Source organism: Delphinapterus leucas, chromosome X (assembly GCF_059928025.1).
Source record: "Delphinapterus leucas isolate spDelLeu-1000000601 "Yukka" chromosome X, BTC_Dleu_Yukka2, whole genome shotgun sequence".
NCBI classification, from domain to species: Eukaryota; Metazoa; Chordata; class Mammalia; order Artiodactyla; family Monodontidae; genus Delphinapterus; species Delphinapterus leucas.
In genome coordinates this window covers 129,460,103-130,613,535 of record NC_143150.1, presented here as the reverse complement: position 1 = coordinate 130,613,535, position 1,153,433 = coordinate 129,460,103, and the positions used below count along the sequence as shown (strand labels likewise).

The 1,153,433-nt window shown below is 43.5% G+C and overlaps 2 protein-coding genes, 2 non-coding genes and 3 pseudogenes across 13 annotated transcripts; 3 read left to right on the top strand and 4 right to left on the bottom strand.

Annotated features, from left to right (window-relative positions):
* Window positions 1-229,622: 229,622 nt before the first annotated feature.
* On the bottom strand, window positions 229,623-229,729 carry LOC115804227 (U6 spliceosomal RNA). The gene has a single exon (XR_004025094.2). It is a non-coding gene; the product is annotated as a U6 spliceosomal RNA (small nuclear RNA).
* A 171,086-nt stretch (window positions 229,730-400,815) lies between these two features.
* On the top strand, window positions 400,816-402,114 carry LOC111167224 (small ribosomal subunit protein eS24 pseudogene; annotated as a pseudogene).
* Window positions 402,115-402,738: 624 nt separating this feature from the next.
* LOC115804223 (U6 spliceosomal RNA) lies at window positions 402,739-402,845 on the bottom strand. Its single transcript, XR_004025091.1, has one exon. It is a non-coding gene; the product is annotated as a U6 spliceosomal RNA (small nuclear RNA).
* Window positions 402,846-438,194: 35,349 nt separating this feature from the next.
* On the bottom strand, window positions 438,195-810,018 carry PUDP (pseudouridine 5'-phosphatase). 2 transcript variants are annotated; one of them, XR_002642759.3, is made up of 7 exons: window positions 809,688-810,018; window positions 776,696-776,914; window positions 758,981-759,210; window positions 685,558-686,758; window positions 539,904-540,010; window positions 454,360-454,501; window positions 438,195-452,358 (listed from the first exon to the last, which is right to left on the bottom strand). XR_002642759.3 is itself a non-coding variant. In XM_022559843.3 (4 exons), exons 1-4 carry the CDS (start codon window positions 809,899-809,901, stop codon window positions 740,452-740,454), a joined length of 840 nt encoding a protein of 279 aa, XP_022415551.2. In that variant the 5' UTR covers window positions 809,902-809,983; the 3' UTR covers window positions 739,235-740,451. The 2 variants fall into 2 exon arrangements, 1 of the variants encoding a protein (XP_022415551.2); XM_022559843.3 differs by lacking the exons at window positions 438,195-452,358; window positions 454,360-454,501; window positions 539,904-540,010; window positions 685,558-686,758 and adding an exon at window positions 739,235-740,628 and having other exon boundaries at window positions 809,688-809,983.
* LOC149744407 (homeobox protein Mohawk pseudogene) lies at window positions 518,424-521,018 on the top strand (annotated as a pseudogene).
* On the top strand, window positions 808,735-1,153,064 carry STS (steroid sulfatase). 9 transcript variants are annotated; one of them, XM_089904840.1, is made up of 12 exons: window positions 808,737-809,293; window positions 863,084-863,211; window positions 903,899-904,039; window positions 907,253-907,374; window positions 907,468-907,590; window positions 909,045-909,468; window positions 923,242-923,378; window positions 954,084-954,221; window positions 956,920-957,051; window positions 967,033-967,192; window positions 975,141-975,262; window positions 1,152,388-1,153,064. In XM_089904840.1, the coding sequence occupies exons 3-12, from the start codon at window positions 903,903-903,905 to the stop codon at window positions 1,152,417-1,152,419; spliced, it is 1,527 nt and encodes a 508-aa protein (XP_089760966.1). In that variant the 5' UTR covers window positions 808,737-809,293; window positions 863,084-863,211; window positions 903,899-903,902; the 3' UTR covers window positions 1,152,420-1,153,064. The 9 variants fall into 9 exon arrangements, with proteins under 9 accessions (XP_089760967.1, XP_089760966.1, XP_089760963.1 ...); XM_089904833.1 differs by lacking the exon at window positions 1,152,388-1,153,064 and adding an exon at window positions 988,667-991,669 and having other exon boundaries at window positions 808,740-809,293; XM_089904834.1 differs by lacking the exon at window positions 1,152,388-1,153,064 and adding an exon at window positions 988,667-991,669 and having other exon boundaries at window positions 808,740-809,718.
* LOC149744406 (high mobility group protein B1 pseudogene) lies at window positions 839,762-841,797 on the bottom strand (annotated as a pseudogene).
* Window positions 1,153,065-1,153,433: the final 369 nt, after the last annotated feature.

The window sequence follows — 1,153,433 nt, the reverse complement described above, 5'->3', positions numbered from 1 at the left end:
GTTCGTGCCCCGGTCCGGGAGGATCCCACATGCCGCGGAGCGGCTGGGCCCGTGAGCCACGGCCGCTGAGCCTGCGCGTCCGGAGCCTGTGCTCCGCAACAGGAGAGGCCACAGCAGTGAAAGGCCCGCGTACCGCAAAAAAAAAAAAAAAAAAAGAAGAATGGATTATACAACATAGGGAATCTAGTCAATATGTTCTAATAATTTAAATGGAAAGTAAACTACTAAAGTATTGAGTCATTAAGTTGTACACCTGGAACTAATGTAATATTGTAACTCAACTCTACGCCAATATAAATAATTAAATAAATACATAAGTAACCGATACGAAAAGAAGAATCCTAGCCTTTCCCCTCCCCTACCTGCCTCGAGTCTGCCCACATCTTGGTTAGGTTTCCTGATCCATCCTTCTGGACGGCTCTCAAAGCATCACCTGTTGCTGGTTCCACCCAGCTCCTGCCTCCCCAGCACCTGAGTAGGAAGGAGGGTGTGGCCGGAGAAAGACCTCATCTCAGGGCACGTTCCAGAGCCTGTCACAGTGCGCTCTATCAACCCATCTCCTAGAGGACTGTTCTACACCCTCTTCGCCAGCTCCTCTACAGCCTCAGTCTCCGCTGAAGCTCTGAGAAAGCAGAAGCAGTCAGAAGAACACTGCTCCAATCTCCTGCCAGCCCAGCCTCCTGCATCTCAGCCAAGCGTCCCCTCCCCTCCCAGGCATGCGCAGAAAGGTCCCTTCTTTCCGAGGGCCCCACTCCGTGGGAGCATGCAACCCATCGAACTCAGTGACGTCACCCTGCAGTGGTCTCTTTCCTCCTGTATCTTAACCTCCTCTCTTGACTCGATCACACAAACGCGCTCTAGCCTCTTCCACCTTTGAAAATCTCCCCTCCTCCAACCCACCTTCCCTACAGCTACTGACGGGCCCATCTCTCTGCTGCCATTTACGGCACAATCGCTTGAACGGGTTGCTTTCAGTTTCTGTTCTCTACTCTTTGCTCACCCCTTCAAAGACACTTTAGCCCTGACAAATCGATGACATAGCTCCTGCCAGGTCACCACGACCTTCAAGCAACAGGCTCAGTGGTCAGTCATTCCTGCCCCTCAAACCATTATACTCAGTAGCAGCATTCAGCACAGTCAATCCTTTTTTTTTTTTTCCTAAAACACCGCAGGCATCGCATCCTCGCATGCCTGCCGGAACCTCATCTGTTGTTCCCCTGTCGATCAACACCCACTGCCAGGCTCCTTGCAGAACCTCCCCAGAGGAGGGGCACGCGGTCTGAGCAACCTGACGTGCGTGGACACGGCACACCCCACACCGAAGCAGAAGCTTGAAGGATGCTTGCACGTTTCCCCTCTGCCACAGGTGCAGTTTCCTGGATTTGGGCGGTTCCCCCAGCTCAGATTCTGGAATGAAGACAAGGTGCAACGGGGGGAGGGCTGACACCAACCCATCGCCGGGGTGGCATCAACAGAAAGGAAATAAACCACCCATACTGCAAATAATTGGGCTGTTGGTTTGGGGTTAGTGCAGTTGGACTCCATGTGTCTCTTTCTCTTTCCCTCTCTCCCCCTTCCTCTTCTTCCTTTCTTCTCTTCCTCTTTCTTTTTCTTTGCCCACACTTGCTTCTCTACACTCATTTCTCTTGAAAATATGATTCGGTCTCGTAACGTTAAATCCCACCTACTTTCTGACGTCTCCTCAATGAGCATCTCCAGCCTATGCCTCTTGCTTCCCGTCCACACTCTTACAGCCAGGTACCAATCAGACACCTCTTGTGGTTGTCCTTAATTTGCACACAGTCAGTCCCCTTATTTCTACACTGCTCCTCCTACAATGTCCCTGCCCTCAGGAAATGCCAACTCCATCCTTTCAGATACTCTGGACAGAGGACCTAGCGTCAGCCTTGTTGTCTCTCATTTCACATCCACCATCAATCTCTTGGTTCTGCCTTGGAAACACTCCCAGAATCCGAACACTTCACCTGGCAGCTCCCTATACCTCCATCATCTCTTGACTGCATTAGGACAAGGTCCACCTAAGTGGTCTCCCTACGTGTGCCCACACCTCCTGAGAGCTCATTTTCCAACCAGAACTCACAGAGCTCCAAGAAAAATGGAAGTCATATAGCTTGTCCCTCCTGTGCTCGGAGATCGGCCGAGGCTTCCCATCTGCATCACTGGAAAACTGAAGCCCGTTCAATGGCTTGCAAGGTCGTGCACGGTCTGACGGCAGGCGTCTGTCTACAGTCATCTCCACTGCCCCACCTTCATCCTGCAGCTCCAGCCACATGGTCCGCGCGATAGTCCTTGAACAACACATCATGGTCTGCACCTCTTCAGGGACTGTGCACATGCTGTTCCCTACTTCCAGAAAGCTCTTCCCTCACTTCCTTCAGACCTCTCGGGGTGGCTTCCACCAACCTCTGCGCTTAAAGCAACAACGCGTCAGCCCATTCGTGTTATGCCGCCTCCTTTAATCTGCATTATTTTCCTCCACAGCATGAATCGCTATTGAAAATACTAGATATTCTCTTCTTTATTCATTTAAATTCCCTAAAGGGGAAAGATACTGTCCACTGTAGTCTAATATTTTACTATCTAGGAAAGTGCCACGCTCATAGTAGGTGCTCAATAAATACTTGGTGAATGATTAACTGAATGTCTATGCTTACGAATAAAGTAGCTCACAGATGGAAGATATAGGAAGATAGGGATCTTAATCATACTCAGTGTCTACTTGGATAATTATATATTTATACACGTTAGGTCTCGATGAAAATATCAACAGAAATGTTGTACTCAGTGAAGCGAGCTGGTGGATATGAAAATTTTTGAGTCAATACTTGGTGTTGAATTACTGATTTTTTTTTTTTTTAGTGCAAAACAGCCATATGAGAAAAACATAAATTCAGAGATATTTTCACAAGAAATACAAGTCAGGTAAGAATTAAGGAGAAAAATATCAGGCAACACACATTCAACCTGAGTGTTGGGAACACATTAGGGAGTGGTGGGGAGTGTGGCTATGTGGCAAAGGGAACGCTGCCTCTGAAGGAAACACTCCCTCCTCATCCCCAGTCAACCACTGGCCCAGAGTTGCCAAACCTTACCTAGTTTCGACACATGTTGTAAATGTGGATTTTTTTTTTTTTGGCCAAAATTTTCAGCATCTACATATGGCCAGAAATTTTAATTCCGTACACTGGTTTTTCAGGGCTTGCAAAGTTATGAAAATGTGGCCTCTGTAAGATACGATCAGGGCACCGTTATAGAGATCTGCCTCAACTTATGATGGGGTTACATCCCAATCAACCCACCGTAGGCTGAAAACGTCAGAAGTCGAAAATGCGTTGAATACACCTAAGCTGCCCGACATCATAGCTTAGACCAGCCTACCTTAAATGCGTCCACAACACTCACATGAGCCTACATTTGGGAAAATCAACCAACACAGAGCCCACTTTACAAGGAAGTGTTCACTATCTCATGTAATTCATGGCATACTGTGCTGAAAGTGGAAAACAGGATGCTTGGATGGGTCTAGAAGGGTTGTCAGTGTATCCCTTGCTTACCCTCGTGACCACATGGCTGACGGCTCACCACCAATGCCCAGCAACACGAGAGAGCACCAGACCGCATAGTGATAGTCTGGGAAAACCCAACATGCAAACCGTGATTTCTACTGAATGCGGATCACTTTCACACTATCAGAAAGTCCAAAATTTTTTTGCAAACTATGGTTTCTACTGAATGAGGATCGCTTTCACACCACCAGAAACTCCAAAATTTTTTTGCATGTTCAACCATTGTCACATCGGGACCGTCTGTATTTATGTTACCGTTGGTAGTGCTGGCACATGTATTACGAGGAGAGCGACACTCCAGAAACAGCCCTAAGTGAAGAGGAGAGCAGTTAATTAATCCCCAGGAAAAAAAAAAATATGCATTGTATCCTGTTACTGATTTGCAAAGTTGCTACCTAAGCTTCACTATACAGAACAGAGGCAGGAATCAACATCTAGAGCACAAACGGGCATCGCTGAGCAGGACAGAGAAAGGCCAGTCCACAAAAAGATGGGCACTTTGAATGCAAACACTGTTTTAGTTGCTGTCACTCACCCAGCCCCCAGCACAACGCCTGGCACTTACTTGGAGCACAAGAAAAAAATCTGCGAGTCAGGTGAGTGAAAGAACAGTGTGGGAGCAGGTGAGTTCCTTAGTGGCGCAGTCAAGTCATCGTTGCTAATAAAATTAGTAACTTCTGGCAGATGCAAACTAGTATATATACGATGGATAAACGACAAGAACCTACTGCATAGCACAGGGAAGTATATGCAATATCCTGTGATAAACCATAATGGACAAGAATATGAAAAAGAATGTATATATAGGCATAACTGAGTCACTTGGCTGTACAGCAAAATTAACACAACACTGGAAATCAACTATATACTTCAATCAAATTTTTAAAAACCTTAGTAACTGCTGGCATTAATTAGAAACCTCCCATGAATCAGGCGCTGTGCTACGAATTTGCACAAATTATCTCAGGAATCCTTACAAAAGCCCTGTGAGGTAGGCACAATTTTTAACTTCCTTCTCCCATCAGATAACTGAGGTTTTCAGAAGGCATCTCACCTGCTGAATGCCGGGCCTCAGGAGAGCAAGGGTCTTCAAAATCGGACTCCCTCACCGCATTTCCCCTGCACATTTTTTGGTTTTTTTGGCTGCATCGGGTCTTAGTTGTGCGGTGCGTGGGCTTCTCTCTAGTTGTGGCGTGCGGGCTCCAGAGTGTGTAGGCTCCGTAGTTTGCGGCACGCGGGCTCTCCAGTTGAGGCGTGCAGGCTCAGTAGTTGCGGCACGCGGGCTTAGTTGCCCCGCGGCATGTGGAATCTTAGTTCCCCTGACCAGGGATCGAACCCACGTCCCCTGCGTTGGAAGGCGGATTCTTTACCACTGGACCACTAGGGAAGTCCCTCTTTATTCTATGTCAAGTGGGGCGCTGGTGAGCTTATTGATCAGATTTGGGGGCACAGATCACGTTGGGAAGGGCGGTGAGCACTTGTATGAAAGCAAAGAAGAAGAAAGAAAACAAGTACAAGGCAGTCATGAGAATGACAAATCCGCAATTGTCTGACGCCATGTAACACACGCCCAAGGAACTTCAGGGAATACAGTTGGTCCTGCAGGCATCACTCACAGTAAATAGTATCTATGATGACAAACCTCAGTCAACAAGACTGGGTCTTCTATCTTCTCACTTCTCGCTAAGGAAGCATGAATGTATCTTTCAATGAATTACAAAAAGCTTCATCCAAAGTCTTTACATTCCAGGGAAAATCCTGTTTAAAGGGCTAAGGCCTCTAAAAACATACCTAATTGAAATAAAAAGCGTATTACCCTAAGGGTTTCAGGTAGGAGAAATCTTACTGTAAAGCACCGCCTGGGTTTCAACGTATAATATTCTAGAATATTCAAAATGCTTTCTGTGGTGACTATCTTAAGACTAAAGCCCACTGCGTTGTTTGTCTCAATTCAGGTCTTTGAGATGGTCATCAGGTCATTAAGTGCAGGATATGCAGACACCAATAGTAGGGCAACGATAAAAACACAACCTGACCTAAGACAGGCACGTCAGGTTCTAATGCAGTGAAAACTGTTGGCAATACAAAAGCCCCAGAATTTTGTAGGTCTGTTGGCCCACAAGTTTTTTTTTTAAGACATCTGGAAACTGCTTCTTTTTATTTACAGAAAGCACAAAACCACTCTTCAAAACCCCTTCAGTCACAGAATTTTCCACTCCATCTTCTGAACAAGCCACCTCAATTCCTTTCTCTGTTTCTGTGACCCAACTCGTTACCTCTTCTGAGATCACTACCAAAATTGAGAAACGCTTGGAGAAATAAATAGCAGTTGCGTTCTGTGGTGAGACGAAGGTGGTGCCTAGGACCTGAGCCGCCCAAGATGGGCATGACGGGCGAGCTTCTGGATGGTGTGTTCATCCTTCCCTCTCGCTGGGTGTAGGGCTCGTGGCTTTTCCTCTCATCAGGACCCTGAATCAGGAAATTCATGGGGAAGACCTGGGAAGACCAAAGGTCCCAAGGTTCCCGGGCACTCGGCAGACATCTGGTTTCCCACTGGAGTTGTAACCGAGCAGGACGCTACAAGGCCTTCCCAGAATAGACCCCTGCCTGTGTCCTTCACCTGCCTTTTGTCTGCAGAAAAACTTTAGTCGAAGAATACATTTAATCCGAGAAGTGAGAAGGTGCAGAAAGACAGGAAAACAGTCAAGGAAGACAAAAGAGTAATACTTGAGCCATTCAGCAAAGTCAAGGACCTTTAGTTCTTCCTCAGGGTTACAGATCATATTCCGAGCCATGTCCTTTGAGCTGTTTTGCATATACTGAAACCTCCGCCGGGCGGGAGAAGTTAACTGCGTGCTGCCCACCAGCACACAGACCCCAGACCAGTTGGAACCAGAAGGTTGATGAGGCTGACTCCCGATGACCTCACCACCAACCAATCAGAAGAGTGTCCACAAGCTGACCACGCCCCGCTCCTTGAAGACTGTAAGACTTCTCAGGACACCCTCCAGGGCGGGACACACAGTCTGGAGGGCGTTAGTCCACTGTGGCCCCCTTTGCCTGGAAAGGCAATAAAACTATGTCTTTGTACTTCACCCAAAGCTCTGTCTCCGAGATGTAATCCGGCCCCGATGGCAATTAAAACAACAGACTAGTGAAACACCGGAGCATTCTCTCCCCACGCCCTCCATGCAGCAGGCTGCATATTTACGACTCAACTTTGTGGGTTTCTCAGAGAAGAACCTGCCTGTAGAGGGGAGAGGGGAGATGGCAGAAAAGGGTACAAAGTCCTTGGTTCAGGAGCCAGAACAAGGATTCCAGAGGCCCTCCTAGGGGGACCCCTCTCCCTTCTCCAATATACCCAGAGGCATTAAATCGAGAGCAGGGCTTTTCAGTAGTCAGTGTATATAAATTACCCACCAAGGTACCTGCTAGCCCCAAGGAAATACATGATAAACTCACAGGAAATACTGTGGAGCCCGTCAGGAGCACAAACATGACAAAGAAATAGAATCATCTATTTATTAGAAAGATGAATGACTGGAATAAATATAAGGCATTCACTAAAAGTATATTAAATACCCCCCAGTGAATGGCAACAGAAACAGGAACAGTTATGAAGGGGGTCAAAAGAGACACCGGGCAAGAAAGGTAATATGGTTGAACTGAAAATTTCAAAGAACTGGCTGAAATGAAAGAATTCAGTGAAATCAGCCAGTGAATACATGTGTGAGCCAAAAGATAAAGTTATTTTCCCAGAAGACATCTGGGATGGAGAAACGGGAAAAAAATCACTTATATGCCAAGATATGGAAGACAAATATACACATCATCTACGAGGACATTCATAAAAAGACAGCAACACAGGGCTTCCCTGGTGGCGCAGTGGTTGAGAGTCCGCCTGCCGATGCAGGGGACACGGGTTCGTGCCCCGGTCCGGGAAGATCCCACATGCCGCAGAGCGGCTGGGCCCGTGAGCCATGGCCGGAGCCTGTGCTCCACAACGGGAGAGGCCACAACAGTGAGAGGCCCGCGTACCGCAAAAAACAAAAAGAAAAGACAGCAACACAGATTAAAAGGCTGAGAGGAATTCTATTAGAAATAATGGCCAACACTCAACTGTACACTTTTTAAATGATTAAAGTGACTCATTTTATGTTTACATGAATTTTACCTCAATAAAGAAAAAGACAAAAACAAAAAACAAAAAAAAAAAAAGAAAAGGAATAAGAGGCTGAGACTTTCCAAGCAGTAAAGAAAAATGTGTAAGGCTTAGGATTGAAAACTCGCAAGTTAAAGACCGAGCTTATTTTTAAAATAAAACCGAAAAATCAACTTCTGGACCAATTACCACGATTTTTAGTAACATTAAGGACACACAAAATATGTTTCAAGCTTCCAGTGAGAAAAACAGCAAATAATGTGCAAATGAAGGGAAATCACAGTAATACGGGCTTTTTCACACCAACGCAGGACAGAAACAGCAGCACAGGATCTAAGTGGAGTATTACTTTCTACAAGTTAAAGGGAGAGGAAGGAAACCTAGGATTTTATATCCAGTGAAAGCATCTTTTAAATGAAAAGGAAAACAAAATTTGCAAAAGTCTTATACAATGTACTGCCTTAAGCCCTCTTGAAAATACTCTTGGAACGATTTATTTCTGCAAAGAGAGACATGGGTCCAGAACAAAGCATTATAATAAAGGTAAACAGAGAGCATTAGTAGCCTCAGAAAACAGTCACTTAGAGCCAAAATTCCCTTAGCATCCAGCATGGTTGGGGGTGCAGGGAGATTGAGGAGAGACATGCAAAGAACATAGTAAGTCTGTATCTTATTCTGGGGAAAATTATGAATGCTGAAATGTTTGATAGGTAATACTAAGAATAGTTATAGGTCTTAGGTTAAAATCTAATTGTACACCACAACTTTCATGTAAGGAGAGGAAAACTTGATGAATCCACCCTCTAAGAAGACAGAGGAAAAAAACAGTATAACAATGAAGTTAGCAATAGAAACTCAGAGTTGTACAATGCAAGTTAGGAAAAGCAAAGAAAATAAATGAAAATCAGGCAAGCGTGGTAAACAGACTATACAAAAAAATGACATGAATTACAAGCTCTAGAAGAACTGTCACTGCAAAAAATATAAGTGGGTTAAGATTACAAGCAGTTTTATCAACCTATTGTTGACAGTAGATATATTTAAAACCGAGGGCCACGTCAACGAGATAGAAGAGACTAAAAAGATAGAGTATAAGATAAATTCATTGAAAAAATATCTGGGATGCAAATTTAATATCAGATAAAACAATCATAAATGTCATGATGGGATGTTAAACACTGGGGAAGGAGCAGATGAGAAAAAAGATATAAATGACATACTTATGTAAGTCCCTCATAATAAAGCCTGAAACTGTATAGAAAAGTAAATAATATATGTTATACATGTATATGAAGTATATTTAAGGTATATTATTAAATAACATATTTATATATTATTTAAATATTATATTTGTAATATTATAATTATACACAATTATATATGTAATCTATAATCTATCTATATAGTATATAATACATAATTTAATTATATATTTATTTATAGATATTACATTTAATATTATATTATTATATATTACATATATTAGTATATATTATCATGTTATTGTATATTAATGTATAATATTATTATATAATACATAACATTTAAGGTAAAAGAAATGTAAGAAAAATAAAATATTACAAGAAATTAAAATAGCACCTTCTTGGAACCGATCAAGTTAGGAGAGAAAACGTTATATCATAGATATACATGGAAATCTACGCCCCTCAAAACACACACGCAGACACGTATTTGTAAATATGCATATGCATGTGTGTAGCACGGTATATGTGAGTATGTGTGTGTGTGGCTTTCAAGCACACACAGAATGTTTACAAAATGTTCCACTCATAAGTCGTACTTTAAAGAAGCAGCATGATACACCAATATATTCTTTGACCATAATTCAATAGAATTAGAAACCAATAGTTTAAAACATCCCATAAAAGTGTTAGGACAGGGCTTCCCTGGTGGCGCAGTGATTAAGAGTCTGCCTGCCGATGCAGGGGACACGGGTTCGTGCCCCGGTCCGGGAAGATCCCACACACCGCAGAGCGGCTGGGCCCGTGAGCCATGGCCGCTGAGCCTGCGCATCCAGAGCCTGTGCTCCGCAACGGGAGAGGCCACAACAGTGAGAGGCCCGCGTACCGCAAAAAAAAAAAAAAAAAAAAAAAAATGTGTTAGGACATTAAATATGTCTGTGTGTACACCTTTAAGGTAAAGTAAAGATACAAAATATTGTCATTCAATGATAATTTAGGCATCAACTATAAACATTTGACAGGTCTAAAGAAATGCTTACAGGGATAATTAAAACTTCAAATACATTTACAAGATAACAAGAAAGATTGGAAATAAATGAGCCATGGAGGCAAATAAAAAACTAGAATGACAGTAAAACAATAAACACCAAGTGAATAACAAAATCATGTCTGACAGAGATGAGTAGGAATCTGTGAAATAGGAAACAAGAAAACAGTTGAGTTAATTATGAAAATGAAACGTAATTTATTGAAAAGCTTCGTAATATAAGTGAACATCTGGTAACACTATTCGAGGAAAATCGAGAAATAATGAAAATAAATGAACGAAGGGGGAAATCAGTGTAAGTAATCCTAAATAAAGTAAAAATACAAACAAAGAAAACTTTAATAATATAAGCAATCCTGCTAGAAAACCTAAATTTAAATAGATGTTTGAGAACATACTAATAAAACTTACACACCAATAGATTTAAATAAACTAGCTAAGGACTATTAATAACATGAAGTAAATAGAAACAATCTCCCACATAAAACTCACCAGCCAAGATAAGTTCAGGCAATTTCTAGTATATGCCTTTCTATTGACATTTTGTTCAGAAAATATAAAATGAAAGGAAGCAGCCAATATTTTCGTAAGATTAGTTTAACTTAGGTATCGAAAGCAAATAAGGACTGTGCGAGATCAGAAAACCAAGTCTAGAAAGCGTGGATGAAAAATGTCGCCTGCCATAGCAGTAAACGCAGGGTACTGTAGTCATCAAGCCCTCAGCCACTACAGCACAGGCCCACTCCCCCCACGCCCCCCCCCCACCCCCAGCCAACCAAGTTGAGCCCTGAGGGGACTCAGGATGGGAAAGAACATGGTGCTCGCCCCAGGTAGCTGAGGTGCAGATCAAAGGAATGCTTTCAATGAGCCCAGACTCTTGCCTCGCCCCATACACAGAAAAGTGCTAAATTCATTAACTTGAGGTGTCTGGTTTTCTTTAATTAACAGTAATCTTTTGATGTTCCAACTACCTGGATTTTGTTGCAAAAACTCCTCTGCATCCAGGCTCCTCCCCTGCCTCTCTGGAGCAGTCCCTCAGAGCTACCTGAGACACTGTCTAAGAGCTTGAAGTCCTCGGAAAGTCCACCGAATAAAACAAAACACAACTCTTAACTTTTAGGTTGGGCATTGTTTTTTCAGTCAACAAGATCAAATCAAATTCAAATAATATTATAAATCAAATTCACTTACGAAGGTACTGATGTAAACACCCTAAGTGAAATATTAACAAACCAAATTTAAGAGAGTACTGGCCATTTTTTGAAAGTTTGCATTATGGGGCTGTTTCCAAAATGCACTAATACAAAATAAATATATTAAATCAGGTGAATAGAAAAAAAAGAAAAGAGAGAAATCTTGTAATCAACTGCAGATATGCCAAGATGTGTTTACAACATTCACTGCCTATTTATACTTTAAAAAAACCTTTCAACTTAGTAGAAAACTGGAAATCAAAGGTAATTTCTTTTATCGGATAACAGCCATTTGTAAAACATCTCTAGCCAAAATCACGTTTATTTATCAAAGAGTGTTAGGCTTATTTGCTATAAAATCATGAACAGGGAGATAAGTTTGCGCTAATGTAGTTCAGTGCAACACTGGGTGTCCACGGTCAATGCAATGACACAAGGAGTAAAGGCAACAAAAGTATAAACATTCAAAAGCAAGGGAGCGAATGGTCGTTATTTGTGGATACTTTGAACACTGTTTTGGAAATCACGCACTTTATAGCTAAGGCACTACAAATAGTAGACAATGCAAAAAGATTGCTCAATATACAACCCACGCACCAAAAGCCAAGACATTCTTTTACACCAGGAGCAGAATATGACATAGAAAATAAGGTAATATTTACCAAGAAAATAAATTGCCTAACATATAATTTTAATAAAGCTAAATTTAGAATTCAATCAGCAGTGAACTATGCCAGTTTATGGACGGGACTACATGAATTTGGAAAGGTATCTGTTCTTCTTAAACTAATCTTTCAATTCAATACAGCTCACAACAAAGACAGCAGGAGTTTGCAGAATTTGACACATTGATTTTCAATTGTATGTGAAAGAATAAACATCTTACAAAGAGGAAAGAGAACATTAAAGAAGAAAAAATAGATTATTCTATTTGATTCACATCTTGCTCTACTGCAGGAACTGACTGATGGATGGGACCAAATACAAAACCCATAGGTTGCCCTATGTATTTTTGGTGGACGTTAGTTTTTATTGGGTTATTTTTGGCAGGCTCTTTTTTTGAAATTTATTCTCTCTCAGCTTCACAGGGAATCTCTTGCCTCTGGCCTCCCCTGGGTTCAGCCAAGGCAGATAACGAGCAAGCAATCTGGAGGGCAGAAGGAGAGAGTACCCTATATATGTAAGACCTCCTGGCAGGTATGCCCAGCACAACCTCAATGGGTATTTGTAACTTCACATAAAGGCTCCCTACTATAGCTAATTCAGGGTTACTGCATGACCCTGTGCTGGTTTCCCTATATCCTGCCCCTAATCTTTTAATATACTCCTTTGCATGTGGGTCATCTTTCCCTATCAGGACCCAGGCTGACATCACAAATCACTGGGAAGGGATACATTGTTTACCTTATATGTTGAAAACATTGGTTCACGATTTGGAGGAAAATAACCCTGGATCCCCACCTCACACCATACATACAAATAAATTCTGTTTAGATTAAAAATGCATGGATCGGGGGGAGGAATTGGGAGATTGGGAATGACACATATACACTATTGATACTATGTATAAAATAGATAACTAATGAGAACGTACTGTATAACACAGGGAACTCTCTACTTAATGCTCTGAGGTGACCTAAATGGGGAGGAAATCCAAAAAAGAGGGGATATATGCATATGTATAGGTGATTCACTTTGCTGTACAGTAGAAACTAACACAACATTGTAAAGCAACTATATACTCCAATAAAAATTAATATAAAAAAAGGCTAGGACAAACCCTAACACTCCTAGAAAATTATGCAGGAAAACAATTTTGTGATCTTTGGGGAGATCAGGATTTCTTCCATACGTCCTGCTTCGAAAAAAGGTAAGGGAGAAAAAAACATGTCAAGGGTTCGTCACTAAATCGAAACTATTCATCTTTGTTTCAACAAAGGGCATCAGAAATAGGGGTCATGATGGGAGGGAACTGGGGGAAGATATTTGTACTGGAGAAAATTATCGACGGCTGACCTTTTAAACCAGGCCATGCTCACCTGTGCGCCTGGCGCCCTGTATGTCTCAGCTGGAGAACCAAGACATGGGTTCATGAAGGCAGCTGTGGCCGGAAGGATACACAGCCGCCTGGCAGGCTCCTCCTATCCCTGGCAGCCTCTCCTGTTTACACCACTGTAAATATTCTCAATACATACTGTGCCACCCTGTCATCGCTTTCTACTCTTGTCATAATAAGAAATAAAACTGAGAAGCCCTGGAGTAGATCATACAGGGGAACTTAAAAAGACTGCAAGTGGAATAGAAAATAATACTATTAAGATGCTTTTACAGAACAATCCACTCTGAATATTACCCCATCACTAAATATTATCCTATAATGCAATTTTAATGGCTTGTATTCCATGCTTATATTGTATCTATAATTACATAACAAATTCTAGACTGGTAAAAACTGTTGCATCCATTTTATTTTTCTTTTTGCTATCCTAAGCGCTTGGCAATGAAAATCCCATATACTGGCGTGTTTCTGCACATGTCCAATGACCTCCTGAGACTAAAATTCCTTGTCGTGCAATGTATTCCTGGCACACATTCCTAGCATTTGCTACCTATTGCCATGCTTTCTCCCAGGAAGATTATGACAATGCGCAAACCCTCCGGCACTGCGTGTGTAGGCACTTCACCCTGTCCGCAGCTCATGGGGTTTTACGGGATGGAAGAGGAAATGATTCTGTGAAGTACAACAGCTGCAGACAAAACTGAAGTCCTCCTTCCAGACACAAAAAGAAAACACGGGTCTGATATTTACGCAGAAATTTATGTCCATTTAACAGATAATTAGCATCAGTTATACTTTGCATGCCTCGGTAATTAGCAACTTCAAAGACTTATAGGGATGAATACAACCCTTGCCTGTTGGTAGAGTACTACTTGTTGATTTAGAAGGGAGGGAAGCAGGTCACCTAATGGAAACAGGAAAGGATGGAGAACAATTCAAAGGGCAGATAACCTCCCACACAGACAGGAGGTAGCTTTGAGGTCAGAGAGGCAGAGAAGGCATTTTGGAAAGAAGCTTAGTTGAATCCATTTATTGACGTGTGATGTTGCCTGTCTACATTTACAAGCTACACAGACAAACAGGCATCCCTAAGTATACTTGTGCCTCCAAAGCATTCCATTCACAGGTAGCAGACTGCTTTTTAGCAAGGTCTTTACCTTGTCCTTATTTTTTGCAACGTTTCTCTCTTTCCATTAAATGATAACAGATGGCAAGTGTAGGAGTTGCATCTCTGTGCCTGAAAGAGAACTCTGCTTGCTTTCTGGGTCTCCATCAAGGGTGGGTGAGAAACCGAAGAAATCTGTCTGTGCGGAGTACTTTGTGGCAAAAATGTACGCTAACATTTCAAGATCCAATGAAAGAGTTCCCTCCCCCCAAAAAAACCCCACAAAGCAAATATAAAACAAAATCATACACAAACACCCAAGACTGACAATTTTTCAATACTAAAATCTTTAAAAAATCCTATTTGGGGAAGGAACCCAAGTGCCCATCAACACTTGAATGGATGAAAAAGATGTGGCCTGTATACAATGGAATATTACTCAGCCATAAAAACCAGTGAAATAATGCCATTTGCAGCAACATAGGTAGACCTAGAGATAGTAAGTCAGACAAAGACAAATATTATATGATATCACTCATGTGAAATCTAAAAACATGATACAAATGAACTTATTTACAAAGCAGAAATATACTCATAGACATAGAAAACAGTACGGAGGTTCCTCAGAAAACTAAAAATAGAATTTATCGTATAATGCAGCAATCCCACTCCTGGGCATATATCCAGACAAAACTCTGCACCCCTAGGTTCACAGCAGCACTATTTACAATGGCCAAGATACAGAGGCAACCTAAATGTCCATCGACAGAGGAATGGATAAAGAAGATGTGGTACATATATACAATGGAATACTACTCAGCCATAAAAAAGAATGAAATCATGCCACTTGCAGCAACATGAATGGACCTAGAGATGATCATACTAAGAGAAGTAAGTCAGACAAAGACAAATATTATATCACTTCTACAAGGAATCAAAAATATAATACAAATGAGTCTATATACAAAACAGACTCACAGACATAGAAAACAACTGTATGGTTATCAAAGGGGGGAGGGATAAATTAGGAGTTTGGGATTAACAGATCACACCACTATATATAAAATAGATAAACAACAAGGACCTACTGTATAGCATGGAGAATTCTACTCAGTATCTTTCAATAGCCTATAATGGAGAAGAATGTGAAAAAAGTATACACACACACACACACACACACACACACACACACACACAGCTTTATATATATATAAAGCTGAATCACTTTGCTGTACACCTGAAACTAACACAATATTGTAAATCAACTATACTTCAATTTAAAAAAATCTATTTGGGGCTTCCCTGGTGGCGCAGTGGTTGGGAGTCCGCCTGCCGATGCGGGGGACATGGGTTCGTGCCCCGGTCCGGGAGGATCCCACGTGCCGCGGAGCGGCTGGGCCCGTGAGCCATGGCCGCTGAGCCTGCGCGTCCGGAGCCTGTGCTCCGCGACGGGAGAGGCCACAACAGTGAGAGGCCCGCGTACCGCAAAAAAAAAACAAAAAAAACAAAAAAAACAACCTATTTGACTATCAAATGTATGGTATTCAATCTCTATACCAATTGTGAAAAAAGCTTCCTAATCTTTACAATATTCCCCATGCCACACTTGTTTCTAGAAGGGTCCATCTTATAACTGGATTTTGCCTCAGTCCCTCATACAACAGTGTCATTATATTTTACCATATTGAAATTCCACAAGAAACCTTCTGAAATGGAGAAAAGTACTCAGTGTGAATTCACTGTTGCTGCTGTTGTTAAAGGCCAGACGCTTACCTAAAGCAGACGTGCTTTTGCAACCAAGCTTTCTTTTCATTTTTCAGATTCTGTGCCTCAGCTTTTTCCCACTAAACTCTGCTGCTGGTGGCATTAATTCTGTTTCACGCACTGCTAATAAATCACTGCGGCTCCACTCTCCTGGCTCTTCTGTAAATCTGGCAACAGTGATGTTAATTGTGCATGAAAAATATATTAAAACGGTAAATCATCGCTATTTTCAAGCAGGATGCGAGTAACAAATCTAAAGTAACAAATCAGTCCCTCTTCCCTTTGTCCGTATTTGGCCAGAGGCCATTATATTAAAAGCACAAAATCACAGGCTGTCTTTCATCAATTAGGCCTTATTGCTCGTTTCTGAATCTAATCAAGAACAATATAAAATGTACCACAAATCCCATGATAATGAGCACTGACTAATTTTGTTAATGCTGGTGGAAGATTCTCTTTGTATGGTGCATTCTTTGGAGTATTCTGATATGGGGACATTTTTGTACCAGTTGTATATAAAAGGGCCAAAGTATTTCTTTTCGATGTTTCCTGCTAGCTATAATCATGGCACAGAGGAAGGAGCTCTTGGGTAATTCTCTATCACTTCCTAATGGCAACAGCTGAATTCTACTTTACGTTCCAGGCAATAGTAAATAGATTATTTTTTCTACCAAGGATGAAAGATTGATCTTTTATTTTTAAATGTACCTATAGGTACACGCCTGCTATAGGTACTCCCTTCGAATCTTGCTACACTGCTCGATACAGACAGCAGCACAAAAAAAAATTTTTATAACCTAACTTGGGAAGCAGAAGCAACCATATATAATATCTACCAATAGACTTTTCTATGCCAAAATTAAAAATAAAAAGTAATTGAGACAACGGTCTCCTATTTTTCTTGTATGCACTCTCTCGTCCTCTAAATGCTCCACGTCTGGATAAAGAAGCTCGGCAAACTAATCAGATAAATTAACCCATCCGTCAACGTGCTGGATGGGTGATCTAAGCCATTCTCACTTCTCTGATGGTCCTTGGAAATGAGGTGCCACAATGGAAACAAGTAAGTCTTTCATGGTCAGAAACTCAGGCATGAAGCCAAGTCAACGATGGGACAGATCACCTCTGCAGAATACATCAAATGACACCATCTAGATGTCAGCTGAGGCCAAGATGAACGAGTGAACAAAGAACAGGCCGTCTGAGTAATTAATCTCCAAATGCAAATCAGAGTTTGTCATCTGACTGCTTAAAAACGTTCCTTCATGGGACTCTGGCTGTCAACAAGCCAATGCCCAAAGAGGACAAAGGAGATCATACGTGAAACACGCCTGCTGTAGTGCCCGGCACTTGTGCACGTGGTCAGGCAACGCTGGGCTCTCTCTCCCCTTTACTGCCCCGCTGGAAATCTACTGCAAGTTGGCTGCAGTCTGCCTCTGCGGGAATTCATCTGACGGATCACACTGTTCTCTGTCTTCAGTGTTTCCCAAGCACTCCAGCAGGTGGGCATCAGGGAGACCCCTGAACGTGCACATTGCACAGGACAGCCGCTCACGACAGAGGATGTCAGTAGTCCTGAGGCTGAGAAGGGCCAATGGCGGGACAAACAGTGGCTGAACGCTGAGATCATAATCACTTTGCCACCACTAACGTTTCAGGAATGTATGCATTTATCCATGAGGAATATGCACTTGCTAAAAATACTAGACCTACGTATATATACTCTGCACACGTAGGTTTCTTTGATGCTGTTGTTCAGTGCTCTGCGACGAAGTTACATGAAGAGTTGTTGCAAAGATGACAAGAATGTGTTCCACCAAGAGCAGAGTGAGGTCTCGCTCCTATATTCCACACTGAGATGGTCTCACCTTACTGATGCGGCCCCCGTGCAGAGGGCTGCGGAAGAAATGGGAGACATATATTTATACAGTCACATCTCCCGTGCACCACACGTTCACCCGGGTACAGAGGATGTAGGGATCTCTAAAATGTGAAAGAACAGCGCCCGCTGAATATCCTCTTATCCTCATAGCAACCCCGTATCCAACACACCAGCCCTGGGTTCACTCCTAAAGCTTGCACGTCAAAGTCTGCCATCTATTATTTAATCATCTAATCATTTAGAACCTAAAGATGATATTACTGACGGAGCCGTGGATTATGCATGTTAGAGGTCATGGGAAAATGACAGAATGGGTCTGTAATCTGTCCATGGTGTGTCTCAGGACATGCAGCTACCCATGCCTGAGGCAGGTTCTGAACACAGACCTCGGCTCCTTGTTCCTTCACGGTCAAGGAGTTCTAAGGAGACCCCTCTGTGTCAACTGTCAGCAGTGGGTGTGTCCCCAGCTACCACCTTCCATCTTCCATAGCTTCCGTCCGTCACCTGCTAAGTTCCGGATTTGCTGGTGCCAGGGCAGGCATGTGCTGGTTAGACTCCCTGGCTGGATGTGCTAGCCACAGAAGGGCCCCGATGGACTCCAAAAAGATCCATGCTATAGAGCCTGGATGCACAAGCTGTGGTCCAAAAGGAAGAAGAATTCAAGGCAGACTGGTTCTGCTCTCTGCCCTCGACTCTGGTTATAGCCAACTTGCTCCCGTACTTTATATATTATTCGTAAGCGTGTACTTACATGCAATAAATGAAAGCAGGCTACAGTACTTCATTCCATGAATATATCATAAGTTACCTCTCACCTGTTTTATTTATCTTTTATTTCCCCTATCACAAATGTAAATTCTTACCCATAAATCTCTAGGCGCATTTAAAAAAATTATTTTGTTAAAATGGATTGCTTGAGGCAGAGCTACTGGTTCAAAAGTTATGGACATTTTTATTCTTTCCACACAACCTGCTATGTTGCTTTTCCAAAAAACATGCTTTTGCAGATACCAACTTAGAAAAATGCCTACCAAGAAAAGTCACGCATACACCATAAAACTCTTAAAAGAGAACACAGGCAAAACATTCTCTGACATAAATCACAGCAATGATTTCTTGTATCAGTCTCCCAAGACAAAAGTAACAAGAGCATAAATGAACAAATGAGACCTAATCAAACTTAAAAGCTTTTGCACAGCAAAGGAAATCATCAACAAAACAAAAAGACAACCTACGGAACGGGAGAAAATATTTGCAAACACTGCAACCAGCAAGGCGTTAATGTCCAAAATATACAAACAGCTCACACAACTCAATATCAAAAAAAAAAAAAAAAAAAAAGGGCAGAAGACCCAAGTAAACATTTTTCCAAAGGAGACATACAGATGGCCAACAGGCACATGAAAAGATGCTCAACGCTGCTAATTATTAGAGAAATGCAAATCAAAACTGCAATGAGGTACTACCTCACGCTGGCCAGAATGGCCAAAAAGTCTACAAATAATAAATGCTGGAGAGGGTGTGGAGAAAAGGGAACCCTCCTACACTGTTGGTGAGAATGTAAATTGGTGCAGCCACTGTGGAAAACTAAAAAACTAAAAATAGAACTACCATATGATCCAGCAATCCCACTCCTGGGCTTATATACAGAAAAGAGGAAAACTCTAGTTCGAAAAGATATATGTACCCCAATGTCCATAGCAGCACTTTTTACAACAGCCAAGACATGGAAACAACCCAAGTGCCCATCAACAGACAATTGGTTTAAGAAGATGTGATATATACACACAAACACTGAAATATTACTCGGGCATCAAGAAGAATGAAATATTACCATTGGCAGCAACATAGATGGACCTAGAAATGATCATACTAAGTGTCGTAAGTCAGACAGAGAAAGACAAATATTATATGACATCAATTATATGTGGAATCTAAAAAAATTGTACAAATGAACTTACAAAACATAAACAGACTCAGACATGGAAAACGAACTTATGGTTACCAAAGGGGAAAGGTGAGAGGGACAAATTTGGAGTTTGGGATTAACAGATACAAACTACTGTACATAAAATAGATAAACAACAAGGACCTACTGTGTAGCACAGGGAAGTATATTCAGCATCTTGTAATAACCTATAATGGGAAAGAATCTGAAATATATAAAACGGAATCACTTTGCTGTATACCTGAAAGTAACACAATATCGTAAATCAACAAAAGAAGTCATGCATACACATTACTTTGGGCATAGAATATTGTTTTATTACATCTTTGCTGATATTATAGGTGAAACTGTGTTTTCTTTTATTAAATCACATTTAATTACTCTTAAGAAAATTACAGAGGCAAGAGTCAGACAGACTTAAAGCCAAATTCTGGTTTTTTCCTTTTACAAACTGGCCAATTTAGATAAAGTATGAACCACCCCCGGCTTCACTTTCCTCATTTGTGACATGGTATTTTGGAGTGCTATTAGGTGTCCTCACTGATAGAGGATGCCCAAGTGTTAATGCAAAGTGTCTGCTATACAAGCTCACTCACTGAATGCCACCTACTATCACCTTCATTACCACCACCACCACCAACACCCTCCTCACCTCTCTCACTGTCATTATCATGTCCATCATCACAGTCGTCATCACCATGACCACCACCACAATTATCAACACAAAAGCATCGTCTTCATTGCCATCACCAACACCACCATCAGTAGCATGAAAATTATGGTCATCACCATCACCACCATCATCACCACCATCATGGGATCACCGTCTCCGTCACCCTCATCTCGTCATCATCACCACCACCATCATCGTTATCATCACCGTCATCTTTTTCATCGCTCTCGTCCTCAGCATCACCACCAGCATCACTACCACCAGAATCATCTATTATTATTACTCCTGCTACGATTATTATCTATATTTATTCATCTGTGGGTTGGTTGTTCACCTTGGTCACTGGGATGTTAGTCTTTTATTTAAACGCATTTGATTTTAAAGATCTACCCAAATCAACCCTTGTTGCATGTCCGTTAATTAAACTGCCTACAGATACAGTTTACAACTAGATCCCCTAGGAGGTCACTTCAAAAAGTTACCCTAGGGTAGGCTATTTGCACCATGGTTTCTTTAATTATTTCATCGTTTTTTCCTAATGGCAGAAAGGAGTATTTGTTTACACTTGGTTTAGAAATGTGTCAGGTCGAATTTTCTCAGGTCCTTTCTGTGCCTACTATTCATACAATTTCACATATCACGAAACATATGATATTCAAGTAGTGATATAACAGGACTATTATTATTATACATAAACACATCTTGTTCATGACTATTATAGAAAAGATCTTTGTCAGCATCACCTTTGGGGTCATTACAATGCATATTCTTGGGGCCCATCTGTCACCATCGTCTTCAGGGTCATTAAAATGCAGATTCCTGGGGCCCACTCCGCCAAGTTAGTGAGCCAGTGGGGGCCTGGATGAAGCCCAGGAATCTGCGTGTGAAAAACTTCCTGCTTAGTTTGGGAACAACTGCTCTGTAGCATGAACCTCTGGACTCTGTCCTGCATGTCTGTGTGTTAACTAGGAGATTCCCAAATGACTTCATGAAGGTATTTCTTTACATCAAAGGTCAGCAAACTTTTTCTATAAAGGACAAGATAATACGGACTTCAGATTTCTAACCTATATGGCCTGCTTTGCAGCTATTCAACCCCGCCACTGTGGTGTGACAGCAGCCACAGAAAATGGGCCAATTATTGGGTGACGTTTTTTGCCAAGAGAGGCAGTAGCAGCCTCTGAGTTAGACTGTCCACTCCTGCTTCACGTTTTCTGCAAGGCAGTGAGGCCCTCTTTTAGCGCAATACTTGTCCTTGCTGGGCTTCTCAATTTTCGTAAGAGCACATCTGTCGATATTCTCGGTAGCCCAGTTGATGACAGAGCACGTTGCCGTGCAATTAACTGATCACAGGAGCTGCACTTCTCGTGCTTGAGCAAAGACTTCCAATTCACTCACTCGGTCTTTTAAACAATGCTCAGTTCAGAGAATCAATATGAACATCAGCCTCTGGGCTGCATCCTTGAACACGTGATTCATGCTCCGCACAGCCATTCGGTCAATCACGTGTCCTTCCAATTCCTCCTTAGCGTATTCTGACCCTGTGAGTCTGGAGCCCGTGTCCCTTTGGATAGTTCCATATCTCCCCAACTTGCTACGTCATAGCGTCGATTATACCTAGTAGTGATTCCAGTTGGTTGTCCATCTTCTCCTGTGTGGTTGCAAGACAAGGGATGGGACCACATTCAGCAAAGTGGCCTGACAATTAGAAGCTGCCCAATAAGTAATTCACTGAACGCATGAATCCAAGGAAACACTGTGTATGTGTTAATGTCAGGGCCCGTAGAGTAGGAAATGTTAACAGACAAAGCCACAGAAAGTCAGTGATGTAAGGTTACTAGTGGTGCCTCCTTGGATTTACAGAGCTGCAGGAGAACAGAAGACCAGGTTTGACCACCATCCTGAGGAGCTGCCCACCTCAAACCCTCACAAGAAAAGCTCAATGGGCAGCAAGCAGCAGCGGGGTATGACCTCCTGTGCTTCTTGCAGAATCCCCTAATAGAGAACGGAGGAAATGAACTAACTTTTCAACCAATTTCCCAACAGCCGCCCACCACCCCCCACTGCAACTTTTCCGTTAAAGGCTTAGGCTGAAATTCGTTCAAATACAATTTCACTTTCCACCAGATCAACTCCCTAAATTGGCTGATCCTTTAGCAAATCCAACCCTTTAGCTAAAATTTTTTTTTTTTTGGCTGCACCAAGCGGCCTGCGGGATCTTAGTCTCCCGACCAAGGACTGAACCCGTGCCCCCACCAGTGAAAGTGCACAGTGCCAACCACTGGACCACGAGGGAAGCCCCTAGCTGGAACTCTTAAAATAAATGGTGGGCAGATCAGGTTCCACCCTGTCCTAACCCGTCTGCCCCATGTCAGGTCAAGTTTTCCATCTGGACTTACAGCGTATGTTATCTCTGATTTTGCCATCAGCGAACACATTCCAGACCCAGAAGTGTCTCTGGAGTGTGATGCCCAATGTGGATCATGTCTCAACTTCCTCCTCGGCTGGATGTTCCTGTCACTTTATATTTATGTCAACAAGAGGTCCAGATGCTTACAAAACAGCAGTAACGCCTCATAAGCGAGGTTTCTCATTTTCAAATCTCTAGGTCCTTCTTTTGGCTGAAAAGAAACCAGCCTAGGGAAGGCTTTGCCACCCATGCTCACTTCCTATTCCATTACGCCATACTACTCTTTCTTGTCTGGTTACTATCCCGAGTATGAGGAATAACAATGAACATCAATGAGTTCTGCTTGCTCAGCATTCGATTTCCCTTTGGAGAACCGTCTTTTCTGAATCTACCCTAAGCTAATTTCCTGCTGGACTCACCCATCCCTCTTCCCCATCCAGAAATGTCTACCTAACCCAGGCCATGCCAATCCAAGGGACTCTTGCCTCTCGATATGGAAATTGGTTCAAAGTTGGCCTGTGACCCAAGGTGGGTCAAAGAAAATCATCCCCAGGCCAATACGCTTCTCTGAGTTCAATGGTGACGTCACAGGGAAATGCCGGTGACCATTTTTTGCCACCAAATGAAGACAGCCCCTCTGAGAAGAAAGTCAACATAGAGAAAGAAAGATGGACCCAACCTTTCCGGTGACTAATGGCAATGATTCAGATCCGAGAGCACCATCTCTGAAGCTACAACCACTGCTAGAACGCTCAGTGCGTAGACCCAACGAATCCCTTTTTCCCCTTAAGTGAACTGAATTTGAATTTACTTCACGTGCCATCTAAACATTTCTAAGTAATAACCAGTTTGATGAGCTCAAAATCCACATCCCTCCAACCAGTGGGACTTGAGTTATAATTCGGCCAAGTTTTGAAATCCATTTATTTTTCCTATCACGTTTGCATCCATTATTGAATGCTTCATATAAAATGAGCACACACCTAAATGGCTTACAGCAATCTATTTTTTTTTTATCACAGTTTCTGTGTATCAGGAGTCCAGGTACAGCTTCACTGGGTTCTCTGTTTGAGCATCTCTCATGAGGCTTCAAACGAAGGTGTTGGCCAGAGCTGGGGTCTCTTCTGAAATCTGAGTGACTGGGCAAGATCAGATTCCAAGCTCATGGTTGGATTCAGTTCTTTGCAGCCTGTTGAACTGCGGGCTTCAGTTCCTTGCTGGCTGTCGAGCAGACGCAGCCTTCCGTTTCCTTCCGTGGGGATCTTTCCGACATGGCAGTTTATTCCAACAAAGCATGAAAACCAAAAAGGCAGCAGAAGTGATCTGCTAGTAAGACATAAATTCCAAGCCAGTGCAATGTAATCACGGCAGTGACATCCTATCCCCTCCATCATGTCCCATTGGTTACAGGGAAGTCCTATGTCCTGCCCACCCTCAAGCAGAGGGAACTCCACAAGGGCATGACTACCAGGACACCGGGGTAACGCGAGGCCTTGCTGAGTCAGTCCACCACACACGTCTACACCAAGTGGTGGTGATGCCTGGAACTTTCCAGGGAAAGATGACAACACTTAGGGCCTGACAGATATGGACTGAGATGCCTCAGAGGGAACAGCTGGGCCTGCTGATGGCCTGAAGTTGATTCTCAAAGAAGAGAAGGAAGTATAGGATGCAGTAGTAGGATGAGTCTTTCCTCAGGAACGAGAGCTCAGTAGAAGGACGTCAAATTCATTTTCTGGATCATTAATGCATAGAATCTTCCATGTGGAAAACCACTGCCTTGGGGGATGGGAAGCCAAGATGTTCTTCCCTGGTGAGGAGAGGGGGAGAAGACATCCAGGAGACCAGAGGGTGTCAGAAGAGCTTCCCAAAGACAGAGACGGTTTTAGGAACCGTGAACGTGGACGACAGCTGTTCTAGCTTCTTCTGGCCAAGGCAGGAGGTAAGGACAGAAAACAAGAAGTCCACGTTGTATTAAGATTGCTAGCACTATTGGGACAAATGACTGCCAACTGGGTGGCTTAAATCAACAGAAATTTAAAGGTCACACTGTACTGCAGGACAGACATCCAATATTAAGGAGTCAACAGGGTTGGTTCCCTCTGTAGGCTCTCGGGGAGACTCTGTTCCTTGCCTGTGTCTCAGCTCTGAGTTTCTGGTGTTTTTCATCAATCCTTGGTGGGTTTGGGCTTGGAGGTGCATCTCTCCAATCTCTGCGTCTCTGCCTCCATCTTCCCGTGGTCTCCTCCCTGGGAATCTCTGCTGTCTTCATTCTGTTCTCCTCTTCCCCCCTCTACTCCCTCTTCCTTCTCCTCCTCCTTTTTCTCCTCCTTCTTCCAATTTAAGCGCTCAATACCTATTTATTAAATTCACCATTTGGTCACAGTGCAGCTGTGAGAGACAAGAAGGGCAAAGTGTTCTTAGTGATGTGTTTGACTATCTTTCCTAGGAAGGAAAGATTTAGTTTCTTTCTGACACGCTGAGGAAAACTCCACTTGGATTCCACGGGCGAAGCTTCACAGAGAAGGTATGGCTTCCTGGAAGTTTGTTTTTTCTTTTTATGGAGTCCTAGACATGAAAGAAGTGAGACTTACAGGGCTCTTTTTCTTCTTCTCCCACTCCCAACACCCACCTCTGGTAACCATCAATCTGTTCTCAGTAACTATGAGCTTGGCTTTTTTGGTTTTTGTGGGTTTTCTTTGGGGGGGGGTTTAGATTTCACATATAAGTGAAAAATACAGTATTTGTCTTTGTCTGACTTACTTCACTTAGCATAATGCCATTGAGATCTGTCCACATTGTTGCAAATGGCAGGATTTCCTTCTTTTAATGGCTAAATAATATTCCACTGTATATATATCACATCTTCTTTATCCACTCATCCATCAATGCGAACACTAGACTGCTTCCATATCTTGGCTATTGTAAATGGTGCTGCAGTGAACATGGGAGTGCAGATATCTTTCCAAGTTAGTATTTTTGCTTTCTTTGGATAAATACCCAGAAGTGGGTTTGCTGGATCATATGGTAGTTCTATTTTAGTTTTTTGAGGAGCCTCCATACTGTTCTCCATAGCGGCTGCACCAATTTACATTCCCACCAACAGTGCAGGAGGGCTCCCTTGTCTCCACACCCTCGCCAACACTTTGTCTTTTCAATAGTAGCCATTCTAACAGGTGTGAAGTGATATCTCGTAGTTCTGATTTGCATTTCCTTGATAAGAAATGATGTTGAGCATCTTTTCAAGTACCTGTTGGTCATCTGTATGTCTTCTTCAGAAAAGGTCTATTCAGATCTTCTGCCCATTTTTAAATTGAACTTTTTTTTTTTTTTTAACAAATATGGTGTCTTAAAAGGACACCAGTCATAAGGACACCAGTCTTAATAAGGACACCAGTCATAATAGATTTAGGGTCCTGGTTAATACAGTATGACCTCATCTTACCTTGATTACATTTACAAAAGCCCTATTTTCAAATAAGGTGACATTCGTAAGTACTGGGGGGGGGGTTAGAACTTCAACATATCTTTTGGCGGGGGACACAATTCTACCCATAACTCAGGTCAAGTCAGAACCTGTGACAAGAGAAAAGTCTGAAGACTACATACCCGTGGCATGGCCTGTAAAAGTCTTCAAAAGGTTCCAACTGATATTCTGCAGTCTTAGAATAACCATTTCATATCTCACAAACCCCCAAACTCCTCACAGCACCTTCTCATAGCTTATCTAATTTAAATCATGAGCACAGTAATAATAAAAACAACTACACAATCTTCATTTGAAGAAAATGCTAGCGGAAGTTCATTTTCCCCTAAGTCTAGAGAAAGGCATATGAGATGCTGAACTCTTTTCCAACCTGTGAACTTTAATTCATTGGAAATGATTCTACCTCCATTAAATCAAATTATAGATGATTGCGTTTTTTCTTAATTTCTTAATTTATTTATTTTTGGCTACGTTGGGTCTTTGTTGCTGCACGTGGGCTTTCTCTAGTTGCGGCGAGTGGGGGCTACTCTTCATTGTGGTGCACGGGCTTCTCATTGTGGTGACTTCTCTTGTTGCAGAGCATGGGCTCTAGGCACACGGGCTTCAGCAGTTGTGGCACGCAGGCTCTAGAGTACAGGCTCAGTAGTTGTGGTGCCCAGGCTTAGCTGCTCTGCAGCATGTGGGATCTTCCCGGACCAGGACTCGAACCCATGTCTCCTGCATTGGCAGGCAGACTCCTAACCACTGCACCATCTGGGAAGCCCAAGACGACTGCATTTAAAATCAGGCAACCTATGGCTTTCCCCAAACTAGGAACCCATTACTGTGTTGGCCCTTCCGTCACAATTTTCCACCTCCTTCCTTTGTAACACCTCCGGGACTTTGTATTTCAGGGAAACATGCAGTAAAGAGATTTTGGCTGGGCTGCAGCTGGTAATTCTTGTGCAGGCGACGTCCTGTGAGAAAATCCAAGCCTCAGCTGAAAATTTCTTCACCCTGGTGCATGCGATCCGTTTGCTGTAGGAAGCAGAGGGATCGTATTTTCTTTCATGTTCTAACTCGTACTGTAAAATATATTATTTTCTAAAAAAAATTATGAAAACATGCAGTTTCAGGTTCAATATACATGAGCCAAGAGCTGAAGGCATTTGCCGAAGAAAAAAACTAACATGAACTTCAGGTATATACAACACATATCATGATTTGAGAGCAAATGCATGCCTATGGGTTGACATCGGCAATAACTCTTGGTACCAAGACATCCACCTAAGAGTAAGACACTCAATTGATAGGCTCTCCACAGTTGGCTAGGGAGGAGGATGAGAGGGTCCTAAAGGCATCTGCAGGAGGAAATGAAGCCTGCTCAGGATGCTTGCAAGGGACAAGGTGGAACACAGTATCTTGTCTTCAATGATTTCCAAAGCAAGAGGCTGGGAGAGGAAGGAATCCAGTTGGCTTTGCTTTAGCTCTGTTGGTAGAGATGGCACATGGACAGATCACCAGCCCTTTCCAATGGTGAAAGGAACTCCCTTACAAACCTGCAAACGTCTTCATCGGCCACCTCCAAAAAGGGCTGCATGTCCAGGAATTGTCCGTCGTCCATTTGATCCATACGTTTAAGTAGATGGTTCATTAAGTTCACAAATGCTTTCAAAGGTTTACAGTCTCCTGGGGGTGTAGCCTTGTAAAATGATTGGAGTGAAGCTCTAGGAATACGGAGAAGGATGTTTCACCTCTGCTTACGGCTTCAGGGGGTTAATGACCAGAGGAATACTGCATTGAGAAAGTCTGGGTGAAATGGGTCCCACAGCTCCTCCTATGTGGAAGATTTCACAATTCTGTGATTTATGTGCTAGTTGATACCATCACTCACTCCCAGGTAATATGATGATTGGGTAGTAGGATATTCAATGTACCACAATCCCTTTCTCTGAAAAAAATGCATGGGATGCAAACATCCTTGTACAATGTGCTACAGTGGAATCTGATCTCATTATCTGATTTAAACTCAGAAGGAAATATCTAACCTAAGCTAATATGTTTTTACCAGTGTAATTTTCTTAGGGAAGGTACAGTTTTCTAAGGTTTAATACTCTATTTTTAAATCTAAACTACTTTTTTAAAACACACAAAATATTATAGCAATATCACATTAGTTATCCGGAGGTACACATTATAAAATATAGAGTTATGAAAGTATTTCACTTAGGTAAAAATTTGGGGGGAGCAGTAAAGCTTTTAATGATTTTAAAAAAAAATTCCAGGCGATAAGTACATCTGAATTTGGTAAGAAAGGAACCTCGTCTTCTTTGATTTAACTTTATTGCACAGTCTGTTGCGAAGAAAAATATTCATTAGCATTCCTTTGGATGGAATTCCATTTATGAATCCTCCAATGTTGAAAATATAACAATGCAAAAAACACCCAAGTGAGTACTCTGCATGTTAAACTATATCATCAAAGCACCTTCCTGTAGTTCTGTCATGATTTTATCCCTCCCTCTTTCCCCATTTTATTCTGTTTATGTCTTGGTCTGTCTAGAGAAGCAACAAATAAGAAGCTTCATTTTGGGGGATTCAGAAAGCCCTTCTTCATTCCACAACACAGGAGTATATGCCTTGGATATTCATCTCAAGATTGGTGGAAACCTTTCCATCATGGTTCCTCAATGGAAAACATAACTTTCAAACTCTTGTTTCTTTTTTTTTTTTTCGTGGAAACTTAAAGCATTCCCTGCTTGAATTCACTGCGCCAACTGATCCGTTTCTGAAACGTTAGTTTTTGTTCGGACTCATTTACCTTCCCATCAAAGGGCTTACATTTCTTTACATCACCTCTTGGACTTACCCAAAGCCCTGCATATGTTAAATGCAAATAGTGATTTATCAATATTTTTCAATGAATCACCTAAAAAAGGTTGTAAAGAGAATAAGGAATGGAGGAGAGAAGAAAACACACAAAGAATCAGAGTTGGGACCTGGAGATCCATAGACTATCTTGCTGGGGTTAGAACTACAGTGAACACATGGGATGTGTAGATAGGGTAGATGGGATGTCAGGTGAATACGCTCATTTTTTGATGGAATGATGGATTATGTCATGTCATAAAACAGATAGAACAGAACATAGCTCAAAGCATACATTTTAAAGAAAACTGATAGGAGTGTTTCGGAACATGTAATTTTCAGATTGTGTCAAAACCAACTACGAAAGCTCCTTTGCTTGAGACAAATCAATACTTTCAGTGTTCCTCTCTTTCTGATGGGAACACACACTCTTCCCCAGGGCAAACTTGACTACTGTACACACAGCCACATTCACAACGGACGAGAGAGCATCTTGATTAAGGGAAACTTCAGAGTGCCTGGAATTCAGAAAGGACGGCAGAGTCTCGTCATCTCCATGTGCTTTTTGGCTTTTTCCAGAAAATTGTAACACACTGGATCTTAAAGGAATCACGGATGTTTTTTCCTGTGGGCTTTCTTCCAACATCCTACACACAAACACAGCCACGCAGACACACACACACACACACACACACACACACACACACACACACACACACACCACAAACTATATACCAATGCCAGTCATCACCACTCAAAATAATCAGACATGTGAAATCTAACCAGAAAAATTCTTTTCATTTTTTTTCTCTGTTTCCAATTGTGGAAACTCACTTTGCCAAGCCTAAATAGAATATTCGATTGAATTAATAAGACAGAGACTACCGTGTCTCTTGTCTTCATTTTGTCTTAACAAGTGGTTAGCACATGAATAGATCACTCTTTTTCAGACTCTCTCTCTGCCTCGGTTGCCTGTGAGTTCCTGGATGATTTGTAGGTCTGATTTATTTATGCAGGGCTGAAGACAGCCTGGTTTAGGAAAACCAAAAAACAGACTAGATAGACAGGAACCTACTCCCCATCTGGGCACTCAAGGAACTTCAGTGTTCGAATGACAGATACTGTAATGAGATGAACACTGAATTACCCAAAAATTAAAGTTATAAGAACATACTAATTTTTTTCTATTTTATAATCATTTCTTACACAGTAGCTTACTCCAAAATCACTATAACCCTAATATTCACAGGAAGTACAGTACTGTTATTATTCATAACTGAGGTCACTCAATGTTAAAAAGGTTGAAGGCTTTGCCAAGACAGTAAGCCAAAGAAACAACAGTGTCCAAACCAGCAGTGTCTTTGGCAACAAATGAAGCTATTACATGTCCTGGGGGCGAGACTGCACGAGTAAATAAGGAGATTTCTGGACACCGATACATACTCTAGCAGACTAACTGCACCTCAACTTTCTATCTTGAACAGTTTGTTTGCGATGTTTATAATACGCATGCATAGCAAAGGGGGTTTTTAATACATCCTAAGACATTTGGACTTGTTCTAATTGTGAAAAAAATTATAAATTGCTAATGGAATTGAGTTAAAACTCATGTTTTCGAAAATGACAAGTGTAAGGGGAAATTCTCTTCTTTAGAGAACAGTTTTTCTGAATTACTCTAACAAGTATAAGGCACACTGACCAAATAGCATTATTCATAATATATATAATTTCTAAACCCACCACAGGATTATTTTTCTGTTGGTGAATCTCTTAAGCTGGGAGAGAAACACATGTTGTCAGAAATCTACTCTAATTTAACCGTGTTCACAAAATACTAAATTCTTTTCAATTAATCCTTGTCAGGGAGATACTTATTAAATAATCTTTCCTAATTATCTTCACTTACAAGCCACGTCTACACAGCATCAAAAATCCCCCCTGACAGATGAATATGGGAATCATTTAATGATTTTCACATAGCTGCATGCTGATGTGGATTGGCTAAAACATCTTTCTCACTGTGTTAACTTGGTCAGCTTTTAGGTTTTGCCACTGAAACTAAACTTTGCCACTCTGCCTACAACTGAACTAGACTTTGCCACTCTGCATACAACCGAACTATTTGTGACGTGATGAAAAGAGAAAGGCAATTAATTTTTCCGTTATCCCACAGAAAAAAATAGTGCTATTGTCGTTGGATGTTCTCAGATCCTCTTCCAAGAAATGAATTTTAATGCTTTCTTGATGATTAATTTCTGTACTTCAAACAGGATGCTAAAAAATCCATTTGACAACTCAGGCTAAAAAAGATAAAGCTTAGGAATAAAGCAGAACAAGATAATACTCTGCTCTTTAAAAAAAAATGCCATTCCTGAAATAATGCCATTTGCAGCAACATGGTTGGGGCGAGAGATTATCATACTAAGTGAAGTAAGTCAGACAGAGACAAATATGCTATCACTTATATGTGGAGTCTAAAATACTACACAAATGACCTTATCTACAAAACAGAAACAGACTCACAGACAGAGAGAACAGACTTGTGGTGGCCAAGGGGGAGCGGGATGGAGGAGGGATGGTCTGGGAGTCTGGGATTAGCAGATGGAAGCTATCATATATAGAATGGATAAACAACAAGGTCCTACTTTAGAGCACAGGGAACTATATTCATTACCCTGTGATAAACCAAATGGAAATGAATATGAAAAAGAATATATATGTATAACTGAGTCACTTTGCTGTAATGGCAGAAATTAACACAACATTGTAAATCAACTATACCTTCTATTTTAAAAATGTCACTCCTCAAAATTCCCTTTTGTTAAAGCTATACTGGGAACTGTCAGAAGTGATGGATGCTTGGTCCTGTTTCTTAAGCTGACCCCTCCAATACTATAGTAATTACTTATGTTATAGACAATACACATTTATTATGTACTGGACATTATATTAGACCAATATGCATACGCAAATTAGCTGAAAAGTTCTGGTTCTCTTTTCTACTATTAACTATGCTCCACTAACATCAGATTACAGAGTCATTATAGGTACAAGATACTAGACAAAGCACTTCATATGGATTAATACCTTAAATCTCCCAGCTCATCTTTATTTTACACACAAGGAGACTGAGGCATGTACTAGCCAAGGAACTTGTCCATAATCACTCAACTGGTAAGAGAACAGGCTGCCATTTGCCCCCTGGCAGGCAAGTTCCTGACCAATCCTCCAAGCTGAGCTGAAGGAGTGAACCGAATTGACATTAGAAAGGGTACAGAAAATGTGTCTGCACCCCTCATGTTCATAGGGGTTCATAGGTTGTTTCCAAGCAATGGACACAACCTAAGTGTCCATCTATGCATGGACAGGTAAAGAATTTGTGGTGTAGATACATAATGGAATATCACTGAGCCATAAAAAAAGGAAATTCCTGCTATTTCTGGCAACGTGGATGGACCCTGATGGCATCATGCTAAGTGAAATGAGGAAATGGCAAACACTGTATTCACTTCTATGTGGAAGCTACACAAAAAACACATGATATCACTTATACGTAGAATCTTAAAAATATATTACAAATGAACTTATTTACAAAACAGAAACAGAGTCACAGAGGTAGAAAACAAACTCATGGTTACCAACAAGGGGGAAAGCGGGGGAGGGGTAAATTGGGAGATTGGGATTGACATATACACAACTATATATAAAACAGATAACTAATAAGGACCTGCTGTAGAGCACGGGGAACTCTACTCAATACTCTGTAATGGCCTCTATGGGAAAAGAATCTAAGAAAGAGTGGATCTATGTATATGGATAACTGATTCACTCTGCTGCACACCTGAAACTAACACAACATTGTAAGTCAGCTATACTCCAATAAAAAATTGATTGAAAAAATAAACAAAAAACAAACAAAGCCACCCAACTCGTAGAAAAAGAGATCAGATTTGTTGCAGCCAAAGGTGGGGGTAGAGGAATGGGGGATTGAATGAAGGTGGTCGACAGGTACAGACATCCAGTTCCACGACAAGTAAGTACTAGGGGTATAATGTACAGTGCCGATGACGCTAGCCACCACTGCTGTATGAGACACAGCAAAGCTGCAAAGAAAGTAAATCCTAAGACTTCTCATCATGAGGAAAACAACTTTTCCTTTTTTTTCTTTTTCTCGTACCTGTATGAGAGGATGTATATTAGCTGAAACTACTGTGATCGTTTCACAATATGCGGAAACCATGCCATCATGCTGTCCCCCTTAAACCTGTACAGCAATGGATGTCAACTATATCTCAATTAAACCGGGGGGCGGGTAAGAATTAACTGACATTCTGTCTAATAAATTCATCGATAAATTATTTTTTTAAAGGATAGAGAATCACTTTCCCCATAACAGATCAGATCTTGAGGTCTAGAGGGAAGGAATGGGGAGCCCAAAAGATTTTGCTAACACAGAAGAAGACATTTAGAGGTACAGCTGCCAACGTGAGGGACATTTTGCAGAGACAGATGAGAAAAGATGACCATTTGGATGTTTTGCTCTATGCCATTCACTGACACCTACTCTGGACATCTGTTTTAGATGCCTGGGAAATCTTAAATACTCCTTCATTATGTTCCTGTGTAAAATCAGTGAATCTTTTGAATATGACATTTAGTAAGAGCTGCCATAAATCTGTTCTAAAACGAGGAACCAAAAGTTGGGTGTCTACTTTCTACAGGTTAAACCTCAGATCTGCAAAATATCCACCCACCAACGGGAACCAACTTTGTCTCCTTGATATGTATAAGGGAAAGCAGCACATGTTAACGACCCACTGTTAAAATGAGTGTGTGGGTCGTTTGTTTTTTAACCAGTTATTCTGGAGGTCGAAAGGGTAACAAACAAATTAGCATCTCAGAATGGGGAGCAACTCAGAAAGCTCAGAACAACTCTTCAGTGCTGTGTATGTTGCTTTCAATTAGGGTATTTATATTAAAGGCTGGCAAAACTCTATGAGTTTCCACTGCCACTGTGACAAATTGCCACCAATGTTGCGGCTTCGAGTGGCAGATGTTCAGGATCTTAGAGTTCTGAAGGTCAGAGTTCCACTGGGCTAAAACTCAGGGGTGGGCAGGGCTGTGCTTCTCTCTGAGGCTCAAGGAGAGAACCCATCTCTTGCCTTTTCCAGCTTCGACAGGCTTCAGGGTTCCTCAACTCTTGGTTCCGCCTTGTCCTCAAAGGCAGCAATGACCACTGTGCCTTTTTTCCATTGCTTCCCTCTGGCCCTCATCACCTTTTCTGCTTCCTTATTCACAACAAAGCGTCTTTGTTATTAAATATGGGCCCACCCAGATAAACCAGAATATATTCCCTCCATCTTAAAGTCAATGGATAAGCAAATACCATAACAATAGGGACAGAGTAAAGGGACAAAGTAGGTAATTAAATAGTTAATCCCACTAGGGGATTGTACATAAAGGAAAAAGTATGGGAGACCCTGTAAGTTAATGATCACTCAAGAAAGCAGGCGTGCTGAGCCACAAAGCCAAGCAGCCTTATTAGCAACAAAACCATGCAACAGAAGTACAAGACATGCCCCAAAACAATAAAAAAAAAAATGGTAGCATGAGACCCACATCCTGCCCAGTGAGCTCAGTAAGTTAATGACCCCTAGGACATGCTCTCTGCACACATAAAAAGCAATATTTTATGAAACGGTGACATTTCAAAGTGAAAGACCCTCACTGTACTGAGACCTGAAATAATTCTTCCATGTGCCATGACAGTCCCAGCTTGACCATGTGGGGGACAAGAAAACTCCCCTGCCTGATGTGGTGGACAAGCTAAGGACGGAAGCCTGACGTCTACCCAAGAATGAGGAAGAGGGTGGTCTTCTCCCCTTCCCCACTTTTCCTTTGATTATAAAACTGCAGCCCAGGGATTCCCTGGTGGCGCAGTGGTTGAGAATCCGCCTGCCAATGCAGGGGATACGGGTTCGTGCCCCGATCCAGGAAGATCCCACATACCGTGGAGCAGCTGGGCCCGTAAGCCATGGCCGCTGAACCTGTGCATCCGGAGCCTGTGCTCTGCAACGAGAGAGGCCACAACAGTGAGAGGCCCGCGTACCACCAAAAAAAAACAAACAAAACTGCAGCCCACTAAGTTCTCAGTGGCTCACGGCACCCTCTCGCCTACCTTCTTGTAAGCCTCACAAGTGTCCTATTCTAATAAACCACTTCTTATCTATCACTTTGCCTCTCACTGAATTCCTTTTCTTTCTTTTTAATATTTATTTGGCTGTTCTGGGTCTTAGTTGTAGAATGCAGGATCTAGTTCCCTGACCAGGGATTGAACCTGGGCTCCCTGCATTGGGAGCACGGACTCTTAACCACTAGACCACCAGGGACGTCTCTCACTGAATTCTTTCTACACTGAGACATATAGAACCGGAGCTCCTCAGAGCCCGCCCAAAAATGCCACCTAGCGGTTTCAGTTCCATCAGCAACCTTCATCCCCTTGGCCCTGTAAGGTAACATATTCAAAGGTTCCAGGGATTAGGACGTGCCCTTCTTTGGAGAAGGCATTGTTCTGCCTACAACAAGTCTCTGTGTGTCTCTAGAAATTCAGCATGCTTGTCTCTGTTGCCATGCCAACATGTGAAGCTTGACTAGCACAGGATAGGAACTCAGAACTATCATTGGTAGGGAAGTCAGATGGCCACACCGTTGGATGAATGCATCACGACAAATCTAAAAAAAATAATGGAGTACCAGAGTGGAATATTGAATTCCAAATAGCCAATACGGCTGTGCACACATTTAATGAAATGCACTGTTATGAATTAAGATATGCCCTAAAGCAAGGTCTTTGGAGACATCAGCATGACGCCGTAATTTCCATGTGTTATTGTACAAGTGGGGTTTATTCATTTAGCAATAACCAATAATTAAATATCTGAACCTCCATGTTGATTCACAAATGGATGCAAATCATCTATTTTTAAACCTTCAAAACTCCTGACCCAATAGGCTGTGATTTTCTGTTTCTGCAAACACACGGGCATATAGCTTCCCTCACCAGCAAAATTCCATTATGTATCTATTGTAGGGAGATCAAATTTACCTATTCAGCCCCTATTAGATTTCTGATTCTCCCGCCAAGATGCTATGAGATATCGTGTGCCAGAGTGCTCTAAAAAGCCCAGAGGAATCAACAGGTAGCAGTGCCTTTATTCTTAAATTCAGATTGCTTCTCTATTAGGCAGCTTTTTTCGTGTGTTTCTAGTCCCAAATTCCTGTTCAATCCTGAACCACAAAGAAACGGCCGAATCGTTTATGGGGTCAATCCACACAACTGCACATCTATGGGTCTGTCATCAAGGAAGCTACTGATTTGTCTTCCTGGGCGTTGTAACTGTACCCCGACCTCTCAGAAGCAGGCATTCTATGTGAAGTGTCCTTGTTTGGAAGGTGAACGCTATAAAGTCACCGGTTCAGAGACACCAGCATATCAAATTTATGATGAAAGCAATTTTATTTTATTTTTCTTTTAAAGGTTTTTTGTTTGATGTGGACCATTTTTTAACATCTTTATTGAATTTGTTAAAATATCGCTTCTGTTTTATGTTTGTTCGTGCGGTTTTCTTTTTTGGCCATGAGGCACGTGGGATCATAGCTCCCCGACCAGGGATCAAACCGCACCCCCTGCATTGGAAGGCAAAGTCTTAACCACTGGCCCGCCAGGGAAGTCCCATGAATGCAATTTTAATCCTTTACCCTGTTTTGTTTCCACCACCCTGTCTTTGCTTCTTTTTATTCCTTTCTTTGAATAGTTCATGATAAGAAAGACCATGACCCAGGTGGCTTTGAACTGAGAACTCTAATTGGTTTGGGTGGGGTTATCCATCCTCTTACATATGCACCAAGCAGTTACTGAGCACTACGGCAGCTCAGCACAGGGCATGGAAGTAAGGCGTCCAGTGTCGGTTTAACCCCTTGAACCCTATTCAAGACCTAGACTTTACAAGGTAATTGTGAGATCTGTCACCATCGTGACAATAGCCACATGCCAGACGCTACTAACATAAGGAAGCTCAACCCTTTCACTTTCTCTGGGCATTCCTTGTCATCTCCCTCACAGACTGCCCCCATCCCGGTTTCTCGAGAAAGGTACCCACGCCACCTCTTTGCATCTGCACGGAGAAAGAACGATATGGCAGATGCGATCCGACTTTGGGTATCACTGAATAATGTCATCATTTATGGCAGACTTTCAGCCAAAGCTCACTGACAAACATCTCCCAAGGATTAAAGGTAAAAAAAGGAAAAGAAATGTCTGCATGAAAGTTACCAAGGACAAGGACACACTTCAGTTTCTATAGTAGACAGTGGTGGCTATGATTCCTCTCAATTACTTTTTTTTAAGTTCCAGGAAGATTTCATTCTGTTTTTCCTTCTCTTTGTATAAAAAAGAGCACATGCAAACAAGAAATGAGAAACGGACTTTCATTGTAGACTAACTTGAGTCTGGTTGGTCTTTAGCAAACATTTTAATTTAAGGTCTACTTGAACAAGGAGATATCCAAGTTTTACTAGTATTGGATTAAGTTAATATATGGAACATGATTGTTTTCACAGATTTTCACTGTTGTGTTATCCAAAAGAAAAGGGGCATTTTGTTCAAGCAAGAAAACCATTTTTCTAACGTAGTTCGAATCACCTGACGACACACATTTGCCATTTGATTGCAGTGAATATTGGCAGGAAATAAAGTCCAAATTTATATCAACAACATGGATTCTGAACAATCAAGTCCAATGGTTTTATCAAATATCCCTTGCTTGTGTATTTAAAACAATCAGTGGTTCCCTTTAAGACTCAAAAAGTGCTAACATCTTAAGGCATTAGAGCCAAAGGAACCATTCCTTGTATAATTTCCAGGTGCTCACTTTAGCATGCGAATGTTCTTAATTCTATTAGTTTCTCTAGATCCATTCCTTTACAGATGATTCAGGTATAACATAGAACACTATATGCTCAGACTGGTAATCACCTGCAAATAAAGGCTACAGCAATGCTAAAAAGGCAATATATGGAAAGAATTAAGTCATTAATTATGATACTCTCCATCGATTAGACACTGCGTAAATTCAAGTCGAACAAGTGGTACGTTACTGAGATAACTGAATATGAAAAAAAATGGTTATAGAAAATATCACGCACAGGACATTATACAACCCTCTTGGCAAATCTGAGGCTGAGCGAGCAGGTGTTTTCTGTTTAGAATAAGTACTTACCGTCCTCTGTGGGCACATAGATATTCAAATAAAGGCAGTCTTCATTCTGATCTTGAACGTAGGTCATCAGAGTATCCAGATTGGCAGTAAACCAGATAGGCAGCATGTCATGCAAGAGAGACCGCTCATCCAGGTGCTGGGGGCACACGGCAGCAAACTGAGTGGCGTTCCGAACCCCAGTCCATGAGGAGGGGGGTTCCGGGGGCTGAAACCGCCTTTCCCCAGTAGGAGGCGAGGCATAAGGGACCCCCAAGTATTGCTCCACTGGACCCAAAATCTCATTGGGCAGCGGTGTTCTCAAGCCCCGGATTTTGCCGTAATTGGTGTTGACCACAGGATACTGCGCCTGGCTGTCGATGAGCGTGAACTTGATGGCCAGGGCGGTGATCCACAGCAGGACGTTGGAGTTCACCATGACACAGACCGGGGTGAAGACCAGCGGAAGCCATAACAGTCCCTGGGGTCTCGACATGGTTCACCACCACATCCGCGGGCGTCCGTGCGATGCAACTCCAAGCAAAGCAAGCCGTGAAGGGAGCCTGCAGAGAGAGACGGCTTTCCAGGGACCAAGGCCCTGGAGAGGGGAAGGGCTTGCCAGGAAGCCTCTTCGATGGGTCATAGACAGACCCCAAGGTTAACAACAAACCCGGCGGTTTTCTCGGCAGCCCATTACGGGACAGCAGCCCTCTCTTAATCCTGGTGCCGAATTCCAGCCCGTGCGAGGCTCCAAGGAAGCGGTGACCATCCAACACCTCCCCGGAGCAGCGATCACTTAGGAGACCTCCAAGGCAGAGCGGTCAGCCTAATGGGAGAAAAAAAGCAGACAAGGCTAAGGAAGGCAAGACCACTGCCACCAATGGCGTTTGCTGTGTCTTCCATGCAACCCTCAACATCACACAAGGAAATTCTCATTCACCGATGAATTTGTAGAGCGGCATCTGCGGGCAGTAGAATTTCGCCAATCACTTGTCTTAATTTCTACAGTGAGTCCCATCAGCGAGAACGATGCCAATACTCCGGAAACATTCAAGTCTTTGTTGAATGAACAAACACACTGCCGAAAGTTACACACATTGCACAGATAACTGTACTGATGTCTCCAAATTGCACTGTTATTGATAATATTAGCCCAGCAATGGATAGGCACTCCCAAAACACTGTTTCTCAGATGTTTAAGAAAACTGTCACTTTATATATAAAATAAACAAGGACCTACTGTATAGCACAGGGAACTATACTCGGTATTTTGTAATAACCTATATGGGAAAAGAATGGCTATAGGTATATGTTTAATTGAATCACTGCGCTGTACACCTGAAACTCAACATTGTAAATCAACTATACTCCAATATAAAGTAAATATACTTTCTCCCATTCTGAGGGTTGTCTTTTCGTCTTGTTTATGGTTTCCTTTGCTGTGCAAATCCTTATAAGTTTAATTAGGTCCCATTTGTTTATTTTTGTTTTTATTTTCATTACCCTAGGAGGTGGGTCAAACAAGGTATCACTGTGATTTATGTCAAAGAGTGTTGCAAAGCAGAAACAGAGACACAGATGTAGAGAACAAACAAGCAAACTTCCCCAAGGGGGGAAGGACGGTGGGATGAATTGGGAGATTGGGATTGACATATATACACTACTATGTATAAAATAGCTAACTAATGAGAACTTACTGTATAGCACAGGGAACTCTACTCAATGCTCTGTGGTGACCTACACGGGAAGGAAATCCGAAAAAGAGGGGATATATGGATACGTAGAGCTGATTCACTTTGCTGTACAGTAGAAACTGTAATACAACACTGTGAAGCAACTGTACCCCAATAAAATTTTTAAATAAATTCATACATACATAAATACACTAATAAAGACATAAATAAATGTAAAAAAAAAAAAAACTGTCACTTTTTCCTAAGGTATTATGAGTGCAGCTCTACAAGTTTTCCAAGACGGGTAAAGGGAAGTGTGCATCCAGACCAGACTGGCTTCACGCCAGGTGGATATTTACCAGCGAACATAAAGGGAGCAACATGCAGTGGAAAGAGCATCGACACTGGACACTCATCCTCCTCGGGCTACGCAGGGGCATGTGTCTGTAGGCTCCAGACATCATCGCCCTGAATCTCAGCTTCCTTGTAAGAAATTGAGCAAGATGCTGTATCTCAAGTACATGCCGTAGTGCTTGTCACATCAAGACACCATCCACAATTAAGAGTGTTGATACAGCGATCCCGATTTTCATGTAAAGCACTGCATGCCTTCAAGGGTAAACCCTGCAGCCTATTAAAGAACCTTCTGGTACAACTGAGTCACCTTCCTACTGAGTCTGGGAGGAGTTAACTTTTAAAGAGTGACCTCCATGGGAATTCCCTGGTGGTCCAGTGGTTAGGACTCTGGCACTCTCACTGCCAGGGCCGCGGGTTCAATCCCGGGTCGGGGAACTGAGACCTGCAAGCCACGTGGCGCCACCAAAATAAAATTTAAAAAAAGGACCACCTCAATTTGTCCCTACGGGGATCACATGACGACTCTCCCCAGATAAACCACTGCGCGTAGGACATTCAAGAATGTCGCACGTGAGTACTATAAATGATGCATTAGAGACAGAAAACACTTCATGAGGTGTTGCAAGGACTCTACCTTTTTTTTAATCAACATTTTTTTTACTCAAGTATAGTTGATGTACAACGTTGTGTTAATTTCTGCTGTCCAGCAGAGTGATTCAGTTATACATACACATAGTTTTTTTATATATTCTTTTCCATGATGGTTTATCATAGGATACTGAATATAGCTCTCTGTGATACACAGTAGGACCTTGGTGTTTATCCATCCTATACATAAAAGCTCACATCTGCTAACCCCGAACTCCCCCTCCATCCCTCCCCCAACCCCTCCCCCTTGGCAACCACCAGTCTGTTCACTACAGGACTCTACCTTTAAATATAGCATTCTTCAGCTGAAAACAGACAGATGTGTTTCTAAGGACACAGATTATTCTGGGTTATTCAGAGTCTTTCTGGACTGGAATATAATTATGCATTTCATTTCAGGGAATGGTTGAGTAGAATATGTCAAACAGATAATTTATTTTCTAATGAAACATATCTGAGCCAGACCTATCACGGAGCTAGAATACGTCTGGGGGAAATTTTGTCATCCATGACATCCTGGGCCAAGTTAATCAGAGTTGGATGAAAATGCACTACAATACGGGATGGTAGCATTGAGAGTGAAAATTCGCATCACACCCAATGGCTGATTTATGTGTTTGCTTTTATCTTTGTACTGGAGACAACATTTGGATTTCTGCCACAGCATGATCCAATTGCTGAATAATTAAGAGACAGACAGAAAACGTGAAAGAGGTGCTGACTTGTCTGAAATCTTGTGTTCCTGAAAGCCCTTCTGGTTTAGAATCAGCATCAGTACTTCCTTCTCAAGCCTTCCTCATGGTCATAGGAGATGCCAGTGATTTCTGATTCTGATAGACCTGGGTCCCCAAATGCTACCTCTCTGTGAGCTGGAGAAGTGAGTCAACCTCTCTGAGCTTTAAGTAGATGGCATGTCATGCCTCCTTTGTGGGGCTGGGCTGAGCCACAAGGGAGCAAAGGGGCAGGGCAGAGAAAAGGTCTCCTCAACACCCATGAAATGCTGGGATTTTGAACACAGACCTGCTCAAAACACTCCCGGGTATGGAGACAAAATGCACTGAAGTCAGCCCAGGGTTGGCATGAAGCAGGTATAGAGCGAGTAGTTTAAATTCTTTGAGCCTCTCTTTACTTATGTGTTTCTAACTCTCTGGGAATTAACTGAGCTGGTCCACGCGAGGCATCACATAGTCCCGGGACCACAGAATTCCATAAAGGTAGAATTCAGTTGGCGGATTTGTCCCAGGACTTACAACGTGAATGCCTTGAGGAAGTCTGGTCCACTCCATCATTTCTCCAGCTCCATGTGGAAGACAGCACCTCTATGTCACATATTTGTTAAGACTGAGCAAGTGAGGGCACACGTACACTTCCTGCTTCACCTGTGTGATCAAGCCTACCTCCCCACAAGGTTCTAAGGGCCAGAGAGAGACCATGAACCAGCCGGACCTAAGAGGAGGGGAATGGGGGGGCGGGTATCTGGACACTCATGAAGCCCAGGCTAGGCATTCAAAACAATCATACGTTCCGAGCCATCTTATTTCCCGATGCTCTGGAATTTAGCAGTTTGCACAAATGGAATACCACCAATGCCGAGCACTGTTTCTCAGACTCTGCACTGCTGACATCTGGGACCACACTGCTCTTTGTGGTGAGGGCCATCCTGAGCCCTCTAGGGTGCGTAGTAGCACCGCTGGTCTCTACCCACCTGAGGCTGGTAGCACCCGCCTCTCATTTTTCACAATCAAAAATGTCTCCATTTGTAAATGATTTGTAAATCATCAAATATGGGATCATGGTGGCCACGTAAATGACTAAGCACCTGTGGGTACATTTGAAAATTATCATCAGTGGCACTAGATTTATGTTTGTGTGTGTATATATATGTATGTGTGTGTGTGTGTGTGTGTGTGTGTGTATATGTATGTGTGTGTGTGTGTGTCACATTCAAATATCTGGCAACTGTAAAAGTGTTAGCAATGAAGGTTTAAAAAATAAACCTATTTTAAATATGCATCCTCATTTAAAAATCATTATAAATTTATTTTGGGGAGGACCAAAAAAAGACTTCTCAGGTAAACGTCACACTGAAAATAATTTTACAAGGAGTGAAATGCTGTTATAGCTACACATAATATATGTGTACAGTTAGGATACGTATAATACACATATTTATAAATATTTAAATCTATTTTTATAGTTATCTATTTTCTGTATAATAAGTTATCTATTTTCTCTATAATATGTATTTATATATTTTCAAATTTTTCCAAAATAAAAACAAGATACTACAGGGCTTCCCTGGTGGCACAGTGGTTGACAGTCCGCCTGCTGGTGCAGGGGACGCGGGTTCGTGCCCCGGTCCGGGAAGATCCCACATGCCGCGGAGCGGTTGGTCCCGTGAGCCGTGGCCGCTGAGCCTGTGCTCTGCAACGGGAGAGGCCACAGCAAGTGAGAGGCCCACATGCCACAAAAAAAAACCAAAAAAACAAAAAAAAAACCCAAGATATTACAAAGGAAATTCTTGAAGAAAAAATTTTAATGAAAAAAATGAGAACAAAAACGGTAACTTCACTGCATACATACAACTGGGGAGTTAGGAAGGCATTGATAGCATGTTCTCCCTGCAAAAGTTGCACACAGACTAATTTCTCAGAGTGGCATTTCGACTTGATTTATAACTTGATTAGGTAGTTTAGAATGATCTCTACAGGACAGTCATTCTGTATGAGGCTGTAATTAAGACTTGGCTCCAACTACTCAGGCAAGCTAAACTATAAATGAGTCAAAATAAAAATGGCAATAAATTTCTTTCCAAAGTGCAGATCGCTCAAATTGAGATTGGTTTAGTTTTACAATATATATTTAATTTAGGTGAGCCCTGATCAAATTTATCTTGGTGTTTTGGCCTTCCAAGGAATAAAATCATGTCTCCTGGGTGTTCACGGCCTCACCTTTCTGTGGCTGCGCAATAGATTATAAGACAGAACTCTGTGGATGCATCTTCCAAGGAAAAAAAAAGAAAAGAAAAGAAAAGAAAGGAAAAAAACATGAGAGGATTAATGAGGTGGCACAGCCCTCCCCTGATGTGACTCTCAGCTCCATCGAAGGTCTGGGACGCGCGATCTGCTACCAATAGTCTGCTGACACCAAGAGGCACTTGGAGGATTCACTTTCATCTCACATCCCAAAGCATCAGGAAACCAAGAACCATAGATGCTGGTAAAATTAATGAGCTTGTACAATAATCCTGCCACACTGTTTCCTAGAAAGTCTGCAATAGCCATTCCCCAAACTACAACCTGTAGACCTCCCCGGTTTTATTTTTTCTTTTGTTTTTGGTGAGGACACTAACGTTTCATGGTACCCAAGTGGGGTATGGTTCATCTTTTATCCTACAACACAGATGTCTACCGTGAGGTGGCCCAGGGCACCTGTTATCTACGTGAACAACCTCGACATTCTGCACATGGGCTGACAACACACACGCGTGCACACACACACACACACAATCCCTATTCAAGATTCCTTGATGCTGGCAATCAGCCAGTTATTACATTTTTGTGTATTTTTTAATATGCTGGCTTTGATTTTATCTCCCAGATGGGCACAGTCACAATCTCCTGTGTCTTTTGTCAAATCTAGCTCTCTGCACATCTATCCCTATACTTCCTTTCAGTTCTAAAAACCAGATCCCATCAAAATCCACCCTTTTGAACCAAGAAGTTTAGATGTAAATAATTACAGAGTGAAGATGCCATATGTACTATCTTCAAGGTTGCTGTATGCCCAGTGGGGGCTTCAAAGCATCAACTCCATCACCTCCGTCACCATTTCTGTTCTCACACTGAAGTTTAATGGCTCAGGAAAACAACAGGGCCACAGTCGTAGGAACTGGAGTTTGCAACTAGAGCCAGAACCCAGACTAAACCCAGGAAAAAGAGTTAACGGCTTATATGTGGTCCAGTCAAGACACTGGACAGACTGGGCATATATCTGGACAAAATTATAATTCAAAAAGATAGATGCGCCCCTATGTTCACAGCAGCACTATTCACAATAGCCAAGACATGGAAACAACCTAAATGTCCATCAACAGAGGAATGAATAAAGAAGATGTGGTACATATGTACAATGGAGTATTACTCAGCCATAGAAAAGAACAAAATAACGCCACTTGCAGCAACATGGATGGACAGACTGTCATACTAAGTGAAGTCAGACAGAGAAAGACAAACACCATATGATATCACTTACATGTGGAATTTAAATATGACACAAACGAACTTACTTATGAAACAGAAACAGACTCACAGACATAGAGAACAGACTTGTGGTTGCCAAGGGGGAGGGGTTTGGGAGAGGGATGGATAGAGAATTTGGGGTTAGCAGATGCAAACTATTATATATAGGATGGATAAACAACAAGGGAACTATATTCAATACTCTGTGGTAAACCATAATGGAAAATATAAAAAAGAATGTATACGTATGTATAACTACAGCACTTTGCTGCATAGAAGAAATTAACATTGTAAATCAACTATACTTCAATTAAAAAAGGATTGATTGGATAGAAAGATACACCATGGAGATGTAGGCCAGAGATATGATCAGGAATAAAGCATGGATGTTTTTTCTAGAGCAATGATGTGGACAACAGAATCTACAGTGGTCACCGAAATAAAACACCAACACTTAGTCATAGATCAATAAGTATTTCATAAAGATCACTATTCTAAGGTACTGGGACATAGCGGGAGATGAGACAGAATTCCTGCCCACTTGAAGATTATACTCTCATGCAAGTGTCCCTAAAAGCAGTGCTTTTTTCCTTATTCATTGTGTGTACATCTAAAGCAAGCACAGGGACTGGCATGTATTAAAAGCTCATTAAATGCTTGACTTTCTGTGTCTAATTCAACTGATACCTAACCTGATTTCCAAATCTAAATCAAATGTTCATAGAAGCAATACTACTTACGATAGCCAAGACATGGAAGCAACCTAAATGTCGACAGACAGATGAATGGATAAAGAAGATGTGGTACATATGTATATACCATGGAATACTACTCAGCCATCAAAAAGAATGAAATAATGCCATTTGCAGCAACATGGATGCAACTAGAGGTCATCAAACTAAGTGAAGTCAGTCAGTCAGAGACAAACATCACACAATATCTATCACTTATATGTGGAATCTGAGAAAACATGATACGAATGAATTTATATACAAAACAGAAATAGACCCACAGACAGAAAACAAACTTATGGTTACCAAAGGGGAAGGGAGGGAGGGATAAACTAGGAGTTTGGGATTAACAGATACACACTTCTATATATAAAATAAATAAACAACTAGGTCCTACTGTATAGCACAGGGAACTCTGCTCAATATTTTGTAATAACCTATCAGAGAAAAGAATCTGAAACAGTATATATATATGTATATATATGTGTGTGTGTGTGTATATATATATGTATATATATATAAAACTGACTCACTCTTCTGTACACCTGAAACTAACACAACATTGTAAATCAACTATACTTCAATAAAAAATAAATTTCAAAAAAATCTATTTTGATCACTGTAGCCCTAGGGCAAAGAAAAATGTTCAACACTTAACAGAAAATTTAATAAATACATGTTTAATTTTTAAAAAACTATTTATTACCAAACATGATTCCCAAATCTAAATCAAGTAATTTGCAAACATGTCCAGGGTTTGTGTGGAGCTCTCTCACCAAACTCAAGCCACAGATCATCAAGGTCAAACTGTCATGCCTTCAAGACAGCTGGTCTCTGAAAAATCTCATTTCTGTGCTCCTCTGTCTCCATGCTTTTGTTCCACAGTTCAATAATTAGTACCATCCTTTTTCTAGTTATTTAGGTAAATGCAAAGCCACCTGTGGTGGCTCCCTTTCCAAGATTCCACATACACTAAGTCCTCACATCTGCTGAGGGTCTTAACACAGGACCAGAGACGTGGTTACCGGTAACCTCACTGGTTACTGGTCAAAGAGAGGAGAGATCACAAAGGGTTAGCGAAAGTGCAAAAGCCCAATGGCACCAAGTGTTGAGCCCATCCCACGCCACGCCGGTGACAAGTAGTGTGGCCACGCGGGAAACAAATTTGTGTCACGGAGGAAAGTCGAGCATGCAGAAGACTTTGGTGTAGATAAGCATACACAGACCTATATACAAACTACATAGTTTAAATCGTTTGTATCTGTCCCATAGAGCTTCTTGAATATTCATGTCGGGAGGTAGACATTTCCATTTGCAGCCGTAGTCATAGTAAGAAAAGAACAGGAAGAACCCAGACATTCACTAAGAGGTGAATGGATAAATGCTGGCATATTAAAACAGAATACGACACACAGTGAAACATAAAAAATGGATCTGTAAGTTAAAACGGATAAATCCCCCAAATAAAAAGCAAGTCACAGAAGAATACATATGGTGTGATGTTACTGATATGATATTACATAAAACTAAACAGTACATTACTTAGAGCTGTATTTGTACTGAAATACAAAAAACAGGAAGGACATGATTAAAACCAAATTCTGGGACAGTTAACTCCTATCCAGGGTCACAATTCACGATACAAAGATATTGGTAATGTTCTATTTTCTAGTAGGACTGTACGTGTATTTGTTTAGCTTCATGTGGGTATTTATATATTTCCATGTAGTGCACATTTTATGAGCATGGTTATTTCACAGTGCAAATTTCCATCAAGAGATGCATGTCTATATAGGTTTGCCCTCACTTTATTTTCCCAAGCACTTAATAAAATATCTGAGGGGGCTTCCCTGGTGGCGCAGTGGTTGAGAGTCCGCCTGCCGATGCAGGGGACACGGGTTCGTGCCCCGGTCTGGGAAGATCCCACATGCCGCGGAGCGGCTGGGCCCGTGAGCCATGGCCGCTGAGCCTGCGCGTCCGGAGCCTGTGCTCGGCAACGGGAGAGGCCACAACAGTGAGAGGCCCGTGTACTGCCAAAAAAAAAAAGAAAAAAATCTAAAATTTTAAATGAAAATATCTGAAATTTTAAAAGGGAAGGAAAAAGATCAATGCCAAGGTTACATGCCAAGCCCAAGGCAATGGGCCATCCGCCCACACAATCCATAAAGAGCAGCAGTGGCTGACAGCATCGCTAAAACTAGAGTCAGGTCACCTAAGACGCTACTGCCTAGGTCGCTAACTAGCCAGGCGACCTTTGACCCATCACTCAGCACCCAGAGCTTCAGCTCCCTGGACTGCGCCATGAAGACCTGGAGGACGTGCCCTCTGCTGTGGTCTTCAGCCTGAGGATCCTGGGGAACCACAGACGGCTATCCTCAAAACTGAGTGTACGTGAAATAGGGAAGCGGTGGGAACAGAAAGTTCTCCAATGAGGCAGAAAGCCATAATTCAGGGGAGACCACTGGCACTGAAGAATACGGGAAGATGCGCGGTGTCAGAAGCAGATAAAACAGGCTTACAACCCTATTTCTAAAAAATGTACTCTTCAGGACCACAAAACCTCTATGGGCAGGATAAAAATGTCACTAGATTTACATTCACCTGAATTCTACACCCAGATTCATAATGAATATTAATTCTTGTTTTCCCCGATATCCATGGATTCCTTGTGCTCACTCTCCTATACAAAGAACCCACTGCCACCTTCTCACATCTGACCATATGGGGTTACTTTGCAAGAGTTCGTACTGGAAATTATGCATACGTATATATAACTATATGCATATAGTTTTAAAATATACACATATCTACATCTAAGCTAATAATATAATATGATGCACGTGTGTGTGTGTGCGTGCATGTATGTGTGTGTGTGTGTGTGTGTGTCTCCAAACCAACCCACTGAGGTATTAAGTTCCTTTTGTTCAGGTACTATGGCTTCTCCATTCTTTGTAAATCTCTCCGGCACCTTGTGCAAGGCCCTTCATGTTGTACATGATCAATAAAACATATTATACGTGATGCCGATTACCCATTGCTAGATAGTTCGGTCTAAGTGTGAGCAATCTGAAAAACAGTCTCAAATACTCACCGCTGGGCATTGCAACATCTACTCATCCGGCTGTTAAATATCTGGAAGGAGTACGGGCAAGGGTTAGGGACGTGCCTTCTGGACTTGGGCTGCCTAGAATTCAACGCCGTCAGCAACCACTGAAGGCTGGAAACCATTGATGCCTCCACATTCCTACCTATAAAATGGGCACAGCATAGGATGTAACTTAAGGATATTACTGCACGTAGGTATAGGGGCATATACGTGTGTGTGAATACATACACCACATATGCATATGTATGTGTACGTAAATATATATACATGTGCAACAAGAAGTGTTCTCCAAAGAAACGAGAGCTAATTATAACTACTTCCTGAGGTTTTACTCAATGCTTCCACCGTGACCCACTTTGATCAATATGACGATACATAATCAAACTCCCATCTGAATATAGTCTACATTCCAGATGATGAGGTCAAGGCTGTATTTAAATCACTACAACTAAGCAAATGCGTGCTCCACTTCTTCCCAGCCCCTCCTTCTGTGGGACTGTGGGCTTCTGCAGGTTGGAATTTGGAATGGAGTGTCTAAGAGACGCATTGAAACTTCTAGATACGTAGAGAGAACTGGTCCCAAGGGCTTCTGTCAGATGGTAACAGAGGAGTGAAGGACTGAAACTCAATAATGTGAATACAAGCCTACCAAGATTTACAGACAGTGGGAAAGATGTACCAGGAAGGAACACACATTATTTCAGAGTCAATTCACATTAATTGCTAGACGATGAGCAACTGAAAGGCAAAGACCACAGTTGATTAACCGTTAAACTTGGGAAAGAGAAGGTCCTCAGCAAAGGTTATTCAATCAAAAGGAAGAGACAAGATACTGAAGGAAGCCATAAGAAACCTGGACAAGAAAGGCAGAAAAATGGCAAGTCAGCATCCACGATGCTCTCCTTAGCTGATTTCCTGTGGGTACCATAGTAAACCCCCCACCAGTGACTCCATTCGTACCCCCAACATAAACCTCCTGTGGGCCCCATGCTTTAGCCCCTACGGTTTTTGCCTGTATGAGCTTCATTGTGAAGACAGAGTGTCTTGGGTTTGCCCTTTGACACAAGAATGAAAAGTGTTATTCTGTGGCACTTTACCAATTTCAGTCAATTTTGATGGAACCTAACTTTAAATACTAAGGTACAGATCCATTTCCGAGGATCTATTTGTGAGATCTCTGCAAGTAAAGTAAGGAGTCCCAGATGTTAAGCACTCTATTTTTTTTCTGCTTATTGTATCTCTTTTAGTCATTTTTAAAATTGAAGTATAGCTGATTTACAATGTTGTGTTAATTACTGCTGTATAGCAAAGTGATTCATTTATGCATATATGTCCTTTTTAATATTCTTTTCCATTATGGTTTATCATTTATGGTTTACTGAATATACTTCTCTGTGCTATACAGTAGAACCTTGTTGTTTATCCATCCTATATATAATAGCTTACATCTATCTGCTAACCCCAACTTCCCACTCCATCCCTCCCCCAACCCCTCCCCCTTAGCAACCACCAGTCTGTTCTCTATGTCTGTGATTCTGTTTCTGTTTCATAGATAGGTTCATGTGAAGCACTCTTAATACCATTCACTATAAAAGGCGTTCCCAGAGTTGTATAACAGGGGCTGAAGTGATCTTGATCAACAAAAGGAGGTATTTATGACAAGAAGTTGAGTGAGTTCCCCTGCAAAGAAAAGCTACTAGTGTGAGCAAAAAAGAGGAGTCTATTTATAGACAGCCCAGTTTGACCTGAGGTTAGTACCTTAGATGTGGTGGGACCTCACCCAGTCAGATGGGGGGGCCTGCCGATCGATGGCTGAACACCTGGACACTTTGGGGTTAGTTTGGATGAGAAGAACCAAGTCTTCCCAAAGGAGACAACGATCAAGAACCATTTCAGGTGATCATGATAAGTGTGTGTCTTTGGGTCTTTAACAAGTAGCTTTGAAATGGCTGCTCATAGCCTCTACCGATGAACTGTACAGTGTCCAACAACAGAGAGTGTCTTCAGGATGTTTCCTGAGACACCATCCATGACTCAAGGACTGGCTAAAGCTTATATAGACCCCAGCTGGAGTGTCCCACTTTTCCTCTGAAGCCTGTATCCTATTTGCCTAAAGCATACTTCATCTTATGGGGAAGGCTGTCTCATCGTATGTGGAAGACCCTGCATCTTGGAAATTACTATTTTCAGTGTGATGCTCACTGTGACAGTTGGAATTCTTCTCTCCTGTGTTTCTGATGGTGTAGAGTCACTTCAAGTGATGAAAGCTGATGTGCTAATACACTGTAGGACTCTGGGTGATTAAACAATCCTGTTCCCACACACTGTACTCGCCAAGCACAACTCTATCTAAGCTCCCAGAAGAGGCGGGTTTGTTTTCTGTCTTGACCACCACCATCTCCACCCATTCCCCAGCACGTTTCCTCTGTCTTCCTCAAACAGGAAGATTCATGTGTGAAAGCCAACCCTTTTCCCAGGGATTGAGACACTCCAGAGAGGTTTCCTGTCTTAGCATCAGAAACTACCTGAGTTGAGACCTTTCATCTCTAGGAATTGACTGGGTCATCCAAGATGTGGAATGTAGGCGGGGGCTCTTCTTCCCTGAAAACCTTTGTGTCTCACACTAGTGTAGAGAGGGAGGAGATGAAGGAAGAAAAGAGATGCAAAAGGAAGGAGAGAATTCACAAAGGGAGGAAAGAATAAGAAGTCTGTAGTCAAGAGACAGGTTCAGGGTCAAGGCTCAAAGGCATCTCCTCGTTAATCCCCCAAAGCCTTACAAGCATTATAACAAAAGTACAATTCATGCAAATGAAATGTATTGTGCCAATAAATGCAGTAAATAGCGTTCAACTATCATTGCCCCTGACACCTTTACTTTTTAAATAAAAATGAGGGAAGATTCGAATCCACTAGATTCCTTACTTTATCTTCACATGCAAACACTCTCACACTGTACCCTCTCTATTGGAGCCTAATTACTCTCTCATCCCCAGCCTCTGGCAAAATTCCTACCTACACATGCAGGTTTCAAAAAGAAAAGCTGAATAAAGTAAATTTGTAAATCCTTTCCTCTACGCAGTTCCAAATTCAGAGTTTCTCTACCCAGAGTCCCTGATTCCCATGCCCACCCAGGTGCCCCTGAATAGAACCCAGGGGTTCTATAAACTAGAACAGATGAGAGAGATTACATCTTTGTTTTCAGTAAATGTGAACTGAAATTTAGGCTTTGCTTCTTATGAATGTAGGTGTAACAGACAGACACACACACACACACACACACACTCAGTAACAGGAGAAGTCCCTGTAACTTTCCCCCAACAGAAGTCACATATTTTCTTATCAAATTAATGCTATGGCAGATATCACAAAATGCTGTCTATAGTCACCACTACTTTCCAGTTGTGACAATTATCAGCTTCTTAACTAGATCTGGTTACTTAATACACAAAAGAGAAGCACATAAAATACTATGACACATTTTACAATCCAGCAATCCCACTCCTGGGCATATATCCAGAGAAAACTCTAATTCAAAAAGATACATGCAGGGACTTCCTTGGTGGTCCAGGGGTTAAAACTCCGTGCTCCCAGTGCAGGGGGCCCGGGTTCAATCCCTGGCCAGGGAACTAGATCCCACGTGCTGCAACTAAAACAAGATCCCACCTCAATGAAGATCCCGCATGCAACTAAGACCCAGCAGTCAAATAAATAAATATTAAAAAAAGATACACGCACCCCAATGTTCATAGCAGCTCTATGCACAACAGCCAAGACACGGAAGCAACCTAAGTGTCCACTGACAGATGAATGGATAAAGAAGATGTGGTACATATATACAATGGAATATTACTCAGCCATGAAAAAGAATGAAGTAATGCCATTTGCAGCAACATGGATGGACCTAGAGATGATCATACTAAGTGAAATAAGTCAGACAGAGAAAGACAAATACCATATGATGTCACTTATATGTGGAATCTAAAAAAATGATAAAATGAACTTATTCACAAAACAGAAACAGACTCACAGACAAAGAAAACAAACTTATGGCTGTCAAAGGGGAAAGGGGGGAAAATAAATTAGGAGTTTGGGATTAGCATATACAAACTACTATATATAAAACAGATTAAAAAAGGTCCTACTATAGAACACAGGGAACTATATTCAATATCCTGTAACAGACCATAATGGAAAAGAATATGAAAAATAACGTATATATATATATGTATAACTGAGTCACTTTGCTGTATAGCAGAAATTAATACAAGGCTGCAAATCGGCTATACTTCAATAATAAAATACTATGGCACATTTAAAGAATATCTTGATAACTACATCAATAAAACTGGTTTCCTTTTAACGTTATTTATCTTATGACTTAAAATACTATTTTCAGAAAGGGTGTATATTTTTCCCCAAACTGACAAAGGGATCTCTCTCTCTCTCTCTCTCTCACACACACACACACACACACACACACACACACCCGAGTAGGCATGGTTAAAATCCCTTGACTAATTGCCAAACTACTGATACCGCCTGCATCTCCAGCTACGCTGAACTGGTTATAGAAGGGCTTTCTGCTGGTGGATAAGGTACATGTGGTTGAGTGAATAAAGATCACACACTCAACAATCTTGCAACAAGGCTTTTCTGGCTCTTCTGCCCTCCCTTCGGAAAAAGTGCCCTTAGCATAAGTCCCCTGTGAGAAGGTATGACACCTCCACCTGAAGGTCTTGCTTTGCTGTGGTCACATCTGTCCAGGTCAGGGAAGTCTTCCTGGGCATCCCTCCCCACAGACCTTTGCTGGAACCTGACACCACCTCAGCCTGGCTTCCCTAGTGGTCAAAGCTATGCCCACAACAAGTGACTGATAGGAATACTGGGACCAGGAATTCATCCTTTATCTACACCACTTGTATACGGAAGAGGCAGGGATCAGCTCCAAGGCCAGGGTACATGTGGGAAGATTTCTTTCTTCCCTTCACCTCTGGAATGATTCCAGCAAAGGCAGGGTCCTTCTCTCTTTCTGAACCAAAGCCGCTTAAATTTTAAACCTAAAACTTGAGAATAAAGGAACGTTGAAAACTCACACATCTTTCTAATCCTAGATACATAGAACACGACAGCTAATGTGAGTTTCCATTTGAAATACCACCAGTGGACGGAGGAAGGGAAAGAGTCAGAAGAAGAGAAGTTAATTTGCCACGGGACTCAAACCGGTCAGAGTGGCCATCATCGAAAAGTCTACAAACAACAAATGCTGGAGAGGGTGTGGAGAAAAGGGAACCCTCCTGCACTGTTGGTGGGAATGTAAACTGATACAGCCACTATGGAGAACAGTATGGAGGTTCCTTAAAAAACTAAAAATAGAATTACCATATGATCCAGCAATCCCACTCCTGGGCATATACCCTGAGAAAACCATAATTCAAAAAGATACATGCACCCCAATGTTCACTGCAGTGCTATTTACAATAGCCAAGACATGGAAGCAACCTATGTGTCCACTGACAGATGAATGGATAAAGATGTGGTACATATACACAATGGAATATTACTCAGCCATAAAAAAACAAAATAATGCCATTTGCAGCAACATGGATGGACCTAGAGATGATCATACTAAGTGAAGTCAGTCAGACAGAGAAAGACAAATAACTTATGATATCACTTATATGTGGAATCTAAAAAAAGGGTACAGATGAACTTATCTACAGAACAGAAATAGAGTCACAGATGTAGAAAACAAACTTATGGTTACTGGGGAGAAACGGGGGGAGGAATAAATTGGGAGACTGGGACTGAAATATACACACCACTGTATATAAAATAGATAGTTGATAAGGACCTACTGTAGAGCACAGGGAATTCTACTCAATACTGTGTAATGACCTATATGGGAAAAGGATCTAAAAAAGAGTGGATATATGTATATGCATAACTGGTTCACTTTGCTGTACACCTGAAACTAACAACACTGTAAATCAACTATACTCCCATTAAAAAAAAAATTGCCATCGGATGCTGGGTAACCAGAGTCTGAACTCATTAAAGCCACCGAGAAGAAATCCAGGGATGAACAGCATTGATGGAGGCGTGCATAAACCCACTGCTTCTCTATGTGTCCTACCTGTTCCCTACGGTCCATTTCTAAGACAAGGATGCGGGAAGACTCAATGTTACATAAGCTCCGAAGTGTTTAACAAATGACAAAATCCTGAAACTCTAGAAAGGTAAGTCTATCCCTTCTGACTTACAACCTGTACCACCTCCCTTCTGCATCTGAAAACTCTCTGTTGCTTTTCTTCAGTGTACATGTGGGAAGATTTCTTTCTTCCCTTCACCTCTTTCTGTACAGAGAAGGACATAAAAAGGTTGATTTTTTTCTCCACTACGATAATCAGATACCACAGGTTTTTTTTCTGCGATGAATGCTTTCCTTGGCTATTTTCAGACCTCCTATTAAGAGCTATTCTCTCATGGTGGCCTATTCCTCTTAACCCAATTAAACCCAATTAAATCCTCTGCCTTGATGGTTCTATTTCCCCTACGTTTAATTATGCTTTAACTAGTCTGTTACTGCATGTTCTTTTCCACTGGCCCACCCCTGACAGTGTCACAAAGAGGACGTGATACACACACATATAAAACCTTGATGTTAAACTTTCACGTGGCAAATTCCCCTGAGTGGAAATTTACCAACAGCCAGGGTGCCATTTGAAGACTGAATTCCTCTGCAGTTTCAAATATTGGAGGAGCACAGGCTGATTGCGTCAAAGAGGTTTTAAAACGACCACATGCAAAACAATTGGCCTCTGTTAAAAATGTCCTTTGAGTTAATTAGGTGATTAGGAAAACACTGAATTTATGGCAGCTCAGATAACTGCCTTCAATATGTATAATAAACTTCACGTGTGTACATGTGTATGTGTGTACGTGTGTACGTGTGTGTGTGTGTGTGTGGCTGCTTTCCCCGAGATTTTTACAGACTAGATTAAAATTAGAAGCCTCCTTCTGAGGAGGCCCATTTTGATGCTTAATTTTACTCACAAATTAAGAGCTTTTAAAAATATACTCAAGAACATCAGAAATTCATTAGCTTTAAGGATATTCTAAGAGTAAAGTTAGGAAGCCCGAACTCTTCAAAACAGGTAAAGGAAAATCAGAAGAGGCAGGATGGAGACACAGCCCTGCATCCAAGGAGAACCGGCTCCTGGAAATAGGCTGGTTTTCCAGATCATAGGACGGGACCTCAAGGCAGGAGGGAACACAGATGTCTGTAACCGAAGACCAAGTACATAAGTTCTAGTGACATTCATCACTTAAGAGACTCAAGGATTAGATCATATCACAAAGCCAGCTCTAACTGTCAGCACTGCACGGATTTCGTGAGTGGGCTTCTTCTGGAATAAAAGGGACTTTTCAAAAATAAACACTTCGGGGATTTCCCTGGCGGTCTAGTGGTTAAGAAAGACTGCGCTCCCAATGGAGGGGGCAAGTGTTCGTTAGATCCCTGGTCGGGGAACTAAGATCCCGCATGCCACGTGCTGCAGCCAAAAAATAAAATAAAATAAAAAATAAACACTTTGGTGAGCCCCTGGCTTCTCAGCTAATAATATAGAGACCTACACCCCACCTGATATTTATCGCGTATAAAGTGCATTGAAGAAATGTAGGCTATACTAGCTGCAAAAGATAAAGCATGCTATTCATAATGGCCAGTGCTGACTGGTAGAAAATACTCCTCACTGTAGAAGCTCGGAAAGGCCAGGTTATACTGAAAGGAATTCTGGCTTCCACACAAGCATGCTCGACCACTGAACACATTTCTAGGGCCAGTAATGATGTCCCTCACTCCCGAGTGAAAGGGCCTCATGGAATCAGACCAGCGCAATGCAAGGAGCTCCTCCAAGGAGCCACTTAGGATGACCGACTGCCCGGGAAACACGAACTGAGATAATTGTATTTAATTCAACTTCATGCGCCATTCCAGAAACAGGAAAAAGTGGAACAATTAAATCGCAACGGTGCCATTTGAACCAGCCCAGTGGGCTTCCTGTAGGACAAAGTGCTCCACAACGAGAACATTCTGTGACTTCAGTTAAAAAAAAAAGAAAACCACCAGAGAAATGAAAGGCTTTTTGAGAGAAGCATTAGGTCATTTTTCAGCAATGACTGCCTTTCTATAAAGAACACATCCAATAATAAGGGATAAAAAACAACTGAGTAATGAAGTTTGCTCAGGTTATATCCTCATTTTATCTTTTAAGGGAAAGAGCCTTACCTCTGTGAAGGGAACCGTGGATGTGATTTTTAAAGAGGCAGGAATCTGCGTGACTGTAGGTCCCTGGTTCTCAAAGGTGGCTGTTTACTAGAATCCTCGGGGAGAAGTGAAAAATGCCACCACTCAGGCTGCACTCCAGACCCACTCTGTCAGCATCTCTGGGCTGGGGGCGGGTCGAGGCACAGGTGTTGGCATTTTTCAAATCCTCCAGGTGATTCTAATGGGTCGCCTGATTGGCCAAATGATGCTTTAGAAAAGGGTATCCACCTACACACCCTGGGAAATTTGGGTCTTGTTTTATTTTATTTTTCCTTTAGAAAAATTTCCTTTCAGCAAAGAAAGACTGGTATGCTGTCTTCAAAGCCAAACTATAAGTATTATTTCAGCAGCAACAAAAACATCAAACAGCAAATTCCTCCCCCAAGGTCCACCCCCTCCCCCATCACCGTGGCTACCTCAGGAGGGGAAAGATTTTCAGGTGTCTCAGCTTTACTTCTTAAAATATGCTCCATCCTAGTTCTAAACAGTTTGCTCCTTTTTCTTGACAAGTCTTTTTTAGATACTACCTAGAGATGATCCATCCTATCTGCCTCTAAATTTCCCAGTACAGTTCCAACACTTTTGCTTATCTCATTTTCTAGTACAAATATCATTGTAACCGTGCAATTAATGGTCACTCTTGAACCGAGCTCTGTACTCTGACAGAATCTTCCTTTTTGAATCACCTGTTTTAACTGGAGACAATAACAGCCTCAGTTTCACTTTCATACTTTCTGGGAATCTACTGTCCATTTTTCTAAATGCTCCCACAGAACGCACGCTCATCTCAAGGACTGTCTCCACGGGATCAAATGCTTCATTTCCTTTTTGTTTATCTTTTTTCCTAGATGTCTCTCGGGAGCATCCTTTTGTGTCCCAGTCTCCGCCCGGAATGCACTGGGGACTCAACTCCTCTGACTATTTTCTGTGAAGTCCATTGTTTCTTGGAAACCATTTCCATCCATTATGTATTCTGCTATTTGAAGGAACACGTTATCGCACGGCCTTCTGAGAAAAGAGGCATGAAAAGTCGATCTTTGGAGACCACGCACGAGTTCAAATTCTAGACTCTGACCTCACATGGATAGTTCGGTTCAGAGTGGAGTTCTAGGTGGGAAATCAGTTCTATCTAGGGTTGTGGAAGTTTCTGTCGTTGAATCTTTGGGAAAGACTTTGAAGGGCCTGTGGCATTCTAACTATTGATTATTCGGGTTTTTTTCTCTTTTTCTACTTGCGCTTCCACGGCTCTGAGGATCCCAAGCTCTTAGGATCTTCTCTGTGTAGCTGCTGCTCTGAAATTTCACAGCAATATGCTTCGGGCATGAATTTCATTTCATTCTCACGCTGGGCATCCGATGTGCCATGTAAGTGTGAAAGCTTAGATCGTTCAAGGATGGGGGTAAAATGAAAATTATTTATAAGCCTTTTCTGCCCCTTTTATTCTTTGTCACCCTTTGCTGGAACCACTGTTTGGGTGATGAATTCCTAGATTGAGACTTAATTTTCTTTCTTTCCTTTATTTCCCATCAGGTTTCATCCATAGGAAATACCTTCATATTTACGTCTGGATCCATTTTTTTAAAAATTTGGCTATTATGTTACTTTTTCATAGGATTCCCACTTTTTTAAAGGATTGGTATTTTAGCATATCTCCCACAAGTTATAGATGAGAGGGTTTTTTTTCTTTTTTCACGTTTCTAGTTGCTGCTGTGTATGTTTCCTCCAGATAACATTTTTCCATTTTTTTTAAGACTCCCTTATTGGAAGCGACCCTAAAATATCTAGGACGTAAGGCTATCTTTTCTCATTGACGAGTAAGCTCTGTGTCAGTAGGCTGTGGTCCTCAGCAGGTGGACTTCTATACAGTGAAAAAGCAAGTTACTCAAATGGCTTTCAAATGCTATTTATGGAATTCTTTTCACTGCTCACTCAGTTTCCCCATAAAAAGGTGCCTCCCATACGTGTTTGGACAAGTCTAGTGGCTTTCAACTTGGGAGGGAAGTAGGGTGCAGTAGGATACCACTTGCCACTGGGATGCAGAATGTATGTAATTCCCTAATTGTTCTGTCTGGAGACTGAGTCCTCACTCCACTAATTCTGAAGTCCCTGGGTCCTTCTCTCTTGCATTCAACTCCTCCAAATAAACATCTTCTATGTCCTTGGCAGTAGGGGGAAAAACAGTACTTTGCCACATGGATGGAAACCTCTGGTCTAACAGATCAACTGAGCTTAGAGTTTTAAAAGAGGTTAAAAAATGCTTGTGTTCAATCTAACTTGGATTAAAAAAAATACGTGTGTTCAATCCAAATTCTATACCATCCAAGGAAGTCATTTATTTTTCTTACTCTGAGAAAAATACCACTAGACAAGGACCTGGATTTAATATAAACGGCATATAAATGGCAGGGTGGCATAAAATTAGGTAGTATTAACAAACTAGTGAATTCAACAGAAAGGAAGCAGACTCACAGATATAGAGGATAACCTAGTGGTTCCCAGTGGGGAGAGGGGAGGTGGGAGGGGAGAGATGGGAGGAGGGCGGTAAGAGGAACAAACTCTTAGGTATAAAATAAGCTACAAGGATATATTGCACAACACGTGGAATATACCCAAAGTTTTATAATAACTATAAATGGAGTATAACCTTGAAAATTGTGAATCATTATGTTGTACACCTGTAACTTACATAATATTGTACAGCAACTATACTTCAATAAAAAACAAATTAGGTGGTATTACACCACCTTGAAGTAGGGAGAATGCACTCCATGAAATAGAATTCATTACATTGAATTAAATGCTTTCCAAAGTCATTGAATAAACAGCTTGATGTAATGTTTTTCATGTACATATCAAATCCTAAAGCATTTAATTTCTTTTCTTCATTTTTATCTGGCAAAGATGCCTCCAAGAAAAAAGAAAAAAAAAAAGGGAATTCCCTGGCAGTCCAGTGGTTAAGACTCTGTGCTTTCACTGCAGGGGACGCAGGTTTGATCCCTGGTCTGGGAACTAAGATCCCGCATGCCGCATGGCCAAACAAAATTTTTAAAAAGGATTAAAACTATTTTTAAATAAGTAAGAAATAGAACATCTGCAGAAACATGGATGGACCTAGAGATGGTCATACTGAGTGAAGTAAGTCAGCCAGAGAAAGACAAATAACATATGATATCGCTTATATGTGGAATCTAAAAAAAAAAGGGTACAAATGAATGAACTTATTTACAAAACAGAAATAGAGTCAGAGATGTAGAAAACAAACTTATGGTTACCAAAGGAGGGGGAGGGATAAATCGGGAGATCGAGATGGACATACACACTACTATATATAAAATAGATAACTAATAAGGACCTACTGTAGAGCACAGGGAGCTCTACTCAATACTGTGCAATGGCCTATATGGGAAAATAATTTTAAAAAAATAAAAGAGTGGATATATGTACATATAACTGAACCACTTTGCTGTATACCTGATATTAACCAAACATTGTAAATCAACTATACTCCAATACAAATATGTTTTTTAAATGGGGAAAATAAAACCAACCTCAAAAAAAGTAAGAAATAGGACTAAAAGTAAAAATTTACACAGAAAAATTATCTGGAAGCAGGAATGAGGGTAGGTATATTAGATGCTCATCAAAATACATTTGGCAACATTGAGCTCTGACGTTTCCTCAGTGAATTTCCTCACGTTCCGCCATCTTTGTCATCCAATCAATTCAAGATCACAAGCTGTATCTTCTCCTGTTCATTTTACTTCTAAAGGGTTCATAATGGCCATGAGTGTTTTCACTCAGCCCAGGGGTCTTTAATCAAAAATTGAGTCACCATAAACATAGAGAACAGATTTGTGGTTGCCAAGGGGTGGGGGGAGGGGGAGGGAAGGATTGGGAGTTTGGGGTGAGTAGATGCAAACTAGTATATATAGGATGGATACACAACAAGGTCCTACTGTAGAGCACAGGGAACCATATCTAATCTCCTGGGATAAACCATCATGGAAAATAATATGAAAAAGAATATATATGCGTATAACTGAGTCACTTTGCTGGACAGCAGAGATTGGCCCAATGCTGTAAATCAACTATACTTCCATAAATTTTCTTTTTAAATTGAGTCAGAATCTCATTTATATCTCTAGAAAATACAATATTCAGGGACCTCCCTGGTGGCGCAGTGGTTAAGAATCCGCCTGCCAATGCATGGGACACGGGTTTGAGTCCTGGTCCGGGAAGATCCCACATGCCACGGAGCAACTAAGCCCGTGAACCACAACTACTGAGCCTGTGCTCTAGAGCCCATGCGCCACAACTACTGAGCCCGCGTGCTACAGCTACTGAAGCCTGAAAGTCTAGAGCCCGTGCTCCGCAACAAGAGAAGCCACTGCGACGAGAAGCCCGCGCACCTCAACGCAGGGTAGCCCCCGCTCACTGCAGCTAGAGAAAGGCCGCGCGCAGCAACAAAGACCCAACGCAGCCAAAAATAAATAAATAAATTTATATATTAAAAAAAAAAAAAAGGCACTTGGAATAGGTGCTAGCACAGAGGAAGAGCTATGTAATTGTTAGTCTCTGCTATGACTGATAACCCAAAGAGAGAAGGCTAAATTCAGGAGGCAGAATGCTAGGGTGGCAAAGTCCAAGGGGAAATGATGATATGGGGGCAAACACTTACTTAAATGAATATGATTCATTTAAATAAATACCCTATTTGAAACCATCCTGCACTGCTGGTGGGAATGTAAGTTGGTGTAGCCACTATGGAGAGCAATATGGAGGTTCCTCAGAAAACTAAAAATAGAGCTACCATATGATCCAGCAATCCCACTCCTGGGCATATATCCAAACAAAACTCTAATTCAAAAAGATACAGGCACCCCTATGTTCACAGCAGCACTATTTACAATAGCCAAGACATGAAAGCAACCTAAATGTCCACTGACAGATGAATGGATAAAGAAGATGTGGTACAAATATACACTGGAATATTACTCAGCCACGAAAAGGAATGAAATCATGCCATTTGCAGCAACATGGATGGACCTAGAGATTGTCAGTACTAAGTGAAGCAAGTCAGACATAGAAAAACAAATACCATATGACATTGCTTATACGTGGAATCTAAAATACAACACAAATGAACCTACCTGTGAAACAGAAACAGACTCATGGACATAGAGAACAGACTTGTGGTTGCCAAGGGGGAGGGGCGTGGGAGCAGGATAGACTGGGAGTCTGGGGTTAGCAGACACAAACTGGTATATATAGGAAGGATAGACAACAAGGTCCTACTGTAGAGCACAGGGAGCTACATTCAACACCCTGTGATAAACCATCATGGAAAAGAAAATGAAAAAGAATGTGTGTAAATGTAAAACAGAATCACTTTGCTGTATAGCAGTAGTTAACACAACATTGTAATTCAACTACACTTCAAGAAAAATAAATTAAAAAGATAATACTCTGTTTATCATCATTTTTGATGACACAAGCATAATACCTTGATGTGTGGTCAAGATCTATGAATAATTCTAGTCAATGGTCAAATCACAGCAGACAACGCAGGCAGAATCATGTCCTTTGAACACGAAAACATTGCTGGTTGATGGTAGGAACTCCAGAACTTTGTAGAGAACACCAGGAGGCATCTTTTAAATTTCATACACCCAGCATTTAAAAGGGGGGAAGATGACTGAGGCTGACAGAATTCAGAGGGTTTCATGGAGATAGGTAAGTCTTAGCTGTCTCCCTATGTGTTCTCACATATTACTGCGGATTCTGTGCCCACCTGCAATAAAGCACGGATGCCCATCTTTTGGTCACACAAATGCCAAAAACTTGTGACTCCAAAAATAATGGCTGGGGTACGGATGAGGATACGTTACCAGAATTCCATGTTGTAAAACACCTTAAGAAGGGTAGTTAGCCCATCTTGCTTATGTGACATAACTTAGTGTGGTTAAATGTGATCATGTTTACCGACTGAGTTCTGATACTTGACTAAGTATCACAACATGTTTTACTGTGAATACAGGTGGATTCCTATCTGCATTAATATATTGATTTTGTCACTCTCAACTCCCTGCGGGAAGGCACCATCTCCTAGGATCCTTCTGTACACAATGGAGAAGATAATCACTGGAAATGAGCCCACGGTGACTTTTTTCCAGCAACCATTTCAAGCCCTTACACCTCAGGATGTACTCCTGGAAAATGGACAAGATATGCCATCCTAACCTGTTGCTAGAATCCAATAAAACCATGACTATGAAGGCAAGTTTGAGAACTGTCAAGCAACACATGCATGTAACATTATTCTAGTGGGCACTGACTCATTTATTTGAAAGAAAGTATTGCAGTGTAGTGGTGGCCACCATCAGAACCATGGTGCACATGATTCCACATCATGCTTGGAGTCCAAAAGAGCTTGGGAAGAAAACACTCCTTCAATGACTTTTTCTAAAAAAAGGGTAAAGTATAGAAATGCTAAGCATATATTCATCTTTGTAGGTGTGTGGTGTGGTGTGTGTGTGTGTGTGCGCGCGCGCACACGCACACGTGTGCTAAAATAGTTTACTAACTCAGGTAAAATGGCGGAAACCTAAATTCCACGGGACTCTGGCAAAGACAGAACATCAACTCCATCTTTTGAAGCCCTGAGCTAAGAAAGCTCCCACAGACTAATAACTAAAAGACACCAAACCACTGATTATAGCATGACAAAGGAAAAAGGCAGATTTTGTTCACCAAGGTTACAAAACATTAATAAACTCAAGGGTAATGGATAAGGCTTCAGGTCATGTCGTCTTACCATCAAGGTCATTCCAGACACAGGGGACTGGAGTACCCTAAATGTCAACCATCTCCTTGAGTGTCAAGGGCTCAGAGTAACTCATTTTTTAAAACCATGATAGTAGGCTAAAATTTAGAATGTTGCTACTTGTATAAATTTTGTGGCATTCCAATACGAGGAGAGCAATCTCGTGGTGTGCATGAGGGGGCACCTTGGTCTGATAACTGGATGAGGGTGCTCTGACTGTAATGTCCCAATGCGATCAGTGCTGGGTTCACACCCTATTACATGGCTGTCACTGATGGTAGGTTTATCCATCATGACCACTGGGCACTTGAAGCCCGACCTCTCAGATCCGTCAGCTGGAGGGAGCAACTACGTCTCTCTCAGGACTAAAAAGCAATTGCAAATCACAGAGATGCGAGCAAAGCTCGGGTTCATGTCGTGAGCAGAAAAGAAGCCGGAGAAAGAGGTGGCTTGTTCTTGCCGTACAGGGTTGGGATATGGTCTCCCTTTGATCTTCTCTTCCTTCCCAGAGACATTTCCTTATTACTCCCTGTCATCTAATAGTTATCATGCTGAAGGCAGCTACCTTTTTTTAAAAAAATAAATTTATTTATTTAATTTATTTATTTCTGGCTGCGTTGCGTCTTCGTTGCTGCACGCGGTCTTTCTCTAGTTGCGGCGAGCGGGAGCTACTCTTCATTGCGGTGCACGGGCTTCTCATTGCGGTGGCTTCTCTTGTTGCAGAGCACGGGCTCTAGGCACGCGGGCTTCAGTAGCTGTGGCTCGCGGGCTCTAGAGCGCAGGCTCAGTAGTCGTGGCGCAAGGGCTTAGTTGCTCCGCGGCATGTGGGATCTTCCCGGATCAGGGCTCGAACCCATGTCCCCTGCACTGGCAGGCAGATTCTCAACCACTGTGCCACCAGGGAAGCCCGGCAGCTACCTTTTTAAGAGCACATAGGAAATGACTGATAAGTTAATGTCCAGACACTAAGAGCCCTTCAAGTTTTAAGTAAATTTAGCTCCTTTTGTCTTAGAAAATTAAATGTGTAGCTTTAATTCCAATCCTGGCTCCACCACTGTGTGCTGTGTGCCCTTGGGCAAGTTGATTAACGTCTCTGGGCCTCAACTCCCTTATCTGTAAAATGGGAATAATAATAATAATAATACTTAGCTCAAAAAAAAATGTGTACCTTTAGGAAATAAGTTCAGTTTAGAAATTAAAACAAGAGCCCTTCGAGAGAACAAAAGGACTAATTGAATTTCCACATGGGAGAGGCCTCAACTAAACCTTCCTTTATAAAACTGCACCAGGGACTTCCCTAGTAGCGCAGCGGTTAAAAATCCGCCTGCCAATGCAGGGGACACGGGTTCGAGCCCTGGTCCGGGAAGATCCCACATGCCACGGAGCAACTAAGCCCGTGTGCCGCAACTACTGAGCCTGCACTCTAGAGCCCTCGAGCCACAACTACTGAGCCCGCGAGCCACAACTACTGAAGCCCGCGTGCCTAGAACCCATGCTCCGCAACAAGAGAAGCCACCGCTCACAGCAACTAGAGAAAGCCCGCGTGCAGCAATGAAGACCCAACGCAGTCAAAAATAATAATAATAATAAATAAATAAGTTTATAAACAAACAAACAAAAAACTACACCAGGATACAAATTAAGATGAACGTGTTCCAATGTAATGTGTCCGTTTATTATCATTAACATCGGACATGTCTGTTTACTATTTATAAAAAGAAAGTTAGCAGCAGAACTGGGTTAAGAAAAAAAAACTTCGCCTAGGCCATTCCTCAAAAAAGTTAGTGCTCATAGCTACAATAACTCCAGTTAAGCAATTCTCCACATGACCTTCAGAAGGTCTAAATTGCTGACAGCATTTTTTTTTTTTTAAAGTTCACTTTCATCTCCCGATGGTATTTTGAAAATATTACTCTTTAGTATCTTCCCTGGAGCAGAGTCCTATCCACCAGCACAAGGTTATCCGTTCATTTCCACCACCCTGGCCGACATTTTTCTTTAAGTAAAGTGAAGGCAAAGCATTCTTGGAGGAAAACACTATTGCATTAGGAGACACCAATATTTTGCCTCATTCCCTTGGAGTGACAGCAACAATCATTCTCTGTGCTCAGGACGGAACATAATTCTCACCTCCCTTGGGCATCGATAGTGCTCAGGAATATGAGGACCAACCCTCATATTGGTGCGGAATGTATCAGGTCATTTGGAAAACCTGCCCTCTTTTGACAACTCCGTATAGACTTTTGCTCAATTTTAGCAGGAGGCACAAAGAACTCTCAAGAGGATCGTGACTTCTTCAATAATCTGTTATAATTTACACAGATACACGTACTATGGAAATAATACAAATACATAAAAGTATAAGAGACTGAGGGCAGCGCAGTGAGATTACCTCTAAACACAGTCTTCGTCGCTACTAGTTTATCATGACATTAATTTGATCAATAATTTTTCACTGTGTAGGGGACACTGTGTCAGATGAGGTGAGGGTTACAGCAATATAAAGTATTTCCAATACTTAGATTTTGAGTCTAGGAGAGAAGTGAGACACTAAAGAGGCAGGGGGACCCCATTATCATGGAGATGCTCTCTTCAGTAATGGATTTTAGGGGGGGAGCGAGGCTTCCCTGAGAAGTGATGTCCAGGTGCAAATGGAATCATAAGGTTGAAATGAATTTTTCCAGCTGCAACAACGGTCAGCTGAGGGAGGAAAGGGGGGGGCATCCCTGCAAGAGACATGGCGGTCTGAAATGGAACAGGGCTGGGTCTGGAAGGTTCTGAATGGTATGACATGCCTGGGACAGAGTGTATGTGGAGGGATGTCAGAGATGGGGTAGAGAGGGGAGCCTGAGGTCAAAGGCACCCAAGTCTTTGTTCACACACGTGAGGATCTTGTACACACAGCCTCCATCAAGGGCAGAGGGCGAGATTCCAAAGGGACAGGAGCAAAGAAGAAGGAAGGGAAGAGGATGCTAGCAAGGGGGGAAAACGAGAAAGTGGAGGAGAGGGGACTTCCCCGGCGGTCCAGTGGTTAGGACTCCGAGCTTCCACTGCAGGGGGCGCTGTAGGTTCGATCCCTGCTCAGGGAGTTAAGATCCCGCATGTCGCATGGCACAGTCAAAAAAAAGAAAGAGAGATGGAGGAGAAAGCATGCCAATGAAGGAGACGGATGGTGTAGAGTTCCCTGAAGGTGACAGGTGAGATGTATCTCCTGGCACTCACAGGATCATAGCCTTCTAAGTGTGGTGGGTGGAACAATGCCCTCCGAAGTCATCCGCTTCTGACTTTCCAGAATCCCTGAGAACGTACAACCTTCCCTGGCAGAGAACTTTACATGGGCTGTGCAGATGGGATTAAATTAAGGGTCTTGAGATGGGGAGATGCCCCCGGGTTATCTGGACAAGCCCAGTGGAATTACAAGGTCCTTCAAAGGAGGGGGCAGGGGTCAGAGTCAGAGAAGGAGGTGTGAGAACTGAAGCAGAGAGAGGTGCTGATGGGATGTGGGACCATGAACCAAGGTACGCTAGAAATGAGAGAAGGCAACACAATGGATCCTCCCCTACACCTTCCAGAAGGAACCAACCCTGCTGACACTGGTCTTTGCCCCAGACATCTGACCTCCAAGACTGAATTTGTTCATAATGTGTCCTGTGTGTCAAACCATTAAGTTTGAGATCACCAGTTACAGTGGCAGTAGGAAATTAATAGATTGCAAAAAGAGTGGGAAGTAAGGAAAATGCATTTTGACTTCTTCGTCCTTCAAGAAGACTGGCTGAGAAAAATACAGCAGATGTAGCAGTGAGGCTTCAGGAGGGTGCCTTTCAGATGTGAAAGACTGACACTGCATCTCCCAATAGAGGGGCCCTTAGAAAGAATTTGACCAGAAAGATTCTCAACCAGCAGCTAGTGGAAAACATTTCTGAGAAAGTCTACACCATCAGAGCTTTACAGTGGTCTCCCTAACTCCTGAAACATCACATCATTTTGATGTTTCTTTCCAAAGCAGTTTAGCCATTTCAACATGAAAAAGAATTACTCCAATTTATCCTGAAGATAGAAGATCAATTCATTGATCTTCAGCTGTGCAGAAACAAGATGGCGCCACTGTGGAAAATGACTTGCACTGTTGTCTCTGTACTTTGAAAGGCAATGCAATGAAATGGACTTTATCCTCAAATCAGTTCAATTCTGGTCAGATAGCCTTGGATCCTCACTCATCCTGGGCTACTTTACTCCCTTCAAAAAATTTTTTTAAATGGTTCACGTCACATCATTTCAGAGACGGGTTCAAAGACTTGACCACTGAAATGGTAATGATTTAAAAATACCCGAGAAGATTAAGCTACAGTAAACAACGGTCAATGCTGGGATTGGTTTCAGTAAAATGCTCCAACGACAATCTGACATTTCCAAGCATAAAATAACAAATGACCATGATTCCACGTTCAGCCTCAATTTACCCTCATTCATTACTTTTTGAGCAAGTACTTGGTTTAAATATTTTAAAAATATAACTTACAATATCAAAAGAATTAAATTAGTTGAGATTTTTAATTAACTATGGATTATAAAAGACTCCATGTAAATACCAGCCGCAAAAGAGACCAAAGGACCACCTGTTAGGAAATTTAAACTCCGTAGCTGATGTATTTCCCGTTTTCCCAGTTTACCCTCATGATGAATCTGCAAGTTCGGGAAGGTGAGAAATTAATCAGGACACGTATCCAGGACGCAGAGTGCTCATCGGACACCATTTGCGTATTACCTTGCCAGATTTTGTTAACCTTCTTCCCAGAACAGCATAATTTGAACAAGTCAGTCAATTGCCATTAAAAGGACAAGTGAAAGACTAACCATTCCCCAAGGAAGACTTACGTCTTCTAAGTAATTGAGAAGAAAATATATCAGCTAAAAATCATAGTCTATTTCGAAGACTTAATTACAGATAAGTCAATGCTAAATAATTTATATTCTTCCATGCATATTAACCAGACCAGAACAAATAGCAGGAAAAAAAAAAAATCTCTAGAATCAACACTCCACTGCTTCCAAGTTATCACCCGTAGAAAAATGTCATGAGCCACACGGCATGTATTTTCTTCTCCACCCAGATTCACAAAGTGCAAGGAGTAAAATAATACCGATTCATCCCTGGGTGAAAAGAAGATGTCTGGTTTCCTAAAGCATAACTAACATGGGCTGGAATGACTCTGTTTTCTCCACCTGATATGAAAGGGTCTCAGAAGGATTTTCTGCACGATGGAAAAGAGCCGCATCTACTCAGAGGCTGGACAGCTCTGGACCAACGTGCAGGGAAACGTCTTGCACAGGACAGGACCTTGTGTAGTTGGATAAAGCTGGCATGACGCAGGCTGAGGGCACAGGAGGGGGTAAGAGGACCAGTCCAAGGTCACTTGCCCACTTGCACTCCTCAGCCCGAGCTAGACCTTATGGCTACTGGTTTCCAGGAAGCACCTGTCCCTGTTAAACTACAGCGTGAAGCATGCTGACCTGCATTTATCCAGCATTTACTGAGAACCTTCTACATGCCTTGTGCTGTGACAGGAACAAAGAAGACTGAATTTTCTCTACTTAAATTTCCAATCGCCTGCCAAGAAGGAGCCTGGGAAGGTTCACGTAAGGGAAGGGGACCATGTCTCCAGTCCCATGAGCTAACAGTTCTCACGTAGATTATGTTACATGCTGCCTCACTGAAGTCCTACGTGTTCCATGTTCCCCAATGCCCCACATCATGCTTAAATAAATATGTAGGAACACAAGGGAAAATCTTATTTCAGCAGTCATCGTGGAAAGGGAAAAGAAGTAGGGCACATTAAAGGCGTGTGCTTAGGCAAACGATCCTTAATCATCTACAACAAAAATATACTGCGTTAATATTTACTACAGGCCCACAGCACGCCCAAGTGTGTGACATTCAACTGCCTGCCAGAGAAAGACAAAACAATTCCGTTCCCTCTTGGTATTAATTACCCACTTCAAGGAAGCGTGCCGAGTCAGAATTACCTGGCTTGCAAATGCTCTCACACACACACACAGATGGAATCAGTGAACTCCCTGGTTTTAACGGTATGGAATGTACTTCATTAAAAAGTTGAGCAAGGGACTTCCCTGGTGGCACGGTGGTTAAGAATCAGCCTGCCAGTGCAGGGGACACGGGTTCGAGCCCTCGTCCGGGAAGATCCCACATGCTGCGGAGCATCCAAGCCCGTGTGCCGCAACTACTGAGCCTGTGCTCTAGAGCCCACGCGTCACAACTACTGAGCCCACACGCCACAACTACTGAAGCCTGCGCGCCTAGAGCCCGTGCTCCACGACAAGAGAAGCCACCGCAGTGAGAAGCCCGCGCACCGCAACGAAGAGTAGCCCCCGCTCGCCACAACTAGAGAAAGCCCACGCGCAGCAATGAAGACCAAACACAGCCAAAAATAAATAAATAAAATAAATTTATTTTTAAAAAAAAGTTGAGCGAAGCAAAATTTTAAAAATCACAATAATTGCTTGTGCTTAATCAAGCATTCCCTTCCTCTAGATCATGAAACACATGAACAAAGGCATTGCAAAACCAGTCAAGATGGTTCCCCATGGTCAAGGCGCCTAATTATGAACCTCAGCCTAAAGGATCGGAGAGCCATGCGAAGCTATCACTACAACAGCTAGAGGCGACCCACGCTAATAAGTGTGGCTGCGCCACGTACGCTTTCTTGTGGATGGCCATGGGTTCTCCCCCTGATGCATATACAGTCGGTTCACATGTAAACTTCCAGGGAGCTCCCAGACCCCAGGGACGCATGCATCCCAGATTCCCGATTCCAAACACCTGCTGTATGAGATGGTAGTGGTGCATTCGCAGAACTCCTAATATGAAAACAGGTATCTACAGTATTGATAATTTGTTATATGTTAATATTTGTTAGCAATTTGCGGATCCAAAATAATCACCATGAACTACCCTCCCGACTCCCCAGAGAATCCGATCGTGACCTTGATCACGGATCAGCAAACTCACTGTAAAGGGTCAAAGGACGTAAAGGGTCAAGTAATGGCCAGGCCGTCTCTACTGCAACCATTCAATTCCGGCACTGTCGTATACAAGGCGCTACTCCTAAAAACGGAGTCACCCACAGGCCACAGCTGGCTCACCTTAGCCTAGGTCATGTTCCATGGTCACTTACTCAAGACTGAGTTTATTGATCGCCTCCAAAAGCCAAACAAAATTGGTTTATGCATTAAAAAAAACGTATAGGGACTTCCCCGGCGGTCCAACGGTTAAGGCTCTGCGCTTGCACTGCAGGGGTTGCGGGTTTGATCCCTGGTTGGGCAACTAAGAACCAGCATGCCACATGGCATGACCAAAAAAAAAAAAAAAAAAAAAAAAATTATAAATAGTGTAAGATGATCTCTTTAATGATACATTTGCCCCTTTTTTCCAGTCTAACCTTTTCGGCAGAAAGGAAGCATTAAACTAGGAAAAAAATAGGCAGTGTAGTATTGGTACGAGGTAATATTACGGGTTTGGATAATAGTTAAGAAGAAAAGGATCAAGGAGGCCCCCAAATAATTTCTATTCATATTAGTTTATTGTTATATTTGTAAAATATTTATATTATACATAATTATATATTACCTATATTATTATTATTTTTTTTTTTTTGCGGTACGCGGGCCTCTCACTGTTGTGGCCTCTCCTGTTGCGGAGCACAGGCTCCGGATGCACAGGCTCAGCGGCCATGGCTCACGGGCCCAGCCGCTCCGCGGCATGTGGGATCTTCCCGGACCGGAGCACGAACCCGTGTCCCCTGCATCGGCAGGCGGACTCTCAACCACTGCGCCACCAGGGAAGCCCTATAAGAATGTTTTTATTTAAGCAAATTCATATGGATAGTTTCAATATCAACAGTACAAATAGCTAATCTTGTTATGGAGGATCCAAGTTTAAGCATTCCATTCAAGATAATAAGGAAGACTATATTATTCACGGACACCTTTTTGAACAATAAAATTTGAGCTCATGGGCACAACAAATTCCTTTTGCGATGGCTGAGAAATTAAACATAAAAGTAGTACTATTTTCTTTTTTTTTTTGCGGTACGCGGGCCTCTCACTGTTGTGGCCCCTCCCGTTGTGGAGCACAGGCTCCGGACGCACAGGCTCAGCGTCGGCAGGCAGACTCTCAACCACTGCACCACCAGGGAAGCTCTATACTATTTAACATTATTATTATTACTTTTATCATTGTATTTAAGTCTATAACTCAGTTACTATACCAAATTGATTTACATAACTAATCTGTGTCCCTCGGAATCACAAAATGTTTTAATAAAAGATTCATTTGGACAATGTGTGTCCAGAACTAAGTAGCGTATAAACAAACTACCTCAATGTTCGAGTGTATTAGCCCCTAGCATAACCCTGAATGTCAGGATCTTCAATAGACTAGCAAATTCAGTCCAAACGTAAAATGCCAAACATCCTAATTCTGGTTCATCCCTCGATCCCTTCACTTAGAAATGAAAATCATGGTTCCAGGAGTGCCTTGAAAGGCATTGTTCTTGGTTGTCAGTTTTGAACTGAACTAAGCCATCTTTGGGAAAAAATTAAGGAATGTCTAACATCAGTTCACCAATAGCATCCCCGATGACCACGAAAATCCATTGCAAAGCATTTCCTTTAACAAGGTTACAAAACCAGAAAGGGTTCAGTCAATGGTGTGTGCAAAATTAGATCCAACGGGCATAAGTTGGAACGTTCAAGTATTCAGTAGGCTTAATGAATTCTTTCTGCTTCCTAGACAGATGTTTTTTTCATTTATAACCACAAATTCTTCATAGTGAAAAGGGAATAAATACATACATCTCTATTATTTAAACACGTCAGAAGCCTGAACATCGAAAACATGCTAACGAGCAGCAAACCTGGATAACAACAGAAATGCCCTGATTCACAGGTCTTTGTGTTTCCCCACTGAACCCTGTACCCCTTGTAAACGACAATCAGTCCAGTTAAAGAGTCACAGAGGGCCATAAAAAGAAACGAAATTGAGTTATTTGTAGTGAGGTGGATGGACCTACAGTCTGTCATACAGAGTGAAGGAAGTCAGAAAGAGAAAGACAAATACCGTATGCTAACACATATATATGGAATTTAAGAAAAAAAAATGTCATGAAGAACCTAGGGGTAAGACAGGAATAAAGACACAGACCTACTAGAGAATGGACTTGAGGATATGGGGAGGGGGAAGGGTAAGCTGGGACAAAGTGAGAGAGTGGCATGGACATATATACACTACCAAACGTAAAATAGATAGCTAGTGGGAAGCAGCCGCATGGCACAGGGAGATCAGCTCTGTGCTTTGTGACCACCTAGAGGGGTGGGATAGGGAGGGTGGGAGGGAGGGAGACACAAGAGGGAAGAGATATGGGAACATATGTATATGTATAACTGATTCACTTTGTTATAAAGCAGAAACTAACACATCATTGTAAAGCAATTATACTCCAATACAGATGTAAAAAAAAAAAAGAACCTATGGGTAAGACAGGAATAAAGACACAGACCTACTAGAGGATGGGCCTGAAGATATGGGGAGCGGGAAAAATAAATAAATAAAAATAATAAAGAGTCACAGAGATTTTAGTTGTCACTTGGGGTCTTGAGGTTTCTGGGAAAGGAAAACTCAAAATTTTGTCTTTAGTTTCTCAGCCAAGCCATCCTTGGGAGACAATAAATTTCCAACATAGCATCACCACTCATCAAGCCCACTCCAAAAGTGGCACTCCAAAGGGCTCCCCTTATCAGAGAAGCAGTCAGACTCTAGCACAAACGCACAGATGGATAAACACCCAGTGCTTTCAAATGCAGAGTATGGACACCAAGGGCAGGGAAAGCGGGGAGGGGGGTGGTGGTGGGATGAATTGGGAGGTTGGGATTGACATATATACACTAATATGTATAAAATAGATAACTAATGAGAACCTGCTGTATAAAAAATAAATTAATTTAAAAAAAAAGAAAAACAATAAGGAGTCTTCCCCAGTTCATAAGTTCTCATTTCCTTCCCCCTATGGTGTGCTTTATATCACATTCCCTTCGGGTTTCATAATCCAAGCTGTCATGTTCAGAGCTGTGCTGTCTACAGCTCTGAGTCTGATGCCAGACACATTACTACCACTTCTCCTCAGAACTAGGATGGGCTGGTTACATTAAACTGACTGCTCCTTGCACGGCAGCTCCTGAAATGATTACAATCAAGGCCTCATAGACTTGTTGCTCGAAAGGCTGGTGGTGCGACAAGGAAGACAAATACTTGTGCAACTTCATGCCTTGCTTACATATTAATGCTCCTCCAGATTGAAAAAAGAAAATGACAGTGAAAAAAAAAAAAGGGGGTTTCGAAATTCAGAAGACAAAGGGATTTACATAGTGTGCTCTTATGGACTGTTGAACTGTGTACCCTCATCTTTTTCATCTTCCAAATTTGCACGTTAACCACAAAAAGGGGGAAGTAGTGGTCTTTCTTTATTCATTACAAATTACCTTTGGGGAAAAAAACGTAGCACTTTTTTAATAGCAGGAAATAGGAAAAGGAGTTTGGAAATCTAGTTTCTAGAAATAGGAGTTCAATGAAGGACGTGACCTTGACAATCTTTTAGAATCCAGGAAAGGTGCAGAAGTTTGTTACAGAGTAAAAATAGGGAAACTAGGTGGTTAACTGTAAAGAGATGCTCAAAAGCCACTGGTGGTCTAAATTTCGAAAAATGTTTAGAAGTTATCGCACTCAAAATGGTAAGAAAGTAGGTAAACAGCCAGTATTTAATCCATGTAATCATATAAATGGCCTCAGCAGGGCTTGAATTGACAGCTGAGCCATGAAAAGTCTTAACCATTTACTTGAAATATATTAAAACACATCCTTTTTGAAATTTAAATGGGGGGAAAGGGTCCCAATTTTGACTTGTAAAATATCTTCATTAACGTATGCTCACAAACATAGATCATCAAAGTATTCTACCCATTTCCCCTTCCTTGGGCTGTGCTCTATTTCTGGCTTTCAGAGAAAGAGAAGGATCCCGTGGCCTCAGTGGGCCCACAGCCTGCATTAGAAGCACGTCTGATATTTTGGGTCGCACTCTTCAGGGGCTACACACAAAAATGATAAAATGAAATGCTGAGGCCATTCAAAGGACCCAGTGGCTTGAGATGCTTACTGTAGAAGAAAGTGGGTTTTCAGTGTCCAGTAGGGATGAGGGTGAATTTCAGAAGGAGGGCTGACTTTCTTGTCTCATCAATGAGATATACTCTGCACTGTGGCTATTTGGAGAAACAAATAATTCTTATGAAATCCTAAATTCACAAAGCATGCCAGTATGTATACTCCCAATGAGCTTGAAATCTCTGCTTTGTACTTCGGTGAATTTCAAATAGATTATTTTTAAAAAGAAAACAATTTTTACCACCAAAGTGGTAAATCTGAAAGCACCGCCAGATCTGAATTAACCAGGCTGTAAACGCATCCACAAAATAAGCCAGCGGAGATCAATGATTATGTTTTTCATACTTACCATGACATTGTCTTTCTAAGAAGATACTTTTAAAAATGCCACCATGGAAGTCCACTTGATTTCTTTTCCATCTCAGCACATTTTTCCCTGTAAAAATAAAACAGAGAGAGAGACAGACAGAGACAGAGACAGAGACAGACAGAGAGGCAGAGAGAGAGAGAGAAATACACTTAGTAAAAGAGCTGGTGCCATTGTTTCCAAACCCTTGTCACATTCCTTCTAAGCTTTCTTTTGGGTAATTACAGAAACTAGCTAGTAGTGTCATAAAGTAATTCTTAACTGATTCCCTAATAATTCAAGCAACTAGTCAAGAAAGGGCACCTACACAGTTATGGCAAACTGCAGATTCTATATCCAACCAGTTGAGTCCACAGGCAATTTGAGAATTCAGAATAAAGCGAGACAGCTGGAGGTCACCAATCTACGTCTCACCTGCTTTCACCTGGCCACCATTAAATTTTCATCCAAGATGAATAATTTAGTCCATGTCTATGTTCGACGTCTATGTTCTTATTTAAATTAAGAATTTAAAATCCTTGCACAATTTAATTTGCGAAAGCCACTCTCTGTGTTAGACGTTGTTTGTTTGCAAGAACTGATCCTCAGCCTGCAGAGATTTTTTTTTTTCCCCCTTACAGCAGCGGGTCAGATGGGCAAGATCCACGCTGCCTCGTTCTCTCGGCTCTCATACGACAGAACGAGGCTCTAACTGACCAGTACTCATATTAGTACCAAGCATGTAAAGTCTTTGGGTTTCACAGCTGATGAGTCAGCCCATTATTAAGTTGTAGGAAGGTAGGGTCATAGTCTGATTATGGTTTTGATAGAACATGTAGTTAACTATTTCATAAATACTGTGTTTTTTAAAATTTTTATTGGCGTGTATAGTTGCCTTACAATGTTGCGTTAGTTTCTGCTGTACAGCAAAATGAAACAGTCATACGTACGCCTAAATCCCCTCTTTTTTAGATTTCCTTCCCATTTAGGTCACCACAGAGCACTGAGTTCCCTGAGCTATACAGTAAGTACTGTTGGTTAAAATATATTTGTGGAAATGACTTCATTTGTACCAACAATCTTAATTGCATTCATTATTCCTGACCCTTCTACAGCCGCGCAGGGTACGTAGCATAGCATGTATTTTGCATTTAGGAAAACTGATATTCGGACGTTAGCTCACACAATACGTTGAAGCCATAAGGCAGAGTCAGACCTACGTCTATCCTGCGTTCAAAGACCACACGCTTTTCACAGAATCAAGCCGCCTCCTCGTCCAAATAGAATAGGAATTGTTACAACAAGTAACATGTATATGGTGCGTCAACCTTTAACACACCGTTTTATACATGGACTCTCTACTTATTTATTGATTTATTTGGCTACACACCATGGCTTGCGGGATCATAGTTCCGGGACCAAGGATGGCACCCGGGGTCCCCAGCAATGAAAGTGCTGAGTCCTAACCACTGGACCGCCAGGTAATTCCCATATGGACTCTTTAATCTTCTCAGTGAGCACAAGAGGGAGCGTTATCTCCATTGTTTTAAAAAAGCAAATCCGGGAGGTATTAGCGAACTGGCCAAGACCACAGAGCAGTCACGCGTGGGGTAGGGCTCAAAGCAGGTAGTTCGGCGATCAGCATACATCGTCTCAGGTGGAGCCACTAATATCTTTTCTCTTCCCCATGCTCAGTCCCCAGTCTGTGGGAATCTACACCTGACGCAGTTTTCATCAGGGACAAAAAGGTTATTTGGTATCAGGACCAAAGACAGCCTCACTGCATGTGTGATGCATACAGCAAACACTCACGTAATATTAGCTATTCTAACACTGCATGATTAATATCACAACTTCGAAATTGGCTCTGTTTCTGTTTCACTTCATCAGAGGTCATATCTTGGTTCACACCCACAGGTAATTGTCAAATTCACAGCTGCAAAGTTAACTAGGTGTGTGTCAAGAGAGGTCTACAAAAATTAGCGAGTTATGTCTGGTAGATGACTCTTTTCTGCCTTGGGATAGTGTTGAGAAACATGTATTTGAATTATTATTTTAGGGTGAGTTTTCGTTTGCCTCTTGGCTTGCTGGATTTCATGTATGTGTTTTTGTTTGTTTCTTTCTTTCTTTTTGCGGTACGCGGGCCTCTCACTGCTGTGGCCTCTCCCGTTACGAAGTACAGGCCCCGGACGCGCAGGCCCAGCGGCCATGGCTCACGGGCCCAGCCGCTCCGCGGCATGAGGGATCTTCCCGGACCGGGGCACGAACCCGCGTCCCCTGCATCGGCAGGCGGACTCTCAACCACTGCGCCACCAGGGAAGCCCCATGTATGTGTTTTTTAGGTGCACAAGGGAGAGAGAAACATTCAGTAACTAGTATGTGCGTGAGTTTCCTTTTTTTTTTTTTGGCAAATCTGATACTGACGGAACAAAATATTCACATCCTGTAGGGTTTAGTTCACATGTCAGGAATGATTCCACCCACCCTGCTTGCCTATCTCACCAACTCCACTTCTCTTACTGGGCCCTGGTCACTACCATCAACACAGATTCCGTAACCAAGCAGGACCCTAGGGGCCCTTCCCGGGACAGAGACCCCTCCCCCACATCTGCTGCAGCTCCTCTCTGAAGTGCCTAGTGTATCTCATGCCTATTTCCTGAGTTTTTTCAGATGCTAAAAACCACCACATGGAAGAAATTAACGATCTGACGACCACTAGCACACAGCCCCCAGACCAACCAGTACCCCTGTGACGCTGCCCTGTGACCTCATCATCAACCAATCAGAGAACTGTGCGTGAGCTGAACACACACACCCTAGGATGCCCCTCCCTCGCCGGGCCTTTAAAAATGCGTTGCTAAAAGTTGTGGGTTTTTTGGAGAGAAGCCACCTGGCTTCTTTCATGGCCCTGCAGTAAACCTCTGTCTGCTCCAAACTCCGAAGTTTCGGTTTGTTTGGCCTCACTGTGCACAGAGCAGACGAATCTGTGTTCGGTAACAATTCTACTATTTTTCCTGCTATGCACGGCGAAATACATTCTAATTTTTTTTTATTATTATTATTTCTTCTCAAAGGATAGCCCCACATGTGTGAATTTACAACATAACATTCTCCCAGACGGCTTTTGGTAGTAGAAACCTCCAAACACCAAAGGGTCAGAGAAGGGCAATGACCATTTATTACGCCCGCCTACTACGGCATTTTGCTGCTCATGACTCTGTTATCTAAGCAGAATGCTGATCACTAACACTGACCTATGTTCAAGTAATCACGTGTTCATTTTTCTCATTTGTTTTCTGCTACATGATTCATGGGGCTCCATGAGGTAATAATAAGCTTTGCTTCATGTATCGGAAGCTAAGTTATAAGATAGAGTCGTGTGGCTAATGAGATCTTTCAAAGGTTAAAGGCTCAGTTCTCTAGATTAAAACACTATTGATGTTACCAGTAAATTTGGGCTGGATGACCTATTACAGAAGTCCTGAAGACAGATAAATATGATGACAGGTAGCCGATTATTCGGAAATTAATAAGAAATTACATTTTATGATTTGTCTTCATGTGAAACTACACCCTACCGTATACAGACCATTTGTGAAGACTTATGCTATACTTAGTATGTTATCGACTCATCTATAAAAGCTTCTTGTAAAAACAAATATTGCCTGAGATGACTGATATTAAATACTCAAGGCAAACCAATATTTATGAGTTACCAATATATTAGCCAACATTACCATAAATATCTCATGTCATTTTATTGGAATTTTACCATACAGAGAATACACTAGTCAAAGCATACAGACCTTTGGCGGAATAGCGGACGTAGAAGCTAAGAATGATCTATTCCACGCTATGACAATGTTTCAAAGAAGCCTCTCCATATAAGTTCACCTTTACAACTAAAGACTTGGGGTTTCATAGAGACATTCACAGCCATTCCAATTCGCCCTGGGTAGGAGGTCAAACAGATACCTAGAACATAAGGTGAAAGTGTATAAATATTTTCATAAAGGAGGACGTTGACGGAGTTAGGACTTTTCAATAGGTTACGAATATGATTTTATTCTCTGGTACCTAAATAATGTACAGTAAACTCTGTCTAGAAATCCTAAGATATTTCACTTCGCGAATGTGCGTTGAACGCAGGCTGTGCACAAGGTATGAGGATAGAAAAGAAATTCCAGAGATGAATGTGGCACAGTCCTTGTTCTCAAGGAGCTTGTGGTCTCCTGGGGGAAAACATCATCAAGGAGAGGACTTAGATATAATTGCAGGAGCTCCCGTATCCAGAGATAAAGGAATAGAGAGGGCCATGCTCAGAAGAGGTAGCAGCTCTGGGAAACTCTTAGGATATGGCATGGAAGATGGCTTTGAAGGAGGAGAGAGAGGAGGCCCACGTTTGTCATGGGGAAAGGAGGAGACGGTAGCTACACTAGACTCTCCAGGGTCCTCACGAAGTCTGTGCCAGGATTACACCTCAGGGGTCCCAAGGTTTCGACAGCACTCATGACCAGGGTCTGCATCTAGCCCTGCACACACATACACAAAAACAGGAAAATCTGAACTTCTTTTTAAAACCTAAAGATATTTCAGAGGTATTTTTAACTTAAAAAAAAAATAAAACTACTATCATTCATCATTTATTTAGTCGTCTTTTGAGTCACAATGACCTGCTAAGTTTCTAAAAGAAAAATGGGAGAAATAAGTTTAATTTTGATAGACGTTCATGAGTAGCTAAAAAAATAAAATGCACGCTCAGATGGGAAGAGAACTTATCGGTAGGTTTTTAGCAGGGTTGTCCTGGATATGTCTAGATGTATATATAAATGTTCCAGTTAACATAAATCACTTGAACTTGCACCCAAATTTATCTAACCCAGACTTTATCTTTCTCTCAAACAGAACAATCTTCCAAACCACATTCATTTTTGAAAAGATGCATATTTAATAAAACATCTGTTTTCTGTCTTGGATTTGCTCCCAATTTTATGCAATGCTCAAATTGTTTAATTTTTAGCATTAGGAAAATCCGGGGGGTGGAGAGAAACAGAGAAAAAATTTCCTGAGAATTTAAAGTGAGTAACTGAAAATACAGATAATCAACTTTACACAGTTCTACTCCTCCCGAATCACCCCAGAATTCGGATGAGCTCTCAAGAAATTCATTTCCTGTCCACGTTTCTAATTTTGATGCAAATCTTTACAACAAAATTAAAAAGTACTAATGTCATCATCCAGTGAACCGTGGAAACAAACAACGCCACAGAGTACATTTATTTACAGCTTTCGTGTAAGACTTAAACTAGTCAAGGTCCAAAATCCTTAACATTCCTAAAATGTATGCCTTGAAATTTTCTAGGCATGGACTAGAATGGGAAACTTTTCTATGACACTGTATTTAAAAGAAAACAATACAGAAAAAAAATGTGTACAAATTCTAGGGATGTGAATACTGGCAAAGATTTTAAAAGATAAATAGGCATTTAGAAACAAATAACATAAGTACGTTGAATGACCCATACGTTTCAGTAAATCATGCTAGCCTATAACCAACCTGAACCATCAAGGAAGAGCCCATCTTCCCGTAGATGAAAGACCAAGTCCTCTGACCACAAACTGATTCAATAATCAAAGGTGTTCTCTCAGTCTCTCTGACTTGGCTACATGTCTCAAAAAACTGTGATGCCTCGGGTGCTAACACTTGCTAACACGCAAGATTTGATATTCTCATTCCCTCAATGAATATTTATAGAGTGCCTAACAACTATTCATTTCTTCAACAAATACCCAATGAGTACCCCATCTAGGCTGGACTCATGAAACACACATTTTAAGGAAAAGCCGAAAAACATTTTAACACACACCACGCGTGGTCAAAAAGGAAAAATGCAGTCGAGTGTGGGTGAGCACAGAGAAGGAAGGAAACAGCAGATGAAATATGAAAAGGACAGAGCATGCAGCCCGCTCGGAGTGGGAAGAGGGCAGGGGGAGCGGCACAGGCCGTGTCCTAATTTGCTTCGTGGGAAACCGAAAGACAACTGGTAGACCAGCAGTGCGGTCATCAGAGGACACTGCAGGATGGAGCCTGCAGGTAGGTAGGAAGCTCATTCTGTGCAAAGCCAAACAGGTCACTGAAAGGAATCTGGAGTGAATGCTAAACATAATACGAAGCCATTCTTTGTGAAATATTTTAGGCTGACAAGGAGGAACATGAGGTCAAAGATAAATAATCTGAAAAGCCTGCCTCTAGTGGCTGTGTTCCTCTATTTTAAGGCACATTCGATGCTTCATTAACTTATTTTGCAAACATCTCTAGAGGTAGGTACTCTCGTATAACCCTCTTAACAGAGGAGAAAACAGAAACGTGAAAGTATCAGCTACTGCAATTCACACAGCTAGGAAGTATCAGGTGGTCTGGCTCCTCTGGTGGAAACTGGTGAGTACCAAAGAGGACTGCCAATAATGCACGTCCAAGTGAGTGAGTGGAGGGCTTCCCAGATGGCGCAGTGGTTGAGAGTCCGCCTGCCGATGCGGAGCGGCTGGGCCCGTGAGCCATGGCCGCTGAGCCTGCGCGTCCGGAGCCTGTGCTCCGCAACGGGAGAGGCCACAGCGGTGAGAGGCCCGCGTGCCGCAAAAAAAAAAAAAAAAGTGAGTGAGTGGAACAGAATCGTGGCCCCATGTGATAGACAAAGGGTGGTTATGTGTGAAATAGTGGAAAATATACATACAAGTCCTGCCCCCTGTTCTAGCATGGAGCTCCTAAAACCCTTGTAATTTCCCAAGTGACAAGAATACTAGCAGCATCTTTTGTTCTACTATTTGGTCTTTGCCTCTGGTTCCTGACTCAGAGCTCCTAAGTCCCTTGGAATTTCCTGGGCGACAGGAGTGTGTTTTGTTCTAATGAGATGACTCCTGGTGGGGTCCTGGGTGGCTTCAGGATGGGGGCTGAGCACCACAGAGTCCAAGCCATAGTGAGAAGCCTGGAACTTTCGGCCTCACCGTCCACACTGTGAACAGGGAGATGGGCTGCAGGCTGAGTCCATGATCGGTAAAGCCCACGTGACGAAGCGTCCATGAAAATCCCCAGAGTTCAGGGTGCTTCCTAGTTGGTGAACACATCCCCACGCGGAGAGGCTGGTGCACCCCAACTCCGCGAGGACAGAAGCTCCTGCCGTCAGGCTCCTTCCACAGCTGGCTTTCTGGATCTCTTCATCTGTATCCTGTATCCTAGCCTTTATTATGAAATAACCGGGAAAGCGTTAAGGAAACGTTTCCCTGAGTGCCGTGAACTGTTCCAGCGAACGATGGAATCCAAGGAGGAAGTTATGAGACTCTCCGATGTATAGCCAAGTGAGAGGAAAGTTGTGGGTAAGCTGGGGACCCACTGCCTGCACTTGGCTTCTGAAGTGTGGGTAGCGGGGGGCCATCCTGTGAGTCCTTAATCTGTGGGGTCTGTACGAACTCCATATTAGTGTCAGACTGAATTGAATCACAGGACACCCAGCTGGTGTCACAGAGAATAGCTTGGTGTGCGGGGACCCGTGGGGGAGGGGGGAACACCACACACATCTGTTGTCAGAAGTATTGTTGACTCTATGAGTCAGAGAATCACATGAGAGTTTTTCCCAAGCAGTATGGGAGAGGGGAACGCAAGAGCAGAAAGTAGAGACGTGGCTGTCTCCGGGGTGGAAGGCACTGTTAACCAGGAATAGGTACAAACCTATGCGGGATGGTCTGGAAGCTGGAATTTAAGGAGCAACGTGAACTGAAGAACTCAGAAAAGCTAAGTAAAGGAATGGAGAGGCAGTAGAAGAAAGCCAGAGAGGAGAGTTTTGGAATGCAAGGAAGGATGAAGTCCCTTAGTGGAGGGTCAATGAACACGTCAGAGGCTACAGAGAAACTCCAAGGAGGAAGAGGGCTTTGTTGAGTGGTCAGCCCCTCCAGAGGGCAACTGATGGGGTCCAGGTGTGCTGTCTGAAAAGAAAGCAGAAGGGACGTGAGGGTAAATAAAGAAATGTTTCTTCTTAAGAGTCCCTTCAGGGCATATGTGTCAGGGCACCAACAGGATTTTGGAAAGACGATTAGAGCCGCTGAGAAGGTCTTGATAATGAAAATATCAGACCAGTTTCAAAAGGAAAAGACTATCAAGAGAATAGGTAGGGTTAGGGACTTTCCTGGGGGTCCAGTGGCTGACTCTGCACTTCCACTGCAGGGGGCGTGGGTTCGATCCCCGGTCAGGGAACTAAGAACCCACGTGCCGCAGAGCGTGGCCAAAAAAGAAAAAAAAGAAAAAGAAAAAGAAAAAGAGAGAGGGAGAGAATAGGTAGGATTAAAAAATGATCATCTGGGACTTCCCTGGTGACACAGTGGTTAAGAACCCGCCTGCCAATGCACGGGACACGGGTTCGAGCCCTGGTCCGGGAAGATCCCACACGCCACGGAGCAACTAAGCCCGTGAGCCACAACTACTGAGCCTAGGCTCTAGAGCCTGTAAGCTACAACGACTGAGCCCGCGCACCTAGAGCCCGTGCTCCGCAACAAGAGAAGCCACCGCAATGAGAAGCCCGCGCACCGCAACGAACAGTAGCCCCCGCTCGCTGCAACTAGAGAAAGCCCGCGCGCAGCAACAAAGACCCAACGCAGCCAAAAATAAATAAATAAATTTATTTAAAATAAATAAATAATGATTATCTTTTACAGTCTATCCATTTCATTCTAATCACCAAAAAACAGCACGTTCCCCATCAGTGTCATCGACGTGAGGATGTTGCATCTGACAATGATGAGCGCCCCCTTGGCTTCTGAGCCTTCTCTCTTCCCTTCGTTAAAGTACCTAAAATATCACCCCAACTTCCGACAGTTACTTCCTTGGCTTGTTCTCTGTCCAACAGGAGGCCAGGTCCCATCAATACCATATTCCCAGCGCCTCTGGGAAATGTGAAAGCTTCTCCGTTTCCGCAGTCTCGGCCATCATTCCATCTTAATGTACATTATTAGCCTGATGTCTTCAATGTCTACCTACATTGCTACCTGCCTCAATCATATTCACCAGCACCAAGGTGGTGTTCCATAAATGATTTCACGCTGCTGAAGCCCTGACGGGGCCCTCCACAGCCTACAGAAGAACATCCATTGGCTTAACCATTGGGTTCCACCACCTACAATGCTCTGATTTCAGTTTAATTGTCTGTACCCAATAACAGGCACTTGAAAGCGCACTCAGCCCATCCCTTCACTCGACACTTGCTGCGCCCACATGTTCACCCACTGTCCCCTTTGCCCTTCTGAAAAAATCCTCTCCATCCTCTGGGATGCAGCTCACAAGCTGTCCCCCTTGGAAAAGCTTTGGTGCTAGCCTAGCTCCCAAGGTGTATCAACACCCTCCCGTTGACCCGTTCCCCAACGTACCTGGTCTGGACTGTGTGACCAGCAGCATGCGGCAGAAGTGATAATGTGTCTCCTCCAAGGTCAAGGTATCAAAGACTACGGCGGGTCCTAGGATTCCTCTCAGCCACTCCGTCTTACCCTCCCTTCTCTCACTGCCCAGAAAGCCACGGCCAATGCCGTGTGACCAGCCCTAAGGTGAGGTCCACAGGACAGCTAACTGAAGCCCTCTGCTGATGGTCACACACGTGAGGCTCTCCTATGCCTTCAAAGAACTGCATCCCTGGTCCACAAGTGGACGGCAGCATCCTGAGAGGCCCTGCATCAGAACCACCCAGCTATGAAGCTCTTGAATCCCTGACTTACAGAAAATGTATGAGATAAGAAATACTGGCAGTTTGGGGTCATTCTTTAAGCGGCCATAGGCAAATACGGAACTGTCCTATGTGATACCAGTTTTCTAGTGGAAAATAAGATTCTATACTCCCAAGGTCTGTGTGCTTTCCCTTTTCATGGCACGTAGGATGTGCTTGCCTTGTGGTGTAGGTGTTTTCAAGGATTATTTTGTCTTCTCTACTAAGAATGTGATCTCGCTGGGATCAGGTCAGGGGTTGAATTTTAACAGTGTTTCTATGTTCTCTGGTATCTAGCACAGTGACCTTCTCAAAATAAGATGTGAACACATGGCTATCAAATGAATGAATGGATGGATGAATGAATGATGAGAAATGAATGGTGAGAAACTCTATTCAGTTTCTCACCCTCTGCAGGAGGAATAGCTCCACACAGCCCAGAATGACCAGAACTTTAAGGTAGAAAGTGCTCTCGGATCCCTGAAACGGGAAACAATCACTGTCTTCAAGTTCCTCTACTGTTTTGAATTACGAGCCAAGCATTTGGAGGCCACGGAGGAATAAATAACGTCTAGCCTCTGATGAGGTTTTATGGTGGTTATTATTAATCTTTACACCCCTCACGGTCCATAGCACATGGCAGACGTCCAATAAATATGCACTGGCTTGAATGGTCCGGGGACCTGAGAACATAAAGATAACCTGTAAATCCAGAGCAAGCCTGAATGCCAAAAGCCAACGAGGAGACCCAGGGATTTTAATGCCACCTTCTGAACAGGAAAGACCAACATGGGAGGTGGCCGTCAAAAATCAAACAGGATGTCCGTGGACACGCAACCTGAAAGGACTGGAAGGCAGCGGTCCTCACCGTGTGACCCCTGCAACAGCAGGAGCAAGTTCACGTGGGAACATATTGGGTCCCACCTTTGATCTGGCGACTCGGAAACTCAGATGCGTGGATCGCAGGGGTCTGTGTTCAAAAAGCCCCCCAGGGGCTACTGATGGTGAATTTGGAGAAACCCTGCATTCCGTCATCTGCTCCAAAGGCAATAAAGATTTAAGACTTCTTCCAGGAATAATCTTTCCAACAGTATTATTCTGAAATCAGATTAGAAAATGGATGGGGATTGATCCCCAGGCCACGGACCTAAGGACACAGCAATCAGGCAAAACCAGGAGACCAGAAGCCAACTCTTTCATCCACATCACTTAGGTTTTTTCAGCACCTGCTCTGAACCCTACCCGCTTCTGTCCCTCAAGTCTTCCCCTCTCCCACCATCCCTTCAAGACCCTCCCAATTGGTGCTCTCAGTTCCTTCCGAAGACGTCCCGTGAACCACACCTAAGGCAGCATCCCCTACCAGGAACCTTCCGGTTCTCCTGGCTCTGTACACACTGACTTTGCTACCTTCATTAAAGGAATGATGTCACCTGCACGTATGTCATCACCTGAGAAGTGCCATGCTCCTCCAACAGACCACGTTATCCGTGACGGAGCTGGTGTCTCCCTCTTACCTACCGACCACCACGGAAAGTCCAGAGCCTGCCAGGCATGAGACACTCAATGCCCCAGGTATTAAACATACGATCGTGCTTCTAAAGGTTCTGACATTCATGCCGATTGGGAGATTTTTAAAGCTCCCATTCAGCCACTTTATAAAGGTCAAGAAATACCTCCTCAGGGAGAAGAAAAGAGAAGGCCTGAATAACTGGACAGTATGTCACGTCGTGCACACAAGTAGGGGAAAGACAAAATGCTTGCTCTCTCGCTTAATTGTTTGCAAAGCATAAGCTACAAGCGGAAGATATACTGAGGCAAACGGACGTGGGACCCTATATTTCCTCAGCACCAGACACAGAAGAAAAAGAGGAAAAGACGAAATACGACGAATCGTACGTCCCTCCAGTTTCAATTTTAGTGCCATTTCGATTTTCTAACGTAAGTGCCACCCTATGCTTCACGATCCAGGCTTTGGACAGGTTACGTGTCACTCAGAGGTCCATCCCTCTGAATTCGCTTTATTTTTTTTCCTTTTATTTATTTATTTGCTCTGTATTTTTTAAATTCATACCTGATTTACAATGTGTGTTACTTTCAGGGGTACAGCAAAGTGAATCAGTTATACATAGACACGTGTCTATTCTTTTTCAGATTCTGTTCTCCTGTAGGTCATTACAGAGTATTGAGCAGAGTTCCCTGTGCTACACAGTAGGTCCTTATTAGTATCTATTTTATACGGAGTACTGTGTATACGCCAATACGAATTTGTTTTAAATGACACAATTCTGAGTTGCAAACCCCCTCCCCTCCCAGTTTGCCTCTGACGTTTCACCAGGTCACAAAGAAGTTTACTGAGAAAACTCCCTGAAGCCTGTGGTCTCGCTAATTATGGTGTAAAATGAGCTGTATTCACATCAAGAGTCTTAATTACAATGACCATGGCTCTCGATTCAGGTGGAATTAGAATGGGAAAGGACATGGAGATGGGTCCCACCCACTCACTTTACAGTTGAGGGGCAGGAACTTGTTTCCCTTCCAAGGACTGTGATTAAAAAGGGGGATCCCATGCTGTCCCAGAAGGTGTGATGCTGTGATAGGATGCAGCAGCATCCTTAAAATCTGGATGAAATGGAGGTGATCGTGGGAGACAAGTATCCCCCCGCACCCAACCCCCCGACTGGAGGAATGTATCGGAGAGACAGGACCAGGCTGAAAATAGGCACAAAGCTGGCTGAGGGGTCTGCACTTCACCTCAGCTCTACCCCAATGGGCTGCGGCATTTTGGATAAATCCTATAGAGAGCTTTGCATGCTGGTGTATGAGATTCCTAAGGCTGCTGTAACTAAGGGCCACAGGCTTGATGGTTTAAAACAACAGGAATTTATTCTGGAAGGCAGAAGTCCTAAATCAAGGTGTCCCAGGTCCCCCGCCTTTTTGAAGGCTCCCGGGGAGGGTCCCTCCTGGTCTGTTCTAGATTCAGGTGGCTGCTGGCCATCCTTGGTGTTCCTTGGCATGTAGCTGAGTCCCTCCAATCTCTGCCTCAGCACTCACGTAGCCGTCTTCTCCCCCTGTGACCCTGCCTTCACTCTGGCTCCCACTACGCGTGCCTGTGTCCTCTCGCAGCAGTTTCCCCTCTTAAAAGGACCCCAGTCGTATTGGATCAGAGCCCACTTCGATGACCTCATCTTCGTTACATCTGCAAAGACTCTACTTTCAACCTCACATTCTGAGGTCCTCAGGGTTAGGAATGCATCACATCTCTTGGAGAAACACAGTTCAACCCACCATATTGGGTTTATTTGTAAAATGAGATGGTCGGGCTCATGAATTTTTGGCTTTAGTTTCTAAGTGTTAAACCTGAAAAGAAATTTATGAACACTGCTCTAGTTCTCTCTTTCTCTCTCCTCCTCTCCTTCCCTCCTTCCCTCCCTCCCCCCACCGCACCTCCCACACACATTTGGAATTGTGGAATTGGAACACTCTGACAACTGGCTGGATGTATTTACCTTCAACCAGGTATTTATTGCATTTTTTATACAAAAACCACCTTCTACACATTTGCATGAAGCCAGAATGTGTGCTCTCTGCAGAATTCACATCCACACATGCATCCACGAGAAATGCGAGGATAACTGTCACCAGATTGCACGTGGGAACCATATACGTACAGGCATCAAAAGCTCTTTGCAATAAGTGCATAATAAATTTACTTTTCCTTGTCTCTTTGTACTTTCCTGGAGCCCAGCTTCTTCACCTCTTTCCTTGTGGAGCAGACACTTATTTTAAGTCTGTTCCGTTGATTAATTTAAACATTGTAGCCATGGCATCAACATCTCAACCACATAACCCAGTCTTAGAAATGCAGACAGGGAAAAGTAAAACATCGCTATTTAGGAACTATGAAATGAATACAATGAAATACTATTCATTGCAGCAAACATAAATACTGAAGAAATGTGTAAGGAAGAAAGAACGGCATACATCCCCACAATCTAATTTTACAGAATCAAACTCTTAGTCATTAGTTAGGGCATCTCATCCATTCTTTCAGGAACAATTATGGAGTTGATATCAGCAGTTTAAATGAAGCACGGCATCTGAATAAAAATCGCTGTTTTTGCATAATCCTTTTATCATAAAAAATGTAGACGGTGCTCATTTATTATTGAAATTTAAAACAATAATATAAAGCAACCTATTAGGCAGTCATTTATGACAAATCTTACACTGCCTTCTTTGGGGCGCATGATATTAACTCTGAACCTCTAATGTTAACAATACATTTCTCAAAGACACATTCCTCCATACAAATCCATCCTGTATTCACTAACAGGATATTAACTCTTCTTACGTTGAAGGATCTAATTTTAATCCATCAATGCAACAGTTCAGAAAACATCACACCATTTTCAAGGAGTCTGCAATTCTCTGCACAGAACGTTTCTACCGTTTCCACTGATGTCAGTAACGTCTCAATAACGGACAGCGCTCACCAACTTGTGCTCATCTATAGAACTGCAAATCATATTCTGGGCGTCAAGCGTTCACATACTGTCTCCCCATCTACTGAGCTTTCCAACTGCAATGCAATTTTGCCCAATTTTAGATAAGCCAGCTGCATTTATCTCGGCCCTTTGTTCTGAAAGATACCTATCGAGGATTTTTCTGTTCTTGTTTTCTGTTTTTATTTGCTCGAAAGCTCTCCCTTACATAAATCAATTCCATCTTCCTCTGTGATAAAGTGCACGATAATCACTATCCCCAAATATCACCCTCATTACAACCGACACAATTCACAAAGTCGACTCTGTATGAAAAAAGAGCTTCCAAAATAATACGGTTACTACCTCTCATGGTGAATAGTTTGCCCAAGTGTTCTGATCACACCCAGCACACATATGGGCTAACAGAATCCCAAAGACAATGAAATTCCCTGTGTAAAAACTCATTTCATAACAGAGGTCCTTCACTTTGATGCATTTTTACCCCCAGGGGACGGATGTGTCACTGACACCTCGAGGCTTGAGGGACACGACTAAGCATGTGACAGTGCACAGGCCAGCCACCTACAAAAACGAATTAGCCACCCCAGTATCAAGAGCACCAAGGTGCATACATCTTTCATAAGAAAGGTGTATTCCTGCCATATCTGAGTAAATCAAATCACATTTTAAATATTATACGGCACCTGCTAGATTGCAAAATTCTCTAAAGCATCCTTCTGTAATAGACTCCAGTGATCTTCTACCAACGGTAGTTTAACATCCCTAATCTATGTTATGGGAACTTGGGTTTATGAAGCGTGTGCATGTGTGCACACACACACACACACACACACACACAAACATACAAATATGTGTAGGGCATATCTTGCTGTTTCTTGCAAGACCATTTTTTAGAAAGGTTGATATGTCATTCATTTTATTTTGCTCTATAAGTTAAATATCTAGCAAGTATCATTTTTCTCAAATATGCAGTCTTTTACCGAAAGGGTCTATGCCATTGCGCTAAAGGATGAAATAAACTTAGAAACAAAGAGCACAACGGTAGTTGCCAGGGGCTGGGGGGTACAGCAAGTGGGAAGATGGTGGTCAAAAGATACAAACTTCCAGTTAGAAGATGAATAAGTCCTGGGGTCTAACGTACAGCATGGTGACGCTAGTTAACAATAATGTCTTAGACGTTTGAAAACTGTTGGGAGTAGATCTTCAGTGCTCTCACCACAAAAAAAAGACATGGTAATGATATAGCACGACCGGGGTGTTAGCTAATGCTGGGGCGGTAGTTATTTTACAATATATAAGTGTATCAGACCATCACATGGTACACCTTCCACTTACAACGTTATGTATCAATTATATCTCAATAAAATGGTGGGGGGAATAAGGATGAAACAAACCAAGAGTGATGCGAGACCACCTTGGTCAGACACCTGCGCCTAGACTGTCTTAATCTGGGGCATAACTATGGCAGCATGAGAATGATGGCCAACTATAATCGTGTAGATTAGGTTGCTACTGCTTAGTCTTTATTTTTGTAAATGTGATACGTAGCACGGACTTCAATCAAACTGATATAATTTGGTTAAGTGTGAGTTGGCTAAGGGGAAAAAATTGCAGGTGTGTATGTGTGTGTGTGCGTGTGTGCGCGCGCCTGTGTAATGATGGAACAAAGGTTACCCTCCCCCTCTCTCCATCTTTGCCTGTCCACAGTACTATGGGTACCAGATTAAATGAGGTCCAGTAAGCCCAGAGGGCACCCACACACACCTGGCCATATTTACACAGCCTTCCTTCTGGGGACAGCACAGCCTCAGTTAAGGCAGGCTTCCTCCCTAAGGAGCTGGTAAGCTAAGACCAAGTGTTACGGAAAACACCCAGGTTCTTTTAAAAATAACTTGAGTACTCCATTCTGCTGAATCTATAACCTACTTTCATAGAGAGTAAAAAGAAAGAGCAGTTCCTTCAAGAAGAATCTGCATGAAAATGATGGAGAGGGACACAAGCCCATGAAAAGAAACTCAAAAGATAAACCAACCTACTGCGATGCACAGACCTTGGGTGAGCTAGCAAAGTAGTAAAAAAAAAAAAAAAAAAATCATCTTTGACTTTTATGACTTGATGGTGATACTGCGGAATTGCTGATAATTTTAGGAGTGGTAAAGATACAACGGCTATGTGGGAAAAAATTACTTCTTTTATTTTAAAGCAATATACTGACATATCGTGAGATGAATTACACAGTGCCATAATGAGAATGGGGGAAAAGGATGAGATTAAATAGGAACGCTTAGGTTAGGCATTCATAATTGTTAAGGGTGAGTGATGGTACATGGGATTCATTATTCCATTTCCTTTCCTTTATTTCTTGCAAGTACTTGAAATCTTCAACATTAAAAGATTCCATAAGATTTCAAGCACACACAAAAGTTTTTTCTTAAAAAAAAGACAAAAGAAAAAATGTTTACGAATCAAAACAATATACACGAATCTACAAAACAAAATAAGTAATGCCCCTTTGATGAAGAATGTGGGATTGATATAGATGGCTTTGAAAATAAGTTATAGGTGCAAAACTATATAAACCTGTCAAAAAATAAGGAAACTGCACATAAATCAATGAATTTGGAAAACTCACTCACACCATACACAAAAATAAACTTAAAATGGCTTAAAGACTTAAATTTAAGACATGACACCATAAAACTCCCCCAAAAAAACATAGGTACAACATTCTCTGACATAAACATAAACTGTAGTGACGTTTTCTTTGGTCAGTCTCCAAAAGCAAAATAAATAAAAGCAACAATAAACAAATGGAACCTAATCAAACTTAAAAGCTTTTGCACAGCAAAGGAAACCACAGACAAAATGAAAAGGCAACCTACAGAACTGGAGAAAACATTTGCAAATGATATGACTGACAAGAGCTTATTTTCCAAGATAAACAGCTCATACAACTCAATAACAGAAAAACAAACAACCCAATCAAAAAACAGGCAGAAGATCTAAACAGACTTTTCTCCAGAGAAGACATACAGATGGCCAACAGGCACACGAAAAGATGCTCGACATCGTTAATTATTAAAGAAATGCAAATCAAAACCACAATGAGATACCACCTCACACAGGTCAGGATGGCCATCATCAAAAAGTGTACAAAATGCTGGAGAGGGTGTGGAGAAAAGGGAACCCACCTACACTACTGGTGGGGCTGTAAACTGGTGCAGCCACTATGGAGAACAGTATGGAGGGTCCTTAAAAAACTGAAAATACAGCTACCAAATGATCCTGCAATCTCACTCCCGGGCATATACCCGGAAGTGACATACACCCTCATTCGAAATGATACCTGCACCCCAATGTTCACAGCAGCACTATTTACAATAGCCAAGACATGGAAGCTACCTAAGTGTCCATCAACAGATGAGTGCATAAAGAAGATGTGGTACATGTATACAATGGAATACTACTCAGCCATAAAAAAGAATGAAATCATGCCACTTGCAGCAACACGGACGGACCTAGAGATGATCATACTAAGTGAAGTAAGTCAGACAGAGACACACAAATATTATATGATGTCACTTACACGTGGAATGTAAGAAACTGTACAAATGAATTTACATACAAACCAGAAACAGACTCACAGACATAGAAAACAAACTTAGAGTTACCAACGGGGAAAGTGGGGGGACAGATAAATTAGCAGTATGGGATTAAGCAGATACAAACCACTATACATAAAATAAACAAGGAGCTGCTATAGCACAGGGAACTCTATTCAATATTTGTAATAACCTATAATGGAAAAGAAAATAAATGATTTAAGACATAAACTCCTGAGAGAATTAATCATGAAAAATAATGCTTATGAAGATTTGCACCAATCCTAAAGAGGCTTTTGCTATAATATTTTGGGAAATGTAAAGTTCAGAGTGGCATAGATATATTGGGTTGGCCAAAAAGTTCGTTTGGGTTTTTCCATATCATCTTACGGCCAACCCAACAGATATATAGTATGTACCTAAATAAAGATATGGATAGAGATAGAAATATGGATGTAATTCAGACATAAATACAGGTAGGAACAACATGATATAAGTAACAGTTACAGATATGATATGGTTATGATATAGATTGATATAGATGATACAGATACATAGATACTGATGGAATATGCACGCATATATATACACATATATTTATACACACACACAAAGATGTACATATAGATAGATAACTAAAATATTCAGATAATTAAAATATTAAAATATATGATAAATTCTGAGAGAAATTATACAAGTTGTTTAGTGTTTAACCACTGGTTTATGGAACGAAGATTGATGTTTACATTTTTTTTTCCCAAACCTCTATATTCCTGTAACACTCTTCATCCCTTCTTCATAAAGAAAATCACACTGTCCTTAAAATCTCCTTGAAAAGGCTACAGTGTGCTTTGATGACTTATTCATAAAATGGACCCACAGAATTCAAAAGAGAAGGCTTCTGAAGATACACTTAAGCGATAACCACCTGTGTGCATATTAAAATTTTATATTAAAACCCACACCATAATACTAAGAGGATGAGATCACTTTTTAAAATATCGATCATGGTGAAAAGATGGCCACACGCCTGTGGGCATTTCGGAATCTAACCTCCACGGGGTGCCAGTGGAAATCTGGTCAGGAATATGTTCCCTCAGCTTTATGCCTTTTGATAGAAAAATATTTGGACGAGCTGTGAGAAGGTGTAAACCCCAGGCCACTCTGAAGCTGTGGAAAGGGCGCCTTGCTTGCTGCCCAGGAGGGCTACAGGTTAATGCAATGAGGGACCGTGCAAAACACTGTGGACTCTGCCAGTCCGCTGAGGTTTCCAGATGGAAGGCGGCTGTTCCGTAAGCTGAATACCCCCCAATCCAGCGGGCTGAGCAGAGCTGACCCACACAGGCGAGAGTCTCAAGCAAACAGGAGAGTCACGTTTGCTGCCCCAGACCTTCCACGAACAGAATCCTCCTTCCACGTCCAAACCCTGGACGGGAGTTTGCATCTTGTCCTTCTACAATGGAGCATCATTTAGCAACTATCAAAATGAAAAGACTCTTAGGTGTCCAAGCAATAGCAACAAAGTACAGTAAGTAACAAACAGAGTAACAGCAACACAGTATTGGATTGTAATCCTACAATGTAGTTAGTATCCCAAGTATACAATAAATATCCATGAGTCCCGACAGATATAAAGGAATGAGTCAATGAATCAATAAATGAATGAGGGAGAAGGGACAGATCTCCCTTTCAGAGGAATTCTAAATAATTGACGTCAATACTCCGTCATCCAAGACATGCAGCTGAATCGCCCCACCTCCCCACCTTGAGGCACTTTAAATGACTGGCTTCCAAAGAAGAGACTATGAAAAGGTGAGGGGGGTGGTGTGAGTCCACAGTGGAAAATCCCACTACCTCGGCCAGGGGATCAAGGTCAACATCAACATGTTGATAGGCTGTGCCCTTGACAGGATGAGAAAGGCAACTGACTTTTGCGGGTTCCCTCCTCCAGAAATGTACCCCGGCCTAAAACATCACACAAACTCCAACGGGGAGACTCCCTACATAATATCGCAAAACTATTAAAATCATGGAAAACAAGGTCACAGAACAGAGGAGAGGGAAACATGATGGCTAAATGCACCGTGCTGTGCTGGAGGCGGTTCTACGACAAAAAGGGAGCATTAGGTAAAAACTGGTGAAAATCACATCAAGTCTGGGGCTTACTTAAAAGTATTGTGGCAGCGCTGGTTCCTTAGTTCCAACAGATGTCCCACGGCAAAAGAAGACATTAAGAGGATATGGGGTAAACAGACACTCCCTGTACTTTCTTTACAGGCTGTTTTGTATGTCTAGAACTATTTTTAATTAAGCTTATTTTTAAAAATGAAAACAGGACAGGCATACCTCGGAGATACCGCAGGTTCAGTTCCAGACCATTTGTGTAAAGCAGGTCACACAAATGTTTTGGTTTCCCAGGGCATATAAAAGTGATACTTATACTACACTGTAGTCTGTTGAGTGTGAGACAGCATTATGTCTTTAAAAATAATGTACAGACCTTAATTTTAAAATAACTTACTGCTAAAAGATGCTCTCCATCCTCTGAGCCTTCAGCGAGCCGTAGCAGTAACATCAAAGATCATGGGTCACGGATACCATCACACATACAGTCATAATGACAAAGTCTGGAATACTGTGCGAATTACCAAAGTATGACACAGAGACACAAAGTAAGCAAATGCTGTTGGAAAAATTGTACCAAGAGACTTGCCCGACACAGGGTTGCCACAAACCTTCAATTTGTAAAAAAAAAAAAAAACAAAAACAAAAAAAACACAGTATCTGTGAAGTACAATGAAACCAGGTCTGCCTGTATTGCAAAACTGTCCTAAAGAACATAGGTTTCTAGTTTGTGAAATTCATCAACATGGAAGAATCGGAGTGAGCATTATAATCTCAGTGAGGCTGGGACGCTAACTTCCCACCCTGAAATGTTCTGTCCAATGGAAAAATCAGCTTGTTTCATCCTGCAGAATCAAAACCCCATATAAGCAATAACAACATAGTTAAAATTTTTAAAAAATGCTTCTTACTGAAGTGAGAAAGGATTCATCTCAAGTGTGTTTACTTTAAAGCATCAATGGAAAAACAGCGGGTCTCAGACACAGAGATCTTTACGTAACCCTAGCTCTGTGCTCAGGTTCTTAGGTGGGTAAGAGTAAAAAAGCATAAAAGGGCCATGACAAAGCAGGTGCACAAAGGTGTGACACTAACACTCCAGGCTTCTTGGACGCACATTACAACAAACCGTTATCCAAACATATGGGGGGGGGGTCATGGGGACCTCCGTGGTGGTGCACTGGTTAAGAATCGGTCTTGCAATGCAGGCGACACCGGTTCGATCCCCGGTCAGGGAACTAAGATCCCACATGCCGCGGGGCAACTACTGAACCTCCGCACTGCAACAAATGAGCCTGAGCGCTCTGGAGCCCCAGTGCCACCACTAGAGAGAAGCCCACGCGGTGCAACGAAAAGCCCACGTGCCACAACTAAGACCCAAGGCAGCCAAAAAATAAATAAATAAATATTTAAAGAGAAAAAACAAAAACATGGGGTTCATGAGGGGACCATGTTGATGCATAAGGTAGAATATTATGTTCATGGTAAGTCAGCATCCCCTTATCCTAATGCCTGTTTCCCTTTGGATCAGCCCTCGGATACAGGTGAATCCTCATAAAAATACACATTTTACCGAGTCACCTCCCTACTGGAGAGTCAACAATTGCCCTGGAAACTCCTCAAGATGAAATGACACAGACCAGCCCCTGTGAGTTGACTGACCTTCCTGTTCTGCCTTCTCTCCCTCCATGCAGAGGAAGACCCCTATGTTCACCAGAAAGAGGGGCTCCTGGTGCTTTGTGCCTCTAGGACCCTTTGGCTGTCTTTAAAATTTAGGGGATGGTAGATGTCTCCTTCCTCTTGAGTCTATCTCAACGGACTAGAAAGACATGAACAGAGAAGTAGAATCCACTAGCGTTTGCAGAGATGAAAGATACAAAGTTCTCATCTTGGACAAAACACTATGGGGAGGGACTTCCCTGGTGGCACAGTGGTTAAGAATCCGCCTGCCAATGCAGGAGACATGGGTTCGAGCCCTGGTCCGGGAAGATCCCACATGCCACGGAGCAACTAAGCCCGTCTGCCACAACTACTGAGCCTGCGCTCTAGAGCCCACGAGCCACAACTACTGAGCCCACATGCCACAACTACTGAAGCCCACGTGCCTAGAGCCCACGCACCGCAATGAAGAGCAGCCCCCCACTCGCAGCAACTAGAGAAAGCCCATGCGCAGTAACAAAGACCCAATGCCACCAAAAACAAACCAAAAAACAAACAACAACAAGAAAATCCTATGGGGAGAGAGGAGACAGCATCCCTAAAAAAGTTTCATCCCTTCCTACAAATGTGTGAAACATGGCAAGGTGTAATAAACAAGTGCAATTAACTAACGTTTCAAAAAAACTGGAGAGGCATTGGGTTCTTACAGATAATAATTAAGAATCAAGAGACAAGGAAGATCAGAGGCAGCTAAGCTGCTTTCATAGTAACTCAGAAAAAAAAGAAAAAAAACACCTGCGTTTCAAGTAACAAGTTTTGCTTTCAATTTTGGAGGTTTTTTTTCCTGTGTCCTCCCCTAGTTCTTTGCGTCAGAGATTTCTCTTTTTCAATCGCTGTGGCACAAAATACAGAAAAGTAGGTTTTGAAAATGATTATGTGCTTTGCTTTATTAACATGTTTGATGATGCCTCTGATTTCATATGCTTCTCATAAAACTGGCAAAAATACAGATATCAAATCCTGAACTTTCAGGTATTTAATCTTCATTTCCAGAAGAGTGTTTAAAAGTACTGTCCAGCTGTGTGGTTCGGGGATAAATCACTGGACCTCTGTGTGACTCAGTTTCCTTCTGTGTAAATGAATGAATACAAATGATTATTCAGTTTCTTTCAAATCCTCATAACCTGTGATTCTAAGGTACTTTCTTATTTTATCATAAACAGCCCAACCAACTATACTTTTTATATTTACTATAGGCAAGTCAATCATGGTCTAAGCTCATTTTTATATTCCTGGAATTAAAGGTGGATAAAAAGGCATACTTTCCTAGAATTATTGCATCTTCCATCTCCCCACCCCATAAGTTGTAAGAGCCCCCCAAAAAACGTAGAGTATCTGCTTGAATACTGTTTTTGTTTTGTTTTGTTTTTGCGGTACGCGGGCCTCTCACTGTTGTGGCCTCTCCCGTTGCGGAGCACAGGCTCCGGACATGCAGGCTCAGCGGCCATGGCTCACGTGCCCAGCTGCTCCGCGGCATGTGGGATCTTCCCGGACCGGAGCACAAACCCGTGTCCCCTGCATCGGCAGGCGGACTCTCAACTGCTGCGCCACCAGGGAAGCCCTTGAATACTGTTTTTAATTTGAAGAGAGGATTTGTTTTTCCTGCTGAGTAGGTTTGTAAGGATATCAGACCAGAGGAGGAACAGCAAGGAGGGGAAACAGCTGTGTTTCATCTGACTTGCTCCGGTGAGAATCCCAGCACCACTGAGACCCAGAGGGAGCCACCTGCTCCCCTACCCTGGCCGTGACATCCGCAGCAACATGTGGGTAATTCCCTCTGAAGAAAGGCCACCCTCAAGGGAAACCGGAAGAAGTAAGGACATCGCTTGGGAATAGATTGTTGTTTCAACACCAGTAAATCCGGGGATGCCCACCTAGGTGTGACTAAACTCCCCTGGGCTCAGCTCCACGCTTCAGGGATGCCCTTAGGCCCCATTAGATGCCGTGGGTTTTAAGACTGGGCTGTGCAAGGAACACCAAAGATGACAGTCATCCACCAGAAGCTAGGAAAGACGCATAGAACAGATTCTCCCTCACAGGCTCAGAAGGACCCAACCCTGTGGACACTTTGATCTCAGACTTCTGGCCTCCAAAACCTTAAGACCATAAATTTCTGTTGTCTAAGCTAATCTGTGGTATTTTGTTACAACCATCCTGGCAAATGAATACAAACACTGTGTTCTTTTTTTTTTTTTTTTTTTGCGGTATGTGGGCCTCTCACTGTTGTGGCCTCTCCCATTGCGGAGCACAGGCTCCGGACGCACAGGCTCAACGGCCATGGCTCACGGGCCCAGCCGCTCTGCGGCACGTGGGATCCTCCCGGACCGGGGCACGAACCCGTGTCCCCTGCATCGGCAGGCGGGCTCTCAACCACTGCGCCACCAGGGAAGCCCAAACACTGTGTTCTGTAATTCTTGAACCTGATAAAAATGTTAATCGCATTTGGGGCATTTTCAAAAGGAGGTTTATCTCCAAAGCAATTGCAATACCCTTCTTTCATTTTACCTTCATAAGACCCTATTAAATAAATAGATACTAACATTCCAGTGTTCAAAAAACAAAAAAAAGACTGGGTTGTGATTCCTCTAAATTAATTAACAGCATACAGGGGGTAGGGGAGGGGTGATACAGTTCACAGTGAAATATAATTTTTCAAATTCCTTCCCCTTTCACTTTTCTCTTCCTTCAGTGACATTTAAAGAGAGAAAAGGTAAATACACATCTTGGAATGATTTAGCAATAGAAATGTTAACAGTCAAGTTCTGTCAATACAAATAATGCATTTGGATTTTTCTGCTGATTCTGTTATGGTATTGCACAGTGCAGAGCAACTATTGTCTTTTTATTTAAATCTTCAGGAAGACATGTGCCGCGATAAAAAGTTAGCTATTAATATTTATACATATGTCAATATATATGTATGTGTTTATATAATTTATATGTGTCAATTATATATAGACATACATCTATTGATTTAATCCGGTCACATCTAAATGAACAAGAAATTGGCTGGCTCTACAAATGGCCAACATGTATCCTGCTATTTTATACATATATTCATAGAACTGAGTCATTTCTTATCAATTTGGATGTGATCAGATTAAACACCCCAAAACCTGTGAAATTAAGACACATGCTTACTGATGTTATTTTAATATAATTTTGATAAATTTTAATAGCTGATTCTTGTTATTCATCAAAGGGAGACTTTTCAATCAATATAATCATCACATAAATTCGTGGACATCACTTTATCTGTGAAATTGTTTTAGCAGAATCATCACGAAACACCTCCACTCAAATCCGAAGCGAAGCAATGTGTAAAGTACGCGTTTCTCCCCATAATATGCTGCTGTTTCCATGATTTCCACCATGAACCAAAATTGTCCAAAGACGTGTGCTGAGATGGGATTTTTCCCGGGATAGGCATTAAGGCTCTCCTCCATTGTCGTATTTTTGTAACAGCTTTATTGTGATGCATCTACAACTCACCTACCGATCACCCTTCCACTGAGGCTGGTTGGTCTTATGTTCTTAACACACTCACATTTCTCCCCCATTCTGTGTTGCCATCATAGCTTCTCTGTCTGATAACTTCCTTTGTCTTCTCATTTTAACTACTATTTAACTTTGTGTAACTGTTACTTTTCCCTGACCCTCGTATTCAGGGAGAAGTATTTTCTCCTGCCTGGCCTGCTGGGTGACATCACAGCTGCTAACCCTCAGCTCTGCGCTAAGAGGCAAAGATCAATCCATAAGGAAGGTTTGTGCCTTGTGTTCTGTATTTGGTTTTTGTTTTCAAAATGTCCTCTCCTTTTCCATGGTTCTGATTCTCCAGGAGTACCAGTTCCAAATAATTGTCTGTACTGTGATCTGAACTATTCCAGCGTAAGCTTGGCTCACGGGTAATGATACAAGATGTAAATGCAGACAGACCCAGCCTGCTAGCTAAGGGCTGGGATACAGGTGCCATCCCGGGCATCCACTAGGACATGTAGCCTTCTTTTCCCCAAAGCCCCTGGTTAATCCTCTGATCCTTTATCAAATCATCTCTTTGCTAATTAACCCTAGTAGCCTGTGCTGTTGAAGAAGCTAAAAATTTGAAGGTATGTCATCTCCAGCTGAAAATTATAAAATTCCCTACCTTCTCAATATTTCAGCTATATGGCCCTAATGATCTTGCCTTCAACTACTTAAAAAAGATTTTAATTATTTTCCTTAACACTGGATATAGATCATGAGAAATTCAACACACACAATACAACACACTGACACACAGACACACACACACACCCCCCAGAAGGGAGATTCTGATAGAAAACTTCTTTGTTGTTAACTTTGAGTCTGTTTCCTGTCTTGTCATGCCCACCCATCCCCCTCACACTATTTTTCCTGGGGAGCTTTGTCACATGGATAGTACATGAAAGATAAACAACCTGGTCTTCATCTGCCCCATGTCTCAGCCCTCAATCAATGCTGAATAAGTGAATGAAACAAACAAACAAAAATACCAATAAGTTCATTTTTCCAGATTACCTTGGCAATTTAAACACTTTCAAGTAATCTTAGATCCCCTTACCTCTGTGTCAATAAGATATCATAGAAGCCTGCTATGTGATTCCAGTTAGGTAATTTGGGTAACACTTGTTCCAAAGAATCTCAAATTATGCTATGCCTCCTGAATCCATCAGTGCGAGGCTCTTCAAGTCCTTAATGTGTCTGTTTTCTGTGTAAAAGTCAAGACAGGGGTATGACAGGTATTAGAGAGGCTCCCAATTATTTGATCTGGGAGCCTCTCTAAAAGAGAATCACTTAACGAAGATGTGGTATATATGCATAATGGAATCCTACTCAGCTATAAAAAAGAATCTGCAGCAACATGGATGGACCTAGAGATTATCAAACTAAGTGAAATAAGTCAGAAAGAGAAAGACAAATATATAATATCACTCTGTGGAATCTAAAATAATACAAATGAACTTATTTACAAAACAGAAACAGACTCACAGACATAGAGAACAGACTTGTGGTTGCCAAGGGGGAGGGGGGCTGGGGGAGGGAAAGACTGGGAGTCTGGGATTAACAGAGGCAAACTATTATATATGGGATGGATAAACAACAAGGTCTGGGCTTCCCTGGTGGCACAGTGGTTGAGAGTCCACCTGCCGATGCAGGGGACACAGGTTCGTGCCCCGGTCTGGGAAGATCCCACATGCCACGGAGAGGCTGGGCCCGTGAGCCATGGCCGCTGAGCCTGCGTGTCCGGAGCCCGTGCTCCACAACTGGAGAATGGGAGAGGACGCAACAGTGAGAGGCCCGCATACCGCAAAAAGAAAACAAACAAACAAACAAGAACAAACAAAAAACAACAAGGTCTTACTGTAGAGCACAGGGAACTATACTCAATCTCCTGTGATAAACTGTAATGGAAAAGAATATGAAAAAGATTGAAAATATACGTTTAACTGAATCGCTTTGCTGTACAGCAGAAATTAACACAACATTGTAAATCAACTGTACTTCAGTAAAATAAATTTTAAAAATAGACAATCCCTGATTTGGGAGCTCTTGACAAAGACCTTAACTAGCTGAAAAATAGATTATACGAGGGGTGGTGGAGTTTGAGAACATTATCTGTGATTTTACAATCTTTGAGACTCCAGTACATCAGAATTCATGATATTTTTCATTATCACAAAAAAGCTGAAATGTCTAACTTGCTTATTGATTTTTATAACGACCACAGAATACAGTCATTAATTAATGAGGCTAGATCCACTACCTTATGTTTAAAAAAATAATATTTGATGGGCCCTCAATTCTTTGTTGAATCAAAGTAATCTGTTTAAATATGTATCCGCTCACACAATTTACTTAAAATGAAAATCAATGTTTCACAAATATATGGTTTGACAACTTTTAAAAATATAAGCAGCTAAACAAATAGGGCATGTGAAGAATTCTATTAAGTTGTCCTGGAAAATCTTCTTTGCCATTTCATTTTTCTATTCTTTCCTGACTGATGGAAAGAATTATTCTCTATCTAGTTACCTTCATTGGTCCTTTAATGCTTTAAGGACCTCTGAGTTCTCATCAGTCAGCAAACAGAAGAAAGTGAGGGGGGAGGGGGGAAGGGGGAGGGAGGGAGAGGAAGAGGGAGGGGGAGAAAGGAAGGGGGAGGGGAGAAGGAAGGGGGAGGGGGAGAGACGAAGGGGAAGGGGAGCGAGGGAGGGGGAGGGGGAGAGAGGGAGGGGGAGGGGGAGAGAGGAAGGGGGAGGGGGAGGAGGGGAGAGATTAAAGAAGGAAAAGTCCATAACACGTACCAGAAAACAGGAAGGGGTGATACACACGTGAACTAAATATCTTAACAACTTATTTATGAACATTCACACACAGACAAGGATTTTTGAGTCACCATATGCCTAAATCATCTCAACATTACCAGGGCTAAATTTCCTTCCAGGCTTGCAACTTGGACATGCTCAAGAAAAGTGATGAATGAAAGAAGGAATAGGAGTCAGAAGCTAGTTTCCAGAAAAAGATGCATATACCTCAGTCACCAAATTTCTTTCTTGCCAAGACTAAGGAGCTCCATTCCCGAGCCTATCATATTGATTTCCCATCTTGAGCAAGGCCACACAAGACACCTAGCCCACAGGATCTCGCCCACAGAATCTAGCCCACAGATGCTCAGATGGAGAGCCATGGCAGCCACCACCACCAACCCGTGCCCGTGGTGGGCAGCACTGATTTGCTGTGGCGTCTGTCCTGCTGAGATAGATTCTCGGGTCTTGTGTTCTAGGGGCAGAAGACGCCTATCCATCCAGGCAGAAAAGATACAGGGCTTGACTTGATACGTATGTTTCCACTGACATGAGGGTGCTTACTAATTATGTTTCAGTGAGGGCTCTAATATGCTTGTTACCATAGTAACATTAATAACGCCTCAACTTCACTTGAAGGCGAAGAGGTAGTTTCTGTGGACCATTAAATGTAGATTCTGGGGACCAGCCTGGAAGTGGTCTTACCAGATATGACACAGTTTCTTCTGGAAAATGCACATCAAACTATCTATTCATCCATCTATATATGTAGTCTCTACTTGTATTAATTTTTTACGGTACACAGGCCTCTCACTGTTGTGGCCTCTCCCGTTGCGGAGCACAGGCTCCGGACGCGCAGGCTCAGCGGCCATGGCTCACGGGCCCAGCCGCTCCGCGGCATGTGGGATCTTCCCAGACCGGGGCACGAACCCGAGTCCCCTGCATCGGCAGGCGGACTCTCAACCACTGCGCCACCAGGGAAGCCCTGATTTTATATATATACATTTATTTCTTATATAAGTTAAATATGTATATACATTATGTAATACACAATTATATTTATATAATACATTGCATGGCTAAATGAATTATTTTCATTATCTATATAAAGGCTCTCCAATGAATTTTAAGATAAAGCATGTCTTGGGACTTCCCTGGTGGCACAGTGGTTACGACTAGGCACTCCCAATGCAGGGGGCACGGGTTCCATCCCTGGAACTAGATCCTGCATGCCGCAGCTAAAAAAAAAAAAAAAAAAGAAAGAGATCCCGCATGTGACAACGAAAGATCACGCCGCAACGAAGATCCTGCACATAAGACCCGACCCAGCCAAATAAATAAATAAATAGATAAATATTTTTTATAAAAAATAATAAAGTAAAATAAAGCATGTTTTGATGAGTCTTTGATCAATTATATAAATTGTATGCAAATACAAATATATAAAATGCATAGTGTATACTATATATAGATAACCAACAAGGACCTACTGTATAGCACAGGGAACTCTACTCAATATTTTGTAATAACTTATAAGGGAAAAGAATCTGAAAAAGTGTATATATATATATATGAATCAGTTTGCTGTACACTTGAAACTAACACAACATTGTAAATCAACTAAACTTCAACTTAAAAAATGCATAGTGTGTACACATAATTATATAAATATATTAAATACAACATAGCAGTAATTATATACATACATAGTTAAATGAAATTTAGCTAGTTTAGAGGATGAAGTCTTTCTAGATATGATCTGACAATAAAACGACCCTGTGCAAGAAATAGCTTTGTGATGTTGTGGCTCTAACTGTCCTGAGACCACTTGGGTCTACACGCCAGCCTACTGACATGTCAGGGACCTACGTCTGTTTGCAGTCTACGTGCAATCCTAGTTCCAAAGAACCTGAGCCCATGGGCAAAGTGACAACCCAGGACAGGAAATCCTCTGGCATCAATTCACGGCTGCCATGGCCTTCCTGTGAGCTGGGGTGTGTCCGTGCTTCTCGGTAGGTGCACCGTGGATGAGTGCTGCATGTGAAACTGGGATGCGAAGGGAGTGCGGGAAGGCAGGGACCCCAAACCAAAAACAGACTATTATGAGCTTCTCAACTTTGGGGACTTCCAGCTTCTCGGTGTTCATGGCAAGTGAACTCTGGGTTCGTCTGCTGTGCTGATACGATGCTTCTTCGACTGCGCCAGGAGCTTTCGATGGTGACAGCCTCTCCACAGAGCCCTTACCTACCAAGAGACACCAAGGCTTGCATCTCCTACCAGGCAGATAAAAGGGCTATTTAGTTTCGCCTTTTTAAAAAAGAGTGTCCAGTGTGATCCTTGCAAACATTGTCAGTTTCTCCATCCCAGTATGTAACCTGGAGGAATATGGACGGACATTAAAGGGCAGCATGTTATCACTCCTACCATATGGATTATTTCACCCTGGACCTTACGACGATACCTTGTAAGAAACTCTTACTCACATCAGAAGAGAAAGCGTCAAGGAAAGTTAGAGAAGGCAGGTGCTTGCCCCTCAACATACACTCTCAAATTATTTAGGTCTCAGTATCCTGTCATAAACCATCATGGAAAAGAACATGAAAAAGAATATGCATACATATGTATAACTGAATCATTGTGCTGTACACATGAAACTAACACAACACTGTAAACGAATGTCTTCCCCCTCCAATGAGGAGTCTTTTCAGGTCCGTCTCAGGTAACTTACATCATGAATTTTCTAATATCACTTATGTTTGGTGAATGACGGAGAGAAGAAATGGAAAATGACAAAGGCAAAAAATCCCATTTTTCATTTCGGTACTTTGTTTTTTTGTTTTGATCTAATGTGTTGCCGTGGCTGAGAAAAAACATTTGATGCAAGAAACTGCTCTTGGTTATGTGGGTGCATACAGGCATACCTATGTGTATAAATATACACAGACACACACAGACACACTTCCCTTCTTACCACATGCCTTTAGGCCATGAGGGAGTATGCACCCGAGTGAGAAAAGCAGTTAACAGTGACATACTTTATTTGCTTGAAAAAATGTGTTTCCTCAGACTCAGATACAGAGAGAACAAACGAGTAACCAGTGCAGAAAGAGAAGGGGGAGGGGCAAGATAGGGACAGGGGATTAAGAGGTACAAACTACCCTCCTACACCTTCAGTGGGAATGTAAATTGGTGCAGCCGCTGTGGAGAACAACGTGGAGGCCCCTCAGAAAACCAAAAATAGAGCTACTATGTGAGCCTGCAATCCCACTCCTGGGCATATATCCAGAAAAGACAAAAACTCTAATTCAAAAAGATACATGCACCCCAATGTTCATGGCAGCACTATTTACAATAGCCAAGACATGGAAGCAACCTAAATGTCCATCGACAGAGGAACGGATAAAGAAGATGGGGTACATGTATACAATGGAATATGACTCAGCCATAAAAAGAATGAATTCATGCCATTTGCGGCAACACGGATGGACCTAGAGATGATCATACAAAGTGAAGTAAGTCAGACAGAGAAAGACAGATATCATATGATGTCACTCACATGTGGAATCTAAAAAAAGGATACAAACAAACTTATTTACAAAACGGAAACAGACTCACAGACATAGAATACAAACAGAATACACTTTGCTGTATACCTAAAACTAACACAACATTGTAAATCAACTACCCTTCAATTAAAAAGACGTACAAACTACTACGTATAAGACACATAAGCCACAAGGATACATTGTACAGCACAGGGAACTATAGTCATTATTTCGAAATACCTTTTGATGGAGTATAATCTGTAAAAATATGGAATCACTATGCTGTCCACCTGAAACTAATAGAATTATGTAAATCAACTTAAATTTTTAAAAAATGAGTTCATAGCTGCCCACCACCTGGCCCATTCACAGAGGGTACTCGAGTAGGAAAAAACTGAAAACACTATAGGCACTCCATCTCAGTGGGTTCTGGTCTCCACACACACACCTCCCCAATGCCCCCGCACACCCCCATCCCCATTGGTTGTTTCTGAGACCACGGTTTGACACTGCGGGCTGAGTAGCTAAAGCTGGCGGACCGTCAAGGTCACACAATCCACGTCTCTGCCACGGGTCTAAACCAAACACTGGTGATGTTGATAGATGAAACCCGGAAACTGACACCACGTGCAAATCCCATCACCGCTGTAAGAACACAACCAAAGAGATCTTTTCCATGTCTCGCAAAAATAAACAGCGACTCACGGTTAATACACCTCTCATCACCGCCCATCACAGTTTCTTTCACTTTCTTTTTTTTTTTTAAGGATCCAAAAGCTTAACCAAATTTCTTTTTCATGTAGAAAAATTGGAGGTGATATTCCCCATTTCAAAGAAGTGCACTTGTCAAAATACGACTTCTGCCCCCAACACCGCCCCCCCCCCCCGGAAAAAAGTTCCAACCAGCCAGACAAAAGCAAAAACGGTTACCAAAGGGGAAAGCGGTGGGGGGATAAATTAGGACTTTGGGATTAGATACACACCACTATATATATATATATAAAATAGATAAACAATGAGAACCTCCTGTAGAGCACAGGGAACTACGCTCAATGTTTTGTAATAACCTATACGGGAAGAGAATCTGAAAAAAGAATATACACATATATATGTATAACTGAATCACTTCGCTGTACGCCTGAAACACAACAACTATACTCCAATTTAAAAAAAAAAATGAGAGATGAGTCGGGATGAGGGTGGATGCCTGCAGAAACCTAAGAGAGTCAATTTCACAGAACGAAAGAGTAGAATGGGGGTTGTCAGGGGGAAATGGCGAGTTACGAATCAAAGGTCATAAAGTTTAGATAAAGCAAGATGAGTATCTTCTAGATCTTCTGTACAATATTGGACCTACAGTCCACAGGGCTATACTGTGCACTTAAACACGTGTTTAAGTGCACAGTATAGTGGATTCTCGTGTCACATGTTTTTACCACAAATCAATAAAATTAAAAAACATACCCTTGGGATGATGACTTTGCGATCGAAAGACGACTTCATCATCCAATCGGGGATTAGCCTCTGGAAACCAAAATGATCACCGATATCAACACAGCAAAACAAGAAGGTCCAGTTGCCATCCAAAAAAGAGCGCTCTGTTACCTTGGTAAATCACTATTCATACCACACACATTTTAAATAAAACCACCAAACAAAACTCTGGGTTCTTTCCCTTCATTTAGAGCTGTGAAAGCACGTGCCATTTCATTAATACCATCCTGAAATAAAGATCTGCCTCCAGTGAGGCCCTGTAGGGTTTATTCTTCCTCACTTCTTCCCTAATACGATTACTCTTTTCTCCTCTGGAATCAATTCAGTAAAACCTCACCTTACTATACATTTCACGTTTGTTGGGGTTTGGTTCGTGTTCGGTCAGGCACCCCTTCTGGGAGGTGCAGGGGGGGCGGGGGCTGGTGCAGAGAAGATGCTCATTCTGGAAACTGGCCAATTTCCACAGGCAGGTGGCGCTCGGGGGTTCCACACACACCTGGGGCAGGTGACCTCAACAGTGAATGTCTGAAGTCTGAAATCAGAGCCCTAAGTGGCCTGGCTATTCTCCACTCATGTGCTGATTTTATGAGTCCTTTATTTCCTTTTTGTGTCGTATACCCACTGCAGACATCAATCCTTCTCAGAGGTATTTGTTCAAAGCCTATAAATGGCCAACCTCAAACTTCTAGGCGGTCCCACTGTTTTTTTCTCCCTTATTCATTTGTCCTACTCTGCCCACCCCCAAGAAAAAGGAGGAAGGGTTTCCCATCCCGCCACTCACGGAGCACAGAACAGAAGAGGCTTTGAAAGGCCAAATGTAGGTTGTTTAGAGAAAAATGACAAAACTGGAAAATATTCATGGCGTGAATGGCCCATGAATGGTTTGCAGCCCACAACAGATGACCTAATGGCCTAGAACCACGTGGGCTCAATTTTGAGATTTTTCACTGTCTCCCCTTATCCGGCCCAAAGCGGAATATCTGGTTCGAAACTGGTAGCTGACAAGTTTAAGAAATCAGCTGTCACTACATCCAAGGCCTAGTCTGTCTTCGAATTTTTTAACATAATTAAGCGGAAAATGAAGTGTCTCTTCTGAAAAGATACAGTATCCAGGATATTTTTTTTTTAATTGGGCAACTGACTTAAACTAAAGCCTGAGCGTATTTTTCTTATTTGGGAATAAATGTATACTTTTAAGCATCAAGAGCATTATAGAAAGTATACGGTTGTGGTTGATATATTAAAACTCCGTTCCTTGCCTTTGACTTTCACATACAAAAATCAGCTCTCATCGGGTTTGGAATTTAAGTATATTTTAACCAGAGAAGGCTGTCATCAGGGTGATGGCATTAAAGGACTTTAAATATTTTCATACGGTGGCTTCACTGGAATCACATAAATTCTGTCAACAGGTTGTATTGTTGACAATACCTAGCTGTGCAATAAAGGTTTAGAATCTGGAGTACCAATTAAAACGGAAGAACAGTAAAGCCACGCCAGACTCTGTGCACTTGAATATTTACTTTTGTGAGAACCCTCTCTGGGTTTTTTTGTTGTGGTCCAGGCATCAAAGCACAATATTCTAAAGAGTTCTTAAAGAGATGCTTGCACATTCTGAAAGCAATGTAATGTGTATAGAGAGGAAACACTCTCATCTTTGTACAGAGACCAAGAAGCTTTCCACAAATTACTACAAAGGAAAAAACATGAAAAGGCAAAGTTCAGAAATAAAGAAAAACCCCACATACTTACTGCGGGTCTACATTCCAGGCCCCAAAAAGAGAACTTTTATATTGCCCACGTCTATTCACTCGTAAATTTCAGAGCATGGAAATACCTGCTTTATCTACCTTATGTAGCAAATCATCACTTATCAAGTATCTTATGTCTATTTTTAGATTTGGGTATAAATTAGCTGGGTTTAGGGCCAAATGTACATTCAGCACTCTTTTTATTTAGGGGAAAAAAAAAATACAAAGGAAAGCAACAATTCTTCCACCGAAGAAAAACGTGTCAAAACACCTTGAAAATGGCATCAAAGCACAGCCATTAGTATGAAAATGCAATTATCATTAACTCCCTGCTCGAAATCATTCCGGTTTCCAAAAAATTAAACCTGTCATTTTAATCCAGTAATTTAAAACTGATGAAGTAATTTTCCACTTGCTACTTATTGGCCCTCATGATTTTCTTACATGTCAAGGAAAATATTCTTTAAAATTGCCAAATATATATCTATATATAGAGAGAGATAGATATAGTATAGATATATAGATATATCTCCAAGTACATTTCTTTGGGTAATAGAATATTGAAGTTTTAATCTAGAAAAAAAAAATATTTGCAGAGGCCTCCGTGAGATTCTTATGTTCTTACTTTAGGGAAGCATTTTTAAAATCCACATTTTTAAAATCTGGAATTAAGGGATGAATGCAGCCATGTGCCAAAACACCCACCACCCCCTACACACACACACACACACACACACACACACACACACAAACACACACCTTCTGCTGCATCTACACGAGGAAATCTGCCCTGAGGATTTTCAAGGCTGGCTGTTAACCTCTTTCCAAAGCCCACTAAAGGCAACTAAAGGCATGAAAAATTCCCCAGCCCCTCAATCTGCCCCCAGAAAGATGCAGATTTCTGTGCCACAGGACCCTTTCTCCGGGCTCTCTCATTCTCTAGGAAAAACGCTAAGCATCGCCATTCAAACTACGCCGTTCTCTTAGCAGCTGAGGTTGCTTTGTTCTGATGCAAAGTCAGGTCTTGAAGCCCCGGTTAATTTCTAGCTGAAGTATATACCTACCAACGATGCCTTATGCACGCACTCCTACGTTGCCTGCAGAACCCTACACAAACTGGAAATTCTGCTCCCTCAGGATAACTAAGTCTCCCCAAACTTTCTTTTCTTTTTTCTTCCTTTTTTCCTCTGCGTCCCGTCCCAGTGGTAAAGGCTGACTCCGAAAAGGAGCTAGCTCGTACCACCTCGCATCACAAAATGCGTTAAACGCAGCGCGCTCAGGATGTGGAAGCCGGGTCAGCCAGGGGACCCCTTCAGACAGCCTAGGCTATGAGCACAGAAAGCCGTTTCCCCGCAACTGAACAAGTAGGAAAAAAAAATCAAAGGAAGAATCCACACTACCACCTTGTGGATTCTGCTCGCAAGAACAGTACCTGCTGAGTTCGATACCCGCCACCGGACACACCTCACCCCAAATCTCCCAAGTTGGGTCCACATGACGGAGGGCGAGCCGCGGGCCCGGCTCACGGCAGGCGCGCGCGCGCTCTCGGCTTCACTCCTGACGCGCGCTCCCAGCGCGGGCGCGAGCCGCCTTCCTCGGCCCCCCGACGCGGCCTCCTGCACCCCGCCCCCCTCCCGCCGGCTCGAGAGAGCGGCCTCGTGGCTCCAAAAATAGATGAAAAGAGGCCCACACCTGCTGGTCGGTTCAGAGAAGGGAGTCACACCAGAGGAAAACCCGCAGCCAAAAAAAAAAAAAAAAAAGAAAAAAAAAAGAAAAAACCCACAAAAAAACAAAACAGAAGAGAGGGGCGGGAGGGAGGCAGAAGAGGTCCTCCGGACGCCCCTCGCCCTCCGAGGGGGACTTCCGTTCCCAGGGCGGCCCCGGCCAGGCCCCGAGTGTGCGCGGGGGGACCCCCGGCTCCCGCCCCCGCCGCTTCGGGGAGAAAGGATGCTGTGTCTGGCGGCGGGCAGGCTCCGGAATGGTGGGCCGGGCCCAGGGATGCGCGGGGCCCCGGGCCCGGATCCGGGGGCGCACCGCTCGGGGTGCCGCCCGGGAGGGCCGGGCGGAGAAATCCAACCTACCGGTTCTCGGAGGGACGAAGAAGCCGGGGGAGGGGAGGGGTGCGGTCGGAGACGGGCGGGGAAAGAGGGGGCGTCTGGGAGACTGAAGGGTGCCCGCGCGCCCTGAAGAGGCGGCGGGGTTCCCGGAGAGCCGGAGCGGGAGGGAGGGAACACTCGTGGGCTGGGGTCGGGGTGCAGCCGGGACCTCGGCCTCTCCTCCGGCCGCCGCCGGCCCGCGACCCCCGCACCGTCTGCGGCCGAGCGGTACGCCGGTTCGGCCCTCTGGAACAGGACGGGGGTCAGACCGAGCCGCGCGGGAAAGGGCAGGGGGCGGCGGCGGGGCTCCGGATGAAATCGGCTGGGAAAGCGTGGGAGGCGGGCGGGATCTGAAGCGCGGGACGACTGCGAGCTTTGGGAGACGGCGGGGGGGGGGGGATGGAGCGAGGGAGGGGGGAGGGTTGTCTGTTACGTGGCCCAAGGCTCTGCGGGTGGTCCGCACCTCCGAACCGAGTCCCCGGCCCTCCTCCCCTAGCCTCCGGCGAGAGAACCGGCCCGCCGTGCTTCCCGCGGGCTCTCCTCCCGGATCGAGGGTTCTCCGTGGGCACCGACGGGGGTCCGCATCCCCGGAGACCCCGGCTAGGACGCCCAGCGCCGGTCCCCGCAGCTACCAACTTTTGTGGTCCTCGGGGAGAAGCGGGCAGCTCGGGGACGGCGCTCGGGCGGCAGCTGCGTGCCCCGCGCAGACGTGCAGGCCAGACCCAAAGGCTCCCGAAGCAGCAACGCCACCAACCGCCCTCACTCCTCCTCGCGCCCTCCATCTCCCGCCGCTTGCCTTCCCACAGCCCACACGCACGGGTGAAGGGCGGATGGCAGTGGGAGGGCAGGTGGCCCGCTCCCCAGCTTTGCAGAAACGGCGCTAAGCTATTTCGTCTTCACCCGGGGTCTCCAGCGCGCCCGGGTCGCTCCCCAGCAAAGCCCAACCAGCCCCTAATCAATCACGTGCGTTATTTCGTGCATCACACAAGCCGTCATCTTAACCAAGGCCAGCAGAGGAAGGAGGGGGAAAAAAAAATCGCTTAATGCAAACCCAACCAAGCCTGTTTTCCTTTTTTCTCTCTGGTTAACCCAAAAAAATGCACCCCGGGAGGTGGTAGCTGACAGTTTCCTTAAAGAAGAAGGAGGAGAAAAAAGCCCGTGATGGCTCACAGTTTCCAGAAGTGCTCCTGGCTTCCCCGCCAGTCCTGCTTTGCAGACATCTGGCACTTCGCTCTTTCTCTCCCTGTACTGCAGATGTATTTTTTTCCCTCCTGTGTCCGCCACACTCTTCTGTTTATTTGTATGTAACAGAGCGCTATTTTGTAAACACATCACACACGGCCCCAGAGCCGTTCAGATAGCTGATTGCAGCAAAACGCTTCCAAACCACGGTGGTCCCAATTTTTTTAAGTCATAAGAAAAAATGTACTGTTTCTGTAGAGATGTGCACGAAGCTTGCACAGGACACGCCGTACATATATGTCCACACTCCCACCCACACCTAAGAAACGGAGCGACCGATGGAAGAAAAAGTGCTATGCAAATTTTCAAAATTAAAAAAAAAAAAAATTTTTTTTTAAATGTCGGATGAAGTGGAGCGCAAACGTTAGCAGTCGGACTTATCATCTTTTGCTGGGAAGCACACGAGTCAAAACGTTAAATAGGCTTAAAAAAAAAAACCCCACAGACACATCTTAAAACGGCACCTACCTTAGCCGTGGAAAAGCTGCATCGGCTGTAAGTGTTCTTTTTATGCATCCAGATTTTTCCAGGGACCGAGGCTATGATTCAGGAGGATGTACTAAGTCCAAGCGCCTTGGCTTTCTCGAATCTCAACTGCATTTGCTCCCTCGAAGAAATGCGAGGACCACCGACACTGCCGTTTGCAGGAAATTCGTTGTTTCTATCCTAGTCTGATGGGGAAGAAGAAACAGGAACACAGCCGGAGAAGGAAGGGCAGCGTTACGTCTGAATAAGAGCTCTGTATGTAGAGACAGAGACCCGTCTGCAAGAAAAAGAGAGATTGAAGCGAGAGGTCCTGATGGTTCCCAGCTCCCCCTCTGCTATTGGACCAAACTGAATGAAATTTACAAAGCCAGCAGCCAATAGATCCCCGCGGTCGGCCCCATCGCTACAGAAACCACATCCACGGCTACAAGCGCATGCAAAGAGCAGCTAATCCCAGTGCAAACCAGCTGGAACAGAGAGATTCTGGTGCCGCCGGGGTGGTGGAACAGGTGAGCGCGCGTCTCACTGGGCCACCGTGCCAGAGCGCACGGGAAAGCTTCCTTGCCCTCTCCAGATACCCTTCAGAGCCTCCACACACGGTGCCGTATTTGCAAACACCATTAACCCCTTAAGGCTATGCTATCCAAGGGTGAGTGCCAGCCCTGCAAGCTCTTCCCCGGGGGTCAGGCTGACAACTGTGTTACTGTTTCTGGATGGTATTTGGCTTGTACTGGGAAACAATGATAGATAGATAGATAAATTAGCAAAATTAGAATGAAGACCTGTAAAGGACAGAACCTCTTTTATGCCCAGGTGATGGGTTAGTACCTTTTGGGGTTCTTTTTTTTTGGCTGCGTTGGGGTTTTCATTGCCGTGCGTGGGCTTCTCAATGTGGTGGCTTCTCTTGTTGCCGAGCACAGGCTCTAGGCGCATGGGCTTCAGTAGTTGCGGCTCGTGGGCTCTAGAGCACAGGCTCAGTAGTTGTGGCACACAGGCTTAGTTGCTTTGCAGCATGTGGGATCTTCCCGGACCAGGGCTCAAACCCCTGTCCCCTGAACTGGCAGGCAGATTCTTAACCACTGCACCACCGGGCAAGCCCCTGTTTGTTTCTTATACAGTAGTGGTTTTGATGAATAAAATATTGAAGAAGTTTCTAGCATCTGCGAGTTGTATTGAAATACCCCTCTTCACTTTGGGGATCCAGGATTTCATCTTTTCCAGCCAACTCAGAATTTGGTAATAGGACCTGGTATTTATCACTGGGTTAGAGGTAGCTGGCTCTCAGTTGCGTGATGTCTGAAGCTCCTCTCTGATAAATCAGGGAAGGCTATAGAGTGCTGTGGCAGTCTGAACACAGATTCTCAAACTAGACTGCTTGGGTTCAAGTGGCATATGACCTTCGCTGTGTGTTTAAATACTTCGTCTGGGTTTCCGCCTCTGTAATGTGGAGAAGACAAAAGTAATCACCTTGTGATATCCTTGTGATGTGATATGTGATACAGGACTAGGCATGCAAGAAGCTCCAAATAAATGTCTGCTTTTCTTAACCTTATTTCACAGGCCTAGGGACTTATTTCCTGAAGGAAAAACATAATGTCTTCTATCCATAGGACATCCTCACAATTGCTTCTGCATTTAGGCAGCAAACTCAGGCATCCAACCTGCTGTCATTATTTGGTGTGATGGCACAATTAGGGATTCCTCAGGAGTTTGAAGAGAAGGGCTCTTGGGGAACATAGCCAATAGTGGGGAAGGTGATAAACACTGATTTAGGAGACCTAGTTTCAGACCAAGTGTCTTAACCCTGCTAGCTTTAACCTGTTGGAAAGTCTGTTAGGTTCTGTGAACCTTAGGGAATAGATCCTTTAAACAGTGATTGAAATAGCTCTCTGTGGTTCCTTGGGACAAATAAATGAGATAATAGGCACGAAAACATGCATCACCAAAAAATGTCTATATATATCATACATACAGGTACAGAGAGAATGCTATTTTCATCACTGTTATATATACACAAAATAGATATATAATCTAATAATAGAAGAAACATACATGTTTTATATAAATATATTTTTTTCTTCTATCATAATTATTTAAGATCCAATAACATAATAGTATCGCTAATAAGTATAGTTTTTCCCCCAAATTAGTAACACACATAACTGTAGACACAAAAATATAGATATAGACAGATATATATATATATATATATATATATATGTATAGACATCTATTCTTCCCAAAGTAGGGTTTAGAAGCAGACTTGAGTTAAACACAGTAACTTAGAGCAGGCCAGAAAGTCACTGGCTTTGCCAAGAAAGTGTGAATTCACTGATTTATTTATAAATTTATCAAGTATCTCCTGAGCACAGGCATAATCCTGAGCACTAAGAATGCATTTGTGAGTAACACACATCCACGTATTTTTGAAGCAGCATACAGGGAGCCAACAGTATAAGAAAAAAATCATCACCAGAAGGTGTGAAAATACCTATGATGTATGAATTCATAGGCATCCATGCAGATGGAAATGATGGAGAAAACAGTCTCCAGAGAAAGAGTGCTCTCAGCAGAGAAGGAACCGTAGCAGAGGAGAACAAACCTGACTCCCTGTTCAATCTATTCCATTAGCTCTAACCTTTGTGCTCTGCTGTCTGTGTTTAGTCAGGCTGGCTCTGCACCTTTTGTAGAAGAAAGCTGCCGAGAGCCTGAAATATACATGACAGCACATTCTCAAGGCTCTGCCTCCCAGGCTTGACGATTAAAGGCATAATAAAAAGTTGCAGAACAGAAAAAAACAATTGTGGGTTGTTCCCTGGCGGTCCACTGGTTAGGGCTCAGCGCTTTCACTACCGTGGCCTGGGTTCAATCCCTGGTTATGGAACTGAGATTCCCACAAGCGGTGGCCGTGCACATTAAAAAAAGAAAGAAAGAAAGAAAGAAACAATTGTTGAAGTTTTTTTGGAACATTGTATTGTGACCACAACCTGCCAATACCTTCTCCCGTTTTAGTAAAAAAGAAGGCTGGATTCTATTCTAACTCCGGTCAGATGGTGCTTTGGGACACTTCTCAGTCTCCTGGCTTCCCGAATAAAGTCCTTATTCGTTGCCCCAACACTTCCTTTCTAGATTTATTGGCCTGTCGTGCAGTGAGCAGTGCAAGCTTGGAATGGGTAACAGAATGGTAAATAAACATGCATCAGGTGCAGAAGTTGGGGGGGAAACATGGAAACAGCATGGATAAACTGTATGTGGGGATCTGGAATACACAGGGTTTGGTATGGGCAGGGTAGAGAGTGTGAAAAGAAGAGAGATAAGACGAGAGGGTGGAGAATTCTTCTGAGACCTATTTATGGAGGGTCTTGAATACCATGCTGAATGGCTGGAATTTATCCAGCAGGCAGTGGGGCACCAATAACATATGTTAAGCAGCGGGTAGGAGAGGAATCATTAGATTTATATTTTAGGGCAACTGCTCTGATGGCAATGAGAAGAAGGGGCCACAGGAGCAGAAGACAGAAAGCAAAGGTACACTTTCTGAGGGTGCTGCAAGGACGGATCCTAGAGAAATGAAGTCCTGAGTAAGAGGGAGAGAGATAGACAGATAGAAAGAGAGAGAGGAAGGGAGGGAGGGAGGGAGGGAGGGAAGAAAGAGAAAGAAAGAAGGAGAAAGAAAGAAAAGAAAGGAAGAAAGAAAAAGAAAGAAAGAGGAAGGAAGGAAGGAAGAATGACCCTGTTGAGATTTTTTAAAAGTACTTAAAGAGCCAGAGTATTATTTTAAGAAAAAGTGAACGGATACTTTTATGAGTTTATAATTTCCCCTAATCCCGACTTCCTCACATAACGCCAGGAAAAGCAAGAACCCAACTTAACCACTGGGAGAACAGATTGTACGATAATACTACAACAACAAAGTTATACAGTTTTAAATCCGGGGTTCTTGGAAGAGAGAATTCTTCATGTTTCCATTTGAAATCTAATTATGGAGTATGGCAAGTTGGGGAGACGTGTCATAAAAAGGTATTAAACAATAAGGTCCAGAGAAGGACCCACTGCTATAGGGGCTGGATTTGATTCACAAGAACAGGAAGGAGCCTGAGAAATAATCTATAAAGTACCATAGCTCCCTCTGGTAAGTGCAGCAACCTTGAACGATTCTAACCTACATTCTGATATAACGTTCGTGTTCCCATGGGCCTGACATGTTCAACCCTAAATGCAATACTGCCTAAGCCAGGTAGATGATCAGGCAATATTAACTCATATTGGCTCTATTAGTACAATGGGAAAAATAAAATAGAACTATGATTATGTAGGATAATAATTATTAGTGCAATACTAATATATACTACTTGGTCTTACCACACACTATTGGAGATACAAATATGAATAACCTGTAAGGTGCTTAAGATCTAAGGCAGTGACACATCAGGCTCTTCGATTACTAAAACCCAAGGTAGTATATGGTCTGTGCCATCTTAGAAGCATATGAGAGGCATAGAGGCTTCCTGTAGGGATGATGAGAAAATTCTTCAGAGATAAACAAGGTTTTCATGGGGAACTGGAGAGCAGAAGTGGGGAATCCCTCCAAATGAACCAAGTCTGGAAAAAAAAAAAAAAAAGACATGGAGTAGGTAGGGGCTCTGAAAGTTGAAGGTGCCTAACTGTGAGCCAGGTGGCTTCTTTAGCTAGTCTCATTCCATCTTACTTTATACTCCAAAGTTCCTGAGAAACCTTGTCCTTCCAATGATACAAAGTAGACTTCAGACCAGTTGAACTTGAATTATCATGAATTCCAGGTTAATGTCAATCACTTAAATGAGGTTTTCACATGCTAGTTTACTAGTATGTACCTTTTCATACATGTAAATATCATTATAGAAATTTAGTTAGAAGAGACACAGAGATGGACCCCATTGGTTTTGTGGGTGAAGTGTTTTCTAAGCTTTAAGGAGAGATGTTCAAGTTTACATTTTCCAACAAGAAGGTTGTACATTCCCCTAATTCAATTTTTGCATGTGAGAAATGAAAAAAAGAAATCCTCTTGGGTCGGAGTCTGCTCCCAGGCCCTACCATGCCCTTGTCCTTCTGACTGTTATTTTAAACCCCCCAAAACACCATTAATTATGTAAGACGCATATACTGTGTGGCAATAATGCTCTGACTTTCCATCTGATTTTTAAAAACCCTTTGCTAGTTATTATTTCATCTCTGGACATGATTAGCCGAAATGACTTTTAAATGGCCCTGGTTTTTTAAAAAAGGGTTCAAGCTCCTGAATTTCAGTACACTCATTGAGGCTGAGAAACCCATTAGCTACTGCTTTTGTATGAAAACCAAGGACACTGAATCCCAGTAAGTGGCCCCAAATAGAGTTTGTTTATTTATTTATGGCTGTGTTGGGTCTTCGTTGCTGCATATGGTCTTTCTCTAGTTGTGGCGAGCGGGGGCTACTCTTCCTTGTGGTGCGCAGGCTTCTCATTGTGGTGGCTTCTCTTGTTGCGGAGCACGGGCTCTAGGTGCCTGGGCTTCAGTAGTTGTGGCACGCGGGCTCAGTAGCTGTGGCTTGTGGGCTGTAGAGCACAGGCTCAGTAGTTGTGGCACACGGGCTTAGTTGCTCCACGGCATGTGGGATCTTCCCAGACCAGGGTTCAAACCCATGTCCCCAGCATTGGCAGGCAGATTCTTCACCCCTGCGCCACCAGGGAAGTCCCCTAGAGTTCTTTTCTTCCCCCCCGCGGCCCGGTACGCGGGCCTCTCACTGTTGTGGCCGCTCCCGTTGTGGAGCACAGGCTCCGGACGCGCAGGCTCAGCGGCCACGGCTCAGGGGCCCAGCCGCTCCGCGGCATGTGGGACCTTCCCAGACCAGGGCACGAATCCGTGTCCCCTGCATCGGCAGGCGGACTCTCAACCACTGTGCCACTAGGGAAGCCCCTAGAGTTCATTTTTTAAATGAACTTGCAGCAACTTTACCACTGTTATTGCCTAAGTCTTTATAAACTTCTTATTCCCGGGGTACTTATATATATAAGTATATACACTTATATATATATACACACACACACACACCAATACACACACACACATATATATTCAGGCATACATACATACATATACAGATGTATATATAGAATATATAAAGTATATATAATAGAGAGGGGTTATATATTATATGTAAGGTTATATAATATATATTATAGTTTATAATTTTTAATATATTTATATAATGTAAATGGTTCTATATAACACATATAATATACAGGCACACCTCCGAGATACTGTGGGTTCAGTTCCAGACCACCACAACACAGTGAATTTCTAAATAAAGTCAGCAGGTTGTTTTGGTTTCCCAGTGCATATAAAAGTTACGTTTAGAGTTGACTAGCCTATTAAGTGTGCGATAGCATTATGTCCTAAAAAATGTCCATACGTCAGTTCAAAACTACTTTATTCTAAAACATGGTAACTATCATCTTAGCCTTCAGCGAGTCATAACAGCAACACTAAAGATCACGGGGGTCACAGACACCATAACAAACAAAATCATAATGCAACACAGAGACATGAAGCGAGAAAATACCGTTTGAAAAGTGGCCCCGATAGACATGCCTGAAGCTCGGTTGCCACCAACTTTCAATTTGTAAAAAAACAAAACAAAACAATATCTGTGAGGTACAATAAAGCAAAGTGCAATAAAATGAGGTATGTTTGTATAGCATTATATATGACACATACAGGGTTTTATATATACATATGTTATATATAATCCCTCTCTATAATATGTAAATATATATACATCATATATATATATATATATATATATAAAAAATACATTATAGAGATGTTTATATTCCCAGAATCATTGATTGATTCCTGATTCTGTCCTTGTATGCTTGTTCTGTGTCTACACACAACCTCACTTCCTACTTTATACCTTATACTTCAGGTCACCTATATTTAAAAAGAAAGGAGTTTACTACTGTAGGGACAAAATAAGAACTGGCAAAGATGTGCTTTGTTTATTGATGCAAAGAACCTTCTGTCTTATTAATGACTTGTACCAGCTATACCAGTAGGGAAATAGAACTTCTCTGGTGAACAGAACATGGTTTATAATTTCAGTTTAAATAAGATGAGGTTGACCAAAATATTGTTAGCACCATTACTCTCTTGTATCCTTTCAAACTCAAGGTTTATTTTGGAATATTTTCTTTAAAATCATCATTTCAATTTTTTTTATCCTTCCTTGAGAGAAGAGGGAAAGTATTGCCAAATGTGCTTTGCATGTGACATGTAAACATATGTGGATTGCCATACATGTGGAACTAGAGCAGGAAGAAGATGTATATTAATACGAATGGACTAGTTTTGAATAGAGATCAACTTCTGTTCTAAGGCATTGGTATAAGAGTAATAAGATAATGTTTTCCTGGAATAGTCATGAATGACCCAAATTACACAGAGAACGGTCACACCTGTGTAATATCTTCATATCAAGAAACTGATGTAAAATATGGCACAAAGGAACCCATATACAAAACAGTAACAGACTCACAGACATAGAGAACAGACTTGTGGTTGCCATGGGGGAAGGGGAAGGTGGAGGGATGGATTGGGAGTTTGGGATAAGCAGATGCAAACTAGTGTACAGAGAATGGATAAACAACAAGGTCCTACTGTAGAGCACAGGGAACCATATTCAATATCCTGTGATAAACCATAATGGAAAAGAATACGAAAAAGAATGTATATCTATACATATAACGAGTCACTTTGCTGTACAGCAGAAATTACAACACTGTAAACCAAGTATACTTCAATTTTTTAAAAAAAGGAAAGAAACTGATGGTATCTTTTGGCCAAAACTTGGTGAAGAACTCAAATCCTCAGTCCAGCAGCCTGTGAGAAGCTGAATCCCACCAATCACCATGGGATAGAGGAAATGGATTCTTCCCCACTCGAGTTTTCTGCTGAGACTCCAGCCCCAGCTGACACCTGGATTGCAGCCTATGAACATCTTGTTGCAGAGGACTCAGCCAAGCTACGCTCCAGCTGTAGCCACTGTGTGTCCCAGCCTCTACATCTGATAATTTGTTACGCTGTGACAGATAGCTAATGTTACTTAAACACATAGGTATGCCTGCATGGATGCATGGATGTATATGCATGTGGAGGGCTGTAAACAAGCTGTAGCAATCAGGATCGTAAAAGAATGTTGATCAGGTCGAACGAAGAGGCTAAAGATTTTACAGTTTGCAGATGGTTGGGACAGCTCTTCGAGAGACACCGTAGATGAATGAACCAGAGGAAGAAGTACATCATCTATTCACGACGGCTGACAAAAGGTATCAACTTAGGAAGAGGCGGAACTTGACAACCAAATCTGTACTTCCTGCATCTAGCAAAATAGATTTTCTGTGCTCTGGCTGAGAATTGTTTAACACTCATCAACACCCTTGATGTTTGCACAATTTGTCACATCAGGGAATGATTAGGGAACCCACCCTCTATATGGTCAGCTCTGTGCTAGCCAGGACGTGAGAGTCTTGGAGATACTAAGCAATTCCAAAGGATTTATAATTTCTTGATATAATCACTCATTCCCTCCACATTCTCCTGCAGAAAAATTCATCATTCCACCTCCCCTCATTTCAAAGTATGTTGACCTTCTGACAGCACTTAAACCACCTACTCCCGGTGGCACACAGAGGGTGTGTGTGTGTCTGTGTGTCTGTGTATGTGCATGCATCTTGTCCACTGGACTGTAGGCTGCATTTAGATATCTATCCCTAATGCCTCACTTTAAAAATGTTTGCTATTTTTTCGAGTTACCATATGATCCAGCAATCCCACTCCTGGGCATATATCCAGAAAAGACAAAAACTGTAACTAGAAAAGATACACATACCCAAATGTTCATAGCAGCACTATTTACAATAGCCAAGACATGGAAGCAACCTAAGTGTCCATCAAGAGATGAATGGATAAAGAAGATGTGGTGCATATATACAATGGAATATTACTCAGCCATAAAAAGAATGAAATAATGCCATTTGCAGCAACATGGATGGACCTAGAGATGATCATACTAAGTGAAGTAAGTCAGACAGAGAAAGACAGATATCATATGATATCACTTATCTGTGAAATTTAAAAAATTATACAAACTTATTTATAAAACAGAAATAGAAAACATCACAGACATAGAAAACGAACTTATGGTTACCAAAGGGGAAAGAAGGGGAGGGATGACTTAGGAGTTTGGGATTAGCATATATAAACTACTATACATAAAATAAACAAGGTCCTACTGCATAGCAACAGGGAACTAAATTCAATATCTTATAATAAGCTATAATGGAAAATAATCTGAAAAAATATATATAACTGAATTACTCTGCTGTACATCTGAAACTAACACAACATTGTAAATCAACTATACTTCAGTTAAAGAAAAGGTGTGTTAGTTTTAATATAACAAAATGAAATGTAACAAAAGTTGAATTTTGTTTCCTCTTTTTCAGTTCACTTTCATCACATAAATTGGGCAGATTCATCCAAAAACATCAGTGGAAATTTACTGGGAAGGATAGATGTTACCTTGTCTTCCTACATCTCATTCCTGAGGGTTGAGATTTCCACCTTGGGTAGACCACAATTAAGTCATTTGCCAATGTGATCTAATCCCGTCTTACAGTCACGAGCCTTCTGATATAAAGTCACATGACTTTACTAATAACATGAAAGGGCTGAAGTCCCAGATCCACACAATCCTCTTGCCCACTGCATTGCCATTTTCTAGTCACGCTCGAACATAGCTAGCATGATTAAGGATTATAAACAAGGCCTCTCTGTTAGCAATTGGGGATCAAGAGTCTTTAATGGGGGCACCCAGCACATGGGTTGCAAGACTACAGAGGAGTATATTTATTCCAAGTTGACCAATTTAAATAAAGTAAGAATTACTTATAGATCATATTTTTTGTTATAAATTTATTATTTTTTTTTATTTTACTTTTGGCTCTGTTGGGTCTCCGTTGCTGCACGCAGGCTTTCTCTGGTTGCGGCGAGCGGGGGCTACTCTTGGTTGCGGTGCGCGGGCTTCTCATTGTGGTGGCTTCTCTTCTTGTAGAGCACAGGCTCTAGGCGTGCAGGCTTCAGTAGTTGTGGCGCGTGGGCTCAGTAGTTGTGGCTCGCGGGCTCTAGAGCGCAGGCTCAGTAGTTGTGGCACATGGGCTTAGTTGCTCCACAGCATGTGGGATGTCCCCGGACTAGGGCTCGAACCCCTGTCCCCTGCATTGGCAGGCGGATTCTTAACCACTGGGCCACCAGGGAAGCCCTAGATCATATTTTTTAATTCACATGAAAAGTGTGTTTTATAGTACTAAGGACAAATAATCTTTCCCTCACTCTCTCTCTTGGTCTCTCTTGCTTCTCCTCCTCTTCTCCCCCTCTTCTCTCTCTCTCTCTCTCTCTCTCTCTCTCTCACACACACACACACACACACACACATTTTTTTTAAGACCGGGCAGCAGGACGCAGGGATTAGCTCTTCGAGCAAGTTCTCCTGTTTCTTGCAGGGACCTCACAGGTCCTCCAGGCTTCGGGATGCATCTTGTTTCTCCCTTGAGAAGAATTGGACAGCCTCAGACCTCAGCCTCTCTCAGACCCGTCCATTTGTCCATGGGCACTTGGGGCTGCCCCTTCCAGGACAGCCTTCCCTTGGCCAGTCTCCAGGCCCCTGCAGCCACCCTCCCAAGCCTATAATGGTGGGGGGAGGATGAGACTCAGAGGTTGAGGGGTCCCCAGCCTGAGATGCTTTTGGCCATAAACAATCACTGTGGAACCTCCCTCATGGTGCAGTGGTTAAGAATCCACTTGCCAATGCAGGGGACACGGATTTGAGCCCTGGGGTGGGAAGATCCCACATGCCATGGAGCAACTAAGTCCGTACGCCACAACTACAGAGCCTGCGCTCTAGAGCCCGCAAGCCACAACTACTGAGCCCACGTGCCACAACTACCGAAGCCCGTGCGCCTACAGCCCGCGTTCTGCAACAAGAGAAGCCACTGCAATAAGAAGCCCGCGAACCGCAACGAAGAGTAGCCCCCGCTCGCCGCAACTAGAGAAAGCCTGCACACAGCAACGAAGACCCAATGCAGCCAAAAATAAACAAATAAAAATTAAAAAAATAAAAATAGTAAACATTTAAAGAAAAAGAAATGGGAAATGATAGTGACAAACAGTAATGGAAATTACAAGATTTGCATTCTCAACAGGGGTGATATGTATCACTTTCAAGGGGGTAAAAACTTGTTCTTAAGGGGCAATAAAAATCTTACTCTTTGAATATATATATATATATATGTATATACACTCAGTTATATATATGTATATTTATATAGACACTCAGAATAAGACATATATATATATATATTCCATATATATGGATATATATGGATATATATTCCATAAGCAAATGTAGAGAATATCTGTGATCCATGGTATTAAAATAACATGGGGATGGGAAATTTGGAGAACATGTTCTCCCTAGGAGAACATGTTTACAAATTCTCCCTAGGAGAACATGTTTACAAATTCTCCCTAGGGGTAATGGGTGGATAATTAACAATAGTTTGATAAATACTGCTACAAGGCATCGAATCTATGAGAGAAGGGAAAATTATATATTAGTTTCTTCAAACAGCATCAGTAGTCACTCGCCAAAAGTAAAGGAAGAAGAATTTATTAGTGTGTACAAGCTCCATACACTGCAAAACACTTGAATGAGTTCCAAAAGTGGTATTAAGGCATGGTCCTCAAGAAACGTTAATTTATACACATGGAAAACACACAGGTGAAGCATGACATCACGCTGAAAAATATTTAACCATCGGGTTTCCGGGAAACCTGATATATCGATGATTTCCATGGTGAAATACTTGGATCTTGGCCAGTTTCCTATATGAACATGAAGTCCCAGAGCTTGGAAATTGGAAGATGTTCAGGGGTGTTTAATGATAGAGAATTTCCACCATGAAGCTACAGTAGACTTAATAACCTCAAGAGCATGGAGAAGACCAAAATGCAGTAAAATAATTAGTCACTGATGAGTTTCAGGCATTTATTAGCATTTTAAATAATGTATTTAATTTTAAGATTATATAATTAAGTTTTTAATGGAGGGCTACCTTTATCAACCGCGTTTCAAAATTCCTAAAGAGTGAGCCATTGGTGATCTCAAGCCAGAATGAACTGAGTCAGCCACACCTGCAGAGAATCAGGAGATGGTGTCCTTCATTGTATAGGATGTCCTTCGAGAACTTAAAAAGTAATTAATTGATGCATCAGCTGTTAAAATTAATAGAAGAGTTCCAATTCTATTCCCTTCTGTCCTATCCATAACTACCTTTTTGTGGACTTTAACTCTTCTTTTGCCGCGTTTCTTTGGGTTTTGATGGTTTTTCACAAACTGACCTTGTTCCAGGTAGTTTTATTATTATATTATGTAAAATATTCACATGAACGTGACTGGTCTTGGGTAAATCCTTTTAATCTGATATCTGTGTCCTTTCAGTATGGATCCAGAACTTTTTTTTAAAGCAACCATTCTTTCCAGTAATTGAGTTTTCATATTTAGAAAGACAGTCTCTTTAGCAAGTGGTGCTGGGAAAGTTGGATAGTCACATGTAGATCAATGAAGTTAGAGCACGCCCTCACTCCATACACAGAAATAAACTCAAAATGGCCTAAAGACTTTAACATTAAGACATGACACCATAAAGCTCCTAGAAGAGAGAGAGCATAGGCGAAACATTCTCTGATATAAATCATACCAATGTTTTCTTAGGTCAGTCTTCCAAGACGACAGAAATAAAAACAAAAATAAACAAATGAGGCCTAATCAAACTTACAAACTTTTGCATAGCAAAGGAAAGCAGAGACAAAATGAAAATGCAACCTACAGAATGGGAGAAAATATTTGCAAATGATGCAACCAACAAGGGATTATTTTCCAAAATAAACAGCTCATACAACTCAGCAGCAATAAAACAAACAACCCGATCGAAAAATGGGCAGAAGACCTAAGTAGACATTTCTCCAAAGAAGACATACAGATGGCCAAGAGGCACATGAAAAGATGCTCAACGTTGCTAATTATTGCAGAAATGCAAATCAAAACTACAATGAGGAATCTCCTCACACAAGTCAGAATGGCCATCATCAAAAAGTCTACAAATAACAAACCCTGGAGAGGGTGTGGAGAAAAGGGAGCCCTCCTACACTGTTGGTGGGAATGCATATTGGTGCAGACACTATGGAGAACAGGATGGAGGTTCCTCAAAAAACTAAAAATAGAGGTAACATATGATCAATCTCACTCCTGGGCATATATCCAGACAAAGCTTTAACTCAAATAAATACATTCACCCCTATGTTCATAGCAGCACTACTTACAATAGCTAAGACACAGAAACAACCTAAGTGTCCATCATCGGATGAATGGATAAAGAAGATGTGGTACATATATACAATGGAGTATTACTCAGCCATAAAAAAGAATGAAATAATGCCATTTGCAGCAACATGGATGGACCTAGAGATGATCATACTAACTGAAGTAAGTCAGAAAGAGAAAGACAAACACCATATGATAAAACATATGTGGAATCTAAAATATGACACAAATGAACCTATCTCCGAAGGGGAAATGCACTCACAGACATAGAGAACAGCCATATGATTGCCAAGGGGAGGGGGATGGGGGAGACTGGCGCTAGTACATGTAAGCTATTATATATAGAATTATAGATCTATGGATAAACAACAAGGTCCTACTCTATAGCACAGGGAACCACATTCAATACTCTGTGATATACCATAATGGAAAAGAATATTTTAAAAAGTATGTATATATGTGTATAACCAAATCATTTTGCTGTAGAGCAGTAATTAACACATTGTAAGTCAAGTATACTTCAATTTAAAAAGTTAGTAACTCTGCAAAATGAAACTTCATCAAACCTACCATGTGAACATGCACATTTAGATTTAAATAAAAATGCAGATTTGGTTATAATGTGATTGGTGATTGTTTCTTGTCTTCTCCTGAGACCCCCCAATTCTCTAAAGGAGATGGGGTCAAATTCTTTTGATTTCGAGGATGGGAGTGAGGATGATATGGGTGAGGGAGCAACTAAGGCACGGGATTTTATTAATAGGTTTAAGGAAAAGGTATTATTGGTTGCATTGGTAGTTCAATGCATTCGATAATATCATCCTGTAATTTATAGACTGCACTTCTTCTTTTTAAGGATAATGTCTGAAGATTTTATAAGAGCCTACTTTAGAAGTTTTATATTTCGACCCAATGGACAAAATGCAAGTGATAATTGTTCTAGGCATACGAAAGCTCCCTGCGTATTGAAGATTCCAGAAACAGCTCTGTACTCCAGTGAACAATCCAGAATGAGAACGCTGACCTGCCTCTCTCCAATTGGGGATGAATCAGGCATGGTTACAACAGATATTCGGACTCAGCTGGAGTCATCACAAGAAGATTCTACATCTGTCAGTCTAACTCGAGGGACGTCCCTGGTGGCGCAGTGGTTAAGAACCCGCCTGCCAATGCAGGGGACAGGGGTTTGAGCCCTGGTCCGGGAAGATCCCACATGCCGCGGAGCAACTAAGCCCGTGCACCACAACTACAGAGGCTGCGTGCTGCAACTACTGAAGCCCGTGCACCTAGAGCCCGTGCTCCACAACAAGAGAAGCCACTGCAATAAGAAGCCCGCGCACGGCAAAGAAGAGTAGCTCCCGCTCGCTGCAACTAGAGAAAGCCCTCGCACAGCAATGAAGACCCAACTCAGCCAAAAATAAAAAAAATTAATAAAAACAAAATCTAACTTGAGGGTTGGCAAACTTTTCAGTTTTAATCATAAGCCAACGATATTAAATGATAATTAAAGAACACAAAATTAAAAGCAGTTTTTTTTCCGTGAGACTATGGAGGTTTGTTTTGTTGATGGAGAGGACTTGAAACATGTATCTCACACTTTAAAGGGATTAATAATGACAACACAGAATTTCAGTTGATTTTAGTAAAATCTTTTACACCATTCAGTTCTTACAATATCTCCCTCTTTCTCTTATTGAAGTAGACATTTCAGTAAAAGTAATGTCGTGATTGAATCTGAACATTTGCAATTAATGATTATTTCATTGCATGAGTGGAAAAAAAAAAAAAAGACAGGCAGGAAACAACTGGTGAACTCAACTATAGGAATGTGCTAAATTTGATTTCTTCCATTCAGTGATACGGAGGATAAAATGCAGGAGGCTTTCACCGAGAAGACCAAGACTGTTATGCAGATTGCAATGCTCTACTTCTACGAGGTCATTCATATTTACTTTCATATTTCATAGAGTGTCAGTAGAAATGTTCTGTTGGTCAAGTTTGATGTTTTAAAAACACTTACAGAAAGACACAGATGTAGAGAACAAACATATGGACACCAAGGGGAGAAAGCAGGGGATGGGGGCGTGGGGTGGTGGTGGGATGAATTGGGAGATTGGGATTGACATATATACACCAATATGTATAAAACTGATAACTAATAAGAACTGCTGTATAAAAAAATAAAATAAAATAAAATTCAAAAAAAACACGGAAACGATATTACTTTTTTTTTTTTTTTTTTTTTTGCTGTACGCAGGCCGCTCACTGCCGTGGCCTCTCCCATTGCGGAGCACAGGCTCCGGACGCGCAGGCTCAGCGGCCATGGCTCGCGGGCCCAGCCGCTCCGCGGCACGTGGGATCTTCCCGGACCGGGGCACGAACCCGTGTCCCCTGGATCGGCAGGCGGACTCTCAACCACTGCGTCACCAGGGAAGCCCTACATTTTTTAAAAAGCTGTGCAAAGCCCTTGGTTTTTCAATGGGGGATATTTCTGGGAAGGCAAATAACTGAGATCAAAGATCTTTCTGCTGCTTTTAATGGCAAGCTTATTATTTCTTTAAATGTGTTCTCATTTACCTGTGATTCACGGTGCATGGTTAGCCATCTTACTGGGGATGAACATCAGAGAGCTACAGTTAAGCTACGAATGTGTTTAAAACAAAAAATGTGCTAGAGGCTATTTTGTCTCTATTTCCACAGCAATGTAGAACCGCAGTGAAATATATGTCTGTATGGTGATAAAGTCAATGAGCTTATAGCAGCACTTTGTGTGTGTTAAGAATAGGTAGGTAATGTGCATTGTATGTGTTTAATTTAGGGTGTGGATAACCTTTGTGTAACAGCAATTTTCCACCAGAAGAATCAGTCACGGAATATTTCCACTGCTTCCCAAATGTTTGAGCCCTTAACCATCTTGAAATAATGAGCTTCTTACTGCTGTCAAATTGGTTCCCTCTTGGCAACATTGCATTTGCAGCAGACTTGAAGTTACAGAAGTGCCCTCAAATGCACGTGGGTGAGTTTTAGCTGGGAACCAAAAGATTTTCCCAGTCTGCACTGGTTGTTACCATATGGATGGAGTTGGCTACATATAACCTGGGAACTGGAGCACTACCCGTTTTAAGGATGGACAAATACAAGGACTCGGCATTTAGCTGAGAAAAAGAGTTTTCTGAAACCTACACAGCCACCAGGAACCCAGCTTCATTTTAATGTTTGCAAATCTCACTGGAGGTGGTGGCCACATTGCTCTGTGCATTTTCATGGCACCTCTTCCTATCGAGATAAACAAACATATAACTTATTACAACCATTTGGAAGAGTGTCTTCCCTTGGGATTTGGAAAATAAGGAGGAGAGGACAAATGATCTCTTATAGTCCCATCTCACACTCAAGAGTCTTCTGGCTAAACCATGGGTTGAAAGACTCAAGTGTTTAATCTCCAAACAAATCCATACACACCCCAAAGAAATACTGCCCTGAAAGACAGTATTGGGGATTTATCTTAGAAAAGCTGAAGCCAAAGACAGTCGATTCTGTTTCCGGGTAAGTCAGAGCTTACCCAAAGCTAAAATTAAGGTGTTGTTTTGTTTTGTTTGTTTTTTAAAGAAGTGGACTGGCTGTCCTAATAGGTCTTCAGTGATCTGGATGGAAGATACACTCAAGTTGTTTTGGTAGACCTTGAAATTGAATAACCAGTTTGGTCTGGCCATTAAGTCAGTTTTGATTTGGTCTGGGCATTAAGAAAAGCTTCAACCAATTTGAATGATTTAACAAAAAACAAACAAAATAAACTTTTAAACTCAGTGTTGTGCACCATTTACAAAAAGTTTTGCTTTCAAGACTATAGAAAGAATAATAAACCACATTAAAGCTTTTTCCCCCAGAAACTCAAATATGAAGAACGATGTGAAGAACTCAGTTTAAGAACGTTTTTCTCCACTTTGATGTGATGGGATTTCCCACCCTACATTTATGCTTTTCTTCCTCCCATTTCATTCTTTAAGAAATTTAGAGACGGGCTTCCCTGGTGGCGCAGTGGTTGAGAGTCTGCCTGCCGATGCAGGGGACGTGGGTTCATGCCCCGGTCCGGGAAGATCCCAAATGCCGTGGAGCAGCTGGGCCCGTGAGCCATGGCCGCTGAGCCTGCGCATCTAGAGCCTGTGCTCCGCGACGGGAGAGGCCACAACAGTGAGAGGCCCGCGTACCACAAAAAAAAATAATAATAAATTAAAATAAAATAAAATAAAATAAAAAATTTAGAGACAAAAATAGAAGAAACCTCTACCCATAGTTACACTGGGCCTTAAACACTTAAGTCATTCATTTAAACAAGGATTATCGCTGTTAGGCTAGATAAGACCATTGCATGCATCCCCTGTTCTAAATGCACTACCTGTTCCACTCTGCGGACAAAACATCCAGCATGAGAAATTGACAACCCGATACCTCTTCATTCCCCGTGGGGCACTGCGTTTAACATAATTAACATGCATTTCCCGGAAGGATGGGCTTGCTCTATGCCATAAATTCCAACATAAACCGTCAGGATCACCATAGTTACCTGCAGCAGTAGACTCAGCGATGTGTGTGCCTAAAATATCTAGGAAAGTTGACTGTGGGGTTGGGCAGATTTTTTTTTTCAGCCAAAAGATAAAAGGGTAATGAAAAAAATGTTTAATTAATTAAAAAAATTACAATAATTTAAAACAAAAACATCAAGAGAGACTGGCATCATAAACTTTCAAAGTCATGGATTTATGCTCAAACGACGTGTCTGTTGATCATGAGAAAGAGGGTGCTTGCGATCTGCAGTTGTTTACGAGGCCAAGGATGGGGAAAGCAGAAGTTTCTAGGGCAAATCTGGTTCCTTTAAGCACCCCTTTATCAACTGACTTCAACCTTTGAATTGAAGATTGAGTGCTGACCAGAGCACGGCAGAATGACTTTCACCTTGGGGGCAATCCCGTAGTGGCAACTAAAACTTGCGAATGATACCATATCCATTAATTACTTATAAAAGTCAGAATGAAGGACAGTCAATATAGTCAAACTCCATTTCTCTCTGGGGGTGCTTTTAGCAATGACTGGAAGACATTTCCTCATTCGAGGATCGAAGAATCGTATCCGAGCCACATCCTTTCCGTAGACTCTGCATTTGCAGGAAACAGCACATAGCGCAAAGATGGTCTCTCTTTACGTGCCTTTGGGTTTTCTGCTGAAAAATCCACAGAACTGGGCAAGAGAGGTATTACTATCATCATGTCATTTCACAAAGGAGTTGTTTCTTGAAGGTGCACGATAAACGTGTGTGAATTAGGTCTCAAATCCTGTTTTTCTGATTGTGCCACAGAAATGCTGTTCCTCTTCGGGTTGTAAAATTTTTTTAATGTTATTTTAAAAATCAGCCAGCAGTGATCTTCACATAGCGGGTGTCGAGAATCATAGCAAAGGAGAACCTTATCCTTAAAAACAAGGTTTGGAAAACAATGGTCCCTGGCAAAGTTTAACATCTACCTGTATCTGTATGGCTACAAGCTTGGAAAGGATTGTACGTTTTCGGTGGTGAAGAATAAACATAAGAATCTTTGCTGACCCACGAAAATCATATGAAATTTTAATTCTGGCGTCCACCAATAAAGCTTTATGGGCACACAGCCGTGCCCGCCCATGCTTCTCTGAGCTGCGTGGATGCCTTCATGCTTCATGCTGCCCTGGAAATTGAGAAGTTGCAAGAGACCAGAAAAGTCTAAAAGAGTCACGATTCCTGCCTTCACAATCCAGGTTTAGGGAAATACCTTGAAATAAATACCTCCTCGGGTGTGAAGGGTGGTACCTCTGGGCCTGACCTGGAAAGAGAAAGACACAAGAAAGCAAAAAATCAAGGGTCCTCCATCATTGAAGGATCTGGGGTTTCCAAGGACAGGTCAGAGGGCGAGTGCCGGGAAAACATACGTCAGGGGCGAGAGTCGGGGTGGGGGAGTAGCTTGGGAAGATGCTGGAGCGGAACATCCATCCAAGTAGAAGGAGGCGGACAGTGTAGAAGTTCACGGTCAGCATGAAATTCCCGAGTTGCCAAGGATAACCAAAGATTGTTAAGATCAGAGCTTCCAATATTTATTCCATAGGAATTGGTCCTGATGTCCTCTCTCCTCAATGCCCTACACTTTCCATGGCCTTGGAAGACACCTTCCATTGGAAGGTCTTGTCGACTGGAAAAAAAAATGCACAACCTAAAAGTTGAGAATTAAGTTTTATTTGGCGGACTTCCTGAGGTCTTAAGCCCGAGACACAGCCTCTCAAACAGTTCTGAGGGACTGCCCCTAAGAGGTGAGGGGGAAGCCAGGATATACAGGAGTTTTTGCAACAAAAACCAGGTTGAACATCAAAAGATTACTGTTGATTAAAGAAACCAGGCATCTCGGGGAAACGGATTTAGCATTTTTCTCTGTATGGGAAGATGCAAGAGGTTGGGCTCACTGAAACCAGTCCTCTGATACGCACCTCAGTTATCCTGGGCCGGGAGCCTGCTTTTCTCCATCCCGAGTCCCCTCACGGTGCCCAGTTTGGGGCAGCTACGGTGGTTGATGGCTTGATGGCTGCAACATCCTTTGTTACTGACAGGGCAGGCGCCGGTTTTTGTCCACAGTCTGAAGTTACTGAGGAAGGGGCTGTGCGTGACAAAGAATCCATGGCAAGTGCAGCTCCAGCCCCAAGCACTGACTGCTCCGAGTCTGCAAGGCCCCGCGACCCTATGAGAATGGTGATGGGCCACCAAGGCAGAATATGGGATGAGCTCCCTGATCCCTCAAGAGGTGCCTCAAAAGACAGGAGGATTTAGGGGCAGGCTTGTCAGTGACACCCAGTTACATTCTGCGGTTACAAAGTGGAAAATACTCAGGTACATGGCCTGCATGATGGCAATTATCACCCAATATCCTCCAATTATTAACTTGAATTTGACCTCTTCTCTTAGCTATTAAATGTTCGGAGCACCTACGCCTGAATCACTCTCCAAATATATTTTTGGATACAGAAAGGAGATAGGAAAATAATCATGTTTTCGAAAAATGGATTCTGAAGAAAATCTAATTTCAGAGAAAATAATTAAATGAATGTTTTCTCTTTAATTGCTTCACACTTACAATCAAGGCGTGCTTGGGTTAATACTTTTCGACTTCTAATTGAATTTTCACTGTTCCTTTTTTTGTTTGTTTGTTGTTTTTGCGGTACGCGGGCCTCTCACTCTTGTGGCCTCTCGCGTTGTGGAGCACAGGCTCCGGACGCACAGGCTCAGTGGCCATGGCTCACGGGCCCAGCTGCTCCGCGGCATGTGGGATCTTCCCCAACCGGGGCACGAACCCGTGTCCCCTGCATCGGCAGGCAGACTCTCAACCACTGCGCCACCAGGGAAGCCCACAGTTCCTTTTATTATAAGATGAGGTTATAAGGAAAGGTGCTGACTTTTCAGGTACCATATGGTTTCTCTAGACTATTAGGCAATGTTTGAGGGGCCCAAAAGATGTTTCTAAGACTAATGCTTGTTTTGAAAAGGAAGATTCTACAGGCAAACTTGTGAGAAGCACAGCAATGAAGAGCAAATGCTCCTATCAGAGAAGAAAATGAATCAATAATCCAAGTAGTGACAACTGGGCAGCCCTGTTTCCCTATGATTTCGAAGTCCAGAGCCCAGGGAAACATAACAGGCTGACCATGCTACGCTATACTCAATACAGATAAACATGTTTCAGAAACTATGATCCAACCTGTGGAAAATCAGAATTTATGAGAAAAACTGAATAATTTTAGGTCTGTATGAACAGTAACAGTAGGTAGTCGCTATAATTGCCCTGAGAAATGTGTGAATTTAAGTTTCCAGAAGGCTTGTCCTCAAACCAAGAATTTCAAATCATTCTTCCATGTTTCCTAATAATGACTCTAACATTTTTTTCTCCATTCCATCTTCCATCCAGTGCGCCCTGCATGTTTTCATATGTAGCAGTGGCACTATGATATATTTAGATTCTGTAATATATTTTACACTTTTTTTTTTTTTTTGGCCACATTGCACAGGTTGCAGGATCTTAGTTCCCCGACCAGGGACTGAACCTGGGCCCCTGGAAGTGGAAGCACGGAGTCCTAACCATTGGACCACCAGGGAATTCTCTATTTTATGCTTTCTGATTGTTGATATTTAATATAATTGCACAATGGATAGTAAACGATGTCTTGATGGTTTTGATTCTTTGGATTTTTTTTTTTTTGAGCTGTCTTTTGTAGCACATGATTCAGACCAGCACAGGTTAAATTTTGTAAATGATTCAGATGCCTTGCAAAAATAATACGTAACGTCTTTTTTGGTTATATATATATTTCACTATCTTTGGGGGAATCTATCAATTAGATTAAGCTTCTTAATTACAACCTTCCAGGTTTTATCCTTGCTTTGTTTTTTGTTTCCTTTCGCAATACCTGAGATGCATTTAATTCTCCCACTAAAGATATGTTTTAAAAATACCTTTGGGGGATTCTGTCATTTTAAGCTTTATGTGCGTCAAGACCGTTGTCACCGTTAGAAAGCAAGTTTGAGATTACCATGGTTTTTAGGAGGATGATTTTCAGACTATGTGATATCCCTAAACTCTATTCCCTGCCTTTGGTTTCAAGTCAATGGTATGTCAGTTTCATTTTGGTTATTTTTTTTCCGGGTGTGAGATTTCCATTTCTACCATTTTCAAACTCTTTTTGTCATTTTGTTATAGGTATGTCACCAGTAAATCATTTAGAGATGCGTTATTATTTTATTTAGTTAGTTTTAATCCAAGCAGAGTATGTGTGCCTTTTACTATGTCCAAGGGGTTTAAGCTTTTATATCTATGGTGATGACTGACGTAATTGTACATATTCCTACTATTTCAAATTGTGTTTTCGTGTCTCACCCTGCCCTTTATCTGGCTTTTTTTTTTTTTAATATTTATTGGAGTATAGTTGCTTTACAATGTTGTGCTAGTTTCTACTGTACAGCAAAGTGAATCAGCTATATGTATACATATATCCCCTCTTTTTTGGATTTCCTTCCCATTTAGGTCACCACAGAGCACTGAGAAAGTTCCCTGTGCTATACAGTAGGCTCTCATTAGTTATCTATTTTAGACAAAACTGGGTCACTTGTAGAGACATGGATGGACCTAGAGACTGTCATACAGAGGGAAGTAAGTCAGAAAAAGAAAAACAAATATCATATATTAATGCATATATGTGGAATCTAAAAAAATTCGTACAGATGATCTTATTAACAAACCAGAAATAGAGACACAGACATAGAGAGCAAATGTATGGATACCAAGGGGGAAGGGGGGGGGTGGGATGAACTGGGAGACTGGGATTGACAGATATACACTATTTTTATTTTTATTTTTTGCGGTACGCGGGCCTCTCACTGCTGTGGCCTCTCCCGTTGCGGAGCACAGGCTCCAGGCGCGCAGGCTCAGCGGCCATGGCTCACGGGCCCAGCCGCTCCGCGGCATGTGGGATCTTCCCGGACCGGGGCACAAACCCGCGTCCCCTGCATTGGCAGGCGGACTCTCAACCACCGCGCCACCAGGGAAGCCTAGATATACACTATTGATACTATGTATCTGGCTTCATTTTATCTGTCTTCTTGACGTCTGGTGATTTTCTTCATTGTTGGTTTCCTTACTTTTTCCTACTTGTTTTAAATTTTCAAATTTCCAATCTCTTAATGAACTTCAAAGCTCGTAAGTATGATGATCCTCTTTCTGCAGCAGACAAGGGTGGCAACATACTCCACCTAGTCAAATACCTACCCCGCCCCCATTCCTTATTCATATTATTTGGCATTTCTACTCCAGGTTAGATATTAGTATAAAAAAAATTATTTTTGGCTGCACCATCCAGCATGTAAAATCTCAGCTCCCTGACCAGGGACTGAACATGTACCCCCTACACTGGAAGCATGGAGTCTTAACCACTGGACTGCCAGGGAAGTTCTTTTTTTTACATATATATAAAATTTAAATATTGTATTACAACTGTTTTTGCAAATTAATACATATTTATTTATAGATTTACCACTACAGCTCATAGTGGTCTTTCCTTACCTTTCACCTTGAATCTAGTATTTCCTATCATGTTTATTACTCTGGGCTAAAGTATATCTTTTCATAGTGTCTTTATAAAGGATCTTTGGGTAAAACATTTTTTAGAGTCATTTATGCATGAAGAATATCTCTATTTCTTTTATTCACTGTTGCATTATCGATGGTTGTAATTGGAGTTTTATATTCTCAGGTTTTGTGCGCACACATTTCCAATACACTGGCTATTTCTAAGGTGACCCCAATGATCCCTGCTTCCTGCCGTTCATAACTTAGTGTGATCTCCTTCCATAGAGTGTCGGTGGTCAAGGAGATTTGTTTCTAGACATGGAAAATTTTAAGGGAGATTGCAGACAGTTCCACATCAACTGACTTCGAGTTCATCTACAGGAAGGTTATCATAGGTGGATCTGACTTTATCCCATGGAAGGTTTTAAAGGAGAGAATGGGTCCTCCCTAAGAGAAAGGCTCTCCCCGTGGGTTGGTGAAGTTGAAGACATACTGGAGATGTCTTGGGCTCCACCTGTGCTGGACAGATTGTAAGAAGACCCCCAGTGACCCCCCATCTTCTGGTCTACCTTCTCGTATACGGCCCTGTGCTTGGGCGTGCCCAGGATCTCAGGATGTGACTTCCCTCTTTCCTGATGCTACATTACACTCCATCTTGCTAGCAGACGCTCTTAGAGACATTCTCCTGCTGATGCTGAAGAAGCAGGGGGTCATGATGCTGGGCCCACACGGTGAGCTAACGAGTCTGGCCTCTAGGACATGGGCGTGGCCTCTGCCTGAGAGTCAGAAATGGCCAGAGCGTTCAGTTCTACAGCCACAAGGAAAGTTAACTGGGTCCTTCTCCTCTTGAACCTCCAGATGAGAACACAGCCGGCCAAAGGCTTGATCGCTCCCTTGTGAGACCCTAAACGCCACACTCACCCGAGCTGTGCCCACATTCCTGACCCGTGGAAACTGTGAGATGATGGATGATTTAATTTAATAAATGCTTTAAGCTGCTATGTTTTGGGATGACTGTCACACAATTAGCAATAGTTAAGGAGTCCATGAATGATCCCATTACAACGTCCGTGAACCAGAGAGTGTAAGACCTTGGTTCTGAATCCAAACAGCCTTTGCTTCTCTCTGACTTATTCTGCTCCATCTATCAACTGGGATAAATAACAGCCCCTCCATCCTAGCGTCATTATACAGATAGTGTTGACTTTTAGAGCCCTGCCAGAGGGACCTAGGGTATATATTTAATAAAGCTATCATTATTATTTCATTGTGGTGATTATTATTCCAGGAACTGAACATGCAGAGTGGTTAACGTTGCTCCACTAGTATTTTTTCTACTTCTTAGATCAAACAGGAATCTTACTCAGACAGGAAGGACTTCCCTGAAGAGCCATGCTTTCAGAACATGGGACCCTCTCTGGGTTATGTGATAGGTTTAAGTAGCAGGTCTCTACTCATCCAAGGTCTCTGTAATTACGTGCCTTTTACACTCACCCCCAAACGTCAACAATCTATTGATGTTCGAAGTGAGCACATTGATTTTTTTCTCTCTCTCTTATATTACAATGCCAACGGCTTTTAATAAATGAGCGGTGGCCTTTATGTGAACTAACACAAGTCCCCTTGATGGAGCAGCTATTAAGATAGCAGCCAGACAGATAAGCAGAATCATTGCTAAGGCTCTGGCATTGAAACTCTGGTCATCTAGGCTTGTAAATGCTTTGACCGTGACCCCCGACCAAAATCTAAAATATAATGCTCTCCTCTAATTATGCAACTCTTAACATCATAAATTTTTTAAAATTCTAATTGCTTGTGCAATGACTAGCCTTTGTGTTATGAAAATTTCTTATGTTCCCAAGTTACTTGGTTTTATAAAAGGAAATCTTCAACTTTCCTTATGTAAATTAGTACAGCCACTGTGGCAAACAGTATGGAGGCTTCTCAAAAAACTAAAAATAGGGCTACCGTATGACCCAGCAATTCTATTCCTAGGTATATATCCGAAAAACACAAAAACACTAGTTTTATTTTATTATTATTTTTGGTCACACCACGTGGCTTGTGGGATCTTAGTTCCCCAACCAGAGATTGAGCCCACGCCTTCAGCAGTGAAAGTGCAGTCCTAACCACTGGATTGCCAGCGAATTCCCCTAAAACACTAATTTTAAAAGATACATGCACCCCCGTATTCATAGCAGCATTATTTACAATTGCCAAGACATGGAAGCAACCTAAGTGTCCATCAATAGATGAATGGATAAAGAAGATGTGGTGCATATATACAATGGAATATTACTCAGCCATAAAAAAGAATGAAATAATGCCACTTGCAGCAACACAGATGGACTCGGACGGTATTATGCTAAGTGAAATAAGTCAGACAGAGAAACATAAATACTGTATGATCTCACTTACATGTGGAATCTAAAAAATACAACAAACTAGTGAATGTAACAAAAAAGAAGCAGACTCACAGATACAGAGAACGAAGCAGTGATTACCAGTGGGAAGGGAGAAGGGGGAGGGACAAAATACGGGTGGGGGATTGAAAGGTACAAATTATTAGGTATAAAATAAGCTACAAGGATATATTGTACAACATGGGGAACATAGCCAATATCTTACAATAGCTATAAATGGAGTATAACCTTTAAAAATTGTGAAACAGCATATCATATACATGTACTTATATAATAAGAAGAAAGAAAGAAAAAGAAAGGAAAGAAAGAAAGAGAGAGAAAGGGGAAGGAAGGAAGAAGGAAGGAAGGAAAGAAAAGAAAGATAAGAAAGAAAGGGAGAGAGAGAGAAAAAGGGAAAGGAAGGAAGGAAGAAAGGAAAAAAAATCATGCTATGTTGTGTCTGGGGCTAGGACTTTCTCTTTAGCTCTCAGTCACTGTTTAATTCTAAACATGAGACTATTTTTTTACATTTTGAATTTTTATTTAATTTTAATTTTTATTGGCTGCACCACATGGCTTGTACGATCTTAGTTTCCTGACCAGGGATTGAACCCATGCCCCCTGCAGTGGAAGCGTGGAGCCTTAACCTCTGGACCACCGGGGAAGTCCCTACACCTGAGACTATTTTTAAAAAAATGCTGATATGTATGACCTCTGCCTTACCTTTTTTTTCCTAGACACAGGCCGACTTCTCTTGTGACTGTAAAGATATAATAATTCCTAGGGTGCCTTATGCTTTCACTCAAACTGGATCCTAATCATTTTTGAAACATTCATGGCCCCAGAAAGGAGAAAAAGAGTCATTTGAAAGTTGACGGCTTTTTTTTTCTCTCCCTGAATTGATGGAGCCTTAACTTCTCATTTGATGGAGAACAGCTCCACCTCTGGAAAAACAGACATGCTTTCTTGCATGGAAGTGTTTAAACACAAGGTGCCTGGGTTCTTCTGGGTTCACTGAGAAGGAGATTCCAAGATGCACCCTTGCAGAAGCAGACAAGATGTGACTCAACTGGAAAGGATTGTTTCAGGAGAAAAACCCATGTGAGGGAAGATGGCAGAGGATCTGGGTAAGGCTGGGAGACCCAGCAGAGCTGAACGCAAAGTCTGACTTTTAGCAGAAGAGACAGGAAGGGGGTAGGAAGATTGGGAAAGGCGGTCTGGGGGTCTTGAAGCCAAAGATGATCATCAGAGGAGTCTTTTGTCTCCTCAGAACTGTCCTGCCTGACACACTCAGGCATTAGGGGGCAATTAGTCTGGGGGAAGTATGGCTACCATGCAAACGAGGTGATGGCTTTCGGAGCACAGCAGCTGGAGCCCCTGGCAACCACACTCTCTGCAGTGGAGGACCTGAGAACCACATTTTTATAGCTCTTCAAGGGGCATTTAGTCGCAGAGAGTTTCTCCTGGACCCACAGCACCTGATTCCAGAGCGTGGAATTGCAATGCAGGTGCACCTAGGAAGCTGATTCCTTTCTTCTTTTTTTCTGTATTGTCAGCCTCAACTGCTTTAACATCAAGTTTTGTGTAGTGTCCCAGCTTAAAATTTGCTGAGCTGTGGGAATCTGAGGGTCCAGCATGTGTCCAGGCAGCCCTAAGGATGCCTGGCCTGACAGAGCGGCAGGAGGGGCCCATACAGAAGCTGAAGGCTGACCACTCAGCTGCCCTGCTGGCAGGGGCTGGGGGAGACGGGGCCAGACCTCTGGGGCTGGGTGCCTACTCTTTGCAGATGGCTAGCTTCGGGAGAAATGCAGTACCATGCCGGACTTCCTGCCGGACCCTCACGTGTGAGTCTCCTGGTTATATTTTGTTTTATACTCTCCTTTTTCCCAGTAGGGGAAACTCACATACATCCATTGAAACTGCTTCATTTATTCTCTAAGATTGTGTCTACCAGAAATAATAAAATCTCACTGGGAATGCACATTTAAATTCTTATCTAAAGAGCATGGTTTTCTTCTAGAGACTGCTGCTCTATTTTGTGAACTTCCACACAGCTGGGCGGTGGGGTCCGTGTCAACCTTTCACATTTAGGTTTTGCTCTAATATAATTTCTCCAGGGAGGTCCAGCATCTTTTTCTTGAAATTTCTTGAGCTTAGCCTCATCCGCAATTCAGATGTTCTGCCCATGACCAAGGAAATCGATTTCTCCTTCTTCATTGTCAGCCATAAACGTTCTGGAGTGATATCACAGTCCTGGCTGAAACTTATCCTCTCTCAGTTCTGGAGGCTAAAAGTCTGAGATCTAGGTGTGGGCAGGGTTGGTTCCTTCCAGGGCTGTGCCAGAGAATCTGTTCCATGCCCTTCCCCTAGATTCTGGTGGACTACTGGCAATCTTTGGTGTTCCGTGGCTTGCAGAAGCATCACCCCGATATCTGCCATCAGAGTCACATTGCATTCTTCCTGTGTCTGTGTCCAAATTTGTTCTTTGTATAAGGACAGCAGTCCTATTGGAGTAAGCCCATCCTAATGACTTCATCCAAATTTAAATACACCTTCACTGACCCTATCTCTAAGTAAGGTCACTTTCTGAGGGACCTGGAGTTAGTTAGGTGTTCAAGTATGAGTTTTCAGTGTTAACCCACAACTCCAGTGAATCAGACGTAACTCACCATTTCAGGACCCAACTTCAGCCGTGACTGGGTTGCCCAGGGATGCTCAAAACTTGGCAAAAGAGCGGCTCGATTCCATGACAAAAGTTGGCTCAACTTCTGAAAGAAGCATCCTGCTTCTGCCTTGCCAAGCTGTCAGATTTCCTGAATTACACAGCACAACCTCCGAAATTCACTTGGTATCTAGAAATTATCCCAAGTCTGGCTGATCAAAGAAGCTGTGCTGAATGCCAAAGGTAATGAGTTCAAATTTGCATCATTGTACTATCCACCTTGGGAACTCTTCACTTTTTAACGTAGCATGACTATATAGATGTCAAGTACTTTATTTTCTGCACATTCCTCACGTGTGTTCTTAACAATTACAGCCTGTCTCCTCAGCACCAGCATTGACAATTGTTGGCACTTGAGAATATTTTAAGTTTGTCGTGCTTCCTGGCAGAATTTTTAGAACCTGGATCAAAACCTGCAAGGCTAAGAACTCACGATTTTCCCTTAGTAGTTATTTAACCCAAGTTTTATGGTCCATATTTACTACTAATGATTCCTTGTGTATCTATAAGCATAAAACCCAGGTTTAAAAGTGTGCTCAGTAATTAAGTCAGTAGTTGTATAACCGTGTGTGTGGACGAGGCAAATTTTAACCCAGGCCTCAAAACGTAGGTTCCTTACGTAAAAGGTAGAGGTTAGGATGGGTAATCTTAAGAACTGGATGTTTCCAGGATATTTCACACCTTCAAGGAAAGGGTGAGATTTTCTTTGTGCAGAGATGAACTCATGATTTATCTGTATCATACATGGGCTTGCATGTGAAGCAGCATTTAATTTTAAATGACTACTTCAGCAAGAGGGATGCAAATGAGCAGAATCCACCTACAGAATCTAGTAAGTCTCTTCTGTAGACTGCCATAGAAAGTCCATGGCTATTTTATTAAAATGGAACCCAGTGTGGCATTGTGTTAACTGAAGGAATTCAAGAGTATTTAACTGGCCATTTTAACTGACAGAGCACAAATGGGAAAATTAAAAGTCCAAGAATACACAGTTATATAAGCAAGAATTAAACATTCTTGGAGAGCAGATTCAGTTACTGTCCTCTAGAGGCTGATACAAATTTCTCTTCTAAGCTTCTGGAAATAGTGTAGGTTAGCATACGGTACACACGTGAACGCGCGCACACACACACAGGCAGTCTTTTTCATGGCTGCCTAATATTCCATGTATGAATGACTGTCATTGGACTTCCATCAATGGTCATTTGCGTGTTTTTCTGCACTATTACACAACAGTTCTGTACTGTATGCGGCCTAAAACATAGATCTCTCTGTCACATGGGTGTGTGTATTTCTGAGTGCGTCCCTAGAAGTGGAAGGAGATGCTGACTCACAGGCCATGTGCATTTTTTCTAATTTTATTTTTATTGGGGTATAGTTGTTTTACAAGGTTGTGTTAGTTTCTACTGTACAGTGAAGAGGAGTTCCCTGCGCTATAGAGCAGGTTCTCATTAGTTATCTATTTTATACATATTAGCGTATACATGTCAATCCCAATCTCCGAATTCATCCCAGCACCCCCACCCACCCCCACCTTGCCTCCCTTGGTGTCCATACGTTTGTTCTCTACATCTGTGCCTCTATTTCTGCCTTGCAAACTGGTTCATATGTACCATTTTTCTAGATTCTACATATATGTGTTAATGTACGGTATTTGTTTTCCTCTTTCTGACTCACTTCATTCTCCGCATGACAGTCTCTAGGTCCATCCACGTCTCTACAAATGACCCAGTTTCATTCCTTTCTATGGCTGAGTAATACTACATTATACATATGCACCACATCTTCTTTATCCATTCCTCTGTCGATGGACAATTAGGTTGCTTCCATGTTTGGCTATTGTAAATAGAGCTGCAGTGAACATTGTGGTACATGACTCTTTTTGAATTATGGTTTTCTCAGGGTATCTGCCCAGTAGTGGGATTGCTGGGTCATATGGTAGTTCTATTTTTAGTTTTTTAAGGAACCTCCATACTGTTCTCCATAGTGGCTGTGTCAATTTACATTCCCACCAACACTGCAGGAGGGTTCCCTTTCTCCACACCCTCTCCAGCATTTTAAAAATTTTATTTATTTATTTTTGGCTGCGTTGGGTCTTTGTTGCTGTGAGTGGGCTTTCTCTAGTTGCAGTGAGTCGGGGCTACTCTTTGTGTGGTGCGCGGGCTTCTCATTGCGGTGGCTTCTCTTGTTGGGAGCATGGGCTCTAGGCACGCGGGCTTCAGTAGTTGTGGCACATGGGCTCAGTAGTTGTGGCTCGCGGGCTCTAGAGCACAGGCTGAGGAGTTGTGGCACATGGGCTTAGTTGCTCCACGGCATGTGGGATCTTCCCAGACCAAGGATCGAACCCATGTCCCCTGCATTGGCAGGTGGATTCTTAACCACTGTGCCACCAGGGAAGTCCTGCAGCATTTATTGTTGGTAGATTTTTTGATGATGGCCCTTGTAACCGGTGTGAGGTGCTACCTCACTGTAGTTTTGATTTGCATTTCTCTAATAGTTAGTGATGTTGAGCAGCTTTTCATGTGCGTCTCAGCCATCTGTATGTCCTCTTTGGAGAGATGTCAACTTAGGTCTTCTGTTCATTTTTTGATTGTGCTGTTTGTTTTTTAAGTGTGAATCTTCTTTGCCAAATTTCCCTCTCAAGGGGCTGAATCACACTTTTACACACTTATTATCAAAACATCTCCTAGGTGTTATCAATTTTTTAGTCATCTATTGGAAGGTTAAAAATACGGGTTCCCACCCACGTTTGGATTTGCATTTCTTCCCTTATGAGGGAAAAAGAGAATTTTTTCACTTATTTAAATTTATGTATATTTCTGTTCTTCTCAAACTCGCTGTTCAGGCTTTGTTGTTTGTGGTTAATATTCTGGACATATTTTAAGTATGGTAGCCCACAGTCTGTTATACAGTTTAATGGTTAGTGTTATGTGTTGCATTAGTCTGCTAGGGTTGTCATAACAAAGTACTCCAGACCAGGTGGCTTAAACAACAGACATTTATTTCTCTCCGTCCTGGAGGCTGGAAGTCTGAGATCCAGGTGTGGGCAGGGCTGGTACCTCCTGAAGCCTCTCTCCTGGGCATGTAGATGGCTGTCTTCTCCCTGTGTCCGTCTGTGTCCTAATCTCCTCTTCTTTTAAGGACACCAGTCCTATTGTATCACGATCCACCCCAGTGACCTCATTTACCTTCATCCCCTCTTTAAAGACCCCATCTCCTAATACAGCCACATTCTGAGCTTCTGGGGCTTAGGGCTTCAGCCTGTGAATTTGGCGGGGGTGGGCACAATTCATCACCTCACATGTTAGCTGGGTTAGGCTATAGTTCCCAGTAGTCTAATCAAACACTAGTTTATATGTCGTTGTGAAGGTATTTGATCAATGTGGTTAACATCCAGAATCAGTAGACTTTAAGAAAAGCAGAGTGGCGGGGGGGGGGCGGATAAATTGGGAGATAGGGATTGACACATACACACTACTATATATAAACTAGATCACTAATAAGGACCTACTGTGTAGCACAGGGAACTCTACTCAGTACTCTGTCATGGCCTGTATGGGAAAAGAATCTAAAAAAGAGTGGATATATGTATATGTATAAATGATTCACTTTGCTGTACACCTGAAACTAACACTACGTTGTAAAGCAACTATATGCCAACATAAACCTTTTTAAAAAGATGCAGGAAAAGCAGGTTACCCTTGACAATGGAAGGGGTTCTTTCCTGGTCAGCTGAAAAGCCTTAAAATCAGAAGTGAGATTTCCCACAGAAGAAGATATCCTGTCTCAAGACTAAAACATCAGCTCCTGCCTAACTTTGCAGCCTGCCTTACCGATTTTGAATGTCACAGCACCCGCAAACGTGGGAGCCAATCCCTTGAAATAAATCCTAGGTGTGATCTGTAAAATAAAAAGTGTATATAATGTATAATAGATAATATACTTTTGTGTTTATAATATAAATATACGTGATATGTATATACATCTTTAGATAGATAAATAGAGTTATCTCCTACATATATATAAACCACATATTATATGATATAAGATACGGATCAAGGTGTTTTGGGGGTTGGCTCCTTCTGGGGGCTGGGAAGAAGGACCAGTCCCAGACCTCTGTCGTGGGCTTGTTTTTGGTTTTATTTTCTTAATATATTTATTTATTTACCTATTTATTTATTTTTGGCTGTGTTGGGTCTTCGTCGCTGCGCGGGCTTTCTCTAGTTGCAGCGAGCGAGGGCTACTCTTCGTTGCAGCGCGTGGGCTTCTCATTGCAGTGGCTTCGCTTGTTGCAGAGCACGGGCTCTAGGCGCGCAGGCTTCAGTAGTTGTGGCATGGGGGCTCCGTAGTTGTGGTTCACAGGCTCTAGAGCGCAGGCTCAGTAGTTGTGGCGCACAGGCTTAGTCGCTCCACGGCATGTGGGATCTTCCCGGACCAGGGCTCGAACCCATGTCCCCTGCACTGGCAAGTGGATTCTTAACCCCTGCACCACCAGGGAAGCCCTGTGCATGTTTAATATACAGAACTTAATGACATGTGGAGATGGTGTCTACTCCCATGAAACCATCGCCACAGTCTCTGCCATAAATGCAGCCATCACCTCCAAAAATTTCCTCCCATTCTATTTATTACTACTATTTTTTGTGTGTGATAACATTGAACATAAGATTTATCCTTTCAGTACATTTTTAAGTCTATAATACAGTATTGTTAGCTATAGGCTCTATGCTGTACAGTAGATGTCTAGGACTTAATTTGTCATGTATATGACCAAAACTCGGTATCCTTTGAACCCTCCTGCAGTGTTGGTGGGAATGTAAGTTGGTGCAGCCACTATGGAGAACAGTATGGAGGTTCCTCAGAAGACTAAAAATAGAGCTACCATATGATCCAGCAATCCCAGTCCTGGGCATATATCCAGAAAAGACAAAAAGTCTAATTCAAAAAGATACATGCATCCCAATGTTCATAGCAGCACTATTTACAACAGCCAAGACATGGAAGCAACCCTAGGTGTCCATCAACAGATGAATGGATAAAGAAGATGTGGTGCATATATATAATGGGATATTACTCAGCCACAAAAAGGAATGAAATAATGCCATTTGCAGGGACATGGATGGACCTAGAGATGATCATACTAAGTGAAGTAAGTCAGAAAGAGAAAGACAAACACCATATGATATCACTTATATGTAGAATCTAAAATACAACACAAATGAACTTATCTACAAGAGAGAAACAAACTTACAGACATAGAGCACAGACTTGTGGTTGCCCGGGGGAGAGGCGTGGGGGAGGGAAGGACTGGAAGTCAGCCTCTGGACAGAAGTCTGCCCTCCTCCCTGGGTGCTGACATCGCAAACCGAGCAGACTTCCCTTTCTACCAACGTTGCCTCTTTACTGGCTTTGGAGCAGCGGGCAGCCAGACCCCACTTTCGGTAACAAAGAGAACAGTTTGAAAGCCACTCAGCATTCTCTGAGCCCCTTGGGTGTAGGCAGATGTCTGCAGGTGTGCGGCTTGCTTCCTTCAGGACCTATGAGCACAAAATCTGCATGCCCAGAGAAAGGAGGAACTTTGTCTGGAATTCCCAGCCCTACTGAGTAACAGGGCTTTGGTCTCTGGAATCAGAGCAGTGCAATGCTCACCATGAGAGTCTCCCCATGTCCTGTTCAGCGGTTACCATCTGCCTGTGGCTGTCCCCGCTTGGCATCTCTACCACGAAACTCGCTTCTTCTTGTAACGTGCCCCTCACCATCCCCATCAGTGGAGTTAATGTTTCCGTAATATTAGGAAACATAGAGCTTGGTGGTCACGGTAATGTCTTTTCCTGCAACATCCTAAACGGAACGGTGGCCACGGAACAACTGTGTTGATTAGCTCCTGCCTGCTGGTCTCCAACGCAAGCAGGCATTGGGAGAACAAGAACACCTGGAGGACAAAGGGCAACAGGAAACTGCACTGATATTTACCGATTCTCTACCTTATCTGGAGAAGAGTGAATAAAAGGCAGGTACCGGAACTGCTCAATACAGGGATAGTAGTTGAGCATGGCTGCAAGAAAAGACAGAGGACCCCAAACTGGTGACGAGAAACCCTTCTGTAAACTACTGGCAGCCTGAATCAGCACACCGCTCCCCCTTCTTTCAGCGACTCCCAAGCTCGGAAATAAGAGGTGAAAACGACGTGACTTTTGCTCTGCCTTGTCAGCCATGACATGTTACAGCAAGGCTGACCCTCCGCCAGGCTCCTTTTGTCGATGCAGGGGAAGCAACCCCACTGCTGGGGAAGCTCAGCGGGTTACTAGGAAGCTGGATGCACGTTATTAATTCCTGCCTCAGTTATTTTTCACACCACGGAAATGATTCTAAAAATAACCTGGAGAATTATGTAACTCTCTTTGCCATTATACTCTTGCTTCCCTGATATTTTTTTTTTTTTCTTTTTAAACGAACTTCTAGACGGATCCAGCATGGGCTGCTTTCGCTAGAAGCAATATAAAAGATGTTTATTTCAGTGGACCCTTCTTCTTCATGAAGTTCTAGAGCTGCACTGCTCCTGGGACTTATGACTTAATCTCTGCAGTCTTGGCTGTGCCGATGAAGCAGTGGGTTAAGTTGTAAAATGAGTGTTTTAACATCTAGTGCTCTAACAGTGAGATGTAAATGTTTTCACTGCCTTTCTACAGCCCAGATTCTCCAAGAAAGTAAAACAGGAGAGAGACGGTGAGCTCATCATTTTGAGGATGTGATAGACCAGGCTGGGTTCACAGAAGAGGACAGACTGCAGGGGGAAAGCCCCCGAGCTAATGGCGTTGGAGAATTTTGGAGGGATTGACATCTTCTAAGTCTACCCTTCGATACCCACTGGTATGAAATCCAGACTTCGGGGGCACTGTACAGCTTGGAAGTCAAGATTAACCTTCCCTCACCATGGTTCACCTTGTTTCAAAAGGGTTTTCTTCCATTCCTTTTTAATGAAAGGAAAGTACTCAAAGGCATCTTATTACGACAAGGAAATCTCAAATTGCCATTCAAATATACTCCGAGGTACCTGGTACTGTGGATTTAAGTCATTGATGGAACCAGAATGGGCTGGAAAAACAACTAGAAGCCCCCAGGAGTGCCCTGAGAGCTCCAAACAAGATAATTTACCTTCTTTATTTTTCGGAGATGGAGCACGTTGAATCCATTGTGCATTCCTTTTAAACTCTACGTGAAATGCTCTAGTGAACACAGGATTTTAGTGAGTAGACAGCTGATCTATGATTTCTGTGTTTGCTCAGTTTTACTTATCACTGGAATTAAATCATTCAATGGAATCTATTCAGTTTGGTGAGAATCGAAAACAGGTGGCAGTGAAAACATGTGTCTTGTTTGAAATCTGTTTTTTCTAATGCTTTAGAGCTTCAGGGTCCCTAAATAGATCTTGTCGAGTGCTTTTTTTTTTTTCTTTAATTCCCATCTGTATTTAGTGTTTGTTTTTAAAGTAAATTCACTGAGGGCAGAGCTCTACCTTCTTTCATCCATAAAAAAAATAGATTATTCTCATTCTCCTTCTTGAGTGAACCATGATAGCAATTGAATTAAGTTGACCCAGGTACACATACTTCATCCAAAGTTCAGTTTAAGGGATTAGATGAAAGCGGGTATGTTGTACTTACTAGTAAAATGGGCGAAAAAATCTCTTAGAAGTATCATCTTAAAGAGCATATATTCCAAAGTGATGTGAATGTGAAAAGACACTGAATATCAATGAAAAATTTGGCCACACTGACTCAGAGCAAAAGCTGGGAACGTATGCAAACCATCTGCTTTCAATTCTCCCTCTAAGTTTAGGAAGATAGGGTTTTTGCTACCAAATTCCTATTCATCTCATAACTAGGAATGGTACTTAGATTAATGTAGCATCCTGGCCAACTCTGCTCTGACCTTTACCAGGTGTGCTGCGGAATTCCGTTGCCGATACACAATAAAATCAAAGGGAAATGTTAAGGGTCAGAACAATCGAAACCCTTTGAAAAATTATGGCCAATTTTCTATTTTTTTTTAATCCACAGAGTCTATTACCATGCTTGGCCCAAATGATGTTCTCAATATACAGCTGAACCTTGAACAACATGAGTTTGAACTACGCAAGCCCACTTATACATGGATTTTTTTTTCAACAGTAAATACTACAGTTCTAAGTAATCCGAGGTTGGTTGAATCCCAGGATGCAACCGGGGACACAGGGACCCAACTGTATGTTATAGGTAGACTTTTTACTGTGCAGAGGGTCACTGCCCCTAAGCCCCATGTTGTTCGAGGGTCAACTGTGTCGTTATTGGGTTGATGACTGAATGAATGACTCCAAGTTATACTGCACCTTGCAATTTGCGAGACCACTAGCCACTGAGATAGACATGAAGAGTTCTCTCCCTCTACTGAAAACCCCTCATAGCAGGGAGCTTACCATTTGTTGCCTTTCTGCAGGAGAGTAATAAAAATAATAAGAAAAACAATAGGATGCCTGGAATAGAAGGCCCCAGATTCATCTTGTTTTCCAGAGAACCATAATGGAGGGTTTGCTACAGTTAATTAATACTGCTCCTTAAGAAAAGGGAGCCCTCCTGCACTGTTGGTGGGAATGTAAACTGGTGCAGCCACTATGGAGAACAGTATGGAGGGTCCTTAAAAAACTAAAAATAGAGCTACCATACGACCCAGCAATCCCACTCCTGGGCATATATCCAGAGAAAACCATAATCCAAAAGGATCCATGCACCCCTATGTTCACAGCAGCACTATTCACAACAGCCAAGACATGGAAGCAACCTAAATGTCCACTGACAGAGGAATGGATAAAGAAGGTGTGGTGTATATAGATATGTACAATGGAATATTACTCAGCCATAAAAAAGAATGAAATCATGCCATTTGCAGCAACACGGACGGACCTAGGGATGGTCATACTGAGTGAAGTCAGTCAGACAGAGAAAGACAGATATCATATGATATCACTCATATGTGGAATCTAATTTGAAAAAAAAGATACAGATGAACTTATTTACAGAACAGAAATAGACTTAGAGATACCAAAAACTTAATGTTACCAAAGGGGAAACACTGGGGGGAGGGATAAATCAGGAGCTTGGGATGAACACACACACACACACACACACACACACACACACACACACACACACACACTACTATATATAAGATAGATCACCAACAAGGACCTACTGGACAGCACAGGGACCTCTACTCAATACTCTGTAATAAGCTGTATGTGAAAATAATCTTTAAAAAGTGTTGATATATGTATACATATACCTGACTCACTGTGCTGTACACCTGAAACTAACACAACATTGTCAATCAACTATACTGCAGTAAAAGTAAAATTTAAAAAAAGTCAGAGATCCACCATAGAACACTGTGCCTAGAATTAACAACACCGTGTTGCACATTTAATTTGCTAAGAGAGTAGATCTCATGTTAAGTGTTCTCAGACAATAAATAAAAATACATATATTTTTAAAAATGCTGCTCCTTAATACTTCTGGGAAGAAAGAAAGGGAGTGAAATCACCTTGATCAAGCTCCTAGGATATGGAGAACAACCTCCAGTGCTTTCAGAGGTGCCTGCCCACTGCCTACTCTGGGTAATCGCCTCTCCGTGACGTATGATTAGCTGCACTGTTCAAATAAGGAATTGGAGACTGAAGAAGGTTAACTGTGCTAGTAGTTTCAAGCAGTTGATAAGTGGAAGCACTGGGGTTCTAAGCCTTATCTTCCACGCCCAGGTCCAAAGCTGTTCCCTCTTTACTGATATCTATTGAATGAACATGAATTAGTTCATGCTACACTTGTCTTCACTTTAGAGATTTCTCTGGCGTCAGAAAGCATTTAGAAACAAGACGATGCCCTTTGCAGAATGCAAAGCAATTCGTTTCCAACCCACGACTTCTCCCTTCTTTGCTCCTTGAAGGCATCCTTCCCATTCGAGACATCGTTAGTATACTGTGTTCAGGGTTCACACTGTACTGAGCTGGTGGCAGTAAGCAAAGGGCTCTCCCTTCTCTGAAAGAGATTGTGACTTAGCCCGAACCTAATGTGTATGCCTGATCTCACAGTTTCTGCAGGTCAGGAGTTCAGGCACAGATGAATCCTCTTGGTAGAGGTTGGCGAGGCTTCCGTAGAGGTGCTGGGCTGGGCTGAGCTCTCATGTGGAGGACTGACTGGGGAAGAATCCATTCCCAAGCTCAGACAGGTCACTGTAAGATTCTGTTGCCTAGTGGCTGTTGGTTTGAGAGGCCACCATCTTGCTGGTTATCACCCAGAAGCCACCTGCTTTTCTGGGCCATCCTCAGCTCACATGGCCTCCCAGCATGACCATTGACTTCTTCAGCATCAGCAACAGAGAAAGTCTCTAGAGAGAGTCTGCTAGAAAGATGCAGTTTTATGTTGTATAAACAGAGGAGTGACATCATAAGCCTGGGTGCACTGGCGGATACAAGGATACAAAGGCCGGAAGTCAAGAAGTCAAGGATTATTGGGGTGGTTTCCTTAAAGTCTGTCCAGCATAGGAGGTTGACCAAAAAAGTTATCAGTCTGCTTGTCATTATATACATTTGCCCAAACCCATAGACTGTACAGCACCAAGAGTGAACCCTAATGAAACCTACAGACTCTGGGTGACGACGATACGTCAGGGTAGGTTCATCCATTGTAACAAATGCCCCATCTGCTGGGGGATGTTAATCATTAATCTCCCAAGTCTGACTTGCAATTCTTCCATCATCTGGCCTTGACCTACATTTCCAAGCTCTCAGCGTTGGGTGCAACCCTTCTTTCCTTTCCCACACAAGTCCTGCATCACTTCATGTCTTGCCTTTCCTTCCTTGTTCATGGGGCTGTTCAGTGTCAGGTCAGTGGGCATGGATCCTTGCCCTGTCGCTGTCACTGACTGGTTGTGTCTGGTGGATACCCGTTTTGGTTCCATCTAGTTTATCCCAGTAACTACAGCTGTTTCTCTTTGGGGGACCAATTGTTTTCTGCCCTTCAGCTCAACATTTCTGATAGACTTGAGTCCAACTCATGCTCCACAGTGGAACTTATAACCTAGATTTTAGTCAACCAGGAGGTTATACTTCCTGACCACGGAGATTGCTTCACAGATCATCATGTGACCCACAGTGAAGAAGACTCAATGAGAATTTGATGGGAAATGCTGACATACAGATCCTTAGTCAAGTGTGAAAAGATATAGCCCTTGATGCTACTGGTAACCAGAACATTAACACTTCGCTGTTTAAGAAGAATTTTAAAAATACTATTATTTAAATACCCTAATACGTATGTATCCTGTTTATTTATATATCTATATTTATGCATGCATTGTATAGATATCACATATCTGGATTATTTATACATTTTAAATATGTAAAAACATATTTAGGTACAGGTTTCCCTGTATCATCCGACACTCCAGTACCATGTGTTCCCAAAGAGCAGAGTTCTCAGTCAATGGTTACTTTTTGATAGAGCTGTCATCCATGTACAGTGATGCCGATATGTTTTTTAAATATCTTACTGATTACTGCCCTTATTATTTTGTTTTTAAAAGGGTAGAAAAGGGAGCCATGAAGGTGTTAGTATTATAATATGAAGTACAGGGAAGTTCCTAGTGGTCCAGTGGTTAGGACTCAGCACTTTCATTGCCGTGGCCCAGGTTCAATGCCTGGTTGGGGAATGAAGATCCCGCAAGACACGCAGCAGAGCCAAAAAAAAAAAAAAAAAAAGATGTACATGTTTCAAAAAGTTAATGAGATTGAAGACCAATGTGAACATCATTCAGTGAGATGAAAAAATGGAATCTCCAGCTTTTGGGACTCAGATTTGCCAATGGTGTGTGCCATTCTGACGGAAATGAACACCAAAAAACCAATAAAGTGTGAAATGCTGGTCTACTGTTATTGGTGATTTTGCCTAAAATAAATATTTCAGCGTTCATTTTTTGTTTTATGGACCTACAGTTCTCTTTTCAGCGTGGAGTTTGTTATCTGATTTTCTCACGTTCAAATGCTGTGTGGGACTTCCCTGGTGGTCCAGTGGTTAAGACTCTGTGCTCCCAATGCATGGGGCCGGGGTTCGATCCCTGGTCAGTGGACTAGATCCTGCATGCATGCCGCAACTAAGAGTTCACATGCCGTAATTAAAGATCCCGCATGCAGCAATGAAGATCCCGCATGCTGCAACTAAGACCTGGCACAGCCAAATAAATAAATAAATAGAAAAAAAAACCCCAGAAAAAACGAATGTTGTGTTAATTTTTAGGAACATTTTGTGGAAGAAAGGAAAAGCTGCCTACGTTACTTAAAATCGTACCCACATTATGCATGACACATACTCTACTCGGCTACTAGCACATGCCTGGGATTTTAAGAGAACGCATTTTATGATGTCCATGCCCTACCAAAAAAAATGTCCTGGCAAAGAATGCTACCTAAGTTTTTTCTATGTTGGGGGACTTCCATGTGTTTTTTTAAAACAGTACCATTTTCCTGTTATTTTTCCTTTGTTCCCATTAATTCTTTTCTGCAGGAGGCTGAAGGATCTAAGCTGTCTTTAATTCTTTGTCACAATAATGGTTGCCTCTTTTTACGTTATCAGTGTGAAGTATTACCAAGAAATAAAAAGCTCCTCTTCAGGGCAGACAAAGCAGCAGGGAAGTAGTTTTTGTTTTCTTTCTTTCTAATGTTTGTCACGTTATGAAACCCACTTTGGTTGGATACAGGTCCATCCTGAATTTCCTCCATTTAAAGTAAGTTCAGGGCTTCCCTGGTGGCGCATTGGTTGAGAGTCCGCCTGCCGATGCAGGGGACGCTGGTTCGTGCCCCGGTCCGGGAGGATCCCACGTGCCGCAGAGCGGCTGGGCCCGTGAGCCATGGCCGCTGAGCCTGCGCGTCCGGAGCCTGTGCTCCGCAATGGGAGAGGCCACAACAGTGAGAGGCCCGCATACCGCAAAAAAAAAATAATAATAAATAAATAAAATAAAATAAAATAAAATAAAATAAGTTCAGTCAGACTTGTGGTTGCCAAGGGGGAGGGGGTGGGGGAGGGATGGACTGTAAATTTGGGGTTAGCGGATGCAAAGTATTATAAATAGGATGGATAAACAACAAGGTCCTCCTGCACAGCACAGGGAACTCCATTCAATATCCTCTGATAAATCATAATGGAAAAGAAGATGAAAAAGAATATACGTGCCACATCTTCTTTATCCATTCCTCTTTCAGTGGACACTTACTTAGGTTGCTTCCATGTCCTGGCTATTGTAAATACGGCTGCAATGAACATTGTGGTACATGACTCTTTTTGAATTACGGTTTTCTCTGGGTATATGCCCAGTAGTGGGATTGATGGGTCACATGGCAGCTCTATTTGTAGTTTTTCAGAAACTAACACAGCACTGTGAAACAATTATATTCCAGTAATGATGTATGGGGAGAAAAAGAAAGAAAAAGAATATCTACAACTGAGTCGCTTTACTGTATAGCAGGAATTAACACTGTAAAACAACTATACTTCAATAAATAGATTAAGAAATGAAAGGGAGATTCAATCAACGACATGGCTCAGAAGGCCAGTGCTCTAACAGACTTTTACTCTAAAACAAGAGAAGAGGTGCACAGATGATAGCCAACAAGCCAAATCTAGCCCACTGCTTGTTTTTCATATAGGAGCTCAGCCTACTGAATAAGACAGACACATAAGAGTCGCCATATGACCCAGCGACCCCACTTCTGGGCATATATCTGGACAAAAGTATAATTCAAAGAGATACATGCACCCCAATGTTCATAGCCGCACTATTGACAATAGCCAAGATATGGAAACAACCTAATGTCCGTCGACAGACGAATGGATAAAGAAGATGTGGTATATACACAATGGAATATTACTCAGCCATAAAAGAGAATGAAATAGCCATTTGCAGGGACATGGATGGACCTAGAGGTTATCCTACTAAGTGAAGTAAGTCAGATGGAAAAAGACAAATACCATATGGTATCACTTACATGTGGAATCTAAAATATGACACAAATGAACCTATCTACTAAACAGAAACAGACTCACAGACATAGAGACCAGACTAGTGGTTGCCATGGGGGAGGGGAGTGGGGGAGGAATGGAGTGGGAGTTTGGGGTTAGCAGATGCAAACTAGTATATATAGAATGGATAAACATCAAGGTCCTACTGTAGAGCACAGGGAGCTATATTCAATATCCTGTGATAAACCGTCATGGAAAAGAATATATACATAACTGAGTCACTCTGCTGTACAGCAGAAAGTAATACAACATATTGTAAATCAACTATACTTCAATCAAAAAATAAATTTAAAAATAAAGTTCAATCTACTAACCACCTCCTTATGCATATTCTCGTTAAATTATTTAGCCGTTTGCTTTTTTATAAAAATTCCCTGAAATAAATACCTTGCCCTTTATCAGTATTGCCATCCTCAGACTCCTTAAGTTAAAACAAAAACACAAAAAGTATTCTACTCAGGAGGAAATGGGTCTGCTGTAGTCCTGCACATTTCAATGAAATTTGTCTGTATATTTCAGGATTCGGAAGCCACATTTTACTTTTCAAGGCCAGTAGATTTTCTGCAATGGAGTTCCTGCACCCCCGAAGGTTTTCTCAGAGAGGCAATGGGGTATTTAGATTGGTGCCAAGTGCAATGGCTAGCAAAGGATCCCATATCATATTCTCATCCCACTTGATTTAAGGACAGGCTCCATAACAAGCACATCTAGATGCAGAAGTAGTACACTCCATCCCTCCATCATAGGCTCTGTCATTTCCACGTTCCAATAAGTATATCAAGGAACTCTGAGACATGCAGATGACCAAGAGGCACATGAAAGGATGCTCAACATCCATTAGAGAAATGCAAATCTAAACCACAATGAGGTATCACCTCACACCGGTCTGAATGGCCATCAACAGAAAATCTACAAACAATAAATGCTGGAGAGGGTGGAGAGAAAAGGGAACCCTCTTGCACCATTGGTGGGAATGTAAATTGATACAGCCACTATGGAGAACAGTATGGAGGGACCTTAAAAAACTAAAAATAGAACTACCATACGACCCAGCAATCCCACTACTGGGCATATACCCTGAGTAAACCATAATTCAAAAAGGCACATGCACCCCAATGTTCATTGCAGCCCTATTTACAGTAGCCAGGACGTGGAAGCAAACTAAATGTCCATCAACAGATGAATGGATGAAGAAGGTGTGGTACATATATACAATGGAATATTACTCAGCCATAAAAATAAATGAAATTGGGTCATTTGCAGAGATGCGGATGGACCTAGAGTCTGTCATACAGAGTGAAGTAAGTCAGAAAAACAAATATCGTATATTAATGCATATATGTGGAATCTAGAAAAATGGTACAGATGAACCTATTTGCAGGGCAGGAATAGAAAGGCAGACGTAGAGAACGGACGTGTGGACACAGAGAGGGATGCATTGGGTGATTAGATTTGACATATATACACTACCATGTGTAAAACAGATAGCTAGTGGGCACCTGCTGTATAGCGCAGGGAGCCCAGCTTGGTGTCCTGTGATAGTCTAGCGGGATTGGATGGAGGGGTGGGTGGAGGGAGGTCCAGGAGGGAGGGGATGTGTGTATTCGTGTGGCTGATTCACTTCGCTGTGCAGCAGAAACTAACACAACGTTGTAAAGCACTTACACTCCAATAAAAAATAAAAATTAACAGAAAAGGAACTCTGAGCTCCTGGGTGGTGTCAGCAACTCAGAAAGCCTTCATTCAGCACAAGTGCACGTGTGCGTTCTGCGCATCGCTATACAGAAAGTCCCTTACGTAGGAACCTTCAAGTTGCGAACTTTCAAAGATGCGAATGTGCATCTGGTTCCAGCAAGGAGCCAGAGCCTGTGCCAGCAACGTCAGGAGTGAGTGACATTGCAGCTCGCCCTCCGTCTACTATTGCTGACGATCCTTCAGCTCTGCCATCTCCCACCTCCTCTCGCTCCTCCAGTCAGTAACTCTTCTTGCCTGTTCCCTCGATGCCAGCCCCTGGATGCCAGCTACTGTACTGGGCTACTGGACTTTTCCAGGTACTGTGCTGTAAGATAAATGTTTTCTTTATTGTGTGTGTTTGTTTTTTATGTATTATTTGTATGAAAAGTATTATAAACCTGTTACCGTACAGTACTACATAGCCCATGGTGTTAGCTGGGTACCTAGGCTGACGTTGCTGGACTTACAAACGCTCTCTTGGAACGGAACTCGTTCGTATGTAGAGGACTTACTGTACATCCTCCAAACTCATCATGAGATACAGGCAGCACCTGCTCCCTAGTTTAACATCCCCCCCTCCAAACTCTACTTTGGATTTTCCCACTCAAAATTTTGTGCAAGTGTAACAGTTGTTCCACTGGAGAAGACTGCCTCGTTGTAAAAACCCTTCAACTTTATCCATCTGTTATCATTGCAGGTTTTCTTTAAGGGATCATCAAAAGAGGAAAGTGTCCCAGGGGATAATACTGGCATAAAATAGCAGATAGCCAAGTAGATAAAATTTTAATCAAACCTTTTTGGGCTTAGATGGGAAAATAAAATGTAAATCACTGAAAGGTTAACTTTAAAAAATTTAGATGTAAACCGCTCTCTTCAGAGGCCGTCCATATTTAATTTTTATGTTTTATAAAATAGAACCATGTTTTAATTAGTTGTACAAACACAGGTTAAAACAATCTTCTTGAATAGCCATATTCAAATTCATTGGGCTTGCTGATTCTGCATTTACAGACTTCTAAACCTCTAGTTCTTGGCACAAAGAGGAAGCATGGACTTTTTTTTAGAGGGAATTTTCTGGACATAGCTGAAAACTATGGAACATGTTATGCAGTTTGAGTGAATCTCTACGGGGCAGGCCTTACAATTTTTAAAAAAATATATTATTAATTTTTATTGGCGTATAGTTGCTTTACAATGTTGTGTTAGTTTCTACTGTACAGGTCTTACAATTTTAAGGGTAGCAAGATTTGACTCTCTTTTCCTTAACTTGCGATATGAAAATAGTTTTCACAACTGAGAATGTTCTTTCCAAGCTAAATGCATGCACCTAACATACCGACATTGAAAAAAAGACCCCCAGTAAATATCAACACGTAAGTATCTACGTTGCAGAAGCTGGTTAGGTGCTGAGTGTCGCCATTTGCTTTTCCTGGGAGCACAGCAAGACCATCTGCTAAAGAGACCCGCATTACTTTGCTTGTAACCTTGATGTTCAAAATCTGATCCGTGGGCTGTAACATCAGCACCGTCTGGGAGCTCATTTTAAACAAAGCAGACTCTCAACCTCATCTTACACGTGCTCAGAGTTTTCATCACAACAAAACCCTCCCTGCGATGCGTGTGCACATTATCTTACGAGAAGCCGCATGTAGAGAAAAACGGTAGACGTCTCTGCATCCAAGGGAGAGTCAATGTTGGCAGGGTTGAGTCACTGAGAGACGGAATTCTTTGATACAACAACTACAATTAATCACACTCACCAATACTTGGTGAAAGTCATACTGTCATGTGACTCCTCAATTCTATACCTGTGTTGGGACAAAGAAGCCTCGGCTTTGGGTGCTTCCTTAGTGAAGAATCTAAGCAGAGTCGGGGCTTGGGGTGGTCGGTTAATGACGTTACAAGGTTTGTTTTACAGGCTTCTCAACCAACTTCCCCTGTCTCTGGGGATAAGGGTGTCCTTCTACCTCCAAATGGTGGTGAGGGGGGCACCTTTCACTGGGGAGATGTCTCTCCTGCTTCAGGGACACCGAGAGAAGGGTCAGCGTGTCCCCCTTGTATCGGCCATTTCTTAAGTAACTTTAATTAAAAATAATCAGTATGCCATGGAGGCACATTTTGGGGGTGGCCTGCCCTGGGCTCCAACACCTGTAGTCGTCTTACTGTTTTATGGGTGTGTGCGGAAAAACCCACATTTACCCACACACAAGATCCCGCCCCCTTCCCCTGCCCATCTCAGCTCACCTGGCGCTGTGTCTTGATGCCTATCATCCCCACCTACCTTCTCCGAGAGCACAGAAGAGAAACAGGCAACTCTTCTGCAAGCTCCAGAACATGGCATTTGTGTCTCGCAGATTTAGAAAGGATGGGGCATTCAGAGCTAAGAAGGGAGGCGTCCTTTCTGAAGGTCTTATCAGGGCTCATCCATAGAGTCTCAAAGTCAACACAAATCAGCTTGGTGAGACAGAATTTAACCTTTCCCCAATTTTTATTTTAAGGAGCAGGCAGGAAGCCACCTGCTCTAAGTCAGCAGTCTCCATCACTTTTGACCTAGGGAACCACTTTACCTTCTTAAAAATGATTTAGGACCTCAAACACCACCTTTAATGTCCGTTATATTTATCGATATTTCCCAAAGTAGAAGTGAAAACCTAGACACGTTAAAAAATATTTACTTATTAGTCTATTAACTTTACATATAATATAATGAACCCTCTGTATGCTAACATAAATTACATTTTTCATTAAAAATGACGATATTTTAAGAAATAGTGATTAGGGCCCCACTGCTTTGTGTTTGTGCAAATCTCCCAAGTGAGCTTGGTAAAAGACAGCTGGAGCCTCATATCTGCTTCTGCATTCAATCTGTTATAATATCACATGGCATGCAGCCTCTGGAAAACTTTACTGTCACCTCACGAGGGAATGAGGGGGGAGAAAAGGCAACAGTGTCTGAGAGTTATTACGAAAAGTGTTTTGTCCCAAGGACCCCTTGAAAGGGTCTCGTAGACGCTCAGGGTTTCCTGATCGCGGTATGGAAAACATGTGCTTCAAATGGTTGAATGGTGGCTCTCGCAGAGACCAGGATCAGCTCCATCATTTTCAGGGATCAGGGCAAAATGAAAATGGGGAGCCCGTGGATCAAACATCATCATGCATTTCAAGATGGCGACAGGAGAGCGTGAAACCAAGTGGGGAGCCTTCTAAGAATGGGTCATATGCAAATGAAGCTAGACCACGTAAAGATGGAAGTAAATTGTATTTTGCCCTGTAATGTCGGGGCTGAAGAGAGCTGGGTTTGAGATAACTTCAGGACACCACAAGATTCAAATGCGTCTGGGGGTGAGGGCTCTTATTATGTGCTTAGGCAGGAATCGAGGAGGCTGGATGGCTTTCTCCTGGCTTCTGTTTTGTCTTCAGCTTTCGGCTTCCCTACCCTCCTTCCCCTCATAGAGGGGATATCTCCATGCTCTTCATTTTCTTCCAGTATTCCATCAATGTTGCGTGATAATAGATGCTAAGCTCATGGCAGGGATGGGCAGGGTGAGGGGAAGGTGTAGTGCTCTGTCTTCGTCATCCAGCCTCACGGTTAGGCAGGTCCTATGCTCACAAAGTTTGCACCTGAGACATTCTCAGCATCCCTGGCTTCCTTTCCATGGCAGCCCATGGATGTCTGGGCTTCACCTGGCATTGATGTTTGGTCTTGGGTGGGACAGAGTTGATGCCCTATACCTGAAGGTAGCAGAGCTCTGCTTGTTATCAACACAGGATCCTCAACAGGATGAGAGGGTCTGTCTGCTCTCTTGACCCAGCTAAAAAAGGGTTTTTGCCTGGGCCCTGGGGGTGACAGGTTTTGCTGCACCTTCTATCAGCGGTTTAATATTTTTCTTCCTAGGAGGAGTGCAGGAAGCCTGTGGTGTCCGTGCCTTTCCCCAGGCAGCTGTTGGTCATTTCCTTCAAGCCTGCAGCACTGAGGTGAGCTCTCTCACCTCTCCCACACTGCCTCTAACCTTTCTCATGAGGAAACAACAGGACCAGCTGAGATTCTCTAAGTGCCAATTCCCCTTGTGTTCGGGGTCCAGAGAACACCAGCAAAATTGAAAAGTACATTCATGACTTTCATTAAGATGTAAACTAAGCAAGTACCAAACAGCTTATCCGTGAATGAGGGAATTAGTAAGACACACAGTTGTGTTGTACCTTTGTACATCTACTGTGCGATAAAGAATGCTGCAATGAATTTCCAAATGGATGTCAAATTGACCACCTGTTTGCATTCGTTGGCTGCTGTGTGGCTTAGCCAAGCCGGCACATCGGAAGAAAAAACATCGCACTGGCAAATTCTACACGGTGAGAAGCATTTGCATTCCACTGGACATAATTTACATTGCTTTGGGCAGGAATTATTTGCACTGCTATCAATTTGCTATAATGTAGAGAGTTGTAAATAGCCTGGTCAAAGGCCAACAAAGGAATAAAGGACCAAGATGAATGAGGCAGTTTGGACATTCATGACATTTCAAATGGCTGCACCATTCTGCATTCTCACTACCAGTGAACAAGCATTCCTATTGCTTGACATCCTCACCAACACTTGGTGTTGTCTGTGTTGCAGACTTTGGCCATTCGAATAGGTGTGTAACGGTGTCTTACCCTTGTTTTAATTTCCAATTCTCTGGTGACAGATGATATGGAGCACCTTTTCATTAAATCCCTTGTTTCTTTTATTGCAGGCAGACAGGTTAGCTGGTACCCAAAGCCGTGTTAGTCTTTGGTTACAGTTAGAAATAAAATGGGACTCAGAGGCTTACTTAGCTCTCTCAAGGTTGCAATTTTGTTCGCAACAGACAAGGTGTTAAAACTCAAAATACTTTCTCATCTCTCATCTTTCTGTTCTTTCTGATTGCAGAACCTTGCCCTTCGTATTAAAGAAAACATTTTAAAATGGATCTAAGTCACCTGTAGAAGAAAAGATCATATCCATATGGGTGTTTTATTTCCTTTAATTCAAGATAAAATACGGCAGGGTCAACATACGAAGTTGCTATTTCTGGCAAACTCTTTTGTGTAACGTCTGAGTTATTTGGACAATTATCTCCAATGTTCTATCCTACAGTTTTTATGCACGTAGAGTTTAATCTCCAGTTGTTTGCCTTGTCCTCTGTACCGGGGAAACTCATTCCGTTTAGCTTATTTCCACTAATTGGTTGACTGACATTTTCTTCAAGGGATGACTCAAGCCTGAAGCAGTACTTTGTTGCTGCTTCAGGTTCTTCCTTGGCTTTGCTTTATCATGGCATTGTAGGGCCTGTGTAGTTACAGAGCGAAGTTGTTTACTTTTTTTTTAATTTTTATTTTATTTTTTGGCCGTGCCGGGTGGCATGCGGGATCTCAGCTCCCCGACCAGGGATCGAACCCACGCCCCCTGCATTGGAAGCGTGGAGTCTTAACCACTGGACCGCCAGGGAAGTCTATACGAAGGGAATTTGAAAGAGCAAAGATAAAATGATGGGAGGCCATCCACATGCACTTACCGTACACACTCCCTTTTTACTAAGCACACACGAAGGTGCCCCAGAGACACGGAATATATGCCCATCTTGATATGCCTGGCTAATTACTGCTCTGCCTTTGTCTTGACTCACACGTAGGTGCCATCATCTCTCACTCTGCACTAGGTCCAAGTCATACCAATTTTTCTCTAAGAAAGTGATTAGCAACTTCATTTCCTATAGTCAAGAGTGCACAGAGGATGCTGACGTGGTATGTGTTTGTGACCTGATGGGGAATACATAGAAGGACCACACTTGGCAAGTAAACGAACCCTGAGCTCTAGCCACGCCTTGGCCGTGATCCCAATACTGTTAGCCTCCTGAGATTTATTTTTTAAGTACTTATTCCTTTAATTAATTATTTGTGTCAGGTCTTGGCTGCGGCACGCAGGATCTTCACTGCGGCGCTCAGGCTTCTCTCTAGCTGTGGTGCGCGGGCTCCAGAGCACTTGGGTCCGTAGTTGCAGCACTCAGGCTTAGCTGCCCTGTGGCACGTGGGATCTTAGTTCCCCAGCCAGGGATCGAAGCCGCGTCCCCTGCGCTGGAAGGCGGATTCTTAACCACTGGACCACCAGGGAAGTCCCAGCCTCCTGAGATATTTAGAGTAATTAAATGAGTGACACGCATACAGCGCATTATTCAATAAAGAGTATTAGAGTTATTTTCAGGAATTCATGAATCCAATGGACATATACTTTTCAAAATCACCCAGTGGTTTCAAGGGGAAAAAAAAGATGGGAGAAAAGAACTAGATGTGATTTGAAGCCAGCATTTGTTTTGCTCCCTTGCCGTGCGATGCCTTAAGTGATGACAGGATGATTCATCGTGAGTACTAAATAATAACTAAAGGTCTATTACTAAAATGTCGATGGTTTTATCCATTGATTTTCAATCTCGGTGACTCCCATGCTCACAGCCCTGTCTACAATCCCCTGTTTGAAGGACCTGCTATGAAGAGTTTTGTTTTAATGCCCTGAATACTGTTGATTGGACCAGAGGAGGGAATCTGACCCAAGAGTAAAAGCGAGCTTGGATACCTCAGATGTAGAATGGGGTGCAGGGGCGAGACAGGCGAGGAGTATGCTCCTTTCGGACATCTCAACTAGATAACTCTTTGAAAATGAGATCTGGAAGAATGACAGCTGGGTCTGTAAGAATGCAGAAGGAACATGAGGTCGGAAAGGGATCATGGCATGCAACACAGTGAGGGCGTCCAGGCTTAGGGGTTAGTAGGAGAGGTTAAGAGGTAGACAGTAGGGGCAAGGAGAAGAGGAAAAAAGTAAAGGTGCTGGTAACGAGGGAAGAAAGAGCCAGACACGAGACACAGGCATAGGGGCCGTCAGTGTCAAAAGGAAGAAAGAAGTGGGCAGGTGTGCATGCAGTTAGCCCGGTGACAACCTGACAGCCAGGTCCAATGCCTTTTTTCTTTTTTTTAAATAAAGTTATTTTATTTATTTATTTCTGGCTGCATTGGGTCTTTGTTGCTGCATGCAGGCTTTCTCCAGTTGTGGCGAGCGGGGGCTACTCTTCGTTGCGGTGCGCGGGCTTCTCATTGCGGTGGCTTCTCTGGCTGCGGAGCACGGGCTCCAGGCGCGCGGGCTTCAGTAGTTGTGGCAGGCGGGCTCAGTAGTTGTGGCTCATGGGCTCCAGAGTGCAGGCTCTGTACTTGTGGCACACAGGCTTAGTTGCTCCACGGCATGTGGGATGTTCCTGGACCAGGGCTCTAACCCATGTCCCCTGCATTGGCAGGCAGATTCTTTTTTTTTTTAATTTATTTTAACATCTTTATTGGAGTTTAATTGCTTTACAATGGTGTGTTGCTTTCTGGTGTATAACAAAGTGAATCAGCTATAAATATACATATATCCCCATATCCCCTCCCTCTTGCATCTCCCTCCTACCCTCCCTATCCCACCCCTCTAGGTGGTCACAGAGCACCGAGCTGATCTCCCTGTGCTATGCGGCTGCTTCCCACTAGCTATCTATTTTACATTTGGTAGTGTATATATGTCCATGCCACTCTCTCACTTCGTCCTAGCTTACCCTTCCCCCTCCCTGTGTCCTCAAGTCCATTCTCTAGTAGATCTGTGTCTTTATTCCCATCTCTTGCCCCTAGGTTCTTCAGAACCATTTTTTTGGCTAGATTCCATATATATGTGTTAGCATACAGTATTTGTTTTTCTCTTTCTCACTTACTTTACTCTGTATGACAGACTCTAGGTCCATTCACCTCACTACAAATAACTCAATTTCGTTTCTTTTTATGGCTGAGTAATATTCCAGTGTATATATGTGTCACATCTTCTTTACCCATTCATCTGTTGATGGACATTTAGGTTGCTTCCATGTCCTGGCTATTGTAAATAGAGCTGCAATGAACATTGTGGTACGTGACCCCTTTTGAATTATGGTTTTCTCAGGGTATATGCCCAGTAGTGGGATTGCTGGGCCATATGGGAATTCTATTCTTAGTTTTTTAAGGAACCTCCATACTGTTCTCCATAGTGGCTGTATCAATTTACATTCCTACCAACAGTGCAAGAGGGTTCCCTTTTCTCCACACCCTCTCCAGCATTTATTGTTTATAGATTTTTTATGATGGCCATTCTGACCGGTGTGAGGTGATACCTCATTGTAGTTTTTTTTGTTGTTTTTTTTTTTTTTGCAGTACACGGGCCTCTCACTGTTGTGGCCTCTCCCGTTGTAGAGCACAGGCTGTGGATGCGCAGGCTCAGCAGCCATGGCTCACGGGCCCAGCCGCTCCGCGGCACGTGGGATCTTCCCAGACCGGGGCACGAACCCGTGTCCCCCGCATCGGCAGGTGGACTCTCAACCACTGTGCCACCAGGGAAGCCCTCATTGTAGTTTTGATTTGCATTTGTCTAATGATTAATGATGCTGAGCATCCTTTCATGTGTTTGTTGGCAGTCTGTATATCTTCTTTGGAGAAATGTCTATTTAGGTCTTCTGCCCATTTTTGGATTGGGCTGCTTGTTTTTTTGATATTGAGCTGCATGAGCTGCTTGTAAATTTTGGAGATTAATCCTTTGTCAGTTGCTTCGTTTCCAAATATTTTCTCCCATTCTGAGGGTTGTCTTTTCGCCTTGTTTATGGTTTCCTTTGCTGTGCAAAAGCTTTTAAGTTTCATTAGGTCCCATTTATTTTTGTTTTGATTTCAATTTCTCTAGGAGGTGGGTCATAAAGGATCTTGCTGTCATTTATGTCATAGAGTATTCTGGCAGGCAGATTCTTAACCACTGCGCCACCAGGAAAGTCCCTCCAATTTCCCTTCTAGGCATGAACACCTTGAGAGTAAAATGATCTTTATTTCAACGGCCGTTTGAGTAAATATCTATTAACTGCTGATAAATGAAACATAAATAAGTCAAATATTAAAGTGCGATTTTCCTGTATTAAATTAACGCAGTCTAAATGTGGAAAGCTTTACATTTCAGATAATTAAGAACGGGGGGGAAATCATCATAGTAAGTTCCGTGATATAAAATTACTATTAAGTCATGCCTATTTTTCATCCCACAATTTTTTCAAGCATGTTTTGATATTCTGTCATCTTTATATCAAATTGAATTTATTTAATACTTAATATAGTATATGACATCTTCTAAGCTTGTATATGCCTTTCAGTCTTTATTTTTGATATAACAACCCATTGAGTTGATATGATATGACTTATTTGAACATGTACCAACAGTCGACATTTAAATTATTGACCTTTTTGCACCCTCACTTTGTTTTATTTTCAGAGATGAACTGCAAGTACACATGACACCATACAACCATTTTCCTTAAAGGCTCTGCATTATTTTTAAATAATCTTTTGGTATTTGTTGTGGAAAAACCCTGAGGATAATCTATCTTTTCCTTCCATTTTTTAGGTCACGTATATTTCCTGCTCGAATGCATACAGGTTATTCTTGCCTTTTCCATCAATTCTTGGTGAGCCTTCTTAGTCACCAAACTCAATTATTTTCTCAGCTTAGAAAAATGTCTTCCATGATGTGTTCAATATTTTCCTGTCTTCCATTGGTCTTTATTTTCCTAAGTTCCAACTATATTATTTGGAGTTTAAAGTAAGGTTCTGGAGGACATTTTAGCCTCATGAAATCAAATAAATTCCTCTCATTTCACTAAAAAAAAAAAAATCATCCATTTCCTTTGCATTCATGTACAGTGTGTCAAATTATCTTCCAAAGTACCAAGTTGATCTCTCCAAGTTTCGCTGTTTCTTTTTACCCATTACAAGCGAATCTTCGTCTTGGTAGAGCATTTCTGAATTCCACAAACTCTCTCTCTACATCCGCATGCTATTCATCCATCTCAGCCTATCGCTTCCTTGCCTGTTGCTTTTTTTATTCCTCATAAGCAATCTGATTCTATATTTAGCACCTCAGAGCAGTCATTCTCCAACAATCTCTGTTCTTGTCACTCCAATCCATTCACTAAGAATGCTTCCTTGCATCCTTCTGAGAAGTGCAACCCTTCCTTCACATGCGGAGTTTTGTCCTAATCCCCGTGTAATTCTCCGACCCCAACCGTTGACTCTTTCACCTGTTTATGTCTCCAGGTTCACCTCCTGGGCCCTTTGCCTCTCACTTCACACTTTAGGTATTCTTAACTACTTGAACTTAGAAAGCACACCAGTCATTTACAAGAACATCTTCCTCACAAAGGTGAGGACCTCAAAGACAGCGGCAGGACCTTCCTCACTGGCACATCCTTCATATCCAGCTCTTACTGGTTGCTCAGAAACCTCATTAAATCCATGAATGAATGGACACACGAATGAGAGCAGGAACTCACACTTACACTGTTACCATATACTGGTCAGGATTCTAAGCCCTACAACCAATAAGGAGGGTAATGCAACTGGGACCGCCAATTAGGAAGCGCTGGAGCCAGTGCATAAACTCACGGCGTCTGAGAGGCATTTGCTAAAGGCATCACAATAATATTTCAAGACTCACACAATTATGGATGGAAATAATCTAAGTATTCACTGATGGAGGAATGGGTAAAGAAAATGTAAATACACACACACACACACACACAGGAATATGATTCAGTGTGAGAAACAAGAAATCATTTGTGACAACATGCATGGACTTGGAGGGCATTCCACTAAGTGAAATAAGTCAGAGAAAGACAATTACTGTGTGATCTCTCTTATATATAGAATCTAAACAAAACAAAACAACAAACTCATAGATACAGGGAACAGACTGGTGGTTTCAGGGAGTGGGGAGTGCATGATGGGTGAAGGGGGTCGAAAGGTACAAACTTTCAGTTATAAAATAAACTAGTCCTGCTGGGAGAAAATATTTGCAAACGATGTGATCAACAAGGGCTTAGTTTCCAAAATATACAAACAGCTCCTACAACTTAACAACAAAAAAATGAACAACGCAATCCAAAAATGGACACAAGACCTAAATAGACATCTCTCCAAACAAGACATACAGATGGCCAAGAGGCACATGAAAAGATGCTCAACATTGCTAATTACTAGAGAAATGCAAATCAAAACTACAATGAGGTATCACCTCACACTGGTCAGAATGGCCATCATCAAAATGTCTACAAACAATAAAAACTGGAGAGGGTGTGGAGAAAAGGGAACCCTCCTACTCTGTTGGTGGGAATGTAAATTGGTGCAGACACTATGGAGATTTCTATTTTTAGTTTTTTGGAGGTTCCTCTAAAAACTAAAAATAGAATTACCATATGATCCAGCAGTCCCACTCCTGGGCATACATCCAGAGAAAACCGGTTTGAAAAGATACGTGCCCCTCAATGTTCATTGCAGCACTATTTACAATAGCCAGGACATGGAAATAACCTAAATGTCCGTCGACAGATAAATGGATAAAGAAGATGTGGTACAAATATACGATGGAATATTACTCAGCCATAAAGAAGAATGAAATAATACCATGTGCAGCAACATAGATGGACCCAGAGATGATCATACTAAGTGAAGTAAGTCAGACAGAGAAAGACAAATATCATATGGTATCACTTCTACACGGAATCTAAAATATGACACAAATGAACTTGTGAAAACAGAAACAGGCCATTTTTGATTAATCAAAACATAAACACAAATGAAAACAGAAACAGGCCATTTCCAACCATTATTTTATGATTGATAAAGTGTCACTGATTTCCTTATTCAGTTGTGTTCCAGGAAAAGTAAAAATATATAAGAGAGATTTTGAAGATTCACTCAAGTCCAAGATACCCCTAACCTAATGTATGTCATTAGGTCTTAATTCATCATAGATAAAATATTATATACTGCGGATTTGTAGAAATCTAACCACATCTAAAATATGACACCAATGAACTTATCTATGATACAGAGACAGACTCACAGACATAGAGAACAGACTTGTGGTTGCCAAGGGGGAGAGGGGTGGGGGAGGGGTCGACTGGGAATTTGGGATGAGCAGATGCAAACTAGTATATATAGGATGGATAGACAACAAGGACCTACTGTAGAGCACAGGGAGCTATATCCAATATCCTGTGATAAACCATCATGGAAAAGAATATGAAAAATTATATATATGTATAACCGAGTCACTCTGCTGTACAGCAGAAATTAACACAACACTGTAAATCAACTATACTTCAATAAAATAAATTTTAAAACGTTATAAAAAGGAAAATAAAATAGTCCTGGAGATACAGTGTACAGCATGGTGACTACAGTTATCAAGACTATGATATATTTGAAAGTTGCTAAGATGGTAGACGGTAAAAGTTCTCATCGCAAGAAGAAAAATCTGTAACTGTGTGGTGATGGATGTTAACTAGACTTCTGGGGGTAACGATGTCACAATATATACACATATCAAATTATTATGTTGTACGCCTGAAACGAACATGACGTTATATGTCAATTATACCTCGCTTTGAAACAAAAAGAAAAAGAAGAAACCAAGCCTTTGACATCTTGATCTTGAACTTCTGGCTTCCAGAATTATGAAAAAATGAATATCTATTGGTTAAGCCGAAAAAGAAAAGTACAGCAAGGTCCCTTCCACCCAAAGCTTTGGTCCATACTAGCTGTCTGGGTCACTCTTTCCTCTTCCCTCATCCACCAGGCCCATCCTTATTCTTTCTCTTTACAGATACATCATCCCTCATAAGAAGCCTTTCCTACTGTCCTAGGGGGATGTGCCCTGACACCCTGTTAGGTGTTCCTCAAATGTGTTCTGGGGTACTCTCCATATGAACCAGCAGAATGCCCCCAGTATAGTTTAAGCTCTACAAAGGCAGGAAAAGTATGTCTGGTTCATCAGTCTGTTTACAGGGTCGAGAGCATTATCTCATTGCATCTTAAGCAAGGATGATTCACCACCTCTCTTGCAGCCATTAAATATTTACGAACGTCTCCTTTGAGGGAGGGAAGAGCTTGAGTGAGGTAAAAGCCATAAAAGCCTGATGTCTGCAGAGACTGTATCAGCTCTGAGCCTCGTCATTGGCAGGTTTGCTTTCAAAGTCCAATTAGCATCACGAAAGTACCCGACGCAACTTCTAAGAATAGGTTTGAAACAAATCAGCATTTTTGAACCAAGTTTCAGGATGCTGGGCGAGGAGACACCTCTACTTCCTGAGGCGTTGATGTCTGTCAGAAGCTTCTCAAATACGGTCTATTTAAATCTTCAGAAATAATGTGTAACGGAGATATGCATAGTTCCATTTTGAAAATAACGAAAGCGAACAATGAGAGAGGTCACCCAGCTACTGCTATATCCACCAGGTTTCGACTACCCTTGCTCTGAGTTACTTGGTGCTGTTTTAATTATTTAAGGTTGAAACCCAGATTTTTCACCTCCATGAAAAGCTGGGGCTGCACTTTTTTAGGAGCTTTCCTTGATTTCGACCACTGTGTTTGCCTTACTGTCTCCCCCCTGGGCTCCACATCCTTCCAGGTTGTGACTGGTCTGAGAGCATTTCCCCTCAGAAGAGAGTTGAGATTCACCTCTCCTTGTCTCCATTCATTGTGGAGGAGAACATCCCTTCCAAAGGCTTCTTCTTCTGCATGGAATGGTACCCACCTGGCTTCTAACACCACCCACCCCTCTAAGAATTACCGTGTGCAAACATAGAAGTCTTCAACTCAGCCATGACATTTTTAGTTAAATTTAGTTAAATTCACATGCAGTAAATGATCATCTTTCCAGTCAATGACTATGATGCCATAAAAAAAGTTTTCCCCTTCAGTATTCCCTACATGTTACACTCTAGTCCATCTTTATTATGACTAAATAGAAACATGGAGATCATCTACTGTGAGGTGGAAACTGTTTTCTCCATGAACTTGGTGCTCATAGGGAATTCTAGAAACAAGACTTGCAATGACTCATATATTTGCACTCGTGTGGAGGGGTAATGCAGCAGCCGTAGTCAACTGGAGAGACAACACGGCTGCTCATGTAAAACTAATGTAGTTGTGCAGGTGATTGGCCAGGACTCTCCATCTCTCATGGTAGAAATGCTGTCCACTTCATACCAGCTTTGGGTGGAGCTCTGTGACCTCTGTCTTACTTCCCCTGATTCCTCATCCTTTCTCAGTTAATCTTGATCTTTGGACCAGACCCTCTCACCCCTTACTCTTTCGGAGTTGACTTACTGACTGGCAAAGTCTGGTGATGCTCGAGTCTCAAAAAAAAAAAAAAAAAAATATATATATATCCTTGAAAATTCTTTCCTCAACAGCAGTTCTGTACTTTAAAAATATTTACTAACAATTAGTGCTATTAGTTTTGAATCGATAATCTATAAAAAAAAATGTACTGAGCTAAAGATCTTACCACTTAGTTCTTTCCTGATCTACAGACAAAACTGATCTGCTAGATATGATCCATTTAACATGAGGAAAAGGAAATGTTTCCCAAGAGACACCAAAGGACTTGGAACAAAGAAAGTTAGCACATGAAGTCCATGAATCCTTTCCTTTAGTACAGTACAGCTCCCAGCCTAAGCATTAAGTAAACACAGTCACTGTCATGCTTTACGTGTTTTTCTTTTTAAAATTTACACATTTGACACTGTCTAGATAATGTCGGTTTCCAAAACACATTCATTGGAAGTGGTGTTGGCAAGAAAATAGACAAGGTCATCTGAGTTATCCTTCCTATTACTCTACCCTGAGATTCACTCCAATAAAAAGAGGGTGTAAGCTCCCAGAAACTTGGCTTGTGCCAGGAATCTACACTTCTGATAGCACTATTTTTAATGAGTCCTTGGGTTTATGCAAAATTGACGTGCTTACACATTTTGGTCAACAAGCATTTATTGAACTTTCTGGCCAAAGGTGGTTTAGTAAAGACTCTCCTTCCTTAAAATTTCCATAAAGAAAATAAATAATGAAAACTAGAGGGAAAAAATAACCTTTCTCTCTCCCTCTTTTTTTTATAATAACGTTTCTCTTTATATATGCAAATTTCCACAGACCCCCATCATAATGAGTCATGCCTGCAGACTGAACATGAAACCTGGATTTCCAAAAATTAAAAAAAAAAAAAAGATGGGTCCCTTGTTCTTGGAGAAGGAAACACAGAAAAGCTAAGAAAATTCTCCAGGGTCATACTGCCAGCAAGAGAGTTCATCAGAAAGCCTGATGCTAGCAAGAAGGTGGGGAGACGGGAATAAGGAAATAAACCACCAAAGACATGAAAGCCACCTTAGAAGGAAAAAAGAACAAACAAGGCTTATACAACCAAAACAGCATTAAGATTCTTTCTTGCGCAGAACGACCAACCCTCATTCTTTCATTTATTTCTGCAGCTCCACCAATTTGCCTGTTGTTTCATTTCTACCTTGCCTGACTTGAGCCTTTGAGAGACCACATTTTCTTTATTTGCTTTCGTGGTGACTAAGAATATTAATGCTTGACGTTATTGTAGAATGACTATCGAACACAATACATTGGAGAAAGAAATAAAATATGTACCTATTATAAAAGAGGAGGTGAAGTCATTATTTTTTGATGGGTTAGTTTTATAACAAAAACCTAAGAGAATCAGCCAGAAAATAAAAATGAAGATATTAAGACATTAAAGGAACATGGTTATTTTTGATGTTAACACAGAAATTCAATATTTTCCCCAGATACGAGTAATAATATGTTAGGGAATAAACTGACAGGAAGATAACTCATATTACCAAATAAGCAAAAAAATAAAGTACCTCAAAATTAACTTAACAAGCCACGTACAATATATAGAGAGAAAAATGTTGAAACATTATTGACACATATGAATAAGAATTAAATAAGTAGAAAAACATGTTATTTTTCCTTGACTCAGTATTGTAAAGATGTCAATCTCCTTAAATTAATTTGTAAATTGAAGGTGATCTCAATAGAAATGCCAATAGGATTACTTTGAAACTAGAAAAGCTAATTCTCAGACTAACGAGGAAGGACCAGCCCCTCGAGATATTCAGACGTATTTATAAAGCTACATTTATTAGAGCTACTTGATGTTGGTACAGGAATATATGCAGAGAGCAACAGACAGGACAGAGGCCATAAGTAGACTGACATACGAAGTGGAGTTTAGTATATGTCAAAGAGAACATCCTAAATCGGTGAGGAAGAGAGTACATTTAACAAATAATAGTGGGACAGTGATGTGGCCATCAAGGGAAAATACATATATGTGCATATGTGCATACATATATATGAGTATATATGTTTATTAAACTATATTTGTTACTATATATAGTAACTATATACTATATATACACAGGCTATATACTAAATAGCATCTGTGTGTAGACAGACAGACAGACAGATAGATGATAGATATTTTCATTTCCATTTATTTACCTATGGCTTATTTTATTCCTTATATAAATTTAAATATGAGGGTAGAAATTCTAGAAGGGAACAGGGCTCATTTTACAAGTACAGTGCTGAAGTGGAGACAACTTTCAAAGCAAGACATAAAACTGGGCGCCATACTGAGTTATTGATTTAGCCACTCTAAATGTACAATTTGTGCATTCAAAAATAAGCTATACTGAAATTAAAAGACAGATTTTTAACAAGACATATCTCTTTGCCTATTCATACAGGATGTGAGGACAAAGATGCTTCTCTTTGTTCATTTAGTTATTTAGTATCGTCAAAAGCCCTCAGCACAGCACGCTGAATAAACAGTCACTCTATACACATTTAATCATCAATTCGCCGTGTTGACCAGAACTCCGTACTCTCAAATAGGAAATTTTTCCTCCAAATTCAAGCAGGAAGGAATTGGTTCACTTATCCTAATAAAGTAAAAGAAGCTGAAGTTTCCAGAATTTGTCCTCTGTCTCAGCTTAATATAAGCTGTGGGATACAAGAGGAAAAATAAAACACCGAGAACTGAATCAATTATAAAAAGTGATCCAAGCTACAGAACTCTTTGATTTCCGCAGGTTTTTGCTTTTGGTGGTTTTTTTGGTAACACCTTTACTGAGATATAATTCATGTACCACACAATTCATCCATTTAAAGTACAAATCAACGATCTCTAGTACATCAGAAGAATTGCTCAATCATCACAGTAAATTTTAGAATATTTTCATCATCTGAAAAAGAAAAAAACCTATACACTTTGGCTGCAACTCCTCATCACACCTCTTCCCAACCCTAGGCAACCACTAATACACTTAACATGTCCATCGATTTCCCTATTCTAGACATTTCATATAAACAGAATCCCACCATATGTGGTCTTTTGGGACCAGCTTCTTCATTTAGCATAATGCTTTGAGGAAACATCCAAATGGTAGCATGAGTTAATTCTTCATTTCTTTTATGGCTGAATAATATTCCACTGCACGGAGAGACCACACTTGTTTAACTATTTATCCATTGATGGACATGTGAGTCCTTCAGCTTTGTTCTTCTTTTTGAAGAATGCTTTGTCTATCCTGGTTCCTTACAAGTCCATATGGATTTTAGAATCAACTTTTCCCATTACTGATATGGGCCACTGAGATTCTGATGGGGATTTCAGTGAATCTGCAGATCACTTTGGTGAGTATTGCTTATCTTAACAATATGAAGTCTTCCAAATCATGAACACAGATGTCTTTCCACTTACTGGGGTCTTCCTGACTTTCCTTCAGCAATGTTTTGTAGTTTTCAGAGTGTAAGTTGTACATTTTTCATATAATTTATTCCTAGGCACTTATTTTCAATGCTATCATAAATGGGAATTGTTTTCTTAATTTTGTGTTTCACTGAAAATGTACAGAAATTTGATTGAGTTTTTATGTTGATCTTATATCCACAGAATTTTCTATATACAGGATCATGACATCTTCAAATAAAAATCATCTTACTTCTTCCTTTCCTAGTCTGCATGCCTTTCGTATTATTTTCTCCTTTAACTGCCCTGGCTGTAATGTCCAGCACAACGTTGAACAGAAGTGGCAAAAAAAACCCTGTCATGTTTCCAACCCTCGGGGGAAAGAATCCAGACTTTCACCATTAAGTAAAATGGTAGCTCTTGTTTTTTGGACATGTCCTGCAGAGATTTTTCTATACGTGTAAGAAGAGTGCTCAAATCGAGTTAATGGTCTGTGTTCAAATTCTGACATATATAGAACCACTCATTCTTACAAAATATAGCCACTGTGCTACTGTTTAACAAATGATCTTAAACTTGCATTAATAAACTGAAAATTCCCAAAGAGCATTAGGAGAATTTGGCATTTACCAAAGTTCAGATTCCATTTTAATACTTCCCCCAAACTAAAAAAAATTAAAAAATAACAACAGACATAAGATTGACCCCATGATATTCAAATTCTAATCATGATATAGCAATACTAACAGCATTATTGGTAATCTTAAAAATTACTGAAAATAGGTTAAGAAAAATGTATTTTTAAATTGTACTAAGTGGCTTAATTCACTTATCAGTTTCAGTTGAAAAACAGTAATGCTATCCTACAAACATAAAGCACTTTTTTACAAAGTACTTTATAACCATTATCTCATTTTAACGCTCAGTTTTTTATTGTTTTTGTTTTTGTTTTGTTTTTTGCAGTACGCGGGCCTCTCACTGTTGTGGCCTCTCCTGTTGCGGAGCACAGGCTCTGGACGCACAGGCTCAGCGGCCATGGCTCACGGGCCCAGCCGCTCCGCGGCACGTGGGATCCTCCCGGACCGGGGCACGAACCCGTGCCCCCTGCATCGGCAGGCGGACTCTCAACCACTGCGCCACCAGGGAAGCCCTGAACTCTCAGTTAAAAAAAAATTATTTTACTGAAGTCTAGTTGATTTATAATGTTGTTAATTTCTGCTGCCTGGCAAACTGACTCAGCTATACATATTCATACATTCTTTTTCCTATTCTTTTCCATTATGGTTTATCACAGGATACTGCATATAGTTCTCTGTGCTGTACAGTAGGGTCTTGTTGTTGACCCATTCTAAACATAATAGTTTGCATCTGTGAAGCCCACACCCCCAGTCCATCCCTCCCCGACGCCCCTCCTTGGTAACCACAAGTCTGTTCTCTACGTCTGTGTTAACTCTCAATTTTGAGAGTAGTAAAGCACATACTCATTTGAGGAATGAGGAAGCTGTGTTTCAGAGACATCTATTAGCTAATGGAAAGGACAGTGTTCTAGTGGTGAAGTTTGTCCTAGAAATTAACTTTCCTCATCCCCCTCCCAGAGTTCTCATCTCCACTCAGTGCTCCGGCACTTCACCTGATGTTGGCAGAACTGCTTGTCAACCTTACCACCACCTGTAGTTTTCATCAGAGAGCAAAAAGGGGAAAAGTTGAATCTGTTATAAAAAAAAAAACGAAAAGCTCAGAAATTCAAAAGAGCATTCAACGGAAAATAAAAACTGTATTTAAAAGTATGATTATGGGCTGCTGGCACTAATTAATATTAATTTATTTTTACTATTCAGGTGCTTAGCTGGGGTGAGTTCATTGATGTAGGATGCCAGTTCAAAACTTTTCTAAACACAAATTTTAGGTTAAAAAACGCTCTAGGGCTTCCCTGGTGGCACAGTGGTTGGGAGTCCGCCTGCCAATGCAGGGGACACGGGTTCGTGCCCCGGTCCGGGAAGATCCCACATGCCGTGGAGCGGCTGGGCCCGTGAGCCATGGCCGCTGAGCCTGCGCGTCCGGAGCCTGTGCTCTGCAAAGGGAGAGGCCACAACAGGGAGAGGTCCGCGTACCGCAAAAAAACCAAAACAAAAACGCTCCAATTTCCAGGATGGAAACTATTTTCTCAACAGCTGGAGATCAACTATTTTCTCAACAGTTGGAAATCAACAATTCATAATTAAATCAATTTTAAAATGTTTAAAGAGACAGAAACGAACTCCAGCGAGAATTCAATATATAGTTCTGTCTTTAGTTTCAAGACCTCTAGATCATACTAAATAACTCGAAGATACTAAAAAAAAGAAAGAGTTTTTTTTCCCTGAGAATTTTCCTTGTAAAGAAGGCATTTCATGAGTTACCATGAGCTATAAAGTGAAAATGATCCATTCAGTAATAAAACGGGTTGACAAGATGAACTGTTATTCATCCATGATGGAAGCATTTTCAGATTTAGGGCCAGGAGGCATTTTTGAAAGCGACACTGCTTGTAAACATGAAAGTAAGGACACCTGCTTGTTAACGGAAAGGTAAATGATGACCCTGCAAATTTCCTGACAATCCTTTAAGTCTGATTTGTCCCAAACACTTTTGCTTATGCCTGTGGCATTATAATAGCCGAATGCCTTCCTGCTACCTAGCCAGCCACATGGGGCAAATTCTCCTTTCAGGCACCATGGAAATGGCCAAAGAACTGGTGCAGCGCTTGGGGACCTGGTACTGCAATTATCAGAACCGCCAGTGACAGCCCAAGAGCTACCTGTTTGCACTGAAATCGTACACACATCCTGCAACCTACACAGGCATAATCACGTATTAGCTTGGACTTGCTGACGGCAATACATGGCTTTGTTTGGAAAACATCATCAGAAGAGGGCATGAGTCACATCTGGCTTGTGTTTTGGGTTTCCAGACGGCAATCTGAGCTGGTCTGAGAAATAAATGGGGAAGTTGGCAAACATGCTAGTTCATTATTCTGCAGGTCTTTTCCCGTGGTTTATTCCTTGGCATACCTAAGTCATGCTAGGGTAAGCTTAGGGAAAGATTACAGGATGCTTTGGTCAGGATTCTCCAGAGAAACAGAACCAATTTCACATATATACACATATAATTCTCTGCTATATGTACCCATATATTCAATTAATATACACACTATATTAACATTAAATACTGGTGTCATCCAGGGGAAATAAGCATATCTAAGGGCTTCTGATGGGAGGCAAGTTGTTACAAACTTTCCGGAAGGAAATATACAGCAAAGGCTTTAAGCCAATGAATATCCTTTGACCTAGCAATTCCATTCCAAGAAATACATCTTAAGCAAACAATCGCTGATGTGGGCAAAGATTTAATTGTATGTTCCTTCACGTTCTATTTATTAACAGTGAAGAGATGGTCAGAAGCTGAACGCCCCAAATGAAGAACTGTTAAAAGAAAAATGAGTTGAACTTCAAGGCACCTGTTTAATGAAGGTGTTTCAGGACAGCTAATGACGTAGACCAAAGGTTCAGTATATGAATTAACAAAATAAGTGAAAACTATTGGCTGGATACAAATATAGAGATACAGACACAGATACATTTACCCCTATAGGGGTAACTAAAAAAATATATACCCAACAGGTAACAGTGGCACAATTACAGCTAATATAACTTTCTTCTTTGCATATTCTGTGTGTATCAAATATATTATTAAACAAAAAACAGTAACTTTACGGTGGAGAAACCTAACATACCACCTCAGCCAGGTTACGAAGTTTAACAGCAATTGTGATATCATGTTGATAGACTGTACCCTTCCTAGGATGTGATGAAAACTGTAGCTGCCTTTCTTCCAAACCTTACAACCCTGATTATAACATGAGAAAAATCCCAACAGAGTGACATCCTACAAAATACCTGAGAAGTCCTTCTCCAAACTGTCAAGGTCATCTGAGAAACTGTCACAGACAAGAGGAGCCTAAGGTGACTGAGGACTGAATGGAATGAGGTGTCCCGGACAGGATGCTAGAACAGACAAGGGATGTTTGGTAAAAAAGAAATAGGAATAACGTACGGACTTGAGTTAATGATCACGTATCCACATCAGACCGTAAGTTGTGAGGAATGTACCATAACTTTGCATATGGAGATGAACTTTGTGAAGGAGGGGGACTCCTTCAGAGTCTGTTTTCTAGTGGTAAAGGGTCTTCCGGCTTCAATCTCTTCACCTACATATTCCCACTGCCATGACAGATGGCACAAGGGACGGTACCATTTGAAATGAAGATCCTTCTGGGAATCCAATATAAACATCTTTGATGAGCATCCAGTCTGGAGTGTGCCCAATCCTTGACAAGCCTCCATCCATAAACACAGTTTCTATGAATGTTCTTCCATTTCTGTGCCCCCATGGATGTCTAACACCAGCCATGGGAGGAAAAGAGTGGTTTCTACTTCCTGTATCCTACAATGATCATTTTCTACAACAGGTCCCAGCGCAGGTGAGCTGACACCTGTCCTGAACCTTCCGCTGGGCTGGACAGGACCCAGGCTGAGAGGCCTCTCTCATCTCTCAGTTGGGGCAAGTCCCAGCCCATAGTGATGTCATGGTGCTGTAGCCCTGCCCGTCTGTGATGTCAGCGGTTTCCAGGAGATGGGCCATGATGCTCACAATTAGGAGGACGGCCACCTTGATTCATCTACAGTGTTGACAAGCAACAGTGGTCCAGCTGCTGAAGCACACTGCTGAAAAGCTGTCCTCCTAAACTGATTCCGATCTGTACTCCGATTAGCAACAGCGCTAAGAGCTCTCCTTCTTCCTCTTCTCCTTCCTCTCCTTCTCCTTCCCCTTCCCCTGCCCCCCTCCTTCTTCCCCTTCCCCTTCCCCTTCTTCTTCTTCCTTAAACTGAATTTTTTAAACTGCCTCTTAATATATTTTGATTATTCCTTTCTTGTTTGGATGGTCTGAGAGCTCCATCTTCCTGGAGCAGGTTTTTCTGGTTTACCTAGGAGACTGGGGCTGGGGGTGCAGCCAACATAGCAGGTATGGGCTCCGGGCAGCCCAGGCAGAGGGGTGCAGGAATAGATGAGACAGGGAAGGCTTGGTAGGAAAGGGGAGAGAAGGCAATCAGCTGTTAATGGGCAAAATATCAGAGTATGTTTCAGGGGAACGGACTTCAATCCTTACACCTTAATGATATCTTCAGATCAGCCAATCGTGGAGCTCAACTCTGCCTCCTTACACTGCGGGGACTGAAAAGTCACCTCTGGTTTCGGCTCTACGACCAAGTTCACAAAGATGCCAGGGACTGGTCCTGTCCAAGAGGGAGCTAAACCATTATTAAGTCAAAAAGGCCGTGTAACGGCATTCTCACGGGATTTGGATTATCTGCTCAGTACCTGTACCTTCGGGCATGATTACGTGGGAGATGATGGAGCAGAACCAGGAAGGATATCATGAGACATGGTGGGATGAGCGAATCGTGGCTGGTGTGTTCTTTCAACGAAAAATGGATTCTTAAATCTTCTGTTCAGCCATCCCTCTGTTAGGAGGTGAGGATACATCGAAGGATCAGGAGAGATGGGAGGCAAAAGAAAAGAGGAGAAAGTGAAGCACGGTGTGGAAATGATACAGGGGAAGTAGGAGCAGGGTGGTCGGGTCTGGAAGAAAGCAGAAAGTGCTTAGCTCTGATAGGGAGGGCAGAAGAATTCATACATGACTGAACTATGGGGCTGACTCCTGGTGAATAACATTCTTTCAAGTGCAGAGGTTGGGGAAGAGGTTTTGTGGTCCATCTGAAGAATGAAATTCACCACCCATAAAGCTTGAGAGTAGGATTCACACAGAGGTTGTAGGGCTTGAAGGTCAACCAGTAGGTCAGGTCAGATCAGAAAGGACAGACTATAAGATACTGAAGAATTTAAGTGATGTCTTGCAGGTAATGGAGAATTTAAGTGTATTACCCGTGATGATTGGAATTAAGATTCTGGCAAAAATGTGGAGATTAAGAAGGAGGCGAGACTGGACAGAAGCTGAATATTAAAACTGCATCAGTAGAGGATAAGTCAACAGTGTGAGAACTTTATATTTAACTGATAGCATGCCCGGCAGGTCGGGTTCCCTGAAAATAGCACAGCTTTGAACAGGTTTACAGCCATATCTCAGAGATAGCGTGGGTTCAGTTCTAGAGCACTGCAGTAAAGCAAGTCACACAGATTTTTTGTTTCTCAGTGCATATAAAAGTTACATTTGCACTAGACTGTAGTCTGTTAAGTGTGCTATAGCATTATGCCTAAAAAAAGTATACACTTTAATTTAAAAATGTGTATTTATATATATATATACACATATACAGTAGAATATCACTCAGCCATAGAAAAGAATGAAATAATGCAATTTCCAGCAACACGAATGGACCCAGAGATTATCACACTACATGAAGTCAGGCAGAGAAAGACCAAGACCGTATGATATCACTTATATGTGGAATCTAAAATATGATACAAATGAACTCATTTACAAAACAAAAATAGACTCAGACAGAGAAGACAAACTTATGGTTATCAAAGGGGAAAAGGGGGGAGGGATAATTTAGGAGTTTAGGATTAAAATATACACACTACTATATATAAAATAAACAACAAAAGGACCTTCTGTATAGCACAGGGAACTATATTTAATACCTTGTTATAACCTATAATGGAAAAGAATCTAAAAGAGAATAGATATGTATGAATCTGTATAGCTGAATCACTTTGCTGTACACCTGAAACACAACATTATAAATTAACTATATTTCAATAAAAAAATTTTTTAAATGCTTTATTGCTAAAAAATGCTCACCATCTTCTGAGCCTTCAGCAAGTCATAGTAGTAACATCAAAGCTCACTGATCACAGATACCACAGCAAATGTAGTCATGATGAAAAAGTTTCAAATATTGCTAAAATTACCAAAATGTGACACAGAGGCATGAGCAAATGTTGGAAAAATGGCCCCCATGGACTTGCTCGAGGCAGGGTTGCCACAAACCTGCCATTTGTAAAAAGTGCAGTATCTGTGAAGGACAATAAAATGAGCTCTGCCTGTATTAGCAAAAATAAATGAAGATAGGCAATTCAGCATCCATTTAAGAACGTTAAAGACAGATGAGAACAAATAGAAAGAATTAATATAAATAATAATGTAAGTTAATGAATTAGAGAAGAGGACAATGTATTTTTATAAAATCATGCTATGGGACTTCCCTGGTGGTCCAGTGGTAAAGAATCCACCTTCCAATGCAGGGGATGCAGGTTCTCTCCCTGGTCGGGGAACTAAGATCCCACATGCCACGGGGTGACTAAACCCACGTGCCACAACTACTGAGCTCACACGCCTCAACTAGAGAGAAGTCCGCCTGCCGCAAACTACAGAGCCCACGTGCTCTGGAACCCGCGAGCGACAGCTACAGAGCCCACACACCCTGGAGACTGCATGCCACAACAAGTAAGAGAAAACCCACGTGCCACAACTAGAGAGAAGCCTGTGTGCCGCAATGAAGATCCCACATGCCGCAACAAAGATCCCGTGTGCCGCAACTAAGACCCGATGCCACCAAATAAATAAATAAATATTTTTAAAAATTAAAAAAAATCATGTTAGATATGATTTTTTTGAACATTCAAAAAAAATTTTATTGAAGTAGAGTTGATTTACAATGTTGTGTTACTTTCAGGTATACAGAAAAGTGGTTCAGATATTCTCTTTCAGATTCTTTTCCATTCTAGATTATTACAAGATATTGAATATACTTCCCTGTGCTATACAGTACGTTCCTGTTGTTTATTTTATATATAATGTGTATCTGCTAATTCCAGACTCCTAATTTATCCCTCCCCCGCAGTTTCACCTTTGGTAAACATAGGTTTGTTTTCTATGTGAGTCTATTTCTATTTTATAAATAAGTTCATTTGTATCATTTTTAGATTCCACATAAACGTGATATTATGTGATACTGTCTTTCTCTGGCTGACTTACTTCACTTAGTATGACAATCTCTAGGTCCATCTATGTTGCTGCCAAAGGTCGTATGTGACAAACTCACAGCTAACATCATGCTCAATGGTGAAAAACTGAAAACATTTCCTGTAAGATCGGAACAAGACAAGGATGCCTACTCTTGCCACTTTTCTTCAACATAGTTTTGGAAGTCCTAGTCATAGCAATCAGAGGAGAAAAAGAAATAAAAGGAATCCAAACTGGAATGTAAGAATTAAAACTGTCAGTGTTTGCAGAGGACATGATACTATACACAGAAAATCCTAAAGGCACCACCAGAAAACTACTAGAGCTCATCAAGAAATTTGGTAAAGTTGCAGGATACAAAATTAATGCAGAGAAATCTGCTACGTTTCTATACACTAACAACAAAATATCAGAAAGGGTAATTAAGGAAACAATCCCATTTATCATCACATCAAAAAGAATAAAATACCTAGGAATAAACCTACCTAAGGAGGCAAAAGATCTGTACTTTAAAAACTACAAGACACTGACGTAAGAAATTGAAGATGACACAAAACAGATGCAAAGATATACCATGTTCTTGGATTGGAAGAATCAAGATTGTTAACATGACCAAACTACCCAACGCAATCTACAGATTCAATGTAATCCTTATCAAATCACCAATGGCATTTTTCACAGAACTAGAACAAGTAATTTTACAATTTATATAGAAACACAAAAGACTCCAAATAGCCAAAACAATCTTGAGAAAGAAGAATAGAGCTGGAGGAATCAGGTTCCCTCACTTCAGACTATACTACAAAGCTACAGTCATCAAAACAGTATGGTAGTGGCACAAAAACAGACACATAAGGTACGACTTTCTAGGGAACAAATGACAAAATATAATGTCAGATATATAACTGTAAAATATTTGTTTTTAAACTTAACAGATATCCAAAAAGAGGAAGAAAATTAAATATCAAATAGAGAAATTAAAACACTTACCAAAGATCTTTCACATATTATAGAACATTTGGAAATGAGGATGAATTGGGGTATTATTTTTGCTGAAACATAAATTATCAAAATTGACTCAAGAAGACCCATGATTTAGACCAATGACTCCAAAAGGAACTGAGAAGGCTGTCAGAGAATTATGTCATAATATATAATGAGTTGTTTTAAATTTTGAAGAAGCACAGGGTTCCTATGTGTTTATAAATTTCCAAGAATAGAGAAAGTAATAATACCATTAAAAGAACAATGTCATTACCAAACATGGTTTAATTCAGGACTGCAAGGCAGGTCAATATTCCAAAATCCAAATATATAGCTCAATGTATAAATGGCACATGGCAGAAAGAGTAAGCAGTTTCCTTTACAAATTAGATAACATTAATAAATTTGATAAAATTCAATATCCATACCAATAATTCTTAATAAAATAGCAAGAGAAGGAAACTTCCTAACATGATTTCAAAAAATACTTATTTCAAAAGTGTAGTCATGTTAAAGGTGAAACACCAGACATTTTCCCTTAATGTCAATCAATGATATGACAAGCATTCTCACTCTGCTTCTGTTTACAATTTTTCTTCAGAAAATGATAATGGGACACATCTGACAGGAGAAGCAAAATCACTGATATATGAAGATGGTCTAATACTTAACCAAAAGGCTCAACTTAAAATAGTCAAAATGATATATGTTCATGATGAAGCCCAGTGATAAAAGAGTTCAGTGTTAAAAAAATGTTACTGTTACTATTATAAAACAGAAAATCAATGTTTGCTTATGTTCAACCCCTAATCAGTTAGGAAACATAATGTTAAAATGTTACAATAGCTACAAATAGAGAGAGGAACAAAATTAATAAGTTTCGGGATCTATATGAAGAAAGATGGATTCCTAACTCGGGGGAAGACAAAAAAAAAAAAAAGACCTGATTGAATAAAAATCCCTGACTAGATAGGGAGAGATAGCTCCTGCAGCTCTAGGAAGGTCTTAATATTATAAAGATGAATTCCACTGAAAGCAAATTAATGCAAATTCATTCAAAATATCAAAGTACTAACTTGAAGGAATGTTTTAAAATCCACTTGGATGAATACGTTTTATAGATTATTCAAGAAATTTTTGAAAAATTAAGCAAGGAGACACGTTTAAGACATTAAGATAATTTGTCAAGTTAAAACAATATATAGGGACTTTGCTGGTGGTCCAGTGGGTAAGACTCCACGCTCCCAATGCAGGGGGCCTGGGTCAGGGAACTAGATCCCGCATACACGCTGCAACTAAGAAGCCCGCATGCCGCAACTAAGGAGTCTGCATGCCGCAACTAGGAAGTCCACATGCTGCAGCTAAAAGATCCCTCATGCTGCAACTAAGACCCGGCACAGCCAAAATAAATAAATTAAATAAATTTTAAAAAATATGTAGAAAACTACTTGAGTGTCAAGGAGAGGGGATATTTATTTCCTATATATGCTTGCACAGATATATAACAGAATACTCTGTACTCATCCAATAATGACAGAGCTCTAAACTGACATGGAGGGTCAGAATATATTAAGTGAGGAAAACAGGGAAAGGCACAGTATGTACAGTATGATCCAGTTTTGATTAAAAATACATATACACAAGTAAAGTAAGTCAGAGAAAGATAAATATCATAAGCTATCACTTATATGTGGAATCTAAAATATGACACAAATGAACTTATTTACAATACAGAAACAGACTCATAGACATAGAAAGCAAACTTATGGCTTCCAAAGGGAAAAGGTGGAGGGGAGGGATAAATTAGGAGTTTGGGATTAGCAGATACAAACTACTATGTATAAAATAGTTAAACAACAAGGTCCTACTGTAAAGCACAGGGAAGTATATTCAATATCTTGTAATAACCTAGAATGGAAAAACATCTGGAGAAGAGTATGTGTGTGTGTGTGTGTGTGTGTGTGTGCATGCATATATATATATATATATACGTATATATATATATATATAAAACTGAAACGCTGTGTACATCACATACTAACATGATATTATAAATCAACTGTAGTTATATAAAATTATATGTTAAAAATTATATAAGAATGAAGCAAATTATAGGCAGTCTCTTCTCAACAGCCTCTTTTCTATCCAAAACAGAAGTCAAATGAGGTAAGAAGTGACAGCTAATTCTGCCAACTAGTTCTTTCATGGATCTACAGAACACCATTTATCAGGAGAGAAGCCAGCAAAAATGAATTAATGAGGTAATGTGAAGCAAACAAACCCGCTTGCTCTTTGCCAAAGCCTGCCATATCCTACTAGAATCTGTTGGGAAAGGGATGAGATTAAAGACATGGCCCTATCTCATTCTTTCCTAAGACTGGCTGGTTATGTTTCAGTTTGTGGCAGGCAGGAAACTGGGGACCCCAAAGACACTTGCGCCCTGATCCCTAAAATGTGTGAATATATTACTTTACATGGCAGAAGAGACTTTGCATTTATTTTTGAGACTTTGCAATTTTGATTAAGCTCAGGATCTTGAGTTGGAGAGATTACCTTGGGTTATACTGGTGTCCCCAGCGTGACCACAGGGATCTTATAAAGATAAGAGGGGGGCAAGGGGGTGATTCAGAGTGAGAAGGAATCCAAGTTCTGTTGCTGGTTATGAAAATGAAGCAAGGTCCCCCTGAGCCAAAGAACGGAGGCACCTTTTGGAAACTGGGAAAGACAATGCAGTAAATTCTCCCTTAGAGCCTCTAAAAGGAATAAAATTTTGCCAACGCCTTGATTTTTAGCCTGGCGAGACCCATGTCAGAATCTCGACCTCCAGAAATGTAAGATAATAAAGTTGTGTTGTTTTAAGCCAGTAAATTCATGAACCGTTTCTCTCCACCTATGAGAAAACTCCCCTTTCTGTAAAGGAACGAAACTCTAGAAAGCAGTCCGGATCAGGATGGGCCACTGCCACATATCCAGATATATGGCATCGGGCATGGCCTCATCAATCTTGTTCTGCGGGACCATTTTTTGGATACAACCCCTGCTGTGAATTCCCTGGGGCCAAGAGATGTTAAGAACTGATTGTCCTTCATGGTACCTTGAATCATACCAGATTTCTTCATTGAAAATGGAATATTTTAATACCCAAAGTGGTATGTTAGGAGGGGCAACATCAATTCATTTTAAGATGTAATGAAATCTTAGGCAGCATTTTTTTCTTAAATGGTTACAAATCCTCTGAAGATTTTTCTATGAGCTCTTCCTTCGATAGAAAGCCTCAGCTACCAATTTATGTATTTCTAAAGCAACGGAAGGTTTCTCTTTATACTGAAGCCATTTCTCTTCCTTTTTTTTTTCTTTATTTTCTTCTGCAGCACACATAGGTATGTATTTATAATTTGTATCATACAAGAACAAGAAGAGGAAAATTGAGAACTGCGAATTGGTAATTAATTCCTGCACACACATGCCAACACACAAAAAGGGTAAGAACTTCTAAGTAACCAACTGGAGATGCGATGATATAAAACAGCAGTTCTCACACTGTGGTCTCCACATCAGCGATATGAAAATGGTCCTGGCAACTTGTTATAAAAGCAAATTCTCAGATCCCATCGCAGGCTTACTGAATAGAAGCCACAGAATTAAGATGTAGAAGGAACCTTGGCTGTTATGCAGGATAGCGTGATTCCTTGAAAGATAGGCTCAAACACATCATCCACGGTTTAGGTGGCGTCACGCCATTGAACTGAAAATTAGAACCACGTCTTTGATTTTCAAATCTTACACATACTTGCATCCCCAAAATGGGAACCATACTAGAATCTCATTTCTCTTTACCCTTTAAGAAGAAAAAATACATATTTTAAAAATTTATACCTCACAGGTTATTTGCTCTTTGTGATCCTTTATGAAAACTAAAGGATAATTAATTAATGAATACCATCCTCAATCCAATTACCATTACACAGACTTGAATATTATCACCACTTTTTAAAGAAGTATCACTGTTTTTTCTACCTTGTGTTTACTGCCAACTGCTTGCAAAATACCATAGAAATTATGGGACTCATGGAAGCATTATTACATTCCCAAAGAAAACAAATGAGGAACTTCCATCTTTACAAAGGCATTTTTAGAGTTATCTTTAAATTTAAATCACCAACAGATTATGGAAGCAGCCTGGATTTCATATGTGTTTATTCTTAATCTGTTATCTTGTTTCTAAATATCACTGTGGTTTGTGAATTTGCTTTGTCTTTTATAAAGCAAATTTTTTTCTTCCCCTTTGCTTTTTCTATGGCCAATCTGTTGCTTTTTTCTTAAGCCTTCAGCTGTTAATTTGATTTGTGTCAAAATAACCTTACCTCATAATTCAGGTCTCAACATGGCTTGGGCTCTGAATTAACAGAATAATTGCTAAATTTCCATTTCACTTTGGGGTATTGGAATGTAACTAAAGAGTGTTTGAAAATCAAACATGTTTTGTGACAATTTCTTTTAAACCCTAGTCTTGAAAATTCTGCATGGGGATAGGTAGATAAATTGGCTTCTTAATTGAAGAAAACAGGTACACATTTTACCATGAATTACAAAGAAAGCTTTGCAATGCACATCTAAGTCAGCTGTAGAAGAAGTAAAGAATATCCAAACTATTCGTCACAATCCCAAATCCTTTATTGTGAAGGCACAGAGAAAAAGTTTAAAACATTCATAAAAGCAGTGCCACCCTACACTGGCAAATAAATATGTCTTGAAGATACTACTTATGATATAATTTACTCACCATACCCCTCACTTAAAAAGAAATACATTGGGACTTCCCTGGTGGCAAAGTGGTTAGGACTCTGTACTCCCAATGCAGGGGGCCCAGGTTCGATCCCTGGTCAGGGAACTAGAACCCCATGCATGCCGCAACTGAGAGTTTGCATGCCACAACTAAGGAGCCGGCAAGCTGCAACTGAGAAGCCTGCCAGCCGCAACTAAGACCTGCGCAAACAAATAAATAATAAGATAAATAAAATTTAAAAAGAAAAGAAACAGGGCTTCCCTAATGGCGCAGTGGTTGAGAGTCCGCCTGCCGATGTGGGGGACACGGGTTCGTGCCCCGGTCCGGGGGGATCCCACATGCCGCAGAGCGGCTGGGCCCATGAGCCATGGCCGCTGGGCCTGAGCGTCTGGAGCCTGTGCTCCGCAGCGGAAGAGGCCACGGCAGTGAGAGGCCCGCGTACTGCAAAAAAGAAAACAAAAGAAAAGAAACACATTTAAGGAACTTATGAACCCACGGTCTTTAAGGTTTTGCTATTAAGAAGTATGCCTCCTGGACCAGTAGCATTGTCATTGCCTGGGAGCCTGTAAGAGATGCAGAACCTTAGGATGCCTCTTCCATCTATTATAGAATCTGCATCTGGATAAGTTTCCCAGGTGACTCATGTGCCCATTAAAATTTGAGAAGCACCTCTTTAACGGAAACTATTTTCTGAAACACTGAAGATTTGGGGATTCCACTCTTAAACATCTGACTAGCTATTCTGGTCTTGTAGGAACTGTCGTGCATATTAAAGCATCATCAATCTTTGGTGCTAGGACACATGAGACGTGTGTCAGAGATGAGAGACGAACTCTGGACTTAAAGTTGCCACAACAATAAGAACAAAAAAAAAAGAAAAGAAAGGGATTTGCCTTTCTGAATCACAGCCAAGCGACTCCCCTTTTTGGAAATATGAGGCGCTGGGTTGTCACCTTCTACCTTTGGCTATTTCCTGATCCAAAGACATGGACATCCCTATTTATTTTTTTCCTCTTATTTTTTAAGAAATGCAGAAAGATAAAAATCTTTAAAGACAGCCACTCTCATTATCTAATTTCTGGCTCTTTTAAACAAATCTATAATTCATGATTGCATTCATTTTACCATGTGTTTACTTTTAAAGGAGTAGGAAGAAAATCCTATTCATTGTTGTTTCTTGAAGAATATAAACCAACGAATCTAAAGAATATTATCTAGCGTGAAAAAAATGCATTCTTCAGACACTCAAAAGCGTTTCTCTTTTCATTACTTACTAAACTAAAGCATCCCAGCGCTACCTCCAGTGGCGATCATTTCTCTTTCGAAATCGTGGAAAAATAAACCCACCCCGGTGCGTACTTTCATTTGATGTGTGGGTTTAACAAGAGTCTCAAGATGCACGGCAATGAAAGGAAGGTATTTACTCTCACTGCCGGGGCAGGATGCTTATGTATATGTTGACTGTGACTCCTACTTTTTTTCTATTCCTAAAAATCAATCAGGGTGCTATCACAGAAGCACACCGCATATAGAATGCATGTAACTTTGTTACAGAGCTTTGATATAAGATACACCTATAGATGGTATCAATATCAATAATATATTGATAGATAATATATAATCATATAGGTATAACTATAGATATGTAGATTCATACGCTGATGGATATATATAGGATATAGAAAGATACAGATATTACATATATCCCATATAAATACTGGGTTGGCCAAAAGGTTTGTTCGGGTTTTTCCTTAAGATGTTATGGAAAAACCTGAACCAACTTTCTGGCCAACCTTATATATATAAGGCATATCCATCTCTCTATGTACCACATATATTCTCTATATTTTATGTGTACATCATATATACACACACCACACGCATATATATCTCCCTATCCAATATATCCTATAGATACAGATAAACTGATTCTACATATAAGCTATACTTCTCTCCAACACGTCACAGGCGTTGTAGAGTTACACGCAGTTAGAGGGATTTGTTCCAGAGCTTTGCTGACACCTGCAGGGCTGGGCGAGCTGCTGCCATGAGGCTGTTGTCTCTGCGTCCGATGCTTCCAGCTGGAGCCGGAAGCCCACAGGGCAGCAGTCAGGAAGGGAAGAGGAGCCCCAGGTGGGAGGGATGGGAAGCAGGCTGAGCCCACAAGCACTAGCGGAACCACACAAGGGTGGACCGACGCTGGTCATGATTGCCGCCTCGACCCTGGCGATGAGGGCTTCCTGCAGAACGCGGGGCCCCTCCTCAGGGAGCTGACAGACATCCACGCCTGACCTGCGACTTGGAGAAGCTGCGGGGGGAGCCGGAGAAAGTGGAGGACGTGCAGACCCAGCCGCTGCTTCACACCAACACGGTGAGTCAGTAGATCAGAGACAATGGGGGTGACGCGCAAAATGGCGGCTGCTTCCCTCCCCCCTCCCCCAAGGATGATCTCCTTTGTGGTGATTCATACAGGGAAGGGATTTCTGGGAAATGCCACTGAGCAAAGTCAAGATGACACATTACAAAGGCAAGCCTGCCTTCTCCTATTTCTCTGAGCTCATGTAGCATTCAATAACCAGCACCTTGCCTCTTGAGACTGGAGAATCAGAACTTACATAAACCCAAACTTCCTGCTGCAAGAACACCGGCCTTTCAGAATACAGACAAGAGAAAATGCCCAAGTAAGTGTCCTACTATAGCACCCTGTTTTCCCAACCCATGTGTCCAGTTCTTTCTGATCACCTGAGGTAAGTACCTTGAACTCACGTCTCCTCTAAATCCATAAGTATCCTACATCTGGATGATGTTGTCTTATAACCACTGAATTGGAATTATAAAGACGTTACGGAGATGGCAGGATTAAGCTTTATATGCAAAAGGATTCAAGGCAGAAAGTGACTGGGTAACTGTGGGACAAGAATCTGAACGAATAGATACATGTACATGTATAACTGAATCACTTCGTTGTACGCCTGAAACTAACAGAACATTGTTAATCAACTATACACCAGTATAAAATAGTTAAAAAAAGAAATTAAATAAATAAAAATAAGTTAAAAAAAAAAGTGATTGGGTAATTAAAATGCTACCCCTAGTTCTTCCCACGTTGGGATTATACCATCATGGTTGGGAAACCTCACCATTCTGTCCTGCCCTCCTGGGAAACACATGATATATACTCAGTTTCAATTGCTATACATTCAATTTCAAACAGCAAATCTTAGAAAATGTGCTCTCCTGAATCCACCAAATGTTTGAGTTTCTGGACACTAACCTGATTCTTCCGTCAGATCATTTAACATTTCCCTTTTAAGTACACGTTCATCCTTTTTCCACACAAACACAAAAAAAAACTTTTCTTTTTTTCTTTTGTTAGTGAGTAGCTGGAGGGTTGGTAATTACTCTATGTATTTAGTAGCAAGTATCATTAGAATTCTGAATTAAAAATAAGATTAATGATTTAATTTCAGTCTTGTCAAGATGACTCATTTAAAAAAAATACTGATGTGATATAATGCTATAAAAGATTTAAGCATAATTTATTGATAAAACCATTACAACCGGAATGAGAGAGCTATTTGTCTACATAATGGTTCCTGAAATCACAGACAGTACTTTCCCATTATATCGCTGCAACATTTGTAATTCCTTTTTGGATTTACCTTTTATTTTTGTTTTTTAACAACCATATGTGGTACTTATTAAGTGGCAGCCACTGGCCCAAATGTCTTACAAACAGCGCTCACAATTGCCATACAAGGCAGTTTTACTGTTACCCCTACATTATGCATAAGAAAATGCAGGCGTGGAGAGCTTTGGGAAGTTCCCCAGGGGAACACAGCAGGTGAGTCTGGGAGCCATGATACAAACCCACAGATTCTGGACCCTGACTCTACAGCCTCCTAACCCTTCCTCCACATTCCTTCTCTAAAACCAAGGGAAACTGGGCCTGAAGACAGTAGCAAATACATCTTTGCACCTGGGAAAGTAGCCAGGTGGCAATACTATTGGTGTAAAAAATGCTCTCCAATACAGAAAGTCAATAATCCTCATAGCCAGATCAAATGTTACAGAGATCTTCTCCTAAAGAGGAATTATATTACTTGGGGTGTAGAAAGTTAAGACTTCTACTTCTTGCAGAGTTACTTTCCCAACAGAAACAAAAAGTAAAGCAATGGCTTTCAGGACACTGGATATCAACGAATGGGTAATAGTGATTCCAGAAAGATGGGGAATAAATGAGATAAGTGCTCTGATGGTGAAGCTGCTGCACTGAGAGGGATTCTAGGTCATGGTGCAAGGAGGAGATCCAGGCAGAACCCAGCAGACGCCGTGATTTGAGGTGATGGACCTGAGAGTTTAGAGAGAACAAGGCAACGAGAGTTGCCAGGATAGAGTTTGCAGGAGAAGCGAGAGCCGCACAGAGAACCCCAAAGGATTGCAGGGTCCCCCCGCCGGGTATTTAGCAGATGACTAACGAGCGAACACATATGACTAACACATTGCATGCATATGACCCACGGATGGGGATATGCCCCTCCAAAAGGACTCGGTAGAACACTGCTCAGTGCTCACAAAGGACCACAAATACTGCCTGTCCCCATCAGCTGGAAGGAAAAAAATCCCACAAACCATAAGACATTGCAGAGTGTTGAGGAAGGTGCAGCCTTGGTAAGAAGGAAATCATTCACCGTAGCCTGAGCACTGCTCAGGGTCTGCCTGCCAAACGTGCCAAGCAAGACTTGAAGAGCTCAATCTCCCTCCAAATAGCTTAACTACAGCCCAGAATAAAACCTAACATTTTTATAGGAATAATAATTGCTGAACTCCAAAGTGGTAAAATCTACAATGTTCTATCAATACATTCAAACATTTGAGAATTTGAAGTATAGCAACAGACACTATCCAAAATGAAAAACAGTTGGCCCTTGAACAACCTGAGTTTGAACTGTTTGGGGGCCACTTATAAGTGGATTTTTTTTTTTCAATAAATACTACAGTGCTACATGATGTTTGGTGGATTGAATCAGCAGATGCAGAACAATGGATATGGACAGCCAATTATAAAGTTATAGGGGGTTACCCAGGAGGTAGTGCCCCTAACCCTCAAGTTCTTTAAAGGTCAACTGTACATAGACAGAAACAAAAGCATAAATTAACTGTAGTACAGCATCAAGTATCCTTATATATTGGTGTTTGGAATACACAAAGGAAACAGAAGATGACTGAAAAATAATTTGAATAAATGGCCAGAAATTTTCAAAACTTAAAAAAAGCTAGAAGCCTACATAGATCCAAGAACCTCAACAAACTCTGAGTGCAAGAATCGAGAAAAATGTTACCAAGACACATGATGAACAAATTGCTCAAAACCAGTGACAAAGTCTTCACAAGCACCAGAGGAAAGAAGCATGTTTTGTATAAAGGATAAAGATCAGAATAACTTTAGACTTCTTAACTATGTAACAAACATATCTAAGGTACTAAAAAACCACAACAAAACCAGTCACGTACAGTTCTATACCCAGCAAAAATATCTTTAAGTCAAACAACGGTGGAGAAAAGACATATATATAAATCCAGAAAGAATTCATGACCAGCAGACCAGCACTACAATAAATGTCCAAAGAATTCCTTCAGGCGTAAGAAAAATGATATTAGATGGACACCTGCATTTACATAGAAGAGTGAGGAACACAATAGTAGCTCCTTGATAAACCTATATTTTTTTCTTATTTAAATATCTTAAAAAATAACTGATGGTTTACATAATTCAAAAAGACACATGCGGGCTTCCCTGGTGGCGCAGTGGTTAAGAGTCCGCCTGCCGATGCAGGGGACCCGGGTTCGTGCCCCGGTCCAGGAAGATCCCACATGCCGCGGAGCGGCTGGGCCCGTGAGCCATGGCCGCTGAGCCTGCGTGTCCGGAGCCTGTGCTCCACAACAGTGAGAGGCCCGCGTTACCGCCAAAAAAAAAAAAAAAAAAAAAAAAAGACACATGCCTCTCAACATTCACTGCAGCACCCTTTACAATAGCCAGGTCACGGAAGCAACCTAAGTGTCCACTGACAGACGAATGGATAAAGAACCTATGGTACATATATACAATCGAATATTACTCAGCCATAAAAAGGAATGAAATTGCGTCATTTGTAGAGACGTGGATGGACCTAGAGACTGTCCTACAGAGTGAAGTAAGTCAGAAAGAGGAAAACGAATATCGTATATTAATACATATATGTGGAATCTTGAAAAATGGTACAGATGAACCAGTTTGCAAAGCAGAAATAGAGACACAGATGTAGACAACAAATGTATGGACACCAAGGGGGGAAAGGGGGGGTGTGGGATGAATTGGAAGATTGGGATTGACATATATACACTAATATGTATAAAACAGATAACTAATGAGAACCTGCTGTAGAGCACAGGGAACTCCACTTCGCGGTACAGCAGAAACACAACACAGTAAAACAACTATACCCCAATTTAAAAAAAATGATGGTTTAAACACAAGTGATAGGAATGTACTGTGAAGTTTATAATACATGTAAAACTGAAACCTGACAACAATAGTATATGCTGCCACCTACGACTGGAAAAATGGAAACATACTGTGGTACAAAACTGGACAGAGCGCAGAACAGGAAACGACAGACCAATATTCCTCATAAACACAGAGTCAGAAGCTCTAAATGCATGTTTAGCAAACTGTATTAAAACAGCGTCAAAAGGATAATATATCGTGACCAAGGAGGATCATTTCAAAAATGTGTGTTTTAACATTCAAAATCAATGTCCTATTAACTAGTTAAAAAAGAAAAAAAGATCATCTTAATAGTTTCAAAAAAATTTGCTGAAATTCAAAATGTAGTCCTAATTTTTTAAATTATGCTCAAAAAAAAGAAGGGCGGGCGGGCTTCCCTGGTGGCGCAGTGGTTGAGAGTCCGCCTGCCGATGCAGGGGACACGGGTTCGTGCCCCGGTCCGGGAAGATCCCACATGCCGCGCAGCAGCTGGGCCCGTGAGCCATGGCCGCTGAGCCTGCGTGTCCGGAGCCTGTGCTCTGCAACGGGAGAGGCCACAACAGTGAGAAGCCCGCATACTGCAAAAAAATAAATAAATAAAAGAAGAAGGGCAAGTGCTCCACACAATAAAAGGCATCTACATAAAACATACAACAAATAGCATTCTTAATGGTGGATTCTTCGCCCATAAAATCAGAAACAAGCCAACTATGTTTGCTCTCAGCACTTTTTTTTTTTTTTTGGATTCCCAGTTTTAATTTTTTTAAGATGTTCAGGTCCAGTGAGTAACGTTTCACCAAAAGGAAACAGTCTTTTCTGAGTCTTAACTGACCGAAACAGAAGAAGCACAGGGAAGGGGATCTGTGGGGACAAAATATGCAAGAAGATATGAAAAGGTTCTGTTGCCTGGCTAAGCACTGCACTCATAAGGTACAGGGGAGAACTGATGAGGTCATGGGAGGGAAAAAAATCTTATTAATAATTCCGAAGCTGTCAGCACAGAGACTGTCACTACCATATACAGAGAAAGTATGCAGACATGATATATTAATTTCTGGGTGAATGACCAGACCGCATAGCTCTGGGTATTCTAAAACGTGAAGGCAACTGTTGTCACAGCATTCTTGAAGTGATAACTCATGTGATGTTGCCCTGTTCAGGTGGTGTTAACAGAGGATGAAACAGGAATAACATCTCCAGAAAGTCCCCCATGGTCCGAATGACGGCAGCGCCTGTGAATTTCTCTGGTCTATGGCTCAGCCATGGGGTCGTTGTATTGAACCCTCTGTTTTGAATGCATCCAGCCTTGGATATGAAATGATGGATCTCCTTAGATTTTAAGCCCCTGACACTTTATTCTATTAATAAATATTCATTTTCCTTTTCTCCCTCCAGTAGCATTTTCTCATCAATCCCGGCTGAAGTCACAGCTGTGAAAGCCCTTTATCCGTTACTGTTCATCTCTACATGATTCTGTGCATCGTTACAAAATTATGAAATTATTGAAGACTGAGTCTGAACCTTCTGTTTGGTGTTTTTGTTTTAACATCTTTATTGGAGTATAATTGCTTTACATTGTTGGGTTAGTTGCTACTGTATAACAAAGGGAATCAGCTATACATATACATATATCCCCATATCCCCTCCCTCTTGCATCTCCCCCCAACCCTCCCCATCCCACACCTCTAGATGGTCACAAAGCACCGAGCTGTTGTCCCTGAGACACATCACTTTTCTGTCTGGATGATCTGTCCATTGGTATAAGTGGAGTGATAAAGTCCCCTACTATGACTGTGTTACTATCGATTTCCCCTTTTATGGCTGTTAGCATTTGCCTATGTATTGAGGTGCTCCTACGTTGGGTGCATATATATTTACAACTGTTGTATCTTCTTCTTTGATTGATCCCTTGATCATTATGCAGTGTCCTTTCTTGTCTCTTGTAATAGTCTTTATTTTAAAGTCTATTTTGTCTGATATGAGTATTGCTACTCCAGCTTTGATTTCCATTTGCATGGAATATCCTTTTCCATCCCCTCACTTTCAGTCTGTATGCATCCCTAGGTCTGAAGTGGGTCTCGTGTAGACAGCATATACACGGATTTTGTTTTTCTATCCATTCAGCCAGTCTATGTCTTTTGGTTGGAGCACTTAATCCATCTACATTTAAGGTAATTATCGATATGTATGTTTCTATTACCATTTTCTTAAGTGTTTTGGGTTTGTTATTGTAAGTCTTTTGCTCCTCTTGTGTTTCCTGCCTAGAGAAGTTCCTTTAGCATTTGTTGTAAAGCTGGTTTGGTGGTGCTGAATTCTCTTAGCTTTTGCTTGTCTGTAAAGATTTTAATTTCTCCATCAAATCTGAATGAGATCCTTGCTGGGTAGAGTAATCTTGGTTGTAGGTTTTTCCCTTTCATCACTTTAAATATGTCCAGCCACTCCCTTCTGGCTTGCAGAGTTTCTGCTGAAAGATCAGCTGTTAACCTTATGGGGATTCCCTTGTATGTTATTTGATGCTTTTACCTTGCTGCTTTCAATATTTTTTCTTTGTATTTAATTTTTGATAGTTTGATTAATATGTGTCTTGCCGTGTTTGTCTTTGGATTTATCCTGTATGGGACTCTCTGTGCTTCCTGGACTTGATTATTTCCTTTCCCATGTTAGGGAAGTTTTCAACTATAATCTCTTCAAATATTTTCTCAGTCCCTTTCTTTTTCTCTTCTTCTTCTGGGACCCCTATAATGCGAATGTTGGTACATTTAATGTTGTCCCAGAGGTCTCTGAGACTGTCCTCAATTCTTTTCATTCTTTTTTCTTTATTCTGCTCTGCAGTAGTTATTTCCACTATTTTATCTTCCAGGTCACTTATCCATTCTTCTGCCTCAGTTATTCTGCTATTGATTCCTTCTAGAGAATTTTAAATTTCATTTATTGTGTTGTTCATCATTGTTTGTTTGCTCTTTAGTTCTTCTAGCTCCTTGTTAAATGTTTCTAGCATTTTGTCTATTCTATTTCCAAGATTTTGGATCATCTTTACTATCATTATTCTGAATTCTTTTTCAGGTAGACTGCCTATTTCCTCTTCATTTGTTAGGTCTGGTGGGTTTTTATCTTGCTTCTCCATCTGCTGTGTGTTTCTCTGTCTTCTCATTTTGCTTATCTTACTGTGTTTGGGGTCTCCTTTTCACAGGCTGCAGGTTCGTAGTTCCTATTGTTTTTGGTGTTTGCCCCCAGTGGGTATGGTTGGTTCAGTGGCTTGTGTAGGCTTCCTGGTGCAGGGGACTGGTGCCTGTGTTCTGGTGGGTGGGGCTGAATCTTGTCTTTCTGGTGGGCAGGGCTGCATCAGGTGGTGTGTTTTGGGGTGTCTGTGAACTTAGTATGATTTTAGGCAGCCTCTCTGCTAATGGGTGGGGTCGTGTTGCTGTCTTGCTAGTTGTTTGGCATGGGGCGTCCAGCACTGGAGCTTGCCGGCAGTTGGGTGGAGCTGGGTCTTAGCGTTGAGACGGAGCTCTCTGGGAGAGTTCTCGGTGATTGATATTACGAGGGGCTGGGAGGTCTCTGGTGGTCCAATGTCCCGAACTCGGCCCTCCCACCTCCGAGGCTCAGGCCTGACACCCAGCTGGAGCACCAAAACCCTGTCGGCCACACGGCTGTACAGACTGTCCCATCAAGGTCACCTCAGGATGTGATCCAACTACATATCTGGCCAGCCACTGAAGTATCAAGAAGTCTTCAGGGCCCTTGAAACAACGTGTCCACTGTCCAAGAACAGGACCGGAGGAATTGCACTTGATGCCTGCTCTCCAAGGAGGCCAGTCTTTTCTTTTTCCTTTGTGCTTAGTGTAGCTTCACTTGCTCATAGGGTGCCAAGTGCAGAGGCCTTGCACCTTGCACTCTTCAGACCAGGGTTTCTCGTGTGAAATGGCTGTGTCTCACACTTCGGCTCAGCAGACAGTGTGTGGAAGCACTCTCAGCCCTTCTATTCACCAATGCACTGAAGATTCTACCCAGTAAAACAAGGAAGAAAAGTTTTTAAACCTCCAGATTGGAAAGGAAGAACTAAAACTGCATTTGCAGATGACATGATCATCTGTGTAGAAAATCCAATGGTATATACACAACTACTAGAACTATTATGTGCATTTAGCATGGTTGTAAGATAAAAGATGAATATCTAAATTATATTTCTATATACTAGCAATGAACACTCAAAATGTGAAATGAAAAATACAACCTCAGTTACAACAGCATCAAATGTATGAAATACGTTGGGATAATCTGGACAAAGGTGTGCAAGACCTGTGTACTGAAAACTACAGAAAAATTGCTGAGAGAATTTGAAGAACACCTAAAGAAATGAAAAGGTTACTTTGTTCACGGGTTGGAACATTATGTATTGCCAAGATGTCAGCTCTCCCCAAATCAATCTATAGATTCAACACAATCCTAGTCAAAATCTCAACAGGATATCTTTTTGTCAAAATGGTAAACTTATTCTAAAATTTGTATGTAAATTTAAAGAACCTAGAATAACTAAAAACAAAACAAAAAACCTTGACAAAGAAGAACCAATTTGGAGGCTACCTGGTTTCAAGACTTATTCAAGCTATAAAAATCACGACAGAATAATATTGGCATTAAGACAGAGAAACAAATCAACAGAATAGGTACTTGAGGAATGAACGTACACATATATGGCAAACTTCCCTTCTACACACACACGCACACGCACACACACACACAGAGTCAACATGTGAGGTCATCGGGAGCAGGTGTTTGGGGTGCACACCACTAGATCATCTTTCAGCTCCCATGTAGACTAAATGATCAATACTGTTTCCAGGTAAGCCTTCATTCCTTCTCGGCAAAGAATATGATGAAGCCATTTCTACCTGATGACAAAACCAATCCACTGTCTTGGATGTTGACCAGCCCAGATGTCATTTTACGGGTGAGAAAACAGGGCACTGGTAATTGGGGATCATTAGAGGTTGATTCAGAACAAGAAATCCGTCCCTTAATTCCAGTCCAGTGTCCTGCAGATGACGGGCCAGAGGACAGAATAACTCAAAACCCAGTAGGACAGGTGCAAAATATGGTGCAGATAAATATAAACAGCTAAATTGTCCAAAATTAGCCTGGTACCATAGGACACTTTTATTTGACCTACCTTTAAATTTGCTGGCTTAAGACATTTATGATCTAATAAGCATCTTTAACAAGAATGAAACTAGGAAGGCTAATCATATTTTTCCTGAAAAAAATACCCAATTGAAAATGTACTCTTTCATTTTCTTATTGGTTTATCCTACTATCTAAGCAATTTTCCAATTCTGTAAGTCATAAGTGTAAAAAGATTAGCTTGTTTTTATAAATGTATTTTTCCTTATTGGGTTACATGCCACCAATATGTTCTAAAATGATGTGTCTAGGGACTTCCCTGGTGGTGCAGTGGTTAAGACTCCACGCTTCCACTGCACGTGGTGGGTACGGGTTCAATCCCTAGTTGGGGAAGTAAGATCCCACATGCTGTGCAGCATGACCCCAAATTTTTTTTTAAAAAATGATGTGTCTAGATCAAATACAATTAATATCATTCTATAAAAGAAATTAAGATATATTTATAAAATGAAAATACAGCCATTCTATGGCTTCCCTGGTGGCACAGTGGTTAAGAATCCGGCTGCCCATGCAGGGAACACGGGTTTGAGCCCTGGTCCGGGAAGATCCCACATGTCATGGAGCAACTGAGCCCGTGCACCACAACTACTGAGCCCACATGCTGCAACTACTGAGCCTGTGTGCTGCAACTACTGAAGCCCACTCACCTAGAGCCCATGCTCCACAACAAGTGAAGCCACCGCAATGAGAAGCTCGCACACCGCAATGAAGAGTAGCCCCCACTCGCCGCAACCAGAGAAAGCCTATGTGCAGCAACATAGACCCAACTCGGCCAAAAATAAATAAATTAATTAATTAAATTAATTTTTTTAAAAAAGAAGATATGGTCATTCTATACATTAATGACAATTCATTAATGATATATATCCATTTGTAATATTTTCAGAATAAAATTCAGTCTCAATTTTTTTTATAGTAAAGAAAACTGAAAAGACTAGGAAGTAGTACAAAATAGGCATCCTGGTTTTTTAGGGTCTGATTTTTTTAAACCCTAAAATATTTTCCTGTTCCTTATAAATCTCTTTAAATAAAAAGAAAATATTTTGGGGTTTGATCAGTAGCATTCCATTAGTCAGGATTTTACTGCATTTACGCATTCCTAATCATTGTCAACAGAAAATTTATCAGAAAGCTTTTAATGATCCATTGACTGGGACAATTAAAAATAAGAATTAAAGCATCTTAATTGCAAAGGAATTTTCAAAATTAGTTACTAACAATTCATGATCAATTTTACCTATGGTAATAAACTAATGAGAGCTTTTAAGAGAGTATATTTTACAGCGAAAAACATACTCTAAATCTCTCTTACACATTTAAAAATTCTCGTGAAATATCTGTTCTAGACATATGGGCTACTTGGAGACAGAATGTTTGGCTAAATATGTACTTCTTCTTCATTACAGTTCAGATGAGGTTATTACTTGATATAATACATATAAATTGGCAACAGGGGACTACATGAGACAGCACGTCCCTCCTCCTGAGATTAACTGAACATTAAATTACCTTTTGGTTTGACAGTGGAATAGAATATCAGCAAGCCTTATAATTCTCTATCATGTCTTTGTTTGTTTATAAAAGACAATCCTAAAGCATTTCCACCTAAAGCCCTAATGCTCGTTCTGTTCAATTACAGAGGAGAAAATTTAACAGCCTGTGTCATCAGTAATTAAGAAACCAAGGTACTGCTCTTCCTTTGTACAGTGCAAATATAGAACATAGATGTGTATTCCCGTGGATGTATACAAATGCATTCAGAGGGACGTCAGTGGACTGAAGAGTGCTTGGGTGGGCTGATGCCTCTAAAGTTTTTTTTTTTTTAAGCTTCCAAGTTCAGCAGCAGTTTTGGACCTAAAGGGTCCCACCAATTCTGATTGTTTTCATTAAAAAAGCATGTTTTATCCAATCACCATGGAAAACAATATGGAGGCTCCTCAAAAAATTAAAAATATATCTACTATGTGATCCAGCAATTCCACTACTTGGGAATATACCCAAAGGAAAGGAAAACAGTTATTTCCAAGAGATATATGCACTTCCCTGTTCACTACAGCATGATTCACAATAGCCAAGACACGGGAACAACCCAACTGCCCATCGGCAGATGAATAAATAAAGAAGATCTGGTATATATAAACTGTGGGATGTTATTCAGCCAAGAGAAAAGAAGATATCTTGCCATTTGTGACAACACAGGTGGTCTTTGAGTACATTATGCTAAGTGAGATACGTCAGACAGAGAAAGACAAGTATGGTATGATTAACCTTATACACGGGATCTAAAAATGTCAAACTTGTAAAAATCAGAGAGTACAATGGCAGTTACCGGGGAATGGGGTTGGGGGATAAGATCAATGTTGTTTAAGGTTACGAACGTGCAATGAGCAGTAAATAAGCCACAGAGATTTAATGTTCAGTATAATAAGCATAGACAACAGTACTGTATTATAATTATGTAATGTGATAAATATCACTACAGTGGCAATCATAGCACATTATATAAATGCATCAAAGCAACAAGTTGTACACCTTAAATGTACACAATGTTTTACGTCAAATATATTCAATAAAAAAATGCTGTAAAGAAAAAAGAAAGCACGTTTTTATACTGAAAAGGAAGATCTATGAGGGGGGTGGAGTTACACTGGATATTAGAATATACAAAATCTTTATAATGATGATGATGTTGAAATGGCACAAAAAAACAAAGAATGGAATGGAATGGAGGAGAAAATAAGAGAAATAGACCCAAGGATATACAGAAATCTAGTATCGGATGAAGCCGGATCTCAAATCATTTGGGGAATAATGGATGTTTTAATGAATGGCTATATTGTAGATGTCTGCAGCCATTTGAGAGAAGATAAAAATTAGATTCATTCCTTACACCATACCCAAGAATGAATCCCCGGTGGACCCAAGATCTAAATGTTAAAAAGAAATGAAACCACAAAAGTACTAGAAGAAAAAGTGGGAAAATTCTTTTATGAGCTGGGTGTAGGGAAATGGCTTTCTTAACAATGATGCAAAGCCCAGGTTTAATAAAAGAAGGGATTGATAAATCTGACTACATCAAAAAAAAAACAACCTTCACATGGTATAAAGTTCCATAAATAAAATCAAAAACAAAGATGAATGAGGAGAAAATATTTTCACTATTTATTACAGATAAAGGACTAATACTCCTAATATACTAACATATTGAAGAGCAAAAATAAAACAAACGGGGCAAAATATCACGCTACATAAATCTGGACAGAAGGTATGCTGACTGCAGCATTCTCACAACTTTCAACTAATGTCAAGCTACAAAAAAAGAAGGATTTTTTTTAACAAAAATTATGCTTTCCCTAGGAATAGTTTGTTCTTAGCACACAGTACGCACCCAACAAATGTGTCTTAAATCAGTATTGTAAAATGAATAAAACTTATAGAGTTTAGATTTATATAAAGTTGAATTGGAATGTGCATATCATAAACTGGTCTCCAATAATGATTCCATTTAATTTTTTAAAGCATGTGTTTATAAAGGAATGTCTCTTTGCATATTATCATATGGATGAGAATCAGAGCTAAGAGTCCCTGTAGTCTCAAGTTATCCTTTCAATGTTAGTAACTGTCAGAGTCTCTGATGTTCTGACGAGGGGATGGACCGACGAGGGAATGGACTGAGGTCTGAACTCCCCGTAGGGAGTGAAGACCCAGCCGTGACTGGAGTCCCTTTTACTGCACGTTACTTTCCCAAGTTTCCCATGAGACTTCATATCTAAGGAGCCATCAGGAGTATGTCAGCATCAATTACACACAAAGATGACGGAAGTGCTGTCTCACCAACAACCATCAGCATCGTCGCTGAACGTCCTAGTTTACGGTCTTAATTGGTCATCACCAGAGGCTTTGCCCAACACTGTAGCCACCCTTCAACTGGGTCGGGTCCTCTTTCCCCTTTGCCATCATCACTTTAGTAAAATACGGGTGAATATGATGAAACTTACCCAGGCAGCCAGGAACTTCTCAAGGCTTGGTAGAACTAGAGGTGCTTGGGGAAAGAACTGCAGTGTTTGTGGGTAACACCAAGGCTTTCTAAAGAAAGAGAGAAAGCGAAAGAGAAACAAACGGGAGTTAGAACTATTCATACGGAAGAGGGAGAAAGGACAAAAAGAGAGAGAAACTGGAATTAGTCACATGGAAACATCCTATAATTATCAGTCATGTATCACCCAGAATCCATTCAGAGATGCACAATGAATAAAGTAAGATAACTTCATTGTCTCGCTTCTTAAACTCTCTCTTATCAAATATTACTTTGGAAACACCCAGCATCTCCTTTTCAAGGCTTCTGCAGCTGTGACATTCCTCCTCTGATAAGCATTAGGGGAATGGAGTAAGATTCTTTGTTGCCTAGTTTTATACGTTTTAGCTAAAAACCACAGCAGACAACTTTGAGTTTTACATATTTGGATCTTCTCCTCAAATGCTGGACATGCTTTGTGTTTGGAGAAGCGTCATCTTCCAGAAAAAGAGAGGCTTAAAGGCCAACCAATGGAACCGCCGACACCTGGAATTCTGGCTGCGAGCCAGGGCATGCGGAGGAGTTTGCCAGACCAGGGGGAGCTCAATGACCACATTGGGGTTCTGTAGAAATACTGTTGTCTTGGAATTTCCTGGGATTAGGATGTGCTGGAGAGTTCTGCTACTTTTACTTTTCTACTTGTAGTGAGAATTTTCATCAGCTGGTTCACATCTCCTGTCTTCATTTGACAGCACTGTTGTTTCCTTGGATTTTTCTTCCTGTTCTCGGCATTTTGTGAACACAGCTTCTAGGTCTAGATCACTTTCTACGGTGACTGTTCTAAAATGTGGTCTTTTTAATGGATGACCGTGGTGGGGTGGTAGCATTTGGGATGGGGAATCAATTTTCCCTCCTTGTTCCGTTTTCCCCTAGGTGGCCATGCCTTTAAGGGGACGTTATTTTGATTATCTCCCCAAGGCAATGCTGCTCTGCAGCTGCTACACCTGCACTCCTTTCTCTGAAGCCTGTTCCCTCTCATCACGTTTTGGGAGCCACAAAGACCCATGCTCAGTACTAGGGTGCTTATAATTTTTATAATGTATATAATGTTTATGTAAAACCTTTATTTTATAATTTACATAACATTCATATAAAATGTAAAATCTTTGTTTTGTAATTTATATCATATTCACACAAAATGGAATGGTTATAATTTATGGTTTAATGTTTAGAACTACATTGTGGGTTTTCAATCCATATTACGGACTGAAGAATTTTAATGGGAGTGGAAGTAACACACTCTCAAATTCCAAATTCTTTGACAGAATTGTGAATTTTCTTTTCATTTCAGAGTCAATAAAACCTCTCATCTTATTGAAAACTGAAGCTAGTAGGTTACAGTGCTTGGGAATCAATACAATTCATTTTTGATTCAAAATGGAAAGTGAAAAACAAAAATCAGTGAATTCTGGCATGAGATTATGAGTGTGCAATCGCAGAGCTTATTAGCTAAGAAGAGCAAGAAATTTAATAAATAAAATGAGAATGATTTATTATCACCCATCCTTTGGGAAAAGTGTGGAAGTAAGAAACGTATAAAAAAAATAAGCAAATGTGAAGGGACTTCAAAGAAACAGCAGCCAACTCCACAGCTATGCTACCGTAACAATGTACACAGCATAATACAAGAGACGCAGAATCGGTATTTTTCAAGTGAGACATTCCACTAATATTTGAGTTCCAATATTTTGACAACTGCCAGTGATGGCAGGTGCCTATAAAACTAGAATAAATGTTGTCGTAATACGTTGTTGTAATTTTACATTTATTTTTTCACAAATGGGAACTATGTTTTGGTGTTTTCCGAACAGAAAGACAAATGTTCACCATCCGAAGAACGAAGACACAGCTATGCTACAGAGAGTACTGACCTGGAAGACACGACAGCAACTTCAACCACTGGGGCTCTTTGCCTTAATACCTCTGGCTCGTCCAGTGAACAATAAACAGATCAATGGTCCTGCCTGATCACATCCCCATCATAAACTTCACATGCTGACTCTTCTTGCTCTCACCTACCTTCCCTACTCAAATAGACTCCCGCGTATCTGAATTCTAAAATGCATTCCTAGTTCACGTACCCAGGGCGTTCTATAATAAAATCAATAACCCTCAGACGCACATACATCTATAGTAAGTATCATACCCAGCACAGCCGATCTGTAGCATCCTTGATAAATAACAAGTGCTGGCTTAGTATTCAAGAAAAAAAGCAGGTAAGTTTCTATGACTGCACCTCTTACATTGTAGAGAACTCTTCACCTCTAGAATATGAATTCATGGAAGAATCCCTGACCAATCTCTCAGGTGCTATTTTGTCCCGATGTCTGCGCTGCAGCAGGGGGTGCAAATTTAGAGGCATCCACCCCCGGTTGTAACTGTGAAAGTCACTCTCAGGAGAATATTCAGTTTTCAGGAAAATAAACGGGGAAGATACAGACACCGGAAAAACGAGCAACATTTACTTTAAGCTGCAACTGCTCTTATTCTGCAAGAAGTCATTTACGTGAAAGAGCCCTGTAGCTTTTCCACATTTCCAGGAATTATTCTTCGCTGAGACAACTCCCTCAGAGGCTGGAGAAGTTTGCTTTTATCGCACCTCCCTACATGCATCAGCTCAACAAAATAATTTCTACAGGTCACATGAAGCATGTTCTTAGCCCAAGTGAATGAGAGCTCATTACATTTTAAGATGATTTAAATAATTTGTAAGGCCCCTTGGGTTAAATGGCCATGCCCAGCTATGTTGTAGAATTGGGGGCGAATAAATTATTTGGGGGGAAAATGGAGTTGTCATGGGAACCAATGGCTTGAAATAATATCAGTATGGTCCCGCCTAGCCTGCACATGAAGGTCAAATAGAGATTTAGTTCAGGGATTCTCTGCTCAGAGCAGTAACAGGCGTTGACAGAACCACATGTAAGTGGAAGAACCCAAAATCAGGAGGATAAAGATGTGGTCCTATTCCTACTTCTGTTATTTCTTACAGGACAAAAAAAAAAAATCCCATTTTTCAGATAAGCCAACTCATTTCATAACTCCACACCCTCCCCACTTAATTATTTCTCCTCCAACTTTCCCATCTTCTTCCAGTGCCACTCAAGCCCCTGCCCCATCAATTTCCTCTGGAGCTCAGTTTTTAAATATCACCCCTTCATCCAGACGCTGCTAACCTACTCCAGGGATGTCTAGATGCTCCTTCCTTTTGATCTGTCCTTGTTTTATTGTGTCCACTGCACTGCCTTTTATTATAATTTTACATCTCTGCCATTCTGGGTATGTGTGTGTGTACGAGGAACATTTATTTATGCAGTAAGACGACATACAAAAGAAAACAAGAAAAGGATGAACGCAGGATTGAGGACAGCCGCTTCCCTGGAGAGAGGAAGAGAAGGAGGTGGGGTGGGGAACCAGGTAACAGTATGTAGGCTATTTTTAAGGTTCCGTTTTTGTGCGGTTGCCTCTTTGACGACTATAAACACACAAAGAAATGCATGAGCCATTTCTAGACTAATGATGAGAGGAGGTCGTGAGTCAAGACTCATGTTTCACATATGTTTTTGGAACTGAGGTCCAAAAAAAAGGTGTTACATTCTTTATGTATTTTCTACTTTCCCATTGGGCAAAGCTCTTCAAAGATGTATGACAAAATTCTCAGTTCCTGTGTTAATGTGGGCTAACACTGCATTTCCTCATCTGTCAAATGGGCATAATTACAGCATCTACTTCATAAAGATGTTGTAAGGATTAAATATATTAGTAGAGGAGAAGGTTCTAGAGAAAGACCTGACACACAGTAGACACTGAAGGAAAGTTAGCTCTTGTTCATGGGATTATTAAATGAATTCTGTTTCTGTCGTCATTTAACCCGAATTCTGGAGGGAGACATGCATCTACTTTGGCTCAGGGGTCCTGGAATGTCAAAGTTACATGTGGTGCCATTCTCTTGGTCTCCCTTTCCTTGATGGTCACGACATGTCAGCTGTAGATCCAGCCATGTCTCCATCGCAGGCAGGAAGAAGGGAAAAGGAGAGAATAAAAGGGAGAAGTCAGCTAAATCCAGTTCAGGTCAAGGCACCCTTGTGGAAGCCAAAGCAGTGATACCACCTAGCTTCAAGGGAAGATACACCATGCAGTCCTCTTCTACTGGGAGACATTACCACTCAGAACAAAGCAAGAGGACCACTCAGTTTGAGAGAAAGGACAATGAACGTCGGGCAGGCCACTTTCAAGAGCTCCCCGACTTCCACTCCTATCTCGTTTTATCCTGTCCAGCCCCACTGAAGAGAAGTTATAGACCAACTAAGCTTTGTTCTCTTCACCTGCAATGAAGACCATGTCTTCTACAGCAAGCGCTAGGTTGTGTTATTGGGAGAACTGTAAAATTCTACCAAAATGCTCTGGTAGAACTATAAAATTATGAACACGTTCTGCTGGGCTCAGCATTTACCTAAGTGCCAACTTATTCTGAAACTGAGCCTCCTTGACACCCAACTTACAGTCCACGCCTGTCTGTCGTTTTTCCCGTGAGGGCTTGCCAGAGAATGTGGACATAGTCTGTGAATATGCCAAAGTCAGAAACCTCCGAATCTGCAGCCTCAAGGATTGGGATTTTATGGGCAAAATTTTACTTCCAAGAATATCTATTCTGTCTGAGTAATCTTCTGTGGAGAGTCTCAAGCTACAAAAACATAGTATATCAATTGATCGTTTGCCTAAAATCAAGTGGAAACACTCAAAGTTCCCCCTTGTATGAGCGACTCTGCAAAGTGTCTGAATTGTACCTAATTCCAAAATGTGAACTGTTTTTTCTTTTTTTTCTGGTACGCGGGCCTCTCACTGTTGTGGCCTCTCCTGTTGCTCAACACAGGCTCCGGACGCGCAGGCTCAGCGGCCATGGCTCACGGGCCCAGCCGCTCTGCGGCATGTGGGATCTTCCTGGACCGGGGCACGAACCCGCGTCCCCTGCATCGGCAGGCGGACTCTCAACCACTGTGCCACCAGGAAAGCCCTGTGAACTGTTTTAAATCAATTCTTCCATCGTAGTCAGAATTATGTCTGACTAATGGATTTCCACGAGAATTCTAGGAATTAATAATTTAACCTACGTCTTTTTTTAAAAAATCACTTTTACATGCCACTTTTTAAATTTTAAATTTCACTTAATGTTAAAATGAGTGAGACATCCAGACAATTCAAAACTCATGAATGTTTCTTTTGATATTTCATGCTCATACTTTTGTTTTCTCCAGGTAAGATTTTTATGCACCCATCCAGTGTTTCCTTTATGCAAATAAAAGATGAGTATATAATCCTTTTAACCCCTTTCTAACACAAAAGTTACTTTTCTACATACATTAATTTGCACCGTATTTTTTCACCTAATATATCCTAACGAATTTTTATATACTTAGCAGGATTTTACCTACTAGTTTTCAAACTTTTTAATCTGTCCAGTCCTACTCTGCTAAAAATCATTTACCCTGCACATCAACATCCATGGCTTTACCTCTCCTGGGCATGTACTTTGCATTTCTTTCACCTAAAACAGGTTTCATTACCCTTAAAGACCAACAAAGCTAGGCTATGCATTGCCTCTTACTACCTTCAGAAAGTTTTGCAAGAGATAAACTCCATGAGCACTTAAAAGCCAATCTGAAACATACCTGATAGTAGTCCCAAATCTAAAATGCATTCCAAACAGCAAAAACAGTATGATTTCAAGGCCCTCTGACATTAGAGAATCACAAGCCAAAATTTATGTCTGCAACACTCAAGATACGAAATCAACAATCTGAAGAATATTCAAGGTGCCTTTGCATCAATTTTTCCCTGGGAAAGGTGACAGGGTAACAGAAGATTGATTTTCTTCTAGCAATTCAGTATAAAATTGAAAAAACAAACAAAGGTCATTAGGGAGCTATAGGGTAAGTGTTGATCGTTCTGGAAAGTTTAAGGAAGCAATAAGTCATGACTGACTATTATAAAATCACGGCATTGGAGACACATATTTTCTTGCTCATGTATTCCAGAATTCCAAAACCAGGACACGTTCCTGAAAGCTGGAAGGTGACAGTTTTATGACAAAAGGACTCACTGTTTACACACCAGGCAGGGAGGATGTAGAACTCATTTCTGGAAGGGTCTATAACAGATGGAGAGTAGAAGTAGGCATAGAAGGACCGTGATAAAATCAGAGAGGATGAATCACAAGGAACGTAGAAAAATAGTGATGATCTATATGTCTATCTACAGACACAACATTACGTAGGATGTCTGCTTCATCTAAGCAAGAGTCTTTACACAACTGTCCAAGATGGAGTGCCCGATGTCTCGTGTAGTTGGTCTGAACTAGTACCCTGTGTGCTAGGTTCTCATCCAAGGTGTTCATTTCCCTTCAAAGACTGGAGACCCCTCTGTCCCCATCACTGGACCAGGGCTGTGGCTTTGCCTGGCTTCTTGGCAGTAGGTTGGTAAACAGCTCATCTCAGGACTCAGCCAACCTTGGTAGTCCAAGCAAGTATGGCTGGACCAAGGGAGGCAGCTAATGGACGCAATGAGGCTGTAGGTGAGAACGTGGTTTCAGAAGGTACAGCTGCCCCAGTCATGGAATCATCCCCAGGAGAAAGAGTTTATTGGGGATACGATGATGGAAATTGGTATAAATAGTTTATTGGAGAAAGATAATGGAAGAATTTGATATAGTTTATTGGGGACAGGATGATGGAAGTTGGTACAAAGACTTTATTGGGACTAGTGTGATGGAAGATGGTGTAAATATTTTTTTAGGTACAGGGCAAAGAAAGTTACTATAATTTGTATAAAACAAACATTTTATTGGGAGTAGGATGAAGGAAATTGATATAGTTTACTGGGGACAGGACGATGGGCATGGTGCAAATATTAATTTCTTAGAGATCTCACCTGCTGTTTGCTTCTACAGCTAACTCTTGCTCCTAGTAGCTTGTCCCCTTGTGCGTTTTGTAATTTGGGTTTGTGTACTTATGTTAATGTGTGCTTTATCTGTGAGAAGCCTTCTGCTCAGTTTGAGCATACATCCATCTAAGGAAGAGTCACTATCCAGGTGCCAGGCACCCTGTGTCCTCACACACTAGGGCATTTTAAGGTAATCATGTTATTACTGTCTTGGGTCTTCTTAAATCGTGCAAGAAATGTAAGGTCTAACCTCCCAAACTCTGCAACAACAGTTCTATAGTTACAAAGTCTTGGAGGAAACATTTTTCCAACCTGGATTTCAGATCAGAAGAGTAATTTTCTTCTTTTTTTTTTTTAATATTTATTTATTATTTATTTATTTGGTTGCACCGGGTCTTAGTTGCGGCAGGTGGCCTCCTTTGTTGCGGCTTGAGGGCTCCTTAGTTGCAGCATGAGGGCTCATTAGTTGTGGCATGCAAACTCTTAGTTGCAGCATGCATGTGGGATCTAGTTCCCTGATCAGGGATCGAACCCAGGCCCCCTGCATTGGGAGCACAGAGTCTTAACCACTGCGCCACCAGGGAAGTCCCCTGCGTACATTTTCTTCTTACTTCCTTGTTTTAGCAGGTGGGTTTTTCTTTTCTAGTGCAATGTTTGACTGGCAGAAGAGCCTTCTGAGATCCTGGCTGCAAAAAGGGATCTCAATTTCTACTCCATCCTTGGTATAAGACCAAGGTCTTGTGTACTCCCTTTGTTACAAGTGGAAATGTCTAATCCCCTCAAAGAAGTTTTGAGTCCTCTGAACACTCTTATTCCCTGTCCTGTTACATTTATCCCCCTGGCAATTAATTACTTCCACTTCCTTATAATCTGATGTTTGTTTTTTTTTAACGTCTTTATTGGAGTATAATTGCTTTACAGTGGTGTGTTAGTTTCTGCTTTATAACAAAATGAATCGGCTATAAATCTACATATGTTCCCATATCTCCTCCCTCTTGCGTCTCCCTCCCACCCTCCCTATCCCACCCCTCTAGGTGGTCACAAAGCACCGAGCTGATCTCCCTGTGCTATGTGGCTGCTATGTGTTTTAAAGAACGTTTGCCACGTCTTATCCAGAATTTTTATGTATTCTCCAGTGGGAATGTTGCTTTGGTAGAAACAGTCTGCCATATCGGTAGCAACGAAAATCCTACACTTCTTCCTGTCCATGCATCCTGCCTTTACTTCTCCTCCTCACGTTCTTGAGTGAAGGACGCCAGCGGCCTCCCAATGAACTTCACTGACTACAGACTTTTTCTTATTTCTGTCTACTGGCAATGACCTCTGACCTGAATTTTATTGAAGTTTTATTTACGTGCCAATACCCTGCTCCAAACCTTACTATGCTCTTCCATTGTCCAATTATAGAACCAAATTTTGAGATGTCTAGGTCTATTTCAGTTTTTACGACTCTACTTGGACAAACTCATGTTGACTACGTTCTCCATGACTGGGCTTTTATTTTCATCAGTCTGATTTAAGTGAGGTCTCTCAAAACATTCCCTTCTCGTTCTCAGTGCCGTTGGTCATTTTATCCTTTTCTTCGGTGAAACAACTTCTCTTCTTCTTTATTTTGGAGGTAAATCCAAATCATTCTGCGAGTCCATCCTTGTTTACGAGGCTTTTTACTAATCAAGGTAGCTCTGACCCCAATACTACCCTGAAGCATTTCTTGTAATTGCTCCGAAGGAACAGGTAAATACTGAGACCTGTTCGTTGTTTTATGGGCATTTACCTCATGCTCCCAATTAGTTTTAATTGTAACAAAGATTTTAAACAATGGTCCATTCATCACAAAGTGCCTATCCGAATGTTCATTGTACTTAACAGAAGAGCCACATAAGGCATGCTTTAAGAATGGTCTATGTAAAGTAGTTGTAAACTAATGTTTAATTATCTCTTTTTCTGAGAATGGAGAACACGGCATTTTTTCAGTTAATTAGGATACTGCCTGCTAGGATTGGGCACCATTGAGCTCACAGTAGATCCATCACTCAACATGCAGTATGGTGGGCGGGGGAGGTAAAGCATTCTCCATGCTCCCAGATCTTCAGGTCCATTCTTCTCTCCAAGACCATGAGCTCGTCCAGCAGATGCACCATGTCTCCATGTGCTGTATCCTAAACAGGAGCAGATGACACAGTATCCAAGCTAAACTTCTCTGCCATTTGGTGCCATTCAAGAAAATGTTGTCCAAATAAACGGAGAACAGCAAATCCTTGATGTTTCAGAAATCTAGAAGGTAGGTGGGCTCCTTCTCTTTTAATTAATCCTCATTAAAGTTAATTCTTCAGAATGGGTTTGATGAGAACTTGGGCAGGAGATACTGTGGGATTTTTTTTTTCTCATGAGTAATTAGAGTTCACTCTTCCCTGATACTGAAAGACAGTGGATCTACACACCTCAAGGATCATGAAACAGTATCGACATCCTATATTGCAGCTTATAGATTCTAAAGAAGACTCATTTGGGTTGACGGAGGGCAAAAAGGAATTACTTAAGCTGATGAGAACCAAAGAATAGGAAAAAAAACGTAGGCAATCTATACTCCTTCAGGAAGGTGAATATACATAACTAACAAAATTCCCTGGTTCTATTTCCTAAAACAGAGCCAAGAAAACAATGCATGATTTGAGTTTCATAACAAGAAGTTATTTAATCCATGCCATTTCTCAGAATCTCTTTGGTCTAAAGGTTGCCAACTTTTACCAGCAGAAATCGAAGATCATATTTGCTTCTCATCAAGACAGACTGTGCAACACCGAGATGCTGAAATATCACCATTTTAGTAGGTTGGGTGCATTGGGGACCCTAGGAGAACACAGAGGAAGAAAATGATTGATTTTAACACACTGTTGGTGGGCGAGGTTGCAATCCCAGTGGCACGTGAGGCAAGCAGACATGGTAACCACAGACGTCATGAATAGCCCCGTGCAGGAAAGTGGCATGGCCATTGTTTGCAGGGGACTCCAGGAAGTTTCTTTTGTTGGAGCAAAACTGTTTTTCAATATTGAAGGCAAAAGACATCTCTGGTAACGAAAACCCTTTCAATCAACGCTTAGTAAATGTGAAGGAAATGGACTCACGTACCGAGTCAAAGAAAAGAAGAATGTTCTAGGTTGGAGGAACATTTCAATGATGTCAAGAACAAAACAAATTTCATGAAAGAGGAGTAAAGTATGCCTGTCTTGTTAAAGGTAGGACTTAAAAAAAAATTAAATCTCTCACTACAAGGCAATTTTCCTAAAACCTCTCAACATGGGTCTACCTAAATTTTGAGAAGAGTTGTTCTAAACCTTAAGAGACAAAAATCTCCCATGTATAGACAGTATTTTATATATTGCTTGCATATTGTTACATAAAATATTTGAAATACACCTCTTATTCTCACATTGATATATTAATTCATATTAATAACTAATGATAACGATATTGATGGCTAACTTTATATAGTGTTTACTAGGTGTCAGGCACAAATGTTTTACACACAAAATAGTAACTCACTTAATTCTCAAAAGCTCTAAGAGGTAAGTCGTTTTTTATCATCATTCTATAGATCAGGAAACTGAGGCACAAAGGTAAAGGAACTGCCCAAGACCGCAAAGGTTATAAATGATGACATATGAAACCACCACTCTTACTCATTATGCTATAACTTATTATTTAATAATAACAGTAAATTCCCTATTTACAGTATAAAAAAGACATAAATGGAAAGTAATATGTGATAATATAGCACGTATTTTCACCATATGACATAATGAAGTGGTCCAAAGCTCTGGGGGTTAAACTGCTTGTGTCAGTGACTCAACTACCATGAGCAGTGTTGGAATTCTTCTAAAATTGTTAATGACTCTTGGTAAGTTTCCAAACAAATAAACTACAATTTTCCCTCTAATTACTTGGCAGCTGTGCTCTTGGAAAATTCAGTGCCTATTGTAACTGTGCAAAAAAAAAAAAAAAAAAAAAACCCCTTGAATTTAGATATAAAATGCAGTTAGGTTCTAGGTTCAGATAATTATGGAGAGCTTTTTTATGTAAACAAATACTTAGAGGGATATTTCAAAGTTGTGTGGGAAACGGTACAATTCTTTTTTGCTTTTTTAAAATTACGTTCTGTTTCAATGTTATGGACACTGCAGCACTTTTTATCATTCCTGGCTGCCGCCTGCTAAATGACAGTAGTGACACTAAATAATCATAACAACAGTAGTAACAATAAAATGCCATAACCATCTTTGAAGAGCTACTGTCCTAAGGAATCAATGGATAGAATTCAGGATGGCCTGAACTCTGCAATTCTAGGCAAAACGTTGAGTGTAGGTGCATTCTTCGTGGGGAGCTATCAGTAACTTTCAGCAAATTCTCAAATCATAATTAACATCTATTCCCCCAAAAGTTAAGAACCATTGATCTTGGGTATTCCACGATATTCTACTTTTTCCAATCCCTTTTCCATCTGGTAACCATTCTTTCTGGTTTGCAGAGGACACTCTGCAAGTTAAAAACTTGCATGATTTTGACTGTTGCCTCAGCATCCTTCTCAATTAAGCATCCATCATAGACTTTGTTGTTTTTTTTTTTGGCCGCACCGCGGCATGCGGGATCTTGGGTTTCCTGACCAGGGACTGAACCCACACTCTCTACAGTGGAAGCACGGAGTCTTCACTGCCGGACCACCGCGGAAGTCTCTATTACAGACTTCTCATTTCCAGTAAACGATGCCAAACGCTGCCCACAGCTGCATTAAAATGAGCTAGGACAGGTGGGGTTGAGCACCACCCTGAAGTTCCCAGATTCTGCCGTGATTTTTCTGCTGGTTCTACGTGCAATACAGAGGTGATCTGCAGACTCATCGCTTAAACATAGTTACATTTGAGGGGCAAGCTGCAGAACCTCTTTCCCCAACCCTTTCCAGGTGCAAAGTCATGAGCATCTCCTTTGAAGGGCAGTATGCAGGGTGCTGGCTAATAATGCAAATTGTGCTGGGGCAGAAGCTGGTGCTGTGGACTCTTTCTGGTCTCCGATGATGGTGTCCAGTAGTACTGGTTATTTGGTATACCAGCTGAGCCACGGCTGCTGCCAGGACCCAGACTATACGTGAAGCCATCAGGGCCAGGTTCAGGGTAGCAATAGGACATTATTGCGAATATGGCAAATGTGTGCTGGAGAAAGGCAGGCTCTGTCTTAGTGCATATAAATATTCTGTGAATTCCTGTGATGGTAGTTCCGCCATTAATGCTATAGTATAAATCCACTGTTATTTATTTGTGTTCGGCCATTCTGATAGATACGTACTGTCCATTTCACGGTTAGGGTCTTCAGCTACCTGTCCAGATTTTGTAGCTGCATTCAGTGGGGGTTACTACATACTGTTCCCATGTGTTACAGGCTAAATGAAGTCATTAGGGTGGGCCCTGATCCCACAGGACTGGTGTCCTTATAAGGAGAGGAGATTAGGACACAGATACACAAGGAGGGATGACCATGTGAGGACACAGGGAGGAGACGGCCATCTACACACCAAGGAAAGAGGCCTCAGGAGGGACCAGCCCTGCCCACACCTTGTTCTTAGACATTCAACCTCCAGACCGTGAGAAAATAAATTTCTATTTTATTAAGCCACCCAGTTTGTGGTACTTTATTATGGCAACCCAAGCAGGCTAATCCACCATTTTATTGAGAGCTAAAATGCAAGAAACATATATATGTATATATATATATACACACACATATATATATAATTTTTTTTTCCTTGTGATGAGGACCCTTAGGATTACTCTCTGTTAAATATTTTTAATGATACGTGTGTGAGCAGAAATCCTTTTTAAGAGAATATATAGCTCCATCAATTCAATAAAATTTATTTCGCAGTCAATAATTTTTTAAACAATCATCAAATTAATAAATTTATGCTTTTGTTTTTGTGTCCTCATTTCTCTCAAGAGGCCTAGTGGAATGGTGAAATTATATAGTCACCTTATTCAAATTCCTGTTAACCCAGACACTCCCGAATTCTAATTCCTTTCCTCCTCATTTCTCTCCTTTAAACGGTTAGTCGTTTACAGAGAATATCGAACACCATTCTCTGACAGTCCCCTCGTGTGCGGCCTTCCCATAATGGCATTAACCATCGATTAAAATTTTAAAACGTTACCTTAATGTTTCACAGTATTAACAAAGTCTTTAATCCCTTCTGGAAAGTTAAATCCGTATTTCTTCCTGGTGGACTGTGTGACAGCTATCGAACCAGCTCCCCAGTAGCCAGGCTCCTGGGGTTCCTCCCCGGGCATCCCTGTTGGTCCTGTCAACCCTAATAAATGAATCCTGGCTGAGAGGGATGAGTCATACAACCAACTGGAAAACGGTTTTGTGTGGACGGTGACCTGTTTACACACTGTTCCCTCCCAGGGTCGATGGAGGAAGGTACTCAACACAAAGGAGTGAAATTTCAGAGTTTTGATCCGCAGTAGGATTCTCTGTGTATGGAGACTTTGAAGGAGAGATCACAGTTGCCCTAGAGAGTTTCCCTCGTGCAGTGACCATTCACGTCCACCCTAAAACGTGCTGGGGTGGGAGCCTGAGGAAGGCTGGAGGCCAGGACCTGGGGCAAGGAGACGATCTCCAAACCATCTATGTGACCTTGGGTAATGCCTCGAGCATCAGAGCCTTGGTTTCATTGACTTGTCTGTAAAAAGAATTATAGGCACCCTGCCTATTTCCTAGTGTCAGAATGAAATAAAGACGTAGGCATAAAAGTGTTAAGTCTATTATAGAACATTATACAGTGATAAAGCTGAATGACTCCCTCCTAATAATAATTACTAAGTGGTACCTTTTTGAGAATGGAAGCGGGGCTGTTTTAAATTCTGCCTTGTCCTTGACGTCTGGGATCCAGTATTATTATTGTACATTTTTCATGCATTCTCATGGTGATTGCATTAGTTCTCCTCTGTAACTGTTAATATGCGGGCAGGCTTCCAAACTCCTCCAAATGCATGCGTTTAGGATAACCATAAATCAACAGATTTTTACTGAAATAATGAGTTCTAATTATGAATATGAAATGCATTAAAAGACAAGACATGTCTACCCAGCAGTTGACCAGATTAGTGAAAAAAATAGGACTTTATGGATACTCATTCTCATGATTTATTGCAAGGATCCATAAATCTGTGCTTTAGAAGTTTGAACTATATATTTTGCACTTGATTTATAAAACCTGCTAATAAATCCAGTTCAGCTTCTCATTGAGAAATCATTATTCTAAGCGTCAGCTCCAGCTAAGTATGAGGACTTATAAGCCTGGAAAATACGTGTACAAAAGGAACCCCAGGGTTTGAAACTGGACCAATAAATCTTTAAAAAAAAAAACAACAAAACTTTTTTAAACAAATCCTTACCTTACAGTTGGGATATAAGCGAAAGATTCAGAAATCATGACCTTAAATATATACAACGATGACCAGCATAAGCCATCACCTAATCTGAACTGAACACACGAGAATTTCCGAGTGGTAAGTATTAGGAATCACAGCGTGAGAAGTATTATTTTAAATGAACGTTTAAAGAGATTTCTACTTGCAGGAGTTAGTAGGGGGATCGATGCTGTTTTGACCCCTTGCCCATATCTTTACAGGGCAGATGGAGATCTCTTCCAGCCGTTGGAACTGGGTGCTATTAACAGGTCACAGCTGCTCTCCTCTGTAGAGAACTGCCCTTGGTGGAGAATAAGTTGCCCTGCCTGGAAAGTTGCCCCCTACCTACCCACCCTGAAGACCCCACAGCCAAAGACCTCCTGACGTGGGGGCTACAAATGGTGGTCCTTCTTGCTTCAAAGCCGGATGGTACAATCTGTGCTCCACGGGCCCTGCCACCATGACATCAGACCAAGGCTCTATTTTACCAGGGGCTGGTCCTTTCCCATTTCTCTGCACCTTCCTTGCTGGTTTTTCCCTCAGTGAATCAATGGCACTCAAATTCCTGTCTCAGGTTCTTCTTCGAGGGAACCCAACCAAAGACACCAGCTATTTCCAATGATTCTTTACACGCGTCCTGCCATTCCAGTTCACCTGGATAACCGACGCCCATTTAAGATAAGCGGGATCACCTTTCAAGTTGCAACAAATTCTTTCTTTTCTAGTGAAGCTCCTTGGTCAGAGTCTCAACATCTGAACGTATCAACAGGATCTTCTTGTTTTCCCATTTTGTGATTGCTCATACAAAATTCAGAGGTGACTGTAAGTGCAATTATTATCCTAAAAAGGGATATTGGTGTTTCATTTGGTTTCAGTAAATGAAGCAAAGTCTTGGTCATTTGAGCTTTACGTATCGGTGTCTGTTTTTTTGTTTTTGTTTTTTGTTTTGTTTTGTTTTTGCAGTACGCGGGCCTCTCACTGTTGTGCCCTCTCCCACTGCGGAGCACAGGCTCCGGACACGCAGGCTCAGCGGCCATGGCTCACGGGCCCAGCCGCTCCGCGGCATGTGGGACCCTCCCGGACCGGGGCACGAACCCGTGTCCCCTGCATCGGCAGGCGGACTCTCAACCACTGCGCCACCAGGGAAGCCCTCAGTATCTGTTTTAAGAAGGGTGAAGACGTCTCCACCTGAAGAAGAGGCTGCAACGAGACACGGGCTTTCTGACTGCCAAAGCCCCTGTTCCCCATCACAACTTGGAAGCATCATTAAGAAAATACATTAAGAGCACAAGACGTTCTGAAATGAGCACACAGCACTTTGGTAGCTAGCAAAACATTTCCCATTACTTGGCCAATGATGATGAATGTAGCTATGCATGAGGATGCTAACAATGGGGCTTAAAATATTCAATACATCAACAACGTTCCATACAGGAGCTACTTAAACAGATCCAAGGCTATTGGTGACTCTCTTTGGCGATTAACTTAGAGGCATCTCACGTTTTTCCTTTGCAACATCTGTATCCCTAGCAAGAGAAACAAGATCTACAGAGCATCTTCTGTCATCCTCTTTTGGCTCTGAGGTGCACGTGCAACTATTATACAGAGATTTGCGTCCGTACATATAAGAGCAGGAATGGATGTTGAATTTACAGGGTGAGGATGAATCTTGAATGCTAAGTTCAACATGGCGGATTTCTGTGGATATCTGTATCCTCTTGAGGCGCCATCTCGCTCTTGGGGAGAAGTGGAGACCAGTGGTGACTTCTGACAGCACATGCTGGCTGGGGGAGGATCTCTGGACAACACTGCCTAGAATCAAAACACTGCTTGCACTCAGCACTTCTTACTTGGTACAGATGCCTCTCTGGGCATCGGTGCTCACTGTAAAAACGGGTGTTAAGAGTAGCTTCTGGCTCATGGCTGTTGTAAAGATTAAATTGTGAAGTTAGCAAATGTAGCATACTTAGAAAGCTACGTGATGTGAAACACTCTAAATTCTGTGCAAAAATATTAATCAATATACTAATTATTATATATACATTATTGTGTACTATATTCTATATACATGTATAATCTACATATTATATGTAATTATACCTTATATATTATAATTATAAACATTATATGTAATTATAAATTATATAGTGTTATATATTATACTTATACATTATATGTAACATAATTACAATATAATTATCAATTTATTAATATACAATACAAAATATATATATATTAACATATAATATATGAAATATAAAATAATATAAAGTATATAATAAATGTACGTATATAAAAAGAGGCAAAGAAGAGATATATAGACATATGTGTACCTGTGTGTTGTATGTATATAAACAGTACATGCAGTTAACAAGTCTCTTGCATTCTTCGTTTTCAAACAATAATGACCTGACAAGGGCCTGTATGAGCTGGTACCATTTCTAGGCTCCTTGTCACAGGACATCTGTGTTCTCTTCTCACACATGCTCCCTGAAACATCCAATTTTATACTCCTTTACACTGTATGAACCATTAGATATGTTCATCACTCCAATGTCAAGATTACTCTACTCAGAGAAAGTCCAGACTAGAACATCTCATCATGGGAAAGAAGTGACTTAGTAAGAATAGAAAGATACCATGGACAAGGATGTAGGTTTGTTAAATTCATGGATAATGGATACTTACACTCCTGCAACTGATGCTAGGAATGAAATCAGTGCAACTCAACTGCCACGACTGAATCTCTTTATCTAAGTACATGAGCATATGCCCACGTGTCTGAACATATGTCCAAGATTCCCAGGGGCCTTACTCCTTAAAAAAAAAACTTTACATTTTCAAATGGGAAGATCTCTACTATTTATTGCTTGATAGAGTGTTTGCTGATATATAAAAATGACATTTAAACAGAAAAAACCATGAAATGAATGAAAGAGGAAAATCGGAAATTATTAATTGGATATTTCTCATGGCAGTTGAAACTTAGGAGAAACTATGTCACACGAGGAAAATAATGCATGCAATTTTCCTCCTGTTCTAAAAATATGGTTTTGAAAAGATAACTTGAGCTGTTTGATATTTTTGGAATGTAGCCTTGTATGCGCAGGGAGGGGGTGAAAAGAGTTCTGAAGTGGGTGGAGGAACGAATGGTGTGATCAGTTTTGCCGTAACTCCTTCATGCCTTATTTACTTATTTATTTATTTGGTTGCACCGGGTCTTAGTGACGGCAGCCAGGCTCCTTAGTTGTGGCTCACCAGCTCCTTGGTTGTGGCATGTGGGCTCCTTAGTTGCAGCTGGCGGGCTCCTTAGTTGTGACATGCGAACTCTTAGTTGTGGCATGCATATGGGATCTAGTTCCCTAACCAGGGATCGAACCCAGGCCCCCTGCATTGGGAGCATGGAGTCTTAAACACTGTGCTACCAGGGAAGTCCCTCATGCCTTCTTTATGTGGGTTTTTAAAACATAATAGCACATTAGAGAAGTATTGTATTTTGAAGTCCCCTGTGTACCTGCCCTCAATTTCATTTCCCTTCTTCTCTTCCCAGCAAACTCAATTTGGTTTTCACAGTGTCCTGGATCCCTGAATTGTCTTATCATTCTAATACATATGTGTCTGCCTTTCTATCAATATTTATCTATTCATTTTTGTTTCTTTCTTTCCTTCCATGTATCTATCCACCTACCATCTATCTAATCTATCATCTATTTATAGCTATCTATCCATCCATCCATCTCTCCTTCCTTCCTTCCTTCCTTCCTCCCTTCCATATATCTACCCATCTATCTATCATCTATCTCAATCATCTATCTCATCTATCATCTAGTTCTTTTTTTTTTTTTTTTTTTTTTTGCGGTACATGGGCCTCTCACTGTTGTGGCCTCTCCCATTGCAGAGCACAGGCTCCGGACGCACAGGCTCAGCCGCCATGGCTCACGGGCCCAGCCGCCCCACGGCATGTGGGATCCTCCCAGACCGGGGCACAAACCCACGTCCCCTGCACCGGCAGGCGGACTCTCAACCACTGCGCCACCAGGGAAGCCCCTATCATCTAGTTCTATCTATCTGATCTACCTACCTACATCTATCCATCTATCATGTACATGTCTATCCAACCACCTTCCTTCCTTCCTTCTCTTTTCTTTCTTCCTATTTCTTTCTCTCCTTCCCTGTATCTATCCATCTATCTATCATCTATCATCTATCTCAATCATCTATCTCATCTCTCATCTATTTATATGTCTCTACATACCTACCTACATCTATCCATCATCTATCTATCTACCACCTATCTATTCATTTTTAAAACTTAAGCAAATGGTATCATGCTGAAGGTCACTTCTTTTATTCATCATTCAACTTGAGACTCATTAAACTGATACCTATAACTACAGTTTATTTATTTTACTTATAATTATTCCATCGTGGGTAGTTTCTAATTTTTCATTATTACGAGCAAGTTACTGTGAACATTCTTGTCCATACTCTGTGCACATGGCCTGAGCTTCTGTGGAGTAGACAGCTGGCTGGAGAGCTGAGTGCATCTTCAACTCAACTGATGCTTCGAGAAGTCTTCCCAAAGTGGTTTGGTCAATCCACACGCCCTGTAACAGTATGGAGATCCATTTCTGCTTCACGATTTCCTCGGTGCTTGAGACTATCTGACTTAAATTTTTGCCCAACTTGAGGGAGCCTTATTCATGTTTTAACTTGAGTTTCCCTGTCCATAGTAATGCACATGGAATGTTACTGCCATTCAGGTTTTTGTCTTCTAAATGCTATGCATTTCCTGTTTTCTGTGGAGGTTTTTTCCCTCTTCTTTTTGATCTGTCGTTATCTGTGCGTGCGTGTACTTTTATAAACTCTTACAAACACGTATGTTCATTTACTGTCATTTACCCTTTAGGTATGTGAAGACTGTCGTCAGCATTAGAATGCAAGTTTCAGATTATTATGGATTTTTAGCGGGATGTCTTCAGGATGATGTGATGTCCCTAGCCTCTATTCCCTGCTTTGGTCTTCAAGTCAATTGTGTGTCACAGACATATAATATACGTATATTCTTATATATATGAGCGTATTATAATATATTCTTGAGAGTCATCATAAACATTTGGGGTGAACAGTCTTCACAGATTCTTGGCTTTTCTCTTTGTTGATGGTATATTTTATTTGGAGAACTATGAATCGTCTGCATATTCAAATTAACCAATTAAAATAACTGGTTCTTTTTGTGTCTTAAGTTCAGGAAAGGCTATCGCTTCACGATGCCGCTGAACTCTAGCTGTTTCATATCTTTCCTAAATAGCAGGCTTTTCCTATGACATAAGGACAAAAATGGGACGACTGCTTAAGAAGATGCCGACATTAAGAGGACGTCGTGCTGTTGCTCTAGACTGAGCACATGTGGCTATTGCTGGAAGAAGCTGCTCCGTAAACACCAAGCTCGCCACGATCACATTACACAGATAGATCAGCGGATGTTTCCAAAGTACTTTTAAATCGTTTTTATTTGTTATTACCCTGTGCCCTAGTTTTTTTAATTGGGAAGCATTCCCTCTCAGTACTAAATTCCTAATTAAATCCCCAGAGTACACTGTGAAATCTGTCCCCACCTTTTTTTTTTTTAACAGGAAGTAGACACCAGTTGAAGGAGGAATGCGTGCATCTTAATTATGTTGTTCATCTTTGCACAACTAGGAACCCATCACTGGATTTTAGAAAAATAAATTCTCCCCAATCTTGTTCTAAAGGTTTCTAAATTGGGGTTATTGTATTCTATAATTCTATGCCTTGTGAAACAAGCTTTACAAAACTCCCTTGGCTAACCTTGAGTAATAAGACAGTCACAAAAGGACACAGTGGTATGATTCCATTTATACGAGGTGTCGAAAATAGTCAAAATCATAGAGGCAGAAAGTAGAACGGTGGGTGCCAGGGCCTGGGGGGGAGAATGGGGAGGTAGTGTTTCATGGGGCCAGAGTTTCAGTTGAGTGAGATGAGAGCTCTGGAGATGGATGGTGGGGATGCTTGCACAACAGTGGGAATGTACTTAATGCCACCGAACCGTACACTTCAAAACAGTTACAATGGTTAACTTGTATGTTATGTGTATTTCACCACAATTTGAAATATTTTAACTCCCTTTAAAACGGATCAGTGCACTCTCATTGTACAAAGATAGCACAGGTGAGCAAAAGAAGAAATGATATCGCCTGAAGAAGTGATTTCCATTGGTCATTCCAGCATCCTCATGGTTTATGTTGGTCAAGTTTGTACGGGTCACACACAAAGAAGCAGGCCCTCGCTAAGATATTTTCCATGAGCGTTTTCCTTACTGAAATATATTGCGCTGTAACACTGTGTACACTTAAGGTGTACAACATGTTCTTTTGATATATTTCTGTACTGAATATGGCCGCCAGTGTAACAACAGTTAGCACCTTCATCACATCCCATAATGATCATGTCTTTTCAAGATATTTGCTATGGAATAGTTACAGTGCTGCTATTTCAAGAAGTACAGACCAGGTAATGGGAATCGAGTCATTTGTGTGCTAATTTCTAAAAGCAAGAGTTGGAGAAAAGATAGGCACCATAGCGATGGTTATACCTGGCCAGAATCTTAGAGCTCTTCCGGTCCAATTTCAAACTCCTGGGTGTGGAGTAGAGGGGAAAACAGGTTAACAACCATAGGAAGATCGCTGGTGGGTGAAGAGGCCGGAGATCTGGATCTTCCGACCTTGGGGTTAAAACTTGCTCCACCTTCAACATCCAGAAACCAGTGATGCGTCTTCTGCCATGGCCTTTACTGATCTCCCGTCTCCTGGCACTTTGATGAGATGACACTGGACATCTCGTCCATTATTTTTCTCTATAACATCAATTTTGAGGTTCTGCAGGGCAACTGTTTCCTGACCTACTTTTTCTTTTCTTTGATACACAATACTTAATTTGACGATGTCGACTGTCTCACACATGAGGATGATTTCTGCAAGAAGAGTTTGGGCGTGCTTTGCTTGGGGCTTCCAAAAAAATGCACAGGAGTGTCTGTGATATAAGGTGTACCTGTTCAGCAATCTTTAAAACCCGCTACTCGGTAGAGGATCATCAGTGCAAATCAGGGAAAGTCTAAAGTTCACACTGGAAACCTGGCCACACATCTTTTATCCTTGAAACGCCTTCTGAGGGTTACGTGGTATTGTATATTGCTTGTTGTTTTTCTCTAAATCCTGTCTTGTCGAGGGCAATGTCAAGAAGACAGCGCACAGGGCTGCTTGGCCATCATGCCCGTGCCAGCTGATCCCACAAATCATGTGCCTTTTATGAACACCTCAGACAAAAGATGATTCTGTCCTCATTGAGTTTCATCAGATCAGTTCCCACCCGAAAGCTCCCAATGGAAAAGCACTTAGAATGATAGTTGGGAGGCAGGGAGTCGGCTGAATCACACAAGGTAACGCACGTGAAGTGATTCCATAAGCTTTAACATGTGGCTTTCAGTGACTGTGATTATGGATGCTATTATTACAATGAAAATCACTACTAATGACATATTTTAGACCATTTTTGATACTTTAAAAATAGGTCTTAGCAAACTACAACCGGTGTGCCAAATCTAGCCAGCTGCTTGTATCTGTGTGTTTTAAGGGTTGGTGAGTTAAGAATGGTCTGAACATTTCCAAATGGTTACATTTTTTTTTTTTTTTTTTTGTGGTACGCGGGCCTTTCACTGTCGTGGCCTCTCCCGTTGCGGAGCACAGGCTCCAGACGCGCAGGCTCAGCGGCCATGGCTCACGGGCCCAGCCGCTCCGCGGCATGTGGGATCTTCCCAGACCGGGGCACGAACCCGTGTCCCCTGCATCGGCAGGCGGACTCTCAACTACTGCGCCACCAGGGAAGCCCCAAATGGTTACATTTTAAATGGTTGTATATATGCCTGTGTTAATTTCCTCAACTTTGCAGCTTGGTTCACCAAGTTGAATGTCTAAAATATTTACTTTTAAAATATTTAGGATTTTAAAATACTAAAATGTTTACTTTAAGAAGAAGTTTGCAGAACGCTGCCTTACATTTATACATATTTAATTCAAAATGGGCATCAAAGGATATTCTAAAGAACCTGCAAGGAGCGGGATGAATATTACACCCAGGTCAAATATTATTTTGAGGGCTTCCCTGGTGGCACAGTGGTTGAGAGTCCGCCTGCCGATGCAGGGGACACGGGTTCGTGCCCCGGTCCGGGAAGATCCCACATGCCGCGGAGCAGCTGGGCCCGTGAGCCATGGCCGCTGAGCCTGCGCGTCCGGAGCCTGTGCTCCACAACGGGGGAGGCCACAACAGTGAGAGGCCCGCGTACCGCAAAAAAAAAAAATAAAGTATTATTCTGAGCGTTTGTACAGTAGGGCCCATGTCATGGAAGGATTACAAAAGAAATCCCCAAATACGTGAAGGTGCTTTTTCTCTAGAGTCTATAAAACACATTTTGTAACTTAAAGAGTTTCGCTTTTGTTCTGCTCCAGAGATAATTTCTCAAATAATTACTAGTAAAGTGGTTTAGCTGCAGAGAAGTTAATCTTCTGGAGGAAACCGTTTGTCATTCTCCTAATACTATTTACACAATTCTTATTAACGTATCAGCCTAATAACTTTTTTTTTTTTGCCTCTAAGCATTTATTTTATTTATTTTTTTGCATTCAGAATCTTTATTTAAAAAATATGGAACGCTTCACGAATTTGTGTGTCATCCTTGCGCAGGGGCCATGCTAATCTTCTCTGTATCGTTCCAATTTTAGCGTATGCACTGCCGAAGTGAGCACCTAATAACTTTCTAAACAGGGTGACGGGTAACGGGAGGACGATTTCTAATCACTCAGGAGCCGTTTAAGTCCCCTGTGCGCTTTAAAGCACAGCTACGCATTCCTCAAAGTGCTTGCCGAGAAATTTCCCTCTATTTCGGGGGCTCTGATTTTCAAACATTCACATATGTCTGTTGCTGAAACATCTTCTCTCACCCAACACTTTAACCCCCTGAGAGAGTGTGCGCAGACAATCATGAAAGGGTTTAAGCAAGAAATCAATTCTAGAAAAGACACATATATGTTTGGCTTCTAGGTAACACATGTGGCCAGTTTGAACTGAAATCTGTCTGAACAGAGACCCCATGAAGGTTCATCATCCACAAAATTCTTTACTCATTTGTACAGAACTGCTGTTTTACTGAACGTTAACAGCATTTTGATCTGAACTGATAATTGTTTCTATCGCGGTTGTTTATTCCAGGTATACTATGTCTTAGCACTGTGCTCTACATGCAGACATAACAACAACAACAAAACACACCCACAGAAAACCCAATCAAAACATGGGCAGAAGACCTAAACAGACATTTCTCCAAAGAAGAGATACAGATGGCCAAGAAGCACATGAAAAGACGCTCAACATCGCTAATTATTAGAGAAACGCAAATCAAAACTACAATGAGGTAGCACCTCACGCTGGTCAGAATGGCCATCGTTAAAAAGTCTACAAATAACAAATGCTGGAGAGGGTGTGGAGAAAGGGGAGCCCTCTTGCGCTGTTGGTGGGAATGTAAGTTGGTGCAGCCACTATGGAGAACAGGATGGAGGTTCCTTAAAAAAGTAAAAATAGAGCTACCATATGATCCAGCAATCCCACTCCTGGGCATATATCTGGAGAAAACCATGATTCAGAAAGATCCATGCGCCCCTATATTCATAGCAGCACTATTCACAATAGCCAAAACATGGAAGCAACCTAAATGTCCATCAACAGATGAATGGATATAGAAGATGTGGTACATACATACAATGGAATATTACTCAGCCATAAAAAAATGAAATATTGCCATTTGCAACAACATGGATGGACCTAGAGATGATCAGACTAAGTGAAGCAACTCAGAAAGAGAAAGACAAACACCATAGGGTATCACTTATATGCGGAAGCTAAAATAGGACACAAATGAACATATCTATGAAACAGAAACACAGACATAGAGAACAGACTTCTGGTTGCCAAGGGGGTTGTGGGGTAGGGGAGGGAAGGACGGGGAGTTTGGGGTTAGTAGATGCAAACTATTCCATATACAATGGATAAGCAACAAGGTCCTACTGTAGAGCACAGGGAACTATATTCATTACCCTGTGATAAACCGTAATGGAAAAGAATATGAAAAAGAATATATATGTATATAACTGAGTCACTTTGCTTTACAGCAGTAATTAACACAACACTTTAAATCAACTATACTTCAATGGAAAAAAAAAGAAATGTAAATGCAGACATGTAATTTCAGGGCTCACAGGAACCCCTATGATATAATGAGCGTCATGTAATAGGAAGAGGTCTGCATGAGAAGACCAAATTCTGTTTATCCATTACTATCTGTGTCCCTATATGAGTTTGCTCATCTGTAAAGGAGAAAGTAAGAAAGAGGTGATGGTGGTACTAAAAATACCACGTAGTTTAAAGCCTAGACAAGTGCTGGAGGAATAAAATGCACCGATGTATATAAGAAAGCCTTAAAGCTGGAGTAGAAGAAAGTGAAGGAGGTCTGAAAACCTACACAGAAGGGTGTGTCGGGAAGTGCAGCCCAGCTCAGCTCAGATGACACAGTCCAAACCACCCAGATGGGGACTGCACGCTCAGATGGTGAATCTGATGTGTCAGCTTGACGGGGCCACAGGTGCCCAGACAGCTGGTTAGACATTAACTCTGGGTGTGTCTGTGCGGGTGTTTCTGGAAGAGGTTAGCATGGGAATCAGTGGATGAGGTACAGCAGACGCCCTGACCCTAGTGTGGGTGGGCGTCACCCAGTCCCTGGAGAGTCTGCGTGGAACCAAAGGCAGAGGAAGGCTGACTTTGCTCTCTTCCCGACTGCGTGAGCTGCGACGTCCGTCTTCTCCTGCACTGGGAGTCACAGCATCAATGTTCCTGGTTCTCTGGCCCTGGGGCACACCCATCTCTGGCTTCTGTCTCACCAAGTCACTATCACTTTCCCAAAGACGCCCCGTGCTTCGTCGCCTCCAGCCCCATCACTCCACTTTTCATCCCTGCATCAACTCCCCTATATATTCTGCCTCACCTTATGAAATCTCAAGGCTCTCCCATCCTTCAGAAAACCAGAAGTCCCATCCTGAAATGAAAGCTGTCCCCCTTCAAAGCATAAGAGGTCAGTCACCCATCCAAATCTTCATAAACGCTGTTAAAGTAATGAGCTCAGGGCTTTTGTATGCAACACCCAACACAGGATTTCAACTTTTACCTGCATCGTCCTTGAGCCTTTTAGCGTGTGTTCATCTCATCCTTGTGTGCTCCTTGCAGGTTCCTGCGTGGCAGGGTCCCTGGGTTCTGCTTCCTTGTACACCCCACCCTCTGCAAAGCCTTCCGCAGCTGAAAGGTACACAGTACGTGCCTGTCAACGGACTGATTCCTGTTGTGATGGATAAGACCCACTCCCTGGTAACCATTTAAGGGCGCTGAATCTCTCCTGCTGTTAGCAGCCATTCGATAATAATACCCAATCAGCAGAGATCAGAATCTCACCCCTGGTATAAACATTTCTCTAAACGGCACTGTTTCTAGGTCTGCATGGCAGGCTCCTTAAGACAGGACCACCCAAAACTCAAGGGCACACAACGTGTGCCCTGAGTGTTAATTTTGTTTCACTGCCGTGCTTTTCAGTAAAGCCTGTATTTTCACGTCTTGCTACTGCTGCAGGGTCCGAGAAATACCTCCCTTGGATGGGATGGCGATTTCCATGTTAGGCTGGGGCAACTGAACCGAGGGCAAGGTCACGGCCTGAACGCATTGTCTCATAAGAATTACAGAGTGGCTGTCAGCCTGGGCCTCCCACGTGTGAGAGGTGGTACTGAGCCACGGGGACCCACTTGGAGTTCCACAGACGGGGCATCCCCTCTCTTCCTACTCTGCCTGCGTACCTGCATCTCCATCCGTTGGGAGCATCCCCCATGCACCTGTGCCCTTGTCCACCAGGCGTGGACTCAGATGCACCCGCTCCATGGATTCTGAGACAGGGCTGGGGAATGTCATACAGATTAATATAACAGAAAAGGCTTATATATTGCAGGTTGTCACCCCTCCTGAGGCTTTTTAACGCCACTGGTTCCCCCTCATTCTCTTGTCGCTGTTGCTTTCTTTTCAGTAACATTCACTTTTTGGAAGAGACCCACACACCTCTGTACCGGGTGGTGCACGTGGCAACGTATGTCATCATTTTACTTACACCCACCAGCCCTAATTTCGGGAGCCCCTTAGCAGCCTGCTTCATTCTTAAGCCATATGCGATGTGGCCAACTCTACATTCCCTCTATATTTATCAACCTATTTCACTTTCAACAATTTTAATTTTTAAACATGGCTGATTAACCTTTTAAGATGATGGTGGATGTAATGGTGTGTAACTGAACATAAAGGTTAGAATATTTCCTTTCCAGTCCCCCCCCCACCAGCCCCCAGGCTCATTCTGCATGTATCAGTTATTCGGTAAGATTTCTTTTAGCTTCCAGCTTCCAAAGAAATGCCTATGGAAAGCAGAAATGGTGCCTGAGCAGAAACATCTAAAAATTTATTTTGGCATCTCACTAAATACCTAGAAATTGGGTCTAATCTAAAAATAATTCGGTCATAGTTTTTCTTTCTGTCCTTTTGAGACCCCATCATTCTATAATCTTGAAGCCATGCTCACCAATAACAAAAGGAGTATTCTTTTTGGTGCCATTGTTCGGTCTGCTTAGATCATCCATTTATTCAATCCATGTCTCAGGAATTACGCAGTGGTGGAAAGTAGCTACGATTTGGAGGCATGGTGTCTATTAAAAATTAAGCAAGCGTTCGCCCCTCTTGGTCACCAGTGACCTTTTTGTATCTAATCTTTTTCTCGGCACCTGTTAGCAGAGCAGACTCTCTTCACTTAACTACTCGAGGCTTCCTAGAAAAACCAGCTTGCCATGGCCAACCTTCCATAGAACCCAGGCTGCTAGGGAAGCACAGGGAAATCTGGGCTTCGTGCATTTGGGGCAAAGCTCTTACAGTGCACAGGTGTACACAAAGATGCGCCAGAGGGGGGCTTTCCTGAAGCCTGAAACTAACAACAAGCTCAGGAAAATTAACTGGTCACTTGACATTTAAGCAAAGATCTCGTGCAGACACCGATCTGTCAGCTGGTCTCGTTCAGAAAGTTATTGATCCAGCAGTTGTTTATTGATTTTTACACCACTCCTGCTCTTAAAAAAAAAAAAAAAAAAAAGGAAACAAACCCTGCAACTAACTTACTTTATCTCATACGCGAATAATACAATTGTAAGAAAAAGCAGGATGCTTCCCAGAATTCAAATCCTTCGCATTTGTCTTATCGTTTCTTTGCTTTACAGTTGTGAAGGAAGCCTAGCTTACCTAGGAGAGGGGTCTGCATGTAGGGCTGCAGCCTCCCTCTGCCGTAGGTTTGGGATATGTACCACATGCAACAGACACAGAATTATGAAAACGGAACCCTGGGCTGTCAAACTGCATCACATCCATGGTGCTCTTGTACGTTCCTTACGAGTAATGCCTCTTCTTACCTTTCTCTGCTGCGCACAGAATTCTTATGTGGGATTTCCTACAAATACAAGTCTCGAGGGGCTACAGGAAGCGGCAGTCTTTCCCAGAGGCAATCTGGAGTACTCCAATAGTGGTGCAGTTGCATTGGGTGGAGCTACCAATCTCAAGCCCCTGAACACATCTGCCCCAAGGCCAAGGGCCTCCCGTGGTCCTCTGTCCTCAAAACTGTAGCAGCCCATTGCCCCTGGAAACCCTGTTGGTGTCCAGACTTCACAACGGGGTGGAGCCTACTCTGGGGATCTTCTCCTGTTGGGAGGAGACGAATGGTCTGGTGAGCATGGAAGGTTTCCAACCGTCTCCACCAAGAGGAGCAAACACTGATAGGCACGTGCGCGTGAGAAGGTGTTTACAGAGACCGGCGCGCGCGCGTCCGAAGGGGCCCTCCTAGGCCGCAGAGCAAGATGCCTGATAAGATTTAACACAGTCCAGGAGGAGGCAGGGATGAGGGGGTGCTGGGGAGGGTGGGAGTCCTCCGCCATAATCAGAAATGTGCGAATGACATTTAAGTCCATGAAGGGTCCGGGGATCAAAGGGGTGATAGAAGCAAGGCCTGTGAGCAGGATTTGGGGTGCCAGATGTTTTCATCCAGCTTCAGGGCGGGGAGAAGTGGGGAGGGCACCCAACCCTACAGCCTTTTACATACGCTAACGAACCTCAGTGGCATGGAGGACGAAGGGCTTTGGTAGCATCCCCCATCTTCCTCTTTAAAGGGGAGGACTGAGGACCACACAGTTCATCATCTCTGAAAGAGAAAGGAATTCCACGTTCAAGATGTAAATCAAAACCCCTTTAATCCCATTCATTCGCTCCTCTATGCAGAGGACCCTAGCTTTGGAAGCATTTTCACAGCCACTCCCCCCAAGCCCCCCACCCGGCACCGAGCAGACAGCGCACAATCGTTGCACATCCGATCCCTACTGATGGGGGGGCGTGGTTTACGGAGCACGTGCGTAAATGCGCGAATAGCAGTGCATCTTCCAGGGATGCGCAGACACAGAAGGCCGCTCCAGGGAGCAGAGGCGCCTGGGCTTCAAGGATCACATTTGGCGAAGTGATGTGCTGTGCTGTCCAGCGTTTGAAGGATCCTGAACAGCTTTACTTTCAAGGCAGAGGAGAGCGTGGAGCTTTCCAGGCCTCCCTCCGAGCAGGGGGATCCTCGGGCTTTCAGGTCTCTTGCTCCTTTTCCTGGCCAAGAATGCCCCATGGGATCCTTTGAACGCCCTGCCAGTTGCAAAGTGCCCTCATTTTCATGGATGCCCTTGAATAAGCCCATTCACGGAAGCTTTCCCACAGCCCGGAAAGCCATCTGGGCGCGCCCGCTCGGGTTTCGTGCGTCTTGGTGCCAGAAAGAGAAGAGGCACAGGCCTCTGCTTGGCTCCTGAAAACATTCCTGGGCTGGTGCGTCATGGGTGTGAGAAACCGCCTGAGAGGAACAGAGGGAAAGCTGTCCCCCCAAAACAGTCCCCGAACCCACTCTGAAACGAATCTTCTTGGAAGAACCTTACAGGATGGGGAAAGCAAGTCTTTCAGAGACTTAACACTGTTTATCAAAATGGTGTTTATAAACAAGGGAAATGAACGGCAACTTGTCAAAACCCTATTTCTTCTGCAATTTTACGTCCCAAAATATTGATGGAAGGGGTAGGGCTTTTCTTGCATAAACAAGGCCACCTAGTAGAAAAATGTAACGCCTAGACTTTTCCCGAATTATCTGTGTTTCTAAAGTCATGGGGGACAGACGGGCGGTTGGAGGGAGCCTGGCATTTAAAGCGTATTGTCACCATTAGGAGGAAAAACAGGTTATTCATTCCTTCATTCATACAAATGTAAGGTGTCTGGCTGTGCTTGGCAGCTAAGGGGGAACCCAGCAGTAACTGGGCACCCCTCCCCAGGGGACCTTGACAATGTCTAGAGACAGTTTCCACTGTCTGAACGGGAAGGTTGTCACTGGCTTCTAGGGAGTGGAGGCCAGGGATGCTGCTGAACATCCTACAGTGCCCAGGACAGCCCCCCAGGGCAAGTGGCATCCGACCCGGAAAGTCAGTAGTGCCGAGGTGGAGACACTCTGACGCTGAGTAAGGAGGAAACAGCCATCTCAGTCTTTAGGAGTCACTTTGGCAGGTGTCATCGTGATATCAAAACTCAGTTTTTCCTGTCTGGTGAGAACTGTGTGCACCATGCAAAGGAAGGATTATCTAAATATCCCTCATATTTAGATCAGAGATGCAACAGGTATGTTTCAGTGGCTAAAATGTGGCTAAATATGCAAGGTTAGAGAAACTGCATTTTCTACCTAAATCCTATCTGGATCCCACCCTCTGCCCCCCAGGGCAGAGCCAGTTGGACCAAAACCCAAGCCGCTAAGACTAACGCATGTTTTGTCTTTGTTATTCTGTTTGCTCCATCCGACCAAACTCCCTGTCTTCCGGTCACGTTCCTGTGGTTTGCAGGGTACAAATATCCCCTGCTTGTTCTCTTGGCTGCTTTTGGTGTAATGTCTTTCTGAACCTGTACAGGTTCAGCCGATACACGACACATTAAATATTGTAATTCTACTGGTACCCTCTCCTCTTCCAAAAGTACACCTCTACCTTTTACATCCATTTCTAAATTTCTTGTCTCTGTCTGTATAAGGCATCCCCCCCTCATCCTTTTCCCCATATATTTCTCTCCTAATCAGTGGTAGATAGCGTGTCTCCTTTTAAAGCTCATAGACAATTTGAACATTACATAGGAAATCACATTTCTACATCAGCCTGCTTTCTGAATCCTGCAGGGGTCTGCATCGCTTCCTGCCTATTCCTACATATCAAGGATTAACCCGTTGACATGTCATCTGAGGCCACGTGAGATCTGGAAAACACCCGTGTGTCAGTCTTGACGGCTTTTTACCTCTCGGTGAATGTTCTCTGTTGAACTGAGGCTGTCTGAGGATCTCACACATCAACAGTTCTTCCTTAGCTCTCTGCTCGTATTCTCACCCACAGAATGAGCTCCTCGCTTCCCTCTCTCTACCCAGATGCTACACAGCTTTGAGTTCCAACCCAGGCCATGGCTTCCTTCTAGTTCTAGCACCTGTGTGGCCCCGGATGATCACAGAATTTTAGAGTTGGAAAAGGATCTTGGGTGTGATCTGCTGCTATTCTTTCATTCACTGGGTGAAAGAAAAGGAAGCAAGAGAACGCAAATATCCGGCACTACTACTGGCAGCTTTTGTCCCGAGCTTATTTTTGGCTGCCCTGTTGGAAGGCGGGGACGGTGTCACATCCATCTTCCTCTGAAGCTACATCTCACCGCGCTGAGCACGTGATGGGTGCTCATCACTCAGGCACTGCGTGCTTTCTGTGTATGTGCTTCGTTCTTCTATGCATGCTTCTGCCAGAGGAACTCACCCTACAAACCTCATGCCAGGCAAATGGTTAGAGGGATTTGGAAATAAGCGGTGAATTCAGCCATCAAAAGTCAAATTCAAAGCGGGGATGCAAAAGAATGCTCTTTCAGACTATTGCTTCTTTGTCTTGGTGGGCAGATTCATTTCTCCTGCCGTGGAAACTGCATTCGTTTGCATCAACTCTTAGTTGCTTCCCAGAGGCAAACAGCTGAAGGCCACTGTCACCCTGAGATATACTTGCTTAAAAGTGTGCATCCAGTTTACAACCCCTCCCACATGATTCCCTTTTCCCCAAACCCAGCTACTTGCCATTTTTTTCCATCTTCTGACGCTCATTACTTAATTCTATAAATGTGCTGAGTCATGACTTCTGTTCTATTTCTGGAGAGGCGAGCCTCCCTCTTGCCTAAGAGTTATTCTCTTACGTAACACATGAGTTTTGACTCATTATATGTTTTTCTCAAAGAGAATAGAGAGTTCGTGACTCAGGTGTGGTCATTCTGGTGTAATAAAATCAGTAATTTGTTTTCTAGCTCTTATGTTATTCTGATATTCAGGGCTGCTGCAAGAGCATCTGGGAACTGGTTTTAGGGTATACACGTTATTTCATCCAGAAATTTTAAAATATTCTTTATTAATTCTTTAGGGGCCATGGTCTCAGCTGCCGCTCTGCTCAGTTCAGCGTCCAGCTGCCTTCGATCCCCATCTCACATACTACAGACCTGCTCTTTCTTGAGGAGCCAGAGAAAGGAGGTATGGGAATTTTCTCTTTGCTCTCCTTCTGGATAGCTCAACCATGCTCCTCTGAGAGCCTCAAGACAGAACCGAGCTTTCAACACCCACCCCAATGGAGAACCAGGCGTCCGCTGTGCACATTTGTTATTCTAGAAATCTACCTTGAGGTTATGCAATTTACAATGCTTTTCAGGAGGAGGAAAACCACCCGAAGCATTAACATTTGTAGCCAAACCTCAGCTTGGAAGAAGTGGCCCACAAAGATGCAATCATCCCCAGCAGCTAAGCTTTGCCCTCACCTGTCCTCCAAGCCACTCATATAGTAAGTTAAAATGCATGACTCGTAACCTCCCTGCAAACAGTTCCACCCGGGAGATACACTGCTGCTGCCACTCCCCTTAAGCTGTTAAAAGAAAAGTGCCTAGGTCGGCCATTTATAAAAATACCAACAAATAGAATTAATACAGAATCAGCCAGGAATCTGTGTCCCTCCTGAGCCATACTTCAGGGAAGATATACCTCTCTCCAGTTTTTACCCTTTTGTCTACGCAAACTCAATTCCTCTAACACGTACTCATGAACCATGTCTTATACATGTTTTCTATCCCTTTACTGTGTGTGTGTTTTACACCCAAGAAAATATCATTTAATTTCCAGGTAGAGTATGAGAGAAACTAAAATGATGAAGAGAAAGACCGTGGCATGACTGCAACCAATCCTGCTAACTTAGCCCCCAGTTTAACATAGTACTACTACTGGGCTTCTCTGGTGGCGCAGTGGTTGAGAGTCCGCCTGCCCATGCAGGGGACGCGGGTTCGTGCTCCGGTTCCGGGAAGATCCCACATGCCGCGGAGCGGCTGGGCCCGTGAGCCATGGCCGCTGAGCCTGCGCTCCACAACGGGAGAGGCCACAGCAGTGAGAGGCCCACGTACCGCAAAAAAAAAATAAAAAATAAATAAAAAAAAAAAATAGTGCTACTACTACTACTATTTGAAAATGTACTTTCATAAATAACTAAGCTTTGTCATTACTTGAGCACGGGCTATCTATTTTTCGCAGGGTGAAAGGTCAAGCTTAACTGTCTGTTAGTAGACAGTCTCTTAACTCCTGTTCCATACAGGAAACACTATACCCTGTGTCAGAATTTTCCTTTAACCTATTGCACTTGTGGACCGGACTCAGGAAGCTCAACAACTACTGCAAACCACACAGAAATGCAAGAGCCTGCAATCCCAAAGAATTCCAACCTAAGACATGCAGGGTTTGTTCTGGTCAAGGCAATAGTGAATTAACTGTGGTCTTACCTATTCTTTGCCTGGAAAAGAAGACACTAAACCCAGCTGCAGGAACGACCTACGTCCTTGTTACCATGCAAACCATGGAACTAAAAGGGTTCTGGTGACAGGGCCAGCACATATTATTTCTAGCAAACACACACAACTGGACTCTAAAAAAATGTACATACAACATCATCACTGTGGAATTAGATATGCCTGAACGGGATTTTAAACTGTGATGTAGAACACAGTAAATTCTGAATAAGTACATTCCTACTAAAATATACTTACCCGAAGATGAAAGAAACTAACCCCCATAATTAGTGAACACTATGGTTAGTAAAGTTCCTTTGAAAATATATGGAACACAAGCATTCATAGGGAACAGAAGTGCATAAATAAGTACATGATATTTTATACTGAGAGTAACTGCCTTTCAAAATTTTCTCTGTATTTATTTTACATTGGATCAATTTAAGATGTTTTATGAGAGATTCACTCTATAGAACAGAGAACTATATTCAATATCTTATAATAACCTATATTAGAAAATAATCTTTAAAAATATCAATATATGTATAATTGAATCAGTTTGCTGTAGCCCTGAAGCTAACACAATATTATAAATCTACTACAACTTCAATTTTTTAAAAAGATAATTTATAAGAGGAACATAATAAGAGGTTAATAAATTTGTACTGACTCAAAAATTAATAAACAGATATATTAAAGTTGGTTATTTTGGAAAATATGATCATATATTTTTCTCAAAATTCACAAATTGATCAAATTCCAGTAACGAGATTTACCTACAATTACTACATTTGCTATTATTATTATTTAATATCTAATTAGTGTTAAGAAAAATAACCTAGGAAAGTCATATATGTTCTTTCTAGAAATAAATAATTGCTAAAACAGAGTAAGTTTCCCCAATCTAAATATAAAAGGGGGCAAGTTAAAAGGTTAAAATCCAGTTTTCTACTTCCAACGAAAAGTGAATGGCTCATTCACAAAAAAGAAAACTGCAGGCCAATATCACTGATGAACACAGATGCAAAAATCCTCAACAAAATACTAGCAAACAGAATCCAAAAGCACATTAAAAGGATCATACACCATAATCAAGTGGGGTTTATCCCCAAAATGCAAGGATTCTTCAATATACGCAAAACAACCAATGTGATACACCATATTAACAAATTGAAGGATAAAAGCCATATGATCATCTCAATAGATGCAGAAAAATCTTTCAACAACATTCAACACGAATTTATGACAAAAACCCTCCAGAAAGTAGGCACAGAGGGAACCTACCTCAACATAATAAAGGCCATATATGACAAACCCACAGCCAGCATCGTTCTCAATGGTGAAAAACTGAAACCATTTCCCCTAAGATCAGGAATAAGACAAGGTTGTCCACTCTCAATACTATTATACAACATAGTTTTGGAAGTTTAAACCACAGCAATCAGAGAAGAAAAGGAAATAAAAGGAATCCAAATCGAAAAAGAAGAAGTAAAGCTGTCACTGTTTGCAGATAACATGATACTATATACAGAGAATCCTAAAGATGCTACCAGAAAACTACTAGAGCTAATCAATGAATTTGGTAAAGTAGCAGGATACAAAATTAATGCACAGAAATCTCTTGCATGCCTATACATTAATGATCAAAAATATGAAAGAGAAATTAAGGAAACACTCCCATTTACCACTACAACAAAAAACCTAGGAATAAACCTACCTAAGGAGCCAAAAGACCTGTATGCAGAAAACTATAAGACACTGATGAAAGAAATTAAAGATGATACAAAAAGATGGAGAGATATACCATGTTCTTGGGTTGGAAGAATCAACATTGTGAAAATGACTATACTACCCAAAGCAATTTACAGATTCAATGCAATCCCTATAAAACAACCAGTGACATTTTTCACAGAACCAGAACAAAAAATTTCACAATTTGTATGGAAACACAGAAGACCCTGAATAGCCAAAGCAACCTTGAGAAAGAAAAACGGAGCTGGAGGAATCAGGCTCCCAGACTTCAGACTATACTACAAAGCTACAGTAATCAAGAAACTATGGTACTGGCACAAAAAAAGAAATATACATCAATGGAACAGGATAGAAAGCCCAGAGATAAACCCACGCACACAGGGTCACCTTATCTTTGATAAAGGAGGCAGGAATGTACAGTGGAGAAAGGACAGCCTCTTCAATAAGTGGTGCTGGGAAAACAGGACAGCTACATGTAAAAGAATGAAATTAGAACACTCCCTAACACCATACACAAAAATAAACTCAAAATGGATTAAAGACCTAAATGTAAGGCCAAGCGCTATATAAAACTCTTAGAGGAAAACACACACAGAACACTCTAGGACATAAATCACAGCAAGATCCTTTTTGACCCACCTCCTAGACAAATGGAAATGAAAACAAAAATAAACAAATGAGACCTAATGTAACTTAAAAGTTTTTGCACAGCAAAGGAAACCATAAAAAAGACGAAAAGACAACCCTCAGAATGGGAGAAAATATTTGCAAATGAAGCAACTGACAAAGGATTAATCTCCAAAATTTACAAGCAGCTCATGCAGCTCAATATCAAAAAACCGAACAACCCAATCCAAAAACGGGCAGAAGACCTAAATAGACATTTCTCCAAAGAAGATATACAGATTGCCAGCAAACACATGAAAGAATGCTCAACATCATTAATCATTAGGGAAATGCAAATCAAAACTACAATGAGGTATCACCTCACACCTGTCCGAAGGGCCCTCATCAGAAAGTCTACAAACAATAAATGCTGGAGAGGGTGTGGAGAAAAGGGAACACTCTTGCACTGCTGGTGGGAATGTGAATTGGTACAGCCACTGTGGAGAACAGTATGGAGGTTCCTTAAAAAACTAAAAATAGAACTACCATATGACCCAGCAATCCGGCTACTGGGCATACACCCTGAGAAAACCGTAATTCAAAAGGAGTCATGTACCAAAATGTTCATTGCAGCTCTATTTACAATAGCCCGGAGATGGAAACAACCTAAGTGCTCATCATCGGATGAATGGATAAAGAAGATGTGGCACATATATACAATGGAATAGTACTCAGCCATAAAAAGAAACGAAACTGAGTTTTTTGTAGAGAGGTGGATGGACCTAGAGTCTGTCATAGACAGTGAAGTCAGAAAGAGAAAAATAGATACCATATGGTAACACATATATATGGAATCCAAAAAAAAAAAAATGGTTCTGAAGAACCTAGGGGCAGGGCAGGAATAAAGACACAGACATAGAAAATGGACTTGAGGACATGGGGAGAGGGAAGGGTAAGCTGGGACGAAGTGAGAGAGGCATGGGCATCAATACACTACCCAAATGTAAAATAGATAGCTAGTGGGAAGCAGCTGCATAGCACAGGGAGATCAGCTCGGTGCTTTGTGACCACCTAGAGGGGTGGCATAGGGAGGGTGGGAGGGAGATGCAAGAGGGAGGAGATAGGGGGACATATGTATATGTATAGCTGAATCACTTTGTTATAAAGCAGAAACTAATGCACCATTGTAAAGCAATTATACTCCAATAAAGATGTTAAAAAAAACTGAAGGGCTCAAAATAAAAAAAAGCATGAGGCCTCTTACATAATAGAATATGTGAGTCCTGAAGTTAAAGCAGAAAAACAAAATAAGTGGAAATAATTACGGATTTGGGGCTACATCTCTTTCATATCTTCATTCTCTGAAGAGCAAATGAAATAGGATTATCATTGAATAAATAATATCAGTCAATTAATTAAAGATCCAGAATCCAAATGACAAAAGTTTAGAAAGATGAATACCAGTACTGTCTATTTATAATTACCCTGGAGCATTTTTAAAAAAATTATTTAAAGTAGCTAAGCTCCCTGTAATTCCTGTGGGTAATCTAAGAACAGATTAAATTTTCAATTATAAATATAAACGTCTGTGTCAGGAAAAAAACAACTTTATAGTTTATGTTTTTCTTCTTTATTTAGGGTTGATTATAAGTCTATTTCTTTTTCTTTTATAAATTCATTTATTTTTATTTTTGGCTGCATTGGGTCTTTGCTGCTGCACGCGGGCTTTCTCTGGTTGCGGTGAGCGGGGGTTACTCTTGGTTGCGGTGTGTGGGTTTCTCATTGCAGTGGCTTCTCTTCTTGCGGAGCACAGGCTCTAGGTGCGCGGGCTTCAGTAGTTGTGGCATGTGGTCTCAGTAGTTGTGGCTCGCGAGCTCTAGAGTGCAGGCTCAGTAGTTGGGGCACACGGGCTTAGTTGCTCCGCGGCATGTGGGATCTTCTCAGACCAGGGCTCAAACCCGTGTCCCCCGCACTGGCAGGCGGATTCTTAACCACTGCGCCACGGGGGAAGCCCCTAGAAGTCTATTTCTATCTTGAGAATATTAATGCTTTTATTTTTTAAACATGCCCAACTGAATTAAATCTTACATGTTCTGACATGATGTATCAATGGAAACAAGACATGGTATTTTTGTTTGTTTGTTTTTTGGCTGCACCACATGGCATGTGGGATCTTAGTTCCCCAACCAGGGATCAAACCTGTGCCCCCTGCAGTGTTAGCACAGAGTTCTAACCACTGGACCAGCAGGGAATTCCCATGGTATCTTTAAAGTACAGGTTCCAAAAGCCTCGGCGTTTTGCCAAACTTAGTACCAAAAGGAACATGCTCGAAGCCATTATCAACACTGAGCTAAACGTCAGAGAGGCTGAACATGGTAAGATGGGGATTAATGTGTTTGGTCTAACAAGTAGGTAGCACAGCAAACATCTGTCAACACCAGCACCCATGTAACAAGACTTATTAAGGACAGCAAGGGCTGCATGAGAAGAAAGCAGCATGTGTGCACTACAGGAAGAAAATTTCATGCCCACAGATGCCTCCCTGCTGGACATCACAGAAGGGTGAACACAGGTAAGACACATGCTTCCATAAAGTTGGCTGCTAGTATAAAAGGAAGAAGAAAACAAAACGGGCAACTGCCCAGAGTATATAGGTGATGCCCTTGAATTCTGCTGATTCCAGACGACTGACATGGTTGGGTCCCTCCAACATCAGGAACTAAAAAAGCAACCCTGAGCCATTTCAGATAAGCTACGCTCAGGAGGGCTCTTTATAAAGTTGATTGTTCTGACATCTGTGATTCCTAAGACCCCGGGGACCGGGGTGAATTTAAGCTTGCCACTCCCATGGTCACCTCCATCAGAAAAGCGTATGTTCCAGTCCCCGAGCATTAAAACCGGGCACTAACCTCCTACTTGATGACAACTGCCCTACGTTAGCCCATGACAAAACCATGCCAATGTCATCGACACTCGCTTTCTGCTAAGGCAGGTAAGTGGTCCTCCTTACTGATCCCTTTAGGGAATTTCTGTAGAGTCATTCTCAATGTTTGTGGCAACACACTGGCTGCTGGGACACACTTTTTGTTACTGGGCAGCTTTGAAGAGCCCTCAAGTCTTGGACATCAAGAGAATACCAACAGAACACAGACCAATTTGAGCCTTGATAAACGCCCAGGTGTTCTTAAGTGGCAACGGAGCTTACCCCACACTAACACAGGTCTGGTCTTACACTGAAAGGTAATTTGGACACGACTGGTCAACTGAACACGTGATTCTTATATGAAGCTACCCGCCTGAGATTAGCGATTACAAAGAAACAAAATTACTTCTTGTTAAAAATCCTACAAATCTCCCTATTTGATGTGGGATCACCTAGCACCAGACTCTGTAGGCCATGTGAAAATATAGACCCCGTGTTGCCAGGTCTTCCAATTTTTAAGAGAAACATAAAATCAAATTATAAAATCAAAATTTAACCAACTTAAATGCTAATAAATTACATTTATATACATAGCAGCTGTCATCAGGGAAAAATGGGTGAAGGGTACACAGTATCTCTCTACTTTTTCTTGCAACTGCATGTGAACTTATGATTATTTCAAAAAAAAAGAAGAAAAGCTTACGTTAAGAAAAACAACAAAATACGCCAAGACACATATTAATCAAACTGTCAAAAATTAAATACATAAAACATATTAAAAGCAGCAAGGGAAAAACAACAAATAACACGCAAGGGAATCCCCATAAGGTTAACAGCTTATCTCTCAGCAGAAGCTCTGCAAGCCAGAAGGGAGTGGCAGGACATACTGAAAGTGATGAAGGAGAAAAACCTGCAACCAAGATTACTCTACCCAGCAAGGATCTCATTCACATTTGATGGAGAAATTAAAACCTTCACAGACAAGCAAAAGCTGAGAGAGTTCAACACCACCAAACAAGCTTTACAACAAATGCTAAAGGAACTTCTCTAGGCAAGAAACACAAGAGAAAGAAAAGGCCTACAATAAAGAACCCAAAACAATTTAGAAAACGGGAATAGGAACATACATATCAATAATTACCTTAAATGTAAATGCACTGAATGCTCCCACCAAAAGACACAGATTGGCTGAATGGATACAAAAACAAGACGCATATATATGCTGTCTACAAGAGACCCACTTCAGACCTAGAGACACATACAGACTGAAAGTAAGGGCATGGAAAAAGATATTCCATGCAAATGGAAACCAAAAGAAAGCTGGAGTAGCAATTCTCATATCAGACAAAATAGACTTTAAAATAAAGACTATTAGAAGAGACAAAGAAGGACACTACATAATGATCAAGGGATCGATCCAAGAAGAAAATATATCAATTGTAAATATTTATGCACCCAACATAGGAGCACCTCAATACATAAGGCAAATACTAACAGCCATAAAAGGGGAAATCGACACTAACACAATCATAGTAGGGGAGGTTAACACCCCACTTTCACCAATGGACAGATCATCCAAAATGAAAATAAATACGGAAACACAAGCTTTAAATGACACATTAAACAAGATGGACTTAATTGATATTTATAGAACACTCCATTCAAAAACAACAGAATACTCATTTTTTTCAAGTGCTCATGGAACATTCTCCAGGATAGATCATATCTTGGGTCACAAATCAAGCCTTGGTAAATTTAAGAAAATTGAAATTCTATCAAGTATCTTTTCCGACCGCAACGCCATGAGACCAGATATCAATTACAGGAAAAGATCTGTAAAAATACAAACACATGGAGGCTAAACAATACACTACTTAATAACAAAGTGATCACTGAAGAAATCAAAGAGGAAATAAAAAAATACCTAGAAACAAATGACAATGGAGACACGATGACCCAAAACCTATGGGATGCAGCAAAAGCAGTTCTAACAGGGAAGTTTATAGCAATACAAGTCCACCTTAAGAAACAGGAAACATCTCCAATAAACAACCTAACCTTGCACCTAAAGCAATTAGAGAAAGAAGAACAAAAAAACCCCAAAGTTAGCAGAAGGAAAGAGATCATAAAAATCAGATCAGAAATAAATGAAAAAGAAATGAAGGAAACGATAGCAAAGATCAATAAAACTAAAAGCTGGTTCTTTGAGAAGATAAACAAAATAGATAAACCATTAGCCAGACTCATCTAGAAAGAAAGGGAGAAGACTCAAATCAATAGAATTAGAAATGAAAAAGGAGAAGTAACAAGCGACACTGCAGAAATACAAAAGATCATGAGAGATTACTACAAGCAACTCTATGCCAATAAAATGGACAACCTGGAAGAAATGGACAAATTTTTAGAAATGCACAACCTGCCAAGACTGAATCTGGAAGAAATAGAAAATATGAACAGAACAATCACAAGCACTGAAATTGAAACTGTGATTAAAAATCTTCCAACAGGGGCTTCCCTGGTGGCGCAGTGGTTGAGAGTCCGCCTGCCGATGCAGGGGACACGGGCTCGTGCCCCGGTACGGGAAGATCCCACATGCCGTGGAGCAGCTCGGCCCACAAGCCACGGCCACTGAGCCTGTGCATCTGGAGCCTGTGCTCCGCAACGGGAGAGGCCACAACAGTGAGAGGCCTGCGTATCGCAAAAAAAAAAAAAAAAAAAGAAAAATCTTCCAACAAACAAAAGCCCAGGACCAGATGGCTTCACGGGCGAATTCTATCAAACATTTAGAGAAGAGCTAACATCTATCCTTCTCAAATTCTTCCAAAATATAGCAGAGGGAGGAACACTCCCAAATTCATTCTACAAGGCCACCATCACCTTGATACCAAAACCAGACAAGGATGTCACAAAGAAAGAAAACTACAGGCCAATATCACTGATGAACATAGCTGCAAAAATCCTCAACAAAATACTAGCAAACAGAATCCAACAGCACATTAAAAGGATCATACACCATGATCAAGTGGGGTTTCTTCCAGGAATGCAAGGATTCTTCAATATACGCAAATCAATCAATGTGATAAACCATATTAACAAATTGAAGGAGAAAAGCCATATGATCATCTAAATAGATGCAGAGAAAGCTTTTGACAAAATTCAACACCATTTATGATAAAAACCCTGCAGAAAGTAGGCATAGAGGGAACTTTCCTCAACATGATAAAGGCCATATATGACAAACCCACAGCCAACGTCATCCTCCATGGTGAAAAACTGAAAGCATTTCCACTAAGATCAGGAACAAGACAAGGTTGCCCACTCTCACCACTCTTATTCGATATAGTTTTGGAAGTTTTAGCTACAGCAATCAGAGAAGAAAAGGAAATAAAAGGAATCCAAATCGGAAAAGAAGAAGTAAAGCTGTCACTGTTTGCAGATGACATGATACTATACATACAGAATCCTAAAGATGCTACCAGAAAACTACTACAACTAATCAATGAAGGTGGTAAAGTTGCAGGATACAAAATTAATGCACAGAAATCTCTTGCATTCCAATACACTAATGATGAAAAATCTGAAAGTGAAATCAAGAAAACACTCCCATTTACCACTGCAACAAAAAGAATAAAATATGTAGGAATAAACCTACCTAAGGAGCCAAAAGACCTGTATGCAGAAAACTATAAGACACTGATGAAAGAAATTAAAGATGATACAAATAGATGGAGAGATATACCATGTTCTTGGGTTGGAAGAATCAACATTGTGAAAATGACTCCACTACCCAAAGCAGTCTACAGATTCAATGCAATCCCTATCAAACTACCGCTGGCATTTTTCACAGAACTAGACAAAAAATTTCACAATTTGTATGGAAACACAGAAGACCCTGAATAGCCAAAGCAATCTTGAGAACGAAAAACGGAGCTGGAGGAATCAGGCTCCCTGTCTTCAGGCTATACTACAAAGCTACAGTAATCAAGACAGTATGGTACTGGCACAAAAACAGAAAGATAGATCAATGGAACAGGATAGAAAGCCCAGAGATAAACCCACGCACATATGGTCGCCTTATCTTTGATAAAGGAGGCAGGAATGTACAGTGGAGAAAGGACAGCCTCTTCAATAAGTGGTGCTGGGAAAACTGGACAGGTACATGTAAAAGTATGAGATTAGATCACTTCCTAACACCATATACAATAATAAGCTCAAAATGGATTAAAAACCTAAATGTAAGGCCAGAAACTATCAAACTCTTAGAGGAAAACATAGGCAGGACACTCTAGGACATAAATCACAGCAAGATCCTTTTTGACCCACCTCCTACAGAAATGGAAATAAAAACAAAAATAAACAAATGGGACCTAATGAAACTTCAGAGCTTTTGCAGAGCAAAGGAAACCATAAACAAGACCAAAGGACAACCCTCAGAATGGGAGAAAATATTTGCAAATGTAGCAACTGACAAAGGATTAATCTCCAAAATTTATAAGCAGCTCATGTAGCTCAATAACAAAAAAACAAACAACCTAATCCAAAAATGGGCAGAAGACCTAAAGAGACATTTCTCCAAAGATATACAGACTGCCAACAAACACATGAAAGAATGCTCAACATCATTAATCATTAGGGAAATGCAAATCAAAACTACGATGAGATATCATCTCACACCAGTCATAATGGCCATCATGAAAAAATCTAGAAACAATACATGCTGGAGAGGGTGTGGAGAAAAGGGAACACTCTTGCACTGCTGGTGGGAATGTGAATTGGTACAGCCACTGTGGAGAACAGTATGGAGGTTTCTTAAAAAACTAAAAATAGAACTACCATATGACCCAGCAATCCGGCTACTGGGCATACACCCTGAGAAAACCGTAATTCAAAAGGAGTCATGTACCAAAATGTTCATTGCAGCTCTATTTACAATAGCCCGGAGATGGAAACAACCTAAGTGCTCATCATCGGATGAACGGATAAAGAAGATGTGGCACATATATACAATGGAGTATTACTCAGCCATAAAGAGAAACGAAACTGAGTTTTTTGTAGAGAGGTGGATAGACCTAGAGTCTGTCATACAGAGTGAAGTAAGTCAGAAAGAGAAAGACAAATACCGTATGCTAACACATATATATGAATTTAAGGGGAAAAAATGTCATGAAGAACCTAGGGGTAAGACAGGAATAAAGACACAGACCTACTGGAGAACGGGCTTGAGGATATGGGGAGGGGGAAGGGTGAGCTGTGACAAAGCGAGAGAGAGGCATGGACATATATACACTACCAAACGTAAGGTAGATAGCTAGTGGGAAGCAGCCACATAGCAAGGGATATCAGCTCGGTGCTTTGTGACCACCTGGAGGGGTGGGATGGGGAGGGTGGGAGGGTGGGAGACGCAAGAGGGAAGAGATATGGGAACATGTGTATATGTATAACTGATTCACTTTGTTATAAAGCAGAAACTAACACACCACTGTAAAGCAATTACACCCCAATAAAGATGTTAAAAAAAAAAAAAGAACTGAATCCTACTGAATCTTCAAAATTATATTGAAAAATTCTGCATACACCCAACCTCAGAAGGAAAAACAAATTACAAATTTATTTCTTTGAGAGTCAAGAAAAGTACAATATAAGAATGTTTATTCAACAAGACTTTAGATGAAGCTTTCAAAAGTGAATAAATCCAATAAAAGCTTTTTTTGTTTTGTAAAAAAAAAGAAAGAAAAAAAAGAACAACAACAACAAAATACTGTGAAAAACACCTCAACACATTTAGCTGGGAACTCTGTAATCTCTGATGTATAAAATGATGGCTCTGGCTGAACTGCCATGATATGACTGTTCTCTTTTTTGTGGTTACTGTTGACATACATTTGTTCTGGCAAATAACTGACCTCATGAAAGGTTTTACCTTTAAATTTGGCAAAAAGCATCTTATATTTGTAATGTATACCCATGATTCACCGAATGATAAAGTGTGTGGGTCTTGGAATTCCCTACTGGTTCCCAAGGAGGCATGTCCTTTGACACTCTGTAACAGTGTTTTTTAACAAAAATATGGATTTGAGTACAAAAAATGAACTCAGGCTGTGTAGGTAGAAGCTATAAGGGACTCTTATCCAAGGCTCAAAAATGCTTGTCCAGGGCTTCCCTGGTGGCGCAGTGATGGAGAGTCCACCTGCCGATGCAGGGGACACAGGTTCGTGCCCCGGTCCGGGAAGATCCCACATGCCGTGGAGCGGCTGGGCCCGTGAGCCATGGCCGCTAGGCCTGCGCGTCCGGAGCCTGTGCTCCGCAACGGGAGAGGCCACAACAGTGAGAGGCCCGCGTACCGCAAAAAAAAAAAAAAAGCTTGTCCAAAGCTAACTGTAAAACAAATTAAAATTATATTTGAATTATAGACTTTGTGCATCATAAAGCAGAATTTGGGAATCCACTTTCCCATGCCAATTCTAAACTTTGTTTCCTGCAGTGTTTATGTAATTTTCACATTTAATAAATTTGGCTGGTCTCTCTGAGGAGCTTCTGGCATCGCTATTTTTTGAGATACATTTTTGACTTTCTAAGTTTGCTCGTAACTGTGTGGAGGATTCCAGAGTTCTGCTGATTTGGATCCTGATGGTGTATATACCTTCATTTGTACATGAGAATAGCAGTTTTATCAGTTCACTTAGTTATGATTAAGGTCCGGGTCATCAGTTCCTATTAGCCAAAATCTAAAATGTGATAACACCAGTGAAAATGGCCATCATTAAAACGCTCTACAAATAGCAAATGCTGGTGAGGGTGTGGAGGAAAGGGAACCCTCCTACACTGCTGGTGGGAATGCACGTTGGTATAGCCACTATGGAAAACATACATGTAGGTTCCTCAAAAAACTAAATATAGTTGCCATATGATCCTGTAATCCCACTCCTGGGTATATATCCAGAGAAAACCATAATTCAAAAAGATGCATGTGTTGGTGGGAATGTAAATTGATACAGCCACTGTGGAGAACAGTATGGAGGTTTCTTAAAAAACTAAAAATAGAACTACCATATGACCCAGCAATCCCACTACTGGGCATATACCCTGAGAAAACCATAATTCAAAAAGAGTCATGTACCAAAATGTTCATTGCAGCTCTATTTACAATAGCCAGGACATGGAAGCAACCTAAGTGTCCATCATCGGATGAATGGATAAAGAAGATGTGGCACATATATACAATGGAATATTACTCAGCCATAAAAAGAAATGAAATTGAGATATCTGTAGTGAGGTGGATGGACCTAGAGTCTGTCATACAGAGTGAAGTAAGTCAGAAAGAGAAAAACAAATACCATATGCTAACACATATATATATGGAATCTAAGAAAAAAAAAATAGGTCCTGAAGAACCTAGGTGTAAGATGGGAATAAAGACTCAGACCTACTAGAGAAAGGACTTGAGGATATGGGGAGGGGGAAGGGTAAGCCGTGACAAAGTGAGAGAGTGGTATGGACACATACACACTACCAAACGTAAAATAGCTAGCTAGTGGGAAGCAGCCACATAGCACAGGGAGATCAGCTCGGTGCTTTGTGACCACCTAGAGGGGTGGGATAGGGAGGGTGGGAGGGAGGGAGACGCAAGAGGGAAGAGATATGGGAAGATATGTATATGTATAGCTGATTCACTTTGTTATAAAGCAGAAACTAACACACCATTGTAAAGCAATTATACTCCAATAAAGATGTTTAAAGAAAAAAGATGCATGTACCCCAATGTTCACTGCAGCACTATTTACAAGAGCCAAGACATGGAAGCACCCAAAACATCCATCGATAGATGAATGGATAAAGAAGATGTGGTACATATATACAATGGAATACTACTCAGCCATAAAAAAGAATGAAATAATGCCATTTGCAGGGACATGGACGGACCTAGAGATTATCATCGAGATGATCATACTAAGGGAAGTAAGTCAGAAAGAGAAAGACAAACACCATATGATGTCACTTATATGTGGAAGCTAAAAAAAATGACACAAATGAGCTAATCTACAAAACAGAAACAGACTCACAGACCTAGAGAACAGACTTGTGGTTGCCGGCAGTGGCGTGGTTGGGGAGAGACAGATTGGGAGTTTGGGATTAGCAAATGCAAACTATTACATACAAAATGGACAAAAAACAAGGTCCTACTGTAGAGCACAGGGAACTCTATTCAATATCCTATGATAAACCATAATGGAAAATATGAAAGAATGTGTGTGTGCCTATGTACATATATATACACACACACATTATGTATATATGTATAACTGAATTACTTTGCTATACAGCAGAAACTAACACAGTACTGTAAATCACTACACTTCAATGTTTAATGTGACTATATACAGGAAAAAGCACAAGAGACTATCGGAAGACGTCATTTGGGAACCGGCAGTAACACTGCTTCATGGGTTAAGGTAAACTTGGTGAAGAGAAATAACACCTAATGCTCACTGGGCACGTACTGCACCAGGCTCTCTGTTAATTATTTTTATCGGCTCATCTGATTCTTTCTTCAATCCTGAGAGGGAAAGCTGTGTCCTACATTTTCTCTCAGGGAGAAGATGAAGAAATTGTGATTCAGATGGGTTAACTGGCTTTCCTAGAGAGACTCTTCTGGGTAGCTGGAACTGACTCCAAAGTTATGCTGTCAAATGCTCCAAAAAGCTGCCTAAAAAATTGTTTCAGTTATTTCTTCATCTCCTTCTCTGTTTAAAAAAAAAAAAAAACAAAAAAAAAACCTCCTACCTCCTTTCACAAAGTGTTTGGGATCCAGGAATATTTCAGAAGATATGGTAAACTTCAAATCACGATAACAGTATGAGGCATTACGTGTATTATTTTAAACGTACAGGCAATTTTTTCGTTTATGTTGGAAAATGTGTCTGGTGCAAGAACCAGGACTGGATCTCTTTTCAGAACACTCTTCCTGGTGGATAATTAATAATTCCACCCAGAGGAGTAAAATGGGAGGCTGGGAAAATGTGATATGCACACAGAGGGTATGTGTGGGTAAATGTATTTCTGCTCCTCAGAGCTCCTGGCTGTAGGGCATACAATACTGTGCCGAATGTAACGTGAAAAACACACGTGTTTAAGTGCAGTTTACTCAGTCTTCCCAAACTTTCCTGGCAAAAGGGGGATTATCTTTTTATGGAATATTAATTTGTTAAGGCTGCCATAACACAGGACCACAGACTGGGCGGCTTCGACCACAGACTGGGCGTCTTCAACCACAGACATTTATGTCTCCCAGTCCTGGAGGCAGGAAGTATGAGATCCAGGTGTCAGCAGGGCTGGTTCCTCCCGAGGCCTCTCTCCTGGGCGTGTAGACGGCCGTCTCCTCCCTGTGTCCTCACGTGGTCGTCCCTCTGTGCGTGTCTGTGTCCTGATCTCCTCTTCTTATAAGGACACCAGTCCTATGGGATCAGGACCCACCCTAATGACCTCATTTTACCTTAATGACCTCTTGAAAGACCCTGACTCGAAACACAGTCATATTCTGAGGTCCTGATTAGGACTTCAACATATGCATTTGCAGGGTGGGCACAACGCAGCCCATCCATAGCAAATACCCACTAACACTCTTCAGAACAGTAATCCTGAGAACACACTGGGCATGCAGGTGTTGAAGACAGTCAAGACTTCCTTGAAGTGGCTCTGAAAATGGTCTGCAGGGATCTGCATTAAGCACAGTGTTTGCTCCACCATCCAAAGCAATCAGTTCCTCTTGGACGTAACTGCCAAGAGCATTAATGAGAACACTCAGGGGTTCCCATAGCGTTCCCTTATAGAGTTGGCGTACCTCTTCCTAAAAATTTATTCTCTAACAAACAGACCCTTCAAACAGATCTTCCGTTTCGTGTAAAATAAGAATCTACCATCCAAATATTCACAGCAATGCCGGCACTCTGCCTGTTAACTCAGGATCACAAAACGTCTCCAGCATACTCCTTGGCCCGTTTGGTCAGCCCTTGGGATTATAACTCGAAAGATCGTTAAGTCCCGAGTTCCCTGGGACTATCGGAGGGAGAGAGATGCTTGCAGATGTGCTCTGAATCATGCACCCCTATTAAAGCAATTATTGGATCAACTATAAAGCCAGCTGGATAAACTCGGAAAGGGAAAATCCTCTTAACTTCCCTTCACCTATAACGAGTTCACGTGCCTTCTCTCCTGGAGCTCACATTTACCTGACAGAATCATGTTGAGAGCTGGCCAAGCTTGAAATTACTGAATGGAAACGTCTCATTCTGAAAGTCCACAAGACTGATTCTCCACAAAGCCTTTCTGTGGGAAATAACACGCCGTCATTCAGAAATTATTGGTGACAATAGCTGTCCGTATCACTTCGCCAGGCTACCTACTGGTGGGCTTTTGTGGTGTGTGTGCCAGTGAGTAGCAGATAAGGTGGAGGGAGATTAGAACCCTTTCAGTAAACCATAGGAAGCTCTTGACAAGAAGAACCCTTTTCTATTTGCAAGGGTTATGAAAGCAAGTTAAGGAATGTCAACTTGTCTCTGCATTCGTAAGAGCAAAACAGAAAGTTGAAATTATTCCATGTGGTCCAGCAAGGGATGGAGAAGTGCTTTGCACCTGCTCACCTTGGGCAACCTCCAGCAGGAGACTGTGCAGGATGCCACTTTCAAGTGAGGTCTTTAAAACTGCACGGAACACCTGAATCTCTTGCCTTTTTTTTTTTTTTTAACATCTTTATTGGGGTATAATTGCTTTACAATGGTGTGTTAGTTTCTGTCTTGCCTTCTTAATGGACCTAAGACATTACCCTTCCCAGGAGAACCTGGATTTTCAAACCGTTTTCTCTGTTTCCCAAAGAACAGGCTTACTCTACCACCAGTTAAGTGGAGAATCAAGAGTGCTTTTCTTTTATTTCGTAATGCTTTTTACTGACACACTGATGCAAGAACCTGAACTCCACTATTCAGTCATGCTTTCGCTATAAGTTTAAGCTGGGGGTCCAGCCTCAGAGGCATCCAATATCAGGAAAGCAAACACATTTTAGACAAAATGATCGTGTATCACGGAAAACGCTGGGAATTTAGCATTCCGTTTTCTGGAGAATGTAATTTAGATTGCATTATATTTCTGAAATAGTTTTGGTTTTTTTTTTTTTGCAGTACACGGGCCTCTCACTGCTATGGCCTCTCCTGTTGTGGAGCACAGGCTCCAGATTGCGCAGGCTCAGTGACCATGGCTCACGGGCCCAGCCGCTCCACGCATGTGGGATCCTCCCAGACCGGGGCATGAATCCGTGTCCCCTGCATCAGCAGGGGGACTCCCAACCACTGCGCCACCAGGGAAGCTCTCTGAAATTGTTGAATGTAAAAATTCTCGAATCACTCAATAAGCCTCAACCATTTGTTTGAACCCACTGTATAGGTCTGTCATTTGTTTAGCCTATCTGAATTGATATGTAGGATTTTGTATGTCGGAAAATACAGTTAAGGCAAATAGTTCCTTGTGCATACTTGAAAGACTATTTTCTTGCATGTAAGTGATCTGAAGCAGTGCAGAATATACGAAAACTACAGGCTGCCTTAAGTGTTATAAAACTGGCCACACACCAAATGCATCTGGTATTCACTGAATCAAAGGTACGTTTTATTTATTTGCCTCCAAAGGTAATCAAAGGTACGTTTTATTTATTTATTTTTCTTTTTAATTCATCTGTATTTGTGACAAATTTTAAAGCGGAATGTGACTTGAGCACTACATTTCCATTGATGAAAGTTGCTCTGAGTTAATATAAAACGTACCACCTTGAAAAGTAACACGACGTGTTAGCGATAATATTTACATTGCTCAAATCTGTAACATTGGAAATGTCTTCTCCATCTTTTATTCTACAATCTACTCTTCTTGTTTGTGACATGACATCAAAAGTTAGGAGAATTCGACCTTTTCCTTTTCTTGGCAGGTTTTCTCTTCTTCGAAGCGCGCTCTCTCTCAGATGCATCCTTTGTTATTTTTATTCTCATTCATTCATTTATTCATATATCCATCCAGTTGTCGAGCCATTCATCCATCCATTTATGTAGCATTGAAGCAGTATCTTTGGGATAGGGAATTTTACGTACCGGATAAACCCAATCATTCAAGAACAGTGCTGACGTTTTTTGTTTTTTTTTTTGCGGTACGCGGGACTCTCACTGTTGTGGCCTCTCCCATTGCGGAGCACAGGCTCCGGACGCGCAGGCCCAGCGGCCATGGCTCACGGGCCCAGCTGCTCCGCGGCATGTGGGATCTTCCCGGACCGGGGCATGAACCCACGTCCCCTTCAACGGCAGGCGGACTCTCAACCACTACGCCACCAGGGAAGCCCAGTGCTGACGTTTTGAGCACTGGGAATTAAGTAGTTAAAAGCAAAACAAACTAGAGGACACATCCCAACTGAGCGTATCAATCAAAACCACATGCTGTCCAATACAGGACTGTTATTGCAGGCTCTATGTGGTTGCCTTTAGGCTGTTGTCTTAACGTCATTTGGCTTCAGAGTAAAGATGGCTTTCATGTACCTTTAGAAGGTCAGTGATGCCGGGTGATGGTGAAATGGAGGCAGCCCCTGCACCACAGAGAGACCTTCCCAGAAATCTTCTACAGTCAAAGGGTAAGACAGCATTCCGTGCGTCGAGAGGACCAGATGCTTCTGTGGGTGCTCTGTACTGGGTGAAACACGCACCGGGAAAGTAAGAAAAGCAGGAGCAAATGCAACTCGGCCAGAAGGTGAGAAAGGCCTCTAGTCATTGACTATGTGAGAACCTGCTCAGGCGCGGAGCAGTCGCGTGACCTTGGATAAGCCTTGGATCCTTTCCACTCTCCTCAGTTTTCTCAGCTGTAAGATGAGAACTGGGCTGGGGTGTGGGGTGAGCTGGAATAAGAAAGTACAAAAAGGGCACTGGAAGCTGTGATGATTCTGTACCTCAGTCTCAGCGTGGTTTGAATGAATACCTTGTCAGACATGAGGATCTGCTGGGACAAAGAATGTTGGCCATTCTTCTTCGTTGGCGTGTATGAGAGACAGACTGTGTTTGGTTATCTCAATACCATATATACCACAACGTGCCGTACCGTCACCTTGTTTCAGAATCTCTTGCAGTAACAACGTCTTCCCTGTTTCAGTAACAACACACATTTAAAATTGCTTACCCTTTCCCCAGTTTCTCAAAGTTTGACGTTCAAGTTGGTCACAAAAGCACACAGCGTGGTTTCCATGGAGACTGAAATCCTTCTTTTCTTCCCATGATTCCGTACAATTAACCACAATGCAGGTCAAAGGGCACAGAAAGCGTTATCTGTGGAACACAGCAGGTTTATTTGGGTCTTTCTTACCACAATTCCAAATGCGTCTTTTAGGATCTTCCTGGGAAAGTGGCATGTGTTGGTTATGCAGTGCTATCCAGACGTACCCTCACCTTCGATCTTGCTAGAGGCTGAATAAAATCAATGAAGCACTAGCTGAAATCTGAACTTAGAACACAGCCCATCTAATGACGGCTTCTTATGGTTAAACAATGTAGAGACCTGTTATTGTAAATTCTAGTAATTCTACTTTGAAAAACTGTAATAGTTCTAAATGAAAAGCCACTGAAGATTATTATCAGAGATGAGGGACAGGCTTTTATTTCTGGCAATAAAACTAGACTTGGATTTAGAAGAATGAGGTCCTACCTGTGTCACTGACTATATTTATAACTTCTAGCAGGTCACTTGAAATCTTTCACTTTCACATTTCTCATCTTTAAAATAAGGAAATTGCACTAAACCTCTCTACCAGTTACTCTTAGCCTGAGATTTTTTTAAGCCTATGGTTTGGACACTTATTTGCAAATGAAACTGAAGAGATAAAATTCATGCTAGAAATTGCATTGACTGCACGGTGTTACATTGTTTTTCGATAATTTGCCTTAAAACACCTCTTTATAAGCAGCAGTGATATACTTATGTACGAAAATTAACTTTACTTACCACCTCATGTGGAAAGGTAGCATTTTAAGGCCCATATCAGAAATCTAGAAGTATCCATAAAGGATATATTCCAAATATAATTTTGAAATCTGTAACAGAAGTTCCTTATTTATCATAAAACATATTAGAAATAATTTTTCTCTGGTGATGGATGGAGACAGGGTCTGTGGTTTTACCGTGTGGTAGGCAGAATAATGCCTGGCTCCAAAGATGCTCACATATTAATGCCAGTACCTGTGACAATGTTCCCTCACATGACAAAGGGGAATTTAGGTTACAGATGGAATTAAAACTGCTGATCAGCTGACCTTAAAATAGGGAGATTCTCCTGGATTATCCAAGTGGACTCAAGAGAAGCCTAAAGGTCTTTAAAAGTGGAAGAGGGAACTTCCCTGGTGGTCCAGTGGTTAGGACTCAGCGCTGTCACTGCCAGGGCATGGCTTCAATCCCTGGTCAGGTAGCTAAGGTCCCACCGGCTGTGTGGTGGCCCGGGGTAGCAGGTGGGGTGGGGAGTGGAAGAGGGAAGCAGAAGAGGTCAGAGTGGTGTGGTGTGAGGACTACAACTGTGGTTGCTGGCTTGGAAGATGAAGGACGGGACCACAAGTCAAGGAATGCAGGCAGCCTCTAGGTACTGGAAAGGGCAAAACACACATTCTCCCCTACAGCCTCCGGAAAGAAGGAAGCCTTGCCCACACCTTGCTACGAGCCTACTGAGACCATGCTGGACCTCTAACCTACAGAACAGTGAGATAATGAATTTGTGGCTGTTTTAAGCCATCATGCAACTGTCAAGGTATCTGAGCAGCCATAAAGAACTAATACACCAAGCAAATGTGCATGCTTCTGACAGACTGGCCAGCTCCGAACCCAATTCCTCAGGACAATGTTCTTGGTCTACAATCCTGTTAGTCTCATGCCACGTCCCTCCCCCCAACAGACAGACAGACACACACACACACACACAACTTCAAAGGGAGACTTTTGCCCGCACCAACCTAAATTGTGCCTAATCCTGCCTTCACCAGAATAAGCACAGGGAACTCGACTCAGTACTCTATAATAACCTCCAGGGAATAGAACCTGAAAAAGAATGGATACATGTATATGTATAAGTGATTCACCTTGCTGTACATCTGAAATGAATGCAACACTGTAAATCAACTAGACTCCAATAAAATTAAAAAATATGTATCATTCTTTCTTGATGCATATCTTTTGTGGAAAGGGCTTGTGTCTGAAGACAGAGACTGGAGACTTTCTTGAGTTCCTGAAAATGTGCCTGTTGGGCTATGAATGTGTGTACTGTTGGCAGGGCTGATCTTCGTGGTGACTCAATCACCTGACAGCCAAGGTACTGGGCTGATATTAGGTCCAAGATTCTCCAGAGATGATGTAAAATGGAGAAAATAGATGCTAAATATGGCTCCTGCACTTACCTGAGAGTCGCCAAGCTAAGTTAGCCTAGGTCAGGTGAGAAAAAAAAAAAGAAAGGCTATGGGTTTCACCATAATTAATCTAATACAAAGGAACATGTTCTGTTCACTACCGTCAGCACTGCGGACATATTTCGCAAACACTTAATTCGTAAATGAGCATTCTGGAAATCGACAGTTTTCACTAATTTGGACTGAGCTTCTCCATCACTTAGCCCCAAGTCATTAATATCACATTGTCACTAATTGGCTACAGTAGTAATCAGTGTGAGGTCAATTACACACATAATAGAACTCACATGAACATTCTACTCATCACGGGAATCAAATCCTCATCTTCACTGAATGATAACTAGTGACGACGTGCACACTAATTGGGATATGCAACACTGAGATAAAGGGGGTAGGCAATCCCATCCTTTATTTTTAAAGCAATCTTCTCTTTTACCACCTTCTAGATTTAAACTCAGTGACTGCGGGGGCTATCTTCTGCTTGCCTTGGTGTCTTTCAAAATGCCTACCCAGTGTCTTGGTTAGCCATGCAAATATTTAAATGGAATTAAAAGCACATGTGCTCCTTTCTGAGTAGAAATAGGATAAGAAAACAAATAAAAAATAATGTAGGCAGGTACCTTCTGATGGGAGGGGGCAGAGGCAGAGAGGGGACATTGGGGATATATACTAAAGACTAAGAATGAATAATAAAGATGTATTCTACACCTAATTTGATTCCATTCAGTGTGATGACAAAGGTGTCATTCAGATGTGTTTGTCCAATGGGAAGACTTAGGAAAGAAGCCCTGGTATCCTCAGTGCTCAGGTAAAGAATCCTGCTGCCTCCAAATCTCATTCATATGTAATGTTAGGTCCTCATCTAGATTAGGGTAGCTAAAATTACTAACTTAATTTTAATACAAAGGCAGACCTCGGAGATATTGCAGGTTCGATTCCAGACCACAGGCAATAAAGGAATATTTCAATATAGCAACTCACACAAATGTTTTGGTCTCCCAGGGCATATAAAAGTTATGTTTAAACTAGACTGTAGTCTATTAAATGTGTAATAGTATTATGTCTAAAAAAAAACCAATGCACGTACCTTAATTTAAAAATACTTTACTGCTTGAAAAAATGCCAGAACAATTACAATCGTAAGAGTGAAGATCACTGATCACGTATCACCATAACAAATATACGTGATGAAAAAATTTGAAATATGGCAAGAATTATCAAAATGTGGCACAGAGACGTGAAGTGAGCAAACGGCACCAACAGACTGACTTAGCACAAACCTTCAGTTTGTAAAAAACACAGTATCTGCAAAGCGCGATAAAATGAGGTCTGCCTGTATTCAAAAGTCATGGCTTTGATTCTGAGAACAAATAAGCAATGAAGATTTTTAAGGTAAAGAGTTGAAATCGCAATCATTAGGTTATATTCTATTTAATGAGACTTTTAGATGCAGTGTATTTAATTATGCGAAAATGAACATTGAAAAAAGAAACTTGAAAGGAAATATGCCAAAAAATATTTGGCACTTATTTTAAGAACTTCAGGAGTCATGAGTGATTGTGTTTTCTGCCTTTTATTTTCTTTTCAGCACCCTTCTAAAGTAACGGGTACTGTTTGTCAAAAGAAAGTAATAATTTTAAAAATTTACAAAATGTATTTTAAAATTTTGAGTATGCAATTTAAATAATCCATGTCACTATATGAAGGACTAGTTCAACAATGTTATTTGCTCAGCTTTAACAAATATTCCAAAACTTTCCAGGACACATAAAAAACTTTGATATTGACCCAAATATCCATATTTAATGTGACAGATACACTTTTCCTTCCAAATATCTATGGCTTATAATTTAACCCACTAGTAACTAATTTGGTTTTCTGGAAACTTGTATAGGACTTAATTTATGTTCACAAAAACTGGCCGTAAGAGAAAAAGTGAAATTCAGATAATCATACATATTGAAAACAAACACTTTGTAAGCACTTGGATTAACTGAATTCCACTTGAAAAGAAAATGAGCAGTTTGACTAAAAGCATATAATTGTATGTATTTAAATCATTAGGTACTTATTTGGGCTAAAGGAAGGTCAAATTCAAACAAAAGGTCAAATTCAATATGAATACCAAGAAGCATTATAACAATTGTAACAATTCACCATCTCCAAGTATTTTCTCAGTTCCTTCCCTTCTTTCTCAATGAAAACACTGGCGATGAGCTGAGGAATCTTACATGCATGAGTGTACATCTCACACACACACCACAGGAACTAATGTAAAAGGAAGCAAGAGTTTTCACCTACCACATGTTCTCTTGGAAAGTTTTATCAGATAAATGGATTGAGCAATTTTTCTAATGATAATTATCTTTTTTCAAATATTTACCATCCAGATATGTTGTTTCTTTATAGCATGGCTTGCTCTGAAAGCCATCACTGATAATTCCAAGATTCTCCAGAGATGATGTAAAATGGAGAAAACAGATGCTAAATATGGCTCCTGCACTTACTATGTGATATTTAAGCTTCTCCAGGGCAAGCATCTCTCTGGTTTATTTTCTGCTGTATCCACAGCAACTAGAGCAGAGCTTGGAATATAGTTCAAGAAAAACGTACTGAATGGACAAATAACTGCAGCTATCCAATAATAGTTTCTGCAGTTAGGGAAATGTTCCACATCAGTGCTACCCAAAATGGTAGCCACTACAATTTTCACAGAACTAGAACAAATAATTTTAAAATTTACATGGAAACACAAAAGACCCCAAATAGCCAGCAAAGCAATCTTGAGAAAGAAAAACAGAGCTGGAGGAATCAAGCTCTCTGACCTCAGACTATACTGCAAAGCTACAGTCATCAAAACAGTATGGTACTGGCACAAAAACAGAAACAGATCAATGAACAGCATAGAAAGCCCAGAATAAATCCACACACTTATGGCCAATTAATATATGACAAAGGAGGTAAGACTACCCAATGGAGTAAAGACAGTCTCTTCAATAAGTGGTGCTGGGAAAACTGGACAGCTACATGTAAAGAATGAAATTAGAACATACTCTAGAACGCTATATACAAAAATAAACTCAAAATAGATTTAACTTAAATGTCGACCAGATACTATAAAGCTCCTGGAGGAAAACATAGGCAGAACACACTTTGAAATAAGTCACAGCAATATTTTTTTGGATCCGTCTCCTACAATAATGGAAATAAAAGCAAAAATAAACAAATGGGACCTAATTAAACTTAAAAGTTTTTGCACAGCAAAGGAAACCACTGACAAAATGAAAAGACAACCTACTGAATGGGAGAAAAGATTTGCAAATGATATGACTGATAAGGGGTTAATATCCAACATATATAAACACCTCATACAACTCATCATCAGAAAAATAAATAAATAAATAACCAGATTTTAAAATGGGCAGAAAAACTGAATAGACATTTTTCCAAAGAGGAACTGCAGATGGCCAACAGGCACATGAAAAGATGCTAATCATCAGGGAAGTGCAAATCAAAATTACAATGAGATACCACCTTATACCTGTCAAAATGGCTATGATCAAAAGGAACACAAAATAACAAATGTTGGCGAAGGTGTGGAGAAAAGGGAACCCTCGTACGCTGTAAGTGGGAATGTAAAATGGTGCAGCCACTATGGAAAACAGTATGGCAGTTTCTCAAAAATCTAAAAACAGACATAGCATATGACCCAGCAATTTCACTCCTGGATGTAAATCTGAAAGAAACAAAAACATTTTTTTTTTTTTGCAGTACGCGGGCCTCTCACTGTTGTGGCCTCTCCCGTTGCGGAGTACAGGCTCCAGACGCACAGGCTCAGCGGCCATGGCTCACGGGCCCAGCCGCTCCGCGGCATGTGGGATCTTCCCAGACCGGGGCACGAACCTGTGTCCCCTGCATCAGCAGGCGGACTCTCAACCACCGTGCCACCAGGGAAGCCCCAAAAACACTAATTTGAAAAGATACATGCACCCCAACATTCATAGCAGCATTATTCACAACAGACAAGATATGGAAGCAACTTAAGTGTCCACCAACAAATGAATGTATACATGCCTGCACATACAAACACACACACACACACACACAGTGGAATACTACTCAACCATAAAAAAGAATGAAATATTGCCATTTGCAGCAATACAGATGGACTTGGAGAGCATTATGCTAAGTGAAATAAGTCAGACAGAGAAAGACAAATACTGTATGATATCACTTATATGTGGAATCTAAAAAATAAAAGCAACCAGAGAATATAACAAAAAAGAAGCAGACTCACAGAACAAAATAGTGGTTACCAGTGGAGAGAGGGAATGGGGAGGGGTAATAAAGGGATAAGGAATTAAGAGGTACAAACTATTAGGTATAAAACAAGCTATAAGGATGTGCTGTACACTGCAGGGAATAGAACCAATATTCTACAATAACTATAAATGGAGTATAACCTTTAAAAATTGTTAATCACTATATTGTACAACTGTAACTGTACAACTGTAACTTATATAATCAACTATACTTCAATAAAAAAATAAAAACAAAAAATTCTAATCATAAAAAAGCCAATATGGGGCTTCCCAGGTGGCGCAGTGGTAGAGAGTCCGCCTGCTGATGCAGGGGACACGGGTTCGTGCCCCGGTCCGGGAAGATCCCACATGCCACGGAGCAGCTGGGCCCATGAGCCATGGCCGCTGGGCCTGCGCGTCCGGAGCCTGTGCTCTGCAACGGGAGAGGCCACAACGGTGAGAGGCCCGCGTACCGCAAAAACAAACAAACAAACAAACAAAAAACCAATATGGTAGCCACTAGTCATATGTGGCTATTGAGCCCTTTAAATGCAGCAGATGTAAGTGAGGAACAGTTTTTTAATCAAAGAAAATTTAAATGGCCACATGCAGCTAGTGGTTACCATAATGGCCAGGACATGGCTAGGTGTTTACACTTCGTATTTTTAATACAGGAATGAAATGTTTATTTTCTCTTCCAGTGACTAGTCTACGTGCATTTAATTATCTCATAGGAACACTTACCAGAAAACGCCAGTAAAGGAAAAACCAAATCTTACTTTAATACGATTCATTAATGGTGTCTGTTACCACACAGAAATTTTGATGAATCCATGTTTCTTTGGTGACATATTTATATTGCCATAGTTAGAAAGACCATCTCACTCCAAGATTATAAATTCTCCCATCCTTCCTTCTAGTACACTTTATGGTTTAATTGTTTATATTTAAATCATTGATCTATTTGGAATTTATCCTTGTGTATGCTCTGGGACATAAGATCATTTTTAATTTTCCCATGTGGCTAGCCAAACATCCCAATACATTATTCAAATTTATCTGTTTCCGTTGATTGTGCTAGCTATTGGCGTCCAAAATTCCTAAACGCATTTTGGCTTATATCTGAACTGTCAAATCTGTTCCACTGGTCTGCCTCTGTGTCTTTTTGACAACATCATGTTTTATCATTGAGACTTTATAATATACTACAATACTACTTTAAAGGCTTTTAATCATCCTCACTGTTCCTATTTTTCAAAAGTTTTCTAGTTATTCTTCTTTGTTAGTTTTTCCATATGTTCTCCTAATTGGTTGTTGTTTCTCTATGTGAAAGTCATTTATTTTTATACATTATTTTGTATCCCACACTGAATTGCCAAACAGCAGGCTAGGAAGACAACACTGCCATTCATATCACAAGCAAAGGGCTGAACTTAGTCCCCAACCTAGGAAGTGATAATTACAAGACTGACAACCAGTAGATGGCAAAGGATATGAACTGACAGTTCACAGAAGAAATAAGGGAATAAGGTGGATTTTGAAGAAGAGAAGGGATGCTTGTTAAAATAATAAAATTCTTAAATAAGCAAGTATAAGTACTGTAAGATACTGTTTTCAATCTGTCAGAGGTGGGTGAAGGAAACAAGAGTACATCAAGGGTCCATCAGTTCCTCCAGCAGGATGGCTGTCTTTCTTATTTTACCTGCACCCAACTTCCCAGTGCAACATATGTGATAAACAGCTACACATACATCTCAAGAAGAACATTCTGTGTGCAATTACAAGTGCTTGGAGGCTGGCTTCTCAGCTGTGGACACCTCAGCGCCTTTAGAAGGCAGTTTCTGGGGAAGGAACACCACCTTGAGACCACTTTTGCTGGGACACATCCCATAATCCTATCCCTTGATGCCGTTTCTCTCTCTTTGATGGAGAAAAGAGAACCAAGCCTGCTGTATGTGGAAAATCTGGATGTCTCTTAGCCATTTATCACCTTCAAAGCAACAGCAAATGTTTTCTTGTCTCATTTCTGCCAGTGCATGGAGCTCACAGGAGCGGCTAAGTGTGGCAATAAAGAGGAGACACCAGGCTGGAAGAAAGGAGACCATTTGAAACTGTGTCACCATCAGGTAGAGAAGCTGAGTACTTGGGAGAGAGGGGCGGGATGATTGGCAAAAGAGGACCCTGCTTTTGCCCATCCAGAGTGTAAACAAATAGTCATAACAATAACAACAACAACAATAATAATAAACAGGTAAGATAAACTGGTGGGGGAGCATGATCATGATACCCCCAAGATCTCATGGACGTTGACTGTGGCTTTGATTTGATAGAGAAGCCACATTTAAAATGCAGAGACCCAAGCCAGAGTAACAAGTGCACCAGACCTGCACTCTCCAATATGGCGGCCAGTCATCCCAAGAGGCAATGAAGCACGTGAAATGCGGTGAGTCTGAACTGAGGTGGGTTGTAAGGACCAAATGCGTACTGATTTCAAAGTCTGTGAAATATCTGCTCAATACACTTTTAATACTGATTACCTGTGGGGAGGCGATAATACTTTGGATACACTGGGTTAAGTAAAGCATGCTGTTAAAATCATTGTCACCTATCTTACCTACATTTTTTTAGTATGGCTACTAGAAAATTTAAAATGACACATGTGACTTGTATTACATTTCCACTGGACAGATATCGTATGATATTGCTTATATGCAGAATCAAAAAAAAAAAGGGATACAACTGAACTTATTTACAAAACAGAAACAGACTCACAGACGTAGAGAATGAACTTACAGTTAGCGGGGGGAAGGGTGGGGGGAGGGATAGATTGGGAGTTTGGGATTGACATGTCCACACTCCTATATTTAAAAAGGGTAACCAAGGGCCTACTATACAGCACAGGGAACTCTGTTCCATATTATGTAACAATCTAAATGGGAAAAGAATTTGAAAAAGAATAGATGCTGGCTTCCCTGGTGGCGCAGTGGTTGGGGGTCCGCCTGCCGATGCAGGGCACATGGGTTCGTGCCCCGGTCCGGGAGGATCCCACATGCCACGGAGCGGCTGGGCCCGTGAGCCATGGCCGCTGAGCCTGTGCTTCCGGAACCTGTGCTCCGCAGCGGGAGAGGCCACAGCAGTGAGAGACCCGCATACCGCAAAAAAAAAGAATATATGCGTGTATACATAAAAGTGAGTCACTTTGCTGTACACCTGAAACTAACACAACATTGTTAATCACCTGTAGTCCAATATAAAATAAAAAGTTAAAAAAAATAAAATCAGTGCCATTTTATTTACGTTTTTTTTTTAGTATGGCTACTAGAAAATTTAAGATTACACATATGACTTGCATTACATTTCCATTGGACAGCACCATTCAACGTGACCCACATTGATTAATTCACTTCTCTCTTCAGCTCCGTTACTCCTGGCTTTGCCCCAGCAGGCAACTCTGTGTCTCATTTGGGGCAGGAAGATGGTGTGGGTCCCCTTGGGTGTTCATGGATGCATCCCTAACTGTATCCCCTGAGCACTCCCTCTCCAGTGCGCTTCCTGTGCACCCCATGTCTCTTTAAAGCCCTGACTTTGTTCCCTTCATAACAGAAGTGTTCTCCTGAAGTCATTAGATTTATACCTTTCCTGAATCATGTGCTTTACCCCCTTTCCATATATCTCCCTTCTGCTCCATACTCTGTCTCCAACATGCCTTCACCCATTACAGAACTGTCCCATCTTGGAGTGAGAAAGGAGGTGTTCTAACATCCCTCCTCCCTTTTCTCAGTTCAGAAGACTTGATCTCTCTCAAGACAAACTGATCCCCCCAGAAAAACTTCCTTCTAAAAGCTTTTTCGTGGGAGTGGATGGAACACCTGAAAGATGTTGGGTGCAGGACTGGGATTAAAACCTGGGTTTCTAGAACCTTCTTCTCAAGTCCATTCTACTCCTAATCTATCCCAGGTGTGCGTCTACTTTATAAGAGTGGTGAGGACAGAGCCGTGACCCCTGCTGGGATATCCAGGGCCAAGCTCTGGCAGTCGTCCTGACACTGGCCAACTCTTCAAACAGCTACAAGGCCTTTCCAAATGAGTCGGGGGCACAACTTTGTAAGTAAATTGAATGTTGGTAAGACATCAGAATTCGTAAAATTCCCAGAATATATTTTAAGCATTTCTCAAAAAAAAAACCCCCGTTTTTTCCTGGGAGAGAGAGATTTGGTCACTACTCTGTGGCACGTTGCCAGCTTTATACTTTTATCAATGTTGGCCTCACTCCAACCAGATCTTCTTTCCATAAATAAAATTTTATCTGAGACACAGCAGTTATTGTAACATGTTGGCAGAATTGTCATGGACTATTTTATTTTAAGGAGACTTTAGAATACAATTTTTTACATCTGGTAAACCTACAAATGGTGGGAAATGACAGTTTTTGACATCTCAACGTCTCTATCCACCCATTTGAACCTCTGCTTGGCCAGCCAGACACGACCAACGGGAGTGTTTTAATCTCCTGTTGAAATGTAGATCTTAATTTAAATGTTCCATCCAGAAGGGACCTGTCTGGAGTAGAAAATTATTGTGAGACTTTGGTTTCTAAACGCCCAGCTTTAAAACATAATTAGGGGGCACACATGGCAGAGCTCTGAGAAAGCAGTTACCTGCCAAGGGTATCAGAGCAGACATTCTAAAACTTTGTAAATCACAGTTAAAATCATCAATCACAACACATCTCCTCCTTGTCAGATGTCTTCATCAGCTCAGGCTGTCATAACAAAGTACCACAGACTGCGGGCTTAAACAACAGATATTTGTTTTTCACAGTTCTGGAGACTGGAAGTCCAAGATCATCGTGTGGGCAGGTTTAGTTCCCAGTGAGGCACTCTTCCTGGTTTGTACAGCTGCATTCTTGCTGTGTCCTCACGTAGTAGGGAGAGAAAGCACTCTGGTCTCTTCCTCTTCTTATAAGGACACTAATCCCATCACGGGGACCCCACCCTCATGACTTAAAGCTAATTAAATCCCAAAGGTCGCACCTCCAAATACCGTTTACTGGGGGATTAGGATTTCAACATATGAATCTTGGGGAGGGAGACACAAACTTTCAGTCCATAAAACCAGGAAAAGTGAGTGAAGACAGAGCATGTCTTAGTTTTTTTTTAATTCACTCTTTGGAAGTCTGAATAATGCTCCCCACCCCCGTGACAAATATGTCCATGTCCTTTTCCCCAGAGTCTGAAAATATGTCACCTTACATAGCAAACGGGACTTTGGAGATGGGATTAAGTTAAAAATCTCAGGATAGGGAGATTTTCCTGGAATATGCATGTGGATCTTTATAAAAGGGAGGCACAGGGGTCGGAGAAGATGTCATGGTTGGAATGATTCAGGTCCATGAGCGCAGGAATGTCAGCACATGAAATACACCAATAGTAACAGGTGTATGCGAAATCTTCTAAAGCAAAGGCATCAACTAGGAATGGAGTGCTCGTTATGGATAGATGTGGGAAGAACAGAATATAAAGTAGAATTAAGAAATAAAGGAGAAGCTGGTTTTAGGAAGACTGACAGTCTAGATGGACAGAATGGAAAAAGCAAATAGAAGGAAGGTACTGTTTAAAGAAATTCAGACAGGGGAATTAGTACTTGATGCTAGCAGGTCTTTAAGTGTCAATGATAATCGGTTCTATATCCACTAAATATAAGCATAACACATAGAAACCACATAGTGCAGTATCAGTGTAATTCAAAATAACTGACTGTCCACGCACAGAGAGGCAGCACTGCTTGCGTGAGTGCATGCTGTGAAGTTACAATGTGAACCTCCAGGAAAAGCAGGAGTATTGGAAAAGACCTTAGTGCCAGATCTGCTGAGAGGTACCTTTTTACCACGAGGGCTTCCTTAGGCTGCACCTCCTGAATATCTGTTTCTCTCCTCTGGAGTGATGTGCCCTTTGGGGTAACTCGGGGGAACCTGATCCTTTTACATCTTGGCATTTCATTCATCAGCAGTGAGGTCTTCAGCTGTTTGTGTCTTGGTCAGAATCCCGACCTTCTGTACTCCCATGCAAGCAAGGCTATTTTTGCTTCCGGCCTTATTCTTAATCATTCTTGCTGTGTCAGAGATTTATTTTTTTATTATTTTTTTAATGTTAATGACCATTATTTATTGGGAAGTTGACCTCTGCGGTATTAAATATCTTTTTTTTAAATTGGAGTATAGTTGCTTTACAAGGTTGTGTTTGTTTCAGGTGTACAGCAAAGTGAATCAGATATATATATACACACATATCTTTTGTAGATTCTTTTCCCCTATAGGTTATTACAGAATATTGATTAGAGTTCCCTGTGCTATACAGTAGGTCCTTGTTAGTTATCTGTTTTATATATAGTAGTGTGTATATGTTAATCATACAGAGATTTAAACAGTAGAAGGCTAGCAGTTGTTTAATAAGGACTCTTCAAAGGGGGCAGGGGACAACACTGATTTGCAGTGTTTGCCAGTTTCTGTGATGTCACTACTCCCACTGTGGCTGGTTTCAAGCTGCTACTGCGAATTGGCTGAGCGGGGAGATGGGAAGAGATGGACCCAGTTGTTTCGTGGGGACCACCCATAGTAAAGCAATGCCAGGTATCACTGATTGAAATCAAATCACATAGGACCTCTTAGGAAGGCTACGTCTAAACACATGGAAATCTGAGGAGACTCCATCACCTATAGTATAATGGCAATAAACTTGTAACTGTGAGGTTCTACACTGGGTATCTCAGTATATAGCTTGGACACACACAAAAAATGCAATGCACACAGCAGAGAATCATGCTGCTGGGTTTCAAATCTGGTAGTATACACCCACCAGCACTGATGTGCATGAGATTTACAGCTTTTCTCATGCCAAGAAGTAGCTGGCGCTTGTCATCAGACACGTGAAGAGGAGAGGAATGTGGAAATACTGACAGCCTTATAGCAGTCTACTAAAATTAGAGCCACGCTCCAGGCAAAAGACAGATAATTCATGCATCAGAGTAAATCCGACTCAGGTCTCACTCAACAGATCAGGGCATCCACGAGCAACAAACAGGCTTGAAACACTTAGACCTTTTATCCTTTAGGGAAAAATCTGGCTTCCAGATAAGCATTTATATGTGTTTTGAAAAGGCAGAAGGTCATGCTTCTATTACTTCAAAGGTATTTTCAGGTGACTTTAAAAAACCTCAAGAAAGGTGTCAAGGAGTTGGATTATTCCTTCATTTTGTTGGTTTTAGAGATAGTGGTTATTTGGCTAAATATATTTCTATGTGGGGACATTACACCAAACACACATCAATGACAAAGAGCAGCCTGGCTGAGTTAAGGGCAGGGAAAATGGTGGTTTTACGAAGTTACCACGTGCAGTGGAGACGGTGGATTCTGACGGTTGAGTGCCCCAGCACTTCAATGCAGTACCTAGACATAGGCTTGTTTCTTTGCAACTTTAGAAATGTTTTCTTTCCCTCCCAAGCACACACCATTCTTTGTATTCTGTACTGAAGATCAAGAACTAAACACTTTGCTTTTATGTCCCTCCCACGGCGTACTTTTAAATTAAGTTGGTCTCCGGCTATTCTACGTATCGTAATCCTCTGAGTTTAGTTTTCCCAACCATAAAGCCTACAGCTTACCAACATACTGTCAGATGCTGCCGAATGCTTGGAAGCCAGAGCCATTATCTTACTCGGCATGTGGATCTTCTCCTGCCTAAGATAAGTGATTAGGTCTGTAAGCTTTTATAGCAACTTGTTAGACTTTTCTTAGGAAATCACGGTGAATTTTTTTTTCTTGGTCATTTTCAAATAATATGAAATGATGGGAATTAAAAAGTAGAATTTTAGACCTAGGATGTCTTGAAATTAGGGGGTTTTTTTTGGTTTTTTTTTTTTGCGTTATGCGGGCCTCTCACTGCTGTGGCCTCTCCCGTTGCGGGGCACAGGCTCCGGATGCGCAGGCTCAGCGGCCATGGCTCACGGGCCCAGCCGCTCCGCGGCATGTGGGATCTTCCCGGACCGGGGCACGAACCCGTGTCTCCTGCATCGGCAGGCGGACTCTCTACCACTGCGCCACCAGGGAAGCCCCGAAATGAGGTTTTTAAGACCAAGATACAAATAGGTGTTATGAAGGGTATATAACCAGTGTCTTAAGTCAGGTTTTCTGGAAGAAGGATTCTTGTGCATGTGAATTTTTGAGGGAGAACTCTCAGGATGAGGGCAGGACAGCAGAAGAGGCAGGCGGTGAGGGAAGCCAACGTAGACATGGTCCAATGTGGAAGTGACGGTCCCAGGTGGACATGTACTTCAACCGGACCCCACAGGGAGGTCTGGGGCATGACCTGCATCTCACAGTTAGGACCATGATCTTAGTCTGCTATCACAGAATACCACAGCCATAGCCTGGGGGGCTTATAAGCCAAGATGTTTATTTCTCATAGTTCTGGAGGCTGAAAGTCCAAGATCAAGTCATTGGTAGATTCAGTGTCTGGTGAGAGTTTGCTTCCTGGTTCACAGACAGCGTCTTCTCCCTGTGTCCTCACATGGTGGGAGGGGTGAGGGAGCTCTCTGGGGTCTCATTTATAAAGACACTAATGACATTCATGAAGGACCCACCATCATGACCAAATCGCCTCCCAAAGACTCCACCTCCTAATACCATCCCACTGTCAATTAAGTTTTAGCATATGAATATGGGGGGACACTAGCATTCCGTCTATAGCACCCACCTTGAGGCAAAAGTACAACCTTCTGTTCCCCAGGTTCAACCTGTCATTGGCTGCAGGCTGCAGGTGTTGGTGGGCTGAGCAAAACCTCCACAATGAGATGATGTTCGCGAAGGATTTTAGTAGCGAAGAAAACTGGTTATGATGTATATGAAGGAAGAGTATACAATAGTATACAATCTTACCCAGGCACAAAAATATGGTGAACCCAGAGGAGACAGAAATACACCAAAGTGTTATTAGTGACTGTCTCTGGAAAGCACATGACTGTCATTGTCTGTAATTTTCTGTGTTTCCAATGTTTTCACAGTGGATCTTGTATAGTGAATAAGAACACACACTCAAGACGTGTTCAAAACCTTGCACAACAACACAACTAAGGTCTGACTTACCAACCTTTAGAAAAGGGGTTGGCAAACCATGACCCATGGACCAAATCCTGCCCACTGCCTGCTGTTATAAACAAAGCTTTACTGGGACACAGACATGCCCCTTCATTGGTACCATCCATGGCTGCTTTCATGTGGCTGCAGAGTTGAGCGGTCACAAATGAAGGCCATGAGGCCTCGCCAACTCCTGCTTTACAGCACTATTCCTCATCTGTAAAATGGGGTAACAGTCCTTATCTCACAGAATTCCTGAATGGTTTCAAAGAGAAAATGTAAGTCAAGAGCTAACTCTACAGATGGCCAATAGGCATGTGAAAAGATGCTCAACATCACTAATATTAGAGAAATTCAAATCAAAGCTACAATGAGGTACCACCTCACACCGGTCACAATGGTCATCATCAAAAAGTCTACAAATAACAAATGCTGGAGAGGGTGTGGAGAAAAGGGAACCCTCCTGCACTGTGAGTGGGAATGTAAATTGGTGCAGCCACTATGGAGAACAATATGGAGGTTCCTCAAAAAACTAACAACAGAGCTACTATATGATCTTGCAATCCCACTCCTGGGCATATACCCAGAAAAGATGAAAACTCTAATTTGAAAAGATACACGCATCCCTATGTGCAGAGCAGCACTATTCACAATAGCCAAGGCATGGAAACAACATAAATATCCATCAACAGATGAATGGATACAGAAGATGTGGTACATATATATATATATATTATAATAAATATATACATTTATTTATACACACACGTGCGCACACACACACACAATGGATTACTCAGCCATAAAAAAGAATGGAATATTGCCATCTGCAGCGACACGGAAGGACCTAGAGATGGTTACACTAAGTGAAGCAAGCCAGACAGAGACAAATACCATATGATATCAATTATACGTGGAATCTAAAATATGACACAAATGAACTTATTTACAAAACAGAAATAGATCCAATGACACAGAAACAACCTTATGGTTACCAAAGGGGAAATGGGGTGGGGGGGATAAATTAGGAGTTTGGGTTTAACATATACACACCACCATATATCAAATAAACAACAAGATCTTATAGTATAGCACAGGGAACAATATTCAACATCTTGTAATATCCTATAGTGGAAGAGAATCGGAAAAACGTGTGTGTGTGTGTGTGTGTGTATATATACACACACACACACATACATATATATACACAAATAAATATATACACACACACACATATTTATATATATGTGTGTGTAACTGAATCACTTTGCTGGATATCTGAAACACTGTAAATCAACTATACTTCAATTTAAACCTGCCGCATAAAAAATTTTTTAAATAAATAAATAAAATTCAAAAAAAAACCCAAACTACACTTCAATTTAAAAAAAGAGCTAACTCTACTTTGCCTGTGTGGTGGTCACATCTACCTCTGCCACTATTTTCTAACAGAAGCACAGCTAGTCCTAGTGCCCTCTTATTACAAAGAATAAAATGACACCCAGAGAACAACAGTGAATCACTTACATCCCCGTTCATCTCCAGAGGCTTGTGGAACCAGACACACATCTGACTCTCATACAACACCTTTTCAATCGATTCATGACTCCCATGTACTAAGTGGATTATTTATTTGCATGTGTACCCAAGGCTCCCTCTGGAAACATACAAGGTTGCTTATATAGGTTCATTAAATCTTGATATCATTTTATCTTTCATATAGGACTGATCTGCTCAAGGATTTTTTCATCATTTGTGGACAATGTGGTTTTTAAGGTAAATCCTACCAAGTGATTGTGCTAACAACGTATGAATGTGTTTCTTCTATATATTGTAAACAGATAAAACTTTCTGTGAGCATATTTATGTAGGAATCTTTTGCTAGAAGAAAGAATGTAAAGCACACCAGAATTCACTACTTGCGTTCCTAAAGGGGAGGGGGGAAGGGTGAGCTGTGACAAAGCGAGAGAGAGGCATGGACATATATACACTACCAGACGTAAGGTAGGTAGCTAGTGGGAAGCAGCCGCATAGCACAGGGATATCAGCTCGGTGCTTTGTGACCGCCTGGAGGGATGGGATAGGGAGGGTGGGAGGGAGGAAGATGCAAGAGGGAAGAGATATGGGAACATATGTATATATATAACTGATTCACTTTGTTATACAGCAGAAACTAACACACCATTGTAAAGCAATCATACCCCAATAAAGATGTTAAAAGAAAAAAAAAAAAAAGAAGGTACAGTATCATGCTTGGGGATTCTATTGCATAATGCTGTCCTGGAGAGCAAAGGCCATCTGTAACAGACATTTTATTCAGCTGTTCATACTATAATCATTGGTCCCATACATGTAGGCATGAAAATAAAAAAATCAATGTGGCTGAATGAAGTATATTTCCTATGTCTTTACTTTTCACATAAAAATTTCATCTGGGGAACCTTAAGTATGAAATGCAGGTGGTTCTAAAACTATATGAAAAGGTGCCTCTCAATGTTGTTCCCATTTCTGTTCCTCCAACAAGCTGTTATCTTCTCAAATAACTGAGCATCTCAGGAATGGTAAGTTATAATGGCTTAGGATGTACCAGAAGAAGGGCAGACCAGAGTAATGATGCATTCGGACATGGACGGCAGGTCACATTTGGAAACACGGTGCCCATCTGTAAACCATGACTCCTAGATGCAAGGCACCCCCTAAGAAATCTGTCAGTGAGACAGTCCCTGTATTAAATGAGCATGATATTTTTGTAGAAGATATAAACGTTTTCAGCAAATACCTACAGTACTGGGAATAGGTGATACCTTCAATGAGTTCTATGACCATGACTGGGTATTTCTTAGTTTCCCAGGTCCTTTACTAGACAGAGAAGCAGAAAACCCCATTCACTCTCTTCTGCTTGACATTACAAACTGTCTACATTAAAAGACTTCAAAATGAGAAAAGTAACCAATAAATAATCGAAGAGCTTCTCTCCTTGGTGTAGGGGGAGAGGCTGGGCTTCGCCTCAGCCAACCAGATGTGAGTACCATATTGGACATTGTTTTACCCTCCTGCCCCTGAAGTTAGAGGTGGGGAGAAAACTTAAGACCACAAGCCATACCAGTGAGCTGGGTGAACGGTTTACAGCAGCCTACTGTCCACACACTGAGAATATCTTGGACTCTTCCATGTCTCAGCCATCCACTGGGTGAGTGATGGAACTGCGGTGCCAGGTTAATGGTGAAAGATGGTATGGACCTGCCACAGCACAGGCATCTCAACTGAATTCAACTCAGCAAATAATTATGGCATATCTATTACATGCCAAGCTATGAGTTAGACACTACGGGGTATTCGAAGATGGCCAGACACTGACTATGTCCTTAAGATGCTTATGAGGTTGGTGGGCGGGGGGAGCAGAGAGAACCAGGGTTATAAGGAAACCCAGAAAAAGCTTCCAAATGACTACCCTTAAAGTATGGTGGTGAGTCAATGAGGAACCATCCAGGATGAGTGTGTATCACAGAGGGAATTGAATAGAGGAGATTTGTAACATAGGTGATCTTGAGGGATGGTGAGGAAACTCAGAGACTAGCAATAAGAGAAAGCTGCTACCACCCTGAAGCTGGAGGGTCAAAGGTGAGGAGCGATGCTGGGGATCCCAGTGGAGGCTACAACCATGGAAGGGGCAGGATTTTGAGTCACGGGGGAGATACACCAGGAGAACAGCGAGAAATACACTGGATTCCCCCTTACTCCCATCACCCAACCTCCCGTTGGTGTCATGTTGGAGGAAGCCCGGTGCCATGGATCCTGGGAAACACTGCCTGCAGGGTTCAACCTCCCTATGATGTGCAACAGAGCAGGGAAATGCAGAGGAGGGGAGGCGGGGCAAAGAACTCCGAGGCACACAAAGATGCACAGTGATGGACAAATACAGCACGATGGAAATTCAGTGAGAAGAGCTGGACAAAATGCAAAAAAGGCTTCCAGGATTCTAGACTGTGGAGAGCTTTGTGTCCTTTATGACATCAGTGCAAAAATATTTCATATATTGTAAGGAAATGAGAAGTACCTATAACATTTTTGCAAAGAAGAGATACAGACGGCCAAAAGGCACATGAAAAGAGGCTCAACATCACTCATCATTAGAGAAATGCAAATCAGAACCACAATGAGATATCACCTCACACCTGTCAGAATGGCCATCATCAAAAAGAACACAAATGACAAATGCTGCAGAGGGTGTGGAGAAAAGGGACCCCCCCCAGCCCCCTACACTGTTGGTGGGAATGTAAACTGGTAGAGCCGCTATGGAAAACAGTAAGGAGGTTCCTCAAAAAAACTAAAAACAGAGCTGCCATGTGGCCCAGCAATTCCTCTCCTGGGTACATATCTGGAAACAAATGAAAACACTAGTTAGAAAAGATACATGAACTCCAGTGCTCATTGCAGCACTATTTACAACAGCCAAGACATGGAAACAACCTAAATGTCCATCAACAGATGAATGGATAAAGAAGATGTGATTATATATAAATACATATATACAGTACACACACACACACACACACACACACACATACACACACACATACACAGAATGGATTATTACTCAGCTATTAAAAAGAATGAAACTTTGCCTTTTCCAGCAACATGGATGGACTTGGAGGATATTAGACTAAGTGAAGTAAGTCAGAGAGAGACAGTGTACGATATCACTTATACTTGGAATCTAAAAAATACAACAAACTAGTGAATATAAACGACGAAAACGAAAAGCAGCAGACTCACAGATACAGAGAACAAACTAGTGGTTACCCGTGGGGAGAGGGGAGGGAAGAGGGCGAGATAGGGGAATGGGAATAAAAGGTACAAACTGTTAGGTATAAAATAAGCTACAAGGATATACTGTCCGACACTGGGAATACAGCCAATATTGTGTAATAACTATAAACGGAATATAACCTTTAAAAGTTGTGAATTACTATATTGTACACTTGTAACTTATATATTATTAATACTGTATATCAACTATACTTCAATTAAAAAACCCAAAAACCAAACAAAAACCAAACAAGAAAACAAAAAGTACCTATCAATATATTTTATCTGAATCCAGGACCTAGGAAAACAAACATCCAGCACACGTCTTAAGGACCATCTTTAATCGGAGGTAAGTTTACCATCTAAAATGTTTACCACTTGCTTTCCCTGCTCTTGCCTTTGGCCTCAGGTCACTGTCAAATGTCATTCATCCTGACACAGGAAAAGATATACAAAGTTGAACCGGATAAAGAGTACCCTGGTTGGTTTTATCTGCCATCTGGTCGAGTTACTTAGGTTCTAGGCTGCATCTAGACTGTTGCGTTTAGGTCTCTATAATTTTTCCAGCTGGAGGAGATCTATTTTAAGTAACAATCATAATAATTTAGCTTGGTTTCATGCTGTTTTCCTTATCGGAATGACTCAACATGTTCCACATTATTTCCATCAGCTGAAAAACATCTTGACAAGAAAAACTTGTGTGTATTCTAACTTTCTCTGGAAAGGGCTGGATAGTAAATATTTTTGGCTTTGCAGGACATACAGTCTGTGTTAGAATTACTCAACTGGGCCATTATGGTGTGAAAGCGGCCATAGGTGATATATAAAGAAATGAGCATGGCTGTGTTCCAATAAAACTTTATTTACAAAAACAGGCTGTAGGCTACAGTTTGATGACCACTCATCTAGATGTTATTAATTGCCTATACATATGCAGGTGTATCTGTGTGCAAATATCCATGAGCTAGTCTTACTCTAATAAAAAATAAAAAGGAAAGTAAGGTTGTCCATGTTGACTTTTAATAAAATCACTAGTGTTAAAAGAAGATATTTTCCATGGACTTCCAAGGCTGCCCTTCAAGATTAAAAGTCTAATGGGTCATTCTTTAATTGGTTTTGTTGCTTTATAATGTTGATTCTTTATGTTAAACACATACATTTTACAACGGTATCAGTCAGTCATAACAATGAGTAATGCTATGCTCGTTTTACACACTGGAAACTAAGACTTAAAAAGAGCAACTAGTTTAAAAATCCATTGTTATTAAGGGTGAAAATTCGAATCTGGAATAAGATCCACAGACAAAATGTTTCTGTGCCTACTATAAAAATACTCATAAGGCTAATTAAGCATTTCATGAGAAAAACAATTTAAGATCTCTTCCCTTACTTCATAATATTTAATAATAAAAGAAAAGATGGAAACAGATGTAATTCCACTTACAAGTATCCTTAATATGGACAGTGGGACACCAAATGCCAGGACGGATATGTAGGAAATCCATCACTCATCCGGTTTCCACTTTGGGGAAAATTAAGTAGATACCTGAACTCCGGCAGCACTGATCTGACATCCCATCCACGCCAACTCAATTACCTGGCGTTTCTGTTGGAGAATTATGTGCTCAGGAAAGCTGATACGACGAGCTGTGTTTTACCACTTAGCAAGATCCAACACTCAGTTCGATGAGCTGAAATTAACTGCCTCTCCCCAGCTGGTGAAGAAGCAAGCTTCCCAGACCATTTCTACAATAGTAAAGTGAATTAATTCGTTTCCACACTCGGAGGAATCTGTCTCTCTATCCACCCAGGGCTTCCTTAAACTGCAACTAGATTCTCTCTCCTACCTTGACTAGTTTTTAACTTAAAGAAACAATGTAGCTTGAGGGCAAATGCGGGGGGTGGGGGGTGATTTATCCAAGGAAGAGGTGAAAACCAGCACTGTCTCAGATATCGTCAGAATTACTGAACAATTTGCCATCTGGGTGTGGAAGAAGAGAAAAGATGCATTTCTTGGCTTTCAATGATTTAAGACCTTTTTAAAGGAAGTTGTCAAAAGACATTGTAAATGCTCTAATGTGTTCTACTTTAAGAATCTGGGTCTTGGAATTGATAAAGGAGATGACAGATTGACATTTCATTTTACACAATTTGAAAATTGATGAGGCATAATTTACTGGGTTGATGTTTAATCAATTTGAAAAAATCAATGCATGCAAGAAAACATAATTATCGAGCTCCTTCCCTCATACTGTTGTGCAAAATATAAAGGTAGGTGCTCCTTATTCTTCTAAGGAGGAGGGATGGGAACGATGTTTTGTACACAGTTTTTGTTTTTTTTTAATGTGTATTGTTTCATTTACATCCACAGCAATCTCAGAAGGCTGGTGTCGTGATCCACTTCTTAGAGGTGAGAAACTGGAGAAGAAGCCACATCGCCACACGGTTGAGTTATGATTCAGAATCTGGCTTGCTTGACTCAAGAACCTGTGTGCTCTGCATGATGTCACGTGGCTTCGTGGTGGAGAGGAAAATGCACGTGTGTGCTTGTGGGAATGTATGCGGAAAGTGCACACACAGACACACATTCACACAAATGCATGACCACCAAGCACAAGAGCTGGGCAGCTGCACTGGCTGTGGCAATATTCCTATCTGAGCTGGCTCTCAGAGTGGATGGAGAGGAATCAATACAGAAGCCAGTCACCTAAGTTATGAGAAGCGGAATATTAGTATTTGATGGCACTAACGCACGGGGTCGGGAAACTCAAAGAACATGGAAGCTTTGATCTGACCAGTTTGGCTGGAGCCAAGATCTGTCTTGAGATACAGAGGTTTGAGTCTACAAGGGGACAGGGATTTGAATCTTCAGCGTAAAGGACACTGGGCTTTAGATAAACATAGTATTGGGAGGAATTATCAAACTCACATCCTTGAAAGTCTCCTTAAGATCTCATCAGAGTATATTTCAGCCCACCGAAAATTTTACTTTTGTGCAAAATTATCCCTTCGTGATGGCATTAGCAGAGAAAGATCCATTCTGTAACGGCTAAATTTTAGAACCTACGAAAGAAGAAGTCGTATTTTAGAGAGTGGAGGGGGCTTTGTACTATTTGATGAAAAAGTCTTAGCTAGACCCACATGAAGAAAAATTCCAGTCTAAATATATGGAAACAATTCCAACATGGAAACTGTTGGGAATCACAAGGCTTACAGAAAGTGGGAGAATTGATTCCACGAGCAAAACAATGGGCTTCTGCCTTGGGAAAAGATTCCATCCTGGAAAGGTCATTCCATCCTCCGTCATCAACTTGCTGTAACTGATGTAGGATGAAGACCTACGGCTTAGAGAGCAAAAGCTAATTCCGATCTCGTGACTTGAAAAATAGAGTTCTTCTTGAAAAATATGAAGATGCTGAAGCCTGTCTTGGCTATCTGATTCTCGAGTGAAGGTGACCTTCAATTAGGAATGCAAAACTCCACTGCCCGAGTGCCATCAGAAAATAAAACAATACAGAAGAAAAAGAATCCCGGGCACTACCACCTGAATAACAGATATGACTGAACAAGGGCTGCCGAGCCCACTGTATCCACCCATTCGACATTTTTACCAAGAGGAAATCTTCAACAAAAAGAAGACTTAAAATTATGACATGCTGAAGGCTGTGACACTAGAAATGACCTTTAGAAAGAATGTATTTTCTCTTTCACAATCTCTTTAATAATTCAGCCAATGCTATCTCCAGTCCAGAGGATGTTTTAATGTGTGACTTAAATAAGTGCTCGATAATCTGAGTCAAAACTTGGTTGTGAAAATAAAGGCAGGATGAGAAGTATTTAGGAAGAAGGTAACACAGCACACAAATTTTTATAACTTTAAACTTGTAGGAACTTCTGCACGTTTAGTATGTATTTACAGGCAAGTCTAGACACAACTGGGAAATATTTTCAAGGATGGAAACAGAAAGCTACAGATGTTATACTGGCAATTATCTGAATTTAACCTATGTGCCTCAGTAATAAAGCTACAATATAGATTGTTGGTGAAAAGACTTTAACTGCTTACTACTTTTCTGATGTTGTCTTATTTAAAAATTTATTTTATTGAAGTATAGTTGATTTACAGTGTTGTGTTAGTTTCTGCCATACAGCAAAGGGATGCAGTTATGCATATATATATTCTTTTCCATGATGGTTTATCACAGGATATTGAATATAGCTCCCTGTGCTCTACAGTAGGACCTTGTTGTCTATCCATCCTATATATAGTAGTTTGCATCTGCTAACCCCAAACTCGCAATCCTTCCCTACCCCACTCCCCTCCCCCTTGGCAACCACAAGTCTGTTCTCTGTGTCTGTGAGTCTGTTTCTGTTTTGTAGATAAGTCCATTTGTGTCATACTTTAGATTCCACATACAAGTGGTATCACATGGTATTTGTCTTTCTCTGTCTGACTTGCTGCACTTAGTTTGATCACCTCTAGGTCCATCCATGTTGCTGCAAATGGTATTATTCCATTCTTTTTTACGGCTGAGTAATGTTCCGTACCCATTCCTCTGTCAAAGGGCATTTGGGTTGTTTCCATGTCTTGGCTGTTGTGAACAGTGCTGCTCAGAACGTAGGGGTGCCTGGGTCTTTTTAAATTATATCAATAGTTTTGTCCAGATATATGCCCAGGAGTGGGACTGCTGGATCATGTGGCACTGATGTTGTCTTTCTTTGTTTTGTGAATATTGTGAATGGATCCCCAGATTTTGCTTGCCCGACGTTCAAGGTTTTGACAGCCGTATGGGCACATTATTAAATATATGTATGACTATATCATCATTCACATGAGGATACTAGGGTCTGAACTTAAGTGCTTGATTCTGAAAGCCAAGCATGCTCTTTTCTCTTTCACCACAACTCCTTTCAACATAACATGCATACTCTCTGTGAAAGCTACAGATGCTAAAATGTCCCAGCATAAATGCTTGACCTTGTAAAAAGGGATGAGCATGTACTGAGTCCAAGATTTCATCCACGGAGTGGGCTGGGCATTAGATGGCCATTATTATTAAATCCTTACAGCCACCCTGTAAGGTGAAACAAGTCAGCAACCTTCCAAGAAACTTGTCTGACTTCAGGTTGGTCTATAAGAAAAGTCCCATGTTGCCTCATACTATGTGTTTTGAAAACTTCTGAAAGGTGTGGTCAAGTGCCGTGTAGGTCTTACAGAAAACTGTAGCAATCTGGGGCAAGAGAAGCCACGTGAAGACCTGAGATGTCTAATACTGAGCTACACGTTGAGTTGATCTCCACTCATGGCTGAACTGATGCCCTAAATTTTTTACGTTTCAATGAGAAAATGTTGTCTCTGGTTCCAGAGTCAGTTAGAGGCCAATGTGTGATTCAATTAAAATATCTTGTATGTCTTTCCCTTTCTTTACATTTGTTGAGAAACAGAATGATAGAACAAGTCACTGCATACAAGCCTAACTTCCCAGCATCTCTGTCCCCACTTGAGTGTACACACATCTTCAAAGAGAATCTCGTAGAACAAATGCAGAAACAAACATTATCTGACTCCTGGCATGATTTTCTCAAAATTCCCTATGTAGGACTCTTGCCAAAAAGCTTAACCTGAGTCTAATCATGAGAAGGAAGCAACGAGACAAATCCTGGTTGAGAAGCAGTCTACAGAACAGCCACGAACATGGGACTCTTCAAGCCGGTCAACTTTTTAGAAACACACCAAAAATTGCAGAGGGGCAATCTGGATTTATAGAGGGTAAAAAGACATGACAGCCAAGTGCCAAGCATAATTATTAACTGAAGCTTGGGTTTATATATAAGTATATCCAAGTTATTTATGTGTATGTGCTCTGTATCATATGTATGAGATTTTTCGATAAGTGGAAATTTAAAATTGTAGATATTATTGTATCCATTTTAAATGTCTTGGATGTGATCATGGTATTATGATTACATCGGAGAATGCCTTTGTTCTTAGGAGACGCACACCAAAGTATTTACCAGTAAAATGTCAGTACGTGTAAATGATTCAGAAGGCTCTGAATATACATACACACGTATATATACGTATATAACTCATATATGTGCATTATATATGTATTTTATGTATATTTTATATATAGATATACGTATGAGAGGATGCATAAGCAGAAATAGAAGGGAGAAAGTAAATGTGGGAAAATGGTAAATATTAGTAGCGACTCAAGGAAGTATATGCACGTGTTCATTGTTTTATCACTGCAACTTATCCACAGTTTTGAAGTTTTTCAAAATAAAAATGTGGTGGGGGTAATGAAATGAAGATCTGACACTCACAGAGAAAAGCCTAAGTAAAAGTTAATAAGTGCTTTTCATAGCAGCTGTTCTCTACACTTTGTACTTAGGTTACACCATATGGTCCACATATTTTAATATAACTGCAATTGTTTTCAGAGGTAGCAACACATTACTCTTCTGTCTTCAATGGTGATTTTTTTTTTTTTTTAGCTCTGATGTGGCTTCTGATCTGGGAAACATTTACTCTGAGGCAACGCCTGTGAATATGGCGGGTAATCAAAATGGCAGCAGAACTTGGTAGGGAGAGAAGGGAAAGAGAGTTGGAAAATTAAACGAAGCCTCTGAGTTCTGGTATAATTCAGAGACTCATGGTCATGGGACACTGAACAAGTAATTGGATCCCTGTGCTTCAGTTTCCTTATATGCCTGGTAGTGAGTTGACACAGTGCATGTACAAGTGTGTTACAATGGCTAAGTTCGAGATAAGTAATGGGGCTCCTAAGTGTCATAGAGATGATGGGTAAAACAAACATTAGCAAACTGGGAAATACTGTCTTTGTTAGGGTCTAGACTTTTCTTCCAGTTTTATTGAGATATAATTGACATACGGCACCGTGTAAGTTTCAGGTGTATGGCATAATGGTTTGACTTACACGCATCATGAAATGATTACCATCGTAAGTTTAGTGAACATCCCTCATCGCATATAAATACAAAATTAAAGAAATAGATATTTTTTCCTTGTGATGAAAACTCTTAGGATTTGCTCTCTTCACAACTTTCATATATAACACACAGCAGCATTCATTATATTTACCATACTGTACATTACATCCCTAGTACTTATTTATCTTTTAAGTGGAGGTTTGTACCTCTGAAGCAATTAAACTGATTGTTTTGGGTATGCCATGTGTTGTCTTTTAAAAACAATTTATACCAAAGGAATTTTGAAAATAGTGGGGTAATGACAACACTGACAAATTACACTTGGATTCATGGCTTGGGTCCATTATTTTAAAAGAGTTCCATTAAGTGATGCATCATGCATTTATGTAGAATTACACTTGTATGAACATATGCACTTAGGTTCACAGTGATAAAAGCTTCAAGCATATTTGTGTGGGTTTATCTCTGGGCTTTCTATCCTGTTCCATTGATCTATACTTCTGTTTTAGTGCCAGTGCCATACTGTCTTGATTACTGTAGCTCTGTAGTATAGTCTGATGTCAGGGAGCCTGATTCTTCCAGCTCCATTTTTCGTTCTCAAGATTGCTTTGGCTATTCGGGGTCTTTTGTGTTTCCATACAAACTGTGAAATTTTTTGTTCTAGTTCTGTGAAAAATGCCAGTGGTAGTTTGAAGGGATTGCCTTGAATCTGTAGATTGCTGTGGGTAGTAGAGTCATTTTCACAATGTTGATTCTTCCAATCCAAAAACATGGTATAACTCTCCATCTATTTGTATCATCTTTAATTTCTTTCATCAGTGTCTTATAATTTTCTGCATACAGGTCTTCTGTCTCCTTAGGTAGGTTTGGAACAGGATAGAAAGCCCAGAGATAAACCCACGCACATATGGTCACCTTATCTTTGATAAAGGAGGCAAGAATATACAGTGCAGAAAAGACAGCCTCTTCAATAAGTGGTGCTGGGAAAATTGGACAGGTACATGTAAAAGTATGAAATTAGAACACTCCCTAACACCACACACAAAAATAAACTCAAAATGGATTAAAGACCTAAATGTAAGGCCAGAGGCTATCAAACTCTTAGAGGAAAACACAGGCAGAACACTCTAGGACATAAATCACAGCAAGATCCTTTTTGACCCACCTCCTAGAGAAATGGAAATGAAAACAAAAATAAACAAATGGGACCTAATGAAACTTCAAAGCTTTTGCACAGCAAAGGAAACCATAAACAAGACGAAAAGACAACCCTCAGAATGGGAGAAAGTATTTGCAAATGAAGCAACTGACAAAGGATTAATTTCCAAGATTTACAAGCAGCTCATGGAGCTCAATAACAAAAAAAACAATCCAATCCAAAAATGGGCCTAAATAGACATTTCTCCAAAGAAGATATACAGATTGCCAACAAACACATGAAACAACGCTCAACATCATTAATCATTAGAGAAATGCAACTCAAAACTACAATGAGATATCATCTCACACCGGTAAGAATGGCCATCATCAAAAAATCTAGAAACAATAAATGCTGGAGAGGGTGTGGAGAAAAGGGAACACTCTTGCACTGCTGGTGGGAATGTGAATTGGTTCAGCCACTATGGAGAACAGTATGGAGGTTCCTTAAAAAACTACAAATATAAGTACCATATGACCCAGCGATCCCACTACTGGGCATATACCCTGAGAAAAACAGAATTCAAAGAGAGTCATGTACCAAAATGTTCACTGCAGCTCTATTTACAATAGCCAGGACATGGAAGCAACCTAAGTGTCCATCATTGGATGAATGGATAAAGAAGATGTGGCACATATATACAATGGAATATTACTCAGCCATAAAAAGAAATGAAATTGAGATATCTGTAGTGAGGTGGATGGACCTAGAGTCTGTCATACAGAGTGAAGTAAGTCAGAAAGAGAAAAACAAATACCATATGCTAACACATATGTATGGAATCTAAGAAAAAAAAAAAAGGTCATGAAGAACCTAGGGGTAAGACAGGAATAAAGACACAGACCTACTAGAGAAAGGACTTGAGGATATGGGGAGGGGGAAGGGTAAGCTGTGACAAAGTGAGAGAGTGGCATGGACACATACACACTACCAAACGTAAAATAGATAGCTAGTGGGAAGCAGCCGCACAGCACAGGAAGATCAGCTGGGTGGTTTGTGACCACCTGGAGGGGTGGGACAGGGAGGGTGGGAGGAGGGAGATGCAAGAGATATGGGAACGTGTGTATGTGTATAGCTGATTCACTTTGTTATAGAGCAGAAACTAACACACCATTGTAAAGCAATTATACTCCAATAAAGATGTTAAAATAAATAAATAAATTTAAAAAAAAAGCTTCAAGCAATTTCCTAGAAGTTGTCAAGCAGTGGGATATTCACGAAGTGAAGTGGGGTGAAACTGCATACGAATAAATAGTGATTCACTGCGGGTAGAACAGTGGACACATTTGGGCAGATAATGAGATTTTACAGAGAAAATAAGTATATGGAAACTGTCTGCGGCATCGGCAGGCTATCCAAGTAAGAACTCTGCAGAAAAATCCCCTTCAGGGCGATAATACCATTTCTATAGTCATTAATTAGTTGCTTTTCTAAGGGCAGTTCTTCCATAATCATCAAGAATCCCTCTTGGTTCAAATACCCTCGAACCTTAAGCCTTAGCTTTTGGTTTTTTGAAATCAGATTAGAAGACGGGGTTAGCAGACATAAGCTATTAAACAACAAGGACTTACTGTATAACATACAGAACTATACCCAATATCCTACAATAGACCATAATGGAAAAGAATAGGGAAAAAAATGTGTGTGTGTGCGTGTGTGTATATATACGTATCTATATATATGTGTGTGTGTGTGTGTGTGTGTATGTATCTGAGTCACTTCACTGTACAGCAGAAATTAACACAACATTGTAAATCAACTATACTTCAATTTAAAAAAAAGAACAGAAGTACAAAATATAGCCACACTCTTCCCAATATGTAGTTGACTTTGTTATTTTCAAAATCATCTTTCCACACCCATAAATATCCATGAAGCAGAAACAGTATATTTTATTAACTTCTCCTTCTTCCCTATTTTATTTCACCCAATCTGACTTCTGTATGCAATGCTCTCCAAATTCCATGCTTGGTATCTGATTCTATTTTAACCACCCATGTCCAGAGAACCCCCTTCCCGCCATGGCTGGGATGTTACTTTCCTTGAGTGAGATCACATGGACCCACGTGAAGAACTCATACGTAGGCAGCTGACCTGAACATCTCCAGGGCTTTCAAGTCACCCACCTACTCTGGGTTTTCCTGAGACTGACGGGGGACCACAGCAGGAAAACCAGGCAAAGCAGATTCATGTCAGCAGGGAGAAATTTCTACCAAATCAAGACACTGTCAAAGATGGATGCCCATCAACTGACGAATGGGTGAACAATATGGTGTATCCATGCAACGGAATATTATTTGGCCATAAAAAGCAATGAAGTACTAATACATACTACCACAGGGATGGACTTTGAAAACATTATTCTGAGTGAAAGAAGTCAATCATAAAAGGACAGAATAGTACGATGCCATTTACATGAAATGTCTCGACTGCGCAAATCCGTATAGACACAGAGAGTAGACCAGTAGTTGCCTAGGGCTGAGGTGCATGGGGAAACTAGCACCGGAACTGAAGGAGGCACACTGTCTTCCTGGCAGGTCACGAAAATGTTCTAAAATTGATGGCAATGGCGGTGGCACAACTCTGTACATATTCTAGAAGCCATCAGACTCTATACTTTGAATGGGTGAATTGTATGACTAGTGAATTTTATCTCAATAAAGTTGTTACCATAAAAAATATATTGAAAGCAGCCTTTGAGGCAATGTAAGCAGAACACTGAAAGGAGAAACTGGTGATGTTACTCAGTCTCTGATTTTTTATTTCTGAAGCCAATGACTTGATGTGCTAACACCTGCAAGATACACACCTGCAAGGCTTATAAAAGATGTTTATGGTGAGACATAAGTGTCCACTGCTCTGCGGGGACTCTGGGTCGTCCACGCTCTAACTGCTACCCCAAGCAGAGCTGAACAATCCCGTTTATTGTCTCGGACACCTATACATGAGAAGCAGGGGCACTGCTGCCCCGAGAAAGCTGTCTAACCCGGATGGTGTGCGTCTTCCTTGATTTTTCCCATGCTACAAAATGAATCCATTTCACATGCTGAATACGTAAAACAGGAAATTCAGTTTTTTGCCAATGCATTTATTTTTCAGTCTCAATTTATAACGGTTTGCTTAATAAAATTAGTCAATGAAAAGGGATTTTGGTGGGACAAATGTAGACATTAGCAGATTGAGCAACGGTGACAGGCGCAATCTTACTGCAACATTAGTTTTCACAAATTTGAATTAAATGCTCCCAGGACAGCGGAAATAACCTCCGAAAACAAGAGTCCTTGGGAACAAGTTGGAAGAACGCTGTTCTAATTGACGCATTTGCCATTTACTTTTGAGTACCTCCATTTCGGTTTCCTTTTCTTTAAAATGAGTCTGCTTCTGGTGTGCTGACCTCATTTTTAAACTCCAACACTCTCTCTCTCTCTCTCTGTCTCTCTCTCGCGCTCTCGCGCTCTCTCTCTCTCTCGCGCGCGCTCTCTCTCTCTCTCTCTCTCTATATATATATATAATAGTCAAAGGGTCCATTCCTGAGAGATGAAATAAAAAATATATATACATATGTGCTTATATATTATACATGTGTGTATATATTTTCTTATTTCATCTCTCAGGAGTGGACCATTTGACCATAAAGCATAGAACAGAAAATTTTATAAAACATGATTTTTTGCTATCAGTAACCATACTCTTCATTTTAGCTGTAGAATTTTGTATCGAAAATTGGATTTATTCACACAGAATCAAAATGAACCCATCAATCATGCTTAATTTGACTACCATGAATTATACACCCCCTCTATACACACACACACACACACACACACACACACACGTTCATGTGTAACTTTTTTTATTGGTCAGAATTTTTCAGAATCTCTGAATTTTGCCTTCTCTGTGCACATAACTTGAAGAAAGCATCTCTTGGGTCTCAGTTTTCTTCTCCCTCCTACTGTCACTCCCCTCCCTCTAGCTGTCTCCTTTGTTTTCTAAGGTTATACAGAAGACTCCTAAATGGTCTTGTTTTGGGGACTTCCCTGGCGGTCCAGTGGTTAAGACTCCGCGCTGCCACTGCAGGGGGCCCGGGTTTGATCCCTGGCCGTGGAACTAAGATGCCGCGTTCCATGTGCCACAGCCAAAAAAAAAAAAGAAAGAAAATCAATTGGATTTCTAAATGGTCTCGTTTCCAGTCCTGCCTGATCGAGCCCACCCTACCTTCCAGGGTCAAGCAAAGAAGCTCTTCTGAGACACGCACTTCACCGGGTCACGTATTAGCTGAGACACCTTGCTCACTTTCCCGTTCTTTATGTCCGGGGACCAACACCCACCCCTGCAACTGGCCAGTTCTGCTCCAATTATGTAATCCCAGCCCTCTGAGCACCACTGTCCTGCTCACACTGTTTTCATTTTTCTTGAGCTTTTTCCCCTGCTCCGAGACATTGTCCCTGAGAGTGGTGGGGTTTCCATTCCTGATTGGGAGTAAAAGAAACAAAACAAAACAAACAAAAAAGAACAAATCCCACCTAAATGCAAAGCTTGACTTTCAGCTGTTTCAGGAAGATTTTCCCATCATCCCACTGTCTCCCTCTACAGAAAACTCCATCCTGTATGGCCACCGTGCCCATTAGATATTTGCTACGTGGTGTTTTACAGTTAGTTGTCTTTCCAATTGACCTTTGGAAAGGTGAATTTCCATCCTCTCCTATGTGAAAGACCCACGACCAGTGATGGTTTTCATATACTATTTGCACTCCTTTTATTCATGCACAGAGTATGTGCTGCACCCACACCTGTCAATGTGACGGTGTAAACAGAGCTATCCCAGAGCCGAGTAAGAGGAAACGTTCACGTAACTTTGGCGTCCTTGCAATGAAAGAAGAAAGCACGTTTGGGCACAAGACTAACATCACATTCAGGGAGGCCCAATTCCTCTGCAATTCCTTATGTGACAAAAGGGGGGTCAAGTACCAAAACAGTGGCCTCATATGACATTTTTTTCTCGGTGTTGCACTGATATGTGAAAGTATTTTCATTCAGTGCTGCCAGGGATCTCTGGGAAGGCGAGTATTCCTTTTCTGTGCCTCCGCAGCAAATTTTCTTTTTTGAAAAAATAAATAAATAAATAAATTTATTTATTTGTTTACTTTTGGCTGCGTTGGGTCTTCGTTGCTGCGTGCAGGCTTTCTCTAGTTGCGACGAGTGGGGGCTACTCTTCGTTGTGGTGCGCGGGCTCCTCGTTGCGGTGGCTTCTCTTGCGGAGCATGGGCTCTAGGTGCGTGGGCTTCAGTAGTTGTGGCATGCGGGCTCAGTAGTTGTGGCTCCCGGGCTGTAGAGCGCAGGCTCAGTAATTGTGGCGCACGGGCTTAGCCGCTCTGCGGCATGTGGGATCTTCCCACACCACGGCTCAAACCCATGTCCCCTGCATTGGCAGGCGGATTCTTCACCACTGTGCCACCAGGGAAGTCCCCTCCATAGCAAATTAACACAAACTTAGCACCCTGAAAGGACAGCCATGTATTAGCTTGCGGTGTCTGTGGATGAGATTTCCTGGACTAACGTGGCTCAGCTGGTCCTCTCCTTTGAGTTTCACAAGAATACAAAGTGCAGGCAGGGCTCCATTCTCTGTGGAAGCTCTTGCTGGGGACGCATTTCCAGACTCATTCAGGCGACGGGAGGAACATAGTTGTACGAACGAGGCTGTTTGCCGGCAGGGTTCTTAGCTTCTAGGTGAGCTGAGAACGGACTGCATAATACAAGATATTGTATTTGGAGGTCAGCTGATTAAATCTCAACTCCATCTGCAAGGTCCCTTCTCAGCAGTGTCTAGGTTAGCATTTAAGTGAATCAACAGGAAACATGACTCTTGAACACATGTCTTTTTAAGTTATGCAAAGATGGATATGGCTAAACCATGTCCAGAGACTCAAGAAAGCCAAAATTAAACCATGGATGGCATGCGAACAGAAGCCACAACCAAGATGGGGTACATTGATCAGACGGGTTGGCCACGCGACCTCAGACTGAGAAGAAATGCACATCTAGCTGGAGGGGGAAATGCAGAAAGCAGTATGAGGCAGTGGTTGCACCTGTATCCCCAGATGTTCCGCTCTTCTTGAGGCGTACCAAACTTCAGGCCATGTGGTATGTTCTCTTATCTCCCAGTGTTTTCCTATGCTTCTCTCTCCACCTGGGCGGTTCTTTCTCTTGAGATGTTCGTGGCGATCCCCAACTCACTCTTCCAAACCAAGGTGGTCCTCCCTTTTCCGAGACCCCTTCGCTGGCCTCTCTGGGCAGGGTGTGCCACATCACCTGTAGTGTCACCCCGCCAGGAGACCCCCACTTCTTTCCCGTGTAACACGTGCGCTGGCCCTTTGTGCCTGCCTCTCTCTCCCACGCGACTGTAGCTCCCTTCTCTTTATTTCCATAGAGACTTCCATTGGTTTTTGAGATATGGGAGTCACTAAATCAATATTTGTAGAATGACGTGTTATTATCCACAGTGGTGAAGAGCACATGTAATTGTTATGTTGGACCCTTGGTGGTCTCATGATGAACCGAAAGTTTAACCCATTTCTTTAGGGATAAACGATTTCGTGGGTAACAATAGCAGAAAAACACACAATTTAATTTAAATATTTCTGGTCTATTAACGTGCTAAGTCTAAGTAGGCAGAAGAGGAATGCTGGAGAAAGCCACAAGTTGACTCCAGGGGGAAATAAAAAGCCACTTGTGCTCTGCAGAGTTGCAGCTAATTTGCTGTAACAAATACAATCACTTGGTGACAACTCCAAGAACAAAGGATACTGCCACTGGAGTCTTAGACCTTTAAGAGCTGAGATTACATACACTCGACCACGAAGGCTGTGCGGGGAAATCAGATTTTAGAAACTCTCCCTGTAGTCCACTCAGGTCGTTTTGAATCAGGTCTTTGACACAACGAGTATTTTACCCAGAAGAGGTGCTTACCACTGCACAAAAGCATTTTAAGTACCTTCACATCCGCTTTACATACTGGCCTTTGGTCCCCTTTGTACCTGCTTAAAGTATGAGGAGGAAACATCCACGATTTCAGCACTAGAGCAGTCAAGAGCTTGCCTACTCATTAGTTAGTTTAAGGGCTCCACCAACTGTGGGTACCAGGTACGATTACTGTTGAAGGATAAAGATTACATAGGTGCGTGTTTATTTTCTGCCGATGCTATAAGAAATTACAGCAAACTCAGGAGCTTATAGCAAGCCCCACAGCTTTTTTGAAAATTTATTTTATTGAAGTATAGTTGACTTCCAATGTTGTGTTAGTTACTGCTATACAGCAAAGTGACTCAGTTATACATATATACATTCTTGTTGATCTTCTTTCCCATTACGGTTTATCACAGGACATTGAATATAGTTCCTTGTGCTGTACAGTATGACCTTGTCGTTTATCCATCCTATATATAATAGTTTGCATCTACTAATCCCAAACTCCCAGACCATCCCTCCCCCGCCTCGACAATCACAAGTCTGTTCTCTCTGTGAGTCTGTTTCTGTTTCATAGATATGTTCACTTGTGTCATATTTTTGATTCTACCTGTGATATCATATGGTATTTTTCTTTCTCTGTTTGGCTTACTTGACTTAGTACGATAATCTCTCTGTCCATCCATGTTGCTGCAAATGGCATTATTCTGTTCTTTTTTATGGCTGAGTAGTATTCCAGTGTGTGTGTGTGTGTGTGTGTGTGTGTGTGTGTGTGTTGTGTGTGTGTGATCGCATTTTCTTTATCCAATCATCTGTCAATGGAGACTTAGGTTGTTTCCATGTCTTGTAAGCCCCATTTCTTATCTCACAGTTCTGTAACCACAAAGGACAGCTGGTTCAACTGGGTTCCCTGCTCTGGGATCACTGGAGGCTGAAATCAAGGTGGTAGCCAGATCGGCTTCTTATCTGGAGGTTCTGGGGGAAAATTCGTTTTGAAGCTCAGGCAGGTCGTTGGCTAAATGCATGTCCTTGTGTGGAACTGAGGTCGCCCTTTCCTCACTGGCTGTCAGCCTAGAGTTGTTCTCCAGTTCTGGACGCATCCCACCCACCACCCACCACCATTCCTTGGCTCATAACCCGTGTCCTCCATCTCCAAAGCCAGCCGCTGCTGACCTACCCAGTGTGCTTCATGCTTCAGATCTCCCTGCCTTTTCTTCTTTTCTTCTGCTGCATTTCTCTGAACACAGCCAGGAGTGGTTCTCACTAGACTGAGCTACTCAGACAATCTAGGATAATCAGTCCATCTCAAGGTCCATGGTCTTTCTTTCACCTACAAAGACCTCTTTGCCATAGAATTCATTTGCCAGAGTATGACAAATGGAGTGGCTTAAACAATAGAAATGTGTTGTCTCACAGTCCTAGGGGCTGGAAGTCCAAGTTCAAGGCCTCACTCCTTGGCGTGTAGACGGCCCTCTCCTCCCTGTGTCCTCACACGGTCATCCCTCTGTGTGTGTCTGTGTCCTAATTTCCTCTTGTTATAAGGACATGTGGGACCAGGACCCACCCTAGTGACCTCATTGTACCTTAGTTCCCTCTCTAAAGACCCCATCTCCAAACACAGTCACATTCTGAGGTCCTCGGGGTGAGAATTTCAACCTGTGAATTTGATGGGCTGTGAGGACACAGTTGAGATGACAATAGCCCATGGAACATAACATACCCAGAGGTTCCATGGATTAAGACGGGACACTGGCGGCGGTGGGGTAATATCCAGCCTCCCACAGAGCTGAACTCTTGACAACCAGCAAACAATTAGGTATATAGTGAGAGGTAAAACCTAAGAATTCCTGACATGGTTCTGAAAATAACAGTACAAGTTTTCGCGGACAGCTTCATGATACACAAGACGGCCCTGTGGTTCTAGGCCTCCTAACGGAAGGGCACCCCGACATTTACGTGGGCTAACTTGCCAGTTCGGCACTGGCTCATAATGGAACCAGTCAACTATGACCTTGGATATCTTGATATACATAAAAACCCCTTTGTGTCATTATGTTTAGTTTTAAATAATCTAAGTTTCACGTTATTATTCAGGTTGATACCATCTGGTAAAGAGACCCCTGTGTCCGATACAGCAGCTCTAGCTAGCTGGGACAATTTAAGCTAAAATGGGGATTCGCTACCATTAAAGGCTGAAATTCAGTTCCTCAGAGGTACCCAGCCACCTTTCAAGAGCTCCAGAGCACGTGTGCCCAGTGGCTTTAACCCTGGGCAACAGATACAGAACATTTCCAGCACCACAGTCAGTCCTGTTGGACGGCCCTCGTCTAGACAGTAATATTATGATTTTTTCATGATGTGATTCCCTCAAGGTCATGTAACGTGATTAAGGGTATTACAATCCATATGTTGATGTCTTATTAGGGCAATATTTATGATGACTAATTTACACAAAGGAATAATTATCTACTAAATACAGACTAAAGAGACGAAGGCTGCCATTTATGTTGAGGATGCCAGCCAATAAGGAAAGGTAATTGCCGAAGACAGATGTGTCTGTCTCCTGCATCTGGTTCCACGTTCTGACAGATTTCCAGAAACGTCAAGGCGGGTTTCATCACTGATAATGGATTATGTCATGCAGACTCCCAAGCTCTTGGTTTCCAGGTGACTGCTTTCAGACGTGATCTTCCTTGAAAACAAAGTTCAAGTAAGAGCTGGCAAACTGTGAAAATCACCTCCTGAGGCAGACACAGGCAGGGCTTTCAATAAAGAGAAAAAACTTTCCTTCAGAGCACGTTAGCACAGCCTCGGGCTTTTACTATTTACTCGGTGGCCAAGAGCTGCGAACCACCATGAAAGCCCTTCAATTTCATTTATGTACAGACACCTCTAAATGCTTAAATACATTGTTTGTTTGTTCGTTTATTTGAATTCACATACCCAACAGAGGCTTTAGAACAATTTTTAAAGTTGGACACCTCTTTAAAACAAAGGACGTTTCTGTACAAGTCCTGGTGGTAATGTATGGATTTGCCTTGGATATCCAGAAATTTGAATTACTTGAGTATAAACACAGCAGTGGGGCTCGGAGGAGAGGCTGTTTGTATTGATCTATGCAACAATGTTGGCAGCTTATGGTCTGATAAATATCTGTGTGCCTGGATGTTTGGTGAACTCACTGCTCGTATTTATAAAGTATGGGTGCCGTCCAAACGTACAGGCGTGTACCTAGCTCTCTGGATGCACTCACCCTACATGCACAAACTTGGTGGAGAGGGATCTTCTGCTCCATCTGAATGGGAAGTCCTGGTCCATCGTGATTCTGCCAGCCTCCCTTACTAGACAAATACAGCACTGAAGCATCTTACCAAACTCCAAATTCTCTCAACACCAGGAGATCCTTGACTCTACAAACTCAAGCCCAAGTGAGTTACCCCTCTGTTTCCAGAGGTGTAGAACAAAGCTCCAAAATTAGAACTCCAGGACCTCAGATCCTAACACCACTGTCTCTCTGTTGCGTGGTGTTCAGTAAACCATCTAACTACTCTGAGCATCTGACAAAAACTATAGGTGCAAACACCTATCGTGCAGGGTCCTTGGAAGTACCAGACAATGAGAATAAAGCACCAAGGATGCCTGCTCAGAACACACTATAACCCATGGTAGGGGTCAAAGGACATTCTCTGTCAAACACCAGAAAGTAAATATCTTAGGCTTTGCGGGCCATTCGATTTCTGTTGTTGTGTACTCCACTCTGCTATTGCAGTGTTGATGCAGCTACAGACATCCCGTCCACAAATAGCTACAGCTGTGTTTGTCTTCTGGGGGGTCCAAAGCGAAGTTCTGTGGTGATCATCTGGAATCAAGACTAGAGCTTCCCTGGTGGCGCAGTGGTTGAGAGTCCGCCTGCCGATGCAGGGGATGCGGGTTCGTGCCCCGGTCCGGGAAGATCCCACACGCCGCGGAGGGGCTGGGCCCGTGAGCCATGGCCGCTGGGCCTGCGCGTCCGGAGCCTGTGCTCTGCAACGGGAGAGGCCACAACAGTGAGGGGCCCGCGTACCACAAAAAAAAAAAAAAAAAAAGACTAAATCCTGGAATGTCTTTGGTCCACAGATCATGCGCACTCCTTGTACACACCACACGAAAAGAATCCTTCCAGGATACGTACGATGACGGTGACTTAGTAACATCCTTGACACGATGACAATAATGACCGGGATAATGCTGACGAAGCTCTTGATACTTGCCAGACGTGTAATCTTCCCAACACGATGAAGGAGATTTAAGAGCATCTCCATTTTACAAGTTCACGAAATGAGAGGGGGACAGAGGTGGTCCGTGGACGTGCTGAGTGGTCATGTCAGGAGCCCAAGCGCTGAAGCCCTTGCATGATGCTGCGGGTTAGTCAACCCTGGCTCAGACTACACTGCCCGGTGTGGGGACAAACATCAGGTACATGAGCGTCGTAACCTCTCACCAAACGTACTTCCTGGTCCTTCGCTCACTGCCATGTGATCGTGGACAGGAACTTTACTATCCGGTGTCTCTATTTCTTTACCATAAAAGTGACAATGAAGTAACAGTATGTACCTCGTAGGGCTAGATGTGAACAAGTTGATTTTTTAAACGCTCATAAAAATCACTGCCCGTGGTCGGTGCTTATAAATATTAGCTACTAGAAGGTGGTTGGATGCATGTGTCTGCAGCTTGGTGAGAAGCAAGCACCAGGGATCTAAATTTGGTTGTCAGCCCAGAGAGATGCTACGTAAGGCCATTAGCCTGGGTGATAACTCCTCTGGTAAAGGGGTAAATAGTTTCTCCGTTTGTTAAAAAAAAAAAAGAAAAGAAAAAAATGGAAGAGTGGCTCTATGGGAAAAAGGAGAAACATGAGGCTTAAAACCATAAAGCTGGGGCACAGAGAATCAAGGCTTTTCCAACGGAATGTCTTGTCTGGGAATGGAATGATCTCTCTCCACGGCTACCTCATTTAATGTGTGTGAACCATGGTCCTTCTCCCTAGTGTATGGGTTTCCTAAGGCTTCTGTCACAAATTACCGCAAAATCAAGGTGTGGGCAGGGTTGGTTCCTCCTGGCGGCTCTGAGGGAGAATCTGTACCATGTTTCTCCCCCAGCTTCTGGTGGCTGCTGTCCATCTTTGATGTTCCTTGGCTCGTAGGTGCATCAATCCAACCTCTGTCTCAAGCTCCACGTGGCCTTCTCCTCTCTGTCTCTGTATCCAAATCTCCCTCTAATTTCTCCTATGAAGATACTACTCATTGGACTAAGGACCGACCCTACCCAGTATGATTTCACCTTAATTACATCTGCAAAGACCCTACTTCCCCAAAAGGATATATTTGCAGGTACCAGAGGTTAGGACTTGAACATTTTGGTTGGGGGGCCGGGGTGGGGGGACACAATTCAACCAGTGCACCTGGTAATCACCAGCTGAGATCATGTTTCTAGAAAACACGAACAAATGGTATAAACATGAACCCTAAATCTGTAACATCAAGCCCCACTTTATCACCAAGTGAACATTATCACAGCTGGGACTGGAAGGTCTAGTCCTTGGCAGTTAAGTGAAGAAGACAGGCGAGAGCTAAGATGTGGAGTTAGACCTTCTCATACTGGAGGGCCAGGTAGGTGCAGACCCGGCTGCCTGCCTGGCTGGGAGGAAATGGGAGGTGTGGATAAGAGGATCATTCATCAGTATCACCAAAGAGCACAGGAGGGCAGCCAGTGGACACAGTGCGTGCTGGGCGTTAGCAGGGCCACAGGCAATGGTCCATGTCCAAGACCCAAACGTGGCTGTCATGAGTAAAATGGAAACATCAAGGCAGGACCCCTGTCTTGATGGGTCCAGGGTTCTAAGGAAAGCAGAGAGGGCTCGGGCAAAGGTAGTGGTCGCTGGGCCTGGAGCACAGGTGGGGGACCCTGTCTTGGGCCAAAGGCCAGTTATCAAAGCAGGAACGGTAGTCACCAAGCATGGCAAGACTGAGTTAGAAGGTGAAGTCTTTCAAATCTTTCTACCTAAAGAGGAAGCTAAAGGACAAGGTGATGAGAAGGAGAAGTAACGAACAATGGAATGTGCAAAGTCAAGGGCAGCCACGTGGCAGGGCTAAGTGTTGGAGAGACTGGGGATAAATCTGGCTTTGCAAGTCTTCCTTTTATCACCAAAAGCCCCTGGGAAAGTCTTCTCTGGAGCTTTCCTGACACTCTGAGAAAGAGTCAGAAGACCATGACCCGCCCTTTGTCTTGGGCCCTTGAATATCAATATCCTGGTGTCAACCTGCAAATCAGTGTGGAAAATAAGGGCACAGCATAAATTCTTGAAAGCAACGCTCTAAAAATAAAATGCAATGGAAACTCATGTTTTAAACATGGACGGCTCGGGCACCACGGCAGCCCTTTGATATAGATGCTTTGCTGTAGGCTGAATTAATTAATTAATTTGCATCAGGCCTCCAAACTCAAAGTGCTTCTTTCTAAACTCATATGCATTTCCACAAACAAGTCTGTGAAACAGAAGGCAAAGTAGGACAGCAAGCCCCGCCTTGTTTAGAATCTGCTAGATGGCTTCAGTTCGGCAATCCGTACACCACATCTTTTGACACAGTGGATTTTAATGCTTCATTGAAACATTTATTCGTCACTGGGAGGGATCCAGAATTCAGTACTGAATACCCCTTTAAGATATTTATTTTACGCTGTGGATACACTTGACATATGGTGGTGCAGAAATTTCTTTTCGACTTTGTTGTACGACAAATTTGTGGATGTTCAAGGTCATTGTGATTAGCAAGGTCACTGTGATTAGTTAACACTGATGAGAATGTGGATTTTTATTCAAAGTTTTATTCTTTATACTACGCCAGATGCTCATGGTATGGAGACGAATATTACCGAAACCCTTACCCTCAAGCGGCTTAAAGACACAGATGGGAAACACACTAAGAAATATTTACACAGTATGGTTTAGACCAGGGATCTGCAGGCTGTGGCCTGCAGGCCATATTCAGCCTGCAACCTGTTTTGTATGGCCTGTAAGGTAAGAATTTTTGAAACTAAAACCTGGTTCTTTGAGAAGATAATGTTGATAAACTTTTAGCCAGCCTCATCAAGAAAAAAAGGGAAAGGGCCCAAATCAATAAAATCAGACATGAAAATGGAGAAGTTACAACTGACACCACAGAAATATAAAGGATCATAAGAGACTACTATGAACAACTATATACCAAAAAATGGACAATCTACAAGAAATGGAAAAATTCTTAGAAAGGTACAATCTCCCAAAACTGAACCAGGAAGAATCAGAAAATATGAACAGACCAATTAACAGTAACGAAATTGAATCAATAATTTATTTTTCATTTTTTTAGCAGCACTGCACAGCTTGCAGGATCTTAGTCCCACCAACCAGGGATTGAACCTGTGACCCCTGCAGTGGAAGCACAGAGTCCAAACCACTGGACCGCCGGGAAGTCCCAAGAATCAGTAATTTAAAAACTTGCAAGAAACAAAAGTCCAGGACCAGATGGCTTCACAGATGAATTCTACCAAATATTTAAAGAATTAACACCTATCCATCTCAAACTATTCCAAAAAATTGCACGGCAGGGAACTCTTCTGAACTCATTCTATGAGGCCAGCATCAGCCTGATAGCAAAACCAGACAATGATATCACAAAAAAAGAAAATTACAAGGTAGTATCACTGATAAACATAGATGGAGAAATCCTCAACAAAATATTAGCAAACCAAATCCAACAGTACATTAAAAGAATCATACACCATGATCAAGTGGGATTTATCCCAGGGATGCAAGGATTTTTCTGTATCTCCACACCAATCAATGTGATACACCACATTAATAAATTGAAGAATAACAATATAATCATCTCAATAGATACAGAAAAAGCTTTTGATTAAATTCAGCATCCATTTATGATAAAAACTCTCCTTCTGCAGAGGGAATATAACTCAACATAATAAAGGACATGTATGACAAACCTACAGCCAGCATCATACTCAACGGTGAAAAGCTGGAAGCAATTTCCTGTAAGATGAGGTATACCTCAAGACAAGGATGCCCACTGTTGCCACTATTACTCAACATAGTTTTGGAAGTTCTAGCCATAGTAATCAGAGAAGAAAAAGAAATAAAATTAATCCAAATTGGAAAGGAAGAAGTAAAACTGTCACTCTTTGCAGATGACATGATACTGTACATAGAAAATCCTCAAGATGCTACCAGAAAACTATCAGAACTCATGAATGAACTCAGTAAAGTTGCAGGAGACAAAATTAATGCACAGAAATCTGTTGCATTTCTATAGATTAACAACGAACTATCAGAAAGAGAAACATCACATCAAAAAGAATAACGTACCTAGGAATAAACCTACCTAAGGAGGTAAAAGACTTGTACTTAAAATATTTTTAATAGTTTGAAAAAGACTGAAAGAAAAATAGTTTTGTGACATGTGAAAATTATATGAAACTCTACTCTCATGACACAACGTGCAATCATAATCTGTGGTATTTACTCAAAGGCGTTGAAAACTTAAGTCCACACACACACAAAAACACTGTACATGGATGTTTGTAGCAAATTTATTCATAATTGCCAAAACATGAAAGCAATCCAGATGTCCCCTTCAGTAGATGAATGGATAAATGGAACATCCAGACAATGGAATATTACTCAGCACTAAAAAGAAATGAGCCATCAAGCCATGAAAAGACATGGAGGAATCTAAATGTGTAGTATCAGGAAGTGAAAGAAAAATCTCAAAAGGCTGCACAATGTATATGATTCCAACTCTATGACATTCTGGAAAAGGCAAAACTATGGAGACAGTGAAAGATCAGTGATTGTCAGGGGCTGGGGGGGAGGGATGAACAGGTGGAGCACAGGAGATTTTTAGGGCAGTGAAACTACTCTGCATGATGTTATACGGTTGGATACATGTCATCATACACTTGTCCAAACCCACAGAATAAATGACACCAAGAATGAACCCTAATGTAAACTATGGGCTTTGGGTGATGATGTGTCCGTGAAGGTTCATTAATTCTAACAAATGTACCATCTGATGGGAGATGCTGATAATGGGGGAGGCTGTGCACGTGTGACGGCAGGGGGTGTACAAAAAATCTCTACACCTTCCATTCAATTCTGCTGTGAATCTAAACACTCTCTGAAAAGTGGCTATTAAAAACTGTATGATCGGGGCTTCCCTGGTGGCACGCTGGTTAAGACTCCGCCTGCCAACACAGGGGACATGGGTTCGAGCCCTGGTCTGGGAAGATGCTGCAGAGCAACTAAGCCTGTGAGCCACAACTCCTAAGCCAGTGTGTCGCCACTACTGAGCCTGCACTCTAGAGCCCATGAGCCACAACCAGTGAGCCCACATGCCTCAACTACTGAAGCCTGCACGCCTAGAGCCCGTGCTCTGCAACAAGAGAAGCCACCACAATGAGAAGCCCTCACACCACAATGAAGAGTAGCCCCCGCTCGCCGAAAGCCCACACACAGCAATGAAGACCCAACACAGCCAAAAATAAATAAATAAAATAAACGTATAAAAACAAAACAAAGGGCTTCCCTGTGCGCAGTGGTTGAGAGTCCGCCTGCCGATGCAGGAGACACGGGTTTGTGCCCCGGTCTGGGAAGATCCCACATGCCGCGGAGCAGCTAGGCCCGTGAGCCATGGCCGCTGAGCCTGCGCGTCCAGAGCCTGTGCTCCGCAACGGGAGAGGCCACAACAGTGAGAGGCCCTCATACCGCAAAACAAACAAACAAACAAAACAAAAAAACCCCTGTATGATCCATCCATATCTCTGCAAAAGACCCAATTTCGTTCCTTTTTATAGCCGAGTAATATTCCATTGTACATATGGACCTACAGACTGTCATACAGAGTGAAGTAAGTCAGAAAGAGAAAAACAAATAACATATATTAATGCATATGTGTGGAGTCTAGAAAAATGGTATAGATGATCTTATCTGCAAAGCAGAAATAGAGACACAGACGTAAAGAACAAATGTATGGATACCAAGGAGGAAAGGGGTGGGTGGGATGAATTGGGAGATTAGGACTGACATATATACATGATCGATACTATGTATAAAATAGATAACTAATGAGAACCTACCGTATAGCACAGGGAACTCTACTCAGTGCTCTGTGGTGACCTAAATGGGAAGGAAATCCAAAAAAGAGGGATATACGTGTACGTATAGCTGATTCACTTTGCTGTACAGTAGAAACACAACACTGTAAAGCAACTGTACACCAATAAAAATTAAGAAAAACACTATATGAAACTCAAATATCAGTGCCTGTAAATAAAGTTTAATTGGGATATGATCACAGTGATTCATTTATACATCACCTGTGGCTGCTTTTGAGCTACACTGGCAGAGTCAAGCATCTGACACAGAAACCACATGACCTGCAAAGTTAAAAAACTGTAATAGATGTAGTACACCTGCAGATGTCTCTCTGTCAACTTGCACACCTAAGTACAAGTCACTGTCCAACTGTCTCTAGAATAGATCTGTTAGGAAGGCTCACACCAGAGACTTAAAAAAAATGAGTAAGTTCCTTATGCCAAATGGTAATGAAAATGTGTCAAGGAAGCTGAAAGGCACACCTACGTTCCCCTCTTTGAGGCGTGAGCAGTTAAAAGGCATCCAACCGGATGTCAAGCACTGCAGCTTCTACTTGTCCACAAGGCAGGACCAAGACGTGCAACCCGACTGCAGAGAAACATACTGGGCTTCTCCATGGTCCAACGCAGAAAAAATATATTGAACCACAAATAATGGATGACTAGATTCTCTACGCTGCTCCCAAAGATGACGAATGATGGCTTGATTCCCCAGTGGGAGTTACTTATGGGTGCAAAGCTAATCAGGGCCCCAGGACCAGGGCCTCGCTGCCTGCTCCTTGCTCAGGTGGCCAAATTTCTTTCTAGGTGAGAAATGCATGTGCCAAGAAGCATAAAGCGCACAGGTGTGAAAGGCACCTTGCTACACTGGCTCTCTTGGAGGAAATCCTCGGGGGGCCCAGATCAGTCCTCCACGTGTCCTTCACTTTGCTTACGTGGCTCTGTAGTAAGGGGCTGGCAGGCACCATCAAGGGGGAGGCATTTCCTTCTGGGACTTTGACAAGAACAGGAATGACCTTAATTTGACATTTATAAACCACAGCAACTGGCTGCCAATGGCTTAGTCACGGAAGTCAGCTCGGCAGAGGTCAACTAAATGGACCACACCAAACGGACATGTTTTGGAGACAGAAGGGATGCTCCTTCGCCCAAAATTTGTGTATCCTTACATCCAGGGCGAACGTCTTTCCAAAGCAGAGGCACTTTTTAGAACACAACTTCAGCAGGTAGTTACTGCAATTGGCTGGGAGGGGAAAGCAAGGAATTGGAAGCAAATGCTTTCTACTTAAAAAAAAAAAAAAAAATCCAGCCCCTCCCAAATGCCCTTGTATCATATTGAGACGAGGTGAAATTTATATTTTGATTATGTGAATGCTCCCCAAAATGGGATGCCACTGTTATCCATAAGCTACAAAAGCTCTGTCTTATCTCCCTTACTGAATAGGCAATGCAAAAGTCCAAATGTGATTTTGGTTCATGTATTTTTCTTTAATGACAAAGGCAAAATGGGGGGAAATGTGTGTGGTAATAATGTAGCAGCCTCCTGCGAAGTTTCTGCCACGCGGGTGGCCTGTGGTTAACAGGCGGCCTTCCTCTCTCTCTTTCCCACCAGCAATTCTTCCTGCTATGCTGTCCATCTCCCTGCCCACTCTGTGCTTTTGTCCCTGCTGGGTTCCTGCAGCTCCTCTGCGTACGTACGGTCATTGCTTTATTCAGGAGCCACACAAACGGTATACCCTGCATTAGTGGGTAAAGCAGCTACATTCCTAATCAAATAAAATGAATGAGCTCAGGAAACAGACTAGATAATTTCTTGTTAAGAGCAAGCATCCCTTTGAAAAAGACCATAACATGTCTCCAGTTTTGTGTGCCAAATGGGTCTCTGAGTGAGTCTAACCCATTTAGCTATTTTTCTAAAAGTGACAGGTAATGCTTCTCCAAATAATTCAGTTTATGGGGGTGGGGAAAGAAACTTAAATCATCTGAACAAGTGTATCAAGTATCAAGCATATGCCTTCAGATCTGCTGGACTGCTCACATCCAAAGCATATTCTTGTTTTCTTGGAAGGAGACCTGGAGATTTGTTATTCATTCAGTCAGTTTTAGCATTGTTCACCTGCAAGGTTGAAATCAATTTTTCATCCTTTGTGTAAGTTGTACTAAGTTTCTCCTCCAAATATTTTTCAACAAGCCTTGCACAATGAAATCATAATACCTATAAATCCTCTTCTCTAAGAAGGTACTGGGATTTCACCTGCTCTTCAGTTGAAGATTTGCGGGCCATCTCCATTAGAGATGAGTTACTCTAAATAGGACCCAGGCAGTTAATCCGTTGCCATTAAACAGGAGTCAGCTATATACTGTGCTGGCCTGCAGAAGTGCAGATTTTCATACTGACAACTAAACTCTGCTAAATCTACTCTGTAGATTGTTGATGCCGTATGTGTTCCTCAGTGCACAGAGCCACCTGTAATATTTTCAAGGGTTTCATTAATACCACCTTGGAATATCTGTCTGAATGTCAGAGACAGGAAATCAGAACAGTATGAGAAGACCCATTTCTACAGGCACACGTGGGTAGGAGGTAATACTTCATTCCTACGGCGAACATTCCAATTGCTTTCTCTGGAATTTATGCTTTATTTGCTGGTGAGGAAATTGCCTCTTTAACTATATTTAAATGGAGGTTGCATGAATATTTAAAATGATGGTACCAGCCAAAGGAACATTTTCCTTATGGAATGAGCAACAGAGAATTTCTCCACTCGACTTTCTCGGTAGGGTGTCAAAAGCCGTAAGCCCCTTCTCTTGAAACGCTGGTATTCAACATGCTAGTTGTTAAAATAAATAGATTGGGAATAAATAGCCTAATCCCAGTTTTTTATACTACTGCATTAAAGACACTATTAGATAGACCCACCAAATATGGAAAGCTATCACCTAAACACTGAAACAAATTTAGCAGAATGACCACGATGACGACTAGCCTACTCTTGGAATTTTTATGTGCTGCATCCTCACAACCCCCATGCCAGTGGATTGCGACAATTATCTCTGCTTTGCAAATAAGGAACTGAGCCATAGAGGTGTCAAATAATTGCTTGGAATTCAAACATAAGTAAGGCAAGGAAATGGGTTATGAACCCAGGTGTGCCTAGTGGGCGTGAACTCCTAACCATACCTCAAATTGTAGACCATGACAATATTAGGGATTTTGTAAACATAACTGCGGTAAACACTTAATAAGTACCTGCTGCATACAAAAACACAGGGGAAAAGACTGTGCATCTATGGGCAAGACAGAAACCCTCCCCTTTTTTTTTTTGCTTTTTAATATTTATTTATTTATTTGGTTGTGCTGGGTCTTAGTTGTGGCAGGCGGGCTCCTTAGTTGCAGCACATGGGCTCCTTAGTTGTGGCATGCGAACTCTTAGTTGCAGTATGCATGTGGGATCCAATTCCCCGACCAGGGATCGAACCCGGGCCCCCTGCATTGGGAGCGTGGCGTCTTAACCCCTGCGCCACCAAGGAAGTCCCAAGACAGAACCCCTTTGAAAGCTTATGAGGCATGGGAGAGAGAAATGAAATCAAATACTTGTAGAATATAATTTTGGTCAATAAGAAAAAACATGTAATTTAACTAGGATATACACTCTCTAAGGATTACCGTTAACTATTTTTTGTGTTTGTTTTAAATGAGACTATCATAATCCTGCATCTATAATATCAACGAAATTTTTATACTTCTATTTCACTGTATACAAAGTTATTCCTGCCCTGCCATTAGGTTCATCCGTACTGTTGTTTTAGATTCCATACATGTGCATTAGCATACAGTATCTGTTTTTCTGTTTCTGACTTACTTCACTCTGTATGACAGACTCTAGGTCCATCCACCTCACTACAAATAACTCAATTTCATTCCTTTTTTATGGCTGAGTAATATTCCATTGAATATATGTGCCACATCTTCTTTATCCATTCATCTGTCAATGGACATTTAGGCTGTTTCCACATCCTGGCTATTGTAAATAGTGAACATTGCGGTACACGTATCTTTTTGAATTACGGTTTAAAGACGCAGACGTAGAGAATGGACTGGAGGACCCAGTAGGGGAAGGGTAAGCTGGGACAAAGTGAGAGAGTGGCATGGACATATATACACTACCAAATGTAAAACAGAGAGCTAGTGGGAAGCAACCGCATAGCACAGGGAGATCAGCTCGGTGCTTTGTGACCGCCTAGAGGGGTGGGATAGGGACAGTTGGGAGGGAGATACAAGAGGGAGGGGATATGGGGATAGCTGATTCAGTTTGTTATACAGCAGAAACTAGCACAACATTGTAAAGCAATTATACTCCAATAAAGATATTAAAAAATGAAAATAAAATTTAAAAAATCATGGAAAAAAATATATATATTGTAGTTAGTCATCACTTCACTCCCATTTCTTGCTTGCTTGTCAGTCTCAACTTGTACATCAATTTTACTGACAACGTCTTGCAGACAGAACTTAGAGCCATGGCATTCACATCCAGTAAGGGAACCCAGGGAAAGGCATGGTACCCAGTGAAGGCCGCACCGATGTTGATGCTGACGCTGATGCTGGCACTGATGCCGCTGGTTACGATGAGGTGGATGAGGCTGACCACCACCAGGCAGTCACCCTACATTCAAAACCAAAGCTGATGGGCTTCCATGGCGGCGCAGTGGTTGAGAGTCCGCCTGCCAATGCAGGGGACACGGGTTCGTGCCCCGGTCCGGGAAGATCCCACATGCCGCGGAGCGGCTGGGCCCGTGAGCCATGGCCGCTGATACTGCTCGTCCGGAGCCTGTGCTCCGCAACGGGAGAGGCCACAACAGTGAGAGGCCCGCGTACCGCAGAAAAAAAAAAACCCAAAAAAACCCAAAGCTGAGCTCACCGATTGGCTGACTTCTTTACCAGAGATGGGCTCGCCTATTGAGGTCTGTTTCTAAGCATGGTGGGGGGAAAGTCATCATGACCAATTCCAATTTTCTCAATTTCTGGAACAACAAGAGTTGGACTGTTTGATCACCATCAGATGGTGTCCTGGTTGGAGCTTAAGCATCACATAGAAAAAGCAACCTAAGCATTGCCATACACATCTGGAACTAGTGTATAAAAGGAGATTCAAACACTGTAGTTTTAAAAATGTCATTTATGTTGCTGGCCTCCACACTGTAAAGTATTGATAAGTAGTATTTTTATTAGTCCTGCTCTTTTATCTTTAGTCAGGAACTGAGTTAGGGAGAGTTAGTGGTCCTGCAGTAACTGTGGTAAAATATGGATATTATCATTTAAACTGACTTCTTGCTGCTAATATGTCACTAAATCCTGTAGCTACATATTTAACCATTAATTAGTACACAGAGGTTCAATGATTGCATAATGACAAGCTTCTACCCCCACTGCTCCTGATTTTTTTAAACACAGAATTAAAGGGAGAAATCTTTAGGGTGGATAACCACTGAAGGATGTAATAGTAGGTCAGAAACAGATTAAATGTCATTAGAACCAAATGTTACTAGAGGCAAAATCCTTCACGATGATGGAATAATTTTAGAAAAACAAACCCGGTAGTATGCACTCGTTTGAGATTAAAGGTATGAATGGGTAAGTGTAGGGATTTGTGACCAATATAACCAGCACTATTACAAATTTACAGGAGGTAACAAGTTACTTTCAAAAACTGCAAGGTTGAGTGTGAATCTGGGGAAGAATGTAATTATTAGCTATTCTGCAAAATGTACTATCTCTGCAAATAAAATACAATGTTATTCACGCTCTATTTTTAGTCCTCCATGTCTGCACTTGCTATGGGGTAATGATTACTGAAGGCTGGCTTGATTCATCTTTCACCCCCTCATTTAAGTCTGACCCATCTATTCCTCTTCCTTTACTTTCGTTTCCTGCTTTGTTCCATCTGTAAGGTGGAAGGACCCTTCACACAAGAAAGGCTGCAGCTTCTTTTATACAGAGGGATGCCCCACCTGAGTACCTTAGATTTCTTCAATTGGAAAATAAACCTTTTCTTCTGTTTTCTAAAGTAACTGAGGAGTTTTCCAGAAAACCCCGTGGATAAGGCAATGCCTGAAGGCTTGTGGTGAAAAACTGAAACAGGAAAAAAAGTTTGTTCGCATTTTTCCGTAAGATGTTTCGGAAAAGTCCAAACGAACTTTTTGGCCAACCCAATATATAGGATGTATAAACAACAAGGTCCTACCGTAGAGCACAGGGAACTATATTCAATATCCTGTGATAACCAGCATGGAAAAGAATCACTTTACAGCAGAAATTAAGACAACACTGTAAATCAACTATACTTCACTAAAATAAATTTCAAAAAAAGATCTGTTCCATCATATTTCTCTGTCTCAATCCCCATGCCCCCCTTGCTCTGGTACAATTCTGGGGTTTGTCCTCTAGGACCACGACAGGTGGCTGTACAGATTCATCTTCACCTTGTCTTACCCTGAATCGCTCATTTTCAGCCTTTACGATCAGGCCCAACACAGCCACTCACACCCAGCTTCTTAAGAGCATGCTCTGCTTACAGCCTTAACATCTAGTTTCCCACTTCTGTTAAACCAAAGGAGACCGCCGTTATTTCTTTCCCTACACATGGAGTGCACTCCCATCAGCCCCAGAATCTCTGATAGACTTACTTCTCTGGCATGTAATGTATCACCCTCTGATTCTCTTGTATCTAACAAGTCTTCAACTTCGTAGAAGTCCAGCTCAAGAATTTCACATCAGTGTGGCCAGTTAAGACCCTACTGAACCAACAAGTGTCCAGATAACAAGAATAAATGCCAATGAACTACCTGAAGTTAGACAAGGATAAATATAAGCACGCTGATTCTGGAGAGGAGTTGGCACTTGGAATAAACAAACCCCAAGATGAGATTTCCATTCTTGCAAATTTTAGCCTAAGAGCATGTCACAATGAACACGTCAGCTAAAATTCTAATAGAAAGCCCACCACCTGTTCTGGTCAAAAGAAATAGGAGAATGTTCTAATTTCATTCTTAGAACATTCTCTAACGCCATATACAAGAATAAACTCAAAATGGATTAAAGACCTAAAAGTAAGACCGGATACTATAAAACTCCTAGAGGAGAACATAGGCAGGACACTTTTTGACATAAATTGCAGCAGTGTTTTTTTGGATCCGTCTCCTAAAGTAAAGGAAATAAAAGCAAAAATAAACAAGTGGGACTTAAACTTAAAAGCTTTTGCACAGCAAAGGAAACCATCGATAAAATGAAAAGACAACCTACTCAATGTGAGAAGAAGTTGGGAAATGATATGACTGATAAGTGATTCAACATACATAAACAGCTCACACAACTCAACATCAAAATAACAAACAACCCAATTAAAAAATGGGTGGGGGCTTCCCTGGTGGCACAGTGGTTGGGAGTCCGCCTGCCGATGCAGGGGACGCGGGTTCGTGCCCCGGTCTGGGAGGATCCCACGTGCTGCAGAGCGGCTGGGCCCGTGGGCCATGGCCGCTGAGCCTGCGCGTCTGGAGACTGTGCTCCGCAACGGGAGAGGTCACAGCGGTGAGAGGCCCGCGTACCATAAAAAAAAAAAAAAAAAAAAAAAAAAACAATGGCGGGAAGACCTGAAAAGACGTTTTTTGAAAGAGGACACGCAGATGGCCAACAGGCACATGAAAACATGCACAACATCACTAATGATCAGGAAAATGCAAGTGAAAACCACAATCAGATATCATCTCACACCCGTCAGAACGGCTATCATCAAAAAGAACACAAATAACAAATGTCGGTGAGGGTGTGGAGAAAAGGGACCCTCGTACACGCTTGCCAGGGATGTAAACTGATGCAGCCTCTATGGAGAACAGTGTGGAGGTTTCTCAATAAACTAAAAATGGAACTGCCATACGACCCAGCAATCCCACTACTGGGTATATATATCTGAAAAAAGCAAAAGCACAAATTCTAAAAGATACATGCACCCCAAAGTTCAAAGCAGCACTATTTACAATTTATATATATAACACAGTGGAATATCACTCAGCCATAAAAAGACTGAAAATTTCCACTTGCAGCAACATGGATGGACATGGAAGACATTATGCTAAGTGAAATAAGTCAGACAGAGAAACAAATACTGTATCACTTATATGTGGCATCTAAAAACTGCAACAAACTATTAAATGTAACAGAAAAGAAGCAGACTCACAGATACAGGGAACAAACTAGTGGTTACCAGTGGGGAGCGGGAAGGAGGGAGGGGCAAGATAGGGGGAAGGGAGTAAGAGGTACAAACCATTAGGTATAAAATAAGCTAAAAGGGTATATTGCATTGCACTCAGAACATACCAATATTTTATAATAACTTTAAGTGAAGTAAAAATTTTAAAAACCGTGAATCACTATATTGTACACCAGCAACTTACAGAATATTGTACAACAAGTATACTTCAAAAATATTGTAGGGAAAAACAGAAATAGGAGAATGAAACTTTGAGGCAGTGGAACAAGCTCAAATTCTACATGCTGTTTCAAGCCTTCCTTCAAAATTCTGCTTGCTTCCCTAAAACTCACGCCCCAGGACTGCACTGCTCTTTAGCACACAGCCCTTGCCATTCTGTGGTTATGCAACTTCCTAAGTGTGTCTTCTCCTTTCTCAAAGAGGTTGTGTGTCAACCTAAGGAGGACAAGATAACACCTTGTTTCATTCTTTTTCTACTACATAACATCCTCTATCTGCTGCATTCTCTGTAAGTATGTACTGATACACATCAGAGGCTTTACCCTACCCTGGAACTGGACAATTACTACATCACCAATTCATAATGTAAGTAAAGAATACACAGTTCATTTTTAAAAAAACACCACAACAATGTCTACAAAACTTTCAGGATCAGAGGCAAGTTAAAACATTTGTTAAAACCATAAACGTTTTTTAAAATGGATAATCTGCATATTTGAGACCAAAAGTAAAAATTTCTGGATGGGAAACCATGAAGCCTTGTAAACATAAGTAGAGTCCTTTCCTCTGAAGTCTATGTGGCCCCTGAAACTTTGGGAAAAGTAGAGACAGCACACATGGAAACTTCACCTTTGTGTTACAATTGAATCTAGTCACCTTGTTAAACTTTCCCATAATCTTGGAACCAAGTTGTATTTTTCCATGAACTTATCGTGACTCATGGGGATCAACTGAATGTGCCTGTGTGGTCCATATAAAACCAAACTACCCCTCGGAAAGAGGGGGTCACACGTCTAGTGTTCCAGGCAGAACTAAGAATCACAATTCATAATTTTATCGGCAGACACAAAGGCCAGGTGGATATTTATGAAGGCTAAAACTCCGTAAGGAGCTCTAAGTTTAGTTTCACGCTTTTGATTTATTTTTCCTGTAAAGAGCGCACACTGGTGTGTATTTTGGTATTCATTCACTATAGCCCTGTGCTGGAACATTTTTCCTAAGTCTTTATTTTTTTCTCTCGTTTCTTTCTCAGTGATCTTATACAACCCTCTGCAACACGACTTACGCCTTTGAGTTTATTATTAATAACGCTAAGAGGGTGCTTTGCACCTTCACATGAAGCTGTTTTCCACTGTGGATTGTATTTATAAGCCTTGATCTTGGAAGGTTCTTAAAGACAGGAGACCTTGTTTTGCAATTTTATATTTCAAGATATTTTTACCCCAAGTAGCCTGATCTACTTGAACCATCAACGTATTCATCAACCACAACATTCCTTTCTTTCAAATATCAAATCATTTCCTTTAAACATCATTCATGTTTTTAATGGAGGGCCATTGTTACTGTAGGTCAGATTCTAGGGAAAATTTAGCAAGTCTATAATTTATAAAGGAAGAAAGAAAGAAGAAATCCACTGCTCACAATTGAAAACAACAAAAAAGTGCCTTTCAATAAAAAGCTGGAAGCGTTATGTTCTCCCAACTGCCCTTGCGTCCTTCCATGGCCATCACATTACTGTGATGAGTCTTGGAAATGAGTAACTACCTGTATTATACTATCCTTTTATTTTAGGGATGGACAATATCCTCAAGCTAACTGGTTTTCTTGGACTTTGATTATCTGCCACCATAAGCAAAGAGCTCTGCCTTGCTGAGAGCAAAGGCTCAGCATCAGACCCCCATCTTTGTACAGAAGACCCAGTTCTCCAACATGATTGGCAGCTGTACTCTATTTGGGCATCGAGTCCTGTCTGCTCTCTCTGTACAGTGAAACATGCACCCCTGTCTCCAAATCTGCTGTAGACTGCATGTTTGTGTTTTTCCAAAATTCATGTTGAAATCTACCCCTCAATGAGATGGTATTAGGAGGTGGGGTCTTTGGGAGTGATAAGGTCATGAGGGTGGAGCCCATATGAATGGGATTAGTGTCTTCATAAAAGAAACCCCAGAGAGCTCCCTCACCCCTTCCAGCACATGAGGACACAGTGAGAAGACAGCTGTCTGTGAACCAGGAAAAGGGATCTCACCAGACACTGAACCTGCCTCAGTCTTGACCTTGGATTTCCAACCTCCAGAACTGAGAAAAATACTTGTATGTCTTTTATAACCCACCCAGCCTACGGTATTTTGTTAGAGCAGCTCGAAAGGACTAAGACAGAACCTGATGCCATTTCCACTGCTTATCCATAGATGATTACAACCAGACACCCTGTCCTCCCTGCAAGCACTGAAGGCCCTCCCTCTGTGTGGGCAAGGATGGATTTTTGGAGATCAACACCGGTTGCTCACCTGGGTTCTATATGCTCCCCAATCACTGCAATTTGATCTGACTACAGGAAACTTGCATTGACAATACTGCTTCCTAATCTCTCTTTCTTTCTCTCTCTCTCACACACACACACACACACACACACACACACACACACACACACACACACACAGTCTAGGGGAAACAGCAAGAGTATCCCCTTTTGTTTAATCTCCTGTCTGTCTATAGGCCAGACCTCCCATGAACATTTCCACACAAAGCTCCTCTTGGCTTGCTGGTTCTTCCCCCTGGCAGGAGCAAACTCTTTTAAGCAGCATGTACTTCACAGAACAATGTTGTTCACTGGCCAACTCATGTGGTTAGTCCTTGATGATAACACCTCTCATGAATGAAGACATGCCAGATGCTACACTAAATATTTTACGTGTTTAACCCTATTTGTTCGTAACATCCATATTGTGGGCATTTCTACCTTTTTTTCCCTCTCATTTTACAGTTGAATGCATTGAGTTTTAGAGAGGATAAATGGCTATCTCAAAATGATACAGCTAAAAAATAGAGCTGGTATCTGACATTTGTGTTCTAAATGGTCCTGTATCCTTCTCACCTAGAGAGTCCCTGCGACTTAAACCTGTGATATCCTGATTAACAAGTTAAGCTGTTCACTGACAAGGATATTTTGATTATTTCTGAAAAAAAATACCTTTTATGGGCACAGTCATTGCAGCTTTATGCTACCCAGTGTACATATCTAAATAATTCAGGAAAGATCCCAGGTGAATTGTGAAATTCCCTCCCTTTGTTTTTATTTCAGTCATTCTTTGAGCGTACCACTGCCAAGGCTTTGCATGTACTTCAATGAGATGCTATTGAAGGTTAAGGTTCTCGGCTACAGTTGTCGACATGGTGAGTAGATGAGATGTTCTCACCGAAGTGATTTGACTCCACTTTCTTCACATGATATAGTATCATATGGGTGGCTAAGCCAATGGTGTTGAAAATTTAATTGGTTTCAAATTTTGAGATATTTTACCTGTATCAGCTGCCTGATGGTGCATAAAAACCTACCCCCCCAAATAAGCAACTGAAGCAATAATTTATCTCATAGATTCTGTAGGTCAAAAACCTCGGAGTACCTTAACTGGGTCTTCTGGCTTAGGAATTCCTACATGGCTGCAATTAAATGTCACCTGGGGCTGGGGTCTTATCAAAGACTAGATGGGAAGGATCAACTTCCAAGCTTGCTGACATAGTATCAGCAGGGTTTAGGTCCTCACGGGCTGTGGGACAGACGTGGCATTTCTTCTACATGTGATCTTCTCCACGGGACAGCCCCAAATATTGTAGCTGGCTTCCCTCAGGGCAAGCAAAGCAGACATGATGCCCAAGATGGAATCCTAGTCTCAGAAGTGACTTCCCATTATTTTGCTGTATTCTTTGTATTAGAAGAAGTGACTTGATGCAGCCGAAACTGAAGGTAGGTGACAAGGTGAGGGTAGGAATATTAGGAGGTGGGGATCATCTGGGGCCATCTTGGATGACACCTATCACAACTAATGCACATTTGTAAATACATACATATATATATACACACATACATGTGCACATGTGATTATTTAGGAACAGAAGCAGCCAGCTAAGGTGTGTGTGTGTGATTAATATGCGTTGACAAAATGACTACAGAGGGCAGAGAGGTAGCCTCTGCACATTCACTTAATCCCCTTTCTTAATGCCACCCAAATTTTTATTTCCACATCCATCTCTTATCCACATAGCCCATATACCCCATATACATAGCCCATATACCCCAACAGAGCATAAACCTACTCACACCATGGCTGTGGTGTGCCTCAGCTTGAAGCAATCAGCACATGGAGGGCACATGACCCAAATGGTCCAATCAGAGCTTATCTTGGGACTCTAGCTTCTTAAGCATAGATAGGAGCACTTCCTATCTTCTGTGGACACAGTGGTGTTTGGTGTGATGGCTGGATTGCAAAAGCCATTTGGCACTATAAAACAGAGCAGCCTGAGAATGAAGCCAACCCTCAGAGCAAGACAAAGCCAAAGGGGTCTCAACAAAAATGGAACACAAGCTTCTGGATAAGCCAGCCTTGAAAACTGCACTACAACTGAATTCAAGTTCTACGTAACAATATATCAATACATCAATCTTTTTGAAAGCCGGTTTGAGTAATTTTTCAATATAAATTGAAAATTTTGCCACCCAAAATCATCTAAATAAAGAATAATGTCTACAGGAGCCGTCTGCCACAATTCACACAACTAAAATGCTGGGTGAGCTGAGCCACTGACAAAAAGACGCAAATAGAGAACTCTTCTATTCTACGTTGGGACATCAATTAGCACTAATGTGTACTTATAAAACACTAGTTAAATCACCACCAATTATTTCTTGGGACTCAGCTTCTGTGCCCATCAAGGCTTAGGGGACCTGGGAGGAAACATTCAGGGGGTGTGGGAGTGAATTCGCTACTTCCTGAAGGTCTCAGAAATGCCTAGAAGCAAGAGATAAGGTTATACTGAAACAGGACCACATGAAATCAGAGTGGGGGAAACGCAGCTTTTCTAAGAGACACTTTGATGCCTATGGAATAAGTATTCAATGTGCAAAGGGCAATTCCATTCTCAACGTTATGAGACCAAAAATAGTCATCTTTATCTCCTTTCTCCCTCTCACATTCTTCAGTTAAGGTCAAAACTTATCCGTAAACTGACCACTTCTCACCACCTCTCCATCCCAACCTGGTCCTAGCCTCCATCAAATCTTCCCCAGTTTACTGCGGTCACCTCCCTAACAAGGGTCCCTGCATTGACCTGCCACCTGACAGTCTATTCCCAACTCAGCGGCAGGTTAATTCTTTTAAAATGTAAGTCCATAATGAATCATCAATTTCATTAAATCCCTTGAATGGCCTCCATCTCGCTCAAACTACAAGTTAAATTCCTTACGATGGCGCTGAAAGCCCTACTTGGCGTGGAATCCTGGTACTTTCCAGTCTTGTCTCCACCTGCTGACTTCGCTCCTCCTATTCAGCTGTAATATCCCCCGTGCTGTTTTCTAGACACACTAAGTACACACTCGCTCTCTGCACTTGAGCTTGGGGTCCTTTTACCTGAAATGCCAGCCCCCAGGTATCTGCGTGATTTCCTCACAGGATCCGCGTGATAAACTGTGCCCTCACAGGGTTGTTCATGGGGTTATTCTGGATATATATCACAAGTTTTGTATAATGGCACCTATAAATCTTTATAGTTATAAGTCCATGATATGGCTGTGGAATTATGAAGGCTCCCCTTGATCATGGGACAGATATACTCTATATTATTTTATGGTTTTGAGAAAAAATTTTATATTGAAGTACAGTTGATTTAAAATATGTTAGTTTCAGGTGTACAGCAAAGTGATTTGGTTATACACATATGTGTATATATATGTATATATACGTATATGTATATGTATATATATCTTTCAGATTCTCATCCCTTACAGGTTATTACGAAATATTGAGTATAGTTCCCTGTGCTACACAGCAGGCCCTTGTTCATTATCTATTTTATATATAGTAGTGTGTATAATGTTTACTTGAAATATGAAGAAATATTTCAGACATGCAAAATACACATCAGCTTGTTTTGTATGAAAGATTCACTAACATTGTAAACTGAGCTGGAAAGCTTTTGCCCTTGTTACATTTCTAAAAAATTGATTAAAACTAAGGGTTTGCTGTTTATACATCTTCCGACAAGATTCACCTGTAAAACGGGGCATGGTGCTTTTTAGAAGGGGTAGAGTCTGTTTCTGACTGCTAATTCAACACAATGCTGTTCCTGGTCACCATGACCAAGGTAATCAGGGACTTGTCTCTATTTCTAGAACATCATGGGAAGTAAAAAGAGAAAGAGGCGTGCTACAGCTGGAAGAAGTCATATTCTACAGTTCAGTGAGCAGTATCACATTTGCAGTTCGATAGCGTGCAATATACTGAGTTACCCACGAGACAGGTGGATTGGAGGACCAAAGTTAGCCACAACTGTTTGCCCGTGGGGATGTCTTCTGAATAGTCCCTGTTTGTCCTAAGAGGTCAGTTCTCTAGACCAGAGTTTCCTTGGAGTAAAAATGGGTATTTGGACAAAACTCCACTTCCCACTGATGCCTGTTATCCTAACACAATTCTAAATAGCATCCATTTTCACTCTCAAAATCATCCTCCTTTGTTTGATCAGCTACATATCATACAGGTACCTTAGAACTGGATGACTTCTAGAGTTCTCTTCATATGCAAATATGAGAAATTATCTTTAATATTCCTTCCAACTAACTTCATGTGTGCAGTAAAAAATTTCACATTGTATAAATCATTAATGATTAACAAACACCATTAGTTTCCTCTTCAGGAAGTTTCAGGCAGTGGATTACAAAGTGATTGAAATTTCATGTGTAAAATTTCTTCATTAAGTAGGTTTGAAGTGATTTTATAATTGTATAATTTTAACTTTCTACAAAAATTGTGTTCAGTAAATAGGACACTTATTTATTGCATATCATTTTATAGAAGATGAAAGGTAAAAATATTAAAATGTCTGGCACCAGACAAGAAGACTGATAATCTATTCTTTTTTTCTTTCTTTAGATTTTTTTTGATGTGGACCATTTTTAAAGTCTTTATTGAATTTGTTACAATATTGCTTCTGCTTTATGTTTTGGATTTTTGGCCACACTGCAAGGTGTATGGGATCACAGCTCCCCAACCAGGGATCAAACCCGCACCCACTGCATTGGAAGGCAAAGTCTTAACCACTAGACCTCCAGGGAAGTCCCAAGAGTGATAACCTATTCTTGATTCTAAAAGCACTACATTGCTTCTGAAACCAAAGAGACCATGACAAAAATGACTTCCTTTGTAAAATCATGTTGAATTCCCTGAATAAGACTAACACAGTAGCAAACAAATGATCACTTTTGAATATTTTCCTGAAACATACCAAAAGAAAGTCTCCTTGTCTTCCTAACTTTGAGAGAAATAACCATGCAGCTAAAGGAGGTTCTTCTACCCAAATTTTCTCTTTTCCCTGCATTCTCTTTCACTCCTTGGCCTTCCCTAATGGAACCCATTTAAAATATGCATCTGGGGACTTCCCTGGTGGTCCACTGGTTAAGACTCCATGCTGCCAATGCAGGGGGCCCGGGTTTGAACCCTGGTCAGGGAACCAGGTGCCACATGCCACAACTAAGAGTTCACAGGCCGCAACTAAGGAGCCCGTGTGCCACAACTCAGGAGCCTGCACAACTAAATAAATAAATATTCTAAATAAATAAAATACGCATCTGTTATTTTAAAATATTAGTGTTGTCATTCCTGGGGTCACGAAGTGACAGCTAACAGGAAGACAAAAGATTTGTTTGCGGGGAGCCTGAACCAAGATGGTGGAGCAGAAGGACGTGCTCTCACGCCCTCTTGCGAGAACACCAGAATCACAACCAGCTGCTGGACAGTCATTAACAGGAAGACACTGGAACTCACCAGAAAAGATACCCCACATTCAAAGACAAAGGAGAAGCCACAGTGAGACGGTAGGAGGGGCGCAATCACAGCAAAATCAAATCCTATAACTGCTGGGTGCGTGACTCACAAACTGGAGAACACTTACACCACAGAAGTCCACCCACTGGAGTGAAGGTCCTGAGCCCCACGTCAGGCTTCCCAACCTGGGGGTCCAGCAACGGGAGGAGGAATTCCTAGAGAATCAGACTTTGAACACTAGCGGGATTTGATTGCAGGACTTTGACAGGACTGGGGGAAACAGAGACTCCACTCTTGGAGGGCACACACAAGGTAGTGTGCACATCGGGACCCAGGGGAAGGAGCAGTGATCCCATAGGAGACTGAACCAGACCTACCTGCTAGTGTTGGAGGGTCTCCTGCAGAGGAGGGGGGTGGCTGTGTCTCACCACGGGGACAAGGACACTGGCAGCAGAAGTTCTGGGAAGTACTCCTTGGCGCGAGCCCTCCCAGAGTCTGTCACTAGCCCCACCAAAGAGCCCAGGTGGGCTCCAGTGTTGGGTTGCCTCAGGCCAAACAACCAACAGGGAGGGAACCCAGACCCACCCGTCAACAGTCAAGTGGATTAAAGTTTTACTGAGCTCTGCCCAGCTCTACCCACCACCAGTCCCTCCCATCAAGCCTCTTAGATAGCCTCATCCACAAGAGGGCAGAGAGCAGAAGCAAGAAGAACTACAATCCTGCAGCCTGTGGAACAAAAACCACATTCACAGAAAGATAGACAAGATGAAAAGGCAGAGGGCTATGTACCAGATGAAGGAACAAGATAAAACCCCAGAAAAACAAGTAAATGAAGTGGAGATAGGCAACCTTCCGGAAAAAGAATTCAGAATAATGACAGTGAAAATGATCCAGGACCTCAGAAAAACAATGGAGGCAAACATTGAGAAGATGCAAGAAATGTTTAACAAAGACCTAGAAGAATTAAAGAACAAACAAACAGAGATGAACAATACAATAACTGAAATGAAAACTACACTAGAAGGAATCAATAGCAGAATAACTGAGGCAGAAGAATGGATAAGTGACCTGGAAGACAGAATGGTGGAATTCACTGCTGCAGAACAGAATAAAGAAAAAAGAATGAAAAGAAACGAAGACAGCCTAAGAGACCTCTGGGACAACATTAAACGCAACAACATTCACAATATAGGGGTCCCAGAAGGAGAAGAGAGAGAGAAAGGACCCGAAAAAATATTTGAAGAGATTATAGTCAAAAACTTCCCTAACGTAGGAAAGGAAATAGCCACCCAAGTCCAGGAAGTGCAGCGGGTCCCATACAGGATCAACCCAAGGAGAAACATGCCGAGACACACAGTAATCAAATTGGCAAAAATTAAAGACCAAGAAAAATTACTGAAAGCAGCAAGGGAAAAACAACAAATAACATACAAGGGAACTCCCATAAGGTTAACAGCTGATTTCTCAGCAGAAACTCTACAAGCCAGAAGGGAGCGGCATGATACACTTAAAGTGATGAAAGGGAAGAACCTACAACCAAGATTACTCTACCCAGCAAGGATCTCATTCAGATTCGATGGAGAAATCAAAAGCTTTACACACAAGCAAAAGCTAAGAGAATTCAGCACCACCAACCAGCTCTACAACAAATGTTAAAGGAACTTCTCTAAGTGGTAAACACTAGAGAAGAAAAGGACCTACAAAAACAAACCCAAAACAATTAAGAAAATTGTCATAGGAACATACATATCGATAATTACCTTAAACACGAAAGGATTAAATGCTCCAACCAAAAGACACAGGCTTGCTGAGTGGATACAAAAACAAGACCCATATATATGCTGTCTACAAGAGACCCACTTCAGACCTAGGGACACATACAGATGGAAGGTGAGGAGATGGAAAAAGATATTCCATGCAAATGGAAATCAAAAGAAAGCTGGAGTAGCTATACTCATATCAGATAAAATAGACTTTAAAATAAAGAATGTTACAAGAGACAAGGAAGGACACTACATAATGATCAAGGGATTAATCCAAGAAGAAGATATAACAATTATAAATATATATGCACCCAACATAGGAGCACGTCAATACATAAGGCAACTGCTAACAGCTATAAAAGAGGAAATCGAAAGTAACACAATAGTGGGGGTCTTTAACACCTCACGTACACCAATGCACAGACCATCCAAAATGAAAATAAATAAGGAAACAGAAGCTTTAAATGACACAACAGACCAGATAGATTTAACTGATATTTATAGGACATTCCATCCAAAAACAGCAGATTTCACTTTCGTCTGAAGTGCGCACGGAACATTCTCCAGGACAGATCACATCTTGGGTCACAAATCAAACCTCAGTAAATTTAAGAAAACTGAAATCATATCAAGCATCTTTTCTGAACACAAGGCTGTGAGATTAGAAATGAATTACAGGGGAAAAAACGTAAAACACACAAACACGTGGAGGCTAAACACTACGTTACTAAATAACCAAAAGATCACTGAAGAAATCAAAGAGGAAATCAAAAAATACCTAGAGACAAATGACAATGAAAACACGACGATCCAAAACCTACGGGATGCAGCAAAAGCAGTTCTAAGAGGGAAGTTTATAGCAATACAAGCCTACCTCAAGAAACAAGAAAAATCTCAAATACCTGATCTAACCTTACACCTAAAGGAAATAGAGAAAGAACAAACAAAACTCAAAGTTAGCAGAAGGAAAGAAATCATAAAGATCACAGCAGAAATAAATGAAATAGAAACAAAGAAAACAATAGCAAAGATCAATAAAACTAAAAGCTGGTTCTCTGAGAAGATAAACAAAATTGATAAACCATTAGCCAGACACATCAAGAAAAAGAGGGAAAGGACTCAAATAAATAAAATTAGAAATGAAAAAGGAGAAGTTACAACAGACACCACAGAAATACAAAGCATCCTAAGAGACTACTACAAGCAACCCTATGCCAATAAAGTGGACCACCAGGAAGAAATGGACAAATTCTTAGAACGGTATAACCTTCCAAGACTGAACCAGGAAGAAATAGAAAATATGAACAGACCAATCACAAGTAATGAAACTGAAACTGTGATTAAAAATCTTCCAACAGGGCTTCCCTGGTGGCGCAGTGGTTGGGAGTCCGCCTGCCGATGCAGGGGATGTGGGTTCGTGCCCCAGTCCGGGAGGATCCCACATGCCGTGGAGCAGCTGGGCCCGTGAGCCATGGCCTCTGAGCCTTCGCGTCCGGAGCCTGTGCTCCACAACGGGAGAGGCCACAACAGTGACAGGCCTGCGAACCACCCCCCCCAAAAAAAAAGTCTTCCAGCAAACAAAAGTCCAGGACCAGATGGCTTCACAGGTGAATTCTATCAAACATTTAGAGAAGAGCTAACACCCATCCTTCTCAAACTTCCAAAAAATTGCAGAGGAAGCAACACTCTCAAACTCATTCTATGAGGCCACCATCACCCTGATACCAAAACCAGACAAAGATACTACAAAAAAAGAAAATTACAGACCAGTACCACTGATGAATATAGAGGCACAAATTCTCAACAAAATACTAGCAAACAGAATCCAACAACACATTAAAAGGATCATACACCATGATCAAATTGGATTTATCCCAGGGATGCAAGGATTCTTCAATATACGCAAAACAATGGGATACACCATATTAACAAATTGAAGAATAAAAACCATATGATCATCTCAATAGAGGCAGAAAAAGCTTGTGACAAAACTCAACACCCATTTATGATAAAAACTCTCCAGATAGTGGTCATAGAGGGAACCTACTTCAACATAATAAAGGCCATATACGACAAACTCACAGCAAACATCATTCTCAGTGGTGAAAAACTGAAAGCATTTCCTCTAAGATCAGGAACAAGACAAGGATGTCCACTCTCACCACTGTTATTCAACATAGTTTTGCAAGTCCTAGCTTCAGCAATCAGAGAAGAAAAAGAAATAAAAGGAATACAAATTGGAAAAGAAGAAGTAAAACTGTTACTGTTTGCAGATGACATGATACTTATACGTAGAGAATCCTAAAGATGCCACCAGAAAACTACTAGAGCTAATCAATGAATCTGGTAAAGTTTCAGGATACAAAATTAATGCACAGAAATCTCTTGCATTCCTATACACTAATGATGAAAAATCTGAAAGAGAAATTAAGGAAACACTCCCATTTACCACTGCAACAAAAAGAATAAAATACCTAGAAATAAACTTACCTAGGGAGACAAAAGACATGTATGCAGAAAATTATAAGACAATGATGAAAGAAATTAAAGATGATGCCAACAGATGGAGAGATACACCATGTTCTTGGATTGGAAGAATCAATACTGTGAAAATGACTATACTACCCAAAGCAATCTACAGCTTCAATGCAATCCCTATTAAATTACCAATGGCATTTCTTATGGAACTAGAACAAAACATCTTAAATTTTGTATGGAGACACAAAAGACCCTGAATAGCCAAAGCAGTCTTGAGGGAAAACAAATGGAGCTGGAGGAATCAGACTCCCTGACTTCAGACTATGCTACAAAGCTACAGTAATCAAGACAATATGGTACTGGCACAAAAACAGAAATACAGATCAATGGAACAAGATAGAAAGCCCAGAGATAAACCCACACACCTATGGTCAACTAATCTATGACAAAGGAGGCAAGGATATAAAACGGAGAAAAGACAGTCTCTTCAATAAGTGATTCTGTGAAAACTGGACAGCTGCATGTAAAAGAATGAAATTAGAACACTCCCTAACACCATACACAAAAATAAACTCAAAATGGATTAGAGACCTAAATGTAAGACCAGGCAGTATAAAACTCTTAGAGGAAAACAAAGGAAGAACACTCTTTGACATAAATCACAGCAAGATCTTTTCTGATCCACCTCCTACAATAATGGAAATAAAAACAAACAAATGGGACCTAATGAAACTTCAAAGCTTTTGTACAACAAAGGAAACCATAAACAAGATGGAAAGACAACCCTCAGAATGGGAGAAAATATTTGCTAACGAATCTATGGACAAAGGATTAATCTCCAAAATATATAAACAGCTCATGCAGCTCAATATTAAAGAAACAAACAACCCAACCCAAAATGGGCAAAAGACCTAAACAGACATTTCTCCAAAGAAGACATACAGAAGGCCAAGAAGCACATGAAAAGCTGCTCAACATCACTAATTATTAGAGAAATGCAAATCAAAACTACAGTGAGGTATCACCTCACACCAGTTAGAATGGGCATCATCAGAAAATCTACAAACAACAAATGCTGGAGAGGGTGTGGGGAAAAGGGAACCCTCTTGCACTGTTGGTGGGAATGTAAACTGATACAGCCACTATGGAGAACAGTATGGAGGTTCCTTAAAAAACTAAAAATAGAATTACCATATGATCCAGCAATCCCACTCCTGGGCATATACCCTGAGAAAACCACAATTCAAAAAGACACATGCACCCCAATGTTCACTGCAGCACTATTTACAATAGCCAGGTCGTGGAAGCAACCTAAATGCCCATTGACAGACAAATGGATAAAGAGGATATGGTACATATATACAGTGGAATATTACTCAGCCATAGAGAAGAATGAAATTGGGTCATTTGTTGAGACGTGGATGGATCTAGAGACTGACATACAGACTGAAGTAAGTCAGAAAGAGAAAAACAAATATCATATATTAACGCATATATGTTGAACCTAGAAAAATTGTGCAGATGAACCGGTTTGCAGGGCAGAAATTGAGACACAGATGTAGAGAACAGACTTATGGACACCAAGGGGGAAAAGCTGCGGGGGGGCGGGGGGTGGAATGAACTGGGAGATTGGGACTGACGTGTATACACTGATGTGTATAAAACAGATGACTAATAAGAACCTGCTGTATAAAAAAAAATAGAAAACACCTATTCATTAGGTTTATAGACAAGTGTGCAATTAAAAAAAACACACACACTACTGTTACCCTGAAAAAAAATAAAACAAATATCTGAATCCTGAGAAAAAAAGAACAAAAGATTCATTTGCGGGACTTCCCTGGCAGTCCAGTGTTAAGATTCCATGCTTCCACTGCAGGGTGCATGGGTCTGATCCCTGGTTGGGAAATAAGATCCTGCATGCCATGTGGTGTAGACAAAAAAAGAGAAATAAATAAATAAATTTTTTTTAAAAAAAGCCTTATCTTTAAGAAAAAAGATCTGTCTGCCTTTGAAATTCAGCATGGGCTATCTATCGTTCAGTAAGAGCTACCATCACTGTAATAATATATCCTGTGGGCAATCAACCAGGAGTAGGCTTTCCGTTCTTTAAAACTCCCAGGGGTCCCATCCCAAACGCAACGAGGGACACTCAGGCTACAAAAGAGATAAGGAGAGTCAAAGCTAACTTGTAAAATTTGGTGCTCTGTGAAACTCTGCTCGAGATGCTACTTCTTGCTCTGATGAAAACCTGTATTTTATGAATTGGGTGGATTGTCCTTTGCCTCAAAGGCTATTGGTAAGAAGTCATATTGCTCCACTTAATTCACACTCCTGTGAGACACCCTGGGCTGGATCGTACTGGGTACTGGATATATCAATAGACACGTTCTAGGAGATGCAGACCATGGATGGCTCTGCCCTACTGTGCCCTTCTCTGGATGGTCAGAACAACAGCATCTCATTACATTACCAGCTGTGACTGTAACCTGGTCTCTTTAAATGAGGTCACTTACTCACCGTACTGTAACACGCCATTCAGACGTGCTCAAGCGTCCCATCTCAAAAAAAGTGCCCCTAATGGTCAAAAGCAAAGATGCCTGCTGCTGAGAAAGCATTGCCATGGTTTACAGATCAGGCCATGACTCAATTCTAGTCACCTTGTCTGTGGTCACATCCAGATGAACGAGGCTTGCTTAGCAGTAATACCTGGCTGTCCGCGATCCCAATGGTGTTGTAAACTCTGCCTGCGAAGCGAGTGATCTGAGTTTACATTTGAAAAACTGCATTTTCATCCTAGATTTTACAGGAATAAATGGCAATGTCACCAGCCCCAGATTCTTCCTGGAACCATGATGTTTAGCAGTTTCTTGGTCCCAAAGGCTTATTTCTTACATCACTCAAACTATCGGAGTCCAACTTTGCTGCTAAGATGTAGGTTCTGGGAAGTACATCAAGGATCAGTCAGAGCGCAGTCGCCTGCAACCGCTAAAGGATTTTATTTGAAAGAAAACCTTATAGCTCTGAGAGAGAGTATGAATTCAAACTCAGAGGAGAGACGTCATAAAGAAGAACAACAACCCTCCCAAGGATTGGGCCCAGGGTGTTAAAATTGATGTCACCTGGTCAAAGAGAGGGTGTGGATTTTAAAGCAATTTGTCAATGAGGAAAATTACCTGTCTCTTCTTTTCAGGGTCTGCTTTAGAAACAGCTTCAATGTAGGAATCAAGCCCACTGATTTTGGCTCCCCTGAAAACTCAACTGTTTCTTGTCAGAATGCCCATCATCAAAAAGTCTACAAATAGCAAACGTTAGGGAGGGTATGGAGAAAAGGCAGCCCTCCTACACTGTTGGTAGAAATGTAGATTGGTGCAGCCACTATGGAGAACAGTATGGAGGTTCTTTCAAAAACTAAAAATAGAGCTACCATATGACCCAGTAATCCCACTCCTGGGTATATATCCAGAAAAGACAAAAACTCTAATTAGAAAAGACACATGCACCCCAATGTTCATTGCAGCACTGTTTACAACAGCCAGGACATGGAAGCAACCTAAGTGTCCATCGACAGATGAATGGATAAAGAAGATGTGGCACATATATACAATGGAATATTACTCGGCCATTAAAAAGAATGAAATAATGCCATTTGTGACAACATGGATGGACTTTGAGGGCATTATGCTAAGTGAAACCAGGCAGACAGAGAAAGACAAACACTGTATGATCTCACTTATATGCGGAATCTAAACAAAACAAAACAAAAAAAACAACAAACTAGTCAATATAACAAAAGAGAAGCAGACTCACAAATATAAAGAACTAATGGTGACCAGTGGGGAGAGGGAAGGAGTGAGGGGCAAATTTGGGGTGGGGGAGGAAGAGGTATAAACTACTAGGTATAAAATGAGCTATAAGGATATATTGTACAACATGGGAAGTACAGCCAACATTTTGTAACAACTATAAATGGAGAATAACCTTTCAAAACCGCGCATCGCTATGCTGTACACCTGTGACTTATGTAACAGTACAGCAAGTATACTTCAATTCGAATAAAAATAAAAGAGAAAAACAAACCTCAAATGTTTTTGCACTCAAATAGCCCTATATTTTCCAGGGATCAAGTCCATTGTCACTTCATTCATGAAGATGTTCCCGATTTTCCTATTTCGAAGTCAACTTTTTTCTCTAAAATCCAATATTGTGCTATTCCCCTTAAATTGCATGTTTTATACTCTACCTTGAATTATTATTTATCTGTGGGTTTGTTTTTTAACATTAACTATGCCACCATCCTGTTCCACGTTTTATTCCAAAGCTCTTAGGATAGAGTCCTGCAAGCAATACATGGAAAGACAAATAGCTGTTTGATGAATTAATAATTTGCTTCAAAGAACCTTCAAATATAAATTTGGAGCAACCTGTAATTATCACCAAGTTTCTCATATATTACCAGGCCATATAAATAATTGAAAATGTCTACATCACAAAGAGTTTCTGCTATAGCATCATCCAAGAACTCTACTTCCCTCCAATTATGAAAATGGGTACCTCAGGTCAAACCCTCCCCTGCCCTCACTAGAAAATGCATGTCTTTCGGTTTCTAACCCTGCACATCAATAAGGACTCTGCTTGAAGCAACAGGTGGTCGCATTAATCCATTCACAAGGCTTGCCGCTCTGAAATATTTGCAAAATTACTCGTGAGATGTAGGCTGCTTCCTCGCAGAAGGCATTAATCCAAGCAAAAGTCTTTGTCTAATACAACCAATTATCCTTAAGACTAAAGGATAAGCAAACAGTTCATGAATTTGCTAACTGTTTTTGCATTCTTTGGACCTTTATATGGTCTTTACTTGTTAAACATACTGTAATTAAGGGGAAAAAAAGAACCGCTAACTTCCACTATTTCTTTTACTTTTCTCTGCTTTGTCCTTTTTTCTACAAGTCAACAGAGCATATGAAAAAAAAAAAAAAAACTAGAACATAATTTTGTTCAATGAAAAAAAGGTATTTGTAGTTTTTAAATTGACACACAGTATACGTTCACTTATACATCACGTGGTTACGGAAAAGCAAGCACTAAGGTGATGATGACGACCTGATCGTTGAAGGGGTCTTGAGAGATCTACAGGCCAGGAGGATGCACAGAGAAGTGACGTGGATGCTCTGATAAAATGGGATGGTGGTAGAATGGGGTAAGTGCAGGAAGCTTTCTGTCGATGCACACAAGCATCTCCCACACTAAACACAGGCAAGAAAGGGGCAGCTAAGGCATGACAGCAGGGTGAACGTGGCTTCTAGGAAGGAAGAAGGGGAGCGGGAGAGCTGGTGTTGGCAAACCTCCGTCCAAGAGAAGAGCTCATGTAAAACCTCAGAAGCAGAACAAGATAGCACATTAATAATCACTAATGGGACTTCCCTGGTGGTCCAGTGGTAAAGAATCCGCCTTCCAATGCAGGGGACGTGGGTTTGATCCCTGGTCAGGGAACAAAGATCCCACGTGCTGCGGAGCAACTAAGCCCACGCGCCACAACTACTGAGCTCATACGCCTCAACAAAAGAGCCCGCATGCCGCAAACTATAGAGCCTATGCACTCCGGACCCCACATGCCACAACTACAGAGCCCACGTGCCCTGGAACCCACACGCCACAACTAGAGAGAAGCCTGGGAGCCAAAACGAAGAGCCTGTGATGCAATGAAAGATCTCGCATGCCTCAACGAAGACCCCGCGTGCCACAACTAAGACCCGATGCAGCCAAAATAAATAAACTAATTTTATTTTTATTTTTTGTGGTACGCGGGCCTCTCACCATTGTGGCCTCTCCCGTTGCAGAGCACAGGCTCCGGACGCACAGGCTCAGCCGCTCCACGGCATGTGGGATCCTCCCGGACTGGGGCACGAACCCATGTCCCCTGCATCGGCAGGCGGACTCTCAACCACTGCGCCACCAGGGAAGCCCTAAACTAATATTTTTTAAAATAATAATAATCGTTAATCATGACACCTAGCAGGACCCTGTGGGGTTCCTGGGCACAAAAGGTTTTCTGTGTCCCCCTGTGTCTTGATTACAGGAAATAGGCTTCATTCAGCCCCAATGACCTTCCCTGAGTTCCAAGGAGCAGGTTCAAACAGATGCTAATCAGGGAAGGGAGGGGATGCAGAGACAAGGGAGGAACAGTCAAAAGAAACAATGGTGCAGCCTGGGGGCAGGTCCTGGTTTCACAGAGGGCTGTGAATTTCCCACAACAAGCTGGAAGGGTCCTCCTTAGGATCCATCTCACGTCCAACCCACAACCAGGTGGATGTTTTAGGATCTGCCCTAACACTCTAGCCCAGGTAGCTGCTGCTCATTTCCCTGTGATGCATTCGGTTTTACTTTTGAGCGGCCAATCCAATAAGGCAACAGTTAACAGCTATAGTCAAATACGGCTCCTGAAAGGACATCCCAGGGTCTCCCTGCTGCCCTATATTTGTTTGTTTGTTTTGCGGTACGCGGGCCTCTCACTGTTGTGGCCTCTCCCGTTGCGGAGCACAGGCTCCAGACACACAGGCTCAGCGGCCATGGCTCACGGGCCCAGCCGCTCCGTGGCATGTGGGATCTTCCTGAACCAGGGCACGAACCCGCGTTCCCTGCATGGGCAGGCGGACTCTCAACCACTGCGCCACCAGGGAAGCCCCCCTGCTGCCCTATTAATGGTCCCTTTTCTGTCTGTGTCTTATTCAACCCACCATCATCTTAGCTTGACTTCTTTGGCCTTGCCATCACATTGCATGGTTTTAAATATAGCAGTTCCCCCCAAATATCTTTGAGCATCTCATGTCGGAATAACTGGCCTATCAAAACGAGCGCAGCCCCAACAGAACTCCTGGTTCCCTCCAACACAAACTAGGTATCTTGCCAATCTTTCCTACAGAGTGAATGGCACATCCAACCAGCAAAATAACCCAAAGTCAAGCGCTGTCTCAGCGTCCCTTCCCAAATGTGCTCACGTGCCCGACTGCTACCATTTTTGTCCAAGCTGCCATGATGTCTAAGGGGGTTCCTGGAGGATCACAGCAGGACTATTTGCAAGCAGTTGCAAGAGTGGTCTGTATCAAACGGTTATTGATCCCATGATTAAGAGGGCTTCCCACAGAAGACAAGAGAGCATCCAAGCTCCATACTGGCATCTGGGAGGACTGCATGACCTGCTCCCTTCCTACCTTTCCCATTAGGACTAACCCCCTTCCCCTTGTTTGCTGTGATCCAGCAAACACCCACCTCCTTCTTCTCTTCCCTCAAACAAAGCTCATGCCTCCCTCAGGGCATCTAGTGCTCTGTCTACTGGCTAAAGGTCCAGCTCCCAGTTCCTCGGATGGCTCCTACTTCGAGCTCGGTGTCACGTACAGCCTTCTAAGAGCTCTTGATCTAAAGGACCTCCCTCACCCACCTCATCTTGCCTCACCCAGTTTTATTTTCTTTAACCACACTCAGAATGTCCAAAAGAGCCTGTTCATTGATTTGTTTGCTCCTGTATTGCTAGACCTCCCCTCCCCCACCCACCAGATAAGATCCATGGAAGATAAGATCATTTAAACTATTAGATCCATGGAAGCAGAGACACCTCCCTCTGGTTTGCTCATTGCTGTATCCCATTACCTAGAGTGATGCCTGGACTTAGAAGGCATGAGATGAATATTTGTTGAATTAATTATTTGCTTTGCCAAAAACCGTCTTCAAGTGTCTCGGCACCCATGCATATGCATTATGCATTTATCTCAATAAATATACAGCCCAGGATGATCAGACTGATCCATCAATTGAATGCGGACTGAGACACCACTGAGACGTTAGGGGTGTAGACAAAGTGGTGTTTGATTCTTGGGTATTCTCTTATTAGGTAGCCTCTTGTCTGACCCATCCTCATAGTGAAGCCTAAATCCTACGGGTGCTACCTTTATTGGTAAGTTGTTTAATCTAAGTTGCAATAGTCCCCCCAGATTAAATTGCATTTCAAGATCCTAGAAACAGTGCATAGTGCTTCATTAGAACACAACTTTTTACCCACAGGGTGTTATTTGAACCTGCATCACAGAAATTGGTCCTAGGTGACTCCATAAAACAGAGATCCAATCGTGCAAAGGGGCAAAACTCATAATGATTTTACTTCCTGGGTCTGAAGTTATTGGGGTCTTACATTTACTTAAGCTGTTAGAGCAATTCCTTTGTGGTGGAAATGAACTCACTTGCAATTTTATAAAAATGAACATTTCATTTCATGACATGCTCTCTAATCTCTTTCCAGGACGACCATTCTCCCGACGCTGGAAGCTGAACAGCCCTGGTGTGATAACCTGATTTATGCAGAGCGGTGGGTCCCCCGTCCCATCTTCCACACAACAGAGAACCTCAGCCTGGAGGTGGTTCAATAACTAATTTAACCTCAAACCTAATTCTTTTAATGATGTATCCGTCACAGCCCCTTAAAATGCCCGCGTCAAATGCAAATGCACAGCTTGGGCTTGGATTTAATTAACGTATACAGCCTTCATTTTACCTTAATGAACCACCATGTAAATGGACTGAATACTTATGAATAGACATAAATTTCAGGTCCAATTTTCTCTATCCATGAAAAATAAAGCCCAGTAAATTACAAAGTTATCGACCCACTGAGATATGTGATATTCTCTTCCCATGACGGGGTTGGGTTGGAGAAGGAGGACCTATGTTGGTACTTGGAAAGGTGAGATGATTTCTACAGAGATCTGTTTGGTTTTCAATGCATTCCCCCTTTTGTTCCCCAGTATGCCATGCTGCCGCTTTCCAGAGCTGGTCAACGCCAATGAGTATAGAAAAGAACTGGATGCTCATAGGGTCGGGGAGCAGAAAGATCTGGGTTCTGGACCCAGGTGTGTTCACTGACTGGTTCTGGGTAAGAACCCAAATTTTGAGGACCCAGGGTTTTGCCCTTATTGACGTAGGCCTTTGATCAGGACGGTCTCAGATGTTAAACTTCAATTCCCATGAACCAGAGAGTCTCAAAGCTATTTGCTCTTGATTTCTGGGAGTCAGAACATCATGTTCGGTGTGAAAGGACAACTAAGATGGTCTGCTTTGGCTCTTACTTCATAAAGATGGATACTGTCAGAGTAACAGCAATAATGCCACAGAAAGACAGCTAAGAGTACACAGACCTCATGGTGATGGAGCACATGCTTATTCACTGAAGTAAACATGCCAAAACGTAAGGGTTTGTTTAAAAAAACGGAAGTTTCTCTCTTGGATGAAGATATCATACTTGGAGTTTAGGAACTAGGGGAATATTTATTTATTCATGTAGTTTAATTTATGTCAGTTTAGTTAAGATGAAGAAAAGGGGGAAATGGGGAGGATTTACGTTCATGTCCTGGACTAAATATACAATTTTATGGTCCCTGCTTGTGTGTGAACAGGAAGGGATGAAATACCTCCTCTTCTGTCAAAGTAAAGCAACATGGGGGTCTCAAAAAGTCTGAATGGGGGGCAGGGACGTTGAATAAGTGTGTATTTTAGCCTGAAAATTCTGGTTAATGAGACATTTAGGCAGAGCTAAGCTAAACTCTGAAGCCGTGGATAGATTTTGCTTTCATGAATTTATTACTTTTTTCTTCACCAATGACTCTTTTTTCTTCAATGATCAGAATAGTTTAAATGATAAATTCAGATAATACAGACAAGTATCAAGAAGATTCCAAAAGTCATCTAAAATAAGCATACTCAACATTTAGACAATACCATCTCTACATGCATATACACACCAAACGTAGGTAAGTCGATTAAATGCATAGAATCCATTTTTAAATGAGGTATGTCATATATGCTTACGAGAAAAGATATGACTTTCACAGAAGAACCTAAAGTGGAGTTAAGTTGAAAATACTGATATTCAGAAAGATATTTCTTCTACTGTACAGTCTTCTCATGAAAAAGAAATCTTTAAAAAGGTTGGAGATACTGTTTTTGTTAATGTCATGTTTTAGCTTTATGGGCAACAACTGACCTCCCCCTATGGAAGATGAAGGACTTTCTACAAATACTTTACTGGTATCTTCTCTCTCCTCAGCTTTCCAATTTTGTTAATTTTAGTGTCATTTTGAAAAGGGCAAGTTTTGTAATAATCCAATTCAGTTGGTTTTCAAAATTCTCTCCATAATTTTACCTTGGAACTATATTAGGATGGATTCAGTACATACCAGCACCCCTTTTGATAAAGTCTCAATTTCAGAATTATTTTCCCATCATTTGTTTAAATGGTTTCATTCTTCAGTAGGTTTTTTTTTTTAAGGTATTTTTCTTTGATGTGGTCCATTTTTTAAAATCTTTATTGAATTTGTTACAAGTCTTTATTGAATTTGTTACAATATTGCTTCTGTTTTATGTTTTTTTTTTTGGCCACGAGGCATGTGGGATCTTAGCTCCCTGACCAAGGATCAAACCCGCACCCCCTGGGTTGGAAGGCAAAGTCTTCACCACCGGACCACCAGGAAGTCCCTTCAGTAGAGTTTTTAAAGATGATGTCACGGTTACTGTCAGATGTCCTTTATAGACCAAGGACCATTTTGAAGACCACATTCTTTCAAATGATATCCATTGCTCCATTACACTCTGACATCGAACGTCTCCAGGAAAACATCCAAGGCCAACCTGTTTTTCTCTATGTTACATAGAACTTATTTTTCTCTCCAAATGACTCTATGGTTCTCTCTTCATTTTTCCCATTTGGCAACATCACTAGGCTAGGTTTTGGTGAGAGGTTCAGTGTGTAACAACTGTTCCTAAACTAACTTTTGACGACTAGATTCAAGTGTCCCTTTATTTCAAGAAATTTCTCTTCTATCACATCTTTTTTTTGGACGCCTTTATATTTCATTCTTAAAAAAAAACACACACAAAACTTTATTTTTTACATTTTTTACACAATTTTTAAAGGTTACACTCCTATTACAGTTATTACAAAATATTGGTTGTATTCCCTGTGTTGTACAGTACGTCCTTATAGCCTGTCTTACATCCGACAGCTTGTATCTCCCATTCCCCCACCCCTAAGTTGCCCTCCCCTCCCTCCCCACTGGGAACCACTAGTTTGTTCCCTATATCTGTGAGTCTGCTCTTTTTGTTATATTCACTAGTTTGTTGTATTTTTTAGATTCCACATGTAAGTGGTATCATATGATACTTGTCTTTCTCCATCTGACTTACTTCACTTAGTATGATAATCTCTGGGTCCATCCATGTTGCTGCGAATGACATTATTTCCTTCTTTATTTTATGGCTGAGAAATATTACATTGTGTATATTTATACCACATCTTCTTTATCCATTCATCTGATGATGGACACTTAGGTGGCTTCCATATCTTGGCTCTTGTAAATAATGCTGCTATGAACACTGGGGTACATGCATCTTTTCAAATTACTGTGTTTGGGTTTTCTGGATAAACAGCAAGGCATGGAATTGCTGGGTTATATGGTAGTTCTACTTTTAGTTTTTGGTTTTTGTTTTTTTTTTTGTGGTACGCGGGCCTCTCACTGTTGTGGCTTTTCCCGTTGCGGAGCACAGGCTCCAGACGCGCAGGCTCAGCAGCCATGGCTCACGGGCCCAGCTGCTCCGCGGCATGTGGGATCTTCCCAGACCGGGGCACAAACCCGCGTCCCCTGCATCGGCAGGCGGACTCTCAACCACTGCGCCACCAGGGAAGCCCTACTTTTAGTTTTTGAATGGAATTTTTCTTCTGTTCTCACCTTCAGGAACACCACTTATGTAGACATTATACCCTCTTTGTCTCTCATTGCAAGTGTCCTCCTGATTCTGAACATCTTTATCCTTTTTCATTTTGAGTGACTGAGTCAAACCTATCCTCTGCGCTGCAATATTTTAGTCTTTTTAAGTCTATTTTATGATATTCCAAATGGCTTTTTCAACCTTCATAATTCTTATTTTTCCTTTCATTTCTTTCACTAGCTTTAGCAACTTCATTTACGTACTCCTCTATTGTTTTGTAATTTTTTTGGAGACATTTTCCATCTTTCAATGCATTTTAAAAGAGAAATCATGTATTGAAAATTTGTTGCAGACGATGAAGAAGTAGTTGTCTGAAATCATCATTTCCTTAAGTTTATCCTTCATTTCCTTTTTGGTCATTTATACTGCTTGTCCCCTTGTGTGACCCCATCTCACCTGCTTTCTCTGCAGTTTAGACAATTTTCTGTTGGCTCCCCTTTCATTTGGTCTTACCTTAGAATAGGTAATTAGCAATGCAAAGGGTTTGCCTTGCAGCTTTGGTTCACTTTGTTCCTTTAAACTCCCTCTTTTCTGGGTTCCTGCCCCAGTCCGGGAAGATCCCACATGCCGCGGAGCGGCTAGGCCCATAAGCCATGGCCACTGAGCCTGCGCATCCAGAACCTGTGCTCCGCAATGGGAGAGGCCACAAAAGTGAGAGGCCCGTGTACCGCAAAAACAAAAAACAAACAAAAAAAACTCAAATTAAATGGGCTTCCCTGATGGCGCAGTGGTTGAGAGTCCGCCTGCCGATGCAGGGGACACGGGTTCGTGCCCCAGTCCGGGAAGATCCCACAGGCCGCAGAGCAGCTGGGCCCGTGAGCCACGGCCACTGAGCCTGTGTGTCCGGAGCCTGTGCTCCGCAACGGGAGAGGCCACAACAGTGAGAGGCCCGCGTACCGCAAAAAAAAACCAAAACAAAACTCCCTCTTTCCAAGTCAGTTCTTTGCCGTTGGGAGCAGGTCTCCTTCAAAATTCAAGAGTTCAGGGAGGGCTTCCCTGGTGGCGCAGTGGTTGAGAGTCCGCCTGCCGATGCAGGGGACACGGGTCCGTGCCCCGGTCTGGGAAGATCCCACATGCCGTGGAGCGGCTGGGCCCGTGGGCCATGGCCGCTGGGGCTGCGCGTCCGGAACCTGTGCTCCTCAATGGGAAAGGCCACAGCGGTGGGAGGCCCGCGTACCGCAAAAAAAAAAAAAAAAAAAAAAAAGAGTTCAGGGAGCTGGTACAGATTATAGGGAGACTTTATCCCATAGTCAGTAGATACAGTTGTAAACTTAAAGTTAAGGATGCAATCATCTCAACTTGCTTCACCTCAGGCAGCACCGTAGAGGTAGGAATCTAAGATCTATGGAAACGATGGGAGTGACAGCTTTTTAAAAATGGAAATGCTTTCCTCGTTTTTTATTTCCATCAACATAATTGCATCCTGACCCTGTCCTAAGCATGTCTCTGCTAGGAGGAGGTGGAGGGAAGTTTACAGTCAGGTTTCAGTGTTGAAAATAGGATTTTGCAGCAAGTGACAGACAAGCTTTGTTGAGAGGAAGGATTTACATATGCCCATTTGCATTCCTCTCTAATTCAAGTCTCTGACACTTTTTTTTTTTCTAGGAGCTATTGATTCTGATGGAGGACAGACTGTCAGTATCTCCGTCTCCTTGGCTAGATTGCACACTTAGCCAGGAAGCAGTTTGTCTACTGGCCTGGAGTTCTCATTTCTTTGTTTCTTTGAAGACAAGGTTTTCTTCCATTTACTTTTTGAGAAAGGGATGTAAGTAAAACAAAAAATGCCTTTATCATATTTAACACGAGTAGTGGATTTTTTTATTTAAATGATTCATCTTAGAAGAAAGTCTGTAAACGCTTGACTTTTCACACCTAATGATCATTTTAAAGTGGTTCCTACCTTTCTACCAGAGATATTCACAAGTGCCCACTACACGTCTGTGACTGTCCTGAATGTGTGCCAGTGAATAAAAGAGCATGGTTACTACCTTCTTATACCAGCGTAGTTTGAATTCATCTTCTCCACAACTCCCAAGATCCCTTATTTCTAGCAGAATTAGCTTTGTAAGCCAATTTGCCATTCTGCACACAAAATATCTTTCCTCGTGTGAAACAGAATTGATTCCTCCTTGAAGTTAAATAAGCAAATCTATATTTGAGGAGTGCCAGCTACGTTCAATACCCCTCTCTCTCTTCTTCAATCCAATCCAGATTCATTTCCAAGTTACTGTCCTTTCTCATTTTATATCTGAGATTATATATATACATATAATTTTCAAATCATTTCTTTACATAGTTGATTCTATTGAATGGAGTTCTTCATTTATATTTTTCATGTATATTTAGAATGTATGTTAGCATTAAGCATGCTTGGCATTCAGCACTGAGTTTAAAGTGAATCAGCTAGTCAATAAATATTGATGGACGTTCCATAGTTTTGGGGAAGTCTGGATGTCCAATTTGCAAGAAGGAAAGAGCCACTTTCCAGACACATTATTTTTTCCAATTTAAGGTCTTAACTGACATGATTAGTCTAGAATATAGTAATTAAGATTTGTTTGCTTTAGTTAATAGTCATGAAAGCACCAATGTTTCTGTTAGAAAATTAAGCAATTAAGATGACTATTGCTCATTACGGATGGCAATATAAATGCTTATTTCCAAGGGGGAAGAGTTCTAAATATTTCATCAAAGTGCCTAATCATTTAATTGGGAATCTTGCCTACTGATAAATGACGCTTAAATCATGCAGATATAAACACACTGCATTGTTTGGAAAATTGCATCAATGTTGATTGAATCTGAGCTTTTTTAAAAATTTATTTTATTTATTTTTTAATTTTGGCTGCATTGGGTCTTCGTTCCTGCGTGCAGGCTTTCTCTAGTTGCGGCGAGAGGGGTCTACTCTTCATTGCTGTGTGTGGGATTCTCATTGCGGTGGCTTCTCTTATTGTGGAGAATGGGCTCTAGGCGTGCGGGCTTCAATAGTTGCGTTGCATGGGCTCAGTAGTCATGGCACGAGGGCTCAGTAGTTGTGGGTCACGGGCTCTAGAGCACAGGCTCAGTAGCTGTGGCGCACGGTCTTAGTTGCTCCGCAGCATGTGGGATCGTCCCGTACCAGGGCTCAAACTCATGTCCCTTGCACTGGCAGGCGGATTCTTAACCACTGCGCCACCAGGGAAGCCCTGAATTTCAGCTTTTAAATGGAAAGAAAGTATTCTAACTAAAGAAAATTACTACTCTCTAAATTCCTCAGGCATGTCTAAAAATACCGAGAAAATGAAAGAGCATGTTGTTATTAGGGCTGAGTTAAGTCTGGCACAGACTCAGGAAAAGAAAAGAATACAATTTAAAAACAATCACAACTCCATTATTTGGAATTTATCCTAAAGAAATAATCAGATTTATGAAAATACTTGTATATAAGGATGTTTACTATAATTTTACTGATAGTAGTGAAAATCGGAAACAAGTGCAAATGCTCAACAAAATGAAATTAGCTGAATAAATTCTGTGGTGCTAATCAGCCACTAAGAGTCAGATTAAAATACGTATCACATTGGAAGTTTTTTCAAGTACAGCATTTTATTTTTAAAGCAGGATGCAAAATTATATATACAGTATGATCCTAAATTTGTAAACATTTCCTAAGATGTATATACCACATATCATATTTAAATATACATTATAGGGACTTCGCTGGTGGTCCAGTGGTAAAGAATCTGCCTTGCAACGCAGGGGACGCAGGTTCGATCCCTGGTCAGGGAACTAAGATCCCACATGCCGCGGGTCAACTAAGCCCATGTGCCACAACTAGAGAAGAGAAAATCCGCTGCCACAACTAGAGAGAAACCTGCGCACCACCACAAGTGCCCATGCGCTGCAACGAAAGATCCCACATGCCTCATCAAAGATCCCACGTGCCACAACTAAGACCTGACACTGCCAAAAACATAAAACTAATAAATAAGTAAATAAATCAATAAATATAAGCATTCTTGGCCAGCTCCGGTCTCCTATCTCAGGCTGGCACAGCTGCTTGTGCAAGAGGAAGACACACTAAAAAGAAAACAAGGTGCAATATGGAGTATTCTAGAGTATGTCCGAAAGAGAAAAGTCCTAAGGATAAACAGAAGCAGAGCATGGAAAGTGGGAATGATGTGTTGGACCGTGGAGGGAAAGCCTTGGAAAGTTCCCTGAGAAGGTATGTGTGGAGTAAAGATCCAGAGGGAGGTCGTGAAAGACAGAGAAAAGAGAAACAGCAGAAAAGAGAAACTAGGAGCGGGGAACACACCTAGTGCCCAAGAGAAGTATGGCGCCTGAGAAGGATGAGAAGCCTTCTGCCATTTACAGCAAATGAGTAAAATTATCTGACACACATATTCCTAGGATCACTGACCATACAGTGCTGCCAAGAGAAAGCTCCCACTGCATGTGCCAACCTGCCCCACTGGTCTTTCAGAGCTGCCCGATATTTGGTATATGCGCCAGCATTTTCCAAGTTACTCCCATTTCCCCAAATCCACTTTGTTCTTGACTACACAGTACCTCTGGGCATCCTGGTTCCTCTGGTGCAAAAGTTGTGGTTTCCACTCTTTGATTAGCCAATTCCGACTTGGGCACTGAAACCACCAATTAGTGTTGTATTCTTTGTCATGACATGAATTGGTTTTTATTTTAGCATCTTTTTACTTCTCTGCCTCTCATCTCAGACGGTGAGTGTTTTGAGGACAAGAACTCTTCTCAGAAGAACTCATGGTCATCCACGAATCAAAAGGAAGAATATTTGGAGAAGACCGCAGAAATCCCAAAACCAAATGTGGAAAATGGCAAATAGAGTGCTCAATAGGAAAAAGAACAGATCACTGGAAAAAGACACCCAGAAAGGGGAGATGGTAGATGGAGGCCCCTTGTTAATTCTGCAAGTGGAACAGACATGTCTCTGTCACCGTATTAGTTTATCCTCCTATTATCCCTCCACAGACCTGGTCCAAATTGCATGCATCAGGAGTCTTAAGGATGGGAAATTTGGTAGGAAGGAGGGTTGTGCGAGAACCTTAGGATGACTGGGTTTCTCAGAGATGTTTTTACTGGACAAATTTTTGAGGGCTTTGAGGGGCTTTTGATTTTGAATATATAAGGTTTGTCAACAGGAAGGCAGATCTTTCTCCGTATTACTTGGACCACTTCATGCCTTCTCCTTGGACAACAGCCTTAGCTCATGAGACCCCGAGACCTGAGGATGTAACTCCGAGGAGACAGGGTCCACTTTCCCTGTTCAAAGTCGCAATCCTAAAGAGGAAATTGTCTGTGAATTTTCATCCAGTTCAGCAGAAGTGGAGGCTCTGATGATGATACATGGCAGAAATGAGGACAGTGCATTGGGCTGAGGCTCCCTTATCCTTTGTCATTTTTAAAAAAGTAATTTATATTTATATTTTGGGCTGCACTGGGTCCTCGTTGCTGCACACGGGCTTTCTCTAGTTGTGGCGAGTGGGGGCTACTCTTCGTTGCGGTGCACGGGCTTCTCATTGTGGTGGCTTCTCTTGCTGTGCAGCACAGGCTCTAGGCGTATGGGCTTCAGTAGTTGTAGCCTGTGGGCTCAGTAGCTGCAGCTCGTGGGCTCTAGAGCGCAGGCTCAGTAGCTGTGGCGCATGGGCTTCAATGCTCCATGGCATGTGGGATCTTCCCGGACCAGGGCTCGAACCCACGTCCCCTGCCTTGGCAGGCAGATTCTGAACCACTGCACCACCAGGGAAGTCCCACCCTTTGTCATTTTTAACATGACATGGCAGACAGTTCAGGACACTGAAGAATCACAAAACATAAAGAAATATCAAGCTTGTTTACCATGCAATTCCTCCACAGAGGCTTCCATTTACGGATTATGGGGGTCCAGCAGATCTCTAAATTAAGAGGTGGTCCAACAAGATGATGGACAATTTGAGAAGGGTCTTAGTGTACACACTGATTTTTATTCTATTAAGAAAACACTGCACAACATAACTGAATTAGAAGTACTCCTGATAAACTTTTACTTAAAAATGCCCATGTTATAGTTCATCGTTCTCTCAAAGGTTTCCTTTTATTGACAAGTAGGTTCAGATTTTTTTTTTAATGTATTTGGATTTAAATAAATTCACTCAGTAAGTTCATACACCATGGTATACACAAGAGTCCTCTGGCATTCATGAAAAATAAAAGTATTGTAGAACATATTAAAAAAAAAGTGGGTATTGAAAATGAAAGGAAAGTTATGGTTTACTCAGTGGTCTCCAAGTACTTCGTTTAATCAAATGTTTAATACTGGTAATCTCCCCTACTCTCTCATCCCACAAGACTGTTCATTTTGCTGGTTCTGGGCTCCACTTTTAATCAGTTCGGGCACTCAGTACATGCACTTAGGGAAATAATTTCCCTATTTCTATTTTCTCCTACTGCAGCAAAAGAGGAAATGTTTCCATTTCTAAAAGTTATTTGAGATGACTTCCAGTGAAGTGGATTGTGTAGATGTATGGAAAGCAGCATGAGTGTATTTTCCAGGGCAAGATCGTTCTCAATAAACACTCACATTTCCCCCTTGCTTTACAATTTTCAAAACCATTTCACATACATTATCTCATGATGAGATTCAATCCAAGGAGAAAATTAACTGGAAATACAGTTATTTCTATGATTTGAGCAACTCTGTTATTTTTGTGCATTTCTCTGTACCAGTGAACACACAGGGTAGAAATATAAGTAAACAATTTACAAATATTTTAAAATGCCATTTACAAAACAAACAAACAAAAAAAGACACTTTGACTGAATGTCCACATTTCCGTATAACGAAGCAGAATTTTCATATTATTTTTGGTATTCAAGATACACAAACTGTCTCTATCTTGATGTATAGAGATTATATATATAGTTATACATAGAAATTATACATGTAAATATATTCTAATTTAATTTTTAAAATAAGGAGCAAAATTCTTGAAACGAATCTGAAGAATAATGAAGGGATAGACTTGTGACTAGATATATACACATATACATGTATATATAATGTTTTATTGGAGAAAAATTAGAAAAAATTCTGATTAAACAATTTTCCAAAAAATTCAGCCAATATTCCACATTAGAGATAAGAACTGTAAATCTTACTTGAAGTTTTAGTTTCCCAGTCACTAAACAATATGTTTGATTGTATTTGTGTTTATAATCTGATATAGTATTCTCTTATATGGCAAAAATGAACAGAACATTGTAAATCAACTCTACTCCAATACAATAAATTTTTAAAAAAAGCACAAGGTGATACCATCACACATGTGAATTTAAGATACAGGTTATTTAATTAACCCATATCTATCCTGGGGAAGTAAGCTCATGCTGCTACTTTGCTACTGTAAACATCCTTGGGATTATGTATTTCCCCATTTCTGCTATTTTCCTTTGGGTTACATTTCTAAAATTATGTCTACAGAGACAAATTTAAGACTTTTTAAAGGCGTTTTATTATATAATTCCAAATGGCCTCCCAGAAAGGTTACATAAAATTATTCAAAGTGTCTAAGAATACTACTCTTTACCACATAACACCACCCATATTTTCTATTGTTTCTTGTAATAGGTTAATCTCGTCGTGGATAATTTACACAGTGTTTAACTCTAAGCATTGTTTATTAGTGAATTTAAATATAAGACATGAAACACCACAAAACTCCAAGAAGAGAACATAGCCAAAACATTCTCTGACATAAATTGTACCAATGTTTTCTTAGGTCAGTCTCCCAAGGCAATAGAAATAAAAGCAAAAATAAACAAATGGGACCGTATGAAATTTACAAGCTTTTGTATAGCCAAGGAAACATAAACAAAAGACAACCTACGGACTGGGAGAAAATATTCGCAAACAATGCAACTGACAAGGGCTTAATCTGCAAAATACACAAACAGTTCACCCAACTCAACAACAAAAAAAACAAGCAACCCAATCAAAAAATGAGAAGACCTAAATAAATATTTCTCCAAAGATGAAATACAGATGCCCAACAGGCACATGAAAAGATGCTCAACATTGCTAATTATTGGAGAAATGCACATGGAAACCACAGTGAGGTATCACCTCACACCAGTCAGAATGGCCATCAACAAAAAGTCTACAAATAACAAATGCTGAAGAAGGTCTGGAGAAAAGGGAGCCCTCCTATACTGCTGGCAGGTATGTAAACTGGTGCAGCCACTATGGAGAACAGTATGGAGGTTCCTTAAAAATACCAAAGATAGAGCTACTATATGATCCAGCAATCCCACTCCTGGTTATATATCCAGAAAAGATGAAAACTCTAATTAGAAAAGATACATGCACCCAATGTTCATTGCAGCACTATTTACAATAGCCAAGACATGGAAGCAACCTAAATGTCTATCGACAGATGAACAGATAAAGAAGATGCAGTGGGGGGCTTCCCTGGTGGCGCAGTGGTTGAGAGTCCGCCTGCCGATGCAGGGGACGTGGGTTCGTGCCCCGGTCCAGGAGGATCCTGCATGCTACGGAGCGGCTGGGCCCGTGGGCCATGGCCGCTGAGCCTGCGCGTCCGGAGCCTGTGCTCCGCAACGGGAGAGGCCACAGCAGTGAGAGGCCCGTGTACCACAAAAAAAAAAAAAGAAGATGCAGTGTGTATACATACACACACACACACACACACACACACACAATGGAATAGTACTCACCCCTTAAAAAGAATGAAACAATGCCATTTGCAGCAACGCAGACAGACCTAGAGATTATCATAGTAAGTGAAGTATGTTAGACAAAGATAAATACCATATGATATCGCTTATATGTGGAATCTAAATATGGCACAAATGAGCTTATCTACAGAAACTGACTCACAGACATAAAGAACAGACTTGTGGTTGCCAGTGTGGGGGGTGTGGGCGACGGATAAATTAGGAGTTTGGGATGAGCAGATGCAAACTATCATATATAGAAGGGATAAACAACAAGGTCCTACTGTAGAGCACAGGGAACTATATTGAATATCCCATGATAAACCATAATGGAAAAGAATATGAAAAAGAACATATATATATATACGTATATATATGTATGTGTATATATATATATATATATATAAAACTGAGTCACCTTGCTGTACAGCAGAAATTAACAGAACATTGTAAATCAACTCTACTCCAATAAAATAAATTTTTAAAAAAGCACCAGGTGATACCATCACACTCATGTGAATTTCAAAGTTTACACAGACTCACAATAGTGAGTGCTGCTAGGATATGAAATGGTGGTACCCAATGGAACTTTCTGGTGATGATAAAAGCTTCTCATCTGTGCTGCCAAATATTGGGGCCACATGCAGCCGCTGAGTACTTGAAATTTGGTTACTGGGACTGAGGAACTAAATTTTAAATTTTATTTCATAGTCATTAAATTTAAATGACCACATGTGGCTGGTGGCTACCATATTGGATAGCACAGATATAGAACATTAGGGGAATGTTGGGGGGAAGGGTGTAAATTAACACCAGCTCTTTGAAACATGTACATACAGTTGAACATACATATCCCTTAAGAGCCATCAATTTCACTTTTAGGGATATATGCAAAATGGTGCTCGCCAGCATTATTTATAATAGCCGCAAATGGGAAACACATCGAATGGTGTCAAAGGTAGATTCGAGCAATAAATGATAGTATTTTTTGTATCATGGAACACCTCATATCACTGAAAATAAACTAACCACCACTCAGCACAACAGCACTGGTGGATCTCACAAATGTAACGTGAAGCACTAGAGGTCAGATGCAGCAGCGTATTCTATGGTTCTAGTTTTATAAATATTAAAAGGAGCCTAAAATAATCTGTGGCATGAAAAGTCATGATTGGGAGAAGTGGGCAGGGGATGAGTTGTTGGGAGAATCTTCTTGCAATGGTCAACTTTTTGACCAAGGAGATGCATACACAAATTATTCACTTGTGATAACTCAAGCTTCGTATGAATGATGTGTGCACTTTTCAGTTATATACGCTCTATTCTCATATAGACGGTGAACACAAAGCAGAGAATGACATATTAGCAACATCCTAATGACATATAAGATTATACCATAGTGTCAGAAGATGTGAACATCAACATGTAAAGTTGTAAAAAAAAAAAAAAAAAAGTAGGGACCCCTTCCCTAATTTGTCTTAGGTATACACAGAAGTGGTATAATAGATTTTTAGAGTGCTGTTTGACTAAGTATAACATAAAAATTCTCAAGTGGTAAGAAAACAATTGTTATTGGTTTCACTGGCAATGTTCTCTTTCAGAGAACCAGATAAAAGTGGCGTGTCATACGACCAAGCTTCTTTGGGTTCAAGGAAATGTAGTATCTACTTTATTTCTGAGGTTTCCTAAAGCAACATAAGACACCTCCACAGAGTGGGCACCATACTACAGGATGGGTCATAAACCCATCGTAAATCAAATGCTACTCCCATCGAGGGGAGATCAGAAGTGAAGGAGTTGGGAAGCAGAAGAGGTGACCAAGGAGGCCCGCAGTAAGCAGTGGTTCCCAAAGGGAATTTGATGGGTATGTAAATAGGAATAAGAAGGGAACTTTCCTCGTTCATGCCATCAAAACTCCAGGGAAGTTTCTCTGTCTTGTTTTGTCACTCCTAATGAATCACGGCAACTAAATTAACTATTTTGCCCAAGGGGTGTCTTTGCCTATGGGTGGGTAAAGACAAAGACATATATTTAGCAAAAAAACAAACAAACTAGACTTACATGTACCTTGGTAATTCATTCAGAATAGCCCTTTTAGGTTGCCACATATCTGAAAATACTACAATGATCTACTGAAAACATTCACCCCTGTGTCAAGTGCAATCCGAGCTCCAAGTTTATATTTTAAATGTCGGTAGGTCTGGATTGTAGAAACGAGGAATGCCCATAGACGGTTTCACCTGAATTCACGATGCTTTGTTTTATTTATCCTCAAGTCAACTGGACTATCTTTGACAAGCTCGGCATCATGGAATATATTGTGTAAAGACCTCTCGAATCCTGAGTCGGTGTCTTTTACGATAATTACAATGTCCGAGGAGTTTTCAGACCCGGAAGGCATTCGGTGATATTTTAGCCTTGTTATTTCCATTCTTCTTCTGACAAGAACTTCACCGTATGAAAAGCACCATTGTTTTTGAATTCCATCATGATCAGCAATGGAAATGAAATCCAAAGAACGCGTAAACTTTATCATGCTTTTTTCTCCCCTGACCTTTCCCAACTTCTGCTCAATTTGATGTAAACAAAGGCGGGCATTCATGACCATATATTATCAGAAATTTTATTCTGTGAACAGCAAAAGCAAACATACCCTTCCAGACATTTGCACTTGAACACTGGCAGGGGTCTCTCAGGATGAATTTCCCCATTTATACTTCCAATTAGATGCGTGATTTTGTTCACGTCTTTACCCCCAACTGCACCCCGGTGCGGCCCAGTGTCCACGGAAAAGCTGATGGCATCTTGGAGTGTCTGACTGAACCAGAGGCAATCCCTGTAATCTTGCTATTGTTCACCTCAGGAGTTGGGTGTGTTATGTGATTCTTGCTAATCAGATGAGGGACGTCTTCTGCAAGGGTCACAGGAGAGTGTCCTCCCAACTATCAGAGACGCACAGAAGAGATGTTCTCTTTGCTGCTACATCACATCTCTCTGTCCCGAAGCCAAGCCTGTAACTCCGAAGCTGAAGACAACCAACTCCCAAGATTGCAGAGCAGGGAGACAGAAAACACCTGGATTCCCGATGACCTCACTGAGTGGGTTGATTCTCTCACCTGAAGTCCACCTTACCCCTGGGCTTCCTGAGAACTAACATCTGGACCTACCTGACCAGCTTATCAGACCCAGTGTCTGGCAGGTGGATGGAAACAAAATGAGGGCAGTTTATCATAGCTGACCAAATACAGTACCTATCCCTCACTATGCTGAAATTGTTTGAAGTGAAACATTTATTTCCTAATACACTTGACCTGTTTATCTCTTAAAATACTTTTAAATAATGGGAAGGAAATTCAAGCAAGTAACATATTGTTTGCTAAGTCCACAGATGCCCACGAAGCCCACCGATGCCCATTTGATTAGCTCTATGACCTTAAAGGATGAGATTCCCTCCACTTTGATGAGAAGCAAACCAGGCTGGCTAAAACAAAAGAAGATGTGCCCAGCTGAGAAGCAAGGCAGAACCAATTTTTAGAAAAGCAAATGTTTCTCTAAGATGTACTGGTTTGTATCTGACAGAATATCTACAAAACTTTTTTCGTTCAGTCTTGGCCAAACCCTTTAAACAAATTAATTTGACCAAAGAAGCAGCTTTTTTTCCCCTAAATGAAGAATGTGTCCCTGAAGATGAACAAGACAGGAAATGAGTAGCTAAAACTGTTTCTAAAGGAGAGTTCATTCATTTCACATAATTCTGGGGTAACTATCGCATCCAGGGTACTGTGTGAGGTCCCAGGAAATCACAGATGACAAGTTCCAGATTCTGCCATCAGTGGAGACAGCAGGGGTTCCTATGCAGAGAATAGAGAGCTCGTGCACACGTGAACATTTATTTGTGCACACGCAGGCTGATTATGTGGAGCCACAGAGGTATCCTGCATCGCAAAAACCAGATGACAGGCCAGGGTCAAGTCGGTAGAGTTTGGCAAGTCCAGAACTAGCCTGTTTTGACTTCCTCAGCTGACCGGTGTATTCACAGCCTCTCTGTCTGCTACGGACTCAATGTCTGAGCCTCCACATTAAGTCACTAACCTCCCAAGGTGAACATGGTTAAAATCAAGGACACTTGCCAAACAACCAAATAGGCAAAAATACGGTTCAAGGCCTAGAGAAGATGGAGAGATGATTTCTAGCTGGGGTGACTGGGGAGGTTGATTTGAGAGCAATGTGGGCTGGGTTTCTTCCCACCAGGAGGAACATATAAAGCAAACAGGGTTGTAGAAGTTGGACCTCTTCCATCGGGCGGGTCCTTCCAAAAGTGTGTTCCACTTAATAGAGACCTTAGAATCCTTCCACGTTCAAAGCGTCTTGCATTGACAGCACTCGGTACGATGTACCCTTCTTTGAATGATCGAAGGCGCACCAGTTCATTCAAGGTTCTGAGAAGTCCTGCAGACGGGGATCTAGAATTTCCCAACAGAATTTCTCAAATGCGTAACGAGTCATGAAAACGAGTCTTGGGAACGATCTTGTCATTATGGTGAGCCTGGCAATGACTGTGGGCAGGAACGTGATATTCTGGGAGAGCTGAAATTGTGGGGAGCTAGACTCAGGGAATTAGGTGCCAGGTGGATGACTCAAGATTGGCCAAAAGAAAACACCCAAAAAACAAACAAAAACTAAACAGTGCTCAGTTTGCTGCTGCTTTTCTCACCGTAACTTAGTAGGTAACAATCCCAGAGGCTCAACAGACTTTGCATAAGTGTGAAATTGACAGGAGTAGAAACACAGTACAGACCAAATTAAAATAATTTCTATTTCATTTAGATGTGGCTGGTCTAATGACAAGACCCACTTAAAAAAAAATCATGTTTACTTAAAATTTGTCCGACAGTATTTAAAGATAAAGACGCACATCAGCAGCAGTTTCTAGAGCTGGCCGAGAGCCTAGCCCGCTAAAGCATGACCACACACTCCACAAATTTCTACGCCAACAGAAGCTGCCACCCTAGTCTCAAAATTCTATGGAGATGGTGTCCTTTGTTGGGTTTGAGCTCTGCTTTGGTCTCGCATAAATCTTTGACTTGGGGAAGATTACTGATCTCACAACCAAAGCCAATAAGAGTGAACAAAATTGAGGTGGGCTTATTAAACCAGGAACAAAAGAAGGATCCTCACAATAGATATGATCATTGGAAATTCTGCACAATAAATGAAACACAGAGTGGAAGGAAGAGGCACAAATATTGGAAATGACAAGGCAAAGTCGGATTTATTTACAGATGCTATGACAGTCCTCCTCTCCAAAGCATACGGGTCCACTCTTAGAAGGTTGGGCACATTGATTAGTCCCAAACTATTTTAATCTGTTTCCTCTATCAAACGTGAAGCTCCTGAGGCAACAGGACACAGAACATAAACCCAGAGATGCACTCCGTGGGAGATCGTTTCCACCAGCCCCAACTCATGTTCATTATATCACGAACCACCCTTCACCTGCGGCCCCTCCTCGGTCAGCAGGACAGGTGAAGGAATTTGTCCTTTTTTCTAACAGCCTTGGAAAACCACGGAGGATTGAAGCAGGTACGGACATGATCTAATTGCTGCTTCAGACAATTCTCCGACTACAGAGAGAAGGTTGGCTTATGGGGAAAAGGCCAAGAGCAGAGAGGCCAGCCAGGAGGAGGTGTTTGCTCCAAAGGAGTAGGAAAAAAAAATAATAATTATTATTAAAGGAAAACTGTTTCTCTATTCACAGCACTTCCGACACCCAACGTGTGGCTGTTCCACACCGAGCAGGTCTCCAGTTCTCCTGGGACACCAGCTGGGTGTCGTCCACTTCAATTCAACTCTGATAGGAGCCCGGGGGGCGCGCAGACCTCACGGGGTAAAGACTCGGTGCCCCAGGACGGCGCCCACGTCAACCCCAAGCGCAGGGACTGGGTCCCCAGGCCGCCCACACTTGTGTCCGACAAGGCTACACACGGAGGGTCCCCGTGACGCCCTCCTCAGAGAACGCAGGCAACACGTGGCTGACTCACCCGTTTATCAGAAAGGGACGAACAGCCAGAGAGAGCGGTGGAGGGCGAGGCCCGGGGGGGCCCCGGGCGCGGGAGCTTCTGTCTCCGTGGAGTTTGGGGGGCGTCACTCTTCCAACGTGCGGACGGGTTGCCCAACCCGGAAGCTCTCGGAACCCCTCGGAACCCCTCAACGTAGAGACTTTGCGGGGCTGCAGCCAGGAACGACTGTCGAAAGCCTCGCGCAACGTGAGCCGCTCGAGCCCCGCCCCCTCTGCGCTCCGTGGCGCCTGGGGGCGGGGCTGAACGGGCCCACCCTCTCGTCACGTGGTTGGTTCCTCCGGGCAACCGGCCCGCACCTCGCAGGGCTGCACCTCGCAGGGCTACGCCTCAGCGCAGACTCGGGCGCGGAGCGGCTCGTTCCAAGGGTCGCAGGATGCTCCTCTGGCCTGCGTCACTCAGGAAGCTCCTAGGGTTTCGAGAGCTCTGCGCCGGGAACCAGGAGGTCACCGTGCATTAGGATGCGCCCTAAATCCAATAATAAGTGTCCTTATGATAAGAAAAGAGGACACAGAAGAGGAGCCCCATGAAGACGGAGGCAGAGACGGGAGGGATGCGGCCACGAGCCCAGGGACGCCTGGAGCCCCCAGAAGGTGGAAGAGGCAGGAGGGACCCTCCCCTGGAACCTCTGCAGGGAGCGCGGCCCTGCCCACACCTGGATCTCAGAGGTGTGGTCTCCAGGACTAGGGGAGGATAAATGTTTGTTGTTTAGAGCCACCTGGTTTTTGGTAATTTTTTGCGGCAACCCTAGGAAATTAGTACAGCCCTGTAGTATATACGGAATGTCTTTTACTCCATACCTTACCTCTTTCAGGGGTACTTACTTTTTAACTTTTAGTTCCAATTATTTTATAAAAGACTCGGTAATCAAGTGAAGGGTGGAAATTCAGATAGCACCACGCAGGTAGGGAGATTTTTGTTTGGAAGAGCGAGGCTTTGTCAGCACACCGGAAATGCCGCTACTTAGGAGAGGAGAGAGGTCCTCCTGACACCTCTGCCTGACCCCTTGGTTCACAAGCACAGGTTACAGGTGAGCTGCATGTACAGCTACAAGAACCACCTGTGGGTGATTAAACTTGCCAGATGCCTGGGATGTCCACGTAGCTAGTCCTCTAATGCATGCCTCTCATGTCTGTATTCCTAGTTCATTTTCAAACAAGGTAAGAGGGATTTTTAAATTAATTTTAATAAAGGGAGAAATAACCTCTACTGCGCAATTCAAAGAAGACATAACGGGTGTGATGGCAACACCAGCAGCGGTGCCCACACCGATGTCATTCTTTTCTTAAATTCATGGTTATCAAAGCCAGAGTGAAAATATTGTAAAATGCCGAGACGTGGATAGTTAAACAATACAGATCTTGAGAAGGAGAACACCTTGCTGGAATGAATCATGCCGAATCAGCAGACTGAAGTATAGAATTATTTGAACTACTGAATGTAACGATTTAGTTACAATGGGAGAAATATATTGTAGGAAGTGGTTCTCAAGATGGGGTGCCTGGACCGGAAGCCTATCAGCTGCACCTGGGAACTTGTTAGAAATGCAGATTCTTGGGTGTCACCCCAGACTTGCTGACTCAGACCCTCAGGGGAGCCCAGCCTGCTCTTTTCTAACAAGCCTTCCTGGGGGGCCCATGCCACCCTCTGCTAATATGTGGCTAGAGGGAGTCATTTTCCCTTCTATCTCTGCAAGCAGTGCTCCAGAGAATACGACCATGGTAGAAAAACAACAGGACATTGCCCCTTAAGAGAATCAGACAGACAACCTTCAAACGGTTTATTAAAGAGACTGGCAATTTGGAAATCTGCCTTTGGTTCTGAATCCTTAGTCACACAGATGAAGCATGTACTTGAAAGGCTGGCAGAGCAATTTGGCCACTGATAATTTAATTGGGCTGCTACCTGGTAGAGAGCAGTTTGCTGCATGAGGGTCCCCAGGGTGATGGCTGCCTGGAGGGCGGGCGGGGGGTGGGGTGGGTACTGGGAATCAACGGTGATGGTCTCCCAGCCAGAAGCACATGGGAGCAGAGTTGCCTCTATTAGGCTGCTTATCCCCTGACCTCCAGGAAAAGTCATTCGTGGCCCCAGAGGAGCAGACCAGCTTGTTTCCAGAGCCACATCCTGGGAGCTGCGCCTCCCCAGCAAATATCTGGATGACTAGAGGGGGATAGACAATTCCAGAGAGACGATGAAAAGCGTATTATCCGTTCTCTCCACAGGAAAGAGTGATATCTATCAGTGGGTTCCATGTCCCAGTTTCACAATCTTATTTAGGTTTCAAAAGTGCTTCGCAGACCCAGCTGTGTGGGTTACATAAAACCTGCTGGGCTTCTTACCGGTGACAGGCATAGCACATGTCAAAAAGCATGCACGTGAAATTAAATTATCTCTTTGATAATGACAGGATTGCAAGCAGAGAATGAAACTTGTTTTCTCATTCGGTTATGCCAGAAAGGCTCCGTTCCACTGAGCTGTCTCTCCCCCTTTCTCATGTGGAAATCATACGGAACATTTGCACGTGTGTGTGTAGGGAGTGCTTTGAATGGTCATATAACAGCAAGCAAATGGAAGTTACATTGACTTCTCCGAGTGTGAGAGAGAACTGAAGATAGGCAAGAAGCTGCTGGGTCAATTCCAGGTAACTGAAATTCAAAAGTGAATTCTTTCCTTTGACTTAATTATGATACAGGACAAAGTGAGGAGAAGCTTGGAAATCTTGAATATTGACATTCAGTTTAAAAACTAATGAAATTATATGTTTCAGAAATCTATAAACAACATAGATATAGCATCTCTCTTTCTCTGTCTCTCTCTCACACACACACACCTTACGTCTTTCATTTATATACATACAGATGACTGATACTATGGCTCTGAGTATGGTATTTATAATGTAATACATGTGATTTTGACTATTCTCGACATTCTTTTTCAGAAAAGGGACATAAATTGGAAATAAATTACATTTATACATCCATATACACTCTTCAAATATGCAATCAAAATGAGAATATTTCCTGTGAGACTAAAAATAATAAAACTGTATGTAATTCGAGAGGTGGGGAAGAATCTTAAAATGAACATTAAAACATAATAAAAATACAGATAGAGTCTATCCCAGAACGCCTGCATTGCTCTCCCAGAATACGGTTTCAAAGAACGATGAGGGAAGATGCTTTAGAGAGAGAGTATAATGATTTTAGAAACGAAAGCAATTCCCAGGATAGGTCTTTCAGGGGAAGCAGCTGGAATTGTACCTTAAGCAAAGTTTCACTGTCCTGTTGGTCTCTGGGGCATCCCTGGGGTGGACTAGACCTGCCCTACCCGGTTAGAAGGAGCTCATACAGAATCAGTCTAAGACCTACGTCAACTGATGGAGGAAACGCAAAACATGTACACAGCGGGATCTTTGTACTTTCTCCATAGATTAGGTGTCACTTCTTGTAGTTGATGGCTCTTTCTACCTTTTGAATTCTGGGTGCATTTTTTAAGCACCAAGAGAATGTTTAATCTATTCTTAGAATTCAATGGCCACAACAAAAACCGTGTATCAAAACCCCACAGCTACCATCATACTCAGCAATGAAAAAGTGAAAGCTTTTCCTCTAAGATGCAGTACAAAGCAAGGAGGCCAACTCTCACCACTTCTCTTCAACAGAGCACTGGAAACCCAAGCCAGAGCAATGATGCAAGGAAAAGAAAGGGCATCCAAATTGGAAAGGAAGAAGTAAAATTATCACTTATTGCAGATGACGTGATCATATAAATAGAAAACCCTAAAGACTCAACCAAAAAACCCTAAAAACTAATAAACAAATTCGGTCAATTTGCAGGATACAAAATCAACACACAGAAATCAGTGGCATTTCTATATGCAAATAATAAACTACACAAAAAGAGAATTAAAAATAGCCACAAAAACAATAAAACACTTAGGAACAAATGAACCAGAGATGAAAGATTTGTACACTGGAAATTATAAAATAATGACTGAAGGAAATGAAAGAAGATACAGATAAATGGAAAGATATTTACGTTCATGAGTTGGAAGACAGAATATTGTTAAAATGTCCATACTACCCATAGTGATCTACAGATTCAATGCCATCTCTATCAAAATTCCAGTGGCATTCTTTGTAGAAATCGAAAAAAAAACCCCAACACTCCTAAAATTCATATGGAACCACAAAGACCCTGAGTGACCAGAGCAATCTTTCTCGAAGGAAACTGTGAAGAGAGAGTATATACAAATTAGGAGGTCAGTGATGAGAAGCGCCCCCCCCATCACTCTGGATACACTCTGAAAACTGGTACAACTGACATTCTCCCAACAAGCCCCTTCATGCAATATGCTTCACGTTCTGATAGCCTGAAATGATCCTTTAAAAGCCAGGATTTCAAACTTGATGTAGCTATGTTATTTCAGGTAACATCTAACAGTAAATATTCATGACCAATAGAAGTGATTTCCTTAAAGGAGAAAGGAAATAAATGGAAGATTTCATTGAAAATAGAAATTGGTTCTAATCCCAGAACAAAAGGGATTACACGTAGGAATATTGAATTACAATAAATTTTGGCTTCCAAGTATACTGATGGTTTGCGGATAGAAATATTTGAAAGGCTTAGGTTTCTTGTTTCTGCCTGACATTTTCAAATGAATGGATCTGAATATTTTGTAAAATTTCAATAAAGTATCATCACGAGTCTATTATTTCTTCAGATTCATTTGTAATAATTAATGAGGTTGGCACATAAAGCTCCATTAATTCAAAACAGACTCGATGAGTACAGGGGAGAGGGAGTAACTTTTTTTTTTTTTTTTTTCTTTTGCGGTACGCGGGCCTCTCACTGTTGTGGCCTCTCCCGTCGCGGAGCACAGGCTCCGGACGCGCAGGCTCAGCGGCCACGGTTCACGGACCCAGCTGCTCCGAGACATGTGGGATCTTCCCGGACCGGGGTACGAACCCGTGTCCCCTGCATCGGCAGGCGGACACTCAAGCACTGCGCCACCAGGGAAGCCGAGGATTAACATTTTGAGACAATTTTTTTTCTCATCCCACAAATGGGTAATAAATAATGAGGATTCTGGAATTCCGTTAGGCAGATTTACATTAATCCTACTTTTTAGTTTAAAAATATGTGTTGAATTAGCACATTGCATTTATCGCCAAGGAACTTACATAAAAACCTTTCAATGTCAATTATTTCACTTTTCATATATATATATACATACATATATATATACACATACATATATATATGAGAGAAAGAGAGAGATTTTGCTGTGGTTCTTGAGCACTTCTGAAGTTGTCGCTAACTAGAAGGATAAGCAAAGAACACAGCAGTGTGACTGCATAAATCATACGACTGTTGCCAAAGAAGAAATCATATAGTCTGGCATCTCCACACCCTATATCCATAAACATTGATATGTGTACATATATGACATCATACATTCCTCCACATACTATAAATGTATGATGTCATATCTATATATCTACATACCTCTCTATATATGCATAGACAGAAAGATAGGGCGAGAGATAAGATAGATTGCATAGATAGATCTGTCTATATATTTATATATACATATTTATATAATGTAAATATATAGAGATGTAGCTATCTGGGGATAGCTAGATCTCTATATGTCCTATTGTCTCTGTTCCTCTGGAGAACCCAGATTAATACGACAACCTTTGCTTTTTATTCCTGAACAAATTTGCAATGTTTACGTATAGTTTCGTCATCTCTTAGTAGAGATGCAGACAAGACTCCAGCATTTCTTTCCTTTTCCCTGTTGCTGACTTTCTATTAATGAGAAGCCCTAAGTAGCTCTGAGCAGGTAATTAATCATGAACCACCAAGTCAAGAGTGTTAAGCTTGTGAGTGGTGACTGCAGAGAAAAATATCTTGTGGTTGCCCATTAGAAATGCCTTTCATTCCAGGGAGACCGAACTGGGCTTTCAGACTGTTCATTCGAGTCAAGTTCAAGCCTGTGATTGCGCTAGAGAGCAGATGGGATCCAGGCCCGAGAAGGATTATTGGATAAGGCAGGAGAGACTTGTCCATGGTGGGCCGTGCTCAGAGAGGAAAAAGCGCCTGACTGGCTCCTGTCCAGGGCTCTTAAGCCCACAGCACACTCTTCGACGACGTGCGCCCTGTTCTGAATCCGCACCAAGTACGGCCCCTTGGGCTGCAAGTGCCTCTGTTTAACTCTCTTTCTTTCTCTCTCCTCCTTAGAGGAGAAAGGTGAGCTTTATCTAGCTTCAACAATGTCTAATAAATAAACCGCACCTACTTGAATCTTTCCATGATAGATGCCGTTTTCCCTTTTGAAATGGTCCCCTTCAGGTACTCTTTAAAAAACAACAACAAAAAAGGAAAACAAAATATAGGGAACGCCAATGATTCTCAGCCTTGGGGTGAGTTTGTCTGTCCCCCCCAAGGAGCACTTGGCAACATCTGGAGGCATTTTTGGGTGTCACAACCAGGGGGAGGTGTAGTACTACTGGCATCTGATGTGTACAGACCAGGGATGCTGCTTTCCATCCTACAATGCATACGATGGCTCCACAACCAAGAATATATATAAAAAAAATTAAGTTAGTGAGAGAGTAGAAAGAATAAAAAAGGACATAGAATTCTGCCAAAAAAATTTTTTTTCAGTCCAGGGTTGAAAACCTGTTGGACTCCAATCTCCCAAAATCTAACTCACAGTGGAAGAAACATCAGAACAGAATTGATATAGTCACATAACCCTTGACGAACACAGTCACTTGTAATAAACCTAACATGTAGATGAGATTTTTGCAGTGCCTAGAATGTTTAAAACATTTTTGTACACATCAATTCAGTTGCTTTGTTTTAATGAACCTTTAAAAAACCCCAATCACGTGCCAGGACCTGAGTGCACAAAGGTAAACACAATAAATAAAATAAAATAGAATCTCTGACGATGCTTGAAGCCTGGTACAGGAAGTAACCCTACATACTACAGATCTGTCTGACTTAACAACAGGGTGACTCCAGGCTCCGTGTAGCCAGGAGAAGGAACTAACTACCTTCCGGAAGCTTGAGCATCTTCAAAAAGTTGGTGCCTTGGATGTGGGCCTTGAGGGATTGGAGGTACCAGATGAAAGAGGTTAAAAGAGGGAAGCAAACGCAAACTCAGTGAGTCAAAAAAAAAAAAAAAAAGGAGCAGCATCTTTTGAGACGTGAGAAGGTAGTGAGGCTGAGATCTAACTCAGCGGGATGGGGAAATGAAACACAGGCTATATTGTCGTGGTTTTAACTGTGATTGGCAGCCTGGGAAGTGCACACACTGACCTCAGACACCACTTTCCGAATGTGTGTCAGGCACAAAAGCAAGGGCCTAAGCAAATATTTTTTTCTCCTATTATTTTGCAATAAAAGAGTTGGTTTCTGTCAGTCTTTGGATGTCTGGCAATGATCTCTTTCATTCACGTTTAATTTTCTTTATTTTTTAACTTCAAGAAGCGTAAGATGTAAACAGCTTTCAGGAGATGTTACACAAGCCGGGTGATGCTTCTCGGAAGCTGCATGTGGCCGTGCAGGCACCCTGTTGGGTTGCAGGGGCGGTGTACTGTGGAGGGGGGTTAAATTAAGAGACAGATTTCAGCCGAGCAAGCCAGGCAACTTGGTGTATTCTCACGCGGGTATTCAGGCTACCCCCTAAGACTCCAGTCTTGCCTTTGTGTCTGGGTTAAAGATCTCTGGGTTTCCTGGGAGAATGTTTTATTCCTTTCATGAGTTTCTACAAGTTACTGCTCCTGGCCGAACAGCCCTCCCTTCTGTCTCAGAAAGAGCTTTGCAGCTGAAACCTGTCCATCAGTCTGTCTCCCTACTGCTCTGTCCTACGACCAGAGGATGTTCCTGAAAACCAGCTCTTGGTTACTTTGCAAAGTCCCAGAAGGACAAACAAGTGATAAGGACAAAAATGAGCAAGCAGGTAGGAAAGAGAGAAAGAGAGAGAGAGAGACAGAGAGACAGAGAGAGAGAAGGAAGGAACGGAGGGAGGAAGGGAGGAAGGAAGGAAGCAGGGAGGGAGGGAGGGAGGGAGGGAAGGAAGGAAGAAAGGAAGGAAGGAAGGAAGGGAGGAAGGAGGGAGGGAGGGAGGGAGGGAGGGAGAGGGGAGGGAGGAAGGAGGGAAGGAGGGAGGGAAGGATGGAAGGGACGAAGGAGGGAGGGAGGGAGGGAGGAAGGGAGGGGGGAGGGAGGGCGGGGGGGGGGAGGAAGGAGTAGCCCAGCTCCTCAGCCCTACTCTCCCCTGCAGTCTGGGACCTACCGCCCTCCTCCATCTATAGCTGTGATGCCCTTGCCTGCTTCCTCTCTCCAGCTCTGAGAGCCAGGCCACCTACTCCGCCCTCACCAAAGGTTTGTCCAGATCCGTTTCTGCACCCTCCAAGTCCAGCCAGGCCTGGATGAGCTGACCGTCTGTCATCTAAACAAACACAGGGAAACGCGTGACCTGATCTCTGCTTGTGACAAGTGACCTAAATCCAGTGCAGCCTGGTCCCATCCTAGCCCCTCCTCAACCACGTTCTTAGTCTCCCATTGGCCACTTACTTAGCAGAATCAACAGAGGCCACTGAGCTCTGAGAACCACTCCAACGGGAACCACTGTCGCCGAAGAGGCCGCCCGCACGTGGACTGCAATGGATGCTCCTGCCCTGAGATGCCGGGCAGCTTAATGCTTTAGCCTCTCATTCACCAGACATGCTACGGAGCCACACACATTTAATGCTCTGTCGTCAAGCTCTGTATTCAGAGGAGAGAGTAGGCAGGAAGCAATGTCTCCAAGCGACAGGCTGGTAAAGGTGCGCGAGTGGACGTACCTGGTGGACAAGTTGGGCTGTAGTTACAGTCACGTCATGCCGTGTGTCTCCACATCACTCTTCACAGAACTCAGAGCAGTCAGATGTCATCTCTTTTTGGCTTGGAAAATTCCTGCAAACCAGCACAGAATTGTATTATGAGATTTAGGGAACCATTATTACCAAGAATGTGGTTTTAAAAACATTAGGTAGTAGGCTGCTAACTATTACACGTCCAAGTATTGCATGGTATAGATTTAGTTAGATATAGATACATAGATACATACATAGACACGAGATAGATAAGATAGATAGAAAGAAAATGGACAGATGGATGGATAGATACATATGATTGGTAGATAGAAAACGGATGATTTACATAGACAGGTAGATAGATGACACGATAGATACATAGATAGATACATAGAATAGATGGTAGGTAGATAGGTGATGGATTATAGATAGAATATAGACGATAGATAGATAGATAGATGATAGACAGATACATGAGAGAACAGATGACGGAGTCGTATCCTTAATGGAATGGTAATGTGATGGGTAAGTGATTGTAAAGCAAAAATGTAATATCAGTGGAACTATAAAAAGCTATAGAATAATATTATGAAGTGATGCTTGCATGAGCATTCTCTCAAAAGACGCTCTTTTTACATGTTCAACCTAGACTTAAGTGCGTCTAAGGCACCACAATAATTGACAGCAATGACAGCAAATTCCTAATACATCTCCTGCCTTGTCAAGGAAATATTAAATTATGAATTCACTCTGGACGAAAGTGAGATTAATTGTAGCTTATAGCTGGGTAACTAATCGGTATTTACTTGGGAAAAGATCCCAGGGGCTGCTGGCTTTCATTTGGCTCTAAAAAGAGAACGGTATTGGGTCACACTGTGAGGAAAAGAACATTTCAGGAAATAAGGTGATGGGGATGGCTCTTATTTCACCTTTCTACCTTCATTTGTTTTAAATTTTAACTTGCTTTTAAACTTAAAATAAAAGTAATGCATACCCATGTTAGAAAAAATCTCAGAAGAAAAAAGGGATGTGCAAAGAATAAAACATGGTCAAAACCCAGACCAACAATCAGTGTACAGGTGTGTATATTTATATACTTAAGTATGCATATATATGTATATACATATTATTTTTCCACAAGTGGAAGATATTATACACATTCTTCTGTACTTCATTTTCTCTTTAAACAGTTTATCTGGGAAAACTTTCCATTTCATCATCCATATATCATTGCATGAAAGTAATCTTTTTTGCAGAGGTATCATACTTTATTTTACTAATCTTCAATTATGTCCACCTAGGTGGTTTCAAGTCCTTTGTTTTATACATCATGCCAAAATGAGCCTTTTTATCTGTTGAGCTGCGCACATATTTGAATATATGGGTAGCATAAATATCTAGATTTGGAATTGCTAGATCACATTTCTTTCCGAAGAGATCACGCCATTTTATGTTCCTAACAATAGCTTCCGTTTCCCCACATCTTTGCCAATACTATATGTATTTTCAAATACTTTGAGCTTTCTCAAAACAACAGGGTAAAAAAATATATCTATGTATCTATATCTAATTGTTTTAATTCTCCTGTTAATATTATGAACGTGGTTGGACAGTCTTTCTTATGTTTATAAGCAAATAGTATTTATTCTTCCATGAAATATCTGTTCCTGTCCTTGGTCCACTCTTTCTGCTGGGATCTTGGTCTTTCATTAAATTGTAAAAGCTATCAACAGCAGGCAAACGTGGCTTTGTACATAATATTTTGCATGATTTTCTACTTTTGATGTTTCTTGCTATTCATGCAGGAATTGTTGGGTTTTGTTGTTCAGTTTATATTACCAAATTTATCAATTTCTTTGTTATAGTGTCTGGATTTTTGCTTTCCTTAGAAATGCCTCTGATACTCTAAGATTATTTTTTTAATATTAAAATATATTAAAATATTCAATAAAATATTAAAAATATGTTAAAAACATACCCCTTTTATGTTTAAATCTTTGGTTTGTGTACTATTTCCTTTGTTGGAAGGGGTAAACGTACATCCCCCCACCCCCACAAATTTTTAGCTATTTGACACAATGTATTGATACATAAGGGGTGGGTGATTGTTTTAGGTGTCCTGGCTTGGTCTGAATTGCCATCTGTATTAAAAATAAAATTTTAGTGTGTACTGGGGGCAATTTTAGGATTCTCTATTCTTCTATTGATCTGTCTAATCACACATCTCTACTGAACTTTTATTAATATTGTTTAACACCATGCTTTGATATGTACTATTACGGTCTACAAGTTCATATGTATTAAGTTCCCATGGAAAAACTGCAAGGAAAGTAAAAAAATTTCTTAAAAAGCAAGAGCATATATTATGTGTTATAGATCATCTATATAGTACTGAATAAAATTACTGAATTTTCTTCTTGTTTCCAACAGCTTTTTAGATTACATCAATGTTTTCCACATATACACTCCCATCTGCAAATTACTGCATTTCCTCCTTCCTAATTTGTATTCCCTATTTCTCTCTTTTGTCTAACTGAATTGTGCAGTAATTTCACAACAATGTTAAATCATAACAAATTGGGCATCCTTATCTTACACCAACTTTAATAGGGATCTCTTTAATGTTTCCATATGAATTAAAGTGCTGGTTCACAGCTGAGAATACTACTTGTTCATAATAAAATTATCAGTCCTTTTTCATTACGCATTTTACACAGAGGAGACACTGAATTTTATCAGATTGGTTTTGGCACATACCGATCCCATGGCTTTCGAACTCTGTTATTTATTATCATGGTGCATGGCATTCACAGATATGGAGCCATTCTTGCATTTTATGGAATGAGTTTTGAGGCTCATGATAATTTTGAAATTCAACAGTACTACAAGGCATTTATTCTTCGGCATAAAGAAAGAATATGGGTGTCAGGGCTGCAGGGAGACCCTGATGTGAGCGTCCTGGGATTCAGAATGGAATCGTGTTGAGTGATCTCCACTGTGTTGGGTGAGTTGATTTAACATCCAGCCATTTGCTCACCTGAATGGCGGACACTGGGCACTAGAAAAAGAACAAGACAAAACCCATTTCTCACCTCTCGGAGCCCAGAGATTACCTTTAGTCTCACTTTGCTCATTAATAAAGCCATTTGGGCTTGTTCTTCTTCCTAGTTCTCTAAGATTATTTTTATTTTTATTGAGGGCTTTTAAACACATAAAATTAATTATACTTCATCTGAATGAAAAGGGTGGGAACCCCCCAAACATGTTTTGACCAAATTTATTTCAGCACTTTGGAAATTTGGAGACAAAAGCCTAACTTTTAATTGATTGGAACTCAACAAAATTGAATCATTAGAGTTATAAGAGTAGAAATTTTTTAATTTTTTTAATTTATTTATTTTTTTGCGGTACGCGGGCCTCCCACTGCAGTGGCCTCTCCCACTGCGGAGCACAGGCTCCAGACGCGCAGGCTCAGCGGCCATGGCTCACGGGCCCAGCCGCTCTGCGGCATGTGGGATCTTCTCGGACCAGGGCACGAACCTGAGTCCCCTGCATCGACAGGCGGACTCTCAACCACTGCACCACCGGGGAAGCCCAAGAGACTAGATGTTTTATTTGCACATTCCTGCCACTCCCCCTTTCCCTCCCCCCACAACGTTTGATCACATTTTCCTTTAAATGTTTCTGGTGAAGCAGACTCTGAAATATTAAACTGAGCTCCTCCTTCACAAAATGACAAAGAATACTAATTATTCCCAATGACTACCCCATTTAAACACACCATAAGAAAAATGTTGAAAAAATATAAAGAACGAATCAACTATAATTCATTGGAAAAGCATAGCATTTATTATCACTTTTGAGTGACCAGTAGTAGCGCCACCATAGTCCCACATTTTCACTTTTCAACAAGGAACATACTAAATTCAGAATTTTTGCTTTTAGAATTATTTTTAACTTTGAGAATTAAAAAAAAATAAGCTTTATGGACTTTTCTAATACAAAATATAAATTAATCATAGTGGTCCCATGTTCCACATGCTGTATTACATCCTGGGGATAGAGTAGGAGCATGCCTGAAACACCCACTGAACTTATACCCCAGTGGAGAGACACCAGTCATTAAAGACACAGCCACACAAACCAATAAAAAATAATAATGTGGGAAAATATGGTTCAGAAGAATATTTATAGGGATCACTGCAATTCAGACCCAGAGATCATTCTTCCTTAGCAATAGTATGAAGAGTAAAATTTCAGTGAATAGTCTTAGGATAGCCTTAGTTTAGTGGTCTAGACAACAAGCAACTGAAAATAAGTGCAATAAAGCAGATGCATGTATTCTTCTCCCCAAAACTCTAAACTTTTGGCACCATATTCTTATGAAACGTACAGGGTTTATTCATCCTTTCTGCTCATTCGATCATGCGGTAATTTGTCATGCAATCCTTCATCTGTTCACTCACCAGGTGCTTATGGAGTGAGAGGAACATTATCTAATTCCAGGGGTACAGGAATGAGGTCAGCATTTCCTCTGAGTGCCTAGTCCGAGAACTGGGGCGATAGATTAAAATAGTCTAGTTCTACATAGCGGATGCAGAACGAGGGTGTGTAGAAAATGCTATGAGAGCAAGAGGGTCCAGTAAATGGTAAAGCCAGTGAGGTGTGCAGAAAGTGTCACAGTGCACCCAGCATGCTCACACGTTGCTGCTTTATTTAACTGCAACATCTGCCCAAGGACTTAGCACCAGTTCACAACTGTGGAGGCGATGTCTGGAGAAGTTGAAGGACTGGGCTCAATGCACACATCCAGCAAGTGGTCTATTCTCCCCTATCAGAGCCATCTACCTGTCATTACATGACACCACACCGATTGTGTTCATCTACAATAAGCATTACCTGCGCAAGCCATTAAGGCAAAGTCCGTAATGTCTCCTGCAAGTGCATTTTCTCCTTGATCCATTACATGATGGAGGTCACCACGGGGCATTCTTTGCTCCAATATTTAATGGACGGGGTTAAAAAGGATCTGATAACACAGGGCAGTGGCATGGAGTCAAACTCCGGTTGGCACATGGAGTTGTTTCGTGCAAAAACAGAAGTCTAGATGACTGCTTTTATCACCGTCAAGTAACTCTTGACTGTCTTAACGGACCTCCTTCTGAAAACGCAACAGAAAAAAGCAAACGGATGATGGTCCCGACCTGGCAGATACATGTTTCTTTGGATTCCAACTCCGCTAATGGTGACTGATTCCTATATAAGGCAGTGGTGAGAATCACACAGTGATAACAGGTAAAGGACATGGAAAGCTTGGACTAATAACGTGGATTCTGCGTCCAACACTGAATAGGTCTGACTATCATGATCTAGCTTCGCCCTTGACACACTAGAGAAAGTCTTCAATTAAAAATTAAAATGCTCTTTACATTCCTGTGGAAACACAGAAATAAGAGTTGGGATACATCCCTAAAGGGTACTATTATGCATTATTCAAGTTTACCAGGCAATCGTTTGCTTTATATAACTCTGGCTTTAGCTTTTAAAGGTAATTCTGGAAAAGAAACTGTGCTGTATTTTTACCTACTAAAGTTTACTTTCATGAGAGCAAACTAGTTTCTGGCATAAAAATTTCATTTGAAAACAGCTGAAAGAAGATCAAGGAGGAAACGGAAAAACAATGATCCCACACTCTGTACCAACATTGCTAGATGCTTTTTTTTACTCTATTATTTGAAAAAATATTTTTGAGACAAGCTATATTTTTTTGGATGAATTCCTCCAAGGTTCTCTCTGTGGTTATGGTACTTGTTTACCACCAAATTGAGCGATAACGTTCTAGGTACAGGAGCAAGATGGGTGGGTCTTTGGAAATGACCCTTCCACTGAACCCCTGAACTTTGGGGTTCTGACCTTGGAAAGTACCACCTGATGGTCCCTCCAGCAGACCCACTAGAAATGCCCAATCTAGAAATGCCCAATCTAGAAATCAAGAGCATCTTCTCAGAAATACAAATCAAAACTACAATAAGGTATCACCTCACACCAGTCAGAATGGCCATCATTAAAGAGTCTACAAATAACCAATGCTGGAGAGGGTGTGGAGAAAAGGGGACCCTCCTACACTGTTGGTAGGCATGTAAATTGGTGCAGCCGCTATGGAGAACAGTATGGGGGTCCCTGAAAAAACTAAAGATAGAACTACCATATGATCCAGCAATCCCACACCTGGGCATGTATCCAGAGAAAACTCTAATTTGAAAAGACACATGCACCCCAATATTCATAGCAGCACTCTTTACAATAGCTAGGACGTGGAAGCAACCTAAGTGTCCATTGACAGAGGAATGGATAAAGAAGATATAGTACATATATACAATGGAATATTACTCAGCCTTACAAAAGAAGGAAATAATGCCATTTGCATTTGGGATTAGCAGATGCAAACTATTACATAGAGAATTACATATAGAATGGATAAACAACAAGGTCCTACTGTACAGCACAGAAAACCATATTCAATATCCTGTGATAAACCATAATGGAAAAGAACATGAAAAGAATGTATGCATATGTATAACTGAGGCACTTTGCTGTACAGCAGAAATTAACATGACATTGTAAATCAACTATGCTTCAATAAAATATTTTTTTTTTTAAAGAGCATCTTCTCGGATGTTACTGGGGTTTTCTTAAAATACGGAACTTTATTAAATCTGCTTGCCTTTGAAACTAGATGGGTACAATTGAAATCCTTCCTCTTGAGATGTATCCAAGCACATTTTAATTGGATTAAGTGACAGATCGAATAAAGAGAAATAATGTTCTGCTAATGAGCATTATTAGTACTGGTATTCTTCATAAGCCTCTAGGGGATCAGGCCAAACAGGTGTTTCTAATGATCACTTTCAACGTATACAGAAATCTTTCTGTCTATGTTCTGAGGTGATCTCTGCTTCCAGCGATTCAAAGAACATGGCCAGCTTCCCTGGGGTTATTTATTGCTTCTTTTTGCAGCTTCATGTCCCATGGAGTAAGTCCTAACACAGCGATCAAGGCATCATGACTAGTATTATTTATCTAAATAGGGAACTTTTATCCTCAAAATTGGCAAAATCTTTGAAATACAAGTAACTACTCAAAAATGCATTGAAGCAGGTTTTTGATTTCTTACTTTACTCTGTTAACCAGACTTTAATTAAAGAAACCCCAGATACAAGTCCAGCCTGTAGTTAAAGAAACTCATATATGAGTGCAGGTAGCTGGGGATAAGATGTAAGAGCACCTCGACATCTGTGAGATTGTATTAAGTAAGTAAATACACCAATTATGAGAAATACAGACTCTGCTTCATTCAATCCTCGAGTAACTGATTGGATCATTTTATGGGTAAGGAAAACAAGGTGTGGGGAGTTTGAACAACATGCCCAGAGTTGCACTGTGTAATAAATAAAGCCAAGACAGGACCTTCATTTCCAAAACTGGGCTGTATCGCAAGTCACGACGGTCACATACAATTCTCTCCCCGTCCAAAGTCACAGGTTCACGCAGGTCTGTGTGGTGTACTGGCAGGGGGAAAACTCCAAGAGGAAACAGTTTTCTCTGCTAAACCTCTTTTTCAATCTTACTTGTAAAATTAGTTTATTTATAAATACTTGGGGTAAAAAGAGTGCATGGAATAAGGGGAGAAGAAAATAGAAGGCATTTATTTGATACCTTGGGATTTTTATGGATTAAAAATCTAAGACAGATACCAGAAAAAAAAAGGAAATGATACCTAAATGGCCAAATACACACACACACACACACATATAATATTTTAAATATAAATGTTTACATATTACAAATATGTTGATTTATGTTTTTATATATTTGATGTCTAAGATACAAATGTTCATATTATATATATATCTTTTTTTGCTCACTGTGACTTTCATGTTGTATGTTTCTCAAATATATATTTATATACACACACATATATATATATTTTTAAAGGGTACTCAACTTGGTTAGTCTTAGGGAAATTAAAATTAAAACCACTACATACCAAAATGACTAAATTACTGCAATTTGGAAAGACTGGAAATAACAAATGTGGAGAAAATGTGGATTAGCTGGACATTCACCAATGCTTGCTGACTCCAAACCATATTTTAAAGAGAAATTCTCAAAATGGAGCGAGTGTTCCCTGCCACCAAGGCCATGAAAGAATCCAGTCCCCTACCTCTTTATGGAACCAACTAAGAGAAGCGTCTAAGCAAATACTACATTCGCTGTTTCACAACAGAAATGACAGAGCTCAGACCCAGAACTGCGTTCAGATTTAATCATCCCTAGCTAAAACCAATCACCGGCTGCAATTTAAATCAATTTGCTCTGCATTAAAACTTCATGGGAAAGAGAATTTCCCTCCTGATAACCTGCATCAACAGATACTAAGTGAAGCTCGCACAGAAAAAACACATACGGCTCATACCATGTAGTTTCTGTCACACATACACGGGCTCTATTTTATGATATCTCTCAGCTGAAGAGGAAATAATCCTTCAGTGTATCTTGCAAATGACAGTGTACAAGTTTTAAATAAAAATTAAAAAAAAAACAAGCATGTTAGATCTGGTTTCTTTCCTGCTGGCTCTTCAGACTTCTATGCGCCCTTTGCTGTCATTCTGTAATGAGCTGTTAGGAAACATTGTGACACTTTCCATCTCCAAGAGTTACCCATCACCTTAGAGCCAAGAGGGAGGTCTGTTATTTGTCTAGGATTTAACTACCCCCATATTTCTATTGTGTGTTTCTTTTCCTTTCTATATGCGTCAGGTAAGACTTACTTTATTATAAATGACCCATAGTAAATTTAACTTTAGCATTGCATATTGTAAAGCAAACATTTAGCTGAGCGATGCATGTACTGTGATATTCTCACCTTTTTCATTTTCGGTTAGTAATGACCTAGAAAAGTTATTGGGGGAGAGACAGTTACCTCTATGGGTCTCTGAAGCAGTAGCACACACCATATGTCATTGGTCCTTTCCATCTGTACAAAGAGAAACCTATATTCTTAACAAAAATTTACCCCAGGTGGTATTCGCAGCTCCTCTGAAGCTTGTATACTGGGATAGAATCTCCTTTCTCTTTTCTTCTTTTTAGTAAGAGTCTTTGCCTAATGAACAAATGGTTGTGATTTATTTATTTTCAATGTTTTGTTCATTTATTTGTTTTACTAGATTCTGAAACACCTTTTATATCAGCTAATATTGTATTAGCCTGCCTTCCAGAGGAAAGCCAAACTAAAGTGATTTAACTGGAAAACACTTATTTTTGCCAAATAACAAAAAATAGGTAGGTAGGCAGTCTTAAGGTTCAACATAGATGTTAAGGACCCAGGTTAATTCTATCTTCCTGCCACTCCAACCATAGAGTTTGGTTTTCTTCTTCATGATCATACAATGGCTGCTTCACCTCCAGGATTGCATCTGCATTCCAGGCAGACATCCTCATGAAGTTTTATCAGATAATTCAGGAAAGAAGCTCTTTCCAGCTGATACATCTTCACATGCCCTGCTACTAGCTCTTCTCAAGAAAACCCTGGGCTTCCCTGCTGGTCTTAGAGAGCCTCCCAGAGAGGAGGGGGTGGGGAGAAATTATTTTGCAAGCATCACATCTTGGACTCAATTCAGAATCCTAGTGTCTCCCTAGACATATCACGTTTGTTTATTCCCCCATGCCCCTCTGCTTTCACATCTGATGGTCGGTTTGCCTAGAGGAGTGATTCTCAAACTTGAATGAGGTAGGACCACTTAGAAGACTTCTCCGAACAGATAAATGGATCCGTTCTCTGATGGATGGATCCTGAGAAACTGGATCTCTAATAAGTAGTAGGAGGTGCTGATGCAGTGGGTAGAGGTCAACCCTTTGAGTAAAAGCACCCTCCCTCTCAATCAGCTATAGTTCAATAAAACAAAACAAAATAAACAATAAAAGCCACCTTCCTTCTACCTTTCCTTCTCTACCCAGATTCTACTATCTTTTAAAATAAGGGCAGATTTCCCACCCTCTATGCTCCTTTCCCCAAAGCTTAGAAGGACGGCCTTGCATTTCCCCCATGCCTGCATCATGTCCTTAGACTTGATTTTGCTACACTCGTGATTAATTTCCACATCAGACCTCCACCCACAGGGTCTTACATCTTGGTCTGCTCGCTATGACTTTCCTTCATGTTGTCTGTGTCTCCCAGTGGTCAGGGCATCTCTACGGTTGAGGGTGTTGATGGATCAACGGTGGCTGGACTGTATCAGTCAGGCCAAGAGAAAACCCTTGTGGTACAGGCAGAAGTCTGAATCCCACTACAAGATCCAGTGACTCCCCCGCAAAAAAGTGGGAGCAGGAGGTTGAGAGAATTGTTGGCAGCCTGGTGCACATCCTTTCTGCATTGGATGCACAGAGGGGGTGGATGGCTTCTCTCCATGGAGTGGGGACCAGAAGATGCACTCTGGTCCCAGCACTAAGGGTCTCCCGCAACAGCTTCAGATACATCTCCTCCCCGTCCTATTCTTTCCTCTTCTCCCCTCCTCTCCCTCCTATCTCCCGCCTTTCTTTTTCTTCTTTCTCTTAAAATTCTTGCTTTTCCTCCATCTCTTTCGCCTCCTCTTTCTTCTTCATACGATTGATCTCTGATTTTTTTTTAATTGACTGATCTCTGATTTTAGCTTGGGGGGGGGCAGAAATGCAGGAGCCTAGCCACCTGGGAAATGAGACAAAAAAACCCAGCAGGTGAAGGTACCTGCACAGCAGGATTACAGGTCAATAGGTTCACCGACAGGGTAGCCGCTCCCCTGTGGGTTTGTGGCAGGCTGGCTGAAAACTCCTGGATAACTGATGCTAGGAATCACTGACCCTGGAGAGGGCTGATCTGAAGCCTCCACCCTGCTCCGGTCCACTTCTAACACAGACGGCACCCCGTCTTCATTGATGGGTGTGGTCTTAGGGCTTCAGCCTGTGGACTAACGCTGCAGCTGGCTGTTCCAAGAAGCAGAGGAAGAAGGGTTGCAGGGCTGGGCCAGTTTTTCTGCGGACCGTCTTGCTCTATTGTTTGGTTTTTGCTCCGTTCCTTTTCCCTGCAAGCGCTGGCGTGGTCTCCTGTCCGCTCCCTTCCGCCCTGAGCCAATCTGGGGTTCTTTTCTGCTTTCCTTTCCTTCTGGTGCCTGAGTGCCTGCACCTTCCTCAAATTCTTTGGTGCTACCATTCACTTTTTCCTCTTTTCCACAGTATAATGGATTTATTATCCTCTTCCTATCACTTATTTTCATTTAGAGACGTTTTCCCAGGAAAGTGAGGTAAATATAGATGCCCATTCAATCAGAGTGAAAAATAGGCCTGCTTTTCTTTGAGATAAACGAGTGGGCTTGGAATCGCTGATTCAGTGAGGATGCACATTTTATGAAATGTGGGCACATACTTCCACAATGCTATCCAGGAAGGAGTGTGTTTATAGGACCTTGGGCAGGGACCGAGACTCTATCAATACTCGCTCATCCTTTGGATTAATATTGACTAAGTCCTACTGTGTTTCAGGAATATACAGTAGAAAAAAATATGAATCTCACCTTCCTGACACATCTTTTAGTGAGAGAAACTTAAATTTTAAAAGCAAATCCATTATGAACTGCCAGTATATACCTCTCCTGGGTATATATCTGAAAAGAAATGAAAACACTAATTAGAAAAGATACATGCACCCCTATGCTCATAGCAGCGCTATTCACAACAGCCAAGACATGGAAACAACCTAAATGTCCATCGACAGATGAACGGATACAGAAGATGTGGTACATGTATACAATGGAATATTACTCAGCCCTAAAAAAGAAGGAAATAATGCCATTTGCAGCAACATGGATGGACCTAAAGATGATCATACTGAGTGAAACAAGTCAGACACAGAAAGATGAAGACTGTATGATCTCACTTATATGTGGAATCTAAAAAATACAACAATCTAGTGAATACAACAACAACAACAAAAAAGAAGCAGACTCCCAGATACAGAGAGCAAACTAGTGGTGACCAGTGGGGAGAGTGCGGGAGGGGTAGTTTGGGGGGAGGGACTGGGTGGTACAAACTATTGGGCGTAAGGCAGGCTACAAGGATGTATTGTACAACACGGGCAATAGAGCCAATACTTTGTAATCACTGTAAATAGAGTGTAACCTATAAAAACTGTACAGAAAGTTTTTAAACTTAAAAAGACAAACCAACCAACCAAATAAACAAAAAAACCCCACCGAATCTGGTATGTAACTATGTTATTACAAATTATGAGAAAGGTCATGAGGTAGAAGTATTGGATATTATATGTCAAAAACGAGCCCCACTCACAAATTTTGGCCATTATATATTTTAAATGTTTAACAATTTTGTAGGCAAAAATTACTTAGAATTATACTTCTAGTTTATCTACCTTTGACTTCTAATAACATTAAATATTTTCTCTATTTATTTATTTAATTTCCTTTCTGAACAGGCTTCAAATATTTAATCTTCTTTTTAAAGGCTTTATTTATTTTTAACATTTATTTATTTTGGCTGCGCTGGGTCTTAGTTGTGGCATGTGGGATCTTTAGTTGCAGCATGCACACTTCTTAGTTGTGGCAGGTGGGATCTAGTTCCCCGACCAGGGATCGAACCCCAGCCCCCTGCATTGGGAGCACGGAGTCTCACCCACTGGACCACCAGGGAAGTCCTTAATCTTTCTTTTATGTGAGCATCTTTGTTTATTGATTTACAGGAGCAATCGATAGATTAAGAATTTTAACCTTTTCCCTCGGATAAATGTTGTGATAATCACATTTCTTTGCTTTTTATCTACTTAGTTTTATACTCAAAATTCTTTCAAGCACACACTAACTTTACCGTTAGTGTAAAAGCTTTCTCTAACACAGCTCAAAATAAACCTTCATTTATGTTTTCTTATCATTCTTTTACACCTTCCTAAATAAGATTCGTGTCCTCCCTGGATCATTTTGGTGTGTGGTGTAAAGTGGGGATCTATCTTTTGCTCCCTTCCTTCCCTCAGCGGTTGGAGATATTGCCTTTATATTTTCAATATCCACAAACACGGGCACACACCTACACCCCCTGCCCCGACTCCACGGGCTCATTTCTCGGTGTGTTATTTTCATAACTGAAGCTATGCTATGTTCTTGTTAACATTATTCTGAACCTTTTGTCTAGTTTTTCCCTCATCTGCCCCCATGTGTAAGCACAGTCACAGCAATTCTGATCCACACCTTTGGCTTCAGCCCTTTTCCACCCCAATTTCCTTTCCTGAGTTCCTTTTTAAGTTAATTTCTTGGTTGTTGGCATTACATGTCTAAGCACATTATTTTCGGGAGAGCACGGTCTTTCCCTGGGCTTGTGCTGGTGCCTCTCATGAGTAACCATCTGGCTGTGGGGAGCCCTCCAGCTTCTGGGAGACGTTTCCCCTTCGGTCAGAGGTCTGGGGTGCCCAGCACGGTTTACACTCTTCGTACGGTGGGAGGTGTTCGCAGGATTTTACTTGGCCCTGGGGGCGTCCCTTTGATCTGGAGCCTAAGATTCCTTCTTTGGTCAAGTCTTCTTCCTGTGCTTCTGTGGCTTCTGGTTTGCAGGGTGTCCTTAGACCTAGGTAGGAATTCTGAGTCGGCCATCTATCTACTTTTTACTTATCTTTCTGTCCATTGTTCTCTCCAGTTTTCTGCTTTCTGGGTTTGGTGTTACTTCCTCATAATTGTTTTTTATTTTGACAGTTTGGTTTTCTTTAGCACCCGTCTGCTGCTGTTCACTGTCTCCACCACTTTCTTTTTTTTTTTTTTTTGTCTCCCTTCTTTAATCTCTGATTTCGATTTGCTTCTCCATGACTTTCATTTCTAATTTATATAGACACTTCCTCTTGAATAGTGTGTGTGTGTGTGTGTGTGTGTGTGTGTAAGTTGAGAAATTTTCAGATAATTACTCCTGCTTCTTTCAATCAGTTCTGGTATATAGATAATCCCTTTGAGTGAGGCAAGTTTTTCAATTTCAATTTTTAGCTATTTATGTAGAGAAAATCTGAGTGGGTTCATGGAGCTGAGATGTCCAAACTCATACTGATACTCTAGCCTGAAATCTCCAAATATATTTTTAACATAATGGGGACCAAATGTATACATTTTTTTATATCCTGCTTTTTTCACATAACATCAAATCATAAGCATTGTTTCCTTCTGTGGCTACACTACATACATCAAAATACGATTATGTTCTTCAGTCAATTTACATTTTGCTTCCAATTTTTTTGGTATAATAAACAATATGATGATGCCCATTCATGCACAGAAATCTCTTAAGTGCACTCTGACAGTTCCTTTAGGAAATATTCCTAAAACTGAAATTACGTGCTCAAAAGTTATGAACATTGTAAAGACTCAATGTCAGCGCTCAAGTAGCTTTCCAGGAACATTCGAAAATGTTTGCAATCCTACTAAGAGTATATCAGCTGTCAGCTTGTTAGCTAAAACGCTTTTCCTGTTTTCCTGCTATAACGCAGGAAGTTGTTTTTCATGCTAACAGCCACCTGCTTTTTTTTCTTCCCTTTTCATTTATAATTTGTGTCACTTGTCCGTTGTTTTGTTCTGGTATTAGGTAATTTCTACTTCTAAGTGCTCCTATAGGATGATAAACTCTTACAATATCTATTTTTTATATCTAACCATGGATTTTCATTTTGTGGAAAGGTTTTCCTGATAAATTTGGTTTAAAAAAATTTCATCATCTGGGATCAGTCAAATCAGCTATGCTTGAACTATCATGACCTGGGATGGTCATATTGGTGTCTGTCTTTATTACTCTTTGTTGTTTTGGAAATAACTGTCTGTGGGGATGCAGATATGATTCTTATAAGTGTCACAGCTATATTTTTGACAATGAAAAATTTCCTACGTTTCTACTTCTATCATTTATTGCAGCTGTTTTTCTAGAGTTAAAAAGAATAAAAAAGAAAAGCACAAAAGGCTGGTTAGCTCAGTATATGACTTTATTACACTTTTTGAGCCACTGAATCTACAATGATGTGACTCTTAGTAGGTCAATCATGGCCCTTTCACTCACTTTGACTGTTTGTTTATAATTAGCAAGGAATGTCTGCTTTGGTATTATTTTCTCAAAGCCTTCAACTTGTTGGGCTTACATTGAGTTAAATTAAGTATACTTTTTATACGTTATACAGAGCACTTTTGCTGTGCTCTGTATTTTGCGTTCTGTGCAGGATTGGTTACAAGAACTTAACCAACAGACACATGAAAATGGAACCATCAGTAGTGTAAAACAGTGTTTCCCAAGGTACGTTTCTTGGGCTAATTTTCTGCAGACGAAATAAGTGTGGGAAACACCCATCTTGGAAGTTCTCCCATATAGACAGTCATACTGACCATGAACATATGCAACACCCTGGCATCTCTTGGTGAAGAAGGCTGTTTTAACTTTTTAACCCAGCACTGTCCAAACGTATTTATCCACAAAGCTCTCCTTTCCTTGTGTATGTTGTGTATGTGAGTATGTGTGTGTAAAACACCTACCGATATCGTGAAGGATTATCAGCATACAGGCAGCATTTGGGGAAATGATTCTCTACATTGTAGCCCACCAATAACCTCAAAATTTCCCTCCTACTTTACTGAAATATACCCGCCCCAAGCAAGATACGTTAAAAATATATATTGCAATAGATTTCTGTTGCAATGTCAAAAGCACATCTCAACCAGTTCACACCAGACTGCTTAGGTATTTTTTTAAATGCGTGTTGGTTCCCTAACACAGCCTGGCTCCGACGTTGTCATCTTCCCCAGATCCTTCGTGACTTGCAAGAGACCAGCAAAGAAGATTTTTCTAGGAACTCTTGGGTCGTCTTCACTGGGAACCAACAGTCTGAGGAGACACCAGACTAAGCTTTCTATGGGCTTTTTAGGGGTGGGTCAGTTTGGTCCATATCCTAATGCTTCAGGGGAATCTGGAGCATTTCTAGGAATGTACCTGAAGTCAGGGAATGAGAAATCGGCATTTTGTTCTCCATGTAGAAGTGCACTATCTCCAAACCCGCCTGCAGCCGAGTACTCCATCGTTACATGATGCTTGCTGGAAGTTTCTTGTACAAAAAGTAATTTTCCCTATTTGACATGGTTTTGTGTTCATTAATTTTCCCCCTGTACGCATTGCTGTGATTGCATTATTTTCCTCTTCCAACGTTTGTATGATATTTTAATAGATTGCCTAATATTGAACCATCGTCGCATTGCTGGAATAATGGCCATTTGGAAACAGTGTGTCTTTTCCGACCGGTGCATCAAGATTGCTAATGTTTTATTTTTATTGTCGCCTTTGTACACTTCACGGAAGTTTAATTATTCTGTTTTTCGTTTTGTTTCGCATTTAAAAATATCCGTGTTACAGCAGCCTGACATTGTGGAGGAAACATTCTTTAAACTACACTCACAGAGAATTCACAACAACGTGGGAGTCGGGTGTAACTGGAACTTGAAATTGAACTTGTAACTTGAAATTTTCATAGAACTCGCCCTTCAAATAAATCAGATGTCATGAAATTTGGGGGATATATTTCTTCACTACCTTGTAATTGGCATTGTGAAACTGATGAGTTTTTCTCTCTTTTATTGAGTTAATATTAGCAACATATTTTTTTTCTAGGAAATAAGCAGCTTATCCTACGTAAATAATTTGTGGTAGTAAAGTTTATCAGTATTTCCTTTTGTGATTTATCAGTAGTACCTGATCTAACGCTTAGGTATCTTAACAAGGAATGATTTCATCAAAAATCCTCCAGTTCCTGATGGAACAGAGTGACTTCAATGAGGAGAATATCTTCTTCCTTCTGTAAGGATGCCATTTCTTTGCACCTGAAAATTAACTAATAATCTAACACTATCATGATTGTTTTCAATACTTTATTATTATTTTTTAAAGTGAGGGCTTCCCTGGTGGCGCAGTGGTTGAGAGTCCGCCTGCCGATGCAGGGGACACGGGTTCATGCCCCGGTGCGGGAAGATCCCACATGCCACGGAGCGGCTGGGCCCGTGAGCCATGGCTGCTGATCCTGCGCGTCCGGAGCCTGTGCTCCGCAGCGGGAGAGGCCACAACAGTGAGAGGCCCGTGTAACGCAAAAAAAAAAAAAAAAAAAAAAAAAAAAAAGTGGATAGGAAAAATAAGATGGAAGGCTTTTAACTCATCCAGCTGCTATTCATTACTTACTGTTTTAACCTCAAGGCAATTTTCTTAGCAGTTTCATTTCCAGGCTGTCATTAAGGAAACGATCTTATCAGAGCCCCATTTCCATTATGTTCTAGTGACAAGTAAGTGCCGGCAGGTGTGTCTGGACAGCAGTGGTGCAGATGAGCCCCGACTATTAAACAGAAACCTACAGGAAGACCCAAGCATTAACAAGAAGCTCATTCCATGCTAACACGGAGAGTTTGACTCTTGAGAAATGCGTGAAGGAAGATCTTTTATATGTGTTTACGTATAACTGAATCACTTTGCTGTACACTGAAACTAACACAACATTGTAAATCAACTACACTCCAATATAAAATACGATTTTTTCTTTTTTAAAGGAAGATCTTTTAGATGAGGTCGCAGTAGCTCACGCTTTTGGGCAGCCACAACCCTCTGACCCAACGGAGTTGGGAGCAAAACTCAACTACCAACACGACATTGGAAATCAGCTATACTCCAATAAACATTAAAAAAAAAACAACAACTCAACAAGAACAGTGTTCCTCCACTTGAGCAAGCATTGCAAACACCTGCAAGGCCCCACCTGCAGAGGTTTGGATTCTGTAGGTGGAAGGCAGGACCCTAGGAGCTGCAGCTCTAACCAGTTCCCAGGTGACGCTGATCCGAGAGCCACAGTCCAAGAACCATTGAACACGGCTACTTCTCAAGGCTCCTTGAAGAGGTAGGACTTTTTCCAGATGTGTTCAATGTCCTTCCCCTCTGAAGTCATCACGTCATGGTTAGAGTGGGGCAGAAACCTTCCATGGACACGCAGAGCTACGGATTGGAACTACCCCGTAGTTCTTTAGCTCATGAATTCTTGATTACTCCCTCTGTGAATAACCCAGCGGCCCTAATCATTGCTCTTACAAGGCTGACATTTCATCTTGCAGAAGGGATATTGTATTGTACTTTTAGATAAGTCTCTGGGTTCCAATAACCTTCTGGCACTCAGACTTGCTAGGTTACCTTTGCTGTAGAACTACACAAAATGCTCACGAGGGTGTCAGAGAAACCTCTTGTCCACAAATACCCTCCTTCCTAGCACTTTCCGCATGCTACCCTGACCCTAGCCAAATGTCATGCTGTCTCCATTCTGACTGGTGACTCACTGTCATCTTTACCAATTCCATAGCTGTGGGCCGGACTTCCTTCTATGAACCTGTCTCTTTACTCAGAATAGTTACATTTGGAGATTCCCAGGCAGAGATTCTTATGCATGGTTTACATGTGGGGGCTTTGTTTTTATTTCTTCTCTATCACGTACCTACACATTCCAAGAGAGAAAATCTCATGAACAGCACTGAATCTGAGGCAGTTCAGAACCCTCATAACTCAGCTAATTCATTCCCCCTCCAAGAGGCAGTAAAACACAGGCTTCTTCATGACAAGTCTCTACATTCATAGAATAGTGTAAATCCTTTCATTAACACGGAAGTTAATATTTTTGAAGTGCTCTTAAGTATTCTTATCTTATAACAAGGCCAAGGAACCTAGACTGGGTTCATAATTGACCTTCCTTTTGAATACAAAGCTGATGAAAGACTATTCTTTTCATCTATCAATACTTCATCGCTGTTATGTGGGGCTTTATTTTCCCGAGCCTGTTTAGGTCAAATAATTTTGAATCAAAACTAATGACTGGGCTTCCCTGGTGGCGCAGTGGTTGAGAGTCCGCCTGCCGATGCAGGGGACACGGGTTTGTGCCCCGGTCCGGGAGGATCCCACATGCCGCGGAGCGGCTGGGCCCGTGAGCCATGGCCACTGAGCCTGCGCGTCCGGAGCCTGTGCTCCGCAACAGGAGAGGCCACAACAGTGAGAGGCCACAACAATAAGAGGCCCACGTACCGCAAAAAAAAAAAAACACAAAAAAACCCCACAAAAACTAATGACTATTCAACTAGAAGATGTCCAGATAAAGAGATCACTTCGGTCATTTTCTTGAGAAACCCCACATACAACATTATTTCACTATCCTTCCTTGGAATTCTTGGTACTTTTGGTATTTATATCCTGATTTTTTTTTCTTTTTTTATCACTCTCAGTTTTGCTTTGTTTTCCTTTAGACTCCAGATTCCATGAAGTCATTCTATGGTGTATATCAGAAAGCCCTGCATACTGGAGATTGAGTACGCTCATTTAAGGTTCCAATGACCTAGGATAATTTTTAGTAAACTTCCCTGCTCTACACAATGGGGAGGAAACTAGATTGCAGAAGATTGTATGGCACACAGTCCTGAATTCTGATCATGGCCTTGGTGTTTACTGTCCATAGAAACTTGGGACAAATTACCAATCTGACTCATTTCCAGTTTCTTCTGCTACCAAATGGTGACAGTAAGATTATTTTCTCTGTCTGCCTAGGATTTTTTTTTTCTGTAAAAACAAAATAGGACCATAACTCTACAAGAACTCAGTAGATACTAAAATGTCATATTATCACAAGCTGGGTTTTGCAGTTGGCCTGAGGCATATTCTTATCTATCATAGCTAACACCATGCTTCTAACCACGTCTGAAGAATGACAGAACAATGAGAATACCCACTCATGGATCTCTTTGATGTGAAAATTTTTCATTTCGGTCTCTGTCAGTACTGGGAAATGTTTCTGCTTTTTCCTTATGCTTCCACAAAATTTTTTTTAAAAGCACTGGCTTGTTTTGCATTGTATGATGAGCTCCAAGAGTTGGGACAAACAAGCATTCATGCAAACATCCAAATGGATTCATTTATTTATTGGGTCAGGGATGCTCAAGGTTATCCTTATATCCAAGAACAACTGTTTGGGGAAAGATCATTAAACACTTTAGTACAATCTCAAAACGCCCTCCTTGTTTTTCTAAGGTCGATGTGTAGACACGGAGTATGCCGCACAAGATGGTCAACAAGTGATGGAATGGGGGTTTGGATCACAGAGAACTTCTGATATGAACCACTGCTAACCTTGTATTTAGCAAGAGACAGTAGGAATGCAAACATCCCAGTGTGCCTACAAGTGATAGAGCTTTGAAGCACTCAGGTGTGTAGACTCAATTATTCTGAAGCTCTGTGATTAATTAGAGATTTAGAAGGAAGAAATGAAAGACCTTATATCTATCTAGGCTGCTTACATGCTGTATGAACATACTCACCTGCTTGGTGCTATTAAGAATTTTTGTGAAAAATCTTATGTTTTCCTCCTAGAGCAATTTCACAATCTTGAATTCTCAGACAGTCAAACACCTCATTCCTCTTGACGGGCTCATTAAGCCCCCCTAACAGACCTTGATGAAACAGGGTATCTCCTTACAGTTTTCTATCATAATGAGTCATTAGGGAAAACTTGAGGAGCTCTACATTTTCAAAGGCAATACTGTATCCACGAACTGTATTTTGAAGAAAACCAGAATGTATGTAGGAAATAAAAGGAATATATAAAACTCTCTAATGCAAATCACTCTCTTAGTGGTGTATTTAAGCTCAGTTTTTAATTAGATCAAAATCTGGGATTCAAAGCCATGATTCCGTGAACAATGGCCATGTTAGAAATATGTACTGTGTTGCTCTTTTTTTGGTCCCTGTGCACATTCCGCTGAGAAGTCCCTATATTTAGATTTGTTTTGTCAGTTCACTTGCACTGTTGATTATTATTATTACTTTAACCCGGGAGTAGAGTGAGTCATGATTAACTGCAGAATGCTGGGAATAAAAACGTAATTGTCAGTTGATGTACGTGAGTGGCGTAAGATGGATCCTGCTGGGAGTAAGTTTTACTCTAATGTAAAAAAGTCACTCAAGTAACTTGTGCTTTTCAGTTAAACTCCGTAGCACAATAAAAGGAGCAAACTATGGCTGCTGGCATTGCATTAACATTATGAATATACCCTTAAATGAAAATTGCCCGTGTAAGCACAAACGGGTATGGGAAATCTGAGTGTAGGATGCAATTCTGAAAATTGTAATAGACACTCCGTTACCAAATAGAGACAGATTTCAATGTTGTCATAGTTCGTGCCAGCAAGCGTTAGGTTTAGAGAAAGAAGTTCGCAGTGGAACCCAAGAATTGAAATAACCTACGTGTTATGGGACGTTTAACCTGGTAAAACTATCTTCTAATAGGGCACAGGTCAGAAATGTAAGAATCAGTCCATGATGGCCCACTGGTGATCACGGCAGAAAATCACATCAGTTTTTCCTTAGATCGTCTATGGATGGAATGGATTCATACAATGAAGTAGTGATAATTAATACATATGAACTACAGACCTCAACCTGAATAAATTTAGTAACACAACATTATAAATCAACTATACTCCAATTCAAAAAATAAAATAAAATAAAAATAAAATGGTAAAAAAATAAATTGTACATGTAAATGGTTAAAAAAAATTTACCAGCCATAACACTGAATTAAAAAAAAAAAAAAAAAAAAAAAAGCAAGTCTGGGATTTCCCTGGTGGTTCAATAGTTAAGACTTCGCCTTCTTATGCAGGGGATGTGGGTTCCATCCCTGGTCGGGGAGCTAAGATCCCACATGCCTCGTGGCCAAAACACCAAAATGTAAAACAGAAGCAATATTATAACAATTTCAATAAAGTCTTTAAAAATGGTCCACATCAAAAAACATATTAAAAAAAAAAAGCAAGTCAAAGAAATTGTCCAGTGTGGTCACCTTTATGTAAATATCAAAAGGATGAAAAGCCGAATAACATATTTATCTTACTAGTATATGTACCTATAAATGCCTATATACCATATGTAAACCTATTTGAAGTATTTGATACTTCAAGCACATTTGAAGTTCATACAGATGAACATGTACACGAGGCGATGGGAGAAAACAGGAGAAGCACGCCTCCTTCAGCTTTGGCTGCTCAGTGAAACCTTCCGGCAGAAATGCGAAGCTGGGGCTCTGAGTCTTCAGAGAAAAGTGCCACGTGGAGGAGCAGTCTGGGACGAAGGCGTGGAAATGGGAGGGAGACCACTGCGCCCTGGGAGGTATAAGAAAGTTGATGTGTAGGGCTGGGGTGTGCGGGGAGATGATGAAAGGGGATGGTGAGAGACGAAGGATGGAATGAACACGCGGGTGAGATTTCACTCCACGTTTCGTGAGTATTCAGTGTGTCCCGGGCACCGTTTAGGCGCAGGTTGGGGCATGGCGGCTGTTCAGATCCAAGGGCAAAGGGTCGGACCTTACGGACTTGGAAGTTACATCCTTGAATCATTTTGCTTTATCTTATTTCATTTCGGACCCTCCCCATCCTCAGCCAGGCATGCTGGCGACAACCTAGGGAAGATTCAGAGGAAGGCGGAGGCCCACGGCGGGGAGGCTGCGTGCTGTGCAGACACGATGCACGCCTGAAAAGAGCAGGCGCCCAGCTAATGACCAGGTAGCAAGGACTCCGATCCTTGGTTAAGACGAACCCAAGGGAAACAGGTGTGGTCAGAGGAACCCCTGGAGGTGGGAGTGTGCCTCATATTATGGTGAGAAGAATTTCACTGGACACCGAATAGGATATAATGGGGGCGAAACTTCTGATCTAATTTTGACACTTCTACTCAGCAGATCTCAGCCAAATTTGCTGTCTTTTTTTATGATAAGAAAGCATAAGAAAGAGAAAACATTGTGCCTTGGCTAAAAAGATACTGTGGCCTTTTAAGACGATAGCATATGCACGTACACACAGCACTATATTTAAAACAGGTAATCAACAAGGACCTACTGTAGAGCACAGGGAACTCTAATCAATACTCTGTAATTACCTATACGGGAAAAGAATCTGAAAAGGTACAGATATATGTATATGTATCACTGAATCACTTTGCTGCACCCCTGAAACGCACACAACGTCGTAAATCAACTCTACTCCAATGTAGAATAAAAACGGAGTTAAAAGAAAGACAATAGCATGCAATGAAACGGTGACAAAAGAGGAGAGAAAAACACCCCATGGTGAGTTGTTTCCATTTGGTGTCAGGGAAAGGTTTAGTACGTAAGAAGGACAAGGTCAATTATAGATTTGGTTGAAGATTTAACCCAACTACAAGAAGTGGTCAGGAGAAGGGCAGCCTCAAGCGGGTTCTCCGTTAAAATTGGACTGTGTATTATATTTTAGATGGAAAAGGACACGCCTATTCAAATTACTCTGCAGCATTCCTAATCAGAGGTGTTAGGACCAGAAAGCACCATCCATGTCCAGGGGCCTGGAACGGAAGAGGTCATGTCTACCTGAATGAATTCAAGCCTCATGTGTGGCCAAGGGGAGGTACGGAAATGTAGCCCAAGGAAAGCGCTGGAGAAAATAAAAAGATTGATTTCTCATAGTGGACACAGATGAGAAGCAAAGGAACATGGTAAGGATGAAGGGGACGCAGAGCAGAAAGAGAACAAGAGGCAAAACAGATTTCCTTCAGAAAGAACAATGGCCCCGTTGGATACCATACTACAGAACTCATCCAAGGGAGGTAACACAAGCCTGGGTTATTTTGCTTACATTTTTAAAAGACCGTGGCTCAAAATATGGATGTTCATAACTATGAAGAATGAATTAAAGCATCCCCAGTATGTGACTGTGCTTGAATCATCCATGGTGTAGACATATGCAATTGTGAGAAAAGGAAACAGGACCAACCCTTTCCAATCATTATTGTAAGAAACTAAAGGTATAAAACCAGTACGAGAAGAGCACAGCCCGGAAGGTTGCATGTAAGAATGCACACGCCGGTTGAACGTACTTATAAACTATAGTTACAGGAAAAGTAAGTAAGCCTACAGTAGCATCTCTGCCAAAGAATGGAGTCGGGCACGTAACACTTAGAAAGCTAAACACAGAATTACCCAGTGATCCAGCAATCCCACTCCTAAGGACATATCCTAGGGAAATGAAAACACCTCCACGCAAAAATGTGTACATGCATGTTCATAGCAGCATTATTCACAAGAGTCAAAAGGTGAAAACACCCCAAATCTCTATTAACAGATGAAGGGATAAACAAATCACGGTATATCCACACAATGAAATATTATTCAGTCTTAAAAAGGAATGTAACACTGATACATGCTACAGTATCCATGGTTCTTGAAAACATGATGCTCAGTGAAAGAAGCCAGTCACAAAGGGACACAGATTGTCTGATCCCATTTACATGAGGAATGTGCAAATTTACACGTTAAATCCACAGAGAGGGAAAGCGGATTAGTGGTTGCCCAGGGCTGGTGGGGAAGAACACAGAAATGAGGCGTGACCGCTGAATGGGCAGAGGGTGTCCTTTTGGGGCGATAAAATTATTTTGGAACCAGACACTGGGGATGGCTGCACAACACTGCAAACCTATGAAATGTCACTGAATTGTACACTTTAAAATGGTTCATTTTATGTTATGTAAAGTTTATCTCTTTTTTTTTTTTTTTTTTTTTGCGGTACGCGTGCCTCTCACTGTTGTGGCCTCTCCCGTTGCGGAGCACAGGCTCCGGACGCGCAGGCCCAGCGGCCATGGCTCACGGGCCCAGCCGCTCCGTGGCATGTGGGATCTTCCCGGACCGGGGCACGAACCCACGTCCCCTGCATCGGCAGGCTGACTCCCAACCACTGCGCCACCAGGGAAGCCCTATCTCATTTTTTTTTCCCAAATGAAGCTCTCCTGTGTGCCACAGAAATAATATGAAACAAAACCCAACAATCTAGTAGCATCTAAGGAATATAGATAAAAGCTTAGAGAGCATTTTTTTTAACAGTTTAAGACAAACAAAGGAAAAAGAATACAAGTCCTACTTTTAAAATGCCAGAGAGTGAGTTGCAGGATGTTTTTTCCTGTTAATTTCAGCTTTATTTACTTTGTAACTCTTTATTGTAAGATAATTATAGGCTTCTTGAAAATTGCCAAAGTTTTAGTCAGGAGAGTTCTGTATACCCTCCACACCACTTTTTCCAATGTTAACATTACCTCATCAAAGGACAATGATAATACCAGGAAATTATTGATAGGACACTATTAATTAAATCAGAGATCTTAGTAAGATTTCTCGAGTTTTAGTGCTAGCGTTCAGTTATGGACCGGGATTCCACATTATGTTTAGGGTCTCCTCCAACCTTTGACAGTTCCTCGGTCTTTCTTCGTATTTCATGACCATGGGTGACCCCCTTTGGAAAAACAATAGTCACTTATTTTGTATCCTGCCTATGGGGTGTGTTCACAAGCTATAAAGATCTCCAAAGAAGACCTCAAGTATTTTAACATCCAGGGACTCATCTGAGAAATGGCTGTCCAGGAAACAGGCAGAAAGAAACAGCAAAAAATCAGATTCAGGGGGCTTCCCTGGTGGCGCAGTGGTTGAGAGTCCGCCTGCCGATGCAGGGGACACGGGTTCGTGCCCCGGTCCGGGAGGATCCCACGTGCCGCGGAGCGGCTGGGCCCGTGAGCCATGGCCGCTGGGCCTGTGCGTCCGGAGCCTGTGCTCCGCAACGGGAGAGGCCACAACAGTGAGAGGCCCACGTACCACACACACAAAAAATAATAATAAAATGAAATAAAATAAAATCTTTCTTCTTCTCCTCCTACTTGGAAAATGAATTCTTTATATCTTAAGGAAATCCCTTATGTTCAAATGATTAATAATAGTTTAGTTGCCCAATGCTCAATTTTTCCCATCTAAGATAGCCTTTTAGCCCAGAACATTTAAAACATTCGCACCTGAAACACTAATACCTCATCCATTTAAAGGGAAAGACACAACCTTTGGGAGAATATTATAATCTTCCAAGTGTTTGTATGGAGACGAAAACTCTGTGTCTATGAAATTGCCCATCATTTACAGAAATATGATTGAAAATATTGGTCTAGAAATGGAATTAAAGAGCACGCAGTTTTGTGGAGTGGGATGATGGTAAATATAAGAATACTGAGGTAGAAACGAGCTTTGCCACTTCAGCTATAAGCACTGAAATATCACTTGTACTCTAGTAATACTGGGTTGGCCAAAAAGTTCGTCTGCGTTTCTGTAAGAGGTTACAGAAAAACCCGAACGAACTTTTTGGCCAACCCTATGAGATGTATTACAAAAAGCAATTTAGGTGGAAGACAGCTGGAAAATGAAGGAATCAAACATTCCCAGCTTCCTGTGGAATATATGCCAGAGGCGTAACCATTGAGTAGATTCTCAGCTGAGTAGAACTTTCAAAGACATATTTCACTCTACAAACTAGAACCTGTCCAATTTTATAATCTCCGGTGAATATTTTCATATCCCTGAGATCTGTTGAGCTTTGGAAGGGTTGATTATTTTTTCTATCCCATCACAGCTTTGGGGGAAAATACTGTTACTTTAGAGTTGATATCTTATTTATCTTGCTCTGAGAAAGAAGTATTTACATGTATTATGATGCTTTGAAATGATTAATTAGAACTGTTACAGAAAAACGGAGTACCTGGGTTCCAGCCATGAAGCAGACAGATTACCATTGTGCTGTTTAAGTAATACTTTATAAACCCATTTGTCACCCAGAAGAGATGGCACATGTAATCTGATTCGTTGGAGGTAATGGATTAGGTGAAATGTACTTACATTTTCAGTAACATGTGCAAAATAACTAACTTAACCCATCGGAAAACCGCATTTTTATCTCTTAAATCGTATTACACTCCCCAGGGCCAACAGAAGAATAGGTATTTGTATTTCAACTGACATCTGGAGGGGCTAATGTCACGATTAACTACCACAAATTTTAGTCACACCAGCCCCGTTTAGGCAGTTTGCTTGACATAAGAGGACCTGTATGGCCATATCCACAGTATATAGTTATCCACATATGCACTTGTGGCCTTGTGTCAAGGAAGCGTTTCCTTACTTGAGACAGATATTATAACTAGGAAAGCATCTACAGCAAAGGCTCTGAATGTCTGATTAACCAACAGTTCTTAACAACCTTGAATGGGCAAAGCAACATGCAGTGGACAGTTGCCATATTTTGGCTTCTTAAGATCTACCACTTCTGGAGGCTGGGGAGACCAAGATCAGGGAGTTACCACGGTTACGCTCTAGGGTCTGATGAGCCCCTCTTCCTGCTTCATTTCGTGCATCCTCGCGTGGCAGAGAGAGACAGGGAAAGGAAGCCAGCTGTCTCCTCTGATGTCTCCTGTTGGAAGGGAGCTAATCCCTTCATGATGGCTCCACCCTCATGACCTCATTACCTCCTAAAGGTCCAATCTCCAAAACGCATCACATTGGGGATCAGGGTTTCAACGGATGAATCTGGGGGTGGGGGGCACACAAACATTCAGTCCATAGCAGCATCTAAATGTCCTTTGTGGGAAACTGTCTTGCTCCCATTGCATGTAAACTGAGTGCAAAGGTAGATCGAGTTGGGACTTCCCTGGTGGTCCAGTGGTAGAGAATCTGCCTTCCAATGCAGGGGACGTGGGTTCGATCCCTGGTCAGGGAACTAAGATCCCACACGCCACGGGGCAACTAAGCCCACATGCGACAGCTACTGAGCCCACGCACCTCAAAGAGAGAGCCCGCGTGCCACAAACTACAGAACTCATGCACCCTGGAACCTGCGCGCCACAACTAGAGAGAGGTAACCCGCATGCCACAACTAGAGAGAGATAACCCGCGTGCCACAACTAGAGAGAGATAACCCGCGTGCCACAACTAGAGAGAGATAACCCCCGTGCCACAACTAGAGAGAGATAACCCGCATGCCACAACTAGAGAGAGATAACCCGCGTGCCACAACTAGAGAGAGATAACCCGTGTGCCACAACTAGAGAGAAACCCAAGCAGACCGCACGCCAGCATGAGAGGATCCCACATGCCTCAACAAAGATCCCGTGTGCTGCAGCTAAGACCCGACGCAGCCAAAAAAAAAAAAAAGGAAAATAAATAAATAAATATTTGTAAAAGACCTATTTAAAAAAAAACAAAAGGCTGATCAAGTTGACCATCTCCCTTTTCGGAAACCAAATGGGACAGATGTACCCTCTCCCTGAGAGGTGGGCATCTGACCTAAGCCCCTCCATTCAGGGCATCACCTCTTGAGCACATGGCAAGGATGAGATGGATGGTCGAAGCACAGTCACTGCAGACCAGTCTGCTGGAGGGAAGGCTTCCAGAGACCTCTAGAGACCTCTTGGTTACCCCCGATCCCAAGTGTTGACCTCCAACCTCACATGGATCTCATGAACCTTCTTGATAATCTTTCTACCAAATTGCAAAATGAGCTTCATTCGCTTTCAGCCAAAACCCAAACTGATACAGACATGTCCAGTTGGAAAAGATAAAAATCTGGAACACTTGCATATAACTCATCTCACGGATATAAATTTCATTCATAAAGCATGACTGTAAAGGCAAACTTTACAAGGAATTAAGTCTCTCTCATTTTAAAAAATTGATCACGTTCAACAAAACACTGGATGAAACGCTAACTCGTGTCACTTTTAAAAAGGTAAACTTTTATGTTGATTCCATGTAAATTTCAACGTGAAGATGGCTGTTGGCTGATTTGGATTAAAATTCACAATTGTGGCGTTGCCTCTGGTGGGTCAACATGAATGCCGGTTTTGGCCATCCGATGGAGGGCAGCTTCTTGGTTTTTTTTTTTTTTTTATAAGCAGGTTCTTATATTTTTTTAAATTTTTATTTATTTATATTTATTTTTGGGTGTGTTGGGTCTTCGTTTCTGTGCGAGGGCATTCTCTAGTTGCAGCAAGTGGGGGCCCCTCTTCATCGCAGTGCGCGGGCCTCTCATTGTCCCGGCCTCTCTTGTTGCGGAGCACAGGCTCCAGACGCGCAGGCTCAGTAGTTGTGGCTCACAGGCCCAGTCGCTCCGCAGCACGTGGGATCCTCCCAGACCAGGGCTCGAACCCATGTCCCCTGCATTGGCAGGTGGACTCTCAACCACTGCGCCACCAGGGAAGCCCTAGCTTCTTGTTTTGATTGCAACCGAGGATTAAAACCATGTCAGAAGATGGTACTTGTGGAATAGAATCAGAATCTCATGGTTCCCTCTGCCAGGTGACAACAGTATGTGTCAAATAACAACAGGGTTCTCCAGTGAACCTTTACTTGAGGCTGTCATTCCTACTTAGTTTCCTGTATCTCCAATCTTAACCTTTTCCCCTGTGTTCTCCAAAATAAATAAATAAATAAACTAGTCAGAGAAATATTTACAAAGAGAAATCTGATCATGACCATGACTTTGACATCTTCCCATATCTTTTAGGATGAGCTCTGAAGCCCATACCATGACTTTGAGAATATGGTCCCTGCTACCGCCAAGCCTCCCCTCCCGGCGCCTCCCCCTCCCGTGGTCTCTGCCCACTTCACCCCCGCCAGCCACGCGGCATTTATTTCTGTGCCTCTCACATCATGGGGCTCCTGCCACGTGGCTCCTCTAGCCTGAAGTACCCTCAACCTCACCCCCATGCCTCCCAATCTCACTCCCACCTCCAACACCCACATTTGCAAATTTCCACTCATTCTTCCTGCCTCAGCATATCCTGTCTTTTCCCATTTTCTTTCCACGTCACTGAACACCCTGCCGTTTTAGTTTCCCTACTTCTCTTCTGAACTGTAGAGCTCACTTGGCTGTATCCTGTAGTGGAAAGTAATAGGGGTCGCTCATTCACCATTATATTCCTAAGACCTAGTGTCACACCCAGCTCCTAGCAGGTGCCAAGAAACGTATTTGTTAATGGCACATGACTCGGCCATAAAGAATGAGATACTGCCGTTTGCAGCAACATGGATGGACCTAGAGATTGACATACTAAGTGAAGTCAGTCAGGCAGAGAAAGACAAAGATCATTTGACATTGCTTATATGTGGAATCTAAAATATGACACAAATGAACTTATCTACGAAACAGAAACAGAGTCACAGATGTAGAAAACAAACTTATAATTACCAGGGGGTGAGGTGGGGAGGGATAGATTGGGAGACTGGAATTGACATATACACACTGCTACCTATAAAATAGATAACCAATAAGGACCTACTGTACAGCACAGGGAACTCTAATCAATACTCTGTAATTACCTGTATGGGAAAAGAATCTGAAAAAGAGTGGATATATGTGTACGCATAACTGATTCACTTTGCTGTACGCCTGAAACTCACACAACGTCGTAAATCAACTCTACTCCAATAAAAATTTTAAAAAAGAACGGTTTGTTGTCAGCGTCCTGTTGCAGGAACAGCAAACCCCGATCCACCAATGAGCTGACAGATGGTGGGACCATCGCTAGGGCCTCCGTCCATATCCTCAACCCTAACCGACTTCTGAGAGTACCACCTCTGTCACACTTGGGGAAAGAAGTCCGCCTCTTTATCAGGTATTGGAGGGTAGTTACTCAAGCAAGATGGGCTCTTTGTCATCCTCATAGAAACGTTATCATTACCCTGCCTTAAACTAGTGAGCACTCCCCATCACCGCACCGTACACAAATCCTACCACAGAGCTGTGAAAATGAAAAGGCTACCTCTATGTAAGTCAGCCTAGCACAGGACCCTGAGAACGTACACACACGTAGCTGTAACAGGAGAGAGCTACCAAGGCCCGTGGCACACGAGAGGAGCTCTCTCAGTCACTGGGAGATGGATCAGTGTTCTACAGGGATGCTGCTACCTTGAAATGTTCCGTGATTACATTCTGGGAAGCATGCTCCTTTCTGCACAGTTTTGCTACGAGAACATTTAAAATCTCTGCTTAAAAAATGGGGCCAGACTGACATGTTTTATGTGAAATAATTAGGAGAATTTGAGAAGTAGTAGTTTTGGTAATTACCAAATAGTGTGATTCTTTCCCAATAAAGCATATGTCAAATTACATTAAAAAAAATCACTAGGTTGTTCTCCCTTTAAAAGATTTTACATATGCAGAATACAAGTTTAAATATGCTAATGATTTCTCCCGGTATTGTATTTAAGTAATTGTTTTTAAAAACAAATGAGGGCTTCCCTGGTGGCGCAGTGGTTGAGAGTCCGCCTGCCGATGCAGGGGACACGGGTTCGTGCCCCGGTCTGGGAAGATCGCACATGCCGCGGAGTGGCTGGGCCCGTGAGCCATGGCCGCTGAGCCTGCGCGTCTGGAGCCTGTGCTCTGCAATGGGAGAGGCCACAACAGTGAGAGGCCCGCGTACTGCAAAAAACAAAACAAAACAAAACAAAACAAAAAACACAAATGAGCTCATTCACTTCTTCCTGTGAAATTTCAAGCTCTGAAAGTTTCTTCTGATCTCTCCCCAGTGATTGTTTCAGACAAAAATCACATTTTTTTTTGCAAAGAAGTAGCATGGGAGAGGGTATGGGAAGTGATGCCAAGGAGTTTTGCTCCCGTATGAAAGAAAAGATTTCTGTGCATCTGACTCCTGTAGGTGACGTTTTCCATTATAGGTCTTCTAGAAAGAGGACTATTTGTTCTGATACGTCATCCTCATTCATCCCTGTGAACTCTGTAAGTATTTATCAGCCTTCTCATGCTTATTCATATGTTGTTGGTATGCTATTCTTTCAATACAAAAAATACCAATACGGAGCTGATGTCACAAAGCATACGGTTTCATGTTCTGTTTTGTTTATCCTTCTGAGTGACAGGGATCATTACTGATTTGGGCTAATATAAATAAATGCACTCCACAGCCGTGGACAAATGAAGAGAAACTGGCTGAGGCAGGGGGAGAATTTAGGCTTTCTTCATAAATGATCCCAAGTGTCTACCTGAGCTAACTGGGAATGAGCTTCCCAGGGTAATCGAAACAACGAAAGAGACGATAAAAGTTACTCTCCTGCTATTCCAGAATGGGAATGTCCGCTGGCTCAGAGTCACAGAAACAAGAAAAGGTGGAAATAGTCTCTGTTTGTGTGAAATACAGACCATAGTCTCCACACACCTAGCTCTCAGAGAACAGCAGAGGGCTGAAGGGTTTTCGCTGAATAAACACTCCATGTCAAGGGACTGCAGTAGCCTCGTCAAAGGCTTGCTGTACACAAGTCAACGTTGGGGCTCAAAATTATGACACTGATATTAAGACAAAGAAACGCTTATATTTATAAATCATTTGAGTGGTAAAGTGGTACTTCCCAGGAGAAGTAGCATGCCTACTGCTAAGGACTGAATTGTGTCTCCCCAAGTCAGTATGTTGAAGCCCTAACCCCCAATGTGATGGTATTTGGAGGTGGAGTCTTTGGGGAGTAATTAGGTTTAGATGAGGTCATGAGGGTGGAGACCCAGGATGGGATGAGTAAAGAAGAAGGAGGAGGGGCAGGAGAAGGGTGAGGAAGGGGGGAGGAGGGAGAAGAGGAGGAGGGGGAGAAGGAGAAGGAGGGGAAGGGGAAGGGGAAGGGGAGGGGGAGGCGAAGGGAAGGGGAAGAAGAAGGGGAAGGGGAAGGGGAAGGGAAGGGGAAGGGGAAGGGAAGGGGAAGAAGAAGGGGAAGGGGAAGGGAAGGGGAAGAAGAAGGGGAAGGGGAAGGGAAGGGGAAGGGGAAGGGAAGGGAAGGGGAAGGGGAAGGGAAGGGGAAGAAAAAGGGGAAGGGGAAGGGAAGGGGAAGGGGAAGGGAAGGGGAAGGGGAAGGGAAGGGGAAGAAGAAGGGGAAGGGGAAGGGAAGGGGAAGAAGAAGGGGAAGGGGAAGGGAAGGGGAAGGGGAAGGGAAGGGGAAGGGGAAGGGAAGGGAAGGGGAAGGGAAGGGGAAGGGAAGGGGAAGGGAAGGGAAGGGGAAGGGGAAGGGAAGGGGAAGGGGAAGGAGAAGAGGAAGGAGAAGAAGAAGAATTCTTTCTGCACCATGTGAGGACACAGCGAGAAGGTGGTCATGTGTGAGCAGGAAGAAGGTCCTCACCAGAACTCAACCGTGTTGGTACCCTGATCTCAGGTCTCCAGCCTCCAGAACTGTGAGCAATAAATGTTTGTTGTGAAGCCACCCAGTCTGTGGTGTTTTGTTATGGCAGCCCATGCTGACTGAGACAAAATAATCCCACAATGAATTGAACACACCCACCCTCAGGTGCCCTCAGCTTTATAAATGCAGGGGTATCGGTGTTCCAGGGAGCCAGACCATATCCTGAGTTCAGCGCCCAGGTTAACTGTCTTAATAGATCCATAAACATACTGACGGTAAGGGGTGGGAGTGATCAGGGGTACTAGTCACCTAATTATGCAGAAGAAGAAACCGGAGGCCAGAGTGGTTGAGTGACATGGGTACCATCACACAACTAGTTAATGGCAGAGATTCAAACAGGACCCGCCCTCCTGACTCCCAGCCAGTATGGTTTCAACTACACTACAGCACATTAGTCCTGGGCTTTCCCTCTGTAGATGATGGTGTAGAGAAGGTTTCAACAATTCCACTCACCCTGTATATGAGCAGCAGCCTATGGGGCCTTCCCAGTACAGACCACTCCATCCCCTGCCTCTTGTTTGTAGAAAAACTTTCGCCTTCTAGGCCTTCCCCAAGTTCCAAAGAACAAATTTAATCATAGAAGTGAGAAATGAAGAAATAAAGGAAAACGATCAAGCAAAATAAATTAATAATAGTTTAGCCATTAAACAAAGTCAAGGACCTTTGGTTCCTCCTCAAGGACTACAGATCACATTCCGAGCCACGTCCTTTGAGCTGCTTTGTGGATACTGAAACCTCCACCAGGGAAGAAGTCAACTGCATGCTGCCCACCAGCACGGAGACCCCAGACAGGCTGGAGCCGGAAGGCTGAGGATGCCAACTCCCGATGACCTCACCACCAACCAGTCAGAACAGTGTCCACCAGCTGATCACACAGCCCACAACCCCACTCCCTCACCCTGTCTTTTAAACCCTTTCCCTGAAATCCATCGGAGACTTTGGACCTTTGGAGCATGGGCTGCTTGCTCCCCTTGCTCGGCCCCTGCAATGAACACTGCGTTTTCCTTCCCCACAACGTGCCGTCAGGAGACTGGCTTTGCTGTGCGCGGGTGAGTGGCGCCAAGTTTGGTTCAGTAACAACCTTACAAATAAGTCAATATGTACATATGTGTATGCACGCAGGACTCTGTGTATATAAGCACATCCATAGAAGTATGCACGTTTGAAAGGCATGAATATAGGCCCGTTTGATAATAAATTGCCAGGAGGTAACGTTAAAAAAAAAGTCAATCCTAAAATAAGAGGAAGGTCACATCTGGATGCCTAGATCCACTGGACTCTTGTCCCTTTCGGTGTTTTCTACCGCTGAATTGATCATCAAAAACAGAGAAGCTCAACAGAATGCGTATGACAGATTTCACTCCTTCTGTCATCAGTTTACCTTTTGAGTTTTGGGAGACCAGGCTCAGCTAACGACCTGAGAGTGTTGAATATGTACGCTGTGCCATATTCTTTAAAGCTCTCACCGCACCTAAAGCTCACGACGGCCGCACAAAGGAAATACCAACCACGTTCTGTAAAAGTTAGCAAATTAATAGGTCCCTCCTTCATGGGGGGCATAGAGCCCAGTAGTTTGAATTCAACTCCTTTTAATCTTCACAAGACTGATTGCCCCTAAAGCCAGAAAGTGCAGGATTTATCCCTGTGTCTCCCGAAATCACTGGTAAGCTAAACGCTCTATGCCTTGGATTGAGGAATTAAGAGTCTCTTTCTATTCTTTACTGCTTAAAAGAATGCTCTCCAAAATCGTTTCCAATATATGGGGGGCAACACGGTATGGCGGGTAAGACTCTGGGCTGTGACCTTGGCCCTGTTTACAGCACCCACCCGTCACCCCGCCCTGCTAGGTCTCTCCATGCGGGAACCTGCTCACACTGTTTCATGTTTTTGTCATCTTTGGTCTCAGCTCCTGGGGCAGAGCTGTCCAGGCAGGGATCCATCTGCCTGCTCTTGACTTTCTTTGTGAGGAAGGACTTTCTCCCATGTTGAGTCAGCTCTTTAGAAGGTAGGTCCAGGTGCTTCTGTCCTACTCAGAAAGCCCAAGGGGACAGTTTCTCTCCTCTCTCCTCTCCCAAGTTAGGGGACAGGTGTCTGACCTGAGCTACACCCATCCAGACACCCTCCCCAGGAGCCATTTTCTCATCCTGGCCTCATCTTCCCATCCTACCCCAAAACAAGGATTCCTACCCATAAAATACTCATGGGGTATATGTGAGGACACCTCCCGGGAGATATAATCTTACGTATGATTTCAGGATGGAACGAAACGTTCTTTCTACTGAATTTTCAAAGGCACTGTCATTCTTTTTCGAAAGGATGAAGGCGTTCAAAGGTCTGAGAGTTCAGGCAATCGTTGGGCATCACCCCTCGGCGGAGGCTTTCATGAGCTGGCACCGTGAAGGTACACAGGCCGGCAGGAGAGAACAGAAGAAAGAGACCCGACACAGTCTTGGCCGGAGGCTGCTTCAAGGGCCCCCTGTCTGAGACACACTGGCTCTTAATAGCTGGGGAGTAACGTGGTGACCAGGACAGAAATCAAAGTCAAGGTGGTTCCATGGGGAACAGAGGTCAAAATGTCCATTGAGCAAAGAGACTGGGGAAAAAAGGCCAATATTCTGGGGTGGCACCTAGAGCAACAAGAAAATGATACCCAGGAAAAATGGGGGGAGATGGATTATCACGCATTTTGTTTAAAACCCACTCTTAGTAAGGCAGGCAGCGAATCCAGTGAAGATTTGAGCATTCATGTCGTGTCAGGAAGGGTGCCCAGCCAACTGGTAAGACTCTGAAGCAGACGCCCTCCGTGTTCAAACCCTAACCACTCAGTTCACCAGAGGGGGGACCAGCTGTGGCTTTGTGGAGAGCCTTGCAAAGGTTTCCGAAATCTGGGTACGTGACAGGGAGCACGAGACTCCACGGAGCACCCTCATATAGAGTTTCCTTTTGAAGATAAAGGATGTGGTTCATCTAGAGAGAGACAAAGCGAGAAACGGAGATCAGTAAACAGGAAGGGAGACATAGAAACAGAAAAAGACAGAGAGAGACAGACAGACAGGCAGAACCTGCACACATGGGAGGTCCAGAAGACGTTTCAGGCACCAGGCACCATCTCCCATGCCTCATATTTGCACATAGGTTATGTTTTGTCTCAGAATTAAACCGTCAAGCTCTGCGCAAAGCATTTTTTTTCCCCATGAGAGTTCAAACCATACGTTTCCAACATGTGTTTCCGCTCCTCCAGCCGTGTCATCAAGCAGCCCATCTAACTGGTTACATCGATTGCAAACCATCGGTGGAAAAAAACGGCCACAGGGGTCTCCAGAGGAGTTCTGGACTTAAGGAGTGCGTCCTAAATCCCATGGCCCTTGTCTAGACCAAGAGTCAGAAAACATTTTTAGTTTTTTAAGGAACCTCCATACTGTTTTCCATAGTGGCTGTAACACTGTAAAGCAGCTATACTCTAATTAAAAAAAAAAAAAAGCATCAGAAACCACGTTGCCAGGTGATCGCGATAGAGCTTTTGTAACCCGGCGGTAAATCAACTCCGTGTGTTCCGGCCGGTACTGACGGGGCTGCCAGCTTCACACGGGAGTCCCTCTGCATGGGACTTATCTCTGCCAGAAGGGTAGGGCTGCGCGCTACACCGGGGGCTGGTGTGGTCTGCACACTCAGAGGAGTGGACACCCTAGGCACGACCCTCACTGGCTGAGGAAATTCAGTGCAGCTTCCCCTCCCCAGAGCAGGGTGGCTCTGAGGTAGCTACTACCAGTCTCCCAGGGAATCTGCAGTTCCACTGAGACGCAGTGGCCCACTGGGGTAGCCCTCGTGGACGCACTCATTGGTGTTGGAGGTTGAAGTCTAAGATGTAGCCCGAGATTCCTTTCTGCTGGTGTAGAGTGCGCTCCTCTTGAGAATGCATGGGACCTGTGAATATGGTGAATATCACTCTCTCTCTCTCTTTTTTTTTTAAATAACCTATTATTATTATTAGTTATAAGTTGTGGTACAAAACACGCATAACATAAGTTGGACCATCTTAACCATTTTTCAGTGTGCGTTTCAGTGGCGCTAAGTATATTCACGTCGCTGTACCATCATCGCCACTGTCCCTCTCCAGAAGTTTTCCATTTCCCGAAACTGAAAATCCATACCCATTAAACACTAATACCACTTTCCCCCTGCACACAGCCCTGGCAACCACCATGCCACTTTCTGTGTCTATGAATGTGATCCTCTACATACTGCACTGAGGTCGAATCACACAATGTTTGTCTTTGTGTGTCTGGCTTATTTTACTGAGCATGATATCCTCCAGCTTCACCCATGCTGTAGCCTGTGTCAGGATTTCCTTCTTAGGGTTGAATTTTATAAATACTGCATTTTGCTTATCCACTCTTCTGTCAACGGACACCTGGATTGCTTCCACCGTGTGGCTACTGTGGACAAACATTATTTTTATAATACTGTGGTTTGATTTCTACCCCCATACAAAGGAATACCGAGGCTGAGGGGGTGGCGTAACTTGTGCACACAAGCCGAGAAGTAGGTTCCAAACCCAGGGTTGTCTGCTTGCACCCACTACCCCTTTTCTCTCCATCTTTCCGTACTTTTTATTCCTACGGAAGGGTGTTGTTGTTGTTTTGCTGTTGTTTGTTTGTTTCAGCGTGAGGATCAACAATGTGAATGTCACTCTGTTGGCTAGGTTCCTCACTGGTTGACTTTTGAGTCCATCAACTACCCTGGGTGGGCCTGACCTAATCAGAAGAAAGGTAGAGTCAAAAAGATAGGATCCTACAGGCCTGGAAGAAAGGAAATAGCCATGATGAGAAACGACCAGGGGCTCATATGGCAGGGACTGAAGGAGCTGAGTGTGGTCCCTGGGCCACCCTCAGCAAGTTTTTGTTTTCAACCTTGGTTTGTACCATTAACATTCACACTTTCCAGAAACTTGTTGCCCTGAATGGTAGGGAACTTCTCAGGCTCCTAGATGTCTCCACTTTATGTCTATATTGTTATGGGCAGTGTGACTCTGGGTGTCCCATAGGAGAGGCTGTAATCCCCCTCCCCGCTTTCCTGCCGTGATCACTGACTCACCCCGGAGGAATCGGCGTGGCAAAGGCTACTTAGAATCATGGTCTCCCCAGTCAGCACACGCTGCACTAAGCTTCAACGGGTCCCCGGCACGGACAAGTGTCCATAAATAGAACCTCGATAACCTCAGATCCTAAGAGCGTCGATGGACCTTTGTAAAAACCACAGTGCCTGTCCAGGGTGGGCGGCACGGCAGGACCTAGATTTTCTCTTTTCTCAAAGTAATCACATACCTTGAGGTGCAAGGTGTGAAGTAATTAAACTTGGTTTTGTCGCAACATGGTTCTGTGACAAAAAAAAAAAAAAAAAAAAAAAAGCAAGAGGGTGGTGTGAGAAACGAGCCTATTTTCAGCTCTGTGTTGGTAGTCATCTGTCCTCACCCTGGGGGCCTGCATGGGATCTTCTGATTTCTTTCCCAAGCAAAGAAAACAAATGAGAAGCAGTTCAAGCCTCCTGGTTTGCCAGCCCCTCATTCTACTTCCGCGTCTTTGTGCCAATGGTTGAAGGATTTCAAGGGCCTCTGGCAGCATCCCAGTGATGGAGGGTATGGGCCATATTTGGGATTTTCAAGGAAAATCAAGTTCAACAGAAAGGAAACAGCCTCTGTGGCTCTTGCAATTCTTTAGTTTGGAAGGCAGCCTATCGCCAGGACCCGGGAAAGAAGGGTTGGCGTCATCAGGATGCCAGCATTGGGGCCTGTGTGTGCTTCCTGTGACCACCACCTGGATGTCTGTAAACAAGGGAAGTGCATCCTCTCCCGGTTCTGGAGTCCAGAAGTGCAAAATCAAGGTGTCGGGAGGCCTGCACTCCCTGTGAAGGCTCTAGGGGAGGGTCCTTCCTGGTTTCTGGTGGCTGCTACAATCCTTGGTGCTGACTAGCTTGTGGCCCCCTCACTTCAATCTCTGCCTCCGTCTTTGCTTGTTCTTTTCTGTGAATACTTCTGTCCAAACCTCCCTTTCCTTCCTCTTATAAGGACACCAGTCACTGAACTGAGGGCACGAGGATGATTTCCAACCAAGACCCTTAACTAATGACACCTGCAAAGACCCTCTTGCCAACTGAGGTCCCATTCTGAGATTCCCAGGGATGTAAATTTGGGAGAGGACCCTCTGCAATCCACTACGTGATGTCCCTCTCTGTCTGTCTCTCTGTCACCTTTCTGTGGCTCTCACCTTGTCCTGAGCCCCAAGGAGCTGAGAGGTCGTCTCTGGCAGGAGGAATGAAGAAGTGTGCTATTCCCAGCACAGCGTGTTATTTATAGAGTGACACTGCCCGGGGATCACATGCCTGCCCTGAGAGCCCTGGGATCACACGTCAGCCTCAGACATCAGGACAAAAGTTAAAACCCGCAGCAATGGGTTGGGGAACTGGCATCACCACGGCCGGGCTGGTGCTTCTCTGATTAATGAGGCCGACGGCGAAATACCAGGTCTTGCGTCCCCGTAACCGGGTATTGTTCTCCCACGAAAACGTATCAGCTCTGTCAGAAGCTTTGCCCCAGTTCCTTCTCTTTTCATTTGTGATTTTTACCTTCAGGTTGGAAGGATACTTAGCAGTCCCCCTTCCCTGCTGAGTTCCTTTCTGGGAGCTGGGTCCCGGGAATCCGCAGCGCCTGTCCATCAAAGGGACGCAGATACAAAAGGTCTGCTCGGGGGCTGCCAGCCAAACCCAGGGCGGCCGTTCCGGTGCTGAGTGCACATTCAGGCTGGATTATCTCCGCTTTGGGGGACGCTGGTAGACACCAAAGGAATGTGTCTAGGACGTCACGAGATCTCGCAGCTGGTGGGCAGAAAGCAGTGGTGCTGGCAGCGACATGCCAGCCACAGCACAAAAGCAAAGAGAGACCCAGTGTATATTTTGGCCGAGGACGAGAAACCAAGGGTGATCTCTGCGGAGCCGCGGGTGACACAATTGCTGGTTTCCTCTTCAGCGGGTACTGATTCAAGCCCACTGAATGACACTCAGGCATGCACGGGGGTATCACGGTGATGGAGGAAAGTGTGAGAAACGCGGAGCATTTTCCTGCCTTTCTGGTAACAGATACCTAAGAAAACCTGATAATCATAGTGATTGTGGTAAAGCTGTGTGCATATGTAGTGATTTTCTTTATAGGATCCTGCCCTTGGCTTAGAGGGAATGCATCCTTTTATTTCTCCTCACTTGGGCCTCCATCTTCAGAATCCCATCCCTCCAAAGGCCTACCGGTGCTCTTGTCCTCCCAGGCTGCTTGAAGATCAGCCGCCATCATGAACGACACAGTAACTATCCAGGACCAGGAAGTTCATGACCGACTGACTACTTCAGTGGAAACAAACTGGCATCGATGTCCTTCACCCTGGGAAGGCAACAGGACCTAAGACAAAAATTTGGGGAAAAAAAACTAGCCGAAATGCATATACAAGACCACACCAGATGTCATCTTTGTATTTGGATTCACAACCCATTTTGATGGTGGCAAGACAACTGGCTTTGACATGGTTTATGATGCCTTGGATTACCTGGAGAAGAATGAGCCCAAACCCAGGCTGCAAGACATGGCCTGTATGAGAAGAAAAAGATGTCCAGAAAACAGCGAAAGAAACTCAAGAACAGAATGAAGAAAGTCTGGGGGACTGCAAAGGCCAGTGTTGGTGCTGGCAACAAGAGGAGTAAAGATTCTGCCGTGACTGTATCGGTGGAGATGTGAGCAGCCTTTTATGAGAGGATTAATAAACTAAGATCTTTTACATGCCCCCCCCCAAAAAAAAGGTCTACCTGTAATCAAGTTGGATGGCTTTTGTGGCCTTAAAAGTGCTGACTTGACTTAAAGGTGCAAACTCTGATCTCCCCACTCAGATCCGAGCAGATGTGTGGTTAGATCACAGAATCATCATGTTCTATTCCCTCATTCATTCCTGCATCCACCCATTCAGTATTTTCTGAGCACATGCTACTAAGAAGTTGAACATTTATGGAGGGTCAAGCAAGTGTAGGCAATGAGCTAGGAGCTGGGAGGATAGAGTGCAGTAAGATACATGGTTACGAGAGAGAAGGCATCCCGCAAGGTGCAGGCATTGGGGAAGTAAAGCAGGGTGGCCTGAGAAAGGCTGGGAGGACAGAGGAAAAAACCTAGAGAATGTGACTTTAGACCCAAACGATAACTGAGAGGAGAAGAAGCAAAGGACATTCTGGGTGGAGGCGTCAGCATGCCAACGGCCTTGAGACATGTAGTAGTCAGGATAAGCTAGGTTATGCTGCTAAAAAAATAATCCATAAAATATCAGGGGCAAATTGCTACAAAGCTCCATTTCTTATATATATCTATATATATCTATATCTTTATTAGAGTATAATTGCTTTGCAATGTTGTGTTAGGTTCTGCTGTACAACAAAGTGCATCAGCTATATGTATACATATACCTCCATATCCACTCCCTCTTGAGCCTCCCTCCCTCCCTCCCTATCCCACCCCTTAGGTCGTCCCAAAGCAGAGCTCCATTTCTTACATCATAGTCTGATGGGAGTCATGGGGTCTCCCTGTGCCCTGGAGCTACATTATCTGGAACACGTGGCCTCCAGAAACACCTTGCAGGGAAGAGAGAGAAGGAGGACGTGTACTGGCTACTTGCCATCTGCACCTGGACATGACATGTGTGGCTCTGCTCACAGCTCAGCAGGCAAAACTAGTCCCCTGGTGCTACCTCCTTACACGGTGGTCTAGGAAATACAGCTGAGCACATGATACTTGGTGAGCTAACTGTCTAAGCTACGTGCTATGAATGACTTGTACCCCACCAAATTCATATGGGACTGTATATCGCTGTAATGTGACCGTATTTGTTTGTTTGTTTTTCACGTTGTTCACACCTATACTGCGAGTTTGGAAATGCATATTTTCAAGCAGCCATACAAAAGTATTCATGAAGAATGCATAATCTCTGAAAATTGTGAAAACATCCCTGCTACCAATACATTTCCAAATACAAAACTGACTACCATATTGTTACTTCTGTGTAGCAGGAGAAGTTCATGCTCAAAACAGATAAAATTCTTTAGGTGTGAATGGTATGAATGACAGTCTTCTTTTTTTTTTAATTTCTTAGTCGTTTGGGATCCTTAAGCATGCAAGCCTCAAAGAGGAGGGTCCACGAAGGAACAAGGGTTGTCTTACGGCAGCCAGTACAAGTACGGAACGCTTCACGAATTTCGCAAATTTGCGAGTCATCCTCGCACAGGGGCCGTGCTCATCTTCTCTGTATCGTTGCAATTTTAGTATATGTGCTGCCGAGGCGAGCATACTCATGTGGCTGTATCTGGACATGGGGTTTTGCGGGAGGTAATTAAAGTTAAGTGAAGTCATGGTTTGATGGGATCAATGTCTCCCATAGTTCTCTCCTTCTCTCCCTCCACTGTGTGAGGACACAGCGAGAAGGTGGCCCTCTGCAAGGCAGGAAGAGGGTCCTCACCAGGAACCAAGTCATCTGGCACGTTGATCTTGAACTTCCAACCTGCAGAGCGGTGGGAAAATCACCTTCTATTGTTGAAGCCGCTCAACCTATGGTGTTTTGTTATGGCGCCCGAGCTGACCAGTTATCTCTCACACCAGGCAGGAAGAGGCTGGCTACTTTGGGAGCTGAAAGCCAGACTGAAGCCCTGGGGGCCAAGGGAGTGAGAGAGAGTATTCCATCAAATGAAGCTGGAACAGGAGTGGAAGCCCATGGCATGCAGTGTCACAGGGCCATTGTGACAAGTGCTTCAAGCGTAACAGGAAGAGAGCAGAGGGGTGGCTTTTGCAGGTTTCAGAATCTCTCCCATAAGCCAGAGTGGATCTAGGGACCATCTTCCTGAGGATGAGCACGGTGGTTTAGGTGGGGGTCATGGTCATAGAGGGAGATGGGTGGGTTGAAGAGCTTTCGGGAGCTGGAGGAATGGTACCAAGAGATCGACTCTACACTGGTGTCGAGCAAGAGAGAGTGAAGGAAGTACCCCACCTTCCTAGCCAGAGCACTTGTGGTGGTGCCCTTGACCAACATGGGGACCAGGGATGTGGGACAAGTCTGCTACTGGACACCAGTCTAAGGGAGGGAGGGTTTCCAGTCAGAGAATCCACAACGCACACCACTGCGGGTCTGTCACTGTCACTGTGCCAACACTTGTTGTTGAACAAATGGATGAAAGCAAACAGGGACGTTAATAAAGCACACGCCTTCCCCATGGGTTGTGTTCCTGGTGAGGGTGAGAAGCAAGGAGAGAAGCGCATTTGTAAATTAATTGATGAGGAAATTCCAGTACGGTGCAGTGGTTAGGACTTGGTGCTTTCACTGCAGGGGCCCAGGGTTTGATCCCTGGTTGGGGAACTAAGATCCCGCAAGCCATGCGGCACGGCCAAAAAAAAAAAAAAAGAAAAAAATTCAAACCACAAATTAATTGATGATTTCAAGGATTTAGTCTTTAGTAGCATGTTGTTTCGTCTTAGTCTCATTTCTTCTTCTGTGGTTGACTTCTAGTTTCATGCCGTTCTGTCACGGATTTAGTCTTTGCACAGACATGTAAGTAACCTCTTACGTGCCAGCCAGGCACTGTGTGAGGCTCCAGGGCTTTCAAAAAAAAAAAAAAAAAAGTCAAATAATATGCCCGCCTTCCCCTGAGTAACTTTGTAGTCTAGAAGTGGAAAGGGACAAATAAATAACAAATCATAACGTGGTATAATGACAACTAGCATGGTGTGGTCAGGATGCTGGGAAAGAGCTGCAAAGGGTGCAGGTAAATAATTAGGGTTCGGTAAGGTTTAGTGAAGACAGACTATATTGAAGGGAGTTTTGTTGAAAGAGGAGGAGTTGGATAAAGAATGTGGGAAGGGTGGTTCAGACAGAAGAAAGGGCAGAAGCAAAGACAGAGAAGTGTGAGCCAGCAAAACTCAGCAGAGACTCATGGGTGAGGCTGCAGGTAGGACTGGAAGCTGCCAACCTTCAGACTGCACATGAAGAGTTAGGACGCAGAAGGCCAAGGGCATCACTTGGGAGAACTTCCCTCAGCAGAGTGATCCAAGTTAGAGAGATGAGAGTGACTGGAATATTAGAGAAACACACTGAAAGCCAGATGGAAAGTACACTGGAGAAAGACGACGAGTGAGGAAGTTACAGTGGCAATCCAGGTGGGAGGAGCTGAGACTGTGGATGAAGCCCAGGGCTGTAGACATAAAAGCAGAGAGAAGAGAGCAGACTCGAGGGATATTAGAGATAAGCACAGTCTAGGATTAATACCGGGCTTGGGAAGTGTGGCAGGTGAGATAAAAATGTCCACGTCCTAATTTCTGGAACCTGTGAATATGTCACTTTACATGGTAAAAGGGGCTTTGCAGATGGGATCAGGGCAAAGACCCTGAGATGAGGAGATGGTCCTGGATTATCCAGGTGCCCTGAAGTCATCCCAGGGGTCTTTAGGATTGAAAAAATGAGGCAGGAGCGTCAGAATCGGGGAGAGATGCAGATGGTATGGTGTTGGCTTTGCAGGAGGAGAAGGGGGCCATGAGGTGAGGGATGACGGCATCCTCTAGAACCTGCAAAAGGTAACTGCTGGATCCTTCCCTTGGCCCTTCCTTAGGGAAGCAGTGCCAGGGACAACGACAAACTGTCTTTGACACACATGGAGTTTGACGGGGACATGCGTGGTGGGCAGCTGGATATTGGTCCAGAGTCCTGAAGCCAGATCTGGGCTGAGGATAGAGATGGGAGCCGGGCTGAAGCTCAGACTGTTTGAGCCTGCCTCTGAATGCCTGCATGACTGCCCGCTGGCTGTAGAAAACCAAAATTAGCTGCATCTGTGCAAGGCTACTGATCAACCGTGTGTGGGTGCCCTTCTCACGCTGGCTGACACAGATGCCATGTTGTTGAGGGTTCGGAGGAAAACAGAAGAAGTGAGAACGTTTGGGGAAGCATCAGTATGTACGTGCCGGGCAGTGGTTGCTTCAAGTATTTTAATCCATCAGTCATTCTTTTTCCACCCAGACAAAATTTTCCTAGCCTCCTATAAACGCGTCGTCAAGTCCTTTGCATCCTGAACACCAGGAGAAGTCCCTGTACGTTAGGGACGGTGGCCGCAGAGGAAAACAGGCAGAAGCGGAATCAACAGAGCAGTGGGTGCAGAGGGAACAGAGCAGAGCTACGGGAAGGAGGTGGAGAAGGAGAAGAGGCTCACCTCGGCATTGCTCTATGGTCGCAACATCAACAGGTGCGTTGCCTTCTCCAATTTCAGGTTTGTGCTACATGGCTGACTTGAGGTTTGCTGGATACTGGACTCCTGCAGGCACCCTCGTGCGCCCCTGTGTTTATTCATTTCCAGGTAGATCCTAGCGCAGGGGCGGAGGGTGGCACATGCACACACACACTTGTTTACCCCCCATGCCATCTACACGTGCAACACGACTTTGTATATTCTCAGAGTCCTTTCAACTTGGGCAGCCACTCACGCTTCCAGTAGCCACAGTCACCAGGAAGCCCTACTGTCCAACAGCCAACTCAATCTGATCATTCACGCTCCTTGCCTCAGCCTTCTACACCTATGACTTTACAGGCCCTGAAACAAAAGACAATCTGTAGGTTCTAACATGGTCTATATTTCCTCATCCAAAAAAAAAAAAAAAAAAAAAGATGAGGGCAGAGTGGGAAGGGAGGGCTGTGCTTCTCTCTAGGGCAGGGCTCCTAAACTCTGGCACGAGTCTGAATGCAGCCCGCTGCTGTTTTTGTAAATAAAGTTGTATTGGCATAAAACCAAGCCCAGCTGTTTCTGTGTTGCCTGTGGCTGCTTCCATCCTGCAATGGTAGGTCTGAGAAATTATGAAGAGGCTCTACAGCCCTCAAAGCCTAAAATATTCACTAACCGGCCCTTTACAGAAACTGTCTGCTGATGGCCCCTATAGGGAATCGAGTCTTGGAGAGCAAAGAGGGCAGCCAGTTTCCTCCTCTGTGATATGCTTTAGATACGGCTGTTTAGTATTTGCACGATTGTTACAATATTGATTACACAACCAAATAATAGAGAACAAACTTCAAGGCATTCACAGGCGCTGAGTGGAAAGAAACAAAAAGGCCAAGCCAAGAGCAATGAAAAGAGGCAGAAAGAATGAGTTCTACCCTAAAGAAGAATAAAACACTGAGAAAAAATATTCACTTCCATAAGATAAATCTCTTCCCTACCTATAAAACGTCTGCCTGGACAGCTAGACAGAAGCTTCTACTTATGTTCAGGTATGCCCAATGTGCTCAGAATCTATGTCAGGATTCTGACTCCAATTTCCTTCTCCAGCATTTTTCTCTGTGATGTGAAACTAATTAAGTCTGGCGTCTTTGCAGTTCTTGAAAAAGATTATTGTTTTAGCCATATCTAATAACACCTTACGGGCCTTTTGCACTGAAAACAAAAATATATCCTCGCCTGAAAACATCGATATATATTCGACTACAGTGTGGGTATTCATTCTCCGTGTATATACAGCAGCAACTTAAAAATGGTTTCACTTCCTCTAAAATTTGATTATGTGTTTGAACCCAGCCCACTCCAGCCTTGCTAGGAAAATGGCGTGCTATGGTGCACGCATGTCTTTCTGGGGCACACACAGCATGAGAAAATGTCTGTATTGATGCCGGGTCAGACCTACAAACTTGGGTGATTTCATACGCCTCTAATTAGTTAAGATCTAGTGCATACACGTTCGCAGTGGTTTCTAATTGATGTCCACGTTTGAGTGTATGTTATGTCAGTCCTGAGAGGTGGATGTCAGCTCAGAAACTTTGGTAATATCTTTTTTTTTTTTTTTCCATTCTTTAGCTCCTGCTTTGTGCGTGATAATAGCCTTTAAGAACACAAAACAGTAGCTCTTCTTCAGTGCCAGACCTTAACAACGATAACCTTCAGCAAGGAATTCAGGGAGAATTACACTTTCAACATTTTACAAGGTCATGGAGTTACCAGTCACGTCCATTTTTCTTCATTTGTCGTGAACGTTCTAACTGTTGTATATTACCAGGCCGTCCCCATTTTCCTATTAAAATGCATATCAGGATATTGAATCTTCAAGTATTATGGGGTAAATTTTTTTTTCTATTTCTGGAAAATGGACCATTGGGATTCGTTATTCAATGCTAATGTAAGAAAAAAAAATCTCATTTCCTCAATGAAAAGAAGAAAGTGGTCATAGACAAACGTGCATGGGGCCTGGGATTGGAGTGAGAAGGTGAAAAGCAAAGCAGAAGTGTCCATGGTACCATAAGGTTAAACAGGGGAGAGGAAGCAGTTAACACAGACAGGAGACTGAGTGTTTTTCAGCAAGGCTGCCTTAGGCATATAGATGTGTCCAACTGACTCCTCACGTAATAAATTTCTCTGTTCTCCACTGTTCTTTTTTCAAAACTAAATTCTTTATGAAGAAAAATACAAAGAGTAATGGAGGGTGTAGAGAAACAGGCCAAAATAAATGAAGAAATGCAGTATGTTTCTGGATGAGATTATTCAATAGTGTTTACATGTTATTTTTTAAATTAATTCTTATTGGAGTAGAGTTGATTTACAATGTTGTGTTAGTTTCTGCTGTACAGCAAAGTGAATCAGCTGTATGTATACATACATCCCCTCTTTTTTGGATTTCCTTCCCATTTAGGTCACCACAGAGCACTGAGTAGAGTTCCCTGTGCTATACGGTAGGTTCTCATTAGTTATCTATTTTATACATAGTATCCATAGTGTATATATGTCAATCCCAATCTCCCAGTTCATCCCACACCCCCCTTTCCCCCTTGGCACGTGCTATTTTTTTTTTTTTCCCAAAATGAATGTATGTTTGACACAAAGCTACTGAACGTCACCGTGGAATTTTTGGGTTTGTTTTTCGGGTCACAAAATTATTCTTCTGATCATCTGGAAGAATAAATGCACAAAAGCGTCCTGGCAATTTCGGGAAGAAGGGCAGTGGAGGATGGGAGAGGGAGAACGAATTGTCCCGCGTGTAAATCTGCAATTATTTAAACAGTGTGATATGAGAACAGCCACGGAGAGACTGATTGATAAAAGTAAGAGGCACAAGAAGAAACACACAAAAAAGGCACGTGTGTTTTAGACAACCTGGTGCAAAGTAATGAATATCTGGGTTGGCTACTTAGGGAACAATAAAATTCATTTCCCCGTAATTAAACACCAGAATTAAATATAACTGTTAGAATGCCTACTTCCATTTCAGGACAGAACAGCCCTCGCATCCTCATAATCAAACCTATGTTTGAAACATACTTTTCCAAAAAATCATCATTTTTCATTATAAAAAAAGATTCGCGAAAAGCTCAGGACACAGAGGAACACAAGAAACTAAATACCAAAAAGTAGCAAGCTCCTTCCAGGAAAGACAAGACTCCTGTCGGCTTTGATCTTTGTGGAAGTGGTCAGGGTGGGAGGACCCTGTTGTAGGCGTGGGTAAGGAGCAAAGAGGAGTACAGTTTTAAAGCGTGTGGGCTGACGTGTTCGATGGGAAACATGAGGGAGTCCTAGTCTCAGTACATACTTCGACCACCTGCTAAGTGTTTCCCAAGAATCTCTGCAGAGGAAAGAGATAGTCTGCTCCACGTGGGTGAGGTGGGAAGAGAGAGGAGATAAATACCATGAGTTCTCGCCCAGGTTCAAGGCAGCCTCTTTCAGAAGGTAGGGATCAGGGCAGTGGATCTGATGCAAAGTGTACTCGGGCATGCCTGGGCTTCACAGGGTATTAGACAGCAGCCCTCCAAAGACAAAGGCAGTGTCACAGGGTGGGGGGACTTCTCCAATGTGAGAGACAGAGCAAACAGACACCCCGAATAGCATCCTGATGGTAAGTGGAGAGACCGATCTCACGGTTAAGAGAACTGCGCACTTCACGGAAAAGCACAGAGATATCTCTGGCGCCCTACCAGTGTCAGATCCCAAGCCTGACTCAAGATGAAGTTCCAACACTGTCCTGAAAACTTCTGAGGTCACCAGTGACGTGAGTCACAGGGAAGCTAGTGTATTGTCCCACAGGCCTCAGAAGGTCTCTTCTCCGCTTCCCCAGTCTCTCTTCTATTTGCATTTCAGTTTTCAGACTTTCTATTGGAGTCGGAAGTGAAAGAACAAGAATGGCGGCAGAAGGAGGATTCGGAGAGATAATAACTGGGAACTTTCCAGAATCGATGAACGATGTTGACGCATAGAAGGATGGTGTTCAGCAAACCACAAACAGGAGAAACACAAAGGAAATGACACCTGACAATTTCCTAGACAACCCTGAATACCAAAGATGCAGAGTGAATCTCGAAAGCAGCTAGGGAACAAAAAAACGCATCATACACGAGCGCGTGACATTCTGAATTACGGCTGGCTTTTCGCCAGAAGAAACAAAGAGGCCAGAAGCAATGGAAAGATATCTTCAAGGTGATGAAAGAATAGTGTCAACTTAGAATGACAGATCCCGTGAAAATATCCTTCAAAGCTGAAAGTGGAATAAAGACATTTTCAGGTACAATGAAAATGTAGACCCACTCCACAAGACAGGCTAAAAAATACAAAAATAAAACGTCTGCAGAAAGAAGGAAAAAATACCAAATAAGAGCCCAGTTATGCAAAAGAAAAGAATGGAAAGCAAAAGTGTAAATGTCTGGATAAATATAAAATAGCTTTCTTTAAAGTATCCATGTTGTTCAAATGTCTTTTAAGAAGCATTCACTGTTTAAAACAAAAATGACAAGAATGTTTTGTTAGATGTATAGGCTATGTAGAAGTGGATTGCAAAATAATGAGAATGTAATGGGCAGGGAGGTATTCCGTGCAATTATTCTCCTGTAAGGTCCTTATGGAGTTTGTGCATATGTCTGAAAGTAGTATAATTTTTTAAGGTGGACTTTGCTACATTAAAGATAAGTATTGGGGTGTCTAGAGAAGTGCTTTTCAAGAGCTAGAGGGTAACGAGCCACCCAGAAGCTTCCTTTGTGTCTTTCCAAGTAGGGTAATTTTGTTTCCTTTTTCATATTTCTCAATTTTCCAGATTTTCTACAACAAATGTAAACATTTTAGAATAAATATTTTCAGTAAGTTCATTGTCTTCTTGAAGGGCTTTTTGTACCTTTTTTTTCCCCAGAATTGAGATCCTTTACCAGCTTGTATATAAAATGTGCTCTTCTAAATGATTATTCCAGAATTGGCCTCGAAAGCAGTTCCGAATAAAATTAAATATTGCATTAGAGTCCCATAAAACAATTCTAATTGGGCATGTGCTGGAACAAACAGATTGTGAAAATTATTAACACATGTTAGTATTTTTCTTACCACAGTGCCCCCCCCCCGCCATCATCTCTCTGTCCTGCCTGTTAGTCACTTAGTTGCCCACTCAGTTATCAGATCAATGTCGCTGTATCCCAGTGCTTGTGTTCAAGACAACCTTATTTTACTTAATAATGGCTCCAAAGCACAAGACTAGTGATGCTGGCAATTTGAATATTCTCTGATTGTGTCTGATTTATAAACTTAACTTTATTGTAGATAGGTACATATAGGAAAAAAACATAATACATATAGGGTTCGGTACTACCCGTGGTTTCAGGCATTCACTGGGGGTCTTGGAACGTGTCCCTCGTGGATAAGGGGTGACAATTGTGTATGTAAATATACAATATATATACTGTATTCCTAATATATATACTATATATACTGTATACCTAATGCAATACACTGTATTCCTAATATATATACAATATATATACTGTATTCCATATATCTATATATATATCTATCTATATATATATCTACAGTACTCCCAATTATTTTCTAGATTGACCCAATCCGTCTTGACTTTTGCACCTCTGCAAAGCACACTGATAAGAATGGACTTTTCTGATATTTCATCAAAGGCTTCCATCTTCCAGGGACACACTAGAAAATCTATTATACTCTAAGTTACCCAGGACGATAACTGGTAAAAAAGAAATCTCTCTGTACCCCACACCTCCACTCCATCAAAAACCAAAATAGTGCTATGATTGCTCTTACCTGACCTACTTTAGTGTCGAACCTATAATGACCTAAATTCTTAAAGTCCTAGGCTTGGAAGGAACTTCGGAGGGTTTTCCCAATCCGTCCTCGTAACTTTACGCAGAATCACACGTCCACTGTGCTGGATTCATCAAGGCTACGCAAGGATTTCCCACCACTAACTTGGGGTTGTCTATCAGGTTTGAGGAAGGTGTATGGCTTTTTATTTTCTAGTCTGAAAGGTAATATGACAATTTTATCTAATAACGCTATTTGGTTATGTAGTTACAGAGACAAAGAAGGATAAAGCACAGGCCACTTGGAATTGTAATTTTATCTGTCACACACAATAACTCTGTAGGTACTTTATGGTACCCATTTCTAAGCATCATGATTATACTGAAAGCTATTAAAGAAGTACAAACATCCTTAAAAGGCTACGAGCTGATCTGGTTGCGTGCCAGCCTGGTAGATACCCAGGTCCCCAAGTTTTACTTCCTTTCCTCGGACACGAGATGTTCACGCAATTCTTTCCAGTACTTATAAACCTGACCCCTTCCTTCATCTCAGCCACATCCTGTTCTCAGCCTTCCCTCTCTCCCCAACTCAGACCCGTGATTATCACCTAACTGGCAGGTTCCAACCATTTGCCTTCAACTCAGAATTCAGAGAACCAGCCCTGACAACTGAACACGTGGCACATGTGTCTCGTAGGCACCGAAAACTCCGTCGTGTTCAGGATGGAAGTGATTGCTCTCCTCACCAGCGTTCCTCCCCTCCTGCATCACTTCTCATGCAGAATCAGCAGGCTCCTTGGATTCAAATATCCAAATACTCTGTGCGTACATAGGTTTGTGTGTGTGTACTTTTTTTCAACTTCGTTCATGTTCTTAATTTCTACTGCAGACCCCCAGCTTCAATCCACTGTCTCCTGCCTGTACTGTTGCAGAAAACCCTTATCTTGGTAGGTCTAATCCCCCTTTGCTTGTCCCTAATCCACTGTTTTCAAGAAAGTCTGAGGGACATTTTTAAAACAAAACTTGGATTGTGCCATTATGCTGCTCAAAATCCTTTCAGTATGTCTTTTTTTTAACATTAGGATGGAGTCTAAAAATGTTCAGAATGGCCTATAGGCCCCACGGGATCATTCATGCCCCCACCCATGTCCTCCAAGACATCACACCGGAATAATATAATGTTCTTGAAGAGACAACACAGCTTATACATGGAATCAACTTTAAATGTTTTTCAGGATCTAAGCAGAGCTCCTGGTGTCCTTTTTCGTAGCTGAAAATTGAACTTCCAGGTGGTCTTTGCTGAGACAAGTGTAGGATGGCCTGCTGCCGATTTCCCAAGAGAAGGCAGTCAGATTATGAGTTCAGATCACAAGCGCGCTGTAGAAGACAACCGGAACACCTTGGCACGGATTCTAGAGGCTGAAGGTTCGTCACGGAATCAGAAAGACTTCCTCTAACCTGCCCTGCCCTCTCCTCGCACCATTCCACAAACCCTCTGGCCACAACGTGGGACGTCACCACTTTTCACCATGTAAAATACCCACATACGGGACGGAGAAAAGCAAACAAAAAGAGTCTCATGGAGATCATGCCCCCGAAACAATATTGACCACTGTACGTGTTTGCTGGGGCTGCCGTAACAAAGCACCACAGACGAGGCGGCTTAAACCCAGCAGACGTGTATTCCGGCCAGTCCTGGAGGCTGGAATCTGAGATCCAGGTGTGGGTGGGGCTGGTTCCTCCTGAGGCCTCTTTCCTGGGCGTGTAGACGGCCGCCTCCTCCCTGTGTCCTCACGTGGTCGCCCCTCTGTGTGTGTCTGTGTCCTGATCTCCTCTTCTTATAAGGACACTTTCCTGTGGGATCAGGACCCACCCTAGTGACCTCATTGTACCTTTAGTTCCCTCTTTAAAGACCCCATCTCCAAATCAGTCACATTCGGAGATGACTGGGGGCTAGGACTTCAACATACGAATTGGGAGGGGGGCAGGACACAATTTAGCCCCTAAAAACCACTGTAAATGTTGCTGGAATTCCCTATGCTTTGTCCGACAGCCTGCCACTAAGCATTATGAAAGCGATGAAAGCGTTGTGATAAATGAGTGTGGCCCTGTGTTGACCTTTTGATTCACAGGGCAAGCTTGGAGACATAACTGATTGACCCGAATTCCTATGAATGTGACGTGATGACTGATCTTGGCTTCTGAGTGTTCCGAGTGAGCGTATTAAGCTGTGTTGGATGCACGTGACTGTGTGTGTGTTGTATAGAATGTCAATGACCATCGGTGACACCGGCTCACCATCTTATCACCTGGATTCACTTCTTCAGAACGTCGAATGAGAATGTGTCTCGAAACTCTGGACATGGGAAAATTTGTTTTCCCAAACCCAAGTCTCTGGTCAACGCATTAAATAAAACCAGAAAAAAAAATCTAACCACTTTTCAGAACAAAACTTTTATTAGAAGGAAGAGTCTGAAAACATAGACTCACCGTTTGATATCTGTGCTTTCCATTGGCCATTTAATAGCTGTCATGGGGGTGCTGGAGGGACAATTGGTGCAGACTCACAAGACAGAAATGAAAATCAGGGCCATGTTATTTCCAAGCAGATGACTTTGGGGAAGAGGCACTTACCAGTTGACTGTGATTAGAAAATGAGCTAAATATAGATTTAAATAATCTCTAACCTTCAGAGAAGTCTAGAGACCATCCCCTTTTGTAAGCTTACAACAGCTTGACAGAGAAATGCCAGTTTGGGGAAACGTAAAGACTCGCTGCCACCACTTATTAATTTTTATGAGCAAAATCGTGACAAGTCAAAGTGGCAGCTCTTACCTGTCTCGGTAGGTTAGTTAGTGCCATTCAGGTCAGCCCCCCTCTGTGAGCCCAGTGAGCACCCAGCTTACGGTTGATGAGGACCTTGATGAAATGGGTATTTTCAGAAGGATATCTTTATAGTTTAAAGTAAGTTCTGAAATTTAAAAAAAAAATCTTTATTTTTGGAAAGTTTATCTCCTCCACCTGTACGACCTGTTTGTTCTCACTTGATCCCCATCATAATCCTCAATTTGTTGAATCACAGCTGGTTGCCGTGGAGATGACTGCGATGTCACAAACAGGATTATAACTTCAAGTGCAGAATAAACAGCAGGCACGCTGAACTCTTAACAAACAAACTCCTGTTATTATGCAAATAACCTTCAAATAATCAAGTGTAACCCAAAATGCATAATTTTCTTTGGTGGGATTTTTTGGTCCCCCTTGGTGTCGCAAAATGGATCATCACCTGCTAAATCCAGTTCTAAAATGAAAAATGTCAAAGGACTTCAAAACTGTATTCGAGCGTGGAAGACCCTACTATGGGACAACAACAAAACTCCTCATCAATAGGTTGCTAAGAACATTTTAGCAAAGATAACGATGTGTCCAAGTTTAACCAGAGAAGCGTTTCAGGATCAGAAGGGTAATTACAATCGTGCGGAACAATTGTCAAGTTAGAGGTATAAAGGTAAAGAACTTACAGTAGATATTGCTACACCCAACGTGGCTTCTGAGATTTGAATAGTTGCTGGTCACTAACGCTGACCTCCAACGGAGACGGATAGATAGGATGGTTTCTAGGACACCATGAAAGGCTCCTCTGACCAGAAACATCATTCTAGTGGATTTAGAACAACACCTAAATCAGCCATGTGAGTCAACATTTATAATAAACAGAAGAAGAATGGAAGTAATATTCACTGAGAATCTATCAGCAGGTATGATGGCAGTAATTGTATGTCAGGTCATTGAGGACTCACAGTCGTCTGGACACACACACACACACACACACACACAGCCACTCATTGTCTGCATTTTTATGTGATTTTAAGGTTTAAAGAGATTAAGGATCACATTATGTCTGTGGTTAACAAGTTCTGGAGCCAGTATTTAAACCCACACTCAACAACTCCACTGCCTAACTCAAGCTACACCCCAAGGCTCAAAATCTTTGTGAAAAGCCACAATTATCAGTCATTATCACCTGGACTCCACATACTTACGACTGTTTGGTTTTGGCTCAGGAGAACATCAAACTCCTCAAAGTAAGAGAAGGAGGGATCAGTAAGTATTGGGCTGGACCAGGGACACAAACCAAATGGAGTATGGGGCTGGGAGACAAGCCGTCTGTAGGATCTGCAGCCCTGGGCAACTTTGCTCCAAGCACCCTGAGGTAAGGTGCTATAACTAATTATTTCAGGGTCACAAGTAGTCTTTTCACGCCTCTCTGAATCTTGGAGGCTGATGCAGTAGAACAGAGGCAGGTGGATTTTGCACTGAGGGTAACTCCTCTGCCATCTTGATGTGGTGTCCGTGGGCCCGTCTTCCCGTACGGAAAGGACTAGTAAGACATAACCTATAGGATAGGCATTACTTCCTAGTTCGTTTAAAATAGAGCATGAAGTGGCTTCCATTACAGTCTCGTGGAGATTGCCGTTGTTGTTCATACCGAGAAATAAACGAGTTTGTAAAGGAAGGGAAGTCGGGGATTCTACTAGTGTTTCAGGACTGAAGTCTAACATTTTCTTGAAAGCGCCATTTAGAGTAGTTGAGAAATTGGAACAGTGGCCAAGAATTCATACCTCTACTAAGAAATTCCCATTCTTTGTTTAAAACTACTTATTTATGGTTTATTGAAGTGTAGTTGATTTACAATGTCGTATTAGTTTCAGGTGTTACAGCACAGCGATTTAGTTATACATACGCATATGTCAGTATTCTCTTCAGGGTCTTTTCTACTAAAGGTTATTACAAAATACCGATTACAGTTCCCTGTGCTATATGGTAGGTCCTTAGTGTGTATCTATTTTATATAAATAGTAGTGTGTATCTGTTAATCCCCAAATCCTAATTTATCCCTCCCACACACACCTTTCCCCTCTGGTAACCATGAGTTTGATTTCGAGATCTGTGAGTCTGTTTCTGTTTTGTAAATGAGCTCATTTTTTCCATTTTCTATTAGGTTCCACATAGAAGTGCTATCATATGGTGTTTGTCTGTCTCTGTCTAACTTACTTCACTGAGTACGATCGTCTCTAGGTCCACCCACGTTGCTGCAAATGGCATTATTTTGTTCTTTTTTTACGGCTGAGGAGTATTCCATTGTATACACGTACCACATCTTCTTTATGCACTCATCTGTTGATGGACACTTAAATTGCTTCCACGTCTTGGCTATTGTAAATAGTGCTGCTATGAACACAGGGGTGCACGTGTGCTTTTGAATTAGAGTTCTCTCCAGATCTAAGCCCAGGAGTGGGATTGCTGGATCATATGGTAGCTCTATTTGAAAAACTCCCCTTCTTGAGCTACAGATTGCCCCCGGCACTAACGAGGATTCCATTTTCAGCGCAGGGTCCCAAACTCACCATGGTGGCCTCTACACTTTAGGAGTTTTCCTGTGTGTTCTGCCACTAGATTGGCACAGCACCCAGCCCTGGATCACGTCCATCATCAAAGGAAAGAATGAGCAGGACAAGTCTGCACAGCTGATGGGAGCCCCACCCCACGTTTCTTCAGACACCTGGTCTGTCCAGGTAACAGATCCCCTGGCCCCCTCGCTGAGAGGACGGCAGGACTCCTGGCAGGCCAGCCGGCAGGGTACACGGCCAGCGTTGGCTTTTCCTGACCACTCTGATGTGTTTGTGTAGAAAAGAATGTTTTCTGTGAAAGGTTTCAGTCGGCACTGCAGGGACCTCTGCCCCTCGGCTGCCATCGTGGGGAAGCAGGGCCTGCCCCCTCTACGCGCCCCGTGGCGCCCAGAGAACAAGGAAGGTCGGCGGATGAGCTGGAAGGGGTTGGGTGTATTGGGATGATGTGAACCTGAAGCCGTCCTCGAGGATCTGCGCAAGGATGTATGATTTGGAAATCAGCAGATTCGCCTCAGGTAACTGAGACAGGGTGTGCACCTTCAGGTCTCTTGTATTCCTTTTTTGTGCTTTTGTTTTGTTTTGTTTTAGGTGCGTCTTGCCCTGGCCCTAAGGAAACTCATGCGGCCTTTCAGCCCCTTGAACATTTCACAACCTGGCCCATACCCATTGTGCTTTCCATCACTGGTCCAGCCCTATAACCTGACCATGCTTCTTCTTCCTCTCCCTCACAGTGGTGGTGCTAAAGGCTCTCCTGGATAAAAGAGTTGCCAGTTATGAACTACCAAGCCGACATGATAATGACTGATAATTATGGCTTAATCCATACAGATAGCAACGTGGCTCCTTAACAGCCTCGTTGGGCTGTATAAGCTCCACACCCTTTATTTCACCAGTTTTAAGTGTACATTTACAGCGGCTTTTAGAGTATTTACGGGGTGGAGCAACTGTCACCACAACCTGATTTCAGAAGGTCCCCGTCACTGCAGAAATATCCCTCATTCCCTCCGCCTCATCCTGCCCTCAGTCCCAGCCAACCACCAGGCTACATTCTGTCTATAGATGTGTCTTTTCTGGGTTATCTCACATACATGGAATTACCAGACTACACTCTGTCTCTAAGCATTTGTCTTTTCTAGGTATTGCTAGCCTATCACCAACCTACGTTCCGTCTCTATAGATGTGTCTTTTCTGGGTACTTCATATAAATGGAATCATACTATATATTTTTTTTAATTGTGATAAAATCCACATAATACAGAACTTACCACGTTGACCATTTTTAAGGGAACAGCTAATTGACATTAGGGACATTTACACTGTTGTGTAACTATCCCCCCATCCAGCTCCAAAACTTTTTCAACTGGCAAAGCTGAAACTCTGTACCTACTGAACAATAACTCCCCTTGTTCCCCCTGTCATATATGTTTTTCAGTGACTGGGATTTTTGCCAGAATTCACCCATGGTGTAGCGTGTATCGGTACTTCATTCCCTTTTATAGCTGAACGTTATTCCATTGTATGGATAAAGCCTATTTGTCTATGCATTCGTAAGTTGGTGGGTATTTGGATTCTTTCCACTTCGATTTGGCCAACGTGAATAATGGCTGCTATGAAAATTTCGCAGTTCATGTGCAAGCTTTTATGTGGATATAAGTGTTTTCATGTCTCCTACTTAGATACCCAAGAGTGGAACCACTGGATCAGAGATTAACTCGGTTTAACACTTTGAAAAACTGCCGGTCTGTTTTATCAGAACAGCTGCACCATCTTACATTCCCAACTGAAACACGAGGCTTTTGATTTCTCCATATCATCATCAACATTTGTTATTGTCTTTGGTTTTCATTGTAGCCATCCTGGTGGATGCGATGTGGGATCTCATTATGGTTTTGATTTGCATCCGTGGGAAGGCTGATAAAGTCAAACTTTTTTTTTTTTTTTTTGCGGTACGCGGGCCTCTCACCGTTGTGGCCTCTCCCGTTGCGGAGCACAGGCTGCGGACGCACAGGCTCAGCGGCCATGGCTCACGGGCCCAGCCGCTCCACGGCATGTGGGATCTTCCCGGACTGGGGCACGAACCCATGTCCTCTGCATCGGCAGGCGGACTCTCAACCACCGCGCCACCAGGGAAGCCCCACAAACATTTTTTTTTTAATGTGCATATTAGCCCTTCATATATCTTTTTTGGAGGAATACCTGTTAAGTTCCTTTGCACTTTTAACTTGGTTATTTACTCTTTTGTTATGGAGTTATTTATATGCCCTGAATAAAGTCCCTTATTGGATACATGACTTTGCAATAATTTCCTCTGAGTTAAGTTGTCTTTTCACTTTCTTGATGGTGTCTCTTATTTATTTATTTATTTGTTTGTTTGTTTATTTGTTTATTTTCGGCTGCACTGAGTCTTCGTTGCTGCGCGCAGGCTTTCTCTATTTGCGGCGAGTGGGGGCTACTTTTCATTGTGATGCGTGGGTTTCTCATTGCGGTGGCTTCTCCTGTTGTGGAGCACGGGCTCTAGAGCACAGGCTGAGTAGTTGTGGCGCACCAGCTTAGCTGCTCCGTGGCATGTGGGATCTTCCCGGACCAGGGCTCGAACCTGTGTCCCCTGCATTGGCAGGCGGATTCTTAACCACTGTGCAACCAGGGAAGCCCCATGATGGTGTCTCTTAAAGAGCAAACGTTTTAAATTTTGATGAGTTCCAATTCTTCTCTTTATTCTTTTGTCACTTGTGCTTTTAGTGTCTTATCTAAGACATCACTGCCGACCCCAAAGTCATGAAGAAGTATTCATGCTGTCTTCTGAGAGTTTTATAATTTAGCTCCTCCCATTAGGTTTATGACCCATTTTGAGTTAAGGTTGTGTCTGGAACATCCAACATAGGCACCACGTATATTTATACGGGGAATTTACCTGCAGCAGCGAACCCACTGCTAATTAAACAGCACACACAAAATACACATTTTTGGACAAGTGGATATTTTATATGTGCAGGTTCCATAACCCTGACTCCCCACGTGAAACTTCATTCTTTACTTGTAATTAAAATGCAAGAGGAAGGTAGAATAAGATAGAGGTAAGAACTAAACGTATATCTCCGTATCTCCTCTTCTCAGCATGCTGTACGAAGTGCAATTCATTTTTCTCTCTTAAACCTCTTCCATCATTTGAGAAGGCACGTATTCAAACAACAAACTCTCAAGGGTGAAAAAAATACCTACTCAAACACTTGGTTTGAATGCAATCAAAACAAGAGCTAGCCTCTTCAAACAACACTGAACACGTGCGGAATTAATAATAATGTCTTGCAGCATGAGTCCTACAGCCGATTCTACCCCAGCCAAGCGTGGAAATGCAGCATGGTTTGGAAAGCAGGAAGAAGCAGCCATGGCGAAGCTGCGCAAACCACTTAGGGAGTTGTAAACGACGCAAAATTGATGTCTAGTCCAGAAATTAGGCAATCATGAGTGGATCGGGCCGACAGGAAAGGCAGGCGTGTGAATCTCACACCGTCAGACCCCTCCTTCACACCACTGATCACTTGACTATCCACATGATTTCAAGGGTAAATTGCCAAGAACTCTCATTCGGTTCCATTACTTCAAACAGCCTATGCAGAGTTTTATGATTACGATCTCGACTTGAAAACCAGAAATAGAACGGGAATGAACTCCCTGGGAAAGCTGTCCTTAAGTGCATGATTATTCCACTTTTCAAACCTGAATGCATCCTTTATTCCAGCCTTCCTACCTGATAAGAATTCCTTTCATACACCTGATTCAACAACACTGTGGAAAGTCTCCACTGTAAACCCTCAAATGCATAACCGAATAAGGGAAGGTGCTTCTCCCACCAGCATGTCTGATTGTCAGTGTTGCTAAACCAGAATCCACTTAGCTAAGTGCCACAAATCCCCCCAGATGCAGACATGGCACGTTGACATGCTAATTGGAACCACTGACATAATTCTTCTAAGAGGGAATCCACCTGGGATTAACATAACACACTACTATATATAAAACAGATAACCAACAAGGACCTACTGTGTAGCACAGGGAGCTCTACTCAATATTCTTTAATAATCTGTATGGGAAAAGAATCTCAAAAAGAACAGATGCATGTGTATGTATAACCAAGTCACTTTGTGTGCACCTGAAACCAACACAACATTGTAAATCAACTGTACTCCAATAGAAAATAAAAATTCAATTAAAAAAAGAGGTAATCCACTTGGCCAACAATATTCCAAGTTATGTGGCTGCTAATAAAACTGGATCAGCTGGAGGTGAACAGCTTCATTTGGATGGCAAAGGTGTGGTCTGAGAATCAACACAGCTGACATATTAGGATCAATGTTTCGAATCACCTCTGTTCTCCTGTTTCTCCCGTCTATCCCATCTTTACAACTTTTTCCTGGACAGGTCTATTTCCCACGTCTTTCTCTGGATCTTGATTTTTAATCCTGAGTTAGAATTGAGGGCACTGCCCTCCACCCTGTCACATGATGGACGGCAACAGCTCTCCTGGTGAGAATGAAGGACGCGTGTAAAAATTCTACTTCATCTGCTCTCCTGAAGCCACATATTAAAGAGAAGCAAAACAACACCCCCGCTGAATGCAAAACACCAACCCCGCTGAACCCTGGAGGACGTTTTCCCCACCTGACATTTTTCTGCACTTTTACGATAACGTGCCTTCAGAGTCGGGAATGCTCATTTCCAAGAGATTTTTCTTCGTTCTATTATGACCAGTGACAGAGGGCTTTCGTCAGGGGTGTCCATAACTCACTGTTACTTGCTTCCAAATGAACATTTCAGCTTCATATCTGATCAACCAGCATCTCTTCTTCTCTTACTGAGAGTTATTCAGAAAGAAAGCCACCAACTTCGACAAGTAAAGGTGGAAACCTAGTTATTCTGTCATTTTTTTTTTTCTATTTCTTGCCCAAAGATGTTTTGCAGACTGTCTACATTGGGCTTATGTATACCAGCTTTCTGACACTCTCTGGCCCCATTTAGGATCTTGTATGTAGGAAATGATGTTTCAAATTGAAGAGTTCATAATACTGCATTAAACAATATTCCTTCCTCTTTAGAAAATTACTTTAGCTTTACACCCACGTCCTCCTTCAAGAAATAATATAGTAGATGTGGTCCATGTATACAATGGAATATTACTCAGCCATAAAAAGGAACGAAATAAAGCCATTTGCAGCAATATGGGTGGACCTAGAGATGACCATATTGAGTGAAGTAGGTCAGACAGAGAAAGACAAATATCATATGGTATCGCTTTCATGTAGAATCTAATTTTTTTTAATGATATAAATAAGCTTATTTACAAAACAGAAACAGACTCACAGATTTCCAAAACAAACTTATAGCTACCAGAGGGGAAACGGGGGTGGGGAGGGATAAATTAGGAGACTGGGATCAACATAGACACACTACTATATATAAAATAGATAACCAACAAGGACCTACTGTACTGCACAGGGAACTCTACTGAATGCTCTGTAATGACCTATGTGGGAAAAGAATCTGAAAAAGAATGAATATATGTCTATGTATAACTGAGTCACTATGCTGTACACCTGAAACTAACACAACACTGTACATCAACTACACTCCAATAAAATTAAAAAAAAACAAATAATATAGTAAACTCTTGAGACAAAGGAGGCAAGGGAGAAACCAGGATCTTGGAACCTGCTGCTTTTCAAGAGTCTTTTATAGCCTGGGATTCTCTAGAGCAGTGCTATTGACCTTTGGGGCCAGATAACTCTGATGAGGGGCATCCTGGGCTCTGTATGATCCTGAGCTGCATCCCTGGTCTCCACCCACCAGATGCGAGAAGTACACATCCTCCACTTCTGACAATTAAAAATGTCTTCAGACATTGTCCTACAGAGGGGAAAATCAAGATTGGCTGAGAAACTTGCAGCAGTGCCTACGATGTACGGACCCAGAGGATATGTAACTCCACAGCTATCTCAAAGTTCTCCCTTCCGATATAAAACTCTTTTCCTATGTAACGCCTTCATAAAAACCCTACTGATACGTACTTCCGAACTGCTTGCCTCAAAAAGGCGTGATCTTGTTCTGTCGACTTCACACTTGGGAGACGTTCAGGTGGTATAGTGGCCAAAAATGTTAGTCACTTTTTAAACTAGAAGACCCTCATCCTTCCTTTCTAAAGGATAACCAGCTGCTTATGTTTTTTAAAGCTCTGCTGGGAATTAATGCGTCTCTGTTCAGGACGCATCCATGGTGAAGGTTCTGGAATCCCTCTGCTGTGTTTTTGGTGGTGGTGTTCCTCTCCAGTATTAAGAGCTGGACTGAATTTACAAGATTGCAATTTAAGGAGATTTGTGATTGTGTGGTGTTTCCCGACACGACTTCCGGCATCCAAAACGTGTTGCTTCACCAAACCAATTCTCTGATTCGCTCACGCTATCCCTGTGCCCAGCAATTCAGTTCAATTCAGACAGCAACCCTCAGAGCTGGCTTAGAGCCCACACATGAAGGGCTCAGTCTCACAAGCCTACCCCCATCTCAGACACCAGCTGCAAATGGGGTGCCCCCAAGGCTTCTGCCCAGCCAACCATACATGTGGGGAAACCCTACATCCCCCATCTCAGGTTCAATGATTTGCTAGAACAGCTCAAAGAACCCAGGAAAACACTTTATTTACTTTTACCAGTTTATTATACAGGATACAACTCGGGAACAGCCAAGTGGAAGAGATGCACAGGGAAACTTATGGGTCCCTGGGGGCATGGAGCTTCCGTGGTACCCCTCTGCCAGCCCATCAATGTGCTCAGCACCCTGAAAGCCCCCCAAATCACACTGTCCAAGAGTCTGTACAGAACCCAACCTCCAGCCTGCCTCTCCTCTCCAGAGGTCACGTGTGGGGCTGCAAGTGCCAACCCTCTAATCATTTGGTCCTTCGGATGACCAGCCCCCCTCCCGAAGCCATCCAGGGACTCCACCTTGAGTCCCCTCATTAGCATAAACTCAGGTGTGCTCCAAAGGGGCTTCTTATAAATAACAAAAGACACTCCTATCACTTGGGAAATTGCAAAGGTTTTAGTAGCTCTGTGCCAGCAGGCAAAGAGCAAATTTTTAATTAGTTAATTTATTTCTGTATGTACCACAGTGATAGAAACAACTGCCTGATCCAGGGACAGTATGTGGACCCCGGACCCTGTGGACAGAAAGGACAGAAGCCTCCACATCTGCTGATTACTGCCCCTACCACGGAGCTGAAAGCAGCCAGATACTGGGTCTCTCTTGTACTAACACTTCATCATCTAAATTTGTCTTCCTGCAGAGAACAGACGGCTGGCTGCCAAGGGGGACAGGGGTCGGGGAGGCAAGGACTGGGAGGTTGGGACGAGCGGATGCAAACTATTACATCGAGGACGGATAAACAACAAGGCCCTACTGTACTACTGTAGGGCACCGGAAACAATATTCAACACCCTGTGATAAATCATAATGGAAAAGAATACAAAAAAAAAACAAACACCAAACCAGTGTCTACATATGTATAACTGAGTCACTTTGCTGTACAGCAGAACTTAGCGGAACATTGTAAATCAACTATACTTCAGTCAAAAAAGAATAAATTTATTGTCCAGCTCCTTTTGCGTTAGAATGAATCTTAGCCTTTGGGAAAGCAGCACAGTCCTTTGGACAATCATTTCCAGACTTCAAGGCTTTAATGAAGTAACACGCTGAGTCACTTGGTTGGTTGTACTTTCTCCAAAGGCTCCTTCCTCATCATAGCGGCTGGTTTCAAATGACTATCACAGACCACCACCTCCTCCTCGGCACACTATTTTAAATGACATAACATAGAACCCGACATGCCATTTTTCATGTAAAATAACAGAATTACAAACAAACCAAAAAACCCCATTTGGTGGAAACACCATTCACATAAAAGATGTATGGAAATGAAGTCACAGAAGGTACGGCAAGTACAGTTTCCAGGGGCTTCATCTACTCAAATAACTGTAATCAATGCTCAGAGTTCTTTGTATTTACGACGCTCTGCGGAAATCAATGCAGGGGAAGCACTCTTCTCCGGGGATCATGATCTTATCTTTATCCAAATGTATCTAAGTGTTAGCAATTGCATCTTCTGAAGCTAATTTTAACTATTTGTTGCCCATTTCCCTTAAAAAGAAATTATCCAATCCCACTTCTGGATGTAGATCCTCCCAACTTCAAAGCAGGATCTTGAAGAGCTACCTGTACTCCCATGTTCCTTGTAGCATTATTCACAGTAGCTGAGAGGTGTGAAGAACCCAAATGTCCATTAATGGATGAATGGATAAACTGGTATATATCGTATGTGGTATATATTGTACGTAAAACAGAATAGTACTCATCCTTAAAAAGTAAGGAGACCCTACAGGTGCTACAACATGGATGAACTTTGAGGCTACCATGCTCAGTGCAATATGTCACTCAGTGAAAGACAAATACTGTGTGATTCCATTCATAAGAAGTGGTTGGAATAGCCAAAATCATAAAAACAGAAAGTAGAATCATGGCTACCAAGGGCTGGGGAGGAGAAGAAAATGGGGGCACAGTCAACAGGCATAGATTTTCAGTTTTATAAGATGAAAAAGTTTCAGAGAAGTAATAGGGACTCTCGTTCATCGCTGGTGGGAAGACAAAAATGGTACAGCCACTTTGGAAGACAGTTTGGTGGTTTCTTATAAAACTAAACATACTTTCGCCATACGATCCAGCCATCACGTTCCTTGGTATTTATCCAAAGAGTTGAAAACTTATATCCACAATAAAACCTGCATGTGAATGTTCATAGCAGCTTTGTCCATAACTGCCAAAATTTGGAAGCAACCAAGATGTCCTTCAGTACAGGAATGGATACGTAAACTGTGGTCCATCCAGACAATGGAATATTATTCAGCAATAAAAAGAAATGAGCTAGAAACTTAAATGCATATGACTAAAGGAAAGAAGCCAATCTGAAAAGGCTGCGTACTGTATGATTCCAATTCTATGACATTCTGGAAAAGGCACAGTGATGGTGACAGTAAACAGATCAGTGGTTGACAGGAGTGCAAGGGAGGGATGAACAGACACAGAGGATTTTTATGGCAGTGAAAATATTCTGTATGATGTTATAATGATGGATACATGTCATACACTTCTTCACACCCATAGAATGTACACCACCAGGACTGAACCCTAATGTAAACTGGGGGCTTTGGGTGATGATGCTGTGTCAGTGTGGGTTCACCAGTTGTAACAAATGTACCCTGTGCTGGGGATGTTGATAATGGGGCAGGCTGCGTATATGTGCAGACAGGGGGTATATGAGAAATCTCTGTACATACCCCTCAAATTGTATTGTAAAGCTAAAAGTGCTCTAAAAATGGTCTTAAAAATACATACATATTTAGTAGATTCACTGTTAAAAAGTTCCAGAGTTCTGTTGCACCGCAATGTGAATATACAGTACCGAACTGGACACTTAAAAATGGTTTAGATAATAAATTTTATGTTGTGTGCCCTACTACAATCAAACATTTAAAAAAATGAATAGGAATACAATGAATTGTACTTTAAATGAGTGAGCTTTATGGGATGTAAACGGTGTCGTAAAAAACATGGTAAAAACTCACTAGGAAAAAATTGTGAATTCTAGAAGGTTTTCTTATCTACTTACATGACTCTCATGTTTTTCCTGTATATGTATATGTATCATGCACATATACATATAGTTTTCAATAACTGTCATTATTCCTTTAAAAACACATAGGGAACTTACTGGGTTTAAATACACATCGGTATTCTAAGCCTCATTTCCATGCCCTGAATTGGAATTGTGGCTTACGTCAAGGAGGAGAAAACTTTTCCTATATCCTCTTAAGCTCTGTTCTAGAGACCTGTGAATTAAGCTGACAATCAACAGATCAGCAAGAGAAAAGACAGGTTTTTACATAAAGGAGTCCACCAAAAAATGTGAGTCAAGGAGACAGAATGGGGGGCTTATACAGCATCTTAACGGGGTGGGGGATGTGCGGAGGGGCAGCTATGGGAAAACCAAGGACTGTTCTAGAAGATAAATGGGCCCTAAGGAGAAGAGATGGGAGGCATGATAGCTAAGCAACAATGTTCTTTTGGATGTGGGGCCCACCTTTAGTCTTTGGAGATAAGAGTCCATCTTCCCTAGTGGTTCCTAGAGAGGGCATTTTTGACCATGCAGTTCTTTGGAGTTCTTTGTGGAGGTTTTGATTTTAGACAGATCAAAGAGTTCAGGGGGAAAAAAAAACCCCAGCTTATTCTCAAATGCCTTCAACTCATCTTTTTCATGTCTCAGCGGTGTTTCTGGACCCTTTCTCCCTAGTGGGGATCAAAGCCCCTTTGCGTAGCAATCAAGCCTTTGCATTTACCGGTGGTCACCGTCTAACCTCACCACGGCCACGGCGGCGTGCCAACACTGGGCCCCTTGTATCGACGGCACACAGTGGGGAGTTGGACATGGAAAGACAGGGTCACGGTATCGAACCCGGAGTCATGGGATCGGGGCCTTCGAACAGCATCTAGATAGGAGTCTCAGGGGAAGGGTTTTGAAGAGAGGGAAGCTTGCACACAGGACGCAGGGCTCACGTCTACAAAGTCGCTGCCAGGTGCAGAGATGATGCTGCATCTGTAGCGATGCACGGGATTTTAAGTTTCCATTCACGGCACTCAGGAGTCCGGGAAGCATCTGAGCGCGGCTGCGGTGACACGAGTACGCTTGAACGTTCGTGATGGCACGCGGGCGGCACGCTCTCACCGCCCATCCTACGCTAAGATCCCCAAGTGCTGAAACCCCATCTCCCGTCACCTACGTCTGCCCCCAGGTTTCGCACAGAGGAGAGACTCGGCTGTTGCCTTCTCAGCCTGTGGCCAGCATTAGAACGTCTGGTTCCCTCGGTGAAAGACAAAAAAAAAAAAAAAAAGTGCCAGAAAACGAACGAGCTGATTGCAGGTGAGCTATTACAAGACAGGGAACGTTCATTTAAGGAGGGACATCTCAGAGAAAAGGACTGGAGCCTGGGCGTTCGCAAAAGCAAGCAGACAGGGGCATCGTCCTCGGCGTGCGCCAGTGATAGGGGAGAGTGAGGCGACTGTTCCCTGGGGCTATTCAAGGGAGGGGGGGCCTTGACCGTAAGCCCAGTGCTGGAATAGAAAGCGTGGGGGGGGATGCGTTGACCCTGGCTATTCCGAGAGCTCAGGGCTCAGTTAAAGCTACACCTGGCCACCTTGGTAGCCAGTCTCCAGGGTGCGCACGGAGCGCCACCTTCAAGCTTCCAGAGAGATAGAAGCCCGGGTGCCCCCAGAGGCGATTACCGTAATTGCTGGAGGAGCCTCAGCTGTCCACACGCTACACAAACTCTTCGCGTTTGAGGCTCTCGTTGAATTTGAAAATCACACTTTGAAAAACTTCTTAAAATTCCTAGCTCATGACTGATATTCCTGAGATCTTACTAAGCAGATCTGTAAGGCAGGACCAAACGTGTTAACTTCCATCAAGATTTTCGTATAGATGAGCTGTTAGGGGTGCCTTTATCGTTTTCCGTCTGCCTGCGGTGGGCTTTTGATCTACAAACGTAGGAATTCACCCCGTTCCATTCTCTTAAAAGCCAAAAAGACAACTACTATGTGTTCATACCTTAATACCCTATACGACGTAGTATATCCCCGACTGCACAGAACTGCCATTTTCCCCAGGCATTGATGAGAGTTGAATGTTTTCTTACAAGATTACACATCTGATATTTGGGGTGAAAGTCCACAGAATGGCTTCTGTTTCTGTCCACACAAAGGCTTCTTCCTCCCCCCGTACCCATCCGCTCGTAGAGCTGGACACTGGGGATATTTTCATACCCCCCCGCAGGACCTGTGGTGTCATCCCTTTTTGTCACAATTCCAGGCGAATTAGGATCCAAGAGAGCAGCATATTTCTGGAAGCCAAACCGCTACACCCCAGGAGAGCCAGCCAGATTTAACGTGTGACCACGGACACACACACATCCAAATGAAATGTATTCCCAACTGCCTTCTCCTTTTCTGGGTCCCCCAAATGCTCTGTCCACCGTGACATCAGCTGGCACTCGGTCTAGTGTGAAGGAGGGACAGCTGGAGTGCAAAGAGACGGCTGTCCTAACCAGGTTTGATAAAATATCTCACCGGGACAGCATTTCTTGCCGGTCACAAGCTTGGATCAGCTTGACCCCTTCCCCCAGCTGATAAGCTAAGAGGGGGATGTGTAATTCTTCCCAAGAGGCAGGAGACACTACACTTATCTCAAAACATCAGTCACGGAGGACCTAAGTTTTAAGGCGGAAAGTTAATTCAGAGGGAAACGTGATCCATGAGAGAAGCAGTTCCAAGCGGAAAGGAAAGTTCACAAGAAACAGAAAGGAAAAAAGAAAATATCAACTCTCCACGCCACCTGTGGAAGATTCCCTTTCGGCCCAAGAAGGAGACCTCAACGCTGTATTCTCAACATGTTTCAGAATTCCTGGACGCTGGGCAATTTTGTGTGCATGGGTGCTTACTTGGTTGCTGAGGAGATGACGCCTAGAAAAAAAAAGTTCCCTCTGGAGGACAGTGGAGAGTCGGCAGCTCCAAATCCATGTCAGGGCCAATATCAACTGTGATCTTAATAAGCATTGATGCTTCGTCCTCTTCCACAGCCCAATAACACAACTGCACCTGAAGTGGCTAAGCTCACGGAAGGGTGAAGTCATTACACTCATAATAAGATATAAAAAAAAAATGAACACATTTTAACAGTTTTATTTAACTAGACAACTGAGGAATACAAAAGTCGATGGTATCACTGGTTCCGAGGAAAAATTTTTTTAAAGGATAAAATTATAGGCTGGGAATGTTGATGTGAAGGTGTATATGGAAAGTCAAGTGGCTTTTCCCCAGGGTGTGGGACACAGCTAATTAAACCTGATGAAGCCCAGAGGGAACAGGACAGAATTTCTGGGTCTCTAAGAAGTATTTTGCATTGCTATCTGTCACCCACAACTTAGGGAGTTGTAAAATAGCTCGGGTAACTCAGGAAACTGCTGTGCATAGGCAATACATAGTCTTCTTTGAAGCACTTTTCCCCCCCACCATTCTGTATCCCTAAATTCACATCCCAGGGAACCTCATTCTTTCAGATTTGATTTGTGTTAAATCCCACACCATTTTCCTTCTGAATACCATGTGACTCTCAAGTTAAACTCGTGTATTTTTAGTAAATGACACAGAACGTAAACACACAAACGTGCACTGTCCCTTCCAAGAAAACAATCAGACTTTGGAACTCTTAAGTGCATTGTGAATACCCAAGCTATGTTTTGAAGTCTCTGCTCAGGATTCTCCTTAGAACCCACCACAAGTTAACTTTGAACAACCTCACTGGCGGCAAATTTATTTTCCTCATGGTCTGGTTCATCTTCTGGAGCAATCAAAAGCCATTTATGAGTAAGTTTAAAAAACAGGTGGGATGGATGGACCTAGAAATTATTATACTAAGTGAAGTAAGTCAGACCAAGAAAGACAAATACCATATGATAACACTTATACGTGAAATCTAAAAAATGACACAAATGAACGTATTTCCTAAATAGAAATAGACTTGCAAACACAGAAGACAAACTAATGGTTACCAAAGGGGAAGGGGGCAGAGGGATAAATTAGGCGTTTGGGATTAAAATATACACACTGCTGTACATAAAATAGATAAACAACAAGGACCTGCTGAATAGCACAGGGGACTATATTCAATATCTTGTACATATCACATCATTTATATGTATGTATGTATAACTGATCACTTTGCCACGCGCCTGAGACACTGTAAATCAACTATGTCAACTATACTTCAGTTAAAACACACACACACACAACTGGAAAAAAACACTGTGGCTTCATGAATAGAAATATACTATAGAGATCTTCCTCAACTTACAATGGAGCTGCATTCCAATAAACCCACTGTAAATTGAAAATGTAAGTCAAAAATGCATTTAATACACAATCTGCTAAGCATCATGGTTTAGCCTAGTTTACCTTAAATGTGCTTACAACATTTACATCAGCCCACGGTTGGGCAAAATCATCTGACACAAAGCCTATTTTATAATAAAGTGTTGAATATCTCATGTAAAACACACACACACACACACACACGCGGACTCCAAGCTGAAGAACAACATTCTGAATTTAAAAGCAAGGAAAACTGTCAGTGTAGCCTAGACGGGGTCGTCCCCTTTTGAACCAGTAACATTTTCCCCCAATCTGAAGGCTTAGACAGGATTGTCAGTAAAATAAAAAAGTAAACACTATGCGGTCCGACCAGTGTAATCTGTAAATAAAGTATGTACAGGGCAACCTTTGTGCTTCCACAGGAGACGATGCTCTGTTTAGACCACATTCTTCCTGCTAAATGATTCCGATTCTCTTCATAGCCTTGCCTCGCCTCTGCATGACTTCACAACTCAGAAGGTTCCAAATGACCGAGAGTACTGCAAAATAATTCTTGTCAACAGACACGAAAATTCTGCCTTTGGAAATTCAATTGACTTCTCTGCCCCACAAAAACGGAAGTCAGTTGGCTTCCATTTGTCCGTTCATGTCCATGTTTTTGACCTAGAGATAGGGCTCTTCTTTGGATTGTTCTAGGACGGAGTTTAGCAACCTACCACTGGCTCACTCAGCAATAATGCGTTAAATGCCATCTTGAACATCTGTTCATTTTATATCTATCTGAGAGTCGTGGTTTTACCTTTTCTTTGAAAATTATCCTTTCAAAGACCTTTTTTTCATAGAATGGACTTGCCTTTTGGAAAAGAAGCATAGCAAAAACTTCCCAAGGAAGATTTATTGACAAAGTTCCGCCTAGAGATGTATTTCAGATTTCCATTGAGAAAACAATCACAACAAGATAAAACTCTATTTTATGATGCTGAGCTCCTGTCTTGGAAGAAGTTTGTCAGTTTCCTGACCTTTTTTGTTTCCTTACAGTGCAAACTCCAAACGGAGCTTGAATGTCAAGCTTGTGATAAATCTTTTTTAAAAAATTGATAATGCTTGTCAGCAAAACCGTTCTTGGTTTGCTTTGGGCTGTTAGTCCTGTCTCACTGTTGGGGTTCAGGACGTGCTACCCCAAAACATGACACGTTGGCATATGGAGTATTTTAAACTGAAGGAGTTTGAGAAAAGGACTGAAGCAGGAAGGTCACACTGATGTCTTCCTCCCACCCCACCCCCCAAGCTTGCTCTTCTTCCCTAAAACAGGTCATTAAACTCCCATGTGAGAGGCGCCCTCGCTGCACCAGGAGGAGAGAAGACGTTCTCAACACCAGAGATGGGGATTTGGGGTCTGAGAAATCTGTACAGAATAAACCTTGTTAAACTAACCCTCACCTTCCTAGTTACTTCATCACCCTTTACTACCCCAAGCCAAAACCCCTTTGTCTTGTCAATTCTGCACACATTTATTGTTTGTCTGAAAGGTATACAAGCTTCCTGCCCAGCTCACTTTCTTGGGTTTTCATTCTCTTATGAAGGCTCCCAGGTAAACATTTAATAAAACGTGTATGCCTTTCTCCTGTTCATCTCTTGTGTCTGCTTCATTTTCAGACCCAGCTCGAGACCCGAAAAGGGCGGAGAATTCTTCCTCCTTTATACTGTCATAGAAATATTCTCAGAAGTCAGACCTCTTGCCATCATGTGGTCCTTCTCTTGCTTTTTCCTTCAAGCAGTCGGTAAGAAATCTGGCCACGGCTGGCCAGGGGCAACAGGGCACGGGGTTTCTGGGTGGAGACCCAGACCATTAAAAGGGGACCAGCTGGGAACTGACCTGAAGCTTGCAGAGCACATCTCAGCTGCTAACGCCCGCTTGTGTCCGAGCTCTCGGGAGCCACCGCCTTGGTCTCCTAAAATTTCCTGGAGGAGAAGCTACGGGCCGTGTACTCATCTGGAGAAGTGGGTTTTCTTCCGAACTGTCTGGTTGCTGACAGAATTCATTTCTTTGTGGCTGTCGAACTCAGAATCGTTGGCTTCAGAGAGACTCTGCTGTATCACGTGGCTTGCCTCTAAAGCTTCTCTGAAAAGGCTGAGTGAAGTGGTCAGGTCCACCCAGGGCAATCTGCCTACTGATTTACTCAACGTCTATGTTTGGGTTAGGGACCTTAATCAGCTCTAAAATATGGCATCTACTAAAAACCCTTCACCTCTGCTATACACAACCTGATCACTGGACTGACATCCATCACATGCAAAGACCATGCCTACACTCAAAGGCAGGGACTATATAGGATGTACAGACCAGGGGGTGGAAATCTTGGGAGCGTCTGTATCATTCTGTCCCTTGCAGTTGTCAAAAAATCAGATATTCTCCTAGAGATTCTGTGCAGTGCTATAACAGGACTGAGAAAATCAGTTTTGTCTATGACTTGAGCAATGTCAATTTCATTTTAAAGGTCATCTTTCTTTTTACCTTCACCCAAAAGACTTAATTAAGCTGCAGATACCTCTAATGAGAGATTTTGCTGGTGGCTGAGAAATGAGCAGCATGGAATAACCGTGCTCCTCTATTTTTAACAAAATTCTTCTGCTAGCTGCTAATTTGCTTTATTCTCAGTAGAGTTAGCTCAGGCATTCAGTGCAATAGACGGAATGTTTGTGTCCAACGCCCCCCCCCGCCCGCCCCTGGCAAAATTCATATGTGGGATTCTGACCCACATGGGATGGTATTAGCGCTGGGGTCTTTTGGAGGTGATCAGGTCGTGAGTTCCCATGAATGGGATTAGTGCCCTTATAAACGGGACCCCAGACAGTGCCCTCACCCCTCCCACCACGTGAGGACACAGCAAGAAGACGGCCATCTATGAACGAGAAAGTGTGACCTCACAAGACAATAAATTTGCTGATGCCTCGATCTTGAACTTCCCAGCCTCCAGAACTATGAGAAGTAAATGTCTGTTGTTTAAACCTCCCAGTCTATGGCATTTTATTTTGAATTTTATATTCTTTTAATACAGCAGGTTCTTATTAGTTATCTATTTTGTACATATTAGTGTATATATGTCAATCCCAATGTCCCAATTCATTTTTGTTATAGCAGCCTAAACTAAGATATTCAGATTCAGGAGAGAGCTCGTAACTCTTGGAGGATGAGATAGTGTACTTGTCCAAAACAGCAAAATAAAAGAACATCACGCATTGTTTGTATTTATAGCTGAGTCTCTTTACCATCATTTAAGATTTCTGAGTGAAGCACTTCGGTACTAGGTATGACTCAGGAATGGGAGACAAGAGTATAGATGGTGGGATTTGAGACCGGCGAAGGACCATATACATTTCCACTCAAGTACCTTCATTCACGGATGAAGCACTCGAGGCCCTGACATGGCAGGGCTTCCCACTGGTCACAGAGGGAGTGGGTTTGGGATGCAACGAGACCCCGATTCTCAGAATTCCAGCCCCCTGAGTACTCCATTCTGTTTCTGTCCTCTGTTGCTGAGGGATGATGACCTCATACACTGGGAGGTCTGCACAGCCAGGAAGTGCTAAACTTCCTGGATGCTGGAAAGTAACAGAATCCAACCTCTCTATGAAACTATAGCATATCTGTACTTGGAATTCTCTGAGTGCAACTCTAGCCTTTGGACCTCAAGAGAGACAGGATGACACCTGAACACCAACCCCAAGTCAACAATGTCAACAAAAGCAACAAGGTCATAGGAAGACTCAGCTCAAGCAATCATCAGGAGGGTGGAAGCAGTAGGAAGGTGGGCGGGGGTGTCACATACGGATACACGAAAAAGGTGAGGGTCCCTGTGGTCTAGAAGGAGGGAAAATGAAGAGCTGGGACCACATGGTTCCCTCCTATACATTCAGTCTCGCCCTAGCACAGGTTCTAGGTACATCAGGTTCTTCACCTGGATTCAGCTTCAGACCAACCTTCATCCTAATTCTGCCAGACTCGTGTTTCAGTGCCCGTCACGGGAATACTGCCCAGTTTGTGAACCCAGTTCTCTGCTCTGCACCGTCTCACACACCTGGGTTAACAACGCAAGCCCTGTCTGGCTCCTCACGCCTCAAAACTTTTCTTGGCAACTTGCCTAGTCACCCAGTTTCTCCAAAATGGGGGCTTTGCTTTCTTCTTGCTAATTTTTTTTTTTTTTTTTTTACCAGAAAAGTCCTCCTTCTAAGCCATGGTGATCAAACTTGACTATGTATATGAATCCCATTGGAGTGCTTGTTAATTAAAACACTCACTGCTTTGCAGCAACATGGATGGACTTGGAGGGTATCATGCTAAGTGAAATAAGTCAAATACTGTACATATCACTTACACGTGGAATCTAAAAAATGCAACAAACTAGTGAATATAACTGAAAAAAAGCAGACTCACAGATACAGAGAACAAACCAGAGGTTACCACTGGGCAGAGGGAAGGGGGAGGGGCAACACAGGGGTAGGGGGTTAGGAGGCACAAACTGTTAGGTATAAAATAAGCTACAAGGATATACTGTCCAACATGGGGAATATGGCCAGTATTTTATAATAACTACAAATGGAATATAACCTTTAAAAATTGTGAGTCAATATATTGTACACCTGTAACTTATTCAATATTGTGCAGCAACTATCCTTAAAACATTTTTTAATTAAAAAACGAATTAAAACACTCCTTGCTGAATCCACTCCCTCCGCCCCACCTGCCCCATCCCGAGTACCTGACTGACGAGGGGCGGCTTGGGCTGAGAGTCTGCATTTCTAAGGGGCTCCCAGGAGCTGGTGAGGCAGCTGGTCTGGAACCACACCTTGGGAGCCACGACGCTACGAGGCAACATGGCGTCACCGGTCATGAGTTCCGCTGTCCGTTCTCCCTGGTTTCAACTGCCCGGTTTCGTCAGCATCCCCTTTTGTCAGCATCCACCTAGGGAGCTAACCTTCTCCAGGTGATCGTAGCGGGTAACCCTATGCCTTCCCCACCTCCAATCTCCAATGCTGTAAGGCAGGCAGCATTAGCTCCATCCTATCAATGAGGAAATCGGGCTTGGAGCTACTGAAGAACTTTCTCTCTGCACAGAGTTTACAAAAGGCCAAATCAGGATGCCAGCTGAGTGTCTCCCACTGTACTCTCACGCCAAAGGTCAACTCTCTTCTTTTAGAATCCGGCTTCCGACAAATGTCCGTTCCCTTTCCTCTTTCCATCTCTTTCCGACGCTCCTGAAAGCAGTGGCTCACAGGCAGTCCACCGGGAGCCAGAACAGGACCCCAGAGATCAGTCGTTTTGGAAGCCCCGAGTTCAGGTTCAGCCTGTCCTCACCCATCAGAGACCACGCTGCAGTGGCTCTTGGACTACCTTCTAGACGTCAGCCAGCGTCTGTCTGCCCTTGTGAGGTGGAGAGGCATGGTTTGGAGAAGGATCCAGTTTCACAGCTTTCCCTGATTGGCAGGTAGAGCTACCCAAAGGTTAATTACGCCTCATATCTCCAGGTGGCCACAGTTTAGAAATTAGCAGCGCGGGGTGAGAAACGGGCAGTTTAGCCCTGCAGTAGCTGCCCAGGTGTCCTTTATGGAAGTTGTCATAATTGATATTTTCTGGGTGACTTTTCAACTCATGACCATTGTACATTAAAATGGACCCTACGTGCTTCCCTGGTGGCGCAGAGGTTGAGAGTCCGCCTGCCGATGCAGGGGACAGGGGTTCGTGCCCTGGTCCGGGAAGATCCCACATGCTGCGGAGCGGCTGGGCCTGTGAGTCATGGCCGCTGGGCCTGGGTGTCCGGAGCCTGTGCTCTGCAACGGGAGAGGCCGCAACAGTGAGAGGCCCGTGTACCGCAAAAAAAAAAAAAAAAAAAAAAGACCCTAAGCACTTATCAACGTTGAGAAATGTAATTACTCACAGAAATTCAACAACTGAACCATCTCAAGTTAATTAGGTCAACGGCAGTTTAGAACTTTGGGTCAACAGCAGCGTTCTCTGTTTGCAGGAGCTCAGAGAAACGCCCATCTTGAAAGGAGGATATGGCAGGGAGAAAGGATGCTTCCCGCGTGGAAAACGCATTCCGTGACTCTGCGAATGAGGGAATGTGTGGGCTGGCGTCTCAGCTCCCATCCGAGGCCCCTCTCCATCCAAACAGGACAGACATTCAGACTGCATGGCTCACTGAAAATGACACGAGGAGAAATGACCAGAGAGACAACTGGAGGAGGCTCCTTTTTATCCTAATTTTGTCCCTGCAGAAACTGGACCTAGCCATTAAAGGTCACAAAGACTCCCTCTCTCATTCAGCAACATGTAGCACTTTGCCATTTCCCAATGCCCTGCTGTGGGGATTTTCTTCCCCCTGAATGAACCCAATAAGTTGTCAGAGCAAAATGTCCTATTTAAGTATGGGAGCACATTTGGTTCAATTTCCTACTTTCGATCTATTTTTGTTGTACCCTCATTGTGTCACAAGAGCCCACGGAGCTATCCAAGACAAATAAAATTGTTACTCAATGATCTTGCGTTAAAAAAAAAAAGTCATACACGTTATTTATATGTATGTTAATTACATACATAGATTATTTCAATAGATAATGTATTTCTTGAGGGTAGCCTGTATCACAATTTTTTATCCTAAACACCTTAAAACAAGATTAAACTGCCACAGATAGCTAACACACTTTTTTTTTTTTTTTGCGGTACGCGGGCCTCTCACTGCTGTGGCCTCTCCGTTGCGGAGCACAGGCTCCGGACGCGCAGGCTCAGTGGCCATGACTCATGGGCCCAGCTGCTCCGCGGCATGTGGGATCTTCCGGGACCGGGGCACGAACCCGTGTCCCCTGCATCGGCAGGCGGACTCTCAACCACTGCGCCACCAGGGAAGCCCCAACACACTTTCTGAACAAATGAATAATTAAAAAAAATTTTTATTGAAGTATAGTTGATTTACAATGTTGTGTTAATTTCTGCCGTATGGCAACGTGATTCAGTTATACATACATATACATTTTTTCATATTCTTTTCCATTATGGTTTATCACAGGATATCGAATACAGTTCCCTGTGCTCTACAGTAGGTCCTTGTTGTTTATCCATCCTATACATACTAGTTTGCATCTGCTAATCCCAAACTCCCAGTCCATCCCTCCCCCCCCACCCCTTTGGCAACCAGAAGTCTGTTCTCTGTGTCTGTGAGTCTATTTCTGTTTTGTAGATAAGTCCATTTGTGTCATACTTTAGATTCCACATACAAGTGATATCATATGGTATTTGTCTTTCTCTGTCTGACTTACTTCACTCAGTATGATAATCTCTAGGTTCACCCATGTTGCTGCAAATGGCCTTATTTCATTCCTTTTTATGGCTGAGTAATATTCCATTGTGTATATGTACCACATCTTCTTTATCCATTCATCTGTCAAAGGACACTTAGGTTGCTTCCATGTCTTGATTATTGCAAATAGTGCTGCTATGAGCATGGGGTGCACGTATCTTTTTGAATTAGAGTTTTCTTTTCTTTTTTGGATATACACCCAGGAGTGGGATTGCAGGATCATATGGCAACTCTATTTTCACTGGAACAAAAGAATATTTTAATTGCTCTGCCGGTTGTTAATTTCAATGTTTCCCCCCCTCTTCCATGAACTAATTTATCTTTATTTGGAAATAGGGTGACCATGCATCCTGGTTTGCTGAGGACTTTTGGGGGGCTTAGCATGGAAAGTCCTACGTCCAGAGACCCAGATGGTTGGTGAGGCTATTTGGAAACATTACGCTTTCAGCTTTTTACATTCCTTTTCCCAAATTATTGTGAGTTTGTTGCCCCTACACAAACTCTTCCAACTCCTGTATCTCCAATTTGTCCTAGCTATAGAAAGGAACCATGCATTTCTCTCACTGAACAAAAGCCCCCACTAGTGGTCTAGGGATCTACATCCTTTGGAGAAAAATGTGTCAGTTAGAGGAACCGAAGGAGGAGGAGACAGGCTATCCCTGTTATAAACGAGAGCTAAAGTTCAAGTATTAAACAGATGCATATTTACTGGGTTTGCTGTTGACAAATAGAGTGGCAGGAGTCCACCATCTTCCTCAGGCTCCTTTTTTAAAAAAATATTTATTTATTTACTTATTTATTTTTGGCTGCGTTGGGTCTTCGTTGCTGCACGTGGGCTTTCTCTAGTTGCGGTGAGCGGGGGCTACTCTTTCTTGTGGTGCGCGGGCTTCTCACCGCGGTGGCTTCTCTTGTTGCGGAGCACGGGCTCTAGGCGTGCGGGACTCAGTAGTCGTGGCTTGCAGGCTCAGTAGTTGTGGCTCGCGGGCTCTAGAGCGCAGGCTCAGTAGTTGTGGCGCACGGGCTTAGTTGCTCTGCGGCATGTGGGATCTTCCCGGACCAGGTCTCAAACCCGTGTCCCCTGCATTGGCAGGCGGATTCTTAACCACTGAGCCACCAGGGAAGCCCTCTCAGGTTCCATTTTTAAATCTGAGGCTAAATAGTGTCACTGTCAAAAATCCTCTCCAAAGATGTATGTGCCTAGTGACAGAGGCCCTGAGGAAGAGTCTGTGTGTGTCCTAACAATGCTGTAACAAATTCCCGCACATGCAGTGGCTTAAGACAGCACCAGTGTACTTTTGTACAGTTCTGGAGGTCAGAAGTCAGATGTAAGCTTCGATATATAAGATGGATAAAAAACAAGGTCCTACTGTAGAGCACAGGGAACTCTGTTCAATATCCTGTGATAAACCATCATGGAAAAGAATCTAAACTAAGGAATGTATAACTGAATCACTCTGCTGTACAGCATAACGAACACAACATTGTAAATCAACTATAGTTCGATTTTAAAACAAAGTCGGAAACGCATCTCGCTGGGCGGATATCAAGGTGCGGGGCGGGCTGTGCTCCGGAGGCCGCGGGCAGAATTTGCTCCCTTGCCTGTTCCAGCTTCTAGAGGCCGCCTGCATCCTCTGGTTCGTGATCCCTTCACAGGCAACAGCGTAGCGTCTTCCAACGACCCCATGCTTCCCGTGTCACAGCTTCTTCTCTGGCTCTGCTGCCTTGTGCCTATAAGGATCCTTGTGAGCACATCGGCAACCCCAGATAACCTCTGCCTCTCAAGATCCTCCACTTAACCTCATCAGCAAAGTCCCTTTTGCCTTGTAAGGTAGCCCACTGGCTGACTGGGGGTGAGGACGGGCATCTTTGGGGGGCATTATTCAGAGTCGCCTTGGCTTTGCTCAGCGTTTGCTGACCCCAGAAGACAAGGTCATGTCAGGTGTGAAAGCATCATCTGAACGGGAAAGCGGGACACACTTCCATTTTTATCACAGACCCATGTCCTCTGGGCTCTACCAAAACTGACACTCATTCTTTTTCTGAAAACTGAGATAGAATGGACATTTAATATTGTATCTGTTTTAGGTGCGTGACATAATAGTTTGATATAGGTATATATTCTGAAATGACTCCCACAATGAGTTAACATATATCACCTCATATACGTACAATTTTTTAAAAGATGTGTTTGATGTGGACCCTTTTTTAAAGTCTGGATTGAATTTGTTACAATACTGCTTCTGTTTTATGTTTTCGTTTTGTGGCCGCGAGGCATGTGGGATCTTAGCTCCCCAACCAGGGATCGAACCCACAACCCCTGCGTTGGAAGGCGAAGTCTTAACCACCGGACCGCCAGGGAAGTCCCTCGTTACAATCTTTTTTTTCAAGTTGGAAAGAGAGCTTTTAAGATCTACTCTCTTAGCCACTTTCAAATATACTGTGAAATATTGTGAACTATAGTCACCATGCTACATCTCAAGGACTTATCACTGGAATTCTGTGACCTTTGACCCCTTCACCCGTTTCACCCACGAGCCCCCACCACCACTGGCAACCACCAATCTGTTCTCTTGTTTCTATGAGTTTTTTTTTTTTTTTTAACATTCCACGTGTAAGTGAGGTCATACAGTATTTGTCTTTCTCTGTCTGACTTATTTCATTCAGCTTAATGCTCTCAAGGTCCAGCCATGGTGTTGCAAATGGCAGAATTTCCATCTTCCTCATGGCTGAATAATATTCCATTTTATATATGTACCACATCTCTTTGTCCATTCATCTGTTGATGGACTGAGCCCACGTGCCACAACTACTGAAGCCCGCGCACCTAGAGCCTGTGTTCCATAAAAAGAGAAGCCACCGCAGTGAGAAGCCCGCGCACCGCAACGAAGAGTAGCTCCCACTCGCCCCAGCTAGAGAAAGCCCACGTGCAGCAACGAAGGCCCAACGCAGCCGAAAATAAATAAACTAAATAAATTAAAAAATAAATGAATAGATTGTGCACTTTTAATATGAGAAAAAAATTTAGGGTGTTTCCATGTCTTGGCTATTGTAAACAGCACTGCTGTGAACACTGGGGTGCAGGTGTCTTTTCAGGATAGTGATTTTATTTCCTTTGGATAAATACCGAGAAGTGGAATTGCTGGATTATCTGGTAGTCCTATTTTTAATTTTTTGAGGAAACTCCATCCTGTTTCCACAGTGGCTGCACCAATTTACATTCCCCCCAACACTGCACAAGGGTTCCCCTTTCTCCACACCCTCTCCAGCATTTATTATCTGTCTTTTGGATAAAAGCCATTCTAACAGGTATGAGGTCATATCTTACTACGGTTTTGATTTGCATTTCCTGGACGACTAGTGACTGAGCACCTTTTCATGTACCTGTTGGCCATCTGTATGTCTTCTTTGGAAAAACTGTCTATTCAGATTCTCCTCTGACACTCATTTTTAACTGACTCATTAGCTCCTGAAGCTAAGTCACGAGAAGATGGAACTCATTGCTTTATTGGTCTAAATGCCTCATCTTGCTGAACAGACATTAAGAGAAGCCTCCACCAGTGACAAAAATTTTATCCCTTCATCAAAAGAGTGCATTCCCAAACTGAATATTTTAGCTTTTTATCCGACCTTCACTTAGCTGTTTTCTCAAGGTGAGATGCTACTTACAGATCTGCAACTCATCTTAAGCTACTTTTTCTGATGTCGCTAAAGAAAAGAAAAAAGTCCCAAATAGCAGAAGAATGCAAATACTAGCACGCTGCTCATATTCAACCGTTTCTGACCTATAAAAAAATCTCAATTTCACGTAGCTCAACCTGGAAGTAATTCATTAAATGAGAACTTGCCATTTACACTGTCCTTCAGTATGAGAACATGAATTGAGAGAGATGAATGATGGATATTTTGGTCTCATTGTCTGAAATGGTTTGTATTGAACTCAAGAAGTACTGATTCATTGATTTACTCATTCTTTCAAGGAAGATTTATGAATATTCATTGCGTGTCCATAAATAGGCTGTATTGTGTGGGTACAAAAGAAGGAGGAAACACAATCTCTACCCTAAAGAAAAGATTCAGTGTGGGCTGATTCTGGCATGTTCTAGAAAAGGTGGTGATCTCAGGAAAATGAGCACCTTTCTATACTTCTTTGCCACAGTCTTGGAGTATTTTAAGAGCCCTAGAAGATATTACCCAGCTTCTTTCTAATTTCTAGTTAAAGATACAAAAATTAGTACAGTATGAAGAAGTCGGGCTGGACATAAAAAAGAGCGTCCTAATAATAAAGCAAGTTCTTCTCTGAAAACACATAAGTTGTCCGTTTTCCAGGAGAGGGTTAACCTCTGTGTGGCTCCTTTTTGAGCACAGACAGGAGATAATAACATCTCAAGGTTCCTTGGCTGTGTTCCGTGATTCTCCAATGCATAACATTTTTACCCCCATCCCCGTGGGGAAAAATAAAGATGTGGAATAAAGCACTTTTACAACTTTGATTAACTTTACACAGAAGGACGGTGAACTTGGGATTTGTAAAATGATGAGTAAATTTAGTAGCACCATAAAGAATAATGACCCTGCTACGGAAAACGGTAAAGGGACGACATAGCGTCTCCAGCTCTTCATTTTCTGGGGGAAAGAAAAAGGCTTAATAATGATTATTATAGTTTATAATGGGACTTAGTGGCTGCCTAACTGTGTTTTGATTTTCCAGGATTAGCGCTCGGTGCCATAATTGTAATTCCTCCTGAGTGCAGACTGCACTGCAGTCACCCAGCCACTTGATTCCTTCTGAGTGCCAACCTCTGCATCCTTTTCGGGCTGATTTGAAGGTAATGAAACAATCTATATTTAGGTGTTTTGCAGAGGGTTTTTTATTTTTGGCTCAATGTTAACTATACATTTTTCCTGTAGTAAATGCTGCTAACAGCAAAGGAGCAGAATGGAGTTTCAGGAGAAAGTATTTGAAACCTGACTTGACTGTGAACAGTTTCATCTCATCTCCAATCCCCAACTCACTTTAGAGGCTGACGAAGGATAAATGGAGAGATAGACTGTATTTGTCAATGTCTATTCAAAGGCCATCAACTATTTGATGGAGAGTACAGTAAACACCTTAGGAGATCCCCCCATTTAGACTGCAAGGAAATAGAGATTTCTGTACAAATAGAGGCCACCTTGGGAGCACAAGCAACACAGCATCTTAAGATGCCAACTGTGGGACCCTCATATGGCAGGTATAAAGGTTCATAGGGATGCACACTTGTATAAATTGAATCCCTGCTTCTACTTTAGGTCCCTATACGAGTTCTCTCCTTTCCATTCTCACCTGATTTCTGTTTGGTTTGTTCATCATTCTGTTGGTTTATTTATTTATTTTCTACATATATTCTATGTGTCTTTCTAAGCCACCTTAAAACCTTTGTGGAAAAAGAGAGACAATGAATGGACGTATGGATGGGTGGATAAGTGGGTGGATGGATAGGAGAGGATGGGAGAATGGATAAATAAATGGATGGGTGGATGGATGAATGGATGGATGGAAGGATAACAGGATGGGGTGGATGAATGGATGGTATATTTATGAATGGATGGATGGATGATTGGAAAGGTGTATTTGTGGAAGGATGGATGGATGGATGGATGGAAAGATACACAGGTGAATGGGTAAATGGATGGATGGATGGATAGCTGGAAAGATGGATGGGTCAATAGGTAAGTGGGTGGATGGGTGAGTAGGTAAATGAATGGATGGGTAGATGGAGAGATGGATGGGTCAACAGGTAAGTGGATAGATGGGTGAGTAGGTAAATGGATAGATGGGTAGATCTGTGGATGGATGAACAGAAGGATGGGATGGATGGATGAATGGAAGGAAAGGTGGATTTTTGGATGGATGGATGGATGGATGAATGGATGGAAGGATGGATAGACAGGTGGATGGGTGGACAAATGAATGGATAGATGGAAGGAAAAAACTTAGGTGGATATATAGATCAATATATGGATAGATGGATTGATAGTGGGTGGATAAATGGGTAGATGAATGAATGGATGAATGGACAAAAAGAACCCTGAAAGAATACACACTTAGGTCAGCAAACCTCTTGGCTAAACGTCATTTTCTACCACATGACGACTTGTCCCGTCCTTTTCTTCCTCTCCACCATTAACAGTGCCATTGCTTTAGTTCAGTTTTTCATTCATCAGCTCTCAAATCAATTCTCATTCTTCAACTCTCTTTCCTCTGAGAAACTCCTGTTTCTCATGCTCTCCTCGCTTTTACCAGAATTTAGGCACCCCCTTTTTTCTATGCCCAAATCATCTTGAATATAACTCTCTTATAGCACATGCCATACCCTTTGTCCTCCTTCTGTCTCCTCTGGCAAGCAGTGGGGCCTCTTCGAGGCTCTTGTTTCTGTCTTATCTTGGTATCCCCACTGCTGCACATATGGTTCTGCATGTCGCAATAACAGAAGGCAGCGTGTATTAGGTTTCTCCCGTCTACTAAGTGTCATTCCATCCCCACATCAATCATAAGCGGTAGGTATTGATGTGATTCTTATTCATAATTAAGAAAGTTCGTTAAGGTTCAGAGGGGGTTGGTGACTTGCCTAAGATCACAGAGCTGAGAAGTGGTGCAGTGGAGGCAGAAATCTAGGCTACCTGACTCTAGAACACGCATTCTTCATGCACAATAGCGTCCCAAGTGGGTGAATACTGGTTCCGGGGACGCAAAAAGAATAATACTCATTTTACGTGCAGAGGTCAGAAATACAGAACAGAGAAGCAGCATATCTGTTCAAACTTCATGGGGGGTGGATTGGGAACAAATGTGTGAAAAAGTGCTGTAGTGTGCAATCATGAAAACACACTGAGAACTGTCCACAACAGCCAAGACATGGAAACAACCTAAATGGCCATCAACAGATGAATGGATAAAGAAGATGTGGTACGTGTATACAATGGAATACTACTCAGCCAGAGAAAGGGACGCAATAATGCCATTTGCAGCAACATGGATAAACCTAGAGATTGTCATACTAAAGGAAGCAGGTCAGACAGAGAAAAACAAACACCATATGACATCACTTATATGTGGAATCTGAAATATGACACAAATAAACATATACACAAAACAGAAACAGACTCACAGACATAGAGAACAGACTTGTGGTTTCCAACGGCAGGGGGAGGGATTGGGAGTGTGGGGTTAGCAGATGCAAACTAGTATATACAGGATGGATAGACAACAAGGTCCTGCTGTAGAGCACAGGGAGCTATATTCAATATCCTGTGATAAACCGTCACGGAAAAGAAGATGAAAAAGAGCCTATATATAAATATATATATGTATATGTATAACTGAATCACTTTGCTATACAGCAGAATTAACAACATTGTAAATCAAATGTACTTCAATTAAAAAAAAAAAGAAAAAAGGCTGAGAAACGCTGGGTTACACCATTCACATCCACCTGTGGTAGCATGTTGCCTATCGTGAGGGGATGGATGAATGGGCTTGCCAGCGCAAGGAATGTAGCTTCAGAGATTCCTTCCTGGACCTCGGGAGTGTGGTGAGGAGACTCCCAAATGAACCCAGCTCCTGATTTATGCCCCTGTTTAATCCCTTCCTTTGAGTGTGGGCTGCCTGGTGACTTGCTTCTCTCCAACAGAATCCAGCAAAGACAATGGATGCACTTTCATGATTCGGTTACATACGAGAGTGACTTCTGTCTTTCTAGCAGACTCCTTCTCTCTTGCTGGCTTGTGATGAAATAAGCGACCAGACCACAGGAGAGGTCAAGACAAGACATGGACGGACAGCTCCAGGTAACAGCCAGCAAGGACTCTCTCTCTCTCTCTGTCTCCCTAGTCATTTGCAAAGAACTGAATCCTGCCAAGAGCCACATGAGTTTGGAAGCAAACCCTTCTCCAGTCAAGCCTTACGGGGGAAACCCCAGTCCTGGCTGACACCCTGGATGCATCCTTGTGAGACCCAGCTGAGCCGCACCTGGAGTCCTCACCCTGATGTACAGAACCTACGTGATGATAAAAGTGTGTTGTTTGAAGCCGACGATTTTCTCGTAACAGATTACACAGCAAGAGAGCGCTAAGACAAGGAGTTTAAACTCCTTGGCTTGAAACCTCGAGAAAGCGAGACCCAAGATATCAACATAAATGAAAAGCAGATTCTGTGAGTTTGTTTTCACATCACTTGACAACATCTCCATGGATCTGAAGCAGACTTGAAAGTTATGTTTGCAAGTGGTTATGTTTGACTAAAGGTGTAGGGAGACCAGAGTTTACTTGCTGAGAAGCTGCAGCTAAGTCCTCCAGAATCATCCTCCACAACAGTGCTTGAGTTGTTATGTGTGTGCGCAGATCTATATACAACTGAGTGCTAGATTTCTTTATGTAATGGTGGTTACTTAGTCAGCTAGCTAGGACAGTGTTTTATTTGGGAGACCAGCATCCCCTGATAGATGCCAGTCAGCTACCAGCCCAGGGATTGATAGATGGAGGACACACAGGCACCCATGGGTATGAAATAGTTTGTTACACACGTAGAAAACAGCAAGAGCATTTCCCAAGGAGAAGGGCTGAGGTCTGAGCCAGGGGGAAATGACAGCAAGGTGGGAGGGAAGTTCTGGGTTTCATTGTGTTAGGGGATCCAACCATGGTGAGGGTTTCTGTGTGCACAAGAGTTAGGATTTTCCTGTCTTGAATTCCCCCACCATCTTCTAGGCAAGTAGCTCCTAATCTTTTTTTATTGGCTTGTCCAGCTGTAGGACAAAAGAGAATGAGGGAAGGGTCGAGTTTGAAAGCTGTCAGCAGTCAAACATCAAAAATGGAGTCTCATATCTTTTCCTGGAAAACTCCTACTCACCCTTCAAGACCCAGCTCATATGTTCCCTTCTCTGATGAAGCCAGGTGGAAACTGAAATCATGGGAGTCATTCTCTCCCCCACCCCCAAAATCTTCATATAAGTATTTACCTTGTTCTATGTTTTAATGGAGTCAGACCCTTGATTACAGTGGCCACCTAGTGACAGGATATATTAAAATAATAAGTGAAACATTATACATGGTATGACTGGTCAGGAATGGGTGAGATTATCAAGTGTTGATCTAGACTCAGTAGAGGAAGGTGGGCGTCACCCACATGCAAGGATTCATAGGATCACTGTCGAGACAAGAAAACGAGCACAGGAACAGAACTGAGAGCAGAGTCAGGACACAGAGTCCTTGACGTGAATCTAGAAGGCGCTGTTGTCACACCGTCCGTTTTCAAGTTCTATCCTTATAGATAAGGTGACCACACGCCCTGATTCGCCTGGGGAGGTCTTGACTTACCCCTGTTTCTCCGGCAGATTTACGGACGAGTGTTGCCTTTCGCTCCCCAAAATGTCCCAGTTTGGTTGAGAGGTTGAATGCGTTTCCTCTCATCTTGCACATGCCTAGAAACCACTGTAAGCAACCACAGAATCGTAAGGGATTTGGAAAAAGCTGGTTTCTACCCACCTTGATGGACCTCATCATCGAAAGCAAAGCAGTTCAACGTCCGTTGTGATTAATATCAACGGATGATTTAGGGTGCCATGAGCATGAAGAACTGTTTTATTTGTTAGACTACCTGGACGCGAAATCTCGGGGGTCTTCTAACAATAACAGCTGACCGGTGTACAGAGCTCTGTGGTCCACGAAGGACTTTCACCTATTTGTCTACACTACTCCATGGTACATAGAGCACTTTGCCGTATTTGTCTCCATTAATCCAGAAAAACTCTGTGTGTGAGGCAAAACAGGCACTGTTATCCCCAATTTAGAGGTAAGAAAATTGAGGTTCAGAAAGGTGGGCAGAAGGGCAATTTACCAAATGTGAAGGATGCAGAGTTGATCCTGGGGGGGGTGGGTGTTCCTATCACACAGACTTCCCTGGCTCACGCTTCTCAGATATACCTGCACTTCTAACGCGTGTCTCTGACCTGTCTTGACAGGAGAAAGATGGATATTACACACTGGATGCAGGACATGTGTGCCACACTTTGGTTGAGAAATAGCATTTTCATCATTTAGAGGATCCCTATGAGGATTCATTACAAAAGGTTCTAATAACACAGAACATTTGCAAATGTAACTTCCCTCTTCCCAGAGATACTCAAGGGAGAAGAAGAAGAAATGCTTTTGTATTTGTTTGACTGTCCTCATTCCGTTGCCCTAAATAGTTGCTCTGCGATGCCCCTATTATTTCCTGAACCTCCACGAGCACAGCAAGGTCTGAGGATGGGCCTACGGTGCTTTGAACTTGCTTTTCGAATCTCAAAGCTCAGCCATTAGAAAGGTGGCCACCACTGAGCTATCAAAGAAGACTGCCCCTGCCAGGAGCAGATCAGACATTCCTCTTACCCCAGTTGTGTGGCTTTGCATGGAAAGGGGAAGGTGAAGCGAGATAAAAGGGGTAGACCCTTCAGGGGTTACTTGTAACTTGTGGACTTATTTGGTTTACGGGATATCTCCGAAACGTTCTCTCTCTTGGTTGCACTTCAAAAAGGACATGGCCTGTTTCCCACTGCATGCTGGACCCCCTGGGTCCAACAAAGTCATCTCAGATTTTGCCAGCCAAATCGTCTTTCTATCCACTTTATTTCTCTGTCATTACTGTGCCACCCAGATCCTGGAGAGGCCCGTGAGCGCTGAAATAGGGAGAGACGCACAGATTTTGGGTAGCCACAAATGACTCAGAGCCACTGTGTTGTTGACTCAGAGGGTCATTTACTCTGACCTCTTCTGACATGGACTGTGTATAACATACTTTTTGCACAAATATACTCCCAGTCGTCCCAGGGACGTAAACTCCCAGGAAAACCCAGGAGGCAACAGAGAGGAGAGAAGGAGCTTAGTACATTTATTGGAAGCTAATTGCTTGATTCACTCGAGGGCTGCCCAGCTGCGGAAGTCAGTGGAGCAGTGTTGATAGCATTTGCTGAATTTTCATCTTGACTTAGGGAAACCCCAGGATGCCCTGGGAATTTGGCCTCTGTAAAGACTGTACCATATGGTCCATTTGCATAGACATAAGTTTGAGTTCTGAGCCCTTGGGCAAAACTTTCCTAAATTCCTCTCTTGCTCTTCTTTCCGTTTCCAGCAAACAGAGGTACAGGGGAAAGCCGCTCCCCTTTTCTCCCAGGCCCCTCATGGTAGGATCTGCACAGTATGGTCAAGACCTTTCTCTCTGATGATCTGTTCCCACCAGAAACAGGAAGGAAAGACACATAGTCAAGGGGCTTCGCTCATACAGTGGAGGACATTTTTTTTTAATCTGTAAAGTAAATGAACAACTTCCTTTAGTGCCTTTGGCCCTAGAAGATCAGCCATCTGTTCTAGAAGGTCACAGGCATAAACGTGAGTCAGTGAGCTTCAGGCCGAAACGTGAGCAGATGTGGGCTTTGGCGTGAAAGCGACACGGCCTCAGACGGCCGACTGGAACATCTGGCCCCCAACTGGCCCCTTGCCTCTTCTGTCAAAGCAGAGTAATGAATGAAAATGCCGCTGCCCGTTACAGACGGAAGAGTCCCTCTAGCTCTCTATTAGTGAGCAGTCAAGGCATTTTTGTTATCTCCGTTGACCCCCAAACCCCCAAGAAACAGAGGCTTCCCAGTAGTCACCAAGACAACCCAGAGAAGACAGGTGTCTTGAGCTTGTAGGCTGAAAGCAGGTGGTTTTTTTTTTTGCGGTACGCGGGCCTCTCACTGTTGTGGCCTCTCCCGTTGCGGAGCCCAGGCTCCGGACGCGCAGGCTCAGCGGCCATGGCTCACGGGCCCAGCCGCTCCGCGGCATGTGGGATCTTCCCGGACCGGGGCACGAACCCGTGTCCCCTGCATCGGCAGGCGGACTCTCAACCACTGCGCCACCAGGGAAGCCCTGAAAGCAGGTGTTTTGAACCAAGAGGTGAAGTGCGAGAGAAGGCCATGGAGGGTACGGAAGCCACCCAAGTCAACTGGCAGTGGGAGAGAAGGCAAGCATCCTATACGGCCCAGGATGCGCCCACACTCCATGGCATCTTCTGCAGGGCAGGGCGTCTTGACGCCTGCTGGGTTCTAAGTTGAGGATGTCACCCCCTAAGATGAGCCACTGATATCATTAAAACACAATAGCTATCCTAGGGTTGATTTCTCTCTTGAAACCAAAAACGTCTATGTAGTAATCTCCCCGTGTGTTAGACACTACAGAAATCATAGCCAACAGGACAGATGTGGTTCCAACCATCAGGGAATGAAAACGCAAACGGGTTGTATACAAAATAAGAAGCCTCACCAAAGGAAAACTAGGGGATTGTAGGGGGACATATAGAAAGGGAATCTTACCGAGACCACAGAAATGGGAATGGCTTTCAGGAGAAACGGGCGTTCGTAGGCCTTGCGCCAGCCCCGCACACATGTGACCCTTTTAACCCACTTTCAGGCAGTTCAGTGCGTTGAACTAACGTGTGCACGAAACCTTAGGCCTGAAAGTGATTTTGTCCACCAGGCACAGCTACCAGGAAGACAGCCCTGAAGTTCTGTTTGGCTTTGCTTTGGGGTGGAGTGGGCAGCAAAAGGTAGGAGAAGGACACAGGCACATTTAAGGCAGTGGGGCAGGGAATCGCAGAGCATGACAGAGAGCCCTGGGGGACTCAAGGAAGGGCCGGGGGCAGCACCGCTGACCACAGACTGAACCTTCCTATTCTGCCCGGGCCGGGGGCTTGGCTTCTGAGTGTCTGCAAGCTTGCCTTCTGCAAAAATCCCAGCTGGGAACTTGCACAAGCCCTTCTCCTGGCTTTATCCTCTCCGCGGAATCAGAGCTTCTAGGTTCTAACACAGTGAACAGAATCTTATTAAGACATCTGTCTAATGTCAACAGCTTATCTTCACGGGAACACTACTGCAAATCCACCCAGCGACAAAACGAGTGTGTACAAAGAGCGAGCGGACGGCCCCTTGGAAAGACATTCCAAAAAATATGGGTCACGGAGAATGGCAGCGAGGGACTGGAAATGATTTTCGATCTAGACCTGGAAATAGTGAGATGACCACTGGAGGCTGGCGGATGGGTCGTAGTCTATCAGAGACCTCCGTGTTTATCATGGAAAGAGAGCACCCTGGGGTGGTTCTTAAGCAGTGGCATCTACACATTTTCTGCATTGTCTTTGTCATTTTTGTGGCCTGGGAGCCTCATTTTCTAGAGCAAGGTTCCTCCCCTCTACTGCAACTCCCAGAGTGCCACACCTGATTTTTTTTTCCTTCTTCTTCTTCTTTTTTTACTTCTGAAATGCTCTGTTTGGGCAACTTCCTTGCTTTATCCCTGCAATGCCAGTCCCAAGCAATAGCCACCTACGCCTCTCACAAATCCCTTGATAGAATCGCAGATCACGCTCAGCCTGGAGGTGCTGTTAGCACAGCTCTTGTCTGCTCCCTTTCCTGTTTTCCCAGACTGTCACGTGGTGTATAGAGAAGTGTTTGCTGCTGGCAATGAGGACGCTGCCTTGTTATGTTGGGTAGATGACTCAGGCAGTTACATGAGGTGACACACCACCACTGTTGTGGGCAGCCCACCTGTTTGGAGTGAAAGGGGAAAGGTGTGATGATTCTCTCGAAGCAAACCTGCCCTGGCGGATGGCGAAGACCCATCGCCTCCGAGTTACTGGCTGCAGGGGCGTGTTGAGAAAATGGTGTTCTCTCTCTCTCTCTCTCTCCCCATATGCATTTACAGTGAAGCATCTCTGAGGGTCCATGGTCTCCCGTAGGATGGTCCAGATCGATGATGAGGCCAAGCTGTACCTCCCAGTGGTGCACAGCTACGGGCGCTCACAAGGGGCTGTAACTGAGTGTAAGCCCAGCTTGGACTCTCCCTTCCAAATCCTCTCTTCTTCCATGGCCTCTGGATTCCAGGGGAGGACAGAGGGGAACACAGACGGATGATCGTAGGACCAGATCTACTGCTTTGACTTCTCCCTAAAAGGAGGTGGGGATTTGCATGTGCAAGATTGAAAGAGGAAATGCTCTTCCAAGAGACCTGAATCTAAAGATGGGAGAAACATTACGGGCTGGTGTTTTTCCCTTGCAATTTAAGGAAAATATAGGAAGTCTATGGCTTTAAAACATTCTCCCCTTGTTATCTGTTTCCTTGCACCTCCCTGTCGTACGTAACAGCCTACACATTATTGATAAGAACTAATGCCACAGTACCTATAGCAACAACTCAATAAATTCGGTTCATTGTTACCTGACAGGTGGTAGGTAAGTTGCTTACACAGCTGGGCAGCGCTACACACAACTGTAATTCTTGGCACGTACCGGCTCAGGCTTGGCAGTGGAGGGTAGGGGATTAGGGTTAGAAGTGTCCTTTCATAGTCTACCTGCTTCTGTTGATCACATGGAAGGACAACACTCTTCCCAGGGCTCGTAGGGACCCGGAGCTTCAGGTGAGGGTCAGCAGTGGGGAAGGTAGTCAGTGATGCACGTAAGAGCGAGAGGCTGCAGGACCAGCCCTGTATTTAGGGGGCAGTGGTGGCGGAGAAGCCAAGACAGCGGTAGGCCTAGAGGACACCCCTGTCTTTCCCTAACTGTTGGAGAAAGGTAAGCCCCTCGAATGATGAGGACGATGTTTTCATTCACGTGTATCAATTAATTTCCATCACGGTCTTATGGGTGCAAGTACGGTAACCCTTATTTTAAAGACAAGGAAACTGAGCCCCCAAAGGATATGTGACTTTCTCCAGGATATGCAGTCACCTGTGTTTTTATATGTAACTTAAGTCAGAAGAGGGGTGTTATTTCCTACAGATGACTGAGTTTTGCCGGTTTAAAATGCTGACCCATTTTCTTTCTTATCGGATGATTCTTAGCACTTGTATTTAACAAAAGCTTAACTGAGAAACCAGTGTCCAGAACTTGTACGAAATACAATCATTCAGCGCCCAGCAAATTGCCAATTTCTCTAGCATCCATCGCAATGTAGTTTAAGAAAAACCTTCATCGCCCAAACCTTTGCTGGCTACTTCTAATGAAATGGCTCTTTCAGAGGTAATCTCTCACTATCGTTTACAATACTGCTTCTAATACCTTCCCCCCACCGGAGTGGAAACTATAAATGCTCACTATTGATCTTCTTGTTGAAAAATGGCATTATAACAGGTCGCTTTAGAAGCTTGAATCCATCAGAGAAAAGCACGGACAGAATTTAAATTATAGAAAACTGAAGGTAGCTGATTGGATTTTTAGTCTATTAAAAAAATAATCAACTTATTCATACGGACAGTTTTTCAAAGTCTTTCATCCTGTGTGGTCTCGAATCCACGGTGAAATGTGGGGTTAATTCTAAGGTCTGTTGGGGAAGGAATAAAGAGAATGGGGCACGTGGAGGGGGGAGTCTCATGAAAACCATTTCAATGAGACATAATCTGATAAGTGAGAAGCGTAAACGTCTGGAAGGTGGCCTCACAGAGTCCTGAGTGAGTCCATTTAGTGATAAATCAGGACTCTCCAGAGGGAGGTAACTGCATTAGTCACTCTGCAAATAGACATAAAAGACTAGCCTTTCTTGGGTTTTTTGTTTGTTTGTTGTTTCTTTAGCGTTCATACCAAGAAGACAGTTAATGAGTTTCACTGACCCTATTTGTTAAGAGTAAAAAAAAAAAAAAAAAAAAAAAGTAGCAAATTACAAAGAAACATCTCCATTGTGGAAATCAGCCTACGGAGAACACAGTGTGTACACACTGCCTCAGTCTCATGCACACGTTTGTTGGAAATCGCTCCGCACACCAAGTGTCACACGTTTTTATGGGGACAGGAATGAGCTGAAAATCAGGCAACATGGAAAACCGTACATTGTACCCTTTTAATGCTGGCTAAAGCTAAAAGGGAAGAGAAAACTTCAGTGGGCAAAAAAAAAAAAAGAGAAAGAGATGGAAAAAAATTGAAGATAATATAAATCTCATAAAGATTTTGGTTTACCTTTGTCTTGCGATGAAAATGAGTTTCATTCAAATCCAATCCTTCAGTCCAGGATGTGGGTGTCTCGGATCAAGTGGCATCCAAAAGTCAATAAACTTTTGGTTGATGTATGACGTACCGAAGAAAAGTGCACAGATCATACCTGTACGGGAAAATGAATGATGGCACAGTGAACACAGACATGTCACCACCATCCAGGTCAAAAAGTCAAGCATTACCTGCATCTGAGAAGCATCTCCCAGTGACCTCCCAGTAATTACCACTCCCCATGCCAAAAAATAACTGTTTCCTAAATTCTAATACCATAGATTCAATTTGCCTGTTTTTAAACTCTATATAAATGGAATCCTACAGTATTTATTACTCTGTCTAGCTTCTTTCATGTAACATTACAAGATGTATCTATGTTGTTGCATGGGGCGGTTCATTCAGTTTTTAGTTCTATGCAATATTCTTTTGTATGAATACACCTCAGTTTATTCATTCATCCTACTCTTGATAAACATTTAGGTTCTTTCCTTTTCTTGGCTTTAGTGAATAGTGATGCTGTGAAGATCCTTGGACAAAACTTTTGGTGCAGGTATGTATACACGTATGTCAAGAATGGAACCAGGTATCTCTATGGTCAGTTTTCATAGATACTGCCAAACAATTTTCCGAAGGGTTGCACTAATTTATACGTCCGCCCACCAGCATTGTGAGTGAGTTCCAGTTGCTCGATATCTTTGCCAACACTTCCTGATATCAGTCTGTCTATGGTAGCCGTTTTGGTGGTTGGGCAGAGGTCTCTCATTCTGGTTTTAATGTAAATTTTCCTGACGTTCAATGAGGCGGAGTATCATTTTCATGGGTGCATCAGGCATTTGGATGCCCAAAGTATGAGGTGCTAGTTCAAACCTTTTGCTCACTTTTGAACTGGGCTGTTAGTTGGTTATTTTTTGTTTTTTATAACTTATTAATTTGTAGGAACACTTTCTATCTTGAGGATAGGACAATTTTGCTAGTTTAAAATGCTGTTGGGACTTCGCTGGTGGTCCAGTGGTTAAGACTTTGCCTTCCAACATAGTGGATGCGTATTCAATCCCTGGTGGGGGAGCTAAGACCCCACATGCCTGGCGGCCAAAAAACCAAAACATAAAACAGAAGCAATACTGTAACAAATTCAATAAAGACTTTAAAATTGGTCCATGTCAAAAAAAAATAACTTAAAAAAAGTAACTAACTAAATAAAATGCTGTAAATATTGTGTCATAAACCGTGGCTTTTCTTTTTACTCTTTTAATGGTGTCTTTTGCGATCAGAACACCTTGCCAGTTTATCGGTCTCTTCCTTTATCAGGAGAGTTTTGTGCCCCGTTAAGATAGCTTTGACAATTGTGACGTGTCTGATGGCAGTCTGATTATTTGATCTCTTTGTTTGTTTCTCTTTGTGGTCAGCAGGATGGACTGTCTGATGTTGCTGGAAGTGTAATCAATCAAACAGTATTTTGATTAAACTACAATGGTCCTCAATGCGTTATTTTTTTAATCAAATGAATCTTTCTTTCCCTTTGCCTTTAAACTAACCAAACTGAATTCCTTTCTCTTAAGGCTCTGTCCTGTAATGAAATTAAAATATATTTTACAAATAATTTACTCACTGATAATTTAGTACAATCGAGTTATGAAATGCATGTCATTTTTCATTGTATTAGGAATATGAAGTCAATGAAACAAAAATTTACTATGTTAAGGTAGAAAATAAGGTATCAAAAGGAGAAGCTGGAGAAAATGAATGACAACTTTAGCCGACTTCAATAATGGGCAAATTGCAAAATCCTGCAACAGATTGCTAGGGGGAAAGGATGAAATTACTCATTCTATAGCAGCCTGGATAATATGAGTAAGAGCTATTAGAAGAGTGAACACAGCAACAATCCAATAACTACTGGTCATTGTTAACACTGGCAGGTGAGTTCTTGCCTTCTGCCTCCTGGTGATTGCTGGGAAACTTTGCCTCTACAGGTGGACAAGTGCCTGATAAAGAGTCTGACACCAGCATACATTGTTCACACAAATAAAACCAGACAGGCATTTTGAAGAATGACGTTATTAACTTTAACACACTTGGATTTGGAGAATATTTCTTCTTCCTAGGTTTATATCACTCATACGGAAAATGAATCCTGACCCTACATGTTTTCTATATATTTAACTTGGGCACATCTCTTATACCACTTTTTTTCATAGAGTGATTTTTCATAAGTTTTTTAAATTAAAATACAATATGGCTCTTTAATGAAGGAAAGATGAAGAGAAGTATTATATTCTTTATGTAATCAAAATGTTTTAAACCAGGCCAAAGAAAACATAAATTATTCAAGGTTATGACTACCTTTCGACAGCAGCCCTGGGTTCCATCCATGAAAGTATTAAATCTTCCAAAATGTGTGTGTGTGTGTGTGTGTGTGTGTGTGTTTTAATTGTACTGCAAAAAATCTTAGCTTTTGGAAAGAGTTTTCAGGTCAGATAAAAACTGACCAGTCCTCGCTCTGGCAAATAATAAAATCTGTAGCAAGACTAAAGAAATGATTTGTGGTGAAAGACAAAATAAATATAGACATTGGATAAGAGATTTTTCTTCCTTCATCTATACTCAAACCTACCATTTATGTGAGAGTTTAATAAGGTTGGTGAGTGTTATGTTCATAGATGTGCTAAACCATATGGGAGTGATACATGCCTCCCATTTAAGGCTTCATTTGCACCTGGAAACTTTACTCTTCAGGACTAAAATGAACTTTATTCTCAACCTCACCGATGTTATTATTATTTTTTTAAAAAAAAGGAGGCAGGGGATACTGGCAGAGTAGGAATAGCAGAGGTGACAGAGATGAATTCTAGCGTCAGAGTGGGTTTTAAATAAACAGAAAAGAGTGATGTGAGAGAGAAATGCAGGAGTGTATCTTCTCTACGGCATCCTACTCTGGAGAAATCCCTTTGGTGTCGATATGTTTAGCTTTCAAAGAATCACATAGACCTAAATGTCAAGGGGTTTGTGTGTATCTACCCAATTCAAAATCTCTTTCAAGGTTGCTGGCAGACAGAGGCAATTTTCCAGGCGATCAGCTGGAATTTCCCACTTTTATCTGAAGGAGAGGATAAAAATTCTTGGAGTCTGGGATGTCCTGATCCAGTGGGTACTCAAGTCTTCTCTCTGGAAACTCTGGTTTTCCAGTTTCTTTCTTTTCACTTTGGGAATTTCTAAGCCAATGGATTGGAAATAAATAGAGAAAGAAGCATATGCTTCTTTCAGGAAGTAAAGCCATTGGGAAGAAGTGAATAAAAATCCTTGCACTTTGAGAAAGGGTCATGGCAGTGAGGCAAAGCCCAGTCTATGGGAGGGAACTGGCCCTTCAGGCAGGAGGGAGCTGGATCCCTGCAGAGCTGGCTGCTGTCGCTCATGAGACAGGGCATACGTGATCACCATGCAGACACATCACCCTGGGCATCAGGCAGGGACAGCCAAAAATATGGCTTTATATGAGTTGGGTTGCTTAATTAGGAAAAGCTATCCAATACCTTCATCTTCAACCAACCAAGTAGTGTCCTTTGGAGGAACAGTGTTTAATCCTAGTTATAAAATAAGAAGATACTAAGCATGACAATGGAAGACCAGGTTAATAAAACAGTGGATCTTGCAACAGAGAAGCAACAATGAAAACCAGACATACTGCTCACTCAATAAATAGTGATTAAATACCTACTTGAAACAGGTGTCTTGTTTGATAGACATATTGATAAGCGCTTTCACTTACATCCTGGATCTCTAAAACCTAATTGTACTTGAGTCCTGTTTATAAGAGTTTTAAAGAAAATTAACGTTGGGAGCTGAAGAGTGAATATGGCATTTTTCTCCATGCCCCAATACTTTTCTCTTTTTTTAAAAATTTATTCATTTTATTTATTTATTTTTGGCTGCATAGGGTCTTCGTCGTTGCACGCGGGCTTTCTCTAGTTGCGGCGAGCGGGGGCTACTCTTTGTTGTGCTGCGCGGGCTTCTCATTGCGGTGGCTTCTCTTGTTGCGAGCACGGGCTCTAGACACACGGGCTTCAGTAGTTGTGGCAGGCGGGCTCTGTAGTTGTGGCGCATGGGCTCAGTTGCTCCGTGGCGTATGGGATCTTCCCGGACCAGGGCTCGAACCCGTGTTCCCCGCATTGGCAGGCGGATTCTTAACCACTGTGCCACCAGGGAAGTCCCCCCCCGCAATACTTTTCTAAATAAACAACACCATGCGCATATGTTTTTCAGGCCCTGACACAGTTCCTGGTATCTTACTGTGTCCTGGAAATCTCTTCAGAGTGAAAACCATCTTTTAAAACTCAAAGGATAATTCTGTTTCTAAAACACCTACTTTGTGCCAGGAAATTGGTTATGCACTTCATCTCGTTTATTGATTATAGTTTCAGCATGATCCTGCATGGTGTGGATTGTTTATTGTGCTTTACAGAAGAGGGATCCAAAGAGGAGATGATTTAAGGTTTCTAAGCTTCCAGGGAAGGGCCTGAGAATCTGAAGTCCGTGGATCTTATTCCAAAAGCTCTTTCTTACTTATCTACCTGAAACAGATTCACAAACGGGTGCTCAGTGAATGCACAGAGTAACTGCCGCAGGAGTTTCTTCCCTCCCCTTGTTGACACAAACATAGGATTACGTTTCACGACCGTCACTAAACATCACAGTTCTCAAATGTGAACATGCACCAGAATCAGCTGCGGCCGGGTCCACAAGGTTTCTCTCTAAACAGCCACAGAATAGGTATTTCAGATCCTGCGGTCCATACAGTGTCTCTTGTAACTGTTCAGCTGTTGTAATGTTAAAGCAGTCATACATCGTAAGACGTGACAGGGCGTGACTGTGTCCCCCTAAAAGCATACTCACGGACACAGAATTTCATACGGTTTCCATGCGCTGCAAAATATTTGAGATAAACATAAGGTTATTTTTTTCTTACCATTTTTTTAAAAAATAAAGAGGTGGCTGATATAAATATAAGCCTTATGAGTATCAAGTAGATCATAAAAACTTCTGGGAGGGAGCAGAGAACTTAGAATTTTCTCTTACGGAAAACTGTCTTTCATAGTACAATTTATAGTTTTTCCGTTACCAGTTTTGTTGTTCTTTCTTGGCATAACTCAGTACTTCAATGTAATTTTGTTATAATTACCAAAAAAAACATGATTCTTCTTTTGATTTTGTTTGTTTCCCCAACCATTTAAAAACAGAAAGGCCAGTCTTAGTTTATGGCTGGAAAAAGGCAGATGGTGGTTCAGATCTGGACTTCTGGGCTTCGTTTGCAGACCCTGACCTAGAGGGGTTATTAAAACTAAGATGCTGGGCTCCACCCCAGAGTTTCCCGTTCCTTAGGACAGGAGCTGTCCTGAGAACTGCATTTCTAACAAGCTCTGTGGTGGGTTCCACCCTCAACCGAATGGTGCAGGAAGATTAAGAAATCAAAAGTGAGTCGCTCGTAGGTCAACTCTTGTTCAAAGCAGTGACGTTTCTGGATAATTTTCCCATGTGCCTGTGTCCCACACCTGTTTTCTTTAATCAGATCAGTTGCCTACATTTGAAAAGTGGGATATTTACAGAAAAACACAAGCTTCTGACTACTCTCGAAAAATGCAGAAAACACTGTAGTGTTTTCTACATCGAGGGCAGTGTTGACCCTCGATTTCTACATGGCAAACCTTGCAGTCAAGATGGCCCCATGAAACAATGCTTACAGCTCTCCGTGGTCTTTACGTAGTCTGTCACTCACGTCGTTACCTTTTCTGGCCCTGGGACCATTTGCCTTCACAATCCCTAAACTCCATGCATGGAGAAAGATTACTGTACCTTACATCAGAGGACTTAAATTTAAATTACACCTGCTGGGACGAAGTGAGAGAGTGGCATGGACATAGATACACTACCAAATGTAAAACAGATAGCTAGTGGGAAGCAGCCGCATAGCACGGGGAGATCAGTTCGGTGCTCTGTGATGACCTAGAGGGGTGGGATAGGGAGGGTGGGAGGGAGGCGCGAGAGGGAGGAGATATGGGGCTATACGTATACGTGCAGCTGATTCACTTTGTTATACAGCAGGAACTAACACACCATTGTAAAGCAATTATACTCCAATAAAGATGTTAATAAATAAATAAATAAATAACACCAAATTTGTGTTGGGCACCTAGCCATACATTCTCTCTCTCTATATAGTATATTACACACACACACACAGACCCATGTATGTATACATACACACACATATATATGTATAGGCATATATATGGTTAATGCATATATAATACTACATATAAAATTATGTACAGGTAATTTCACTAATATATACACGGACCGGGGAGGTGGGCATGGCTACCTCCATTTTCTAGGTACACAAAGGGAATCACAAAGGTCATACAGATTGCCTAAGGGTACCCAGAAGGACAACTGAGTACCAAATCTGTCTGCCCCTAAACGGTATGGCCTCTTCTATATATACTAACCCTCCCTCTCCAAGCGCAGAGCAAAATATTTCCTGCGGCGTCTGCTCCCTACAAACATGAGGTGTGCCTGCCACCTGTTAATCGTGGTGAAGAAAAAACAGAGCAGCGGATTATTTACCAGAAATAAATATCAAATTTAAAAAACTTTGTATCATTATAGGCTCATGGTTTTTTAAAACATAGCAATAACTTGTCTAAAGAATGCTGTGCTTTGCAAATCTACTGTAATATATTTTATTCCCTGACACGTAATTGCATACCAATCAGTTTTGATTCTCTGCTCTTCATCAGGCGATATTTATTTGCAATATCTCTGATTTGGTTCTCCAAAGAACAAGCTGTGTGCTGCCTAGGAGGATCAGACGGCTGTTTTGCGGGTGATCGGCCATGCTATTTTAAATCACCATGGGAGACAGGTTCAAAGGTTAGACGTCAAAATCTTTTCAGAGATTCGTTAGTTTCCGCATAGCTAGCAAAAAAGAAGCGGCAGAAATCAGGCATTTAAAGGAGAGCTATAAACGTAGAGAAAAATGACCATGATTAGCGATTGTTTTCATCCATGGGGATGCCGTAAAAGTGTACCTAACATACGCTGCTTTATAATACATGTATAGCGTACAAACCAGTATGTTAGGTGTACTTTGTGTACGTGTGCACGTACTTTGTATACACACATATGTATATGTGTGTATGTATACACACATACAAATTCACATATAACATACGCATATATGTATATATACATATATATATGACAAAGAGTATATTTTAGATGCACTTATTTATAACATGTGGATTAAAAGAGTTGTGATATAGATATTAATGCATATGTAATATACGCTACCTATAACATATATAATATATATCACAATTGTTTTCATCTATATAAGTTATAAAAGTGCATCAAAAATATCCTCTCTGTAATACATATAAAACAGAGTATATGTATTATAAATGTTATGTATTTTTCATAAGTATAACACAGTATAACATATATTCTTATATTCTTATTCATATACAATAGTTAAACGGTTTTATATATGTTTATACAGATTACAAAGAGGATATTTTAATATTTAGTAACATAGATTAAATAATTACAATGCGTATCATGTTATATATGTTGTATAAATTATATATGCATTGATATATATATTGCAGTTGGTTTAATTCTCATGTCATCAAAGTGCATCAGCAGTGTACTCTCTGTAATATATATAAATATATGTAACAGAGTATAACTGTTATGTATGAACACACACACACACACAGAGTTCACCTAACATATACTGTTTTGTAATCTGCATATATTACAAAGCAGCATATGTTAGGTGCACTTGGCTGAGTTCTGTAAGCACGTAGTAAATGAACAGTCACGTCGCCCCCAGAAGGTGCTCCTCCAAGTTACGCACTTGCAGCGTGCAGCAAACACACGAAAACTTGCACCAAAGTGTCTTCACCCCCCACTTCCGTCACTTTGATTTGAAATAAAAGGAGAAATTCTTTTATGTAAATATTTGGAATCTTTAAAGTGAAGAGATCGTCAGCTGGAAGAAAAGCAAAGATGTGAATTGAAACGTAGTAACGTTCCCAGCAGGATCCATGCGTCTATTTACCATGAACATTTTAATTTGTACAACACTTCTGCTGCCTTTGCGGAGAGAGCTTACTTAGCCCCCATAGTTGGAGCTCAATTTCTTTCTGGACTTGACAGATCAAAAGGCGTGGTATTTTTTCCCAGGAATCCTGGCATCTTGTACTGTTCATGCCATTCCAGCCTGTCATGTTTGTCTGTGAAAGAACAGGAAACTGCTTTGAGGAGATGCGGAAGGAGGTACATGTGACTGACAGTGTTCACACTTAGAATGAAGGGAATGGCCATATTTTAGATTCCACATATAAGTCATATCATGTGGTATTTGTCTTTGTCTTTCTGACTTACCTCACTTAGTATGATCATCTACTTCAGTTTAAAAAAAGGACCTCCTGTATGTATAGCACAGGGAACTCTACTCAATACTCTGTAATAACCTATATGGGGAAAGACACTGAAAAGGAATGGATATATGTGTATGTATGTATAATGGAATCACTTTACTGTACACCTGAAACTAAGACAACACTGTAAATCAACTATACTCCAATATACAATAAAAATTAAAAAAAAAGAATAAAGGGAATGGCGGGAGACAGTGGAGGCTGGAGATACATCCTGTTTCTCTGCTGGTTCAGTTAAGAACATCGTGCCAAGTGCTTCCATGATTTAATGCAGTTTGTCTTTTATCTACTATTGGAGGAGTTTGTGTTTGTCTATATATGGAAAGTATAAATTCTCTTTTTAGTTTTCAAGGTAGTAGAGGTACTTAGGTGCAGCGACAAACTACTGTGAATGGATTCTTTGCAGGTAAAGTATTATTAGAGTGATGGCCCAGAAGTGGTGAAAACAAAGATTCTGAAAATTCAAATAGGCTGACGTGGAGAAAACCACACATGATCAAATTCACAATGTCTAAGTAATGTATAATTAGGCTATATTTTCCCAGGACAAAAGCACTGAGTTTTGAAAAGGAAATCTTAAACTTTTGCTTTAAACACATAATAAATACTGAAAATAACTACGTTTTCATCTAAACCATGGTAAGCTTTTAATGACAGACATTTTTGTGCATTTCAAGCCCGAAGGCCTTCGCGGAAAGTGATTTTTTTTTTCTCTTGGTGCTTTTAAACATGCTTGACAGTTTGCACTTTGCTTGCAGACCTACCCTCCAGAATTCCACCAGCTCACTCCATCTAAGTGTTGCCAGTTTGGATAAGTATTATGAGAAACTGAGCAAAAGGCTCAATTTAGCATGCAAATCATCGCCTTGGTTACTTGACCCTGAGATGCCAAGAACAAAGCCAGTTGCTCAGCTGAATTTATTACATTTAAACTTATTATACAGTCTTAGCTTTTAATTTTCTTTCACCAAGATGAGCAACTTATTCACTCTGGCAAAGTCCACAAAGCCTATATGCTTTCCCATCCCCTGGGCAGGTTTCCTGGTCTGTATTTTAAGGGATAAACAAAGTTCTCTTCATATGAATACGTAAAAGTTTTTTCACATTCATTATTTTATTTACAAGGTCACTGAGCTAACCTTGATTTTACTGCTGACGAAAGGTGAGCTGCAGAGACCAGGGCACCTGGACCTTGTCAGGCAGGTACAGCGTGTCAGGGCTGGACCCCAGGCCTATTTCTTTTGACCCCCGATCCTACACCCCACGGCTGGTTCTCCTACACCCCACACCTCTGACACGGTCAAAGGCCACGATGTTAGCATTCCATTGTCCATTGAATGAGTTTATCCCACTCTCTCCTGACATCAAATTCTGTCTCCATTCTGGATCAGACCTCAGCTCTACTCTTCATGGACTGATTTAGTACATATTCACCCAAAAGAACAACTAGCAGAGACACAGACGTACCATGTTTAGAAAATCTCTAGTTACGTAACCGCTATGGTTTGCAGAGGTGAACGATGCACAAAGATAGATACAGACGCCCTTGCATTTCTTCAGAGTCCTTCTAAAACTACATGCCTGGCTCTGATATCCATAAGGGAATGAACAATCTGGAACAACCCCACAGAAACACTGGGGCCCCAAGCAAGGTGAGATGGGTGCATACCATTTGAGATCTGTCCCCCAAAACAGGTGGGGTGACTAGGGAAGATGAGGAAGGGTTAAACACTTGGTGGCTCCTCTGAACACCTGGGGTCCACACATTTCGGTGGGGGGTAGATATTCTCAAGTTCATCACCGTGCGCAGGAATTTGAGGAATTCATTAGGTGGACACATTACGTTCCATGCTTCTCAAACTTTCCTGTTCCTTGAGTCTCCTGGAGATTTTATCACACGGAACATTTGGATTCAGTAGGTCTTGGGCAGAGCCTGAGAGCATCTCTGATGATCTCTCTCCTCGACGCCAGTATCCTTGACCTTTGGACCATACTTTCTGTGGAAGACTGTTCTACAGGGTCCTCAACAGTGGTGTCTGGAGGGAAATGCAAATAGACTGACATCCAAAATGGGAAGATGCCCGAGGACTTTCCAATGATCCAGCATCAAGTGTTAATAACATCAGTGAATGTGGTTGTGAATTACGGCAAAATGCTTTCATAGTCAATGCTCGTTTCAAGCTCAAAATGTCTTTGTGAAATCAATAAGACAAACATTATTTCTTCTTATTATTTTCAAAAAAAAACCCAAACAAACAAACGAACACCTAAAGAATAGTTAAGTAGATGGAGAAACATCATACCATAGGTTAGTGTCTCCTGTACTCTTAGCATTAATTTTGGGATTTTTCCTTAGATGGTTTTCTGTCCCCATAAGCCTAGTCACAATTTCTCTCCATCTACAGAAGTAAGTGTGATGGACCCTGATGAAGCAGACTTACTTGTTAACTCAAAACCAAAAATAGGGGTTTAGCTAGAAATTCCCCTCAGGAAAAAAAAAATAAGTTTTTCCAGCAAAGGGCGATTATTGTATTTGTTTCAGGACACCAGCAACTCATGCTGGTGCCCTGAAACAAAAGCAGCATCGAAATCCCCTGTCACTGAGAGAGCAGTTATGTGCTACAGCTGTAAAGTATGAACTTGTTATTTCGCTTGTGTTACCCAGGACTTCACTGCTGGATGGACAGAGAAAGAAGTAGAAAGTTCCCCTTATTGCATAAGCATGGTCCCCTTCTGAGGACTACCTAGCACTCCTTTCTTCTGCATCAAAGAGGCATAGCTATTTTCAACTTCAGGAGGGAGGAATGGGTCAAGAAAAGGGAAGCTAAGAAGAAAAAGCCGGAATAATGAGCCCCTGTGCCCTTGTGACTTACATAATCTACCAAAGGGAGCTCAGTGGGAACCAGAGAAATGGAGTGGAGGCAAAGCTGGCGAAAGTAGGTTTCCAAGAATCAGGAGTTTTAAACACATTGGCACTCAACGGCTCTTCTTTGAGCTATGTGCTATTTCTAAACGGCATGGCTGAGCGATTCTGTGATTTCTTTGGTCCGCAGAGTGGTAGAATACATATAACATGCTGTGCAGTCTTTCTCAGTATCTCTGGGTCCCTCTCTCTTTGGGAGAGGGGAGATTCTGGCCTAGGAACAAATTAAAGATGAGAAGTTGATACTGAGGCTTTAATGGCACTGAAGCCTGAGGAAGTAAATATTTCTTAACTGAAAAAATTCAAAATAGCAGGGAAAACTGGTGTAGTGGAAACACATTGTACTGGAAGTCAGGAAACGAAAGTTATTTTTCAGGTTCTTTTACTTAATCACTATTGGGTAAGGTCTTAGCTTTGCAGACACTCGTGATAGAAATAAGTCATCCATTGAGAGTCAGGGCCCAAGCATTCCCATAATCCTTTTACATATATAAGCATGTAAGTATATTGTGGGGAGCCCAAGCCTTGGAACTGATAGATGGATAGATGGACGGATAGATAGATATGATAGATAGCTAGGTAGGTAGACATGATAGATGGATGGACGGATGGATGGACTGATAGATAGATACAAAGACAGATCAGAATATGCACCCCCAAATATGCCACTTTGGCATAAGAATTATTTTAAGATGAAAGCAACTGAGAAGTAGCAGATGCAGGAAGAACTCTCTGTCCTTCCCCCTTCTGCCTAAAAGAAGGGCATAAATTTCCCTTTGAGAAGGAGACATAAATTTCCATCTGTAAAGGTGTCCTCTCCCACACCAGAAGAGGTGAACGACTCTTCTCTGCATAACAAGCCTTACTAAAGAACCCTTAACTACCTTAACTAGCAAGAGCTATACCAAGAACTACCGCCTGGTCTTCTTCCCACAGTTCCCCACCCCTAGGAGCCCAACCACCTTTTCCTTTGCCTGCTCACTTCTCTGTAATTTATCACCTTCCATTAAAATGGTACACAAAGCCCACCCCACACCTGTGTAATCACCTCTTTGGGTTTTTATTTCTTTCTGTGCAGCCCCTGTCGACTACAAATTGGCACTTGCCCTCTACCTCTACAAGGATTAAATCTGGAGCCGCTGCAGCTGGTGGCCTTCAACACCTCCTGAAAGGAGCTCAGGGTGGAGACCAGGAATGAGGCCCGCTGTGCTCTGGGAAAAACTGGCAGAACATGTCCTCAGATAGTTAGATATTTTCAGGAGTCGATTTTATGAGCCCGATTCCTGCATCTCCTCGTGTCTAGAAAAGCACTAAAATCCTTCCGGTTGACGTCTGCTCCTCGGGACTAGCAGAAACATTCTCCAAAAAAATATGTGCTTGGGGACTTCCCTGGTGGCGCAGTGGTTAAGAATCCGCCTGCCAAGGCAGGAGACACGGGTTCAAGCCCTGGTCCGGGAAGATCCCACATGCTGCAGCAACTAAGCCCGTGCGCCACAGCTACTGAGCCTGCACTCTAGAGCCCGCGAGCCACAACTACTGAGCCCGCATGCCGCAACTACTGAAGCCCGCACGCCTAGAGCCCATGCTCCGCAACAAGAGAAGCGACCACAGTGAGAAGCCCGCTCACCGCAGTGAAGAGTAGCCCCCGCTCACTGCAACTAGAGAAAGCCTGTGCACAGCAACGAAGACCCAGCACAGCCAAAAATAAATTAATTAATTAAAGAAAAATATGTGCTTGATTGCATGTACTCCCCCTTCACCAAAATCATATTTACTGACCTTCCCCCTCCCCTGCCACCTCTTTGGAGCAGTTGCTCAGAGCTAGCTGAGATGCTGTCTCCTGGGCTATAGTTCTCATTTTGCCCCAAATAAAACGTAACTCACAACTCTCACGTTGTACATTTAAGTCGGCACCCCCACGCACATGAAAACATTAACATCGATAAAGAAATATGTCTTTCTCCTGTTAATCTGTCTTTTGTCAGTTTAATTCACAAGCCTCAATAAACAGATTGTAAGAGAGCCGAGGAAAAAGTTTTTTCCCTCCCACAGTTGGGGGTCGGGGAAGAGAGAGAAAGAGAGCGAGAGAAACACTGATGGATGGATGGATGGATGATACTTAGAGAGGCAGACAGATATAGACAGAAGGGTGATAAACAGAAAGAGTCCAACTTCTGTCTTCTGCAAAGGGTTATTTTAAGGACTAACTAAGATAATCTATATCCATTATTATCTACCATATAAAATTTATTACTATTTTTAATGGTATTTACATTATTAATCCTGAATAAAAATCTTCACTTATGAAAACGTTTTTTCTTAGGCAAAAAGTTTTGAGTAGTGAATATAACGACAAAGCACTGGGAAGTGAAGGCATTTTTCGATTGTTTTTAATACTCAGCTAGAAATGTAACTACTGAGGAGGAACTCCGAATACCTGTTAACTGTTATAAATGAAGGCTCCCTTTCGGGACTTCAACCCCAAATTCTGCTTCCTGCATGGTTTAGATGCCAGGGCCGGTCATCTTTAAGAAGAGTCTCTGTTCAATCAACTTGGCCTCTCCAAGACTCCACATTTCAAGCACAAGGCCAGGTACTAAGCTTGTCTGTAATGACACTCAACGAGGATGAATCTCTGGACCAGCCATTAAAAGTATCTGGCGCTAGATCTCTTTCAGGGCCACCATGAACCAACAATCACTTTTGGAAAATGTCTCTACATTCTTTGTATCTCAGACTTCTCCACACCCAACATGTTGCATTACCACTGCCCCACATTGAGACATTATGAATGGAAGAAGATTGTTACTGTATGTTATCTTCTTCTACAACAAAGAGAGAGCCGAGTCAGCCTGGGGGCATGTACTTGCACCTCTATTCCAACCCAGACTATCATGCCATCCCAGAGCACCAGTTCTGGTCATTTCATATCCCTTGCTCCAAGGGTGATGGGTCCATATTGGGCCAATGAGTCACAGAAAGAGATTTGCTGGATAGGGTTCCTGGGAAACAGAGGCCAGTCACTCTTCCTTCATCAGGATGTAGATGGGGAAACTCTGGTTGCTATTGGCAACTGCCTACTGCCATGATGAAGCTGATGCTCTAAAAGAAGTAATGGAGGGACTTCCCTGGCGGTCCAGGGGCTAAGACTCTGTGCTTCCACAGCAGAAGGCACAGGTTCGAGCCCGGGTTGGGGAACTAAGATCCCGCGTGCCACTTGGCATGGCCAAACAACAAAACAAAGAAATTAAATAAAAAATCAAATAAAAGAAGTAATGGAAGGGCCTGGACCCTGATGACACAGTCGAACTGTGGAAGCAAACTTTTCTGAGGCCTGCTCTTCCCTGGACTTGTGCCGGACGAGACAGTGGCCCTGGCTGTTTAAACCAGGTTGAGTAGATGTGTCTGTTCTTTGCAGCTTGTAGCCTCCCCGTGGATATTTATTATTAAAGTATCTTCACTTACTGAGTTAACCTTTACTGAGCATCTACTATACGATTGGAACTTTAGGGTAGTAAGACGCACAAGGCACAGTTGCTCCTAAGACCTTACTATGTTATTCATCCCAAGCTCATTTTTGTTGGAACAGCAAATGGTTCATTAGGAAAGTTGCCCCTTTGCAAGTTAAATACCTTCCCAAAGAGGCAAAATATTTTTCTCCGTAATTTAGCTGAAAATGTATCAATGCATGTTATGTCCAATAGAGTTAATTAGTTCATTTTTATAGTCCAGTAAAATTATCCAAGGTAGTTTTCTAAGTATCTTCTTTTCAGTGAGTTTTCATTGGTGCCTTTATCTTTTCTTTCATCTCAAGATGGACCCAGAAACAACAGGAGCTAAAAGTATCAATATGTATAAATATCTATGCTGAATTCTTAATGAAATAAGCTATAATAACCACAGGATAATCCCATCTTTTTAATACATGTAACATGTATAGAAAGATAAATTTATGTATGTGTACATATCCAGCTGTATGCTTTTGCATTTACTCTTATCTTCACAGTAGCAGATCGTTTGCAGAATAAATCTGTTAATTAAAGCTGGGGGCTTTAAACGAACCTGTATTATTTGATTTTCTTTTTTCACAGAAGCATATTTAACATGTGAAATAGCTTCCCCAAATTCTTAGGTAGTATCCAAAAAATACTTAAAATGTATTCAAAGAATACAACTAATTTTTATTGGACAAACAAAACATAATTAACCAGATGAATACGATGCCAAATTAATGGATCCCAATGATTTTTCATTTTTGTCTGCTTCTGTAGAGAATCATCCCTTCTATGCCTCTCCAACACAGTGGAAATAAGCTACGGTTACATAATTCTCTCTTGCCCTGTGCATTTATTTTTTTGCCTCTCCAATCTCTCAGTTATCCTTTAAAGTCATCCACGTATCAAGAACCTTCAACAGACAACTTAAGGACTCACTGTCCTTGCTTAGCTCCGATCATGACACCTTCCAATCTACAGATTTTCCAAGTTCCATATAGTTGCTATTACAGATTAGAGGGAAGAGGTATGCCATTCTTATCGATAAACGTAATTTTTACCACTAATTTCATTTGAGAACATTTCTGGAGCAAGCATGCCAAATGAAGCAAATTCCATAAACTGATTTAAGTCAAGAAGTAGAAACTATTGTTTGCACTGTTTATTTTCACCTTAAGAAATATGTTATAAAGCTGATCCTTTATACATCACTGAGGCAGTCTCTATGAATGCTTACCTATCGGTCATATTTGCTAACAAATTCTTCATGTTGTTTGGATTCACAGGTTTCCCTTTGTTTTTGCTAGCATTCATCTTTCTCTTTGGGGATACTGAGACTACTTAAATAGTTCTTTACCTTTTCTATGACTAGAGTTCAGAACACCTGTGTTTATAGCCTTGGTTTAGCCAGGGACTCTCAAACCAGGGCACATCAGAGTCACCTGGGAGCTTTTAAAACTATAACCTGGATCATTCACAACACTTTTGAATGTTAACAGTGGTGTTACTGTATGGTGTGTTTGTTCTCCAGTTTATTTTCCCCCTCTCAATAACCTAGATGTTCTCCCCCAAAATTCACGACATGGGCTGAGTCTGCTTGTTCACTCAGCAAGGATAAACTTCAGTGTTCTTATTCCTAATCATGAAGAGAGAGCTCTCTTACTTAACAAGCCATCCGATAATTTCATTTCCTCCTTCATTTTTCGGAAGGATACTTCACGGAGCAATGCGTACTGAGCTACTGGAAAATTGTTGACAAATACCACATGGGGATCTGCAGAAACTCCCCCCGGACCTTTCAAAGGGGAAATGATTTGACCATGTGGAGAGTGGTTTGCTCTAAGCCGCCTTGTGCCCACAGTAGCACATGTGTATGTGAGGATCTTTCAAACCAGAAACTTGTGCAACAAGTGAGTTATAATATTCTGAAGGTAAAAATGGATGGGCTTTGGCTATTTTTGTAATTCCCTTAAATTCCATTAAATAAACTTCTGCCGTGGCAAAAGAAACAAAGGAAAAGTAGAAATCACTAATCACATACTATCCCCAGGCTGACTCTATCTTCACACACATTGGTAAGATGGGATGTGTGCCTTTGTCAACTCATTACTTTGTTGGAGGAACAAAATATTGGCATCGAAAGTTTAAAACGGTTCAAGATTACTTAAGTAATCAACAAGAGGTGGTTTATCCATGCAATGGGATATTATTCTGCCTTAAAAAGGAATGAAATTCTGACCCATGCCAGAGATGAATCTTGAGGACAGTGTAGGGAAGGGAAAATAATTTTCCCTCTATCCCTCTGAGTTCTTGGCTGAGACCCCTGTAATAAAAGACAGATGAACAAGAGACAAACAAGTTTACTAACATGTATGCCTCATGCGTACATGGGAGAGACCCAGGGAAAATGAATAACTCCAAGAGGTGGCTTAGAACTCTGGCTTATAGAGCATCTTCAACAAAGAATAACAATTTATCAAGAAAGAGCAGCACAAAGGAAAGCAATTTGAGGTTTCCAAGGACAAACTATCAGAGGTTAACTAATGGCATACAAAGTCCAGTTAGAAAAGTTTATATGGGTTCCTTTGGTGCCACCTCCTGGCTGATAGGGTCTAAAATTATCTCTGGTGATTAACTTTTGTCTTTCCTGGTATCTTTGCAAATCTATGTACTGCTTTTAGGCAAATCGGGGAGTACAGGGAGCTTTCCTTCTACCTGCTTCTTCTCAACTGGCTTCATCTGAAAGTAACTGAGCTGGCACACTTTTTGGGGTGGCATATTTAGCTACTCTTCAACATTGTGCTAAGTGAAATAAGACAGACACCAAAGGATAGACATCGCATGAGTCTATTTATATGTGGTACCTAAAACAGTGAAATCCATATCGACAGAAAGTAGTGTAGTGGTTCCCAGGGACTGGGGGTGGGGAGGGGCTAGGAAGAAGGAGGAATGAGGAGTCATCGTTTAATAAGTTTAGTGTTTCCACAGACATAGAGAACAGACTGTGGTTGCCAAGGGGGAGGGCGATGGGAGAGGGAAGGACTGGGAGTTTGGGATTAGCGGATGCAAGCTATTATATATAGAATGGATAGACAACAAGGTCCTACTGCAGAGCACAGGGTGCTATATTCAACCTCCTGTGATAAACCATCAGGGAACAGAATACGAAAAAGAATGTATGTATGTGTATAACTGAATCACTTTGCTGTACCAGAGAAATTAACACAGCGTTGTAAATCAACTATACTTCAATAAAATAAATTAAAAAAAATAAGTATGGAGTTTCAGATTGGGAAGATGAAAGAAGTTCTCGACACGGATAATGGTGATGGTTGCAAAGCCATGTGAATGTACTTAATGCCACTGATCTATTAGATCTACTAGATCTATCTACTGATCTATTACACATTACCTATGTATGCATATGTATACATATCAATACATATATATGTATTACTGAACCACTTTGCTGTACACCTGAAACTAACGCAACAGCATAAGTCAACTATACCCCATTATAAAATAAAAACTAAATTTAAAAAATGACACTGATCTATACACTTAAAAAAAAGATTAAAATGGTAACATTTATGTTGTGTGCATTTTACCATAACTTTAAGAAGGTAACCTCAATACGTATCAGCAGTCGTGTACAATGGATTCTTCGCGGAGGGCTGGAATCCAATGAGAAAGGGTGAATGGGGAGGCAGAAATGGTTCTAGCGGGTTCCATGCCATGCATGCTCTAGAACCACGATGGGCGGAGTCTTTGTCAACCACAGGACGGACTGCGACGGAGTAACAAGAACCATGGTTATCGACGTCAGCCTGCAGAGTTGGCACCGTATTTTATAACCTTGTAGTGACTCTGGAGAAACACTACCACCATTTTCATAATCCGTACCATCTTCTACATTTGAGTCCAACTTCACCGTTCCCCTGTTCATTTTTGGCCGTGTGTCTACCCTAAAGCAAGAAACTCCCACGGGATTTCCAGCAGTCATGGCTGGATGACCCAGAAAATACCGCTCCCCCGCCCCCAAACAAAAACAAGTTGAATTCCTCAAATAGTTAAGCAGCTCAAACAACTGCCAACCATGGAAAGATGCCTTAAACAAAGAATGGCCTATCTGTTTCCACATTCTTGAATTGAATCATCTTTTTTTTTTTTTTTCTTTTGTCAGCCTCACGGAATGAATTCTTCTGAAATGCCAGCTGCCTACAGTAGCCTTCCGGGAGCCACCGTGCCCCAAGTAGTGTGAGAACGGCTGTGTGGAGAGAATTTCCTAAAATAAGACTTGACTGTCTGCCAGGGTGGAAATAGACTGCAGCCTGAGGTAGGACCCTCCCTGTCTCCATCTTGCTTCCCTCATCTGTAAACCGTGGCCCCAAGGCTGTCACGCGGCTCCTGAAAGTGCTGAGGAGATGAACAGGGTCACATGTGGAGGAGTCCTCGGGGCGCTGGGAAAATGTACCGCACACATAAATGAGGTGCATTCTGATAGCAACCTGTGTCGTACTAGTGTTCGTATTAACTAGACAATTTAACCCATGGCAGTAATGATAGGTCCTTCTCAGAATGTTTATCCTTTCATCAAATGATCTTTGCAAATAAACCCATTATCAGCTCTTTAACTGTCATTATTCTGATCACGGTCAGTTCAGAGCCATCGCCTCTGTGACCAGGGTCCCCATAGGAGCCTCGGACGATAAAGAACGGCACGAAGCAGCAGGCTGGGGCCAGGGACCCAGGGGCCGCCTAACCTCTCTAAAGGTATCCCCTGATGAGGCTGACTTCCTGCCCGACCCATAAACTGCTCAGGAGGGAGGGGTCAGGGCCAATTACTTCCGTTCAAAAGGCAGCAGAGATCCAGAGACAAAGAGAGCTCCCAATGCAGCCAGTCCTCTCCTCCATGCTCTGCACAGGTATCTGTATGGAAAACTCTTGCAGACGTGGCCCTGGACGTGGAGTGCATTCTCCCAAAGCCCTGAAAGATGAGCATAGCTCAGGGGATCTGGAGATCTGAAAAGGAGCGCATCCTCCGAAGCTTTTTGCCAAGCCTGCTAGGATCGTCCTCTTAAGAGATTAGGAGTAGGGGATGTCACTTCCCTCCTCACGTCCCCCGAGGGACTCGGCAGAGGCTATGAAACAAAACCCAGTTGCTCCACACATCACTCAGCATCTTCCAGGCTCTGCCTCTAACACGACGCCCCACCTTGCCTCCCAGCAAAGTGCACCCAAGGGCACCTGCAGTCCAGTCAGGATCCCCCTGAGATATCACACGCCGTCAGGCCCTCCAGCACAAGCTGCTACTCCAGATGTCCAGTCTCTCTCCATGCCCCTGTCTCTGCAAGTCCTACGCATCCATCAAGACCAGCGTATGAGCCATCTCCTTTGGAAAGTTCCTTGATGCCCCAGACAAAAGGAACCTTCCACTGCACCGTGCTTGCGTTACCCAAAGCGCGGCATGATGCTTTCACCCCTGGTCCAGTAGGAGAGCTACTGGCAGCCTTTCCAATCTTAGCGACCTTAGCCAGAGGCATTAGCAACCCCTCCCTGGGCACAGCACAGCGCCTTACTCATGGGCAGCATTCAACAGAAGGTTGCTTGGGCGGAGTGGATTATCACTGACTGGAGTCCTTAAAATGATGGAACGCTGGGCTCAGATCATGGGGCAACACGTTCCTGTCAGCTGCTGATCGCTTAACTATTACGGCGGGGACGTGGATACACATCGCTGGAAAATTTCCCTTATTTCCCTCAAACCTGAGGCACAAGCAGAGAAACCGGACATTTTCCAAGGCTGAAGCTGAGACCTGGCCACACAGCATATACAAAATCTGGCTAAGCAATCCCAGGCTTAGTGCACACAGGCGGACATAACCATCATTATCATTGGACCCAGTCAGATGAATGCAGCTCCAGCTGGAAGCAAATAAAAGCTGGAAACAAGAGCCATTGGCTTTGACCCACATGTTAAACCACTGTTCACACGTGTGTTGTAAAGGACGTAAAATGAGAGCTGAGTTAACGACCTCTGGTGCCCCTGGGAAAAAGCGTGAGTCTTTAAAGCAGGCCTCATCTGTTCATCGTGGAATGCCTTCCCGTTACCTCTGAGGTCTTGCAAACTCTAGATCGGCCCGTGTTCCCCTTGGTCTAGACCCAGGAGGAGCTGTCGGTGTCAAATGTTCAAGGGGAAGGCTCGGCGATGTCATTACTATAAAGTGCAGATCAACCCATCAACCCATCTCTCCATGGCCCTACGGCCCCATGGCCCCATGAACCCGTCTCTCCATGGCCCCATGAACCCACCAAACCATCTCTCCATGGCCCAATGAACCCATCTCTCCATGGCCCCATGAACCCGTCGCCCCATCTCTCCATGGCTCCATGGCCCCATCAACCCATCGCCCCATGACACCATCACCCCATGGCCCCATGACCCCATTGCCCCATGGCCCCATCATCCCATCGCCCCATTGTCCCATCAGAGACCAGGAGCTCATGACTGTGCACAAAAGGTCCTGTTTCTTTGTTTGGCTTACAATTATTTTAGTTATCCCATTTCCTCTGAAGCCAATAAGAGGCAAGGTGTGTGTCCAACCTTTTCCCCATCGCTGGGGGTCGTCACTGTGTGTTGCTTACACACCCAAGGCCGTATTACTCTAAAGCCCTTGGAAGCAAGCATAGATCTTGACATTTATATGCCAAGTCCAGTTAAGAGGGAACAAGTATGCCGTGTGTGGGGTTGCCCAGATGAGAGGAAGAGATTGTCTTGTTTTTTTAATGCTTCTGCTGGATGGAAATATCACTTACAGGGCTGAGGAAAAGACTCAAGGTTTCTCTATGCATTAAATGCTGGGTCTGTTTGGGATTGCACAAAAATATTTGTCCAATCTGCTCTTCCCTCCCCCAATCCCTTGATGTTCTCTCCCAAGGCCAGGAAATACCCCTCCAGTGTGTGCCATGCTCATGGGGTCTGGCTGACTCAGACACATGGCGTATTCTGCTTTCCCATCTGACCACCCGCTGTCACAGCCCCAGACTATTAACCTACAGCGTGTGCAGCCCTGAGTCGCACTCTGCCCCTCTCGCTCGTCTGTAAGCTGCCCTACAGACTCATAAAATAACTGTGCCCTGCCCACCTCTGCGGGGCTGGGCAGAGGAACTCAGGATGCTATCAAGCTGGTGAGCCAGGACTTCGTGCTGATGACATTAGAAACAGTTCTTTGGGATTCGCAAGTCATTACAGTTTACATTTGAGCAACTCTCTCTGCCACAGGCAGGGGGATGGAGCAGCGACATGATTTTCGCTAGAGGAACAGGGCATGATGACTTGCAACTCCACCACGCCATCCAAAGAGTCCAGGGAGACGTTGAGAGTAGCTCCAGAGCTTCGGGGCTGGAGGCCCCAAGCTTCAAGAAAGGCAGATGCCCCAAACTGGAAACTCTTTATCGGGTCTTTGCAAGAAACACCAAGGAGAGGCTGGTCCTTCTGAGCATGCAAGCTCCTCTAAGCCAGGAATCGTGTCATTTCAGCTCTATGCCCCTGGCAATTAGCACAATGGTGGCCGTTGAGATTCCAAAGGTAATAAAAGATCATGACTTGTGTAGCTTTGTCTTTTCCACTCGAGCAGAGTATCTGGAAATAGGACACCATTTCAAAAAGCTTACACTGAAGTATGTCTCCCAGGAGAGACCAAATGAGTCTGACTCTATCAGGATTAGAGCCTTCCCTCTAAGCGGGCACAGTCAGCCTGGGGCTGGTGGGGTGGGGAGATTGCCGGGGTGGGGGGTGCCGCGGGAGGCAGGTTGCGGACTGGTAGCTGGATGGGGGAAGGTCTGTGTGTCGAGCACATTGGGTCCAAGGAAATATGCAGTAAAGGAGCCTTCCAGATGAGAAAGGGAAGGGCAAGTCTCCATAGGGATAAAGTCATCACCTCAAACTGAGATGACCGAGTATCGAACAGCTTATAGTTTAACAGGAACCTTACCATATGCTTATTACAGGAAATGCAAAAACCTAGATTGTCAGTAATTCAACAGTTCAGCAATAACCATGGAAAAATTTATAGATAGACAGGTGTACAGTAAACAGATAGATACATAGAGATAGTGACAAAGACACAGACATAGATATTTAGATGGATAGGTAGATTGATAGAGATAGAAAGATAGGTATAGCTATAGATAGGCAGATGGATGATAGGTATAGGTATATATAGACATAACCTATGTAAATATATAAATATAACCTCTATATAATATAGATTATATATGTATAAGCATGCAAATATATAACTATAGATGTAGGTATATATAGACATATAGATATAACCTATCTAAATATATAAATATAACCTATATAAATATAACTTATATTTTGCATATATGTTGCTCACCCACGCGTTGCAAACTATATAAAAGTAAAGCTGAGGATCTCCAAGAATAAAATATAAGTACATCTTCAATAGAAACTTCATTCATTCTTCTTTTAACATATCACTGTTGCCCCTCAGATCTCATATGTCCTAAATTGGCTACCTGTTCCAGCTACATACGTAATATATTTCAACGATGGTGTGTGTGTGTGTGTGTATCTTAATATAAATATATATGTATTATATTTATATACATATTATAATATGCATATTATATTATAAATGCATACACACGCTTATTTACTTTCCAAAAAGGAGTTCTTACTGATCATTTTATTCTAATTTAACAATTCTAAGTTAACAACCATTTTCCCATCTCCACAAATACTTTTACATCAATTTTATCGACCACACAACATTCCACTGTGTGGCTATTATAAGAAAAGAAAAGTTCCATCCTTCTAGGTCCTGCAACGGGGCGCATTTTATTTAATATTTTGCGTGCACACAGGAGCTTTCGTAGGAAAAATGAAGACCCAAAGAAGGGATTAGGCCTGAGCGCTCACATTTTCCTTAACAAAGGAGGATAAATTTGTGGAGAACTGACAAGACGGAGGAAGACAGTGTAAGTGTCTAGGGGCCGTGAATCACGCGGCTACAAAGTATGTGGGGAAACTAATGCAAGATAAGGGCTGTTTCAGGACGTTTGTTTGTGCAGGTCCATTTCGGCACCGCTTTCCAGTCTCTGGTGGAGAATATTCTCTTCCTGATGCAAGGAGGGCACCTTTCTCGTGGGAAATCTTAGGCCCTGAGTTTCAGTGGAAAGGAGGGGGTCAGGGAGCCCTTCGTGCACCTGCTGTTTCTCGGGTACCTTGAGCTCAAAATCATCAATGCCCCAAAGCGGCACAATGGGGGTGGCCTGTTCTGAGCCCCTTCGCTATACTTCTATCTACTCAGATAGTGTATGCTACATATTTCTCGGTTTTGCTAAATGTCCTTAATTTTATTTATTAATTAATTTATTTTTGCGGTACTTGGGCCTCTCACTGTTGTGGTCTCTCCCGTTGCGGAGCACAGGCTCCGGACGCGCAGGCTCAGCGGCCATGGCTCACGGCCCAGCCGCTCCGCGGCGTGTGGGATCCTCCCGGACCGGGGCACGAACCCGCGTCCCCTGCATCGGCAGGCGGACTCTCAACCACTGCGCCACCAGGGAAGCCCTAAATGTCCTTAATGTAATGAGATTCTGCCACTGGCTCTGCCCCAGAAATCGTTTCAAGGCACACATGAAGATCTTCTCCATTAGAGGGAAGTAGGTATAAACAGATTTGCAACATTCGCCGTTAGACCCTGCTGGTACGTGTCTGAGTTGGGGCTGACTGTAAATCCCTGTAAACCGCCTTTCCTCGTGGAATGCACCCCATGAGCGGCTCTTGATCCGCGAGGTGATGTCACTGCAGACAAGCAGGGTTCTCAGGGCCGGACCCCACAGGGAGGCGGGAAGATGCACGCAGCCGTGAGGGACACAGAGCTCCCGGCATCCCTCTGCCCATGGCTTAGGGAAGATTCCAGAGTAGACTGAGGGGGGCACCAGGCTGCACCACCCACAGCAGAGGACCCAGGGAGAGGCCAGGAGTGCCAGGGTCAGGGAAACATCTCCTTACGAAACCCCAGGAACGAAGGAGCCTTCGTGTTCACAGTCATCACATTTGTGGGTCTCTGCTCGTCACTTCTCACCCAACGAAATGAAGGCTCACGTGCTCCTCCAAAAGAGTACATCCGTACCAGGTAGCCTAAATCACTATGTCCGCGGGTATACACGGCTTAACCAAGTTTCTAGTCTGCCTCAATAGATGTCTCCCCTACTGAGGAAATCAGGGTTATTTGGGCGGAGAGAGGGAGTCACATACGAGCCCGGGAAACAACTCCCTGCTGAACTAACTTATCCAGAACGGCCAGACACCTCATGTACAAAGACAGTGCGTCAGCAGCATTTAGATCTGGGCCACTTATTTACTTTAATGGGATAAAAGGTGAAATGAGCATACTGAAAGAATGCAGATGGGAGGGAGCAAGCCCGCAGAGGCCAGAACCCACGGTCCCGATGGAGGGCTTAGCAGGCCCTCCTCGTAACGCCGGGAACATGCGACCCTCTCTACGTACTTTGGAAAGAAGCATATGCGCACAGGAATAAGTCTGGGTACTGAGAACCTTAAACGCAAATCCTGTGATGGTGCTGCACGAGATCCTGGCTTCCTCCTTGATAAGTCTCTGAATGTATGAGTTTGCTTTTCCTTTCAACGTATTTCACTTTATAATCAGAGAAAGGAGACGTGATTTCCAGAAGAGGGATGGCTGGCTGACCCTCACCTTCTGTAGGAGAAGCGTCAGTGACGCACAGCCTTGGGTCACTGGATGAGAAGAGCTATGTTGCCATGTTGTGTGGGGTGAGGGCTGTGGAGAGCACCACGTGGCAAAGAACTGCCGGCGCTTTTAGGAGCTGAGAGCAGCCCCTGACTGGAAGCCAATGAGGAAATGGGGTCTTCTGTCCTCCAACTGCAGGAGGTGAGCTCTGCCAACAACCTGAGGAGTTTGGAAGTGGCTCTTCCCCCAGTTAAGGTACCCGTGAGAACTTGGCCCTGTGAACGCCTGGGCTGCAGCCTACGGAGACCCAGAAGCAGGGAACCCAGCTGCCTTACTCAGCTCTGGGCTATCATAGCTAAACACCAGGTGCTGGAGGCTTAAACAACAGACATTTACTTCTCCCAGTCCTGGAGGCTGGAATCTGAGATCCAGGTGTGGGCAGGGCTGGTTCCTCCCGAGGCCTCTCCCCTGGGCGTGTAGACGGCCGTCTCCTCCCTGTGTCCTCACGTGGTCGCCCCTCTGTGTGTGTGTGTGTCCTGCTCTCCTCTTCTTATAAGGACACCAGTCCTACGGGATCAGGGCCCACCCTAGTGACCTGATTTACCTTCATCACCTCTTTAGAGACCCCCATCTCCACGTACAGCCACACTCTGAGGTCCTGGGGGTTAGGGCTTCAGCATATGTTTTTGTAGGAGTTGGGGGGCACACAATTCAGGCCATACCACCACCTAAATTCTGCCCGGATTCCTGACCCACAGAAACTGGGAGATAACAGAGGTGTGTTGCTTTCCCTTGCTGAGTGTGCAGTAGTATTTTACACGGGGACAGAAGCCTAATGGAACCTACCTCAAATGGGGTGAAAGTGTTATCATCCGAGAATATGCCCATCCATCCTTTCCGCCCCAGAAGGGGTTATAAAACAGCCCAGGGTACCTCCCTCCACTCTGGAGCTGGCTTCTGAACCCACCCCTCCAAACGGCCAGATTCGGTGAGAAAGACAAATGGGCTTAGGAAAATCACTTACACACGACTGGGTCATTGACTTGGTGCCTGTCAAATCCAAGGGCGAAAATTTACTCCTTTTTTTGAGATGAACGTTGAAGTGAACGTTCCAGAACGTGAGAGCCTTCAGAGAAGTCAGGCTGCGTTTCTACAGCCCTCTATGCTCTTATCTCGCTCTCGGCCTGCTCCTGGGAGCCAGTCGAAGAACCTTTCCTTTAGCCATTAGAAGAAGAGCATGCCAGGGAGAATGGTCCGAGAATGCACTTTTTAAGCCTCCCCAAATATGGCATGTTGAGTATTTTGAATTAAACTTAAGAAACAGCTGATGCAAGAGGGACACTCTGACCCTCCTCTCTGTCCCCCTGAAGCAGGAAACACATCTCCATGTGGCATGTGCTCTCCCTGTGTCTGGACGTTGAAGGACACCCTTATGGCTACAGGCAAGGAATTTGGGGCCAAGAAACCTATATAAACAAACCTCACGACTTCTTTAACTGACCACCCCAAGCGCAAACTCGGTTTAGATTCCTCACTAACCAAGCACCCAAAGCCTAAGTTTCTTTTTCTTTTCTTTTTTTTTTTTTCTGCGGTACGCGGGCCTCTCACTGTTGTGGCCTCTCCCGTTGCGGAGCACAGGCTCCGGATGCGCAGGCTCAGCGGCCATGGCTCACGGGCCCAGCCGCTCCGCGGCATGTGGGATCTTCCCGGACCGGGGCATGAACCCGTGTCCCCTGCATCGGCAGGCGGACTCTCAACCGCTGCACCACCAGGGAAGCCCTAAGGTTCTTTGTCCTGTCACTTTCTCACAAGTTTATTGTCTCTTTGTCTAAAAACTGCCTGCTTTGGCTACATCTTAAGTCCCATTTCTAGGAGACTTCCACGTGCATAGATTAAAACGTGTTTCTTAAGGGACCCCTCCTACGCTGTTGGTGGGAATGTAAATTGGTACAGGCACTATGGAAAACAGTGTGGAGATCCCTCAGAAAACTAAAAACAGAGTTACCATAGGATCCAGTAATCCCACTCCTGGGCATATATCCAGAGAAAACCATAATTTAAAAAGATACATGCACCCCAATGTTCATAGCAGCACTATTTACAATAGCCAAGACATGGAAGTAACCCAAGTGCCCATCGACAGGTGAATGGATAAAGAAGATGTGACACATCTATACAATGGAATACTAGTCAGCCATAAAAAAGAATGAAGTAATGCCACTTGCAGCAACATGGATGGACCTAGAGATGGTCATACTAAGTGACGTTGAGTCGAAGACAAATATGATATCACTTATACGTGGAATCTAAAAAAATGAGACAAATGAACTTATTTACAAAACAGAAGTGTACTCACAGACCTAGAAAACTTATGGTTACCAAAGGGGAAAGGGGGGGTGGGGAGGGATAAATTAGGAATTTGGGATTAACAGACACACACTACTCTATATAAAATAGATAAACAACAAGGATCTACTGTAGAGCACAGGGAACTATATTTAATATCTTGTAATAACCTATAATGGAAAAGAATATGAAAAATAATATATATATGTACACATACATATATGTATATATAAAACTGAATCACTTTGCTGTACACCTGAAACTACTACAACACTGTAAATCAACTATACTTCAATTTTAAAAATGTGTTTCTTTTTCTCCTGTTAATCTGTTGTGTGTCAACAGCCATAAGACCTCAAGAGGGGTAGAGAGGAACACTCCCCGCTCCCGGACATAAATTTGTCACAGTGTGATACTTTAACATCAAATTCCTTTATATTGGCTTACCCCCTACATTCTTTCTCTCTTTTTTGAGAGAGGCCAATCATGACCTTGAATTATGGTTCCCAGCAAGACCTGAGAGGCTTTCTTCAGGAAGATCAATTACACATGATTGGAAGAGAAAAGAAAAGCCACAGGCTTGGCAAGCCCCTGTGCAAAGTCCTCCTTTAGAAACCCCGCCGGCTTATTACTGAACGCGACAACCTGGCGGCAAGCATTCCGCCCACGGCAGCCGCCTTAAATGAGGCGAAGATAGGATCTGTGAACGTCCCGCCCATCAGTTCTGCCCCGAAGAGCATCTCCTTTAACTTTTCAGTTGACCTCTGCATCCACCTCTCCCTTTGTTGAGAAAAATGAAAAAGAAAAACGTCTCACAAAAGCGGAAGGTGGAAAACCGTGGTGGTAACATCTGAACATCGCATGACTTGGTTCTGAATCAATAAGAAAGGGCAGGAGAACAAGAAGGACATGGCAGGGAAGGTTCCTGTGTTCAAAAACAGCCAGCTAAATGTTCATCTTTTTAAAAACAATGAAAGATTCAACCCTGCCTTGGGCAGGCGCCTAACACGCCCACACTCACATTTGTTTATTTACGAAAGAAATCTTCACCGAGCACCGACTGTGTGAATGTGTAGGCACTGCTCTAGGTGTGGTGGGTACATGAATAAGAGGATGGACCCTCCTCTCCAGGAGCCTGAATTCTGGAAGACAAAGCAGCCCATATCACATAAGCGAACATTGTCCCAAATCCATCCAGCCTGCCATGTATTCTCCTAAAGGCCCACTTATCTTTGCTAATGTAAAGAAACATTTTTTTAAATTTTATGTTGGAGTATAGTTGATTAACAATGTTGTGTTAGTTTCAGGGGTACAGCACAGTGACTCAGTTATACATAGACATTTATCTATTCTTTTTCAGATTCTCTTCCCATATGCGTTATTACAGGATACTGAGTAGAGTTCCCTGTGCTCTACAGTAGGTCCTTGTGGGTTATGCGTTTTAGATATGGTAGTGTGTCCATGCCAATCCCAATCTCCCAGTTCATCTCTCCCTGCGGCATCTTTCCTAAATTTTATTTGCATTTCCACAGGTGCCTTTCTCCTCCTCTCCTTCTCCTACAAAGATGGTATATAAGTGCTAAAGTCTAGCCACTTCCCCAAGCCACTTGCTGCATGAGTTCCCATGTGTGTATGTACGCCAATACATTTTGTCTTTTCTCCTCTTAATCTGTCTTTTGTCAGTTACCTTTGTACTGCCTTAGTTATAGAACCTATATGGGTGGAGGAAAAGTTTTTCCTCCTGGACGTGATTAACCACATAACAGTTTAAAGTAGAATTTTTAATACGTGAATGACTTGAACCAAAAGCCACATTCAACACAAAATACCATGTGATACAACTGAAGACACACCATCCACTCAGATTTCTATGGGAAGGGCTAGCCAGGCAATTAGGCAAAAATGTTCAAAGCAATGGGAAGAGTGTAGAGAAGGTGAAAAAATTATCATGATGCACAGACAACATGATTGTCTACAAGGAAAATCCAAGAGAATCTTTAGGGAATCTATTAAGAAGAGTGTTCCACAAAGCTGCGGAAGACAAGAGCAATATAAACAAAAGCAATTTGCATCCCTTTATGCCAGCAACACATAATTAGAAAACAGCACTTAAAGCGCATTATATTAAAAATATAAACAGATTCAATTATAAAATACCTAAAATGCACCTCTCATAAAACATGAAAGCCCATTACGGAGAGAAACGAACAACTTTATGCAGAACATAAAACGAGATGTAACAAATGAAAAGATAGACTTTGTTCACTAAAGGGAATATGCGAGATCTTTAAAGATGTTTATCACCTGCAAAGTAAGCCGTCGATTCAATGCAAAGCGCCTATCATAATCCCAGTAGAGTATTTCTTTACACTGGAAAGGATGGTGATCATTTCACACGGAAGGTAAGTGTTCAAGAATTGCCAACACGATTTGGAAGGATGATAAAGTTAAGGCAATTCTCCTACTAAACGGCACGAAAACAGGATACATTACAGTAGAAGGTTTACAGTAATTAAAACAGTGTGGCACTAGGTAGTCAGACTGACTAAAGGAACAGAGTAGAGGAACAGGCAATAGGTGAAGGTATAAATAGAAACCCATAACACGGCAAAAATTCAGAGCAAAAGGATGGGGCTGGGGTACGGACAGGCCATTCAGTAAATGGTGCGGGAAAACTTTTGTGTACAGATGGGGGCAGAAAGGGATGATAGATCCCTGCACCGCACTGCTAAAAACATCTGCTGAATAAAAAAATCTACTTGAAAGAGAAAATGTCCAAACAATTAGAAGAAAGTATATAAAAATATTTTTAAGACCTTGGACTAAGAAAATTTCCCAAAGACACCAAACATACAAACCCTATTTAAGGGAAATATTGGCATACCAAATCACATTAAAGCCAACGTTTCTGCAAGATAGAAGACACAGTAAACCACTTTAAAAGATAAGCCACAGGGCTTCCCTGGTGGCGCAGTGGTTGAGAGTCCGCCTACCGATGCAGGGGACGCGGGTTCATGCCCCGGTAGGGGAAGATCCCACATGCCGCGGAGCGGCTGGGCCCGTGAGCCATGGCCGCTGAGCCTGTGCGTCCGGAGCCTATGCTCCACAGCGGGAGGGGCCGCGGCGGTGAGAGGCCCGCGTAACAACAACAAAAAAAAAGATAAGCCACAGACAGAGGGAAAGACTGACAAGGGATAAAACCCCAAATGGATTACTTCCTGTCTCAGCAAAGATGTCCTACATGTCAATAAGAAAAGAGAACACTTGAGGAGAAAATGATCAAACAGTATAGGAAGGTAATTTATAGTGAAAAGGATTGAATAACTAAAAGCGTTAGGAAAATTTGTTCAGACTCTGAAAATTAAGAAAGTATGCCTTTAAACAACAGGGAGCTAGCATGTGATACCAATTAGATTGGTTTAAAAATGAAAAGAAAATGGGCTTTCCTGGTGGCGCAGTGGTTAAGAATCTGCCTGCCAATGCAGAGGACACGGGTTCGAGCCTTGGTCCGGGAAAATCCACATGCCACGGAGCAACTAAGCCCATGTGCCACAACTACTGAGCCCACGTGCCACAGCTACTGAAGCCTGTGTGCTTAGAGCCCGGCTCCGCAACAAGAGGAGCCACCGCAGTGAGAAGCCCGAGCACCGCAATGAAGAGTAGCTCCCGCTAGCCACAACTAGGGAAAAGCCTATGCACAGCAACGAAGACCCAATGCAGCCCAAATAAATAAATAAAATAAATTTATATATTAAAAAAATTACGAGACAAGGCAACACCAAGTGTTTTCAAGGCTGCAGAAAATGGAATCTTTCATACTCCCCTAAGTCTGAAATATTTCACCTTTTTTAAATGTAATAAGCTAGGATGATTGGATATAACAAAACATGTTGATGGCAGATTTCATGCAAAACTGGAAAGAAATCTGTTGCTTTCTCCCCCTCCTCCACCAAGAATAGCCTTCTTTTTTTTTCTTGGATTTTAATCCTTTTCCCTTAGATTTTTATTTTCATGAAGCCACACGACCTAAAACATAACAGCCTCAAATAAAAGCAGCTTCACATGTCATTTAATGTGCAGTAATGTCAAAAGTCACATCCCAGGCCGAAGACTAGAAAAAGTACCATTTTAGCATTCTCTCCAAAAAGACAGTTCCTGAGTTACAATATCTTACAGAACGAGGTGGCTATATTCAAACCTTGCAAGGTCAAGGAATAATAAAAGCATCTCATTATGCACTTACTAAAATGACTGCACAAAACTGACGAATATCTGCTGTCTGCAAACGTATGCTCCACAATTTTCTCCCCCTTTTCTATTTTTCATAACATTTTCATGATATTTGAAAAGAAAAACACAAAGACGCGCGTAAGAAACCATCCAGCCGCCAAAAAATAAGAATAATTAAAATAAAATAACTGAAGTCTTAGACAAGAAAAATCCTGCCGGAAGGCGCTCATTGCAAGGTGAAGTAAACCTGTGATTTCAGGACTTAAATGAACTCAGTTTGATCATTTAGTTGTTATACTTTAATAATTCATCGATTAAACAGGGTTCAAAATGCGACAAAGAGTCACTCTTTTATGCAGAACTGCTTGACCGGATGTCGGTTGGTTAAATCTTGGGGAAATATTTGTGATGGTAACGATCCGCTCCCCACGCAGCACCCCAAACACTGCTCACCTACATGGATCCGGGGAACTTCAAAAAGTCTATTTTAATCGACCCAGCTCTGTGATCTGTCAAAGTGGAGCATTCTGAACACACACCAGGCACTCAAAATGGGAAAATACTTATTTTTAAATACATGGACAACGGAAGGAATGGCAGAGCCTGTCCCATCCCCTGTGAAGATCACTGCTCGCCCATGGTCTGCAGACGTTTCTTCTTGGGGTCAGTGTGGCTGGTCCGCAACGACATGGCCATGGGCTGTGAGGGACCCCGCAGGACAGGTGTATCCTCTTACCAAGGGTGCCTTCGGGACAGCTAAGAAAATGGGGATCTTGGGCTTCCCTGGTGGCGCAGTGGTTGAGAGTCCGCCTGCCGATGCAGGAGACATGGGTTCATGCCCCGGTCCGGGAAGATCCCACATGCCGCGGAGCGGCTGGGCCCGTGAGCCATGGCCACTGAGCCTGTGCGTCTGGAGCCTGTGCTCCGCAACGGGAGAGGCCACAACAGTGAGAGGCCTACGTACCGCAAAAAAAAGAAGAAAAGAAAATGGGGATCTTTCCCTAAATGGGTGGGATGTGCCCTAAGTTCTGATGCCACCCAGGTATTTTCAATCCTCCTCCTAGCTTCTGAACAAAATAAGCAGGGAAGTGTCCCCTTTTCTCATTTTCTCCACTGCAGTTCCTCCTACCCTGGCTGATTTCTCCATCCTACTTCAGAGAGGTAGGAGGCGTGAACATCATTGGTCCTTCTTCTTGTTCATACTTAAGAGGACAAATTTTAACAACACTTAGGAATTAAGATATTTATGGCCCCATGTCACAACATCATCTCTGGTACATATGTTAAAAAAATATATTCTAACGCAAATCCTAACATGATTTACATCCCTTTCTTCTCAAGTGGAGACAGTCATAAAACACACACACTTCAGGACATGTCACCCACATACGAAACCAGCTGAAAGAGATTTGTTTTAATGTGTAAAGACACTGAAAATACATCACTCATAAGTCTTCCTGGAAATAAATAAACTCTTGGAGATGTACTCCAATAAAAGGAGACACCAATCAAAAACAGAAGTTAAAACTAACCATTAAAGGCACGATAAGAGAGGCGGCTAACTACAGGGTAGCTAACGATAGAATTAAATCTAAGTAATGGTGACAAATACCACTGCAAACCCAGTGTAAATGTTAAAATTCTTGAAGAACTTATACTCATGGGATAAATGATGATGAAATAATTTTTTAAAGGTAGGAGCATAATCATTTGGAAAGGAGAAGAAACAAAGTGAAAGCATGGATCAAATTTAATGCATTACAAAATGAAACAGTAGTTGAACTGATTGATAAATTCAAAACGGAAATCTGTGACTCCCCCTAAGAAACTTCAGGAAGGAAAAGATAAAGTTAGAGATGGGGTGGTATAATGGATAAGGAGGGTGGGAGAGAGAGAGAGAGAGAGAGAGAGAGTTGTAGAACCTTGGAATTGGGAAATGGGCTACAACCATAGATAAGGAAGAAATTAGTCTTAAAAGTACTTAATAGAGGGGCTGGGCTTCCCTGGTGGCGTAGTGGTTGGGGAGTCCGCCTGCCGATGCAGAGGACACGGGTTCGTGCCCCGGTCCGGGAAGATCCCACATGCCGCGGAGCGGCTGGGCCCGTGAGCCATGGCCGCTGCGCCTGCGCGTCCGGAGCCTGTGCTCCGCGACGGGAGAGGCCACAACGGTGAGAGGCCCGCGTACCGCAAAAAAAAAAACACTTAATAGAACACCATTCTATGAAGTTTGCAAATCCGGACGAAATCCACGCTTAAAATATACATTCATATAAAGAAAATTTAGAGAAACCAAAAGGACCAATTATCATAGAAGAAATTTAACATATATAGTCAAGGAACGGGGCTTCAAAGAAGGCAAGTTTTCCCTTCCACAAATGACCTGTTCATTTCTTTGCACCTTTTCTATGGGATGTGCTTTCTTTTCATGTTGTATCCAGGTGGCTTAGTGGGTCGGTTGATGGTGCTTGAGAAAGATGAAAATAGTCAAGGTGGAGAAGAAATCATTTAAAAGCCAGATGCCTTAGATGCCTGCTCTTTGTTTTAAAACCACTGTGGTTTCAGCATGGGGATTAGCTAAAGAATTACGTGGAGCTACCTATCTCAAAAAGAAGCAGGTACCCCTCAGAGAGGGTGGTCCAAGGATACAGATGACCCAGGATTCAAAAGGTAGTTTGCAGCTGAACAGATATAGAATTTGAGCTATTGATGTGGGCATGAAACCCAAAATTTAACACCTGTAGGTAAGTCAGAGTAAGCATATATGGTTTCTCAATGGATCAGATAACGATTTTTAAGTTGTAAAAATAAGCAGAGAATGTTCTACAACTCCTCCAGTTTGGCTTCCTATTTTAATGGTGTGAAAGTGTTTTGGGGATCTTCCAGAAAGTTTCCATGTGTGCACGACAAGCTACCAAAAATTAGAAGATGCCTCCACAGATAATTGCTCCTGCGATCTCAAAGTTGTCAGAAAAAAAGGTTTATTAGTATTTGAGGATAAAAGTCATTACTTCTGGCAGATGCCATGAAAAATTTAATTGACTCATTTTTGATAACCTGTGGCCACAAGCTAATTCATTTGCTTGCTGGGGAATGCAGTCAGCCAATAATTTATTCTGGGAAGTTTAGAGAGAAAATTTACTGCTTGGAAATCATGCTACTATAATAGCTTTACAGAGATTTCTCCTAGAGCCAGGTTTGTCACTGATAAACTCTGCCATAAAAATGTTCCAAATTATCTTGATCGTGCTCTGCGATGAAGAAACTTTGTAGCAAAATCACTTTTTCCCCCCTATAAGCTAGAGGGGGCGTTTTGGGTTTGTTTTCTGGGTTTGTTTGTGTGTTTGTTTGTTTTTATAATGATGAAACATCTAGCATCCCTGCAATCTCCATCCCTGAAGATATTGATGTATTCTTTTATTTATCTATCCATTTATTCATTAAAAGACATTACTAAACCTTTACTATAAATGAGTTAGCATCTAGTAAAGCTGACATTAAGCTCTTTAATCCCCGATACCAGTACTAACTGTTTTACAGATAAGAAAACTGGGGCACAGAGAGGTTAAGTAACTTGCCCAAGGTCACACAGCTGGTGAGAGGCAGAGCTTGAACTTTTACTTTTAGAGTGCTTTTGCCTTTACAGAAAATTTGAAAAGCTCGTACAAAGCATTCCCATGTACCCCACATCCAGTTTCCTCTAATGTTTACATCTTACACTTCCAAATGGGATAATAATAGTCACTCACCAAATTGGCAAAGATTAAGACATTAAAAATATCGCTGGAAATATCGTGCCTGGTTGTTCCTGATCAACATTCAAGATGCGTATGTCCTTTGAAATAATAATGTCATTTTCATAGCATAGCCTATGAAATAAGCCACATACATACTCACCTAAATATGCAAATAGGTTTATACAAGGATTTTTTATAGTCATTGTTTCCAGTAGCGAAAAACTGGAAACAACGTAAATGCCCATCAGTAGCATTATATGTTAAAGCCTCAGGTCCTTGATACTCTTTGAGTTTCTGGGTATCTCAGTGTGATGACAATGAAAAATGCCCAAGATAGATTGTTAAGTAAAGGAGAAGTTTCTTAATAACACCGGGAGATCCCATTTGTGTCACAAGAGAAGAGCAAAAGCACAGAATATGTATGGAAAGATACACTACTAATTATTAGAAGATGGTACTTCTAGAAAGTAAGATGTAGTAGGTGAGTTACTTTATAGGAAGGAAGGGAGGGAGGCAAGATGGGAGAAGGGAGAAAACTTTCTAAATAAGATGGCTGGGAATATAACTGAATAAACGAATTAATAAAGTTGTAATTTGAGTACTCTGATAAATTTGTCCCACATTATTTTCATTAATCATATATATTTTTTTACAAAACCAGTGTAGCCGTTGAGCACCATTTTTCTTTCTTGCACTGTAGCTTGACTTCAAAGATGCATTAGTGGTTCACCGCCAGGAAAGGATGCTAATAGCAGCGGCCGGCACTGACCATAAATACACATTTCAAAGAGAGTGATGGCATCGGTCTCTCCGACTGCATCCTAGGAGGTGGTGCAGAGCACAAACAGGGGAGAGATGGCAGGGCAGTGAGAAGTGACAGGGATTGAACTGTCTGTTGAGCGCTGGACCGTGGTGGATTCAAGCCTGTCCTCTGACCTTGGAAAAGGGCTCCCCCGATCACGCGTGAGGGCTCATGCACTGCGGGGAAAGGGGACTGGGGACTCTAAGCTCGGGAAGCAGGAACCAGGAGGATCTGGAGGCTATGCAAGCAGAGCAGGAGGAATTGAGACCAGAGAGGCGAGCAGATACGGAAGACACCCAGAGGTGCAGCGCCTCGGACATCGCGGGGACTCAGACCCTGACCCCGGAGACATGGTGGCCACTGCACGGTTCTGAGAAGAAGGTGGTTGAAAGCACCCCCGGCTACTGTGCTGGGAGGTGACACAAGTCAGGAGGTTCCTGCCATATCCTGGGAGATAGGGTCTCTGCAGTTCAGACCAGAGGCTCCGCGGAGAGGTTGCATTCTGGGTCTTTTTTTTTTTTTTTTTTTTTTTTGCGGTACGCGGGCCTCTTACTGCTGTGGCCTCTCCCGTTGCGGAGCACAGGCTCCGGACGCGCAGGCTCAGCGGCCATGGCTCACGGGCCCAGCCGCTCCGCGGCATGTGGGATCTTCCCGGACCGGGGCACAAACCCGCGTCCCCTGCATCGGCAGGTGGACTCTCAACCACTGCGCCAACCAGGGAAGCCCTGGGTCTATTTTGAAGACTGACATTCAGAGAGACACTATGTCGCACCAAATTCATGTAGGGAGGTGGGGGCAATCACAGTGTAAACTGGGATCTGACTTAGAGCAAAGCCTTTAAGTAAGTCAGACAGAGAAAGACAAATATCATATGACACGATTCTATCCACACGGCATTGTTTCAGACGCTTTCAGCGACCAACTGACCCAGACATTGCAAAGTGAAGGGAAGACGTTTGTTTCAGATTTTAAAAAAATGATTGGAGTGATTTAAAAATTTTAAAGAAGGTGGAAAAAGTAAAACCTCCATAAAAACAAAATATTTATTTTTGCCCACCTCTTTTCTTTGTATGTTTACTTATTCTACACAGATATCGCATATAAATAAATTCAGACATAAAAACTGGAAAAAGAAGATGTGGCACATGTATACAATGGAATATTATTCAGCCATTAAAATGAATGAAATAATGCCATTTGCAGCAACATGGATGGACCTGGAGATGATCATACAAAGTGAAGTCGAACAAAGACAAGTATCAATTGATATCACTTTTATATGGAATCTTTAAAAAAAATGACACAAATGGACTTATTTACAAAACAGAAACAGACTCACAGACTTAGAAAGCAAACTTACGGTTACCAAAGGGGAAAGGTGCAGGGGGAGGGAAAGAGTGGGAGTTTGGGATTAGCAGATGCAAACTATTATAAAGAGAATGGATAAACAACAAAGTCTTACTGCATCGCACTGGGGACTTTGCTCAGTATTCTGTAACAACCTAAACGGGAAAAGAATTTGAAAAAGAATAGATACATGCGTATGTATAACTGAGTCACTTTGCTGTACACCTGAAACTAACACAACATTGTTAATCAACTATACTCCAATATAAAATAAACATTTTAAAAAAAGCCCACCATGGTTAATGTAATCATCTATCTGCCTGATGAAGAAAGAAAATACGGCCAATACAGGGGAAGGCTCCTGTGTCTGCGTGTGCAGTCAATCAACGGCCACTGTTCTCCACGTAGCAGTGATCCCCTCTCTTGACCTAGCTTTTCAGTCTGCTGCTTGCACTGATTTATACATTTACGATAAAGGGTGATTCACATTCCACTCACATGTCTCAGGCATACAGCCCGTATGTCCACGCGCCTACAGAATCTCTTCTAGGTTCCCAAATGTTATGCTGTCTGTATTCTATCCTGCGCATTCCAGAATGCTTCCGTCCTTGGTATTTTTGGGAGGCTCATCCGTGTGAATAGTTCAGCTCTTGTTCATTCACTTTTCACTGCTGTGTTATAATCTGTGCGTGGCTCAACCACAATTTATTTACACGCTTCAGATTGGATATTTAATTTAATTGGCAATAAGCGTTCTCCCATAGGTATTCCCCGTGCAAACAGGTGAAAGGTAAGACCGCCGAGGAAATTTTACTGGGCGTCCCCCAACTGCTCAACAGCAGTTAAAACTCCTACTTTCTTGTTTGCCTTTCGGAGTGATTGAGATTGCTTTTCTTCAAGTGTTTCCCTTAACTGGTTCGATTTCTCTTATTTTTGCCTTTTTTCTCTTCTTTGCCTTTGGTGTCTCTGCAGCTTGAATGCATCCGAGAGATGTAGATTTCTTTGCAGCAATCTATGCGGGAGTTGTGCCTCTGCTCTTTTCTAAATTTACTACAAAATTCTCAGCTGTTCTCTCTTTCTCCTTTTTTGATTTTTTCTTCTGCATCTCCAATGAGTCCTATAGAAGGCATTATTTTATCCTCTATGGGTCTTCATCTCTGTTTCGTATTTGACAAGACTTTTTGTCCTGGTGCTACATTCTGGATAATCTCATAGGAAGCATCGTCCAATGCTCACTGATATCTAATTCATGGAGGTTTCCTTTTATTAATATCTACTCCATGAAGGTACTTTGAAGCCAATAATAATATATTTCACTCGCAGAGATTTATTTATCCCTTCCTTCAAAAAAAACTTTCAAAAACGTACTGAGTTTCTATGGTATTCTAGATGGGGAACAAAATGAGATTATTACAATACAATGTGATACAATACACAATGGAATAAGAAATTTTTAAGAAAAGACTTTTGCCCCAATGGCTTTTAGACCATAGTGGAGGAAATATAATAAACAAACAAATATGAAAAATAAATAGATGGTGTAGTAGGCAGAATAATTCCCATCCCTTCAAGAAATCAGGCCCAACTAATAAGAACCTACTGTCTAGCACAGAGAACTCTACTCAATACTCTGTAATTACCTATATGGGAAAAGAATCTAAAAAACAGTGGATAGTCATATATGTATGGCTGAGCTGCTTTGCTGTGCACCTGAAACTATCACAACATTGTTAATTGACTATACTCCAATATAAAATAAAAAGTGAAAAAAAGAAACCCCAGTATGTATGTATACCTGAGTCACTTTGCTGCACAGCAGGAACTAATACAACATTGTAAATCAACTGTACTCCTATAAAATTAATTTAAAAAAGGAAATCAGTTCCTAGTCCCCGGAACCTGTGAACTCTATATGGAAACAGGGCCTTTGAAAATGTGATTAAGGGTCTTGACATGGCAAGATTATCCTGGATTAACCAGGTGGGCTCTAAATGTGTCACCTGTATCCTTATAAGAAGGCAGAGAGATTTACACACACAGGGAGCGAGACAGTGTGAAGGCAGAGGGGAGAGAGATTTGAAGATGTTGATTTTGAAGACGGGAGGGATGTGGCCACAAGCCCAGGGGTGCCTGGAGCCCCCAGAAGCTGGAAGAGGGAAGAAGGGCCCTCCCTTGGAGCCTTTGGAGGGAGCGCGGCCCTGCCCACACCTGGATCTCAGACTTCTGGTCTCCGGGATTGAGAAAATGAGTGTCTGTTGCTTTAAGTCCCCGGTTTAGGGTGATTTGTTACAGCGGTCCTGGGAAACAAGAAAAACAGGTGGCAAAAAATACTATGAAGAAAGTTAGAGGGGAGACAAAGGGTGCTTGGGGTTGCGATTTTTTTGGGGGGGGGCTTGCGATTTTATGTAAACTGGTGAGGGAAGCCGTCTCTGAGAAGGTAATGTTTGAGCAAAGGCCTCAGAGAGGAGGGGGATAGCCAAGCAAACAGCTGGGAAGAGCCGCCCTGGGGAGGGCAAGAAGCAGGTGTCAGGGCCCTGAGGGAGGATCCGCCTGGAGTGCTGGAGAAGCGCCTCCAAGTCCAGCGTGGCTGCGGATGGGTAAGTTAGGTGGAGTAGTCGGACATGGGCCACAGGGGTGACGGTGGGGACCCATCGTGCGGGTCCTTGCACAGGACTGGGAGGGCCTCAGATTTCACACTGAGACAAGAGTCTACTGTGGGGTTGACACATGTATCCTCTACTGTAAAAGCACGAGTCTGCAGGCCAGGTTTAGAACAGCCTGTGGAGTGTGGTAGTGATGCCAGCGCTGACAATATAAGAAGAAGGAGAAGAAGTAATTGTGTGAATATAAATTAGTATAAATAATGTATTAATATAGTAATAAATATAATAATGAAAAACAATCACTGTTATTATCCCGAGGGAGATAATTGTGGAAGTTTCTAGAAGGGCAGTGGTGGGCGTCATGAGAAGAGGTCATATTCTGGGTAAATTCTGAAAGTTTAACAGATGGAACATGAGGTGGAGAGTGGATGAAGGGTCCATCATGACGGCCAGGAAAACCTGGGCCAACTCTAGAAAATGGACGTGCAGCGAGTGGCTGATGCATTCTGATCTGCCAGCCCACATCCTCTGCTTCAGCCCGTGGACAAGAGCGTTCAGACACGAGAACCGAGATCTGGCCCCAAACTAACAAGGGTTCTGCAGATTATCAAACCATGATGGAAGACTGTCAACCATCCAATGGGATCGCCTGGTGCCCTGTGTACTGATTTCTGAGAGGGTTTGTGAAGCTTCCTTTGACCTCAGGTCATGATTATTTTTTTCTAGATCAGTAGGCTCGCAACCTCGTCTGTGGATTAGAATCACCTGGGAAGCTTTTAAAACTCCTATACTCATGCTGAAACCCATCCAATTACTCCCCAAACTCCAAGGGTGGGGCTCAGGCATATGTATTTTTTACAGTTCCCTTTAGACGCTTTCCCAAACATTTCAGGTCAGTGTCCTTCCTTTTCTGTTAGTCTTTATGCCCTACACCGTTGGTCCTCAACTGGGGGGATTCCACTCCCCAGGGACACTTGGCAATGTCAGGAGACATTAGGGCTGCAATAACCCAATTAGCAACTATATCGTGGAGTCCAGGGACGCTGGTCAATATCCCACAATGCAGAGGACCCTCCCCGCAACACAGAACTATCCAACCCCAAACGTCAGTAGTGCCGAGGTGGACAAACCCTGTCCCCAACCCCGGGAATTTTGTTATCGCATTAATGAGTCCACGAGTATAGCCAGATTCTTAAACATCCTTCTTTTACCACTTTTGATTATAACTGACAATCTGAAGGTCGTGGGGGGCACGGTGGAAGCAGGGAAGACAGGGATACAGAGTGGAAACACCTGGGTTGAATCACCATCTCCCGCATGCCTAAGTGGCTCTAGGAAGTAGTCAGGTGGACAGTTAGTGGTTTTTGAGAGCAAGGAGAACAACTCTTGGCATGCTCTTTTCCTTCCTGAATTATGTTTGTGAGAGGTGAGTTAATTATCTGTTAAGTCTTATGGAGACGCCAGGTGTTGAGGTCGAGGGCACCGATGTCTTTGCTCCTTCAAGGTTTGGAACACGGCACATCAGCACCGAAGGGCCTGCTCTTCACTGACATCATGCACTTGGGCAGAGGGTGCATCTGCCCTCCTTCTGCAACTTGCATCTGCCCTCCTTCTGCAAGTTGCAAATGACTGGGTGGGACTCCAGGACGACGTCCTCATGGGGGTTTGCGTTTCTGAGGATGGACCTCCTGACTCTGCTTTTCTGTGTGTGGGCAGTCGACTCTTTGGAGTGGTCCCAGTGGGTTATCAGCTGGAGGCGACTGAGCCCCTTGGAGCGGGGTGGGGGGGGGCGCTTTTTGGTCTTTAAAAACTGGGGGTGGGAGTACTACTGACATCTAGTGGGGGGAGGCCAGGGATGCTGCCCAATGTCCCACAATGCATAGTACGGTCCCCCATGACCAAGAATGATCCTGCCCAGAAACTGGATATTAGATCGTATAATGGAATTATTATATAATTATCTTAGGTATAATAATGGTATTGTGATTATGCAGGAGCATGTCCTTATTTATAAGAGGTGCATATTAAAGTATTTGATGTCTACAACTTAATTTCAAATGGCACAGCAAAAACAAAGAGCATAGATGATAAATACACCAAAGTAAGATAAATATTAACAATTTTGAATTTAAGTGGTGTGTATATGGTGTTCCTTTCCGTATTCTTCCAAGTTTTCTGTATTTTGATTTATTTGCATAATAAAAAAGTTGTAAAATATAAAAGAGAAAGAATAATCCAGCCCAGATGTCAATGGTGCTGAGGTTGAGAAGCCCTAGAAAGAGAACAGTAGGATAAAGAAAAAGATGAACGGCCCTACTAATAACCTCTACGATGCTCCTTATCTGCTGTCCTTAAAATCATGCACTTCCAGTGGGTTCTACAATAAAATGCTGAGTCAACTTGGGATGGAATTGAACACCTAGCCACCCTCTGAGTGGTATTTTAGCTTCCAGTACTTGGTAGCAGGGAGTGCCCACTAAATGTTCATCTCGTTTCTTAACTGGCCTATTAAGACTGTGAATGGTTGCCATGAAAACAATGGTTGGGCTTGATTTGTGCCAGAATTTCTAGGGCACATTTGGACATTGAAACCTGTGCCAGGGTAACCCCCACTACTCCCAGTTCCATTGCTGTGGTCACCTCATCCTGCTTGGCCCAGTCCTGTTTCAGTTTTAGGGCTGAAAGTCCCAGGTGGGACTCTCCCAATCCTGGGGTCATCCTACATTCCTTGGAACCGGTTTTTCAGGTAATGTTTTTTCTGGAGGGGGAGGTGGGGATGTTGCATTTGCAAATCCTCCCAAAGCCTAATCCGGTGATTAGCATGCTCCCACCCCGAAAAGAAATGATTAAATATCTCTTGTCATGTGATAGGCACTTTTTATATACACAGTTGGTCTTTTTACTGGGGAAAGGATCATATCCTGAACAATTGCAGATACTTGTTTTAAAAATATTGCAGCCTTCTCACTGTAAGATTAAAGTTTATTTTTATACAATTTGATAAAGCTCCAGGACTACCAGAGATGCCCCTAAGGGTAAGACTGTTCACAATTTAAAGCATCTCTTTTGCATCCCTCTTAGTATTGTAATTCACTTTGCATCCTCAAATGGAAGGTCATGCACCACATTTCATTAATAGCCCTGTTAATAGCCGGAATCCACCACAGAAATCCCTGAGAAGTCGTCCAGTGCCCACAGTGGCCCCAGATGAGTTCACCCAGTGAAATGTCATCTCCGCGGTACCAAGAGGGTGGATAATAATCCAGCCAGAGTGCCCATCATCTTACACTTTAAAAACATCTTATCAAGGCGTTCTAATACAGTGCACTTATGCACTTGATAGAGGGGTTGCCATTTTAATTAAAAAACTCAGCGGTGCACCTTTTCAAACACCCTAGTCATTGCTACCTCCAGCCGGGTACCTGTTTGCCTCTGCAGCTAAGGCAGCGAAAACCTGATAAATTCCAACACACCTTTGGGGAATTACCTGTATGACATCAAATATGTTATGTTAGATACCCAAAATATACTCCTACATCCATATGTATAGAAATGGTGACGTATGTAACTAAATGTGTGTTATGAATTCAGTAAGAATTCAAAATATGTACATGTATACATGTGCCTGTGTGTGTATATACACAAACATATGTGTGGGATATATATACACACAGATATGCAGATACAGGTAGGCATAAATAGATGAGATAGATATACATATATAACGAAGATAGATACATACATACATATGTAGACAGATAGGTAGATACATACCTACATATATATATATATATATATATATATATATAAAACATTCCATGGTATAGCCTGAAGTTTTTAAGTACAAGTAAATTCCTGATGTCAACTTGCTTTCATGCCCTTTTTTTTCCTCCTCAAAATAGAATTCTGCATGCTAGTAAAAATACTTCTCTCTTTTATTTATTTATTTATTTATTTATTTATTTATTTATTTATTTATTTATTTATTTATTTATTTAGCGGTATGTGGGCCTCTCACTGTTGCGGCCTCTCCCGTTTGCGGAGCACAGGCTCCGGACGTGCAGGCCCAGTGGCCATGGCTCACGAGCCCAGCCGCTCCGCGGCATGTGGGATCCTCCCGGACCGGGGCACGAACCCGTGTCCCCTGCATCGGCAGGCGGACTCTCAACCACTGTGCCACCAGGGAAGCCCTCTCTTCTGTTTTTAAGGTGGATGTCTGGGAGATACTGGATAAGTAATAGGGAGATGACATAAGTGGATTTATTGAATTAACTCGCAAGCGTCTCTTTAGATTTGGATATGAGGTAGGTTAATTTAGGGCAGGGTCAGGACACTGCAGTCCCCAGGCCAAATCTGGCTCACTGCCTGTTTTTTATAAATAAAGTTTTACTGGCACACGGTCACACCCATTCATGTAGCTACTGTCTGAGGCACAGCTGAGTATCTGTGACACGGACTTTGCGGCTCAAAAAGCCAAAATATTTATTACTTGGCCCTGTACAGAAAAACTGTGCCTACCCCTAAGTCTGACTAAAGAGAACCAAGTTCTATTATTTTGAAGAATAAGTAATAAGGAAACTGAAACACATAGCTTCCACTCAGAAGCAAAGCCACACACCCTCAAACAGGATGTTTTCGAAAATTAAGAAAAGACAAGACCCTTCTTTAAATCCTGTGGCTTTTTTGCTTGAAAAGTGTAAGCTCTGTGGTTTTGATATCACAGCATAGTAATTCAAGGTGTTTCCACTGGGGTCCACTGGATGAAGGATATAGAACTTTCCTGTACCATCATTTTGCAACTTCCTATGAATCTGTAAATTTTTTTAATAGGAGAAGTTTTAAAAAAGTGAACTCAGTTCCATTTTTCTCTCTTGTTACTGGGATGACTGTCTCCTTCATCACTAACATGGTTCCTATATGACATGGTCAACTAACGGCAGGCCCATCAACAAGGCACTATGAACAAAATTCCTCACTTGGATGTTACACCAACCACTGTGGCCGCAACACCACAGGCGAACCTTTACGCATTATCTCCTGTTTAGCAGCGTTGTACCAGGCGCTGTAAAGCTTTCTTCCACAAGTCTTCCTCCCAAGAACTCCGTGAGGACTCACGCATTCCATACCATCCTTGCTTCATCTTCACATCCAGATTTTCATTGCTTTTGTTTTCCACATCTTATTTATTTTGTTCCAGTATGTTAAGTCCATACATGAAGCCAAAGTCAATCCACTTTGCAACAAGAGAGCGTACGTGCTTATAAACAGTTCAACATCCGAATAAGCAACGGTTTGCCGCTACAACAAGAAGCACAAGAGTCCAGATTAGAAGGTCTGATTCTCAGCGTCAGCTCCACCATGCACTAGCCATGTGGCTTCAACCATCCAACGGCAACCACAGTTTCCTCAAGTGTGAAAGGAGAGGGGTCCAACTCAGCAGGATGGCCTCTGAGCTCTACAACGCTGATCCATGGCTTCTGCAAACAGGGGAAGTCATTATGACAGGAAGTAGAATAGCACAGAATCAGGAATCCATCTTTCTTGCCCCATTTTTTTATTGTTGGTCAGCTGAAATGGGCACGTCTGTGTGGTCATGGGGAGGAACCCCTGTATACTTCAGGAGAATGGTCACCCAGGGCATCGTGGTGAACCTAACCCTCTGACGTCTTTGAGCTACCTCACAGAGGTCAAAGATTGCTGCATCCCACCCCCAGCACCTGAAAGGCTTGAGAGAAATGGAATCTAGATATTTGGCTGTAATGCTTCCTGGAAGATTTAATACCCTACAAGATCTAGAGGAGAACAATTCCATCAGTTATATGAACACCCTCGTCCCCTTAAATTTCCTAGAAAATGTTATCTACTCTGTATCATTCCTAAAAAAGCCAATTGGCAAGACTGAACAAGAACCTTAAACATGCTGGATGCTCTACAGGTAATTCTCTTCCTTGGATTTTATGCTCAAGGAAAGAATCTGCCATGTGCAAAACGCTTTGCACACAAAGATGTTCATAACTGAACAATATACAGTAGCATAAAACTGGACACAATCCAACGTTCAAAAATAGAAAAGGGGGATACTTCCCTGGCGGTCCAGTGGTTAGGACTCAGTGCTTTCACTGCCAGGGCCTGGGTTTGATCCCTGGTCAGGGAACTAGATCCCGTAAGCCTTGTGGTGACAACAGCAACAACAAAAAAATTAGAAAGGGGGTTACATATACAGTGACATACATGCTTGATGGAACCTTTTGCAACTATTAAAAATAGTGCAGAATAACGTGGAAATATACCTCTTTGCTTCTGACAGTCACTGAGTCTACATTTTAGATCAGGCTGAAAAACATACCGGGTGACTGGAATATTGAGGATTGCCTTAGCACTCGGCGCAGAGCATAAGCCGATGAGCCCATAGGTGAAACGCCACTGTGTTTGGGTTCTTCGTGTCTGGGGTCTTGTGTCTGCTGCCTCCATGCAGGAAACCATGAATCCACTGAGCGACAGCCCCATTCCAGCACCTTCTTTGAGGTGAACTGTTTGGGAGCCTTGGTCCCTGTGGCCAGTGTGCTCAGTGCAAGCGAATCAAGGTGCAAAGAGAAAGCTCTGTGTAGACAGCAAAGGTCAGGCCACAGAACTCATTAGTAGGCAATTTTCAGGACAAGTCCTGCACCTCCGTGGAAATCACTTTGAGGGATCTCTTTCTTAAAGCAGCCAGTGGGTTTTTTTGAGATATGTCATCGACAACAGTTTCCTGGGTGTCACGTGCTGCTTCTTTCATGGGCCCCTAAGACTGGAACAGAATCATGGCATTTTAGCCTTTATCACCGAGACAAGACAAATCAACAGCTGGTCAGTGCGACAGTTCTGTTTTCAGGTGACCATTGTCCATGCTGTGTGTGTGTGTGTGTGTGTGTGTAACTCCTTCAGCAGCATGAAGAGGTACACTTCCACACTATACACGACTTAGAAATGTGATTCTTGTGGCTTAGCCTTTCTACACCTTAGGGATGTATAGGATTTTTGATGCCAAAATATCATTCAGTGTTAAGAAGCCCAAGTCTTTCAGTTCACCAAGGAGAGGACATGAAGAGCTGTGGGAGTTGGACTGGGTACCTTTGATGCACACAGCCCTCTGGATCCCACTGCGCACCAGCTTGGAACGCACACCTGTAGACATCCTCTAGGTGTGAGTGATGCACCCTTTTCTTAGGAGGGAGCAAGGAACATCGTAAGAGAAGATGTAAATGGAGTCAGTTTGTTACTGATTAACACGGAGTATCTCCTGGGGACAGATCTTATCACGAGTCACCTCCTTACACCAAATCTCGGACTTCCTCTTGCCGGTCAATGCCCTCTGGCCAAAGACCACCAGGAACAGAGCAGCAGTTGAACAAGTGCTTCCTAAAATGCACACATTTTCTACAATGGACTTACTTCAACGCTGGGACTCTTTCCGTGACTTTCAATCAGTAGAGAATAAAACTCAAATTCCTGGTATGGCATGCAAGGTTCCCCATCACCTGGAGCTCACCTTTCTGGCTCACCTCTGCCCACTCCCACGTATGTCTCTGATGCGCTAGCCCAGGAATCAGCAAACTTTTTCTGTCAAGGGACAGAAGGGAGCTATTTTAGGCTTTGGGGGCCATATGGTCACTGTCACTATAACTCAGCTCTGCTGCTGTAGCGTGAAAGCACCCATCGACCTAACAAATGATACTTAACAACTGGTGTGGCTGTCTTCTAATAAAATGTTGATGGACAGTGAAATTTGAATTTTGTATAATTTTCATGTGTCACAAAATGATAGTCTTCTTTTGACCTTTCCACCCACATATAAAGGGGAGAACCATTCTTAGCTCAATGGTCCATAGTTTGATGAGTCCTTTCTAGCCAAACACAATGACACTAAGTGGCTCCCTCAGGACCCCATGCTTGGCACTCCTGGTCAGTCTGCCAGGGACAAACTTTCCAATCTCATTCATCAGGAAGGCTTCTTACTCATCCTTCAAGAACCTGCTCAGATACTCAGGGCGTTGGATCTTAATGGCTCTGAGGTATCTCAAAGGAACAGGATTATACTACAACCCTTTAAACTATACCATAAATGGAGTGCATTGACCTCAGACAACAAACTCAATACTTGTGGCCACACTTACTTCTCTGTTTCCTTCCTTAGGATGGTAAGTGGCTTGAGACTGGAATGTTTCATTTGTCATTCCTTAGTACTGCACCTTCGTCAACACCAACTTTTTCGTAATGCATGAATGAATAAATGAATGAAGGATGCCCCATGCTGGGTGTCAGGTTTCCCCCTGGATCCAGGACGGATGGGAGCAGTGTCTATGCCTGAGTTTGTCCGTTTGACCCATGGATTGGACAAGTGCGTTACACATACTTTTTCAACCATATTCTCAAGAAGTAAGGTGCCACATTCTGAGTCATCTTGACCCTTTTGGGTACATACATATGCATGAAACCCCTGTCAATATTTAAATACTCTTTAGATACAAATAGACATTAGCCAGTTGTTGCCCAATTAACTACATGCATCATTTTGGAGGATTTTCCAATTGGTGATGAGTATATGGGTCATTGGCTAATGTTAATGAGACAACCATAATCGTTTTAGAATATATAGGAAATAATACCCACTTTAGAAAGGTATATTTAAGCATCAGTTTAATCTTTGAGGTACTTAGGAAAGTGCCCTGATGGGAATAATTTAACAGGATCATAATACTCAGTAAAAATCCTAACTATTCTCTGACTCGCTATTAAAATTCAAGATTGCAAAGCACCGTACACCAGATGATGTATTTTACATGATGACTTTCTTATTCAATTTTTCTAATCTCTATTTTTCATCCCCTGGGTTTTTTTTTTTTTTTTCCCTCAGTAATTGTCCAGAGCTTTAAATAAAAGAATAGTGGTGATTGAATCTTCAGGCATCTTTATTTTTAGACTCACATCATGAAGCCTGCAGAACGAGAGGCAGAAAACATAAGAGAAAAGTATGTGTGAAGATGGTATATGGAAATCGTCCTAAGTTATTACGTGTCCTTCAGTTCATCAGGCTGAAGAAGAAGGGGAAAACCTTGGAAGGGAAAAAAAAAAAGCTCTCTCCTCTGTTCTGTGAGGCGCTACGTTTCGATATTAGGATGCGTCCCTTTGACACCTGGGGGCCTCATCTATAACAGGCTGCACACATACATGCATTCAGTCATGTTAATTGCATGACCAGTTCTAGGGTCAAGACCTAGTAGAAACCCTTTGAGTTTGTGATGGATTAGGGGACCCCAATCACCACCCCCTTACCACATTCATATTTAGTCATCTCTAAACACAGAACCCTCAAGCCCTGGATCTGAATAATTCTCAGGTTTCCCGCAAGCTTCTTTTATGTTCAACCCTAAAGGTTTAATACAGAGCCTTCTTGCACAACCATGGCTATATTACCGTTGACAGGATAATTCCTCAGACCCAACTAGTCATACCCCACGCGCCCACTCTTCACAAACAGTGCAGGCAGGACTGCGCTAGACACCACTGAATCGACTCACTGTTCTGCATGCCTCAGAGCCCCGAGGTGCCTCTGCAGGCAGAGCCTGAACAAATGCAAAAGATTCTAGGAGAGCCCGTTGTGTGAACACGTAAGGGTTAGCTTAAAAGCGTTAACTCCCTTCCAGAAGAGAAAGACACTTTTATAAAGAAAAACAAGCGCCCATTGTGTATGCACTCACACCAGGTAGAAATCTGCCCTCAGAGGGGTCATTATGGCTGTGTCTAGAAGGTCACTGATGACTGACCTTGACAATGGCTGTAACTGAACAGTAACAGCAGATGGAAGTGGGTTAAGGAATAAGCAGGAAGTGAAAACACTGTGGCTGTGAGCGCAGACGATTTTGTGCACGCGCTAAAACTGGAACAATACTGATTGACGATATGTGGCGAGCGTGTTGGAAAGCACGGAGAACTCGTTCATTTATAGATGCTCCGTTCTTAAAAAGGTTGGCGATAAGAGAGACGAAGAAGATGAAGGACGGGGACCATCCTGCAACGTGATGGAAATTACAGAGCAGACGGGGAGACTCTTATCTCTGGTCCAGAGTTCTCCGGAGACCAGAAAGAAGAAAGGACACGGGTATAGATTGTTCTGCAGGAGACATGCGAAACCAAGGAAGGTTATTCCTTGATAATGATGATTTTCTCCTTCCATGAGAAGTCTGACCCAGGACTGGGGAGTGCTGGGACGAAGCCGACCTGATGAAAGAACAAGGGGACGAGAGAGAAGCGGGCGGGGATTAGACCGTGATGGTCTAGACAGGTGAGAATAGCAACTGAAGTTACATCGCAGGGGAGATGGAAAAGAGGAGTGGTGGGAAAGAACTTAGGGACTCATTCTGGGCGAACAATTAATAAATGACGATTGAGGCTCCTGAAACAGTAAATGAACCTTGATGAGTTTCATATGAATGCTGAGTGTTAGGTGCATGTTCGATATTCTGTTTCCACGACGTCTTTGCTTATGACGTGGGAAGCGAGACTTTTATGAGATATTTCTGCAACCACACAACTCCTCTGGCTAACAAGCCACTTGAGAATCAGCTTCCTGCAACCTGGAACGTAATGAACGTGTCGAGTCACTAGCACCGTCTCTTACGCTGGAACCCTCTCACCACACTGTGAAAATTGCCCTTAAAAACTGGCCACAGGGCTTCCCTGGTGGCGCAGTGGTTAAGAGTCCACCTGCCGATGCAGGGGACGCGGGTTCGTGCCCCGGTCCGGGAAGATCCCACATGCCGCGGAGCGGCTGGGCCCGTGAGCCATGGCCGCTGGGCCTGCGCGTCCGGAGCCTGTGCTCCGCAACGGGAGAGGCCACAATGGTGAGAGGCCCGCGTAACACACACAGACACACACACACACACACAAAACTGGCCACAGACCACAGAGATGTCATGCATTACTTTTCTTCTTCCCTTTTCTTCCAGCAATGATCTTTGCCCTGAGGCATGGGGTTCGATTACGAAATAGATATTGACTAAAGCATGGGCAGACGGCAGAAGCCTGAGTCCGGTATAAAATGAGTAGTGACGTTAAAAGGGCGTACTTGGCACGGTGAGAATATGTGAAGGTGATGGATGGTGTCCTTCTTGGATGTCTGCAGCCACCTCGTTCCATCAGGGGCTTGACAAGGTCAACGCTACATGAAGGGAATTAGTGCAAGTATCCTGTTGGAGTACAGAGCCATTCACGTGCAAAAGGCTCGGTCTGCGTTTACCAAATGTAAAATGTGTAAAAGGGAAGGAGCCCTGGTAAGAATGTTTTCATCACGTTGAATGTGTCTGGGTAATTGCATCTCATGGGGGGACTTTGGGTCACATAGACACTGCTATTCCTGATCAAAGACAGCACACACGTGAGGTCCCTATTCTCTGCTTCCCTGACAGGTTGCCACACCCGAGCGTGACATCTTCCACATGTCAGGTGCCTGATGAGTGTTGCTGACTTAGATCTGAGTTCAGGCAGCTGTATTTCTCTGCTGGAATACTTGACGGCTGGTTGCCTTGCTGGAAATGGTGGGGTTTTGTGTTTCCCTCAAAGAAACAATTAAATTAAAAGTGTCACGGAAATCATGGGAGGTTTCCATCCCAACGATAAGATGCGCTGTAGGCACCCCAGGTGCAATTGTTTAAATCAGTTGTGGTTTGGTAATTAACCCAGGAACCACTTGAACCGAGAGACTGGAAGGGGACGCAGAGATCATGTCTGAACAGTTGCCACAGCCAGCGACACCCTGTGGAGCTTCTAGGTTAGTGACACAATTGCAGTGGTGCCACGATAGCGTCAAGACCTCAAGGAGGCGTGTGGTGTCCTTCACACGCTGAAAGAAAAGGAAGAAATCAGAACCCGTGTCTGGCGTTCTTCATCATTTCTGTTCGTGACTCACTCTGCCAAGCCCTTTGCAAAGTTCTGGTATCCAATAAAGAAACCACGGTAGCTGTCGATGGAGGAATATTCTGGTCCCTAGTCATGTTTTCATAATTATCTCCTCCAGCTCTCCATTCTATGAATTTATTTAGTAAACAGCCTGTTCATCAATGCTTTAGCAATGAAAGCACCGAATATGTCCTTAAAAAAAAAGAAAGAAAATAGCATGAAGCCAAAACTCTCATTCGCTAAGGAGAATCTTTTGGAGGGCCTATCATTTTTCAAGATAGAAGGGCAACCTTTCGTCTCCCTTTAAGAGATGCCAGATATATAAAGCCCATTATCAGCCATGCTTAGATGGGTATTTCTTCTTGCTTTTATCTCAGAAATCCCCATGTTTGTATAAGTGATATTTTAAGTGTGAAAAACCTATAAATTATGCAAGATATTTTTACGGCAGGAAGAATTTAGCTGAGCACTTAAGCAGAAGTGTGACTGGTGCTTCTGCAGCCTCATGAGAGGTTTAGAAAATGAGAATTATGGTCAAGCATCAACTGTATATCTTATACCCTGTCTAGCTGCTACATTCTTTCTTTTCTGTCCAGAGTCCCAGTAGGGTAATCTATACTTCATCTTCCCATTTCCTAACCTCCCCTTCTTCACAAACTCGCATGCAGGTTTATCTTTATCCCTCTACTTAAACTACTTCACCAAAGGAGATTCATCCATGAGATCAGAGGGAAGAAGTTAACGTGGGAACAGTTGCAGGTTGTAGGATAAAGACAAGGACAAGGGATAGCAGCAAACCACAGAGCAAGGTCATCCCAACACATCCCATGTTCTCTCGGAAGTAGGGAGTACATTCTACTCAGAGGAAGGTAGGGGGACGACGAGGGCCTGAGTCCCCGGAGCCAAGAGAGGCGGATTTGGAACCACTACTTGGCAAGACACCAAAAAGGTCATAGATCTGTGAGGATTGCTGATGGCATGGGGGTCCTTATGAGTTAGAGGTAAATAGAGTGGTACGATACCAAGTCCCCAGAACACTGCAGTTAGAGGTGGAGAAGCAAGATGGTGATTTTAGCCAGGGTTGAAGAAATTATGGGGCAGAGGAAACAGACAAATGTGGATTACAGGAACTGACAGGCTTGGGAGCAGAACCTAAGGGAAGGGAATAAACTTTCCATGGGAAGTGGGGGGGCGGGTTGGGCAGCAAGGCTAACCTGGACCGGTCAGAGAGTAGATATACAAATGAGCCCAAAATTCCTCAACAAGGGAGATGAACTGTTTTTCCTGGAAGAAAACTCAAGGAGAAATGATGAGTGTGATAAGTGCCTGTGCAAGAGATGCAATGGGCTATAGCTCTTTTATTTTATTTTATTTATTTTTATTTTTTTGGTACGCGGGCCTCTCACTGCTGTGGCCTCTCCCGTTGCGGAGCACAGGCTCCAGACGCGCAGGCTCAGTGGCCGTGGCTCACGGGCCCAGCTGCTCCGCGGCATGTGGGATCCTCCCGGACCGGGGCACGAACCTGTGTCCCCTGCATCGGCAGGTGGACTCTCAACCACTGCGCCACCAGGGTAGTCCAGCTATTTTATTTTGATGTATGAGTTCCAAAGGCTGAACAAGGTTATACAGGAAATGGCAGACCTTCAAAATGAGACACATCCATTTGAATGAACAATAGGGATTCATGTCATTCGGCAGGAAAACAATGTCAGCTGATGCACGTATGCCTATTAATCCCCAAATTATAAATTTTAAATTTCAGTAAGCAGTAAGTTCTGACCTGATGAAAGGCAGGACCTGTTTTTTCTGTTTGTTTTTTTACTTTCTTTTTTTTTTTAACATCTTTATTGGAGTATAATTGCTCTACAATGGTGTGTTAGTTTCTGCTGTATAACAAAGTGAATCAGCTATACATATACATATATCCCCATATCCCCTCCCTCTTGTGTCTCCCTCCCACCCTCCCTATCCCACCCGTCTAGGTGGTCAAAAAGCACGGAGCTGATCTCCCTGTCCTATGCGGCTGCTTCCCACGAGCTATCTATTTTACATTTGGTAGTGTATATATGTCCATGACACTCTCTCACTTCGACAGGACCTGTTTGGAACAAGTGAGGTCATATGACTTTCTTTTCTGAGTTCCATGTACCAGCCTTCGACCCAATTTAATCCCTCTCCCATGACATCCAACACTTCCACCATTGAGTTGTCTCAGTTAGATGAGAAGCTGTCAATTCCCAAGATGGATACCTTTTTTATGTTCTAGGAGAGACTTTTTGTGGATAATTAAGAGCTGTTTTCTCTGGTGCTGAGACGGATTTACTGAGAGGCACGTTTTCACAGGAACGGCTTTAGTAAATAATTGTGCCAATTTAAAGATGGCCAAGACCACACACTAAGCTCTCAGAGAAACACCTGTCTTGAAAAAAATCAATGTCAAGCCACCTCGGTTAGTCATGAGACAACAGCAAACACTGCAAACAAGCTCATCGTTTGCTTGGCTAGCAGCCATGGCTGAGATTTAGGGACGCATCCTTCATACAATCAAGGTGAAATGAAATGATGTGCCGTGGGAGAGCGAGACAAAGACCTGCCATGGATCTTCTACCATGTTGTGAATCAATTCCCACAGAGCGAAGGGAGACTCACGACCAAAATTCTAGAGGCGTGTCCGTCTACATGGATGGAAGCTGAGCCCTCAGGAAGCCACTGGCTCTGGGTCAGACAAAGGCTGAATGAGACAGTAGCCAGATGATGCCAGTGGCTCTGGGCAAAGTTGCTGGGAAGCTGCACCACACAGGTACCTATGGGGCGCGTGGCAAAGGCATGATGAAATGCTGCATCCGGCACTATGACGTGGACGCGAACTGCAGTGAGGAGAGAGCTACGGATGAGTCAAGCCGCAGGGTTGTTGCAATCGTAGCTCAAGCGGCCGGCCTCAAAGGGAAGCATCACACAGCGATTCCAAGCAGCGGGCTCTGTCCTGAAAAAGGCGTTCACAGCTGCTACTCAGAAGACAGATGACATGGGATGTGAGCCTTGCTCTTGTCTGCGAGTGTCCTACTGAGACAGAAGCTCTGACACACACGTCCCCCCCGACTCTGGAGGGTAATTTTACAGACACACATATCAACTGACTGGAGCCAAAGATTCGTTCGTTCTCTCGGGAGCTGTGTCACTGGGTTGATTCCAGATTTTGGGGTTTCCCATGTCATAAGTCTAACGATATCTTTCAGAAGCCCTATGTACGTACTGGGAGTTAACATCAATGCAATGTTTTCTTTTATTTTTTATTTATTTCCTTACATTTTTTTCCCCAGCCCAAACTCTTTTGTTTTCACTATCATGCCATGAATTCATAGGGAATAGATTCTAACAGATCAGACTTATTATATAGTTGCTTCTCACAAAATGCTCTTCTCTGCATAGAACACGGGTTTTCAACTTCGGCACTGTTGACGTTTGGGACCAGATAATTCTTCTTTTGTAGGGAGGTGTCCTGTATAAGAGGGTTAGCAACACTTACCCACCGGTAACAGCTGCTAGCACCTCCTCTGCCCTCTCTCCAGGTGTGATGACCAAAAATGACTCCAGACATTGCCAGATGTCCCCTGAGGATAAAACTGTGCCCAGCTGAGACCCACCAGCATGGAGTGTGTTGACATTTAAGTCCCTAGGTGATTCTGTCTTTTGCTTTTATCTTTTTTTTCTGATCAATTCCTTTCATACGCTTCAAGACACTCCCCTCAGCTCCAAGAGAGCTTAATATGCAAAATGCACACACACGACTACTGTTGGCGTAACAAGTGGTCTTCACTGCTTTGTTGACAACAGTGCTGCCAGCAAGTTCCGTGACGTTGTGGATGATTCCCGTTTTGCTATGGCAACATGGGGCACTTCTTGTCGAAGAGCCTGCATGCCCTTGATGTCCACAATAGCACCCTGGTCGTCCATTCAGAAGGAAGTGGCCAGAAACACAATGTGGTGTTGACAGAAGCTCCCGTCTCCTTGATCCTTTTGTGTTTTTCCATATTGTTTACTGATATTCATTTACGTGTTTTAGGGGAATTACTGGAGGTTGGTGGATCTAACTGCCAGGCCATGTGACATTCCTACGAAGTGTTTTCAGAGCACCAGCCAGACGGGTTCCATGTCAAGGAACTTATCTATCTTGGCAGAGAGAACAGTCAAACTTGCTCATCTGTGCTTCCTGCTACCCACTGGAAGTAAGTGTATTCCACTCCCGTCTGTCAGCCAGTCCCTGGGTCGAGTGTGATGAAGTGACTGTGTTTCTTCTGAGTCCTGGAGGTTCTGCCCAACATCATCCCCTTGTGGTTTTAATCGTCCTGAAGACCCATAAGTGCTAGGAAGGAAGGTAAGAAAGGTGGTGTCTCGTGGGTTCACGCTGACTTGAAGAGGAACCCTCAGCCCTTGAATGAGGTAGATCTGACATGACCAGTTTGCCAAGACTCCAGCGGACACATCCTTCCTGTTAAACTGTAGACCTTGCTAAATCCTGAGCATGGGAGTCCCAAGAATCTACTTTGGCAGAGACAAAGCCCATCCCACTTGCAGCCTGGAGGAAGTTCTACATTCAGATGACCATGGGTTCCATGTTGACTCCTAGAGCACTCTAAACTTATACCGAGGCAAAGTCAGGAAAGACCCTTTCTGCAAAGCCGTGGGTTGGAAACCAGTCCCTGTTTTCAAAGTCATGTAAGGTTTTCCCTTGAGGCAGGCACACTTCATGGGCAAAATGATGTTCTTACTCTGCTTTTCTTGCAGTTGTTCTCCCTTATTTTTAGCACAGAGATTCTACTACCTGTGGGGCATTCCTTTTTAAAAAGGACATTTCAGCATCGCAAAAAGAAGCATGAGCACAGTTCACACTGCTCACAGAGTAATGACGGAAGATCATTAACCGATGGGACTTAAAGATATCTGAATAGAGCCATGGGGTTGAGGAAGGGTTTGATGCACATTGTAAAGTCGTGGAGTATCAAGTTCTTATATGGCGTGGATGACAAAAGCCGCAGTAGAACTGGGTCCTGGTCCCACTGCCAACCACCTGTGTGACCGAGGGTAAGTTAGTCTTTCTTTCCAGGACTTGGTGCTTTCATTTCAAGGACGGTGTGATGGTTCATTTTATGTATCACCTTGACTGGGCTAAGGGATTCCAGAGGGCTGGTGAAACATTGCTTTCGGGGCGTGCCTGTGAGGGTGTTTAGAAGAGATTAGACTGATTAAAGCAGATGGCCCTCCCCAACGTGGGTGGGCCTCATCCAATCCACTGAGGACACGAATAGGACAAAAAGGCAGAGGAAGGGCAACTTCCCTCGCTCTGCTTGAGCTCGGACATCCTCTTACTCCTGCCCTCAGGAACTCTCACGTCTGTTTCTCAGGCCTTGGGACTCGGGCTGAATGACGACACTGGCTTTCCTGGTGTCTCAGTTAGTTCAGGCTGCTGCAACGAATTGCCACAAACTGGGTGGCTTACGAACAAGAAGAATTTCTCTCTCACAGCTCTGGGAAGTTCAAGATCAAGACCATGCCGGCATGCGTGAGCTGTGGTGAGGGGCCTCTTCCTAGTTTATAGCCTGTGTGTCCTTGCTGTGCCCTGCATGGTGGAAGGGGTGAGGGAAATCTCTGGGGTCACTTTTATAAGGATGCTAATCCCATTCATGGGGGCTGCACCCTCATTACCTCAGCACTGCCCAAAGGCCGCACCTCCTAATACCATCACACCGGGGATTAGGATTTCGGCACAGGAATCTGGGGAGGACACAAACACTCACGCCATGGCACCTGGTTCTCCAGCTTGCAGAGATCATGGGACTTCTTGGTTACCATAACTGCATGAGCCAATTGCTACAACAAATCTCTCTCTCTCTGAACCGTGATTAATACAGATGGTGTAAAATCAGTGCTGACACCCCATGCTTCTTTCGACAGTTCAGTGAGATAGTCCTTGTAAAGTTCATAGGAAGTCCTAGCATGTGATAGGGGGTGAACTTGTGCATTATTCCTGCAGGGCCCTGTCCCTTCCTGCTTCATGCCCTCTCCCCTACCATGGCGTAAAAGACAAGGGGCTGAGCCCCTCTGTGAAGACCTACAATGCGTGGTTTTCTTAACAAGCAACACACAAACTGTGTAGCCATTATCTGGCTCCACCAAAAGCATGGACTCCCAGCATCCCTCCTCATTTGCAACCTTCTTGACATGGTTTTCTGGCACCATCATGAGCATACCCTATTTCCTTCATTTATGGCCGCACGTCAACTCTTAATGCAGACAGTGCAATGAAGCCTGAGCTTCTCTTGATTATAGGTCCCTGGAGGTTGTAGCACAGGGTGTGATTGCACAGGGCAGCTGCCTTGTCCATCTCCTCCATCCCTGCATTTCTTTCTTTCTTTTCTTTTTAACTGAGGTATAGTTCATTTATAATGTTGTGTTTAATTTCTGTTGTACAGAAAGTGCTTCAGTTATACATATATACATTCTTTTTAAAAATATATTCTCGTCCGTTACGGTTTACCACAGGGTATTGAGTATACTCCCTGTGCTCTACAGGAGGGCCTTGTTGCTTACCTGTCTTATAGATGAAAGCTTACATCTAATTGCTCCAGCCACTGTGGAGAACAGTATGGAGGTTCCTTAAAAAACTACAAATAGAACTACCATATGACCCAGCAATCCCACTACGGGGCATATACCCTGAGAAAACCAGAATTCAAAAAGAGTCATGCACCAAAATGTTCACTGCAGCTCTATTTACAATAGCCCGGAGATGCAAACAACCTAAGTGCCCATCATCGGATGAATGGATAAAGAAGATGTGGCACATATATACAATGGAATATTACTCAGCCATAAAAAGAAACGAAATTGAGCTATTTGTAATGAGGTGGATAGACCTAGAGTCTGTCATACAGAGTGAAGTCAGTCAGAAAGAGAGAGACAAATACCGTATGCTAACACATATATATAGAATTTCAGAAAAAAAAATGTCATGAAGAACCTAGGGGTAAGACAGGAATAAAGACACAGACCTACTAGATAATGGACTTGAGGATATGGGGAGGGGGAAGGGTAAGCTGTGACAAAGCGAGAGAGAGGCATGGACATATATATACTACCAAACGTAAGGTAGATAGCTACTGGGAAGCAGCCGCATAGCACAGGGAGATCAGCTCGGTGCTTTGTGACCGCCTGGAGGGGTGGGATAGGGAGGGTGGGAGGGAGGGAGATGCAAGAGGGAAGAGATATGGGAACATATGTATATATATAACTGATTCGTTTTGTTGTAAAGCAGAAACTAACACACCAGTGTAAAGCAATTATACTCCAATAAAGATGTTAAAAAAAAAAAAAAAGCTTACATTTGCTGACCCATCTCCCACTTCATTCCTCTCCCAAGCCCCTCCCCCTTGGCAACCACAAGTCTCTTTTCTATGTCCATGAGTCTGTTTCTGTTTCATAGATAGATTTATTTGAATCATATTTTAAATTCCACATATATGTGATATCACATGGTATTTGTCTTTCTGACTTCCTTCGCTCAGTATGACAATCTCTAGGACCACCCGTGTTGCTGCGAATGGCATTATTTCATTCTTTTTTATGGCTAAGTAATATTCCACTGTGTATATGTACCACATCTTCTTTATCCATTCATCTGTCGACGGACATTTAGGTTGCGTGCATGTCTTGGCTATTGTAAACAGTGCTGCTATGAACACACGGGCACATGTATCTTTTTGAATTAGAGTTTTGTCCAGATATATGTCCAGGAGTGCATCCCTGCATTTCCAGGCCTTGGAACAGTGTCTGCTGCAAAGCAGGTCCTCAGGAAACATTTGCCATGGAAACAACTAGCTATGCCACTTGACTAGATAACTTCTGAATGTCCCAGGGACACCTGCCTGGACTGTGAGTCTATATTCTTTTTTTTTTTTTTTTTTTTTTTTTTCTGGTACGCGGGCCTCTCACTGCCGTGGCCTCTCCCGTTGCAGAGCACAGGCTCCGGATGCACAGGCTCAGCGGCCATGGGTCACGGGCCCAGCCGCTCCACGGCATGTGGGATCTTCCCAGACCGGGGCACGAACCCATGTCCCGTTCATCGGCAGGCAGACTCTCAACCACTGCACTGCCAGGGAAGCCCTGTGGGTCTATATTCTGATTGGATGTTAAAAATATTCTAAGAGGACTTCCCCTAGGGGAGCAGGAATGAGATGCACATGGATTTGGAACAGAGGAAGGCTACACAGCAAAGAAGGGAAGCTACTTAAAGCCATTCTTCCTCCCCCTCGGATAAGGGAATCGTGGCCCAACGAACTTCACAGGGGTCAGGGCACATTAAGGAGAAATCTATTTTTCATCATTTTTGACATGGTTAAATTTTCTGTTGAAAACATCTCGGTCACAACATTGAGGAATCTCTTGGTCCCTAAAATGTTAAAGTTAAATCAGTGGTGTTGGAAAGCATAGTTCCAATATAATGAATATGTTTAATATTTTTCCCCATTGGGCTCAGAATAGAACTTTGAAAAATGTCATACCTGAGAAAGATTGTTGGGAGAGAGAGGGGAAAACAGGAAAAGAATGAGTAAGGAAATGAATGAAGGATGTCCTCAAAATAGATGACAAACATCCCTGAAAGAAGAAAACAAATGATGGAGAAAGGAAATAAATTTCAAAATATGGAAAATGAATCCTTAAAATGCCAGGACAAAGAACCAGCTTGAGAATAATTTTTTAGAAGAACATTTTTCAAAGTAACGTTACTTATTACAAGAATAATGCTCACTCATTGTAAAGCATTTAGCAAACACAGAAAAGCGTACAAAGGGAATAAAAATCATTCAAAGGCCACCCTACAGAGAAAAGCATTTTAATACTTTTGGGTATTTCTTTCAAGTCCTTTTTATTATTCTAAAAATGGTTTTAGATCCTACCTGTTTTCCAATTGATATTATGTTGTGAGTGTTTTCTCATGTAAAATTGCATTTGAAAACATGATTTTATTTAAGGGGAGAACAAACTGAAACCCAAGGGAATATTGACCAGAATGTTTTTTGTGCAGTTCACAAGCTAAGAGTGGTTTTTACCTTGAAATTAAATAGCTGAAAAAATAAAAATGATATTTCACAACACATGAAAAGGATATGAAATTCGGATTTCAGTGTCTATAAATGAAATTGTATTGGAACACGGCCTTCCCATCCCTTTCCACGTTGACTATGATGGCTTTTGCCCCATAAGGGCAGTTGAGTAATTGTGATGGAGACTGTATGATTAAAGCCTAAAGTATTTACTATTTGGCTTCTTACAGAAAAGGTTCACTGACCCCTGAGCTACATAATTACATAACCTCTGCATATATCGTAATTCATATGTCTTATCATATTTACATCTTTTGTAATGAAATGTTCCTTATTATTGAGCACTGTGGAATTTTTCCTTGCTATTTCAGGGAACACTGTTGTGAATTTTCTTGACTTAAATTATGGTGGACATCTCTGAATATTTTTCTGGGTAATTAATTATGGATCAAAGGTCATGGATATTTTTACACCTCTTGATGTACTGTCCTCCAGAAAGGCAGAGAGAGTACATCCTGTTTCATGCCAAGGATGCTTACAAGAAACGGGAGCTCTGAACTGGCACCATGGTGTTTCCTTACGTGGAGGTTTATCATCTCCAACCAGTGCAGAACCAGGGAATTATTGGCTGGTGTCTTTCTCTCTCTAGAATTCTTTCAACGCTTTCTCCTGGTGCTGGTAGTTGGTAGCTAGAAAATGATCCACATCCACCTGTTGCACGCACACGGAGTGCAGCAAAACTTTCATCTTTACACAAAACAGACACTTTGGCCAGTAAAATAGGCAGTCAAACAACACAGGCATCAGAAAGTAGGGCAGTAACCACAGAGAGATCCCTGCTACGGCAACGGAACAGACAGATTGATGAGGCGAACTGCTCATGGAGCAGAATGCAAGGCAGATGGTTCCCCATCGTGGGCTGGGCGGCTAGAATTATAAGCAATTATAAAGAATTCAAATTTCAGTGCACAGCAGACATTTCCACTCTATCCACAGAGCGTCTGAAACAAAGGCAAGGCTGGATACCATCATGGTTTGGGTTGTTAATTTCACGGGGGGGGGGAAACAGTGTATCAGCCATTGGTCTTATTCCCGTTAGTTGCCCATTTTTCTAACGGGGAGTTCACTGGTTTTATATGGATTTGAGAGACCTTTCTATATTTTAAGATAATAGATGCTTCTCTTCTAAATTCAATTTATGCAGGATTTCTATGCATTTTCCATGGGTTTTTGAGGTGTGTGACTTGTAAATGGAAATCATCAGATGAAGCAGGGTTAAACAAGGCTGTTTAATTAAAGCAAGGCTTCTCAAAGCCTTTAATATGATATGGTGAATTGTGAATCAGCAGGTGAGGAATTAAAATGAGGCTTTTGCCAAAATTACTGACCATGGGCAACTGTGTTTATTACCCGTCTTTCAGAATATGCTTTAATCTGTTTTGTGCTGAAAATTTGGGAATCTGTGGCAGGAATCAGGAAATGTATGAGAAATACTCTAAAAGAGACTAAATAGTATTGAAAAACAACTAGCATTAATTACAGATTCCATAAAATGGCTAAATACAATATAAATAACAATAAAACAAGTTTTCCCATGTATAAAAAAAAAAAACTAATTTTAAGATATTACCTGAAAAGGCCCCACCCCAACAGCAAAACACACAAACAAAATCTAGAAATGAACTTAATAAGAAATACGTAAAAGCTACCTAGAAAATCATAAAACTTTACTAAGGAATATAAAATTAGACTTGTAGAAACAGACAAAAGAGCATGTTCCAGGATTTAAAATATAAACATTTTAATTATGCCCATTTTTCCCAAATATACTGCAGATTTATATGACAATAAAAATCCTTAATGGATATTTTTAGGACCTTGTAAGTTTTTTGCCCAAAAGTGATCTGAAATAATTAGTAAGTGATCCAATCTGTGAAAGCTTTAAAGAATTAGTAAGAGAAAACTAAGGTCAGATAGCAAAATATTTTATGTGTAAGGAACATAGAAGATTCACACAGATGTAGCCAAGAGATACCAGAATCCCTCTTTGTGCATAGTCTGTGAGCTGTATCTCCCAATTAGAGACAACATAATGGACACAGTCCCTGAAGGACAAGAGACAGAGGGTGAGGCTGAAAAAACCTTGAAGAAATAACAGCCGAAAGCTTCTCTAGTTTGACAAGAGATGTAAACCTACAAATTCAAGAAGCTGAATGAATTCCAAAGAGGATAAACCCCCCAAAATCCATGCCAAGATACATCTTAATAAACTCCTGAAAGCCAAACACAAAGAAAAATCTTGAAAGCAGCCACAAAAAACAACACCTTACCTACAGGGGGAAAAATTCAAAGACAGCAGATTTCTCATCAGAAGCCATGGAGACCACTTGGAAGTGGCACAGTATCTTTTGGATGCTGAAAAATTCTTCAGGAATGAAAGGGAAATTAAGACATTTTCAGATGAAGAATATCTAAGAGAATACATCCACAGCAAACCTACACTAAAATGCTAAAGAAATTTTCTAAATAGAAGGGAAATGATAAAAGAAGAAATACTAGAACATCATGGAGGAAAAACAACAATATGCAAAAATTTGGATGCTTATCTTCTCCTTTTGAATTTTCTAAATTACACTTGAGGGTTGAAGCAAAAATTAGAACAGTGTCTCATGTGGTTCTAAGTGTTTGATGAAAAACTGCATAATATAATTATAATATAAATGGGTGAAGGTAAAGAGAGATAAGACTTCTACAGTTCACTAAAACTGGTAAATGGTGACATCAGTATACTGTGATAGTTATGAATTTATAATATAATACCTGGAAAAACCACTGAAAAATTATATATAGAGATACTCTAAAAACGCTATAGATAAACCAAAATGGGATTCCAAATAACATTCAAGCAATCCACGGGAAGGCAGACAAAATAATATAGAAAAATGAAAAACAGAGGTAACAAAAAAGTAGCATAATTTAGCCCTAACATATAAAAATTATATTAAATGTAAATGGTCTAAATATTCCAATTAAAAGGCAAAGATTGGTATCCATTCATGTTAAATACTCTGAAAAGGCTGAGATTCTTTGGGGGCTGGGTGGCCAGGGCTAAGAGGAGGAACCCGAGCCCTGCGGAGCTCCCGGCGGCCCGGCCCCAAGGGGCTGGGGCCGTGCCGCGCGGCCCTGCCTGCGCACGCCATGAACACCATCATCTTCAACAAGCTCAGCAGCGCCGTGCTTTTTGAGCACCACGGGGCTCTGGAATGGGAGCAGGGTGGCAGGCCCTACGGCGGCGTCCCGGACAGTAGGCACGCTCACCCCGAGGTGGGCATTATGGACGGTGCGCCCCTCAAGGACAACCTGGGCCTGAGACACGGGAGGACCGGGGCTCGGCAGAATGGCGGGAAGGTGAGGCACAAGTGGCAGGCCCTGCAGGACATGGTGTGGCCCCTCAAGCAGTGGCTGCACAAGCACCGCGACAATCCGTACCCCACAAAGACGGAGAAGATTCTCCTGGCGCTCGGCTCGCAGATGACGCTAGTGCAGGTGTCAAATTGGTTTGCTAATGCAAGACGTCAGCTTAAGAATACTGTTCGACAGCCAGATTTAAGGTGGGCCTTAAGAATAAAGTTGTACAATAAGTATGTTCAAGGAAACGCTGAGCGGCTGAGTGTAAGCAGTGATGACTCATGTTCTGAAGATGGAGAAAATCCTCCACGAAACCCCATGGATGAAGAAGGCTACAATAATCCAGTCCACCATCCCGTGATTAAAAGTGAGAGCTCAGTCATAAAAGCTGGAGTGGGGCCAGAGTCACGGGCCCATGAGGACTACGTGTCGCCCCCAAAATACAAGAGCAGCTTGTTGAATCGTTACCTTAACGACTCTTTGAGACACGTCACGGTCACAAATGCTGCCATGATGGGAAAGACAAGGCAGAGAAACCATTCAGGATCTTTTAGTTCCAATGAATTTGAGAAGGAATTGGTACCTCCCTCATCGTCAGGAACGGAAGGCAATTTCGTCTATCGCACAGACAGCTCTCAGAGGATCCAGGTATTAAGGTGGTAAAGTTACTTTTTCAAGCTGCAGCAGCCTTCTTCACCTGGTTTGCTGGCACATCTGTGGCTTTGGAGATGCCTCTGGCTTTGTCACGTGGCTGGGCTTCGGAAGAGAGCTTCGTACTCCCTCATTTTCCTGGATTCCCTTCTCTGACTACATGTTGAATTTGAGGAACCTGCCCTTTCTAGAATGATTGTGGATGCAGTTTTGCATTAAAAGCTAATGAGGCCTTAAAAAAATACTCTGAAAAAAGTAGAAATAGAGGGAAACATTCTCAACTGTAGAAAAAGAAGCTATAAACTACTTTCAGCTAACAGTATACGTAAAGGTGAAAAGCTGAATGTTTTCACCTAAAACAGGGAACAAGGCAAAGATGCCCAGGTTCACAACTTTTATTCAACAAAGTGCTGGAAGTTCGAGTCAGTGCAGTAAGAAAATAAAAGACATATAGATCTGAAAGGAAGAAATAAAACTGTTCTAAGACCTGACACCAAAAGCGTAATTCATATAATAAATAATTGATCTTCATCAAAATTTAAAACATTGGCTCTGTTAGGAGGATGAAAAAACAAACTATAGAGTGGGAGACAATACTTGCACACCATATACCTGACAAAAAGCTTGTGTCTAGAATATACAAAGAACCTTCAAAACACAACAGTGAAAAAGCACAGTCCAGTTAGAATACGGACAAAAGACATAAAGAGACATTTCACTGAAGAAGACATACAGGTGGCAAATAAGAATATGAAAAGATGTTCCACATTATTAGCTATTAGAGAAATTGCAAATTAAAACTACAATGAGCTATCACTCTATGCCTATCAAAATGGGTAAAATAAAAAAATATCGACCAGGGCAAATGCTGGCAATGATGCAGAGAAAATGAATCCCTCATACATTGCCGGTGTGGATATAAAATTGTAAAGCCACTGTGGAAAACAGTGTGACAGTTTCTTAAATAATTGACCATGGAACTAACATAGAACCTAGCAATTTCACTCCTGGGCATTTATCCCAGAGAAATGAAGACTCATGTTCGCATAAAAATCTATACACAAATGTTTAAAGCAGCTCTATCTGTCATAGTCAAAAAGAGAAACAAGTTAGATTTACTTCAGTGGGTGAACGGATACAAATTTGGAATAGTATTCAGAACTAAAAAGACAGCAAATTACTGATACACAGGACAACCTGATGAATATCCAGAGAATTATATGCTGAATGAAAAAAAGCCAATTCCAAAGGTCATGATTCTATCTACATAATATCCCTTAAATGACAGTACTGAAGAAATGGAGACTAAATTAGTGGTTTCCAGGGGTTAAGGAGAGGGTGGGGGCAGGAGGGGAGTAGGTGTGGGTATCAAGGGATAACATGAGGCAGCCCTGTGGTGATGGAAATATCGAACATCTTGATTCTATCAACTGCCCGGTGTACCACAGGTTTGCAAAGTTATACTGTTGCAGGAAACTGGGTACATCGTACATGTGATGTCTCTTTCATTTCTTACAATGCTAGATCTATAATTGTGTCAAAATAAAATGTTTATAATTAAAATAAAAAGAATAAAGCTACTGTCAACTTAGCAACAAAAGAGCCTTTAATGAGATGGAAGAACGTGCATGTTACGTTCACTTAGATGGTATATATTGCTTTAAAAACTGTAACAATACATCAAACCTTTATCAGGAGTGTGCGACTTTTTCTTCACTGACTTTATTTTCCATAAAGAGGTTACATTTAAAACTAGGAAACTGTACTCACACGGCCCAGCATCGCAAGGCTGTGGGGTCGTTATTTGGCGTAGCCAGGCTAATGTCACATAAAGAATCCGGTCAACAGGGACATGTGTGGGTTCATTGTTAACAAACGCGAACCAGTGCCATTACTGTGTGACATGCATCTGCCGGCGAAAGCGCTGCTTCAGAGGCACGCTGACATTTGTCCATATCTTCGCTTTATTATGGAATGAGCTCATTAACGAGGCCCCGCATTGTCCTGAAGGAAGACCTCACAGAAACAGAAAGGGGAACCGCTTTCCGTTTTATTTTCCTCATTAGTCGGTGCTGAATGTGGACTGCATGGCTGGATGGGAATAACGATGCATTTTAATGGGCTCACCTTGGTCCTAATGAGGACTTAGGACAATGCCCCTTCACCCTTAGTCACAGGTGCCCTTTGTCCACATTGGAACACAACCCACGGTCATTTCACGCTCGGCCACGAAGCACAGATGGACTCGGAACCAGCGCCCACAGCCCAACCCAGAGGTGCATCAGGAATGAGAGAGTCACATGTGCTTGAAGATCTCTTTCATGATGGAGTGGACATCGTGGTGGGGAGGGAAAAAGGCGGTTCAAGTTCTGTCGGTTTAAGCCTTTAAGAAACTGCTTTGAGGCCCCATCAAGGTCCACCTTCATGCTTCTCTGTGGACAGTTCTTCTGTACATGTGCTTCGAAACCCCGTGATGGCAAAGTCCATAAACCAGGTGGTTCTCATTTTAGTCTGGCCAGAATCAGGGTTGCCTTGGAGAGCACTGCACTCACCGGAGTTTCTGGGTTTGAACAGGTTTCCCACGTGTCCACTTCCCCTTATATGTGACCTGTCCCCGCTCCAGCCCACCTGAGAAACTAACCTATCAGGCAAGCTTAGGGCACTGCTGAGAGTATGAGATGGGACCACATGAAATCTGTACTTCTGCACATCAGAAATAACTAAGTGTTGGCCGTTTCATGTGGTTCATCCCAGGGGGTTCTCCGTCCGGGCAATTTTGTCCTCTCTGGGGACACTGGGCAGGGTTTGGACCTGTTTTGTGTTGTCAGAACTGTGAGGGGGTGGTACTGGAATCTGGGGGGTTGAGACCACGGCTGCAGCTAAACATCCTCCAGTACACAGAACAGCTCCCCTGCCCACCCGCCCAGGCCAACACAAAGACCCACCCGGTCCCAAATTTCAGTAGTGCCAAGGTGAAGAAACCCTGCCTTAGTTCCTGGAATCACAAAACGGCAACCCATGGGCCAAAGATAACCCCTGCAGGTAGTATTGTTCGCAGTCTCTCTTTCTCCGTGCTGCATGGTAACTAGGCAGAACTGAAATCCTCGTTACAATGAGCCCGGTCCCTTCTGTATGTGCTCTGCCTGGCCCCTGGACGCATCTCGGTTTATAACCCTCTGATTTCAAAGAAGCATATCCTAAAATTAGTGGTTCGAAAATGGGCCATGCTGCACTCCTGTTTCCCCCTCCCACTCCAGGAGATAACTGGCTGTGTCTGGAGGCACTGCTGGTTGTCACGACTGGGGGGACAAGTGCTCCTGGCGTGTGGGGGGTGGAGACCAGGGATGCTGTTCCACACCACACAGTGCAAAGGACGCCCCACATCAGAGGGTCATCGGGCCCCAAACGTCAGTCGTGCCGAGTTGGAGAAACCTAGGTTCTATGCAACGTAATATGGGGTTTAAGAACAGGGCCTTGAAGCCACTCTGCCTGGTTCCAAAGGTCTCTCCACTTACTGGTTGTGTTGTCTTGAGTACCTTCCCAAAAATGGTAGTAATGACGAGTTCTGCCTTAAGGCTGCAGGGGAAATTAAGTAAATATAGATAACTTCCTAGTGTTGAGAATACTGATACTGGCTATTATGACCTGTAAGAATTATTTTTGAAATAAAAATGGCAAGATCCAGAAATCACAGAAAATTCATCACGTATCCAGATTGCTGGAGTTGATCTGAAATCCTGGTTTTTCTTCAGGTTTTTTTTTTTTTTTTTTCCGTCCCAATAGACAGCATTCTCTTTAACCAACACACATGCATATTCGAAAAGTAAATAATTTTTCAACAGGAAGTTCACAAGTGCAGATCATTATTATACAAGTTTTATGTACAGAAAACTAGCTCATCACAGGAAAGCCGTGGGTTTTATTTGCAATGTTTATTCTTGCTCCAGATAAATGGCCACCCTGTAGAAATCAGCACAGGCTGCACTGCATTAAGAGCACAACACAGAAGCCTGAAGTACTACGTTTGTGTGTGCAGGGGGAAGGTGCGCGGTTGACCAGCACAGAGCGTGAGGTGCCAGGTGAATCATGTGCACCGTCCTCAGGATGGGTCTTGAAGCCGGTGCGTGGAAGCTCACTGGTCTTCCCAACAAGCCTGTCACTCCTCCAACCCGAGTCCGTGTCGTCTGCCCAAGATACGCCATCCTTGAGGGCTTCTGCTTGATTTCAACACGTAAGGAGGGGGCAGTTTCGCAGAAATTACTAGGATTAGACACACAGAAGACAGCTGGAGAGTAAGCAGGTCAATTTTTCTCATTAAGGTGTGGGAGAAACAGCCGGCCGCGTGCTGACGGCCTTCCTCACCTTCGGCAGGGAAGGCAGGACAAGCTTATCAGGTAAGGTCACACCACGTGGCGGTTCTGCAATTCCTGTCTGGCCCCTCATTAATCCACGGGGGTGGGCGGGAGGGAGCCCGTGACTGTTCATCACTGAGACACCCACGGCAACAAGGCAGGGTGGCAGGAGCCTCCATTTCAATTCCGTGATTCAAACAGACAAACAAAAATCAGGATGATTCTCTTCCCCCTTTCTTGCTTGCTTCTTGTTTATGCTGTCAGGAAGGCTTCATCTGATAGCTTGTGTTTTGAGTTTGTCTTTTGCATTGTTTACGTTTTCCCGTATTTGAGGGAACTGCAGAGGTGTGTAAGCACTGCAGCATCTTCTCGCTGCTCAGAGAGCTGCTTTATAGAAAAATCACAGGCTCGTTGAGTCTGTCGGACAGGATTCCAGGGAAGCCCGGCAGCTGGGTTCTCAGTCCTTCTTAAATAAATAGCAATTATGGTGGCAAGAAAACAATGATGGGAAGCAACAGTCTCCAATCACTTGCCGGGATCCCTGTGCCCCCATGGAGCCCAGGCGATCCAAAAGGAAGACATGATGGAAGCACAGTCTGTTCTGCAAATGATCTCCAAAGCCTTTCCAAAGTCTGCCTTGGGAATGACAAGCTTAAAGCACAGGTGAATGGGGTGACTGAATCCGATTCCTTCCCATTGTATGGGTTCTCTTTTAATTTTGTATGTTTCCCCCATTCCAAATTTTTACCTTGACCAAAGGGAGCTCTCTCCCATGAGAAATGAAAAGCTCAAGAAAAATTCTGAATTTCTCCTTGCCTTCCCATCACAAGATATTCATTCATTTTGTAAATTTTATTGAAGTATAGTTGATTAACGATGTTGTGTTAATTTCTGCTGTTCAGCAAAGTGATTCAGTTATACATATGCACACATTCTTTTCTTATGTTCCCCTCCGTTATGGTTTATCCCAGGATATTGAATATAGTTCCCTGTGCTCTACGGTAGGACCTTGCTGGGTGTCCATTCTATGTGTGACAGTTTGCATCTGCTAGTCCCAAACTCCCAGTACACCCCTCCCCCACCCCCCTCCCCCTTGGCAACAAGTCTGTTCTCTATGTCTGTGAGTCTGCTCCTGTTTTGTAGATAAGTTCATTTGCCATCACAAGGTGTTAATAAGGGCTGGGAGAGATCTAGTCCAGAGATCTAGTCCAGATCTGGCCACACCTATTCACTGACCTGTGGTCTCCACGAAGGCAGAGCTGAGTGGATGCAGCAGAGGCTGTATGGCCCGAAAAGCCGAACACATTTACCATCTGGCCTATTATAGAAAAAGTTTGCTGCCCCCTCGTTTTGGAGTTTAGAAACCAGAGGCCCAGAGTGGTGAGGTGACTTGCCAGGACCACACAGGTAGGTAAGGATGGAGGCAGGTGTGCCACGTTTGTTTTCAGGGCTTCGTGATGGATCCACGTCTTACCCTCTCGGTACCTATTGGGGTTGACACATATCACACACTGGCATGGTCCACCACATAAATTAACTTAAGTCTATAAGAAATGCCTTTGTCCTATGATAGGCAAAGAAGAAAGAAGAAGATGGACAGGTTGCCAACTTTTAGGTGGGGCTGCATCCCTCCAGCGATATTTCATGCCACCACTGATGCATGCTGTGTCCATCTGCATCAAGAACAGAATTGTCAACTCCTAAATCATTCAGAACCTGGTCAAACGATACGCAGTGTCAGGCTGCTTGGTGGGTATGAACAGAAGACCTATACCTGAAAGCAAATATCTCCCATTAGGTGTCACATGATGAGAAAAAGATGGTGACACCCCATTGTCTGATGACAAAAATCATCAAGGGATGGAAGATTTCGCCAACAGAGTAGTAAGGCTTTGCCTCTTCCAATCCAGCCCACTAACACATGCAATAGTTAAATCACTGTACATAGTTTGTTGCTTTGCCGTCCGAAATTGTTCCTTTGTGTTCAACACAAACTCCTCCACCCAGGAAGTCGCACCTGCCCCCATCCCAGCTCAGTCCCATCTGCCTTATTTCCCACTCCTCTCTTGTGTGTATCCCAGGCTCAGAGCCTTGGGGCACTGAACCGTCACAGAGGACACCTGAGGAGGTCCCCCTTGGAAACGTGCCACTCAGAAGTGGTACACTTTTGCTCTGCTCCAGAAACCCATTTGTGTGGGACACTTCGACACCACCTGCACTGGCCACCTTCAGTCCTGCACCCTGGAATGCCCTTTCCTTTTCACACATTGCATTTCTGAAGACTACCTGAAATACATCTTCTTGATGAAACCTTGTGCAACCCTATTCTGTTATGGGTTTTATACCTTTTTGATCCATCATCCAAAGTAGACACTTTGTGAATCTCTCTCTCAAGGCATGTCTGACCCTCCACTTAAGTTCATAGTCTTTTGCATCTCACCCATTAGACCATCTTAAGGGCAAGAGTTGTTTCCTTTGTCTTTCTAATCTTCACCCCACCATCCACAGAGATGGTCCTCAATGAAAGTTTGTAGAACTGGGCAACAAGAGTTAAGAAAACTTAATGGATTCCTCTTTGTATTAGCCAGGGTGCTCCACAGAAAGAAACAAAACCAATGGGAGATATGTATCTATATGTAGATCTATCTATCTATCTATTTATCTGAAGATCATTTATATAAGGAATTGGCTGACACAGTTATGGAGGTTGAGAAGTCCCAAAACCTGCCCTCTGCAAGCCAGAGGCCCAGGAAGGGCCTCAGTCTGAGTGTGAAGGCCTGAGAACCAGGGTAGCAATGGTGTCCATCTCAGTCCAAGGACAGGACACCAGTGTCCCAGCTCAGCAGTCAGCCAGAGAGACTGAGAGGGAATTCAACAATCCTCCATGTTTTGTTCTTTTCAGGTCCTCGGCAGATAGGTTGATGCCCACCCACCCTGAGGAGGACCACCTGCTTTGTCCAGTGTACCGATTCAATGCTGGTCTCATCTGGATGTACCTTCACAGACACAGCCAGAAATAATGTTTATCCATCATCGGTGGATACAGGTTTTTGTTTTTTCTTTTTAAATGCTGATATTTTAACTCTCCCTATCATGAGGTGCATGCAGAAATAACTTTATATGCAGAAGCGTTCTGCTAAGAGCCAGAGCTACACAACTGCTGTGCCACGTGAAGGCAGCCGTAGACGGTATGGAAATGAACGAGCGTGGCCGTGTTCCAAAAGAAGTTTCCAGCATCAGATGGGGCCTGCATTTGGCCCATAGGTTAGAGTTTGCAGCTCCCTGCAAAAGCTCAACAGAGAAATTGTGCCTGTTCCTAGGAACATAGAACCAAAAGCATGTTGAACAGAAGACGGCTTCACATATGTCCTCTATCCAGGAAATAAATAAATAAGCAGATGTTAATTTTCTCACTAGAAAGCCTTTTTTTTAAAGACATTTTCCTCAGTGCCTGCAGCCTAATAGCAATGAGCATCATTTCACCTCATTTTATTTGCTTCTGCTCACTCGTTGCTTCAAACTGTTTGTGAATCACTTGTTTTATGGAACCGTTAAATCTCTGGAAACTAACTGAGCTCAGAAATGTGGGCCTGGGCTGGATATTCTTCTTCTTTTTTTTTTTGCGGTACGCAGGCCTCTCACTGTTGCGGCCTCTCCCGTTGCGGAGCACAGGCTCCGGACGCGCAGGCTCAGCGGCCATGGCTCACGGGCCCAGCCGCTCCGTGGCATGTGGGATCTTTCCGGACCGGGGCACGAACCCGTGTCCCCTGCATCGGCAGGCGGACTCTCAACCACTGCGCCACCAGGGAAGCCCAGGATATTCTTTTGACTATATTAAAGTGGAAAAAAACTGTCCTCATTTTTCTACAATGGTTATTTGTCATCGATTCATGAAATCTTGAGCAGAAGTGAAAGCTAAGGGGCAGCTTGGGTTTAAAGGGCTACAGATAGAGTCATCATCCCATCTATGAACTAATATTAAAAGATTGACACATAGCACAGGAAAATCATTTTCCATCCCTTCAATATTGGAACCAATCTCATCTTTGCCCTCTGAGGTCCGCATCCACACACCTTCTTGAATGCATTGCATCAGGTTAAAAAGTACATTGCTCTTTCCAGCCATTGCCAGAAAAACAAATTTGAGTATGATTTATCAGATATTCAGAGAACTACAGAGAGGAAAACAGTCTGTCGATAGGACAAAGGGGGCTGTTGAGGTTTTTGTCCACAAGTTCATGAGCTTTCTTTCCTGTCTGGGTAGATTTATTATCTTGTAGAAATTGAGTCACCTCAGCATGGATTTGAAAGATACGTATTAAACTTTTTCTTAGGCATTAGTTGGGCCAGTTGTAACCTGGGGATATTTGATAGACAAGTCCATGGTGCTGGAGATGAGAGGAAGGTGGAGAATTTTGCAGGCACATGCCCAGTGTGTCTAGACAATCTCACCTTTCCGGTTTAGCTTGACTGTGGGCTGAAATTTCACAGGAGTCTTCCTGCCTTAGGATGAGAAAAGCCACGTTGTAGAGGAATCCTGCCCCTCCCTCCCCCCCAACTTCCACATCCCCTCTTGTCTTAAAGCGGCACATTTCAGTGAAGTCTGTGGTCATTTCTATCTACCGCTTCTCGCTCAGTGTCTTTGGATACTGAAAGATAGGGTCACTCTGGGAGTTTTACAACATTCAAGGTGGTTTCTGAAGTTCTACTGGATGGAGCAGGTCCAAAAGATTCAAAATTGTCCTGAAGCAGCAATTCTGCCATTATCCTTATAGAAAAGGACGAGCATCCGTCAGCGTCGGGAAGTGGTCCTTTGAAAGGAATCCCACTGTCCAAATAGTTTGGTACAGGAATACATATCAAACCGTGCAACGCTCACGGAGAGTAGTCAGATGCGGGAGGTTCTCGAAGACTCAGAGATACCCAAGGATATGAATTTCATCCACTTTCTTACAAGCAGCGTTTCTGAAATCCCTAGGACGATAGAAACCCTGTGTCTCGGGAGAAGGAATCGTAACTCTTCGCATGAAACGCGACGTTGGAGGGGCCGTGCAATCGCTCCCGTGCTCCTGGAGCGTCATCGGGTAGTAAACCACGCGGATCTTGCCAAAAGTCAGATTGTGACTCAGGAGGTCTGGGGAGGCGCCAGCGGGTCTACATTTCTGACAAGCTCCCAGGCGGCGGGATACTGCTGGGACACAGACATTGGGTAGCAAAGGGACAGAGTCCACCTGCTGAAGCTGCCCCTTCACCTTCTGAAGCTCCATTCACCTCCTTCAAGGCTACCTGAGTTACTGCTGTTGGAATCCCCACCCGGCCAGTGGTTTTCAGTGAATCCCAGCTGCGCCTTGGCATCACCCGGGAAGCTTTCAAAGAAGACTCATCCCAGAACTGTGAAATCAGAAGCTCTACGCTGCTGCCTGGACATTCTTTTAAAAGCGAGATAAAATTCACATAGCATAAAATTAACCACGTTCGAACGTACTACCCAGTAGCTTCCAGGACATTCACAAGGTAGTGCAACCATCACTACTAAGGCGTTTCTGAACATTTTCGTCACCCCAAAGAAATTCTGTAATGATTAAGCAGTCCCTCTGCATCCGCCCGGCCCCCAGCCGCCAGCATCTGCTTTCTGTCTCGAAGGACTTGCCTGTTCCGAACATTTCATATAAGGAGAATGATACACAATGTGGTCTTTTGTCAGCTTCTTTCCCTTAGCCTAATATTCTCACTGTTTGTCCACGCTGTAGCCTGTGTCACCCCTTTACAGTGAGTACTGTTCCACTGGACACACAGGCCACATTTTCCTTATCTCTTAAACTGTTGATAGACATCGCGCTGTTTTCACCTCTGCTGACTCTGAGTTGCTCTGTTGGTGTACATCTGTTTGAGCACCTGTTTTCCGTTCTTCTGGATACGTGACTAGGGGAGGAACTGTAGGGTTGTGCACTAATTCAGTTTTTCACTGAGGAAACACCAAACTGTTTTTGACAGTGGCTGGACCGCTTCGTGCGCCCACCGGACACTGATATTTTTTCAAAGTTCCCCATGGAGTCCGAACGCCAGCCAGTGTTGACAAGCTCTGCCCCATAAGCAAAGATGTCCTTGTCAGCCCTCTGAACACATAATTGTTTAATTCAGTGGAGCCCCTGGACCAGTGGCAAGAGCATCAGCTTGGAACTTGACAGAAGTGCACATTCTGGGTTCCCACCGCAGACCTACTGAATCAGGAGCTCTGGACGCAGGCAGAGTCAGCCCACTCTTCATGCGAGTCCCCAAGGCAACTCTATGGTTTCACAACTGATGCCCTACATACAATTTCATAACTTGCAATATTTTCACCTAACTCTCCATCTTGTCCATTTTCCCACATCATGGATCATTATGTGAAAATATAACTTCCCACTTTTATCTATGATATCCTAACACAAAACAAGCCTATGATTCACTTAACCATTCCTTCTGGGGGGCCTTTTGGCCTTTCCCAGTTTTTCCCCAATATAAATCGCGCTCAGTGAATATTCTTGACAATAACTCTTTGCCGACCTCTCTGTATATTTCCTTTGGTTCCATTTAGAATTATAATGAGCAGATCGTAGAGTTTGCACATTTTCCTCCTTACCCTGTGCTGAGTACTTCTTCGGGTATGAGCTCTTCCCGTGGATGGAAATCCTACACGTCACGAATGAGGAAGAAGAAATGAATTACTGGTTACGTTGAGTATATAGGAAATATTGGCTTGATTGTCCTACCAAACCAGGGGGGAAATAAATACAGAGTCACGTTTATTCTCTAAGACTTTTCCAGTCTCCCTCTGTTTCTTCGGTATGTATGATGCTTGAGCCAGGCATTTAAATCCTCCTCTTATTTCTTTATCCACATTGGAAGCGGGGAAGCACACTCTGTCTCCTTCCCGGGAGCCGCTCAGAATCAGCAGAGGAGAGGTGCTCCATGTGGGGAAAGCACTTTGTGAGCGCAGAGCACAGCACAGCGTGTGAGGTGTTTTTATAAGTACATTCACTGCTTTGAACAGTTCCCTCCCAGAGGTGCCCCAATGGAAATATCCTCATTTGCTTTGAGCTGACACTTTCATAAGCCTGACCTATGTGGTTTTATTTGCTCTGAATTCGTAAGCGGCCGGCTCTTTACATGTGCCTATTTGAACACACTCCTTAAATAGCTGGGTGTCAGTTCACCTCAGTTAGATTTTGTAAATAGTGCATTTCTGGCTTTATTTTCCATTTCTCAAAAAAAAAAAAAAAAAAAGGCCACGGATAAGGACATGCCTCATTTTTCTATGACCGTATTTGGTTTGGAGTCCCCCCGAAAGTGTGTATGTTGCCTGTATTCTCATTTTTATACAATTTTACTCTCTCCTTTGTTTATATGATCAACAGGCACAAATAAGAAAAAGGATGGGGAAAAAACAGTCAAGTAATAAGCCCTACAAACCTAGGGAGCCTACTATCGGGATATGTGAACTCTACAGAGTTGAGTCAATGTGGAAAGCTCTTCTTTTCTTGATGGTGTGACATAAAATGTAGAAATATCTTAAGTGTAAATACCCTTTCCACTTTGTGAAATCAAAAGCCCAAATCAAGCTCTTGGCACAATGAACATTAAAAAATATCCCAGGTATGAGAAGTAACTCACAGTTCTGCTGCAAACTTCTCTGATAACAAAAACATGAATAATTTCTTCCCCTCTCTCTTTTTGCCCCCTGATCTAGGGAGTTAAGAGGAAAAGCTGATGTCCTTGGTTAAGCCTTCGTGTTTTTGATGTCCGCTCCTGTCTATGCCCTTGACACACTGTTTCCATTGTAGGAATCTTGGTGGAGGCTTCCTTTGGGGGAAGAGGTAGCAGAGAAACACACAAAGAAAACAGCACAAAGATACAGTGATGTGCTGGGTAACATACTTGATACTGCAGTTTCCTTTCTAAACCTTCAGAGCAGGTTCCCTACTTAATGGAAACTCTCAGACCAAAGCGAAAATAGGTAACAGCGGCTGTGAAAAGCCTCGGCTTTCCTTCTAAACGAGGACCATTTCTAGACCCGGAGAGGGGCAGTAAGCAATAATGGACTACAGCTCCGGAAGATATCCATCCCCCATGCCACGAATAACACTCCTCCCAGTAAAGAGGCGTTTTGAAAAGACTATTCTGAAGCACAGAAGAGAAGCTTTCAGGGTGCTGTAATGAGCCAAAACGAAAAGGCAGGGGGCTGCGAGAAACAGAGCTGCTTATCGGAGCAGGGGGCTCATCTGTCGTTTCGCTCCCTTTTCTCGCTGAAATTCTGGCTCTCCCCAAAGTGTGGAAGCTGGGACTTGCTAAGTGGGCAGCCTTGAAAGGTAAGGCTGAAAACGCCCTTTATCGGCCACAGAACGCCTGCCTGGCGACTAGGATGAAGGTGAGCCACCAGGAGAAAGAGGGATGCAGATCTACCTGGGACCTTGGTCCAGGACTCAAGACTCAGCCCGCTGCCTTGATTTCAGTAGGCGAACCCTGTCCGCGTTCCCCTGTGCGTCTCCGGGGGACTCAGGGCTCGCCCGGAGGAACGTGATGTTTGATTCAGCCCCTCGGAAGCGTCTGCTCGCCTAAGTGTCAGGAGCCGGGAGCAGAGAATCATTTGCATCCGTCCTGCTGGAGGCAGCCCTCCCAGAGCGAGCAGCCCTCGGCTCGGGGAGGCTTCCGAGGTGGCGGGGGACCCCCCGCTTGGTTTTAAACTCAGAGGGTTCGGGGGAGAGGACTGAAAAAAAAAATGAAGCCAATTTCCAACAGACCTGACAAAGGCAGGGTTAGATGAAAACGGCGGTGTTTGTTTAAAAGCGGGGAGAGCGTGCCGGCTACAGCCTTGATCTCACGTTAGTTACTTGGTACTGGCTGCAGCCTGAGAAAGCCGCATCTGTTACGCGGACGGCGGGGGTCGTCAGCGCTGATGGACGGTGTAGGAGCGCCAGGCAGAAAATGAATTAGGTCTTGGAATGCCAAACTGGAAAACCCACTGGAACCAGAGCGCGGCACGCCGGCTCCGGCAGGACGCAGACACACTAGGCGCCCGTAGAGCGTGCTTCGTGGCCGCCGCCCAGTACCCGCTATTTTTAGGCACAGCGCTGAGAAGGGACAGAGCAGGGCCGGGGGAGCGCGGCCGCCCAACAACGGGCTCATTTAGGACCAGCCCCCTTCCCATGCTCTGCAGCGGCCTCTCTGTGGGACTCGGGAATTGACTATCCACCCTCCTTGTGAATGTTGGGCATGTCGGCCATTCCGAGCACGCTACACAGGGCGACCTGTGCTCTTCGCGGGCAGAAAAGCAGAGGCTCACTGTGCTCGGAGAGCGAAGGCACAGGCGGACTGCGGAGGAGGCAAAGGGCTCTCAGGACGTTCCCGCCCCGCCCTGCCCTAGGGGTCGGCCTGGAAAAGACTCAAGGGGCCCCCGGGCAGGGAGTGCACTGCTGAGAACGGGGTGCATACAGGAGGCGCCAGGAGCTAGGAAGGGCTACTGGGGTCCTACACACAGGGATGGCGGGGAGTGGGGGGCACAGGTCTGCCTCACATCTTGCAGTCGCCGGTGTCTGCCGGGCAGGTGGCCTCCAGCACCCTCCACTGCGGCTCACTCGCGTCCCCATTCTCACACTGCCCACCAGCACATCGGCTCAGATCCCAAGCATTTCAGCTGCCCCTGGACCAGTCTGGGCGCCACGTGGATGCCATTCGCTTCCCCACCCAAGGCAAGGAAGGCGTCATCGCAGTGCTGCCCTGACGTTAAGGGAAAGAAAACTGGCCACCCTAATATTCTGTGGTACGTTCTCGTATTTGTGGGACTCACTTGATTAATGATGACAAATGAATCCAACCAAGTGTCTCATCTTAGAAGGATGGGCTAGATGGCTAAATGTGTGGGTACACACACACACACACACACACACACACACACACACACACACGGCACCAAGAACTATAGCAACAAGGAAAATCCAACCAGGAGAGAGGGAACACGTAAAACATTATCCATTGGGAGGAAATATCCATTCATCAAGCTTCAAGCACACAAATCCCACTAGCAGGGAAGGAAGCATTATCACAGGACCTACTGGGGAAAGAGCACTGATTCATCAAACTTTCACGGGTCCGGCATGGCAACAGGTCCAGATGATACCCATTTGGCTTTGAGACACGCATCTCTACCCAAGAGGCTGATCGCAGGGCCCTGTTTTATGATCATTCTGACGCGACTTGGTGCCGTGTGGTGGTTTCCTGGGGTGACCCCGAATGCAACATTCCCCACACGCTCTTGTTTCCAGTTTGGACAGAGGAAGGTATTGACACGTGAGCAAAGAAGGGAAGGTTCCTGCCGTTCCGAGCCTTCTCGAGGTTAAAAGTTAGGTGACTGAGCTGCCTGCCCGATTCCTGATGAGGCCTTTGTATTTGTTGCAGGAATAGAAACTACATGTCTTAAACTGTCCAGATGTCTTTCTCTAGGGTGTGAGTTTCATAATCCTCTCTATCTCCTTTGCCTCCATTATAAAGTCCCAGGGGAGTTAATTCCTCTAGGGAACTGGTTCTTAAGTGGGGGGTATTTAGTAAGTATGGGGGTATTTTGGGTTTTCAACACGGCTGGAGGTTGGGGGATTGCTACTGGTACCTAGTGCAGAGGCCAGGGCTGCTGCTAAACATCTTACAGTGGAAAGGACAGCATGTCTGCAACAAAGAATCACCTGGCCCCAAACGTTACCATGTCAGATTCTATTCTAGGGTGGTTACCGATGGATACCAGGACAGGTTGAGCCCTACCTGAAATAAAAGTACCTGGACCTGGCAAACCACTAAGCAGCATGTGGGATCTTAGTTCCCTGACTAGGGATGGAACCTGTGCCCCCTGCAGTGGAAGCCCGGAGTCCTAACCACTGGACGGCCAGGGAAGTCCCAGGAAAAGTCCTTTCCGCAAGTGGCTTATTTGTTCTTATGTGCCGTACAAGCCTTGTGGAGCCCATAACCACACCAGGTCTGCACCACCTAAGAGAAAACGTGGGCTCTACAGAGTGTTACAAATGTGCAAGTAAGTCCTGGGAACACAGGTGTATTAGATGTTGCCAGGTCCATGCCTTTCCGGTGCCCGACCCCTTCCCCCTTTTCCTCTGTGCAACCCTGCCTGGAATACTATAACTCCATCCTTGGGCACCAGGCACACTTTTAAACACATGGTAGATTTCTGAGCGTATGTGGTAATGGTCTCTGGCCTAGGACTGGCCTTTCCCTGGTGTCCTATCTTCTAAAACACAAGAGCTGGTCTAGGAGCCCATGAACAGCAGCCTGGTCACCTTTAAAAGTGTCACTGGAAAGAACCATAATTAATAAATGTTCTCGGTATTATTGTAACTGAGCAGGACCCTATGGGGCCTTCCCGAGACAGACTCCCACCCCCCATGTCGTCCACCTGCCTCTTGTCTACAGAAAAACTTCCGTCGAACAATAAATTTAATCAGAGAAGCGAGAAAATGCAGAAGCAAAGGAAAACAGTCAAAGAGGACAAAATAATAATACTTTAGTCATTACACAAAGTCAAAGACCCTTAGTTCCTCCTCAAGGGCTGTAGATCATATTCTGAGCCACGTGCTGTGAGCTGTTTTGTAGAGACTAAAACCCCCGCCAGGTGGGAGAAGTTAGCTACATGATGACCAGACTGTAGCCACGACATAGGCTGCCACAGCTCTGAGAACTGGCATCAAGGAAATGGGAACAAACTGATCCTGGAGCTGAAGAGACTAACTGTGCGTAAAGCCATCAAGATGACGCCGGTCAGACCACCAAGGACCAATTTCAAGTTGACGGTCAGAGCCGACCGTACCGCTTCCGCATGGGGCCCCCTGCCTCCCCCTGAGCACCCCCGAAACTCCCCTTTAAAAGCTCTTGCCCACTGATCAGCAGGGGGGAGTTGGCTTTTGGACATGAGTCTGCCTTCTCCCCACGTTGCCGGTCTCCAGAGTGAAGCCAACTTTCCTTGCCCGCCAACACTTGTCTCTCGAGTACGGGCTTTGGAGCAGCAGCAAGCGGCCGGACCTGAGTTTAGTAACATTTTGTGGAATGAGGTTCTCCAACGTTTTCAAAATACGAGATCCGGTTGGCTCACCAGGAAATGTGAGTTCACCTTATCAGAATTAGATGATCTCTCATGATGTCTCGCCTGCTATAAAGCATATGAGCATCTCTTCCAAAAAAGAGCCGACGCAGGCCCCAGATAGATCACCAGCCCATCCCCACACTCAGCAGGTCGGGAGAAGAGGGATTCAGTGAGTTCTGGGTTCCCCAAGCCCGGGAATTAGTGCAGGCTTCCGAGCCGCCAGGCAGGCGTTTGGCGATGGAGGTCGGTGGTGATAGTTTCCATTAGTGAACACTTAAGTCATGAATGGGATTCTTATTTATGGAACATTAGAGATAACTGCAGTTTTCTTTAGGATTCAGGAGTGGGTTGTGTCTACTCTTAGGCAATTCAGGTGCCCTCGGGCAGAGGTTTTGCAAATGCATTCACATAATCACCTTCCAGCAACTAGATCCTGTGTACTTAGGGCCCTTCCAATCGTGGCTTTCTATATACTTCTTATCTTCAGGCGAGGGGTGCATATGTCATTCGTGTATTATGCCACTTCTGCCCAAGGGTGCAAGTATTGGATTATACAAACAGACATCAGTCCCCAAAGGCAGGGCTGACACCCTGGAATTAGATTCTGTTCCTGGGCCACTCAGGAAAACCATGTACTAGACCTGAGACGATGGAGCTTCTAAGGAAAGGGGACCACTTCCACACCATCAGTACCATTAGCTGTCTGACCCACAGGGGAAGGAACCACCTGTGCTCTCTAGTTGTCCTACAAATTCCGCCTGTTCCATCTTTAGTTGGAGTCTGACTGCAGGCCGTTATTTCCTCATCGACAACAATACAGACTTGCCTCCTGGTGGGCTGTCAAAGTCCTACTCGATGCATCTTCTGTCCCCACGCTGTCCCAGTTACCCTGACTTCTGGGAACAACGTGTATGTCAGGTCAGTGCTTCATGTCTGCAAAGCGCAGAGTGAAAACGAGCTGAGTGTGCCACCTGGGTGCACAGCCTCTCGTGTCTGACAATACCAGGAGTATCAGAGAACATCTTTGTGAGCCCACACCACGTAGAGATGCAAGGGTGGGTGAGATGCACAGACACAGAGTCAGGGAACGAACTGAAGGCAAGACTCAGAGGCACAACCGTAACCCGGGGCGCTGGTTTCACCGAGTCTTCCGCAGACACTCACCAGGGCCCCAGGTCTCTTAAATGTCATTGTTGGTGGCAACCATGTAAATATAATGCACGACATTATATTTTACATGATTGCCACCAACTACGGCATGTAAACCGCCTCTCAGAGATGCAGGCCATGGCGACGACCATCCTTTCTTCCACCAATTTGCACGTTTTATCAGAGAGTAATTCATTACTTCTGGTTTGACCTGAGTCAACTGGTGATAACTCAGAAGGGTTTTTCCTCTTACGGTCACTATTACCTAATTTTAGAGACAGTCTTTTCCCCATAGGCACCTGCTTAAATTAGTAAATCAAACAATGCTGCGTTACCTCTGGTTTTATTTTGCTTTTAAGATTCCTCCATTCTGCAAATGCTTTACATATGGGTAAGAAAATGCATTAGCTAATTTCCTTCCTACCCAGAGATGCGTTTCCAAGGGATTTTCCATTTCGATATCTGAACCTTCCTCTTCAAATCATATTTTCTTTTCTAATGTTTTTCATTTTCATAGAAATGGACATGTCTTGCACCTTCATTGCATTATCGCCCAGGATGGTGTCCCCATCTTACACACAGCTCATAGGTCGGATACGTCTTCCCATGGAACCGTAATCATTAGGTAACTTGACTGTCAAAAGAAGTTCACTTTCATTCCTTAATGTTGCCAACCTGAGTTTTAAGTTAGTTTTCCCTCAATGTATTAACTTGGAACAAGAAATGATCAATATGTCCAATGCTTGCATCTCAGTATGGTTCCATCACTCCTTCCTTTTCCTGCCCCTACCAGCAAAGAAAAAATCCCAGCAACTTTGTAAGGAAGATGTTTTCTATGTGGCGACAAAACGGCAGCAGCATCTATGATAAACAGATGTGGGTCTACGACCAGGCGTCCGTATGGCTCTGCTTCCTTACCCACCGTACACGTCTCTCTTTCAAGTTAATGGGACTCTTTCTCTTTCACTCCCATCACATGGAACCGGACATGCCTGGTTCACTGTCCTCTGGGGATGTCCAGATTCTTTCTCTAGAAATCTCATCCCTTCTTTAAGGTCTCAACCAGATCCAACCACCTCCATGAATACGCACTGCCCTGCCCCCTCCTTTTCTAAAACCCTGTAACATTTATGGCACAGGCGATGAGTTGAGTCAACTCAAGGCCGTTCCCCTTTTCACTGCCTTCTTCAATAACTATTTATGAATCATCTACTATGTGCCCAACAAAACACTTGGCCCCTGGGACATGACAGTAGAAGAGACGTGCTCAGGGCCTCGGTCTTGGAGTTTTAAGAAACTTGATGCAGAAACAGACATTCAGCAGAGAAACATACAAGGCATTTTTTTACTAATAGGGTGATTCCCACGTCGAGAATAGTGCATCTGTACAAGACACACTGTAAGAAGCTGCATGGCTTCTCTGAGTGAAATTCCCAACAGGTGCTCGAAAGAAAGAAAAGAGAAAGAAAGAAGGGAAGAACTAACGAAAGAAACAAAAGGAAAGAAAAGAATAAGACACGGTCTGGGTGAATACTTCCTGTTACTGTGGACAGACTCTGATTCCTTTTGTCTGAAACAGCACCCACCTTCCTGGAGAGTCCTGCTGTCAGGAGACCTAGCTCTGATTTTAAATATTTCAAACATTCTTTGCCACTTCGAGCGCCTGCACCTTATAGCCTTCCAAGCAGGACAGGAGTGTGAAGGCTTCTGGACACCAGGTTAGAGCACCCAATCCACTAAACGCTGGGCATCCCTCACCTGCCCACCTGTGCACCTTTACTGCTGCTTTCTTCTGGAGCATGCATTCACTCACATCCATCTTATTGCTGGGACTCGTTCCTAAGCATCTTAGAAAACATTCTACCACCACCTCCTACATCTCGTTAAGTCAACAGAAACCTGTTATATTCCTTTTAAAACCCATGTTTTTCTCAACTTCCTCCTCTGTCCTGTGATGGGGGGCACGTCCAACAGACTCTCTATTTCCATCCCATCCCATCTCTCTCTCTCTCACGGATTCGCACTGGAAGATGACAACAATGGTCCATCACCATGTCACTGGTTAATTTTTGTACAGCTTACCTGGTTTATATGACTTCCTCCCAGTAGACAGAGCTCAGAAATGATGTGGTGGCCGCTCCAGTACCCATGCATGAATCCACCAACATGTCGTCAGAATCTTGAATAGCCTAAAACGAAATGCAACGTGAATTATGACAAGAGAACGTACAACTCCTTGCTCTGGCCTCAAATGAACATGTGGCCTTTCGACCTTGGGCTGGTGTCTAGATATAAACTGAAGCACCTCCGAGCCTCATACTGGTAGCTGTGAGCATTGGCACAGATCACCTAGCAAAATGTATTGCGGGGCAAACTATTTAGGTAGAGAGCTGGGGGAGAAACAAAGTATGTCTCGTGGTTGCAGAGAATGTCCCCATTTCGTGATCTGTTATTGTCATATTCGGTTTCGCTTTTTGTGCTGTGAATATTGTTATTTTCTAAGATGCTGTGGAACTAGCGCTGAATCCAATCCAAATGATGCAACCGAAGGGGAGCAGAACGTGCCACCCCAAGATGTGAGTGTAGGGGTCCAGGATGTGCTGCCCGCAAATGTACCAGCAGGGGTTCAGGACGTGCCATCCCAAAATACGCCACTTTGGTATATTGATGATTTTGAGCTATAAGCACTTGGAAAGTAGCAAATGCAGGGAGAGGCTTTCTCTAAAGCCCCCTTTATCTCCTAAAGACAGCTCCTCCCAAAGGAAGCCAGGTGTCCTCAGTGCCCTGATGGGAGCGTCATCAACCTGGCAGGCTTGACTCCCATCACAGGACAGGAGTCTAGAGACATAGTTATGTACGTCTGCAGCATAGAGAGGAGAGATGCAGACACTGAGGTGTGGTCCACACCACACCCAGACACACTTCATCACACACAGTCCCCCCTCCCATCCATCCTTCTAAGGCCCCATCATCTCTCCTAAAACCCATTTACTCTCCCCAAAGAGGCTCATGTCACACCTCGCCTTCCCCAAAAGCTGCCTAGGGGAGCTGCCCATTTGCCCCTGCGTATCCCCCATGTGGACATGAGCCAGGCAGGAAACGAACTTCTGTGTGTTTCTCTCATTAAGCTGTCTTTTATTACAGGGGTCTCAGAAAAGAACTCAGAAGGGTGGAGGGAAAATTATTTGTCCTCTGCTACACAATCCTTCATGTAACTGTAGGTGATTATTTTTCCCTGAAACTCTTTTACACAATTTTCTCATGTTTATAGCATAATAACCTGAGAGTAAGACTTGGAACATCATTATTTCTTATTTGCCGAGAACGGAACAGTATGGTCATTAATGACTTTCTTCTCACGACTAATTTTCTTTGATACTTGAACTTATTATATACTTACTGGTCAGTTGTTTGCTTTCATTTTAATCATTGGACTCAAGCAGATTTTCTGTAGTTATTGCTGAAAGCTTGGGAAAAGTTACATTTATAAATCTTGAAGCAGACTAATGTTTTCTACACTTTGGCCACTATGGTTTTGTTCCTAAAGCTTGTGCTTATGAGAGAAAAAGAAACAAACAAAACTAGTTTATATGTAGCCTCAAATTTTTACTTATCCTACTTCATAGGAAAAGAATTAAACCTTCATTCCACAAATACTCAGTGAGCACCAACTCTGTGCCCTGGGGAGAGGGCAGGACAGATAAAGTTGCTCTTAGGAAGCAGCTAAGCAACAAACAAACCAATAGGTACATGAACAAAATAATTTACATTACATGTGTTTAGTGTGAGAGGGAGTGTAAAACATAGAAATGGAATGAGCCACACGGGTGAGGAGACTAAGAATGATGCTAAGTTGGCAGATAGAGAAACACTTCTGGACAAGTGGTCAGGGAAGGTTTCCCTGGAGAGAGGACACCTAAACTGTCTTCATGAGGAGAGGCACCAGGTGGAAGCAGAGCCTGGGGAAGGCGGTCGTGTTTGTCAACAGAAAAGAAGAAAGGATGGTAAAGTCGGAGGCTACTGAGCAAGGGAGGTAGAAAGGCAGCCGGCTCAAGAGGTGGGCAGGGTAGGGGGGGCCACTCGGAGCCCTGGGGTCTTGAGAACGAGTTTGCCTTGTGTACGGGGTGGAATGAGAGGCTACTGGAGGGTTCGCCCAAATCACTCAGTCTGCAGCGTGAGCACACTGTGGCAGGGAAAGCACAGCCGGAAGCGAGACACAGATGAGCCCAGCAAGGCTGAGCGATAAAGGATGTAGCTTTATATCCATGTCACCCTACCTGCTCTTCTCGTCTGCATCGCTGCTGTGAAGGACTACCCCCTGGAGAAAAGGCCGCTTGCTGCTTAGAGGCCCACTTGGACTGTGGCCAGGCTGGACAGGAGAGATTGTTCGGAGTAATATCAGATGAATTAATAGAGAATGATGGACTTGGGAAGCCTTAAACCCCAGACACATCAGTACTGGTTAGAAAGAAAGCGAAATTGGCCGGACCTTAAAAATACTGTTGGATACCATGTGACCCCAGCGTGTATGTAGCTTCTCTCCTTCCCCTGACCTACTTGTATCTACTGCACTCGCTGTTAGCATCCCTACCGTCCACTGCCTCACCAGGAACTTGGGGGCTTGACCAGCATCGAAAGAAAAAGGTATGAAATATGAGGTTATGAGTCCCAGCAGGGAAGAACCTAGCTGCTAGAGGTTCTACAGAAGCTGTGGCTTAAAGGGCATATTTATATTCATATAGGATTCACATCATTGTATTTCTCCCTGTTCTTCAGCTGGAGTCCTTTGTTAAGAACGGTGAAGGATCTCAGATGTGAGTGTGGTTCCATTCCAACAAGCCAGCCTACCAGAGCTTCACAGATGATGGCAGAAGACAAGAGACTCCTGGTTCAGAGGCGAAAGATTGTCTGTTCTCACAGTGACAGCAGGAAGCAGAGTAGCAGCGTCCGTGCTGCTCCCCACAGGAAACATGAAGAGGGCTGGGTGATGCCTGCACACACAGTGGATTGTGTGACGGGAGAGGGACCCTGTGCTTAAGGAACGTGACAATAGGCCGTAGGGAACGTGATAATAGGCCAGAACACTGATAATAGGCCGTACACCTGTCTGATTGTAACAATAGAGGAAGACACTGTCTTTATTAAATGGGGAGTGTAATAAGCAATAAATAAAGCAAACCTGACATTTGCTTTAGAGGAAGACCCTGTCTATATTCCAAAGCTGTTAGCTATACAAATATCTGAGCAGGACCCTGTGGGGCTCCTGGGCATAAAAGCCTTTTCCCGTCCCCCATTTCTTATTTGCAGGATAAAGGTTTCAGCCTCCTAGATCTCCCTGAGTTCCAAAGGGCAGATTCAAACAGTTACTAATCAGGGGAGGGAGGGGATGCAGAAACAAGAGAGGAGCAGTCAAGACACAACAGCACAGCCTTGGGACAGGTCCTGGTTCCTCCTCAAGGAATATACATAACAATATCTTTGAGTTCTTCTGCAAGAACTAAAGCTCCCACCCAGGTGGAGGATGGCAACTTTAGGTTGAGAACAAGATTCCTGGAACAATGCCCTGTTACCTCACCACCAACCAATCAGAAGAAGGTCACATGCCCTGCAGCCCTCACCCCAAATTTTGCAGATAAAAACTTTTCCCCCAAAACCATCGCGGAGTTGGGGGTTTTGAGCACGAGCTACCCGTTCTCCTTGCTCGGCCCTGCAATAAACGTTCCTCTGCTCCAAACTGCAACATTTCAGTTTGTTTGGCCTCACTGTGCATGTGGCACACAAACTTGTGTTTGGTAACACATCCTTGAAAAGATAGCTCAGAATAAAGGCCGTCACTACCTCTGCTTGCAGTTGATGCAGAAATGCAAGAGATCCCAGATGAATTGTCTCCCCACACCTTATTAATGTGACTTCTTGAATAAGAAAATTATGTAAAGGTATAATAGAGCCTAGAATACAACAAAAACTGAGACATAATGACTCTTCAGTCCCCATGAAAAATGGGGTGAGAAACTCCCCATGGGTCGGTCTCCTTCCTCAACATTAGAGCTTTACTATCCCCAACAGCAGGTTTCACTGCTGCTTTAGAGCTTTCCAGTACAGTCCTAAAAGAAAATTGATGTTCAGACATCTTAGGGGCTGTCAACAGTGAGTCATCTTGACCATCTGAATTATGAAGTTAATTGCTACTATAACCTCTCTGAAAAGAAGTGAAGCTCAGTGATTCAACATCATTAGCAATCCCAAGTCAATGTCTTATTCATTGTGTGAGTGCCAGCTTTGTAGACCATAAGAAGCCCTGAATGGAAGGCTATTATTGTCTATCAACTGTGACACTTTTTATATCATTAGAGATGCCTAAGGGATGGAAATTGACGGTAGTTTGCTTTAATTAGGTTCAGAGAGCGTGTGTGTGCGCATGCACGTATGTGTGTTGATGAGCAGTAATTTTCAGCGAGTCCCTTTGTTATGACTGATATTTTGGACTAAAGTTATTACTTGAGAGCGATCAAGTTATGGATGGAAAAGAACGAATAAAAAGAAAGATCCAAAGTTTCCTGGACAAAATGGTAAAACACACTAAAGTGCTTCCTCCACCAAATTGTTTTTCATTTTTCTACGCAGTTAGCTTCCACCAATCTATTAGCTCAACTCTCCTACTTTGGGCATACAGAATTGAGTAAAGAATTCACTTTAAAACATGTTATATTTTGTAGTTTACATCTGGCAGAATCACTGGAGCATCCAAGTCTTTCTAGATTCTGTACTGATATGTGTATGTTTGTAATCAAAGACCAAATAAGGCAGAGAGAGAGAGAGAGAGAGAGAGAGAAATTAAAGAGGACAGGAAGCCATATCACTCAATCGTTCCAAAGTTATTCACCTCATCTGGGCTTTCTGGAACAAAGCAGAGATCATATAAATGGGTGCGATGTGCCTAGTGTAAAGGACGTATTCCTCCAGATTGTGGCAAATGTTCACCGTGTAGCTCTGTCAGGTACATAGCAGATGGTATAATCTCTGGTGCTTTTGAGAGAAACAATTTGAACTCTGTTGGTTTAGGGAAATAATTTTCAACCTAAATGAGGAATTAACTATGGAGGAGGAAAAAAATTAAATTGTTGAAATGTTAAAAGAATTATGCTAAAAATAAAGGAAAAAGAACTTGATAAATTAAGAGACTGCAGTTAGAGTCTCCCTAAAGGTTATCTGAGTGACCAACTTCTTAATGGTGGTCATCATACACAATAAATTGCACATATTGGTGATGAGACCAAATTATAAAAGGAATTCACTAGACGGTATGCAACTGAAAATTTGATTAAAACTCATCTGTCTTTGGCTCCTGAGTGAGAACTCAAAGTGTCAGTTCTTCAAGCGGCTGTTAGCTGCTCTACACAGCCTGCAATGATCTCTGCCCCTGCTTTTCACACCCTTACATACATCTTCCCTGCACTGTTTCACAGTGGGCTTGTTTGACCAATAGGACACTACTGTTCATACAGTGATGGTGCCTGATTCCCAAGGTCATAAAGTGCATTATGGTTTCTATCTTGCTCTCTGTCTTGGTTCACTCATGCTGAAGAAAGCCAGCAGCTGCCATGTAAGGACACTCAGGCAGCCCCATGGGGAAGGCAGCATGTCAAGGATCTGAAACCTTCTCCTAGCAGACAGTAAGGAACTGTGACCTCCAGCCAACAGCCATGCAAATCAGTGTATTCCCAGCTGACATCATCAGATATCCTGATACAGAAATACCGAGCTCAGCCACTCCAAGGTTACCGAGCCACAGAGACTGTGAGAAAATGAACATGTGTTACCGTAAGGCACTCCACTTTGCGTTGCTTTGTTACACTGCGGTAGATAACTGAGTGATATAATCACCAACACCATCCTCTACGTTAGGAACAAGATAAAAATATTGAGACTGAAACCAAGCAGGACCCTTTGGGGCCTTCTTGGGGACAGACAACCCCGTGTGTCTCCCAACCCTTGTTTGTAGAAAAGCTTTAGTCTCTGAGGCCTTCTCTGAGTTCCAAAGAGCAAATTTAATCAGAGAAGTGAGAAAATGAAGAAGCAAAGGAAAACAGTCAAGCTAGGGAAAATAATAATAGTTTAGCCACTAAACGAAATCAAGGAACTTTAGTTCTTCCTCAGGGTTACAGATCGTATTCTGAGCCACGTCCTGTGAGCTGTTTTGCAGATACTGAAAGCCCCACCAGGTGGAAGAAGTTACCTGCGTGCTGCCCACCAGGACACAGACCCCAGACCCGCTGGAACCAAAAGGTTGATGATGCTGACTCCCGATGACCTCACCACCAACCAATCAGAGGAGTGTCTACCAGCTGATCACACAGCCCGCAACCCCCCTCCCTCACCCTGCCTTTAAAAACCTTTTCCTGAACGCCATCAGGAGAGCTTGGGCCTTTTAAACACCAACTACCTGACTCCTTGGTTGGTGCCTGCAATAAACACGGCACTTGCCTTCACCACGACCTGGTGTCAGGAGATTGGCTTCACTGCACGCGGGCGAGCGGACACAAGTCTGGTTCAGTAACAAGACTATGGCTTAGATGAGAAGTATTCAGTACTTCACACATTAGTTGACGTTGGTGTTCAATGAAACTGGTGTCAATGACACTGATGGTGAGACTACTATACTCGTCATGTGTGCACAATTCATCAGTTGGTGTAACCCCACTCTTGCAGATATTACAGCCAATGTATTACAACGCAGAATCTTTCCAAATGGCAGTAACAGTGGATACTTTATTTTTTCATTATTCTCACGTGTCCACATTCACACTTGAGAAAAAGAAAAAGTAATCAAATTTTGTCTGAATTAGACAAGCTGATTCTAAGATTCACAGGAGGGGGGGAAAAACATGCAAAAAAGCCAGTAAGATTCAGGAAAAGAAAGTTAATTAAGGGGGAAAATGAAATGGAAGATATGAAAATCATATTTTATGATTTTCCTCACAGATATGAAATCATATTTTAAAGCAATAGTTATTAAACAGTTTGTTTCTGGACCATGGGATATGACAAGACTATTTATTGCATAATTATTCACAGCAATACAAGTTTGGAAGTAATTTAAAATGTCCACCAATAGAATAATGGTGAAGAAAATTACGCTTTACCCATTCAATAAAATGCCATGCAAGCATTTAAAAAATAAAGCATGTCAGTATGATTATGGAGCAATCTCCAAGTGACCAGTTTATGTGGCTAAAATAAGATGTAAAACAGATGACCCAGAGATGTGCTATGTGGTTAACTGTAAAACTTTACTCTTGTTCCTATAACAGATTTTCAGTTCACAATGATGATTCTTTACTATGACATTTCATTCTTATTTACCTAAGGGACTTAGAGGAAGTGTAGACTCATGAGGTGATAGTTTTAGTGGTTCGAATAGACCTAAGTCTTTTAGAAAAAATTCATAACACACTTGGCTAAACTTGCAAAATAAATAAGGTATTTTAAGATCAATGACCTCTTGATATTCAAGACACCGTTGAAGATTTTTTAAGGTCTTTATTACTTTATTTTCAAACACATTACTAAACCAAAAGAGGAATAGTATATTTTGCTATCAAAGAAGCCTTGGAATAAACAGGGTAAGACGCTACGCATTTCATTTCTCCAAATGTCTTGGGAAGAGAGAAATAGAAATTGAACATACGTTGGTTTTTTAAAAAATCGTTATTTTTATTCCATCAAAGATTTTTAAGAATTGGGCTTTAAAACTATGATCCACAAATTATTTATAGTCCATTCATTAATATGATTTTAGGAATAACTATTTCTTAATTAGTTTCTCAAGAAAGATGAAATGGATACCTATTTGAAGAGTGCTATACAGAAGACTAGGGTTTATTGGGGTTTTTTTTGTTTTTTGTTTTTTTTGGTAAAGTCTCTGAAATCCTAACAGAGGGGAGCTACTTAATTAAAAAGTTGCTCCACTGAAAAACTGGAATTTAGTAAGAAGTAGTATATTCTATACATATTGCACATGCAAAAACACGCCTGGCATCTGTAACAGCCATACAGTTGATTAAACTCTCTTCTTTCTGATTCTAGTCTAAGTCAAAACTTCGAAACAATTCTCCCCACTCTGCCTCTCAAAGGGTTAAATGACAAACTTCCATTTATTAGATTTCTCGATGCCAGCAAATCATGGTAAATCTGTATTCCCTACTATCTTTATCTAATGGGAGAAAAGTCTTAATCCTCATTAGAGGAAAAATAAAAGAAAATAGCCACCATAACTAACAGTCCCTAACATTAGCTCTTTCAGGTAAATTTGGTTAATATATGTAAAAATTGGCTCTGAGCCGTAATTAGAAACAGAAAGTATTTGTTTGTCGGCCTCTCCCCTGCAAACTTTAAAAAGTTTCCATCTTTTCTCCTCTGAAACGTTTCCGCTCTCAATGGGAGTGCTGTTTCCTACCACTTAAACTTGATTTTCCACTATTAGGTGAAGGATGCTCAGACAGCATCACATTACTTTCGGTGGCACTAAATTCTACCTAATTCAGCAAGCAGGCCTCTGTTAATGAGGCCTCACATGACAGTGATGGCAAGCCTGCCTCTAAGTGTGGCTGATCGATGCTCATCACTCAAGCGGCTCTGGTGGTCAATTACGCGGGCTTCGGAGCAAGGCCCAGGGTCCCTTTCCATTAACAACCCAGACCTGCCTGAAGTCACAAGGCGCGCTTGCCTTGGCATCTCTCCCTCTGTGCCCTGTCCGTCTTTGTCAGGAACCCCCGTGGGGGGTGGCAGGGGAAGCATGCTCCCGGCAGCCACTTCCACATGGCCCCTGCCTTCCGGCTGGGAGCTGACGGATGGGGAGGTCGAGATGCAGACAGAGCCAGCACAGACCTGCTGTTTGACTCCAGGACGCGAGCCTTGTTTGCTGAGGCCCCAGAGAATGAGTACAAGGAGCTGAGTTTCACATAATCCAGCTCTGCACTTGCTGAGAAAGGAAAGTGTATGAGATGCCCACACGATGTCCTTTCCTTCCCGGCCACCGTCCTCCGCAAAGAGCCCTACACATACACACTGCCTTTGGGCCCAGATACCACCTAGGCCAAGGGCTTAAAAAGTCAGCCCTCTGTTACATGGTCGAAACAGGTGTCTCCCAGAAGACTGTCACGATGTCCCAGCCCACACTTCTCTACGGGAACCAATGCAAAGTAACGTCGTCATTAACCAAAGGAAATATGTTGTTGCCCCCACAGATACAGAAGTAATTACTGCTGGTCGGGACAAGGGGGGGTCTTGGGAAGGACGGGGTGGGGGGGGAGAAGGAGAAAAAGGACATGCTGACGGGTGGGGAGTGTCATTGTTTATTTAAATTGTTTATTTCTTTTGCCAAGAAAGAAAAGAGATGTGGCAGCCCATCCAGTGCCTTGCGCATTATGACAGGCGACTTTCTCCATAAGAACTAATTCATTCTCTTCTGGGCATTGGCATCCTGAATCCCCCCAGAGGGTCTCTTTTCGACAACAGAAGACACCCTGGTCTGAACCACCCCCTGCTGTAGGTTGGCATGCACCTCTTCGTAAGTAAGTTCAAATACGCAGAAGCCCTTTTTTTCTGCGGCCGCAATTAATTACACCCCGTTAGTAGGTGGTGCTGTGTGTTTCCTGGTGGTGATCTGATTTCAAAGTGAGGGGAAAGCAGCGATCTGGTGGCCACTGGGGAGAGGGCATGGCATAAGAAGGAAAAAGACATGGGAGCAAGTGGAGAGTGTTAAGGGGGGGTGAGGGCAACACTGGGTAGCACTGATGCACTACTTCCTTGTCCTCAGACTCTGACGATGAACAGATCAGGAATGAGCGGCTCAAGCAGGACTGTCCGCAGGTGTGTTTACGTTTGTTTACTTCCCTGGTAGTACTGCGCTCGACAATCACAGCCATTGGTCTGTGCTTCACATCTTCCCTTTACTATACAAAAGCCCTCCGGCCCCCACTGTGATCACAGGACGGAGGCCAACGACGGTACACACTGTACAGGCAGGAGACTGCGCCTCAGAGAGCGCGGGTGGACACACCACCCTCCTCCAGCCTCCGAGCTGACGTGAGACACTCCAGCCTCACAGCACCTGACTTCGCTCTTGTGTAAAAGGGGCCTCAGAATGCCAGCTGGACAAAGGACTATGCTCCCAACTTCATTCGTGGGGAAACCGAGACTGGAGGAGGGGACAGGCGGTGGGACATCTGTTATGTCCTCTTGCAGGGGGGATCCTTACAGAAACGAAGTGGAAAATGGAGGCAAAGACAAAGCAAAGATGAAACGCATTTTTCGGTTTTTAGGCAATAAGGACAGCACACCGCCCACCTCATCATCCCTTCACGTCAGCCAAGGGAAGCACGGGAAGAAAGGCAGGTGAGGGACCACAGGAGGACAGTGGTGGCCCTCTTTGGAAGACTGCCTTAGGGGAATCCAACCTCATGCCGAATTTCTCTCTTAGCAACAGGATAATTCCTAAAATTTTGATACAAGATTTACATTTGTCCGAGTTTGACGCATGTCTTCACTGGCCAAGGAGACGGCACGATCCTGGCTTACGCTGCTGAGGGATTTACATGCTAGGAGATAAGAGAAATACACTGGGGCATCTGAGATCCATAGATGAACAGTCTCCACCAATCAATCGACCAGATAATTGCACAACCCTTCACACCTCCTCGCAGAGCCATGGCTTAGAGGGAGACAAGATTGACTTTCTTTCTTTTGTGCCATCTTAATGATACCTGCGAGAATTAATTTGGGGGAATGCGTTCATTATTTTAATATTGTAATTCGTATTTCTTCATTGATTACTTTGATTGAGAGAATTGTCTGAAACGACGTGATCCCAAAGGCTCCAGAATTAATGACACACAGAGGAGTGTCAAGAACGCTGTGAGCTGCAGGAAATGTTCACATGCACACACCAGGGAGGCTGCACACACGTGTGTATACAGACCACGGCTGGTAATCAGGGCAAATTCAGACAATCTGATGCTTCCTCACAGTATGGGGTCCCTTTTCGCTTGGAGTTTATCCATCTGACTGAAGTTCTCTCCCCGCTGGAAGGCTCCAGGGAAGGCAGTGCAAATCTGGAATCGGCAGACATGGTTGTGTGCTGTGTTTTTCGTTGAGGTCTTAGAAAAGACATTTAACTTCACAGCGGCTGCATTTTCCCGCCTTTCAAGACGGGATCATCGTTTCCGTCTGTCTAACCTCATGGTGCCTGTTAAATGGGGAGAAAACGGTGCCCAGATAAGTCTTTAGTATGTGGGGCTGTCCTGGGCATTGTGGGATGTTTGTTTTATTTTATTTTTCATTCTGTTTTACCTGGGTAAAGATGCATAGGCATCTTTTTACTTAGTTGGCGTATTGTTGCTGTACAATATTACATAGGTTACAAGTGTACCATATAGCGATTCACAATTTTTAAAGATTATACTCCATTTATAGTTATTATAGAATATTGGCTACATTCCCCGTGTTATACAATATATCCTTGTAGCTCATTTATTTTATACATAATATCCATAGTTTGTACCTCTTAATCTCCTACCCCTATGTTGCCCCTCCTCCCCTGCCCACGGGTAACGACTACTTTGTTCTGTGTATCTATGAGTCTGTTTCTCTATGATATTCACTAGTTCATTGTATTTTTTAGATTCCATAAATGCCCTCTGGGGGATAAAACTGTCCCCAGTTGAGAACCACTGCTTTAATTCAACCAGCGTTTCCTGTGCATTTACCACGCGGAACAGGCAGAGCGGAAGCAAAAGCAGATTTTCTTCCTGCCCTCACTGTGCAACGAGGTGTTGGGGAGAGAGAGGCATGACCCTGAATCATCACCACAGTCTTTGTGGTTCTTTTCTCGAATGTGTGTCTCCCTCCCCAAGCTTCCAGCAGCCACACCCTCTTCCCCGAACTGGGGGCATCTAGAGAGTCACCTAGGCAGGAATTTACGGTAGATTTCAGGTCGGGAGGGGAGCAGTGAGAGAAACACGTGCTGGCTGAAGCCCAGGTAGCATGAGTCCTGGATCTATGAGTGTGTGGTCAGGCTGGAGCAATGGCCAGGGAGAAGGAAGAGGCCCAAGAATCCAGTGCAGGGGTGGTGGGGGGCTTGTTCAGGCTGAAATTCCTCTGAAGCATCTAAGTGGATTATGCTGGTTAGGCAGGAGAGTGTACAGTCTCAGGAGTTCTCCAGAGAGACGGGCTGGGACACACAGACATAGGATTCTGTTGGGAGGCAAAGGGTATGAGGACGCGCTCCACAAGCCAGGAGACACAGCGCCGGGCTCTGAGAACGCCGAGAGTTACCGGCCACTTGGGCGACAAACACTAGGCGATGAAGGGTGAGATGGAGCTGCTGCAAAGGTGGCCCATGGCAGGTTTCTGTATTTGTTTTTTTCTTGAACAGCCTAGATCATCTCTGTATAGCTATGCTCAAGTGCTGTTTTCACTCAAGAATCCCTAAAGGACATTGTCATTGTGTGTGTTTGTTTCTGGTTTGCTTTCACGTCTTTTGCTGTCCATCTAATTCCTCAGAGAGGTCATTCCATCAATGGTTAACGGTGGGTGGACAGAATAACCCTTAGGACCCAGCTCCGTGGCCCCTACATTGGCGCTCTGTGCCTGCTTTCTTAGGTGTGGGGTAATTGCAACATAATAAGACTATGCATGGATGCCACTGTCTTACTCTTTTCCCTGATAATCAAAGCACCCACCTCAATGACATGGCTCACTGAACTACCTGTAAGTCAAAATTTAGTTTTCAGTGTCTCACCATCGGTGCTCTGTGTCTGAGTTTCTCACTTGCATTTGCAAGAGAAATTGTGTCCCTGTTTCTGTGGATTTTGAAATTGAAAGAAGAGGATTTGGGGCATAGTGGATTTTTTTTTTTTTTTTTTTTTAATGCCGGGATAAAGCATTTTATTCAGGCTACGTTGAGAGATTCCTCACCTGGCTCTCTGAGAGGTATTATTTTTGTGGCTGTGTTCCAATAAAACTTTATTTACAAGATGGGACTATGGTGGATTTGGCACATGGGCTGTAGTTTGCTGGGCCCTGGTCCAGGTGAGTGGTTGTCAGACATTATCACGCCTGGGAGTCATTCAGGGGACTTGTGGAAACCCTCCCTGCTGGCCCCTCGCCAGAGGCTCTGATTCAGTAGGCTGGGGGTCGGGTGGAATAAGGTGTGTTTCTAACAACCTCCCAGGAGATGCTGATGCTGCTGGACCCAGGACCCCACTTGAGAACGAGCCACATTTACAGAGGCGGATAGTAAGACCAGACAGAAGGAAAAACCACATATGCAGTCACACAGCTGGTGAAGGGCAACGCTCAGAACCTGGCTGTCCTGGCTCCCGGCATTGCTACATGGGGGGTTTTAGTGTGTGGATACAGGTAGCGAAGGTGTGATGTGTAAGGGCTTGTTTTGGGGGCAGACATGTGACATCTACCTCCAGGACGACAAGCACACGGGAGCCCCACCCTGGAGGAAGGGCAGCGGCCGGCTCGAAGGTCAGAGGGGACTCTTGGGGCGCCATCGCAGGACGGTGCAAGGGGACAGATTACTCAAAGCGATCCCCCGATGGGCTGGAGTTTCCGATCGCCGTATGCAGATAGATGGAAATATATGCGTCTCTATTATAGATGCCGGGAAGCATTTGTTCGCCACAAGAGACAAGTAAAAGTGACTAAACTGGACTATGGAAAAACATGTTCATGAAGCGAATAGCCAAAAAGATCGTACCCGATGCATTTACAAAAAGGATGTCTGGTAAAAGAAAAAAGACAAGACAAAAGACGGACATCCCGTAAATGAGGAGCAGAGTCTGGCAGAGAGGTGTTTTTAGAGGCAGGATAATCTGTCCCTGACATCCCCTCACTTATCAGCACTGTGACCATGGATCTGGGTCCCAGCCCCCTCATATTGCAAAGATGAAGAGTTCTACCTTAGCAGGTTTTATAAGCATTAAATGGGATAATATGTATCAGGGTGTCTAACAGCATATGGCAAGGCATGTGATTCATGCCCAGGGGAGTCTAGGCTTTCATCAGAAAATGTTTCAACGATTCATATTTCTACTCTCACGTCTGAAGAATAGTGGGGGATACATCCACGTGCTGTAAAATATTGTTCACACCTTGGCAAAACTTTAGGCATCGTCTCTATTAGAGAACCTATAAAAAGTTCGTAAACATGAAATTGGAGCCTGCAGGAGTGTATATTTTATTCTGTGCTTTTGATGTGTGCCTGCAGAAAATGACCCTTTATATGCAGAAGGCCGCACCACATTTATTCTCTGATTCCGACGCCTGGATGGGGAAACAGAGCTACCGTTTGCCTGACGTAATTCCTTCCCCGTTCCCCTTCTCTTTCATCCAAAATTGTCAAAAAGGGGAGCATTATAGTAACTACCGTGGTATCCAAGCAGGTTTATGTTCATTATTTTAGTTAGGCATGATGACGGTTCTCCTGGCTGATAGAAATTGGTCCAGTTAAAGGCATTGAAAATATGCATGGAAACTTTTGTACCCTTGGGATAAACTTACAATTTAAATAGTGCACTGAGTCTGCAAGCATGTTTGAAGTGCCTTGTAGTTTTCAGTGCTCAAGTCCAAGGTCACGAAGATGAACATGAAAAATTCCCTATCCCCAAAAAGAATATGGCTGCGGAGCTATACCTGGAAACAAATCACAGCAAAGCAGGGTGAAAAGAACTAACCTCCCCAGAGGCGGCCACATGAGAACAACTCCTCGGCGGTTGAGTGGACAGTCACCTGCTGGACATGTGTGTTTGGTATTAGGGACGTGAAGAGACTTGAGACTAGAAGCTGTGTGCATGACCCCATAACCTGTGGCCAAGCCAGACGCAACGGTGGCCACCGCACCTTCCCCATTCCCAGGCTGGACTCCCCTTTGAACCAGGGTGTTGGCCCATTTGCCTGACGCCACTGTGAAATGTCTCTTCCGGCAAAACTATGAACCCCTGTCTCTTACTCTCTTACCAGGTCAAATCATCACGTTTTGATTCTGAAAAATACGAGTTTAACCTACGGATGGTTGAGATAACGTTTGCGTGGATGCAGCTCTTATTTCTCTCCACATCTTTAACATTTGGGGAAGAGCAGCTGACCCATGTAAGCAGAGACGCGTTGGACCTGAAAACAGGGAGCTTCCGCTACCGGAACCATCCTCTGTGTCATTTTCCAGTGTCAACACTTCCGGCTCAGGTACGCAAGGAGGAAGAAGCTATAAGTCAGAGGGTCCATCCGCACCCTCGCTGTGAACGTGAACGGAGCGCGGCCAGGCGCCCCTGAGCTGCCCTGACTGACTACAGTCAGAAGTGAAACACAGGAAGGGGCTCCAGGAAAAGAGGTCCTGGGGAGAGACCGTGGGAGGGGGACAGCGGTGACCAACAGAACGTGAGGAAATGACATGGAGATGTTCCGGCGGTGGGCACCGCGCCAGGAGACAGCACCACCGTGGCCCTGTGACTTCCCGGGGCTTATCCGGGATAAGGATTTGCAGTCCCGGGTAAGCACCACGGCTGTAAATGATGGTGAGAAAGGCGTGCACAGACTTTAATCTCCCATCCTGAGCCTCAAAGCACACGGAGGGGGAGGCGGCGCGGAGACACACCATGCAGGGCTGTGGATGATGTCACACGTGTCACTTTGAACAGCTCATCTTGCCAAGCTGACGCCTCGGAGTTTTGACAATTCTGTCAAACCCTTCCAGTCTTAAGTGGAAGTCCCCGTAATCCCTTCTTTAAAACAAGGGGAACTGCATTCTTCCACCAGCATGCAAATGACCTTCCCCAAGACGTCCATTTGAAAGTTCTGGGGCAGCAGGCTTGGACACTGGGGGTGGGGGTGAACACAGAGCTTAAGAATGATCCCTTCATTGGGAACATTTAGAGTGATGTCCCTTGAAGGCATGATTTTAATGGAATATTTTATGCCTTTCTGTATGTGTGGGAATCACGCAAGAATGAGAGGACTTGCAGTCTGCACGGCAATCAACAACTATAGCCCATACCTTTGTACTTTATCAGGGCACCAAGCGACTGCGGATTTCAAAGAGGGCTCAATCGAGGCACAAATTGCAAACTGTGTGAAACAGGAGGTTAAAGGCACGGACTCTCCAAGTGGGGAGATTGTTAGTAAAGTGGTTGGAATGGCGAACCCGAGCTCCAGGAGAGGAAAAATGAGGAGTTGCCGGGCTGCCACCTGCTAAACAAGAGGATGTGTCACCCATACCTGCCGCTGGAATTTCTCCCCGGGCAGAGGCTCTTGGTGCTGCAGCCAGGAGTCAGTGCTGTGCCTCTGAGGTGGGAGAGCCAACTTCAGGACACTGGTCCACAAGAGACCTCCCAGCTCCACATAATATCAAACGGCGAAAATCTCCCAGAGATTTCCATCTGAACACCAGCACCCAGCTTCACTCAACGACCAGCAAGCTACGGTGCTGGACAACCTATGCCTAACAACTAGCAAAACAGGAACACAACCCCACCCATTAGCAGAGAGGCTGCCTAAAATCATAATAAGTCCACAGACACCCAAAAACAAACCCCCAGACGTGGACCTGCCCACCAGAAAGACAAGATCCAGCCTCATCCACCAGAACACAGGCACTAGTCCCCTACACCAGGAAGCATACACAACCCACTGAACCAACCCTAGCCACTGGGGACAGACACCAAAAACAACGGGAACTACGAACCTGCAGCCTGCAAAAAGGAGACCCCAAACACAGTAAGATAAGCAAAATGAAAAGACAGAAAAACACACAGCAGATGAAGGAGCAAGATAAAAGCCCACCAGACCTAACAAGTGAAGAGGAAATAGGCAGTCTACCTAAAAAAGAATTCAGAATAATGATAGTAAAGATGATCCAAAATCTTGGAAATAGAATAGACAAAATGCAAGAAACATTTAACAAGGACCTAGAAGAACTAAAGAGGAAACAAGCAATGATGAACAACACAATAAATGAAATTTAAAATACTCTAGAAGGAATCAATAGCAGAATAACTGAGGCAGAAGAACGGATAAGTGACCTGGAAGATAAAATAGTGGAAATAACTACTGCAGAGCAGAATATTAGAAAAAAGAATGAAAAGAACTGAGGACAGTCTCAGAGACCTCTGGGACAGCATTAAACACACCAACATTCGAATTATAGGGGTTCCAGAAGAAGAAGAGAAAAAGAAAGGGAATGAGAAAATATTTGAAGAGATTATAGTTGAAAACTTCCCTAATATGGGAAAGGAAATAGTTAATCAAGTCCAGGAAGCACAGAGAGTCCCATACAGGATAAATCCAAGGAGAAATACGCCAAGACACATATTAATCAAACTGTCAAAAATTAACTAAAAAGAAAACGTATTAAAAGCAGCAAGGGAAAAACAACAAATAACACACAAGGGAATCCCCATAAGGTTAACAGCTGATCTTTCAGCAGAAACTCTGCAAGCCAGAAGGGACTGGCAGGACATATTTAAAGTGCTGAAGGAGAAAAACCTGCAACCAAGATTACTCTACCCAGCAAGGATCTCATTCAGATTTGATGGAGAAATTAAAACATTTACAGACAAGCAAAAGCTGAGAGAGTTCAGCACCACCAAACCAGCTTTACAACAAATGCTAAAGGAACTTCTCTAGGCAAGAAACACAAGAGAAAAAAAAGACCTACAATAATGGACCCAAAACAATTAAGAAAATGGGAATAGGAACATACATATCGATAATTACCTTAAATGTAAATGGACTAAATGCTCCCACCAAAAGACACAGATGGGCTGAATGGATACAAAAACAAGACCCGGGCTTCCCTGGTGGTGCAGTGGTCGAGAGTCTGCCTGCCGATGCAGGGGACACGGGTACGTGCCCCAGTCTGGGAGGATCCCACATGTCGCAGAGCGGCTGGACCCGTGGGCCATGGCCGCTGGGCCTGCGCGTCCGGAGCTTGTGCTCCGCGGCGGGAGAGGCTGCAGCAGTGAGAGGCCCGCGTACCACAAAAAAACACACAAAAAACCAAGACCCATATATATGCTGTCTACAAGAGACCCACTTCAGACATAGAGACGCATACAGACTGAAAGTAAGGGGATGGAAAAAGATATTCCATGCAAATGGAAACCAAAAGAAAGCTGGAGTAGCAATTCTCATATCAGACAAAACAGACTTTAAAATAAAGACTATTAGAAGAGACAAAGAAGGACACTACATAATGATCAAGGGAACGATCCAAGAAGAAGATATTACAATTGTAAATATTTATGCACCCAACATAGGAGCACCTCAATACATAAGGCAAATACTACAGCCATAAAAGGGGAAATCAACAGTAACACATTCATAGTAGGGGACTTTAACACCCCACTTTCACCGATGGACAGATCATCCAAAATGAAAATAAATAAGGAAACACAAGCTTTAAATGATACATTAAACAAGATGGACTTAATTGACATTTATAGGACATTGCATCCAAAAACAACAGAATACACATTTTTCTCAAGTGATCATAGAACATTCTCCAGGATAGATCATATCTTCGGTCACAAATCAAGCCTTGGTAAATTTAAGAAAACTGAAATTGTATCAAGTATCTTTTCCGACCACAACGCTATGAGACTAGATATCAATTACAGGAAAAGATCTGTAAAAAATACAAACACGTGGAGGCTAAACAATACACTACTTAATAAAGAAGAGATCACTGAAGAAATCAAAGAGGAAATAAAAAAACACCTAGAAACAAATGACAATGGAGACACGACAACCCAAAACCTATGGGATGCAGCAAAAGCAGTTCTAAGAGGGAAGTTTATAGCAATACAATCCTACCTTAAGAAACAAGAAACATCTCGAATAAACAACCTAACCTTGCACCTAAAGCAATTAGAGAAAGAAGAACAAAAAAATCCCAAAGTTAGCAGAAGGAAAGAAATCATAAAAATCAGATCAGAAATAAATGAGAAAGAAATGAAGGAAACGATAGCTAAGATCAATAAAACTAAAAGCTGGTTCTTTGAGAAGATAAACAAAATAAACCATTAGCCAGACTCATCAAGAAAAAAAGGGAGAAGACTCAAATCAATAGAATTAGAAATGAAAAAGGAGAAGTAACAACTGACACTGCAGAAATACAAAAGATCATGAGAGATTACTACAAGCAACTCTATGCCAATAAAATGGACAACCTGGAAGAAATGGAAAAATTCTTAGAAATGCACAACCTGCCAAGACTGAATCAGGAAGAAATAGAAAATATGAACAGACAAATCACAAGCACTGAAATTGAAACTGTGATGAAAAATCTTCCAACAAACAAAAGCCCAGGACCAGATGGCTTCACAGGCGAATTCTAACAAACATTTAGAGAAGAGCTAACACCTATCCTTCTCAAACTCTTCCAAAATATAGCAGAGGGAGGAACACTCCCAAACACATTCTACGAGGCCACCATCACCTTGATACCAAAACCAGACAAGGATGTCACAAAAAAAGAAAACTACAGGCCAGTATCGCTGATTAGCATAGATGCAAATATCCTCAACAAAATGCTAGCAAACAGAATCCAACAGCACATTAAAAGGATCATACACCATGATCAAGTGGGGTTTATTCCAGGAATGCAAGGATTCTTCAATATACGCAAATCAATCAATGTGATAAACCATATTAACAAATTGAAGGAGAAAAACCATATGATCATTTCAATAGATGCAGAGAAAGGTTTCGACAAAATTCAACACCCATTTATGATAAAAACCCTGAAGAAAGTAGGCATAGAGGGAACTTTCCTCAACATAATAAAGGCCATATACGACAAACACACAGCCAACATCGTCCTCCATGGTGAAAACCTGAAAGCATTTCCACTAAGATCAGGAACAAGACAAGGTTGCCCACTCTCACCACTATTATTCAACATAGTTTTGGAAGTTTTAGCCACAGCAATCAGAGAAGAAAAGGAAATAAAACGAATCCAAATTGGAAAAGAAGAAGTAAAGCTGTCACTGTTTGCAGATGACATGATACTATACATAGAGAATCCTAAAGATGCTACCAGAAAACTACTAGAGCTAATCAATGAATTTGGTAAAGTAGCAGGATACAAAATTAATGCACAGAAATCTCTGGCATTCCTATACAGTAATGATGAAAAATCTGAAAGTGAAATCAAGAAAAGACTCCCATTTACCACTGCAACAAAAAGAATAAAATATCTAGGAATAAACCTACCTAAGGAGACAAAAGACCAGTATGCAGAAAATTGTAAGACACTGATGAAAGAAATTAAAGATGATACAAATAGATGGAGAGATATATACCATGTTCTTGGATTAGAAGAATCAACATTGTGAAAATGACTCTACTACCCAAAGCAATCTACAGAATCAATGCAATCCCTATCAAACTACCGCTGGCATTTTTCACAGAACTGGAACAAAAAATTTCACAATTTGTATGGAAACACAAAAGACCCTGAATAGCCAAAGCAATCTTGAGGATGAAAAACGGAGCTGGAGGAATCAGGCTCCCTGACTTCAGACTATACTACAGAGCTACAGTAATCAAGACAGTATGGTACTTGCACAAAAACAGAAAGATAGATCAATGGAACAGGATAGAAAGCCCAGAGATAAACCCACACACATATGGTCACATTATCTTTGATAAAGGAGGCAGGAAAGTACAGTGGAGAAAGGACAGCCTCTTCAATAAGTGGTTCTGGGAAAACTGGACAGGTACATGTAAAAGTATGAGATTAGATCACTCCCTAACACCATATACAAAAATAAGCCCAAAATGGATTAAAGACCTAAATGTAAGGCCTGAAACTATCAAACTCTTAGAGGAAAACATAGGCAGAACACTCTATGACATAAATCACAGCAAGATCCTTTTTGACTCACCTCCTAGAGAAATGGAAATAAAAACAAAAATAAACAAATGGGACCTAATGAAACTCCAAAGCTTTTGCACAGCAAAGGAAACCATAAACAAGATCAAAAGACAACCCTCAGAATGGGAGAAAATATTTGCAAATGAAGCAACTGACAAAGGATTAATCTCCAAAATTTATAAGCAGCTCATGTAGCTCAATAGCAAAAAAACAAACAACCCAATCCAAAAATGGGCAGAAGACCTAAATACACATTTCTCCAAAGAAGATATACAGACTGCCAACAAACACATGAAAGAATGCTCAACATCACTAATCATTAGGGAAATGCAAATCAAAACTACAATGAGATATCATGTCACACCAGTCAGAATGGCCATCATCAAAAAATCTAGAAACAATAAATGCTGGAGAGGGTGTGGAGAAAAGGGAACACTTCTGCACTGCTGGTGGGAATGTGAATTGGTACAGCCACTGTGGAGAACAGTATGGAGGTCCCTTAAAAAACTACAAATAGAACTACCATATGACCCAGCAATCCCACTACTGGGCATATACCCTGAGAAAACCATAATTCAAAAAGAGTCATGTACCAAAATGTTCACTGCAGCTCTATTTACAATAGCCTGGAGATGGAAACAATCTAAGTGTCCGTCATCGGATGAATGGATAAAGAAGATGTGGCACACATATACAATGGAATATTACTCAGCCATAAAACGAAACGAAATTGAGCTATTTGTAATGAGGTGGATAGACCTAGAGTCTATCATACAGAGTGAAGTAAGTCAGAAAGAGAAAGACAAATACCGTATGCTAACACATATATATATATGGAATTTAAGGGGAAAAAATGTCATGAAGAACCTAGGGGTAAGACAGGAATAAAGACACAGACCTACTAGAAAATGGACTTGAGGATATGGGGAAGGGGAAGGGTAATCTGTGACAAAGTGAGAGAGTGGCATGGACATATACACTACCAAACGTAAAATAGATAGCTAGTGGGAAGCAGCCGCATAGCACGGTGAGATCAGCTTGGTGCTTTGTGACCACCTAGAGGGGTGGGATAGGGAGGGTGGGAGGGAGGGAGACGCAAGAGGGAAGAGATATGGGAACATATGTATATGTATAACTGATTCACTTTGTTATAAAGCAGAAACTAACACACCAGTGTAAAGCAATTATACTCCAATAAAGATGTAAAAAAAAAAAAAGAGAGCTCAATCGACATCAATGCAGCATCTTCTCTTGGTAAAGAACTGTTCACAGGCTTTAAAAATGAGTAAGGATCGGTCCAAAACAAATGGAGAAATGACTCTTGCATGGAAAGAAAGCAGGAAACAGAGTGATGTTGGCCAGGGGCTGGGGAAGAGCAGAAATGGGGAGTTTTGTTCAGTGGGTGTAGACTTTTGATGATACAAGATGGATACGTTCTAGGGACTTCCGTGGCGATCCGGTGGTTGAGGCTCCACGCTTCCACTGCAGAGGGCGCAGGTTCGATCCCTGGTCAGGGAATTAAGATCCCACGTGCTGCACGAGGCAGCCAAAAGATAAATTAATTAATTAATTTTTTAAAAACACATGGATACGTTCTAGAATTATTCAGAAAACTGTTCCAGCAGTTAACACCCCCATTACCACCACCGCTAAATAGCATCAGATCTTGAGGTGAGAGACAGTGGGTCGATGGACGTTTGTGGTTTTATTTTGGTGATTGCTTTCAAATCATTTTAATGCTAACAGAGAAGAGCTACCTCTAAACAAACAAGAGAATAAACACCTTCCTCTAAATTCCAGAAGGAATAGTAAGAGTGTGGATGGCCTCTGGGGAAGCAGTTGAAAATGGGAGAGGTCATGGAGTAGGACACTTCAGTGTTTTTTCTGTTATAAGCCTTTTTAAACAACAGTTGACCTTTTTATTGAAGTATAGTTGATTTACAATATTATATTACCTGCCGGTACACAGCATAGTGATTCAATTTTTTATAGATTATACTGCATTTAAAGTAATTATAAAGTATTGTCCATCTTCCCTGTGCTGTACAATATAACCTTGTAGCTTGTTTATTTCATACCTAATAGTTTGTACCTCTTAACCTCCTCCCCCTCCCACTTCCCCTTCCCTACTGGGAACCACTAGTTTGTTCTCTGTATCTGTGAGGCTGCTTCTTTTTTGTTATATTCACTAGTGTGTTGTATTGTTTAGACTCCACATGTAAGTGAAATCACACAGGATTTGTCTTTGTCTAACTTAGTTCACTGCGCATAATGCCCTCTGAGTCCATCCACGTTGTTGTAAATGACAGGATTTCATTCTTTTTGATGGCAGAGTAATTTTTTATTGTATGTATGATCAAATTATTTGTGTGTAAGTCTTCAAATACAATGAAATGCAACATCCTTTTCTGATGGTTTCCGCACCAAGACCTAACATGATCTTCTGAACTGTGATTATGTCACTCTCTTATTTAAGACTCTTCAGCACAGCTCGAAATGCCCTAAAAGTCTTAAGGCTCTAATGTGGCCTGAGGGATGCTTCCATCTCTCCCCAAGATATCTCCCCTTCTTCCCTCAAGTCTGGGTTTCCGGTTTCATAGCATGTCAGGCTTCTGCTTTCATATCTGAACTTCTCTGTGCCTTTCGGAAGATGGAGCCTTTCTCTTTTGTTCACAGCTATTTCAGTGCCAACATCACTGCTGAATATTTACAAGGTGAATGGACACACATGCTTATCTCATCTCCCTGACCGATGAGTCGCCAAAAATTCAGGTTGTCAGAAAAGACACCTCGATGAGGGTTGACTGAAAATGGAAGTAACTCAAGAGTTTCTGTTTGCTGACTTGATAAAAATAACATGCTTCCCAAATATGCCTGGTATGTTACCACATTCCTCTCAGGGAAGAGATTCTCCATCCAACATCTCCCCATGCCCACTTTATCCTAAATGGGGGGAAAGACATACTTGGCAAAAAAAAAAAAAGTAAGTCTAGGAAAAAAAACTGGAATTAACAGAGCATTCACTACATTGGTTACAGTCATTTAAGTTGGAAACTGAAATCCGAAGTGTGGGTATTTAGAGGTCTTCCAGTGTGGTAAGTTCCAGCATCAGTCCTTGGACCTGCTGTATCAAAGAGAGATGAAGGACTTGTCAAATATATGCGACTTGCAGTCTCACTGCCAACTTGCTGGATCAGAATCTCTGGTGGAAAGGCTTAAAATTGGGCATTTTCTAAAATTTCCCCATGTAATTCCCACGGGTATCCAGGTTTGAGAATGGGATCTGGTCCAGCCTTGATGCAAAACTTGGAGAGATGGGTCATTTGGTCTTTGCCTGAAATCCTTAGAGGATAAACTGTTCACTGAAATAAAAACACACAACGTGAGAGCTGTGAGTTTCAGTTTTATTGGGGGACCTTACTGAGGACCATAGCCTGGGAGACATCTCACATAGCTCTGAGGAACTGTTCCTAAGAGGTACAGGAGGAGCCTGGATATATATGATTTTTTTTTTTTTTTTTGGCTGGGAAATACATGTAGTCAAGCATATATCTTAGTAAAAGATTATTGCTAATCACACACACACACACACACACACACACACACAAACAAAAACAGAAAAACCCCAGACATTTCAAGTTAATGCTTTTAGTGCTTATCTATATATGGGAAGATGCAAGAACCTGGGGTCACTGAAATCCTTCCTTAGATAGCCATCTTAACTATCTAGGGGTCATGTATCCGAAACACTGAACACTTCATCCTGTTTTCCCCCTGAATTCCTTTCAGGGTTTACTGAAGGTCAGGGAATGCAGTGGCTAATGATTTGATCCTTGTAGAACTGGATGGCGGGCAGCAGTCTTTGTTTTACAAAACTCACTGCTTTACATGGAAGTTTACTCTCTTTTCAGAAATCTCAAATGGTTAGAAAGTATTCATGTCAAATTACCTATACCTACACCCCTATAACTTTTATTCATGGGCACTTATTTGCTCTTGCAGAATCAACAGAACAAATCTAAACCTTTCTCATCATTGGAAGCCCTTGAAATATTTGAAAAGGGCTACCATGTTGTATTGATTATCTATTGCTGTGTATCCAATTATCACAAATTTGTGTATTGAATCATCCAATTAGTGACCTGAAACAACAACATTTATCGCAGTTTCTACAGATCAAGGCTCTCCTTCGTCCTCTACCTTGGGAGGGTCTCTCACAGGCCAAAACTCGAACTTCCAGTCAGGGCTATGGTCTCCTCTCCAGAAACCACCCGGGAAGGATTTACGCCCAAGCTCCCTGATGTTGCTGAAAGGATTCAGCTCCTCATGAATCGATGGACAGAGAGCCTGTCAGTTCCATCCTCTGTTGGCTGAAGGTTGCACTTGGTTCCTTGCCATGTGGGCCTCTCCAATATGGCAGCTTGCCTCATCAACACTAAGCATAGATGGCAACAGAGACAGCTGAGGGTCTCTTAGCAAGAAAGAGTCCTGGTCTTTAATAACTGTTATGGACTGAATGTTTGTGTCCCCTCCCCCTCCCCCCAAATCCATACGTTGAAGCCCTAACTCCTAATGGGATGGTATTAGAAGGTGGAGCCTTTGGGAGGAGATTAGGGTTAGATGGATGAGGTCATGAAGGTGGGACCCCCATGATGGGATTAGTGCCCTTTAGAAGAGGAAGAGACACCATAGTCCATTTTCCCTTTGCCACGTGAGGACACAGCAAGAAGGCGGCCACCTGCAAGCCAAAAGGAGAGCATTTATCTGCCATCACTTTGGTCTAGGACTTCCCAGACTCCAGAACCGTGAGAAATGTGTCCGTTGATAAGCCACCCGGTGCACTGGTACTTTGTTACGTCAGCCTGAGCTAAGACAACAACCTCGTCTCCTATCACTTTTTCCTGTACTGTGTCCATTGAAAAGCAGCCCCCCAGGAGTCCTGCACACACAGAAGTGGAGGGATTTACACAAGGGTGTGAATAGCAGGAGGCAAGGCTCATTGGGGCCATTTCAGAAGGTCTTCCATCACACATATGGTCCTGACTTTTCTTTTCTGCAGATCCTCATTTCACTTAGTCACCTCTCATAAAAGCCATGCTTGCATCTCTTCATTCCCTGCACTGGTCTTTGCTTGCACTGTGGTCTTTGGCCGTGGATGTTCTAACATCTCATTCAAAAATGAAAACAAGAGAGGATCTCTCTCTTCTTTCCCCCAGGTCCCAGTTATTTTATTTTAGGAAAGTGTATTTCAATCTGCCCAAAACCATCAAGATATTTTCTGCATAAGTCCAAAAGCAGCTCCTAAGAAGAGATGAGCAGATGTGTGAAAGTGTGTTCTGACACCCACTGTCCAAGGATCCTTCTCGGTCTTCTGCTTTCCGCTTGATGTCTCAAAACCCACCTTATATGTGAAATCTCATCGCTCAAGCTGAGAAAGCTTTGTTCTCCAATAGCCCTGAAGTTTCGGATGCACACAGAAGCTCCACAGTGCCACACAGACGCCCTGGGTGGCATCCTTTAGATTATTCTGAACTCTTCCAAATCCCAGCAGTTTGGAATGCACATGCTGAGTAAACCTCAGCAGAGCTGAGAAAGGTCTATAAAGATGATCTTACGGTTAGCATCGGCTAGAGGATTTTATTTTTAGTTTCCTTTGGTCTTTTTCGAGTCACAGACAGGCTACCATTGTAAGGACCCAGCAAAACATTTAAGATTCAATAGATCTGTTTATCTGCCAGCCATGGGTTCCCAACTGAAAGTGAACAAATTTATAAATATGCTGGGCGCATAGGACAAATAGAACAAACCCTCTGCTTTTCCAATTTCCTCCCTACAAGAGTTCGTGTATTAAAAATGTACTGAATTCGTCAATGTCCACTCCTTCCCTTCCCCACCAAATAGGAATAGAAACCACTGTCATTAACATATTTATTGTTAAATCTATGCGGGACTTACCTTGCGTGTCTATACTATGAATGTGCCTTGGGAATAAACCCAGAACACAGCTAGCATATATGAGCAACTAAATGTCTGCTTGCTTTCTTCCTTTGGCTTGCATCACATGCCACAGGTAAAACAGAGCACCCAGGTAGTACGGTGAAAAAAACTCACGTGCTTTTGAGCTATACAGTTTTGGGTGTGCAGGTGAATTTCATTAAAGCACTGGAGAAGTGTGTGCAAATAATTCATCCTTCCTAACTCTCCTTTGTTTTCATTTAAGAGATGTGAATAATACATTTTATGATGATGGTGGTGACAGTTCAAAAGGTCAAAGAAACAAAGAACAAAATGCATGAAAGTGTTGTCTGTTGTCTTTCTCTCTGCTATTTCTAGAGTTAGCTGTGAAATTCCTTCCAAACAACAAGGAACTAGCGTATAGCCCAGGGAACTATACTCAATATTTTGTAATAACCTATAATGGAAAAGAATCTGAAAAAGTATATGCATAACTGAATCACTTTGCTGTACATTGAAACTAACAAAACATTGTAAATTAACTATACTTCAATTAAAAGAAAAAAAGATATTCCTTCTGGAAAGACATTCCTGTTACTGGAAATATTTGGTACAGTGTGCTCAGATCCCCAAAAGTTTAACACTCAAGGGGCATTACTTAAGTATAAACAGAGAATGAAACTCTTAGCAATATACTGAAGAAAGGAAGGATTTTGATAAGACTCTAAGGTAAGTCGAGAACATGAAGATGGGTCTTCTGTCCAAGAGGAAAATGGGATTCCGAAAATTACTCATTGCTTTCCATGAAAGTCCTGTTCCCACAATTATTATTTATCCCCTCAACCTGAATCTTACTAACACTTCTCTCTGCACCCACTGCCCCCGCCCCACACAAGGGTGGTCCATGTAGAGGCTGCCTGGACTCATTTAGGGCACCTCTAGTGCAAAGATTTGTGTTGCTAACTGACATGTGTCATTTCTCTTTGGTGTCTCCATAGAATGAATGAAGCGACGGAAGAGTGGGTTCACTTAAAACCATATTTGAAAAAAAGCCTTCTTGGATTCATGCTACTGTTTTCTAATACCAAGCCTGCAGGGGCAATAGTTTGTCTCACTTCACAGCTACGGGGTCCGCGCAGGGAATTCTGCGGTCTCCTCGCTTTTACAGGAGAATTTGTTTTTCAGCCTATATTCGTGTTTAGCCCCAGACTAGGTGTAGTTGGCCGCGTTTGGTGCCTTTGTCGTCTGCATCATCTTTTGAGAGGGGAAGACAGAACACACAGGAAATAGTTTTTTAAAACAACGAGTATCGGCTGCCATGGGTGAAAGATCCTTGCCCTGAAGCAGCAAGACAGGGGTCGGTGCCACGTGTTTGTATCATGATGAGGTGTGGGTTGGCATCATCACAGAGTATGGGGTGATGTGAGCAAAGACAGGAACGGGGAGATACCCAGAGGGCTGGAGGTGGGGTTCAAGACAGAGGTGAACGACCTTCCTAGGATGGAGCAGGGAGGGGGCCAAGGGGGAGTCACCGTCTTTCAAACAGGAAGAATGAAATGATGGTGCGGAAAGCCTGTGTGCAATTACATCTGTACTCTTTCCAATAAAATTGTGTATGTCGTGGGCATACGCATTACTAAATTAAATTTTCACATGTGAAATTCTTAAAATCTCTAAATAAACATGTTTGGGAAACCAACATTTCTGTAGGTTCAAGGAACATTGCAAGGGTGGCTACTTGAAGGAAAGGGAGTCCTGGGAAGGAGATCTTGGGTGGCGGTCTTGGGGATTCGGAGAGCGACCCGGTTAGAGGATGTGGGAGTGACTAACCACTGCGACTGCACACCATGTCTCAGGACCACATTCGGTGAAAGAAAAAGACCTGTTGGGCGATGTCTTTCACCAGATGCCTCTGCGCTGCTCTTTAGAGCGCCCTAGGAAACTCTCGTCAGGCTTTGCTGATCCCAGAGAAATAAACATTACACCTCACCGTGGGGGACAGTGGTTTCTAAGTGAACGGGGAGAATCAGGGCAGAAAGAGACAGCAGTGAGGGAGTCATTCCCAGCCCACCGGCGTGGTCCCGCCACGTGGATCGCTCAGGCCCTGGGCACCAGCAGGCGGGCAGTGGATTAGGTGCTGAGCAGGAAAGGAAGGGCCTGCAGGTGGTGCGATATCAAAGACCACGTGTTCTTCTCCCTTGGGACACTGTGGATGGGGGTGGATGTACTTCCGGCTCCTGCTGGATCATGACGTGAGGGCCTTAACCCCCACCGAGCCTCCTGTAGGGGAGAGGAGCAGTGGGGGGCAGAGTGCCGGGTCCCCCGCATCATCCACACAGGAGGAGTCTAGGCGAGGAACCCCAGCAGCACACCTGGGATGAGGGTGCAGGTGTCCTGGAACCTCCTACCGAGTCCACCCGTTCTGGCCCCAACTGAGTTCTGCCCCGGCTGCTGGGAATGAGAGAGATCCTATCATCACCCGAGACCTCCGCATCACACACAGGACTGATTTCTGAGTTGTGTGTTTAAACCTAAGCCTCATTCAAAGGAGTAGGTGGCAGCTGGGCTGGGCGGTGGGCGGGCACATGACCAGTATCAGCTTACTGACTTGACCTGACTTATGAAAACAAAGTGCAATTCATACTAAGAATTAAAAAACAAACAAACCTTGTAGAGTCAATTCTCATTGTCATGGCGAAAATGTCTCTGATCTAATACATAGTCTCAACCAAAACATTTGCTACTGCTTTTACATATTCTCTTGAGCTCATCAGAAACAGTATTCAATATTTTGAAGATTCTCCCATATGTAGACTAGCACCTACTCTTCTTCCTTCCCAAGGGAAGATGATCTTAGCTGGAGCTTTAAGAAATTTCTTACGTAGTTTTGAATGGGGAGTCTGTTTTACTTCCTTTTATAACATACCTTAAAAGTATATCTTTATTGCAAAGTTTGACACTGGAGAAAATACCTATATGCAACTTGATGCATGGCTGTAATGAATGTGCAATCTACATCAGATAGTAAGGATGCTAACTTCATTTTTGTCTCTATTCGGGAGCTTAACTGAACCCTTAGAGAGGGATCTGTCTTATTAGAGAAGATGGTTCTTAACTTGGTCATTCTCCACACTCCCTTCTCTGCACCCAGACCACCAGTTAGGGCCAACTGGAATGCAAGGAGGTATAAGAAAGACTCTTACTGAACAGCAGCTGAAAACGCACATGGATATTATGTGCATATATATATATGCATAAACTTTATGGATATACAAAGTAGTATAACCTCAAGTGTATATACATGGCAGTGTAAACTTATACAGATACATATAGTAGCACAAGCTTACATACATACGTATGCATGGATATACAGAGTAGCAAACAAGAAAAAAAAATTCAAGAAATCTTGAAGTCAATTTAGCAACAAACTAGTTACGTGTCCTAGGTTTGAATATCTAGAAATAAATACTCAGTCTTCCCACTAATCCAGAAACACAGGCACAGGGCTGGCTCTTGATCTTTCTGCTGTTTGATCAAATCACCTGTAAGGTTTCCTCTGTCTCCCCAGAATTTTCCATATAAAGGAAAACCAGAGACACACCATCATCTCCAGGAGAAACTGGGGTCAAGCTCCCCTAAGTGGTCTGGGGGCTCCAGAATCATTCCCCTCTGGTACCATGAAATGTCCTGGACATGGTACAGAGGCCAGTACCCGACAGGTGTCTGGGAAAGCAGGGGTGTCTGGCAGCAGGGAAGGATGGGACTCTCTGGGACAGCAAGAACCTGGAGCTGAAAACTTTTCCAGGGACTCCTGCCCAGTGGTTCTGTCTTCTGCCTTCAGACAAGAATATGGCCAGGCTGAGGATGAGCTCGACTGTCATCGAGAGAATCCCGTGTCGCGCAACCTTACCTTCCATAAACCTCAACGTTAGTGGAAATTTTTTCTGCATCGGTGACCTAAGTCCATCACTTTCATGTAAGGGCAAGACTTTCACCTCTTTCTTAATTAGAAAAAAAAATGCCCACGTGAGCAGGAATGCCAAACACACACGAGCACCCCTAAGGGAGACGGCGCAGCCAAAAGACTCTCCAAGACGCACTGTACCCGCCCCCGCTTTCCCAAGCTCTCCCCCTTTCCACCAAGCTCCACATCCTCACGAAGTACATTGAACACACAGAACAGGTGGGATATCACCAGTTTGGGGCCCACCTGTAACCTGATTCAAGCTCCCAGGAAGGTACACTTGGTGAGTGGTGCTGCAGTGTTAGTGCTGGATTTTTCTCAGGGCCAAACACACTTCTCTGATTTTTACTGTGAGTCATGCACGCATTTGTGTCTGGTGGCAGTGTGGGGACGCAGACACTGTTTGAAGACGTGGAGAAGAATGCTGCTGCTCTCAGCCCTGTGCTTTAAAAAGTTATCTATTAATGAGATTGTCTATCAATAGACCTATACACATGTACTACTTTTCTACTGCTGTGGTAACAAAGTGCCGTTCAGTGGCTTAAAATAATACACATTTATTTTATAGCTTTTTAGGTTACAAGTCTGGCGTGGGTCCCGCTGGGTGAAAGTCGAGGTGCCTGCAGGGCTGCATTCCTTCTACAGGGGGACTCTATTTCCTCGCCTTTTCCAGCTTCTAGAAGCCACCCCCATTCCTCGGCTCAGGGCCCCCTTCTCCATCTTAAACCCAGCGAAGTTGCGGCTCTGGGTCCATTCTTCCATAATCACAGCTCCTTCTCACTGACTCACTCATCTTCCACTTTTAAGGACCCTTGGAATGACACTGGGCCCACCTGGATAAACCCCGATAATCTCCTTAGCTTAAGGTCAGCGGATGGGGCATCTTAATTCCATATTCAATCTTAATTCCCCTTTGCCAGGTAATGTAACACAGACAGTTCCAGGGATTAGGGTGTGGACATCTTTGGGGAGCTATGATTCTGCCTACCATAATACATCGATTCATGTATATCTGGGATGAGACCATGTTACAACACCTTTCTGTAATCTATACAACCTACAACACCTGTTTCATAACACCTAGTTTTACAAGGTATACTGGAGCAAGCAGGCCAGCTAAAGTAAGTGGGATGGATGCACACACCATTTCAGGCTGTAAATGGAGCAGAAGACAGAACCCCCCAACGATACACACACACATTATATTCTTGCTTTTTAAGGAAGAATGATGGTCCTTCCTCCTTTTCCCAGCTCCTCTGCCCTCAGAGATGGCAACTCTCAGGAAAAAAAAAAAAAAACAGAGCAAAAAGCACAGAAGGCTGTCAGCAGCACAGAGGGTCCCAGGAAGGACGAGTCCAGGATACAGGATGCTGGATGACTGGGGGTAGGCAGTGCTCTGACATCAATGCACTTGGGGAGCTGGGACATGAACCAAATTAATCCAGAATGGAGAATAAAAAATAATCTATCTGTGGGGTAAGAGTAATGTTCGCAGAAAACAGCATCACTTTGTGAGATAATGCCTGTGGGTGGCAGGAAATACAGCTCTGTCGTGTGAACCTGAAATAGTATTAAGCCTCCCCCGGAAGAAGGGATCAGAGAGAAAGCAAAGAAGAAGCCACAAACCCAGTCTGTTGGCACAAATCAGGCCTACATAAATCTCTCTTCATTCAAAGACGTAAGAAGTGAAAATCAACATGGATCTATGAAAAAAAAAAGTAGGCACAAGGAAACACAGTATCAACCTGAAGATTAAGAAGGACCTACTGGGGCCAAGACGTAATCTGGAATTTTTCTTTTTCTGAACTATAAGGATAAAGCACAAATGTTCTTCAAGAATTCAGGCAGAAGAAGAATAAAAAGAGGCTATCTACAAGGAGCCCAAATCATGGGGTGCTCAGATATTTCATACGGAAGCCTGGATTCAAAATACCTTTTTCCTAGTAAAGTAGAAAAATTGGTACCCAAAGAAGTTATATTCAACCAGGAAGTCTGTCATACAGAAAAGCAAAGAAGAAAATACTTTTCAAATTTAAAGAATTTTTTAATAACCCAAGTGCTTTTCTCAAAAATAAAATATATGTTAACTCACTAGAGAAGAAACACAAATGTGAACTCAGGAATGGATAAATCACGGAATCCAAAGTGACTATTAATACCAGATAATCACAGTGTTTTATACCAAAAAGTGTCAAATACAGTTACCCAAATGAATTAAATGCTACAAGTTGTTGCAAATGGGTATATTTCTTGTAACATAATTAGTAAAAATAATTTGGGTTTAAAATCCCGTATTCTGTTAGAAAAGAATATGAAAGTATGAGTCAATAAAATATAAATTGCCCTCATTGGATACAGTAGGAGTTAAAAGACAACCATTTCATTCATGATCTTGAACAATGTAAGTATTAATAAGAATGAAAATAACTAATATTTCTGAGACATTTGTTAAGTGCCAGGCCTTATTTGCAGCATTTTTCATGTAGATTTGTAATATGGGTTCAATTACTGTCTTAGTCCATTTGGGCTGGTATAACAAAAGGCCATAGACTGGGGGTCTTATAAACAACAGACATCTGTTTCTCACAGTTCCAGAGGCTGGCAAGTCCAAGATCAAGGTGCTGGCAGATTCAGTGTCTGGTGAGGACAAGCTTCACGGTTCATACATGGATGTCTCCTTGCTGTGTCCTCACATGGTGGAAGGGGTGAGGGAGCTCTCTGGGATGTCATTTATAAAGGCACTAATCCCATTCATGAGGACTCCACCCTCATGACCCAATCACCTCCCAAATGCCCCACTTCCTAATACCATCACATGGCAGGTTAGGATTTCAAAATATGAATTTGGGGTGGGGGGACAGCATCAGTCTATAGCAATTATATTCTTGAAAAACTAAAACAGAACCACAAGCATATTTATAAAAGGAAGACCTGCTTTCCAATCTTTGGAAAAGACACAAACAAGTAAGACATAATCATATGACAAAAGACAGAAAACAAAGGCAACAGCAAGACATCCTTACAATCCCTCACTAGCAAGGAGACAGAAGTGAAGCCAATCATACAAGTTATTGTGTTGGAATGGAGAAAAGGCTCACTTCTCACCTCAGCAGGTAGTCTCTCAAATTGGGCTAAAAAAAAAAAAAAAAGGGAAACATTTGGGGGGAAATTAAAGCTTCAGAAGAGATCTCTTAACCCCTCTGCTCCTAGTTTTAACAAAACCTACAGAACCTGACAAGAATTACCAAAGGAAACAGAAGAGAGAGAAGAAAAATAGTTGTGATGCTCAAACTAGCAAAGGGCACCAAGGAATGCCACCTACTTCAAGGAAATTCTGCCCTGTTTAGAGCAAACTGGCCCAAATTCAAGAGGCCACCAGGAGCAGCTCAACACTCTTCCTGTTACAAACAGTTATAATTTGGTAATAAATAAATGGGAAATAATCTGGAAAACTGAAACAGCATCACCTATGCTGGACTTACAAAGGGCAGGGTTGTGGCCAGTTCACAAGAGGTGAACAAAGCTCCCCATGACTGGGACGTCAGGCCAACGTGTTAAATAGGGAATGGAAAATCAGTGACGAGTTGTCATTTTTCTCTAAACTGGCTAGTAACAGCAGTCTCAGACTCCCCCAACTGGGGTAAAAAGGAGGATGAAGAGGCTGGGAATCCTGGATCTTGAAGCAAGAGCTCACTGCTCAAGATGAGAACCCATCTATCTGAAGCCATTTCCGGAGATACAGAATGACAGCAGCAGAGACAACCCAGCAAGAAGCCAGCAAGAAGCTAAGTCCATAGATGAGTGTCTGTCCCAGAAGCCAGGAGCCACTCCAACTTCTTCTCTAGGCTGGAACCCACGGAGGTCCTATGCTGGGGTGCAGTCCCCAACCTTCTGCCCTCGGTGGCTGGACCTGGACCACTCAGGTGCTGCCCGCATTCTGAGTCTGCCGTGGAGGTCAGCACTTTGCAGGTGCCTGATGCCCATTCCTCATTGTTAACTGGCCTGGGCATGAACCAGGGCTGGGCCAAGATCTGCCTTAGAACAGATCTGAGGTTATCTGGGTCCTCCTAATTTCCCTCTCTCTCACACGCACAGGTGTCTGTAGATAACAAACTATCAAAAGTGACCATTTACAACCAGGTAAAAATGGGATGATGGGAAGGTAGGGTGAAAAGAAATGCAAAACTACATTTTCACAATACCAGTGTTGTTTAAGAAGCATATCTGTAATATACACATATAACTATAATGTAGAAGGATGGCTAAAGGATAGATACCTACCTACCTACATACATACATACTTGTATAGATACATACATACATTCATAGATGGCTGGATAGATAGATAGATAGAGATACTGAGATAGAGAGAGAGAGGGAGGGAGAAATACATGTATATATAGACAGATATTCAGATAACTGTCTATGCCTCTTTGGAGTCACTCATGAACATAATTCTAACAATTACAGCCCAGTGCCCTAGAGAAAATGATCTAACTCTCCGAACTAACGTTTCCTCATCTGTAAAGCAGAAATATTAACTGTATATTCAGCCCATTTCTTGTAAAGATCAGATGCTACCATCTGTCACACACCTGACCCATCAGAGTTTTTCAATAAATAATAGTTTCTGCCTCTTGCAATTTAGAATTATATGTACCTATAAAGACACTTAAAATAAAAACAAGCAGCATTAAATCCTGGACCATTCTGGAGCCCATGAAAATCAAATCCCTAACTGTAAGTATAGCCATCCTATAATTGTGCATTATATTTTAAGAACGTTGTCTGAGATAACCAGAAGTATTACATAACTGTATTTCTTCACAGAAAAGAAAAACTGGAATACACAGAAGATTAGACCATAAACAGATCTACGTTATCTTTTTATCTTTATAAGACAGGGCAGGAAGGGAAAGGAGAGAAAACTGCAGGGCTCATTTTTCATCCGTCGCAATGACCCAACACAATAAGGCATAGGTGCTCCCTTCTCAGTGGGGGGGTGCAACCACCCTGCTGCATGAGATGCTTCAAGCATCACCTCACCACCTCATCCAGTGCTGGCTGTACAGCTTTCTGCTCGTTCTGCCATCAATCAGACCCTTTTACTAACAGCCCCGAGGACCTGGTTTCTAAAACACCCGGCAGGAAAAGGTTTAGGAGGAAGTTGCCCTTGTAACTGCTGGTTCGGCTCACAGGTCCCCATACTGTATTTCAAGATATTCATTCATATATAACCTTCATGTGGTCCCCAAGAAGATTCCATGTCTTGACACCCTGGAGTGAGAGCATGTGACTTCACGTGGCAAGGGGGACTTTGCAGATAGCATGAACCTTAAGACGGCACTGATCCGAAGACGGAAAGATCACCCTGGATTATCTAGGCGCGCTCATGTGGTTAGAAGCAAGAGGATGAAGTGGTAGGAAGATGCAGTAGATTGGGAGCCAGAGCAACATGAAGCATGAGAGAGTCTACCTGTGTTTGCCAACTTTGAAGGCGAGAAAGGGTGACCTGAGGCCAAGAATTCTGGGGTCTCTAGAAACTGGGAACAAGCCCAGCTGGCAGCCAGCAGGGACACGGAGACCTCTCTCCCGCGGTTACCCAGAACTAAATTCTGACGTAACCTGCATGAGTGTGGAAGCTGACTGCCGCCCAGAGTCTTCATACGAGAGCCCAGCTCGGGCGCCCGATACTTTGATTTAGCCCCATGACACTGGGATGAGAGAGCCCAGCCATGTCACTGCTGACCTACAGAACTCGAAATAATAAACTTGCACTGTTTCGAGCTGTGAAGTTTATGGTTATCTGTTAAGGCAGCAGTGAAAAATTAATAATGTAACACATTACAGCATGGAATATTTATAAGCAAAGATGTATGAAAAGAATCTAGTTAAAATGTAATAGACAACAATGAAGTGGCTATTTCCTGAGAAATCTGACTCTTGCCTACGAGAAAAAAGTGTGTTGACTATCCCCAGGTGGAGAGAAAGATTCCCTTGTCTTTCCCAAATGTATAGACTAACTTCACCAGTTATGAATTCTAGTAATAACCAGGTTACAATAATATTAAAAATAATTCTAGAGTATATGTAACATAATATATATATCATAAGTTCTACGTTCTAACAATACAATTTTAAATGTTGCTTTTTATGTACATAACATTTTGCATTTGTTTGCATTTATATTGAACATGCATATTTATATATAATATCCAATAACTTGTAAATGTTATGTTACAGATTTCTAACTTGCTGTTTCACTTCTCCCTCAACTCACCGTCCCCTGCCTTTGTTGCCTGTATTAATTTTCTATTGCTGCTGTAACAAATTACCACAAACTTGGTGGCTTAAAAACCCCAAATGTATTATTTTATAGTTCTGTAAATCAGAATGCTGATGTGGGTCTTGCTGGGCTAAAATTAAGATGTTAGCAGGGCTGCATTCCTTCTGGAGACTCTAGGAAAAGATCTGTTCTAGAGGCCGCCCACATTCCTTGGCTTGTCACCCCCTTCCTCCATCGCCAAAGCCAGCAATATTTTATCTTTCGACCATTCTTCCATAATCTCCTCTCCCTCTGCCCACAGCCAGGGAGGGTTCTCCAATCTGAGGACTCACGTGATTAGTTTGGACGCACTTGGATAATCCAGTATAATATCCCCACCTCAATATTCGTAATTTACTCACATCTACAAAGTGCTGTTTTCTAGATAGGGAAGCATGGTCACAAGTTCTGGGCATTAGGTCATGGCCATCTGCACTGTGGTCTACAATGAACAGAAAGTCAGCACCGAGCAATGACTTGCTTATAAATTTATCCACAATTGGTCCTGATCAAAAACTCATACAAGGCAGTGTCCCAAATTCCTATTTTCTGTCCTTGCCACCTGTGACCAGATCGAGGCAAAGGAGGAAACAAGATGGGGTCGGAAGAAGTCCTACACGTTGGCCAAATATCCAAACACAGCTGTTACATGTGTATTTTGGTACCACTAAGCTCACTTAATGTTATAAATGTAGTTTCCATGTCCTTACTTCAACAAGAATGTGGATGGTGAGAGGAGAATTGAGTTAAACAATTAGTCTGTGACACACAGAACGTGAGTGTAAGCTTTTAAATGTTGCCCAGAGCATAGATTATCAACCTGGAGATCCTCCAGATCTTTGGGTACATCTTTCACTTCTAGTCAAGAACAAATAATAACCCTGTGGATTGTGGGGAAAGACATCTCTGCCACCCCATCAGGCTTGCTTGTGCCCAGTGAGAGGGGAACTGTCAAGGCAGTTGCCTGAGTTTTAACTCAGGGAAGCTCTGGTGGAGGGAAGAAGGCAGCCACCACAGTGGATACACGTGAGTGTGTATCTACCTTTTATGGCAGCAGAACCACAGCTCCAGGGTGGAGCTTTTCCTCCTCACGTCAGGCTAGTTTTGTCACACTCGAAAAAACTCTACTTTCAGCAAATTGTGCTCTTGTGCACACACACACACACACACACACACACACACACACACACACAATTGGAAAGGGAGTTACAACTCTTGTATCCCACTCCTGGCTCAACCATCCACCCTCTGGATGCCTCAGTATTTATTTCATCCTTTTTACTTCAAATCCCAAATTTTTAAATGGAAAGTCATGGTGGTTAAGATCCTTGACACTTGCAGCTCTAGAATCTGGAATTCTATAAACGTACAGTATGTTGACCAACTGGTGAAAGCAATGCTAAACCCATCTGTGGCTCACAATGGAAAACAGTCCTGATCTTTATCACTCTATGTAGCCCATGTATCCTCCCCACTCTGGAGGGAGGATACATGGGCTACCCTCTCCCCAGCAAGGGGACCTGTCATCACAGGAGACTCACTCTGCTTCATAAGATGACAGATATGGTGTAACATCTATCTATCTATCTATCTACCCATCCATCAATCCATCTATCCATCTATCAGAGATGATGTAGTATCTATGTATCTATCAATCTATCTATGTATCTATGTATATCTATCTATACATCCATCGATCCATCTATCCATCTATCAGAGATGATGTGGTATCTATGTACCTATCAATCTATCTATGTATCTATCTATCTATTTATGTATCTATCGATCCATCCATCGATCCATCTATCAGAGATGATGTAGTATCTATGTATCTATCAATCTATCTATGTATCTACGTATCTATGTATCTATCTATGTATCTATCTATCTATGTATCTATCTATCTGTCTATCATCTCTATATGTAAGAATGATCTCTCCTAATAGATTTTTCTTTCAAGGTCAAGCACAGAAAGACTGTTTAAATGTATCAACCTCTGACCCAGGCAGACAGAACAATTTTAGAGGTCTGAATGGGGATGGTTGAAGAACTTTTGGATATTTCTTTGCTAAGACTATATATACATACATACATACATATATATATGTATATATATAAAATCTCATACATATATATGTGCTACGTTTTATAATTATCTCAACACAATAGAAATTTAAATGTATAATCGAAATTTAAATACATGCATACATGCTCAGGTTCTTATTCAGTCATGCTTTTCTATAATAATAAAGACAAAACCATTTCATCCACCACTCTGTCGCCAGAGTTACCTGTGAATCCAGGACGCCAAGGACAGAAATGACCTATGAGGATAGTTCTTTACCCCTTGTCAGTGAGGAATCATTCACTAAAATAGTCTTTCCAGACCCTTTTAAATTATTTGGAAAGAAAATAAAATGGAATGTAGTGAAGGAGAAGATCCTCCGAGAATGTTTATCCTCCATCTTTAGAATAAGATTTCAAGATCCAGGCGACTTAACCCATTTGCCTCTGCGATTTCAAGCTTGGCCAAGTGCTCAAAATTAGGCAAGTGGATGGAAGCATCCAGTCCCTGCCATCTGTCTCCCAGAATTAAAACAGTCACACGAATAACTCAGACCAAAAATCTCTGAGAAACTTAAGCGAGAATGAGCTAGAAGGACTTTGTGCTGATGACATCTCTCGTTGCCCATAGTGGATGGGCGTAGGTATGATATATATATTTAAATAGTTTCCAAATGCTTCTGACACGTTCGACTCCCCCATCCAAACGTCCTGGTTTCACTTAACCCTCATTGTGCTCCATCTGGTAACTGACTCAGACCATCACAAAATCAGCACAGTACATCCAACCAGATAAATAATGCGAGCTGGCTGGAGAAGGGTGAAATTTTGTAATAGATAAAGCATGAAAATGGGAATTTCGCTGTTTGGGGATTGTTTGTTGGTTGTTTGTTATTTTGCCAGCAAAATGCCCTTGTCAAATCTTCTACCCTTTCTGGGCCTCAGTGTTTCTCGGCTGGTAGGATGAAGAAGTTGAACTGCAAGCCATCCATGCTGCGTCAAGCTGTGCCTCTTGGCAGGGCCTCAATTAGGAGAGTTTCTTCCCTAAGGGTCTAGTTCCCTTTCTGTCAGCAATATCCATGCTACGTGCTTCAAGTCGTCCTGACAGGTGAAGGCTGAGAATGAACATGTGGCTGCCTGAGCCTGTCTGGGGCACCACGGCAGGTCCCATGCACATGTGAAAATGTCCCTCTCATCATGACGAAACCCCAAGCCCGGGCTTCCTTCAACTCTTCAGTGTTCATGGTACATTTTCTTCATTGCCTCTTTCTCAATGGTGCATGTTCTAGCTTCTGCATACTAAGTAACATGTTCCATTTCCCAAGCTCTCTCCCACCAGAGGACACCCACCAGGGATTCTGCTTCAGTTCCCACAGGCTGTGCTGATGAATTCAACCCCCAGCGCAACACTGGCCATCTTTCTTATTTCCAAGCAACACAGGTTAAGGGCAATGTTGAGAGCTAACACAGCCTCCTGCCCACCATGGACAGGATGGGAAGAGGGAGGAAAACTGTGCCACTGGAGGGAGTAGGAAAAGCTGGGCGTGCTAACCCTGGCCACTGTATCGAAAAGGATTTGAAGTATGCATGTAAATATAAATACATGTATATTCATATGTATGTTGAAACATAAAATATCTCAGGGTCAGTCTCATTTATCAACCTTTCAAAACCCTCAAGTTTATGTTTTTTCACTGAAGCAAATATCTATTGTAAGTTGACTGCTGACACTCCTGCAGGTGTAAGCTTAACAAAGCCACTTTAGAGTACTGAATTGTGTCTATCCGAATCACTGACAACATGATCCAGAACACAAACAGCGGTGCTGTCTTAGGCGCGTTTAGCTAATAGAATTGCTGTAAGTGCACACAACATTAAAACAATAAAAATGTTAAACAGATGAATATTAACAACTGAAACAGTTGTATCGGTGGCATTGTCTCCAAAACACAGAACTTGGGCAGGAAAAAGACATTCAGAACTCGTGTATGGATTATGACCTATGCTGTGAAAATATATCCGTTAAGTAGTATGCACTAACGAAGCTGAAAATGGAGGAAGATTTTCACACACCACATTTCTTAATAGCTAGTGTTTGGTCTAAGCAACATCAAAGGACTTCAGGATGAGCAGCTCACAGCTCTCACGAGAACCTTTCTTCCAACGGCTTTTAGTGCCGTGTGTTTCGTTCCGTCGGTTAAAGGTCACATCACCGTTGCTAACTTATTTGAGGAGTCTTACAGTGGGTCTACACACTTAAAAAAAAAATCACTGCTTATTAGAGAAATGCAAATCTAAACCACAAGTAGGTGTTACCTCACACCTGTCAGAACGGCCATCATCGAAAAGTCTACAAACAATAAGTGCTGGAGAGCGTGTGGAGAAAAGGGAACCCTCCTACACTGTTGGTGGGAATGTAAACTGGTGCAGCCACTATGGAGAACAGCATGGAGGTTCCTCAAAAGCTAAAAACAGAACTACCATACGACCCAGCAATCCCACTCCTGGACATATATCCAGAGAAAACCATAATAAGAAATTATACTTGTAGCACTATTTACAATAGCCAGGACATGGAAGCAACCTAAATATCCATCAACAGATGGATGGATAAAGAAGATGTGGTACATATATATTGTACAATGGAATATTACTCAGCCATAAAAAAAGAATGAAATAATGCCATTTGCAGCAACATGGATGGACCTAGAGATTATCATACTAAGTGAAGTAAATCAGACAGGGAAAGACAAATACCATATGATATCACTTATAGGTGGAATCTAAAAAGTGATACAAATTATTTACAAAACAGAAACAGACTCACAGACATAGAAAACAAACTTATGGTTACCAAAGGAGAACGGGAGGGGAAGGGATAAATTTAAGAGAATGGGGCTAATATATACACACTACCATACAGAAAACAGATAATCAACAAGGACCTACTGTATAGCACGGGGAACTCTACTCAATATTCTAAATAGAACAACCTATATGGGAAAAGAATCTGAAAAATCATGGAGACATATATACATATAAAATTCACTTTGCTATACACCTGAAACTAACAAAACATTGTAAATCGACTATACTCCAATAAAAAATAAAAAATAAAAAGTGCTCTACTTTTAGTCACATGTCAAATGACTTAAAAATCTCACGAGAGAGCCCGAATTGGAATCATCCGTTTAATTTGCTCCAGAACTTCTGACCCTCTGGAAATCCTAAGGCCAAAAATGCTCTTTTATTTTGCCATTTCAGACTGCTGAGTTTTCAGATAATTTATCGTGAAGGGATAGGTAACGAATACAACCATCTTCTTTCACCTGGGGTGCCCGGAAGCTCCCAGAGCCCAGAGGCAGAGCATGACATGATTAAGAATGCCCTCCATCAAGGAAGCCTGGACTCTAGCGCAGGACTGTATTGTCCTGGAGCCTCCTGGAGTGTAAGGATATTGGGGGGTGTCCCTCCCTGGGCCCACAACCTTGGAATGGTAACCCTTCCATAAATTCAACACTCCTTTGTGTTCCAGTAGCCAAGATAACATATAAATTCAGCCTCAGGCCTATTAAGAGACTCTTAAATTGGCTCGGGGCCCCTGGTTGGAGGGTTTTAAGGAGAAAAACAAGAGATGAACACCCCATAAAAAAGAAAGGGAGTGCCGTGAATGCTATCCTAGGTCCTGTTATCAAATTAATGGAATTAATGATAAGAGAGGGGGGCTTCCCTGGTGGCGCAGTGGTTGAGAGTCTGCCTGCCGATGCAGGGGACACGGGTTTGAGCCCTGGTCTGGGAGGATCCCACATGCCACGGAGCAACTGGGCCCGTGAGCCATGGCCGCTGAGCCTGCGCACCTGGAGCCTGTGCTCCGCAATGGGAGAGGCCACAAGAGTGAGAGGCCCGCGCACCGCGATGAAGAGTGGCCCCCGCTCGCCGCAACTGGAGAAAAGCCCTCGCACAGAAACGAGGACCCAACACAGCCCAAAATTAATTAATTAATTTTTAAAAAATATATATATTAATAATAAGAGAACCTAGTGGACAAAAAACAAGAACAAACAGTGTTTTGTCTATACCCAAAAAAAGTCACGATAGCTTGAGAAATCAGAGGTTCAGTAACAGAAAGTCAAAGACATGGAAAACAATAGTCCAAGAAAGATGGGTTTGCCCTCCGACCCGATGCAAACGTCTCCCTCCAGATTCAACACTCTCTTAATTAAGCTCAATCCTGTCCACAAAGGGAATTCTGGACCTAAACTTCACTCACTAGCCATCAAAGCAGTTTTGCTGTTCTCCTGCAGGTGAATTTTGCATTCATCTGTCCAAACAAATATATAATAGCATCAAATATTTATAAAAACTGTCTTCATTTCCTATTGCAGCTGTAATGAATTACCACAAAACAGCATAAATTTTTACCTTACGGTTCTGGAGGCCCTATGTCCACAAAAGACCTCAGTGGAGTATAATCAAGGTTTCGTGGGCCTGTGCTCCTTCCTGGAAGCCCAGGGAAGAACTCACTGATGGCCACGCCCAGGTTCCAGAGGCTTCCTGCCTTCCTACCATCCTGGCTGCCCTCCCACCTTCAGTGACAGAAATGGCTGAGTTGGTCTTGTTACCCTGCAGGCTCTCAGGTTCTCTCACCTGTCTTCACTTTCATCATTTATAAGAACCACTGTGGTTCCATTGGGTCCATCTGGATAATCTAAACACTCTCCTATTTTAGGGTCAGTTGATTAGCAACCTTGCTTCCATCTGCAGCCTTTACTCTCCTCTACCAGGTAGCACAATATATTCACAGGTTCTGGAAATCAGGGCGTGGACATCTGTGCATGGCTACTGTTCTGACACTACTGATACATTACCTTGCCCAAGGATGATACAACAGGAAATACGCCCTAGACTCTGCATCTAGGGCTTCCCAGTAGAAAGGGAAAGGAGATAGGATGTAACAAAATAGTGCAGCTACATGATCCCACTGGACCACAGAAGAGGAGATGCTGGGGGCTGGAAAAGTCTCCTTGGGTTGGTGACGTTCAAGGTAAGTCTTAAAGAACAAGAGGACTGTCAGCAAACAAACGGAGATGTGATACTGAGTTCCAAGGAAAGGGCAGAGTATGGACCAGTCATGGAGGCAAGATGTGATGAGCTGAGGTGCAAGTGGGTTTTTATGGCATTTTCTTACTGAAAAATAGAGTGAAATTAAGAAACTGAGGATTTGTCATGCTAGAAACTCTGGGGCTTGTCCTGTAAGATTATAAACAAGGGAATCTCTTTATTTTTTCCCAACACAGTCTAATGGGGAACCTCCGAATAAAATAAAGTATAGTCTATGTTTGGGAAGAGGCATGGAAGGAGGATGGGGCGGTGGTTTCTCACACCTACCCCTAAGAAGCGGGAAGTATATGGACAATTCCACACAGAAGGAGTCTTAAATAGAGTTCTCGTTTATAAAAGAGTAGGGATGTTGAGAAGCTGGGGGATGAGATGATCAGACTTGCACGTTGACTGACTACTCTAAGTAGAGGATGGAGAATCGACCACAGGAGGAAGGGGCTGGAGGAAGCAGATCAGTTACCCTGCTACACTCTGACTGCAGTAAACACGCTTATTCTGTCTTCTGATTACAAACAACCTTCCTTTCATTCCCGTCCAAAAGCGGGGCCCTTTCTATCCCTAAATGCATGCTTTAATTTGCAAACCAGCATTCTAAGGTCCTTCCAGGGCCTGGTAAATAATGTCCTTCAATCCTGGTCTCTTGGTACGTGATGAAATCATCCTGATTCATCTACTTCGATTTGCGTAGGTTCCCTTTTGGAGCATCCTAGCAGGAAGGATTGTGTTCTGTCAACCCACCCACGGGCCCCCGTCTTTTCCAAATCCTTACTGAGATCTTGGAAAGATAAGCTGAAGCTTTCTAGAAACGGAAGAAACCATCTCGTGAAATTACAAGCGGTCCCTCCCTAGAAATATTCACAACCACAATGATGGTCGTGAGGAATACCGCCCAAGGAAGGATTGCATGATGAGGAAGGTTCACTCAGCGATCTTTCAGGACAATGCCTCCCAACATGTGGTCTGTGGATGGCTGCCCCTCCCAACGAGTCAAGTATGAAGGAAGAGTAAGCATTCCAAAGCCTGTATAGTCACTGAATACAGTAATTGTCTGGTGACTCTCAATGAAGAAGCGAGCTTATGTTTTGTAGGTCTTTTTATTTCATCTTTCTCATAACTCACATAATTGGTTTACAAGGCTTGGTCCATGAAACACTGGAAACTATTTCTTTTAAATGTTGCTTTAGCCTTGTTTCCACCTCCCCAAGGCTGTGTGTCAGGGAGCCTCAGGTCCACGGCTGTGAGATCCCTCTACGACCTGCCACTTTTCCTCCCTTTCAGTGAACCCTCCCAATCTTCCATTGCTATTGTAGTCACTCTTTGACCTTAGCCTTGGTATCGTAAATGATGCTCCTAAACCCCAGATCCAAACAAAAGCACGTCCTCAAGGTTCTAATTTGTATTCATAGAAAGTTACTACCTATTGAACGTCTAAGATGTTCCAGGCACTTCGGACCACCTTATATACATTATTCTTTATCCTTTAATAACCACCAGGGAAGTGAGCCACCTTATGGAGGAGGAAATGAAGTCCAAGGAGATTAACTGCCCCAGCTGGTTTGGGGACCAGTGCACAACCTTTCCATGCCGCCACCCTTAATTTATACCAAAGTATTGTGTCTGATTTCACCAAATAATTATAATTTAATCTTTTCCTAGTTCAGGGTCATCATCAATCTTAAGTCCAGTCGTGCTGACCTAAAACTATAAAAATGTTCTACAGGAAGTTCAGTGGCCACTTTTCACGAAACCCTTTGAAGATCTGAATTCTAAGTAGCTAATTGCAAAGGCTCTTTGCTAAACAGTAAAATTAATGATTTCAGAGGCATCATTTAAATAGGATATAAGGGGCTTCCCTGGTGGCGCAGTGGTTGAGAGTCCGCCTGCCGATGCAGGGGACACGGGTTCATGACCCGGTCCGGGAAGATCCCACATGCCGCGGAGCGGCTGGGCCCGTGAGCCATGGCTGCTGAGCCTGCGCGTCCGGAGCCTGTGCTCAGCAACGGGAGAGGCCACAACAGTCAGAGGCCCGCGTACCGCAAAAAAACAAACAAAAAAAACCCCCACAAACAAACAAACAAAAATAGGATATAAATTTTGATAAAAGCTGACTGAATGTCTTTTGCAGAAATCATGAAAATGTCACTTAAATACCCTCACTTTCTCAAAGACAGGTTGTCAGGAATTGACATTTGATGATGCAAATCTATTTTTCAAAACCAAGGAATAATAATGGACAGATCTGAAACAGAAATGATTTTCAAGCTGTGCCCTGCCACACCCCAAAAAAAGAAAAAGAAAAAAAAAAACATTTTGCTTTAATCCAAAGTCTTTTAAAAGAATTACCATAGTATCTAAAATTCAGATACAATATGGCCAAGGAGAAGATAAGAATTCTTGTCTCACATTAAAAATCTGTTCTGTTTTCAGACTTGTGGTTGCCAAGGGGGACGGAGAGGTGCTGGGGGGAGAGGGGGAGGGAAGGATCGGGAGTTTGGGGTGCGCAGATGCAAACTATTATATATGGAATGGGTGAACAACAAGGTCCTACTGTAGAGCACAGGGAAATATGCTCAATATCCTGTGATAAACCATAATGGAAAAGAATATGGAAAAGAAGGTACATATATGTACAACTTGCTTTGCTGTACAGTTAACACAACACTGTAAATCAACTATACTTCAATAACTTTTTAAAAAATATGTAGAAATCTGTTTTCATCAGAATCTCACTTCTGAGTGACACGAAAAGATCTCAGTCTTATACATTATCATCCTTAAATTCATAGTCACCAGTTGGATATCTTGTATGTCCAGATAATTACAAAGATCTTTACATACATTCATTTCTCACAATATCCATATGCAATAGGTATTGTAACCCCCATTTCACAAATGAAGAAATCACGTGCATCAGTCAGCTATTGCTATGTAACAAACTGCTCCAAAACTCTGTGGCTTTAAATCAACAGCCACTTACTTCTCATGTATCTGTGAGTCAGCTGGGAAGTACTTCTGATCTAGAATGAGATGTCTGATCTTGGGGGGGTTCCATCCTGCATTTGTGATCAGGTGGTGGTCTAGCCAGTGGGCTGGCTAGTCTAGGGGTACCTCTCTTGGGATCTTCCCCTAGACTGGCCTGGGCTTGTTCCCATGGCAGTGACTGAAGTCAAAGAAAGGAAAGAGATGTTCAGAAGTGCTTTCTGAAACCTTGGATTATATCACATTGGCCGAAGCAAGTCAGAAGAGCAACTCCAAGGTCAGAAGCAAGAGGGGACTACAAGGTGAGTTCTGAGCTGGTTTCTGGATCTGGTCTAAACCTACAACATTTTTTTCCATTTTGCCACACTTAATTTATACCAAGGGATCATGTGCATTCCCCTCAGACCATTATCATTAATCCCCATGAATTTCAGAGTCATAAAACAACTAACATCCAGCCCTGGTGACCCAACTGATAAAAACACATGACAGGAAGCAGAGCAGAGCTTTTTACAAAGCACTTTAAAGTTCTGAACTGTAAGTAGCTAATTGCAATGGACGCAGATTTAGAGAGACTATTATGCAATCAATCTGCTACATTAAGGCCCAGAAAATTTAACAAGTTGTCCATGGTCAGGCAACTAGTAATATGAAACCAGGTCTGTCGGACTCCAACATCTACATTTGCTTCCAAAAAGCCACATTGTCTCTGGTATCCTGTGGTACTAACGGGATGGACTTCATCATCTGGTTTACTTGCAGAAAACTGTGCCTACATTATACATGTGAAGGATGAGAGCATTGCAGCTTTGACTGGGGCACTGGGATGTCATGGATGCTGCGTACCAACCCAAGGTGAGAGACAGGATGCTGAATTTAGAAAGGAACCGTTCCCCAACTCTGAGCCCCTCTGCAGATCTATGACATACCAGCAGATCCTAACGTGGAAGGAACGTTTCTTTGGGGAAGTGACAGAGAGAGGAAAGAGCACGGGTTTATCGGAAGCTCTCAGAGACCTTGATGTCGTTCCCTGAACGTACGACATACTGAGACCCGCCTCACTGACTGAGTCTCACCTGTGAATAGAAAGTGGATCTGGGCGTGGGAGCCGGTGGCTATGTCAGTGCTGGCCTGCACCCCTGTGTGTCCACGTGTGCTACCTGCGGGCCAGGTGCTGGATGCCCGGGAAACAGAGCCATCTAGATTTTGCCCAAGAGGATGGCTGAGAAGGCAAGAGCGCTCCAGCAGTAAGAATCTCCATGGAGCAGAATGAGATAAAGTTAGAGAAGGAAGCAGAAAAGCGAGGAGATGCATCGCATGCATCCAAGTTGCTGTAGGAGAGACTCTCAATGCAGGAGGGTCTCCTAGGAGCCCGCTCATGTCATGAGAAAGATTTCCTCAAGCTTCTGCTAAGCCCAGTGTGCCAGGCGAAGTCATGCCGCCAGAGCTGTCCACATCATAATCCTCGGAACCTGCGACTATGTTACCCTGGGTGGCAAAAGGCACTTTGCAGATGGGATGACGTCAAGAATCTTGAGATGGGGAGATGATCCTGGATTATCCGAGTGGGTAGTTACGGGGTCCTTATAGGAGAGAGGCAGAGAATCAGAGTGGGTAGGAGGCTTTGTGCAGACTGAGTAGGAGATCAGAGTACTGGGGCTATAGATGAGAAGTGTAGGATTCCTCCCTGGAGCCCCCAGAAGGAACGCAGCCCTGCATTCCTTGGTTTTACCTTGGTTTTACTCCCATGAGACTGATTTTTGCATGTATAACTGTAAGATAATAACTTTGTGTTGCTTTAAGTTTGTGGTAATTTGTTACAGTAGCAAGAGCTAACTAATCCCCTCCAAGAACATGCTGTGGAGCCATTCCAATAAGTCAGAACTACTCGAAGTCCTTCACATTTCCCGCCTCCATACCTGATCCCCGGAGATTCTGAAACATGTAGATAGTAACTGGGGGAAGGGAATTCCACCAGGACCTCTTCCCAGAGGGCTGGCGGTCTACTAGCTACAGTCCTTAGCTGTGGAGGCACAGAGGATGCCTTAGCTTTGAGTGAAACGGAAACGGTGATTAATATCTTGGACTAGACCTTCTCATAGATGAATCAAGATGTGATACACACACACACACACACACTAACACACACACTGGAATACTACTCAGCCATAAAAAAAAATGAAATAATGCCATTTGCAGCAACAAGGATGGACCTAGAGATTGTCATACTGAGTGAAGTCAAAGACAAATGTCATATGATATCACTTATACGTGGAATCTAGAAAAATGATACAAATGAACTTATTTACAAAAGACAAATAGACTCACAGACATAGAAAACAAACTTACGGTTACCAAAGGGGAAAGGGAGGGGGAGGGATAAATTAGGAGTTTGGGATTAACAGATACACACTAGTATACACAAAATAGATAAACAACAAGGACCTACTGTATAGCACAGGGAAGTATATTCAATATCTTGTAATAACCTATAATGGAAAAGAATCTGGAAAAGAATGTGTGTGTGTGTGTGTGTGTGTGTGTGTATATATATATATATATAAATTGCTTTGCTGTACACCTGAAACTAACACAGCATTGTCCATTAACTGGATTTCAATTTTTAAAAAATGGTTAAAATGTAAAAAAAAAGATTGCATTTTTGGACATAACTTGTCCGTAGCCTACTTGTTACCCTAGAAGTGAGTGTAAAGCATGGTAACTGAGGGCCATGTTTCCCCATTAAATAACAGCTGAAGAGGAACCAGAGATACCATTAATGTGCATCTTGAATTCCATCATAACTGTTGTGCATTTTCATCTGATTGGGTAAATGTGAGAAATGGGAGCCAATAAATGAATCACATCAGCTCTTTCCATCACCTCCTGGCACCTTAAAGGCTACCTGCACTACTCTCTCCTTTTCGAATTGAACCAAGGGGAAGAGAAGCAAGATTCACAAATGCCTCTTGTGCATTTCACATGGAATGTGTACTGAACCCCCCCGGTCCTGTTAGGAGGTGGCCATTATCCCCGTGTGACTGGTGAGGATGCTGAAGCTCAGAGAGGGGCAGCAATGGTTCAGTTTGTCCCTTTCCAGAGCCAACCTTGACCCCTACCAGCCTCTCTTCACATCTCTATACATGAATAGTACATAGATCTGCTTAAAGCCCACCAACTCTGCAGTTTTCCGTCATCTGGGTTTCCCCCCCTTTCCTTCCATTCTGCCCAATTCACTTATTCAATGCCTCACATTTATAAACACTGATTCACTGAACTCGGGTCTCACACGACCGCCCTCAGTACGGAGGACCATCTACACCTCCACATGACTCCTCGTGTATTTTATCAGAAAATCACACAGGTGGCCCTGAGTATCTTTCTAAGCTAGTGTTGGCCCCTCCACCTCCCTCTGGGCAATGTTACACCTCTCGGGGTTCCCCAACATTCACCGCCCCACAACGTGCAGCTGCATCCTGGCATGAATACCCTCCAATGAACGGGCACCATTTAATTTCTCTCTTCCCATAGGCTGATGTTTTGGTCCACTTTGGTCCATCTTAGAAGAACCTCAAGTTGTGACAATCCGGCACAAGACAAAGAGTAGGACGCCCTTCGTGGGAACACAGTGTATTCTTCAGCCTTGAGCTGTGTGACCCTGGGCGAGTCACTCAGCCTTTCCACGTCCTCTTAAGTAACCCAGACAATAGTGATCTGGCCAAATTCACAAGTTTTGTCGGAAGCTTAAACATAGTCACGATTGGGCATGTCTCATAAAGAGCAAAAGGGTTACACAAATACACTTAGTCACCCCTTCAATAGAGTCTCACCATGTGTCTTGCAAAAGTGGCTTATAATTTTTTTGGTCCTAAGTGCTTCTGAAGCAAGCACCGTATCTGGGATGTGATCTGGATAAACTCTGTCATGAATCTACCGTGAAAATGAGTGTGCGGATATATAAACACAAAGAATGGGATTTCTGTACATTGACTATGGGACGGGCTTTAAAATGCTAAGTTGTTGTCTTCGTAGCACAGGGGGGAAGAAAACCAACCCAATGGCCTGGCTTTGTGCCTACATCACGCCATACAGTATTACGTACTCCTGGACCGCTTCTGTTCCAGACATGTGAGATATCATGTGTCTAACAACACAGACCAAAGCAGAGGTTTTAAGTGGCTTTTGATTTGCCTTCGTTAGGACACATGTGAGCTTCCCTAACTCCTGCTTTGAATCAAGACTTGACATTGTGCAGGCACATTGCTGTGGCCCTAGAAGAGGTGAAACATAGGTAAAACAGGTGAAAGCTGGGGCTCTAAACGGACAACAGCTTCAAAGGCCCCAACTTCACCAGGCCCCAGGTGATTCAAATGTAGTCTACAATGCGTGTTTCAGCACACGCCCTTTCATATACTCGGTGATCATAACAGAGTCCCCGGACAGAGAAGTGAAGCACAAGTCCACTGGTAAGGGACTTAACATCCGGGTGGCCAAGGCCCTTTGCTATGGCTGCATTCATTTTAAAAAACGGGATTCACGTGGCAACATACATGCACCTAGAGATGGTTATACTAAGTGAAGTAAGCCAGAGAAAGACAAGTACCATATGATACCACTTGTGTGGGGAATCTAAAATAGGACACAAATGAACTTATCTATGAAACAGAAACAGAGTCACATAGAGAACAGGCTTGTGGTTGCCAAGGGGAGAAGGAGAGGCATGGAGTGGGAGTTTGGCGTCAGCAGATGCAAACGATTATATATATACAGGATGGATCAGCAACAAGGTTCTACTGGAGAGCACAGGGAACTCTATTCGATATCCTGTCCATCATGGAAAAGAACATGAAAAAAATGCATATATATTTATAACTGAATCACTTTACTGTACAACAGAAATTAAACACATTGTAAATCAACTATAGTTCAATACAATTTTTTAAAAAGGGGAAAAAAACGGGACTGATAACATACAAGGTTGGAGTCGGTGGTGGTGGTTATTATGGACAATGTCCCAGGGTAAAGGATTACTGTCTTTAAACTGAAAACTGAAATTCAGGCCAACGCCAATTTGTCACAGAACCTAAAGGAAACCACAGAATCGAAGTATTTAATTAATCTAGATGACAAATTACCTGTGATCTCAAACCAGGCAGGCAGCACCCACGAGCAGGAGGCCCATGTGAGAAACAGAAATAAATGAGAATACTGGTTTCAGGAATTCACCTTATAAACAACATTATTCTAAATTTACAGCCTAATACTTTGGAGTCTCTTAATGTATTTCCTCATGATCCCTGAAGGAGAGAAAAATTAGGAGTATTCTTTAGGGCCTCTCCCAAGATGTATTGCCCTGCATGTTTGCTATTACCAAATACACCCATTAAAATGAAGTAGCTGACACCACAGTCACCCTCTGGAGATGCAGATAAAAAAAAATTAATCTGAGGTTAACCCAACAACCCCATACATACATGACGTATCACACAGAAAAGTAAACAACCATGTGATTATTCATCTGACAGAAACCCTGTAGCCTCTTTAGGGAAAAAGATAAAGGGAAAAAAAAAAGGACTATTCTGAAACATTTTTTTAAACATCTTTATTGGAGTATAATTGCTTTACAATGGTGTGTTAGTTTCTGCTGTATAACAAAGTGAATCAGCTATACGTATACATATATCCCCATATCCCCTCCCTCTTGTGTCTCCCTCCCACCCTCCCTATCCCACCCCTCTAGGTGGTCACAAAGCACCGAGCTGATCTCCCTGTGCCATGCGGCTGCTTCCCACTAGCTGTCTATATTATATTTGGTAGTGTATATATGTCCATGCCACTCTCTCATTTCGTCCCAGCTTACCCTTCCCCCTCCCCGTGTCCTCAAGTCCATTGTCTATGTCTGTGTCTTTATTCCTGTCCTGCACCTAGGTTCTTCAGAACCTTTTTTTTTAGATTACATATATACGTGTTAGCATACGGTATTTGTTTTTCTCTTACTGACTTACTTCACTCTGTATGACAGACTCTAGGTCCATCCACCTCACTACAAATAATTTCGTTTCTTTTTAGGGCTGAGTAATCTTCCGTTGTATACATGTGCCACATCTTCTTTATCCATTCATCTGATGATGGAAACTTAGGTTGCTTCCCTGTCCTGGCTATTGTAAATAGAGCTGCAATGAACATTGTGGTACGTGACCCCTTTTGAATTATGGTTTTCTCAGGGTATATGCCCAGTAGTGGGATTGCTGGGTCATATGATAATTCTATTTTCAGTGAAACATTCATTTTTAATAAAATCTTACAGGCATCTAACTTATATGTAGGCTTTGTAATCATACAGACATATATGTGTGTGTGTGTGTGTGTGTGTGTATTTGAAACGTCTTCCCCAAAGAATGGAAAATCACCATTCTTTAAGGAAAGATACTTCCTAGAATATATACCCCCTCCCCACCTGCCAAAAAAATCATGTTCAAGTGAAAAGATGATCATTTCCTTTCTTGCATTGTGAAGCACCTCTGAAGAGCGTGGAGAATTTGCAAAAACGGGAAAGAGCTGCTCTCAGAAAACCCAATCGCCTTTAAAGCAATGATACAATGCCAGATGTTAAAATTTCTCTGAGCATCTCCAGAGAAGCGAAAGCAATTAGGTGTTACCCTTGATTTTTTTCTGTTCAGAATCTCATTACCAAAGACAGCAGACGTGTTGGTGATGATGTACATAGAGCAGGTGGCATTTTGCCACTGCAAAAATAAAGTGTGGGCCGAATTTTACTATAAGTTTCCTTGAGGGAGGGAGGGAGGGGGAGGGGGGAGAGAGGTAGAGGGTGCTAAGTATATAAAGTAAACCTCATTAATTACATTATTTTGAAATGTTATTTCTCAGTCACTAGAACTATGGAGCACTTGTAAGCCTGTTCCAGGTAAAATGATAAACACTGCTGTACTGGCCTCCTATGGTGTGGCCACAAGACAGTACAGCAAGAACATCCAATGTCAACTGTCCCCCTGGCACTGGGGAATGTGAAATAGCATGGGCACAGCCCATGACATACAGCCTCAAGCCCAAACTTGGACTCAGGGACAGCAGTTCAGCTCCTTCCTGAATAGCAAAAGACCTCGGCCGTGCCGTGAGTTCCTTAGACGTAGACTAGAACCACGCCACTGGTTCTCCTGGGTATCCACCTTGCAGACAACAGATCATGGGGCTTAGCCTCCGTAATCACGTGAGCCAATTATAATAAATCTTTTTGTCTATATCTCTTATTGGTTTAGTTTCTCTGCAGAGCCCTTTCTGACACTCCACCCTTTCCCATACAACACCTCCTTAACCATCTCTAACCCCAGACTCCCCCGAAGGGTCTCTGAACATTACTGATGATCCCTGACCACTTCCAGCTCTGAAATCCAGACACTAAGGAAACACACGTGCAAAAGAGTAATGGTCAATGCACAGCACTTCACACAAGCCTGTCCTGTTGACTGATTAGATGCTACTGGTCTTGAATTAATATTGCAACTGACCACCCTCCTTCTCTCCTGCCTTTGTAAATGAATTAATGGCAGACACTGGCAATGCCAACCAAGCATATCTGAAATTTCACCCTTAAATCTGCTCACGGGAGGGACCCTCTAAAATAATCCCACTATCGTGTCTAAATACAGAACATAACATCTCTCTGGAATCGATGGATCATAGACCTCTCTGGAAAATGGCGTAACTCAGAGGAGATGGTTCAGTGGTGTCATGAAACAGAACAGAGGTAATTTGTATCCACATGGGCCCCATTTTCTTGCTGTAGCTTTGATTTTCTACCTGATTCCTGACACCTTTTGCTTTTCTTTTTCCTTTTTTTTAAATTTTTTGTTCTCACTGAGCGACACGCAGGATCTTAGTTCCCTGACCAGGGATGGAACCCGCGGCCCCTACAGTGGAAGTGCGGAGTCTGAACCGCTGGACCACCGGGGAAGTCCCCTGACACTTTGATTTAAATAAGCCGAGATATGGGAACATATGTATATGTAAAACTGATTCGCTTTGTTATAAAGAGAAACTAACACACCATTGTAAAGCAATTATACTCCAATAAAGATGTTAAAAAAAAAAAAGTCAGATGTTCCGACACCGACACATATTCAAATTACATTAAAATTTGTTTGCACCTCGTAATAAACAATTTTAGGAAGGAAACCATGGCTAGTCACTCTGAAATTGAGAAGATGTTCATCTAGCCGCTATTACAGGTAAGGACATATGAAATGAGAAAGCATGCACGTTCATTCCATACAGATCTGCTTAGAACAAAAGCAAAAGGTTAAACTCTGTGGAAATTCAGCAAACATTGATTCACTTGTTCAAAAAAAAAAATCACCGAGCACTTACTGTGGGACACAGAAAATATTCTTGAGCAGGCAGAGTGAAGAATAAAAATGTCTGCCAAAGAAGGGGGCGGGGGGGGGGGGCAGAACAAAGAGAAAACAATGTGGTGAACTGGAGAAATCTAACAGAAGCACTTGTTTGGAGGAGCACAGAAAGGGCTCATTAAACCGCTCTCCTGGAATTTCTTCTGAGGGGAGAGAACAGTGGGAATGCAGAAACTTAAATGCACCTGAACACCTTTCAAATTAAGGAGAGTTAAAAATGAGATGCAAAGTGTCACTTGATACCTGTCCCCTTTCTCCTCTAACCTGGTTGCCATATAATCAGCACAGACCCTGTGCCGGCCTTTGCTGTAGATTCTTCACACACACACACACAGGATATAAATAATTTGTTTGGCCTTTGTCCCAGGTTCCTGACAAAGAAAACCCTTGGAATTTCCCACGAGATGGGAGTGTCTTTGTCATGCTGATGAATGCCTCTTGCTGGGGCCCCCAGGGGCTTCAGGAAGGAGGCTGCTCACCAGAAAGACCAACTTTGTGATCAGATGCTGGGACTTTAAACCTCTCTACCCGCAGGGACAAAAGGTGGGTGGAGACTGAGTTCAGTCATGTGGCCAATCATTGAATGGTGCCCACCAAATAAAACCTCCGTAAGAGTTCCGGACACTGGTGCTCAGAGGAGCCTCCTGGCTTGTAAACACTTTGCCATGCTGGGAGGGTGAGGGCTCTGATTCCATGGGGAGAGGCTCAGAAGCTCTGGGTTCCTGCCCAGACCGCAGCCTGTGTGCATTCTTTATAATAAAACTGTAATTGAAGTATGGCACTTTCCTGAGTGCTGTGAGTCATTCTAGTGAATATCAGAACCTTAGGGAACCCTTGAATTTATAGCGAATTGGTCCAAAGTGCAGGTGGCCTGGGGACCCACCTAGTGTGGCTGGCGTCTGAAGTAAGGACAGTCTCTTTGGGGGTCTTATGGGGTCTGCACTGATGCCGGTGGTCACAGCCGGAGTTGAACTGCAGTGCACACAGCTGGGATTGGAACACGATAACGCATACTAACACATTACTCTCTTCACCTTGGCAGGCGGACTCTGCTACGAACCCCATTTTGCAGATCAGGAAACTGAGGCACAGGGTTCATTCTTCAGCTCAAGGTCGAGCCTGGAATTGGAACCCAGGCAGTCCTTTTTCAAGCCCACATTCTTCCTGTCCTCCTGGTCTCCTCCTAGTCATGTGCCTCTGCTTCAGCCAAGCCCTAGGGACATGCGTTTATTTAGGTTGTCCCCGTAACTTCTGATAGAACAGTATTATTATTTCAGTGGTGTGCGCTCTACTGCCACAGTGTTCAACCCTCAAGAGAGAAAGCCAAGTAAACAAAAATACAAAGGACACTAAAGTAAAAGGAATAGGCACAAGCACGTGGACATCCGTATTGCTGTAAATTGAAGTTATTTTCTTGGAATCTTATAGAGAGAGAAATATAGCTGATTTGAACCCTGGAGCCATATCTGCACATGCAGACATTTTCCAATGGGATCAAAGCCCCGACAATCCCATCTCTATTGACTTTAGTATAGAGACATCGGATGAAAGTGTCATCGTTACGCCCTCCACTTCTCCTGCAGCTGGCGCATAACTGACATCTCTGTGGAGGAGCCCAGTTTTTGATCTGCCCACAGGGGTTTTTAGGGTCCAAGTCTCCCAGGCTGTCCCTGCCCTGGTGACTTAACTAGTCCCTGATATATTCACGTGCCACAAAAAGCAAGGCATGTGCGTAAAATCTGAAATGCTGCAAGAATGGAGACTTTCTAATTAGTTTATTAAAGTGGGAGCTTTACCTGTGTATGGGGCTCATTTTTCTCACCATCACCATTTTCCGCAAAATGCCTTGTAAAGAAATTCCATAATGTCACATAGCAACACCTTACATTACACAATCCTGTGATGTCACTGAGGTTATCTACTGTTAAAAATCAAAATCATGATATTTGAAATGCTCACCTATGACAATTTCAGGAAACACGCATGGTTTGAAATTCTGCCACTAATGGGTTGAGAGTCTTGCCTTAGAAAGTCATTCCCTGGGGAGACTTCCCTGGTGTTCCAGCGGCTAAGACTGTGCGGGTTCGATCCCTGGTCAGGGAACTAGACCCCACATGCCGCAACTAAGACCCGGCACAGCCAAATAAATAAATAAATATTTAGGGGAAAAACAAAATATTTAGGGGGGGGCAAAAAAAAGAAAGAAAGAAAAAGAAAAGAAACTCGTTCTTTGGGGTGTCTTGGTTTGAGTCCCCCCCAGGGGTCAGACCCCAAGGCAAGAGTGGGGTGCACAGAGTTTATCCACAAGGCGATTCCAGGAAGTACACGTGAGGAAGCAGAAAGTGAGGCGGAACAGACGAGCAAAGAGGAGGGATTAACAGGTACTGACTGTGGCCGGCGAGTGGGGCTGAGTCATTCTGGGACAAGTCCACCAGAGGAAAGGTTATGATTTTCGGAAACATCACCCCCACGCCAGGAGCGGAGGCTGAAGCATTTGCCCCCCGAGTCCGTCCACCCAGCCCCCAGCTGTCAGCCTGCTGAGAACCACCCACTACACCCGCCTCTGAACTCAGGGAGGCCCAGGAGATGAGGGCAGGGCATCCACAGCACCTGCCCGGTGGGCTTCAGGCACCACGCTGGAAGTGCTCCCTGGCCCGTCGATTTGGGGTCCCGATTTTCAGACGCTCAGAATGCTAAAGAAAAGTCTGTCCTTCTGAGGGTGCTTCTGCAGCACCGTCCGGATGAGGAAGACCCCAAGTTTATGCTCCTGTCCCCACCCACAGCGTTCTCCCTGCTCATCTCTCCTGCTACAATGGGAAGGCCAGGAGGTGGGCAGCATGTTGCCTTGCAGGCAACACGCCTCCTCCACAGGAAGCACACAGTTGTTATTTTGTAAAACAAATGTGTAAATGAATGAATGAATGATCTCCTAAGTATCTAACTCAAGGGAACAGTAGAACAGGTGCTGAAGTTCCAAAAGATTCTCCGTTTACATGCAAGAGTCTGAAAGGAGAGATGAATGAGTTTTCCAACGACTTTTTTTCCATGTCACTTTAGAATTGGACAGCACATAAAATGAGTCATTCAAGTGGTTCATGCAAAGAACCACTGAAAGATACTGAGTGTTTCCCATGATTCCTTACTAACTTCTTAATTCCTTTTGAATAATTTGCTGTACATTCTCTCTACGAAAAGGACCACGCATCAAAATTTCTTGAGGGTCAATTTTGAGGGTATATAGGCAAGAAGCACAGCCATCCTACATTTTAGACACATTGGGGTGATTTTCAGAGGGTTTGTCCCATGATCAGATTTAGAGTTTGGAATTTCAAATATTTATAATCTGTACTGCCAAGTCCACTTGCAAAGGTCAGAAGATGGCATGACGGTCACTTACAATATTAGTTCAAGACTATTGCTGTCCAAGAAAATATAATGAAAGCTACAATTATAAGCCCCATAGTGATATTACCTTTTCCAGGAGATCCATTTAAAAAAATAGAAAGAAAACAGGTGAAGCTACATTTATTAACACATTTTCTATGAACCAATATATCCCATATATGATCCTTTAATATGTAAATATTTTGGAAATTATTGGGATACTTTACATTCTCCTTTTTTGTACCGAGTCATTGAAATCTGCTGTGTGTGTTTAGCACTTAGAGCACATCTCCATTCGGACTGGACACAGTACGACAGCCACGTGTTGTGAGTGGCTGCCATGCTGGATTAGAGTGCAAAGCTAGCTCAGCTCGTGGTGGACCGTGATGGATGGTGGAGTGGACATTGGTCGATAGGGTTCAGGACAGAGAAGGGAATACCTTCCACAGATGGTCCTTAGGTTGTAAATTCCTCTTTGTGTGTGCCACGCACCTTGCCCGCTCCCAGTGCCATGTAGGCGTTCTCCATTGGCATTCGTATTTGTGTCACATGGTGAAGAAACTGTGCTCTGGAACATTCTGGAAACCTGAGCTTAGATGAAGTGAAATGACTAAGAGAGGAAGCTTTGGGAATAGGAGATATGGAGTCCTTGGAAGAAGAACAAGTTGGTCTGTGTCCAGCCCTGCCTTTGGGGAACCACCTACCCCCAACACAATATAGCCCCAGCCAAGAAATGTTCCAATTTCCCACTTATGAGATGTTTGTCCTCTGTTCCCCTAATGGAAGAAGGAGGCTGTATTGCCTTCCTATGCCTGCTCTAACAAATGACCACAAATTCAGTAGCATAAAACAACATAAATTTACTGTCTCCCAGGTCCGGAGGACGGAAGTTCAAAATGGGCTGAAATCCAAGTGTCTGCAAGGACTCGTGTATTCTGGAGGCTCTCGGAGGGGATTCTATTTCCTGGTCTTTTCCAGCTACTTGAGTCTGCCTGCCTTCTTTGGCTTACGGTCCCCTTTCATCTCCAAAGACAGCAACGCTGGTGGCGTCTTTCTCAAGCCAACTGACTCTCATGCTTCTGCCTCCCGCTTCTTCATTTATAAGAACGCTTGAGATTCCATTGGGCCCACCTGGATAATCCAAGACACTCTCCCTATCTAAGGTCAGCTGACTAGCAACCTTCATTCTGTCTGGGACTTTAATTCGCTCTCTGCCAGGTGAGGTAACATATCCACAGGTTCTGGGGATTAAGCCACAGGTGTTCGGGGAAGGGGCATTATTTTGCCTTCCTCAGCTTCCTTCTAGCATAATTCTCTTTTGTTGTGAATGTTGCTGTGTTTCGAGACCATAAGTTCTGAAACAAAATGTCCAACTAAAGCAGTAGATGTTTTCTTCCAGAGCACAGGTTACGTTTAATCTATTGCGAACTAATACTTACTCTTTATTTTTCATTCTCATCACAGTTTTATAACTATTGTCATGATCTCTTATAAGTCTATCAAAATTTTTGTTTTAAAATAAGTAGCTGATTTTCTGTTGAGACAACCATCTACATATTATCATCTTCAACCTCCCCATTAAAGTCCTTTCCAGCGCATCTTCACAAAACTCATTCAGAGACTGGCAAATGTTGCCTGAGAGCACGGGATGATTTTCCCAGAAGACATGGAAGAAGAGATGCCAAGAAACATTGTAACACTTTCATTCACTTGGTAATGTGTTAATTTGGGGAACAGAGCAATATACTCAACACTTAATGTTCTTACCATTAACAACCTCTTCTCCAAAGCTTCCACTATCAGAAAGGTGCATTATTTTTTAAGATTACATGAATGGGTCATTGAATTTTAACTAAGAGTGTAACTTTTCTTCTAGACAAAAGAATTAATTGCTATTCGATTGGGAATTCCCTCAGATACCTCTATCATGGCAGATATGCAAAGAATGGAGCAAATTTACACATACTTCACAAGTGAAACTAGATATACATCTAAGCAATTAAGTTGATTTAGCAAAAAAAAAAAAAAAAAAAAAAAAACCACAATGTTTTCCCTTGAGGGGTTAGAGGTAAATTAGTAACTAGAAGTCAAAGAGAAAATGAAATCTGCTTTCAAAACAAGTATCCACGGTGATGGGAAGAAAAGTTGATTTTTCTTATTTAACATTTACATTTTTGCTTTTTCAGGCTAGTTACGCTGTACCACAGAATATGAAGTATTACATGATTAACAAATTTTTTAAATTTTTAAGTAGAAAACTAAATTCAAATATTCCTAGAAGTTGTGTGTGTGTGTGTGTGTGTTTAATTCAATGTGCTGTAAGGACAGCACACTTGCAAAAGTGTATTTTAAATACTAAAGAAGGAAAATTCATTCCCCACAGATACTTATTTAGCTCCAGGGGTGCTCGTAGAGCTGGGGACACTATTTCCTACAAAAGAGCTTAAAAGTACAGATTGAAAAGGTGTAGAGGGCAGGATGGAATGGAACCCACGTTGACTTGCAGGCTCGCAAGGAAGGGGCACCATCTTGCGATGTGTGTTCGGAGGATGGAGCCCCCTTGTAACTCTCAGCAAGGATGCATGTGTCAAAGGACTGCATGGGCTAGCTGTGCCTCCACCTGCTAGGCAAGCAGACAGACTGCTACAAAGAAGATGAGGACCAGGGAAGTTGCAGTCCAAGGAGAAGAGCGTATCACAGACTCCTTCAATTCTTTTGACAAGTACATGTGTGACAGTGTTCTCTACAGTGGACACCATTCTGAGAACCAGGGACATAGCTGTGAACAGAGTGGACCAGAGCCTCAGCGATATGGAACTCACATTAGGGTGAAGAGGAATGAGGTGCCATAGAACGAGAAAGAAAGAGAGACAGAGAGTGAGAGAGAAAGAGAGAGAGAGAGATCACCAAATTTGCTCTACAAATGAAACTTGACCTGGATGAGGAAAATAAGTCCTTTGGGCCCCAGCAGGTGGGTCTGAGGTCTCGTTAGAGGATGGACATGGATTTCAGTCAGAGGTAGGAGTGTGGGTATCCACAGTCTGGGTGTTTCCAGATTCTTTTCACTGATCTCGGGAGGGCACTGGTAATATTCCAAATTCTTTCCTGTACTGAATATTCCCACCAGGTTTTACCTTTTCTGATTGCTGAGAGCCCTAAGAAGTCCTCTGAGGATGAGATCTAGGTCATTGTACCAAACTTCCCTGGAAAACACTCTACCCCTACTCTTCAAAGATGTTAGCAATGCTGCAAGATCCCCACTGTTTTCTTGTTCAACAACAAAAACGTATTTCCCCAATGCTTTCTTTAAGCTTGGTAACACTCCAGGCACTGAAAGTTCAGCAGTGATGAAGGAAAACAGTGACCTCAACTTCACAAAGGTTACACTGAAGCCAGAAGAGGAAAGATGGTGTTGGTGGAGGTGGAGGTGTTGGTGGTAGACATGGAGGTGGAGGTGGTGGTGATGGTCAGTGTGATAGTTTTGGTGGTAGAGGTGGAGGTGGTGTTGAGCGTGGTGGAGATGAAGGTGGAGGTGTTGCTGGTGGGTTGGAGGTGTTGGTAGTAGAGCTGGTGGGATGAAGGTGGAGGTGCTGGTGGCGGAGGTGGTGGGATGAAGGTGGAGGTGTTGGTAGTGGAGCTGGTGGGATGAAGGTGGAGGTGTTGATGGTGGAATGGAGGCGTTGATAGTGGAGATGGTGGGATAAAGGTGGAGGTGTTGGTAGTGGAGCTGGTGGGATGAAGGTGGAGGTGTTGGTGGTGGGGATGGAGGCGGTGGTGAGAGTCATTGCAGTGGTATTGGTGGTGGAGTTGAAGGTGGGCCAAAAATAAATAAATTAATGTACAAGAAAAGCAACAGAGAGCAGTAAATGCTAAATAGTACATGGAATATGGACACCTTGATGCAGTGGACCTGGATAAGTACTCTGGACGGATGGTCAGGAAAGACCTCTTAGAAGCAGTGACCTGTATCAAGGTCTCCAAAGCCGAGGGGCCTGACAAAGGGCACCCTATGCCCCATGTTCATGAGTGAGGTTTATTGAACAGGTGTAAAGGCTCAGGTATGTTAGAAATGGAGCAGAGACTTTCAGAGAGAACGTTTATGGTCAGAATACAAACAGGCTGTCTCCCCTATCCTCTTATTCTGACACGCTACAAACATTAGGGATTTATTGTGACAATTTTTCCATCACATCACCTAAACTCCATGGAGGGGAAACGATCCAGATTAACCTTTAGATTTGTTTTGAAGTTTGCTTTGTGTCTCTCTACTCAGAAGTCTTTCCGTAGGCCTCTAGAAAGTGCTTTTGTTCCTATTAACTTGCTCTAAACAGGAAGCCTACTTCTTCTGGCATCTTTATATTCTTAAGAATATCTCTGCAAAAGTCTATGTCATCTAAAAAAATAGCCTTTTTCTAGCAATTTTCTAACTACTGATTTAGCTCTCCTCGTACGTGTTTAAATGAGGAACCAGTAACCTAGTCCTGGGGAAAACTGAGAAATGCAAAGAAAACATAGACTTAGCTTCTCACTCACGCTTCCCTTTTTCTCTTTGTCTTACAGTCCTCGCTCACTTTCCCAATCTGTTTTCAACTTCACACTACTATCGCCTGGCAAAATGCTAATTCCTAACCTAGTAAAGACAATTACTAAGGTGTTCCACAGTAGACACTATTGGTGACCCATCCAGGAATACTGTTTGCCACTTCGCCCTTTGGGGTCCCCACTCCTCAGCTGAGAAGAAAATTGGATGCTAGCAGCTCAGAGCTACACCAACTGCTCTCCACCAAATGGGACATACCTGGCAGGTTACATGCCTCCCCAGGGGTGGCTCAGAGGAATGAGGGATGTGAGTGAGTTCCAGTTATGTGTTACCACATGGCAAACCACCCAAGAGTCAGAGCCATCATATTAGGCTCATGAATCACACGGGCTGGGAATCTGGACTTGGCATAGTGAACATAGCTGTCCTGTTCCTTGATGTCTGGGGTCTCAGCTGAAAGCCTCAAATGCCTGGCAGCGGCCTGAAGAACTGGGGACTGGAATACCGAGAGGGTTCTTCATTCACACGCTGGTGCCTGAGCTGGGAAGACTCCAAGACTGCGCTCAGGTGGGACTCGATAGGAACACCTGTATGTGGCCTCTTCATGAAGCTGGGGCTTCCTCACAGCATGGCGGCCTCTGCGCAGTTGGACTTCTTAGGCAGTGAATTAAGACTTCAAGAGTGAGGATGCTGGCAGACCAGAGAGGTGTGCTTTGGGCTTTTATGATCTAGCCTCAAAAATCACATGGTATCCAATGAGTATACAAAAAGATGTTCAACATCACTGATTCCCTAGGGAAATGCAAATCAAACCCACAGTGAGACGCCATCTCCCATCCAGTAGGATGGCTATTACAAAAAGAAAGAAACCAGACAGACAAACAAAAAACAGAAAATAACAAGCGATGGTGAGGATGTAGAAATATCGGAACCCAAGTGCATTATCGGTGGGAATGTAAAATGGTGCACGTGCTAAGGAAAACAGTAGGGAGGTTCCTCAAAAAATTAAGAAGAGAACTACCATATGATCCAACAACCCCACTTCTTGGTATATACCCAAGAGAAATAAAAACAGAGTCTTGAAGAGAGATTTGCACATCCACGTTCACAGCAGCCAAAAGGTGGAAGCAACCCAAGTATTCATTGATGGACAAGCAAAATGCGGTCTATCCATGCCATAGCATGCTGACACCTGCTACAACATGATGAGCCTTGAGGACATTGCACGAAGTGAAATAAGCCAGGGACAAAAATTAAAAACACCATATGACTGCACTTATATGAGGCACTTAGAGCAATTAGATGCATAGAGTCAGAAAGCAGAATGGTGGGGCCAGGGACTTGGGGAGGGGGATGCTGATTGATTGTTCAATGGGTATAGAGTTTCAGTTTTGCAAGATGAAAAGAAGTCTGTAGGTGGACAGTGGTGATGGCTGCACAGCAATATGAATGCAAGTAATGCCACCAAACTGCACACTTAAGAATTACTGAGATGGTAAATGTTCTGTTATGTGTATGTGACTACAAATAAAATTTTTTTAAGTCCTATACTGTCACTTTCACTATATTCTGCTGGTTGAAGCGATCACAGTTCTGCAGACATTCAAGGGGAGGGGGTTCACACCCACTTCTTGATGGGAAGGGTGTCACAATATCGCAGCTATGTTTTAAAACCACCAGGACTATACAATGGAATACTACTCAGCCATGAAAAAGAACGAAATAAGGCCATTTGCAGCAACATGGATGGACCCAGAGACTGTCATACTAAGTGAAGTAAGTCAGAAAGAGAAAGACAAATGATATGATATCGCTTATATGTGGAATTTTAAAAAAAGGGTACAAATGAACTTATCTACGGAACAGAAATAGAGTCACAGATGTAGAAAACAGACTTACGGTTACCAGGGGGGAAAGAGGGGGAGGGATAAATTGGGAGACTGGGATGGACATATACACACTACTATATATAAAATAGATAACTAATAAGGACCTGCTGTAGAGCACAGGGAGCTCTACTCAGTACTCTGTAATGACCTATGTGGGAAAAGAATCTAAAAAAGAGTGGGTATAGGTATACGTATAACTGATTCACTTTGCTGTACACCTGAAACTAACACAACATTGTAAATCAACTATACTCCAATAAAAATTTAAAAATTAAAAAATAAAACCAGCAGGAGGCCCGAGGGGCCGACCCCATGGAGCAAGGTGGGCGAATCCGTAGAAACACGTATGCTCCAGAGCTCCCCAAGGGATCAAGCTGAGGCGACTTCAGCTGCTATCAGACCCCCTCCACTTTTTCGCCCTGTCCCTCCCGCTTCCCTCATTTCCTGGGAAGTTTCTCCTTAGAGATGTCCATCAGTAAATGACTTGCCCATGACTCTGTAACTCAGGCTATGCTTCTAGGGAATCTGACCTAAAGCAGACTCTGGGATGGAAACTCTATTAAAAAATCAAAAGGTCAGTGGAACTTTAGATTTCTGCGGGGCTACTGGGAATATGTTTTGAAAAAGGAAGTCTTTTCATCACGTCTTTTGAGTAAGCCCTGAAGGATGCCAGCTAGTCACAGGACCTGTGCTAATCACTTCACTGTATTCCTCCAAAAGCCGCACCGGCCACTCTTCCTTTTGACGGGCTGCTCTGAGAACTTAGCAACTCACTCAGGGACACGGCTGGTGAACCCCAGAAGGAAGCACTGTTGGACGTTCAGGTGTCCGCTCAGAGTGACCAACTGTCCTTGTTTGCTCAGGACTAAGAGGTTTCCCCAGATACGAGCTTTGCAACAGCAAATCCCAGGAAATTTCCACACAAACCAGGCTGCCTTAGGTGACCGAGGGCCAGCTTGCACTCAGCCCTCAGGATGTCTAGGATTTTGTAACCCTCACGTTAACATGGCTCTGCATGCATGGACTCGTTCCCTATGGCTGCCTTAACAAAGAGCCACAAACTGGGTGCCTTAAAACAACCTAAATTTACGGGTCTCCGTTCTGCAGGCTACAAGTGTGGAATCAAAGTATCGGCAGGATTGATTCCTTCTGGGGTCTTCCTCCTCTGTTGCCACACAGTCTTCCTTCTGTGTCCAAGTTTCCCGTTTTTATTTATTTATTTATTTTTAAAGATTTTTTTGATGTGGACCACTTTTTAACAAGTCTTTACTGATTTTGTTACAATGTCGCTTCTGTTTTATGTTTTTTGGTTTTTTGGCCACGAGGCATGTGGGATCTTAGCTCCCCAACCAGGGACGGAATCCACACTCCCTGCATTGGAAGGCAAAGTCTTAACCACTGGACCACCAGGGAAGTCCTTAAGCTTCCCCTTTTTATAAGGACACCAGTCCTATCAGACTAGAACCCACACTAATGACCTCATTTTAACTTGATTACCTCTGTAAAGACCCTTTCTCCAAATAAGGTCATACTCTGAGGTACTGGGGGGTTAGAACTTCCACATATGAACTTTGGGGGTGGATGAGAGACACAATTCAGCCCTTAAAAATGCATAAAGGCAAAGGCCAACAAGCACAAAATCAATATGCTCACATATCTCCCTCCCACAAGCTTCAATAATCTTCTTGGACAAAACACACTCAACAGAAAGATAAAGGGTGAGTTCTACTGCACCACTCACACCAGTGACTGGAGTACACCCCATCTGGGACATCAAGAAGGGCAGCCACTTAGCGTGTCAGTTGAATCAGGTTGTGGGAATTTGGAGGGAGACCTGGCAGCCCTCAGTACCTGCTGGAACTCCCCACACCCTGGAACGTATGGCTGCATTAAAAATTAGCTCAGGGCTTCCCTGGTGACGCAGTGGTTGAGAGTCCGCCAGCCGATGCAGGGGACGCGGGTTCGTGCCCTGGTCCGGGAAGATCCCACATGCAGCGGAGCAGCTGGGCCCGTGAGCCATGGCCGCTGAGCCTGCGAATCCGGAGCCTGTGCTCCACAATGGGAGAGGCCACAGCAGTGAGAGGCCCGCGTACCACAAAAAAAAAAAAAAAAAAAAAAATTAGCTCAACCCAATCAATGAAGTGCATTACTTCTGGAGTTATCTACACCAAAGCAGGTTCAGTTACACCTGGAAGGAACAAACATCCTAAGCTCACTAGAAAGGCAATAAGTCAAGAGTCCACAAAGTACAAAGGAAAGCACACATGGACTTCCAACAGTGGAACACTGGTTATCAACTTTTTGCATGGAAGTACTTTGAATTACAATCTAGGAGACCTTGGATTCATTCCTGACTTTGATATTTAATATTAAGTAGCTTTTTTAAAACCATTTTTAAAATTGAAGTATAGTTAATTTACAATGCTGTATTAGTTTCAGGCATACAGCAAAATGACTCAGAGATATATACGTGTGTGTGTGTGTGTGTGTGTGTGTGTGTGTGTGTTCTTTTTCATACTCTTTTCCATTATGGTTTATTACAGGATATAAAAAATAGTTCCCTGTGCTACACAGTAGGTCCTTGTTGTTTACCTGTTTTATATATAGTAGTGTGTATGATATTAAATAACATTAATCATGCCATCTTTCTGGCGTCTGAGTTTTCCTCATTTGCAAAATAGACAGCAAGGAATCTATGTTCATCTTTAGTTCTAGGATACTGTGAAAAGAAGGCAAATGTCAATAATATACATTTTTAAGGAAATTAATCCTTTCAGCTTAGTAGCTCGCCATTGAGTAAACGTTTGCTTCAGTAAATGTTGACACAGTGATGGCCTAAAACCATGCATCCATCATCAAAAAACGAGTAGTTCACCCCCAATTCATGAACAGGATTTCATTAAGTCTACATTCAAATGGCTCATGGTTTTTTTTCTTTTTTACAAAGTAAGTCTATTAAATGAATCAGTACTATGACCAAATAATGAATTGGCAATTACATAATGTCATATCCTATGGACATTAAAAGTGCACTGGGAGCAGAAAACTCCAGCATCTATTACACTCACCCCGTGGTAGACATCCATCAACATCCATGGGCAACAGGTAATTACATACTTTTTACTGGCACTACAAAAACTGGTTGTCATTCAGATGGATGGAGTAACCAGTTTGTTCTAGTACCTTGCCATTACATCAAATTCCATTATACCCTGACATAACCTAAGAATATAGAGCCATTTTTCCATTAAGCAAAACACTAATCAGAAAAATCGACATTTAAACACCTAGAGTAGAATTCAAGCAAATGCCACGGCTAGGGTTTTCCCCCACACGTACGGAGCAGTTACTGACTCACAAATGCTGACTGTGCACCAGCCGCTTTTGCCCCAGTTCTAATTTTTGGCCCCATTCTACGACGGATGTTAAAAATACCTTATGCACTTGATGCGGAGGCTGTTGTGTTAACTACCTGATGTGTATCCAGCAGAAACAGAAACCAAGAACCTTATCTGATGTTATTAATAGGGGTCACCAATCGTTGGTTGTTAAATTCCCCATAAATTGTTTCAGACCGAGTATAGAGGAAACGGACCACCAAGAGAAAGGTAAGTGTTTTGAGAAGAAAGGTTGTCTAGCCAGACAATTCCGTTATCAAGTATAGATGTCAGTCAAATGAACGTACAGGGTAACAGTCAGCTGCCCAGGAGAACGCTCAGAGTAGGAAACTGTAGGCTGTGTTTCCACGCAGCCAATGAAGGGTGAAGTTGTACCACCCTGGTGAGGCGCACAGATGCCAATCAGGTATTCTAAATGGAAAGAGATGTGCACCCTTTCTTCCTATCAGGTCAATCGCCTTTTACGCGGCTATGTTCCCCACTGCGTTTCCTCACTTGTTTTGCTGGTACCAGTGACTAAATTCCTTCTGGGAGTCTAAAGCAATAATCATGTTTCCCTCCAGAAGACTCTGTAATATCCTGTCCTCTGAGAAACGACACTTGTCTGGGTACTGAAACTAAAATTTCCAAATCTAAGAACTCCCTCTCTTTTCAATGCCTGTTATGACTCAAAGACTTGGAGAAAGATAAGAAATATACATGTTGGCAATTTTTTTTTTTTTTTTTACTTCCCAGCAATTACTGTTCATTTAACTAGTGTTTGAGCACTGCAAATTCAAATTCAAAATAAAAGTGAGGTAAGAAATGATTTTCATCAATTGTACCTCCCACCTCCATCCCACATACACCACATCCATGCAACCTTGATTTTGAATAAGTGTGTCTGCTGGATTCGGTTGCAGATAACAGGCACCACTCTCTCTCTCTCTCTCTCTTCTGCAGCTAACAATTAATACAGAACACGTGCTTACAAATCACTAGTTAGGTCTCTACAAAGGACTCCGAGACCAAAATTACAAAAACAACCCTTCTCTTGGGATCTGATGGCTTGGCCACAGCTGGGGGACCAGGTGTCTGCCTCTATAACCAGGTGTCTGCCACTGCACCTGCCAGACCGCCCTTGGCATGACCGTTTTTCTCCCCACCTGCCTCAGTTCCTAATGCAGGTCTTAAGAGAATGCCTCTGATGGATGGACCTGAGTCATATCCCAAAACCAAGCTGCATGGGAGTCTGGGAATAGTTTTTGGCCTTCCAGCCTGTGCTTTACAGGATGACATACTTGAAGCATATATGGAATAGATGCTGAGTCCTTCAATTATCCTTAGCTTCCCACGTACCTATGTGTGCAGGCTTTTTCTCCACAAAAATGTTTGTTATCTTCTCAACAGCATCGAGTCTAAGAGAGCCATTTGTTCTGGAATTTGGCATAATTTTAATCAGTTTGCCCTTTAAATTGTGTTGTGTTTAACCGGGCAGAGCTGTACAGTGAAGGCCTGACACAATTCTATATTTATTTGAACTCCTGTCCCTGTGGGTACACCTTCAGAGGACATGACTCTAAATGATTCACCCTCACAGAAGAAAGAGTATGAAGCAATTCTTTTAAAAAAAAGCCTACAGTACCAAAAACGTTCTCTGAACCACATCTTAGGCTTCCGGGATTTCAACATGGGAGGGAAGTCTGCAGCGCCGGGGTAGAGGAGGGTCCACGACCTGAAAAGCCTTCCTTTGGGGCTACTGAGGAAGGATTAGATTGCCCTGCAAGCACCGCGTAGCAGGGTCCGAGGCGGGTACGGGGAGGAGGTCTCAACAGGCAGCTGACGAGGGCCACTGACGTGGCCAGTTCAATAAGCCATACCCACAGGCATCCATCGGGGAGCTCAGAAAGCCCCTCATAGACAGGCCCTTCCCAAGGGCTGAAAGGCGGTGCCCGAGCTTGTGAAGGAATTCCTCAGTCCAGCCTTCACGGGTGTGGCCAAACCTCCTGGATAAAAGCCGCTTGTTAGATTAAGGGTTCTCAAGCGCCGCCTCCCCAGATCCTGGGCTGCGGCTGAAGGACCTGCCCCCTACTGCCAAGTGATGCTGAGGAAGGTGGTCCAAAGATCTACGGTAGAGAAATTGGACAACAACATGGGGAAGGATGGAGGAAAGTAATTAAGGTTAACGGAAGGGAAGAACAGAACCTGCTCCAGTTTCAGATTTTTCTCTAAGAGAGAAACTGGAGTTGAGCTGACTGTGGCGCAAAAGGCATTTTTCTGCCACTGGCCTACTAGTGATTGTTTTGCATGGATTCTGCCACTATCCTTTCCTAGGCATCTGTTTTGCATAGTTCAAGTGTAAATAAAAGAGCAGTGTTGTGTAAACGACAGAACCCATTAGGTTTCTCTCTGAATCTGCCCATCTTCCATTACCATAAAGAAGATGAAATTTCCGCCACTGAAGGACCATCTAAGGCATCTGATTTAGAAGGTTTACCCACGTTTCTCGGCTTGTCTTGATGGTGTATGTTACAAACCTTTCAGCACAAGGCACTGCCCAGGTTTTACTTAAGATTCCGTCAGATATCATTTAAATCAGCAATCACACACAGGAACGCAGGCCTGCTTCCAACAGTGGTGAGAGCTGGCTGGGTATAGACAACAGTGTCTATTTTCCTTCCAGGGCATCGAGGCTTATGTCTCACAATGAAGATCAAGAGACCCTTTGCGTTAAATCGCTGGAAGCTATGTGCACATGGTCAGAGCTGTTGCTCAAAGTCTTGATTCTTGGTTCAATCACAGCTTTCTCTTTTCTCAGGGCATCTCAAGAATCGGGATCAAAAGTAATGAAGGGTGTGAGGGTCTTGAAAATAATTTTCTACGGTCAGTGTCACAGTGCAAAGTGTATATTGAATACCTTACTAGGTGGAAAAGGAATATTCTACATGAAAACCTAAGGGCATGTAACATTTACCCTCAATCACTGGAGACGGTCTAAATCCATTCCACACAGCCTGGGATCATGAAACCCCCCCGGGTCCCCGTTCTGCATGTAATAAAGCAAGAAAGCAACGGGCAGAGAGGATGCAGCTCACAGAGAACTCTGGGTTGCAGCATTTTGGGAGAAAGAGCTGTGACCCACCTCATTGTGCCAAGATGAGGTGACGGTCCTATCAGAGGACACTATCCTATGTGTTGGTTTGAGAAGATGACACTGAATTTTGCTGTTGAAGTTCCTCTCTCTGCCATTCAGCATGTGTTCTGGAACTAAGTATGAGACAGAAAATGTAACTATACACACACATGTGTATCATGTGTGCTCAGTCCAGTGCAAGAGAACTGTATGGGGTTCAGAAGATGAGTTTCAGTTTAACTCTGCTTCTCACGGTGTCATTTCAGGCCTCTGGGTCTCAGTTTTCTCACGGGAAACAGATGGATTAGAATTTATTTAGAACAACTGGGGAATCTTCAAGGTTTTTTGTTTTGTTTTGTTTTGTTTTGTTTAATGTCTTCACCATTTAAAATACTGTCCAGCCCAGAATTCAAGATTGCCGGAATGGCTTCCCTTCAAATCTTATTGCCTTAGTTTTGTTTTGTTTTTTCTTTGATGAAACAGTGAAATATATTTCCACATGACTATTTCTTGTTTACTTGTCATTTCCCAAGCAGCTTGGCACCATTAACCTACCTTATCCTACCTAAGTCTGGTACAGAGCGTTCTGCAAGTCTACAAACTCTGTTGATAAGAGGTTTCTATATGAACATGAACCTTTAAGAAGTAATGTAAAAACAGAAGCTTATTTTAAATAATAAACATACAGAGGGAATCTGCAAATCACACAGGACTGCAGCTAATGTCAGATGACTAGAATTACAGTTTTGGTTCTGCCACTTACTGTATGTATTAGTCAATTCATTTATTCATTTAGCAGATATAAACTGACTGGTCCTAGGGATTTATACTGTAAGCGTCTTTGCCATAAACATCTTTGCCACAAAAACGTCTTTGCTGCAAACATCTTCACCACATAACTAATTGGCCATTAAGGCAATTCTGCCGTAAAAGATAAAATAACTGGTTGACAGTTTGGTTTTGACAATTCGGTTTCACTTCTCCATTGACACAGCACTCCCATGTTTATATCACATAATCTGAAAGACGCCAAGGGCCTCGAAGGCCCAGAGCTGAACCCACATTTCCCACAGAACGTAGTAACGTCTGTTGAGGGACATGACGATATAACAAGAACACACAGCAGTGCAGACGTGTTCACAGCTCAATACGGACCTCGGGTACAAATCTGCATCCTAGTGTTTGGAAACTGACACCTCTCTTAATGAAGAAAGAGATTTTAGCACACACACACACAAAAAGTGTGATGTCAAACGCAGAGACAATCAATAGGCAAAAAAAGTATAATACTATGAATGCAGGACGTGGAAGACCAGTCCTTCATTCCAGGGTCAGTGGGCTCCTTTAGAGCTGATCTAACCCAAGTCCACATCCTATTACAAACACTCCACAACTCAAGACAGCAAATGCAATTTTCTGTAAGGAGCAGCTTCCAAGCTGAAGTGTTTAAAGGACGACAAGGCTCACGTCTGCTCACCAGGAATCTGGGAAAAGCATCTCATAAGTAGATGGGAATGTGCTTAGTTCAGTCCTGACGCTTTGCTCCCACAAGACTCTGTTTATAATACTTCTGCCATCACCTGAATTACAAATAAATATGCTCTGATCCAGGAGCTCTTAAATTGGGTGTTCCCAGCTTAGGGTGTCTGCAAAGCCATCCCTTGGTGAATGGGAAGAGATGTTAGGATTTCCATTTCATATCTAATGAGTAGGCTCAAAGTGGAGGTTAGTGTTGGTTTAAATCCACATTAGTGCATCTGCCGTCATGCAGTTCTGTAGCTGGTCCAGGAGGTCCTATGTCAGGGAAAAGGTGCCACGCTTGTTCTCCTTTACTTTTATTTTCAGCAACTTGCAACCCTTTGCCATTTTACAAATGCCCGGGTGAGAGAATTTAGTGATGATGCTACCCAGTGTTAATGAGATCAGCCCTCAAGAAATGCATGAGGGCTCCTGCAGAGACACCGGGGCTCCGCACAAGTCACGCAAGCACAAGCCGACAACGGGAAGTGCTGCAGCGAACACGTCTCTTAGCTCTCGTCAGCACACGATCAAATGAAAAGCAACGGCTTTAATCAGGCCTGACAAAATCTTAGCTCTCCATCCAAATGAAATTCTGAATTTTCAAGGCTACTGAAAAGCATTTTTTGCATCCACTGTTGTGAATGAGGAATCCTGACGCTAAGGTACACCGCACACAGAGACTAGAGCATGGTCTGACGTGTGTATGATTTATTAAAAACAGATAAGCTCATGGGGACTTTCCTGTTTATCCATGGGGGCATGTGGCCACAAAAGTTTGGAGAACATAGTGCTAACCACTCCCCGTGATCTTTATGAGGAATGTAATGATGAGTTGTCGTCTTTGAATTTCACAGCTGTCTTTGATTTTAGGTTGAACCCTAGGAAAGTAACGCTATGCAAGCACTTTTGGTCTGCAAAAACAGCAGTTTCCTGAGTTCAACTTAATAAATACAACACCCGGAGTCAAGGTCGATGAATATTTGAGGGTCTTGTTTATAGAGTCCCTGAGCTTGGTGCTAGGTTTACGATGGCTAACAGAGCATCTCGTTGCCATCCCCATAAAGCCTTGACTCTCCTAGGGAAGTCACACAATAAAGGTTATGACCTTTTACATCACAGCCTGTCTCAATGCATAAGGAAGAAGTGGTTCAAAAATTTCTACTCCGGTGGTTGAGAGTTTTACATCCAATGAGAAACAGTTTGAGGCAGGTGCACACTTCAATGTGTTCAGTGCCCACTAGAGCAGAACTAGTTTCAAGGTTATCTGAAAGGGGTTGTTATGAAAACAAATGTAGTCCTTCACCAGCCCTCCTCTCCACCCACCCAACAAAAACTGGAGAGGGATTATGCAGACGATCAATGTTTATATCAGCACAGAGGCCAATTCCAGCCCATCATCTGTTTTTATAAATCAAGTTTTATTAGAATATGGCCATGCCCACTTGATCTGTAGGTGAAGAATAATCTTTCCTCTGCCCTTGTAGGTTCTGTCACTGAGGGCTGTGAATTAAACTGATAAAAGACAGATGAACAGTAGAAAGGGTTTATTTAGGCATATAGAGGACTTCACAGAAAAGAAATGAATTCTCAAAGAAGCAGTTAGACTTTGGGACTTATATACCATTTTGACAAAGGGTGATAAATTATGGAAAGTGACTAGGAAATATATGAAGGAAACTAACAGAATATGGCGGTTATTTCAGCAAGGTCTGTCTGTGCAGACTTATCTTGGTATCTTGTCTCCAGTGATGAGAATCACTCTTCTCTTTCTGGAACAAGAAGGCACGTTTCTTGCAAGAACTTTAGGCCCGGCTTTCGGGCAGCTAAGAAGTGGGCAGTGGACTCTTCCTGCATCTGCTGTTTCTCAACTGCTTTCAGCTCAAAGTAATCCATGTGCCAAAGCGGCATATGTTGGGGTGGCATGATCTGGTCCCCTTCAGTTTACGTGTCCTCTGTGTTGTTTTCATGCTTCACCCCAAGTAGTTAAGACAGAGACCAGATAGCCCACAAAACCCCAAATATCGATTCTCTGCTCCTTTCCGGAAAAACGTTTGCTAGCCCCTATTTATATAATGGCAGAGTACCTTGCAAGAGGAAAGAAAAAAAAAAAAAAAAAAGAAGGCAGGTGGATTACAGGTAAGGTGCTAATCCAAAACAGAACTGGAGCTCAATAAAACATACGTTTACACTTTTCTTAACGTTTTCTATCACCCTTCTAGGAACGTATGAAATGACTTTTGATAATGTATAAATGATCATTTAAGATTTTCCAAGATTTGAAGTTCCAAATGTTTTTCTGTTATTTAAAAAAAAAAAAAAAAAGTGTGTTTTGGCCTTCCCATAAAGCAGAGAAACAGAGAAACAGGCATGCGGTCCATGTTATATTTTCTATCAGGGCTCTCTGGCCATCAGCATCTAACTGTAAAATAAACAGCTATCCCAAAATACCTATGCAAATATGAACTCATTCTTCTGACGTAATTTGCATTAAGCTGAATCATTTCCCAGAATAAATTCAAAAGGTATTTCATTTTAAACCCTCGTTACTGCAGTTGTTCTAGAAATAGGTCTTTACATGAAAAGGCAGGTCCTTTATTCATTTATACAAAGTTCTTCACGAGGCTGATAACTGAAGTTCTGAAGGCAGTAAGTTCAATTCTTGTGTCGCCTGCCTTGATAACGGATGAACTGTTTACTTTGAAAGGAACAGTAAGAAAATGTTCACTTTGTTCCAAAGAAATTCTCAAAAGCATAATGGAGTACAGATATACACCATTTTCCTCTGGGCTCTACTAGGTACTCGTGGTCCAAGAAATGCTTATAACTGACAGGCTTCCTTCCTGAGTAAGCTTTATTCCTTACTTTTATTTTTGAATGGACGGGGTCCTAGTTTCTCAACTCATTAAAAAGACTTTTCTCATGCGTGAGCAAGGACTAAATCAAGGGCCCCAGAATTACTAAATCTAAGACACAAAGAGCTGAACAGGACCAGGGAATCCCTAGGTCTCTTATTAAATGGCTGGAGGTTGTGAATTTAAAATCCAATCATTCGGCTGTTCTCTGATGAAGCCACATGTGTTTTATGACATAACCTTATTCTGCACAAAATGAAGCTGATGACATTTTGTTGACGTTAGAAATAGACATTTTTCTGCATCCAGGTGGAGCCTCCCTCCAAGGAGGTTCGCTCCAAATATAAAAACTATTGCCAAGTGCACTTTCCGTTCTTGTTGGTATATGTTTCAGGGGCTGTTTGGATTGATGTCTGGAAAGAAATTGTCCTCTTTTGTTCTTTCAATGGCAGGAAAATCTAGATGGCTTCATGGCACAGCAGGAGGGATAAATGAAGATCTTAGGAAAGCAGAAGTCCTTGACGCTGGCCACACGTAAGAAACTCCTGAGAAGTTTTTAAAATCCCGTTGCCCTGGCCACAGCCTGAAATCTCTGTGGGTAGGACCCAGGCATCAGTATGTTTACATTACCCAGGTGATTCCAACGTGCAATCAAGTTCCAGTTCCCCAGGGGAAAGGAAATCACACCATCAAACTTCAAGGCCGTGGAAAGAACATGAACAGACACATGAGAAAGGACCTCCTCCTTGTGTGTTTTAGTCACTTGAAAACAGTGGTTTGTCAAAATACATCTTCAAAAACATTGGTCTGAAACACACATCTTTACCCTTACTTGGGGTCTACCATGGCAAAGAATGCTGAGGGTCTGACCATGAGCCAGACTTGTCAAATTTGGGAACTGCAATGTGGTAGAGTTGGGATGAGCTTGCCTTTGGGGAAAGAGGCTGCAGGATTTTATAGCCACGGGTTCGAAATAGTCAAGAAGATGGAGGTCAGGACTTGAACTCAGTGACATGACAGAATCTTTGCCCAAATTGCAAGAGCCGTACGCGGGCCTCTCACCGCTGTGGCCTCTCCCGCTGCGGAGCGCAGGCTCCGGACGCGCAGGCTCAGCAGCCATGGCCCACGGGCCCAGCTGCTCCGCGGCATATGGGATCTTCCCGGACCGGGGCACGAACCTGCGTCCCCTGCATCGGCAGGCGGACTCTCAACCACTGCGCCACCAGGGAAGCCCCAGACCCGTGTTTCTTACCAGCAGTTCCCCAGGAAATACATCCACGGCAACGTTAAACCCAAACTGTTCTTTTTGAGAGACAACACAATTCCAAAATGTTAATTGCTGTTATTTGACGAAAGTTTGAAAATCGAGACAGTGCAGTGAGCTAGCATGAGATGTTAAAATTCATCTCTGAAGGAATGAATAATTTCTCCTCGGAGCAAGCACGCCGCTAATGTGGAACACAGTGTGCAAACCACCAGCCGTGCCTCTCTGGTTCCATGTGGGAAGGAAGATGGCATTAAATTTCGCTTAAATGGCCCCCGAAAAGGCAATGTACCACGTGTGGGTGAGCATTTTATTATCCAGAGGAAATTCATCTCACAGGCACAGACCCCACAACAAGACATATCATGGTCGATAGTATCTGGCGTCCTCATTAACAACTCCAGGAGAGCTGCCAGCGCCTGAGCGTAAAAAAGGAGACCGACATCGCAGTCTCTGGCTGAACGCGAAGCGGCAAGGCCCTTCCCAACACCGTTTCAAGATGCCCTGCCTCTTCTCAGCCAGAGCCCCACCAACGAGAGCCGGCATCACCTGCAGGAGAACGCCACGTAACGCACTCTGGACAGAAGACGGGTTTGAGAGTTCATACTGATTCCGCTGAGGGGAGAGCCCAATGTGCCCATAGTCTCAGAAAACAGAGTTTTGGAAACACAAGACGAAATTAAGCATGACTCACCGAGCTGATTACCCAGGACACACACTGCTAATCGTTACACAAGATGCATTCACAGTACAATGAAAAAGCCTGAGACTTGCCAAATGCAAATGTGACTCCAGCTTCTTACGTTCACATCTCCTGAGTCAGAGAGACTGCGTGCATCCTTTTTTTTTCTTTTTTATAAATTTATTTATTTACTTATTTATTTTTCCTTTTTTTGCGGTACATGGGCCTCTCACTGTTGTGGCCTCTCCCGTTGCGGAGCACAGGCTCCGGACGCGCAGGCTCAGCGGCCATGGCTCACAGGCCTAGCAGCTCCACGGCGTGTGGGATCTTCCCGGACCGGGGCACAAACCCGTGTCCCCTGCATCGGCAGGCGGACTCTCAACCACTGCGCCACCAGGGAAGCCCTATAAATTTATTTATTTATTTTTGGCTGCGTTGCGTCTTCGTTGCTGCACGTGAGCTTTCTCTAGTTGTGGTGAGCGGGGGCTACTCTTCATTGCGGTGCGTGGGCTTCTCATCGTGGTGGCTTCTCTTGTTGTGGAGCACAGGCTCTAGGAGCGTGGGCTCAGTAGTTGTGGCTCGTGGGCTCTAGAGCGCAGGCTCAGTAGTTGTGGTGCACGGGCTTAGTTCCTCCGCGGCATGTGGGATCTTCCCAGACCAGGGCTCAAACCTGTGTCCCCTGCACTGGCAGGTGGATTCTTAACCTCTGTGCCAGAAAGAGGCGCAGAAAGTTTCTCCTTTCTGTATGAATGTGACAGGAGATACAAGTGTGTCCTTAGTTCTTGGACGTCTGTGATGTTCTCTGGCTCTCTTGGTCTCTCCCCCACTTCCTATTACCTTCCTCTTGAGTATGATAGGACTGATCACTGTGTCTGTGATCTTCTCTCTGGCTTGGCATGAGTCATCTCTTTCCCCTAGACTTTAACTTGGTACCCTGCACACTCAACAAATATTTGTTGGATGGATGCATGAATAAAGCAGTTAAGTATCCTTTTTTCTTCGCAATCTATGTTTCCAATCTGTTTTACCCTTATTGACTTAATGACCTTTATGTTATTTCTGGACCTTCCTCAAGATTCATGGCTCAGCTCTCTCCCATCTGTGGAGACCTCATCACTTCTCATGCATGAAGTTATGAGCAGGAGAATATGTGGGTGCAAAGACTTACTAGAGGCAACAGAGACAGGAGGAGGGAAGGAACCACCTACATGGGGGGATGTGATTATACAGGTGTAATAGGGAAGAACAAACCTCACTCCATATTAGATCTGTTCCTTTATATTCTAACCTTTGTGCTCTGTTGCCTGTCCTTAGTCGCACTGGCTCTGCACCTTTTGTAAAAGAACATTGCCTGTAGTCTGAAATATACAGGACAGCCCTTTCTCAAGGCTCTGACCTTTAAGAGTATAACACTTTCCCATTCACACAGAGATAAAAATTTGCTGAATAGAGAATACCATTTGTCTTGTTGGAGGTTTATAGGAACAGCGTGACCTGACCTACCTGCACAGATGCAAGAGCAAAGGATTCCAGCACCAAGAAGTTTGCATCACCTATGCACGCTTGCCTTTAAAAGTGCTTTGCTGAAACTCTTGGGAGAGTTCAGGGTTCTTGGGGCATGAGCCACCCGTCTCCTTGCATGGCCCTGCAATAAACCTTTCTCTGCTCCAAACTACGATGTGTCAGTCTGTTTGGCCTAATTGTGTGTGGGGCACACGAACTTGCTTTCAGTAACACAGGCAGTACTGGGGAAGTGTGAGCAGAGAGGACCTGAGACGGATGTCCCTGAGCTGGGAAGTGACTTCTTGGCAGCGAAGGAAGCCTGGATGTGAACTGCAGGTGAGCGCAGCTTGCAGGGAGAAGCAACACCCGTGGAGGCAGCCAGGCAAGGCTGGGGTTTGCCTAACCAAGGCCGGAGACGGAGAAACAGTGTGCCATCTGGTTCACGGCTAGGGTTACCATGCGCCCGATTCCACAGGCCTTGCTCGGCCCGGTGCTGACTCTGTACCCCACTGGGGCAGACCAGGACTGCGCTGTGCCTAAAGAAACGCACAAGGCAAAAGCGTACGCTACGGTCTTCCAGCCCGTGACTATATGTACATGTGCAGCGATCACTGCCCTTTGACTAGCCAAGGCTTCTGGAATTTAATCTCCTTCCATCGCCTCATGCAAAGCCAGCTGGTCCTCATTGTTTGTGGAGTCGGCATTGGCACAATCTCCTATTCGCTGACATTTATATGTAACCCCGACAGCAAGACTGTGTCACTTTCATAGTCACGTACAGACGTGAGCAGAGCAGTGAAAAGTTCGGGTCCCCCAACATACACATTTCTAGCTGAGGTCCAATGACGCAAGGCTCCACCCTTTTGTTTCAGCTCTCATACTATAAACAACTCTTTTTTTTTTTAAATATCTTTATTGGCGTATAATTGCTTTACAATGGTGTGTTAGTGTCTGCTGTATAACAAAGTGAATCAGCTATACATATACATATATTCCCATATCCCCTCCCTCTTGCGTCTCCCTCCCTCCCACCCTCCCTATCCCACCCCTCTAGGTGGTCACAAAGCACCGAACTGATCTCCCTGTGCTATGCGGCTGCTTCCCACTAGCTATCTACCTTACGTTTGGTAGTGTATATGTGTCCATGCCTCTCTCTCGCTTTGTCACAGCTCACCCTTCCCCCTCCCTGTGTCCTCAGGTCCATTCTCTACGTCTGTGTCTTTATTCCTGTCCTGCCCCTAGGTTCTTCAGAACCATTTTTTTAAAACAACTGTCTTTTCTGCAGTATATTCAGAGCCATGTTTTGTTGCAATTCTGTGCTTTGTGTTGGTGATTTCACTAAGATGGCCCCCAAGTGTAGTGTTAAGGTGTTGTCTGATCTTTCTAAGCATAAGGTGGTTGTCTTGTGCCTTACGGCAAAAATATGTGAGTTAGAAAAGCATCATTCAGGCACGAGTTATAGTGCTGTTGCCCGTGATTTCAATGTTAATGAATCAAGTGTATATTAAATAAGGTGCCTTTAAACGGAAATACAGATAAAACGAGGTTATGCATTGATTGGGTGATGACAATTTTGGGACCACAGGGCCCAGGGGCCCAGCCCTGCATTTCCCCAGGGAGTATGTTTAGTACTCAGTTTATAGAACATCACAACCATGAATAACGGTAATCACCTTCGCTTCATTTTCCCAATTGTTCTTGGGAAATTTCCCCCCCTCAGTCAGGCAAAACCCACATTTCATCATTACGCCTTCTTAGGCATCCAAACAGCTGCCCATTTTCCACAAGTCTCACTTCAAGGGGTCTCTCCCCACCTTCCCTTTCCATTCTCAAAGCTCTCCCCTCGGGACTTCCCTGGTGATCCAGTGGTTAAGACTTTGCCTTCCATTGCAGGGGGTATGGGTTCGACCCCTAGTCGAGGAGCTAAGATCCCATATGCCTCGCAGCCAGAAGCAATATTGTAACAAATTCAATAAAGACTTTAAAAATGGTCCACACCAGAACAACCTTAAAAAAAAAAGCTCTCCCCTTTTGCGGGCACTTATCTCACAGCTGAATTCTATCATATATTAGCTGTTCTCCCTAATCCCTAACTCCCGCTCCCTGTAGCCTGGACAAGCTATGGCCCCTGCCTTCAATGTCCTCACTTTTCCTTCTTCCCAGAGAGGTGTGACCCCATTTGCAAAGGCCAGCTGAAGGGCCACCTCCTCCGTGAAGCCCTCTGTGATGCTTACATTCCATGATGAGCCCTTCTTGCCATAATCCCAGAGCTCCTGCAGTCCCAGGCACTGGTCTGATGAACCAGTGGAGCCAACTTCCTTGTTAATTTCCACAGATCACATGGCCAAACCCTCCTTAAGGGCAAAACAGTAAACTCATAACGCTTCTTGAGATCATCCATAGCACTTTGCGTGGTTACTGATTAAACTTTTCTCCAGGTCGAATCGCATCAAGACTTCTAACAACTAGGGTTGCCTTCTGAATAAAATACAGAATGCTCAGTTAAATCTGAATTACAGATAAACGACATTTTTTTTAGTATAACTCTGTCTTGAATATTTCATGAGATGTACTAAAAAAAAATGACTCCTTGTTTAACTAAAACTCAAAGTGGGCATTCTGCACTTTATTTAGGTAACCCACCCACTACAGATTTAATCCCCAATACTTTCTTGGAATGAGCTACTTTCTAAGGAACTACAGAAGTAGCAGACTCTTGTCTTCTAGGTGTGAAGAGGGGGCACAGGGAATAAAGAGATTTAAGCCGTAGGGAGGAAGCCATACTCAAAGGCAAATGTATGCAAACAATTCTGTGAGGCTAAGAGCTGAGGAAGCACAAGATGTAATTCAACTCAGGCTGCATGACTGATGTAGGTTTCAAGGCCATGGCCTTAATGCTGACTTTTGAGAAGACATGGATTTTCAGGGAAATGGGGAAGCCAGGTGTATCAGTCACCTGCACCTGCTATAACAAGTACCACAGGTGGGGCGGCTTAAAGAACAGACATTTATCTTTCCACTCCTGGAAGCTGGAAGTCTGAGATCAAGGTGTCAGGAACACTGGTTCCTCCCGAGGCCTCTCCCCTTGGTGTGCAGACGGCCGTCTCCTCCCTGTGTCCTCACATGGTCGTCCATGCGTATCTGTGTCCTAATCTCCTCTTCATACGAGGACACCAGTCCTATTGGATTAGGGCCCACCCTCCTGACCCCATTTTACCTTAATTACATCCTTAAAGGCCCTACGTCCTCCAAATACAATCACATTCTGAGGTCCTGGGGGTTAGGACTTCAACCTATATGAATGGCGGGTGGGAGTGTAATTTAGTCCATAACACCAGGTGGATGTCCTCGGAGAAGACAATATTGTAAGAATAATCATTCATGTCTCACTTTTCCACATCAGTGCCATCTATTCATTTATTTTTACCAATTATTCCAAAACTATATTCCCACGTTGTCAACGACAGAGCCTGACCTAGTCACAAAGAACTATTAAAATGTCCTGCTCCAAGGGCCGGGGGGGATAAAAAGAACCCTACTTCTCAGAGAAAGTTGTGAACAGAATTACTTCATCATAGTTATTTAAGGCAGTATTCATGCAGGTTATGATGACAATTCCTTACGATGGAAACTTCTATCAGTAATGCCATTCTACACAATCAGTATAAACTTAGAAAAACAGATGTAAACAATGTTGGAGCCGTACGGCTAACTCTAAATTCCCAGTAAGGGAACATAGGTACTGTCACATATTTGGAATACTGGTGGTTTTTAAAAAACGTTTTGCTAACTTTATTCACAACAAGCACCCCACGGCCCACCCCCGCCCAAGTAGGACATAGACATAGAAACTATTCTTTTTTTTTTGCCGTGCTGTGCGACTTGCGGGACCTTAGTCCCCAGCAGGGACTGGAACTGGGCCCCAGCAGTGAAAGCACAGAGTCCTAACCACTGGCCCGCCAGGGAAGTCTCCACAGAAATTGTAATGCAGTGTTTTATGTTTCATGACCAAAGCTTCCAAGCCTTCAGCTCTCAATTACTTAAGTTAATCTGCCTTGGCCCTCATTAGAGTAAGATTTGTGAAACAATGCTTATTTCCTGAAAACAAACCTAAATGATTTGTGGAAATCCTTCTCTGGAAAGGCTCCCCTTCTCTTGATGGTGCCTGGAGGAACTCATTCTTCTCCAAACCAAATCCTCAGTTATTGCATTAAAGAATGCGTTGGTTTGCTTCTTTGTTTCTAAATCTGTTTACATACAAAGTCTTGAGATAGCATGAAAAAGTGAATGACATGTTTAGAAGTTCCTTTTCCAAAGGCCGCCTTGGAAAAGAGGACCTGCTTGGTTCTCAGAAGGACACGGATCTTGTAGCACATTTTCCAGATGGGACTTCTTGTTTATGAGATGCCGGCCACCAGAAGAGGGTGTGACGAGAGGGTAGGGATTCCACGATAGGATGTCTGTCTGTCCCAAGGTTTAGGCTTTGTTAGTTGTGAAAGTGACTAAAAATATTTCATGTTTGTAAGAGAAGACAAGACAAAAAACGCAGACCATTTAATGCCTTACCACTTTGACCAAATATTGTGTATTACTGCACATTATATATATATACGTATGTCCTTTATATACGATTTCTCTGGAGAAGTAAAGCCAATTGCCAATGGAAAACTGATTTTTAATTTTAAGGTCCAGAATCCCCGCTGCCTGGCATGGAAACTATAAGGAAAAAACACCCATTACTGGTCCCCAAGGAGTGAGTAAAATGTCCAAATTCCTCAGTGTGGTGAAGGATAGTGCTGGGAGGTGGGCTCTTCGTACCTGCCGTCAAAAAGTTTTCCCTAAGAGGGAACTCTTTTTTTTTTTTTTTTTGCGGTACGCGGGCCTCTCACTGCTGTGGCCTCTCCCGTTGCGGAGCACAGGCTCCGATGCGCAGGCTCAGCAGCCATGGCTCACGGGTCCAGCCGCTCCGCGGCATATGGGATCTTCCAGGACCGGGGCACGAACCCGCGACCCCCGCATTGGCAAGCGGACTCTCAACCACTGCGCCACCAGGGAAGCCCTAAGAGGGAACTCTTGCCTTTCCTTATCGGGTGTGGTAGATGGAGGCCACTGTCACAGCAAACACTTGTGTTGAATCCACGCCTGTTTATATTCTAGATTGCGGATGGACTTCTTTTTTCTTTAGAAGCAGATTATCAGACAGGTTCTCACGCATGGAGCTGTCACCATTGATTTACACCTCCATCCCCTCTCCTCCCTCTAAACTGTCAGTCATCACAGAGAGAAGACACTTCCGCGTGCCTTGAGAGTCTGGAGGAGTCTTGTGTCCGGAAACAGAATAGTCGACGTGAACAACGGATGAAGTAAAACAGTACTGTGGTAAGTTCTGGATTTAACATCGTTCAATTAGAAGAGGAAGTGTTTTCCTTTGTCTGAACGGAGACCTTTTCACCTGTGCATCTTCCGTTAACACAGGGCAGAGTGAACAACGTAACGTGTCTATTCGGCAAACCTGCATCTGGCTGATGCCCGAGCTCTAGTGCAGGGGTCCTGGGATTAGAGCCATTTTAGAAGCTGGGTGTGTAATTTCACTCTGGGATGGGGTTAATCGGCTTTCTCCCCAAAACATGACATGGCTGCAGGCTCCTTTCCCCATGCAAACCATTTTCACTCCTGCAGTTAAGTTGCAGTTGGTTTTTTATTTTCTGCTTCGCAGAAGGTGCCTCGAGGGTCCTGGACTTGGAGTTAAATTTTTATTGTGACTCTGGTGTCTGCAGATGCAGAATTTTCATGCTCTGAGCTTTGCTGGCCTTTGTCTCTACAGAATTCCAGGAATGGTAGACGTGACAGGACAGGGACCATCTAACAAATTAGGTTCTTTTGTGGACTTCTGCAAAGTACAATGACTGAAAGCCCGTTGTTCACAAATTTCTGCTAAATATTTTACGAGCTGTTTTTTTTAAAAATATATTTTATTTTATTTACTATTTTAAAGTTTTTTTGGCTGCACTGGGTCTTTGTTGCTGCATATGGGCTTTCTCCAGTTGTGGCGAGCGGGGGCTACTCTTCATTGCGGTGCGTGGGCTTCTCATTGCGGTGGTTTCTCTTGTTGCGGAGCACGGGCTCTAGGCGTGAGGGCTTCAGTAGTTGTGGCACGCGGGCTCAGTAGTTGTGGCTCGCGGGCTCTAGAGCGCAGGCTCAGTAGTTGTGGCGCACGGGCTTAGTTGCTGCGTGGCATGTGGGATCTTCCCAGACCAGGGATGGAACCCGTGTCCTCGGCCCTGGCAGGCAGATTCTTAACCACTGCGCCACCACAGAAGTCCCTTACGAGCTGTTTTTTAAAGCCAGGTTTAAATCCCGTATTTCACCAGGTTTACTAGTTTGCTGATATAAAAGTTTGCATTTTAGATGGGGGTGGTGGTTGTCTACACTCAGAAGGCAGTGAAAATCGAGAAGGACGGGCCCACTTCTTGTCCTAATCCTCAGGTGGTACCTGCCCTCCTTGACCTTCCTGAGGACGCGTGGATAAGCCAGGAGCAAGGGAAATAATACGTCTTAGAGAGAGAACGTCACCCAACTGCTAAGTAATTTAAACACCATTTGGATATGAAACCCAACACAGGTTGTGAAGGAGACTTCTGGTTTCTGGGTCACATAATTTAGCATCGCTTGATTTCTTGAATGCATGTATGATTCTGAAAATTAAAATACACGTGTGTGTGTGTGTGTGTGTGTGTGTGTGTGTGTGTGTATGTGTGTGATCTGATAGACACTGGAGCAGGCTGCAAATGCCTATGTATTATTTAATATGAGAGAGAATGGGGCATAGGGATTAAATGTTCACTTTCCTCTCATGAGAGGTAGTCTGTCTTAGTTCCACAAACAGTGTCTCAGGTCGGATGCTTGAGTTCAAGTCCAATAAGAATGGAGTCCATGATCTTGGGCAGGTCATTTTACCTCCCACTGCCTCAGTTTCCTCTCCTGTAAAAGAGGATCCCACAGGGGCTTCCCTGGTGGCGCAGTGGTCGAGAGTCCGCCTGCCGATGCAGGGGACACGGGTTCGTGTCCCGGTCCGGGAAGATCCCACATGCCGCGGAGCGGCTGGGCCCGTGAGCCATGGCCACTGGGCCTGCGCATCCGGAGCCTGTGCTCTGCAATGGGAGAGGCCACAACAGTGAGAGGCCCGCGTACCGCAAAAAAAAAAAAAAAAAAAAAAAAAAGAGGATCCCACATCTACCTGGGAAACTGTAAGCTTTTCGTAAGTACGTTTATATAGAAGATGACACAGATAAATCCCACACGAGGAAATGCATTCCATCAATAGTAGGTGCTCCAAGGCTTCCTTGGGGGCGCAGTGGTTAAGAATCCGCCCACCAAGGCAGGGAACACGGGTTCAAGCCCTGGTCCAGGAAGATCTCACATGCCATGGAGCAACTAAGCCCTTGCGCCACAACTACTGAGCCTGGGCTCTAGAGCCCACTAGCCACAACTACTGAGCCTGTGTGCCACAACTACTGAGCCCACGAGCCACAATTACTGAGCCCACACACCTAGAGCCCGTGCTCCGAAACAAGAGAAGTCACCGCAATGAGAAGACCACGCACCGCAACAAAAAGTAGCCCCTGCTCGCCGCAACTAGAGAAAACCCACGTGCAGCAATGAAGACCCAACACAGCCAAAAATAAAAACAAATAAATAAATTTAAAAAAAAATAGTAGGTGCTCCTGTTTACAATAGCCAAGATATGGAAACAACCTAAGTGTCCATTGACAGATGAATGGATAAAGAGGATGTGGTACATATATACAATGGAATACGACTCAGCCATAAAAAAGAATGAAATAATGCCATTTGCAGCAACATGGATGGACCTAGAGATGATCATACTAAGTGACGTAAGTCAGAGAGAGAAAGACAAATACCATATGATATCACTTCTGTGTGGAATCTAAAATATGACACAAATGAACCTATCTATGAAACAGAAACATACTCACAGAAATAGAAAACAAACTGATTGTTACCAAAAAGGAAAAGGGAGAAGAGGAATAAATTAGCAGTTTGGGATTAACAGATACAAAACAGTATACATAAAACAGATAAGCAACAATGATTTACTGTATAACACAGGAAATAATATTTAATATCTTACAATAACCTATAATGGAAAAGAGTCTTAAAATAATGTATGTACATAACTGAATCACTGTGCTGTGTACCTGAAACTAACACAATACTGTAAAACAACTATACTTCAATTTTTTTAAAAAGAGCTCAAGAAAGGCCAAAAAAAAGTAGGTGTTCATTCTGTTAGTTAATACGCTGAGATTATGTATTAAGGATATTCTTGCAGGAGACTCTGAGAGAGCCTTCTGGCATCCTTCCCCTATTATGGCCACCTGTAATGGAACTGGATCCAGGAGATAAAGAGCCGCTGGGAACCCCTGGACACAGGAGCCCACAGCTGTTCAGGGACCCTGTGAGCTCTGGGCATCTTCAGCTACAATCCAGGGAACCACGTCCTTTGGAGGCACCTGCATGAATGCGGAAAGAGCACGTGGCTATCTTTCCACTCACCACACCCTTTTTCTTGCCAAAATGCATGTCAATATCGACCAAATTCAGCAGTTTTTCCAAACATCAGAAGTTCTAAAACACATTGAAAAGCGAAACCCGCTCACTGGTTTTCTGGCCTTGCGTTAAACAACCTCTGTTACTGCTGAAAAGGCTACATTTGATGGGATAAAGGATAAAGGGTTCATCTTCCCGCTCATCAAATGACACAACCCTGGTTGCCTTTTAAAAGCTAAAGCAGGGTTGGCAACTGTTTTCTGTCAAGGGCCAGACAGGAATTATTTTTGACGTCACGGGTCACATGGTTTCTGTTGCAATTACTCAGCTCTGTGGCTGTAGCGTGGAAACTGCCATAGGCAGTTTAGGCGACGCGTACACACCTGGGGGTGGCAGGATGCCAGTAAAGTTTTATTTGTGGACACTAAAATTTTAATTTCATGAACTGTTTATGTGTCATGCAACATTCTGCTTTTGATTTTTGGAAGGCAGCTATGCTCACCACTATACCACCCATGCACATGGTTCTTTTGATTTTTTTTTCAATCATTTAAATACAGAGATAACAACCAATCTTAGTTCATGGGAAAGAATGCTGAAAACAGGCAGCTGGCTGGATTGATTGTGGGCCACGACTATCTATATGACAGAACTCATGTTCCTTAGCATGAGATTCCAGGGCCTCTGAGGTCTCTCTCTCCCACTTTCCCAAGGACGGCAGTCTTCCCTATCCTTTCATCTTCACTCAGTTTAACCCTGTTCTTCCAGGGCTGGCTGAAGACCCACATCTTCTGTGAAGCCTGTCCAGCTCCCCCTCTAGCCCCTCTAACCACATTTATAAACATGTGTAAGAGCGTTCAGTGTCATACACCCCTTATAAGGACATGGAGAAAGACCAGTCATGGTCCATTGCCCTCTCTGAGCCTGTTTCCTTGCTTATGAAAGTGACACCATAATGCATATCTAATAAAATTGTTGTTATAGGGATTAAAAACAGACAATACACTTAAAACACCCAATACAGTTTTACTATGGCATAGAAACTCATAAAATGGAGCTGCGATATAGATAAGAATGATGGTGCTGGTGACGGTGATGGTGATGGTGATGATGGTGATGGTGATGGTGACGGTGGTGGTGATGGTGATGATGGTGATGGTGATGGTGATGGTGGTGGTGATGGTGATGATGAGTTGTAACCTTACACAACGACTGCAGTTGATCATGGAGCTTTGTGAACTTGAACTATTGATACCCTTGCATGCTAAAGCTGACTGTGGTTATATCAGATGTAAAACCCTTTTCAGATTAAAAATGTTCGAAGTCCCAAAACATGTCTCCCTCTCAAACTGCTACTTCAGGCTTATATGGGGGAGAATTAAGATATTAAAATCTATGTTTAAGATCCTAAAATCTAGGACTTCCCTGGTGGCGCAGTGGTTGAGAATCTGCCTGCCAACGCAGGGGTCATGGGTTCGAGTCCTGGTCTCGGAGGATCCCACATGCCACGGAGCAACTAGGCCCGTGAGCCACAACTACTGAGCCTACGCGTCTGGAGCCGCAACAAGAGAGGCCGCGACAGTGAAAGGCCTGCACACCGCGATGAAGAGTGGCCCCTGCTCGCCGCAACTAGAGAAAGTCCTCGCGCAGAAACGAAGACCCAACACAGCCAAAAATAAATAAATAAATAAATTTATTTAAAAAAAAAAATTAAAATCTATGTCTCTAGTCATTTAGCAGTGACTAGAGACATCTTGCTTGTCACACCTGGAGGAGGGGAGTGCTACTGGCATCTAGTCAGTAGAAGCCAGAGATGCTATGAAACATCCTACAATACACAAGACAGACTCCAACAATAAAGAATTATCTGACTCCAAATTACAATATTAATGAGGTTGAGAAATCCTGTCCTAGAAGAGAGGGAGAAATGGGGAGAGAGAGAGAGACAGAGAGAGACAGAAAGAAAGAGAGACAGAGAGAGAGATAAACTCCTAAGTGCATACTCCTCTCTTTAAGTAGATTTCTTGGACAATCCAGTCACTTTCTGTTCTTAATTGCTATGGTCTAGAAGGGACCCTTTTTTTAAAAAAGAGGGGACTAAACACTAATGATGCAAGGTTATACCAGATGACCAAGAATTTTAAAATTGTCCCATGAGGGTGGAAATAGGAATTGTGCCAAATCAAAGGATGATGTCTTGGCAGCTGGACAACTTTCTACTAGGGATACAGCAGTCTATCTCTCATGGGAAGAGATGACATAGATTAGAACAGATGTCAACCCATTCCTAGACATAATTGGGAATAGGAAACCAAGACAAGTTTTCTCTTAACATGACTGTAAAAACATTCAAGGAAACACTCTGTATAAGGGAAAGCCGAATAACTGAGCCTTGGTGCATCTAGGAGCCCAAGAGGAAAAGCAGAGTTCCTTATAAGCACGCCATCCACGGTCGAGCTGACGATTATCAACTCAGGACCACTCCTATGCTGCCATCTTGTCTGTGTGGTTATTCAAACCTGTGTCGCTACTTCACTTTCCATATGCCCGTTTTCTCTCTCTCACTGAATGACAGACAAATTAAAGGAAAAACGCAGGCTTTACACTTATTTGTACGCCTCAAGGGGCACAGCGTGACCTGCCTTACCATTGAACCTGCTTAATAACAGACTTGGCAATAATGATTCCCCACTCCTCTGGAAAGCAACCAGGACAGTTTTCCTGATAGTCACACCATCATTACAACTTCGAAGTCACTGGACGTGAAGCGTCACTCTAAATAACTCTACCTGAACGTAAGAGGCAACCACGTCACCACAAAGACCCTGGGCTGGTCAGGGAAGGGGGTGCAATGGACAAATACTTGATTCCAGCATTTTAAACATTTCTAGGGAAAGGGAGCTGGTATCTTGGAGAGCGAGAGCTGCACAGATGCTGAGAAATACTCTTTTCTGACGCTGAGGTTTTATACTTGGGAAACTGAAATCTCAAAAGTTAAATTAGATACTTAAAGCTGCACAGCTCTTATGAGCCAACTAACACCAGGGGCCAGTCCACAGGTCCCCAGTTCAGCCCTCTTTCCTCAGACCAGGGCTTGTCAACCCAAGCTCTATGGATACATGGACCAGGATCATTCTCCATGGTGGAACTGTCCTGTGCACTGCAGGGTGTTGAACAGCATCCCTGGTCTCCGCCCACCAGATGCCAGTAACAAACCCGTCCTCCCAGCTGAGGCGACCAAAACTGCCCCCAGACATTGCCAAATGTACCCTGGGGGGCGGAATTGCCACTGGTTGACAATCACTGTCCTAGACCTATCTTACCTTGACTTTAATAGCTAAAAAATGCTTCTAAACGAAGTGACACATATTTTAACACTGTTACATTTCTATGATCCAAAGGCTTTAGCAAAAGAGCACAGTCTTCTTACAGGGAAGTCCTGCCATGTTAGCTTCTTTTGAAATCCCTTCCTTACGTACCTTTTTCGGTAATACCTATACGTATATAAAGCCTTCGTATCACCCTTGCACTTCCTAAAGAATAACTGGTCTCGCTTTCTCTCTCCTCATTGAAGAAAGCAGGGGTCTCAATGGCGTACAGACAATGAGAGAAGGATCGAGAAGGAAAGGGTCTATTTATACAAACGTGGGTACAGAGCAGCAGTACTCAACAGGGAGCGCGTCTGCCGCCCAGGAACCAGTTGGCCAGTTGGCAATGTCTGAGCACATTTTTGGTTGCCACACTGGGAGAGGGTGGGTGGCAGGGGTGCTGCTGGCGTCTGGTGTGGAGAGACTAGGCATGTTGCTAAACATCCTACAATGTACCAAACAACCTTCAACACATGCAGAAAAGCATTATCCACCCTCAAATGTCAGTATTGCGGAGGTGCAGAAACCATGGTCTAGGGTAACTGCAATAACCAACGCCAGTGGCATTCCAGGTGGTTTCACCCTCTGAGCCTAAGTCGGGGTGAGGACTTACACTGGAACGGTAGAGACTGTGTAGGCTCAGCCGTCTGGAGAGCAGCAGGGGCTCTTGGTTGAGGGGCTCAGTCAGCATGAGGTGCCCAGAGAGGAAGGCAACCAAGGGGATGATCTCCCTTCCCCCTTCTCCCTGCTGCCCTGTCCAGCTGGGGCTCCCAATCGGCCAAACCCCCCAGGAAGCCAGAGCGACAGAAGCCTTGTTGATGGTGTTCATGCAGGTCAGCCTACCAGGGGCAGAGAGCAGGCCAGGGATGAGGGAGAGCTTGCCTGGAGGGAAAGTGCAAGCCCTTTGAGACACTCAGATTTCTAAAGATTCACTCACCTCCTTGCTGTTGGAGGCCCACTTGTGATCCCTGTATGCCAGCCTTCCCCGTCCATGGCCTTGGGGTCCTCTTGGTCGAGCTCATCCTTGAGTCTATCCACCCAGAGCCCCCTTCCTCACTCCACCTCCTTTGCAGAGATCCTTCTATCCGCTGCCCCCATGTTTCTGAAATCGGTCTTTGATGTGCATGGAGGAGCCAAGTCCAGCAGTCGTGAAAGGGACACCCTGGATATCACACCGTGCAAGGGTCTTTCTTCGAGAAAATACGGGACTTGACGTGAGGGGTCTTGGATGTGAGTTACAGCTCTGACATTCGCTGGCGTCTGAATGCCCGATGCATCCTGGCTGAGTGATCACAGGCTGCCTAGTTCTGAAGTGTACTCACTGGTGCAGTCAGGATAATACTGCTAACTGGGCTGAAGGATCACAAGGTGCCTAATTCTCACGGGTGCACTCAGGACGATACCGCTAACTAGCAACGGTAAAGATCCGGCAGTGACATCTGCACGGCAATCAGCCCAGAGACGGAAACAAAGGAAACAGCAAACCCTAATGACTATTTGCATGGTTATAATCAAGAAACGATGTCCAGAAACGTTCTTAAATACAAAAGCACAGTAATGATACTTATTATTTTTAATAGTGTTAGACCCCAAATCTCAGGTATACTGGACTATTTTGAAACCATTCATCAATAATATTGGTAATTTTCCCCTCCGATTATACTGTATTGACAATTTGCCCCTCTAATTATACTGAATTGGGCACTTATTCCCTCTGGTAATATCTTTTTAAATAAATTTATTTATTTTCTTTTGGCTGCGTTGGGTCTTCGCTGCTGCACACAGCCCTTCTCTAGTTGCGGCGAGCGGGGGCTACTCTTCGTTGCGGTACGCGGGCTTCTCATTGTGGTGGCTTCTCTTGTTGCAGAGCACAGGCTCCAGGTGCACGGGCTTCAGTAGTTGTGGCTCGCGGGCTCTAGAGCGCAGGCTCAGTAGTTGTGGCGCATGGGCTTAGTGGCTCTGTGGCATGTGGGATCTTCCCGGACCAGGGCTCGAACCCGTGTCCCCTGCATTGGCAGGCGATTCTCAACCACTGCGCACCCAGGGAAGCCCCTCCCTCTAGTCACATTGAACTGTTTTCTTCACTACAACCCTTAGGAAGCCATCTTTGTGTTTTCCCGGTTAGGGCATTTTATCCGTGAAGGCTGCTGATCATATCCTGTCCATTATCTTCCAATGGCCCCACGGTCCAGGACACACTTCAAACAGCTCAATGTGAGATCTTTCACCATCCAATGGCTTGGGGGTGAGATGTTGCTTCTGTAAAGATAAGCCAGTTTGGCAACGCCTAGTTTGCCACCACAGCTGAGCATCCGGCAAGCTGCCGGATGCTGACTCTCCTGCTAGGTAGCCCTCTCGGCTTCCTACCATAGGACGTGAGATCACTGACGTCAGCAGACACAACTTTCCAATAACTCAGTGAAAAATTTTAAGCACAGCTCCTGGGGACAGTAAAGCCAGAAACTAGATGAAGACAAGAAAAGGAGATAACGACGTGACTATGGATTCCCTCTGGGGCTGCACTGAAAAGTGCGTTGAGTTTAGAGAGATGGTGAGATTCTATATAGGTGTTCGGGGCAGAAAGCCCCAAGGAAGGGTGATTCTTGTCAGTGCCGGCTCCTGCTAGAGTTACGACATACTGTTGGGTGCACTTGGGAAGTGGATGCGTGGGGCGTGGTGGAGAAGCTGGAGTGAGCAGAAGTGAAGGCTGAAGAGGACCTGAAACTGCTGGGGAAGAGCCTGAAGCCGCAGACGGGCTGGCAGCGTAAATCAAGGGCAGAGCAGGGTCTGAGTATCCCAGTCCAGCTCCAGATGGGAAAAATGAGAGCCTGTGCCCAAAGACTTGGATGAGCCCATGTGAGGAAGTGTGGGACCCTCAGATGGAGCACACACACCTCCAGGCGCTTCTACTGTGCGGAAAAGGACGAAACCTTATGCAAAGGCAAGTCTGTAAATGCACCGGCCCCTTCCTGCTCTCTGTGTCCCTGGCTCACCAGGTTTGTCTCTGTCTTTTTTTTTTTTTTCTTTCTTGTATTTGGCATAGAATTTCTTTTTTCCCAGCTTTATTAAGATATAAGTGAGATATAACTGACACATAACACTGTGTAAGTTTAAGGTGTACAGTGTGTTCATTGGATACCTTTGTATATCGCAAAATGATTCCCAAGATGGATTTGGACCCCGTCTTAACCACTCACCAAAATGAAGTCAAAATGGAATTAGGATTTAAACATAAGACTTGAAAGCATGAAACTCCTGTCAGAAAACACAGGGGAAAATCCCCTTGACATTGGTCTTGGCAATGATTTCCTGCTTTTGACACCAAAAAGGCGTAAGCAACAAAAGAAAAAAATAAAGTGGGACTACATCCAACCAAAGAGCCTCTGCACAGCAAAAGAAGCAGTCAACAAAATGAACACACAACCTACAGCATGGTAAAAAATATTTGCAAATCAGACATCTGATAAGGAGTTAATATCTAAGACAGACAAAGTATTCAAACCACTCAATCGCAAAAGAGCCCAAAGCAACCTGATTAAAAAATGAGCAGAGGACCCAAAAGGACGTTTTTCTAAAGAAGACATGCAAACGGCCAATAGACACATGAGAAGTTGCTCAACGTCACTCATCACCAGGGAAACGCAAATGAAAACTACCACGAGATGTCACCTCCCGCCTGCTGGAATGGCTGCCCTCATCAGGCTTGTCTTCGCATCTCTGTGAATGGGCTACGCAAGCTCTGCTTCCTTGCTCCCTAGACAAGAATCCTCTCCTCTGAGCTGTTCACAAGGCTCATGCCCTGACTTCACCGGTCTCAAACTTCACTTCCTTGTTGGTCCCCTTGCAACTCCCATTCTCACCTCTGTGCATCACTCCCCGTCCTTTATGCTTTGTATCCTTTGCCCAGCACTTTGTAGGACCAGCTATGCTATGGATGGATTTTGTGGCAATTTTCATGGAAACTTCACGAGGGCCAGAGTTGTTTTGTTTATGGTTACAACCCCAGAAGAGAGTATTCCCTCAAACCTAGCAAGGACCCCATAAAGAGTCATTAAATGAACAAATCAGACCAGGAGCAAGGTCAAATCCCTGATAATCTCACCAATGGAAGGAGAGACAAACTGGAAACACAGGTCTAGCCATGGCAAAACGGGCTGACATAGGTGAGGCAGGATAATTTCTCTCCAGCTTCACCACAAGACCAGGGATGGATGAGAGGGTGCAGAATACCAGCTCCTGAAGGGAACAGGGCATAACAAGGAAGACAGGTAGAGAAGTGGGAAGCGAGGGCAGTGTTCGGTGAGCTGTAGGTGCCTGTCCTGTGTCCACATTCCACGGGAGCAGGGGCCCTGCCCTGTTTGTTCGCTGCCCCCTCCCCGGAGGCTGGCTCGGGGTTTACCCCTATCAGATACCGGCCAGTGTGTTGCATGGATGAACGGATGAAAGTGTAGCTGAGGACCCTAGTGGCCTGTGGTCTCCGGCACTATGGCAGGCAACCTCTACATCAGGGCCAGGTGGGATAATTCAGGCACAGATAGGGGCGCATGCTCAGATGGGCCTCTTCTTTTCTTTTTTTTTTTTTTCGGTACGCGGGCCTCTCACTGTTGTGGCCTCTCCCGTTGCGTAGCACAGGCTCCAGACGCACAGGCTCTGTGGCCATGGCCCATGGGCCCAGCCGCTCCATGGCATGTGGGATCTTCCCAGACCAGGGCACGAACCCGCGTCCCCTGCATTGGCAGGCGGATTCTCAACCGCTGCACCACCAGGGAAGCCCTGGGCCTCTTCTCTGATTCCAGGGAAGGGAGGTTCTGTGGGGTGTGAAGGAGCTGGTGTCCTGCAAACAGCTGGAGTGGCATTTCAACGGGGCAGAGACTGACAAAACCTGAGCGCTCATAACACATGCTAGTCTACGTTTTGGTCTCCACAGTTCTGATTATTGAAACAATAGATGCAACCATTGAGGGTACAGTCCACGAGACCACCCTCTCTTCTGATGCCCACCTCAAGTTCAGAGGGCCTCAAGACCAGCCTTAGGGTTAGTAATCTGCCAGGAAGACACACAGAACTTACTGAAAGCTGTCGTACTCGTGTTATCACAGCTAAAGGACACAGATTAAAATAATCCACAGTCACGAGAGCAGGGGGCAGAGTCCCAGAAAGTTCCACATGAGAACTTCTAGCTGTCCTCCCCCAAGGAGTCTCGGACAGCATCAACTCCTCCCGGAAATGGTGACTGACAACCGGATACGCGTGGAGCGCGGCCAGCCAGGGAAGCACACCCCAGCCTGCATGCCCATCTTGACTGGGGCTCCATCAGGTAAGCGTGGTCGACTGCCCACGTGGCTGGGCTCAGCCTGCAGCCCCTCCAGGGATCCTGCATGACCCACACACACAGTCCCCTCTCCCAGAAAAAATTTCTGTCCGCAATTTTATGTAACTCATTCCAAATCATTTTCTCTGCTTATACTTGCAAACATAGTTTACAAGACATGTTTCAAACCCTCCCTTTTCCTCTTAATATCATAAACACCTTCCCTCGTCAAAAAATCATTTCTGTGTCATAACTTATAACATGAATGTATCAGAATTAATTTTGTCAGCCCACTAAGGCTGGGCATATAAACTGTTCCTTTGTTTCATTTCTATAAGGGATACTTTGACAAATATCCTGGGGCCTATATTTTTTAGACAAACCATGAATAATTGCTTAAAGTTGAATTTCTAGAAATGGAATTACTGGGTCAAAGTGATCGATATATTTATGTACTGTTTAGATTATTAGTGACTCACTCCTTTTACCCCTGGATTCACACTGGATTACCTGGATTTACCCCTGGATTTTACCCCTATACACTGATGTGTATATGATTTGAATTGGAGAAACTAGCATTTATCTGCATGAGATAACATATATTTAATACCTACTACATTTTGGATCTACAGAGCTTACCAAGTTATGGAAAACTCACTGTGGAAAACTTTAGAAATTGTCATCAAGGAAACATTGCTTAAAGTGTTTTAAATTTCCAAGAGCCTTTTTTGGGGAAACACCTTCCCAGTCCTGGTTTTACCATAGTCTAGGCATGTTAATAATAATCTTTTTACAAGTATATCAAGATTATTGAGACAGTCATATAAAAGTTCTCTTGCATAAAAGATTGATTTTCTAATTTTCAAAAGTGCATTCTTTTCCATCTCACAGACTCCAATCCTCCATCAGAAACTTTCTTGAAAACACATTGCCTAAAAAGTATTGGCTGCCTCTACTCTCCTGGGTTGTACACAATCTCCAAGCTTGAGATCCTTTCATGGATGATGAAATTCCAAATATGTGGTATGTCACTCTACATTTAAAGAGAAAATATTTCAAGAAGCAATGACTACGTTTCATTCCAAATTCTCTCACCTGGGAGCCTACAAGTGTTCCTAAATGGTATTAGTTTTATTCCCTCCCCCAATATCCAAATCATATAAAAGTCACATGAGTGAAGTGTTTTAAAATACACGTCAAGATTCTTCCCCCAGCAGCATAGTTCTGAATAGGGAAAAAATAAGGTGAGATACACACAGGACATAGTAGAGGACCAAGAAGCTAAAACAGCCTAAAAAGAAAGAAGGACAACACATTTTTGTTTATCTGCTTTAGCAATTAACGTCTGTAAACTGCATACAGAACCGTGGACCTAAAACTCTGACAGTGACAAAAGAGATGCACTCAGGAAAATATTTCATTTCCTTTTGTGGATGCAGCCAGCTGCAGAAATCTGTTTGTTCTTTTTTAAAATAAATTTATTTATTTATTTTTGGCTGTGTCGGGTCTTTGTTGTTGTGCACGGGCTTTCTCTAGTTGTGGCGAGCGGGGGCTACTCTTTGTTGCAGCGTGTGGGCTTCTCGTTGCGGTGGCTTCTCTTGTTGCAGAGCACAGGCTCTAGGCGTGTGGGCTTCAGTAGTTGTGGCACGTGGGCTCAGTAGTTGTGGCTCGCGGGCTCTAGAGCACAGGCTCAGTAGTTGTGGTGCACGGGTTTAGCTGCTCCTTGGCATGTGGGATCTTCCCAGACCAGGGCTCGAACCCATGTTCCCTGCATGGGCAGGTGGATTCTTAACCACTGCACCACCAGGGAAGTCCCCCAGAAATCTGTTTTGACAGGGAGTCTCAATAGCATCTCTTTAGCCTTGTAGAGTGTCATGCACATTTTATTTTTAGTGCACTCAAAAAAAAAAGTTTGGGTGCATCGTTGAATATATTTAAGTTGCATGCAATGGCCAGACAGGAACAATGGTCACCATCTGAGACACACACACTGCACCAGGAGGAAGCTTAGACAAGCTTTTAGGCAAAATTGTTTACTTACATGTCTCCAACATTGAATATAACATGTATTTAATATGTAGTACATTTTGCATCTATAAAGCTTCCCACGTTATGAAAAAAGCACTACGGAAAAGCCTAGAAAGATACCTCTCCCTTCATTTCCTCGGCACAGTGCATTTTCACAGACTAAACACGTGCATATTCTGTGTCCCCATTATAAGGATGCTCGAAGAGTTCACACTTGAATTGAAAGAACTCACAGGGATCCGCCTGGATTCTCTACTCTGTGACCTCACCTGGATACGAAAAGAATTGTCTCAAAATGTGTTGACAATCTACCAGGGGTTTTTTTTTTTCTCGTTGTAATACAAAAGTAACTCTGTATTTTAAAAATTGTAAACATACAACTAAAGGCACAGAAGATAAATGCATAAATCTCAATCGTGTTCCATTCCTATATAGAGTAACATAAGCTCCCAGTGTCACGTGTTTTCAGAAATGTGTCATTTAAATGAAGTCCCCTTAACTGTGTTGAGACTGTTTTCGGCTACGACAGAGAACTAGCCTTTACATTTCTCCACTGCCATTCCTAAGTAGTTCATTTTGAAGGGATGCTGTGAATAGTTACTCACTTTCCCATAGGTGTTTTTCTGAAATCTGCCTTTATGTGCCCAAGTCATAAGTGCATCATTTGCTTTCAGTCATTATTAAAAAATTTAAAAAAAAAACAGAGCAATGATAAACCTTTTTGCTGCTATCTTGCTTCAAAGGTTTCAGCATTTTAAAGGAATGGAAGGCAGCTATGCTCACCACTATACCACCAATGCAGACATAGTAAACAAGCCTACGGTTACCAAAGGGGAAAGGGCGGGGGGAGGGATACATTAGGAGTTTGGGAGTAACATATACACACTACTATATATAAAATAGATAATCAACAAGCACAGTATTTTGTAATAACCTATAATGGAAAAGAATCTGAAAAAGAATGGATATATGTATAACTGATTCACTCTGCTGTAGAGCAGGAACTAACCCAACACTGTAAATCAACTATACTTCAATTTAAAAAAAATTAAAAATGGAAAAAAAAAGTAAACATGTAGGAGAATACAAAATGTATGAGTTTTTCATAGCAAATATAATCTTTAAAAAAGAAGGAATGGATATGTATCTCTCCTCAGTGAGATATGTTTCCCTTTGTATTTGTAAAACATTTCAGCTGTAAGCCCTTTCAAATGAGTTAATGAATGCACCCTGCCCCCCACTTCTGCACACATACACCAGCTTCAAGGGATGCTTCAGTGACCTCTGGTTGCACTTGTCTACCTTAGAGAAAGGAGAGACGGAGAAATGACAGGATGGAAGGAGGCAGAGGGGGAGGAAAGAAGAGGAAAGAAATGAAGGATGTGACTATATAAGAAAATATAATTATCTGGACCGCACACTGGAGCCTTGGTAATATTCTGTATCACAGCCTCTTATCCACGTGTATCAGTCTAGTCTCCTGAATATATGTGAAGACCCTTGAAAGCTGAGACCATCTCTTGTCTATTTTGCTAACCCCACCTCACAACAAAAGAGGCGTTCGATTAAGTATCTGATTAAATGAACCTCTTTTAAGTGGAAAACATTCAAAAGTTTCTCATAGGGATAATTCTGACTCTGATACACTGTTCATAATAGCATCTCTCTGTTAAATGATCACTGCCCTGGGTTTTAATCTGTGATTTTACTTAATATTCCTAATCTCTGCAGCAGGATTATTATTGCCATCTTTCAGAAAAGGAAACCGTAGCTCCATTTAAGAGACCTTCGGGAGCTCAGCCAAGGTCATCCAGCAAGAGGCTGTCCGGGCGAGGAGTTTAACTCATGTTAACTTGAAACCGAAGCACTGTACTGCTGTATCCCTCGCGGACATGCATTTCTCCAGGTCACCACACCGGCTGTGCTTCTTCAGGTCACTCCTCCCATGTGCACATACAATGCTATCCCTTCGTCGTAGTCGTCACTCCAAACAGAATCAACAGGATATGTATATATATGTGTCTGTACATCATTTATATATATATATATATATATAATTTACATATATCCTTTATATATATTTCATATATCCATATACATATCTATGTATCCTTTAAATATATATATCCTTTATATGCATGTATCCTTCATATTTATAGGTACCATTTTTATATATATATCCTTTATGTTGTTATATCTTATATGTATCTTTATATATATATATTCTTTATATATCTTTATATATATATCCTTTATATACATATATCCTTCTTATTTATATGTATCCTATATATATCTATATCCTTTATATATATATATTCTTTAGATATCCTTTATGTATACATATACACCCCTTTATATATATCCTTTAAATATATATATCTCCTTTATATATTTATATCCTTCATATTTATGTGTATGCTTTATATATCTATATCCCTTATGTTTATATATCTTATATATATCCTTTATATATATGTGTATATATCCTTGATATTTGTACACATAGCTATATTCTTCATATACACATATAAAGGTGATTTGTTATGAGCAACTATGGAAGCTGAAAAGTCCCACCATCTGCCCTCTGGAAGCTAGAGGCCCAGGACAGCCAGTGGTGTAATTCAGTGTGAGTCTGAAGGCCAGAGACCCAGGACAGGCAGTAGGACAAGTGCGAGTCCGAGAGCAGGTACAGGCCAATGTCCCAGCTCCGCCAGGCAGACAGAGAAGGGCACACGCCCCCTTCCTCCACCTTTGTGTTCTATGTGGGCCCTCAGCAGACTGCGTGAGGCCCACCCACGCCGAGGAGGGCCATGTGCTTTACTCTGTCTGCTGAGTCAGCGCTAATCTCTTCTGGAAACACCCTCCCAGACACACCCAGAAACAACGTTCAGCCGAAGATCTGGGTGCTCCATGATCCAGTTAAGCTGACAAGTAAAATGAATCATCATACCTATGTCTACCCATTTCTACCCAGTCATCAATCTGGTATGCACTTTACTGGCTTACACATGTGCATACACACACACGCATGCACACACGCATGCACACACGCATGCAGACACACATGCAGAATTATCCTGGAAAACTGGATCAACAAGTCTGGGACTCAGGCCTTGCCTGTTGAACTGTGGTTATTATGATGTGTAAGCGGTGCTAAGCCTGACCACGGTAAACTCTATGTCCTGCTTCCCGAAACCATTCACTCCACCTTATTCTGTTCCCTTCTTCTCACACATCCCCAGATTTCTTTGCAGCTCAGAGCAGTCACAAGAACCAATCTACATGAGGAGATTAAAAAATAAATAAATAACAATGGGATGATTCTCCATCTTATTAAGTTTAGCAAGAGGCTCAGACTCAGCGCATTTCTCTCAGCTCTTTACACTTTCCCCTTTTCTTCCTTCTTGGAATGTGGATGCGATGTCTGGAAGTGCAGCAGCCACCATGTGGTCGATAAGGCCAAGAGCCACATGATAAAGATGGCAGAGCAGGAAAACAGGCGAAGCTTGGGCTGCTGATGCCATGGGCGGGGCTGCTGAACTAATCCTGCAAATCCATAACTCTGTTCACTGATGCAGCTAGTGTTCTGATTTGATTTTGATATCTTTTACTCAAAAGCTTGTCTACTTTGAAGAAACTTTAATGTGTGATTTAGTGTTAATATTATCCATTGCTTTCATTCAATGCTGATTGAAAAACATTTATAAAAAAAGGTTGCAATTAATAAAATTACTCTTTCTATGTCTATGCAGAGTTTCTCCAGGAAAATGAAACAAAAAACATTCAGGATCCACCAAAAAAAAAAAAAAACCCTTAACATTTTGTTCATTCTATGTTTATGGAAAATATGCATTAAAATATCTTAAAAACATGCAAGAGGCAAACAAAAATGCCAGCTTCTTTCTCCTTACATTTTATTCATAGCACTTTGATTCTAAATTAAAGACTTTCTATATTGTGCTGACAAGTTAGCAAGTTTGAAAACACCATGTTAGTAAACAAATAGCAAAAAACCAAAAAGAAAAAAAAAAGCACACACACACACAAAAACAAGAGAAATCATTGAAAAAAATTCTCTAAAAATAAACTAGCGATGGTGTAAGAGGCACCAAGCTGTGGATTCAGACTTATAATTTGTGTTCGTTCAAAACTAACACAGTGTTGCTTCAAACTTCAATGTGCAATGCCTCTGTAATGATTTGAGTGGTAAAATGTTAATTACCTCGAAACAGAACTTAATGATCTGGCTCTTAAAGAACTCTTGGGTGAGGTGATCATTGCAACTGTACAAAGTCACCTGAGCCCTCGTTTGTGACCACTCTAATGAACTGCCAAATCACCCCAAGCAAGGAAAGGCTCATGGGGTGATGGGTAGTTTGGAGACAAGCAGGGAAGACAAACAGAATTCTGTCCCCTGGGTCAGTGCATGCATTCGTACCAAATCACCGCTGAAGAGTAAACCAGAGCCCTTTGGCTAAGATTTGCACCATCTCACCTCTAACCTGTGCCAATCCTTAACCTTCCTTCTGTAACATTTTCTGTTTCCTAATAAGCCTGAAAAGGATGTGTTAATTATGGAAGATGCCAGAGATACCGGCCCTTATCAATCTGCTCTTGACTTGGCTTTGATTTTCCACTGCGCCTCACTCAGCTTTTTTGCACCTAAGCAGTTGACAAATGCATACTGAAGGAGGAAATCTCAACATCTAAAATCAGAGTGCTAGAAGTACTGTGATCCCATAATTTTCAGTAAAAGCTATGAACCTCCCAGTGACATGGGCATTTGTAAGCCAGTCTCAAAAACCAAATCCCGTTCTGTCCAATTTGTGGACATTCGGGTCCTACTGTGTGTCAGCCAAAAGGCAGTGCGGCCCCCCAGTGCAGATCATCGTTTATCTGAAATGCTGAAGCATACATGACATGCCATCATAACCTGCAGAAAATCTCCTTCCTTTTCTCCCTGCTCAACGCAAGCAGAAAATCTTGATGCAATGGTATGGTTCTCGTTCAAATTCAGAAGTGACGTGACGCTTCTCCTAAGTTCTGTTGCATTGCCACCTGTTTGGTTTATCTTGTTGCCTTCGTGAATTCAGTGATAGAATTAGAAAAGATGAACTTTTAAACCCAAATGAAAATTTAAAAGAGAAGACTCATGAAAACGGAGGCTTCTATCTGCATCCTTTGAATCTCAGACGTCTTTAGCTTACACCGGTCTTCATGTCAACTGTGGGGCTCTAAGTGGGTCCCCAAAGTTCCTTCCCTGCCCCCACTGGTCTTGTCCTACACACGGCTCAGCCACTCCCTTCTATGGCTGAACGCTTTACTTTTCAATCAGCAACGGTGCCTCTTCTACATAATATACATTTCATACATCCCACCTTGGACCATATCCTCCTATTTTCCTACTGTCTCTCTGGAGCCCGAAAGTTTACAATCATTGCACCCAAGGAGATCCTTCCAACCATTGATCCTACCATCTTTCATTTTTCCTCACAGCCTTCAGCAACTCTTTTTCCGGCTTTCTATTCTAACTCAGGGCCAAACGTTACAACGTCCTTTCCACATACCCTCCACTTTCTTGCCCCGACCTCCTCACTTCCTTGAGTTCATCTGTCACGCCAAGCACTTCAATCCCGCCACCCACCTCCTCTGTGTTGGAACGGGAATGTGGTTAGAACAAACCAACCAAGATTGTGCTGCAGGGTTTCACGTCAACTGGGATCCCAGATCCCACAGGAGTCTTTAAGGCAGGCTGGTGGGCGCGTTACCTTGCTCTGCACCTTTGGTTGCCCCCGTCCCCTCAGGGACTTTCTCACCGGACCCTTACAGTTCCAGCTCCGCCTCCATCCCCACTCTGGGTTCACAGTACCGCTTCCTCCTCCCCCGAGAAACACGGAAGGAGGAAGGAGAGGATGCGCACAGGTTCCCAGCACCCCGACACCCCGCTCCCTGCCCCTGCCCCCCAAAGTGCCCCTCTGCCCCGTGCGGTATCACCGTCTCTCCCCCCACTGGACCAGGCCCGTCGGCAGGCAGACGTGCTACCATTTCTCTCATCCTAAACCAAAGAAATAAAGTGCTCCCTGAGCCCTCTTCAGCCTCCAGCTACCGTCACGCTCTTCGGTCCTTCATTCCTCAGCACGAAATGCCTTGAACGAATCATCTTCAATCATGTGTCCAGTTTCCTTTTACTCCTGAATCCTCCCCAGGCCCTTCACCACGACCGTCACGCCCAAAGCCACCACAGATCTCCCCGCCGTCGTGAGATCCAACAGCCTTTTCTCACGCCCCAACGGAGCTGACCCCTGAGAGGCATCAGACACATGGACTGGCCCTCCGCCCTGAACTGTGTTTTTCGTCCTCCCCTTCTGTGTCCCCTGGATGTCTGGGTGGCCCTGCTCTGCCTGCTTTCACGGTTCCTCCTGTCCCTCCAACCCTGCACCTCTTCTCTGTCTGCACTGATTCCCTGATTCAGCCTCGTGGTTTCAATACCTCCTGTACACAGATGGCACCCACATTTGGGTCTCCAGATAGACCCCTGCTCCTGAATTCCAGGCATACACACTCATCCCTGTATGAGGTCCTCACTTAGACACCTGACAGCTGAGCTGAGACGTATCCCAAGGTGAGATCTTGCTGTTCCCCAACAAAGCTGCAACTCTCGCTCCTTCTGCGAATGTCCATGCTATTCTTTCCTCCCGGCTGCTTGGCCGCACACCTGCCTGTTACCCTGACTGCCCTCTGTGTCCCACGGCCACATCACGTGCGTCAGGACATCCATGCAGATGTATCCAGACTGGACTGCCTTCTCACCAACGCCCTGACGCCCGTGTCTCTCCGACGGCGGGGGGAGCGTTGGGGGCCACCACAAGCATCTCCTGTGTGGTCCCTCTGTGCCCTCCTCCGCCATCGGCTGCGCCGTCTCGTCGCGACAGCCCACTGAAACGCGAGGACTTGCTGTGAGGCGTCTCAGCTCACAGCTGCCCCACCGGGCTCCGTCTGCTCAGCTTAACTCGGACTCTCAGGGCCCTGCACCTTCTGGTCCGCGGTCACTTCCAGGGATGCTCGTCTTGAGACCCACGCACTCCTCTGATGCTTCGGCCACCCCCCTTTCCTGCTCCGCTGGCCCCAAAGTCACCCCGTCCCCGCAGAGCCTTTCCACCTGCTCCTGCTATGGCCAGAGCGGCTCTCATCCCCAACAAACATGTGGCCCGCTTCTGCTCTCATCCAGGGCCCCTGAAAATCCTCCACCTCGGGGTTCCTCGCAGACAGCTTGTGTAAACGGTCACCCAGGGCCCCGACACTGTGCCCCCGCCCCTGCCGATCTGCCCTCCTTGGCGCTCAATTCCATTTAACATACTGTAAGGTTCACGGATTTAGCAGGGCTCTGACCTGGCACCCACATTAGCAGGTAAGCCGCAGGCTGGCAGCACGTCTGCCTGCGTTGTTCACTGCCCCATCCGTCACACCAGTGACTATTGTTGAATGAATGCTGGGTACCTGTGGAAAGAGCTGCAAGAGTGGAGGGCGGTGGCATACGAGGAATACAACTGGGGAGCCCAGAGATGACAGTCTGCATTACTGGATTTCAGAGCTACTTGCATTTTTCTTTAAAATGTATAATTTAGATATAAACTACAGCCATCAAATGGGCTCGAATAGATTTGTCCTACTCTACCAGCATTTGTGTATTATAACCGTTTGCCCCCATAACTGGGATTTGGGTGTGCACTTCTCAGATGCCAGAATGTTCCAGGAAAGAGCAGCTCTGTTGTGTTTGAGATTGAAATATCTTGGCAAATATTATGATCCCCAAGTCGAAATATGATGCAGGACATGTCTTAGAAAAACAAAATGAAGGGGACCTTCAAAGTGTCAGAGGAGTAAGATGTGAAGATCACCTTCCTCCCCACAAATACATCAAAACTACATCTACATGTGGAACAGCTCCTACAGAACACCTACTGAACGCTGGCAGAAGACCTCAGACTTCCCAAAAGGCAAGAAACTCCCCACATACCTGGGTAGGACAAAAGAAAAAAGAATAAACAGAGGCAAAGGAATAGAGACAGGACCTGCCCCTCTGGGAGGGAGCTGGGAAGGAGGAAGTTTCCACACACTAGAAGCCCCTTCAGTGGCAGAGATGGGGGTGGGCAGTGGAGTGAAGCTTTAGAGCCACAGAGGAGAGCGCAGCAACAGGGGTGCAGAGGGCAAAGTGGAGAGATTCCCACACAGAGGATCGGAGCCGACGAGCACTCACCAGCCTGAGAGGCTTGTCTGCTCACCCGTCGGGGTAGGCAGGGGCTAGGAGCTGAGGTTCAGGCTTCGGAGGTCGGATCCCAGGGAGAGGACTGGGGTTGGCTGCGTGAACACAGCCTGAAGGGGGCTAGTGTGCCACAGCTAGCAGGGAGGGAATCCGGGAAAATATCTGGACCTGCCTAAGAGGCAAAAGACCATTGTTTCGGGGTGTGCGAGGAGAGGGAATTCAGAGCACCGCCTAAACGAGCCCCAGAGATGGGTGCGAGCTGCGGCTCTCAGCACAGACACCAGAGATGGGCATGAGACGCTAAGGCTGCTGCTGCAGCCACCAAGGAGCCAGTGTGCAAGCATAGGTCACTATCCACACCTCCCCTCCCGGGAGCCTGTGCAGCCCGCCACTGCCAGGGTCCCATGATCCAGGTACAAGGTTGCCCACTCTCACCACAATTATTCAACATAGTTTTGGAGGTACTAGCCAGAGCAATCAGAGAAGAAAAAGAAATAAAAGGAATCCAAATCAGAAAAGAAGAAGTAAAACTGTCACTCTTTGCAGATGACGTGACACTTTACATAGAGAATCCTAAAGATGCTACCAGAAAACTACAAGAGCTAATCAGTGAATTTGGTGAAGTAGCAGGATACAAAATTAATGCACAGAAATCTCTTGCATTACTATACACTAATGATGAAAAATCTGAAAGAGAAATTAAGGAAACATTCCGATTGAACATTGCAACAGAAAGAATAAAATAACTAGGAATAAACCTACCTAAGGAGACAAAAGACCTGTATGCAGAAAGCCATAAGACAATGATGAAAGAAATTAAAGATGATACAAACAGATGGAGAGATATACCATGTTCTTGGACTAGAAGAATCAACATTATGAAAATGACTATACTACCCAAAGCAATCTACAGATTCAATGCAATCCCTATCAAACTACCAACAGCATTTTTCACAGAACAGAACAAAAAATTTCACTATTTGTATGGAAACACAAAAATCCCTGAATAGCCAAAGCAATCTTGAGAAAGAAAAATGGGGCTGGAGGAATCAGGCTCCCAGACTTCAGACTATACTACAAAGCTACAGTAATCAAGACAGTGTGGTACCAGCACAAAAACAGAAATAGAGATCAGTGGAACAGGATAGAAAGCCCAGAGATAAACCCACGCACATATGGTCACCTTATCGTTGATAAAGGAGGCAAGAATATACAATGGAGAAAAGACAGTCCCTTCAATAAGTGGTTCTGGGGGCTTCCCTGGTGGTGCAGTGGTTGAGAGTCCACCTGCTGATGTGGGGGACACGGGTTTGTGCCCTGGTTCAGGAGGATCCCAAGTGCCGCGGAGCGGCGGGGCCCGTGAGCCATGGTCGCTGGGCCTGCGCGTCCGGAGCCTGTGCTCCGCAACAGGAGAGGCCACAGCGGTGAGAGGCCTGTGTACCCCCCCAAAAAAAACAAAAAAAAAGTGGTGCTGGGAAAACTGGACAGCTACATGTAAAAGAATGAAATTAGAACACTCCCTAACACCATACACAAAAATAACCTCAAAATGGATTAAAGACCTAAATGGAAGGCCAGCCACTGTAAAACTCTCAGAGGAAAACATAGGCAGAACACTCCATGACATAAATCACAGCAAGGTCCTTTTTGACCCAACTCCTAGAGAAATGGAAATAAAAACAAAAATAAACAAATGGGATCTAATGAAACTTAAAAGCTTTTGCACAGCAAAGGAAACCATAAACAAGACGAAAAGGCAACCCTCACAATGGAAGAAAATATTTGCAAATGAAGCAACTGACAAAGGATTAATCTCCAAAATATACAAGCAGCTCGTGCAGCTCAATAGCAAAAGAACAAACAACCCAATCCAAAAATGGGCAGAAGAAGACCTAAACAGACATTTCTCCAAGGAAGATATACAGATTGCCAACAAACACATGAAAGGATGCTCAACATCACTAATCATTAGAGAAATGCAAATCAAAACTACAATGAGATATCATCTCACACCGGTCAGAATGGCCATCATCAAAAAATCTACAAAGAATAAATGCTGGAGAGGGTGTGGAGAAAAGGGGTGGGAAAAGGGGTGCACTGTTGGTGGGAATGTAAACTGATAAGCCACTGTGGAGAAGAGTATGGAGGTTCCTTACAAAACTAAAAATAGACCTACCATATGGCCCAGCAATCCCACTACTGGGCATATACCCTGAGAAAACCATAATTCAAAAAGAGTCATGTACTACATTGTTCATTGCAGGTCTATTTACAATAGCCAAGACATGGAAGCAACCTAAGTGTCCATCAACAGATGACTCGATAAAGTAAATGTGGCACATATATACAATGAAATATTACTCAGCCATAAAAAGAAATGAAATTGAGTTATTTGTAGATGTAGAGGTAGATGGACCTAGAGTCTGTCATACAGAGTGAAGTAAGTCAGAAAGAGAAAAGCAAATACCGTATGCTAACACATATATACGGAATAAAAAAAAAAAAAAGGCTCTGAAGAACCTAGGGGGCAGGACAGGAATAAAGATGCAGACGTAGCGAATGGACTTGAGGACATGGGGAGGGGGAAGGGTAAGCTGGGATGAAGTGAGAGAGTGACATGGACATACATACACGACCAAATGTAAAACAGATAGCTAGTGGGAAGCAGCCACATAGCACAGAGAGATCAGCTCAGTGCTTTGTGACCACTTAGAGGTGTGGGATTGGGAGGGTGGGAGGGAGACGCAGGAGGGAGGGGGTATGGGGATATATGCGTACGTATAGCTGATTCACTTGGTTATATAGCAGACACTAACACAACATTGTAAACCAATTATACTCCAGTAAAGATGTTTTAAAAAAATGAACAAATACTGAGGAAACCTGTTTTACCTTCTATTTCAATGTCCTTTATATTCTGCTTTAAAGTGAGACATTTCTGCCTATGATTAGATGAGTAAACGTTACCCTTTTCATAAGGAGAAATTGAGTCACTCCTCTAGATTCGATATCTAAACAATGCGACCCAAACACTTGGTTGTAAATATGCTGGTACACTAAGTCCCCTACATATGAACAAATTCTGTTCCTAGACCGTGTTCATAAGTCCAGTTTGTTCGTAAGTCCAACAAAGTTAGCCTAGGTACCCAACTAACACAGTCGGCTACATAGTACTGTACAGTAATAGGTTTATAACACTTTTCACACAAATAATACATAAAAAACAAACAACACAAAAAATAAAGAAAACATTTTTAATCTTACAGTACAGTACCTGGAAAAGTACAGTAGTCCAGTATAACAGGTGGCACACAGGGGCTGGCATCAAGGGAACAGGCCAGAAGAGTTACTGACTGGAGGAGGGAGAGGAGGTGGGAGATGGTAGGGCTGAAGGATCGTCAGCAGTACGAGGCGGAGGGCGAGCTGCAGTTTCACTCGTGCCTGACGTTGATGGAGCGCACGTCCACATCTTTGAAACTTCTCAACTTGAAGGTTCGTGTATAAGGCAGTTAGCTGTAGCCCGGTGATTAATTTCTCTCATCTTTCCTCCGTTTTTGTTTTTTTCTCTTCGTCTCATATGTTGATATGCCAGAAGGCAAGGGTTACGTTTCTTAATTTGTGCTTCTCTTCTTCAAACTCTGAGCCTCAGGTAAATTCCAGTGCCCCATGTAGCCCTATGTCTCATAAACAAGTGGCGTGAAAGGGTTTGATCTTTGAGTAAAAGGTCTGAGTGGCGGAATTTGGAAGGGCAAAGCAGCAAGAAGAGTGGATTCTCATGCTTCCTTGGGTAGGTTCCATTGTGGCCGCCATGCTCCTTTCCAAGATGGCGCTACATTTTAAGATGGAGTAAATGCTCCCTCCTTGCCAGACGAATCCTTCAAACCAATTCTGTGCCTGTGTCTGCTCTCAGCCTTCTGGTAACAGTCAGACAGAAGCGAGCTACTACGGAGTTAGTGTGTCTAAAAATATAACTGAGTAAACACACAATCTGAAACACAAAGGAAGCGAGAATTACGGGCACATTTAAATGGGAACAGCAAAACTTAAATTACAGGACTGAAAAGCGTGATTTTTTCTTTGAAGCCTTTGTTTTCCTTTTCTTCTTTTAAAATGATGCGAATTCCACGAAAACGGAATGCAACACAAAGCCTTTTAAAGGGAAAAAGGAGGAAGCCCAGCGCTAATTCAGTTTAATTAATGCCATCCTGTTCTTTAGTCTACAAACAATTATTGAAAGTGCAAGATGACTATATAGGACTTTCCTAACTATTCTGTTCTTTTACAAAACCATTTTATCACGCGTCTGTTGCTACCAAGAATGGAATTCTAAATTATGCCAACGGCATTTCTGTGCTTTCTACAGAATGACCTCATTTCTACAACTAGTCTGGAGAAAGTGGGGCGTTCTGTGTGCCCTTTGGCTTGGCTTGCCCAGGACGAGTCTGATAAACTCTCCACCAACATCTCTAAAATCATGCGTTTATTATTTTTGTTAAAGTAACCGGCACCATTTCTTCCAACAAATGGTTTTAGCCATGGCCACCAATGGATACTAAGAAAATGATTCTTTATAGTGCCTCTAACTCTACAAAGAACTAAAATTACTATGTTCTGGGCAGTAGGATGACAGGATCACGAAAAGCTCCTTTGTTTTTTTCTATGAGGTGTTTGATAAGTGACTTTGAGAACTCTGGGAAGTAATTTCCTCCGCTTTAAGGAAAAGAAAGTCCCCATGTTCCTCAGCAGATAAAGCTCTCACTGACAGGGTGACTCTTAGAGCTGGGACCCTCAGTTGGTCCTGGCGCTTAGAATCCTCTGAAGCCATCAATTTGATTCAAATACACTCTCTCTTCATCTCACTCTGCGGGCAACTCCAGACCGAAACAGTTCTCTTCAACCTTTCCAACTTAGATGCCCTCACTATAGCACAAAGTGATTCTTGGGGTGTGTAGAACAGCACGTGAAATCTCGTTGAGATCTTACATTTCGACTGAAAAATTCAAGTAACTTTGTCATTCCATCCCATAAGAATATTCCAATATGAAGTGTAATATAAAATTAAAATTGTAAATTACAAAAAAAAAAAAAAAGACACCTCCATGAGGCAGTGTCAAAAATTACTTCCCACTTATCATGCAATAAAATTGATCCCTCCCCAAAAACGTGTGATAAATTTCTTCCCACTTCCCATACTTGACACCTCCAAAAATGAAACCATGATTATCCTATAACTTTGTGTACTCCAAATCGCTCATGCCTCAGGGATACGTGGACCCAATTTGAAAACTCTGGTCGTACAGAAACATTATTGTATTTAAATATTTATTTCTGGCCAGTGGTGTCAATCATGTATTGCACAGACCAGAAACCGGAGGCCAACATCACGTTACACAGGAATTACACTGTATGAGGGTTGCCGTATTTATTTAGCAAATATATAAAATGCAGGAAACTCAAATTGTAAAATCAGATAAACAACAAATTGTTTCCGTGTAAGTATGTTCCACATTTATGTGAAATTCAAATACAACTGGGCACAGTGTGTTTTACCTAGCAACCCTATTTTGTACTGATCTACCCCCAGAATGACACTTTGCCAAACGCACACTCCTTAGGGCTCTTCCTGTCCCAAGCCCTACATAAATCTTCTCTCGTATGACGTGATGATGCATCCTTCCCTATGACGGGGCTGTGTGTCCCACAGTGCATTGGTTACCGAGCATTTCCTTCTACCGCAGGGGACTGTTAACAACAGAACTTTTTAGTTTCCGAGGGGTGTAGGAAGGAGCAAAGGGACGTGGTGGAAGGGGCACCGGGTGAAGAGTACAACGTTCCAGTTCTTCCTCAGGGCAACGATGACCACAGCCCACCTGTGACCCTCCATTGAGACCAAGGCAAGGAGGGTGGTCCCCTTGATGAGGTGAAATGGAAACTAGGAGGCTGGGGGCTGTTTTCTCAAGCTTGCACGCGTCAAGGTCCCCGCACTAAATCTCTTGACCTTGCTTTTTCCTTCATTTTTTCTCCTGGAACCTCAGTGCGATGCTCAGCTCCAGTGGCATCCCGAGACCCGGCGGATGGGCGCCATGGTCTGCACTGGGTGGTAGCTCCCTAAACGCTGGGTGGAGCTCTGCACACATGGCGCCCTGGCCTCTGAGCTGCCTCGGCCACGCCCACCACGGCTGGGTGTCATCGTTCGCTGATGCGAATGACTCTTAGAACGAGCGACTGTCAAGAGTCTTCGGTTTCCGGCTTATACAGCTGGAGGGATGGTGGTCCCGTTCACAGAGACGGAGCAGGCTGGAAAAGGACCAGGTTTCCAACTTCGTATGCTTAGTTTTAGACTCGCTGAGCTTGAAAAGATGTTGAGGAATCTGGGCAAATGGATCCAGAGCTCAGGAGATGGCATGGCAAGTGTCACGTTGAAGGGCACAGACAGAATGGGTTACATCCTGACTCTGCCGCATCCTAGGTATGGACCTTGCCAAGTTACTTCATTTTTACTTGCCTCTATTTCCACATCTGTCGAAGGGGAATCACAGTATCAGGCTCTCCCTCCTCGGGATCCTATGAGGAGCAGGTACATTGAACGTCTGGAGTAAACACTCTGTTACCTTTCAGGTGGATCACCCACAGCTGCTTTCCCAGCGGAGCTGTGAGGCTGGGTAAGATGGCCTGGGCACAGGCCACAGAGCCAGAGGAGGGGAGGGCCCAGGACAAAGACATCTGCAGCACATAAAGGTCTGGCAGAGGCGGAGGAGCCTCCAAAAGCGACAGAGAAGGATGGATGGGAGAGGAGAGTGGTGTGCCACCGGGGACGTGGCCAGCTTGCTGAGAAGTCCCATAAGAACGAAGCTCTGAAATACAGGTCTGTGTCAAGGAGCAAATCAGAATTACTGGTTTCCCTTGTTGAGAACTGTTTGGGTGGCGTGGAGGGGCCAGAAACCGGCCCGGGAGCGAATGGGAGTCAGCAAATGGAGAGAGAAGCTTCCTCCCGAAATGAGGAGAGAGAAACACCAAGGACATGAAGGTGTGAGCTCGTGTTATATTTAAAAGCAAAAATATCGAACGGTAAGGGAATAGTTAGGTAGATTTGTTATACACCCTGGGATGAAAGTGTACGGAGCCAGGAAACTCAGGGCTTTTGCCGTTTCTGCTTCTGTTCCTAATTGCTACCGAGAAAGTCATGGTAAATCAGAAGATTTAAGGGAGGCAGCTCTCACGTGCGGGGATCTTGAAATGTGGAGAAACTCAGCTGGAGGGGAAGCTCTGCTGGACTTTTGCAGCTGTGGGCAGGACCCAACCTGGGGTACCCAGAAGACTCGGCCCGAGATAAACAAGTTAAATCATTTTGCTCTGCACTTCTTTTCTTCTCAGCTGTGGTGAGGAGATTCAAAATCTCCCTTGCTATTCAAATAACATTTTTACTGATTAAAGTGCAAGCTTAAAGATATTTAACTCTTATGCAGCTTCATGCCCAAAAGCTCTTAAATTAGTAAAAATTAATTCCGTGAACACCTCATGTAAGCTTTAATTAAATACGTGTTCATAAATAACGGTATGTGTGTGCGTGTGTTCATGTGTGCACCGTGCAGAAGAACTTCGTAAAGCCAACTTCCAAAGCCCCGCCTGTCTTTTGTCCTCTGTGTGGCAACTTTGTATGAACTCTGCATTGCAATCAGAGAGCGGGGCCGTCCAGGCAGGCTGATGACTTCATACTGAACAGGAGAAGGCAGCTCATCTGCGCTCCATCGCGCGTTACGATCAAGCGCCTGAGCGGTGATGGGTGGTTCTTGCCCGGAGGCCCTGTCCCCCACAATTACACACATGAGGCACGAGTTTCTGCAGGTCCTAATCGTGCAGGCTGGTGTGCAAGGATTTTTCTCTTCTGCCACTTTCTTGGAAAAGCACATCTCATACGTCATACTTGCTAAAGGCCATCCTTTCATCTTTGCAGAGTCAGCGTTTGTTCTGCCGGAAGGATTAGAGGTGGGATCCAACCTCGCCAAGGGGGGGGACCCTTTCAGGTCAAGGGTCACATGAATTATGTCATTTAAGAACGACCTTCATAAAACAACTTTTTTTCTTGCACACCAACCCCGCCAAAGCTAAGAGGTGCAAAGGTGAACACTAAACCTTTATGCAACTGTCATATTTTACTTTCAAATTCCTAAGCGCAATTATCCATTATGTCCCAGAAAATTGGTAATAACTAAAAAAAGCAGATAATGGATAAGTACTCTGGCAGACCAATTATAACGTATGCTTAAAATTATCTTTTTGCAAACTTGTTCTCAACTTTTGGGTTCTTCTGAGTTATTCAAACCATGACTTTTTGTCTCTAAGTTCTGTCCCTCGTTTTAAGCAATCTGGTGAAATCTTTACAGTTAAGGAAGGGGAAGAAATGCAATTTCTCTTCCACTGAGATGAGAGAGATTTTTATCCTTATCAACAGTCTTGCCAGAGTTGGGAGGAAATGTGTTACCATCTATGAGAGGCTACATTAGAGGTGTCACAAAAGCCATAGGATTAGAGAATCTTTTATTCTAGCATGAATTTCCTAGTTCTCAAAAGACATATTTATTGTTACAACTTGGAGATGCTATTCCATGAAAAAAACATAAATAAAACTCAAGAGTTCTAGATAGCTGTTAAAGAAGGAATCCCACAAAGATCTTTCCAGGGCTTCCCTGGTGGCGCAGTGGTTAAGAATCCACCTGCCAATGCAGGAGGCACGGGTTCGAGCCCTGGTCCGGGAAGATCCCACATGCTGCGGAGCAACCAAGCCTGTGCGCCACAACTACTGAGCCTGCGCTCTAGAGCCCGCGAGCCACAACTACTGAGCCCACGTGCCACAACTGCTGAAGCCCGCGTGCCTAGAGCCCGTGCTTCGCAACAAGAGAAGCCACCGCAATGAAAAGCCCCCACACCGCAACTAAGAGTAGCCCCCGCTCGCCGCAACTAGAGAAAGCCCGCGTGCAGCAACGAAGACCCAGCAAACACAACCAAAAATAAATAATAATAAATAAAATAAATATTAAAGAAATCTTAAAAAAGAAAAAAGATCTTTCCAAAACACAAAGATTTGTAAACCATCATTTCTACGTATGGCATCACTGACACTGAATTAGCTCTTCCTGGTACATGGTTGTGTTCACTGAACTCAAGAAATAAAGGACATTCTGGTGAAGAGGTCTGAAAGCATGGAGACAGAATCTTGGGCCTCTAACATTTAGCCTCTTTTAATTTCGAAAATAAAGCTTTTAAAGCTCTTCTGGGGGGCTCAGCTTGATTCATGGTTTACAGCAGGGGTTGGCACACTACAGCCCAGGGACCAAACGCGGACCCTCTACCCTGGTTTTTGAATAAAGTTTTACTGGCACAGAGCCACACGCAATGCCTTACATACTGTCTATGGCTGATTTTCTGACTACAGTGACAGAGTTATTATGACAGTGATGGGTGTTGGTGAGAATCAACGAGGTCAGGCCAAAGTGCCATATTTACAAGAACCAAATTACAGGAAATAAGAGATTGTTCATCAGCCACAAGCTGGGGACAGAGCAGTGCAACTCTAGCTTCCTGAAACTTTAAAATGACAAACTGTATTTCATACAACCTAAGCCCCATCAGGGAATGACCTTGTGGGTAGCAGGGGAGGGGAAAGTGGTCTGCTTGTCATAAGGGGGCTCATTTGAAGATGTCTATGAGAAACGATCCAACAATTTGTTAAATATTTTCTTCTCCAGTTTCCGACGTGCAGTGCTTGTCAAATCACAGAAGAACGGTTTCCTCTTTGGTTTTTGTTGGGAGGGTTCTCGTAACAGCGAGTACCCCTCCCTCAATTTCTCCTTCCATGAGGCTGGCGTGCCCCGGGGTCTGGCTCTTTTCGATTCTTTCTCTCTCCCTGGGCTGCGCTGGTGATCAAAGCCTGCGTGGCACTGTGCCCTAGCCCCACTGCACCGTGAGCTGTCTGCACCAGCCCCCAGGGAAGAAGCTTTCAGCCTGACTGTCCTAGACTCTGGGGCCAGTTCTTCTCTGCATGGGAGAAGGTCGTCCTTTTCCATTAGGGGGAACTATCCCAGTCTTAGGTGTGGGTCTGGAGGCAAGGAAACCTGTGGCACTTGCTTTGGTCCCAACTCAAGGTCTCCTCTGGGCTGGGCTACAAGAGTGGCACGCAGAACTTTGGTTGTGGTCCATTAGGGCTCCCTGTTGGGGTTTGGGCCGAATGAGAGTCGAGTACTCACTTTCCAGCCACTGTGTTCCCAGCTTCTGTTTGGTGGGGAAAAGCTGAGGAGACAACTTAGCATCCCTGGATATACACGGGAGGAAAAGATTTCCCTCTACCCTCTTAAGTACAGTATGTGAAGGCTGCAAATTAAACTGATAAAACACAGGTTAACACTAGAAAGGGTTTATTTATGCATATGGAGGCCTTCATAGAAAAGAAGTGAAGACCTTAAAGAAGCAGTTAGACTCAGGAGCTTATATGCCATTTTAAGAAAGGGAAAGAACTTGTAGGTGAGTGACAAGAGAAGAAAAAGGGGTTCGGCCTTTTCGGGGTGGTAAGCTGTGGGAAGGAGATGAATGGAAGACAAGGGTTATTATAGTGAGGGTTGTCCGTGCAGGGTCCACCTCGGTGCTGACCTTCTGGGTCCAGTGATGAGGGCTGTTCTCTTCCTGGTACTGGAGAGGGCAGGAGGGGGAACACCTTCCTGAAGGGAAAGTCACGCCCTGCTTTGGGGCGGGCAGTGCGAGGGCACAGGGCTCTCTCTGCATTTGCTCCTGCTTAACTGCCCTCAGCTCAAATCAATCCTTATGCCACAGTGATACATTATTTTGGGGTGGCATACTCTGATCCCCAACTCAGCTACCATAAGGATGAATCGTGTTTCCTGAAAACTGACGTCCACGCGGCATCTCAGAATGTGACCTTATTTGGAAGCAAGGTCTTCGCAGTTGTAATTAGTGAGGGATCTGGAGATGAATTCATCCGGAACTTCGGGTGGGCCTCAAATCCAGTGACTGGTGTCCTTACCAGAAGAAGAGAGGAGACAGAGAGACACACAGGGAAGACGGCCACGTGAAGATGTGGGCCGAGATTGGAGGGATGCTGCCACGGGCCAAGGGGCCAAGGATGGGGCCATCTGAAGCTGGAGGAGGCAAGGAAGGATTATTTCCCAGAGCCTTCAGAGAGAGCAGGACCCTGCGGACACCTCGGTTTTGCGACTCTCGGCCCCTGAACTGTGAGAATAAATCTCGGTCGCTGAAGTCACCCCATGTGGATCACTTTGTTTTAGCAGCCAGAGGAAAACTAGTACACAAAGGGGCGTCTCATCAAGATGCTGTAGTAAGTGCGTGCTCACGTGCCCATCTAGGGGCCCCAAATCCCAACGCAGGGCTTCGTAGTGAATTCTTGCACTTTTCACATGTGCTGGGAGTAGGAGGGCTTTTATACAGGACGTACATTTTAAGACTTCCATACATATTCCCAGATTCTGCCGCCACCTACGCATCTGCACATAGTCAATCACCAGGACTTCTAAAAACTGTGATACAATAATAGAACATTTCCTCCTTTGCCAATTAGCTTGTCAGCAGTTACTTTAATATCTAAAATATTTTAACGGTTTCTTTCATCTCGGCAGAAAGTCTTTTCACCCAGGGGGCTGTGACTCAAACATGTACTTCAGCCCAGAGGCGAAACTATTTCACTTACTATCCCATATTTTTGTGATTTTGAGATTTGGGTCTTTGTGACTGTGGATCACAGGCCTGGAATGAACATTCTAACCAAACGCTTGAATGTAAAGTGTTGAGGAAGCAGGCAACATTCACCCCAAATGTTAGACATTCAGCCAGAGAGGCGACGAATCAAACCCTGACATTCTGGGAGACCGTGTTTTTATTACGAGCGGAAATATTCAGTGGGTAGTTGTTATCTCTACTCACGATACCTAAAACGCAGGAGTTTGACGTTGGCATTTCAGCAGTATAGAGCAATCGCCTTTGAGCACAAGTTTTCAGCTCTCTTAAACGGTACCACATTTTCAACACTTCACAAAGCATCCCACACACCAGCCACTGGAGGCAGACATGGATATTTTATTCTCCCTCAATAGAACGCTTAAACACATCCACTCCCTTCCATTCAAGGCTTTATGACCTAAGGCCATGCCTACGTCATTTAACCTGAACAGAGACGGGGAAAAATAAAGAAGTCCAGATTCACTTCCTTCAATTTGGTCATTTTTGTGGTACAGGCTTGTCCATTCCAGGCTCCTGTTACTGTCCTGAACATTTCACAGATCTTCCTCCACTTACAATGGGGCCATGTCCTTATCAAGCATCATAAATTGAAAATACTGTAAGTAGAAAGTGCATTGAATACACTTGACCTAGCAAACATCACAGACTAGCCCAGCCCACCCTACCTGTAGTCAGAACACTGGCAGTAGCCTAGAGCGGGGCAAAATCGTCTAACACAGAGCCTATTTTATTCTAAAGTGCTGAAGGCCTCATGTGATTTACTGAACAAACACCGTAGTGGAAGTGAGAAGCAGAACGGTTCTAAGTGTTAGGGACGTTCCCCCTGTGATCCCAGGCCGACGGGGAGCGGCCGCTGCCCAGCATCACGACGGAGGATGGGCTGCCTCTCACTAGCCCGGGAAAACACCAACGTTCTCAGTCTGAAGTACGGTTTCTACTGAATGAGTATCGCTTCCCCCCACCGTAAAGTCCAAACCCTGTACGTTGGGGAGCGTCTGTACTTGTTTCTGTTGACTAAGTTGATCCAACGCTGACACGGAGCCCAACGCATCTTGGGCCAAGAGCTGCCCCTGGAGAAGTGTGGGCTTCAAGTTCTGTGTCCGGGCATCTTCCTCAGAGTCTCCAACCCCGGGGCTCTTCGGGCACCCACCCCCACCCCGTTTACCACCCCAATCGTCGCCCAGGAGCCCGTCAGGCTGATCCTATTGTCTCTCCTTGTCAGGCAAGTGGAACGATTTGATCTGAAGAGTCTTGGGAGACGAGCGCCCACCCGTGAATGGCCACTGCCTTTAACGTAAAAGGAAACGATGAACTTGGTGCTCTGCTCCAACCTCGCAGACCCGGTCTGTTCAAAGAGGAACACATTTGGTGGCACTTCGGTTCTGGCATTAGGCCAGAAAAGCAGCACTACGGCCCAGGAACACATCCGTCTGCTTGTATGCAGGTGGACGCATACACTCTGCATGCACGTGAAGCCACTGATGGTGAGGGACACGGACGGTAAGCACTTCCCGAGAGCGGGAAGGATGAGGCCAAGAGAGTGATGCACACAGGTGTGTACTGATATGGGTCCAAGGGCATCACTGCCCAAGGGCAGTTAAGAAAAGGCCATATTATATCCCCATATATCCTAGTATATTATATTAGAAAGACCTCTAAGCTATATGCACAACAGAATATTTGGGATGACTCCACATTATGAGAAAAATACACTATATGTTCTGACAGTATATTGTATGTTCATACTAAAGGGTCTGGAAGAACACAGACCCGATATGGTTATTACTCCAGAAAGGTGAATTTTTTTTTTTTTTTTGTGGTACGCGGGCCTCTCACTGTTGTGGCCTCTCCTGTTGCGGCCTCTCCTGTTGCGTAGCACAGGCTCCGGATGCGCAGGCTCAGTGGCCATGGCTCATGGGCCCAGCTGCTCCGCGGCTTGTGGGATCTTCCCTGACCGGGACACGAACCCGTGTCCTCTGCATCGGCAGGCGGACTCTCAACCACTGCGCCACCAGGGAAGCCCAATATATCTTGTATTTTTAAAACGTAATGACTTTTCTACAGCGTTTTTCTTCAAACATAAAGTGTTTTTTCCCCCCATTTTATTGAAGATGAAATGGGAATTCTTTTTTTTTTTTTTTTTTTTTGAAGTACGCGGGCCTCTCACTGCTGTGGCCTCTCCCGCTGCGGAGCACAGGCTCCGGACGCACAGGCTCAGCGGCCATGGCTCACGGGCCCAGCCGCTCCGCAGCATGTGGGATCTTCCCGGACCGGGGCACGAACCCGCCTCCCCCGCAGCGGCAGGCGGACTCTCCAACCACTGCGCCACCAGGGAAGCCTGAAAGGTGAAAATTTGAAAGAAGGACCGGGACGAAGGATGAGGAGACAGTGATTTCCGATGTACATTTGCATTTCTGTATTTTTTGCACTTTTTGTCATTAAAAACAAATATTTAAACACTGTCTTAAAACCTATTTGTATTTTACCTGTTTTTAAACTATAACTACTAGGAAACACTAATTGAAAAAGTGGGCAAAGAAGATGAAGCAACAATTGATGAAGGAACTGTGGTCGATAACACCAGAAAATCAAAGAAATGCATATTTAAACGATGAAAATGTAAAAAGTAAAATCTATGAAGATTACAAGAGTGGTTTTTTTTGAGTTTGAATATTTTATTCTATTGAAGTATAGTTGATTTACAATATTTTATTAGTTTCAGGTATACAACATAGTGATTTGATATTTTTATAGATTATATTCCATATAAAGTTATTATAAAATATTGGCTCTATTCCCTGTGCTGTGCAATATATCCTTGTAGCTTATTTATTTTATACACAGTAGTTTACACCACTTAATCCCCTACCCTTATTTTGTCCCTCCCCCTTCCCTCTAAGAGTGTTTTTGATTGGGGTCCCAAAGGTTGTCAGGGTGTCAGGCATGGCTACAGGGATTTCTATACCTTACTGGGAAAAGCATAAATTGGCAAAACTGAAAGAGAAATACTGCAGCAAAGAAATCATACAGTTATGTACACCCTTGAACTCAGAAACTCAACCTCTAGAAATTTATCGGAACGAGATAAACACAGATATAAAGAATCATGTGACTACAAGGTGATTGTAGCAGAATTGTCAACACCTTAAATGTCCAATGAAGTGAAAGAGGTATGAAAAACTTTGCAATATTCACAGGTGGAGGGACGTCTGGCCAATGACAGCGACAGTAGAGGGTATTCGAAGTGTACAGAAAGATGGGAATGATATATAAAAGACTCAAAAAACCCAAAACCCACAAAGCAGTTTTACATAATGATGCCATTTTGTGGGGAAAAGAAAAAAAAATTCTCCAGGTCTTGCTACATTGAAGCGAGTATGGGAAATGTGTACGTCGATCATTCCAGGGGCAGGATCACAGCTCATCTCCACTGTGTTCTTTAGCCTTACGGTTGTCTTCTAACTTTAAAAAGAACACGTACTAATCTGATGCTTTGAAACGGAGATGATATTTTAAGAGTTGCATCACACAGACTTGGTCTAAAGTCAGCACACCCAACAGGGCAGAGTTGAGACCAGGGTGGCCTCGGATGGGAACGGACATACACCACACAGAGTTATCCCATTTTGTCTCTAAGGTAGACCCCAAATCTACTAGTCTAAACAGTAGCCACTTTACTGAGCTTTCAAAAACGTTAGCTCATTCTAATTGAATGTAACCCAGTGAAAATTGTAGACCGTACCATTCTTTTTTTTTTTTTTATAAAGCAGGTTCTTATTAGTCATCCATTTTATACACATCAGTGTATACATGTCAATCCCAATCCCCCAATTCATCACAAGCCACCACTCCCACCCCCCCGCCACTTTCCCCCCTTGGTGTCCATACGTTTGTTCTCTACATCTGTGTCTCTATTTCTGCCCTGCAAACTGGTTCATCTGTACCATTTTTCTAGGTTCCACATATATGCATTAATATACGATATTTGTTTTTCTCTTTCTGATTTGCTTCACTCTGTATGACAGTCTCTAGGTCCACCCACGTCTCAACAAATGACCCCATTTTGTCCCTTTTTATGGCTGAGTAATATTCCATTGTATATATGTACCATGTCTTCTTTATCCATTCGTCTGTCGATGGGCATATAGGTTACTTCCATGACCTGGCTATTGTAAATAGTGCTGCAATGAACATTGGGGTGCATGTGTCTTTTCGAATTATGGTTTTCTCTGGGTATAGGCCCAGTAGTGGGATTGCTGGGTCATATGGTAATTCTATTTTTAGTTTTTTAAGGAACCTCCATGCTGTTCTCCATAGTGGCTGTGTCAATTTACATTCCCACCAACAGTGCAAGAGGGTTCCCTTTTCTTGACACCCTCTCCAGCATTTGTTGTTTGTACATTTTCTGATGAAGCCCATTCTAGCTGGTGTGAGGTGATACCTCATTGTAGTTTTGATTTGCATTTCTCTAATAATTAGTGATGGTGAGCATCTTTTCATGTATTTGTTGGCCATCTGTATGTCTTCTTTGGAGAAATGTCTATTTAGGTCTTCTGCCCATTTTTGGATTGGGTTGTTTGTTTTTTTAATATCAAGCTGCATGAGCTGTTTATATATTTTGGAGATTAATCCTTTGTCCGTTGATCCGTTTGCAAATATTTTCTCCCATTCTGAGGGTTGTCTTTTCGTCTTACGGTTTCCTTTGCTGTGCAAAAGTTTTGAAGTTTCATTAGGTCCATTTGTTTATTTTTGTTTTTATTTCCATTACTCTAGGAGGTGGATCAAAAAAGATCTTGCTGTGATTTATGTCAAACAGTGTTCTTCCTCTGTTTTCCTCTAAGAGTTTTATAGTGTCCCATCTTATATTTAGGTCTCTAATCCATTTTGAGTTTATTTTTCTGTACAGTGTTAGGGAGTGTTCTAATTTCATTCTTTTACATGTAGCTGTCCAGTTTTCCCAGCACCACTTATTGAAGAGACTGTCTTTTCTCCATTGTATATCCTTGCCTCCTTTGTCATAGATTAGTTGACCATAGGTGCATGGGTTTACCTCTGGGCTCTCTATCTTGTTCCATTGATCTATGTTTCTGTTTTTGTGCCAGTACCATATTGTCTTCATTACTGTAGCTTTGTAGTATACTCTGAAGTCAGGGAGTCTGATTCCTCCAGCTCCGTTTTTTTCTCTCACGACTGCTTTGGCTATTCGGGGTCTTTTGTGTCTCCATACAAATTTTAAGATTTTTTGTTCTAGTTCCATAAAAAATGCCGTTGGTAGTTTGATAGGGATTGCACTGAATTTGTAGATTGCTTTGGGTAGTATAGTCATTTTCACAATATTGATTCCTCCAATCCAAGGACATGGTATAGCTCTCCATCTGTTGGTATCATCTTTAATTTCTTTCATCAGTGTCTTATAGTTTTCTGCATACAGGTCTTTTGTCTCCCTAGGTAGGTTTATTCCTAGGTATTTTATTCTTTTTGTTTTAATGGTAAATGGGAGTGTTTCCTTAATTTCTCTTTCAGATTTTTCATCATTAGTGTATAGTAATGCAAGAGATTTCTGTGCATTAATTTTGTATCCTGCAACTTTACCAAATTCATTGATTAGCTCTAGTAGTTTTCTGGTGGCATCTTTAGGATTCTCTATGTATAGTATCATGTCATCTGCAAACAGTGACAGTTTTACTTCTTCTTTTCCAATTTGTATCCCTTTTATTTCTTCTCTTCTCTGACTGCCGAGGCTAGGACTTCCAAAACTATGTTGAATAATAGTGGCGAGAGTGGACATCCTTGTCTTTTTCCTGATGTTAGAGGAAATGCTTTCAGTTTTTCACCATTTAGAACGATGTTTGCTGTGGGTTTGTTGTATATGGCCTTCATTATGTTGAGTAGGTTCCCTCTATGCCCACTTTCTGGAGACTTTTCACCATAAATGGGTGTTGAATTTTGTCAAAAGCTTTCTCTGCATCTATTGAGATTTTCATATGGTTTTTATTCTTCAGTTTGTTAATATGGTGTATCACATTGATTGATTTGCATATATTGAAGAATCCTTTCATCCCTGGGATAAATTCCACTTGATTGTGGTGTATGATCCTTTTAATGTGTTGCTGGATTCTGTTTGCTAGTATTTTGTTGAGGATTTTTGCATCTATATTCATCAGTGAAATTGTAGACCGTAACATTCTTAATGGGACAGTGGTTAAGGTTACAGAAAAGTGCTAAGATGTGGGCGATCCTATTTGTCCTTCAAATAGAACAGGACCCCAAGCACAATACTCTCCTTTAGACTTTCACATGATGCTGGCTTTCATGGCCAGCCTCTTCGAAGGAAAAGGAGGAAAATTAGAGCGTGCATGACTCCCTGCCCTCCACGCTTCTGTGACTCCCAGTCGCAGGGAAAACAAAGGAAGGGGTCCCAGATGGAGCAACACCCTTTCTCCTAGCACACAAAAGGACTATTTTTACATTGACTCAGGAGAGAACGTGCATAAAAATTTAGCCTTTGGATCTGCTAGCTATCTGCAGGCTTTAGGAAAGGGGAGTAAAGGACTGCATTTCTCCATCAGTGTTTGAATGAGGGTCCTGATGTTATGCCAATATCTTGGTCTTAGAACAAACCTCCTCGGAGGCTCTGAGATGATGAAGAAGCCAGAGGGTGGGGAAACTGGTCTTCCCACCCCAGGGTCACACTCCCAAGGACCCACCCTGGTCTCCTTTGCTCCCTCCTCATTTCATGGGTGGAGGTGGCTGACATGCCATCTTTCATATTTTGGAGTGAAGCTTCTCAAACTTTAATGCACCCACAAACCCACCAGGGGTCTTCTTAAAATGACAGATTCTGCAGGTCTGGGGTGGGACCTGAGACTAGGTTTCCTACCAGCTTCCACATAAACCAATGCTGCTGGTCCCAGACCACGCCCAAATGGGAAGGTGTCCAATAACGTAAGAGGAAAAAGTAATATTTTCTTGCCTATGAGAATTTTCCGTAGTTTCATATGTTCAATTCATGCACGATTTCTGCATGTAGTCACTTTTTTATCCCAGAATGTAGACTGGGTGATTCCAACAGAATGAAATGTCCCTGAAATCAGTAAAACAGTAAAGAAATAGATGTTCCAGGGCGTTGGAATCCATCAGTCTGGAAGCTGAGGAAACTGTCTAATTTCATGGAAACGGAAACAACTAGGCTGTCATCACGCCCTCTGAGGACACAGGACAAAAATATGATTTAAGACCACAGTTATGATGAGCCAGCTTGGCGTTAGGAATGGAGGCACATAATATTGGCATTTCCTGGGTCAATCCTTTATCATTGCATAGAAGCAAAACACTGAGACATTAAGTCAACGTATAACAGCAAGATATAACAGGAAAGTGTAAAACAAAAGCCATTCTTTCTATATATATGCATACATCAACAACCCAGCAGAAAGAGGTCCCTTCATCTGACTCACTCAACATAATGGACATTCAGAATTGTTCCGCTCGTCAATTTCCATGAGACCTCCACTCGCACCAAACTATTTGGTGAATTTTTTTCTGCAGACTTTATCAAAGATACAATAAGGGATGTGGAGGGGGTTACAGTTCACACGTGTCACAGCTTATAATCCTCCAGAACTTTACTGCCTTGTGTGTCTTTTAAAGTTTGCTCTCTCCTGTCCACGCTCCTTTGATGATCTGCACCCTCTCAACGAAGCAAGGCCACCACACACATATGCCCTAGCAAACTCCATGCTCCGTAAAACCAAAGGGTGCTGCTCCCCTTCATGTGGCTATTTATCAACCACGAACTGTTTTTCTTGTGTGTACGTGTGACGGTTAATGTTACGTGTCAACTTGACTGGGCCAAGGGATGCCCCGAGAGCTGGTAAAACATTATTTCTGAGTGTGTCTGTGAGGTTGTTCTGGAGGAGATTAAGCATTCAAGTGAGAAGACTGGGTAAAGAAGATCCACTATCAATCACCGGTGTGGGTGGGCATCATCTAATCCACTGAGGGCCTGAACAGAACAAAAAGGCAGAGGAAGGGTAATTCCCTCACCACCTCTTCCTGTGCTGGCATGTCCATCTTTCCCTGCCCTCAGATTTCGAAGCTCCCGACTCTTGGGCCGTGGGGCTGTGGGACTCACACCAATAGCTTTCCAGATATCAGGCCTTTGGCCTCAGGTTAAGGGTTAAACCACTGGCTGTCCTGGTTCTCAGGCCTGAGCTACGCCACCAGCCTTCCTGGTTCTCCAACTTGCAGACAGCAGGTAGCAGGACTTCTCGGTCTCCTTAACAACGCGAGCCAATTCCTATAACAAATCTCCTCTGACGTCTATCTATCTATATATCGTATTGGCTATGTTTCTTTGGAGAACCCTGGCTAATATGGTCGGTGAGGTCTCATCTCCCACCCCAAGCTGCTAATAGCTTGCAGGAGTCTCCCTACAAGGATCCTATAAAGCAAAATTTTCTTTCATGTATTTTTTGTTTACAGAAATTGCTTTCTGTTCCCCTTAGGGTAATGTCAAACTCCATGAATTAGTTGTCTACATACCAATGATCTGCAAACTTTAACAGTCTAACACAACGCATACTTATTATCTTATAATTTCACTGGGACAGAGCTCTGGTCGTGGGGTAGCTAGATCTTCTGCTTCAGGATCTTTCATGAGGCTGCAATCAAGGTGCTGGCCAGGGCTGGGATCTTATCTGAAGGCTCCAGTGGGGAAGGATCCACTTCTAAGCTCACTCACATGCTGTTGGGAGGACGTAGTTCCTCACGGGCTGCTGGCCAGAGTTAGACTTGCCATTTGGAACCTTGCCGTGTCTCAACACAGACACTTTTTTCCAAGAGAAAGAGTCTGCTGCAGGATGGAGTCCCAGTTTTATACCCTAATCACTAAAGTGATTTCGCATCCTTTGCCATATTTATTTGTCAGACATTATTCTGAGTGTTTCTGGGAGGATGTTTTTGGATGAGATTAACAGTTAAACAGGCAGATTGAGTGAAGCCGATTGCCCTCCCTAATGTGGGTGGGCCTCGTCTGATCAGGTGAAGGCCTGAATAGCTCCAAAAGGCTGACTTCCCCCCTGTAAGAAGGGAAGTCATGCCTAACTTCAATCATACCTTCTGTATTAACACTCACTAAAAATGCCAGGACATTCCGGCTGCCCTTGATTTACTAGAGAAGAAAAGGTTTGAAGCACCAGTAACTGGGAAGTATTTGGATTCCCTGTGGGAGAGGATACATCTCAAAACAGAAACCTGAACACAATTACACTCTTAGTGAGTATGATATACAGGAGGTATGGCTGGAGTCATCCTGGAATCATACTGCTCGATTGGGGTTTTATTCACGCACCCGGTGGCCTCATCTCTTCTTCTGTTGGGTGTGGCCACGGAAATGCCCATTGTTGAGAACTTAGAATCTCAAGGGGAGTAGAGTGATGTATGTGCTCAGCAGTAGAGTTATGTGTACAGCCCCCGCTGAATTAGGAGCAATCTTGCTTTCCTGAATACTTTTCTCCTTGGCTTGTATTTTTAAGTCAATGTTTTGTTTTGGAATGATTTTAGATTTACGGAAAAGTTGTAAAGATAGCAGGGAGATTTCCCATACATCCTTCACCCATTTACCCTATGGTTAACATTTCACATAACCATGGCACGCTGGTCAAACCAGGAAACCGACCATAGGACATCACTGTTCACTTCAGACTTTACGAGGACTTTCCCAGTTTTTTCCAACAGTGATGTGTTTCTGTTCGAGGACACTACGCTGCGTTTTGTTATCATGCCTTAGTCTCCTTTGCACTGTGACAGTGTCTCAGAGTTTCCTTGTTCTTCATGATCTTGACAGATATTTTTTAGAATGTCCCTCAATCTGAGCGTGTCTGATGCTCTTCTGAATATTAAACAGGAGCTATGGGTTTTGGGGAATAAATCCTCAGAGTTGAGGCACCCCTTCCCATTGCGTCATATCATGATTTCCACATGACTCACCAGGGACGACATAAACCATGATCAGCTGGTAAAGATAATTAGTGTCTGTCGAGTTTCTCCACTGTTAATCACTCCATGTTTAGTGCAATCACGGGATTTTAAAAAAATGCATTCGTTTTCAAAATGCCTAAAGTCATGGCTATTTCTTACTTCTACGGAGTTTCTTTTTTCTATTTTCAATTTATTTCTAATTCAATTTCATCTTTGTTGTTTCCTTTCAGAAAAAAAATAAAAGTTCTTAAACACCATATTCCTCATAGAATTCTGCTGAAACCTGGAGGCTATTCTTGGTTGGGATGAAAGGAGATCTGTCTTCTGAGCATCTCTAAGGTATGACGGAATGCCATAAATATTTTATATACGTTTCCTACTTACATTTCACAAGAGCCCTCTACATTAAATATAAACAGGCATTTTTTTTCAAATGAAGGAACCAATTTTCCCAAGGACCCAATTAAAGACAGAAAGTAATAAAACGGGTAGGAGAGAACCCAAATGCTTAAGCCAGAAGGTTTACGATCACCCACAAGCTGTTCAAATTTGACTCTTGCCCTTGTACTACATAGACTGCTCGCCCCCCCAAAAAAGAACAGGTCTATGCCCTACAGCATAAGCATTTCCTAAACATGAGTGCCTTGAATATATGCTCCTGCAGACCCCATGCTCCAAGTGGTCTCCCCAGATACCACTTGTCCTGCAAGCTTAGCTGAAGCCCACCTCCTCCGGTGAGCTCTCCCTGACTATGACACCCACAACAAAGTTTCCTCCTTGTGCTCAGTGTGCCCCCTCTAGCATTCAATGGCCCTGGATGACATCTGCCCTCCCCTGCTGCCAGCTTGTCAAACAGGGTCAGCTAACCCTGCACCATGCCTTGGGCAGGATACGAGTGCCAGTCCTGACGAGCAGTGCTTGTGTGCTAACAACCTCCTGGGAGAGCCCTCCAGCTTCCTGGCTGGAGCCCAGCATTGCACCCTGCTCAGCACACCCCAGCTCCTGGCTCAGCACACCCCAGCTCCCCTCCTGGGGCCTCCCCTTGCATTTGCCTATGTGCTCATGAAAAAGTTCGCCATCCGCAAAGTTAGAGGGGGCTTTCTTCAAGACTGCCATCACGTCTGATGCCAACCGCAAGCCCTGGTGGGTGCACGTCCCAACACCACTATCAGTTCAATAATTCGCAAGAAGGACTCACAGGACTCAAGGAGGCTGTTGTGCTCATGGTTATGGCTGACTACCAGCTAAGTGATACAGATGGAAGTCAGCCAAGGGGAAAGGCTTATAGGGAAGTGTCCAGGAATGCTGCAAACATGGTCCATCCAGAGTCACAGATGGGTTACATTCCCAGCCAACACGTATGGAGGACTGCCAACCAGGAAAGCCCACCTCAGACTGTGTCCAACTTTTAACTGTGGCTCCATCCCATAAGAGTGATTGACGGACCCCATGACTGAGCTCACATTCCAGCCACTCAGGATGTCAGGCTGATACGTACAACAAAGGCTCCCGCCCTATGTCACATGGTTAGGTGTTCTGGAATGGCTGGTCCCCCCTACCCTAAATCAGTTACACTATCCAGTGACCCAAGCCCCCCAGGCAGGCAAAGACGCCCTGTCAGGCAGGACATTCCAAGGGCTTAGAGCTCACCTCTCAGGAGATGAGGGGCAAAGGCCAGATCTGTTTCTGACCAAGATTAAATTCTTGACTACACAGTCTTGGAGACCTTCATCCTCCTTTTTGACTTTTACCTCTGCAAGCGTTTCTCACCATAACCAGAATATGTGGGCACACATACACCCAAATGTTGACAAGGATGTTTCCCCTGGTCCATGCTGGGATCGTAAGCAATTTTTTTAGTTTCTCATTTATACTTTTCTACTACATCCATATTGTCTTCAAGAATGGTTGCTTCTATCATTAGGTTTGGAAAACAAATTTTAATGAGGCTTTTTTCCACATGTTGCTCACCCAATTTGCTCACTATGTGCTCCATGATTTATCCCATCAGTGAGTCATTTATATAAAATAATATTTTCAGAGATTTATGCTTTTTTCCTTCTCTGAATGATGTGGAAATTAACTAAACAAAGATATGTTAAGGATAATTTAAAGTCTCCTCATTAATTAGAACAATGTATGTTTTAAAGTACAATCCCGTATATGGAAAACAGTAGAGGTTTCTCAAAAAACTAAAAATAGAACTATTATATGACCCAGTAATGCCACTCAGGGGTATTTATCTGAAAAAAAAATGAGTAAATGAATAAACGAATGAAAAATGGAATCACTAACTTGAAAAAAAAAACATGTACACCAATGTTCATAGCAGCACTATTTATAGTAACAATGAACTGGAAGCAACTTAAATGTCCATCACAGATGAATGGATAAAGAAGATGTGTTATACACACACAATGGAATACTACTCAGCCATATAAAGGAACAAAATTCTGCCATTTGCAGCAACATGGATAGATTTGGAGGGCATTACGCTAAGTGAAGTAAGTCAGACAGGGATAGAGAAATACCATATGATATCACTTATATGGGGAATCTAAAAAATACAACAAGCTAGTGAATATAACAACAACAACAAAAGCAGACTCACAAATATAGAGAACAAAACTAGTGATTACCAATGGGGAGAGGGAAGGGGGGGGCAAAATAGCAGAAGGGAATTAAGAGATACAAACTACTATGTATAAAATAACAAGCAACAAAAATATATTGTGCAACACAGAAATTTCTTTTTTTTTTTTTTTTTTTTTTTTTTGCAGTATGTGGGCCTCTCACTGCTGTGGCCTCTCCTGTTGCGGAGCACAGGCTTCGGACGCGCAGGCTCTGTAGCCATAGCTCACGGGCACAGCCGCTCCGCGGCATGTGGGATCTTCCCGGGCCAGGGCACGAACCTGTCTCCCCTGCATCGGCAGGCGGACTCTCAACCACTGCGCCACCAGGGAAGCCCAACACAGAAATCTCTTGCATTCCTATATACTAATGATGAAAAATCTGAAAGAGAAATTAAGGAAACACTCCCATTTACCACTGCAACAAAGAAAATAAAATACCTAGGAATAAACCTAACTAAGGAGACAAAAGACCTGTATGCAGAAAACTATAAGACACTGATGAAAGAAATTAAAGACGATACAAACAGATGGAGAGATAAACCATGTTCTTGGGTTGGAAGAATCAACATTGTGAAAATGACTATACGACCCAAAGCAATCTACAGATTCAATGCAATCCCTATCAAACTACCAACGGCTTTTTTTCACAGAACTGAAACAAAAAATTTCACTATTTGTATGGAAACACAAAAGTCCCGAATAGCCAAAGCAATCTTGAGGAAGAAAAACGGGGCTGGAGGAATCCGGCTCCCTGACTTCAGACCATACTACAAAGCTACAGTAATCAAGAGAGTATGGTACTGGCACAAAAACAGAAGTATAGATCAATGGAACAGGATAGAAAGCCCAGAGATAAACCCACGCATATATGGTCACCTTACCTTTGATAAAGGAGGCAAGAATATACAAGGGGGAAAAGACAGTCTCTTCAATAAGTCGTGCTGAGAAAACTGGACCGCTACATGTAAAGGAATGAAATTAGAACACTCCCTAACACCATACACAAAAATAAACTCAAAATGGATTAAAGACCTAAATGGAAGGCCAGACACTGTCAAACTCTTAGAGGAAAACATAGGCTGAACACTCTATGACATAAATCATAGCAAGATCCTTTTTGACCCACCTCTTAGAGAAATGGAAATAAAAACAAAAATAAATAAATGGGACCTAATGAAACTTAAAAGCTTTTGCACAGCAAAGGAAACCATAATCAAGACTAAAAGACAACCCTCAGAATGGGAGAAAATATTTGCAAATGAAGCAACTGACGAAGGAATCTCCAAAATATACAAGCAGCTCATGCAGCTCAATAGCAAAAGAACAAACAACCCAATCCAAAATGGGCAGAAGATCTGAATAGACATTTCTCCAAAGAAGATATACAGATTGCCAACAAACACATGAAAGGATGCTCAACGTCATTAATCATTAGAGGAATGCAAATCAAAACTACAATGAGGTATCACCTCACACCGGTCAGAATGGCCATCATCAAAAAATCTACAAACAGTAAATGCTGGAGAGGGTGTGGAGAAAAGGGGTGGGAAAAGGGGTGCACTGTTGGTGGCAATGTAAACTGATAAGCCACTATGGAGAACAGTATGGAGGTTCCTTACAAAACTAAAAACAGACCTACCATATGGCCCAGCAATCCCACTACTGGGCATATACCCTGAGAAAACCATAATTGAAAAAGAGTCATGTACCACAATGTTCATTGCAGGTCTATTTACAATAGCCAAGACATGGAAGCAACCTAAGTGTCCATCGACAGATGAATGGATAAAGAAGATGTGGCACATATATACAATGGAATATTACTCAGCCGTAAAAAGAAATGAAATTGAGTTATTTGTAGTGAGGTGGTGGGACCTAGAGTCTGTCATACAGAGTGAAGTAAGTCAGAAAGAGAAAAACAAATAGCATATGCTAATACATATATATTATGTATCAATATAATATAATATTGAATCTAAAAAAAATGGTTCTGAAGAACCTAGGGGCAGGAGAGGAATAAAGACGCAGACCTAGTAGAGAATGGCCTTGAGGACACGGGGAGGGGGAAGGGTAAGCTGGAATGAAGTGAGAGAGAGGCATGGACATATATACACTACCAAATGTAAAAGAGATAGCTAGTGGGAAGCAGCCGCATAGCACAGGGAGATCAGTTTGGTGCTCTGTGACCACCTAGAGGGGTGGGATAGGGAGGGTGGGACGGAGATGCAAGAGGGAAGAGATATGGGAACATATGTATATGTATAGCTGATTCACTTTGTTATAAAGCAGAAACTAACACACCATTGTAAAGCAATTATACTCCAATAGAGATGTTAAAAAAGAAAATAAAAAAGAGAGACATGAAATGAACAATCATTCAAACATACCAGGTGGGCTTTGAGAATTGATTTCAACATATATTGAAGCTCTTATAAAGAAACAAGTCAATAAATGCTACTTAATCTATTTCTCAATTTTAGTACCTGGTGATGCTGAGGTAGCATCAAAAATTCCTACTTCTACATTTTAATTTGATTTTCAATAATTATATTTTAAGATACCTATGCCATCATCATTACATGGTGTGTGCGGCAAAAAAATAGCTCAATAAATGTTTGTTAAATAAGTGTAGTAAACAAATAAATGATCTATGAGTAAAAATATATATATATATTGTTCAACAGAGGGAATATAGCCAAGACATTTTAAGTATAAATGGAATATAATCTTTAAAAATTGTGAATCGCTATGTTGTACACCTGAAACATATAATATTGTACATCAACTCTACCTCAGTAAAAAAATAATAAAGGACGATAACGTAAATGTACACAGGTAAACCACATAAGCATTTACAAGGTGCACAAATATACATATATATGTAAAAATAATTAAGACATAGCTGTAGACTTAGAAGCATTCTGTGGATTGTGTCACGTGTAAACATGTAAGACTCCTCAGCCAGCGTGGGAACGGGAGTACACTCCTTCCTGTCTTGCCTAAAGTTCCTTTCTGCCCACTCCATGCTGTCACTTCTTGGTACGGGATGCATTCTCAAGTGGGGACAAGAACACCCCTAAGGGGCAGAGATTGGTTCTTAGGACCACAACTCTTACTATTTTTATGTATAAAGCACAGACAGGCATGCAGCACGTGAACAGATACACAGTGTAACCGTGGTGTTAAAATTTCACGGGAGGGAAAGGGTACCATTAGAAAAGAAAACGTCTGAGAACTGGAAGCAACTCCTCCGTGCAGTCCTCCCGGATGCATTGGTCCTCAGTCTGGACTCCTGACTTGGCCCTCCCACTTCCTGAATTGGTTCAGGCATACCCACATGCACTGCAAAGTGGAATCGAGACTGTCCGCGTGGTGGTTATCTCCCCTCCAGCGTGACGTCCACCAAAGCGTCCTTCGAGTCATCTCTACGTTTCCAAGAAGACAGCCCTGCCTCTCTTACAGGGTAGGGGCTAAATAACCGTTTCATGACTAAATGAACAAACCAGCTCAGAAACAAAGGTTAAGGATAAAAACAAGTCACAAGGGGCACCGCCCCTACCTCTGTGCCTGTCCGGATGCCTGAGAGCAATACAGTGTTTGGTAGAAGCATTCTTCATGCTAAAAAGAATAAACATGCCCCCCGTAAATAATACAACAAGCAACTGCTTTTACACAGTGGAAACCTACTTCCAAGGAGTCCGAAACATGCTAAGAATTAATAAAACATTTTAAAATGTACTCTGTAATTTGAGTACAAAAAGGAAAATCGATTAATGATTCTGAAAGAGAGAACAAGTGGAGACAATTATTATAATTTTGCATGTATTGAGAACCTCTAACAGTCTCGATGCTGTCAGGCTCACAAAATCCATTCCCCAGGCTAGGGATCTGTAATTTTAACCACCGGTAGAGATGTCGCTTGCCATTGTTGGACCACTGTTTTAATTTGGCAGGGCCTGCTGCTGAGAGATTGAAAATAAAGTCAAATAAAATAGCACATACATTCTCATTAAGTTGCCTAATTCCATAAAATTGTGTTTGATTGAAATCCTATAGCCCCGTGTTGGAGTCTAGAAGAGCCTTCACACACAATAAACTCCAGGCACTCACAATCGTAGGTATTAATGTCCCGTAGTTCTGTCTCATTTTCAATCAGTCCTTCCCTTTGGGCTGCAGACAATTTGATAAAGTCCAGTGTTTGGATTAGATTCTATTATTTCTGCGACATGAACCTTTCTGCTACACAATGCAGTCACTTTGGAAAGTTCTTCTTTAGTTAAATGTGTCCCAGAGTGTACATCTAAGTGAGGACAGTCGTTCAAAGATGCAAACTTCTACGCCATGAATTTCTGCCAGTGGTAAAGTTTCCTTCAGTTTTGCCATGGCCGTTGCAAAGGGCTGTCTTGGTTTTGGTTTTTCCTTTTTCGAGTCCCATACAAGGTTGATATTTAGAGTGTTTAAAGTTTTCTTTATATGGTTATTGTTGGTCTCATTTTCTGAAAACTCCATCCCTAGTCCAACTCTATGTACATAGTTTCGTCTCTGACTGATAGGCAATGATGTCTCACCTCTGTCTTAATTCTTCATTCTGAGAATAAATGTTTGCACACCGATTGAGTTAGGAAGCATCTGACGTGCATTCAGCTACCCCCGGCAGGACAGACAGAAGACGTGGGTGCTGTGATCATCCCCAATTGACAGACCAGAGCTGGTGCTTCCGAGGAGGTTGAGCTGCAGGTACAGGCAGAGCAGACGTGGCCAGCTCAGACGTGGTCGCTGTCACCTGCAATGGAGAGCGTGTGCCACAGGGCAGCGGAGCCTCTGTTCCACACGGTCACTCGGGGATCCAAGTAGACACACTCCCTGCGGCTTCAAGGCACAGCCCGCAGGGTCCCCAAGGGTGTCAGTGCTGCCACCGGCTGCGAGGTACAGGAGGGAATTCTCCTGTTGGGTCTGGCACCCTTCACTTCTGCTCAGCTCGGCTTCTGCCTGGGAGGACGGGGTCACACGGGCACACTCCCTGCCAAGGAGGCTGGAAATGGGTGTACAGGACCGAACCGAGGCATCGTGGAGGACTGACTGTCGATGCTGATTGTCTGCCGCTGCCTGAATGCCCTTGGATAGATTTAACTGGAATGGATTTAACTAAATGGGTTAAACGGACCATTTCCTCATTGCAAACATTTCTTTTTTCTTTTCTTTTTTTTGTGGCCACACAGCATGCAGGATCTTAGTTCCCCGACCAGGGGTGGAACCTGGGACCTGGCAGTGAAAGCACAGAGTCCTGACCACTGGGCCGCCGGGGAATTCCTGCAAGCATTTCTTGAGAGAGGACAGGGCCGTCGCCGTGTTCAGGCCAATACTCTACCTGCCAGTGTTTGCTTTCCTCCAGCACCATCAGGCTCTTTGTCTCTTGAGAACAGGAGTGATCCCAAAGGGGTGAGCTGTTCAGTGAGAGGCTACGGTATAGGGCACATGGACAGAAGGAGCCACGTCAAGGGTGTACGCAGTTGGGGGAGAGGATGTTCATTTGCTTTTGCACAGGGTTCCCAGCACCAGAATCCTGGCGGCACTGCACCAGCCTAGGGACCCGCGCCTTGTAGTTACTTGTAAGTAGGTACCTACTGGGCCCCACCCAGTAAGAGTGGCGGCCCCTGTAGGTCATGAGAGACATTTAGAAGCGAGATAACCATCTGTCCACACACACACTCCCACACGAATGTCCACAGCAGCATGATTCACAACAGCCCAAACACAGAAACTAACCAAGGTCCATCAACTCATGAATGAATGAACAGGACGTGCTCCATCCCTACAAGGCGGGGGCACTATCTGATCACAAAAAGGAATGAAGTTGTGACGCCAGCTGCAACGGGGATGAGCCTCAGAAACAGGATGCCGAGTGAAAGAAGTCAGGCACTAAAGGCCACAGACTGTAGGAAATGCCCAGCAGTGGCAAATCCAGAGACACGGAGAGGAGACTGGTTATGCGTCGGGGGTGGGAGTGAGTGCTGATGGGGACCGGGTTGCTCTGGGGGAGAATGAAAACATCCTAAAATCGACTGTGGTGATGGATGCACAGCTCTGTGAATCTGCTCAAAACTACCGCGTTGTAGAGTTTATGTGTGTGAACTGCATGCTGTGGGGATTACGTGCCAATGAAGCTGTTATAAAGACAAGCAATGAAGTGCCTGATGGGGGCGTGCAGTGAGCTTGTCCCAGTGGGGCACTTCTTCCTGGAGACTCCTGGATGCCCTGGGATTCCCACAGCAGCCTCCACCAGCAAAGTGGCCGTCTCCTGACCGTGACACAATGGCATTCCCTGAGACAGGATTACACACAACATTCCCCTGTACACCCTCAGCTGCTTCCTTCACATGCCAAGTGCACAGATCCAGCACACCCAAGGGGCTGAGAATTTCTATCGATGTTCCCACCAAGATCCCTACACAGGGTTCACCCAAGACAGTGTTTGTTTTAGAGCGCAAAACCTTTTATTTGTTTATTTTTGCTTCTGCTGAGGTTTAGTACCTTTTTTTGTTGTTGTTGGAGTGTAGTTGATTTACAACCTTGTGTTAGTTTCAGGTGTACAGCACAGTGATTCACTTATACATATCTGTATCTGTATAGATATAGATATTCTTTTTCATATTCTTTTCCATTATGGTTTATCTCAAAATACTGAATATAGTTCCCGGTGCTATATAGTAGGACCTTGTTGTTTATCCATTCTCTATATAAGAGTCTGCATCTGTTAACCCCAAACTCTCAATCTATCCCTCCCCTTCCCCCTCCCCCTTGGCAACCACAAGCCTGTTCTCTACATCTGTGAGTCTGTTTCTGTTTCATAGATAAGTTCATTTGTGTCATATTTTAGATTCCACATATAAGTGACATCATATGGTATTTGTCTTTCTCTTTCTGACTCACTTCACTTAGTATGATAACCTTACTCTAGGTCCATCCATGTTGCTGTAAATGGCATTATTTCATTCCTTTTTTTATGGCTGAGTGGTATTCCATTGTGTGTGTGTGTGTGTGTGTGTGTGTGTGTGTGTGTGTGTGTGTGTATCACATCTTCTTCATCCAGTCATCTGTCGATGGACACTCAGGTTGTTTCCATGTACCCAAGACAATGTTGAACTTTACCCAAACCCTGTGCTCCTGGAAAACAGGGAAGGTTAAGGAATTGCCCCATCCTCTGTGTCCTGGAAAACTGCTGACTACAAAGAACTTCCTTCCCCACCTGAGTTAGACAGAACTCACAGATGTTCCCTTTGGGCACCCAGGACAAGGCCCGACACAGACCCTCCAGATTCCCATCCTCTGTCTCATAAATGATGTCCTGAGTGGTTTGTCCCCACAGATGAACTGGAACGAAATGCTTGTGAACCAAACTTGGGTTCAGCCTCTCCCTTTGCCCCCCAGGACCTTGAACTTTGGCCCACCCTCAGTCTGAGCCAGCAGCCTCTCATCCCAGCACAGGGTGCTCTTAGGAAAATATTCTCTGGTCTACATTGGATCATGCCACCGTTTCACCCCACTTCCCTTTGCCTAGTTCTTTCTAGACTACAGGTCAAGGGAATCAACTTTGCTCCTCCTATAAAAAAAGAGGATCCCCTTCTGCTAACTGTTGCTTGCTGACCTTATAGATAGAATGTTGTCCCAAATGCAATAGCCCCCCGCCCCTAATGCCAGTCTCTTTCCCTCCTTCCAAGAATCCTTTTTGAATAAAAGTCTCTCCTTACTAAGTCCGGATGTGTTTCCTTCTTTTGTTCTGACAAGCACAACCCGTGTGGGACTTTTAGGGTTAAATTCACAAAGGGTTCCTCCCAACGTCATTGCAAGTTCCGACCCTGGCGTGCTTTTTCTCAACCCTGATGGAATCGATCTGTCAATATGTCTCCTTGCTTCATCTGCTGGCATCCCGTCAACCTTTCTGTTTTCTTTTAACGAGCTGAATGACCCCCCGATAAACAGATTCTCAAAACATAGTAATGCTTGCACAAGTTGTTTAACGTGGAGCTTTTGGAAGAAGGCAAGGGTGCTTTCTGGTAGTGACGGGGCTGACAGCGTGTAATGAGCACTGTGGCCACCTGTAACCACAGTGGATCACAGAGGACACATCCTGGGCTCTCGCATCCCCGCTGAGCAGGGCGTGTAGGGAACCATGTTCCCTCGGAGTTGGACTCTTCTCTTGGGCCTTTCTTCTCCTTCACCAGCTGATCTGTGCCCAGAACTCCTCCTTGCTGGCTGAGTTACTTTTTATTTGGCACTGTCTTGAAACAGTGAGTGTCTATCAGTGCATTTGTAGCCAGTGGCACCCTGGCCACTGCTGAGAGATGTACCAGGAATCTGTTTCATCACACGGACAGCTGGAAGGGGAGACGGGGTGGCTGGGAGGTGAGGACGAATTCCTTGGGCAGGGCACAGCCCCTCCCTGCTCAGAGCTGGAGGTGAGGAGTGATTTTCCACCACACAGGGGCGAGGAGGGGCCAGGAGCCCCCGTATGGTGCGTGGAAATGTTCCCTCAGGGAAGTCATCTGGGCTGTTGGTTTTGATCCCTTCACGCTGGACATTTTGTGGGCTGTTCTGAAGAAAGAAACAGGTTCTACAGCCATCACTTCAGTCTCCTGGAAGCTGATTCCATGCATGAGGGAGGAATGGAGTACTTGGTGATGGTTGGCCAGGTTCTTCATCCGTCCTATTTTCCTCCGAAGAAAATGCAATTGTTCCCACCATGCAGGGATACGTGACTGGCATTAGCACGCCTGCTCTGGTACTCTCCCGAGAGCTGTGCTCCAGGACGTGGACGGGGGACCTACATCTATATTACAGGCAACGGACAGCTTTATTGACTAGGCAGGTGCTTTCAGACAAAGTCTTTTGCATAACATGAAGAGCAAGTTACTCTTTTCAAATGACCGTAATACTCTTAGTCAAAACCTCTTTCAATTGAAATGGCATTAGCATACATCTTATTTTCTGGAAAATGTATTGGAAACTGCATGAGAAAGGCACATTCTATATGTTTTCTGGAGAACTAAGCTATTGGATAAAGAGGAAAACCAACTTGTTATGCAAAGACCTGATTCCCCACTTTGGGGGATTCAATGACTCAATTGAAGAAATGGGTCTGGGGCTCCTCTGTGTTTAGAATGAGGCACTGTTCAAGTAGCCCAGGATACAATGTTGAATAAGACACGGTCCCATCCCCCAAGACATTTCTAACCCGCTTTTACAAACATTCCAGTCAAGAATTCCCAACTGCCATGCAACTTTTTGTTTTTGTTTTTGTTTTTCCTCATAATACCATGCAATTTTAGGGCCTGGATCTGAAAACACTGACAAGAAACAATGAAAAGAAAACAGTGACATCTACTTGGACCCAGACAGTAGTCCAAAGAATCATAAGCTAAATAACTTTGTCCTCTGTGTGATGTTTTCTTGATTATTTAAAAAACCAGGAGTCGATGCATGTTTTTTGCACTAAATGGTCACAACCCAAGACTCTCTTCTTTGATTTAAGGCTCTTTGGGGTCACTGAAGTGTCATTTGGAAAACTGCTTCCTGACGCATAATGTTATGGTAATGACACCCTAAAGCCCGTGTAAGGGCTCTGCCAAGAGAGCTATCGATTTATCTCCTTCCCAGTATTGTTTTAAAACAAGAGGCAGCTGGGGGTCAAGAGAGAGACTCTGGGTTATAAGAGGCTTAATGCAACCCTAGGAATTTTTTTGTTTGTTTTACACACTTGAGGGGAGAAAGGTTGTCCATAAATAATCATTTACAGAAACAATTCGAGAGACGCAGAAAAGACACATTTGTCTTCCATCTGAGCCTAGGATTATACCCTATGTAACAATGTAGGTGAGGGAAAGAGTAGAAAGTGCTGGAGTATCGGGGTTATAGCGAGAATCCAAGAGACCTGGATCAAAGCCCAGCTGTGCCACTCACTGATTATATCCATTTGGGTTATAAATTGGAATTTTTTGAACTTAGTCACCTCACATAAAGCAAAATTACCTGCCTCAAAGATAGCTGTGAGGATTCAACATAATATCGCATGCAAAGGCCAAGGAACAAAGCCTGGTACGTAGTATAAACTCAGTAAACTGTAGAGATCATTGCTACTGTTACCGTTGTATAGGAGTTCGACACAAAGTATTTACGCATGAGGTGCTGGGTAAGGTGCTTGCTCTCAGTACTTGAGATGGCATGGGTGGTGTGGGTGGTGTGATGTGATCGTTAATTTTATGTATCAATTGACTAGGCTATGGGGCCCAGTCATTTAAATGTTAGTCCACATGTGGTTTTTTTTAGATGTGACTACATTGAAATTAGCAGACTCTGAGTAAAGCAGATTACGCTCCCATAATGTGGTTGGACAGGGGATGGTGGGATGGTGGGTGGGTCGTATCTAATCAGGCGAGGGCCTTAAAAGCAAAGATGAAAGTTTCCCAAAGAAGAAGCAATTCCCTCTCAAGGCTGCCACATAGAATCTCTGCCTGAATTTCCAGCTTTCCGGCCCACCCTGCAGATACCAGACCTGCCAGCTGCCACCATCACATGAGCCAACTCCTTAAAATAAACCTCCTGATGGATACATAGATACAAATGGATACATAGATACAAATGGATACATAGATACAAGTACATCTATCTACAGTTACAGATGTAACTACAGACAGATAGGTATCGCTGTCCCTACTACCTATCGATAGCTACATCTACACCTATCTATCTACAGAGACAAAGATGCAGCTAGCTAGCTAGATAGATGAATACAACAGATCTTCATCTATACAACAGCTAACTGTAATTCTGTTGAATCTGTCCATCTATCTATCTGTCTGTCTCTTTATCAAAATCCGCCTCCACCTCTCTCTATAGCAATAGATTTAGCTATAGCTAGATAGACACAAATTCCCTGATCTCTACATCTGTATCTATAGGGATCCTCTTGGCTCTGTTTCTCTGGAGAACTTGACTAATTCAGGCTGGGAGACTGACAAGTAAATAGACAATGTGAATGCTCTGTGGTAGGTCTCAGCACAGCACAAGGTGCTACGGGAATGTACAGAACAAGATTGCTCTTTTTGAAGCCCGGATTGAATAAGCTGCCCGAGAAGACAGTTGAAAATGAGAACAACCTTTAGTGGGTGGACACAAGGGTCGGAACCCCCAAGGACACAGATGAGGGACAACTAGAGGATTAAGAAGAGAAAACAGTGTGATGTGAAGAGGGCATGGAAGCCCAGGGGGAGAGCTCTCCGAAGGGCAGTTTTCATCCTATGGGAATACCACAGGGAGTGTAAGTTAGAGACTGGGAGGTTTGCATCTGGGATTTCAGGAGGGTCTTGGCACTGCATGAAACTTAGATGCAAGGCATGGCCATGGAGGTGGCTAGAGGGGAATGATGGAGAAGATCCTGTGGGTGAGAAGGGCAAGAGCTCAGTGAGTGCCGTTCCCCGGAGGTGCTCAGGGCAAAGATAAGCGGCCACCCAGCGGGGAGCAGTGCAGGGTAGCGGCAGCCTCAGGGAAGGGCGGATGGTGGAAGAGACGGCGGGTGAACAGGCTGAGAGAGTGGAGGTCCTCAGTGTAAAGGTAAATGTCCTGGAGATGGGAGAGCAGCGAAAGGCTGGGTCAGGAGCCAGGGCGGAGGGGCCGGAGCTCAGGAGACACAGGCAGGCGCAATGACCAGATGGGCCCAGCTGTCCGGGGCTTCTCAGGAAGTCCTGGTCCACTGGCCTCAGCCTCAGACGCATGCTGGAACCACCCGGGGAGCTTTTCAGATATTGCTGCCAGGGCCCCACCCCAAACATGCTCTTGTTGCTAGCCTGTCTCCCTCCTTGATGATTTATGTGCCAAAGACTATCTTTCATCATCACCACAATTGTGCCCACGCATCCCCGCACTGGCTAACGCTGTTGACTCACTCCCAGGATCTACTGAGACCAGCAGCTCCACGGGTACATTGCCCTGTACACTGACTACGCTTCTTCAACCCCCGGCAGGGCTCCAACAGACAGCCTGGTCCTCAAAGCATCTGTGAAAAACCCCCTCCATGTGGACGTGGAGGGTGTGGACGCCTCCAAAATCACAGAAAGGTGAGATACCCGATTACCAACCAGCCAGCCACACACAGAAACTCCCCTGAAGGCACTTGCTCTTGAGGTGGGCATGGGCGCTGCACCTCATTTGTCCACAGATGGCCTGTGGACACCTCCCTCCTCGTGGAAGGGCAGTAGAAACTTCAGCATCAAGCCTTCAGAATGTAGATGCCAAAGTGTAAAGTGCAATTATCTAAGAAGAGAGGGCTTGGTGCAAAACATCGATCCACCTCCCCCAAGCCCACAGGGGTCACCGTCTCTTGGAAGCTGTATCAAGGGTGACTCTAACATGGTGAGAAACCAAGGGGGTATGAAAGAATGTCCCCACGGGAGGGAGGCCCATTCTAGGAACAAAGGCAGATCTCCCAGCTCTTTGGAACAGATATCTTTGCAAAAGCTAATTAGCCTCTAAACCCTACTCACAGCTAAGGCACACAATCTATTGCATCTGGTAACAGGAAAGGTATAATCATACTTTCCAAGCACAGAGTACTTTCGCCTGTTTAAGCAAATCTGAACGGAAAAAAATTATATCGTTTTACAAGTTTTTTACTAAACACCCGTAGCTCTAGACAACAGATTTTGACTTAAGTCAGCGATGAGCTCTGTTCATCCAACGTTTAGCCATATTGTCAAATCAGGTTTTGGAAGGTATGCTGCTATTTACAGGTAAAGGTGGATACAGCACTTACTTAGTGTCGTGGAACTCTGCAGAATGCAAGAAGGGACCTGCAAAGGGCCTCTTAAAATAAATATGTCCTTTTAGGCAGAAAATATCATTGTAGGGTCCCCCATGGGTAGGGGAGTGGGCAGTGCACAGAAGATGGGCTGACACTGCATTTGAGAGTGGAAAGAATACATCCAGCATGCAGAGTAGACGGGGCTTCTCCTACTGGGCCATACGTGCTGGGCCTCTTTGCATTCACCTTCTAAAATGAAACTTCCCCAGACAATAATTATTCATGTTTTCAAAGAAGAGAATAACCATTGCTCTCCTGGTGTCTCCAAACTCAGAATTTCAGGGTCTAATTTAGACGTACTCACTTAACAAGCCAAGCTTTTATCCATAAAATAAGACTAGAGGAAAAGAGAGAATGATTTTTATGATGGGTGGGGTCAATAGATGTCACAGAAACTTCTAGATGCAGCCCCAGTCTTGCACCCCTAGGGTCAAGGCTGCACCACCAACAAGATGGTGGTCCAAGTTCATGGGGCCACTTGGTGGCTCCATTTACATAGGTGCTGATCCTGGAGCTTTACACGGCAGCTCCTATATAATTCTGGACATTAATATGCTCAAGGCAACTTGAGAATAGCCCTTTTGAAGTAAGGTTCAGCATCACTGTCTCAGCTACTTCCTTGGGGAATTCTGAACGTGGGTTCCATTAAAAAAACAATACAGCAGCAAAGGGGCATCCTACCACTGCTTCTTTGGAGATTTCACTCCCACATGATACCTCTTGGATGAGAATCAAAGCTTTTCGTGTACCTACCATTCTAGGAGCCAAAATACCACGGTGAAAACCCTCCCATGTGATTGCTTGAGCACAGAATACAAACAAAATAATTAGCAACTCAAAGGGCATTTCAAACACGTGCCAACACGGAACCATGCGAAACAGGGAAGGTTCCTGTTTGTAAATTCCGACTACTCAGACAGACTTTAAGGAGTCATATCCTAGGCAACAGAAATGTGCTCTGTAAAAGAAACCTTCCCAGAGGCTTTTCCATATTTGCCACAGTTAAGCTCACATTTAAATAAACGCGGAGTTTCTTACCTGTCTACCAAGTGGTCCTTCTGCAAATCAGCTCCCTGCTCTCCACGTCCCTCCACAAATGAGCAGAAAGAACCAGATCTCATTGTGGGGACCACAGGCTGTCCTCCTCGTGGAAGGGCAGTAGAAACTTCAGCATCAAGCCTTCAGAACGTAGATGCCGAAGTGTAAAGTGCAATTATCTAAGAAGAGAGGGCTTGGTGCAAAACATCGATGCCCCGCAAAGAGGAAAATGGCATCTTTGCCTGAGAGGCAATAGTACACACATTCATGGAGTTTCTTCCGCAGAATAGAGACTGTTTCTACGTTGACACACGTCTTTTGTGCCTTAAAGAATGATCGATGAAATACATTTGAGACGCTGGAGTGCGTTTATGGCAGTCATAGGATAAGTCATTGTTTCCATGCGCTGTGGTTGGAGTCTGTGATCTTGGACACATTGATCATTACGGCAGAGGGGAGATACAAGTATTGACAAACTCTCAGCAGCACCTAAGCTAGGACATCCCAGAGGTGGCTACCTGGGGTCTCTGCTTGGGGCCCCACGTGATGGGGCTCCCAGGTCAGTGATTCGAGGAACCAAAGGCAGGTAGTCTCTCCATCACCTGCGGCTAGAACGCTGAGGCCCTTACCCTACCAGGCCATAAAAAGCCCCACTATGGCAAAGAGAGTCAGCACAATGAAAAAGGCATGGGATCCGCATCGAGAATATGAACCTGGGCTCTGCCATTTTGTGGTGTGGTGGCCACGGACTTGGCAGGAATATGGTGAAGGACCTCCTGGAAATTCTTGGATTCCGGGCCCTCAAGACCTCCTGTCCTGGCAAAACAAATTCTCCACATGGCCCAGCCCCACTAGCCTGGACACCGAAGTTTAGGGCCAGGGTCCTAGGTTGTCGTGAAATGGTCCTTTCCCCTGATGAGTCCTCATGCAACAGGTGGCCGTTAAACATTGCTTAAAGGATGTGAGGCATTCGGGAATACCCCATGGCTATGGTTTCCAGAAGATTCCAGTAAGAGAGGAAACTCTGTCCGCCTTCTTTACTTTGCAAGCCCAATTCTGTAGAGTGCATTGCGCCCTCTGTACATCATGAGGTGTGACATCCTAGAGGCCCTTTGGCTTTTCAGTGATCTCTTTGATGGAACCCAAGATGGCCTTCATGCTGAATTCCATCTTCAGTGGGCAATATCGTATAAAGTTCTGGCTGAAAGAAAAAGGAAAAGAACCAGAATCAACAATGGAAATGTATCTGTTTTACTCTGTGCTGTTTAAATTACTGGAATAAAGAAAGTAACCTTAAGTTTAATTTTAGTTTTAATTTGCTTTTAATAAACTTGTCCAGATTGAATTTACCACTAAAGCATGAGAAAATAGCAATAATTGACTCCACTTAGGTCAAATGTTGGTAATGATGTTTGATCAAAGGCAGATTATCTAACAAAAGAACAAATGACAGTGATCCTCCCAGATTAAAAACAGCAACAAAGAAGACATAACAAAACCAAAGGGAAAAAAAAAAAAAACCTTTCAAGAATCAATTCTGGGCCATCTGAGCCACAGAATATTTTTACAGGTTGGGATGGTAAGTCATGACAGTACTATGAAGAGACCGAAAGCAAAAAGGTAAGGCTTTTGATACGGCTGAAAACGTGAACTGTATTCCACAACCTTTGTTTCCTGTCTCTTGATAAAGAGGCCTGCATTCAATCCTTTCCCAAGTCCATCCGCCAGCCTCATGACCCCTTAACTTTAGATGTCCAGAATTGCACCTCAAAGTAACGCTAAATAGGATTGCTTGCTGAAGCTCTGGACCAGCTCACCGCAGACAGTGCCAGGATCACATATCAAGGAACAGGCAGAGGATAAGTATCGTTAGACACGAAACAAAGACTCAAGACTCATGGCTGAGAGTTGCTTCTAGCTTAATACTAAGTTATTTAACATTTACTGTTATAAAATGTTATAACAATGTTATAATAAATAAAATATAATGTAATAATTTAATGTTATATTATATAACACTGTTATCTTCCAAAGTATGTCTTCTTGCAGCTAAATCAGCAGACAATTGGTACAATTCGACCGCACCAATCAACACACTGTGATTAGAATATTTCAAAATAAATACAATGCAGGAGCTTTGGGAAGTGCCATTTTTTATTTTGTTTAGTTCTTCAGTCATAGTTGGTCACTGCCCTCCCCCGCCCTGATCTAGATAACACTAACAAAAATACGTTCTCCACGACTCAGCCTGTCCTAGACATACTGATGAAGAGATCAGAGGGAATTGTTAATTACAGAGTTCTAGACTGTAAGTTTGCTCCACAAACTCCTTGCAGATAAAAATGAAAGTAATAAATTAGCTGTCACCACTTTGGAGATAAAGACAGTGGCATCTCACTGTCATGGGCATTGCTTTATAGGCACAAATGGCATATTTAAGGAATGAAATACGAAGGGGGGAGATATGCACAAATGAAAAATAAGGTTGCTGAATTCATCATGGGTGAGATATTCCTTGGTGTAAAAAAATTGGTTGTGCAGCTGTGATCCTGCAGCAGTGCCTGCATAGAAATGTTTAAAATGTGTTTTTAAATGCACATGCTCCTAGAAGCATTTTACTGAAAGATGAAACACAGCACCTGCTCTCCTGCTCCGTCACCCTTCTCAGAGACAGATTCAAGAATCTCCAGGTGAGTAATATCCATGAATTCTGAGGTTAGTGATGGAAATTGATGCTCCATCCCTGCTGAGAACGAGGAGTGACTGCAAGTCCAGGACCAAGTAAAGGTTGGACCCCAACAGTTCAGGCTGGTCCTCAGTAATGGTTCCAGGGTGAAAGGCACATCTTTAACATTGGTATCAGTGTTATAACTCTTCATTTATTTTTATCTTGTTTATTATTTTTCAATATACTTTTAAAATTTCCCCATAAAGTCTTTTCACCAATTTTTTTCCTATTCATTACTAATCCTTTATATTTTGGGGACTTGTGCAAAAGATATTTTCTAAAAGCGTGGTGTGATCTAACAATTGCCGGCATATAGATATACAAGTGATGTGAATATTTATGTTGTGTCCAGCAACCTTGATAAACCCTCATCGATTCTAACAATTCATCTAAATATTCTTTGAGATCTGAGGTTTTCAGGGTAGACAATGAATAAGCTCTGAAGGATAACAGCCTCTTCCTTTATAATGTTCATAGGTCTCATTTTATTTTTTCTTATATCATTGAGCTGGCCTTTAGTACTGCCAACGCAAAGCTGAATGGGGGTTGTAATAGAAAGCATTCTTACTCCTGGTCTTAAACAGGATACTTTTAGCTTTTCACTATCAAATATAATACTGAGTTTCAACTCGTTTTTTTTTTTTTTTTTTTGATAGATATTATTTATCAGTGTAGGAAAGTTATTTTCTATCCCTCACTGCTAAGGATCTTTTTTTTTTAGTAAGTCAGGAATAGATATCGACTTGATCAAATGATTCTTCTTCATCAGTTAAGATAATCATACAGGTTTTTCACTGGTAATTAATACACTGATCTTTCTAATGTTGATCCAGGTTTGTATTACTAGGATAAATCCATTTTTTTCATGATTATTATTCTTTATAGCTTGCTAGATTGTTTTGTCAATATTCTGTTTAAGATGTCTGTCCCTATATTTAATAGGATTTATTCTCCTTGGATAATTTAGTTGTTAAAGTTAGGCAGTCTCAAAAAAATGAGTTAAGTTTGTTTTCTTTGTTCTCTGGAAGAGTTGTAATAGTTTGAAATTACTTGTTGATTGTTAGATTTAACATATAAAACCATCAGGGCACAGGCATTTCTTTGGGGAAAGTTTTCAGTTTTTGTTTTTTTTGTTGTTGTTGTTTTTACAACTAACTCAGTTTTTATAGTTTATTTCTTCTTGAGTCAGTTACATTTTTCTAGAATTTTGAACATTTAAGTTTTCAACTTTATTGCTATAAAGCTGAAAATGCTATCATTTTATTATCGTCTTGACCTCAGAAGCATCTATACTTTAAAAAAATAGTTTATATTTGTTCTCTCCCCCACCACCTTCTCTTTTCCTCTCCTCCCCTCCCCTCCCCCACTCTTCCCTTCTCTTCCCTTTCCTTCCCTGTCCCCTGTCTCTCTCCTATTCAGTCTTGCCAGAAGTTTTCCAGTCTTACTAATTTATTCTTTCTGACTTGTGGAAGTTTTAATCTGTTGTTCTTTTCCTAACTCCCTGTGCTAGATGTTCAACTCATTGATTTCCATCCTATTCCTGTCCTCATATAAACATTTAAGGCTTTAAATTTCCCTCTCAATACTGCTTTATTGCATTCCCCTTTAAAAAGTATATAGTGCTATTATTGTTTGTCTATATTTTCAATTTCCTTTATGACTTCTTTTTTGACCCACACAGTTGTTCTTTTTTTTAAGGGCGTGCTTTAAAATTTCTATATGGAGATTTTCTATTTATCTCTTTGTTCCTGATTTCTAACTTAATGCATTATGGGGAGAGAATGTGACATATCCTATGAGCGTGATGAGATTTACCTGATAATCTGCTTTATGAACTGTGTTCAATTGTCAAAATTATTCCTTATATTGTATTGAGATACGTATCTTTCGTTTGCAGGCTGCAATGTCCTTTTGCTAACATGAAACGCATGATTTCTTTGCATTGCATTTTCTGTTTTAAAAATTTCCACAATATAGGGCAGTTATTGAATTGCTGAGCAAGGTTAAAAAAATTCACTCAAGTATGTTGATAGAGTGCTTAGTACATGCTCGTTATGTCTGTACACTAGGCATTAAGAATACAGGGATGACAGGGGCTAACACAGTGTTTGTCCCCACGGAGTTAACTTAGCATCTAGATGGGCAGAGAGATAAGCGCTCACATAGTTATTTAGTTATTGTTGTGTTGAATGTCACAGAGGGAAAGTACAGGGTGCTATGACGCAGGTTCTTTCTGAGATCAAGTACAGTGGCTATAGCATGCGAGTCATCACTAGCGGTACTCAGAAGTCTTGGCACAGAAACACCAAAGAGTCACCCAGGAATGTGACTCATCAAGTACAGGTGTATCCCTCTAGCCTGCTGTGTCTCTCCTCCTATCCCCACTCCTTATCTCCACCAGGTCCTAGTGATTTGTCCTCTTTTCCTTTTCTCCCACTTACCCGTTCATTTTTTGGTTCCTAACCACCATAGTGGTCTTTCTCTGAAAACATGTTACATACTGGATGCTTGGGACAAACCTCCACAACTCTGCAGGTGTGATCTGTTCAGTAGAGTTTCGGATATCACTCACACTCCATCAATTGTTTTTTTCCAAACCAAAAGTTACATGGTTTACCAAATTTTGCTCTTAACTGAGGATGTGCATTTATAAATATGGAAGAATATTTTAAGTAGTTACCGTGCTCTCTGTTATTATAATGAATGCAATCATAAAATGAGGTCCAAAGTAAGGTCATTTCCATTTCTGTCATGTTCAACGTCAACATTCATTTGTATTGTAATTGTGTGAGGTGTGAGATTATGTGAGGCTTTTTGTGTGTGTTTTTGTTTGGTTGGTTGGTTTTGGCGTCTGGTTATTTTTGTTTTTACCATCAATCAGCCCTGTCCCCACAAGCTGGTACTTGAGTGGCTGGTGTATCTGAGCAAAAAGTGGCACTTTGCTGCTATCGGTCTCCATCTTGTTAGATTCATTCCACTGATCCAGGCCAGCAAGTCTCCTCTGGACCTTGTTCCTTCTTTTCTCTTTTTCATTCCTGTTTCTTTTGGTCTCAGTTGTGCCATTCAATGTATTCGCTAATCACTACTGTGCACCCCTCATCAGCAGGCTATCCCTTGCCTTGTCCAAGTCTCCCCAGCTGAGATGGCCAACAGGAGGGCCAGAGGGAGACTATGAGAAACATACTCCAGCTGCACATCCGTCCCTTAGTCATCAGTTTCAATAATGTTAAGTTGATCTTGGTGGATCGCGGTCCTCAAGGCTAGGACTGAAAACACTGTCAAAACTCTGCTCAGATGGAGAGCGTGTCCTTCAAGCCAACTGCATTTCTTGTATTTGTTAGTCCAGTGAAGTGAGTCTTGGCTGGCAGGACTGTTAATCATGAGGCCACCCTGACCCACAGTGACCTCCACTTTCGTAGTTAAGTGCTCACCAACCACCTTTTTAAAGACTCCGTCTCCAAATGACGCTCAGGGAGGACACTAAGCTCATGTTCCCTCAGAGCTTTGGCTTCCACAGCGATCTCAAGCGAGTTCCAACCACCAGCTCCAGCCTCCTCTTCTCAGCTGTCCCCGCTTGACCTCTTGCTGGCAAACCACCCCATCTTTCTTGGTCACACATTTGTGCAATTCATCTTCTCCTTGGTCTTTGAAAAATCAGAACATGTGTTCACTTTCAGTCTTGGGGATGGAAATCTCTGCAGTCTTATAATGATTTCTCAACATTACCAGTGATGACTAGTCCGGACAATGCATAAGCTCTTTTGAGAAGCAGCTTATCCAGGCTAGAAAATCTCTCCTCCATAACTAGGTTTCCCTTATAACCTCCTTGTGGTCTTAGGATTTTAAGGTTCTTCTAAATGTTAATTTCACAATTACCTGTAATTACCTGACTTCTCAAAGTCAGAGAAGAGGAAGCAAAAGTGAAAGTCCAAGAGATACTCCCCCTTGTGAAAAAACTAGGCAATGGTTCTTAGCACTATTTAGGTGATGGTACACCTGGAAATTAAAATACTGTCTGTTTGTACAGCACAAGCTAGCACAGCATTGTGAAGCAATTATACTCCAATAAAGATGTTAAAAAAGTAAAAAATAAATAAAATAAAATACTGTCTGTGAAACGCCTTGATATAATGAAAGACCATGATCATTGGTAGCTATTTTCATCTTACAATCAATTTGGCCAGCCAAAGGTATTATATATGACAAGTACTCTAAAGCAGGGGTCCACAACCCCAGGCTGCAGACCGGTAGTGGTCCGTGGCCTGTTAGGAACCGGGCCGCACAGCAGGAGGCGAGCAGTGGGCGAGCGAGCGAAGCTTCATCTGCCACTCCCCATGGCTCCCCATCACTCCCATTACTGCCTGAAACATCTCCCCTCACCCCCGGTCCGTCGAAAAACTGTCTTCCATGAAACCGGGCCCTGGTGCCAAAAGGGTTGGGGACCGTTGCCCTAAAGAACATATAAAAACTACAGCTATAAACAAATACATATACTCTCCCAATGCAAGATATCAAAGTCATCCCATTCTGGGGTTTTCTGCTAACACAGACATACCTCAGAGATATTGCAGGCTCAATTCCAGACCACCATAATAAAATAAATATTGCATTAAAAAACTAAGACAGATTTTCTGTTTCCCAGTTTACACTACACTGTAGTCTATTAAAACAACATACATACGCCAATTTAAAAGTACTTTATTGGGACTTCCCTGTTGGTCCAGTGTTAAAGAATCCACCTTCCAATGCAGGGGATGTGGTTTGATCCCTGGTCGGGGAACTAAGATCCCACATGCCGCGGGGCAGCTAAGCCCAGGTGCCACAACTACTGAACCTGCATGCCTCAACTAGAGAGCCCAACTGCCACTAACTACATAGCCCACACACTCTGGAGCCCACGCACCACAACTAGAGAAGAGAAAACCCGCACGCCACAGCTAGAGAGAAGCCCATGCACCGCAATGAAAGATCCCACATGCCACGGTGAAGACCCTGCGTGCCACAACTAAGACCCGATGCAGCCAAATAAATAAATAAATATTAAAAAATAAAATGAAATAAAAATACTTTATTACTAGAAAATGCTAACCATCATTTGAGCCTTCAGCGAGCTGTATTCTTTTTGCTGGTGGAGAGTTTAACATGTTGCAAGAATTACCAAAATGGAACACAGAGAGTCGAAGTGAGCAAATGCTGATGGAAAAATGGTGCCAACAGACTTGCTCAATGCAGCATTGTCACAAACCTTCAAACTTCGTAAAAAGCGCAATGTATCTGTGAAGTGCTATAATATGAGGTCTGCCTGTAATTGCTTGCTTCCTATTTATTTATTGAACAGAGGAGGTTAGTACTTAAAAACAAGAGAAGGCGGGGACTTCCCTGGTGGTCCAGTGGTTAAGAATCCACCTTCCAAGGCAGGGAATGCAGGTTCGAGCCCTGGTCGGGGAACTAAGATCCCACATGCCATGGGGCAACTAAGCCCACGCGCTGCTACTACTGAGCCCATGCACCCTGGAGCCCGTGCACCAAAACTAGAGAGAAGGCCGCGTGCCACAACTAAGGCCCGACACAGCCAAATAAATAAATAAATAAATATTTTTTTTTAAAAAAAGAGGGAGAGAAGGCAGAGGATGCCAAACAATTAGGAAAAAGAATTATGAGAGGAAATATTTTAAATTGAGACTAATTTGTTATTCAAGTTAATTCTGGTGAGTTGTGAAAAGACTATGGCCATCACATAATTTTAGAAGCAAGGATCCAAGGCAAACTTGGTGTGCACAGGACACCTACTAAGCTAGGTGGGTCCCCAAAGCTTCCATTACCTACTTGAGACAAGCAGTTACCTGAGTGGAGCTAGTTCTCACCTATTGTTCTACTTTGGGAATTAGTGGCTTTTCTGGGGGAAAAAGTCAGTAAAATCCATTATTTATTTCTCATACCCCTCGATCTCTATTTCATAAAAGGAATAACGTCAGATTCACCTAAAGAAAGACAAATGTTTGCAGAAGGCGGACAGATGTGAAGTGCTCCAAAGCAAAGGAGAAGTAGTTAGATGCCATGGGATGGAGAGATTTTTGATTTCTCAAGTTTGTTACTGCCTATATATTTCCCCCTTACAGATTACCACTTAAGCCCTTAAATAACTAATGAGTGTATATTCCTTTTTTCCAGGAGTATCATGGAATTGGCACTCAGGAATGACTGTCAAACCATAGCTTAGTTTTGGGGACAAAAAAGCAAGAGAAACATCAAGAGATGGAAAGGACACTGGCAGCTATAAAGAATAAATAAGAACTCTAATTTCCTGAGCCCTGGGGGGTGTGGGGGGGATGGCTAGAGAGTAATACTCAGCCAGACCTGAGAAGTACCTGTGAAGGTCTCCCATATTTGGCTAGCAAATCCAAAAGGACACAGGTAAGGTCTTCACTCTGAGTTCTGGCTATAATATTAACTGAAAGGCCCTTTTGCTACTTTTCATATTTTGAGATGCCTTACCTCATTCTTGGCTTAAGACTTCCTAATACTTCTCTTGAAAATTTCTGCAAAAATTGTATATTCCTTAGTTGCTTCTATGCCCCTCCTGTCATATTAAGTCCATGTTCTCCTGATGTCTAAGTTCATTTAGAGGGCTTCTTCCTGATTTTTGATGAAATGCCAGCCTACTTGTATTCACTACGATTATTTGCCATTGTACTGTCATGTTCTCATTTTTGAGAAATGCCTATGCATTCTCTGTTCTTGCTCCACACATAAATAAATGAGTTCTTTTTGATTGTCATCTTTTTTTTTTTTTTTAAAGAAAGCTACACCTGTCTCTGAAATGAAGACTTCCCCATAACATCCCTGTGAGTCCATGAAAAGACTGTGGATTCCTCCCTGGTTAAGTGATCCTCATGTTATTCCTGTCAACCCTTCTTTTGCATTATCTTCATGTTTTCCTGCTGTATCACCCCTTCTGTTTGTGAGAGGACCAATTATACCTACCTTGCACACTCTGTGCCAGTGTCTGCTGTCTCCTAGCATTTTTTCCTGTCAGCACTTTGCATTGTAATACGTCCCTGCTCACAGTTAGCAGGGGTCTCCCTGCCTCAAAAATCCAGCATTGTTTTTTGGAAGGGTGCAAACAATCACCCTTTCTGCTCACCAAGATCAGCATTGCAGGGTCGTTACCATCGGTAAATTCTCCTCCATCATGACATGTGTGTAGCCTGCACCTCACAAAGGTGCTGTATCTGAATGTTTCCCTGACTGATCCTGCTTCTTTTCTGCATCCTGCCCTTTGGTCCCCACTTTGCCTTTTCAAGCAAGGTTTTGCCTTTGAGGCTTTACCACCTATGCTGAAGACTATATTGGAGGTGTTCCCTCTCCCTCAGTATGTCCCCTTCACACTGCCCAAGTTTTACTTTAATTGGCAGCGTTTCTTCCTATACTGTGGTTCAGCATCTGTGTGGTTATTCACCTCATCAAAGATGGGATTTAATTTTAATCTTTTCTTTCTCTTCATTGTTTTCCATTCCTTTAGTCAGGAAAGGAGAAATATCAATAACTAGGCTTATCAATGGAAAACTTATTTTTGTTTGTTTCTAAAATTATGAAGGATAAAATGAATATAACATGCTTGTTCTCCCTATTGTAACTGCTGTACAATTTCATATGGATTTCTTATATGTTTTTAATATTTTATTTTATTTATTTATTTTGGCTGCATTGGGTCTTCGACACTGCGCATGGGCTTTTCTCTAGTCGTGGCGAGCAGGGGCTACTCTTCGTTGCGGTGCACGGGCTTCTCATTGCACTGGCTTCTTTTGTTGCAGAGCACGGGCTCTAGGCACCTGGGCTTCAGCAGCTGTGGCGTGTGGGCTCTAGAGCGCAGGCTCAGTAGTTGTGACGCACGGGCTTAGTTGCTCCATGGCATGTGGGATCTTCCCAGATCAGGGATTGAACCTGTGTCCCCTGCATTGGCAGGCAGATTCTTAACCACTGCACCACCAGGGAAGTTCTATGTTTTTAATATTTTACTATGTGGTCTATTTCCCCTACTAGACTGCCAACTCCATCAGTATTGGTCCATCTTGCATGTGTTGGTTGAGCGAGTTGAATCAGCCCAATTAGAGAAAAGGTCTTGTGATCTGCTCACTTCATACAAGTCCTTGGGGTGGAAGGAGCAATATAAATTTGGTCACATTTACTTTTGTATACAAGACTGACACTATTAGGATGACTGATATCATTCTATATCACTGTTATTCCCCTCCATTTTCAAAATGAGCTGCTATCATATCTACTTCAAATTGACTCCATCTGAATATGAACAAGTACATTTGACATAATGAGTGTAGTTTGGTCAGGTTCTAGGAAGGACTTTTAATTTCCTTTGTTTCACTTTCCACGGAAGCCTTTCTTTCATGTCCTCCTGTTTATTTTTACAAACCCAGAGATACCTGCTGGGCCACGGATAGACTCAGCTTGGTTATACCTTGCTTCATATTTTCAGCATTCTTTTCCATCGTCCTGTAGATAAATTAATATCAGAGAATTTGGGAACAGGAAGTAATCCTAGAATCTGTCAACTCCCGCTCCTTTACTTTACCGGCTGAGGAACAGAGGCCAAGATGCTGCGAGACGCATGTAAGTTCTCACAGCTGGTGAGCAGTAGAGCTCATTTTCCTGAGAGCCAGTCTCATGTTCTTTCTACTACACCCCCCGCCTCTATTTTGAACTTGAGCATCAGCTGAGTAGAAAAGTACGAGTGATGTCATTGCAATTGTGTCCTTGGAGATATACAGCATCACCCTCACACTCAACAACTTGTTGGCAGGGATCCAAACTTCTGTCTCCCCTCCCAGTAAAAGTAAAATATAATGTATGTCATTAGCAGAAATATGACAGGTAAATTCAGGGCACGCTGAAGACTTCATGTTTATGGTGATGAACATCTTTTTTTCTTTCACGTAGACGTCCTTTCTTCATGTTTACCACAGTTTCAAATTCCTTTCTTTGCAGAAGATGATATACTATAGCAGAATATTTTTACTTTGTCACTCACTTTTGTTTTTCTATTTTAAATGATTTCTTAAAAATATATCAAATAAATGGTGAAGATAATGGTTTGAGGAAGGTTATTTAAGCAGCTGACTTTGGCGGTCACAAAAAAGACACTTAACTACAGGGTAGGCAAGAAAATACAGACAGACCAAAATTCAAGTGCAAGTGATTTGGGTTTGGGTGGCCAGCTGGGTAATAATAGCCAAAAGGCAACTCCATCTGTGGGAATCGGAGAGGAAAATACTTTCCTTGAGCACAGAGTACCGGCAAGCCGTGTACTGCAGAAGCACGATGTCGAAAGGGTAAGGGACTCATGATATTGTAGGCACTCCCAGAAACCTAAGCCCGATGGCTTTGGCAGCAGAGAGAAGAGAGAAAAGCCAAGCAGAGGCAAATGTGAACAAAACAAGCGACAGCCATCCACGCCACCCTTATAAGCACAAAGAGGCAATAAACCTGTCGGCGGGGCTTTCCGCGCAGAGTCTCCCCAGGCCAAGATGTAGTAACAATCAAAGGAGCTTTCCAGGCTTACGTTCTTTATGCTTGGTGCTAAGCATCCTGGGACAGCTGCACATCCCATGTCTCCTATCTGATGGTCTCTGCCCATTTTGGGGACACACCAGTCCTGATGTTCTAACTTGACATCTTCAGTAGGACAGGCTGTCCCTGCCATTGCCCGCCCCTGTGGCACTGCCATTTCTAGCTAGGCGAGGTCCCCCTCTGCTTCCTCCCCACCTCCCCTCGGCTGCTAAGAAGAGACCCAGCTGCTACCCTCTCCCTCTCTGGAGCTTGGAAAACCCTTCCCTTGTTCTGATGGACATGTTGGAAACAGTTAGCAGGGGGTGGGGGGTAAGAGTCAAACCTCACAGAGTGCTTTGGGATAGGAGAGAGAGATTAGGAAACTGGAACTTAGTTTTCTACCGATGCCTCTTTTTAGAATTTTCTACTATTTGGCTAGAGACTGCCAAGGTTGGTTCTAAGGAGTGATTTTTCTCTTAACTAGAGACTGAGCTGGGCACTTCATGCTAAGAAAAGACATGGTGCTTGTTCTTGAAGTACCCCCAGGCCATTGGGACAGATGGACAATAGACAGTGCTCAGGGATGTTAAGTAACAAATGGTGGAATGCCACCAGAGCCCAGAGGGGAGCAGCCGGTTCAACCTGGGGTTAGGGAGGGGCGCTTGAAGAAGCGATCCCTTGAAGGGGCTCAGGATTTAGACCTCTGTCTAAGCATTTCTCAGGAAGGAGAAAGAACAAAGTTGGGAAATAACACCACGTGCATGTGTGTATATATGTGAACCCTGGTAGGACATTTGGTCCTATCCAGAACATCCATAAGACATTTGGTCCGTGCCAAAAGGTCCTTGATATTTGGTCTCTCCAAAACATCCTTCAGCATATTTGGTCCATGCCAAATGGCTCTGGACAGGACCAAATATCAAGGACCTTTGGGCTTGAATCAAACGTCTCCATGGATGTTTTAGACAGAACCAAATATGACGAAACATCAAGGACCTTTTGGCATGGACCAAGTATCTCCATGGATGCTTTGGACAGAACCAAACATGAGCAAATATCAAGGACCTTTTAGTGTGGTGCAAACGTCTATGGATGTTTTGGACGGGACCAAATATGACCAGATATCAAGAACATTTTGGTGTGGAGCAAATGTCTTATGGAGCAAATGTTTTATGGATCCAATATCTTCTTAAAAAATATTTATTTTATTTACTTTTTTGGCTGCATTGGGTCTTAGTTGCTGCACGCAGGATCTTTCATTGCAGCGCGGGCTCTTCATTGTGGCACACGGGCTTCTCTCTAGCTGTGGCGTGTGGGTTTTCTCTGTCTAGTTGTGGTGCGTGGGCTCCAGGGCGCGTGGGCTCTGCCGTTGTGGTGCGCGGGTTCCAGAGCGCGTGGGCTCTGTAGTTTGCGGCATGCGGGTTCTCTCGTTGAGGTGTGCGAGCTCAGCAGTTGTGGCATGTGGGCTTAGCTGCCCCACGGCATGTGGGATCTTCATTCCCCAACCAGGGACTGAACCCGTGTCCCCTGCACTGGAAGGTGGATTTTTTACCACTGGACCACCAGGGAAGTCCCTATGGATCCAGTATCTTAAGGACATTGTGAAGAGGACCAAATGTCTGCTAGTCAGTGAACGTAGGGTGTGAGTTGATAGGAGAGTGCCCTTTCGCTGGGAGTCAGTAGATTCTGCAGTGCAAGTTTGGGTGGGTTTGCAAGGAGGACTAAGACAGCAGAAGTCCTCCTTCGCCTGCTGCCCCGCGTCCCAGAGGAAACGGGAGCTCTGCCCTGCTTTCTGCCGCTCTGAGGACAACCACCACGGAGGGCCGGCTGCTTCCCTGGGTCCGTGCTCTACCTTCCACCAACCGGCTGAACAATCTCCATTTTCACCTAGGACTTGGTTTTTCCTCCTCCTGCATCATATCCTTTTTTTTTTGCTACGCGGGCCTCTCACTGTCGTGGCCTCTCCCGTTGCAGAGCACAGGCTCCGGACGCGCAGGCTCAGCGGCCATGGCTCACGGGCCCAGCCGCTCCGCGGCATGTGGGATCTTCCCGGACCGGGGCACGAACCCGCGTCCCCTGCATCGGCAGGCGGACTCTCAACCACTGCGCCACCAGGGAAGCCCTATCCTTTTTTATTTATGTATTTAATGAAAACAGCAGGGAGGAACGATGTAGAACTGACGGTGAAGTCAGGATTTTGGCTCCCGAATTTCCATTGTGTGACTTTGAGGAAATGACTCAACACCTGGGGGCCTCAGTCTACCCCAAAATGAAGCGGCGATTACAATACATCTCCTGGGATGAAATGAAGTCATCTATGACCAAACATAACAGGTGACCAGCGAGAAGAAGTTTATTGCTGCTCCCAAGTGAATGGTGATAAACGGAAGCGCTAGACCCGGGGTCAGTGAGATTTTCCCATAAAGGGCCAGAGAGCAAATATAAGGACCTTTGGACTCCATTTCAGCTATTTCTGCAGCTCTAGCAGGAACACAACCATGGACAGTAATAACTAAGGAATGCGTAGGACTGTGTTCCCACGAAACTTTATTTACAAACACAGACAGTGGGCCGCAGTTTGCTCACTCCTGTTCGATCGATAGAACATTTCCTTTGGGCCATGATATCCGATTTATGTTATTAGGCAGTTCGTCTTAGTTGCTATCACATATATAACATCAATCCAGCAACCCTGTGGGGTAGGTATTAACTGTCTTTCCTTTTGCAACAAAAGCCTCCTGATGCTAAGTAACGGACTGAAACTCACATGACCAAGCTGGCTGGAAAATGAAACCCCCTTGTGGTTAATCTCCATGCCCGGGAGCTGGTTCCCTTACGGTGTTTCCTTCCTAACTTGGTGCTTAATGTTTCTTGATGACGCTGATGTTCTCTGAGGAAGACAGATGTCCATTCTTCCTGTGGCTCTGATATTTCTAACCTAGCCTCTTTCTTCAGGCCACCTCTAGGCAGGCTGGATTTTGCATTTTTCTTTGCAGGCTCGTTCAGTGCACACCTTCTGGGCTTTCTCTCCTCTGTTCTCTGTGAATCCATCATGCCCTACCTGCATGGCGCTCACAAGTTTTATTCTTTGTTGGTGACTTTCAGTTTTTTAAGTTTCCACGTTAAGTGGTGACTGCCCCAGAGTAGACTTCTCAGCCCTTAATTTAATTTTGCCTGGAGAGGAGATGTAAGGTGGGGTCTCGGCAGCTGGAGGAGAAGGTGGTATTCAAACTGTCTGATTCGTGGGGGCTCAACGGCCCATCTCTGCCTCGGGTCTGAGGCTGCAAAGAGAATTCTGCTTTCGGGACATTCGAAGGCAGAAGAAAATACAATGTGAACCCAATTTACTGTCTTCTGACACCTCTAAATCTATAGTTCATATCTGGTAGTCTTCACCACCCTCGAGGGCTGGCAGCGCCCAGGACGTGCGTGTTGTTGGAAAGCCCAAGAGAGAACTCTAAATTCAGAGCCAGACGTCACCACACAAATAGCAAAAAGCAAAAGTGAAGCTCAGACCACAGCCCTCGGCAACTTCCCAAGTTTTCTACTTCCTGGTGCGGTTATGCCTTTAACATGCTTTCAAGGGCGTCCCTTCTTCAGGGGACAATTTATTATATCTTTATGAAAGTACAAGCCCACTTCTTTCTGTCTTCTCGGGCCCAAGGGGGCGGTCGTAATCCGCCGGAGGTTTTGCTGTGATAGAAGCCTTACTGGGAGAGTGTGTGGGTCCCCTGGGCCGTATGGGGTTGGAGCCGGCAGGTGCGCTCTGGATGCGAGAGCTGAGTGACAAGGGACACACAAGCCCAGGCCAGCTGGTGGGGCAGCTGGGTTGCTGCTTCCGGGGGGGGCGGGGGGGGGGTGCCGGGGGGGCTCCCAGCATCTCTACAGGGACAAGGCCACCTCCAGAGTGGCCAGCCTGGGGACAACTTCCTGAAGGCTTTTGACACACCAAAAGCACTCTTAAAATAGAACTTGGAGAGGTACCAAGCACATTCATTTTAGAAAACACTAGCCCTTTAATAGCCAGAAAGCGATGACATGTAACAAGGAGGTAAGGGCCAGAAAGGCACTGATTTCTCCATTCTGTGGATTCAGTGGGCCCGTTGCTATTAAACCACCCAACTTTTGTTCAAGTGTTTCTGGGGTAATGCTGCCGAAGCAGAGCCCTTGGATAAGCAAACCGTGGAACTCAGCGAGTCCTTAGATAGAATTCTGGTCCTTGAGGCAGGGTTTTCCATGGATTTACAGGCAGTATTCTCCTGGTCAAACCCTGGGTTTCCTGGAGGACAAAAGAATTTGGCTGTTTTTCAAGCCTGCGGTGAAACAATTCAATTAATGTAGCAGGAGAGGGGTGGGTATCTCTCTGCATGTTACTAGTTGACTCTGATTCAGGGACACTTTTACTTATTTATAGGAATTTAGAGAATGGTAGGAAAACCCTGAACTAAAATTTAACCCAAGTAAAACTCCTTAACACATTTCCCATTTAATTTTTCTGCATAGCACTTAGAGCACTATATATTTTACTTTTCTTTAAAAAAATACTTAACAGCTTTATTGAGATGTAATTCACATAAAATTCACCCATTTCAAGTATACAAGTCAATGGCTTCTGGTAGATTCACAGAGTTTTGCAACCATCACCACAGCCAGTTTTACATCATTTTCATCACCCCACAAAGAAACTCTGTTCCCTGTAGCCATCACCCCTACCCATCTGTGCCTCCAGTCCTAGATAACCATTCATTTAATTTCTCTCTCTGTGGATTTGCTATTCTGCACATTGCAAACAAACAGACTCACACAATATGTGTTCTTTTTGTGCCTGGCTTCTTTCACTGAACATGTTTTCTTGGTTCATCCACACTGAAGCATGTCAGAGCTTCATTCTTTTTTATGGCTGAATAATATTCCATTGTATGGACAGATCACATTTTATTTATCCAGTCATCCATTGATAGACATTTGGGTTGTTTCCACCTTTTGGCTCTTGTGAATAATGCCGCAATGAACATTTGTATCCAAGTTTTTTTTGTGTGTGTAGATGTCTTCATTTCTCTTGGGCATATACCTAGGAGTGGAATCGCTGAGTCATGTGGTTATGCAATTTTCCCCACAATAACAAAAATCGGGGAGACTTAATGGTGAGAGGTAGACGGAACAGGGTGGAATTCAGGAGGTGCTGGCAACCTTGCATTTTGAGATGGTGGCTGAAGTGTTGTTATTCCCAATTCATTAACCACTTACTTTGCAAAGATTCAATATTTAAGTAAAACCATACTTAATGGGGAACCATAAAAAACTAGAAGACAACATATGAGCCTATTTTTACAATCCAGAATTTTTTTTTTTTTGTCTGTGTTGGGTCTTCGTTGCTGCACGCGGGCTTTCTCTAGTTGTGGAGAGTGGGGGCTACTCTTTTGCAGTGTTCAGCCTTTTCACTGCAGTGGCTTCTCTTATTGCGGAGCACAGGCTCTAGGGCACGTGGGCTTCAGTAGTTGTGGTGTGAATGCTTCAGCAGTTGTGGCCGCAAGCTCAGTAGTTGTAGCGCATGGGCTTAGCTGCTCCGCGGCATGTGGGATCTTCCGGGATCAGGGCTCGAACCCATTCCCTGGAATTGGCAGGCGGATTCTTAACCACTGCGCCACCAGGGAAGTCCTAACCAAGATATATATATATATATATATATATATTTTTTTTTTTTTTTTTTTTTTTTTTTTTTCCTATTCTCAAGTCCCCTCGTATGATGCCATTGGTGGTCCAGGTCCCTGATGTTTTTTTAGGCTTCTAAAAAGCAAAGGAAGGAATTTTTTCAGTACATGCCATTCTTTTATATTTCTCTACCTAGGCAATGAGCACATACCTGCTGGGTTTTTTGAAAGGGGGATTGGGGTAGATAGGGAAGAGATTTGTGGAGAGGTTGAAAACTTCAGCAAGACTTCAAGATAGCAACAATGTTAACAGGGATGATCTACAGATGGTAGAGTTATTGGTGATTTATAGTTTTACATGATGTCCTATTGGTTCCAAGTTTTTACGATGAGAATGGATGACCTGTGTTACAAACAATAAATGAATAGAAATTATCTTCTTTGCATGCTTCTCCTCTCAAGTGGATGGAGACTGTGCAGAGAGCAGGAACTCAGCCTCCCGTTTTGTGCCTCAGCCTGCTGTGTGGGGCATTTGGAGATGCCCTAACATAGCTGTTGATCCAACAGGGTAAGTCAAATTTCAGTCCTACTCTTCCATCCATCTAAAAGTGTAAACTTATAATAATGATGCACAGTCCCTCTCCATAGCTCTGCTTTCGTGTATTCTCAGTCAGCAACAATTCTGAGAGCAAAGACGACTAAAAAAAATCCTTCCTCACACTTCTCCTGCAGACTTGGATATGCTACTTATTAAGAGTAAGTAATAAGTAGCTTTTCTTTGTTTAGTGAGTGCTTCTGTAGCACACTGTATAATTCTCAAGGAAGCCTAAGACATAGGCATTGTAAGTGGGACTGTCCCCCTTTACAGATGTGGGTAATGTAAATAGATGAAGTAATTTGCCCGTGATGATATATGTGATAAAGTACACTACCAAATTTTCAACTGTTTAAACTCCCTCCCTCTCTCTCTCTCAGAAATATATATATTTCCGAAGTCTCCCTTAAGGCCCAAGTCACTATTATGTATCCACCCTGGAGGAATTATGCTGTAGGGAGGCCGTTGTGTTGACGTAAATTGTTTCTTAATCTCTGTCTGTCCATCCTCCTCACAGAGCTCAGTTAAAGCCTTTACATTTGTGACTTCAGTGGGTGCCATGGCCTCCTACTCACTTTGCAGCCTTAATCTCAGCCCTCTCCACTCTGCCTTGGGCAGAGGTCTGCGCTGGGTCACCCTGGAATTCCTGACTATTCCTGTCTGGCCCATCTCTATGTTGTTCACCAAAGTGCAGATCCTCTGGGAAACTTTCATCAACCTGTATTAGTTTCCTCCTGCTGCTGTAACAAATCCCCACAAATGCTGGCTTAAAAAACACACAGCCCTTGGGCTTCCCTGGTGGCGCAGTGGTTAAGAATCTGCCTGCCAGTGCAGGGGACACGGGTTTGAGCCCTGGTCCGGGAAGATCCCACATGCCGCGGAGGAACTAAGCCCGTGAGCCACGACTACTGAGCCTGCACTCTAGAGCCCGTGAGCCACGACTACTGAGCCCGTGAGCCACGACTACTGAGCCCGTGAGCAACAACTACTGAAGCCTGCCCACCTAGAGCCCGTGCTCCACAACAAGAGAAGCCACCACAATGAAAAGCCCACACACCACAAAGAAGAGTAGCCCCCACTCGCTGCAACTAGAGAAAGCCCGCGCGCAGCAACAAAGACCCAATGCAGCCAAAAATAAAAATAAGTAAATAAATCTATTATTTAAAAAAACCAACACAGCCCTCATCGCAGGATATTATAACTGCTGGCTTATCTTTCTCCATCTCTTGAGTGGGAACTCCTAGCAGAGAGGGGTAGGTTGGCATATTTGCAGAGGAAGGGATGAATGAATTACTGTGCTTATTTTTGTGTTGACTCGCATTTTTTCCACCAGTTGAAACTGGGTTCAACTAACTTTGTAGGATGTGAAGAGCTCACCAAAATTTTCTTTTCAGGCAGTTTTTGGCATGCATCCCCACAGAGATAAAGTCACTACAACCAAGATTTATACCTTCTTTTCTCCATAAAGCTTTATGACTTTTTTAGCTACTTCAGTTAGAGTATCTAGAAATTGGTCTCTGGGCAGCTGAGTTAGGTCATAGCTAAGGAAACTGTCTGGACGGGTTTGCCAGGGAGTCCACTGGTTTATCCTTGCTGTCCTGCTAACTATTACTGATGCCCCCTTTCACTCCCAATTTTGATGATAAATTACAGTCGGTCTACAAATATTAATATTTTTAACATCAAATACATCAATTTGCTTGGGGGTAAAAAGCAAAGGGGGAGTAAGTCAACGAAGCACCTGCAACAACCCTAACTACACACGTGTCACTTCCTTTAAAGCTTTGAACAATCCCCATGATCCTGAAAAAGTTAAGGACAAGAAGAAAATTATTACCAATTTTCTTCTAAGAAGTGACAGGTGTTCAAGCCAGCCTCAAATGTCAGTATTTCCACTTGCACATTTTGTGTTGAAGGACTGAGATTATTTCTTACACTCTTGTTGGCTAAAGACTGCCAAGAAGGGAACTCAGTTTCATTGACACGTGGCTGCAGAACTCTCTTACTTCCCAGGAAGTATAGAAAATGTTAGCTTTGGACAGGGTCCAAACGGACGGGCAACACAGGTGCAGGAAGACCGAGGTGAAAGGAAAACCAACTGCATCCTTGAAGGGAGAGACGGGAGGGGAGGAAAGCCAGTCTCAGAACTTAGAAAGAGAACACATCTGCCAACGACCCAATTTAGCAATGCAGATCTCGCACTGAATCCGGGACCAGACTATGCAACGCTAGAGAATAAAGGAAAGGAAATGGAAAGAACACGTTCAAATATGAGACCGGGTATGGCGGGTCCGTGCAGAAAGATGCTCCTTGGGTTCACATGAAAATGAATAAATGCAGCTTAAAATATCTGGAAACTGTGGGAGGGGGCGGTGTAGGAGATCTGGAATAATCCATTGCAAGAACTGGACCAATTTTCTTAAAAAATGACGACAGTGGGGGAAAGAAGTAAGACAAAAAGACATTTTTCAACGATTCTAAAAATCACTTGTTCAAACACCAAAAAAATGGCATGATGAATGTCTATTGTGAGTCAGATCCATCACGTTGGAGCTGGGCAGCATTGCCGAGAAGGCTGCTTGTGCCTTCCGAACAATTAATAAACACAGACTTATAAACAAAGACTGAGATGAAATTGTTCATCCAACCCTAACGTTTAGCCCATTTTTCACACTTGCCTATACAACGTATACAACCTACCACAACGTGAGGATCATAAATAAAGGCGTGTCTTTTGTTTCCTTAAACAAACCATATATCTATATCTGGTCTCCTGACAGAGCTATGACTCCATATTAAACAGAAGCCTAATAATATTTGAAAAACACTGATTTTATATTTTGATGGTACCCAGGTCTTCTGCTACATATGTGGAAAATGGAATTATTGCTAGAAACATTATTTAAGGATTAGGCTATGAAAGAAGTATTAAGAGGTCAGAAAGTTCTTTCTTCAGAAAGGAGCTTATCTCGATTCATTCAAACAGCTTCATGCCAGTTTGAGGTCCTTCCACCAAATTTAAATTGCTAAATGAGAGACACTGTGTGGCCCGACACGGAAAGAAGGCAAAATCTCATAAGCACGGAAGATAATTCCAATATCTTCCTCAAAGTTCTGGCAAAAAGAAAACAAGGAAGGGAGCCGTCAAATTATTCAGTCCGAGTGCTTATGATGTGTGTCCCAGTGCTAGATACAAAGTGGAAGAAATCGTGACTCTTATCCCCATGGAGGTGACAGTCTTGCTGGGGCCAGTAGGGGGTGGTCAGCGTGACCTGCTGGGGCCAGCACTCACTAATAAGACTTCTGTGTCCAGGGCTATGACTGAAACCTACATGAGCTGACGGCCATTCAGAGAAAGTACTGTTCAATTCAGCTCTTTGCAAAAAGGACTATTTCGGGCTCTCCCCTGGTGGTCCAGTGGTTAAGGCTCTGCCCTTCAAATGTAGGGGGTGCGGGTTCGATCCCTGGTTGGGGAGTTAAGATCCCATGTGCCATGCAGCGCGGCCAAAAAAAAAAAAAAAACTGACACACAGTAAACTGCATGTATTTTTTTTTTTATAAAAGGACTACTTCTTGGAGAGGATCACGTTTGAGGGTCACGTTCGAAATAGACCTTTAGGAGTTGGAAAGATTCTACAAGGAAGGACATGGAAAGAAGAAAGGTCATAATGAGCAGAGGCACTGAATTGAGGAGAGGGGGAACTCTTTAAAAACTTTTAAATTTTGCTAAAGTATACAAATCATAAGATTTACTCTCTTCACCATTTTCTTCCATTGCGGAGCACAGGCTCCGGACGCGCAGGCTCAGTGGCCATGGCTCACGGGCCCAGCCGCTCCGCGGCATGGGGGATCTTCCCGAACCAGGGCACGAACCCACGTCCCCTGCATCGGCAGGCGGACTCTCAACCACTGCGCCACCAACGAAGCCCCCAATGCTGACAATATTCTTGCCATTTTGCTGCCTGTCTCCCTCCTGCCCTCCCTTCCTCCCACTCTCCCTTCCTCCCACTCTCTCTTTCTCTCCTACCCTCCCTCCGTCTCTCCTTCCCTCTTTCTATCACAAGTGAAAGCACATCTTGTTAGCCATCCTTTCCTCCCGTAATGACTGCTTTCAGGGCTCAGCATCTCTCTCCTCACTCCATCAGCAGGAGACGATCTAGGGCATGAAGTGTGTGGGGAGGGGCACGTGGGAAGGAGGCGTGGCTGGGCGGCAGCCCCTCCCCTGTCCTGCAGCGCCCGCTCCCTGCACTTCCTCCCGGGAGGGAATCGGTCTGCGGCTTCCTTTCTCCAGAGCATGTTCCCGCTGACCCTGTCTAGAGCGATTCTTTGGATTCTTCAAGAGCTCCAAAACTACACACATGATTTCAAAAGAACCCAAGTAGGATCTACCACAGAAAGGACTAGATTGCTGCGATCTGATTCCTAAGAATCTGTGACTTTTAGGAAGGTGAGCGCTCAGTCTAGGATATAGGGATTTTCATTCAGGTAATTTGTGTCTTGAGAGTGAATACTACAACATCAAGCATATTCTACCAGCTGGGGAACAGAAGTGTGTGTGTGTGTGTGACAGAGAGATTGATTTATGCGTACAAATATACATATCAAAGCATTTATTTATTTCACAAAGTTGTCTAATATAACACAGTCTAAATTGAGCAATTCTCTTCTATTTCTGATGCTACTTCTAATTCTTCTCTGTCCCTCTGGGCAAAACCACTTAAACCTTTAATCTCGGTTTCCTTTGTGGGAAAATGGGGATAATAGATACCCCCTGGCCATCTGAGAGCAATGTTTGGATGCCAGCCGTTATTCGATTATATGAAAAGAAAGCTTTGGGCTTCTGGCAGTTAGGTGCTCCATAAATATTATTACCAAGCTCCGGAGATTTTAGCTTTTGAAACTGACATGTATTTCTCTTCTACAACTTCCTGTCTTTAGCCCCTGGACACATGTTCCCGATAGCTCTCTTTCCAGGGATGCACTTTGCTCCGCGAGAGCAGCAAAGGTTCTCCGCTCAGAGAGCTGCTGCTGAGTCTGAGGAGAGGCGTTCTGTTCCTTGGTGTCAAGGGCAGACAAGCTGCTGGTTCCGAAGGAAGACCTCCCAGTCAGGGATGCTGGGAAGGGTCAGGAAGTAAGGAGATGGTCCTGCGGAGGTGGCTGTCCACCTGGAGGGACACACGGTGCGGAGAGTACAGAAAGTGTGCAAAGTCGGTGGCGCGCAGGTGATGTATGGAAGGGGGCAGAGGACAGCAATTCAGACCTGCGCACGCAGGGGAGCTCTTGTTGATGCCACGGCCCTGTATGTGGAAATTTATTCCACAGAAGTAGCCAAGCTCCTAACCTTCTTTACATGTAACAACCTTTTTTACAAATAGCAAACATTGACGAGGGTGTGGAGAAAAGGAGCCCTCCGACAGTGCTGATGGGAATGTAAATTGGTGCAGCCACTATGGAGAACAGGATGGAGGTTCCTTAAAAAACTAAACACAGAGCTACCATATCATCCTGCAATTCCACTCCTGGGCACGTATCAGGAGAAAGCTCTAATTTGAAAACATACATGCACCCCTACGTTCACTGCAGCACTATTTACAATAGCCAAGACATGGAAGCAACCCAAGTGCCCATTGACAGAGAACTGAATTAAGAAGATGTGGGGTGTGTGTGTGTGTGTGTGTGTGTGTGTGTGTGTGTGTGTGTGTCTGTATAATGGAATATTACTCAGCCATAAAAAAGAATGAAATAATGCCATTTGCAGCAACGTGGATACACTTAGTGAACATTAAGTTTGGTGAAATAAGTCAGACAGAAAGACAAATGCTGTATGATATCACTTATGTGTGGAATCTAAAAAAGAATACAAATGAATGTATATGCATAACAGAAACAGACTCACAGATATAGAAAACAAACTAGTGGTTACCAAATTGGGGGGGGGAATTATGGATATGGGATTAACAGATATAAACTACTATGTATAAAATAGATAAGCAACCAGGATTTACTGTATAGCACAGGGAATTATACCTAGTATCTTGTAATAACCTATAATGGAATACAGTCTGCATAGCACAGGGAATTATACCTAGTATAGCACAGGGAATTATACCTAGTATCTTGTAATAACCTATAATGGAATACAGTCTGCAAAAAAAACAAAACCCTGAATCACTATGTTGTACACCTGAAACTAACACAATTTGTAAATCAACTATATTTCAATTAAAAAATGTAATGACCTCTGTTGATCTCAAACGCATCTTCTTCTGCTAGAAGTGTTATGCATTCAACAACATGGAGAAACATCATTTGTGAAGATAGACGTGTGTGTGTGAGAGAGAGAGAGAGAGGACAGAGGGAGGGACAGATTTCCTTGCTCTGTGAGTAGCGTTCACTCTTACTTTTCCTCTTCAGTTCTGTAAATGAGGACTGAATAATCAAGGGGGCATAGAGGGGGCATAGAATTAAATGGTTGACGCTGTTTAGTGCTCAAAGATTAAAATAAAAGTACAATTCACAAGACTTGTCCTTGATTAGTTTTCAGGATGTGGCTGGGAACCGGGAAGTAAAAAGACGCCAGTAAATTCTTGACCCCGTGATAACAGGGGCTCCCTCTGCATCAACAGAATTGGCTTAGAGAATCCCACAGGTCATGCAGCAGTCCTGCAAAATGATGACTGACACTTGGACTGATTTTCCAAATGACAGAATGGAGTGATTTTTTTTAAAAAAAATGATACTCCTAGAATACGGAATCCAGTGAATCTGATATAAATGTCAAGGGAATAGGCCAACAGCCAGAAATGAAATTAGAGGAACAAAGTTAGGATAGCAAGTAGGTGCTGGTTTCCTTTGCTACCTTTAGAGCAAAGACAGTAATTTGGTAATACTGGATTTTGGGATTTTTTTCATGGGAGTAATTTCTGTTTCCTCAGCTTGTGGTGTATCGCCACCAAGCTAAGCTGATTAAAACAGAGTGCTGGCTGTGCTCTCTTCCAGGATATTTAAGCTCTAATCCATGCCCACAACGAGTCATTTCATGACTGTCTGGTCACAACATGAATCAGGAATTTGTAAAATTGGAAAGCAGGAGTGACTCTATTCAAATCTACTGGAGTGTCTGTTCAAAGCATCTAACTTGGTAATGATGGGTTACATCATAATCTTTGGTGGGGAGCAGACTCCGAGAATCTTAAAATTGCAAAGGATCTTTAAGCTAATCAAACACTACGTCTCAACTAGTATGACCGCCCTCCTGCAACCTCACAGGTCCCATTTCCATTCAAGGATTTTTTTTTTTTCAGTAACTCTGATGTACCCCAAAGTTGTGTTGGATGCTAGGAATACAAAGGTAAGACATGATTAATCTCTGTCCTTAAAAAACTGACAAACTAGTGTGGAAGACAGCCAAAATACAAATATCTAGAACATTCTAGAAACAGGATGGAGTACAAAGGAGAGGCATTTAAAGCAATGTTATGGCATTTTACCCATCTTGGTGTATCTGGAAGGTTATCATATGTCCAGGGACGGGAAGTCAAGATTTCACAAATTCCGACATTCCAGTGGTAATTAACAGCAGTTTTTAAAACCTGTTTTCTAATAATAAATCAAAATCTGCCTTTGTGTTACTTTTACCCCCTTGGTCCCAAGTCTATCCTCAGGGGTGACACAGAACATGATTAAATCATCACCTCCCTTTTCTTAGTATTCAGAAGGCAAAGATCAGAGAAGGTATTCCAAATTCTTGACTGGAATCGACCTTAAGCTCACTGCTCTGCAGTGTCCAATCTCAAGGGAAGTACACGTGGGAAACTTAAAACTTCCCATCATGAAGATGCTCGCGTAGCTCCCAAGCCACCACTAGTGGGCGCTCCCGCCCACAAGACGTAAGTCGTATACCTTTGGTGGGTTGGGACAGGAAAAGAGATTGAGTTACAGAGAAAACATACAAACGGCTAACAGGTACATGAAAATCATCAAGGAAATGGAAATCAAAACCACAGCGAGACACGACCTCACACCTGTTCGGATGGCTGTCATCAAAAAGACAAGAAATAACAAGTGTTGGTGAGGGTGTGGAGAAAAAGGAGCCCTTGCGCACTGTTGGTAGAGATGTAAATTGGTGCAGCCACTGTGGAGAACAGCATGGGGGCTCCTCAAACTATTAAAACTAGAACTACCATACGGTCCAGCAATTCCACTTCCGGGTATACATTCCAAGGAAATGAAAACAAGGTCTCAAATATCTGTACTCGTGTTCAATACAGCCTTGTTCACAACAGCCAAGATGTGGAAGCAGCCTGAGGGTCCATCTATGGATAAAGGGATAAAGGCACGACACACACACACACACACACACACACACACACACACACACACATTATTCAGCTATAAAAGAAAAAAAAATGAAATCTTGCCATTTGCAACACCATAGATCTTGAGGGCATTATGCTAAGTGAAATAAGTGAGACAGAGAAAGACAAATACTGTATGATCTCACTCCTATGTGGAATCGAAAAAGAAAATCCTAAGTGATAGAGACAGAATAGAGCGGTGGGTGCCAGGGGCTGTGGGTTATGGGACATGTGGTGATGTTGGTCAACGGGTAGAAACTTCCAGTTATGAGATGAAGACGTTCCAGGGATGCACTGTACAGCACGGGGATGGTCATTCACAACGCTGTCTCATGGACTGCCAAGTTCCTGAGGACGCCAGTCTTCAGCGTTCTCAGCACAGGAAGAGATGACAAGTATGTGAGGCGACAGAGCTGTTGGCTAGCCGTACTGCGGTGGGCATCTCACAACATACATACATCAGGCATCTCACAACATACATACATCAGGCATCTCACAACATACATACATCAGGCATCTCACAACATACATACATCAGGCATCTCACAACATACATACATGGGCATCTCACAACATACATACATCAGGCATCTCACAACATACATACATCAGGCATCTCAAAACAAACATACATCAGGCATCTCACACCATACATACACGGGCATCTCACAACATACATACATTAGGCATCTCACAACATACATACATCGGGCATCTCACAACATACATACGCGGGCATCTCACAACATACATACATCAGACATCTCACAACATACATACATCAGGCATCTCACAAAATACATACACGAGCATTAGACCGTAACATCGTATGCCTTCAACTTACACAATGTTACACGTCAATTATATTTCAATACAGCTGCAAAACATATACTGGGAAGCACAACTTGTGAGTCCTCCTCGTCTTCCGTCCCCCCGTTTCAATAATCAGATCAACAGGAACTAGATTCCGCCGTGAGACATTTACTGAATTCACAGTCAATACAACACTACAGAGGACGGTCCTGCAGCCTCGCCCCTGTGCTACTCCCACACTTGGCTTGGTAACCCAAAGGCTCCTGGTACAAGGTTTCCATGACTGCAGATGAGGACGTGACGGCGCATCTGTCCTCTGTCCCAGGAGCATCCTGTCGGGTGCTGGATGGTGGCGATGTCGGCACTGGGGCCACGGGCTGAGTATCCTTTCTATTGGCTGTGTGGGCAGAGGGACACTGGAGAAAATGTTGGAAACAATTATCATGCATCAAGGACTGGCCAAACCCTGGCCATCGGGACTCCGACCACAGGGCAGTCCAGGATATTGTATCCTGGACTCCGACCACAGGGCAGTCCAGGATATTGTATCTATGTTCAAGATATATCCAACAGAATCCAATAATGTACACCCCCTGTAGTGGTGGTGCTCTGGTCCCGTCCACCATCCACCATAACCTCTGGCTGTGAGTGCTGCCCAGACCCCCAGCTGACAACCTAGCTTCAGCGCTGACCTCACATGTCCTCTGGATATAAGTCACATGGCTTTGGTCTCCTGCCCCAAACCCTCTGTATCAGCCCCACTTCACCCAGTCAAAGACTGGGACACCAGGCATTTCCATTTCATATTATTTTGGATGCATTATTATTTTTGAGGATCCAGAAGAGTTTAAACTAACAGCACACCAGTACTTTAGGTCTGTTTGAAGAGCTCTGCTCACGCTACTTCAGAAAGGGCCAGGAATAATTAGTAAGCAAAGGTCCCTGGTTTGAAGGTTGTTAAGACCATACAATTAGCGTACATCACAAACCACGGCACAGGTCCCCTGAGAGTTATTGTCAAACCTCCCTTCTCAGGCCCCTGCATCCCCTTGCGGAGGGGACCACGGACCCGAGAAGATCGCAAGCCCTCAGTTCTACATCTCAGTTGCTATCATACATTGAGTTTGCCCTCCGCTAAAACAGCTTTTGCCATCAGGGCTGCAGGAAATGAGCACAGATTTCATTTTACCTGCTGTGCAATTGCAGAAAAAGCAAGCCTTTACTTTGCCTGGGAGGCTGAGATTTCCTAAGAGTTCTTCCCCAAATTGGATGCTACATAGGACCGATTTTACACATGCCCACCTGTCCACACACCAAGGCCTGATGTACGCTCAGGGTACAAACCCGCCCATTTCCTTTTCCCCGAAAGAAAAGCAACAGGAGTAAATGTGGAATATTCATTTTACTTTGTGGTCTTCAGTTTAAACGTAGATAATTATCCATAAGGAAAAGAATATGCAATTGTGCTTTTACTCATAATCTCCGATGTGCCTCGTGACGAGTGCACTTTTGCTGTACTAAGCTAAACACCTTCCAGGTATTACACAGCAAAGGTAATTCGAGAAACTGAACAGATGCTTTTTTGATATCTCAGCACCCTGGAGAAAAACCAAGTGCTGCTGAGTGACTGAAGGAAACAAAAATGTATCTTTTACAGACCAGACCATATACATACTCATTTCTGTCCTGGTGATGTGGCCAATTAACCCTGGAACACAACCGGCATGTGGTTTTCTTCTACCTTGAGGCTGTCTTTACTATAAAAGGACAAAACTGCTGATTAATGCTAAGTTTCAAGAGACCACATCCTTTCGCTATGAGTTTGCGCCAATAACAGCAAAACTAACAGAAAGCTGCAATTGAAATAAAAGGCAGTGCCTTATTTGTATATTTAAAAAAAAGGATGCTTATTTGACCAGAATACCACTTGCAGGTAGAAAAGACTAAAATTCTGGCCGTGGTGGAAGCAATAGAGCAATAGAGCCTCATCAAGCACCCTCAGGTTCTCGTGGCCTCTCTAGGGAGGCTGGTGGTCAGAAGCGGAGCCAGGAAGCCCCCGCCCTGGCCACTCACCAGACACAGCATGTGGGATGCCCGCGTGGCTTCTCAGAAACCATCAGGCCGTGGCACAAAACGGCTGCAGGCCGCTGTTCCCTGGCCAGGCCAAGCTGGGGGTACAGCACCACGTCCAGTTGCTAACACACACAGAAGGGTGCATGCGTTCCAGCTCGTGACTGGATGGTAGGCACTGGGTGGCCCACTCACTATGGTCCACTGGCTGCCACCTGGGGATGGCCATCACCAGCCGAGAAGGCGATGGCCAGCTTTCCCACAGCAGACGGGCCCAGAGGACAAGCACACGCCCCTAACTGCAGTTCACCTTTGTTGGAGCATCTTCTTACTATCACTTTGGGTGAGGAACTGTGTCCTGATGGCCAAGAGCAGTTTAATATGAAAACTGGTGGGGAGATGAACGTGTTGTCTTAAGCCCTCGTAAAGGTAGTACCGTGTGTGTGTGTGTGTGTGTGTGTGTGTGTGTAGTAGCACGTGTGTGTGTGTGTGTGTGTGTGTTATGGTCACGCTGTCACATTTAAATGCGCCTTGCCGATCGCCACCGTGGTGCTGAAACCACAGGAGATGTTCTTCACCTTTTGGTCTCAGTGGTAATGGGGGACGTGGTCAATCAAACCATCTCACGAGGGAGACCGAGGGAGGAAGGTGGGGCGCTGAGCACAGCGAAGGGTTTACGATGACAAATCACTGCAGTTCTGCAGAGAAAGACCCCAAGGCTTTCGTTGAACGCAGACTCGGTGTGTGTCAGCTGACTGGCACACTTATGGAGAACGCTGATGAACTCGTAGGCTAATCTAAGTGAAGACGTGCAGCCTTTATTTCCTATCTCAGCTGAGCGTCACATTCAAACAGAAACCAACTCCGACATCCAGAGAAGTTTGAGAAATAATTTAATACTTTTTTTCTCCAGGTCCATCAAAAAGGCCAATATTTTCGTCTTTTCTAGCTGCAGGTGGTATTCTGCTCAAATAAGCATCCTTCTGTTATAAAGGTGGTGCACTGCCTTTTATTTCAACAGCAGCTGTATGGGAATGTTAATTTTGCTATTATTGGTGTAAACTCATAAAGGAGAAAAGTTAACCCAATGGGCCACCTGGATTGGGATCTAATTCCTTAGCAACCTAGAAATAAGTAGGTGGAAGGGCTTGTGCTACAGATCAAAGACCCTCGGAGACTAAAAACAAATAGAGTCCCCACACAAATGCCTTTAAACCCCCTCTACCTCCTTATGTTTGATCAACTTGCCATCCCAGTTACTTAACAGGGCCAGGGAAGATGTGTTCTGCATAACCTGTCATGAACCACTGCTTAACCCTTGATGTTCGGAATGTCTAAGGTAAACAGTTTTGGGTTGCAAATTTGCTTAAAATTATACACAACCCCACAGGTATCTGTTTAATCATGTCTCCATGATTTATTACTGTGGAAAGCAAATTTTATACTCATATTGTCAAAATCATAGCTATAGATGCAGATGTGCAGGTTGGCTTTGAGGGCGGAACCGGCAGTGGCTGGGTATAATTTTGGAGACCTTTGCTGGAACATCACATGCGCAAAATGCCTGTAATGCCTCGGTTTTTTTTTGTTTTTTTTAATGCCTCGTTTTTTGCTACTTGCTGAAAACTCATAGAAGCAAGTGAAGGATGGGCTACTGCCTCATTTTCAAGACAATATAATATTGCTGATTTTATGCAAAATTAATTACAGAATTAAAGACTGAGGCATTCTTTGCAGGTGGCTTTATCATTCACCTGCAAAATCATTGTCTCTCCTGTCATTGTCAGCATCCTCAGTTTATCCTCATCATTCCAAACACTTCAGCCACACAGTTAACAAACTGGACTGCAGACATCATCTCATCAGCTTTAGTGCATTCTTCTCCCTTCCTTCTGCTGCGATAAAGGAGAAATCTCCCCTGTTACGCCATCCATCTGTGATTAATCATACTTGCAAGGGCATGGTCCAAAATATACAAATGTTTGATCCATAACTAGAGGAGTTCAGAGGGCAAAGGTGACACAGGACATGGTTGTTTCAGAGCTTTCCTTAATACTTCTGAGGAGACTGAGATGTCTGTTATTTTGGTGCTTCCTCTTTGCAATGAAGATATTCATGGTATACTACTGTATATCATGGGGATCAGACAGGAGTAATGGAAAGACTTCCACTTCTGGCTAAGAAGGAATAACAGGGACTGGATTAACTCTCCCACCTGAAAAAACCATTAAAACAAACAAAATATTGGAAATGGTGATTTTCAGGGTGAACCAGGACATCAGACAATGAAGAACCCTGAGAGACAGGAAACAAGATGAATGCTGTGACTGCCGAAGGCTCTGGAGAGTTTCCAGGAGGCAGTGCAGAGATGGGGAACTGAGGCAGAGCCTCTCAGAGTGCAAGAGATGGACTGAAACTCCGGGGAGACCAATGTGACTGGAGTCAGTGGAAGAGAGTGCCAAACAGGGGAAATCTGTGCAGAGAGGGAGCGTCCCAGAGACCTTCCCAGAGCCTGCCTGAGGACCAGCACGCGAGGGTGAGGAAACTCCATGAGGCCAAGGAAAGAATCACCTGAAATAATTAGAGGGATCAGTGTGCCAGGGCTGGCAAGAGTGCCTGTTTCCACCAGCCAGACTGTGACGCGTGGGGCACTGAGTATTCAGAAAGGTCTTGCCTTAGTAATGGGGAATAATTAACCCTAGACTGAGCATTGCTCTGAACCTTCCTGTCAAATCATAAAAGTAAGACCCCAAAGTGGCGAACTGTTTCCAAGTAACCTAACGGAAAACAGTATACCTCAAGAATATTTACAGGAATGCAAAGATATCTAGTATCTAAACACTTAAAAACAGAATGTCTAGCATCCGATCGAAAATTTCCTGGCATGCAAAGAAGCAAGAAAAAATAACGCATGACTGAAAAAAAAAAATCAATTGAAGCTGACCCAGAACTGATACAGACATTAGGTGTGCTTTTAAATCTCAAAATTTAACTCTCTATTTCCTTCCCAAAGTGTTGTGGTTTTAAGTTTATATATGTCTATGATCCACTTGGAGTTAATATCAGCATGTATGCTTATTTGTATATATTGTTTGTAGGCATGGATCAAAGTTCATTTTTTTAATATGAATATCCAATTGTTCCAGTATCATTGGTTGAAAAGACTACCCTTTTGTTACTGAACTGTCTTTGTATCTTTGCTGAAATCAGTTATCCATACATATGTGAGTCTATTCCAATCTATTGATTAACTATCTTAATGCCGATATCACACTCTCTTGATTACTGCAGCTTTATAACACATCTTGAAATCAGGTGGTGTCAGTCCTCCAAGTTTGTTCCTTTTTTCAAAGCAGTTTGGCTATTCTGAGTGTTTTGAATTTCACCGTGAGTTCAGAATCAGCTGGATAATTTTAAAGAAGAAGCCTTTTAGGATTTTGAATGGGATTGTGTTGAATCTATAGATCAACTCGGGGACAGCTGACATGTTAACAATATTGAGTCTTCCAACCTATGAACAATGCATAGCTCTCCATTGATTTCGTTCTTTTATTTCTCTCAAGAATGTTTTTTAGTTTGTTTGTTGTTTTTTGTTTTAGTTTTTGGTTTACTGGTTTTGCACATTTTTTCTCAAATGTATCCCTGAATATGTGATATATCTTTTATTGGAGACTAGTTGATTTACAAGGTGTGCCAGTCTCTGCTATACAGCAAAGTGACTCAGTTATACACATACATATATTCTTTTTTCATATTCTTTTCCATTATGGTTTATCAGTGGATATTGAATATAGTTCCCTGTGCTATACATTAGGACCTTGTCTTTTATCCATTCTAACAGTAATAGTTTGCATCTACCAACCCCAAACTCCCACTCCATCCCTCTCCCTCCCCCTGCCCCTTGGCAACCACAAGTTTGTTCTCTATGTCTAAGAGTCTGTTTCTGTTTTGTAGATAGGTTCATTTGTGCCATATTTTAGATTCCACATGTAAGTAATATCATATGGTGTTTGTCTTTCTCTTTCTGACTTACTTCTATGATCTTCTCAAGTTGCATCCATGTTGCTGCATATTTCGTTCTGTTTTATGGCTGAGTAGTATTCCATTGTGCATATGCACCACACCTTCTTTATCCATTCCTCTGTCAGTGGACATTTAGGCTGTTTCCATGTCTTGGCTGTTGTGAGCAGTGCTGCAGTGAACACAGGGGTGCATGTATCTTTAGAGTTTTGTCTCGGTATATTCCCAGGAATGGGATTGCTGGATCATATGGTAGCTCTATTTTTAGTTTTCTGAGGACCCTCCATACTGTTCTCCACAGGGGCTGCACCTACTTATATTCCCACCAGCAGTGCAGGAGGGCTCCCTTTTCTCCACACCCTCTCCAGCATTGTTTGTAGATTTTTTGATGATGGCCATTCTGACCAGTGGTACCTCATTGTAGTTTTGATTGGCATTTCTCTAATGATTAGTGATGTTGAGCATCTTTTCATGTGCCTACTGGCCATGTGTATGTCTTGTTTGGAGACATGTCTATTAAGGTCTTCTGCCCATTTTTCGAGTGGGTTGTTTTTGTTGTTGTTGTTGAGTCGTATGAGCTGTTTGTGTATTTTGGAGATTAAGCCCCTGTCTGTCACATCATTTGCAAATATTTTCTCCCATTCCATAGGCTGTCTTTTCATGTTTTTTGTTTGTTTGTTTGTTTATAGTTTCCTTTGCTGTGAAAGAGCTTCTAAGTTTGATTAGGTCCCATTTGTTTATTTTGAATATGTCTTTTTTTTTTTTTTTTTTTTTGCGATACGCAGGCCTCTCAGTGTTGTGGCCTCTCCCGTTACGGAGCACAGGCTCCGGACGTGCAGGCTCAGCGGCCATGGCTCACGGGCCTAGCCGCTCCGCGGCATGTGGGATATTCCCAGACCGGGGCATGAACCCGTGTCCCCTACATCGGCAGGTGGACTCAACCACTGTGCCACCAGGGAAGCCCCGAACATGTCATATTTTTGATGCTACTGTAAATGGTATTGATTTTTATATACATTTTTGATTGTTCATTGCTAATACATAGAGATAGCAGTTAACTTTTTTGGATAATGAACTCTGCTAAACTCAACAAATAGTTCTAGTAGCTCTTTTGTATATTGCACTGGAGTTTTGATCATGTGTCTATGCTTAAAGATGGTTTCACTTCTTCCTAATCTGGGTGCCTTTTGTCTTCTTTTCTTATGGCACTGGTTCAAATCTCTAGTACAATGTTGAACGGAAGTGGTGAGAGTAGACATCTTCATTTTGTTCCTGAACTTGTTCAGTTTCACCATTAACAGTGATGTCAGCTTTAGGTTTTCAGTGCACGTCCTTTATCAGATTGAGGTAGTTCCTTTCCACTCCTAGTTAGCTGCAGGGTTTTCATCCACACTGGATGTTGGATTTTTTTTAAATCACTTTCTACGTATATTGAGATGGTCATTGTGTGTGTATGTAGTCTGACAATATTGTAAATTATGTTGATTGGTTTTCAACTGTTTCTAAACAATCTTACATTGTGGCTTAGTACTGTGACGTAACCTAGCCTGCTCTGGCTGTGTGTGTGTTGTTAAACAATGACAATATTCTGTTCTACTGTGACTCATGTGACTGCATGATAGTTCTTTACTACCAGGGTCACACCTGCGTCTGAGCACTGCCTTCAGAGGTGACTGAATGGAACAGGAGTAAATCTGCTCAGTTATGAAGGGCTCCCTTTCATGGCTGTGTGATTCTGGTTTGTATCCTAGGGTGGTAACCACTGGCATGATTTCTTCATTGCCTCCTCGGGGGAGGAAGGCAATCTTCCCCAGTACTCAGCTGACTATTATGGCTGTTTTTCTTACTGTGTTTTTGTTCTTGGCAGCCAAGGTCAGCCCGTGAGAGCTCCTCCTCTTCTCTGGGGTGTATTCAGGGCTCACTTACTCTCTGGTGTATGCACCCTGCTAGGTGTTAGCCTTCTCTCATGAGAGTCTGCTCCATACATTTATGCCACTCACTGGAACTTTCATTTTCCAAAATTGCACTTCCACATGAAGTCGTCTCTAAGCAAGGCTTCTCTCTACATTTTTCACGCAATCTTCCGTGACTGTAAAGATACTCCAAAATGCTGAGCGTGACGTCATAAAATTCAGATGCACAAAAAGTGACTGTGGAAGGTGGCAAAGGGTTACCATTGTGCGGACGTTAATGAAAACTCCCTGCTGGGAAGCCTTGGACACATCACTTCATCCATCTGGTCCTGACTTTTCTGATCCTTAACTCCTTGGCAAATGGGGTATCTTGCAGTCGGGATGAACCTTGAGCTTTCAGAGGTCTCCCAAGTTTCAAATGCCCTATTTCAAGAGAAACCTGCATCTTTGAACCCCAGGGGAGACAAGCTTGTCATTTCAGCCTTCCCTTTATTTAAAAAGGTAATCTAATCTGTGCTAATTGTCCAGTGCACAGCACTTAAGTCAATGCGTCATAGGAAGACCATTAGGTGTAAAGTGATAAATATACTATGTCAACTTTGAAAATTGATTTAGCACTTTTTGCTATAAAAACTTCAGATTTCTCAGGTAAGCAAATAGACGCTTTCGCTTAATTGTTTTACATCATCAGGTATCAGTTCTCATGATGGGGGCCGTGTCATCTACTTAGACGTGAAAGGGAAGGGGAGACCAGAAACCCCTCTCTGAATGGTGATTTCTGTTGAGGTTCTAAATTAGCGTGTCAGCCTCCCCCATAAATCCTCAGGGTCGTAGACAACAGAGACCGTCTATTCTTATGTTGGATTGGGAGGTCTATATTATGTAAGCTCTCAAAACTATAAATGTGTATTTGCTCTGTCCACCTAGACCTTCCAACAGCACCACCAGCCTGCCCAGGCCGTCGAAGTCCCTATATGCATCACGGCACCATATGAAGGGGGAAAAACCCAGCAGGTATAGTGTCCCCTGTTTACAGAAAACGTGGTAAGTCCCGTTGGAAAACAGACTCATAATCTGAGGCCCACAGACTCACAACACCCTTGCTTGCTCTCCTGAGGTCCTGATCATTCATTGCTTCCCCCGAATCTTGGTTCCAAACCCTTCTTACACAGTGTGTCAGATATCCAGCCCCATAATTACAGTCTGGAAACTGGGCACAGCACAAACTCAGTGCACCTCCCTTGGACTTGTCCGCGGCGCTAAGATTCTGCACGGCGCCCACTCCTTCAGTCTCCACCAGTGTTTTTCTAACGCAAGTGATGTGCGCCCCACCTCCCAGCCCAGGGGACATTTGGCAATGTCGAGACATCTTTGGTCGCCACAGTTAGGGGTGGGTGCTCCTGGCATCTAGTGGGTGGAGGCCAGGGAGGCTGCTCAGTACCCTACAGTGCACAGATCGTCTCCCACAACAAAGGATAATCTGGTCCAGATATCAGTCATGCCGAGCTTGGGAAACTCTGATCTATCTGACTTGGAAACCAGAGATTCTCCTCCAGGGTTGAGCTCTGACCCGTAACTCTATCTACACAACTGGGATGCAGATACCTAAATCTTTCCAGCCTTTCCGCAAGAAACCTGATTACCCTGCCAATGCTCACCAGCTGGAGACTGATTTCATGTTTCTCCTGGTTTTCTGGAAACCCCTTAGTGCCTTCCCTCAGATATCCACGTTGCCCAAACTATGAGTGAGCGTGACACGCTGTGTTAGGATGCCCAGCTTCTCATGCCAGAACCATTCCCAGCAGACTGGCTTCGGCTCATCCTCCCACGCCAGCGCTGCTGCCCTCTCCCCAGTTCCCAGCAGGTCCCCCACCTGAGCTTGCTTCCCTGGGATGCAGCAGTGGCCAGGGGCCAATATCTTACAAAGCCAGTTTCAGACGTCCTTTCAAAGGCTGCCTGCCATCAAGTGAATAAGTAAACCTTTGCTGAAGAACGCACGCGTGTATGGGTCATCTAATATTTTCACTGATTTCTTTGAGCCTATGCTAAGAGAACTTTTTCACACTTCATTTGCAAAGTGAGAGAATGAGTATCTTCCGAAGGAGGAAAATATATAGCTCCCTTTTTATCCAAAGTGAAATCCATGAACATATATTACTGAGCAAAGACACCTCAACAGAGACAAGAAGATTCAAATGACTGGCAAGGTACCCCACGCAACTGTAACAGAAAAACCTGGCTTTTTTGACCTTTCGTCAAATTATTCTGACTAATCACAAGATCCTACAGACATGTGAGTCCTACAGGCTGGAATGAGGTCTCAACTTTTCTAAGGGGTAAGACAGCCACATCAGGACAGAGGATGCTGGAGCAGCTGATCTTTGCAAAGAAGGAAGGAGAGAGAGCTGGGTCAGGCCAGGCGGACAGGAAGAGTGGAACTAGAGAAATAAGCTTCACCAGAGGAAGACAGCAACAGGGTGGTTACTGGTCTTAGTTCTACAGTCATAGTCATGCAGCTGCTGTCGGCCACAAAAGGAAATGAGAAAGAAGGGACACTTGAAATTCGCACACCTGCCAGGCTGGGAAGATCCACAAGCATTGTATTAGTTTGCTCTGGCTGCTGTAACAAAGTAGCACAGACTTGGGGGGTTAAATAATAGATATTTACTGTCTCCAGTCCTGGAGGCTGGAAGTCTGAGACCAAGGTATCAGCAGGGCTGGTTTCTCCTGAGGCTTCTAACCTTGGCATGTAGACGGCTGTCTTCTCCCTGTGTCTCCTCACAGGGTCGTCCCTCTGTGTGTGTCTGTGCCCTAATCTCCTCTTCTTATAAGGACACCAGTCCTATGGGATTACGGCCCACTCTGATGACCTCATTTTAGCTTCATCTCTTCTTTAAAGACCCCATCTCCAAACACAGTCATATTCTGAGGTTCTGGGGGTTAAGCCTTCAATGTACAGACTGTGCAGGGAGAGTACAAAATTCAGTCTGTATCAACATACTTCTAGTGGTGGCTCCATAGTTTGTTTTGAGGCAAGGGGACACCTGAACAATGACGAATAGAAAAGACACTATATAAGTAGTGGGATCCTCCCAGGCTAGAGGGTGCCCCCCAGGTACACCCTATGAGGGTGGGGAGCTGAATCTGTCAATGCCTCTCACTGAGCACAGGGTGATGCGGGTGGTGGACACTCACTTACTAGTGCTGTCGGTGTCAACTTCCCATTCATTTTCTGCACAAAAAATTCAAAGTTCTATTTGGAGGATTTTTCTCCATGGTAACCCAAAGAGGTCAGAGTCATGCAACTGTTTAGAGGAGAGGTATCCAAAAGAGAAGAGAATGTCATTTCTACCTTTGCTGCCTTCTGTACAAACTTCTAGCTTTAAAATAAGTAAGTCATAGGCACGTAATGCACAGGAAAAAGAGAGAGACAGAGAACGTCATCGCCACCTTTGGTACCTTTTGTACTAACTCCTAGTTATACAATAAATAAGTCATGGGGATGTAATGTACAGAAAAGAGAGAGAGAGTCACTTCTGGCCCATAATGTGAAAACATACATCTCTTAGAGATCTGGGGTCTAATTACTGTTGTAGGGTCATGGGGGTACTTCTCATAGATAGTTTCAATTTATGCAAATATACACAGACATACATACATGCGGAATTGTAAAAATTACAGCACTGGCCATGTCCTCACCCCCTTTTTTTAATCTTCAGAATCACATTTCTGGACCCAGGCTGTGAAACACAAAATGAAACAGCTCCTGTCCGATGGGTTGGCACTATGCTGCTCATGAAAACGTGTAATGTCCAGCTGGGATTTTCATTTTTTACATCAGCAGGGCTAATTCTCTATTACCAGAGACAGGGTTTTAGTTTTGTTAGGGAGTGAATCCTTTTTCTGATTAGGAAGTTACTAGATGTCAAAACATGATGCTCTCTTGTTGGATTCAAGTAGGTTATGTTTATGGGGGCAAGTATGTCCAACTGAGAGACAACAGCAATTTCATGCTTGGCACGTTACTTTGAAAGTCTGGAATAAGGGAGGTGAACTTCCTTAGGATAAGGTGAACTCACAGTTGAAAAACCACTCTGAGAAATGTTATGATTAAATATACTGAGAACAAAAAACTCTTTGAACACGAACGCCCATAAAACGCACAAAGCCTCCCAAGACATCCTAGTTTTTGGATTCTGTTCAGAGTTCACCGGCATGCAAATTTTTTCACTTCTTTCGATAAAAACTTACACGTATATGAGCAACTGTTTGTAATGACATTTGTAATAAAAACAGTTGTAAGCTCCTGTTTGTAATGACATTTGTAATAAAAATAATTGTAAGCTCCTTTCAAGCAAGGGCTTTATGAATACGTTAAGTGTGGAATGAATGCATAAAAATGCAAATAATGCATTGTGAAACGAGGCTGGCATGAAATGTCAAATATAACCACATTCGTGCATACCGGTTAAAGAACTAGTGCTTTAATGTTAAATGTTAGAAAAATCAAGTGAGTCCATTTTAAAGTTAGGGAAGACACATAGGATTCCTGAATTGTTCTCGGTTTAAACCTAATATTTATTTTGTTTTAAAAATCCTTAGAACCTTAAAATGCATATGGCTAAGTGAAAGAAGCCAGTGTGGAAAGGCACCACACGGTGTGATTCAACTAGATGACCTTCTAGAAAAGCCAAAACTATGGAAAGAGTAAAACAAAAATCAGTGATTGCCAGGGGTTAAATGGGGAGGAGGAGTGAGTAGGCAGAGCACAGAGGACTTTTATGGCAGTGAAGCTATTCTGTCGATAGTGTAATGATGGACACATGCCACTGTACGTTTGCCCAAACCCACAGAACATACCACACCAAGAGTGAGCCCTGATGTAAACTGGGGGCTTTAGTGAATTATAAGGTAATGATATTGGCTCACCAATTGTAACAAACACACCACACTAAAGCCAGATGTTAATGACAGGGAAAACTGGGAGGGGGACATCTATGGGAACTTTCTGGACTTTCACTCAAGTCTTCTATAAACCTAAAACTCTCCAAAAAAGCCTATTAATTTTTTAAAAATCCTCTCCCATTTTTGGCTTTCCTGCTCAGCAGCCTGTGCCCCTGCATCCTCAGCGGGCTGCACTGAGCAAATGCTTGGAAGTGCTCCATACCCACTCTCACAAATGACACTGGGCATCCTGCCCCAGACACCTCGGAGTCTGTCCAAGGGCAATTATGTCACTTGACCAGAACTTTAAAATGAGGTTCAAGTGGTCAGATGGAGAATGGTGCCGAAATTATTGGGTGACCAGAATCCTACAAGCAGGTCAATCTTCCTAATAATTGGAACTTATCCACCAGCCGCTGAAGACACATTCCCAGGTTCTTCCTCACCTGGCACGTAAGAGCTGAGCTCTGTGCCATGACAACTGGCCGCAGCCAGCTCGTCCGTTCTCACGCTTCCTCAGTGTCCTGTTCTCACAGACGACCGCCCTTACGGGCTCTGACACGGTCCTGTCCCTTCCCTCCTGCGTGTTGCCCTTCACCCCGGCTCCGGCAGCATGTGACCTGTCCTCACTGCCTCTCCACGCCCTGTGTCTCCGGAGACCCCGCTCAGATCCTGCTTCTTCAAGGAGCCTTCCACGCCCACCCAAGTTCATCCTTCTGACCCCACCCTGTTCTGCAGAAGGCCCTGCACTTCCTTTGGGGTTTGCACACACCTCGCCATCACACCCTGCCTCTTCCTGATGGGACTCTGGCTTATATCCTACAGAGCTGCTTAATGCTCCCTGTTCGTGCCTCGGACCAAGAAGAAAGTAAGTTCCTGACTAAGGGACCTTTCCTGAGCTGTTACTGAGAATTCCTGAATGTCCACCCTTCGTACAGGAGTTGCCTGAGTAACATTGGTGATTTTTAGTGTACTGAAATACAGTCTACCGAAACATTCTACGGGATATATATTTGGTCAAGAATGGATAAAAAGTATTCTTATTTTGAGGTAATACACGTAGTCTGCAAAAATTAGGTTGACTGTTGTCGTCAGCCGTTTATGCAGTTATTTTATGAGATGAACAAGCATGGAACAGCAGTTTGAATTACTGGGTTTTCCTTAAAATGAAAGAATGTGAGTCTACTTCTAGTTCTTCTGGTGGTTACCTGCCCCCACTTAAATGTATTTGTCACTCTTTTACTTGTTATGAATTTAAAAACAGTGTCTATTGAACGCCTGGAATTAAACATGAGAAAAATCAGCATGCTCTTCCTCGCACTTCCACGTTCAACTGCATTTCCTCGGATGATGTTTTTATTAGTTAAGTCATCATCTCTACATTGTCATGGTTGATAGCATTTATTTTCTTCTCTGTGACCCTGATTTCCACAGCTTTCACCTTAGTTTTACACTTAAACACATCTTTTAAGTTTACAATGAATCTCTCAGACACGGCTTCTCTTGGTTGGTAAGAATTCAACCTCTTTCTGTTTGTTTTCTTCATGAACCTATATTCCCTGCAGTGGTGTCTGTTTGGACATATCTACTTGTATCTTTTAAAAGGTATGGACAGTTTTGGTTGCATTCTGGGACATACAGTCTTTCCTTCAGGTCTTTTTATATATTGTTCCACGTTCTTCAAGCATTTCCTGTCTGACATGGAGAAATCTTAGCTTCCCAGATTTTTTTTTTTCTGAATATCTGTAGAATTTTTTCCATAACTTAAAATCGCAGTAATTTGCTAGACTATTTCTTTGTGAATTAATCTATGTAAACAGTGCCTTCGGTTTCACTGTGCTATTTCTGTCTCCAGGTTCAAATTTCCCTGTATTTCAGAACGTTAACCGTGAATGCACCTTTGACTATTTTGTTCCTGTTCGTTCACTGTTAATGTTGGCCGGGCACCGGTTTAAAGGCGGTCCAGCTCTTCTCTCTGCCTCTCCTACTCACTTTTCATTCTCGTTTCTTTCCGAGGCTGCCCGCCTACTTCTCATTCCCATCTAATGTATTATCAGCTCCTCCTTCAACCCTTATATCTCTTCTTGAAATTCTCATTTCAGAGAAACACTATTTTCCTTAATTGCTTTGATTTCTCGGACGTCTCTTTGTTCATGGGCTTTGTTGGCTGTGGTATGTGCCTTTATCCATCATGTCCTGTTCTTTTTTTTTTTCCTTGCAGCATCTCTTCAAAGGCCTCCGGCCAGCTACCAGCTTTTAAAATCATATTATTTCTCATGTTTGAAGGAGACATCTATGAGGGCCAGGCACTAGACTGAGCAATACCTGGGGGAATGGGCAGAAGGGTGAGCTAGGTAGGGTGATGGGCCGCTTGAGTTTCCGGCTGTGGCTCCAGGGGTTTTCCTAACTGCACCAGGCCAGTGGGTGAGTGCTGACAGCAAGCTGTCTGGGCTCAGCCTGAGGCTGTGCATTTCGCAGAATGTGTCACAGTGCTTATCTCACCTTGACCTTACTATCTTCACCAGGTAAGGATGAGCAGTTGCTCGGCTAGGTGACCTCTTGACTTCTCCACTTTGCCAAACCCACGGTCTACTTTGAGCAAAGGTGGCCTGTTGGCTTTTTTCTTACGAACTCTTCGCCCACCCCCATCCTACGCCAGGATGGAAGCATGACATAGGGAGGCTTCCAAAACCGGCCCGAGCACCTTGACCCTACTCTTCTAAGCAAGGGGTCATTGCTTTTCCTTTTAATGTGCGTTGCCCACTTTGGGTAACTCTTGAGTTCTGCCGTTTCTGCCCGAGTCACGCAGAAAAAGACGGCTTGTCTTGGTGTCCCCATCACCTTCATCCAATTCTCATGCATTTGGCCATCTTTCTGCATGTACTGTGATCCAGAAGATGCCTAGTTTCATCAAATATAACATTTTTTTTGTTTCTTATTCTCTTGGTTGTGTTGGGTTGGTTTCATAGAAGAAATGGGATAGAAATATGTTTATGCAACAATTTGAAATTGAAAGAGTAATTCCTTCCTTTAGAGCCACCTCTTATTTTTCTCCCCAGTGAATTTGATACCATAAGGGAGGGGGGGACTTGAATGTCTAACATACTTATATTCAAAATGTCACATCTCTTCTGCACAGGTCTGCCTGTCTCTGTCTCTCTCTCATACACACAGAACATTCTATGAGGATATGATGGCACTTTTTAATGCTATATGTGGACAGTCTGTGTAAAAATACTACTTACTAAATAAGGATGAATGGAGAATTTAATTCCTTATGGAGAATTTAAATCCTATCAGAGGAATGGTATGTAGCCATAGTAATTTTTTTCTTTAATTCAAAACAATTAGGTTGCATAGGTAGATACCCACATTCAATTTTCTCTGAACTATTTTGATTGAAATGTACCAAAGGAAAGATAGACAGAAAGATAGGTAGATGATGGAAACACGGGTGGATGACAGATAGATCGATCGATCGATCTCGGTATGTAGATGTATGTATAATAGTTATTCCTGTTCCTACGATCATTTCTATTTTCTCCTTTTCCTTCCAATTTCCTCCGTAGAAGGCACCTTCTCTGTCTGAGCTCAACATGCTCTTGCGCAAAAGTCTGTAGGCCCAGATTAGCACAGCAGGTATTTACATGAACAGCAGGGAAGGATCATCTGGGGCGTGTGACTTAAGTTGGCAACAGGAGAAGGGTTCCGATTTGTTGTATAAATCATCCTCAGAGCCCCCAAGAGTGCCACACGCAGGCACTTCTTTTCATTTTCAGGGTTTAAGATCACCTTTTAAACACAGTTAAAACGAGGCAAAGTATGTAGATTTCTGAAAAGAGGTTAAAGAGAGATGGTTTTGATGCCTCTTGCTTGTAGTAGCTGTGACTTATTTCAACAAAATAAAAGGTTTAGAAGGAGAGAGGGTTACTCTCGCTCAGTGGGCAGGGAAAACATTCAACACTGAAAAATACACCAGTATAAATCTCAAAATTCATACCACTATGGTTGGGTGGAAATTAATAGATATCATTTAGTAACTTTATATTATCATGGATTTGTAGTGAACTAAAACAGGGCAACTTTAGGGGAAAAAGTCATACACTTAAGGGAGAAATAAACCCTATGTTTAACTCTGAGCTCCATATATCCCCTAAGGATGGATATTGTTTTCTCCCCTGACTGCCCTTTCTTTCTTAATGCAGAAAGGTTTCTTTTGAATATTTCACAACAGACATTTTTTTTAAGGATGGCATATTTGAGTCAGCCATCACCACGGCTTATTTGAGAATTAATCTGATACTTCTAAGTTTATTTTGGAACTTTCTTAAAATAGTGTGTAACAATGTTAGTTTGGAAACGACTATCCAGTGGTGAGTTCAAACAGTTTATGAGTGCTGTTGTGGGTAAGTGTATACATGGGGGGTATAATATTGGCATTCTCCTGGGAAAACTCTGAGTCTGGTAAGTGGAGAAAATGGTGCAGAATGATGTTTGTTTTCTAAAGTTTCTGCAAGCCACCATCCAATTTGGATTACGATTCGGAAGACTAGCCATTCCATCCTAAAAGGTGTATGTCAATTTCTTTCTGTGCGCTCACCCACTCCAAACCTCAAGGTAAGGAGAGCAGGTGAGACACAGCAAAGAACATCACACAGACATCTACCATTTTATCCAAAAAAGCCCGAGCACTCAGCATGGAGGAAATCTCAGGACACTGAACTGTCCGCCCTCTGGGTTGCATTCCCACCGAAGACATCAGTCTGGAGACAGAGTCTTTTATGAAGTAGGGCTGCAGAACCAGCCCCATCTCTACTGCCCCAGGAAAAGTGGTCCAGCATGGCGTCATCCTCATCTTCAGACCCCAGACATGAGCATCTGTGCCATCCTGGAGCTTGGAGTGTTCCCTAGGAGGTGGCTTAGGGCACAATGCCCCAGCCCAACCTTCGCCCACCGCTGAGAAGAGCCAGCTGAATGCTGCTACTGTAGGGGTGGACACAGAAGGACACGCTGCCATGGAGAAGGATCCCCACAAAAGGGTTAAAAAAAAAGATGAGGGTGATGTGCTTCCCTGCACTCTCCTGGAGAGCCCAGGGCACCTCATTTTACAACCTGATCTTGCTGCCTTTGTGCTGCCCACGGTGGCGGCAGGCTCGCTTCCGGCACCCGATAACTAAATAAAAGGAGCTGGCACTCGGGGAGGCCATGAATGCCCACGGTCAGCCGCCAACCTCTCCAAGGTCCCACGAAGTCCCCACTCAGACCTCCTTCCTCTGCTGCCGTGCCTCCTATTCAAAAGCCTTCACTGTCATTAACCCGCCTCTTCTTTCCTTGCATCGACATGTGATTCCCGCTGATGAGCGGTTCTCAGCTAAAAATGAGCAGGAAGCGCTCTAGTTAAAGAGGTTAAGAGCGGAAGTCGCGTTCCCCAGGGCATTTGCGTTTTTACAAGGGGGATTCATGGACATACGTGGCAACATCACCATGGAGTTCTGTGCAGAGAAACAGAGCAGGAATGAGCCGGGTTCAGTGCAGTGAGTGAGATTTGGGGTCAGAAGTATTTGTCGGGGGCTTAAAGCATACACGCACGTGGCTGCTTCCTCGGCTGTAAAAAGACGTCTGTTTTGATGAGCACGATGTGAAGAGCTAGGGAGGACGGAGGTCTGAGAGACCTTTAGCTACTTGGCTGTGCTGGATTTGCAGGATTAAATGCACTTTCGGGGTAAATGCCAAAACACTTCATGAATTCTTTCCTCTGCTTGCCCTCCACCCGGCCGGACTCTCAGCCTGTCCTGTCCTTCCCCTTCTCTCTGGGGTCTCAGGTTTTGAAAGAGAAATTTCAACTCTGTCCACCAACCAGGATTCCTCGTTCCCTTTAGGATCAAGATAAAATTACTTCACAGAACTCTACCATCTGGAGTTCTGAAGCATGTCCTTCTCTAACCACTTTGAATTGTTCAGTCCACAGAAAACTCCAACAAAGACGAGAGACTCCCTCCTGGATCCTTTTTGCCCTGGAGAGACCACCCTGTCTTTGCTCTCCTGATCAGTAAAACTTCTCAGGAATCTTCTCCACTCATGGTGCCAAGCCCTTCACCTTCATCTTCTCCAGTCTGTCCTTGGTGCCCAGATCTGATCCTGTCCAACCTCAGGTAACTAGACCTTATGTCCACTTCTCTGCCCCGATCGTCCTTGGTCTCTTGGCAGCATGTGAAGGTGGACTTTCAACTTTTATGAAGTTCCAATCACTTCCCTTTGACCTGTTTTCACTGGACACCTTCTTGTGTTAGGACCCAGATTTTCCTAAAGCTATGCATTTTCCTCAAAGCCAAGCTCTGGTTCATCTTGACAAACTATCACCAGAAATAGACTATAAACCATGAAGTGATTTGAACTCCTTCTCTTTTACTTTGTCTCTTCTGTTGGTTCTTCTCACCAACATCACTTATTGCTATGTAGGCGAATGCTATCAATATTTTATTTTTAAAGATATTTTTTAAGTCTTTATTGAAATTGTTACACTATTGCTTCTGTTTTGTGATTTGGTTTTTTGGCCACAAGGCATGTGGGATCTTAGCTCCCTGATCAGGGATCGAACCCACACCCCCTGCGTTAGAAGGCGAAGTCTTAACCGCTGGACCGCCAGGGAAGTCCCTATCAATATTTTTAAATGCACATATTTTACATTAGAAAATGGACTGAGTTCATCGATTCATTTGGCATACTCTAAATCCCCAGTTGAGATCTTTAGCCATCTCTTGTCCAAATTACCTAACTTGCTACAAATACAGGAAGCTCCTTTTATGCGAGCTAATTAGAGGAACGCGTATGGGTGTTGGTAAAAGGTACGGATAACACTGGAATCTGGGGTTTTATCGTAGAGCCAACTTCCACAAAGCCCTTCTCTTTTGATGCCTTCTGTAGTTTCCTCCTTTTGACTATTATGACTAGTGCTACAATGAACATCTGTGTATAAGTTTCTGGGTAGGCATACTTTTTCATTTCTCTTGAATACTCAGCTAAGAGTGGAAATACTGGGTACTGTATGGTCAACCTATATTTTGCTTTTTAAGAAACTGGCCAAGCTAACTTTCACTGCCTCCTGACTCAAGCGTAAATGCCGCTTCTGTCGCAAGGCCCCCTCCTTGACCCTACGAGACCCAACTTAAATTAAATGCCCACTGCTGTTCTCCCTCAGACACTGTTCTTCTACCTCACGGCCGTTGATAGCAATTTGCAATTGAATCTTCCTGTGTGTGGTTCCTTGCCATGTCTCCCACACTAAATTACACATTGCCTGGGGGTCAGAGCGTGCCCATCTGGTTTACCATCACTAGGAAACAAAAGAGTCACTGTTTTGTTTTGGGTGACCCTAGTTATCCACCCCCACTAGAGGCACTGGGTACCACTAGTTATCCACTCCCCCTACCCCCCAGAAATCTTGGGATATGCTTTGAGCTACTCCTTCGAAAGAGCTCTGGCCAGAGAAAGGCAGGTGAGTGTTCATAGCTAACAGGAGGGAGTGGACAGCACGCGGATCTGCAGGGACTGTCACAAGACCAGAGCTGCCTATCTGAGACCTTCATCAGGACTCGGGGGTCAATGCTGCCAACAGGCTCAAGGCTGACTTCCACCATCCTGGAACTCAGGAGGCAAGTTCTCACTGGATGCTGTCGGGGTGGCAGGCGTGGGAATGGGGTGTATGGACAATTACACAGTCAATTACAGTTTGGAGGGAAATAATCAAGGTCCAGAAATGAAAGAAGTCGTCTCAGGGAAAGGAATGATAGATGGAAAGCCTCAGATCCTAATCCTTGAGAGGACTTTAAAAACCTACCCTAATAATAAGCAGATGCTCTTCTGAAGGGACCGTGAGCCTCGGGATAGGATGACTATCCTTGAAAACACATGCAGATGATCGCCGCCTTAGATCCGGCCTTGAACCGGCTCATGACTTGTCTCATCGACATGACTGTGCATTAGTAAGGAAATGAGCAGAGCATAAACAGCTCATCACTGGGCCTGATGAGTGCTTGCCAAGAGAGAGCACTCAAGAATGACATTTCAGTGTTTTCTTTTCCGAAGGTAGCTTGAGAATACTGGCAACCCCAGTAATGAGGAAGCTGTCTCAGGCACAGATAAGAGGTAGCATTCAAAGGGCTTCATATTTTCCCACTTAGTGGGCATCTCAAACTTGTTTAAGGAAAATATTCTTCTTGATAAAAATGGATGGTGCGGCTAAGGCTGGAGGGTGTTCTGTGGGCTGCCTTAAACAGCGTGGGTCCATGTTCAAATGCAGGGTTGCCTGGGCCCAGGCGGGACCCGTACGAGGCAGGTCTGCACCTGGAGAGTGGTGATGGGACACCAAACATTCCTGACACTTTAATTACTAAAAGTCTTCTTTCTTCCCTTGTGGTTAAAGGCAGCAGTGCTGGGAATGATGAAGTCTCCCGGAGTGTGCCGTGAGGATAACTTGTACCTTTAACCCTCAGCTCCACCCCTGGCCTCACAAGTTATGCGACGTAATCGTGCCTCAGGTTCCCCGGAGACTTAGAGGGGATGCAGAAAGGACTCTCAGCCACTACAAGGAGTGGATTCAGACACAAAGAGCAAAAGCAAAGGCGCAGGGATGTGCGTTCATAAAGTGCCTAGCAGCTCATGATCAGCACCCGACACGTTACATGACCTACTTATGCAGAAATATGGAGTCTTTTGCAATTTTCAAGTGATCAGCATATGTGAGTACTCTGTACTAATTGAAAGTGTTTTCCACGAGCTTTTCATGTTTAGGCAACTGTGTGTCCGTCTGCCTTCCTTCTGTAAGTACGCACTTTCCCACCGGCAGGCAAGCTGAGCTGGGCGCTTCTTGGTTCTGCCTGCACAGAAGGCACAGAGCATGCGCCCTGGGCAGAGGTGAGGAGGGGGTTCCCTCCAGGGACCTGGTTCTGCTGGTGTTCCATCCGGGTCCTCTGCTGATCCCCTGCTTCTTAGGTCCCGTGGTTCTGGGGATTTGTGACTTCTGCTGTACTTGATTCCAGGGGGTCAATCTCCCCCTGGATGATATCAGTGTGCCTAGCTTGCAGTCTAATGGAGAAATCTTAATCCTTTTTAGGTGGAGAAATCTTAATCCTTTTTAGGTGCGTGTACCCTGCCTCCAAGTCATTCCTGTGGCCCAGCCGGCACTGGCTTCTCGCCTGTCCTGACGACCACGCAAGCTCCCCAGGTCCTGAGCCCTCGCTTCTGGTGATGCAGCTCCCGCCTGGGCATGACTCACTGATTACAGGGACTGCTAAGACTTCTCCTTTTTGTTGGATTAGATGGAGAGGACCCAAAGAGGTGAGCCTGGGAATATGGGAAGAGATAATGGCCGAGGAGTTCAGGGAAACATAAAGCAAAGCACAGACTCAGGGAGAGGTACAAAGTCCAAACAAGATCAAAACAAAGGAAGCCATTCCTCAGAAGACTAAAGACCAAGGACAAACCCTTAACAGCAGCCAGAGAAAAGAGGCAGATCACCTTCAAGAGTAGGAACAATAGCTGGTTGTTTAGTCAAAGCTATGAAACTCAGGTAACAAGGAAATCGTATCTTTAAAGGGTGAAACAAAATTAATCTCAAACCAGAATCCAGGATCCAGTGAAGACATCCTTGAAAAGAGTGGTGAAATAGACACATTCAGAGAAACAGTTGAGAGAATTTGACATCATGAGACTCATATGTAAACATTAAATGGCATTATTCATTGACTAGAATTTCTAGAAGGATGATACGAAAGCTTATTGATAGTAGGAATCCTTTTGGTTCCTGACTTTTAAACGGAATGCCGATTTTACCACCAATTAGAGCACTGACTTGGCTTACAGAGAAATAGGTATTCTTTATAATAAATATCTAGCCTCATCTGATTAAGACCTTGAATATGGAATGTATGCCAATTCTTTCCTAAAGTGGATTTTGAAAACATAGCACTTTAAGTGACTCTGCACAATATATGAATACCCATCCCTCTGACGAGGTTTTCAATAAGCAAATGTATACTACGGCATGTTTCCCAAGGTCTCATGTTTATTAGAAGAGATGTAAAATGACGTCATTTGCAGCAACACGGATGAACCTAGAGATTATCATACTAAGTGAAGTAAGTCAGACAGAGAAAGACAGATACAGTATGATATCACTTATGTGTGGGATCTAAAAAAATGATATTGTACAAATGAACTTACTTACAAAACAAATATACTCACAGACACAGAAAACAAACTTATGGTTACCAAAGGGGAAAGGCAGTGGGAGGGATAAAATTAGGAGTCTGGAATTAACATATACACACTACCATATATAAAATAGATAACCAACAAGGGCCTACTGTCTAGCACAGGGAGCTATACTCGATATTTTGTAACAACCTATAAGGGAAAAGAATCTGCAAAAAGTACATATATACATATAACTGAATCACTTTGCTGTACACCTGAAACTAACACAACACTGTAAATCAACTATACTTCAATTTAAAAAAAGAGAGATGAGAGAATATTACGATTCTTAAATACTCCTTTATACAGTAATTTTCATCCCCTAGAGAAACACATGGTTAACATATTGGTAAAACCTGAAAACATTTTAATGTAAAAATACTCATTTTCACATACAGTGTTGTAGAAAGCCACGTGGAACTTGGGAAGCATTGCCATTTGCAGTCAACAAAAGCAACACTGTAATACCATGCCTTAACACCAAGCAGGCGGCTTCAGAGTCTCTAAACAGCTCTGTGACAGGCACCCAGCACGGTACGGGGGCCCATCCTGCCCCTTGTCAAACAGGCTTGATGCTAACCTGGTACTGAAAAAAGATCTGGAAGCAACTCAAATATTTTTATGACTGAAGTGCAACAAGATAAATACCCTGAGATGTGTTCCTATTCAGCTTTACATGACTATGGAGCCTGGCATATAGTAAGGAAAAAACAATCCTGAATTAGTTCAATCTGGATGACAGTTTTTCTGATGAAGATACTTGCAAGCAAGAGAAATATCCAATGACTAACGAAGGTGACAGAAAGCAAGTACTCCACTGTACAAGATACGATCTGTTAAAGAGAATCACGAGAAACCAGAACATTTTGAGGCATCCTGAAAATCTGCTTTCAGTGTGAGCTGCTCAGACAACAAATATCCTTGGTAAACCAAATATCTCCAACCAACAAAAACTAGTGGAGCATGCCACATGGACTCTGACATAGGAGTAACTGTAGCTGCCGTTTTATAAATCTTCCACGATGTGCTAAGGACTCTCATCCCATGTGTGACCTCAATCAATTCTTTACACCAACACTGCAAAGTATTCAGTAACCCCATTTCACAGCTAAGGCATCTGAGGTGGAAAGGGGCAAAATAAAGTGACACTACTAGTCAGTAGCAGAGCTTCGATGTGAATTGAAGTTGGCCTAGTTTGAAACCCCTTGCTCTTTAATTCTCATTTTCCCTTTACAGAAGATGATGATGGTGGTGATAATAATAATAATAACAGAAATAATTCTAAAGACTGTTGGTGCTAGACTTAGGTCAGAAAGCCTTTCTATAAGGCCAGGGAGGTTTGAGCTTTATCCTGTGGAATAGTAGAGTGTAGACAGTACACGATGTTAAGCAGAGGAATTAACACCAATAGGCAAAAACTCATTATTCTTTGTTATAGAACTTGTTATCGTGTGCAAGCTTGTTTTTAAAATGTGGAAACAGCATTCAAAGCATGCCAAATTCAGCATCAAACCGTCGATGATATTCAAAGGTATGTGCACTGAGGTTTCTAAACACTGACTACCGTGGCAGAGCAGAAGTAATTCCTATTTCTTAGTAAGTCAATTGTCTTAAGCGTTATGTGGGTGTCCTCCAGACCTTTTCTCTTTTCTATAAATCACTGAGCTCTAACTGAAGACTTATTAGGTGGAAAAACTCTAATAAGCAGTAATTAGTACGTTCTTAAAAGTGTTCACATGTTTCATTTAAGTGGGATGAAGAAGGGAATGACCGTGTCGTCTCTCGGTGGCTATCATCAGTACCGAAAATCCTTCTGAAGGACAGGTAACATATGAGCAAAACGGTGCAACTCAGGGCACAAAACGGCGTAACTTCTATTAATCCCTGAAGGTCCTAATGGAACACACTTTAAATGAGCTAAGAAAGTAAGACAACTACTCTTTAAACTTTCTTGGCAGCAGTCATTCTGGTCTAACTTTTCATTATTATACCTCTATGAAATTGATGGATTATTCAGTGGAAAAACACCACTGAAATGTTGCATTGCTTCAATTGCTTCAATCAGACTCACGTAGAAAAATAAGAAAGAATATGTGGGCTTTGACCACACATCCGTATTCCTCTTTCGTACAAAAAAGTACAAAGTGTTTGTCTGCAGAGTTGGCTAAAACCACAAAAACACCACCACCACATTTAAGACCACATTCACCCTAGAGAAAAACTGACCCTGATCTACATCATTAAGAGGCATTAAACCTGTTTGTCTTATTCATGCAAAATGGCTTAATGATTAGAAAACAGCAACACAAATATTTTGGAAGAATGAGATGCCAAATCACGTACGTGACCATTTCACTGAGAGCCTTTCTTTGCTGTACGCAAAGACAGCATGGTTCACCTAAAATATGTAAATGCCTACTATATATAAAATAGATAACCAACAAGGGCCTACTGTACAGCACAGGGAGCTATACTCAATAATCTGTAATGACCTATAATGGAAAAGGATCTGAAAAGGAATATATATATATAAAATCAAATCACTTTGCTGTACATCTGAAACCAATGCAACATTGTAAATCAACTACATTTCAATAAAATTTTTCTTAAATATGTAAATGCCACTTTACCATGTGAGCACTGTTTGGGTTAAGAGAAAAGAAAGTCAATCATGTATGTTTTGCATTTATGTTTTACATTTTGTTAGATGATAATTTTTTTTAAAAAAAGGTAAAATCATACTCCCATACAAATAAAACATGAACAAGTAAGTGTCAAAACTTTATTCAATTAAACACACTGGTGAGGGAACAGTAAGATGTTACAACTGATTCCAAGGAGAATTCAAAGAACAGACACGTATACAGCAATCAAGAATGTTGAAATGAATTTGCTGAAATGATGTAAAATTGGTCAACAGCCAGAGACAACCATGCACAGATAATCATTCCCCCTGACAATCACATACATCACTATCACCTTTCTAAGACTCACAGAATTGAAAATTAGCTCAAGGACAATCAATAACAGAGAACACCGGGGCAGGCCGGAGGTGGGGTGTCCACCAGTTACACCCTGTGATTGTATTGTTCCCATTTTCAATGCGTCTCACTATATTCCCATCACAAAAGGCTGAGTAAATCTACTAAAAGCAGTTAATCACCAAAGTGTAATGTCCAATGAATTGTTCCAAAAATGGGCTACGGCTCTCGGTGGTACCAAGGATGCACTCTGAAATCCAATTCTATCTGCATCAAAGAATGCATTAAAAAAATAAATGTTCTTAAAGGAAATGATTTCTCTGAGGCAGAAAACATTCTCAAACGTGGATATGCACCGTGATATAAGATGTAGGCTACCATTATGTTCACACTGAAAGGAAACAACGGAAGATACAGTTCACAGTCAGTCTCTCAGTAGAGGTCCACAGAGATTCAAGGGCACATAAGGAATGTCAACATTTGCTGATAAAGAGAATGATTTATGAAAACCTCATCCTTCATGCAGATTCCCACTCAGATTACAAACCAAACAGAATTACCATCACCACCTCACTTTTATTAGTTGCTAGCACATGTTAAGATGAAACACTGAGGAGACTGACACAGTACACAATGTACATAACTATAATAAATATGTACATACACATATATACATAAAAGCATACACATATATGTATACATATTTTACATTTTCCAGCCAGGGTTGAGAACAACGAAGAAGAAAAAGAAATGAACCCAAATTATTCAAATACTAAACATGACTATTCAAGCGACAATTTCCATCTGTGTTCTGGGCTGTCGCTCTTTTGCTTTCTGTGTGTCACGTTACAGTTCATTGACCCTTTAGAGAGTGTGGGCTAGGCCCTCGTGGGATGAGAAGGCTTCACAGGCTGAAGGACTGTTCACGTGGAGGTCTGGGAGCTGGGCTTTCCTCTGCCCTTCTCCTGGGCAGCGTGGGTCACACGTGTGGGCGCAGGAGCCTCTCACTCGTAGGGCGGTAGACCGAACAGCTCGGGCTGGAAGTCCTGCAGGGAATCCAGCACGAGGGTGGCCTTTGTGGTCAGGTCTCGGTTTAAGTTTCCGTCGGGAACCATGACCACCTGCATCCCAGCTGCGAGGGCGGCCTCCACCCCATTGGGAGCATCTTCAAAGACCAGGCACTGTGGGGTGAGGAAGAAAGAGAGGGTTGAGACGGCCTTCTCTGTAACCACACGTCTAGACTGGGCTTTCACTGCCCGCACCACTGTCAGCTGAGTCAGCTCGGTGTTCTGCGTGACACAGAAACGGAGTGGAGGCTGTCCGGTTTATGGTCTGTGGGGAGGAGAGGGCGCTGGCCCTTCTGCGGCCCGAGTGCGTCCCACCACGTCACTTTACGGGGGAGGGGTCCATCTTGGCCCCAAAGTGCTACCGAAATGTGGCACAGCTGAGTGGAAAGACTGGATTCTCGGTTTACAAATTTATTTTAATTGAATCATAAGAATCTGTTCAATTGATAATTGACCATGCTGAGCATGAGAGGAAGTTGTGAAAAGTAAGAAAAAATATGCTTTTTAGGTGTAAAGTGACTTCAGAGCTGGCAATGTTTCAAGTACTGCAGTTTGGAAATTAAACCGTTAGGATGTTTTGGTGAAAAACTCAGCCCCTGGGGGTACCCGTCACGCACCAAAAATCTCCCAAACACAAAGATTGAGTACAAGGTGCGGTACCTGTTTCAGCTTATTCAGACACCACCACTAAACGGGAGTGTCTGTGCCCCCATTCGCGTCAGGAAGCTCCTCAACGTGCCATCCTGTGACCATCGCTACTGCGAGTTTCACGTCAGGACTCGCTCCAAATGCGAGGCAGAAGTCTACCCAGCGGTGAACGGGTGTGTCACCTTTTTATCACCTTCCCTCCGAGGAGAGCACCCACTGAGAAAGCTTCCCTTGGCTCCTGGAATCCCACACTGAATGTGAAAGCAGCTTTAGTCTTTTCCATTAAGATTCTGTAGGGGCCGGACATGTATAAAGAGGGCTCCTCCCGGCACCTCTGAGATGCTCTCCTGTGCCCCTTCTTCTCCACGAGTGCCCGAAGATGCCCGGGGGTGGCCCAGGTTGGACTCTGACAGTCTCCCCCTCACGTCCTCCCAGCCCCCGGCCCCCCTGCCACTGATCACAACGACTGCCCCCAACCCCACCTCATAGGTCGCTGCGGTCCCAGCCGCATGTGCTGGTGACCTGGAAACGGCTCCTGGGCACCAGCTGCCAGGTGCAGCCTGACACTAGAAGGTCTGCATCCTCTGATGTCTTTAAGTCAGTGGAAAACGCACAACACACACAAACACATACACACGCTCTCACACTCTTACTGCTGGTCTGCTCTGGAACAGGTTCACTGACTTTTTTTCTTTCCCTCCCTCCTTCCCTTTCTCCTGGAGGCTGAGCCATTTATGAGCTGACTCCCCCCAGGGCCAAGGTGAGGACTGAGTGAATTACTACTCGTCACGACAACAAGCCAGCACTAGGCACCGCAGAGAGCGGGCTGATGCCCGGGACACAGCGCTGAGCTGGACGGTCCTGGGCACACGGAACACCCAGTCCCACTGCCTTCCTGTCAGGCTTCCTGCGGCCCCGTCTTGTTTCAAGCTCTCTGCCTCTACCGAGAGAAGACGGTTTCCCTCTCAGGGGGGAATGACTCCGCTTAGGCCGCCGAGGTGCCGTTTCTTAGTTATCTCATTCAGAGAGTTCCTGCTGGTGACGTTTCTGTCCCTGACTTTTTAAAGTTATGACCTGACCGTATTCTAAACGTCCCTGTTGTTTTACCTGGGACCATGGACAGGCACTTAAATGTCACCTGCTGACATGTTGTTCTTTAAATACGTGAGATTTTTAGGCTTTGTGCAGGCCGCCTGTGAGCTTTCAGCGGGGCGGAGGAAGAGATTTTGTTGATTCCTTGGCGTAACGGTGCTTGGCTCCAGTCGTGAAAACAGCTTTTTGTGTTTGTGGGAGGCTCCTTCCAAGGAGCATGTGGGCAGGTGTGAAGAAAAGGTGGTGGATCAGAAACCGTGGCACTGAGCAGAACAGGGGCCCAAGACACCTGTCCTCTTCTGAGAACAGTGGTCAGCCCATTCACACCTGACAGCTCACCCGCATGCCCTTTAAGCTCTAGGAAATACAGATGAATGTCCACATGCTCTGTCCACATGCCGTTTAAGCTCCAGGAAATAAAAGGAGGAATGGTGGCGTGATAGGGAAAAGCTCCGCAGGTACTTATGGCTAATATAGGCGGCGTAACTGACATACCCTGTTTCTGAAGGTTTCACTCTCTCTGCAGGCGCGCACCGTTTATTGGTTTCTGTTTCCAATTTACTCTTTGTCCCCACCTAATTCTGGAATGCATCATCCCAACGCAGCACGGAGATGTGAAACGCGATGTTTAGGACACATGCGGCAGAGTGAAGGGTGGCAGGCGTCAGGGAGGCCAGCCTGAAGGATGACAGGGAGGAGGGATGTGTGAGGCTTGTGCAGCAGGAGGGCCGTTGGAAGTGTGTCCAGGCAGATAAGTAAGGCTGGGCACTCGAAAGGACTCAGGGCAAAGCCCGGCAGACAGGACGGGGAGTTTGCACACAGCCTCTTGATGCCGACTGTTCTGAAAGGTCAAAAGCGGTTGTAGTCTGGGTTGTAAATACGGTCGGAAGAATAGCAGAAACCCTGATTGTATACATTGTGTCAGGAGCTCCTAAAGTTCCTTTCCTTTGCCTCCTCTCCTGTGGCCAACAAACGCCTTCCATGAGCGCCAGCTGGACCCTTCCCGTGGGTCAACAAGAATCCGAGAAGCGTGGAGAAGTTAAAAGAGAAGTTGATGTTTTTAAAAGCAGACTGTAATAGGGAAGAACAAATACGACTCCATATTGGATCTGCTTCTTTAACTTTAGCCTTTGTACGCTATTGCTTTAGCTTCCAGTTAAGAATGTTGCCTGTAGCCTGAAATACACAGGAGAGCCCATTCTCAAGGCTCTGACCTTTAAAGGTGTAACACCTTCTCTTTCAGGTAGAGATAAAAAGTTGCAGAACAAAGAATACCATTTGTCTTATTGGAGGTTTACATGAACACCGCGACCGGACCTATGTGGACAGTTGCAAGAACAAAGGATTCTGGCACCAAGAAGTTTGCAGCGACTATCCACGCTGCTTCTTCAACTTGCCTCTCAAAATGCTTTGCTGAAACTCTTGGGGGAGTCTGGAGTTTTGGGGGGCATGAGCCACCGTCTGCTTGCCAGGCACTGAGGTAAACCTTTCTCTGCTCCAGACTCCAAAGTCTGAGTGCTGTTTGGCCTCAGTGTGCGTCATCGGGCACACACGCCTGCGTTTGGTATCGGAATCAGCCAGTGCATTGGAGGGTGTATGATACAGGAAACTGGACCCCTCGGTCCCTCTGCCCCGGCCTTGCCCTCCTCACACAAGCTGAATAGAGCAGCCAAATGCAGGGCAGGAACCACACACACGACGCGGATCCTGCGGAGGACAGCACCAGCGATGGGTCCAGGTGGCCGACCCCAGCCCTGGCGGCACACGGACAGCACCGGGAATCGTAGGGCTTCCCCTCCTTCTTACAAGGAGCAGAAATACAAAGCAGAACAACTAGATTTTGGAGCACCTGTGAAAATGCCTCAAAAGGTTTTTATGTGCTCCTTATGCTGTGCCCTGATTCCTAAGACCTAATGGTCTTCTAAGGACCACTCGTAGGGAAAGTTACCCAGAGCCTAGAATCGTGGACACTGTATGAATAGTCACCGCACGGCTTGTCTCTCTACTGAAACCAAAGAATAAACCTTTGAAAGTTACCTGGAAAGACTATGCCTGTTCATAACAGGACTTAGCAGTCATAAAACCACTGAATCATAACACCACTGAAAGACATAAGCTAAAGCAATACAGCTCACACCTTACACAAACAAAAAGGAGGAAGTATGTTTTCCCGGCAAGTACCAAAATACGTCCGGGCAGTTACTAAAGGCCACATGTGGCTAACAGAGCCTTTGTCTCTCTTCTTCCTTTTCAACACTTCATTGTTCCCTCAGTGACCAGACCAGCCCTTCCCACCCAGAACTGACTGGTTGCACCTAACCTTAACTCGCTCACACCTGCTTGTGAAGTGTGACTGGAGATGTGTACTTTGGTGTCTGCCGAAGAAATGTCCCTGTAAGAAAGGCTCTGCAGGGGCTGCAGCAAGTGCAGAGGCCAGGGGAGTAGAACGCCCGCCCTCCCTCGCCCACCTGCACCTCGGCCCTCGGCCCAAGATTCTGTGGACGGGTGTGGATGCAATCGTTTCACCAGTGGAGTGAGTTTTGGAGCACCCCAGGACACACTTGCAGGACTTCAAGGAAGCTGCCGGTCAGGAGTACTCTTCTCACAGCTTGTGCTCGGCTGTAAGCAGGCAGGGCTGCGGGGAAGGCGCCCTCTCACAGTGCCAGGCCGGGAGTGAGTACGTGAAGACCGCCTGCTGAATTCGCGGAGGTGGCGGAAGCGCCCTGGTCGGGACTCAAAGCAACACAGGGGCCGCGGAGTGTCACCCTCGAGGGCAGTGGCCAGCCCAGCCCTCTCCTGTCACTGTCATGGCTGAGGGATCTGAGCCTGGGAAGCTCAGAGGTGAGCTGAAGGTCACACCAGCAGGCAGGTGACAGAATTTGGGAACTGTGCCCGGGTCTCCAGAATCCAATGTTCTTTTTCACTTTACCAAGCTGAAAGCTAAAATATATCTGAATTCCATCTCCAGGAGAGCAGATGAGCTTAATTAAACTGTAGCTTGAGGGGTTTAATTTAGAAAGAATGACATTTCCAACCACCAGGTAGGTGAAGGGAAGTATTTCAGGGGCTTATAGCTCACAGAGGTGCCAAACCCACTTCTCTGAAGGTGCTCAGACTCAGGAGCGCCCTGTAAGGCGGCCCACGTCCGCGACCTTCGCCCACGCTGCTCGTCTGAACCACGGGCTGGGGGCGGGGTAGCTAGGAGGTACTTTCAACAGGAGCATCAGGGAACTAAGATGGCTCATGTGGTAACTATGGAATTGCACAGAACTGAACCTTTGTCTGACGGTGGTGGAGAGAATGCAGGGAGGTGGATGGGATTAGGGAGATCCTTCAAAGGCAACAGGGAGTTTGATGGACAATGCCCTGGACGTTGACGCAAAGGAGAGTCCGACCTTTCTGATGCGGAGGGCACTGGGACTGCCGTTTTGGTGGAGGGAAAGAGAGCTTGCTTTGTGACAGCCTGGGTTTGAGTCCCCTGTGGGAGGGTCTGGCAGAGAGATGAGGGGCCTGCCTATGTCGTGGGTGAGCGGAGTGGGGCTGGGTGTGAGCGGAGTGGGGCTGGGTGTGAGAGGAGGGGGGCTGGGTGTGAGCAGAGGGGGGCTGGGTGTGAGAGGAGGGGGACGGGGTGTGAGAGGAGGGGGGCTGGGTGTGAGCAGAGGGGGGCTGGGTGGGAGCGCACGGGGGGGCTGGGTGTGGAGTTGCAACCAGGAGGAGGGAAAAGGGGAGACAAGGAAGGGCCCGAGACAGCCTCGCATTTCTCTGAGATGAGCAGACGGCCCAGGAGGGATGGAGCTTCAGCGACAGTGGGGGGCAGAAGGGGAACCAGGTGAGGCAGCAGTGGGGCCAGGTGAGCTGCAGGCTCAGAAGCAATGTTGGACCCGTCTGCTAGGTGTGTCATCAGATGGCCTGGGGCCCCCTCCCCTTACTTCCAAGGGATGGTTTATACACTGGGTTCCCACACGTTCGGAGTTATGGCCCTCACCGTGCTCTTCCTCATCAGCTCGGCCAACAGGGACTCATCTTCAATCCCATGCACCTATTCCCTTCAGGTCCAGACCCACCTGAGCTGACACTTGATAACTAATTTTACATTTCAAACAAGTACAAGTGTACATTCTAAGTGGTACACTTTTCTGGAACTAGTGAACTTTTTCCATGTGATTACATCGTCTCTAGGGAAGGAAGCTTTTCCTTTTGCTCAGTAACACACAAACGTTGACATGAAGTCACTCTGGTTCACTCTGAAGCCTCTCAGGGCCTGGCATTACGTGTATGCAAATTTAAGTACCCCCAAAGCAGCATCCATGATTTTTCATTATATATAAAGCCATGGATAATCCAAATCTAAGCACTAAAACAGTTTTCAACTAAACCACTACTTTTAAGTTGAAACTTCCATTATGTCACTTTTGGCAGTAGATTTGATTCTATACATTAATTTTATAGTAGCAAGTTCAATTTTCACACTATGAGGCATGAAAACTTTGAGGGGGTCTTATTTAAAGTTTTTTGATTAACTTTTTATTAACAGTGCTCATATCTAAGGTTTAAGTTTTACTGGTCTCTTGTTCTTTGTCAGTGAATTACCCATAAACAAGTACCACAATATTGTGATATCAAATATGTATACACTTCATTACATGTTTACTTAAATAATAAACCTTTAAGTACTGTTGTAAAAATGAAGTTTGCATGTGTTTTGCTGTTAATTACTACTTTTGTTCATATTCTTCATCTTTTTATCTATCCATCCATCCACCCATTCATCCATCCACCATCCATCCATCCACCCACCATCCATCCACCCACCATCCATCCATCCAAGCATCCACCCACCCATCCATCCCTATCTACCTACCTACCTACACACCCACCCACTCATCCACCTATCTATAGGTAAAGCAGATTTGAACTGTGCTGTGGTCTTCTACATAAGTGTCTGATGCTGAGGTCAGTATCCCCTGCACACTGCAGAGCTGCTGTCTTACTGAATTAATTTTAGTCTGAAAATAAAAGAATAAAGCCAGTACTGAGATAAACATATGCATAAAAAAATCCTCTAGAGTTACAGGCTAGATACATGAATGAATCACACCACTAAATGGATTCCTTTTCCTTTTGAGGAAAGCCTTCGAAAAATGTAGTATTTAACAACTTGGCAGGCATGGGCGGGAAGCTTCCTAAGGAATTCTCTGTCATTTTATTCATGAAAGCTACATCGTGAGGCCCTCTCGTCGTCCATCTTAAAGTATGTGCGTGTAAATTAAGTGCTGAGCAAAGGACTTCAAGATAGCTCAAAAACCTTTTTCTCATTTTCTCTTTTAATAATACAGATTCTGTGTTCACCACTTTGTCAGGAACCACTGAAAGGCTCTGAGTATTTTAAAGATTCATAAAACAAGTGTTATTTGTTTCTAAATGGTCATCAGAATACTTTCTTTCATCTTCCTACCTCCTCTACATATTCAAGTAAATGGGCAAAATCAGTGTTTTCCTTGGCCTTCTGCACGATACTCGTGAAACACAGGTTTGACTCAAGGTCCCTATTAGTTTCACGTGTTGAGAGCTAAACTATGACACCAGCCTTGAAGATTATCCCCCTGCATGGCTACCATGTCGAAATACATACTACAGGCCGAATTGTTTTCCGCAAGATTCAAACGTTAAACCCTAACACCCAAGGTATTTGGATACAGGGTCCCTAGAATGGTTTTCAGGTGAAATGAGTCCCAAGGGCGCCCTCATCAGAGAGGGTTAGGGTCCTTCCAAGAGGAAGGGGAAACTGCTCTGTCTGGCCCTCCCCTTGCGCTCACCTGAGGCAGAACCTGCCAGAACCCTCCTGTTGGATGTCTGGCCCCCAGAGCCGCGAGGATACGCGTGCTGCTGTTTCTACCCCCCAGCCTGTGATAGTGCGCTCTGGCCGCCCAAGCACACTATTACAATACGTCTAACAGTGAGCTGTGTGTAATCTCCAGGTAGCACTCTCTCGGAGGAAGAACCACTCGGAGGTTTCTTAGCTCACAACTGCTTGCAGTTTGGGGAAAGGAAATAAATGTTTCCTGGATGACCTAATTCCACAAATGCCGAGAAGAGCAGAAGCACAGCACGTTTTGTCTGCCTTTGGGCATAGCTACTGAAGAGGCTTAAGCCATAAACAGAATTATCATAGGACAGAGGGCGCCTTTGAAGACCTGCCTAAGTGATTTTTCCACTCCGCCTGCAAACGTCGTGTACAGGAGAGGCTGACAGTTACTTTGGGAAGCGATACACACGCAGGGAAAGCCTACGTAATTACTGGACCTGGAGGGGGTTAAACTCTTCGTTCCCAAGCGAGGGGACGGACAGGCCGCTGTTCTGGGAGTTGACATGTCACTGCTGCCGATGCAGGAGGCCTCTCTTCAGTCCTCTGGATGCGAACAGCTGTTACTTGTGGCCCAGCCACCTGTTTCCAGATGATGACAGGCCTATGAAGGCAGCCCTCCAGGATTTACTCTCTGGTACTTACTCTCTTTACTTGCCTGAATCCTGAGAACCCACTGAGTGCCCACCAACCAGATGAAAGCTTTCTTTTACACACAACCATAGCTAATTCAGCACTTCTGGAAATGAAGATGTGCCTAATTCCAGGGGAGGCTTCTGATCTTTTTCTTCATCTCTCAATAGTCGTGTTAATGTTCATTTCTAAACATCCATCAACAGAGGAATGCATAAAAAAGATGTGGTACATATATACAATGAATATTACTCGGCCATAAAAAAGAACGAAATTGGGTCATTTGCAGAGTTGTGGATGGACCTAGAGACTGTCATACAGAGTGAAGTAAGTCAGAAAGAGAAAAACAAATATCGTATATTAATGCATATATATGGAATCTGGAAAAATGGTACAGATGATCTTATTTGCAAAGCAGAAATAGAGACACAGACTGTAGGGAACAAGTGTATTGGATACCAAGGGGGAGAGGGGTGGGGAGGAATTGGGAGATTGGGATTGACATATATACACCACTGATACTATGCATAAAATAGGCAACTAATGAGAACCTACTGTATAGCACAGGGAACTCTACTCAGTGCTCTGTGGTGACCTAAATGGGAAGGAAATCCAAAAAAGAGGGGATATACGTGTACGTATAGCTGAGTCACTTTGCCGTACAGCAGAAACCAACACAACATTGTAAAGCAACTACACTGCAATGAAAATAAAATAAATAAAATAAAGATAAACTGTCTACTAGGATGTCATTAGGTACGAGGTTTCCAGAATGTTCTTTGATGCAGCAGTCCAGAGAGATCTACTGAAAAAAGGAGATTCTTTACATTGAATGAGGGACTGGAGATTCGTGACATACAAAAATCAGCATAAAAAAAGTTTCCGGAAGGACTGCCCTGGATAAACCCATTGTTTCAAGTTTAATGGAGAAGTTTCGCAAATGTGTAAATGTGTTTTCAGAGAAAACCAATGAACGTCCCCCATAATTAGTGCTCTGAGGAATACACCTGGGAAAAACTTCAAGAAGATACACCTGACCATGGCAAAATTCACATTAGTGCAAATAAAGTCCTTGGCCTTGTTTTCTTGGAATGGTCTGAATCCTCCCTGTACATAATAACTTTAACTTAAAACGATTATAATGAATAAAATCAGATGATGCAAATGCTCACTTTAAACGTCAACCAGCTCCGGCACTTGGGTTACGCTTTTATTTCACTAGGAACGGAAGTGCGTGAAGACGTAAGGAGCTCTGGGCAAAGGGTGCACAAGAGGTCGCGTGGTCAGGTCACCCCGGAGGGGCAGCGGACACTGTGGAGACGCATAAGGTCTCTGAAGGTGGGCGCAGAGCAGTCAGGAAGGCATCCTGGGTCCACGTGGGCCAAGAAACGTTCTCAAGAAGTATAAACAGCAAGCCCTGTGTTTGCAAGTCTCTTCTTGGGGTTTACCAATGCGGGGGTGGGGCATCTACCAGCCAAGGGTCCAAGCTGACCCGAGCCCTCTGCATATTGTGTATCCCTGTGTGGCCACAGAACCACACCCTGGTTTTCTGCTTCTTGGACACTGGGCAGTGGACACTCAGCACGGTGGGGTGAGAGCCACAAAAACTACTCAGGACCGGGGCGCTTTGTGGTCCTCCAGGGACCCCAACACGTGCCCCAGAGACCCTGTGCAGTAGGCGCTTTTAGCTGCTGGTAAAAGAAACAGCACAAGTACTATTTACCTTCAAAACAGACTATAGCAACAACAGCAGTGTTTGCAGGCAGAACAGTCAAGTAAAGGACCAATAAATATAGCATTGTATTAGCTTTCTTCCTCTACCTTGAGAATATATTAGTGGGGTAAGAATGTTTCATATCCCATGCATTTACCTTCTTATAGACTTCAATCATTTCAGCCCCTGACTCAATTTTAGTGTCTAATAGAACAGGGGCAGTGAAGAGCTCCGACTCACAGGCACTGATACGTCATCCCAACTGGGTGAGTCCTGGTCCAGCCTGGACCCAGGCCTGCCTGCGAGTGTGGTCGCCAGCCTCCTGGTGACCAAGAGCACCTCAGGACCTGCAGGCAGGGGGCAGTGGATCAGCAGCCAGGTGCTGTGCGGAGACTCTGGAAGAATCAGGAATGTGAACCCCTACGGAATATGATGTAGAAGCAGCAAAGAACAACGTAGAGGGAGAAAGTCAGCAGCAGAGGGCCTGGGAGAAGCTTTATTCCTGCAGCAAATGTCATTTCTAACATTTCTAATATTCTTATCTCCGTCTTATAAGTGGGAAAACTGGAACTGAGAGTAGGCACTGCAGTGGGCAGACTGGTCCCCAAAGATGCCCACCCCTGAAGCCCCAGAACCTATGAATGGGGTCCCTTACACGGTAAAGGGGACTTTGCAGAAGGGCTTCAGGCTATGGAGCTGGAGACAGGGAGGGTGTCCTGGCCGAAAGGCTGGGGGCTCCTCTAGCCAGGTGTGCCCCTAAAAGCAGAGCGCCTTCTCTGGCTGGAGGGGGAAAGATGCTGCAGAAGGAGTGAGGTCAAGCATGAGCAGAGTCGGATGCACCAGTGCTGGCTCTGTGATGTAAGACCCACTGTCAGGACCAGAGCGAGACCTCGAGGGGTTGAGGGCGGAGCCCAGGACACCCAGCTAAGAGACGGGGACTCCAGTCCTACCTATAAGGAGCTGGGTTCCACCAGCCACCTGATGAGCCTGGGCATGGTCCTTCCCTAGCGCCTCCTGGGAGGAGCCCAGCCAGCCAACATCTTGGTTTCACGCCTGTGAGACTTGGAGCAGAGGACCCAGCTACGCCAGGCCCGGAATTCCAACCTATGGAACAGTGACATAAAATCTGCGTTGTTCTAAGTCCCCAAGCTTGCGGTCGTTTGTTAGGGCAGAGGTGGAAAGGAACGTGGGCAGCTGGTCCAATGTTAAGCACCAAAACTCACATTTAAAATTCACAAAATTCACCTGGCTAACTGTGGAGAGGATACTACAGTATACAACCAGCACACCCTCTGGTTGTGCTAAGAGGCCTCCCGCTAATAAAACAAACCATGCTCTAATTTGCTGATGGTCCACAGAAAGGACCCTGGCAAGAAACTCCCAACCCAGTGGCCAGTCTTCTTTACTTGTGCAGAATTCACATCCCCGTTCCTTGTGCATTCACCTGGGGACCGATGCTGCTGTGTTTTAGAAAACAGGGAGGGATTCCATCTTCATCCAGTTTACGCCCAAGACTCTTAGAATTAAGAGAGCTTTGAAGAACTGGTCCAAGGCCCCCAGCATCCCTCAAAGAGATTTGGATCCTCTTGCCAGCATTTAGGACAAGCTGTTGCCAAGTCTGGACTTAAACAAGGGGGAACCAGTCATCCCCACTGGCCTGGGATTAGGTGGGTCCCTGGAACACGGAGATTCAGAGCTAGCACTGCACAGGATCTGGCCGATGGCGAGGACTCAGTCACCCTAGTTTAAACAAACAAAGTACCGGGGATGCAGCCACTGGGGACGCCCTCTAAAAAAACGGAAGATCACCCTTGAATCTGTCAGATGCTGTCCGTGGAAATTACTGGGGACTATTAACTCAGTATTTGTTTAAGCTAGCATACGAGTAATCCAGTGTTTCTGAGGTATCTTGTTCATTGTCGCTGCCTAAGAAGCCTTTGCAGACAGACTTCTTTTACCCCAATACAGCAACCCCCCTTCCCCGCTGATGACAGGCTAGTAACACAGAAGGGGAAGCTACGACGGAGCCCCGGGGTCACCAGCGAGGGAGGAAGCGGCCGGGCAAAGGGGCGCTGTCAGGAGCCAGGCAGAGCGACACAGAATCAGAGCTAATGACACGAGCACACACGCGGTTTACAGCTTTACAAAGGCAAAGCTGGGAACGGAGGAAGACGTTCTTCTTAGCCCTGGCAGTTGAGTCATTGCTCCCCGACCCTAGCAGAACTCTGTGTGTCTATGAAGGTTACCTGTGGGCACGACTATTTAATTTTTCACAAATCCAAGATACAACTCATCCTTCTCAGTGTCTGGAGCCCTGTCAAATTTTCATTCTGTGATGGTGGCTTAAAATAGATGGGTTATATGTACATGCTGTTACGAGGGCCTAATGAGAACCATCATTCTTTCGGACTGCCGATATGTGAAGACTGGACAACCACACATACAAACAACCACACATACAAACACAAAGAACAGAGAAAACACGTGGTGCAACACAGGGATCACAGCTCCTGGTGCGGTCTGGGGTGGGGGGCGGGGGGGGGGGTCCCTGGGGCTGGCATGGGACCAGCTGGCTCAGGTGGGAGCCAGACCAAGGGCTCCTGGAAAGCAGGACTCCCTGAGGCCCCGTGGGAGATGAAACTGCTTGGGGTGAAGGCAGGACTTGAGGTCATTCAGAAATGCAGAGGCCAGGCAGCTCGGCAAGCAGAGGCCTTACCGCTGGCCAACCAGAGGCTGAATATTCACAGGAAGAAGCAAGAAAGTGACGGTGGGGAGTTGGGGAAAAAACAGGGGCCGCCCGGTGGTGAAGGGGGCCCAGAACATGCCACGGGAGCTCAAGGATTATTCTGAGCTGAAGACATGGGAGAATCAACAGCTGCAGGGCGAGGCTTTTTCTAAATTCTCCTTATCTTCCTAAAAGCAAAGCCTCCCTAAAGAATTCAACTGCCATAAATCCCCTCCCCAGGAGTTTTACAACCCGGGAAGGTTGACTTTTATGGCTGAAGAGAAGTCTGCACAGGTCAGAGCCTGGATAAGAAATTGTGTAAACAGACATCGTCATACAACTACCACGTCTCGCATCTGTTCTCCTAAGAGCCCATTCATGTTTCCTAAAAGTCGTCTCTTCTACCAGAAGCGCCCCTCTGTCTCTCCCCAACCCCTATTAAGATGGTATATAAGCCCCAGGTGCTCACTGCCTCCTTCAATCATATTTTTCTGGGAACTGCCTCATGCTTACACAAATAGAAATCTGTATTTTCTCTTGTTAATGTCTTCTGTCCGTTTAATTTACAGGCCCCCAACCACAAAACCTAAGAGGGTACAGAAAACGTTTTTTCCCCCCTCGACAATGGAATTTGGGAAAGCAAGCAACCTAGTCCACAGAAAGTCAGTAGGCATACCAAGCAAAGGCAGGCTGGATGAAAGAAAAGATGTGTAATGGGAGGAGTTATGAAAGGAATAGTTGAGATCTTTTTTTTTTTTTAATGAAATAAGGGAGGGCCTGGTACATCAGGTTGCAAGAGACGTGAAATAATACCAAGACCAGTGACCAGAGGCCTCCGTATTTTCCTCAGTGGTTCTGGGTGACAGGAGAAGACAGGCATGAGGCCTGGGCAGCAATGGCCAGGGATGTGCAGTCTCCCTGAGGCCCTGAAGGTGGCTGACTATGGCCCGGTGACTCTCCACACCGCCATGAGAAACTCGAGCACCACTATGCCCCTAACGGGGTGTTCAGAAGTGAGACACTGACTAAAGAGTATGCAATCCCCCAAAGACAGAAGCGCAGCTCATCTCACCTGGCCGCCAAGTTTTAACTTTCTTTTCTTTTTTTTTTTTAATTTTATGTATTTATTTATTTATTTGTTTATTTGGCTGCTTTGGGTCTTCGTTGCTGCGTGCAGGCTTTCTCTAGTTGTGGCGAGCGGGGGCTACTCTTCGTTGTGGTGTGTGGCCTTTTCAGTGCAGTGGCTTCTCTTGTTGCGGAGCACGGGCTCTAGGCACGCGGGCTTCAGAAGCTGTGGCTCGGGGGCTCAGCAGTTGTGGCTCGCGGGCTCTAGAGCGCAGGCTCAGTAGTTGTGGCGCACGGGCTTAGCTGCTCCGCAGCACGTGGGATCTGTCCCGGACCAGGGCTCGAACCTGCGTCCCCTGCACTGGCAGGCGGATTCTTAGCCACTGCGCCACCAGGGAAGTCCTGTTAACTTTCAATCTGCCAGAAGCAACGCACCCACTTGATTCCCATTATTCTGGGAGGTGAAGTAGCTCTTCCAGCAGTAACACCTGACAGCCTACACCTGTCTGCAGACTTTGGCCATATAGACAATACACAATAAAAAGAGATACAGAGAATGATCTTTAAATTAACGTGTTTTTTTTGTCAAGAGATTATGTAAAATATATTAATTGCCATTTCACATATTGAAAAGTCAACTCAGGTGATGACTTCTGTAATTGAAGAAATGGTCTGAGTGTTATATGATGAAGACATTGTACAGTTAATCAGAACTCAAGTTAAAATACATTTGCCATTTTTTAACTCTCTAGGTATATAAAGGCTTAATGTGCGAGACTTTCTTCAAAATAAAACAAAAAAGTAATTCAAAAGAAAACTCTGGGGACTGCCCTGGTGGTCCAGTGAGTACGACTCCGCGTTCCCAATGCAGGGGGTTCCGGGTTCAATCCCTGGTCGAGGGAACTAGATCCTGCATGCGTGCCACAACTAAGAGTTCACAAGCTGCAACTAAGAAGTCTGTGTGCTGCAACTAAGAGTCCGCACGCCACACCTTAAAGATCCCACGTGCTGCAACTAAGACCCGGGGCAGCCAAAATAAATAAATAAGTAAATAAAATAACCATGATTCTTTAAAAAAAGAAATAATTGTTCATTAAAAAAATCCTGAAATTCAGCTGTGAACATTAACAAGAAAAATATGTATCCAAAGTAGTGATTGCCATGCTTTTAAAAACTGATTTCAGGTTTTACTTGTAAAGTAGTAGTAAATATCAACACAAGCAATCCTGTGTAAATGATGGCATTTTTATTTTGCAACAAAGACGTGCATTTTTGCCGCGAGGCACTGAAGTGGCAGAGCACACACACCCAGGGGGGCTGGGGTGACTCCCGGCTTGTTCCCTCAACCTGCCCCGGACTCTGAGCACCGTCGCTCCTGTCTGCAAGCCTCCAGAAGCCCAGGTGCTGTGAAAGCTGGGGCAATGATAACCTCTGCCCTGCGGGGCCCCTGGGATTCAGTGGGGGCTCCCGCATGCCAGGTGCCCCCTTGGCATACAACAAGTATTCAGTGAGTACGCCTGAGCGTGAAGATGGGTTAAAGTGACTTTTGAAGATGGCACCGTATTTTTGCATATCTTAAGCACAAAAGAATGATACATAAATAACTTAGGACATTTGCAATGAACACTTGCTGAATGCCAGCTCTGTTAGGCATTTTCTCCTAGTAAAACGGTGACTAACGTGACAACATAAATTCCCCCTTTTATGCTACTTGTGCTTTACTACAGTCCTATTAGTACTACTGTACCAGATTAATTTGGTGACACGCACAGAATCATAATTCCCGACGGCAACCGTGACTCTCTCTAGGGACTTGATAACTGCATGAAATGCCCTTCAACTCCGAGGCTCGTCACCCCTATGTGCTGGCGCCTGCACTGCGTCAAAGAGGAAGCAGCAGGACACGACCTAAGAGCAGTCTCATGCTTCCATGAGCCTCTCTGCAACTGCTTCCTGAATTTGGAAGACAAATTCAAGTACAAAACGGGCGGTGGGCCTCCACAACCAGGAGCCAATCAACGCTGTCCTTTCCTCCTACAATAGGCACATCTGAGGAAAACCCAAACACCTTAACTGTATCTGCCTAGGAAACAGGACAAGACAGGTTTCATTTCTGCAAGACAAATAGCTGCATCAATAAGTGTGGGTGACTAACAAGGGTAACTGGTGGAGAGCACTTCTAGGAGCGAGACTACTCCTCAGATACGCACGTGCTTATTTTCCTTTGATGTGCCTAGAACACTGTCACCATGGGCAACAGGGATGTCCAAACTCTGCCTCGGCGCCTCGGCGCCTCGGCGTCTCACCAAGGGGAACTCCCACCCGTAAAGACTGGAGCCGCACAGCCGTGCCCTCCTCTCCCGCAGCTGCATCGCAACTGGCCTCATGCAAAGCCAGCGTGTGGTCTCCCCATAAACTTGGTTCGCACACACACTTGAAAACCTGGCAACCATGTTTCCATGAATAGGGTGCCCGGCAAAGGAAGGACTGCCTGGAGTAGAAAGAAAGGCAGCACCCTCCTCCCTGAACAGCCAAACGAAGGAGGACACGACGGGTCAGCATCTCATCTTCTCAGCTGCGAAGACGGCTACAAGCAGGCGCTCCTACTCTGAGCTGCTCTGGAACCAGTCTGCTCAGGGTGGCACCTCACAAAGAAGATGGCCCTTCTAGGAGGAGGGTTTTATCACCTGAAGGGATGGGAAATTCTTTAAGAAGTTCTTAGGGAAGGAGAACGCATTTGTATGGAATCTGTCGTAGGATGGCAAACACGTGGACACAAAGATGTTCTGATGTAAGAAGCAGAACCACACTGCAGGCAGGACCCGTCCCACCAGCCCTGAGGCCTCATCTTTGACTCTGTGGCTTAGTGGCTGGGCCATCGCAGGCTCCACCCTGGTCATGCAACTGCTGAGTTGAATCCGTCCGCGTACTTGTATTGCGAGGAACGCACTGCCGCCATTGCTCAATGACATGCAATGATTCTTCTGGCTGTCGCGTAATAAAAAATATATATATTTGGCCTTTGCCCCTGGTTTCCAGTACAGAGCTCCTAAAACCCTTGGCATTTCCTGGGCAATCAGAACATTTTTCATTATTTGTAATAATCTCCTTTCAAGCACATGTCAGTTTATGCTAATGAGTGACAGTCCTGGGCCCCAGATGCCTTCGGGATGGGGGCTGGTGGACAGAAAGACCAGGCAGGATTAGAGTGCTGCAGCTTGCACCCCACCCCAACCTGCAGGCCCGGCGATGCAATCAACAAAGGCCCATGGTTTAACCAGCAGTGCCAGGTAATGGAGCCTCCGCAGAAAGCCCTAAGGTTCTTGGAGCTTCTGAACACAAGGGGGTGCTGGGAGGGTGGCGTGCCCAGAGAGGGCATGGAAGCGCCAGCACCCTGGCACCCAGACCTTAGGCTAAGCAGCTCTTCCACCGGGCTGCTCCTGAGCTGTACTCCTAAACTAGACCAGTGAACGCAAGTCTCGTCTTCCGAAGTTCGGTGAGTCATTCTAGTGAATTATAACAACCGGGAAGGGGGCTGTGTGGGAACCCACATCTGTGGCCGGATGGGAGAAGCACGAGGGGCCTGGGTGCCTCGTCGGAGGCTGGCATCCACAGCAGGGGCAGTCTCGGGGGCTGAGCCCCCAACCCGGGGGTCGGCGCTGACTCCAGGTCCTTAGCGTCAGAAGTGCGCTGAATCGTGGGACGCCCAGCAGGCGTCTGAGAATCAGAGGAAGCCCGAGGGGTTACACAGTTCGACGGCCCTTACAGGTTCAGTGTAGTCAGTTAGGCCCCGGGCCCAAAAAACACATCACTCAACAATGTTTGCCACTGTCAGCTACATCGGGAGGCAGGCTTTTGAGTAACCTTCCCTGCGCTCGTGGTTAGTGTGGCAAAGGCCGCGTTAGTGACAGGCAGACGGTGAGAAGCTCTCTCACGGAAAGGCTCTTCCCTGCACCCGTGCCCCATGAAGCACCGCACCCTCGGATGCAGGGACCAGGCAGGAGCACCGTCACCCCGAGGGACGCCCCACCTGCTGTGGACACACGTGGGTCACCAGCAGCAACCGCTCTCGAGAAGCCCCAGGTGTTCTGGAATCTGCCTCTGCAGGTGGCTGAGGCTTCTTCCCCCTCCTCCGTCTCACCAGCCCCCATGAGCCGCGCGGAGACTCAGCAGAAGCAAACAAGCCCCGTCGCGCACTCTCAGCACTCTTCCTGGGCTCAGACACCACCTCCCCAGCTCCAGCACGGACCGGCATAAGGAAGCAGCCCACAGAGGCAGGACAGAGCTCCGCCTGCGGCCCCCTGGCAGGGGAGAAACCGAGAAGCATTTGGGGGGAGGGGTGGTGAGCGTTGCTGACTTACGTCTGAATTGCTGAACTGCAGGGAACGTGTGTGTCCAAGGCTGCTCGTTACAAATAAGGACACCGTCGCCATGCATCACTGAAGGCCCCCCTTCCCTGCAAAGTGCCCGTCAGGCACTGCTCTGCGAAGCCTAGGCTTTCTTACATTCGGGCACCCCAGACAATTCTGGCCGGGACTCACTGGCCAGGTGACTTGGGGTGGCTGCACTCCGCCACAAAACGAAGGGATCTCCCCACGCACCTTCCACCCGGTGACCCCACTGCCCTCTCCTTGAGTCCTCGGGAGTGCCGCGCAGCAGCTGTCCACGTGGACACAGAGACCCTGCGCCTGCGCACGGCGTAACCTGCACGCCCGCTGCCGCTTACCTGCTCCACGGGAGCGGCGGGAGAAAACCTGCGGGCGCACGCCAGGAAGATGTCTGGCTCCGGCTTCCCACTCCTCACTTCGGGGTCATCGCCGAGGACGACGTGATGGAACAAGCTGAAGAAGCCCTCGTGTCTTCTGGTCTTCATCTGGAAGGATGCGGTCCCTGAGCTGGTGGCCACGGCACAGGGCACGCCGTGCTTCCGCAGGTGGTGGATCAGCTTCTCCACACCTGGGGGCGGGGCGGGGGGGGGGGGCGTCAGTGATGATGGGGAGCAGAGGTACCGGCCGCAGGCCTCCAGGGACACTGCACCAGCTCTGCCGCCCTGGCTCTGCTGCCTCTGCCCAGACATCGTGTGAGATCACACTGTCCTGACAGGGGTCGTCAGCACTGGGGCATCCCCACGCAACACAAACGTCAGAGAGCGATTCAGGGCTCAGCGCTAGCACCTCCCAAAGTAACAGAGGTGATGGTACCGGGATGCTGCTGCTGTGTTCGTCAATCCTATCACAGCCAACCCAGGGAAGGGCCTCTGCACTGAGTACACAGGGCTTCGTTTTGTTTTGTTTTAAAGCAATGAATACACAAGGACTATGCTTTTGGTGTTTTCTGAGGAAACTCTGTATTGTACAGAAAGCAATTCAGCATTCCTCACACTGCTGGACCCTGAACCGGCCCCCATCAGAGGCTGAAGGGGAAGGTCGCTGCTGAAGCAAAGCTGCAGGACCACCTACCAAGGGGTCAGACAGTGAAAAGGCTCTCCTTAACGCAGTGAACAATAACAACAACACACCACGTGAAAGACACGCTTCCACGTTCCTATCAACGGTGGTGGTTAAGTCCAGGAAACACGTAGGTTAATGTATTATCCTTGGAGCCAATTAAGAGACCGCCAGTTATAAGAAATGTGACAAAAATGGCAGTACTTTCCACCTTCAACACACCCGATTACAACAACAGTAATGTCTAAATCCACACAAAGGTTTATCTAAAATAGTATCTTAAATAATCAGATAATCACGGCTGTTTCAGTAAGTACGTAAGGCGATATCCCTAGTTTCTCAATTGCTACAGAAAAGACTGACACGTTTTTCGATACCTGAACCCATTCAGAAAGGCAACAGATACTGTGATCCTTCAGAGAAACAGTCCTATGAGGTGCTCAGAGGAAAATGTGGACCTCAACTCCACGCCAAGACAACTAAATCAGCAAAATCTATCACTTGGATGGATGTAAAAGTCAGTGTCCGACATCCAATCAAAATTACCATGCTTGCAAAGGAGGAAATACAACCCATAACCAGGAGAAAAAGGCAATCAATAGAAATGAACACAAATATGGAAGAGATGACGGATATCGGCAGATACTGACCTCACATAACAGCTTGGTAAATATAATTACGCCCAAGTCAGGGGCTGTCAGAATGGAAAAACAAACAAAAATAAAAGTGAGACCCAAATACACGCTGTCTGCAAGAAACTTAAAGATAAATACTCAGATAGGTTAAAACTAAAAGGATTGAAGGACCTCCCTGGCGGTCCAGTGGTTAAGACTTCACCCTACAGTGCAGGGGGTTCGGGTTGGATCCCTGGTTGGGGAGCTAAGATCCCACATGCCTCGTGGCCAAAAAACCAAAACATAAAACAGAAGCAATATTGTAACAAATTCAATAAAGACTTCAAAAATGGTCCACATTAAAAAAATCTTAACAAAAAAAAGGATTGAAAACTATGTATTATGTCACTACCCATCAAGAGTCAGTGTAGCTGTACTAACAAAAGACAAGTGGGCTTTAGAACAACGAATGACGGTTAACAGGGATAACTAGGGATGTTTTGTAATGACAAATAGGTCAATTCATCAAGAAGATATAGCAATTCTAAATGTGTATGCACCAAATAACAGACCTTCAAAATAGGTAAAGCAAAAACTCAAAGCACAGAAAGGAGAAAGATGTTTCAAATTCCTCTCTCAGTAATTGACAAAACAAGTAGACAGAAGATAAGTATGGTACTGCTGACTTCAAAACACTATCAAGCAACTTAACCAAATGGACATTTATATAACACTTTACCCAACAACAGCAGAATACATATTATTTTCAAGTGCATATAAAACATTCAACAAGATAGAATACACTATGAGCCAAAGAACAAGTCTCAAAAATTTTTAAGCAACTGAAATCATACAAAGTAATTTCCCTGACCATAGGAGAATTAAAATAGGAATGGTATTTGAAAAATCAAAAACTGGAAGAAAGAAAAGAAGATCTACAATCTAAGATTTTATCTTAAGAAAGTAAAGAGAAAAGAAAAAAATAATAAACTCAAAACAGAAAAGAGAACGTAGAAAACTGATTAAACCAAAACCTAGTCCTTTAAAAAGATCAATTTAATTGGTGGGCTCTTAGCTAGACTGATCAAGGGAAAAAAAAAAAAAAATCCAAGTTTATCACAGTGAAAGAGGGACAGCACTACAGGTCCTTAAAATCATTAAAAAGGATACACAAAATATGACAAGCAACTTCATGTCAATAAATTTGCTAACTTAGATAAAATGGACACATTCTTTGAAAGCTAGAAAGCTCACTCAAGAAGACGCTAATAACCTAACTAGCCCTAGGTCTATTAAAGAAATTGAATCTGTAGTCAAGAACCTTCCCAAATCTAGGACTGGATGGCCTCACTGGTGAATTTAGCAAGCATCTCAGAAAGAAAGAAGAAATAAAGAAACCGCAAGAAATTGGAGGGAACGCTCGCTTCCCAACTCATTTTATGAGGCCAGCACTTTCCTGATACCAAAGCTGGACAAAAGTCACACAAGAAAACTACAGACCTGTATGACTTCTGAACACATATGCTTAATTTCACACTGAAAGGAATTTCCAACCAGTGTGAAAGTATTCTACATGAACGGTTTCTATGGCGTGTGAATCTATCATGTGAAAACATGAAAAAACCACAGCATTCAAGATTGTTTGCAACAAGCACTGATTAACAGCATGGAGAATTACACTTACCGGTTAAATTTCAGTAAAAAAACCCTTTACTTAACGGATGAATTAAGATGGATGAAAGGATGCCTATAAACAAACAGACATCCAATAATCACCTCTGTCTGGATACGGTGATTAAAGTTGAGTATCAACGTGATTTGAATTTAAAACAAAATATTCAAATTGTACCACACAATAGTAAACCAACATATTAAAAAATAATGGAGCATATTTAAACAGATGCTTTCTCTAAAACCTACTGGAAAAAGAAAACTTTGCTGGAAAAGTTCTCTGGTGCTACTGATTTTAAAAATTTAAATATAGTTTATCTCATTTTAGCTTATCCTTCTAACATTTCTAGTTCTGTGAACATTTCATAATGTACCTAATGTAACAGCACAGTACTATACATAAATAAGTACACACCAATAAGCCTATATTGGAGTGAGTACTCAACATTTTTTTTTTTTTTTTTTCAGTACGCGGGCCTCTCAGTGTTGTGGCCTTTCCTGTTGCGGAGCACAGGCTCCGGACGCGCAGGCTCAGCGGCCATGGCTCACGGGCCCAGCCGCTCCGCGGCATGCGGGATCTTCCCGGACCGGGGCACGAACCCGTGTCCCCTGCATCGGCAGGTGGACTCTCAACCACTGTGTGTGGCTCAGTTTTGTCCACTGTCACACAGCAATGATTAATGTTCCCGGTGGTGGAGTTGTGAAGGAATGCCTGTAAAGGGGCCTGCACGTAAAAGCACACACAGGAAGGTAAGGCCCCAACAGATGTTAGCCATGGTCACCACCATTACATCAAACTTCAGGTTACAGTCAGTAATGAATCACTCGAACGTCCTGATACATTATTGCCTGACTCCTTCAGAAATTCTGTATCATTCATTCATTCATTCATTCATTTTTTAAGTGAACAAAAAATTTTTGTTTTTAAATCAGGGAAATAATCTTTTAAAAAATTAGGCCTATTCTGTTTGGGTTTGAAAAACACACACACACACACAAACCTGAAACACTTCTGTATCCTTTAAATACTGTACACCAACTTTTTCTTATTCAGTCACTCTGAGAAGTAAAAGACTGAAAATGTGAAAGGAGTTCTGTCCTGTGGAGAAGCTGGTTCATTAGGTACATAAATGAAATCCACTCAACAGCTTGTAGCCTTGGTGTGCTTAAGTCAGTTTCAGGGCAGGGCAGGAAGACAGACAGCTCTTGCTACGAAGAAGCCACACTCACAGGATTGACCTACAGGGGAAGAAATAAGAAATGTGGAGCATCAGGGATCCTGATAGAAGAATGTTTCCATTTGACTTCACCCTAGAGACCTAAGATTGGTGAGAAAGGACACAGAGGCTGCCACAAAAATGGATTTGAAAAAGGAAAAATGCAGAAAAGATAGCGGACATGAGTTCTTTCAGGTGGTGCCGTGGAATTCAAGCGTTGAGTGGGTATATCCATGAAACCTCTAACTAGCTCAGGCATCATTTGTAACACTTCACCCTGAACCCGGCGAGGGTTCACTCCCAGGGGGGAGTGAACAGGACCCAGGGGCAGATGATACCACATAGCAACAGACACACTGTGTGTTTCAGGAAACAGAGCGGCTGCTGCGTCTAGACCTCTGCAGGGACGCACAGGAAGGTGAGGGTCATGTCACGGCGTCAGCCCCGGGGCTCAGCTGATGCAAGCGCCCAGTCACGTGGCAGGGGAACAGACACCCACACCGTCCTGGCACGGGTGCACTGTGCAGGGCTCTGCTCAGCCCAGACCTCCACACGTGCGTTCCTCAGACAAGGCTCGGCCCCTCCTCACCCCGACTCACATGTGTAAGGGCGTAGGCAGACCACCTCTCCTAGACGCTGACTGTGCCCCTGCCTGAAAGGTGAGCAGCCCAACACCACAGTGTTACAGGTCACAGGGATGCCACCAAGGGCAGTGGGTCAAACGGTGGCCCCCCAAAGATATGTCCGAGTCCTAAGCCCTGGTGCTTCTGAACGTGAACTTATTTGGGACAAGGGTCTCTGCAGATGTGATGAAGGACCTCCAGAATGAGATCATCATGGATTTACGGTGAGCCCTAAATCCAATGACTGGTGTCTTAGCTCTGTTCCTGCTGTTATAATAAAACACCACAGGCTAGATGCTTTATAAACAACAGAAATTGATTTCTCACAGTTCTGTGGGCTGGAATTTAGATCAAGGCTCTAGCAGATTCAGCGTCTGCTGAGGAGGCCCTCTTCCTGGTTCACAGACGACTGTGTACACCCTGTGTCCCCACATGGTGCAAAGGGTGAGGGAGCTCTCTGGGGTCTCTTTCATAAGGGCACTAACCCCATTCATTGTGCTCCACCCTCATGACCTAATCACCTCTCAAAGGGGCCACCTCCTGATACAATCACACTAGGGTGGGGGGGCGGGGTTAGGGCATCATATATTATGAACTTGGGGGTGAGGGGGGATGACAAACGTTCAGGTCATGGCAACTGGTGTCCTTATAAGAGGAGAGACACAGACACAGAGGAGAAGCCATGTGAAGATGGAGGCAGAGATGGGAGGGAGGCGGCCAAAAGCCCAGGGATGCCTGGAGCCCCCGGAAGCTGGAAGAGGTGGGAAGGATCTTCCCCTGGAGTCTCCGGAAAGAGTGCAGCCTGCCCACACCCTGATCTCAGACTTGTGGCCTCCAGAACTGTGAGAGCATAAGCCTCTGTTGTTCTAGGCCACCAAGTTTGCAGTCATTTGTTACGGCAGCCACAGAAACTGTGGCCCCAAGGACCCAAGGTAGCAGCACTGGTGGTGGAAACTAGAAGCTGGGGCCTTGATTCTGAGAAGACGACATAATTCATGACTATAAACATGAACGTGTGCTGGCAATGTTTCAGCAATTGTTAGCAATCAAGGGCGGAGCTCAAAAAGAAAAAGGAAACACACACACACACACACACACACACACACAGACACACACACACGGGAAGAGAAGCCTAGCAGCTGTTCTCGGCATCAGTGGGAAGAGGCTCCAGGAACCTCCAGCTGCCACCTCAGACCCAGAGACCAGGTCACTCCGCTGGGATCAACAGCCAGGAGGTGCGAGGGTGCTGGGAGCTACAGGAGCAGGTTCTCAGAGGGGGGATCTTGACACCTCTCCCTCCTTACAGGAGACCTTTAGCAATGCCCGGATTTTAATGTCACTGTGGATTCCTAAGGAGCGCTTTGGAAAGGCATGATCACAGGGCATGAGTTCACATTCCAGGGCAGATAGGGGAGACAAGGTCCTGCTGACTCACCCTGAGGGTCGCCCTTTCCAGGGTGGACTCTAATTAGGATTCTTACCTAAGTATGGGAGGATGGTGGGGACAACCAGACATTCCACCCTCCTTCCCAGGGCAGGATTTGGAGAACAGGCCCATCAAAGGCAATGACAACTCAAGTGAAGGGTCGCCTTCCAAGACGAGCAAGGCCCAGGAGCCTGAAATTTCCATCCGCCCCATAACACACTAAGAGGGACCTGACACAATGCCTTCCCAGTCTACCACTGTATTTAGGGCAGTGGTTCCCCAGCAGAGACAATTTTGACCCCCGCCCCCCGGGGCATCTATCTGGCCAAGTCCAGAGACACTGTTTGGTTGTCACAACTGGGGGAGGGGGGGCTCCTGGCTCTGGTGGGTGGAGACCAGGGATGCCGGTCATCATAGGCAGTGCCGTATGCAATGTTCTCAGTCAGGGCAGTGTAGGAATGGCCTAGAAGTCCAGGGGTCAGATTCCTCACTCTTGAGTTTACTTCTCCAAATCTGCATCCTCACCTATAAAATGTGAGTAAGAGCAATCCTGCCTACTTCACAGAACGAGTATAAAAACTGCAGATGCTATAAAGATACAGGAAGCACGTTCAGTTTTCAATTCCTACACAAACAGGAGATGATGGAAAGAAAGGTGGGTGCCTTCTAAGCAATTCACATCAAAAATGGATTGATTTCCTTCACCTGATGCGTCCAATAGAGACGAAAGCAGCAGAGTGCATTACTGTGGCTATCAAACTAATCTGAAAGTGATCAGCCCAATTTTGTGGGGACCAGGACAGTCAACTGAGATAATTTTCCACTGTCAACTATTTTTTCCTTGCTGCCATTCTGCAGAAGTTTCAACACTGTGGCCAGAGTTTCTGTGCATGTTGTTTTTTCTGGGCATTATCTCAAATATAAAATTCTTTTTTTTTTAATTAATTTGTTTATTTTGGCTGTGTTGGGTCTTTGTTGCTGTGTGTGGGCTTCCTCTACTTGTGTCGAGCAGGGGGCTACTCTTTGCTGTGGTGCGTGGGCCTCTCATTGTAGTGGCTTCTCTTGTTGCGGACGGAGCATGGGCTCTAGGCGTGCGGGCTTCAGGAGTCGTGGCTCACGGGCTCAGTAGTTGTGGCTTGCAGGCTCTAGAGCCCAGGCTCAGCAGTTGTGGCGCATGGGCTTAGTTGCTTCGCGACATGTGGGATCTTCCCGGACCAGGGCTTAAACCCGTGGCCCCTGCATCGGCAGGCGGCTTCTTAACCACTGTGCCAACAGGGAAGTCCTCAAATATAAAATTCTCGGTGTTATCGCCTATGTCCTCGGGAATGGTCTGGTAAGGAAACAGAAAGTCTTTCCCTGTGTTCCTGTCTAGGCTGCTGCAGATATGCCGAAGGCACCAGTGCCTGGAAGGCTGCAGCAAGCCCCTAGTGAGGGTCCCCTCCTTTCCATGGGTATCTCTCAGAGGAGGACTCTGTGGTGAGGTGCTGGAGCCCCACTCAACATGCCATGACACTGGGACTAAGGTCCCACTGAGTGTGTGCTCAGGGGGGCACGGAAGCAAGGCCCTTCCCCTAGCGGCTGTGTGACTCGGTTTGGGGGAGAGGAGACAGGCACAGCTGTGACATTTATGGAAAAATCCTTTGTACAGCATGCAATTACCACCATTTTCTACCTCGCCTGTCCAGGAACTTTAACAAAATACAACTTCGTAATCCGTGAACGGCTTCTGGTATTTAAAAACAGAAACGAAATTTTTTTTCTTTTTTTTTTTTTTTTTTTGCGATAGGCGGGCCTCTCACTGTTGCGGCCTCTCCCGTTGCGGAGCACAGGCTCCGGACGCGCAGGCTCAGCGACCATGGCTCACGGGCCCAGCCGCTCCGCGGCATGTGGGATCTTCCCGGACCGGGGCACGAACCCGCGTCCCCTGCATCGGCAGGCGGCCTCTCAACCACTGCGCCACCAGGGAAGCCCGGAATTTGTTTTATTGTGGTAAAATATCGTGAAGTTTGCCATCTTGTGCATTTTTAAGTGCACAGCCAGTGGCATTCAGGAGCTTCACCTTGTTGTGCAGGGGTCACCACCAGCCATCAGGAGAACTCTCTCACCTCCCCAGACAGAAACTCTATCCCCAGTAAACACTGCTTCTCCCCCGCCCCGCCCCGGTAACCTTCACACCACCTTCTGTCTCTGTGACTCTGACCACTGCAGCTGACTCCTGTCAGTGAAATAACACAGTATTTGTCTCTTCTGTCTGGCTTCTTTCCCTGAGCATAATGTCCTTAAGGTTCACCCGTGTTGTAGCCTGTGTCAGAATTTCCTCCCTTCTTAAGGCTGAATAATATTCCACTGTAGGAATATAAGACATATTATTTATCCAGTCATCCATCAGTGAGTACTTGGGTAGCTTCAAGTTTTTGGCTATTATGAGTAATTGCTTTCCATTCTTTAAAAAATACAATATTTTTTATTTCTTGAAAAGCAAGCCACAGCTGAAATATTTTGTCTGTTGTGCACCGCATCCCCGAAATAATGCTGGGAGCAGATCTTCCAAGATTGAAAATAAACAGACTAATATACAGCTGACCACTGAACAAGAGGGGTTTGAACTGCGCGGGTCCACGTACAGGTGGACGTGTTTCAACAGTAAACACTACAGCGCTACACGGGCCGTGGTGGGTTGACTCGGCAGGTGAGGAGGAAGTGCAGACACGGAGGGCCGACTATAAATTACAGGTGTTGTCCCAGGTTCAAGTGTACCCGTCCTGTCTGTGCACACACTGCGTCCCCACTGCTGGGTGGGTCGTCTACGGAAAAGCTGTGGGATGCGGGGCAAGCCAGGCGGCCCCCTGGAACCTGGCCGTGTTCACTGGGACGACAGGTCACTCCTCACCCCACACAGGTGCCACCCACCCCCTGAGTCCGCACCTGTGCAGTCAGCACCTGCTCCTCAGACACCCAGAGCCTGTCCAAGTGGCTGGAAGCCACTCTCCTCAGCTGCCGACGCCCGTGACTAAACCATCATGGCCATCTCTCTACCCATTTTCTCTCCACTGAATTGAGAGGTCTTTCAGTAAGGACTTCTTTTATCCATGATCTCTTCCTCCCAAGTATTTAAAAATCCACAGGGGAGCCGCCACACATTTAAAAACAAACTGCAGCTCGTTCATTTGAGAAAAACCTTTACGCCCACAGTTAAGTAATAGCTAGAATCGCAGGAAGACAAGGCATATATCTTGTGGCTTAGTCTAGGACGTCTCTGTTATAATTTAGTAGCAATTCAGGCACCTGGCAGTCTTTGAATGCCAGAACATTTAAACCAGGAAAAAGGAGTAACGTCCATGTACATCATCAAATAAGTCAGTACTCTACAGGACAAGGGGAATCAGAATTGTAAAGGTCTGTTACTGGCATTACTGACCAGCAAATGATTTTGAAGGAGCGTGGCATCATGATTGTGGTTTGTTACCACGTCCATACTCAATATTCTCCTTTCACTGCTGTTGTGATTGATTTCATGATGAGAAAAGCTAGGCGTAACCTGAGACTCACACCTTCTCTCCGTATGTGCTGTCTGCTGGATTCTTTTTATGTTTGCAATTCTACAGCTTCGGTGCTTAAGTAATAATGACTCTTGAAACTTCAGTTCCAGTCCTGGTTTGTCAGGTGAATGTTAATTTGTGCCAGTACCACGTCACACTGTCACCTCACATGGGACTGTGGTCCACTGAGACCTTCTGACTCCACCTTAGGTCAAGCCCTCAGAGTCTGGTCCTCCTCCCAGCTAACTCTCCCCTGCTGTCGTCATCATGTGCCATAAACCCAGAGGAATTCCCCCCCACCCCGCATAGGTTTCCCTCTGGCACATCATCTCTTCAAAACTCCCACTGGTTCTAGAAGCAGCAGACAGCTTAGCTCAAGACTAAAGACCTAGTCGAGCCGAAGTCCGTGCCTATTTCTCAAGCACATCAGTAAAAGGTTCAGCTTCGAGCCGTCTCTATCTCACATGCTCTCCGCAGTTTCCCCAAAGTTCACGCCCCTGTCCCCAGCACAAAGCTGCCACTGCTCTGAGAATATTCTGCTTTATTTTCCTCCACTCCCCTTCCACCACTCTTTTCTGAATTTCTCTTTTTGATGTAAAACTATATGCTACTGTAGATTTCCACTTAAATGGATATGCATGTATCCTAAGCTGATAATACACACCTTTCTTTAATGTGCCCATGAGCAGCCACCCAGCCCCAGATGCCCTTAAGGACTGAGTAAAGGAAGAGGGAAATTACAGGATGACCCTAAGGAAATGAGTGCCTTCTTGCCAGGACGGCGGACCGTGTGTTCAGAGAGTGGGGCGGCAGGAGCCGATAATGTCTGCTAATAGCCATGGGGGACTAAGGGCATAAGACACACGAAGAGTAAAGTAGAAGAGAGATGCAAAAGGCGGGGGGTGCGGGGGTGGAGACACATAATTACCCAGGCCAAAGCAGGCTGGCAAAGAAGAAACGGGCTTGGGTAGAAGTGGGACTGGGGCCCACACCACGGAGAGCGGTGTCCACTTCGCGGCCGGGCTGTGGTCATCAGGGGCGCTCCGGGAGAAGAGCACAGGTACCTGCTGTGCCCTGGCAAGGCCCACCCTCCTGCCCAGGGAGTCCCCACGTGTGCCGCTCTCCAGCTTATGTCGGGGGGCCGCACTCCACGGTGGACACGGCCGAGTTCCTGGTTTCCCGAGGTGACCTGGGCTGCAGAGCACAGGGAGGCTCCGCTGATGGGAGAACGGGGACCGGCCGTCCCCAAGCCGCAGAGGCCTGGGCACCACAGCCTCGGCTGCCCAGGGGGCCGGGGATCAGCGTGCACTTCCGCTCTTCTGCTGGGTGACCTCCAGAGCAGGAGGGGAGAGAAAAACCCGAGGGAGCGTGGTGCGGCGGGGGGGTGGGGGGTGGGCTGGCACCTCCGAGGGGCCTGTGTGACGGGCAGCGCGTGGGCCATCGCTCCTGGGCTCGGCCTTGTCCCCCTCCTGTCCACTGGCCCAGATGCCACGCCCTGGGCTCTTCTGTGGGAAATCCCCCCATCCCAGCCCGTGAAAATGAGCAGGAAAAGTAGAGAGCCAGGCCAACAGGAGAACCTTCCGGGGGGTTTCACACCAGAAGAGGCACCGACGTTATGACTGGCCTTCTACACCAGTTACTCTCGCTGAATTATGCCAAAATACATAATTTCATCCATCTCAAAGAATCCATGACTGAAGAAATGTGCTTCAAAACACAACGGAGGTACCAGCATCCTTCATGGGGACCCTGTTAAAAAGGCTTCCTTACGTCCCATGGCAAAAGTTTTTCTTATGTTAGGCCACATACATTTCAATACTTCTTATCAAAAAGTTGTGCCACGATTCAGATGTCTCTTCCCAGAAAATAATTAGATCTTCCTCTGACCTTCACCCTATATTTCATCAGTAAGGCATGTGGTATATGCCTACAGAACATACTGGTCAAAAGTATCTCCCTCCTAGATCATTCATGACCCACTTCAAGGAGAGGCATCCACAGCATTCCGTCACTAGGCTGCTGATAGGAAGGTAATCAAGTCACTTGTGCCTGGCCTTCAAGTCCCACGGGCCAGCCCTACCCTCCAAGTGGCTGGACCCAGGCAAGGACACACCCGCGTCACTATCAGGGGCTAATTGCCTGCTGCCTGGCCCAAGGAGGGCACACCTACATCATAATCAGGGCCTGCTTCCCCTGGCAACTAGCCCAGGCAGACATGCCTGCATCATAATCAGGGCCTGCTACCCCTGGCAAACTGCTATGCCTTCCTTGCTAAGTACCTGCTGGGGCCACAGCTCTCACCCTGAACTGAGAGTTTCTTTCTCAAAATGAAGGATATTGAATTCATAATAGACCGTCCCTACAGACAGCCTTCTTTTCTAATGAGCTCAAGATGCCTTCCACAACGTAAAATGCCCCACCAGAAAATACCTTCAGAAAGAAAAGAAATGAAAGTCAAGGGTTATGCTATCATCCACAGCTGCGTGATGGTAACAAAGCGGTAAGTGAACAAGATGAAAACCTAGACCTAGAAAGAGGGCAGCGGTGACTTTTTCTAGTTATAGTCACCACACCCTGGTCTCCCCAGGAGGTCACCTTTCCGGTGGAATTCAGGTTTGGCTCAGATAAAAGAGGGGATGGGAGGAATGCAGTAAGGGTGGAAACTAGGGGGCAAAGCACGTCTTTTTGGGTAGACAACTTGATCTCTGTCCTTACTGTTTTTGTGACTAACATGTTACAGAACAGAAGCTCTAAGGAAAGGTGCTTCCTTAGGTTTCCACACGGCCCTTCCTTCGGCTCCACAGCCCATCCTGCCTTTTTCCTCCTGTTCTTCTTCCCCTTTGGGGTGCGTATAATTACCAAATACTGCTTGTCATCCTAACCCACTCAGAATGTCCAGTGGCACCTTCTGACCTCCGTCCCTGGTCTAACCCAGCACCCCAGCACGATTTTACATGTCTGCTGTCTGGTGCATTCTTGGGCTTTTCTTTATACTCTTGTCATCTTCTCACGCTTAGCTCACCTCCCAGCGATGTGTGTGCGAACGACCTCACGTTTTCAAGGAGACACTTTAGAACCACTGGTCAGTCAGTCGTCACTCTCAGCTGTGGGGCTAGTAAAGGTTTAAGTGTGCACAGAAATTCCTAGGCTGAAAAGCCAGATTCATAACCTTGACCAATCAGTAAACAGAGAGGTCCTCTACCCCTCCTGTCTAGAAGAGGCGAAGGAGTAGCACAGAAAGAGTCATCACAATGAATGGGGTTAGTGAGTTCTGTAGGACTAAACTGTCTTTGAAGAACCAGTTCCTGCCTCACTTCTATGGTGGAGGTGTCTGGATTCAGTTCTCTTCTGTTGCTACCTACGATTAGCACCTTACTTAACTCATACCTAGTCACTGGGAGAGACAAATGAGGACACTACAATGACTGGATCACCAAGCAGATTTCATAATATAGACTTGTTGGCAATCCAGCCAAACAACCAGACTAGCTGAATGAGACATAATATTTTCTTGGAATTGTAGTATAACATATCTCAAGTAAATCTTAGAATATAGGACAAAAATTCTAGAAGGAAAACCACTTGAAAGGCTTGGGTGGATGAGGAAGAAAAAGGATATTTACATTTCTAAAACATCACAGGCACTTTGTATGTTAAACCATGAAAGAGACTCCAGGTCAAACATGAACTGTACAGACAAATCCTTAGCTGGGTTAACCAAGAAAAAAAAAAAAAACAGGACTCATAACTACAATCTGAAATGAAAGATGGGACATTAAAACCAATGCCACAAAAATAAAAAGGATTAAAGGAGAATAATATGAAAAATTGTATGCAAACACTGGATAACCTAGAAGAAATAAAGATATACAACCTATCAAGATCAAAGCCAAAAGAAAGAGAAAGTCTGTTCAAACCTCTAACTATTAAGGAGATTAATTCAGTAATGAGAAACCCCCCAACAAAGAAAAGAGGACCAAATGGATTCACTGGAGAATTCTACCAAATTTTAAAGGATTAATACCAATACTCCTCAAACTCTTCTCCACAATTAAAGAAGCTCATTCTATGAGGCCAGCATTACCTTAGTACCAAAGCCAAACAAAGAAACTATAAGAAATTGATACAAATATACTCAGCAAAATACTAGCAAACTTATTTAAACAGCACATTAAAAGGATTATACATGATGACCAAGGGGGAACACAAGGATGGTTCAACATACGAAAATCAATGTGACGTACCATATTAACAAAATGAAGGACAAAAACCACATGGTCATCTCAACTGATGCAGAGAGGACATTTGACAAAACTCAGCACCCTTTCATGATATAAACACTTAAACTAAGAATAAAAGAAAACTACCTCAACATAATAAAGGCCATATATGAAAAGCCCACAGCAACATCATTACTCGATGTGAAAAGGCTGAAAGCTTTTCCTCTGGGATCAGGAACATGAAAAACATGCTTTCTCTTGTCACTTTTATTCAACACAGCACTGCAAGTCCTAGCCAGAGGAAATCAGGCAAGAAATAAAAGGCATCCACGTTGGAAAGGAAGAAGTGAAGTTATCTGTTCACACATGACATGCTCTTATACGTAGAAAAGATTCCACACACATACATAAAACTGTTATAACTAATAAACAAATTCAGCAACATTGCAGGATACAAAAATCAACATGCAAAAATCAGTTGCATTTCTATACACTAACAATGAAGAGTCTGAAAAGAAAATTTAAACGCTTCCATTTACAATAGCATCAAAGAGAAATAAAAGTTAACCAAGAAGGTGAAAGACTTGTACACTGAAACAACAAAACACTGCTGGAAGAAACAAATAAGAAAGACACAAATAAAGAAGACACACATAAATGGAAAGACATCCCACGTTCATGGACTGGAAGATTTGATATTGTTATGTCCATACTTCCCAAAGCGATCTACAGATTCAGAGCCATCCATATCAAAACTCCAAAAGCAATTTTTGTAGAAATACAGAAATCCATCCTAACATTTATATGGACTCTCAATGGAACCTGAAGCACCATAACAATCTTGGAAAACAAGAACAAAGTTGGACAATCTCACACTACCTGATTTCACAACACATTACAAAGGTACAGTAATCAAAACAGTGTGGTGCTAGCACAAACACAGACATATAGACCAATGGGATAGAACAGAGAGCCCAGAAAGAACGCCTCACACATATGGCCAAATGAGCTTCAACAAGACTACCAAGACCACTCAAAAATGGGGAAAGGACGGTCTCTTCAACAAACTTGTGTTGGGGAAAGCGGATATCCACGTGCAAGGAACAAAGCTGAGCTCTTACTTTATAGCATACACAAAAATTAACTCAAAATGGATTAAAAACCTAAAGGTAAGAGCTAAAACTATAAAATTCCTGAAAGAAAACATGGGGAAAAAGCATTATGACACAGGATTTTTTTTTTTTTTTTGCCGTATGCAGGCCTCTCACTGTTGTGGCCTCTCCCGTAGCGGAGCACAGGCTCCGGACGCGCATGCTCAGTGGCCATGGCTCACGGGCCCAGCCGCTCCGCGGCATGTGGGATCCTCCCAGACCAGGGCACGAACGTGCGTCCCCTGGATCGGGAGGCGGACTCTCAACCACTGCGCCACCAGGGAAGCCCCCTTTGCCCATTTTTTAATAGGGTTATTTGTTTTTTTCTTGTTGAGTTCTAGGAATTCTTCATAAATTCTGGATATAAACCACTTATCAGATACATGATTTGCAAATATTTTCTCCCATTTCATAGGTTGCCTTTTCACTCTGTTGACTGTGTCCTTTGATACACAGAACTTTTTAAGGTTGATGTACTCCCATTTGGCTGTGTCTGCTCTTGCCTGTGCCTTTAGTGTCATATCGAAGATATTAAAAAAATCCTGTGTCGGGCTTCCTGGGCCCTGGGCCCTGGGCCCGTGAGCCATGGCCGCTGAGCCTGCGCGTCCGGAGCCTGTGCTCCACAGCGGGAGAGGCCACAACGGTGAGAGGCTCGCGTACCACAAAAAAAAAAAAAAAAAAAAAAAAAAAAAAATGGGCAAAGGACTTGAATAGACATTTCTCCAAAGAAGACATGCAAACGGCTAACAACATATGGAACAATGCTCCGTGTCATTAATCATTAAAGAAAGGCAAAATCAAGAGAGAATCACTACACACACATTAGGACAGCTACTATCAAAAAGACAAAAAATGACAAGTGTTGGTGAAAATGTGGAGAAACTGGAACCCTTGTGGGCCGTTGGAGAAAGAATAAAATGGTACAGCCAGTATAGAAGACAGTTATGGTGGAGCTTCAAAAGACTAAAAACAGAATTACCTTATAATCCAATAATCGCACTTCTGCGACCATACCCAAAAGAAATGAAAGCAAGGTCTTGAAGAAATATTTGTATATACATGCTCACAGCAGTGGTTTTCACAACAGCCAAGAGGTGGAAGCAACAGAGTTATCTATAGACAGATGAAGAGATAAACAAAATGTGGTCCGTACAGTGGAATATGATTCAGTCTTCAAAGGGAGAAAATCACATGCTACAACATGGATGAACCTTGAGGACATTATGCTACATTTAAAAAGCTAGTCACAAAAGGACAAATACTGTATGAGGCACCTAGAGCAGTTCAAATTCACAGAGACAGAAAGAAGAAGGGTGGGCGCCGGGGGCCGGAGAGGCGGAGGAATGGGAGTTAGGGTTTAATGGGGACAGAGTTTCAGCTTTGCAATGTAAAAAGTTTGAGAGATGGAGTGGTGATGGTTACACAACAACTTCAACATTCTCAACACTACCGAGCTGTACACTAAACATGGATAAGGTGGTAAATTTTAAGCTGCTTCGTGTGACATACGGATGTGTTTCCATCACTAGAGTTTGTCAGGATTACTGGGTGTGCAAGCAGCCCAGAGGCAGCCGATGAAGGGAGTGTGAATCGCGGTGCTTGTACCCGTGCGTGAGGAGTGTGTGTGTAATCCAAGAACAGTCCACATGGTTTCTGTGTGGCACAGGCAGCGGTATTAGCAGGGCCGTTTGACAGGAAATTCTCTGGTTCCAGGGAATACTCAATCTGCCCCTCTGGATGTGTGTACAAATACAGATAACAACACATGTTTCAAAAATGATGATGACTCATATGAATACAATTTTGAATCCAAAATTACTGCTAAACTGTAAACTTCTTCTCCCTTAGCACCAGGAATTCTAAAGACTGAGTTTTCACCTAAAAATCTTAAAATAACACTTCATTTTTAAGCATTTTTTTGTCCCTGTAATCTAGAACATTCTTGACCTTCTCACTTGTAGTAAGAACCAGCAGCCAATTCCGTTGTGATCAACCTTCAGTTAACATTCCCCAAGGGAGAAAAATCATCTTCCCTTTCAAAGGAAAACAAGTAAAGAGAGCGATAAAGGCCATACAAACAGACATGTCAGAACAGAATTATGACTTTAACTTAAAAAAAAAAATTAAACTTTTTTGGGGAGATTTAGGTGCTTGCTTATCATCAACATGTTAAAGTTGGCATAGCTGCTGAAACCTTAGTCGGTGTTATCTGATTGTGAAAAGAAAAAGCCTTCTGTCAGGAATGTAATCTTTACATAATACCCATGCAAGCACAATGCAAATGTTTTTGGACCTCAGGAGTCAGTGAAAGGAACGCATATTCTTTTAAGAAGCCTTTAAAAAGACAAGATTGAATCGCAGCACACAACAGCATCCACCAAACTCTCTCTCGAGCCCCTCTGAGCCTCACAAGGAAGAGAATTTTCCAAGAAGTTATCAAGACCAAAGGACAACCCTAGCATGCCCCGCATGAGTCTGTGAGAGTCACTACTAAGGCGAGAGACACGATGGCGAGCATGGCAGAGGGCAGCACCTGGCATGAGCGCGGCGGTGGGGAACACCTCCTTCAGCTTCGCCTGGCTGGCTTCCACCAGCTCCTCCTTGGACGTCGGGAGCTGCAGGGTGTCTACGATGATCTGGGCCGCCTCCAACGCCGTCTTACCCATAACGAGGGACTTCACATCCCAGCTGTATTTCTTCCCATAGCGACCGCAGACTGCCTCAAACACCACTGAGTACAGCCGTTCAGTATCTGCAGACACAGTGAGACGAAGACACAGAGGCTTTTAGGGTGCACGCGGTGGTAACGCCAAGTCTACATCAGAGAAGCACGTGTGTGTGTTCATAGTGCAGGTCAAGTTCAGGGCAGAAAGCTCTCTCGGGGAGACTTACGGACGTGAGAGAGACGTTCTCAGGCCATGGGGACCAGACGATGCCCTGGGCAGCCTGTCTCTGCTGCTCGGGAACGTTACAGGCTGGCCCAGAAAGGAAGTCTCTAGTACAGTGAAACTGCCTTGTCTACGCGCACGCACGCATCTGGGCCTGAGCACGCGCTTGACACCCTGAGCTGGTCCTCCCAAGCGTGCACCGTGACGGCAGCACGCAAGGGTCTGTGTGCGAGCCCTCTGCTGTTAGGGATGTGCCCCGAGGAACTACTCCCACCCGGCAGGAGCGCCTGGCCGCGGGCGGAGCAGTGAAGTGCCTACGCAAGGACAGACACTTGTGCGCGGCTCTGAGTAGGAACACACAACTCCTGTGCTTCTCGTTTCCTCTCACGGGACCAGATCCCTCACGGCACTTGTGTCATCAGGCATGGGGGGCGGGGGGCTTCGCCCACCAAGCCTTCCTGCAACAGCGGCGGCGTTTCCTGCAACGTACCTGGATGCTGACGCTCTGTGGTGAAGGGATCATTCCCAGGAGGCCGCCACCCACCCCGTGGCTGCTTCTCCCGGCAGCTGACCTGCCCTTCCCCTCCCCACCCGCTAAATGTGTCGTGCTAGGGCCTCCCTGTAGGCTGCTTCCCCGGACAAGCCCTGGGCCCTCAGCCCCACGGTGGCATGCTTCAGCCTTGACGATGACCAGCAACAGAAAGAGCTTTTCTTTCTCCTCTGCTTTTCAAGGCAAAATCATCTACAGCTGCGTATCAAGTACGCTCAGCGCTTTAACTCTTTGGGTCCTCACCATTCTACCACGGGCTGGATTCTGGGGGGACGGTATAAGACACGCAACAAAAAGATCTCAGATATCCACCCTCAGACATACTCGCCAGACCATGCTTGGGCATGACCCCTGGGCTGGGTAATACATTCCAGCTTTTGTTTCCTTTTCTTTTTTTGGTACAAAAGAAGGTGGGACTTGAGGAAAAGTCTTCCCGGGATCCTTGGTAGAAGCAGCCAGCGTCTGCATCATAACCTGAGTGGTTCTAGTTTTTCTAGAACCACGCTGCACTTAATCTCCCTGAAGAAGTCCCAGCAAAGAGGGAAGGGCTGGTGCACCCTCCGCTGGACGCTGAGGAGGGCTGCCTGTCGCACATGCTCTTTTACAACCTTCTCGCCTGTGAGCGGACACAGAGGGAGGGCTCTCGGGGTGTGGGGTGGAGATGGATGCACTGGCAGGGAGGCATTACATTTTACCTTCTACACGTGAGCACTTTTCTTCTAGCGGTAGAGAGAGAGAGAAAGACTGACAAAAAGACATCGCCGGCACCCAGCGAGTGAGAAACCACTGATGGGTTTGCAAAGGCTAGGGAGTGCCAGGAAAAGCAGCAGAGGCCGGGTGGGGAGTTAACATGAGGGACTCGTGCTGAAGCAAGTGGACGGGGAAGGAGAAAGGAGCATGAAAAAAGACTAATTCTGAAGACAGAAAACAGCTGTATTCTTTAAAAATGCTTCAAGCAGCGTTTATTTAAAGCGGAAGCTTTTAATTTAAAAGGCACAGAACGGTGGGATTATAAATCTGTAGGAGACTGTGCCGACAGCCACTTTTCTTCACAATTTAGATAAAATCACCTCAAACCCTCGGTGGAATGAGCGAGGATCTGAATGCATCGCCAAGCTCCTCAGACCCGGCAATGAGTACGCCAGCTGACGCCAGCGTACGATCAATGAAAGGGACAGCGTTTTGAAAGGAAAAGGTTCTCCAGAAGCTAAACTAAAATGAAGCCGCATAAAGTAGCTGTGCTCTGCGCCGTGCTTCTCGGTTATTTTTCACAGGAAACTCACGTGGTTTTCCACAGGCTACGTGCACACAAGCTGCTCCCTTACTCAGGTGTGTTAGGAAAGTACTGCAGGTACACGAGAACCTCAGCCCTGGGTGATGGGGGGGATAGGATCCAGGCAGCAGTCCCAGCAGGTACAGATGAAGGGATCAGGCAGGCAGTGACACGAGGGCATCGGATTGGGCGGGGGGCAGTGAGGGAGGTGAGCGGACAGACTCAGCCCAGAGGTTGGTATTTTCATCCGAGCTGCGGGCTGGGTCCCCAGGTGGGAAAACAGAAGGCACTGACGTTTAGGGTCACTGAACTGTTACTATAAAAGGCATCACCACACCTGGAAGGCCTCTCTGTTTCGTCTGAGGCTGAGCTTCTGTCGTACTATGCTTAGCAACAGCTTTTATCATCGAGAACGTATTTAAATGCTGGCTGAGTCCATCCCAGACTCTGAGGACGGTATCCGTTTGTGTTTCAGCTTATGAAGACGGAAAGGGTGAGCGTATTTCCCAACTTCTCTCTTGCACGAAGCTGCACCTAATCCAGTTCTAAAGGCATGATCTGCATTATTTAATGGCAAAACCCCTCAATCAACCCGAGAGTAAGAAGCATGTAGGGTAAGAGCTGGCTTGGTTTCTCTGCCCACCCCATCTCCATTTCTGTACCACACGGGCACAAAGCAAGGGCGTCCTGATCCGAGAGGAGCAGCGAATCCCCAGCCTGGCCACGCTCTGGCTGGACGTCCCAGGAGGAGCTGCTTCGCCTCGGTGACCTGCGGCTTCTGCCGGGGGAACCGTGGGGAGCAGCGGCCGCCTGCAGGCCCAGGCGTGCCGGAGGACTCTGGGCTGGGAGCCGGCCCCGCGCTCGGAAGCCCGGCTGGCCTGGGTTGGAGGTCCTGCCCTGGAGCTGGCCAGCCGCTGGGAACTCAGGACATGTGCTCGGCACCCCACTGGGCCTTAGCTTACCCGTCTGCACCCTGGGGGGTCTTCCCACGGGCACACATCTGCTAGGCGCCTGCGTCAGCTGAGCGGGTAACCGGCGCGCAGCTGTGAGCACGGCGCCCGGCCCTGCCTCCCCGCCTCTAGGGCCGTCTGGGGCACACGTGCCCTGCAGCGGCTCCGTGGAAGGCGGTCAGGGAGCATCTGTGAGCTCAGAGGAGACGACGAGCTCTGCTTTCCCTGCCTGCACACCACAGCTCCCAAAACGGCAAGGGCTGCTGCATCTGACAAGTCACAGGGCCTCGTTCCGGGTGCTTTACTTTAACAGGAAGTGGTAACCATTTGGGATTCCCTCCCACAGTGTTACACATTCCCTAGCTTCACAAATACTTGTTAATTGACCGCCCGGCCTAGGACAGGCACACTGACGCCGTGTCCCCAGCCCCATAATCCATAAACTTCCGGAAACGGAAAAGTTCTCATTTAGCAGCAAAAACAGAGTCAGTTTTAATGTTTAATATTTGGGACACTTAGCGTGAACCTTCTTGCACTTCCCTGTACAAACACCAACAGGCTTTGGATTACGGATGCCGCCCCAGGCCACCGCCACCGCCCCCCCCACAGAGCGTACATATCATGGAATCAATGCATTCCACTTTAAAATAATAATTTAAAAATCGAAATACAACTGGCTCCTCCGGTTTTGGAAACGGACTGTGGACCCACACTGATTACCGCTCTCCAGTCAACTTACACCTTCCATATCCTGTACACCTTGAACAAAGTGAGATAATGCTTCTCAGAACTTAATATATCTTGAGAATAGTCTTACTTTCCAATTACTAAAAAAAAAAAAAGGAGGGCAAAGGTGACCTAAAGACACTGTTTTGTGCTACAGATAGTTCTTTAACGATACAACATACCTTTCCACGTGGAAAGGCAGAAGGGCCCATCTCGGGCTAAAATCAAATTGTCACAGTCTGGCAAACAGGGAGTTGTGGAAGGGGAAGCAGACTGATGTAGCCGGCTCCATGCTTCCTCTCACCCAGAAATGGAGCAGTCTTCTTCAGTGTGGTGAAAGCTACATAGTTTACACGTGAAACGGCTTTAACGATAAAAAGGCAGCGCACGCCACGGTACGTTCTGATCAAAGTGGTGGTGCCATTTTTCTAAGCCACCGTGGTAGTATACAGTAGGTAATCAATCACTGAATACACTCCTTGAAAAAATGCACTTCTTTTGTTCACCTACCACTGGTTTCCCTAATCCACTGGTCCTCAAAGTGTGGTCCCTGGACCAGGAGCGTCAGGAACGCAAATGCTTGGGCCTCAGCCCAGACCTACTGAGGAGAAACTGGGTGAGGCCCAGCGCTGTGACCCCAGATCTGCTGTGTGTTTTATCAACCTCCCCCTCCCACCAGCAGGAAACCAGGGTGTGCGTGCCTAACACAGGGGAGAATCACTGACCTGACCTGATTTTACCAAAGCCCTGTGCTCTGCAGTCAGCGATTTTAAAACCAGATCAAGTTTAACCAAGAAAAGCTTGATTTTAACGATTACACGCATAGATCTATTAGCAGAAATTAAAGAAAAAATAATCTATTTATACTTTCCTCTGTATTGCATCCCATGCATACTTAAACTTTTTTTTTCTTTTGAAGAAACATGTAGCTTGCAGTAAACTACAGACAACTTGATGGAACATGCTATACTGAAAGGATTAGTGAACTGGTTCATCTCTCTCCCAAGTGGAAATCGAGAAGAAGAAGGATGTCTAGCCCTGGGACCACAGAACAGGAAGCAACAGCTGTTGCCGGGGCCCTCGGTTTGAGAACAACTACTGAGACCGACACACTTGCTCTCTGCGCTTTCTAGCAGGGGATCCTTGATTTCCTCCAGTGATGAAGGACCTCACTGGAAAATAAGCGTCCGTTCCCAAAAATGTACTCTTAGGTCAAGCGGCACAGCCATCCTACGCCCTAAGCTCTAGATGACGAGAGCCTGCAGACGTGGCTGGTGCTTCTCAGGAAGACAGGAGATGAGCCATCCGACCCGGCGGGCTCTGCTGTCAGGGGCTGCCCAGAGCTTTTCTTGACTTCTCAGGGCTCCCCAGCTTGCTTAATAATTTCTAGCACACTCATGGCGAAAAGTGTTTCTGCAACAGCTGTCTGATGCTGTTCTCCATGCTCCCAGCACACGGCACGAAGCCCAGAGCCTCTATCGGCGCCATGCTTGGCTCCGAGTTGCCTCTGCCATACCCCTGCCGGGCCAGCTGGCCAGGGCGTCTACCAGCCTCACCGGCCGCTGTGACGAGCAAGGCCAAGGTGGAAGTAGGTACCTGCTAAAAGTGCCGGTCACCCCAGGTGCGGCGGAAGGGCACCGGTGGATCTGGAGGAAGGCAGAAGAAGGTGTGGACGTACCAGGTTCTGAGAGGGGCTGGCAGGGGCACAGCCTGAGGCAGGAGGCCCTACAGGAAAAAAGGCCCTTCCGGGAGCCAAGAAGGACCCGCCGGTGGTGAGCGCTAGCGGAGGCGCCTACGCCTAGCTCTCCGCGGGAAGACTCGGCCAGCGCTTGGCTGAGCAGCAGCAGAAAGGCCGGCAGGGTAGTGGACAGCCCTCCCGGGAAGGGGGCCGGCTGCAGGGACCGCCTGGTGGAGGCTGCAGGGCGGGGACCCAGGAGGTGGCTACCATAAGCGGGGCACGCGGCATGGCTGGTTTGGGGGCGTATCTATCTGGCTTTCCCTGGCCCCTCCCACGTGGGAAGCTGCAGGCACAGAGCACTGATCGCTGCAGGGTCCGTGGTCCGGACGCTCGGGAGGCTGTGGGTCGGTGCACGGCTGGCACGTCCCGTCTCTCGAGCGTAAGGCGTCTGCCAGCTGCTTGCTTTCTCACTCTTGGGAGTCCAAGGTCCAGAGGCCACTGTCCTCCGAGTCAAGACAGCCACCCAGCAGGCTGCGCCGGCCCGAGAAGGACAAGGATCCCACCCGCAGGGGGCAGACGGCTCCGTCTCCAGGACAGGACGCCACTGTGGAAAGCCACCGGGTGAGCAGAGCAGCTATGGAGACTGTGCGAGATGCCCCAAACATTCCAGTCCCATTAAGGGAAACAGGCACTGAGCCGGTCAAAGACCCTGGGCCACACGCTGGACCCACGGGCCCTGCATGGATGGCCCTACGTCTCCTCCTGGCCACCTGACCCTCCACAAACCCACCCTCAGCATGTTCTAGGCCGGAGGTAGGACCCCACTCCCTACCTAGCTCCGTTCACCTCTCCCCTGGGTGAAGCATTCCTCTTCACACAGGTGCATCGGGCACATTCTCTGTGAGAGGCACTGAAAAAACGTGGTTAAGTGAGACAGAAACATCCTTGCCAAGTTAAATACAGAACTCAGTGATTGAGACTGAAAAGCTTATTAAAGTTTGCTTGGGGGAAAAAAAAAAAAGGAACAGCCAAATACCTGCAAAGGTAAAGGGAAGCTTTGCAGAAAGAATGGTAGAAAAAAGGCAGTATGTAAATCAGAGTATTTTTCTCAGCTCAGAACTACTGATATGTGGCCCTCTGCTATCCACAAGGACCTGGACGTCCAGGAATGTCCTCTCAGACCTGAAAACGGATGCCAGGCAGAGGCTACGTTAGACACCGAACGCAGAGGCCTGGCATTCTGGGGAGGAGAAAGAAAACAGGACGAGGAGAACACAGATGCCGCCTCCAGCAAACACTGCAAGTCTCCACGCGCTGAGGGCACTCGGGTGCTCTCTCCAGGGGCCACCAACACTGCGTGTTGTTTATACACACAGGAGAGGCTTTCCTAGTCTGTACGGTTTAACCTTTACAAATGAGCTTGCATGTAAGAGGGAACACATCCTCCTGTTTAGGAATGTACAAGACCGAAACCAGTAATTAACAAGCATGAAATTACCAGTCCCGGTAATATGTGCTTCAAATTAGCAGCCTGCTTGCTCTAGCAGGCTGAGAGGAAAAGTATTTAAGGGTCTGATGTACTGTTTCCTGTGGCTGGAAGCTATCAGTTTTCAACTGTAAAGAAGAAGTAATAACTCCTTAAAATGAAGATCGGTAATAATAATTTAACTGGGTGATCACTTGTAAAGTAAAAATCTTGATTAGTATTCAGCATGATTCACTGGCGTTGTCAATTATTCCCTTTAATAGGTATGGGTATTAGTCAAGATTTTTTTTTTTCTGGTAATCCATAATAAAGTTTAAGGAAATCATTTTAAAAATGAACTGGTTCAAAAAATGTTGCTGGATCATATGTTATCCCTATGGAAACATATCTGTACTGGAGGAAAAAAAATGAACACTGACCCTTAGCCTCATAAACCTAAATGTAAAACCAAAGCTATAAAACTTCTGGAAGAAAATACAGGAGACCATCTTTGGAACCATGGGTTCTACGAAGGCTTCATACACAGAACACACAGTAAGAACCCTAGAAGAACACATGGATAAAGGGGCTTTCGTCAAAATTAAAGGACCCCAGGAAGAAAAGGCAGGCCACAAAGTGAGAGAAAATACACACACACAGACACAACTTACATGCAGAATCTATAAGGAGCCGCACTTTACAGCTCAGTGGCGACACCAACAACCTGCAGTAGAAAGAACAGCAGCCCCGCAAAGATGCACGTGCCCTGATCTCCAGAACCTCTGAGTAGGCTTCATGGCAAAATGGACCTCGCAGGTGTGTTTAAGCAAGAGTCCTGAGGTGGGGAGATGACGCTCCAGGATCACAAGGATCCTTCCGAGAGGCAGGCAGGAGGGTCAGAGTCAGAGGAGATGTTGAGGGCAGAAGCAGAGGTCAGGCAATGCAGGGTCACAAGAACAGGAAGGTGGGTGACCTGTAGAAGCCGGAAAGACAAGAAAACTCTCCTCTAGAGCCTCCAGAAGGAACGCAGCCCTGTCAACACCTAGATTCTCCCCCGTCCAAGACTGCTGTGGATTTCTGGCCTCCAGAGCTAAAAGATACGTCACTTTGTGTTGTTTTAAGCCACAGGGTTTGTGATAATTTTTTACAGCAGCAATAAAAGTAATACACAGCCCAACATAAAAACCACTTTGGATAACAGTCTGGCAGTTTCTTACGAAGTATACAACTATCATACAACCACTAGCAATAAAAAGGAAAAAAATAACATGCAATCCCATGAATGAGTTCAAAAACATGATGCTCAATGCAAGAAGCCAGATTAAAAAAGGAGTACATTCTGTATGATTCCATATAAAATCCCAGGAAGTGCAAACTCATCTGTAGTTTCAGAAGGAGACTGACAGTTACCGTGGCAGGGGCATGAACAGAGAGGGATCGCGGAGGGCCACAAAGATACTGGTGGGAGCTGTATCCTTACATTCCTTACCTTGAGTGTGCACGTGGTATCGCGGGAATTACATGCTAAACCTGATCCATCTGTGCAGAGTAAACTACCCCTGAAGTCCAATGTGATCAAAGTGTCCTGACTAGACTTCTCAAGGTCTGCTCAGAACAAGGAGAACCAGTGTTTGCAGCACAAGAAAATGAAGACGTACCTGGAATTCCAGGTGGCCAGACTGTTCCTGAACACAGAGACACTCCTGGGGTCAGCCTATCAGTAGGAGGACGTGGGGACAAAGGACAGGGTGCGTGAGACGGCTCTCAGTCAACCAAAAGGAAGGCTGTCTTTTAGAAAGCGTGACGTCTGTGCCCAAGGAGGGAAGACTTAGCAGCGTTGTCCCCTATCTTTGGCCTAGGAAGAGAGCAAGACTTTCTCAGGATTTAAGGTATAAAATGAGCTTTCCCTGAGGAGACACCATCTTGATGGATGCGAACAATGGCCTCTGAAAAATAAAACTGGAAAGACTCCTACCTCACTCCTTACTACTGAAGTAAATGAAAAGGCCAGACATCACAGTCGGAGGTCAGGGCCTGACTCTACCCAAGGGATGCAGGCCGGGAAGACCATCCTAAGAGGGCCGACGAGAGGCTCATCATGCTGCCTGCCGAGGGGCACCGACAGGCAAGGGAGGTAGCTGCTCACACACAGTGTGCGTGTCCCCTGAATTCCTATGTTAAATGCTAATTCCCCATGTGATGGACGCTGCTAGGAGGTGGGGCCTTTGGGAGGTGGTGAGGTCATGAGGGAGGAGCCCTCCTGAATAGGATTAGGACTCTCCTAAAAGAGACCCAGAGGGAGAGCCCCCCAACCACTTCTGTTACGTGAGGACACAGAAGGCACTGTGAACAGAGATCGGACTCTCCGCAGACACCAAATCCGCCTGACCTTGGTCTTGGACTTCCCCAGCTCCAGAACTGTGAGAAAAACACGTGTGCTGTGTAAGCCACCCAGTCTGTGTACTTTTGTTAGGGCAGCTGGAGCAGACTGAGGCAGTGATGGCAGGACTCCTTCACACACGGAAGGACTGGAGAAGGACAGGCGGGCACTGTCCCACACGACGAGCAGTCAAGAAAAACGTGATCTCTGCAGTAGCTACCAGTTCCAGCGCCCCGGATGCCAAGTACGAACAATGAAGAGTCTTCCAGGCAAATCCCAGATGCCCCTGCACACCTGCCAGGTCAACTCCAGGTGTCCCGTTAGTCAAGGGGTGTGGACAAACGGCCCTCCACCTACCCACCCCCATAATCACACTGAAGCACTTCACGTGGAAAACACAGGAAAAACAATTCCTCTCCTCGTTCTTTGTTCTTGTTTGTATTTTGGCAAAGGCACAACATAGACAAAGAAGGTAAAGAACAACTCAAGCTTCTCTGCAATATTTTACTTAGACTGCGGCGAGGTAACAGAAATGCCCAGCTACGCTTCGTTCCCCAAAGTTGTTTTCTTTTTCCATTCCACCACTGAAACTGGTGATGTATCCCCTGCATCTAGGCTTTCCCTTGTTCTCTGTCTCTGCTTTTCGATCACCCATCCTGTGGCCCTGGTCTTCCTCCCACCCTCAGAGACACTGAAAGTGACAGGAAAGGCGAGGCATTGGCGACTGCCGGCCCTGGAGCCAGAGGCAGTGGTGGGGATACAGAACGGGCCGCAAGAAACAGAAGAACAGGGCGGGCAAAGTCAGAGGCAGGGGGTCAAGAAGCACAGAGGACGTTTACTGAGCCCTGACAAACTGCAAGATTAGGAGACATACGTTCTAAAATGGGGAGAAGTTCAGGGAAGTAAGTGTAGAATTTGGTAGTGATGATTAAGGGCTTTTCAAGTTAAAAATCTCCCAAACTCATCCATGGAAGTCACTTTACCGATTATTTTGTGATATTTAACAGTATGTTACTGATACAGAAATGCTATCAGGACAGCTTAAAAATAAGAGATTCTTTTTAAACTTTTTCTTTTAACTTCTATTTTTAAGCTTTTAAACAAGGCACACTGAGTTTCCATGACTTCTTCCAGGTCAGCGAGCTCACCTGGGGCCCATCCAGGGCTGAAACCATGGTCTGCGTACGAAAATCCCAGGAGCTCCAAACTTTAACTTGGCCTGGCACACGCTCCTACAACTCACGGGTGCCGGGCACTCTGACTTCAGCCGCGGCTCTGCCAGGTGTGGGACCCTGACCAGCGGCACGGGCCTCACCTGGAAGCTGGTGGGAAATGCATTCTCGGACCCGCTCCAGAACCACAGAGCCTGGGGCGCCAGCAATGTGTGTTTGCACAAGCTCTCCACAACAGCCTGATGCCTGCTCGAGGGAGAGAAGCACGGACCGAAGTTTCGTTAGCATTCCTGGCAATGAGATGACACACAGTGTCTCCTATCATCACTACAGCTACTAAAGTAATTAGTAATAGCCAACAATCAATCACTGGGCACCTCCCATGGGATCTGTGTGTCCCTGAGATCCATGACAACCCTCCTGATATGTACAGGATTACGCCATCCCCAATTTTTAGATGGGCAGACTGATGCTTGGGGTACATGGTCCATGACCAAACAGGAGATAGAGAAGGAGTCAGCCTACCCTCTTTGGATGTGCTGACTCATGCTCTCAGTCGCTACGCAAACCCGTGTCTCCTAGGAGGAGCTCGTGTCTGCCAACACCTGGCTCACAAATTTTCATCCCCATAACCCTGTACACCCTCACTTTGCAAACCTAAGCTCCGGGTTTTGGATGTGTCCCTGTTTCCTGCCTTCCTGTTGCAAAAGACGAATCTAGAAGCTTATGGCAGCACCACTGCTGTGGGGCACTGGCTGACCGTGAAGACACCTTATTCAGGTGAGGGGATTCAGTGAAATGGTTACCAGTCCTGCCCTGAGCAAGCTGTCAGCTGAGGGCTTGTCAAAGGTAAGATCTCTCCAAGGTTTCTCTTAAGACTTGGAGCAGAATCGACCAAACATGGGCACAGAGGGTTCCACGAGGTCACTGATTCCTACAGGGACCTGTGGCTCAGGACACCAGCCTGTTCCTTTCCTGCAGAGAACCTATCACCTTACACCAAAATTTTCTATGAGTGCAACCCTGGGCTCTTCCACCTGGTAGAGTAAACACAGGCAACAGCGTCCGGCAAAATCGAACAGCATCTGTGACTGAAGAAGCAAAAGGAAGATGCTGTTTTCACTCGTAGAAGGCAGAGCCGCTTGAGAAACGCAAGACCAAGGCTGAGTCGGAACACCACACACAACACGTCTTTTTGTGCAGGGAAATCCAGGAGGTGGGCGTGTGAGTTCCACGTGCCCGTCGCTTGACCAGGGGAAAGCGGGCTACCCTCAGGCTCCTGACAGTGGGGGTCCCCCATCAGGCTACTGAAAATTCGCCCTGGAATCTGGAGGCTGAGGGAGAGCTTGCCTCAATTACAGGAGTGGAGGCTGGGCTGAGGGCAGAGTGGAGGGGACTGTGTCCTCCCCGGAGTGAGATGCTGTCTTGCCAAGCACGGCGTCCTGGGGACCCTGGAAGCCTCGGGAAGCTCTCTGCCCATGGAGGAGGTGCCGTGAGTGGGGACAACCAGGATTTGCGTGCTGGCCTTGCTGCTTCCTGAAGATGTCCCCTTGTCAAAGGGACAAGCGCACTGGAAACTCAGTTTCCCTGTCACCCAAGGCTGTGCGGGGGGGGATGAAAGGTGCCATCAGATGTAAACTGTCCAGAGCGGAGTTATGTGCTCCGTCAAGGATGTTCCCATGAGATGCAGCGGGAGATGGAGAAGGGCAGGTAAGGCGGGGCTTTTCTGGGAGGGTCTGTCTGCAGAGGGTGCATGTGAGGACATCCGGGGAGAGGGGACGGTCCATAATGGAAGCACGAGCAACAGGAGAAGGGGCCCCCGGCTGGGCCTTGTCTTCGGGAGGACATGCCGTGCCTTTCATGTCCCCAGTCCCCTCTGTCCCTGGACGCAGGGCACGGGGAGCAGCAGCATGGGATGGCACAACTTTCTCCAGGGAGTTTCAGGAGTCAGGCCTGCAGGCCATGCTCCTCTGCTACTTCTCATTATGGGGCAGTGGGCTCGAAGGGGCGATTTCAGAGTAGAGCAGGGGCCCTGGCCCCCAGGGGGATGCCCACCCAGTGCATGGACAGGACAGCGAGGCTCCTCGGAGGGAACGGCCCGCAGGGAGGCGGCTGGGGGCAGGGCAGAGGCACGTGGAAGGGGCTGGGGCTGGGGGAGGCCCACGTGGCTGACAGAACGACGGGCCTGCTCCCTCTGAGGGCGCTCTATGTGCCACGCGGTGCGGGGGCCCCTCCTGCAGCTGTGCGATGGCAGGGAGGATAAAGAGGCCCTGGTGTGGATTCACAAATTCGGGAGAGCCACAAGGTCTTCCAGCTGAGCTCTCCAAAGAAGGGTGAGTCTTAAATCCTGCAGATACTGGGATTAAGATACTGTTTTTACAAACTTACGGTTACCAGGGGGGAAGGGGGGGAGGGACAAATTAGGAGCTTCGGATTGACACATACACACTACTTAAAAAACAGATAACCAACAAGGACCTACTGTACCGCACAGGGAACTCTACTCAGTACTCTGTAATGACCTACATGGGAGAAGAATCTAAAAAAGGGTGGATATATGTGTATGTATAACTGATTCACTTTACTGTACAGCAGAAACTAAGAACACTGTAAATCAACTATACCCCAATAAAAATTAAAACAACAAAACAAGATACTGTTTTTACATTCACTGGCGCAGAAAGCTGATATACCTAAAATGAGGAAAGAACCCATATAGACACTGAGTGAATCACTCTACACTATATATGTGACCACATGTGCAGAAACGGCTTTTCCAGTTAGTTTTTTCTCGGCACAGATGGTGATGACCTCTCCCTCTCCTCTCCTGTATCCTTCCTTCCTTTCTCACGTTTCCTACGTGGATGTTTCCAAGCAGAATCTCAGAAGGTGCAGAGGCTGACTAAAGACCGCCTTCCTGTTTCCTGTAAGGAGTCAGCAAGCACTGCATGGGACAGCACATTTATCAGGCCCTGTTTCTGAATCACGGCTCCATCAGCATGCGTCATCCTGCTACAGATTCTGTGCGGGGCCACACCGGCCTGAGCATGGCTGAGCGTGAGGGTGTAGGGCTCCAGGGCTGTGCCTCCCTTACACTTGGGATGCCTGGGAAAGACTGGGCCCCCATGGCGGGCTCAGGTTTGGATTCTGACCACCAACTTACACAATAAAGTATATTCAGAAGGTACAATGTAAGACAGCGTATTCAGAGTACGTAACCCCCCTTGCTGTGGAGCCCACGCAAAATTGCAATAGTGAATCCGGGTATAGGCAATGCTCAATGACTTTCTCCAAAAAGACTTCTCCTAAGGTCAAACTGAAACTATTACTAGAGTCAGGTTATGATTTTGTATCTATTTCCCTTCTCAATCAACTTTATTTTCCATATTTGAATACAACTTACCAAACCTAGAAAAGTTCTAACTTGAAGGTGGCATGCATCCCAGGAACTATAATAAATTTTTACTTTTTGTTTTGCAAAGTATCATCAAGCAAGATTTGGAAACACTTAAAAATGCAGTACGTTTTACACACAAGTGTTTCTTGATTCACTACCCAATGACCGATACAAGAATTTCCCTGGCAATCTTACTAAATTATGCTAAAATTATGCTAAGTTACTTTAAAATGAGATGAAGGATAGGGATGCTATAACCTTTTTTTTTTCTTTAATTCCTTGAAGTGATGGTTTACAATCAGGGGTGATTCTGCCCTTGGGGGACATAAAAGACAAGATAAATGTGTTTTTTGCTTGTGAATCGTTTTTTCCTATCTGATTTAAAAGATAACTGCATAAAGCAATAATTATAAATCTCTGTTGATGGGCACATAACGTATGAAGATGCAATCTTTACAGCAATAACAGCACAAAGGAGGATGGGAAAGGAGATACACAGGACCAATGTTTTTGCATACTATTTAAATTAAGCTGGTATTAATGCAAACCAGATGGGTGTAAGTTGTTAACTGTAAATACTCAGAGCAACCACTAAGAAAATAACTAAAAAAAAAAAAAAAAAAAAGACAAGAGAATTTAAAATGTACACTAGAAAATCTATCTGGTTAACATAAAAGAAGGAAGGCAGTGATGAAGGAATAGAGGAACAAAAGAAAAAGACATGGATTTGTTCGTTTTATTTTTTTGATTCCACATATAAGTGAAAACCTACATTATTTGTCTTTCTCTGATTTACCCTCTAGGTCTATCCATGTTGTTGCAAATGGCAAAATTTCAAACTAATATAACACAGAAACTTGGGACTTCCCTGGTGGCGCAGTGGTTAAGAATCCACCTGCCGAAGATCCCACATGCCGTGGAGCAACGAAGCCCCTGCGCCACATCTACTGAGCCTGTGCTCTAGAGCCCACGAGCCACAACTACTGAAGCTCGCATGCCTAGAGCCCATGCCCCACAACAAGAGAAGCCACCGCAATGAGAAGCCCGCGCACTGCAACGAAGAGTAGCCCACACTCGCAGCAACGAAGACCCAATGCCTCCAAATAAATAAAATATGTAAATAAATAAATTAACTGAAACGAAGCAAAACAGAAACAGGCTCACAGTTACAGAGAACTAATAGTACCACAGTGGAGAGAGGTGGGGGCGGGACAAGATAGGTGAAGGGGATTGAGAGGTACCAACTACTAGCTATAAAATAAATAAGTTACAAGGATGTAAAGTACAGCACAGGGAATACTGTTAATATTTTATAACTTTACACAGAGTGTAATCTATAAAATTATCAAATCATGATGTTGTACGCCTGAAACTAACATAATACTGTAAGTAAACTAATATTGACACTTCAATAAAAAAATAAATGCAGACAGAGGAAAGTCTTCCTTACAGTAGAATGCCTGCTAATAAATGCAGATTGATGGCGTCTGACCAAAAAAAAAGACATAGAGAAAACAAATAACATAACGCCATACATAAATCCTCTCTTATCAATAATGACACTATATGTAAAAGGTTAAAAGTAAATTAAAAGGTAAAGATTGGCAGAATGTATTAGAAAAAGAAAAACCACATGATCCAACTATATGCTGTCTACAAGACACACTTTACATTGAAAGGTGCAAAAAGGTGGAAAGTAGGAGGATGGAAAAGATATCCAATGCACACAGTAACCAAAAGAGATCCAGACTGACCACATGAGACAAAGGAGACTTAAGGCAAACATTTCTATTAGAAACAAACAAAAAATTAATAGAAACATTTTATAAGGATAAAGGGGTCATTCCATCAAGAAGATGCAACAACTATAAACATATATGAACCTAACAACAAAGCCCCAAACACATAAAACAAAAACTGACAAAACTGAGGGGAGAAAGGGATGATTCAACAACAGTAGCTGGAGACTTTGGTGCCACACTTTTAATAATGGAGAGAACAATTAGACTGAAAATTAACAAGGAATTTAAGACCTGATTTAAAACACTTAACTATGTAAATACCATAAACTGACTGGAGCTTATGATAGTATGGAACACCCCCCCCAACCATGACAAAATATTCATTCTTCTCAAGTTCACAAGGAGAATTCTCCAGGAAAGATGATAAGCTGTGCCATAAAACAAGTCTCAATAAATTCACAAAGGCTCAGAATCATACCAAGTATTCCCCTGATCATTGATAGAGTGAAATGAGAAATCAGTAACAGAAGGAAATTTGCGAAATTCCCAAATATGTGGAAGTTAAACCACACACACCTAAACAGTCAGTGGAGAAAAGGAAAAATTACAAGGGAATTATGAGATAGGTTGGGATGAAGGAAAATGCAAACCTAACACACCAAACGGTATGGGATGAAGGAAAATGCAAACATAACACACCAAACAGTATGGGATATAACAAAAGCAGTGCTAGGAGGGAAGCTGATGGCTGTAAATGTCTGTGTTAAAAACGAACGGTCAGAGAGGTGAAGCACTGGTGGGTCTGACCGTGAGAAAGTGGACCATGAACCAAGGAATGCAGGCCGCCTCTACAGCTGGAAAAGGCAAATAACAGATTCTCCCCTGAAGACTCCTGAAGGAACCAGTCCTTGATGTGATTAGCTCCTGAGACTGAGGTGGGGCTTCTGACCTCATAATACACTTGTGCTGTCTTAAGCCACTCGGTTTGTGGTAACCTAAGGCAGCAATAGAAAACTAACACAGTAAGAAACTTTCCCCGCCATCTGTTTTTCTTTTTTTCTCATTGGGTTTGTGTACAATGACTCTCAAACAGACCAAGCACAAGAAGAGACCTTTCTTAACGTCTCATTCACAGGTGCCTTAACCACGGAAGGTCGAGGACAGCTGCAGAGAGCTTGTAGAACTATCGTGTGTGACAGCTTCCACTGTGTGTGGAGGTCACCCACCAGGGAGTAAGAACACCATGGCCTCGGCCTTTGTGACTGCTACATCATAATCACACACGTATAAATCTTATTAACCACTGGGCTTTCTTAATCCATGTCATACTGACATATGATGACTTCCTCTTAGTGAATAACTTAAATTCTTTTCAAAGTTTAAAAGATAAATAACCATACAATCATAGGGTTCTAGATGGATGTGCCTTTCCCATCTTCTAGAGAGCTAAACCCTCTTGAGAGTTAGTTTCCCCACGCCTCAGGCTTTATGGATTAATGCTAAATCCCTAGTTCTCATGCCTTTTGAATAAATGCAAACCAGAACGTGTCCTCCAAGAATGCAGAAAAAGTTTCCATCTAACTTCACCCTAGAGATCTAAGATGGCTGAGAAAGAACACGGAGGCTGCCATGAAAGTGGATTTGGAAAAGCAAAAATGCAGGAAAAGACTGACAGTAGACATGAGTTCTTTCAGGTGTTGCCTTAGAATCCCATGTGTTGGATGGGTATATCCATCAAACCCCTACTAGTTCAGGCATCATTTCTAACACTTCACCTTAAACCCAGAGACATGCAGTTTTAAAGATTCCCTTCCCCACGCAAATCAGCAGCTTCCGTTCCTTTCTTCAAGACCTCCCTTCAGTGGCTGCTCCTGCTTCTCCTCTATTTCTACCCTTCCTATGGGTACAATGGAATCCAGTACTGAATGTATCCCCAGTGGTGCATGCATTAGTATGAAGGCAGTGCCAAAAAGAGTTTTAATTTAGCACAGTGCAAATCATTAAGGAATCTAGGAAATGCACTGAAATGAGAAGAGATAAAGAAGCACACAGTCCTCCTCCTTCAAAGACACACAAGCCATTGTGTCACCAGCATAATTCTTTAGCTGTTATGTGTGTTTCCATTCACTTATTTTTTGGTGTGGGTGGGGTGGAGGAATGTCAGACAACTCAACTGTAAAGAGATGACAGGAGTTAAGACTGGAGAAACTTATGCTATAATCCTGCTGGTACAGCCCTGGGCATCCATGGTCTACCTCCCTGGCCAGTCTGCCTGTGAAGTCTGTAAAATATTGGTCCACATCGCTTGATCTCTTCACAGTATCAAAAATGCTACATTTCTGGGTGGATTAGTTTGCTCTGGCTGCAATAACAAAGCACCACACAGTTGGGGGCTTAAACAACAGAAATTTACTTTCTCACTGTCCTGGAGGCTGCAAGTCTGAGATCCAGGTGTCAGCAGGGCTGGTTCCTCCCGAGGCCTCTCTCCTGGGCAGGCAGACGGCTGTCTCCTCACATGGTCGCGTGTGTGTGTGTGTGTGTGTGTGTGTGTGTGTGTATGTGTGTGTTTGTGTGTGTGTGTCCCCTAATCTCCTCTTCTTGTAAGGACACCACCGATACTGGATTAGGACCCACCCTAATGACCTTATTTTACCTAATTACCTCTTTAAGGACCTTGACTCCAAATACAGCCCCATTCTGAGGTCCTGGGGTTCAGGGCTTCAAAATATGTGTTTTGGTGGGATGCAATTTAGCCCACAACACTGAGTTATAGATGTTCATCTACTTAGTGTGTCTTTCTATCGAAGGCAAGGGCAACCAATTAGAAGTACCCTTCTATGTCTTGTTTTTTCTAGGTTATTAAGAATGTAACCCAGAAATAAGGGTCAAAATTTCTTCTAAAGAACATCTGTTTACAAGGTATAAATTGATTCACATAGCTCAGATGTCTTTTAACGCTACCCAGGATTTCTGCAAAGACGAAAAAACAGTAAGACGTGCTTCCCCCTCCCACGCAGTGTACCTTTGGTGACGTGGGAGCTTTCTTGAGCAAAGGAGGCAGAGCTCGGTCACCACAGGTAGAGCTCAACTGACCAAGCCTTCCAACTGCAGGGGCTCTGAGAGCTGAGCAGTGACAGTGCCCATCCTGTTCTCAAACAGAACTGGCTTTTAGTCCAGAGCTCCGAGGACCTGGGAAGTGACAGCAGGTGAGAGAGGCTGTCTCTCTGGGAACAGGCAGAGGCTGCTCTGACACAGAATTAAGCCTGGCTCCTATTCATTTCCTGACTCGCGTGGGTATATGGCCTTACACGGTGTTACTCCAAGTCAGACAAAGTACACGAAAGAAATCCATCAGGCAATCACGTATTATTTTCATGGCCCTCTCTGGGACTTGCATGGACCTGGGAAGTATACTGAAAGAATGAAAAATTCTTGTCAGGTTCAAAGATTATTGGATTTAGGTGGAAAGACATTCACATATGCCAAGAAACGCAAAATCTAATCAGCTGGGCGGGAAAAGGCTTTCTCTAATGGACAGGCACCTCCCGATCCCCAGAACATTCACAGAGATGTTTAAGGGAAGGCAGCGTGCTGAGGCAGTGTTTGTGTGTTATCTATTACTTTATTACTTGTATCCTTTAATGGAATTTGGCCTACTGGGGCAAGAATGCTATAAATAAACTTTGAAATACACACTGGAATTACTAATTTTCACTAAAAATTTAAGACTACATTATTGCAACTCTCTTGGAACAGTCAGGTGAACTTTACGTTCATCATAAACTTCATTTACTAGGCTTAAAATGATCTCTGCCTATTCAGAAAGGTTCTGCGTGTTAATTCAGACAAGGGAAGTATGAAACAAGGAACTAAAACATAATAGCTTTATAAATGGAGCTTAACAAGCACAAAGGTGTTTCAGTTGATTAAAAAATGTGTAAACAGAGTCAAACACTGTCATGGCCTCTTAACAGTGAAGACTAACGTCAACCAGATTTGTCAACAGAATAAGCAGAAATTAAGTGTTTAAGGGACAGCTAGGCTTTTTTAAAAACCCGGTGTACAGGAGCCAACTCAGCACACAAGCAGCCGCATCAGTAATATTAAGCACCCGTGATACGTGGCCCCCGTGTGTGTCGGTGATGCGAGAAGAGCGGAGGGTGCGAAAGGGCTGGAATCCCAGGGCACCGCAGGCGGAGAGGCGGTGCCCGGGGTAGAATGATGCTCCTGGGGCTCCCAGAATGGAGATTCCCATAATCAGGAGGAGGTGGGTGGGCACGCTGGGAAATAAGACAGCTCTATAGGTGCGGGATGGGTTTTCTGAACATGGGTCTGGGTATCTAGCTTCCATCTATGAGATCTGTATCTGGGGAAACACGTTCTGGTTATCCGGGTACCGGACGCCTATGTTATTTTAGGCCCTTTTACACGCTAGTGTCCATGCCAATCAATAATGACGTGGACAAAGTTCAGGCAGCCGTCAGGTGAAAGAGCAGGGCCCACGGCGATCCCTGCCAGAGTAGCAAGAGTATGTACGTGTCGGATCATTTTCTGATCCGGGACAACTGCCACACCCCCCGAGCCAGCTCCCAGCCTGGAAGCCGCAGCCATCCACGCCATCAACAGTGCCTTTGTATGGCACGCCCTGCCTGCGAGGCTGTGCAATGGCTAGGAGGTAAGGCCTACGTTCCTGCATCTGGCACAAGGCTCACCACGCCCCGTCCCCTTCCTGAGACCTCTGCTCCCACCTTTCACCGGGCAAGGAGCCTCTTCTCCAGGCCCTGCTCTCTCAGACTTACACACAGTGCCCTGCTGGCCTGGGATCCTCGCAGCCCTTCCTGCAGCCCCACCCAGCCGACTGCCCCGAGGCTGGGGACGGACCCAGTCTCCCGGGAGGCACCCTGGATCTCAGCCCGCTTCCTCTGCCCGGCTCCCAGGGAACTGGGTCAGCTCAGCCTATCGTGACGAGGCAACAGGACAGAAAATGTCTGCCCCCTGCAGCCCGCCTCCACGGCACCCCTGCGTGGCCTTGTATCCCTGCCCTGCACCGGTCTCAGTACCCGGCGTCTGGTGGGTGGGCCTGCTACGAAAGCCTGTGGGACTCAGGAGCGACGCAGGGCCCTAAACGCCTTTCTCTCCTTGACGGCCCCGGTGGATCCGTCCTGTAACGCTTTTCTGAAATTCCCTTTGAACGTAAAGCTCTATCCCCAGGTAAACACTCAACAGCCAGGCGGACGGACCTGGCTACAGGCCGGCAGCGTTAAGCTACATTAACTCCTTGGGTGGCTGGCCCAAATCACCCAGAAGCCAACTCGAAATGCTTTCATGAGGCTCCTCTCAGACTGGTTGAACAAGATGAGTGCCGAGATATGGCTCGAACTTCCAGAAAAGAACGCGTTCGTCGGGCTGCACCGGGCAGACCCAGAAATGATTTACATTGTTTGTGTTATGACCACACAGACGAGCGAGCACACACACACATAACTCAGCACACGGGAGGGGGCATCAGATGCGCGACAGGTAGAGTCGAGGCTTATTTTTATGGGCACAAACGCCTTTCCTCTTGGAAAGTATCTAGGGACCAGCTTACACCCAGATTCCTATGACAAGGGAACGTAGGACCATATCCTCTCGGCAAAGCCTTCTTCGCACACACACAATAGGCATGGAACACAGCTTGCAATCTCGCCAACGTGAGCACCGAAATTCAACCGCCGCCACTGACGTTTCTGGAAGTGACGGAACTGCCCGTGAGCACACCTGAGTCTGGTGAATCACTGCCTCTTTTTCTCGAGCTGCGAGAGGAGGCGGGGGGCAACACCGGTCAGGCACTGCCTCTGAGGTTAAGTCGCTTGACCTCAGTAAGCCTCGCTTCCCTACCTGCAAAACAGGCAAAGCCGAGACGGCCAGCGCGGGGTGCCGTCGGCCTGCTGTCAGGGAAACAGCCGAGGCGGGCAAGGTGCGCACGGCGGCGCGGGGCACGCGGTGAAGGCTCGTGGTAAATATTCACCGTTACCACAGAGGATGGAGACGGAGGGCCTGAAGAAAGGCGGCGGCAGCTGAAGGACACAAACATGGCTCTGAATATTGAGGAATCAGTACTGGCATGTTGGGAGGGGAGAGGGGCGGGAGGACAGGAAGACGGGAAGGTCACTGCCAGTCTCTAACGCGGGCGGCTCACGGGGCGCGCAAGACGGCAGATGTGGCCAAGAGCTCTGAGCTCAGCTTGAAACCCGGGGCTTGGGCGTGACCTCTGGGTGGAAGAGCCCGTGCGCACTGGTAAGTGTGGACGGAGGCCCGAGAGCAAGAGTGGTCACTGAGGCCACACGTCCACAGCCCAGTCCAGGGCCCTGCACAGAGGTGGAGAGGAGGACAGACAGACAAGGAGAAGTGAAGCCATGGAGACAGATCCCCCAGGACGGAGCGGGGCACTGGCCCATGAAGCAGAAAGTTCTGGAAACATAAGAAAAGATGCTGAGTGGTATGGCAACACGGAAGTCACTGCTCCCTTCATGCAAATTACGTCCACAGGCTGCAGGAGGAAGGCAGTTTGTGCGCAGGACGCGGCAATGAGGGAGCAGAGGTTTTGTTTATTTTTTAAAATTTATGTCTGAGTTGGGTCTTCGTTGCTGCACGCGGGCTTTCTCTAGTTGTGGCAAGCGGGGGCTACTCTTCGCTGCAGTGCGTGGGCTTCTCACTGCGGTGGCTTCTCTCGCTGCGGAGCACGGGCTTTAGGCGTTTGGCTCAGTAGTTGTGGCTCACGGGCTCTAGAACACAGGCTCAGTAGTTGTGGCGCACGGGCTTAGTTGCTCCACGGCATGTGGGACCTTCCCGGACCAGGGCTCGATCCCGCGTCCCCTGCACTGGCAGGCGGATTCTTCACCACTGCGCCCCCAGGGAACCCCGAGAGGTTTTGTTGAAATGACAGATGTAGCACACTTTATGCTGAGGTACAGAAGCATCAGAATAAGAAGAAGAGGAAGGAGAAGGAGCTGCTTACACCCAGAAAAGAAGGAAGCCTTTCCTCCCGGGAGGAAGGGAGGGCCAGGGCCGAGCCTGGGGGGAGGCGCCAGTGATGGGAAGGACAAAAGGATGCCTGCAGAGTCCTGCAAACTCACCCCAAACTAGGGCACCGATGAAGAGGCCAGTGTTAAAGTACACCCTCAAATTCAGGACCCTGACTCTACTCGCAGCCCAAAGAGCAGAAACAATATTGTAAATGTCAAGACAAATACACTGCCCTTATTATTCAGTATTACAGGTGTGATTACATAAAGATATTAAGTTCACAGAAGGGCCATCTGCTCACTAAGTGAGGATGTTCCTTTACTTGATCTAACAATAAATATTAATGGTATTAAGAAGGGCTGCATCATATATCTCGATGATTAAATCTCTTTTGCAAAGTCATGTTAAACAGCGCCGTAAGGCCTTGGGTCAGCTAGCACGTGATCTCGGATCTGACTGTTTTTATATCTTAATGAGATGCTGAAGTCCCAGAAGACGTCCTGCACCATCTGTGATGTGCTGAAGGTGCGAGCGGGCAGGACCCTGGGGAGAACACCGGGGGATGGGGAATCTCACCAAGTCAGCAGGTAAAGCAAGTACCCCGGGGCGAGGTGAACCAGGCTTCATCCAAGCAGCACCTAACGTTTTCAGTCAGCCAAGGGGGTTGTGGGCAGTCTCCTCATCACCCGTCTGAGGTAAAACTAAAGCACTAGGCATCAGCTACCTGGCCTTTAAGGAAGGACTCCCACTGGCACCTGTACCAGTGAGGGCTGCCCAGCAACAGAGGCGTCCGGGAGTTCTGACATGACACCAGGGCTGCCCACAGAGATACATGATGAAACAACCAAGTAGAAGGGACCGGGCCTGATTTTCACTGGGCTCTCCAGCCAGCTCACCGGGTTGTCGAAACACAGCTCAAATTCGACTACAATTCCACTCTGCAAAGCCAGTCACTTGAACCGACCACTTTAGAAGCTGATGTGTGGTCATCAAGATGTCGGTACCAAGGTCAAAATATACGGCGGCACAAGGCAGTAAGTCAGCTGGTTTGAAGTCTGCCTTGGTTATATGTAGTCATCATGCAAAAAAATAAACGTTGTCAAAGCAACCAAAGGAAATGCTTTGCGGTAAGATAAATAAGGGAAATAAGAGATGCAGAGAGAAAACAGGAACGTACTAGGGGACCGACTGAAATTGATGACTATTTTTGGCCAGAACAGAAATACAAGTAACACCTTGCTGGCATAAAACATTTCTTCAGTAACCAAGTGACTTTCCTTTTTTTAAAGCAAGAGCAGAAAGGTTTCCAAGCCACTGAAATTGAGATGAACAAGGGAAAGAGAACCCCATCTAGGTACGAACAGGTAGCCCGCAGGGCCCTCACGCCAAGGACTGCACCAGCCCAGGGAACGTGGACAACATGCGGGCATCCCTGTAACACCCAGCTCATTACTTCACTCCAGCTCAAGCTCCAACCTCAGGTTTCCCTGGACCTTGGCAGCTGACAAGGAGTAAGGGATGAGAGCAGCCCAGGCCCGCAGCTGCAGACATCTGCTGAGAGCCGCAGGAGCATCAGTCACGGGGGCCCGGGGCTCAGCTGACAGGCTCCAGAGGGACGTGGCTGTCACCAGGTCTAATCAGCACACCGCGTGAGATGCAGGGATCGGTGTGGGTGGCTACTTTGGTAAGTCATTTAGGAAGCTTTTCTTTCTTTTTTTTTTTTGAGTGTGATCTCCTGACTAAATAAATTTGGTACATGAATGTCTTTACAAATCCTGGGGCCCAGGTCCAAGCGCACTGTGAGAAAAAGACAAGGAAGTGGATAGAGAGCATGAGAACAGCGAAGGGGCCTCTTCTTTTCCAAGTGTTTTCTGCTGTCACACGACACCAGGGAATGCACTGCCACCTAAATTCTCCAGGGAGCTGAAGGCTTGGGAACTGTTTATTTTACACTGTTCACGCAAATCTTGTAAAGATGTACGTTTTATACTCTTCTCTCTTTAAATAGAATCAACTGAAGACTGCTTAATAGTTTGGTTTTGTTTTTCAGGGGTTCACGCTTCAGGCTTAATCCTCCCATTCCTTTTTTTTTTTCTTTTTTCAAATACATAGAAAAGTCGAAAGAAGCACAGAAAAGACCCATATAACCTACATCTGTAAGCAATAAACCTAAAAATGTGCAGATACTCTGCCATTTATTCCTTTATACCTCTCCATGCTTCTCCATCAAATAAAGACACTCTTCTACACAGCCATGACTAGCACCAGAACCGGCCAATCAGCAATGACTGAATGACATCATCTAATTAGCCACTGCACACCGCATTCTCCAACTGCCCCAAAAATGTCTTCTATAAGACCTCCCCCCCCAATCTAAGATCTGCTGCATTTGGTACTAAGGTCCCTTTAGCCTCCTGTAAACTAGAGCACCCCACCCCAGTCATTTCCTGTGACATTTGACACTTTCAACAGTCCACCCAGAGATCTTGCAGAATGCCCTGCATTCTGGATCTGTCCGGTCGTTTCCACGTGCTGTCACCTTGCTTGTTCCTCCATCCCTCCAAACTAGAAAGGACACCTAGAAGTCCGACTGGACTCAGGTAAACTGCTGTGGCAGCACATGGCAGCCAGCGGCTCCCCCGCTGCCACAGCTGAGTGGGATGTGTCGCTTAAGCGGTGGCCCCCAGAACTGTCCATCACGAGCATGCGTGTCCGCCTGTGCTGTGTGTCAGTACCCTGTCGGGGTGGCACTCTGGCACTGTCTGAACACCCTCGCCCCCAATGAACCCAATGGTCTTGGTTTCCACCAGTGCCGCTTGTCTGAAGCATGTACAGCGAGGCCTGCAAGATGGCGACCTGACGAATTCTACCATTCTTTCCATATTTATTAACTAGCATTCTCCTGCTGCCCATGCCTCCCCTCTCTTTTCTTTTAAGGATCACGACTCACAGATTTCTTTTTTAAAAACTTAGAGTCTTAAAATCCATCACAGTCATTATTCCTTTGATTTCCACTCACCCTGCCTTTCGCCAGTGGGACCCCCTGCCCTGGCTCTGGAAAGGTGCCCACGCTCATCTTGGGTTTCACAGGCCCCAGTCTGGAACTGGCCTCTTCTCCCCAGACTCTTGGTTCCTTTCCTTGTGTGATATTTAGAAATCCAGAACTTGACCGCTTTTAAGCAGCCATGAATGTTGCTCCGGTGGCGTGGGGAAAACATATAAACGGTGGGGAACACAGAACCACATTGACAAATATACGGCTCTGCTGGAAAGGTTGACGTGGCAAAGTGGACGCGGTGCAGGCAACTGTATTTGCTTTGATGAATGTATGCTTTCTCATGAGTCTGACGGCAAACGTGGGGATGCCCTTGGACCCCGTGCCCTAACACCCTGGGAGAGATCAGGGCACGTGGTCCAAGTCAGGCAGAGCTGCAGGGATGCAAGGGGGGGGCCCAACTCACAGAGCCACCCTGACTTCCTGAGGGTGAGCAGCGTCCAGGCAGCCCTCCACTTCCCCGCAAGCACCCCTGCCCGTCTTTCTGCCTCAGGGTTCAGGCCTTCGGGACACACTGGCGTTACATCACCGCCGATACCGGGTCCCTCAGGCCCCTGGCTTCTCACTGAAACATCCCACACACTACCACGGAAGACAAGAGCTGTCTTGATACAACAAGACTTTACTAGAAGGAGGGCACTGACCACGTGGAACATCTACCCCAAGAGGCCGTGAGTTCGTGCAGTATGTTCTTGGCAGAAACGGCTGAGGGAGGCCAAGTGAGGCACGGGCATGATGTCTGGATCAGAGGGAATACGAAGGATGGAGAACAAGTGAGGTGGGAGCAGGATGAAACAAGCAGGCCAATCCGGAACGCAGAACATCCTCTGAGAGAACCAGCCTGCACTCTTCCAAGAGTCCCTCTCACGGCGAAAACACAGGCCATGCAGCTAGGGGATGGGGCGAGGTTTTCTAGTTCAAAACAGGCTAAAGGGACATGACTACCGTCTGGAACCCAGTATGGAAAACACCAGAGTAATATCCACCAGGCAGAGATCATCCTCACCCCCACATTTCAACACAATCGTTAATAACCAGTCTTTCTTTTTTTTTTTTTAAATACTACTCTCTGTGTGATAAAAACAAGCTCTTCTCTGCTTCAGAAAACGTGTTTACTGCTCAGCCATCTGTTCTCCTGGTCTGGAATATCCACTGTCCTACTGCCCTTGAGAGCACTTCCTCCCAGTGATTTCAGTTCAAATGACTGCCCTGCCCCTTCTCCTGTCCTTCTCATGTTGACCGCCAGCAGTTACTCAGAGATTCACGCGTGTTCTGTGTCCCAGCTGGACTCCAAGACCACTACAAAGAAGAGACTTGCTGTGAATCCCGGGCAGCACCCGGCGCAGTATATTCCGAACAGATAAGGAAGGAGTGAACTCACTCCTCTAGAGCTGCGCTGTCCACCACGGTACCCACAAGTGGCTACTTCAATTAAGTAAAACTAAAACATTAAGAGTTCAATTCGTCAGCTGCCCTGGCAGCATTTCATGTGCCTGGGTGCCCCTGCGGCTCCCGTCCAGGACGGCTCAGATACAGAACATTCCCTCCACGGCGGGCAGTTCTGCCGGGTGGACATGCTGCTCCAGAGAGCACAAGGGTGCCCGGTTCTCGTCAAGGACACGATGATGGCAGCGGAGAGATGGAAGCCTGCTGCTTACTTTGGAATGCGTCTCCAAGGCCCCAAATAGCTCAGGTACGCAAACTATGACCATCTGCTCTCATTTCGCGTACAGACTGGGCAGAGAGCAGACTGGGAGTCGAGCAGACTCTGGTTTGCCTCTGGATCCGTCCCGGATGTCTAGGTCTAGAGAGGAGAGTCAGGGGACATCAACTGGCCAGCCCAGTGCTGGGAGCCATGCCGATGGAACTGCCCTCCAGGCAAGGGCGTGGAGCAGACCATCCTCACCCCAGGTGTGCACTCCTCTCTGCACAGACACTAAGCTACTGACCGCAGGCAGCAGAGCAAAGGATGTGTGGGAGCCGCACCTTGAAGGAAGGTGGGCATGTACCTGCCAAACACTCAAAACGCACGTTGAGAGGTGTTAGGATGGCAGTCCACCTCAGCAAAGCCAAAGGGGGAAAACATTTCTTGAGCAGAAATGCATGTGTCACAATTATTATGTTTTCAAGAAAATTCTCCTTAGACACCCCAAAGGCAATTTTAAACCACAGACCAGCATTGCCCTCCCCCATTTTAACACAATTAAATGAAGCTTTTAATATATGAAATGCCGGAATTATGAGTCACCAGTATTCACATATACCTGACAGTGAGAGCTTTATCTTCTAATGTAAGCCATTCTGCTATAACACTACTGCACCTTCCAGCTACAGGCTATGTATCCATCACTTTTCAAACATCTCAAACAAAGCTGTCAAAAGTCACCTGGGCACCGGTGTAATGAGTGCTTTTGGTGGACGTTTCTTGGGGGCATCATCTCCCTTGCTCTTTTACATTGCATTAAATCTCCGTCTACCCCGAAAAATAACACAGTGTAATGGATAAATTATAGTAGCTTAAAAAATGAAAGAAAAAATAAAAGAACAGAATCAGAGAAAGCAAAGAAAAATCAGAAAGACAAAAGTGAACAAAGAATCCCCCCCACACAGCTTTCCAAGGAGAAGAAAGGAAAAATAGTTCGAGAGAGGAAAAAAAAAAGTTTGCACAGCTAAGATTCTAAATAAAAGCACACAATGAGGGGGACGAGGAAGCTAGGAGGAAGCAAGGAACGGGCACTCTACACCTGCACTGACAGAAACCTGCTGAATATCTTAGTGGTGTTACCAGCTGGACCAAACTCCCGTCGACCTGCAGAATTTTGCAATTTTGATCTCACCTTCCTGTTAATCTAGAAACGGGAGCAGCTGTGGTGCATAAGAACCGCTAACCGCAGGAACACGGGAAAGGCTGACGCGGCTCAGGTCTATTAGGAAGCACGGCCAACGGGACCTGAGTTTACCCACCTCGGTCCCCCCTCGAGTGCTTTCTTATTCCTGATGAATTTCCTGACATTCAACATAGTCCATGGGTACCTTCACCTGCCCCTACCAGCGTCTTACTCCAAACTGAGAAAGTACAAGTCAGGGCCCCTTTCTGTGTGGGCTCTGCTGGGCTGCAAGGCCTCAGACTGGCCTCCGAATTTCCGCCACCTCCTGTGCAAATGTAGAAGGGACCTAAATGTCACCTGGTAAGGTGACATCAAACGCAAGCGTGTGCCCTTAGCTCCGGGGGTTGGGGGCAGGGCAGAGAGAAGGGGAACGTGCCGTAGCACAGGCCCCCTGACATGCGTGATGAGACCGCAAGGCACACAACAAGCCAGGGACGGGGTGAGGGTGTCTCTGGGAGCCCCAAGGGCAGACAGTAACCTCACACCGGCCATCCCGAACGAGCGTTTATTCTGCTCTACCTTCCTGAGACTCTTTGGGAAGGTCTGGACTGAGTCACATTACAGGATAGGAACCAATGGACGCCGAAAAGCTCATCATCTCCACTTTTAAACCTCATACGTGTTACACAGGGTCAAATACAATGTACGAAAGCTCTTCCGAAAATTCATCTAGGGCGTGTGCTACAGCTGTACAGGGAGATCCTGTGTTTGTCATCAGCTTTGTGGAGGTCCCAGCGTCTACAGAAACCAGCGTAGGTGAGGTGAGCCAGAGGACGACGGGTGACAGCGGATTCCGAGCAGACTGGGCAGGGCTGCGAGCTGCTTCGGTCAACAATGGATCCCTGAGCCCCAGGAGCAGCACAAAGGTCCCGCCTCCACCCAGCGTTCACGCTGTACCCTGGGCCCCGGACGGAGAAACGGGCACTTCCATACGGTCTCAAGTGCTATGATTACTATTTGGCAAGCAGGAAGCTGTAGGAGTACAAACAGGTACAAGACAGGGGATCTATTCCTCTACGTGAAGGCGAAGTAGAAGCCAGGTGTCACCCATTAAAATCCTGCCACCTCTGTGTGTTTATGGAGACGTGGTCAATTATAATCGACACTGCAAAGAGTCGTATTTCCCCTCACAGATCTATTGTATTATTTTTCTGCTTATTTTTTAAACATTTGAAAATAAGCTTTTTATTTTTCCTGGCTGATTCTTTAAGGATTTAATTACTGTAACAGACTCCTAGAAAGCATATTTTATGTATACCACATTTTACATATTCCTAATTCTGAATATTCTTAACATCCACCCTCCATCTGGCCCCGTTATCAACAGCAAACATCAGTGAGTTGCTTCCTAAGGCTCTGTACCTGGGTTGTCCCATACGGTAGGCACTGGCCAAACGTGGCAAGTGAACCCATGAAACCTGGCTAGTTTAAGCTAAGATGCCCTGTGAGTGTAAGATACACACAAATTTCAAAGGCTAGGTAACAAAAAGGAATGTAAACTATCTCAACTATTTTTTTTTTACTGATCATGTGTTGAGTAACAATATTTTGGATGTGTCAGGATAGGAAAAAAGTACCATTCAAGTTAATTTCCTCTGTGTCTTTTTGCTTCTTTAATGTTGCTATAACAAAATCTTACATGGTGCTACTCCTATCAGATAGCAGGACTCTGGACCACCAACTTTCTTGTCTCTTAAAGAGAATGGTCCTACCTCTTGTACTCCTAACTTCAGCTATTTAATGAACTAGATAATCTTCCCTACTCAGGAGCTGACATAGTATTTCAAACTTGTATCTACTTCCTTCAACATCTTATCCTTGTTCATAAATAATCTCAGTCCCCTTGGTCTGTGTCTCTAAATGGCATTTGAGGGCCAAAATTACTATCTAGCTCACAGCTAATTGTTACCTCTGTCAACAAAAACAGATTCCAAAGATTGAAAGGAAAACAGCATCAAACATTTCAAAAGCACTAGAAAGTAACCCTGGGTTTCTGGTCAACATTTCTGCAAATATCTCCATTGACTTCCTCATTCTCCTCTGGTTAAACAAGCTTCCCCATGCAAGTCTTTGTTTTCAGTTTCACTTCCCTGAGAATACAAGGATTGCAGCTACATTAACAAACAGAACTTCCTGGGGAAATGGATTCACAATTCTGAAAAGCAGGCCCACCGAAAAACACCTCATAATAAACTGATGATACGTTGTTATGCAAACAACAGACAACTGAAGTCAGGCGCTTAAGAATTACAACAGGTATAATCAAGTAGATTAAATGAGGTAAAGTAGCACATTCTGGAAAGTGGTGTTTTATACCAGACATTTTGTAAAAAAAAAAAAAAAAGAATAAGCAAAGGTGCATTTCTGATAAAGTTCTGCAAGGCCTTACCGCCTCAAAGAGTCAGGGCGGAATGAGGTAAAGGGCAGAAAACGAAGAGGGAAAGAGGAGCTAGGTCTTATCCTCCCAAAGGCCACTAATTCTTGTTTCTCTGACCAGTTCAGAGGATTGGGTAACAGTGCCAGACCAATGCTTGATAAACTTTAAACTTGCCTTAACTAGCAAAGAGGAGACCCTGGTTGATAACTACCCCTGCAAGCACCACCACATAAGTCACATTCATGGCTCCGGGGAACAGGTATATGTGTATCTTGAGTGGGGATGAAGCATCAAGCTCACTTAGAAGTCTAATAAATTTAATTTTAATGGGACACCTCAGTTTGTATTAAAATTCATAAGACTCCCAAAACATGTTCTCTGGACTTTTCATTAGAGGATAAGGAATTTATTTGACAATTTAACTTGACCATCTTAGCAGGAAAACTCACATCTACAAACTGTACTTACGAATCCCAGATGCTTTTTGAAATTGAGTCATTTCAGATTTAGTAGCTGCATACACTGTTCTACCCAATTAGTTACCTCTATGGGAATTTATTTTACCCCTTAGGAATTCATTCGTTTATATCTCTGGGCCCATAAAAATAAGACTGTTTTTTGTGTACCTTTAAAATAAAAAATCAGTGCCATTACTACCGAACCAGTGAGCCAAATGATCATGGGGGCAAGGTCACACTCCCCTGTAAAATGAGCACAACATCACTTATATTTAGAATTAGATCGATCTGGAATCATTTCTCAGCTCTGTTCCTTATTAGCTGTGTGACCTTGGGCAAGTAACTTTACCTCTCTGAGTGGTGCCAATTTTGTTTTTAATTAGTCAGGGCAAACATCTCCTCCCACCTTGCAGGATTTTATGAGAGGCAGTACTGATGTATGCACATCTCCACCAGGTTAGTAGCCTACGTAAAGCATGCAGACATTTTTAAAGTCCTATGAAGCCCTCCGGAGACAATGAGGTCAGAACGCGTTTCCTAACCCTGTAACACCGGGTAGTGTCATGAAACATACGCCCAAGCTGTAAGGTAGAGCTCAGAGCAGTTCTCTGTTGAGTTCTAAATGCAGCGTTTTCTACGAATTCTACTTGAATTCGCCTCGGTGGGTAAGTTCACGCCTACCACCATCGACTACGGGGCTGTTCGGCGCACACAAGATTGTTAACCGCTCAAAGCCACAGCACGGGTGTGCACCTCTAACTCCCCGGCACTTGGGTGAAAATGTAGATTCTGATTGGGCAGCTGTAGGGTGGGGACTCGGGCTCTACACTGCAAAACTGCTGCTCCCCGGTGATGTCCCTGCTGGGAGTCACTCGGACCAGCCAGACCGCTGAGCAGGACTCCTCCGCCGCCTCCGCGCTACAGATACTTGGGTGTGGAGCAGTCGCGGTGGCGTGGAGCGGTCCTGTGCACTGCGAGAGGTTCCGCCGCATCCCAGCCGCTACCCTCTGGACGCCAGCAAACTCCCACCCTCCAGCTAGGCTGCCCCAAACGCCTCCAGACGTCGGCAGAGGCCCCCAAATCGGCGGGTAGAGGACGCTGCCCTGTAGGATAACACGAGCAAGGTGCGTGCACCTCTGGGCAAGCCTGCAGTGATCCTAGAGGCCGGGGTGCAGACAGGGAAATGGAGGCCCGGCTGCGCGCGCAGCGCCCGCGGCCCCCGAGGCCCGACGCCAACCTCCCGCCCGCGCGGTGGTCCCCTAGCACTGCGCCCTCACGCGCCGCCCCCCACGCACTCCGTCCCCACGCGCGGCGCGGCCGCCGGAAGTAAGTGCCCCGGGCGCCGTCGACGCCTCAGCCACGAGCGCGGCCGGCCTGACGTGGGCCCCGCACCCCCGCCGCCCGCCAGCCCGGGGACCCCGCACACCGCCCCGCCGCGGCTCACGCCCCTGAGAGCCTGTGCCCCCCGCCCGCGTCCTCCCAGACAGCCCTCGCGGGAGGCGGCCGCAGGCTACTCACCCAGAAGGAGGCCGTCCAGGTCAAAAAGCAGGTGGGTGACGGGACGCAGCGGGGGCAAGGGCGCCGCCATTGTGCCGCCGTCTCGGCCGAGTGGGGGGCGGGGAAGAGGCGCGCGCACGCGCGCTCCGGGCCTCCCCGCGCACCCCGAGTTGTGCTGCGCACGCGCGGCCCCCGGCCTCCTCGCGCCCGCGCCCCCCGGGACGCTCTCGCGCATGCGCGTTCGGGCAAGCCCCGTGAGCCCCGAGCTGCTCTGCGCACGCGCGCCTCAAGTGTCCTAGCTTGGTCCCTCAAAAATCGCGCGCCCTGAGCCTCCGCCGCCCGGCGCTCGCCTACGGCTGGCCTCCTTCCGAGGCTCCTGGAATAAGCGACTGGAGCCGCTCCCGCGCACGCGCGCTCTGGGCCTCGCCGGCATGTTCTGCGCAAGCGCGCCGAGGACGGTCACCCCTGCCGTCGCCGCGGGGCTAAGAAGTGGCACGCGCGGGCGCGACAAGTTTGCCCGCATCCACCACCGCCACCCCCCCGCCCACGCTCACTTCATACCCGTAAACGGGCTTGGATGCTGAGTCAAAGGGCCGAGCAGAGCCGAGTTCCTAATCTGGGTGCCAATGCCTGGCTCGAATTTGGAAAGGGCATGAGGAAGGAAGGAGGGCGTGGAGGAACGACGGTGCATGGGGTTGATGGAAAGAGTGCATAGATGCTCAGGTTGGCATCCTTGAGAGCCACCAAGTAAATGGGTAGCTAGGCGGCCTTAGTTACGGGGTCCCTGGTGGCTTCGTCCCGGCCCGCAGCGCCCGTCCTTGGACGCCTAGCAGGTTTCCGTTTCAGTTTTGCCCGCCCGGCTCCCTGCGTGCCTCGTAGGGCGCACGCGCAGTGGCGCGCGAGTCCGCATCCTTTGCGCCTGTATCCCCCGAGCATCCCTGGCTGGTCCATTCTCCCAGAGCAGCCCCCCGCCGAAGTTTGATAGGAAAGGGCCGAAATAATAAGACGTTTTAAAATGCCTTGCCGTTTTTGCCTTTATGTCTCATCTGTCTTGGATTGCTACGTGTTTTCTTTTTTCCCCCAAAACTTTCTGAAGGCAACCTGCAAAGCATTCTTTTTTTTCGATCACTCTCAGGAATACTTTCCCACGCCCCCGTTTCTATTTAGTGTTAGTTGTCATTGCATATGCATGTTTAAGCATAAAGATAGGATCTCTCAAGAAGCAGAAATAAGAACGTTTCAGAGACTTTAAAATCTGAACGTTGTATTTCTGGTGAAGTGCGTAAACTGAACTTGGAGGCACCTGAGTTCAGCAAATGTATCAACAATAAGCAGTAAACCTCTGTGCCTTCGTTTCCTCGTGTGTAAAACAGGGGTGTTAAATGACGCAAGGCAGGTCAAGCTGTTGGAACTGGCAAATAGTATAGGCTCAACTCATTTATGTCTTTTTAGAGCTGTCGCTGTGAGACACATTCCCTGTTTTTACTCCAATCATGGTTTCCCATTGAGGACCCTGGACCTCAGAGAAGGCAGTTCATCATCCAGTTAGTGGAGGGACTGTGACCCAAATGTGCTAGGCTCCTATATCAAAGCACCACAGACCGGGTAGTCTCAACAACAGGAAGGTATTGCCTCAAGCCAGAAGTCCAAGATCAGGGGGTCAGCAGGGTTAACGCCTTTTGAGGAAAGGATTGGTTCCAGGCCTCTCTGCTTGGCTTGTACACAGTGGCCTTATTCCTCTGTCTCATCATATTGTGTTTTCTCTATGCATCTATTTCTGTGTCTAAATCTCCCCTTTTTATAATAAGGACATTAGTCATATAGGATTGCCACCCAGACTCATGACTACATTCTAAGTTCATTACATATGTCAAGACCCTGTCTTCAAGTAAGGTCACACTCTGAGGTACTATGGGTTAGGACTCCTACACTATTTTTTTTTTTTTGAGGGGGACACCATTCAACCTGCAAAAGATTTGTTCCACAAACATCGGGCACATGCTGTGTGTCCATGCTCACCTACTGGAACCTTTAGAATTCTTGCTCTCAGTTTCTTTCCATTTTTGGAAACAAATGGACACACAAAGGAGAGACTTCTTTTTCTCTCCCATGGTAACAATGTTGCATCTGTTCATTGCTTAGATAAAAGGAGCATTTTTATTTATTTATTTATTTATTTTGTGCAGGTTTTTTTTCTGACAAATTGATTAAGATATAATTCACATACCATACAAATCAGCCATGTAAGAGTGTACATTTTAATAACTTTTAATACACTCACAGAGGTATGCATCCTTCCCCATAATATGTCAATGCTGCTCTCTCACTTCATCCCAGCTTCCCCTTCCACTGCCCCATGCTCTCAAGTCTGCTTTCTACGTCTGCGTCTTTATTCCTGCCCTGCCACTTTTTTATTCATCAGTACCGCTTTTTTAAATCGCATATATGTGCATTAGGATACAGTATTTGTTCTTCTCTTTCTGACTTACTTCACTCTGTATGACAGACTCTAGATCCATCCATGTCTCTACAAATAACTCAATTTCGTTTCTTTTATGGCTGAGTAATATTCCATTGTATATATGTACCACATCTTCTTTATCCATTCATCTGTTGGTGGACAATTAGGTTGCTTCAGTGTCCTGGCTATGGTAAATAGTGCTGCCATGAACATTGTGGTATGTGACTCTTTTTGAATTATGGTTTTCTCAGGGTATAGGCCCAGTAGTGGGATTGCTGGGTCATATGGTAGTTCTAGTTGTAGTTTTTTAAAGAACCTCCCTACTGTTCTCCATAGTGGCTGTATCAATTTACACTCCCACCAACAGTGCAAGAGGGTTCCCTTTTCTCCACACCCTCTTCAGCATTTATTGTTTGTAGATTTTTTGATGATGGCCATTCTGACCAGTGTGAGATGATACCTCGTTGTGGTTTTGATTTGCATTTCTCTCATGATTAGTGATGTTGAGCATCTTTTCATGTATTTGTTGGCCATCTGTATGTCTTCTTTGGAGAAATGTCTATTTATGTCTTCCACCCATTTTTGGATTGCATTGTTTGTTTTTGTGATGTTGAGCTGCATGAGTTGCTTGTATAATTTGGAGATTAATCCTTTGTTAGTTGCTTCATTTGCAAATATTTTCTCCCATTCTGAGGGTTGTCTTTTGGTCTTGTTTATGGTTTCCTTTGCTGTGCAAAAGCTTTTAAGTTTCATTAGGTCCCATTTGTTTATTTTTGTTTTTATTTCCCTTACTCTAGGAGGTGGGTCACAAAGGATCTTGCTGTGATTTATGTCATAGAGTGTTCTGCCTATGTTTTCCTCTAAGAGTTTGATAGTGTCTGGCCTTACATTTAAGTCTTTAATCCATTTGGAGTTTATTTTTGTGTATGGTGTTAGGGAGTGTTCTAATTTCATTCTTTTACATGTAGCTGTCCTGTTTTCCCAGCACCACTTGTTGAAGAGGCTGTCTTTTCTCCATTGTATATTCTTGCCTCCTTTATCAAATATAAGGTGACCATATGTGTGTGGGTTTACCTCTGGGCTTTCTATCCTGTTCCGTTGATCTATATTTCTGTGTTTGTGCCAGTACCGTACTGTGTTGATTACTGTAGGTTTGTAGTATAATCTGGAATCAGGGAGCCTGATTCCTCCAGCTCCGTTTTTCTTTCTCAAGATTGCTTTGGTTATTCGGGGTCTTTTGTGTTTCCATACAAATTGTGAAATTTTTTGTTCTAGTTCTGTGAAAAATGCCATTGGTAATTTGATAGGGATTGCACTGAATCTGTAGATTGCTGTGGTTTGTATAGTCATTTTCACAATAGTGATTCTTCCAATCCAAGAACATGGTATATCTTTCCACCTGTTTGTATCATCTTTGATTTGTTTCATCAGTATCTTATAGTTTTCTGAGTACAGGTCTTTTGCCTCCTTAGGTACGTTTACTCCTAGGTATTTTATTCTTTTTGTTGTGATGGTAAATGGGATTGTTTCCTTAATCTCTCTTTCTGATCTTTCATTGTTAGTGTATAGGAATGCAACAGATTTCTGTGCATTGATTTTGTATCCTGCAACCTTGGCCAAATTCATTGATTAGCTCTAGTAGTTTTCTGGTAGCATCTTTAGGATTTTCTATGTATAGTATCATGTCATCTGCAAGCAGTGACAGTTTTACTTCTTATTTTCCAATCTGTATTCCTTTTATTTCTTTTTCTTCTCTGATTGCTGCAGCTAGGACTTCCAACACTGTGTTGAATAAGAGTCGTGAGAGTGGACATCCTTGTCTTGTTACTGATCTTAGAGGAACTTCCTTCATTGTTTCGCCATTGAGAATGATGTTTGCTGTGAGTTTGTCATATATGGCTTTTATTATGTTGAGGTAGATTCCCTTATGCCCACTTTCTGGAGAGTTTTTATCATAAATGGGTGTTGGATTTTGTCAAAAGCTTTTTCAGCATCTATTGAGATAATCGTATGGATTTTATTCTTCAGTTTGTTTATATGGTATATCACATTGATTGTTTTGCGTATACTGAAGAATCCTTGCATCCCTGGGATAAATCCCACTTGATCATTGTGTATGGTCCTTTTAATGTGTTTTTGGATTCCGTTTACTAGTATTTTGTTGAGGATTTGTGCATCTGTGTTCATCAGTGATATTGGTCCATAATTTCCTTTTTTTGTGATGTCTTTGTCTGGTTTTGGTATCAGGGTGATGGTGGCGTCACAGAGCAAGTTTGGGAGTATTCCTCCCTCCACAGTTTTTTGGAAGAGTTTGAGAAGGACAGGTGTTAACTCTTCTGTAAATGTTTGATAGAATTTGCCTGTGAAGCCATCTGGTCCTGGACTTTTGTTTGTAGGAAGATTTTAAATTACAGTTTCCACTTCATTACCTGTAATTGCTCTGCCTATATTTTCTAATTCTTCCTGGTGCAATCTTGGAAGGTTGTACTCTTCTAAGAATTCTTCCATTTCTTCCAGGTTTTCCAATTTATTTGCATATAGTTGCTTATAGTGGTCTCTTACGATCCTTTGTATTTCTGCGGTGTCAGTTGTAATCTCTCCTTTTTAATTTCTAATTTTACTAATTTGAGTCCTCTTCCTTTTTTTCTTGATGAATCTGGCTAAAGGTTGATCAATTTTGTTTATCTTCACAGAGAACCAGCTTTTAGTTTTGATTGATCTTTGCTGTTGTTTCCTTCATTTCTTTTTCACTTATTTCTGATCTGATCTTTATGATTTCTTTCCTTCTGTTAACTTTGGGTTTTCTTTGTTCTTCTTTTTCTAGTTGCTTCAGGTGTAAGGTTAGATTGTTTATTTGAGATTTTTCTTGTTTCTTGAGGTGAGCATGAATTTTATGAATTTCTCTCTTAGAAATGCTTTTGCTGCATCGCGTAGGTTTTGGATCGTCATGTTTCTGTTGTCACTTTTTTCTAGGTATTTTCTGATTTATTCTTTGATTTCTTCAGTGATCTCTTCATTATTTAGCAGTGCACTGTTTAGCCTTCATGTATTTGTGTTTTTCACTGTTTTTTTTTCCCCCAGTAATTAATTTCTAGCCTCATAGCTTTGTAGTCAGAAAAGTTGCTTGATACGATTTCAGTTTTCTTAAATTTTCCAAGGCTTGATTTGTGACCCAAGATGTGATCTATTCTGGAGAACGTTCCTTGTGCACTTGAGAAAAAACTGTATTCTTCCACTTTCAGGTGGAATGTCCTAGAAATAGCAATTAAGTCTATCTGGTCTATTGTGTCATTTAAAGCTTCTCTTTCCTTGTTTATTTTCTGTCTGGATGATCTGTCTATTGGTGTAGGTGGGGTGTTAAAGTCCCCCAATATTATTGTGTTACTCTCGATTTCTCCTTTTATGGCTGTTAGCATTTGCCTTATGTATTGAGGTGCTCCTATGTTGGGTGTATAAATATTTACAATTGTTATGTTTTCTTGTTGGATTGATACCGTGATCATTATGTAGTGTCCTTGCTTACCTCTTGTAACAGTCTTTATTTTAAAGTCTGTTTTATCTGATATGAGTATTGCTACTCCAGCTTTCTTGTGATTTCCATTTACATGGAATATCTTTTTCCATCCCCTCACTTTCAGTCTGTATATGTCCCTAGGTCTGAAGTGGGTGTCTTGTAGACAGCATATATAAGGGTCTTGTTTTTGTATCCATTCAGCCAGTCTGTGTTATTTGATTGGAGCATTTAATCCATTTACATCCAAGGTGATTATCAATATGTATGTTCCTATTACCGTTTTCCTAATTGATTTGGGTTTGTTTTTGTGCATCTTTTTCTTCTCTTGTGTTTCCCGCTTAGAGAAGTTCTTTTAGTATTTGTTGTAGAGCTGGTTTGGTGGTGCTGAATTCTTGTAGCTTTCGCTTGTCTGTAAAGCTTTTGATTTCTCCGTCGAATCTGAATGAGATCCTTGCTGGGTAGAGTAATCTTGGTTGTAGGTGTTTCCCTTTCATCACTTTAAATATGTCCTGCCACTCCCTTCTGGCTTGCAGAGTTTCTCCTGAAAGATCAGCTGTTTACCTTATGGGGATTCCCTTGTATGTTATTTGTTGCTTTTCCCTTGCTGCTTTTAATAATTTTTCTTTGTATTTAATTTTTGAAAGTTTGATTAACATTTGTCTTGGCATGTTTCTCTTTGGGTTTATCCTGTATGGGACTCTCTGCACTTCCTGGACTTGATTGACTAGTTCCTTTCCCATGTTAGGGAAGATTTCAACTATGATCTCTTCAAATATTTTCTCAGACCCTTTCTTTTTTCTCTTCTTCTGGGACCCCTATGATTCGAATGTTGGTGCGTTTGATGTTTTCCCAGAGGCCTCTGAGACTGTCCTCAACTCTTTTCATTCTTTTTTCTTTATTCTGCTCCCTGGCACTTATTCCTACCATTTTATCTTCCAGCTCACGTATCCGTTCTTCCACCTCAGTTGTCCTATTGATTCCTTCTAGAGTATTTTTAATTTCAGTTTTTGTGTTGTTCATCACTGTTTGTCTGCTCTTTAGTTCTTCTAGATACTTGTTAAAAGTTTCTTGTATTTTCTCCATTCTGTTTCCGAGATTTGGGATCTTCTTTACTATCATTATTCCGAATTCTTTTTCAGGTAGGTTGCTTGTTTTGTCTTCATTTATTTGGTCTTGTAGGTTTTTACCTTACTCCTTCGCCTGTGACATATTCTTTTGTAGTTTCGTTTTTGGTTTTGGGGTTTTTTTTGATGTGTGGGGCTGTATTCCTGTCTTACTGGTTGTTTGGTCTGAGGCGTCCAGCACTGGAGTTTGCAGGCAGTTGGATAGAGCCGGGTCATGGTGCCGAGATGAGGACATCCAGGAGTCCTCACTCTGACTGATATTCCCTGGGGTCTGAGGTTCTTTATTAGTCCAATGGTTTGGACTTGGAGCTCCCACCACAGGAGCTCAGGCCCAACCCCCATCCTGGGAACCAAGATCCTGCAAGCTGCATGGTGTCCCAAAAAAAAAAAAAAAAAGAGTAAAAAGAAAAAAAGGAGCAGTACAATAACAAAGAATAAAATACAAAATAAAATTAGAAAGATAAAAAATATATTAGGAAAAATAAAAATATAATTGAAACATTTGCAACAGTATAAAACAAAACCTCAATAGAAAAAAGAAAAAAAAAACGGGGGGGTGGGGGGGACAAGCCAAAAGGAGCAGAACAATAACAAAGTATAAAGAATAAAATAAAATTATAAAAATAAAAGATTTTGGACTTCCCTGGTGGTGCAGTTGTTAAGAATCCGCCTGCCAATGCAGGGGACACGGGTTCAAGCCCTGGTCCAGGAAGATCCCACATGCTGCGGAGCAACTAAGCCCGTGTGCAACAACTGCTGAGCCTGTACTCTAGAGCCCGCGAGCCACAACTACTGAGCCCACGTGCCAGAACTACTGAAGCCTGCGCACCTAGAACCCATGCTCTGCAACAAGAGAAGGTGCAGCAATGAGAAGCCCATGCACTGCAACGAAGAGTAGCCCCCACTCACCCCAACTAGAGAAAACCCGCACACAGCAACAAAGACCCAACGCAGACAAAACAAAATTAATTTTAAAAAAAATGTAAAAAGGAAAAGAAAAGATTTATTAGAAAAAATAAAGATATAAATGAATCAACAACAATGAATCAACAAAGTAAAACAAAACTCCAATCTAAAAGAGGAAAAAAGCAAAAAAACCCAAAAGCCTTGGCTATGGGGGCAGAGTTGAGGTGGGGCTGGAACTTAGGCAGGGGTGGAGTTCAGGGTGCGGCGGGGCCTCTGCTCATGACCTGCGCGGAAGGGGAGAGGCAGCACGTGGAAAGGAGGGCCTCTGGAGCGGAGTTCGGGAGTTTCAGTGTCGGGCCCTGGGTGGGTGTGTGTGGGTGGGGTTAGGTCCGGCACGTTGGAGGGGGTCTCGGAGGGGGGTCTCCGAGTGTAGAGGTGGGGCCCTGGGTGGGGTGCAGGGGCGGGGCTTGGGCTCTGAGTGGCAGGAGGGAGGCTCCCAGGGCAGAGGATTAGGCCCAGTAGCCCAACAGGCTTCCTGGTGCCTAAGTGGACAGGGACAGCGCTGGCTGCATTCCCTTCCGTTCCTCTGCGCTCCCCTCCCCCAGGGTCTCCCCCATCCCCGCTGGACCCCTAACCAAAGAAGGAACTTTGGTTCCTTCTTTGTAGGAACTCCTTCCCTCCCCCAGCCGCCCCTCATGGGGTGCCGGTCCCTGAGGTCCGGCCTTTACTTGTGCTCTCCCTTCCCTCCCTCCCTCTCCCTCAGGACCCTCGTGGCTGGAGGGGGCCTAGGTGGGCAAAGGATCAGGCCCAGGATCTCAGCATGTTCCTGGGGGCCCAAGTGGGCAGGGGAAACCTGGCCACGCTCCCTTCTGATCCTCTGCCCTCCCAGTGGTTCCCCAATATCCCCCTTCGGGCAAGGGATCCCTTCCCCTCCCCCAGCCCCTCAGGGCTCCAGTCCGCTCCCGCCTTCACTTCTCTTCCCCCCTCACTTCTCCTCACCCCCCACGTCCTACCCGGTCTCTGGGGTTCCTGCCGTCCCCTTAGGTGTCCGTGGTCCCCCGCCGGTGCCTGGTAGGTGCCCTGGTTGCGTGGAGACCGGAATTCCCCATCCTCCTAGTCCAGTCCGCCATCGTGACTCCGCCCCCCAAAAGGAGTGTTTTTAAAAGGGGGAAAAAAAAACCTCCAACGCCGGGGTGAAGGATTGGAAACAGCAGGGATAATGCAGGAGATCTCCATGTTAGGAAAAGTTGGCTCCTTAGAAGGAGCTTAGGGAGTTGCCTGGGTTTTGAAGCTTCCTAAAGATTTGCTGCAAAAATAAGCAAACACATAGATACAGGTGATGAAGGCATCAGATGTCCTGGTACAGACATCCTTGGAGAGCGTCCCCCTTGCCCTGGTGCCGTGGCTGCAACACTGGGCATGTCTGGGTGGACAATCCAGTTTGTTCACTTCCAGGAACCAAGGTGCTGGCAGTGGGTTCCCCCTTCATAGCGGCTAAGCTGACAAAAATCTCATGGCAGTTGTGGAAGAGATGCATTGGGGAACTTCTCCCACAAGGCGTGAAAACACGGCTCAGATAATTTTTTTTTTAAGTATTATTTTCCACACTCTTCAGAAACATCTCTTGTACACGATGGAAGATGCCTTTCGCTTCAAAACAACAAGAAAACTGAATAATGCTTCTTTGTCACGAGGTAGATTGAAAAAAAAATGAAAATGTGTTCTATTAAAGTCGTTTCTACACAGGTCACTAGCTTTTCATAATTCTCCTAACAGCCAGAGATGGATACACACAGAACTTCTACGAAGAGGGAGGATGGCTTTCTTTCCATGAATTACATTTTATTTTTGCAAAATTGTCTTTTCCCTGTGGCACGATAGCTTACTTTTCCTGACAACTTTAAAATGCAACACAGACAATCCAGTAAACTGTAATACGATGGTGTCGAAAGCTCATGTCTGATGGCACAAATAAAAAGACGATCCTTTCCCACACAATGTGTAAACTTACACATGCCATTTATTGTAAAAGAAAACACATATATACATATACGTATATATGCCACTCTCTGTACAGTCCTGACTTATTTCAGCTTCCTTATTTTGCTGTCTTGGTTCTTCCGTCTATGTGTTTGCTTTCTGTGCTGCATTTGGAAAGCTGCTTAGAGCCCAAGTTATCTTTGGAAGCAGTCCCAGGCCTGCAGTTTGCGCTCAGCAGCCCTGATTTCCTTCCCTAGCTCCGTCTACCCTGGTCCTAGGATGTGTGAAATTCACGGCTGATGCCTGTCTTGCAGGTTACACTTGCAAAGCCCCACAGCGCCTGACCTGAGTCTCAAAGGGCTGTGTTGATTCAAGACCCGAGGGACATTTGGGGCTGCTGGTGGCAGGACCAGTTGGGCTTTGCGGTGAGCTTGGAGATGCCAGGACGCCTTCTCCAGTTGCAAGGGTTCCATGCTCAACTTTCCTTGAGCTGCAGTACTCACATGGGAACAGCTTGAAATTTTAAGGTGCAGGGGACGGAGGACAGACATCAAAGTACTGGTGTCTTGAGTGAAACTTTGACACTCTTTATATATCCATACAATGGCATATCTGTTATATAATATATATTTTAGATATGTATATTTACTTGTATTCCTTATGTATGGATGGATATAAATATACATAAAGTATATCCATATATACATAAGGTATATGCATATGTAAAGTGTAAATATACATAAACATATATATTCTTTCTATGTAATAAGATCAGACTAAACAGCACACAATAATAAAAACTTAAGCACTCATGACCTCTTAGGTAAGTGCTAAGGGTAGTTGTCTGTCAGTTTCAGAGACTTGTAAAGTTCCTTGTTGTTGCTGAGAGACACTTAACTAAGAACTGTGTTAGTCAGCATGGGCTGCTCTAACAAGGTGCGGACCCCGGGCTGATTCAACAACAGATGCTTACTTCTCACTGTTCTGGAAGCTGGAAGTCTGAGATCAGGGGACCGGCAGACTTCAGTTCCTGAGGAAAGACTGCTTCTTGGTTCCTGGATGGCTGCCTTCTCTCTGTGTCCTCAGATGGGGTAGGAAGATGGGGGTGGACCTCTGGTGTCTATTCTTTTTTTTTTTTTAAAGAAGATGTTGGGGGTAGGAGTTTATTTATTTATTTATTTATTTATTTTTGGCTGTGTTGGGTCTTCGTTTCTGTGCGAGGGCTTTCTCTAGTTGTGGCAGGCGGGGGCCACTCTTCATCGCAGTGCGCGCGACTCTCACGGTCGCGGCTTCTCTTGTTGCGGAGCACAGGCTCCAGACGCGCAGGCTCAGTAGTTGTGGCTCACGGGCCTAGTCGCTCCGCGGCATGTGGGATCCTCCCAGACCAGGGCTCGAACCCGTGTCCCCTGCATTAGCAGGCAGATTCTCAACCACTGTGCCACCAGGGAAGCCCTGGTGTGTATTCTTATAAGGACATTATTCTTACCATGGGGGCTCCACCGTCATGACCTCATCTAAACCTAATTACTGCCCTGTGAGTTATAAGAAATATATGTTTGGTCTTTGTTCCATTTCAGGTAGCTCCTAAAACCTTTGGAATTTCCTAAGTGAGGAAAGAGATCAAGGTGTCTTTTGTTATGTTAATGAGGTGACTTTTGCAAAGCCCCTAAGTGTGAGGACATATTGCCAGGGGAACCAGTTGTCTGATTAGAGGGTTGGAAGGTTCAGTTTCACCCCCAACTCTGAGGAGGGGAGAGAGGCTGGAGGTTGAATTTATCATACATGGCCAATGATATAATCAATATGCCCAGGTAATGAAGCCTCCATAAAAACCCCGGGTTTGGAGCTTCTGGGTGGGTGAACCCGCGGAGGTGCTGGGAGGGTTATGCCCTAAAGAGGGCATGGAAGCTCCGTGCCCCTTCCCCATACCTGCCCTGTGCATCTCTTCCAACTGGCTGTTCCAGAGTCATGTCCTTTTATAATAAAGCAGTAAACAGGAAAGTAAGGTGTTTCCCTGAGTTCTGTGAGCCACTGCAGCAAATTAATCAAACCTGAGGAGCCGGTTGTAGGAACCTCTTATCTAAAACTGGTTGGTCACATGCACAGGTGACAACCTGGACTTTTGAATGATGTCTTAAGGCGTGTGGGCAGGGGGAGGTGTTCAGTGGAGGGTGGCGACTTTGTGGGATGGAGCCCTTACCCTGTGGGATCTGAAGCTATCTCCGGGTAGATAGGTCAGAGTTGAGCTGAACTGTAGGACACACCACTGGTGTTGGAGAATTGCTTCCTGGGGTCGGAAAACTCTGGAATTGGAATTGACATCAGAAGTAAACTCCCATGGCCCTAATGTATAGCACAGGGAACTATATTCAATATCCTCTGGTAAACCATAATGGAAAAGAGTATGAAAAAGAATGTACAGATGTATAACTGAGTCACTTTGCTGTACAGCAGAAATTAACACAGCATTGTAAATCAACTATACTTCAATTAAAAATAAATTTGAAAAAAAAAAAAAAGAAGTAAACTCCCAAAGATCCCACCTCCAAATACCGTCTCATTGGGGGTTGGGGCTTCAAGCTATGAATTTTAGGGGGACACAGACATTTAGTCCATCGTAGAATATTATCTTTTATTTTGTTCTTTAAAAAATTGATAACCAGGTCTTTTACTTACTTCTGTCCTATGTCGAGTGACCCAGCTGTCCTGGCATTCCTACAACTTTACCACTTTCACGCTGAAAGCCCTGCATCACAGGAGCCTTTCAGCCACAGGCTCATGGGGACCCTTTGCCAGCCTTCCTCAGCTGCCACCCGTGGTAAGGTGCAGTTAGAATATGATCGAGCCCACGGCCTCAATAAGGTAGAGAAAGGGTGACAGGCGTGAGCCCGCCTCGCCTGGCATTTAAAGCAAGGTGACTTTGTGGTTGGGCTGGTGACTGAAGCAGACATTCCTGTTAACAGCCATGTGGACGTGCCTGTGAGGACCGGAAATGCAGGTCATCCTGCAGACCTCTGGCCTCAGGGTCCACGTGGGCTGATGTTCTCTCCCAGACGTGGCACCACAGGTGGCCTTTAGGGCGAAACAGCAGGCTCGCCAAGGAGAGTTTGCAGGTGACCACACAGCCTTAGCACATAGGAAGGGGTGCAAAGAGATAAGTGTTGAACTGAGGTTTTAGAACCTACAGGAGTCACTCGCCCATGACCTTTAGTTCAGGGTTTTCCCCCTGGGCATTATATATATTTGGGGCAGGAAGGTCGTTATGGGCTGAATTGTGTCCTCCAAAATTCAGTGCTGAAGCCCGAGCCAGACCTCAGAATGGGACTGTATTTGGAGATCTTTAAAGAGGGGATAAAGGTAAAATGAGGTCATTAGGGTGGGCCCTGATAGGATTGGTGTTCTTATAAGAAGAGGAGATCAGGACACAGACACACACACAGGGACGACCACGTGAGGACACAGGGAGGAGATGGCCGTCTACATGCCCAGGAGAGAGGCCTCAGGAGGAAGCAGTTCTGCAGACACCTAGATCTTGGACTTCCAGCCTCCAGGACAGGGAGGGAATAAATGTCTGTTGCTTAAGCCATCCAGCCTGTGGTACTTTGTTATGGAAGCCCTAGCAAAATAATGCAATAATTTTCATTGGGGGGTGGGGAGAAGGGGTGTTTCTGTGCATTGTAGTATATTTAGCAGCCTCCCTTGCCTCTACCCACAAGATGCCAGTAGCAGGCACCTCCTGTCTGTCTGTCTTATCTATCTATCCATTCTTCTGTCTATACATCCATCTATCCATCCATCCATCTATCCATTCCTCTATCTATCTATCTGTCCATCTATCTTTATTTCTATTTGTGTGTGCATACACACATACATAGGGACTCATATGTATATGGAATCCCAGTAGCCTAATGAATCAGGAAAGCAAGGTAATAGCTCAGAGGTTCTGCCCTGTGTATGCAGTCACCTTCCCCATGTCCCTTGACTCCAAGAATTCATGACCCAATTCAAGAGCTCTCTGTCCTGGATTCAAGAAGGATTTAAAAAAAAAACAAAGAACATACTCCTTGTAAAGCTAAAACATTTCACCGATTCATTTTGACAACATCTTCCTGACAACAGCATGCTCATTGCTACTTAGAAAATGTGTCCTTTCTCGCTTTTAAGACACAGTTAAGTGTCCTGCTAATTAACACTTTCCTTATAGACACCAGATAAGTAAGCGACAGTCACTTGCCACGGTCTCTCAGCTCCTTGAGGAGCTAGGGTCTGTCTGTCTGTTGGCCAGTCTGCTGTAGTCGCCATCCATAATCTGCCTCTACCCCATCCTCGTTTTCACGTCTGTGAGGTGCGAGTCCCATCCAGCAGAGATTGGGGTAGGCTGGGCTCGGGCCTGGTGCTCTGTGGCCGTCTGTGGACAGGTACCTGCAGTCTGTGCTCTGCTCCAGCCATGGGGGGCTCACAAACCTTGCCCGCACCCTCCAGCCCGAGGAGATAGGCTTCTGCATCACATTCAGGATCAGGATGGACCCAAGGGGGCACCTTTCCGGATGATGCTGGGAAATCAAAAGCTCTGGCTTCCATATGTAGCTGGCAAGGGAGTGGGGACCAGGGGATGTGGTCCCCTCCTCCCACCTGTTTCCCCCAAGCCCCAGGAACTCCAGAAGGGAGGCCTGACGTGGATAGCTGCATCTGCCTCTCGTGGCGTTTTCCTCCAGGATGCTGTTAGTATTTTGCGGGAAGGTCATTAGTCTTGACCTCCTTTGCGGTCAGAGTACCACCTGGAGGACCTGCCTTCAAGAGAGGAGCCCCGTGTAGTGCTCACAGTGGTAGACGGCAAAAGTGGTCCACAGACCCACGGCATCAGCGCCATCTGGGACCTTGCCAAAGATGCGGCCCCCCAGGTGCCACCCGGCCCTCCTAAATCAGCATCTCGTTTCACCCAGGTCCCCACGGGGTCTAGGCCACTGACCCTCCCCTCCTGCGGCATGAAGGACACTTCGTGGTGGTGTGCAGGCACGTGAGAACCTCGACGTGTGAGCATTTTATGTAGAAAACAGGAAATCAGTTAAGCCTTCCTAGCATTTACTGTGTGTGTGGATCCTGGCCAGTGATCTCCATGGGGGATGGTCGTGTGTCTCTGTGGGCCCTCCAGCTGTCTAGCGAGGAGAGTGTGGAAAGACATCCATGCCCCAGATCAATTTATTTGATTCCAGCATAATGCAATGTGCATATTAGCGTGAAGCATATTTACAGCTTTTTAAACATTTTTATTGAAGCATAGTTGACTTACAATATTATATAAGTACAGCTTTTATTATTTAACTTTTAAACCAACCTTCAGGAAATGGACAGAGGCCTTAAAGTCCTACAAAAGGAGTAAAATGCAGGTTCAGGTTCTTGAGAAGAAAAGGGAACTTCTGGCATGAGCTTCGTAGCATTCACTGATGAGGGAAAACATGTTTGCTAACACACACAGCGTTCGCACCTAAGTCGCTAGCACTGTGCAAAATCACACGTATGCACCGAGGCTGAATGGTCAACCGTGGGGGCAGTGAGGTGCATGTTTGAACCGTACGCTGTTTCAGAATTCCCTCTGGCCCCCAGACCCTATGACCATGGACACCTGAGGGAGGGGCCTGAGGCTCCCCCCTACCTGCCCCTCAGGAGCACTGCTCACCACTAGGACTCATGATGCCTCTACTGAGTTCTCTCGCCCTCCCTCTTTCCTTCCTCCTGTTGCAGGAAGGGGACCCTTCCAGGGCCTGAGAGTGAGCTCTTGTCTAACATTCAGAAATGAATCGTCTGAGGAGACACACGTGCTGACAAAGCAAGAGACTCTATTGGGAAGGGGCGCCCGGCTGGAGATCAGGAGGGTGAGGGGACCCAGGAGAACTGCTCTGCCACGTGGCTCGCGGTCTCGGGTTTTATGGTGATGGGGTTAGTTTCCGGGGTGTCTCTGGCCAGTCGTTCTGACTCAGGGTCCTTCCTGATGGCGCGCGCATCGGTCAGCCAAGGTGGATTCCCCGAGAAGGATTCCGGGGGGTTGGTAGGACCTGTGGACTGGCATCTCCTCTCTCCTTTTGACCTTTCCCAAATTCTTCCAGTTGGTGGTAACTTGTCAATTCCGTGTTCCTTACCAGGACCTCCTGTTCTGAGAGAACTCATGCCAGTGGCTACTCTCGGGCCCGGCCAGGGCGGGAGATTTCGGTCCGTGGTTCCCCTGACTCTCCCTTCTCTCCTTGCTCCCTCCCTCTCCCTCTGTCTCCCGCTCTTCTCCCCCTCCTGATTTTTGGGTGGCTGAATCCTCTGGCCTACCCCTTGCCTCCAGGACCTGTTAGGGGTGGTGGTGTCCACAGCAGACGTGCCCGGGCATCTGGGTCCCTTCCGTCTCCTTCCCAGATTCACAGGAGGTGTGCCCAGGGCCCTGCATGCCGAGTCTCTTGTCCCCGGGGCAGAGTCACCGCACGGCCTCCCTGGCACAGGGGCTACTTCAGATGACACCGCTGGCTTATCAGAAGGGCCTTGATTCCACGTGATGTCTTAGCAAGCCTGTCTGTTCTCAAAAACACGTACTCAAGGCAGATATGGAGAGCCTCCAGGAAAGAGCGATGAGCAGTTCCGGGTTCAAAGTGGCTTTTTTGTTTCCTAACAACTGCAGTGATTGCCACCAGCCTTCAGAGGACTGGAACATGCTCACTACGTTAGAAACATCTCTTACTTCATTCTATGAGAGAGGCAGGTGACGTAATTATCCTTATCCACGGGTCAGACAGCTGAGAAGGCACAGGGAGGGTGTATCTTGCTGCCTCTCAAGGAACCCACAGGCAGCATTATCTATTTCTATATTCTCCTCTGTGTTTTTAAAGTTTCTTATACTGAGGGTAATCAAAACCACATCCCTAATAGACGACTAATGTGAAAATTAAATACATTCATGATTCTATCTATCCATCCATCCATCCATCCATCTGTCCTGGAGACCACCAACAAAAAACTGTAAGAAAAAAGGAAAAAGAAAGGTCGAAAAAAATAAACCAGAAGACACATTTTTGTTTTTTATTTCTACCATTTGAATGGAAACCCACAATGGCAGCAGCGGTCGTGTCCGACTGTGACCTTATTTATTTGAGTGCCTCTTAGCCCAGCCAGGCCCAGAGAAGCAGGTTTTATCCTGTTCAGCCTGACCAAGTGAACCCCAGTTAAACAAAGAGCAGGGGGGAGTGGAAAGTGGGCTTCTGGCCACCTCCTCTCCCTCCCCAAGATGACACAACCCTGGAAGAAACAATGCACCTTGCATCATCCGTCTGAAATCCACAAGCCACATGTCACTCAAAATGCTTCGTACCTGAGGTCAAGGATACTTTTCTCATTTTTTTTTTTTAACCTAGCATTTCCCAAGCACATCACACATACTCTTTAACAAGAAAGTAGTATCTGTTAACTTCCCATTAGGTTGGATCTCTGCCCCTCCACCATCATGCTTTTAAAAGTGCCAGACTACTAGTGTGCTTGGGGTCCACTGGGACCCTCCAGCTCTCTCTAAATACCAGCTGTCCTGAAGCAGTCATTTAGTACAAACTTTGGATCTGGGCAATTCATTGTGATACCCAGAGCATTGAAATACAAGTAAATTTACGTATTAAATTGTACGGAAAGAGAATCTGAAGTACCTGTAAGAGTGAAGGTTTAAGAATCATAAGAGGAATGGGATATGTGTGTGTATGTGTGTGTGTGTAGACATGCATACACATTTATGTTATATATGTAAATAATCGAGTTGTCTGTGTGATTTTAAACTTGAGGAACAGTCTTTACATAAAATTTAAAGGTATTTAACTTATAAAGACACACATTCTTATATGTTATGTATTAGATACAAACAATGTGTGTGTGTTTAAGAAACTTAAGAGGAAAGGTCATTACATATCATTTAAACGTACTTAATTTGCATACATCATATATTATAAGTAACTAGATGTGTGTGTTGCTTCAAGAAACTTGGGTGAGGGACTTCCCTGGTGGTGCAGGGGTTAAGAATCTGCCTGCTAATGCAGGGGACACAGGTTCGAGCCCTGGTCCAGGAAGATCCTACATGCCACAGAGCAACTAAGCCTGTGCACCGCAACTACTGAGCCTGCACTCTAGAGCCCGTGAGCCACAACTACTGAAGCCCACGCACCTAGAGCCTGTGCTCCACAAGAGAAGCCACCGCAGTGAGAAGCCCACGCACCACAATGAAGAGTAGCCCCCACTCGCCACAACTAGAGAAAGCCTGTGTGCAGCAACAAAGACCCAACGCAGCCAAAAAGAAATAAATAAAAAATTTATTAAAAAAAAAAAAAAAACTTGGGTGAAAGTTCTTTCTGTATAATGTATGGTGTATGTGTGTTAAGTGTAAATAAAATTGCACAGGCTTCAGAGCTGTGTAATAAGTTAAGCAGCATAGATGGATCCAACAGTTATAGTCAATATATTTTGTTCTTTTGTGGGCACTTTTCAATCGGATATGTTTGTTGGCGGCCGTCATATGCACATATAAAGAAATAACATTTAAAAACCATGTTTCAGCCCCATTTCCTGTGGCCGTTTACCCTGAAAGGGCTTCAGGGGCAATCATTTCCCATGACTCCCCCCTCCTGGAGTAATCAGAACATCATTTAAAGGAAGGTGATTTACTACAGCTCAATTTTGGACTTAATGATAAAGCAATAACTTCAAGCCCCGAAAAACAGTATATCAAGGACAAGGCTGTGATTAGCCCAGCTCATGACGCACGGGCAATGCATGATAATTAAAAACCACAAATGACCAAAAACACCCACCCTGAAATGACTCAGAATTTTACGTCTTCCTCTGTTGATCAGCCACTGTCCACCTTATTTGTAGCACCAGAGGAAGCGTATGTGAGTGGGGTCCACACGCGTTTTGCCCCTTTTCTGCCCGAGAACCTTCCTTTTAGTCTCCACGGAGCGTCTCAGGACTAGAGCTAGGAGAGTGCTTGTGATATTCTAGCATTGCTGGGCTTTGTTGTCATTTTTTATGGAAGGATAGTTGATGGACCATGTTGTGTTAATTTCTGCTGTACAGCAAGGGGATTCAGTTATACATATATATCTGTTCTTTTTCATATTCTTTTTCCATTATGGTTTATCCAGGATATGGACTATAGTTCCTTGTGCTGTACAGTAGGACCTTGTTGTCCATCCATCCTGTACATAATAGTCAGCATTTCTGAGCTTTAGAAGGTGGCACTGGCTTGCTGGAGGATAGCTGAGCCCATCCTGAGCTGCAGAGCTGCAGAGCTGAACCTGTACATCCAGAATGCACGCACTTGATCCCGTGCAGAGACAATAGCAGATGACTGTAGATCATAATAGGCCAGCTGCACAGTGGATCCTGAGGTTCCAGGCCCTGTCCAGGTAAAGAGATGACCCTCCCACGAGCGCCATATTGCTCTGGTCCCAGTTGCCTGATTTGCACTGAGATGCGAGTTCCTCTAGGTAATGCCCTAAGGACCAAGCCTTGGTCTTTACAATCCATCTTGGAGAATGAGTCACTGCTTCCTAGTCTTTGACTGCATCATGCCCTAGTCTTAGGGTAGAATTTTCCACCAACCCTCTCTCCACTGGCCTCTCCTCTGCAGAGTCCAAAGTGAGGAAATGTGCCCAGTTTTATCTTGAGGGTTACTTTGGTGGTCACCATGATGAGAAGGATGTCAGACATCACCGAGGTTCCACCTTGAACAGTTTCATTACTATGCCTCTGCAAGTCTTAATAAAACAAAGCCCCTGCTTCTCCTGATCTCAGAGCACAGTGGTTTACATAGTACTATCAAGTGCAATCTTTTCACTTCCATTCTCTAAAGTTAGCTCAAAAGGAGCCTTTATTTATGTTCTAGCCACTGTGTCCTGGTCCATTATCTTGTGACTAACCTGGCCTGGAACGCAGCAGAAGAGAGAGCCAATGCTCCAGGCTCATTATATACTTTTCCGAGGTTGCACGGCTAGCTTGGGACCTGACTCCAAGGCCTCTTTCCACTTACTAAGATAAATCCTTCTGGGGGATTTTTTTTTTTAACATCTTTATTGGAGTATAATTGCTTTACAATGGTATGTTAGTTTCTGCTCTATAACAAAGTGAATCAGCTATATGTCTACATATATCCCCATATCTCCTTCCTCTTGCATCTCCCTCCCACCCTCCCTATCCCACCCCTCTAGGTGGTCACAAAGCATCAAGCTGATCTCCCTGTGCTGTGCGGCTGCTTCCCACTAGGTATCTGTTTTACATTTGGTAGTGTATATATGTCCATGACAGTCTCTCACTTCGTCCCGGCTTACCCTTCCCCCTCCCCGTGGCCTCAAGTCCATTCTCTACGAGGTCTGCGTCTTTATTCCTCTCCTGCCCCTAGGTTCTTCAGAACCGTTTTTTTTTTTTTTTGATTCCATATATATGTGTTAGCATATGAGATTTGTTTTTCTCTTTCTGACTTACTTCACTCTGTATGACAGACTCTAGGTCCATCCACCTCACTACAAATAACTCAATTTTGTTCCTTTTTATGGCTGAGTAATGTTCCATGGTATATATGTGCCACATCTTATTTATCCATCCATCAATTGATGGACACTTAGGTTGCTTCCGTGTCCTGGCTATTGTAAATAGAGCTGCAGTGAACATTGTGGTACATGACTCTTTTTGAATTATGATTTTTCTCAGGGTATCTGCCCAGTAGTGGGATTGCTGGGTCGTATGGTAGTTCTATTTTTAGTTTTTTAAGGAACTTCTATACTGTTCTCCATAGTGGCTGTATCAATTTACATTCCCACCAACAGTGCAAGAGGGTTCCCTTTCCTCCACACCCTCTTCAGCATTTATTGTTTGTAGATTTTTGATGATGGCCATTCTGACTGGTGTGAGGTGATACCTCACTGTAGTTTTGATTTGCATTTCTCTAATGATTAGTGATGTTGAACATTCTTTCCTGTGTTTGTTGGCCACCTGTATATCTTCTTTGGAGAAATGTCTATTTAGGTCTTCTGCCCATTTTTGGATTGGGTTGTTTGTTTTTTTGATATTGAGCTGCATGAGCTGCTTGTATATTTTGGAGATTAATCCTTTGTCAGTTGCTTCATTTGCAAATATTTTCTCCCATTCTGAGGGTTGTCTTTTCATCTTGTTTATGGTTTCCTTTGCTGTGCAAAAGCTTCTACGTTTCATTAGGTCCCATTTGTTTACTTTTGTTTTTATTTCCATTACTCTAGGAGGTGGGTCACAAAGGATCTTGCTGTGATGTATGTCATAGAGTGTTCTGCCTATGTTTTCCTCTAAGAGTTTGATAGTGTCTGGCCTTACATTTAGGTCTTTAAGAGGTTATTTTTGTGTATGCTGTTAGGGAGTGTTTTAATTTCATTCTTTTACATGTAGCTGTCCTGTTTTCCCAGCACCACTTGTTGAAGAGGCTGTCTTCTCTCCATTGTATATTCTTGCCTCCTTTATCAAATATAAGGTGACCATATGTGCGTGGGTTTATCTCTGGGCTCTCTACCCTGTTCCATTGATCTATAGTTCTGTTTTTGTGCCAGTACAATACTCTCTTGATTACTGTAGCTTTGTAGTGTAGTCTGAAGTCAGGGAGCCTGATTCCTCCAGCTCCGTTTTTCTTTCTCAAGATTGCTTTGGCTATTCGGGGTTTTTTGTGTTTCCATAGAAATTGTGAAATTTTTTGTTCTAGTTCTGTGAAAAATGCCAGTGGGAGCTTTGATAGGGGTTGCATTGAATCTGTAGATTGCTTTGGGTAGTATAGTCATTTTCACTGTGTTGATTCTTCCAGTCCAAGAACATGGTATATCTCTCCATCTGTTTGTATCATGTTTAATTTCTTTCATCAGTGTCTTATAGTTTTCTGCATACAGGTCTTTTGCCTCCTTAGGTAGGTTTATTCCTAGGCATTTTATTCTTTTTGTTGCAGTGGTAAATGGGAGTGTTTCCTTTACTTCTGTTTCAGATTTTTCATCATTATTGTATAAGAATGCAAGAGAGTTCTGTGCATTAATTTTGTATCCTGCTACTTTACCAGATTCATTGATTAGCTCTAGTAGTTTTCTGGTAGCATCTTTAGGATTCTCTATGTATAGTATGTTATCTGCAAACAGTGGCAGTTTTACTTCTTTTCCGATTTGGATTCCTTTTACTTCTTTTTCTTCTCTGATTGCTGCGGCTAAAACTTCCAAAACTATGTTGAATAATAGGGGTGAGAGTGGGTATCCTTATCTTGTTCCTGATCTTAGTGGAAATGGTTTCAGTTTTTCACCATTGAGAATGATGTTGGCTGTGGGTTTGTCATATATGGCCTTTATTATGTTGTTAGTTCCGTCTGTGCCTGCTTTCTGGAAAGTTTTTATCATAAATGGGTGTTGAATTCTGTCAAAAGCTTTTTCTGCATCTATTGAGATAATCATACGGTTTTTATCCTTCAGCTTGTTAATATGGTGTATCACATTGATTGATTCGTGTATATTGAAGAATCCTTGCATTCCTGGGATAAACCCCACTTGATCATGGTGTATGATCCTTTTAATGTGCTGTTGGATACTGTTTGCTAGTATTTTGTTGAGGATTTTTGCATCTATGTTCATCAGTGATATTGGCCTGTAGTTTTCTTTCTTTGTGACATCCTTGCCTGGTTTTGGTATCAGGGTGATGGTGGCCTCGTAGAATGAGTTTGGGAGTGTTCCTCCCTCTGCTGTATTTTGGAAGAGTCTGAGAAGGTTAGGTGTTAGCTCTTCTCTAAATGTTTGATAGAATTCTCCTGTGAAGCCATCTGGTCCTGGGCTTTTGTTTGTTGGAAGATTTTAAATCACAGTTTCAATTTCAGTGCTTGTGATTGGTCTGTTTATATTTTCTGTTTCTTCCTGGTTCAGTTTCAGAAGGTTGTGCTTTTCTACGAATTTGTCCATTTCTTCCAGGTTGTCCATTTTATTGGCACATAATTGTTTGTAGTAATCCCTCATGATCCTTTGTATTTCTGCAGTGTCAGTTGTTACTTCTCCTTTTTCATTTGTAATTCTATTGATTTGAGTCTTCTCCCTTTTTTTCTTGATAAGTCTGGCTAATGGTTTATCCATTTTGTTTATCTTCTCAAAGAACCAGCTTTTACTTTTATTGATCTTTGCTATTGTTTCCTTCATTTCTTTTTTATTTATTTCTGATATGATCTTTATGATTTCTTTCCTTCTGCTAGCTTTGGGGTTTTTCTGTTCTTCTTTCTCTAATTGCTTTAGGTGTAAGGTTAGGTTGTTTATTTGAGATGTTTCCCAGGGGACTATTTACGGTAGCAGGGTAATGTGTCAGCTGAGGGGCGAATACATGAGGTCCTGGAGGAATCTTCAAAGTAGGCAGCGTGGAACCCCGTGGGCTCTGTGATCCAGCAGCAAGGGCATAAAAGAAGAGGAGGGGGCTTGGGAAGAGGTTTCTTTGGCATTAGCCCTGTGCCCCTCCCTATGGAGGGGTGGGCTTCTTGCTTCACCCCAGCCCTGTGAGGCTTCAGCGAGACCCCTTAGAGAGGATGAGACCTCATTCTGCATCTCTGGTGCCCCATGGGCCTGACTCCTGCCTGAATTTCCAGGGAGGGGGCTGTGCTGGTAGAGGCTGGGCTTCCCAAGGCTCTCAGCGATGCACAGCTAGCTGACCTCGGTGGCCCATGGGGACCAGCAGGGAGGGAGTCTTGCCGCCATTTGGACTTCTGCTCCTGGGGGGGGGGGGACTCCAGCTGAGAAGGAGCTGCAGCCACGCCCTCCCCCTACCCCCTACTCCCCCAGTCTCAGGACTTGTCAGTGGGGTGGAATCCAGCTGGGACAGGTCCCATGAACTCGTAGGAATGCACTTCAGGGGGTCAGCCCTTCCCGTGGCCTGAAGCCATCTCTGGACAGTACCAGCCGCAGGGGGATGATCTGCCCCTTTGACCTTATCTTTCCCTCCACGTTCCTTGCTGGGAGGGACAGGAGAGCAGCCAGAGGTGCGGTGAGTGATCCATGAAGACACCAGAAGCTCTTTCCTCGTTCTCTCCCTTCCCAGACCACCAAAACCACGCATTCACTCATGGTGACTTACCCTGGAATTAAACCTGCAGCTTTAGAGTTGCACTAGGTGTTGAGTCTGGGGTTTTAAAGCATTCAGTGATCAGCAGCGTCCCCAGACGTGCTGGAATTTTGGCCTCTGATACTGTGAACCGTCTCTCCAACGAGTAAGTTTTATAGAGACATCCCACCCCCCCTCTAAGACCAGATGTCACCTTTTTTTTTTTTTTTTTTTTTGCGGTACACGGGCCTCTCACTGCTGTGGCTTCTCCCGCTGCGGAGCACAGGCTCCGGACGCGCAGACTCAGTGGCCACGCCTCACGGGCCCAGGCGCTCCGCGGCATGTGGGATCTTCCCGGACCGGGGCACGAACCCGTGTCCCCTGCATCGGCAGGTGGACTCCCAACCACTGCACCACCAGGGAAGCCCTAGATGTCACCTTTTGATGATGTCAGAGTCATGCTTATTCAGGTTAAAGTAGTTTTTCAGGTTTCACCATACTATCGTCCTGGGTTTCCATGAAGAATGGGAAATACGTCAGCAGCCGCTACATTATATATTAATTATGTGAGTGCCTGCCAAGAGCCAGAGGCACACAATTAAAACCAAGTAAGGTTTTATTTATAGACGTGGAAAACAAAGGTGGAGATTTAGTCTTTCCTTTTTTTTTTAACCTAAACAAAACGAAATAATGATGGATGGGAGGGGACAGGTGAAAAGAGAAACGCTGACAGTTATCTTTCCCGGGGTACCCGTGCCCCCAGACGTGTGGGCTGAGGCATCCGGGCTCACTTCCTCTGTGCTGCTTTCTGTCCAGCAGGCTCAGGGCTGCCCGGCCGACTTCCCCACCCTTGGTGTTGGCCGGGAATGCCTTCCTCGGGGCTCTGTATGCCGCGTGCCGGGGGAGCGAGACACGTGATAGTCAGGGATGCAGGGCTGCTGTGCTGCGGGCCGTGCACAGGGCATCCGGAACGCAGCACCGGCTGCGCATGGCCTCACCCGCACCCCGGTGCCTTCCAGTGGGGGAGCAGTTGTCCCCACGTGTGACGCCCACCTCCCCACTGCTTTCCAGCACCCTCAGCTTCTCCGCCCACACGTGTGCACCTGCCACACCTGCCTGCTGTGCACAGTGGCGTGGACACTCCCATGCACACACGAGATGCTCTGAGTACATGTCCACTTTTTTTCCCCTCTCCCACTTCAGGGTGCCAGCAGCAAAAGAAAGATCACGGTGCAGTATTCAAAAATGATAGGCATGTCCGTTTGATTACTGTGACTGATCATTTCAGGAAGCCCAGCTCCCCTCTGATTTATAGATGAGACACTAGGGGCCTGAGGGAGGACCACGTGAAGAAACACAGGTGTTAAGTAACTTTTTTATGAGAGCTTCACCAGTTATCCGGTGATGACTTTACAGCCTGTGATATAAGTCCATATAACTTCCCCGGGCTGCCCAATGAGTATTCAAAGCCCGGAGCTCTTGGCTGGGGTGCTGTCCAGTGCAGTCAGTGGAAAAGCTGTGTGAGGTCCCTAAGGTCAAGGCACCTTCTCTGTGTGCCAGAGAATAGCTCTGTCTGAAAGCCTCATGAGTTGATGAGTTGGATTTTTTTTTTTTTTTTTTTTTGCTTCTGGGAATAGTTAATTTGTCTATAGGTCCTCTTTTGTTCCTTTTCTGGAATGGTTAAATAATACATGGGGTAAGAGTTAATTACGTAAGTCGAAGGGCTAAGTGTTAGTTAGCTATGGGCAGATGGAGGTTTGAATTATCTGGCCTGGGACTAATGAAAGTTAGTATGTGTTTTATCTGGAGTGTTACCTTTTAAGAAAAAAAAATCTGTAAAACCACCTGCAACAATTGATATGTATTCATTTGTTTGTTTGCTCTGGAACAAGGAGGTCTTGTGGGAGAGGAAAGCAATTGCCTAGTAGTCTTTTATTTGATTCTTTCTGGATGAAATTCATACCTCGAAAACACCTGCGGGTAAAAACAAGAAACCTAAGAAGAAGTGAGTAAAGAGGTGCACTTTGTGCTGTAGCTTGACTGAAAAGAGAAATTGGGTCCATTAACCCTATAGCTATCAAAGTATTAGAACCACTGCTTCTGCGCTGGATACAAGGAATATGAATAAGAAGTATTTGCTGTCAAATGTATTCCATGAAAGACGAGCGTCATTCTCAGCTTAGTACTTGCTGCTTTTCCGAAACATAATTTTGAGAAGGAGTTAATAGCAGTTCCACTTTTTTTTTTTTTTTACCTTTTTTCCATGTCACATCTTTCTCTTCTTTCCTTTTTTTTCATACTTAGGAATTTGGTTGTTTTTTTTTTTTTTGGCTGCGTTGAGTCTTCGTTGCTGCGTGAGGGCTTCCTCTAGTTGCGGCGAGCGGGGGCTACTTTTCCTTGCGGTGCGTGGGCTTCTCACTGCGGTGGCTTCTCTTGTTGCGGAGCACCGGCTCTAGACACGCGGGCTTAAGTAGTTGTGGCACGTGGGCTCAGAAGTTGTGGCTCATGGGCTCAGTAGTTGTGGCTCACGGGCTCTAGAGCGCAGGCTCAGTAGTTGTGGAGTACGGGCTTAGTTGCTCTGCAGATGTGGGATCTTCCCGGACCAGGGCTTGAACCCGTGTTCCCTGCATTGACAGGTGGATTCTTAACCACTGTGCCACCCGGGAAGTCCCACACATCTTTATTTTCTGTTCTAAATATACAAGTTCAAAGTCTGGCATGAGCCACTTGAATCTGTGTCCTGAAAAATGACAACCAGATTTCCTACCTACTTGAGAGGCGTGTACGTCGATCACTGAGTGTGTCCTCAGGACCATGGCTTCCACCACTCCTTGTGGCTACACTGGCTATGTTTTCGGATGTGCTGTTTATTATTCCAGTGTTTGGCCACGTAGACAGGGTTTGGCTTCTGTATAAAGGAGCTGGGTTAAACAGGGAATGAGTCTGTGGTTCAGAAATCAGCCTGTCCATTCTGCAAATGTACGTCAATTATAGAGAAATCAGCCTCTGGGACAGAGTGTCCTTTGCAATGCATGCCATACATAATCTACCTGTTATGAACCAGCCAAATATATTATTTTTTCCCCCAGAGATAGATGCTAAGAAATGCATGTAACCCCCCATTCAGCCTCACCCTCCACGTTTCCCTTGTGAATGAATGATCGGAATGAATTAAGATGTCTAGCTCTTGCTTACTTTACTTCTTATCCAGGTATCCGCAGGTTTCCAGTCCACATCAGTTTTGCCCTTTGTGCTCACCCTTGCAGATTGAATCAGAGGGCTGCTAGAAACAATTGCCATCCAAGATGATGTTACTAAAAATGGTGAAACTATTTTATTGGAAGATTACTCCGCAGCCTGGTTATTTGCCATAGGGCACTCTGTGTGTTCAGTAAACCCATGGCAATACCTGACAGATTATTCCTATGAATTGGTGTCTCCAGGGTCATTCATATTTCCCAACTGAGGTATTGCCCCATATTCATTTATAATGAGATTTTAATGTAACAGCTGGTGCCATCAGGATTCAGAACTGTAAAAGCTTTCACTGCGTGGGAAAAAAAAAAAAGATATAAAGTCTCCCTCTATTTGTATTTAAAAGCGAAACAGTAAATGTCAGGCCTCCCTTAAAAGACTGGATGAAACAGGCATTAAAAGTTTATGGGTAGGGCCTCCCCGGTGGCGCAGTGGTTGAGAGTCCGCCTGACAATGCAGGGGACGTGGGTTCGTGCCCCGGTCCGGGAAGATCCTACATGCCGCGGAGCGGCTGGGCCCGTGAGCCGTGGCCACTGAGCCTGCGCGTCCAGAGCCTGTGCTCCGCAACGGGAGAGGGCACGATAGTGAGAGGCCCGCATACCGTAAAAAAAAAAAAAAAAAAAAAAAAGTTTATGGGTAAAAATCCTAAGCTGTGTTCTGCAGACCAGTCGCCACCTCTGTTGTTTTCTTTGCTTCTTGTCTTCTGATTAAAATCCCCACTTTGTTTGGATATTAACCTTGTAAAACTCTATCAGTCAGTCAGTGAACTCTTACCTAGGACCCCTGGGATCCAGGTAAAAAAAGGTGTAGCAGGGCTTCCCTGGTGGCGCAGTGGTTGGGAGCCCGCCTGCCGATACAGGGGACACGGGTTCGTGCCCCGGTCCGGGAAGATCCCACATGCCGCAGAGCGGCTGGGCCCATGAGCCATGGCCGCTGAGCCTGCGCGTCCGGAGCCTTTGCTCCGCAACGGGAGAGGCCACAGCAGTTAAGAGGCCCGCATACTGCAAAAAAAAAAAAAAAAAAAAAAAGGTGTAGCAATGATGAAACACAATTGCAGTCTCACCTCCAAGGCTGTCCAAGATGGAAAACAAAACTCGGGAAATGCTGCAAGTGCCAGTGTCAGGGATCATTAAATGCCTCTCATGAGCATCAAGTGCTGGGCTCAGCTGGGCTCAGCTGGGGCAGCCGGCTTGACTGTCAACTCTGGTAGGAAGCCTGCAGGTGAGACTGAATGGGTCCCGGGTCCAGTGTTCCTCTTTAGTGGTTCCAGGATGGGGGAGTTGTCTTGTCTCCAGATAGATGGAGAGTTGGGGTGGGGAGGTCTCCTTTACAGTTAATTTGTCTACCCCAGGGTTTCTCAGCTGCAGAACTGGAAGACGCTTTGCTGTAGGGACTGACCTGTGCGTGGAGGATATTTAGGACCCACCTGCTAGATGGCAGTATCAACCCCCCTCCCAAATGTGACAACCAGACTTGTCTCCAGGTGTTGCCCCATGTCCCTTCAGCTCCAGATGACAACCACTGACCTACAATAAGCATTTAAAATGCACAAGGCACTATTCACAATAGCCAAGACATGGAAGCAACCCAAGTGCCCATCAACAGACGGTTGGATAAAGAAGATGTGGTATATATATACAATGGAATATTACTCAGCCATAAAAAAGAATAAAATATTGCCATTTGCAGCCACATCGATGGACCTAGAGTGTCTTATGCTTAGTGAAATAAGTCAGACAGAAAAAGACAGATACTCTATGATATCACATGTATGTGGAATCTCAAAAATAATACAAATGAATGCACATGCAAAACAGACACAGAAAACAAACTTATGGTTACTAAAGGGGAGAGGGACGTTGGAGGGACAAACTGGGGGTATGGGATTAACAGATACAGACTACTCTATATAAAATAGGTAAGCAACAAGGATTTACTGTATAGCACGGGGAATTACAGCCATTCTCTTGTAATAACCTGTAATGGAGTATAATCTGCAAAAACCCTGAATCACGGTGGTCTGCACCTGAAATTAACACAACATTGTAAATCAACTATACTTCATAAAACAATAGAGTAAAATGCATCAGTCAGAGCTTTGCGGTGGAGCAGGGTTCCTCAGCCTGGGCACCACAGTGCTGACTTTTGGGGCCGCATCATTCTTTTATCGTTTTTTAAAACCTCTGCAATTATTAGTTTATTTAGTATCATCCAGGACACAGATGTTCAGTATTCCTCCTGAAATTACATAAAACAAATGCAAATGGAAAGAATCCAAGTCAAAATTATATAACAAAACAGCACTCCATCACAAAAGCGTGTAAAATTGCAAGAACGCTATTTTAAAACACTGGCACTTTAAGAGAACGATAATCTCAAAAACGACAAAATTGCCAAATTGTTCCCTAAACTGTTAAGCAGATAAACATATGACCCTGATGAATGAGCTTGAGTGTTGTAAAGAAAAATCAAATTCAGATAAATCAGGTAATTCACACTGAAATACAAAGCTTGCCTTCTTCCCTCATGTCTATTTCATTTATAAAGGGGCAAACCATAATATAGGAAAATATACCTGATTTAAAATGTGGTATACAATTTTAAAAGTTGGCCCAATTAATTAAAAATACCTTTAATGGAGGATCTCAAGTTTCCTAAACAATCCATATTTAGATAAATAGGAGAAGACATTTACAGCCAGCACTTTTTCTCCAGAGCCTTTGTTGGGACTTTGTCAACAACCACAAAAAAATACGTAATATGGCAGTCTTGTATTTTAAGCTCACGCTTTTGAGGATACATTCTCAGTCTTAAATGTGGGAACTGCAAATATAACTGCCATTACATGGTAATGGGAGTTAAAGGATGTAGAGTCCTCATGTAAAGATTAGAACATACTTTTCTATTAGTCCTTCAAGGACAGACTTTCAAAATGTTTGATCCTAATAATCCCGTGCTGTGAGTAGATTGGTTACTCTTCACTTTGTAAATGAACCTGGGCTATGTGACATCTGATATCCACCGATCAAGATTTGAGTTTTAGTTATGGATGAAAACTGTCTCAATTAAGCTCTTATCACCCTCATCATGAGTATGCAGGGTGTGTACACGAAAGCTTTTTATCAGCTAACTCTACGAAAGATAAACACTGTAATAATTCGTGTGATCCAAAATGGGCAAAAGCAAAAGACTAGCTTCCCCTTAGGAAGAAACTTCAGACCTATGAAAAGGACAACAATACTAATAAAAAAAATTGTGTTTACTTAGAAGCATATTCAGAATGTCAACAAAACAGCTGCAACTTTTCTTTTTTTTGCAATTACAGAGGGGTATTCAGCTAACAGAACAACAATTATTTCATATAAGCTGCATCAGAGACAGCTGAAGATGAAAAAAACTACCATCCCCATATATAAGTAATTTGTGCTGTGCACCAACAAGAACCTGCTTTAAATTTCCATGCCAATTTACAACCCCCATACTGTACCAGGCAAGGTTAGTGGCTATTGAAAATACCACCAGGACAGGGCTATCTAAAGACACGTTCGGTAGTGTGTTAACTATACAAAAAAAGACACTGTACAGTTTAAAAAAAAATCTTACACAGCCTTACATTTCAATATTTTTTCTTTAAAAGGAGTGAGTTGTGTACGGGGGGTTAAATGCTTTATAGACAAGGAAATAAAAAACTGCGCTGGAACCAACTTATTCATCGTCTTCCTCATCTTCCTCCTCTTCTTTCTTTTTCTTGCTTTTTCAGCCTTGACGACTCCCTTTTTTGCTGCATCAGGCTTCCCTTTAGCTCCGTTTGCAGCAATATCCTTTTCTTAGTTTTCCTTCAGCTTAGCAGCCGTCTTCTCCTAAGGCTGCTTGTCATCTGCAGCAGTGTTTTTCCACATCTCTCCCAGTTTCTTTGCAACATCGCCAATGGATAGGCCAGGATGCTCTCCTTTGATTTTTGGACGATACTCAGAACAAAACAAGAAAAACGCCGAAGGAGGCCTCTTGGGTGCATTGGGATCCTTGAACTTCTCTTTTGTTTCCCCTTTAGGAGGGGTAGAAGTTTTCGTTTCTCTTTCATAACGGGCCTTGTCCACCTTTGCCATGTCTTCGAACTTTCCTTTCTCTTTAGCAGACGGGGTCTACCACCTCTCTGAGCACTTCTTAGAAAACTCTGAGAAGTTGACGGAAGCATCTGGGTGCTTCCTCTTGTGCTCCTGCCGGCAAGTTTGCACAAGGAATGCATATGATGACATTTCGCCTCTCGGCTTCTTAGGATCTCCTTTGCCCATGCTTAATTATTTTTCCTCTGCGAGGCACAGAGTCGCCCAGTGCCTGTCCGGCTCTCACTTGCCCCGGCGCTGTCTCTATGGAGCTCAGTGTACGGCAATCCCGCATCGTTCTTTGATGTGGGATTGTCCTGTGCACCGCAGGGGGTTGAGAACACCTCCGCCCTGGTCCAAACATTGCTGAAGCCTTCCTGGGGAGGCAGAGCATCCTCTGATTAGCACCTGTGAACTGGAGACAGGAAGGAGCCCCTGGAGGCCTGACGAAAGCGGGGAGAGGGCCCCTGCGTCCTGTCTGCAGCTCTTCCCCCAGGTTTCCTAGCAGCTCTTCACTTTTGCTGGAGGACGCCCAGCTTGTCTGAGCTGAGTCACTGGGCCAGGGTTTCCTGGGTCCCTACGTGCCACCTCTGTCACAGATGAGGAGACTGTGGGCTTACGTGAGTTCACGGGATTGGCCAAGACACTCTTCAGCGTAGGACAGCTTTGCCAGGGCTGACTTCTTCAATTGCTTTTCTACAGAGCCCTGCCTTCCGATCCACAGCCCTTTGTCTGTAACCAGAAAGAAAAGAAAGAGATTGGAAGCCCAGTGTCTGGCAGCAACACTTGTTCTGAATCAAGGAATGTAAAATTGATGTACCGTTGAATAGTCTTTCTTTAGCCGACAGAAGGCAAATATTCATCGTGTTTATCGCTGCAGAACCATTAATATGTGTGATTGCAGGTTGCTTTCTAAAACTTTGCTCAAGGTACATGGATTGCATGATATATTTGAAGATATAGTATGTGTGTGTATATATATATATGAAGGTAATGGTACATATATACGTATATAGATATCTATATATATGAAGGTAATGGTGAACATATACACATATAGATGTATTATATCTATATATATGAAGGTAATGGTGAACATATACACGTATAGATGTATTATATCTATATATATGAAGGTAATGGTGAACATATACACGTATAGATGTATTATATCTATATATATGAAGGCAATGGTGAACATATACACGTATAGATTTATTATATCTATATATATGAAGGTAATGGTGAACATATACACGTATAGATGTATTATACCTATATATGTGAAGGTAACGGTGAACATATGCATGTATAGATGTTTTATACGTATATATATGAAGGTAATGGTGAATATATACATATATATTCCAGTTTTATTGAATGACAAATCTATAGATATTCCAGTCTTACTCAGATATCGTTGACCTTAACATCGTACACCTTTCAGATGTACAACACAGTGATTTGCTATACCATGTGTATTGTCAAATGATGAGCACCGTAATTTTAGTGACCATCCATCACCTCACGCGGTTACGGTTTTTGGTGGTTTCAGTTGCCGAATGGTGCGTGTGACAGAATGAATGCTTTCAGTGTAGAAAACGACTGTGTCCGTTACGAGTGCCGAAAGCCGTCCTAAGGCAGCTCAGCGTTGAGGGGGTCTTTGAATCCTTTTAATAAATTAGTTTTGATTTTTTTTAAAGCCATTACTTTGTAAAATCCAAAGAATTCTGAGCTCTGAAACACAGCTAGCCACACTTGTTTGTGTCTTTGAGACCGAGGACTTGGGGTTGTAAATTGCCAACAGGGCAGGGTTCATTTTTAGCTTGTGGTGACTTTGAACATCAGATGGTGTTTGCACTATGTGGGTGTGTTTTTTTTTCCCATTTACTGTATCATCATATGCTCTCTTATACCCTCAGAAGCAGCTTCCACTGCTTAAAACCTCATGACCTTTCTGAACTGTCCAAGCTTTGCAATAGTGTGACAACGCTCCGAAACCTAAATGCGGCCAGAAGAGTTGGGCAGAAGGACTGTGCCTTTTGGAACCTGTGCTCAGAGCTTCTGTGCCCCGTGTGCTCAGGGGCAGCTTCTCCCCAGGCTGTGCACCTGAAAGGCAAAGAACCCCTAACTCAGATGGACCGTGTGGGTTACGAGGGCCCAGCCTGGTGTTCTGTGGCCCTGGACGTACTAAACTGAACGGCATGTATTGACTTTGAAAAGGCCAGCTATGTGATTCCGTTAAAAAAAAAAAAAGTACCAAGTCCATTTTTGGTTAATTAAGAAGGGAAAATTGTCGTTTGGCGAGCAAGCCTGTATGCCTCTGCGTCAGGATTTCCCAGCCTGGGCACAGTTGATCTGTGGGCCTGGGGAATTCTTTGTCGTGGGATGGGTCTTGTGCATCGTGGGATGTTTAGGCGCATCTTTGGACACCATCCCGGAGAAGCCAGTAGCACCTGCTCTGTTGTGAGAACCAGAATGACTCCAGACACCACTAACACCTCTGGGGGGTGGGGTTGGGGGCGGGCGTTGGGGACGAGCTGCAGAGTCACCCCTCGTTGACAACCACTGGGCTAGAAAAAGCATTTAAGAATTAGTAAGACAGAGCTTGGACTGAGAACACGATGCGCCACCTTGGCACGAATGATACCTGGAGCAGGATCGTTCTTTTGTTGGCAGTGCCTTGTGGGATATTCATGTGCATCCCTGGTTTCTGCACACTGGATGCCAGTGAGTAGAAGGTCACAGCTTGTGAGCACAGCTGTGTTGCTTGTGGAGCAATGCCCACAAGCTGTGACAACCAAAAATGTGTCCGGCCAGTGCCACCTGTCCCCCAGAAGACAAAGTAACTGGGGCTTGACAGTTGTTGGTCTAGGCGGATCTTATATTACAGGTGGGAAAAAATAAATCTGTGTTGTATAGGTAGTGTTGGGGCCAAGAGTTTTCCTGCCCCACCATCTTGTCACCCATCCCCTGGGTGACTCATCCAAAGGGGTGTCGAAAGCCATTTGCCTTCCTGGGTATGCCGGGTCATGTCACATAATTGACATCTCCTGAGGCAGACTCATCACAGTCGGCAGCACGCAATCGAGTCCAGGAACTTCTAATTGCAAATGAGTCCAGGTGAGGAGTTCATTAATCAAGGAGGTGATAGTCATAACTATCTAGAGCTAGAGGGTGCACCCTCAGGTTTCTTTGGTTGGAAGTGACAGAAACTCAACGCCCCCTCACTCAAACCCAGAAAGGGAGTTTTTCAGTTGCACAGATGGGAGGGAGGCTCACAGCATCAGAGGAAGAGCCCCAGGAACCAGGACCGTTGGCCTTAAGGAGCTGAAAATTCTTTGTAAGTCCGACTGATACGACTTGTCACTGCTGTCTGTGGCTGCTGGTGGAGGGGACCACTGTATCTGAGGGTTGCATCCTGGTTAAATGCAGTGGTGTTATTACCATTTTATGTACATTTGGGAGTGGATGTTTTGGTAGTTATCCGTCACTGGATACAAATTACCGCACATTTAAGGGCTTAGAACAACATCCATTGATTATCTCCGTGTCTGTGGGTCAGGTGTCCCCACATGGCTTACCTGGCTCGTCTGCTCACGACGGTCTTTACAAGCCTGCAAAATATTGGCCACAGTCGTATTATCACCTGAAAGCTTGGGATCCCCTTCTGAGCTCATTCAACAGGTTGGCAGAATCTAGTTCCCTGTGGTTGTAGGACTGGGACCCTCAGCTCCTAGGGGCCACCCCTCCCTATAGGCATTTCACACCACGACTGTTTGTTCCATCCAGGCCAGGAGGATTGCAAATCCTCTGCTTGGAGTCTGTTTCCAAGGGGTCACCTGATTAGGCCAGGCCTACCCGCTTCAATCTCCTCGTTGAGTTGCACAAAGTTGATTAGAGACCTCAATCATATTCCTTCACTTTTGCCAAGTCCTACATCTCAGGCCCCCCCCCCCCCCACACACACACACACATCCTCAAGAGGAGAGGATCACACAAAGATGTGGGTACCAGGAGGTGGGAGCCATGGAGGCTATCTTAGAATCCTGCCTACGACAGATGCCTTTTTGTGGCAGGACCTGGGAGCCTAAATAGGATTTGGAAAATAGGTCTCTCTGGACAGCCCTTGCCTCCCTACACCCAGTAGACCCTAGTGATATCCTTCTTCTGTGATCCTAGCTACCAGGTCAGCTCTCCCCTGCCCCCAGCCCCGTTCAGTCCACCCAGGCCTTACAGCAGAAAGTGTTCTCTTATTGGTTGGAAGTTATCACTCCACTGCTGTCTGTGTAGTCCTTTCTTCTGTCCTTACGCAGAAGGTTCATTGGACCCTAGTCTCTGGTCCCTGGGCCACGCTGGTGGGCCCAGATTGTCACCAGCGGTGACCTACAGTCCTGTTTGCGTTCACAGTGGGGGGTTGGCGTTTGTCCACATCTCAGTTTGAGGCTGGAACATCACGCTAGTGAAATCAGAAGACTTGGTGGTGTTTTTTTAAAAAGTAAACTTCAGCTTGATGTTTCTTTTTTAACGCTTTTTAAAAAAAACTTGGGGTAAAATTCAGCAAATTGCATATTAACCGTTTTAAAGTGTGTAATTCAGAGGCATTTAGTATATCCAGCCACTTTGTTCAACTGGTACCTCTCTCTAGTTCTAGAACTTGTTCATTATTCCCCCCACCAAAACCCCATACCCTTTATCAGTCCCCCCCAAACCCAACCTCCTTTCTCTTTAGCCTCTACCACTCATCTCCTTTCTGTGTCTATGGATTCACCTATTCTGGACGTTACCTATAAATGGGATCACACAATATGGGGCCTTTTGTGTCTGGCTTCGCTCCCTGAGCATCATGTTTTCAAGGCTTGTCTACGTTGTAGAACTCTGTTCCTTTTTATGGCTGAATCCTGTAGCATTTTATGGCTGGACTGCATTTTGTTTATCCGTTTACCTGTGGCTGAGCATGTAGGTTTTCACCTTTTGGCTCTTGTGAGCAATGCTGCTGTGAGCCCCGGGTGTGCAGATGTCTTTAAGAGTGTGGTTCCGCTTCTTTTGGGTGTACACACAGAAGTGGTCTGGCCAAGTCATGTGGCCAGTCTATGTTTCGCTTTCTGAGCAACTGCCGTGCTGTTTTCCACCTCCAGGTTTAATCTCTCTTCATCGTTGAGGTCCTCATTTTAGATGGTTGTCTCTGCTGTGGCTGAGCAGCCCTGAGAGGTAAAATTACAGCGTCTCCTTTCAGAATTTGTGTTGAGGAAGATGCAGTTTATACGTGAGAGAGCGCCTGGCAAAGCCTCAGTTTGTATCATGAGCGTTTGTAAGACTTGTTTCTGTCTGCCTGGCAGCCTGTTGGGAAAGGTGGGACAGCCAAGGCTCAGGTGAAATACAAGGAGGGAGGGGCCCAGAAACCAGTCACCTGAAACACAGGGTCACATGGTTCCAAGGTCACGAAAGGAGGCCCGTGGGTCCCGAGAGGCCATCAAACCTGTCCTGGTGGCTGGAGATGGACTTGAAAATCCGTAGGGGCAATTCCTGGTCCTGTTGGGAGTTGCCGTTGGGCGGGGCTGCTGGTGTTCTAGATGGTGGCAGGGATCCCAGGAGTCTCTGAGTTGTTGAGTTGAATCTGCTCTCCAACTTGAAATGGGCCACGGAGCCGGGAGTAAACGGGGTCTTCTGGGACCCTCCCTCCACCTGCCTGTTCTCCATCACACGTCACCTACCTCTCTCCTGCGTCCTGGCCTCCCTCTCCTCTCCACCCACAAAGTGTTATTACCCCCATCCAAGCGTGCTTTGGTCTGGGGACAGACCTGCGTGTCCTGAGGTCCAGGGGATGGAACCAATGGCCCATCACCTTATGAAGATTCAGATTCCAGTTAGATCAGGAGCCTTTCTCTCTGTGTTGACTGCACTAATTTCCATCTCTCTTCCAACCCCATTTCCTCACCCTCAACACATACAGTTGTGTCCAGTGGACACATTACGAGATTAGGGACTTTATCAAACAGTAGTGTGAAAGCGGCTGAGTGACTACTTACAACTTATTTTCAGCAAAAAAAGGTGCTCCTGGCCACTGCCCAAGCGTTCATTAGGACATGAAGCCTCCTAGGGTACGATGGTGTGTGTGCAATATACGTGGCACCTAATTATATATTCCATTAGAGCCATTGGAAGAATCAATATGGTGACTCCAGACGGCCTTCTTTAAAGAATTACATGAATGCCATACATTCCCAGCTACCTTTGAGCATAGCTGCCACTGAAGTTTTCAAATGGAATGTATGTTCCTGTGATTTTTTTCACTTCTGCATCTTTTAAGCTGAATGAACCTTGTGCATAAAGTTATACTTTGAGTATGATTATTTTTTCTTGGTTCCAATAGTGAGCTAAATTAGAGAGGCTAGTGTCATTTTGACCTGTGATAACTGCATAGCAGGGATATTGGGGATCCTTTCTGTGCCCCTTTTATATTTTCCTACCAGTGTAACAATTGGTTATTTACCAATTTGCTTGGAATGCTTCCCACAGTTAGTCACTTTTATTCATAGACTTTGTTTTTCAGTAAGACTTTTAGGATTTCCTTCTTCACCAAACCTGGAGTCCCCTATTGCATCAATGCTGTCCCAGGAGAATTTTCCCTGCAGCACATAATTAACTACATTCTCAGCTTCATCAGCATCTCTTGCAGGAAACACTTCTGCTTTTCCTGCAAAGATGCTCAGTGCTGCTTCTTCCTGGGATTTTGGAAGAACAAAAATTCATGAAATGTATTTGTCTCCATGTAGTTGAAAACCAAAACGGATATGCCGTTGCTACATTCATAAAAATATGTTTAACAAATAGGGCTCACTGTCTGTTTTCCATGTATTATACGGTAATCATTGAATTTAAGTAAATTTGATTGGAAAGAATTAGCATCCACCCTTGGCAGCCTTTCAATGATAAAAAGATGCCTTGAATTAAAAACTTGGACAATTCCATGGAAATAATCTTGAAGATACTGCTGTCTTTGGAGATCTTACTAAAAATCATGACTTTGGACGATCCATGAAGCCTAAGAGTATCGGGTACTCATTTAAAACAGGGGCAATGCAAAGCATCGTGCTTGCCCCCCAGAACCCCATGCACCTTTGAGCCACCATGCCTGCACCAGATGCAGAGTCTAAAGCCTCAGGAACCCAGTTGTTGGTAACTCTGGCCCTGAGCCACTGCCCTGGGCCATTCCCCACGCTCCGTCCCGTTACACAGTTTACTCTGTGGGTCAAACCCTGTTTGCTTTTCTGTCTTGTTTCTACCCACACATTGTTGACCTTTCCTGAGACCTTAGCTTCTCTCAGCCGTGCTGGCTCCGCATCCTGGTGGGCTGCCTCAGACAGACGCTGGGGAAGGTCCTTCCAAGCGGACATGTCCCTGCCAGGAACATCAGGAGACAAGTCAGTCACACACACACACGTTCACATTTAGCAGAAAGAGAGAAAAAGCATAAAACATGTAAAAGCCCAACCACCTTATTCAATTTACAGTGGCACACAAGGGCGCTCTGTTCTAAATTTACATATATACATTTTTAATTCAGTCTGTGTTATTTTTCTTTAAGTGATGTAACGCCTGTTTACAAATTTTTTGAGGCTTATTTTACGTATTTTGAAATTCACCCACTTGCACCATTCAGTGGTTTGCATTAAATTACCAAGTTGTGCGATCATCACCATAAATCAGTTTTAGAATGTTTTCATCACTCCAGTGAGATCCTTCATGCCCATTTCTCTTCATCCCCACTCCTACTCCGTGCCTGAAGATGTTTTTAAGAAGTCATATTTTTCTCAATTTCATCATATTTCTTGGAACCCTGTGATTATTGCCCTCGGGGATGTTGCCAATCATCAGATTATATCATTCTGCTCCATGACCCTATAATCCTTGTCTTACAAGGTCCCAGAACTAATCGCTCAAGCATGAGGAAATAAAACTTAAGTGTTCTCTACATCTCCATGCCCCTCACTGCTTGGAATGCTTGTCTTTTGTCTGCCTTTACACTAAATCGTCTGACCTCCTTCTGCCATTTTCACCGTTTTCTCCTAACTACTTGAAATTATGGTCATTTCCGGAGGAAAGGTATATGGACCCATACTTAGGTCCTTAAGACTGATTTCCCTTATAAACACGTCAGTGTCTGTCAATGAGATGATCATTGCTTGTATATCTCAGACTGCTATCATTTGAACAAATGCACAGTTATTTCAAAAGGCACAGCTAATTGTAGGAGTGAGGGAAATGCACTGAATATGGGCAAATTACACAGTTGTAAATAAAATCAAAACTTGAAATCTGGACATGGAAGCATGCTAGGGTATTATTTGGTAAGGATTTTCAAAAGAGAGAAGATACCAAGTGAGATAATTTGCAATTATACAGTAGACTCCCAGGCCTGGTCCAGGCAGTGAATAATGAGTTCTTACCTATAGATAACGAAACTGGCACAGAAGCCTGATCTACTGGTGATCTGGGACTTTAGCTCCTGGACATCGGCTGGAAGTACTGCCCAGCTAAAAGCTTAATATCTGATAAACTCTCTTCTTTCTGGAAACTTTATCCCACAGATAAAATATTGCTCTGAAATTGACTGTGATAAACCAGGAAGAATTGGTTGGTGAAGCGAAGTGATAGAAATCCTCAGAAGGAAGTGACCTCTTTTAAAATCTATAATAGTGAATGGCCAACGCGTGCCCTGGGGTTTAGAGTCGTTCAGATAAAAATAGATATCTCCTCGCCAGGGACTCTGAAAAAGGAATGACTCAAGCATTAAAATGGACTCAGACATGAATGTCTGCCATTGCAATCACAAATCCGTAAAGGGTCCAGCGGAGGTGGGAGAAAGCAAGAAATCGGCCTAGCAAAATAGGGTTTCCCTCTAATGAACCCAGACTTTGAAAGGGAGTATTCGGGAGGTTGGGGAAGGGCAGAGAATCATGAAATGAATGGCTTCAGATCTCCATCATGTCAGGAAGACCAAAAACCCCAAACAAACTCCTCAAAATACTCACCTGGTGCTCTAGTTCCCAAGTCTACCTGGGCAATTTCCATGCCCTTGGACGGGACAGCATGCCCACTGCATCAGACCTAATCCTTAGAAAGGTAAAAATCCATTTAAACAGCACCTGTATTTTCAAAGTTCTGAAGCCGTACCGGCGGACGTCACGGAGCCCCACCTGGAATCGGCCCTATTCGCTTTATGTGTCTGACACCACATGGTGCTGATACGTTTCTTGGAGACCATGGCGTGGAAATGCTCACCTGATCCACTGCACAATGTTGACTCACATCCTGGGCTGTGCCTTCGGGATTGCTTGTTGTTTGATCTACTCACACGAGCTGAGACCCCTTTTGCATTCCCCGGCATTTTAAATCCAACCCCCTCCTAGGATCCCCCAGGATCACAGCCTCACAGACTCTCATGGGTAGCAGGAAACTTTGCTACCTCTGAAACTCTGAAAAGTCTACACAAACAAGCAAACTAACTAATTGACTGGCCAGCCAATGGCTGTTGACAAATTGGACTCACCTCTCTCCCTTTAATCCTTAGACTTGCCTTAGATTTTAGGCTGCCTCAGTGATCCCTTCTGGCTTCCCAAAGCCACCTTCTTAATCAATACTCTTTATCCCATCAGGTCCACATCACAGACTTTCATCTCTACCTCTATCTAACTGGCTTGGCGTCTCCTGGATCTTCTTTCCCAAGGTCACCTTTGACCGTCTTACTGCCAGTTCCAGTATCTTTTCCTTTGCGATGATTCCCACTTCTGGTTCTTTGCATACCTTTCAGCATGCTCTTTCTGAGCTGCATTCTCTGTTTCTTTTTCCCACCTCTGCCCCTGGAAGTTTCAGTTTACTCACGCTTATGTCTTATGCCCTTGTTTTCTTCTGTTTCCCCTCGCTGGGCAATCTCACCCACAGCCATGGCATCAAGTGTCACCCTTAGTCCTGTTTCCTAATTCCCTATCCTGTGCTCTGCTTTCTCCCCTCATTCTAGTATCCAGGGAGACAATACTGGTATCGTGAGTGATGGTAGGCACCGTTCCAGATACAAAACCTAAATCTCAATCCCACCTTTTCTACATACAAGCTGAGCGGGTAAAAACTTCTGTAAATGTCAGTTTCCCCTTCTGTAAAATGGGAAGGAGTAATAGAAGATAGATAATTTAGGTTAACATAGATGATACATATTTACAGTATCAGGATCATAGGTAATATATAGTCACAGTATTAGGATAATGCCTAGCACATTGGTAGCCCTTAGTAATTGATGATGGCAATGATATTTTATTGTCTTTTTTCCTGTGACATGAGCTACAAATATTTTCCAAACTAGGCATGTGCAAAATTCAACCTTTAGCTGCTCTTTTCCAAATCGCTGTACCTTCAGTACCTCTCGTCCATGTGCTGGAAGCATTCATGTCCATCCCCCCATTCCCTTATCCAGTAAGTCATCCACCTGGCTGGCTTAGTTTCTAAAGTACCTCTCTGACCCCATGACCACCATCCGCCGATGCTGATCTTAGGAGTTTCACTGCAGTGTGCTATTTGGATGCATCCAATAAGGGGGGCGTTTGGGCACTATAGCCCTGTCTGTGGCGAAAGTTCACAGTTTTCTTTCCATCTTCCTAACTTGCTTCTCCACTCACCCTCAAATTCTGTACTTACCTGGTTCTTTGTTCTTTTTCTTAGAAACAGTATTCATGTTTATTAAACACATTTTTAAAGTATTATTAAGTGTTTAGCTTTCATGAGCTTCAAGGTTTGCTTTTTCTACCCAGTTCTGCATAACTGAACTTTCAAATCTGCCAACTCCCACTGAAACGACTCCACTCTGGATTCTAAGGCATCAACTTCTTGCAGATTTTCCTTTGCTTCTTCTAACATTTCTCCTGTTTCTTCTCGAGAGTGACTGGTGAAAACACAGGGAGACCAATCTGGTGAGGTATCACTAAGCTGTCATGATCTGCAAGCATGATGTCCTCACAAGCATCTTCGAAGTTTTGGAGTTGTTTCTTTCTTCACTTCTATTTCTTCCTTCAGCTCTGTGATTCTACTTATATTCTGTGCAAAATTTTTTCGTTTTTTTAATCTCCTGTTTAATCTCCTCAAAGCCACATTGATGTCTTCTGCACCTGCCCTTTTTATGGTGGCCGCCATCTTGGGTGGTTCTTTGTTCTTTAATTTGTCTCCATTCCATCCAAAATGTTCCTTGAAAGTGGATGTTGTATTGGCACTTTAGAACTATTTCCATGTTTCCTGGCAACTCCCTGACCAATCTAGTCCCGAAGGACTCACCCTTGGCCCTTTGGCCAATACCCCATTGATACCAAGATTTCACATTGTCCCTGAAGCACTTGAAAGGATTTTATATCCTGGGGTGATCTCCATGGTAAGAGCGAGGATGCCAGCGAGGGGAAGAAGTACCAAGGGGAAGAAGGTGAGGGTGGAAACCCAGGCAGCACGTTTTTGGAGCAGAGCATAAGTGGAAGTTGAAAATCTGTCAACAGATTCCCTTAGGGTCATCGCTTCCCCACATACCCATGCCCCCACAAGTCTTCGTGCCTTCCTAGGAGTCGGTGAGCCCCAGTTGGAAGACTCGTGACCTGGATTGTTGGATTCACCTCCTCCCTGGTCTCATTTTCTGCCAAACTTCATTCGATCAAAATCTACCCATTTTGCCTCTGTGAGAGTAATTTGCTCACAATGTGTTTTCTTTGAAAACCTACCTAGTCTGACTTTGGAAGAAACTCTTGCTTTTGGCCTTCGGATGCTTCCAAAATCTATTTCCATTTCACTCAGTGAGCCTCACCTTTCACGTCGCCTCTGTAAACATTCCATTGCAGGGAGGCCGGCTAGTTTTCTGTGGGCATATCCCTTAGCTATTTCTGCGTTCAGCTCATTAATAGCCAATTGTGTTGCTTGCTAAAATGAAATTATTACAGAAGTAGTAATATTTACGTGTCCCCTAACAAGTAGTATGAACATTCACTTTTCCTGCCGCCTCATCCCGCATTGATTTTACACAGCAGAAACCTTTTTCCTCAGGTCACTGTACTTGGGGACAGTTCAGGGACATCTGATAGATCAGAGAGAGATGGAGGGTTTTACGGTGCAGTAAACACAGTCCTTCTGTCGACATAGAACACTTATACAGAATCAGAATGTTCATTATCGTGGGGCGTTAGCAAAAAAATAAAGTTTTGCCGTTTCCATTTTTTTATACCTACGAGAGCTTCAACGCTGAGAGGCAGTAATTCTGTTCAGTGATGTAGCGCTTCTAAGCTGAGCTTAATTTGGGGGAAGAGCTGTTTTGCTGTCGGCACAAAGAAGGGAATTGCAGCTCCCAGCAGCCTCTCCTGCTGTGCACGCTCCCTGCGAGTGCCGAGTGCCACGGGGGCATCACGTGGCTCCGTGACCCCAGTTCATCAGTTTTCCTCCGGCTGTTGCCTCTGCCCTTATTCTCTTGAGATAAAACTTTCTGCTTTCTTGACCGACTTCTCGAGAAGGTCATAGTTAGCTTTCTCCAGTCCTTGACTTCCGGTTTTCTCTCTGTTCACTAGATCTGTCTGAATGACGTTGTGACCTCTTTGGTTTCTAAAACCAACTGGGGGGTGAAACACCAGGAAACGGCATTGTTCACACTTGTTAAAGTCATTTCCTAGCGAACGCCGGCACCTGATATGAGTTGCCCTCTGCTACCATGGTTGACCACATGTCAACGGGTAGGAATATCCCCCCTGCGGGGAAAGCCGGTGATGCCACGTGGGTAGCCAGAACGGGATCCGGAAGGAGCCCTGGGAGTCTGCTGCAGTGTCAGCTGCCTTCCCGTGCGACCCTTGGGTCAGGCACTCACCTTTCACGGGGCTCCATCGTCTCACCTGTAGATTGAGGCCCTTTGGATTTTAATTCCTGGACTCTATAGAGTCCGGCCCTTTGGTTTGAGCCAAAACACCCATATTCTGAAGAGTTCCCAGGCTACAATTTGAGATCAAATATCCTGAGCTGTGAAACCAAAACCAGGGGTTACTTTAATGAATGTGGCTGCACTTTGGGGTAGGGGGTGGTAATCGAGTACTAGGTCATTCATCAAAGTCTTCCCCTAAGGGAGCTGGCACGTTCCATAAATCCCCCCAGCTACCCTAGATGAATAATTTTACACTGAAAGCGAGTAATCATGAATCTGCCTCTAAATCTCGTCTTTAAATCCACGCTCAAAAGTTGACAGACTGTCCTCCTGAGTCAGATGCCACTTACCAGCCTATATATGGTCAGGCCACTCAGTATGGCTGTTCCCTGTACGTCCCCTGCTTGACCAGTCCCTGCTTTGCCTACACCCTACTCACAGGACCGTGCTTGGCTCCTGCCCCTTAGGCCAGAGCTGCCCCACCTGTTAGTTTATTAAAGGGAGACATCTGCCCTCGTGATGATTGTTAACCTGAGGGGCTGTGGGCTCCCGGTTTCCCTGGTATCGGATGAGCCCACCTCATGTTTATTCCCCCCATAAATGGTACCCTCCTTCTCCCCCGCCGCTTGCGGAGATTCTTGCCATGTCCTGTGTGTTCTTTGCTGTACACAGCGGGGGTGTTGCTCCAGGACCCTTTGCTCCTGACGTCTGAGTTCCCCCATCGAGTAAACCGTCGGTGCCGCTGTCGCTCTTTCTTCCGTCTCACAGCTGGGTAGCGACAAAGCTTGTGGGGTGCAGCCCCACAGCCTGTGACCGGCAAGGAAAGCCCAAAGCTGGTGCTTCTCGCTCATGGCCTGCTTCTCAATGCCCTAACTCAAGCCCATCTCTGTACAGAAAGGCAGCGGTAGCATCCACTGAGGAACCCTTCATGGTTTAGTCGGCAGGGCCAGTATATCTGCCGACCCAAGGGTGTGGGACTCAAGTCCATGGGCAGACAGCAAAACAGAAGTGGTGTTGGCCATCGATGCTTTGAAAATTCTACACACATCAGTTCAGTAAGTTATCACGGTTAGCATAAAATGTTAAGACTATGAAGACTGGTCTGCCAGCTGCCGGGTCCCAAGGTAAAGTGAAGCCCCATTTCACGATGAAGCGGTCATCGTGAAAATGCCAGTTAATATGGTGAGGTCATGCCAAGAACGGTTAAGGCTGAGGAATATGAGGGATGGTGTTTTAGGGAACCATGACCTTCCATGAGGTGTTGACATAAACACCCCAAGGACGTGTCCTGAGCAAGGACGGGACGCTGCAAAGCCCACTGAAGTGTAAGGGTACAGGTGGGTGACGTGTGGCCATCGGCCATTGGTGGAGTGCCCGGCCCACCACCTGACCATCACCGTCAGACACCTGGCGAAACGTGAGCACAACCCGACATCATGGCACATTCAGGCTTATTGACTTACCGCTGGGCTTGCAAGTCCAAGGCGGTTTCAGGAACCTCGTCGTCATGGCCGAGATGAAGTTTGTTTGTCCCATGAGTTGGTGCTATGTGGATGGCCTTTTTTTTTTTTAACATCTTTATTGGGGTATAATTGCTTTACAATGGTGTGTTAGTTTCTGCTTTATAACAAAGTGAATCAGTTATACATATACATATGTTCCCATATCTCTTCCCTCTTGCGTCTCCCTCCCTCCCACCCTCCCTATCCCACCCCTCCAGGCGGTCACAAAGCACCGAGCCGATATCCCTGTGCCATGCGGCTGCTTCCCACTAGCTATCTACCTTGCGTTTGGTAGTGTATATATGTCCATGCCTCTCTCTCGCCCTGTCACAGCTCACCCTTCCCCCTCCCCATATCCTCAAGTCCGTTCTCCAGTAGGTCTGTGTCTTTATTCCTGTCTTACCCCTAGGTTCTTCATGTGGATGGCCTTTTAAAAAAAGGTTATAGTTTATGCTCTGTTTCTGTTTCCTAAGGCTCTACCCAACTTTTTGTTACAAATTTTCCCCCCACTTAAATCTCACGTGAACGAATGATCATGTTTATATCCTTCATCATTGATCATAGATTCAGTAATTGAAGGGCTTACAGACAATCATAGATTCCGTAGTTGAAAGGTTTACAGATGATCACAGATTCCACAGTGGAAGGGTTTACGGATAATGATCATAGATTCCATAGTTGTCAGCATTTTGCCATATAGGCTTTATCCATCCAAAATCAATGGCCGTCTTATAGTGTCTTTCATGAAGCAGTTCATCCCACAGTGGGTGCCAGAGTCCTTCAGAATCTAGAGGAAGAGAAGCAGCGTGAAGCTAGTGTACAGGTGTGTGCTTTAGGTGTTGGCTCAGTGTTAATAATGTGCCCTGAAGTGCCTGGAGCTGGGCTCCCCCTGAACCCCAGAGGATGGATGTTCCTTATCGTGGAGTGACTATAACTTACCGCTACCAGCAGGTGTCCGTCATAGCTTTTGAACCAATGTATCTGACTAGACTTGGAAATGGAATCTAGCGTTAGCTCAGAACTTTGACCCCCCCGCCCCGCCCAGGTCCTTTTACCTGTAACCAGGGGAAATAGTCTTTTCACAAACACAGCCTGTTACAGGTGGGATGGGTAGGAAAGTACTTTGAACAACAGTGAATGCCTGTGGAATGTGTAAGCGTCCTGGGGTTGCTTTACGGATGCTGGTTTAAGACAGGGTAGAAATGAGGAAATTTGGGACAACCTGCAGATAGGAGAAAGGTGGGTGAGTTCTTGATCAGCTCTAGCTTTCCTCCATTTCTCCCTCCCTGTATTCTAGGAGGTGGGTACACTGGGGGTACCCATCCATTGTTGGGAGAAGGCTGCTTGTTCTGGGTTGAAGAGTGATACCCTCTCCCCAACCCCCACTGCCCATCAGTTATTGGCAGAACCTTGGAATGCGACCTTATTTGGAAGTAGGGTCACTGAGGATGTACATAGTAAAGGTGAGGTCCCACAGGAGTCAGGTGGGCCCCTGATCCAGTGCGGCTGTGTCATTACAAAGAGACTCATAGAGCCTTGCGGAGGGAGAATGATGGGAAGATACATGGCGAGAACTCCACGTGCTCATGCAGGCAGAACTTACAGTGGCGGGTCTACAAGCCCAGGAACACCAAGGGTTGCTGGCAACCGTAGTCAAGCTGTATATCTTACTCAATTTGTCTTCACATTTACAGCTTTTATAGAGGTTGATAATTATAATAGTTTCCCACAGCTCTTTATTTCCAGTTCTTTTTTTTTCCTTTTGGCCACGCCTCGAAACTTGTGGGATCTTAGTGCCCCCGCCAGGGATCGAACTTGCGCCCTCGGTAGTGGAAGCTCAGAGTCCTAACCGCTGGAACACCAAGGACTCCCTCTTCATTTCCAGTTCTGTGTTAAACTTCTGACTTCCCCAAGACTCTTGCTAGTCCCCCAGGAGAAACCTTCAGAACTTGTCGTACAGCTAATTGAAGACATAAATGCAGCAAACATTTAGTGAGATTCCCCTCTGTCTGCTGCTACACACAGCCTTTTGGACAATGGGAAGTACAAAGAAGATGCGGCCTCCATGGGGAGAATGGCTCAGTTGATTTGAGACTCGGGCAAAATCGTTCACCCAAGATCGTCCAAGTTATTAAACAGGAGCCTCCCTGTGCTTGATTCCATAGTTAAAGGTTTTACTAGGATAGCACACAGAATAGGTTCTAGGAGATATTAATTGCATCACCAGTATGTAGTTTTGCAAATGGAGATGTTTTCTTTCTGTAGCATATGAGTGAAAACAATTACGTGATCCTGAGAGCCTTCCATTTCTTGAAGTGTCAAATGACCAGCTGACCCTTTGAAAATTACAATATTCTTAGAATATAATGAAGACAGTAACAACCTCCAGAGCAAACCAGAAAATGGCCTGAGTAAGATGAAGACAACACAAATTGAATTTGTTGGCACGTTGGAAACTGTCCCCACCCATGGCAAAAAAAGACAGTTCTGTGGTTGTAATTCTTTCCCCTCATTGGGTCAACGTTATTCTGTTTAGCTGATTTATGGAATTTGTTTTGTGTCATAAGCTCATACTCGGCCCCATTTCAAGCATAAATGCCCCTTGGCAGTTGGACTGAACTACGAAAAATCCTAACATTTTCGACTGTGGGTTTGAAATCAACCCAGCCTCCCAGCAACATAATTGAGTCTCCACCCTGGGAAACAGGGAAATACCACGTGGCTTTTGTTGCTTTCGAAGGGGCTTCTGTGAATTAGGAGTGCAGCTGTCTAATTTGGTCTGATTCCAGATGTCGTTGATATATAGTGACATCTTGGTACTCACTCTGATTAAATTCCCAGGATTTCCACAATTGAATATCGCTACACAATTTCTTATCTGAAGTCCTTGGAGCCAGGACTCCAAGGACTGGAGCTTGGAATTGAGTTATGCATGCTTTAGAAAGTTAACAAGTGCCTTTTCCGTAGCTCATAGGACCCCCTCAGCAGGTGGTGGTAGCACTCTGAAATCGAACATGTTAATATTCCTGCAGAAGAATGTATGAATATTTCTCCCAGTGGGATACATGAAGACAACTGCTCTGATAGACTGTATTCAAATACCGGTAAATTAGATTGTATGAGGATAGACCATCAACACCGTGGGTACTTCCTGTCTCTAAGGAAAGCATGAGATGTAGGCAAGTCAAAGTAAGAAGTAGCTGTACACGAACCCATAACATATGTCCATGATCTCTGGATGCTCGAGTACCTTTGCGATGGGGTGCTTTAGAGTCAGCCTAGTACTCTCGTCCTGTACTATTTGGCCAAGCAGTGATGGTTAGGGAACAAGGGTCTACAGGGACCAAATGGTCATGTGAAAATCGACCCTCTCAGGGACTTCTTTTATTACAGTCTGTCTTGTCAATCTAGTGTCCTTTCTGAGTGGTCTCTCTCGTGGAGCGAATTTGCCATAATCTCTGGTTCTTGAGGCCAAGAATTAACAGATCACATATCTTAGCCATATCTGGGTCAGGGGTCGGCCAACAGTTTCTGTATAAGACCACATACATGGTAAATATTGTTGGCTTTGCAGATCGTATGGTTAGCTGTGCAATGACAGGGCAAAAGCAGCCATAGACGGTACATAAATGAACGTGCACGGCTGCGTTTCCAATAACACGTTATTTACAAAAACAGGTAGTGGGCTGGTTTGACCCGGGGGTCATAGTTTGCCAACCCCTGTTCTACGTGATTTTTTTTTTCCACTGTAGTTCACAATTCTGTGATCATGACCACCACTGCTAACTTTGCACTTATCAGTATACAACCAACGTAGAGTGGAAGAAAATGTTTATCTGCTCTTCATGGAATACAGAAACCCGTGGTTTGATAGATTTCATATCAAAGAAGAAATAAGTACCTGAAGTGTTACATTTCACAAGAAGTGTATGAGAGAGCACACTAGAAACTATATTGTTTTACAGTTTTGTTCTAGCCTGGCTTGTCTACTCTTGGTATGCTGGTTCTTGGACTACTCGGGGAATATTTCTTAGAAAACCCTTCCTGTGTGGGTGAGGATGAAGAGGTGATTTGAGTTCACATTGCCATCGTCTTGGCTGTTTTTTCACGACCGTCAACCTAAGCTAGAAGACCTCTCTCCCACAGCTTGTAAGGGTTTCTCTGGGATCATAGCTTAGTGGCAAGATAGGGCTGTTTTCATGCGTGTTACATGTATTTTCAGGACTAAAGTTCGTATCAGCTTTTGTCTTTCATGGAGCCCCAGGAAATAGATCCTGGGACCAGATCTGCAAACCTATGGCAAACCCATCGGTCGAATTTCATCCACTGACCTTTTCATCCTTTTCATCTGTTTACCATCTTTCTAGACCATCTTCTTCAAGTAAGAGTCCTCCGAGGCTGACCTTGCCTAATAACCATGCTTCTGGGCTATTACTAATGACAAATACCTTCCTTCTTTCCTCTCACTGTTACTCACGAGGTGTCTTAACCTCCTTTGGATGCTTTCCCAGTGCACTTGAGCCTAGTGTTTCATGACAGTGCAGCATGATACTAGCAAACAGCTGAGGCACGAGGGCTGAGACAAGACGGATACCTCAAGTCGGTTCAGGTTGGGTTTCACTGCCAAATAAAAAACAAAATGTACAAAAATCTTTCGGTTTCCAGGGCTTTTGGTGTCTCAGAATCAAGGATAAGGAACGGTGGGTTCTAACTCCGCCCTTACACCACTGTTGTGATTTTCAGTGTTGTACAACTAAAACCTCGTTTGGGGAGGGGATGAGAATGATGAAAAAATGACCAAGTAAATGACAGTTGCGACGATTAGATAAACAGTGGGAAGGGTCATGGAGCATGCTTACTGTTAACTCACAAACTAAATCAAAATATAGGTTCCTAATAATAAAGCAGACCTAACCCCCGATCTTCAATTTTCTTGTTCTGTGGCTATAACTTGGGTTATAAATTTCATCTCCAGAGACTTTTATTTTCACACAACTTATCACAGTCATAGTGGAACTACCACTCATAATTGGCCGTGCGTGATTGTTGGAACACACTGGTGTGACACGCCCCCTCCAGCCCCATCCACGTTTTTGCCAGTCTCTGGCATCACACCCGGTTTAATGATGACCAGACGGATTATCTAACGCAGTTTCTCAACCTTGGCACTAGCGATGTTTGAGACCAGCTCGTTCTTTGCGGTGCGGGACTGGGTTGGATGCGTGTTTGTGATTGGCAGTGGGAGAGGCTGTTCTGTGCATCACAAGGTAATTGGCAGCATCCCTGGCCTCGCCCCACTGGATGCCAATAGCATCCACACATTTGCGAGAACGAGAAATGTCTCTAGACATCATCCAGTGGCCCCTGTGGGGCAAAATCGCCCCGGGTGAGAACACGCCAGTGTTATTTTGAAAAGTGTGCTCTGCGCATGGGCCATTAGACTTTCCTATGTGTGTGTTCCTCCTGCAGGTATAGTCCCTGGTGGCAATACCACTGTGAGAGGCATTGTGACTTAATCCCTTTAGACGTGTTTGTTCCTCTTCATAAAGTATCAAATGCGGGTCAAAGGACTTCCATGCTGATCTCTTAAAATCCATTTCCTGTCAATAAAAGGTGTGCGCACAAGAAAGGAAAAATGATGATGTGGATCTTCCCTGCCTCGCAAGGGGAGTCACCCACGTGTTCAAATCTACGTCCTTACGATCTTAATCTTGCCAACTAATATCCTGGTGAGGGGGCAGAAGAGGTGACCATGCCCAGAGATTCCTTCATTCCTGAAGACAGAGGAGAAGGGTCAACACTGATGGCACACCATTCCTTTTTTTAAATTTTTTTCTAACTTTTATTAATTTTTATTGGAGTATAGTTGATCTAAAATGTTGTGTTAGTTTCAGGTGTACAGCAAAGTGAATCAGTTATACATATATCCACTCTTTTTCAGATTCTTTTCCCATATAGGTCATTGCAGAGTATTGAGTAGAGTTCCCTGTGCTCTACAGTAGGTCCTTCTTAGTTATCTATTTTATACATAGTAGTGTGTGTATGTCAATCCCAAGCTCCTAATTTATCAGTTCCCCCCCGTGTTTCCCCTTTGGTAACCATAGACTTGATTTCGAGATCTGCAAATCTGTTTCTGTTTTGTAAAAAAGTTCATTCACTTATATGTGGAATCTAATTTTAAAAATGGAACAAATGAACTTTTTTTACACCATTTGTTTTCAATAGAACCTAAGATGGAAAGCCATGCCGGAAGATTGATGACAGTTTCAAATGCCATCTCTGGGGGGAAAATATTTCTGGGGTACTGACTGAACCCAAGAAATGGTTGCTGGGAGCTGAACTTCAATAAAGCAAGACTTAGATTGACAAAAATCTACGGAATAGTAATTTTTCTCTAACGTGGCATTCTCTTGTGAATATTATTATTATTATTATTATTTTGCGGTACGCGGGCCTCTCACTGTTGTGGCCTCTCCAGTTGCGGAGCACAGGCTCCAGACGCACAGGCTCAGCAGACATGGCTCACGGGCCCAGCTGCTCTGCGGCATGTGGGATCCTCCCGGACCAGGGCACGAACCTGGGCCCCCTGCATCGGCAGGTGGACTCTCAACCACTGCGCCACCAGGGAAACCCCTTGTGAATATTATTTACCAAGTGAGATTATGCTTCCTATTTTAAAAGGATAAACAATAGATTTACACAAGAAATTGCTCCATGGGACATGCTAGTTTTTGTCTAAGTGTCAACAATTTGAAAAAATATGTATATATATTCTTCAGGTTGAAGGGCATTGAGTTGGCTTTTTTTGAGCTCATTTTCAATTCGTGGGTGGGGCTCTATACCAGAGATCGAAAAACTTTTCTGTAAAGGGCCAGATAGTAAAACATTTTCAGCTTTTCAAGCCAAACAATCTTTGTCGCAACTACTCCACTCGGACTTAGTAATATAGGGGCAAACAGGTAATAAGTAAATGAATGGGTGTTCCAGTATTTTTGGACTTTGCTTATGGACCCTGAAATATGAATTTCATGGACTTTTCACGTGTCACAAAAATGTCCTTTTTTCAACCGTTTAAAAATGTGAAAACATTCTTACTTGGCTCCCAAAACAGATGGGGGCACAGTCCCCTGCCCCGTAGTCTGTGACCCCAGCTCTGTTGGGAAAATATTTAGCGAGAGCTTGCTATGACAAAGAATTAGCCCTGACCTGTTGACTCTTAGAGCCTGTGGGAAGGACAGATACCAAATAAAATGAAACCAAATAAATAGACGATTGCAAATAGTGACAACTGCTATCGCTATCGAGGGGGGAAGAAAAAACAGTGCTAGGATTTGCCAACCGTGGGGCAAATGCTTTATAAAGATTGTATAAATCACAGGGGGCTTCTCTGAGGTGGTGGCCACTCAGCTGACACCTGTGGATGAGTAGGAGTTGGGCGGAGCATGGAAAGAAGAAAACACGCAGGAGGAGGAATCCCCTAGGCCAGAAAGAGCTCGTTTCATTGAAGTGTTTCAGAATGTGGTTACTCGGTGTCCGATTTTTCTTCTTGGATGAATTCACAGGATGAGCCTCGTGCACCCTGTTTCTGTCTGCTGAGAGGCACTCACCATCCCCGTTGCTGCTCACGGTGGTCTCGGTAACATAAGATCTGGAGGACAGTCGCCCAAGGCCATCTGAAATTGTTGTCACTGTAAGTACAAGAAACGCGTGGACGGGTACTTTGGCTCTGGAAATATCATGGCCTATTCACAAGACGCTCTCCTCGCCCTGACCGTGTGCATCGTCTGCGTCCTGTGGGTATTTGGTGCCCTTTATAACGGTGTTTCAGGACATTACTGTATTGCAGGGGGTGACATCAATTTGGAGCTGCCCCAGCTCTCCTTTTCCTTCAGACATGACTTCCCAACAAAAGGTCACTTTGTTAAAGGGGAGAAGGAATGGGGACAAACATGTTTTCCTGGAGAAGAGCTGTCCTGGGCCCATGAGGGCGTGTACATTAGTCAGCAGTAATAACCAGCGTGTCTCAGAGAATTGAGGGGTGGAGTTTTCTCAGTGTGTGTCGACCTCGTCACCCAAGGCACAGCACAAGCTTTCTTCCTGCAGGCTGCCCCTGGTTCAGGTGAGTGTGTGTGTGTGTGTGTGTGTGTGTGTGTGTGTGAGAGAGAGATATTGCTGGGGACAGGATGAAGGAAGCAGCTTTCAAAGACCTTGCAGGTGACATTCCCTGCTATACACCCTCCTCTCAGACAGAGGCTGCATCTTGATGATACTCTGCCATTATGATGTCAGGGGGGCACTGCGGGTCGTTCAGTGTCCCCACCACCACCAGCAGCAGGCTCGGAGGGATGGGCACGGAAATGCTGTCAGACAAGATATGGTCCGCGTTGGTACGCAAAGGCTCCCAGAGGTGGAACCGTGTGGAGTCAGGGAGACCCAGGCTTTGGATCCCAAATCCCCACGCGGATTAACCTTTCTGCGCCCGGGTTTCCTCTGTACAGTGGAGATGCACAGGACAGCTTCCCAGGGCGGTTGTGAAAAGCAAAGGACGCCCTTTGTTTGGGAGAAGTAGGTTAAGTACCTGATGATCCTGCCAGCCAAGGTGATGGGGTGCAGACAGATGTAACCATCTTCACAATGCAGCTTGGGACTCTGGCGTTACCGACGACAGCCCTTCTCCCGCCGCAGGGCGGCTTTGCCCTGCGGGGGAGGTTGGCAAATTCTGGAGGCATTTTGGGTCTCATAACTTTGGAGGAGCTTGGCTCCTGGCATCCAGGGGGTGGAAGCCAGGGATACTGCTCAACCATCCCGCAATACACAGACAGCACACAACTGAGCGTTACCCTAGCCTCAAACGTCACCGGTGCCACGTGGAGAAACCCTGACCCATACAACAAGAGATTTAACTTAATCCTCTCTTTCTTCTTAGAATATTCAATGGTCTTTTACTTTGAGGGATTAGAGTTAGAATACAAATTAAAGAGAGGAAAAAGACAGTCACCTTTTAGGACTTTTTTTTTTTTTTTCTGTTAAATTTAAACACAGAAGCACAGGGTTCTCATCCTGGAGCAAACATCCACAGAGGCTTAGAGCCGTGGCTTGTGTTCACTCTTAACGCTGAGCAGCTTAAGAGGTTCATTTTCTATTGAGATTTCTGTTCTTCAGAAGGATCGTGTGTTCCTTTTCTCTTTCAGAAACAAACTTTTGGGGGTTTTAAAGAATATTTTCTAAAGTTCTTGTTAATGCAGGAACTGGCTTTGATTTGTGACCCAGCTTTCAAAGCCTTAAGCACCTGCTAAGTAGAGTCTTATTATTATTCCGCTGCAAGACCACTGTATATTGCAGGGAAATACTTTGAGTAATATATTTTTGGGGTTGTTTTAGTCTAGAGGGAGATTGACATTCTTTGGACCCAGCTAGAAGAGCTCAGGAAAAAATGGACAGAGTCAGTAGCTAATTAAAAGGAGGCAGCTGAAAAAGAGTCATGATTCATTCATGATAAATTAATACAGCATGCATTATCCTTTTGTAACAGTCGATGCAAAGGGAGAGTCTTTCAGTGGGGGCTGAAATATCTGTTCCTAAATGCCTGATAACAATATCCATTGTATCTTACCAGCATAAAGTCGTCCTCACAGGGTATTTTAATGTACTTCACCATCCGGAGTTTGGGGTTCTTATATCTAAAACATTCCCTTAAGTGGTGAAGACTTTAATGATAATCAAGGAAATACTTTGATCTTGTCTCTGGTATTTCTAATTCGTTCCCATTCAGGAAAAAAAAAGGTTTAGGGATGTTAAAGCTTTCTTATGAACTAAAAAAGAAAACAGGAGGAAATCTGCTTTTTATGAGATGTCGTTTTCTTTGACGGGACCCGCCAGCAGTCTGTTGCTCACTCTGCTATTTTGTGTGTCTCAGAGAAACTGACGGAGAGAAGGTTCGTTAAGAAGTAAATTGGGACATAAAATAGAGCCATCTGCGGCTGTACTCTTAACCGAGACCCCCAAGAGTGGGGCACCTTGCTGTCACGTACCGCCTCATAGGAGGTAACAAGAAGGGCACCAAAAAACCGGTGTAATATCCCTGACAGAAAGGTTCAACCTGCATCTGTACACGAGGAAATAGACAAATCCAGACGTACTACATTGTCTCTAAGACAATTGAACCTGGATTCTTCCCCCAAAAGTCAGTGTCATGCAAAACCAAGAAAGGTCAGGGGTGAGGGAATGGTTCCAGATTTCAAAAGACCAAGAAACATAAGGGTATCTGAATCTCGAATGGATCCTGGATTGGAAAAAAAGACCCAGGTGGTGCAATTATTTGGGGACTGTGTAGGAGGTTTGTTGATTGAATCAGTGTTACTCTTCCTCGTTTTCATGGTAGCGAGGTCGGGGGAAAACCATCCTTACTCTAGGAGACCCGGGCCAAACTACTTAGGGGGTGAAGCGCCATCCTGTATGCAGCTCCCTCTGAAATGTCATGATACACAAATACGAGTACATGCCTTATTCTTTTAAAATCTTCTGATGTAGAAAAAATGTATGATGTATGCCTAGGTCCCTCTGTGTGTGTACACACATGTGTACACATAGAGACAGAAAGCAAGCAAGCAAGTGTGGCAACATGTCAACAGTTAGCCGTCCTAAGTGAAGGAGTATACCTGGGTTTGTTTTTATTCTTTCAACTATTTTGTAAGGTTGAATAGTTTCCAAAAAATGATTTTGGGAGAAATACGTATGACGTTTTATTTTGCTTCTCCTGTTTGAAGAGGTGGTTTAGTTCCATTGATTTTTGTCTTTAAAATTTTGTACAGGGCCAGTCATTAGAGGTATATGTTGTGTGTCCCTGCCTCCCTGGAGCTTCTGCTGACCATGGGGCCCTCCATATTCTGGTTCCCTTTTGGTGGATCACCCTACGGTGTGGTTGTAGGTTGTGTGCGGCGCAGCGTCATCCCTGTGGCTCTAAAGATGATGAATCCATCTCTTTGTACACGCTACTTACAAAGTAACTGTGGAGGCTGTCATCTTGCCTTTCCGTGTAGCTTCTTTACATACCGTTGAGCACACAGTAGGTTCTTGCCAAGAGGTGCATTCAGAGTGTGTCCGTGACAGTTCCCATGCCCTCTTCCAAACCTTCCCAGCTCCTGCTGTGTCTGACCTGAGGACAGGGTTCACGTGACAGTGGTCTCCGCCCTGAATACAGGTGAGGGAGTCGTGTCGGGATTTATGGGGAGAGGGTTCTGGTACCTTGCCTTCTGTGTTTGTCTCTGCATGATTTCCGCAGCACGATTAACTCAGGCGCTGTGGGTCTGTGGATCCTCGCGTGAGTGCCAGACTCTCAAAGCCCATTGACGTCCTCCCTGGCAAGCACTGCCTGCCTTCAGAATCGAGAGCAGTGCTTTTGTTCAGCGTTTTGAAAGAGGGCATGTGAAGAAAGAGACAAATATCACTTCTTTGTGGCATCTAAAGAAACGATACAGACAGACTTGTTTACAAAACAGAAATGGACTCGCAGGCATAGAGAACAAATGTATGGTTACCAGAGGGGAAGGGGTTGTGGGGAGGGATAAATTAGGAGGTTGGGATGAACAGATAGACACTACTACATATAAAATAGGTAAACAACAAGGACCTGCTGTAGAGCACAGGGAACTATATTCAATATCTTGCACTAACGGGTAATGGAAAAGAATCTGAAAAAGAATATATATAATGTATTACTGAATCACTTTTGCCGTACACTTGAAAGTCACACAGCATTGTAAATCAACTATGCCTCAATATAAAAAAGAAAAAAGAAAGATAGCGTGTGAAAAGACTTAAGGAACAAGGCGTTCCATTTATAAGAAGACATTACAGACACAATCCAGCCCAATGCTTAGTTTGCTACTTGACGTCCATTCCAGGGAAGACATTTAGAACGTTCAACCCGATATTCAGTGCTTGGCAAACCGTTCCTGTTGGAACCCCGAGGGCTCCGCTGGCTGCTCCTGGGAAGCATCCTTGGGCCCTGGGATGTGGGGAGTGGTCTCAGTTGGTTCCACCCACTTGCAGCAGACCCACGCTGATACTCATCTCTAGTGCACCTTCCTACGGACAGAGGATTTGTAAGTAAAAACAGTGGCCCCTGATTTCCCCACCTGTCCTGTCTTCTAAGCGAGGACAGCAGTGAGGCTGGAGCCTGTTCAGTTACTTACATAAAGACGAGCGAGGTCTGTCCGTGGCCTCCCCTGTGTTGTACCCACGATTTCCTTAGCGGCGCTGCTGTCGAGCCACAGGGATTCACAACAACAAAAAGCCTCATGGATTGTCTTGGAGGAGATTGCGGTGATATGCGAAGCTCTCGAATGTAAAAAGCCCCAAAGGCCCCTTGCATCAGCTTCTTTGCTGTCTCTTGTTTCTCCAGCTGGGTGTGGCACACCTTGGGCTAAGCTGGCTTCATCTCGCACGTGTGCAACACACTGGCCTCCGGTGATCGGTCTGCATCCATCAAGGCCTTTCCCACCACCGGGAGCCAGAGGCACCTTCTCAACACCCAGGCCTGATCCTGCCTCTGGCCCTACTAGAGCTCTCCAACGGCTTTCCATCGGAAGGAAGGTGGAATTCCAGAACCACGGCTGGACAGGCCTCTATCATAGGGCTCCTAACACCCTCCGTGTCCCTCAGGCCCTTCTTGCGCCTGCCTCACCCTTGCTTTGTTTTCCTCTGGGCCTCCACACAAGCCAGCCTCTCCTTGCACTGGGCCTCCAGCTAGTGAGGCCCACACCATGCGCCACGCGCCCTGGTCCCGTTGACAGTGTCATACCACTGTGGATGTATTCTTTGTCCAGTATTGATCTGGATCCTGTCTGTCTTTGCAGACGCTCTGTAAGCTCTTTGAGCACAGGAAACATACGCCTCTCCCTGCGGTAGTCCAGCAATTCAGGGTGCCTTGTAGATGTTTAGTAAATAATTGTTGAATACGTGAATGAAAAACGTGGTTCCTCTGCTACACTAATACTGATATTAAGTGATATTCTTTGGATTTCAGTCAACCAAGAAAGTTACGTGAAAAAAAAAAAGGCCTTTCTGATGTGATTTGGCTTCTAACTTACACAATGTAAAAAATGATCTTTATGTCTTCTGTGGTATTTCTCAGTCTTCCTCTTGGCCAAAAGTGAAGAAACCTCATACCTGTTAAAGATTGTCTCCCACTCGCCAGCGTGGGATTCCAGAGAGGAGCAAAAGTATCTGATTCCTGGCACAAGCAAGTACTTTTTTTGTATATAGCGAAACAAAATTTTAAACTAAGGTACGGGAATTTCCTGCCATGTTCCACTGCTTGTATTTTACTCATCTTGCTGACAGCCATTGAAATGTAGCAGTTCCAGTATTTATCCTGCATGTCAGGTGTTCTGTTTATTTTGATTTTTTTTTCCTATATGAAGCTCATGTTAAACTTGCCATTTTAGGGGTGAGCTGTATGGAAAGATCCTCTACTGTGTTGTTTCAAGTATAAAATACGATCTTATTTGAAGTCAATCAGGAAATAATCTATACAGGAAATAATCTATAATCTAATAATAATCAGGAAAACATCTAATTACAGACATTTTATGACTGCCTTCCAACACTTTATACAGAAACACAAAGAATTGTAACAGCTTATAATTCTTTGTGTTTCTGTTTAAAGTGTTGGAAGGCAGTCATAAAATGTCTGTAATTAGATTTTTATAATTTTAGGAGTACAATCTTTGAATTTTAAAATTATAATCAATTGCTGATGGGTGGTTGGTATACTACTACTTTAACCTACACCATTGTACTACGTTGTATCTCTGTACTGCCTTAAGGATATCTCTATATTGCTTTAACCTATACTACTTTATTTCTCTCTTTGTATTAAAATCAACTCTGGATTTGAAGACCTAATGGAAATTTACCAATTTACATTATGTTTTCCTAATCCCCTGCTTTCATGACCTGAAACCTAGGTTCTTTCCTTGAATTTGAAAGTTTTATTAACTGTACATTAGTCTCTAGTTGTTTGGTTTTTTGCAGTTTGTTTCCAGAGCCTGAGGGGGTTTGCTGAGTTGCTTTGAATTGTATAACATTTCATACCAGATGAATGCGGAGCTAGTTGTTCCTAGTTATGTTTCAAGTTTATTTATTGCTATAGTCTAATATTCAGGGAGGGGTTGATTAAATGCATAGCTAATGTACATTTACAGTAATGAGTAGATGTCATTTCCTTACTTAGTTACTTGCGGGTTTCGCTTTTTAAAATAAGCCTCAGCCAAAAAACATCGACTCCAGAATAAATTTATCTTTCAAGGACAATTCTATTTGCTAGAAATAGGAAATTGCCTAATAACGTCCTCACTTTTGGAGACATTATCGTACAAATCCAGAAGATAAGTTTGTGAATCACATTTAATAATACTGAACATCATACTGATAACTAAAAGTAATTTTGGTTTCCTGTTCAGAAACCACACATTTGAAGTGTTAGAGAACTTTGTAACGTTCCATGATTTTAAAAAAACTACTTATCTTTAGTTTATTTCAGATATTATTGTAAGTCATCTTCATTAGGAATGTGAAGAATTGGTTTAGTCCCCATTCTCTAGTTTCCTTCTCAATAATTTGAAAATATCACTTAAGTACTATTTTTTTGCTGTAACTCTTTCATAATATTAGAAAGCATGCAGTAGCTAAGATGTAATTCCCTTCAGAAAATTTTGTATCGGGCTTGTAGGAAACTTTGAAATTATACACAGTAACCTTAGACTCTGAAATCTCGAATCACCTTACAAATGTCTGTGATGTAAAAAATGAAGGCTGCAGCTTTCCCAACCTTATTAGTGTAATTACTCTCGTGACAATTGTATTTCGAGAGGCAGAAGGAGTGGGATGGGACCAGGCTGCATCCTAAAAGCAATGAAGTGAGTTTCCAGCTTCCTCTGTGGTCTTTGGGCATTTGTTGGGTCAAGTGGGAAAGGATGGGTGAGGGACAGAGGGAAGAGACATGATGCATTTGGGGTGTTTCTTTAGTGATGAGAATGAGCCTCCTACAACAAAGTGGATGCCTAGTGCCGTGGTTCACACCTTTCCCCAGCTCTGAGTCTGGTAGTGGGAGCTTCCCTGGGTTCACACCCCCCACAAACTCAAGTCCCAGTAATCGTGCTGCCCATCACACACACTCGCCCACAGCACAGCCCCTCTTGGACTCTCATTTTCCAACCATTTTGCCCCTTTTCCCCTCATCCCCCCCTAAGCTGCCCCACCATGGAAGCTGTCATTCGACATGTAGTTTGCTTTGCCTCCTACAGTTTGAATGAAGCCATACATAAAAACCGTATAGTGGTCTCAGACACACACACACAGACTTGTGTTTATACATAGTCGTTTCTGCTTTGGCACCCTTGTGGATTCCGTGTTGAGAATGTTCTCCAAGAGGCATGTTTGCGGTGAAATGATGAGTCAACAGCGAAGATACTCCTTTAAGAATGTTCTTAACATGAAAACCCAAACCCACTTTGTGTTTTTTCTTAGCCTCTCTCTTTCTCTCTCTCTCATGCACACCCAGATTGTTTTTCTTTTTCGTTTCTTTTCTTTTCTATTTTTTTTTTTTGCAGAGTTAGAGTTAAATGTGTCACTGTGATCACTACAAAGAAAAGCCATCAGGTTCTTTCCCTGTAGGAACAATTTCACTTGACATCCTGTCTCCTTTCTGGCTGTTCTCTGGGAAGGATGGATGTCCTCTTATCATATCCATACTCCTGTTGCCACTGCATGCTTCTCAGTAATGATCTACCCACGACTGGCTGGTTCTTTGTGTGTATCTGGGGGGTCCCCCGAGAGGCTGGCTCTTTGTGGTTTGTGTGTATTTGGGGGGGTCCCCCGAATGGCTGGCTCTTTGTGGTTTGTGTGTATTTGGGGGGTCCCCCTGAGTGGCTGGCTCTTTGTGGTTTGTGTGTATTTGGGGGGTCCCCCGAGTGGCTGGCTCTTTGTGGCTTGTGTGTATTGGGGGGATCCCATGAGTAGTATTTTATTGTTTGTGTGTATTTGGGGGGGGCGCTCCCACACTGCTTTGGGGCACCGCCCTGGAGGTTTGGTGCATTTGTCTTGGAACACTGATTTAGATGCTTTCCGTCCCATTGTGGGTTTCATGGACATTGATCCGCCGACGCTATAATGTAAGAACAGACAAGACCTTTGAGATGGGGAATCCGAGCCCTCCTCAGGCTGTGGGCTGGCCGTGTCCCTGGCCAGGACGGACCCCTGAAGTCATGCCCACTGTCATCATGGTGTTTATTTCCTCCTTGCAAATCCACAGGGCTCTCAATTTGAAATAATCACTCTACCTTTTATGTCTCTCTTTTCAGCAGATACTGTAGGGGTCATTTTCCTTTTTCCAGCTAAACCTACCGAAAAAGAGGCTGGGATAAAGAAATGGAGCTTTACCATTGATGAGGGTTCTGAAGGTGCGGCAAACCCAAGGTTTTAGACCTAGGGTATGTTTGCTGTTGTGTCTTCAAGTTCTGCACTATAATAATCAGAGCTTTCTTTCACGAGGGGAAAACTGTAGAGATTAGAAATCTGCGTTAATTCAGTTCTCTGCAACAAGTATTTATTACCCATTTATTAGGTGCTTGTGCTAAAGGAATAAGGGCTTAAAAAGGGAATCTTTTTTTTTTTTTTTTTGATTCTATGACAAGGGCCAGACGCACAGTATTTGGCAGAACATCATTCTTTAACAAATTGAAGTTTTCTCAATTAGGGTCTTTCAGGCCAACTGGGAGCCCAGGGTCATTTTCTTTTTTATTCCCATTTGTACAAATTATCATATTTGAGGAGTTTGGGGCATTTACTATGACAATGTCTCCAGCGTCAGAAAGACAGTATGATAAAATTGTACTTTGCAGGCTCTTTTTCTTTCCTGATTGCAAAGATAGGTAGAACAAGAAGGTATAAAGGTATAAAAAGGTATAAAGCATCGTGTAAATACCGTTAGTCCTCCTCCCCTAGAACTAATGACAAAGTTCTGTCATCTTTCTTTTCAGTTTTGTGTATGCACATCTATACACACAGACACAGAAAACATACATATCCATATATAAATATGAACTTCTTTTATTTGCGATCTTGCTGCCTTTAGTTCCTGTCAGATTTTGCCTTTTCCATCCTAAGCTTATACCCTGAAGTTTTTCTTCACGACAAAATAATAGTCTTCGAAAATCAAGAATTTTAAGGGCGTCATAATGTCTTATTACGTAATTTATTGAACCTTTCCCCAACTCTCCTGGCTTCACAAATTTCTAACTAAGGTTGGTAGGAATATATTGATAAAGGACACGTGTGTTGTGTGGGTCTCTTGATATTTTCACAGAAAACGAAATTGCTAGAAACGCAAACACCAATTCAGAGAGTGTAAAACTGTTGAGACTATATTCATCCTCACATACGCTCCCAAGCATCCAGGGAGCATATGTGCAATAACATAACCCATAAGCACGAGTCCCCGTTTTCCAAGTTTCAGCCTCATCCTGTCGTTGTGTTTGCCACATTGATAGATTACAAACAGCATTTTCCCTCTGTTTTCCTTTTAATTCTTGATCCCTAAGGAGGCTGGACATTTTTCACGTGGATATGAATTTATCATGGTTTCCTCGTTCATCGCTTGATGTTTTTTAATTAGGATGTTGACGGCGCCCTCCGCCTTGCCATCCCTCTCCTTCTTAGCCAGTTGCTTAGATACCCTTCTCTGTTCTCAGATCATGGTTCATAATCACATATTTCCTTTGAATTACTTTGTGGCCCCCGCCTTGTTTTCCACTCTGGATTCTTCTCCAGCGCAGCCTTTGTTGCATGTTGCTGCAGGTAACGCTGCTGGGCTTGGTCATGTCTGGTGCCCAGATTGCACAGATAATCGGAGAAGAAATACCAGATTTTGGACCATTTTTCCCATAACATAGAGTCTTGGGAACTCTGTGGTCCTCCAAGTGAACACAGTAACGAGGGGTGGGTGTCAGGATTTCAGAGGTAGCTTTGTAGCTTTCATCCAAGTGCATTGCGTTGCAAGCCAAGCGTGATTTTGACTGCTCAGCTACCACTATCCTCTTTTGACGGTGAGAAAGAGGAGGACCAGGGATTGAATTGTTGCAGGTATTGGTAATCGTGCTTCGCTGTTCCCCCAAGCTCAACAGGATGTCTGTGTCCCGTTCGTTGTTCTTCTCTGGGGATCTTGTTCATGAGAGAGCGACAACCAGAAATGTGGTCGTCTGGGCATGAAGGCTCTCTCCCCATCTCCCCACCCTGGGTCGCAGGTTCCGTGGAAGCAGAGACCGTCCGCCTGAACTGCAAATACTTGGCCCGCGATGGGCTCTGTTCCTGGGCCAGTGCAGCTCTGGCCCCCGTGGTTTGGCTGGTTGAAAACTCTAGCTCGGAAATGATTTCCCCTCTGGTTCTTGCAGCCATTGCTTTGCTGTGGCTATTCAAAGACCAAAGCCATCCTGGGTCTTATTTTTGTTTTTTTAGGTGAAACCCATTTATCCTCCCCCAGCCACCCATCACGTGCTTGGGATGTTTTGTTTGTCCTCAGTGTCCAAAGGTTCCATGAAACAGTCTGTTTTCACTTACCATTTGGACATCTGTTCAATGTGGAGACACATGTCCTTTGCTTCTGAATCGATGTCTCGTTTGCATCCTGGGTAATTTATCCCCTACATGCTTTGTCTTTCTCCCCTCGTCTGGAATATCCACTGGCTGAATACTGGACCCCTGCTTGTTGATATCCCCATTTTCATATCTTTTCTCCCCTGTGGTCAATCACTTGGCCTCTTTGCTCCATCTTCCTTTGACCTGTCCTCAACCCCATCTTCCCAGCATTCTGCTGAGTTGTCTGACATACGATGCATTTCTCCAAAGTTCTCATTTGTTTTCTAGATGCACTTTTCGCAAAGCATCCTTGGTTGATTGGTTAGTTGGTCGATGGTTGGGTTTTTTTTGTGTGGGTTTTTTTTTGGTCCTTTTGTCCTAGTCCTTTCTGTTAGAGATCCCCTTCAGACGTGTCATGGTTCTTAGCTTCTGTTCATAGTCAAAAGGGAGGCTGTGCCACACTGAGCCCGTTCCGCTGCTTACTGGTAGGTGCAGCTTGTTGGATGGCTGGCTGTCATATCCGTGCTCTCCGGATGTCAATATCTGTGGTCTGAGGCCATCCACGTACCTCAGAGAGGAATCCTATCTTGCAGAGAATTGGGACCCACACATGAGGAGGCCCGTGGCTCTGGGGGGGGCAGGGTGGCTCACCCCATCTCACATCCCGTCTTCCTTGACACACGCTCAGGTTGCCACCTATTCTGGATGCCTCTTCCAACATGGAGTTGCCACTGCCCAAAAACCTGTGGGATTTCCTCATTCTGCTCTTGTCTGCTCTCTGTCTTTGTGCAAGTGGGTTAATAGATTGTAAAGATTTCCTCAGTGGAAGTGGTGTCTAGAGATCACTGATGTATCGTATGAGATGCATCCGCCATTTTGCCCTTGCAGCCCTCGTTGGCTCTCAGCCTCTCTGTAGAACACAGTATTCTTAGCCCTCCTGTTTGACGAGAAAATTGACACTGAGGATTTTGGAAATTTCCCCAGAATCGCACAGGTCATGTGTTATAGCTGAGGCTGGACCCTCTGTAGTCCTTCTCTTAACTTCATGGTTGCTAATTTAGGCTGTGACACCCATTAGAGATGTGGGGCATTGCCGATGATCCATCTTTTTTATTTTATTTTTTTAAAGAAGATGTTGGGAGTAGGAGTTTATTAATTAATTAATTTACTTTTGCTGTGTTGGGTCTTCGTTTCTGCGCGAGGGCTTTCTCTAGTTGCGGCGAGCGGGGGCCACTCTTCATCGCGGCGCGCGGGCCTCTCACTGTCGCGGCCTCTCTTGCTGCGGAGCACAGGCTCCAGACGCGCAGGCTCAGTAGTTGTGGCTCACGGGCCCAGTTGCTCCGTGGCATGTGGGATCCTCCCAGACCGGGGCTCGAACCCCGTGTCCCCTGCATTGGCAGGCAGATTCTCAACCACTGCGCCACCAGGGAAGCCCCATCATTTTTGACCTATAAGAACGGCTATTTCAAATGTGTCTCCCTAACTCTGTGATAACAAGATCTTGTCCCATTTCTCAATCATTAAAGCTTTTCTTTTCCATTGCAAACAAACATTGAACTCTAAGGATCCAAAAAGCATTAAAAAAAAAGGCAGGGGTGTCCCTCCGTTGAATAAGATAGAAATCCTAAGCTGAAGAGCTAACCACAGTTAGGCTGAAACACATTGCTGTGAATTTACTTGTTATTTGATCTATCGTGCAGATGCAGTGGTTATCAGAGGAGATAATCCATTTGTGCGTTGGGCAAGCAAATTCATCTTCTTTTCCTGTAATCCATTTTCATGTAAAGGAAACACATTTTTCAGAGCTGCTGCTTGACTTTTCTGCATTCCTCGGGAGTTGCATTTTTATTTGGAAAAATAAGCACACTGCTGTCAAATCCCTTCCGCATGCATGTGTGACCTCTGTTGGCAGGGTCCTCAAGTAGTTCCCTGACAGGGGCAAACTCGAAGGATTCAGGCAGAACGGGGAAGTGGAGGTTCAGACAATACTGCTTACGTTCTGTCAATTCAGTCAAGAGAGTCTCTCTTATGAGCACTTTCAGGCAGGGGAAGGACTGAATTTACAGGTTTCCCTGTTGGTTGAATTCATAAATGTTCACTTTAAACACTGTAATGTTTCTAAATGATGTCAGAAAAAAAAGGTCTTGTACGTAATGATGAAATAACCAAACCCCAACATTAAAGGTTTACCACAGCATGCAGGAATATTGGTAGGTGGAGGAAAATTTAGAGTTCAAAGTATTTTAATGTTATATTCCAAATTGGAGCTTGGATAGAAAAAGCGTCATTATGTACAAAGAAACTTGCATGTACGCTTTCTGGTAGTTTCGTCAAGTTATTCCTGAGTATAAACTGGTCAGGAACGTAGCACAGAACTGAAGAATTACTCTGTAACTTAACAGAAATAATCATTTACGTGATAACTTACGGCTCGTCCAAGGTTACACCTATCTGTTAAGAGTCATGACATGTCCACAAATCAATGTGTGCAAATATTTTCTCAGTTCCCCACTGTCCTAGGAGTTGAGTTGGTTGTGGAGGGCATGAGACGAATGGTCTCCTGGCCCCCTGCAGTTCTAGAACAGCAGGAAAACCAGCCATTAAATTGGATGCTAACCTTTTCCTTTCTTTTCTCATTTCCTCCCCGAAGTCCCCCTTCCCTAGGTTCTTCCCTTCCTTTCTGTATTCACTTTCTGTGACTGCGGTAATAATTGCCACACACTTTGTAAAAAATCACCACAACATAGATTTATTATCTTAGGGTTCTGGAAGTGAGAAGTCCAAAGTGGGTTTCCCTGGGCTAAAACCAAGATGGCAGCAGGGCCAGTTCCTTCTGGAGACTGTAGGGCAGAATGGTTTCCTTGCCGTCTGCACCTTCTAGAGGTGCCTGCATTCCTTAACCTCCTGGCTGCTTTCCTCTATCTTCCAAGCCAGCAGAACTAGCTTCTTCCAGTTTCTCCCCGTCTTCACATTGGGCTCACATTGGGCTCACATTGGGCTCACATTGGGCCCACCTGGCTAATCCAGGACCATCTTCCCATGTCAGGGGCCTTAACTTAATCACACCTGCAAAGTCCCTTTTGCCGCTTAAGTTTTGCCACTTAAGGTAAGATAGTCACAAGCTCTGAGGATTAGGACGTGGGCATCTTTGGGGGGTCGGGACTCAGTCCACCACGATGCCCGTTGTTCTATCTGCTTTGAGGTTGCTCCGTCCAGACAGTGTATCCTGGGCCTTTATGAGATGCCATGGGCTGTGCTGAGCCTCGTACCATGTAGCATACAGATGCAGCTGAATACCTATTTGCAGGTGGTATGAAAAAAAGAAAAGAATTTGACATAGTGATGAATACCACAGATTTTTTTCCACATGTGGGATATGGAAATACATTTGCAAACCACATCTCCTAGCCTGAGATCTCTCTAGCTTTGGATAGGAAAGCATTTGGCTTAAGATTTATAGCCACTGTACTCATTTTCTCTTGTTTCACAACAGACAGTGGCTTTAAGGAAGCTCTGTAAGTTATCTCCCAGCCTCTGCGGGTCGGGAGTCCAGGCCAGGGATAGGTGCTCCCTCTACTTAGCCTGTCACCAGACTAACATCTCTTCTGAAGCTCAGGATCCCTTTCCAACTTCAGTGGGTGCTGGAAGAATTCAGTTTCTTGCAGTTGGGGTCTGAGTTCCCCGTCTCCTTGCTGGCTGTCAGTCTCGGGCAGCCTTCAGCTCCTAGAGGTCACCCACCGCTCCTGGGTACATGGCCCCTGCAGGCGGTTCTCATCATAGCTATTCACTTCTCCTTTGATACCAGCTGGGCACACCTCTCGTGACTTCGGAGAGACTTCTGGGCTCCGTACCTTTTAAGGGCTCACCTGATTAGGTCAGGCCCACCCAAGGTTATCTCTCTGTTGAATGAACTCTGGGTCAACCGATCAGTGCCCTGATTACAGGAATGACACCCATCCTATTCACAGGTCCTGCCCCTGCACCCCTCAAGGAGAAGAGATTATACAAGGTGTGTATAACAGGGGGGCAAGAATATTGCTGGTGTTCTTAGAATTCTGCCTGTCATACCCACATTTCTCTGGCTTGAGTTTGTGGACCTTATCTCCTTGGAGACAGCTGTACTCTGTGCAAACGACTTTCTTTCCCTTTGCAACCACTGTTTCTTGAATCCCATAGTGTGAGTGTGTCTGTGGCATGCTCTTGGGGTCTCCATCCATCACCATTTGCTGAGATTCCCAGTGGCCGTCAATCAAGGTCTCTCCTGGTGGGGTTCAGGGAGAAGGCTGGACGGCTCCTGGACCCACATGGCACTCCCTCTTTTTTTTTTTCAATCTCAGGGCTGGAGCATCCCTGCCCTGCTCCAAATGGGGAGAAGGCACCTCTCCCAAGTCTGAAATCCGGGCTGGGATTGAATCCAAACATCTGGATGTCCTTTTCCTGCACCGTCTTCCAGGGCCTCCCCCATGCAAATCCATCACGTACACTGTTGTCTGTGGGTTCTTGACTCTTGGTCCCCATCCTTCGACAGTCAGCAGACATCAGCGTATATAATAAATTACTTACAGGGCAAAAGTTAAGAAATGCAGGGTAGGCTGTGATCATAATAGGGGTACGCACATAAAACTGTGGCTTTAGAGAAAGATTTGAATTGAGACGGGGACGTGGTTATAAATACTTGGGAAAGAACTATGTCTCAAGATAGGCTAGCATCTCTTTGACTTGATCCACTGAGAGTTTGCCATGTATAGAGGGGGTTTTATATAATGCTGACGTTTGATTTCGGGGGTCTTCTTCACATTGGAGTTAGTTTTTTTTTTAAAGATTTTTTTTTGACGTGGACCATTTTTAAAGTCCTTACTGAATTTGTTACAATATTGCTCCTGTTTTACATTTTGGTTTTTTGGCCGCAAGGCATGTGGGATCTTAGCTCCCCGAACAGGGATGGAACCCGCACCCCCTGCATTGGAAGGCGAAGCCTTAACCACTGGACCGCCAGAGAAGTCCCTGGAGTTAGTTGTTTTAAGTAGATAACTCATGAACCTGGAGATAATCCCTCTGAGATCACCCAAATGTTTACGTATTTACATACACAGGAGCCATGCTTCTTCCCTTTCGATTATGTGATGAGGCATTGTACTGAACCTAACGATTTTCTTGCTGACAATTACTGTGTTGCAATGAGTTTGCACGATATACTTGTAATCAGCATTAAATGCAAGGCTTGCTATTTCAGTGTCTATGTATCTCCGTTGTTATTGGAAGTGGTATCATTTAAAGTGGTTTCTAAGTGCACAACCTTGTTACTGTTTTTCTGTGTATGAGAATGATATGCACCTCTGCCCTCAGGAGGGAACTAGACACCTCCGCTCTCCCAGGCCAACTCCTTACCATTTTGGTGCCTCACTTGGCTTTTTTCTTCCTACTCCTGCCCGCCCCCCCCCCCGCAACCCCCATCATGTTAGCTCTAAGGATTGTCATTTACATTGTTGGTTGACTTCAGCTCTTTTGGACCTTATGGTGTAGAGGACCTCTCTATCACCAAAGGTAGGATGCTTGTGGACTGTGGATGAGTACCAAGAGGGCTGCACACAGAATGGGTGTAGGAAGCTCAGGGCTTGGGGTCCAGTTCCTTTGTGTCAGGTGTGGAGACAGGATCCCTATCACGGAAACTCAGAAGTGAGCCCAGGAGGCTGTTCAGGTGTTGGCCTTAGAGGCCGGCAGTCAGGCGTGGGGATGGCGTGTTAGCAGTGGGGTTCTGTGTGACTGACCTATAGATGGTGCTTCCGCTTTCTGACAGCATGTTGTTTCTCCAACTCTGCAGTCTGATTTCTTCCATTTGTTCACTGAAACACCAGTCTTGGGACTCAGCAACCTCCTAATTACCAATTCCAGAGCTGTTTTCTCGTGGACTTTATACAATTTGATAATTTTGACTAGATCTTAATGCTTCAAAGCATAGTTTGTATTTAAGAAATAAATGGGTACACAAAACAGAAGTTAAAGTCATCCATTATATCATTGGTTTGAGTTTGTAATATGGAAGTAGGTGGAAGTCTTCTCATCTTCCAAAATACCCATCCAGAAATAATCTTTTATTAACATTTTGATGTTATTTCCAGTAACTCCAGTAATTCTAACTTTTCTAATAATTGTTTATTCCAGTTTTTTTTTAAAATATTAAAAAAATTTATTCGTGGGGCTTCCCTGGTGGCACAGTGGTTGAGAGTCTGCCTGCCGATGCAGGGGACACGGGTTCGTGCCCCGTTCCGGGAAGATCCCACATGCCGCGGAGCGGCTGGGCCCCTGAGCCGTGGCCGCTGAGCCTGCGCGTCCGGAGCCTGTGCTCCGCAACAGGAGAAGCCACAACAGTGAGAGGCCCGCGTACCGCAAAAAAAAAAAAAAAAAATTTTACTCGTATCTTTGTCTGTCATGTTGTACAAATACAATGTATATGTATATTTTTAAAACATACAAAATATTTTTCTTTGTAAATATCTTTACTGATTGCATTTCCAAGCTTATCTTTTGTTTCTTTACATATAAACGATACTTATTTTAGGGTCTTTGATAATTACACTCTCTGTAATTTATGAGGGTCTGTTTCACTTGCTCTTTGTTTTGTTTGGTTTTTATTCACGGTACTTGTTTGCTTGTGTGTTTTGTGAATTTTCCAAACTATTGAGTTTCTCGTTTTTCTTGAAAATGTATTGATTTGGATACTTCGAGGCTAGATTTTTAGTTTGATTTCCACAGAAAATATTTTTATTTTTTTCAGAATCTTGGGAGAACTTCAATCAAGGTCATTTTATTTCAATTTTTTGTATCTCATTTAAAAAAATCTTTATGGAAATATCAGCTCTTTATAGATGCCCATTAGGCATCTTCCATATTGGTCTTTTAGGGCCCAAGGAACCTCCTGTGACACAGACTTCCATACCTAGTGTAAATCCAAGGAGATACCTGTAGAGACCATGTGGCAGATACAGGTGACTTGAGCCAGCATTGTGGACCCACCTGTGATTCCACAAGGCCCTTGGGAGATGGAAAATGAATCCTGGAAAACTCCATGTCGTGTAGCAGACAGTTGTTTCTGTGTATTTCCTGTGGGTCGGTATTTTCTTTTCATCATGGGAGTTTCCTAGAAAGACAGTAATTTTATTTTATTAAAAAAATCCTTTCAACATTCAGCCTCCCTGAAGAGCCCATAAATAAATGTCATAGGCAGCTTCATGTTGGAATTTGAGTGGTCGTTTTCTGCATTGTCTCTGTGTGATTTTGCTGTAAGTTCTCCTCTGCAGTTACCGGTGAGGGGCCTCGTGCTGTAACTTCACCCACATGCAGTGCCTTCTGCAGATGTGTTCTATCGCTGCTGGATCCTTTTGAAGACAAGCTCACAAGACTATGAGAAGTGCTCGCCGGGTTGGACCCAGGCTGGCTCATATCATGTCTTCATTTTGCCATCACAGCCATACATCGTCTGTTCTTATTCTCTGGAGGGGAAGGGGATTGGCAGCTGTTGGGGATAAAGAAATATTTCTCTACCCTTGTAGGTTCTTCAGGCTGGTCTAAGAACTGAATGGACATGAGACAGCTGAACAGGAGAAAATCACCCAAAAGTTGAATAACACGTATCCATGGGAGAGACCCAGGAAAACTGAGTCACTAAAATGGCCCAAACCCTCACCTCAAATACAACCTTTACTTAAAGACAAAAGAAGTTGTTGAGGGCAGTGCTTTGGGACTTCACAGGGGAGGAAGGCAATTCATACGGAGACAGAAACACAAAAGTTTGGTAAATAAATGTTTGCCGGACCAGGCAGAGGTAATGGGACACAGGGAGGACTCTGATCTCCAGGCCCTGCCGAGTTTCTCCCAGCCCGCCTGGTCCACAGTCTTTGCTGACATGTGTGGTGATGCCCTGTTCCTGGAACAGGCCCTCTATGTAAGTTTTCTTAGGCAGTTAGGGAGAAGATCAAAGTTTCTTCCCGGGTCTTTTGGGCTGGGATTGTTTTCAGCTGGAGATACAGTCTGCCTGCCAGAGAGATATTTGGGGGTGGCAAGGTTTGCTCCCCGAAACAGGGCCTCCGTAGACCCGCAAGGCCATGCTCAGTAGCCCTGAATAGGAGGCGGAGTTGCTAGTGTGGAGCTGACATGTAGAGCAGAAATATTAGACTGTATTGTTCCTTCAAGCCCATGAGAGCTCTCTGCCAGAGTAACTGAGTCATAGCTGATCTGACCTACAACCTGACAGGTATGTAACCAGCATCTCGCGAGGCGGGGCAGGCACACACCTGCACTGATTTTCATCAAAATGATGATAAGTGGCATCTGGCTTTCTGTAGATGCTAAACAGCCAGGATGCTACACCAAGGGCTGTGATTCTGTAGTCTGTATGATATGTCGCGGGAAAGGGAGGTTGATTTTGTGTAAAATTCAAACTTGACAAGGGCTCCAACTCTGCTGGTCCAAGCGTCTGCCGCAGCCAGCCTGGTCGGCATGGTATCCGATAGAAAAACAGATCCAGTCTCAGTAATGAGCGACTTTTACTCAACAGATTTATTGCAAAGGGCGAGACAGATTGTTGCAAGATGGAAAACACACTGACCATACGGTCTGCAAGAGTTTCAAAGGTTAAGCAAAAAAAAAAAAAAAAAAATATATATATATATATATATATATATATATATATATTTTAACAGAGAGAAGTGAGCCAGGCTGGAAAGAACCAGGTGTGGTGAAGTGGATGAAAGGGTGGCCTGATTGGACAGTAGATCAGAGAATGGTTTACCTGGAGGCCAGTCTTTCCTCAGGAGGGGCTGCCTGCAGGCTCAGGCTGAGGGTGGGACTTGGAGGAAGGAGAGAAGCTGAACCCAAGTTTGGTTCACAAACATCGTGTTTCAGTTGATCAGTGGGGACAAACCGTTCAGTGAATCAGCCATGAGACAAAGGATGGGAATTCTGAGGTTCTGTGTCTGGCCTGGCTGTAGGCAGGCATGGGAGGCGTCCATGAAGCCTTACAGGGAAAGGAGGTCATTGTAGTCAGCCCTTTTCCAAAACACAGATGGTGTGGGTATTTCTTAGCTGTCTCTTGTTTCCCAAGATCACAGGGCTCGGGTGAGATTCAGTGTTGTCAGCGGTATGACGTCCACCTACCAAGTTCTTCTTACATTCTTGTTGTTGAGATGCAAGGGAGAAACCATTCAGTGGTCACCCCAAGAGAATGTACATGTAGGCATATCTTCATCACGTGACCTGCACAGGCAGTGCTGTTGGCCAAGCCTTGGCAGCAGAGCGAAACTGGACGGTTAAGAGATACTTGAGAAGGGATGCCAAGACTTGTTTGGGAGTTCCTGTTTCCAGTGAGAAGCTCCTTCTGCGAATATGGGAACTAAATTCCCGCTGGTGCAGAAACCATGAATGTGTTACCGAGTTCAAGGTCCTACTGCTCGCCACACAACAGACCAGTGAATCGAGAGACAAGTTGTTGGGACAAGGAATAGCCACTTTATTCAGAAAGCCAGCAGACCGAGAAGATGGTGGACTCGTGTCCCAAAGAACCATCTCACTCGGGTTTGGGTGCTGGTTTCTTTTATAGAAGAAAGAGGGGGCAGTGAGGAGGTAAATCTGAAAATCTCCTGGTTCTGGCCAGACTGCAAAGGGGATGTGTTCGTTTCTTCCTTCCTGCAGCCATAGACAGGTGGGCCTGGTCGGGATGTTTCCTGTGAGCTAAGCAAAGGTATTTTAGCTTCATGCTCATTACCTGGAAGGCAGGGGGCCCAGAGATGGGCCATTAGGTATAATTTAAGGTATAGGCAACATCCTTTTAGTGATGAACTTGTAGCAAAAGCAGTAGAATTACAGAGATTAAAGTAGAAGAAACAGATCCAACATGGAGTTAGATTTGTTCTTCCCTCTTACAGATGGAAGGTAAATGAATGGAGTTTCCATCTCCTGGACCCTCTGCTCACATCCCTGACCCGGAGATGGTGCCTTGAAGATCGTGAGAACGCCTGTTGCTTTAACCTTGAAACAAACCGAGTTGGGAAGTTCACGGGAGCTACCCGCTTCTGTTGGATATTCTCTCAATACACATTTCCACGTACTTGTTTTTAAAAACTGTTGTTGCTGGGTAATTTCCATTGATTATAATGATTTTCCGGTGAAGCTTTGCAAGAGAAGGTTTAGCAAGGGTTATAAATGGGACTAATTAGTGAGATGCAAACTGCTTTTACGGCTGTTTCAAAACTTCCAGATGACCCGTAATTAAATTATGTTGCCAAATTATTTGTTAATTATCATCTTCCTGTCAAGTTTATTTCATCAACAGACCCCATCCACCATCTAGTAGGCAAAGAAAGAGGCGTCCTGTGAATAGGTGCCTTGGAGAACACTGGTCTGGTTGGGTTTCTTTCCTATGGCGTATGCTTTTATTTTTGTCTTTCTGCTTCAGTATATCTTTAGATGTTGAGTTTGCTTATGGACTGATGGAGTCTCCTGGCTGGGAAGGATTATACTAGTCACTTTGTTCAAATTCCCTGCTTCTCGCTGAAGTAATCCCTCTGCAGTATCCCCAACAGATGGGGTTTTGTGCATCTCCGATAGATGCGATCTGACAGGCTGATCATTTTGTGGTCTGGCAGCTGTTAAAAGGTCGTGGTCCTTATTTTGGACAAAGTCCTAGCTCTCGCCTCTGAGACAGCCACTAAATTCTTTCTCTCTTTTGCAGACAAGCCACTCAAATAAATTGAAAGGCAGGTGCCTTTTGCGCCCTGGGTGAAGTGTTCCTGATTCTGGAGACATCACATACACAACATGGTCTTTGCACCCCTGGGCATCCTGTTTGCTCTCACCTCATAGCCAGGTTGTCCCCCGTACTTATTAGCAGCCATGTGAACTGAAAAATATTATTCCCACTGTGGTCTAATGTGTGAAGTGTCCAGTGTAAATTCTCTTCCTGCTCACCAAAACATCTCCATATTAATGGGTACCAAGCAGTATGAACTTTAGCCTTCATGACTTTAAGTCACTCCATGGCTCACCTGCCTAATGCTTAATTTCTCATCCATTAAAATCTCCCTCGCAGGAGTGGCAATCACGCCACATCTTAATGTCAGCGTCCTGGTGCCAGTGATTATGGTTCTTAAATAAGTGGGTTATGGGTCTTGCCATTGAATTTAATTTTGCTGATCTTCCTCTTGTGTTCCATTTACCAAGGTCTTTCTGAGACTTTATTCTCTTCCAAAGCACAAACTCTCCCCCACGTGCTGGATAAATATTCTTGTAGTTCATCCATACACATCATTGGTATAAATTATTGAATAGAGCCAAGTTGTAGAGCATATTCTCAAAAACCTTTCGCATTTTCTACAACTCTCTGGCAAATCAGCACTCCTTTGGACCATCTGTTTATCCAGCTACAAGTCATAGGTACTGTCACGTGAGATTTTTGGATCCTGGGCTAGAATTACGGTTCATTCTGTGGCTGATATTATCAGGAGTTGGAGGTCTGGTGGCTTGATTGTAAAGGATGGGGTGGTGTGCTTTGTTCCTAGTGAGTTCATGATGGTGCCAGGGATTACCACGTGCCTTCCACAGTGCACACAAACCATCTATAGAAATACTCTTTCAAGAATCTCGCAGCAGATACGTCTTGAGGTAACCAGCCTCAAGTTTATCATACCTTCCTTTTTTAAATTGGAGGATCGTTGATTTACAACATTGTGTTATTTTCAGGTGTATAGCAAAGTGATTCAGTTATACGTATATGCATCTGTTCTTTTTCAGATTCTTTTCCCTTCTAGGTTATTACAAAATATTGAGTATAGCTCCCTGTGCTATACAGTAGGTCCTTGTTGTTTAGCTATTTTACATATACTAGTGTGTATATGTTCATCCCAAACTCCTAATTTATCCCTCCCCCCCTTTCCCCTTTGGTAACCATGAGTTTGTTTTCTATGTCTGTGAGTCTCTTGCGGTTCTGAAAATAAGTTCATGTGCATCATTTTTTCAATTCCACATATAAGCGATGTCATATGATGTTTGTCTTTCTCTGACTTCACTTAGTATGATCATCTCTAGGTCCATCCGTGATGCTGCAAATGGCATTATTTATTCTTTTTTATGGCTGAGCAGTATTCCATTGTGTATATATATATATATATATATATATGTATGTATATATGTATGTATGTATCACATCTTCTTTATCCATTCCGCTGTCGACGGACATTTAGGTTGCTTCCATGTATTGGCTATTGTAAAGAGTGCTGTGGTGAACACTGGGGTGCATGTATCTTTTCAGATTACAGTTTTCCTCTGGGTATATGCCCAGGAGTGGTATTGCTAAATCATCATATCTTCATTTTTTTACTTAAAAAATTCTCTGGTTGTTTATGAATGAGACCATCACCCTGCATGCCCCTCTAGTTAGTATGTGCATGTCTCTGGGTATTTACCTAATGCATACAGCTACTCTATGATGATAGTACCGTTTTAATAAATAAGGAGCTGCAGTTATTAGCTATTTAATTATGTAGAATTATATTCTGTTAAGTATCATGATGTTGCTGCTTGACCATGGACCTTCTGGGTTTATTCTTGCTACCGCTATCGGTCAGCAAGTGATAACGAGCTTGAAACTCATGCAGATTCCACGTCTGAGGATCGTTGCCGATAGCGTGTCTGCTTTGTACGAGATGCTTTTCAGTGAGGACACCCCAGTGGAATGGAGCACAAAGAACAAAGCTGTATGTGGGGAAAGATGCCTTCAGCTGTGATACCCAGAGTTATTTTCAAACTAACCTTTAACCCAGAGACCGTTATTATCACGAAGGGTCCTGTATTATCTAGATTTTCACTGTTTACTCTCAGGATGAAGAATGCTCCGCTAAATAGTGGACCTGAAGATAACCTTTTCCTGCAGGCACATCTTCCGTTCAGCCCGGGGGGTTCTTTGTGAACTTTGTATCCCGAAGACTGGATCTACTTATATAGTTATGGCAAAACTGCTTTTCAGCTGAAGGCAGTTTGAATTACTGCCTAGTAATCCTATTAATTGATTGACAAAGCCTGTAGATACCATTTATCCAAAAGGTACTACATGTGGAAGACAATGAACGTGCTTAAATTCTTTTATGGATCCTTTGACATATTTATTATCATTATGGACGTTTTAGGGGCTATGCCTGATCATTTTTTTCAGTTTCATGATGGTTTATTACAGATGTGGAATATAGCTCCCTGTGCTCTGCAGTAGGACCTTGTTGTTTATCCATTCTGTACATACTAGTTTTCATCTGCAAACCCCAAACTCCAACTCCATCCCCCCATCTCCCCTCCCCCTTGGCAACCCCAAGTCTGTTCTCTGTGTCTGTGAGCCTGTATCTGATAGGCTCATTTGTGTCATATTTTAGATTTCACATATAAGTGATATCATATGGTGTTTGTCTTTCTGTACGTCTGATCATTTTAGCAGCTGCACATCGTATGCTACTTGACATCTAATGTATGTATAGCTATGTGTATACATAGTTTATACATACATATCTACGTATATATGTGTGTTTATACATATATATCTTTAATGATGGACATTGAGTGTTAAAGAATAGCCCACACTGAATTGCATAATATTTACCCCTGGAAAACATCACACCCCCTTGTTTACCTGGCCTCTGGCGCGAGCCACTCTGTCCGTATAGATGTTACCTGCCGTAGCTTTAATTAGGTTCAGTTCCCTCTGGCTTCACGGGCTTTGCTGTGGGGTCCACACTTCCTCTTTCACAGAGCTTGGGATCTGAGCCCTGGTGAGGGTCACAGGATTTCGCTCTGCTTTGCAGCCTGGCTGCTGGCTTGTTGGGTCTTTGAGGAAAGCTTCTTGTTCTCTCTCCTGCCCTAGATTTGCTGGACCCGTGTTCCCATCCTGACCGGGGGGCAGGGACAGGTGTGACTGCCCGTGGCCAAAGCTCAGAGTGCCTGGTCGGGGGGTGCCTGTCCTTTTCCTGCCCCACCCTAGCCGTGGCGTAAGACCACTCAGTGGACCAGTGAAGACTGGTAGGGATACGTTGAAGGGTTGGGTGCAGACTGCTGTCTGCCTGTACCGTCTCGAGTTCCTGATCTTCTGTACCCACCGGCCCCCATGAAGCCGTTAAACGCAGCTTTCCATTTCAGCTGGTTCCCCCCACTTTTTCCCATTCTCTCCATCGGGGATGAAAGCACCCAAGGGTCTCATCTTGGGAGGAGGCGTCACCACAGCCTGGACTCAGGTTCGTGTCAGTTTCCTTGCATCCTCAGCTTTCTGATGGGTTTGAAAAATGATGATTTCAACGGAGAGTGTCCTGTTGCTGGTGTGAAGGTAAAACGCGGCAGCCGCTGTGGAAAATAGTCTGATACTTCCTCAGTTAGTTAAACATAGAATTTCCATATCCACTCCACTCCTAGGTGTCTGCCCAGAAGTGAAAGCAGGTGTTCAAACGAAAACCTCTGTATCAGTGCTCACTGCAGCACTTAGTTAAAATATCCCTAAAGTGGAAGCAACACAGATGTCCGTTGACAGATGGATAAAGAAACGTGGCATGGCCCTGTGCAGTGGAATAGTGCTCAGCTGTGAAAAGGGATGAACCACTGACACAGGCTACGGTGTGGATGAGCCTTGAAAACTGATGCTCAGTGAGAAAAGCCCGACACAAAAGGCCGCATACTGTATGATTCCATCTATGGAAAATATCCAGAATCTTCAGATCCGTAGAGAAAGCAAGTTGGCGGCTGCCAAGGGCAGGTGGGACGAGAAAATGGCGCGTGAGTAGTAGATGGGTGCAGGGTTTTCTTTTAGGCGATGAAAGCATTCTGGAACTAGACACAGGCGATGGTTGCATTCCATTGTGAAGGTACCGAAAGCCTGAGCCGTACACTTTTCACTGGTCTGTGTGGTGGATTTGATGGTATGTGAATTTCTCCACGATTAAGAAAGTCATTATGACTTTGAGGCTTTGTGCTTTATCTTGTCAACGTGAGCATTTGGGGGGTCCCTTTGGCTTTCTACCTCTTAACTGGCAGTGCTTTTTTCACATCCTGTAACTTCTGCTTCTTTAAACATTTTCAACTACGTACCAGTCTCCTGAGTGGACAGGGGCTCAGTGTCAGCATTTGCATTCTGGGGTGTCGTCGAAGGGTATTTGGGATCCGATGGCAAAGAGCCAGACAGTGCAGATCCGGGGAACCAAATTCAGACCCAGAGCCTAGAGGTCTGGAGCTGGGGAAACTGGCGTGAACGGGAAGGTCATGGGGAGATGAACAGAGGGGTGCGTGGGGTGATCCCTGAACACCAAGCGCCATCTGCAGGCTGCATGAGCACCGTGGGAGGGATGGCGCTCTGTTCCTGTACTACCAACTCTTATATTTTTATTTATTTATTTATTGGCTGTGCCACACGTCATGCGGGATCTTGGTTCCCCGACCAGGAATTGATCCTGCGCCCCCTGCAGTGGAAGCTTGGAGTCTTAACCACTGGGCTGCTAGGGAAGTCCCTAAATTTTATACATGCATTCTGCTTAACCAAAGACATTTATTGGACTTCTTTCCATTTGTTTCTTTTAACCATCTTGAGACACGGAGGATGGTTTCAGAGAAAGCAAAGCGACACATGCTTAGCTCGGTTGGAGTTTGCATCTTCCTCTGCCTTGGTTTGTTTCTGAACTCTTTCTTCCAAGAGGAAGAGGCTGGGAAGATTCCCATTCCAATGTGCTTTCACTTTTGCCTGGAACCAGTGAGGTGGATACAACAGGGGAGCAGGGTGCCACTCTAATGGGGAATGAGGGGGCTGTGCCTGCTTCCCCAGACCCCGGCCCTGGGAAGGCTGACTCCTTGGGGGGAAAGATGGAGGGCAGGGTCTGGCGCTGGTCAGGGGACCAGGCTGTAAGCCCTGCCGACACCCAAGCACACAGGGCTGTGTGCTGGAGAGTCCCATTGTCTCATTGTACATGTCAGGCCAGCTCACAGTTCCCTGAGGCCTTGGGGCGAGTTCGCTGCAGACTCACAGCCAAGGACATGGTCACTCCCTCACTTTGGACAAATTTAACCCTGCATCTTCCTCTGGCTGGATTTCATACCTGGGAGAATGTTCTGATGGTGATGAGGCCATGCGTTTCAGCTGTGCACCATCTTAACGACCAAAGCAATTTTTTTAGAAAAATGCCTTTGCATTCTGCTTATAGTAAGTGCCCTATGCACTTATTTATAATCTCTAAAAGAACATCAGTGATTCTGTGAGTGCTGGGGAGGGAGTACCCTATCCTCCCTGTAAAGATGGCCAGGCTGATCATTTCTATGAAATTCCTTCAATGCAGAGGGTCAACTAGCTTGCTGAAGTGTGAGCCTCGGAGTAACAGCTGACCATCCCGTTAGTGGGGATGTCCTACTTGTTTTGAGCCATCTTTGTCTTGTGCCCTAATCTGGTTGTTAAATTGGTCAAGCTTGGCCCAGATCCTAGCAGCTAAAATAATGTTCTTCCTTCTCGTCTCAAGTCACAGCCCTCCTGAGCGGTCCTCACCCCCGTCACAAAAGCTTTAGTATCACAGGGAGAACAACCCCAGAGGCGTTCTGATATTTATAGCACAGGTGACAATGTCAGGATGTAAAGAAGCGGTTCATGTCTTTTCCAAAGCCCTCACTTTCTCTTCTGCTCCACACTTTCTACTTCGTATTCTGTCTTTCTCCTCATGCATTTTCATTCTGTCCGATTGCCTATAATGTAGGCCCATTCCTTCATACTGCATGTTAGAAATTTGGGTGAATAAGTTCATTTATATCTTTTTTTAAAATTAGATTCCACATGTAAGTGATATCATGCGATATTAGTCTTTCACTGTCTGACTTCACTCAGTATGATCATCTCTGGGTCCATCCATGTTGCTGCTGATGGGGGGAGGGATAGATCAGGAGCTTGGGATGAACACACACACACTACTGTAGATAAGATATATAACCAGCAGTATATCCCTGTGTGTGTCCAGCACAGGGAACTCTACTCAGTCCTCTGCGATAACCTACATGAGAAAAGAATCTAAAAAAGAATGAATATACATATATGTATCACTGAATCACTTTGCTGTACACCTGAAACTCACACAACTTTGTAAATCAACTATAGTTCCACTAAAATTAAAATTTGAAAAAAGAGAAATTCACGTGAGATTGGCGTACTGTGTTTTGGCCAGGCGATGCAGGAATATCCCAAATCTGTCTTGACGCAGGCTCTGCTCCTCCCCGTGAGGGCCCTGAGAAAACTCTGTGCAGACAGGACCTCTGTAGACACAGCAACACTGTCGGCTCCAGCCCTGAACCCCAAAGAACTCTAGCCAGAGGGACTGGACTCTGCATAAGCCAGACGGCCTGCCGTCACTTCCTCACCTGGAGGAAGGGGTGAGGGAGCTCTCTGGGGCCTCTTGTATAAGGACACTAATCCCATCCGTGAGGGCTCCACCCTCATCATGACCTCATCACTTCCCAAAGGCTCCACCTCCAAATAGCATCGCATTGGGAGTTAGCATTTCCACATATGAATTTGGGGAGCATGCAGACCTCCTGATCTTAGCCATTTCTATATATGTTTTTCTTACAGAATCCTTCTCTAAATCACTCTTAGCATTAGAGAGGTCATCCAAACCTGGCTTTCTCACCCTTCCTTCCATATCCCAGTGTCATGGTCTATCTGCTCACTATTCTCTGGGACCAAGAACTCTCCAGCTGGGGTGACTCTCCCCAGAATTTTGAGGACCACTCCGGTTACACAGTTTTCTTTGTAGAATTCAGCCAGTTGTAAATGGATGAAAACCTGAGGTGAGCCGTGATGCGTGGTGGATAATGGCACAGCCCTTAGGATTGGAGGTTGAGCAGATTATTAGGCAGAGCAGGAGAGAAATGTCTTCGTCCCACACAGTTGTCTTAACGATAAGTGCCCTGTGCACAGACGTGCCACAGATCCTGGGCCTTCGGGATCTCGCTGGAGTAGTTAGAACGGGAGCAGCAAGGGGAGAATCCCGTTTACGACGTCACTCAGATGCATTCCAAGTGGAAGTCTACAGGAGGGGCGTGCATGGTCATAACAAACGCTGTTACAATTAATTCCAGCTGGCTTTATCTATGGGGGGCCTCTCTCTCCCTCTCTTTTTTTTTTTTTCAGTGTACCTATTTGATTTTTGTTTTGGGGTGGGGGGGTGGGCTTGCATGTGGGATCTTAGTTCCCCAGACAGGGATTGAACCCCAGGCCCACGGCAGTGGAAGCGCAGAGTCCTAACCACTGGAGACCACCAGGGAAGTCCCAGGAGGCATCTCTTAATTACAGAACTTTGAAACCGCATAAAGAACACTGTTTTAAAAACGCTTAGCCTTCCAAAGTGTAAGAAAGTGCAAGGGAATTAAGCTCTAGCAGGGATTCTCTGTGTTGGTTGTTCACATTTGTGAATGTGCTAGATTTAGCACAGCTCCATCTCAAAATGCATTTTTCCTTTGCTTTGGAAAAAAACGCAGTTGAGGGTTAAGACAACCTCTTATCTTAAAAGGCAATCCACTCATTACAGAATGACATTTTACTGTGCTGTATACCTGAAACTAACACAACATTGTAAATCAACTATACTCCAATAAAACTTTTTTTAAAAATGACATTTTATCAAAGCTCCGTGATGTAATATATCTTCCGGGTAGCATGAGAACATGATTCAATATTTGCTCACGATAATTACGGATTATTACGTGCAGAGTATGTGAATTGCTAATCTTCCTTTGTCTTAGAAGCGAACCTTTAGTTGTAGACATCTGGCTACGAGATATTCAGCTACTTAGACTGAAAATAATACAGCAGCAGCAACAAAAATTTCTTTTGTAAATTTGGGAAAACACTAAAGTGTTAACTTTTATCAAACCTTGATAGTCATAGACATTTCAACATATGAATACAAGGTGATGTGTATGTGTATGTGTGTAACCTATTTATGAACTGAGATATGTATTTTGGCATACTGCTAGTCACTATATATATGTATATAGTATGTATTTGTCATCCTATATAGGTATGTATAGATAGCAAAGATAGCACTATACAGCTCAGAGTGATCAAACATGTTATGAACAGGTGTATTATATAATTTCAAAATCTCTAGGTGTTCACAAATTTTAACCCTTCAAACAGCCAAAAAAGAGAACTTTCTAACAGTGGTCAGAAGACCAGGGCAAGAGTTAATAGTGGTTAACGATTTGGTGTCTCATTTTCTATATTTGGTCTTTTAAAACTAATTACCATCAACAGACAAATGGATAAACAAAATGTGCTCTATCCACGCAACAGAATATGATTCAGCCTTAAAAAGCAAGGACATCGTGACACTACGACACAGATGAACCTTGACATTGTGGTCAGTGACATAAGTCAGATGCAGAAGGACAAATACTGTGTGATTCCACTGGTGAGAGGCACCCACAGTCATCAGATTCCTAGAGACAGAAAGGAGAATGCTGGGTGCCAGGGGCTGGGGGAGAAGAAAATGAGGGGTTGTTTAACAGGGACAGAATTTCCGTTTTGCAAGATGAAGAGTTCTGGAGATGGGTTGGGGGGGGATCGTTTTCAACAAGATGAATGTACTTAATGCCCCTGAAATGTACGCTTAAGAATGGTTAAGATGGTAAATTTCGTTATGTGGATTTTATCACAGTCAAAAATAATTTTCAACTTACCCAGTGCGTCATGAGTATTCAAATAACGCCACCGTGTATAAAATGAAATAGAACCCTCCCTGCCTGCATACGTGGCCCCGGCCCCCTTTCTAGGCGGTCCCTACAGCCCGCTCTTAGCTGGACAGTTCTCCTCACGTTTGTCTCGGAATGGAGTTGGCGTCCCACAGAGCTGGGCTGTGACCCCCGCCCCATTATTCACTGGCTACATGTCCTCCAGCAGATAACGTCACCTCTCAGCCTCACTTTGCTCATCTCTAAAATGGGCACAGTAACAGCCTGCGCCGTTGGTTGTTAGAAGTAGGTAGCAATCTGTATAAAACGGGCGCCTCCAGGCTAACAGTTTGATGCCATGCGAGGGGTGTGAGTTGTTTTTGCTGCTTTTTGCCGTTGCTGTCTCATTCTGAAGCCTTCTGCTCTTACTCTTCCAACTGGGGTTGAATTTGTATTTGTCTGCTGCTCTGAACTCCAGCAGCAGGCTCCCTTTCAGCTGCCTTGCCTGGTTGGGTCTTTAAGCCATGGCAGGACCGTTGGTACCTTTGCGTGAGAAATTCCCCAGCTTCTGGACTGGGCCGGCAGGGATCTCATCTCATGCCAAACACAGTCACATCTGTGCCATTAAATCAGCCGGAGCCCAGCCAGGGCACCTGCCTTCTCTGTTTCTCTATCTCAAGGTGAACATTCCGCCTTTGCTGAGGTACCCAGTGCAGGTTGAGGCAGCCAGAGATTGACCCTGACAGTCGGCGGCGGAGGAAATGCTTTTCAGGAACTCAAACAGGATGGGCTGTCACATGCTTTTCAGACTCTGGTTTTTACAGTTTTCAGGGACTCTTTTGCTCTGTGATGATGCTCTCAGAGTCGCTCCCTCTGGTATCTCACTGGAAAACAATGCAGAGTCATTTCCAGGCAGACATAGAGAAGAACCATCAGGTGTGGGCACAGAAACAGGGTGGGCTTTTAGACATGCCGGGAGCCCTCTTATTGTATGGGAACGGAGACCTACACAGACAGGGCGACAGCAGGGGCATGGCGGGGGCGGGGTCCCATCCGGGTTCCTTGCTTTGCTGCCCTCCCTCCTGTGTCTTGCTGCATCAGCTGGACTCAGGAGCAAGGGAAGAAGTGAGTGAGAGCCATGAGAGTCTTCAAACATCCAGAACTGACTGTCTTCCCAAGCGTTCGGAAGATTTCAAATGTCAACAGAGAGGTTGGGCGAGACTTACTTTTTGAAAGGTACCTTTCTTTATTAATACTTAGCACAGTTCCTTTAACTGTACTGGGTGTACTTGAGCATCCTGAAAAAGTCACAGACCAGAGTCCCAGCCAGGGTTGCGCAGTCAGTAAAAACCGGGGTTCGCTAAATAAATAAGACGTAAATATTTATATTAGAGAAAACACAAGCAATCTGAATAGGTATTTAAATCTATAGAAACAGCTGTTTAAACACACATTCATTTGGGGGTTTTGCTGCCCTGATGTCAGACTATTTTTCTTCACGAATTTAAAATAGGATATTTATTAGGTAACACTTTGTTAAGCAAATTTCATTGATGATACATAGCTTGGGTTGAACAAAAATGGCATTTCTTCTAAACAAAGTGTGGTTTGCAATGTAGGTTTTTCTCTGTTTGCAATAAGCCTTTTCCGCATCAAGCAAATAGATCGGGGACATTTTGGTTTTGCTGTGGTAAAGTTTCTGTCATGTCTGTGCAGTGTTAATATTCTTTCAATGAACAAATTTAATGTAATTACACCTCTAGTTATGAAAATGTTCTTTTCTCTCTCCGCTTCACAATAATTCTGTTTTAGGAATACCTGCATTCTCAAAAAAGTTTTTTTTCTTGCTTTTTTGCCAAATTAAGGTTGTTCAGAAAAATAATTTAGTTTTTTCAGCGGGGACATTATGCTGTTTTTCAGAAGTTAATGTGCTGTACTCTTAATATCTTGGAGCACTTTTATTTAACTTTTAAGTACTTTTATCAACTAACTCTTTTAACAGTTTGAAACATCTTTAGAAGCACTTTGTACTAATCCATGTTTGTGGGGAAAAAATAAATTCTGGTCACTTCAGACAATAATAATTCAAATGCAGTGGGATTGTAAGTGGCTATTGAGAAACATAAAATTTGAAACACTCTTTATTGGACTAGGTGGTATTTCTCACATTAGCCTTAGTAATATCTACCCCAGACACATTTTGGACCTATAACTAATGATACACGGTCGCAGTGAGCGAACCAAAACCATTTGGCAATTCAGAAATTAATATAGATATTAATAATTATTAGCGGACTTTTGCCCTATTGGATTTCAATTAAAAGATTTTACACGTAGGGACTTCCCTGGTGGCGCAGTGGTTGAGAGTCCGCCTGCCGATGCAGAGGACATGGGTTCGTGTCCCGGTCCGGGAAGGTCCCACGTGCCGCGGAGCGGCTGGGCCCGTGAGCCATGGCCGCTGAGCCTGCGCGTCCAGAGCCTATGCTCCGCAACGGGAGAGGCCACAGCAGTGAGAGGCCCGCGTACCGCAAAAAAAAAAAAAAAAAAAAAAAAAAAAAGTTTTACACGTAAACTAACCCTCTCACTGAACAGCACAGAAAATTGGAATGCTTTTTTTTTTTTCCAAAGAGCACACATGTGTACAATGGGTCCTTACTACAGCAACATCCTGGCATGGAGAGGATTCAAAATCTTAAACCCCAAATGTTTTCTCCTTTATTGTGCTCTTTGACAGCTAACGGCCCCTGTCTGTTTCCAGAGAGCAAAGTTGAAGTACCATTCACGGCCCTCTCTTTCTGACACTTCCTGTCCCGTTAGTTACCAAGGTCTACTGATTGCATCTCAATGCAGTTCTGTTCTTCTCTGCTGCCTGTCCCCACCTACTCTGGGTACCGACATCTTTGTAGGGTCGTGGCCTTTATCTTCATGTCCTCTCCAGCCTGTGCCAATCCATCCACCACAGAGTAGCAGAATGACCATCTCAGTGGAAATCAAACTTGCCTGTCCCGCCCTCCTTAAAATCTTTACTGTCTCTCCATCACTTCTAGATAAAAATGAACGTCCTTCGTGTGCTGACAGTGTCTTCCATGTCTGACCCCTGCTCTTTCTTAGACTTTTCTCCACCCTGTAGTGAGAGATCTGCATGGAAAAACGAAAACAGCATCCAGGGCACAGAGTCATAGGAGTGCTGTGCATTCAGCTGTTGACACAAGCACAGAAAAAAGAAAAACCTGGAGAGAAACACAGGACCTGAGTGGTTCTCTGAATAGTTGGTTTGTGTGTTTTTTCTTGTGTACACTTAGAATATAAGTAAATACAGAATGAAGAAAAATTTATTTGAAAAGAAATCATATTTGATTTTTGTGTACAGTAAAAGCGTAGTAGCCCGAAGTAGGTCTCTGAGTAGCTGGATTTGGGGCTGAGACTTACTTAAGATTCACACAGAGTCTGAGTTTCACACCATTTAATCTCTTTCACCCGTGTCTGCCATAAGAACATTTATTCCTCTTCTGGTATCTTCAACTTTCAATTGTAAAACAAAAATTCATTTTTCACGTGGTGGGTGAGCTGAGCCATGTGTCTTTACTTTTTATTTCATTGATTTTTGCTTCGGGAGTGAGCTTGGTCTTTTTTTCATTAACTTTCATTGGAGTATAGTTGCTTTACAGAGTTGTGTTAGTTTCTGCTGTACAGCAAAGTGAATCAGTCATACATACACCTATGGCCCCTCTTTTTTTAGATTCTTTTCCCATAGAGCCCATGACAGAGTATCAAGTGGAGTTCCCTGTGCTATACAGTAGGTCCTTATTAGTTATCTCTTTCATATATAGTAGTGTATATATGTCAATCCCAATCTCCCAATTCATCTCACCCCACCCCCTTTCCCCCTTGGTATCCATGCATTTGTTTTCTACATCTGTGATCTATTTCTGCTTTGCAAATAAGTTCATCGGTACCATTTTTGTAGACTCCACCTATAAGCAATATAATACAGTATTTGTCTTTATCTTTTTTACTTACTTCACTCTGTATGACAGTCTCTGCGTCCATCCATGTCACTGCAAATGGCATTATTTCATTCCTTTTTATGGCTGAGTAATATTCCATTCTATATATGTACCACGTCTTCTTTATCCATCCCTCTGTCAGTGGACATTTAGGCTGCTTCCATGTCCTGGCTATTGTAGATAGTGCTGCAGTGAACATTAGGGTGCATGCATCCTCCTGAATTATGGTTTTCTCCAGGTATATGCCCAAGAGTGGGATTGCTGTGTCATATGGTAGCTCTATTTTTAGTTTTTTAAGGAACTTCCATACTGTTCTCCATAGTGGCTGTACCAGTTTACATTCCCACCAACAGTGTAGGAAGTTTCCCTTTTCTCCACACCCTCTCCAGCATTTATTGTTTGTAGATTTTTTGATGATAGCCATTCTGACTCGTGTGAGGTGATACCTCATTGTAGTTTTGATTTGCATTTCTCTAATAATTAGTGATGTTGAGCATCTTTTCACATGCCTCTTGACCATCCACATGTCTTCTTTGGAGAAATGTCTATTTAGGTCTTCCACCCATTGTTTGATTGGGTTGTTTGGGTTTTATTTTGATATTGAGCTGCATGAGCTGTTTGTGTATTTTTGAGATTGATCCCTTGTCAGTTGCTTTGTTTGCAAATATTTTCTCCCATTCTGAGGGTTGTCTTTTTGTTTTATTTATGGTCTCCTTTGTTGTGCAAAAGCTTTTAAGTTTCATTAGGTCCCATTTGTTTATTTTTGTTTTTATTTTCATTACTCTAGGAGATGGATCAAAAAGGATCTTGCTGTGATTTATGTCAAACAGTGTTCTGCCTATGTTTTCCTCTAAGAGTTTCATAGTATCTGGCCTTACATTTAAGTCTTTAATCCATTTTGAGTTTATTTTTGTATATGGTGTTAGGGAGTCTTCTAATTTCATTCTTTTACATGTAGCTGTCCCGTTTTCACAGCACCACTTATTGAAGAGACTGTCTTTTCTCCCTTGCATAATCTTGCCTCCTTTGTCTTAGATTAGGTGACCATAAGTGCATGGGTTTATCTCTGGGCTTTCTATCCTGTTCCATTGATCTATGTTTCTGTTTTTGTGCTGGTACCACACTGTCTTGATTACTGTAGCTTTGTAGTATAGTCTGAAGTCAGGGAGCCTGATTCCTCCAGCTCCGTTCTTCTTTCTCAAGATTGCTTTGGCTATTTAGGGTCTTTTGTGTTTCCATACAAATTGTGAAATTTTTTGTTGTAGTTCTGTAAAAAATGCCATAATTGGATAGGGATTGCATTGAATCTGTAGATTGCTTTGGGTAGTATAGTCATTTTCACAATATTGATTCTTCCAATCCAGGAGCATGGTATATCTATCTCTCCATCTGTTTGTGTCATCTTTGATTTCTTTCATCAGTATCTTATAGTTTTCTGAGTACAGGTCTTTTGCCTCCTTAGGTAGGTTTATTCCTAGGTATTCTTTTTGATGAGATGGTGAATGGGATTGTTTCCTTAATCTCTCTTTCTGACCTTTCATTGTTAGTGTATAGGAATGCAAGAGATTTCTGTGTATTAATTTTGTGTCCTGCAACTTTACCACATTCTTTGATGAGCTCTAGTAGTTTTCTGGTGGCATCTTTAGGATTTTCTATGTAGAGCATCATGTCATCTGCACACAGTGACAGTTGTACGTCTTCTGTTCCCATTTGGATTCGCCTTATTCCTTTTTCTTCTCTGATTGCCATGGCTAGGACTTCCAAAACTATGTTAAATAAAAGCTGAGCCATGTATCTTTAAATTACTTATATAAATTCCTCCTACTCATTAATAATGAAATATCTTCTTAAAATACATTCATCATGACCTTCTGAGCCACCAGCATGGAAAGCTTTTTTCAGGTCCTCATCAGCACAGCTGAACTTCCCATCTTAAGCTACTGCACTTTGTATTAGTTATTTACTGCTGTGTAACAAACAGCCCCCAAGCTCGGCAGCTCAAAGTGACACACATTTGTTATCTCACCGTCTCAGTGGGTCAGGAACCCAGGCACAGCTTAGCTGGCTCCTCTCCTTGGATCAAGGTACCAGCCTGGATGGTGGTCTCATCCACTGGTTCAACACTGGTTCAACAGAGGCAAGCTCTGTTTCCAGGCTCAGTAAGATCCTTGTGGGCAGGGTTCAGTTCCTTGTAGGCTGGTGGCGTGAGAGTCTCATGTCCTTGCTGGCTCTTGGCTGGAGGCCATCCTCAGTTCCTCGTCATGGGGGTCTCTCCAATGTGGAGAGCTAATCAAAATCCAGCAAGAAGTAGAGTCTGCTGGAAATACAGAGGTCGTAGTCATTTGCAGCCTCATCACAGAAGTGATGTCACATCACTGTTTTCATCTTCTGTTAGTCAGAACCAAGTTGCAAAGTCCAGCCATATTCATGGGGAGGGGATTATGCAAGACGTGAGTACCAGGAGGGGTGTCATCGGGCCATCTTTTAGTTGGCCTCCCACATCTTCATTTAAAGCTGTGTGACTGTACTTTACTAGAGTCTACACAAAATTATAATAATGCTGCTGATAACTGCAGCTAACAAGTACTGGCACCTATGAGCCCCTTACTGAGTCATAGTGCTAAGTATATCATGTTATCCTCACAGTAATCCCCATTTTACAGAAGAAAATGATGACAAAGAGGCTAAGTAAATGTCCTGCGGTTTCACCACTGTGAAGCAGGGGAACCAGGATCGAAACTCATCTGCAGAAGCCACATCTGTCACTTATTTTAGTGGGTTCATGGAATACCTCATTTGACCACTTGGAGCCTTGCAGGATGATTCTGTGTCTCATTCAACCATGAAACCATCACAAGACCATCATGGTGTCTTTTAGCCAATTTTTACGTCATAAGCATTTGTGGAAACGGATTTGGTTGAATTGTCAGTGAATGGCTTTTAGCTGCAAAGATATCGAAAGACAAAAATACTCCTAACAAGTTACATTTGTTTAGTACTTTATCATTTTGGAAACCCTTTATTTCTTTTTCTTTTTCTTAGAAGGAGGGAAAGGGGATGTTCTTTTTTTTCCAGCTCAGCTGAGGTATAATTGATAAATAAAATTGCGTGTATTTAAATATGGTGATTTGATAGACATATACATTATGAAGTGATTACCACTGTCAAGTTAGTTAACACATTGGTCACCTCACACAGTTAAGACTTTTTTTATGGATAGAGCGCTTAAGATCTACTGTTTAAGCAGATTTCAAGTATACAATACAGTGTTATTAATTATAGTTACCTTGCTGCACATTACTTCCCAGAACTTATTCATCTTATAACTGGAAGCTTATACCCTTTGAGCAATATCTCCCCATTTCTTCTGTGCCACCGCCCCCCATCTGCCCGGGGCAACCACAGTTATACTCTCTGTTTCTATGAGTTCAACTTTCTTTTTTTAGATTCTACATATGAGTGAGATCATGTGGTATGTGTGCTTCTGTTATTGGCTTATTTCCTTTAGGATAACGTCCTCCAGGTTCATCCATATTGTCACAAGTGGCAGGATTTCTTTCTTTTCAAGGCTGAGTAACTTTCCATCATATCACATTGTCTTTATCCCTTCATCCGTGCGTGGACACTAAGGTTGTCTCTGTATGTTGACTATTGTGAATAACGCTGTGACGAACGTAGGGGTGCGGGGATCTTGGTTTCATGGAGACCCTTTCTTTCCATCTTTTTATGGGAGGTGGGCTCTGTGTCATCAGCTGAAAGTTCTCTGCACTGAAACAAAAACAGAAACAAAAACAGGCGTTTATTTGACTGCCCGACCGCAGAGATGGCATCTTGGTGAAATGTGGATGAGTCACCCATGCAAGGAGGTGGCCCAGGCCTCGTAGCGGCTGGCCTGAGCTGATACGAGACCCTTGACTCCTCATTCTGCCCTCATGCCTCTACTCCCCGACAAAGACAGGCCACCAAAGAGAGCACGCGGGAGACAGGAATGAGAGAGTGAGCTCTAGAAGAGCGCATTGAATGGTCACATTTCCCTGGTTCGTTATCTTTAGACAAAGGGCGCCGAGTTTGCCTTTGCGAAAAGATCCTTGAGAGACAGAGAGGTGAGAGGGGAGACTGAAAGTAGGTCAAGAGAGAAAGGTATGGCTGCAAGTTATCTACGCACTGGGGGTGATGATCCTTTGATCTGGACTCAGAAAGGCAACTGGCAAGATGACTGTTCGGAGAGCAGAACATCTGATGAAAAGGTGTGGTGGGGAGAGATGTTCCACGTGGACCAGAGACAGATAAGTCACAGGTGAGACAAGACGAAAAGGAATGCTCGGAGCCTAAGGTCCTCTTTGAAGAGCCTCTTTGAGCTTGTTGCCTACATGCCCAGGAAAGCAAGGGCTTCTGGGACCGACGGGGACACGTGATGGCCGAGGAACGTGACCTGTTAGCATTGAAGATGTACTCGTGGGTGCAAAGGAGAAAGTCAGTTGCTCAGTGGGCTGGAGCTTCCGAATCCCTCCACAGAAGCCAAGCGGCCCGCCTATGACAGCAAAGGGAGTGAGTCGTCACCGTGTACATACAGGAGCGAAGGTTTCGCCGATGATTTTAGAGATGATGAAGGCGGTGACGGGCCGGCGGTGACTCGGTGGTTCTGCACTGGGGGTGACTTTATGCCCCAGGGGACATGAGACAGCGTCGGGAGACTTTTTGGTGGCACAAGTCAGGGTGGGAGGGTGCACTGCAGGCATCGAGTGAGTGGGTCCAGGGGTCCCGGCACAGCACAACTCCCATGACAGAGAACCGTCCCGTTCCAAGTGGGCCCCAGGGATGAGGGCCTGCACATCTTTGGGGGCTGGGCTGTCTTTCCACATCCCACTCTAGGTGAGGATCCGTGTTACGGAGAGCAAGGGGGTGCAGTAAAAGAAGAGGACCACGTGAGGGTGGCTGGGTTGGCGTCCAGGTGTCCTCTGGAAGCAGCACCCGTGTTGTTTGCTCCGACGAAACTCTCATGGGATTTCTGCTGCATGTGGCCATCATGCCTCCTGTGGAACCCCACAGCTCCCGTGGGGTTTGCATGTCCCAGGCCCCTTCCCGCCCCCGATGAGTTCCTGATGCCGCAGGTTCTGCTAAGGTTTCCTCTCGTTTCCCTAAGTCCTGAGTTCTCTCGAGGTGAGTGATAGCTCAGGTGTGTGCACCCCTCGGTCTGGCCCCTTGTTCTGGCCCCGAGGACGTTGAACCCCACCCAAGGGGATAGGCCTGAGGATGCTTCTGCCCCCGGCTGCTCAGACGCGGGCAGGTTCTGTCCCTCTCCTGAGTGTTCACTTGGTAGTTCCTACGGGCGTCAGAGCAGGAGTTTCAGGTGTGCATCCACCCCCAAAGTCCTCCGGCCTGTTGTTCTTGAAAGGGGTGAAATGCCGGGGCAGGGGGGTGAACGTGCGTTGAGATGACAGCCATAGAAGGTGGATGGATTTTCCCTCCCCTCCACTGCGTTTGCTGCCACCTACTAGCACCCAGAGCCGCCCCAGGCTGTGAAGCATGTCTTCCTTGAGCTTGGAAAGGTTTGCATCACGCCCAACTCTACGTGTTTCCCTTTGAAAAGCCGCTACGCCGGAACTCGTGGCTAGTTTTAGAAGGGATTTGACATTGACAATTGGACTGTGCTGAAATGCCCGGTTTTTTCCGGTGCAGAGAACTTTCCGCTGATGACACAGAGCCCGCCTTCCATAAAGAGATGATTGTGTCTTCATTTTTCTAGACAGAGCCTATGTTTTGGTTTGGGGTAGAAAGGAGAGGTCACTGCTAGCCAGGGAGAAAGAAGTGTTTGTTTTGGAAACAGACACACAGGACAGAGAGGATACAGTTCTTCGCCACGTGATGTCTTAGATGCTTTGCAGCCCATGTCGTCGGGGGTGGCCGGGTCGACAGAACATCCTCTACTGGGAGGAGGGGGAGGGTCGCAGAGAAGGAGGGTGGGCCGCCTCAGGCCAGCATCCTTCATGTCTCTCTTCCCCTTGCCCTTTGCAGGAAGATGAGGACGCTTTTGCTTCTGCTGCTGTTCATCTATGAGGCCCGGAGCCATGCGGTGTCAACGCCCAACTTCGTCCTGCTGATGGCCGACGACCTTGGCATTGGGGATCCTGGCTGCTATGGAAACAAGACCCTCAGGTTGGGTGACGTGTAAACACAGGGCTCCGTTCACAGGCTGCCGTCCTGGGATGGGCAGCGCACGTTCATAGAGCGCAGGCCACGGGGAAACGTTCAGAGCCCCCCAATGGCGCACTTTCCTGTACGACTTTACGTAGACACACACAGGCGTTAGTAGGCAGGTGTGATGACTTATCTATTCGAATCACTGTTGGATGAACTCAGACGGCTCACTGGGAAGGTATTCATCATAATTCTTTCTTCCTCGCCCCTAGTCTGTGGCTTTTTTCCCATCATCATGTTTCCCTCCCTTTGGTTCGCCTCTTCTGTTTTGTCTTCTGTTTTCGGCCTCTGGCTCCATTCCCATTGGGACCCAATCCATCCCCCTTGTCAACCCCTTGCTGTCACCTCTGTACCTTCCTTCCACCTCTGGGCCAGGCTGTGCTGGATTCTCAGGCAGACACACCGGCCGGGGACAGATGTCCTGGGGACACGTGTCATGTTTGATGGTGTCAGAACTTTTCAAGGGCTAGGGGTGACTACAATGGTAGGGAAAACACAGTGGGAACCAGACTCGGACAGAGGAGGGTGTTTTGTTCCCCAGCCCCCCGGTGTAGGGCTCTTGGGTTTAGAATTAGTCGGTCAGGGCGCAGTGGAATATTGGTCTTAGGGGTGCACTTTCTCTATGTGATCATGGGGAAATGTTGACATAACTGTGGTTCTGTGGAGAGCTTCACCTCACACGTGATGAGCGCAAACAAAATGAAAGGAGAGGGTGGGATTCACCAGAATTTTCTCGTAAGAGCTACAGATAGTTAGCTGAAGCTCACAGGGACGTGCCGCTGAGTGCCACAGGGTCTGATTCGTGCTCACGCCACTCGCTGTAGGCCCTCCTCTTCTGTACAACGTGACCGTGCGTCTCAGGACGCCTGTTTCATCGTTGTGTGGCACAGCAAACGAAAATGAAGTAAATCACACTTTTGAGGAGGACCCGGCCTGCAAGGTGCAGCCGAATGTGACGTCACTTCCAACCTGATCCTGTGTGTCAGGTGTCACGTGTTATTTTTAGAATGTATGCTGACCTGTGATGTTTGTTAGATTTTGTTTAAAGCACGTGCAAGGATGAGATCTGCACTCAGTGTTCTCTTAAAATTTTCATTGACCACGTATGTTTCCTTCCCCACCTTTTGCTTCATTTTGTGAAAAGTTTAGATCTCACTGTTAGGCATTTCAGACACGAACCTTGTTAGTAATTTAATTTTTCTTATCGAGGTCACAATTTATTTTTTTTCATGTTAAGTATCATTTTAAAATACCATATGATATTAGTATTAGATATAACATTAGATATGATATTCCTAAACTTCAGTGAGATAATAGATAACTGTTCCTACTAAGGTGTCTTAATTAAAAAATCACAGTCAAGCCTTTAAGGTTCAGTGTCTGCCAATTATCCAAAAGAAAAACAGGGCTATAAAATCCTAAGTAAGAATTCATATCAATAATACCCTAAATCTGCCTTGCCCTCCATATTAGCATCCAGTTCTTTTATTTATTTATTTTTTAATTGAAGTATAGTTGATTACAATGTTGTGTTAGTTTCAGGTGTACAGCACAGTGATTCAGTTTTCTATCAATATGTATGTATATATTTATATATATATACTATGTATATATTTATACATACATTTATATATGTAGATATTCTTTTTTTTCCGATTCTTTTCCATTTTCCATTATAGTTTATTACAAGATAAAGAATACAGTTCCCTGTGCCGTACACTAAATCCTTGTTGTTTATCTATTTTATATGTACTAGTCTGTATCTGCTAATCCCAAATTCCAATTTATCACTTCCTCCCCAGTTCTTTCTGAAGGACATTTTCCATTTTACGTTTTATAATATCACACCTCAAAATAGTCAGATTTTTCAGTGGCCAATCTAGGCACTAGGGGGATTAAGTCAAATATACAGACAGCCTCAGTGTCCTCAGCGTCTTGTAATTTAAGGCCAAAGCAAAGTGGAAATGTTGAGAATTAAAGGCATAAGTTAAACTAATAGATGAGCGAGCAGCGTGACATTTCAGTGCAATGCCGTGATCTTGCCCTTCGAGCTATGCATTGTTACAGGACTAGCCTGTGGGCGCTGAACCAGGGAAGCAGCGGCGTCACAACGGAACAAGATACGTGCCCCATGCCACAGGCAGAAGTCTTGGAGGGGAGTGCCGTTAGCCACTCCGTCCCTTTACAGGGAGGAAGCTGCCGTGATGGGGGATAGGGACTGACATCCTACAGATGGAACAGGCCTCTCCCACAGGACAAGGAGGCCATGGCAGGGTGGGGGGAGTCCCATCTATGCTCAGAACTGAAGTATAGAAGATGAGCAGCCTGGCAGAGAGGCAGGCGCTGGGGTTCCCACTGGAGGATAAGGGATCGTCACTCAGCGTGGACCCAGCCCTGAAGGAACTTCCCCTCTGAATGCCTAGGAAGTCTGGCATGATTTCCTAAGGTGATGGACCACACCAGTCCTGGATAAAAGGTAGCAGGATGGCTTGTCCTGCATAAGGCGTCATCCTAGAAGTCAGCCCGTAAATGAGTGTTTCTTTAGCGGAAAAAAAGAAAGACACTCAGAGGGTGTGCGTGTCTCACGGCATGTCGTGTTTCCATGTTGCTGTGTCCCTTTTCCCTGGAGTCTGTGACCCCTTTGTTACCGATCCACGGTAAATGCACCTGGAGCCCATCATCCCTCTCCCCGGACGGTGCCGTCACCCCGTTCTCCCTGGGGCCATGTGGAAATTCGGCAGAGCCCGGTGAGAACTGGTTAGGAGCTCCTCTTTGGCTGTAGTTGGCAAGAGAAGAGTCAGGCTGCCCCCAGAGCTTTCTCGTTTGGGGCACGGAGGTAACTGGTGGGGGGCACAGGTGACGGAGCACAGAGACCTTGACCCTTGCCCCTCCCGCTTCTCAGAGCAGCCCCTTGTAAGGACTTGGCTTCTCTCCTAAATCAGCAGCTCAGAGCCCGCAGGGGGGCATGGGTGGGCCCCTGGAGAGGGCAGACCTGGATGATTTCATCCTCAGTGTGGCTCTGTTGTCACTCTGAGTCTCAGTGCTGTGTCCCCTGCCTTCCCCCTGTCCCATCGCAGTTTCCCTGGATAAGTGACAAGCGACTCACTGCACAAAGCCAGAGAGAAGCTTTCTTTTCAGGGTCACGAGGAATGACCTGAGTCTTTGTTCCAGGACTCCCAATATCGACCGCTTGGCCAGAGGGGGAGTGAAGCTCACGCAGCACCTGGCAGCATCACCCCTGTGCACACCCAGCAGGGCGGCCTTCATGACGGGCCGGTATCCCATCCGCTCAGGTACCCAACCTCCTGGTTCCGTCACTGCGGCCCTGGTCCACCTCCCAGTCCTAGGTCTTCCCCTGTCCTAATGGTGGGTTTCTCCTGGCTTAGGAATGGCATCTCGGTCCCAAGTGGGAGTTTTCGTCTTCTCCGCCTCTTCGGGAGGACTTCCCCACAGTGAGATTACGTTCGCCAAGCTCCTGAAGAATCAAGGCTATTCCACAGCTCTGATAGGTATGGGCAGCTGGTGGGGGGGGGCAGTGCGAGGACCTGGGTGAGTGGGAAATTGGGGAGGGCATGAGAGCAGCCTTCTTGAAGATGAACTCACTGATAGCGTTTGCACAACCGTAAATAGGGGAGAAATTATTTCAATGTTAAATTCAAACACCATGCGTCTATATGTGCTATTTGAATGTGTAGATGTGTGTCCTTATTTATGTATGTATGTGTATGCGTGTGGATGGATGGATGCATGCATGGATGGCGGATGGATGATGGATGGTGAAATGGATAACTAATCATGCACACACACAGCATGCAAAACTACACACACACACACACACACAAACACACACACCATACTATTGATAAAGGTTTACATTTTACGTTTCAGTACTAAAATTGGGTCTGAATTTTTCTCAGTTGACATTCCCACTGATTTTATCCCCTGGGTAGGAACGAATCCTTCTCCCCTTTCACTTGATAAACTTGGGTCTATGCAGGTCATCAGAGGAATCCTAGAACATCTCATGGGAGCAAAATGACCGGTCTCTTTCCTCCCACATTTTGTCAGACCACCATCACTTTTTTCTCTTGTGTGAGGCACTCCCTAATTTAGTGATACAGTCACATTTCAATTTTTTTAATTAATTTTTTTTTTTTTTCGGTACACGGGCCTCTCACTGTTGTGGTCTCTCCCGTTGTGGAGCACAGGCTCCGGACGCGCAGGCTCAGCAGCCAGGGCTCACGGGCCCAGCCGCTCCGTGGCATGTAGGATCTGCCTGGACCGGGGCACGAACCCGCGTCCCCCGCATTGGCAGGCGGACTCTCAGCCACTGCGCCACCAGGGAAGCCCTCATTTTTATTCTGTTTTATTTTTTGGCCACACTGCGTGGCATGTGGGATCTTAGTTCCCCGACCAGGGCTCGAACCCGTGTCACCTGCAAGTGGGAGCGCGGAGCCTTAACCACTGGACCTCCAGGAAAGTCCCGTACAGTTCACATTTTATAAGAAATGTTTATAGGTGTTTACAATAATTACTGAGTTATGAGTATGATTTCCTCATGCCTCAGGGGTAGTTTTTACATATGGATTCATTTCCACTTCTAACATTTCAGGGACAAAATCAAGTTGGTTTTAAGACTTTCCTTTTAAGGAAATGTCTTTAAAAAAAACACATGTCCCCCAGAAAGGTTGGTGTTCATCTATGTAGTTTTGTCTCCTGCCTATGAAGTATGTGAGGTGTGTGTCTTTCATTTTATTTGTATTTTTTCCAGTCACTAAATCCCCTCTTGTTTTCTGGTGGAGAGAGAGGTTCCTACCCTACCGTTTTTGGAAACGGAAGAATGGTTTTGGCTGATGAATATGCAGAAAGAGGCCGCTTTCCAGCGTGCGCAACTCAGAAGCTGACCTTCGTGTCGGGGTGCTCGTGGGGACTAAACATGCCGCCTGTTTGTTTGTCTGCTCAGGGAAGTGGCACCTTGGCACCAGCTGTCACAACAGAACGGACCTCTGCCACCACCCCTTGAGCCATGGCTTCGACTATTTCCATGGGCTGCCCGTGACCAACCTGAGGGACTGCAAGCCGGGAGAAGGCAGCGTGTTCACCAGGGCCTTAAGGCTGCTGGTCTTCCTCCCCCTGCAGGTCATCGCCATCACGCTGCTGACCCTGGCCGTGCTCAGGTGCCTGGGGCTCGTCCAGGTGCCCCCCTGCATCTTCTTCTGCCTCTTCTTCCTGGCCGCCCTGGTCCTCGGCGGCCTGCTGTGCTTCCTGCATTACTTCCGGCCCCTGAACTGCTTCCTCATGAGGAACCGTGACATCACCCAGCAGCCCATGTCCTATGACAACCTCACGCAGAGGCTCACAGCAGACGCGGCCCAGTTCATACAACGGTAGGTATCGCCTCCCAGCCTGATGCTGCCTGGGACACATGCCATATGCTATTTCAGGTGTTTCCATGGAGGTGGAGGAACCGGGGTGGCCTTTTGAGCCACGTTTCCCCTTCTGTGGTTGGGAGATTTCTCCAGCTGGGCGTGTATTGGGCGGTGGGGGGAGTGGGTCGGGAATTGCCATGACCTGGGCTCCCCGCAGAGATGCTTTGCCAGTTTCCCGCACGTCCTCTGCTTATGAGGCCATGCCCCAAAAATGTCTGGGTGACAACAGGGACCTTAAGGCATCACCACGGTCTTTACTCTTCAGGTGTGTGATTAAGAGAGGAGAGGCCATGTGTATTGTTTACTGTAGATGTTATGCGATATAAACAACGTGAGGAGATCCACGATATCCTGGGCACGTTTCCGAGCAGAGCGACTCTGAGGGTCAGCTGGGTGAAGCAGGTGATCTCTTGTGAGTCTGTTGGGGCCTCTTGAGTTTGTAGTTTCGGTGTTTGCGGTCAGCGAAGCGGGTAGCCATCCACGGAGGGCTTCACAGCAGTCTGTCTCAGGAACGCTTGCTCTTAAAAACGAACAAAATTGTTTTGTTGCCTTTAAAAGTTTAGAGGATAGTCCTACAGAGAAAGGTGGGAACACGGTGGGAAAATCAGATGTTTGGCCTTGGTGGTTACTTGCCCTGCCCACGAGAGCAGGTCTGTTCAGACACCAGAAAGTGGAGGAAGCTGGCAACATGGCGTGATGAAGGACGTATTGATAATTCGATTCTTAAGAGAGAGGGGAAGATGTTCAGCTGGCCAGCACGCTGGTGAACATCTGTGTCCGTGATTTTGAACCTGGAGACACTGTGGAGCTATCAGTGCTCACGGTCAGCCTACCCGTCAGCCCGCACAGCCAGAGGCGGCCATCACTTGAACGGACACCCGCATCGTGGGCGTGGCGCTTGGTGTAGATCTGTCCCTTGTGGGATCGCCTTTGATAGCTCAGTACATGGTGGCGTAGAAAATTGGATCGTTGGAACTTCCCACAGGTAGACCAAGAGGGGAAGAGGGGAAAAGCTCTTGACTGTAGGTGGAGAACTGTGAGTCCTCAGACTTTGTGTAGGGAGGTGCCGGGGTCCTGGCTGAATCTGAACATTGCCAGTCTTACGTTGAGAAATTCCTACAGAGAGTAGTTCTAAGGTAAGGCTTTGCCTCTCCCTGTTAGCAAGCTCCCCTAGAGTTCTAAACTCCTGTAGAACACTCTGAGAAATGCTAGAGCATCTGTGGGTCTTTGCTGTTAGAGAACGGCACCATCACTAAGCTGCCTAGATTTTTCTAGAAGGCGGTGCTAACATGATCTAATGCAGAAGCTTCTGAACTTCGTAAGACATACATTTCACACCATCATCCAATGAGATGTCATACACAGATGTTTAACTGAAGCAAAAGTTTCCAGAAAGGATTTATTTCTCCATAGAGTGATCACTTCTGATACTTCCTACCTGATCCCCTTCTGTTTTATTTTATTTTTTTTAATTATCTGGTTGTGACACGAAATTAATGTCATGACTCAACAGTGGGTCCCAGTCTGCATGGTAGACAAAGCTTTTACCTCATGGGTGAGCCTTACAGTATTTCACAAGTGAGAGAACGGCCATTCCGAGGTACCGTGGCACTCTGTGGATGGCAGACCTACCCGTTTAAGCCAGAATACAACCGTCTGCTGTTTGGCAAACTTGCTGAAGCAGCGGAACCCTCTCCTGTCCCTGTCCGTTGACTAGCAATCCCTCAGAAACCTGTGGGGAGGGGCTGAATAATACAATGCTCCTTATGAAATCACAGGCTTCAGGAGTGATCCTCAACTTCCAGGGTGAGGCACATCTTGATGGCATGTGGTATTTGGACACAGATGATTGAACCTACAGGCTATACGAATATTCATATGCTTAGGGGGAATTTTAATGGGTTCCTTGGCGTATGACTTTGGGACGGGCTCGAAGCAAATTTGATTAGCCTGAGGGTATTGAACCTCAGCCAGTTCATCTTTGTTTAACTTTAATTTCATTTATTTTTTTATTGAAGTGTAGTTTATTTACAATGTTGTGTTACTTTCAGGTGTACAGCAAAGTGATTCTATTACATATACTATAGATATACTATGTACATATATAAATTCTTTCTCAGATTCCTTTCCATTATAAGTTATCACAAAATATTGAGTAGAGTTTCCTGTGCTCTACAGTAGGTCCTTGTTGTTTATTTGTTTTATGTATAATAGTGTGTATCTGTTAATTGCAAACTCCTAATTTATCCCTCCTCCTGCCCTTTCCCCTTTGGTAACCGTAAGTCTTCTATGTCTGTGAGTCTGTTTCTGTTTTGCAAATAAGTGCATTTGTATCACTTTTTTAGGTTCCATGTAGAAGTGACGTCATATGGTGTTTGTCTTTCTCTGTCTGACTTACTTAGTATGATCATCTCTAGGTCCATCCATGGTGCTGCAAATGGCATTATTTCATTCTTTTTTATGGCTGAGTAATATTCCATTGTATATTTATACCACATCTTCTTTATCCATTCATCTGTTGATGGACACTTAGGTTGCTTCCATGTCTTGGCTGTTGTAAATAGTGCTGCAGTGAACATTGGGGTGCATGTTTCTTTTCAAATTAGAGGTTTCATTTTTTCTGGATATATGCCCAGGAGTGGGATTGCTGGGTCATATGGTAACTCTATTTTTAGCTTTTTAAGGAACCCCCATACTGTTTTCCATAGTGGCTGCATCAACTCGCACTACTGCCAACAGTGTAGGAGGGTTTCCTTTTCTCCACACCCTCTGCAGCATTTATTGTTTGTAGACTTTTTGATGATGGCCATTCTGACCGGTGTGAGGTGATACCTCATTGTAGTTTTGATTTGCATTTCTCCAATACTTAGCGGTCCAACCAGTTTATCTGGATTGTAATGGGGTTTCTGCAGTTTTCTTCCAGAACTAGATATCTAGGATGCTCTAGCAACACCATAGCGGGAGGTTATGCTTATTGAATTATTTGAAAAGGGTTTAGTCTTTAAATAGGTGATCCTAATGTAAACGACTATTGCCCACATTGGAGCAATGCATAAATAGGTCAGTATTAGTGACAATACTACCACGTGTGTACCATGATGTCATTCACACAAAAAACTTCTCATATACATTATCTGAAGATTCAAAGATTTTAAACATCTAGGTAAAATCATCCTTGGGTAACATCGTCTTCCTGTGTTACAGGAGATATCTGATTTGCTGAATTGTTATTTTCAGGAATCTAGAGAGAATTGCCTTAATATGGTACCAAAGAATCATAACAGACTGTGACACTATCATATTTATAAAAATTTTTTTCATGGACCTGAAGACATTTAAATGTGTATCTCTTTGACCAGAATGTCCTGAGAAGTTTAGGCAGGCCTTACGAGCTCTGTGAGACATGGATTCAGGGCTACTCAGAAGCAGAAGAAGGAAAACCTCGTCCAAGCAATAACGGTGTTTGTGAAGTTTATTCGGATGCTCTTGAATCAAAATTTTCCGATTGAAACCAGTGCTTTATTTCAGTGTATTGATCTAAAAACCAGTTTTGGGGTACACAGCTCTCCCTGGGTTCATTTGTCAAAGGTGATGAGGCAAATGATTTAAGCTCTCATTTCTAACATTTATATTCTCTCTCTGAACCTTGTGGATGAAATGATTTATACTCAGACGTTTGTTCTCGAGATACTAACTTGCGATATGAAGATACAGATGACAAGGGCATAAGGGGATGATGCTTTATTGGTTTGTGACTGTCTCAGATGAAGTCTGCTGAACCAAATTTAGGTACGTGCCCCGGGATTACAAGCAGGTGTTTCCAAGTTGAGGAGAGTGACGGTGTGGAATATATAACTGTGCACTCCACGATCCCTCACCCTAATTTACTCTTTTAGGGATAGAACTTACCTTGGGAAGATGCTTCTACTATTAGAGACCTAGATAATTAGCTCAACATATGTTCTAAGCTGTACAGTAATTCGAGACAGGTCATCCTAAACACACTTTAATTAGCAAGAAATCCTTGTTGCTCTGACAGGAAAGGAATGACCTGTAGATTTCTTAGAGATACTTAATCCTCCTTATATGCCCTGAATGAAGGGCCCTTCAGTCATTCCAGCTTTCTCCCTGGTCATGACTCTCATCCATGCTTTGTAAAACAGATCCAGCTTGGGTGCCCAGCTAGGGATGTGTTCAAGTTTTAGCAGATACTGGTTAAATAGACGCCAGCCACTGTGGATATACACGTATTCTTGGTCACGTTTCATACCCGTCACCTCTTACGTGCTACAAAAGGACCCTGGGAGATGGGTGAAGAGATGTCTTCTTTTGGAGGAATTTGAGGCTCAGAACTTTGGAGTGAGAGCAAAAGCCCCACAGGGAATAGTAGATAGTGGGTTAGAACCCATACCTAACTCTCTGTGAGGGCTCTCCTGAGTGGACCATAACAAGCTTGCTGCCTTCCTTGCTGCCATATATACTCTGCAGACTTACCAGTAAGGTTCGAGTGTGGATTATTTGGAAGGAGACTAGGAAATTCAATACCCCTTCTCCAGATGGAAGCGTCCGGGTCCCATGCCCCCAAAGGAGAACACACCTGGGAATTCTTAGATAAACTCATGTTCGTAGTACAATCCTTAACCGTGGCGAGGGAGAAGTGGCTGAGTATTCCGAAAAGATAAAGGCTACGTGGTGACGGGTGAATTTAGCAAGTTAATTTTGTTCCCAAGGTAGCTTTTTAGTTCGGGTTGAACTGCATTGAAAAAGGTGCGATGTCAGCGGGTGGAAAGAGATTCACGTTTCCAGTCGTCCTTCATAGAGAGAGGTGAACCCGGGTCATTTCTGCCACGGCAAGAGCCAGATTTGTTGGCCCCTTCGCTCCCTAAAGTCACTGAAACCGGCGTTTCGTTGCTAGAAAAAGCATTTCAGTTGAAAGGAGCCACTGTGTGTTTCTCTGCCAGTAAAGACACCCTCACTCTGAAGAAATATTCCAAAGCGATGACTTTATGCAAACCCACGTAATTTGTATAGTTTAGGGTATCCAGTTACTGGATTCATAAATGCATATGAAATCTACCAGGAGTGTTCTGTTCTCCAGGTCCTGGTTTATGGGAGTTGCATTGACATTACACACAGACACACACACACACAGACACACACACACACACGTGTGTGTGTGTGTGTGTTTGTAGCTTTAAAGCCTATAATCAAAAGTGAAATCAATGCTAACCATTTTCAGGTAAGCTCATTTTCAGATATTTCTTGTGCTTCATGGAAGTGTCCTTTAGGGTCTACCAGAAAACAAGTCCAAAAGCTGGAGATGGCATAGAGTTCTACTTTTTATCGGATTCCCCAGAGTTGTAAGATCCCCTTTTTCTAACTTTACCAAACCCTGATCCCTGACCTCTCCCCACAGGGAAGCCACGTGACATCAGAATTATGAGGAGTATGAGTGACTGCGGGCAGTAACATCCACAGGGAAATGTCCTGCCCTTGGTGGGGAGTCATGGGGAAGAGCCCCCCACCCCAGACCTTTTCTGTAGTCCGCAGTTTTATAGTAAATAAATACGCCTTTGTACAAGCATCGCTTGTGTCACGGTAACGCCCTCAGACCTGTGACAGCTGATAAATGTATCATCGGATATCTGACCTTTTATCCTGTCCTAGTGCTGTCAGCGTTTTGCACACTCAGGGTCCCGAGATGCATTTACAGGGTACCTCCAGCCTAGCCTTTCACCTTGCCAGCTGGGCTGTGGTCTCAGTGGCCGTGATGAATAGCTGTGATTGGACACAAAGCTTCTTTGGAGCAAAGGGATCATTTCATTAGTTTAAGCCAGAAAAGAATAGGGGCGACATTGACTTTAGTTCTTGGTGAGAAAAGTAAATCAGATGAAAGATTAAGGGCAGCACACAGGGAAACACGCGCGTACAGACACGTTCAAAAGTGAAAAGGTTAAATAATCAAAGAATTGTCTTGTTCAGTAAGGGTAGATGCTGCTTGATCGGTTTCCTTTTTTTTCTTTTTAATATTTATTTATTTATTTATTAGGCTGCACCAGGTCTTAGTTGCAGCATGTGGGCTCTTAGTTGCGGCATGTATGTGGGATCTAGTGCTGTGACCGGGGATCAAACCTGGGCTCCCTGCATTGGGAACACGGAGTTTTAACCCCTGGACGACCAGGGAAGTCCCTTGGTTCGTCTTCTACCTTTCATCGGGCAGCAGGACATGAACTTAGGAACGGGGAGTGGTTCTTTGGACGCGCCCCTCCTTCCAGGCTGAGCAAAAGCTGCAGGCGGAATGCGGTTCTGGAGGACGCTTGTCTGTAGCCATCCTGGGTCCAGGCCCACGGCATTCCTACCTGAATGGGGTCTGGATAAAGCGCACTCGGACCTTCCCTTTTTCATCAAACCCCCAGATCTCTTTGGTGCCCCAGGATTATGACCCAAACGGGAATCAGGAGGTGTGAGCTTTGGTACGTCAGGCGTTAAGGCGCAAATACGCCGAGGCCCCGGCTGGCAAGGAAATGCATGCTGGGCGGGATGAGGCTTGGGGCCCGAGGGAGCTGGATTTGGTGCAGCGCATTCGGATGGCTGACTCCTGAGGGCTCCTGCTAACTGCTGTCCCGAAGGAGTGCGGGTGGTACTCCCAGCATCCCAACGTTCCAGAGAAATCAGAAGTACCGATTTGCGTGTGTGCGGGGGACTATTCCGGGGAATTTTTTTTAAGTGGGACATTTCTCGATTTTTAAAAATATTGGCCTGGCTTTTTAGCATTCGGTCCTGATGTTGAGTCAATTGCTGTGTGCTCCACGTCTTAGAAGAGATCCCCGTTTGTACTCACTTCCCTGGTTCCGTCTGGCGAAGCGTGAGGGTGGTCTGCTCACATCCTGCATGTGCTTCTTTCGTGGGTCCAGGCTGGGAGGGAACCTGTAGAATAGATGACCTATCTTTATATCGGGCATCCACCTACTAACAGAGGTATCCCAGACAGGGCAGATTTCCTGGGATGGGGTAACACAGGCAGTCTTGTTTGTTTCCCTTGGAGGGTCCATTCAAGGGGGCACACCCCCATGCTGTTGTACCCCCATCCTTTTAGGGCACTCCTGAGCACTTGGCATGATTACTCAGCCATACTTCCTCTACCTGCTTCCAGGACAAGTCACGATGAACCCTTCGGCGAGGCAGTCCCCACTCATTGCCCACCTGCATTGTCCCCAGAGATAGTCTATTAGGATCCTTGTGTCCACTTAACTGGGCGGGGGTCCTTCTCCAGAGAGGAAGGGGCTCCGTCTAGAAAGCTGAGAGTGGGCAGGGCCTCTCGTCAGTTTGTCGTGAGCCTGTCGTCTTTGCTAGGGACCAAGCATAGACTTGAAGGAGGGGGACACGAGGAGGAAGAAGACAAGAAACACAAACAGAAGCAGAAGGAGAAGAAGCAGAAACAGAAGTGGAAGCAAAAACAGAAGAAGCAGCAGAAGCAGAAACAGAAGTAGTTTGGAAATCCATCTTCTTACCTAGTGTCAAATCTCCTATTACAACGATTTCAATCGTTACTTCTTTCCTACTACCTGAAGCATAAAGAAATTTGACTTTTTTTCCTACAGATGTTCAATACCTCCGGGTTAGGATACTTAACGAATGAACGCCAGGTAATTTAAAGCCGGAAGCATCAAAGAATCTTCCCACCACCTGTTCCGGAATGGGGCGTGTGGCTGACCTCAAGCCCTTTGATTGAAGTCCAGCTGTGCGTGGAGGGTTGAGCCCGATTATGGATGGTGTCTCCAGTCGGGCGTCCTCACTGTACCCCATTGTGGGTACAAAGCCATATAATCTATAGGAGTCACATAGAGTCACAGGCAAGGCTGTCTGTGAAGGATCGTCTCACAAAGAGAGCCCGTCGTGAAGCTTCACAGATGAGGCCATTGTGGGGAAGCTAGGGTGCTTGTGGGGAAGCAGGGGTGCTTGTCATAGCTGGGGGGATGCCAGCATGACTAAAGTCAGGGCAGCATCTTAAATCTCGTTACACAAACCGACCTTCACACCTGGGTATCTATTTCTTTTCCCTCTGTTTTTGTGGGGGAAAGGTGGCTTTCATGGTTTTCCTGTCTTCGTTTTTATATTTAAGATAGAACTTCATTTTTCTGTGGTTTTGAAAATAGCATGTGCTACTTTAAAAAATCAAAGCAGTATAAAAATATAAAGAAGTAGAAAGTTAAAATTGTTCCCAGGTTTTCCCCCGTCCCAACTAATCGTCATCCTATTAGTGGTATCTTTCAGTTAGCGGTAAAAATCCATATAGTGGGGTTTTTGTTTTAAAAAATGTATTCGGAAGTGTTCAGTGAATTGTTTGGGGCCACATGCCGTAGAAAGTGTGCTTTTAAAAGCTCACCAGGTAAGTACACAGGTTACGTCTCTGCCATCGTCCACTGCTGTATCTGAATAGCACCCAGGGGACAGTGGCTCAGACACCGATGCATTTATGGAAAGCGCACGGCAGGAACTTCTGGAATCTCTCTCTCTCTCCAGGAGTGAGTCCTGACCCCTACCAGGTTGAGATTCACTCTCCTTCTCTGTATCCATCCTCTGATGTGCTCCATCGTGGAACTTAAAGCAGCTGAGACCAATTATTGATGGTCTTGTCTGAACTGTGGGTTGCTGATGGCAGGAGCCGGTCCAGCTTAGCTTTATATTGTGAGTGCTTGGAGTCACGTGGGCAGAATAGATGCGAAAGGCCTGGATGGATGAAGTGAACAGCCAGGCGTGTCCATCTCTGTGCGTACAGAGTGGTGGTCACACGGACTCCGGCTGGGTGACTGTTGACAGCGCTACCTGGTTTATGCCTTAGTCTAATCACCAGCATCTGAGGGGTCTCAGGAGGAATGCACAGACGTCCCTAGTTGCATTCCTGTCATTCCCGACGCTGACTCAAATGGGGACACTCGGTGAATAATGCCAAGGTCAGACTTTGAGAAGAGGAACACGGTATGCAAGACTGTGGCAGACAGAAAAAAAAATAATAGTAATGCCATAGCCATCTTCTTGCCTAGGTTTCACTCACGTGTGGACGGGATGTAAATCTTTTTGACTCTGAGATTGGAGTGATTGCAGGTTGCCGGGAAGGTGCAGAGCTGCCTTCTGTATTTGCAACAAATAGAGGGAAGGCATGTAGCAGCTGAAAGTTCTATCTTTTCACACAGCGTGCGAGACAGTGGCAATAAATTTTCAAGAGAGTTGTTTACTGAAGTACTCCAGCTAATAAAAAAGGAGCTAAGCAGTTATGGAGAGATCTCCCTCCCGCCAACTTGCTCCAGCATCATTTAGTTTTCAAGGTCGTAGAGAGGAAGAGAGACCTGGGCCTTCTGAACGAGGGACGATGGCCTTTCCTGCACTCTTGAAGGATAAGGCTGAGCAAGGGTTCCTCCCCCCACACCAACGATCAAGCTGTCAGTCACATCTCAGGATGTGTGCAGGGCAGTAATGGTGGATGTCTGTCCAGCCCACATGCCCGTGCTACATTGATCACACCTCTGTTCCCGGAGGGTAAATCTTCGTAGTTCGGAGTTTGTGCAGCTGGGTACGCTTCCCTAAATGTTCCAGGGTTGGGTTTTGTGTATAAAACCTCATCAGTCTTCTTGGACACCTAGCACCTTGGCTGGTATCTGTCATGGGCAGTCTACTGGATGCCAAAGAGATTACAGAAAAATAATTCTGTACATAGGTGCATATTTATAATCAACGCATGAATGACCCTCTCCCCTTCCACCCAGGGTCCCCCTACATTACAAGACAGAAATCACATCCCATGGTCATTGATTGAGCCCCAAAGGGGTACCTCTTGGACTCACCTGTTCTCCCTGCCCTCTTTATGAAGGACGTTCGTCTTGGGCTCCCTTGTTTGCTTGTTGCCCCCACTTTATCCTTTGTTTTTTCATCCTCACCTCACGTTTTCACATGCCTTCATCTCGTGATCCCTGTGATTATAAAATGCCAATAATGTTGATGGCTGCCTCTTTCCTCAGTTTTCTTAATTTTTTTCCAAGCTGGTGGGCGTGCAGTAGCTCATCCTTCTCTGCCAATCACACCCTGCATTTTTTTTTTTTTTTTGGCGGTGTGTGGGCCTCTCACTGCTGTGGCCTCTCCCGTTGCAGAGCACAGGCTCCAGACGCGCAGGCCCAGCGGCCATGGCTCACGGGCCCAGCCGCTCCGCGGCACGTGGGATCTTCCCGGACCAGGGCACAAACCCGTGTCCCCTGCATCGGCAGGCGGACTCTCAACCACTGCGCCACCAGGGAAGCCCACATCCTGCATTTTAAGTTATGACCATGTACATGCTTGGGAAATGGAGTTTTTAAGCTTCCTTGTCTATTTTCCTTAACGCTAAGTCTAAAGATAAATGGGAGAGCAGAGGAGCCTGAGGTGGCAGTGAAATTGTACCCATTCGTAATGTAACTGTCTATTTTGGGACGAGTATGAAGAGTGAGATTTTATGTTCATTTTGGGAAATCCAAGCCAGTTTTTAGCGCCCTAATCTGCTTCTTGAGAAGGAGCTACAGTGTATCCAGTTGTGAGGAAACGTGCGCCCAGAATGACTAGGGTGGAAATTGAACAGGCCACCTGTGTGGCCAAAGTCCATGGTGTCCCATGGCTTAGTCTCACTTCTTTCAGGGCCTTCAAGGGTATGTACCCTTTGAGATAGCCAAGGGATGCCTTTGGTACACACGCTCATGCAGATATCATCAGATCAGATGACAGCTCCTGTGCGTCTGTCTGCACGTGAATATCTCTGCTTTTCTTTCTGAGAGGCAACAGTGAGATTTATACAACAGAGGTGGTGGGTTCTAATTCTCCTGCCTTCAAACTCTAGTTACTGAGAGAAGTGGGGCAAGCCACTTATAACCTTTTTTTTTTTTTTTTTTGCTATCCTAGCTGTGAAATAATAACAGTATTTCTTCATTTTATACTCTTGTAAAAGAAAAAAAAAAACATGTGACAGAATTCATCTCCCAGCGCTGGAAATATAAAACGCTATTCAAGTAATCAACAGCAAGTTGCTGAATTTGCTGTTTTCAGAGAACAGGAAGTGCCTGACTCACTCATAGTGTGTTCTTTTGTGTTTATTTTCTGTTCCCAAAAGCGAGCGACCTTGAAAGTGTGATACTCAGTAGATGTGAGCAGTTGACCCACAAGTGCGGTAGGAGCTGAAGGAACCCAAGTTGTATTCACATTAGGAAATTGAAAATGAATTTAGAGGAGTGTCATCCATTTATTTATTAAAGGTAAAGTTACGGCATTTGTGAGACCCAGTTGTAAATTTGAAGTGGTTTTGGTTATCATGAGGGGTTAGGTTAGTAAGTAAACAAATACAAGAAATGTTGCTTGAATTAAATAGATTCTTCCTTTAGAAGCTTTGCTCGTTGCTTGAATTAAATAGATTCTTCCTTTAGAACTTTTGCTCAATGGCCAAGCTGTCGAACACAGGTTGTGATTCCTCCAAAACAGCCAGAGACTTTTGACTTAGGTTAGAAGTTTGGAGATATAGATCTACATATATAGGTAGACACACACACAGACACATGTGTGTGTGTGTGTGTGTGTGTATAAAATATTTATACATATATGTGTATATATATTATATTGTATATATAAAATATATATGCACGCATATATATAATAATACCTGCTGTAGAGCAACTTTTACATGAACCACGTTGCATTCATGAGTCCCAAGTAGTTCACTAAAGGTCTGGGTGGTACTTTTGAAGCTGAAAGAGCTAATGCAATATTTCATTGAATAACAGAGGTTTACGGAAGCGATGCTACCTGCCAGGCGTTGTTCTGGTGCCAGGAATCCACAGATGTAGGTGACATGCCCCAGCCTGTGGTCTAGTGGGAGAAGGAGAGCATATAAGTGATCCTTGGGGAGACCAGCGGATGCTTTATCAGAAATTACATTCATTCACCCATTAATGCATTCATTCCCTTCTTCATTTATGCCCTGATAGCCTTCAAAAGGGCACTCACTCAGTATTCCCTTTTAGCCAGAAAGGAATTGCTGATGGTCGCCTGGAATAAGGTATAGGAGAAGGCTATTGCATGAAACTGAAACACAGCAACTGAGTGCATTTCTCAGAGGTCCACTAGATGTCAAGAGGAAGTGATGTGACTAATTGATCCCTTTGAGCAGACTCAGGTGTGAACCCCCAGACCTCCCTACAGTAACCATGCTGCCTGGAAGTTGTCCCAAGGACCACATGTGCACAGTGACTTTTAACGCTCCAGGGACTTATAATGCTCCAGCATCTGTGCTTTCTCAACAATTCCACCAGACTAGGTTTAGGTGTACTCTGAACTACGAAAAGCTTTTGCAATACCATCCGTCTCTCTCTCGACTAAAGTACAGATTGAGGCCAGTTCAGAGGATGTTCCGTTCAACTTCCAAAATTCAGTATTGACAGTGGAGTGTTCCTGCCAGGAGACTTGTTCTCTAGGAGAAGGTGGGCAACATGGCGGCACGCAAAGTTGAACTGGCTTTGAACTGTGGATCTAAGTAGTTGACAGCTCAAGATAGTGTCCTTACTAGGTAGGAGCGTGTGCGCACGCACGTGTGTGTTTTCCAGAAAGAATACAGTTTTGTAGGTGCTTCAATTCATATAAATTTCAGAGAGAGAGGGAAGAATAGAATTCAAGAAAAAAGTAGGTCAGTCTCCAATACATTTTTTTTTCTGAGTTGTCTCTTTGGAGAATATCTCAAGGACATAGCACATCAGTCTGCTGAACTGTAGAGGGTGCAATGATTACCTATGGAGAGAGACTTGCCATCCCCCAAATAAGAGATTCCGTATTCAGCATCATTCAGTGGTGTTTTCTGAATTTTCAAACTGCATCGTGTAATCATAGGTTGATCCTAATCAGAATGGTGGCCACATCTTCCTTATCCATTCATTCGTTGATGGACACTTAGGTTGCTTCCACGTCTTGGCTATTGTGAATAGTGCTGCTATGAACATACGGGAATGGATGAGGGAGGTGTGGTACATATATACAATGGAATATTACTCAGCCGCTAAAAAGAATGAAATAATGCCATTTGCAGCAACATGGATGGACCTGGAGATTATCATACTAAGTGAAGTAAGTCAGAAAAAGACAAATATTATATGATACTGCTTATACCTGGAATCTTAAAAAACTGATACAATGAACTTATTTACAAAACAGAAGCAGACTCACAGACTTAGAGAACAAACTTATGGTCACCAGTGGGGAAGGGTAGCAGGGAGAGATAGATTGGGAGTTTGGGATTGACACGTACACACTGCCATATTTAAAAGAGATAACCAACAAGGACCTTCTGTATAGCACAGGGAACTCTACTCAGTATCCTGTAATAACCTAAATGGGAAAAGAATTTGAACAACAACAGATACAGGTATATGGATAACCGAATCACTTTGCTGTATGCCCGAAACTAACACAACATTGATAATCAACTATATTCTGATACAAAATAAAAATTTTTTAAGAGTTCACTGCCATTAAGTCAGAGCTGATTTAATTTTCCTTAGTTAGTACACTGAATCTGATATTATTGTTTGAGACTGAAAAATTACAAATGCCATCTTTTTTTACCAAGGGAATAAACATTTTCACTTTCAGAATAAAAAAACAAGCAAGCAGCAACGGTGGCCAACATGTTTATTTTGCTCTTGGATTTTGTTTTTTTTTTTTTTTCAGGAATGCTAAGACCCCTTTCTTGCTTGTCCTGGCTTTCCTGCACATGCACACGGCTCTCTTCTCTTCGAAGGACTTTGCCGGCAAAAGTAAACACGGCGCTTATGGAGATGCTGCCGAGGAAATGGATTGGAGTGTCGGTATGTGTCCCTTTATCTTCAGTCTGTCCTTCAAATGTGACTGAGGCTTTTCCTGCTTCTATCTTACTTCCTCTGAGTTTCCACCTATGTCCCCAATGCCTTTAGAGACAGCACGTGCTTTTTGTTTTTGTGTTTCAAAAACACTAACTGTGAAAGGTAAGCAGAATACAAAACGCATCTCAGCCCCGAGTCCATGCTTGTGTTTACCAATGGATACAGCAGCAAGAGGAGTCTGGGTCTGTGGGCTGGTGATCAAAGAGATGAACGAAGAAAATGAATCAAAGCATTAATCCTTATCACCACTTATTCTTTTAGCAATTCAATGTGAACAGCCCCTTGCCTGTAGCAAAGTTAGGCACAGGGTAGATTCGGGAGGCAGAGGACTCGCCATGGGCTACGGCCTTGGTAAGTCTCGATGCAGTAGCGCTGCGGTCTTCGTGGGTGCTGTGAGCCCCACCGTGTTTCCTTCTTCTCCAGCTGTGTGCTTCTTGCTGCGTCTGTGAGGACGGCAGGGATTACCCTGCTCTCTGTGTCCCTTTTCCCTAAGCAGATTACCCTATTTCTGAGAAACGTAGCGTGTTTTTCAGAGGTACTGGTAAGACTTCCTTCTGAGGTTTCCTTTTTATTTCTTTTTATTTTTTATTTTTTTTTTGTGGTACACGGGCCTCTCCTGTTGCGGAGCACAGGCTCCAGACGCGCAGGCTCAGCAGCCATGGCTCACGGGCGCAGCCGCTCCGCGGCATGTGGGATCTTCCCGGACCATCGGCAGGCGGACTCTCAACCACTGCACCACCGGGGAAGCCCTGAGATTTCCTTTTTAAACGGTGTCTTGCACATCGACGCGAGATCATGGTGACCGTGCTTTCTTCTGCACAGCTAAGCAGTCTCGAGTCTATTCCACAGAGTGTAGAGGAAGCCAGAGTATGTGGGTTAAGCAAAGGGATGGAAAATCAGTGGGTTCTGAACTTTGCATTCAATTCCTATCTATCCCAGAGATGTCTCTTATGGTGACGTTGCTCGCTCCATCTGGACAAAATTGGACAAAATTGAGCAAATGGCACCCGTGAACAGGTTGCTTAAGATTTTTGCATATTTCCTTTCTTTTCCTTTCCTCCCCCCACCCCCCGCCCCTCTTGTTCTTCCTTCCTTTTCTTTTTATGCCCTGGATTGATAGTTTTTTCATCGAGATGTTTTGGAGGTGTTTGAACATGGCCGCAGAGTTTCTTGGTTGGTTTGTATTAAAAGCAAACTGAGCGTGATTTGGTCACCAACGTTGGGAATGACAAGAACAAGTTTTGTTTCATTTAAATCTTCTAAGGAGCACCGTCTTTTGGACAAGATGACTGCACCCTTATTCTAGCTTCTAGCTCTTTCTGTTACTATCTCTGTGAACTTGAGAGATGTCTTAAACCTGTGGGCCTGATGAATTCAGACGAGGTAACTTCCAAGTTTCTTTCTTTTCTAACCTTGTCTGTGATGCTGTCAGATAACAGAAGTGAGCACAGATGCTGAATACGTACTAGGAAAAACAAAACCAGAACAACCTGCCTAATGAGATTCGTAAGAAGAATTCATTATACTTAGGGCTTTGACATACACCCATACAAGCCTGCCTTCTTTCATTTTTCGTTCTTAAAATGGTACATGTAAATTAGTATACATTTTCCACACGGTAGTAGTGTAAATCAGTAGAGTACTTCGTGGTGTGAGTCAATAGAATATTTTATCTCGTTAATGAGCGTTATATGTTAGTGTAACAGGTTTCACGTACACCTCTCTGGCGTTTGTCGGCTAGCAAGCAAACTCATGCTGGTGCCATCACACTTACTGATTAATTTTTCTTTAATTAGAGCTGTACACATGCCTACCCTGACTCATTAAAAAAGTCTAAGTTCCCATGTTTTCCTGCTACTGGTCCCTCTTGAATAAAACAGAGAATGTTTTTTAATCTTCGAGATCTGCGTTAGACCCTGATATCATATTAATAGATGACTGTGTTCTTTTTTTGCCAAAAAATAAAAATCCTTCCCTTAAGCCATTACATTCATTTCTCAGGATGTTTCTGTTGTTTTACAAATACCTCTGAGCATTTGGAGGAATATTCCTTCTTTCCAAAATGAGCCTTTTATTGTCACACAGAAGGGGACTGTAGCACTCTGGATAATTATGTAATAAAATAACATGAGAGTACTGGCTTAAAAAGAAACGCTGCTAGTACCATGGGCAGCTGAGCTACAAGATGTTACCCAGAGAGGGCACACCTCTGTCCTTTAGAGCATTTTCGTTCTAAATGTTTGGAGGCAACATCGTTACATGCAGCATAACTTTCCGCACTGTGGGTTTCTCTGTACCTGTAAAGGCAAACTCATAAGAAGAACCTTTCTTACCTAATTGTCCGCCATGGCCAATCTCGCCCCATATCATGGTGCTGGATGGCCTTATTCTTACCTGTGTGATCTCTGTAGCTTGTCTTGTTACCATGACGCAGGAAGGACTGACCGCACAGATGTGGTGTAAGGTCTATGCCATGGAGCTCGCGGTAAAAGCTGGCAGGGGTAGCTGAAATCCTGGAACTCGAATACAGCCATGCAGTTCGAGGGGTGGGCAATGTTCTAATACAGCCACCGCCTACGAAGTGTGTGCCCTGCACCTGGTCCGGGGCTTCACAGGTGTCCCCTCCCTTCGTGCTGTCAACAATCAGGGCAGCATTCCTGCTGCGTCAGGGTGGTTTACAGTCGACAGTAAGTCACAGGGAAAGAGCCGGTTCCTTCATTCATCACCTCTAGTAGATGCCATTTGTGTGCCTAACATTGTTTTCTTGTTTTTTCTGAGGGAGAATGCAATGATGATGAGACCTTGGCTTAAGAGAATTTAGGGGCTCCTAAGGGATTTAAGATTCTTCCAGTTGATCTCGTAATAACCCAGAGCAGAAAGGAATGAATGAATGTCCCGAGGGAGGTGCAGATAACGCTCGAGTGGTTTCGAAGGGGAAGGGTCTCTGTATGTGACCAGTGGCCGGCCTCACCATTTCAGCAGGGCACACTTACGGGTGAAGCCTTTGGGCAGTCGGGGCTCTATTGCCGAGTCTGGCTTTCAGCTTCTCAAGCAGCAGAGCTTTGGGGGAGGAACAAATGGGTAAAATCACAGTGTTTTCCAATGCACTCCAAGTATTTTTTCTTTGGGGGGAGGGGGGCGGGTGCGTGTCGTTCTATCTGTTGTAATGACATCTACCAGAGACCTGTGCATGGGTGGGGGGCAGAGGGAGCGGGTGGAGGGATGGAAGTGGTTCCCGCCAGTGGTTTGTTGTCTGTGACGCGTCCCCGTTACAGTGCTCACAGCTGCAGGGGCTCGGGTGGAATTTGCCTGCAATGGGCTTTAATTTTGCTCGGGGTGAGACTAGCAAATTCTGTAACCTACAAAGAGGATGCAAGTTGAGAACAATGAGGTGAACGTAAAACTAAATCTCTGACTTCAAATCAAACCTATCAATTAAAAAAAAATCCCTGCCACTTCTAAGGGTTGGGACCCCGTGGCTTACGTGAGATTCTTTCTTTCAAACAAAAACACTAAGTCTTTTTCTTATGTGGAAGGAACACCGACCTTCTTAGTGGGACCCCGGAAGTCTTCAGAAGTTTGGTTGTCAATTGCTTGGGGTCTGTGATCTGGCATCCCTACGGGCCGTGTCCGATAAGGCAACCTCAGTTTCTCCAGCTAGTGATTTTCCCGTTGGGGCTCTGGGCAGCGCCACTGTCTGTGGGTACAGGAATAGAACAGTGAACCCAGCGGAAGGAAAAATAATGGATGAATTCATGATAGGCAAGCCGGGGGGATGGTACAGAATGAATCCTTTTCCATACCTGCCGTGTAGTAAGCCATGTGCCACAGAGCTTTCTTGGCCACACGTCAGATCTGTCTTGACAAATGGAGTATGCATTGGAAAGCCTCATTTAGCAGGAGGTCAGGATGGTCCCAAGAGCCTCGAGAAACCCAAGGAAACTCTGAAAATAAGAAGGCTTAGGGATCGGTCCAAGTCCCTCAAACATACGGCAAAATTCTAACCAGGGTTTGGCTTATGGGACATAGGTCTAAGGAATGATCCGTTTAAAAACGGACTGTTTCTAAAACTCTTGGATTAAAATAGTTGTTGGAGTCTGAAATGCAGTGTACGGTGAATAACCCCTCAGTGACAGGTGCATTTACTCAGGCAAAAGTGCTCTGGTTGAGTTTCTGGAGAAGACATCTTCTTTAGAATGCTGTAGACCAGGCCCAAAGTAGGTGCCCAGTAAGTAATTTTTCAAGGTCAACTCACGGGGAGCAGGTGCCTGTAAGTTGTAAGGCCCTGACTGTGGTGCTGGAATTGCTAGGAAAGCATGGCTTTTTCTTACACATGTGGATACTGGTCCAAAACGTGTGGCAGTGGATTCGATGGCTTTGCAAGAATATTAAAAGCAGTCGAGCACCTTGTGACTCAAGTTGTATTTCCATCTTAATCCAGGATAAAAGTTTCAAAATCCACCTCCCTGTTTCTAGTTCTCGAGAACTAACATGGCAATGTCGATATTCTTCGTCCTTCTTCTGTTCCATAGAGAGTGTTATCTGAGCTGTAAGGTTGTGTGTTTCGCTTGGGATTCAATACATCACTTTTCCATCTTGAATTTTTAAAATGCTCTCATTCTTGATAAATGAGACCTTCTTTAAAACGTGAAAATCTGTACTCAGCCGTAAAAAGGAACAGAATTAGGTCATTTGTAGAGACGTGGATGGACCTAGAGACGGTCATACAGAGTGAAGTAAGTCAGAAGGAGAAAAACAAATATCATATATTAATGCATATCTGTGGAGTCTAGAAAGATGGTACAGATGAACCTATTTGCAGGGCAAGAATAGAGACGCAGACATAGAGAACAAATGTATGGACACCAAGGGGGGAAGGGTGGGGTGGGATGACGTGGGAGATTGGGATTGACATATACTATTGACATATACTACAATAGTGTATCAATATACACTATTGATACTATGTATAAAATAGATCACTAATGAGAACCTACTGTATAGCACAGGGAACTCTACTCAGTGCTCTGAGGTGACCTAAATGAGAAGGAAATCCAACAAAGAGGCGACATTTGTAAACGTAGAGCTGATTCACTTTGCTGTACAGTAGGAACTAACACAACATTGTAAAGCAACTCTACTCCAATTTTTAAAAAAGTGAAAATCATGTGCTTGTTTCTGAGGCATCCTGAAAATGGAAGGGCAGGTAGGCATTCAAAGGAAGGGCAAAACAGGAGGAATCCCCAAAAGAACAACGAAAGAACAGCCAGAGGATGAGAATAACGACGAGGAGAAGTAGTAGGGTCATGGCACGCAGGGGTGAGGAGCATCTCAAGGAAGGAGGATTAGCGCCAACCAGGACTTCTGAGACATCACGTAAGGAAGAGGTGGAAAGGCAGCAGTGCATTCAGCGACCGTGAACTTCAGGATTGCATCTGATTGCAAAGCGAGGGATATTTGAGGAGCTGGCGGTCAATGAGGTTGGATATTCCTTTTCTTTTAACTGAAGTCTAGTTGAGTTACAATGTTGTGTTAGTTTCATGGATATTCCTTTTGAAGAAGCACAGAGGAACTCGAACACAGGGATGACTTATCAGACTGTGTCTAGCTCGGCTGTTTGGAGACTGTGATTTGAGTGTTGGCATTCATATGTGGGGATTTCCAGTCCGATGCAGGGGCAGAGAGAAGGATCAAGGAGTTGACGGATGACTGAGATTTTGCCGGGGTATACCACAAAACACGACTGGACGTGAGAGTTGGGTGGTCGTCAGGAGAGCGACTGGGCTGGCAGAGTAGGGGAGGGGGAGGAAGAAGGAAGGGGACTGGTGGCTTGGGAGGTGATAGGTTGGAGGTCCAAATCGGATGGTAGGAAAAGTGTTGGCAGGCTAGGACAAGGTGAAAGTGTTTTACATTTCAGGAGTAGAACAATTCCAGCTGTTCCCAGATCCATGGCATGTATTTAGTTTTTGTTTGTTTTTTGGCCGCGCAGCGTGGCATGCGGGATCTTAGTTCCCCGACCAGGGATGGAACCCGTGCCCCCTGCAGTGGAAACGCGGAGTGTGGACCACCGGGGAGGTCCCTGCGGTATGCATTTAGGATGGTGAGTGAAAGACTAGGATGCAGTCGTCTCACGTCAAGAGATGAAGTAACTGGGAAGCCAGGGTGTTCAGCGGGCACCTTTGGAGTGACAGGGACACACCAGAGATGGGGACCTTGGCAGTTTATGGCTGGGCGGGGGGCTGGAGGGCTCACGGTGGACTTTACAGGGAGAAATGCTGAGTCATTAGGGACCACGTGTTCAGGAGCTGAACTTCCAGTTTCATGAGTTAGACAGTCACAATCGGGGCTTGGAAATTATTGCAGGGGTGGGTCACCAGTGGAAGGTCCCAGTTTTTAAGAGGTTTCAGGGAGGAACAGGGGTGGTCCATGTGCTCTAAAAGCTCCCAGCCCTGTGCAGCAAAGCCCCATCTGTCAACTCAGGGACGTAGAGGCGGTACTAAGAGCTGGGTGCTCGTAACACGTGGATCGTTGTCACTTTGTAGCCATTGGGCCCGAGGTCGTGAGCACTGCTGGGGGTGCACTTGGAGGTCATAGGAACCAGAACGTGGAGCGTTCCGTCATAAAACTCTTAAGCTTCTGAAGGAAAGCACGTGTATTGCCCAGTCTTCTGCAGCGGAGGTTGGAGGTGGTGGCAATTCTTAAATGTGTTTTTTTTTTTTTAATTTGCATTTTTGTTTAAAAATATGCTCTGCATTAAGGGATGCTCAACGTAGCTAATTATTAGAGAAATTCAAATAACCACAATGAGTCACAATGGCCATCTGGCCATCGTCAGAAAGTCTATAAATGGTGGAGAGGGTGTGCAGAAAAGGGAACCCTCCTATACTGTTGGTGGGAATGTAAATTAGTGCAGCCACTGTGGAGAACAATATGGAGGTTCCTCAGAAAACTAAAAATAGAACTACCATATGATCCAGCAATCCCAGTCCTGGGCATATATCCAGAAAAGACAAAAAGTCTAATTCAAAAAGATACATGCATCCCAATGTTCATAGCAGCACTATTTACAACAGCCAAGACATGGAAGCAACCTAAGTGCCCATCGACAGATGAATGGATAAAGAAGATGTGGTACATATATATAATGGGATATTACTCAGCCATAAAAAGGAATGAAATAATGCCATTTGCAGGATCATGGATGGACCTAGAGATTACCACACTAAGTGAAGTAAGTCATGCAGAGAAAGACAAGTATTATATGGTACCACTTATGTGTGGAATCTAAAAACTAAATGAATTTATGTACAAAAGAGAAACAGACTCACAGACGTAGAAGACAAACTATGGTTATCAAAGGGGAAAGGGTCGGGGGAAGGATAAACTAGGACAAACTTAAAGGAAAAGATTGCTAGATTTAATGACAAAATCTATTATTTCCTGATGTCAAAAGAAGAAGCTAGCCAGACCAAAATCGATTAAAAAGCCTTTGCGACAGCTATGTAAAATGAAAAGAAAATCTGTGTGATACAGAAAGAGCTCATACAGAAAAATTGATAAAAAAGATAAGTATCAGAAGAAATGAGTTGTACCCATTTGTAGTATCAGCTCACCACAAATTGCTAGCATTACGATTTCCAAAAAAAAAAAACCACCCCCCAAAAAAAACTTCGTTAATGCGTGAAAGAGGGCATCTTATTATATTTTTTTATTTTTTAAATTTTTGTATTGAAGTACAGTTGAAGTAAAATATTATGTTACAGGTGTACAGTATAGTGATTCACCATTTTTAATGTTATACTCCACTTACAGTTATTATAAAATATTGGCTATATTCCCTGTGTTGTTCATTCTTATAGCTTATTTTATACCTAATAGTTTGTACCAAAAGAGGGCAACTTTTTTGAAAGTTACGTATGCCGTCCCGTATTGATTCCTAAAGAGGTCAGTTTTCTTTCTTTTTTTAATCAAACAACAAAAATACTGTTGTCGTTTATCAAGTGGGGTCAGTACATTTTCACAAGCCCCATCCTCCAAGGATGATATGGTAAGGAGCTCCAGCAGCTGAATTTTTCACGAAGTCGCCTCTGCTAACCATACTTCTGAGTTTAGCTCACAAAGTGTATTTTAAATATTCAGCCAACACTTCTTCTGAATCCCAAGCCATCAGTGACACAGTTATTAAAACTCAACTCAAGCAACAAACTGGATCTTATTTTCTCACTGGTGCTTTCCTTCATTGAAAATTCCCTTTGGGAATTTTGAAAAAATTTTAAGTCGTCTGGGAGACAGAGCGAGTGTATGTGTGTATGTGTGTGTTTACACTTGTCCTTTTGCATTTTCTCTTCAACTGCATCCTTAATAACACACCTTAAAAAATGCATGAGTTTGTAAAATTTGCTTAATTCAATAACTTCCGTGAGGTGCTAATTCCCCAAAGTGGAAATTGAATTTTTTAAAAAGGAAATGCACCAGTTTATTCCAGACTATCAAATCTTAGCTATATGCTTGGGACAGCAGTTTAGCTCTGAATCAGATAAATTATGACCTCCAGTGCTATCACCGTAATCCCTGGTTACCGAGATAATCAGGAAACAGAGCCTGCAGACAGCATCATCCCTGGGACTTTTGACAGGGTCTGGTATTACAAAAACCTCTGCCTAATGAACAGATTTTTCATTCAAGCAGATCTAGACAGGAGAGAAATGAAATCCTTTCCATTACAGACCACTGTTTACCTGAATGCAAGATACATAACGAAGTTTTGAAACTTGAAGAAAACATTGAACAGGAAATGGTGACAACCTGTACGTGTAAAGGAGTGACTAATACAGACCCACCTACATATCCTTCTCTTTCCACGATTGTCAAATCTATTTAATAAAAAGACAGGATTAAAAAAAAACTACTATGCTCAATTAACAAAGATAGACACTAAGTTTCAGGACATGTACCAAAAAATTAAGAAAATGTGCTGTTAGGCTGTTTGGGAGAGCTTACTGTGAACTTTCAAAATGCAGGGCTTCTGCAAATAGTATATGGGGTATTGTTACTGGAATATACGTTTATTTTTTAAATTTTATTGAAGTAGAGTTGATTTACAATGCTGTGTTAATTTCTGCTGTACAGCAAAGTGACTCAGTTATGCATATATATATATTCTTTTTCATATTCTTTTCCATGATGGTTTATCATAGGATATTGAATATAGTTCCTTGTTCTGTGCTCTACAGTAGGACCTTGTTATCTATCCTATATATATATATATAATAGTTTGCACCTGCTAATCCCAACCTCCCAAGCCATCCCTCCCCCACCCCACTCCCTCTTGCCAACCACAAGTCTGTATGTCTGTGAGTCTGTTCCTGTTTTGTAGATAAGTTCATTTGTGTCATATTTTAGATTCCACATAGAAGTGATATCATATGGTATTTGTCTTTCTCTGTCTGACTTATTTCATGTAGCATGATCATCTCTAGGTCTAGCCATGTTGCTGCAAATGGCATTATTTCATTCTTTTTGATGGCTGAGTAATATGGAATATATGTTTATTGAGGTTTACACTCCTTGCGGCCTTGAAGGAAATGAATTTACGATACATGAAAATCAAATCACCTATGCCAAGATTTCCCATTGTTGACAGTTTCTGAAGTGTGTGTTTCAGTTCTTTGTGAATGACAGGGCATGGGTTGGCGGACACAGTGGGTGTGAAAGATCGCTGACCAGCCCAGAATCATGCTTTCTTCTGTGCCGCTACTTTGGGGCAGTTTTCTATTCCTGCAGGGGCTGTCGTGTATCAAGACGAGGTCACCCTTTTGTTCTGGGCTCCACAGAATTCAAGAGCAGAGTTCTGAGGGCCCTGTCTACCTGCATCTCATATACCCTTTTGTAAGAGAAAAAAAGCCAGTGCCATCTGTATTTTTTTTTAAGTTGAACGTTCTCCTCACTAGATGTAATTCTTTTCCTGATGTCCAGCGTCATCCATGTTATGCAGAACCAAGTAATGCAGACACAAGCAAGAGAAAGGGATCGCCCCATGTGACCCCACCCCTATTAGGTAACCTCGTTCATGGATCACTCCATAGCTTTCCTGTCTTATATGTTGCCAGTGCTATATAAGACTAAGATGCAATGCTTATTATTGAGAGTGTTTTATACAAACTCTATACACTGTTTTGCAATTTTCATTTTCCACTTACCTATATATACTTAGGCATTTTTCAATGTCAGCATTTCAATCTTCATGTCCTTGCTCTTAGACTATGGTTTACTTAATCAATCCCCTGGGAGAGACATCTGAGTTCCCACCAAATTTTTGTTTTTCTGTTTCAAGCAATGCTGTCATGATTATTCTTCTCTGTATCTCTAGATGAACTTGTTGGAGCATTTTTTTAAAGAAAAAATTCCCAAAATTAAAATGCTGGATCAAAGAGTCTTTAAAAATTGAGTTTTAGTAGTGACTGAGTAAAATGGCTTACCCTTGTTTTTTCCACAACAGTGGGACACCCACTGAGGATCTATGAGAATGTTAATTTCCCCATAATCTTACCAACTCTAGAATTATTATTCTAACAGTGTGATTCTGAAAGTATTGGGTTGGCCAGAAAGTTCATTGGGGTTTTTCCATAACATCTTATGGAAACCCGAACGAACTTTCTGGCCAGCCCAGTATTTTTACTTGTAAATTTGTCAGGTGGAAAATACTCTTTCACTACTTAAATTTCCCTTTCTGCTGCATGTGAAGTTGAGACTACATTTTAGTCCAGGGTTGTATTTTTTTTCTCCTAAGAATCCCCTGTTCATATTTTTTGGCCACTTTTCTGTTGGATTGTGGGTCTTCTTGTTGATTTGTATTGGCTTTTTACATATTAAGGACATGAATATTTTACTTGTATGTTGCAAATATTTTTCCTGCTTTTCTGTTTGTAGTTTCATTTTATTTATAGAGTCCCTTGTGATGAATTCCCATGGTCAGATTTGACTGCCTTTCTTTCTTGACTTTGGGGATTGATAACTGGCTAACAAGGGCTTTCTCTACCCACCAAATTATATAGCATTTGTCTTATATTTCCTCCCATTATGTTTATGGTCTCATGCTTAACAGTTAAGTGTTTAATCTATGGAGAGGAATGTGTGTGTGTGTGTGTGTGTGTGTGTGTGTGTCCCCATGAAATGTCATTTGTCCATTATTATAGGTATTGGTCTTGGTTGGGTAGCCCGCCTGGCTGGTGTGGGACCTTGCAGAACTTGAGTAAGATGGGTGTTTGTGGCCCGATGCTGTACCTTGCCTCTGGGCAGCAGGCAGCAGGTCAGGCCCTTTCTTCAGGTCTCTGTGCATTTCACAACAGTGGAGTCCTTACAGCCACTGTATATCAGGTGTCTGTAGTTCGGGGATCTCCTCCCATGGGGACCAGCATGGGACAATTGACAAGGAAGGTCTATCCTGTGAGTGGACATGGGGATCGGCTCACACCTGTCCTGACACCCCCGGGGGTTGGTGTCAAGCATCTTAGGGCAGACAGGGATGGCAGCCACACCCCTTCCACTACCTGTTTCTTGTTGGTGTTACTGTCCCACCTGGCCAGGGTCACAAAGCCTTCAGATTTTGCAGGGGAGAGGTTATCCCCAAATATCCCCAAAGGGAGGTCCCTGCTCTGCTCCTAAATGTCTTTACGGGCAGTGAGGAGGGAGCAGTTTGGCAGGTGCCATGTTTCCACTTGCCCTCACCTGTGCGGATCCCACCTGCATCCAAAGCTCAAGGTGCATGCCTGGGGTCCTGCTCTGCCTTCCCCTGATGGTCCTGAATTGGTCATGTTCCTTCTAGATGAGTCACCTTTGCAAAGAGAGTTAGGACACACATTCATCCTGTTTCTAGAATCCTCAAAAAACATAGTGAAAGCTGTATCGATTTTTACTTTTAGAAGATGGAAAAAAATACGGGATTGTTGGAAGACATTTATAACCATGTTTCTGAGTGTGCGGTTTCAACAAAGGCAGGCAATTCATGAGCTGAGCCCTTTCTTCCAGGTAAGACAGTTCTCAAAAGGCTGTTAGGATATACCCAGAGAAAACCATAATTCAAAAAGACACATGCACCCCAATGTTCATTACAGCACTATTTACAATAGCCAGAACATGGAAGCAACCTAAAGGTCCATCGACAGATGAATGGATAAAGAAGATGTGGCACATATATACAATGGAATATTACTCAGCCATAAAAAGGAAGGAAACTGGGTCATTTGTAGAGACGTGGATGGACCTAGAGACTGTCCTACAGAGTGAAGTAAGTCAGAAAGAGAAAAACAAATATCGTACATTAACGCATATTTGTGGCATCTGGAAAAACGGTACAGATGAACCGGTTTGCAAGGCAGAAATAGAGACACAGACATAGAGAACAAACATGTAGACACCAAAGCAGGGGAAAGCAGGGGTGGGATGAATTGGGAGATTGGGATGGACATATATACACTACTATGTATAAAATAGATAACTAACGAGAACCTGCTGTGTAGCACAGGGAACTCCACTGTACAGTAAAAACTAACACAATGTTGTAAAACCACTATACCCCAATTTTAAAAAATTAAGTTATTTTTTTTTTAAAAAAGGCTGTTACGGATGGAGTTGCTCTTGGCTGTGTTCAGTGAGAGGTTTGGTGTTGTGTTCCTGCCTCTAGTCCTGGCCCTTGTGGTTTTCACTGCGTCTTCAGACTCCGTCCTATTGTCACACCGCCACCACCTGGCTCCCTAGCAATACTGATTCTCCCAATAGTAAGCGTGTGCATCTTCTCTCGCCTGCCACTTACTCTCTCCAGGTGCCGTGCCTCCATAGCAATTCCCACGTAGTCCTGTGAGGTGGGGGCTGCATTACCGCATTTTACAGATGTGCAAACCAAGGCACACAGGTGGAACCGGCTTGTCCCAGCAAGCTCTCACAGCTGGCGAGTGGCAGAGGCAGAATTTTGATGCAGGTCCCTGCTGTGACACCCCACATAGTGTTATTGTGACAGATGTCGTCGTGAGACGTGGCTTCTGCATCTTGACAGCAGTGGGCCTGTCAGGGAAGGGCATAGACGTTGGGACCAGAGGCCCGAGGTTCCACCCCACCTGCTCCAAACCTGGGTAAACCGGGGCAGGTTACCTCTCTGGTTGGACCTCTATTTCCTCATTTGTAAAATGGGATGCTAACATTGCCTGTCCAGTTGCAAACTGGTATATGTATATGTACATCTGGAAAGCTTAACATAAACCGTAATGGAAAAGAATATGAATATGTACAACTGAGTTACTTTGCTGTACACCAGTAATCAACACAACATTGTAATTCAACTATACTTCAATAAAAAAAAAATTTAAAAAGAAAAACTTTGCAAAAAAAAACACTGCCTCTCTTGCTGGGCCATCTTGGAAACTGTCCGGGATGTGTTAAGAACGCTATAGATGTCCGTTAGGATTATGACAGCTACACACACAACTTTCATTGTGTGTCCGCACTTCACCATCTCTCCTCGAACTATACTTTCTTAGTCTCTTTTGGTGGGAAAGGGGAGCAAATGGCCTTTGATGTCGCGGGTGCCAGTTTCATGTGTCTTGTGACATCCTGTTGGTTTGATGTGTAGCCATGAGAAAATGGAGTAAATGTGACCGAGTTCAAGCTCATACTGCTCACCGCACAGCACGCCGATAAATAGAGAGACGAGTTACTGGGGCAAGGGGTAGCGACTTTATTCGGAAAGCCAGCAGACCGAGAAGGTGGTGGCCTAGTGTCCCAAAGACCCATCTTCCCCAAGTTAGAATTCAGTCTTCTTTTACACTAAAAGGGGAGGGAGTAAAGTCAAACATTTTCTGGTGCTGGTCAGCCTCTGGAGGGGATGTGTTCATTTCTTCCTTCTTGCAGTCGTTCACAGGGGGACCTGGTCAGGATGTTTCCTGTGAGCTAAGCAAAGGTATTTTAGCTTCATGCTCATGACCTGGAACGCAGGGTCCCCAGAGATGGGCCATTAGGTATATAGGCACCATCCCTTCAGTGATGAACTTGTAATAGAATACAGAGGTTCTTCCCTATTACATCAATAGCATCTTTCTGTAGTCTTTGCCATCTGAGATCACTGGAACATGACTCTGCATACAGGCTGAAGGAGCTGCATCTCCAAGAAACCCTGTGGATCGGGAATTCAGGGCCGCTGACTGAGTCTGCAGGGAGATAACTGTGTGTGTTTGCAGGTGGTTTCTGGGCTGACCCACTTGGCTGCATCTCTCAATATGGCGGCCGTAGCCCTGGGTTGGGGGCGGTTATGACTTTATGCTTTTCAGTTACCTTAGGATGGAAGCATTTGGGAAGGAAAGTCTCTTTACGGAGGACTCTATAAGTCATTTGATTTGCTCCCAACCAGTAGAGATTTAAAGCAAAGCCAGGTCATCAAGTAGCATATATCCCTAAACAAACTCTTTCTCCAACCAAAATGGATCCTTGTCCGGTGGGTACCCCAGATACCACTGATGCAACTAAAACAGAGCAAAGCTCTGTCGTTTCTGGAGTTTGCTGGGTGCTTGCTGCCCTTAACAGAAGATTTCATTTATTAAGGTCACTGACAGCAGATGCACCCATCGGCTCTAATTTACAGAAAAATGTGCATGTTTATCAGTTACTTAACTTTTAAAACCAACATTCAGTGACATTCAGCTCCATGATCTCCTGGCAAAATGTGACTTTGGCAACGCGTTCACATTCCCAGTTCATAGAAAATTGTTAGAGAAGGAGCAGTGTTGTCACAGTATTTTTTCATTCTGAAGTAAGACAATAGCCAGAAGAGAGCAAAAATGACAAGATTCCAGCATTTTCACTTTTAACTTTGATCATTTGAAGGTAGAATTGCCCGTCAGATAACTCTGTCGACACCCCCGTTGCCTGCCCGCCAGATTTCATCGGTAACAGCCATCTTATAAATGCATTTATGCATCTGATTTTTAGCAAGTAAACAAGCCGTGCATTAGGATGACGGAAACCTACAAGAAATAAGCATCTTGGACAATCTTGGAAGCTTTGAGCACTGACTCGGAGAAAAGTCATTTTGCTTTGTCTCTACAACTTGGCATTTGGGTTTTGCTTGGTGCTGCTTGGCAGTTAAGCCAAGGGGAAGAAGAGAAAGGAAAGGGCATTGCTGTTTATTTTGAAACAGAAGGAATGACCATAGATGCCAGTAGCGTAGATGCTTCCATTCTTTGACACCTCATCCCCATTCGGGGATGCTTCTGTACAAAACAGCTGTTCCACACAGGAGCGAGGCTGGCTCAGACATCATTGACTGAGGAGGAAGCAGTCCGTTCAACTGGGGTGAAAGAAAGGGAACCTGTCCGCTCTGAAAAACAGTGTGGTATCTTTTTTAAAAAATTCTAAACATATATCAACCATTAACCCAGCAATTGCACTCCTGAGCCATTATCCCAGAGAAACAAAAATATATCTTTAGACAAAAATCTTTACATAAATGCCTATAGCATTTTTGCCTATAACAGCCCTGAACTGGAAACAACCTATAAACAAACAATGGTACATCCATACCAGCATGAAAAAAGGAATGAATTTGTGATACCCACAACCTGGATGAATCTCAAGGGGATTATGCTGAACGAAAAGAAAAAAAAAAAAACAGTCTAAAAAGGTTACCTACTGCGTGATTACATTTATGTAACATTCTTGAAATGACAAAATTATAAAAATGGACGGGATGCCAAGATTAAGGAAAGGGTAGTGGCCAGAGGGAAGTGAATGTAGCTATGAAAGTGCAACCGTAGATCCTTACACTGATGCAAACCTTGTCTATTGACGTTGACTGTATCAATGTCAGTATCCTAACTGTGATATTCTACTAGAGTTTTGTAAGATGTTACCATTGGGGGAAACTAAGTACTTTACCGTGGATCTCTTTGTATCATTTCTTACAATCACCTTTGAATTTATAATTATCTCAAAAGAAAAAGTTCACTTAAAAATTAAATAAATTTTAAAAACTGTTTTAAAAAGAAAGGGAACCTGTGACCAGGGCAGTATAAACAGACTTAGGACAAGCACAGGTTTTGTGAGTGCTGACGGCTCCCAGGGTCGAATACACACCCACCTGCATGTGTGTGTGTGTGCGTGAGTGTGATGCACAGAACTACAAATCGTGTGCTACACGTGTCCTTCCCCTCCTCACCCCACACAAACCAGGAAGCCCCTTAGCTCATTGTGGCTACGCAGGGGGCCTCCACTTGCTGTCATCCGGAGCTCTGTTGTGTGTGACCTTGTTTTGCGTGTCATGCCACGTGCCGGGATGCCCATCCTCAGAATGGCCATCTCCTGGGGTAGGGTCTTTATTCTCACGGGAGAAAGGTTTTAACCCCTCTGTTCACAATCTCCCTAGAGTCCCATGTGGAGCATTTCCTAATCCAAAGGGCGATATACATTTGTCTTTCTCTCTTCTTCATTTGCTGCTTGGCAGGTCTACGTGGTGCTGGAGGTGAGGTCACTGGTTAGGGTCTGATCTTCCCGTGCACACTGTCTAAAGGGTCACCCATCTGCTGTTTAGCATCAGCTTCTCATTCTGCTCTTAAAGCAGCCTAGGGAGAGGCTGGAGGGCTTGCCCTTGTTTTAGGAGGGGGAAGAATGATCTCCAGGTCGACGGCTGCTTAACCACTGCAGATCAACTCTGCAAACCCTATTAAGTCTCCGATGCTGTCTACACGGCAGAATCAGACATCTACACACTTGGGCTGCCTCCTGAAGTCTGATACTTGAACCCCGTGCCCACTGACCATGAACCCCTCCACCGTGTTTATTGGGCTTCTTTACATGGACCTTTTTAAAGAGGAGAGAAATGGAATCCTAACCTAGAGGCAATGTAAGAAAGTGTGGTTAAGACAAAGGCATGTTATGGCCACAGGGGACATAGAGAGTAGAGCCAGAGAGTAGAGCCATTTAATTGGCCCCCTTCACCGCACTTGTATAGGTGGCGGTGTTGAAGTTCTTTTCTGCTCTATTCCTCTGTGACCCCTGCCCCATCCATTTGTCCACCAAGGTGACACATCCCTCACTTGCTGTAGTGAGTCCTGGGCTCTGCCCTCAACGGCATCCATTTTATGTATTTACTTATTTATTTATCTTTTATTGAAGTATAGTTGATTTACAATGTTGTGTTAATTTCTGCTGTACTGCAAAGTGATTCATATATATATATGTATATATATATATATTCTTTTTCGTATTCTTTTCCATTATGGTTTATCACAGGAGATTGAATACAGTTCCCTGTGCTCTACAGTAGGTCCTTGTTTATCCATTCTATGTATACTGGTTTGCGTCTGCTAATCCCAAACTCCCAATCCATCCCTCCCACACCCCATTCCCCTTTGGCAACCACAAGTCTGTTCTCTATGTGACTCTGTTTCTGTTTTGTGGATATATTCATTTGTGTCATTTTTGTAGATTCCACATATAAGTGATATACATTTGTCTTTCTCTGTCTGACTTACTTCACTTGGTATGACAATCTCTAGGTCCATGCATGTTGCTGCGAATGGCATTACTTCATTCTTTTTTATGGCTAATATTCCACTGAGTATACGTGCCACGTCTTCTTTATCCATTCCTCTGTCAATGGACACTTAGGTTGCTCCCACGTCTTGGCTATTGTAAATAGTGCTGCAATGAACACTGGCGTGCATGTATCTTTTTGAATTATAGTTTTGTCTGGATATATGCCTAGGAGTGGGATTTCAGGATCATGTGGCAACTCTGTTTTTAAGGAACCTCCATACTGTTCTCCATAGTGGCTGTATCAATTTACATTCCCACCAACAGTGCAAGAGGGTTCCCTTCTCTCCACACCCTCTCCAGCATTTGTTATTTGTAGATTTTTTAATGATGACTATCCTGGCCAGTGTGAGGTGATACCTCATTGTAGTTTTGATTTGCAATTCTCTAATAATTAGCAATGTTGAGCATCTTTTCATCTGCCTGTTCACCATCTGTATCAACTGCATTAATTTTCAATGCTTTGCTCTTGCAGATGAATCTTTATCTTCCAAAGTGCAATTGTTTTCTCCATTAACCTATTCTTGATTTTATATGTGTGCATCAGGTACGCACATCTGGAGAGCTTAACGTAAATCGGGGTATCGGAAAATCCAATGATAGGGCAGCAAGAATAAAGGAAATGTATATAATATATGTTTTCTATATATAGAATGGGAAGTTTCTATATAAGGGAAGTTCTCTTCCCTTCCTGTGTGAGTTTCCAGTGAATCTGTATTTGTGACAAAATAGTAAATTTTCTGCAGAAAGAAGTTTTTGCAACCTCAGCTTAGAGATGCAAGCATGAAGGGGAGGGCAGTTAGGGTGGGGAGAGAGCGCTGGAACAGGACCAGTGCAGGTCCGCTGATCCAGACTTTTCGCTGTAAGATTTAGTTGGAAATTCATTGTGTAGAACATTGATTTTCATTTTCTAAATTAATTTATCTTATATATCACTAACCTCTGGGTTTCATAAACTCTATAACCACGTTACCATTTTTGCAGACCCCGAAGCTTAATTTCACGTTCTCGGGCCTGGGATGTATATTATTTTACCTTGAATTTACCTCTCAAATTAAAGCGAGTAGTTTTTAACACTCCTTCGTAAATCATTTCCCTAAAGAAGATAGTACCCTAAATTATTGAGGAATGAAGTTGCGCAATCAATCCAAACAGGATTAATAAAATTTCTGGTTACAAAACAACAACAACAGTAAACATTTATTGACTCACAATAGCTAAACTCTAAAAGCCTTTGGTATATTCTAGTCACTTATTTAACATCTGCCACAGGTTGTTTAGTTGACTCTCCACAGCTGTGCTATGCGAGATTTTCATCACTGTTGCAGGTGAGAAAGTGAAGTCTGAGAAAGGTGTGACTTGTGTAAGATTTGCACAGCCACTTCTAGGCTACACTGCTTCTCAGGAGCCTGGAAGGATCTCTGGTTTGTTGGATTAATTGAGACAGTAGGTTTATCTCTTCTCCAGCTGCAGTTCAATATCAGAAAACAGACAACCCAATTAAAAAATAGGCGGAAGACCTAAATAGACATTTCACCAAAGAAGACATACAGATGGCCAAGAGGCACATGAAAAATGCTCAACATCGCTAATTATTAGAGAAATGCAAATCAAAACTACAATGAGGTATCACCTCACACCAGTCAGAATGGCCATCATCAAAAAAATCTACAGGGACTTCCCTGGTGGCGCAGTGGTTAAGAATCCACCTGCCAATGCAGGGGACACGGGTTTGAGCCCTGGTCCGGGAAGATCCCACATGCCACAGAGCAACTAAGCCTGTGCGCCACAGCTACTGAGCCTGTGCTCTAGAGCCCGCGAGCCACAACTACTGAAGACTGCGTGCCACAACTACTGAAGCCCACGTGCCCAGAGCCCGTGGTCCACAAGTAGAGAAGCCACCACAATGAGAAGCCCGCACACGGCAACAAAGAGTAGCCCCCACTCGCCGCCACTAGAGAAAGCCCGTGCGCAGCAACAAAGTCCCAATGCAGCCCAAAATAAATAAGTAAATAAATAATAATTTAAAAGAAAAAAGAAAAAAAAAAAGACAAGCCTGTTTGGACCAATGGCCTCCAATGGTTTTCATGCAGCTTCTGTATCCTAGGAGTCCCTCCGTTCCTGTGTTCTTGAGTTTGCCTTGTACACTTTAGACATGTCTGCCTCCGAAATTAAACAGCAGGTTCAGAGAACAGGAGGATGTAGATGTGGGTATCACAGGGCTGTTTTGGATAATACTTCCTCCACCTTCAACCTCTTCCAGTTAGCACATTTAATTTGCTAGTTAGATATTTCTAGGCAGAGCGAGAAAAGGTAAATTAGGATTTGGGAGATGGGGTTAAAGCAACGTTCACGTGATATTCCACTGAGGACCAGTGTATATATATTTGAAAGGTGAGGTCAAAACGTGGGGCCAGAAGTAGTTTGAATACCTGTTGCTTTTGAGTCATGACCCAGGGAGGGCTCGTCAGAATGTCAAATGCAGCAATCCCCCTGAGTAGATGGATTGCACCTGCTGGAATTAGTTGACTTAACCAATCAGATGAAATGACGTCATGTATTTACAGTAGTCAGCGTGGCGTCTGGCATGCAAGAAGCGCTCAATAAATGCTAGCTGCTGTTCTTATTATCACCGTTACTGTTACTCTCACTCCCCCTTTCACAGATGGTTAAAGCATCTTTGCTTAAAATGTGTGTATGAGGCCATTACACTGAACAGAAAAATCATAGAGGAGAAAAAAGTCTACGATGGAAAAGGAGACATCTCTTTGGACCATCTTGTGGGTTTAATATCATTAGTAGTATTTCACCTTCTATTTGAAACGTTCCCTTTGGACACTTCACACTTCCGAAAGAGCCCTTCTGTCCGTAGCTTTGGTGTTTAGGATCTTGCGGGCAGGCCTAAACTGCTTCTAAGAGCTTGAGGTCTCCCCATAAAGTCAACACATCACCTCAGAGCTAGACGGATGTTTCAGGGGAGCTGCAGGCTGGCGGACTGGAGGCCCCTTGGATTCGGAACCAAACATAAGAGAGGAGCTTGGTAGGGTATTAGTCAGTGTGTCCGGGTTTGAATCTGTGATTAATGCACAAGGCTTCTGCAAAGGAAAGCATAATTTTCCATTTTGTATCTTCAGCTTTATAGACGATCAAATCCAATGCAAAAAAAAAAAAAAAACAAAAATCTCGTCCTAAAACTGAAAATGGATATGGATGGTGTAGGAGAGCGTCATAAAATAAGAGCACTCTGAAGGACTCGGTTTCCGGGATCATTCACCGTCCGTCGTCTCTGGACATTCTGTGCTCACAGCCCAGCTCAGGCAGGAAGTGTGAGGTGATCCCTCTTATTGCTGGAGAAGTTCTGGCCGACCTCTTTCTAGAGCTTTTCACTGGCTTCCATCACAGAAATGGCCACATGGGCGTGCAGGCAGCGTCGTTCTCCATCACAAAGCCTGGATAACCTCCCACGGCAAGTTCAACCTGTGGTCATTCCAGAGAGCAAACGAGCTGCAAGCTTTCTTTTCTGCAAGACAGTGAAGTCCAGCAAATAGAGTGGCACAGCTGCATCAAGAGTGGGGAGACCTGTGTTCACTCCTAGCACTGTCCTGTCAAACGATTCCCTGCTGGTCTGGTTATCCGCTGCCCAGGTCAGCCAGCCCGTTGTGATGCTTGTCACCCGGGGAAGCCCTGACCACACACACCGACCACGGAGCCTTCTTCTGACTCAGGCACACCGACTCTGGTTTTCCCCTAGACGCATGTGTGCAATGCCACTGCACGGACACGGTGACACTTGTGTATGTGCAGGAAAGCGCTGGTGTGCTTGGTGACAGTGAGGGCTATTTAGAGTTATTCAGATTCTCTCCAGCAAATGCAACACCCTGGAAAAAAAACCACTTATAATTTAGTGTTAATTGGAGAAGATCAGCTGAACAGAGCCACGAAAGCATCCCAGATGGTTGAGAGCAGATGCCAGAGCAGGAGGTACCATCACACATTACAGCTGTGATGCGATGAGGTCAAAGATGGGCTTTATGCAGGAAACCACAGCATTACCATAACAACCAGGTACAACACCAAATAAGGATGCGTCTCCTGGAAACAGTATGAACTCGCACAGGAACTAACCCAAGAAGGAAGTGAAGCCAAATCAAGGAAGGGTCATCCATACATAGGCAACATTTCCGTCTTACAGTTTCCTGTTTCTTAGTTACCCTAATAATCCTAATTCTCTATTTACTGTGTTTAGTTACCATGTATAAAAGTTATGTGTTCAGCGGTCTGCAACTCAAATCTCATTCCTGGTGTAATTCTTGAAATCTGTAAAAGGCCAACCCTCTCCTTTTATTATATGTCAGCAGGTATTAAACATGTCGTCACAGGGAAACTCTCTTCTAAAAGTATGCTCCTCAGATAGGCATCATTTAGGAGCTTTTAAGAAACTCAGGTTCTCAGACCTCACCCCAAACTTACTGAATCAGAATCTTCATTTTAGGTGGGGCAGGGGAGATAAATTAGGAGTTTGGGATTAACATATACACACTACTATATATAAAATAGATAAACAAGGACCTACTGTAGAGGCAAGGGAGCTCTACTCAATATCTTGTAATAACCTAGAATGGAAAATAATCTTAAAATATATATATATATAACTCAGTCACTTGCTGTACACTTGAAACTAACACAGTGTTGTAAATTAAGTATAGTTTAAAAAAATTAAGCACTAAACAAATGTTGATCAAATCATTAAAAATATATATATTTTAGCATGGTTCCCAAGGTGACAAATAAGCTTGTCAAAATTTGAAGGACACTGATATATAATAAGAACATGCTACGGAACCTATATTCTACATACAAGATCTTGATTATTATTTTGGTCACCCAGAAGAATGAAAAAATGCATAAAGTAGCCTAATCTGTTCCTTACTATCACATTTGCTTACTTTTCTGTCACTATTTGGAAAATGATTAGGGATAGCTTCTAAACGTGTTTCTAATGAAGTTCTTCTGTATGCACTTAGGAGATGGGAAAGTGAGTGACATGGTAAGAGGATGATCCCAAAATCAATGGACGTGGGTGAATCTGGTTGAATAGGAAACACACAGGATGTGGCGATGGGTGTGTTGATGTCTATTTCACCGTGGCTGCCAGGGAAGGATTTAGCCTTTGATCAAGGGCCTTCAGACAGGAAGGTTTCAGGACTCCTGCATCACAAGCTTGTGGCAGGTGTGCCTGTGTTCAGCAGAAAGGGCTCCTGACATGGTCGGAGCCTCTCCTCTCCTGCACGTTGTTGTTGTCGTTTTTAATATATATTTATTTATTTATTTGGTTTCACTGGGTCTTAGTTGCAGCAGGCATGCCCCTTAGTTCTGCCTCACTGACTCCTTAGTTGTGGCAGGTGGGTTCCTTAGTTGCGGCATGCAGGCTCCTTAGTTATGGCATGTGAACTCTTGCAGCATGCATGTGGGATCTAGCCCCCTGACCAGAGATTGAACCCGGGCCCCCTGCATTGGGAGCGCAGAGTCTTAACGACTGCGCCACCAGGGAAGTCCTTCTTGCTCGGATTTTCGTGGAGGTGGAGGCCACCCTGGTCTCATCACTCAGGGTGTGGAAATGCAGTGCGCGTGGCAGCCTCTTGCTCCCGATTCCTAGGTCCTAAAACCATCCTGCAAGAGTTTCATTTTCAATGCTTCCTCGGAACTCCTGTCTGGGTGGCATCTGAGTGAGCCTCAGACTATATTCTGTGCAACCTTTGCATTAGATCCGAGTATAGTAGGGCAAAACACCTCATCTTCTGTTGATTTATTACAATATTTCACTTGCTACTGTCTGAAAATACCCTCGAATCAAATAACAAATGCAAAGCTTCTGAACAAACACCACCAGTTCTCCCCCACGTATCCCCCAAAAGCCAGCACATCATTTTTGTATCTTATGCATTGCAAATAAATAATCCAATCTTTTTTGGTCATATATTATTTTTCCCTTTCATGTGTAAGCTTTTGTTTGTTTTTGTTTTCGTTTTTGTGGTACGCGGGCCTCTCACCGCTGTGGCCTCTCCCGTTGCGGAGCACAGGCTCCGGACGCGCAGGCTCAGCGGCCATGGCTCACGGGCCCAGCCGCTCCGCGGCATGTGGGATCTTCCCGGACCGGGGCACGAACCCACGTCCCCTGCGTCAGCAGGCGGACTCTCAACCACTGCGCCACCAGGGAAGCCCTGATGTGTAAGCTTTTGAACTTGATTTTGTACTGTAGGTAACCCATATGCTTTCAAATGTCCCGTCTGTGGGATCCCTTGAGCTCCATGTGATGGAGAGGACCACGACTGGTGTTTTTGAAATCTTGACCATTTATTTTGGGAAGAAGCTCAAGATCGAGTTTACCTACATTCCATGGACATTGCTTCCAGCTGGAGACATTAATCTATGTGCTTGTTGGCAGATATGTCCTGATGTTTGGCATGTTGATTACGCTTCTAATCCCACATAAGCTAAACAAAGAATTGCCTTTCCAGGGTTAATCAATGATGGCAGAATTTCTCTATCCCACTCAGTAACTGATTCAGGAGAGCCTCGGAACATAGGGTAAAGCTCGCTTTCTGGAGCAACGCCTCGTATTTCCCATGCCCCAGGGAGAGTCATAGCCACCACCAGCTGCTGCAATTAGAAACTCTCATTTATCTTAAAATCCTAGCCTCCATGGGAATATTTGACTTCCACCATTCACCTGTTGATCACAGGAAGGACTTAGCTAAAATAGTTTTAAGGGAACTTTTTAGGGTTTCCTGTGTTCCCTGGGATTACATTGAGTAGGTGGATGGTCTTCCTTAATTATTCATGGTGGGTGGCTGCTTCGGGAGATACTTTCTTTCCTTAATGAGCTCGATGTTTCCAAAAGGGTGAATAGGGACATCAAAGCATTTTGCTTCCACGTTTTGCCTGAGTCGACCTACCTTGTAAAAGAAAAAAGACAGATCTGCTGAAACAGCAAGGCTTCCATCAGGCAAGCTGATTTTTAAAAATTTTTTATTGAAGTATAGTTGATTTACAGTGTGCGTGTGTGTGTGTGTAAATGTGTATATGTATATATATATATATATATACATATACACACACACACATATATATACACGTTTTCAGATTCTTTTCCATTACAGGTTATTCCAAGATATTGAATATAGCTCCCTGTGCTATACAGTAGGTCCTTGTTCCTTATCTATTTTATATATAGTAGTGTGTATCTTTTAATCTCAAATTCCTAATTTATCCCTCCCCACCTCTTCCCCTTTGGTAACCATTAGTTTGTTTTCTATGTCTGTGAGTCTGTTTCTGTTTTGTAAATAAATTCATTTGTATTATTTTTTTAGATTCCACATGTAAGCAATATCGTACGGTATTTGTCTTTCTCTTTCTGACTTCACGTAGCATGATCATCTCTAGGTCCATCCATGTTGCTGCACATGGCATTATTTCATTCTTTTTTGTGGCTGAGTAATATTCCATTGTGTGTGTGTATAGATATAGATAGATAGATATATCACATCATCTTTATCCATCCACCTGTTGATGGACATTTGGTTGTTTCCATGTCTTGCCTGTTGTAAATAGTGCTGCTATGAACATAGGGGTGCGTGTATCTTTTCGAATTAGAGTTTTCTCCAGCTATACCCCCAGGAGTGGGATTGCTGGATCATATAGTAGCTCTATTTTTAGTTTTTGAAGGAACCTCCGTACTGTTCTCCATAGATGCTGCACCAATTTACATTCCCACCAACAGTGCAGGAGGGTTCCCTTTTTTCCACACCCTCTCCAGCATTTGTTATTTGTAGACTTTTTGATGATGGCTGTTCTGACGAGTATGAGATGATTCCTCATTGTAGTTTGGATTTTAGGCCAACTGATTGCTTAACTCAGATTTTTAACTCCATTGTAAGAGCTGAGCTGCATTGAGCACTCCTAGTGCTGGGCTAAGAGTTTGGGATGCAATTCTCTTTCATCCCTTATGGCAACCTCGTCTACTATTACATGTTATCGCCTCTGACTTAGAGGCAAAGAACCCCAGTGAGCAAACCAGGGACCCAGGGCTCAAACCAGGTTGGCTTCTGTCAGGACCCAGAAGCCAGAGCTTGAGCAGTTAATTCTGCATTATAGCACTTCCCTTTCACGACAGAGCTAGGATTCTGCCCAAGCGCCCGAAACCCTTCTCTCCTGTGTGGCGCGCCACAGTCCTGACTCCAAAGAGTGGCTTGGCACCCGCTCGTGGTGTGAATCGATGGAATGAACAAACTCTCCAGGACCCAGGCTTCACACCTGAAGGAGGAAGGACCCTGATTTTCACAGCACCAAGTTTTCTCCTGTAGAATGACAAGTTCTCATCTTTTCCAGTGTGCTAGCTCTTGTTGTCTCTGGTTAAATAACAAAGTGCTCTTCTCGAAATGGCTTGTTTCCTGTATTTGTTTTGTTCCAGGAAGAATGTGAGAAAGCTTTGGAAATAAAGCGTTTAATTTATAAGCTATCCTGCAGCCCACCATCGGTAATTCAAAACTATCATCCTATGTAAATTGGTATCATTATACCTGGAGAACCTTCTGAAAGATAATATTTGTGGACCTCTGACTTCCAATGTATGGGTCTGAAAGCAAGAATAATCCAGCAGTATTTGTTCCCACAGGAGATTTCTGGGCACAATTTTTAGAAGAGAAATATGTTAGAACTTTATAGGATCAATCTCATGAAAAATTTAATGGTTAATGGGCCCCGGGCTTTCTGAATGAGATTCTGGCATAAGACCCCAATAGTTATTAGGTACAAGGGTGCCTCTTGCAGGAGAAAAAAGAACCAAAAGGAAATCAGAAATCTGATGGTTTTCTGTGTGTAAATGCATGGTGGCCTCAGCTAGATTCTCTCGTATTAATCCCAGCCCAGTGGTGTGCAGTGATTTTGATGAAAGGGATAAAGTTATCACTCTAGGCAATGAATCAGAAAAATTGATGGGGACAAAGAAAATATCACGTATCATGTAGCAAGTATCATGGTCATTTGAAGCCTTGGAATTTGGAGGAAATATCTAGGGAGGAGTGTGAAAATGGGGAAGGATGCAAGATATATTTTAGTAGAAGGGGTCTGTGTCGTAAATGCAGCTTCATCTGAATATGAAAACAGCCTCGAGGGGAATCTGTACCTAGGAGATGTAACTGGCTTGAGCAAAGGCAAGGGTCACCAGGAGGCTTTGGGAACAAACGCCATCCATGACCCTCTGCATGCCCCGGTCTTTAGCCTGTGTTTACTAGGCTTTTGCGAACACGTGTTGAATGCATGGATGAGGAAGTCTAGGAGGCAACAGTGCATTTGAAAGGCATCTTTTAAAAATTACTGGACTATTTTTTAATATGTATTTATTTTAATAATGCTTCTTTTTTAATTTTTTTAAAACTAAAAAAAATTTTTTTTAAATTTTTTGGCCATGTCGTGTGACTTGCAGTATCTTAGTTCCCCGACCAGGGACCGAACCCGGGCCCTCAGCAGTGAAAGTGCAGTCTCCTAACCACTGGACCGCCAGGGAATTCCCAGTAGACTTTTTTTTTTTTAGCAGTTTTAGGTTTATAGAAAAACAGTAGAAAGTACAGAGAGCTTTCCTATATTCATTTCTTCTGCACACAGTTTGCCATGTTATCTCTTGTATTAGCGGGGTACATGTGTTGCTTTTGAGGACCCAATATTGATACATTATTATCAATTAAAATACATGGTTTACATTAGAGTTCACCATTGGAATTGCACCTCCTGTGGGTCGGGACAAACGCGTAATGATTACAGCGTCATACATGATACTTTCCCTGCGCTAAAAATCCTCTGTGCTCTGCCTCTTCTTCCCTCCCTCCCCTCCAACCTCTGACAAGCACTGATCTGTTTACTGTCTGCCTAGTTTTGCCTTTTCCAGCATGTCATAGAGTTGAATCATGCAGTATGTAGCCTCTACAGATGGGCTTCTTTCACTTAGCCCTATGCATTTAAGGTTCTTCCATGTCTCTTCATGGCTTGATAGCTCATTTCTTTGTATCACTGAATAATATCGCTTCTTTGTATCACTGAATAATATCGCACTGTCTGGATGGACCACAGTTAGTTTATTCGTTCACCTGCTGAAGGACACCTTGCTTGCTTCCAAGGTTTTGGCAATTGTAAATAAACGTGCTCTAAATATTTACATTGTGTCCATAGAAGTTATCACGGAAGCCATATTTTTTAAAAAGGCATTTCTTCACGGCATTTTCTTCATGCTAAGATACTTCTATGTAATATATGAAAGGTGAATTTCATTTGAAATGGAGGTGCGTGGTTGTATGCCCCTTTGCAAAATACCAATTAAAACACAAGGAAGTAAAACCCTGAATGCTCTGCTCTCTGCCTAATCTGTGTTATTTTATTTAGAAATTACTATATGCACCAAAAGGGGCATTTTTTCTTCAAAGTGTTAAGTTGGCGGGGGCGGGGGGGCTTCCCTGGTGGCGCAGTGGTTGAGAGTCCACCTGCCGATGCAGGGGACACGGGTTCATGCCCCGGTCCAGGAAGATCCGACATGCCGCGGAGCGGCTGGGCCCGTGGGCCATGGCCGCTGGGCCTGCGCGTCGGGAGCCTGTGCTCCGCAACGGGAGAGGCTACAGCAGTGAGAGGCCCGCGTACCGCAAAAAGAAAAAAAGTGTTAAGTGGAGGTTACATCGCCTTGTTGCTTCTTCCTCTGTGAACTCATTAAACTAATTACCATTTTCAAAGTGATAAGCCTTAAATCAGTGTCAGAGTCAAACTCCCCCAAGCCCGAGTGCGCACGTGGTTTGCTTAGCTGAACCAAATCACACCACGATAAATGTCTGGCTGACGATGATTTATCATGGGTGACAAATCACTAAAATGGCCCCGTGCATATTATTTTTGGTCCTGAGGATGACATAGATGTATATGGTGTGGCTTCTAGGAATGTTTATTATATGAGTTAAAACACTGAAAAAGTTTGAATGTACTGTAGCCTGTGGCACTGCAATCAAATAGCAAGAATATGTCTGGTAACAGATGACTGGGGCCTTGCTTTCACATCAGAAATCATCTCTGCCACCTCCGTGGAGGGTTGTCTCTGTGGCCTTCTACCCCTTTTCTGGACCAAGTTGGTGAAGGTGCAACCCTGGAGTGCAGGGCCTGTCTCAACGGAGGGCATGACCTACCTGATGGATAGGATTATCCATATTCAGTTATTATTTCTGCTGCAAAGGACGCCTGGTGTCCTTTTAGAATTCCAGTTGTGTGGTTACCTACAGTGAAGAGATGGTCCCCTGTCGAGACGAGTGATGCTATAGCCACACCAAGAGGATGTGGAAAAGGTTGTATCTCACATATAATGAGGCTTTCTGGGGAAAGCAGGACAGCGCCTAGGCTGGTCTGAAGATGGCTTGAGGGAGATGGGAAAGGAGACAGATTCAGCTTTCATGGTGGGTAGGAGCTGGGGCTTGGATGTGGGTTCCCACGTGGAGGTAGGAGCTGGCATAGTTTGAAACTTCCATGGGCACTGGGGGAGGGAGCCCCCAGGCTTTCTTATTAGCTTGTTGGGCACAAGTGGAAGAGGCAGAGGTGAGACTTAAAAGCTCTTAGCTGTCAAACATCAAAAAATGGAGTCAGACCCTTCAATACCTCAAACAATAACTGCATGCATGGACTAAATTAAATTGGCAGCATGTGAACGTAGCAATCTCCGTGAAAATTGTAAATTATATACCTCTGGTCTGACCATCATTTTCTTCTGATCTGAGAGCAGGTGGTAGCTTCCTAATCAGAGAGTCCGTGTTTCAGCCCATTCTTCAGTCTTCAGCTGGCTTCTGTTCTGTTTTGTTTTGTTTTGTTTATTCTTATGGAAAATTTGAGGCATCCATAGAAGCAGAGAGAAAAGTGCAGTGAACTGCCATATGCCCTGGATCCACATTTAACAATTAATGAAGTCACGCCTGATTTTATTAATCCATGCTCTGTACTCACTTCCCTTCTTCCTGGATTAATTTGAAGAAGACAGCAGCCGTCATTATCATGTCATCCATGGGTGTTTCAGGATGTAACTCTAACTATTTTTCCTTCATGTCTTTTTTTTTTTTTTTTTTTTTTACTCCTCTGTGATTTTCACTGAGTTCTGCAGGGTTTGAGAGTTTGGGTTTTGCAGTCAGACTTAAGTCTTCCTTTCTGGGTCTCTCACTTCCTAACGGTGTGACTTTGAACAGGTCATGTATCTTTTTGGAGCACTGTTGCCCTCACCTGTGCAATGGAGCCAATGCTCTTTACTCGTAGGGTTCGGTATGATGTAATCAAGAGAACATGGAATAAAGTCCTCTGCAGGCAGAGTGTACAACAAATGATACCCATTACTCTCATTGTTGACCATGGTATCATTATTATTTTGAAGGGTTGCTATATGGGGGTTAGTATACAATGTGAAGTATGGGGAAAGAAGGTGAGGAAAAGAAAAAGGAAAGTGTGAGGAATATTTTTCATGATGGACAGTTTTAGACCTGGGTATCTATGGTAAGTATGAAAAAGGTCATTCATCATAAAATAGTTTTAGAGGTGTTTGTTTGTATAAGAGGAACAGTGGTGATTTAGTTTTTTCCAGTCAATAAGGAAAACCAGTAGACTTCATTATAGCCTCAGGCCAGCGGGTGATTGCAGCAATTTGGCTTCTCTCTTCCGGCATCTTCCTCCAAGGGGCTCGTGATCTGTGAGCCTGATTCTTCTAGAATCCTTTTTCAGGCCTCCCTACAGGGTCACCCCATGATGCCTAGACGTTCAAATGATGCTTGTAGATGATACTTAATTCACTGACTGCATCTTCTCATTGTCTCTGCCAAGAGCCCGGCCACTGTGGCTCCTTCTGATTCTGCTGCATCCCCTGTTGGGATCAGCACAGGAGAGCTCAGTGTGTAAGACCATCTCCTTCTCGCCATGAGAAATTAACAGACAGGTCGATGAGGGCGAATCACCTCCCTTTCTTTTGTAAAGATTGCACTGTTTTAACACTGAGTGTTTTCTCCCCTTCAGGGCAGATCTTGGATGTCCTAGATGAGTTGAAACTGGCTAATAACACCCTGGTCTACTTCTCCTCGGACCAAGGAGCACATGTAGAGGAGGTGACTGTCAAAGGGGAAGGTCACGGAGGCAGTAACGGAATCTATAAAGGTGAGAAATCTGTGCAGGTGGGAAATGGCACGGTGTCAGCTCTGTGCTCTGCCTGCCCCCCGCAGCTTACCCCCTCATCACCTTCTCCTGGACCTTGCAGCTGTGGTGCTATTCTTCTGCCACTTGAAACATACAGGGCTTTATTGGGTCACAGGCACTGAAAACTCAGATGGCCAAAGTGACCATTTTCGCTATGGTCCCCCCAGAACTTAAAAGCACGCATTCTGTGTCCAGACATTAAAATGAGGGTGTTTTCCCCCTAAATGTAAATTCAGCCCCATATGTGTAGTTGGTTCAAACAAGACCCCTTACACCCTCCCCCCACGACCTCTACAACTACAATTGCTTTAAGCCTGGAAGTTTGTGTTGATTTGTTACAGCAACAATAAAAAGCTATTAACTTGTAGCTGGGCATCAGAAGTTTGAAATGGGTCTCGCTGGTCTAAAATCAAGATGGTAGCAGGACTGCATCTTTCTGGAGGCTCCAGGGGAGAATCCATTTCCTTGCCTTCTCCAGCTTCTGGAGGTGGTCACTCTCCTTGGCTCGTGGACCCTTTCTTCCACCTTTAAAGCCACCAATGCAGTGTCTTCAAACCTTCCTCTCTGTCTCTCTCTCTCTCTGACCTCTGCTTCCATAATTCCATCTCTTTCACTTACTCTAACTTTCTTGCCTGCAATTTTAAGGACCCTTGTGATTATGTCAGGCTCATCCACGTAATCCAGAGTGATTTTTCCTATTTCTAGACCCTTAATCACATCTGCAGAGTCCCTTTTGTCATGGAAGGTAACCTAGTCACAGTGTCCGGGGATGAGGATGTTGACATCTTTGCGGGTCACTATCCTGCCTATCTCCATAGGCTACAGCACTGTGGGCTGATGCTTCCTTCCTGACAGAGCATTAGCTAAGCCACCACCAAGATGGATCAGGCTACCTGTCACTGGGGATATTAGATAAGACCCATCTGCTGACCCCAAGTTGCTTATACAACATACACTCTGCGAATACATAGATACCTGGTTATAATAACATGTGGCCCATTTCACAAAGACTTAGGTGAGATACCTCAAAGGGCATATCCATGCTAAGGGTTAGGACACCACCCGAATCCGCAGTGAATGTGGATTGGATGTAACATGGGGGAGGATGATTAGAAGTGACCATGCAAAAGGCAAAGCAAGGTGTCCCAGACAGTAGGGGCTGCCGAATAAAGCAAGATGCGTGACACATAGGAAAGCGCATTGAACTTTGCTCCCTAAAGCCATGAGGTGCTTTATTCCCCTTTCATTATTCTCTCACATGGATGTTTCACAGATTCCCAGGGACTCAGGAAATCAGAGTTTACCTACAGAGATATGAAATGCTAATCTATGGAGTGCTTTCATCCGTTAGTTTACAAAACCCTGATTGAGCTGTGTATCTGGCACTGGGTTAGAGGCAACAATACGGTCCCTGCCCTAAAGGAGCCCATGGTCAACGGGTTGGGTAGGTGGGTGGCTGGTTGGTTGGGTGGATGGTTGGATGTTTGGTTGGGTAGATGGCTGGTTGGTTGGGTGGGTGGTTGGGTGGGTCAGTGGGTGGGTGGTTGGATGGGTGGGTGGTTGAGTGGGTGGATGGTTGGGTGGTTGATTGGGTGGTTGGTCGGTTGGGTGGGTAGGTGGGTGGCTGGTTGGTTGGGTGGCTGGTTGGTTAGGTGGGTCGTTGGTTGAGTGGGTGGATGGTTGGGTGGTTGGCTGGGTAAATGGCTGGTTGGTTGGGTGGGTGGTTGGTTGGGTGGGTGGGTGGTTGGGTGGTTGATTAGGTGGGTGGTCGGTTGGGTGGTTGATTGGGTGGATGGTCAGTTGGGTGGGTAGGTGGGTGGATGGTTGTTTGGGTGGGTGGCTGGTTGGGTGGGTGGTTGGGTGGGTAGATGGTTGGATGGTTGGTTGGGTCAGTGGCTGGTTGGGTGGGTGGGTGGTTGGGTGGTTGATTGGGTGGGTGGTCGGTTGGGTGGTTGATTGGGTGGGTGGTCAGTTGGGTGGGTAGGTGGGTGGATGGTTGTTTGGGTGGGTGGCTGGTTGGGTGGGTGGTTGGTTGGGTCAGTGGCTGGGTGGGTGGGTGGTTAGTTGTTTGCGTGGGTGGTTGGGTGGGGGTGGTGGGAGGAAGCCTGAGGAGGCCCATGCGATTTGACAAGGGTGTCGACATTCTTGGCACAAGATGCCAGTGGTGCATACAGCAAGGAGAGCCTCACTCGGCCAACAGGGCCCCAGAAATGTTCCCAAAGGAGACCAGGCTGGGAAGGAGGTAGCCAGGGTGTGCTTGAGCTCTTATCCTTCTACCTCGAGCTCTTTCCACTCTCCCAACCACATACCCTCCTCAGTAGAGCTGGGATGAGGAGAGAAGCACATGGCTTACTCTGCAAACTGGCAGGAATGGGGTAACACCAGATCACACCAGTCCTGAACCAAACGGACAGCGAAAAGGCAGTCTGTCACCCATCCCGATGGCAGCACGTAGCCTGTGAAACCTTATACTTCTACTTACATCCTCGACATGCACATCTGAGTCCTTTCAAATTCTGAGCACTGGGGGGCCGGGACCTTTGTTTACACCTTCGGTTACCTGGAACCCAGGAGGGAAGGATTCCTGTTCAGTGCGGGTCTGGACAACCTCGCTGGATGTTCATACCACTTCCTTTGCTTGTCATCGTTCCCTCCCCAGTGCAGGACACACGACTGATACTCAGCACGGGTGAAATGACTGAGCAGGTGTCTCTACTCGGAACAGGATTAACCCACTCTTTCAGCCAGCCCTCCTCTATTCAGTCTTATTTTCGAGGAGCGAGAAGTGAAAGTATGTATTCCTGTAGAGTAAGATGAGGTGCTTTCGTCGTATTTCCTTGAGGTTACGGACTGTGTGCGGAAAGTTGTTTTTATGTTATTTTATACATGATAGTGTCTCTCGAGATGGAGTCACAGACTGCATTTCATGCACTGGCTCCCCCGTCCATTCATTCCCCCGGTGAGGGTCTGTTAGTTTCCAAATTTCCTTAGTGGCTGCTGCCGAGACGTGTACATAAATCACAGTAATAGAAGTGGTTAGCAAGTAATACGTTATTTAAGAAAGTCACATATATGGTGCGACGGAGCTTTGGTTCAGGGACAGATGACCAGATGACCACCAGCGATGAATCTGAGGGAGCCTGATGATCAAAAGAAGGAGATGTATTGGCATTTTGCGTCGATGGCTGACTCTTCAGAGACATAAGTGGATGGTGAGGATGAGTCAGAAGGAGAGTGTCCAAGGCCTGAATGATGCCTTGGAACTGGGCTTCTCATACAATCTGAAGAGCAGGTTCACAGCTGCTCCCTGTTTTTTTGTTTTTTTAAGAAACATATTGGATGTGTTAGACACACTTTGTTTGAATGCTAGAACTACCATCGGTGTCTGACACTGTATTAATAGCTCAGCCACCACTCTATTGCAAAGCATTATCCCTTTGTCAAGTTTAGTTGAAATCAAGTTCACAGTGAAACATTGTTAACGGTATGATGCTCAAAAAAAAAAAAAAAAAAAGATGCGGCTTCCTTCTAGCTATGGGGAATGACCAAAGACTTCTCAGTGTCAAGACGCCTTGTTTTCTAAAGCTGTGAACTTGCATGCACTCCTATGATTTATGCAAACACAGAGAAATCACACCGTTTGAGCTCACTGATCAAAAGAGCATCCTTTCAGAACAATCCCGATTTGCAGTCTTCATCAGAAGTGCTCCAAAAGATCCGTACTTCCTCACATGGCCTTCTCTTCTCTAGTCACATCCCGTCCTGCCTCACTCTACTAAGGGCACTCCTACTGTCACTTAGGGGACCCCCGAGATAATCCACGATAATCTCCGCATCACACCATCAGTAATGTAATCATATCTACAAAGTCCCTTTTTTTAGAAAACAAGGTACAATTCAAAGGCTCCAAGGATTCCAAATTGGACATCTTTAGGGGTCATTATTCAGCCTTCCCCTAAAAAAAGAAAAATCTATACTATTTGAGCTCAGTGGTCCCTCTGTGTTCCTCAGTCTGTTTCACTAATGAAATCTACGGACCACCTTGGTAGAATGGCTGTGATTAAATCACGACACAGAGTTCAACAGCTAATCCCTTTTAATCAGAGGAACATTAGATTCTGCTGTAGTCTGCATTTCAAAAAATTAATTTAATCTTGTGGGGTTGAGGGATAGTGACACTACTAGTTTTTTCTCTTTTTTTTCTAATTGAAATATAGTTGGTTTACAATGCTGTGTTTGTTTCAGATGTACAGCCAAGTGATTCATTTACACACACACATATATCTATTTTTTCAGATTCTTTTCCCTTACAGGTTATTACAAAATATTGAGTATAGTCCCCTGTGCTATACAGTAGGACCTTGTTGATTATCTATTTTTTTAAACTTTTTTAAAAAATTGATTTATTTTATTTATTTATTTTTGGCTGCATTGGGTCTTCATCGCTGCGCGCGGGCTTTCTCTAGTTGCGGTGAGCGGGGGCTACTCTTCATTGCGGTGCACGGGCTTCTCGTTGCGGTGGCTTCTCTTGTTGCAGAGCATGGGCTCCAGCAGTTGTGGCACGTGGGCTCAGTAGTTGTGGCTCATGGGCTCTAGAGCGCAGGCTCAGTAGTTGTGGTGCACAGGCCCAGTTGCTCTGCGGCATGTGGGATCTTCCCAGATCAGGGCTCGAACCCATGTCCCCTGCATTGGCAGGCAGATTCTTAACCAGTGCGCCACCAGGGAAGCCCTGTTTATCTATTTTATGTAAAGTAGTGTGTATCTGTTAATCCCAAACTCCTAATTTATCCCTCCCCCACTTTCCCCTTTGGTAACCATAAGTTTGTTTTCTATATCTGTGAGTCTGTTTCTGTTTCACAGATAAGTTCATTTGTGTCATGTTTTAAATTCCATATATAAGTGATATCATATGGTATTTGTCTTCCTCTGTCTGGCTTCACTTAGTATGATAATCTTCAGGTCCACGCATGTTGCTGCAAATGGCATTATTTTATTCTTTTTTGTGGCTGAGTACTATTTCATTATACATATATATCACATTTTCTTTTATCATTCACCTGTCGATGGACGTTAGGTTGTGTTCCATGTCTTGGCTATTGTGGCTAGCTCTGCTATGAACATTGGGGTGCATGTATCTTTTTGAATTACAGTTTTGTCTGGATATAGGCCCAGGAGTTGGATTGCTGGATCATATGGTAGCTCTATTTTTAGTTTTCTAAGGAACATCCAGACTGTTCTCCATAGTGGCTGCATCAAAGTACCTTCTCACCAACAGTGTAGGAGGGTTCCCTTTTCTCCACACCCTTCCTAGCATGTAATATTTGTAAACTTATTTTCACCTTTTCCCTAAAATATCCTCCCTTAGCTGGGACCAGAATAACTTCCCTAAGATTTTCTTAGAGTTTAGAGTTTCCATCCTCTTCCTCACAGCTGAAAATTCCCCGAAGTCTTGGATGAGAACATCATACTCCTAGCTCTAGCTTCCTTTTCATTCCTCTCCCAAGTCAAGGTTACCCAGCAGGAGGCTCCCCCCTCAACCCCCCGCCTCCCTTTTACTCTGCGTAAAGGCAAGTAATAAATGTCAACGGAGTGGATAAATTAACTCTATAGATGGCTTCTGCAGAAGCATTGGTTGGGTGTGAGGGCTGAAAATCGTATTTTCCTGAGTGTTCATGAAGGTAGACTTTCTCCACGTGCAGAGAAATGCTTTCCGAATTCCCTGATGCCTGCAAGGAAGGCACTGCAGTTTTCCTTGCAGTGCAAATTCCAAAAGCCACTGGTTGGCTGGAGTCCATGTGGCTTAGGAGTTGCTTCTTACAGTCACTGAGTTTGGCGGCTCTTTGCCTCAGGCAGTCACACGGCTTTCAGAGCAACGGATGCTTTTGTTGGAGAAAAAAAAAAAAAAAACCCAGCAAGAGGCTCTGGTAGTTTATTGGGGGGTGGTTACATTCAGGTTCATTCTTCAGATTTTAGCAAACGTTTTCATCAGCTCTCCAAGAGAGGGCAAAGCTGGCTGGTCTTGCTGGTATCAGGACTTGTGTGCCAGGAGGCATCCCCCAGGCTTCCCCAGGCTTTTCCTCTTTGAAAGAAGCTCACATGTTATCCTCACCTAGCAGTTCATTCCTTCAGTTAAATTCCACTGAGAAGCACGCATATATTGAACCTCCATAGTATGGCAGGCTCGGGGCTGGCTTCTAGGACATGATGACAGCGAATATAGGGTCCCCAGCCTCTAGTAGCTCATATTCTTTGGTTGAGATGGACATCTAAGGAGATGGTTTCAGAATAACAAACTAGAAAGGAAGCTCTGAGAAGGGACGATTAGACGTTGTTCCCCCAACCTGGGAATTCAGAGAACTTCCCAGGAGACATGGACCTTTTGCAGGCTGATGCTTGGGAGTGTTGGCTGGGAGAGGAGAGGTGGAGAGTTCATTCCAGGCAGGAGTGAGATGCTTTACAGGGAACAAAAAAGCAGCTCAAGGTTGCTATAAGAGATGAAGGTGTCAACAAGGGATACTGGGCGATGTAGCTGATGAAAGGTACCCTACATCCACGTTAGTATGTCTGATAGAATGAAGTAGATAGATAGACAGACAGATAGGGATGGATAGATAGATAGATAGGGATAGATAGATATGATGCATGGTTGGATGGATGGATAGACATAGGTAGGTAGGTAGATAGATAGATAGATAGATAGCTACCTAGATAGATAGATAGATAGATAGAGATAGATGAACAGACATAGGTAGATAGATAGAAATGTGTGTATATGTATTGTGTGTTTATATATATTTGTATATATGTCTGTGTGTGTGTGTGTATACATATATAGTTATTGCCATTTGGGTAGTAGTTAAAATTGGAGGTCAAGAATATCACCCAAATCCACTCTAAGAAAGGGTAAAGAAGTGAGAATAAGGATGAGTTGAGGGGTAACACAAGATGTCTCATATTTTTGGCTGGTATGATTGGGTAGATAGAAGTACTTTGAGGAATTACGACTCCCAGGCAGCGACTTGGTTCCCTTGTCTTTAGAATTTGAATAATAGGATTGTTATTATAGGAACATCGTAGAAGACTGTTGAGATGACTAAGAAGTCAGTACATGCAAAGTGTGTCCTCAGTGCCCTTAGTGAGGGCAAGGAATACTGTCGTCTGCCAGAGTGCAAGAACTACGATCCAGACGTATTCTACTCACATCTGTATTCTTAGAAGCTGGAGTAGTGCCTGACATATTGTAAGAAATTATTTTTGAGTGAATATGTAAATGAAGAACCACTTGAGCTTAGGTTTGAAGGATCAGTGGCTTAACTCAATGAAGCGGGCAGCGAATCAACGTGCTTGTATTGGTAACCCATTGGTGTTGGTGATTGATCAGATATTGGGTTTGAGGGAAGGGAGGACGTCCAAGCTGTCTCTTCCGTGTTTGGCTGGTGTGATTCGCTAGACAGAGGTTCCCTTTAGGAATTAGGACTCCTGGGCAGAGACCTGTATTGGGTTGGTGTATGGGATCCTTTAGTGTAAGAAGAGAAGAGGGTCAGGGACCAAGCCGAACATAAAAGGTGTTACGGGAGATGATGACCCAACAAAGGACATACGGAGAGACTGACAGGGAAATAAGAAGAAAACTGGGGGGGGAGGGAAGATCCAGGGAAGAATATGGTTCGTAGAAATGGATGCTGATAGACAGTCAAGTAGAATGTAGACCCCAAGGATCCATTGTGTATATTATACATGTGATGTTCCTATGAGTATTTTCGGTGGAGAGCGAGGGGCAGAGGCTGGCTGGATAGAAGGGGGCCGGAAGGTGAGCAGTTTCTCAGATTCTTTTCAGAAATGTGTCTGTGCAGGGAGATGGGCTGTGAAAGGGGTTCTTTGTCATGGGGAAGGTTGGAGTGTATTTCATTCTCTCAAGTCAGCTTCAGTAGACGGATCGTGAAGGTACAGGGGACACCTGAGAATGTCAGATTTCTGAGAAGATGGTGGGAAATGAGACCCAACATGTAGGAGGATTGATCTTTGCCAGGAGGAGGGACCTTGTCTAGTCTGGCAGGGAATGCAGAGAGCCGATGCTGGTGCAATGAGAAGGGATAGTGGCTGGAATTTGAAGGTGTTCCCAAATGAAGCCTTCTGTTTCCTCTCTGCAGAAGGAAACAGAGTTACCTACTGAAGGCGGGGTAGGGCAGGGCATGGGGGTGACAAGTAGTATTCTGGGGGAGGGTTGACATGCCAGGTGCAGGTGGGGAACACTGGATTCCAGAAACAGGAAGGGACCCCATTTGATCACTTTAACCAGATGTGCAAAGTTGAGAAGATCTCGATTTACAGAGAACAGAGAGATATTTTCATTGAGGGCGGGTATCGTACTGGGAAGGCATGAACATGTGTCAGAGGTTCTCTGGGATCCAGTCTTTTGGCAAGAATGTGATGGAAATTGTATATTGCATGATCTGAGCTGGTCATCGGGACCACATAGGATAAAGTTAGCAAACGTCCCGAAAATTGAAGTGTCATTTGGAACAATTGGGACTGTCCACTTAAGTAGAAAACTGAACTACTGAATGATCGCAGTCCTTGACGAGATGACTGCATTGGGTTTTCTTGGACAAAACGTGTGACCGTGGTACGACAGGGTTCGATATTGCAGAGTTTGGGCCCAAGGCTGAGAAAGCTGTATTGGTAAGCAGAGGTTTGTGGTTAGATAATAGAGTGTTTGGATCACTCACTTTTGAGACGGAGCAGGTGGGAGTGATGTGGTCTGTGGGTGACGGAGGCCAAGGTTGCCTGGAGGGGCATATGGTTGGGGATGTGACATCGGTGGATAAACTGAGGTCTGGGAGGGCAGGGCGTTGATGTATTTCGTGCTAATCGAGCTCATTTTCCTGGATGGAATGCACAGTGAGACTAAGAAGATGAGCTTGTTGGGTAAGACTCTGGAGGAGAGAACTTTCAGAATGCAACAGGTTAGGGAAATGAAAAAGCCTAGCAAAGTTAAGGGACCAAAAGAGGTTGGAAACAGGAGTTTATAACCACTCCCATCTGTAAGGTTCTCTTTCTTGTTTCCCCCAGGAATACTCTGCATCAATTCATCCATTCTTTCGTTCATTCACTGCATATATTGGACCTTCTCTATTTGGAAGGTATTACGCTGTGGACCGCAGTTGATTCAACAGTCGATTAGAGTTTCTTCTCAAGTACTCTTGGTCCCGCTGGGATGATGAGATGGGATCACATTGATTGTCACACATTCCATAAACGAGAACCTTGAAAAATGCCTAGGAAATGGAGAGTAGGAAGACATTACATGTGGTAGTGGTTGTAGAAGCCTTGATTAAATAGGAAGAGCGTCTTATGCAGGCTTTCGAGGGTTTATAGAAATGATTGGGGGTTGGGGGAAAATCCTGTCAGAGAAAACAGCAACAGAACTTTGCAGAAGGTGGGATAGGATGAGTTGTTTGCTGGGGCACTTAGGTGAGACTCAGCTCAACTAAGGAATGGTATTGGCAGGGTGGGCCAGAGCCAGGATGTGGTTACTTTACATTTCAGGCTGAAGGAGAGATTCTTTAGTTTTTCATTCTTGCAGAAGATATGAAGGAGTCCAATTAAGTGAAAAATTAGGGCTTCCCTGGTGGCGCAGTGGTTGGGAGTCCGCCTGCCGATGCAGGGGACGCGGGTTCGTGCCCCGGTCCGGGAAGATCCCACGTGCCGCGGAGCGGCTGGGCCCGTGAGCCATGGCCGCTGAGCCTGCGCGTCCGGAGACTGTGCTCCGCAACGGGAGAGGCCACAACAGTGAGAGGCCCGCGTACTGCAAAAAAAATTTTAAAAACAGAAATCATCAGTGGAAGTTGCGGTGACATTTCCCCCCAACACTGAAGGAGTTAATATTACGGAGTATGGTCAGGGCTGATGCACGCACCCTACTCCCCAAATCTAAATTCAGTAACTTTAAGAGCAGGGCTCTATATGTGGAATCTATCAATCAAAAAATTTAAAAAAAGGGCTACAAATGAACTTATCTACATAACAGAAATAGAGTCACAGATGTCGGAAAGAAACTTACGGTTACCAGGGGGTAAGGGCAGGGGATAAATTGGGAGATTGGGATTGACACATACACACTACTATATATAAAATAGATAACTAATAAGGACCTACGGTAGAGCACAGGGAACTCTACCCAATACTCTGTAATGACCTATGGGGGAAGAGAATCTAAAAAAAGAGTGGATATATGTATATGTATAACAGATTCACTTTGCTGTACAGCAGAAACTAACACAGCATTGTAAATCAACTATACTCCAATAAAAAAAAAAAAGAAAGAAAGAAAAAGAGCAGGGCTCAGTAAACTATGGCATTTGGGCCAGATCCAGCCTGATGCCTCATTTTGTAGATCAAGTTTCCCTGAAACACAGCCATGTTGATTTGTTGGTGTCTGGCCCTCCTGCTTCTGAGGAGTTGGGCAAGCCACCCAAACCACCTAAAATCGTTACTCCCTGGCTTTTCAAAGGAAACACGTGCCACCCCCTGGCTCAGATGATTTAGCCGCTTGCTGTCTTGCTTAAATAGTCACCTTTAGCTTTTGAAACCGGATCAGTTAACTTAAGGGTGTTCTTCAGTTCTTTACCTTCAAGCAGTGACATGAGCAGATGGCTGCTGTTTATTTTTGCCCCGATAACAGGTGGATGACAGTGTGATAGAACCTGGGCAGTTTTGTCACATCTCCCATCTATAATTGGTGGGGTTTTAGTCCCTGGACTGAATACATCGAGGAGGGTGTAAACTATAGCATCTTGGATGAGAAAGACTTTAGTGTGAATTAGATTCGTCACGTGCTTCCTTGCGATTCCCATCAATCCAGGGAACCAGTGTTATCGGGCGGGGGGATGCCCAAGAGGACAAAAAAATGACAAATAGAGTATTGCATAAAACTCTGTGCCCACATCAAGCAAAAGAATGACAAGCATAAGCTCTTGCCATTCACAGGCATTTGACCTGCCGGGTGGCAGCATGTGCAAAGACAAAAATAAATAGAAGCGTGGTTTAGAGACAGCTGTTCCTAACGAGAGTCTCGGAGTGAATGGTAGAAGAATTTTCTCTGCACCGTCCTGGAGAGATTAACTCAGCCATCGTCTGTCTGTGGCTTCCTATCACGGCCAAGTGCCACCGGGATGTTAAATGCGTTCATTTGACAATAACTCGACCAAATTTTAAATTTAGACCATGCCCTTTTCTCTGTTCAGGCATTTTCAGAGAGAATCCACACTCCTTCACCTGTTTTTCCTGTATCTCCCTTGCAATCCCCTGTCCTTCTCTGCTAACCCTATTTCTCCTTTGCAAACCAACTCAAAGTCTGTTGCCTCAGGGCCTGTGTTCGCAGGGAAGAGGCATCCTCTGTGCTTTTTGTTGGCCTGCAATCAGAGTTATGCAAAGCTTGTTACAAAGTCATGGGGAACTACTCCTGGGGAAGCAGCGTGTCTGTTTCTCCATCCATCCGCGGGCTCCCTGCTGGAGGGATCCAGCATCTCTGGCCTCTTTGAGCCCAAGGCCACCGTGCTACTGTCTCCCTTCCCCAAGGACCATTAGTGAGAGACCCTGGGGAGCATCTTCTGTTGACATTGTGACCCACTCCCAGCTCACCCCTCCAGCCCCTCCTGGTACCCCTTTCATGCTCTATTTAGTTATTTTCGAATTGCCTCATACGTGCAAAGCTCGTTTTCCCAACTAAACAGTAAGAGCTATGCCAGTAATCAAGTAATAGCAATGAAGAAAATGGCTATGGTCGGTGGTCTCCTGTCTCTCGGGCTGGGGATCATAATCCCGTGAAATACTCACATCTTACACGTCTGGAACGTGTGGCACAGCCGGTGGATCCATGTCCCCAAGGGCACAGAGCTGGTGTTTTCATTGCCTAGGGCTGCTGCAAGAATTCACCACCAGTTTGGTGGCTCCACACAACACAAATGGATGATCTTACATTTCTGCAGGTCCGATGTCCAAACTGGGTCCACGGGGGCTAAAATCAAGGTGTCAGCAGAGCTGTGTTCCTTTATGAGGGCTCTTGGGGAGAGAGGCCACCTGCATGCCTTGGCTTGGGGCACCTTTCTCTCTGTTCAGAGCCAGTGACGTAGCATCTTCCAATCTCTCTGACTACAGCCTCAGCTGCTCTGATGCCAATTTTCCTGCTTCCCTCTTTCCCTTATAAAGAGCCTCATGATTATATTCTACGCACTCACATAATCCAGAATAATCTCTCCTTCTGTCGGATAAGGTACTGTATCCCCAGATTCCAGGGGTTGCAAGTGGACATTTGGAGGTGCCATTATTTTGCCTCCTACCAGTGGTAAAAAGTAGAAGTGGAATTTGAACCCCATGGCTCCAGAAACATTGTTAGAAGTCTTTGTTGCTGCGAGATTTGAGTCTCCCTGATGACAGAGTCAGCACTTGTGTCCACCAGGCAATGCTGGCCGTGTGTCATGCATGTAGAGACCATGACATATATATATATATATTGGGTTGGCCAAGAAGTTTGTTTGGGTTCTTCTGTAACATTTTATGGAAAAACCCAAACGAACTTCTTGGCCAACCCGATATATATTCTTCACCACAAGAGATACAGTACTGCTTGTGAAATTCTCATTGAATCCATGTCATTAAATCACTAGGTTCTTCCAAATCGGCCACCCCACATTAAGCATTGAAGAGTGCATTGAGGTACGTGTTGGAAAGACGTATAAATCTCCTTGATGCCTCTCCTTCGGCATTTTAGGGGGAAAAGCCAACAACTGGGAAGGAGGTATCCGGGTTCCAGGCATCCTCCGATGGCCAGGGGTGATCCAGGCTGGGCTGGAGATCGATGAGCCAACAAGCAATATGGACATCTTCCCGACGGTGGCCAAACTTGCGGGGTCCCCTCTGCCGGAAGACAGGTACTGTGACTCCCAGGTGCTCGGGGCAGTCTCCTTCGGATTTTGTGGGCAAGGGTGTTCCGATTTGCCTGCACGGTGACATATGCTACTTCCGGCTGGACCCTTTATCCACGCCCAGTTATGGGACTTACTGGTGGGTCCAGCAATGTAAACACTGCTCTGTCCATCCTGTTATCCCAGTGGGAAGTAAAGTCCAAAGCCTGAAGGGGATGGACAGTCTTTTTATTTTTTTAATATTTGTTTATTTATTCATTTATTTGGTTGTACCAGGTCTTAGTTGCAGCAGACGGGCTCCTTAGTTGGGGCTCGCTGGCTCCTAAGTTGTAGCACGTGGGCTCCTTAGTTGTGGCAGACGGGCTCCTTAGTTGTGGCATGTGAACTCTTAGTTGCAGCATGCATGTGGAATCTAGTTCCCTGACCAGGGTTGGGATTGAACCCGGCTCCCCTGCATTGAGAGCATGGAGTCTTATCCACTGTGCCACCAGGGAAATCCTATGGGATGGACCATCTTTAACTGAGCCTCCCTCTTTTGGCATTCCATGGAACCTCTCCCCCTCCCTCTCTCTCCTCTCTGTCTCTCTCAATCTCTCTGTCTCTCTGTCTCTCTCTCTCTCTCTCATCTGTGCCCATCATCGGCTTGCAGAAGGGCAGCTGGGCAGATGCCCTCTAACCTCCCTTGTTTCGTCCCACACCTCTCCTCCTGGCCCTGTTCACCAGCTCTTTGCTGCAGCAGCGAGAAAGGCAGTTGGGTGCCTAGTCAGGCCGCTTTTTTCCCAGCACGTCTTCATTTAGCGAGTTCCAAATGAAATGTCTTTCTCTTAAATTTAAATACAACTTCCGATGGCATTGCCAGTGGTTTCTCCTTAAGTGTTATTACCAATCTGAAGAGTTCTAAGTGAGGCACACTGATTCATTGTTTTCATTAGTTGGGTGGCAATCCAGGGTGACGGCAGGCACACGGGCTGCAAATCTTGTTCAAATTCAGCTGCCGACGGAACCAAGAGGAAACTGGAAACCAGAGACGAAAACAACAGCTGAGCCAGAGCTGAGTCCATGGAGAGGTTTGCTCACCTCCCATTGTGCGCAACCTTGGTTCACTCTTCATTATTTTTATTTTTTTCAAATTTCTGCATTAGGTATACCTTCTTCTCAAAGTGTACGTGCACACACACACACACACACACACACACACAGATGGGAAAGGCAGAATTGTAGACTTCAGTCCTTCTCAAACTTTGTGGTCTCGAGATTCATGTACACTCTTCCCAGATCCAGGAGCCCAAAGATGTTGTGTTTCTGTGGGCGGTATCTATCAGTGTTTGTCATATGAGCAATTAAACCTGGAAATAAAAGTTTTTAAATGCAAGAGGGCCCAAGCACACATTGCATTGGCTGACAGAGTGATAATGGAGCCACTGGGGAAACCCACCGTAAGCTCATGAAAGAGTGGGGGTATAAAAGGCAAATAACATTTTGAATTACTGCAAAGACAGTTTGAGCTCATAGACCTCCTTATAGGTCTCAGGCATCCCTGTGGGTCTCTGGACCACACCGTCTCAGGATAGCTGATGCTTCAGAGAAGAGCAGAGATTCCCGGAGCGATACTGCTGTGGCTTCACTGCTGCTGAAGCATTGAAGTTCCTGGGCCTTGATTTCTTCTCCTGCAAATGGGTTCACAGTTGCACAGGATGGCAAGCACTAGAGCATGTCAAGTGCAGAGTAGAGATGCATGAATACTTGCCATTTTTGTTTCACCCGCCATATTGAGAGGTAACAGGTAGGGAAGTAGAGTTGTTTCCACTTACACGTTTCACATCCATCTGGGCTCAGAATCATCACTATGAGGGCTGAAGGGGCTTCTAAGAGCTGCTATTCCAATCAAACTATTCTCCTTCCCCTCCAATGACAGAAAACTTGGCAGGAATAACTCATCAAAAGTCTTTTCTTACAGAAAACTAAAACTCTCACTCCTTATTTTACTTGCTCTTTGGCCCTGGTTCTTTCCCTTGGAATAAATCTGAATAGTTCCATGACCCGTGCACACTAAGTGTTCAGATAGTTTCATTAAGTACATTTTTCTCTCATGGTTCATGATCTTAAATTCGTCGGTACTCTCTGCTTTCACAGTGTCTTTATATTTTTATTATTTTTAAAACATTTATTTATTTGGCTGTGCCAGGTCTTTAGTCACGGTATGCAGACTTCTTAGTTGTGACATGCGAACTCTTAGTTGCGGCATGCATGGGGGATCTAGTTCCCTGACCAGGGATCGCACCCGGGCCCCCCTGCATTGGGAGCACAGAGTGTTAACCACTGGACCACCAGGGAAGTCCCTGCTTTCACACTATCTTTAACTGGTTTTCCACCTCACTGGGAAGAGCCAAGGGAAGGGAAAAGTTCAGAGGCAAAGAGGAAGATCCCTAAAGGGAGATCTTGCTGCCGGCACCTCGTAGCCACCCCAATCTGAGGCTAATGGGGGTCATCCTGTTTTTCTCCCACGTGCCCATTGAGGCAGGAAGCAGCCTCCCTCCTAAGCTGACCCAAACATTTTGTGCACGAGCCAGTGTCATCAGTGGAACCCATTCTGAGTATTGAAGGTTCTTTCAGTGGATCTCACCTGTTGATGGTCCAACTCAACCCAATGATACTATGTCTGGGTTTTGGTCCAAGGCTCTATAAGATGTCATTGTTCTCCAAGAGACAGCACAGATAAGAAAACGGCAATCTGCTTCCAGGTTGCTCATGGGAATAAAATGATCTCACAATATACTATTTAGATCATGTTAGCAACCAGGTCTAGAAGACGTCCTTGTGTGTCTGCCCTGGGGACGTTGACCATCTAAAGGGATGGTTCTCAGCTGGGGTGACTGTCCCTCCCAGGGGCCGTTTATCAATGTCTAGAGACATTTTTGATTGTTTTGACTCGGGACGTTGCTGGCATCTAGTGGGTAGAGGCCCGGGTTACTGCTAAACATCCTGCAATATACAGGATGCCACCCTCCAGCAAGGAGTGATCCAGCCCAATATGTTGGGAGTGGTGAGGTTGAGAATTCTGCTCAAAAGCTTATTATTGCTCTTTTACAGAAAATGTCGTTATCTATATAATGCAAACCTCATCAAAACTTTTCAATAAGAGCATCTGGATAATATCCTCATATATATCCATATCCATCTATAAATCTGATACACAGGTATCTACTCTTTAGAAAACAGCCTAACTCTCTCCCACTAAGATTGGTGGAAATCAGCTTCCCTGGTTTCTTGCTTAAGCAATATTAAATTTACGTTTCTCAGGTGAGTAAACACATTCAGAGAGCTGGACCCAGGCTGTATGACAATCACTTAATGAGGTTCCCTCACATTTTGCCACATTTTTCATTGAACGAGAGGAGTTTCGTTCAGAAGACCCCTGTTCTTCAAGTACAGCCTTGTAATTCTCAAGAAGCAAGTGCTGTTCTTGACAATCCTAGCTTGGTGAGAAATGAAAAGCCCTTCGATGCAGGGTTTCTGCTTAGGTAAAAAGAGCAGCAGTCCGAGGGTTACACGTAGAGATTTTCACTTTGCAGAGTCTCAGTGCTGCCATGAGAATTCTCTAATTCAACCCCGTGGTGTGCCTATATGAGATTCCTCTTGGCGGTGAATCTTTCCTTCATGCCTACCGTGGCCATCACCCCAGCATATGCAGAAAAATCATTCCCCCTGCGTCTCCAAATAAGCTGATTCCAGACATAAATGGAGGGCAGTCTTTCTTTGTGTTATAAAAGATAGGCAACAAAAATATAATACCTAAATACATTAAAGTGAAAACCTGTCAGCCTCATCTTTGCAAGCAGATAGAGTATTACCATAGTGAGTCTATGACCATGCTCCCTCTTAATGAAGATTGGCATGCCCAATTCTCCTATTCCATAATGAAAATTCGATTTCATTTCTTTTTTCCAAGTTTGGAAAAGAAATCCAAATGCTTGGTATCACTTATGTCTGGTGAACGCAAGGGGAGTGGCTCGGTTCTCCCGCTAAATTTTGCTGACATCTAGCTAGGTGACCACAAAAGACTTCTTCCATAGAGCACTACAGATACAACAGCAAGCTGTACCCAGCTCAGCTCCATTTTGCAGAATAAAAGTCGAAACTCTTCACGTATGTGTGACGTATAATTGATCTTGCTTTCTATTCACATATGGCAGAATGTTTGATGTTTATGGGTGGAAACACTTTTAATTATGAAAGAGACTTTCTGGGTACTTGGGATTCCCTTTAATTTATCAAAGATCTATGTACTTTCTTCTAAAAATGTTTCCTTTCCTACTCTACAGTGAAAAAAATCACCTTATTTTTTTGTTTGTTTGTTTTACATCTTTTTTGGAGTATAATTGCTTTACAATGTTGTGTTAGTTTCTGCCGTATAACAAAGTGAATCAGCTATACATATACATATGTCCCCATATCCCCTCCCTATTGCATCTCCCTCCCACCCTCCCTATCCCACCCCTCTAGGTGGTCACAAAGCGCCAAGCTGATCTCCCTGTGCTATGTGGCTGCTTCCCACTAGCTATCTGGTTTACATTTGGTAGTGTATATATGTCAGTGCTACTCTCTCACTTCGTCCCAGCTTACCTTTCACCCTGACCCCGTGTCCTCAAGTCCATTCTCTACATCTGCATCTTTACTCCTGTCCTGCCCCTAGGTTCATCAGAACCATTTTTTTTAGATTGCATATATATGTGTTAGCATATGGTATTTGTTTTTCTCTTTCCGACCCAGTTCACTCTGCACGACAGACTCTAGGTCCATCCACCTCACTACAAATAACTCAATTTCGTTCCTTTTTATGGCTGAGTAATATTCCATTGTATATATGTGCCACATCTTCCTTATCCATTCTTGTGTCGATGGACACTTAGGTTGCTTCCATGAATCATCTTGTTTTGAATATGGCAACAAGTGACTCACCTTGTGCCCCAAGTTAACCTCTTTTTCAGTCCCCCAAGCCTTTCCCTTCTGCTGTGATCCCCAAATCCTCCCCAGAGTGGACCAGGCACAGGTGGGTTGGAGGGACATCCCGAAGTACATGGGTCACTGACTCAGCTGAGAGAAATACAGCACATTCGTGGGGGGATGAGGTCACTGTCCCCCCAACAAGTTCCCCAAACATGTTCTTTTCAGTTACGTGAGAGTCATCCGCATGCTATTGAATTTGACCTGAAATTCAGACATGACTCTCCTTGACACTGAATTGTTACTATCCCCATGGTTGCCATGAGTCAGGAGCCCAAAGAGAATCATCTCACTTTCCAAGTTAAAGGCAATCTCAAATGAGCACATTTTTCACAGAATCAGGCAGACACCAGGGGAAAAAAGCATCCAATTTTGTAGCCGTGGCTGTCCTGCAAACGTGCTATGAAAAGTTGGATTTGTTTACAGAAAAGGCCAATCAGACGATTCCCTTTGAAAGTGTAGGGCCCTTCTGCCACGAATCGTGATGTTGTACAAACATTTCCACCCCAGCCATCCCAAATATTTTGATAACTCAGACACCATTTAAAAGTTTAGCTCAATAGAGTCGCTTTCCATTTTTCATGGCAGAAATGAGCCTCTTTTTGACAAGCCATATTTCTCCAGCACTGTTCAACAGTGGTTTCCATCGCAGCGTGATATATTGCCGGTTTCCAGGAAAGAGTGCGTTAGGTATAGAATGGAAAACAAAAATGAGATCAGTCTCTGCATTGCAAGAAAAAAGAAGTTTGCATAACAGACTTTGCTTCCCTCCTTAAAAAAAAGAGAGAAATGTGCTTGGAAGTCAGAAAAAAAGTCTGTGAGATTTACAGTGTTCTTTTTGTCATTAAATCCCCCTTTGTGGGATCAGGCCCAGTTCAGTTATGAAATACCAATCTTAAGAAAACAGTTCTGTCTCCTGGGTTCTTAAGTGCTGAGTTTTGTGGGTTTATGATGAAAAACATCTTCAAGAAATGAGCTAGACATTGAGTCAGAGAAACAGAGATTCACTCTCACCCTCGAGCCATCGTGGAAAGGCCTTCTCTCCACGTGGAGCTAAAGGTGGTGGAGAGGTGTCGGGCCCATCTGTCCCATCTCTCACCTTCAGGGTTTTCACCACTGGGGGCTTTTTATGCTCAGGTCCTCCTCTCCGCCCCTCTCCCCTCATCCCTTGCTTCCTTTCCACCTACTTAGGCTCTCCTAATCTTAAGGACTGAGTTTTTCTTGAAATTCACAATATCGGCCATTACAGGATAGAGCTAGTATTCGGAGAACACACTGCTTCTGGATCGAATCATCTCTCTACCTTGTTCCTCTCATGGAAGATGAGAATCAGGCTTGGAAAGTGAGCCAATTCTGTCTTTTGTTCTTATTTTTAACTTACAATAATAGAATATTTTCAGTTCCGTGGACTTGTGCGGAGTGCATGATTAATAACTAAGGTGGGGACCAGAGAAGCAGTCAGCAGTAATTACATGATGGGGTTTTTAGCGACACCAAAATAAACCACAAAGAAAAAAGAAAAAAAAAAAAAACTCAAGGGATGTAGGACCTCTCAAGGGTGCTTACCCACATTATATAACCAAGTTAAAGTTCCGGTTTCTCAATTCCTCATAGTAGGAGGGGCCAGGGATGGAGTGTTTTGGGTTTTTTAAAAGTTTTTTGTTGGAGTGTAGTTGATGTAAAATGTTGTTAGTTCCAGGTGTACAGCAAAGTGATTCAGTTATACATATACACATATCCACTCTTTTTAAGATACTTTCCCCCATAGTTCATTACAGTATTGAGTAGAGTTCCCTGTGCTCTACAGTAGGTCCTTATTAGTTATCTATTTTATATATAGTAATGTGTATATTCAGTCCCAATCTCCCAATTTATCCCTCTGCCCACACCTTTACCCCTGGTGACCATAAGTTTGTTCTCTGCATCCGTGACTCTATTTCTATTTTGTAGAGAAGCTCATTTGTACCCTTTTTTTAGATTCCGCATATAAGCAATACCATATGATATTTGTCTTGGAATGTTTTTAATCAGAAAAGGAAAACCCTCAAGTTCAACAATCTACCTCCTTCCAAGTAGCCTTCTGCCCCAGGTTTCGGTGGCAGTGGCCTAATGGTAATCAACGACTTCAATTTCTGTAGTGGCTGTTAATGTATGTTTCACTCAAAACAAAATTATAGGCTTTTTTCCTTTATGTAACATCCAAATAGTCTTAATTTTGCTCCTTAGCAGTTGTATACAGTTATTGCCTACCATCTGGAAAGTTCCCCTTCTCGGCCTAGTTATAGAAGAGATATATTTACCTTTGAGAACATAAACATATGTGTAATGTGTATATGTGATATGTAAATGCATGTGAGTACGTTTACATCTTCGGGGTATTTAATATCATCATTATTATTTACAAATCACGTCCCTGGGACTTAGAACTTCATTTGCATTGTAGTCCATCCAATCTAAATTGCCCCATGCTGTATATTATCTTTTTTTAAAACTCAAATTGTCAGAAATTCTTATTTTCTATAGATCCGTAGTTTGTGAATACACTGTTTGCCAAGGCAATAGGCAGAAAACTCGGTATAGGAGCAGTAGCAGGGGAAAGCAGTGGAAAGCACAGACGCCCAGTCAGCTGGGTTTCAATCCCATTGGCTCTTATGACACACGTGGAGTTGGGTGAATCACTCCATTTCTTCATCCCATCATCCTGGAGTGATACTGGTCACAACTCACGGTGGTGCTTGGAGGATGAAATGAGTTCATGCACGAGCAGAGCTGGCCTCCCTACATTGCATACGGCGCCCAGTGTGGGTCAGCTAATGTCCTGGGTTGGTTACTTCATTACCATGTTGTAGCTCTATCGTGCCCCCATTTGCTGGAAGGACAGTGCAGACATCGGGAGGTTTTAGCCCAAGGCTGATGTGGCCCCCTGATGCCCACCTGCTTTATCCCCCAGGATCATCGATGGGCGTGACCTGATGCCCCTGCTTCAAGGGAGAAGCCATCGTTCGGATCACGAGTTTCTCTTCCACTACTGCAACTTCTACCTGAACGCCGTGCGCTGGCACCCACAGAACAGTGAGCAGACACATCTTTCTTCCATGCTTGTAGGGCTACGTGCAGTCACAGCCATGGGAACAGAAGAAATTGCAAGAGGGCGTTGCTCTCATGAGATGCCCGAAAGATGCTCAGTTTTGCTTTCTCTGTCCTCCTCCGCGTTCCTTCTTCTCTTACGCCTCCCGGTGCCCTGGTGGTCCAGGCAGGGCGTCACACATTGCCGTGACACGTGCTTGCAGCTCCCTCAACCTGGGAGGACTTCCTTTCTTTTCCCTTCCTGGTTAAAGCTTATCCATCCGCCCCAATCCCCCTGAAAGCCGTCTTCTCTGCCTGCTGTCCTGTAGCTTTTGCGCTGGCACCGAGTACCCTTGAGATGTTTACCCGACCTTCTCTCCCGAACCTCAAAGGTAGGGGTCGTGACTCACCGATCTGTGTTTGGTCACGGATCGTGTGTATTTGCTAGATGTAGATATTTAAGACAGAGTTCAAACGCTTTGATGTTATCATGGGTCCCAAACCCAGGAGTGTTGTAAATCGTGCACTGTATCAGTGACGGGACCTTCTTTGGGTTTCCCAACAGCGGATACAGGGGTGCATTTCTAAAAAGCATAAAGGACCAAGTAGAACCAAATGAGACTCGTCGGTGTAGTGATAGGTTCACATCTGGTTTTCACGTATTTACACTTAGAATTACAGTAAGGGTCACATCGCTAAGATGCCTAGGAGTCTATGGGAATCAGCAACTCTTACACCCCTGCTGTATATCCCAGAGGTAGAGGCTGATATTGGACTTCGAGGTTCCTCTTCAGTGGGAAAATGACACTCCCCACTTCTCTAGTGTGTTTTGGGATTCTGCTCCCAGAGGCGAGATTCTCAGAGCAGTCAGCTGATGCCTTTGTAAAAACTCAGGTGACCCTGATACTGGATTTCAATGTACCCCTCACCCCATTCTGCTCACCCAGTCAGTTTACCAAAGACATCATTTAAAGAGCATCTGCTCCATTATTCTTAGAGTGGAAAATTATAACCCTTCCATTACCCAAAGATATCACACCGGGTTTACCCTTCAACGTTTATACTTTCAATCTGGACGGCTTCCTTGAGATAGCTTCTGGAAGACCAGTATGGCAAAACCATGGGTGCACGATTCTAGGCCCAGAGGGACCCTATTTACGTATCTCATCAATGTGTCCATCATTCCTGACACCCATAGGAATGCTGTCTCTTTTTAAAATTATCGGCAGCATTTATATCTGAGCCATCTCATCATAAATGAGAGATGTGGTCCTCGCCACTTCCTTTTATACGGAGCCTGCGAGAAGCGTAAAGAACAAAGTCTCGGGGGACTCTTGTTTGTTTAAAGAAGGATGATATCACGTCCTGAGCCTTGCAGAATTGCATTTAAATAAAGCCAACCCCCTCGAGTTAGAGGAGCCGGAAGAAACCTATTGGATCAGGGGCTGGAGAAGCACATTATGTGGAGGAGTAAACAGAAAAGGGACAGGGAGAGGCAGAAAATAGGAGTAAGTGAGAAAAACAAGACCCAGATTCTGATAGGCAGCTGGCCTGGGGATAAAGCTTGCTTCTAAGACAACACACAAGTGATATTTTGCCTTATGCAGTTCCTTACTATCTTCTCTTTTGAAGCAGCAGCACACGAGGAAAAATGACGGTGTTTCCACACCGGAATCATCCATCTAGCTAAAGGGTCTCAGGAAACCGTGGGTTTTATGAATCGTCTCATCTACTTTTTCAGATTGTGCCTGAAACTCAGTAACAATGGTTGCTGCCTTGGCTGTCACACATGGCTCCATGGCTGTTTGCTCAGTATTTCATCTGTTCGTTTGTTGTACACGTATTTATTGAGCACCTACTAAGTGGCACCTTCTGGGCTAGGCTGCGCACCTGTCAGTGAGCAAAATAGACCAAATTCTCTGCCAGGGAGTTGCTTACCTCTTAGCTCAGGACGGGCTGAAGGCTGTGCAAACAGCTGGGAATGCACAGGTGTGTAAGGAAGTGTCACCCGTGTGTGTGGAGTTACCTGTCAACTAGAGAATTCAGAAAGTAAACTAGTACTAGTTAGAGGAGATGACTGACATCGTCTCGGATCTGTGCTGGTAGGAGTTTATGGTAATCAGTACACGGGAGACACTTCCCATAATTGTCAGTGGTAAGAGGGCTGCCTCCTGGCCTCCAAATACTTTGCTAGAAAAGAAGAGAGACATTTAGGGTCAGGGTTTAGACATGTAGCGTCAGGGCAGCAGTGAGCTGGAGCCACCTCCGGATGGCTCAGGCATCTTGCCAGCTTGTTGGGAAAGCATTGCTACCTGGAAGTCAGCCAGGCGGCGAGCACTGACACCCCGGCAACTGGCAGACGTAGCAAACGCACGCCCTGTTCCTCGCTCAGAAAGCACAAGCTCACCGGCAGTAAATACGCTGGTACCCGTAAACTAGAACTGAGTGGTGGTGTGGTGAAGATCCAGTTGCCGTTTGTCTTGATCAGTTGGACGCCTACCTGTTACAATTCCCAACTTGTTACCCATTTTTCCAAAAACTTAGAGCTGGAATGCTGTTTCCACCCTTTTAAAACATGAACCCCTTTCAGCTTTTATATACAGTGTCTTCTCTATAATTGAATGATTCTCTCATGATAATGTTTCTGTAATTTCGTTGTCTCAGCAAATTGAATGGTCTAACTTAATCATCTCATATCCTTACGCCCACTGCATTTTAGAAGAACTCACGAAAGTGTTATTAGGACACCGGTAACTTTTCTTGCATTACAACGGGAATTGTGAGTTTAAATTTACTGTTCCACGTGTATTCAAAAAGTTTGGCTTTAAGTTTTGACCTATGAAGCAGTGTTAGTAAAAATTCAATGTAATGACAACTTGATTTTATGGTAAAATTTATCTTAAAAGACTGGTAGTTAGCTCTGAGATTCTGCTGCAGACTTTCGAGCGGATGAATATAAGTCTGTAAACTAAATGCTCGCATTAGTGTGAGAGTTTCCAGGCCAGCTGGTCGCACAGAAATCCATGGGATGTGGTTATGCTGATGTGGAATCCAAGGAGCCCCATAAATCCTGCTAGCTTTTCAATTCAAGTTTGTTGGAAACTTCTCTCCTGTGACTTCTTTTTAAAGCATCATTTGAAAAACCTCAGTAGTACCCCTGAAGCGTACATTGTTTATAGAAAAACGATAAACAATTTTGACTTTTAAGGCTTCAAAATAAGTTTTTAAAATCTTAAATCACAACAAAAAGCAGTAGGAAATTAGGATTCATTCCAAAGAAATGTGTTTATATCTAGCTCTTTTAAAGGTGCCTTGTTTTGAAAATAGGAGATAAGTGAGGTTTAAAATTGCAACAGCATTACAGTAGTAATTGAGGACAAATGCTTGCTTTGTTCACTAAGATTTTCACCCAGTTAAAAAATTAATTTTGCCTCTAAAATGCACCTAAGAAAAGAGAGAAGATTCTAATTACAGCTGCCTATGTCTCAGGAGTTGATTGGTGTAAGAAAGGCTATGCTTAGTTTTTGTCTTTATTAATGACTTCAGTTCGTGTTGGTGATCTGATTCTCCTTTGTCTGATTATCAGAAGTTAAACCCGAAGGGTCAGAAACAACAAATCGAGGGCCGAAGCTGAACTCACGGGGGCTCTGGCATTTTCAAATGAAAGCTGCAGAGAACCTTCCTGTACTCCAGCTTACCTTAAGAAGGAGAAGCCCTCGCCCAACCAGAACTTTTGTTGCAATTAAGAAAAAGCACATATACGTAAATCACTTCAAGCATATATTTCAAGTCTTAGGATTTCCTTTTCCTTTTGGTTGAAAATCTCGACCAAAGGCTGCATTCCCAACAGCTCTTGACCTTTGCGATATTCACCCACTAATTCCTTCACCTGCCTTCTCAGCCTGGTATCGCGGGACGTGTGTGCGTGTAATTGTAGGAACGCAGGGTGATGTGTCCCAGGATGGACGGAATCTGCTTTGCCCACAACCTAAGAGAAGGTGTGATGGTGATATAGGAGGATGGAAAAGGTTTCCCGGAAATTGTGTTCAGTGTTTATTCAATTTGTTTTATCTCATTATCACTCAGACGCTTCAGTAACGGGCTTATCGTCCCAACCATTCATTTCCTTTAATGGAAAAACATCGTCTATAAATGGATTTTTTTTTTGTTTTCTCCCACTTGGTCTATCAAACATGTATTTTTATATGGCACTTCCTATTACCTTATAAATAATATTAGACCATTTTTGAAACATACATCTACTTTTTTTTATTGGAGTGTAGTTGATTTACAATGTTGTGTTAATTTCATCTGTACCACAAAGTGACTCAGTTATACATATATACCTTCTTTTTCATATTCTTTTCCATTTGGTTTATCACAGGAGATTGAATATAGTTCCCTGTGCTCTACAGTAGGACCTTGTCGTTTATCCATTCTATATATGATAGTTTGTATCTGCTAACCCCAAACTCCGAATCCATCCCTCCCCCAAATCCCTCCCCCTTGGCAACCACAGGTCTATTCTCTTCAGACATCTAATACTTTTCGACTAAAGTTTTCACATGCCTGACCTAAGATTACATTAATTCTTGGACGAAAAACGTGTCAGCCATGACTTCTGTTCATTTGTCGCAATGCAACCTTGCTTCCTTACAGAGACAAAATACATCAGAATGGGAGTTTCTTTCTCGAATGCCCAAAGCACAGTGTTTCTGAACGAGTCCTCCAGTGTTAGCTCAGCACCCAGCTTATTCGCAACTACCATAGGCCACTTCTTCTGCCCTTTCCCCCCTGACGTACTCGCTCCTACTGATTTTCTGCAATATTTTGCACATCTCTCTTCTTCGATGTCAGCATGGGGCATATGTGAGTTCTCACAGTCTTCCTGCTTGTTTCTAGCTCCGTCCTGATTTGCTTCCATCTGCTCGCAGACCTGGGCATTTTCTGTGGGAACATTTTAGTTCTAACCAAGGCATGTTATAGTGAATATTTGTATTAAGTATTTATATTAGGTATTCATATTTATATTAAATATTTGTGTCTTCCTCACCTTCGGATCTTCTATCCACAAATGTTTTGTAGGTGGTTTTAGGCTTTTCCCTCTGTTACTCTCTTATTCTTTTTTTTTTTAACATCTTTATTGGGGTATAATTGCTTTACAATGGTGTGTTAGTTTCTGCTTTACAACAAAGTGAATCAGCTATACATATACATATGTTCCCATATCTCTTCCCTCTTGCGTCTCCCTCCCTCCCACCCTCCCTATCCCACCCCTCCAGGCGGTCACAAAGCACAGAGCCGATATCCCTGTGCCATGCGGCTGCTTCCCACTAGCTATCTACCTTACGTTTGGTAGTGTGTATATGTCCATGCCTCTCTCTCGCCCTGTCACAGCTCACCCTTCCCCCTCCCCATGTACTCAAGTCCGTTCTCCAGTAGGTCTGTGTCTTTATTCCTGTCTTACCCTTAGGTTCTTCATGACATTTTTTTTTCTTAAATTCCATATATATGTGTTAGCATACGGTATTTGTCTTTCTCTTTCTGACTTACTTCACTCTGTATGACAGACTCTAGGTCTATCCACCTCATTACAAGTAGCTCAATTTCGTTTCTTTTTATGGCTGAGTAATATTCCATTGTATATATGTGCCACATCTTCTTTATCCATTCATCCGATGATGGGCACTTAGGTTGTTTCCATCTCCGGGCTATTGTAAATAGAGCTGCAATGAACATTTTGGTACATGACTCTTTTTGAATTTTGGTTTTCTCAGGGTATATGCCCAGTAGTGGGATTGCTGGGTCATATGGTAGTTCTATTTGTAGTTTTTTAAGGAACCTCCATACTGTTCTCCATAGTGGCTGAACCAATTCACATTCCCACCAGCAGTGCAAGAGTGTTCCCTTTTCTCCACACCCTCTCCAGCATTTATTGTTTCTAGATTTTTTGATGATGGCCATTCTGACTGGTGTGAGATGATAATCACATTGTAGTTTTGATTTGCATTTCTCTAATGATTAATGATGTTGAGCATTCTTTCATGTGTTTTTGGCAGTCTGTATATCTTCTTTGGAAAAATGTCTGTTTAGGTCTTCTGCCCATTTTTGGATTGGCTTGTTTGGTTTTTTGTTATTGAGCTGCATGAGCTGCTTGTAAATTTTGGAGATTAATCCTTTGTCAGTTGCTTCATTTGCAAATATTTTCTCCCATTCTGAGGGTTGTCTTTTGGTCTTGTTTATGGCTTCCTTTGCTGTGCAAAAGCTTTGAAGTTTCATTAGGTCCCATTTGTTTATTTTTGTTTTTATTTCCATTACTCTAGGAGGTGGGTCAGAAAGCATCTTGCTGTGATTTATATCATAGAGTGTTCTGCCTATTTTCGCCTCTAAGAGTTTGATAGTTTCTGGCCTTACATTTAGGTCTTTAATCCATTGTGGGCTTATTTTTGTGTATGGTGTTAGGGAGTGATCTAATCTCATACTTTTACATGTATCTGTCCAGTTTTCCCAGCACCACTTATTGAAGAGGCTGTCCTTTCTCCACTGTACATTCCTGCCACCTTTATCAAAGATAAGGTGTCCATATGTGCGTGGGTTTATCTCTGGGCTTTCTATCCTGTTCCATTGATCTATCTTTCTGTTTTTGTGCCAGTACCATACTGTCTTGATTACTGTAGCTTTGTAGTATAGTCTGAAGTCAACTCTCTTATTCTTGAAATGCGTCATCTTTTTTATGTGACCACTGCATGTCTTTTGAAGACACACTTGATAACAATACACTGCACCCTTACGTTTATTCTATATCTCCTGTCTAGCAGATGCTCTGCTACGCTCTTTGCATATGATGCCTCTTTTAATCCTCCTTATTAAAAGTGAGTTTGATTATATTCGTATTAGATTTGGCCGTAACGGAAACAAAAAGTCACGGTAGCTTATATCAGAGGGAGGTTTCTGTGTTCATCTCGTGAGTGAAGTCTAGCGGTAGGTGGTCCACAGAGTTTCAGGGATGCAGACTCCAAGCTCCGTCCCACCACCTGGAGGATGCAGCAGCTTCTTCTGCGTGGAGAAGGGTGATAGTGTCCACCTACGGGCAGCAGGAGGGAGCAATGGATGGAAAGAATGATGTTCCCCAGGCCAGAAGTTGGTCACCTGTGCACACCTGGTATCAGAGGAGGCTGGGCAGTGTAGCCTTCATTATGGGTGTCTGTGTGCCCTGGGGACACCCCACAACTGTGGGAGCCTGAGGATAGTTTCAGTCTCTACCAAAGTTATTTAAAGATGAGGACGAAGAGGTGTCAGAGGTCACAGAATAGGCATGCAGTAACAAGAGTTGACGCCAAGTTGGTGCTAAACCAACACTGGCTACTTTGAGAGTCTGCCCTGTGGTAAATTGGAACTTCTTCCCCCAAGACAATAAGTTCTTTTATTCACACTCGCAAAGATGATTCTTCTTCCTCACTGTTGTCTCTCTGGCCATCTCCACAGCCCCATGGACTGTTTCTGGAATTCATGCGTGTCCTCTCATTCTCTAAGTCCACCCATCCTTGGGGACCTCAGCTCTGGTCTCCCTTGGATGAACTCTGACCCTGATCCACACCCTCCCACTGCCGCCATGTCCACCCTGCACATGCCTCTGTGCACACGCTTTCTTGAAGGCAAAGGTGACGTGGAGACACCCCGTGGAGAAATCTCTGACTTCCTGGCTCATTTATCTTCCGTGACCAAATGTCACCAAGCAGCCTGGATCTCTGGCTGGCTGGAGCCTGTGTTGGCACTGAGTGATTTTAGGCAGGACGCCCCCAGTGGCTCTGGAGGAGAGACGCACAGAACGTACCGGGCTTCCTGTCTGCGCCCATGCCGGCTTCCGTGGCGGCAGCTGGCTTCTTCCCTCTTTTTCGGTGTCTTCCCGTTCATCCCGTCGGCCCGTTCATCATTAATTTACCAGCACATTTTTATTGAGCATCTGTTCTACGTAAGGCCCTGGGCACTGGCAGTTCACAGATACATTCACTCTTCTATGTAAGGCTCTAGGTACTGGGCATTTAACACACGTGGGAGATAACAGTTCTTGTGTTCAGAGAGCGAGTAATCTAGAAAGAAATGGAGTCCACAGACGGTGGTAGCCCTTCAGGGCTGAATGCACGGTAGAAACTGCTGAGAGGCGCCAGGAAACAGGGGTAGCTTCTGGCTGGAGACCTGGACAGGCTCACGGAGGAGGAGTTGTTGGACCTTGAACAATGGATAGGATTTCAACACACAGAGACAGTGAAGGGGGGTGGGAGACTTTAGCACGCCTTGTGTACCCGCTCAGTACAGGATTCATATTTCCGTCCCCCCAAATGCAAAAACAAACGCTTAGTCAAAGGGAGTGTTTTGCTTTCGGGCACTTAGGCATCACTCGTGGAGCTAGGGTTCCTCTAAATCTGAATTTAAAAGCAGGTGCTCTGGGTCACAGCCCTTACCTGCTTCCTCTTCTTTCTCAGTGTTTTTGTATCTTGAGTCTCAGTGCAACCAGCACAGGAAGCTGGCAGAACCGGCTCTATAATCCATGAGCCCAGTGCTGGGTCATTGAGGGTCTGGGCTACAGAGAATGGGTGGACACGAGCCTCAGGGCTCAAGAACAAGAGCCCTTGGGTGCGCACTTCTCTGGGAGCACGTGTGAAGACACTGGTGCCCTAGGTGGCTCCATGTGGGCCCGCATCCTACAATCTTTGGGTCTAAGACAAAAATGTGGCATTGATGTCGGGTGGCTGGCTCAGGACAGGGGAACACGGCTGGGGGACATCGTGGAAGCAAGGAGGGTGGGGACCTTGGGGTGGATTTTCAGACGTCCGTCCAGGAGATGATATCAACATTACTAAGTGGGCAAGCTGAGGGTCCCAGTGTGTTGGTATGGGCCACTCACAGTGGGAAAACACAAAAGTCTTTGAAATACTTCTAGAAGGACTCCAAGATGGCGCTATGTAGTGGGAAACACTGCTAAGACCGAAGACCCCAAATGACTCTGGGTGGCTTCTGTATGTACGCAGAATCCTCCAAACATCCAAAGTAAATCTTGCTAAGACTAGCTGTTCAGCAACATTCATCAAAGGATGTCTCAATCTGAGTGGTAAATTAAGAGCCAGTGTGTTGAAGCCATTTAAATTTTGTTGTCCGTATTCTTTAAGATTCCTTAGGAGTAGGGGGGAAGGTGTCTTAAGACTTGTATTACGGTGGCAACAGGTTTAAGAGCATAAAGAAACTAGTGTTTTTGTCTGAGATTGATGGCAGCTTTATATTCAAAGCGAACGCAAAGGTGGTTATTACTATGCACCTGGCATTGCACCTGGCATTGTTCTGAGAGCTTTACACGTGGGCATGGATTGTTAACCCCCAAAGCAAAGCCCCGAGGCCGGTACTATTATTATCCTCACTTATCAGAAAAGGAGCTGCGGCCCTGAGAGGTTAACAGCCACGCCCAGCATCCCACAGCTAGGAAATCGCAAAGCTGGGATTGGAACCCACACTGTCAGAGCCATCAGAAAGGGGAGGAGAGTTCAAGTAGATCGTAGTCAGCTAGCCACCAAGACAGGAAACACTTCTGAGCTCAGAGACAGAGGATGTCTCCCCTTGATGCTGGTCTTGGCTCCAGACCGACAAGAATCCTCGCGTGAAGGGAAAAACACTTTGCAAAGCTGACTGGTATCTGTTAGGCAGAACTTAGCATCTCATGTCTGCAGAAGGTGGTTCCAGTGCCGCATGGACAGAAAACAACGGGCTTTGCATTCTCTCTGTTTCTGTTCTCGGGGACCCTGTGTGCTCAGGCTTCGGGTTTCTCTGTCAACGGACCTCTGAACCTTTTCTGGTGGCTGAGTCCCTGGGAGTGATCAAAATCACAACAGCTGTTCCTGTCCTGGGCTCTCACGCCCCTCAGATCCCCAAGAAATCCCAGGAACCCGCTGCTTATTTTAATTTGGATGAAATAGCTGTTTTACGATTACACTTGGAAGGTGCTGAGTTCAGGGTCTAGCTTAGGAGTCAAGTTTTTCTCACTTAAACTCTATTTGCCTTTTTGTCAAAGGACTGTGAACTTTCTTTTCTCATGAATCCTCTCAGTTTTTTTCCAGTGGTGATTTTGCATAAAAATGGGTTTCATAGGTAGGTAGTGATCTCCACAGCATTTTTTTTTTTTTTTTTTTTTTTTTGCGGTTCGCGCACCTCTCACTGTTGTGGCCTCTCCCGTTGCGGAACACAGGTTCCGGACGCGCAGGCTCAGTGGCCATGGCTCACGGGCCCAGCCGCTCCGCAGCATGTGGGATCTTCCCGGACCGGGGCGCGAACCCGTGTCCCCTGCATCGGCAGGCGGACTCTCAACCACTGCGCCACCAGGGAAGCCCTCCACAGCATTTTCTATGGCCTTGACAAAGCAGCCCTCTAACTGTATGTCATCTTTGTCCTCTAATAGTCACAATTATTTCTGTTAAATTTTGGAGCGTATTTTAAACCTAAGTCGAATTATTGTTCCCATCACTACTTTTAGACTATTTTTTTGAAAAAAATGTTCCATTTAATTTTCCTGCATTCTCCCTAGAAAATGTAATAATTGCTTCCTCTGGTCAGTGGGCCTCAATTGTAAGAAAGATTCAGATCCCGTGGTGGTCAAAATATTTATCTGTGATAGAGGTGAGACAGAAGCACTGGAATTTTAACAATAGAGAAAAAAACTTTTTTAACTCAACATTTTTTTAGTAGTATATGGAGAAATCCAGGATGAAATACATTATTAAAATAATTTTGGTAAACAGGAATAAATATACCTATTAGAAATATAAGGTGACACCAGGTGCCTCCTGATTTATCACATGATCTACTGATTTACTTTTTTTCTGTTGAAATGACACCTTTGACAATGTCGATTCCTGGGTTTTTGGTGAGCAACAGAACAGACCCTGAAGTAAGGCTTTGTATCTTATACACCTACATGCAATAAAATGCAGCCCAGTTTCTCTCATTTGAGCAACTCCAAAGCGGTCTAAAGAAATAATACAGAGAATACTCAATGTATCTTTTTATAAAAAGTTTCAAAAGTCCAAATTGCGCTATAAAAAGTCAAACACCCCTATAGCTTACCCAACAAACCTTCAGAAAAATTAATTCTTCATTCTGCACTTGTCCGAGCTACATTGCCATACCACCGCTGCTCCCTGTGAGGGTACTTGAGGTTTATTTACTGCCTGGTCCTTAAAACTGCCCGCCCGTCAGTTCACACCTGGGCAGGACAGAGCACAGGTGGCTAGTGACGGAATCTACGTGCACGGCTTTCAAAAGCAAGCGGGTAGGGCAGGCCCTTAAATGAATTTGTTCCGGGAGCCTGTACTCTCTTGGGGTTTTAAGCACACCAAGACTTGACTCGAATGTCAATTTCAAAACAGCCACCAGATTTGCAGCTTTGGGGCCGGAGCAGAAGAGGCTTGCTTCCCCAGGCCTCTGTCTGTAACAGCCTCGGCCCCGCTGACCCTGATGGAGGACAGATTCTAAGTGGCTGCAGCTTCTCGCTGCCGAAAAGGCTTCTGAAGGAGATCTAGGGGTCAAGGGGAATGAGAGGGGGGGACGGAAAGAATTTGAAGGTAACCTGCTTCCTCTTTACCTTCTGCTGGAGAGGGAAAGCAGGCCCTGGAATTCTTCCTGCAGCCTCACAGCCTGAATTCATCTTTAGAAGGCAGGTGCTGACCTGTAAGTTGTATAAAGTGACACAGCCTGTAAGTGCCATCTCTCCCAGCATCAACTACGCGATGGACGGGAGGTTCCCCGTTATGGATCCCTTCAGTGTATTTATCTAGGCCGTATGCACATTGCTTGTCTGTGCTGACCGGTTCTTCCCCAAACCAGAGAGGTTTAGTCACCTTTGAATATGCCTGTCTGAGGTCAGGGGCTGTTTGGAGAGAACGTGGGACCCATGGCAATTGTTTTCTGTTAATTCCATTAATTTCTTTTGCATTTGGATCCATGGGCCACTCGATACCTATAACTACAAAATCACCATCTCCATGCAAACAAATGACCGAGGTGAATCATATAGGTGTGTGTTGCTTTCTAGTGGGACAGTCTCTATGGTTTTATATAAAAAAGCTGAAAGGATAAAGCGAAGAAGGACATTTTCGGTCTGCACCTAATTCTGCTTGGTTCGTATGTGTTAACTCTGTTTTGATCTGCCACCTTTTTCTACCCAGGAAACACTTTTTAGACCTCTGTCAGAGCTTGTGTGGTGAGTAGTCAGCTTTCAGAAGGTCATAACATTGTAGGATAAACAGGAAACCAAACATCTCACAATTATTTGTTGGTAAATTAATTTTTTCTAAAAATGGCAATATTGGGTGTTTAATGGAACACAGAAGTTACATTTTAAAAACTATGTAACCATCCTACTCTGGGGTCATATTGGAATTTTTAGCACCTTTATTAAGGTATCACATATATAGCATAGAATTCCAATTCAGCCATTTTTAGTAAATGTATAGAGTTCTACGACTATAGTCAAATCTAATATCAGAACATTTTCTTCACCCCCGAAAGATCATTTCTGAAACCCAGCTGCGATTTCTCCCCATCCTCACGCCCAGCCTCACTAAATTCTGGATGGGATGCGTCTGGGCTTTCTCAAAAGGGAGGAAATCAAATGTTAGCTGAGGTCCTAGCGTGTTTCAGATGGTTCCTGATGGCTATATGTATGTGTACACGTGTGTGTATATGTGTATGTGTGTGTGGCGCGTTTTACCATCTCACGTACATATTAGCACTGAGCCTCCCTCTTCCCTCCGCTTTGTTTTAAACAGAAACACAGGCCGCGAAGCTTAGCATCTTGAAGTTGGAGAACAAAAATGGTCAGAGCTCGGAGCTTAGAATCTGTTAGTCAGTGTGTATTTGCTGAGTGCCTGTCCCAAGTTTATGAGACTGAACTGTGGCAGTCCTCTTAGAGTTCTCTGCTCAAACTATTAGTAAGGTTTTTTTCCTTTCTCACTAGCTTCTCCCAAGCAATTAGGGGTTGGGAAAAAGATGGAAGAGGGAGAGAGAGGAAGAGGGGAGGGGCAAGAGAGAGAGAGAGAGAGAAAGAGAGAGGGAGGGAGGGAGAGAGGGATCAAGGAGGAAATGCCACAGTTCTAATATGGTTAAATTTGCATCCTAACAGCTGTTGCATAATCGGCTTCGTCTCTTGTTCTGTCGCAGTTAAGCAGCAATGCATGGGGTTGTTTTTAAGCTATGTCTCTTACCCTTTTGAGCCTTAAGCATGAGAAATCCATTCCATGCATAATCGAGTGGTAGGTCTTTGCCTTCTTGCAGCGCACGGCAGGGTGATTTCTGTGCATGTTTTCTTGGGGGTGACTCTGATGACCCTGTCCCCACGAAACCCACTTCTGTCCTTGTCAACCACAGGCACGTCCATCTGGAAAGCCTTTTTCTTCACACCCAAGTTCTTCCCCGAGGGCGCCAACGGATGCTTTGCCACCCACGTGTGTTTCTGTCACGGGCAATACGTCACCTACCACGACCCGCCTCTGCTCTTTGACATCTCCCAAGACCCCAGGGAGAGAAACCCGTTAACTCCGACGTCACAGCCCCGGTTTCGGGAGATCCTGGAGACCATGCAGGAAGCGGCAGCCCGCCACGCTGAGACCCTGCGGGACGTCCCCAATCAGCTGTCTCTGGGGAACCTTATCTGGAAGCCGTGGCTTCAGATGTGTTGCTCATCTTCAGGCCTGTTTTGCCAGTGCGACTGGGAGAAGCAGGTTGGGAGAGGAAGCCATTAGCCATGTGCGTCTGGGGGCGCCCGGGGCCACCCCACCTGCTGCATCACAGACGAGCTCGGGGAGCGGCACTGAGTGAAGCCAGCCCTGGCAGCTTCCACCCCGGGACTCAGATCCCTTTTCTCTGTCTTCTCACCTGGAGGCGCCATCGAAACCCCACATTTACACCCTGGGGAAAAAATCAGGGTTTGCAGTAAACAGAGGCATAGACATTAGTCACATCTTCCAAGGCCAATGTTATATGAATGCGGTAAGCGGGACTTCAATGAGTCTGGCCAACACCAGTGCAGACGGAGAGCAGGAAGTTGCACAGGTCACTTGTTCATCTCTCAGCCAATGCATGTGATCCACGACATAAGGCATCACTTACTCCACAAGCTGATGTGATGCTGTGGCCACTGTGATTCCCCTTATAGCGCATCACAAAAAAGAATAAAATTTAAAAAGTGTTTACTAAATCTAACACATGCAACGTTATAATGAGTAAAAGACCATCTTGACCCATCATGGATGATGGTAAGTTCCAATTTGGTTATTGGAAGGCAATTACTGTCAGTATTATTTGCAATAATATGAAATACTATTCATGATATATATGTTTATATATATACAGTTTCTTCGAGAAGTTTACAGTATTTAGAAGCTTATCACTATTTAAGTAAAAGCAGTAGAGGCTCACAGCTCTGTCTCTGCTGCAACCTTTTGGTGAAATCCCTCAGGAACAATAATGCCAAGACAAATCTCTCCTGTATGGATTTGCATCCCATAATTTGCAGCATTCTACTTGGGTTCTGCTGTTTCTTTGGTGAATGGAGGTTCTGAACTCAAAGGCCACTTCAGTGATGCTGCGGTCCCTGGAATCCCTTCTAACAGGATTCAGAATTTTTGGCATGTAAAATGTGCGATATTTCATGGGGGGAGAAAGACACAAGCAATCCATCCACGACCCATACCCATGAACGTGACATCTTGAGTTCTTGCAGAATTTAATGAAGAGAGAAGGTGGTTCATGTCCGTACATACCCGTACACATGTCCGTGTTTTCTGTGGTCTGATCCTGTGGCTAAGAAACATCTGTGCCTCCACCATGAGATGTGCAATTTTGTTTGAGTTCCATTTCCTGCAACCTCAGTAACGCAGGATGAGGCATAACCAGGTCACGTCGGAGACTGGGGGTTAGGGGCACAGCTGGTGAGAGTTCCAACGTCTCAGCCACCAGCCCCTCCTGAGGAAAGGATTCACCTGTGCAGAGAGCACTTAGGTCACCTTCAGGCGCTGAACATCCTCCAGCAGTATCATGCAGACTCCTTTACTGATCCGTCCTCAGGAGCTGTGGTCCATCTGCCTCCCATTCATCTCTTTCGGGAACATGTCTGAACATCTGCTCTTGGCTCAGGGTTTTCTCGATCCCACAAGAGTGCAGGTCAATGGAATACCCCACCCCACTGGTACCCTGACTCCTCCGGGCACTTTGGAGAGAATGTGTACAGTGTGGCTCAGGCTTTCTGACAGTGGACTCTCATTTCCTCTGTTTGTCTCCACTGAAGAATTTCTAAGATCCAGCAGCATGTCCCCAGCTCCTCTTTAAGGCCTACTATTTCAGATTTTAATCCTTCTTTTTCTTAAAAAAGAGAAAAGATTCCCGCCCACCCCCCCACCCACTCCCTGGGAATGGTTTAAAGTTGGAAAACACACAGGATTCTTTGTTTTAATGCGGATTTCTCATTGCAGAAATTGCCCGAAATCTGTCACATTGTTTTAGGAAATAGTCTCATGAAAGAATGCACCAGCATGTTACTAATGTGTTAGGATTATTGCTATTATCATACAGAAACTATATAAAGCCACTTACGAACTTACGTTTGAAGATGATCATGTTTACTCAGAATTGAACATACTCAATGCAGATGGACTCTTACAAAACATTTTATGATGTAAGAACATGTGTTTGAGGGTGAAATAACTTGAAGGAGTTTTATAGATGATGTGAATACATAGCTTTGTATAGAATTAATTGTTTAATCTATACAATGGTAACAGCCAATGAAGAATCCATATACCTCTGGAGGTACAATGAGCTTTAAAGTATTTGCCTCAGAATAACTTGGATCACCCTTATGTTTCACGGTATTTGAAAATCAGGTTTATTTGTCATAATCATAATTACCATAGACTTCAGACCACTGACCATCTGAAAGTTTTGCTTGGAATGTACAGCAGGAAATTGGAATTCCCATCGGTGTGGCCTCTTGAGTTGTATGTGCAAACCTTAGTGAGTTTTGAAGCTTTAAACAAATTCTTTTTAAAAAAAAACTTTGTATTTCTAGCATTTCGTAGATGTTAAAGGCTAAGCAAACACTAATCTATAGACAGGGCACTATTTGACAATGTCAGTATCACTGCATGAAAAGCAAAATCACAACCTACCTATCGAGGTAATTAAGGATTAAAGAAAGGAAACAGATTTCAGGTAGCCCTGAAGGACATCCAGTGAAGGGTAAAGAAACAGGAAAAGTACTTGGCATCTGTCTGAACAATGCAATCTGTGAAGTGATTGCCTCTGTGCAGGTTTCCCAGAACCTTGTCCTGATGTTAATGCAAAATTAAAATAAAATTTTCCTTGGCAATTAAACATTCTGTGCTGTCGTGCCGTGCTTTCCCCCAGGACTCAATTCAGCAAGCGTGCGGAGTGTTTCCTATGTTTGGGGCACGATGTTAATTGATGGGGAATATGGGTTTTAGTTCAGCAAATATTTATGGAATGTCTGAGGCTCCGGGGAGGGGTAGGAAGTATAGAGATGGCTAAGAAATAAATAGCGCATGACTTTCATGATTAGAGGGCAGGGCAAGGGCCAAGTTATCCATCTCGCACACGGCCTCTTTTCAGGGGCTCACAAAAAAATGTCTAATGTCTTTTTAATGTCAGAAACAAAAACTGAACATTTGGGGTTGAAGATCATAGGTGCACAGGTACCAACGCAGTCGTAAAATAGAATTCTTTTGTGTTTTAATATGGTTTATGTTTTTATGTAACCTGTCTTTATCTTGAATCTTATGCATATGTTTCCTTCCTGGACCTTGGAAGTCTTAACCGGTCCTGGACCCAGATGAAGCAGCTTCTTTGCTCAACAGATGTTTGGGGCAGAGAAGAGTCTAAATTTTGATACGACAAACCTTGCCCTCTCTTCTCTACCTTTCGACTGGGTTCCCTAGGAAGGCAGAAGTGGAGTCAGACTAAACTGCTGAAGCCATGAGAATAAGGAAGGAATGCAGTGATGCTGGGGCTTAGGTGGGCTCTCACTGACCCAGCCATTCTGGATAAAAGCTAAACCATGCCCGTCGGGAGGCGGGCTGACCCATGGGTCATAGTAGGGAGAGGTGTGCGTGGATGAAAGATGTTGCTTTGCACAGGCTCCTGTGCAATACACGCCAAGCTTCGTCACCTCCTCTTTGGTCCTGAGAGGATGTAAGGTGTGATGTCAGTGACCAAGTGCCTCGTAAACTATAGCTGCCTGACTCCCCTCACCTCCCATCCATCTGGGCTGCCCTGGCCTCAGACAGGACAGTGTGGGTGCCCTGGCCATCCTTGGTGTTCCGATGCCACGAACCGGGTCTGTGTTGCTACACCTGCCTCTAGCTGACATCACTTCCTACCATCTCTTTGTGTGATGGGCTACGGGTTAAGTGATCGTAATTTACCAATATTTAAGAGTGTCAAATATTATGTTAGAGGAGCTGTTTCAATTAAGGAAACATCCACTTACCTAATTAGAACACAAGCAACTTGAAAACGACCCATGTGTTCATGCAAAGGAAATACTGTCATGAAGCAATTTCTCAGTTTTCTGAGAACTCAGTGGACCTTACATCTAGGAGAGCCTCAAATGTTTGCCCTAAAGGTGGTTCTCCTCATGAAGTTCAGATCCTCTAAATGACCTCTCAGGGTACTGCTGTTTATCTTACCCATCTTCAAAGAAGCTGATTGTCAAATGAATGTATAATATATTCAAAACAGAAATAGGGCTTCCCTGGTGGCGCAGTGGTTGAGAGTCCGCCTGCCGATGCAGGGGACACGGGTTCGTGCCCCGGTCCGGGAAGATCCCACGTGCCACGGAGTGGCTGGGCCCGTGAGCCATGGCCGCTGAGCCTGCGCATCCGGAGCCTGTGCTCCGCAACAGGAGAGGCCACAACAGTGAGAGGCCCGCGTACCGCAAAAAAGCAACAAAAAAAAGAAATAGACTCACAGACGTAGAAAACAAATTTATGGTTACCAAAGGGGCAAGAGAGGGGAGGATTCAACTAGGGGTTTAGGATTAACAGATACACACCACTATATACAAAATAGATAAAAAACAAGCATTTACTATATACCACAGGGAACGATATTCAATATATTGTAATAACCTATAATGGAAAATCTGAATATATATATATATATGAGTTACTTTGTTGTACACCTGAAATACACAATATTGTAAATCAGCTACACTGCAATTAAAAAAAAAAAAGGCAGATTGTATGGTTTACCCAATGAGCAAACATAATGACTTTCATATGGTGGTCTGGGATATAAAATTGGCCTCCCTGGTTATATGAGGATCTCAGGTTTCAAACTGTATTACCTGTGCTGAGGGATGGTGGTGTTTTTCTGAAGGCCCAATTTCTGATGAATATATTATTATAAAGATGAACTGTGAATTGCCTGTCAAAATTTATGTTGTCTAAATTTAACACAGGGTGCAAAACTAAGTCACACACAAAGATATGACATATTACCTAGTGGGCAGGGCCCCTCAGTAACTGCAGGTGAAGCAGAAACTGTCTCATAGCTCTTACATACGGTTTCATTGCAATGGGTATCGGGCAAGAAGACATATCCCACTTCTTTTATATTTGGGACCATAGAGACACTCAGGCCTGGCTGGAAGTTCCCCGCACCATCCTGTGTGTGTAGCTGCAGAATGCAGAATATCCAGGTAAGGACTCTGAGATGGTCCTAAGGAATGGTGATGCCATGACGGTAATGAAATAGCCTGGATCCCTGAGTCACCACCTGGGGCAGCTCCAGAGAAACCCCCCTCCCCTCATCCACAGGTGGCTGTGACCTGAACAGGATCTAATCTTTTTTTTAAGCCACCGAGATTTGGAGGCTCTTAGTGCAACAGCAGCTGGGGTTACTTACCTTGACTAATAATGCTAAGCTTGACCACATTATGTAAGCTTGACGTTCTGTGATCATTTTTTGGATTGCAAAAAGATTTTTCCGATCTACTGGTGTTGCTTTGAATAGAAGCCTATGCACTAATTTTTAATTTTGATTTTATGATGGGAAGAACCCTTAACATGAGATCTGCCCCCTTAACAGATTCTTCAGTGTACAATAGAATATTTTTAACTACAGGCACAGAATTGTACAACAGATCTCTAGAATGTGTTCATCTTGCATAACTGAAACTTTATACTCGTTGATAGCAACTCCCCATTTTCCTCACCCCGTCCCCCCACCCCGCCCCTGGCAACCACCGTTCTGCTCTCTGCCTGTATGAGTTTCCTCATATATGTGGAATCATGCAGTATTTGTCCTTCTGTGACTGACTTATTTCACTTAGCGTCTTGTACCTAAGATTCATCCATGCTGTTTACTGAAAGATTGCCCTCATTTTTAAAGTTCAAGGGTGTCTATTATTAAAAAACAAAACAAGGGCTTCCCTGGTGGTGCAGTGGTTGAGAGCCCGCCTGCCAATGCAGGGGACACGGATTCGTGTCCCGGTCCGGGAGGATCCCACATGCCGCGGAGCGGCTGGGCCCGTGAGCCATGGCCGCTGAGCCTGCACGTCCGGAGCCTGTGCTCCGCAACGGGAGAGGCCACAACAGTGAGAGGCCTGCGTACCGCCAAAAAAAAAAGAAAGAAAGAAAGACAAGCCGTAACATGAGTTGGTGAGGGTGTGGAGAAATTGGAACCCTCTACATTGTTGGCGGGAATGCAGAATGGTGTAGCAGCTGTGAAAAACAGTATGGAGATTCCTCAAGAAATTAAAGATAGTACTACCATAGGATCCAGCCATCTCACTTCTGGGTATTTATCCAAAAAATTGAAATCTGGATCTCAAAGAGATATCTGCACAACCATGATCATTGCAACATTATTCATAATAGCCGGTATGTGAACAGAATCCTAAATGTCACTAACTGATGAATGGACAAGGAAATGTGGTACATGCCTTAACTCTTTAAAGACTGTCAACCGTATGAAGGTGGGAAACAGAGAAACTTAAAGATAGAAGTGTACTGGACACTACCACCACCTGCCTACAGCCCAGAACTGTGGAGAGGTGATTCTGCAACTACGGTGTGAGTGAGTGAGAAACAGAGTTGCTTGCTTTATACAACCAGCAATTTGATCATTACTTAAAGGTTGAGATTCTTTCTCAAAGTGGAATATTACATTTTGCATCATGGATTATAGGAAAATAGCAGATTTCAAAATATATATGCCTAGGCATGATGGTATTTCTAAGAGTAAAACTTCTAATGAATACCTTTTTATAAAATATTCTGGCTAGCAGGTATTTGGTCCTGTCCAAAACGCCCAAGGACACATCTTGGTCCGCACCAAAAGGTCCTTGATATTTGGTCCTGTTCAAAATTGTGTGGCATGGACCAAATATCTCATGGACCTTTTAGACAGGACCCAATTTCAAGGACCTTTTGGCATGGACCAAATGTCTGATGCACCAAATGTCTTACAAAAGTTTTGGACAGGACCAAATATCCTGCAAGGAATGTTTTTTTAATTCCCTGCAAACTTTATCACTTTTGAAATACTTTCAAAAGTATTTCCTGTGAATATGTAAAAGACTCCTGTGAATGCGATATTTTAGTTTTGTTGATCAGATTTTAGTCTTAGAAAAAGATCAAAAGGTGATGTAATGTTTTTATGCCAACTTCTTTCAGCGACCTTTGAAATAATGCCGTGTAACTAATGTTTAATATTTCCAGTTAATCCATGAGATGCTTATTTCCTGTGCTTTTCTTTAAAAGTCAGCATTGAAAACATTCAGTTAACGCAGAGTATCAGTTTCGTGTTAAAATCTGAGGGGCATTTCTGCAGCAAGGTTTGAGAGTAGCGTTGTCTAGTGCCTCTCAGTGAAGGTGACAAGTGCCGTAAGAAAAGGTTGGGAGAAGTTAAGAGTTTCAGATAATTCAGAAAAGGGCACTCGTGGCATTTTATCAGGCGAGGCAAATGTATCGGGTCAGTAACTGCTACGAGAGAGAGGTATGAGGCAGCCCATCCATTAGAGCTTGTATCAGGGAGACGTATTCCCAGCTGTAGCATCAGAAGCAGAGATAAAGTGAGTTTCTGCAACACGTTTCATCATCCTGAAGGTGAGGTGGGAAACGGTCCCAGGGCCCATGCGTTGCTGTGATAGGCTGGCATATGCGATGATGTTTGGTTAGACTCATGCATCCCAGGCTTGATTCCAAGTGCATCTGTGCATTTATTAACTTAATCTTCATTCCATCTCTGTCAGATAGATGTTATGATTGTCTCGTTACAGATGAGGAAACAGATATAGAAAACAGGATGTAAACAGACTGCTTTATGCTCAGATTTATGCCGTGATGTTTTGGTTAAAAAAAAGGAAACGCATAGATTTTCATGGTCTCCATGTATGACTGTGCATGCTGTCTACTGCACGACTCCAGGGGTGACATGAACACACCACCATAGGAAGAGTGCTTTCTAAATTTGTCCAGTGTGCAACGTGGGCCACCATACGTAGCAGGCTTGGTTAGATGGTGACATTGTACAAAGAGCTGGATATGTAAGTCATTGATAGAACTTACTATTTTCATTGTCCTGCCAAGGAACACAGGAAGGTGCCGCGTGAATTCAACCCACACATTGAATCTATGAGCTGGCCTATAGACTCGAGACATTTCCAGACGGAAGAAGCAATCTGAGGATACTGACCGTTAAAATGGAGTTCAGATTAGCGGAGCTGGTTTACTGCATTTAAAGAAACAGGCATGTGGTTTTGTGTTTGTTCATTCACTATTTACAGCCCTCCCTGTGGCATTTGCTAAAGGTTTGTGGCTTGTTCCACGGTCCAAGCACATTTAAAATTGTGTTTTGGAGGAAATGTCACCTGTCACTTCAGATCTGCAGCATCAGTTGTCAGTATAAAAATTTCCCAGCACTCTTTCCACATCTCAGATAGAGGCTGGTCCCCCAGACTGGTCTCAGGGTGAGGATGACACCAAACAGAGCCCCAGATGACCCACGATGACCATATAGGGTGAGCAAGGAATAATCCTTTGTTCTTAAGTGACCAAGGGCTTAGATGTTGTCACTGCACCTTTAAGTACCTTCTTCTTGACTAACTCATGTCACCACTCTGTTTCTGCAAAGGAATAATGATTAAATTTTGCCAGATACTTCATCACTCATTTTTTTCCCTTACAGATCAATCTGCTAAGGAATCCTGGGGCATTTTGAACACTGGAATGGTTGAGGCATAAGCAGGCTTAGAAAGATATTTTAGGTAGTTGGAGGAGAGGAAAACTGAGGATGGCTTTGGGCCAGGATGAAAAACAAACAAACAAAACACAAAAATTAACATTTACGTTGACTGAAGTTTCAGAAATGTACACATCTCCTAACCTTTCCTGAGTGGGCTTTAGGGAGGTAAGTAATCACTTCACTGGGTGACATCTTACAGGGCATGGAAATTTATCAACGACTGTACAAGTTAAATGTCTCTGCTTTAACAATAACAGCAAAGCCTACATTTAGTGCCATGTTAAATATGTTGAAAATGTTTCATCTTGTTTAATTGTATGTTTAAAATTTTTGACACTATATTTAAAGTAAAAAGAATATATAGTAGGAACAGTGATATATTTTAAGTGCCAGTAAACCATCTTCTGACCTTTCATCCTTTGAATTGTTTGCCCTTTTTATTTTCACCCCAATAATGTTTAGTGAATTCTGGTGCCAAAAAAAAAAAAAAAAATTATACAGTGTTCTTGTTTTCCCATGACAGTGTTTTAAAGGGCGACTTGTGTTAGGGAAATATTTAAAGCCATACTGCATAATTTCCATCACAGCAAGGCAGTGTTAAAGATTTTCCAGGGCTATAAATGATTCTGCTCATGTATAGTTGTTTAAATTCGACAGTGATGACAATTAGAAGAGAATGACCAAGCCGAAATGAGACAGTGACTTATATGCATTATAGTGGGGGCGGGGGTTGGAGGCGAGAGGAAGATAAGTGTTCAGTATAGAAGCAAGCCTTAATCATCCCCACTTCTGTTTATGGTGCATTTCTCTTAAAAGATGAAAAAGTAGAGGTCGGAGGACTGAAGTTGCCGTGGGTCGCAGTGTGGCAATTCTCCCGTAATAGACCATCTTCAATGATTCTAGATAATGCATGAGAAAGCACTTGATGACTGCTTCTGTCCAAACAACTATTTAGCTCCGGGGCAGACAGAAGAGGCAGAATTTCAGACCTTCACCTCTCACTGTCTTGTATGTCTAAAACGTGCAGGAATCCAGTGTCAGCTCATCACTTACCATGCTTTAAAAATACATATTTCTCTGCAAAAGATGGCCTCTGTGCTTCTCTGCTCCAAGGAAGTTTTCTAGAAGTACAAGAAATCCCTTCCGAAGATGTGGAGATTTATTCTAGGAAATGACAATGCTCTTGAATTATCTTTCGATGAGATCTGGCCACGAGCAGGGTCCCTAACAGCTAGATGGCATGCTGCCCTTTCTAGAAATTAATGGCCGTGACAAAACTGTTTCTGCAGCAGCCCCGGCGAATATGTTAACGCATACTCAGGGAATGGCCTACATACTAAGCATCGCCCATCCAATTTGAAACATTCAGCAGTAGCACGGAGCCAGCCCTGTCCTCCGCTCTCCTTCTGGTGTTCATCTAGACCAACCACTTTGGCTCGGCTTGTCATTTCTCCTCTTTGGAACATAACCACAGAAATTTGCATGCTCTGGACGGAAAAGAATTTGACCAAGTGAATGAATGGGACTCTAAATCACTAATTTTGAGGACTGAATTTCAACATAAAAGAATTCAATTTCTGTAATGTAAGTCACGCCAGTGCCTGAGAAGGGAGGATGGTGACAAAGGCAGCTGAATTGTAAGGCACCGTTATGATTAAACACGATTATTTAATAGAACACATTTAATTCTCCTAGCAAGAGAGGGTTACCCAATTAGAAAGTGTTTTCGTCAGTACCATATTAAGACCCATTCTGATGTATCTTTCCTACTGTTTTAATTGTAGTGTGTAAGGACAAAAATGCAAACTGCAGTAGTACCCTAAACCATTTCCTAGCTGGTCGATAAATATTCCTGAACCATAAAATATGGATTTGCCAATGTAGGGAGTTAATCACATTGCCCTAGAGTTTCTTCTGTCTTGCCAGATAAGTACAGAGTTCTTTCCAGCATGGAACTCAGCTCTCCGATTACTGCGTAGTCCATTGTAGTTGCCAATTACTTAGGTGTTAGAAAAGCAAGACATTTTCATCATGGACTTGGACACAGAGCAGACTATGCCTTTTGATTTTTTAACATTAAATGTGATATTAGTAGAGATCATTTATTTGTAATTCGCATGGGGTTGCATTGTGGTTGTGCTGACGGGAAGATGCTTTCACTCTGCCCTCGGAAGCCTCAGCACTTTGAAATGAAAGGTTGGAAGGAAATAATGTAATGTGTTTCCTGAGAGAGGCACAGATGAAAATTGACATTTTAAAATTCATTCTCATCAGTGTTATTCCAAATGGAAAGACAGGATGGAAAGACTGCATGACAGTTGCTAGCCATAATTGGTTTAAAGCACTATGTTGTGGAAAATGGCAAACAAACACAAAAGTAGAAAGACTGCAGTATTGAACCCTCCGTGACCTCATCCCCAAACTTCAAACACCGTCACTGTCGTGCTCATCTTCAAACACAATTGCACTCACAATATCCCCTGGTGGTCCAGTGGCTGAGACTCCACACTCCCAATGCAGGGGGCCCGGGTTCGATCCCTGGTCAGGGAACTAGGTCCCACCTGCCGCAACTAGGACTTCGCATGCCGCAACTAAAGATCCCACGTGCCGCAACTAAGACCCGCGCTCAAACGGATAAATATTTTAAAAATAAATAAATAAACGTAAAGGTCTGCCTAGTCATCCCTGATCAGAACGTAACCATTTTAATGTTGCAAGATAGACTATGTAAATGGCTACATTTTTCTCCGGAGTATCTGTATTTTCATAGGAGTAAACAGTAAAGATGATGAATAGACAGATGGTATCAGGGTTCTCTGTGTGTCACACCATCTCAAAACTTAGTGGCTTCATACAATACCCACTTACTTAGCTCCTGATTTTGTAGGTTGACATTTAGGTGGGGCTCAGTGGGGTGAGGATTATCTCCGTGGATCTTGGCTCCAGCATCTGCAATCGGTGGATGAACAGCTGGGGTGACTGGTTTATTATGGCTCCACCCGTGAAGGTTGGCAACATCCAGGGCCCCTCTCCACGTGGCTCCCTCATTCTCCAGCAGGCTGGTCCAGGCTTGTCCTCAAGGCTGCCGTCCCGGTGGTTCCAACATCGGAAGGCAAGGGCAAAGCCCAGGTGCAGAGACTTTGCAAAGCGTCTGCTGTTGCGTGTTTGCCACTTCCCATCGCAGACAGGTTCCGTGGCCAAACCCAGATGCAAAGCGTTGATAAGTAGACCTCCGCACTTACAGGGCATAATTGCAAGTTCACATTGTAACAGGACGTGCACACAAGGGAGGGGAAATCTGCGGCTAGCGTTACAATCTACTTCATAAAGTTTTACCAATGAAAGCAAAAGGAAATGATATGGACAGCAGTGAAAACGGCAGAGTAAGGACCTCCAAAATTTCCCTTGTCCATAAAATCAGTGAGACAGCTAGAAAAAGTTGTCGGAGATAACTTTTACAGGAATCTGGAAATTAACCAAAGGCTTGCAGCAATCCATTATTCGAGGAAAATGGTTGAGTCTCAGTAAAAAACAGTAAGCTTGGTGGTATTTTAACTTGCCGAGTGCGATCCATCATCCTCCAGCCTTGAAAAACAACATCCCCCGGCTTCCCTAGCAGGCAGCAGAGGGAAGGAACAGCCTGGACTCTAGCAAATCCTCATTCCTAAGGGATGGTTTATTTGTCTGTTTTTTGCCCTGACCTGGAGCTTGCCTAGTGCAAAGAGCCTTTACCTGGAGAGAATAAAGTGCTGAAACATGCAGCATTGAGGATGAACATTGAACACATTGTGGTAAGAGAAAAAAATCACAGCCAAGAAACCACATATTCTATGATTCTGTTAAGACATTTCAAGAATATGCAAATCCATAGTGACAGAAAGTAGATTAGAGGTTGCCAGGGTTCAACAGACTGAATATTTATGGCTCCCCAAACTTCTTCTGTTGAAATTCTAACCCCCAGTCGGATGGCATTGGGAGATGGGGCTTTTGGGAGGTGATCAGGTCCTAAGGGTGGAGCCCTTATGAACGGAAGTAGTGCCCTTCTAAAAGAGACCCTGAAGACTTCTGTCTCCCTCCTGCTACTATGTGAGGACACAGCAAGAAGACACTGTCTGTGAACCAGGAAGAGGGCCCTCACCAGACACCGGATTCTGCCGGCACCTTGATCTTGGACTTCCCAGCGTCCAAAATGGTGAAAAATAAATCTTTGTTGAAGCTACTCAGTCTACGGTATTTTTCTTATAACAGCTCAAAAGGATTAAGACAGAGGCTGAGAGTGGCTGGGAAGTGGCCTCTAATGGATGCAGGGTTTCTCTGTGTCCTGATGAAAATGTTCTGAAATTAGATAGCAGTGACAGTCACACAACTTTGTGACTATCCTAAAAGCCACCAAATTGTCAATGTTAAAATGCTAACTGGGACTTCCCTGGCGGTCCATTGGTTAAGACTCCGTGCTTCCAGTACAGGGGGCACAGGCTCGATCCCTGGTTGGGGAACTAAGATCCCACAGGCCGCATGGTGAGGCAAAAAAAAAAAAAAGTTAAAAAAAATAAAATGCTAACTATTATGAGATGAGAATTGTAATAAAAAAAAATGAAGTCCATTATTTCAATAACTTAAGAAACAAGAAAGTAAAGTAGCTCTTTTAGCCTTCAGTGATTCAAAGTTGACTCTCTACATGTACTTTATAGCAAAATTGTTTAGCTTTTACACCGTCTTTAGGATGGAGTCCTGGGCTTTTGATGGTGCTTTCTGTTTGTTTGTTTTTCGTTTGCCTTGATGAGCAAACCCCAGCTATGTTCCAGCTACTCTTCATGCCTTGAATGCCCCCTTCTCTACCCACTGACTCGTCTCCCCAAATTGAGGAGCCACGTTTTATCTTAGAATTCTTGGTTCAGTTATCTCCACTCTAGGAAACATACTGTTCCCCATGTTAACGCATAACCACTGCTATTGTGTCTTCTGTAAGATGTGGATTCAACGAGATGGGTTTTAGACTTCTAGCCCCTTGAGGGAGGAACAGATTTTTATTCATCTTTACATCTCATGTGAACAGAATGATGCCTGAAACCTTCACAGGAATTTTTCATCTTCTCTGGACACTGGGAAGGTTATACCTGCCACCATCTCTGGAGCATCGAACCCGAGGCCAGTCCACCCTGTCCATTCTCCCACCTCTCTGCACACGTTGCCCAACCAGCTTAAAAACAGAGTGGTCCCAAAGGAGTGGGAAACCTCCATCCACACAAAAGCCTGAACAGGGATGCTTACAGCAGCTGTATTCATAATTGCCAAAACATGGATGCAAGCAAGGTGTCCTTCAGTAGGTGAATGGAGAACTAAACTGTGGTCCATCCAAACAATGGGATATCATTCAGTGCTGAAAAGAAATGAGCTATCAAAGCATGGAAAGACATGGAGGGACCTTAAATGCTTATTATTAAGTGAGGAAGGAGCAAATCTGAGAACACTACATACGGTATGATTGTAACGCTGTGACATTCTGGAAAACATAAAACCATGGAGAGAGTAGAAAGACCAGTGGGCACCAGGGGATGGAAGGGAGGGGTGAATAAGTAGAGCACAGAGGATTTTTTAGGGTGGCAAAACTACTGTACTCATACAGAATAGATACTATAATGGTGGATCCTTGTGTCGTTATACATTTGTCCAAACCCATAGAAGGTACAAGACCAGGAGTGAACCCTAATGTAAACTACGGACTTGGGGTGATGGTGACGTGTCCACATAGGTTGATCAGTTGTAACAAACGTACCATCTGGTGGGGGGGTGTAGATAATAGAGGAGGCTGTGCAGGCGTGAAGGCAGGGGGGGTGTAGGAAATCTCTATACCTTCTGTTCAATTTTGCTTTGAACCTAAAACTTCTCTAAAAACTAAAGTCTTCAACGTACACATGCACACAGCGTAGTGATCATTGGGCTGCAACGTGACCCCTTCAGCTCCTCCTGGATCCCAAGGGACGGAGTGAAGTCTCCTGTCCAGAGTGTGTTTTCTGTTCCTGACTTGAATCTAGAACCCAGGGAAAGTTCAGAATCTGCTATTATAGGATATTCAACCCCAAGGAAGAGCCATTCCCACTCCAGGGAGTGTATCTCACTTTGCCTCTGTGAACAAGACTCCCCTTTGGAGCCCAGCAGAGAGTCCAGTGTGAGCAGTGCCCCCAGGAGGTGTGCACTGTGGCCATACTCAGCTCCAATCCATTCCCCTTCTCCAGATCTCTGGGCATCTTTGTCCTACTGTCCAGCTTCTCAGGGGCTCCACCTGACAGCTTCAGGTGCACAGATTCTGGCCACTCTCCTTGATCTGCTTCTGAATATTTAACCCGGCTCTCAACTTTCACCCTCAGCTTTCCTTCAGTCCTCCAGTTTGGCTCATGGGTCTCAACTCTGCTGTGGGATTTCCCCCACTGCACATAATTATTCCCTTTGAATGAAAATTTGTGGCCCCTCCCCAAGTCATGCTTACTAGCTGCTATGATTCTCTCTTTGCCACCCCCCCCATCCCTACATGAGCCTTTTTCAGAACCTCTTTATGCCTCCTTTATACGATCCAATGATTTCTGCAATCTGAAAAAATTCTTAATAAGTCAAGGTGAAAATATGATCTTTCAAAGAAGGACACATTTTTGGACACTCTCCTCTCGAGAGACCTCTAGCAGCTCAGCTACCATTCAGAGTGGTCCAAACTACCCATGTAAAAATGGCTCTCTTAGAAAGAATTGTTCCATAAGAATCACGCTGATCTAAAGTTATGTATGCAAAGTATGTATTTAATTTCTCATTAACCTAAAAATCTCAATGAAATAACTGTGTCGTGTACATTTGTATCCACGTCTTCCTTTAGTGGACAGTATCTAATTTTTCTTTGTGCTACTTTGAAATAAATATCTCATGGAATATCCGATAATAGCAGATTCTGAACTCTCCCTGGGTTCTAGATCCCAAATGATATATTGGTGTATTTGGAAAGTTAGATTTGTAGCAATAAAAAATCAAAATGCAAACTTAACTAGCTCTCGGAATAAAAATAGTGGAGCAACAAAGCAAAAAGTACTTTTTTTTTGCAGATAACACAGGCTTAAAATAGCTAAACTCATGTTGGGCTGGAAGATAATAATAGGAACAAGGCCTTGGCCTAATTAAAATCATTCCAAAAGCTACATATCATATATTCAACTTTCAGGTATCTCAGAGATCACAGAATTGGGGGTTTGTGAGTGATAATTAAACTTTAGCTGTAGAATTAAAGCCTTAAAAACTGGCAAAAAAAAGTTTTTATGCGTTTGTTCTACCCCTTCAATCAGATTGATTGTTTACTTCTTCCTGTATTGTGTGAGCTGTTTTTGCATTTAAGGGATAAAAGACATGAAAGAATTTTTCTAAGCCTTGTTGTTTTGAAGAAGGTGTAGGTTTTCTAAGTAGAACTGGTCTGAGCTATAATGTCCTCACTCTGGCATCCAGAATTGAGCGCCTGGCTGTTAATCACTTACTGAACTGCTAGAAATATCACAGAAGGACTCAATTTTATATAGATTGCTAATTAATGAGCTTCAGAAGTTTGGTGACTTAGAAAAGTAACATTTCTTAGGCATTTATGATGTGGTTACTTTCTGTAAATACCGACATACCTTGAGCATGTGGCATTCAGTGGTTCTGGTTCAGGACATGAAAATGGCTTTATTTTCATACTCTTGTCAGTTTCTTGGTTTTGAGGCCATTTGTTGGCAGTCTTTGGTCTTCTGCTCTTTGATGCTCCATTTTTAAACCAGCAATTGCAGGTCAAGTCCTTCTCTGCTTTTTGTTCTATTCAGTCCCTCAACTGATTAGATGAAGCCCATCACAGTGGGAGAGCAATCTGCTTCACTCAGAGTACTGATTCAAATGTGAATCTCATCCAGAAACACCTCACAGACACACCCTGAAAATAACGTGTAGCTAATTAGCCCAGCCAAGTTGATACATAAAATTAACCATCACAGAGCATGTCAAGTTCATGAGCATAGTTGAAACAAGTAGGGGGAAGTGGGGCTGGAGACGGAGGACAGGCAAGGACCACAGTGTGGGGAGTCTCACTGAAGGGCTTGTCCTGTAGTCTAAAGTCATTGGGAAACCATTAGAGGATTGTAATAAGGGCAGAAGTCTGATCCCATTTGAAAGACCATTCTCAGTGCAGTGCAGAGAAGAACAAGAGTCTTTGGTGTAGCACTGGAGAATGTGAAAAGTAGACAGATTCAAAACTTCTTTAGGAGATGAAGTGGATAGGACTTGGTGGTTGACCGGATGTAGAAGATGAGGGAAAAGCAAGGATGCTTCATACTGTGGGACCCAGGACAGTTGTAAAGATTTTGCATGTACCCTGGGGCACTGCTTCTCAGTTGTAATCTACAGACTGTCAGGGTGTCTGTGAGTTCTCTATAGAATTTTTTATATTGCATTCTCAGTTTTTTAAATGAGGTTGCTAACAGCTCTATGCTTTTATTTATTTATTTAAAAAAATTTTCTTTGGCTGTGACACACAGCTTGCAGGATGTTAGTTCCCTGACCAGGGATCAAACCTGCACCGTCGGCAGTGAAAGCGTGGAGTCCTAACTACTGGACCAGCAAGGAATTCCCACATTCTCATTTTATCGATAGTACAGGGGAAATATTTTTTAGAAATGACCTGAACATTCTGGGTGATCTGGCCAATGACCCCATGACTGAGTTCTGTCATCTTATTTCAGAGGCTCCATTTGAATTTGCGTGAACAATTACATTAGTGTCCTCTGGGGACCATGTCACGTCCCAGTGAGCTGTTGGCAGAAAGGTTTGATAGTACATAATTCAATAGAAAAAGTTATGAGAGAAAGGAGTCACCACCAGCTCTGCAGCGATCGCAAATTCAGAAAATCTGTATTTCAGAAATCGATGTCATGAGCAAGGAGGATTCTTAGGTTGCAATAATACGTACAGAGTCTATATTAAAAGACATTATTTCTCGAAACGTCTCAGAAGGCCACAGGATATGGCTTAGAGGCTACATAGCAAGGGTCAGTGCAGCCGGGAAGGATCTGTGTAGCAGATACACCGAATACTTCTAGAGAAAATGTTGCTCGCCACTGACTGACCTCCACTTCTTGATGTCTAGGGACTAGGGACTGAGCCCTGGAACCAATTCCCTCTGCGCTTCCCAGCATACACACACTCCTTGTAGGTTGAGGTGCATAAGCGCTTCCAGAGCCCCCTCCGAGTGTGTGTGGTTGGTGGAAGCAGGTCATGGTGCGGTCTCTTCAGGTTTCTATTGCAGTGTCACCTGCCCTGACTCCACTGGTTTTCCTCCTCACCCTGAGTTATTCTTCTTCATAGCACTTAGCACCACCCAGTTGATGGTGGTGCTTCGTGGACCCTCCTGCACCCGGCTGGAGTGTAAGTTCCACACAAGTCAAGACATCACAGCTGTGTCCCCAGTGCCAAGTGCAGAGACTGGCACCTAGAAGGCAGTCAGTGAGGCTGTGGAAGAAATATGTTACTAGTTAACATAAAATCAATCCATGAATTAATAAAACAGAAGAATGAGACCTAGAGTAGGAATGTGCAGGGTGTGTGGCTGGGGCCACCACGACCCTCTCCAGGGTCTAAAGGACAGATTCTGTGAGAGAGAGGGGTGTGGGGGGATTGCCTCAGACTAGAACTGAGGTCATAGACACGGCCAACCAACTCTGCTTCTCCATCCCACCCAGGGATCAGAACAGTCCCTGATGGGGTCTCTCTTCTTTTCTCAGAGATTAGCCCAGAGGAGGTGGCTAACAATGAAAAGAGTGATTGCAGGGGTGCAGGTAGAACTCCAGGGAAGGTGACGGTTGAGGACTTCCTGGGCGGAGAGGGAGATAAGGAAGAGACGTCAAGAAACACCCAGGGAAAAGGACAAGCTCTCTCTCAGGTTGGGTGATCTTTTGAAGGGCTCGAGGCCTCCGACCCAAATGAAATGTGACTTACACAATATTGAATGTGGCTGGTTTAGGACTGGCTTTCTGTTAAGACTTTCTCAGGGGTTCAGAGAAACCCTCCCATCCTGTTTCTTGTCATCCTTCAGATGCCGTTTTCTGAGACGATTCACGAGCATGTTTTGGAATTTGGACCATGTTTCACTTTCATTTCTTTTTCTTAAAAAGATTTTTTTGATGTGGACCATTTTTAAAGTCTTTATTGAATTTGTTACAATACTGCTTCTGTTTTATGTTTTGGTTTTTTGGTCGAGAGGCATATAGAATCTTAGTTCAAACCTGCACCCCCTACATGGGGAGGCAAAGTCTTAACCACTGGACCGCCAGGGAGGTCCCTTCACTTTCATTTCACACTGGCTAGAATGCAGTCACATGACCAAACTAAGCCACAAAGTAGTCTGGGAAATGTAGTCTTTATCAGGGTAGCTCTGTGCTCAGATAATAATTCTATAATTATAAAAGGGGTGTGGAATAGATATTGGCGCCACTGGCAGCGTCTGCTACCCTCCCTAATGACCTACATTCCAGCCTGTCATCAGCCTCGTTTCCATTGTCATTTTAGTTTCATACATGAGGGAGTAATTATTGTCTCTATTTACAGGTGAGAAAAAAAGGTACTTCATTTGAGGGAGGTAGTTTTCAGCAGGTGGATAAAGCAGTGATGGAACTGTGGGCAGAAGGTTGGAGAGAAGCGTAGCAATTGCAAGCCCTTTAATGTTCTCATGCCTACATGCTGATGTATGTGTGTACCCCTGTGTGTCTGAATTCATGCACGTGTGTGTGTGTCTCTGTATGTGTTTAAGGATGCTTTTGTGTGTGTTGTTTATGAAGGCTGAAAATTGGAGTGTAAGGAGGCAGGCCTTGAAAGGTTTTAAGAAAGGGGCTAAAATGCTTCTCAGAAATTAAACTATAGCAACAGCAAACTCTGTGCTGCACCCCCTTGGTGCCTTCAGAGCCTACGTGGTTCAGTTGAGTGAAAGGATGACGGGCAGAAGAGTACAAGGTTTTGTCCTTAAAGTAAGTCAGTCAGTGTGTCACCGTATACACAAGTGATGCTCAAACCTATTTTCTTGGAAGGGATGAAATACCCCCTTCTATACACTGTTCTGTAAGATGCAGAAATGCTTCTCATGTTTCAGAGAATTATACTTTTTTTGTGCTTCAGAGAAGAAAAGTAAAGCGTGTACTTGGAATCTCCCTTGCGGGATTGAAAGCATCGTTTTTACAAAAGGCTCATTTTTCTCCTGGGAGGTAGGAGGAAATGACCCTTCTCCAAAGGTGGCCGGCTCCCGTGTCTTCCCTGCCCCTCTCCCACTCCCATCTGCACTCGGCATCTTTACAAGAGGCCGCAGTATCATGTCACAAGGCAAACTTCAATCACATTAGGGCTGTAAATGAATTCAAGCCATAGCAGATGCAACAAATGGGTTTCTGTCTCGAGATATGACATCTGTGCCAGCCATATATCTTGGAGGAAAGACGGCTGTTCCTTCCTTCTCCTTATTGATGCTGAGGCACCATATATAACGCTCCACTATCAAATAAAGGATGGCACGATGGGGAGTGGTAGTGATTGTAAATCCCATGTGTGACAGCACGTACTAGATGGATTTCAAGGGAACTGCTCTACCTAGAACTCTTTCCTAGAGCAACCCCTGCCCAGAGCCCCTATTCAGAGGCCACACCCATGGCTGCATTGGTAACCACCTTCTTACTTCAGCTCCACACCCCCTAACTACACATACAAGCTGCTAGGAATAGGAATAGATGAAGGATGCATCTACAGGCTGATGAGAAATGGACCATCTGTCGGGCTGGGTATGAAGGCAGCAGCTGAGCCAGTCCAGTTTCTCGCCAGGAATTTGAACCTCACAGAACGCAAGATTCTGAGGCATGTGGCTGGAAGAGTTCCAGCTGGGACAACGTGGAGAGTCTTGTCTTGGGCTGACATTGGCAGCCATCCGATGCTCAAGTTAGCAGAGAGAGAAGCCAGGTAGATGGAGGGAGACAGTGGGGAGAGAGGATGGAGGGGAACAGATGAGAGAGAAGTGGAGAAGCAGAAAAGCTGAACAGGAGGCGGAGAGAATGAGAGAGAGGAAAAGATATCTCTTCTGCAAATATACGGCTCCATTTCTAGAACCCCCAGGGTTGGCTTTCCTTGGTTTCCTTTCTTTGTATTGCATGAAATGTCCATGAACTCTCACAATAATGTGACCTGACTACCCAACCGGAGTTGTCTCAAGAGGATATCTGATAGTTACCAAAACACACGAGCCCCACTTTTTTTCAATCAGAATTAGCTAATGCTTATTGCCTGTTTACTGGGTACCAGGCAACATTCTAAAAGCGTTACGTGTATTGACTCCGTTATTTCTCAAAAAGCATTACCAGGCATTTCATCCCATTTCCCAGATGTGGAAATTGAGGGTTGGAAAGGACAGTCCCTTGCCCCAAGCCTCCACGTACATAAGGGTTAGAGCTGCAGTCTGCACGTGGCAGTGTCACTCAGATGTCACACCCTTAGCCTCTGTATTAGCTGCCGATCAGAGAGACCCGTTAGGGTGTATGTCAAGATGAAGGAAATAAGAGTTTGATACATGGTGTCTTTTTTGTGTTAATTGGTCCATTTATGATGTAAGATTCTCAACAGCCCCAGAACAGCTGTAGGACTTACATTAAGACATGCACTGATACCAAGCCAGGGGTTTGCATCGATTCAGTTGCTGACCACCTTTGGATATTGCTGGAGAGGGGGCAGCTCTACAGGAAAAAGAAATGAAGCTGTACCTATGGGGGAACAGCTACAGCAGAATCAGGAGAAGGAATACGTGTCCAATCAAGGAAAGTTGTTCTCTGGACTGTCCCTTGGCCAAGGCGTGGTTTTGACTGAGTTGGGTGAAGCCAGCAGTCCCCTCTGGACAAAATCCTCACTCATTTTCTTACCCCATACGTCTGTAGTCGTCATCCTTCCCTGGGCAGTCTCTCTCTCTCTCTTCCCCTTTCTCCCTCGTTGCCTCACACTGTTGCAGAAACAAGGGCTTGCTGGGTACCACACCTGCTTTTAAAAGTCCATGGCTACTAGCTGTGTGCCCCTGTCCCCGGATGCCCTCCTGCAAGGTGGACGCACATACGGCTGCCACCTTGGAGGGTTGCACCGTGACGTGATGAAGACACACACACACACACACACACACACACACACACGGGTGTAGCAAAGCGATTGCAGCATCTGGAACGTAAGCCTCACGCTCTTTGGCGTCCACAAATACCCCGCTTCCTTGGCCCGCCCTCTGGGAGACCCTGCATCCCCACTGCAGAGTCTGTCCCATCCGCCACGGCAGCTGTACACCGCGGCCACAGTTTTCACGTCTCCAGGCCTTGGTCTCTTTCCCCTCTCTAACTCTTACCGAACTGAGAACACGGAGCTCTATTGGATGACTCTCCTTCAGCTTTTGCACGCTTCCCCTCGAATCTTCTCTGTGCCCTTGCATCTTCCTTCTGTCTTGGCAGACTCCTTCCAGACGCTCCGCTGTCCTGCTGGGCTCTTCCGCGTTGCAAGGCACTCACCAACCTCTCTGTAGGATCTTGACCCACCCGGATGTTTCCTTTGGAAGTCCAGCCTCTTCCTCCGCACAGATTTCCCTGTCCTCAAGCTTCCCCCTAGTCCTCCCTCCCTGGTCCACGAACGCTCCATCCCATTCCTGGTTGCCTCGTGAGACCTCGCTACGTCATCGTGCAGAAGTGCGCCTGCGTTGGTTTCACCCTCCGTGGACCACCCTCCAGCGTTGAAACACAGCACCTTCCGCGCTCTGCGCTTGGAGCGCCCCTTTCAAAGGGGCCTGGCGCACTCTGGATTGCCAAGAGGAGTAGCCACCTCGCGTGTTCTTCCGCGTGGAGTTCTCTAGGCCACGTGCCGCTGCCAAGCAGCTCTTCCTTTTTAAAACCCTCCTTGTGGGTCTGGGAAACCATCCTTCTGAGTTCCCCTCAGAGTTCATCACATCCCTCATTCTCCTCTGAGGAGCTCTCTGTTTTCCCACCATTTCTCCCTTATCCTACCCACTGCTGCCTTTCTGTTGAGTGTAGGGATTTTCCCCTTGAGGTTTCTCATGTCTTATCTTATATTCACTTCCTGGCTATAACTACTTCCTCTTAGAAATGACTCCCAACCCTCCCACCACTCCCCCCTCCACTGGCTCTTACTTTTACCCCAAGTTGCAGTCAGTGCTACAAATTACTCCCTACACACGTTAAACCCGACCCATTCCGAACAGAATGAATTAACCTCCCCTTTCCCTGAAGGAAAGAAAACAAAAAAACAAAAAACAAGCAGCCCTCCTCTTCCTTGCGGCTAATGGCATGACCGTCTTCTGATTCCTTTAGCCTCAAAATTTGGGAGTCGTCTTTTCTTTCTCGCAAGAGTGCACTGAATTTTTATCGAGTCGTGTCAGTTCCACTTTAGAAATGTCTCTTGAACTGGTACACTTTTATTGATTGCAAACGCCACTCTCTTAGTTTAGGGTTATCGTGTCGTGTCTTACCTAGATTATTTCTGATGGATCATCCTTCCTACGGATTCTCGCCCACTCTCATCTATTCTTCAGACAAATGCTGGGACTTTCTTTCTCGATACTCATTCCCGAGCCTTATCTTCCTGTCTCTGTTTCCTCTTCTCTCCATATTTCTTATGTTCTAACCGCATCAGATAACTTGCCGTTTCCTCTCCTTGGCCGCGGCCATATATCTTGGCTCGTGCTAACAGATCCCCACTGTTTGGAATGCCTTTTCTCCTTCCCCCAACCACCGAAGTCGGTATCGGTTTTTCTAATCCTGCCATAAAAAATTATCACAAACTTAGCAGCTTCAACCATCACACGTTTATTATCTCCCAGATATATGGGTCAGAAGTTTACAGAGTGACGTCACTTTGTTTCTGTGCGGTGGGTTTCCTAAGGCTAAACTCAAGGTGATGGATGGCCCGAGATCTTATCTGGACTCAGAGGGAGGATCGGCTTTCAAAGCCATTCCGGTGGTTGGCAGAATTCACCTCCTTCTGGCTGTAGGACTGAGTTCCCCGTTTCCTTGCTGGTTGTCAGCCAATGGCTATGCCATTCTGAGCTCATTATGGACCCCTGCATTCCTTGCCATGTTGCCCCCTCTGTCTTCAAACTGACAACAGGACACTGGGTCCTTGCCATGCTTCCCATCTCTCTGGCTTCTGCCATGTCTCGCCCACTTCAGCTACAAAAAGCTTTCTGGTTTTTAGGGTTCATGTGACTGGATTCGGTCAACCTGTGTAATTCAGGATTATCTCCATATCTTAAGGTCCGTAACCTTAATTACATCTGCAGATGTAATTGTCCTGTAACTTGACATGTTCATGAGTACAAGGGATTAGGGTGTGGACATCTGTGGGGGGCTTACCACAAAAACCCAAAGATCTTTCAAAATGCAAACTCTGTCTCTGGGAAGCAATGTTTGCTTTGTTGCTTCCTTCAAGGTATTATTGTGACATTGTGTTTATTAACATCCTCTTCATGCAGTATCTCACTTTGTGCGATATTTAATTATAGACGCTTATTTGCAAGTCTGCTCCTACCACTAATGCTAAATCACACCAGCTCAGAAAGCACCCTGATCACCTTGATGTTCATATGCAGAATCTAGCACAGAGCCTTACGTGCATTTGTGAAATAAATTGAGTATGTTTTACAGTAGTTTGATGAAGCTTTCTTAAACACTTGCTATATCTGAGGCACTTTGACCTCCAGGTCATGAGCAGTTAAAGATATCAGTTAATGCAAACCATGATAGGTAATTCTTCCTAAGTGTTACATCAATACCTACTCGGACTTACATGGAAGGAGAAACCCCACACACTCATTGTAATAGTTGTGTATTGCTGCATGACAAGAAACCACAAACTAAATGGCTTGAAGTGACACACATTTATTGCCTCACAGTCAGTGTGGATCACGGACCCAGGCATTGGGTCCTTTACTGCATGATTTCTCACTAGCCTGCAATCCATGTGTCAATCAGGGCTGGGATCTTATCTGGAGGTTTGACTGGGGAAAGAGTCACCTGACATAGTTGTTGGAAAATTAAGTTCCTTCCCAGCTGTTTGTTTGTTCCTTTCCAAGCAGCCAACTCCAGCATGGCAGTTTTCTTCTTCCCAATGTGTGACCTGAGAAGGCCAAAGAAATTTTAAAAACTCGAAAGCAACCAGTCAGAATGGCCATCATCAGAAAATCTACAAACAATAAATGCTGGGGAGGGTGTGGGGAAAAGGGAACTCTCTTGCACTGTTGGTGGGAATGTAAATTGGTGCAGCCACTGTGGAGAGCAGTATGGAGGTTCCTTCAAAAACTAAAAATAGAGCTACCGTGTGACCCAGCAATCCCACTACTGGGCATATATCTGGAGAAAACTCTAATTCAAAAAGACACATGCACCCCAGTGCAGCACTATTTACAATAGCCAGGACATGGAAGCAACCTAATTGTCCATCAATAGATGAATGGTTAAAGAAGATGTGGTACATATATATGCAATGGAATACTACTCATCCATAGAAAAGAATGAAATAATGCCATTTGCAGAGAAGTGGATCGACCTAGAAATTGTCAGAGTGAAGAAGTCAGAAAGAGAAAAACAAAAATCGTACATCGTTTATATGTGAAATCTAGAAAAATGGTACAGATGAACTCATTTGCAAAGCAGAAATAGAGTCACAGATGTAGAGAACAAACGTATGGTTACCAAGGGGGAAAGGGGGGTGGTGGTGGGATAAACTGGGAGATTGGGATTGACATGTAAACAATACTATGTATAAAATAGATAGCTAATGAGAACCTACTGTATAGCACAGGGAGCTCTACTCAGTGCTCTGTAGTGACCTAAATGGGAAGGAAGTCCAAAAAAGAGTAGATATTTGTATATGTATAGCTGATCACTTTGCTGTACAGCAGAAACTAACACAACATTGTAAAGCAAGTATGCTCCAATAAAAATTTTTAAAAAAAACATGAAAGCAAGATGAAGTTATGATCTTTCATACATCATGATGGAAGTGCCATCCTATCACCTTTGTATGTTCTTTTGGTTAGAAGCACATTACCAAGGCAGCCTACATGCAGTGGAAGGCAATGATGCAAGGGAATGGATTACCAGGAGGTGGGGTCATTGAGGGTGTCTGAGGGTCTGCCTGCCCCATCCATCCTTACAGAGACAGGAGTCCTTAACCACGTGAGGTCATTCAGGTGATTGTAGAGTTCAGTGGGACAGTTTTGAATAAGTTAGATGGAGGGGCTGATATTCTGAGGAAAGTGATTTGGTCAGTCAAGAGAAGATGGATGGGGTCCTTTATTTGTAAAGGCTTTTAATAAGATTATGTAATTGTAGCTTATAAAAAATGTAAATTATATGACTATAAATGAATGTATTTATAAGTCCTTTATTTATAAAGTTAATAGTCTTCACATCAACGATCAAGATATATCATAGCAGTTAACTACCTTCCCTGCCCACTGCTAGGCGTAGGACCCCACAGAGATTTTGTACACGTGAATTATATATATTTATATTTATCACATTAGAAGTCATAGTGGAGATACCTAAAAATATTTATACATTCGTATAAAAGTAACCGTAATAGTAAACCTACTTCACAGGGACATAAAAACATGTTTATAAAAAATAGCTATAGTTTCCAAAATAAAATTGTTAAATGCAGCATTACTTTTCGTTAAACATTTTTGCAAATATTTTTAATCTCTGTTTTTAATAATAGCTGGATACTCATAGCTACTGATGCATTCAATCTGTAACGATATATTGTTTTGGTTGGTAGGTATGAAGAAAATCTGGTCTCCCGCAGGCATGCTGTTGGAAAAGATAGGATAATTAAATAAGTGAATATATTTAAATAATTAAATATTAAACAATTAAATAATTGTGGATATATATATATATATATATATATATATATATATATATATATACCAAAACTTGTCATGGATAGATTCTTACAGGTTAATTAAAAATGTGATCTGAACCTATATCAAGAAACTTTTTTTCCTTTGTGACATCAAAATTCATTTTTAAAAATTGAAGTATAGCTGCTTTACAATGTTGTGTTAGGTCCAGGTGTACAGCAAAGTGATTTATATATATATATTTCCCTGTACTATACAGTAGGTCCCCATTGGTTGTCTATTTTATAGATAGTGGTAGGTATCTGTTAACCCCAGCCTCTTAATCTATCCCTCCCTCCCCCTTCCCCTTTGGTAACCCTAAGTTTGTTATCTATGTCTGTGGGTCTGTTTCTGTTTTATGTATAAGTTCATTTGTATCATTTCTTTTAGATTCCACATGTAAGAGATATCATATGATATTTGTCTTTCTTTTTCTGGTTACTTCACTTAGTATGATCATCTCTAGGTCCATCCACGTTGCTGCAAATGGCATTATTTCACTCTTTCATGGCTGAGTAATATTCCATTGTAAATATATACCGCATCTCCTTTATCCATCCGTCGATGGACGTTTAGGTTGTTTCCATGTCTTGACTGTTGTAAATAGCACTGCTGTGAACACTGGGATGCACGTATCTTTTCAAATTATGGTTTTCTCAGGGTACATGCCCAGGAGTGGGATTGCTGGATCATGTGATAGCTCTATTTTTAGTTTTAGAAGGAACCTCCATACCGTTCTCCATAGTGACTGTACCAATGAAATCCATTTTCTTCATCTAGTACTTTGCAGGCATCTTTTACCCACACATGCCCTGTAACATTATGCATTCGTCATTTAAAACATATCCGTTCACTAAGTTATGCAGGACTTTCAAATACTCACACATTTCATTATATAAGATCAAGAACTCACATTTAACATCACCACTGATTTTACTGGGAACAAATTTAAGTTTTGGAAGCCCATCAAGTTCATGGTGGCAGATGCAAGGTTTCTAAAATTCTAATTTTTTCCTGAAATCTTGAATTTCTCACTGGCAACAAATACTGTCAGTTGTTTTCCATGAAGTGGCATGCTCGCTTTTGTTCATTTTTGAGAAAATGTCTGCCAAACACCCAAGTCTGAATGGCCACAGATTGTCTGTCGGTCATTCTATCAAGTAAAAATGGGAGCTACTAGTTTACCGCACTTCTCAAACCACAGCACGCTTTTAGGTTTTTTCCTGGAGACAAGCATCAAACTTCATCGTGCAGGAGAAGAGCTTTACGTATACCTCCCATTTCTTCACGCAGAATGTTGAAAAGACGTGTACTCAAGATATTTAAGAAAGTCAGCAATGTTGACGGCTTCATCAGCAACATTCTGAAATGAAACTGGCATTCTTTCATTCCAGAGCGCGGTAGTGATGAATATTAATACAGTTTGGGATCAGTGCCTTGGTCAGTGCTAAGGTGCCAACAGTTCTCCCTACTTTTGCACCATCCGCACAATTGTGAACAAGGTGAAGATGATAAATGACATTTCCGTATTACTATGAAGGTGGACGTGTTCTCAGGGACCCTGTGAAACATCTCCCAGACTACTGGGGTCCAAGGTCCACACTTTGAAAGCCACTGCTCTGGAATATAGCAGTCAGCACCCTTGAGTGATGCTTGACGAGATCACAAAAGTTAACACGTACTTGACTCAGAACTCCTGTGCTCTCTCCCATCAACACTGAAGCTAAAACTCAACTCATCATTGCCTTTCTCTCCAATCACTTCTGTGGACACCAAACCAAAGCAAAACTTCTCAACTTACTGGGTACTTCCCAATTAGCCAAACCCAGGTCTTCAGAGCCTTCTGAGTTTGGGGTGCATTTGTTATTGCCGTTGTTTTTAATTTACTTGTAGTTTGTTCATTTGCTTATAGCTTTTATTCCTTTACTTATAATAATATTTATGTGTCAGCAGTGTATGCATTTACTTGTTTTGCGAATATCTGTCTGTCCAACTAGATTCCATACCTCTTTGAGGAGTCTGTGCCTTTCCTAGTATATTACACTAAACTTTGAAATACCAAACACTGTGAAGATCTTTGTTTTTTGTTTTTTTTTAACATCTTTATTGGAGTATAATTGCTTTACAATGGTGTGTTCGTTTCTGCTGTATAACAAAGTGAACCAGCTGTACATATACATATATCCCCATATCCCCTACCTCTTGCGTCTCCCTCCCACCCTCCCTATTCCACCCCTCTAGGTGGTCACAGAGCACCGAGCTGATCGCCCTGTGCTATGCGGCTGCTTCCCACTAGCTATCTCTTTTACATTTGGTAGTGTATATATGTCCATGCCACTCTCTCACTTCGTCCCAGCTTACCCTTCCCCCTCCCCGAGTCCTCAAGTCCCCTATCTACGTCTGTGTCTTTATTCCTGTCCATTCTCTATGTCTACGTCTTTATTCCTGTCTTGCCCCTAGCCATTTTTTTTTAAGATTCCATATATATGTGTTAGCATACGGTATTTGTTAAATAAAGATCAGGAAATGTGTACCATCTAATGAAACTGTAAAGAAAGTAAAGATACAGTTAAGCATATAAACCCCATGGAGGATGTAGCTGTCCTTGTGTTTGTAATAACAGAAGAGTGAATTGGAAAGAGAAACAAATGGAAACAATCTTTTAATTCTGTTCTCCTAAAACACACCTTGAAAAGCTCATAAAGATACATATACCACAGGCAACACTGGCAATTATAAATAAAAGCAGTACTAGAGAGAGAGAAATAGATCTTAAAATGAAAATTGACTGAATAACAACATACGTCTAAAAGCAAGTGCTTTATAATTGCCCTTTTATCAATCCAGTTTGCATCAGGGAGCGCTCTTAAAACATAGTTGTGTTTCTAAATGTTCACGGCCCAGCTATATTCCCATTTTATTTTATTTTTTAAAACTAAAGTTATTTATTTTTTTTTGGCTGTGTTGGGTCTTTGTTGCTGTGTGCAGGCTTCCTCTAGTTGCGGCAAGCGGGGGCTACTCTTTGTTGCGGTGCACGGGCTTCTCATTGCGATGGCTTCTCTTGTTGTGGAGCATGGGCTCTGGGCGTGTGGGCTTCAGTAGTTGTGGCACACGGGCTCAGTAGTTGTGGCTCACAGGCTCAGTTGCTCTGCGGCATGTGGAATCTTCCCGGACCAGGGCTTGAACCTGTGTCCCGTGCAATGGCAAGTGGATTCTTAACCGTTGCACCACCAGGGAAGCCCTGCATTCTCATTTTAAAGCTTGTTTTGCATAATGGGGTTTGGAGATTTGTATAAATTCCTGATTATGGACTGTTTTCTATCCTGGGTGTTATCACTCCACGTCTGAAGCACCGATCTGACACCCTGGCAGAGATGGGAGACCTCTGGAGTTCTAGTAACCAGGGTGTGGTGGTGATAATGGGGGTGATAAGTTACCCTGACATCTCTCAGAGCCTCAGTTCCCTCTTCTGCGAAATGGGAATAAAAACATTTACTGCTGGATGATATGGTAGTTCTATTTTTAGTTTTTTAAGGAACCTGCATTATGTTCTCCATAGTGGCTGCACCAATTTACATTCCCACCAGCAGTGCAAGAGGGTTCCCTTTTCTCCACACCCTCTCCAGCATTTATCGTTTGCAGATTTTTTGATGATGGCCATTCTGACTCGTGTGAGGCGATACCTCATTGTAGTTTTGATTTGCAGTTCTCTGATAATTAGTGATGTTGAGCATCTTTCCATGTGTGTTTTGGCCATCGGTATGTCTTCTTTGGAGAAATGTCTATTTAGGTCTTCTGCCCATTTCTGGATTGGGTTGTTTGTTGTTTTGGACATACAGCTGCATGAGGTGTTGTGTAATCTGATTTTTAAAATAATGTAAATGAACTTATTTACAAAACAGAAACAGACTCACAGAATTCAAAAACAAACTTATGGTTACCAAAGGGGAAACCTGGTGGGGAGGGATAAATTAGGAGTTTGGGATTAACATACACACACTGCTATACATAAAATAGATAACCAACAAGGACCTGCTTGTATAGCACAGGGAACTCTACTCAATATTCCCTGTATGGGGAAAGGATCTGAAAAAGAATGAATATATGTAAAAAAAAAAATACTGTTCAGGAGTGTTGTAAATGTTAGAAAAAATTTATGTATGACATTTTACACATACTGAGTTCTCAGTAACTGTACCTGTTGTGTGTATGAGGCCCATGCTATATTCTCACATAACCGTTTTCCCCTTTCATTGCTCTCTGAGAAATATTTTTTCTTAAAAATTCAGTTCGCCCCATAACTTACCTGCTTCCTGCAACATAACATTCTCAAAGAAATTGCATCAGTCACTAGCGGCACTCAATGACTTCTCACCTCTCCCGCCACACAACTTGACCCTGACCTCATCCGCTCATCCTGGCCTGTGCTCCCGTCCAGGCCTGGGAAGGTCGTGATGGCCATTTCTTCTTAATAAACTCTTCCTGGGAGAAGACCCTACAGGTCCGGTTTCCTTTTGGATAACTCCCCACGGCATGCAGGTCTGGAGCCCTCAGAACAAGGGTTGTAATTCCTTCATTTGCACCACTCTTGGGAGATCTCAAGTTCCAGGATAAATGTGCCACAGTCGGGGCAGTTCTGCTGGGAGTCTGCCGTGAATATTCATGACTAAGGTCTGCTGCAGAAGTCTAGGCCTCTCCCTGGCCTTCCTTTGTGTGGCATTCCAAAAGGAGGTGAAAGTGCTGTCTAGGAGACTGCTTTAGTTGGCTTCTGTAATTCTTATGCATTATTAATTTTCTTAACCAAAAAAAGAAAAAAGAAAACCCATGTGCACGTCAAGATTGATTAGAATCCTTAATGGAGATTTAATTTAAGGGTTGTTGCACCATAACTTCTACCCAATAGCACTGACTGTTGGAAGGGATGATTCACTGTCTACTAGTTACCCTAATAGTTACACATGAATATCGTGTCTAATGATCTCAGACAAGCTGCCTGGTAACTGTGCTTCTACACATCCACTTACACTTGCTTTTCCTAATTGAAATTAATTGGAATAAATATGTCAGATGGTTAGATTCAGTAACCTAATTTTAACGGAATGATGCCGCTCTATTTCATATGCACAAGCCTGGCTGTTTTTTCCTTCTTATACGTTGGTCCTTTGGCCTGGCCTTTTAATGATAATGTGTTTTTTCACATTCCCGGGTTCTCAGATCTCTCAGAAGTAGGGTAAGATTCAGGATCTGTCTGCAAGTGGGGAAAGAGCATGTCCGTTTGATCATGTCGCAGAAGTAGCAGAGGCAAAGAGGAATCAAATCCTTCACTCGAACGGGCAGCTGCTCCATGCAGTAATTATTCCACAGACGCTGAATAAATATCTCTGAAATAAATACAAGTGGTAGATGAGACTCTTTTAACCTTGGCATTCTGCACTCCTGTGAACACAGCCATAGAAAGCTGACAGGCAGGGTCTGGGTGTTCTGAGAACTTACTGCTCATAAAAGACTTATGCATAGGCATGTGTTACTGTATCAGAACAAAACCCAGAACAGGCAATGACCTTGAAAAGAGGGCACATGATTCCTGTATACAAGGGGCTTAGTGGCGTGCCCTGCATTTTCTAAGTACTACATGGCACTCTCATCGTGTGGGATACCCTCCGTGGTCATCCAGACATTGTCCCTATGGAATTTGGGGTGCGTTACGTGTGACAGGAGCAGATTCCTGTTCTGTACTATTGTATTCTCATATAAACCAAACCACTCTATTTTGCGCGCGGTTCCCACTGTTGATGGCCAAGAATATTGAGGGAAAAGCTCTGCACCGAGAAAACCGTCCTGAAAGCAACAGTCTTGCACATCAAGCACTCATGTTGACAGAGTCCAGACAAATCATCTACGTGTGGATAATCATATCTGAATACCATGTATTATTGTTATCTATGTGCTTATTAACATGTTTCTTGTATCCTGTTGTTGGATGCCTGGTTGATACACAGGAAGGGCATAGCTTTTGCAGACACTGCTGGTGACTACGGACACACAAGCGTACGATGTCGCTGCCAGCTCTGAAAACACAGCCTGATGTCTTGGGAAAGCTGGACTCTAACTGGATACTTCAAGTTTCTTTGTGCCTGGATGTCAGAGGCATACCCATCTTCTTGCAGCTTATGAAGTCATCAAACATATATCTGACTAGACTTGAGAAATTTAGGGCTATGCATTTGTGTAAGGTTGGCAGATGAATTTGCATCCAAATTGGCTTGAGGGAAATTCAGAAAAACAATCCCAGCAAAGGAGAGAATCGAGCCCGCCTTGTCAGTTACCTGGGTTGTCTGTCTCTGTTTGGCTTGGGATTCAGCCTGTTGGATGAATCACAGAACAACCCCCGAAAGTTAAAGGAAAGCTTCTTGAAATCGCTGCAGACTCCTGGGCCAAAAGCAAAACGTATGTCAAAATATTTCACACTACCTTTCAGGTGTGTGCGGGGGAAAAAAGTACCTTTCGTTATTTTCTGTGTGGCCTCATCTTATTGTCAAATCTCCCATGTCCAGTGGTGCTGGGGGAAGGGGAAGAATCTCAAACTTGAGCTTGCCTTTCAGGATCACAAACGCTTCTGGTTTTATACTTTGGGTAAATATCCCGTCAACTCAGGATTGAAATACCCCGCCGCGTTGGAATCCTCCTTCACCCCGACCGAAAGGCTATTGCCCATCCTCAAAACGGTGTCGGGGTTTGGGGGCAGGCTCTGTAGCTTCTTGGGGGTGGGAAAGAGACCTGGGAAGTGAGGTATCTCTTCTCTCTTCTCGTGCCGCTTCCGGCCATGCCCATGTACTTGCAGTTGGCGTAGCCTGGGGTGAGCTCTCTGGAGGAGAGCGATGCTTCTTGGTCCCTCCCCCGGACCTGCCGTGGAGCTGCTCATGGAAGCTCCACCTTGGCCGCCCTCTTGCTCCCTAGTTTGTGCCTGTCTCCATTTGTTCCTTGTTTTGGGCGTTCTCTTCTGCAGTCCTCCTGTGTGGAGTAATTTTCTCTCCCCATCCAAAAGACAAGCTGGTCAGCCACCATTCAGCTCTCTTCCAGGTAGGAATGATTGAATCTCACCGGAGCAAAGGATGAGCGCCGAGAGGTTTGGGAGGTTCCTCTGGACCTATTTCTCGGGAGATGTTTCTTTGTGTGGACAAACCAGGCCACCCTTGCCCTCCACTGTGATTTCCTCTGCCTTGGACATCTATCCCAGCTTTCAGGAGGCTCTCCCCTTCTCCTCAAGGTCTTAGAGGGCTCAGCACGCCCACATCTCAGCTCTCTGTCTCTCTCCTTTCCTCCTTGGTTCTTCCTCCTGACACCGACAAGCCTGTATTTCACATTCGTGTCTGGTGGCCTGGTTCGGACTTTCCATACATTTTAACTTTTGGGTCTCCTCTTTGAGATTGTTTATAGCAAAATGATGGGCCGAGACTTCCAAGTTTTGCTCTTGGTTTATCAAGAAAACGTTTTGAAGTTAGGAAACCTTCTTCTTTCTTGTCGATGCCTGGTATGCAAAACTAGAGTATCTCTGAAGATTGAAACACATCCACTTTGCACCCCAAATCGAGCTCTGAATTCTTTGTCCTGGGGCCGTGTGTCTTCTGAAGTAGTCAGATCCACTGGGTTACCGGATGCAGTGGGCAGGCCCTCATGAACTATAGGGAAGAGAAAAATACTTTGCTTTAATATTTCCAATAGACGATTAGCTTTATATACAAATATATGTGTATCTCCTATCCAGTCACTGAATCCCCATCTACAGCTAGTTATGAAAATAAGCCAGTTTTACATATTTATAGTTAGGATAAGTGGCAACTTTCAAGTCTAATCTTCCAGCGGGGAGAATGATTTGAGAGGGTGAGTAAAACATAAAGACCTGAAGTTGTCGGTCTCTTCCTTGGAGACAGTGGGCAGAGTGTCTTTATTTATTTTATTATTATTTTTTTTGGCAGCATACAACTTATATAGTTCCTGATATGGCAAAGTCATATCCAAAGAAGTTACGGAAATAACCAGGGCAGTAATGTGTTCATGAGGTAACACAGTGAGGGAATTTCAAGACATTATGGTCAATTAGGAGATTTTTGTCCTCTAAAATAACTCTCTGAAAATATTTAGTATACGGGCAGAGTGTCTTGATAGCTTGTCGTGGGCTCAATCCTCGCCCCAGATTCAGAGCTTTCGTCCATGCGCTTCCAGTTCTTTGCTCTTGGGGTCAGGTTATCTGGCCATCCAGGTTTGTCAGCCTTGAAGGGGTATGAGGCCCACCTCCACCCCGATTCCTCGTGGAGGGAGGGGCAGCCTGGGCCCTCAGGCTCGGGGGACCCTAGCCTTCCCTTCTGCTCTGACCCTGGTGTTGCTGAGATCCCCACTTTTCGTCCCCATCCCTGCCTTTCTGCTTGGCTAGAATATCGCCACGTTGCCCCTCTGCCTTCCTGAGAGGATAGGAACTACGAAGCAGGTGATGTGGAGTTTTCGGGGCTGGGGGGGGGGGCCAGGAGGGGAGGGGCGAAGGTAGGCAGTGTCACACCACGGGGTCTTCCCTCTCTCACTCCCAGCCCCCCTCCCCAGCGCGGCCATGGGATCTAAGACATGTGTGCATTGCGTCCCTTACACCCGCCCCCCAAATGTTGCATGAATGAGACTGAGCTCCATTCACAGCCTTTGGTTCACATTCCTGGTTGGTTGAATCGCCCATTCAGTGTATTCGAAAGATGCTCATTGTATGTCAATAAGAAATGATGTGTTGGGCTTCCCTGGTGGCGCAGTGGTTGAGGGTCCGCCTGCCGATGCAGGGGACACGGGTTCGTGCCCCGGTCCGGGAGGATCCCACATGCCGCAGAGCGGCTGGGCCCGTGAGCCATGGCCGCTGAGCTTGTGCGTCCGGAGCCTGTGCTCCGCAACGGGAGAGGCCACAGCAGTGAGAGGCCCGCGTACCGCAAAAAAAAAAAAGTATTCCGTTTGATAGGCTTCATCACTCCACCTCCTACCAGCAGCCGCGGTGGTACAGGTCAAACGTGCCGTGTGAGGGCATTTGCTAACACCTTCCGTTTTTCTTCACTTGAATCGTCACTCCTCTTAGCCAGGGAGATTTCTACCAAGGCACGGATACTCTAGTTGACGATGCTGCCCGTTCCTTCTTAGACACGTACCAGTCCAAGCGTGCCTGGGATCTTTGTGGATGCTTCACATACCCCCAACCTTTGAGGTCCTCACCAATGGAGCCAGGATGTGGCTTCAGCAGAAAACTGGGCTGCAGTCTTGGGAATCCACACGGAATCCCATGGATGCCCCGAACCGGGCTGTATGATCTCCCTCAGATGGTACTTCATTCTTCAGGCTGAGTCGGGCCACTGTGAAAATGCAGAGGGGCCTGAAGCAACTCAGAGACCAGTGACTAACACTCTGAAACCATTTCTCCGGAAGAACCTCGCTGGTTCTTTAATTCACTCGCTTTGTGAGGCTAGGGCTGGGCCTCGGGAAATATATCTGTTTGGGCCCAAGTGAAACTGATGATCCTGTGGATCAGAAACAGCAGAATATGGGCAAGGTCACATGGTCCGAGACAGTACACGATCTCCTTGACCTCCTGGCTTCCAGTAGGGGGGCTGCTAGAGAGACATGGCAAGGCAGGAAGAGAGAGCAGAGATTTCTGCCTACTACTCCAGCCACAGCTCTTGGTTGAACTTGGCTGTTGGCTACCGTCCCATCTTTTTGGACCTCCCGGACCAGCATCCTTGTGCCCTCAGAGGTTCTGGCACCGACCAGGCAGAGTCCTCCCTTGGAGGTCCAAGGCCAGTTCCTGAGGTCCCCTCTTCCCGTGCTTCTGGGTCTCATTAACACCATCTCTCTGTGCCGAGCCTAAGGAAGAAAGCTATTCCAGCAGCCTTCACCTCTGCCCCTCCTCTGTCATCCCTTTGTGCTTTTTAAGTACTCCACCACCTTTGAGACTGACTTGCAATATTAAATTCTCTGCGTTGGACTGACGAAAGCAGTTTGTCTGACACACGTGTTGGCAGCTACGGTTGGAGAAAGCTCCTTCCGAGCCCTGCTGCGTGACAGAGAACAGATTTACAGTGTTCGAAGCCCCCGTGTTCCCCCCTCCCTGTGCCCACATCCTTTCCCATGTCACCTTAGAGTGGACCCCTCTGTGTGTCCACGGGACGTGATGCAGGCAGAGGCTTAAGGAAGCATTTGTGTGCCTCCGTTCCCTCTATCTCCCTGCCAATACCGTGGCGCAGCTGAGCCCACGCTCTGAGGGGTCGCAGGAAGAGGATGGAGCAGAAGTAAGGTGCCGAGTCACCCCAGTTAAGGTCATGTGGCTCCTCCGACTTCCAGCCAAAGCCCACATGGGACAGTAAGCCTGCACCCCAGATGCATGCACAGCACCTGCTTACTTTTGAATGGATGGAGGGTTACCCAGCCTTCTTGTGGATAGCAGAGTATCCCACAGCCTGGCTCATTCACCTGCACGAGGGCATGGAACAGGTGCCCCTGAGTTAGCTCTCTGGAACCTCTGCAGACCTGTCCTGTCCTCACTTAATACTCACGTGCTTTATGCTGAAGGGAGACCCACAGCTCCTTCCTAGATATCCGCACGGCCTTCTTGGCTTTTGTCAAGAGCCTTTTGTGTCAAGCCTTTTGTGTTTTCATGGCCTCTTGTGCACCCTCAGGAGAGTTATCTGAACGTCTCTTCACCCGTAGGGGAGGCAAGTGTCCTCCAGAGGTCTCCTCTGCAAACCCCCCACCTTTCTTCACATTTCCGTAGGACGCTCATGGCCGCTCACCTACCTGGCTCAGAGCCGTCGGCCAGTAAGCCCTTCCGATAATCACCCCGATGTTTCCTAGCTGCCTCTCCTGCCACGCGGGCCTCTGATGTATTGCCTTGAATGCACCAAGTGTGACATTAAACTTGTATTAATGCTTGTCCCCTAAGGGGAGGGGTATTCTCCACTCACTTCCAGACTTGCACACTGAGCCTCGGTCAAGCCTACAGAGTTCATTCTGCTGAGGCATAGATGTGATCATACCTTCGTTCATTCAACAGACACTTTTCAGGCGTTTATATCTATGTGTCAACAGGTGTCTGTTGAGGCACCGTCTGTGCTGAAGTGTAGCGTGGCAGGAAAGGTAGGGACCATAGACGCATGCAGATGGAGATGGGCGTGTCAGAGTTGCTGGATAGAAAGTGGGTGGCTTCTGCCAGGCAAGGAGCACAGAAGGCATCAGGGGAGTCTTTCTTGCAACCTGAGTAATGCCTTGAAGGAGGCATATGAGTCAGCCAGATCAAGATGTGGAGAGGGTAGTCCAGGCAGGGGCCTGAGCAAGGGGCAAAGGCGCAAGGTGTCTCCAGGCATCAGTAGACAAAGTGAGGCTGGAGACCCACCACGAGGACAGGAGTTGTTTCTCACTGTGAAAGAGATGTGCAGTAGGAAGTTCCTATTTGCATTTCAAAGAAATCACATCGGGAGCATTGATAGAATGTATCAGCTTCAGAACCTCTAAGAGTGGTTCTAATCAGGGTGATTCTTCCGCCTAAGGGGTATTTCCAACATGTTGAAGACACAGGGCCGTGTGTGAACAAAGAAGGGGGCCCTCACCAGACACACCAGACCCGCCGGTGACTTGGTCTGGGACTTCCAGCCTGCAGAACAGTGAGAAATCGGTTTCTGCTGTTAATAAGCCGCTCAGTATGTGGTATTTGTTACAGCAGCAGAACAGACTAAGTCACATTCACCGAGCCACTTATTTCTTAGACTCAAGTTTCAAGAGAGAGACGAGGTTGACCAGCCATCCAATCGTGCCAGGCTGCATGGGAGGTAGAGTTCTCATTTCCGATATACGTGTTGATGTTCTGTTGTACACACTGATCCTTTACACGAGAATCCCCCCCGAGCTACTCCCTGGCTTGGAGGGAGGTCACCAGTGTGCTGGGGGACAGTGATTCTAGCCTGAGTACCCACAAGAAGCTGGCCTGCTCTCCTTGCTTTGCTCTAACTACAGAAGCCCCTCTGATCCCACCAGCCCCCTGTCCCAAGACTAAGTTTCTTCTAAAGGAACATGACACCCTGCTTACTGTTTTGTACCAAGGGGTAATATTCAGGTAATATCAGACCGTTCCAACGAAGTGTCTGATGTCCAGTTCATCTGGGACATTCTGGTTCCTATAAATAGGTTTCTTTACTGTGGGACTTCTTAGACCTTTTTATTTTTGAAAATGCATTGTGAAGATCCCAGCAGGAGATGTGTTACAAATTGTTTCTCAAGGTACTTCAATAAAGAACATGGTTTTCACGTTCTCTATTAATTGCGTGTTCCTGTGTCTTTTTCCTGCCATCCCCTCTTACTTGTGCCTGGTTTCTTTCTATTCTCAAACAACGGCCAACTTGGGTGATCATTTCAGTGTCTTCTCTGACCCCTACTTAAGGAAAATTAATCACACCTGTCCTTGTAAAATCTCTGTTACAGACCGACCCAAGCATGTTGTATCAATGTCATTTGTCCGTATCTCTGTCTCTTTGACTAGAGATATTTTCTCTCTCACTTTTTGTGTCAGGGAGGACCTTGTTCTCATTCAGCTTTTCATCTTACCTCCCCTCACCTAATTGGGTGCCTGTATCTGGCTCACAGAGTGTTTGGTTTTTTATTGAAGTATAGTTGATTTACAATATTATATTAGTTCAGGTGTGCAACATAGTGAATCACAATTTTTGAAGGGTATGTTCCATTTAGTTACTCAAAAATGTTGGCTGTATTTCCTGTGTTGTATAATATATCCTTGTGGTTTATTTATTTTAGACATAGTAATTTGTACCTCTTAATCTCTTACCCCTGTCTTGCCCCTCCCCCCTTCCCTCACCCCACTGGTAACCACTAGTTTGTTCTCTATATTTGTGAGTCTGTTTCTGTTTTGTTATATTTATTCATTTGTTGTATTTTTTACATTCCACATATGTGATAGCATAGAGTATTTGTCTTTCTCTGTCTGAATTATTTCACTTAACATAATGCCCTCTAAGTCTATCCACATTGTTGCAAATGGCAAAATTTCATTCTTTTTCATGGCTGCATAATATTCCATTGTATACATGTACCACATCTTCTTTATCCATTCATCTGTTGATGGGCACTTGGGTTGTTTCCATGTCTTGGCTGCTGTAAATAGTGCTGCTATGAAAATTGGGGTGCATGTATCTTTTCAAATAAGTGCTTTTATTTTCTTCAGATATATACCCAGGAGCGGAATTACAGTGAGTATTTTTAAAGTCAGACTCAGAATAAAATAGCACTGATTCCTCAGACATTATGAGTCAGGGCTGCTATGAGAGTGAGAAGGAGGTGGAAGTGTGGCACCACTTCCCATCACATCTTTCTGACTTGTCATTCCTGGGAAGTCAAGCCATAGTCAAGCCCAGTTACTTGGGATTTATCCATCATGTACGTCCTTGTCAAAGTTCAGCTTTCACTCTTCTTTCCAAGCAAGGGCGAGTTCAGATAGCTTCCAGTGACCCTCTGTCTTCTTTCTCTAAGGCTGTTCCATCAGACTCCAGCCCTCTCCTGGTACAGCTCCTGGCCCACTGAACTCTTAGACTCGGGTTCCCAGGAAGGAAGGAAGGAAGGAAGGAAGGAAGGAAGGAAGGAGGGAGGGAGGGAGGGAGGGAGGGAGGGAGGGAGGGAGGGAGGGAAGGAAGGAAGGAAGGAAGGAAGGAAGGAAGGAAGGAAGGAAGGAAGGAAGGAAGGAAGGAAGGAAGGAAGAAAGGGAGGAGGGAAGGAAGGAAGGAAGGGGGAACTAAATGAAAAGCATCTGGCCAATTTTAGGGTCACTTTAACTTAACTGCAGGGTTTTGCTATCTGCTCTGCATTGTTGTTAGCAGTTTTATTCCCTGTTCTCATGCTGAAAATTGTGGAGCATTATTTTTATTGTTCGGTGTAACCTGGCAGGGATTTGAACACTGACCTAAGAGCCATAGTTGATTTTAAACGTAAAATAAGGTCGAAGAAAAAAGCCATCTTATGCTGAGCTAGATTTTTCTTGAATGTGACTCCTCAGTGTGACATAGGAAGCTACTTGGCGTCTTTGAGCATCTTCTCCTCTCTGTGGATAGTAATTCAGAGATGGAGGAGGATAGTTCTATTGTGCAGCAAAGAACTCCATCTTTCGGGGGCTTCATCCCCCTTTTCCTACCCTTCTTCGCATTCTGTCCAATTTTGGGTAACCCTAAACCTGATCATTGATTTTTAAAGAAAGACATTCATTAAAAAGAAGAAATTTTGACTTCTTTTCACTCCCTTTTTAAGTCATGCAAATAGGAATCTACATTTTCTAGCTTCTTCTGAGACACTGAATTGTTAGAGGAGTGGAACGAAGAAGTGCATTTGGTGGGGTGTTAGTCAATTTCAAGCATTTGCCCCTTTGTGTTGGGCATCCAGCAGCCTTTCTGAAATGAAATAAGAAGCATTATACTGAGAAAATTCCTTCAGCATCAGTGAGAGACTGTTGACTACGTCTAGGAAGAGAGAAATTACTTGTTATGAATAGGGGTTCTGTCTTTCATTAAGAAGAAATCAGGAGGTAAGAAGAAAAGAAGAGGGAAAGGAAAGGGATGAAATGGTAGTTGGAAGAATAGATCAAGGAATTCATTACCGTATACTTTATGTATTTCTCATGTATGATTTATTTGCATTTAATTCTTCTATTATTTGGGGCAGGCACAGCGTCAGTGAAATCTATTAGAGATACATATTAAAGGTCTGTGCTGTAATCGATGCAACATTCATTTTCTCAGTTTAAAATAGAGAGGCAGTTTTTTTCCAGGCCCTCTTGTGAGACTCTGGAACAAATCAACACCCTTTACAAATATAATAAGCGTGCTGCAAGCCAGCCAGTGATTTGTTTGCTCACATCTTCCCAAAGGTTTTGGACAGGCAATGCACAGATCAGTACAGTTCTCAATGGAACTTCAGTTGACTAAAAGCTTGACAAATGAAATAAATCCAAATGCTAATAAAAGAAAAGAAAATGTTTCTTATAACAGAGAAGATACATAGATACAGACATAGACACACACATTTCGCCCACAGTTTTTGTTAAGGAGGTATGTTAGCATTGCTTTGCCATTTTTCCAAAGTATTACAGAAAGAAATGGATTCTCTCCACATCACGTGCTACCAGGTAGCTTACACCTTGCTGGTGAGACAAACAGGCATTGCTCTTGCAAATCTCGTCCTCTGACACAACTCTTATGAAAGTAATAATAAGTGATATCTAATGTCTCTGGAATATTTGTTATGAGCTATGTACAAAGCAATTTAATAGACTATGTAATCTCTTCCTCATGGTAGAAAATATTGCTTTCCTTATTTTTCAGATTATGCTATCCATAGAACTAATTTCTTTCAAATAATAAATGCTTCTAGTGAGGGGATTCCAAATTAAGCCAAGAACATTTTATGCTGGCAATCAATTTATATTAGTGTATAAAAAAATCAATTTATATTAGCGTATAAAGCAATTAATGCATTCATTCACTTGTTGACTCATCAACTTTTTGGAGTACCTAGAATTGTGCCTGGCAGGCAGTATGTGCTCAATAAGTATTTGTTGAGCGAATGAATGTGTGAATGAGTGAGTTAGTCACAGGGCTCGGGGGGAAAAAGTTGACCCCAATAGGGATGTTGTCCTCAAGTCTGATATCGGGAATCTACCTTGCACCTGAACGGCAGCAATAGAAGATAGAAATGGCATATAAAAGGGGAGTTCTTTGAGAAAAATATAGCTTGCAGGTGGGTGACCAGAAAGGACTAGTGGAAGAGAGCATATTTTCATATGACCAGAATGGGGGTCAGGAAGCCAAGATTTGTAAAAGAAAAAGAGAATGCATTTCCATGTGGATTACAAATGGCTGGAAATTCAGCAAGGGAAGACCTTGTGAAGATGAGGCCATGGTAAGAATTCATTCTACTAGCCAGGTAAGGAAGCATCCCCTCAAAATCCATTTGAGGAAATCTTTGAACATTCCCGTTAGAATGAGTATGATAGGCAGAAAAATGACCTCTCTCTGCACCCCGGAGATGTCGATGTCCTAATCCTCAGAGCTTGTGAATGTGTTACCTTGTATAGTGAACAGGACTTTGCAGGTGTGATTGCGTTAAGGAACTTGCGCTGTAGAGGTTATCCTGGATTACACCCACCAGGGTCCTTGTAAAACAGAGGCAGGAGGGTCAGAAGAAGAGAAGATGTGAGGACAGAAGCAGAGATCAAAATGATGTGACCAGGAGTCAAGGAACATGGGTGGCCTCTAGAAGCAGGAAAAGCCAATGAAATGCATTTCAGACCACGGCCTCCAGGGGAGCAAGATATTGCATGTGTGTTAAGTTAAGTTAGCCACAAAACATGTGGCCATTTGCTACACCAGCCATGGGGATCGAGTACAATGAGCTAAGCTCTTAGACAGGCATGCTTTTTCTCTTATGTCCTTTTCTCCCCGCCATGTCCCCCGTTCAGCACGATAAAGCAACCTTGGTAGCTCCAGAGTGTTAAATGCAGTGCCCTGATTCATATGGACATCCAGGAAGAGCTGTGTTTAAGCTTGAGCTGTTTTAAGATATGGCACGGCAGCCCAACCCTCTGAATTGCATCCTCTTTTGGTCATTGGCCTGCTGTTGCTATGGTGCCCAGATAAAATGCTTCAGATGCTTTTTTTTTTTCCTGAGGGCAAAACACCATCAGCTCACATATTCCAAGAAAGATGTGCCACTTGTCATCTTTATTCCAGGAATACAGATGTGCACATTATTATTATATATATATATATATATTTTTTTTTTTTTTTTACAGAAGTGTATATGTCAGAAAATCATTTCGATGAGCCTTCAAAATATTTGGAAGGAGATGCAGTCGAAAATGCACAGCTCTTTACATTGATTCTTTTAACCTTTGGCTTGCTAACCTTTACTTTCCTATTTTCCCGTGGAAACTCATCAATTGTTTCTGCAAAAATATAAAAGACATTAGCAAATTGGACAGCATCTGTGTTATTATCTTTCTTCCATGTCCAGGATGAAAAATGACTCTTTTAGATCATCATCAATAATGATGACATTTTCTGAGTTGGACAGAAACCCACCATCAAACTCATAACCTTCAAGGATTCACCAGAAGACATGGATGATGTGCTGCAGTTTTGTTTTTTTAAATGACATATACACGGTTAGGGTCTTTGGTTGAGTGTGGAAAACATCACAGATTCTTTAGATTTCTGTGAAACTAGAGAGATCCAACTGTGTCCCAAATTTAATGAAAAGTTGTCAGGATTTTTTTCAATCCTGTGTGAAGCAGCACAGACCCAAAGATGTATTGGAGTTGGTTCTTGATTTGGAATTAGGACTTGTGATAGAACAGAAATCGTAGACACACAATCACTGCAATGCAACCTTCTTGATCCTGAGGCATAAATCAAACCCCCAAATCCAGACAGTCTTATCTTTAACTCACTTTAAAGCTCAACAGAGATGAGTGAGCTTTGATCTAACGAAATTCCTGTTCTCCAGGACCACAGAGAAATTTTGTGCACATGCTTATGTGACTATGAATAAAGGCAATCGTGTCTGGGATCCCGCTTTTTGTAATTGTCCACAAAGACAGATGAGGGCAAGAAACAAGTGCCTAGTTAGAAAACATCACAGGGTATCCACATGATGAACCTGGTTCACCTGAGTTTCATTTGTTCAAATGTTCTAAGGTGTAGATTTGAAGATTTAAAGACACAAAACCTGAACTACTGTAGGAACTTTCCAAAATACTGGTCCTAAAAATGTCCTGTATTCTTTGATTATATAATGTCTTGGTTTGTTCAGGCTGCTATAACAGAATATCATAGACTGGGCACTTAAATAACAGACATTTCTTTCTCGTGATTTTGGAGGCTGGAAGTCCGAGGTCAGGGCCCTGGCTGATTTGGTTCCTCGTGATGCCTGTCTTCCTGGTTCATAGATGGTCACCTTCTCAATGTGTCCTCACATGGTGGAAGGGGTGAGGGAGTTCTCTGGGATCTCTTTCATAAGGACACTAATCCCATTCATGGGGGCTCCACCCTCATGACCTCATCACCTCCCAAAGGGCCCACCTCCTGATACCATTACTTTGGGGGTTAGGGCTTCAACATTTGGATCTTGGAGGGACACGGACATTCCGCCTATAACAAATAATGACAAGAGAGGACAAAGTAGGACAAAGTAGAAGAGTATCAAGTGCACGTCAGACATCCAACCTGAAAGGAAAGGTGTTAGGAAGTTACGCTCCTTCAAGGTGTGTTCAGTACCTTCCTAGATGGTTGATAGGTGTCGTGCACGTTGCAGTGGTGCAGTCAGGATGGGTTAAGGTTGTTTGTGCTGGATAAGATCTTAGTGTGGGTGCCAAGAACTTCTGGGCAAGAGAATGCCCATAAAGTCCACATGATTAAATATTCATTTCTGGGAAAACCCAAGGAAAAATTAAGGCTGAGGGTGACATATTCCACAATAACAGTGTGAAGATTGAACTCGTCTGTCAATAAGAGAAAAGTAAGGAAAACCTAAAGCTATTTTGGGTAAAGCAGCCCAGAGGGCAGGATTCAGTATCTTTCTGCTAATCACAATGATGTTTTGTGAAGAGGGAGGCAAACTGTGGGATATGGTTTTTTATCCAGTATCCAACCGTTTTTGAATAGATGATGTGATTCATCCTGATTTTCATTTTCAATACCCGGTCTTTCTGTAAATGTTGTAGTTTGGGAATTTAAGCAGGGAGTGTCTCCATGGGGGACAAGACACCTCAGTATCTATGTGCTGATGTCCGGAGGGTTCTGGGTTGGCAACACAGAACCAGGGGACCTGGGCAGGAAAGCCAGGGTGAAAGTGGAGAATCAACGCATATGCGGGGCTGGAGGAAGCAGCGTGTCCCCTCGGGCAGGGTCTCCGGGACATTGGAGAGGGTGCCCCACCTATGCCCCAGGCTGCATCTTGGCTGGAGAGGTGTGTCTCCTGCCAGAGAGAAAACGTAACCCCCCTGTGCTTTCTCCACTTCTCTCATCGTAAAACAGGGAGGCCCAGCTGGGAGCCATGTACTGTGTGGCCTCTTACCCTCACCAGCCCACCCTCAAAGTTCAGCAACGGCTGCGATCATGAGCTAGAAAAGAGCGTAGGTACGTCTTCTTCATGTGGCGGTCTATCTGTGGTTCTCTTGCTGGTCTGGCACTGAGACCGGCTGGCACCTGGGACCCTTTGCTGCAGTGCTGTGATGCTTGCACCTGGACACACCTCTCCTCCAGCAACAAAATACAAAGGAACTATGTGGGACTAAAAATAACTGCATGCATGCACAGGTAGGGCAAATTCTGGACAAAAGATACAAAGAGACCAAAACACCCAATTGCCACTTTTGAAGAGCCCGGAGCAAAAGCAGGGTACTACACATGCCCCCTGCACTCAACACCACCAAAGGGGTGGGCAGACCACCTAAGCCTCCCCTCCAGCCCGACCCCTGGACACACCCCTACCCTCACCCCATAGAAGGAACAAGCTTGCACCCCCTTGGGGAGCAAGCGGGCAAGGGAACCTGTTGTTTGTTCTTGTGCCCCTCCCCGCCCCCTTCCACCCCCACCCCCACCCCCCACCCCCCACCCCCGCTGCAGCAGGGGCCCTGATAAAGCCTTGCCTGGATTTCTTGTCTGGCCTCTGATCAGTTTCTATTGACTAAGGAAGGCCAAGAACCATGGTTGGAAACAGCACTGTGCATCCCAGAAAACCTCCGACTCCCTGTGATGCTGACGCCCACCTACTCTCGGGAGTGGCCTGTGGTCTCTGGGCTCACACTGCCCACACTTGCATCCCGATTCTTCTCTTTATCACCCCTGCAGTCGGGAAAGGTTTGTGGACTCTTTCCTAGGGTTCACGGCTCTCATCCACAAAACGTGGCCGATGCAACAGTACCTCTCAGATGGCATTGTTGGGAGGATGAAAAGGGGGAGGTTCCCAGATGGTGCACAGGGCCTGCTGTTAGCAGGAGGTGCTCAGCCAGCGCTCACCATAATGCTCATGCTTACGGTACAGCTGATACTTCTGAATCTCACGCTCCATGGATGGTGAGGAATAATCTCGTAGTGTAGGCTATCATGTGACTGCTGTCCAGTGTGGACGGGGATGGGAGGAGTCGCCTCACTTTGCTGGATCATCCACTTAACTTCCCCAGATCTTCACCATTTTCTTCTTGCTCTGTGCCCTGGGAGGCTGACCAGTGTGGACAGTATCTGTGGATGCTGTGTTTCTGGCTCCAGGATGGTCTGACCAAATCGGAGGGAGGGAGGGAGGGAGGAAAATCAGAACGAGGGTGCCTCTCACTCTGGCTTTCTCTCTCTCTGTGAGGACATCTGGGGCTGGAATGGCCCTCAGCAGAAGCTGGCTGTCTTCTCAGGTGGCTGCTGCAGACGCATCTATGTCTCCCCAGAGGTTGGGAACTCTGCCCTCGCCAGGGTGTGGAGAAAGCTCCACTGCTGTTCATTCTGAGCTCCTTGCACGGTTTGCGGTTTCGCTGCACACATTTCTAATTAGACCATTAATTAAAACAACGAGAAGAGGAATACAGTCCTTCCATGGGTAATCCCAATTTGAAGATGCTCTCGGTTTGTCTTCAGAGCATTCTCATTCTCTTATGCTGTCTAGTCAGACACACTTTGGAGGTGATGGATTACTCACAGAACGTGGGTTTGCGGATGCCAGCCTCACAGGATCAAATGTACTCGTCTAAAAGGCTGTGGCATATAAAACCACTGGTAAACATTAAGGTCTGGCCATAAAATCATTTCCCTGAGCTGTGTGTTGCAAGGTGATGCATTGAAGCACTGTCTGTGGGTTTGGGTTTTTGGATTCAAGCATTGTCAACAACCACTTGGATTAAATGAACCCGCACTAGACGCCTGATCACAGGCATAATGCCACATGGGTATACATAAGTATTTTGAACATATAGCATTTTTATTTTCCTAGATTGCTCACACTGAAATGTTACCCTTCATTGCAACTTGTGATGGTCATTTGTACGTCCAGCCACGTAGATATAGCAAATACACTACTTCTGTTGTTTAGATGTGTTATTTAGGTTCAGAAACGTCTGGAAATTGTACTTTGAAAATTTTACACGAATGAAATAAGGGAGGAGATTCTTGGATTTCTCCCAGCAACTGTAGAGAATCCTAGTACATTCTTTCCCTGGTTTTCTTTTTATTTTTTTTTTGAATTTTTGAATTTTATTTTATTTATTTATTTTATACAGCAGGTTCTTATTAGTTATCCATTTTATACATATTAGTGTATATATGTCAATCCCAATCTCCCAATTCATCACACCACCCTGGTTTTCAAAGCCCCTTTCAACCACTGTATTTCTGTACATCATATAGGACTCTCATTGCTTCTAGCCCTTCTGGTTAAGATAGAAATCCTAAAATTTTCTTCTTATCATTTCCTAATAGCCCACGATGCTGGATTTCTGGTTGAGTGCTGGAATGATTGGCCAGTTATTTTAGGGTGGGGGAAGGGATAGTAGAGGGACTGCTTTCTGTATCTGAATTGAAAAGCAATCCAGGGATTTCCTCTGAAATGCCTCAGAATTGTTCTCTTGGCCCAGAAAGAACCTGATAAAACCAGACTTTTAAGGGAACTCAAACATTTAGCTCTAGCTCTTTGACACGGGACTATGTCTGAGGCAGTGTGTTTCCCAGGGCATGTGTAGAGGACAATAGTTTATTCCGAATTTACCCGTACCTAAGCCCTTTACCAATTTCTGGCAATAAATGTGTTTCCTTAACATCAGGTGCATTCAAAACCCAGTGGGAGCACTATAGGGAAAATGTATTTGACTTAAGAAAATGAATTGACAGGTAGAAACAGGAATCAGTAAAACTGCCCCTACACCCCAAGCTTGATGCATTTGAGAGCAGGATATGTAATTTTTTGAGTTCTCAATATTTTTTGAGGTTACACAGGGGGTGAAAAATGCTTTCTAGAAAGCAGTTCTGATATTCTTCCATTGTATTTACACATAACATGTATATTAAGATAAAGGATAGCTTCCATATTACAGATTCACCTTAACTTTTATAAGAGATTTATCAGAAAATGTTATATGCAGAAGGCATTGGAGGCATGGAGTCTGTATGCATGATGAGCTGCCTGGTTGCCTCTTCATGTTGAGTGTGAATAAATTCCACCTAAATTCATGTTCTGGGTGGTTCTTTTCCTATTTCACCAACAGATAATCGGAGCAAAGTCTCGATAATCAAGGTCCTCAGAACTGCAAACTCTCCTTGGTTCCTGGTTGAGGGCCATAGTAAACGCTCTCTAAATTATTTAGAAGGGGTGGGATGCGCACACTTTCTATCATCACTAACATAGCATAGAATTTTTCACGCTTTGTGAAGCCATTTTTCATCCCGGTGCAAATTTCAGCCTTTAGGCTTGGCTATAAGTCAGTGCCTCTTACTAAGACTAATTCAGCTAGGGTTGAGTTTGGGGAGTCTGATTCCTAAGGAAAGAGTGTTTGTGAAGGAGTGGGAATGGATAGTGTATTCGTTATCTACTGCTGCATGACACATAACCACAAACGCAGCCATTTAAGTGAACACCCATCTGTCATCTCAGAATTTCCGTGGGTCGGGAATCTGGGAACAGCTTAACTAAGTCTTCCGCTTGGGGCCTCTCAAGGTTGTAATCAGGGTATTGTCCGAGCTGTGTTTTCATCTGGAGGCTCAACTCGGGGAGAATCGGGTTCCAAGTCCCCTTAGCAGAAATCATTTCATTGTGATGGTACCCTTGGCAACGTGTCTTGTGAAGCCAGCCACTGAGAAAGGGGGTGGATGGTTTTGCTGCTTGGATGTTCTGGGTAGTCCTGGGCTCACTTTGAAGGATCTCACCGGATTAGGTCAGGCCCACCCAAGATAATGACCCTTCTGATTAATTCAAGGTCAACTGGTGAGGGAGAGTTCAATTATATCTACACACTCACTTTATTTTTGCCACAAAACCTAGCATGGGAGTGATACTGCATCCCCTTTGCCGTGGTTAGAAGATCTAAGGCTCTGCTCATATTCCAGGAGAGAAAATTGTACAAGGGCGTGGAAACCTTGGACAACATTCGAAGGGGTATCCGCCAAAGATAGATACCCAAGCTGCCACTCCTCTCCACCTGGAGCTGACCATGGGGCACCCTAACAAAGGACCACTGAACCAGAGCTTCGTGGTCTTTTTTTTTTTTTTAATGCGGCATGCAGGCCTCTCACTGTTGTGGCCTCCCCCGTTGTGGAGCACAGGCTCCGGACGCACAGGCTTAGCGGCCATGGCCCATGGGCCCAGCCGCTCCGTGGCATGTGGGATCCTCCTGGACCGGGGCACAAACCCATGTCCCCTGCATTGGCAGGCGGACTCTCAACCACTGTGCCACCAGGGAAGCCCTGATATTTTATATATAGTAGTGTGTATATGTCAATCCCAGTCTCCCAATCGACCCCTCTTCCCCCTTACCCCCTGGTGACCATAAGTTTGTTTTCTGCATCTGTGACTCTATTTCTGTTTTGTAGATAAGTTCATTTGTACCCTTTTTTTTTAGATTCCACATATGAGCAATAACCCATGATATTTGTCTTTCTCTGTCTGACTTCACTTAGTATGATAATCTCTACGTCCAACCATGTTGCTGCAAATGGCATTATTTTGTTCTTTTTTATGGCTGAATAATACTCCACTGTATATATGTACCGCATTTTCTTTATCCATTCCTCTGTTGACGAACACTTAGGTTGCTTCCATGTCCTGGCTGTTGTAAGTAGTGCTGCTGTGGACATTAGGGTGCAAGTATGTTTTTGAATTATGGTTTTTCCAGATATATGCGCAGGAAGTGGGTTTGCTGGATCATATAGTACTGAGCTTCGAGGTCTTTAAATGAGGTGTATGGACTGGCTTCATAAAATCCAGGAGGCTCTGGAGGGGTGTACAACATTCTATACACATGCCTATTTCTGGGGTTTTCCTGGTGAGGCGTAGGTCCATGGTTTATATTTGTTTTTCCCATGAATACTGTCTTAAGACCTCTTTCCAAATACACACGGAGGGAGAATTCTCCAAAAAGCTCTCCTGTCTGGGAAGGAGATGGAGGAAATGGTGGTAGCATCTTCCATTAATGTTGTGTTAAGTGTGTCCTGACTAAAGAAGAATCCTGTCTAGATACTGGTTCTTGCAATGAGCTTCTCACCACCTTTCTTCCCTCCCAAGGTCAACAAAATAAGAGATTCTGTTCTAGACAATTCAGGTGTCTTTCGGCTGTATGTTAGCCTTTGCCACATTCACCGTCCATGCTATGCCCAGATTACAGCCACTTCACTTTTCTAGGAGTTCATGACATAGTGACCACCAGATTTCAGATGGAATAATAAGGAAGGAAACCAAAAAAGGTCTGGTTTCCAACCAATGAGTTAGTGACTTTCTATCAGAAGGTACTCAGTTATTGCCCTTTCCTCTGCTTCAGCCCATGATCTATAATTATGGCACGGGTACTTGCTTTTCCTCTCTCCGTATTCTGAGATATGGGCCTGGCTGGTCCTGAATCAGCAGGTATGCTCAAGTGTCCTGCAGCCGTCAACTGAGCACTGAGATTCTTATGTTTATGGAACAGCTTTCATGGGCAGTAGGTTATCTCAACGTCACAGTGATCCTCAGAATTCATCCATTCGTATTCTCATTTGACCGATGCCTCAAAGTCATGCAGCTGATCAAGACAGCTGATGAGGTGTTTTAAACCCAGAGAGGCTTGACCTAAACATTCATGATCTCTCATGAACCAGAGCTATCAAACTGGGGTTTTGGGACTCCTGGAAGCCTTTTCATTAAGTCTGAAAAATACTCCATGTGATAACAAATTCTTCCCTCTGAATTTTTTCTTTTTTTAGAAATTTATTTATTTATTTATGGTTTCGTTGTGGTGCACAGGCTTCTCGTTGCAGTGGCTTTTCCTGTTGCAGAGCACAGGCTCTAGGTGTGCGGGCTTCAGTTGTTGTGGCACGTGGGCTCAGTAGCTGTGGCTCGTGGTCTTTAGAGCGCAGGCTCAGTAGTTGTGGCGCACGGGCTTAGTTGCTCCATGGCATGTGGGATCTTCCCATATGAAGGATAGAACCCATGCCCCTGCATTGGCAGGCGGGTTCTTAACCACTATGCCACCAGGGAAGTCCCTCCCTCTGATTTTATACTCCATCAGTGGTTCTCAGCCAGTGGTGATCTTCCCACTTCCCTTCCCCCGTGCATCCCAGGTGACACGTGGCAATGTCTGGAGACATTTTTGGTTGTCACACTTCAGGGGCAGGGCTGCTACTGTTCTGGAGTGGGTAGAGACCAGAAACTATGTGATACATCCCCCAATGCACAGGACAGCCCCCTACAGCCCAGAATTATCTGGCCTCAAACGTCAGAGAAACCCTGCCCTACATTTTGACTTAATGAACTCTGTTTCTCAGACACTGCTTTTAGAAAAAACTGCCCCTTTGCTATTTTGCAGCTGTTCCCAGGACATTAATATTCACCGCTGCCAGCCATAGCATTCAATCTACTTCATTTCTGAGATTCTTGCCTCTTAGTTGTTTTTTTTTTTGTTTTATTTTGTGGTACGCGGGCCTCTCACTGTTGCGGCCTCTCCCGTTGCGGAGCACAGGCTCCGGACGCGCAGGCTCAGCGGCCATGGCTCACGGGCCCAGCCGCTCCGCGGCATGTGGGATCTTCCCAGACCGGGGCACGAACCTGCGTCCCCTGCATCAGCAGGCGGACTCTCAACCACTGCGCCACCAGGGAAGCCCCGCCTCTTAGTTCTTTTCAACTCTTTGTTTATGATTTTTCCTGAGGGTGTTTTGCTGCTACAAATTTTTGTTGTCGTTCGTTATTTCCCTGTGTTTTGCTGTTTATCTCACAACTCTGGCATCCTTCTAAGGAGTGCTATGTAAAATAACAATAGTGACGATGTTTGCAGAGTTCTTATCCTCAGCAGTTTCAGGAGAATCATGAAAGAAGACACAGGGAAGCAAGTGACAAAGGAGTTTGTTTGCATCTTCCTGTTCTGTCTATAAATAGGCACAGGCCAGCTTTCCTCCTTAGTGAAGCGTTCATAGATTAGTTTTTCCGCATAAGTATATGTGTTTAGTGCTTGAATGTATTTCACCCTTGGATGAATTCAATTTGTCTTCATTTCACAGTTTATTCTGTTAATTAGAAAAAGGTTATAAGATTCATAACTAGTCATTGCTAATGCATTTGGTGGACTACACTATCAGCTTGACGAGGGGTTACCCCTCCACACAAAAGGGACATAAATGATCGGTTCATATGCATCGTATCAAGTGTTTGATGAAGTGAACTGCAGAGAAAGTGCTCAAGACTACAGTGGTCTTTTAATGATTTTCAAAATCATCCAAACATCAAAAATGCAATTATATTCCATGTGCATAATAAATGGACTGTCTTGGGAAGGGCAAGCTGTTATTAATTGAGATAATGCAAATCATGAGAATGGATTCTAGTGATGGATTCTAATAATAACAGCAATAGTATTAATACCCATACCAGCAAAACTTTATACTTGTATAGGGTTTTACCATTGCCAAGGGATTTTCACGTGGATACACACACACACACACACACACACTCACACACACACACACACACACACACAGACTTTCATAGCTAGGTTATGCACTTTTTTTTTCCCATAGCAGTTGAAAAACTGATTTAAGATCATGTATTAGGTGGAGGAACTTTCCTGATGGTCCAGTGGGTAAGACTCCACGCTCCCAATGCAGGGGGGCTGGGTTCGATCCCTGGTCGGGGAACTAGATCCCACATGCATGCCGCAGCTAAGAGTTTGTATGCTGCAACTAAGAAGCCTGCACGCTACAGCTAAATAAATCAAATAAATAAATTAAATAAATAAAAAGACCATGCCGACTTCCCTGGTGTCGCCACAGTGGTTAAGAATCCGCCTGCCAGTGCGAGTGACACGAGTTCGAGCCCTGGTCCGGGAAGATCCCACATGCCATGGAGCAGCTAAGCCCGTGTGCCACAACTACTGAGCCTGTGCTCTAGAGTCTTGTGAGCCACAACTACTGTGCCCACATGCCACAACTACTGACGCCCGTGCGCCTAGAGCCTGTGCTCCGCGACAAAGACAAGCCACCGCAATGAGAAGCCTGTGCACTGCAACGAAGAGTAGCCCCCGCTCGCAGCAACTAGAGAAAGCCCACGCGCAGCAATGAAGACCCAACGCAGCCAAAAAAAGAAAAAGAAAAGGAAGCCTTGGGTCCCTGCTTTAAAAAAATGACCAGGTGGAAAACTGGAGTTAAACCCTTTCCTACTGACTTTGAGTGCATTTCTCTTTATATTATAAACCACACCAGTTTCTGGGGGCAGAAAACAATATTTGCAAAATTATAGAGTTTGGGTGTAGCATATTAAATCAATGAGTAAAGAAAAAATTAATAGTGTATTCAGAGAGTTGACGAAAAGAGCTCTGATGAAATAATGACACCCTTCCCCATTCAGCTGAGCTCTGGCACTGCCTGCAAATGCTTGAGAGGAAATGAAACACAGAGGAAGTGAGTCATCGTTAATTGATGTCTGGCAGCTTTGCCATAACTAAACAGAGGGCAGAGAGCCTCTCCCTGACTTGTGATGGCCTTCTTGCTGTATCTTTGCATGGTGGAGAGAGAGAGAAACTGGGAGAGAGCAAGGTGTCTATTGTCTCTTCTTATAAGGACACTAATCTCATCATGGGGCCCCACCCTCATGACCTCATGTAACCCTAATTACCTCCCAAAGTCCTCCATCTTTAAATACCAGCACATTGGGGCTTTCAGCTTTACCGTATGAATTTTGGAGGGATACAGTTCAGTCTATGGCAATGTCTCCGCCTATCAATTTGGAGGCAACCACCATATAGTAGGTGATTTCAGAAAATAGATCTGATCAAGGATTATTTCATGTTATATTTAGAGGGGTCTGATTTGCCTTTCAGGATATCTGCATTCATGGATTCCCCAACCATATTATATTATATATCTCATCCCATAATCATTTCATACCTACTGAGTAATTAAAACATTTTTAAGCACCACACGTTTCAATTGAAAAGACATAACATTTTGAAAGGTGGAGAAGTGGCTGCCACTAATTTTCTGCTCATTAGTATAATAAAAGAATCATTTTTACAGGGGAAACTGCACAAGGATGTTGGAAATAGTATTTAACATTCTGACATTTTTAAAAATGTTTAAAAGTTTCCACTTAATAGCTAATAGTACTACCTTAATTGAATGTTACTTTTTTTCTGACAATTTCAGACATTATATATCAAGGCAAGATTTAGAAAACAGGAATTGCCATATCTTTTCTGTCTCATAATTGATAAACAGTTGGTTTAGCAAAACGGAAGGAAAAACAGTAATAGTTGCCCATGGTCTATATATTGTGGAAAGGAATTCAGCTAGACTCAGTGGTGAGGTCTCCTTGGATGATCAGAAAATACTGCTTAGCTGTTGGCGCTAACATTGGGAAAGACAGATTTTAGTTGAAGAAAATGGCAGAATAATATAAAGCATAGGACTCTGTCATGAAAACATGCCATGCAGAGGAGTTATAAGTAATATTTCTGAATTTGAGTTGAGAATGTTTGAATAGAGACCTCCATTTCTGAACACTCCCCCCAGTCACGTGACTTTGGGAAATTCTCATAATAACTTTCATCATTGTTTACACATTAGTGATAATACACACCAACTACCATAAAGTGTTGATAGAGTATCAAATGAATAAACAAAAACCAAAACACATCTTTGAGTAGAAAAAACAATGCAAATGAACAAAAATAAGCAGCGAACAGTTATAAAGTAACCATCAAGCAAATTTCAGTTTTATAATGTATTTTCTTATCTGGAAGGAAAGATGACTGCAAATTACTTGGTTAGGTTTTCACTGAATATTTGGTAATGACTTGGCGTGTTATGATATTAACCTTGTGAATTATCACCGTCGGATGATATATGAAGGACTCACACATTTGCAAATCTTGAAGCCTGAAGACAATTTCATTATTTGCTATAAAGGAAAAAGAAAATTAATTTTTCCCCATCCTTAAGGCATATCTGTAAGTTTTGAAGTAGAAGGACTTCATCAAAATTATGTTGCAGTTCCAATCTGTGTATTACCCGTACTAAATCCTGAACTAAATCCATCTGTTATCCAGGATGTTGGTGCAATAGGTAATGTGATCTTTTTTATTTTAAATTTTATTTATTTTAACATCTTTATTGGAATATAATTGCTTTACAATGGTGTGTTAGTTTCTGCTTTATAACAAAGTGAATCAGCTATACGTATACATATATCCCCATATGTCCTCCCTCTTGCGTCTCCCTCCCACCCTCCCTATCCCACCCCTCTAGGTGGTCACAAAGCACCGAGCTGATCTCCCTGTGCTATGCAGCTGCTTCCCACGAGCTATCTATTTTACAGGGTAATGTGATCTTGACTTTGATATATAGGTCCTTTTCTGAGACCATGATCTTATTTCTACTTTCACTTCCAGGAGTTTAAAGATCCGTTGGGATTGCAGGGAGAGGAGACCTTGTAGGTTGCTATAAATACACTGGGTTTGGCAGTCTAGATTTTCAGGATTGAAAACCTTAGTGGCTTAAAACGGCACACATTTTTTAAAAATTGAAGTATAGGTGATTTACAGTGTTGTGTTAATTTCTGCTGTACAAAACAGTACACATTTGTAATCTGACCATGTCTGTGGGTCAGGAGTCCCGGCGTGGCTTCGCTGGGCCCTGAAGCTCAGCGTCTCTCGCAAAGCTGCAATCAAGGTGTTGGTTAGGGCTGTGCTCTCAACTCAGGGTTTGACTGGGGAAGGATCTGCTATCAAGCTCTGCAGTGGGTATTGGTAGGATTCCGTTGCTCAAGAGCTGTTGGGCAGAGGGTTTGCTCACTGTTAGCTGGAGGCCACCCACAGCTCCTCGCTGCGCGACAGCCAGCATGGAGTTGAGGGTCTCCAACATGGCACTCTGTGCCAGCAAAGCCAGAAAGAGAGTCTTCTGGCAAGATGGAAGCCGCAGTCTTTTGTAACCTAATCATGGAAGCAACACCCATTACCGTCGCAATATTCTGTTTGATGGAAGTGAGTCTCTAGGTCCCAGTCCGGACCCCAGGAAAGGGGGTCACACAGGGACTTGAATAGCAGGAGGCAGGCGTCACTGGGGAGCCTTCTCAGAAGTCTGCCTTCCACAGATGTCCACTCTCACTCATGCATTCCCAAAGTGAAGATAGTGAAGACCAGTGACATGAGTGAATGGGCCAAGTTTCACCGCAGGTTAGCAAGACGGCATGGACTGAAACGTTTCTCCTTAGTGGTATGTCCAAGATGTACCTACGTTCTCCTGCCTTTGGGTGTCCGTGTGCCCCACCAACACAATGATGCTAACGGCTGAGCAGAAATTCAGACTTGGACTCGCCTCCTTCTGGCTTCCAACGTAATGGTGACAACACGTAGAAGAAATCAAGCAGGTTGCCCGTCCGTCCGTCCCAGGATTCCATCTCGTTTGCTGTGGATGCGGAGACCCCACCTGCATTCATGACCTTCAAAGCACTGTGGCAGCCAAGAGATGAGAATTTCTTTTAAAACTGTGCTTCTGTGTCAGTTCTACAAACAGACTGTCACTGCCTGGAGTGATAACCTTGAAATTGGAACCACAGATCTGCAAACCTATTCAGCTGCATGGTTTCTGGGGAGTCTGAAATTACAGTGCTTTTAGCTTGTTTCTTTTTTTTCCTCCTAACACTAGAAAACTCTTTTATGATTGCTTTCAAGTCAAAGAGTTACACTGCCCTGTGCTCTGAGGATGTGCCTTGCTTGTTTTCTTTTAGAGTAACGTCATCCCCCTACTTGGAAGATGATTGTTTTCGGGAAAATGACAAGGCCCCAGATGCCGCAGAGATTAAACTTGGAGGTGGCCATGTCCACCGTCCTGCCTGAGGGTCGATTGAAAATTTCTATTTTCTTAGGGAAGAATTTCTGAACAAGGAGGATTTAGCTCCGTTTTGTGGGAAACCAGCCAGTTAAGCTTTGTGTCAACTGGTTATGGGTGCTTTAGTCTCTGAACACAATGGTGGAAAATGCCAAGTAGAAGGACAGCTTTGGTTCGTTTGGGAATTATCCCTAGTTTCACTTTCTACCATATTTGTCTTGAAGGGCGAGATACAAAATGATGGCTGTATGGAATTTCTTAACTCAGTTCACTGTATTTGCTGTTTTTCTTCCCAGCTTGACTCTCCACTTCTTCCGTGTCCCCCTTAGCACATTCTGGTGAATAGACACATCATTGTGTGTATGATTGATGTATACTAAGTACCGTGTCTGGGCCAAAGTCTGGGGACACTAAGCCAAATTAGACCTGCCTTTTCCCTCAAAGAGCTTAGAGCTTTGAGCTAGTCTGATAAGGAAACTGACAAACTACAAAGTGAAAAGTCGTAGGAAATATGAGCTCGTTGCTATGCGGGGTAACTTGCGGTTGACTAGGCAATGAAATGGGAAAATTTCTTCATGGCAAAGCAAACAGTGCTGTGAACTGCTATGAAACGTTTCAAGAATTAATGTTATTTCTATACGATTGGCAAAAACAATGCACGATTCATTAAAGTGTAGGAGAGGGGACTTCCCTGGTGGTGCAGTGGCTAAGAATCCGCCTGCCAATGCAGGGGACACAGGTTCGAGCCCTGGTCTGGGAAGATCCCACATGCTGCGGAGCAACGAAGCCTGTGCGCCACAACTACTGAGCCCGCATGCTGCAACCACTGAAGCCCGCACGCCTAGAGCCCGTGCTCCGCAACAAGAGAAGCCACTGCAATGAGAAGCCTGCGCACCACAACGAAGAGTAGCCCCCACTCGCCACGACTAGAGAAAGCCCGCAGACAGCAACAAAGACCCAATGTGGCCAAAAATAAATAAATTTATTTAAAAAAAAAAAAAAAAGAGTAGGAGAGGGCCAGGTCATGCCAAGTCCTGTATGCTAAGCTAAGGAGATTGAATTTTATCCTGAATATGATAGGAGCCATTGAGGGACAGAGAATCTCAGGGATGACTACCTAGAAAACAGATATTTAAGTGGCAACTGACAGAACATCCATAAAGAAGGTGAAGCCTGGGTGGACAGAGAAGTTGGAGGTCACCTCTTAAGGCGTAATCACGCCAAGACTGACCGATGGAAGACTTAAGAAGGAAGAAGAGGTGATATGGCAGGCTGCTGTATCTGGCACAGCCATCTCAGTGAGCACAGGTGAAATAATCACAAAGAAGTCTCCTCAATGGGACTAAATAGGTGACAGGTTATCTGGTCAAATCTCAGTGTTTTGAGAAACACCAAGGAGCAGTCAGAATGCTGAAGACACTTCCTATAAAGACATTCATGGAGGGACTTCCCTGGCAGTCCAGTGATTAAGACTCTGTGCTTCCAGTGCAGGGGGCTTGGGTTCGATCCCTGATCTGAGAACTAAGATCCCACCAAAAGAAAGAAAAAAGACATTCATGGAACCATGACAACTTGAACTTTGATGAGGCTGGAGTGCAGGAGCAGAGGTGAAAGCCCTGGGTTCCTAGAGTCTGATAGAACACCTGGCTTGACAACGTTGAGATCACTCAAGGTGAAAAGGAATCGGGAGAAAAGGGAATAAATCTCCCCCACCTTCAACCTTAAGAAGAGTGCCTATTGTTTTAGTGCTGTGTAGAGAGAGGTTGAACTACCTTTCACATTTCCCCCAAATCTGTGTGATGCACTGTTGGTCAACTCAATACAGGTAATCCCAATACACAACTGATAAGATAAGAACACCCCATCAGGAATGTTATCAGAGAAAGACATGGACCTTAGCAGTGTTGCTTATCGGAAAATGTAACATGGAACCTATACATCTACAGGTTTTTCTTTTAGAATTCTTGTTTAAGGATAGTATGAGTATGATGCAACAGCTAACCAGAATTCATTCACCCATGACCTACTTTCAGCCTTATTTTCCAAGCAGTCAGATCCTACCTAACAAACTGTATCTTTTATTTCACATATTTTTGATTCAAGGAGTCCAATAAAGATATTAATTTCATGTTGAAATGCAAATAAATAGAATACAAACTGAGTCAGTAAGGAAAGGTTTTCAGAATGACACTAGTAAGTTAAACCAGCACTTTGAATTCCTGGGATAAAACCACTTGGTTATGATGAGATATCATTTTTTAATACACTGGTAGATGTATTTTTCTAAAATTTTCTTTAAATTTTTATTTTGTTTTGTTTTGTTTTTGATCCATTGAGGGAGACTGGCCAATAAGTTTTCTTTCCCATGCTGCCTTCTCAGGTATTGGAATGAGATTATGTTAGCATCATAAAATGATTTATTGAGTGTCCCCTTCTCTGTTCTCCATAAGAGTTTGAATAAAATTTCAATTACTTGTTCCTTGCATGCCTTATAACACTCATTGAGGAACCCATGTGGGACTAGCATTTTCTTTCTGGAAATATTTGACTGGGAATTCAGTTTTCTTAATGCATGTATAACTCTGCGTATTCATTTTAGTCTCTCAGTTTTTGTTTTTTGTGTTTTTTTTTTTCGGTACGTGGGCCTCTCACTGTTGTGGCCTCTCCCGTTGCGGAGCACAGGCTCCGGACGCGCAGGCTCAGCGGCCATGGCTCACGGGCCCAGCCGCTCCACGGCATGTGGGATCTTCCCGGACCGGGGCATGAACCCGTGTCCCCTGCATCGGCAGGCGGACTCTCAAGCACTGCGCCACCAGGGAAGCCCCTAGTCTCTCAGTTTTTAAGTTACCTCTTTCTAGAGGTTTATTATCTTAATGTTTTTCCTGTTATCTCATTAATGCTGCAAGATCTTATGGTATTCCCCTTTTCATTCCTAATATTGGTTATTTCTACCTTCCCTCTCTCCCTGACTATTGATCAGACTTGCTAATCTGCTTATATATTGGACCTTTTGAAGAACCAACTTCTGGTTTTGTCAGTTGAACCTGTTATATATTTGTTTTCTACTTAAGTAAATCATGGTCTTATCTCTATATGTCCTTCCTTTTGCCTCCTTCCTGATTACTTACTAATTTTTAACTTTTTAAGATGGTGATGAGTTTATGAGTTTTCAGTCCGTCTTCTTTACTAATACACACTATTTCCCTCAGCACTGCTCTAGTTGCATCTAAAACATTTGCTATGTATTCCTCAGATCATACATTTAAAAATGTCTTCTAGGGACTTCCCTGGGGGCACAGTGGTTGAGGGTCTGCCTGCCAGTGCAGGGGATGCGGGTTAGAGCCCTGGTCCAGGAAGATCCCACATGCCGCGGAGCAACTAAGCCCGTGCGCCACATCTACTGAGCCTGCACTCTAGAGCCCGCAAGCCACAACTGCTAAGCCCACGTGCCACAACTCCTGAGCCCACACGCCACAACTACTGAGCCCTCACACCTAGAGCCCGTGCTCTGCAACAAGAGAAGCCACTGCAATGAGAGGCCGACGCACCGCAATGAAGAGTAGCCCCCACTCGCCACAACTAGAGAAAGCCCGCGCGCAGCAACGAAGACCCAACGCAGACAAAATAAATAAATAAATAAATGAACTTTAAAAAAAAGTTTTAAAATTTCCATTATACTTTCCCCATTTAGTTATGGATAATGCAGACTTTTAAAACATTTCCAAATATATGGAGTTTTCAAAGTTAATTTCATAGTGGTCAGAGATCTGTACTGTGTGTCTTCAGTCTTTTGAAATATATTGACTTGGGTTTGGTGTATCAATTTATATGAAAGTTTTCTGTATGCTTGCAGAGACTGTGTAGTTTTAATTTTTAGTGCGATTATATATGTCTGTTAAGTCAAATTCACTCATTGAGTCATTCTGATCTCCTCTATTCTTACTACAATTTTTATCTGCTGGCTCTTATCAATTACTGGAAAATATATATTAAATTTCTCCATGATCGTTACAGATTTTTCTATAACTCCTTTTAGTTCTTTCAATTTTTACTTTATGTATTTTAAGCCTTTGCCATGTTTTTCTCACCATATAATTTGTTTATCTTGCAATGAGTCATATGGGATGCATATCTTTCAGTGACTTGGGTTCTTTATTTTCCTTACTGTAACATAGGTTGGAGGTGTTGGAAGTAAAAACATTTATCTTGTATAACCAGAATACACAGGTCAATATGAACTAATCCCTCTGGAGAACGTTTTGGCCATTTCTTATAAAGTCAAGTGTACAACTAGCCATCCTAGTCCTGAATATTTATCCAAGAGAAATAAAAGCACAGTATATATCCACACAGACTTTTACCTTAAGGTTCATAACAACTTGATTTGTTTTGGAAAATGCAGAGTATCATATGTCTGCCATTGCAGAATACAAATATCTGTTTGTATTTTTTTGAATTTTATTTAATTTATTTTTTTATACAGCAGGTTCTTATTAGTCATCCATTTTATACACATCAGTGTATCCATTTCAATCCCAATTGCCCAATTCATCCCACCACCACCACCCCGCCGCTTTCACCCTTTGGTGTCCATACGTCTGTCTCTCTGTGTCTCTATTTCTGCCCTGAAAACCGGTTCATCTGTACCATTTTTCTAGGTTCCACATATATGCGTTAATATACAATATTTGTTTTTCTCTTTCTGACTTACTTCACTCTGTATGACAGTCTCTAGATCCATCCACATCTCTACAAATGACCCAATTTCATTCCTTTTTATGGCTGAGTAATATTCCACTGTGTATATGTACCACATCTTCTTTATCCATTCATCTGTCAATGGACATTTAGGTTGCTTCCATGACCTGGCTATTATAAATAGAGCTGCAGTGAACATTGTGGTACATGACTCTTTTTGAATTACGGTTTTCTCAGGGTATATGCCCAGGAGTGGGATTGCTGGGTCACACGGTAGTTCTATTTTTAGTTTTTTAAGGAACCTCCATACTGTTCTCCATGGTGGCTGTATCAATTTACATTCCCACCAACAGTGCAAGAGGGTTCCCTTTTCTCCACACACACCCTCTCCAGCATTTGTTGTTTGTAGATTGTCTGACGATGCCCATTCTAACTGGTGTGAGGTTATACCTCACTGTAGTTTTGATTTGCATTCCTCTAGTAATTAGTGATGTTGAACAGCTTCTCATGTGCTTTTTGGCCATCTGTATGTCTTCTTTGGAGAAATGTCTGTTTAGGTCTTCTGCCCATTTTTGGATTGGGTTGTTTCTTTTTTTAATATTGAGCTGCACGAGCTGTTTATATATTTTGGAGATTAATCCTTTGTCCGTTGATTTGTTTGCAAATATTTTCTCCCATTCTGAGGGTTGTCTTTTTGTCTTGTTTATGGTTTCCTTTGCTGTGCAAAAGCTTTGAAGTTTCATTAGGTCCCATTTGTTTATTTTTGTTTTTATTTCCATTACTCTAGGAGGTGGATCAAAAAAGATCTTGCTGTGATTTATGTCAAAGAGTGTTCTTCCTATGTTTTCCTACAAGAGTGTTATAGTGTCCGGTCTTACATTTAGGTCTTTAATTCATTTTGACTTTATTTTTGTGTGTGGTGTTAGGGAGTGTTCTAATTTCATTCTTTTACATGTAGCTGTCCAGTTTTCACAGCACCACTTATTGAAGAGACTGTCTTTTCTCCATTGCATATCTTTGCCTCCTTTGTCATAGATTAGTTGACCATAGGTGCGTGGGTTTATCTCTGGGCTTTCTGTCCTGTTCCATTGATCACAGTATATATCCACACAGACTTGTACATTTATGTTCATAACAACTTGATTTGTTTTGGAAAATGCAGAGTATCATATATCCTCCATTGCAGAATAGAAATACCTGTTAACAAAGGAGACTTGAGAGAAGCTGACTCTAAATTAAGGCAAGTCCGGGAATTAGACTGTACAAGAAAAACACCTGGATAGAAAATCCCATTATCACAAAATCCTAGTTTTGTTTTCAGTGATTATGTCAGATTCAAAGAGAAAGATGTCCTTTTTCCAAACACAGCAACAGTTTAGATGGAAAATACATTTATCTTTAAGAAAGATACAGGAGGTAGAGGAATTTATGATCTAGGGCCAGGGCTGACAATGTTTGTGAAACTGATTTCATGGTAGACTAGGATTAGATTTCTCATGCCTTTAATTTTAGGGGAGTAAGCTCCATTAACTTTGAAGTTTATCCTATTCCAATTCTCAACCGATGGCATGATCACTGAGAAGTGGAAGAAGTGTGAAGACTTTTTATTTCTGCAGTCGACAAGAAGCAAGAGTGCTTTGTGTTTAATCTGCGTCTCCTTTTTCACGTTATTTTAGGAGGGTATATTACCAATAATTTCACCACTTGTTCTATATGTTTTCTCCAAATACTCATATATCTTCTAACATTTAATATTATCTGAAAAATGTAATATGGTCTGAAGTTTTACGTTTTAATAGATTACGGTCTTACACAATTCGAATTTTCCTTTATGTCTGAAAATTATTTTCGTGATTCCTGAACGTTATTTCCCTTTTATGAGTGACACCTATGTGTGTGCTCATATTCATATTCATGTTTATAATGATGGTTCTCAGTCCACTCTGTCCCCCATCAGAGGAACTTCTGGAAATTTCTGGAGGGATGTTTCACTGTCATGACTGGGAGGGGGTTGTTACTGGGAGGGGGTCTTTACCGATGTTTACTGGCTAGAGACTGGGGTGCTTCTCAGCATCCCATAATGCCAGGACAGCCCCACAACAAGGAATCGTGTAGCTCCCATAGGTCAATAGTGCTGTTGTTGAGAAACCCCGCTTTAGAAATTGCTCTTTCTAAATCTTCCATTGGCCCATTTGACTGGTTGGGAAGTCAGCAGATACTTGAGAGGTCAGGAAGTCTATAACGACAGCTCTCTCACCTACAATTCTGAGATTGATTAAGGTATGAAAGAGAGAGAATGGAATTTAGTCCTTAAGAACCAAATGATACACCAAGACAACATGTAACAACATAAAAGAAGGAGAAGCCGGTGTGGGCAGCAGGAAATTTAGCAAAACATTTCACTGGGTAAAGAATGTGTGTTCTGGGGTTTCCTTGGTGGCGCAGTGGTTGAGAATCCGCCTGCTAATGCAGGGGACACGGGTTCAAGCCCCGGTCCAGGAAGATCCCACATGCTGCGGAGCAACTAGGCCCGTGCACCACAACTACTGAGCCTGCGCTCTAGAACCCGTGAGCCACAACTACTGAAGCCTGCGTGCCTAGAGCCCATGCTCTGCAACAAGAGAAGCCACCACAATGAGAAGCGCAAGCATTGCAACGAAGAGTAGCCCCCGCTCGCGCAACTAGAGAAAGCCCGTGCGCAGCAACAAAGACCCAACGCAGCCAAAAATAAATTTTAAAAGTTAAAAATAAATAAAATTATAAAATATATTTTTAAAAAAAAAGAATGTGTGTTCTAGGGAATTCCCTGGCGGTCCAGTGGTTAGGACTCGCTGCTTTCACTGCCCTGGCCTTGGGTTCAATCCCTGGTCCGGGAACTAAGATCCCACAAGCCGCGTGTTGCAGCCAAAAAAAAAAAAAAAAGCGTTCTAGAAAATTAAAGAAATGAAGGATTATGATTTGAAAAAATAGACTAAGTCATGTTACAATTCTGTTTAAAACCCAGAAAGGGCTCTAATTTCAATAACATATCATTTTCCAGAGTCCTTTTTTCATGCCCAAATCTCCACGAGCTCTCCTTCACCATTCTCATAGAACATCTTGACTTTTCTTCACCGTGCTCACAATTTGAAATTCTGCTTTTATTTTTAAGTCTTGGATGCCCCCCTTCTCCAGGAATCTTCCTGAGGACACAGGTGGTTTTTTTGTTGATTTTTTTTGGGGGGGGCCGCGTTGGGTCGTCATTGCTGGGCGAGGGCTTTCTCTAGTTGTGGCGAGCAGGGGCTGCTCTTCCTTGCGGTGCGTGGGCTTCTCATTGAGGTGGCTTCTCTTGTTGAGGAGCATGGACTCTAGGTGTGCGGGCTTCAGTAGTTGTGGCACGTGGGCTCAGTAGTTGTGGCTCACAGGCTCTAGAGCGCAGGCTCAGTAGTTGTGGCGCACAGGCTTAGTTGCTCCACGGCACGTGGGATCTTCCCGGACCAGGGATCGAACCCATGTCCCCTGAATTGGCAGGCGGGTTCTTAACCACTGTGCCACCAGGGAAGCTCCGATTGTATCAGTGTTGATATCCTAGTTGTGATAGTGTGCTATCATTTTCCTGGATGTTCCCATTGGGAGAGATGGGGTGCAGGATACAAAGGAAGTCCCTGTATTATTTCTTACAACTACATGTGAATCTATAATTATCTCTAAATAAAAAGTTTAATTTAAAAAGTAGATGGCAGGGACTTCCCTGGTGGTCCAGTGGTTCAGACTCCGTGCTTCCAATGCAGGGGACATGGGTTCGATCCCTGGTCAGGGATCTAAGATCCCACATGCTGCAACCAAAAAAAAAAAAAAAAAGAATGAAGTTCAATCCCTAGCAGCTTCCTCCTGGCTTAGTTTGCATTTGTTTTCTTTGAGTTGCAATGTCTTTTGGTTTTGAAGAGTCTCTCACTAAAACCCTGACAGTCCCAGCATCATAATTATTAGTAGTTATCTGGATACCTTTACTAGACCATGACTGCATCATGTTACTCCATCATATTTCCAATATTTTAGCTACATTCTATTTGGGAATAAAATTGTACCCCCCCCTTTTTTTTTTTTTGAACTTTTGAATGAAGATCCTATATTTCTCTCTTTTTCTGGAAAACACTGTTGAAAATATAATGAGGTGGGAGGTGGTATGTGTCAAGACAAGTTTTGTCCTAGATTTTGGTTACACTTTCACCCTCTCTTGTCATGGCTAGGCACATCCTCTATGATGTTCAGAATCTAAAGTGGGAGATGTGTTTCCTATTAAAAGGTTCACCAATGCTATGCTCTTCCTAATTCTTTGAATTTGCTTTTGATTCCTGAGTCTCGCCTCTCCATATTTTGTAAGAAACTCTTACTATCTACCTTTCTTTCTCATCAAATGAATTTCTCTTACCTTTTGGTACTATTCTCATCTTAAAATATGATTGTTTTCTCTTTATTTTCCAATTTAGACATCCTTCACAGATGTTTCACAGCCTTCATAGCCTTCTTTCATTTTCCACATCAACCTCTGCTATTGCAAGAGAACTGTCCCTCGGGACTACTTACTTTTTATATCTCTGTGATTCTGTTGTAGTCCCATCAAGGGGGTCCAGTGATGGACTGCAGCCCATGGGACATGCTTCAAGCTCATTTCTCTCTGAGAGTCCAGGACTGGATTCATTGGGGGTGTGACCTGAGCTCAGAAGGACCCCTCTGCACAAGGACCCTGTGCTTGGTTTAATGTTCTTCTGCCACTGTCTTGAAAATTCTTAATAATTTTGGACAAGGGGTCCCACATTTTCATTTTTCATGAGGCCCCTCATTCAGTTTGCTGATTGCCCACCCATTTCACCAACAGTCCAAACTATGTAAAGCACACTGAGTTGCATACTTGTGTGTGGCTTTTACACTCTTCCCTCTCTCCTTTTTTTTTTTTTTAATATTTATTTATTTATTTGCCTGTGCCTGGTCTTAGTTGCAGCGTGCGGGATCTTAGTTGCTGCATGCAGGATCTTTAGTCGCTGCATGTGGGATCTAGTTCCCTAATCAGGGATCGAACCCAGGCCCCCTGCATTGGGAGCACGGAGTCTCACCCACTGGACCACCAGGGAAGTCCCTTCCCTCTCTGTTTTTTTTTTTTTTTTGCAGTACGCGGGCCTCTCACTGTTGTGGCCTCTCCCGTTGTGGAGCACAGGCTCTGGATGTGCAGGCCCAGCGGCCATGGCTCATGGGCCCAGCCGCTCCGCAGCACGTGGGATCCTCCCGGACCGGGGCACGAACCCGTGTCCCCTGCATCGGCAGGCGGACTCTCAACCACTGCGCCACCAGGGAAGCCCCCTTCCCTCTCTTTTAATATGTCTTGAAACCTTTCTCTAAATTTCCTTCCTACTCTACCATTAAATATTCTTCCCCCAATTATTGTTAATCATTTGAACTGTGCAATTTATAGATGGTTAAATAAGCTACAGCTAATTCACAATATAAATAAGAAAGAGTATTTTTTAAAATGGATTAGGGTGTGGTGTCCTTATGAATAGTTAATGACTTTTGTTATATATTTCTTTAATGTCCTGAATATTTTATCTGGTATTACAATGTGGCTTTAATAGACTAATCTTCTATTTCCTTAGAATTTCTTCCATGGACTCATTACTTATTTTATGCTTAGATACTTTTTTTTTTTGGCTGCCCCGTGCAGCATGTGGGGTCTGAGTTCCACAACCAGGGATCGAACCCGTGTCCCCTGCAGCAGAAGCGAGGATTCTTAACCACTGGATCCCCAGGGAAGTCCCCTCCGCTTAGATACTTTTGTATATAAAATTAACTCTATCTTTCTTTCGGTTCTCATTTCCTGTTTTGATAAAGAACGCCACTTTCCCCCATCACAGCCCCAGGTTGCCTAAGTCAGGACCCCAGAATCATCTCAGCTAATCCCTGTCTTCATTTCTCAGCCCAGGCAGTCACCACAATTGATAGCATCCATGATCAACATCTCTTGAATCTCCCCCTTTTCTCCATCATCGTTACTACCTTCTTAGTGGAAGTATGTTCATTACAGCAAAGTTTTCTGTCTTCACTTTCTGTGTGTCTGTCTCTCTGTGCTGGAGCCAGAAGGATCTTTGGAAACCACCAACCTTGTCATTCCTCTACTTGAAATCCAGGAGACATTCCTAATTTCCTTTGAGATAAAGCTGCAAACTCCTTAACATGGGATTCAAGCCCCAGGTGAACCTTCCTCCTGTCAATGGATTGCTATACAATTTCTATACGATTATCCACCTCTGACCGTGTTCACTTAGACATTTCCCCTGCCTTTTTCTTCCTGTGCTAATCAATCCCTCCCCATCCTGGAAGCCTCGCCCTAGGCTTTCGGGGAGCCTTCACTCTTAACGTCTCCTGTGCTGGTTACTTGTCTCCTCACGTGTCCCCATGCCGTCCTGGGCTTACCATTCCCCTATATACTTGATCTTGTATTGCAGCTCTGTTCGTGGGGCTGCTGTATCTATGAGGCCACATGATTCAGTCAAGCGGAAGTGATCTCTTGTTGAACTCTTGAGTCTTTTCTGCTCAGCACGGTCACTGAGAGGGGTGGACAGTGAGCACATGCTTATGAGAAAGCTCTCTTGGACTCTCTTTGTAGCTTGCTACTATAATCACGCTGAATTCGTTTCATTCAGACCCCAGCTCTTCCTACTTGAAAACCAATAAACGCGATCCTCTTTGTCTAGATAAACACTGACAGGAAGTATAACAATTAAGAACCTACCTCCTGGACTTCTCTGGTGACACAGTGGTTAAGAATCCGCCTGCCAGTGCAAGGGACACGGGTTCACGTCCTGGTCCAGGAAGATCCCACATGCCGCGGAGCAACTAAGCCTGTGCGCCACAACTACTGAGCCTGCGCTCTAGATCCCGTGAGCCACAGCTACTGAAGCCCGCGCGCCTAAAACCTGCACACAGCAACAAAGACCCAACGCAGCCAAAAAAAAGAACCTACCTCCCACCAAATAATGCAAGAAAATCATCTACTCGACTTCTAAAATACCAATCAAGATTCCCCCTACGCTCAAAGGTCCTTTACAAAATACTATTCTTTACCCATTTATATATTAATAATAATATCTTCCCCAGACTGAAGAGAATCTAGAGCTGTTACATCCATAATAAGTAATATGTTTTCATTATTTACATACAAATCCTTGAGTTTTGAATTAACAACACTTGAAAGAGACCTGTTCACAGAAATGAAATTTGAATTGTAGATCAAGTGACACTTTGGAAGGGCTAGGTCTAGGTCATGTTGTAGCTTTTCAACACCACCGAGATTTAATTTATGTAGTGTCATCGCAAAGAGAGAACTCTAATGGCTTTTTGATTATTCTCAACTTCCAAGAATAAATGAGAGGGAGACCAGTTCCCAGACAAAGAAAGAAAACGTTGGAAGCTGAGTAGAGATAATTATGCAGCAATGCCCTAGTGAAAGTATCTTAGGACATGGGAATGTGCAGTACTTTTCTGCCCATCAAACCTAGACAGGAGAACACAGCCATCGTCCTTCTTCCCTTCCCAGCCATCATGCCTCATCCTCAAAGTTTGGTGATCACAGGAAGTCATGGAGAATTTGGAAAGCTATCGTTACATTTTTAGGGAAGCTTGTTGGGCTGTGGATGACAAAGAAATAGTAGAAGCAATTTGTCATGTCTGTTTACAGAGGTCAGAGATAGAGTACCTTTGACACAATGGCTTCAGAAAAATCCATGAAAAAAAAACATGGTCCAGAATAAAATGTTGTAAACATTGTGTGATAATAGAGCGACCTTTTTTTAAATTTATTTTTTTATTGAAGTATAGTTGATTTACAATTTTGTGTTAATTTCTGCTGTACAGCAAAGTGACTCAGTTATACATATGTAGACATTCTTTTTCATATTCTTTTCCATTATGGTTTATCCCAGGATATTGAATATAGTTCCCTGTGCTATGCAGTAGGACCTTGTTGTTTATACATTCTCTATATACGATAGTTTGCATCTGCTAACCCCAAACTCCCAATCCTTCCTTCTTCACCCCTCTTCCGCCTTGGCAACCACAAGTCTGTTCTCTGTGTCTGTGAGTCTGTTTCTGTTTCAGAGATAAGTTCACTGTCTCATATTTTAGAGTCCATATATAAGTGATATCATACCGTGTTTGTCTTTCTCTGACTTACGTCACTCAGTATGGTCATCTCTAGGTCCATCCATGTTGCAGCAAATGGCATGATTTCATTCTTTTTTCTGGCTGAGTAGAGCAATATTTTAAGCTTATGTCTCTTCGGGCCTGTTTTGGGGAGAGAATGCTGGCGATACTTCGCTCTGTAAGCACTGACTGCCCTGTACCTTTGCCCTTCAACCCTAAAAGTGGATGTTGAGTAAAATATGAATTTCAAAGGTAGCTGCACTTCGGACGTGGTTCTTCTTAGTTATAGAGTATAAAGCTTGTCTGAATGCTCATTTCCTTGGAAAACATGTAACTTGTACGTTCACAAAGCAAATGCATACTATTTGTTAGTAAAAAGTTACTATTTATTGAATTTTTGTAGTAGTCTAGGGACTAGAGATTTGCCATGAAAAGGGCTAGTCTGAGGGGCCTTAGAGATAGGGAGAGATCCAGTTTTGTTCCAGGGAAAGTAAGGATGAAGAACAGATGGCAGACCAGAGAGATACGTTCTAGAAGCAAAGAAGAACTACTCAGAACCAAAATGTTGCTGTTACTCTGACGAATATCTCTGTTATTCTGACGAATCCAGCACATGGAGAAAATAATTAGCCTTTCTTCCAGCCATACTCACTTCCCAGTAAAAACTTTATAAGGAGAACCATGGGAAAATTCAGGCATGTGCATGTTTTTGTTAAGTAACATGGTTTAAGCCAAGACATAAAGTGTGAGACTAACAGGAGAGAAAGCTAGAGCAGCCAGGCACACTGTAATGAAGCTACTGTTTTGGGAAACTCTTGCTCTTAAATCCTGTGTTTCTACCCATGTGTAAACGTTTTCTTCAGCACCAGCTTGGAATGAAGTTACATGCACGTTTGCAGGACCTTCTTATGAGATGTCTGAAAGTACCAGTTTTCTGACTTAAAGTCTTAAGATTTTTATTCCCTGCAAATGTCCATTTAATGTCAACGATGCAGGGAAAGGCTTACACTTATGCACTTTTCAAACCCTTGAGTTACAGGCCGAAGGAAACAGTTGTGCCCCAAGCGAAAATAACTATTCCTAGGGAAAGGAGAAGAGTATAACATATTTAGTTACGTGGAAGGTCCTTCCAGTACCTAATACTTATTTTATTTAACCTACTTCTAATACTTAAGAGGTGCATGTGTGTGTGTTCATACTTTCTGTCCCAGACTGTGAGCAAAACTTTCTTCTAGTTCAGTCTCTTGTCAAAAGCTTAATGTCCCATTTTTTTAAGCCATCGGGCAAGGCTCCTTGGCTTCAAATATGGTGAATAAAACTGCTGGTACTGGAAAATGTTCACATAAATGTGGTCTCAGAAATCGTCTTGAGGAGAGTTCCCTGGTGATCCAGTGGTTAGGGCTCCACTCTTTCACTGCCGAGGGCGCACGGGTTCAATCCCTGGTCAGGGAACTAAGATCCCACAAGCCACGCATGGTGTGCCCCCGCCAAAAAAAAGAAGTGGTCTTGAAAACCACAGTTTTGAAATGCTGTGGACAGAATGCTGGTTTTGTTCTCTGTTCGGTGCTTCCTAAAACATTCCGTTACTTGGAATGATGAGAGTATGTACATGATATATATAGAATGAGGTTGAAAATATTTATTTGTTCTACAGTGTGTGTTCCTTCCATTGCCTTTGATCTATTTCTACCTAGACACCTTTGATATCTCCTCTTCTGTGGTCAGAGTTGTCACTTCTGTCACCATCTCTCTCACCTCCTTTCCAAGCAATACACATTTGTGCAAGAGGCTGTGATAAGGCAGCAAGTGAGGCAGAATTAGGAAAGACGTCAGTAAGGTGACCCCGTGCTGAAAAATGGCAGAAATGTACAAAGATGGACAACCCAACCATCGCTATGTGGATGTCAAGAAAGACCATAGAAAAAAGGCTAAAAGGCAAGAAACATTAGCAACTCTGACTGTAAAAATGTCTCAAGAGGCCATGAAATAAATCGCCTCTAAGCCCAATGGGAAGAAAGTAAGACTGTTGCATACCTCAAGTCCGCACAATCAAATCCCTTCCCATTCCTCTCTAAAGCACATGGCATCCTAGCCACTGCAGGTTTTGAAAACGGACCCATGACATCAGTTTCTGCAGGGATACAAAAAGGAAGAGATAGAAAACGTGATACATTTACATGCTGGTGTTAATTGTGGATTTCCCAGGATCTAAGAGAATTTTCATTCTTACGGCAACGCTTAAAAACAGAGAGTTCACATCTTTTGCTTGCGACCCAAATTCTGCTATTACTAAATATTCAGAATACGAATTTTCCATGTTTTTTTTTAATCAGAATTCCAAGAAACTAAATAATGCAGGAAAGGGGGAAAATTCCGTGGGAATTAATGAATATCTTTTCATTAAACTTTATAATGTTCCAGTTTTATGTCAGCAGATTATATATTATGCAGGGTTTATTTGCCATTGATTTATAGGCATTTTATAGTTTAACGGCAAAATTTTTTATCTTTTTCTAAAATTTTTTTTTTTAATTTTTATTTTTTTGGGTGTGTTGGGTCTTCGTTGCTGTGTGCAGGCTTTCTCTAGTTGTGGCGAGCAGGGGCTACTCTTCGTTGCGGTGCGCGCGTTTCTCATTGCGGTGGCTTCTCTTGTTGTGGAACACGGGCTCCAGGCGCGAGGGCTTCAGTAGTTGTGGCACATGGGCTCAGTAGTTGCAGCATGCGGGCCCTAAAGTGCGTGGGCTTCAGTAGTTGTGGCGCATCGGCTCAGTATTTGTGGCTCGCAGGCTCTAGAGCCCAGGCTCAGTAGTTGTGGCACACGGGCTTAGTTGCTCCGCGGCACGTGGGATCTTCCCAGACCAGGGCTCGAACCTGTGTCCCCTGCATTGTCAGGCGGATTCTTAACCACTGCGCCACCAGGGAAGTCCCTCCATGTCTTAATTATTAATTTTTTAATTCTCCTAGTACCCAATAAAGTGTTAATGTTGACTGAATTATAATAGTATCCAACCAAGGGAAGCATACCTGCTTGGGAGGCTTAGAATAAAAATGAAATCTGAATAAATGAATACATTTATTAAGAAAAAAGTTAATGCATGTATTTATTCTTTTTTTTTTGTCCTTTTATAGTTGCTTCTATATTTGCAAACGATAACGTGATTGTACATTTTAGCAATGGAATTACAGTACACATTTCTTTTTTTTTTTAAATAAATTTATTTATTTTTGGCTGCGTGGCATCTTTGTTGCTGCGCATGGGCTCTCTCTAGCTGTGGCCAGCAGGGGCTACTCTTCGTTGCGGTGCACGGGCTTCTCATTGTGGTGGCTTCTCTTTGTTGTGGAGCACGGGCTCTAGGCACACAGGCTTCAGTAGTTGTGGCTCGCAGGCTCTAGAGCACAGGCTCAGTAGTTGTGGCGCACGGGCTTAGTTGCTCCGCGGCATGTGGGATCTTCCCAGGGCCAGGGCTCGAACCCGTGTCCCCTGCATTGGCAGGCGGATTCTTAACCACTGCGCCACCAGGGAAGTCCACAGTACACATTTCTTACCTGGAAAAATGTCATTTCATTAACAGTTGTAAGGTGTACTATTCATGGAGTTTAAGATTTGAAATAATGTTAATAATGCTAATTGCTGAGACTAGAAAAAACATTAATATTAAAATTAAATATTAATCACTGAAGGACATCAATAGAAAACAATCTGTGTCACAATTCCAGGCATTTGCAATTAAATCCTATTTTTTTAAATACACAAGAAAAATGGAATACAGAGGATGGTGACTGTTCAGTGTTATACTGTTCATCGCCATAATCTACTTAATTCTAAGATTCATGTTCCTATACAGATGTAACTCACCGATTAAAATTCAGTCCTTCCCTTGCCTCCCCCAAATGAAGAGGAAATCAAACTCGATTGCACCTTGGACATTTAACAACAAATAGCAATAACAAATATTTATGTTAAGCAGGCAGTCCTTCATCTGGGAAAATGAGTATGAACACTGATAAAGAACAATATGAATTATGGAAACAAAAGAATACAAGACCCCATAGAAATGTATCATTTAGCATGATTTATGTGTACTTGCTGTTCCTATAAGGTAGACAGCTATTTAGACCTAACAAATCATCTCTAGGGAAAGAGCGTGTATGAGAAATTCACCAAACACCTGCGATTATCCAGCAAGATTAAGCTCACTGTCAGTTGCGTTCAAAGAACCTTCAGGAAGAATCAACCTTTAGATCGTGTTTGTGATGGACACAAAATCAGTGAGTGAGAATTCGGTAATGGATTGATGGCGAAGGTCAGGAATGGCCACAGCGCATACTCATATCTGAAGGAGGTAAAGAGATAGCATGTCAGAATCCACAAAAGAGAGATCAGGAATCTGCGTGGGTAGTTATCGTTTCGGCATGAACACTTCCTTGCAACACACTGAAGGTGAGGAAGGAGCTTCCCAGACCTCAGGCATAAGGCCTCTTTCTACAGCTCTGTCTTAACATCAGCAGGGGATTATGTTAGATTTGGTTTCAGAAGATCAGGGATGGGCCTGAGACTCTGCGTTTCTAATAAGCTCCAAGGTGGTGGTGATGCTGGTCACCTGTGAATCATCAGAACATTGTCATAAGGAGAGAGGTGATACTGAGATGTTGACCCACTCTACCAAGGGGATGGTAGGGTAGGGCTGGAGCCCTGGGCCACTTCCGGCCAGGAGGAGCCCTGCTTATCGACACCAGTGCGGCACAAAGATGTGATCATTTTCTCAATGAGCTGGACAGGAAAATGATGGACAGGTGCACCATGACACCATATTATGGCTCTGATGCTGAGAAATGTACAAGTTGAGGGAGAGGAAAAGTGATGAATCGTGGTGCCCTCACAAATAGTTTTTAAAAAGGAAGGACAGATAATTTTGAAAGAGAAGGCATTTGGGGACATGTTGAATTTGAGGACCAACTTAGGTGCACAGGTGGAGGTGGTCTGTGTGTGTGTGCTAGGCAGAATGGTGGCCCCCATGACCTTCAAGCTTTGGTATCATGCCCATGGTTATATTATGTTATGTGGCAAAAAGGGGCTCTGTGGGTGTAATTAAGGTTATTAATCAGCCGGCCTTAAGTAGGGTGATTATCCTCCTGGTTTAGCAGGGTGGGTCCCGTGGAATCACAGGAGCCCTTAGAAGCAGAGAATTTGGAAGAGAAAGAGATACGGCAGAATGGCAAGCCTCAGGGAGTTGAAGCGTGCGAAGGGGACACGGTGCTGTTGCTGGTGTGACGATGCAGCAGACAATGTGATGAAGGTGCAGGCAGCCTCTAAAAACTTAAAGCAGCCCCAGAGGACAGCCAGCAAGGAAACTGGGACCTCAGTCCTAGAAGCCCAAGGAGCTGGATTCTGCCAAACACCTCGGTGAACCTGGAAGCCATTCTTTCTTAGAGCCTCTGGATAAAAGCCCAGGTCAGCCAATAGCTTTCTGTTGGCCTTGACCTTGGCCATCTGAACCTACCCAGACTTCTGGACTACACAACCACGAGCTAAGAAATGCTCTCAGGTCCTAACTTCAGGCCTATCTGTTACAACAGCAATAGAAAACGAATGCGGCAGGCCCCACAAGGTACAGGGGTCATGGTGAAGTGAGGGTTCTCTACACAGGCAAATACAATATTGAAAAAGGAGAAGGAAACACATGATTTCAGTGGAGCAAGTAGAAGATGAAAAGAAAGAAAAAGATCCTTCAGAGGGAAGAAGCAAGCCAGGACTCCAGAGGTGCTGAGCCTGGATCCATGGGAGGAAAAATGAATACAGAAGAGGCACAGGTGAAAGAAGAAAGGGAGAGTGTTGAGAAGGCCAGCTGGGTGTACGAGTGGGCAGGTCAAGGGTGAGTTTTGAGGTATATTTTGTCAGAGCTCTAGAGAGAAGGCTCAAGGGCTAGGGGTTAAGCAGGGAGTGGGTGGTGACCATAGTCAGGCATTGAGAGCGTATATACTCTTCCTCTCATTGGAATGGTATAAGAAGACAGATAAAGGGGGGAGAGCACATCTGAGGGAGCACAGTAAAGAGATGTGCGATAGAGAAGCTCCCATCTGAATGTAGACTGCAGGAATTGATGGGGAGAGGCAAGGAAGGGGGTACAGGTGGAATCAGGAATTGATGGGGAGAGGCAAGGGAGGGGGTACAGGTGGAATCAGGAATTGATGGGGAGAGGCAAGCGAGGGGGTACAGGTTGAATCAAGGCACTTTGCTGTCATTCAGTCTGGTCTCATGTGTTCTGTTTCACTCCACCATCCACTCACTTTTTAGGGCTGGTTTCAAGTCCATCCGCTTAGTCTTGAACAACCGTCCTTACGCAATCGAGTACCATGTTTCCTTTGCATTCTGAGCCTCCAGATCAAGCCACAGACCTCCTTTTTAAGATTTCCCTTCTAGACTGCCAGCATCCTGACTCCTGTGTGTGTTCTGCCCAAAGGATCCCGCTGTACCTTTTCCTCACCCGTACACGTCCAAGTATGCCAATGGCACTGTTTCCTTTGTGCGGATGGAGAGACATGTTCTTTCTGTGCTTCAGGGCTTCTCTCAAAACTCCCCTTCCTGCAGAGACTTTCATCCGGTGTATAAAACGGCAATATATGTTGGCAATTTATACAAAATGGCCATCCTACATCCCAGCTCAGCTCTCCTCACACCCCTTCTCATCATATCTATATCCATATCGGTATCTGTGTCATTGTCTCTTTCCTGACCAGAATATTAAATATATGAATACATGAGGGCAGGACTTTGTTTGATATTCCCAGTAGCTAGAACGATCCCTAGCACACAGTAGGCACTCAGAAATATTGACTGTACGTTAGCTGAGCTATGTTGGTTTGTAGAATGGAGTCCCGGTGGTATCGTAAATTCGGGAAGAAAATAACCTAAACTTTTCACCCTCCCTGCTCCAAGACTCCATCACAAGACATATATACTTGCCTGCTTTCAAATACTTTCTACACCTTTTCCCTGATGGCAAGATTGAGTTCATCCATTCGTGGAAATCATGCAATATTGTGTACCAATCTTGTGAGGAGTTCCGTTCTTACTAACCTGTTTTTCATCATTATGTTTTTTAACATCTTTATTGGAGTGTAATTGCTTTACAGTGGTGTGTTAGTTTCTGCTGTGTAACAAAGTGAATCAGTTATGCGTATACATATATCCCCATACCCCCTCCCTCTTGCGTCTCCTTCCCACCCTCCCTGTCCCACCCCTCTAGGTGGTCACGAAGCACCGAGCTGATCTCCCTGTGCTATGCAGCTGCTTCCCACTAGCTAGCTATTTTACATTTGGTAGTGTAGATATCGTGATTATTTTTTGAACCCAAATAACCCATCTCACCTGAGTGCTGATAATTATTAGTTGTTAGTTAATATACGTCTTTAATATTGGGCGTATACATGTTACGGGAATACTAGATATTTTCTGTATTTGTTTTCCATCAAGAAAGAGGAGGGAAGTTAGGAAAACTGATTTTTATCCACACCACTGAGTATATTGAGTCATTTCAAGAAATGGGTTTACTTCTTGAAAGCTACTACATTGCAAATAGAGGCAGGAACCTATCCTATGGCCATAGCCCTTGGAAAGCTGTGAGAGGAAATTTAAAACTTCTTAAATTGGGCAATAAAATTGATAAGAACTAAGAAAAGCTAATTGAGTCACTTTAGATTTGCATAGTCTTTCAGGAAGATCATTTTTAATCTTATAAAAGAATATTTTATGGTAAGGTCAATCACTGACCGTATATACTCAGAAATACATATAAAGAGAATTTTTTGCAAGAAGGTCAATCAGCGAACATAGATACTCAGAAATGCATGCAGTCGGGCTTCCCTGGTGGCGCAGTGGTTGAGAATCTGCCTGCCAATGCAGGGGACACAGGTTCGAGCCCTGGACTGGGAAGATCCCACATGCCGCGGAGCAACTAGCCCCGTGAGCCACAACTACTGAGCCTGCGCGTCTGGAGCCCGTGCTCCGCAACAACAGAGGCCACGATAGTGAGAGGCCCGCGCACCGCGATGAGGAGTGGCCCCCACTTGCCGCAACTAGAGAAAGCCCTTGCACAGAAGCGAAGACCCAACACAGCCAAAAATAAATAAATAAATAAAAATTAAAAAAAAAAAAAGAAATGCATGCAGTTAAGAAAAAAATGACTGAAAGACATAAACATATTGACTGAAAAGAGACTGGGAGTTGGAGAAATATTTCAAAAGTTGCTGTCTTTGAAACAATAATATTTCAAGAAGGTTGCAGTGACAAGTATTTGTTATAAATATTACTCTCCTTGTCTGAGCATGTGCATTCACAGCTTCAGCTTTTGCAAAACAAGAGATGCCAGAAACCCTAAGACAGGAATGTACATGATTACAGAAAAGTCCACTAGACTGAGTCATCAGGGGGCATTGGTCTGGTCACGCAAATGTGATATGGACTCAGTCATTAATGAGAGATTCATTACCTAAAAGGCATTGGAAAACATGCCAGATTTATGAGTGCATGTCATTAACCCTTTCAAGTTAGCTGTGTCCTTCATGTTTCCAGCTAGGAATGACATCCAAGGAGTTTGGACTCCTCTTATGACTTCTTGAGTAAAATGAAGCTCTATATTAATAAATGAGAAATAAACATTTAAATCCACCCATGTGCCAAGTATGCACTTTAGCCTACAAGCTCAGGAAGGCCCATTTCTATCTGTCATTCCTGAACATGGACAACTAAAATGAATATAGTAGCCTTTTTTCTCCTTCCACATATTTTATTTTTGTTTCTTGTTAATATCTCCGGAAGCATCCACTTGGTAACCTTAGCCATATGCCCTTACATATGTGAAAAACCTGCATAATAAGCCCTTGGATTGATGCTTCTTTGGGGATTTGTGCTACAAACTGTCAACTTGTAATAGATCAACCCTGTACACCACCTTGGACCCTCAGCATCAATAACCACACCAGAACATGCTGGCCTTTTGGACCAAAGGATTATAAATACCTGCAGGATTAACTGGACGATCTAATTTGCATCATCTGGTCACAATGTCATGATCCATGCAAAGTGACTGTGTTTTAAATGTGAACATTTTCATCTCAAAATACTAACATTTAGAGTACAGTAAAAGCAAATCTCGCCTAACATCTTTTGCTACTTTTTTCTTTTGAGATACATATTTGGTTTCAGTAACAATGTTGAGATACGGTGGTGTAAAAAACATAACACAATTGCTATTATAATTTGAAAAACTTTGGAAATGTTTCGTGCTGTGATACTTTTGAAAGAGGATTATATGACATTGAACGAAACGGTCAACACACCATTTATCCTTTGGAAACAGATCCTGTAATCTGTGTCCAACTGAGCTCCATTTTCCCCTGGAGAGATCTTGTTGTCCACGTCTGTATCCTGAAAGCATAATTGGTTCAGTCACCACAATAGCCAGTCTCCACATAACTGGGTAGGAAAAACATCCTGTTGGAATGGAACTTCCGCGTGAAACAAAGCAGTCTGTATCCGCTCTCCAAGAGGTGAAGTGAGGTAGAGGGAAAGGAGATGAAACCAAAACTAAAGATGGGAAATTGTAAGAGAATTAGATCGCAACATGCATCTAGATTTTGTTCCTCTCTCCTCTCACTTTCCTGGGGTTGGTCACAAAATGTGACTTCCTTAAAGCAAACACGAATAAGTGTCCGGTTTCTTGAGAAGGGGTTGGAAAATGGGGATGATTATTCTCAACTTTCTCCCAGTGTCTCCCTTGTAAAGTTGCCATTGTCACACTAGTGCTTTCCCAAAATGCAGGATCAGAATCACTTAAATAATGAAGCCGACTTTAGACCTGTTTCCACCATTCCCTAAATATTATTCTGCTGAACCGTACGGCATTGCCAAGATTCAGCCATGGCAATTTTGTACGGTTCAGCATCTCTCTCTACAAGTGAGTTGAATTAATTCAGAGAAATACATGAATTGTCTTTAAAATAATGAACTAGGGGACTTCAAGACAGTCGTGTTTTGCTTACCATCATGGTACAGGCACGCTCAGTGTTCCTTGCCCCGGGTGGTAAGCATTATAAATATTCCAGTATCTCCTTCTCCTCTATTTCTGGGAACATGGAGGGAAAAGGCCATGCCTTTGAAGGTAGACTTGCTCGCGTGACTACTTCAGACTTTTCATGATGAAACACAAGCGGAAGGGATGGATGGACATCGCTTCTGGGCTGAAGGCATCACCTTTGCTTGCCTCTTTAGTCATCTGCTACTACAAAGCCTCATGCTGAGATGATCGAGGACATCACAAGATTGCAAAGCCGCCGTCAGTCAGGCCTCTGAGTCACAAGGATGAGCAGACTGTCTCTGCCAACCACACTGGGGAGAGTGTGAAGAAGAAATAAACCTGTGTTTTACACCAAGGAGATTTCAGAGTGGTTAGATACTGTCATATGACCTAGCTTATGGTGCCTAAAGGATCTTTGGGGGACATTATTAGGAAGGCAGCACTCCATAATGCTTTCTGTGGATGACAACTTTTGACTCAGCATTTATCTATCCATAATTTGCAGGGCATAAATGGGCATTCCAAAAATCTCTGGCTGGTCTCAGAGATTAGCATCCACTAGAAACCCTATTTGGAAACATCTTTTCCTGGGAGGTTATCAAAACTCCTGACATTATGAGTTCTGAAGTAGTTGAACCCTTTCTTGCTTAATAGATGGCTACAATGGGTTTCGTCAACTCAGAAACCCTTAGAGGGTAGGATGGAGGTCTTTGGAGTGATACACAGTTCCTGGTTATGTCTGAACAATAAGGAACTACAGTTAAAAACGTCTTGAGCATTTATAAACACTCCCAGTATCAGAGGGAGGAGTTATGGGAACATATGTGTGTGTATGGCTGATTCACTTTGTTATGGGGCAGAGGCTAACACACCATTGTGGAGCAGTTGTACCCCAGTGGAGATGTTAAAAAAAATAAAAAATAAATGGCACTCAGAACTGACTCTCCAAAGTCAATACACAGAAAAGTCATGTTTTTGGAGTGAAGCTCTTTTGATATGTTAAATTCCAGTATTAAACACAGCTGTCATTTCAGTACACAAGGCTGAGGACTCAGGTGAAATTAGGATCATGACCAAAAGGGGAAAATTAAGACAGGCTTCAAGGAAAGAGGGAAGAGTTGATCTCAGTAGAAAATAGAAGAAAATATGAATTTATGCAGAGAATATCCTCCGAGTGATGTCTTTTATCCCCAGATGGAGACAAAAAAACTTTCAACTACTCTATTTTTAGGTGCAATTATAAATATAGTATAATCCTCTTTTCAATTTTAAGAAATCCAGTAGACAAAAATCTGACAACAAACACAATAGAAATAAACCCAAGCTGCATAGTTTGGGGCAGATAAAACACTTTTCCACAAAACCTCCAGGACCAAACAACAGAAGCTTTGAACTGTTTTTTGCTACTATCTTTAAGCAAGCTGTAGATCTCATAATCACCTTTTTAAAAAAAATTCCTGTTTTGTGATAATAACGTCTCTTGACAGCGTTTGTTTTACAGCATAATTTACCAATCTCATTTTAAATTAAAATAATAGTCATTTTAAAAGGATAAAGGGAAAAAAAAGAGCATAAAATGAGTTAGAATTGTTTAATCTGGACAACAGACCTGGCTTTCTTTTTGGAGAAATCTGATTTTGTATAAAGAGAACTATTTCTTTGAGCAGAATTACTGCTTGGAAACACTTGAATTATTTGTGTCAACTTTAGAAAACAAGTTTAGCTTGTTCAAAACTTTTATTCATGAAAATTAAATGATTGCATCACCTTGAAGAGAGAGGCAATTTGAGGATCCCTTAAAGAATGTCAAGACTGAGACTTCCCTGGTGGTCCAGTGGTAAAGAATCTGCCTTCCAATGCAGGGGATGCAGGTTCAATCCCTGGTCGGGGAACTAGGATACCACCTGATGCGGAGCAACTAAGCCCATGCACCACAACTACTGAGCCAGCACGCCTCAACTAGAGCCCACGCGCCCTGGAACCCGTGCGCCACAACTAGAGAGAAGCCCGCACACTGCAATGAAAGATCCCGCACGCCTCAACGAAGATCCCACGTGCTGCAACGAAGACCAGACGCAGCCAAAAATAAATAAATAATAAATAAGTCTTTAGAAAAAAAGAATGGCAAGATTATGACACAGGTAGAATTTGTCTTTTCTGTCATTCCCCTTCATTTCTTGAGCCAGGGTCTGTGCCTTGAGTACTGTTCATAAACAGCTCAGAGGCCCCCAAAAGCCATGTTTTCCCATCGTGGAATCTTTTTCTCTGGTCTCTATCCTTTCCTACGTTCCCTCAGGGTCCTGTTTCAACTAGGCTGATGACAAGATGAGATTAGAAACTGCTAGTCTAATGAATGCTCTGCTGATTCCAGGACAGTAAGGCTTCCCCCTGATGGAATTTGCCAGTTTTCAGAGCTCTGAGGTTTTAACAGGGGCACTGGCTTGTGACAAGGGACCTGGTCCCACCTTCACCTCTGGAGAGCGATGCTCCATTTCCCCGTTGCCGAAAGTGCATCTTGGCGGCGGAGGAAGTAGTGAAATGATCAAAAGAGGTCTTTTCCTTGATTTTACTTAAAGGAACTTCTCTGGTGGCTTAGACGCTGCTCTGTGTAGCCCCAAAGGCAGAGAGGTGAACAAGCTGATGAGGAAATAAAGGAGGAAAAGACGTAGGATGTGTAGACAGGGGCCATGACTAAGAATGAAAGGCATATTCATTAGAGTGTTGCTTTGGCATTCCCAGGGAATGTGGGTGGGTGCTGCATGGGTACAGGCAAAAAGGAAGAGTGGATGCCTCGCAAACAGGTATGCAGAATACCTGGAAATATGTACCTTCAGTGCCCGGAAGCTGTCTTGTGTCTCTTCCATGTAAGATTGCCTGGGCTTCGAAGTTATTACAAAGGGCTTGATGGAACCGGTATGGACACAGCATATAAGATTAGGGCTTCCCTGGTGGCGCAGTGGTTGAGAGTCCGCCTGCCGATGCAGGGGACACGGGTTCGTGCCCCGGTCCGGGTAGATCCCACGTGTCGTGTGGAATGGCTGGGCCCGTGAGCCATGGCCGCTGAGCCTGCGCGTCTGGAGCCTGTGCTCCGCAGCGGGAGAGGCCACAGCAGTGAGAGGCCCACGTACCGCAAAGAAAAAAAAAAAGACCAAGTCATTTCAACACCAAGTGGACTCCAATTGCTTACCTCCTCCAACTTGTTTACTTTACTCAAAATAACACTGTCTTTCACAGGAACCTTTTTCTTCGTCTGTTTACTGAGACAATCTCTCTTTTCAAAGTCCTAACAGCATGCTAAGCATCGCATTTTTCACCCCTCCTTGGTTTCTACGAAGGAGAATGCTGCTGCGTTGTAGAATCGACTTCACTGAGCGTCTGATAAAGGTCTAACGTTATTCTGCGCAAAAACACAGTGACAAAAATCTTAAGACCTGGTTAGTTGTTTTTTTTTTTTCCAGATTTACGTAAATCGTATTAAACAGTCTTCATTTACCCTTAGTGAAGATTAAGGAATAAAATCAATATGATAGACTTGAAAGGCAAGTGGATTTTGAATGTGTCCAAAAGCATGAATGTGATGGGTGTCTGAAGTGGCTGAAGTTCCCAAAGTATGAGTCTACGTGGAATTATGCCAATTTGATCCCACTGTGGGAGCAATGGCTCATAGCCCTTGCCTTGTCCGTGGGGAGTCAGCAGCCTCATTCCTAGGAAGGACAGAGCTCAACCACCCATCTGACACAGGAACCTAAGATTCCCATCTGCAATTATGCAAATCCATCTACAGTTGACACAAACACGGGCTATTGATTGTTGCCCTTGGACTTTGCATTTGAATACTCAGAGACTGCCTTCCCATCTCTCGGTATCTACCTCTGTTCCTGTGCTTTCTCCTAACCCTTTTCAAGCTAATTGCCTTGCCTGTACTATAATCTGACATCAGAGAGTAACTCAAGTATAAATTGCCCCACTTCTCAAGAAATATGCACGACTATATAATTGAAACCGTTTCAGGTCTTTCGCCAAGCTCTTACGAAGCACTTGGGTTTAGTCTATTTTTATTTATTGCTTGGACTGGCACATCTCTTTAAGAGCTTCCCGTGTCCCCAACAGAAAGAGGGTCCTTTTGCAAGAACAAAGAGGGGAGATACCTGCGGTGTGAGTGAGGAAGGAAAAGGGCTTCTCTTCCTGATGGAAATGGGAGCTCAGCTTTCAAGACAGTTTCACGGGTGCCTGGAATTGGTCAAAAGCTGTCAGAAGTGAGTGATGGGAGCTGGACCAATGAGTACGCCCTTCCTCTATGCTGCGGGCTGAATTATGTCTCCCCCAAATTCCAGTGTTGGAATCTTAACCCCCAGGACCTGAGAATAATGTGATTGTATTTGGAGAAGGGGTCTTTAAAGAGGTAATCAAGTTAAAATGAAGTCATTAGAGTGGGGTCCTGATGCAATCTGGTGGATGTCCTTATAAGACACTCGGATATTTAGATGCAGATGTGCACAGAAGTGATAAAAAAACGTCTGTGAGAAAATCATTGTCTGTTGTTGAAGCCCTTCAGATGCTGGTATTATGTCAGAGCAAACTAACACACGGATGTGTGTGTGTGTGTGTGCGCGCGCTCTGAATGGGCTCTGTTTAATCACTTAATCTTTTTCAAGTCAGAGAGGAAAGCAGAAGAGTCTGTGGGAGAGATGAGCTAATAAATGGGTATTGTTTTAATACAGCCACTAAATCTTCAGTAATTTGTTACAGCAGCGATAGAAAATTAATACAGATGTGTCTGTGTAATTTTGGGTCTCTGCCTGTTGACCCCAGATTTTTAATCTTCCTCCACAAGATATAGTCTGTGGGCCAGCAGCATAAACATCCCCTGGGAGTTTGTTAGGAATGCAGAACCTTGGGCCACATCCGAATCAGAATCTGCATTTGGACAAGATGCCCCAGAAATCTGATGTACACGCAAACCCATTCAGAGATCCGACCACCATGGGGAACTGAGTTCTTATCGTATGCTCTTAGCTATTTAATGACATCCTGAGAGGCTTCCAGCACTATCTGGATAAACTAAATCTCTTAGCTACACCACGGAGGAAAGAGTAGGTTATGTAATATTTCTCCATATTCACCTATTTGAAGCCCTCTTTAAACGTGTGTCATCTTCGTTGTCACTTTCAGTGATGGCGAATCTTCTGTTCATGCCATAGCGACAGGAACGTTCCCGGGATCCAGACTGACTTCAGCCTGAATCTTGGCATTTTCAGTTTCAAACCTTTTTCTCAGCGAAGGCCAGTCCAGGCAGAGCTGGCCAGTAGCTGTTCTCCAGGAGTTAGGCCAAGAACAGAAGTTGCAGAGTATTAGCCATTTATAAAACCACCTTAATCTTCTGCGTTTCAACATGTAAGCCTCTCCTCGTCCTGAAGTCTCTGTCTCTCTCTCTCCCTCCTGTCAGTTGCGGAAGTTTATTATCCTCGGACTCCAGCCAACCCTTCTTTTCTCCCTGTTTGCCAACTCCTTGAACCCTGAGTGATCACCCCTCTTGGACAGCTGCTCTGGTGAATTGGTGGACCTGGTAAATCAGCAGCAGTTCTTTTCTCTCCTCCGTGTTACCTCGTCTTCATAAGACTCTCAGAGATGCTTTCCCACCCAGATCCTCGATGTTACCAGCAGCAGTAGGGAGGCTCAGTCCCTATTTCTATCCTACATGAGATCACATCGGATTAGATTTCCCCACCCTTCATTTTTGTTTTCTCTGTTCACTACCGCACCAGCTGGGTAGTTTCCCTGTTAAGTAGGCTCTCAGGCATCCTGACTGTGAAAGGCTCAGCTAAAAGGCTGCCTTGATCTAGCATTTCAAGAGGTCCCATGTTCCTAATTATACTTTCCTATGGGCAAACCCATATAGATGTGTGAATAAAAGCAAACTGACTGCAGCTCAACAGGTAAATCTGATGAGTAATCCAGGTAAATTTGGGGTTCATCTATTGTACAAAAACCACCTCTGATGCATGGAGAGGATATTCATTTGATATGAAATTATCCTCTGATTTCAAAAATTGTCAAGTGCCTGCTGGTTTTTTTTACAGTAAATAACTAGTGTTACTTAAGTGTTTGCCTTTATTAAACATAGAAACCAGGAGTTATTAAGCTCCTACCATGATGAAGAAGACAGTCCTTTTGGGGTGGAGATCATGTTCTAGGCGTGATGATTTAAGCAAATACACAAGGCTCAACTTGTTGGAAACTCTAGTGGATGCATTCGTTAAAGACCGTGGCTGAAATGAGTGCTTTTGGGTATTCACGGATGGGAAGTGGAGACATCAGGGATGCTGAAATTATACCACAATCAAAAATAAAAATAGTTACAACTTCTGTTCATCAAAAGACAACATTAAAGGAGTGAGAAGTGTGTGTGTGTATATATATATATATATATATATATATACTGAATATATAAAGAATATATAAGTCAATATCAAAAAATGTAGAAAACTCAGTTGAAAGATGGGGTTGAATAGGCACTTTTTTTGTTGTTTGTTTTTTGTTTTTGCGGTACACGGGCCTCTCACTGTTGTGGCCTTTCCCGTTGCAGAGCACAGGCCCCGGACGCACAGGCTCAGCGGCCATGGCTCATGGGCCCAGCCGCTCCGCGGCACGTGGGATCTTCCCGGACCGGGGCACGAACCCATGTCCCCTGCATCGGCAGGCGGACTCTCAACCACTGCACCACCAGGGAAGCCCTGAATAGGCACTTTAAAAAGAGACTGTCTAGGGAATTCCCTGGTGGTCCAGTGGTTAGGACTCAGTGCTTTCAGGGCCACAGGCCCAGGTTCAATCCCTGGTCGGGGATCTAAGACCCCACAAGCTGCATGACTTGGCCAATAATATTTAATAATAATAATAATAGATGGTCTAAATAGTCAATAAACCTATTAAAAACTTCCCAAGTTTATTAGTCATCAGGAGAAGGCAAATTGAAACCACTGTATGATACCACTATACAACCTCCAGAATCTGCGAAAATGAAAAAGACAGACAACATCAAGTGTTGGTGAAGATGTGGAGCCACGGGAACTCTCTCAGGGGGTATAAACTGGTCAGGTGGGAAAACTGATTGGAGGTGCCCACTAAAGTAGAATATCTACCCTAAAGACTCAGCAATTGCATGCTTAGAAATCCACACATTTCATCCACATCCACACGGAAAAGAATGTTTGTTTGTTTTTTTCAGGAGCACTGTTTATGATCCCCTCAAACAAGAAACCACCCAAATGCTCATCCACAGTAAATGGAATAAGCAAACATTCAGGAGGTCTTGACAAAGGAAGAGTCTTCTGGATCTAGGTAGTGATGAGTTGAATTTCATCCCTGGAGTGGTCTAAGTTGACTACTGCTCCTGTTAGCACCATGCATGTTCCTTTAGTGTAACACGCCTTGTATCACCCGAGGCTTGCTTCTTTATCTTTCTGGTTAATCATCAGTGTGTTTCCCGGGCCAGACCCAGTGCCCAGCACAGGATGGACGTCTGTAGGACTGCCTGAGTGCGTGTCTACTGGTAGAAAAGTAGAACAACTTCTCAGACAGTGGAAGCATGGCCTGCTGTTTTTCCCTTTGAGCTTTATTCAAAGGGTCCTTTAAACACTTTGAAAGGAGATTGCATTACAAGAGAGAACATCTGCCAGTGAAGTCTCTAACACTTATGTTGGCTAATTGGATTTGGTGACTGACAAAAATAAATGGGTTTTGGAGAATGAGAACTGAAGGTCTCTTGTCCCCATGTTAAGAGGCATTGTTAGCTGGTGGTAGGACACATCTTAGATACTGGAGTCCTTGACCTCTATTTACTTCTTCTGAGAGACAGACTCTTCAGTGGAGGACCCTCATCTCTGAAAATGTCTCATAGTCTGGAAAGAAAGCCAGCCCTCTTTAAGAGGAGGAGGTGATCATGATCACTGTTTATTAAATAATAATAGTGTAATACTGAAGAGCTTTGAGCTGTCTCCTCTGGAGATATGGAATTCACAGCCCTGATACACAAAAGCCACTTATAAAGGAATCCGTATAGAGAATTCTTGTGCTTAATTTGAGCCATAAAACTGCCTTTTTAAAAAAAATGTTTTTTTTAAATTTTTTGGCCTCACCATGCTGCATGAGGGATCTTAGTTCCATGACCAGGGATCAAACCCATGCCCCCTGCATTGGAAGTGCGGAGTCTTAACCACTGGACTGCCAGTGAAGGCCCCTAAAAACGCCTTTAAAAAAAAAACAGAAATCCTGGGACCTCCCTGATGGTCCAGTGGTTAGGCCTCTGTGCTCCCACTGCAGGGAGCACAGGTTGGATCCCTGGTTGGGGAACAAAAGATCTCGCATGCTGCAAGGTGTGGCCAAAAAATAAAGTAAATAAATAAATAGATAAATCAAAGGATATCATTTTTTAAAATATTTTAAAAATAGAAATAAAAAAAAGAAATCATCGCCTAGAATCCTTGTGTTTAATCTGAGGTATAACCTCAAAAGCTGGAAATGATGATATATATCTTGTAATAGGCTGAGTCCTTATTCTCAGATTTCCAATCTCTCCATCTTCTCTGTTGTGGTCAGGGTTGTATGATTTCTCTTCAATGATCTCCCACCCCTTGAAGATGCATTTCAAGATCTCCCATGCAGGGGAAGACCCTTTGTTGTTCTCATGACCTGCTCTAAACGGAAAGCTGGCCCCAACTTAAGCTGGGGCCCAGGTAGCAAAGTCTCATGCTGGCTTGTTCCTGGAGGTCTTGGTTTGACTTAGGACCCCAGGCAAGTAGGTGAATCCTTGTGACCCAGTTACTTGACTTGTATAAAGAAGGCGCTCTGCTAAAGAGCTCACTCCATTGTTGACATTGGGCTGCTGGCCACTTTCAAGCCCACCTCTCCCCTGTCCCCTTCTGTCCACACCTGGGCAGGCTGATGAGCATGCTCAGGTGTACCCTCCTTGCCCAGGGTGGGAGGTTTAAACTATGCAAACAGTAGTACCGTGTTTAGGAACCCTCACCCCAGGATCACAACCTAACCTTATAAAAGCTTTCCCTGCTCTCTCAAGCCTTTTTGTACCCTCTCAGGAGCCTGCCCTGTCCTCCCTAGAAAGCCTCATGATGTGAGTACAAAACCTTTTCATACGTTCTTCATGCACGTGGCATCCTCTGTCTTTTTTTTTTTTTTTTTTCAATTTATTTTTTTGGCCATGCAGCATGTAGGCTCTCAGTTCCCTGACCAGGGATCGAACCCGAGCCCCCTGCATTGGAAGCATGGAGCCTTAACCACTGGACCACCAGGGAAGTCCTCCGCATCATCTGTCTTGACCACTAAACCAACTTGTGGGCAGAAGGGGGTCCAACCACCCCTGTGGAATGACTCTAACAGATGGTCAATCCCAGCCCCGAGGAATACCACGGACGAGCCCAATATCATTTTGCAAAAGAAGCAGAACATTACTCCTTTGAGCCAAATAATGCACTCACCCATCGATTTTTGAATAACTTGCTTTTTATGGACTTTCCAATAGTGATTTCTTGTATTTACTGACCTTTCCTTAGATGTCCTCTCTGGGGAGTTTTCAGCCTGAAGTGATCCTCTTTCGTATGAGCTGCCGTAGTTTCTTATTCGTCACTCTCTTAAACAGTTGATTAGAGTTAAGGTAATACATCTCAGCGTTTTGGGCATGGCGGTTATCTACCCGTCACGCGGCAATGCCGCCACGATCCATGCTCACTGAGTGTGCAAACGGTTCCGTTTTGAGCCCACATAGCAACGATGTGATAGGGGCACATGCTGTTCATTTCACACCAAGCATTTTTTGTTAATTAAAAAAAAATTTTTTTTGCACCAAGCATTTTTGCGGACACATTTAAGAAGGTGCCTTGCTCTTATGCCCCGTGTACAGGAACCCATGCTTTCTTGTTCGCTAATACTGGATAAAAGAGAGAATGGGCCTTGAATATGGCATAGCCAAGTGTGTTATGGAAATAATGGCAATGCTAACCTCTTATTTATAGAACTATTAATGTGTCCTGGCCATTTGGCCAAGCTCATTGCAAGTAGTAATTCAAATGACCATCACAGCAACATTATAAAGTATATACCATTTTTATATATTTTTTAATTGGACTATAGTTGATTTACAATGTTGTGTTAGTTTCAGATGTACAGCAAAGGTATTCAGTTATGCATACATATATTTTTTTTTTCAGATTCTTTTCCCTTATAGGTTATTACAAAATATTGAGTAGAGTTCCCTGTGTTATACAGTAGGTCCTTGTTGGTTATCTATTTTATGTACGGTAGTGTGTATCTGTTAATCCCAAACTCCTATTTATCCCCCCCCCAACCGTTTCCCCTTTGGAAACCATAAGTTTGTTTTCTATATGTGTGGGAAGTATATACCATTTTAAGTCCCATTGTGCAGATCTGTAAACTGAGGATCCATGACAGTAAGGAAAGGTCAAGGTTAGTACGTTGGTAAGCTGGGTTACCAGACATAAGAACCCTGGAGTTCTGACTCTAGATTCCATGCCCACTCATTTTTTTGTTTTTGTTTTTTTTCAATTTTTATTAGAGTATAGTTGATTTACAATGCTGTGTTAGTTTCAGGTGTACAGCAAAGTGATTCAGTTATATGTATACATATATGCAGTCTCTTTTTTTTTTTTTTTTTTCGGTACGCAGGCCTCTCACTGTTGTGGCCTCTCCCGTTGTGGAGCACAGGCTCCGGACGCGCAGGCTCAGCGGCCATGGCTCACGGGCCCAGCCACTCCACGGCATGTGGGATCCTCCCGGACCGGGGCATGAACCCGTGTCCCCTGCATCGGCAGGTGGACTCTCAACCACTGCGCCACCAGGGAAGCCCTCCAGTCTCTTTTAGATTCTTTTCCCATATAGGTCATTACAGAGTATTGAGTAGAGCTCCCTGTGCTATACAGTAGGTCCTTATTAGTTATCTATTTTATATAAGTAGTGTGTATGTGTCAATCTCAATCTCCCAATTTATCACTCCCCCCCACCCCCTGGTAACCATAAGTTTGTTTTCTGCATCCGTGACTCTATTTCTGTTGTGTAGGTAAGTTCACTTGTACCCTTTTTTTAGATTCCACATATAAGTGATACCATATGATATTTGTCTTTCTCTGTCTGACTTACTTCACTCAGTATGACCATCTCTAGGTCCATCCATGTTGCTGAAAATGGCATTATTTCGTTCTTTTTTATGGCTGAATAATATTCCAGCGTATACATGTGCCACATCTCTATGCCCACTCGTAGTGTCTGCAGTAGTCTGCTGTTTATTAGACTCCAGGCTGACTCCTAAAGCCCCGCTCCTAGAATCTACACCCTTCTCGCGTGTGTAGACAGGCCCTGTGACTCGCTTCGCACCACCAGAATACAGCAGGGGCCGTGTGCTGCCTCTTCTGTGATTATGTTAGATAAGATTGTAAATTCCCTATTGCTCAGAGCCTCTCTCCTTTGCTGGCTCTGAATGAGTACGCTGCCATGTCTCAGGAGCCCCACATGGCAAGGAACTGAGAGCTGTTCAGTCAACGGCCAGCAAGAAACCGAGGCCCTCAGTCTTCCACTTCACAAGGAACTGAACTCCCTGAGTTCCAGCAACCACGTGAGCTTAGAAGTCGGTCCTTCCCCACTTGACCCTCAGATGAGAGCACAGCCTTGATTGTAACATTGGACAGAAGACCCAGCCGAGCTGTGCCCAGATTCCTGATCCACAGGAACCGTGACATAATAAACGTGTGCTGGGGTAAGCCACTAAGCTTATGGTAATTTGCTGCACAGATATATATAATTAATGCAGTAGGGTTGGCAGTTTAGAGAACAGCGTGATTCTGAAAGCGTCTTCTATCACTGGCAGCTTCATGGCTGATCCCTTTTCTCTTGTTCTCTTCCCTCTCAATTCACCTTAAAGCATTGCTTCTTCAGTGCTCTTGATCCTAAGAATAAACCGAGGGTGCTTGTGACGTGTGCAGATTTCTAACTTTTTAGGACTCAATGAGTTTGGTTAGGAGTCTGGAATTTCAGCAACATGCTTGCGGTTTTCTTTTGTGCAGGCAAGTTTGCAAAGCACTGTCGTAGATTTCAGCAGTTGGTCTTGACCTTGGTTGTAGTTTGAATTCCTATAGCATTTGTTTCGTTTTGTTTTCTTTTCTTTTTTTAAATTTGTATTGGGGTATTGTTGACTTACGATGTTGTGTTAGTTTCAGGTATACAGCAAAGTGAATCGCTTATACATATACATATATCCACTCTTTTTTAGATTCTTTCCCCATGTAGGTCATTACAGTGTAGTAAGTAGAGTTCCCTGTGCTCTACAGTAGGTCCTTATCAGTCACCTGTTTTATATATAGTTGTGTGTATGTGTCAATCCCAATCTTCCAATTTATCCCTCCTCTCCCCCTCCTTGGTAACCATAAGTTTGTTTTCTACATCTGTGACTCTCTGTTTTGTAAATACGTTCATTTGTACACTTTTTCTAGATTCCACATATAAGTGGTATCATATGGTATTTGTCTTTCACTGTCTAACTTACTTCACTCAGTATGACAATCTCTAGGTCCATCCATGTTGCTGCAAATGCCATAATTTAATTCTTTTTTATGATTGAGTAGTGTTCCATTGTATATATGGACCACATCTTCTTTACCCATTCATCTGTTGATGGACACTTAGGTTGTTTCTATGTCTTGGCTATTGTAAACAGTACCCCTATGAACATAGGGGTGTATGTATCTTTTCGAATTATGTTTTTTTTTGGAAAGGGTATCATTTTTGGATGTGGTAAGGGATTTTAAAGCCATCGGTATTCTCCAGGTTTGCCTGGACAACATTTTTCTGTTCCCAAGTGTCTTAGTAGTTTTCCAGGCTTAGCACGAGGAAGAATCTACTCACCCCATCCCCATCAAAGTTCAGATTGTCATGGTTCCATGAATATCTTTTTTTTTTTTTGGCCGTGCCACTTGGCATGTGGGATCTTATTTCCCTGACCAGGGATTGAACCCACCCCCCCCCCTTCATTGGGAGCGGAGTCTTAACCACTAGACCTCCAGGGAAGTCCCTGATGTGTCTCTTGGATCCTCTTGAAAGCCTGGAGAAAGGGCAGACACACAAACACTGCTCAGCTACTTTACACCCGCCGAGGCCCCTTCCATCTCACCAGGAGTGACCACTTACAGAGCCAGAGAGTGGGCTGGTTTCTTTTAAAATGACATCACATTAGGTGGATGGAATTAAAATACTTTTACTCCCTTCTCCAGTTAGGTTTTTAAAGGCAGTCTCAGCACTTAGCAACTGACTTGATTTTGGAAAACGTGAGGGCATTTTGAACAACCACAGAAGAACGCCACGGGAGGAGGTATCAAGCACCCACGTGGACCCGCCAGGCACTATAAGGGCAGATACCAATGAAAAGTAAAGGACTTAATTCTCCCTTTTAAAAATAAGGGATGAGATGGACTTCCCTGGCGGTCCAGTGGTTAAGACTCTGCACTTCCACTGCAGGGGTCACGGGTTTGACCCCTGGTCAGGGAACTAAGATCCCGCGTGCCACGTGGCCAAAAAATAATAATGGTAATTAAAAATAAACAAATAAACATAAGGGATGAGATGTCCTCCTTCCCTTTTCTTAGAATATTTACTTTATTTTACTTTAATGGTGAGTTCTTTCTTCTCTCTTTGAAATACGTGAGCGCCAACCAGCAGCAATGGTAGCTGACTACTTCACTAGAGGAGAATTTGTCCAAAGACTCAGCAGCCTCAATTTGCCCCTAAGCGTTTCATTTGAAATAACCGTTGCATTTCTGTCAGGCGTGGGCTGTTCATCCCTCAACTTTCCTGCATCTGACAACAAATCTGTTCGAAGGGTTCACCACGGGGCTGTAAGAAGCAAGCAAGGTTCTTTGCCCTGGTCGTGGTCTTGAGGGACAGAGGTGATATTCACTCAGAGACTGGGCTAAGCATGCGTGAATGCGTGTCTGCAGGTCTTTCTACACGTGTGCATTTCGGTCTTTAGAAGATACAACTGTTTCAGCCGCAAAAGCCAGAGGACAGTGTCACTGAATTGGTCGTATGGACCCCCACTTGGACGCTAGCCCGGCCGAGACCTCCTGCCTTGGCGGGGAAGGTTCTTTTCCCTTTCGTATTCGCACAGCCAATGACGAAACCATGCTGAGACTGAAACAGGACACGCTTTATTCAATGGCCAGAGAATGGAGGAGTGGGAACTTGGTTCACAGGTCAGCTTCTCTCGCAAGAAGGTGAATAAGGCAATATTTTAAAACCAAACTTAGCAAGGAGGAGGCATATGCATTGGTTTTCTGGCAAAAGGCAGGGTTCCTCCAGGAACTGGGGTGCCACCTCTTTTCTGCCCTTGTAGGGTCCTTTGGCATCTGGGTCAGAAGCAGGTCGAACCATCATGGCACAGTCGGGCAGAGATCTTACTATTATAACAAGATGCCAATGAGTTGCAGGGCAACTTTCGTCCCACTATTGGAGCCGACCCAGCTTGCACAGGTTTTCATGTGGTTGGACTCTCTCTTTCCTGCGATGTAAACACAGCTAGCGGATATGGTTGATTTCTGTTTTCTCCACGTTCACCCAGAAGGAGGGGCAGGGGTGTGCTTTTGGGGCCACGGCCTTGGTAACAATACCTGGAAAAATGACTGTGTCTGGCCCTGGATAAACGATCAATCACCTTCTCTCTTTCTCACCCTCAGAGCCCTGCCAATCCTGAGGCTTTTTTTTAAATGCATCACCACCTGGAACAATGTACCCATTTGGGGTCCTGCCCGTGATCTTGGCCCATGCATCCAATGTAACGGACGGTGGACCGTTTCTTCTGAGAGGCTCTGCAGATGCATTTGTGGTCAGCCACAGATGTCTTTCCCGTAGGAGGCTTTGAGGCAACCTTGGCGGGGAACAGGCCACGGTAATTGCAGGCCCCTGATCTAAAAAAGTGGCACACTCCTATGACATCACTCGTAAGCTGAAGTGGTGTAAAGTGAAGAAGCAATTACCTTAGGGCACGTCTTGCTAACAGACGCACAAAATAAGTCGAGATACAGCAGAGATGCTCACAGGCACAGTTCACAGCTCTGGTGGCTAGATGCTGGGACGCTGAGTGCGGTTCCCACGAGGGCAGCTTGGCAGGGTTGTGCACTGTCGCTGGAATGGCTGTTGCCAAACAAGCAAAGGGTAATCACTTCCTGCCTTTTCCGATAAAATCGAAAATCTCGTGCGGATTTCTTTCGGGTGTCGAAAACAAGTACTGGCAGAGGCCTTTCGTTAAAAGCAAGGTGATGTAAAGTGAACTTGGGAAAAGCCAGGAGGGAGGGGGGTATATGGGCATCTAATTAATGCACATCATTTTATTCAAATACTTTGAACCTTTTAAATACTGACTTTAAGCTATTAAGACCTTATCCTCTCTCTAGCATCCAGTGCTTATGTAAATTTGCGTAAGAGTAAACTCAGTTTGAGCTATTCTTTGAAAGAACATTTGACAGTCCTGCAAGCTCCATTCACAGATGTAACCGTCTTTTATTGCCTTGTCTTTAAAAACCCAGCCCATTGTATCCCATTAGCAAGTGCTTTTGTTATTTTGCCCTCCTAATAATTAGATTTAGTTCATTAACATGGATGTCTTAGACCTTTTTTTTTTTTAACCGTGAATTTTGCATTTACTGATGCCCAGAAAAGAAAATGCAAACCTGAAACTACTCTCAAGCAGGGCCCTAGATTTAATTTCCTTTCCCGAGTTCATTTTCGGGAAAGAAAAACTTTTCTGCTCCTGTCTTAGTTTCGATACCTGGGAGTGTGTGAATTAAACTAACGAAAGAGGAACAGAAGAAAAGGCACACAATTTTTATTTACATTTGTGTGCACAGAAAAGTAGTGAAATGCAAAGAAATAGTTAAACTTGGGGGCTTATATACCCTTTAACAAAGGAAAGATGGTTTGGGCTTGAAGGGATGATACGTTGTAGGGACTTGGAAATGGGTGGGCAAGGAATGCAGGATACAGGCTGTTTTAGTAAAAGGTCTGCTTATGCTAACTCACCTTGTGATCCAACCCCCCTTGAGTGAGGAGAGATGCTCCTCTCTTCCTGGGGGGAGGAACTGGTGAATTTTCTCAGAGGGAAATGTATGCCTGCTTCTAGGCTGATAAGGAGAGGGCAGATAACTCTCTGCATCTGTTGGTTCCAAGTTGCCTGGAGCTCAAAATGATCCTCAGGCCAAAATGGCATATTTTGTGGGTACCATTTTCTGATCCCCTTCACTTTTTTTCTCTGTATTCAGTTGGTAATTGTACACTCTGTTTTTAGTCTTTCAACCTACATATTTAGCTATTAAAGTCTAATATGAATCAAAGGTCCCCCCAGCCTGCCATGGGAATCTTCAACTGTTCAGCTCCACTTATTGAAAAGACTGCTTTTCCCCCACCTGAACTGCAGTGACACCTTTGCCCTAAATCAAGTGTGGATCTCTTTCTGGACTCACCAGTCTGTTCTCTTTGTCTATTCTTGAGCTATGACCATACCCTCTTCATTCCTGGAACTTTATACTGAGAGGTTGACTATCAAATGGACAGTGCCCAGCTCACATACAAAAATAGAACTTGAGTCAACCCCAAAGCCAAATCACAACCTCTGCAGAAATTGACCCACAATTGTCATTACCTGGTCAATGTCTGCCAATTTCCCTAAATGTCAACCTTCTTCCAACTTAGAACCAACCACAGAAAGTCACGTATGTCCCCCCAGGCTATCACCTAAGATGTCCTGCTTCTACTCAGCCTGCCCTTAGATTCTTCACACCAACAATCTCCCATCAGAGCTCACATTCACTGTAAAGCTTTCCCACTTCCCTGCCTGCCTTTGGGTCTCAGTCAAATGCAGATATTCCTGGGGCCATTATAAAGAAATTGTGACTTGGCCACACCTATAGTGTAAATTCCGATAACAAACTTAATCCCCAGGCTGTGATTGTTAGGGAATCTTGGCTTTATGCAAGGATTCCAAACAGCACTTTCATTTTTCAGACCAAATCCTTGGACTTCTGCTCTCATCACAGAGACCCCTTAAATATTTGACTGGCTCGTGGCAGCCAGGGATTGGAAGACATTTATCAGGGCAAGCGGCCCTCCCCACGCTAACTCACCTCAGTGACTTGTGGTCTTTCATAGTATCTAATTCTTAGTCACCAGCTCAGATTTGCTTTAAAAAAAAAAAAAAAGGTTACATTTCATCTGCCATTTTATCGTTTCTATACTGAGAGGGGTTGTTGCAGCATCCAGCTGCCCATGGGAATGGAGGCTCTGTACCTGTAAAAATGTTTTTTTAATTAATGTTCCTAAGTTTCACAAAAAATTAGGTAACACTGCACCATGTAGATACTGGATTTCTCCCTATAATTTCTTCTTTCTTAAATACTGGAGCTTTAATGAAACAAACTGACCGTACCCCCAAGCTAAAAAAGGATATTTATAAAACTGAAGAAAAATTATTGCCAGAATTTTCTTCTCGGAAGACGTTTGCTTGGATTTATATTTACTCATGTATATATTACAAAAATACAATATTTTTTCTTAACTGTGTGAGTAACGGTAATCAGAAAAGGTTTTACAAAGTTATTTTTGTGAAAAGGGCTGTACATCCAAATTAGAATGGATAGAGCCTTCTGACTTTAAAATTACATTGCAAATACATAGAGATACACACACATTATTGTTAATTTCATGTTTTATAAAAATTTAGCAGCAATATCTTTTTTTATGGACAAAGTTTTTTTGTTTGTTTGTTTTGGCTTTTTTTTTTTGTCCATGTCGTACATCGTGTGGAATCTTAGTTCCCCGGACCTGGGATTGAACCCAGGCCCGTGGCAGTGAAAGCAGCATGGAGTAACTACTGGACCACCAGAGACTTCCTTTTTTTTTTTTTTTTTTTTTTTGGGACAAAGATATTTTTATAGCCCACTGATTCTCTCTCTGTGTTCCAATAATAGTGTTGATTAAGCCAGTAGCTCAGAACATTACCTCTTCAATGAGTAATATCAGTGTTATAAATCATATTTTTATTTCCCATTCACTAACTTTTCAAATATTTCTGGCTTAGAATATGTTTTTTTCCCCTGTATTTCTTTTGGCTTCTCTGTGAAACGTTCACCGCGGTTTGTAAAACCTGAAAAACGGTGGAGAAGTTGGTTTTGCCTGTGATGGCGTCACTGGCAGTGTGGGCATAGAAGCCGTTAGGTTATTCTGTTTCCTTCCTCCCCTTCCTCCCTTCTTTCTTTCTTTCTCCTCCCTCCTTCCTCCCTCTCTGCCTTCCCTCCATCATCAGACCATGAGGCCCATACACTGGGTACCTCTAAGTACGTTGTGGTTTGGGTACCATGTTAAGTAGCCTAAGGCCCCCAGCCGGTGCATTCTGCTCTGTTCCGTGGTTAAAGCTTCCACCTAAGTCTTGATTACCTACCACACTCTCTGTTTCATTGGCCGTAAACTGCTCTTGCTGTACGAGTACACAGTGGGCACAAATGCATCCTTCGTACGCCCTGTGCCATTCGGACCCACATCCTCTGATGGGTGAGAACACAGAAGCGCACACTCTGCAGTTAATGTGCACAGCACAGCGTAGGTACTCAAATATTTGTGTAATGGAGAGATGTGATGTTGGCGAGCCCAGGATTTCAGGTCTTCACATAAATACTGCTTTTCTTCCTAAGTGGAGAGAAGAAGCGACACTTCTCCATGCCTGGTGTGTCCTTCCAATGGTTGGTGGACAACCTGCAACTTCTCGTGCCTCTCACGTACTGCCTGCCCCCCTCCCACCCCCACTGAGTGACTTGCCTGCATCTTCTCCATCTTTTTCCCTTTCTCCTGGAAGCCAGCAGCCAAGGGGAAGGAGACGTTCTTCTCTGTTTTTAAGTATCGTGGCTCTCAAGGGGGCAGTCGTGGAGGGGATCCTAGCTCAGACCAATGTTGGCTGGAACCAAGTGGCTGAGTCTTTCCTAAGGGGTCAGTGCTAAATTGCGCCCAAACAAAACCCAGGTGATCTGCCATAGCAATGTCAATAAAGGTGGCATTTTGGTCTCCATATACCTCATTAATTTTCTTAATGACTTCAGAACTTGGGTGGGGAAGTGGGGTGCTATTGACTGGTCCCCTTTGACACTCAAAGACAGAGTCTGGTGTTATGTGATTTTTCTTCTAGTAGGTACCCTATAAGTATAACAAAGTATACTTTTCATCCACAAAACAATACATGTGTCTGTTATACCACGAAGTTTTATGTTTGTGTGTGTGCACACACAGAGGACTGGGTATATGTGTATTTCATTCCTACCCTTCTAATGCTCATATTATAAAGTGTATCCACCAAATAGTTATCCATACTGGTGCCAGACATGAAACTCTCGTTTGTGTCTTATTTAGAATGGCAGTTCTCTGTTTCTTTTTCCTTCAGTGTAAGGTAGTCAACCAAACCATAACTTGCAGTGGCTTTCTTTCTTTTCACTTTGTTATATTTATTATGTATGAGTTACATCTTTAAGATTCAGGAAGCCACAGAGTTAAAAGTAAATTATATAAACTTTCATGAGTGACAAAAAGCATTGTGTATGCTGGTCAAAATGTCAGTTACCTAAATAAAACATGACACTCAAGTTATGTTTACATAGAGGGCCATAGGCCAGTAGCTCAGGATGGAAACGCAGTTTTGTTTAATAGAATCAACTGTGATTATCAATAAATTTTATGATCTGCCACGCCTTGATGTTTTGTTTGAAGTAACTTTTTGAAAATGTTTAAAATTAGGCAAGCATGCGTTCAAAATTTTCAAAACGTTGTAACTCTGGACTCTTTACACTAGATTAATAATTCTGTGACTGTTGATGACATTGCTAGAAGTTAAGGATTATAGGACCTGATTTCTCTTAATACCTGAGAGTTATTAAGATCCCAGAAAATAATTTGCACCTATTTTCTTACAGGGCAGAAAGTTAATCGCTTCCTCTCTTTTGAAAATCTCTCTTGTACATACTTCTCTCTACAAATATCCTTCAAGTTTGTATTTCCTTTAATAGAGACACTATAGGGACTTCCTTGGTGGTCCAGAGGTTAAGACTCCATGCTTCCACTGCAGGGGACGCGGGTTCCATCCCTGGTCAGGGAACTAAGATCCCCCATGCCTCACAGTGTGGCCAAAAAATTAAAAAAAAAAAAAAAAAAAATAGAGGCACTATAGAACTTAAGTTGTTTGAAATGGATCTTGTAAAACAAAAGAGAAAACAAAATACTGATACAGCTTGCAGTGATAATCTACATGCCCCAAATCATATGCATGAAAATAAATTCCGGAAGCTGAATTCTAAGTAAATCAACTCTCTCAAATCTTTGCTAATGAAGAGATAAACTGCTAACAAGGATTCAGAAGAAAAGGGTGGCCTTGGTTTCACTGGAATTTTATTTTTAACTTTGGTATTAAAATGAAGTTCCCAGTTATAGTCAGCCTAAAGTGACATAAAATTAATTTTTCCCTACCAAGAATACATTTAATTGGGCAGAAGTGGAACAAAATCAAGGGGCTGGTGGGCAGTTCATTGGCACTAATCCAGGGCCTGGGTAGTCTTCCATATACATCATTTACCTTGAGAAAATGAAGTGGCTTAATTATTTTCACTAAATATTGTCTGGTATACAGTTAGTTATACATAGTGACTGTCTGACAAATTGTGAATAGCTCTTCTCAGAGAATTATAAGTAAACTAATATCAATTATTTATCTGTTAACATTAATATGTAACCTTAATATATAACCTTAATATATAACCTTAATATGTAACCTTAATATATAGCCTTATATCTGTTAATCTATATATGTATCTCTCTCTATCTCTTTCTATCTATCCATCCATCCATCCATCTCTCCATCTATCATCCATCCATCCATCCATATATCTATGAGTATCTAGCATCTTAAATAACAGAAAGTTACAGACACAGTTGCCATGTTCTTTGTACTATTTCCCCATTCATTCCCATCCTGCCTTCCCTCCCAAAAAAATATGGATCCTCAATTTGGTATTTATTTTTTGCCTATTTGTCTTTAAAATGGTGCTGTGAATTAGGTATCCAGAAAAAAATACATAGACTTGTTTTACATGATTTAAAACTTTACATAAATGCTATTATACTGTGCATATACTTCTGGTACTTACCATCCCCGCCCCAATTTTGTTAGAGACTTTTGTACGTTAATCTATCTGTAGTCGACTCATTTGATCTCCTACACAAATCTTCCATTGCATGAATAAACAACATATGATTTTGGTTTTCTACTGATGGAAAATTGAGTTGTTTCCAGTTTTCTGCTGTTATAGGAAATGTCTCAAGGAACCTTCCTGAACATGTCATTTGGAACACAGATATGAGTTCTTCTTTAACCTATGTAATTGGGAATGAAATTGCCAGGAGAGCTCAGAGGGCAGTTATATCCCTGTAGTGCTCTCCAATGTAGAGTTTGCACAAACTCCTGACAATTGAGATTGACACACTTTTTAATATTTGCCAATCTTATGGTTATGAAATAATACTTTATTGTTGTCGTTGTTCTAATTTATTTGTTTATGGTTGCGTTGGGTATTCACTGCTGAGCGCGGGCTTTCTCTAGTTGCGGCGAACAGGGGCTACTCCTCATTGCAGTGTGCGGGCTTATTGCAGTGGCTTCTCTTGTTGCACAGCACAGGCTCTAGGCGCGCAGGCTTCAGTAGTTGCGGCACGAGGGCTTCAGTAGTTGTGGCTCGTGGGCTCTACAGCACAGGCTCAGTAGTTCTGGCGCCCGGGCTTAGTTGCTCCGCGGCGTGTGGTATCTCCCCAGACCAGGGCTCAAACCCATGTCTCCTGCATTGGCAGGCGGATTCTTAACCACTGAGCCACCAGGGAAGCCCTATTTTATTGTTGTTTTAATTTACATTCCTCTGACTACTGGTGCAGTCAAATATCTTTTCATATGTTTATTAACCATTTAACTATCCTTTTCTGAGAATTTACTGTTCGTATTCTTTGCCCATTTTTCTTCTTTGGTTTTTGTTTTTATCAAAAGTTGCACACAGATACACACAGGTATATACATATTATTGATACAAAATATTTTATATAATACATATTTATACAATATGTGCCCCATAATATATATTTGTATAGTATGTGTCCTAATTATATATTACTGTTACAAAACTTTGATCAGTTTTATACACAAAAATCCAGTGTCAACTGTGGTTTATATTTGTGTGTTTTGATTATTGTTGGTTAAAGTTATGACTAAAGGGTTTTGTTGTAGTTTTGAGGTTATCAACATAGTAATCATTTTCTACTTGATTTGCATTTTTTGTCCTGGTGAAGAAAACTTTCACTGCACAAAGCCGTACCATTTTAATATATGTGCTTCTAGAAAGTTTAAAGTGTTGTTTTTCACATTGGGGTCCAATGGATTACATTTTCTTTCAAAAGAACACTCTTTCAAAACCATCTGGCTTCTGAAGTCGTTAAGAGTCCTCCAATCAGATAATTAAGATGCAAGAAGCATTATCAGAGTACAGGAATGGAAAATAAAATGTACGTAACATGCTCAGGCTTCATCGCTCATAAAAGTAATCACTATAAAGTATCGTTAAGAACCTGAACAGGAGCAAACAGAGACGTGGGGCAAAGTTGCCTACGAGGAAAGAATTTTGATATCAGCAACCTGCCATTATGCAAGCACTTAGCACTGCACAGCAGTGAGCTTGGTGGGCGGGATGTTTCCAGCTAATTCCACATGCAAATCCCTCCTGTTTAAGGGTCTAGGACATTTGTGCTGAAGCCTAGCTGGAACCTTTGTTAAATCACTTTCCTCTCATTCCAACAGAAGAGCACCATCTGATAATTTATCTCACTTCCCAGGCCCGTCATTACTTGCACAGGTGGGCTGAGCTGAACACAGGCCCCCGTAACTAAATTTGGTTTCTTTCTCTTGGCTACTGTGTACTCTGACATTTTGTTTCATATATCATTCTGTATCATCATTCTAAACCAATTTACCAGGGTCTGGTCGATGCTGGGTAAATAAGATAAAAATTGTATTTTTGAGCCAGTTCAGACAGTATTGATCCAAGAGCAGAGGTAATCGTATTAATCAATGGAGGTGCTACCCTTTGGACCATCTCAATCACTGGTCAGAAGCAGCTGGAAGAATCTTTGTGATTAAGAATGATCAGGGCCACCATACTCAAAAATACACTCAAAATGGATTTAAGACCTAGACGTAAGGCCAGACACTGTAAAACTCTTAGAGGAAAACACAGGCAGGACACTCTCTGGCATCAGTCACAGCAAGATCCTTTTTGACCCACCTCCTAGAGAAATGGAAATAAAAACAAAAGTAAACAAATGGGATCTAATGAAACTTAAAAGCTTTTGCACAGCAAAGGAAACCATAAACAAGACCAAAAGACAACCCTTAGAATGGGAGAAAATATTTGCAAATGAAGCAACAGACAAAGGATTAATCTCCAAAATATACAAGCAGCTCATGCAACTCAATATCAAGAAAACAAACAACCCAATCCGAAAATGGCCAGAAGACCTAAATAGACATTTCTCCAAAGAAGCCATACAGATGGCCAAGAGGCACATGAAAAGCTGGTCAACATCACTAATTATTAGAGAAATGCAAATCAGGACTACACTGAGGTATCACCTCACACCAGTTAGAATGGGCATCATCAGAAAAGCTACAAACAACAAATGCTGGAGAGGGTGTGGAATGTAAATTGATACAGCCACTATGGAGCACAGTATGGAGGTTCCTTAAGAAACTGAAAATAGAATTACCATACCACCCAGCAATCCCACTACTAGGTATATACCCAGAGAAAACCAAAATTCAAAAAGAGTCATGTACCACAATATTCACTGCAGCTCTATTCACAATAGCCAGGACATGGAAGCAATCTAAGTGTCCATCGGCAGATGAATGGATAAAGAAGGTGTGCCACGTATATACAATGGAACATTATTCAGCCATAAAAAGAAACGAAATTGAACTATTTGTAATGAGGTGGATGGACCTAGAGTCTGTCATACAGAGTGAAGTAAGTCAGAAAGAGAAAAACAAATACCGTATGCTAACACATATATATGGAATCTAAAAAAAAATGGTTCTGAAGAACCTAGGGGCAGGACAGGAATAAAGATGCAGACGTAGATAGTGGACTTGAGGACTCAGGGCGGGGGAAGGGTAAGCTGGGACGAAGTGAGAGAGTGGCATGGACATATATACACTACCAAATGTTAAATAGATAGCTAGTGGGAGGCAACCGCATAGCACAGGGAGATCAGTTCGATGCTTTGTGATGACCTAGAGGTGTGGGATAGGGAGGGTGGGAGGGAGACACAAGAGGAAGGGGATATGGGCATATATGTATACGTATAGCTGATTCACTTTGTTATATAGCAGAAACTAACACACCATTGTAAAGCAATTATACTCCAGTAAAGATGTTAAAAAAAAAAAAAAAAGAATGATCAGTGCCAGATAATTCTTATAATGCCTTGTAAAGAAACCCACTTTACCCTACCCATGAGTTGGCCTGTAGCCAGTCTGGAAAATCCGAGAAAGTATAAATGATTACAGCTGTCATTGTTCCATACCTAGCCTTTGGTTCTCTCCCTGCAGATGTGTGCTGCGTTGCATCGAGATGTTTGTGTAAGGTTACGGGGTCCAGCTAGGTCAGCATGGGCCCGTGGTATTTGGAGGTGAAGCAAAGCTCCTGAGAACTGGCCCAGTGCCTACTACAGCACAGGGACTTCGCTCACATTCCCCACAGGCAAATCCTAGATGGGGAATCCTAGGATCCCGGGTAGGGGAAGCCAGCAAGGGAATGAGGCAGGACAGGAAGAAAGAGAGAGACAAAGGAGGGTGCTTTCTGTAAAGTCCCAGCCTCAGCCTGATCTCTGCAGAGTGCTGGGACATAAACAGTATCTTTGAGGACTTTTTTGTTTGCCTGAAGGTCAGGGAGCTGGGCATTTATACTTACCCCCCTTCAATCGTCAGCTACAATTTGGGGCTTGTGTGGGGATGATGGGGTGGAGATGTCAAGTGGGAAGGGCATTTGGTCTCCTAGCACATCTCTGGGTTCCAGTAGCCCAAAGACAAGAGGTCCCCTGATGAAATTGGAAAACAGCCAAAAGGTCTGAGAGGTGGGCGCACAGAACTGGCCAAAGGGATCCGCTGGGAACATGGCAGAGCAGCAAGAACATTGGCTAGAATGTCACTCAGTGTTTGTTGAACTGAAAATGCATTTACCTCTAGGCTCTGCAAAGATGCAGTCTGTGGCTATTTGAAGACTTCAAACACGAAGGAAGGAAGGGAGGAAGGGAGGGAAAGAGAGAAAGAAAAAGATGGAAGGAAGGGAGGGAGGGAGGGAGGGAAAGAGAAAGAAAAAGATGGAAGGAAGGGAGGGAGGGAGGGAGAGAGAAAGAAAAAGATGGAAGGGAGGGAGGAAGGGAGGGAAAGAGAAAGAAAAAGATGGAAGGAAGGGAGGGAGGGAGGAAGGGAAGGAGAGAGAAAGAAAAGGAAGGAAGGAAGGAAGGAAGAGATAAGAGAAAGAAAGGGAGAGAGAGAGAGGAGGGAAAGAGGAAGCAGGGAAGGAAGGAAGGAAAACAGAAAGAACAAAAGATAAGAAAGAAGCAAAGGAATGCACCAGAAATCCATTTTCATCTCAAATATCTATTGCAAGGAAAATAATTCCTTGTTGATGGTTTTCTCAGCAATCATCCTTGAAAAAAATTGCCTAAATCACAGAATGTCCTTTTAAAAATAGGTTCCATCAGCTATGTGTGGCTGATTGAATCTGGAGTTTGTAGGAGGGAAATGGGTTGATCAGAAAACGCAGAGGGGAATTAATTTGGCGGGAATTATTGACGAGATTTATGTAGTGGCAGAAATGATTATAACTTGGAAAGCAGGCAGAAAAAAGCTGAATCAGAGGGATTATAATATAATCAATACTCCAGTGAACAGGTTGCCCCAGAAGCAAACAATATTCTATGAAGCATATGGTCCAAAAGCAATGACAGCGTTTCTATTTGAAAAGAATTCAGAAGCACGATAATTTCCCTGATAAAAAGTTTTAACAGTTGATTATTGTCACCCCCTTGGATGGAATTTTAGCTTGATGCTCTTTTATTATTCATTATTATTATTATTGCAGAACAGAAACTGTTCTAGCAATTAGACAGAAGTGCTGTTTCATTTCTGCAGTTTTATTGCTTGCTCATTCCTTATCAGCATTTGGCACTGCAGGGCAGGAAGTGGAAAATTACCGCTCATGGGCCAAATCCTATCCACTGCCTGCTTTTGTAAATAAAGTTTTATTGGAACACAGCAGCGCCTGTTTTCTTGATGCATCGTCTGGGCTTGCATCTGTGCACCAGAGCAGAGGTGTGTAGTTGTGACAAAGACCTTATATGACCAAGTAAGACTAAATTATTGACTATCTGGCCCTTTATAGATAAAGTTTGCTGACCCCTGCATTACAGTATGGGGGAGTTCCAAGACCTGCAGCACCCCCTTCCTTCCTCAACTGTTTTTTTCAATATCCTGGGAAAGTATAAAAGGTCAGAATTGATTTCGAGAAAGACAACAGGCTCTACTGTCTAATCTTTTCTTTAGGAGTCTCCAAATTTCATAGTGAAAAAAGACTGAAAAGAAACACATCCAACTCTAAAAAGCGGTTTATGTCTGGGTAGTAAGGTGACAGATGAATTTTATTTTATTCTTGGTACATGTATACATTTTCTGCATTTTAACGATAAACTTGCAAGAATACCTTCTATAATAAGAAATATATGTTTTTAAAACCTACAAACTTGTAAAAATCTCAGAGGAGAATTCAGTCTCCCCAATCAGTAGGTGGGAGGGAGGCTTGGACATACATCAAAGCTTAATGAGCATCTTCATTGTTAAAGAAAAATTTACGTGTTATCCCACAAGCATGTTTTGATATTGTGATTTATAATATGAAATATAGATCTGGTCTTTGCTGCGATTTCTGGCACAGAGCTCCCAAAACCCTTGGAATTTCCTAAGTGATGAGAGCTATCAAGGTGTTTTCATGCTTATGGAGTGACTTTTGAAATGCACCTAAGGATGGGGCTTGTTGCCAGGGTAACCAAGCACGAATAACAGAGGATCAGAACTTTCAGTCCCACCCCCTGACCTCCGGGGAGGGGCGAGGGAGCAGAGGATGAATTAGTCCCCAGTGGTCAATGATTTCATCAATCATGTGTACATAATGAAGCCTCCAGAAAAACCCAAAAAAGGAAGGGGTTCGGTGAATTTCCGGGTTGGCGAACACGCGGAGGTTTGGGAAGACGGCAGCCTGGAAAGGGCATGGGAGCTCCGAGCCCTATCCCCATACCTTGCCCTCTGGATCTCTGCCACCTGGCTGTTCCTGAGTTTTATCTTTCGTAATGAGCCGGTGATTCGTAAGTAAAGGTACCTCTGAGTTCTGTGAGGTGCTCTAGCAAAATAATCACACCCAGGGCAGGGGTTGTTGGAACCTCTGATATATAGCTGCTAGGTCGGACTTGTGATTGGCTTCTAAAGTTTCGGGGGCTGGCGAGGGGACAGTCTAGTAAGGCTGAGCCCTTAATCTGTGGATCTGACCCTATCTCCAGCTAGATACTATCAGAATGGAGTTGCAGGGTAAGACACCCAGCTTGTGTCTGAGAATTGCTTGCTAGAGTGAGCAAACCCCACACCCATTGGAATTGGTGACCAGAATATTACAATAATTATCAGGGTTAAACATTACCATTCTTACTTCAGAAGGCTTGTATAATTTTCCAACACAGCTGTGTTTGCGAGGGACTTATTATGGGTTGGATACAAAACTAGCTTTAAAGCTCATGAACTTTTCAATATTTCACCTGTAAAAATTATCAAGTCCTAAATGAATTTGATAAATAATTGAACAAATAATACGTCGCCAACACAGCAAGAGCACAACATTGCACTCCTGTTGGGGCACTATAAATTACCAGGAAAAAAATATCTCCAGATAAATATACTGGCAAATACTAAGTCATAGGGTAATTGAAGTAATTTTAGAGTGAAAATCTCCATTGCAAATGTTTCTATTAGGTGGCCATTCATATTCATAAGTAAATAATTGAAGGTGTTTAAGTAGACATTTGATTATGGAGTATATTTTCACAAGTGCCTAAATTGGGTCAGGTGCTTGCCTCATGTACTTAAAGTAGGGTTAATAATAAGATTTTCTAGAACAGCGGTTCTCTAACTTTCTTCCGTTCAAGGTTAGCTTTGATACATTGGAAAATGCAGTCGATCTGACTGATTTTCGTATCACAGGACTTTTCGGAGCCTTTATCGGATTATTGTTCTTTGTGAATGTTCAGGAGAGGTGTTGATTCACAGTTTTTCTAGGGGCGCTATTTGGCAAAGTCTGAAGACATGTTTGGTTGTTACAGTTTAGAGGGAGGTGGTTGTATTGTCATTCAGTGGGTAGAGGGCAGGGGTGCTGCTAAACATCCTACAGGGCCCAGGACAACACGCCACACTAAAGAATTATCCAGCCGCAAATATCAAGGGGCTGGAAAGCGCCATGGTTGCGAAATCCTGGATTGGGAAGGGAGGGATTTGAAGAAGCTACTTATTACATGGCCTTGAGGCATTTCACTGAACTCGAGGGCTCTAAAAAGTGCTGCGTGAGGAATTAAACCAATGGGGTGGGACTGTGAACCTGGGAGGTTGAGGAGTATCAGTGTCTGTGTGATGAATCCGTGATTTGGTGAAGCAAGTATGCGTGAGAGTCGAAGATATCCCTGTGAAATACCATCTGATCACTGCCTGGAAGCAAGCATTTCTGGGGACATCTGGTCAACCAGGGCAGATGGGTCCAACAGTAATCTATTGGGTTGGGCTAAAAGGCTCTAGGCTAACCAACACACCCTAAGTAGAGAAGGTGCCTGGAAAAAGCACTCACCCTATTAATGTTGATTGAGTGATTGAGATCCAGGAGTTGTCTCCAGCCCAGTTCCAGGACAGGAGTGTCAAACTTAGAAGGAGGCAGTATCTGGATGACATTGTCTGGCCCAAGGGAAGATAATAATGGTTGTGAAGTTTAAATAAAGGGACGTTTAAGTTTACTGGGCATTTTTCCTCGTGCTCACTGACTGTGAAATGTAAAAGGAGCACTTCACTAAAATAGGAAATGCATTGGGGCACAAGCAAAGCAGGGTTGAGATCCTATGACCATGGTTTATACAAAGATAGCAAGTGCCTTCTTCCATCTTCCTGCTCCTTCGGACTGCAGTCCACTGCACAGGGTAGGTTTCAGGTGTGCTCTGGACCCATTCGGTGGCTCCTGGCAGTCAGTAGGAGACATCGGGGGTGGCCATGAAGCAGAAGTGTCACTTGCTGTGTCCGGCATACTTAGGGCAGACCTGCAGCATTGGGCTGGGGGGAGTGATTTGTTGTTGTTTAATTTTTGTTTTTATGGGAGTATAGTTGACTTACAATGTTGTGTGAGTTTCTGCTGCACAGCAAAGTGAATCAGTTATACATGTATCCACTCTTTCTTAGATTCTGTTCCCATATAGGTCATTACAGAGTATTGAGTAGAGCTCCCTGTGCTCTACAGCAGGTTCTTACTAGTTATCTATTTAATAGTGTGTATATGTCAATCCCAATCTCCCAATTCCTCCCCGCCCTTTCTCCCCTGGTGGGAGTGATTTGTTTTTGAGTTCTCTTGAGATGAACATCTGGAACTCCTAGAAAAACAGGTTGAATAACTCAGATGGAGAGAGCAGACCAGTAAAACCTAGGTCATGGCTAATTAAAAAAAAATTTTTTTTTAGTTGAAGTAGAGTTGATTTACAGTGTTGTGTTAATTTCTGCTGTGCAGAAAAGTGATTCAGTTATACATACATTTTTCTTTTCCATTATGGTTTATCATAGGATATTGAATATGGTTCTCTGTGCTATACAGTATGCCCTTGTCGTGTAGGTCATTGCTGTTTGAGTGGAATCTCATCTTGACTCTTAGGAACATGAAACCAAGGTAATTCAGTTTAGGTTTTGATTAAGTATGGACAAACAGAAGAATAAACTGCAGAGAAACAAAAGCTGGAAAAGTTGTAGAGCTTCAGGAAATGTCTCAATTACTAGGTGGGAGTAACTTCTTACCTGGCAGGATATGCTCAGATAAAACAATAATAATAATAATTATAAAACAATAATAAATAAAATAAATAAATAAAATTATAAAACAAAATAATTAAAACAATAAAATAATAATTGTATTGATACATGGATTGTTAGTGAAAGAATATGCATACCACATCCATCCTGTCCCACCCATCTTTCTTCATCTGTGTGCATCAATTGAGCACCAACTGTGTTCTGAGTACAGTAAGTTCCCTACATACGAACGAGTTCTGTTCCGAGAGCGCGTTTTTAAATCCGATTTGTTTGTTGAGTCCAACAAAGTTAGCCTGTATCCAGCTAACACAATCGGCTATGTAGTACTGTACTGAAATAGGTTTATAATACTTTTCACACAAATAATACTTAAAAAACAAACAGAAAAAATAAAACATTTATAATCTTGAAAAGTACAGTAGTCCAGTACAGGGGCTGGCATCAAATGAACAGGCAAGAAGAGTTGCTGACTGCAGGAGGGAGAGGAGGTGGGAGATGTACAGCTGAAGGATCGTCAGCAATAGTAGATGGAGGGCGAGCTGCAATGTCACTCATTCCTTACGTTGCTGGCACAGGTTCTGGTCCCTTGATGGAACCAGATGCACGTTCACATCTTTGAAAGTTCGCAACTTGAAGGTTCCTATGTAGGGGACTTACCATACTGTGCTCCAACTTGGGAACATAAAAATGAAGCACATTCTGTACCCTCTGAAGGTCGCAATACATACTGAAGGACAGACGTGTACAGTGGCAGTCAACATGATGATGGCCATTTTGTCAGACTGAACACGTGTGCTTTAGTGGACAGTGGCGCGATGATTTCTGATTATATCGAGGGAGGGAATTGTGACCCAGTGGGGCTTTATTGGACAGTGGAGGTTGATAGAAGTATTCTATTCAAAGAGAATAGAGAAGGCCGATCACAGAGTTATAAAGGTCCACTGCATATTTCCGTTACCTGCCCGACATGTAGTGGGGCCAGTGTGGTTGAGAAGGAGTGGCCCGAGGGACCTGGTAGGTGGGGCTGGAAGTGCAAGATGGGGCCATTTTATCAAAGGTCTCCAAAGCTATGCGCGGGAGGGTGTGTCTTCAAGATACACGGGTAACACTTTGTCTTTACATCCCATTTTAAGTTCATTTTGGTCAACATAAATTATATTTTTATAAATATATTTATAAAATATTCAAAATATATATAAGAACATAATTTTTGGTCAACATAGATTATATTTATTTATATGTATCTATTAAATATTTAATAGATATTATATAATTTTGTTTTATAATTATATAAAATATCATTTTGTTTTCAATTCAGGTGAAAAAAACCATTTCTTCTTTCTTTGCCGATTTCTTCTTTACATTCCTGTTAACGAACAGATGAGCCCCTTCCCAGGCGAAATAAAGCTGAACACACACAAACACCCAGAAGTCTGTCCTCTGCATTGTAATTTCCGACGGGGAGTAAGGCAGTCTTTCAGAAGCAACTGAATTGCTGGCAGCAGCCGTAACCTTGGACCAGTGTGCCCCCTACTCAGAATGCAAATGTACTTCCTTCCAAAGGATCCCACAAACAAAATGATAGGTTTCCTGACCTCTTGGCAGTCACACAACATGCAGATGTTCACATTGCTTGGGTGAGTTATTTCCACCTGTGAGTGGGATGTGCTCACGTATTCATTACCCCCCAGTGCAAAGATGAAGAAACAGACAAGCTGAAATGGCTTCTCAAGGTCAGACAGTCCACGCCATCTGCAGGTAAAGAGCGTAACTAAATCTCAAGATTTCAGGCTTCTGTCTGGAATTCCTGAGGTGTGTCATCACACCTTGCCACACGCAGCCCGGCAATTTGCTAATTCTTGATTTCATGCTAAATAGAAAAAGGAGAAGCTGTATTGAATATAAACACAACAGTTTCAGAAAATCCTTAATCTGTTGTGTTGCACTGATAGTAAAGTGATTAAATGTCTCTACCCAGTGTGCTAAGGGGAATGGGATTTATTGATAGGTCTAAGTTTAGGTCAATGTAGATGGGGGAGAAAAAGGCTGAGTTTCTGTGTCTTTTCTGTACCCTCAAGGCACTAGACCAAGGAGGTGCCAGGAATACTGTTCTGGATAGGTTGGGGAGAATCATCCATCCGGAATGGTGCCTATAATCTGGAAAAGAGAGCTTGTGTTCATCAAATTAATCCACTGAATAGTTTGGTGAATAACAGCGCCATCAGATTGACTCATTAGAAATAATATGACAACCAAAGACACTTCTCAATGTACTTATCAATACTTCCAAGTTCAAGGATACATGGAGGCTGACTGAAATATTTCTTGAGACATCTGATATCCAATGTATTGAACTTTCTTTCATGAATGCAAATTCTTTGAATTAAAAAAAAATTAAATATTATTTTAGGGGAAAGTTGTTTAAAAATTCTTCGTTCAAAGCTAAACATTATACGTATTTTCCCAATATTTGGTGGCATTTATAGTTCATTACATACAAATAATCTTATTTACTTAATAATTTTTTTTAAATTGAAGTATAGTTGATTTACAATGTTGTGTTAGTTTCAGGTGTACAGCACAGTGATTCAGTTATACATATATATCTATTCTTTTTCAGATTCTTTTCCCTTATAGGTTATTACAGAATATTAGGTAGAGTTCCCTGTGCTGTACAGTACGTCCTTGTTGGTTATCTCTTTTATATATAGTAGTGTGTGTATGTTAATCCCAAACCCTTAATTTATCCCTCCCACCCCTTTCCCCTTTGGTAACCATAAGTTTGTTTTCTATGTCTGTGGATCTATTTCTGTTTTTTGTTTGTTTGTTTGTTTGGCTGTGCTGAGTCTTTGTTGCAGTGCACAGGCTTAGTTGCCCCAAGGCATGTGGGATCTTAGTTCCCCGACCAGGGATCGAACCTGCGTCCCCTGCATTGGAAGGCGGATTCTTAACCACTGGACCACCAGGGAAGTCCCTATTTCTGTTTTGTATATAAGTTCATTCGTATCATTGTTTTTAAGATCCCACGTGTAAGTGATATCATATGATACTTGTCTCTTTCTGACTGACGTCACTTAGTATGATCATCTCCAGGTCCATCCATGTTGCCGCCTTAATTGTGTTTTCTGCTCTCCTAATACGCTCTGGGTTAGACCGTCGAGTAGGGCCATAGTAATGGTAATGTCTGACCGTCTCCATTGAGGGGTAGACATTTCTGTGCTGTTCTTCCACTTTGCTTCCCCTCCACCTGCCCTATTTTTTCCCCATTTTTATCTTTATTTATTTGTTTATTTTTTGGCCGCACCGTGTGGCATGTGGAACTTCCCCAACCAGGGATTGAACCCGTGTCCCCTGCAGTGGGAGCGCAGAGTCTTAACCACTGGACTACTAGGGAAGTCCTCCACCTGCCCTATTTAACAACAGCCTCCCATGGGAGAGCTGCTCGCCTCTGGGGAAGGGTTGCTCGGTTTTAGGATTCGGGAACCAGTGCCATCTTGTTCGTGTCCTCTCCTTGTGAGCACACAGGCGGGATATTCTCATGCACCATGGTTTGGTAGGAGGGCCTGGCCATCTTCAAGTCAGGAGAGGCTAGTCAGAGCCCCACTGGTCTAATTTAACCTGTACTAGAAAGCGAGGATTTTTGTTAGAGTTACTGGACCGGCAAGAGTATGTAAACAAAGCTAAAATATTTCTTACAGCATTTTTTGAAGGATTCTGGTGAGCTTGCTCGTTTCTTAAAGAGATCAAGACTTATAATCATTCAGTTAATGAATAGTCAGTTAAAATGCGGAATCATATAAAAAAATGTAAGCATACTTCAAACAGTGCATTTAACTTTATAGAGATATAATATATTGATTTCGTGCTAAAAAGGAAGAGAAGTAGTACTTAATATAAACACATTTCCAGAAAATCCATAATTGCTTGTGTTGCATCTATAGGGAAGTGATTAAATTTCTCTTTCCAATGTGCTAAGGGGAATGGGATTTATCAGTAGGTTAGGTCAATGTGGACAAGGGAAAAAAAGAATGACTTTCTGTCACTTTTCTTTACCCGTAAGGCACTAGGCCAAGGAGGTACTCGGAATATCGTTCTTGGATAGATTGGGGAGAATAATCCATCCTGGAATGGTGTCTATAATCTGGAAAAGGGAGCTTGGGTTCATCAAACTAACTATATATATTATAATTAATTATACACTAATTATATATTTATATATAATATATAAAACAATATATAAATATAAAATGAATATATAAATAACAAATATATGTACATATAATCATATATACTATATATATATATTTACATAGCGTAGAGGCTAGCCTGTTTGCTACCACAAGAGTTTAGCATGTTAGCAAATTAGCCAGAATATTTTACAGAAGGAATGGACTCTGTTGATTAGTCTGACAAGATGATTAAATTGAGGTCATTTAAGAGAATTATTATTGTGATAATAGAACTAATAATTTCTGATTTGAGTATTTTTGTTGCTTCTACTTCCTCTAAATTAGGAATCCTGGAAGAGAGCAGAGGATTTAAGGATGAGACAACCTCCACCTTTAAAAATATATTTTTTTATTTGATCCTGGGCAGTTATTATTTAGTTCATAATAAGTTGGCTGTAGGTGTGAATTGCAGAATGAGAGATGCCCAGTTTTGTTCTGTTGTCATAAAACTGGTTTGACTCCAAAATTGTCTGATAAGTTTCCCAGGCAGCAAGTTTCACAAATGTTGAACAAACACAATTTGACATTATAGGAGAAAATTCATGTTTCTCTCCATCTGTTCACTGAAAGAAAAGAGAGGGAAAAAAATCCCTCTAAAGAGAATTTTGAGTAAGATATTTCCAACACGTCGTGCAGGCAGATGACCCATGTTGGTAACTTCTACGTCTTGTGTAGCATCCCATGACTCCCAGTCCTGATAAAATACAAGTACAGAGCTACATTCACAAATGCGTGTTACAAGAGCTGACAGTGATTTCCCTGACGGTGTTCTCCTTAGGCTTGTTGCTTGGGTTAGATTGAATACAAATGCACTGAGCTGGATCCAAGCCAGGCATGGAGAGAAGAGGGGATGATGCACCTTGATGCACCTTCTCGTGCATCACCCTCAGCTCTGCCTGTTCATTAAATGGAGACCCTGTCATCACCGGACGGTGAAACAGATGCAGACGATTCCAGGGGCCAATAGGAATGTTGCCTCCCCTGAGTTTCTCAGGAATGATAGATACTTTGTAGCTCTGCATCCTGATGACAATTATTAGTGTAGAAATCAGCTGATCCTGGTATTAACAATGCAACTTGCGGTTTTTGCCGTGATCACAGGCAGCTCTGATAAATATAAAACGTGAATTTGATTTTCCTCTCCTACAAGAAGAGATCAAGGATGATTAGATCACTGACAATTCCTCCTTCCTCCCTCCCTCCCTTCCTTTTTTCTTTTTATCTTTCCGTCCGTCTATCCATCCTGTCTCTTACCATTTTAAGTAGATCACTAGTATTTCATTGAATAAAATGTACTATAATTTATTTAGCCGAACCTATTGATGAATATTTAGAGCGTTTCTAAACTTTCTTTTCTGTCTTAAACAAAAATGTGATGAGGATGTTTGCACATCTGTTTGAACCTTTGTCTGATTGTTTTCCTGGGATACATTTCTAAGGTGGATTTGTTGAATAGATGGGCATGCACATTCAAGATTGTTTCTACGTATTTCCAACATTCTACTGTACATCTATTGACATTATATACTGATATTAGGTAGCGTCAGTTTTTTTCATCTTTGTCAATCTAGTTGTGGACACAAAGACATCTTTTGATCCATATTCATGAGGAAACACTTTTTAAAAAGTCAACTCTTTCCTTGCAAGAAAAATTTTTAAAGACTTTTTCTCTTTGTCATTAGATGAACTTTTTCCTTTTCCTTAGTATTGTAATGATTCCTGGTGAGCTTGGAGTTTGTCTTGATCGTACTGAAACTAAGATTTTGTTAAATTTTATTTGAAAAACAGGGCTCATAACTAGGGAAAAGTAAGTTTCCAGGGCGATACTATTCGTTATTAGTCAAGAAGCTTCCAGCTCTGAGTCTAGAAAACTGAGCAAGTTTTTTAATGTAGCTCAAAAGTGGAGACCTTTGTGTCCAACATTCTCTGTTGAGCTCATTATCATGGAAATATATAAAAAATTAGGGTGGGGCTTCCCTGGTGGCGCAGTGGTTGAGAGTCCGCCTGCCGATGCAGGGGACACGGGTTCGTGCCCCGGTCCGGGAAGATCCCACATGCCGCGGAGCGGCTGGGCCCGTGAGCCGTGGCCGCTGAGCCTGCGCATCCGGAGCCTGTGCTCCGCAACGGGAGAGGCCACAGCGGTGAGAGGCCCGCGTAACGCACACACACACAAAAAAAATTAGGGTGACTTAAGCATTTATAATTTTCTTAACAAGAGACCATTTCACCTGTTTTAGTCATTCATTTTCATTTAGCCTGTGTATGAGAAAAGAATAAAGGTAGCTAAATCATTCTTTGAAAGCATATTACTTATTAGTAAGAAATAAGAAATTAAGAGCACTATAAAGCAAAATGAAATTAACGGATGTTTAAAATTTGAAAAAATGTTAAGAAGTAGTGTTCTCCAGGCACTAGGGTGAGAAATGACATTTTACTTGGGACTTTTGTAGAAGCCTATTTCCATGGTGCGGTCAAAATGTTTGTGTTTTGGTTTTTTTTGTTTTTTGTTTTTTATATAACACTGATGAGTTTGATAGGAAGATTGAGTGTGAATGACAGTTTCTGAACTATAACCTCAGGGGAGTTTGTTGGGGCCCATACATCCGCAAAGCAAGGTAGTATCTGAGGAACTGTGACAAAGTTCCTATGTAGACTCAGAGTTGCTCCAGGTGAAATAAAGACAATAGAATGTCAACTGTAGCCTGAAGGGGGATAGCAGATATCCTAGGGCGGCCCAGGCTGTAGGAGGTAAGCATGCAGGGAGCGAGGGTCTTCCTGCAGGCCAGACCCTGGGGCTGGGGATCAAGGCAGGGTTGGACACTGATGTCTTTGGGGGCCAGGTAGAGAATCCTCAAGGATGGGATTGTCTGGGTGGGAACTCCAGGTGGTGTGGGACAGGTGTGCACTCAGCGTCAATCTACGGTTGCTGAGGAGAAATGCTGGCCGTGTGTTTCTAGACCTTCTGCTGTTCAAGAAAAGATTCCTTTGTAATGATGATGATGTTATGACCCTGACCACTTGTTCCAAGTACGGTCATCTAAGACCATTGCCTTCTTTCCATTATTTATTTTATTGTATGTTTTTCTGGACCACACACCAGCATCAAGGTACTCGGGAACTATATAGACCTATGTGACTGTCTATCCAGGGTGCCCTAGATCTTTCACCAAAACAATTTTGGAAAAGGAAGGAGATCAAAGGTTCAGAGTCTCATCATTTACCTCTTTTTTCCCCTGATGACATGAATATCAAAGGCGCTCTTGTTTGCAAACAATAGAAATCCTGTTACACATGCTCAACAAAATGAACAGAATTTATTACAGGGATGCACAGCATCCTTCAGAAACTGGTAGGGGGATGTAGAGCAGGGTCTTTTGAGGAATGAAACGATGCACAGCAAAGATATTAGAAAACAGGCCTTAGCTCTCCCTCCCTCTTCTCACATGATCTTGGAGAGAAAAAAAAAAAAAAGCACTTTAATGAAAAACTATGTATCAGCTCTGCTGCACCCCTCCAGGATGCCGGCTGTCATCCCGCTCATTGTGTCTCAGCTGTTGTGCACCTCTTTGTAAATTGGAGGTAACTGATAGATTTACAAACTGCCCTGCTCAGCAGAGTTTTAAGTGACCACCTCCCCGCCAAAAGGAGTTGCCTCCATTTACAGTTCAATTTCCTTGCTGCGTACAACTCATTTTTGCCACTCTCCCTGCCCACTTTGAACCAGTTACAACATCTGTCTGGGTGTCTCGTTGATAGAGTGAAATAAAATCCTCAACATGTGTTTGTTTTTTATCTGTGGTGAGAGTCATGCTTTTACATTTTTCTGAAAATCATCTTTCCCTACCCTGCTTTTACCAATTCTGCATGCTCACGGAGTGAGGCTGTTTCATCCCTCTAGTATGCTGACTTTGCTGGACCTGGGTTCAAAGGAACAGTGCCTCTAAATCTCCAACATCAGGAAGTTCCAACTTCCTGATGGAGAAGAATATGTTTGTATGTGTCCCCTGGCATCATTCCTCTCTGGGTATAATTAGGATTGCCCAGAGGGTGAGACCTCCCAGTGCCAGCATGTTTAATGGACTCACCTTAGTATGTTGGGATACTGGGGGAGAACTTCTCAAGAGAATGTGTGCGTGTCTGTGTGTGTGGTGTGCACATGTGTGTGCCCCTGGCTCTGGGAATAGTTCTTGCCCAGAGCAGATATGCAAACAAGCGTCGACTGCCGCAGATGTGAAGGTTGTAAAAATAACTCGTACATGCCTTACAGAATTGGGATATCCATTGGAGGGAGAGAGGACTTCCAACAGGAGTGAGCAATGTTCATTCATTCATCTCACAAAACTTCATTAAACTGTGTCTATTTTGCTTGAGACTCTGGTATAGACCAAAGGAGTGCCGATGTAGACACGTGAGTCACTGTAATTCAAATTAGAGCGTGATAAGTACTGCAGAGAATTACAGGTGTGTGTCTGGGAGTGTGGAAGAGGTGAAAAGGGCCTCCTTGTCGACGGAATGAAATAAGGCTTTATGGTATAAATAGCGTTCGGTGTGGACCCTGAATCAGAGATCAGATTAAAACTTGTGGCATTAGGGGAGTCGGGGAGGAAGACATTTCCCTCTACTGTTCCAGGTTCTTCTGGCAGGTGTAAGAATTAAATGGACAGGAGACAGGTGAACAGGAGAAAAATCACATAAAATTTTAATACCATGTATACATGAGAGAGACTCAGGAAAACTGAGTCAGTTTCCAAAATGACTGAACCCCGCACCTTAAACACCATCCTCAGCTAAAGACAAAAGAGGATGTTAGGGGAGTGATTTGGGATTCAAAGAGGAGGAACACAATTCACATGGGATGGAAAAGGAAATTCTATAAACTAGTGTTTGCAGGACCAATGCAGACAGTGGGACATGGAATGGACTCATCTCCAGGCCCTGCTGAGTTTCCCCGCCCCACATGGTCCATATTCTTTGCAGACATGTCTGGTGATGCGCCATTCCAGGAACAAGCCCTCTGCCTAAATTCTTTAGGCAGCTGAGGGGAGGTAAAAAGAAAGACTTCCTGAGACTTCTGTTTCTTAAAATTAATCAGCCTAAACTAATCCTCATTCCAAAGAAGCACATCGGAGGGGGATGAGGGAGGGCAAATTTTGCTCTGCTACAGAGGTGGAGGGGTGTGTGTGATGAGGGTAGAAGGGTACCAGATGTACTTCCATAGAAATCTCTGCATTTCCTGTAGCACACCCTTCTGGGCTGTGTGATTTCTAGGGCTTGTTTCATCGTCTTTTAGATATTTTGTATCTCTTTTGAAATTGTAGCTAGCTGACTGTGGAGTTAGACTTTCCTCCTCCCAGTGAAAGAGAAATACTTGCTTTGTTTGAAATTCGGTTCCTTTACTCCATATGCATTGTTGATTTTTCCTTGCCGCAGATGGTAACATCTTCCTGCCTCTTTCCTATAGGAGTGAAATGAAATCTTTAATGCCTATTCATTTTATATCTGCATGAGAGTCACAATTTTTACCTTTTCCTGAAAACTTTATATTTTAACACATGGCCACTTGCTACATTCTTATTTTGTTGCGGTTTGTCTTTCTCCACTTGGCTGCCACGTAACTGTCTGCGGTTTCAGGAAACCATTTCATATTGGATGGGATACTTTTAGATCCAAAGTCCTGTCCCCAGAAGGAGGACTCTGACTGGCCCCCGTGTGAGGGAGGAAGTTGTAAGACAAAGGTGGTCATCTGTTTGTGTTGGCACTTAGAGCTGGGAGTTGTGTTCGTACATTGGAGTCACTTCAGCCTAGTAAGCTCTCGATTAATCACTGTGTGTCTGGAAATTCTGATTTTTGGTGTCTGATTTATTGCTTTGATGTAGACGGTCCCCTATGTAATATAAACACAAGATAAAGGCAAGATAAGACTCAAGTTACAAAAATCTAGGAATCCTTTTAATTTATGGTATCATATTTTTTTTCCCCAAGGAAGCTTCGAACCTGTGAATCTAATAAGCTTCCAACCTGTGAATCTATGGTATCTAATAAGATACCATAAAGTAGACTGAAGTAAATTTTAGGAGAGACATATTTGGGACTTGCTACGTCTCCAGAGCCACATTCTTTAAACTGCAGGAGTTCTTCTGCTTTGAGTTTGGTATGATAAGAATTATTTCCCATTTCTGCTGGCTGTTTTATCCTCTTGGCACTAAAAAACCATTTATTGTTTATTCCTTTGCAATTCTTGAATTGAGGTAGCAGTGTAAGAACCTTTTCCATCCAACCTGGGAGACAATTTGATTGCTCTTTTCCTACGGAAGCACCTTCACATTAAATCTGGATCCTGAGGTCATGGAAGATTGAAAGGCGCCCTGACCGAGGAAAATCTTCTAGCAACATTTCAGTTATTCATTGGAAAGTCAGGACACAGCAAATGTAACGCTCAGGTAAATGCAGCATCATCACTAAAGTTTCACAAGATAAACTAGCAAAAGCACAAAAGACAGTGGATTTGAATTTAAATAATTCTCTAATCCATAGGCACATGGTGTAGGGGTAAGTGATGGATAAGATGGCTTAGGAGGAAGAACGAGACGAGACAAGAGAATGTTTTTATTTCAAATGCTATCAGTGGTTGTAAAACATAATGTGGTCTCCAAATCTCTTTTCATTGGATGATATGAGTAGGGAAACTGGAAGAGTTTGTGAAAACTGAGAAACCATAATTCAGATTTTTGGATTTCACAAAATCAGTGCTGTAGTCCATCCTTTCGTTCCCTTTTTTATGTAAGCACGTGTCCACGTCCAACACATATTTTTTGAAGTGAAAGGAAATCTTTAAGGGTCAATGTCCGTCTAAAAGAAGGAAACAGTGAAGCAAGCAAATCAAAGAAGAAGTTTGGGGTTTTGTTCTTTTCTTTTGGAAGGTGAAGCCATCAAGCAGATTGCGCCAGCGTCTTAAACAAATGTAGACATACTACAAATGCATCTTCTATGTTGAATTCATTGAAAATACATTGGGTGCTGAATCTCATAAAACTGGCAACTGGAGATTAAAATAAATGCAATGGAAATAAATTCATGTTTATTGCAAATCTTGTAACCTCATGTTTATTGGTTTGCATAATCTATTTAATATTTATGTATTCATCTTTTTTTTTTTTTTTTTTTGCGGTACGCGGGCCTCTCACTGCTGTAGCCTCTCCCGTTGCGGAGCACAGGCTCCGGATGCGCAGGCTCAGCGGCCATGGCTCACGAGCCCAGCCGCTCTACGGCATGTGGGATCTTCCCGGACCGGGGTACGAACCCGCGTCCCCTGCATCGGCAGGCGGACTCTCAACCACTGCGCCGCCAGGGAAGCCCCTGTATTCATCATTTGATTCACGGCTAATATCTTCCTTCAGAGATGACAACTCTACTCTCCACATGTTCAGGGTGTACGCTTATTACCGGATTTTATATCCTATCACTCAAGAGTCACCCTTTTACAAGCTGGAACAAGCTTATACGTACCAACATTTATTATTTTGGAAAATTTTTATTCTAACATTATTTTTTTTATTATTATTATTATTTTTTGCGGTATGTGGGCCTCTCACTGTTGTGGCCTCTCCCGTTGCGGAGCCCAGGCTCCGGACGTGCAGGCTCAGCGGCCATGGCTCACGGGCCCAGCCGCTCCGCGGCATGTGGGATCTTCCCGGACCGGGTCACGAACCCGTGTCCCCTGCATCGGCAGGCGGACTCTCAACCACTGCACTACCAGGGAAGCCCCTCTAACAGTATTTTAAACACAGAAAAGTTGCAAAAATAGTACACAGAACTGTATACATTTTATATAGATCCACCAATTGTTTACATTTGGCTTCATTTACATTTCTCTCTCTCTCTCTGTCTCTCGTCTCCAGATCATTTGAGAGTAATTCCATGCTCTTTTATCCCTAAATATTTCAGTGTGTTTTTTAAGAAGAACAAAGACGTCCTTCTAGATAGCTAGTATACATGGTCAAGATCAAGAGATTTGACCATGTACAATATTCTATTATCTAATCCACATTCTGTATTCAAATTTTGTCAACTTCACCAATATTATATATATATATATATATATATTTCCCAGCGCCAGATCTAATCCAGTATTACACATTGCATTTGGTCGACTTTAACCTGGAAATTCCTTAGCCAGTTATTTTTAGACTAGCCCCCTATGGCATTTGGTGACCAACACTTAATTGAGATATTCAGTTGATTCCTTACTAAGCTAGAGGCATGGGTGATGTGGAATATCTCGTTATAGGTTCACCTTGAAGAAAACAAAAATTCAATAGTCTGGGTCCTCAGAGGGGGCCTTGAGATTGGAAATATATTGATAAGAGTTACCCTGTTCCCCACGGCTCTTTCACCAGGACCTCAGAAACTAGATTTTGTTACTGCACCCAGAGCTCACATATTTAACAGACAAAAAGAGTAAAATCAACCCCTGGGGAACTAGGTAAGTGGAGGCTAGTTAAGAAGCTTCTAGCTTGCCCACAACTTACCTTGTTCTAATGATTTACAGATTACAAATGAGCATCTGAGGCTCTATTTAATTTGATTAGGTTACCTCTATGATAGGTACTATGCTAAATAGTGCCTAACTACTAAATATGAAAATGCAAGAAAGGAACATACTTCAGAGGCAGAAACAATTCTTGTTTAGGTTCCATGAGATATTAAACTGTGATGCCAGTTTAATTGACAGTAATTTGCAGCATCATCACCCAGGTACCACCCCACCTTAGCGCAAGACAAGAAACTCATGTGATGAAGGTCTCTGGATTAAGAGCAGGGCTGAAACCAAGTCCCAGGAATACCTGTGTTAAGACCAAAGCCTGGTTAGAGGGGATTGATAGTTTTCTTGAGGTATGCCTGTATATTTGCTATTAAAGTTGCAATGCACAACTAGCGCATACTGTATATTTCATGGGTTGACCTCTTCTCCATATATCTTTTTTTCTTTCTTTTTCAAAAACCCCCTCGTTAAGATTTTTTTTAATTAAATCGATTAATTTTATTTTATTTCTTATTGAAGTATAGTTGATTTGCAATGTTATGTTCGTTTCTGGTGTACAGCAGAGTGATTCAGTTATGTATGTTTATTCTTTTTCATAGTCTCCCATTATGGTTTATTACAAGGTATTGAGTAGAGTTCCCTGTGTTGTACAGTAGAACCTTGTTGTTTATCTATTTTATATATAGTGGTGTGTGTCTTTAAGATTCTGTAAGTAAACTGAGATAAGCCAGTAGCCTTACGAACACTCCCCTAGTGCCCAAATATCATAGGCCAGGTGACAAGGGCTCATAGAACTGGTGGCCCAAATAGTAGCGATTCCCTTCTTGACCAAGTTATGAAAATAAAAGAATGTCTTAAGACCAGGAGAGCTCCTGGGATGGGTGAGGAATTCCAACGTAGCCCCTCCTAGGGAAGCAAATCAATCCAACGAACAGTTATTGGGTGCTGCTGTAGTTGTTTGGTTAGCAGGAAAGGCAGTCCTCTTTCCAGAATGCAGTGGGTGAAGGGAACGTGGCCGAAATGATGTAGATCATCATCAGTGATGTAGCGGGTACCAGTTTAGGAGGGTCCATGGGTGTAGTGGTAAGGAGTTTGAGCTTTTTCTAAGACAGGTGAGAATCCACTGTAGAAATCAGACACATACATTTATCCTTAGCTCTACTGCTCCTCTGTATTTATCTAAAATATTTCTACTGCGTTCACAAATGTGTAGAAGAAACAGGAGGACAGAATGAATAAAGAGAGAGATCTTCAGGCAAGGAAGTTACTAGGTTGTGATTCATCTGGAAGACCAGCATAAAAATTCCTAGCAGAATCAATCAATTTTGGTCATACCAAGGACAGAGGCGAAGGAGTCAGGGTGATGGAGTGTGAGGTGTTCCTCTTAACCTTGATGAAGGGAAGCGAGATAGCAACTGAAGTCAGCAATTTCCATGACTTCTTCCCTCTGCAAACATGTTACCAGAGGGGTTGGTTTTAGGACAGAATGTTGGAGAATGGAGGTGCTTGGTAGCGAGGCCTGGGATTTCTCGGGGAAGATTAAGAGATAAGAGCTGGGTACCAAGAGCCCGGTGAGCTGAACGTTTGTCTCGGTATCAAGGTGTGGGTCAGAGAAGCATCACTGTTGAGAGCAACCATTCTGCTTCTGCTTTGCTTACATTCTGTGTTCCATTTCTACTGCTGCCTCACCATAACAGGTTACCACCCACTTAGCAGCTTCAGACCACATCAGTTTATGATCTCATAGTTCTAAAGGTCAGGAGTCCTGGTGGGCGTGGCTGGATTCTCTGCTCAGGGTCTCACACACCTGAGGCCAAGGTGTTAGCTGGGCTGGGCTCTGACCTGCAGGCTCTGGGGGAGATGCAGCTGCTCATCTCACGCAGGCGATTGACAGAATTCATTTGCATGTGAGAGCAGGACTGAGGTCCCTGGTTCCTTGCTGGCTTTCTCCCAGGGGTCATTGTCAGCTTCTGGGGGCTACCTACATGCCTCGGTTCATGCCCCCTTCATCTGCAAATCCAGCAATGCCATACCAGATCCTTCTGGTACTTTGAATTTCTCTCATGTCCTCTTCTCTCTCTGCTTTGAAGGACTTAGGTGATTGCATGAACCTACCTGGATACTACCTTGATAATCTCTCTATTTTAGTTAGGGTCAACTCATTAGTAATCATAATTATATCTTTTAAAAAAATATTTATTTGGCTGTCCCAGGTCTTCGTTGCCGTGTGCGGGATCTTTTTTAGTTGTGGCATGTGGACTCTTAGTTGTGGAATGCATGTGGGATCTAGTTACCTGACCAGGGTTTGAACCCGGGCCCCCTGCATTGGGAGCACAGAGTCTTAGCCACTGGACCCACCAGGGAAGTCCCCATAATTATATCTTTAAAGACCGTTTTGCCTTTTTCACAGGCTCAGGGATTAAGGCATGGGAACTTCTCGGTAATTTCAGTTCTCTGGAGCACAGATTTCAACCCTAGTGTTTCCCTTGCCTAGATGCATGATTTGGGGCAGGTCTGCATTCCTGCTCCTTAGAGTCCTCAAATGTGAAATGAGGAAATGGTGGCACCTCCACCCTGGGATGTTTGAAGGATGAAACAAGATAATAGTTGCAGATCAGTTAGAATCATGCTTGACCTGTGGTCAGTGCCCACTGAGTATTTCGTTATTTTAAAGAGAATGCAGACAGAGTCAGAATCTAGAGATGCCTTGCTGATCAGAAAAGAATGGGAATCAAAAGTTGAGGTCACTCGTTGGACAGAGGGTCAGACTAGGTAATGGAAACAGAAACAAATTCCTCCTGCAGGGGAGTTGAGATGATATGTGAGCAAACAAGCAAACAGGATGATTTGGGGTAAAGTTGAGTGTCAATGAAAAAACTACGACAGGGGTGATCCAGGGAGAATCCCCTACTTAAATGGCTGCTACTCTTACGATTTCCTCCTTGGAAAAAGCTAGGGGCTGATTGGGGGCGGGGATGGGGGTGATGGAGACACAACTGCTTCCTCATCTTATTGAGGGACCATATTTAGGATGCAGACTTTACCTGGAGTGAATTGTGAGTGTGAGAAAACCATCTGGCAGCCACATCTTGGCTGTGGGCTTTCCATGGAAACGTATTCTCTAGGTATTTCTCAATTTACAAAGGACCACCCATAAATCCCACCAATGAAGAGTTTCAGAGATCGACTGTGAACCTAGAAGGGTAGAAGGAAAAAGATTTTTCCTCCCCTACTTGCCAAAGAGACCTTAGAAATTTGTGCATTAATCCAGACTGTTCATTCACTCTGCCTGAATTTTAACAGGTATTTACATAATTTTATGATTTTGGTGGTTTGCGTTTCTTCTCTCCTCTCTTAAAAAATATCGCTTCATTTCGTCATGGGAAGGTCTGCCTCAAGGATATATGAATCTTTCAACGTTATCTAGAGATTCATTGAATGTCCTTAGAACAAGGACCTTAGAACAGGACCCAAAAGGAAGACACGGTGAGGAAATGAGGTCAATGGAGGCCGAACCATTCTTAAGCTTCAGGGAGGATTTAAAGTTCTCTACACGATAGAACTTCTAAAAATAAAATTAAAAAAAAGACATTTTTATTAGATTTTTCTCTTCCTTTCTGTGACTTCCATTAGCTAGAGTGCTGAGAAAAAGTTATTGGTTCTATGTTCAGAGAAAAATGGAGGGTAATTCAGCTACATGTGAAAATTGTCAAACTTAAGAACCTCTTGGGGAAGGCACTGAGAAATAGACATAGATATTAAAATATAATAAATTGAAATAGAGAGTATATAATTATATATTATGCTATAATATGTTGACATGTTACAGGATATGAAATACTAATATGTTTTATATAGTATAGATTTATAATGTTATAAATTATTATGATGCCAGATATAATATATATTCTTATTATATAACACTGCATATATAACATTACAGTGCTTTTGAATGTAATGTGATGTTATATACGGTATGTAGTGCTTTTATATGCTACATGTGCATACATGTAGATATGATTTAGGTATGTATAGTATGATGAACAGCAATGTCTTTTCCAATTTTTGTCAACTATTCGAGATAATCCAGGGTCTAAATGGATCATCTTTAGAACCATTTCTATGCCTTTTATGTAAATGTTGTAAGTAACTTTCCAAGAAATGGGCCATTGAATAAATTAATTTTTCTTTGTTTTGGGGCTCTATCTTTAAATTCTGAGTTGACAGCAAAGATAAGAGTTACTGGAATCTTCCCTGAAGATAAGCTAAGCATTAGACCTCGTATGTCTCCATGCAGTATCTTTGTACGTTTTCCACACAGAATGCACACGTACCTAGAAAAGAGCCTGAAAATGGCCACCAGCTTCTTTTTCTCTGCGACCTGCATCCTTGCAATCATTTTCCGATTAGTTGTTTTCAGGCCCAGCTCCCGGGCAAAGAGCCTAGAGTTGCAGTGGGCAGCCTGGGGTGCTCAGGCAGAGGAGGAGGGCGTTGCCTGGGGTCCTGGCTCTCAGCATCCCGTGGAGAGTTGTGCGTGGGCCGACAGCAGGTGCACTGTGATCTGTGCTCTGGGCCAGGGGCTCGGGGTACCCCAGGGAGGGTGTGAAGTCGCAGTATTATTTGTGGTGACTCTGTTTGTGGAGAGCAACCCCCTGCAGAGCCCTGGAGGTGCCAGCCTGCAGAGGAAGCTGAGTGTCAGTGCTGGTCACTGCAAGGCTCCCTGTCTTGTGGGTGGGAAGTTACACGTACGCCAGGCCCTCTTGGGCAGAAAGAGGGAGACACTGTCCCCCCCCCCGAGGTCACTGCCAAGGAAAGAGGACACCTCTGGCCCCGTCGTCCCATAGACAGTCCATCTGTTTCTCCACTTTAACTTTCGTAATATAAGGACATAAGGTGAGTATTTGCCATTAGCTCCTTTAAAAACATTCCTCATTCACAGCAGTAATTATCCCCCAAGTTAACCGCAAAAGAGCTTAACGCCTACTCTGGCTTTCCCACGTATGCGGACACGGTAATTCCTAGTAAGATGCCCTGACCTGAAAGAGTTCTATTCATTTCATTTATGTTGAAATTCAATATATCCGTGATCCTGAAGAGGATAATCTTGATGCAAGAAATATACACTTTGTGCATCTGATTGTAAATACTAAATTCACCTTCTAATCCAGATTTGAATGCGGGCTTGTGTGGGAGGGAATCAGAGGGAAGGAGAGAGAGGAACAGTCGTTCTTTATTTCATCTGAGGGTTCTCTTCAGGCTTCATGGGATATGATGCCTTGTTTTCCCCTAATATGCAAAACAATTTCTCTTTCTTTCTTTACATCATTTTGAGCTGACATGAAAACTCTGCCAACTAAAAAAAAAAGCTCAATGTGAGAGTTGTGAGTTAAGTTTTATTTGGGGCAACTTGAGGACTGTAGCCTAGGAGACGACAGCATCTCAGACGTCAGATAGTTCTGAGAAACTGCTCCCAAGAGGTAGGTCAGTATAGATGTGATTTTGGTGAAGGGGGAGTACACGCAATCAAGCACATATTTTTTGCAGAGGTTTCTGCTACTCTCCTGCAGGTTACTGCTAGTCCCGAGGAGCAGACATGAAGGATTTTAGTGCTTTTCTAGATAGGAGGAGATGCAAGAATTGGGCTCATAAAATAGGGTCCTGAAAATATCTAACTCTCTGAAGACCCGTTCTGCCAGTTTTTGCCAGAGCAGAGTGTGCCATTTCTGCTCTCCTCCCTGAGCTCCTTTCAGGGGGTGTTGAAGGTCAGCAGCAGCAGCAGCGGCTCCTGATTTAATCCTTGTAGAGGGAGCTGGCAAGTGCCAATTTGTAGTTGACAGCTCTGCCATCTCTTGTTTCCTTTTGTGGCTCCTCTGAGCCAAGGAAGTCAGAACTTGCTACACCTGAAGTCTGATTTCTTGTCCCTGCTGCCTCCCCATCTCCCTCCCCTCCCCTGCCACTTTCCCTCCCCCTCCCCCTACCCTCCTCCCCCTCCCCCTCCCCTCCTCCCCTCCCCCTCCCCTCCTCCCCCTCCCCCTCCCCCTCCCCTCCTCCCCTCCCCTCCTCCCCTCCCCTCCTCCCCCTCCCCTTCCCCCCTCCCCTCCTCCCCCTCCCCTCCCCTCCCCTCCCCCTCCCCTCCCCTCCCCCTCCCCTCCCCTCCTCCTCTCCTCCTCCTACCCCTCCCCTCCCCTCCCCCTCCCCCTCCCCCCTCCTCCTTCTTCTCCTTCCTCTTCTTCCTCTCCTTCTCCTTTTCTTGCTAGGGTTTACTTTTCACTCTTTTCTTCCCCAATCTAAATCCATCCTCCCTGAAAACACTAGTCAAATACAATGTATGTGGTAGGGTGACTGTCTGTCCTTGCATGCAGGGTGCTGCCACCTTGTACTGGTCTTGTAAGGTTTCATCAAGGTGACTTCATGGAGGTGAGGGAGGAAATTTATCTCCTTATGTAGATAAGTGTCTCTTGGGTGGTAAGAACTGCCTCTGGAAGTAGCTCTCTTCCTGGCATATGGACATCTTTGCAAATGGGACATTCCTTTATACGCATTTCCTTTACAAAAGGGGAAATTTATGTACTCTGTGTTTAGGCAATTTGGGAAACGTAAAGAGCTTTTCCTGAGTCTGCTGGTTCTCAATTGCCTTTAGCTCAAAAGGACTTATATGGCAAAGGGGCATAATTCTAGAACCCTTGAAATCAAGCTACTGGGGCTTGTAGGAGAATTTAGGAGTTGCCTGATGGGAAATGCAGAATCTGTTGAGAAACAGATTTGCTTCATTTCATCAACATCTACTTATTGAGCACCTACTATGTGAATATACCTCTCTAGGTGGGAGGGACCATACAGCATTGCAGAGAGAGACACAAATTCCGGCCCTGCCAGAGCTGATGTCACTCTGTGTGTATTGGTGAGGGAAAGGGGGGATGATCTTATTCACAGACGTATAGATTTTAATCACAACTGGCAATTTTTATGTGTGTAGCTACCTGCAGCTGTGCACCGGCATGAGGTGTGTAAGGTTGCTTGTACAACAAAGTGGCTTTCATGTTCTCATTTATTTTCTTGGGAGCTTTGCTGCTGCTTGAAAATCTATTTAGAATCTTCATTATCCACTCAGCTTTCTTTTTCCTCTAAGGTTTTCTTGGTTCCAAATTTCTGTATCTCCCTGGGATTAGTAAATACCTTAAAATAGATTGCATGTAAAAAAGAAATGCAACTTCGTTGTTTGAAAATGGGATTAAAAAGCATCTCCTCAAAACTACCTCAGATGTACCTATCGAGGTGCATAGCAGTATGACTTATTCTGTTTATATTAAAGGAGCCTTTGGTGGCAAGGGGTAGATACCTAGCATAAGCCAGGTTAATCAGAAAAGGAAATATAATTTTCCCTCTACCCTTCTGAGTTCATGGCTAAGCCTCATTGCAATAAAAGACCGATCGACAAGAGAACCACAAACAGTTTATTAATATGTCTACCTCATGTCGATGTGGGACATATCCAGCGAAAATGATTAACTCTGTGATAGAGACTAAGCCACCAGCTTACATACCATCTTCAGCTAAAGACAGAGAAGTAAGAAAGAGAGAGAGAGAGAGAGAGAGAGAGAGAGAGAGAGTGTGTGTGTGTGTGTGTGTGTGTGTGGCATGGGGCAGTCATGGTGGGGTTACCATGGAAATTACAGTAAACAAGTGTAAGGCTTGTTATGCAGATTTAACTTGTTGCCTTTTTCACGGATAAGATTCTGTTGTGAAGTAGCGTCATCCTCTTCCTGGTACAAAGTGGGTGGCACCCTTGCACATGAAGATCTCCTTTATAAATGTAAACTTCCCTTTCAAAAGAGTCACTTCTCCTCTGTTTCCAGAGCTCCTCTCCTGTCTGCTGCTTCTCAAAATAATCAGCTCGAAGAAATCCTTATGCCAAAGAAGCATATTTGGGGCGGTCTGTTCTGCTACTATACACAAAACTTCTCTGAAGGACACTTATTAGACCTGTTGCGATGATGTCCCACCTCTGGGGCAGGTGAACATATCAGAGGAATGAGTCATTGTGATTAGCCAGGTCCAGCTCTCAGGAGCATCCTTTGGAATGGGAGATGGATGGACACCTGTACTTGAGAGTCCTAACAGGGCTCATGGATGTTAATGAAATACAGGTGGGTGCCTACACCTGGTGGTCCCACCACAGCCATTTAGGTTAGAGGGAGGGCCATTCCTCAATGGGAAGATGGGGACCTGTACACATGCCACATGCCTCTCACTCAGAGTCAGTACATCATTACAGTTCATAGCCGTCAGCCCCAGAGGCAGAATGCCCATGTCTGTCTAAGTAATCCCACCCCATCAGCCACAGTTTGCCCATATTAAGATGTGCATACAACATGCCCTATCTCACTGTGCTTCCGTGAGGGGTAAGACGGACAAGAGTTGTAGAGTGACTGACACAGGGTCCGCTCAGCTAGAGTAACTCATCAATCAGTGCACCGTTGATTATATGACATTCCTGATGCTATTATGATCACTCCTATGAGCTGTCTACTCCCCAGATACTCACTCCAAGTTCTGACGGGTTTCTAATGACTTGTGAGAAGACGGAGGCCAGGGCAGTTACCTCTCCTAGGGTCCAATGGGCTCACCTCCAGTTCCCCTCTCTTGTTTAGCAGTCGTGGTCCAGTGTCTCCTTCCGTGCTGCTGAGTGGTCTGAATAAAAGATTTGGTACCTTCAGTCCAAAAAGCTCATCCCTTTGTTTTTCCTGAACATGCATATTTCAGATTTCAAGGAGATTTTCCATGGCCCTAATAGGCCGGGGTGATGTCCAGACGACTTTACCATCTTATGCTGTTAGCTAAACCATTGGGATGTTTCCTGCTAGCCTTTGCTATCCCAAAGTGGACTTGAAGCCTATAGACGGGTGATGAGAAAACCCTGACATGGGTCTGCCATCTCCTTCACGCCGGGATGGTTCATTTTCTCACTGCAAAGCGTACACCGTGAACTCTGACAAGTGCGTGGAGATTTTATGGAACCTAAGAGGCAGTCATTTTCTCCTCTTTTTAATTGAAGTAGAGCTGATTTACAATGTTGTGTTAATTTCCACTGTAGAGCAAGGTGATTCACTTATACATATATTTTTATATACATTCTTTTTCATATTCTTTTCCATGGTGGTTTATCACAGGCTATTGAATATAGCTCCCTGTGCTCTACAGTAGGACCTTGTTGTTTATCCATTCTAGGTATTATAGTTTCCCTCTGCTAATCCCCACCTCCCAGCCCGTCCCGTCCCTAACCACCCCCCTTGGCAGTCATTTTCCTTCTATGTGAGGAGACTTTTTCTTGTAGCAGAACACATAGAACGGTGCACAGTAAGTGTCCAGCTTGATGAGTTTTCACAAAATGAACAGATTTCGGTCCCCACCACCAAGATAAGAAGGTAGAAAATGACTCTGTTCCAGAAAGCTCCACTCACGGCCACTCTGAACCATGGCACACTCTCACTCCCACCCCGAGGTAACACTATGCGACTGGTGTCACAGCGCATTAGTTCTGCCTGTTGCGTAACTTGATATCAGTGGCCTCGTAGAGTAGGAGCTCTTTGTGTGTCCCTGTGTGTGTACGTGCCTCGCTGCTTTCACTCAACATGGTGTTGGTAAGAGTCATCCACGGTGTGTCCAGCTACCAATCGTCCATTTATACCGCTATAAAATTGTACTTCACTGAATATCCATTGTATTGTTCTTTGAATGTTTTATCTCTCCCTGTACTTAAGGTTTTTTGCTAGAACATATACCAAAGGATTTGTTTTTATGAGAAAAAGTGTATGTGCACTAAAAAATTATGAGCCCTTGATTGTTGGGGAAAGTTCTGATACTGTTTAATAGTTAGGCTGTAAAACTCTGGTGTGGACACATTTTCCTTCTGAACTTTGAAGCCATAGCTTTGTTTTCGAGCCCCCAGGGAAGTGATGAGATGTGTTTTTAAGAAATATCATCTTCTCCTTCTCTCTGTCAAAGCTCTTAGCCTTTTAATCTTCATCCTTGTGGTGCTGGGTATTCATTCATCAGAATGTGTTGTGGTGTGGCTGTTTATTCATTTAGGTGCCTTCTTCTCATTCACTCCAAAGTCACAATCATTTCTTCGACAAATGATCAAATTATTCTATGATTTGATGTATTGCCTCTCTCTAGTTTCTTGATTCCCTCCTCTGGAAAACTCTCCTCAAATAGAAGTAAGGAGAATGACTGCTAAGGGTGGTGGTGGGGGGTGGTTAGGAAAGGTATGGGCTGGGAGGTGGGGCTTAGCAGAGGCAAACTATTATACCTAGAATGGATAAACAACAAGTTGCTACTGTATAGCACAGGGAGCTATATTCAGTAGCCTGTGATGTGTTACTTTCTTGATCTTTCCTATGCCTCCAATTTACTTTCTATTTCTTTGTCATTTTTGCTCTATGTTCTGGAATATTTTTTTAAATTTATTTTATTGAAGTATAGTTGATTTACAGTGTTGTGTTAATTTCTACTGTACAGCAAAGGGACTCAATTATACATATATATACATTCTTTTTCATGTCCTGGAATATTTACTCCGTTTTATCCTATGGGATCGTAGATCTGTTCTTTAGCTGTCTTCATTCTGTTATGAGACTTTGGGTGAACTATCTAGTAACTATCATTCACTGTTCCATTTCTTTTAAATAGCATTATGTCACTTTTCTATGGAACATCCTTATGAGTGTCCCTGAAGATACTAATTAGGTTTTTAGAGGATTTTCCTTATTTCTTCTGTTATACCTGACTTGCATGTTTTTAGTTGTTCTTTGGCATCTTTTCTTTAAAAACATTTTTATTTATTTATTATTTATTTTTGGCTGTACTGGGTCTTAGTTGCGGCATGCAGGATCTTTAGTTGTGGCGTGCTTGCGGGATCTAGTTCCCTGACCAGGGATTGAACCTGGGCCGCCTGCATTGGGAGCTTGGAGTCTTACCCACTGGACCACCAGGGAAGTCCCTGTTCTTTGGCATCTTGAGAATGACTTGGGTGTATTTTTATTCTGCTTGTTTGTTCTCCTAGTAGCTGGTCTTTGTTTGACTACTTCTATTACTGAATAAGAGCCTGGGTTCATGTAGTTGGCCATAGTGACTGCATTCCCACTGTGTGGTTCTGTTTCTTACAGACTTCCATCAAAAATGTGGGGATGACAGGTCCTGTCCACAGCCAGATTTTTCTGAGGGGCCCCATGGAGGCCACACAGGCTCTCTTAGGATCCCAACAAAAGCAAAGGGAAGGATGAGTTCACAGAGGTGAGGACCCTGTGTATTTCACCCCCGTGGTAAACCTTCCTTCAATTAATTTGTTTCCTGTGTCCATAGAGTGATCTCAGATCACCTTGGTTTTTGCCCTTCCTCTCTTCTTGCGTCCTCAGCTGCATTAAGAGCTCCTCTGTGAAAATCTCACAATATTTAGAAGGCAGGTCTGGGGGCTTTGGCTCAGGACAGGTGCTGCAGCTGCTCCATAACCATAATGGGGTGAGTGGCTATCTGGTAGACCTCCATGTACCCACCCCCACCCCCCATGATTCTAGCTACATAGTATCTCTGGGTCCCCCACACATCACTTTCTAAGGTTCATTTATCATTTATCTACCCATAGAGTCTCATTTCTATTTAGAAATGTTCTGGGAAGATGGTAGTACCCTTTCATCTTTTGACCCTTCTGTGGTGTTGGCATTTATTTTATCTTCTATAACATAACTGTTACTTTAGTAGGGTAACCAGGAGGGAGGGAGGCAAATGTGTGGCTGCACTCACCACATTGAACCAGAAATTCCATCTACAAGTTGCAATGAGACTTCCGGACTGGCCAAATAGATGGCCTATAGCTTCCTAAAATTCCCCTTACAAAATATTTATCCTCAACTAGATGATCAGAACTTATTTTATATCCCACATTGGCAGTGATTGTTTTATGATTTTAAAATATTTAGTCAAAAATATTTGTATTTCTTGGTCCCAAAACAAAATTGACCACATTGGAAAGTGGCCTTTCTCAATGCTGCTTCTAGGCCTTTAGAAGTTGGACCTACATCCTATTTTATTTTGACTTATATTTTAGAATCAATTCTTTGACCTGTTGACCCTGAGATTATATATCCAAGTATTTCACTAATCTTTCTTTCATTGGCTTATTCCGTTTTTTGTGGTTTTTTGGCTTTTCTATTTCACCAGCCCAACTGTGCACACAGGGTATGAGCAATTATTATTTAGCAGCAGAAGACTGACCTCGTCTTTATCAGGAAGCTTAGGTGTTATGTGCAGGCAGATTCTGTTTCCACTAATGAGGGTACAGTAAACCTCACTTCATTTGCAAGTTCTTACCCTTCCTCACACTTAACGAATAACATGACTTTGTCATATTGAGCTATTTCTCCCTGTTGGATTCCATAGTTTTGTTAGGAAACTTTGAAATAGACAAAAGGGCAAAACATTTCAGTAGAAGGTCGTTTTCCTGTTGCACTTTTGAAGTTGTGTAATCCCTGAAGCAAATTGATCTTTATAAAAATGCTTTAAAACCACATTCCATTTTATATAATATGGCCCCTTAGTAAGAGCATTTCACCAAAAATAGCAAACTTGAGACTCCATTGAAAAAATGGTAGTTTCTTACAAGTGGGACTCTTTCCGTAAGAGAAGCCCTCTTAACTATTCCATCATTGGTGAATATTCTAAATCAATCTGACCTAGGATCTCAATCCTTGAAGATTTACTCACCAATGGTTTTTCAACATTTAAAAGTAGCTTTTGCCAACTAATAGTGCTGACAGAAAAAGCAGTTCACTCAGATTATGACTTCCTTGAATTACCTCAATATATCTCATCTAGCAGAGAAGAGAACTAATCTATTTGGAACTGAAAAGAGAGTGTAATTTGGATCAGAGACTAATGGGTTAGGAGCCTGCCTGATTCTGAACTTAGCTGTGAGGACAGTAGAGTTGGTGGTCAAACCCACTGAACAGTAATGAAATGTTTTATGCTATAGGGCGGGGGGCAGAGAAACGCATCCAAGCTCAGGGTAGAAGAAGGTTCCAAACTTGATTCTCATGTCTGGTGGGATTATGATGGCACCCTCTTCCCTCCTAAGAGCTCATTAAAGGATACACAAGTCCATAAGTGCACCTAGATTCTCATATAACTTGGATTCTCCTCTAAAGTGCTTCCTTCCTCAGAACCTCATTCAAGACAATTTCCTGATCCTGTTTCTTTATCTTGGTCTTCTAAATTCCAAGTGATGTTTTTACCCCCCTTAAAACCCTGAACTGAGGAAAATTTGACTAATATAAACATGTTTCTATGGCGAGACGCTAGCCCAGTAGACTCCCCTGTCACACTGAGGACCTGCTTGAGAGTGAACCTGATGGCGCATATTAAGGAATTGCTGTCCCTGTTTTACGCAGTGCCATAAATCATTCGTTAAAAATCATCCTTTTTGGAACCAGTAATTTCACATTGTTCCAGTATACATAGGCCAGTTCTTGGTCAATGGTATTATCGAACCTTTGAAATTTTACATGGAATAACTTTTCTACACCTTAGCGTTTAAAGGAGATTTCGGAAAGCCTACTGTTGTCAATCAAGTTGCTGGGTGACCTGGAACTTCTTGCTCATTCTTCAACTGATATTTCGTGTCTTAGTACATCCTTCCATGGAACATGGACACAAATGTTGAGACTAGAAAAGGGCATTACACTTTTCAGAAACCACAGTTGCATGGAAAAAAAAATTAAACACAGCCCCCAGATTTTTCTGTTAATAAACATGCAAGTTGTCAATATAACAATGCAACCAATAGTCCAGTGTATTAAATGAGGAAAATATATGTTTCTTATATTAGAAAATTGGTTCATGCACATTCTCAGGAGTAATTCAAAATATTTTCGCTTTACATTTGGATAAGGGAAAAAACACAAAGACTTCAAAGAAAAGTGCACTTTAAATAAACCGTGCACTTATTCAAGCAAAGAAGATGTAACATATTCTTAGAGGGCATGTCAAGATTCATAAAATCACCTGGGCCGGTTGAGGGGGAATTTATTCAGGTGGGTTTAATGGTGATAGCCACTTTTAGTCGGCAAACCTACTGTGTTTTAAGGGACTTGATTGAAATTGTCCTTCACCCTTACGGCCACCCTGCAGGTGGATCTTACTGTGCACATTTTAGAAATGAGAAAATGGATGTTCATGATATAAAAGTTATTTGCTGGAGGTCTGGTATGTGGCAGCTTCTCATACAAGACTCTCCCGTCAGTGTCATCCGTGGGGTTTGTATTAAGTACCCTTTGTCAGGAAAATATGATTAGGGGAATGGAAGTTGTGAATATGTACCACACAGGCCCCTGAAAGGTTATGGAAGGATTTTTAAACTTTGCTAAAATGTGCCAACATACGTAACTAATGCACATACCCCTTCCCTCTTACCCCAAAGGATTCTGGAAAGGAACTCATTCAACTGCCTTTATTCATCTTTTTTTTTTTTTTTCTTCAGTTTTCATTGTAGCCATTCATTAAGGCATGCATTCTTTCATTCATTCAACAAATGTAATTAAGTGTCTGCCGGGAGTTAAGAGTCCTACCCTTCTACTTTCTACATGGCAGCTGAAACAAGGATTTGCTTTAAAATGGTAGGCTTTTTTAAAAAATTGCAAACAACCCAACCCATTCCCTGCTACAGTGGTGTTACTTTACCACATTTAGTTAATACCGGTGTCTGAGTTCTTAAATCACATGCCACATTGTTTAGGCTATTCTATTGGGTCAGTTTGTTCCTCTCAAGTGTGAAATATACCTTTTCGTCTTTTCTGTACCTCAGAAAGCAATACGCTGCCGCTTCCGTCTTATCTTGTAATTATTTTGAAATTATTTCCTTGAAACACTGTCTTGAGTGTTCCGAGAATTCTGATTTCAGACAGCAAGTATGAATTTGGAAAGCTAACACATGTGACGGTGGTTTGGAAAACGTCTAAGTGGGGGGAGTTAGAAATCAAATGAGGGTACATGAGGTTTTTCTCACCACATCACAGACCCTATTTGTGAGTTTTATGCCCTTTTGGGTCTTGTAGCCATCGAGAGATCCTGGCTTGCGATTTCATCAAGGGGAGAGTTTATGGAGATTTATTTAAAGGGAGGTGCGGTCACTGGTAATTTGGGCTGTATGAAGTGGCATAATTCCAGAGGAGAGGACCCGGGATGAGAGGCAGTAGTCTCTGGTCTGGAAGCCATGGCTCCGAATCATTGTAATTGTAGATGAAATAATAATTATTTGAGATCGTTTGCTAATCAGCATAAACCTTGGAAGTGGCTGCCAACAAGCATTAGCCAGCGAGGTAGTAAGGTGAAGGGCTGAATTTGCATATGCATTTACACTTCGATCATTGTTTGCAAGATCCCCTCTCTAGAAATAGACTTCTCTTCTTTCAATATGCACAGGAAATCAAAGGAGGGGAATGAGTAACTGCAGCGCCACAATAACGCTTAAAACAAAACACACAGAATCTCCCTCACATAGACAATTATCTAATGATGCTCTTGTCTTTCATTACATGACAGGCTCACCTTACGTTTTTAGGTTATTAACCGTAACTAGTTAAGAGTTGCTTTTTGCCATCTTCGATAAATATTGAAGTTGGGAACTCTGCAAACACATTCGATATGCCTGTCAAGGTGTGGTGTTGTCCATCATAGAATAAGTCAGAGTCTGTGTACGTTTGTTGAATGGCTCATTCTAACACGCAGAATTGGACATTACCCTTTTACAGTAGCAGTCAAATAGTTTACCTTTTTTTTTTGTTTGTTTTTTGTCTGCGCCATGCAGCTCATGGAATCTTAGTTCCCCGACCAGGGATTGAACCTGCGCCCTTGAACGTGAAAGCACGGAGTCCTACCCACTGGACTGCCAGGGAATTCCCAAATAGTTTATATTAGGTGAACAGAATGCCAAGTACAAGTTTTACGTATGGCTACAACTCTAGTTCTACCTAACTTAACATGTGGATTTCAGATTTAAAGTAAAGCTTCACTGAAGAGAGGACCCCCGGAGAAGACCCCCCATGATAATATTTTAGAGAGAGCATCTTGATTTGTACACACTAAGCATGGAACGACTCACGCAGACCATGCCTTTTATCAGTTGTATGTCCTTGGGCAAATCAATTTGCCATTCTGTTCTGCATTTTAGAAATGAGGACATTCTGTTCCTCATTATATGGAAAATTAAAGAATCAGTCCCAAACACCACCAAGATCTCTTCCAATGTTTATAGCCTCTAGGAATTATGGTAGTAACTTACATTTATGATCATCCTGAAAGGCTGTTGGTTTGGCTAACAGATGATCTGCAGTTTATCATTTCTTTAAAATCTATTTTGTTCTTGTACATACATTACTAGCCTTAACTCGTCATCGTTTTTAAGTGGTGTGGCTTTGGAAATGAACTTTAGAGACTTGAAAACACAGACAATGGACAGACCATATATGGCAATAGAACTCAGACCTGTCACAGACTCAAGCAAGCAGCTCTACACAGCTTCTCCAACAGAATGGGTCTCTAATGTTTTGGCCTCTCTGCCAATCCAGGACCCACCAGAGAAGGGGAAGGATGCTCCCCAAACTGACACATGAGGTACCCCCTTTCTAGTTATCTGCCTCCATGCCCTCAAGCTAATAGCCTCCAATCAGTGCACATCTGAATCCATCCCTTTTCTCTCTATACTGTTTTCTACTCTGCCTGCTTTAGAGAATATTACAGATTTAGGTGATGGTGGCTGACTCTCTTTCTATAGCAGGCTCTGAAAACCAGCCTCTGTTTGCTTTCATGGGGCAGGGGGAGTGTCTTTGTGTATTTCCCCAAACTTGAGATGGTTCCTAATACAGACAGATGCAAGTAGGGCCGACTGCACTCCTTGCCAGGATTGTAGTTAACACGAGTTAATTTCCATTTTGCACTATAGTTGTTTCTATCTGAGGGAAACGGGGAATAAGCCACATGAACTTCCTCTCAAAGAGTAAAAAAGTAATGTTTTTTGTTTGTTTTTTTATTAATAATTGAGAATCAGTTTCTCAGGAAGCCCAGCATTGTTAGTTTTCGTTCTTTTTTTATGGCCCCCTCTGGTATATCTGAAAAGCCGAGCAGAAACGTCAGTCAGCAAGGCAGAGACATGGGTGCAGGATTCCGGGGGTTGGGAAAGCAGAGGTCCATGGCCAGCCCATTGCAGAGTTGACTCTGTATAGAAACAAGCTCTGAGGGTAATCTCTAATACCATCCCAGGGGAGATTTTAGCAATCGGAAGGCAGTTTATCAGATGGTTTTGGAGAAGGGACAAGATTCAGGGCAAGTCTGTACAGCTGAATAGCTTTGCCCTGTAATTTGTTCCATCTAAGCGGAGGCAGGTGAACATCAGCATAGTTAATGCCAGGGGCTCTTTGTGTGGGGTTATTCTGTCTGGGTTTTTATCCTGCTGCCCCAGGTGATCCTAGGCACAGACCTCTGAAGGCTCTCTCCCTTATAATACGGTTTTCTTACCTATGGGCATCTGTAGGGAAAGGAATAGAAGATGAAGCAGTCTGGTTAGACACGTGTGATGTTGCTTTGTCATCCACGTTTCTCGGAGAAACTGTGAAGGTCTTTTGGTGTCGTCTGTTCTGAAAGACACCCCTTAGTCTCTCCAGGAATTTCACTGGAGTGGGAGGTGGATGCTTTGAAGAAGCAAGGCATTGCAGTGTTTAATTCTAAGGCCATTTAAGCAAAGAGAGACTCGAGCACAAGTTGGGAATTTGATCCCTCAGAAAGGAAAAGACAGACAATGTTTCTGAAAATAAACGCTTTTGAACATAAAACAGAGAAATGGCACGAAAGCAGTCTTCTGTGTTTGAAGGCCATTTCCGTTTCTGTTTCAACCGCTTCTTCAGATAAAATTACAGTGGAGCTGGTTTTTCTTTTTAACGGTTTCTGGATAGTCACCCCAAATCTTCGGCTATTGACTTTTGAAACATTGCTTACAGAAAAGATACTTCTAAAACATACTTCTCTTGTATTTCTTTATAAAAAGAAAGGCCAGTAGGACATTAATTTTGTATCCGTCTAGCCAGCCATACTACCAGTTAATATTAAAAGTGGATCAGAGAGAGAGGTCGTAGTTGAACCTCTTACAAAAGGCCATTGAGACATTTTTGGTAAAATCTTTCTGTAAGCAAGGATATGAACATGGGGGCAACTTATCCGCTGATTCCCACACCCTCTTAGTTTGAGGGTGGTCCCCAGGGTGTTGAGTTGTGGTCTTAAAATAGGGGTGGGGGGGCTTCCCTGGTGGCACAGTGGTTGAGAGTTCACCTGCCGATGCAGGGGACACGGGTTCATGCCCTGGTCCGGGAAGATCCCACATGCCGCGGAGCGGCTGGGCCCCTGAGCCATGGCCACTGAGCCTGCGCGTCCGGAGCCTGTGCTCCGCAACGGGAGAGGCCACGGCAGTTAGAGGCCCGCGTACCGCAAAAAAAAAAAAAAAAAAATAGGGGTGGGGGGAACCTTGGAGCTGGCTAGAGATTATCCAAGGTGGGTCATGGAGCGCTCCGCTACCACAGTGCCAAAATCAGAGGGGAAGACAGGAATTCAGTGTTCGGTGCACGTGAGTGACAAGGCTTACTTGGTTACATTCTGTTGATGAGATAAACATATCCTGTGTTTGAGAAAGTCTTAAAGGAGGCCATTAAGGCACAGTACACGCATAAGGGAATTCGGTATCTGGTTTGTCAGCTGGGATGCATGAAAGTAAAAACGGAGACCTACGGTTGGAAAAGTGAGCCTGTCATGGGCCTGGATTTCACAGTTATGAAGTCTGGACTTCGTAGGTGAGGGAGGCTTAAGGTCAGGGAATTCTGTGTTGTGAGAGAATAAGCATTATATTCTAACCGTTAAAATTGGGAAGTAGCTTCACCTGTGCCGCTCCGGTGGCGTTCCAAGCAAGAGAAAGAGTAGAGACAGACAGCGGCTGGAGAAAGGTGTGTTCTAGTTTGGAGGTGGTTCATATTAGGGCAGAATCCGACTAAGGACAGTCAGAACAGCCTTAATGAGAAATTTGAAATTAATCACTCTTAAAGGTCGCAGGTGAAGTGAATTTGTTTTGGCCGAGTTAGATGATTTCGTAAGTGACTTTGTGAAAAGAAAGTGCGGGTTTTTAGTTATTCACCAATAAAAAAATGTATGAAGCCCGCTCATTCCCTGGATCAAAAGCGTCTTCTACTAAGTCAGCCCAGTCCTTTCCAGAGCGACAGTATAGACAACCACCAGCCAGCACACTTGTCCAGCTCTTTCTGTACCACGAGCGTTTTGATGTTCTGGTGACTGGAGTGCCTGTGCCATTAAAACTGCCATTAACAAGTGTATAGGACGAGACATACAAGTTAGCTATACAGTAGGTACAAAATCATTTGTCATTGCCTATCCAGTGAGATTAGACACTGACCAAGGTATATAACCCTGAAGGCACCTCCACCCAAAATGGGACCACACCATTCGAATAGCTCAGAAGGAAAACCAGCTTTTGAGATGACGGTCACTGCCCTGGAATACAATGCTCACATCCTCTCTTAGTGTAGTGCGTTGAAAGATTCGGCTGTCAGCTTCCTTTAGCTTCATTTGCCTTTTAAATGAAATCACCGTGTTACTTATTTTGTCAATATGGTAGGTTCTATCTTTGTGGCTCTCTGCACTCATTTTGTTAATATTTCTCCAATTTCTTTTTATTGTTTACTGACATATCCTGTTCCTGAAGTTGAACAAAGCATTCAGTAAGAAAGTCCACCTCCATTTCCCTGGAACATGCCACACGTTAATTAGTCGTACTTCTCTGAGGGTCAGTGAAGTCTTATATCCCAGTCAACTGTCCATAGTGTCTTGTGTATTGATTTCCACTTGATGTGCTGCTTTCTGCAGTGCAGGAAGGCACCTTGGCTCGTCAGCTGAACTCCTTTCTCATCCAGTTCTCATTTACCGGGTGTCAAGAGGGTGCTTCAACAGAGCTTATCCCAGCTCCTTCAGTGTTTTCAAGACTCCTCTCTTGCAGTGTAATGACGTGGCGTTACGGTAACGCGTGTCTGCAGCTCTCTGCCGCCTAGCCTGGGAACTCTGTGGGAGGATAAACCATATGGTATTTATTCTTGCATTTTTCTCCTCCCATCCATCTTTCCCTGAGCCCCCATACACAAGTCCACATGCATACCATATGCTGCATTTCTGGACTAGCAGAAGATATTCAGTAAACACTTGTCCAGTGAATTGAATAATGGCACCAGATACAAAGTATACCTGTTTCTCGGGCTGTTTATAATCTGATATAAGCATAGTAGACAATAGCAGGTCCAGTTAGGTTTATAAATATGCTCTTCCTCTTGGTTAATGTGCACAGGCTATGGAAAAGATGTCAGAGAAAAGGGACTGTCTGTGAGAGAATTCCTTAGCTGGAAGATGCATTCATTGCCATTCTGTTTACAGGATATATCTTTTTGTGTTTTTCTTTTCTTTTTTTTTAGACATATCTTTATTTTATTTTATTTTCGGCTGCGTTGGGCCTTTGTTGCTGTGCGCGGGCTTTCTCTAGTTGCGGTGAGCGGGGGCTACTCTTCGTTGCGGTGCGCAGGCTCCTCATTGCGGTGGCTTCTCTTGTTGCGGAGCATGGGCTCTAGGCGCGCGGGCTTCAGCAGTTGCAGCAGGCGGGCTCAGTAGTTGCGGCATGTGGGCACTAGAGTGCACGGACTTCAGTAGTTGCAGCACGTAGGCTCAGTAGTTGCAGCACGAGGGCTCTAGGGTGCATGGGCTTCAGTAGTTGTGGCACGTGGGCTCAGTAGTTGCGGCTTGCGGGCTCTAGAGCGCAGGCTCAGTAGTTGTGGTGCACGGGCTTAGTTTCTCTGTGGCATGTGGGATCTTCCTGGACCAGGGATTGAACTTGTGTCCCCTGCATTGGTAGGCAGACGCTTAACGACCACACCACCAGGGAAGTCCCTCTTCTTGTGTTTTTCATGTTGAGTTTCCTGCAACCCTCATCAGAATGCTTCTTGCTTTGGAAAGAAAAAAAAAAAAGTCAAACATCTTTAATCCATCAAGCTAATACTCTGTAGACCCCAGATCGTGTGTCCATGGAGACTTCAAGGAATGGGACCCAACTTCCCCTAGAAGAACCAGACCTAGAAATTAGGCAGTAACCTCACTCTGCCTTGAGCCATTTAGCTTAGACCCAATTTCTGCAAGGGAGTGATGCACCTTACTTAAGTCCCCTGTCCCCGAACCCTGTAGCACCTCTGACTGATATTCTGCAATTCAGCACTAGATTACATCTAGTCTTTTCCTTTTCACTCATCCCTCCTACTATGAGTCTTTTGTTTTTTCACACACACACACACACACACACACACACACTGTATTTTATTTTTACAAGAGAGAAATCAACTGACACCAAGCATTGTAGATGGCCGACCACAACAAAAGCAGCAATGACTGCAGTTACCAAACACGAAACACACTCACATACTATGAATCTTGAATCTTCATTCTTACTGTGTGTTTCTTGATAAGGTGTGCCTTACCGTGGATTGGGAGGGCCTGGCAGAGCCCTGCCTACATGGCAGTGTTTCAATGAACAGTTGTCGACTGATATCACGTAGGGCATGAATTATGAGGTCTAGCAAACGGCGAGGTTTCATTTGCATCGTTATAAGCTGAAGACTGACACGAGAAATGAGGCGCAGAGCTAGTTCAGGACCGCTTTGCCTGCTACCTTTTGTGCTTAAAGGACCAACCATGGGAACTACATTTAAGTGTCCCCACATCGACAGTTTCAGAAAATAACTCGCAAGTATTGTGTCAGGAGTTAATAATAACATCCACACACTCACGTGGGACTGGGATCTCCCAACACGTTCAATTAAAGGTGCTCGGAGAGTGTTCCAACTTTGGGATAAAACCTGCCTCGTACCCTTAATCTAGGGGTTCTTAACTCAGCATCTAGGGGTTCTCAACTCAGCATCTAGGGGTTCTCAACTCAGCATCTAAGGCTTCTTAACTCAGCATCTAGGGGTTCTTAACTCAGCATCTAGGGGTTCTTAACTAACTCAGCATCTAGGGGTTCTCAACTCAGCATCTAGGGGTTCTCAACTCAGCATCTAGGGCTTCTTAACTCAGCATCTAGGGCTTCTTAACTCAGCATCTAGGGGTTCTTAACTCAGCATCTAGGGGTTCTTAACTCAGCATCTAGGGGTTCTTAACTCAGCATCTAGGGATTCTTAACTCAGCATCTAGGGGTTCTTAACTAACTCAGCATCTAGGGGTTCTCAACTCAGCATCTAGGGCTTCTTAACTCAGCATCTAGGGCTTCTTAACTCAGCATCTAGGGGTTCTTAACTCAGCATCTAGGGGTTCTTAACTCAGCATCTAGGGATTCTTAACTCAGCATCTAGGGGTTCTTAACTAACTCAGCATCTAGGGGTTCTTAACTCAGCATCTAGGGGTTCTTAACTCAGCATCTAGGGGTTCTTAACTAACTCAGCATCATGCACAAACGTTAGAGAGTCTAAGAATCACCTGATACTGGATAAAATTGTGTGTGTGCACGTGTGCATGTAAAGGAGCCACATACTTCCTCAAATTCTCAAAAGTGTTTCTTTTAAGCATATGCCAAAGAAAGCACCCATGGTGGTTCCCAAGAGAGCTGTTTTTTCTCCGGTCTGATTTTAGAGGTAAAGAGAATGTCACGGTTTGGTCAGGATAAAGGACCACGTAGAGCAGATCTGATCTCCAGGGTTGTTGGAAATCCAGCTTCTGTCTTCAGTGGTTCACCTAAGCTTTAACGTGTGTTACGACGCTCAAGGTTGGGAGGGTTCCTTGGTATCTATATGCTCTAAGGTCAAGAGAGGGAGAAAGTGAAGGGTATAGGAAACGGTCTTTGCAGCATTCACTGCTACTAGCAAATATCTCCGTGTTATCCGAGTTGTCAATTGGCCGTGCTGGTCAACACGCAAAAGGGAGATCATAGAAGCCATTAGAGCTTTGCCTTTTCTCTTTTCTGAACCACTTCTGCCTTTTCCCTGGAATCCATCCTTAGAACTCAGTTCTAAGAGTTCTCCTGGAACCACTAGCCTCTTTGAAGATGTCCAGTGATGGATTTTGGCATGAACACTTCCTGTACATTCTGCTCTTTCCTGAGCCAACTTCATTCAGTTTCTCCAGGCAAGCAATCCTTCTACACCGCCTCCAAGTCCATCACTGTGCAATAAATCTTGAGTATATCTATTCCTATATAGTTACTAGGAGTGTAATCCTGTTCATTCTGGAGATTGGACGATGGTGATGCATGACAACGATTTTGCATTCACTCGGCTGCTTTCCCAAGATGCTTTCCTGACCCGAAGAGACTGTAGCCGACTTTGCATATGCAAATGCTTCGAGTGTAGTAGGAGACCAGGCATGCATCAAGACAATTTTCTTAACATCAGACATGGGCCTTTAAAAATCTGTGCAATGAGGGCTTCCCTGGTGGCGCAGCAGTTGAGAGTCCACCTGCTGATGCAGGGGACCTGGGTTCGTGCCCCGGTCTGGGAAGCTCCCACGTGCCGTGGAGCAGCTGGGCCCGTGAGCCATGGCCGCTGAGCCTGCACGTCCGGAGCCTGTGCTCCGCAACGGGAGAGGCCACAACAGTGAGAGGCCCGTGTACCGCAAAAAAAAAAAAAAAAAAAAAAAATCTGTGCAATGTAAGAGCAATTAGGAGGTAATAATTTCCAAGGGAAGAAAAAAATACATCTTATATAGTGAAAAATATTTGTGGGAACTGGGCTCTCCCAAGGTATTAAGTTGGGGGTTCTTATTAACTGTCACTCATGGACCCCTGGGAGTCTTCAAACTTTCTTAGGGGTTAAGTCAAAACCGTTTTGCTAATAATGCTAAAGTAATATTTGCCTTTTTTCACTGGGTTGGTTTTGTGCAATGCAAAACTGTGGGTACCTTAGCACAAATTAATTCAGTGATAGTAAAACTGTGTATTGTTTTAGTCTTTCTGCTTCTTTTTTTTTTTTTTTTTTTTGCGGTACGCGGGCCTTTCACTGTTGTGGCCTCTCCCGTTGCGGAGCACAGGCTCTGGATGCGCAGGCTCAGCGGCCATGGCTCATGGGCCTAGCCGCTCCGCGGCATGTGGGATCTTCCCGGACCGAGGCACGAACCCGTGTCCCCTGCATCGGCAGGCGGACTCTCAACCGCTGCGCCACCAGGGGAGCCCTTTGCTTCTTTTTGTTTTTAAAAAAATTTATTTATTTATTTATTTATTTGGCAGTGCCGGGTCTTAGTTGCAGCACGTGGGATCTTCATTGCGGCATGGGGGATCTTTAGTTGCGGCATACATGTGGGATCTAGTTCCCTGACCAGGGATCAAAACCAGGCCCCCTGCATTGGGAGCACGGAGTCTTTGCCCCTGGACCTCCAGGGAACCCCTCTTTCTGCTTATGTAGGTAGCTGGCAACAAGTCTGTTTCACTTCAGAATGTCCTCAATGGAGTACGAAAGAATCTTAATCCTCATTTCTGGGGTATATGCCTTCTCAATAGCCTGTATGACAGAAGGGGAGGTGTGTATCAAGTCCTGATATAAGAATATCATGGTTTTGGTGAGAGGGGGCACTCGTGCCATTATTTGAGTTGTGTGGTGAACTAGACACCTTTTTTCCATGGAATATCATTTTCCCTTGACTGCTAGAGAAACTTCAGACTTGAGGATTTGGAAGACATGTTTTTGGAAGTGAACAAATGAGCTGGTCACCCCAAGGGTAACAACTGACAGCAATTATTCCCCATGATAACGTTCAACAGCTTCCCAGTACTCACAGACTATTCTGAGGAGATTCGTGGTGATTTTAACAAATGAGATGTTTAATGCTACTTGGTACCGTGTGTGAATATTTAGAAGATCTTTATAATGTTCGGAAGCAGTATTTTGAAAATGAATCACACATGCTGTTATAAAATCATGCCTGGCTCAAAGATCCACTGAAAATGCAAGACAGACCTATGCTTTTTAAGAAGACAGGATATGAAAAGGTCGTTTTCAAGTAATCTTTAAGAAACGACTCATTTTCAGAGTTTGGATGAAGCATCAAAGAAGAATGTCCACAGCACTCTGAAAAAAGGCGTTTCCAACTACATGTCTGTACAAGAGTGGATTTCATTCATAGCCCTCCAACCATGACAACAGATTGAGTGCAGGGATGCACGTTAGAATCTGGGCGTCTGCTAGAAAGCCAGGTATTAAAGAGACTGCCAAGAGCACAAAACAGTAACTCTTCTCGTGTCTTCATTTTGTTCTGCAAAATCTGTTTATTTTCCACAAATACATTATTTATGTCTTGACAATAGCATTGCTAAGTAAATATTATAGGAACGTCTCAGTTTTCATTTCCACTGGGCTAAACCACTCAAGATATAATGTCCTAAGCTGCCTCTAAGGATGTCACAGGATCCCGAGATGATAGAGTTTGAGAACTTGTGGTGAAATAGTGTTCTGTAACAGAGATGATCCTGAACCTCAGCTGGGGAGCTTTACATGGATGGAATCCTTGGCTACCTCTGAAACTTCTAATTCTGGGGCATGGTTTGGGCCAAATGCCCTCAACCCCAGCTTTAGTCAGTGGAGTCATGAGAGGTGTGACTTTGCAAATAAAATTGAGATTACAGACTGTACCATGCATTTTTTTAAAATCTCAAAGCAAATGCCAGTATATGGTTTCTACACCTCCTGGTTTTTAGATGTATTAATGTAAGTGGGCATGGTCGTTATCTTGGAAAGTTGTGAGTGACCTTTCATTGTTCTTTCATGGGTCTTGGTTGCTAAGTTATCTTTTCAAGTGGGGAAATTGATCTCTTGTGGTAAGGCCATGTGTTCTGTGGGCTTGGAAGCATGTTGGTTGGATCTAATGCTCTGAATATAAAATACTTTTGTTTAAATCTCCACTTAGTTTATTCAGTCAGGCGTAAAACTCAACTGTTCTTATTTACCAAACTAGTTATGAGTAAACAAGAACAGCTTGTTAAAAACTATCATTTCAATTAAAGAAAACACAGAGTACTGTTTAAAAGACATCGTTTCTTTGCGATTCCTATGCTGTTCATTTTTTTATGTGAAACTGTAGAAACTGAGAACTGGACATGCCCGATTTCTTTCATCACCTAGAAAAAGAGTAAAATTACAGTGAACTGGCGGTAGGGAGAGGGCTTGATAATGTGATTCAGGGAGAGTTTCCAGAGGTAAAGATTTATAATGAGGATATTGGAGAAACAGAAATACATCCTGAAAAAACAAAAAACCCACCAAGATTCAGTATGATTCAAAGCACGCTGACACCTACAATGTGTTCCACCCCACGACTATGACAGAGATGCATTGAATAGAGTTGCTTTCTCTTTTTTTTTTTTTTTTTTTTTTGCGGTACGCGGGCCTCTCACTGTTGTGGCCTCTCGCGCTGCGGAGCACAGGATCCGGAGGCGCAGGCTCAGCGGCCATGGCTCACGGGACCAGCCGCTCCGGCGCACGTGGGATCTTCCCGGACCGGGGCACGAACCCGTGTCCCCTGCATCGGCAGGCGGACTCTCAACCACTGCGCCACCAGGGAAGCCCGCTTTCTTTTTTTAAAGAATGTTACGGCTAAAGCAAGAATTGGACTTCTCTGGCAGTCCAGTGGTTGGGACTCCCCTCTCTCGCTGCTGAGGGTCCCGGTTTGATCTCTAGTCGGGGAACTAGGATCCCACAGGCCACACAATGCAGCCAAAAAGAAAAAGAAAAAAAAGCAAGGATTGGAAAGCCACAGAGAGTCACACACAATTTGAAATATCCTAGAAGAAGTTTTTCCAAAAGTTGACCATAAAGTGTCATTGTACTGTGGAAATAAGGATAAAGGATGCTACACAGGAAACACTTATCAACAGCAACAAAGTAAGAGGTAAAAATGTGGGAGTCGTAAAAACACTATAGGGCAAATTTGATAAGAAAAGAAAACTGAGAGGGAAGAGTAAGACCATCTCAGCAGATTTAGAGGATTTTAGTTCTGAAAGAAAGAGGGAAAGTGGGTGGAGTTGGCATTGGATTTTTAGGAGAGACCACGATTAGCATTGAACCAAAAAAGTCATCTTTGAGATATTGCTGTGGAAACAGAAACAGAAGCAGAGATACTTGGGTCTTGGAGTAGATTTTGAAAGAATACTACTGTTCTTTAAAGCTGCGAGGCAGGAATTCTCAAACATTTCCAGAACCCACCTTTGTATTTCATGCAATTCGGTTCCATCTCAAATTATAAGCAAACAAAGCAATTCCTGGCTGGTGCATTTCACAAACTGAGCAGGAAATGCAATTCCAGGTGATAACCCGGCAGGGGTGAAGAGTCATGAATGACTCCCAAAGTCTTTTTTTTTTTTTTAACTTTTTGGCCATGTGGCATGGCATGCTGCATCTTAGTTCCCCGACCAGGGATTGAACCTGCACCCACTGCAGGGCAAGCGTGGAGTCTTAACCACTGGACGGCCAGGGAAGGCTCCCAAAGTCTGTATTTTTATGGTGAGCCCTTGAAGTTCCTCCAAGTGACCTGGTGGCCTTGTATTACAGAGAAGTACTTCACTGAACACCCACAGAGTGTGAAATGTTGGTAAGATTCACAAAAACACTTTGCTCCCACCTTTAACCTGGAAGAATTTAATGGGATACTGTTAATTACGATGAGTCCAGAAAATTCATCCATTGTTGGACCAGGCTAACTGGTCCATTTCAGAATCAGAGCAAGAGTTTCTGAGCACCATAATTTTAGAGGAACATGATAGTAAATGCTGTTCAAGTTTTTAGGGAAGTGGTTTCTGCCAATGGAGATGATTTCATGGCTCATGATGCTGAGGATTTCATAGTGTCCTATCATTGTATCTAGACATGGGATTGCACACTAGACATGGGATTGCACACTGGACCCTAGGACTAGATAACTTAAGGCATTGTTTTCTAGTTTACGGTATGCTGGGTTTTGCAAATCTACTTTTATGTAGCTTGTCATGCTTGGGACAGAAAACATGCTTTGTGATAATAATTGATCACCTTTCACTAATTAGCTGTGAGGAACTGTCAACTCTTAGATTTGGGATATATCCAAGTAATAATAATTCTATAATAATAAATGATTTAATTATTTGGGAAATATAGCCTTTGTCATTGAAAAATGCAAAACAAAACAAAATACGCACCCCTTCAATTTTGAACTGTGTAGAGTATCACAGACCTCCCAAACCATTTAGAAATGCAGGCTAATGTAGAGAACGCCTTAATTTAAGAAAATGTTTAAAGTTTAATGGAAGAATAATAAAGAAAATATTAAGTTCAACTTACTTGATTATGCAGGGGAAATAGATGAATTTCTAGGAAAGCATAACCTTCCAAAATTGACCTTCACAAGGTATAATAGAAAACTTTCATAACCTCTAAAAAAATCTGTTATTAAAAATTGTGGTAGCTGGTTTTATGGCCGACTGATATCTATCCTTATTTAATTAATAATTCTGATGTAATTTATACCAGTGTTTCTAAAAGTGGTGGTGTGCCAGCATCATAACATCACCTGGAAACTTGTTAGAAAAGAAAATCCTTGTGGATCACATCAGTATCACTGAAAGGAAACTTGGGACAATGCTGCAGGGGTGAGGAAGGGATAAATCTATAATCTAACAGGCTTTCCAGGTGATCCTTATGCATGCTAACATTTGAGAGGTCTGCTTTATTTTATTTTATTTTATTTTCCCATTTAAATATTGACTTTTATTTTGTGGTTGTTTTTTTTTTTTTTTGCGGTACGCGGGCCTCTCACTGCTGTGGCCTCTCCCGTTGCGGAGCACAGGCTCCGGATGCGCAGGCCCGGCGGCCATGGCTCACGGGCCCAGCCGCTCCACGGCACGTGGGATCGTCCCAGACCGGGGCACGAACCCGCGTCCCCTGCATCGGCAGGCAGACTCCCAACCACTGCACCACCAGGGAAGCCCTATTTTGTGGGTTTTTTAAAATAAATTTTTATGAGAGTATAGTTGATTTCCAGTATTGTGTTAGTTTCAGGTGTACAGCAAAGTGATTCAGTTATACATATACATATATCCGCTCTTTTTTTAGGTCCTTTCCCATATAGGTCATTACAGAGTATTGAGTAGAGCTCCCTGTGCTCTACAGCAGGTCCTTGTTAGTTATCTATCTTACATAAGTAGTGTATATATGTCAATCCTAATCTCCCAATTTGTCCCTCCCCCCTTACCCTGTTGGTAACAGTAAGTTTGTTTTCTACAGCTGTGACTGTATTTCTGTTTTGTAAATAAGTTCATTTGTACCCTTTTTTTAGCTTCTGCATATAAGTGATATCATGTGATATTTGTCTTTCTGTGTCTGATTTACTTCACTTAGTATGATCGTCTCGAGGTCCATCTATGTTGCTGCAAGTGGCCTTATTTCATTCTTTTTCATGGCTGCATAGTATTCCATTTTAGGTATGTACCACATCTTCTTTATCCATCCCTCTGTGGATGTGCATTTAGGTTCCTTCCATGTTTTGGATATTGAGAGCTCTGCTTTAAAATATTCTAGACAATAGCGTAAAGGAGGAGAAATAATTTTCCCTTCTGAGTTCTTGGCTGGGAACCCTGTAATAAAAGACAGATTAACAAAACGACAACATGAGTTTCTTAACATGTCTACCTCTTGCATACAAGGAAGATGCCCAGGGGAAATGTGTAACTCCTCCAAGTGGCTTAGAAGTCCAGCTTGCAGAGCATCTTCAGAAAAGAACAATGAATTTTTGGAGAAATGGCAGGAAGAAGGAAAGCAGTCTTATGCTTCTAAGGGTGGAAGTCAAGGCTAATGAGTAGAATTTGTTATATAGATTCTTCTGGTGCCTTCTCTGGGCTGATGGAGTCTATAGTTGCCTCTGGGATTAATTTTGTCCTCCCTCATAAAGCTGGAAATCTATGTCTTGCTTTCAAACAAATAGTGGAGGACAGAGAGTTTTTCTTGTATCTGCTTCTTCTCAGTTGCCTTCAGCTCAAATCAATCCTTACGCCAAAGTGGCATGATTTGGGGTGACATAATCTGCTCCCTTTCAGTAGAAAATATGCAACTTTTCCAAATTCATTTTATTCATGTATGGCAATAATTTAAAAACTGGGCGGTATCATTTAAAACTACAAAATAGAATAATGTCCTTTATGAACACAGATGAAAAATTCTAAATAAAATGGTGGCAGACATCACATAGGTTTAGCCCCAAAGAATAATATAATCAAGTAAAATTTATTTCATGAATGAAAAAATTTCAACTTCAGAAATTATATGAATACAATTAATGATAATAAAAATTGAAAGAGGGGCTTCCCTGGTGGCGCAGTGGTTGAGAGTCCGCCTGCCGATGCAGGGGACATGGGTTCGTGCCCCTGTCTGGGAAGATCCCACGTGCCGCGGAGCGGCTGGTCCCGTGAGCCATGGCCGCTGAGCCTGCGCGTCTGGAGCATGTGCTCCGCAACGGGAGAGGCCACAACAGTGAGAGGCCCGCGTACTGCAAAAAAAAAAAAAAAATTGAAAGAGGAAAATCCAAGTAACTAGATAGATATTTGATCAATAAAATAGTCCTTACCAAAAAAAGAAAAAGAATCTGGACTTCCCTGGTGGCACAGTGGTCAAGAATCCACCTGCCAATGCAGGGTTCGATCCCTGGTCTGGGAAGATCCCACACGCCGTGGAGAAACTGAGCCTGTGCGCCAGAACTACTGAGCCTGAGCTCTAGAGCCTGCAAGCCATAACTACTGAGCCCATGTGTCACAACTTCTGAAGCCCGCATGCCTAGAGCCTGTGCTCTGCAATAAGAGAAGCCACCACATGCATCTCCCATATAGCTGACTCAGTTTGTTATAAAGCAGAAACTAACACAACGCTGTAAAGCAATTATACTACAATAAAGATGTTAACAAATAAATAAAATAAAATAAAATAATTAAATTAAAAAAAAAGAGAGAGAGCGAAGCTACCACAATGAGAAGGCTGCACACCACAACGAAGAGTAGCCCCCGCTCGCTGAAACTAGAGAAAGCCCCCGTGCATCAGCGAAGACCCAACACAGCCAAAAATAAATAAATTTTAAAAAAAATCTAAGTGAAACATATATGGAAAGCAAACTGCTTGAATATGATGAATTTTATTTACTTCAGACAACAATCATCAATCAAATAGTGAGATTTTGGAAAATATCTATCCCAGTTAGGTACAGAACTGTGACATCAGTTTTCATTACTATTGTTAAACTCGCTTTGTTTAGTTTCAATAATAAAGCGCAGAAGAGGACAATAAAATTTATTTTAATATTAGATCAAGAGACAAAATTATTTATATTTGCAGACCATTTGAACACTAGTAAAAACAAACTAGAATTAAGCCAATCCTATCAGGGTAAATTAACATCAATACAAGTTAAATACGCAAATCAATAGATTTTTTTTTCTGCAGTTGTTAATAATCTCTTAGGAAAACAATGAAAAAATTACCAACTCATAATAATGCTGAAAATGGTTTGCTCACAGAGCTAAATTTAATAATAGGGCTTTAGAATTTATATGTATTTTGTTAAGTACAGAATAAATCCTGAATATATGTAGACATAGTCCATTGTCCTGGATTTGAATATCTAATTTTATAAAAACACAAATATGTCAATTGAATGCATACCAGTAAAATCCCAATGCATGGGGAGGAGAGGAGGAAAAGCATTAAATATTCTTCACGTTCAGTAATAGCCAAGGATATTGTGAAAACAGAATAGTGTTTGTGCAATGATGGCTGTGTGTTTGGGTGCTGATGTGATTTATCAGAAATTAAAATTTACTATAAAGTCCCTGTTAATTAAAATAGCTAATATTAGTGAAGAAATGGATAAATACATTAATTAAATGTAAGTGATTACTCTGTATGAATATACACATACACACACATACACAGACATTCAGTACATAACAATTAATGCAGATTAAGTACATATGTAATCAAGGCAACAGTTTAATTCAGTAGCAACAAACTAATTTTTTTGCTAAATGGCTCTGTCATCATTGGCTATCTAAATGGAATAAAAACAAACAAACAAACAAAGACTACATCCAGCCACATTTATAAGCAAATTCCAGATGAGTTTTATAATGAAAAATATATACTATTAGAAGAAAATTGAACAGACTAACTTATTGATTCTGGAGTCACCTTATTACCAGCTTTTTGTTATGCAGCGAATACTTTTTTCCTATTTTTAAGTCATTTTGTTTTGGGTCTTCCAGTGTTAATTGAAAGCATCTTTATTGCTACATTGGACGAGAAGAAGCATTTTCTGAGCCTAAGTTTTATAGTGAACAAGCTATAAATTATATTTTAAGAAACTGTAAATACAAGTTATTCACAGATAGTTGAATTCATATTCATTTAAGGACAAAAAGGAGAGACAATACTTCAAGTTATTTGATACTCAAAAACCTCAGTAAAAAGACAAATCTGACTGTCCTCTTAAGAGGTCTTGGCCATGTGATTTGTGCCATTAGCATGAAATAGTACAAAATAGAGAAGTGATAGGTGAAGGATGCTAATAAAAGGATTTGTGAGTCAGTGCAAAGAGGGAAAAAAAGAACAGGAAATGACAATTTACAGCTTTACATAATGCAGAAAAGAGTTTTGAGTAACCAAACAAAATGCAGCAGACCACAGATTTATTGGCAGGGGAAGGGAATGTGGGTAAAAGGACTTTTTGTTTGTTTGTTTGTTTTTTAACCAAGCTGGTTAAAGCTGGTTAAGGTGACAAGTAAATTAATGGCCTTGAAATTGCTCTCAGTAGTTCAACAGTATTTCCTGAATATCCAGAGAGTGCCGGGCTGTGAGTTGAACTCTGCAATGACACAGAAGACAAGTGAACAGTCACCAGTTACATAGATGCGTGTTTATTGCATACTGGGGAAGATGGATGTCCCATTCTTGAAGACGATCATATCCTAATGGTCGTCTTAATTTAAAACTAGCAGGTTTTAGCACAGATGATTCACATTTGTATCAGAAAGAGAAACGTAATGAAGGAATTATGGAAACTTCTGCTTCTGCTTATGAAGGATTAAGTGCTAAGGAATTTGCCTTCTCACTGTAATCAATTCGAGAGCTGGAAAGATACAAACAATGGTGTTCAGACTTTGGACACCGGGCAACAGGACTTTGATCCTTGAGATAAGGGACCTAACGAAGTAAGCAGTCAGTTGGCCCCAGTTTCCTGTCCAAGCCAGTTTCTAGATCTTGGTTCAAGGGAGGAGGAAGCTAAACATGTATTTGTGCTGAATTGAGGTCACAGAGAACTGGGTTCAAAGTGTGCGGAGGCTGAGATTGCCAGGATTTACGAGGCGCAGTCATGGGGAGGAGGGACCAGCACACAGAGGGAGCTCCGAGAGCTGCAGTGAGGTCTCTGGGTCAAGACTCTGCTTCTGTGTCTACACTGAGAGTAGAGACCCAGCAGAACTCACCCAAGGATGGGAGTCATTCACATCTACACCAGCCAGAGAGGAGACACCTCAGAGTACACAGGGCTCATCAACAGTGTCAGGGACAAAGCCAACAGGCAAGACAGAGACTGGGAGAAAACATTCCTAAAACAAGTATCTGACAAAGGGCAGAAATTCACAGTCTATGAAGAAGACTTACACCTTGATGATAAAGACGCGCAGTACAGTGTTTTAAAAGACAAAAGACTTGGGGCTTCCCTGGTGGCGCAGTGGTTGAGAACCCACCTGCCAAGGCAGGGGACACGGGTTCGAGCCCTGGTCCAGGAAGATTCCACACGCCGTGGAGCAACTAAGCCGGTGGGCCACAACTACTTAGCCTGCACTCTAGAACCCGCGAGCCACAACTACTGAAGCCTGCGTGCCTAGAGCCCATGCTCCGCAACAAGAGAAGCCACCGCAATGAGAGGCCCGCACACCACAACGAAGAGTAGCCCCTGCTCGCCACAACTAAAGAAAGCCCATGTGCAGCAATGAAGACCCAACACAGAAGAAAGGAAGGAAGGAAGGAAAGAAAGAAAGGAAGAAAAAAGAAAAGAAAAGAAAATTCTATGGAAAATGTGGGGTGGAATGAAAGGAGCTTGACCAAAATGACTATCCACTATAGGGTTCCATCCTTGTGAGGTTCTGGAAAAGGCAAGACAAATGTTTGTTGGAGAAAGTGTGAGCTCAGCATGGGCTTGATTGTGGTGGGCATAGAGCTGGACTGAAACTTGACAGGAGGGGACAGTCTGGGAGGCCTGTGCTCTAGATACGGGTGGGGTTTGGTCTGTACAACTGTGTGCTCTTTTGTCCTCATCAATGGCATCCTTAATACTGACCTATCTCGGTGGTACCTAGTTTCCCTGGACTGAGGCAATCACTACCTGCCATCCAGTCAACAATTTTCTCTGCAGTGACTCAGCCATCGACTGTATTCCCTGGAGTGAGGAATCACACTGTCATGTGGTCATGATTGTGTCCCCTGCACCAACGCCATCTTGACTATGGTCCCTTAACTGATTCAGTCATTGATTATTTATCCCTGGGCTGACTCGGTTATCAACTCTTTTTCCTTGCCTGACTCAGTCATGGACTATGTTCCCTGCAGTGATTCCTTTGTCAGTTGTATTCTCTGGACTGAGAAAAATATTGTCATTTTGTCAACTGTTTTCTATCCTTTTTTAGTTTGTTTTTTTTGGAATGATGCTATCATTTATTGTTATACTGTATAGGGGGAATTTTTATTTTGTCGTCAAGTGTCGTCCCTGGGTTGAGTTGGTCATTGACTGTTTTCCCTGGATTGATTTAGTCATCAGCTGTTTCTCCCTGAGTTAACTTGGTCATCAACTATTTACTCCTGGACTGACTTGGTCATTGGCTTTTTTCCCTGGACTTACTCGGTCATCGACTATTTCTCCCTGGGCTGACTTGGTCATAGACTCTTTTAAACTGGACTGACTCGGTCCTTGACTACTTACCCCTGGACTGACTGGGTTATCGACTTTTTTCCCTGAACTGACTCGGTCATTGACTATTTTTCCCTGGACCGATGCCGTCATTGACTACTTACCCCTGGACTGACTCGGTTATTGACTCTTTTCCCTGGACTGACTCAGTCATCGACTATTTTCCCCTGGACTGACTCGGTCATTGACTACTCACCCTTGGACTGACTAAGTTAACAACTGTTTCTCCTGGACTGACTCTTCATTCACTCTTTTCTCTGGACTGTTCCCTGCAGTGTTTCCGTTGTCAGTTGTCTTCCCTGGACTGAGAGAAACATTGTCATTTCCTCATCTGTTGTTTGGTTCTTGTTTTAGTTTGGTTTTTGGCAATGACACCATCATTTATTGTTATCCTGTATGGGGAGAATTTTTATTTTGTCATAAATACCGTCCATGAATTGATTTCATAATTTATTGTTTCTCCTGGACTGAGTTGGTGATTGACTCTTTGCCCCTGGGTTAGCTCTGGTCATTGACTGTTTACCCCTGGGCTGACTGGGTCATCGACTCTTTTCCATGGACTGACTCGGTCATTGGCTGTTTACCCCTGGACTGACTAAATTAACAGCTCTTTCCCCTGGACTGACTCTTCGTCTACTCTTTTGCCTGGAATGACTCAGTCATCGACTATTTTTCCCTGGGCTGACTCGTTCATCAACTATGTACCCCTGGACTGACTCGGTTAACGACTCTTTTCCCTGGAGTGGTGTCCTTAACCGTTTCCCTTGGAGTGACTGGGTCATCATCTGTCTTCCACAGACTCAGGGGAGCCCTCATTTCCTGCCGTCTCATTATCACCTATTTACCTTGCAGTGATTTGTTCATAGGCTGTTTTCCCTCCTCTGAGGATATTTCAGTCAGTCTCCATCATCAGCTGTTTGCCAGGGACTGACTCGGTCATCCACTGTGTGCCCTGGATTGACTCTGTTACCAACTGCTTTTCTTGGACTGAGGATTGATGACGCTTCACCATCTTGGTTCCGGTTCTTAAAAGTAGGGGTTCCTGAGAATTAAATATATATATATTCTTATATTCACATTTATGAAAGCACACATACACACACACATATACCTGATTCTCCCCCCAGAAGAGTTGTCTCAGTTTGCGTCCCAACGAAGACTATACAGGGGTCTCTCAAAGCCTGTGTGTTCCCAAACTTTAAGTTTTTTTCCCCCAATGTGATAGGTGAGGAATGGTGTCTAAGTATATTTCATGTTTTGCTCATTTGTACAACCAGTTTACTTGGACTTGTTCTCCATGAATTGTTTTTAACGTTGCTTTCCATTGATTTTCACAGTTAGTATTAAGAATATTTGCCCCGTATCTATTATGTTGCAAATATTTATCCTCAGTTTGCCTGATCTCATGACTTAGTGGCATTTTGTGTGTGTGTCTGTCCTGCAAATATGTTTCTAAAATTATATAGTCAAATGTATCAACCTTTGGTTGTATTTGGATTTTGAGTGATGTTTAGAAAATGTTACCCCACACCAAATTTATGGGAGAATTAGTTCACTTTTCCTCCAGAACTTGTGTGTTTGCATGGATGTAGGTGTGAATGCACTTAGGCACGTGTAGAGATGCACGTATGCTTAGATACCTGATTCATTTGAAGTTTATCCGTGTGTAGGAAGGAGATGGATCCAAATGTCCCGTTTTCCAAATGGTTACCCAGTTGTCCCATCACCTTTTATTAAAAATAGTTCACCTTTGCCCAGTGGTTTGTGATGCCCCTTTTATCAGGCACTGAACTTCCTTATGTTTGTGTGTCTAGTTCTAGATATTTAGTTCTGTTGCTCTAGTCCTGTTGTCTGTTCATCTGCCTATGACACATTTCACTATAGATCCTTTATCACATTTTTCACACCTCACCAGGGGTTTTTCTGGATGTCCTCACATGCTGGTTATTCCACATATATTTCCTTGTCAGCTAATCTAACTCCCTAAGACAGTTTCTGAGTTTTTTTTACCGTGATAACATTAATTTTATAAATTAACTAGAATTGACATCTGTCGTCCTATTCAAGGATTTTTACCATGTGTTCAAACCACTTTTTTTTTCTTTCAGGAGGTTTTTGCAATTTTCTATTATAGATTTCTTTTGGTACATTTCTTTTTAAGTTGATTCCTAGACATATTAACTTCTTAGGTGTTTTTGTACATGGAGTTTTCTGTAATATTAACTACTTTGGGCATGTAAGAACGACTTTTAATGTTAATTTTTATAGCTAATTTATTCAATTATTTTATTGTTTGGATTAGTTATATCATTGATTTTCTAAAATTTCCAGGTATCACCTGCAAAACAATTGGGATTTATTTGTTTTTCTAATCCTTATGCCTCTAGTTTTTTTATTTTATCCCTTTGCATTAGCAGACATCTCCAGCATAATTTTGAATAGCCGTGGAAATATTTTGGGTCCTTGCTTGCATTCTTTGAATGAATCCCACTTGGTCGTGGCATCTTTTCAATGTTGTGTTAGATTCTTTTTGATAATATTTTGTTTAGTATTTAAGCATCAATATTGACAGCTGATATTAGTCTGAAATATTATTTCATTCTTCAGCATGATACTTTTTTTGTGTGTGTGTGGTACGCGGGCCTCTCACCGTTCTGGCCTCTCCCGTTGCGGAGCACAGGCTCCGGTCGCGCAGGCCCAGCGGCCATGGCTCACGGGCCCAGCCGCTCCGCGGCATGTGGGATCTTCCCGGACCGGGGCACGAACCCGTGTCCCCTGCATCGGCAGGTGGACTCTCAACCACTGCACCACCAGGGAAGCCCCAGCATGATACTTTTTAACTAGAATTTAAAGTCCTTCATTATGAATTTAAATATTTAAAAATAATATAGTTTTCAGTTGTGTATACATCTGACACATTAAAACTCTTACATTGCTCTTATAAATGTATCCAATTTTATCTTTGTATCATGGTGATTTGACAACTACAGTTGACCCTTGAACAACGTGGATTTGAACTGGCAGCGTTCACTTATACATGGATTATTTTCAGTAAATACATGCTACAGTCTTACAGAATCCATTGTTGGTTGTATCCATGGATGTGAAACCACAGATATGGACTGTTATATATGAGATATATATATATGGAATTTTATACAGATTTTCAACCGTTTGGGGGTGGGCCCCCCAACCCTCCTATTGTTCAAGAATCAACTGTATTTTCCACTTAAAAGTATATGAAAAAACTCTCCTATAACAGTAGGATGTTTTACATTATTATTCTTTCCTGCTTAAATTATTATTTATATTTCATCCTTGCCAAAGAATTTTAACCTCAACGTGATAGATATTTTTGAAAATGTATTAGTTATATCAATCCTCTTCTATCTTCACATATGTATCTAAACTGAAAATTACCTTTTCCTAATTCCTAAAACGATAGTGACTCACATGTTAACACTTGTGATTGAGCTTTCATGGCATTTTTATTAATGATAATTTATCAAAACATAAATACATAACATTTTTAGGACATAAGTCTTTATGGAGAATATTTGGGGATGGTAAGATAACAGGAAATTATGCATAGGTTCTAATATTCTCCTGGCCCGAATCATACCAAACTGAACTTATCACATAAGCACCAATCAATTCCGTCATTCCTGGAATCAGTTACTGACCCAGGCAATCACTAGACCCAGAACTTCCACCACTGTTATTTAATCTGGAGTGATTACCACTACCCGGTGAGGGAAAACCACAGTCAGCAGTGAGATAGATAGTTATTGACCCTTTTCTGAAGCCTGGATTACAGGCTACTCACACTTGCCTGAAACATATTTAAGCCCTGAGTAACATGCTCATCCCACACCCAGTTCATTTAATTAAAAAAAAAAAGTAACTCTATGAAAGTGGAGTTTTATTGACTATTGTGAGTATATTAATAAATAAGCCACCCTATCTAATACAAAAGTATAGATTATTCTAATGGAATTCAAAATGTACATACATGCTTTGTGTGTGTGTGTGCATGAGATATATATCTGAAAGAATATAAAGCTGAAATGATGGAAAATGATATTTTAGATGATCATTATCACTCTCAGAAAAGAGATTTTGGGGGGAGGGAGAGGGATGGATTGGGAGTTAGGTATTAGCAGATGCAAACTATGAGATATAGAATGGATAAACAATAAGGTCCTACTCTAGAGCACAGGGTGCTGTATCTAGTCTTTTGGGATAAACCATAATGTAAAAGAATATAAAAAAAGAATATATATATATGTATAACTGAATCAGTTTGCTGTACAGCAGAAATTAGCACAACATTGTAAATCAACTATACTTCAGTTAAAAAAAGTTGAAAAGAGGTTTTAAGGCAAATATTAATAGAGACAAAGAAGAATAATGCATAACACACACACACACACAAAAGACAGTTTATCCACCAGGAAAAGATGAAAAATTCTGAACTTGTATGCAACTAACAGTATTGCTCAAAACAAGAAAATAAAAACCACAAGGAGATATTGGGAAAAAATAAGGAAATACAAAAAGAAACAAGGACAGTGGGATTGGAATCTTTACTGTATTCTCTATGGGAATGTGTTTTCTATTGTTTGTCCTTGTAGGAACTTATGGGGACAGAAGACGGGGGCCCTAGGCCCTAAGGACAAAGTGTGTGTCTTTCATCTGTGCACTGAGAATCATCCATCCCTCCCTGGCTGAGTGCAAAACAGATTGGAAAACAGAAAAGGTAGGAAGCTTCTGTTTTTCTCCCAAATTGTCCTTATTTCCCACCCAAGACTAAAAGTCCCTAGAAGCTCAGTCCAGGCAGTAGGGCACTTGCTGGGAGAGACAGCATTACCTTGGAAATAGCTGAGGACACCCAGATACGAAGGGGCCATTCTCAGTGACCCACGAGACTCAGTGAGTCCTTGTAAAGGTATATACGTTTAGCTCATGTCATCATCGGGGAAGCTGTAGCCTGGAGTACCCCCATGACGTGTGTTCTGCTGATAAACCTGCCCCGTGCTGTGGGCTGTTAGCAGTTACCCTCGCGTGGCATGTGTGTTAAGCCCTGAAGACTGTAAACACTGTAAGATTTAGAGAAGGAGTTAATATGAACTGTAGGCATGACCACGTGAATAAGAAGTGGCGATGGTTAGTAATGTCAGAAGTCACGGGACGGGATTGAACAAGATTGGTTATCACCAACCACCATACTCCTGGCCCAGAGAAACTTTCAAATGGGCGCAAAACCATTGAAAGGGTTTTTAATTTAGCATTCTGTGTTTCTCAATTTAAAAATAAATAGCAACGTTTAAAGACCGTATACTAAGATTACACTTTTTTTAAAGCCAGGATAAGTTGGCTATATAAGCACTTAAACCTTATAATGGTCATTATTTGCAGTGTGGTTTGTCATGGATCCAGAGATGTGTAAATAAATGCATGCAGGGTAGGTCCTAGTGCGCAAAGAGCTGACCACAGGACAGAGAGTTTTACACTAGAATAAAGCAAAACAGGCTTAGCAAGGAGAAAGCCTGACCAACAAACGCCCACTGAGAAGCAAATCAGATAACTTCTCTGGTGCTAAGAACAATGCAAGCATGAATGTGTATTTCTAAATATGCACAGAATATCTATCATTGCAAGGAAGTGTAGGATGCATCCA

What these genes read in the sequence shown, in the direction of transcription:
- STS (XM_089904837.1), top strand. Translation starts at nt 903,903, where the DNA reads ATGAGGACGCTTTTGCTTCTGCTGCTGTTCATCTATGAGGCCCGGAGC. An exon ending in CTATTCCACAGCTCTGATAG is followed by an intron (nt 907,591 to 909,044) that starts GTATGGGCAGCT and finishes TTGTCTGCTCAG; the next exon opens with GGAAGTGGCACCTTGGCACC. An exon ending in TCCCCTCTGCCGGAAGACAG is followed by an intron (nt 967,193 to 975,140) that starts GTACTGTGACTC and finishes TTTATCCCCCAG; the next exon opens with GATCATCGATGGGCGTGACC.
- PUDP (XM_022559843.3), bottom strand. Translation starts at nt 809,901, where the DNA reads ATGCGCGAGAGCGTCCCGGGGGGCGCGGGCGCGAGGAGGCCGGGGGCC. An exon ending in CACCGCCGCGCTCATGCCAG is followed by an intron (nt 759,211 to 776,695) that starts GTGCTGCCCTCT and finishes CCCCGCCCCCAG; the next exon opens with GTGTGGAGAAGCTGATCCAC. An exon ending in CCGCCGCTCCCGTGGAGCAG is followed by an intron (nt 740,629 to 758,980) that starts GTAAGCGGCAGC and finishes CTCACCCCACAG; the next exon opens with TGCCTGGTCTTTGAAGATGC.